Source organism: Lepidochelys kempii, chromosome 4, assembly GCF_965140265.1.
Source record: "Lepidochelys kempii isolate rLepKem1 chromosome 4, rLepKem1.hap2, whole genome shotgun sequence".
Taxonomy (NCBI): domain Eukaryota; kingdom Metazoa; phylum Chordata; order Testudines; family Cheloniidae; genus Lepidochelys; species Lepidochelys kempii.
In genome coordinates, this window is record NC_133259.1 from 63,725,144 (window position 1) to 64,842,090 (window position 1,116,947).

At 40.8% G+C, this 1,116,947-nt stretch overlaps 1 protein-coding gene across 9 annotated transcripts; it reads right to left on the reverse strand.

Annotated features, from left to right (window-relative positions):
• Positions 1–171,472: 171,472 nt before the first annotated feature.
• Positions 171,473–733,047, reverse strand: FSTL5 (follistatin like 5). 9 transcript variants are annotated; one of them, XM_073341502.1, is made up of 19 exons: positions 732,373–733,047; positions 704,771–704,863; positions 686,144–686,282; positions 637,259–637,292; positions 549,816–550,064; positions 415,306–415,502; positions 408,425–408,545; positions 335,564–335,730; positions 289,473–289,593; positions 275,600–275,761; positions 268,532–268,666; positions 262,965–262,988; positions 229,109–229,135; positions 225,186–225,304; positions 218,793–218,942; positions 211,073–211,180; positions 206,537–206,661; positions 175,589–175,672; positions 171,473–173,960 (listed from the first exon to the last, which is right to left on the reverse strand). In XM_073341502.1, exons 3-19 carry the CDS (start codon positions 686,264–686,266, stop codon positions 173,258–173,260), a joined length of 2,649 nt encoding a protein of 882 aa, XP_073197603.1. In that variant the 5' UTR covers positions 686,267–686,282; positions 704,771–704,863; positions 732,373–733,047; the 3' UTR covers positions 171,473–173,257. The 9 variants fall into 9 exon arrangements, with proteins under 9 accessions (XP_073197603.1, XP_073197602.1, XP_073197610.1 ...); XM_073341501.1 differs by lacking the exon at positions 704,771–704,863 and having other exon boundaries at positions 732,373–733,046; XM_073341509.1 differs by lacking the exons at positions 549,816–550,064; positions 704,771–704,863 and having other exon boundaries at positions 732,373–733,046.
• Between the last annotated feature and the right edge of the window lie 383,900 nt (positions 733,048–1,116,947).

Sequence of the window (1,116,947 nt, forward strand, 5' to 3'; positions counted from 1 at the left end):
ATGCTATAGATATACATACAGAAGCTAATTTATAACCCTTGAAAAAAAATTGTGAATAACTCTTGTTTACAGCCCACATTTTCAGGATTTCCCCCCAAATTTTAGTACTTGTTACTACTACAAGTATAAGATATAATCATTCATGCACACATACACTCACATCTCTGGGCTTTTTTCTGAGAGCGCTTACCCTTCTTTGTTTCTATGGAATGGTGTCCAAACCCTCTGTAGGGCATGACAGCTCCTTAAAGTCTGGGAAACACATGATTGTTCACAGGCTCCATCCAACTCTGTTTGAGTCTTTGCAGTATCAGTCAGCAATTTGCACAGCCTTCAGCAATTTTCATTCTCTTTTTTTTTCCAGTGGTGTGAAGGAACCTGCAGTCTAAATCCAACAATCTGTCAAATTCTCTGGAACACAAGCCTTACAGCGGACCCTTCTGATCCTAGAACTGCTCCACCATTGAATTGTTCAATCTGGCTCCCACTTCTCCTATTTGTAAACTCTTTCCCCTCCCCTTGAGTTCCCTCCTATTAGTTCCATTCTCAGTGCATGCCTGTGGTAGTCCCACCAGGCTGCTTGCCCCCAAAGGAAATTAGCTGTTAGAAGCAATGTAGGTAATTAGCACACACCACCCAGTGCCCATGACACCCAATTGCTGGATGATTTTGGCCCATCAAGCAGTCACCCTGCCCAGTCCAGGAAGTCTGCAGGCACACAGTGTATTCCCAAAACTAAAACAAGGCCCTACATATTTTCCCCACCATTTCTCTCCTTATTTACACCACTAAATGCTGCAATGCAAGCATGTGGGTTACATCTTCATATCCTAACTCTGTGTCAGAGTGTAAATCTACACCTAAGCTATCACAACTAAGCCTGGTCTATGTATACCTTATTCAATTTCTTCATATGACATTCATGTCACGTCAGTAGAATCACCGTGGCCTGAAATGTGAGATTATACAGTTCTTCTGCATTAATTATATAGGGATGATGTAAATCTCTTTTAGCTCTTCCTTCTAATTTTTGTTAATGCTACTATTTTCATAATACTGTGATGAAATGGATACTTGCAGTCCTAGGAAATATACAGTGTATATTATTTTTCATTACGAAAATTATATGCTGAATTATCATTAAAAAAGAACAAAACAGATGTTTCTAATACTTTCATAGATAACAATAGAGAAAGCAATTAGCTTTAAATTCCATTTACCAGCTGAATTCCCTCTCTGATCCATTCCCTAATTATTGTTTGAAGAAGGCTGGGGCAGATCGATGGTTGACTCTAAGTGCTATTTGTTTCTCTCCTTTTTAGCATGAGGCATTGGGTCTATTGTTTTTTAATTTTGCATCAATATGGAAACTAAGAACACTGAGTTCATGAGGAGCTGGTAATATGGCTGAAAGGATTTTGAAGTCTTTTTCACAAAAAGGACATCTTTAAGGCAGAATGCAATATTTCAATGAAGTACTGATTGTTGTCTGTAATATATCCAAAGTCATTAAGTCATGTTCACTCTCATTCTTCAAAGGAAAGGTTTTAGTGAACTATTTAAATCTGTCTTGACATTTGGGAATGTATTGATTTTAAATGATGTTCTGATACAAAGCAGATCTTGCATTTGATATTTTCAGGAGTGGTCATACAGTGCTGTGAAGTGGGTGGCTGAATTGCCAGTAGAGATACTATTGAAACTTATCAGTAAAACTATCCCAAAAGATTTTTTAAAAATATAGTGTTCCTCTTTATACAAAGGAATATCATGTTACTTCTCTTGGCAAATGCTTTACTTTGACAGCATCTATGTACAACAAACTCCAGCAGAAAATTTGCTGCATCATTATATTTTCTGTTATACAGCCACATTGTCAGTTTTGTAGTTTGGAATCTACCCAGTAGCCTGTTTCTGTCAAAACCATTGAAGAGAAATAGATAAGAAAAGTAATGACAGGTTTCAGAGTAACAGCCGTGTTAGTCTGTATTCGCAAAAAGAAAAGGAGTACTTGTGGCACCTTAGAGAATAACCAATTTATTTGAGCATGAGCTTTCGTGAGCTACAGCTCACTTCATCGGATGCATGCCGTGGAAACTGCAGCAGACTTTATTTATACACAGAGAATATGAAAAAATACCTCCTCCCACCCCACTGTCCTGCTGGTAATAGCTTATCTAAAGTGATCATCAGGTGGGCCATTTCCAGCACAAATCCAGGTTTTCTCACCCTCCACCCCCCCCCACAAATTCACTCTCCTGCTGGTGATAGCCCATCCAAAGTGACAACTCTTTACACAATGTGCATGATAATAAAGTTGGGCCATTTCCTGCACAAATCCAGGTTCTCTCACCCCCTCACCCCCCTCCCAAAAACCACACACACAAACTCCCTATCCTGCTGGTAATAGCTCATCCAAAGTGACCATTCTCCCTACAATGTGCATAATTAAGGTGGGCCATTTCCAGCACAAATCCAGGTTTTCTCACATCCCCCCGACCCCCATACACACACAAACTCACTCTTCTGCTGGTAATAGCTCATCCAAACTGACCACTCTCTAAGTTTAAATCCAAGTTAAACCAGAACATCTGGGGGGGGGGGTAGGAAAAAACAAGAGGAAATAGGCTACCTTGCATAATGACTTAGCCACTCCCAGTCTCTATTTAAGCCTAAATTAATAGTATCCAATTTGCAAATGAATTCCAATTCAGCAGTTTCTCGCTGGAGTCTGGATTTGAAGTTTTTTTGTTTTAAGATAGCGACCTTCATGTCTGTGATTGCGTGACCAGAGAGATTGAAGTGTTCTCCGACTGGTTTATGAATGTTATAATTCTTGACATCTGATTTGTGTCCATTTATTCTTTTACGTAGAGACTGTCCAGTTTGACCAATGTACATGGCAGAGGGGCATTGCTGGCACATGATGGCATATATCACATTGGTGGATGTGCAGGTATACGAGCCTCTGATAGTGTGGCTGATGTTATTAGGCCCTGTGATGGTGTCTCCTAAATAGATATGTGGGCACAATTGGATACTCTCATAAAAAAACAACCTTCCACACAAACTTCCTCGTGGCTGGATTTTACTAAAACTAGACAAGCCATTTACAACGCACATTTTGCTTCTCTACAAAAGAAAAAGGACACTAAACTTTCTAAACTACTACATGCTACAAGGGGCCACAGCAATGGTTCCCTCAACCCACCTAGCAATATTGTTAACCTATCCAACTATAATCTCAGCCCAGCAGAAGTAGCTGTTCTATCTCGGGGCCTTTTCTTCTGCCCCTCCACCCCCACGAACATGATACAGTTCTGTGGCGACCTAGAATCCTATTTTCGACATCTCCGACTCAAGGAATATTTCCAAAATACCTCTGAACAACATACTAATCCACAGAGACCTCCCTACCAACACTACAAAAAGAAGGATTCTAGATGGACTCCTCCTGAAGGTCGAAACAGCAGACTGGACTTCTACATAGAGTGCTTCCGCCGACGTGCACGGGCTGAAATTGTGGAAAAGCAGCATCACTTGCCCCATAACCTCAGCCGTGCAGAACACAATGCCATCCACAGCCTCAGAAACAACTCTGACATCATAATCAAAAAGGCTGACAAAGGAGGTGCTGTTGTCATCATGAATAGGTCGGATTATGAACAAGAGGCTGCTCGGCAGCTCTCCAACACGAGTTTCTACAAGCCATTACCCTATGATCCCACTGAGAGTTACCAAAAGCAGCTACAGCATTTGCTCAAGAAACTTCCTGAAAAAGCACAAGATCAAATCCGCACAGACACACCCCTGGAACCCCGACCTGGGATATTCTATCTACTACCCAAGATCCATAAACCTGGAAATCCTGGGTGCCCCATCATCTCAGGCATTGGCACCCTGACAGCAGGATTGTCTGGCTATGTAGACTCCCTCCTCAGGCCCTACGCTACCAGCACTCCCAGCTACCTTCGAGACACCACTGACTTCCTAAGGAAACTTCAATCCATCGGTGATCTTCCTGATAACACCATCCTGGCCACTATGGATGTAGAAGCCCTCTACACCAACATTCCACACAAAGATGGACTACAAGCCATCAGGAACACTATCCCCAATAATGTCACGGCTAACCTGGTGGCTGAACTTTGTGACTTTGTGCTTACCCATAACTATTTCACATTTGGGGACAATGTATACCTTCAGATCAGCGGCACTGCTATGGGTACCCGCATGGCCCCACAGTATGCCAACATTTTTATGGCTGATTTAGAACAACGCTTCCTCAGCTCTCGTCCCCTAAAGCCCCTACTCTACTTGCGCTATATTGATGACATCTTCATCATCTGGACCCATGGAAAAGAAGCCCTTGAGGAATTCCACCATGATTTCAACAATTTCCATCCCACCACCAACCTCAGCCTGGTCCAGTCCACACAAGAGATCCACTTCCTGGACACTACAGTGCTAATAAACAATGGTCACATAAACACCACCCTACACCGGAAACCTACTGACCGCTATTCCTACCTGCATGCCTCCAGCTTTCACCCTGACCACACCACACGATCCATCGTCTACAGCCAAGCTCTGTGATACAACCGCATTTGCTCCAACCCCTCAGACAGAGACAAACACCTACAAGATCTCTGTCAAGCTTTCTTACAACTACAATACCCACCTGCTGAAGTAAAGAAACAGATTGATAGAGCCAGAAGAGTTCCCAGAAGTTACCTACTACAGGACAGGCCTAACAAAGAAAATAACAGAACGCCACTAGCCGTCACCTTCAGCCCCCAACTAAAACCCCTCCAACGCATTATTAAGGATCTACAACCTATCCTAAAGGATGACCCAACACTCTCACAAATCTTGGGAGACCGGCCAGTCCTTGCCTACAGACAGCCCCGCAACCTGAAGCAAATACTCACCAACAACCACATACCACACAACAGAACCACTAACCCAGGAACTTATCCTTGCAACAAAGCCCGTTGCCAATTGTGCCCACATATCTATTCAGGAGACACCATCACAGGGCCTAATAACATCAGCCACACTATCAGAGGCTCGTATACCTGCACATCCACCAATGTGATATATGCCATCATGTGCCAGCAATGCCCCTCTGCCATGTACATTGGTCAAACTGGACAGTCTCTACGTAAAAGAATAAATGGACACAAATCAGATGTCAAGAATTATAACATTCATAAACCAGTCGGAGAACACTTCAATCTCTCTGGTCACGCAATCACAGACATGAAGGTCGCTATCTTAAAACAAAAAAACTTCAAATCCAGACTCCAGCGAGAAACTGCTGAATTGGAATTCATTTGCAAATTGGATACTATTAATTTAGGCTTAAATAGAGACTGGGAGTGGCTAAGTCATTATGCAAGGTAGCCTATTTCCTCTTGTTTTTTCCTACCCCCCCCCCCAGATGTTCTGGTTTAACTTGGATTTAAACTTAGAGAGTGGTCAGTTTGGATGAGCTATTACCAGCAGGAGAGTGAGTTTGTGTGTGTATGGGGGTGGGGGGGATGTGAGAAAACCTGGATTTGTGCTGGAAATGGCCCACCTTAATTATGCACATTGTAGGGAGAATGGTCACTTTGGATGAGCTATTACCAGCAGGATAGTGAGTTTGTGTGTGTGGTTTTTGGGAGGGGGGTGAGGGGGTGAGAGAACCTGGATTTGTGCAGGAAATGGCCCAACTTTATTATCATGCACATTGTGTAAAGAGTTGTCACTTTGGATGGGCTATCACCAGTAGGAGAGTGAATTTGTGCGGGGGGGGGTGGAGGGTGAGAAAACCTGGATTTGTGCTGGAAATGGCCCACCTGATGATCATTTTAGATAAGCTATTACCAGCAGGACAGTGGGGTGGGAGTAGGTATTTTTTCATATTCTCTGTGTATAAATAAAGTCTGCTGCAGTTTCCACGGCATGCATCCGATGAAGTGAGCTGTAGCTCACGAAAGCTCATGCTCAAATAAATTGGTTATTCTCTAAGGTGCCACAAGTACTCCTTTTCTTTTTATAAGAAAAGTAAACATTTATCTGGGAGAGGGGAAAAAGGGGGCTTCATTTATCTGGGGGAGGGGAAAAAGCCCCTTATTTTTATCTTGAGATTTAAAGCTGTCAAAAAGAAGTCAATTAAAATAGATTTTTTCCCTTTTATCTTAGTGTTAACATGATGAAAGACCTACAATTAATAGGTTGGTTTTATTTTTGCCCATCATGGAGAATGAGACAGTCTGTGTCTCATCAGGATATACTGAAAAACAATTACACAGGAATCACATGTTTTAAAATGAATATGCTTGTCTACTGGGCACACTGAAATAAATTTGTATTAAGTGAAGTTGCTCGTTGGACTCATGCTCCTGGAGTTTAACCGTTAGTATCTGTCATCATGGTCTCTTTCCCGAGTTTCTGATATAGCAGGTTGTCAAAATGACAAGGTTTGTGAAGGCCAATACTTATAGGCAGTTTATAGAAAGTGGAAAAAGTTCCTTTCATTTTCTTTCAGGAGGTAACATTATAAAATACTTACGTGAGATAAATATTTTTGTTTTACGGGTAGATTTTCCTCCAACTGTCCAAAAAGCATAACCACTGTGAAAAGTAAGTTTCTCATTCTTCATTATAAAGTGAGCCTTCTTAACTTTTTATTTCAAATTTTGGAGTCACAGTAAAAGCATTAGTACCTCTGACTGGAGATGAACCAGGTCCAGGGACGAATAGCCTAAGTAATGCTGTCAATTAATGGGGAGACCAGAATTCAAATTCTGATTAAGGTTACAGATATTGGGTAACCTTTTCAAAAGTGCCTATGTGACTTAGGAGCCTAAGTCCCATTGAGCTTCAGTGAAACTTTGGCTGCTCAGAACCTAAGTGATTTTTAAAAATTGTATTTAGCCACTTTTGAAAATACTACCCAAAAATAAGTTTGGCAGCCTGACCCAAATTTGATCTGCTCATGATATGTAAACCTAGCTACATAGACACAGACATATAATTTACAGTTTTCTCAAGAGAGGTTTAAGACTAGAATAGAAGAGATGTTTCAGTTTAGATGGAGAACTCGTGAACCTTGACAGAGATGTTTGTTTGTCAGAGCTTACACAGTTTGTCCAGTGCCGAGAATGGATGACACTGAGAATGCCACCCTAGGGTTGCCAACTTTCTAATCTCACAGATCCGAACACCCTTGCCCTGCCCTCTGCCCTGTCCCTTCCCTGAGGCCACACCCCTGCCCTGCCCCTTCTCCAAGACCCCACCTCCCGCTCACTCTTCCCCACCCTCACTCAATTTCACTGGGCTGAGGCAGGGGGTTGGGGTGCAGGCTCCAGGGTGGGGCCAGATATGGGGGGCTCAGGGTGTGTGAGGGTGCTCCAGGCTGGATCATTCAAGGCTGGGGACGGGCAAGCTATGGCTGGGGACGGGCCTGGGATGAGGGGTGCAGGAGGGGGCTGCGGGGTTCAGAATGCAGGAAGGGGATCAGGGCTGGGTCAGGCAGTTGGGTGTTTGAGAGGGGGTGCAGGCTCTAGGAGGGACTCAGGGCTGGGGCAGGGTGGTGGGGTATGGGAGGGGTTTCGGGCTCTGCAAGAGAGTTTGGGTACAAGAAGGGGTTCAGGCCTGGGGCAGGGGGTTGAGGTGCAGGCTCTGTGGAGGAGCCTGGGATGAGGGGTGTGGGATGCAGGAAGGGGCTCATGACTGGGGCCAAGGGATGTGGGGTGTAGGAGGGGGATCAGGGCTAGGGCAGGTGGTTGGAGTGTGGGAGGGGGTGTGAGCTCCGGCATGGAGTTTGGGTGTGGGAGGGGGCTCAGGGCTGGGACAGGGGGTTAGGATGCAGAAGGGGGAACAGGGCTGGGGCAGGATGTGGGAGGGGGTGAAGAGTGTGGGTTCTGGCCAGGCAATGCTTCCCGCGGTTGCTCCCGGAAATGACAAGCATGTCTGGCTCCTAGGCTCAGGAGCGGCCAGGTAGCTCTGCGTGCTGCCCCTGCCTGCAGGCACCACCCCACAGCTCCCATTGACCACAGTTTCTGGCCAATGGAAGCTGAAGAGTCAGCACTCAGGGTGCAGGGGCAGCTCAGAGAGACCCCCTAATCACCCCTATGCCTAGGAGCCAGACATGTTGGCCGCTTCCAGGAGCTGTGCAGAAGCAGGGCAGGTATGCAGCCTGCCTTAGCCCCGCTGCACCACTGACCAGATGTTTGGCCTATTAAAATATCCCAGATTGCTTTTAATAGTCACTGGGAAATTGAAGCTGATTCCAGGAGACTCCTGGCCAATCCGGGAGGGTTGGCAACCCTTAGCCACACTAAGGGCAGACTGCAAGAAAAAGGCAGACACACCCCAAAACCTGATGGTTTGTTCTATAATTAGGTTCATCAAACCAGTAACAAAAGAGTTTCTGTAGCACCACACTGGTTAACAAGAAGCCAAACACAATAAACTTTAGGCATTCCAGCCCTTGGTTCCCATCCAGACAAATTGGTCTTATATGATGAGAGGTTACTGTCCCAAACAATGCCTATAGCCCATGTGCATGGAAAGCTACTGGCAAAGATGGAGTCTTAGGTCACAGGTCCATACATGTTTTGCTGAATTACGGGGGTAAGTCATTGGCTCCAGGCTCTCTGAGACATCTTCAGTAAGAGCTCACTGGAGAGTTGATTCCTCTTAATGGCCCATCACCACCTGAATGATCCATCAACAATTGAATTGTTCATCAACACTGGACTGGATGTAAAACTACTTTCTGGGTGTCACCAAGAACAAAACACATGTTTGAGATAAAAATACATAGCAAATATTCATAACTTCAGGTTCAAAGATGATATGTACATATCAACAGGATTATCATATTTAGCAGGTTACAACTTTTCCATTGACACCTTACATGATATACCTTGTTTCAGACTTAGCGTAATTGTGCAATAGTGATATAAATTATCATCATTGTTTTCATACAGCATCACACACAGTATCTGTCTGAATGTTTATTGATTATATGCCTATTGATAGTGTGAAGAGTTCCTAATTTTAAGCCCAGACATATAAAGTCTATTTCCCCCCTTTTTATGTATGTTTCAAAGAAACACACACAGATTAATGAAAGGCATACAGACTGTATAAAAACTGCAAGAGTTTTTAATGATAACTTCTTTGTGCCTCAGTAGCCTCACCTGCAAAAGGGGGATAATAATACTTTGTAAAGTACTGTGAGCTTGTATTTGAATAGCTCCTAACAACCCAAAGTACTTTACACACTTCATCCAGAACTGAAATGCTACCACCATTGTGGTCAGATGTTTAACAGGAACACAATGGAACACTGTATAATATTTTAGCACCAAAAATAAAGATTACCACTATACCCAACTGAAATTTCAAGGGAGAGATTTAGATAGAATAAAATTACTAAAATTGGAATTTAGCAAGGACACCAAGGCTAACAGTTTTACATTTGTGAAAAATGTCATATGATCTTCAGCAAGTGTCTAGGGTCTGAATTTTATGCCTCATTGCAAAACCAGCACCTCAAGAATCATTACACCTCCTGTCATTATGCTGTAAAAAATATTGACCTTTATCTGAACTAGCCATGAAAATGAGCCAAGAATATCCATATTATATATAGGAGTGTAAGATAAGATAATCACAAGTACATTTTTACAGATTTCTTGGGCAAAATTTATCCTGATGCATTTCTATTGATTTTCAGCAGAGCTACAAAGAGAGGAATTTGGTCCATTCTGTATTTTTCTGATTTTACAGACAGAAAATAATTGTAGTAACTCTGTTTGCCAGCAGCTTCAATTTTTTTGCTTCTCTAGTGAGTTTAAGTTGTTTCATTGGAATTAATAACAACCCATGTATAATTATATGGAGTACCTGAAATATCCATTCATTAAGACTATAATTCCATTTAAGGATTCTAGTGATACAGTAGAATCAACTTTATATGTAGTTGAGGGGCACATTTTTCCTTATCTTAAAAGCCTAAGGCACTGTCTACACCAGTGGTTCCCAAACTTGTTCTGCCACTTGTGCAGGGAAAGCCCCTGGCAGGCCGGGCCGGTTTGTTTACCTGTTGCGTCCTCAGGTTCGGCCGATCACAGCTCCCAGTGGCTGCAGTTCGCTGCTCCAGGCCAATGGAAGCTGCTGGAAGCAGCAGCCAGTATGTCGTGAACACTGCTGTAAATCGATCTAAGGTATGTCGACTTAAGTTACATTATTTATGTAACTTAATTAGGGAAACTTAGATTGACTTACAGCATTAGTGTAGACCAGGCCTCAATAACATTCTTTCTCAGAAAATCTTGAAATTAGTTAGGCTAAAGTAACTTTTAAAATCATGGAGACCAATGAAATGGAACAAAAATCAAAAACAATCATGGCATAAAATGATTACATTTTAATACCTGAAAGGCAGAATAGCCAAAATGGCTGGAAAGCTTGTCTCTTGTTAAATTCCCATACATTTGCCCGCCTTGTGTTGCTACCTTTTCAGGAGCTTCTAATTATAGTGTCTTTCAGTGGAAAGAACAACGGAATATCTTGGTTGCGGATTGTCCTTGCTTTACAAGAGGAAGGTCAAGGCAAATTAAAGCAGCTGGTTTAAAATAAATGAAAGTCAAGGGTGTGGGTCCTTCTTTCTTTTTTTGGGGGGAGGAGGGTGTTAGTTTTTTTCTCCTAATAAGGACAGTGTACACAGTGAGAAAAGTAATATCCTTGGGAGGATGAAAAGGATAATGCAGACACAAGTGTTACGCACACTGACATGCTTGTGTCATTTCATTCTGCTTTACAACATACACAGGGAGAATAGGGCCATATGCCACCTCTTGCATATATGGAAGTCCCACTGAATACTACCGGCCAAATTCAGCATAGATTTTCAACCGGTGTATTCCCAATGAATCCACGGGAATGCAGAAAGTGTAAATCTGTGCTGAACTTGGCCCAAGAACATTGAGTACAGACTCAGAGCAGAACAGAGCAAGGTAGGAAATGAATTGCAGATTAAGTATAACAGATTCCCTGCAGACTGTACTTGTGCAGAGCTTTTCCTTTGGTTCAAGTAATAGAATATTTGCTGGAGAAATGAAAGGCATCTCTTCTAGCACCACAGAGGAATTTTCCATATAAATTATTTTTAATTGCACATTTATTCTTGCATAGAAGTTTAAGCAGGTATATGTGACAGCCTCCAGTTGTACTTATATAGAAAATGTCACCGTATAAATGATTTTTAGCTCACAAGTGAAGAAAGATTCAATAATTCATAAGTGGTGGAACCAAAGGCAAAAATTTGAGGTATTTCCACACCTACTGACTAAAATCTGTCCATGACATATTCTGCACTATGTTTATTCAACGGACTTCATTTCATAACTGATATTTGTTCTGTCTTTTTATTTTAATTTTCTTTTTTCTTTTTATGGTCATTTCATCCTTGACGAAAGAATGACATTTACTTAGTGTACATTTGCTGTCAGATATTCTTACTCATTTAAAATCACCTTTCACTGTCTGAGTTGAATAATTCTAAGATAGGTAGTAGTGGGATTGTTTTGAAATTCAATTCTGATTAAAGGGCAGAAAGGACCATGTCAGTATAGTACAAATATATATAGAGAGAGAGTACAAGAGAGCATAAACACTTTGATACACATAATCTATGTCCTTGATCCTGCAAACAACTGCACTATTATGGAACTTTCCTCTCCTGCAACAGCAGCATGCCCTTGACTATCTCTGATTGGTTGTTTTATGGATCTGAAGAAACAGTGTTTTACTTACCTACCATTGTACTTTTAAAATTCTATCTGCGTATAGTCGATGATAGGCATTTTCTTTTCTTAGCTATAAGTCTAAATAAATAAATAAAAATAGTCATGAAATTTCTCTGCCGGGTAGAATCATTATATGTGGCTATTTAAAAAAAAAAGATGTAAATCACTTTGTCAGAGCAGCAGAAATAATTTAGCTAAGCTGCATAAAAATATGACAGGAGAATATCAGTGTACTTTTAAGCATCAACAAGATATGCTGCCACTAAATGTTGTTACATTCACTTATAACCATGGTTTTGGTTTGATACTGTAGTTTTAAAGCTACGTCGCTATGGTTTTCCAATGAACTTTTTCATGTACCAAAAGAAAAAAGTTTAAAAGGACAACATAATACCACAGATAGGAGGCATGTTGAAAATGTGGTACTCAGTAGATAGCAACATTTACAGGCGGAGAACAGACTTGTATTAGAAATAATTTGGTATAAAATAATAATCCTGTTCAAAACTCAAACTGCTCCTAGTTTATGTGTGGTGTAAGCCTCTGCCAGTGTGACCAACACTACATGTACTAGAAAGATTAGCATCCATTCGACTGTGAAGTTGAACACTGCAGAAACAAACTGGATGAAAAAGTAACTCATTTCAGACCTGATCCTAGTAAATGCTGGACGCTGGACTTTATCTAGCAAAGCACTTAAGCATGTACTCAATGCTTTTTTTGCCTCTGTCTTCACGAACAAGGTCAGCTCCCAGACTACTGCACTGAGCAGCACAGCATGGGGAGGAGGTGACCAGCCCTCTGTGTAGAAAGAAGTGGTTCGGGACTATTTAGAAAAACTGGACGAGCACAAGTCCATGGGGCCGGATGCGCTGCATCCGAGAGTGCTAAAGCAGTTGGCGGATGTGATTGCAGAACCATTGGCCATTATCTTTGAAAACTCATGGCAATCGGGGGAGGTCCCGGATGACTGGAAAAAGGCTAATGTAGTGCCCATCTTTAAAAAAGGGAAAAAGGAGGATCCTGGGAACTACAGGCCAGTCAGCCTCACCTCAGTCCCTGGAAAAATCATGGAGCAGGTCCTCAAGGAATCAATTCTGAAGCACTTTGAGGAGAGGAAAGTGATCAGGAACAGTCAGCATGGATTCACCAAGGGCAACTCATGCCTGACTAATCTAATTGTCTTCTGTGACAAGATAAGTGGCTCTGTGGATGAGGGGAAAGCATTGGATGTGTTATTCCTTGACTTTAGCAAAGCTTTTGACATGGTCTCCCACAGTATTCTTGCCAGTAAGTTAAAGAAGTATGGGCGGGATGAATGGACTACAAGGTGGGTAGAAAGCTGGCTAGATTGTCAGGTTCAATGGGTAGTGATCAATGGGTCCATGTCTAGTTGGCAGCCGGTATCAAGTGGACTGCCCCAAGGGTCGGTCCTCAGGCCAGTTTTGTTCAATATCTTCATTAATGTTCTGGAGGATGGCGGGGATTGCACCCTCAGCAAGTTTGCAGATGTCACTAAACTGGGAGGAGAGGTAGATATGCTGGAGGGTAGGCATAGGATACAGAGGGACCTAGACAAATTAGAGAATTGGGCTAAAATAAATCTGATGAGGTTCAATAAGGACAAGTGCAGAGTCCTGCATTTAGGAAGGAAGAATCCCATTCACCGCTACAGACTAGGGACCGAATGGCTCGGCAGCAGTTCTGCAGAAAAGGACCTAGGGGTTACAGTGGACGAGAAGCTGGATATAAGTCAACAGTGTGCCCTTGTTGCCAAGAAGGCCAGTGGCATTTTGGGATGTATATGTAGGGGCATTGACAGCAGATTGAGGTACATGATTGTTCCCCTCTATTCGACATTGGTGAGGCCTCATCTGGAGTACTGTGCCCAGTTTTGGGCCCCACACTACAAGAAGGATGTGGATAAATTGGAAAGCGTCCAGCGGAGGGCAACACAAACAATTAGGGGACTGGAACACATGACTTACGAGGAGAGGCTGAGGGAACTGGGATTGTTTAGTCTGCGGAAGAGAAGAATGAGGGGGGATTTGATAGCTGCTTTCAACTACCTGAAAGGGGGTTCCAAAGAGGATGGATCTAGACTGTTCTCAGTGGTTGCAGATGACAGAACAAGGAGTAATGGTCTCAAGTTGCAGTGGGGGAGGTTTAGGTTGGATATTAGGAAAAACTTTTTCACTAGGAGGGTGGTGAAACACTGGAATGTGTTACCTAGGGAGGTGGTGGAATCTCCTTCCTTCGAAGTTTTTAAGGTCAGGCTTGACAAAGCCCTGGCTGGGATGATTTAGTTGAGGATTGGTCCTGCTTTGAGCAGGGGGTTGGACTAGATCACCTCCTGAGGTCCCTTCCAACCCTGGTATTCTATGATTCTATTACCTTAATTTTAAGTAGGAGAGTAGTCCCATTGGGATGAAAGGAATAGAGCCCATATTAAATAGCAGCAAAATAGATACGTCAGTATTCACTGACCTAATTATTTTGACTGCAGGCATCCCAATGTGACTATATCATATATAGAAAAATACAGTACACATTTAGTTTTCATTATATATGCACATTTATATTTAGGTGATTAAATCATTTCATTTCTAAATTTTAGCACAAAATAGCCATTCAAAATATTGAAAAGTGTTTTCCCTAATAAAGGGCAGCATGATAATCCTAGTTTGAATTTTGTAAAATAAGTCCCATCTAAGGACCCCCCCCCCCCCCGCACACACATAGGAAAATATTTCAAAAAATAATGGATATCTTTTCTTATGGAACTGCCAAATCTCCAAAGCCCCTTTTCTGATTTTTGTCAAGTTTCCTAAAGAAATTTTATCCCAGTATAACATTATGGATGCTGTCTTCAGCTTTGATTATGAAAGGACTAGTGCCACTCCAATCTTTTGTATGCTTTTCTAATGCACTCATCATTGTGCTATCTAGTGACTGATAGCAAAGTTAAGACTTATACGGATGCATCTATAAGAGACCTAATTCCTTGATTTTGTTTTCTTGTAGGTTTTGAGGTTTCTTCCCCTCTCCCCATATTTTTTTCTTTTTCTTTCCCACCCACGCCCCCTCACCCCAACTTTTGCTCTCTACTTCTTCCACTTTTACAGGGTGTGATTGCAATTTATCTTCCCTAACTCAGCTAACTACAGTATCATTTTATACTCTTTCTACCATGTATTCTGTACTGTCCTGATATTGTAAAATAACTAAAAATAAAGTGACCCCCCTCCCCCAAAATAAGTTTGTTGCCTGATGTTTCACTAATTAGACTGCAGAATTTCCTAGTGTCATTCTATAATGAAAATTTGAGGCGGTTCCCTATTAATTTAATGATAACTGTATCCAGGCAATATACAACTTGATCTTCAGCCTCCGAGTTTATTTAGTTCAAAATGCAATTAGTACCAAGTTAATAAGAAACACTGTCAAATCTAAAGATTAAGGGCAAATTAATACCCTGGGATGCATAGACTCACTCACGGCAGCTGAGCAGGAATACAGGCTAACCATCCCTTGAGCAATGGTTGGAGAAGCAGATAAGATGCCTACAGCAAAATCAGAGGCAAGGAGGTGGTTTATTGTCTTTGCAGTAAGAATTAGTCCCAGTATACATTCTGTTTTAAGCAGCAGGAGTAGGGAGACACATATGATTAGAGCTGGCTCTAGACCTGGCAAGTGAATCTGCAAAATGGTTTCAAATTTAAATGTGGAAATCATGATAAAAGGAATGACATTCTGAATATGTTCTTGTACCCTGTTAATATGCTGAGTCTGAAATACAGGGACTTTAGTAATAGGAATCAGTATGTACTGTATTACTGTGTAGCAACAGTTATAGTACAGAAAAGTGAAATATAGCACTGTACTGAATATAAAGCTTTAGAAAGAATCACGGCACAAAGCTACTCTAAACAATAGGAGAGAGGTGGATGGAGCAGGGAATCAATTTGAACCATCAATTGGCATTTAGTTAACTGCCTACTTCTGTACAAGTGATGTATAATATCTAACACTGGATAGTGCAAAAAAGAAAAAAACCCTAAAAGTATTTTCTAATCCACAAAAATGAAGCAAGGAGTGCTGGACAGCCAGTGGGATGGCAATTCAACTAAAAGGCCTGTTCAGAGAGGCTGGATGGTTGGTTCATCTGCAGCTCAGAGTGATCACTAAATCACTTTTTGGTGGTCTATGTGAAATGAGGTTTTTGGCTTCACTGATATTCCTAGTGGATAGATGTCCACATCATAAAAATCACCAATACAAGCTGGCAATGGCAATCTTGCCGGCAGCCTCGGAAAAAGAACAGGGATTTAACGGGCAAAGAAACAAAACTATCTTCCACTGATCCAGCTAGCACAATTTGTGTCAGATGGATGTATTCACGGGTGGAAGTTTGTACTACTGATTCTTTTGCTGTACAGGAGGTTATGGGTGCAATTAACACAAACACAAAGGAGGTCAGTTCTCTCTAAAAACCTCAACATAGGAATAAACTGGTGCATGTGCTTATGCTATACCTCTGTTGCACAGGGTATGAATTTTACCCTAAAAGTGAAATTTAATCAACAGGGCTGTTAGTTTTTGAGTACCAAATTCATACCAAAAAATGTGCAGTGGAGCTTGGTGGAAAAAAATGTATCAATAGCACCATTCTTTTCACGTTCACCCTTTGAAATGTTTCCTTACGTGTAACGTTATTTAGTTATTCAAAACTATTGCCATGAAAAGAAACATTTAAAGAAAGCAAAGTAATTAAAGCCCCTATTTTGTATATTCAAACTGACATTCTCAAGACAAAAGTCAGCAGTTAAATTATTTAGGTATTTTGGCTTGTCTTTATACTATTAGTTAATTATTTTATTTATTATTTATTATTTATACACCACTTAAAAGAAGTGCAAATGATGACTGGTTAGCCTGTAGAGAAGATTGGTAATTAATATGTTTACTCAAATTATGCATTCAAAAATATTTATATCAAAGGAAAAACTTGGTCTAAAAAGAGAAAGGCTTAGCCTTTGGCAAGGAATACAATGTGGGACTAATTAAACAATAGGTATTCCAAAATCTCAAACGAAGACTTTTAATTTTCCCTTGGATCATGCCATTTTATGCTTATATTTTGTCTGTCCACAATTGGATTTATTGGAGCAGAGGCTTATTCTGCTCTGAGCTCTTCCTAATCGTTTTTATTTTTTAACCATTATACTATTATCAACTTAATTTAGTATTTATTATATGCACTCTATTACATAATACTTGTATGATATTGTTTAGCTTATATGTATTCAGTGTTTTTGTAGCCCTGTTGGTCCCAGGACATTAGAGAAACAAGGTGAATGAGGTAATATCTTTTACTGGACCAACTTTTGTTTGTGAGAGAGACAAACTTCCAAGTTTACGCAGGGCTTTTCTGTGCAAGCTCAAAAGCTTGTCTCTCTCACTAACAGAAATTGGGTCTGTGATGAGGAGGATCGACCCAACATTGGTACGGCGGGGGTTAATCCTTCCCTCCTGCAGGGCATACTCCTGGCAGAGCCTCAGGGCAGGTATAAAAGCCTGCAGAGCTGCTCAGTCAGGGTGGACTGCTGGAGGGGAAGGAGGCTCATCACTCTCTCCAGCAGAAGAATGGCCCGCACACCAAGATGCAGAGGCCAGACATACCCAGATGCACTGCAGCGGGGAAGCAGAGGACGCTACAGATCTGGTTGAATCTGATGAAGGGGTAGGAAGTGACACAGGGAGTCCTTAAAGGGGCACGGTGCGAAGACCATTCAGGCCAACATGTTTTGGGAGGATCCCCGCCGGACCACTGAGGAGGAGAACTTGCCTCAACCCAGGGCGGGGGTGGGACCAGGTCCACCTACCTCTCACACCCACCTTTTAAAGGGGATGGCCCCACACACAGTGAGTGGATTGGACTTTGTCCACTAGGGCACATTACCCCACCAGAGGGGGGGAATTAGATGGACTCTGGCCACTGGGCTGTGCTGTCCTAGGGGCACGTTGTATGGATTCCGGCCGCCAGGCTGCATTACCCCACTAGGGAAGGGGAACGAGGTGTACTCTGGCCACTGGGCCACATTGTGCTAACTACAGAGGGATTCAGAACATCGACTTGGATGTAGAGGGTGTAGACTTGGATGTAGACTTAAGGGGCTGTCGAGGTACTAGCCCTGCCACACCTGGTGGAGAATGTGGGCACCAACCAGAGCCTGCTGGAAGGACCCACACCTACAGAATGGAGATGGAGAAGCTCCTGAAATGGCTGCTGGAAAACCAGCAGCAACAAGCTGCCCAACAACAGCAAGAGCAGGTGCAGCTGCTGGCTACCCAGGAACAACTACAGGTGGCACAACAAGAAGCACATAAACAGCTTATTTGGGAATTGGCTGTCCAGCAGCAAGTAAATCAGGACCGACTCTTCCAACAGGTGGCAACCTTGTTGAGGACAGCTCCAAGTCCCTCTTCCACCCCGGCCAGAGGGGGACTACTTGTGCGTGTTACAGAGATGGGGCCCGGGGATGATCCCGAGGCTTTCTTGGTGACTTTTGAGCGGGTAGCTACTGCCACTCAGTGGCCCCCTGAACACTGGGCTACTATTCTACTCAGCTTAGCGGGGCCAGCTCAGGCCGCTTACAGTAATCTTGACCCTCAGGAGGTGCTGCAATACAAGATGGTTAAGGTTGCTGTCCTAGACCAAACAGGCATCAGACCAGACCACTGGTGAAGAGAACTCGCCACCAACAGGGCCCTGGGTTGGGACCCGGGGCAGGAGGCGGGACTGGGTCCTCCTACCTCTCACACCTACCTTTTAAAGGGGGTGGCCCCACACTGTGAGTTGGTTGGACTTTGGCCGCTAGGGCGCGTTACCCCACCAGAGGAGGGGAACTGGATGGACTCTGGCCATTGGGCCACGCTGCTCTAGGGGTGCGTTGTATGGATTCTGGCCACCAGGCAGCGTTACCCCACTAGGGAAGGGAAAGTACATGGACTCTGGCTCTTGGGCCACCATTGTGCTAACTACAGAGGTGTTTAGAGCATGGACTTGGACATAGAGAGGCTGGGTTACCTACCGCCCCCTTGACTTAAGGGGCTGTCGAGGTACAAGCCCTGCCATAGGGTCCAATAAAAGATGTTACCTCTCCCACCTTGTCTTTCTAGGTGTTTAACTTATGCATTGTTAAGTTGAAATGTAGTTTGTGGGCTTCACTGTTCACTCTGGCTGTGCTTGGGATAATAACAGAAAGGGAGGGGTGAAGAACAAGGTGACTTTAAGACACCTTGTGCCTGCTGAATTCTTTGCCTTGCTGGTGGCTCAGGGCTGTTCTAACTAAGCCCCCAAGAGACTGGTCCACAGATAAGAATAACTGGAGTGCAGCATGTCTTGGCCAAGAAACTAATGTGAAAGTATAATTAGTGTCTTAGAATCACAGAATTGTAGTGTTGGAGAGGTCAACAAATCCAGGACCACATGTACCAAGATCAGTGGAGTGCGGGCCGCGAGACAGCGTTTACATTGACCGTCTGCAGGCATGGCCACCCACACCTCCCAGTGGCTGCGGTTCGCCATTCCTGGCCAAAGGGAGCTGTGGGAAGCTGTCCCCCAAAGTGCTTGCAACCCCTCTCACAAATTTTATATGCATACTGTCCACAATATTATCAAAGTCATTTATGAAAATATTGAATACTGCCAGACCCACCACTAACCCCACGGGGACCCTACTAGATATACTGCCCCAGTTTGATAGTGATCCATTGATAACTACACTTTGAGTATGGACTTTCAACCAGTAGTGCACCCACCTGATAGTAATTTCATCTGGACAATATTTCCATAGTTTGTGCATGACAATGTCATGTGGGACTGTGCCAAAAGCCTTACTAAAATCTAGATTTATCTACAGCTTTCCCCTGTCCACTAGGCCAATAATCCTGTCAAAGAAGGAAATTAGTGGGTTTGGAATGATTTGCTCTTGACAAATTCATGCTGACTATTCTTTGTAATGCTGTTAGCCTCTAGGTGTTTACAAATTGATTGTATCCAAGTATCAAAGTTAGGTTGATTGGTCTATAATTCCATGAATCTTCTTTGTTCTGTCTTTTAAAGATAGGTACTATGTTTGCCCTTCTCTGGGACTTCACTTGTCTTGTATGATTACTCAAAGATAATGGTTAACGGTTCTGAGATTGCTGCAGCTAGTTCCATAAATACCCTAGGATGAATTTCATCAGACCCTGCTGATTTGAATACACCTAATGTATCTAAATATTTATTCTTTTGTATTCTTCCTTTTGTAGGGTTGTTCTGTTGTATCTATACCATCTAGTTCCTGGAGGCCATTTCTCTTAGGTGTAATGCCCCTGTTATGCCAGTGGAGGCTGGAGCAATATAAAGGGGCCACAATGGAATAGGAACTGGGTCCTTTATGTATTTTAATGGAATCATAGCAGTTAGAGATGGAAAATATGTATTAGTGCATTTGATCTACTGCCCTGTCAACATAGGAGTATTTCTCTATATAGATTTTCTTAGTTCTTTGTTCAGTCTACTTTGTAATGAGTCTCAGTGCAAGATTTCCACCATCCCTCTTAAAAGAATTTTAAGTAGTTCTTTTTTGATATTTATAGCTTACAATTACCCCTTCTATATTTCACCCCAATATTGCTCTTATATTTTCAGGATAGGCCACAGTACTTCGGGACATTGGTTCTGCAGATACATCAAGACAGAGTCCATAGACCTCCACACAAATAGTAGTAGGGAAGGGTTGCAGTCACTGTTTCCACTTGTAGAGTAGTTAGTACAAAGGTCCTGCAGAGGCCCTCTTTATAGTTCTGCAGTGTGCCTTTTGGTTGAAGGATTGAATTCCCCACCACCACCACCTGCCCTGCATGAAACCATGCTTATTTCTTGCACGAAGGGTTAAATTTACCTCTGTACAGAGGGCCAATAACAGGGCATATGCACCACTTCAATCCCAAATAAACCCTATTTGCGGGCTTAAATTGGATTTAAACGTTATACAGCCAAGCCTTGGGCTGGCTTTCTGAATAGGACTGAATTTCATCATCCAAGTAAGTTCTATTGTGTACAGAAAAACTAGATATAGCTTAGAACTATCCAGCAAATTTTATGTCATGTTACCAGATATGCCCTCTTACTAAACCTGCAATTATATTTTTGTGACTAGGAAGATAAACAGGAATTACAGTGCACATATTGAACACAGTAATGAGCACAAAAAAGATTTCCAGTCCCAGATTAACTTGATCTTTACCTTTGTTATGCAGTGTTTGCATACTTTATCTCTGCTTAATTATTCTGTTTCACGATTTTCATCACAGATTAGGACACAACCCAATGGAGAAAACAAACAACAATACATTTCAGGATGTAAGAAATCCTATAGTCCAGCAAGCCCTGAACAAGTTAAAATATTACCAAGCAATCTATTTTCTATAATAATAACAATAAAAAAAACCTGCTAGGCAAATAGCACTGATTGAAAAAAGATTATCTTGGTCTCTGCAATTTCAGCTGTGTATTTGAGAAATACCTGATATTAATACTGTACTATATAGCACAGGCTTTTCCAAGTGAAAGTAAATATCCCAATTTTTACTTTTAATCATATCATTAGTCTGGAAAAATGAAACTATAGCCTGTCAAAAATGTGATTATTTATTGTAGTCTAATAAGCAGATCAAATGAGGAAAAAATGACACCACCCCTTGAGTGACTGTAATTCATAAAACATTAGCACAAAAATACATCAAAATAACACTACTGTTTTGATTTAAATAAAAAGCAGCATTTTTTATCTTTTATTGTACTGAGGTATTGGAGGATTTTGATCCAAGTGCTTGAAGGTCTGTAGTAGTATGCCATGCATTATAGGCTGCTGCCTACGGGGATCACTTGAATGTTATGTTTGCAAAGCTTTTAAATTAAATTTATTTTTAAACTGATGCTGTGAAGGAACTCCATTCCCCACATGGGTCCTGTGGTGGGGCGGTGCCCCAACCCCTGAGAAGAAGGGCTGAACCAGGCCAGAGAGGCTGCACAGTCCAGCAGCAGCCAATCAGAGAAGGCCTGGGGAGAGCCAATCAGGGCAGGGGGAGAGGTAGCCAATCAGGGCCGGCCTAGGCCCTATATAAAGGCTGCCTAGCAAAGAGCAGGGCAGTCTCTTCCTGGTGGTCAAGGGAGGAGGTCTGGCTCCTTGAGCTGAAAGGTAGCATCTTGGCCAGAGCAGTGCTGGGGAAGGGCAGAAGGAGCTGGGGAGCTCCAGCCAAGGAAAACCCCAGGCTGCTGGCCTAGCTACCAAGGGCTGGGCAGGTGCATAGGGCTGAAGGGGAAGTGGCCCAGGGACAATTGCAGGGCAAGGGGAGAGAAGGAGGGTAGAGAGGCTGCTGCTAGAAGGTTCCTGGGTTGGGACCCAGAGTAGGGGGTGGGCCTGGGTGCTTCCCCCTTGAGCTACACCTGGCTGAAGAGGATCGTGGCCTGATCCAGGCTGTGGCTGGCCCCTGTGACAAAGGGGCTAAACTCTGAGGCTGCAGCTGGTGGACTGCTGATAACACCAAACCCCTGGAAGGGGGCTAGACCGGAGCAGTGGGCACTGCCAGAGGGCAGTGTCCTGAAGAGGACTCTGCTAAGCGAGGAGCAATGTGGGTCCAGACACAAGCAGGGTGAGAGACGGATGGGATGCCACCAGCAGAGGGCACCCTGCAGAGGACAGAGCTACATCCCAGATGTGCCAGCAGGAGGTGCTGCAGTGGTGAGTCCCAACCCCATCACAGGTCCCAATAAAACAAGCGGGGAAAAAAGGAAAGGAGAAATAAATTTAAAATTTCTGCATTGAGATAATATAAAAAATAATAGACTTACAAAATCAGTTTCTTCTCTGAAAGGAAGAGAAGTTTTCCAATGGGCTAAAAACATAAATAGCTCCAGGAAGGAGCAAGTTCACCTCCAAGTCACATACACCTGAAAGCAAACTATATACAGGCAAGGAAGGCCATTGCCTTAAAAAGGACATGTCAATTTTTGCAGTTCAATAAATTCTTCCAAATGGCCCTTCCACTGTAGATCACTGGCCTCAATCAAGGTGGCTCTGGGATGCGAGGAAGCCCTGTCTAGATCATTGGAGTTTTGGGAGTTCCAAGTAGGTAAATGAAGTTTATCAACACAGACAACAGAATAAGTTTTCCACAAACACTAACTTTCCAGTGTGCCACCACCCTGATGCAGGGACTTCTTTTAGTTCTGCCTCCAAATCTCATTCTCTTCTTGGTCCCCATGCTGAGTCTCACATTTGCTGTAAAGTATGCTTGTCAGTTTGTAACAAGCCTACCAAACCCATCTCATATAGAGGCTACCAAACAGCCGTTAAATGGGGTTAACTTCTAAAACTTGTTAGTCAAACTTCTAAAATTTGCTAGAGTCAAACTGGTGACCCAGAAATGAAAGACTTTGTCATTCTTTAGCAAAACCCTGACGCATCTGGTTCCCCCAGTAAGGGCTAACTATAGGGGGATCCCCTGTATTATACTTTAAAACACTATGCTAATAAAATCGAACTCCTGAAAGTTAGGAAATGCCAGATTTGCGGTTAACCATCCAACCTTAATTCAGCTTCATTGTGCATATATGTTAGGAAGATATAATCCTTCATTAAATAATCAGAAACTGCGTCTTCCAGCATGGATGATCAGAAGGATTTGAAGAGGGCTATTAGTTCCACAGCACACACCCTTTATACTTGAGCTAAAGGAGTAACTATTAGAGGGCTAAGAGAGAGATTGGCACAATTGTGGTGGGTGGGCAGTGGATGTCAGGGGGTTGGTTCTTAATGGTGTGGAAGACCTGGGAATCTCCACCCCCATTTTCCCCCTATATAGATCAGCCTCCTACATTTTTAGACATTGCCTTATTTTTCCACCTTCTCAACTTTATTCAGGTCCCCATCTCAACTCCCTAATTCTCATTTTCCCCCAGTGTAAACTCCCAGTTCAGTTCCCATCTTCTAATACTTCCCCCATTTCATCTTCACGCTCAGTTCTTCCACATCAGTCTTTCTTTCTCAGATCTCCATTCAGTTCACCCCAATCTGAGCTGTCGTCCTTCTCAGACCATCCGTTCACCCCGCTGGACCAGTCACTGCTCTGTTGGCAAAGTAAAATTCCCCTCGCTGTTCCTCCTGCTGGCTTGGCCCACCAAGCAGGTGGCACTGTAGTCTCCAGTGGCCAGGAGTAGAACTGTAGTTCTATCCCATAACCTGGCTAGATACAAGAGGATCTTGTTGGCATACAAAGATACCTGACACTTCTCAGCCCTAGACAAGCACAGAGCTCTGGAATACAAGAAGGGGGAATCAAAAGCATGTTGCTTGCTAGAAACACATGCACAGATGGTTGAGGAAGAGCAGGAACTGAGCACATTGGTTATTGTAGTTCTCATGCAGTCTCAAACCTCCTCAGTCCCCTCCCCTCCATCCGGCTTCTGACAAGACCTTTATGAAGAAGAATACGCTATCAGAAAACTGAATTCTTAAAATTAAACATTTGAAAAATTCTGCTTACAGAGCCTCTTTAAATGAGGTTATTCTGAAATAACTCTACAACATTATAGAATTTCAAAGAAACTAATATCCTTTCTACAGAATTTTTAAACCAACCTATAAAGAATTATATCCTACTATGTAGGTACAATTTTAAAAGCTAAAGAAAAAATAATCTTATTAGAATCAGTGCCCTGCACCTTTAATCAGGGTAGGGGGTATTTGACAGGCTGGCAGAATGAAGGGATCAGTGCTTTATGGCTGGTAGGGGGAGATTAAAACTGCTGCAAAAAGGGTCAGCATGGTCGCTGACTCATCCTCTGGGAATGCAGGGTTTAAAAGGGGCAGCTCTGCACCTGTAGCCTCCCTTTTTACACAGATCAGGCTGAAGCAGGAGGGCTCCAGCGGATAGCTTGACTTGGCTCTTTGTGGAAGAGGAGGGAGGGAAAGCCTAAAATAGTGCCTTTGAGTATCAAAACCAGCCTATCAGGCTTGGGGAAGGAGGGACGCTATGTGAAGCACTCATCAACACAAGTGAGCTGGTTGCGTTTAGTGGTGGGTCAGTCAGTGGGGATTTGATACACGTAATCAGGGTTATTGCATCTGAGGTCAGTTCCACAGCTTTGCAGGCCATACATGGTTTATGGTTTGCCCAGATCTGGGACATCCCACTTGGGTGATTGCAGGAGAAGAGGGAAACACCGAGGGCAGGGGGTACACACATTTCTGGAGCTGGTACCAGGAACCAGCCAGGAACCCAGGCAGATGCCACTAGTGCTATGGCATAGAATGGTTGTCAGTGTGGTGTAAAGATCAGTTGCTTCATGCATATGGCAGAACTATGAGAGAAGTTTTAATGATTTCATGCCATTTCAGGATCAGAAAGGCTGTTCAAAAATATGGCCCATTACAGAGGACCAGGTGCTGTGGTACAGGCTGTCATTGACAACCCGTTAACTGTTTTCCTCCACAATCTCGAATCACCTTTCTGCCATTACATTTGTCAATAGACTAAATGGTTATTCTGATCCTTACAATGTTTTTTGGACAGGTGGTCGCGTGCCGGTGGCCCCATGGTGGATTCCCATCATGGTTTACATCCTCAGGGATCTTGTGCAGATACTTAGCACTCTGTCATAGTGGACATGAGGTGGCCGTGTTCAGGGCAGGATTCTTGACAGCATTTTTTTTTTGGTGCTTTCAGGATCAGTGAGCTAGTACTTGGGTCCAGTAGGGACTCTACAGGAAGGGCTTTGCAACTGCGGGATATACAATGGCATGTGCATTCAGTGATATTACACCTGCGAACTCAAAGACGGATCAAGTCAGCCGGAGTGAATCTGTTATCCTCCGGCAGGGTGGTGAGCCTGGGGTCTGCCCAGTTCAGGCTTTCAAGGCTGATAGGGTGATCCAACTGAAGGGAGAAGGGCTCCTCTTTATGCACAGTGATGGGGTACCCTCACAGCATATCTATTTATTACCATGTTGAGACAGGGACTGCCAGCAGCCCAGCTAGATATGGGAGCCGACGCAATCCAGGCAATCGGGTGTTGACATGCGGACACGTACCAAACATATGTAAGACCTCAGGCGGTAAGTCAGCATTAATTTGGTGTAATCGCATTACAGACTTTGGACAACCATGCAGATGATGGTATGGATATGCGGGTACAGTATCGTATTTTGGGCGCATAGGCACATGTCCAAGTTGCCCGAGGGGTGGCAGCTGGGCTTCGGTGATGAAGCGATACTCACTTGGCATGCAAGGAGGGGCATGTTATGGGATCAACTAATACTGCTGCTGTGTGAGCCCGTTAGCGGCCACCAGATATAATTGTGGTGCATCTTGGGGAAAACAATTTGGGAATGCTTAAAGGGGTAGAACTAATGCTCAGAGTAAGGAGGGACTTGAGGCTAATCCTTGAACTCTTTCCAGGAGTTAACATTGTTTGGTAAGAAATGCTGCAGCGCAGGGTCTGGCAGGGAGCGGTGAGCATCCCCCTACCTCCCCGCCATGGTGGACAAGGCAAGGAGGTATGTGAACAGGGAGGTGGCCAATATCCTTGGGCCCATAGGAGGGGCAGTAATTTCACATCCTGGCATAGTATATGGGGCAGCAGAGTTGTTTCGGGAGGATGAGGTTCACCTGTCCAACTTAGGTACTGTCATATTTTTAACTGATTTAAAATACTGCATTCAGAGATGTCTGGGAACCCAGCTGGCCGGGGGAAGAAGGCAGCCAAGCTAACTGCTAGTGCCTCCTTGTGGCAGATTTCTAGTGCAGGTACTCCATAGGGAAGGTATACAGTGACTACATAAATAGCTTGGAAAAGGACTTAAAAAGAGGTGTTCATTAAAGGAATGAATGGGGGGAGGTTGGGGATTGGTATGGAAGGGAGCCAACTCCCCATTCTTATAGCACACCTTAACCCTCCTACAAGGAGGGGTAGATGGTAAAGTCCTGGCCATGGATTTACTGGAGGGATCTGGATTGGAAAAAGAGGGGAGCTGGTAAAAGCCCCCCAGGTAATTATGGAATAAACATGGGGTTACCTGCACTGTACACTTTTATCTCCCAGGTAGTTCCGGACATCTAATAATTAAGTTGTGGCCTGATTAAACCCGTGTCAAATGTCTCCTGCCCTTCTTTAGGCATAGCCAGACAACTCCCTAAAGGGACATGGCCTACAAAATACATAAGTACAGGACACATCTATTTTAAATTTTTATTAACGTACATAGTTAAACAGTGCAATACATTCACTCCAATTGGTTTCTCTTACATACTCTTAAACTGGTCCCAACTGAAAGATGGAGGGACAACAGTTTCTATTTATTTTGTATAGTATTTATTCTGTACTTTCTCATTTACACTACTGTATTTTCGATCAGTTATAAAATGCTCTGTAATAATTTGCTCTATTTTCATATTGTATGGCTGAATGCACCTCATTAACAAGTTTAAGTTAATTTCTGTTCTAGCGGTCTGCACTACAATATATGCTTTATACAGTGCAGTAATTCCTTGTTTAACTCTGGCTTAATCATCTCTGTGTGTTGTCACAGTGCAGGGGTTTTGTTTGTGCTACACTAAAAGCACATTTTTGTTTAAACAGTGGTGCATGCCTATCCCTTCCTCTTTTCTCAAAATAGTTTAGTTTATATCACATCATATGCAGGATTGTACTTCTTTACACTAGTTATGGGAGGCTGGAATAACCCAAATTAATACTGGCCACACCTCTTTTTGATGAATTACCAGGTAGGAGTATCATTAAAGATGTTTCTTTTATTAACAATGCTTGACAACATAGAGCCAGTATACTCTGGTTCTATAAGAAAGGTTTCAATTTTAGCCAACTTTAGCTTTTGCAGATCCTATTTGAGTGGAATATTTGATATAACCGGTTGGTAGCTGACCATTATCAGGTGACTGAAACCAGAAAATAAAGTTCCATCTCTTACCACTTATCACTCTTGGGTGACTCGTATTTAATACAAAGCCCACAACCACTCTGGTTGTGAACAGGATAACCAGCAGCCTTTGGTAATGTCGCTGTAACTCAAAACTTGTCCAGGAGCTTTACTCTACAAGTCTAAGGGGTGGACAAGGAGTGTCAAGGGTCAAACAAAGGCCAGAAATAACCTTGTCCTGTAGATTTATTAAGAAATAAAGTTGCAACTTGTTTTGCTTGCTGCAAATAAGAAAGTAGCCCAGTTAATTGGACTAGAGATAAATAAATACAATTGAAAGTATTTTCTTCTGTGAAGGGGGGTGGGGTGGGGTGGAAGGTCATGGAGATAACTCATTCTATGAAACATGGATTTGTTTTACTTCCAGGTGTCATCAATTGGTACAAGTAACTGGTACTTAAGCCAGTGGCAGAACTCGTATGAATTAAATCAAAGAATCCAGGCTTGACAGCTTGCATATACATAATATATATGAAAATAAATGTGTTTAGGTTCTAGACCTCTTGAAGAACAGGGTTTACAATGGAATCAGTGACAAACTTTCTTCGTGATAAGAATCTCAGTAGTACTATGAACAGTTTAAAGGTCTTAGCTGACCTTTCTAGGTTAATAATCAGAATTATTTAGTCTGTCTAAAGATACTATTTTTCTAATCTGAAACATGAGGGAGAACAATACCCTTTCTCGTCAGAAAACCACTCCTATGTCTGGCATGGAGATTAAGTAGATTTTAAAAAATGCTCTATATAATGTGCATAGCCACATGTCACGCTAGGATCAAGGCAATCATTGCAACATAATGAAGGCTTGGAAGCAACAGGATTATTGGGTCAAGGTCCTCAAATATTTGTCTCAGCCTTTTCTTATTTCCATTTCTCCAATTCTTTAACAGTTGAATAAGTGACTATTTCAGTGGGCAATAATTGAAAAATTTCTTATCTCTAAGGACACATTCTCAGTATGGTTCCTGATTTTCTGTACACCGCAAATGATGGTGCATATAACATTGATTTAAATGACAGTAATGCAAGGGCTACTTTTTATAGGATCATACACTTTCTGCCATTTAATGAGTAAGAACAAATTTAATATATGGAAGTATACCCAATCTTCTCACAGTGTCTTATGTTCCCCACCCATAAACATGTAGAAACTCATTTTATTTGTGTGCACACCAGATTAGTACTTTGCTATGTCCATTCAACCTTTTTATTCCACTACTTGAACACCACTGGTTTTACTTAGAGTGCTATTTCAAGAGCACCAAAGGATCCTAATTATTGGGATTAGCACAAATAATCAGCATCTTGATTTTGATAAATTGAGAAGTTGTATACATGAAAGATATGGAAAATATTCCCTGAAGACTGGAAGAGGAGTTAGACTTCAGGAGATAATGCCTGTGTGCCTAAGTGCCTGTTTTGCTACGTTGCTAGAGAAAGATGAACTAAAATAGATAGTATTAACATTAGAAAAATGCCTTGGTCATAAAGGTAAAACCAAAATCATAATAAACCAAGCTAGCATAAAATGCTGGTATACTTAAGTTGTGCGTTCTACAATTTTCAAGTTAGTCTTTTTTTTTTTTTTTGGTCTCAAAGACTGGAAGAGTTTTTAGGCTTTAGGAGGCAATGCCTGTGTGCATAAGTACTTGTCTGAGCAAACACATGAGAGGTTGCATGTGCAATTTATGTAACCAATTCTCAAAATGTTGTTCCCAGTTTCTAACTTAAAAAAATAAAATAGATATTTGTCTTTCAATATGATGTACTGAATCCTCATGAAAGAAAAAAACAATTAGTGCCACATTTCAGGATTCTAGCTCATCAGGAACAAGGAAATTAATTTTGTCAATCAGTCAGTGAGTAGCAACCTGTCACAAGTTCCTGCATATATTAACCTGTCATATGAGTCAAAAGAAAATATTCAGCAGGGAAATTGTTTAAGTGTGTAGCACAAAATCAGGTCGGTTTTCAATAACATTCAAAGTATAGATAAATTTACTTTGCCAAAAAGAGAGGCAAGTCAAAAGATGAAATAGGATTAATTAAGCCAGGGTTGTAGGATCATCATAGACAGATTACGGTCATAAATGAAATGAAGCCTCTAGTTTCTAAAGCACCATGTGCTGACCAAAGCAATTGTTATGTGGAGGGCTGTGTCTGGAGAGGCAGCTGTCATGTTCTTTTGTATCATATATGGATTGGTCACAGAGCTTGCTTATACACACCAAATGTGTTCATTATAAGATCCTTTAATGTTCTTCCAGGTAGGGGTGAGTCTCATTTAAATAAAATATTTTTCACACAGTGGATGGCTACTATAATCTAGTTGAGCATCCCATTACATCTCTCCCTTTAAAGTCTACTTTCCTACCCTTTACAATATTTACACTATTCTGCTATCTTTGAAGTTTTATGGATCAGTCTGTTAAGCATCTCTGAGTCATACGCGTTCATGTCAGGTAATTACAAAACCAGTAACAGCTTGGTCACCTGGCTGTCTGTTATTTGTGACAATTGACTATATTCAGTTTGGAATCCTTGAGTCGTCATCTTCTCCTGTATCTACCATCTGTAAAATTTCCTCAGTTGATTATTCTTTCTGAGGAACAGACTGTAGATGTTGACAGTTTCTCTTGACCTCTCCACAGTCAGTCTGGATAACCTATGATCTGGGCGCTGGAATTCTTTTTCTTTGACAGCTGCAGTTGTCTATTCTTTTTCTCCATCTAATTTGACACACACAGTCACCAGGGTCTAGAACTGGTAGTTCTCTAACAGACGTCACTCAGTTATAAAAGTTTTAGCCTTTTTGTCCAATTTGGCTACTCTCTTCATGTCTAGCCACTTTGGAGACAGGTTATTTTCCAAAGTTGTAACAGTACTTCTGGGTGGTCTTCCCATCTGGGATTATGCTGCACTGTATCCAGTAGTTGCTGTTGGTGGAGTTCTGTAACTCTGAAAAGCAAGGAAAGGATTGTGCTGCTGTGGGATTTTCTGGGATGTCTGTACAGCTCTCTCAATCTCTTCATTTGCTTATGGGTAATGTGGTCAGCTAGTACAGTGATCAAAATCATATTTCATTTGGAATGACTTCAGTTCTGCTGCAATGAATTGTGGTCCTTTGTCTGTCACTAGTGTCTGAGTGTATGCACAGTGTGCCCAACCATTTGATGGTATCCGCATCAACCAGGTGGAGAGCTAGTAGCTCGCCATCAAAATAAGTCCGTGGGGACTCATCAAGGATATGTGGCATAATCTGAAGTTGACCACAGCTGAGTCATTAGGAAAAAAAACCATTTAAAGAGATTAGATGCACAGTTGCCCTGTCCTGTTTGAAACCCATTCAGGTCTAATTAGGTTGGGTCAGTAATGAGAGTGATTAAAAACTGTAATCGGTGACCACTCGTTGGGCCAAGCAGATGCCACCGTCACATCCTGTATGCCACCGCAGGATGTCTAGAAGACAGGCAAGCTTGGTAGGTGGTTGAAGAGACCTGTGTACAAAAAGGCAGGTCACTGTTCTCATGGATGTTGGCCAGCAGTATGACAGAGGCCTTCTCATGGCTAATATGAGGGCAGTGCTATGTCACTAAGTATTGGCAGCCATGGCAACGGAGTTGCACGTAAAGTCCCAGTAACAATGCACATAGCTTTGTTAAGCTCTACATTTATCATCCTCGTGTAGAGGTGTCACTAATGGTTCTGGAATACCAAAGTGAGCAAAAATCCACTTCCAATTTTTCCATAATACTGCAACATATGTCTTTTTAAGTATGTTATTTCTGTATACCTGGATAAGTAGTCCATGATGACCAAGTAATGTCCTCTGAATTTGCATAAATCTGCGCTTGTCTCTCTCATGCTATCTGGAGTGTCTCAGGACCAAGAGTGCCAACCTCAGAGCAGACACCCCCAAAACTGAAGGTATGTTCTAACAGATTTCACTAACTTTCACAAAGGTGAACTCCTGGATCACGATAAGTCTTACCATGCAGTAACAGACAGTTCCCTAGCCCCTCCCCAGTCTATCTTGCCACCCAGGCAAGCTGGACTTAGTGATAAATGGTCACTTACACCAAATATCTCAATATTCAGGTTGCTCCCTGAAGAGACCAGTCACTTACCTCAGATCATTTTGTACCTTAAATCTCACACAACATTGATAGCCAATCCTATACTGAACTAAGGATTTATTAACTAGGAAAAGGAAATGAGTTATTTACAGGTTAAAGCAGGCAACATATATACACAAATGAGTTCAGTTTATGGCTACAAACAGTGACAAAGATGTAGTAATCTCTTGGCACTGAACGTCTTTTTAGAGCTAACCGAGGTTGCCCTGGGGATCTCTTCTTCTTGTTTCTTACCTCCAGCCCTTGTAAGAGTCCAAACAGCAAAGAAATGAAAAATCTTCATGTCAGCTATCTTTATTTATCTCTTTCAAGTTTATAGGACATACTTTCTCACATGTAGTACATTCATGGGTGTAAGAGGGCCATTAAACCACAATGGCCCATTTAGTCTTGATAATTCTTCTGGATAGGTGGGAGAACCACTTTTCCTGCTGAGGCTCACAAGTATAGAGCAGACATTTTTACTATGATAAAGCAAACTTACATATTGCCTTATAGCACAGGATACAGCAGTTACAAGTAAGATTAATGCATGCAGCAACTTACAAGCATTTTATAGAGTCTAGATACTAAACACATTCTTACAAGTTCAATACCCATCTTGAACAATATTAGCATACAGGTGAGCTGGTCTCGTTTCCAGCTATGAATTTGTCAGTGATCAGCTGATGCCTACACTTTGGTAAGAGCTGGCACCTGGTTTACCAGCATGAGAATCTCTTCTAAGGTCTCTGTCTTCTAAGGTGTGTACTGTATTGTTCAGCATTAAGTAGATTTCCACTCTGTCTATTCTGAAGGTTTGTCATAGCTGATGTTCTCTGGGGCTTTGAAGAGTGGTGCACTGATGAGATCCTGCAAGCTTTGTTGCTTTTTTTAATTCTGTTTGCAACTTTTGCTCTGTTTTCCTTCTGTTTCTGTTCTGAGTTTATACCTGGTGTAAGGCCTCCTTCTGCAGTAACAGCAGCCATGAGCTACACTGCAGAAAGTCTCATCCTAATGTTCCACCTGTTGCACCAAAGCAATGTAATATCAGGCTGTTAAGAAGACTCTCCAGTCCTAATAGTACCCACGATCAGCAGATAAAGATAAAGGTCTTAAGATGTTTGAAGAAAACTTTGTTTGATAATGTTCTGTCTGGTAAGACACCACTGATCAACCGTTGTGATTGTAAAATCTAGACTTCAATTGTTTTGCCTTTATTGTTCATCTGTATGGTCTGTCTGATTCTTTAATTGTTTCTGATGCTTGCATAACTAATTTTGCAAGATATGACTCAACTAAGGTGGTGGGGTCTGATTGGTTAAAGAATTATTTAATAATGGGCTAGGATTGGTGAAAAATACTGTTTTGTAATATTTCAGTTTAAAAATGATTGGTTAAGGTATAGCTAAATAGGACCCATGTTTTAACTATATAAACTGGAGTCCAAAAGGATGTTCTCTGGAACCTAACTCCAGAACACAGCTTAAGATCAGAGCTGCCAGACCTCAACGTCTTGTCAATCACACCGTCCAGGAAGCTGGAGGATCTAATCTTGACTGGCCATCAAGAAAATTTCATCTGCTTTATTGGGAGTAGTGAACATTGTATGCTGTGTGTGTTCTGTTTTAGTAACTGTTAATAGAGGTTAAGGATATTACTGTGTAAGGCTTTCACAGGTAAAAGGCCCATAAACCTGTAGAGGCCTGAGTCCACCCAAAATGGGTATTAGCCTGGAGCTCAGGGAGGGGTAAAGTTGGGTCCCTTACTTCCTGAGCACCCAAAAGAGTAGGATGGGGTGTGATAGTCCTAAATTATGCAGATAGCACTGACATCATGTCATGTGCAATTTGAGAAACTAATCAAAAGGTAGTTTCATTTGCCCTGGTGGAGTCACCGAAGAAGGAACCAGCAAACCATCAGAGGCATCATTACACCCTTGAGAATAACATATAGTTGATCAGCGGCATAGTAATCATGAAAGAACTTTCAGGTAAAGTGAGGTTCTGCATCATCCCAGAACCACTGGACAGAACATTGAAAAGTCACCACCCCTGACCAGTGATTGAGGATATACTACATGATCTATCCAGAGCTAAAGTATTCACTGCTTGTGATGTTAAGAATGGTGTGAGTGCTAGCTGTAACACCCTGGTCACTTAAGTAATTTCATTACAGAGAAGATTACAGGCTTCACTGGAGTCAATTAACCTGTTATGATGGAGATTGTTGTCACTTGGTGGTAATGGTTGTGCTAATGAGAAGAAGCTCAATAAAGGGAAGATGTATAATTGACAGAAACAGGAAGTAAAGGGTATGGTAGAGAAAGCTGAATGGAAGGCTCCTCGTGACACATGCATGTGCTATATTCTGCAGTGCTTGGAATCTAATAATTAAAGATATCCATGGGGGAAAAGAAATGGACTGTGCATGTGTTGTGAATAAGAGACCATGCAAACTGGCCAGGCAGTACAGCACAAGGAGCAGCAGAACTGAGGAAGCATGCTGTGATAAATGGCTTCTGGATTACTGAGCTTGATGAGTATCCCAGGCAGCTGATAACCTTTCGCATTTTTTTTGTCTGGTACTGTTGGGTATAAATGCCTTTGGGCATCTGCCTGGCACCAGAGGTGTCTTAGTGGAACTCCCAAACTACAAGGTTGTAGCTGATGACTAGAGTTGGGTGGGAAATAGTTTTCCCATCCTGTGAAATTTTGAGACTTCAAAAAATTTTCTATTCCACATTGGGACAAACATGAGATATTTAAATTTTTTTTGGAGAGATAGACACTAGGGAACTCACCTGGAATGTGGGAGACCCACATGAACGCACTGACCACCAGGCTACTGGCTAGTCTACAATGAGTGTGTCTCTCTATCTTCTGTTTCATTTTATATAAACAATTAAATATTCATTGGGCCAGAGAACAACCGACTCTATAACCCAGTAATTATGCTTCTCAGCTGGAGGTGGGGGGGGGGAGGGGGCGGGTGGAATGTTGGAGACCCAGCTGCAAATCCCAGTTCTGAATTAGGCAGAGCAGGGACTTGAATGTGGGTCTCCCCAATTCCGGTTGAGTGCCCTAACCAATGGGCTGTTGGTTAGTCTTTGGATGCTCTCCCTGACCAGAACTCCTATTCTGAACCTAAGAACCCTTCCCAATGAAGAGTTCATTGAAACAATTAGTCAGTCCTGATTTTTTTTTTCATTTTAGAAGGAAAAAAACATGAAGGAAGTGACCATCCAGGACCAAGAGATCAAGTAACAACTCATAACTAGTTTCTAGGAGTGGAATATTAAGTTAAATGCAGAAAAGCTGAAGAGAAATGAGGTCCTGTATCTCAGACATCTGTTGACTTCTGAAGTACTCCAAACAAACCGTGAGAAATGGATCAAAAAAGGAAATGCCTAGACTAAAGGTTGTGAAGGGAATCCAGCAATTTATATGGCTGGTCAACTGTTGGATTGAGATTCACTTACTCAGCATATGGGTCTAACAAATCTTTATTAAGGCAAAACACTCAGCAAGTAGTGATCAATTACTTACAAGTGGGGAAGGTCATAAGGACAATCTCATCACAGTCACCTCCAGCACTAGGCAATACAGCTTCAACCTCCCTTTGCTACACAACCTTTTATCTTTTGTAACCTTTTATCTTTTCTTATACATATATATTAATTCTGATTAGAGAGGCAGGGTGACAGAGTTCCTGGGTATATGGTTCTCATCCCTGGTTTTCCAATAGTTGCTCTTGAGCCCATTGGGCCACATCCTACACTTGTTACCAGTCCATTTAATCGCCAAGGCTACCAGTTTGTCTGCTATTTCTTGGTACACATGGTCACTTCTGGTACTCCTACTGAAGTCTAACATCTTGTTCACCTCACACCAAAGATTCGTCAGAAACTGTTTTCCTGTGAGCAGGTAGCAGCATGGTTGGCAAAGGATTTCTTTTTGTTGGTGGCCATAGCTAACACAGGAGATGGTTCCCTCTGTTTGCAGTTCAGTGGTCAGAATTAAATGGAAGGATTAAACACAGAGTAGTTGTACTTGAACCAGGGGGTGCTACAGCCTCATGAAATCTCAACCCAATCCTGGTAAAAGATCAGAACAGACCATTAACTTTTAGTGACAGGAACTGCCTGGTCACAGTACTACTCCTGTTTCTGGGAGGGGGACTATCCAGGGAGTACTCAAGCAAGAACTGTGATCAGGAAATTGAAGGCACATTTCTCAAGGTATGGCATACATGTCATACACAGACAATGGGCCACAGTATGCTGCAATAAAATTCAAATGATTCACCATCAAATGGAAGTTTGAGCACAAGCTGTGTTCCCCTTGGTATTCACAAGGTGGGACGGCAGAGCAGGCAAAGATATCCAAGAGACTGATGGCAAAGGAAAAACAGACAGAAAGGGATACCTACCTGGCAACGGTGGACAACTGCAATACACCTTCCCAGGGACTACATCGTAACCCTGTACAGAGACTAATAGGTTGGAGAACCAAGACTTTCCTTCCCTGGAGGGGGCAGGCTGCTGCAGAACAATGCACAGGACACAGAAGTTAAGAGAATGCCAAGCTGAACAGGCAGCCCACTACAACAAAGGATCCAAAAATATGAAGCCACTCCACATAAATGCATGGGTCTGAGCCTAGACGTCAAATAGCTAAATAAGGCAATGGCCAAAGGCAAAAGTCTAAGCTGTAGTGTGATAGGTCATAAGTGGTAGCTACAGACACAGGGTAGCAGTGGAGCTGAAACCAAAGACCACTTTGGAGTGGTGAAAGACAGCTGGCACATCCAGACAGACAGGGCCCAAACCAGGACAAGACAGACTTAGAAAGAGCCTCAGCCATTAGCTGGTCTGAGGTAGGAGTGGCAGAAGAAACCAGGCATATGAGTGATACAGCCGACCAACAGGACACCACCCAATGGAATGAAGGTAGAAACAGATTGGAAGCAAGTATCCCACCGACAGGATAGCACAAAGATGTCAGACTTATTCAAGACTAGCATATTTGAAGGAATATGAGGCCTGACTGGTGGTAAAGCCCATGTCCGTATAATGGGACATTTACTAGTAATAGTATGGAAACACTTGCACAAAAGACACAACATAAATTGTGAAAAGGAAAGACGTAGCAACCCACTTGGAAGGAGGAGTTTAGAGGGCATTCGATGAAGTCAGTCTGTATTACAACATGCACATGACTAAAATGTTAGCTGAAGTTTGGGCATTTCTGTAAATAGTTAGTTTTAGTTTTTCAAGCACGGAATCCTTCCATGTTATTGCCTAGCATGTGGTACATGAAACTCTATGGGTAAGATCCTGAGCCTATGAAGTCAAGGGGAGTTTTGCAACTGACTTCAATAGAGCCAGGATTTAACCCTGTGAATATTCCCACTGAAGTCAGTTGGACTACTAACAATGAAAAATTAAGCACAAGTCTTTGCAGGACTGAGGCTTTTAGACAGTTTAGTTGTGTGCACTTATCAATTAGTAAAAGAACAACCGTTTAAAACCGTGTACAACAATGACAGGTGCTTGGAGAGAAATTAAGTACATTGTTTAATCTGACTGAGCCTAGTGTACGTGCAATTTCGGCATTCTGGATCAGTGGGAATTAGTCACCTGCTGTGAACTAAAGGAGATAATATCCAGCTTCTACTTTGGATGCTCTGCATCAGATTCACGTCAAGGTTTAATTTTGTGTCAAAGACATGAAATTCAAAGTCACTGCTACCCAAAGACAACTTAAAAAGCTTATATTTTGATGCCTGGGCAATATAGTGAATGTTGAGTAATAAATGTACCATGGTTCACATTCACAGCTGAGATTTCTAATTGTTTATTTACCCTTCTCTTTAAAATATATATTATTATGGTAGACCTAATCAAGGTCCCATTGAAATCAGTAGGAGTGCTGACATTGTCTTCAGTAGTAGCAGAATCAGACACCAAAGATTTGCTATACCAATTAAGCATTTCTTTCCATCCTTCCTTTTCTGTGATACACATAGAAAAACAGGTCTTCACCACTGCCTTTTCCTGGTTATTGGTCGGCTTTGTTCACAACAACTGAGTATACCACATGCTAGGCATTTTACAGCTGCCCCTGCCAATGATGCAGGGCGGGCAGCAAGCTCATTTATTATCCCAGTGCAAATAGTGCCTCCCTCCAACATCAACGGCTTGTTCAGTGTCATGATGTACTTTCATTGCAACACTGTTGCTCCCCAGATAACAGCATTACTGTTTAAATGGTGGTCTTCTATTAAATGGGAGGCCACACAAACGAGCATCCATTTACACGATTCTGTTGTATTAACTCAGCTAATGAGTGTGTGACTGAAATTTGAGTTGAGACTGGATAGTCCCTGATAAACAAGAGATGACTTTGCACTCATTTGTATCCATAGACAAAAAGATGAAAAATAGTATCCCACACATTATTAATTCATTGCTTCTCTTTTTGTTGTATTAGCATTGACGAGAGATTTTTAAAGAGCTAGTGGAAACTGCTGTGGAGAACAATTCTCTCTTAGTGGTCTTTTTTATATAAGGGAATCTTGCACTTTAATCATTTTCTTACAATCTGAAATCAAAGCATGTGGTTTACCTGCAAATGGATGGTATACGTGTAGGATGGACAAAACAGTTTAAAACAAAACAAAAAAACACAACGCCTGATTTTTGTTTTGTTTTAAACTGGATGTGTCATTACTAAGGGTTTAACAACTTTCCTGTCTAAAAAGTTGCACGTGCGCACACATGTATTTAATGAGTTAGAAGCTGTATGTTTAAACTTAAGAAATCACAAATGTAGGTGAAAATAAAGTGATTTGCATATTAAAGGTAAAAAGCTGCATAATTTTGGATTGTATTGTAGTGTTACATGAAACACTATCTTGGGGCAGGGGTAACAAGACTGGCCATTGCCCAATCATCAATAATTTGGGCAGGCTGCCTTAATTGGCATCTCAACATTGGCTTCAATTTGGGAGTGATTTGACTCTCCCAGTCTCAGCTATTTGGTTAGAACATAAATACATCAACTGGTCTTGAGACTGATGATACCCTGTTACTTTGGAGTTGATCACTGAACAGGACTGCTTCCTTAACAAATTAGTATCCAGAGTATAAAGAATTGTTGGTCTATCTGATATGGTTTAATCTAGTAATTACATTAATTTGATTTTATATTAACCTATTTTCTTTTTGCTGAATTATTTAGTTTAGTTAATAAAATGTATAAAATTGAAACCCTGTGTGGTTTGGATGTTTCTTCCCCAGATCTCAGGATTTCAGTCCCGAGGAATCTAAGGATAAATACAAGAGGCAACTCTTTGACCTATCTAGTAGAGGTCCGTAGAATTGACCTTGCAAAACCGGTTGCTAAAGAGGAACTCTGAGTTTTGAGGTTGATCATTTCATTCAATAAGCAATGTGGCTTCCAGGACCTTTGAGGGGCTGGTAGGGTAGATATGAGCTGGTTAACCTAAAGGCTGACCAGTATCCCATAATATCTTTATACACTTCACAATATACTTATGAAAACAGAAATGTCTCACATAAAAGACCAAATATACTCTAGGAATGTGTGAATTAGGTCATAAAATATAACAGCCTTGATAAACAGTAATCTTTCACCAACCAGAAGCTAATACTTTTTAGAAGGTTTTGAAGGAGACAAACACTTTCTCTAACCAGATAGCATCTTCTCATCAGATATTCCACCAAGGCTCTAAAATCTACCCTTACCTCCACAGTTTCTCTGCAAGTTCCCCCAACCTCCTACAACTCTCTATAATGCCCCTACACCACCACCGAGTGCAATTGTTGATTCCAGGATAGAGCCCTGCTGATCTCCACTCTCTCTTTACTCAAGTCAAGTTTCACCTTTCAAAACTTTTCTTCTATGGATTTTTCCTGACAGATAAGCACAAGATATATAGACACTACTAATAAAAAATTCCTGAAGCACATGACATATAATAGGGGAAATTAGTCCAAGACCAAGCAGACAGATTAGACAGCTAGGTTGTGTTTCAAAGATATGTAGATATGAATCTATAAGGGGAGGCAGGATGAGAGATTGGTTTCAGGCCTGAGAAAGTAACGTAGTGTGACAAAGTCACTGATGACAGATATAAGAGCATGGTGGAGGGCAGATGTATCAGCCCATGAATGGTGAAGGCCCTGTTCCCTATGAACTGAAAAAAAGGTTATCCCAGGTTAACTAGAGACACCTGAGGCCAGTTAAGGTCTGCCAGTGACCTTTTAAAAAACCCTCCTTCTGGTGAGAGAGGAGGAGGGGAGAGAGACGCTGCTGCAGGAAGGAAAGGCTTCCCCTGCATGGAATGTTGTCTCTCCTCCCTACAGGGAAATAAACTAAGGGCTTGTCTACACCACACAGCTTTTAGCGACAAGGCTGTGTTGACACAGCTTTGTCGCTAAAAGTCAGGTGTGTAAACGTTCTTTGTCGGTACTTTGTCGTCACTTTTGCCGACAAGATTCTTCCAGCCCCGCAAGCACTGTTACCTTTGTCGGCATGAGAGAGCTCCTGCAGACAAAGCTGGGTTCACACTGCCACTTGCATTGGCAAAACTTTTATCTTTAGCGGGGGGGCTTTTTAAAGTACCCATGAAAGACAAAAGTTTTGTCGACAACTTTGCAGTGTAGACGTACCCTAAGTTAACAGCCGCTTGGGGAAGGATTGGCAATTAGGAGCCAGCCTGGTAACATAACCCCCTGGAGAGGGGGCAGGAAACAGTATTTGTTTGCATTATGCATTTTGCGGGGGAGGGGTGTTGTTTGCTTAAGAGAAATTCTTGGGTCTACCCTGAGGCCCACCACGAAAACAGAGGAAAACCATAGTAAAGAGAAAAACTCTTTGGAGTCAGACTGATTTACTCTAGGCCCCCCTACTGCCTGAGGGAGAAACGCGGAGGCTGAGGAGGCAAAGGAGGTACCCTGCCACAGTGGAAGAGGAAACATTTGTTGCTGGGCAGGTTCACACATCACTAATTTCCCATACTATCTCTTACCCTCTCCAAAAATGCCTTTAATATGACTCATTTCAATTAGAGATGAGCCCAATGGCAATCCCATGCTCATACGCTCTCAAATTCTAGAGAAATTCAGGTATGGCTCTAAATTTCCATCTTGGGTCTCTCTCTCCCAATTGATAATAGACCAGGTTTTCAGTCACCCATGTAGGAACCGAAATGAAGTGGCTACATTTTCAGAAGTGCTGCACTCCTACTGAGAAGAAGGGAGATAATGGGTGCTGAGCAGTTTTGAAAATCTGTCCATTCGATGTAGATGTCTAAATGGAAGTTTCTTTCACAATCCGACCGAGCATTCTATTCTATTCTATTCTGTATAGGTTTTTATCAACGTAGAATCTTAGTGGCTTCCACTAGTGCATTGAGCAATGTGACTACCTAGCTGTCATGTGTTGTTTGTTCTCTCATCCTCTCTCCCTAGAAGGAGAAGTGTGTGCAGTGGAATATCTTTTTTTGTTTTAAACACACACACCTTTTGCTTGGTTAGTTTTAAATCCTCCTCCGACTATTCTATTTTATTCTTTCTTTCAGCCTTTTCCCTAGCAGGATTCTCTCTTTGTCCATAGAGGACTGACCCAATAAAAAGAAAGGAAAACATTTATTTTTGTAACTGTCTCTACATAGTTAATCTGAAAATTAATACAAAAGAGCTGAGATGTTTCTCTTATATTTTGAAGTAAGCATTTGCAGTTCCAGTAAGTTCACTTGAACTGGTCATTTCATAAAGGCCAATCTTTATTTTGATGATTTAGATTTCAAATACATGTTACATGGAATTCACTGACTCCTCTTCTTCTCTACAGCTTCCCCTATGCTCAGTGATGCTATCCACAAATATAATGTGGATATTGAAATACATTAGGACACTGCCTCTACAAGTTTAATATCAACAGCAGGGCAATCATCCTAGTCTATCTCACTATTCATTTAAAAAATGTACTTTTCTACTGTACTAGTTTATAAGCCATATGAAACTTTGTTATTAATAAAGCTGAGTGAATACTGCACAAACATTTTCTCAAGGATTCGTGTGAAAATAATTAAACATCTATGTGCCTAATTTATATCTAGCTAAAAATTATATTGCCTTTAGTAAAACTACACAGGCTCTAACACTGTAATTTACACCACTGCAGTTTGCGAGGTGAGGTGTGTGCGGGGAATGGGGTTGGAGGGGGGGAATGCAAATAAGTTAACACTTATTGAAAAGAAAAAAAGTAATTGCTGGAACACTTAATGTTACATTTTAACAGATTACTTGGGCCAGACAAAACCCTTTCCTAATTGTCTATTAACACCATACTTCAGAATGCAGCTATTGAAATAAAAATGTAACATAATCCATCACCTGCAGTCGGGTTTATTTTGCAAGGCAATGTAGAAACTGTCTGAATTGTGTTGTAAGGTGATCTGCCCTTTTAATTTCTTGCTGTCTAATGGGCAGTAATAAAAAAATGGAATCTAGATTACTATATGGGTGATGCCTACAGTCCTCTGTCTTAAATTATTACATGGGGACACTGATTAATTCGGACTTTATCATAAAAATGCTAGCCTTCTAATACCATTTATCAAAAATACATTAAGGCTTTGTTTAACTTTCTTTTCAAGTGACCTCTTTCCCCTTTAGCAAATATTTTAGCAAATGAGATCACTGGCAGGAACATTCACAGAAACATCATAGTTGAAGTGAATTTTACAGAATATTTGTGGTGACTCAGCTTTATAATCACAAGCATTGTAGCAGGAATTTAAGTCTAAGGGTTACATTCATCCATACAGGGAACAGAAACAACATAATGTAACCTATATGGTCAGTCAAGCAAATGAGCTGTACATCAAGACTTATTAATGGAAAATAATTATGATCAAATAGATTTTAGGAAATTGGAACCTTTTTGTGAAGAGTTTCAAACAGAAAAAAAACAGGCAAAATGATTGGATATATTTGTTAAAATTTATTTATCGAGCTGTAATTATTAAACTCATCCAGCCCTAGGAGGATACTTCCAATACAATTCTTATGTCACTGGTCTAGCAGGATGCCTCTCTAGCAGGGATTTCCAAACTTGGCTCATGGCTTGTACCAGGTAAGCCCCTGGCAGGCCGTGAGACCCTTTGTTTACCTTAGTGTCTCCAGGTATGGCTGCTCACAGCTCCCAGTAGCCACAGTTTGCTGTTCCCGCCCAATGGGAGCTGCGGGAAGCAGCGCGGGACGCTGCTTTCCTCAGCTCCCATTGGCCCAGAAAATCCAGAAATAGGGTGTGGCAGTTTTTAGACGTTCTCTGTAGCTCTTCCTGTAGCTGTACTCTAAGGCAGGTATCTTTTGTGACGGCTGGGTCTCGATGCCTGTACTGCTTTGGATAGAGGTCAGTGTTATTCCAGCTGTACTTACTCGGGAACCTCTCCATTAGGATAATATCTGGTCCACCTCAATGCATTATGGAGCTAAAGGGATAGCTACACTCCAAAAGGCTACACAGGTTATGGAACTTACAGTTAATGATTAGTTACAGAGGCCTGGCCACTCAAGACTACCTGCCATCCTAGGCAAAATTTAAGGGTCCCCACCCCACAACCCCTTCCTAATGGGGCTATCATAACGGAGGAGTGGCCACGCCAAACTTAAGTGAGTAGCATTGCAATCTCATGTGCTGGGTCACAACACTGCCATCTGTCCATTATGGCAGAGGGATGGCAGGGCCAAATCTGCCAGCCTAGGCAGCTGCTTAGTTCTCATGTAGCTAGAGCAGCCTGTGTTTCATTAGCTGCTTTAAACTGGGGTTTTATCCCCTTTAGAGAACAGGAGAGCTCAGTGAGGTGAAGATTTGTAAATGTTTGTCTGACTTAGCTGAGCTCTTGTGGAAAGATAGTGTCCTATACAGTGAGATAATTATGGAAATCCAAGGAATGGATGTTTTATATGCTGATCCCCGTACTTTTGATTTCCTATCTTATCAGCTACAGGTTTTCCTTCTTATCACCAACTGAGCAGACTACTCCAGTATGAACCCAAGGACAGGAATGCTGCTAGTTGTAAGGATCCCCAGATTTTTGTTTGCTGTCAAGGCTCTGCAGTGTTTGGAAAAGAACAGCGATACTATCATACTTCCCAAGATCTGAAGAATCCAGGTGACACACACTACATATTATGGCCATGGGACTGAGAAATCATCTGTGAAAAAAGATCAGAGGGGAATGTGTATACTAAAGTGCAGGAGTGTATTGAAACTCTGCATTTAAATATATGTAACAGCAACTAAGTGGGGAAGGTTGTATAAGTAGATTTACTACTTAACAACTTTTGTTTAAAAATTATTCATACGTATTGCAAATATTACTCACAATTTTTTTTGTATTTAAATATTTGTTTACTAAAAACTGTATGGTATCCTGTCTTTCAAGCTGACTGGGAACTAATACTATGACAGCTCCAGTCAGGGTTTTACATACGAGAGCCCTGAGGTTTATTTCTCTGTAATGCTTTCTGAAAAGTCCTGAAATGGCAGAACTTTGGCCTATTCCATGGCAAAGAGTTGAGCTGAGATGCAGGAAAATGGAACATGTAATGGAATTAAATGTAATATTATGTCAGAACCCCACTCCGTGTTATATAAGCATTATATGGACTTGGATGTTTAATTATATTACAATATGTACAATCTTTTTTAAAAGTTAGTTTTTTACTATTCATTTCCACTGTCTTTAAATTTGATGTTTAGGTGTATTACACCTGTATATATAGATAAATGGAGAGAGGAATTTAGCCCAGGAATAGTATGTTCTTCCATCATATCTTAGCCTGGTTCTAATAACAAGTCCCTGGGATTTCTTACATTTGTCATAGTTAAGACCCTACTTAACTCACAATATTGTGAAAATTGTGGATCCTGCAATAATAGGCTTCCACCACAATTTCGAGAACAGGAGCCCCCGCTCTCAATCCCGGGTCACTGCTCTCAGGCCCAGCCGACCAACAGTGGGGAGCACCTGCTCTCAGCCCCGGGTGGTCAACAGTGGGAACTCCCACTCTCAGACCTGAGTCCCCGCTCTCAACCCTGAGTGGCAGACAGCGAAAATCATGGAAAAATAACAACATACCTTATTACCACAAATAATAAGATCCAATATTATTTTTCCGCAACTTTCCATGGCTTGTCCGCAACTCAGCTGCAATTTTTGGACAATCATCCAGCAATTCAAGTGGGGCCTTAGTCATAGTTGATTTCATAGCATACATACCGAAGAAATAGATAACTAAAAAACACTCTCACTGGAAGGATGCAACATAACACTACTTTAATCCTTAGAATTCAAAACAACACACGAGAACCCAAACCAGAGAGAGACAAAGCAGGCTGTTGCCTATAACAGAGAAGCATAACTCACTCTACCTTACTGTAGGTTGGCTGACTGCAGCCTAACTGCTGCCAGGCCCACCTTGCTCACTTCCTCACAGAATACCTTGGCCTGCAAAAAGGACCAGGAAAATTCCCTGAAATTTAAAGTGACAACTTACAATTTTAACACTATTCTCAATACGCTGAAAGTAACGCATCTCAGAACTCATGGTTCTCTTGCCTAACCCTGTGAATGCTTGGGAGCTAGTGAGGACACATTAGTGCCATTTGTACACACAAATCAGGTGTTTTGTATATCCAAAAATGTAGTACTTAGAATGTGGATTCCCCAAACTAGTAACACTTTTGGACATTGGGATCTATTAATAGGGGACATAACCCGCAAAAAAAGATTTCTATATATAATCTAGCTGGGGGTATATTACTGCCATCATATTCATGAAGTAACATTTCACAGACAAATCGCTGAAATTATTAGTTGAGTTCTGTTCTTGCTCCCATTGAACTCTATGGCGTTTTGCTATTGACTCGAATGAAAACAGGAGTAGACCTTTAATGTGGTTGAGATTCTCAACTGATAAATCGTGTCTTGGGATTGGAATGTGCCTTGGGTGAAGGTGACTTTCCCAACATTACAGGTGAAGTGATTGAAAGTTGGGTTTAAGGACAGAGGATGACCCAGATGATCATCTCACTCAGAAAGAGAAAGCAAAGTTAAAGTTTTGTTCAGAGCAGAATAGGTAGCTAACTGGGAAGAAAGAGGTGGTGATAAGGCTCTCATATAATAATTATCTTAGTTTAGAAAAGAAGGCCAGACTTTCTGCTGTGTCAGTTATATTCAGGATACTATTCACTAGCTGGGGATTGCCAGAGCAGAGTACACCCTCTCTATGCCTCTCCCCACCCAAAATCACCTTATGTGCTGGAACTACAAAGGGCACAGTGTAGAAGCCAGTTCCACACCTGAGCCTAAGCCTATATCAGAGAAATCCTCAACTGGGGAATTGTGATCAGTTTCCGCTCCCTAGGCCAGATCTTCACCAGATGTCAATGCACACTAGTGGAGGATCTGGCCCCTCTTTTTCTTTGATTGAGAAAGGGGGGAATCTAACTGCTACTGAAACATGATCCTAAACACATCTTATAAAGAATGCTTTAACTCTTAGCCTTTGTCATAAATATAAAGGGAAGGGTAACCACCTTTAAATCCCTCCTGGCCAGAGGAAAAACCCTTTCACCTGTAAAGGGTTAAGAAGCTAGGATAACATCGCTGGCACCTGACCAATATGACCAATGAGGAGACAAGATACTTTCAAAGCTGGGGTGGGGGGGAACAAAGGGTCTGTCTGTCTGTAGGATGCTTTTGCCGGAAACAGATTAGGAATGCAGCTCAGAACCCCTGTTTCATGTTCTCTGTGTATATAAATCTCCCCACTGTATTTTCCATTGAATTCATCCGATGAAGTGAGCTGTAGCTCACAAAAGCTTATGCTCAAATAAATTTGGTAGTCTCTAAGGTGCCACAAATCCTCCTTTTTTTTTTTTTTTTTTTTGCGGATACAGACTAACACGGCTGTGACTCTGAAACCTGTCATTATGCAAGGCACTGAATTTAGCCATATGGAGTGGAAATCTATCAACTTAATGAAAAAACTTGTACAGCTACAGACAGACATCATCTTCCTTTCCAAATGCAAACAGATGGACATCATACCAAAAGGACTGAAGGTAAAAAATCCATTACAATCTCCATACCACACAGACTATGCTGACACACACTCTTGCTTCTGCCACACACTATCAAAGAAACTGCGGAACCACCTGATCAACATCCTCTACAGCAAACAGGGAAAGATTAAGAATGAGCTCTCAAAACTGGATACTCTCATAAAAATTCAACCTTCCACACAAACTTCCTCGTGGCTGGACTTTACAAAAAGTAGACAAGCCATTTACAACACACACTTTCCTTCTCTACAAAAGAAAAAGGACACTAAACTATCTAAACTACTACATGCTACAAGGGGCCACAACAGTGGTTCCCTCAACCCACCCAGCAATATTGTTAATCTATTCAACTATACTCTTAGCCCAGCAGAAGAATCTGTCCTATCTCGGGGCCTCTCCTTCTGCCCCTCCACACCCATGAACATGATACAGTTCTGTGGGGACCTAGAATCTTATTTTCAACATCTCCGACTCAAGGAATATTTCCAACACACCTCTGAACAACATACTAACCCACCTTCCTACCAAGAATACAAAAAGAAGGATTCTGGATGCACTCCTCCTGAAGGTCGAAACAACAGACTGGACTTCTACATAGTGTGCTTCCGCTGACGTGCACAGGCTGAAATTGTGGAAAAGCAGTGTCACTTACCCCATAACCTCAGCTGTGCAGAACACAATGCCATCCACAGCCTCAGAAACAACTCTGACATCATAATAAAAAAGGCTGACAAAGGAGGTGCTGTCGTCCATCATGAATAGGTCGGAATATGAACAAGAGGCTGGTAGGCAGCTCTCCAACACCACTTTCTACAAGCCATTACCCTCTGATCCCACTGAGGGTTACCAAAAGAAACTACACAATTTGCTCAAGAAACTCCCTGAAAAAGCACAAGAACAAATCCGCACAGACACACCCATAGAACCCCGACCAGGGGTATTCTATCTGCTACCCAAGATCCATAAACCTGGAAATCCTGGACGCCCCATCATCTCAGGCATTGGCACCCTGACAGCAGGATTGTTTGGCTATGTAGACTCCCTCCTCAGGCCCTACGCTACCAGCTCTCCCAGCAATCTTTGAGACATCACTGACTTCCTGAGGAAACTACAATCCATCAGTGATCTTCCTGAAAACACCATCCTGGCCACTATGGATGTAGAAGCCCTCTACACCAACATTCCACACAAAGATGGACTACAAGCCATCAGAAACACTATCCCGGATAATGTCATGGCAAACCTGGTGGCTGAACTTTGTGACTTTGTCCTCACCCATAACTATTTCACATTTGAGGACAATGTATACCTTCAAATCAGAGGCACTGCTATGGGTACCCACATGGCCCCACAGTATGCCAACATTTTTATGGCTGACTTAGAACAATGCTTCCTCAGCTCTCATCCCCTAATGCCCCTACTTGCGCTATATTAATGACATCTTCATCATCTGGACCCATGAGAAAGAAGCCCTTGAGGAATTCCACTGTGATTTCAACAATTTCCATCCCACCATCAACCTCAGCCTGGACCAGTCCACATAAGAGATCCACTTTCTGGACACTACGGTGCTAATAAGCAATGGTCACATAAATACCACACTATACCGGAAACCTACTGACTGCTATGCCTACCTTTCATTCAGACCACACCTGTCAAGGTTCCTTCCCCACTCTGAACTCTAGGGTACCTGCATGAAAACCTACTAAGCTTACTTTTACCAGCTTAGGTTAAAACTTCCCCAAAGTACAAACTAGTTTACCCTTTGCCCTTGGACTTCCACTGCCACCACCAAACATTTTATCTGGGTTTATTTTATTAGAAAAGAGCCTGTTTGGAAATGTCTTTCCCCCCCACAATCCTCACAACCCTTGCACCCCACTTCCTGGGGAAGGGTTGGTAAAAATCCTCACCAATTTGCATAGGTGACCACAGACCCAAACCCTTGGATTTAAGAACAATGAAAAAAGTATTCAGTTCTTGAAAAGAAGAATTTTAATAGAATTAACAATAAAAAGAATCACCTCTGTAACATCAGGATGGTAAATACCTTACAGGGTAATTAGATTCAAAACATAGAGAATCCCTCTAGGCAAAACCTTAAGTTACAAATAGATACACACACAGACGGGAATATCGATTCTATTCAGCACAGCTTATTTTCTCAGCCATTTAAAGAAATCATAATCTAACGCATATCTAGCTAGATTACTTAGTAAATTCTGATACTCCATTCCTGTTCTGTCCCCGGCAAAAGCATCACACAGACAGACACAGACCCTTTGTTTTTCTCCCTCCTCCCAGCTTTTGAAAGTATCTTGTCCCTCATTGGTCATTTTGGTCAGGTGCCAGCGAGGTTATCCTAGCTTCTTAACCCTTTACAGGTGAAAGGATTTTTCCTCTGGCCAGAAGGGATTTTAAAGGTGTTTACCCTTCCCTTTATATTTATGACAACACCACACAATCAATTGTCTATAGCCAAGCTCTACGATACAACCACATTTGCTCCAACCCCTCAGATAGAGACAAACACCTACAAGATCTCTATCAAGCATTCTTACAACTACAATACCCACCTGCTGAAGTGAAGAAACAGATTGACAGAGCCAGAAGAGGACCCAGAAGTTACCTACTCCAGGACAGGCCCAACAAAAAAAAAATAACAGAATGCCACAAGCCATCACCTTCAGTCCCCAACTAAAACCTCTCCAACGCATCATCAAGGATCTACAACCTATCCTGTTGGTTGGATGACCCATCACTCTCACAGATCTTGGGAGACAGGCCAGTCTTTTCTTACAGACAGCCCCCCAACCTGAAGCAAATACTCACCAGCAACCACACACCACACAACAAAAACACTAACCCAGGAACCTATCCTTGCAACAGAGCCCGTTGCCAACTGTGTCCACATATCTATTCAGGGACACCATTATAGGGCCTAATCACATCAGCCACACTATCAGAGGCTCATTCACTTGCACATCTACCAATGTGATATATTGGCCATCATGTGCCAGCAATGCCCCTCTGCCATGTACATTGGCCAAACTGGACAGTCTCTACATAAAAGAATCAATGGACACAAATCAGATATCGAGAATTATAACATTCAAAATCCATTTGGAGAACACTTCAATCTCTTTGGTCACTCGATTACAGACCTAAAAGTGGCAATTCTTCAACAAAAAAACTTCAAAAACAGACTCCAACAAGCGACTGCTGAATTGGAATTAATTTGCAAACTGGATACAATTAACTTAGACTTGAATAAAGATTGGGAGTGGATGTGTCATTTACACAAAGTAATACTATTTCCCCATGTTTATTCACCCCCCCATCCCACCCCGCTGTTCCTCAGACGTTCTTGTCAACTGCTGGATATGGCCCACATTGATTATCATTACAAAAGGTTTTTTCCCCCCTGCTCTCCTGCTGGTAATAGCTCACCTTACCTGATCACTCTCATTACAGTGTGTATGGTAACACCCATTGTTTCATGTTCTCTATGTATATAAATCTTCCCACTGTATTTTCCACTGAATGCATCCGATGAAGTGAGCTGTAGCTCACAAAAGCTTATGCTCAAATAAATTTGTCAGTCTCTAAGATGCCACAAGTACTCTTTTACTTTTTGCGGATACAGACTAACACAGCTGCTACTCTGAAACCTGTAAAAAGTTAGTAAGTAATCTAGCTAGACATGCTTTAGATTTTCTTTTGTTTAATAGCTGGTAAAATAGCATGTGCTGAATGGAATGTATATGCCTGTTTTTGTGTCTTTTTGTAACTTAAGGTTTTGCCTAGAGGGATTCTCTGTTTTGAATCTGATTACCCTGTAAGATATTTACCATCCTGATTTTACAGAGGTGATTCTTTTACCTTTTCTGTAATTAAAATTCTTCTTTTAAGAACCTGATTGTTTTTTTTCATTATTCTTAAGATCCAAGGGTTTGGGTCTGTGTTCACCTGTACAAATTGGTGAGGATTTTTGTCAAGCCTTCCCCAGGAAAGGGGGTGTAGGACTTAGGGGGATATTTTGAGGGGGAAGACGTCTCCAAGAGGGCCCTTTCCCTGTTCTTTGTTTAACACGCTTGGTGGTGGCAGCATAGAGTCCAAGGACAAAGGCAAAGTTTGTACCTTGGGGAAGTTTTTAACGTAAGCTGGTAAGAAAAAGCTTAGGGGGTCTTTCATGCAGGTCCACACATCTGTACCCTAAAGTCCAGAGTGGGGAAGGAACCTTGACAGCCTTGCTTTCACTATTAGACAAAAAAAACAAAGGTTTAATTTGGTGGCAGCACAACTAATATGTATTAAAACTTCTAAATCCACTAGGTCAAATTTCCTAGTTACATTTCGTTAAGGTCTGTAATGAAAGTTGTAACCATAAATAGAAAGCTTTCATGGACAGAAGGAAAAAGTTCCTTTAGATGTACCTCACTGTCTACAGGTTGCCTGGTATGGTATTTTACATTAGCATGGTTGGGCTTTAGAGCAGATAGCAAAGGCTGTGTTCTGAAGTCATTCAAGGAAACAAAGATTATTGCATGGCCAATACAAAGGTGTTTAAACTCATGAGATGTTAATACAGAAAATGCATTTCTTGAGAAAATCAGCATTCCCAATGTGACAGCCTTTTAATGCTACATGTGTGAAGGAAGATGAACACAAGAGAGGGAAAGGAAGAAAGTTGCACAAGCCAATTGGATGCCAGTCACGATAATAGTAGTTAGCCAATTAAGAGACCCCCCCCCAACACACACACACACACACACACACACATCTGGGGCAGGGCATTTATCATCAGAAGTTCACAAAGTTTCCCATTTTGTTCAGGAACTTTTGTTGTTTTTTGTTTGGGTTTCTTTGCAATGATTAAATATTGTACCATATATTTTGATTAATTATTGCTTGTTTCAGTGATCACATTCCTTTCATATCTTACAACTTTCTATACAATAAATACTTATTGACAGTAATGTTGGGTTACAGCCCAGAACACACTCTGGGCTTTTCTCTGGATTAAGAAGCAAATACTTTTATGGAGAAGTCTAATTACTTTATATCTTGAAAAGAATAACTGAATGGCCTGGAAAATGAGAAATCTTTGGGAATGTTTGTCTAATTCCACCCAGGCTATGCAAAAGAATGCAGGTTGAATTTCCCAACACATGACTTATTAGTTTCATTACCATGATCCAGGAGAAATACCAACAAAGATGTGTTTTTTCATAACTGCTTGAAACAAAACATTCATAAATGTTTTGTTGATGATGAAAAAACTGAGAGAAGCAGTTTCTCATTGATTTTTGGCATGTGTTTGAATTGCAATTCAATATATTTGAAACTATATCTTGAATGCAATTTATTTTATTCATTTTTTGCCAGGTCTGCCTATCTATATGTCAAGTAGCCTTCAAAAATTAAGGGTATTTTCAGGGAGCTTTTCAAAGGCCAAAGGGAAAGTTAGAGGATCATCTGCTGTTCACTTTCAATGGGAGTCTGGCAAGTAACTCTCCTTTGTGTCCCTTTAAAAATGATTATTAATTGGAAGGAGTTTTTAAATTCTGAGTGCATGCCTTCTGAAAACCTTGTTTAAACATAGTTTGAAGACAGATTGCAGCAAAGGGCTTTCTTTAAAAAATGAAAAAATACTAGTAGTACAGGTTTCAGAGTAGCAGCCGTGTTAGTCTGTATTCGCAAAAAGAAAAGGAGGACTTGTGGCACCTTAGAGACTAACCCATTTATTTGAGCATGAGCTTTCGTGAGCCACAGCTCACTTCCTCGGGTGCGTACTGATGCAGTGAGCTATAGCTGACGAAAGCTGATGCTCAAATAAATGGGTTAGTCTCTAAGGTGCCACAAATACTAGTATTACACTTTGTTAATATTCGATAGACTGGCAGGATCCAAGTGTTAATTTCTCTTTATTGTTGGCTCATCTCCCCTTTGGGTTCAGCAAATTAGGTTTCATCTTATTTTGGAACTGGTAATCAGTCGTGAACGTTCAGTCCCAGATTCTGCTTCTGAACCACCACAATGAGAAGTAATACAATAAGCTTTTCATCCAGCCTCATTGAATCACTTTGTTCAGGCCTTTACCTATTGATCAAGTTACAGCTTCCAAAATAAATCCATGCCTATGACTCTCCAAAAAAAAAAAAAAAAAGCATTGATACGAACCTGCCCAAGGCCACTGGATATGTACACGGGTGGCTAGCCCATGCTGAAGCCTGTGCTGCTGTGGCTTCAGTGCTATTGGTACTCACACTAGCTAGATTAAAGCTAGCTCGGGTATGTCTGTGTGTGCTGCAGTCATGCCTCTGACAGCAGTGCCGCCATACTTTAAGGAGAATGTTAAAGAACACCTACTAGGGATAAACATTTTTAAATAAGCAGGACAGAGAACTTGCACTTCAGATACATAAAAGAACTGGCTGAAGACAATTAATACCAGTCAGCTTGCTTTTATGGAAGCTAGGTCTTATCAAACAATCCTGATTCCAGTCTTTGATGAGATGACAAGTTTGGCTGGTAAAGGTAAGGGCACAGGAGTAATAACTTCAGACTTTTGTGCGGCGTGTGACTTAGTCCTGAAGAACATCCTGATTAAAAAAAATAGCACTAAGCAGTATGAATAAAGCATACATTAAGTGGATTAAGAACTGACTACAAGAGATCTCAAAAAGTAGTAGTCAATGTGTAATCATCAAATGGGTGTGCTTCTAGTAGGCTTGCACAGGGTTTGGTACTATGCTTGATGCTACCCAATGTTTTCATCACTGATGTGAAAGTAAATACAAAATCATTGTTCATAAAATTTGCAATGACACAGGTTGGTGGAGTGGTAAAGAATGTGGGCAGAGTAGTTCTCCAGAGCCAACTGTATCACTTGGAAAGCTGGGACCACTCTAACAAAAATGTTTTGTAATACAATCAAATGCAAAGTGATACATCAAATAACAAAGAATACAGATCATACCTACAGAATGGGGTATCCTGAGAAGCAGTGACTCTGAAAAAGACATTGGGCTCATAGTGAACAAACAACTCAACATGAGCTCTCAGTGCAATGCTGGGCAAAAAGGGCTAATGCAATCCTTGGATGTATAAACAGGGGAGTGAGGAGGTAACTTTGCCTCTACATATGGGATTGATGAGTCCAATACTAGAATACTGTGAACAGTTCTGGTGTCCAAACTTTAAAAAGGATATTCAAAAAATGGAGAAGGTGCAGAAAAGAGCCACACAATTATTTGAGGGCTGGAAAACATGACTTACACTGAGACACTTGAAGATCTCAATCTGTTTAGTTTATTAAAAAGAAGACTGAGTTGTGACTTGATTACAGCGCATAACCACCTTCATAAAATATTGGATTCGAATGAGCTTTTAATCAGAGAGAGAGAGAGTAATACATAACAAGAACCAATGGGTGGAAGCTGAAGCCAGACAAATTCAAATTAGAAATAAGGCACTTTTTAAAAATCAGCAAGGATGGAACAATCTACCATGGGAAGAGATGGATTCTCCATCTCTTGATGTCTTCAGATCAAGACTAGATGCCTTTTTGGAAGATATGCTTTAGCCAAACATAAGTTATTGGATTCTATAAAGTGATGACTGGGTGATTATACAAGTGGTGAGACTAGGTGATCACAGGTCCCTTTTAGCCTTAAACTCTATGAAGCAGTGAGCTGAAGGTCCTGCATTTCTTTTTTTTAAGCTGAAACAACAGTTATGTAATATCTTACTTACCTAATAAAGAATATAATAATAACTAAAATGGCTTATCTGTGTTAAGAATTCTTGGCTCTTTGATATGTCTTCCAGAAAATATCCTACCTGAAAAATGACAATGACAATTAATCCCTTAAAAAAATCTAAAGTGAACTAAAAGCAAAACTGAATATTTAATAAATATCAACATAATACAATAGTTAATTTCTTAACAGACTTGTAAAAGAGAGAGTCAAACAAGATAGATATTTTAAATGTCTCAAATTGTCTATGTAAAGTATTAGTTTCTTAGATAAACATGTCAAAAAATGCAACATAAGAACTAACTTTCAATAATATTAAGAGTGTTATACAAGGTCAGAAAATTTGAATGAACAAGAGTAGGCTACTCTATTGGCCAGATTCAGCTTGTACACCAATATAAATGTGGACTAACTCCCCCAAACTCAATAGAGTTACACCAGTGTAAAAGCAGCTGGAATGAGAATCAAGTTCTGTGTGCATAACACTTGCTGATGCTTATTTGAGTTCTAAGAATGCAATAGCAGCAGAGTACTCTGTCTGCCGTTCTGCCTTAGTTAGATGGTTTATTTAGGAATGAGCAAACCCAGTGAAATTTCGTGAGTGCCAATGAAGGCAGAATTTACCCTAACTTTGAGGTAGCCTTCTCCTTCACAGCTAAACCACTAAAAGATAAAGTTTAATAATGAGCAAAAGTTTAAAAATAAACTTGATGGCCTAGCTCAGTAGTTCTCAACCAGGGGTCTGGGATCCCCTGGAGGGCCACAGGCAGGTTTCAGAGAGTTCACCATGCAGAGCCCGCATAAGACCTGCCAGGGCCCAGGACTGCCAAACAAAGCCAAAGCCTCACTGTGCAGGACTGCAGCCGAGGGCCACCCCAGTCACTAGCAGCTGAAGCCAAAGCAACTTAGCTCTGCGGTGCCCCCTGTGGCGTGAGGCCTGCAGACAGTTGCCCTTTACTACCCTTTAACTACTACCCTGCAGACAGTTGCCTTGCTACCCTTTAACGCTGGCCATGGGTTTTATATGCAGAAAAATAGTTGTTATGGCACAGTTGGACCATGGAATTTTTAAAGCACATTGGGGGCGGGGGGGGGGGGGGGTTGGTCAGAAAGAAAAAGACTGAGAACCCCTGGACTAGATTCTCTGCTGCATCCTCTGAGAAAGTCTTTATGCAACTTGGTACTGCATAGAGTCTGGGCTATGAGAGGGGCTGAAATCTCTCCTGGGACGAGTTAGCGAAGCATGGGCATTATGGTTATTACATCCTTACCTGGACTGTTCTGCATCCCAGAATCCCCAATAGAGCTGAGCACTAAAAGAACCTTGATCTGCCTCTTTGTACACAGCTCTACCCCTGAGGTTGGGGCCTATTGGGAGGGGGAGCAATATAGGGTCACATATAGAGACACTATGCTGTTCTTGTGCCAGGGAAATTCTTCTGCAGCCCATTGTAGGGGCCAGAATCTGGCTCCGTATTTCTTCAGGGGAAAAGCTAAGCAGTCTCTCTCTTCATTCCCCTGTGAGTAAATCACCAAGTAAATATTTGTAAAAAATATGTGTTTGTAGAACTTAATAGCCCTGAAGTACCCATTAATGTCAATTATGTGTTTTTAAAACTATGTTTAAAAATTGCTCGATTCCTTGTAAAGGGATTTCACTCACTGTCAAATTATTAATATGTATAAGTGCATGAATGAATACATGAATGATGTGCTGCCTTAATGAGAATGTGTGCTATCATGGAGGCTAATATAGAAAATGGATTATACCTCCAACTTTTGCTGAAATAGGGTTTAAGTTTTGGCAGTGTGCATAAAATTATGATTACTGGTGATGGAGTGTGAGGCTGAGGGCATAAGAATGTTTGGGACTGTTTCTAAATGATACACATTTTTAATTATAAAATACATTAATTATTTTTAGATGAAATACTAAAAGTACCAAAAGAGATAAACAATAAAGAACTGTTTATAAAAATATACTTCTGGTACAAAAATAAGTAATTTAAATTATTTTTGTAAAATATAGGGGAATATATATTGCTATTCTGTTTCATGGTTTACCAGCATTAAATCAGAACATTTGAAATCCATGGTTTTCTGCAAGTTTCTAGTTATATCAGAAACAAGGAATACAAAGATAAAGGTGCGGGGGGAAGATTGCATCTTCTCCTAGATGCCCATATAGGATTAGGTAGTGTTACTCCTTCTCTTGGGTTGCCTACTATATCACCAGTCTGAGCAGGGGAATGAAAAAGGTTCTGTGGGGTCATTACTTCTACCTCCATGTAAATGGTCAAGAAGTAGGCAGGCACGGGAGGGGAAAGGATGTAGCTTTGGCTCCACCTTTCAATGAACCAGTAAGCACAGCACAGCTGTGGGTTGGTGGGAGAAGTGATTCGCTACTGGTATAGGCCAATAGTAGGTTATTTCAGCCCTGAAGCAGGTGGGCAACTAGGGAGGGAATTGTACCTTTTAAAATATCACTACCTTGAAAAAGGGCAACTATATACCTGCCCCTACTATGGGCTTGAAAGTAAGATTATAATCTATCCCCAGATAATTCCTTTGGGTCACTATCAAACTAAAATGGTATTATGAATATGGCATTAAATAAATGAATTTGATTTATGGTTTAAAAAAAATCTACGTAACCACCTATAGGTTTATGCAAACCTTTCCCCGTGAATAGCCCCATTATTCATTTGTATATGCTTCTGTGACTGCTAGATAGGGCACCATATGTTAGTTCTCTGTATCTCCCTTTTCTTTCCCCTGAAGATTTTTGTTTTATTTTTCACTGCCTTCCTCTTCTATTTTTCTTGTCTCCTTCCTCCCATTTCTCCCAGATTGACACCACTTTTAAAACTATTAATATACATTTTTATTGTGTACTTTTCCTCATGTCATGTTTTTATTATGGAATTAACTGTGAATGAGTGCATGAATGTAAACTTCCATTTTTCATACAGACTTTCTTGTATTACAGTGAATAAAGGGATGTTCAAAAATATGTTATATTTGTAGAAAGATGAAACAAACAAAATTGTTTTTAGACTGATGATTTGAAACTCTACTTATAATATCAGGTGTTAGTAGTAGATTATGACTTAGTTTTCATAGTCTGATTTTTAAGTGTCATTTTAGGATAATGGTAAAATGCCTATGCCTGTTGTGTTGAAAAATAAAATTATCCATTTACTTTCAGGGGAAATGGAGTACTGTATTAGCTGCTGGCAGCCACATGTTGTTTGAGAACACACCTAAACGGGATAAAAGGGGAGTAATTTGGCTATCAGTAGGGACACACTTTACCATCACATAATCTTGGAGTACTACAATGTATTTTTCAGTTTTTAGACTGCTAAATTTTACTTTCCTATTTTCCAAGTAGAGGTGAATGTGATTTCCCAGCCTGGTGGCAACTCATAGGTTCAAAAAGCAACCTTGAGGGATTCATATGCTTCTCAACCTCCACTATTTCAGCAGGGTGTTCATTTTTGGGTGTGGTGGGGTCATCCTGAGGGATCAGCCCTTCTGGATTCCCTCATAGACCTGCTGCCCAGGAGCATGAAGATCCTATTTTGAGTCTCAGTTGCAAAAATGTATGGAAGCATAGGGAGTCCTGCATTTGGAAATTCTGCTAAAGGAAAAGTATATTCTAGTGTCTGGCAAGCAGTGTGAGAAACTGCAATTCCCACATGACATGCTTGTCACCTTTGCCATCCTATCAGATCTGGAGGATTGCATTAGAAAAATGATATACAGAAAAATGAATACAATGAAATTGCGTTGAATCATTAACAAACTGAGTGCCCATTAAGGACTCAATATTTTTGACCTTTGAAAATGCTGAATTTTGAATTTTCCCATAAAAAATGGAAAATTTAACCAAAACACATACTTCCTTGAAAAATAAAGATCAGAAAAATTTACCACTTGACAACTTTTACCCAGTTCTAGTCTCAGGTCTATACACATTAAAAAACCCGACAACCTTGAAACTTGATTATGGTCTACAGTACTGCCAATCCAAACCAGTACAGCTACTTTACTGTGCATGAAAATCTCTGAATAAAGAACTGCTCTCCATCATTGGAGTAACATGCATAAAGAATATGTAAAGGATTGTCCTGTCATACGTAAGTGGTAATATTATTCTAGAAATTAATGGAGTTCTTTTAGAACTGATAAATTGATTTTTTAAGAAGGGAATAGAATGACAGATAACATAGAATTTTTATATTACTGTAAGAGTGACATTGTTATTTTTGTAATTTAATCCTGACATTACCTTCCTCCTGACTACAGTAGAGTTTACTCCAGCTTTAGGGTTGTAGTAACAACTGTGGTAGTCACTACCTCAGCAGATGGGGTGGAGGGGAATGGAGGATCTATGACAAGGAGGTTTGTAAGGGACTGCAGAAGACTTGGTTACAGCCTAGCTAGGGAACTTCTGCTTTCTCGGAGCCGATGGGTCACTGTAGGACATGGAAAACCAGCTATAACCAGCTTTAGGCCGGTTTTGTCTGCCCTGCATGGCCCTTTGCCAGGCAGTGGAAAGCCCCTTAAGAAAAATACCTAATTATATATTCATGAGCTGTTTCTGTGTACTGCTTATTATGGCTTGCTGATTGCCCCTTCGTCAGACTCCGTCCCAGGCAGAGCTCCGGTGCGCTGGGTTCCCCACCTCTGTGACAGCAACGCTTGGAGTCCCCATTGCGGGTGTGTCACTTACCTTCATTAAAGCCAATAACTCGCTGTCTTGATGCATGTAGGCCTCATTCTTTCGGAGCACTCCTAATAGGCCTGCGGCCTAGCCCAGAACAAGGTGAAGGCTGCCCAGATCCAGGACAGCTCCACAGCTCGCATCAGACAAGCTAGTATTTCTATTTTTTATTCCTATGCAGTGGGTGAACCTTTGTCCTTAATAGGTCAGTCTGTGCTGCTACACAGTCAACATAAACAGCCTTGCAAACCCTTCCTGGCCTGTAAGACCATATGCGTTCTAAAGTGGATAGAGTTGTAAGTCTGGACTCGATGAGTTCTCTAAGTTACTTCCAGCCCTACATTTCTATTATTGTATATTAGAAACCATACAAACCCCTAAACCCACGACTAAGACCTCTGGAAACATTAAAACAAACAAACAAAAAACTTCCATTTGAAAGAATGTTAGTGATAGTGTAGGTTGGGAGATAAATATAAATCAAGAAATGAAGGATTTTAATGAATTGCCTTGAATCAATTAAAGTTCCAGTAAGCTATAATTTTCTTTAGAGGTGAGAAGAATATTTTTTTTAAAAATGTAAATTATGCTGAAAAATTGGGATGAGAGAAAACAATTCAAGCAACTGGTTTCTTAAAGAAGCAGCAGCAGAAAGCTTCACTGGCATCACAATATTTTGTTAAAAATATCAAAACATTGAAATAGGTGTAATGTACTACAGTATAAAAATGCTTCACATTTTGTTATAAATAACTGAAGTGTTGACCTTTCCGGCTTTGGTTAGGATTTTATTACATCCTCTGAATAATCTTCTCTTTAACAGGTTTCAGAGTAGCATCCGTGTTAGTCTGTATTCGCAAAAAGAAAAGGAGTACTTGTGGCACCTTAGAGACTAACAAATTTATTTGAGCATAAGTGACAGTGGGGAGATTTTTACAGCCCCCCAACCTGAAGGAAATACTCACCAGCAACCACACACCACACAACAAAACCACTAACCCAGGAACCTATCCTTGCAACAAAACCCATTGCCAACTGTGTCCACATATCTATTCAGGGAACACCATCATAGGGCCTAATCACATCAGACACAATATCAGAGGCTCGTTCACCTGCACATCTACCAATGTGATATATACCATCATGTGCCAGCAATGCCACTCTGCCATGTACATTGGTCAAACGGGACAGTCTCTACGTAAAAGAATAAATGGACACAAATCAGACGTCAAGAATTATAACATTCAAAAACCAGTTGGAGAACACTTCAATCTCTCTGGTCCCTCGATTACAGACCTAAAAGTGGCAATACTTCAACAAAAAAAACTTCAAAAACAGACTCCAACGAGAGACTGCTGAATTGGAATTAATTTGCAAACTGGATACAATTAACTTAGGCTTGAATAAAGATTGGGAGTGGATGTGTCATTACACAAAGTAAATCTATTTCCCCATGTTTATCCCGCCCCCCACACACTGTTCCTCAGACGTTCTTGTCAACTGCTGGAAATGGCCCACCTTGATTATCACTACAAAAGATCCCTCCCTCCCCCGCTCTCCTGCTGGTAACAGCTCACCTTAAGTGATCACTCTGGTTACAGTGTGTATGGTCACACCCATTGTTTCCTGTTCTCTATGTATATAAATCTCCCCACTGTATTTTCCACTAAATGCATCTGATGAAGTGAGCTGTAGCTCACAAAAGCTTATGCTCAAATAAATTTGTTAGTCTCTAAGGTGCCACAAGTACTCCTTTTCTTTTCTCTTTAACAGCACTTCCTCTCGTCTATTTGGGCAAATGTTTTGAGACAAAAATAGGGAATTAGGCACTGGGACTTTATCCTGTTGTACATTTTGAAGATTTATGAAATTCTGTCCTCCTTAAATGACATACTGGATACATGGAGCAGGGGATGTGGGAGTTGCTTGACTCAGTGAAGTTATTTATGATTTATAAACTGCAGAAGGCTTTCCATCAAAACAGCAGGAAAGGCTGTTGTGTTGTCTTGAATGAAATCCAGATACTCTGCAAACAGAGAAACTTGATTTAAAGGGTACCATTTTCCTGAAGCTAAAAGCACCCCCTACTGCTACTCATCCTAAATGAGGCCCTCAGTTTAGATTCTGGCAAACAGCACTTCTTTCTATCTCATAGATTTATTGTCCTTCTGCAGTGGTTCCCAAACAAACAGTAGTACTCAGAATATGAGGTTACTGGCCTTAGTCTTTTAAGGTGCAACTCTTTATCAAGTTTGAAATCATGAGTGATGCCTTGCTATGTTTATAGTAGATATGGACTACCATAGATTGAGCTTCACCTGTGACCTCATTTTAGGCAATGTCACAAAGAGATATGATTGCTGGTCTGGATTTAAAGAGGAAAGACACTGTCCCTTCACCTTGACGAGTTCTCTTTGTTCCACAAAGTTTTAAGACAGATCCTACCCACACTGGAGCACAGGTACTCCAGCCCATTAAGAGTTTTGTGAGCCTTTAATGCAGCAAGACATTGGCTAGCTAAAGAGTACTAACAGAGAATTTAAGTGGGGGAAAGGATTTGTAGCCTATAGGTATTTTCTAGGTGAGGTATAAGTAGAAGTTAAGGTAATAATGCAATGCACCTACAAGCCTGTAACACAATAGCTTAGACAAACTAATTAAGGTATAAGGCCCCAAAAGCCTTAGCATATGTAGCTAACCACGGTAAACCCCAGATCATAAGATAACACAAAATAGCGAAACTGCTGGTAGGTAATCACAAGATTTATAACAGTTTGGGATATTTTTAGTTAGGGACATCAACTGATGTCTGAGCACAAGAATGTCATGGTAACCAATTGACAGATATGCTAATAAGTTTGAGGGAAGACGACTAATAACCTATGAGAGAAGGGCTCCCTAACATTAGTAGGAACTACAAATGAGGAAAAGGTACTGAAAGCCCTGCTGAATATGCATCTGGCATAGTGACATTAGCGTAACACATTATAAAAGTTGTATCCAGCCAGTGTGCTTAGAGACAGAGAGATGTAGCCCTTGTGAGATACCAGGATGACCACCACTGGAGATGGGGATGATGGTGAGGGGAAAGATGAGGAAGAAGATAACTAATGGTTCAGGTTGTTTTTAAAGGGGTGGTGTAAGTATCTGGATGCTGACCTCGATCTATATGATCTCTACCTGCCATGCTGGGTTGGAGTGTTTGTGACTTTGCTAACTGTGTTAATAAAACTATTATAAATATAGTGTGACTTTCTAAGTAAGGGTGTTGCACTGTGTACGTCGGGGCTCCCAAGTGATAATTCTGATAATACTGGGCCTGATCTTAGGACAAGAACCTACCAAATGTCAGAGTGCTAACTGGGGAAACTAAATCAGTAACATAATCATTATGCAATCAATTGATCAGGCAACAGATCCTTGCATAATTCCTTCACTTGCATGCCCATATAATGGCCAGTAACAGTCTGGTAAATTGTGAGTAACGACTTGGAAATGTGGGCCATTTCATAGTCCCAGAAAGTAGTTTTGCCCTTGTAATGACAATAAATAAATAAAAATAATACTTCACACTAATATAACTCCTTCTAAGGATCCCAAAACACTTTGTAAATAGAACCCTTCTGTCAGGTAGGGCAGAAGGACCAGATTCAATATACCTATGGTCGTTTTTGACAAATAACTAAGCCAACATAAACCCCCAGCCAGGAACCTTGGGAAACTCAAGACCTCCCATTCTACACTTGTGTGCTATCTGAGCCTGTATACAAATAAGGGAATCTTTATTATGGGTAATGGTCCACAGTCATAAATCTGGGAAAACACACACACACACACACACACACAAAGGTATATGCAAATAGAGAGTGAAATATTTCCTCTGCCAGTATTTTTGTCAATAGTCCATTTAACTCCCTTCCTGGCCACCGGTCAACATGTCCCACGCGTAATAGTCTCTTGACTGTACCACTTCACCTGTCCACCAAACCCCATTAATTGTTAGGATCAGTGAGTGAAGTAGTCTCTTTACAAATCTGTCTCTAGTCCCAAGGACTCCAGTCCCAAATTACAAGGACCCACCTGAAGGTGCCACCACCTACCCCAGCTAGAGATTCAGTTTTATTAAGGTACTTGGTACGCTACTGTCCTCTGCATGTCTCTTGCAGTGAAGTCCTCTGTCTGTACTCTCTCTCAGAATTCAGGCACCACAGGAGAAGAGCAAAGAATACTAAGGATCACTGAGTAAAGTCCTCATGTTTGGAAATATCAAAACACTTTGTTTTTAAACTCATGGAAGACTCAGGAGAGACTTCCGATTCTATTATTCTTTTACCTGTTTTAAAAATATCAATTATGTATGTTGCATGGCTTGTATGTTAGGTCTAAAATAAACGAAGAGACATCAAAAGCTGACAGACATGAAAGAGACCTTACAACATATTTTTGATGGCTAGAGACATAAAGGGGTTGGATGAAAACTGTGTTTAAGTTGCAATGCTTATTATAAAGATTCTTTCATGTGAATGCTGGAAGGAGATTTCCAGCATTGTTTTAGCACAGCTAAATCTGAGCACGTACAGCAAAAAAAGATTCCTCTATATTCTTGTGAATAAACCTTTCCAATACCAACTACCTCTTGTATTCACTAGTGCTTGAATATTTGAATGAGTGAGTTTTTTTTCAGAAATATGTTCATGAAAAGCAAAGGCATTTGAAACTAGTGTGAATAGATATTTTGGAGAGTATACAAATTGGAAATGGGCTCATATACTTTTCAAAAAGCTTTTTATTATTTACAGAATAGCTGTATTGAACATTTATGAATGTTCACTGCAGCTGGTTGGACATTTTTCATAGTAGAATGTAAATTAGTTGAAACTGAAACCGTTCCCAAACACTAGGCCCTTCAGTTCTTTTGCAGCTTGCTGGTGGGTTCCCAGCTCCCTTCAGACCTGCAGGTGAGATGACAGGAAGTGAGGCACAAGGAACTCTCAGAGTGTGAGTTCCCAGGCTTGCAACTCCTCAGCAGACTCCTAGGGCTTCCAGGGTATGTGACTCCAGGCCAACCAGCCAGGCAGACTGACCTGGAGCAAGGGCACCATTCCTTTTCACTTAGAATTTCAATTTTTTTATTTTTATTTTCCAAATTAGAACAAAGTCAGATTTTGAAATATCAAAATTCTCTGTGAAATGGAGTTACATTTCTGTGCACAGATCTAATGTTCACAGATAATTTGAATGTAGAAAAGGGACAACTGTTTATAAAAATTAGCATATCCATTCACAGAGAAAAAAACAATACCGCATGACATACATAACCAATCATGTGGCATAAATGTCAAATGAGAAGCATCAAATACTCATAACAGTTAGCTCATAAATACATAAAAGGCTAAACATTATGCAAAGAATGTTGAATAATGAACAAATTTGTGAAAATCATGACCTTTGTGCACAAACAGCAAGCATTGCGGGGGGGGGAGGGGAAAGAAGGGGGTGCGCTGTACAGTTGGATATGTGAATTAGATGGTTCCTGGGAAGAAGTGTAATGAGCTGTCTTAATTACATGACCAAACAAGACCTAGGTCACAGGATACAATACCTATGCATCCCAACCAATAGCACGTTCACTGCTATGTCCTGCTGAAGTGGATATATTCAGGCTGGTAGATCGGAGATACAGAAAAAGAGAATTTGAGTGGCTACTTAGAGACTGGAGTGGCAAAACCAAAACAATTGGTGCACAGGCTCCCAAACAATTGTAGCGAGCTGTATTACAAAATATAGTCCAGGAGCTCTGGTAAATGGTTGTCTCTGCTGGGATGACTGCATGAAGAATTGTTCCAGGACTAAGAAGTAGAGTTCCACTAAGCTGTGGTGCCAGTCCAGTAAGTAGAGAGAGAACACAAAAATCATGATAGATTTTAATGAGAAAGCTAGGTTATCTGAAGGCTAGTGAGTTAATTCAAGAGCAACACACTGCTGATGCTTGTGAGGAGTGAGAAAGGCCGAGTGGATTAATGGCTTGACTGCTTTTCTTCATGATTTTTAGAAAAAGGGATAATAATCTAGATATTTTTCCTTCGTATATCTTGCTGGGAAAAGAGGGATGAGCGAGAGGCAAAAGTGGCAGATGGCCAAGAGAATTTAGTTCCACTGCTGTTCTCACATGAATTTCCTTCCACAGCTCTAAAGGACGAAGGCAAATAAATACCATTAATGGGAAAGAGGTAATAAATGGATATGAAATGGATCATTAGTTGTTGCCTTGTACCTCAGCTTCTTTCAGGTAGATTCAAAAGCCCATTAGGTAGAGATCTCTTCTGACTGTTGAAAAAAGGGAGCAAATGACAGAAGGTTTTATAAAGACAGGCATTTTTAGTTTCAGGAATCTTCTGACAAGATGTCTAATAAAACTGTTCTATAGCCAGTTACTTTGAAACATATTAATATTTTGGGGTTTAAATAAAACTGCAGCCTGTCAAAGAGGTATTTGTACTTTGTTTTGGCAAGGTGAATGGTGTGGGAGAGCCTGCTAGTCTAACTCTCGTTTCTGCCTAAATCAGTGTGTGACACAGCAGTAGTTTTCAATGGAAAGACATCAGAGCAGCACAGGATTTCCTGGCAGCAGCATGAAAACAGTTCCATTGAGCAGAGGAGGTGTCAGGATGCCAGAGTGTCATGCAGGCGGAGCACACCTTCTAGCCAGTATGGAGGTCATTTCCTAAGAGTCCCTCACTGCCAGCATATAAAGGGCAGGTGATGGTGGGTCAGGGCAGGCCAGAGAAGGAGCAGTCTTTATGTATCTGTTAAAATCAATACATCCAAGGGGAAAATAAATCTACTCATATATAAGGATACTCTTTATGACAAATATTGAGGTTCATGCCATTTTGTTTAATTCTGTGCAGCTGTGCTCCTCCTTCCCATAATATTTTTTTAGTTGATGGAAATGAATAAGCAAAATCAGTAGCTTTGGCATGTTTGATTTTACATGAATGATCATGGAAGATCAGATCAAACATTCATCCGAACCTGGAGAAATGGCTGTTTGTATTGCACATGTGCCTGGAAAACTAGTCTATTGGGAAACTATGCAAATTCCACATGGTGAGATTTTACAGACTTCTCAGTAACAATAGAATACATTCCATGTGTTAATGAAACCAAGTCAACTGAAACATCTGTAGGAATCACTACCCTAATTTACCGTGGTTTCACATTTTCCACTGTAAATGAATACATATGCTACGTTCTATAATGTTTGTCTTATAAATAGAATAAATTCTAATATTATTAAAGAATAAACAATGTGAAATTAAAATTTATCACAGTATCAAAAATATAGTCAATCACTTTGTAACTTTGCATTAAGGAAGAAATGCAAATCAATATTGTCACTATGAAACACAACCACTATGAAATGTCTCTTTTAGTGCTATTTGTAATACAAAAGGTCAATCTACTAACTATTATTATGTGTACCATAAATAAGTATGAGACCTGTCGCTTATCAGTAAAATCTACGTTCTCCCTGAGAATTCCTCCTCTCTCATTGATGCTCCTTTTCTGACCTTTCCCACTAATGGATCCATGTCTTTTATCATCTTCCTCCTAAGCCTGACACTACCTCCTTCTTCTTATATATAAATGATCTGATTTCACTAGGAGGTGCATATTCTTTGCCCCCATTGCATTCAACTACTTGGATTCAGTGGTAATTGGAAACTTTTAATACCTTGCCCATTAGAGTCTCAAGAGTCTGATACAAAGCCCACTGAAGTGAGTGGAAAGACTCCCTTTGACTTCAACTGATGTTAGATATGACCCCAAATGACCGCACCTTATTCCTTCAAAATTTCTCTTCAATCCATTCTTCCTTCAACCAAATTTCCACCACTGATCTCCACTCCAGCTCATGCACCTAACCTAGCAAAAACAGTAACAAAGAGACATGACACAAAGCAACATATATAACTTGCTCACCCATAGACAAAAATGATGCTCTGTCAATAGAAATTTTCTCTTACCACTGATTACTGTTGTCTCCCCTGCACACCTATACACATCTCCTGTGGTTTCCATTGTCTTAGTGGAACTATTTCACCCAGGAGCTCTTCAGAATGGAAACCTGACCCTAGCACTGACAACACCATGTCACGTACACAAGTGGTCACATGAATATAGGCAACATATTCCCAGGCAATGACAAGATAGTGTTATTAGAGCTGAAAGAAGAATTTTTCAGTTCAGTGACTGAACCAAACAGTAAAAAAAAAAAAAGTTTGTTTCTAACAGAAACTGAATTTCTCTCTCACTGAAACAGAACCACCAAAAATTTGTTCTGACTGAATGAAGCATTTTGACTATCTATTTGAACTGACATTTTGTATTGAAAATTTCATTTTGAAACAAAATGTCAAAATGGTTCTTTTAAAAAATGTTGAAACAAACCATTTCAGTAACAGTTTTCCCCCACTTTTTTTCCAACCAAAATTCTTTACCATATTCAGATTAATTCGTGATTAATTTTGGTGTCTAAAAAAATGTTTTTTCAGTGAATTTACTGTTTGCCAAAAATATTTTTTGCCCACCTCTAATCATTATATTATCAGTTTGTGGCTCTCTGAGTCTCTGTTGGAAGCAATATTAGATCCATCTCCCTTCTGTACCCATACTGGCTGCTTAGAGAGTTAGAGAAAGAACCTGCTCTAATCTGTTTTCCTATTTCTCCCAAACTGCTTTGTAACTGAGCAGTGTGGGAAATGCACCTGTAATGAGCGTTCAGTTTACTCTGCTTTAGATAAGGCAAAGCAAAAGGTGTTTCAGTAAGACCTATGAAATCTGCAAGTGCCACACTAAGCCCCAAGTGTGCATACCAACCATCACTAGTAGAACATACTGTAAAATGTGTTTTTCTCGATAGAATCTACACACTTGCTTTAATAGTCATTAAAATAAATTTTACTTAAAAGATAAAAAAATGTATTTTTTAATTGTTACTGGCTTTTAGATTTGCTACAGTAGCTATTTGTTAAATTCTTGTCATGGCTAAGCTAGGATATCAAATTAATTCTGCAAATGTTTCTTGATACTTGCCATGGATTTTATCATATTTTGGAAGAAGACTGAATTGCTGGAGAAAGGAATTGAACCTAATATGAATCAATTTAAAATTGTTAGGGAACTATTGAATATCTTCTCTCATTCATTGTACTTGTAAAATATTTAATGAGGTATGACATAATAAAGGAAGGGGATGCTACTGTATTTAATAATCAAGGTGTATATGCACTGTGGTATATACCATAAGTCTATAAATCATTCAGAGTAAATCTTTAGTACGTACAAGGCAATTTTATTTTGTCTAAGAATTCCTGATGTGCCTAGAATACTGGGGAAACACACATGAATTTAATTATATATTGATATATAAAGATTCAGAAAACCTTGTTTTACAATATATAGATTTACTTTCCAAATCTTTGCTTGTCTGTGGTGTCCCCTTACATTCAACTTGGCTTGACAGAGATGAATGGGTTTTTGGTTCAAGCACAGGTATGATAATCAGGACATCCTGGTACTATGCCTCCAAACCTACCATGGGATGTAACTGCAAATTACTCTGAGACTAAAGTCACAACAATTAATCATGGCTGCTTTTGGGTGGTGGATTCTGGATGGTCAGTCAGGATATCTGTGGTAGATGGAGGAATAGTACCCAGGTCTCCTGATTAGTCCTGTCCATAATCAACAGACCATCCTTCCTCTCTCTGGGTTGTTTTTCAGTCTCACACCAAGCTGCCCATATAACTCCAGCTCAATAGTGAACTTAAAACATAGATAGAATTTTGATCTCCCCAATACACAAAAAGAGAATCTTACAAAGCAGGAGGCAAACCTTAAACAAGCTGAGCAAGAATATAAATATGACCTTTGAAGAAAAAGATATGAGCACATGAATTATTCTATTTCTTAGCAAACATAGTATGCATTTGAGAGCTCTAAACTCTCAATCCAGGGCTTTTAGAGATTTTTGCATGTTTTATTGCAAAACATACGTATCTCCTGAAAGCTTCAAAAGAGAATAAAGTCATGAAGAATAAATTGGTGGGAATTTTCTTAAAAAACGTGTTGCTAGTTTAAGTCAGCTATATGAATTATCAAAAGTAAGTGTCATAAATATAAAGGGAAGGGTAAACACCTTTAAATCCCTCCTGGCCAGAGGAAAAAACCCTTTCACCTGTAAAGGGTTAAGAAGCTAAGACAACCTCTCTGGCACCTGACAAAAATGACCAATGAGGAGACAAGATACATTCAAAGCTGGAGGAGGGGGGGAAACAAAGGGTTCTCTCTGTCTGTGTGTTGTTTTTGCCAGGACCAGAACAGGAATGCAGGTCAGAACTCCTGTAAAAAGTCAGTAAGCAATCCAGTTAGATATATGTTAGATTCTGTTTTGTTTAAATGGCTGATAAAATAAGTTGTGCTGAATGGAATGTATATTCCAGTTTTTGTGACTTTTTGTAACTTAAGGTTTAGCCTAGAGGGATTCTCTGTATTTTGAATCTGATTACCCTGTAAGATATTTACCATCCTGATTTTACAGAGGTGATTCTTTTACTTTTTCTTCAATTAAAATTCGTCTTTTAAGAACCTGATTGCTTTTTCATTGTTCTTAAGATCCAAGGGTTTGGGTCTGTGTTCACCTATGCAAATTGGTGAGGATTTTTATCAAGCCTTCCCCAGGAAAGGGGGTGTAGGGCTTGGGGGGATTTTGAGGGGAAAGGCGTTTCCAAATGGGCTCTTTCCCTGTTATATTTGTTAGACGCTTGGTGGTGGCAGCAAAAAAGTCCAGGGACAAAAGGTAAAAAGTTTGTACCTTGGGGAAGTTTTAACCTAAGCTGGTAAAAATAAGCTTAGGGGGTTTTTCATGCAGGTCCCCACATCTGTACCCTAAAGTTCAGAGTGGGGAAGGAACCTTGAGAATAAGTTATTAACAAATTTATTTTTGGTGAAATAATGCCCCGTGCCCTATAGAATTCTCAATAGCAGAGGTAATAAATCAGTATTCTGGTACATCTAGCTATACAGTCTTTAGAAGAAATCATCATAAAATTTGAAAGCCCACAGTGTCTCTTGTTGGAATCAAGTCCTGAAAAATCTGATTACTATCCGGCCACCACAAGTTTGTAATTGGATTACCATACCTTGCTTTTTAGGTGCTCCCATAAAATCATTTGTTCAATTTGGATTTAATCTATGATCCCGGAAAGCACTTACGGACATGCTTAACATTAGTAGTTAATTTAGTAAGATTAATATCCACATAGTTTTGTTACTATGAAAAAATAGCTAACTCATTCAACATGATAGAACACTAATTAAATATCTTCTAATACAGATAGATGTAAGCCAAAAGGCTAGCTCTAGGAATAGTGTGTTGTAACACAAGAATATATTGCTCCCATCAGGCTTCATTACAACTCCTGGATATATTTAATTCTGCTCATATCTAGCACAGCCCCCAGAAATAACCAAAGTATATTGTCTGGCTTGTCACAAAAAATTAGGTCCTCACTTTCAATCTAAAAGTAAATGCTAATGCTTGCGTTTCTGTGAAAAATAACTGCTTAATTTCTGATCTGTTTGTTAGCGGTTGGTGTTAAAGTTCCTGTGACCTTAAATGTGCAGTCACCCTAATCTTTGCCTGGAACAAGAAGGCAGCAAAGAGCAAATGTACAACTATGCTGACAAAAGGCTTGAGAAGACTAAACTATCTTTGACTATTTTTGGTGAACTGTTTTGAATGTTTTCTTGTGTTTATGCTGCCTTCTTCCTTACCAAAGTCTCCACACTTGTGCCTGGCCAGTAAATAAGCTAATGACTGCTTTCTCCTTCTCTTAGATGAATGGAGAGATTACTTTTGGGTAAATAACTGATTATTCTGAATTGAGTTACCAATACTAGATGCAATCCATATTATAGTTACTTTGATTGGTAATTTCTCCACTTTTGCTTTTATGCAATACTACAAATCCTACTCACTTTAATCATGTCAACTATATTCCAATTACATTGAATGAGACCATAGTTTTCATGACGAATGTGACCAGGATTTATTCCTGAATGTTTGTATCTTTAATTGACAATAATGCAGAATGATACTGTATCATGGTTTTTAACCTTAAAAAGCAGAACACATTCAGATGAGTGCATCTCCAGACTGGGCCTACTACCCATCCATTTATATACTGACACATGGGTACTGTTGTGACATTTTGCTCATGACACCCACAGTGAGCCACTGTGTTACTGCTCTGCCTTAGCAAAAGTGAGAGCTTTGCTTCTGCTAAACTGTGAGTGTCTGTTCCCAGCCTTGCCAGCAAACTCTTCAAGACTCTGCCAGTCTAAGCCTTGCCTTGCAGTTAACAATCAATCAACCCCAGTTCCTCAGAGAGGTCTCCCTGCATTGTCCAGTCCCTTTTACTGAACACTCACAGAAATTGTTAAGTTTGCTGCCTCCAAAGAGAAAGAGCACACATCAGCCTGTTCAATTAGTTAGTCTCATGCTTCACTTGAATACACAGCAGTGAGATAGCTTTATAATAAAACAAGAATAATGGAGACCAGAGATTTAAGTGATACTAAGCAAGAGAAAAAGAGACAGGTCTGGTTACAAATAAAATAAAACAAAAGTACTTTCTAGTGACTAAAACTTAATCTTAGCACATTACATTCTTTGCCTAAGCAGTTTTCTTACTAACAGTAAGTTAATAGCATCCGCAGACTTTCAAACTGAGGATCGAACTTTCACAGGTTTGAAGGGTGTTGTATCCTATATCTCCTCAGGAAAGATTAACAAAAAAAGATCTTTTTGCTCCCCTGTTATTACTCAAAATACATTGCCCCTGCCGAAAGATCCAGGAAGGTTCCCTGGGGTACAGATTCTGTCCCCCAGCATGGTTATTCAATTATCCTTTGCTTGTTTAGCTTAATAGCTTTGTTTACTTTATATGTAAATGTACTTGGATTGTCCTATGGCTTACAAAGCTTGACCCAGATGGATAAACACACATTTCTTTGTCTAGGGCATGCTAGGTTGTAAGCTCTGTCTCTCAAACATTTTAAGTACATATATCCAGCATCCATCTATAAGGCTTTGTACGCAATCTGTACGTATATCTCAAAATGATTTTCAGGACCAGCATGTCACCAGTTTACATACAATACCTTACATGACACTTTTGAAATATATATTATCAGCCTGCTGGGGAATGAGTCTATCAGGCTTGATGTGAGTTGCATCATGAGGGTGGTCCTCTGCCTGTTGGCACTGAGGGGTTCCCAGGGTCAGAACTGACTCAGGATAGGAGTCTCTGAAAGAATTAAAAAGTGTGCAGTGGAGAACTTCTGTGTCTCATTCAACATCTAGTAACAATCCTGTCTAATTAAACCATTGATAAAATATGACACCTAATGCACTCCATAACTGTCTCAAGATGGGAAAGGGTACTGAGTTTAGAATTAATGATTGACAAGGGTATATAGTAGACTGCATTAAAAATTTTTGATAAAGTGAATTGTCCATCATTTAAAAAGTTAAACACATTTCACTGGTATCATTTAAAGACCTGCTGTACATATTACAAAAGGAGCTGATATTACACTACTCTTCTGGTGCAACAAGCATTTTCTCATAAATGAGATCAACTCTGCCTACGGCTTTGTGTAATTATGCTAGAGCCTCAGTTCTAGTAGTTTTTCAATGTGTTGATTTTCAGTTGGCAGTGGCATTTTCACTCATTCTCAGCTGACATCACTTAATTTTACTCGCTGCAATAATGCAATCATCCTCTTCATACTTATTTATTACAAAGAAGTGAAATCAGAGTATTAGAATGTCTTCACATATCCCATATTAGTGGCATTTAAAAATTGGAGCCAGATTTTTTAATTTGGGTTCAGTTAAGAAATTAAACATAATAACAGAATCTGAATTTTGTTGCAAAATATAACAAAACAATAAAAGCCTAATGCTCATTTATATTCTATCTCCTTTACATCATTGTGGCATCCCCTTTACACTGCCAGAGTGGCATGAAGGGATTTATGCAAATGATTATCAGACCTCAAATATACTAACTACTCTGGTATAGCTGTAACTTATCAATATATTTATCATAGCTACACTGTAGTGTCATATATTCCTGGGCCAGGAGGGATCACTGTGATCATCTGGACTGACTTCTTGAATAACAAATGCCATAAAACTCCCTTCCCCTCAAAATTCCTAGAGCATATCTGTCAGAAAATCATCCAATCTTAATTTAAAAATTTCCAGTGAAATCTAGCATCACTCTTTGAAAATTGTTCTAACTGTTAATTACTCTCACTGTAAAATGTTACCCTGGCCATTCCATTCTAATCAATATTTTAAATCTCTTACTACCTTTCACAAACACATTATTTTAGGTTAAGATTTCTCACACGTAGCCTCATACCAGAAAGACTAATATTGAAAACTTGGACAAAACTCATGGAGCCATTTTTAATTATAAAGCAGTTATGAATGTGCATGTCTCTGTTTTTAAGTGCATCTCTAATCTTCTTTCTCAGCTCATCTAAAATGTATTGATCAACAATTTAAAGGTATGCATAAGAGCTCTATGTAAAAGAACATCACAGGACAAACACAGAAATTACTATTTACATATATACAGACATCTTTTGTACCAGTGAACATCTTAATATTGCACCATTAAGGTCACTGGGAATTTCTGAAACCCCTTCTAAGACATGAAGCAAGTCTCTCCCCTTCTAAAACATGAAGCAATTCCATATTCCCTCTGGAATTGGTAGCTCTGACCTTGACCCAACATAAGAGCAGGGATGTCAAGTACCAGTGGCCTCCCCTCACTTTCTAATCCATGATAGTCCAGGAACAGCAGGAGCAGCTCTGGGAGTGACATTACATTTCCTCTAGATCCTCAAGAGAACAAACCAGCTGCAGCATCTGCTGGGCCTTCAGAGCTCTAGATGCAATTAGAATGATCACACGTGAAACTCTTCTCACTTTTCAATTATGCTGATTGGTTGTTTACTCTTGCCTGCAACTGCCACCCCTTTCTGCATGAGGTTCTCGTCCTTCCCTCTTTGAGTATCCTCCTTCCCTTCTATTCATCCTTCTCCTCATTATTTTTCTCTTTCAAATTTTCCTTTCCTTCCCCTCCTCCAGAAAAGCACTCATTTACAGTTTTGCTTTGTTTTTTTAATAGTTTGAACTAACACAACATCCACTTTGTCTGTCTGTCATCTTTTCTGGACTGTAAGCTCTTGGTGTGTCTTTTGATAGGTTCAGAAAACAACTTTGCATGCTATGGTTTATATCGATTGATATAATAAGTAACAGTGGTGCAGTAACTTGAAGTAAGTCTCCCTAATTCTCTGAGGTACTGAGCACCCTTGACTCTTATCTCCATGTATGTGCTCAGCCCCTAGCAAGATGGGTTTCTATTGGTTTTCCAAATATGTCTCTAGTCTTTGAGTTCAATCTATTTATCTAGGACTTTTTCATGTTTTCATTTCTTTTATTTTCTATATGCCTGCTGCTCAGTGCTCTGTAAATAGCAGATTGCACTCCCTTTGCACTCCAGTTATTTTTAATAAAGGTTTCTATTGTTGACAATTCTCTAGTCATTACATTCTTATTTTTCTCCTGAATAAGATAATGTTTGATTTGAATATATAGCATAAATGAGAGATCAGAGCACTTATATTTCAATTTGGGTTGAAAAAAAACCCCTGATTTGATGTCTTCCAAATATTTATTGAAATTTACTTTTTCTGCCTTCTTCAGCTACAGTAGAAGAATATTCCTGTCTAAAGAGCACGAGTTTAATTGAGGTTTAGTCTTAGCAAAATTTGTCCCTACTTGCCCATTAATACCTGTTTACCCACTTGGAGTACATATTCTGTTATTAATTTTACTAAAGAAACAATTGTTTACCAGTACAATATATTTCCTTATCTAAGCAGTAGAAGATAGTATGCGAAACAAACTTCTCAGACTGCTCCTCTTAATATGAGAGTTAAAATGTATCACACTTTTTGGTGGGATGAACATTACTAGGCTTGAATATTTGCCGGGATCACGAGAAACAAACAAACTACTGTAGAGAAGACAAGAAACTCTGGCCTTGCGTGCACAAATTGAATACAATTATAAGAACTTCTACTGATCATTCTGAATAGCTCTCCTGTTTTTCATTCTGCACTCTGATTTTGTTTTGCGCAGATGGGGTCTGAAAATAATTTAATGACACCTAAGCTATTTGTTAAAAATGAAGTTGAAAAGCCTTTCCCATTACATTCACTCACACATGTAACTTGTGATCTTTGGACAAAGATAGAAGACAGAGCCTTTTGGATCCCCAAAGGGTATTAATGGATATTCTCAGTTCAGAGCTTTCATTTTACTAACTATGGCCTGAGGCAGTAATAAATCATTTTCAAACAGTGCAGTGAATAAAAGATAAGTACAAATATCACCAGAATCAATAGCCTGGGGTTCTATCATTGTATTATAATTACTAACATAATTTAGCTCTAATGCTATCTAAAATTGAGTTTAATTACCTAAAGGGAGCAGAACAATGGGATAGAGCATATAAGCTAAAAATGACACAAACGATTTTGGCAAAAACAGACCTTCATCTAAAATTTTCTAACCAGACTAGACATCTAAACTGCCACTTGAACCCACACTGACAATTCCAAACAGATGCAGGAACAGATAAGAAATGAGTTTGTTAACTTCTATACATTTGAAGGAAAATGTTCTGTATGCTTAAATAACAATGGGTTTCTGTTCCATCCATTTACATCTTCCTTTCTTGTTAATGACAGTTTTGAAAACTCCACAATAATTTTCTTTTAGTAGGGAGATACTGGGGGCAAAAAGCCTTTCTTTGCTCTACTAGTAACTATGCCTTGCACTACACTACTGCACCTCAGTCCTGACCTGAAAAGACCGTATTTTACCTGGATAATGAGTCCCCATACTCATCTAAGCAAATACTGACAGTTGTACCAAAGAGAGGTTTTTATTTATGCCGTTATCTGCACAGAGTTCAGCAGAGACCACAATGCTTACCTCAAGTGCATTCATTAGCAGAAGGCTTTTAAACAAAATGCTTGAGTTGTTCTCATTAGTGTATTTTGTTTTAAATTGGAGACTTTTCTAGCATACAATTAATTTAATTTTTCTTAATATCGCAAATGCCTTCTCTAAATCACTTTAGAAATCCAAGTAGGTTTTACCTTCTTTACATTCAGTTTCTAATTTTTTAGACTGTTCCTTATGCGTATGTAAAACAGTGAGAGTGACATCACCACCAGCTTCCGTCTTGGTAAATTATATTGTTGTGTGCTCAGCTTCAGAAACCATACTTCTACTTCAGACAAGAATTTAAATGCTGTGAGAACAAAGGATCAAAGAAAATCCTACAGTTCTTATTCAAGCAAAACTCAGCTGATCTGAGTGGGAGTTCTGCCTAAGAAATAACTGCAGTCAGGTCCAGTTTTGACACGTCTCCTGACTGAGTAATATTTTACTTCATAAGTAATCCCACTGACCTCAACAGCAGGAAAGAAAACCACATGGTTTATCCTAAAGAGACTATTCATGGAGTAAGTACTAATCAATAGAAGAGTGGAAGAACCTTGTCCTAAATTAACTTTTTCATAAGGAAGCAAAGCTTTCTTCAATTACAAACACAAGAAAAAAATCCGGGCTGCTTTGATTATTTTTATCATCTATGGAAAAATAATTCATTTTAAAAAAATGTTCAGCTGAATTTTCTTCTGTTTTCAAGACTGTCCCAAATTAAAGCTCAATTCAACATTGCACTAATAGAAAGTAAGTGGGTGCAGCCATAAGAATAGATTAATGGAGTAAAGAAGAAATTAGAAAAAAAAATTGCATGGGGGCTGAAGTACAGCACTTATAGTGCAGTTCCTGCAAATGAAGTTCAATTTGAACATAACCTGTCTATCTGCTCCTTTTGGTATAAGATTGTCCATTATTTGAAGGATTAAAGGAATGTGATTTAAACGTTACTTTTTAATTTTAATCCTGGTCTTTTTTGTGATGTGATTTACATCAAGATGTGAAGTTTCTCTCAATTATTTTTAAAAGGCAGAATAATCATCAAAAAATAATCATTTTTGCCTATTTACAAATCAGTGGGTATGGATAAATTTTTTCTAGCATTTAGTGAAAGTCTGTGTTGACTCATATTTTGAGTCTTCCTAGATTTCTCTCTGCATTAAAAAGAATAGTTTGACGGCTTAAGATTTTTAGGTTGATTTCTTTTCTACTTTCTCTGGTACCTGACTGTGGGTATTTTACATTGATTATGGGGAATTTTACCATGTGAAATGCTGGGCCAGAGACTTATCCCCATTATGTTTTCTTTCCATTACTGTGGTAGGACAAAGCAAATGTAAAGTCAAGAGTGGCACAAAGCTGGCATAATAGGTGCCTTACAGACATGTTAGAAGAGAAATGCTACATAGTAACATGAAAGTTAGCCAATGGCAGTGTGGCTCCTTTACGGAGTGCTGCCTGGTGGGAAGGGCCATGTGGAAAAGTGAACTCTCCCTGAGAACCTTTCTGACTCAGTGGTCTTTAGGCTTTCCTTTCCCATGAATACAGAGGATATGTAAGTTTGGAGGCTTTGACCCTGGCCACTCTATGCACCAAAGATCACTTCTACATCACAGTAGCAGCCGTGTTAATCTGTATCCGTAAAAAGAAATGGAGTACTTGTGGCACCTTAGAGACTAACAAATTTTTTAGAACATAACCTTTCGTGAGCTACATCCGATGAAGTGAGCTGTAGCTCACGAAAGCTTATGCTCTAATAAATTTGTTAGTCTCTAAGGTGCCACAAGTACTCCTTTTCTTTCTACATCAGAGTATGTGCCTGGAAGACTCAGCAAGACATTCACCACAGGATTTTCTGTCCCCTCTGCTCTTTCCCCAAAAGATTTTTCCTCAGAGGTGGGGGGTGGGGGAAATGGTCAGGTCAAACTATTTATAATCTTAATGCCACATCTACCCAGATTTTTTGTTTTGGTAGGTTCAGAAAGCAAAGTATAGTTTACCCCCACAAGCAGTCGGAATGAGAACTCAGAAAAAGTGTTTCAATTAAAAGTTCTTTTCATCTACAAATGCCCTTTTTTGAACATGAAAAGTTTTACCCCAAACTTGACTTTCATATTTTTTCATGATTTTTTTAATACAAACTTGTAACAAAATTGTTACCAAAATGGTTCTTGGCAGATTCTTCAGTAAACAAGAAGTAGGATGAACCTGAGACTATTATATTTAACATAAAGTTATCTGTATGTTTGAGCCAGGTCTCTAAAGTATGAAAACTTCAAAGACCATTATACTGAGATAGGCCAGATGATGAGAGCCCATAGATTATTCACAGACAAAAGTAAGTCTTCTCCTGACTCACTCAGGAGAAGGATTCCTTATGGAATCCAGAATCAGTAGGGGTCAATTAATGCAAAGTTCCAAAGCAGGTTATACAAATACCCAGCCCTTTGAGACTTGAGCCCCCTGGGGAAAAAAGAGCAGTGACTGGTTTTACTGGGAAACAAAGGCGTTAGGGCTAAAAGGCTGAGTTTATACAGACTCAGGAGCCCTCTTTTTGATTCAGCAAACTGCTATGACCTTTTGTCAAAGGGAGGACCCAACCCTACTTGGAAAGATTAGAGCCTCCAAGTGTCACAATAGGACTGATGGGTAGGACACTGGTATAGTTTTATACATTTTGCTGTGTGTTTTTATCCCTGATGAATGTACTCTGCTTATGACATTTTGACAGTTAGGATATTGCTTAACAATTTGTATTCCTATTGACTCCTACTGCTGCTGGTGAACTTCTGGCTCTGTTTTATATCTTGGACCAGAACTTAGGGTTATTGTATTTCTCTTCTATTTTGTTCTTTTGCAGCACTGCAAAGAACTAAGCCTATTGATCTTTATATTTAGATATTTCATAAAAAAAGGACTCTACCAAGTCAAAGAACCTTAATGGCAGCCTACCTTTTTGACTTTTGTTACCTTGTCAACTACTAGAACAGAAAACAAAAGTATGGAATTATGCAAGTTTCATATATCAACAGCCCCCAGCTTGGTTTAACTTTTGCCAGTCAGTGGTCTTTAAAGGGCCCATTTAATTGACCTACCTGCTCCACATTTCATCTGAACCATTTTATTTTATACAATGTGATGGCTGCCATTTTTTCATAGTACTGTATTGTAGTATTTCCTTTTCCAAATAGAGAGAAATAGATCAGATACCAGAGGGACAGATTGTGCCCATACCCTGAAGAGAGGCTAGAAGCATATCCCCCTTGTGTTCCGCTATGCAGCAGTAGCCTTCCCAAAGGCAGTAGGGAGGAGGCAGGGCATCTGGCCCGAAAGGAGGGGAAGATATGGTACATCCTTGTGAGAGCTGGTATAGCAGCTGTGCTATTCAGAAGAATCTACTGGGGCAAGATGACTCTTCACTACCACAAAAACAGAGACATACTAGACAAGGCATACTAGACTCCAGAGTATGATAACTCAGTAAGTATTGACTTTTTAATGGCTAGCTCTGCAGAGTGACTAATACAGGGGTTCTCAAACTGGGAGTCAGGATCCATTAGGGATCACAAGGTTATTACATGGGGGGTTGTGAGCTGTCAGCCTCCACCACAAACCCCGCTTTGCCTCCAGCATATATAGTGGTGGTAGATAAATTAAAAGCACCTTTTTATATATAAAGTGGGGGTCGCACTCAGAAGCTTGCTATGTGAAAGGGGTTACCAGTAAAAACGTTTGAGAACCACTGGACTAATACCAGTCTCTCTTGATTTTAAATTAAGATTTTGACCTTTTGCTGTTGACTTTCAGTGAATAATGTTTAGTCATTAAAGTCCATCCAGCAGACTGGAACTCTGTTGGAGAGATATTACTTTTGTTCTTAACTTAGCTGTTTCTCTGCAAAAATACATTTTCTTCTCATGGTCATCCAACTAGTTATGTATTCACCAGTCACACTCATAAAATATACTTTAAATAGATTTGCTTCTAGCTCTGGATTTTAATGATCTTTCCAATGAAATGATTCACATTAATATTCCTTTATTCAAAAGTCCCATTTCTGATGGAGCTCTCCCATTAGCTTGAGGGACTGAGCTGCATACAGTATGATTTGATGGTGGGGAACTCATGTATTCTACAAGCTAATTATTTAGAAATTTCCTAATAGAGGAATGCCATCATTTACAAGGATTAGTGAGTCAACTAGTTAAGTTTATCACACAGTTAGTCCATAAAGTAATATATCTCCAAATAATTTTAACAAGGCTATAGAGCAAATTATTTCATAACGGATGGTGCCCCTGATTTAAGTGTCAGGTGTATTGTATCATTTTCCTTTCTAACATATAAACTAGAACTGTCAATCTTGCAGTGCCTAAGAGCTTTATTGTCCATTGATCTTCCTTTGTCATCTGTTCCTTTCTCAATTTCCACATTGCACAATTCCCCTAAAAGCGCTCACACACACCTTCATAGGAAATAATTCATGTACATTGATTGGAAGGCACCTGTTGGGCTTCTGAGATGATATTGTATTTTACCTCCAGAAGTCACACTCATTACATGCCATACTTTCATGAAAAGCAAAAACAAACAAAAGAAAACATAGGCACTGAGGTCCAGTAAATCCTATACACAGTAGTTCAATATATCTCCAATAAAATAGTGATCAGCAGTTTTGTAAAGATAATACTTGAGTCAATTGAGGTACTAATTTCACAGTTCTCATTAAATTACCATATGCAGAAAATTACCTTCAAGCTATCATTACTAGATACTGTGTCATGACAAAAATCCAAGAACTGTTGAAAAAACTCTCCATGCATTGCTGGTGGGAATCCATCTGAGCACACATGATTTGAGCTAAATTGGTAAGACACATAATATTTTTTAAAAAGTAAACCTCTATTAATCACTTGTGATATCTTTATTTTTCTGAGGGTATTTAATTCCAATGGTACAAAAAGCCTCTACCTAAATAATACATTTAAAAATAATTGGCAATATGTTGCAGCATTTAAGAGGAAAACAAAGATCTGCATAAGTTTGGGTTTCATTAATTGATTCTAAATGGTAAGGGATTTCTTGACATTTATGCCAACTTGGCTATTACTGTTTTCTCTATGTAAAATGAAAATCTCAGGAAACTGTGCTCTCTTCTTTAGGACATAGACCTTGCTGTGGTGATCCATTCCTTTCAACACCTTTAGACTGCACTATCAAAATGTTCTCTACATGGGGCTACATCTTGAGACATTTCAAAATCTTCATTTGGTGCAAACTGCTAAAGGGTGGTTTTTGCTGGAAGCACATTAAATCAGTGCTCCAAGCTGTCCACTGACTTCTGCTTAATTATTGGGGGCAATTTAAGGTATAATGTTCAGGACCTGATCTCTCACTGTTAAGCTCTAGATTATGGACTTTGCCACAAGACCTGAATAGGGTAGGACATAGTTGCCCTGCCACAGCGGAAGGCAAGGGATTAGACTGGTCTGACTCAGAGAGAGGCACAGTCTGGTCCCTGGTTCCCCACTTAGACCAACGGGAGACATAATCTGCCCAAATCCTGGAGCATATTACTTTCCTCCCCCACCTGTAATGGGTGTGTTGGGTGGCACACTGAAGAAGTTAAGTCTCCTCTGACTCCACTTCTGCCTATCCACTCCCCTCCCATCTGTGCCGGACAGGGGGTAGCAGCTCTGAGAGTATAGCTTATCCCTTGTGCTCTGTGTGGCTCAAATAAGGAGCAGTGGGAATACTTTCTGTATAGCAGGTCACAAAATTTAGCTGGCCCTAAATCACTGGGAGCTCCACTATTGTCTTAGACTGTAAATGCCTTTCAGTGTGTTGGGGCTTGGAAAATTCTACGACAACCTTTCTCCCTGTGTTTCCTGTGGCAGGTGCGACTTGTTGTCTACCTTGCATTTTAGCAGAACTAATTTTAAGGTAACTCCTTCATCCAAAATGCAGAATGAAAAAAAATATTAATTTAGATCACTTAATTACAAACATCTTTGAGGAAATAGTTAAAATGAATACCTCTAGAAAATAATTTTTAAAATATATTACTTCATTCTCACAACCCATTTTGTTAGTATGCAAATGTGCAAGAATAATTTTTAGTTTGGGTGTTTTCCCTAATGATGATGGCAGCAAATTCTATCTTCAAAACAAGCTTTCCACTAGTCTCCTCAAAGCACCTCGTGTGGTTAAAAACAAAAACAAAACAAAAAACCCAATAAGAACAAAAGCCTGAGTACAGCGGCGATGGAAAAGCTAAAGAGAACAGACATAAGTGCCAAGCTAACTGTAGTTGCAGTAATTATACTCATAAAGGTATCCTTTTGCACTACCACTCAGGGAATTGAGAGCGTCGATAAAAAAAAAAACGGATGGCTTCCGTTCACCCAGTCTTTTATGGCTTGCAAGATATTTGGTGTGTTAAGAATACAACAAGATGAATCCTATTTATTCCATCTTTACTCCCTTAGACTTCCATGTGCGTTTTGCTTGAGCAGAGTCTGGTCATAATCTTATTCCCATTCAAATCAATAGGATCCTTGCCACACACTTCAGATGGTGCTGGGCCAGGCTTTAAGTGAAGGACCTGGACGAACTGATCCTGGAGTGAAATGTTCATCCTCTTTTTCCTGTATTTATGAAATGAAAATAAAAGAACAATCCCATAAACAGATCCTCTGGGTCCTTCCAGCAATACCTTTAAAGAATGGTGGGTTGAAATTGCTCAAATATTCCTGCTATATCTACAGGTTCCTTAATATCGTCCATGTCTAATTTCTGTCATTTATTTTCTGTAGAGCCTAGAATGAACTAAAGATAATATAGTATAAAGAGAGTACTGCTAAATTCTGCACTATCCTCCCCGTGAAGAATTTTTGTGTCTCTTATATTTTGCTTTTTAGCAAACTTGCTGACACTGCTCTCCCCCCTGCCCCGCCCCTCCGCCCCCACTCACGTTTAAACAACATAATTCACTGGCCATGGCTATGTGTTCTGTCTAAGATCTCATTTCACACTGTGTACAGTAGTGTAATGTCTTGATTGTATTGCTGCTGTGATTCATTCATTGCCCTGATGCAGGGATGAAATGCTCAATATCAGCACGTATATCCCTAAACTGCAGCAGATATTTTACCTCACTATTTTACAGTGTTCATTGACAAGAAAAAGGTAATTAAAAATGAAGATGTACCTCCTACTCTCCTCACAAATCACATTTTATTGTTATTCATGCTTTTTTATACAAGCATTTGAAGGGAATACATCATAAATTTTTATGGTGTACATGAAAAAAGTAGGTAATATTCCAAATAGGTAATAACTTTACAAATTGCATGGGAATTAATGGTAAATGGATTGCTAGTGCTGTTGCCTTTTAGATACACACCGCAATAACATTAATCATTTAGAAAGATTTTTATTCAAATGCTTGTAAGTTGAGAAATCTTTTTCAATGTAACATGTTCATTGCTTTGTTCAATGGTCTTATAGATTGTAGAAAATGTCCACAGGTAATACAAAACACATTTCCTGCTTAAATTATTGGTCAGTCAGTCTCTATGTTTGAGAGATTATAGAATCTATGGGGAGGGATTAAAATCACAGTGGCTGAAATGATGGTATATAGGTGAGACTTTCTGGCTCTGTTGCAGACTATTGTATGTGAAAGGTAGCTTGATGAAATAGTCACTAAAATTGGACTATGAAGAGCTTTTCCCATCAAAATGACAACTTGCTATTGATTATGTTGTGTTATGTTCCAGCACCATGGGATTTTCTGGAAGAATGAGTTACACTTCTGTATTGCAGTGATAATATTCACAAACCATTTCTGTGGCATCGTGTCTACAACCATAAATATTTACAATGGGGACAATTAATATGCTCTGATATCATGATAAAGAAGGAATGTCAAGCATGAACCCAGATGTATTTCCACTGTTATGGAATCACTTAACAGCATATTCTGCTATCTGATGGTAAATAAATGACAGTTTTAATTTTAATTTCAATAAACTCGTTTGAAAAGTCGTTCAACTGGTCTGTACAGATGAGTATTTCTGGGTATGTCTACATGGCACATTAAACCCAGGTGTGTGTACCTTAGCCTGAGAACTCTGTTTCCAAGTCTGTGCTTGAGCATCCACACTACATTGGAAAGCCAGGCCTCACAACTGTACTGGAACTATGCAGGCCTGAGCCACAACTTCATCTTCTGCGGGCATATACTATTATATCTCAGGGGTTTTAGTGCCCCCACTGGCTGAAGATGGTCTAGAGCTCAGATCATAGTAGTTGTGGGAGAATTTGTCTAGGGTTTTTAGCCCATGAACACATTCACCCAAACCATTGTGTCTGCACAGCCCTAGTAATCACAGTCATCAACTCGGATCCCGGCCTAGTGGGAGAACATTACTATCTCATGCTGCCAGTCCTATTTCGGGAAACAGGTGGAGCATCTACAAGATGCTGGGGGACATTTTGGTGGCACTTTTGAATTGCCAAAAGCACCCCTCCAAGGGGGATATCATGCTGGCTATAAGCCAGCTGATGCTGCTCATGCCTGTTGCTTGAGCAGCAGACTCTCCTGATGAAGGCTAGTGCTTATGGAGCAGGGCCACAAACACAGTGTGGTAGCGTATGGGGAGATTTCAGCAAACCACTGAAGTGCCTGAAACCACTATTGCTTATCGTTAAAAGCAGCCAAGTCAGCAGGCCGTAAATTGGACATGCAGCAGCCTCAGTTTAACCAAGGCAGGAGGGGAGGGGGTTCTGGGTGCCACAGAAAGGGCAGCTTGACCTCACGTCCTTCCTGATAAGAAGTGTGTTGAAGTTGATGATACATGCTGTCAGGGTTCCCTCCCCATTCTGAACTCTAGGATACAGAGGTGGGACCCACATAAAAGACCCCTAAGCTTATTTCTAGCAGCTTAGGGTAAAACTTTCCCAAGGCACAAACTCTTTGCCCTTGGAGGGTACGCTGCCGCCACCAAGTGATTTAACAAAGAATCAGGGAAAGGACCACTTGGAGTTCCTATTCCCCCAAAATATCCCCCAAGCCCTTATACCTCCTTTCCTGGGGAGGCTCAAGAATAATATCCTAACCAATTGGTTACAAAGTGATCACAGACCCAAACCCCACGGTCTTAGGACCATAGAGAAATCAGTCAGGCTCTTAAAAGAAACAGAACTTATTTAGAAAGAAAAAAAGATAAAAGAAGCACCTCTGTAAAATTAGAAGGGAAGCTAATCTCACAGGGCAATCAGATTTAAAACACAGAGGATTTCCCTCTGGGCAAAAACTTTAAAGTTACAAAAGAAAACCAAGAATACACCTTTCTCTCAGCACAGAGAAAAATCACAAGCCAAAACAGAAGTAAACTAATGCATTTCCTTGCTAGTACTTACTAATTCTAATGGAGCTGGATTGCTTGCTTTCTTGATCTCTCTCTGGCAAGCACACAGAACAGATAGACAAAAGCCTACCTCCCCAATCGCCCAGATTTGAAAGTATCTTGTCCCCTTATTGGTCCTTTTGGTCAGGTGCCAGCCAGGTTACCTTAGCTTCTTAACCCTTTACAGGTAAAAGGATATTGTGTTTTTGGCCAGGAGGGATTTTATAATACTGTATACAGGAAGGTTGTTACCCTTCCCTTTATATTTATGACACATGCATTTTAGAAGAGCAGGATGTGCCCTCAGGAATGTCTATTACGACCTCAAGGCTACAAACTCTGGAAAAAACCCACACCTGGTTAATCAATAATCAGAAGGATTGCTTGACCATTGAAACTGCTGCTAAGCAAAGTTTTCTTTAAGGGATATGTCATTGTGTTACTAATTTATAAATAAGGTGAAAAGTTTGAGATAGTTGGACTCTTCAGAACTGGACTCTCCCTCTGGATACATCTTGTGGTCCCCACCAGAATATTTGGTGACTGGAAGGCTGCCACTGTGCCACTCGAGAGCCACACTCAGCTTCGGTAATTATCAAGGGTTGGGGTGTTTTACTAACCTGTTGCAGACATGTTTAAGTGCTTGAGACTAAGTAAAGTTTAGCTTTAAGTGAAATCACTCATGTTGTCCTGTTTGCACGAGCCATCTATCAGTCGGACGGCCGTGTCTCCCCTGATTTATTTCCTGAAACCACTTCTCACAGAATAAAAGTTACCAAGAGCTTTGGGTTAAAAGAACCCCGGATAACAGTGGGATCCTATCATCATGCAGACCTGGGATGACCAGTAGTAGGTTCACAATTTTCATGATAAGAAGCAGATGTTCCTTGAGGTTTGTGATCAGTTTATCCCAACATGCCAGCACCAGACCACCACAGAGGTAGACCATGCTGGTCCAGAAGCAGGTCACCATGGCCATCTGGAAGATGGCTACCCCAGTCTTCTACTTGTTTTTGACTAACCAGTTAGGAGCTGGCAAATCAACTGTGGGGTTTGTGGCAGGTTTGTGAGGTGAGCTGGATTGTGATGTACCCAAAAAGTGGTGGCTATTACAAATGTTCCTGAAATTATTGCTGACTTGAGAATGGGGTTTCCAAACCACACCAGGACCATTAATGTGACTCATATGCCTCTAGTTTGCCCTCTGTAAGGAGCACAAACTACATAGGGACTGTTCATTATACAGTCCCTGGTTATCCCCACAGGGGTAGATTCATGGGCACTGATGCCATGCACCCTTCCAGTGCATCCCATGTTAGAGCGTTCCAGAGATCATGACTTTACCTTCATAGACAAGCTGGCACATTATTCCCACAAGAATTACTGCTATTCTAGGAGACCCTGCTCACCCTGATATTGCTTATGAAACCATAACCTGATTTCAGAGGACCTGGCAAAAGAAGATTCAACTATACACTCAGTAGCTGATGTAATGTACATTTGGCAGATTGAAAACTCACATTGGTGCTGCTCTCAAAGCCATTTGGATGCCAGTGTCATCAATAGAGGCCACAGTAATATGGCCTTCTGTGTTCTGCACAATGTCTGTGAGGAAAAGGGGGAATCTTTTAATCAAAACAGACTCAAGACAGTGCTAAATTTTTGAACTATTACATATAGCAATAGAAGTTAGGAATGCTTTGTGCACCCATATAATGGGTCTGTACTGTCCCATACATGAAAGAACATGAAATGTTATTGGAGTTATTGGGGGCAGCTATGGGATGTTTATTAAATATGTTGGGATTATGGACTGTAAATTCTGTAAACACTTCCATGAAGTGTATGGAGGTGTGTTCTGCATTTTATCAATACCAGCCATGTACTGCAACTGAGTTTATAAGTTTCTGTGATGACAGTTCGTAAACTTTTTATTATGAAAGTTACTGAGAATAGGCATGTGATTTATTAAAATCTGTGGCACTGAACATTACATATAATAAATCCTGCTATTATAGACTTGTGTGCAAATTCAACACTTTGGTATGTAAAATAATGCAAGAACTAGAAAGGCAGACCAGATGACATCAAAACATACTGCACAATAAATAAACTCAGTGCCAAAACATTCCAAGGTCCATGTTCCCTAATGGCATGTCCAGTTATTTCCTAGATATCCCTTCTCCCTCTGGCCTTTTTGGTGCATTTTGAACATGGGGCCCTTGACTGGACTGGAGTAGATGAATGCACAGGTTACATTTGTCCATGCCATGCACTAGTAATAATTGCATCTGACGTGGTCCAGCCATCTCCCGAATTGTCCAAAGGCTGCGTGATCTTCAGGGCACAATAGTGCAGAGGGAACTCAGGGAGTAGGAAGGAGCAGGTGCTAACGATCACACTGGAACCTGCAGTCTGGTAGCCGTGAGCACAAGTAATCACTCAAACAATTGTGCTCTTTCTTCCTCAACCTGCAGTGACACTGAACAAACCTGTCCACCAATTTCGTCTCACACTGAGCAGCCTCTGCCTCTTTCCACCTTTCTTAGGTCCTTGTCTTTTTCATACTTCCTTTGGTCCTTCTGGAACTCTGGCATTCATTTTATCTTGCAGGTCTCCCATCAGCTACTCTCAGAACTGTTTTTTGTTTGCTTGCATTAGGTTGGTCCCCATGCCCAAGCTCCTGGTGCCAGGTGTTTGCCCTGTGGAGGTGGAAGAGCCTTGAAATGAGAAAGAGGGAGCACATTATCATCTGATCGTGAAAAAAAGATTATGTTTCCCACTCTATGAAAGATGTTGCACTAATTCAAAGTAAAAAATAATACTTTTTTAATCAGTGGGCTGTATTTTATTCACACAATAATACAGGTCAATTCAGATATCCTTTGGAGCAGCACAGAAGACCACCACACATAGTTTTAAGGTACACATACAAAATTCAATTGAAATTATTTCTTTATCCCCTTCATTCTCTCCAGCGCAGGCTGCAAGGCTTAGGAGTGGTCTAGTTACTAGCTATAGTTTTTCAATTCTGTCAGGCAGGGCAAGCTCTGGGGAACACTGATATTCTGGAGGTTCCCAAGTGGAAGTGTGAACATCTGTTCAGGCCAGCGAAGGACAGCCATCTGTGTATACTAAGGAGGACATCCAGGGAAGGGAGTATTAGGAGACTGGCTTGGATTCTGCCCTGAACAGAAGCACACCAAATCCCTGACTTGTATTAATTGAACAGGTTCCTAAGCTGGAAATCCCTTTCATCCATGTATTTGTAATAAACAAAACACTACAGCAGAAACTTACCAGGCTCCAACACTTTCTCTGATGCTGGTTCCCCAGCAGGCTGCTCTCCAGAGCCATCCCCAAACACCACCTCCAAGTACAGACTGAAGATGTGCTATAGCTGCTGTGTTGGCATAATGTCGTTGGTTACCAATCTCAGCACCAGGTCACTTCTTACTTTTCATTAGGTAGCTGGTTCTCCTCTGGCAGTGCCTGGGATGGGGAAAGTTATAAGGGTGCTATCCCCACTAAGCAGCTCATCATGCACATTGTGGGCTCAGTGCTTACTACAGTTCCCAGAACCCAGTTTAATTCCTCATAAAAGAGGCATGGAGATGGGGAGTTCCCAGAGGTACCACCAGCATTCTTGACTTTGCAGTATTCTGTCTTCAGCTGCTTGATTCACTCTCTGCCTTGTTCTTCTGTCCAGTCAATCCCTAATGCTGCCAGCTGCTCAAATATAGTTGTGTAGACAGCAGCAGCAGGAGCACAAGAAATGAAGCCAAACGTCTTGCTTGCCTCACACCAGTGGCTAACTAGAATCCAGCTTTGTTCCTCTAGCCAGCTAGCAGCACACATGATGCAGGACTTCTTCTGAGTGCTACCCATGCTAATACTTGTGAGGTTGGGAATCTCCATCACTGGAGATTTTTAAGAGCAGGTTAGATAAACACCTGTCAGGGATGGTCTAGATCAGGGGTTCCCAAACTGTGGATCAGGACCACATTTTAAGGGGGTTGCCAAGGCTGGTGTTGGCCCTGGGCTCCAGCAAGTCTGAATCCCAAGCCCAAGCCACACCACCCAGGGCTAAGGTTACATGCCCTCTGCTCAGGGCAGAAGCCCTTGGGCTTCAGCTTTGGCCCCGCAGCCCAGGGTAGTGGGGCTTGGTCTCCTGGGGTCACGTAGTAATTTTTGTTGTCAAAAGGGGGGTCATGATGCAATGAAGTTTGAGAACCGCTGGTCTAGATAATACTTCGTCCTGTCATGAGTGCAGGGGACTGGACTAGATGACCTCTCAAAATACCTTCCAGTTCTATGATTCTATAATCTTAGGGCATAGTGCTATGGTAATAGTTTCACATTTGACTGATTAACATGACCTGCTACCCTCTGTGACAACATTTTATATCTACACAACACACAAAGCCCAAACTCTGACTCAGGTTTAAGCTCAAGCCCCGCTCCCCTTACACACCAAGATTAGTCTCAGTCCAGGAACTCTTCTGGGCTTGGATCAATGGACCCAGCAAGAGGATTGAGTCAGAGCTTGAGTCCTGCTGGTCAAGTCACTTTTCAGTGTGGATGCAGCTCAAGTGTGGTTTGCCAGACTATGGTCTGGAGAGTCTGTCAAAGCCATTCTACTACCCCCTGGGGCAGTGGTTTCCTGCTCTTCAATCCCAAAACTTCCAACTCACCACTCACTTCCCAGGAAGTGAAAGCAACCTCCTGGTTAAAATGTTCTTGCTTGGCATTTAACCCTTAACTTCCATGCAGACTGCTCAACTGGAGAAACTGTTGACTCATATTTAGGTTGTGGTCTACTATGACCCCCCCAATCGCTTTCCGCAGTACTCCTTCTTGGCAGTCATTTCCCATTTTGTATGTGTGCAACTGATTGTTCCTTCGTAAGTGGAGTACTTTGCATTTGTTCTTATTGAATTTCATCCTGTTGACTTCAGACCATTTCTTCAGATCATTTTGAATTATAATCCTATCCTTCGAACCACTTGCAACCCCTCCCAGCTTGATATCGTCCGCAAACTTGATAAGTGTACTCTCTATGCCACTAGATAAATCATTGATGAAGATATCGAACAGACCTATTTCATGTATCTAATGACCTACAGCTGTAGTAACATGTCATACTACAATTACTTTGATTACTTAATAGGTATGTGTTAAGAAGGCCTTCCTACACTGAGATACATATTTTTATTGGCGTCTAATTCAGGGCCCAATCCTGCAGTATACTCCCACTGACTTCACTGGGAGCAGCATCAGGACCACAACTAGCCTGGAAAGAAACACACAAGATGTAGGAACTTTAAACACATTCATTAAATTTACTTAGGCAACTTTTCTTCCTTATCCACATTTTTTCCATTTCTTTATTCCTTTGTCTTTCCTTTTGTCGCCAAAATGTTCTCTTTTTTCAGTCTTTTGTATTTTTCCTCACCCAAATTTGCTTTCCATCTGCCCATTTCTCTTCATCTCCATTTTTTCTCTCTTTTGCAGATGAGATTCAATAAGCTTCCCCTCCTTATCTCTCTCTTTTGCTCTTCTCCCCATGTTCAAGTACCGATGACCCTGTAATACATGAGTGTGACACATAGGAGTGCCAATAAGAGGCCAAGTGATCTTTACCTTCTGGCTCTGGTCACTTGATGTGGGCCAGGGTTCCAAAATGTTAATAGTTGTCACATAACAGGAATTAGTATCTGCTGACTCCAATGGCTACTTATATAGTCCTGACAACTGCCTCTTGGCTCACCTGCTTCTCTCCCCCGCCCAGCCCCTCCGGCTACTCCTTTCTTTACCTACAGCCACTTCTTCTTTGCCCTCACCAAAAAGAGGAAGCAGTGGACTGTCTCTTTTCTCCTTATCAGAAAACCTGGGGGAGTACCAGTAGGCCTACATGCCTGCCTAAGTTACTGCTGATAAGCCGTGAACCTCTTCCCCAGTTCTCCTGACATAATTACTGTCACACAGGCAGGAAGGAATGTGGTGGTGCTCTGTTTTGCCTACTTTCCACATGTATAGGGTCCATAAACCAGTGGTATAACTCAGAGCAGCCTCAGAATCAGGTAGACAGAACCAAAAAGAAAAGGAGTACTTGTGGCACCTTAGAGACTAACCAATTTATTAGAGTATAAGCTTTCGTGAGCTACAGCTCACTTCATCAGATGCATATCGTGGAAACTGTAGCAGACTTTATATATACACAGAGAATATGAAACAATACCTCCTCCCACCTCACTGTCCTGCTGGTAATAGCTTATCTAAAGTGATCATCAGGTGGGCCATTTCCAGCACAAATCCAGGTTTTCTCACCCTCCACCCCCCCACACAAATTCACTCTCCTGCTGGTGATAGCCCATCCAAAGTGACAACTCTTTACACAATGTGCATGACAATCAAGTTGGGCTATTTCCTGCACAAATCCAGGTTTTCTCACATCCCCCCCACCCCCATACACACACAAACTCACTCTCCTGCTGGTAATAGCTCATCCAAACTGACCACTCTTCAAGTTTAAATCCAAGTTAAACCAGAACATCTGGCAGGGGGTAGGAAAAAACAAGAGGAAACGGGCTACCTTGCATAATGACTTAGCCACTCCCAGTCTCTATTTAAGCCTAAATTAATAGTATCCAATTTGCAAATGAATTCCAATTCAGCAGTTTCTCGCTGGAGTCTGGATTTGAAGTTTTTTTGTTTTAAGATAGCGACCTTCATGTCTGTGATTGCGTGACCAGAGAGATTGAAGTGTTCTCCGACTGGTTTATGAATGTTATAATTCTTGACATCTGATTTGTGTCCATTTATTCTTTTACGTAGAGACTGTCCAGTTTGACCAATGTACATGGCAGAGGGGCATTGCTGGCATATGATGGCATATATCACATTGGTGGATGTGCAGGTGAACGAGCCTCTGATAGTGTGGCTGATGTTATTAGGCCCTGTGATGGTGTCCCCTGAATAGATATGTGGGCACAATTGGCAACGGGCTTTGTTGCAAGGATAAGTTCCTGGGTTAGTGGTTCTGTTGTGTGGTATGTGGTTGTTGGTGAGTATTTGCTTCAGGTTGCGGGGTTGTCTGTAGGCAAGGACTGGCCTGTCTCCCAAGATTTGTGAGAGAACCACAGTTCCCTAATAACACCCATCTCGACACTGTCTCCTGCACCAAGGAGCTCTCTGCCACCAAGATGTAGACCGGCCCTTAGCCTCTACTTAAAATGCTACATCAGTGCAGCTGCACCACTGTAGGGCTTTAATGAAGATGCTCTATGCTGAAGGGAGAACTTCTCCTGTTGGCATAGTTAATCCACCTCCCCAAGAGGCAGTAGCTATATTGACAGGTAAACTCTCCCACAGACAGAGCACTGTCTACAGCAGAGGGTTAGGTCGATGCAAATACATTGCTCAGGGGTGTTTATTTAAGTAAGTTTGTAGTGTAGACCAGACTAAAGTGACTTGCACAAGGCCAAAGAGAGACTTGGATCAGAATTCAAGAGCAGATCTGCCTAACATCTGGCTTTGGGGCATTTCCTTAAACCTGCTAGATTGCAGCATTCTCTTGGCTTCCTGAGGTACTGTCTGCACTTTCTATGGGTTTCCATGAAGCTATTGGCTGTGCTGAGATAATGAATATTTATGGTTTACACTGTGATATCACTATATAGGCTCTGTATATGGTACACCTGCAGAGGGGAGGTATTGCTGTCTCGGCGGTAAACAGCTGAAGTGAGTTGCTGCTGCACAATTTCTCCCCACACTATGCTCCCGACTACAACCTTACATAAAGCATGTGCTGAGTGGGTAGTGCTTTGCAGCTGTTCAGTTATACAGGTTGTTCAATGTATGGAGGCAGCATCAGTGGAGGAAGAGAGAGGAGTACTAAAGCAAGCAGTTTTGAGTATGGTAGGCATTGTAGCCTGGCCAATGGTGGTTCAAAGACGGACTAAGTAATAAAGAAAAGTGAAGAGAGGAAGAGGAAAGGCAGAATATATATAGACCGAGCATCAACATATATAAAATGCCAGTGCCTAAGGGACAAGGAGAGAAGAGGAGATTTCTATGATTAAGGTCAGTCCAAGCATCGGTGCAATGGCTTGTAGGAGACCCAGGATAGGAAGATGCCTGATGTAGGAACTGAGGCAGTTTGCTTCAGGAAGATGAAAATGTCAAAGAGCTGGAGGACAAAAGGAAGAGTCTGTGTGTACTGGAGGGCTGCAGGTAGAAAAAAAAATAGATTGCGGAAAGTGCAGTTTACTTAGTAAATATATTTGGTTTTCATATACTTGCCTTCACTTTAAGTCATAAAAATGCATTTGCTTTATTTTCAGAATCCTGTCTTTTCCTACAGCTGCCAAATGTCCAATCACATGTCGATGAGTGGAGCTGAGTAAGCTGACAAGGGCTGTGATGCCAAATGCCTCTCTGGGAGCGGGGGTGAATACCTGGTGCTAACTCATTTTTCTGTTTGCTCTTGTTTACTACTATAAATTACTAAGAAAAATTGATGAGTGGTAAAACTAAGTGTTTCAGTACAATTTTAAAATAAGCAACCATCCTACTTCAGTTAAAAATATACTGCTTGATCCCAACCCTAATGAAAATCACTGAGTAGATTTCATTGCGCTTTAGACCAGGCACATAAGGTTTCCATTCTGTGAAAAACACATCTGAACAGTACAGTACAATAAACCACAAGCATTTTCATGTAAATAATTCTATCAAATTATTCTGTCAAATTTAAAAGGACTAAAAGGTAAAAAAACCCAAAAATTATAAATACATTTTAACGCCCCTTCAACTGCCCATGAAATAAATCTTGGACTCTCCAACTTTCTTCTTGTGTCACGTGAGAGAAGGCAGGTGGGGAGAATGGCACATGAGGGAAAATGACAAGGGGATTTGAGTAAGGGAAATCAGAAGAGTGGAGATGGGCTCTTTTTTCCAGACAGGCCACAAATAAGAAAAATCCTGATTCTAGGATGACCAGATAGCAAGCGTGAAAAATCAGGATGGCGGCGGGCGGGGGGGGGGGGGGGGGGGGGATAGCACCTTTATAAGGAAAAGCCCTGAATATCAGGACTGTCCCTATGAAATTGGGACATCTGGTCACCTTACCTGAATCTCACCACTATCCAAATTGAATAAAATAGATAATACTTACAGATTTCACTGAACTTTTACAGCACATATTTACAGCACACTTTTACATTGGTAGGCCCCATGAGGCGGTGCAATGGCAGCTCCAGAAGGCATTGTGCCTGAAGGAGACAGATGATACTGAGCACTCTGAGAAGTGCCATCTTTGAAGAGGGTGCAATGTCTGCTTCTTTGCTCACCTACCATTGCACACAATGGAGATGTAGTATCACCGATAATGCTTGCCTGGCGATAGCCTGGGACTATATATGCTGCAGTGTGTGGAACAGGGAAGAAGAGTGTGAGCCCTTGGAATCCTCCCCACCTCATCCCTGGTACTGACAAATCTCAGGATCCTAGTTCTGTTTTCAGATCATTAGACCCGTAGCTCTCACTCTCCTTACACACAGTGAAGGGGTAGCATTTTGGTCTTAACGGACTTTCAGTAAGTAATGTAGCTAAAACAATTTGTATGATTTACTTTTCGTTTGAGCTTTAAGCAATTTAAACTCTAACAGAGACTCCTAATGAAACAAAATATTTAAAAGGTCCATACTAGCCTTGGGAATATACAGCCTTCTTAATAGCGAGACATAATTTTATGCTTTTGCTGCCAAGAAAAAAAAAATCAGCTAAGCACGTCTACATTTAATTGCAAATGACCATAAATACGAACAGCCATAGGCCCTGAACAAACATTGATAGGATTAATTAGATATGGCATCAAAAATGAGCTTTAAACTTCCATTATTTTCCTCCATAAACATCTGCTTCGTTATTTCCTCTTCCCCATTATATAATGGACATTTCTCTACAACGAAGTACTGTACAGAAAAAGCTGATCAGTTGCTAGTTAACCCTGGAAAAGTAGGCTCTAAATAATGTTACCTTTTTCTAAAAGAAATATTTTCATTTTATGTAAGCCAACCAATTCACAAAGAATCTGAAAACATCAGTGTCTAGTGGGCATTCCATGAGTCATCATCCCAATTATTATTATTATGGAAATTAACTACAGGGATTCAGTTGGGAATCACTTTAGAAAATACCTTATTTGAATTTAACTAGCATGTGTACCAATAGTAGTGAAAAAAGTAGCTAAAGCCAGGGGAATTTTTTTTTGAATGGTTGGGAATTTGAAAAAAAAAAAAGGGGGGGGGGGCATTAGTAAATGCTGGACTTGTCAAAATCATGTTCATGGGAAGGGATTTAACAAGTTTTCTATTTTGAAATTTTCAGTATTTATCAAAATGGGGCATTTTGATACTCTCAAAATGATACGGTTCAGTTTTTTGATTCAGAATGACTTGTTTAGAAATTTAAGTTAGTTTACAGTAAACAAGTTTATAAAAGTTCAAAATCAAAATCTAACATTTCAATTGACACTCCAAAATGTTTGGATTTTCAGTTTGCAAAAATTTGAGATTTTGACTGTGTCCCAATTTGGGCCTACAAGATATTTTTAATTTTGAAAATTCTCCTGTGACGAAAAAACCATTTCCTGCCGAACTCTGCCTAACCCCCACACTTCTCAAATTCATAATAAATAAATCAATAAATGAAAATCTGCCTGCTCAGTTTCATCCTCCATCTCCTTAACCAATACGGCTACAGATAAATTCCACACTCTCACTTGTCAATGGACTTTGCAAAGGGCACACAGGAAATTTTTCCTTCCTCGCTTCCTTCATAAATAAAAAAATCAGTCAGCCAGACTTTGGCAGTACAAATAACATTCCCAAAGAGGAGCTGGAAGTCATGTCCTCCCCAACTATGTTAATTATTTGATTAGCACCACTCTTTAGCATTGGGTGGGATCATCCCGGGAACATGGCATTGTGCCCATGTACGGGAGTGAGAGTTGTAAGTAGTCTTCTTATACACATATGTGGAGTAGCCACATTGCCAGACCCTACGCGGGAGGAACAGCAATTGTCACCAGGCTGCTATCCCCCTCATCCTGTGTATGTGGGCATGAATGGGGACATGGAAGAACCCAGAGGGAGCAAGAGGAAAGCCTATAGCCATAATTCAGTCCATGCTGTGTCCCTGGGGCAGTAGAGTTGTGTATTGCCCCTTACTCAGCTTGGATTGCAGGGCGACCATCCACCTCAGAGGGATGTGGGGTGGCGTGTGTGTGAGAAGAACAATTCCACAGAAAGTGGTAATATAGAAGGGGTTCTATTAAATCTCCTTCAAGAAATCTGCCAATGCCACCTCAGCCATTTTCATTTAAATTGCACTTTTTAAAAAATATATATATAAAGTCAAACATGTATGCATATTTAGTGTCATCCACAGTGGATGGGACTCACAACCTCCATAAACAGCCAAAAGAGTTGCACAATACATTCAGTGAAAATGCACATCCTAAAAATTGAAGGATGATATTTTTCTTACTTTACCCTATGATTTTCCAGAATGCTAATATAGCACAAAAATGTAAGTGACTGTCAGGATTTTTGCCTTTAATTAGAGACAATAGAATACTTTGGGCAGTCCTATAATTTTTTTTTAAAACCACACTTTCAAGGTATCTTTCTTACCAAAGCACCATAGAAGAGCTATCAAGGTTTAAGTGACCATAAAACTTCTAAAACACTTTGCCAGCTTTTCCAAGGCTTATATCTTTGATGAATGCTTGTTCCACGTTCTACACTTTTCTACTTCAATTGCTATTCAGCCACTCATTTAGCAGATTTTGCTCGCTCCCAGACCTAATAATTATCTTTTGATGAGATATAATTTCTTAGACTTCAGCCATTTACTTTCAAGTGTAGATGGTATGTGCCCATATAAAGTATTTATTCTCTTATAGCAATGGTTTTCACCTTTTTAATACCAAGGTCATACACTTCCATCAAAAAACATCAAAAATAAATTTCTGCCTAAGCAAGGCTATGATTAGAAACTGGAAACAATACTTTTGGGACAAAAAACAACCCCATATACTGAATGAGATGTTATGGCCTTTGGTGAATTCTTTGTTTTTTCCAGATTTGAAGAAAATGAGTGAACCTACACTCCATGGTAGCATAGCTAATAGCCATAGCTAACAGCGTAGGTCATAAAAGTATTAGTTAGGCCCTTTGCACAAGAATGACAGAGGAATACCTGAAATATCATCCGATAGCATGCTGCCTTTGTTGCCTGAACTGTTGTGATAAGTTTGAAGCTTATCTGTTTCCACAAGCCCAAAGGGATTTTGTAGGGGAAAACAAGCAAACTCATGATGTGTTCTGAAAATACTTTTGGAAGGCACTTCTATTTAGGAAGTGAATATTCTATGAAAAAAGTGCACTGTTACAAAGGTTATAGAGCTGATTAAAAATTTCCCTTAGTTTTCCTTTTAATCAGAAAATAGGGTTTTAGCAAACTTGAAAATGTTGGGAAACTGTAAGAAGCGTGGGAAGTTATTTACTTTCACAGTTTTGAGATTTCCCATTGGAAAACCAGAATTTCCAAACAGGAAAAAACTTAGAGAAATCGTCACAGGAAAAGTTCTGCTTTTCTGGCCAGCTCTCAAAATTTATATTGCAAAATATAGCTTATGCCATCCCCAGAGTGGATTCCAGATATAATGAGACAAAAATAGATTTAAAATAGGATTATAGAAGGGGAATGTAAATAGGTTAGAAAACAATGAGAAAAATCATTGTTTGTGGGATTTATTATATAATTCTACCCCAGTGAGTTTCGGAGAGCTTCACATTACATTTGTCCAAGCTTGAAAAATAAAGTAAATAGGAAATATCCTGGCAAACAAATGGAGTTTAAATTTTGTGATAACTTGCAGGTTTAACAGATCTCTGTTAATAACTAGATCTTACTTATCCTTTAGCCTCCTATGTTTTCTTCTCATTGTTGGGAACTAGTGAACTTTGCCTTGGACGTAGGCCAGGGGTGGGCAGACTACGGCCTAGGGGCTGCATCTGGCCCTCCAGATGTTTTAATCCAGCCCTCGAGCTACCGCCGGGGAGTGGGATCTGGGGCTTGCCCTGCTCCAGCGCTGCAGCCACAGAGCAGGGGAGGGGGCTTGCCCCGTTCCATACAGCTCCCAGAAGCAGCAGCATGTCCCTGCTCCGGCTCCCACACGTAGGGACAGCAAGGAGGCTCTGCATCCTTCCCCCCCAGCCACCTGGCCCTGCCTCCACATAGGAGTTGGAGGGGGGACATGCCGTTGCATCTGGGAGCTGTTTGAAGTAAGAGCCACCTGGAGCCTGCACCCCTGACCCTCTCCCATGCCCCACCCCCCTGACCCAGCTCTGACTCCCCTCCTGTCCTAAAAACCCCACCATCCTAGCCCAGAACAACCTCCAGCACCCCCAACCCCTCATCACCAGCCTTACCCCAGAGCCCATACCCCCAATCAGAGCCCTTCCCACTCCCCCCACACCCCAACCTGGAGCCCCCTCCTGCACCCTGAATTCCTCATTTCTGGCTCCACTCCAGAGCCTGCACCCCCAGCCAGAGCTCTCACCCCCTCCTTCACCCCAACCTCCCATTTTGTGAGCGTTCATGGCCCACCATACAATTTCCATACCCAGATGTGGCCCTCAGGCCAAAAAGTTTGCCCACCCCTGACACAGGCACTGAGTACTTGCTGTTGACTTTTTGCACTGCAGTTCCATCGTGTTCTTCCTGAACCTCTGTAAGATGCAAGGTTTGGGGTTATTTTTTAAGATTTTTCCTCTAAGAAATCAATGTTTTTGATGTTTCAACTTCAGAACTTTAAATAGCTTTCTTGCCAAAAGAACCAAAGACTAGGTGGAACAAACTAGTGTTTCCTTTTCATAATGAGTGGTCCAGGAGCACTGTTATTTCACGTCTGAGAAGTCAAAGTTTTGAAAATCTAATACACTAAATGATAGCTCACTCTTTGAGAAGGCTGGTGTTCAGTTTATGCTATTACATCCTCAAATCAAATTATTTTTCCAGGTTTTTTTTAGTAGAGATGAGAAATATATTTGGGGAAAATATCCTGGTATTAGCAGTCACAGACAATGAATTAATTTTACTCTTTTGCTGCACTGTAATGTGTGTAGGTGCTATTGGATTGCTTCCTTAGCAATACCTTCTTGAACAGAATGAATTCCCGAAGTTGCATGTTTAACATTCTCTGAACATGTATACAGAGCTGTGTAACTTGGGTTCTGCATCTCACTGCACAGTAACTAAAGGAAAAGTGATATTTTACTTTAGATTGTTGGATTTCACGTTGTCTGACAGACTCCAAAATGGTGGAGGAATTTGAATACAGGGAGTAATGCTAGTATATTTCAGCTTTGTCTGTTATGATAGGACTTCAATACTAGCTCTCACTGTTACTATCACTGTAGTACCACATCTGCTGGTTCCTTCAAGAATGGCTTCAAGCTCACATCCTCAGAACGTCCTGCAACTTCATTCCAATCTCCACTCCTGCACTACTCAACAGCTTCTCACTTATCTTGTTCTGGGAGGTGGATATTAGCCTCATGCTTCTAAACTTCCTCTCTTCACTTGAGGCTGAGTGTCTTTTTGCATCTGTTATTTAATTAATACTGATGCCTATTTCAGATTTGCAGTGAAGAGTTTTATGTTTCAAACTTTCAAATGCTGGTGCATGTTACATGCGTATTGGTTATGCGCTCTATATTTCTCGCCAAAAGAAATAGAAATAGTTTAATTCGGAGAATATTCCAAAAGCTCTCGCTCTAATTTGTCTTCATTTAAAGGAATATTCAGAATCATTTCCTTTTGTTACATATCCTTACTGAGTTCAGGACTGTGTGCAATATAGTAAATACTCTGAAAATGAGATTAAGATGTCTCTTCATCCTTCTCCTTTTTCTTTCCTGAGATGCTCTGAAACTATCATTTAGGGCAGGTTTGAGAGTTAATATTTTTTGGATGCCATGCAATGTGTATTGCCTTTTGTGGGTATATCGGTAGGCAGTTGCTCTGCACTGAAGAAGTGATTTAGCTTGAGTGACTCATCCAATAAAATACCTTTTCTTGTGTATGCAAACAACATCAGCAATGAACTGCTAGCAACAGCATGCCTTCTACGACATAACCCTTTGCTCATGCAAACAAACATGTAGGGCCATGTCTTTTCCTCCAAATAAGTGTGTTTGTTTTTAATAGCAGCAAGATAACTAATGCAAATTACCCCTTTCTGTAAAATCCTAGGGGAGATTTACAAAGCATAGGGTGGTTTACCTGGATGTAGCTAGGCTAGGCTAACACTATACCATACACAGGGTTGATAACAATAGCATTGCTCAAAAAAGATTCCTCCTGAAGACAAGGTGCTCCATGCTCTCAGGCGATGAATGCTTTGTGCATTACAGGAGTTACATCCATTCCCATCAGCAGTAGCACAAAACTAGATATGGAAACCAGGTCTCTTTCAAGGCAGTTTTACATCACTAGACCACATGATCTCTCTTTCTTTCAGTTCTCCATTGATGTTTATAATAAGGAGCTTGCAATACAAACTTCATGCCAATATGACATCACAAATTTATAATACAGCTTAGTATCGATATGCTGGAGGTTGGGTGGTTCCCTGCAAACATATTTTCTATCAGTGAGGCAGTCACAAGCCTTGCAGAAATTGGTGGGCTTAATAGCTTTAGCCGAACTGGAAGGTAGCTATCAGTTAAATCCCCTTTGTTTATTAATAGCTAGAAAAAAATAGAAGCGACTGTCCAAATCACAGACTTTTGAGGGGTCTGAATGCAAATGTGGGGGCTGAGTATTTTTTTGGCGGAGCTGTGTACATCTGTAAGTAAAAAGCAGCCAGCCAAAAACAAGCAGAAAGTCATGAAACAAAAGTAGCACTGACAAAGTGGCTCAAAGAGAAAGCTTTTTGGAATTATGAGCAAGAAAACTGTGTCCTGTTTATTTCTTACTGTGTTCAGGGAAGGAGGACTTTGGGTATATTCTTTGTAAGAAAGCAGGTTTGCATCAAAGAAATACCCAACAATCGTTGGTTTCTCCTCTTAACAGAAACAACCTTCCAGGCCCTGAATATTGGCTAACCACTCAGGCCAAAAGAGGGTAATACTATTTAATTTGTATAAAAATGACAAAAATGTGTGTTTATTCTATGTTGATTTGCAAGTTTATGTTATAATTAATTTGAAACCTGGTTCAGAAAAGAAAGGATTAAAGAGAGTGATGCTACTTCTATATACAACAAAAGGATTTTACAATATTGGAGTTGTGACAAGCATGGCCCAGGGGAGCGGGGGGCAGGCTTCCCTTCAGCTCCTGCCTGATTCTCAGTTCCGTTACACTGATTTTAGGGTGGTCTGTTTTTTCATTGAACAGTGCAAGTACGAGTTTAATTATATGTTGAAATAACCTTAGCTCATAATTAAATATTAACTCAATTTCTGTGCTAATCTAGTCAATTTATATTGTCAGGGCTTAAATTCAGCCAGAACCCATTGGAGTGGAATGGAAGTAAATATTTTCAAACCCTGAAGCCCTCAGCCCGCGTGCGCGTGCAAACTCACTCTCTCTCTCTCTCCTCCCCCCTCCCCCCCACGCAGCCCTAACGCCCCAGGGGTGGGGGTTCAGGAAATAATGTTTGAGAATTTAAGCCCTGTATACTGAAAGCAAATCTTTGCTTCATGTCTGTTAAAATATTGTAATGAGCTTCCAATCCCTCACTATCTGGATTGCAAGTGGGCATGATTTCAGTGAGGCTGATGGAAAGGAAAGTGAAACAATGTGTTCTGTTGTGGGGGGTTGCTGCCTGCTGCATTGATTTGCTTAAAAACAGATTAGAGACAGAGAACATAAACCAGTTCAGTAAGTACTGTTACTTTGACCAAACTTATCTCATGTGATATTGAAAACAACTAGTACCACAGTATTGTTTTAGATTCTAAGGGCTGGCTTATGACTTTGCTACAAGCATTGAGTTAGGAACTGCACATACAGTAACTCCTTACTTAATGTTGTAGTTATGTTCCTGAAAAAATGTGACTTTAAGCGAAATGATGTTAAGCGAATCAAATTTCCCCATAATAATGAATGTAAAGGGTGGGGGGCATAGGTTCCAGGGATTTCTTTTTCCCAGACAAAAGGCATTATATACTTTTTAAACAAGCAATTTAATATAGGTATAAGTTTTAAACAATTTTAAAGAAACAATTTAATACTACAATCATGATTGCTGAGTATGAAGCTTGGTTGAGGTGGTGGAGTCAGAGAGTGGAAGAGGGTGGGTTGTCCAGCTGCTCCTCTTGCTGAACTTTCTGAACTTGAAAAAAAACATCTAGAGATTGTTGTTTTGCCTTCCTTTTTTTTCCCCTTGGTAAATTTCTTTATAGCAAGTCATTAGATGACCAACTCCCCTAATCACTTTGGAGCTGTTTTCCCTGTCAGGATTGTCAACTCTCAGGATTTGCAAGCCAGCCTTAACCCGCCTCTTCTCCCCGCCCTCGCCCCCATTTACTCTATGCACAGCATCCTCGCTCCTTCCCCCTCCCTCGCCTCCTGTCTGTGGCAATCAGCTGGTTTGCAGCATTCAGGAGGCAGAGGAGTGATGGGGGGAGAAGAGAGGACACAGCGGGCAGCCTCCCTCCTCCCTCCTGCCCGTGGCAATCAGCTGGTTTGTGGTGTTCAAGAGGCAGGGGAGGGAGGGGAAGGCTGTGCGCTGCATCTTTGCTCCTCCTCCTCCCTCCCCTGCCCCCTGAATGCCGCAAACCAACTGATTGCCACGGGCAGGAGGCGGCAGGAAGGCACTGATCCGCGGGGTCTGCCAGCGGGTGGGAGGCTCTGGGGGCGGGGTGTAGGGGAGCTGATAGGGGGCCTGCCAGCTGTGGACAAAGCAGGCAGCCAAAGGATGTTATAGCGGAGCATTGCACAGCTTTAAATGGAGCATGTTCTGTAACGGAATAGGGACATAAGACTGAAACAATGTTAAGCGAGAGGACATTAAGTGGGGAGTTACTGTAATTGCATCTGAGTAGACCAGGGTCAAATTGTGGTGTCTTCCCACTCCCCACATACCTGCACTGGAGTAGGAGTGGTGACTCTGCAAAGCTGCTCAACTGCAGGCTACAATACAGGTCGCCCATACTGCAACTTTATGATAAATGTAGCGCTTTATTGCCCTTACTCCTCTACATGTGTGCATAACAAAGGTTGCACTTGTCCTCAAAATGTAAATGTTTTCCTATATTTTATTCATAAATTTGTTTCATTTTTAAAATTCTTATATATAGTACATAGAGTACTGGACTAGGACACAGAAAACTTGGATTCTATTCCTGTCTCTGTCACTGGTCTGCTGGGTGACCTTAGGCAAGTTACTTTACAGCTGTGCCATCTGTAAAATGGGGAGAGTAATACTAGCCTTCTTTGTAAAGCACTTTGAAATCTACTGATGAAAAGAGCTGTAGAAGAACTAGGTATTTATGATGATAAATGTAATTCTTAAAGACATTGGAACAAATAGATCCTCAGATGGTATAAATCAGCACAGATCTATTTACATCAGTTCATACCAGCTTAGGATCTGTTCCTTTTATATTTTGGGAAGCTCATTTAAAGGGCAGATGGTGACCATTTTTTTCCTCTTTATGTTAGTTGTATTGAAATGATACAGCTGAATAGGTTCTTTATTTATAGGATGAATGAACTGTTTCCTGTAACTGGTGAACAGGTACAAAAATACTTTTGCACAGATGAATCACAAGTGTGTTTTCAGTTATACTGCCATATATGAATTCAAATAAACCCAGAATAGAGTTAGGATTTAATACCAAAATAGGATTATTTAGGTCATAATTTTAAACCTTTATTTGCAGTGTTCCATAAAAGAGCATATTTTCAACATGCAAAGAATAAAGTCAGTCAACTTTCTACCTGTACTTATACGAAAGTAGTGATGCTTTATTTATATTTTACCAAATCAGACAGTGATTTCTTATTTTTCATATCCATTAATACTTTGTGTGATATAAAAACCACAGAGAAATAAGCTATTCTAGATATGGGCAAAATTTTCCAGACAAATAGTTATTTGCCAGTGATGATGCTTTATAACCCATTGGCCAGGGCATTCACCTGGGATGTAGAAAACCCAGGTTTAATTCCCCATTCTGCCAGATGTAGAGAAGGGGGTTGAATGGGGGTTTCTGAGCTCCCAGGTGAGTGTTTTAACCATTGTGCTTTGAGACATTCTGGGGTAGGTCTTAGTCTCCACTGCTGAAGTGGTTCAACTTTGTATACGTAGTCATGGAGCAGTGACTAGAATCTAGGTCTCCTATGTTCCAGATTCATGCTCTAACCTCTGAGACAGAGAGTTGTTCTAATACTCTGTCTCTTGCCCAGTGAAACCACAGTTCATCTTTCAGCAAACATGTAAAAATTGGCCTGGGCTGAATTAAATGTTTTGGGCAACAAAAAAAGCTAACCCATTTCATTTTAGATTTGTCAAAAACTTTTGGAATTTTTAGTTTGTTTGACCCAGCCCAATATTTTTTGATTTCCAGAACTTCCAACCAACTGAAGAATTAGTTATTCTCCCAGACTTATTGTACATCAATGGATGTTAAGTTTACTGCAACTGATTCTTTGTAAATTTTAGAACAATTTGCTGCAATATTTGTTTAGAAGTAATACAGAGAGCTGCTGCTGCTTCATCACAGACACGATCATGGAAAACTATTCTGTAGAGCATGTTAAACTGGCTATTTTCTTAACACTGTTTAATGGCTTATGCTAATTGAATCTGTGGTCTCAGTCCAGATCTTAATAGATGTATCTGCAGCATAACCCGCCCCCCACCCCCCACCACCACCGCCAACAGAATTAACTGGGACACTTGCCACTGGAAGATTAGATTCCCATCATCTTCATTGGGCTTCCAATGAGATCCAGATTCAGCAAAGACTAAAGAGCGACTGGGTGTGGAAACTGAATGTTAAACTGAAAACGGAAACTGAAAATTAAAAGTTTTGAAGAACATCCAGGAACAATGAGACCAGAGAAGAATGGTGAAACAATCCAATTTTTATAACCTTTTGGTGCTGGAGTGACTGGAATAGATTTTTGAAAGAAAGCAGAAATTGGCTGGAACCTTCTTCCATCCTGTCTCTACCCTTCACATCTAGGATCTTTAGGAAGAATTCCTCTGGAATAGAGGTAGGAAAGTGGCAAGCAAAGAATCTGACAAGTCCTAATCCTGGACCTCCATTTATAGGAGGGGAAGGGACATGGAGGCCGTTGTCCCTATACTCCGAATCCAGACGTTTGAAAAGAGTTTAAAATAAAGAATATTACTATTCACTATTAATATTGCAAGTTAAAATATAATTTCATGTTCAAATTTTGTTACCACTAGTACTGTACTAGGATGACTACCAAGCTCGTTTCATTCATAGCACTCAAAGCATTCTACAAAGGAGGTCATTTTATGGATGAGAAAACAGAGGCACAGAAAGGTGAAATGACTTGTAACTTACTGGTATAGTCCCACTGTTGACTGGACATGTGGGGGTGAAATTACATTTGCCCTTCCACTGATTCAGACACATCTCTTACTTTCATTGGCACTAGTTCTCGATTAACAAATGTTTTTTCTTAAGACTTCCATACATGGAAGGGGTGGGAGAAGTGAGGGAAAGATAACACCATTTTCTCACCCTCAGTGATTCTATAGACCACTGTAATTGGGTTTCTACCCCTGTACCCTTGCTAGCTGCACTTTCTGTGATGTGGGTGTCCTGGTCTACTCAGCTGCTATTTCAGTCTGAAACCTCAAGGTTGGCAAGCAGCTGCATGGATTAGGACAGCAAAGCAGTAGTCTGTTCACTACAGAGCCCAGCAGTGGTAGCTGACTACAGAACAGAATAAGTGTTTGGTTTGGGGGAAAACTGTTTTGGTTTAGGGAAAACTGTTTTGAACTTACGCACAGAGGTGCCTTCACTAGAGAGGAATACTTGAGTTTTGTATCTGTATTTAAAACGGAGTGTGGGTGACATAAAATAGTGACAGTTGGGAGTTTCGGACTCATTCTCTACAAAATAGTTGATGACTATGATATGATGATTGCTCAGGATTGACAGGAATCCAGAAGGTGCTCATGGCATAACTGGACAAATCGTCAATAGCAATGTGTGCACTGGTTGTTAACTATTTGAAAGGTGTGTAACATGATCAGATCTGTCAAACAATTATCTATACTTTGAGATAGTACACTAAGGAAATACCTCATTTTTTCCATACCAATACTATATAAGGATAGGCTGGATTCAAAGGGAGAAGTAATAAAGCATTCCCATTTTTACTGTAAACTTCACATCCAATATTACATAGTTTGCAAAGCCCTGTTTGTACCAGAAACAGGCAAACAAGGTAACTTGCACACTAATTCTTTCATGCAGCAAGTGCACATGACAATTATCAGGGCACCTAGGACTGAGAGTCACTTTGTTACCCCCTGCCTGCAACATGAGGAAATCTTTCATGTGCCTGGCTGAATATCAGTTCCCTAACACAATCAGCCTCTTAGCCACTCGAGCACTCTCCTTTGGGCGATGCCAGTCTTGCAATCTCGGAAACAAATAAATACTTACAACACAAACCTGGCTCTATACTTTATTAATAAAGTAGGTTCCCTCCCTACCTCCAAGTTCACTCTGGACAAGCATAAAAGGACAAGCATCCAAACATTCATGAATACATCCCCACTTCAAAAGGGGTTTCCTCAGTGATTGGAGTCAAGAGACCATTCCTCCCTCTGCATTATACTGAAACAGTCTTTTATTTTAGTTGCTATCGATAGACCGGGTAAACCCCTGTCTTGTTGTAACATTCCTTTTGTACCTTCAAGGAGTTTTGGTTGTTTGCAGTTGCCTCAGATGCCTTTCCAGTCAAAGTCTTGGTACTGAGCAAGACTAAACAATTGAGCCTTGCATTACACCCCCAGCTAAACAGGGCTGAATGATGACTCCCTCCTGCTTGAATGGACCACCACTGAGGCATATTATCCCCTGGCTACTAATTTTCATGCCAGATCCATAAAGCATACTTTCAGTACAAATACATTATCCCCTTAAATATTGCCTGTTCATACATGTCAGAATGATTACAAGTCTTGACAATTAATGAGCTTTCTTTAGATATTTTACATGTTACTCTACGGAAAAATATCCTGTAAGAGATGTGTTTGATGTAGTGAGTTTGTCATGTCTGAGGTGAGAGTTGTTTGCAAAGAACAGGGAACCCTTTGCTAAGGAGTCTGTGTCACTTTGCACATCAGGCTTATATAAAAAGGACAAACAGGATTGAATTAGCCACACTGGAAAAAAAAATTCAGTTGTTTTTTTTTCAGAGAACTAACCAGGATTCATCTTGCTCAAGATAATCCTTCCCAAGCAACTTTCAAGAAACTAAAAATGTTCAAAGGTGTGCATGGCACAACTATTTTCAAAGATACAGCTATGTTGTGATTTCGTAGCAGAATGCTTGTGGAGAATATGGGTTACACTAGTATTCTGGAACATATCAAATTTTACCCTCTCATTAATATGGTCATCTTGCCTGCTCCTGCCCTTTCAGGCTCAACTTGAGCTATTGAACATTCCTTCAGATCTTTGCAGCATGAAGATGTGGCTCTGACCAGCAATGGGGAATCAGAGGATGAATGCGTTGTGTTTGGATTTATGTCCATCAGGAGAAGATTAATCTTAAGGACACACTTCTGGAGAGAGTGCTGAACCAATTGGGACTTAGGGAAAAGAAATTTTGCTTCCTCTTTAGGAAAAAAAATCTTGTGCATAAGCAAATAATTATGGTACATTCATCATTCAGTTAATATTCTGTTTAACTATGGTTATCAATCATTACTTGATTAAAACCTTGTGTGCCTGGCAACAAAATTTAGCTTGTCTAAAAAATGATGGGGCAGGGAAATGTACTAATGCAGGTAAGGGGAAAAAAAAGGCAACTGTGCAAGTTACTAATCAAATCACTTAATTAAAACTAGTTTGTGTTAAACAGGAATTCTTAATTTAGGACTGGGAATGTCAATGCGAAACAGTCAATTTTGTTCAGATAGTAAACAAAAACACACAAATAATGTTAACATTAAAATCTTTCCAAATCCACAACATGAATACATTGATAAAATTGAACAGAAAAAAATATTATGCAAACAGCTGATTTCAGAAAGTAGTAACTTATGCTCTGTACATGACATAACAATTTAAAAGAAAATGTATGTCACAGAATTTACTTAAATCCTCTCATTTTCACTGTTCTCTCATACAGATATATTGAGTAAAACTTCCCCCAATGCAAAATCATTCAGTAAAGACCAGTGTAAGATCTAAACTATAAAATTCAAATCCAGACTCAGCTTTTCCAGAAGACTAGGTGTAAGTTGGTCTTAAATTGTAGTGATTGAGGACCATTATAAAGATAGGACTGATCCTCAAAATTCAGATATAGATCCAACCTACCCTCAAGTTTGGGTGCGGGGGATAATTGTGGATCCAGGATTCGAAGTTCAGGCTTATCTGCAATGTTGGGATTAATCATTACAGAAAATGCTACCTGGAGGGAATTTATCAATTTAATAACCTCCATGATCACGCATATGATAAATCATCCAATAACTTTTCTTTTAACTACTGTGACTATCTGTACTATCTGGTCGACTGAATTTAGCCGTATGGAGTGGAAATCTATCAACTTAATGAAAAAACTCGTACAGATACAGACAGACATCATCTTCCTTTCCAAATGCAAACAGATGGAAACCATACCAAAAGGACTGAAGGTAAAAAATCCATTACAATCTCCATACCACACAGACTATGCTGACACACACTCTTGCTTGTGCCACACACTCTCAAAGAAACTGCGGAACCACCTGATCAACATTCTCTACAGCAAACAGGGAAAGATTAAGAATGAGCTCTCAAAACTGGATACTCTCATAAAAATCCAACCTTCCACACAAACTTCCTCATGGCTGGACTTTACAAAAAGTAGACAAGCCATTTACAACACACACTTTCCTTCTCTACAAAAGAAAAAGGACACTAAACTATCTAAACTACTACATGCCACAAGGGACCACAACAGTGGTTCCCTTAACCCATCCAGCAATACTGTTAATCTATCCAACTATACTCTTAGCCCAACAGAAGAATCTGTCCTATCTCGGGGCCTCTCCCTCTGCCCCTCCACCCCCACGAACATGATACAGTTCTGTGGTGACCTAGAATCTTATTTTCAACGTCTCCGATTCAAGGAATATTTCCAGCACACCTCTGAACAACATTACTAACCCACAGAGACCTTCCTACCAAGACTACAAAAAGAAGAATTCTGGGTGGACTCCTCCTGAAGGTCGAAACAACAGACTGGACTTCTACACAGAGTGCTTCCGCCAACGTGCATGGGCTGAAATTGTGGAAAAGCAGCATCACTTGCCCCATAACCTCAGCCGTGTAGAACACAATGCCATCCACAGCCTCAGAAACAACTCTGACATCATAATCAAAAAGGTTGACAAAGGAGGTGCTGTCATCATCATGAATAGCTCGGAAAATGAACAAGAGGCTGCTAGGCAGCTCTCCAACACGACTTTCTACAAGCCATTACCCGCTAATCCCACTGAGGGTTACCAAAAGACACTACACCAATTGCTCAAGAAACTCCCTGAAAAAAGCACAAGAACAAATCCGCAAAGACACGCCCATAGAACCCCAACCAGGGGTATTCTATCTGCTACCCAAGATCCATAAACCTGGAAATCCTGGACGCCCCATCATCTCAGGCATTGGCAGCCTGACAGCAGGATTGTCTGGCTATGTAGGCTCCCTCCTCAGGCCCTACGCTACCAGCAATCCCAGCTATCGTAGAGACACCACTGACTTCCTGAGGAAACTAAAATCCATCGCTGATCTTTCTGAAAACACCATCCTAGCCACTATGGATGTAGAAGCCCTCTACACCAACATTCAACATTCTACACAAAGATGGACTACAAGCTGTCAGGAACAGTATCCCCGATAATATCACGGCTAACCTGGTGGCCGAACTTTGTCCTCACCCATAACTATTTCACATTTGGGGACAATGTATACCTTCAAATCAGCGGCATTGCTATGGGTACCCGCATGGCCCCACAGTATGCCAACATTTTTATGGCTGACTTAGAACAACGCTTCCTCAGCTCTCGTCCCCTAACGCCCCTACTCTACTTGCGCTATATTGATGACATCTTCATCATCTCGACCCATGGGAAAAGAATCCCTTGAGGAATTCCACCATGATTTCAACAATTTCCATCCCACCATCAACCTCAGCCTAGACCAGTCCACACAAGAGATCCACTTCCTGGACACTACGGTGCTAATAAGCGATGGTCACATAAACACCACCCTATACCAGAAACCTACTGACTGCTATTCCTACCTACATGCCTCCAGCTTTCATCCAGACCCCATCACACGATCCAGTGTCTACAGCCAAGCTTTTGACACGGTCTCCACAGTATTCTTGTCAGCAAGTTAAGGAAGTATGGGCTGGATGAATGCACTATAAGGTGGGTAGAAAGCTGGCTAGATTGTCGGGCTCAACGGGTAGTGATCAATGGCTCCATGTCTAGTTGGCAGCCGGTATCAAGTGGAGTGCCCCAAGGGTCGGTCCTGGGGCCGGTTTTGTTCAATATCTTCATAAATGATCTGGAGGATGGTGTGGATTGCACTCTCAGCAAATTTGCGGATGATACTAAACTGGGAGGAGTGGTAGATACGCTGGAGGGGAGGGATAGGATACAGAAGGACCTAGACAAATTGGAGGATTGGGCCAAAAGAAATCTGATGAGGTTCAATAAGGATAAGTGCAGGGTCCTGCACTTAGGACGGAAGAACCCAATGCACCGCTACAGACTAGGGACCAAAAGGCTAGGCAGCAGTTCTGCGGAAAAGGACCTAGGGGTGACAGTGGACGAGAAGCTGGATATGAGTCAGCAGTGTGCCCTTGTTGCCAAGAAGGCCAATGGCATTTTGGGATGTATAAGTAGAGGCATAGCGAGCAGATCGAGGGACGTGATCGTTCCCCTCTATTCGACATTGGTGAGGCCTCATCTGGAGTACTGTGTCCAGTTTTGGGCCCAACACTTCAAGAAGGATGTGGATAAATTGGAGAGAGTCCAGTGAAGGGCAACAAAAATGATTAGGGGACTGGAACACGTGAGTTATGAGGAGAGGCTGAGGGAGCTGGGATTGTTTAGCCTGCAGAAGAGAAGAATGAGGGGGGATTTGATAGCTGCTTTCAACTACCTGAAAGGGGGTTCCAAAGAGGATGGCTCTAGACTGTTCTCAATGGTAGCAGATGACAGAACGAGGAGTAATGGTCTCAAGTTGCAGTGGGGGAGGTTTAGATTGGATATTAGGAAAAACTTTTTCACTAAGAGGGTGGTGAAACACTGGAATGCATTACCTAGGGAGGTGGTAGAATCTCCTTCCTTAGAGGTTTTTAAGGTCAGGCTTGACAAAGCCCTGGCTGGGATGATTTAACTGGGAATTGGTCCTGCTTCGAGCAGGGGGTTGGACCAGATGACCTTCTGGGGTCCCTTCCAACCCTGATATTCTATGATTCTATGATTCTAAGCTCTATGAGACAACCGCATTTGCTCCAACCCCTCAGATAGAGACATACACCTACAAGATCTCTATCAAGCATTCTTACAACTACAATACCCACCTGCTGAAGTGAAGAAACAGATTGACAGAGCCAGAAGCGGACCCAGAAGGTACCTATTCCAGGACAGGCCCAACAAAGAAAACAGAACGCCACTAGCCGTCACCTTCAGCCCCCATCTAAAATCTCTCCAACGCATCATCAAGGGAAGTGAAAGGTGGGAGCACGGAAGGGGCATAGGACATTAGAAGCAGTGAGGCAGAAAGGCATAAACACTAAGGAAAGAGGATGTGGAAGGCAAGGGAATAGTGTTCTCAGTTTAAAAAATACCCCAACAACTACAGTGTCTGTCATCACACTGATCGCTCAGCTTATATATGAAAGCCCTTTCTCCAACCCTTTAGCTGTCTACATCCTATTAGATTGCACATTTTGGGGGAAAAGACTGTGGCTCTTTCACCATAAAAAATTAAATCATATGGATGATATTCCTACACATCATGGCAATGTACTCCGATTTTGGGCCTTCTTCTAATTCCTTCCTCCATGTGACATGGTACTCCACTCACTACTGGAATGGCACCCTCTCCTGGTCATTCTGGGGAATAGCTTGCAAGGTTGATGCCCTTCCCAATGGCCAGGTCACCAAACGGTTTCCTCTTCCAGGGTTGGAAAGTCTCTTCCCCAAAACAGGCTCAGGCAATCTTGCTATTTACTGCCCCATGGTGCCGTTTACCCAGTGGGTGGCAGGGGAACCAAGGCCCACCTCTAGCTCTACTCCAGGTTCCAGCTCAGGGACCCTCTTGTCAGCAGTCAAGATCTGTTCCACCCCAAACCTTGCTGCATTCCCCTGAGCCCTTTCCTAATCTTCTGGCTCTCCCTTTCTTCTCTGGGTCTACCAGCTTCACCACTCCCTCCTCCTAGGGAGAGACTACAGCCTTTCCCAGCAACCCTGTCTTTCTGCTACCAATTTCCTGTCATTGTAAATCCAGCCCAACTCATTCCTCCCCTGCTGTGCTCCCCTCACTCAGTCCAGGGATTACTTAGCACCCAATTCCTCTCAGCTGTGGGCTGTTGGGTTAAGTAGCCCTCCTCTTACCCTCCATTAACCTGTCAGGGCAAGTGTGGGGTGAGCACCCCATCACACTCCCCTGAGCCCTTCAGTATAAATTCAGATCAAGAGTAGAAAAAGCTACAACTAAAGGAAGTATTTCCCCATGGTCAGCCTCTATACTTTGAGGTTTAGAAGCATATTTTTCACATGTAATTAAGCATCTCCATTTTTGTGGGCTCACAAATATGAATGCAAATTTCTATTTTCACAGTGTGAAAATTCCTGTATCAAAGATGTTTTTAAATTTTACATCCACTTATTTTCAGCTACTGAGATTCCTAAATCTCGGATTTCACCTGCCAAGATTAGACAGGGTTCCAATTGTATAGGATTTCAAAGTCACTGCCCAGCATCCACACAGGCAAAAATAAAGTTCAGATGATTAAGACAAAGCTTTAAAAGTTCCTTGGTTGCAGTGACTATGTAGCCATTCAATTTTCAGTCCTCGGTGTAAGATGAGAAAGGTGAAAATTAAGCTATTTGTGTAGCACTGTAAACTTTTTTTTGTTTTGCACAACACTTTGCTCTGCTCCCTCTTTTTCTGGTTACAATTTAATCATCTGCACTAACCTGATTAGCAGATCTACTTGGAGATCATTGCAGGGCATGCTGACTCAGGAGCAGCCTGGCAATATGTAGGTCCAGTGGGTCCATTTTGTTGACTAGATATATTCATTGTGCTTGATTGATTTAGAACTGTGAGCTGAGTTGCACTCACCACACCAGCATTGATCTTATCTTTTTGGGAAGGCAACATATTTTTTCCTCAGCTGCTGCTCAGTTTTGTATAGCTGTTTATTCTACTACTAATGATAGAATGGTAATTTTTGTGACCAATTCTGAGTGCCACTTAATATCATTTTGATAGACGATTCTTCCCCAGTTAAAACATTTGGGAATAGTAGTAAGCTTTAATAAAATATAAAGCATACACAAAAAGTTAAGGACAGTTACTACTTGTGTCACATGTGGCCGAAGGTGATATGAAAAGAGCATGTATCCTTACCCTGTGCTGCGAAACTCTAAACAGAAAACCATATTATAATAAAGACACAACCTGTGCTCATTTCAAAAGTTAATCTTTCATAGTGCCACCACAGGACTTTCTTATAACTGCTTCCTACCATTTGTCAGGCAAAAGTCTTGACTCACAGAAACCATATTAATTAAGTTTTTACTAGCTTTTCCAAACAGATGGGAAAAAACCAAGACAACCATGATATTTGACAGTCAGCATAATACTAGTGTAATACTTGTAATAACAATAGAAGAGTTCAGTCTTTATTGACATTACATTGAACAGAGCAATGACTCGCCATTTAATATCATGACCAACATGTTCCTTTTCTCTTAAAGTGGCCCTGAATTTTTTCCTTGCTCTATTAAAGGCACTTCATTTTAACTTATGTATGAAACATAAAGGCCAAGTTCTTCTAAACTCATTCTTACAAGCCTGCTTAAAACGCTCAGTGCATAATTATATTAACTAAATTTCTTTTTAGAGAAGCAAGGTTATGTTTGCACGTTCTTGACAGCTGGTTTGGCATAGAAAGGGATTTTAATAAGTGATGGATAATTTTCAGAAAGTTTAGAGTCCTGGTTTGGTTCAGATAAGCATCCCACCTTATGTAAAATATCTGAATTTTCAGTCTTTCTTTATTCAGGAACTTCTCTGTCCAGTGACTCCTGCTACACAAAATCCTTAGTTCACTATGCTGTTAGTTATGCCCCTTCCATATAAGCGAACAGCTTTCTATTTCCTCTACTGCATTTTTCCCCTTTTTTGTGCAAGGTGCAGCAGCTTGTTCCATGGCCTTCAAGAGACATCTCAACAGGCCCCTGGCATTACACAGGGGAAAGGTTCTCTGGCTAGCTATACTCTGTGAACAAGTATCTTTAGAGATTAACCTGGCAACCCACCTTACCTATCTATGGCACTTATATGCCCTCAGTTGCTGTAATATCCAAGTACCTCTATCTGTCATGTATTTATCCTCAATACCCCCAAAGTAGGGAAGTGCTAACATATGGGGAATTGAAACAGAGATTAAGGTCTTGTCCTCAAGGGGGAAGATAGCGCTCAGCAAGCATGGGTGTGAAAATTGCACAAAGGCACTTTAAATTCGCACCCTACTTTGCTGCCTCCCCCTGTAAACAAGTCCCAAGTGATTTGCCCAAAGTCACACAGGCTGTTTCTGATGGAGCAACAAATTGAACCCAAGTCTTCAGGGTCCCAGGCTAGTGTCCTAACCACCAGATTACCTTTTCACTCTTAATGGGTGGGATTTTCAAAAGCACTCAGCACTCACCTCATTCTACTTCTATCAATGTCAATGTGAACATTAACACTGATTTAGGGAGTGTCTACACAGTAGGGATGGGGGGTTAATCTGAAGCTTTCTGATGCACATCAGGTAACTCACAGTACACAAGTCACACAAATAGTGTACACACAGAATGCCTGTTTTGTTTTCAATTCAAATCATGTGAACACACAGCAGCAGTTTGCTGTGAACTGAAGGTGTAGTCCATGGTCCTCTGTGTTGCTTCAGAGCAGTATCCATCCTGGGGTTGTTTTCACCCTGATTCCACTGTCTCCACCCCTATGCTTCCGTTCTGGGATGTCTCGCATCATTTTCAAATTGCTGTTGGCCAGCAAGGATCAAACAATGCTCTGCACCACTACGGTGACCAGTGTGAATAAGCACAGGCTACTTGGGCTGTATTACAGCAGTCAGAGCTAGATGAATTCAACATTGGACTTCACCCATCACACTTCTGAGCAGATGGAGCAAGAAAACACTCTGTCAACAGCAGCTCCTTTGGCAGCAGGATGAGGCAGAAGAAGAACAGGATGACACTGAACTGCTGGAACAAGAAAACCAGTTCATGGATCACCAGAACAGCATTCAGTGCCATTTCTGGGCCTGGGAAACCAACATGGATTGGTTGGAGGCTCACTCTGCAGATGTTCTCTTGCTAAAGCTGGTTATCCCACTTTAGGATGGGGGTAGCTACCATTTTTGAGCTCTATGCAGAACTGGCCCTGGAGCTTCATCAAGAGTGTACCAACATGCTGTGTCCTAAACCTATAGAGAAATGGGTCACCATTGCCAGCTGGAAGCCAGACATCCCAGAATGTTACCTGTGTATAGTCAATCAATTTCAGCATGGGGTGATCAACTGTTAGGGACACTTTCCTGCAGATCTGCTCTGCCATTGATAACTAGCTGTCTAACTGGATCATGAAGCAGGGTAATGCTCAGGAAATTGTTGATGACTTTACATTCATGAGGTTCCCAAACTAGAAGTGCAACTGATGGAACACATGTACCTATCATTTGCCTCTTCCCCTAGGCAAAGCACAGAATTTATAAACAGAACTGGGTAAATTTATTTAGTGCTCCAAGGACCAGTGAACCCAGCAGTAGCTTTACAGACACAGGCAGGGGACAGTCCATAACGCTAGGATCTTATGGAACACAGTTCTATTTAAATTAATGGAGACAGGACTGTTTGTCCGTAGGACCACTGTGGTCATTAATGGTGTGGAGGTTAGTGTGGTAATTCGGGGAAACCCAGACTATCCTCTGGTGCCATGGCTAATGAAGCCATACAGAGGAGCATTACTGTCTGTGCCTTGAGAGGTTATGCATACATCACGTAAACTACAAGAACTAACCAAGTATCTTTTCCTGTAAGCATTGTCTCAGTGAACTGTTGGAACTTTGCACAAATGAATGTTATATGTATTCACATCTGCTGTGGGAGGTGGGCCAGGAGAAGGATGAGGTACAGAGTACAACTGTACCATGCTAGCGTGTGCCATTTTGAAACAGCAAAAGGCCGGGGCGGGGGAGGCTGGGACAGGCTGGCTGTCATTGAGATCCTGAATCCCAAAAAGATCCGGGCTCTCAGGGGGGTGCTCCTCTCATCCCCCAATGGGTCAAGCTGGTCGTCCACAGCAGGGGTGGGTGGGGGGAGAAAGTGCAGGCAGCAGGCTCCTAATAGCCCCTGGGACAGTTGTCCTGTAATTGCATAGAATCCTTCCCAGTTCATCCAAAAGTGAACAGGTCCCATGTGCCCTACCAAAATGTCTCTTTATTCCTTTTTTCAGTGTACTTTCCCCTGAGCTGCTTGTTCTTTATCCAGCACTGGTTGGCATTGCAATCATGACTCCTCATGGATATCTGTTTAGCAGTATCCACAAAAGGGTCTTCATTCCTGTGCCTGGCCAAAAGAGCTTCATGCAGTGATGCTCCTCCCCAGATGGCAATGAGATGTAGGGTCTCAGCATGGCTCAAAGCAGCTAATGTGAGACATGTTGTGGGCTTTCAGGAGTGCAATCATAATTGTATCACCAGAACAATATACTGGGATCCAGGAGTAAATGGGCAAAATCTGGCTCTGCTTTTAAAAGGGGGAAGGGCCATCCTGGAAACTTAACAGGGCAGGGAGGGTGCATAAGTAAACAGACAGGCCAATAACAGTTGACCTACAAAGCATTGTGCAATACCACTTTCTGCATGCTTCCAATGCTATGCAGCAACTGCATGTACACAAAACACTAATACAATTCAAAACAATTCTAGTCCACTTTGCAAGAGGATGCCCGATAAATGCTGAGTACATGCGCAGTGATGGGTTTCATCATGTGTATGCAAGTGTTTTCAAACCAGATTAACCTCAGTTTGAACCAGTTTAAAACCTACACACAGACAAGCCCTTACATGGAAACAGAGTTATCCCAACATCAAAGTCCTTTACAAAACAAAAAAAATCCACCCTCTATCTGTACAGCATTTACAGTTGTGCCTCCAGCCTTATCAAAAAGTCTCATAACATTTACAAAGAGAGGGAATTTATGTTCATGGCATACACACACACAGTTCGAAACAAAACAAATACATTGCAATCTGTCAGGAAGAGTAACTACTTTTTTCCCCTTAAGAATCCAGAATTCTAACATACAACCACCACCAAATACAGAGAGGAAGAGAGAAAGTAGGCTGCTACCTAAAGCAGCGAGGCACAACTCAACCCCATGTCCTAGGCTGGCTTTTTGCAGATTGACTGGTAGAGGACAGAATGCACACTTCCCTCTAAGCCCCGAAGCAGGACCAGTAAACCCCTTAGGATTTAAAGGGACCGCTAGTAATTTTTACACTTGAATACACCACAGTAACATCTGTCTCAATTTTTTTAAATTAACCTATAGGTTTCTGTAGCAAGTAAATATCTATTAAATTCCATAAGACATTTAAAAATTTCTACTGTGTATCCAATGTGTATTAAATTCTATGCGTTTTAGAGTACCTCTATTGTATACTAGGACTTTTCCACGAATGATCCATTTGTGGATCCTATTCACAGTCCTGGTCTTAATTTATTAAGATCCTTAATAGGCTCTCAGTCCTTCTCCCTCTGTGACCCACAAAGAGAGTTGCACTCAAAGTTGTGGTTGACAAAGCCCAGGATGAAACTTATCAGGAGCTCAAGGTTGAGGCCTCTCAGCAGAGGGCCCTGAAGCTGCAGAACTGTATTGAAAGAGGTCGCATTGAGCCCAAGTCTAAAGCACACAATAGAAGTTAGCCTCTTTGCATGATTTCTCCCATGAGGTGGTGGAGGACGGTGAGGATGCAAGAGAGAAGTGAAAAAAGGATGTTTATGGGGGGAATTAAAAAAAAAACCACACACACACACACAATAACTAAGCACTGGAACAGCTTCAAGCAGGGATTGTTGGATTGCAGAGATCGCTGCCTATCAGGATGACCAACGTTTTCTCATTGTTTCCTTGTACTCCATCTGTTGTCTCCCAAGTTATAATTAAACTGTAAGCCCCTTGGGTCAGGATCTTTTTGTACAGCACCTAGCACAATGGGCTCCTGATATATGACTATAGGCACTAGGATTGCTGTTATTTAGGTCCTTTTGGACTGAATTAGTGCTACCTTTAGCCTTTGAGCCTGCAAACATACATGAACTTGCTTAACTTCATTCACATGAGTAATCCCACTGAAGTCAATGGGACTGCTTAGGTGACAAAGTCACATGTATGCACAAGATTTTGAAGGAATATTTTTTTTTGTTTTAATTTGGTGCTGAGCTATCATGATTATAAAGATGCAGAACATAGAAAGAATATGCCCTTAAATATGGACTCATACAATACGTCCATTTAGAGCATTTGAAAGGTAGGGCCTGGAATTATTTTATTTAGATTTTGTTTAATATGATTTGTCACCTTGTGTTATGTGAAATTTTCTTTTATGGGTCATAAAAAAAACTTGAAATTGAATTTAAAATAGGTGCCACTCTGAGCTAATCTTGCAAACAAATCCTATTTAAAACTAAGATCGATTTGCTTCTCCTGTGTTAATAATTTCCCTTGCCACTTTTACTAATTATAAAATGGTTTTATTGTTTACCCAAAGGAGTTTTCTCTATTCCAGCCCATCTGCTCCTCCTACTTTGATGTTACAGGAATAATTAGAACGATCAGCTAAAACTGATCCAAATTTTTTGAAAGCATATAAAGAAACAACTTTTTGATGGTCAATATAATTTTTTGCCCTATACCCACCCCATATACAAAAAATATTCAGCCCCTTAGGTACTTCAAGTGGGGCACTTAAAGCCAGCGGACAACTTTTAAAATGTAGATTTAAAGGACTAGAGAGGCAATAGTCTCATGCAAGAGGGAAGAGTCCAAAGTCTGAGAACCTTAACATATACTATCCAACGTATCTTATCAAAGTTAGATCTGATCGGGGAATATTTTTCCGCCTGAGAAATCAAAGATAAATAAAAAAACCTTGAGAAATTTTCTTTAACATTTTTGGAGGAGTGGGGATGGAAGGGGTGTTGGGGAAAAAAATAAAACAAAGTTTTCACCCCCCCCCCCAATTTTTTTAAACCTGCTCTGCTCCAAATGTGCTTTTGTTGGCATGTGTTTATGTTCTTTTTTGTCTGTATGTAGATAAAAATAAAATATTCTTTATGGAAGTCTGCAGCATAACTGCTTTTATTTTTTTTAAAATCCAGAATCTTAAACACAGGAGAGGGAGAAAGCAGGCTGCTCCTTAAGGCAGCGAGGCATGATTCACCCTCCTTACTCTAGGCTAGCTCTTTGTACAGTGAATGCTGCTAGACCTAGATTACACTCACTACAAATCCCCCTAGACTTCAAGCAGGACTGGAGAAACCCCAAAAGTTGAAAGGACAGTTTACAATTTTAAGTTTTTAAAACCACCACATATCTGACTCCGAGTTGGGAATAGGAAACCACCTTGAAACTCCTTGTAGCTGTGCAGAAAGCTTTTGATTCTAAAACAAAGCTGTAAATTTATAGTTTTCCCATTAGTCATATCCTACCATCAGGTTTTTTCCCCTCCTCCAGAGATTCCATAGACTTTAATGTAGTTTCCCCCACAGAACATGGCCTGACATTTGGGAGATTAAATGTGAAGTTTGCAAAAGGACCACACTATTCACAAAAGAATAGGGCATCTGTATAATGTTCTGAAAATGGGGGGGGGTGGAATAGAATGTTCGCTAAATGTTTCCATTAAAAGTTTTGCTCTATCGTAATGGGGGAGGAGGGGAGGACAAAAGGAAATATACATTCCTTTACTTTTAAAATAAAATTGCCAACTATCTCCCCTCCTACTCACATTGAGTTCTTTGTTTCTAGCCATACCATAACTAAGTTACATCTGAGAGGTGTATTAAGCCTGCAGACTTGCTTTGGTCAGCCATAATTCATAACTAGATGTGTGCAGAAAGTCCTAAAGCTTACAATATTTTATGGTCTCAAGTGGGCAGGATCCTTGGTTACAGTTGCTTCTTGAAAAGGTCAGTTTTTTAATATGTCATTATAAGAAGAGGTTTCAGAGTAACAGCCGTGTTAGTTTGTATTCGCAAAAAGAAAAGGAGTACTTGTGGCACCTTAGAGACTAACCAATTTATTTGAGCATAAGCTTTCGTGAGCTACAGCTCACTTCATCGGACGCATACTGTGGAAAGTACAGAAGATCTTTTTATACACACAAACCATGAAAAAATGGGTGTTTACCACTACAAAAGGTTTTCTCTCCCCCCACCCCACTCTCCTGCTGGTAATAGCTTATCTGAAGTGATCACTCTCCTTACAATGTGTATGATAATCAAGTTGGGCCATTTCCAGCACAAATCCAGGTTTTCTCCCCATCCCCCCACAAACCCACTCTCCTGTTGGTAATAGCTTATCTAAAGTGATCACTCTCCTTACAATGTAAGATTGTAAGGAGAGTGATCACTTTAGATAAGCTATTACCAACAGGAGAGTGGGTTTGTGGGGGGGTGGGGAGAAAACCTGGATTTCCTTAGCTGAGCCTTCCCATGCAGAGCTGATTTCAGGGTCTGTGTTTCTGCAGCTGGGTATGTCCCTACCTCTGTGCTGGTGAAAGTGAGAGACCAGAAGCATGTCTTCAGCTTGCCAGAGCATTATAGGGTAAAAGTGAGCCCAGGCTGGTGGGCTCAATAGTGCCCCAGTTCCAGGTAGTACCTCAAAGGGGGGATGGGGAGGATCAGTCACACCCACCTTATAGTAAATTTAATCTAGACCACATATATGACATTCTCACATGCAAAGTAGAAATAAGACTGTCAAAAGTCTTACTAAAAACCAAGCTCTATCACGTCTACTGCTTCCCCACTGCCATCCACTAGGCTGTAACCCTGCCAAAGAAGGAAACTGGTGATTTGCCATTATTTGTTCTTGACAAATACATGCTGGAGATCCCTTCTAATCCTGTGATCCTTTAGGTGGCTATACATTGATTGTTTAGTAATTAGCTTCTGGTACCTTTCCAGGTATTGAAGTTAAGCTGACAGGTTTATAATTCCCTGGGTCATCTTTGTCCCCCCTTTTTAAAAAAATAGGAGAAACATAGTAACTTCTTCAATCCTCTGGGGTCTGATCCATCTACCAGGAGTTCTTGAAAATAATTGTTAATGGTTCCAAGATTCCTTCAGCTAGTTCCTTAAGTACCCTAGGATGAATTTCATCCAGTACTCCCACTTGATTACTTCTAACGTAGCTAGATATTCTTTAACCTATTATTTCCCTATTTTGGCCTGTGTTCTTCCCCCTGTCAGAGAAAAACACAGTTCTCACTCTCAGGTTGGGTGCAGCAAGTCAGATACACTTTATTATCTCACGCAATTGCACCGAGGGAGAGAGAGCACTAGGACACAGGGTTTCCCCCACCTAGGCAGGTCTCTCCCAGATAAACAATTTGAGCAAGTATTTATACCTTTATTACAGACAATAATAAGCAACAACTGCAGATTGTTTATACATATTCCTTCATGATATCTTATTTTTCTTACCATTTCTCTTATAGTCTGCATTCTATTCTTATCTAATACAAGGTCACAACAGCCTCTTTCACAGTTGTTTTCCACTCGCTTCGCGCTATCCCTGCTTCTACAAATCTTGCGTTATTAAAGCTAGAGTTAGCCTGACTCCTGCTCATTTCAGAGGACTGCATCCAAATTCCCTTTTTTCCACACCCCCTCGTTAATATTAATTGTGTTGAGTAGCTAGTCAGCATTAACCTTTTTAGTGAAGATTATAGCAAAATAGGCATTAACTCAGTCTTCTTGAGGTCATCAGTTATTAGTTTTCCTTCCCTGATAAGCAGAAGGAAAGGAGAAGGACCTACACTTTCCCTCAGTTTTCCCTTCTTTCTCCTAATGTATTAAAAGGCAATAAGAAGTAGTTCTTTAATGTTGCTTAGTTGGCGTAATTCATTTTGTACTTTAGCCTTTCTGATTTTGTCCCTTCATGCTTGTTCTAGTCTTTTGCACTTCTCCTTAGCACTTTGTTCACATTTCTATTTTTTGTAGGATTCCTTTTAGATTTTCAGGTCATAAGGAGCTCCTGGTAGAAGCATATTGTTATCTTTCTATTTTTTAATGTTACCTTTGCATCAGAATACTTTGTTGTTGTGCCTTTAATATTGTCTCTTTGAGAAACTGTAAGCTCTCCTGAACTCCTTTATCCCTTAGATTTTCTTCCCACAGGAACTTACCTACCAGTTCATGGGTTTGTTAAAGTCTGCTTTTTGTTTTTTAAGTCCATTGTTCTTATTCTGCTTCGCTCATGTTTTCTTTCCTTAGAATCAAGAAATGTATCCTTTCATGCTCATTCTCATCCAACTGCTCTTATATTTTCACAACCAGTTCCTCCCTGCTGGTCATAATCAAGTAAATGACTGTCGTCCTGGTTACTTCCTAAAACAAAATGTTGCCCCAATACTTACTGGAAATTTTGTGTCTTACCATATTACTTTTCTAACAGATGTATGGATATTTATAGTCCCCCATTAGTACCAGGTCTTGTGTTTTGGAATATTTCTGTTATGTGTTCTAGCAATGCCTCATCCACCTCCTCTTCTTCTGGCAAGTTCCAATGTGGATGGGGAATTAGGAAGTGTCCGCGTGAGGTCACTGTAACCCAGTGGACTACCTGGGCATAACAATGCATGGTGAGGAGGTATGCCTCTATGTCTGGCACCGCTTGTGGCTCCCTTCATCTTATGTCTTATATCTCCAGTGTAAAGGAGGGGAGTGGTTCAGGAGTCAGGCTTCCACTTAGGGTTCCTTTCCAGACTTAAAAGGGGCATGGCCTTCGCACCCACCCTCAGGTTTGCAGTATGTTGGGCCACGAGTGACAGTTGAGAACTGCACCAAAACAAACCTGCCAGGTAGTTTGGAGTAGTTACCTCAATTGAAAGCTTTAAATAAAGTTGCAGCCTCTGCATTTAATCATCCTCTGTCTGTGTCATGGGCACAAACAAGGACAATAACCTTAAGTTAAAAAACACACAATACTTGTTTTTAAACAGTGTTTTGAGACTTATCAAATTATAGACATTTAAATGATTTAAAAGGTTACACTGTTTACCAAGGTTTTCAGTGCATGAACAATTCTGATAACCATTTTAATACATTTGAAATCATTTGCTAAACACTTAAAGTTACCAAGACATTTCACTACCTCTTCCCCAAATTGGCCCCTGAAAAACTAACATGTAAAGGTTTTTTTTGCAAAATGGGGTTCCATTTTTTGACCAGCTCTAAAGATATTAATGGCATGAGGAAAAGTAATAGGTTTATATAGACCCTAACCTTGCAAACATTTAAGCACATTGAAGTCAATGGGACTATTCATGTAAGTGAAGTGCATATGTACATGTTCAGACTCAGGACCTTAAATTGTAAACCAGGATTGTCAAGATGTTTGTACAAGTTCTCACTACTAATGAACTACAAAGTTCAAGATCCTGTAGACAGATAAAATAATGTGATTAGTGATTCCTCTAGCGTTTATGGTCATTTTGTTTAACTCATGCTCACCTCTATCATTGCAAGATTCTCTCTTCTTGTTTAAGGGTTAACTTTTTTTCTTACAGCAGTTGATAGTACTTTAATATATTTCTCATTGACTAGGTCGTTAGCTAACATAAATCAGCATAGCATCATTGAAATCTAGCAGTATCAGTGGAAATATCAGTCCCTCCACAGTACCAACCCCAACCTAGTGGGATAACCTCCAATTCTAAGAGAGTAATGCATGCAGACTCAATTCCTTGGTCCATTGGATAAAACGATCAACAGATACAAATATGGATTGTGGGGCTGACATTTCCCCATTAAGAATCGACTCAAGTCCACAAACTTATTTCATATGGAAAAAAAAAAGCTAGTCAATGACAATAGTTTGTGTTTTATAACTGATTTATCAATAGGACTCACTGAAGTCAGCAGAATTCTACAGCTGAGGATCTGACCTAATTATTAAACTTTATTAGGGCTCTCTATAGCACTCGTCACTGTAATATTTGAAACCTGGAACACGAAGCCAGTGAAAGGCTCAATATCCTCTACCAATCAGTCCCTAACACAAGCTCAATTTTAGATAAAGCAGTTGACTGCACCGCACTTAAAGTGGGGCAAATGGGTGGGCTTGCTGAAGGAGGGCAGCTGTGCTTTATGGTGGGGAGGGGGGTTATGAGCTAGTGTGATTGCTCAATGTCAGATCAGAAAGCCAGGCATTGAGAGGGAGAGGGAGAGGGAGAGAGAGAGAGAGAGAGAGAGAGAGAGAGAGAGAGAGAGAAGGTAGCTTAGCTCTCTCTTGTGCCAACCCTGTTTTTACCAAATCCGTGGGGAATTAGGTTTCGCCTCATTCCTGCTTGGCCAGATTAGCACTGGGAGAAATTTACCTTCACTGCGGGGAGGGTAACAAATGTTGCACAGGGCAGTCCTAGTGGGGGCGAAGGGGTAAATGGTGGCCCAGGGTGGGCTCCCCACACTAGGGGCAAGGGGTTACCACCAGGACAGGGGTTGGGGAACCCCACAGTGGTGTGGTAGATCACCCAAGGTAGACTCATGCACTGGGGGAAACGGATGCTCCAGGGGAAGCAACTACACATGCAGGTGAGCAGGCTGTTTGCTGGTGGGTTAGCCAGCAGCCATTTGCAGCAAGTGACCAGTGAGGTTGTTTCCACAGTACTGCAGGGCTTCCAAAATGTACTGAGCCACCCAGAACCCCAATGTTCTTCTACACTGAATCAAGGAGACGGGGGTGAGGCTGGTTCCAGCAGTAAGGGGATGCTTTGCAGGACCAGATCTTGAGCAAAGCAAGCACGTGCTTGGGGCGGCACAATTCCAGGGGCGGCGTTCTGGCCACTCCCCCCCCCCCTTTCTTTTTTTTTTGGCTTGGGCAGTTGCCATCGGAGCTTGTGGCGGCAAAAAACCTAGAGCTGGCCCTGGTGCTTTGCAACAGACAGAGGTGCAGGATCTGGGCTCAAATTATACCACCTCAGAATGTACTGGAGGGGGACGGGAGTGAGCCTTGTGGGGTAACAAATAGGCCAGGGCCAGGAATGGGAGTCCCAGAATCCATATCAGATCCATCTGGAGGGTGCACCCCGGCTGGAGACACCCCTGCTGGTGTTGTGCAGCTGCTGCAAGCTAATCTGCAGTTGCTGCGCCAGCTTCAGGCATGTGTGGGTGAGGAGTTTGGCCTCGATTCCAGGGGAGGCCCAGCATGTGCCTGAATTTGGGAGTCAGGAGACAGGCCGGCGGGGAAGACTCCCCTGCATGGGTACGGGGGGCAGCAGTGTGGTGGAAACCCCTGGGCACATCAACTCACTGGCTGTTGACAGATAACCTTCTGGAAGAGAGGTGAGCTTCCTGGGGAGGCTGTGGGGGAACAGGGCACAGAGGAGGCCCCATCAGTCAGTCCCAAGTATGGTTATGCTCAGGTGGGTGACCCCATGGGCGTTCACCTGCTCAGTACAACGAAGGACAAAATCCTGCGTGGGGAATACGTGGACCTATTATCCCTCTTGCACAGGGAGGCATTGACAGAAAGTAAGCTGGAACACAGCGCACAGAATGAGTTGCCCAAGCGGCCACGAGTGCCTAGAACGTGGGAAAATTGGGAGGCTGCCTTCCTTATTTCTGCAGGTGTTATAGGGCAGGCCTACCCAGAGAGAAGCTCAGCCTTGTTTAAGTATATGGATAGAATCAGGCGAGCATACAATACGTTGGGGGGGCATGTATTGGTTTACTTATGACGAGCAGTTTCGATTAAGGCCAGTAACACAAACTGGGATCCGGTGACACATACCACATCACACGCTGTGGTTAGAGTGGATGACTCCACAGGGACGAGGATTTCACACGAATAGTGGCCTGTTCCTTCCACTGCAAGCTCAGGAGAGGCACGAGTCACATAATATTTGCTGGGCATTTAATAACAGTGTTTGTTGTTGCAGCCCCTGTAGATTCAAGCATATGTGCGAGGTATGTTTTGGGACCCATTCAGCCTGTTCTTTCCGGAGCCATAGGGGATGATCGCAAGAGGAAAACATAACTGGGGGCGGTCCAAGTGCCAACCGCAGGTTTGGCTCAGTTGGACAGCGTATCGGACACAGAACACAAGTTGGGGAGGGGGCCCAGTTGGTGGTGGTACAATGGGCATGGACACCACTGCTAGATGTGTTAAACGTTCTCCTATGGGATTACCCTAACAAGACAGATGGGGCATATTTGTGGAAGGGGTTTACTGTGGGATTTCAGATCCCCTTTGTGCGGAATAGGACTCATGTGATGTCAAAAAATTAAAAAGTCAGGAACTGGGATGGGCTATATTGTTCAAGAAAAGATTACATAGGAATTAAAGGAGGGCAGGGCAGCTGGGCCCTTTGACCAATTACCTATAGAAAACTTGAAGGTGATGAATTAATCACCTGCCGTACCCACGAGGTGGCTCTGTTAACGATGGGATAGACCCGGCGCTATGTTCTGTGCACGGTTCCTCCATTGATGAAGCCGTTCATATGGTTAGGGCTTCTGGCCCAGGGGTAATAATGGCTCAGTGAGATATCAGGTCTGCTTTTCAACTGGTTCAACATTGGACTTTGAACTTTTGGATTTCTTTTTTGAGGCACAATTTTATTTTGACTATGGCTATGCCCATGGGCTGTTCGGTATCCTGTTCAGCATTTGAAAAACGTAATTCACGGTTGCACCAGGCAGTGGTGCAGGCAGCAGAACTATGTCAAGTAGTGCATTATTTGGATAATTTTTTGTTTGCAGGATGAGCCTGGTCAGATGGACCTAATGGACATTTCAGTCCTGGCTAAACAGTTGGGGATACCCCTAACAGAAGAAAAACCAAAACCAAAACAAAACACAAACACACACAGAGGTCCCTTCCATTACACTGACTGACCTGGGGATCAAGCTGGACACCAACGAGGGCATATCTTCCAAGCACGTGCCGGGCACGGATAATGGCATAGCAGACACCTTGTCTCATTTCCAGTTTGAGAGATTTTGTGAGCTTACACAAGAAGCTAGCAACAAATCTGTGCAGATGCTGCTGGCTCTATGGAACCTCAGCATATGATGTAGTCAGTGTCATGGAGATTTGTGGCTCAGGGCATGCAGTTGAGCTATGTAAGAAGGTTTTTTTGTTTGTTTGTTTGGTTTTTTTTTTTAAATGAGTTTTCAATGTAAGGATCCAGAGTGCTGGTCACCTATACTACCCACCACAGAGGGCGATTGTTCTGGTACCTGGTTGAGGACAACCTAGCTGCTGGTACCCTTTGACAATCCTGGCATGGTGCAAGGGACAATGGGTTCTTTCAGGAGAATGGGGCTTCACCTATTGGGGCTGCTATACAAGAGATGTCTGGGAACCCAACCGGGTTGGTGGGGGGAGGGGGGAAAGAGGAGGCAGCCGAGCAAATTGTTGGTGCTTTCTTGTGCTGGATGTCCAGTGCAGGTACTTCATAGGGAAGGCAACCAGTGACCAGATAAATGGCCTGGTAAAGGACTTAAATGGAGGTGCTGGATAAAAATAACAGAATGGGGGAGGGGGATTGGGGACTGCTATGATTGGTATGGCAGGGAGCCACCGCCATTCCTCCCCCCAGCCGCCCATTCTCATACCCCACCTTAACCCTCCTATGAGGGGGGTGGATGGTAAGGTCCAAGCCATGGGTTGGCTGGGGGGACCTGGATGGAAAATGAAGTGTGACTGGGTAATGATTTGAATACATATGGATTTGCCTGCACTGTACACTTCATCAGACATCCATATAAAGTTGTGGCCTGATTAAAATCCATATCAAGTGTCTCCTGTCCTTCTTTCAGTATGCCTAGACAATGAACTTCCCTGTCAACTAATATGATGTTGTAGCACATTTTACTGCCATATAGAAGAGCTGAGTATAATTGCCTAACTTGGTATTTACTCCTTGGTCCAAAAGTAGTCAGGAGACATACAAGTCAGTGAGCAGTCTCTCACAATAATCCGTTGAAAAGTTTGCAGGCAGATTTAGAAACAGTGTTTTTGGCTCCAAAGGAAGTTCTATTAATTTCTCCCAAGTTTGAAACTGCCTTGCAGAACAGCATCTTAAAAAAGGCACAGAAAGACATGTAGACACTGCATAAGCCTTTTGTGGTTACGTATACACTGAAAGCAAATTTAATTGTTTGACCTGCCTAAACTGAATATAAATGTATTTCAATCAAGAATGGGGCATCATCTTTTCTCCAATAATATAAAATTAAATCCTGCAATAAGAATCAAGATAGGTAGATTTGATTTGAAGTCTGTTGTCAAATCATGCATCATAGATTTATAAATATCTGCTCTGGAAGCTAGTCTCTTAAGTATGAAAAGCTCACTGAGCTGATGAAGTAAATCCCACAGAATGCCTGTAATCAGTCTCAGAGATCTTACATGTATAAGTATATGGTACTGCAGACAGATGGCATGAATAGCCTCATCCACGAAGCAGTGCAACTGCTCTGGGGCTGTGGGGGAAGTCCATATCAATACGCAAATGAACTACCATAGTTAGTTATTCTGAAAGACTGAGCAAATGGAATTAAAGAATTTTTCTAGTTAAATTGTATGTGAAGTATGCTGTAAAACAATGCATTTTATGAAGATGCAAATCGTTCGTAAGACTCCTAACCACTATTAAACAATTGGCATGACCTTGGGTTTCCAATTTGCAAGTATTTTTAGAAATCCATAACTGCCATAATTGATTAAACTTTCCGTTACCATAGTTAAAAGCCTTGTAAAGCTTCCATTGTTCTTGAGTAATTGGTAATAATATGCTGTTGTTCTAATGGGCGCTTGTGCATGACTGCAATATTAACAATTTACCCTTTGATTTTTAGCACATTATAACTAACAGGAAATAGTATATCAATTTTCAACTTTGTATATTTGGTATAGCTTCAAATCACATCAAAACTTCAAATCATCTCCTCCCTTTGTTAGAGGATATATTCTGAATGCTTGAAATCATGGAACTTAGCTACAGCTCTAGCTAATGAATTAATTATTTAATGACATCTGCAGAATAGGAAGGAAAATATATTAACCTAAAGGCTGTCCACATGCATCAGATAGGAATAAAACTGGGAAGCTTAACAGCTTTGACTTTATTAATGAACTCAAACCACTAACAACAGAAGTCAACTTAATCATGCTTTATTTTTTAACATGTATTCTTATAATCATGATGCAAACAGTTAATTTCTGGAATATACTATTTAACCAGGAGTGGGTTGGTTATAAAGGACACTGGATATTTACTAATCAATGGAAATATTTTTAATTCATATTTTTCAAAGTATACTTTCAACATATTAAAGTATTCAGTTATTACCATAGAAGCCATCTGTGTATTATCTATGTTCAAGAACAGGGGAAAATAGGTCTACATTAGCTCCCCTTGAAAGAGTGACTTTTTTCCCCATTATACAATTACTGTAGCTATCCAACCTCAAAACTAAATGTATCCTCCCTGATTCAAGTCACCCTTTGTTCCTAAAGATAGAAGTTCCTATAAAAGCCAAAGACAACCCTAAAACTACCACCTTCTCACATGAGTATTATACCATGAAAGCATCAGAAGAGACCATCTTAATTAGGCAGCATTTGTAGTTAAAAGACCCTCCCAAAGCCTCTCCAGAGATGCAAGAACAATTCTGTTGCACCTTTGTTAGAAGACTATCACTCCTAATAAATGATTGAAGCAACCAATAGTCACTCAAAAAAGACTAGTCAAGTCTCACTGTCTTTATTTCCAAAGCTGATAGTTACCTGCGTTTCCAGGTTAAATGGCAACTACTGATCAACCTTCCACCATCCAGCTCCAAATGGAATGGGGCACTCTTGGTGAATCCCTATGCAATGAAACATGAAAGCTAATATAACATAATACATTTTCATCATTGCTCAACCTATATCTATTTCAAAATTAATACATTCTAGCAGACACCAGACTGCAGAATCAACAACTTTCTGGAGCTGCAACCTCTCACTCGTTGTAATACGCTGTCTTTGTGTATATGAGGGAGGAAGTCATATTGTTCTCTAGTGGCTGCCCTGATAATTACCTGTTACTACCACCTACTACAGTGTTTGTCAGATGTTCAGCTGTGTGCGTGTGTTCTTTCAGTGTGCTGTCCCAGCTCTTCACAGATAGCAGAGATAGCAGACTTCCACTGAACTGCCCAATAAATCCACAGGCTCTGTTTTTAGTGAAAGAACCTGGCCAGGGTTATTGTCAACGAGGCATGGTCCTAGTATCCTGCAGACTCTATGGGACCACTAACACATGTATGCCTGTTACACTGAGCTGTCCATTGTATGGCAGGACTTTCCATTCCTCCCTGGGCCAGACGAAGACATTCCCTCTGAGACTCCATTTTATATACCAACACAAACAAGTTAGGAATTGCCCCTCTGAAATGGCTAGTTGCCACCCACTGATGTGGCTCGCTTCTACCTATCACCTTGTACATGTTGGTTGAATCAAAACATCTCTCCCCATCTTACTGTCATCCTGACCTTATCTCTGAGGAGCATGCTTGTACTATTCTTGGTATCGTGGTGTTCTGATACTGCCCTTCTGGAATGCGTTTGTGTGAGTGTTCCATGCCTGGCACTTATTAGGAATGTGTGTTTCTCCAACATCAGCCCTGGTCTTACCAGGTTCTGGGAGCACGTTCACCTTTAGTTCAAATAGTGGAAGGATGTGTTTGTGGCTGAAAGTAAGGGTCCAATTCTTGCTCCCTGTATATGGGTATATATCGTGTGTGATTTATACAGTAACAGTGGGCTTGTCTATGTGGTGCACACACACTAAACGCTTCCGAGAGCACCTAATATAGTACGGAGGCTACATTAACATGCACTAGGGAACTTTCACTGTATGCCAACAGGGTTCACAGAGGCCGCCAGTTAGTGGACGATATGCTGGTGCACATTAGAAAGTAGTAAAAGTGCCTGAGCTCAATCTACACAACAGTGAACATCATTGGAGCAACAGAGTGGTACTCTTGTTGGGAAAAAAAAAGGGATAAGAAGTTTCCTATTGTACACAGTCTCTTTTGTGTTGTGTTATGTGACGTGACTAATGAGTCTGGATGCCTAGATTTCTGGGTACCAAATTACAAACAGCTTAAAGGAATCTCAGAGGGCAGTTACTCAGCACTTTCCGAAAGTCAGGTACATTTAGATTTTCTTCACTTGCATACCCAAAATCTAAGCACCCAAAATATTTAGTCACCTTTGAAAAAAGTCAGTCTACTTTCCCATTAGATATAAAAAATGAAAAGTCCAGGACGAGAATTTTTATTTCTTGAATAGGAGTCAAGTATTGTATGTAAGACCCAGGAATTAGTTGTTCCATTCTACTCTGCACTGGTGAGGCCTCAGTTAAAAAGTGTTGCGTCCAATATTGGGCACCACACTTTAAGAAAGAAGTGAACAAAGTGCAGAGAGTCCAGAGGAGAGTGATCTCAATAATAAGAGGTTTAGAAAACCCCACCTAACGACAAGGCTGCAAGAACGACTACAAGGGACTTGATACCTCAATAATATTAAGGGCTGTTCTAAAAAGATCAATTGTTCTGCATGTCTACTGACAATAGGTCAAATAGTAATCATCTTAGTTTGCAGCAAGGGAAATTTAGGTTAGATATTAGGATAAAAGCTCTTTAAGTAAGCACTGGAACAGGCTACCTAGGGAGGCTATGAGATACCTATGATTGCAGGTTTTCAAGAACAGGCTAGATATACTCCAGTCAGGGATGGTCTAAGGATACTTCATCCTGCCTCAGTGCAGGAGAATGAACCAGATGACCTCCTGAGGTTCCTTTCAGCCCTACATTTCTACGATTAGTGAAATCAAGTACAAATAAAGTCTCCATGAAAGAGCACATTCACTCTAATGATCAGCACATGTGTACTAAAACACAAATTTGGAGCTGCATCCTTTTTGTTATTAAACAGCGTGTCTTAGAAGAAGTCCTAAAAATGTTAGCAGCCTAATATACCTACAGTGGGCCTGGATGAAAAATATTAAATGTTAATCGAAATTCTGAGAAATTGAGCAAAGAGCAGATCTGAGTTTGGTTCAACTTTTGGGTGAAGGTTTGAGTTGTGTCTTATTTTATCTGAAGGGTTTTTCCGAGTCTAGTAGGCTAGTGTCCCAGAGGGGTTTGCACCAATGCACCTATACCAACAGCTGGCAGTTGATGAGGCCTGGCCCTGCTCACAGCCAAGGCCCTGGTCAATGGCCCTGGCAACACCCTGTGACTGAACACATCCCTGTATTCACACCCTACGCACCATTGTAATAATCTTTGTGCTACATATGCTTTATGAGTTATCAGATTTCAAATGATACCTCACTGGTCAGTAATATCATGGTGAAATATATGTAGCAACATTATAAGTAAAGTTATGCATTCCCCCGAATGCTGTTGGTAGCAGCTGTTCAAACCCACATTGACCCAGTTAAGTAGGAATGGTCAAGCAGGTCTATTTTAAAAGAATGAGTGTCTACCTCAATTTACATATGCAGTAAAGAAGGTCCTTGAGACAGCAAGAGGGAGACATCCCAGACTCCCACCTCCTTCTTTACTGTTTAAGTAAACTTCGCTTTGAGGGGTAGTCCTCAGAAGAATCCATTTCAAAAGGGGATCTAACTAAAAGTGAGAGGCAAAAGGATCCCGGTATTAATTATTATTTTCCTCTAACATTCACACAGAAGATGGCAAAATAAACTAGACCTTTGGACAGGGTTCTGACCTGATAATTTTGTGAGTCCTGTTGCTGGGAAGGATTTTACTTTGAACCAAGTCTAGTTTGTTTAAATTTAGTTATTGGAAGTTGTGATGCATGGCTAGAAAGGGTTAAACATCCTGCAAAATAAATAACTCTCAAAAGACATGTAGGGAGATAATGTTTGTGTTTTTGTGTATTTACGTATGTATGAGTAGGGTCAACAATGTAATCAACAGTCCCCATCTATACTGTATTCTGATATCATTTAAATGAATTGTAAACACAGGATCTCTCAGTATTCATCTCTTTGAAATGTACTGTGAATGGTGGAGGAACAAGCAAATGGCCTTATGTGAATTCATCTAGCTAAGTACTGGTGAAGGACCTCCTTCAAAGTCATCCTAATTACCTTTTGTTCCCTGAGGAACTCCAACTTGTCAAAAGACATGAAATTGTATAAAAGATATTTGGATCCTGATTCTGTCATCTCAGATTTGCTTAAGCTTCATCAGGGGAAGTTTGAGTCACAAGCCTGAGGTCCCAGTTATGCTGGTATGCCCTGAATATGATATTTGGGCATTGGACTATGACCTATAAACTGAATTCTGAAAGAATTCTTTGCAACTACAAAGCTCACCATCTCTGCTATGAATCTGAACCTCAATGATTGAACTCATGTCTGTATGTATATTGATCTTTTAACCATTCTCTCGGTTTTTTAAAATAAATTTTAGTGTAGTTAATAAGAATTGGCTGTAGTGTGTATTTGGGTAAGATCTGAAACATTCATTAACCTGGGCAGTAATGTGTTCAATCCTTTGGGATTGTTAAAACCTTTTCTTTTATATGATGAAATAAGATTTACAGAAATTTTCATCATATTTGATGTGGGTAGCTGGAGGCCCGAGGCTGGATCACTTAAGGGAACTGTGTTTTTTGGACTTCTGAGTAACCAGTAAGGTAAATAAGAAGCAGTTTTATGCTGGCTTGGTAAATCACTTAGCTTTATGGGGATTGTCTGCCCCATTCTTTGCAGTTCACCCTAACGGAGTGACCATATCTGGCTCCCCACTAGGACCTCGGTCACAGAAGTGTTATCTTTTTCTCTCTTGTAACCATTTCTGACTTCAACTTTTTTATTCTTTAATTAAAACTATTCCAGTGTTGTGGTTAAACTGGGCAGAGTAGTAATTCCATTTAAAGTAGTCAATTGTTAGATATTGTTCCCGTACAGGGGCAACAGGCCTCCAATATCTGGACTTTGCATGAGAAGGCAGTGTAGAATACATAATTGGGTGGAAATTTGGGACAGAGTTTTGGAAGTCATCCTGCAGGTAGTAACTAAGGCTGCTGGGCTCAGTGTTGCTAGCAAGCTGCAGCTATACTCAGACACTCAGGTTGTGACCTGCATGCTGTTTGTGAGGAGCCCAGGTTGAGAGCAACAGCAGAAAAGCTGTAGACACAACCCAGGTTTCAGGGCAGATGGTGACAACCTCTCACTGATTTGGATTGTACCCCAGAATACACCAAAATCAGCTTGACCAAAAAAAGTCTACTCCCACTTATAACAGACTAGAAGTGTCCCTGACAGGGACTCCTTCCAGCTTCAGATCACTTGTTAATGATCTACTGGCACAGATGAAGTTGCAGAAATGGCCCCCTGCTCCTGGTGCCCCCAAGCATCGGTCCACATAAGGGGCTGTTTTGGGACCAGAGAATACCAGGGTCTAAGGGAAATCCAGCCATTCCGTTGGCACTGGTGGATGTGCATGGATAGTACAGGAGCTTTCCCCAGTTGCTCTGAATCACCTGAGGAATCCTCTACCCAGGAATATTCCTTTAGAATCTTGATCTGCCAGATTTAAGGACTTTTGCATCAGCAGAGCAGTGCCATTTTGCACTCACTGTTCATTATACGAGGAGTTTTGTACCCCACTTGGATTAGAGGTTAGGCTGAGATATATTAAAAATAGTGTGTTTTAATGTACGAAATTGTTTAAATTCTGATCTATTAAGTGTATGATTTTTTGGAAGGCTAAATCACTACTAAAGGATAAAAAATTTGGTAGGGCTGCATCTTTAAGAGGAGGTAGCAACAACCATGTATGTTGCCTCTCTAAAAGTGAATAGTTATTGAAGTTAGTCAAATCCAGAGAAGACTGAGTAACTTCAGAGGACCCACCCAAGCTAGGTGATTGGACAACAATGACAAATGAAGTTCAAAGCTGATAAATAAAAAGTAATACACATTGGAGGGAAAAAGCCGGAGTACTCATATCTTACCGAGTTCACCATATCAATTCAGGAAGAGAACCTTGGCATCACTGTGGAAAGTTCTATGTTTGATGTGCAGCTCTGGTCCAAAAAGCCAACAAGATATTAATATGTACAACAGTGGTCCCCAAACTTTTTACCTCATGCCCCTGTCAAGCTGATTCCCCACTCTGGCACTTTGAGTGCAGAAGGTGGGGGCCTACAAGGATTATACAAATTAATCCTGGCCACTCCAGGCTGGTATTAAACTTCCAATGTTACAGCTTCTCTCTGACCTTGTATGGGTAGATGCTGCCACTGCACAAGTGCAAAAAACCCCTTTTGACCCAGGAAGGCACACTTGGGAATTCTTCCTTGTGGGGTACCCTCAAGCCCTTTCACACACCCCTCTGGGAAAGAGCTGAGAAAGAAAACAAAGAAAATCAGTTGTTGCCACCAGCTTATTAAACATATGCACAAACCTTTTAGGACACACAAAACCCCAATCCAGTTCTTTAAAAAGGTAAATTTTATTAAAAACAAAAATAATTAAAATACATCTGGAACTTAGGCTTTTGCTAGATTTAAAAAGAGCAAATATAATAATTAAGAATCAAGAATGGTTTTCTTGAGGTCCAGCTCAATGGTTACAAGCAAAACAAAAGCATTTGGGAGTTAGCACAGAGGAGATCAAAGCCTTACAAAAATAAAAGATAAACCTAATCGCGTCTTTCTAGACATTTCCTGGTCTACTTACATATCTGGGGTTTCAAATTGAGTAGTTTCTAGGTATGATCTGGTGATTTTCATACACGGTTTACAGATTTTTACAGCATAGCTCCAGCCCGGTCTCTGCTGTGTTACCCCCCCCCCCCCCCCCGCCATTTAAAAAAGTTCTAGCCCTCCCATTGGCTCTTTTGGTCAGGTTCCCACTCCCTTCCTTTTACCTATGGGCTTTTTTAACCCTTTACAGGTAAAGCAAGTAGAGAATAGCTACTAACAGGGATTTTATAGCTAAGTGGCTGGCTGGCTGTCCATAAAAGGGAGCTACCCACCCCTCCCCACCCCCCTTCATTTAGCACACCCCCACCTTACCCCTGTCCACACCACCTCCAGCCTCCCAGAGCTTCTGCCAGGAGTGGGGCCAGATTTCCAGGAAGGAAGGGGGCATGGAGAGGGGTAAGGGTGCCAAGTCTGGGGCCATAAGTGGGATTGGCAGTGGAGCTGGCAGTGTGGGACTGCAGGGCCAGTAGCGGAGCTGGGTGGTGCTCCCTCCCCACCCCCTATAAGGGCTGGCCCAGGGCCCCAGCTGTGCCCCCCCAAATGTTCCTCCGTGCCCTCCCTAGGGGGGTGTGCCCCATAGATTAGGGACCTCTGATATATAAGAGGTGGGATAGAGAATGTGGAAATCATTCTATTATATCAATCAATGGTATAACCTCCATCTGAAATAGTGTGCAGTACTGGTGACCCCATCTCAAAAAGGATATGGAGGGAAACATGATGAGAACAATTAAGGGCCTAAACTCTCACATGGAGAGACTGAAAAGATTGGGATTGTTTAGCTTAGAAAGGAGATGAGTAAGGGTTGACATGATAGAAGAATGAATGGTTAGAGAAGGTTTCATTTTCGTTGAATGTCAACATGGCAAATTCAAAACGGATAAAGGAAACTAGTTTTTCAAGCAAAATGTAATTAGATTGTGGAACTGATAGCCGCAGAATGTCATGGAGACCAAAAATTTAGCAAGATTCAAGAAGAGTTTGGACATTTGGATGAGAGTTTGGATGAGGCTTTCTTCCGGCAGCTCGCGGAAGCTACTAGATCGCATGCCCTGATTCTCATGGGTGACTTTAATTTTCCTGATATCTGCTGGGAGAGCAATACAGCGGTGCATAGACAATCCAGGAAGTTTTTGGAAAGCGTAGGAGACAATTTCCTGGCGCAAGTGCTAGAGGAGCCAACTAGGGGGGGCGCTTTTCTTGACCTGCTGCTCACAAACCGGGTAGAATTAGTGGGGGAAGCAAAAGCGGATGGGAATCTGGGAGGCAGTGACTATGAGTTGGTTGAGTTCAGGATCCTGACGCAGGGAAGAAAGGTAAGCAGCAGGATACGGACCCTGGACTTCAGGAAAGCAGACTTCGACTCCCTCAGGGAACGGATGGCCAGGATCCCCTGGGGGACTAACTTGAAGGGGAAAGGAGTCCAGGAGAGCTGGCTGTATTTCAAGGAATCCCTGTTGAGGTTACAGGGACAAACCATCCCGATGAGTCGAAAGAATAGTAAATATGGCAGGCGACCAGCTTGGCTTAATGGTGAAATCCTAGCGGATCTTAAAAATAAAAAAGAAGCTTACAAGAAGTGGAAGGTTGGACATATGACCAGGGAAGAGTATAAAAATATTGCTCGGGCATGTAGGAATGATATCAGGAGGGCCAAATCGAACCTGGAGCTGCAGCTAGCCAGAGATGTCAAGAGTAACAAGAAGGGTTTCTTCAGGTATGTTGGCAACAAGAAGAAAGCCAAGGAATGTGTGGGCCCCTTACTGAATGAGGGAGGCAACCTAGTGACAGAGGATGTGGAAAAAGCTAATGTACTCAATGCTTTTTTTGCCTCTGTTTTCACTAACAAGGTCAGCTCCCAGACTGCTGTGCTGGGCATCACAAAATGGGGAAGAGATGGCCAGCCCTCTGTGGAGATAGAGGTGGTTAGGGACTATTTAGAAAAGCTGGACGTGCACAAGTCCATGGTGCCGGATGAGTTGCATCCGAGAGTGCTGAAGGAATTGGCGGCTGTGATTGCAGAGCCATTGGCCATTATCTTTGAAAACTCGTGGCGAACCGGGGAAGTCCCGGATGACTGGAAAAAGGCTAATGTAGTGCCAGTCTTTAAAAAAGGGAAGAAGGAGGATCCTGGGAACTACAGGCCAGTCAGCCTCACCTCAGTCCCTGGAAAAATCATGGAGCAGGTCCTCAAAGAATCAATCCTGAAGCACTTGCATGAGAGGAAAGTGATCAGGAACAGCCAGCATGAATTCACCAAGGGAAGGTCATGCCTGACTAATCTAATCGCCTTTTATGATGAGATTACTGGTTCTGTGGATGAAGGGAAAGCAGTGGATGTATTGTTTCTTGACTTTAGCAAAGCTTTTGACACGGTCTCCCATAGTATTCGTGTCAGCAAGTTAAGGAAGTATGGGCTGGATGAATGCACTATATGGTGGGTAGAAAGCTGGCTAGATTGTCGGGCTCAACGGGTAGTGATCAATGGCTCCATGTCTAGTTGGCAGCCGGTATCAAGTGGAGTGCCCCAAGGGTCGGTCCTGGGGCCGGTTTTGTTCAATATCTTCATAAATGATCTGGAGGATGGTGTGGATTGCACTCTCAGCAAATTTGCAGATGATACTAAACTGGGAGGAGTGGTAGATACGCTGGAGGGGAGGGATAGGATACAGAAGGACCTAGACAAATTGGAGGATTGGGCCAAAAGGAATCTGATGAGGTTCAATAAGGATAAGTGCAGGGTCCTGCACTTAGGATGGAAGAACCCAATGCACAGCTACAGACTAGAGACCGAATGGCTAGGCAGCAGTTCTGCGGAAAAGGACCTAGGGGTGACAGTGGACGAGAAGCTGGATATGAGTCAGCAGTGTGCCCTTGTTGCCAAGAAGGCCAATGGCATTTTGGGATGTATAAGTAGGGGCATAGCGAGCAGATCGAGGTACGTGATCGTTCCCCTCTATTCGACATTGGTGAGGCCTCATCTGGAGTACTGTGTCCAGTTTTGGGCCCCACACTTCAAGAAGGATGTGGATAAATTGGAGAGAGTCCAGCGAAGGGCAACAAAAATGATTAGGGGACTGGAACACATGAGTTATGAGGAGAGGCTGAGGGAGCTGGGATTGTTTAGCCTGCAGAAGAGAAGAATGAGGGGGGATTTGATAGCTGCTTTCAACTACCTGAAAGGGGGTTCCAAAGAGGATGGCTCTAGACTGTTCTCAATGGTAGCAGATGACAGAACGAGGAGTAATGGTCTCAAGTTGCAGTGGGGGAGGTTTAGATTGGATATTAGGAAAAACTTTTTCACTAAGAGGGTGGTGAAACACTGGAATGCTTTACCTAGGGAGGTGGTAGAATCTCCTTCCTTAGAGGTTTTTAAGGTCAGGCTCGACAAAGCCCTGGCTGGGATGATTTAACTGGGAATTAGTCCTGCTTTGAGCAGGGGGTTGGACTAGTTGACCTTCTGGGGTCCCTTCCAACCTTGATATTCTATGATTCTATGATTTATGACCAAGAATATTCGGAATTGTAACAGTTCATGCTAACAAAAAAAATCAGAAGGCATGCTTCAGCACTTAAATCAATCTCCAACTATTACATGTTAGGTTGAGTCCTTCATAGGAGATGAATGCAAAGTAGGCAGATGTGGAACAATCACATTTCTTGCACCTTCCTGTGACGCTCCTGGCTCTGGCCCCTGTCAGGAGGAGGATTCTGGACTAGGTAATTCCTGGTTCTGATCTAGGTTGGCGATTCCTTTTGATGGCTCGAGCCTGATCTTTGGTTTATGATTTAGTTTTGATATATTGAGCTTGTTTTATGCCAGTTTTGTAACACAAAGATCAAAGTGGTGAACCAGCTCCATTAAGAGATGTGACTTAAAAACTAAAACCAAACCCTATTGTTTCTATATTCTCCTTGTCAGGTTTTGTTTTTGTTTTTAAACTTAATATCGTTCTTCCCCCATTTTCTTCTGCTTAGCTTAAGCACACAAAAGGCTGCTCTTTATGGTATTAAGGGACTCCATTTCTGTTTTATTTCCACTGAACTATGCCACAGAGTCAGTTTAACTTGCGTTTACTGAGGTGTTTTAGGTGGCTTGATTAAGGTTTAGGAGTTTCATTGCTGTGTTGGAAAAAAATCCACTAAAATAGCAATAAGTAAATGAATAAAATACATGATGAAGATTTAGGTTATACTTCCAAATCAACTAGTAAAATAAACAAAATAGTTCAAGTTTTCAGCAATCACTTTCTCAATCAGGCCATAAAAAAAATAAATCAAGCCAAGTAACAGACAGTGTCAGCACACTAATTCCAACCTCAATTAAACAATGATGCAGCGGATTCTGTTGTCCCGCCAATTTATGTAATTTACCGTGCAGTCTCCAGCCTGAATATTAAAGCTAAACATTTTTACATGTTGGACATGTGGGCTAACAGTATCAAGGGAGAGTGAAAGCAAGTGTTGGCTAGGGAACAAACATACCTGCTATACTGAAGGCAGTGCTAATGAGGTCCAATAAATCTCTTTCTGGCATTGAATTTATCAGAAGTAAAGCTTTCTTGTAGGATCTTGGTCCCCCTTTTCAGAGTTTGCAGGGGTCGGGATTCACAGCTCACTTAATTTCAGAGAGACAGAGAGAGAGAGAGAGAGAGAGAGAGAGAGAGAGAGAGAGAGAGACTACCTTTTGCCTCAAGTAACTTAAAAGTGAGCTTTTTGGCAGGATAAGGGAGACTGGCTGCAATTGGAAACCCACCCATTCTTCCACCATCCTTCTAGCTGAGGCTGTGAAGCAGGACTTCAAAGGTTGTGAGACAGAAACAAGGCCAAGAGAAGGGTCCTCTTTCCATTGTAAGGGACGTCTGATCCCTTAAGGAATGAATCTCCAAGCTAAACTCCAATTTTTATTCACACATAGAAGCACAGGTGCCTTGTTCATTAAAATAATTCAATATCATTATATAATGATATTAGTATGAAATATGCTTAGTAACTACAATCCAGTTATAATTACTTTATAAATTTATTTGTGGAAGCTAAATAGACATTCAGAAAATTGCAAAAATATCAAGCTAATGGCATTTACATATAAATCACATTTTACAAAAATCTTCTTTATAATAGAGTCTATACTTTTGTCATGTTTCTATACACAGAACAAAATTACCAAGTTCCCCAGTGGCTGACAAAAGAGTGCTAAATATACACTAGCAACTCTCTCATGCATCAAATTTGTAATAAAAAACATGGCTAAGTCTGAAGGAAAAATCTGCACTTTAGAGAAATCATTAAATAAAAATAATTGTTTTAACAGAGGGATGTTTTTCATTCCCCCCCCTCTTGCCCCCACACAACACACACATTCCTTCTCCTAACCTGTTGTGTTTCACACCAAAGTTGGCTGCATTTCAGTGGTGAGAGAAGTGTAATGTCATTTGGGTTTCTTCACACAGAGGCAATATAGATATTTAATATAGTTAATAAAGTATATTATTTAATGAGATTCATCTATGCCTCAATTTCTGTGGCCTCTACCAGCCTAATCCACTGCAAATCCTTTTAATTTGGAGGTTTGGGTGGTGGTTTTATCTGGTACTGAAAGCTCCTATCAGGTATAAATTGGCAAATATGCCAGAGCATAGCCACTTTGATTCAGTGGTAAGTGTAATGAACAAAGCTGTTGACTGCATCTGAAAACCTTACCTTGCTAGAGAAGGTCTCAGTCCTAACTTTAACAGCGTTTTTCTCCATATCAGTATACATATCCTGGATGTTTCCTTAATGGGAGATGTCCACACTGCCATTAGACAACTGAGGCTGGCCTGTGCCAGCTGACTCAGGCTCAGAGGGCTCAGTCTAAGGGGTTATTTAACTGTAGTGTAGAGATTCAGGTTTGGGCTGCACTACCTGTGAGACCCACCTCACAGGGTCCTTGGAGACCAGGCTCCAGACTGAGCTGAACATCTACAGTGCAATTAAACAGCCCCGTAGCCCAAGCACGGTGATCCCAAATGAGCTGGCATGGCCATAGGGTTTTTAATTGCAATATAAAACATACCCCCATTCATCTACAGCTAGTGACCTGGCCCTTAAACTGCCAGCACAAGGACTTTTATTCTTTAGAACATTTGGCTCAACACCATTAGGTCTGTCACATCTTTTCATGCTTTAAATCACAGTTTAAGGTTTTTCTATTTAATTTTGTTAAAATGGACCTGTCTGCTTACTTTTGCTTTGCTCATTGTAGGTCACTGACATTTTCTTTTCACCTGTCTTATGTGCTCTTTTGTAAAATACTTCAAGATATGCATGAGAAGTAAGTTATAAGTGAATTGATACACTGGATGGGTGCTTGTAAACATTAACATATTGAATGAATTTCAAACATTTTAATGGAACTATTTGGCCAACATAATATAATCACTTATGAGACAAACTATCTGAAACAGTTGTTTCTTTCTTATAGGAGTGCTGGATTTCAGTCCTGCATAAAATATATTAGCATTTAAAGGTTCCACAATTCATTTTCATAGCTGGCTTTCTGTGCTCATGCAATTTAAAAAGCAGTTTCTTGACTGTCCATTTAGCTGCCCCTGCTGTTAAAGACGTGCTCCTTAATCAGAACTTTAAAAAAAAAAAAAAAAGCTCAATATGTATTGAAAAATGCTGCAAGAAGTCTTTTGGAATTCTGCATTCCATCTGTGAAATTGAAATACATTCTTTAGAAATGAGAAACGGTGCAGCCTGCTCTCACAAAAAGAATATCAATATTCTGTAAAGGAGAGTGCTCCCAAAAAGAAAACCTAAATGTTTTCAATGGGACATATTTCAATACTACCTCTTCAGAGAGTCTTGAGGAAAGCAGCACAATGAAAAGGAACTCAGCTCTCTTTTTCCCTCAATCATGACTAAAGGCAAGAGATACAGAAAGGTGTATGTCATTTAAGAGGAAAACCCCCCACATTTTCCATCTTGAGAACAAAACTATCAGAAGTCAGTAATACCTTTCAAGATCCAAGACCACTGGAAATAAAAAAAAAAACATTCTTGTCAGCAAGTTCTTGAAGAAGCCAATTGGTCTGTAAATCTTATTAAAATGAGATTACCATCCTAAATGTGACTATAAGAGTGTCATTATGGGGCTCCATGTTTGTTGTCTCCACACAATTCTGTTTCAAATTTGCTCAGTTTGAAGGGTGAAGATTTTTGTTCCTCAGCAGTCAATTCTGCAAAACTCACTCAGGCATTTAAAAACTAAGCTGAGTTGTTCTTTCTAGTCATGGACCCAAGGCTTGAAATAGCCCAGTGGTGTGGGGGGAAATTGACCTTCTCCCAAGCTCCATCCAGTTGAGACAGACACCAAAATGAGGTAGACACCTATGCCTTCAACCTTGCTCAACTTTGCTTGCCCATGGTGGAGCTTGAATCCTCCTCTGACATCTGCTGGTCTTGACTCACCCTCAATGGGACTTTGTTTGTCCTCTGTCAGGCTTGGACCTCATTCTGGGCTCAGTTGTTCTCAGAGGGACCCCAGAGATTGATGGGGTGGTTGGTTCCTTCTAGTTGAGATGTTGCCTATCTGGCTATTGCACCCTGTTCTGGTGGGCATAGCAATATTGCTGCTGCCTCTACCTAGTGCTCTCTCTCAGGAAGGCAGAAATGCTTGCTGCTTCTGTGTTGAGGGTAGCAAATAGACTCCCTCCCAGGGGTTTCAGACTGCAAAAGATGGGGAAATTGGCAGAAGTTGGGGGCCCAGCAGACAAACCCATAGGGAGAGCTCCTCTCATGAGGGACATTGGTTTTTTTTCCCCTATGCTGAGCCTTCATGGGTGGGGCTACGGCTGTGTTTGAACTTGTATCATTCTCCCTCTGCAAGGAGAATGATGCCAGGGACAACACAAAATAGCTGTTGAGGAGCAGACAGGAAATCATCAGAAAGCCCAGAAGTAAAATAAAAAAGGTAGATGGCCAAAAATGCCCTGGTTCACCAAGCTGGCATAAGTCAGAACAATTTGAGAACTGCAAGCCCTCCTGACTCAAAAAAGGTGTATTATTGGGGTCAGTAAAGTGCAATTGTTTTGTTCCTCTATATGCAATTCAAGGTAAAGATGAGGGTTAGGTTAGGGTTAAAAATTGTGTTCACAATGCATGAGCTGAACTAGTTATTGCCCAGTGTTTATCCTCCCTTTTCTAAGGGAAAGAATCAAGAAGATAGAAACTTTGTTTTTCTAATAGCACCCATTAAATGCCAATAGCCTGATGCCGGTCAGACTTAAGGTCAGAGCAGGATACAGAGACACCAGTTGCAGCACCACCGGATGATGACCTCCTAGCCATACTCATTCTGCTGGGTTTCTGTGCATCATTTGATTAATGAATGATGCCATTTTCCAACCCCAGTGCAGAGATGCATTGAAATGCACTGAAATGGCTGAGATCCTTCACATTCTGAATCACAGGTTCATTACATGCAGCTGTTTCTCTACCACCAAGACCCTCACCTGTGGATTCTTACTGGATAGTCACAGAGGGTGAGCGTCACTTTGCAGTCCCTCTTGAATATGCCCCGTGGGTAAACTTTGCTACCTTCACCCCTTTCTGGGTGGAACTATGCAGTCCTACCACATTGGCACACAGACTCAGTGACAAAGTCCCCATTTACCACTCATGATAATCAATAGGCCTAACTGTATTTGGCATCTGAACTTTCCTTCAGGACCTTGTGACCAGCAGCTGACTGAAGTGACTCAAAACAGGCCCTTCAAAACAAACTATATTTGTTTACCCAAAGGTACATATTCAGAGAAATGAGCTAAAACAGAAGTCTGTACACATCCGGTCTCACCTAAACATTATCCTTTCTTTGCAAATTTTGGTAAACTCCCCTTAGCCCATCTATTGCTGGCTGGAGAAGAAAATCTGCAGCACTCTGCCTCTGTGTCTTGCCCAAGTAACTGCTGCCCACTCACCCCCACCCTGCCTCTCTAGGTAGGGTTCTCAACTGTTCATTGGCCTTTTTGAATCTAGACTCCGGACTTGCCAAAACAAAAAACAAAAAAAACAGCTGGCACCAGGGAATAACATCCTTCCAATTAGTAGCTTCCTCACTGTTATCTTAACTCCCTTAAAGTTGTTGACTTCAGATGTCTTATCTGACCATTATTTTGTTTCCTATTTGCTATTCCTAAGGCACCACCTGCATCAACTTTACCCAGCAACAAACAAGGCACTGCAACACATCATTACAATAATCTCACTTCAAGCCTACCTTCCCTCCCAGGGGCTCTGATAGGCAGCAGTTTTGCAAGCAGTTCCTAACTCAAAGTGAAAGCTGGAAGCCTACTTCTCTTCCTAGCCAATCTAGAGGTGACCTGGGCTCTCTCCTTTTAACTCCTCCCCCCAAGCCTAGCTCCTAAGGCAAGGGTAGCAGGCTAGGGCTGATTAAGCTCACAGATGCTAGTTAACCTTTTCCTGGCCAGTGCGGGGTTTGTACACCCTTTCATATCTGATTCTACAAAACCCTTTTGATTCTTTAAAAAAATCATTTTAACTCCATACATAAAACAAACAAAATGTAAAACAAACAAAGAACCAAATATCAGCCTGGGGGTCCATGTCCATTGTGTGAAGCCCAACACAGCTTTTTGTAACAGCTGAGTTCCACAGCTGTAGAAATATAAGCACTGTTGCTGATTGAGAATTTTTCACTGGAACAAACTTTTGTTAGAAAATGCAGATTAATCAAACCAAAACTTGTGGCAATGTATTTGATGTAGAAGACAACAAGCTACAAGCCAAACAAGCTACAACCCAAAACTAGCCAACAAGCAACTCACAAGCCAATAACAAGCTCAATTTCTGCTTTTTTTTTTTTTTTTCAGGTTTGGCATGTCTGCTTGGGACACATGCAGGGTTCATAGATTCATAGAAGGTTAGGGTTGGAAGGGACCTCAGGAGGTCATCTAGTCCAACCCCCTGCTTGAAGCAGGACCAATCCCCAATTTTTGCTCCAGATCCCTAAATGGCCCCCTCAAGGATTGAACTCACAACCCTGGGTTTAGCAGGCCAATGCTCAAACCACTGAGCTATCCCCCCCCCCCCCCAAGCTGGTCAAAAAATGCAGAAAGAAAAGGTTAAAAAAATGATTTTCACTCTCTCAACCAGTAAAATAAACAACAAAATCTCTTTCAAAAAAAGTCAAAATTTTGAGAAATCCAAAAGATTTGACCATCTCTAACATAGGGTTGTGCCGGTTGCAGTATGCACATATAAATGTGAGCCTCACCCCACAAGCAGTTTTACAGCTTCTGACTGCACAGCAGTTAGGGGTCCCTGCACCTGCTATACACCAATGCCTGACCTTCCATAGGAGACTCTTGCCCCAGAATTATTGTAGCCAGTTTTTATGGTATGCTGGGACTCCCATGCTCTATACTGCTGCATACACTGACCTTAAGATTTGGCCCCAAAGTAATAAAATACAAAAAACAAACTGTCTAGTCAAAAGTTCAGCTTGAATGAGAATGGAAAGAATCTTATTGAGCCTACCATAAAGGCTCCAAATGTCATCATGCACTCTTCTCCTTCTTCTGTCAGTATTATTTTCATTAATGCCAGCTTGGACTATCACAATAATTCTTACATTCATCAGGCATGTGGCACTTCGCACTGCCTCATTAGAACTCTCAGGGCTACAGCTAGTGCAAGAGAAACCCATCTGAAGGCAGATGGAGAAAGATGGAAATTAGGAAAAGGGAGACTGAAAGTAGAGTGCTTAGAAGATGGAACTAAATACATGATTGCAAGCAAGAAGGAGAGGCTGTTACAAATGTCAATGTAATACATTTTTGCCTTCAAGACACAGGAGTAATCTGAGGGACAGATTTGCAGGTTGTCATTGCTGCAGGCACTTCCAGAATGTTTCATCATTTGAACACCTTGCCTTGTTCATTCTCTCTGACAGCCAAAAGTTCCCGAAGGTTTTTAGAACTCTTTGGCAGCTTCTACACAACAGATTTTCCACTTGTCAATTGTCCAACTCTCTCTGTGATTTCTTTCTCCAAGCCTGAATGTATTTTTTTCCCTTAAGAGGTAATAGCTGCAAACAGTGCATTAGTGAGAAGAAAATCCACCTCAATCAGCAATAGAATATGGGATAATTGTACCTTCCAATTTTCTTACGATTGTGGAACCTTAAAAATTCCACCTGTCCTGCAGGGTCACTTCTGAATAACATTACATTTCTGATAAAACCCAATAGGCCTTTTCTTCAAACAAAGGTGAAGCTTTAAGCCTGAAGGACTATGTACCTTTGAGAGATCAGATTTACATTTTAACTTTGTTAGTTTGAATTCTAGCACCAAAGCACATAAAGTTACTTTGGAACAAATGTCAGCTCATATAGCACACAACTTTAAATAACAGAGCTGTGAACATTTGCCAATATATTAGCATTCACATGCAAAAATGGCTACTCTTGGATATAGAGTATTTGCAATTTAAATATGAGATTATAATTTCCTGATGATACATATGGGTTTTTAGAAAACGGATGAATTTATTACACGGGCAAAGTCATGTCATTCATTTGCACACAAGGAAAAATCTCAAAAAATTTAAATCAGAAATACGAAACCATTGAGTAGCACAATCAGTTTCTCGAAGGAAAAATCTTCCTTCTCCTCCACCCCCAAATTAGAGGCAAAAACAAAACAAAAATTATTGCTTTTATGGAAACTCGTGAAATGTATAGCTTCAGTGCAGAGGACTGGATTTGGTGATTTCTTGAGGTTTCTTCCAGGTCTACATGTATACAGTGCTATGGTTCTATACTGTTTACTGGTTTTGCCAGTGGTAAGAATTGTATTACATAGTTCTGGTAACTTAGTGACATCCTCATATTCATGAATTTGCAGAAACTCTCATGCATTTGTTTCCCTTAAAAAAGTGAGAAATCTATATGCTATGCAATAAGGGTAAGAGGGGGGTGTTTGTTTTTCTTTTTAACGAACCCCGCTCTATTCATTTAAGAGAGGGCGGAACATATACAAGTAAAGGATGTTGTCATAAAAGTTAGAAATATCCTTTCTCTCTAACAGCTTCTGGGGCCTATCTACATAGCAGGCTCTTTGTTGTGTAGTCAGTTCGTTTTATTAACTTTCTATTTCTGGGAAGCCCTGAAAGGCAAGAATTTTCAGAAACAGCGGATCCTGACAACGTGTACTGTTTGAGCAAAGCCAAATGACGAGTTTTATTGTGACAGCATTTGCAGATGCCAAAAAAAAGTTCTGAATCGATTTCCAAATCATAAAAGAAACAGCATATTCTGTATGGCAAATCAGATTGGTAACTCTTTTTGATCTGAGTAGTTAGCTAACGTCCAGGGCCCTGAGGATTGTTCTATTAGAAGGAGAAATTGATGAGGGAATCAGGTAACTTTGATGCAATCTTGTTTATTTACAAAGATTGTACAAAGTCCTGTTTCCCTGAACACAGGAGAAATCAAATAACAACATAGTTTTCTTGCTCACAGCTCCAAGCCTCTTTCCAACCAGCATTCAGCACAAAAGTTCTCTTTCAGGGCAAGGCTACCAGTGCTTCTGCCACTGTAGCTGGTGCTTCCTTTCTGACTTCTTTATCAGCTTCTCTGATCTTTTTTTTCTTTTTTTTTCCTTTTTACTTTTTATTGAGTTACAATAAAATGTTAACATTCTTATTATGTACTTATTCAGGATCAGGTGAATATTCAAAGAACCTGGGAAAAGATTATGGCTTGCTGCTGTTTCTCTCACCGACACATAATAATAGCCAGCAAAGCACTTCCACCCACATGTGCCTTTGCTTTGGATGGTAACATGTGCCTGTGTTTGAGGTAGAGGCCACTATTATTTTCACCTATATAAAACAGCTCATTAGCTTCTACAATTATCTTACATGACGAGTTGTGATTATACTCCTTGCCCCAGTTTCAAAGAGATTTAATCTAACCCATAACAATGTAGTTTAGTTCCTTCTTATTTATATATACAGATTTAAATGCATCCTAACTACAGATAGGAAAAAACCCACAACTGCAACCATCATTTTCAATCCTCAGTGTCTACAGTTAGACATCTAAAAAAGTGGCCTGATTTTCACAGGACCTGAGCACGCACATTTACTTGTCTACATTTTGATTCAGGTGCCTAACTTTGGGCACACATGTTTTAAATTTTTAGCGTACACCTTTAAATAATTGTCCTTTTGGATCTTTTCTTTCCCATACAGAGATGGGCCAGAATCTTTCTATTCAGTTGGTGCACTAGATGGAGGAGGTGCCAGTTACCTCTCCCTACTGCTCAAACTGCCTCAGTCCTGACACAGAGGTAGATAGATAGGAGCAATCTAGGGACTACTCTAATTTACGACACCTGGCTCTGGGCCCTAAGGGACCATATACCAGCTGTGGTTTGACATAGGGAGTTCCCTACCTCTGACTTGTCCCCTACCTCAGGGGAGGGGCTGATGGCATAGGAGCCAGTTATGACAGTTTTTCACCAGTTGACTATTCCCCTCCATCTGGGGAATTCTCTGCTTGTACCTAGAGCAAGAATCTTGCCTCTTTGTGCTGCAAAGGGGTTACAATAAGGACACAGCAGCTGGACCTACTTGCGTATCATGTTCCATTTCTTAATGTTAACTTTCACACTAAAGGACAAATTGCCAAAAACAGTTTCTAATGTAGTCACTATTTTATGCCAACAATCAACTGTGGGAGCACATCTGTGGGTAGATTATACTTTAGGAACAAAGGACAGAATTTAGATAAATCACTACCTGATTTTCAAGTGCAAATAATTGCTGCTGTTTGTGCCCTCAACTGAGCATGTACAATTATGCCTACAAGTAAAACTCACACCAAATGAGAGGCTGAGGGGGGCACTGTAAATATCATGAAGGATGATGGAAATCCCACCCCAAGGAGTTTACAAATCTGGGATGACAATATTTTAAAATCCTCTGCCAATCTTCTTGCCTTCCATATCCGTGTTTTGTTTAATGAATTGTAACTGTTTGGGAATTAAACTGACTGGCCTTACAGAAGAACTATGCTTCCAGGAGGGATTAAAAGGAGGAATGTGTAAAGGCTAGCTGCACCAGGGAGGGGATGGCATTCCTAGTGTAGCGTGGGCAGTGTGGGGAAGGAGAAAATGAAGGGATGAGCATAGGAAAAGGATTAGGAGAGGTGAGATGGAGTTCACTGAGGGAGCAAAGTGGAGAAGTATTTACAGCTATAGGGTGAATGGAGCCAATGACTTATAAAACATTAATATAATCAGAGGAAGATGAATACTATTATCTTAGTAGAAGCATTTTGCAGGTAGCAGGCAGAACTATTAGATATTGCAAAACCTACCATACATTTATTTAGCCAGGAAATTTAAATTTAATATGTTAACATATGTATGGGCATATGTTGCTTGTGTTGAGGGAGCCAGAAAGGATTTTTTCCACATACATGGATCATTGCACTGGTGGCTTGGTGCATTATGGGAAGAATTGTGGGTTTTTTTTTTCATCCTCTGAATAATCAGGCAGTAGCTACTTCCCAGGATGTCCAGATTACCAGTAGTTATGATGTATTTGAAAGTTCAGATAGTACATAGCCCCGGTACAATTTTGCCAGTAGATACATTGATTACTACAGTGCATGTTCTGCATGTTTCAACTGTCTGAGAAGCAGTTCCTCTAGAAAAGAGAAAATATCATATTTCTGTCTGCCCAAGAAACTATAACGTGTCTTGGTGTTTATTGCTAAAATGACAATTGTACACATAGAATCATAGACTTTAAGGTCAGAAGGGACCATTACGATCTCTGTAGTAACTCAGATCCCACCCCATCTAACATCCCATCACAGGCCATTGGGCGTATTTACAGCTAAAAGTCAAAGATCAATTAATTGCCAAAATTAGGCTATCCCATCATACCATCCCCTCCATAAACTTATCAAGCTTAGTCTTGAAGCCAGATATGTCTTTTGCCGCCACTGCTCACCTTGGAAGGCTGTTCCAGAACTTCACTTCTCTGATGGTTAGAAACCTTCGTCTAATTTCAAGTCTAAACTTCCTGATGGCCAGTTTATATCCATTTGTTCTTGTGTCCACATTGGTACTGAACTTAAATAATTCCTCTCCCTCCCTGGTGTTTATCCCTCTGATATATTAATAGAAAGCAATCATATCTCCCCTCAGCCTTCTTTTGGTTAGGCTAAACAAGCCAAGCTCTTTGAGTCTCCTTTCATAAGACAGGCTTTTCATTCTTCGGATCATCCCAGTAGCCCTTCTGTGTACCTGTTCCAGTTTGAATTCATCCTTCTTAAACATGGGAGACCAGAACTGCACACAATATTCCAGATGAGGTCTCACCAGTGCCTTGTATAATGGTACTAACACCTCCTTATCTCTACCGGAAATACCTCGCCTGATGCATCCCAAGACCACATTAGCTTTTTTCACGGCCTGATCACATTGGTGGCTCATAGTCCTCCTGTGATCAACCAATAGTCCGAGGTTCTTCTCCTCCTCTGTTACTTCCAAGTGATGCGTCCCCAGCTTATAATAAAAAAAATTTGTTATTAGTCCCCAACTTGTTATTAATACAGAACTGAAAACAAAAGGGATCTGATCTGCTAAGGCAAGGTGGCCAACCTGAGCCTGAGAAGGAGCCAGAATTTACAAATGTACATTGCCAAAGACCCACAGTAATACGTCAGCAACCCTGCTGATCAGTGCCTTCCCTTCCCTCCCCGCACCTCCCGATCAGCTGTTTCGTGGCAGGCAGGAGGCTCTGTGGGGGAGGGGGAGGAGTGAGGGCATGGCAGGCTCAGGGGAGGGGGCAGCAAGGGGTGGAGTGGGGGAAGGGCCTGTGGTAGAGCCAGGAGTTGAACAGTGAGAACCCCCCGACACATTGGAAAGTTGGCGCCTGTAGCTCTAGCCCCAGAGTCGGTGCCTATACAAGGAGCCGCATATTAACTTCTGAAGAGCCGCATGTGGCTCTGGAGCCACAGGTTGGACACCCCGGTGCTAAGGTAAGTCCTGAGGTCCTGTGATATAGATTTGTAGATTCTAAGGCCAGAAGGGACTATCGTGACCATCTAGTCTGACTTCCTACATAGCACAGGCCTTAGAACTGCCCCCAAAATAATTTCTGTTTGAACTAGATCATTTAGAAAAATATCCAGTCTTGATTTAAAAATTGCCTGTGATGGAAAATCTACCATCACTTTTGGTAAATTTTATCAATGATTAATTACCATTGCTGACAAAAATGTACACCTTATTCCAGTCTGCATTTGTCTAGCTTCAACTTCTAGCCACTGGACCTTATTATACCTTTGTCTCCTAGATTAAAGTGTCCATTATCAAATATTTGTTCTCAACATAGGTACTTATAGATTGTAATCAAGTGACTGCTTAACCTTCTCTTTGTTAAACTATATAGATCGAGTTCCTTGAGTCTGTTGCAATAAGGCATGTTTTCCAATCTAGATTATGTGAGGGAGCAAGAAGAGGTTGATGGATAATTCATTTTTGGTTCACTGGAATTTCTGAAAACCGTTAAATAAAATATAGGTTCGGGTTGAAACAAATGTGAAAAATTACAAACAAAAATGGTGAATCAGAAAAATATTTTTTGAATTTAATTAATCGTTTTAATTTACTATTCACTGAAAACCAAAAATTCAGCCAGCTCTAGTGGCAAGTGATATTGGTTAAGAAAATTAACAAATAATATAGAAATGGAGGCTGGAATGCATATCTGCATATATCTTTTTTATTTTTTTTAATTAGACATTAGTTCTCTGAGAGTCAATTGAAAACAACAATAAAATGACCCTTCAAACAAAATAACAATTTATTTAGAGATCCAAAATACTAACTGCATGCAGAAGCTCCTATGAGCATCTAGACCTTTCATTGTCTGACTCCAAGCTTTTTAATGCAAATCATATTTTAATTCCACGTCTCTCACATGTACCGACATACATTGTACAATAGTTGGTGTTGATACATGGAAATCACATGCATATTTCTACACTTTGCTATGAGATATTTCTGGTTGCCTGTATTTTCGATGGAACCAACATATTCCAGGTAACTTGGACTGGTGAAGCATGCAAAATCATATTTTATGGGTGTCTCTGGTGTGTGTACATCACTCACTTTGTGGATTACTTGTTTGTTTTTTTTAAGTCTGTGCACTAACACAAAAGATCAATCTTTTAAACTCCGCCATATGAAATGTTGTGTCATTCATTTCAAAAATTGTGATGACTAACCTCCAGGAGGCATAAAAACATAAAGGTGGAATCGAACAAGTATAGTGTTACAGAGAAAAAGTTCAAGCATTAAAATATTTCAGTCAGAAAACTAATCACAATTATCCCAAGAATAAGAAAACAACCTGGGACAGACTTCCCTTTGAGCCATCCTGCCCTACATTGGCTGCATGATTCATGGACTTCCTGCAGGTGATTGGCTCCAATCCTATAACTTTACACAGCAGAAAAAGATGGATTTTGCTGTAAGTCTGGGACGTACAGCAAGCATGCAAAAAGTAGCAGGTGTCCACCTTACACAGATGCCTTGCACAGTGATACACTCTCACAGAGATAACCATGTAACTGCAGTTTTCCATTCATTACAACGAGCACATTAGGGGATTGAAGAACACTATTGAGGAAACACCTGCATGAAATCTCCCATCTTCTACAAAACAAAGTAATATTAACAGGGAGCACATTACCATTGTGCAATTTGAAGTCTCCCCTTTAACAAGCTGATTTTTTTGTCTGTAGCTCATATTGGATTTTTAATGGGAGTCTAGTAGCATGAATGTAAGAAAACTAGGAAAGATCTATTTTTCTGCCTGCAAGGCCTTGTTTGCCTGTTCTTTCCAAAGATGAGAGTCAACCATCTCATACTTCATGGGAAGCAATTCTCAGCAGTCCAGTATAACAATATTTGCTGGCATTTCCTAATAATCCACAGGTGGAGAGAAAACATGCAGCTGCCATTTCTTTGTGCGCTGAACTAGAATAAAGCTCTCTCATTCTTTTCATCCTCTCACTCATTTTAGGTACTTTAAACTCTGAAAAAAAAAGGTGAAACAACTCCTTTGGGGTGGGAAAAGAAACTTCACCATAAATGCTGAATTCAGACATTTATTTCAATTTGTCTTTTTTTTTCTTTTAGAGTCTTAATATTATTAGCCAAATGATAGCCATTTCCTGCATGAACTCTCCCTGGTATCAGCCAGTATTGAAGCCCCTTGTGATCTCCTGAGAGTAAGACCTAGTGCTCCATAGCGTACTAGCTTCTCCAAAAGTGCTGGTGGGCTGAGGCAGGAAATAAAGAGAGTGCCATGTTTCTTATTTCCCTCCCACAAGCAACATAACCACCGGCAGGCCAATGATGCAAATGGGCAGCTCACACTGTCTGATGGCTATTCTCTGTAGAAGTTCTGCACTCTACTCTACTCAGGGCCACTCTAAATAGCAAACTTTCTGACTTTATTTATGTAGTGATGTTTGCAAGCTATAATACTACAAATAAATAATAGGACAATTAACATACATTTGAATGGTTGTTACCTTCCTGCAAATACAATAGACATCTATTGTAAATGGTGAGAACTCCCTAAATAATAAAGTGCTCCACACCTGTATACATGCCAGATAAAAGTTTTGTGTCTTTCTTGATTAACATGGCTCTTCCTCTTCTAATTCAATATTCTCTCTTTATTCTTCAGATTATTCATTTCCCCACTCATTTCCTCTCCCTCCTTACAGTACCATAGATTTATGTCATTCCACACATGATATAGACAGAATTCTTGTCTCATTTATCCTAGTAGAAAGCAGGACAGACTCCACTGAAACTTAGGAAATTACACTACTGTGAGATCATAATCAGGCCCAGTGCTGTTCATTGCACCCAGCAGGGCCTGCATCTACCAGTATATGTAGGGGCCCAAGCTTTTCTCTAAATCAATTGCCTGAATTATTGTAGTTGCACATTGATTTTCCACTGAACCATAAACTTGGCCTGACTGGTAGGATGACATTAATACAAGGAGTTCTTTTTCAAAATCAAATTATCTTGCATAAAGCTCTTCACATTGATTCCCATAACTAGTGCTGATGGGAGCCACTTCAATGAGGTGGTGGGAACTTTCCTAATTAGATTAGATGCTATTCTTTCTAACAGATTTCTGAGGTGTTATTTCTAACAGGTGACAGACTGATAAAGAGAACAGTTGGACAGGAGAGATTGTGAAGTACTTGAATGATAAACAGTTAAAGGTTTCAGAGTAGCAGCCATGTTAGTCTGTATTCGCAAAAAGAAAAGGAGTACTTGTGGCACCTTAGACACTAACCAATTTATTTGAGCATAAGCTTTCATGAGCTACAGCTCACTTCATTGGATGCATGCAGTGGAAAATACAGTGGGGAGATTTTATATACACATAAAACATGAAACAATGTGTATTACCATACACACTGTAACGAAAGTGATCAGGTAAGGAACAGTATGGGGGGGCGCTAGTGGCATTCTGTTATTTTCTTTGTTGGGCCTGTCCTGTAGAATTTACCTACTATCTATTCTGAAGGACGACCCATCACTGGGAGTGGATGTGTCATTATATAAAGTAAAACTTTTTCCCCAGGTTTATTTCCCTCCCCCCATTGTTCCTCAGATGTTCTTGTCAACTGCTAGAAATGGCGCACCTTGATTATCACTACAAAAGGGTTTTTTTTCTCTCCTGCTGGTAATAGCTCACCTTACCTGATCGCTCTTGTTACAGTGTGTATGGCAACACCCATTGTTTCATGTTCTCTGTGTATATAAGATCTCCCTACTGTATTTTCCACTGTATGCATCCAATGAAGTGAGCTGTAGCTCACAAAAGCTTATGCTCAAATAAATGTGTTAGTCTCTAAGGTGCCACAAGTACTCCTTTTCGTTTTAGTATGTATTGGGAGCACTATAAAAAAGGAAACATCAGAGAAATAGGGCAATGCATTGTTTAAAAACTGAATTTATCCAACTAAATTTAGCTAAACAGCTATTGTGAACCTAGAATGGAAGTAAAAGAACATTTACTTGTTTCAGCTAATCTGAGTTCTTAACTTGGATCCTCTGCTTGGGTTACCTAAAAGAAAAAGTAAAATATCTTTTCTTGGTTATATATATATATTTTTTGAGACAAGTGTTAATATTGTAGTAGAGGCAGTTACCATGAATTAACATGTATTAATCTCATCAACTGTGGCTATTTTGTAGGTTTTTTTTTTATTTTCAGATATTTACCAGACCTATTATGATTTTCTGTTTTCCTTAAAGTAACTCACTCTACAGTTCTATGATTAAGGGGAATGAAATATAAAATTTGTATGAAAAAAAGAGAAAAAAAATTCAAAATACTGAATAATAATGATACAAAACAGTTACAGTGTAACAAATTCTGTCAAAACTATGAGGCAAATTTGCATAAAGGCACAAACCTGGTAGCATACACCTATATAGTTACTGTGATGGCACACAAAAATACTCTGGTAGTTTGATTCCAGGTTGATGATAACTAACAATTCCTAGCATCAAATGAAAAATTGTAATTTTAAGTATAAGCATGAATAAGCCTCAAATCTTGCAGTCAAATATGGCTGGATAGACACCTATTTACTTTAGCAGAGATGTGCACAAAGATAGTGTCCACTTACATGGATCCAAGAACTAGAGCCGAGTAGGAAATCTTTTTCTGTCCTGTGAGATTTTCTGAAATTAAAAAAAAAAAAAAAATCCTGCCCGACATCAGGACAGTTGAAATCTCAATGTTTTTTGCACCAAAAAGCCAAAAATAAAATAAAATAAAAAAAATAAAATAAAATAAAATAAAATAAAATAAATAGCTCGATCTTGTCAATTAAAATATTTTGTTTCAATTTTGACATTTTTTTAAAGAATTGTTGGGTTTTTTACTATAAATTAATTTAAATTTATAAATTTTAAAAAAATAAACAAACACATTTATAAAATGTCAGCATGGGATGTTTTGACAACTTTGAAACTTTGGCTTTGACAAACTGGCATTTTCTGACCAAAAAAAACCCAGTATTGTCAACAAATTGCTGACCAGCTCTATTAAGTATAGTTTTGGGACACAAATTGATTGTTATAACTGGTGACCTAATTCATTGTCTTGCATTGGAGTATGTTGATTGAAATAAATTTTGTTACATTTACAAAAAAGGACATTGCATTGTTAGATTGGAAGCAATTTATGTTAGCAAGATCCTGGCTGTGAATGCTACAGAGACTTTTATTCTGATGAAATAAAGTGTACCTTTCTGACGTTAGAGATCACTCAATCAGCAAAGTCAATATGAGAGGAAATATTACAGCTTTGACCTCTTTAATGGGCCTGCCAATGAGCAGAGACTCAGATGCCAGTAAGATGACTAGTGTTCCTGAAATTCTGAGGGGAGGAAAAAAAGATGTTTTCCTGGAAACAAGACATCAAAGACAAATGGTCATGTCTTCTTAGCACATGCACAACCTGCCTCAGGTGGCACATGCCCAGGATTCATCGCCGAATTTGGTAGGCTGGTTTAGTAGCATGCTGTACTGCTCACTTACAGTATGCTACTAAATGAACATTAGAGTTGCTCAGCCTCAATCATGCAATGAAACCGCGATGGAAGTAGTAAAGGACCACTGGAATACCTCAAAATTACTGCAACAGGTAGCAATGGAAAAACATCTCCAGTTTTCTCCCTCTCCTTGTGTCAGGGAAAAGTATGAATCTATTTTTTCAGGATTCGGTGGAAATAAATACTGCATGATGAGGATAATACTGATACTAAATGATACAAGGATGGATGGAAGGCACTATACTACATGTAACTGTCCTGAAGGCTCTAGCTAAATGATCAGTGAAAGTAACTTTAGAAAAGCAGTATGAAGACTGCAATTCCCTAATTTTATAGACTACTGAATTAACAAACTGTCTTCTAGGTATAAAAAATCACAATCAATCTCTTTATATGAAAACCCGCATTCAGGAAGCTCTAAAAACAATGTTGTAGCAATGGTGGGTTTTTGGTTTTTTTTTTTTTTTTTTTATTTGTTTTAAATCTACAAAACAAAGCAGCTTCCTAATTAAAGAAAAGGATTGATCTGATTCCAAATCCTCTTTCTTGGTGATTAAGAAATAAGAGTATTAGATTATTGAAAAGTACTCACATTTACTGAACCAAAGATTTTCAGTGTTTGCCAAATGTAACTATTAATATGATTAGGAACCATGTTATAGAATAATAGATATTTTTGTTAGAGCTATGTGAAACCTCTGTATAAATACACCAAAATAACAGAAAGGTAATCTACTGTAGTACTGTATCTGGAAACCATTCCTAGATATATTTTCTAAGTGGCTGACACTTGAGATGAACCCTTCTGCTCATATGGGGTCCCATTAAAGTCAATGGAAAGACTCCCCTTGACTTTGATAGGAATTTTATCAGACTCCTGTTTACACAACTGGTAGATTTACAATCTAGATACCATAGTTGGGGCTTTTGTTTGTTTTGGAGTTCAATAAATACTGAGCCAGTCTATTGTATTTGCCTGGTAGTACTCCATTACTTTGTCATTAACTGCTATCATGACATAATGAGATATTTATGTATAAGCATATTTATGTATAAGCATCAGTGTCACCAGCGTGAGAAATAGCATGGGTCTAGCATGAGATAGCAGTACTGTAGTGCTTATTGCTTTTTGTTTTCTTCAGTGGAGATCTTGACTTATATGGTGGTACCTCTGCTTTATGGCTTTCCTCCTGAGAGGACACAAAGGAGTGCTGCTCCCAGGGCATATAAAACACTAACTGTTCAAGAATAATACACATTCCCCTCAGAAATCAACAAACAGAGGCATGAAAAGGAGGCCAAGACATCCCTCTGGTGAATCAAAGAAAATATGTCTTATTTGGATCATAAAAATAAATAAATAACTACATACATGCATACATAGAGGGTAGGAGAAGAGCAAAGAAGAACTTGTACCCATGGGGTGAGCACTGGACAGTTCCAATGGACATGCTGCTGGGTCCGACACATTTAGCATTACTGTGTGAGAAGAATGGGGTCTAAAGGTTGATTTGGGGGTGTAAGAATGCTGGTTCTGGCGAAACCCAACTGAGAGTGCCAATTCAGGACAAATTGCTTAAAGCAGGGCAGTTACCACCCAAGGCTGGGGTTTCTATGCACACCAAGGCAAACCAAACCAGCCAAACAGAGAAGACTTTGGTTTCACCCCACTGGCTAACCACAAGTCACACAAGCAGTTCCCTTAGACACTCCAGTTTCCCAGTATCACAACCAGTGCCACTCGTTATAGGGACAAATGGTTATGGGGGCTACTCATTATGGGGACAATACCCCAGTAAAAGAAGAAAGGTTCTCTCGATCCCGAAGGATCAAGCCCCAGACCCAGGTCAATACAAATCAGATCTTACCCACAAATCATGCTGTTGCCAATCCTTTAGAATCTAAAATCTAAAGGTTTATTCATAAAAGGAAAAAGATATAGATGAGAGCTAGAACTGGTTAAATGGAATCAATTACATACAGTAATGGCAAAGTTCTTGGTTCAGACTTGCAGCAGTGATAGAATAAACTGCAGGTTCAAATCAAGTCTCTGGAGTACATCCACAGCTGGGATGGGTCATCAGTCCTTGGTTCAAAGCTTCAGTGTAGCAAAGTTCCTCCAGAGGTAGGAAGCAGGATTGAAGACAAGATGGAGGAGCTGCGGCAGCTTTTTATAGTCTCTTGCCATGTGGTCTTTCTTTCTTTGTTCCAAAGACAAGCTGTCCATCACATGGCCTGGAAAAACCTTAGAGTTCTGTCCATAGGCAGGTCCCTGCATGCCTTGCTGAGTCACAAGGCGTGTCTGCCTTCTCTCAATGGGTCAGTTGTGTAGCTGATGGTCCTTAATGGGCCATCAAGCAGGCTAGGCAGGGCTGACACCAACTTGTCTGGGGTGTCACCCAGAAGCATAGCGCAAGTTTGAACTACAGACAGTACAGAGCCAATGTTCATAACTTCTACTACAAAAATGATACACATATACAGATAGCACAATCATAACCAGAAAACCATAACCTTGTCTTAGACACCTTATTTGACCCCCTTTATACAAGATTTAGTGCCACTATAGGACCTTGGTTGCAACAATGTTCTATATGGTCCCAGTTCAAGTCAATCACGTCACAGGGGGCTTAGGGAAAATGTCCCTACTCCTTCAGGTGACTCACACTGTGGCAGACACGTCTTGGATTAGATTGGGCAATTAGTGTTCTGAGCATCGATGCTGCCATATTGACTTGCCTGGACCTTGGAGTCAGGAGAACCGTTGCAGGGGATTTTCTAGCTCTGATCCTGCTCAGCCTTCCACTGTGAGACCTCAGTTCTGCTGTCTCCACGTTATCATTAGCAAATGACAGCTGGGTTTTGGGTGTGCCCTTTTGGCCATCGAGCACATTAGGTTAATCTGTAATAGTTGTATGAATATGTGATCTACTCAGTGAACCAATGCATTGCTATATCAGGCCATTGGAATGTGGGAATGTCTTGCAACAGTTTAATATTGGACTGTTGGGACAACAAGAAGGCAGGCAACAGTAACAGCCCAGATAAGGAACAGCCAATTTGAAAGACAACAGCAGAGCTGGCAGTTGAGAAAAGGCCACTTCCAGGCTCCAGTATGAGTTGCACAGCTACTTTGCTAAGATTGGGCACCTAGAGCTCAACAGAACTCTAAAAAATTGAAAAGATTCTCCAGAGAAAGTGTGGAGGTGGGGGTGGGGTGAGTGGTCAGCAGCTGTTGCAGAGGAGAGCCACTGATACACAGCAAGTCTGCATCAAGAGACTTGTCTCTACAGACCAGAGGTGATGGTACACTTGGATTAAGAGGAATTTACCAAAAATCTGGAAAGGAAGGTTAAAGTTTAGGCAAGGTCTACAGCTCTGCTAGGTTCAGCCCTGTCCTCTGATGGCTGTGTACCTATGGGTGATTAAACATGTTTGTCTGGAAGAAGTTGTTTTGAATAACTTTAATTAGCCTTTGGTCACAGACTCCCAAAGGAAAGTTGCTTGTGAGTGCCAAGTACAGTTGGGCCTGTGGATTTATGATGGTTGAAAAGAGGGATGGGGGGGTTGCCACCCTGGTATGCAGTCGAATAGTGGCAGACCTATGGGGTTCCACTCAGAGAGATGAAGGGAACAGAAGGGGACAGTTGAGAGGACTGCAAAGGGATCTAAGGCACAGCTCATCCTGTAAATGTGACAGTCCATGGTGATCCAGTCTAAAGTAGGATGAACTTCAGAGTTCCACTCAGAAGGAAGTGCAGGAAGAGGGCTGTCACTTGGAAAGAGTACCCAAAGAGACATTGGGGGAGTGGTTATAGGTGCAACTCACCCGTGAACCATGATATCAGTTTTGGAAGAAAACATCTATTTATTTAAAATAGGAATGAAGTCACCTCAAAATTAGTTTTGGAGTAAATTGGAGACCTAAGCTACAGTCCTCTTTGAGCAATAGCTTTGTTATGAAAAACATTTAAAAAATAATTGACCTGCATAGAAAAATAATGGGATTTGAAAAGGACTCTAGGAATCTGGAATTACTCAGACTTCCCGCAAAAAAAAAAAAAAAAAAAAAAGCAAAAGCACTGCAAATGTTGGATTCCCTGTTTATTTTATTCAAAAAACTACATTGGCTCACTAGATTTAAAGGTTTGAGAATCCCATTGAATGGAAATCCCTGATTCAACTTGAAGTATGCTCTTGCTACTAATCCACTATACTAAACTGATGAGCCAAATGCTCAGCTGTTAATCAGCACAGTTGCACTGAAGTCGAAAAATCTATTCCGATTCACACCAGCCGAAGATCTGGGCTCATATATTTTAAAACAAGGGTTCGTTTTAAACTTGCATTACAGTGGCTGCTGCTCCGCTGAAAATGCACCTCTATAGAATATATGTTGAATTGTTTCAATACTCACAAAGCCATTTACACACATTGAAATGCAGAGTACTAGTAAGGGCTCATCACATGAATAGAATGTACCTGTATGTCCATTCCATTTAAGAGTTTGTACGTACTTTTACACTTTGCCTCACTTAGTTTAGTAAAGCATCACTTGCTCTAGCTGGAATAAACTTCCTGTGGAACAAACAAGTAGTTGTTTTTTAAAGAGATACCATTGTTTTGAGTAGTAGCACCTGATCCTTTGAGAGTTCTTGCTAGCTAGCATCCAAGGCTGCTCAGTCACCACTTTCCTATCTGTGAACAGAGAGTGTGCTATCTCAAAGATAAATGAAAAGTTACACAGTACTCCTTTTCTTTTTGCGAATACAGACTAACACGGCTGTTCCTCTGAAACAGTTTATACAGTATGTCTGAAAAATTAAAAGCTGCATGTTTTGTATTTTTAACAAACAGAACCACATTTATTTGCTAAAATCATTTATAAATTCACAATTCAGAATGTATCATTCATCATTAATCCTTCACTGCTAAAATAAACTGTTCTTGCATTTTGCTGGTGTATGACCTGCTGGTAGATGTTGACTGAACTGCCTGTACATAAATATTCATCAAAATCCGCAAAGTCATGGATTTAGACTCACCTGGGATGTGAGTAAGCCAGTTGCAACAGTGTCACAGTGTATGACAGGGTCTTATAGGTCATCTTTACACAGACAGTTGTAACATATACAAATTTTAAACTGGTGTCATGTATCCTTTGGCCTTAAAACAAACTTTAAAACAAACAAAAAAACAACAGGAATGACTATGCCAGGCTCGCTCCCTAAAACCTTTCAGTGGTGGCTTGTCATGAGCATTTGTCCTTAGGAAGGAAGGCATGTCATATTGTGTCTTTGGAGCTTATTATTGGTCAAGCTTATCGAGTTCTATACTCAACATGGTGGCATTTCTCTGTTTGCCTGTGTGGATATAACACAATAACTTTTGAACACCACATCCAGAAAGGAGAAATGATGGACACATGGAGCCCCTGCCATCTGTTTAGCAGAACCACAGCTTCATGCTCCTCTACAATTGTCTGAAGACCAAAAAAGTGGTTGATGGCACCCATCAGCACCTTTCAGCATAACAATATCCCTATCACATCTCTGTACATCCTCCCAACGGAGATGACCATGTTGACATCCTGAATGAGTTATCTCCCCTAGATAAAAAAAGAGAAATAATAATTGTTGAGGAAGAGGAGAATGGAGTGATGTACAGAACCCTGTGCAGGGGGAGATTAAGGGATCTTCGTATGGGGTGGAAGAGAGGGCATACAAAACCCATGGTACTGGGGAGGCTGCTGGGAGTTCCTGAAATACGGGGGGAATGGGAGGGTGGCACACAGTGAGTTTTTGAGAGAGAAAGGAGGGATGAAAGGATTCCCTAGTTTTCTCAATGAATTATGCGACCCTCCCCTAGGTCTTAAACCATAACATCCTGCTGGTAAAGGTCACAGTTCATTTTGGGTTTTACACTCACACACACACACAAAAACCCCTGAAGCATCTCGTCAGAGAACACATTGTTTTTTTACCATACATTTAATTAAAAGGGGGAACATATACCTGAGTTTTACCCCTCACCCCCCTCCAAAAAACACACACACAAACTCACTATCCTGCTGGTAATAGCTAATACATTGTAGGGAGAGTGGTCACTTTGGATGAGCTATTACCAGCAGGATAGTGAGTTTGTGTGTGTGTGTTTTTGGAGGAGGGTGAGGGGGTGAGAGAACCTGGATTTGTGCAGGAAATGGCCCACCTTGATTATCATGCACATTGTGTAGAGAGTTATCACTTTGGATGGGCTATTACCAGCAGGAGAGTGAGTTTGTGTGTGGGGGGGTGGAGGGTGAGAAAACCTGGATTTGTGCTGGAAATGGCCCAACTTGATGATCACTTTAGATAAGCTATTACCAGCAGGACAGTGGGGTGGGAGGAGGTATTGTTTTATGATCTCTGTGTGTATATAAAGTCTGCTGCAGTTTCCATGGTATGCATCTGATGAAGTGAGCTGTAGCTCACGAAAGCTCATGCTCAAATAAATTGGTTAGTCTCTAAGGTGCCACAAGTACTCCTTTTCTTTCTACTTTCTAGTGTATCTTGTTTTAGCTCTATCTGAATTTAGGAGGATGAAAATTGTAAGACTCAGATTTGCTTCTATAAATTTCACCTCTTCATGATGGCTGTAGTCACTGATCACTTAATTTCACTCTATTGTCTGGTTACAACTGCATACTCCTTACTTTCCTCTTGTTCTTCCATAGCAATAGCCTTGTGTTCATGGCTAATCACAGACAGAATGACATAATTAGTAGCTTTCTGAGAATCTGATTCAAATGAAAATTAATAAGCAGACCGAAGGGAGAATGTACAGATCAAAGATGCCAATTTTGGCTTTCTCCAGGAGGCTAATACTATTTTCTTCATGAGCAAAGAGTTCCCTTTGAAGACACTCATACTATATACCTGACATGCTCTCGCCTGTCTCAAGCCAATTAACCAGTTAGCTTCTCTTCTACTTTACATACCCCCATGATGAATACAATATGGTAGGCTTCTAATATTAAATATTTGTCCAGTGTATAAAACACCCAGAACTGCTGCAATCAGAGCTGTGGCAGGTCTGGGACATTTGGAGGCCCACCACAACTGGGCCATTAGGAAGTCTGGGAGGGGCGGGCCTTGGCTGTGAGGTTCAGATTTGTATATGCGCTATCCAGTGCTGCAGTTGAGTCCCACTTCAGTTGTGCTGTAGCTGTTCTTCCACAATTTGTAAAGGAGTACTTAGTGTGCAATGCCCGTTACAGGCTCCTTTGCATACCTGGGTCTATTTGACACCCGAGGACTGCATTCTAAGTATCAACATAAGACTGCTCCTGCCTCAAGATGAAATATTCAGGGCTCTAGATTAGCCAAATGTCAACACAGATTTCTGACTGTATCTTGGGCCAGATTTTTAGCCCCTCCCTAACTGAGTCTCTGGGCTTCACGCTCGCAAATTAGACAATTTAGCTTTAAGCACTGATATGCAAGTGCAATCAAGTAGTTTGACATTTGAAACACTTAAATTATGTCTGTAATTATTTTCAAGCACTGGTTTCATGAGCAAAAATGAAAGCCAGCATTTATGAATCTTGCCCTTGATTATACTATCACATCTCTTCTTTGCCATCTTTTCTTCATGTTGGCTTTTGAGGTAGTGTGTCTCCCCCTAAACAAATATTCAAGAGCTACTAGAAAAATAACCCATCATACACACCTATACAAATGCACTGTGGAACAAAATTCAGATACTCTTTCAAGCTATGGAATGAATACTGCTTGGATTAAAACCTGCTAATACTTCAAGAAACACCATGTCATTCTCTAACTACTGTTTTTTTTTATAGGATAGTAACTATGGTTTGTTGGTTTGTATTTTTTTAAAAACCCAACTGATCTATAAAAAAAGAGCTAATTTTAAACTTTCTTTTCTAGTATAAAGTTTTAGGGTCTTATTCTCTTCTCATCTATATCAAGAATCAGTGCCTTTAAGTCAATGGATTCATACTGATGTAAAATTGTTGTAGGTGAGAAGAGTATCAGCCATTTGCTAAACAAACCAAAAGAGGCAGCCTATGTCATGAGGTGACCATTTGATTATTTGAGGTGGTGATGGTTCTCTATATTTGTTCATCTGTTATATATTTAGAGCTAAATTTTCAGTAAGATGCATGTAAATGTTCACATACATCTATGGCCTCCGAAGTTATGAATGCAAGTATGTAACAAAACCACATAGAAAGGGTATTTGTATGGGCCTTAAGTGAGCCCGCTACTCTCCTTGCTTAATGATCTCATTCTGATATTGGACAAAAATTAAGTGTCCATGCTGATTCTTTTAGCAGAGACAGTGAGGCGATGAGGGCAGCAGTGGCTGCAGTATGTGGAGAACGTGCCTCTCTACGGCTCTTTCATTGGACAGTTCACTAGTTCAGTTTTCCCAACATCCAGCAAAGATCAGGACTTTACTGATTTAGACTCAGTCCATGTAAAGACAAAGAGAACAGAGTAGATTTGGGGAAACAACCAGAGGAATTGTCAGAGATTATACTAGTGATCTCTAATGAGTAACAATGGGTCGCCCCTTTGTTACTCAGGTTCACAACTGAGAGGTCTTGATGGATCCTTGGACGTAGGGAGATAGAAGCAGTGGCAGTGGCCCTCACCCAGAGTCAATTTTCCACCTGTGCTTAGCCAGAATGATGATGGTGTTGAGTTTTTTTGTCACAATTCTCATCACATTTAATCGTTTGTTTGTCCTCTGTTACCACAGCACGTTCTTCATACTTGAAGACAGCTTTCAGACACTGTATTTGGTGCAGAATACAAGAATCGACTCACATAACTGTATTTCTACAGACCATTGTTCAGTATGAGCTCTAAGTTCCTGTTTATTTCTGGGTGCAATTCAAGCTCTTGGTTTTGATATGTAAATTCTCAGCAGGTTGGGGCTGGTCACATCAGATACAACGATTTCTTTGTGTAATGCATTAGTAGTTGAGATTAGCTGAAGTGGGCAAGGAATTTACTTCCACAAATATGATCAAGCAAGACCACAGTCTGTTGACCTTCAGAACATGAAATAAAACTCAACTGTTTTCACACATATCCCCCCCCCAAGGGAATGGGATGAATGATTGCAAGGCTAAGGGGAAACAGTGGAAGTATTCCTGGATGGTGGAATTGGTGCAAATTTATGGCTAATTTACAGCTAATATGTGTATTTTTTAGGCGCTTTCGAAATATTGATGCAGGTGATTATCCTTACTCAAAATACCATGAGAGGTGAAAAGTTAAACATCACAAGTAGAAATGAAAAAGGATGGAATGGCTAACACTGGTAAATGTTGTAGGACATGTATGAATAATTGACAGTCCTTTTTCAAAAGTTAGCCGGACACCTTTCCTGCCAATTAAAATAAATGGCCCAAATTAAGCTGGCATTGCTAATTCAGTTTCAAGCCTAGTCAGGGTACCCAAGAATTTTGAGCTAAGTGGGCAAAAGGATTTAATAATTATACTTTGACATTTATATAATATTTTTCATTTATAATTCTCCTGAATAACTTTGCAAATATATTCAAGAATAATTTCATTCATCACTGAAATCCCTGGGTGGAAAATAGCAGCTGCTTAACAGCACACTGCAAACTATACCCATTTAAACTTGAAAGTGTAGAAAAAATCTACATCTAATTTAAACTGCAAGGTAATATATAGCAAGACAGAATATAATTATCCTATCTCGGGTATAGCCAAGACTCAAGACTTAAAAACCAAATAATGCTATGAGATTTTAAAAGCTAAAAATATTCAGGGGCTCACCCAGCAAAAATCCCTCCAGTAAAAGCCACCTAACACCATGTTAATTCCACTGCCATCCACATCACTTACAATAGCAATAGTCTTTTCTTTAGAAGTCTCCCACGTGAGAACTTGTTAAGACAGATGCTTCTTAACATTTGCTTTCGTAGCTGACAAGATCACATCTGAGATGGCATTGCTAGAGACAAAACCCAATGATTATAATTTTCAGCCTATACTTTTTTAAAATCATTACGAGCACCAGTGTTCTGTTTTAAATGTGTCTGTAAATGTATGAACAACAAATATGCTTGAATTTTTGATGGGATGGGAAACTTTCAGATATTTGCAAAGGTGTTTTTGGGCCCATATACTCTTTTGTGCCATATGTCTTCACATTGGAAATAACTTGTTTGCAGCAAATATAATTAAACAAGTTAAAGTAGGTGTTTTGAGCTTAGTTTACCTATTTCTGTGAGCGAATTAATTGGTGATTAATTAATACTTAGGAAACAGAGCAGTCTGTTGAAAGAATGTAACTGAAGGCAACGTGTACATGTTGGAAGATACAACCATCAGATTTCTGAGTGGCTACCTCCACTAGCTTATAAAAAGAAACTGCAGTGGCCTCTCACCTTCCCTCCCCTGCGTCCATTGATGTAGGTACTCAACACAAGGCAGGTAGATCATATTTCAACTGATTATTGGTATGAAAGAAGTTATTAAAAAGTAAGTGCTCCAGAGCGCTGCCTCCACCACTCTTCCCTTCTCCTATCAAACTGATGGAAAATTCAACATGATTTCCTTGCCTCAGGTGGAGTTCATTCTTCTCTCTGGATACTGCTAAATCAGCCCTGCCAGAGCTTTGTCTCATAAAAGTACAGCATTCTTTTGGAATAGTTCAGGTTGGAACACATAGGAAGCTTACACAATTCCCAGTGGAGGTCTCCATTCTACCCCATACCCGTCAAATTACACATTTTAATGCTGTGCTGTTCTTTCAATATACTCAGTTTTCAGAAACAAACTTTTCCAGCAAATTTATATTTACTGTAAATTTGTTTGCCATGTGGTTTTTGACTCCTTTCTGTGTTATGACTAGGTTTCTCAATTTGTATCTATGAGCAGACCATAAATCTATGAGCAGACCATAGGTTACAGAGGAAAATCAGGACTTTTACCACAGGACTTCTTCCATTTTTGTGGGAGGCCCATGCTAAAGTATTGTCACAGAACATTATTAGACTATATTTTAAAAGATAGCATTGATTGGGACTTCATTTATAACAACAATTAATAAAGTAAGAATCTGAAACTGCCTACTGTATCTTGCATATGCACATCAAGGTGGAATTTTGGCTGCATCAAAGTCAATAGGATTTTTGCCATTAACTTCAACAGAGCCAGAACTTCACCCCCCGATGCAGGGAAGCTGGAAGGACTTTTTAAAATCAGCAACTGGAAACCAACCAAATTGTGGGCCTTTGTGACAGCAAAATGTGAGAACAAAGCAAGCAAACAACTGCTTCAACCACCTTATCCAAATATACTTACAATAATAGATTTTAAACTAGAATTCAGCAAGTTACTGGGCCAGATTCTGTGCTCGTATAATGTAATTTCATTGAAGCCAATTGAGTTATTCCAGTTCACATGAGCAGAAAATTTGGCCCACTATGTTAATGGAAGTTTAACATATTTAATTTACAACTGAAGGTGCCTACTACTACCAAATATTTTTGAGTTCTTAAAGAAATGTACTTTGACCAAACTGTTAATTGACTATTTTATTTATACTTCAATGAGACAGTGGGGCTAACACACAATGTGGCACAGCTTCTCAGAAATATCCTTTACTGTTGGAGACATAATCACACTATGCTTTATAGATAAATAGAAGTCCTGAGTCTTTCTGTGTAAAAGCAAATGTAAAGCTTCCCAGTTGGTAAAGTTTCTCCAAACAAAAAACATATGCTGCATATATCATTCATGATATGCAGTAGGTGATGAAAGGCAGATGAGCCTCTTCTCCCTTGGCCTTCAAATAAAAAGCAGTGTTATATGTTTCTTGGTTTACTACAATAAAATATAATTTATGGCTGTATTGCAACATTCACTGAAGTCAAGAATGTTTAAAATTGAAAGGGTTTATTCTCCTTTTGTCAAGCATTTTCTACATACAGAACATCCACATGGTGTAAATTACAGAAGAAAAATGCATAAGAGACAGACTACTGTAAATAATTGAGTAACAGTTTACATGGCTCTCATTCACAATGGGAAAAATTGTTAAAAAGGAAAACAGATTCAGTAGCTAGAAATGTAAGCAGATTTTTTATTTTAATTAAATCTACCTGCCAGGAAGTTTCCTCAAGCTAAAGAGAGATCTACTGTATCACACAGCACAGGATGCTACATACACACACAATTACAATGCTAGAAAATTTCAGGTTTCTAAGTGATTTTACACAATCTAAACTGGAGCAAAATTTTACTTAGAAAAGCTTTTTTTTTTTCTAATTGTCTTTAGTAAACAGAGGACAGTTTAAGAGCTCATAAGCATTCCTTAGGAAAATAAAAATAAATAAAAATTACCCCCAAATATTTATGTCATTACTGTAAGTCTTAGATGTTTTACTGCTGGCTTCAATTAGTCACATGTTTATTTTTTTCTGATTTTATGTGCTAACATTGTTCTAAATTTAAGAACCTTATTCTCATTTAGATGTGTAAGCTATGTTTAAATTTAGAGTAACAGTTAGTTAAATTAAAAAAAAATACAAGGGAACTTTTTTTTGCAATAATCCAATTAGAGATTTGGAGTGGCAAATCTACTAAGCAAATGGAAGAGGTTATGAAATACTTGTACATGACATAACGCACAAGCAAAAACTCTATCCACTGGTTGTTGTCTTAAATCCAGTTCTGAGTTTTATGTTAAGTTCTTCAAAATGCATGTCTCACAAAATTATTTTAAAAAATAGTTTTCTTGCCAGTATAAGTGAAGCTTCATATCAGTATGAGAAAGTGTGATTTATTCTAAGCAGATACACATCTTGTTTCTCTTTAGTAGAAACTCCCTGTTGATGCAACCCTGTGATAGCAAAATAACCTGACACTTAGATCTGTTACAAAAAGGTAAAACTTCTGCTATCAATTGAAATGATCTCAACTAAAACTCACAATAAAAATAAACTTCTCAAACTGCAGTGATCAAAAAACAGAGTACAGAAAAAATTGCAAATATAATTTGCCATTTTTTTCCTTAATGTGCTCCACAACCTGATGGAGACTAAAAACTTGAGATACTAAATGCTTCTTTTCAATAACACAAAATCCTGTAGCCACACTGGGAATAAATTATATAATTTCTACTCTTCCTTTTCCTTGTGAGACATTCCCTTCAAGGCACAAAAAGATTAAACAGTGGACAGGATAGAACATTTCAGTTTAAGAAGTCTAAGGTTGCACAACACTTCTTATTTTTTGTTGGAAGAAAACCAAACTGGAATTTAAGTATATTTCAGTATGCCACTTACAAATGCAATGGATCATATTAAGTCATTTGAAATTCCCTGAAGCATAGGTTTGTTGTTTTACTACCTTAAAATATTGTATCATCATTTCATAATTAAGCTTTAGAATTGCTCTCATTATTAAGGTGTAGCATAAATTTCAATATTGATTTTAATCAACCAATGTATCCTCAGATGGTCATTAGTAATAAGTCCCTTTGATGAATAATCAGTTTTAACAATTTTCTATGTCAGAGTTAATATCAAATTGTATCTGAACCAAACAAATGACAGATACAGAAGGGTCTAAATTTCAAAGGAAAACAATGTAAATTTAAAGAATGAAGTTAAGTGCAATGTACTGTAGAACTATTCATTCGGTAATTATCTAATATGATTCCTTATGCTTCTCCAACCCAAATTACTGTGTTGCCTCTCTCAACTTCAGTGATTTCACAATTTAACTTATTGAGTCTTCCATCCAGGATAAACAGGGATTCCTTGGAAGGTGTCATAAGGTACTGGCCAAAGAGACCACTGTCCTTGATTAGCCGGTTCTTACTGCTCCATGGCCATTCTTCTGTCTTGACAGGCTCTTTAAGGCTCTTCACCATTTTCACTTTGCCAGAGGAGAGCTCTACAAAGAGCACATCAGTTTGTGTGCTGGAACTAGCATAGATGTTGTATTGATGGGCTTCAGTAAATGATGGCTGAAAAGCAACATCAGATATGTGCAAGTTAGTGTGAATATCAAATGCATCCTGTACTTCTCCTCTGATTGTAATGGACTGGACCCTCATGAGACCTTTCACATCATCAATGCTGACAAGGTAGTGCCCATCTGGAGAGATATATGGGGTGCCTGTCACATCACCATTGTATCCAATCACAGAATCAGTGACACTGTCCACAATAAGCTGTGGTAGAATAGCCCCAGTTGTATCAGGCTTGCAGCAGATAAAATAATATCCTCCGAGGTGTGTATAAGCCAGAGACTGAGGAATGCAATTATAATCCTTTAAACTAATTGTCTTGATGTATGACATAGTTTCAAGATCAATTTTCTGGAGCACAGGCTCATCTTTGTGAAGAATAAATCCAAACCTAAGAGGAAAAAGCACAACATCAAAGAAAGAAAGCCCATAGTCTAATTATGCACAAACGTGCAATCTATGTAAGCAAAGTAGATGAGTTAAGATGTATAACAATATGTTCCTGCATATCTCAGCTTCAAATGTTTCAAACAGTAAGCTGCTTACAAATATCTATGTTTTCTTGGCTTCTTTGCAATTATAATTCAGAATTTGTAAAGCAAAATATTTTAAAACCATTGATCTAGTTAATTGGAAGAGTATAATTTGTTTTTTTTTTACAAAGGGTAAGAGGTAAACATTATTCCGGATGTGTCTAAATCTATTGGCATTTTCTATGTTCAGTTATAAAATCAAGTAACTTTTACCAAAACCAGAAGGGATACAAAACTTGAATATCAAGATGCAGTACATCCCACATATTTTAATTCGCTTCATTTAGTTCTCATATTTTGTTGAGAACATCAGATTAATCCATCTGAATTGCTATTCAGATAATAATCCAAATCCTTCTAATTGAATTCATCTGAAATAAATATCAAATAAGGATTTAGATTTATGTCTTTCAACCACAAGGACCTCACTTATAAAATTTTTAAACAGCCCTTCTTAAATCACAGAATGTCGATTGAAAATGAGCTGTACAATTAAACCCTAAAATCCCTAAATTTTATATTGATAAAAAAATTAATATAAACTCCATAGTAGTTCTCTAACTATCTGCACATTGTCCCACAAAGGAGCATTTCTGGTCCCATTAATTATTGCATTGCACTCACACAAAAACCTTGAACATTTTCTAAAGCTTAGGAAGTGCACAGTACTCGTTTCCCTTCAAGACAAGAGCATCAGCAGCATTTTTTCTTAATAGGTGCTTCATCTCGACACACATTTCAAACCCTAACTGACCCCTGGATCCTGAGAGCCAGGCTTTCTTGCTGCTGAGTGCTAATATATCTGGAAAGCCTGACAATCTGAGCCAATGGGTTAATAGGATTAACAACAAATAAGGATGACAGTGATGCTGGGACAGGAAATTGGAATGGATTGACTGAACAAGATTAGGCTCATATTGTGTTTTGGAAAGTCTGATTTTGGATGCCTTTTCTTTTAGCTTTGACCTTGACTAAAATACGCTCCCACACTCTTCTCATGAAGCCTACTGAGACTCTTGATGCATGATATTGTGTTGCTGAAGGTAAAATACAGTATTCGTACTTCTGCGGTAAGAGCAATGTAATTTGGCTAATGCTACACACATTGTGAATTGGCAAATGCACACGTTTGTCAGACATTTAAAACAATATTGGGCACAATTACATACTGAATTACCATTTGTAACACGAGGGCTCTTGTCGAGCAACAATATGAAATCTTAAAACTATATGGCCCACTTCAATGCATATATCAACACACTGCATCCAAATGCAGAGAAGTAGAATGATTTAATAAAGGTGACTAGAAAAGAGTAAATAATAACTAAATCCGGATGTCCTTTATGTAATGGCCTCCACTGAGAGTTATCTTTGGGGATTGATCCCCACACCTGCAGTGCTAAACGTAAAGGAACATTAATTGGTAGCAACAATGGACTCATACTCTCCATGAATCAACCGGTTTAACACACTTAACAGTACTTACCTATTACTCAATCTTTCCCATACGAACCATTCAACTGGATTTTTATTTGGCAAGCAATGACTGGGCCAGATAACGTCTTCAATTCTGAAACAAAACTCCCCTTTGACTTCACCTTTAATACCAAATTCCTTCCTCTTCCCTCACAAAAATTGTAACATTAAAATTGCTATGTCAAGCATTCAAAAGTCAGTAAATAAAAATCAAAAATGGTTTGTCCCACAACATTAACTCAGCTTAACAACACAGCCTTTCTACTATATGGTGTGCATTAATAAAAACAAAAAAATACATTTAACAAGGAAAACAGGATTTGAAACCACCATGTATTTGTAACACAGCTGAGTTAACACTGTGGGAGAAAATCTTAACCTTTGGCATTTCTTGACTTTTGAGATGAGTGAATACAATTGACGATTTAAAAAAAAAAATCAGATGTTAAATACATTTTTCTTTTAAAAATAAACTTGTTTAAAATTAAATTTAAAATTATAACAATGTATGTTAAGGCCTAAACTTGCTACAATTTATAAGTTGACTTGTGGCCATGATCCTGAAGAGGTTCTGAGGCAAACTTAATTTATCTATAGTTTGCAAAATTACCTTTATGAGTCAAGCCAATATAGCTAAAGTGAAAACAGAAAACATACAGTATAAATATTAACATTATTAATGTTAAGGTAAGTTTGGCAATCAAGCTGAAGCCTAGCGATGTCTATTAGTAGTTATATTTTTGTTAGTAGAAATAGCATAGGAGTTAGCATAGATTATAAGATTTAGCAATATGTGCCTTGTGATAAATGTGTAAACTGCAAAAGTACCAATATAACTTTTGAAATAATGAAATTTTAGAAACTTTGTAACAGGAGCTGATCACATTGATGTATTAAAACTATTAGGAAATGTACTGATGCAAATAGCTTATGTTAAGAGTTGAAACCTTAATTATGGTCTTTCAGGATACCATACACAGGCAAGAGGCTAAAATTTAACAAGTTATCATCCTGGACATGTGTGGGTGTTCAGGGTATAAAAGCTAATGTGTGGATATTCACAAGTGGGTTCAATAGAATGACAAGAGCAGGCAGCAGGCCAGATCCTCACTTCCACTTACAATGTGCTCCACTTATTGATCTTTCCATCTTCATTTCTAATGGTCGCCATAAGATTGTAAGTATGAGCAAGAGAGGGGACATTTTGTTATCTTTACTTTGCTTTATGATAATTTTCTATTCTTTCAATTATATTTACCTGTAACACCTAAAACTCAATGTCTGTGTGTGCACCTACCAATCTCATACATAATAAAAGTGACTGAAGAAAAGAATCTGTTGTTAGTGACCTGTGCAATTTCCTCTCCAAAGTTATCAAAGGCTACAATTAAAACATTTAAATAAATAAATGTGCTGGAACAATGAGCCCTCCTCTGGTTGCCCCGTCTCAAAAGAGATATATTAGAATTGGGAAAGGTGCAGAGAAGGGCAACAGAAATTATTTGGGGTACAGAACAGCTTCCATATGAGGAGAGATTAAAAAGACTGATGACATTTTCCTGTGGAGTCAAGGGCTCAAGTAACACCAAATAGGCTGCGGGCAAACCAGCTTATCTAGCAGCTAAAAAGTTGTAATTTAACTGAATTGTTGCAAAACCTTAAAATCACCAGTTTAAAAAAAATCAATTGGAGGGAAAGTGAGAGGAAGAGAGAGATTTTAAAGAGCATTTTAAAAGGCTTCTTTTCTATTTATAACTGGCTTTTTTAGAGAGAGTCTCTGAAATTGGGATGGGGATGGGTATATGAATGTGCAGGGGATGGGTGTATGTGTGTGAGGGGGACAGCTGTGTGTGTGCGTGCGTGCATGAAAGGAGAGTCTGCTAGTTAAGGCACTGGACTGGGATTCAGATATGCAGTTTCAGTTCCTGGATCTGCCACAGACTGCTTGTTCGACCTTGAAGAAGTTAATCTCTCTGTGCCTCAATTTCCATCTCTAAAACAGAGATACTACTACTTTATTTCTGACATCCTTTGTCATCTTCTTAGATTTCATATTTTTTGGGGCAGAGACTCTCTCTTACTTTCTGTGAACACAGCATGACTAGATGGTGATCTCGATTGGGGCCTCTAGGTGCTACTGTAATAAAAATAAAAGGAAAAAGAATGTACACCTCCAGCCGCTGGAGGTAGGATGTATTGCCACTTCTCTCACTTGGAAAGTCTGGTGGGAGGAAGCAGAATTAGATTATGGTTCAATCTCAGAAGAGTCCCATCAGCCAACCTGCTGTGTGGACACATTAAATCAACACACCTCAGTTTGGCCTGACAACTTATTCTTGGCCAGATCTTCCCTCATGTTGGCTGTGCTGATCCCCTAAAGTCCTTCAGTGGAGGGAAGATTGCAGCTGCCTTCTGCTACAAACCCTACCCAATAGACTTTTCTCTCCCAAAGGCCACAGCCAAGGACTGCACCAGAATAAACACTGGGTTGCTGATTCCAGCCCACTCTATTAAAACACTTATGGCTGGAATTTTCAAAGGAGCTGGGCACCTAACTCACTTAGGTTCCTTTCAAAATTAAGCCTATAAAGTAAACACACCATAAGATAGCATGCAGAGGCTCGTGTATTCATATAGACCTTGGATTTTCATACCATGTTTTGACCATTTTAAAAAGAAAGATTTTAGTTTTAAAATTAACCTCACAACATTTTTGGTCTATAGCTTTTATCATGTCCATACTTTGCTGATTTCACACAAGGGCATTTCAATTAACTTTTTCTAAAATAAAAAGAACGAATGACCAGTTGTGATCATACACTGTTCAAACTAAATGTTCCCTCCAGCCTAAAACCATGTCTTCTTATAAGGCACTGATCTAGTAACTGGGGAGGGGGTTTGTTGGTGTTTATAATTTTACATTTTAAAAGATTGTCAAAAGGCTGGCCATTCTTTTGAGGGATATAAATCTAAATAAATAAATACTAATACAATGCACCATTGCTGACAGGTGTTTTTATGTTAATCAGCCATAACAATGTGGAAACTCCTCAAGTAGCAGTGAATGGCTTGGGGGACTAGCACTGGGATTGATATGGAAGCTTTTCTCTCAAGATTGCCAGTTGTATGCAGTGTTGTTGTAGCTGTGTCAGTCCCTGACTATTAGAGAGACAAGGTGTGTGAGGCAGTATCTTTTATTGGACCAATAGCTTTTGTTGGTGAGAGAAACAAGCTTGAGGGCTTGTCTACACTGGCACTTCACAGCGCTGCAACTTTCTTGCTCAGGGGTATGAAAAAACATTGCATCACCACTGCACTCCCAGCGCTGGCAGCTACGCCCCTCGTGACAGCACTTTAATGTTGCTAGTGAAGATGTGCCCTGGGTCTGGAAAACACAGAGTGTCACAACTAAATACAAAGTGGAAGAGATTGTTTAGCATAAGTAGTTAACAAATATTTCAAATGACTATTCAAGGTGAAATGGCCCATTAATACCTCTCCAGTCATTGGAGGTGGGGGAGGGGGAAGGGGCAAGGGGGCTGTTAGTGGGTTATATAAAGTGTTCACCCATGGATGATGTGGTATTCTTGTCTTTTATCATTTTCCTGTGAGAGTCCATTTAAGAGCATAGTGATTGTCTGATTTCATCCACATAGTTGTTTTTGGGGCATTTAGTGCACTGGATGAGGTACACCAGATGCTGTGATAGGCATGTGTAGGACCCACGGATCTTGAAAGGTGTGTCACAGGCAGTATTGATCGTTGTAGCAGTGGAGATATGGCTGCAAGTTTTGCTTTGGTTGTTCTGGCAGAGTCTGGTGCTGCTTTGAGTTGGTGTGTCCTGGTCTGTGGGGAGCTTGCTTCTGATGATGAGTTGGAGAGGTTGTGGGGTTGTATGAAGGACAGAGGAGGGAGTTTAGGAAAGATTTCTTTCAGGATGGGGTCCCATTGAGTACGGATTGTAGTTATCTGATGATACCCTATATGGTTTCAGTGTTGGGCGGTAGGTGGCAATTTGGGGTGTGCAGTTGGAAGGGGGTTTATTTCTGTATTCAAGCAGGTTCTCTTGGGGTATTTGGTGGCCCGTTCCATGATGCAATCTACTCTGGTGGAGTGTCCCTGTTTGGTGAAGGTGGTTTTGAATGCATTAAGGTGTATATTCCAGACTTTCTCCTCAGAGCATATTCTGTGGTATCCGAGTGCCTGACACCTCTATAATAATAAGCACCCCCCACAATACACCTTTCAATATCCATGGGTCCTACACATGCCATCACATCATGTAGTGTACCTCATCAAGTACACTAAATGCCCCAGTAACAACTATGTGAGTGAAACCAGACAATTACTGCACTCTTGAATGAACTCACACAGGAAAATGAAAAAAGACAAGAAGACCATATCAGCTGTAGCAATTCTCACAAAGTGATCACTCTGTATCTGACATATCAGTCCTCATCCTCCAAGGAAACCTGCACAAAACTTTCAAAAGATGAGCTTGGGAGCTAAAATTCCTAACTTTGCTAGAAATTAAAAACTATAGAGCAAATAGAGACACTAGTTTTATGGCTTATTACAACAATCTATAATCCACTAAAAAAAACCCTCACCACACTTCTTTTCCCTCCAATGACTGGAAGGATACTAATGAGCCACTTTACTTTGAACAGTCCCTTGAAATATTTCTTAACTACTTATGCTAAACAATCTTTTCCACCTTGTATTTAGCTGTGACACTTTGAGTACATTTCCCAGACCTGAAGAAGAGCTCTGTGAGAGCTCTAAAACTTGTCTTGCTCACCAATGGAAAATTTCCAGTAAAAGATATTACTCACCCATTTTGTGTCTATGACACTGCCAGTTAGAATTTCGCCTAGATTAATAGCAAACTGATTAGGTTGGGGTTGGTTCTACTTTGAGCGGGTGGTTGGCCTAGAAGACCCCCTAAGGTCTCTTCCAACCCTAATCTTCTATGATTCTATGATTCTATGAAATGGCCATTTTTGCCATCTCATGTTTTCTCAATGTCCTATATGACATGAATGGTTTGTTATTTCAGTGCTGATTCCTATTCCGAAGGATGTCCACTTCACAAAACTGGCTTTAAATAGAACCTATTGTTGACAGTCTCAGCAGATTGGTTAGTGATTGATTCGGCAGAGATGTCACTATCCACTTAGCTTTATATAAGGTTCTTTCTGAGCTGTGTGGGAAAGTCTGTACTTTTACCCCCTACGTTTCACCTGCTGTGTGGATGCAGGAATTCAATCTCCATGACAAATTTCAAAAGCACTTAATTTTAAAATATTTTTGTTTTTTAAAAAAATATAGCCACGCATAATCATGCCAAGAAATTATGCCTGTGGCTTAAGTGCTGCACGACTATTTTATGACTAGGCCTCCAGTAGAACAAGTGATACATCACAGAGCCTTCAGTTTTCCCAAATGATTCATGGGTAAGACGTGGTGTGTTTAATGCAAAGTTTCCTCTCATACAAGTTGATATAAAGAGTCCTCCCACTGTTCATTAATCCCTGATTAATATTTATGAGTTCAACCCTCATGTCTCCTCCATGCAATAAAATAATGCTCATTATCAGGCAGCCTATATGGCATTTGTCAGAGCATGTACTGGGAGCTCAAACAACTCAAGTCTGTAAGACTAAGTAGCTAAAACTTATTTTTTTCAACCATTTACTTTACAATTAATGAAGGTGAGAAGCTGTAACCTGCAGGCACATCACTGCACGTAGAATATTTGTCAGAGTTTCAAAAGCTGTAGTCAATTGTTTCTTTCTTCATTTATTCCATCTGACTATCTAATACAAATCTCAATCTTCCTAGAGGTAAAGAAATTTAGCCAAATTGTATTTTGTGACTAACAACCAAAAGAAGGGTTTCAGAGTAGCAACTGTTTTAGTCTGTATTCGCAAAAAGAAAAGGAGGACTTGTGGCACCTTAGAGACTAACCAATTTATTTGAACATAAACTTTCGTGAGCTACAGCTCACTTTGTAGCTCACGAAAGCTTATGCTCCAATAAATTGGTTAGTCTCTAAGGAACCAAAAGAAGAAAATTGAAGCAATAATACCTTGCTCTTCTATAGCACTTCTTAGCTGGTTGTGGTGCTAGAAGCACTCTACAAGCATGAATGAATTAAGCTTCATAATACCCACATTAAGTGCTCTGGGTAAGTACTATTATTATAGTACCAGCTTGGGTAAATTGAGGCAAAGAGAAGTTAAATGACCTCTCCGAAATCACACAGCGCAGGTGGGAAGACAATCCAGGAGTCCTGACTCAGTGCCCCGCTCTAATCATTAGACCATACTTCCCCCAGAAGTAAAGCACAACCAATACAGATAGTTATGTATTTTTCTAATTCAAATGAAAGTAGCTATATTAAAACATATAGTATCTTTAACAACTAAGTTAACAATATGTTCCAGCTGACTCCCTGTATTATCTCAAAATCTATATCTGACATGAGACTTTTTTTTTTACTATGTTACGTGTTCCTTAATACTTAGCTGTGCTTATATTAATGTGTCTTGCCTCCTGTAAAGGAAAGACTGAGTAATGTTCAGCCTAAAATACAAAAGAAACAGCTTTTTAGCTGAACTTCATATGAAAGCTGAGGTGAAATATTTCAGTTCTTAAATAGTAGTTACATTCATAGTTAGGAGAAAAAAATGCACAGAGAAGTACAAATGAATACATTTATTATAGCTCTAAAGCTAGAATTGGAACAGATTCTGAATAGCTCAAATGCTGGGACATAGTTGAGAAATGGATGAGCTCTTCTGAGCTCTAGATTTATGGAACCAATAACCAGTATACAGGCAAAACCAGAGAATGGGAAAAAAACTACCAGCTTAGATCTCTGCAGCATGTTTTCTCACATACCTTCCCTCTCCCCCCATGATGAAAGACTTCCACTACCTCCCTATATCCATTGACAGCCACTGCAAACTAGTTCTTTTTCATTCAACACCCTTAATGGTCATGCCTCTCAAAATTCCTCTCTCCAGTTTCTCCATTCTGCCAATAACAGCCTCCTCTCCCACTTTGAGGTCAGACTGGACTTCTACATAGAGTGCTTCCACCAACGTGCATGGGCTGAAATTGTGGAAAAGCAGCATCACTTGTCCCATAACCTCAGCCATGCAGAACACAATGTCATCCACAGCCTCAGGAACAACTCTGACATCATAATCAAAAAGACTGATAAAGGAGGTGCTGTCATCATCATGAATAGGTCGGAATATGAACAAGAGGCTGCTAGGCAGCTCTCTAACACCACATTCTACAGGCCATTACCCGCTGATCCCACTGAGGGTTACCAAAAGAAACTACACCATCTGTTCAAGAAACTTCCTGAAAAAGCATAAGAACAAATCTGCACGGACACACACCTAGATCCCCGATCAGGGGCATTCTATCTGCTACCCAAGATCCATAAACCTGGAAATCCAGGATGCCCCATCATCTCGGGCATAGACACCCTGACAGCAGATTGTCTGGCTATGTAGACACTCTCCTCAGGCCCTACACTATCAGCACTCCTAGCTATCTTCGAGACACCACTGACTTCCTGAGGAAACTACAATCCATTGGTGATCTTCCTGAAAACACCATACTAGCCACTATGGACGTAGAAGCCCTCTACACCAACATTCCACACAAAGATGGACTACAAGCCATCAGGAACAGTATCCCCAATAATGTCATGGCAAACCTGGTGGCTGAACTTTGTGACTTTGTCCTCATCCACAACTATTTCACTTTTGGGGACAGTGTATACCTTCAAGTCAGCGGCACTGCTACGGGTACCTTCATGGCCCCACAGTATACCAACATTTTTATGGCTAACTTAGAACAACACTCTACTTGTACTACATTGATGACATCTTCATCATCTGGAGCAATGGAAAAGAAGCCCTTGAGGAATTCCACCATGATTTCAACAATTTCCATCCCACTATCAACCTCAGCCTGGACCAGTCCACACAAGAGATCCACTTCCTGGACACTACAGTGCTAATAAATGATGGTCACATAAACACCACAATATACCGGAAACCTACTGACCACTATACTTACCTACATACCTCCAGCTTTCATCCAGACCACACCATATGATCCATTGTCTACGGCCAAGCTCTACTATACAACCACATGTGCTCCAACCACTCAGACAGAGACAAACACCTACAAGATCTCTATCAAGCATTCTTACAACTACAATACCCACCTGCTGAAGTGAAGAAACAAATTGACAGAGCCAGAAGAGTACCCAGAAGTCACCTACTACAGGACAGGCCCAACAAAGAAAGTAACAGATCGCCACTAGCTGTCACCTAGAGCCCCCAACTAAAACCTCTCCAACGCATCATCAAGGATCTACAACCTATCCGGAAAGACGATCCCTCATTCTCACAGATCTTGGGAGACAGGCCAGTCTTTTCTTACAGACAGCCCCCCAACCTGAAACAAATACTCACCAGCTACCACACACCACACAACAAAACCACTAACCCAGGAACCTATCCTTGCAACAAAGCTCGTTGCCAACTCTGTCCAAATATCTATTCAAGGGACACCATCATAGGGCCTAATCACATCAGCCACACTATTAGAGGCTCATTCACCTGCACATCTACCAATGTGATATATGACATCATGTGCCAGCAATGCCCCTCTGCCATGTACATTGGCCAAACCGGACAATCTCTATGCAAAAGAATAAATGGACATAAATCAGATGTCAAGAATTATAACATTCAAAAACCAGTTGGAGAACACTTCAACCTCCTGGACACTCAATTACAGCCCTAAAAGTAGCAATTATTCAACAAAAAAAAGTTCAAAACCAGACTCCAACGAGAAACAGCAGAACTGGAATTAATCTGCAAACTGGACACCATTAAATTAGGCTTGAATAAAGACTGGGAGTGGATGAGTTATTACACTAATTAAAAACTATTTCCCCATGCTAATTTCCCCCCCTACTGTTACTTACACTTTCTTGTCAACTGTTTGAAATGGGCCATCCTAATTATTACTACATTTTTTTTTCTCCTGCTGATAATAGGCCACCTTAATCGATTGGTCTTGTTAGAACTGGTATGGCAACCCCCATTTTTTCCATGTTCTCTCTCTATATATATCTTCCTAATGTATTTTCCACTACATGCATCTGATGAAGTGGGCTTTAGCCCACGGAAACTTATGCTCAAATAAATTTGTTAGTCTCTAAGGTGCCACAAGTACTCCTTGTTCTTTCATTTTATCTCTATTGTCTCAACCAGTGAGTACCCGCATACTTTAGGTGTGATCAATTTTCCACTTTCTCTTATAGAATCAATGGAATTGCCATGGCAGGTTAGACTTGTGGTCTGTCTGGTCCAGCATCCTGTCTGACAGTAGCCACTACCGGATATCTAAGAAACCCTGAAGTAAGAAGTTATGAAATAGCCTACACCCAGGGAAAGTTTCTTCCCCAGCCTTTTCATTTAGAGTTGGTTTATGCTCTGAAACATGGGGGTTTAATTCAGATTTCAAAGTATATTTATTTTTAAATCCTAACAATGGTAATTCTGGATACTCACGCTATCCATATTTCAATGACTCTATTGGTTTTTCAAGTTCTACTTGCCTCCTTTTGTTAGTTATCTCTACCTACTCTTGCATTGTTTTTCAATATTTTTCCATTGTTTTAACTGTTGTGACCTGTGAGAAGAATGAATCATACATTATACAAATATATTAGGTTGTAATGTATAACCTCAAAAGGAATAGAACAGAAGTCTTCCAGTGTATGAGAAAATATTGTGTAAGAGTGTGGTATACATATTCTGATGTCACCATGGGATTTAGGTAGCTACCTCCTTTCCATTCTCTGAAACATTTACATAAGAGATTTGTCATTGTCTTTTAGTGCATGAGTTATTTTCACAATTGCTCCAACGCTACTGCAGAAAAAGAATTCAGTACATGGTAATATCTACTGTTGGGTATGCTTTATACAATACTCCTATTCAAATTCTACATCTGTGCCATTTGGACTGGAGCACCCTCCCTGATGCCGTAGAGTAGACCAATACAAGTAAAGATTCTCTTTTATTGATGGAAGGAGAGTCCTCAGTTTGATTATTTTCTTTCTGTGTTATATTCATCTATATTTCTACCCCTACTTTAAAAATGCTTTGAAGGTATTAGCACAGTTTAAAGTCTAGGTGACTCTGTGGACAGATGAATCTGAACTCCAGATGCTTATTTGAAATTTATATGAACTACCAAGCCTATGGAAGCTTCCCCACCCCAAATCCTCCTTGCTCCCAGAAAAAAAAAAACACCCCTTATAGCCAATAGGTTATCGCTCCCCCAACCTTGTCTGGGTACCTCTCTTCCTGTCCTCTAGCACTGAGAAGAGTGGGGGAGCCATCTTCTAAACCCCCACAGTGGTGAGCTTCATTGCAGCACTTCTATCTCTGTTTAGGGATCATACAGTCTTATTTACCCAAACCAATATACATGGCTGTGAAGCAAGCAGGATAAATGTTGTCCAGTTCCCCTCTGAAGAGAGGGTATAGAGCCAGAGGACACACGTGACAGCAGATGTTGATGGTCATACTGAAGAATGAATTTTGTAGCCTCTTTTTAAATCATTATAAACTTACTATGATATTTTTAATGCTTTCATCCGGAAGCTGCATTCCCTCAGGCTGATTCTGCTCCCTATATGCCACCCTGGCAGGGTATGCAAGCTGCAATAGAGACACAAGTAGCTAGGGAAGAATGTCTACGGTAAAGAAGCTGCATGGGGCCAACACGTGCCCCTATCCAGCCCTCCCCTCCTTCCCTTGCAATTTCCATTTCAGGGGCAGAAAATGGTCTGAGGGCTATGGGAAATTCTGGGCTGCTGCCATAAATCTGCATTGCTGGATTCGGGTAAGCCACTATAAGTTAGAGCAGCACTCTGTTGGGGTCTGTCATGGCCCCCTCAGCAGCCCAGAATCCAGTGGGTGCAAGATTGGCAGGAAAATCAGCTTTTTCCCCATGTCCCTGTGCTGTACCACTCTGGAATTGGAGCTCAGGCACTACCCCTCTCTATGGTGTAGTCTGCTTCACCCAACTTTCAAGATGGCACTTTCTTTTCTGATAGTAAATTATTATTTTTGTTAGAATTAAGACACTTAAAATATGTTGTCATTTGCTTTGTTGGTGATTAGCTGCAGTGATGAAAATATCTTCCATATATTATACAAGGATTTTTAATTCAGTTACTGCTTGACACATTCTATAAGTTTCTCCGTTTTCCTTGTAATGAGGGCAGTAAACAGCTTTACTTCTGATCTATTACTTTCTAAAGGAAGGAAACAGAATTTTGGTGTCAAGGGTAGGGAGGTCACATGAGTTTTCTTCTCTAGTCTCCTCTCAAAAGGCCACAGGTAGAGTTAGTGCACAAATGCTTCTTTTGCATGTTAGCTACTTTTGCGTCAAACAGAGGGTCCTCTTGAATGTAACATGAGGCCCTCCTTCCTCCCACCCTCAAAGGATGAGCATACTGCCTCTGCTTATAAATAAATTCAGTCTTGTGCTTCAGTTTATGAAATGGATGCTCAAATTTATACTTTTCTCTCATAGAACAAAGTACACTGCTAGAGATGGACCCAACAAGTCCTGAAGTTTGGGGGATTCACCATCTAGATCCAAATTCTGCAGCTCAAGCATATTTTAGCCTCATCACTGTTGGCGATGTTTTCGAACACTGAACATTTAAAAAAAAAAAGACTCTGCTTCTTAGGACCAATGGTACAAAGGCATTTGGTAGAACTGCAGATTATACTGCTATGTTTTTAAAGTCTTGTATTTCCCACAATGTATGTCTTGGATCAGTTTATCAATAAATGGCATGGAGATCACATCCCCCCTTTTGGGTTAGGCATGGTGTTACACATGAGCCCTGCCTCATTGCCCTTCACTCAGGTTACAAACAAGTCCAGACAGACCTTTTTATCAAAGAGCATCCCTTTTCCTATAAGTGTGAATAGGACCTTACCCAGATGCACTTGAGCACTGATCCTCTCTGACTCCTTCATTCTTCACTGCACAAGGTAACACACACTGTTTCTGGAACCCTTCCCAGTTCCTTCTCCTTGTCAGACTTTTCTTAAGCAGGAGGTCTACTTAAAACAGAATTCCCTCCAGCTCTCCTGCCTGGAACCGTTATTCAGATTTTCTAGGCCTTCTTAAGTAGGAGCTCTCACCTCTCCTCTCTGGAGCTAAGTTAAGGTCAGTCAACTTAACACACCAGCTTCTCCTTCAGATGGTTCCTTTTCCTGAATCAGGTTTCAGACTGTTCCAAATGCTAGGCTTTCTTTATTGGAATCTCCTGGTGTCTGCCCTGCTGTGAGGGAGGAGGCAGCATTTATTCTCCCACCTCATCCCCAATTGGCTGCGGGAGAGGGAAACCTAACCCTACCCCCTCTGCATAGTTGGTCTCAGGCCCACAAAAAACTGTAAAAGGATTTCCCTCTGAATACTTCTTACTCATAGACTATCAGAGTTGGAAGGGACCTCAGGAGGTCATCTAGTCCAACCCCCTGCTCAAAGCAGGCACAATCCCCAATTTATTTTTTATTTTTTTTGCCCCAGATCCCTAAATGACCCCCTCAAGGATTGAACTCACAACCCTGGGTTTAGCAGGCCAATGCTCAAACCACTGAGCTATCTCTGCATAGATCCATAATTTTTAGAAGGAAATTAGAATGTTTAGAAGCAGACTGCTACTGCTCCAATATCGAAGATCTCCTTGTAGCTATAATTGGAACTTTCTAACTCTTAAAGGACCATGCCAGGTGACAGGGTGGGCTGACCATTAGTCATCACTACTCTTAAGCAGTCAACTAACCCCTAACATGCTACTTAGATCTGTTGGACTAACAGCTTCCAAAACTTTTGGCTTTCTCCTTGTGGTAGGTGTCCAAAGCCAGCCTACCATTTTTGAGCAAGCCTGTGAAGCAAAGCATTATTTTCTAACCAAATACAACTTAACCAAATACAACCAGTATTTTCTAACCAAATACAACTGATGACTCTTCACTATGACCACACCACTATGCATTGCAAAGGCCTGAGGATTTTAGAGTTGTGGGTGCCCAACAACCCTGAAAATCACACTCCAAAAAGTTTCAAATTTGGCATCCAAAAAAATGGAGGCATCAAAAATCCGTAAATACTTTTGAAAATTCTAGCTAAAAATGACCAAGGCTGCAGTGAGAATCAGAACCAGAACTAGATTTCAAATATCGGTGGCCCTTTCCCCTGTCCAGGGCATAGTCCGCTAGCTCAGACAGACACTCAAGCTACTTTCCTCCATGGTCAGAAATCACAGTGGCTGCTCAAGAGAGAAGCTAGCTCATCTACAAGTAACTGGCTAGGATGGTGATGGATGTCAGTCCCAGTGCCCACCATATTTGCAAATTGATTTGGTTTCCTTCTAAAAATTCAGGGATCTATGCAAATACTATCTATAGGCTTCAAAGATTAGTCCTGGGTATTTGTAATGAAGGACCATAAATAACTCTGTGTTTTAGGGAAAAACTACTTTTGAAACACTAGTGATCAATTTAGATATTTTTATACTTTTACATTTTCAAAACTATGTTCCCAAGGAAAAGGGCTAGACATTTGAAAGAAAGAAAGAGAGAAAGAAAGAGAAAAACAAAAGAACAAAAAGAAAAAGAGAAAGAAACTTGTGATTCTCCCTTGCATTTCTAGGCCCCTAACAAGTTTTCCAAAGGTAACTGTGCTTATTGCAAATCTAAATGTGCTAGATATTGTTTTTACTATTAAACTAAAAGACTTGACATACTTTGCTAGTATTAATGTGATAGCTGCCAGTGATATGGCTTCTACTAGATTTCTTTCAGATATTCCATTTACAAATGTGGAAAAATGTTTAGAAAGGAAGATTAAACTCTGAAGAAAACATTAATATTTTTCCCCAGGAAATCGTATATACATTATCGGCACTGTAGCTTTAATATTTTATGGATGACACCTAAATAACTCAAGATGATTTTTTTAAAATCTACCAAATACACAGCAGTCGCAAAGCACTGAATCACATAGTTAGTGTATAATAATGTGGAGGTTTTTAAAGAAATATTGTGATTGGTGTGATTAATTATTTTAAGTTATTCCTTTTAAAAAAGGCATTTTGAGTGTGCCTTTGTATGTACACACAGTCTGATACTGTCAAAGATAATAAGGAAATTGGACATCCACTTTCCATGAATTTCTAATGGCCACTGGGCTTCTCTCTCATTAAGGTGGCATGCACATACTGCTATATATTATATCTTTACATAATATGTATGTATGGAACAGAATGGCCACCACTGAAAAAAGAAGTCAGCATTTGCCAGTTGTTTCACACAGTGATATTTGAGGTTACTATAATTTCCCACTGTTTAGTATAGGAGATGGCTGTGTGAATTGTGTGATATCTGACTTCTGTACAACACGCTAGTGCTGGGTGGATAGCTCAGGAAGAAATTCAAGGCCACTTAAAGGTAACATTTGAGTTCCTGCTGCTTTTAGTTTTAGTCCAATTAACGTTGATTGAACTGCTGCATCATATGACCTCAATGTAAATATCACTGAAGGGTCAGATGCAAGGGCAAAAAGAACTGCACCTTCTGAGAACTGATCTCTGGGGAGCAGGAAAAGCTGTTTCCCTGCATTTCTGAAACCCATTTCTGGAGTTCAGGTGATTCAGATTTGACCAAACTCTGTATCTAGCTGCTGAATGTGAACATCTCTAGGCTGTTCGATACCAGTAACACTGCATCCCCAATAGTACACTATTGCCATGATGACATCTGATACAGTTAACTCCTAGAGTGAAGTAATATCGTCTGAAACCTCAGATGTATGACTTTATTCACAACTCTCCTGTTATTCTGAAAATAGTTTCAGACAGTTACAAACGCTAGTGAAGATGTGCCCTTAGTCTGGTCTTATTCTAAATGTTACTTCTTAGAGAAACTGTGCTCACAATTACACAGGGATATCTTGGCAGAGATGGAAGGTCATACAGGTATTGAAAGAAATAATTAAGGAAAAGTGCACTCAAATAGCGAAAAATTACCATTATCTCTCTTGCTTTTTTTAAAAAAAATTAAATGTTATATTTATTTTTAAATATGTTTATCTAATGAAATGAGCAGGAAAATTGGTTGAATGGAATGTGCTGTAGTCTATGGAAAATATAAAGTCATTTTCAGTTTCTATCTTAGTCCCTGCTCCCACAAAATACCTACGGAAGTCAAGAGGCATATTTATGGAATCAAGAGTAAATAGAGTGAGTGAGGACTCCCAAGAATGTGATGCTATGGAAGGAGAATGAGCACTTAAGGACAAATTTCTCTCTCAAAATAAAAATAGATAAAATAGCAAAAGGAAAACAAAATAGGGGAAAAAGAAAGGGCTGGACCAATTAAAGAAGCAGGATTTATCCTTTCTATCAGCCAAGAGCAGTGGAAGATTTAGTGGTGCCCAAGACCATGGGACTCCAGGTTTACATAACTGTCTGTAAATAACCCTTTGAAGGACTGGGGTCTAACATCATGAAGAGCGTCTCTTCAATCCATATAGAAAACTACTAATTATCACAAACAAAATTCAAAAGAAGCAAAATGTTATCTGCTAGCTATTTTTCTCATGAAATGGAGTAATATTCACTATAGTCCCAGATAGGGAAATATTCATTTAAAAAAAACAAAAAGAAGCATGTTTTTGCATGCTTTACTAGGCTGTTCAGCTCAGTTACTTTCAGGGGCCCATTTAGTTTTTGTGATAAATAAAATATCAAAATTATTACACTTTTCACTCTAAATATTTGATCCTCTAGGAGTCTGACATTTAGTATCCCGAGTATTCGCTATTTATTTCTTTTGTTGCTCTCCAGTTTATAGCTACACAGAGATGGATGTGTGAGCGTGACTGACTGGTTGCACAGATCATTTATTTGATCTGGACATTTTAAAGTAACACACGGATAACCTTCTCTGACTAAAATATTTGTAAACAGGCTATGCTTCTTTAGAACCATTTTATATTAAAATATCCTATTATGTATTACATGTACATATATTTATCTATAGATAACATATACTTTAGACTGAACTGTTTCTGATGTCAAAAACTGTCAGCAAGTGCACAGCAAACATCCCTTCATTCTTGCCTAGGACAGTACACTTCCGGCAGTTGCTGAGAAGGGCCCTTTGTTTAATTTCTGTAACTCAAAAATTGTTGTTTGATGATAAGGAAAGGCTAAGTAGATATTGCCAGTGGCTATTGCTCATCAGAATAAAAAGTTGTTTTTCTTTTGGGTGCTATTACAGTCTCTGACCTTTAAAGTTCATTTCCTTAATTTTCCTTTCCTGCTGTTCTCTATGAATAATAAAATGATACTGAACTTTTCCATCAATATTTAGTGCTCTGTTTCTGTGGAAAGATTAATCATTCATTTTTTTGGTTTGGAATATTTGTGTGTGAAAATTCTAAGGAGGTAGAAGTCCACCTGACTGAGGACTCATCTAAGTGGCACACACTGATAATTCTGTGTTGTTTCTGTTATTGAAGGCCTTCTTCCCTTCCCTTTCCTTCCACAATTTATTTTACTTGTTGCATCACAGAGAGTAATATTGCAATATTCTTTATATAAAACACAACAATATTTTACTAGCCTGTAATACTGCAGTATCACTAGTAATCTACTCATTAGGGGAATCCAAATATTGTTACTCTGAGGATCACAATATGGGAGTGGATTAGTAGGCCAACCAAAAAAGGCAGAGCAGAGGAATGACAGGAAAACTGAGTCTTATAAACTGTTGCATAAAAACAGCCAACACGTGTGAAACACCCTCATTACCCCCAAGTCAAAAGGTAAGCTCTGATGAAACGCAGGATTGATGGTAGGACTGTTCCTTTAGTCCTCAGACTGTTCGTGCTGCTCAGAACACGGCTGTTCCAAAGGAAGTGCTGGGTTCTGAGCTCTGTAAACAAACGTAAAGGTGTGTGAGAGCTTATGAACATGAAAACAGAGATAAGTACTGTGTGTGTAATTGAGAAGAATGGAAGGATTTTCCCACTTTTAAATTCATTACTTTTACTGAATGTGCATTTATCGACCTCAGCCCAAACTGACCTCAGCATGCTAAAGTAATAAAGCAATAATAATAATGATGATGCAAAGCATTTGTGAGGGTTTCCTTTGCAAACCAGTCTTGCCCATCTAGCTGATACTTCAGAATGTGAGCAAATTTAGGGCTCCATTTCCCTTACATTGGAATAACCCTTGAAGGGAAAAAGAACTTCATGAGTTGCAAATTTTTGGATTTTCTGAATAATTCTTCTGTTGCAGTGGATGGCTGGGAATGGTTTGTCCCCAAGGAAAAGACTACAGATTCAGCCTGAGAACCCATGAATCCTGAGACTCAAATGGATGCTGACGAGTCCCCTGGAAGCTCTGGTCCATCATGGAGATGTGCAGAGCTCATGAAGAGTTCAATGTAACTATAATGATGTAAATGAGAACAGAATTTGGCCATGTAACTAACTGCAAGTGATTAACAAAAACCTCATTACCAACCTTTGCAATTTTACTTCAAATCGCATGATACAGTATCTGGTGCATGGGGGGGGGGGGGGAGGAGGAGTCTGAGTCATGCCATTACACGAGAATCCCAACTTTCATGACAAAAATTAAAAGTAAGTTTCTAGCATTTGTGGTTGCAGAGGAACGCCTGAAAATGTGAAGTGAGTGTTCCTTAAAGGCTCAAAAATACAGAAAGCAAATTTAATTCTATTTACACCAATTTCCTGATTTTCAGGAGCCTGACACATGATTTTTGAAACCATGGGGTTGGCAATTTTGAAGTGTGGAAAAACTTGGGTCTGACTTTAACTCACAGAAGTGTAAATCATGAGTAATTCCACTGACATTAGTGAAGCTGCATCAGTGAAAAACCTGTATAATAACTGTGAAGAAATCCAAACCCTCTTAGAAAAAAAATGATTGAACAACAGCTCCCATATATCTGAGGGACCTTGGGTTATAGTCTACATTTTTTGTTCTTCTAATTCAGACACAGGAATATATGTCTGATAGATATTTCAAAAATACAATCCACTTTATCATTTGCTATTTAACTTGTCGGTGGAAAAGCCACCAAAGTAAGTTTAATTAACTTGTGGTCATTCTGTGCAAACAATAAAGCATTTAAACAAACAAACAAATAAAAAAACAGTCCCTTACCACATATACTGAATTTAGTTTAAAAATCGTGCTTTGGAAGCTGACAAAATGGGTAACTGTTAAATTTCAAGATCACTTAATACGTCTTGCCATCACTTGCCATAATCTTTATAATTTGATTTATCTGAAATATGTATGATTAATTAGGAGGGCATTAAAGAAAAAAGTTACCTGCTGCTCTTTGAATACCATGGACAACAGGCTACACATCTGTGGGTTAGTTTTCTGCTATACTTGAATGTGTTTTAGAATATATTATACACATGTGCTTTATTTCCATGTAGTGCTACATGCTGCTGTCCCAAAAAGAGTGGATGAAAGAAGGTGCTACAATTATTTGAAATAATGGTTTATTTGGCCACTTCTAATGGACTGGGTACCCATTATCCCCTCCTGTACACCAGCTCTTAAAGATATTTGTACAGGCATTAGGGAAGAAGAAACATATAGGGTGAAATTCTAGTCTAATTGAAGTCAATGGCAACATTTCCATTGACTTCACTGGGGCCAGGATTTCATGCACACAACTTATTTATGGCCGGATTCTAGCTGGTGCCTGAATTGCTGTGAAAGTAGGATAGGTCACAAAGAATTTCCTTTCACCACCACCTTTGTGCCACAGCACACAGCTGATCTGAATCCCACATGTTTCTAACAGAGTACTAAGCATTAATTTTGATAGTTATACTGAAAGAGTTAGGTATTTACTATCATCTTTACTCAATTAGCAGCTATACTTCTGCAGCCCTTGCAAAAATTCTACTCCACTCACTCAAAACAAAGATTTTGGGTGGGTTTTTTTGGGTGTGTGCGTGAATTAAATCAAATATTTTTTTTCTTTATCATCAGTTTTCACTGTATAAAGGAAGCAAGTAAATTTCACGCCCGAAATAATGGTCAATTTAATAAATGTAATCAATGTAAGAGTTAGCTAGTTGAAATAGCCTTTGTCTGTATAAATCAATGACTTTTAAATAAACATAATAAAGACCACAAGGTGAATTTAGAAATGAATTGCTAACTGTACCATACAAACTAATGTCTATTAATTCTCTTTTATCTATCAATTTCATTTGCAAACAATGGTCAGACGAATCCACAGACCTAACTTGAACTTTTAGACCAGTTCATTTCTTCCATAAATACTGAATGACCTATACAAGCTAAATCTCTTCTCTTTTGTTCATTCTTTGTATTGCTTTTAAAGTACAGATCCTGGAAGGGAACAATTTAAAACTAGAGGCAGATAAAGTCTTAAGGAAACTTTCTATCTGTCTCACGTTCTTCCTGTAAAACCAAATTGCACTCTTTCCTCCTTTTTGGGCAGGGAGAAGGGACATAGGAATGGGAAAGAGGACTGAAAAGTTTTGCAAGGTTATTTTTGCAGTTTCCAGCTAATGCTCTCCTCACCATTAAGTACTTTAGAGAGTTAGAGTGAGCGTAGGCCTCCAAACTTTGCTGCTCCTGCACAAGCTGTGCTGCTACTGGCTGCTCAGAGTATCAACTGGATACTACAGTTACTGTCAATTGCAGTTGCTCCACAGATTCTCCTCCTCCTCAGAGAAGGCATCTGCTCTTGGAAGTCTTGATCCCACAGGGTTGGGGCATATTAGCTTCTTTTGGTCTAAGGTAGTGTGCTGTGATGCTGCTGAGCCTTCTATAACTGTGTCCTTAAGCACCACCTGAAATGACTTCCCCCTTAGCTTACATTACCACTGAGAAGCACTGCTCCCTATATTATAAACCCATCATTAATATTTTGTTCACTAATGTGTGTGAATTGGCATAAATTATCATTTTCCTTACCCAACTTTCAGTAGTATTTGTAAAATACTAAATTGTTGTTTATTATCTTTGAACTAGACCACATTAGCTAGTTGGATATACAACCCAAAATTTAATTGTATCTCTTTGTTGTTGTTTTGACAATGATAGACACAGAATTTACTGCTTGCATCATCTGATTTGCAAAGCAAAATTTCATGATTTCTAATCTTACAGGATTCCTGAAGCAAAGTGATATTTTTTTAATGTGCTGATTTACACTTGGTTCAAAGAATGTGCTTCCAGCTTTTCAGCTATTCCACAGCAGTGTGCGAGCCTATGCTTTGGAATGAAGTTGGAAGCCGTGTGAGTTTTTTGAATGCATTAATTCTTCCCAAAGGGCTTACTTTTAGGAACTCTTACAATGGTGTATTTCCAATCTCTTTTTATAACGGCTCAGTTTTCAGAAAGTTTGGCGTGAACCAATGAATATAATTTCAGAGTGGATATTTCTCCTAATAACATCTACACAACAGAAAGAGAAGAATGAAACATTTCAAACAGAGAATATTTAATTTTACTCAGCTCATGAGCCTTCCCTCACCAGTGGGTTGATTGTTCATTCTTTCACAGATTGAGGCAGGTAACTGTATGATGGTCAAAATGCTTGTTAAAAAGATTAAAACAGCTGAAGAGTTAGCGAGAATCCATTACAACTAGTTCATTTAATATTGCTTAGAAACATTGTACAGCAGTGTAATGATAGACTTTAATTTATTCCAATTATCTTTTGTTCACTTAGATTTATGAACTGCGGAACTGAAATAATCAGCCCTTCTGCTCCTTAGACTTCTAAGAACATCCCTTCATGGGCACTGCAAAAATAATCTTTCTGCAGCCATCCCACACACTAATTACAAATGTCTATTTTTATGATAATGAACAGATATTAAGAGACAACATAATTGCTTGTATTGATCTAACTTAGCAGGAAGGGTGGTTCATTTCATGAAATTTTCTTCAAGGTAAATATATGGGGCCAAAGACTGAAGCCCCTACTCAATTTTTACAGGCAAATCTCCAAAGGGAATAAATTGGGTGTAGGTTTGTCTGAATAAAAACTAAGTAAAACAGAATAAGGACCTTGGGATTTCTTCTACTACTACTACATTCCATCTTAACTATTTGTCTCCTTGTATGACCATGGTATCTGAGTGCCCTTGGCTGCAACAGTGGGATCTACTTTCAGGCTGTGCACTCTGAAAATGTGGATAGAAGAAACTATATTTTACATAGATGCACACGCGCACACACACACACACAGAGCATGTGCTCAGGCATGATTTAACTAAAACCAGCAATGAGCCAATATGTTACAGGTACTAACAAAGTAGAAGTTGATAACAGGCTACACATTTTTTTTCAAGATTTGCAAAATGAAAAATAAAAACAAAAATCCTCCATTGAGGACCATACACTCCTAACACCAATCCCTCATTTACTTATAGATTTGGAATCACTGGTGCCTTAGTGGGTTGTACCACAGTGTCCTTCCAGCTTGTGATCTGCCCGAGACGGAATTCTCGGGCACTGGACTCAACTAGTAGCTCTAGAGTCTCAGTAAACAGTGCAGAAGTCACTACTCGGTTCTGCTGAAGTCAATGGAATTTTTACTTGAGTAACAACTTCAAGCATGTGTCCTTCATTTTTAAGTATCAAGGGGGTGAAGGTCTTCTGCTGTCCCTTGGAGGAACTCCCACACACATGACACCACCTGTCCCAATGTAACTAGCAGGGGGACCACCCAAGCCATAAAGTGACATGAGGATTATGGGGTTAAATTCACACGATTTTCAGAGGCTCATCAGGGAGTCCCTGACCTTAGAGTAGTTGAGGAAATCTTACGCTTCCTATCTGCATTTGAGAAAATCAGGCATGGATTTGGTAACTAGAAAAAAGGACAAGGTATTCTGGAGATATTAGAGCTACCTTTAACAACAGACCTATGCTTTATTGTATGGTTTGCTTTGGTGTTTAAGGATGGTTAACTGACAAGAAAGCAATGTGGCCAGAGTCTGGTAGCTTGTTTAACATTATTTTACGAGGGGAGAAGAGTAGTTTGACCAGACCAGAGGGAGAAAGGCACACCCTGTGCTCTTAGTCATGCTGCAAGATAGAGTAGGGGAGTCACTCAGCCCTTCACCTCCCAATGCTTGTGGCCCTCCTCCTCTTCCTTCTCCTCTGCATGATTACATTCATCTTAGAGAGAAGGAAACGGGTCTGGGGGTGGTTTCAGAGACAAAGCTGGACACTTGCTCCACCCCCTCTTGGCACTCATCTGGCTAGCTTGGGGAGTGAACCAACCAGGTTTGGTCAGCTCATGAGGTCTCTCCCCAGGCCCTGGCACAATCTTTGCTGATGTCTAAATGGCTCCTACTCACTCTTCTCAGTACTTAAGTGGCCTGAAAATGGCATACCTGGGACTCCCACTATGCTGTCAGCTAAGCCATATCACCCCTCAGTTAAAGAGGAAAGTTTGGGAAGAAATTTTCTCTCAGGACAGCATGGGCCATTGCTCTGAGGATTTTCAGTTTTTGTTGTTTTGCTTTTTACTTACTCACAATACCTGGGAAGCCTTTTTGGGTGGGATGGGCTTTGAGAGTCAACACAACATTTAGCTGGTGTCCAGCATGGGATTAGTGTAGCTGTCAGTTGACCAGCTACTGGGATAAACCTGAGCACAGGACTCAAAGCATTGGCTAAATTCACTTTTTGTAGAGTGAGAGGAAGTCTCTTCAGTGTAGCATTGGTCACAGTAACTCTCCTCCACCCCCATTCCCTAACAAGAACAGGAGGAATCAGGAGGATATCTGTGGCTGGGTAGACCTTTAGGATACTAAGCGATTGAGCCTTGTTTGTGTTGTTGGTGTAGCATAAAGTCATATTTTCCTCTATTGGACCACTGTTTTGCCTGATGGAATTTGTCATACTTTTCACCCTAGCATTAATTCATATCAATAAAAAGTTATGGTCTGCTGCTTAAACCCATCTACTGTGTGTTGTGTCTGCATTCATCTGTGTATCTGGGTCAAAAACCCTGGAAATAAACTCCAGATTCCAGTTCTGGATTAGCTTTAGAAAACACATTACAATAATGTTCAGACAGCCATTAACCCAGTCCTATCTCAAATATTATTCTCAGAGAATAATCAGCAGCACCCAGATTAATTCAACTATTCAGTGAAATAGACACAAAGTTTAACTCATTTCCCCCACACCAATCAATTTTCTCAAAACTTCAAAAGTCCACATCTCTTGGGCGTGTTCTAAATGCTTAGAGCTTTGAAAACTATAGGTCAATGCTCATTTAAGTGAATGTTTTAAGTACAGTACACAGTGGACAAGTCTTGCATAATTCATTTCTGTTAATTCTGGTAAGGAGCAAGGAATACCTTTTAAATGACAAATGGATAAAAACAACTAATTTTATATGACAGATTTTTTTAAAGAGTAACACTTAGAAGCAGTGTATTTTTCTTTTTTAAATGTAAAATTAAAACCAGTTAACAGCTAGGGTTGACCACACATCATTCTGTCTGTGTTAGTCTCATTCAAATTAAAATATAAAACTCATCTGTATTTACACAAAGTTTTAAATAAGTATGTAATTGTGTTAAAGGTAAAAATGAGACAGAACCAATAGTCCACCATTGCTTTACATTCATCACTTTCATTTATGTACATGTACATACAAACATATAGACACTATCTCTCTCATACAAACCTCCTTAGCCTCTATATTTCACAAATAAAAACTCATTAGAAAGTTTAAATGATATCACCTACATCACGCTCTAATTTACACAAGATGTATGGCATCTTTTGAGAGCTACAGTCTTTTTACAGGTTTCAGAGTAACAGCCGTGTTAGTTTGTATTCGCAAAAAGAAAAGGAGTACTTGTGGCACCTTAGAGACTAACCAATTTATTTAAGCATGAGCTTTCATGAGCTACAGCTCACTTCATCGGATGCATACCGTGGAAACTGCAGCAGACTTTATATACACACAGAGAATATGAAACAATACCTCCTCCCACCCCACTGTCCTGCTGGTAATAGCTTATCTAAAGTGATCATCAGGTTGGGCCATTTCCAGCACAAATCCAGGTTTTCTCATCCTCCACCCCCCCACACAAATTCACTCTCCTGCTGGTGATAGCCCATCCAAAGTGACAACTCTTTACACAGTGTGCATGATAATAAAGTTGGGCCATTTCCTGCACAAATCCAGGTTCTCTCACCCCCTCACCCTCCTCCCAAAAACCACACACACAAACTCACTCTCCTGCTGGTAATAGCTCATCCAAACTGACCACTCTCCAAGTTTAAATCCAAGTTAAACCAGAACATCGGAGGGGGGGGGTAGGAAAAAACAAGGGGAAATAGGCTACCTTGCATAATGACTTAGCCACTCCCAGTCTCTATTTAAGCCTAAATTAATAGTATCCAATTTTCAAATGAATTCCAATTCAGCAGTTTCTCGCTGGAGTCTGGATTTGAAGTTTTTTTGTTTTAAGATAGCGACCTTCATGTCTGTGATTGCGTGACCAGAGAGATTGAAGTGTTCTCCGAGTGGTTTATGAATGTTATAATTCTTGACATCTGATTTGTGTCCATTTATTCTTTTACGTAGAGACTGTCCAGTTTGACCGATGTAAATGGCAGAGGGGCATTGCTGGCACATGATGGCATATATCACATTGGTGGATGTGCAGGTGAACGAGCCTCTGATAGTGTGGCTGATGTTATTAGGCCCTGTGATGGTGTCCCCTGAATAGATATGTGGGCACAGTTGCAACGGGCTTTGTTGCAAGGATAAGTTCCTGGGTTAGTGGTTCTGTTGTGTGGTGTGTGGTTGTTGGTGAGTATTTGCTTCAGGTTGCGGGGCTGTCTGTAGGCAAGGACTGGCCTGTCTCCCAAGATTTGTGAGAGTGTTGGGTCATCCTTTAGGAGAGGTTGTAGATCCTTAATAATGCGTTGGAGGGGTTTTAGTTGGGGGCTGAAGGTGACGGCTAGTGGCGTTCTGTTATTTTCTTTGTTAGGCCTGTCCTGTAGTAGGTAACTTCTGGGAACTCTTCTGGCTCTATCAATCTGTTTCTTTACTTCCGCAGGTGGGTATTGTAGTTGTAAGAAAGCTTGACAGAGATCTTGTAGGTGTTTGTCTCTGTCTGAGGGGTTGGAGCAAATGCGGTTGTATCGCAGAGCTTGGCTGTAGACGATGGATCGTGTGGTGTGGTCAGGGTGAAAGCTGGAGGCATTCAGGTAGGAATAGCAGTCAGTAGGTTTCCGGTATAGGGTGGTGTTTATGTGACCATTGTTTATTAGCACTGTAGTGTCCAGGAAGTGGATCTCTTGTGTGGACTGGACCAGGCTGAGGTTGGTGGTGGGATGGAAATTGTTGAAATCATGGTGGAATTCCTCAAGGGCTTCTTTTCCATGGGTCCAGATGATGAAGATGTCATCAATATAGCGCAAGTAGAGTAGGGGCTTTAGGGGTAAGAAAACCTGGATTTGTGATGGAAATGGCCCAACCTGATGATCACTTTAGATAAGCTATTACCAGCAGGACAGTGGAGTGGGAGGAGGTATTGTTTCATATTCTCTGTGTGTATATAAAGTCTGCTGCAGTTTCCACGGTATGCATCCGATGAAGTGAGCTGTAGCTCACAAAAGCTCATGCTCAAATAAATTGGTTAGTCTCTACGTTGCCACAAGTACTCCTTTTCTTTTTGAGTCTTTTTACAAGACAACGTCAGATGGCTCAGAAATGCCTCTTTTAAAAAACAAAACAAAAAACCTCAGACTTGAGTTGCCACAAGATAAACTCAGATTTGTCCTGGACACCAATTTGGTAAAACATGCACATTCTGTAATCTGCCTCATCATTCAAAGAATTAGTTTACAAGTGACAAATGTGCGTACCTCCAGAAGGTTTTCATTATGATGGAAAACTCTGCTCTTGCATGGTCAGTGGGGACTGAATTCTAACAAAGCAAAGAGGAGCTCCTGAACAGTTAAGTTAACCATATCAACTCACTCAGCCAGTGGGGTTATTTCCTTTGTAGCTGTCTCTTGCTATTCAAGTTCATGACATGTTCTCCTGGTTGGTTTATACACAAAAGGATAATAAGCAGGAAATCTGATGTTTGTTGCTTAACGTCCTTAACACGCATGTGCTGTTATTGAGTATTTTCATAGCTCACTGATGACAGGTTAGATTTAGACAGTTTTTCCATACCACTACTAATTTGATGGATTTCTCTTTTGCAGTTAATTTAAAACCTTCCCTGACACACTGCACATATAGTTCATTTTTATTTAAACAAAACTTCAAAGTGTTTGAAAGTCAGGCACAGTGGAAGGTGAATTTTTTAAATAATGAACAAATTTAAATAGATTTATTCCAGAAAAGTAAAAGAAAAATATATACGTGATCTCTGTCTGCATCATTGTTTGTTTGTTTGTTTTTTTTTTTAAATACAAGATGCATTCAGAGTTGGTACAATTTTAACAATCAAACTCCAGCTCTTTTTAGTGTCAAATTCCTTGGGAGCTAAAAGCTCCACATGCATAACCAAGGTCAGGATTTGTTTTATTGGAATGAATATTGGGAAAATTTGCTGAAGTATTTGAACTATTGGTAATCAAGATTTTTTTTGGTGAAAATAATATCAAGAGAGAGGAAAAGGCAAATAATTACCTCTTTGATTACTAAATAGGAAGAAGTCATTTTCTACTCAGGATCAAATGCATTTAATGATACTCTAGAAAGTATACTGTCAAACTATTTGCAAAAAACAATTTTTGATTTTAAACACTCAATTAAAAATTAAGGGCACTATTTGCACTTTTAGAAATTTGAAAATGGCACATCCTTAAAGGAGTTTTTTCTAAGCATGAGGAGGGTTGTCTTTTTGGAAATATATTTTAGGGCATTTCCAATGCAGCACAAACCAATCAAACTCTGGTGAATTAATTTCATTGGTTATATACATAAATCAATTATGTCAGCATAGGAAAAATATAAGTCCTTTTGAAACAGTAGCCATTTTATTTGTAAGAAAATGAAAAGAAAGTGCAAAAGAAATTAGAAGTTAGAGAAATCAGAAGCATCAAAAAATAAAATAAAATTCACTAATCCTAAAAGTTGTGTTTCTTTCTATTTTATGTTGTCACTCCTTATCCCATTTCATTCTTTCAGTATTTCACTCCATTTATGTCTTTCTTTTCTAAGTATTTTTAATTTAAAATTTAATGTGTACAATTCAATTTTTAGTTTTCTTTCTCTTCTTCTTCCCTTTCATTCTGTTGGGTGTATTGCAAAGCCTGCTGAAGCCAAAAGAAAGATTCTCACTGACTTCAATCGGCTTTGGATCAGGCCCTTTGTCTTTTCCCATTCCCATGTCACTGTTGTCTCTTGAGTAGGAGTATGGAGGTTAAATTACCTCTGTATTTAGCACCACTGAAGCTACTGCTGGAATACTATGTCTAGTTCTGGTGTCCACAGTTCAAAAAGGATGTTGAAAAATGGTCAGAGGTTCAGAGAAGAGGCACAGAAATGATTATAGTATTACACTCAAGAAACTCAGTCTACTTAGCTGAGCAAAGAGAAGGTTAAGGGATGACTCCATCACATTTTAAAAGTACCTACATGGAGAACATTTTATGGTGGGCTCTTCAGCATAGGAGACAAAGGTATAACAAGATCCAATGGCTGGAAGTTGAAACTAAACAAATTCAATCTGGAAATAAGAAGCAATTCCTTTAACAGTAAGAGTAATTAACCTTTGGAACAACTTCCAAAGGTTGTGGTGGACTCATCATCAGTGGTCATTTTAAAATCAAGATTGGTTGTTTTTCTAAAAGATATCTTCTACCTCAAAGAGGAATTAGTTCAGGGAAGTTCTATGTCCTGTGTTACACAGTAGATCAGACTAGATGATCATAGTAGGCCCTTCTGTTCTTATATGTCCATTTCCATATTTCTGTTTCCTGTTCTGACTGTAGGGAAATTAATGTACCGAATTGAAATGTTACCTCTGTTCCATTGTACCTTTCCACTGTAAAAATCTGCACAAGGAATATTTTATAGTTATATTAAATTTTGGCCCAGATAAAGTTGGTAGCATCTCTTTAAATAAATTTGTCTGCCTAAATGGTGTAGGATCTTTTTGACTTTCATGAAACAAAATAAATATATTTAATATTAATAAGGTTCATTACTAAGATGGCACAATATGTGCCTATCTGAAAAAATGTTACAACATATACCTATATTTAATTTAGAAAGTTGACTCAGTCTTTATTCTGGCAAAGCTTTTTACTGGTAGCCATGCTGTGGGATGTAAAAGAACACCACATTTTATTGTTATGCTTAAGCTATACTGCTTAAACTGAACACAATTAGCAACATGTAGAAGTGCCCAACAGGATCCATTAGTTGAAATATTGCTCAGGAAGACAATTAAATCAATCAGTCCAGCACTTCAGGGTAGATCAATGCCAGCTCTTTCCTTTAAATGTTGCTCTACATTGTGGATTAAGGGTTTGTGGGCACCTGTCCAGGTAAGAACCACCACCACTGCATGCCATTAATGACAGAATTCAATAGAAACCGAGTCTCCCCAGGGCATTAATACAGAAATAAAAAATTATGTTCCATTAATACTAGGAGAAGTGCTTCCTTACTTGATTACTACTTTATATAAATAGTGGCCATTGGCTTTAAAGTACTACTACTCCAAAATGTAGCAGACATGGTTTAATGATTTTCTAAGCATGAAGATAAGGACTGTTTGTGCACTTATTCAGGGATAGTGTATACTCATGTTTAAATCGATTTAATTAAAGAATTATGTGCACAGTTATGGTACTTGGAATCATAATTTATTATTCAAATGTGTTAATTTACATTTACTATATGTTTTCATTTACATATGACAGGGTGATAATTCACTTGTTATCTAGGAATTACGTGGAAAATTAGACATTTTGCCTTTTAATGTGACAGCATCTTCAGGAGAACTGCAAAGATGTTTTCTAATACAAAGGACCAGATTCAAAGGTATAGGGAATATTTTTACTTTTATGAATTCCAACAGCTCAGTCTCTATCCTACTAATTTGAATTCAGAAACTGACAAATATTTTTATTGATAAATTTCTGAATTTCATATTTAAAAGAAAGCCAATGCCAAACTTCTAAATATATATTTTAAAAAGGGAGGATATAGCTCAGTGGTTTGAGCATTGGCCTGCTAAACGCAGGGTTGTGAGTTCAATCCTTGAGGGAGCCATTTGGGATCTGGGGCAAAAATTGGGGATTGGTCCTGCTTTGAGCAGGGGGTTGGACTAGATGACCTCCTGAGGTCCCTTCCAACCCTGATATTCTATGATTCTATGATATTATTTGAAATTGTAGCTGAATCTCCCTTAGGGTGAATGATGCTTGTTCATTTATAGTGAAGATATTCCTAATTAAAGCAGTTTTGTACAAGTATCCAAAACCTTTGAAACTCAGAGTACTAAACAAACAGCTCAATTATTTGCAACACTGGTTTGAAGTAAAATCAGGACTAGGTTAATCCGGGGCTGACCTTACATTCCTTGAGCACACAAAGCTCCCAGTGAGAATTAATGCAAGTTTTGGAAGTGTGGAAGGAATATGTGACTTCTGCATCTTCTGTGGACTGAAGCACTAGTAACTGCTATAGGCAAATTTTGGGGGAAAAAGCAATTTAATATACCTGCTAACATACTCAGAGAAAAAATTAGTATAATTAAAATTGACATACATTTACATATATCATTGGTTACAGCACTTGGTGATGGTGTGGGGACAACACCATCACCAAGCCCTTCTCCCTTGAAGTGGGTGGGAGGGAGAAATTGGAGTGTGGGTAGAAACATGAGATTTCTTTTCTCGTTTCTTTCTCATTTAAAATATTTCCCTCCTTCCCTCACCTCTTCACAATTTCTCTTTCCTCTCTGACTAACCCATGTCTCCATAAAATCCAACTGGCCACTTTCTCCCATACCTGGTATATTCATATTACAGGCAGAGTTTATATAGTCTGTAGGACAAATAAGCATAGTTTGTGAAATTTATAGGCTCCAGTGGTTCAACTAGTGGATTGTTACACTTCTTGAGAGAAACAGCTAGAGTTCATGAAATTTACCACCTCTTCCAGCAGAGATTGTAATGAGCTCCCACTAACACCTCTAAGAGGTGTATTTTTGTCATGAAGAAACAACGGGAAACTCACTATACAAGAATTAATGTACATTAATTTGTGAGGGCACAATCAAGAAAGCAATTGGTGACATCTAATGTAGTCTATGTCAGAAAAGGTGCTCTATGGTTATCAAGACACCCAGGGCTCAATTCTGCATTGTCAATGGGACTTTCAAGTGTGTGCGCAGTGCATAGCAATACTAACAAACTGGTATCTGTGACCTTCATTCAAGGAAGCATCCAGACTCCACAAATAAATCAAATAACCAGAGAACACTCAATCCCAACATTATTCCATGTGTGGAGCCCTTACTGACATCAGTGGAAGTTTTCAATATATGACAAGATCAGAAAGAGATATGCTGGTACAAGGACAAAGTCTGACATACTTAGTCTATACTCAGCAAAACTCCCACTGAAGTAGGCCCATAGAGAATAACTTTATAACACAGTAATAAATGTTATCATTACTGGGGGTTTTTCAAACAATACAGTGCTTTCTTTACATGAGATGTCATGGCTCATTTGAAAGTTAATTATAAAATATTATGACTCATATGGACTTACCTAATATGGGTGATGATTAAGGTTGTAGTTGGAATGAAAAAGTCATCCACTCTATCAAACTGTTTTCCCACGGGCTGAGTATGGATTGTGTGGTGAGCAATACTCCCACTGGCCTGTGTTATTACCTAGAGTAATAATAACAGTGTTACATGCTTTAAAAATATGCCAACAATTAGTTGGAATTAATGGGGTTTGATTCAAAATAATAAGCAGGTTTAAAGATACCCTCTCTGCCTCAACTCCACCATTGTCAGCACAGGAATGCTATTATATGCAAGTCAAATTTAATAAATGGTAATAGTCCATCATCAGTTGCCTTTTTATTCCACTCCTGTTTGCATTAATCTTTGGCTATGCTGATAAAGAGCAGTTCAAAGGACAATGGAGTAAAACTAACTGGTATGACAGATTTTGGAGAAACATTGTGTCCAGGCTTTAACCCTGTTGTAATGATTGGGCTTACACATTTATCCTAATTGTAAGCTCAATTGTAAAAGTGCATAAAAATTATAAAACGTTACTGTAACCAACAATAACGAATGTTGATGGGAAAAGGTGCAAAGTAAGACACAAAGACTGAATTAATACAAACAAAAAAGTCCGACTAATATAATTCAAGGACTGTATTAAAATTATGACTGGTAAACAAGATAAATTAAGGATCAGAAATTAATGAACTAAAATTGATGTGCTGGAAATTGGGCCTAATTGGTGGACAAAATGATGAAGGCTACTCCACCCATCACTTTCTTTTAGGGTACTTAAAGAGATTTTGGAAAATAACTGGCTACTTCACCATCATGGCTGCTACCCCTACCATGTCCTGGGACCTGGACCATCTTCATCCTAATCCTGGAGAGATAGCCTGATCAGACCAGGCCAGAGAGGGACCCAGATGACACCACCACCTCCACCAGTTCTGGAATGTGAGATTTTGTCTTTCTTACTCACACTCCCTATGTGTTCTTTTCCTTGCTAACCTTATTTCCTGTCTGTGACCAAAAAGAGGCAGCTGAAAGCAATGCCCTACAGCCTGATTCTGGTACAAATTTGCCAGGTCTCAGAGTGGTTAATAAGACAGTATGCTGTAAGGTTCCAGCAGTAAGGTTCCAAGTGAAAGTCAATATCAAAGACAAACTGAATTTTCTATCTTTGCTATTCTTTTCTATTCCCTTTTTGTGTGTTTGCCTTGTTTTATTTCTTTAGGAAACAGGATTAGTCTTTAACAGCAGCAGCCTCTAAAGCTCCAGACCATCTCAACTCATTTCTTCTCTTTTTCTCAAGAGGACAGTTACAACCATCTTTAATACCATCTAAGAGACTGTCAAACAAGATGTTTTCCACCTTTCTCAAACTCTGTCCAGCTAAAGGAAAGGAACAAGGACTGTTGTTAAAATAAAAGCCTCACTTAATACTTTGCATCTCAAATGCTTTAACTGTTTTTCCTTTTTTCTGTGTCATTAATAAAAGGTTAACAAGATGTTGAAAATTGTATTTGCCATGGTACTAAGCAGGCTAAGGTGTTTGTGTACTAAACCTTCTTTAACACTGTTTAATGTTGCACAGGGTTGTGTAACACCTTTTACTTTTTGGGCCATGTCACAGGGTAGGGTTCCCTCACTGTCCTTACTGCCAATAGTCTTCATGAACATAGAACTCATGGCAAGTTCAACACCTAGTGCTTTATTTACAGTGTGAATATAAGAACAAGTACCCCACTGCTTGAGGTTCTTATATTCTCCCAAGGCAGGGTGTGAGAGAGGAACAAGATCACACCTCTCTGAGATCCTAGGCTTCTTTCTTTCTTCCAGCCTTCCCCTCTTCCTGTCTCTCTCTTAGCTGTCCTCAGCTGATGAGCTGAGGAACCTTGTTAACTGGTTAATCATTCAGTCCGTAACTAATTATTTCCCTAATTTGCCCCATGTGGGGATGCTTAGCAAATGCCCAGCCTGGTGAGTCAGCCTAAGGCTACACTCACTCTGTCACAGGCCCATATATTCCATCTAAATTAGTACAACCACCCTCATGCTTACTTTTTATTCTAGTACAGTTTTCTTAGGCCAAGGTACCAAGATTTTTTTTTTTAAATGAGTGCCTGAAATCAGGCTGCTGAATCCACAATGGGGCATCTAAATTAAAGGGCCAGATTTTCAAAGGGCTTGTCTACACTGGCAAGTTTTGTAGCCAAAAACACCCAGTTTGGGTGACAAAAAACTTCCACCCCTATGAGAGACTTGTCTTTTTCCCTCCCTTTATTGTCAACAAAGAGCCAGTCTAGACACTGCTGACTGTTTTGTCAACAGAACTAGCTTCCGCCAGTATCCCACAATGCCTGCCCTAATTGTGTACCCAGTAGTTCACACTGAAAACCACCCCACTTGCTTAGGTGCCTACACATGAATTTAGAAGCCTCAGTTTAGGCACTCATTTAAAAAAAAAATAAAAAAAACCTTGGCCTTTATCTTTATACAGCAAAAAAGAGGATGTATGGGGGAAGATTCTGTAAAGCAGTAAGAAAGGAAAAGGTAAAATAAAATAGCCAGATACCCTGAAATTATAGTAAAAAAATGTCAGGTAGAGCAGGAGATTACCATATTGTCATGATGTTGTTTTAAACAGAAGTAGAAAATGATATGAAAAAAATAAAAAAATTAAGTACAACTGTTGAAATGTATTTTTTAAATTGCTCTCCAGTGACTGAACTTAGATTTGCATATGCTCACAAACATTGTAAAAGTGAAGCTATTTATTCTTTTATTTTGAAAAAAAGTTCACATTATGGGTTTTTGTTAGCTTGCCCACGTCTCTATAAAGCCCGCATAATTTTACTGAAACACAGTTTAATAATGCTACATCTAGGCAGCAAATCAACATGCTTAAAATCTGCTGAAAGCTCCAACCAGACATTCAGTCACAGACAGTAGCAACACATACAATCTACATTCAAAAGATATGCAGCTATAAAACATGCTATTCTTGTAACCTGTGTCGCACTGCCATTATCAATTCAGTGGAATCACCCCTTTAGAAATGAATACGATGAAAACAACCAACTTTAGTAAACAAATTCACCGGTTATCTGAATTATTTTCAGGTAGTTCACTTTATCACCATTGTTGAGATTATTAATATTATGTTTAAAGGAAGACAAACAAAAATGTTGTTATTAAGCAGATTGTCAGGTTTCCATATAATTTAATAATTTTGGAACTAGATGCTTTTAAATCACTTTTTATTTGACGAATGAAAAGGTATTCCCAGTGAAAAATTAATCTGGGTATACAATGAAAACTATCTTCCCCAACACCATTTTGTTTAAGTGTCTTAGTTTCTATATTAAAAAAAACCCCACACATGAACCAAATATTTTATCTCTATTTTTCTTCTCTTAACTAGTGTCTTCCATTCTTTTTGCTCAATTTTGAGAGATGCTGAGTTCTTCTTGGGAGGTGACGAGCCTTCTAGACTTCCAGTGATGTCAGTGACTGCTCAAGATCCTCAGCACCTGCCATGATCAAACTATATATTTGCTATTTTGTCGTGCACACAAGTATCCTCCCAGGATATGCGGATCCCATCAAGGCCCTGATTGGGGAAAGCATCCTTATTCAAGACATTAAATGTTTGCTTAAATGCTATCCTGAATAGGGATGGACATATACAAGGGCTTGCATGCTTAGCTGAACGAGGTCCCAAACTTATGACATAAAAATTTTGAACCCAGGTCTCTAGATGGTAAAATGCCAGGATATGAATCTGCCACTGACCTGTTGTTAGTGTTGCTAGTGCCCCACTGCTTAAGGTTCTTATATTCTCCCAAGGCACGATGTGAGAGAGGAACGAGATCGTACCTGTCTGAGATCCTAGGCTTCTGGTACTGCTATTTCTGGAGCTCATATGTATTCTGCATCAGCAGAGAGTGTAGTTTGTTGATTCAGACCTCAATGTTTTTCAAAGAAAGACCAAAGGCTCGGTTCGGTGGTGAAGGCTTGGCAAGGTTTATTGTCAGCAAAGCACTGTGCTAGTGCCCTGTCCAATGGGTCACAGGGACACTAAGACATGTATGTCCATGACAAGGTACTGGCTCAATCAACAGCATTATCCCCTAGGCCAATACGAAGACAGCCCTCCTTCCACTCTCTTTTTATACATTGATACAAATAAGTTACATATTAAATTCCATATGTTGTTACCACCTTTGTACTTTGTAGTTCAAACAAAACATCCTCATCCATTATCCTGTCATCCCATCCTTATCTTTACAGGAGGTCTGTGGTTTCCTGTACCACCATCTTAGGAATTTGTTTACATACTGTTGAACACTCTGTGTGTTCCTATGCCATTCTCTCAGGTCAGGGACATGCTTACTAGTTAGCTGATACCGAGTGTCACTATTCTGACAAGGCCTGCTTTGATTCATAACCTTTCTTTAGTTCATATTTTAAGCTGAGGGCTCCAGCAAGGCCTGCACTACCCACTGACATTTGTTAAGCTTGAGTATTAGCATCACTACAAAGATTCACAAAGTATACTGACCTGCAATGTCGGTGAATTCTTCTCCATGTTTCCCCAGCTGAGCACCCATACCTGATCATGTGATTTGTCATAGTGTAGTTTCACTGGAACAGGGTCTGTGCTTACTGCCTATAGTATAAAAAAAAGTAGAAATAATCACTCTTTTTGATTTCGGAAGAGAAAAATAAAATAGAATAATACAAGAAATGATGACTGAATGAGATCTTCGAGATGCCATAAGACCACATATAAAATTCAGGCTGCCAATTGTTGAAGCAGGTCTCTGATTAATTTGAAGCTACTGTACTTCTGCTTAAATAGTAATCTTCATTATTTGCATAACACGACAGATATATGTTCACTCAGCATCTGACTGTATACTATACTGGAGCTACAAAGAAGCTCAAGACAAAAGTGGTAAGTCAGCCAAAAGTTTATTTAACCTCCTTACCACATTGTATATTACATTTAATGAATATGGGTAAGACTTTTTACTGGACATTGACTGAAAAGGGAAGGGCATTTTGATAATGTATTTCGCTAAATGTTTTGCATTTCTCTTGAGTTGTAGATCAAAGTTTGAAAATTCTCCCTAAAAATTTCAGAGCTTAAAACAGCAAGCACATTTGTACAACATATTTCTTTCCCAGCTGGATTACTTAAATGACAAGGCCACCATCAATAAGGAAACAGTTTGTATAGTATTGTGTATAGATTAGTACTTTTATTAGTCAGTCAACATTTGTTAATGGTTGGTATTTAATTTACTAAACTTGAAAGAAATGACTGCTATGAAAATGTTCTTATTCTACCTAATTAGGTTCTTCTGCTACAGATCAATACTACTTTTGTTTTTAAATTCATTGCAGTTCATATTTTGATATTTTTGTATTTTTACAAAATACGTTCAGTACAACATCTCACCAACCCTTAACAGTATTTACAATAGAGGCAGAATTGTTAAAAGTAGGTAACACCTGCCTTCTCTTATTCAGAGTGAAAATCTTATTGCACTATATAAAATGTTCTCAATTGGATGGGACACTACTGGTTCTGGGGTATTTGCGGGAAACTATGTGGGTGGGTGAAAGATGTTCTGGTTTGGATTCTAGCTACATTTTTGGCAGCTCTGACTTTTCAATTTGATTAAAACTACTATGTGACATCATATGCAATAAGACCCCAGAAGAGGCCTGGAGCGCATCTTCAAAAAGAGAAGATAAGAGAGCTAGCTTCAAAAGCAAACAAACAATCTATATTTTATACTTTTGAGATCATATAGGATACATCTACACAGCAATCAAAGATGTGATTGCAATTCAGGAAGGCATACCTGCATTAGCTTTAATCTAGATAGTGTGGTTGAAAGTAGCAGTGAAGATACAGCATCTTGAACCTTGGACCAGGCTACGGTTTCAGGTGCAACTGTACAGTTTGTGTTAAGGCCTGTATTGCCATGCCTTCACTGCTATTTTTAGCCATAGTAGCTAGATTAAAGCTAGTGTGGATATGCCTACCCAAGCTACATTCACATTTTTGACTGCAGTGTAGACACACCCGTAGTGTGAGATCTTCATTATGATATTACAACAGAAACCTCACTAATTGGAAAAAAATATGTCAGGATGCAATGTCATTTCAAGGCTGTGGAACATATAGAAAAGTGTATTGGGCTGACTCAAAGAAAATGTATTCATGGGAATAGAGAAAAAGTAGACTTTTTCCTCCCAGTAATTGTAATAATTCACTAATGGCTGGATTCAGAGACTTAGATCCTGCCACTTCAGGTGCCTGAATACCAGAATCAGGCCACAGTGGAATTCACAAAACCTCTGCTCAGCTGCCCCCAAGTCCTACAGGGGTACAGCATCACCATGGCTGAGTTTCTTTGTGAATCTAGCCCCAAATAAATCAATCTGGAGTAATTCTGTTGGTATCAACAGTTATACCAGTGTGAGATCAGAATTTTGGATCCAGTAACATTCCCTGCTCTTTGAAGCTTTGTGATCAAGTCCTAGTAGGTCACAGAGTTCAACAGGTTAATTCAGTATAACTAATTTGAGTTCCGTGCCTCTTCAGCCCAACCAATTATTTTAGATATTTGCATGCTCTTCTTTCCTTTCTTGGAAATGGCTTGTTAACAAAATCACACAGCTGAGAACATATCTGAAGACTTTATAAGTGGAGGACAACAAAGCATTTGATTAAGTGACACATTGTATTATAAGTGAAGTAAAACAACTGTAGGGCTAATTTTTCTATTTTGGTCATTACAGTAGAAAAAATAACATGTGGCACTCTGTTTTTTGGTCTTGCCATTATGGAACTCTAAAGCACAGCTTGTTTATCAGTTTGTCAAGGAGAGTACCAGCTGGCTAATTAAGTGAACCTAATTTAAACTAATGATGTCAAGCCTCAAGATAATGCTCTAATGGCTGGATGAGACTGCAGATGATACTTAACTGTACTCCTGAGGGCTCAGAACAAGCCTCTTCTGCATCTAAGCAGAACCTGGTTTTCCTTTTGAAGACACAAAATTAAGCCAGTTGTTTACTAGCTCTTTTTAAGCAGCAAAATAACTCCTGTAAAAAGTCATTCACACTTTATAAAACTTTTATAGTACTGTTGAGTTAAGCTACTTACTGTCTAAAACAATAGCTAGACTGCTGTACTATTTAATTTGCCTCAAATTTCCATTTAGCTACTTCAAAGGAAATGTATGAATGACAAATATTTATGATTACACGTGAATGATTCCATTTCTTCCTTCTTGGTAGTGCCCCAAATTCCCAATCCCAATCCCAATCCCCATTGTGCCAGACACAGCACAAACACAGAAGACAATCACTGCCCTAAAGATTTGCTTAAGGTCCATATCCTGCAGATACTTAATTTTATGCATGTGAATATCCAACTAAAGTCAAAGAGTTCATTTGTGCTTAAAGTTAAGCATGTGCTTGTTTGCAACAACCATTTGTAACTCAGAACATTCAATATAGGATCGGTCATCTCATCTTCACTATTTTATATATTTCCCTAAAAACCATCATCTTAGAACCAAATTGTCACAGGTGTACCTCTACATTTTTTCCTTTACTGTCGATTTTTATCAAAGAAATTAATAAAACTAGCTAGAACAAGTTCCGTCCAAACAAAATCACCACAGAAATGAAAAAGGACAATAAACGAATGAAGCAAAATAAGAGATAAAATTTAGATAGGAAAAACTAGAACTCTGCAGCATAAAAGTTTGCACAAAACATGAAAAATTGATTTTAGTGACTTAGAGTTTCTTCACTTTAGAAACTTGATAGATTTTTTTTCATTATTGAATCCATGCCTCTGTTTTTCCCACTTTTGATCCTGATGAGAACACTTTTTTTTGCATGTCTGAAAACTCAATTTTGCAAAGCAGATATAAGAATGGACATACTGTGGTAGACCAAGGGTTCATCTAGCCCAGTACCCTGTCTTCCGACAGTGGCCAATGCCAGGTGCCCCAGAGGGAATTAACAGAATAGGTAATCATCAAGTGATCCATCCCCTCTCACCCATTCCCAGCTTCTGGCAAACAGAGACTAGGGACACTATCTCTGTCCATCCTGGCTAGTAGCCATTGATGGACCTATCCTCCAAGAACTTATCTAGTTCTTTTTTTAACCCTGTTATAGTTTTGGCCTTCACAACATCCTCTGGCAAGGAGTTCCAGAGGTTGTGCGAAAAAAATACTTCTTTTTGTTTGTTTTAAACCTGCTACCTATTAATTTCATTTGGTGACCCCCTAGTTCTTGTGTGATGAGAAGGATTAAATAACACTTCTTTATTTACTTACTTTCTCCACACTAGTTTTATACAGTTTTATCTTGAGGAATTAGAGTTTAAGTGATAATCAACTTGAAATAATTATGCTCAGTATTTAAGTAACATATTACTAAAAGAGAGGACAGCTAGAAATGGAACAAGAGACTCCAAACTCCCTTTCCCCCCCAAAAAAAAAAACAGATAAGGGTTTAAATTAATGATGGAGGAGTGCATCAAGCAGGTCCTGTCTTCCTCTTGCCGGACAATGGGACACAGCAAGCCCAGGGAAGAGGAGGTACTACCTGCATTCCTCCTGCTTGTATCACCCCACTTTTACCTGCAGAGTCTGTTTCCTTCCCAGCAGGTCCAATCAAGTCTTTAACCCACTGAGCCAGGTGGACTGCATTTTAGGAGGTATGGCCTTATTTATATACAGAGGAGACAGGTTTTCTAGATTTTACCTTAGTTACTTACAAAGGAGGCAATCTATTAAGGAGCAGCTGAACAAACAGCTTACTATTGTATTTTCGAAGAAACTTTGACTTTTTGCAATTTCCTGTGCTAGGAAATTATACTCATATGAACAACAGAAATAAATACTTTTCAAACAACTGACCTGAGTAAGAAGTTAAACTCCCTTTTCACTCAATTTTAAGGTATATATTTACAGACCTAACTTAAAGGGAAATAAAAAATTACTAGTGCTTAGAGGAAAAAAGGGTGTGGAGGTGAAAGCAGATGTCTTATTAAAAGATAAGGAGAAAAGGACTGTTTCTGCGGTAATACCAGCAATGCTGAGCAAAGTATTTCCTGTACTATGTGTAGAAACTTTTATGGACTTTTTTCTTCTTCTCTACTCAAACACTCGGAGACTTTTCAGGTTGTCGTCAAGCTATATATTTTAAGTATGTGCATGGTTAACAGCAACCAGTCATCTGAGGCAAGTCCCATGGTATTTTTGCAGTGATTGGCTAAGCGTATCCCATGTTCAGGAAAATCAGTTGAGCTCAAAAGAAGCTCTATTCAATCACTTCAATAGAGAGACAGGCTGCCTTTCAGTTCATTTCTCTAGTCCAACAGTTATTCTCAGTCCTATTATCCTACTTCCTATAACAATTTGAGGACTATCTTATATTTATATTTGTCTGAATTAAGTATTTTCAAGTTTATTGGGGGAAAATGCATTTCTTTCACTAAGTCTCCTTGTACCATTAAGACTGAGGCTTATATTCCTGGACAAAAGCCACCTCTGTAGTTCCCTAAGTTGGTGTCCAGCAGTATTATCATTTGATATTTTGCTTTATATAAATATCTCTCAGTTTTACAATAGCAATTTTCCTTGACATTCAAATTTTTCTTTTGCAAAAACTTAGATTTTCTGGGGAAGTCATCCTTGCACTGGCAGTAGGGTCAGTCTGGACTGGTGGGAGGTGGCTTGTGCCTCCCATATTAAGGGGATGTCTTAGTCCCTGGTGCAGAACAGGATAGCTCTGTTCCCCATCCACAATCCTTTCCCTCCCCCAGCACTAGGGACTCTTGCAGGGGAACACAGAGTGGGCTCCAGAAAAAGGCCTTTGTTGTTGTTTTTAATTTAGGGTAGTTTAACGATGTATTCCACTGCATTTTATGATGACAAAAAAGATAATTTTAAAAACAAGTAATTGGAATGATACCTCAAGTAAAAAACTTCGAGTGTATTTGCATAGTTTTTGTTAGAATCCTAAAGTGTTATTAAAATCAACTTTATATATTGTTAAAAAGCATGTGTTATGCATCAGCATTACATCATGTTACACAGAATCTTGTAGACATTATGAACACTTGTGCGATTGCAATTTGAATGAGAACATGCACTGTGGTATAAGAAACCCTCACTGAAATAATTGCCTTTTATTCTGAGGATGACAGCTGAATTGTTAACAAGTTATTAGGCTTATTCATGAACTGAATTCATAGATGCTTGCAATAGAGTTAAATTTATTTTAGCAAGTGCAGAGTTTTACTTTTAAAATAAGTTTAAAGATGATTCTACATGTTCTGAAATGGACAGTAATTAGAAAACTCCTTTGCTGGCAAAAGACTGTTGACAGTTCCAAACTGAATGCCTGTAATTGGTTGACCTGTGTTGCAGCTGGAAACAAAGTAAAGCTAATTTTCTTGGTCGGATGACAACAGTCAGAAAGACTGTATAGTATAATATATTCCACTGTAATAATCTTTGGCTTAAAAATGAAAAACAGAGTATAATGCCTTTGTAGAGGTATTAGACAAACTGAACTAAGAGGAAAAAGAATTCTACTGCAATTGTGCCTTTGTAAATTTTATCTGTCTTGTTATGAACTGTAAACACATGAGAGTTTACAACAAGTAACCTCTTCGTATTTTGGAGACACATTTTTAGACATTGTAAAGCTTAGTCTATTATTCTCCAAGCATATTTTTGTATTTGAGCATCCCATGTAGCTGGTGATAGAGGGCCTGATCCTGCTGCCATTAACGTCAAGTTTGCACGGAGTTCAAATGGGGCAATATCAGGTCCACAGTGCTCAGTCTTGTAGTACTTACTCACATGAATCCTCATCTTGATTGACTTAAATGGAAGGACTCACATGAGTAAGGACTACTGGGTTATTGGCATCAGTATGACTGTACATGTGAGTAATGTCACCAGAACCGAGTGTATCGTAAGATTTTACATTGCCTTGTTAACAAATCAAAACTGTACACCATGGAGCAATTGGGAGGGATTCTCACCTCTGCTTGAACCTTTCTGTGGAAGCATAAAAGAGCCTGAAGACCTCTTGATCCAAATGAAGAAAACAGGTTGCCATAACTTAAGAAGCCCCTCAATTTGTCAAAGTCATGTTGGGGGCCTCCCTACTGCCATAGCAGCCGAGAATTGAGAGGACAGAAAGGTGGCTTAAAGTCACCTTGAGCTTCACTCTCCCTCAGCTGTGGAATTTTGTGCTCTTGCAATGCCGTCAGACCCTGGTCGTCAGTGGGCGGGATCGAACGGGGACCTCTGGAGCTTAAAGCATGAGCCAAAAGCCAACTGGCTGTTAGCTAAGGCTGTAGAGCAGACTCATTAATTGCTCTAAGTGGTCTCCGTGCCACTAGATGGGACAGAACACCACACCCAGGAGGTGTGTAGGTTACATACTTCCCCTAGCTGAGGAAGCGTGACCCGAGCTTCAGAGGGCTTCCCAGCTGAAATCCTGGATGAGCCCCCACCTATAACACACAGACCCTGACAGACATTGGCCATCAGAGGGCAGGATCGACCCACGGACCTCGGGTGCTTAGTGCATAAGCCTCTACCATATGAGCTAAAAGCCAACTGCCTGTTAGCTGAGGCTGTAGAGCAAACTCATGAATTGCTCTCTATGTGGTCTTGGTGCCACTAGATGGGAAAGAACACTACACCCAGGAGGTGTGTGGGTTACACTGTGTTTAAGAGGCACAGCACAGAACCTAACAAGTAGCATCTTGAATGTCTGTATATAGGGACTGTAACAACATCTAAAATGGATACTATTTTTTTAACTGACAAATTTAAAAAAATCATTTTCTGATGGAGCACCCTTTAAATAGTATATTAAAATATTTTTAATGTTGTACTGATTCTTTATGTTTCTAAAGGTCTTTTCAGTTACTTTCTCTCTTGCTAACTCTCTATATGCAGGGGAAAAGTGAAAGTGACTAAATACAAACTACTGTCAAATACGCAAAGTAAACAAATTGGTTTGGGGCAGGAAGTGTTCATTAATTACTTTCAGTGTAAGTAATGTTTGGTGTGAATTGTAAAAACAATATGTTGAATTGCTTTCAGACATAAAAGGTAATTGTCAGGTTGACTGTGTCCCTGAAAAGCATATAGAGAAGCAGAGCTGGAGATGTTGCATCCATACTTGTCATTAATTGTAAAGTTAGAAATAAGTACCTGCACAACTTTTTGGGATTGTACATCAACAATAAGCACTCTGTCCAAAGTAGGCTGAGTTACGTAAATGAACTTGTCTTTGATATTAACAGCAGATGCCCACACACACCTCTGAACAGTATCTCTTTGAGCTTTGGGACAAACTTCATCCTATAATGCAAGAGAAACAAATGAGAGAGAAATGAAAATCAAAACAATAAACTCAAGCAATGCAAAAGATTAGTCACAATTACTGTTTGTAACATGTTTCCTCCTGAATCAAATACAAGGGATATTGCATTTCATCTAAGGAATTAAAAAAAAAAAAAGGTTAGAGTATAGACTATTCCAGGAGTTTATCATCTTAGTGTTAAAACCAATGTGGACAACCACCTTTAAGTCAGATTTTTTTTCAAAGTCTCTTAGGTGAAATCCTGAATCCATTGAAGTTAATAGCAAAAATGTCCATTGAATTTGAAGCCTTAGGAAGAATTTGAAAAATATTCTGTTTAGAGATGTACATCAAGGGTTTTTTTTCCTGTTTATTTCTCCAACTTTTACTACTTGAATAAATGAAGACTTGGCACACCACTTCTGAAAGGTTGCCAACCCCTGCGATAGTACATAAAAAACATGCCCTTTAAAGGAACATGAATGCAGAATAAAATTCCCTTGGCACTGGCTGTAAAATTGTGCTAGTTCAAGGAACAAGATATATTTAAAAAAAGCAGCATGAATTTAGATGAGGGAAATTCTTGCATATTTATTAAAATATTGTTTAACATAGCTCTTTGTTGTATAAAGAGTATGCATGTAAGGCTGCTAGTATGAGCAAGCAAATATGTAACATGATCAATAATTGTCAGATTTCAAGTGATGGGAGTTTCTATCACCTTCTCTGAAAGACTATCCCACAGACCTCCTGGCCATCACTCCTTCAGAAAGATCCATGCTGATGGCCTCTGACACCTCTTTATGCTCAGGGTTTATCAACAGGGAAATTATTTCTGATGCTCAGCCTAAATGTTCATTTTCTCAGTTTTATGTAATTAATCAAATGTATAACCTTTTGGATCACTCTAAAAATTCTCTTCCCTCCTGCTGGGACGATTTGAGGACTGGCACTGGACCTAAGGTAAATTGAGTTTGAGACCCCTAGCATAGATCAAGCTATTTGAGAATTTTAAAATGTATCTCTATGTGAAAATGAAGTAAAAATCATGAGACCCATGAAACAAATTTCAAGTGCTAATATTTTTTTTAATTTGCAATTATGTGAAAGTAAGCTGGAGATATGGAATATTCAGAATTTTTTTCTCTCCTATTCTACGTCACACACACAAAATGTAAAGCAAATGCTGTCTCAAATAATAAATTAAAGAGGTGGTCAAATTAAAGTTTATAAATTAAACTCCCAATGCAAATGCAACCATGGAGTCACTATAGTGGCTTTATGATTTTTTTTAAAAATTCCACAATATGCTAGCTGACCCTTGCTCTCCCCCAAAACATCCTCTACAAAAATATATAGAAAAATTCAAATCAGTGGTATAAAAACACTACAATCTCCAAACTCTTTTATCTAAAATATGATTTTGTTTCCCCACATGAATCCGTTTCCCATTTGTTTCCCCAGTTATTCATTCCCCCATTTATCTGGCATTCGAGAGGTCCCAGAAATATCGGGGATTAATGGAGCTGAGATTTTGCCTTTTAAAGAAGTAAAAATTATGTGAGGAGGCTGAATTTGGAGTTCTCTTTAAAACTATACTCTCTGCTATTAAGAGTCAATATTAATTTCCCTTGGGGTTGGGTAACAGGATAAAATATTTTTTCCTTAAAGTATAGGTATAAATGCATTTGTTTTTTTTTTAATTAAAAAGTGAGCAATTTACCTTTTTTTCTAATTTAGCCTTTGTACAAGACAAGCAAACATCTGTTAAAAGGCAATGGAAAAAGTTAATTTATTTCATTCTTTTCACCGCATTTCCCTACTCAGAAAATGACTCTCCTAAATCAAATCAAGGGATGGTAGAAAATAATTCCTTGGATGTACTGTAAAGAATGTTTGAAGATGTTGGGGCAACAATACATTCTAAAGAGAAAACATCTGTTTGTGGACAAATTTTACTTTAATCCAAAGCCACTGAAGTCAATACAATGATTCCATTGTCCAGCTATACCAAAAAGAGGACAGAAGACACTTCATATGGTTTTAATCAGGCTACAACTTTATTATTATGTCTGGCATGACCCAGCAGCTCAAAGTATACAGTGCAGATAACTCCATGTTCATTCAATATCTACCTGGGGGGCTTTCACCAGCCCCCCCCGCCCCCTTTTCCATCCAGGTACCCCAGCCAACCCATAGTTTGGACCTTACCAAGCTCTCCCCCCAAACAAATGACAGTTAAGGTGGGTTATAAGAAAAGAGGGTGACTCCCTGCTGTAGCAATCATAGGAGCCCAGAACTCCCCACCCCCATTCCACACCTAAACACCTCCTTTTAAAGTCCTTTACCAAGCCATTTATCTGGTCACTGTATCCCTTCCCTGTGGAGTACCTGCACTGGACTTCTACATCATGAGTTGCAACATCTTAGCCTAAATCACCATAACAAAGCCCCCTGAACCCACGGTGGGGAAGGCAAAAAACAAAACAAAACAAAACAAAAACCCACTCCACCTTGGCCAATCTGATGGTGAGGGAAAAATTCCTTCCCTAGGAGGGGGCAAACTAGTGTGAGGCCCACAGCAGGTCCTGAGTCCTGACCAATCCTAGTATTTTGCCACCTCCAAGGATGGGGAGGATAGGTGCTGCTCCGTCTGGTCCAGGAAAAAGGGGCTTGTTCTGCCGGGTTGGCCCCTTTCTAACTCCGCAGCCCTTCCAGTCCCTGGGGATGAGTCAGCATCACCACATTGACCCACTCTGCCTTTGGCAGCAGCTTCTGAGCCCCTCTTCCCCCCTCCAACCCATAAAGTACTATTCCCTCTCCTCCGGCAAGCTGGACAACACCCTCCCCACCTACTTAAAGGTGCAGTGTGGCCAATTGTATGTCATGGGCTTTCAATCAAGTTGTTTAAACACAGATTTGATAATCTGATGAACTCTTATTACATAATTGTAATTAATAATCTCAAAAAACCCTCTTTCTGCTGGTTAGGGCTTACGTTTTCAATGCAAATAATTTTCCACAAAAAAGTGTTGGACAAAATTCCAGTCTGAAATTCAGGGTGAGCACCCCACACATATCTCACAAAGAGTACAACTGTCTTTGGGCACATTGAACCAGTCGTGGCTTTTTCAAAGTATACAGTGAAGTATTGCTTCCCTTTCATAATCTAGTCCTTCGTTTGCTAGTGTAATTCAGCTGAGATAGACCAGCAACCTGAAAAAGCTAGAGGACTGTGTATACTGTCCCCAGAAAAACTGGTTGGTATCAGTGTTAGCTATTGTATGGTATCAGGTTGTACAAGATACTGTATATGTTATTATGTGCGCTCATTTTAGAAGGACAGGATCCTGGTTTAAAACGTTAAACCTGTAATTTAACAACAACAATTACAACACAATTTCAGGATAAGAAATAGTGTTAAAGAATCTGGCCCCATTAGAACTTTATGTGCTTAAATGCTGTCATGAACTGGTATAATTGTGTAGAGGACAGACAAGGGTTGAAATATTGGCTCCACTGAAGTTAACGGGAGTTTTGTAATGAACTTCAGTGAGCCCGGGTTTCCACCAGCCTCAGGGGAAGGGAAAGAATCTGCGTTTTTTGCTTGTTTTAAGAGTAACTCAATGATTTTCACTCTGTAAGGCAAAAGATCCCCTGCACAATGGTAGAATGGTAGAACCAAAGCCATCTACGAAATATTTTAAGTTCTTCATTATTGCTCTCAGAATAAGTGAGATCCCCTTTCCTCTGGCACAAATGTAATGAAAGGAATCAATACATTCAGAAACTTCTGAAAGGAGTGTAGGCTTCTATTTTTCTGGGGAAAAAACAGAGCAAGTTTGGGATGCCACTGAACAAAATATGGATGCATGCAACAAAACAAGGCTTCAGTCCAGCAAAGTACTCAAGCACATACTTAACTTTGAAGATGTGAGTAGTCCCATTGATTTAAATGTTAAGCACCTGTGTAAATGCTTTGCTGGATTGAGGCTCAATAGAATGAGTGCCTAGAAAATCTTAATATATACTTGGTGGGAACTTACATTTTCTCTCATCAAAATGTAGACATCTAATTTACTGAACAGAGTGTACACAACTACCAAAGAGCCCTAAATATGAGCTTGAGTGTATGGAGCATTACATCAGAAAGGTGTTTAAGAAAAACTAATTCAAGGAGCTGTGCATATGCTTCACTTTCTTCTTCTTCCACTGAAGGCCTCATATTTAGAAAGCTTTGTAAAAAAAACACTGCATGGTTTCTTGTAGACATATCAAAGAATTAAATAATGGAAATGTTTCATTCATGGTAGGTATATTAAGTGGTGGGGCAAAAATGTATGCACAGCTATAAAAGTAGATATATCTAAAATACTACCCTGTAAAGCTCTCTGGCAAAGGAAGCCGGAAGAAAGAATAACTCAGAATGCATCACATGAACCCTGACCAGTCAATGAGCACAAGCTGAAAGTTGATGAAATCTGACACTGCACCAAAATTGATTTTTTATTTAGAACAAACCCAGAGCTTTTTCCAAAGAGGTATGAAAAAGATAACAACTGACTCCTTTGCAGAGTGGATCTAAAGTTCCTGCTCAATGAGTTGTTTTGAGTAGCACACAGCTGCTGTCTTGATATTAAGAGTGTATATAGGGAATTCTGTTAAATTCACACTTCAATCCTTCTTCTAGGAAGAAAATCTCAATGGACTTCTATTTGTCCTATCACACTCCAGAATCTTTCACTGAAAATCAACCCCTTTTTCTTGGACAGGGAAGTGAAGAGTGATTTAACAAGTATTTGTAAAAACAGAAACAAAAAACCAAACAACAACAATGAAACAAAACACACACACCAAGGTAACTGTCTGAATACTCTCATGTTTCTTTCTGCAAGATAAAGTCCCCATTAACCTGCCTATTCAAGGGAGGAAAAAGTCAGTCTTCTGATGTACGTGCAGCACTAGTATTGATGTTAATGGAGGTGACCCACACATTCAAGGGCAAAATCTACTGCTCCTCCCTTTTAAAAAAAATATATATATATATCCATGTACTACCTTATAAATTTTATACATAAATCAAAATACATTCTACAGAGGCGCCAAGTTTGTTCCTATTTAAAGAAAAGAGTCACTCTCTAACATTTCCTTGGCTTAATTAGAATGTTATTTTGGAAATGGAAAGCTGCAAAAAAGAAATGTGGTTTTTTTTTCATTAAACTTACTTATCCATACCATTAATCATTCTGAAGATCATTAAATTCTTAAACAAAACACAGGATACATTTAAAATATGCCACTCTCATTTTCACTTTAACCCAATAAAATTTTCAGAGATTTCTTAAATAATCAGCTTTTGAATTAACCATCCATAAAGAAAGGTCTTTAGCTTATTTTTGGCTGTGTCAACCTTATTTAACTTAAGCGGCACAAATCAAGGTATGATTAGCTGCTGAAAGTATAATTATTCACAGTAAAAATATATCTTGCTGTTGTGTATTGCATACTATGACTTCTGTAATGACAGCTGAAGAGGCAAACTCCATAGAGACAGTTCTGTTTTTTTTTTTAACTTAATGTACTTTTGGTAATTGAAAAACATTGCATGGGGGATTGCTCATGGATTGTTAGACTGAGGTTTTCATCTAAAGCTCCATCAGTCAAATCCAGTCCAGATGTGCAGTGAGAAAGAGTTATTACCGTTCGAAGGCTTTATAATGGACTATACAAAATGAGTTAATCTAGATACGAGCACACAAGTGTTCCTATCGGAAGTGCCCATCATCCCAGTCAATAATGGAATGAGTGGATATGGAGACTAAACTACTGTTTACAGAGTGCTTTACAAACACACAAAAATTTAACACAGAAGTGGATGAAACTGGGTACAACACCAGTCATTGCAAAGAGATGCAACTGCTTACATCAACTTTAATTGTGGTCTTCTGGTGTTAACTATCTCCACTGACTATGACAATTTACACCAGCAGAGGTCTCTGGTCTCCGGAGCTGACAATCTAATTTAGACAAATAAAATAAAATGGAGAACAATACAAACAGTTCAGCACTGAGGCACATTGGTTTGTAGCAATTACCTGTTACAATGGACACGTAGAAGACTTCACTTTCCATGGTCATCATCCTGGCACATTTGACCAGCATTAAATTGACATTTTTATTTTAAAAGAAAAGAATCACTGAAGAAAAAAAAAACCCTATAAATAAATTCATAAAATACTTGCCTGAAACCCGAGGAGTTTTTCACTGGGCTTAATATGTCTCTGAAATTCACATTCTACAGGTTGTATCACTTTGATTCCATCTTCATAAAACACATAGAACATGTTCCCAATTCCCAGACCTTAGGAACAAAAACACATTCAAATGAACAAAATTAGAGCCTAAAAAACACACAACCAACTCCTCCTTTTGAATGCAAGCCCTCACCATATCACTGGCATGAGATCAATTTATTAATGTGCATGATGTTAATAAAGCTAATCCTATGGGATCTTTTATTGTTTAGCTAAAACAAAAAAATGACATTATTCAGGATTTCACATTGTTTTTTCCCACATGAGTAAGCCAGTGGGCTTCATGAACACAGACTTGGAAATGTATACCACATTGAGAGCTTCATTAAGGAAAATGATCATGTAATTTTTTTTTTTACATTTGGATCAAATGAAAATAAATTCCACATATTTTTCACTTTTCCTTTTCTGAGGGATGAGTTCAAATAATTTCTATAAAACCTTAACAGAACCATCCTGATTTTTAGTCATTCATTATTATATATCACATTTCTTTCAGTACTGTAAATAACATATTCTTTATAATATTTTATTGGAAAGTCACGGTGGAAGAAGAAGGGGCCTACTGTAATGCTAATTTGAACAAACACAAATGTTTAGCCACTGTACAATCACAGAAATGTAGGTCTGGACGGGACCGTGAGAAGTCATCTAGTCCAGCACCCTGTGCTGAGACAGGACAAAGTATACCAAGACCATTCCATAGATGTTTGTCTAACTTGCTCTTAAAAATCTCCAGTATCAGAGATTCAACAACATGCCTTGGAAGTTTACTCCAGTGCTTAACTATCCTTACAGTTAGACAGTTTTTCCTAGCATCTAACCTAAATCTCCCCTGATGCAGACTAACAGTATTACTTGTTGTTCTACCTTTAGTGAACATGGAGAATAACTGATCGCTATCCTCTTTAATAACAGTCTTCTAATACGTTTATATGTCCCTCCCCCCGTCTTCTTTTCTCAAGGTTAGTGTGCCCAGTTTTATCTTTCCTCCAAAGTCATGTTTTCTAAACCCCCTTTTTTTTCCCCCTTAATTTTTCTCTGAACTCTGCACTCTCTAATTTCTCTACATCTTTCCTAAAGTGTGGCACTTAGAACTGGACACAGTACTCCAGTTGAGGCTTCACCAGTGCTAAGTTGAACCCCTGTGTCTTACATACAACACTCCTCCCCCACAAATTATATTAGCCTTTTTCACAATTGCATCACACTGTTGGCTCATATTCAATTTGTGATCGACTATGACCCCAGATCCTTTTCGGTAGTACTATTACCTAGCCAGTAATTCCCTGTTCTCTAGTTGTGCATTTGATTTTTCTTTCCTAAGTATAATACTTATCTTCATTTAACTTCATTTTGTTGATTTCAGACCAATATTCTAATTTGTCAAGGTAATTTTGAATTCTATTCCTGTCCTCCAAAATGCTTGCAACCACTCCCAACTTCTTTTCATCCCACAAATTTTGTAAGCAAACTCTCCACTCCTTTATCTAAGTCATTAATGAAAATATTGACTTGTACTGGACGCTGGACACACCCATGTGGATTAGATACTTTATCCCAGTTTGACAGTGAACCATGATAAATACTCTTTAAGTACAGCCTTTCAATCAGTTGCGCACCCACCTTTTAGTAATTTCATGTAGACCACCTTTCCCTAGTTTGTTTATGAAAATGTTATGCGAGCCATGTGAAAAGCCTTACTAAAATCAAGATACCTCATGTCTACTGCTCCCCCCTCTCCACTAGGACAGTAACCCTGTCAAGAAATAGAAAACCAATTACGTGGTCTGGCATGATTTGGACTTGACAAATTCATGTTGGCTATTCCTAATAACCCTATGTAACCACCCTCTAGGAGGTTACAAAATGATTGCTTAATAATCTGTTCCACTATCTTTTCAGGTATCAAAATTAGGCTGATTGTTCTATAATTCCGTAGGTCCTCTTTGTTCCCCTTTTTAAACATAGATACTATGCCTGCCTTTCTCCAGTTGTCTGGGACCTCACCACATAATTGCTTCAAGGCCCAGATGAATCCATGCTGACGAATAACTACAACTGTGAGAGCCTATATTAACTGGACTGTCAATACTCAACTCCATCAAGGCACATCAATAAGTAAATATAGGACTTAAAGGAAAGGTAAGGATGGTGGGAGTGCTGCAACAGTGTAGAAAGGGAGAAAAGGCATACTTCCTCCTGGCTTTGCCTTTATTGGATGTCTGCTGTCACCTTCCTGCCAGCCGCAATAATTGCTAAAGGCACAGGGACTGACCTGACAATAACAGAACTGCCATTGGCCTGTGAGTGTTTGGTTACAGTCCCTGATCCACAAATAGGAGTCCTGGGGGCATACAAGAGTCTGGGACATGTTTACTCTGTTCTCATCAGTCCACACACTGGTACATCATTTTTTAATTATTAATAACTATTGTTACAGAAGCAATAAAAATGTGATAGGTACTCTCTAATCACAGAAGATGACAGAGGATCAGGCTTGAAAAGTTTACACTCAGCTTATACTCAGCAGACAAAAAAGGGCCAATAACGTACTCAGTTCTATATAAGACAAGAAATGAGAGAACCCTTTGCTAAAGTTGCAAAATAAGCTTGGAGGGTGATACATGTTGGATTCTCAGTCCCCAACAACTGAATCAAGAACCCTAGTATGTGACTCTCAGTGTTGTCTTGGAAAACTCACTTGAACTCTCTGGGCCAGATTCCCACCTGGTGTACCTTGGCTTAGCTCCACTGAGGTCACTGGATTGGCAGGTTTATATCGGGACCCGTAAAATAGGGATGTTGAAAGAACCTAGTTAATATTTGTAAAGCACTTTGGCAGCATAAAGAATATGTGCTAAGTTTTATTTGTAATTAGGCCATTTCCAAGTCAAATGTTATATTTTGAACTTTGATTTCTATGGAACAGAAAATTCAGTCACAAAAAGTGTATTTGTGTACCACGCATCAACATCTACCATGGCAAAAGAGCACTGTAGCACAGAGCAAAATCTGTGGGAAACTCAGCTACCATGAATCTTTCATTGGAAGTAATTGAAAAAAAAAAAAAAACCCTTACATTTATGGAAATATCTGAAAGTTTCCCTATAACTTTAATTGAATATACAGCTAGTCAGAGTTAAAAATAAAGGGTCTTATTAACACTTCGGTTTCAACATTTTTGCTTGTGCCTAGATATTGCTATGGTAAGTCATATTAAAGCACAGACTCAGATCCTGCAAAATACCTATCATTGGAAGTAAACCTTAGAAGGCAACAGTGTTCTAAACTGCACAAACACCTGATACTGCTTATGCCATAAAATGTATCCCTTAGAGAAGTTTCCAAAAGGTCATGAAATTTTCCCCCAGAGTCACAACATTATATCAAGAAGAAACTGCTTTGTCTTATGGACTAATTAACCAATCAGAATTCTCTATTATTCTGCGAGCTGCACAAGATGACACTCTTGACAAATGATTCACAGCATGCAGTCAAAATTCTAACTACAGATAGGCTGAATGGATGAAAGATTTATAACAACAACAGGACAAGCTAAGGGCAAAGCAACAGCCTGGATTTTCAATTCTGACTCTGAGTTTCCTTGTTCCTATACCCTTAACATTACACAGATGTAGGTTAAATACAAACAATAAAAAAGTTGTTGTAAATAATCAATTTGCCCCAAAATAAGCATGTTTATATAAAGGCATTAACATGCCATGATATTTTACAAAAAAACCCCTGCAAATGAAAAGATAATTACTAGAACTACTGACTGCTAACGAGAAATGTAATAGGCACAAAAGAAAAAATATCATAGTATAGAAAAAATAATGTGTTAGTACCTTCCTCTCGCCACAATATGTTTGCAACTGCAGCATGTAAGAGAGAAAGAACAGAAGAGACAAATGAACAAGAAAAAAACCCCATGAAATGGTATATCAGTCCCTGAAATAATTATGACGCTACATTTTCTGGTTCATAAACTAAAGAACTTGTATTTACAAAATACAGTGAATTTACCAAAAGTTTCATATCAAACTATTGTACTTCAAAATGGGAAAAGCAATGACTTATCCATGCTTGTTGTTGATGTTTTTTGCAATTAACATTTCTAGCCTTTTATTAATAATGAGTATGTTCAATATTCCATTACTAACATATCTCAAGTTTATGTTCATAGAAATATAGATAAGACTATAGCTGAAGATAATTTTCATCTACTGTTTTAGTGCAAGTAATGAATTTTGAAGAATTATTCATTTTAGAAAAAAGTGATGAGAGACGTACACACTTAAGAACATATTTATAAGAGGCACTTAAAAATCATTGTTACTTCTATCCTGCTGTAACATGAGTCCTGATCCTTCAAAGTTAATGGTATGTTTGCCATTGACTTCAAAAAGAGCAGAAAGGGACAATAACTTTGTGGGGCAAACACACATGAATTGTGAGTTGTTACATTTACATGACATCATGAGCCATATCTGAAATTCTTGCCTGAAGTGTTTGGATTTTTGACATGTGGGATGGAGAAAAATGAATTATACAAATTCTGCTACTCCTTCCATCTATATATATTATATATAGCACCTAAATATAACTACCCGCTAAATATTTCTAAATATTTAAAGCACAGCCTGAAGTGGAAGAAACTAATCAAACAAACACACGAATGCCTTGAAAAATAACTGTCCTCACAGATACATACATATTTCAAGGAAAAGGAACAAAGAGAGAGAAAAAAAGTTTTTGTAAGCCCCTGGAGAACACCATTAGACTTTTTTCTAAGTTAATGATTCAGAGGCTTTGGAAAACATGGCAGTTGGGTTTTTCTTATTATCTTATTGCCTCCTCATTGTATTTCACACAGTCTCTCTTAGTAGTATTGACTTGCTATATGACCTTAGCCATACTACTTAAAGTCACTGTCTTTCAATTTCCCTATCTGCACTAGAGGAGGAGAACGTTTATGAACATTCAGCACTTTCAGATCTATGGATGAAGTTTTCTATATAAGTGTAAATTATTAGTAGCAATAGTGAAATGTAGCATTATTGAATTTTGGAATCAAAGCTTCACTCTTCTACATGAGAGCATACATTATTAACATATTACTATATTAATGTTTATTAGCTTTATAACTGTTTAATTTTTGTGCCTTTGTTAATTGCCCCTTGGGCGTATAGTAACTTCAAACTCCCAACACTGTATTGTCTTCATTGTGACCCATTAATGTATTATACACTACAAACGGCTAATACTGATTGTGGTCCTGATTCTGCCACCCTTTATTCACATTATGACATTTCTACATAAGGGGGCACATCCTCCCTCAGTTGGTGTAAATTGTAACAGACCCATTGAAATCAAAATTGAGACACTGCAAATTAAAATCTGTTTGTATATTCTCTCAATTTATTTTTTATACTTGCTCTTTTGAAGTCAAGTTGGCTTCCTATTTCAAAAAGAGATTAACTTCAGTGGAGTTATGACAGTTTACACCAGCTCAGGGTCAGTCTCACTGAAAGCAGCAGGATACCTGGGGACAATCTGCAGAGTAAATTACTACTCAGCAACAGTGAGGGCAGAACTGGGCTCTATGTTAACAGTACAAAATATGCTGGGCTTGCAGTGTGATATTACATTGGCAATCACAAACACAGTACTTAATATGCCTCTGTTAGTGTAAGGTACAATATTTTTTACTTGGCTACTCATGTGTAAGCAATTTGGCTGTTTTGCTAAATGATATTTCTTTTGTCCTTGTGTAAAAGCGTTTAACAGTTTGAGGCAGATCTAGTCCTCTTGCTGTAAGCTGCATTCATGTAGGGATGGAAGATTAGCTTGGTGTCTTATTGACTGATTCTCTTTGTGAAGTAAGAAACCAACTTGACATAAAGAGGGCAAATATATTGTGGCAGAGCTCCAACCTTGTTCCCGTGGGTCCCGCGCTTCCAGGGGGTTTATGCTAGCTTCAGAGGCTCACTGCAACCCTCCACATAGCCCTTCTCTCCCAAGGGCCAGGGATACAGTCTACGGAGTCCTTTTCATCATAAGCCAGCAATGGAGGTTGGTGAGAGAATTCCCAAAGTCTCTGTTGCTCCTACGGACTTATGCCAAAACAGTTTAGCCTCCTGTCCTGACAGGGGCCTGTTTTCCCCTCCCAGGAGGTGTTTCTGTAGTGGAGGGTTGGGGGGAACCCAGGCCTGCCCTCTACTCCGGGTTCCGGCCCAGGGACCCTAATGGTAGCAGCTGTTGGCAGCCAACCTTTTACTGCCAGAGTTGCTACATTTTCCTGGGCCACTTCCCCACAGCTCTAATGCTTCTCCCTTACCTATGACTTGGGGGTGTCTTCATTAACCAGCCCTTCAGCTGCACTTCCTCTCCTCTGGTTCCTCTCTGCCCGACTGGAGTGAGCCCTTTTATATTATCAGAGGGGCCTTAATTAGAGTCAGGTGGTCACATTACCTTAATGGAGTCACCTGACTCTTTGCAGGTTAATTGGAATTAGGTGTTCTCATTAGCCTGGAGCAGCCCCTGCTCTGGTCAGTCAGGGAACAGAAAACTGTTAATCCAGTGGCCAGTATATCTGCCTTCTGCTTAGGCTGGGGGGCCGGTGGGCCAGTCTCTATTCCACCTTAGTCCCGAGGCCTGCCGGGGATATCAGTTGGCAGCTCCTTCACCGGGCCGTGATCACGAGCATGTACTTGGCACGGTTCACCCCAATCCCGGACAACTGCCCCTTTTGCGGCGTGAGGGAAACCCTGGCGCACGTCTATCTGGAGTGCGCCAGGTTGCAGCCCCTATTCCGGCTCCTCACGAATATTTTGTTAAGTTTTTGGTTGCACTTTTCTCCTCACCTTCTTATCTATGCACTCCCTGTCCGTGGCCCCACTAAGTCGCGGGACCTCCTGGTCAACCTCCTCCTGGCCCTGGCTAAAGTGGCTTAGGCTGGGGGGGAGGAGGGCCTGGATCCCAATAAGGCTTAGGCTGGGGGGGGGAGGATCCTTTAGCAGTGGGCTAGCCTGCCCATATAGATATATATTAAAAAAATTGAGATGGTATAAAATATAGATTTTAAATTGTGTTACTCCAGACAATGGAGAGAAAAACGTTGAATTTGGATTTTTTTTTCTACTTAAAGAAAATTTTCAATGAGATAATCATAGTCCTGCTGCTACAGAGCCAAGCATTCCCTCTTCTGCACAGGAAGATGAGAGCTGGTGGTACCCATAAAGAGAAGGAAGTACAGCCAATAAAGCATTACCCTTCCCTTCAACTTCTTTGAAGCCCCTCTTTGCAAACAACCTGCAGTGGAGCCTCTTCACGTGCAGGGGACACCAGCCCGAAGAGGGAGGGGGTGCAAAACAAGAAAAAACACTCTATATGTCATGCACCCCCAGCAACTCAATCTTTCCAAGAAAAAAAGCAAACATGGTAGTTAACACCCCAGCATTTAACTACCCTTTGTACATCTGCAGGGGGGTAAGACATAAACAGGGATTCAGAGAGCAGCGTGGACGAGCAGGGTGTCCTTGCAGATGCACTAGGATAGTGTGGCTGGAGACTATTATGCACGGACATTCAGTATCTGCAGCATTTGTGGACTCAATTTGCCTATGTAATGCTATGCAGGGTCTCTCTGCAAGACTCAAAAGCTGTCTCCTTAGAGTAGTGGTTCTTAAACTTTATTTCAGCCTGCACCCGTTTGGTTCTCAAAATATGTTCCTGCACACCTGATCAAAATCAAAATATGTTCTCGCACCCCTTATCAAAAATTGTGGAAGTAGGTCAGTTCTTTAAACCTATTTGTATATTACAGTAATCGTTAAAAAATGTATAATGTTAATAAATACATAGGTTTGATAAAACAAAGTACTTGCACTTATGTGCCCGCGCTTAATTTGTGTTTTTGATGATTTACCTTCTAAAAAAATCTGGCATGTCTCGCACCCTCAGGGGGTGCGTGCGGTCCAGGTTAAGAACCACGGCCCTAGAGCAAATTGGAAGGATTTTTTTTTTAAATTAGTGTTCCTCTCCAAAGATTTTCTTAAGGAAGGGCAGCATGTGACCCAAATGTATTCAAGGCCTCCTGCACAGAGCTGTAACTCCTGCATTTGAACAATAAATTCTAGGAAAGGTGGATGTGGGGGAGAGAGATAAAAGAAAATTAAAACCATTCTCCCAATTATTTCAACTACATGTAAGGACATGGCATTAACAAATGCATGACATCTAAGACATTCAATACAGAATACAAATAATCTGGTTAATGCAAAATGACATATATGATATCTAGATTTGTTACACAAGACAAAAAATGAATGAAAAAAAAAACCTCAGCTTTAGAAAAACTGACTTACTAGCTTGAAAATACCACAAGATACCTGGTAAATTGTAGTGGGAAGAAGATTTAGCATTGCTTTTTGAAACTGCAGCTTGGATGTGAAATACAGATTTTATAGATTTTAAGAGTGGACCATTATCACCATCTAATCTAACCTCCTGGAGAGCACAAGCCAAAGACGCTGCCCCAATATTTTATGCATTAAGTCCACAACTTCTATTTGAACTATAACATATTTTTAAGGAAGATATCCAGTCCTGATTTAAAGATTTCAATAATGGAGGATCCATCACATCTGCACTACAGATGGGAGGCACTACAAGGAACATGCCCTTCAGATTCTATTTTAAATAAAAACTAATCACTCAGCCATACCCCAATACTCAACTCTTGCATTTTTCTTAGGCTCAAGATGGAAAAAATGCACAATTATTATAAGTAATCTCATAGATGACAATTCTTCCCATGTATTAAAATGGAGAGTTGCTATGTTCCAGTCATGTCTTTTTTGTGTCAAGAAATGCGGTATGTAATGCATTACAACTACTGATTAAACAGTTACGTATATACAATATACAATTATTAAATAGTAATACTGGTCAAGATCCAAATCTTTTCCCCTTGAACAAGAAGTGTTCTTAACATAATCAGAAACCTCCACAAATAGGCCAGAGAAGCTCTGAATGGCTAGGAAAACACACATACTCAGTATTTACAAAAGATGACTTTCAGTAAAGAAAACCCCTCTCTGCCAGTATGGGACCTCTCTGCCACATCACATGGTATTACAGTGTCCTAATTTTCTTCTTTATATTGAAATGGTGGAGAATGGATACAAATGATGGGATCTTTCTTGTTTATTTTTCACATGACTTGAAATTCAACAATTTTGCAGTTGAATTAACAATTTCCTTTTGCCAACATAACTGGATCATCATATTGCCAGCAATCAATAAGCAGTATACTATGTTTCAGGAGAAAACAAAGGGTGAGGCCACTGAGAATCAGAAAAGTCACTTCTTTTGTACAAAAAAATGCTCTTTCATGTTTTCCATAGAACAGTTTTACTTCTTGACTCACATGCTTCAATGGCCATCATATAAAAATGGCTGATGACCTTTAAGATCTATTAGCTTTTATCTTCACTGAAGTATTGTCATTTTTTTACTGGACCTATATTATGCAGCTTGTGGTTAAATAAGCTTTCCTTCCCTCTCCATTGATATTTCAAATCACAGGGCTAAACAAAACATTTTCAATACCATTTTGTTGCTTTGGTGCTAATGTAGACTAAGTGGAAATCAATTGAAAGCTTAAGTTTAGAAATGTTTCCAGAATCACTATGCTGGCTGAACATTTTAATTCAAAACAGCCTCATAAGAGACGGGGAAAAAAACCCTAACGAAAAAGACACCAAATTCTCTTCTGGGTTTGCATACTGAACTAGTAAGAAATACATTGTTTCAACATTGTCATTTATGATATTAAATTAACAGGTTTCAAACTGAACATCCATTTGTGGAAACCTGGCAAATGGAGAAAAACAATGATCTCTCATGACACCTTATGAAATATAACTCAAACTCAAATTTCTCTATCTCTAACTCCTCAAAATGCCTTTCCATAGTTTGCATTTAATAAGAATATTCCTTTGTCTAGTATTATTAATTCCAATAGATGGATCAATAGATACATGCACAGTGGCACCACAACTCAAGTAACCTTCTTTCACATTAACCCAACAACCTAGGGTGACTGCTCTATAGGGGTCAGGATATCGACTGAGAATTCCTTCTACTGGCTCTGCAGCTGCTCAAGGGTAGGAAGGGGATTCTGTAGAGTTGGCTTCTAAAGACAGTAATTCCAAACGTTTTCATTAATTGTTATCATGAGTTTATATCACATGAATTTCAATTTAAAGGTTGGATTCAAAACCATCAGGTTTCATTTGGTTTCCTGATTATCATTTAAACCCACACAGTTTGCAATATTTCTAAATGAACCCAATTTGAGTTTTAGCTTCGTCGTGAAACCAAGAAACAAGATGAGAATTTTTGCATGTGTTTGGTTTTTTTACGTTATCTTTAGATCGTGTAACCAAGTATAACACTTCAATCTCTCTGGTCACTCGATTAGAGACCTAAAAGTGACAATTCTTCAACAAAAAAACTTCAAAAACAGACTCCAACGAGAGACTGCTGAATTGAAATTAATTTGCAAACTGGATACAATTAACTTGGGACAATTAAATTGGGAGTGGATGGGTTATTACACAAAGTAAAACTATTTCCCCATGTTTATTCCCTCCCTCCCCGTTCCTCAGATGTTCTTGTCAACTGCTGAAAATGGCCCACCTTGATTATCACTACAAAAGGTTTTCTCGCCCTCCCCCCCCGGCTCTCCTGCTGATATTAGCTCATCTTAAGTGATCACTCTCGTTACAGTGTGTATGGTAACACCCATTGTTTCATGTTCTCTGTGTATATTAATCTCCGCACTCTATTTTCCACTGAATGCATCCGATGAAGTGAGCTGTAGCTCACGAAAGCTTACGCTCAAATAAATTTGTTAGTCTCTAAGGTGCCACAAGTACTCCTTTTCTTTTTGTGGATACAGACTAACACAGCTGCTATTCTGAAAACTATAATAGTAATGACTGCAGACACTATGGCTAAGGCTTGCCTTTTCAGACTATTTTCTTCAGAAAAATATGGATAGCTGTCCTTATGTCATGAGTGAGGAATCCTGGTTTCTGTTCCCAACTCTGTTCCAGACTTCCTGTGTGATAATGGGTAAGTTTTTTACTCTGTGGTACAGGTTTCCCATAATACTTTCTTAAATTATGTGTTTCTGAATTTCCTCATTACCATTTAGTTTCCCTTTATTGGAATTTTGGATAAATTTAATAGTGATATCAGATCCTAATTCAGATTTTCTCAGGACTCGCTATCTACCAATGTTATGGTCAAATACTCTTCATCCATGGTGAAACTCATATTAATATTAATGAAGTGTTCATGTGTGGGCTCAGAGCAACATTGGCCCTAAAAATTCATTTCTAGTTAAGTTTCAGGCCTGTCTCTATAGTACTGTATAAATGAGTACAGACAGCATGAGTGAATTTTAGGAAGGTAGTTGCAGTACACTTTTTCTGCTCTCTGTAATAGCTATAAGATTAATTGTTGAAAAATAATGTCATTATTTGGGAGAGACATTCTCTGCTTGATTCATATGGTGATAACTCTCATAGGCAACAGCTGTACATCGATATACACCCATCAAGAAGAAACCATATCCTGTGACAGGGTCGGTCCATATGACTACAGGAGAAGAGTAATAGAAGGCAGATATATTAGCTGCAAGCTAAGTAGGTCCCTTTTCCCTGGGTAAGGTAACAGGGAAGGTTTTTTTTTTTTTGTTTTTTTTTTGAAACAGAAAGAAAATTTATTGGTAACGCTTACAGAATTACCAAAGGAAACAAAACAACTATGCAACAAAACAACGCAATCAGAAGGTATAACACAGCAGCTTTCAGGAGGGAGAAGTGTTCAGGCTAGCCTGGGCCCAGAGCGGGGGGGCTTCCTCGACACTCGTGGTCTTCCACCCTCCTGAGTTACCTGGTGGCCTAGAGCGGGGGGGCTTCCTCGACACTCGTGGTCTTCCACCCCCTCGAGTTACCCAGTGCCGCGCCCAGTGTCACCGATCCTCCCCCTCCTGAGAGTGCCCGGTAAGATGGGCACGGCTGCGGGGTGGGCAGGTTAGGGAGGGGGGGGTAGACACCCATGTATTATAGGACCCCTCCTAGATGACAGGAATGATGGTATCCACAGCGGCAACGGCTGGGGCTGGCGTCTCTCGCTCTTCCCCTCAATCAAAGGGTCAGACGGAGGGAACCGGACGGGGTCACCGAGCAGAGAACCCCAGACAGCGCCCACCGCTCCTCGAAGGCTTCAAGGGAGTCGGTGGACGCCGCCCAGAGGAACTCCGCCCGGATACGTGAGTGTACTGAGGATAGGAAAACGGCCCCACAATCGCAGGACGCTTCATGGGCCAACCTCCTCTCTCTGGTTTTATAAATGGCTGTTTTAGTCAAAGCTAGGAGGAGGTTGACCAGAAGATCCCGCAACTTTGTGGGGCCACGAATGGGAAGTGTATAGATAAAAAGGTGGGGGGAAAAATGAAGCCAGAAGCGTAATAAAATATTTGTGAGGAGCCGGAAAAGGGGTTGCAATCTGGCACACTCTAAATACACGTGCGCCAGGGTTTCCCTCACATTACAAAAAGGACAAGTGTCCGGAATGGGGGTAAACCGTGTCAAAAACACGCCCGTGCTCACAGCTCCGTGAAGGAGCCGCCAACTGATGTCCCCGACGGGCCTTGGGACCAGGGTGGAATACAGGCTGGCCCACCGAGGTTGCTCACCCTCCAAAGGTGGCAGGAGATCCCGCCACTTTGTATCGGGGCGGGACACCAGGGTGTGGGCGTGAAGGGTGTGAAGCCTAAGTGTATATAAGTATTTCCGTGGAGCAATTTGAAAGCTAACCGGCTGCAGTTCGTGCAGCCGGCTTGCAGTGAAAGGGTGAGGGGTTTGTTGGGATCTACGGGGTGGGGGCCCGATGGAAAGGTTCGGCGGGCCCGGGGTAAGGGATGGGCGGGGTGCGCCCTCGCACAAGGCTCGGCTAACATAAGCCCGAGCAGCGGGGGTCAAGGCGGCCTTCACCTCCTGAAGTACGCGCCGGGGGGTACGAAGGCTGGAGAGCCCCATGCGCCGAGCGAGCATCAGGGGATCCAGCCAGTCTCTCCGGTCGTAGTCCAGGAGGTCTCCGACCCTCGTGACTTCCGCCAGGACCAACCTCTGGCGCACCGAGCGGGACTCCGCCACCTGCACACGGAGCTGGGGGTTGTGTAGCAGGGGCTCCGTGAGGAAATCTGCCCCCACGGTGGCAGCCACGGACCTGGTTGTTAGAAACAATTTCCAGGTCCGGAGGAGGTCCTGGTAGAAGACCGGCAGCCTGGAGAGGTCTCGCGGAAAACCCCTCGGAGAAAGATAAAAGAGCTGCCGGTCATATCGAAACCCTTGGAAACGGCGCAGGAAGGCGTGCGCCAGTATGCTCCACGCCGAACTACTTGCACTATAAAAGAGCCTCTGCAGGGCCTGGAGGCGGAAGACGCGGACCTGAGTGTACAGACACTTCAGGCCCTGCCCTCCTTCCTTCAGGGGTAGATGAAGAACTCCAACAGGGGCCCAGTGCATTCCTGACCAAAAGAACTCTAGAATCAATCTCCGGAGATGGGTCAGGAAACCCGGGGCCGGGGCCAGGGTGTTGAGCCGGTACCAGAGTGTGGACAGGACTAGTTGGTTAAGCACCAGTGCTCTCCCTCGGAGGGAGAGACATCGGAGAAGCCTCGTCCATCTCCGGATCCGCTCTATCACCCCGCCCTCTAAATTTTGCCAGTTCTCCGGCGGGGAAGGATGCATGGCGGAAAGGTAAACGCCGAGATAGAGCAGTGGACCCGCACTCCACCGGATGGTCTGAAGTGCGGGTGGGAGGGAGCTCACCTGCCGCCAGTCCCCCACCGCCAAGCCAGAGCTCTTGACCCAGTTGACTCGGGCGGAGGAGGCTGCCAAATAAATGGCTTGGCATGCCTCCACTCGCGCCAAGTCACCCGGGTCCTGGACCACGAGGAGTACGTCATCGGCGTACGCCGACAGGACCAGCTGCAGCTCCAGCTCCCGCAGCACCAACCCTGTCATCCTCCTGCGGAGGAGACAGAGGAAAGGCTCGATCGCCAGAGCATACAACTGGCCCGAGAGGGGGCACCCCTGCCGCACTCCTCGCCCGAAGCTGACCGGTTCAGTCAGGGTCCAGTTGAGCCTAACCAAACACTCCGCGGAGGCATACAGCACCCGGAGAAAACTCACAAACTGAGGTCCAAATCCAAACGCCTGCAGCGTGCTCAGGAGGTACCCATGGTCTACTCTATCAAACGCCTTCTCCTGATCAAGAGACAGGAGGGCGAACGATAGACCATCTCTCCGCCCGAGTTCCAAAAGGTCTCAGACGAGAAAGAGGTTGTCAAAAATGCTGCGACCCGGGACAGTATAGGTCTGGTCTGGGTGGACCACGTCCGCCATCACGGACCCTAGCCGCAGCGAGATTGCTTTCGCTACGATTTTGTAATCCGTGCTAAGGAGTGAGACGGGACGCCAGTTTCGTAAATCGCGGAGGTCCCCCTTCTTCGTCAGCAAAGCGAGCACCGCTCGCCTGCATGACAGAGGGAGGACCCCGCTCTGCAAGGACTCAGCCCAGACGGTGACTAGGTCTGGGCCGAGAATGTCCCAGAACGCGCGGTAAAACTCCACGGTCAGCCCGTCCATGCCCGGAGATTTATTGGTGGGCATGCGACGGAGGGCTTCCGAGAACTCGGCCAGGGTGAGAGGCAGCTCTAGTCGGTCTCGGTCGCCCACGCTGACTGTGGGGAGTTCCTCCCAGAGCACCTCGCAAGCGTCAGGATAGGTCGGGTCCGGGGAGAAAAGGCTTGTGTAGAAGTCACGGGCCCTCCCACACATCTCCTCCGGACCCGTGAGGGGGGTGCCGTCTTCCGCAAGAAGGCAGGTGACGTGTTTCTTGGCCCCCCTCGTTTTCTCCAGGGCATAGAAGAAGCGGGAGCCGCGGTCCATCTCCCGAAGGAGGCGGATGCGGGATCGAACGAAGGCACCTCGGGCCCGGTGGTCCTCAAGGGCCCGGAGCTCCTCCCGCTTCTCCCGGCACGCTCCGCAGAGGGACGGGTCCTCGGGATCGGCGGCCAGGCGCCTCTCCATCTCTAAGACCTCCCGTTCCAGCTGCTCTATCGCCGCATTTCGCCGTCGGCTGGTGCCCCGAGTGTAGTCACGGCAGAAGAGCTTGGCACGCACCTTCCCGAGATCCCACCATCGCCGCACCGAGGGAAAGGCACGCCACTGCTCTCGCCAGGCCAACCAAAACTCCCGGAAGGACATCACAAAGCTCTCGTCCTCCAACAGGCTGTTATTAAAGTGCCAATAGGCCGGCCCCGGTCTCTCTGCACGGAGGGAAACCGTTACAGCGACTAAATGATGATCGGAGAATGGGGCCGGCCGAATGGCGGAGGAGTGGGCCTGTGAAAGATGGAAACGGGATAAGTAAATACGGTCCAACCGAGAGTGGTGTGACCGATGGGCCTCCACCTGGACAAAGGTGAACGTGGAGGTGTCATCTGGGTGATGGTCGCGCCAGACGTCCACTAGGGAGTGATGGTCGACTATCCCTTGGAGAATATTCGCGTCGGCCGGACTCGGTTCGGCCCCTGAGCGGTCCCGTTCCTCGAGGGTGGTGTTAAAATCCCCTCCCAGGACCAGGCACTCATGCGAATCCAGGGTGCCGAGAAAGTCGGACACCTGCTGATAAAATTGTGGCCGCCTGGAGCTCATTTGCGGGGCATAGATGTTAACAAAATTAACCACGAGCCCCTCCATACGGACTCGAAGGTGCAGCACGTGGCCCGGTACGGCCTCATTGACCCCTAGCACCTCAGGCCGTAGATTGGGGGAGAATAGGGTTGCCACTCCAGCCTGCCAGGTCGCAAAGTGGCTAAAGTATACCCCGTCCCCCCACTCCAGCCACCACCTGTCCTCGGCGGCCGGGTCCGTATGGGTCTCCTGCAGGAAAACTACAGAGTACCTCCCCTCCCGAAGGTAAGAGAGCACCTGGGACCTGCGGAGAGCCATCCTACAGCCCCTGGTATTCAGGGTCGCAATAATAAAAGGCGTCATACGGAGGGCTGGGGGGGTGGGGGTCTCGTATTGGCGGGGGGGTTCAGGGCCCCCGGCGGGTTGCACAGCAACCCATGACCCATCCCGTGGGTGAGTAGATCGCTTCGGAAGCTGCGGGCTCGCTCGTAGGCCGCAGCACCGCGCTTTCCTTGCCCCCTGCCCTCCTTTATAAGGGCCTTTGTGGCCTGGAGGAGTTGATCAAAATCCCCCCATAGCCAAAGAGCCAGCTGTGCCCTATCGCGGGCGCCACGGGAGTGCTCTAGGAACTTCCGTAGCGCATGCCGCAGCTCATGGGGGGGTGGGGTTACAATTCCTGAGGTATTCCCTGATGGGCCTCTTAATACAGCCTCGTGGTCCGCTAAGGCAGGTAGACAGGGTGCGGACCACCGACGAGGCGTCTGACAGGCTGGGGTTATTAAATTCATTTCACACCTTGGGGTGGAGGGGGATGGCAGGGGAAAAATTGCCACTCCTAACGGGTCGCGACTAGAAAGTGCAAAGACTGCTCCCTGGGGGGAGTCTGCAAAAGGCGGAAAGGAAATAACCCCAGGGGCGGCATTAACATTGCAGGAGGAGGGACCTTGGGCAGGGGCAGGGGTGGGGGCAGGGGTAAGGCTCTGGGGTGCAGGAGGCGAGCAGCTAAAGGAAAGTGCCTCCTGAGCAGAATCAAGGGTTAAGGGGGAAGGGGAGGGGCTCCCAATAATGCTAGGTGCTGGCTCCTTGGTGGTTTTAGCGGTCACGACATCAGGTGGTGGACCGCCTTCTGCAGGGTGCTCACCCGGGAAGGCAAAAAGGGGGAGGGAGCATGGGGAAAGGGAGGCTGGGGTAAGGCTGCCCAGTTCGAGGCCAGCCGGCAGCAAATCATCCCCTCCCTGGGTGACCGGGGTCAAATCTAGGGCCTCAATCTCCGCATACACGGAGGAGAGGCCAACTCCTGCCACCCCGGGGGCCTCTCCTCTAGGGCCTGCCTCAACGGCTGCCTCGGGGTCCGCGGGGGGTTCGGGTAGCGTCCAGGCAGAAGGGGTGTCCTCAGGAGTCTCGGAGGGGAGGGTTTCCCGTGGAGGGGGGATTCTGCCCTCCAATGCCAGTCCGTCTTCCCCTCCCGACACCGGCGGATGGATCTCGCTCGCGGCCGTGGCGGGAGGCTCGATAGCAGTGCCTCCTTTCCTGGTCTTCCGGGGGGCTTCCGCGTCGGGTGGATGCAGCGGAGCTCGAGCCTTCCGCTTGCCTCGCTTCCCCTGGACTAGGGTCCAGCCCTCCATAGCATCATCTGGGGGTTGGTTAGCAGGGGTCGTGTCGGGGGGCGGAGGCGATGGTTTAGGGGTTCGGGGAGGTAGCGGTGGGGCAACATGAGGGGCGGGGGCCTCTCCTTGGGGAGGGCCCTCTCCTATACCCGATAATATCCTTGCCACACCCTCCTCCATGGGCTCTATTGGGGTGGTACTAGCAAGGGTGGAAACCCCTTGCTCGCCCGGGCATTGTAGGGAAGGGATCTCTTGGGCCCGGACGGGAGCAGCGATGGGTCGAGTAGGAGGAGGGTTGGTTTCTGGTACTGGGCAGCCAGGGGCGTCAGCAGCGACGGGGCCGATGTCCTGCTGGGTCTCGGGGGTTTCGGGTGCCCCTCCCCCCCCCAGCCAAAGGGCAGTCTCTGCGGACGTGCCCCGCTGAGCGGCAGAGGTAGCACCGGGCCTCTCCGGTAGAATAAAAGACCCGATAGCGGGCTCCCTCGTAGGGGACTAGAAAGGACCCCTCAAGCGCCTCTCCGTCACGCGCCCCTGCTGGTGGCAGAAGCTGCACTTGCCGGCGGAACGAAAAAATGTGACGGAGGGTGGGGTCCTTGCAGCCCAACGGGAGAGGGCTGATGACAGAAACAAGTTTCCCCAGGGTGGAAAGAGCGGGTAACAGGGCAGCATTGGGTAAGAAGGGAGGAACGGAGGTAAGGACGAGGCGAACGCCCAGGTCTTCTAACGGTTCTAGGGGGACAAACACCCCCTCTACCGTCAGGCCCCTCTCCACCGCCTCCTGGGCGGCATCCTCCGAGGCTAAGAAGAAAACGACCTTCCCATACATCTTGGAGGCCGCCACAATAGCCGTGGGTCCTACCACCTTCGCCAACGCCTGCACGTATGTCTCCACGCGGGGCGAGGCGGGCACCAGGAGGCAACGGACGCCGTGCTTCCTGGTCAAGGCGGGGAAAGGGCCTCGGCCGCTGGTGATGGTGGCGGAGGCAGGGGGTGGGGGGGAGATGACGAGGCGGCAGGCAGCGGGGAGCCCGCTGCCGCCCGGGCATACGTCCTGGGGGCCGGGGGAGGGACAATCGCAGAGCTGGTGGAGGGAAACGCTGGGAGGGGCGCCACGGTTGATGACAAGGCCGCAGCGGTGGGGGCAGCCCCTGCCATGGAGGGCTCAGTGGTTTTAGCGGGGCCCTTTCCCTTCCACCCGCCCTGGCCCTTCTGGCGAACCGGGGGGGGTTTCCTAGAATCTGTGGGGGGGGTGGGTGCAGCAGCAGCAGCAATCACCCTGGTGCCTTCTGCTACCGGTGCCCCAGCAGGGGGGGTGGCAAGTACCTTAACAATAGTAGTAGGGGGGGGGACCTTGGGGGTTGGGCTGGGGTGGTGGTGGTGTGGAAGGGACAACTAATTTTATTGAAGCAGTCTCGCCCCTCTCGTTCCCCGCCATTGTGAGCAGGGAGAGACAGGGAGACACCGGAAGGAGGAGGGGGGGGGGAGAAGGCAGAATAGCCCCTCCTTCCGCTGGCTGCAGACGGGAAGGGAAAAAATGCCGAGGGAGGGGGGCTGGGAGGAGCGGGGGGAACAAAATCGGGGTCCAGTAAAAGGGGCAAGTTGTGGGATAAGCAATCCGGGGGGGGGGGGGGGGTGCAGACCCACACACGTTTGTCCAAAGAGTCTTGGTTGGTCGGTTGTTAGGTCCGGTCCGGAAGGCAAAGTTCAAAGCAAACAGCTGGATCCGAAGGGAGATGGCAGATTGCCAGCAAGGACAGACTGCGGGGGGGCCGTGACAGTTGTAATAACGATGGGGGGGTAGGGGCACCGATGGATCGGGGGTGGGGGTCTCCACGCCACACCCCCTGTGCCGCCACAAACGCAAGTAATCACAGTCAAACTCCCCCCCACGAGAGTATAATTCAGAAAGTTACTCAATCTTACGGCCTCCGTCACGATGATTTATATTATTTCTTCTGTCCGATGAAATCTCCGTCTCCGGCTGTGTTGGCTGTGTTCCAAGTCCTCCGGTATGTTAAGAATGTTATAAGGTCCGGGCTGCTGGCAAAACGGCTGGGTCTGGGGGTTTCCACTCCCCCCTCCGGACAGCAAAATCGGCAATCTTCCCCCCCCCCCCCTCCGGGGGCTCAGCTGAGGCAAATAGCTGCGCCCGAAAGCAGGCGTGGGGGGGATGGCTGGTGAAGGACGTAGACGGAAAAAAAACATAAAAAATAAAAAGAAAAATCAAAAAAGCGTCTGGCCCGGTCGGGGGGGACTAAGGCAGGTGCAAAACGTAAGAAAAATCCGGGCCAGGGGGCTTTAGGAAAGAATAGAAAGCAAATAGCTGAGGAGCAAGCAAAAGACGTTCCGTTTCCTAACAGGGAAGGTTCCAGAACAATCAGGAACCTTCTGGAGACAACTAAGACAGGCAGGCTGATTAGAACACCTACAGCCAATCAAGTAGCTGCTAGAATCAATTAATGCAGGCTAATCAGGACTTCTTTTAAAAAGGAGCTCACTTCAGTTTGTGGTGTGCGTGTGAGGAGCTGGGAGCAAGAGGCACTAGGAGCTGAGAGTGAGAATGTGGACTGTTGGAGGACTGAGGGGTACAAGCATTATCAGACACCAGGAGGAAGGTCCTGTGGTGAGGATAAAGAAGGTGTTGGGAGGAGGCCATGGGGAAGTAGCCCAGGGAGTTGTAGCTGTTGCACAGCTGTTCCGGGAGGCACTCTGGACAGCTGCATTCCACAGAGCCCTAGGCTGGAACCCGGAGTAGAGGGCGGGCCTGGGTTCCCCCCAAATCCTCCTAACTACTGGTCAGACACAGGAGGAGTTGACCTGGACTGTGGGTTCACGAAAATGGCCAAACTAAGGGCTGCCGTGAAGCTCCAAGGCGAGCAAATCCACCAATAATCGCAAGACCCACTAAGGTAGAGGAGGAACTTTGTCACAATCCCTAATGATATAATTTTTTCTGGTACTTCGAAAACATAACATGATACTCCTAAGTGATAGGAACAATGTTGTGTCATTAATAATTCTTTGTATGTGAATAAAACAATGCACTTTTTCAAAAAGAACCATGACTTCTTTCAATTGGTATTCATGTGATCGAGTATATCTGACAAAGAAAGCCTGACTCTTTTGTTCTATTAGCATCATCTCAGATTTTAGAGAAAAAAAAATGAGCCTGCTCTCCCTTCATGTGATACGTGCTTTGATTTCATCTTGGGGTATATTAAAACCAATTATCTAACATTTATTGTCCTGACTAATTATTAAGCTTTTATTTATCAGTTAAAATGTCACAACTTCCATATTACTTCCTCTGATTATATTGCTCAGAGCAGAAGGTTGTTTGATTGTAATTTTTCATAATTATATCTTGAGATAGTGTAACAAAGCATAGCAAAGATGACATTTCAGTGATAGCGGTGCATATTGTGACACAAATAATTTTGCTGTAAGAGATTAAATATTGACACCTTTCAGTGGAACTGACTTTTCGGGGTAAGATAGTTCTGGAGTTCATCATAAATGTTCGTGACCTTTACACTGCACTCTTATTTATTTTCTGTAAGTTCTGATAGTGATCCAACCTGAATTCTTTTGTCAGAGCACCCTAACACAATACAATGTACATGAAAATAATCTGAAAGTTTAACCTTATTTAAGCTTTGAATACCTAGCCATAAAATGAAATGCCAGCATAATTATCTCCAAAGAAATTAGGTAAATAGGTGTCACTGAGTATGAGAGTCGACAGGGAGATTCCATTAAAGGTGCATAAAGCCTTGCAGGGAAAATTTAGGCAATAAAACAAAGTCAAAAAGCTTTTAGTCTTATTCCAAATTCTAGGCAGCGGAGATGCCTGGTTGCTTATGATGGCCATAAACCTGTCAAGTCAGTAGTATTCAGATCACATAACCTCTTGTTAGGTGATAAGACTATGACATTACCTCCAAAAAGGCATTGTGTTAGACATAGATCTATTTAACGGCATGGAAAAGGCATATTATTTTTTAAATACAGCCCCAAGGCAGAGAGTGCATGAGGCAGATAATTTTCAGCTTCCTCTGGGTGAACAGACGAAAGGATTGTATAGAAAAAGTTGCTTCATGGAATGTGACAGCATCACAGTGGCTAAAGTGAGTACATGGGAAGCTGTAATTGATGTTAAAGAATCAAACCTGCTTGATAAAATTTTTAAAATATTCTTAAACTGCTCCAGAAATACCATAATGACATTATGTGACAAATTTCTATCTCACTAGATTATCGGGTACATCTCTGTCATAAATATAAAGGGAAGGGTAAACCCCTTTGAAATCCCTCCTGGCCAGGGGAAAGCTCCTCTCACCTGTAAAGGGTTAAGAAGCTAAAGGTAACCTCGCTGGCACCTGACCAAAATGACCAATGAGGAGACAAGATATTTTCAAAAGCTGGGAGGAGGGAGAGAAACAAAGGGTCTGTGTGTCTGTCTATATGCTGGTTTCTGCTGGGGATAGACCAGGAATGGAGTCTTAGAACTTTTAGTAAGTAATCTAGCTAGGTATGTGTTAGATTATGATTTCTTTAAATGGCTGAGAAAAGAATTGTGCTGAATAGAATAACTATTTCTGTCTGTGTATCTTTTTTGTAACTTAAGGTTTTGCCTAGAGGGGTTCTCTATGTTTTTGAATCTAATTACCCTGTAAGATATCTACCATCCTGATTTTACAGGGGGGGTTTCTTTATTTCTATTCACTTCTATTTTTATTAAAAGTCTTCTTGTAAGAAAACTGAATGCTTTTTCATTGTTCTCAGATCCAAGGGTTTGGGTCTGTGGTCACCTATGCAAATTGGTGAGGCTTTTTATCCAACATTTCCCAGGAAAGGGGGGGGTGCAAGTGTTGGGAGGATTGTTCATTGTTCTTAAGATCCAAGGGTCTGGGTCTGTAGTCACCTAGGCAAATTGGTGAGGCTTTTTACCAAACCTTGTCCAGGAAGTGGGGTGCAAGGTTTTGGGAAGTATTTTGGGGGGAAAGACGCGTCCAAACAGCTCTTCCCCAGTAACCAGTATTAGTTTGGTGGTGGTAGCAGCCAATCCAAGGACGACGGGTGGAATATTTTGTACCTTGGGGAAGTTTTGACCTAAGCTGGTAAAGATAAGCTTAGGAGGTTTTTCATGCAGGTCCCCACATCTGTACCCTAGAGTTCAGAGTGGGGGAGGAACCTTGACATGGTGGCATAGTGGTGGGATTAACCTGAAATCATTTTGAGATCCAGTTGAGATTTTTTGAACTAGAAATACAGATTTTAAAAAGGATTTTTTTTTCCTTTGGAAAGGAAGTCCAGAAAGCAGCTGAAATTGAAAGCAGCTTCTCTCTGCTTTGTGGCCAAGCAGAAACAAAAGGGGATTATCTTTGTGAATTGCAGGTTTTCTTTGCCTGGAGGCAGGGTACTTAACTCCTGCAGGGAAATTCACAGTCTTCCAACCCAGAGTTTTTTTTTTTTCTTGTCTTCCTAAAAGTAAATAGGGGGTGTGTGTTCTACCCATTTGCTTTTCCTTTGGGCTGCTGGTAAGCAGGTTTCCAAGTAGTTGGAGGTTTTTTGCTTTAATTTGGGCCCAGAGCAGAGACAAGGGAATTGTCTTTTTCTGTAGGCTGACAATCACTATCAGAGAATAGGTATTCTATTCCAGCACAGCAAAATTTTACAGCCAAGTTTTGTTTGTTTATTTCTAAACCTCGGGTGTAAAGTTAGTTAAAAACAGAGAGGTTAGAATGACAAAATCCGCGGCTCGACAACAGCTGGAATTAGCCAAATTTCAGGCTGAGGAAAAACTAAGGGAACATGAAAGACAGATAGAACTCATGCAGCTGAAGAAGGAGGTACAGGAGGCTGCCCACAAGAGGGAAATGGAGGCAAGGAAGCATGTGGAGGAGGAGAAGGAAAAAGAGAGGAAGCATGTGGAGGAGGTGGAGAGGATAAAGGCCCGGCAGAATATACCAACAAACCCTAGCAATCCTTCTCCAGGTACCACTTCCCATCCCAGAAAGTTCCCCACCTACAAGGCAGGTGATGATACTGAGGCCTTCTTAGAAAACTTCGAAAGGGTCTGCCTTGGGTACAGCATCTCTACTGACCAATACATGGTAGAGCTGAGGCCGCAGCTCAGTGGACCCTTAGCTGAGGTGGCAGCTGAAATGCCTAAAGAACACATGAACAAGTATGAACTGTTTAAATCCAAGGCGAGAGTCAGAATGGGGATAACACCCAAGCAGTCTCGTCGGAGGTTCCGAGCCCTAAGGTGGAAACCAGACATGTCATTTACCCGACATGCCTACCACATTGTGAAACATTGGGATGCCTGGATATCAGGAGCAAGTGTTGAATCTCCAGAAAATTTGCCCTTCCTAATGCAAATGGAACAATTCTTAGAGGGTGTTCCTGAGGAAATAGAAAGATACATCCTAGATGGGAAACCCAAAACTGTAATCGAGGCAGGAGAGATTGGAGCCAGATGGGTGGAGGTAGCAGAGAAGAAGAAAACTGGTCGCTGTTGGAGCAGAGACCAGAAGGGACCACCCCAGACCACACCCTATTACCGGGGGCCGCCCAAAGCCCCACCTACCTCCCAAAGAACCCTCCAGACCCCTTATCGTCCCACCACCCCGTTCTCCAGCAACCCTCCTCGCCCCAGTGACCCGTCAGCTGGACGATGTTTTAAATGTAATGAGCTGGGGCATGTAAAGGCCAACTGCCCCAAGAACCCCAACAGATTACAGTTCATTGCATCGGAATCACACCAGAGGTCCGCAGGCCCAGATACCTCCCAGATACCCTTGGAGCGGAGGGAAACTGTGAGTGTGGGCGGGAAGAAGGTCACCGCGTGGAGGGACACCGGAGCACAAGTGTCAGCTATCCATGCTTCCTTAGTGGACCCCAATTTAATCAACCCAGAGATCCAAGTGACGATTCAACCCTTCAAGTCCAACTCTTTCAATTTGCCTACAGCCAAGTTGCCTGTCCAGTACAAGGGCTGGTCAAGAAGGTGGACTTTTGCAGTCTATGATGATTATCCCATCCCCATGCTGTTGGGGGAAGACTTGGCCAATCATGTGAAGCAGGCCAAGAGGGTGGGAACGGTCACCCGCAGCCAGGCTAAACAAGCCGTGAGGCCTAGCTCTGTTCCGGAAACTTCTATCAGGACCCAGTCAGAGGTGATGGACCCGGACCCCAGGCCAATGTCTGCAACAGCAGTAGTGGATCCAGTCCCAGAGACCCAGACGGAACCAGTCCCAGAACCGGAACCAGCCAAACAACCAACACCAGACCTTGCAACCTCAACACCAGAGGGCCCTACCGACCCTGAACTGGCAGCAGCCGATAACCGACACAAGAGGCTCAGCCGGAGCCTGAATCCCAACATAGTGCACCAGCGGAGAGCGGAGAGCGGTTCACAGTCAACAGAAACAGCTCCATCCCCTATATCGCTTCCAGAGGGACCAAGCCTAGGTCCACAATCCAATGAGGGACTGATGTCTCCAGCATCAAGGGAACAGTTCCAGACCGAACAGGAAGCAGATGAAAGCCTCCAGAGAGCTTGGACGGCGGCACGGAGCAACCCACCGCCTCTCAGCTCTTCTAATCGATCCAGGTTTGTTGTAGAAAGAGGACTTTTATACAAGGAAACTCTTTCTGGGGGACACCAGGAAGACTGGCATCCTCAGAGACAGTTGGTAGTTACAACTAAATACCGGGCCAAGCTCTTGAGCTTAGCCCACGATCACCCTAGTGACCATGCTGGGGTGAACAGGACCAAAGACCGTTTGGGGGGGTCATTCCACTGGGAGGGAATGGGCAAGGATGTTTCTACCTATGTCCAGTCTTGTGAGGCGTGCCAAAGAGTGGGAAAACCCCAAGACCAGGTCAAAGCCCCTCTCCAGCCACTCCCCATCATTGAAGTTCCATTTCAGCGAGTAGCTGTGGATATTCTGGGTCCTTTTCCAAAAAAGACAGCCAGAGGAAAGCAGTACATACTGACTTTCATGGATTTTGCCACTCGATGGCCGGAAGCAGTAGCTCTAAGCAACACCAGGGCTAAAAGTGTGTGCCAGGCACTAGCAGACATTTTTGCCAGGGTAGGTTGGCCCTCCAACATCCTCACAGGTGCGGGACTAATTTCCTGGCAGGAACTATGGAAAACCTTTGGGAAGCTCATGGGGTAAATCACTTGGTTGCCACTCCTTACCACCATCAAACAAATGGCATGGTGGAGAAGTTTAATGGAACTTTGCGGGCCATGATATGTAAATTCGTAAATGAGCACTCCAATGATTGGGACCTAGTGTTGCAGCAGTTGCTCTTTGCCTACGGAGCTGTACCACATCCCAGTTTAGGGTTTTCCCCATTTGAACTTGTATATGGCCGTGAGGTTAAGGGGCCATTGCAGTTGGTGAAGCAGCAATGGGAGAGATTTACACCTTCTCCAGGAACTAACATTCTGGACTTTGTAACCAACCTACAAAACACCCTCCGAACCTCTTTAGCCCTTGCTAAAGAAAACTTACAGGATGCTCAAAAAGAGCAAAAAGCCTGGTATGATAAACATGCCAGAGAGCGTTCCTTCAAAGTAGGGGACCAGGTCATGGTCTTAAAGGCGCTCCAGGCCCATAAAATGGAAGCATCGTGGGAAGGGCCATTCACGGTCCAGGAGCGCCTGGGAGCTGTTAATTATCTCATAGCATTCCCCACCTCCAACCGAAAGCCTAAGGTGTACCATATTAATTCTCTAAAGCCCTTTTATTCCAGAGAATTAAAGGTTTGTCAGTTTACAGCCCAGGGAGGAGATGACGCTGAGTGGCCCAAAGGTGTCTACTACGAAGGGAAATGTGGTGGTGGTGTGGAAGAGGTGAACCTCTCCATGACCCTTGGGCATATGCAGCGACAGCAGATCCAGGAGCTGTGCACTAGCTATGCGCCAACGTTCTCAGCCACCCCAGGACTGACTGAACGGGCATACCACTCCATTGACACAGGTAATGCTCACCCAATTAGGGTCCAACCTTACCGGGTGTCTCCTCAAGCTAAAACTGCTATAGAACGGGAGATCCAGGATATGTTACAAATGGGTGTAATCCGCCCCTCTGAAAGTGCATGGGCATCTCCAGTGGTTCTAGTTCCCAAACCAGATGGGGAAATACGTTTTTGTGTGGACTACCGTAAGCTAAATGCTGTAACTCGCCCAGACAACTATCCAATGCCACGCACAGATGAACTATTAGAGAAACTGGGACGGGCCCAGTTCATCTCTACCTTGGACTTAACCAAGGGGTACTGGCAGGTACCGCTAGATGAATCTGCCAAGGAAAGGTCAGCCTTCATCACACATCTCGGGCTGTATGAATTTAATGTACTCCCTTTCGGGCTGCGAAATGCACCCACCACTTTCCAAAGACTTGTAGATTGTCTCCTAGCGGGATTAGGAGAATATGCAGTCGCCTACCTTGACGATGTGGCCATATTTTCGGATTCCTGGGCAGACCACCTGGAACATCTACACAAAGTCCTTGAGCGCATAAGGGAGGCAGGACTAACTGTTAAGGCTAAGAAGTGTCAAACAGGCCTAAACAGAGTGACTTACCTTGGACACCAGGTGGGTCAAGGAACTATCAGCCCCCTACAGGCCAAAGTGGATGCTATCCAAAAGTGGCCTGTCCCAAAATCAAAGAAACAGGTTCAATCCTTCTTAGGCTTGGCCGGTTATTACAGACGATTTGTACCGCACTACAGTCAAATCACTGCCCCACTGACAGACCTAACCAAAAAGAAACAGCCAAATGCTGTTCAGTGGACCGAAAAGTGTCAGAAGGCCTTTAACAAGCTTAAAGCGACACTCATGTCTGACCCTGTACTAAGGGCCCCAGACTTTGACAAACCGTTCCTAGTAACCACAGATGCGTCCGAGCGTGGTGTGGGAGCAGTTTTAATGCAGAAAGGACCTGATCAAGAATTCCACCCTGTAGTGTTCCTCAGCAAAAAACTGTCTGAGAGGGAAAGCAACTGGTCAATCACTGAAAAAGAATGTTACGCCATTGTCTACGCTCTGGAAAAACTATGCCCATATGTTTGGGGACGGCGTTTCCACCTACAAACCGACCATGCTGCACTGAAGTGGCTTCACACCGTCAAGGAAACTAACAAAAAACTTCTTCGGTGGAGTTTAGCTCTCCAAGATTTTGATTTCGACATCCAACACATCTCAGGAACTTCTAACAAAGTGGCTGATGCACTCTCCCGTGAAAGTTTCCCAGAATCAACTGGTTAAAATCGTCCTTGAGATGTGGAAAATATTGTTAGTCTTTATGTACTTGGTAGTATATTTAGAGATGCATGTGTCTTATTAACTCTGTTTTCCCTAGAGCTCCAGGAAGAAATCCCAGCCAGTGTTTCACCCTAGCTGAGATTTGGGGAGCATGTCATAAATATAAAGGGAAGGGTAAAGCCCTTTGAAATCCCTCCTGGCCAGGGGAAAGCTCCTCTCACCTGTAAAAGGTTAAGAAGCTAAAGGTAACCTCGCTGGCACCTGACCAAAATGACCAATGAGGAGACAAGATATTTTCAAAAGCTGGGAGGAGGGAGAGAAACAAAGGGTCTGTGTGTCTGTCTATATGCTGGTTTCTGCTGGGGATAGACCAGGAATGGAGTCTTAGAACTTTTAGTAAGTAATCTAGCTAGGTATGTGTTAGATTATGATTTCTTTAAATGGCTGAGAAAAGAATTGTGCTGAATAGAATAACTATTTCTGTCTGTGTATCTTTTTTGTAACTTAAGGTTTTGCCTAGAGGGGTTCTCTATGTTTTTGAATCTAATTACCCTGTAAGATATCTACCATCCTGATTTTACAGGGGGGGGGGGTTCTTTATTTCTATTCACTTCTATTTTTATTAAAAGTCTTCTTGTAAGAAAACTGAATGCTTTTTCATTGTTCTCAGATCCAAGGGTTTGGGTCTGTGGTCACCTATGCAAATTGGTGAGGCTTTTTATCCAACATTTCCCAGGAAAGGGGGGGGTGCAAGTGTTGGGAGGATTGTTCATTGTTTTTAAGATCCAAGGGTCTGGGTCTGTAGTCACCTAGGCAAATTGGTGAGGCTTTTTACCAAACCTTGTCCAGGAAGTGGGGTGCAAGGTTTTGGGAAGTATTTTGGGGGGAAAGACGCGTCCAAACAGCTCTTCCCCAGTAACCAGTATTAGTTTGGTGGTGGTAGCGGCCAATCCAAGGACGACGGGTGGAATATTTTGTACCTTGGGGAAGTTTTGACCTAAGCTGGTAAAGATAAGCTTAGGAGGTTTTTCATGCAGGTCCCCACATCTGTACCCTAGAGTTCAGAGTGGGGGAGGAACCTTGACAATCTCTTACATGAAAATTTAGATCTAGGCAGTAAGTTAGTTTTAAAAAAACAATTTAAGAGACACTGTTCTATTTAGACCCATTTGTTTTGTAAAACAACGTTCTAGAAAGTTTGAAAAAAATAGAAATGTTGCCATGATTTAAAAATAAACAAAAATTAACTGAACCAGTTGATTTTAAAAGAACGCATATTTTCATTATCTGCAAGCCCAATATTGTAATATTCAGCGAATGTGCAATGACCCAGCAATGAAACTAACCATAAGCAAGTGAAATTTATCTAGCTGCATTGTCAAAACTGAGTGAATAGCAAAAATTAAACAGAAAAAAAATTAAAGGATTTTTGTTTAAAATATTGTTAGTAATTATTAGTTAGACAGATAAAAAAGGTTTTTTATTTTAAATACATGACAATTAGTATTGAAAGTGTCCCTTTGGCATACACTTTCTTCCCTCTTTAATGCTCATTCTTTTAAAGCTCTTTCTGTAGTATACTGTCAGGTTATCTTTTCCCCTCCCTATCTAATCTATTCCATACTCCTAAACATGTAATTAATACTACTCTACTTCTGTAGCTTTCCTTTATTTTTCCAATCTGATTTGAGTTTCCACTTAAGACAGATTTCACTGTGCCTCCCAACTTTGCATTTCTTCTCTCAGAAGGCAAAATTCAGGCTTGCTCCTTAGCTATTTATTCAAATACATCTTGGTTGATGTTGCTTTTACTAAACTAAAGCTTGAGATATATATTACCAGCACTGTTACTACCTGGAAGGATTTGTAACTTAACTTTAGGTTAATGAAACTAAAATAGCCCGCAGACAGACAAAATCACTTCTGCCTCCTCAATGTTTCATTTTGATACAGTAAAAAGAAAACCTAACTAAAATGGTCATCCTCTGCATTGTCATCTAGATGCTGTCAACTCAAATTTACTCACATTCATTAATATTTAATGAATGCCAATACCTCAGCCAGAGAACCTGCACCCTTTGCCTGGTGGTTTTCAGCATCCAGTTGACCAGACTGTAATTCTGATAGTAAGAACACATATAGTAAACTGAGTCAGCACAGGGCCTGCTGCAGACTCACACTCACATAATCTAATCAATGATACATTCGTTATGATGGAGGGAGAAGCTGCTCATATTAATGACTTTAATGAGAGAGTTGAGAGCTTCTTGAAATTCAGCTGCATGTACGGCAAACTACGAAAAGAAACAGCTGTCTTATCAGCTGTTGCTGGAGATGATGGACTACTGGAATAAGAATCATGTTCAGAAAACAGCAAGATTAACTGTTCCTCTTAGGAGAAGATGTAGCTTTAACTACACTTGATACCTTTGTTTTAAACCGAAGGAATTATTTCTAGCTGCTTGAAATTCATTCCATGCCATTTTATTCTCCTCCACTCTGTAACAACAAAGGCCACATCACAACAACCTATCAGATACGAGACAATAATGTGATGCAGAAGCAAAAAAGGCAAACATAATTCTATATTATATTAACAAAATTGTCACATGTAAGACATGGGAAGTAACTGTTCCACTATACTCAGCATTGGTGACACCTCAGCTGGAATATTATGTCCAGTTATTAGTGCATGCTTTTAAAAAAATGTGGACATACTGGAGAGAGTCAGAGGAGAGCAACAAAAATGATAAGAGGTTTAGAAAACATGACGTGTGAGGGAAAGTATTTTTTAAAGGACATATTTAAGTCTTGAGAAAAGAAGACCAAGGGGGACCTAATAATATTCCTCAAATATGGCAAGGGCTGTCATAAAGAGAGATCAGTGATCAGTTATTCTCCATGTCCACTGAAGTTAGGACAAGAAGTAATTGGATTAATCTGCTTCAAGGGACATTTAGGTTAGCTATTAGGAAAAAGGTTCTAACCATAGGATAGTAAAGTACTGGAATAGGTTACCAAAGGAGGTTGTGGGATCCCCATCATTGGAGGTTTGTAAGAAAAGGGTAGACAAACACCTGTAAATGATGGTCTAGGTATACTTGGTCCTGCCTCAGTGTGGCAGGCACGGACTCTATATTTCTATGATTCAAGCAAATATGTGCATGTATGTGAGGAGAAAGAAAATATGGCCAGATGGTGCCGTACAAAGATAACTAATCCAAATGCTAAATCATGTGGAAAAGCTGTAAGAAGAGAAGGAAAAATATTCCCTTTTAAGAGCTACTTAAAACCTGTCAGGTTTGGTTTGAATGGATGTTGGAAAATTTTATAGCATGCTTCATTGTTAATATTGTTCAATAAATATTTCTAGTCTTTATTTGGAAAGAAGTAGGATGATATACACTTATCACATGGATAATTTGCATCGAAGAGTCCCAAAAGTATTGGCTGAGAAAATCTATGGCTCATTCATATTAATTTTTAAATTTTGAAACACCAGACATTTCAGAAAACTGGAAAAGTGCTACTATTGTGCCAATATTCAAAAAGAGCAAGAGAGATGACCTAAGTAACAATACATCAGTCAGCCTGACATAATCCCAACCAAAATAATGCAAAAACTGATAAGAGATTTAATTGATAAAGAATGAAAGGATAGGACTATAATTCATGCCAGTCAACATAGGTTTTAAAGCAAATAGGTTTTATCGAAGAAATCTGATTTCATCCTCTGAGGAGATTGGAAGTTTGGCTGATAAAGGTACTACAAAGTTGTAATACATTGGCTTAGTATTGCACAGCATTCTGATTAAAATATTAGCACTCTACAATATATCAAAAGGCACACTTTAAATGGAATAAGAACTGGATAACAGAGAGAACTCAAAAAGTAGTAAAGTAGTTGTCAATGAGGAATCATCATCAAATGGGGGTATTTCTAGGGGTGTTCCATAAAGATTGGCAAAGTGACAAATAATGATAAAAACAAGGCATTCATATTGCACAATCTTGATTGCTTGTTAAACTGGGCCCATTTAAAGAAAATATGTTCTAATATAGTCAAATGCAAAATTATACATCTAGGAACAAGGGATGCAGGCCATGCTTACAGAACAGGGGACTTTAACCTGGAAAGCAATGATTCTGGACCAGGTCATAACAGGCAAGCAACTCAACATCAGCTCCCAGTGGGATGCTGTAGCAAAATGGGCTAATGCAATCCTAAGTAATGTAAACAAGGGAGCAGTGAGAGTAGGATAAGGAAGTGATTTTATCTCTGTATACTGTATTGAAGAGACTGATCCCAAAATATTGTGTACACTTTTGGTGTCCACATTTTAGAAAGGATGATGAAAAACTGGAGAAGGTGCAAAAATGGACCACAAATATCATTTGAGAGCTAGGGAAAATGCCAGATAGCGAAAGACTTACAGAACTCAATCCACGCATCTTATTATAGAGACAAGGTGACTTGATTACAGTGTATAAATACCTCCATGGGGAGAAAACACCTGAGCTAAAAGTCTCCTTAATCTACAATAGGAAGGCATAACAAGAACCAATGGATGGAATGTAAATCCAGAGAAATTTAAATTAGCAATTAGGCACATTTTTTTTTTAACAGTCAGTATGGTTAACCATTGGAACAAACTACTAAGGACAGTGGTGGATTCTCCATCTCTTGATGTCTTCAGACGAAGACTTGATGCCTTTCTGGAGAATATGCTTTAGCTAACCACAAGGCACTGGGCTTGAACAGCCATGACTGCTGTTTGATTTCCTGTGATATACAGGAGGTCAGACTTGATCAAATGGTCCCTTCTAGCCTTGAACTCTAAGTGGTTACAGTTTCACTCTGAGTATTGAGTTCATTTGAATTTGAGATGCCAAACAAAATAAGATAGAAGTGGAAAGCCAACAGGTTTCATTGCTTTTATTGTGAAACTGATGAAACTAGCCCTGATCTTCTTATCCACAATAAGTATGCAAAAGACACTAGAGGTGATAGGCTAAATGGTGCTCAAGCTTCCCATCCTAATCCAAGGAGACATCTGATATTTTGGGAGATCAATACCTGCTGGGAATGGGTCCTGGTCAAAAATCTTACTTGAAGTTTGCTGAAAAGTTTATGGTAACCATAGGCATTTTCCAGTTTTCTTACAAAACTTTCACAAAGCCTGCTTAATTCACCACTAAGGAGCTTATGACAGGGGATGGATCACTTGAGGATTACCTGTTCTGTGCATTCCCTCTGAAGCACCTGGCATTAGACAGTCAGAAGACAGGATAATGGGCTAGATGGACCTTTGGTCTGACCCAATATGGCTGTTCTTATGTTCGTATGACCCAAATTCTACTGAAATTAATAGAAAGACTCCTTTTGACTTCATAGGCTTTAGAATGGTTTTGCTTTGCTTCCACTATTGCTCCTGTCTTCTGCTGACCTAAAACACAATCCACACAGAGCACTAACCACAAGACCATTTGGATGTCATTTACAAAGTATGATTCAAATGGTTTTGGCTCTCTAAATGGTGAGGAAATCAAAATGGATTGCCTCAGATGTAAGGGAAAAAATGTATTCATTGGTATCACTGCATGGTTAAAAGCTTGTCAGAGTGCATCCTGCTGTAGTCCCTGTATTAAAACAATTTTCCTTCCAAAATGGGTTGGGCCATTAGTTGAAGGTCAAAATCTGCGTACTAATATACAGAACTGCATGCACCAATTAACTCCCATATGTATGCTAACAATACATATAGATTATATAGACCAGTCATTTCCAAACTTGTTCCGCTGCTTGTGCAGGGAAAGCCCCTGCCGGGCCGGGCCAGTTTGTTTACTTACTGCATCCGCAGGTTCGGCCTTTTGTGGCTCCCAGTGGCTGCGGTTTGCTACTCCAGACCAACGGGAGCTGCTGGAAGCGGCAGCCAGTACGTCCCTCGGCCTGCGCCACTTCCAGCAGCTCCCATTGGCCTGGAGCAGCGAACCGCAGCCACTGGGAGCCGCGATCGGATGAACCTGCGGACATGGCACATAAACAAACCGGCCTGGCCCACCAGTGGCTTTCCCTACACAAGTGGCGGAACAAGTTTGGGAACCACTGTTATAGACATACATTAACAAAACTATACTAAAACATCAATAAGAGGTTGCAAACTCAAGCACTCAAAAGTTAGGAAATGCCAGAATTAAGATTACCCATGTAATCACAATGTTAATGTGATCTCCTTGTCTGTATGCACTATGATACAATCTTTAATTTCATGGCCATATACTATTTTTTCCACACAAACCCAGCCTCATGCAGCGAATCAGCAGCTATTCAATATTTATTTTCTTCTCCATATTCAATGTATGTCCCTAGGCCTTGTTTAACATACACCATCCAATCCCTGAACTGAATAAAAATTATTAATTTCCTCATGGATGTTTCTATGGTGTTTTCATCATAGTATCTGAGTGCTTCACGAACATTAATGAATTTAACTTTCAAATGTCTTGTGACATTAAGTGGCAGTCAGTATTAAATCCAATTTGCAAATGGGGAACTCAGGCACAGAGAGATTAAAGGACAAAACTGTGAGAAGTGTCCACTAATTTTGTGAGCTCAGCTTGAGTCACTAGGACCTGATATTTTAGAGTACTTAGCATTATATAGTACAGTATATATTCAGTGCACAGCTCCCACTGACTTCAGTTGCAGTTGTGATTGCTCAACACCTCTGCAAATCTGTCCTGAGGTTTCTCACCTGGGTATCCAGAAAATGAGGAACACACTATTACTTGCCAACGGTGCAGTTTGGATTAAGAGATTTCTCCAGCATCACACAGGAACTCCGTGGCAGAGACAGGGACAGAATCCATTTCTTCAGGACAGAATACAACTGCCTTAACCATTAGACCATCCTTTATCTTTTCCAGTTCTCTGCCACCACACATCTTTCAACATCTGCCACAAATCAGGCAGGTGTTCTACAAACGACAGCCTCCTTCACTACACAATCCTGATTAATTTGTGGAGCACTGTCCATCCTTTACATTGAATGAGGCAGGGATCCTCTGGAAAAAATAGTATATAATCATGTCATTATAGCATGTATCATAATGCATACATAAAAGATAGACGAATTAAGTTTACACAGGTAAACTTAATCTTAGCATTTCCTAACTTTTGAGTGCTTGGCTTTGCAAGCTATTTCTAACATTTTTATATAGAATTTCTTAATTAAAAAAAATCACAAAATCTGTCATGTGGAACCACACTGAGCCCCAGACTGGGTCATCGGCAGGATTCAGATAATTATATTCACAGCATAGACCTCTAGCACTTGAGCTTACTTAGTAATTAGTAGCAGCAGTACACAATTATCCTCTATATGGACCAGATACTAGAGAGTGGACGAGACACATCTGCCATTGATTTCACAAGTATTTGCTGACAAGAGAGGAATATAAAGAGTGAGGACACCTGGGTTCAGTTTCAGGTAGAGGAGGGTGCTCTCATGGTTATAGACCCCATTACCCCAGGCTGCTCCTCTGTTCTTATCCTCTCCTGACTTCTATCCATCTAATAATCCCACAGTTCCTGCCATCCTCTAGCTCTATGCCTATATAACTCCAGAACCGCACTCTCTGCTCCTATCCACACACCTGCACACCTGCTATCCTAGCCTCCTTTGCTTCCCCACACTCTTTAGTCCCTGGTTCTAGCAACCCTCTCTCCCTGTCCCTGGATTCCTCTTCCCTCTGCATTCCAATCAATTACTTTCTCCTTCTCTGCCATACAGTCTAGGTGCCTGTGGGGAGCACTGAGTACAGGAAGGAAAGACTCTATGCTTTCAGTTTCTGTACCAGTTCCACAGTGGCCTCCAACAGCCAAGAAAGCAATTATGGGAAAGTCCTGCTCAGTTCCTGCAGCCCTAAGGATGGAGCATGCCCAGTAGAGACAAAATTTGAAGAGAACTTAGCTGCCAAACTTTAATAAATCTCTACTGACCGTGTATAAACTGGGATTATTTGGAATCTTATAATGTGGCCAAATTTGGGCAGATTTTAATTGGGATGGCAAAAGGCATACCCAGTGCCACCCCTCCCCCCCAATTCCAGTCCTTGTTCCAAAATGTGGATATGCTAAAGCTTCTCAATAAAACTATTTTTTTAAACATAATCAAAAATAATGTATTTTCCCCTAAACCTTTTTCTCAGAAATGGCTGAATCTATTAGTTGAAACTTAAATGAACAAAAAACGCATTCTAAGGCAGACAACCATCATGGAAAGTTTCAGCCTGAACGGTTAAGGCTCAGCAAATGAAAATAGGGTCTAATGATGGGAAGCATCAGGCAACTTCTGCATATAATATAAATGTTTTGCGGAATAGTATGTAACTAGAAAAATTCTCATGGCATTTTTTTTCAGATCTGGCAAGAAAAAGGTATCAATTCTTGGGCTCAGATGTAAAATATATCAAGTTTCAATTCAAAAGGGAGTTTGTATGTTGACATAGTAATCCCCTGAAAGTATGCTGTTTGAAAGAAAATGCTCTTGCATATTCAAGTATTGTGCTTCTGGGACAATCCTAACATGAAAACGTATTTTTAAAAGTTTGTTTTGTTTTCTTTTAAAAATATATACTGCATAATGCTCAAAGGCTAACCAGAGGCTGGACTTTTCTTGAGATTGTCATAATTTATTAAAATCTCACCTATATGTAACAGAACACCAGCTCATTGTTTAATGTAGGCATACATTTAACAGCTCTGGGTGACAAAGCACTGTCACAATGTTTTTCATCTACTTTAATCTTGAATTTCCATCTTGATGATGAATCATTACCATCTAGGTGTAGTGACGTCTCCTAGGAATGGGAATGTATCAAATATCTGTGCTACCTGCTAGAAACTTTAAAATAAATAACGTCCTTACTGATCTACCTAAACCATACCTCATACTATTTATTTCCTTTTATTCTTGCTTCTAGCATCAGGCACCACACAATCCACGACAGGTCCTATCCATCACTCTATTTCTCTTTCTGTTATAAACAACAGGACATTCATCTCTAACACACCACACCATAAACTATTAAATCTCAGCAATCTAATCTCAAATTTAAAATATAACAATAAAGGAAATGCTCTGATTTTTGTTTACAGTCAGTGGCTTCAAAAAGCAAATTTCAGAGTCTAATTTTTGCTAATGAAACCTAAGTGATGACATTATGGCAGAAGCACAGGAAAATGCAAGCCTTACTATCATATTCTGCAAGACCTTGTTCTTTCCAAGACCTTTTGTGGGTCCAAGAAGGAATTAATTCTTTACACGAGATAATTCTAGGGCTCTGGTGAGAAGATAGCATTTATGTTTATGTTCACAGCACTGTGTGTACTCTTTAATATACAAATTAAGCAACTCATTTTTGTTGGACTGAAAATGAGATCCCAGAGATAAATGGCCAAATGTAATCTATTATGGAACACTGATTCTATATTCATTGCCAAAATGTTTTACACGCATACAAAAACAGTAGATGGAATCAGTGCAGAAAGGCAACCCGTCATTCCAGAAGTGAAATATTTACACTCTGTGTACTTTTGTTTGTTGAGTGGATCATTATGTTAGTAATATTAAGTGTGATGCAATGCAATTATAAACGCTTTATACTCCAGATAGACACTGGAAATGCTCATTATAAATCATTACCTCCTCAACAGCCAATCAGCATTCTGAATTCCCCAATACTCTGACATATTGTTCTCAGAAAGCAGGGGAGTTCAGGCGAGCTGACAAGCTGGAGAGGAGCTATGTTGCTTCCCTCCTGATGCAGAATTCCACTATAACATTTCCAACAAGGAGGTTTCTGTGCTTTAGTAAGAAAGAAAAAAAAAGCCTAGATTAAGAATATAAACATGTCCACTTTATTCCCTTAATGGAGAATAAAAGTGGAATCATTTATAATGAATGTAGTATATAAGAGCTACAGCTTATGTGAGATCATATGAAATCACATTTGCACCACTCACCAGAGGACATTCTTGGATCAGAACCTGTGGCCTCAGCAGCAGGAATTAGATTATAGTTGAAAAAAAATGTTGCATTTAAGTAACAAATAACTAACCAGACGGTTCTGGCTGTATCAGTCTCATCCCTGTTAAAAGGGTAAAGCATTTTTTTCTAAAATGCAGTGCTTGGAGGGGTCTGAATAAAAGCAGACTGAAGTTAGTGACAAAGCCCTCCTCCTCTAACTTCAAATATAAATTAAATAAATATTCTGTAAAGGTGCATCTTTTTCAATAAGAATACAACAGAAATGAGAGCCAAAAAAAGTGTGCACCCTGGTGTCTACAAAAGATCAGTAGTTGTGCAGGCAGGCTAACATTTGTGCATGTAAAAACAACAACTGGATGCTGACAGTAACTACCCATTTCCATTTATATGCCCATATGTCTGATTTGGACATGCAAATATAGGTTTTGAGTGCACATGCATCTTCTGGAAGCGCCTGTTGAACCCACGTTTGAAATACTCACTCAAAGTGTAATGAGGTATAAGAAGCTGAGGACAATAATGTCCATACCTATACAAAAAGAAAAGGAGTACTTGTGGTACCTTAGAGACTAACAAATGTATTTGAGCATGAGCTTTCATGAGCTAAAGCTCACTTCATTGGATGCATTCAGTGGAAAATACAGTGGGGAGATTTATTCACATAGAGAACATGAAACAATGGGTGTTACCATACACACTGTAAGGAGAGTGATCACTTAAGATGAGCTATTACCAGCAGGAGAGCCGGGGGCCGGGGGGGGGGGGGGAGAGAAGAAAACCTTTTATAGGGATAATCAAGGTGGGTCATTTCCAGCAGTTGACAAGAACTTCTGAGGAACAGTGGGGGTGGGGAAATAAACATGGGGAAATAGTTTTACTTTGTGTAATGACGCATTCACTCCCAGTCTCTCTTCAAGCCTAAATTAATTGTATCCAGTTTGCAAATTAATTCCAATTCAGCAGTCTCTCCTTGGAGTCTGTTTTTGAAGTTTGTTAGTCTCTAAGGTGCCACAAGTACTCCTTTTCTTTTTGCGAATACAGACTAGCACGGCTGCTACTCTGAAACCATACCTATACAGTCACAGATTTTTAGAAAAAAACATCTTAAGAATCTCTGAACAATAGGATAATAATACTCCCTGTCCCCAACATATAGCAGTCTGTTTTACTTAGATGGATCCTCTTAGAAACATTTAGGTTTATAGTCTGTTTTTCTCCTGTTACAAATTTCAGTTAAACCCAAATGTCTACACTAACTGCTCCCAACATATTGCTATTGAACCTGACTGCATTGTAAGTCTTATAAAGTTAGCTGCTATAAAGTCTTGGCATCATTTTATAATTCATGAAAACAGTATTTTGAATTTGTAAAGGGAATCTTTTCTGAGTTTAGACCTCATAAATATCACAACTTAAAGTGATTTTTCTCTGATTAACTTTAGTTCTCAGTTTTATAAATTAAGACAAATATACATGGTTGTTAAGCATAAAATAATAAATAATAATATTAATAATACTAATTTTGTTTGCAATAAAGATATCAAAAATAGAAAAATATTATACATTAAGTTTAAAAAATCCTAAAAAGGATATATATTGAACATTAAAGTTGAAAGGCCCCAAACTTTACTTAAAACACATACATCACTTTAAAACGTGACCTCCTGATCCTGGAAAATCTAACAGTTACTCAAACTGAAGACGACAGCCTTGATAAAAATTAAAGTTTACGGTATCCATTTTGTAATCCTACAACAGCAAAACTAATATGCACAATTTCTTTGTGATCATGGATGTTCAAGTGAGCTTTAAATTGTCCTTCACACCTTTTGGTACATTCTTAGCATCATGAAGAATTTATTTTAATATCCCCCCTCATCACATAAGGGTGTTTTGAAAATAAATCGATTAATGTTTGTGATACATTCAGATACCATAGTGATGACACCCCTGACGAAATTACTAATTCAGTCTTCAGAACAGGATATGAATAGTCTGCAGTAAATAAAACCTGGGGCCACACACTGAATCATGAAGATACAATAATAAATTGAAGGCTGCATGCCTTTAGCACCATCCTGTGCACTGAATGAGACAGGGATTCTGTGAAAAAAATAGTATGTGTTAATGTAATTAAAACCTGCATCAACATGCATGTGCAAAAGGGGGTTGGGCTAGGGTTACCAGAATTAAGGTTATCCCTTTGCATTTCCTAACTTCTAAGTGCTTGACTTTGCGATCTTAATAATGTTCTTTCAATGAAGTTCTTTGTGTACCACTTCCTAGATTTAAAAAAAAAAATGCAAAAATAGAAAATCTATCACATGGCATAGGGTCCAGACAAATTGGAGGATTGGGCCAAAAGGAATCCGATGAGGTTCAACAAGGACATGTGCAAAGTCCTGCACTTAGGATGGAAGAATCCCATGCACCGCTATAGGCTGGGGACCGACTGGCTAAGCAGCCGTTCTGCAGAAAAGGACCTGGGGATTAGACTAGATGAGAAGCTGGATATGAGTCAGCAGTGCGCCCTTGTTGCCAAGAAGGCTAATGGCATATTGGGAGGCAAAAGTAGGAGCATTGCCAGCAGATCGCGGGAAGTGATTATTTCCCTCTATTTGGCACTGGTGAGGTCACATCTGGAGTACTGCATCCAGTTTTGGGCCCCCCATTACAGAAGGGCTGTTGACAAATTGGACAGAGTCCAGCAGAGGTCAACAAAAATGATCAGGGGGCTGGGGCACATGACTTATGAGGAGAGGCTGAGAGAACTAGGCTTGTTTAGTCTGAAGAAGAGAAAAGTGAGGGGAGATTTGATAGCAGCCTTCAACTACCTGAAGTGGAGTTCCAAAGAGGATGGAACTTGGCTGTTCTCAGTGGTGGCAGATGACACAACAAGGAGCAATGGTCTTAAGTTGCAGTGGGGGAGATCTAGGTTGGATATTAGGAAAAAATATTTCACTAGGAGGGTGGTGAAGCACTAGGGAGGTGGTGGAATCTCCATCCTTAGATGTTTTTAAGGTCAGGCTTGACGAAGCCCTGGCTGGGATGATTTAGTTGGGGTTGGTCCTGCTTTGAGCAGGGGGTTGGACTAGATGACCTCCTGAGGTCGCTTCCAACCCTAATCTTCCATGATTCTATGAAAATGACACCCATTGTGGAACACTGGGTTGGAACATTTAGATCCACCACACAGACTTTTGCCACTTGAGGTAAAGGAGCAACTGATAGAAATATTTGGTTGTCATCCTCTAAGTGGACAAGTATAAGAGGGAGATTTTGATGGAGTTTACCCCCTGCACCTACAAGGCAAAGGAAAGAACCCATGTTCCACACCTAGATGGTAATTAACTGATTGCCATCAGTCTTATAAGTAGACTGATGGAGCTCAGTTGGAAAGAGGCAACAGAGGTGACTGGACTCTCTGATGGAGAAAAGTCTTAGCTTAGGGTTTAACAGACAGAAAGCAACAGAGAAAGAACACTACAAGACCAGGTTAGACTCCTGCAGGGGAAGCCCTTGAGCAGAATGAACAAGTGATGTCTGAAAGGCATGGAATGGCTATTAGTTATAAGATTTATTTGGATTTTCATTTAGACCTGTAAGGGGCTTAAACTTTTATGTGATTTGGCTGGAGGGCCACCGCATACAATACCCCAAGGGGGAGCCAGGAGAAGATGCAGGCTGAGAAAGAACATTGCAAATCCAAGGGAGAGCCCAATAGGGGGACTCCATGAAATATGGTGACCAGAGACAAGGGGGCACTCCTGAAGGGTGGACATGCTACTATCGGGATGAGACATTTTGTCAGTGAGTTTAACAGATATTTGCTGACAGAAGTGGAATAGTCAGACTTAGGAGTCTTGGGTTCCATTCCAGATTCTGGAGGGGAATGTTCTCCAGTGGGCATAGACTCCAACCTCAGTCTCTTCCCTCACATCCATCTTATCCCAATCTATTTACTCACAACTCCCATCTGGCTCTGTCCACTCTGCATTAGATTCATAGAGCTTCCTCCTCTACAATGCATGGTCCCAGCAGGTTGAGCACAGGAGAAACAGGCTTTCCTGCCTCAGTTTAGGTACCAGGACATAGCATAGCATGGACAAGAGTAGCAACTTCACTTTCTGGACCGTGCACAGTGCAGACAGACTCTTCAGAGATATTGGCTGTTAAGCCCTAGCAGGTCTTGACAGAACATATTCTAACTGAATTTTTTCAAAGGCTTATAACTTAGCAAAACTTGGGTGAATTTTCCTGGGGAAAGCAAAAGACACATCTTTGACATAAAAACCAGCTCCTGCCAAATGTCAGGTCCTTACTCCAAAGCATCTCATAGCAAAGGTGACCAGAAATATTTAATATGTGCATAAAAGTATTTTTCTTGAGAGCATCATTCTCAGAAATGGATGAACCTTTTTGGTTGAAGTTTAAAAACCAAAACCAACAAAAACGAAACCTCCACAAAGCCCAAGGTAGATATCCCTCATGCATAATTTCAGCCCAAATGCTTAAAGTTTGGTAAAATTATATGCAATTGAGAATAAGGTCTTATAATGAGAAGTGTCAGACAACCTTACTGTAATACCGTAATATTATATATATCATCTATAATATCTATGATTGTTGAATAATCACCCAGGTTACTAGGGATTTCTTGAATTAACACGACACTCATTATTAAACTATACTGGATGTACTTGCAGTGAATGGGAATCTGCATGGTATTAAATAAAACTTGCAGAGTTGTTCTGCCATGAACGGGGCTTAGTGTAAAACCAGGTCGGGATTCTTTGGAGATGTCTCTTATTCAGTTGATATAAAGACCAATTGTAAGATCCTCGGCATCTACAATTCCTCTGTATCACTCTAGTTCTGCAAAGGGCCGTTAAAGCTGCCTTAAGGTAACAGCTAAGGATTTTCCTGGCATTGTAGAATCCTGTGCTGGCATAGGACTAGCATCACTGCTGTTTCTTATTTCCCCAGGCTAACAGGTGCTTAGGGGAGGGTTGGGGTATGCAGGGAGAATTACAAGAGCACAAGATTGCAGAGACAGACTACAATTCTTTGGACTCACTGGAGTCTGTTATCTACTAGACTTTACTAACTAGAGCAGTGGTTCCCAAACTTGTTCCACTGCTTGTGCAGGGAAAGCCCCTGGCCAGGCCGGTTTGTTTACCTGCTGCATTCGCAGGTTTGGCCAATCGCCAGTGGCTGCGGTTCGCTGCTCCAGCCCAATGGGGGCTGTGGGAAGCGGCATGGGCCAAGGGACGTACTGGCCGCCGCTTCCAGGAGCTCCCATTGGCCTGGAGCAGCGAACCGTGGCCAGTGGGAGCTGCGATAGGCCGAACCTGCGGACGCAGCAGGTAAACAAACTGGCCCGGCCTGGCAGGGGCTTTCCCTGCACAAGCGGCGGAACAAGTTTGGGAACCATTGATCTAGACATACAAACTTTAATACTTCACAGTGGTTTCCAATATCAATTTTCTTAACACATAGCTGAGGGCTAACATAAGAAATAGACTTTCTTCCCAATACATACGGGTCTTCCGAGCAGAATCTTCCACAAAGAGAGAAGAAATGTCTTCATCCACTCCTGCTTCATTCTTTGCAATACAAGTATACGCTCCTGTATCTTCATAGCGCACATTGCTAATGTGAACCTCACTGCCATTTGCTGAAAACAGAGGGAGAACACGCCATGTGAACAACAATTTCAGTTTTGCTACAGTGCTTTCAGATTACACTCAGGAAGTTTTCTCAGTTCATCCTAATTAAACTGCTTTCGTTCCTGAGTTCATGCTTTTGAGCCATGCCAAACTACTCCAAAGGTATAGTAGTACTATCAACCATTTCACAAAGAACAGGAATATCTCAATTGTACTTGCTGCTTGGATCTAGATGTCAGTTCCAGATTAGATACCTGCTTGAGTGCTGATATGCCCTCTTCTATAGACTTTAGCTGTTGTTACTTATGCTGTATATAATCATTGACATTCTGGCGTCTTGTATTGCTGATTTAACACAAAATAACATGGCTTCCATAGAACATAATGGGGTAAATTTTCAGCTCAATTCAAGCTGAAAGAGAAACGGCTTCTAGCATATGGGATGCTATATTAATTGTATTTATTTATAATTTGGTATAATTGAGTTAGAAAAATAGAGAGTCGAATTTGCATAACCCAACCTCTTTTTCATGCGTACACTCCTGCTCACCAATCAGAGTGCCACTGCACACGCAGATGACAGTTTATATGTGCAAAATGTGGACAAATGCCCTTGAAAATTCACTCATATGTGCTTACAGCAATAAAAGTCAAACAAATGCAAACTGTCAAAAGCACAATTACACCACATGCTGAAAAACAGATATAGCTCCTAGTTTCTGCAATGCTACTCAAGGAGGCTGGGATGAGGGTCCTTTGAAATATCAGTCTAAGAAAATCCACCTTTCTGAAACGGTTCTCAAATATGCAATATTGCTCTAATACACTTTTCAATTGATAATTCTGCCTTAAAAAAAAAACAGCCATAGCGATTACTACATCTGGAAGTGAATGCAGAATAGCAGCTGACAGGTTTGTACAGCATTTTATAGTAGGATTCTGTGGAAACCTGTCTCTGAAACAATTTCAGGGCTATATTTCAGATATGCTTCTGAAACAGTACACTCAAATAGTGTTTTGTGCACAAGTTTGTACACACAAAATCAATCTTTGTGCATACAAATGAGAAATTGTATGTGGACTTGGGTAGATAGGTGTACAATTTTCTGGTTTTCATATGCAAATACCCTTTTGTAATAGGAGTGCCACTCTGCTGTAAGTGCAAAATGTGCCTGCTCAAATTCAGAATCCATGTTTAAGAATCCAATCTTTACAATTGTATATGGACAAAATGGGACTCAGGGATGTGGCATATAGCTTGTCAAGGAGCACTTTTCTTTTGTTCCAGTCTTTACATTTTTTTTTACTGCTGATTTGTGGGGTAAAGGATAGACAGGTTACAGGAAAAATATATTAAGATTATCCATAATTTAATTTTTAATAAAGTGTATTAAGTAAGAAGGCATGAAATATGTTTTCCTTGAAAAAAGATAATTTTCCTCATTGTATTTATCTCTAGACATCTAATGTTAAAGTCAGAAGAGAACCTCCCTAAACAACCCTCCAGAGCACAAGTGAGCTGTCAGAGTCCTGAAGGCATGTTCCCATGGACAGTGGTCCTGCAGAAGGAAACGTTCCCATGGTATGAAGTGCTCCTTCAAGGGGAAAGTGGGTATGTCTCTTGGGGGAGCTGAAGTGGTTAAGAGAGCTCAGGATGATCACCTATAAGGGTAAATACAACACTCTCTGCACAGAGCTATCTGCTACCTTCCCATCTGTACTCTTTCCCCAGATGCACTTTGGATTATTGTCGATAGGAACTCAACACTCTCACACTCCCCAGACACTTCTCTGTCTAGAGGAGTCACTGCCCCATGCCCTACCTTTGAAGTTGAACATAATGGAGTTGTGGAGGGAGACTAACACCACAGGGTCCCTTAAAGTGGCAGATCATCCAAGAGAAGGATGGATAACAAGTAGCTCTGCACATGGAACAGAGGGATCTCAATGAGCTATTTACCCTGCATTCAGACAGACCTGAGATCACTGTTCCCTGTAAGCTGTGAGCATGTGCGTGTGCGCACAGATCCTAAACCCCATGCACACGGCGAAACACCACGCGCAAAAAATGTGCACAGAAGCACAACAATTTGCACAGAAGAATATTTTGTGCACACGGCCTGTCAAAAATTAGAGGGAACATTGCCTGAGATCCATGGGATCACTCCCTTTATCTGCCTCTTATTGTTTCACAAAAGCATTTTCCTTTAGATTGTCTGTTTGCAAGAGTGCTCCCCACACATCCCTTCAAGAGAGCTTTCATAGCATCCCCACTAGCTGTGCATATTTTGGGTGCTTCTCTTGCTCTTTCTGCTACCAGGTTCCTTATCAGAGGTCTGAGTGTTCCTCTCCTTCCTGTTCCCAATAACTTAGCAAAACTTAGGGCAGCCTTGCGTTTAGGCAGCCTGCTAATTCAGGTGTTGCTCATTGCTGACAACATAGTAACTCTCAGCACTGGGGGACCCTCTCCTATGAAAGGGTGGGAAGTCCTTGGGATTAAGTGGATAAGACTGCACTTTTATAAAAATAGAGAGGGGAGATTAACAGCCCAAGATTGGCCTTTAATTTACACTTTATATAAAGTACAAGTTGCTAATATAGAAATAAGTATACAGCTGTACTTTGAAAGCTGCAGGATCTCCCATGCATCTTTAAATTATATCCATTTCAATGGATGTTCAATCAAAGCTCCTACCAAAGCCCAAGAATTATCTTAGAGCAGTAAAGAAGTTAAAAACACAAATACATTTCAGAAGTGACAAGTGATTTCAGGTGCCTCAATATTTGGGAGTTCAACCTGAGACCTCTTAAAAGGGCCTGATTTTCAAGAGTTCTGTGCATCTGCTCCTGAAAAAAATCAGACCCTTTTGAGGTGTCCCAACTTGGGCAAAAGTGGAAGCACCTACAATCACTAATCACTTTTGGAAATTTAGACCTAAATGACTAAAAATACACTAGAAATTAGATCCATCAAATCAACTTTAAGTACAACTGAATCTAGTGTCGGGAAATAGAGGATTATTTAAATTTTGTTTTAGAGTTAAGGATAAAACTGGACCCTAGGATTTGATCCCACTCCAAACTTTGGGAAAGATCCAGAACTAGACTTTGTGTCTTGGGGTTCTTCTTTCATATTAGAGAACTAGATTGCCATTATTTACAAATTTGCATTAAATATTAAAATGAAAACATATGGAAACTTATATCCTCCCTCTGTTTTTATCAATTATTTAACATTTTAAAGTATCTGGGAATAACATATGTATGGAAAGTCGTACAAAAAATAAAGCCGCACCGTATTACGTGAGACTGCATTCTGGATATTAGAAAGCATAGGGGCTGCTTCAATAGGACAAGAACTGACCTGAATCTTCATCCAAACTTGAAATGAACCAGAAGCGAATTTTGTTAGGAGTTGGAAAATGTTGATTATTTTTCTTTTTCTTTCATTTTTGCCCTTCTCTATATCATTACTTTGGCTACGACAGGAAGCACTGAAATACTGCAAAAGGCGAATCTTGTGATATATCTGACCTGACCAGATTCATTACTTTTAGAAATCTCATGAAGGAGCCTGCCTTCTGTCCAATTTCCAGCCAAAAGTAGCATCCACATTTTCAGTGCTGTCTAAAACCAACTTTGAGGGTTTTCTCTATGTTCTGACAGCCTTACTTCTATTGAGTTGTACCTTACTCCTTGAATAGCCTCACTGGCATTAGTGGAACTACTCACACGCTGTGGTACTATTCACCCTGAGTAAGGGTGCCAGAATCTGGCCCTGGCGCATTTTCAAAATAAAAACCATGATGCACTTTGTCATGAAATACTTCTACAAAAAGATAAAAAAGAACAGATTTTCAAAAATGCTGCACAGTTGTTGCTAACTCACACCTGCATATTTCTCAGAAGGGAGGATTTTTTCCAGTCACCGAAGGCAAGTCTACACTGCAGCTGGGAGTTTACTTCCCAGCGTGGATAGACAGACCTGGTTAACTAGAAGGGTTGAGGCATGGGCTAACTGCCTCAGTACAAACCCTCTGGATGCACACTAATGGCTCAATTCTGCAACCCCTTTTCAGGTCAAGTAACGGATATTCACAATAGTATCCCCACTTATTACAATGAGATTACTCACATGAATAAGTACCACTCACCAGTTATGTCTTCACATGACAGCTAGCTGGAGTTAGCACACTAGAGTTAACTGCACTCAAACTAGCCTAGCTTCAGAGATCTTGTCCACACTTCAAAACAACAGAGGGTTACACAGAGTGACTTGATTACCAGCACAGAGCGATTGCATTAGCTGCTGATGAATTGTTGTAATTCTAGCTGTTGCATCCACATTGCATTTCTATCTCAATGTAAGCGGAGGAATAGTCCCACTGTTGTGGGGAACTTTCCTGGCTTCTGCACTACCCCGGTGAAGTGGGCTAGTGAAAGGATCTGAGTCCTCGCTCCCACTTCCTTTACCCAGAGGCCTCCCTGCCCTTGAGGACTCCCCTTCCACTCTCCAGTCTGGCAGAGTACTTGTAACCCTGACAAGGCTGGGTCCAGGATTCCTCGGGGGCTCGACCCCTAACCTTGCTGTGGTCACCTAGGACAGGGGCTAGGGTGTCCCCACTCCAGGGTACTCTCTCTGCACTGGGCACTTCCCTGACCCACTGATCATTATATACTATTTAAAGCAAATACAAGTTGTTTAATTAACAATTAATTTAAAAAAAGAATAAGGAAAAATGGGAAAGGTTAAAGGAAAACACATCCCCCTGCTCTGTAGCAGGGAACATTGAAAACAGTCTCTGAACGCCAGGGCACTTCACAGTCTGTTCCTTGTAGGTCCAAGGCCTCCTTCTCAGGCCCTGCCTGTGCTGCAGGGATGTTGCGGGTTGGACACTTGCAATGGTGGTAGACACACACCTCTGGGTTTTGGGTGTTGGGACCTTTCTTGACAGTGTCAGCCCCCCATCGGGTGTAGATCCCCCTCACAGTCTGGCCTGCAAGGACCCTTGGCTGGGGGTGTCTTTCTGTGCTGGGCCCTTTGCCCAAGGTCCCCCCTTGACTGGCCCCAGTTGTTCACCACATCTGGCTCTGTGGCTGCAGCCCTGTTCCCAGCACAGGATCTGCTCTCTCCCTGGGCTGTTTCTCTGGCTCTGGGGCTGCAGCTCTGCTCCCAGAACAGGATCTGCTCTCCCTGGGCTGCTTCTGTGACTGCTCCTAACTCTGACCTGTTTCCTGGGCTGCTTTTCTGGTCCCTCTGAATCTGGCACAGCTCTGCTCCCCAGCTCAGCTTGGGCCCCTGCTTTCTCCTTAGCTCGGCCCCACTCTGTCTGACCCAGGCAATTCCAGCTCACACGGAGGACGGGACCCCCCCTGGCCTCCTGACTCCCTGATTAGCCTGCCCACCCTGTTCTGGAACATTGGTCTCTCCCCATTGTTCCTGGGGACTGTCAGTCTCTGGGTCCTGATTTCCCATTGACCCTTCCCCTTTAAGTACTGGGAGCTAGCCAACCAAAACAGCACCACTGAATGTTAGTAAGGGGGCAACAGTCCCCTGACATCAAGCTTCAACAACAACAGAGCTTTAACAACCCTCTTCACCCTACCCCCAAGAACTAGCTAGCTTGAGTTTAAAGCACCATCTAACTCCAGCTAGAGATTGTTCTGTATGGAGAGGAGTTCAGCTGAGGTAACACTCAAGTTATAACTCAAGCTAACTGTGCTGAGAAGACACATCCATTGTGAGTAAAGGTGGCAAAATAGGATCATGACAATTCAGATACTTAACTCTTGGAGTCTTCTACTCAACCTGCAAAGGAAACTGCTAGTATTGCTGGACAATTCTATTACTGCTTCCTGTATTGCCAATTCCTGTCCAGCAGGCAAGGGTGGTTTTTAAATCTTAAAAGACTGTATTTTCAGCCTGGCTTTTGGCAGAGTTCAACTCTTTGCTGGCATTTTATTTACAGCATGTATTACAAAATGGTATGAGACACCTTTACTAATAAATGTATATATGTTTCATGTTTATAATGTCCAATAACTGATTAATGCTCTGTTCTAGTCATTCTTTACTTATCTCAGTGAACAGATTTTGATGGTTTTAACAGAAACTGCAAAATTTACAAAATTCACTTAAATCCTAATCCATCCCTAAAGTAAACTCTTTTGTTTTCAATGGAGGTAGAGTAAAAAATGAATTTGGAACATTGGGCCAAGTTCTGCTCTCATTTGTGGTGGAGTAAATCTGGAAAAATTCCATTAAAGTCAATAGAATGAGTTTTGATTTACACCAGTGTAACAAATAAAAACAATAACTGGGATTCTTGGCTATCTTTTTTTAAACATATTATTTTCTCCTAAATTAGATAAATGGCAAAAACAGCATAAATTGCAGTAGTTCCAAGTCAAAAACTTTAGTACTGAATTGCAGTTAAACGATGATCTGGATTGTGTGCCTTCTGCTACACAGACCTGTGCAGAGGAGTAAGGGAGAGTAAGAATCATCACCCTTCATTTACATGGATCTTAGGTTTAATATCACTTGCCCCATCTGGTACAGGTTGCAGGGTAGGAGGAGTCTTAGCTCTTCATTGTGCTGGCTCACACAGATAAACTCTAGTGCAGGACTGGAGACAGGTCCAGGTATTGAAATGTATTGCAGGTACAGGCCAGAATCAATTACTCTCCCCATTCTCTCACTCAAGCAAAGGGGGAGCAGGGAGGGATTTGTGCCTCAGAGGGTACCTCTAAGGCACAGTGTCTCCTGAGGTGGTGCAATTCACACTTGTCTCCTTGGTTCAGGGCTGTGCCTAATGGCACAATGTCTCTCTAAACAGATAAATTAAAGCAGCATGAAACGTAAAATTCTACTGTAGAATCTCCATTGTTTGTTTTAAATCAAGTCTTGCCCTTAGACAGTGGTAAGTATGCCTCTTTACCTTGAAGGGTTAACTGTTTGGATAACTTTGGAGTAATATCAATTCCATTCTTCAGCCAACCAAGCTGTGGGTTTGGGATACCTTCAGCGTAGCATCGGAGGCTTGCTGTCACACCAGGCTCTCTGGCCTGGCTCTCTGGATAGACTCGAATGACTGGTGGAACTGAATACAGAAAACAATTATCAGTCAAATGAAAAGCAAAATTATCACATTAAAAAAAAAAATTCTCCAAGCAGTTGATTCTAAGAACCTTGAAGCCATATATAATGAGATAATGAAAGGGTACTGTGATATTACCAGCATATTTAACAGTATCTAGCATTGCATTCCACAGCAAGTCAATTTCTGAAAGAGAAGGCATGTCATTGTGAGAAATCCCTCTTTCCCTTGTCAACAGTGTGACTGCACAATTCTGAATTTTAATTCAGTTGTTCTTAGGGTTTGATATTGATTTCTTTATATATATATTTCCTTTGAAGAACAGGATTTTGTATGAATCATTTACAATATACCAACATCTTTCATTAGGATTTATACATAATGTTCAGATCATGTTTTACCTACACTTCACAGTTTGATTATATTTTTGGTTGTTTTTACACTCTTGGAAAAACGTTCTCCTCCATCCTCCTCCTGTGCTGTCATGCATCTTCATATCTCAGCCTTTACCCCATCACCTCACAGAGCATTTTTCCAAGCAATGAGCATTAATCCATTTTATATGAACAAAAATATCCATACTTATAATAGTTGATGCTAACAAAAAAGTGAATGATAAATCAACACTCAACTCTTAAGAATTAGAAAGAGATCTTTAAGAGGGGTAGATTGCCTATTGCAGGGTTTCCTGTCCCTTCCTCTAAAGCATGAGGTGCTGGCCACTGTCAGACACAGGATACTGGGTGAGATGGACCTGGGTCTGATCCAATACAAAAATTCCTATAGTCCTAATTATTTTAATTGATAAATAAGGCTGGCTGGATAAAAAGAATTTAGCGTTGTGAAAAATTTTAAGGTTTCAATTTTTGTTTGCATTGCATATTGGAAGAAAACAGAGATCTTTGGAAACGTTTACTGAAAAAACAAGGGGAGAGAGACAGATCCAGTTTCAAGTCCCTACTCTACCTGATTCAGAGCAAGGACTTGAATGCAGGTCTTCTACATCACAGGTGGTGCGCTAACCACCTGGCTATTAGCAGAAGATCTTTGCTTTCTCTTCTTCCCCCTCCTCCTTCCCCAGAGATACCCTCCTGGACCCAAGATGCTTTCCCAACAAAAGCATCATCAAAACAACTGCTTCCACAAAAAGTTTCAGTTTCAACCAATCAGCATTTTCCCACAAAAGAAAAAAAAAGAAACAATTCCAATCAGCTTTACTGATGAACTACAAGTAACATTTACAAGACATAACTATAAAAAAACTGAACATGCAAGACACAAACATATAAAAACTGAAGCAACTGCTTAAATTTATTATATTGCTCTGAGCCTGCCTTCCATAAACCCTCCACCCCTTTTTGCCTGTTATCATTTGTTACATTATTTCTAAGTTTAAGTTTAGACCCCAAAGATGCTATGTGGAAGGATCCTTATGCATGCATAGAGACTCACGGACATCAGCGTGGCTCTGCTTGGACACAAAGATTACCTTTCACAGATTCAATTTCAGGATTGGGGCCGTAGATCATAAGATATTTGGGGCATGCCTTTTTTCATGTTCTGAAAAATCTCATGCATATTTAAGACATTGTATGCAATTTAATAACCATAATAATTAATAATGAAAAGAGAAAAATATTAAATGGAAAGAGTACAGAGGCATAAAGGGTAGGAGAATAAAGGGAGAAGAGAGCACTGAAATATGCTTGGATAGCACACCTCCATGGGGCATCCATCAGCCAGTCTATAAAAAGAGAAATTGGGAGCCCCTGCATTTTAGGCTGCAGTATTGCTAATATAAGAACGATATTTAACTTCACATCTCCTTTTGTTGAATCTGGATGCTGTGGTGTCTCTGCCCTCCCAGAGGTTACTGGAGGTAGTGATATGGATAACAGAATACTGTCAGAAGCTCAATCTAGATAAAATGGAAGTAGTGTATATCAGTAAGTAGAAGGTCTGTGTGTGCACGCCTTGTGTTCTTCCTTTTACCCACACAATCCACAGTGTATGAGTTATTCTTAATGTGTCACTGCTTTTGGATGCCTATACAACAGGCAATGGTTCAAAGCACCTATAGAATTTGCGTATATTGAAGGCCCATCAGAGTTCACATTTAATGAGGTTTAGAGGCAAAATGCTTGCACTTTTTTACTTTGATTAAAACTCATTATATTCCCCATAATTTATTAATTTAAACTTGTTGTTCCTACATGGTACTATTTTATGTACATTTAAATGCTGTTATGGTGCCCAAATGTTATGGTAGAGATATTAATTAAACATAAAGGAAGAATAAACAACAACATAATTACTGAAAACTGTTGAAGAGATGCTTTACTTCCATGCCATAACGTGCTTAACTTCATCTTCACTGCCAAGGAATAACTCTTGAATGATCCGGTGAAAGGTTCAGAACAGCAACCATACATACAGTATCCACCAATACTTCATTACACTATATAGTATTGAAAGCATTAACATATATGGTGTATGTCATTTTTTATATTGCCCTTAGAAGTTTTTTGGGAATGCTTTTCCTGAAATACTGGATATCTGTATTTTACACATTTAACTGATACAGCCAAAATTCCACTAGCAGCAAAAAAATCATATTTCATGGCTACATTTCAATCAGAAGCTTATTTTCATCTGATCAATTTGTTAAATAGTAGCTGAAGACCTACAGTATAATCTATAGCTACTGTATGACAACTGTAAATATAACTTTTAAAGTCACAGGAAAAAAAACAGTATTTTATGCTAACAGTGAAATCCTCTAATTAAAAATGATTTTTGGTTCCCACTTTTGGTTCCCACCCAGTTTTATTGTGCTTGTAGTAGATCCCCTTAAGGGTGGGAGCAAGCCAAGGCTGATTACAGAATGAGCCATACTTTGGGAGAGATCAGGGTAATTTCCCTATAAAGAGCAGGAGGAGCCAAAAAGCTTGGGAAATGGTAAAGACTGTGAGTGACTAGTCCAGGGAAGATCCTAAGGGCTTGTCTACACTGTGACGTTGTTGACAAAACTTTTGTCTTTCACGGGTACTTAAAAAAAGCCTCCCTGTGAAAGACAAAAGTTTTGCTGACGCAAGTGGCACTGTGAATGCGGCTTTGGCAGCAGAAGTGCTCTCCTGCTGACAAAGCTAACATCGCTCGTAGGGTTGGAAGTATTTTGTCGGCAAAAGTGCTGACAAAATACCAACAGAGAGCGTTTATACACACTGACTTTTAGTGACACAGCCTTGTTGCTAAAAGCTGCGTAGTGTAGACAAGCTAAGATTAAGGGAGTTATGACAGAGGAACTGTAGTGAGCAGGATGTTCCTACTAGAGACCCTGACTGGGAGAAGGGTTTAGGTCCCTGGAAGTAAGAGGGCTGAGCTCCAGCCAGGTACAGCTTGAAGGTACATTTATACTACAATAAAAAATTGGCACTGAGTCTCAGAGCCTGGGCCAATTGATTTGGGCTTGTGGGTCTTGGGCTCTGGGGCTAAAAACTGCAGTGTAGGTGGTTGGGCTTGGACTGCAGCCCTGACTCTGAGTCCCACCCTCCTGCAAACCCAAGTCAGATGACCCAGGCCAGCCAGGGCCATGCTGCAGGAGACACACAGGGGTGGGTGGGGGAAGTTCAAAAATCAACTAAAAAGCATGTTTTTTTTTTAAAAAAAATATAATTTTTGACTCTTAATTTTTGAACCTTCAGGGTTGGCACTATTGTGAATAAAAATATTTGTTGACTGCATCAGTTGTAGATTAGTATTTAAACATCTTACATATTTGAGCAGCTCTTACATATTCCATCAGGTTTCAAAGTAACAGCCATGTTAGTCTGTATTCTCAAAAAGAAAAGGAGTACTTGTGGCACCTTAGAGACTAACCCATTTATTTGAGCATGAGCTTTCGTGAGCTACAGCTCACTTCATCCGACGAAAGCTTATGCTCAAATAAATGGGTTAGTCTCTAAGGTGCCACAAGTACTCCTTTTCATATTCCATCAGGTAGAGGGAACTAGAACTCATGCCCATGGTAGGGGGGCGGAGGAAGGAGGAGGCGGCAACCAGAAAAACAGAAATTTTAATAGAACTGGTCAGGTTGATATACTAGTAAGTATAGGAGCTTGTCAGACTATTTAGCTAATAGAACTGTTTATTTTTAGGAAATGGAAGAGTGCCTATAGTTGTTCGAAGACACTTGCAGGAAGTAACAGATAAATATTTTTCTTTCAGGGATAAAAGCAAAATCCTTTTTATTGAGAAAAGGATGTTTTAGTCTGCCATATATGGTGTTTGGAAGCCTTTAATCTGTAATTCTACATATTAGAACCTCTTTGCTACCTCTAATTTTACACATCCTTCCTGAGATACAATACATTGGTGTACTTCTTAGTAGGCAGAAATCTGAAGCATTTCTTTATTAACAGGATCTAAATGGGACAACATACTGGGGCATTTCTTGTAAACAGTTGGATAACACTTGAAAATATTTAACTGATTATGTTGGAATGGGATTCATTTTTTCATTTAGTTATCTTACTTCATATCTCTCCAACTGTGTTTTGTGACACCAGTTAACTGCTCCAAATTCTATTTAATTGTAGGAAATAAAACTTTGGGGAAAGGGAGGTATGTTTCTTTAACCTTCATTACAACTTGTTTCTCTTTTACAAAGAAGCTCAAAGTTCCTGCTATTTAATGTATAATTAAAGATAAGATCACCAATTACTTTTGCTTAAAAAAAATCTAATTAGCGGATTTAAGAAATCTTGGTTAATCATTGATTACTAATAGGAATATGCCCACTGTGATATCACATCTTTTTTCTGCCAATAGTGACATGTTACATATCAGACTTTCATTGATAACTGTGTACTGTAGCACCTTCACAAGACCTTGATAAGTGTTCGTGATTATCGTTATTTTTTTGCTAAGGGGAGTGTTAGTACAGCAGATTAGTGTGGCCTGTACCTCTGGAGCTCATTTAAACAGGTGGTTTGGCTCTGGGATTTAAGAACAATTAGTTGGATTGTCTCAGGTCAATTATTGTGAAATACTCCATAATAAAATACACACATATACAGTCATATGTCTAAAGCACAAACTGGAAGAAGAAAGTAAGGCACAGGGAGGTGAAGGGAATTGCCCAAGATCACCCATAGGCCACTGACTGAGCCAGGAATAGAACCCTGAGTTCCAGTCGAATGTTCTAAGCACTAGACAACATTGTTTCCCTGTAAATCTTTAAATCTGAAAGGGAGTAGGCCTAGCAACAGGGAGAGGCTTTTACTTTCCCCATGAAACTCCATTCAGAATCAACTGACTTTTAAGATATCAAAAAATTGCCATTTGCAGTGTGCACTAAGCTCATTAGAGCTTGCTTAAAGCCTGTTGCTAAAATCACTGACAATTTCATCTGAGTATATTCCCAGCATTGTACAGAGTTAAATCTCTTCCTCTGCCATCTCCTTAAAATACCCTCTGGCTTAGGGAAGGTGCACAGAGCTGGGAACCAGGAGATCATACATTCTAAACTTACCACTGCTGGTAAATGATGAATAATTCAGTGGTTTTCTCAAAACTTATTGTTGAACTAGCTTCACACCCCACAGAAAAATTACACAAGGTGGGAGATCTTAATCTTATCCATTCTGCTTCTCAGGTAGAATATGCCAAATATATGTGCTTGGCTATGTTGTCAGTAAAACGGGATTACTAGTGTATACATAACACACTATTTCAATTAATTACTCTTCTTCTAATGAGTGGTCCACAGGGCATATCTGCGATTATGTCATAACTGCTCTTTAGTCATTTAGCCCATGTGATCTGTGTTGCAACGCAGAGACTCCAGAGTTCATGCTCTGCTGATGATGTATGCAAGGGAAGCATTATAGTTGAATGCATCTGATGAAGTGAGCTGTAGCTCACGAAAGCTTATGCTCAAATAAATTGGTTAGTCTCTAAGGTACCACAAGTACTCCTTTTCTTTTATAGTTGCAGTTATAGTATACTATGTTTTGCCTGTTTTCTTCTTAATAAACCAAAGGAAGTTATAAAAAAACCAAAACCTTGAACAACAACAAAAACATGACATCAGTCCCTGGAAAATCATGGAGCAGGTCCTCAAGAAATCAATTCTGAAGCACTTAGAGGAGAGTGATCAGGAACAGTCAGCATGGATTCACCAAGGGCAACTCATGCCTGACGAACCTAATTGCCTTCTATGATGAGATAAGTGGCTCTGTGGATAAGGGGAAAACAAGGGACGTGTTATTCATTGACTTTAGCAAAGCTTTTGATACGGTCTCTCACAATATTCTTGCCAGCAAGTTAAAGAAGTATGGGCTGAATAAATGGAGTATAAGGTGGACAGAAAGCTGGCTAGATCATTGGGCTCAATGGGTAGTGATCATTTTTCTCCATGTCTAGTTGGCAGCAGGTATCAAGTGGAGTGCCCCAAGGGTCGGTCCTGGGGCCGGTTTTGTTCAATATCTTCATTAATGATCTGGAGGATGGCATGGATTGCACCCTCAGCAAGTTTTCAGATGACACTAAACTGGGAGGAGAGGTAGATACGGTGAAGGCTAATGGCATTTTGAGCTGTACAAATAGGAGCACTGCCAGCAGATCAAGGGAGGTGATTATTCTCCTCTATTCGACATTGGTGAGGCCTCATTTGGAGTACTGTGTCCAGTTTTGGGCCCCACACTACAAGAAGGAGGTGGCAAAATTGGAAAGCGTCCAGCAGAGGGCAACACAAATGACTAGGGGGTTGGAGGCACATGACTTATGAGGAGAAGCTAAGGGAACTGGGATTATTTAGTCTGCAGAAGAGAAGAATGAGGGGGGATTTGATAGCTGTTTTCAACTACCTGAACGGGGGTTCCAAAGAGAATGGATCTAGACCGACTCACTGGTAGAAGATGACAGAACAAGGAGAAATGGTCTCAAGTTGCAGTGGGGGAGGTTTAGGTTGGATATTAGGAAAAACTTTTTCACTAGGAGGGTGGTGAAGCACTGGAACAGGTTGCCTAGGGAGGTTTCTAAGGAAACTCCTTCCTGAGAGCTTTCTAAGGTCAGTCTCGACAAAGTCCTGGCTGGGATGATTTAGTTGGGGATTGGTCCTGCTTTGAGCAGGGGGTTGGAATAGATGACCTCCTGAGGTCCCTTCCAACCCTGATATTCTATGATTCTATGATCAAAGGAAAGTTATTAAAGTTGCAAAGTCAAGCTCTCAAAGGTTAAGAAATGCCAGAATGAAGGCTATTCATACAAACTATATTATGTTGCCAGTTTGTGTGCATTATAATACATTCTTTAATTATACAAACTCATACTATTTTTTCCATAGCCTCGTTGTGATACACCCTAGGAAATGAGCTTCACCCTAAGAGTATTTTCTCAAATTTAATAACTAATAACAGCTGTGATTGTGCTCCATGTGCTCATGGAAAGAAAATTTTATGCATGCATGCTAAAGCACTCATTAATGGTGTATTTTAAATGCAAATGCTTGAATACTTAAACCAAAAGTTTTATAATGGACAGAGGATCTTATGACTAAATGGCAAGGATAGGGTTTCTAGGTCCCCTCATCAGAGCCCTGCCAAATTAAATGAATCAAAGAAGGTTCTGACTACACTCTTTGCAACTAAGACCATTAAAGTACATGGAATTACTTGATTTGAATGTGATGCAGGAAGAAATCTATCTCCAGCTAATAAATTCTACAGTAACATAATTTTTCTAGGAATGATGCCTCAGGCAAGAGTTGTCGATCCCTATTCCCCAGAGACATATAAATGCTAGAAATGAAATGAAATCTATTTAGTGAAAAATAATAATAATTCCATAATGAACTGGAAACTACTAATGCTCTAAAGAATCATCTTTTCTTTTAGAATTAAGGAGAAATATCTGACTTGGATGCAAAAAGCTGTTCAGGTTAAAAGGTACTTGAGTACAATGGGCCAGTTCCTCAGCTGGTGTAAATCTGCATAGTTGTACTGATTTACACCCACTAAGAATTTAGCTCAGTGATTGTTCCTTTGAAGTAGTAAAATATAACCTCACTGAAGAGGGTTTAGTCCAGAACCCAAATGTGGCATGAGGAGAACACATGCAATCATTTTGCACGAAAGCTCCATAGAAGTCAGTGGGGCTTTTGGGAAAAAAATCAATAGTAATGAGCAGAGATAAAGATCTCATGTTATGTTATTACTTATTTAGCTCTTCTGTAAAATACACAATGGAAATCAAACTATTTCTATTCCAGCTTTTAAAAAATATATGCCTGAATTAACAGATGAAATCCTGGACTTTTCTTTATCACAAAAGATATCAAGTCCTGGAATTTATCCTTTGGAAAAGCCATGCAAGTATATCTATGGTCATTTCATTTATATGAAAGAACAACTGAGCTGTAAATAAGGATCTGGTGTCATCTAGATATTGTGCACATAACTCCCAGTAGAATCAGTAAGATTAACATCCATGGGTATGGAGAGAATAGATCCATAAGAACAACATCATATACTCAGATGACATGGTAAATGTTCAGGTAATGAGAAAAAGAAAACCCAAATGCAATTACTTCTAAGATATCTACATTATGCTTTTCCCAGGGCACTTTTGAGAGCTTGCATGTGTCAGCTGAAGTAGAGTCATCGTTTGAAACCTCAGGTTACTGTAAATTGTTCTAATCATATCACGCTAACATAATCCCAAAGAACAACAACAAAAAGATTGATTTATATTCCGCATTGGTCCTTAATAAATACATTCAGTTAGAATAAAGAATAACATCCCAGAGCAAGGAAGTAAAATAACTCTTCTATGATACAATCTATTTTTTTCCCCTAGCGTCAAAGTGTGATCTGTTATCTTGAGAACTAACTGAACTCTTGTGATTCAAGTAGGAAAATTGCATGATGTAGGTACTTTGAGAGCAGTGGGTTGGGGATATTTGGGATGAATAGCTGACCCACCACAATTGTTTTATTCCAGGAGAAAACAAGAATGAATTGGAGGTGAATCATAAGGTCACTCACAAGTAAACCAATCAAAAAGTTAGATTTTTTGAAAAAAGTTTTGCTGCTGCCATTATTTGCTTTTGTTTTAAAGAATTCTGCCATTGTTCTTCCACAGTGTAGTCATACAACTGCTGTAAAAAGGGTTAGAAATAGGTTTGATGGAATGAATACAAATGTCTTTATAATACTGGTAACTCACCACGGCATTTGTGGTGTTCTATTTGCACTATTTTCTTTTGTGACTAAAGCAAGCTTTCAATCAAAAATTATGGGGCTGATTTTATAAATATGTTATGGGTTAGTGAACTAGCCAATGCCTCTTTGTCTGAAATATTATAAAAGCAATCAATTCACCCCATCATTGTCCTAGAACAGGCTTCATGATTTTCATATTATCTCTTGCCACCAAAACAAAAAACAAACAAACAAAAAACCCTCCCATATCATTAATGTTTCCAACATAGAAACATTTCAGATCTTAAAAACATGCAAACATACTCCAATATCTAAATAATCTGCTCAAAATTTTATGGCAACATTAATCCCTCAATTTCATCATCATCAAATCACAGAAATTTTAGAAGAAATTTTGTTGACAAAAATTAAGTTTTTTAAAATAGATATTTCATAAAGGAATTAAGAATAGCCCATTTCAGTTTTTGACATATCCAGAATTGTGGGGAATGATCTATTGAGTCAGGAAGACTCAGCTACATGAGCTCTCCACCATCAAGCAGGATTTCAATGACCAGCCAAAAACATTCCCATGCTGAATAATTCATTTAGTGTGGAGCCAAATCTTTAGCCATTTTTGTTGAATAGGTTTAGTTAGTCTTGTATCTTAGTCCCTCAGTTTAGAAATAATCCATGTCATGAGGAAGAATTCTTCAACCATTACATTTTACATGTGGAGTTTTAAGGATTCCAAATGTGATATATGTTCATTTAGTACAGGCCCCAGTCATGCACTGTCAATTACACAGCCAATAGCTACAATACTGGGCCCATAACATGTAGTGATAGATTTACCTACTGTATGCTGACAATATAATTTAGCTTGATTTCACCAGAGAAAATTGAGTGTGGACCCATGGAAACATTTGGATGAAAGGGATCAATCCTATGCTCAACAGCAAGAATTTAAATATTCTCTTATTAGGATTATCTAATGATTCTATAACACTTTGACAATGTAAAGTGTTACATAAGTGCAAAGAATTATTAATCAGTAAAATAATTATTCCTGCACCAGCATTGTTTTGTGGTGAGTTGTCTATTTACTATATGTATGAGAAAAGGCTTAAAATACTTAATGTTCACATAAAACATTATTTACATAAAAAGTAAAGAATGTATTCTGTCCATAATATGCAAATTTTTATGCAGTGATTATCTGTATTATTTAAATAAGGGCTTCACTAATTTTTTTTAACACTTAATACGCCAATTCAGAAAATTAGAGTTTAATCCTGATATACACAAAATAAGCCAAAGTATAAAATATTTTTGCAATGTTTAAGGATTGGGCAAACTGGTGAATGCAATATAGATATAGATATATAGTACCCTCACGCTAGATGTTAAGATCAACTAAGCCTCCCTATCTCATTAACCTTCTTTTGACTCTTCTGTTAGACTAGTGTCATTATATTAATTGGTTATTATCCTAGCCTATGAGTACTGATTATCTTGTCTCTCTCTAGGAACATTACAGTTTAGATGTACAGATGTAATCTATGGAAGTGCTGTTCATTTGACCAGAACATTAAACTTAATGTTTTTCATCCCATTTAACTACAACATACAAATTATAATGGTTAATCAGTATGCAGTTTCATTAGATAATGCTACAACAGAAACAAAATAATTGTGTAACCGTGTCTTCAAATAGACAATATTCTTGCTATTACATTAAATACATAGTGGTACAGTTCACATATATAATACGATAACACACCAACCTCGGCATTAAATTCCCATCAGGAATTACTTTAACCTGATCCTAGATCTGACAGGCTAAAGAAAAACAGTATCCAAACTTGTGAGAGAAGGGGTCACTCCAGTGCTGACTCTTAGAGCAGCAGCTGTCAGGGCAGAGAAAAAACGGACTAGTCAATTTGCTTGGGTAGCTTTAAATAATCTGATAGTGACATGTAGTAGCATAGGCAGCTATTGCCTTCAGCACCATGTACATTTACAATATGCTCTGAATGACTAACACACAGTAACAGTAATATGCTGATGGACATATCCTGCAACTGCAAGAATGTGTAAAAAAATCAGTATTTCAGTTGTGGATGTTTTATTGTATAAGCACCCATTCTGAAAGAAAAGTGCTTTTCTGAAGATAGCCAAGAAAAGCATGAAATGGTTTCCACCTCTAGTGTCCTGCATTTTTATGGCCTCATTATCAGAAGTGTTGAGCACCAACAAATCATACTAAAGTCAAGGGAGTTGAAGAAGTTACATCTCATTGTTTCCTTGGGCACTCTCTGCCTATCTGTTGCATTCATCTGTTGTCTCTTGTCTTAGCTTTTCAGGGCAGGGACCGTCTCTTTGTTCTATGCATGTACAGTGCCTGGCACAATGGGACTAGGGCTTCGAGGCACTACAGCAATATAAATAATAAACAACAATAGCAGCAGCAGCAACAAAGCAGGTGCTCAGTACTTTGATAATCAGGCCATTGATGTATAAATTTTAGGAACCAGCTAGCATTGCTTACTCAGGCAAAGCTTGCACATACTTCAACAGGAGTTTTGCCTGAGTAAGGAGTGCTAAATTGGGTCCAAATGACATACATTAAGAACTGCACAACACTATTAATTGTGCTATAATAACACCCAAACCCCCTCATTAGGATAGGGTCCCTATTCTGCTAAGCACTATGATGATAAGGGTAACACTAATATGTCCATGTAGTTACATAGCCTTGCTATGTATTCAAATTTCAGGTTTAATGTTTGTCTTTAAATAAATATCAGCTGTCTCTATTTCCTCCTCAGTTTAGCCAGAGTTAATTGGCTGGCTTCTTGTTGGCTTCAAAGCTTGAGGAGAGATTTCAAGGAGGAAGGTTAGTGGTTTTATGCATTACTGCAGGAAGGGCATTCAACCTGCAACAGGCTGCATGGAAGAAAACACGGAGACACTTGTGGAAGATATGGACAAATAGGCATTCAAGGTTGACAGCACTGAAGGAACACAGGGAATGGGAAGACAATGTGAGAGTGAAAGATCATGAAGAGACTAAGTTAGGGCAATAACAAGAATCTTGAATTTGATGTGATGGAGAAAGTGGAGTTACCAGGGGAATGCAAAGGTGGAGGTGGTGGATGTAGTCAGACTGAAGGACAAGGGAATGGTGCATTTTTTTATGGATAGGATGGACAAATGTGGATATCAGGGAGGCCAGTGAGAATATTTTAGTTATCAAGGGAGGAAATAATGAGAGCATGGATGAGAATCACAGATGTCTGGTCAGAGAAGAAAGGTCATATTGTAGAGTTGAGAGAAGAAGTGTCAGGGAGTGGACACACGTTCAATGGATCTGAACAGACAGGGAGCGTCAAAGTTGACAAGAATTTGGGCCTAGCTAAAAAGGAGAACAGTAGTGGTACCAACAGTAACAAAGACTGGGAGAATGGAGTAGGCTTCAGCAGAAAGATAAGGAATTTTGGGCTGCTGGCCAGACATCTAGGGCCACATTACAGAGAAACAGACTTTAAAAGCTTTAATCCTGACCAAAAATATTGGATTGGATGAAGAATATTGAAATCTGAGAGTGGAAAGGTAAATATCATCATAAACATGGAAATTGAAGCCATGAGCACAGATGAAGTCTTTCAAAGAAACGATAAAACAGAAAAAGAGAAGGAGGCAAGGACTGAGCTCCATGAGGTGGAGGAAGACCACTCAAAAATAACTTGAAAGAACAACCTGAGAGGTGGGAGGAGAATGAGGAGAGGACAGTGTCTTGCAAGCCAAGGGAAGGGCAGATGTTAAGGATACTAGTACTGATTTCAGTTGAGGTTCTGCCTGAGTAAGGAATACAGGAATGGGGCTTTATATGCTGACAAAGGCCTTGAATATTGTGGACAAGATTTTCAAAATCCAAAGCCTAAATTTGTACTCCAAAAACCACAATTAGGCACCTAAAGAGATGCTTTGATTTTTAAAAAAACAGAGAAGCCAGTGATTCTCATGGAGATTAATTGAAGCTCAACACTTACGCCTTTTTAAAAACAAATGTGTTTTTTTTTCAATTTGTATTATACTTAATATTTTTGCAGAGAAATAGAGCTGCAAACATATTTTTTCACAGATTGTGCAGTATAATGATTATGTTGTTATTCAAAGTTACTTTTTCATAAATACCTATTGTACAAATAGCATGGTAATAATGTGCACTAACAATGTTAAGGGATTGGTGTACAGAAAAAAAATGTTTGTTTTTTTTATTATTCTTTTTAATAAATATTATTTATGTAGGATCACTAAATACTGTGATTATATTTTGTTTTCCTGCAATCTTTTATACAGAAGAAAAGCTATTAACGAAAACATATTGCCTGCTGTATCTACTATTGTATTCAGCTGTAATATGAAGTTAAATAACTGAAAAAAAAATCTACCAAATAATATCCAGAGACTGCCCTACAACTGGCAATTAGAACTTCTTTCCTTACCATTTACTTGGACGATATGAGTCTGATAGAGATTATCATAGCCATCAGCATAGCATCTGTAATTTCCCATGTGAGTTGTGGTAACCTTAGTAATGTACAAGGACCCATCATCTCCAAAATCCTACAGGGAAAGATTAAAAACAAGGTGATCGTAATTATTTCAGCAGCACTATAATAATTGTGTACTTCACCTTGGCAACAGAGCTGATGCAACTATCAAACATCTACATTTCGAACTAGATAGGCATTGGTGGCATACATAAAAGCAGACTTTGGTGTTAATATTTTATCTATAGCTTTGTTTTTGTGTGTGCCTTCCCTGCCCTGCAGTTCATCTTAATTTTACGAGTTTTCTATTTGTAACTCATTAAACCTCAAAATTAGTATTAGTATACTTTTTATTGCATCTATTTTTTTTATTTCATTATGGTAGTTATGGGGGAGAGGTTAGTTTTGCCTCTACCTGTTCACATGGAAAAAAACCACCAATCACTGCCCAATGTATGTAATGTTTTAAAGTAAAAAATCAAATAACATGTTGCAGGAATAAGATTATATTTACCCTTGGACATGAGCTGTTATACAGAAAATAATCTTATTTTTCATGAAGTTTGCTCTCACTGTTAAATTACATCTTCTAGTTCCACTTTAATTAGTGGACAGGTTCCACAGGATTAGGACACAGGTTGGAAATCAGAAGACCTAGGTTTGGTTCCCCACTGCCAGGGTCTCACCATATACAAGTCACTACACTTTTCTATTCCTTAGTTTCTCCATCTGCAAAATGGTGATGACAATATAAACTTTTCATTATAAAGTGTTGTGAAATCTTTGGAATAAAAGTGTCAAGTTTAAACATTATTTTTAGTAACAAGATATAACCTCAAATTTACAACAAGAGGTTAACAGTTATCGCAATTTGGCAGATTTACAGCAATATAGCTATTGAAACATATTCAAATTTTCCTTATCTTTCATGCCTTCAAAGATTGGTAACTTTAACACAAAAGTCATATTCCTCATATGCCTAACTTCTTGTTACCTAATAGCATATGTGGTTGTTTTGTATTTGCATTATTCGCCAAGATAGCTTCTGTTGTCTGATATTTAATTCAGCACCAAGAAATACAATGGAAAATTAATTTAAAGACTACAGAAATTTTTGAAAAAATTGTATTCCTTCCACTTTTTGAAATACAACAAAGACTTTCAAAGCCTAGAAACCTGCAAGGATGGAAGAGAGTATAGGTCAGTGGGACTACAGCCATCTTTCCTAAAGCAATAAAGAGTTGAATGGTTTGAATGTACATATATAGAAAACCAAGTATCAAATAGGCCTCTTTGACTAGAACTCTGCTAAACACAAGGCAGCCAGTGATAAATTAATGTGTGTGCCTCATTAGGGTCAAGGGCGTTGCAACAAAAGCAATAAATTTGTAAACATTAATTTTCAAACTAGGAAGAGTTATTGGGCCAGATTCTCAGCTCCACTTGTGCACCACTTAAGTGGGTGCGAAGTGGGCATATTTGGGCTGCAATGGTGGGTAATTCTCATAAAACCAGTTAGGGTGACTCCAATGTCAATTGTCCCCACTTCTTGGCATTGGAGTATGAGTGGCAGGGCATACCTCTATTCCACTATTTCAATACTCAGTTGGCATATGGCCCACTTACATAAGGATTGGGCGAAGACCCTTGAGAATCAGGAAGCAGTAACCTGATGAATCTCCATCTCCCCCCTGTGCTGAGTATATTTCAGTGTTGGAAAGAATCTCTGGCCCATCTTCTTTAATGGATTTTTGGCATTGTGTGTGTGAGGGGGAGGGTGACATTTTAAGAGAGGTGGAGAAGAAGAGCTTACTGAGAGTTCCTGCAAGATGCTGCAATGGCAAGTTTAGAGCTGTCTATGGGAGGCAAAAAGTATCAAAGCAGCTATTTTGTTTAATCACGGAGGAGACTGAATCTTCATCCTCATTAATGACAGGTAAATGCTGATACAATGATTGTTCTCTTAAAAAATCCAGTTCAGATGACAGGATATTAGAGTGCCATAAAAATACAGTTAAAATACAAACACACTGTATATCACTCCAGACATAAATCAAAAGCAGATGATACCAGAACAAAAGCAAGTTCTATTACAACAATCAACTAGAGACAATTATCGACTAGTATAAGCAGCTGATCAAAGACAGACAATTATGTAATAAGAGCTAGGTTCTATTATTGCTATTAGTCATTGTATGTAGAGTACAATGACAGTCCAAACTGCCCATTTTCAGAAGCATCTATTACAGTAATTATGAGAAGTATTAACATTTTTAGTTCAATCTTGGGGTTTTGTTTGCGTAGCAAATGCTGTGAGTCCAGTGACCAGGATGACTTTTTTCTAAACTGCATCGAGTCATGACATGCAATGACTCTTGGATGCGACCCACACTGTCATTTATGCCTTTGTATTTGAAAATTAGATTATTGCTTGATATTATGTATAGGGCTATAATTTACTTCTACTTGAAAACTGAAAGTGGTGTATAGGAGACAGTGTCCCACTTGTCACTTTATGTATCTTGCTATGAGTACATGACACTAGTACTCAGTAATCTGCATTGGCTGCTTGTTGATTTACAGGTGGAATTTAGGAAACTGGTGCAAGCTGTATGGAATATGGGTGACTATTTATAATATTATTGATACCAAGATTACAAAATTGCAATGAATCTTATACAAGATATGCCATGTAAGGTATCACCTGAAAAGTTATGATTTGCTAAATATAGTAAGCTTACTTTATATGTATATATCATCTCTGTATCATGAGTTATAAATATGTGTGGTATATTGATATCTCAAACTTGTGCTATGCATCTGGGTGACACCCCAAGAAAGATAGGCATCAGCACTCTCCAGCCTGCTTGATGGCCTGACAAGGGAAAAATCAGCTGTACAATAAACCCATTGAGAGAAGCTAGGGGCTGTGCATATCAGTCAGCAGGACTTTTAGGGACATGCCTAGGGACAGGAGACTCCAAATACTTTTCCATGCCCATGTGCTGTGAGCATGTGTTTAGGACAAAGGATGTAAAAGCCACATGGCAGAGAATATAAAAAGGCAGCTGCATCACCAGACATACCAGGATCTCCATGTGGAAGATACATAGATACCCAGTAAGCTAGACATGTATAGTCTATTTATTGTTTTAACACATCTTTTTCTCTGAACTGCTTTGGTTCCAATTAAATAATACTTTGCTTTAAGAAGATTGTCAGGTCACTGGTTACCTCTGTAATTGCTCTTGGAGGGAAGAGAACTGCAGGTACTTAACTTATGTCAGGCCTGTGGAGGTAATCACAACAGATAAATGGGGCACTGCAGCCCAGGATCTAGTCTGACAGTGAGAGAATCATGTGACTCCATCCTGAGAGACAGGTGGAAGCTTGAGGCTCAATACCTGAGAGGAGATGCACTTGAAGAGACCAGCAAGGGTCAGAGGTGCACTTTTCACTTGACTGTTTTCCGCTATTATTGCCCTTCCACTCCTTCCCTCTACTCTACTATCCCCCTTTCACTCCTGACTGTCTTCACCCACACCTACTTATACAGCAAGCTGACACCAACCCATCTCCCTACCAATTCAGATATCACCCATGTCCCCTCGGCTTCCTCCCACTGCTCAGAAGCTTCCTCCCAGGTAAAAATATCTCCCTTCCCACAGCTGAGAACTCCCCCCCACATATTTTCTACCCATCTGCCCAAAGCTCAGAGCAAACTCTGCATCTCTCCGCAGAGCTCAGAAACCCCTGGCTTTCACACATTCCTGCCCCAGGCTCAGAAACTGTCCACCTACAAGGTCAGAAAACCTCTGTTCAGGTGCAGAGGTCTTCCCCATACTTCCTAACCCAACCTCAAACTCAGAATTCTAGTCTCACAGAAACAGGATGGGAAGGGAAAGCTGAATTATTGGTACTTAGCCTCTGAATGATAGCACAGCAAACTCCATCTTTGCTTCTCATGCATAATCATTACATGGACAAAAAGTATGCCCTCACTCAGTTACACCTCTGGAACTCCAGTGGGGTTTGATGAAAAAGGGATTAGCAAATCTGGGTAAGGATATATCAGTTGACTGTAGAATCTTTGGTACTAGTGATGATCCATGAGAAGGAAAGAACCCAGCATGCCTCTCAGAGCCCAGATGAGTTTGTAGGACTGGTAGTTAAGGGGGGAAAATTGTGTGTGTGTAAACTGTGCATATTTAATATGACACACAAACATAAAATTAATTCTAACTGTTTTAGAGTACTTTTTCAGAGTAGAACCAGGCTTTAAAGGTATCTGCCCCCTGTACTCTCACTTTGTTCTTTTATCTGGTTAATGGCATTTGGCATTTTTTTGTAATTACCTATATATTGCTGTGTTGTGTGCTTTACTTCAGTATCTGGTCTGTCTATTGTCCCGTCCCCCCCCCCCCCCCGCTTTTAGTCTGGGGTTTGTTATTTCAGCTAAAATATAGGCCTTCCAACAATATTTTTTTCCTCACCTGTCACAGTCCTGGTCCTTTGAGGTAAGAAATGCTTTCAGGGTTCACTGTAGTGCTGTGGGTTCTGTGTTTGCTTTTGATAGGTTAGAGATTTTGTGCACAGAGATTTAGCGCTGAGTTACTTGGAGTCAGCTGATCCTTGTTGCCAAATGTAGTTTTTTTGTTTTTTTGTTTTTGTCATGAATGAAAGAAAAGAATACTAAAAGTGTTTAAATATGCAACATATCCTTTTAGCAAGACCTTACCAGAGGACCTCCTTTCTTCATCACATACAGTATGTTCTTTGTGGACATTCACAGTCGAAGGCTGCTAGTAAGGCTGGCCAGAAAACAAGAATTCTGTAGTTTTGAAATTTGTTTTCATTCCAATGCAGAATGAAAACACAATTGTTCAAAAATTTATGGGGAAAAAAAGAAAAAAAACCCTCACAAGAGAACCACCTCAGAACAGCCAATAGCCCTGTGGTTTAGAGCACTCAGCTGAGGTATGTGTGCCCCAGGTTCAAGTCCATCCTGTGAATCAGGCAGAACAAGGACTTGAACCTGGTGTTCCACATCCAAAGTGCTCTGATCACTTGGCTATTCTGGGGTATGTCTCTAACTAAAAATTCCGTCCTGTATCTGAGAAATTGTCCTAATAAAATTTTCATTGAAACCAATGCATTTCTGTGAAAGATTTCAGTTTCAACAACATGGCATGTTTTAATAGGGAAAACACTGAAACATTTTGATTAGCTCTTGTTGCTAGTGAAAGTCTGCAATGTATTATGTAGTTCACTGGACCGGAGTCTGCAGCGCTAAAGCAGATTATAGAGAGACATCACTGGAGTGAAATTCATACAGTAATATGACTCAGGCTTCTGCCATCCAAAATAGGCCAGAGCACCTTCTTGAGTTTAAGCAAGAACACATAGCTGAACCAATTTTATATTCTCTGGTTAGTAGCTGCCTTAAGCCACTATATAATTGGCTACTACAACCTTTGTAAAACTTAGAATGATTTTTACTCACATGGTATCTGTATCCAAGGGAAGAAAATTCCTACATTAAACTCAGAGCTGGAGCGCCTCAAAAATGTGCCCGTTGTGCTGATCAGTTTAACTCTGCCCTTCAGTGTATTTTAATCATTTGAAGCAATGTCAGAAAGTTCACCCATATCATAGACCCTCTATTATCTCCAGTGTTCCATGAAAATGTGACTTCTGTTTTAAACATGGAGTGACAAGCTATTCTACCCTAACTTGTCATACTCTGTATGTATGTACATAAAATTCATATTGAGTAAAAGATAATATTCTAGAAGTACCAAACAACACTGAATAAACAACACAGCTTTATGTAATGATCACTGATTAGTTCTGACTGTGCACATTGCCTTATTTCCTAAGTGTGCCACTCAATTAATAGGTCTTTTCACTATTTCACGTGGGATACTGTTATATTTATGAAGAAACTACATCTTAGAATTTAGCATTCAGCTGGATTATTCGAGCAGACAAAACTTGGTTTGTCAGCAGAAAATCTCTCCAGACAAACTTTGAGGTTTGATACTTATATTCTTTATCTCTTTCTTAGCTCTAATAATAAACTCCTTTGACTGATATTTTCTCATCGCTAGCTTGCTACATATTATCAAGGAGTGGCTGTTTAACTAAATGGAGGCGGTAGGTACCTTCAAAAGAGCCATAACAGAGGGAGAGGAGTAGAAAACAGGCTGTTCTCTCCTACTGCTTATACACTATGGGTATATCAATCATGTGATTTAGTTTTATTGGGATTGCACCATTTTTCCATATGATATCCCAGGATATCTTTTTGGGACAGATGAAATATCCCAGTTTTTCATTTCATTAGTCAAAAAGGTTTTTTTTTAATAAATACAGAATAAATGTTCATGGCATATTATTACACCAAGTAGAATTTTCCCTGAAAAAAAATTATTTGCTCTGAAAAAACAAGCAGATGTCACTGTTGGGTCAGAAGCTGGTAATAGTAACCTCAGCACACATGAGGGTGGGCAGGGGAAGAGGGGGAAGCATTCTATTATCTTTTAAAGGGAATTTAAGGTTTTGTCACCTGAAAAAAAAAAGTTATTACAAAAGTTTCCCAGTTTTTGAATTTGAAAATATGGTCATCTTAAGCACAGAGAGTGCATGGTAACCACTTCTGAAATATAAACTCTTAGAACTTCTAAAATTAAATTGATAATCTCTTTCCTTATTTTTATCACACAAAAATATTGTGAAAGTCAACTGTTATTTTGGAAATCATGATTCTTAAAAGGTCTTGTATACTGCTAAGGGACTCGGCATTTAAGCATGTGTGTGATGAATATCAATTAAAGGGATTCTGTTAAACTAAAAAATATGTTTACAATCAATTTTTACTTAATTATATTACTGACAATAGAAACCTAAAGTGATATTTGTTTTCAAATCGGTCATTTTATCTTCTTTACATTTTCAGTTTGTTTTCATGTGCTAATCCCTATGCAGATGGAAGGAGTTTGTGAACACTTCCAGGTCCTGGATTATGTGTGGCTATTAGAAACCACTAGCTTCCATCCTATACAATAAAGAGGAAGTGTGTATAAAGAAAGCAATTTAACTCCAATCTGTGTATAAATTCATATATAAATTTCATTATATTATTAAACTACTGTTATATTACTTTCTTAAAGTGTATTTATATATTTCCTATTTGCCCTCACAAACTTTGATCCTTTTCCTCAGTTATAAAACACCACCTTACTTTAAAAAACAATAAAAAAGAAGAAAACCATCAGTGGCTTTCTCCCTCTCATCCCATCCTGCAAAATCTCCCCATGCAAAGATATCACAGGCAACACACACAAGATGTCCTTCAATATCTCCTCACACAATATACAATATTCTAGAATTTTTCCGGAGGTGTCACGCACCAGAGTTTCGGAAACAATCTCCTACAGTCATACAAGATTTCAAAAAGGGACGACCTAACATATGGCATGTTGGAGGGCTGCCATGGCACAATATTTAGTAGGGCTCTTGGCCTTGTTCTTTATCTCTCTCAACCTGAGGGGTTAAGACCTGAAGTTCTCCAAATCTTCCATGACTTCTCCGAGAACAACTCTTTTACTTAGAAGAAGTCCTGAAGATAGTAGTAACACAGAACTGAAGTGCTCCAAAATGAGCTGTCGTGAATTAGGTTGGCTCCATGTGCATATGCACACTTCTATACCAGCGCTTGTTTGTGGCCCGTGTTAGGCAAATCAAATTAAATAATCACCATGGTTCCCTATGGCCTTAAAATATGATTTTATGGACTACAAATGACTTCAAAACATTAACCTTGCATGGGTACCTGCTTTCTAAAACTCCACATTTTGGAACAAAAATAATGAAAAGAAGAAACATACAGAAAAAAGGATGGCTCACAGGACATAGACGTTATTTTGAAATAGAAAATTTGAGTGATTAAAATGAATTACTAGCATAAACACAAAACAAATTAATAGTTTATAATATTCTACAAATGTGGGCCTAAACCTACAGGAAATCATTTCAAACCAACCTGGCAGCTTTCTTTGACAGGACAACAAGCTTTCTTTGATAGGACAACAAGCTTTGTGGATGGGAGGAAGCAGGCAGGTAAACAAACCGGCCGGGCCTGCTAGGGGCTTTCCCTACACAAGCATCCCAAGTTTGGGAAACACTGATCTAGATAATTAGTCCTGCCTTGAGTGCAGGGGACTGGACTAGATGACCTCTCGAGGTCCCTTCCAGTTCTATGACTCTATGAAGCAAACCTACCTATAAACAGCACAGTGATCATACATTATCTGCTATCTCTCAAAGAGCACTTGCTGAACATATATAACTCCTTCTGAAATCAATGGCATCTGAGAAGGCTCAGCAAGTCTGAGAATTGGCAGAGAAACTTTCTGTTACTCTAAACGAGTGAAATCCATTTAAATTGATTGAACTGTGTCTGTTTATACCAGCAGAGGATTTGACCTTAACGCCTGCCTCCCTCTTCACAATTCTGAGTATACAATAGGGACTGAAGTTTTACACAAGAGATAAATAAATGGCAACAGCTATTGCCCGCTGCTGTTTTATGCTGCAAATATCCACCAGCTCTGTGCTCTCCAAAATCTGCAGACAGAGTGAGGGCTCCTTTTTGGCTCTGTCTGGCTGGGAGAAGGTATCACTTTCTCAGGACTGAAGAGTTGGAGATATCGCCCAGCCCCCTCTAAGAAAGTAATGATAAATCCAACAGATCTCATAGCACCATCACCAACCAGGGGAAGAAGAGAGTAGAATAGTCAGCCCCTGGACATTGACAGAGAAGGTGACTTTCCTTCTTGCAACACTTCTCACTGAAGTGCTAAGGCCCATCCTTTCTGAATCAATGATGAAAACAGACATGAACATAGAAGTTGGATGGCATATATTGGAAGACATGGTTATGAAATTTGAATCCCAGTTTAGAATACTGACTCTTGAAGGCCATCTACTGGAGTGTATATTGGCTTGCTACATCACCAAGTGTGACGAAATTAATTTTTGGACAATCAACTCTCCATTTTATGACTATAAATGACTTTTTACTAAAAGGTCTGTGTTCTCTGATAGTGCGGCTCCTTATGAGATGGTTTATTTTATACACTGGGTGGGATTTTCAAAAGTTCCTAAGATTTTTAGGAGTACAAATCTCATTGACTTTCTACAGAGTTTGTGCTCCTAAATCGCTTAGGAACTTTTGAAAATCCTATCCATATTCTGATATATTATGAATATTTATATAATAATCCTTTGTCAGCTGATCAAGCTCCACAAATTAAAAACTAATGTGCCATCTGCACAGTCCACCTTTCTACCTACTTGTCGACTTTTCTTTTCCACTCAAGTTGTTTTTTCTATCTTGGCTAGTTCTATCCCATCTGTTTTTTTCCAATCTTGCTGTGTCTTTGATTTCACTGGTACTACACACTGAAGTGTTTGTATTATGGGAACATTGTCTCACAATATTTAGTGAAAATTTAATTAAAAATTACTTTATTTTTTAAAAAATAATGAGAAAAGAAAAGTATTTTGTGAGTAGATCTCTCATTTTATTATTATTTTTACGTTGTTATACATTGCAGTTTATTTAGGTAAAGCTATTTAGCATTCCCCCAGTATGCTTTGAGCATTTTCTCCCCATTAGACAGATTTAACAATTGCTCATGCACTTTTTTGACATTCCTCTGTAACAATTACTCCATCCTCATAATCATAAAAGATAAGTTAAGCTAGGGTGAATTTAACACAGCATGTTCCATATGAATTCTGGAAAAAATATAACCCTGAGTGAAAAGCTGTAATAAAGCTTTCCCATCATTTTCATCCTCAGCATGCCACCTATTACATTAGAAGCAATGCATTCTCTCTGTAGCCGTGCCTCAAGAAACCAGCCACTTCGAAAACCTTTTCTATCAAGTTCTGTTTAACTGAAACTGTTTAGAAAAACACTTTGGGTTGAATCCTCAGTTAAAGTAAATCAGTATCACTTTATTCAAAGCAATGAAGCTGCACTGATTTACATCACTTGAGGACCTGGCACTTTCTTCATTCTGAATACGTCAACCTTTACTCTTGCAAAGCGATCTTTACATTCTAGTTGTACAGGATCCAGGGGGCTTCTTAAGCATTAATAGCACTATTCATTCTAGATACAGATGGCAAAATATGGCCCTCAGTGAGCTTGCTTAATTTCAATGAGTCTATATCCCCAAACACCATAATACGTCACTCTTCTGGGTGCATCCTGTCACCAATTCACCATTTCATGAGTCAACTATATCACCTTTTTTTTTTTTAAACTTAGGTGTGGTTGAGACTATTTCACTCTTGGTTTCATTCTTTCATTTGCAGTTACCATTTAACTACTTAATTCTACATATTTCTAAATAAAGTCACCTGTACCCTGGTTTTGCTTTCAGCTTTGAGCACAGCTCCACTGAAAGTACTCCATCAATTCACAAATAATGAGCTATTTTGGAGGCGCTCTATTCAAAACTAGAAATGGTTTGTACACAGGGTGTATATAATTATTTCTTTTATATCTCTTTCCACACATAATAGTGAAATAGTCTGAGAACTGATATAATTTATGGCTGAAACCCTATCCTAGCATTGCCCTCTTTCCTTCAGTCACATCCTTCTTTCCCTGCTACTCCAATAAGTGAGCTGTAGCTCATGAAAGCTTGTGCTCAAATAAATTTGTTAGTCTCTAAGGTGCCAGAAGTCCTCCTTTTCTTTTGGAGGACAAGGAGGGTAAATGGCATTAGAGTCCCATATTCTGAGGTAGTTTCCCGTCAGCCAGTGACATTAGATTTAAAGCCAAACAATGTGAACAGCATGGCCCAAAGAGAATGCACACAATGGATAATCTGATCCAATACATATAACTTAAGTATCCTAATACTTCACATCCAATAACACAAGAAAGTGTGCTAAAAAAACCCCAACTCTACCAGTTCAAATTGTCCAGATAAGAATGAGTTCACCTTTCATTGATGTTGCAAATAAATGTTAAAAGCATTATTTTTTCCTTGAAGCTCTGCTGAATGTACACTGCTATTCTACTGTTAGTACCATTAGCCCTTAACATTGCTGCATTAGAAGTAGCTTGTTGTCATCTATTGGAGGTGACTTTAATATTACCTTTATTCCAACTACTTTGCTCTAAAGCCACACTTAGAGAACTTGTTATAGATGTTTAAGTATATTTCTTTTGACTATTATGGAAACAGTATTTGGGGGTCAGATTTAACTCCATCTGTGCAAACCCCTTCCCTTATGGTGGAAGTAATTTACAATTTTAGACTGAAGGGCTGAATATATATTTTTGTTCCTTTAAGATACTGTAGGTAATAGCTTTCTCTCTTTTTTCCCTTTTGATTATACAAAATTTCTCTGGTTGCATGTTTAGGAGCTTACAAAATTCTCCATAAAATATAAAAATGAGCCTTAAAACCTATGTTCCTGAATTTTTCATCCATCCACATTTCCAAAACTGTCAGAAACAGTATGTTTGTAAAAACATATGCGTCTTTGAGGTTTATACAGGCAACAAAAGCTCTGTGAGCTAAGTCTACATTTTATTACTGGGGAACAACACTAACCTGCACAGATACGATAAAACACCCAAAGGACAATAAAATACCCTGCCAAACATATACCTTTCCTTCAAGTATGTTACAATCAATGCAGATATTTGAGAGCCACCTCAAAGCTTTGTCTTATGTTATCCTGCTTGCATCTAGAATGCACAAGAAGGATACTCTTTCTTTCTTTGCTTGTTTTCAACATTGTATTAACACACTGGAAAGTTTTGCAAAAAGAAAAGGAGGACTTGTGGCACCTTAGAGACTAACCAATTTATTAGAGCATAAGCTTTCGTGAGCTACAGCTCACTTCCTCAGATGCCATCTGAGGAAGTGAGCTGTAGCTCACGAAAGCTTATGCTCTAATAAATTGGTTAGTCTCTAAGGTGCCACAAGTCCTCCTTTTCTTTTTGCGAATACAGACTAACACGGCTGTTACTCTGGAAAGTTTTGGAAATTCTGATGGTTCCTTTGCCCTTTGTTACAATAGAATTCCAAGTGTCCGAGTGGGTCAAAATCAGCACTGTATTTTCATGTCTTTTCACTTGAATTCAAAGTCTACAATATTTCTAAAAACCACAAAAGAAGGGCAAGTCAGTTTCACCACAACAGAATTTCCAAGTATTAATGGCAGGACAGGGGAAAGGGAGACTGCGGACCACAGTGCCCTGAGTGGTTCCCTCTGGGTCCAGATGGGGATCAGGAAGACTCTGAGTTATCCTCTGCACACTTGGCATTGAAAGAGAAAAAGCAAGAGAGAGAAAAGAAAAACAAAAAACAGTTGCTGTGGTACTTCTGGGTGAGAAACTTGAAAGACAATTGCTTTCGTGGCATCTCTTACCCAGTTTTGATTCAGAAAGATCAAATAAGCTGCTTACACACTTTTGGGTACTCATCTGAACCAAAGCACAGAAGATTTTCTACCAATCATTTAGTCATTGCCCACCATACTTCAAAACAGTTGCTTGTTTGACATTAAGAAAGTATCTGACGCTTAAAAAATGGGAAAAAAGATTTGTGAATTATCAGTTGATTCTGATACAAAGTGGGGTGCTCCTAACATGTAGGTCTACAGAATTAGATAGGAACTCTCAGAAGAATAGCTTCTCCTATTGTAGTCCAGATCTTTTGCTTAATATCCCAAATGGAACAAAATTAAAAAAAAAATTACACCTAGTAGCCTTAAATCAAAATGACTCAGCTATTTAATTTTGGGAAACACCAGAAAATAATTTTGGGGAACACTGAAGAATCTTATTTGAGTTTATTTGCCTATTCCTAGCTCTCAAGTCATATCCAGCAGCCACACAGAATCTCCGAACAACAACATAGTGCTAGAAGTAACTGTTGCATTTCTCATCAGGATTAATAACAGATTGCCATTTTGGCAGTTCATTATAACAAAATGATACAAATATATATATAAAAAGATTTGAAGGCCACTTATTTTTTAGAAAGATCCTATATGAAGGATAGGAAAAGAATATAGACTAACATATATGCAAACGCGTGCGTATACACACACACACACACACTCACACACACAAGTGACATATTCCTCCCATTTTCTTCCTTAGTTCCCAGACTATGGATAAAGCAAAGTGGTGAAAGATGACACATTTGTTCTAGCTGCTTCATTTTAGCTAGGGCTTTTCCCAACTTAACATACTTTACACCCATTGTATCTTTTTTGTTAAATAAATTATTTGTGAAAACGGCTTAACTCCAGTCAATCTGAACTAAGAATTTAGCATCAGCTGGAGTACAGCAAGTAGAATGAATTAGTAAACAAATACATAGAGAATGATGAATTACACTAATTAAAAACTGGAAGTTTAGAGAAGCAAAGCATTTATGTTTAATGTCAGTTTTAGCTAGGGGCAAACTGAATACCTAGACATTGCCTTTCTCAGATCTCTAGCACAATGTAAAATTATTTTCAGATTAATCTTATATCATGAGAAAAACTTTACTGTGCAAGATCACTTCTGTTACAGAAGTGGAAGAAAAGACCTTTCCGTTCCATTGGCAGCACCTTCAACACTTTTATCGTAACTATTGAAACCAATTACATAGGAATGACTCAATTTTTTTCTTCTACCAGAAAGGGTCATAAAGGTGGCCTCTTTAAAAATGGCTTTTGTATTTCACTCTGATATTGTGTTCTGAACAGGCAAGGTGTAGGCTATTAAAGGAGGGCAGAGCCTGGGGGTGGAGGGGGGGACTCCGTTGGTTACTGTGTTGACAAGTTGTCTTCACAAAAAGGATTCAGCAGCTATATGGCACTGGCAGAAGTTACTGGTTGGAGCTGAATCGAAACCAGTGACATCTTTTCTTTTACCAAATGATGTGAAACCAAGATGTTATCAAGAAATTAAATAACTCTACCAATAACCTATTATGCCTTACCTTGCCCACTTGCATCTGTATTCCCACCTTCTGCAAAAGCTTAAAAAAACCAGTCCACACACACAACTCTTCAGGGTACAGCACAACAGATTTTGACGATTCTGGACCAAAGGAAATGTGAATTCCAAAACCACAGGGAATACTATGCTGACAGTTTGCTTACTTTCACACACAGCCAGTGATCTTCAGCTCAAGCACCTCAGCTATTTTATGGCAGCATTGCACAGGGAGTGGAGAAGGCAGGTTATCTTTCACGTAGGCAGGCCCTAGAAAATGTAGGGCTTATCTGTTGACATCAGCACCTTATTCTCTACCCAGAAGGCAACTCATAACCAGTGTTGATCACAGAAATCTCATGCCCGGTACTGCCAGCAAGAATCCCATCAAGGCACATCAACAGTGCAGGGAGCTTCATTGCACATAAGCTTTAGCTTCCAAATAGACTTCAGGTGTAACCTTATGCAATATCTAATTGCAGTAGTTTGATCCTGATGTAACAAAGGCCTGGTCTTTTCTACTCACTATGGCCAACAAAAAAACTTCAAAAACAGACTCCAGCGAGAGACTGCTGAATTGGAATTAATTTGCAAACTGGATACAATTAACTTAGGCTTGAATAGAGATTCGGAGTGGATGGGTCATTACACAAAGTAAAACAATTTCCCCATGTTTATCCGCCCCCCTCCACCCCCCACCCCCATTGTTCCTCAGACATTCTTGTCAACTGCTGGAAATGGCTCACCTTGATTATCACTCCGAAAGGTTTTTTTTCTCCCCGCTCTCCTGCTGGTAATAGCTCACCTTAAGTGATCACTCTGGTTACAGTGTGTATGGTAACACCCATTGTTTCCTGTTCTCTATGTATATAAATCTCCCCACTGTATTTTCCACTGAATGCATCCGATGAAGTGAGCTGTAGCTCACAAAAGCTTATGCTCAAATAAATTTGTTAGTCTCTAAGGTGCCACAAGTACTCCTTTTCTTTTTGTGAATGCAGACTAACATGGCTGCTACTCTGAAATAAAACATTTGTGTTCCTTCTCTCCCACATTGCTTTTTATTTTGCCTTATCTTGTACCTATGCGATGTAAATCGGTGAGGAAATTACCCATTTGCTAGTGTCCCATGGGCAGTAGGTATCAGTCTGGGGGAGACTGTGCCTCCCCAAACAGCCTGGCATGGACCTGCCCACAGTCCGCTCCTAGGCTCCCTCCTGAAGTTTCCAGCGCTCTGCCCTGGCCCAAGCTGCCTGAGGCTGGCCGGTCGGCCTGCCTGCTATGGGGACTCGGGGCAGCTGGTACTGGGGCCATGTTGTCTGTCCAGTGCTCGGAACATGCCACTTGGCTAACTGGCACTCTGGGACTAGTGGCGCTGGCCATCCGGCATTCCAGGATTCACACGAGGGCTGGGGATGCTGTGCACTGGACCTAAAGGCGCTGCCGCCTAGTGCTCCAGGGCTGGCCACCCGGTGCACTTGGAAAGATATTGTTTGGAAATGGCCTTGCCTTTCAATCTTTCTGCCATTGATAGGTGTGGCAACCATCTGAAAGGTTTAGCTCTGGCCAGGTAAAAGGCTAATGCTTGCCTGAAGTCCAACTTGCTCCTTCTGATTGTTGTCTGGTTTTGAAAAGAAGCATGGAAGGTGGATTGGTTGATTTAGATGGAAAGAGGATGGTACTGTGGGTGAGAATTTTGGGAGTGGATGTAAGGTAAACTTATCTTTATGAAGTATTGTGTATGGGGGGAAATATCATGAGCACACCAATTTATTCCACCTGTTGGGCAGAGGTGATAGTGACCATGCTGTTTTCATGGATAAATTAATATAAGAGCATGTTGCCATTGGTTCGAATGGTGCTCTAATAAGGGAGCAGAGTACTAGGCTGGGGTCCCAAACAGGAGTGGAATCCCATATGTAAGGATAAAAATTTTGAAGACCCTTCAGAAATCTTTTCAAGCGTGAATGGGTAAAAATGGAGTGACCCTCCATACCAGGGTGAAAAATAGTGATGGCAGTTAAGTGTATGTGATTGGAGCTGGTGGATAATTCTGATTCTTTAAAATGTAAAACACAATCTAGGATGAGTGGCAAGGGAACGTTCATTGCATGACATGATTGGTGGTGCACCAGGATTAGAATCTTGTCCATTTTTGGAGATAAGCGTGTCAAGTTGTGTCACATCTCCTAGTCAAGAGTATCTCTTTTACTGCCTCTGAACAGCTCATCTCTGAATCCCCAAACCATGGAAGAGCCATGCCTTCAGCTGGAGTAGCTGTTGATTGGGATGGAGGATTCAACTCGAGTTGTGGAATCAGTCTCAGAGTGATCAGAGGACATACCGCCATGTGAATCAGGTAAGTATACCAGATAACGTTGTGGCCATGTTGGAGCTATAAGGTCCGCTTGGATCGTGTGGAGTATTCTGAACAGAAATGGGAAGGAAGAGAAAGTAAAGATTAGCGGGGTATCTCATGTGAGAAGGAAAGTGCCTCCCAGGGATCTGCGGCTAGGCCTGCTCTCGAGCAGAACTGAGGACAATGTGTGTTCTCCAGTGTGGTGAAGAGATCTATCGTGGGGAATCCCCAGCGGCTGAATATGTGGTGTAGGGCTTGCGTGTCCAGCTCCCACTTGTGGTTGTGGGAGAATCTTCTGCTCAATGAGTCTGCTGTGGTGTTCTGGTGGCTAGGGAGTCATGCAGCTGAGATGCTGATGTCATGCTGATGTTGGATACACCAGTTCCATAATTTCAGCGCCTCCGAGTATAGAGAGTGGGATCTCACTCCACCTTGCCTGTTGATGTGGAACACTCAGGCAATATTGTCCATTGTAACTCTTAAAGTGTGATGCCAGATCAATAGTAGAAAATGTCAGCAGGCATTGTAGATGTCCCATAGCTCTAGGAGGTTGGTGTGCAGGGTGGATTTGGTTAAGAACCATCTGTCCTGCACTGGATGTGTCTGTAGGTGTGCTCCCCAACCAATTAAGGAGGCATCATTTGTTAATATCATGGACAGTGCTGGTTGAATGAAAGGGACTCCGACATAGATACTTTTGGGTTTAGTCCACCAGCATCATGAACTGGTGACCTTGATAGGCTTGGATAGTAGCTTGTGAAGGCTGTGTCTGAGAGGTACATAATTATACACAGGCACACCTGGAGGCAGCACATGTGCAACCATGCATACTTTACCACTAATGTGGCTGCCACCATTTGGCCAAATAGCTGGAGACACATCCTGGCTGAGATCTGGGGACAAGTCCTCACTATGGATATGAGATAAATTATTGCTGCAAATCTGCGAGGAGGGAGGAAAGCTCTGGCTTCTATGACATCCAACTGTGCCCCAATAAACTCTAGGTATTGCACCAGTGACAATGCTGATTTTTCTAGGTTTATGTGAAGTCCAGGTCTCGAAAAGAGGTCTATTGTCACGTATATGGTGTGAATGGCATCAGGTTCGAATGGGGCCCTGAAGAGACAGTCATCTAAGTATGGACGTATGACGATGCCCTGTTTGCGTATGTAGGCAGCCACTACCTCGAGGAATTTGGAGAATATCTGGGGGCAGGTGTGTGTGTAGAGAGTCCAAAGGGTAGTACCCTGTATTAGTAGTGGTCGGTCCCCATGTTAAATTGGTGGAACTGTCTGTGAGCAGGATATATTGTGATATGAAAACTTGTGTCTTTGAGGTCGAGGGACGAGAACCAGCCCTCCTGTTCCAGTGCAGGGATAATGGTTGATAGAGTAACCATCTTGAAATGCTGCAGTTTGACAAACTTGTTGAAGTTTTGTATAGATCCCTGCAAATCCACAGGTATCCGCTTTATATTCATGAACCATTTCTGCAGATACCAGCGTGGATGCGGATACAAATTTTGTATCCAAGAAGGGCTCTGGCAGTAAGAGCAAGTGGGCAGCTCTGAGGAACCACGGCACAGATCCTCCACCTGCCCAGGGAAGAGAGCTTGGGGGGCAGGGATGGAGGCCGGGGACTGCTCGGGCCCCACATCCAGAAAATGTGGAGGGTCTGCCGGGGCTCTGCACAGTTGCCTGCCTGGCTCTTACTATGGCAGGGGTGCAGCTCCGAAGTGGCCCCCTGGCCAGAGCTGAGTCAGGGAGAGCCGCTCTGGCAGCTGTGGGGAGCCTGGGTCCCTCCACCTGCCCTGGGTGGGGGGCTGAGACACTGGGCAGAGCGCTGCTCGGAGGGCTGCCCAGGGCAGGTGGAGGATCCACCGCATTGCCACATAGCTGACAGCGCATCTCTACCAGACCAGGCTCCGTGTGTGTGTGTGTGTGTGTGCGCGAGCGCACGCGCGTGCCTCGGAGCCTCAATTCGGCTCAGCCCTGGTGTAGAACCCTGCAAATCCGCAGATCATTTTTGCGGATCGTGGATCAGATGCGGATACACAATTGTGTAGCTGTGCAGGGCTCTAATTTTGTACCTCTAGGATCAGTCTCCACCCTCCAGATTTCTGTTGGATCATAGAAGTACAAACTCTTCCCTCTGTGTTGGAATGGGACTGCTTCCATGGCTCCCAGTTGCAGAAGGTAGTTTATTTCTTCTCATACATGTTTTTGTGAGAAGGGTCCTTGAGGAGGGACGGAGAGAAAGGGTAGCTTGTTGGGATAGATAGGGAGGAGGTTTCTCGGACTCAACCAAACCTTCAGAATTGTTGTTTGGATGAAGGCATATGAGATGTCGCCCCTTGAAGAGTCAAGTGTCTGTGCTTCAAAGGTGGTTTCTGTTGTTGGCACTGGGTGTCATATTGTCGATAAGGAGTGAAAGATAGAGGTCGGGGTCTCTGCGGAGATTGGTATTTTCCAGGTTGTCTCTTTGGGGCCAGCATATAAATGCAGAGAAAACAGAGATTTGTCCGTGAGTCCTTTAGGGCGTGTAGGAACTGGTCAGTGTGTTCTGCAAATAATTTGGGGCCCTCAAATGGTAGGTCCTTAACAACGGTTTCTATCTCCTTAGGGAGACTGTAGAGGTATAGCCATGATGTATGGCCGTCACAATGAAACAGACAACTGTATCTGCAAAATCCAAGGAGGCTAGAGGTGTCCTTCAGATCCGAGCGCCTGAACCTGCTCCTTCTTGTGGTCAGGAAGGTCATGGCAGAACTCCTGTATCTTGGAATACATGAGATTATTGTATTTGGCCATGAGAGCTTCGTACCTGGAGATGAAGAATTGGAGCATGGTGGAAGAATAAGCCTTGTAACTGAAGAGATCAAGTTGTTTCCAATCCCTGGTAAAAGGGGTGGATCGTGGGTGGAACTGGTGCCCGTTTTCATGAACGGCATTGACCACTTGGGAGTTTGGAGTGGGATGAGACAAAAGGAACTCCATGTCATAAGTGGGACATAATATTTCTTGTCTGCCACCTTACAGCTATATATAGATGCTGCTTACGGTGTGAGATGGGAAGGTGTGAATGTATGGTCCAACGGGCACTGCTACTGGAGACCTCTGATCCCAGTCACAGTGGGCGCTGTCACACTTACAATGGAACACTCATAAGGACATCACTCAAAGAAAAACATTCTGTTTTTCAACAAGTTTTTTATTTAATTCCCAATAGCATATAATCAGAAATGAAAGGTAACTTATGAGGTACATACCTTGACCTGTTTAGCAAACTATTGCTAGAAGTTTGATGGGTTTTCTTTAGAAATAAAAATAATAAAAACACCTAGCTGATTTCAATTTGTTTATTGAGTCTGTTTCTTTATTTCACTCACATAGTTTTCTAAATTAAACATCATTCAGAATTTCATTCAGATGGCATATTGCGTTGTGTACCATGAAACCGCATACTTAGAAAATACTTGGTTTTTTTGCGCGTTTGTCACACATTTCCATACTAGACTATGCAGAGGCACTACTATTGTAAACCATGAATGTTAATGTCAGCTTATGTGACTGGGTTACGGAAGCACTAGTAAGGCAATTTTTGTTAGGCAGAGTTCATACTTAGCTGGAAGACAGAAGGGCAGAAAAGGTTCCTTTAAATTGCTGATGCCATTTGCTGATGCCTACTTTCAGTTATATTTTACTCTATTTATAACCCTATCATCAACAGTTGCTGATAGGTTACATTACTCATTCCAGAGACAAGACCTTTAGAAAAATGAAATCATACATGGGGGCAAAAAGTAGCAAAGGAGTTTTGTTTCTTTACTTCAATTCAAAATGTTTTAATGTTTCAATGTTATCTGCTTAAAGTACACTGCTTTCACTCATGAATACATTGTTTAAAATTAAGAATAGTATGTGTCTTGTGTCCAAAACATGCAGACAAGGCAAAGCCTCCACCATTCCTCAGTAATCACAAGTGCTGATTCTATTTCATAGAACTAGGGGGAAAAATCATGCATATTGAAATTTCATGACATACCAGTTTGAATATTTACCAATACTTCCTTTTACATTATTTATTATTGTAAGCAGAGTCAGGATGAGCTCTACCCTGACATCTGGTGGCGAGTCATGGTGGGTTGTGGAAAAAAACTTCAGGGGCTGATCTCATTTGCATAGACACACCCACCCCGCCTAGATGGTCACTTTGGCTGCCGTAGGAGCCCCAGTTTCTCTGTTATTGGGGCAGGAATAAACTGTTATTATCCTGATTATGTGAATCAAGGACAGTGGAACTGTACTTGACTTTTTGTTATGATGGAGGGACTCACCATCAACTAAGTAGCACTCGCTAGGCAAGGGTCATGGGTTCCACAACTGAGTGAATGTAGAGAGGTTTGGAACAGGTATTGATACCTGGTGGTATGGGTCCCCTTACATGCTAATTACACTTCCTCCTCTCTTTACTGTGGAATATCAGAGCTAATTTTGACTCCATTAGGAGTCTAGTTACAGGCTGCTGAGCTGAATTCACTTTGGGCCAATAGTGCACCAGCACTGAGGCTCCCCTACTACAAGCTGAAATCACAAAAGAGCTAAACTTACTAAGAGCTGAAATCACTGAGTGTTGTGTTATGTAGTGGGGGAGCCTGAAGATATAGTGCGGAGCAGTTCATGGGATGGCTGGAGTAGCTCATAGGATGACTGGCAGGGCAGAGCAGAGCAGAGGGGCTGGTGGAATGGAGCAGTTTGTGGGATGCCTGGAGCAGCTCATGGGGGTGGCTGGCAGAGCGGAGCGATTTGTGGGATCGCTGGCAGAGCGGAGCCCCATGGAGAGGTGGGGTGATCGACTTTGGACCATGTAAGGTGCCCCTTTAACCCCCCCCCATCTCCACCTATGTTGGGAGGTAAAACTCTGCAGATAAACTTTCGGACTCTGGGGCTGCAATGACCAGGGACAGAGACTTTTGGGTTGTTGGACTTTTGGGACTTTGGGTGATTTTGGGTTCCTGGACTCAAGAACCAGAGGGAAAGGACATGCCGCAATTTGCTTGGGGTGGGTTTTTGGTCACGGGTAGTGTTATGAATCCTGTTGGTGGTATTTCCCCAACATAATGCCACATTGTTTCTCTCTGTTATTAAAAGGCTTTTGCTACACTCAGACTCTGTGCTTTCAAGAGGGGAAGTATTGCCTCTTAGAGGCTCCCGGCGGGAGTGGTATATATTTGTCCCAGGTCACTGGGTGGGGGCTCGAGCCAGTTTTGCATTGTGTTATTGGAATGGAACCCCTAGATACTGAACCCAGCCCTTGTTGCTGCCAACTCTGACGGGCATAAGGGTTACATTATTATGGGAGCATCCAGAGGCCACAATCAGGATCAAGGTTAACTGTGCTATATGTCGCAGAGAGGAAGATACAGTCCTTGGCACAAAGAACTGACAATCAAAGGACTTGAGCAAACTTTTGGGCGTGTGGACACAAAGACACAGCACTTAAAAATGTTATGCAAAATGACATGGCAGGATTTGAACAGAGAGGGTGAAAAGCAGAACTGGATTGATGGAGAAAAATCAGGAGTGGAAAGATAAACTTATGAGTCATGGACATAAAGAAGGCAGTTGAATGGAAGACATAATCCAAGGAAAGGGTGTAAAGAAAGGAGAGGACAGAGGTTAGTGAATTTTTTTTGGAAAGTAGGGAAGGGAAGAAGGTGGCCCAAATAAAATGGATGCTAAGGGAATAGTCACAGGAAAACTAAGGTGGAGAAGGGCAGTATCACAAAACTCAAAGACAGACAAGATGTCATGGAAAGGAAAAGCAGCAATGTCAAAAGAGGCAGAAAGGTCAAGGAGGATGAGGATATAGTAGAGGCCCTGAGATTTAGTTCTGAGCACATCATTAGAGGCCTTGGTTAAACCCGTTTTAGTGAAACGGAGAGGATGAAAACCAGAATAGAATGGATCCAGCAAAGACTTGGAGAAGAAGTCAAAGCAATGCTTTTAGACTCTATACTGTAGTGAGTTTACAGAGCAAGAGAGATGGAGTAATAATAGGAGAGGCCAGTATGTGTGAATTTTTCTTGAGGATAGAAAAATGGAGATTAGAGCATGTTTGTGCTGCGAACAGAAGGAACCCAAGGAAAGTAAGAGTTTAAGGACAGTGATGTAGGTAACAAAAACAGGAACAAAGGAGGTCAGAACGTAGGATAGGATGTGGTTATGAAGGCAAGTAGAGGGGGTAGAGGAGGGCAGCTGTGAAACCTAGATGTCAGTAACAAAGGGAGGGGAGAGGAAACAATTTGCAAGACTGCATGGAGATGCATGAAGATGTCGGAGGCAGAGTGATGTTTTAATACGTCCAAGGTGGTAAATAGGCTTCTGAGATTATGGGTGTGGGAGACAATGAGTGAGGAGAAATAGTGCTGCTTGAGCAGGACAATGACAGAACTCCCAATGGCCATCTGCTTTTTTCCACGGATATTCAGAGGTGTCAAAGCAGATACTGAGAGTAAACCAGGGTTGACATGACAGACTTTACTGTAGGAGAGAGGGACAAGTTACACAGAATTCCAAGAAATTTAGTTGCAAAGAGACCAGGGAAGGAGGAGCATGTGAGACTAAAGAACATGTATTATTAACAAAGCAGTGCAGCAGGAAAGATAAATGAAGAAACCAGAGAAAGGCCACCCATGGCAGCACTAAAAGCAAGAGTATAAGCATGAGTATAAGCAACAGCACTGAAAATCTCATGTCCATGCTGCTACACTGCTTAATACATATGAATAAAAATTAAGGAATTACATATTTTAAGGAGTTTTGTATGCACAGGGAATGCAAGATTGAGCCCTGAACCATTACCAAGGGAAGCAGGTAAAATCTGGATGTCCATTGCACCTTGATTGTATCCTCTATTATATAACATGGCTATCAACTAAAGTATAGGTTCTTCCAGAACAAACAAAGGTCTTCCTATAACTGAACAGAGCAATGACTAAACCAGATATATACTCCTGAGTTTTACCATCCTCTGTATACCCCTGAAAATGAAATGAACAGAACCAATACAAAATGTAAGCAGAAGTAGCACTATCAAAAACAACAAGGAGAATCAAACAGACTTACTACTGATGATGGCTACTGGCTAGTAATGCAAAGATAATTAATTTTCCAAAACACATGTTGTAGCAGCGTTCAGAAATTAAATCAGCAAGACAGAGTATTTATGTACCAGAAGTGGCATCTGTCACTCAGGGGAAGTTTATGGTGTTTCTGTTAATTCTCTATTAGATAACATATAGAATTAAGGTGGAAAATACACTGAAAGAAAATAAAAGTTCTCCAGTAAAGACAAACAGTAGGACCATGAATAATTGTGTTTCTGCATCCAAGTACTATCAGTTTTCAAAATGAAGGGGGAGGTGTGTGTAATCTGGGTGTTTCAAGGAACAAAGTACAGAAAATGGAGCCTTTCACCTTGAGATGACCCATTCAAATCCATCTGAGGCAAGCCGCCATCATGTGTTTCAGGTCCTATGTGTACGAATTTGGTAGTGCCTGTCTCATTTCCAGTAGAGAGGTGTCAAGATAAAAGAAACATCCAATGAATGGCACTTCTGTTGGGAGAGGGAGGCCAAGATAGGAATGGTCATGGAGACTGCAACATCCTCTGACTCCTTGAGGTGATCCTTCTCCATCATTGTTAAGGCACAAAGTAAGGGAAGGGTGGTGAAAAAGTGCCCTTGATTTGGCTGAGTTTGTTCTGTGAATCAAGACCTTCGTGACCAATAATTCATATGAAAAGTTTTAATTAAAAAACAAACAACTTTTTACATAAGATGCATTTAAAAATTGGCAATTTAGCATAATAGGCATGGATTCAAAAGAGGAAAACTATGCCAGACAAATCAAGTAAAAAAGGAAGTATTCCAAGTTTTATGTGGGGAATTCATTGTCATGAGTTTAAGAAAACTTTTGTACAGTGTTGTTCAATATTCCATAATAGAAATGTGAAAAATAATACAATACGCAATAAAGGGAGAGCTATTTGAACATATAAAATGCCTTGCTATGAAAAGAAAGGCTACTTACGTATGTCTGGAAGTGGAAACAATTTGGGATGAAAAGTGGTGAAAAATGAGTGTTACATTATTTAAATGGATTTTAACTTAGTATAAAACAACAAAAAGGAATACACAGGAAGGTGTTAAAGTTTATATATGGTACAGAACTTGCAATGAGGAAAGAGAAATCAGTCCGTACTAAAGTAGATCATCAATAAAATTTAGAAGTAAATGCATGCAAGGTACTAGGAGCATGGGTAGATAGATCAGTGAGCAGTTTAATTTAGAGAAATGTTAAGTGCCATCACTTGAGAAGTATGTCAGACAGACCATCTTGCATTGTAATCCTGTCAGAGCTCACATATTAAGCGGGGGTAATCTGGATAAGTAATTTGCTGCATCTCAGTTTGGCTGGGAATAGTTCTAGTGATTTTATAGTGGGAGGCAATCTGCTTTTTGCGTCAGTACTGAATCAATGCCACAGCACTATGATGAAACACTTGTTGTCCTGTCCTCTTGCAGTACTTAAGGATTGTATGGTATTTTGGGGAACATTATAGATGTTAGCTCTGGCCATATTCCAAGCATGGTAATTACATTCTGCCTATCTGAATTCAACTTCCCCAGATACCTAAACCAAAGGGTAGTGCTGTTGTGCTCAGTTAAGATCCGGACTTGCTGCTGGCCACTTCTGGGACACAGTGCAGAGTCAGGACAGGCAAGGACAAGTCTGCCTTAGCTCTGCAGCACTGCACACCAGACTTTTAATGGCCTGGTCTACAGTGCTGACCGGAGCCACCAAGGTCCCTTTTCGACCCGGTGTTCCAGTCAAAAACTGGACACCTGGTCACCCTAGAATGGAGACAACAATGATACTCAGATTCTGAGATGTAGAGAAAATGTTAGTGATACTAGATCTAAAGAGGATCTAAGAGAAAGAGCATATGAAAAGGAGACCACAGTAAAGTACACAACTTCTGAGGCAAGCTGAAAGGATAAAAAGTGTTTTCTATGCAACAGTCAAATGCAAGAATGATGAGGCATAAACTTAAAGGCAGGAATGGACACTAAATTAGATGGAATCTCTTGGAAAAGTACTAAAAGCTACTGTAATAATAGAACTAAAGAATAGTTTTTGAAAGAATAAATTCAGAGAAATGCGTATCAGAGAAATGCCTGCTAAAAGGAAGGGGTCCCTGACCTTTTTTCTTGAAATGCCCATATTTCTAAAGAATCATGAACAGTTAATTGCTATTCATTTCATACAACTTAAAAATAGAACGGGTATCAAGCAGGGCACAGCTGTGCAGGAAAATACTAAAAACAATGATACAAGTCAGGAGAAAGATATTTTTGTTTTCTTTCACAAGACAAAATTAGCTCTATAGTTCCGATAGAAGAAACTATTTTTAACACCAAAAAAAATGTGCATTAGTGCAAAACAATAAATAGGATGTTTACAAATAAAATGATACTTTCATGTTTTATTTTAAAAATCTAGACATTTATTTAATGCTTTATTTAAAAAACCTGGACATTTGTTTAAAATTGCAGATATATTTGTGCTCCTTCCCATTTGTTGTTAAGTGTGTGTAAAATGAACAACGTAAAATTTTGTGTGCTCGAGGGAAAAACAACATATGCAGTGTCTTGCTTCCCTAACACAGCATATAAAATAGCCATGCACTCTTTTTGTTTTTTTAGGAGTACATTTTCTGTGTTGAAAATTTAACTCAGAAATATCCAGACTCTTTCCAAGCCTTTATGCTTTTGCTGCAATCTTTGGATAACATTTGTTCTGCTTCTGATACTCAATTCCTGTAATGTGAAAGAGAAATCCCAAGGACTGAATTAGCAAACATGAGCCTCTGTACCCAGCTTTCATATATGTTTTTGTCTCCCCAGTATCTCCTCATGAATGGAAGCTTGCTCCTTACTTAAACTGAATGTTCAAGTCAAGATTTTCAAAGGTGACTAGTGATTTTGGATGCCTCAGTTTCTAGGTGCCCAACTTGAAACACCTAAACGAGCCAGATTTTGAATGTGGGTTCTCAGAACTTTCTGAAAAATCTATCTTTTTAAGGTTATTTTATTACAATAAATAATTGATTGCTTTAAATAATTAATTTTAATCATGTTTTGAATTTGTACTTTTTCCATTATTTTCCTAAAGAAAGATTGATTCTTATTGGTTGGTAACCATTAACACATGTTGATTTGCCACTAAATGTAGCCTTTACACTAAATGTGGTGCTTCTGTTTGCCACCCAGGAGAATATACGATATCTATACATATTTAAACAATAATATTACTCAATTTCCATTCATTCAGATTCTTGTACTTTACATTTTTCTTACGTTAAAAAATGATGAATGATGCATTTCTTATTTACTAGATGAACTCTCTCACCTAGTTTTTATTCATCTATTGGAAGAAGAAAACAAGCTTTTCTGCTTTTTCAACTTCCAATTTTTTTTTAAACTTTGAATGAATTAGTCATTGAATTGAACTACTTGAATCAACTGAAATACAGAAAATATTTTCTCTGCACCTGCAAAAGAGGCTACTGTAATCAAAAGCTGGTTTAGCACTTCAACAAACTCTGGTTCCAAGTACTTAGCCAGTGACTTCCAGCAGTTCAGTGATTTGTTTTTCTTTAAAATTTGGGAGAAAACGTGTACTGCTTAATATTAATTTTGTCTTCAGCATAAGTTATTTAATATATTATAGTAAGTTTAGGCCTTAACAGTAAAAATAACAGAGGGTGTCAATTTCAATGTTAATTGGGTTTATTTGAAGAAAAAAAACCACATTTAAATGGCAAAAAAGCCAATTTATAAAGTCTGAGTTTTTTTAAATCATCACTTTTTATCTATCTTGGCAATAAGTGTTGCAGTAGACAGACCAAATTATTGGAAAGAGATCTGCATTTTGCTTCTTTATAGACATCATGCTGCTTATCCAGGGGACACTGGAATCTAACACAGCACTGATACCTCTTCTCACAGACACAGTCATACAGTGCCAATTGAATTTTCCTCTGTGATGAGCACACTGACTCAACCAGTGCCTCTGCTTCCAGTCACAGCTCTCCTTCTGGACAGCCATCACCCATTCTTTCAAATCATCTCCATAGTCCATCGGACTAATCTGCTTTCCTACTGCACATACAAAGTTCCAGTGCTCAGTGCTTATAATCAGATCCCTGGCTTCATTAGCTGGGGTTACTGGCAGTTTACATCCGCTACCACATCTTTTTTCTGGTTTGTAAATGTGAGATTCATTTTCATACCGGCTGTATTGTGCTCTCACTGTTCATTACCTTGAAAGCACCTGCTCCAACTAAAGAGTCAAGTCTGGGAATTACTCTGGGGGATCGATCACTCTACATGAGCCCCTAATGTCCAGCTGTAATCTAAGCCAGTGGCTCCCCCAAAACATTGTTACATACAGTGATATTGGTATTCTGCCCCATTGCTCTTCTGCCCCAAGTCTCTGACCTCTATATGTATTTGGAATTAGGTAGAGAATCATGATATCATTATCTTCCCATATTGTCTGTGGGGCCATCCACTTCCTGTACAATTCTAAAACAACAACTCTGACACCTATCCTCAGTCTTGTACATTCTACTAAAATGGTTTAGTTTTCCATACTCCTTATCACAATGTTCAATTGCACTTTTCTTTTACCCAGTACTTGGGACAAGTCACTAAAGTGGGAGATTCAGCAATTTCGAGCAGAAAACAGTTAATAATACATTTTAAGTAGGAATATTGTGTTAAAAATATTGGAATTAAGATATAGTACAACACATTTCATTAGATATGTAGCTGTGATATGATGCAATACTGCTTGAGGAAACAGTGTATTTGACTGATTGTATACAAACAACAAAATGGAATTTTCCAACTTAATTCTACTAAAATATTTCAGGTTGTGAAAGGTGCAAAGTTTAATTAGACAATAAATGCTTTTAAAATATTGGATTTTCAATGGAAATCAAATTGAAAATAACACATCTGTTTTGAAATCTTGTACCTATTGTTGTCACAAGAAACTCCTTGGATTAATATAACTCAAATAGACTGGGAAAGGGAAAGATCTTTCTCTCTATTTCTGTTTATTATCTGGCAGCACTTTGCATAGGGTCAGTTTCACTTTTATTTATTTATATTGCAGTACTGCCTAGAGGCCTCAATTAGATCAGCGTCCAGTTGTGCTAGGTACAGAACAAAAAGAAGATCCATTCCTTCACAATCTTACATTACAAGCTGATACACGAAAGCAGTGAGAGAAGGGGAGCGCCAGGGTCTGTATCCACAAAGGGATTTAGGCACTATTGTGAGACATAAAACCCCTACTCAGCTGCCACTTACCTCCGTAGATGCCTAAACTCTCTCAGCACCTGAATTTCTGCTGTAAAACTTCTTTGGGTGCCTAAGTTTCTGCTTACACACTCTGCTACCTTACTCTACCAGCCTAGATTCTTATCTCCTGACTAAGTGCCATTATGATCCACAAACTAGGAAAAGAAAATAATTAGTAGGGGAAGCAAAAGTGGATGGGAACCTGAGAGGCAGTGACCATGAGATGATGCTGATCTTAAACACAAAAAAGAAGCTTACAAGAAGTGGAAGTTTGGACAAATGACCAGGGAGGAGTATAAAAATATTGCTCAGGCATGCAGGAGTGAAATCAGGAAGGCCAAATCACACCTGGAGTTGCAGCTAGCAAGAGATGTTAAGAGTAACAAAGTATGTTATCAACAAGAAGAAAGCCAAGGAAAGTGTGGGCCCCTTTCTGAATGAGGGAGGCAACCTAGTGACAGAGGATGTGGAAAAAGTTAATGTACTCAATGCTTTTTTCCCCCTCTCAAGTTGCAGTGGGGGGGCGGGGGGAGGTTTAGTTTGGATGTTAGGAAAAAACTTTTTCACTAGGATGGTGGTGAAGCACTGGAATGGGTTACCTAGGGAGGTGGTGGAATCTCCTTCCTTAGAGGTTTTCAAGGTCAGACTTGACAAAGCCCTGGGTGGGATGATTTAGTTGGGGATTGGTCCTGCTTTGAGCAGGGGGTTGGACTAGATGACCTCCTGAGGTCCATTCCAGCCCTGATATTCTATGATTCTATGAAGTGAAGGAGCACCTATCTTGCCTGCAGGGCCCATTATAGTAGAATTGCTCAGAGGACACCTAAGTCCACAGAAAGCAGGAGATGGAGGGAAGGAGGAGGATTCCACCCTTATAACCTTTAGCCCGGTGGTTAGGGTACCCATCTGGGATGAGAGACATCTCACTTCAATTTTCCCCTCCCCTAATGAGGAGAAAGCATTTGAACAAGTATTTCCCACCTCTTAGGTGAATGCCTAACTACTGAACTATAGAGTGATTGTTACTTTTTCTCTGGCCCAATTAATATTTAATTATTGAATTAAAGAGCTTCAACAGGAGAGATTGAGGGAGACCCACATCAGAATAGCCCCTGGTCCAGTGGCTAGGGCACCCACCTGAGAGGTGGAGAACTCTGATCAAATCTGTTCACCTAATTAGGCAGAGAGCGGCGGGGGGGGAACTGAATCCTTGTTTACCACATCTTGAGTAAGTACCCAAACCACTGAGCTAAAGGTTTCAAGGGAGGACTTCTCCCTGGCCATTTTGTGTGAAGTTAGGCAGGCACCTAACTCATTTTTGCAAGAAGTGCGAGGGGCTCCCAGCTGTGGATTGCAATAGATAGGTATAGAATCATAGAATATCAGGGTTGGAAGGAACCTCAGGAGGTCATCTAGTCCAACCCCCTGCTCAAAGCAGGACTAATCTCCAATTTTTGCCCCAGATCCCTAAATGGCCCCCTCAAGGATTGAACTCACAACCCTGGGTTTAGGAGGCCAAAGCTCAAACCACTGAGCTATCCCTCCCTTGTACTGCAACTTGTGAGGTACCTCCTCACAGCCTGAATTTAGGTGCTGAACTCTGTGACTGGGGTGGAATTTAAGACACACTCCTCTTGCCAACATCTCCCATTGGCTAGCTTGGGTGTCTTCCCACCTAGAGGGGTGGCTTTTGTGGATTGCGTTCTTAGGCAACTCTCTCTCTCTCCATGCATTATATATAGGGAGTCTAGGCTTAGGCTAACTTAGGTTTTGTGGATAGCAGTTATTTCCAGTGATTTTCGAGGCACCTAGATCTTAGGCAATGCAACACCTAAGCCCCGTTGTTGATCCATACCAACGTGGCAATGAGACTGTCACAGGGTGAGCTGGCCCTTTAAGGGGGCTGGGAGGTGCCTCCCTTGGTGAAGGGAATAAGTTCAGGAGTTACATGATAAGTGTTTGTGACTCACAACCACGCCTGCTGATATATCAGTATGAGATCACTGAGGGACTTAAAGAAACAGGAGGGTTGAGTGAGCTGCTCTACACAGAAAGATGTACTCAGATTGTAAACTTTTGGTGGGGGACAGGAGTCATCTTAATGTTCTGTGTTTTTTACAGTGCCTAGTACAACTGGGTTCTACTCCTGGAGCTCCTAAGCACTACTCTGTATTTATAACAATAAGAGAGAGACTCTCTTAGTCCTAAAGCAGAGATCTGGAAAGTCAAGCCTTTAGGGAGCAGGAGCCAGCTAGGAAGGGTCGAGTGTGGGGAGGAAACACGCTGGAAGAAAGCCTCCACAGAACCCTGTTCCAGAGCTTGTGAGACATCTGTGTGGAATTTTTTGTGTTCCTCTGAAATTTACGTTAATAAACAAGACTCCCAAAAGAGGAGGGTTACTGAGAAAACTCCCACAGAGTGAAATTTCCTTACATGAGAAAGAAGTGGAAACTGAGACAACAACAGGGAGAAGTATAAGTGGGATAAGTTGTGGACACAGCATATGACTTTGTGTAGGGTTAATTTCACTGTTTATTGATGGCACGCGCTTCTCTCAGTGCTGAAAAGAACATTTTCCAATTAAAAGCAGCAGAAGAGAAAAACTGGAGGATGTACTTCAGCCTACTCAAAAGACCATTCTAAACAAGCAGGGATCAGAAAATCCCCTTTAACTGTTTTTAAAAGGGTGTTTTAGATAAAGCATGCTCAGGAGTGTCATGATAGCAAACTGATTTAAAATTAGTTTAAAAAATGTCAATTTGGCAATATCCCTTTAATTTTGTGATTATAACTGCTAACAAAACATATATGTAAGGGTAAGAAAATGTTTAAAATTCTCAGAGTGATGTGCAAGATAATTTTTCATTTTGTTAGCAATTCATATAAAACATTTAGTGCGTATCTCCTTCTAGCTAGTTTCATATGGGTTGTTTCAGGTTATTCTCATCAGGGCAGTTAGGAATGGATATACATCTTATATTACAGCCTTTCAGGGACATAAGACCTTTCAATTTGAAGTTATAAAAGACAAAATCAATTATTAACAGACCCAGCTTATTTAGATATGTTTAAAAGAAAAGACATTTGGGTGTAAAATGAGAATTAATGGAAAACAAAACAAAAAAAAAAATAGAACACAAATACATGTAACAGAAGTTGTCACCCATCTCACCATAGGGGACCATGTAGACCTGCACTCCTCCTGTCAGCCATTGGAAGACCATGGACCAGATTCTGCCCTCAGTTACTCTGATGGAAACCTGAGAGCAGAATGCCACAGCATACAGCTCAACAGGTCAGAGACTTGACTGGACATACAGTGTGGTGAATAGTCCTGTGGAGAGGTGGATGCTGGAGAATGCAGAGGTGGGACCCTCCGCTTCCAAAGCTCTCCACCTCTCACTGACCAGCCAGAGGGAGATGGTATCTGACTGGTCCCCAACTCCTGTTTCTTCCCCTCCTCTGCCCGCCATTAATTTAAACCATTGACTGGGTCTTTTGGAGTCTCTCGCTCTCTTTAGCTGTCCCACCCTCCCTCCTTTTAATTGTAGTATAGGGGCTGTGTTTTTTTAGCATGATTGCCTGTTTTGGGATCAGAAAGGAATTGTTTTCATTGGGGACAAATTGACAGAAGCCTGATGGGATTTTTCACCTTACTCACAGCATCATGGAGACACAGTTAGATCAAAGAGGAGGACCTAGAAATTAATATTAGGAATTTGTACAGCTGTTTAATTCATCATGGTTGGAGTTCAGCACAGATAAAAGGCAAAAAGGACAGCTTCCAGAAGTAATGGACACCTCATATTTCATAGGTGGTCCTTACATCTATCGGAGAAGGGAGGACCTGAAGACTTCTCTGACCGAGGTCCCCCTTAGGGTAGGAAGATTAAGAGGATTCACAAGCATGAGCAGAATCCTTTGGGTAGGCTGAGGGGGTGTCTACCCTGAGTTATATGTTATATGGTGGGAGCCCTGTCACCCTCACACTTTCAAAGATTCATAGATTCCAAGGCCAGAAGAGAATATTTTGATCATCTGGTCTGGACTCCAGTATACACAGGTCATAGAGCTTCCCCAAAATAACTCCTAGAGCAGATCTGTTAGAAAAAAAAAACATCCAATCTTGATTTAAAAATATCCAGTGATGGAGACTCCACCACCATCCTTAGAAAATTGTCCCAATGGTTAATTGTTCTCACCATTAAAAATTTGTCTTATATTTCCAGTCTGAATTTGTCTGGCTTCAACTTCCAGGTACTTGGATTCTGTTACACCTTTCTTTGCTAGAAAAGACTATCACCAAATATTTCTTCCCCATGTAGGTACTGAGGGGCTGTAATTGAGTGACCCCTTAACGTTCTCTTTGTTAAACTAAATAGAATTTAGATAGATAGCTCTTTGAGTCTATCATAGTAAGGCAGGTTTTCTAATCCTTTATTCTTTCTTGTAGCTCTTTTCTGAACCGTCTCCAAACTGTATACACTCTTGAATTGTGAATACCAGAAATGGCACATTATTCCAACAGCAGCTGCATCAGTGCCAAATATTGAGTAAAATAACCTCTCTATTCCCACTCAAAATTCCTGTTTATGCATCCAAGGATTGCATTAGTCCTTTTGGCCACAGCTTCACACTGGGAGTTCATTTTCAGCTGATTATCCACCATGACCCCTGAATCTTTTTCAGAGTCACTGATTCTCAGGATGGAGTCCTCAGTCTTTTAAGTATGGCCTACATTATTTGTTCCAAGATCTATTTATTTACATTTAGCATATTAAAACACAGTGTTTGCTTTTGCCCAGTTTACCAAGCAGTCTAGATTGCTCTGAATTAGTGACCTGTCCTCTTCTTTATTGACCACTACCCCAATTTTTGGATCATCTGCAAACTTTATCAGTGATCATTTTATGCTTTCTTCATTAATAAGAACATTAAATAGCATAGGGCCAAGAACTGATCCCTGCTTGCTGATGATTCCCCATTTACAATCACATTTTGAGACCTATTAGTTAGCCAGTTTTTAATCCATTTAATGTGTGCCATGTTAATTTTATATTCTTCTCATTTTTTAATCAAAACGCCATGTGGTAAGTCAAATGCCTTAGAGAAGTCTAAGTATTATTACATCAACATTATTACCGTTAGCTACCAAACTTGTAAACTCAACAAAGATATCAGTTTACTTTGACAATTTCCATCAACTCCTGTTGATTTGAGTAAATACATAACCCTATTTTAATTCTTTATTAATCAAGCCATTCCATTATCTTTAATAATTATGCAGGTCATCCCGTTTACCCTTTTTAAAAATTGGCACAGCATTATCTTTCTTCCAGTCTTCTGGAACTTCCCCTGAAAGTCAACATTAACAGTCCAGTGAGCTCTTCAGACCACTCTTTAAAAACTCTTGGCTGTAACTTATCTGAACCTGCTGATTAACAAATGTCTGCCTTTAGTAGCTTCTGTTTAACATCCTCCAGACAGACTAGTGCAATGAAAAGAGTTACCATCACCATATGATGAGACTATATCATCTATTTTAACCCCAAATACAGAACAGAAATATTACTGTACACCTTTGCCTCTTCTGCATTGTTATTGATAATTTTACCATTTCCATCTGGTGATGAGTCAATATCATTGTCAGGATTCATTTTGTTCCTAATATATTTTGAAAAAAACCTCTGTATTTTCCTTAACTCTTCTGGTCTCTTAGCCCATTTAAATGTCTGGTACCGGAGAGTTGGGAGAGATGAGTTAGAAAGCACCTTTCTGAGGTGTTAAATTAATGAAGTTGAGGCTTGCCACTTAAATCGATCCCTGTTTGTCTTCATACTTCTGTGTGTCTTGATCAGTTTGGCCCTCTGAGCTTGATTTTGTTCCCATTGAAATGAATAGTATAATTCCCATTGATATCAACAAGCACAGGTTCAGGCACATGCTGCTTCTGCAACAATCCTGTGGCACAAAGAAAGTGGAAAGTTCATTCCCCAGCAGGGAATTCTTCCACTAGGGCAGAATTCCCAGATGATATATAGCTGACATAACTAGCTGGCCACCAGCATATTGAATGTGGCCAGAGCTCAGATTATAGTTGGCATAAGATTCCGGGAGACTGTTCCCTCTTAGCTTAAGTCAGAGCACCTAGAGCTCTGACATATGCCAGGTCCAAACAACCCAAATAATTGGTGAACTGTAACTGGCACCCCAATGCATCTCCTTACCCTTTCTCTCCTGTGCTGAGCAGATCTCTGAGCAGGAGAGTACCTAGACCCATAGCGCCTACTCTATAGTACTGAACAACATAATGAAAAATATTAAAAAACAATAAAAATATAAATGTACAAAGTCCTCTTAATGTTCAAACAGATGAAAGCAAATGAGATGGTGCATATAAAAAGAGCATGATCCTACAAGTCTTACTCCTTGAATGCCAGTGGATCATGTGAATAATGTCACTAATTCTTTAAATACAGCTCATTGTGAATAAGGGTCCAAAAAAGAGATGGAAAAAGTGACTGTGGAAAAGGGCTAGTAAATATAGGGATAACACTGGTCAAAACAAAATACTTTTTCCATAAAAACATAAATAAATAAAAAATACAAACTATCTTTTATGAGTAGTAAGATAGTAAAAAAACTGAAAGGTGTTTGTATTATTAAATAATAGGCAGTTGTATCAGTGAGAATTTAAAACAAATGTAATTGTTTTGATGTTTAATTCTAAAGATTTAACAGAGCCAGCAGTATTGGTATTTGATCCAATAAGGAAAGAGAAAAAAGTAAATAATAATACTCAAGACTTGGAAGACATTATCTCTTAATACTTAAGAGATAACATATGATAAAAATAAAAATGTGCCAACTTTGATGAATTAGTATTAGTCAAATGCGACTACCTCAGAAAATATAAACAATAAAAAGTATAGGAGCTAGGTAAGAGATAAGTTTGAGTGTCTCAATAAAAATAACATATGAGGAAAAGTGACAACTAGTTTGTTAAAATGACCTTCACATGGTCTGTTGGGAACTCATACTAAAGAGTGTGCACCAAGTGGAATTTTGGCAACTAATTTCATTGCTGGTTGACTGACCGTTATTTACCCAGTGAAATTTTAAAGAATTTATTTTAAAACTAGCTAGTCAGAAGCCAATTTACCTAACAATACTGTATTTTTATCTAGTTAGACTGAAATTCTAATCTGAATACAGAACAAACACAGAATACAAAATTCTGTTGGGAACAAAGGATAACCATATCTATGAATATTGCCGTCAGCTACAAATATCTAAAACAGCCTCCCCTTATAATACATACAATACGATAAAACAAGAGCCTGATCACTTCATCCTGCGGGAGAGGTCCACGGACAAGGAGTACTCCATAAGGTCCTCCTAAGAGCTTTTTCCAAGCCATGCAGAGGAGTAAGGGCAGGTTTCTCCTTTGCAGTTCTAACAGGGGGGCTCTACTCCCACAATCCATGTATCGTAAGATATCTAAAGAAGGCCATCTCTGTGGAAGCCCTGTACTTCTTCAGTGGTGGTTATCTCACCTGCTTCCCCCTTTAGGCTTCCTTCACAGAGGATGTGCTTGGAACCTTTAGTGAAACAGAATTCTACATTGTGGAAAGGAGCATTATCTCTGGGATATTAACTTCTCATGGATTCACTGATGGACCTTGGGGAAAGAAAATGGGGAGAGGGCAAGAAGGAACATGCCTTTGCAAATGCAGGTAGAGTAAGTGTAAGTGTATCTCTCAAGCAGCTGATACTTCCCTGTGTAAGAAAATGTTGGAACCCATACACAGTTCTTTCCCTCACAGTACAGGACACAGCAGGATGATTACACCTCAGATGTGTATTTGATATGCTGCTGTCTTTACTAGTGAAAGCTAAATCGCAGAACATCTATAAAGTTGTTGAGAAAAGAGAAATTGTTTTTTCCTTCCAAATTAGACCACCAAATTCACATTTCCTAAAAGGAACACAACATTTCTCCTCCCATCCAGGTACTTCAGAAATAGCTGGGATGCCTTTAGTTTACTTAAAACCTAGATGCTAAACTAAGAACATTTAAAGAACAACCAATTTAGTTATGTCAGCAAAACAAACTTTTGTAGTGGATTAGTTATCTGACTAGTTGTAGTATAAATATAATACTATTTAAAGAGTGGCCAGACGTGCTGTAATGAAAGAAAAGTTCTATTGCTAGTAGAGAGTGGGTAAAGATATGAGAGGGGTGGAGAGCAGTAGAAGGAAACAGTATGTTTGCTATATTTTATGTCCTCAGAGTTTAAACAAAACACCAATGGATACCTGATCAAAGTAGTTATTCAATACCCAGGTTAAATCTTCAGAATTGGGTGTAAAGAGGTCCTGACCTATTTCTGACTCCATTTTTCCATTTATGTATTATGACACAAAAGTGGAGTTTATAGTGGGTGATTTAGGAATATGGACTGAAATCCTGACCCCATTGAAGTCAATGGCAAAACTCCCAGAATGCTGTGTGAAAAGCTGTATGTAGGGGAAGGCTGTCATTTCTACATCTGGAGTGTTTTCATGTGTGTTTGCCATGATGTACAAATTCTCTTCATGCTTGCAGCTGTACTGCTTAGGCCGATGCAGGATCACTCTCTCACACATGTAATGGTGTAACGTTGACGGAACCTGCTTGTCGGGGGGTGGGATCTAACCTGGAGCTTAGTGCATGAGCCTCTACCGAATGAGCTAAAAAACAACTGGCTCTTAACTAAGGCTGTAGAACAGACTCATTTAACTCTCTCTAAGTGGTAGCATGTATTTTTCAATCAGTACAAATTGTATCGTTGGTAGTTTATTATTCCAACAACAGTGATCTACCTGTGTTTGTAATTCTGTGCCATGGCTAAATCATACTGCAAGCTTTATGGGACAGGAATTTTCCTATTTGCCTATAAAGTGCTATGTACACTCATAGTGCTCTATGAATAGGCTTGGCAGAGTTTGATTATTTTAATATAATTTTGAGGGATAGCATCAATGTTTATTTTTAATCATTTATTCAATTTTTATCTATATACATTTTTACAGTTGTTCAAAATTATCGGTGTTAAGCTTCCCCCCCTTCAGTTTCTACTGATTTAAGTTTTCACACTTGTGGGAAATTATGGGGGGCAGAGAATAGGGCTAGAGAATAATTATTTAATGACAGTAGATGTTGAGATTCAAAAGTTAAAGCCTTATAACTGTTAACACAAATGATCAACATCATTGTCAAAAAGAAAATACCCTTAAATCAAAGTCCAATAGGTTCTCAAGCAGGATTTTTCTTACTTTGCCTATCTGTAAATTTTAATTATTATTGAGGTAAATATTATTTTTTGGTTTGTGTTTGTACACTGATATCAAAATGTATTGACATTTACTGATAAAAATGAAATCCTTCCAAACCCATCTAAGAATAACATTAATATGGAGATTTTCTTGAAACAAAAGATGTAAAACCTCACAGTTCTAAGTTTTTATATTGGGTAACTTAAAATGGCCAGACCAACACTATTACTTTAGCTGAAAGTTTGTATGTCAAGTTTCATCTGGAGGTGTTTGTTTTTGTATGTAGCAAAATTGCAATTCTAAAGAAAGTTATTTATAATTAAAATGCTACCAAAATTTTTGTGATATTCATGATCACATTAAGATATACCATATACACTATCAGATTCTTAATAAAGCCTCCTATTCACAGTAAGTCCCTTATTTTGAAAAACAGTTTCCCTTTTTAAAGAAAAAAGTCAGCAGTTACTCTTCTTATTATGATCTGTTTGTACCATGATTCATTTTCATGGACAAGATCTTGATGTTATTATATGCAGTATGACACTAACTATATTTTAATATGTGATCTTGTCTCAATATTCTTATATTGCTATATTCATTCTCTGAAATGGTCATCGGATACATCTTGGTTTCTCTGTGTGTGACTTTTACTATTGAATCCTACATTACAGTAGGAGTTTTATCATTGACTTAAATGGGAGGACAAGTAGACATTACAGTCACTATTGATCATCATAAAAGGTATAACAAATTCAGTTACTGGTGAACAAGTGACTGTGGATAAACTGGTGAACACTGGCACTAAAAGACCAATAATTAAAGTAAAACTATAATATGTGCCAGATATTAAAGTACTTCACTTAAAAGATATTTTTGGTTGCTTCATTTTATGGACAAGTATTGTATAAAAACCTAAATCTTGTATAGCTCTACGTTTGTCAGCAGAGATGTGCTAAACCCATAGTTCACCAAGGTAAGTAGACAGATACTCCGTCTCAAATTGCATATTCTTTACAAACTTGATTATCCAAATGTTGCTGAAGTCATATTATAACAATGCACAATGTGACAGGTTTAGTAGGTCCTCCGAGCCCCTAGGGGGCGATGGAGAGCTATGGTCCCACTGGCAGGCCTCAGTCACATCTTTCGGGCGCTGGGGAATTAGCGGGGAAGGTGTGCCGGCCGGAGTCTGCAGCGCGCCCCTCAGGCAGGGGAGCGCCGGCACGAGTCTGCAGCGCGCCCCTCAGGCAGGGGAGCGCCGGTATGGGTTTGTAGCACACAGTTCTGCTACCCAAGGCAGGCTGGCCGGGGTAGGAGAACGCAGGTCCACCCAACTCCACTGCGTTCCAGCCCAGGGCCTGGTCAGTGGCGGGAGGCGAAGGTCCCGCCGCTGGGCCATGTGCTCCCGCTGACCAAACACACCCACCCCACGGTGCAGTTCTGCCCCTGGGCTACTTCCTGCCCGGTCTCTCAAGCGGGTCTCTCCGGTCCCTCCAGCTCGTCCGGGTATTCCGCTGCTGGCAGCTCCAGCTCCCCCTCTGTGTCGGACTCACGCTGGCCCGGGCTACAGCCGGGCCCCTCCAGGTAGTCAGCGGCTGGCAGTCCTGGTTGCCACAGGCCTTCCTCCTGGTCGCCACAGGCCTTCCTCCTGGTCAGGTTCCTCCTTGCCCAGGGCCTCCCCTGGGTCAGCAGCAGGATCACGAGGGAGCAGCCAACAGCCTGTGTCTGCCTCCCTCCCTGGTGCTCTCCTCACTGGGCAAAGGGCCCCTCCCTTTGTACTTCCTGTCCCACCCCTCCCCTTCCGGGGATTGGCGTAAGCTTGGCTGGCCCCGCCCACTCAGGCTGAGAGGGTGGCTCTTTACCCTCTGGTTTGGAGGGGAGCCACCCTGGCTCCCTACATACCCACCCCTCAAATCCAGCTCCTGATCTTCAAAGCTGGCATCCTCCCCCTCTCTGAGGCGGGATAGGAAATCCGCATTGGCGTTGTCTCGTCCCGCACGATGGTGGATCGTGAAGGCATAGGGCTGCAGAGCAAGATACCACCGCATCAGCCTGGCATAGTTGTCCTTCATCTTATTAAGCCACTTCAGGGGTGCGTGGTCCATAACCAGTATAAAGGGGGCTCCGAGGATGTAGTAGCGGAGAGCATCAACTGCCCACTTAACTGCTAGGGCCTCTTTCTCCACGATGGAGTAGTTCCGTTCTCTGGGGAACAGCTTCCGACTGAGGTAAACAATCGGGTGTTCCTCCCCATCCACCTCCTGTGAGAGGACCGCCCCAAGCCCTACATCTGAGGCATCAGTCTGAACAATAAAGTCACGATGAAAGTCAGGGCTGAAGAGTATTGGATCGCTACACAGCTGTTCTTTGATAGTTCGAAAGGCCGTCTCGCACTCGTTGGACCAATGCACCCAGCGGGGACTGTCCTTGGTCAAGAGCTCTGTTAGCGGGGCCGTAATGCTTGCGAAGTAGGGTACAAACTGCCGGTAATAACCAGCTAAGCCCAAGAATTGACGCACCTGCCTCTTCGTGGTCAGCACCGGACATTCCTGCAGTGCTTGGACTTTCCCGATGAGGGGGCGGACCTGTCCCTGGCCCAAGGTGTACCCCAGGTAAGTGGTTTCCTCCCGCCCGATTTGGCACTTTTTTGGATTGGCCGTAAGCCCAGCTGCCCGGAGGTCCCGGAGGACTGCCGCTACTTGGTTAAGATGTTCCTCCCAGTTATTGCCGTAGATGACCACATTGTCCAGGCAGGCCGCAGCGTACTTTGTGTGTGGTTGAACACCTAATCCACCAAACGCTGGAAGGTTGCCAGGGCCCCATGTAGGCCGAAAGGCATCCGGGTGAAATGGTATATCCCTGTAGGGGTGGCAAACGCGATCTTCTCCTTGGACCTGGGATCCAAGAGGATCTGCCAGTACCCTTTGGTGAGATCTAAAGTGGTGATATAACAGGCCTCCCTGAGCCGGTCGAGGAGCTCATTGACGTGGGGCATCAGATAGGCGTCAAATTTTGAGATGGCGTTTACCCTCCGGAAGTCAATGCAAAACTGCCGGCTCCCATCTGGCTTTGGTACGAGGATGACGGGGCTCCGCCACTTGCTCTGGGAGCGCTCAATAACACCCAGATCCAACATTGCCTGGACTTCCTCCTCTATGGCCTCCCGCATTCGCCTAGGCAATGGCCGGGTTGTCTCTCGGACCACCACCCCGGGTTCCATCTGGATCACATGGTAGGTTAGCGTAGTGCGCCCAGGTTTCATGGTGAACGTCTTGGGGAATGCCCTTACTAAGCAGAGTGCCTGTTCTTGCTGCTCGACTGCGAGTGTCTCTGCTAGCTGGGGCTCACCATTATCCGATTCCTCGGGCGGTTGGGGCCCCAGTTCCGGTTCAGGGGGATATGGGGCAACTAGGAGCCCTTCTCGGTCCTGCCAGGGTTTTAAGAGGTTTACATGATAAATCTGTTTTTCCTTACAGCGACCAGGTTGCCGAATCTCATAGGTGACTGGTCCTACCTGGTGGAGGACCTCATACGGACCCTGCCAGCGGGCAAAAAGCTTTGATTCCTCCGAGGGGAGCAGGAGGAGTACTCGGTCCCCTGGCCCAAATGATCGAGCCTGGGCGCCCCGACTGTAGTGCTGCTCCTGGGCTCTTTGGGCTGTGTTTAAGTTATCCCTCGCGAGCTCGCCCACCTACGCCAGCTGCCCCTGCAGTTGTAAGACGTATTGCAAGAGACCCTTGCGGACGGGTCGTGTTCCCAATTGTTGTGTTCCCCTTGCGGATGTGTTGCGGATGGGTTGTGTTCCCAAGTCTCCCTCAAGAGGTCCACCCTTGCGAAGATCTTCACGAGCTCCGCAGTGATAGTGCGGGCGGTGATACTTCTTAAGAGGGCAGCCTCGGGGAAGTGGGTGGCGTAGTCCATCAGGACAAGGATGTATTGATGGCCCGCCTTACTTTTTGGAAAAGGCCCGACCAGGTCCATTGCTACCCGCTCAAATGGTACACCTATAACTGGTAACGGGACCAGGGAGGCCTTCCGTACCCCTGCCGGGGCTACATGTTGGCAGTCCAGGCACGACGCACAGTAATCCTTCACCTCACACTGGATGCTGGGCCAGAAGAACCTAGCCAGGAGCCTGGCCACAGTTTATTCCTGCCCTTAATGGCCGGCAGCCGGGATGTCATGTGCAAGCTTCAGGACAGCCCGACGATGAATGCGGGGGACCACGAGTTGGGTCTGGACCTCTTGGGTCTGGGGGTCTCGGTCAAGGTGGTAGAGCCGCTCGTGGTTGAGTTCAAACCTGGGCCATTGGGTGGTGCACCGCGCCTCCACGACCTCACCATCCACCCGGGCCAGCTGCTCATAGGCAAACCGGAGCATAGGGTCCTCCCTTTGATCCCGGCTAAAGTCCACCAGGTCAGGAGGGGGACCAGCCTTTTCCAGGCCATCCTGCCCGGGGGTGAGACCTGGGTCAGCTCCAGGGTCGGAGCTCAAGTCAGGTCCTGTCTTCTCAGGCGGGGCTCCCTCGAACGCCTCTTTGGTGGGTAGGGATTGGAGCACCTCGATGAAGTCTGGCCAGTCACGGCCCAGGATCACTGGATAGGTGAGGGATGATGCCACCACCACATTCATTAACTGAGTTGCTCCATTCATGATGGGGACCCAAACCGTGGGGTACAATTTTACGTCTCCGTGGATGCACTGAATCCGTACTTCCCCAATGGTCTGCTTGGTGTCCGAGAAGAGCGCCTGGTGAGGGTCTGCCCACAGCCCAAATCAACTAGACCCACCACGGGGACCCCGGCGACCTCCATGGGAGCTGTCAGTTTGACCACAGAGGGCAGACGGGCCCGTCGCTCCCCTGCGCACACAAGGCCAAAGTTGCAGTCCATTGCAGGACAGCCCCGTTGCAGATGACCATACTCGCCACATCGGAAACAAGGTCCTACCTCTGGGTGCGTTGGCCGCATGGTGGCACCAGTGGGGTTGCAGAGTGGGCTGGGGCCCAGTGGTTGGGTTAAGCATCCAGGGCCAGAGAGTGGTGTGGACTTGGGGCGTTGGGAAAACTCGGTCCTGCCGCCATCTGGTCGTCAGGTACGCTGGGGTGCGTTGGTTTGGGAGGTGGGCCCCCTCCGTACAAGTTTCTGTGCATTGGGTCCAGGGTTTGGGGGGCGGGCGGGCGGCCGGTCCTATCGGGGCCTCTGCCTCGAGAAAGTCCTCCATAAGCGCGACGGCCGTGCTCAGACTTTGTGGCCGGTGCCGCAACACCCAACCCCTCCCCTGGGGTGGGAGAATGTGCACTGTTCAGTCACCTCAGCTGCGGTTCAACGCTCGGATTGGAGCCATCGGGTACCTGCTTCCTTCAGTTCCTGGGCCAAGGCCCGGGGTCTGGCGCCCGGTGGGTAGACCTTTTCCTGAAACCGTCGCTGAAAAGTCTCCAGGGTAATGTCGAAGGCATCCAAGATAGCTGTTTTCACTCGAGCATAAATGCGGGCCTCATCATCTGGGAGCCCACGGTAAGCCTTCTGGGACAGCCCCATCAGATATGGGGCGAGGAGCGTCGCCCATTGGTCAGGCGCCCAACCAGCCAATGAGGCAACCCGCTCGAAGGTCACTAGATAGGCCTCCGGGTCATCCTCAGGCCCCATCTTGGCCAGACGGATCGGTGGGGCAGGCAGGGGCGGGGTGGCTGCCCGGTCCGGTTGAGTACCCCATGGCCTGGCCACAGGGTTGCAAGCTGCTGGAAGCATTGGGTTTGTTGTTCATGGTGCTGGGCCCCCAGGGTTTGAAGCAACTGCTGCTGGTGGACGCCCAGCTGCTGTACGAGTTGGTGCTGCTGCTGTTGTTGGCTCTCAGCCAGGAACTTAAGAAGCCTTTCCATCTCCATCTTTCCAGTAGGGGAGCTTCAGAGGCCCCCTCGCACTAACCCCTTTCTGCAGGGATAGGGAGTCGAGTGCCCACATTCTCCACCACTTGTGACAGGGTTCAGTCGGTCCTCTGAGCCCCTAGGGGGCGATGGAGAGCTATGGTCCCACTCGCAGGCCTCAGTCATACCTTTCGGGTGCTGGGGAATTAGCGGGGAAGGTGTGCCGGCCAGAGTCTGCAGCGCGCCCCTCAGGCAGGGGAGCGCCGGCCAGAGTCTGCAGCGCGCCCCTCAGGCAGGGGAGCGCCGGCACGCGTCTGCAGCGCGCCCCTCAGGCAGGCGAGCGCCGGCACGCGTCTGCAGCGCGCCCCTCAGGCAGGCGAGCGCCGGCCAGAGTCTGCAGCGCGCCCCTCAGGCAGGCGAGCGCCGGCACGCGTCTGCAGCGCGCCCCTCAGGCAGGCGAGCGCCGGCACGCGTCTGCAGCGCGCCCCTCAGGCAGGCGAGCGCCGGCACGCGTCTGCAGCGCGCCCCTCAGGCAGGCGAGCGCCGGCACGCGTCTGCAGCGCGCCCCTCAGGCAGGCGAGCGCCGGCACGCGTCTGCAGCGCGCCCCTCAGGCAGGCGAGCGCCGGCACGCGTCTGCAGCGCGCCCCTCAGGCAGGCGAGCGCCGGCACGCGTCTGCAGCGCGCCCCTCAGGCAGGCGAGCGCCGGCACGCGTCTGCAGCGCGCCCCTCAGGCAGGCGAGCGCCGGCACGCGTCTGCAGCGCGCCCCTCAGGCAGGCGAGCGCCGGCACGCGTCTGCAGCGCGCCCCTCAGGCAGGCGAGCGCCGGCACGCGTCTGCAGCGCGCCCCTCAGGCAGGCGAGCGCCGGCACGCGTCTGCAGCGCGCCCCTCAGGCAGGCGAGCGCCGGTATGGGTTTGTAGCACACAGTTCTGCTACCCAAGGCAGGCTGGCCGGGGTAGGAGAACGCAGGCCCACCCAACTCCACTGCGTTCCAGCCCAGGGCCTGGTCAGTGGCGGGAGGCGAAGGTCCCGCCACTGGGCCATGTGCTCCCGCTGACCAAACACACCCACCCCACGGTGCAGTTCTGCCCCTGGGCTACTTCCTACCCGATCTCTCAAGCGGGTCTCTCCAGTCCCTCCAGCTCGTCCGGGTATTCCGCTGCTGGCAGCTCCAGCTCCCCCTCTGTGTCGGACTCACGCTGGCCCGGGCTACAGCCGGGCCCCTCCAGGTCCTCCGGGAAGTCAGCAGCTGGCAGTCCTGGTTGCCACAGACCTTCCTCCTGGTCGCCACAGGCCTTCCTCCTGGTCAGGTTCCTCCTTGCCCAGGGCCTCCCCTGGGTCAGCTGCAGGATCGCGAGGGAGCAGCCAGCAGCCTGTGTCTGCCTCCCTCCCTGGTGCTCTCCTCACTGGGCAAAGGGCCCCGCCCTTTGTACTTCCTGTCCCACCCCTCCCCTTCTGGGGATTGGCATAAACTTGGCCTGGCCCCGCCCACTCAGGCTGAGAGGGTGGCTCTTTACCCTCTGGTTTGGAGGGGAGCCACCCTGGCTCCCTACAACAATGATTACAAACCAATAGATAAGTAAAGATCTGAAAGGTTTCAGAGTAACAGCCGTGTTAGTCTGTATTTGCAAAAAGAAAAGCAGTACATCCTATGAAGTGAGCTGTAGCTCACGAAAGCTTATGCTCAAATAAATTGGTTAGTCTCTAAGGTGCCACAAGTACTCCTTTTCTTTTTTAAAGACCTGAAAACAATTCATTTTCATTTGGTTTAGGCTGTAAAGAAACATTCAAAATTTAATATATCCAAGCTCAGCATGACACAAAATAAGGCAAAGATACATCAATAAAAACAAGGATATTAACTCTTTCACTTCCTCTTTTTTCTATATTACTCACAAACATCTGGTTACAACATTTGTGAGCAATATCCCATCAGAGGCAATTATCACCTGCTCAGATAACACTGCTAATTTTTATGGCTAACATTTTATAATGAGGACATTAAATCATTTTAGAGCGTTTCATTACTTACATTGATGTCTTCCAAATCTAAGTTATTTAGAATGACATTGTTCCTTTTCCAGATGATAGGAGGTCTCAGGGCTCCCTGAATGGCACAACTTAGGACAGCACTTTGTCCTACTGTTGCTGTAGTGACACTTATTTTCTGATCATCTGGCAGACTCAGCTGAACAATCTCTGTAAAAGATATATTGTTTGTAAGGTTAATTAGCATGCAGTTTCATAAGGTTAATTGGCATGCAGTTTCCGCACCTTTGTAATTTAAGGATTCTAATTTGAACCAAAGGAAAAAGAACTTTCAAAGGACTGTTGGAAGTTTAAACTCTTCCAAATAAAAGGTCAGCATGACATTTCAATTAAATTGACTGACAAGTATCGCCTAGTCAGAAAATAAGCATTTAACATGAAATAAATTTCAGAGATACAGTTATAATAAATATGGCAGACTAGATCCAAAGGTAGACACACACAAAGTTATTTAACTACCAAGCCAGCATCTGCAATTGAACCAAAACAGATCAGTTTATTCACCAATATATCATTACAATAGCCACTGAGACATGTTCATTTCCTGCTAAGTCAGAACATAAATGCAGCTGAATGAATAATATATGCTCATGTATTTGGAAACACATGAGAGGGAAAATAAAATGTGTTTAAGATAAGGCTCTGAAACAGGAGATTTGTAAAATGTAGGTTTGTTTCTTTATATCTAGTCCTCCTTTATTTAGAACCAGTTTAACTCAAGAATATAAGGTTCTGGCAGGCAAGTGATGAAGCTGATTTAAACTGATTTATTGTTGAGAAGCAATTGTACAAATATTTTTATACATATTAAAGAAAAAACACAACATAGTATTTTGATTAGACTATTAAAAAAAAAAACCCCTGCTTTGATGCTATTTGCAAACATCTGCTCTAATGGGACACGTTGCAGGCAATATGGACAAAATCCTAATTTAAACCAATTTAAAGAATACTGAAAGAACTCAGAACTGTGACAGAAAATGTGTCCCAGAAATACAAACATCCAAAAGAAGACTTTTCCTATCTAATCTAAAAGTCTCCAGGGAAGAGGTGAAAATGAACATTATAATCTAAAAAAAGAAAGGAAAGTTTCCAAAAAGCTGAGAAAAAGTGTACATTTTAGTACTAATAAAAACCTACAAATAATGTCCCACAGTATAATAAGGTGTTAATGTTGCATTGACCAAATACAGGGTTGATCAAAATCACTTGATTTTTTAAAAGAAATAAATAAAAATAACCAGATTTTTTTATTTAAATTGGATTTTTAATTTAAATTACATATATTTTTGTTTTAAAAATAAACCTATTCAAAATTAAATTTGAAATTATGACAACCTGTATTAAGGCTTAAACTTACTATATATTAATATCATGTAAATTAAATAAAAGGAAAATAAGATTAGGCAATGCATGTTTGCTGCTGAAGTTGTAAAGAAAGTCAAGCACTGACCCAATGGCTAAGCACCTGAAACTACAGTGTGTTGACATGCTAAACCAGCTTTGGACAATAGCCTCTTCTGCAGGTATAGAGAATATTTTCTTCATTTCAGTTTACTCAACTAGTTCAGTTCACTGACTAGTTCATTTAAAGTTAAGAAACTGATTGGGTGTTGAAAAAAGCAGGAAAACTTGTTCTCTTCTATTAATCCAAGAATAAAAACTTAGAAATGTCTAAATTTACAAGTTCTATTACCTTGAAGGACATGGTGAACAGAAAAAAATAATCAATTAAATTTACAAAAAAATACAACCACTATAAATAAACAACATATAAACCTGTTTTGTACATTTTTAATTGAATTCCAATTCCCATCCAAATAGAATTTGACACAAAGTATGAATAAAAATAAATAAATCACCTAGTAAATAAGAAATGCATTATTTACCATTTTTAACATAATATAAAATGTTAACTTTAAGAATCTGAATCAGTGTGCTAAGATATATAATTACTTAATTGAGAGTATACACACAACATATCCTCTTGTTTGCAAGAAGACAGACACATTTAGTGTAAAGGCTATGTTTAGTTGCAAATCAACGTGTTTTAATAGTTACCAATGAATGAGAATCAAACTTTCTTTAGGAATATAATTAAAAAGTACTAATGCAAAAGAAGATTAAAATCACTTATTTAAATCAAAGTTTCCTGCTTTCTGCTTTAAATCATGATTAAAATAGTTGATTTAATTTGCTTTGATTTGAATTAATCCAGCCTGACCAAGGAGCCCTAATAAAACATGACACTTCTCACTTAAATCTGGCTCAATCACCCCCTCATTAGAATATTTATTTGAACACCTGATGGATTTCTGTGTTCAGAAAATAAGAGGAAGGAATTTGTTGCAGTTCCTCAAGAGACAAATCTATTGTGCTTATGCTTTCCTTCTTTCTGTCAATGAAATCATGGTTTATTGATCAAGCTAGCACTGCTAATGAAGGTGGGAATGTTCTCTCTTTATATCTCTCAGAAGAACTTTATTATCCATGATCTACTGAGCACAATAGGATTTCAAATTATTTCCTTTAAAAAGAAACAGAACTAAATTAATTTCTATTGGATTACTGCAGTAAGTGAAATGTTTCCTTTGACTTCTTATGAAACTCATAACAGTAATAGTAAAGAGCACATTTTACATGCATGGAACTCCTTTGAATCCAAAAGAGATCAAAACACTTTACAGAGTACATACACAAATCACTGCATCCACCGAGCAACCTACTTCTGTGATGGAACATGGCAGCTATTATAAAGTATGGCAAATTTACATAACAGCTGAGGACAAGAATTAAAGTGCATGTTGTTTATTCTAAATGAAACAGTAGGGGGAATAGAAGGAGGTTAGAATTTAGTTAGGAATGATATGCTATGTTCTGATGACCTATTTGCAAAAGTATATCACCCAAAGAGCAAAAATAACAGAGTCCAATAAGATTGGAGGATCTCAGCAATTCAAATACAATAGTTTAGAGAAACTGAATAAGTTTGCAAAAATGAAGAAGAGCCTCTCTACAGTATACATAGCTCCCAAAGGAAGACAGAATTACTGAAATTTTGGCAATTAAAAGGTTTAAATATTGAAATAAATAAGCACACAGATATTGTTAAGGAACAGTGAGGCAGTATTTCTTTAACTGGTTAGCCTTAGAGTCACACAATCTACATTATCAAGCTGGCATAATTCATACAAAAATTTTTAAGGAGGTCGGTGTTAGAAATATTGTGTTCTTAGTGGCCTGAGCAGCGGAATTGAAACCAAGGATATCAGAGTTCTAATTCTGGCTCTGACAAAGATTCTTTTTATGGTCATTGGCATGTCAATCAAACTCTCAGTCTAGGTTTGTCTGTAAAATAGAAGTAAAAAATATTTAATTAGCTACCTCCCAAGTTTGGCGTAAGGATTAATTAATTTATATTTGTAAAGTACTTTTATGGGGAAGTTGTTATTTAAGTCCTAAGCATTTGCAGAAAACACATTGTGGAGTGAAGGTACTGATTCAAAGAAGATTAAAAGGGCTGCATGGTCTCTTGTCCCAAGCTTCCTATTTAGATTATGGTAAAAATTAAAGAGGCAACATATTTCTGAATTAGGGAAGTTGTTATAGTATTTCAGATCCATATATTCATCACATACAATCCCCTATGCATGGAATGTCCTCACTAATTCAGGTTTCAGAGTAGCAGCCCTGTTAGTCTGTATCCGCAAAAAGAAAAGGAGTACCTGTGGTACCTTAGAGACTAACAAATTTATTTGAGCATAAGCTTTCGTGAGCTATAGCTCACTTCATCGGATGCATGCAGTGGAAAATACAGTGGGGAGATTTATATACACAGAGAATATGGAACAATGGGTGTTTCCATACACACTGTAACAAGAGTGATCAAGTAAGGTGAGCTATTACCAGCAGGAGAGCAGGCCGAGGGGAGAAACTTTTGTAGTGATAATCAAGGTGGGCCACTTCCAGCAGTTGACAAGAACGTGTGAAGAACAGTAGTGGGGAAGGGGGGGGGATAAACATGGGGAAACAGACTCCAATGAGAGACTGCTGAACTGGAATTAATTTGCAAACTGGATATAATTAATTTAGGCTTGAATAAAGACTGGGAGTGGATGTGTCATTACACAAAGTGAAACTATTCCCCCATGTTTATACCCCCCCGTCCCCGTCCCTGCTACTGTTCCTCACACGTTCTTGTCATCTGCTGGAAATGGCCCACCTTGATTATCACTACAAAAGGTTCCTCCCCCGGCCTGCTCTCCTGCTGGTAATAGCTCACGAAAGCTTATGCTCCAATAAATTTGTTAGTCTCTAAGGTGCCACAAGTACTCCTTTTCTTCTCACTAATTCAGTTTGTGAGCCTCCAGGAAATCCACTTCTTTTATGATGCTTACAAGATGCAATTATATAATATTTAAAAAGCAAATGACCAACTAAATTGTCTCTACTTCTGGATTTTCCGGTGGTTTCTGTTTTAGATGGGTCAGGTTTTCAGAAGTGCTGATCATACAGACGTCCAGTTCAAATGTAAGACAGCAGAGCATATTCAACACCTAAGAAAAACTAAGCACAATGTCTGTGCTAAAACAACAACATTACATGTAACATTTCTTACTAAAACTAAAATTTTGCACTGTAACAGAATCACATACATAAAAAATATTTAATACAGTCATTGCACTTAAAATAGATTAATTCTGCCTCTGCATTTTTCATTGTCCTCTTTATACTTACTATGGAGAACACCGAGGGGGATATTGCAAAGAGAGTGGTATTTAGTAATCTAAGAAAAATTAAGTTTTAAAATGTGACTACTGTACTTGTACCCGAGGAAGAGAATAACATTTTCCCACGGGAATTATAAGAGAGCTGGTTATTATCCATTTCATGAAAAATCCAAAGTACTCCACTAACAATGTTTATATACTGTATCTTTTTATTCAGTCATTTTTAACACAAAGTGCCTAAAGTTTGAGATGCTCCCCCCCTTTTTAAAATTCTAAATAAATAAAAGTTTAGAACAACAACACTTAAGAATACTTGAACCAAACATGGATAAAACTGACTTATTCAGCTGTATTTCTGCTGTACTATAGTTTAGAGCTTGCCATCTAGCTAGGCAGTCTTGGCAATTTAAACAGGCCAGCCTGCTGTAAACAACACAGTTAATGCGTGACCCACTAAATGCTTCTTATGTTAGAAAAGCATGCTTTTTTAATAACTGCATCACATCACATACAGCCAGGAGGATTTTCTCTGCCAGCACCAGAGCCAATAGACCTAAATCTGTATAATGTAGTGAGGACTGACACAAAACTATGCTGTTTTTCAATCTATTTCCTTCTTAGTAGTGTGTTTATAAATCCACTAGCCTACCCTGTACACATACATAATTGGAGGAAGAAAGGAGGAGCTCCTGTTACACTCACTCACAGAAGTTAAAAATAAAAAAAAAAAAAGACAGCAACAGTCCTATCTTTCTCCAGACTGAATTTTAGACACACAAACACAGCCCACTTAGAATGGGTTTCTACCTTCAGTCAAGTGTTTATTTAATTAAAATCTCAGTGGGCTTTCACTTCCAAACAAAAGGGGAAGAACACTGAGTCCCATCATCCAAACTATAAAATATCAGGGAATTGGTATATCGTTGGTAGGGTCCAGGGGTGAAAGTAACTTAAAGGATTTACGGGTACTCTGGAGTCCTTAGGAGGGGACAGGGCCTCTACCGGAAGAGGTGTGGCCTCTTCTGGAAGAGGCTGTGCCTTTACATCCCTGGGCTCTTTAAATCAAGAGCAAGATTTAAAGGGCCCAGGGCTGGGACTGTGGTAACAGCAGCTGGGAGCTCCGGGCCGTTTAAATCACCATCGGAGCCCCAGGGGCTCCCGGCTGCCACTGCTACCCCGGGGCCCCGGGCTCTGGTGGAGCTTTAAAGGGCCAGGGGCTCCGCTGCCGCTACCCCCGCTGCCACTACCAACAGCAGGGCTCGGGTGGCGATTTAAAGGGCTCCAGAGGGTAACAGCAGTGGGAGCCCTGGGCCCTTTAAATCGCCATCCAAGCCCCACTGCTGGAGCCCTGGGGTAGCAGAGGCAGCCAGGGGCTCCGGCAGTGATTTAAAGGGCCAGGGGCTCCCAGCCGCCACTACCGCAGCGGAGCCCCAGGCCCTTTAAATTGCTGCCGCGACCCCCGGGGCTCCAGCAGCAGGGCTTGGACTGCGATTTAAAGGGTCCAGGGCTCCGGTTGCCGCTACCTCCCTGGGTCCTTTAAATTGTCCCCGGAGCCTGCCGGAGCCCTGGGGTAGCAGCGACGGGGCTCTGGTGGCTATTTCAAGGGTCCGGGGTGGTAACGGCGGTCGGAACCCCAGGCCCTTTAAATCATCCCCAGAGCCCTACCGTCACTACCCCAGGGCTCCAGCAGGCTCCGGGGACCATTTAAAGGACACAGGGAGGCAGTGGCAACTGGAGCTCCGGACTCTTTAAATCGTCCCCAGAGGGGTATTTAAAGGGTCCGGGTTGGTAGCTGTGGCAGCAGCCCCGGGCCCTTTAAATTGCTCCTGAGCCCCGCTGCCACTTCCCCAGGGCTCCAGCAGCAGGGCTCTGGAGGCAATTTAAAGGGCCCGGGGCTCCAGCTGCTGCTAGGAGCCCCAGGCCCTTTACATTGCCGCCTGGGAAAGCCTATCCATGCCAGTACGGCGCACAGGCTCTTGCTGGTACACTGTACCAGGCGTCGGCTTACTTTCACCTCTGGTAGGGTCCTACAAAATTCACAGTCCATTTTGGTCATTTTCATGGGTTTTAAAATTGGCCAATTTCATGTTTACAGATGTTTACATCTGAAATTTCATGGTGTTGTAACTGTGGGGGTCCCAACCCAAAAAGTACCTGGAGGTGCATCTGATTCCCTCCCCAGCCCAGCTAGGATTTACAGCTAGGATTTAGTCCCCAGCTGGGGCACTCCCAGCAGCATGGGGGAGATCAGATTTCATGGAGAAGGGCTTATTTCACCATCCGTGAAACATTTTTCACGCCTGTGAATTTGGTAGGGCCCTAATCAAAGGATACTCTGAAGGCCTAGGGCAACATTCTGGGGATGTGAGGACACAGGCGATCCCTCCTTTACTTCCCCACCCTCCTCCTGCCATGTGGGCTGCAGAGAGAAGCGAGCCAGAGATTCCAACAAGTAGGCGCACAGCAGCCAAAGCAGGGACCTTTTGAACTAGAGAATCTGAATCCCCAAAGTGCTGCAATGGTACTTCTGCTAGAAGACAGTATTTCTGAAATGAAGATCAGTTGACTGCATCCATACTTAGTGGGAGAGACAATTGTTTATGATGCATTGTCTGACATTTTAAAACATTTGTTTCCCAAATATACTGCATCTTTTTTATCCACATCCATATTCATCCGTCCATTTGATCTAGTGCATAAGGCAAGCAGTACTGAACAGGAAGTAGCAGAAGCTTACTCTTTTGTTCTGCTCCTGGTGTAGTCATTTACACCAATGCAAAATGAGTGCATATAAAATGCTACCATTCTGACTTGGTAGCATTTTACACCCACTTTGCACTGGTGTCACAAGGAGCAGAGCAATGGAATATCAAGCTAAGAGTAACTTTCCATACATTGTCCAACTCTGTGTCTCAGCCCTGAGCTGGAGGGACCACGACTCCAGGTGAAAGCAGAGTTTATGTCCTTTCAAAATCCATGGCCTCATGCTGAGGCCAACAAAGATGCAAGTAATAGATAATTAAGAGCGTGTTCTTCTGTGGTCACCTGGGCCCTACAAATTTGGACTGAGAACAGCAACTCATTTCACCTAGATTATTGAAGAGCCATCAGCTCATAATGACTTAAAGCAACTACTAACCTGGACTCAATTAGAACCAGTGTCCTAGAAATGAAAATTTGTTTATCCTATAACAAATTATCTTAGCCATTGTTCATTTAAAAACAAACAAACAAACCCAAGATACACTTCTGCAGGTCCTGCTTTGAACCTATTCCAATCCAGCCAAAACCAAAAGCTTTTGACCTATTATAAGAAAGGTTGTTTTGGTCAGATACTGAGCCTGATTTTCACTTGAGTGTTGTCTACAGTTTCTCATTTTGGAGAAGGGAGTTGGGGGTTCTGAGAGTTGGAACATTGAAAGTTTGTATTTTTGGCTGCTGGATTAATCTAATCCAAAATAATCTAAAAGTGGCATACTTAAAAGAAACAGCATAGTTAGGAACATGTGTGGAATTTAAAGAGGTCAGGAAAAAGGTGTTGAGGAGAAGTTCATGCTGTTTCCACCAGCAGGAATCCTTGGAGAGATGTTCATGGGAACAAGGACATCATGGCTTCTCTCTTAATCTGTTCTCTCCTACCCCCAGCCAGGCTGACTCACTCAAACAAGTCAAAAAGCCTAAAGAGTATTTAGCTAGAAGCAACAGAAGTGAATACACAGGATTTAGGGTGGAGCAAACACTGAACGGGCTGCTCTGTTCCTGATCATTATTTGAATGCTTTCCTGCCACATTATGCTTTCTTCTGAAATGCACATCATTTTCCCCACAGGACAACTTCCTGGTTTCCTTCTGCAGAAATCATATAACAATGTCATTCTCGCTTTTCCATCTTCTGTACAATTACTTCAGTCATTCAGAAATTTCCATGGAGTCAAAGAAACACTCAGTTTACAACAAATTCTTAACCTCCCTTTCACATCTCAAGCATACAACTGCTGAAATGTGAAAATCTTAATGTTATAGGGCTTTCATCCTCTAATGCAATTAAGGGGAGAAAAGTTTGGATAATTTGAAGAAGTTTAGTATATTACCTTCCACACACTGGAGGCCTTTACTGAATCTTGAGAACCTTTCAGGGCTCATCCCAGGCTAACCATTTCACTGCCAAGTGAAAGACCTTCAGTTATTTTATCTATCAGTCTTTAAATCACTGGAGTGACCCCCAAAGGCTTCACTTTTCTCCATTCTTTTTACTTTAGGTTCATATAAAACAGGCATTAATCTTTAGATTATGACAAAACAGCAACCTATGAACATGCTGAGATCCTTAACTAGCTCTTTTTTACCCACCAAGGCAACATTTAGTGATTAGCATTAGCACAATTAAAAAGATAGTAAATTTTGTCTAATGTGTTTCAAATAGTAGGCATCAAAGAAGTATTTCAATTGCTTTAGGAAGCAAAGCTTTGTTATTTCATCATTAAATCACAAAAATCAGTATTTCAGTTTTCTTTGGAGTATAAATATTAATCTTCTATTTAGACAAAAAGAAAAATTACATCAATTTGTTCTTTTCCAAAAGGCATGCTCCATAAGTCAGAGCTTAATATATTGCCCAGAAGAGACATGTAAATGTGATTTATACATTGTTTTACTGGACTCATCATGTGACATACAGTTATGAATGTCATCAGCTAGAATATCTTTTTAAAAAAGAAAAGAAAGAAGTGAATCAAGTAGAAGATCTGTGGTCATGTATTACAGTTTCTAAGGTCAAACATATCCATTTGGAATATTTCAATCCCCTGTTCCCTCCACATTATTAGAGATATATATGGGGTGGACTTCCTGAAACGATCTGTTTAGCCACTGGCAGATTCAAAACAGATAATTACTTCTTGGAGACAAACACATACTTTGCTCATTTATAGTAGTGTAGCAGTTATTTTTTCATCCAATGATCTCAAGATGTTTCACAAACGGTTATTGGTGGTGGTAGTGGCCTGTGGTATGCTGGAGGTCAGACCAGATGATCAGCTTTAAACACCATGACTCTATTAATCCTAATGTACACCCGGGGAAACAGAGGCATAGGGGGATTAATTGACTTGTCCAAGGTTACATAGGAAGCCAGAGTTGGACTAGTCTTCAAGACTCCCAGCCCTGTGCCTTAACCTCTATACCATGCAACAATGCCAAGTGTTATTGCAGAGTAGCAACTTTAATAAAATAAAATAAAATACAAAAGTCCCACTTGTTTTAAGATTTTTGTTTTTATTTACATGTCTTTGCCGAACTAGAAATATTACAAATGGAAATGTTCAGCAGAGCAGAATTGTTGCCATAGAACCTTTCGAGCCATGTTGCCTCCAACGGTGGAAAACATCAACCTTATGTTTATCTTCTTATTTTCTTTAGCTACTCAGGAAGCTTGCCTTTCATACTAGCTCACAGTGAGAATGGTTATGTTTCTTCATGCCCTCGGTCTCCAACAAACTTTGTTAATGTCTTTATCTTTAATGCAATATAGATTCTAGTTTAATCTTGAAAGTTTCACTCAAAGTTGGGGCCTGATTCATCTACCCTTACTAATATTCAGTAGTACTATAGTCTGGCTCCATTTCAGCAAATAATTTTACATCTTGAAATTCATATCTATTCAGCAAAACACGTAACTTTCAGAGTGTGTGGGACTTAAGCATGTGCTTAAGTGCTTTGTTTAATTGGAGTAGACTGCTGAATTATGGCCCTATGAATATTCATTGATTCCAAGGAACTATTAAAAGTGAATAAGGATGGAAGTCTGGATTCCTTGATTTTTAATGGCTGTCAGTGACAGCAGGGACAATGATTACATAATACAGCGAGGTACCCCTAATGGAAGATACACTTCTAATATTAGGCTGTTAGATAACTGATATACTACTTACACATAAAATACAGTTCTAGTTCTGTGTTTCTCCAGGGGGCCATGAGAAAACAAACAAAGTGAGAAAAGTCTATTTACAAATTATAATGCAAAAGGCAGAAATTAGGAGAAAAGCTATAAAATAACAGCTTTCATATTTTCAGTTTCTCCGTGAATATCAGAAACCTACCTTCACTTGTAAAGTTCTGGCCTAATGGATATTAGGAAGTTTCTGATTTTCACTGAGTTTAGATTGCTTTGGAGAATAATCTCTATATACACAGAAGTGGTACTGATTTGCCTGATTCACTATTACTTAATGTCGGATATCCTTGAAACAATAGTTGTTTGCTATTGTCTCTTTGTTGAACTGAACTGTGCCAGGCACAACCCACTTTCTGCACGCATTAGAGAAATTTAAAACTGCCAAAAGGGAAGGAGGACAGATTTTCAAATATTGCTCTCCACCTGACAAAGAGGCTTCAAGAAATATTATGACTATTAGTTTTACTTAACTACTCTAAATACTTGTACATACAGATAAACAAAAACAGTGAGTTGTGTTTCACATAACAGAAATGTTGTCAGATTTTTAAATTTTGAGAAAAAGTATAATTTTTCACCAGCAGAAAAGACAACTTTTACCACTTTAACCAAGATGGCATACACAATTAAAGAGATATACTAGCTCTACCACTTGATTGAGGTGATATAAATAAGCCATGTGCAAGATATATTTTTCTACTGCTCTGCTAACCAGTGGTACTGATAACCTTGTACATTACGCATTCATTAAATGGCAAATAATGAGCTGGAAATGAAGGTAAAATTATAGTACTGATAGAGGAATTCCCTAAAAATGACTTCAGTAACACTCAGTCTTTTATATAAGATACATTAATATTCATGTTGGTACTATGATTATAATTATAAATACATATGTATAATATTTTTAAAACATAAGATGAGTCATGCCAGGTCAGAACTGGTCAATATACTTCCATGTGTAAAGAAATAAATGCGATAAGAAAACAAATAGGGAGAAGTCTATTTGCAAGTCCTTTATGTATCTATTTATTTATTTTGCAAAACACCATATGTATGTTACATATGCAATGCAAAAGTAATCATGAAATTATGTATTTGTACAGGCAGGCCTGTCGACAGCAATGCCAGGACCCAGGGCCAGGGCTGTCCCTGGGGGGACGGGGGGAACCCGGGCTGGAAGTGATGAATCCCTCACTCCTAGGCACACGTGACCACTCCAGTCCATGCGCTTTGGGGGGCCCCGCAGGCCGGCACGATTGTCCAGCACGGTCATGTGTGCCTTCGAGGTATAAAACAATGCCCGCCCGGGAGATTCAAAAGGGCCTGGGGGCCCCTGGCCGACACCACTGCTGCAACTACCAGGAGGCCACGGGCCCTTTTAAATCACTCAGGCCCCTGGGCAATTGCCCCCTTTCCCTCCCCCGTCAGCGGGCCTGTGTACCAGTAATATTGTGCAAGTTGAACAAATCTTACTTTTTTCTGATATTCTACAAAAAATGTAAATATATTTTATACACTAAATTTTCATAAAGAAACCTACATTTTTCCAGTGAAATATTCATTTTTGCTATAATAATCTCTTGCTACTTACCAAAAAGAATCATAATTTTACCCAAATAGTAGTATTTAACCAGTTATACCACTAAAAAATTTACTAAGCAGAAATAGCTAACTTTTGTGCTGAATTAATTTCACAAAAGACTCAAGAATATACCCATTTTTCATATGCATATTTGTAATTCAAGAAGTTAAAAAGACAGGTACATAGGAATCGCCATAGCCAAACAAACAGATGGTCTGGTATACTGTTTCCAACAATGATCACGGTCAGAGTTCTCATTGGAAGATATAAAACAATGTCTACGCTACACATACACCTCACAACATTGTCTAACAATTGAGGGCTATTTCTTCCTTACACTAACTGATCATCAACATATGACCAAAGCATTAGAACTGATAACAGAACTATGAATCATGATTTTAAACAGCTCATTGAGGACTGAGTTATCAGATGATTGAAGACAAATAAAAATGGAAATCCAATAAATTAATGGAAAGTTTGTCTAACATCAACAGTGTAAATATTTGAACAAACAAGTGGAGAAAATTTCAAAGTAAATACAAGACAGAAATTTCTTGCACACACAATGGACAGAATGGGTTTAAAAAGGAAATTGTAATAGACAATCCACAATAGTCCTTCTATGAGGCAATTACACGTTTCATACACAGGCAATGCAATGATCCTATAATACTGAAACATGATCTTCACATGTTAATCTAGTTGAGAAATTAAATTGATGATTAATTATACTATGATGATCACATAGATAAGAAGTTGGTTGTTAAACTAGATGAAAAATGATACGAATGCTGTATGCAAAGTTTAGAGAAAATGACAACAAAGGAGGTAATACACAATTGTGCATAAATAACTGCTTGGAAGCAAGAAAGAGAGAGGGAAGAAATTGTCACACTTTCAGGATTAACTGCACCATTGACACCTCCTCCCACCTTGGTCTTTGAGGGAACCAGCGTATGGTTTCAGGCTCTCAGCAGCCACCTCTATCAGGTAGAGACCCTTTTCCCACTCCCTTTTTAGGTTCTATAGGCTGCACTGTCCAGTCTCATATTGTAATATCCCCAACAAGCTTGAGTGTCCACAAGGAAGACCAGGAGGGAAATCAAATGTGCAGTTAACCCTGAAACTGAGACTATATGGTGGCAGCACGTGTAATCTATGACAGTGTGGAATTGCCAGTAAAGCGCCGACAGCAGTGCTGTTTCCTATAGAAAGGAAAATAACAGAAAAGTCTCAGTGTCTTTGGGAGATGAATAGTGAAAAGAGAGAGGGGGAAACTGAGTTATGAACAGCTGAAAAAAAGTTGATGGCTGTGAGCCTGAAGTGGGTGTCCTTGAGAAAGACTGAAGTGGGAGTGGTTCAAAGGGGCAGTTAACCCAGTATCTGTGTCAGATATATTTAAGATTTTACAATAAGATATTGAATCCAGAATAGTCAGAAATATTTTCTTAATGCTTAATAACCGTGACATCAGTTAAAAAATGGAATCTTTTTACCAAGAGAAATCATTGAAGTCCTTAGAAGTAGACTGGCTAGAATATTTAAGTTTTACACATAGGACAGTTCTGCTTAGTGCAGGGATGTGCTCTAGATAGGTGAAGCCTAAATCCATGTCTATACTTCAAAAAGGAATTATTTTTAATCAATGGTTAACTGTGGCCATATTTCTATGATTGTGTGATTATTTATTAGTGTCAAGCAGAGCTTTAAAAGGACAGCTATTGCCCCCTGTGGCAGGATGCTGCTGGAGACATTCTTAATCAGCTCCTGCCACTCCAGACCCAATCAGGGAGAATGGATTGAGGCTGGGGGAACCGCCCTATGTTTGCCTGGTAACTGACTACACCTGCCAGCCTCATTAGCGGGAGCTATAAGGCTGGGAGGAAGTGAGAGAAAGGGGGGAGGCGGAAAATGAGAGCGGGAGGTCAAGCTCAGGCTCAGAGGAAGTAGGAACCTCCTAGTCTGTTGCTGGCCAGGCCTGTAGTAGGCCAAGCTGTTGTAAAAAGCCTGTATATAATTGGAAACTGGTGGTGAGAAACTGATCACGAATAAAGAACACAGGTGTTGCAACAGACTGAAGTGTCCCTGATTCATGGAGGAGAGGGGCCCAGGGGCTGAATCTGGAGGGGCACAATGTGTCCCCCGTTACACCCCCAAAGTTTACTACCTAAAGACTGTGAATTTACTGCTGCTGATTCCACTTTATTCACTGTTGGAGTTCACTGCACTAGACATAACGGGTATCGCATTGATCACATTAGGTAGGTTTAAGATTTCAGCAACCGAAGCGAAGGAGAAGAGATCAGCTGAGAGAGATTTCTGGAGAAGTCATCACAAATGCCGAATGGCTGAAATGTATATCAATTCTCAGAGAACAGGAATACTTTATTTTATTCTGAATACTTCCAGTTAACTGCTGTGTACTGGAGGCCTCTCTATTTACCAGACAGAGGGACAATCAGGGTTCAAAGAAAAATAAAGATTGTCAGACAAGATAGCATTTTGCAGGGATATCCTTCCTTCAAATAGGGAAGCAAACTTCATGCCACTCATCACTAAGCCTCATGGGCTGTCATAATTTTGTTGCAAGTTAGCACCTAATAGCAATAATACCATACTTTTAAAATATATAGTAAGATACTGCTTTAAAGACAGGGACCAGTGATCTTCAGGTATCACTGAGCTGCACTTTAAGTCTCCTTTCTGTTTCTCTAATTCTGGAGATAGCTAGCAGCTGGTGTGGCCCCCTATGTAATTTAAAGTAGCCTTTGAGATGTTCTAACTTCAACTTGCTTACATGAGCTCACCTTTACCCCCAAGAACTATAGACTGGCTGGGGAATAAAGTTCTCTCATTGCACACCTCCTTATACTTCTATGTTCATACGAGAAGGACCAGGGAAGTAAGTGGGTGAAGGAATAAGCCCCCTAACACATTTCTCTGCACTTTTTGCAATTCCAATATATCTTTTTTGAGATGGGATGAACAGAATTTCATGCAGTATTCAAGGTGTAGGTGTACCATAGATTAATATAGTGATATTAGGATATTTACTGTTTTATTGTCTATCCCTTTCCTAATTGTTCCTCACATTCTGTTAGCTTTTTTGACTGCTGCTGCACATTGAATGGACGTTTCCAGAGAACCATCCATGATGACCCTAAAATCTCTTTCTTGCGTGGAAAAAGCTAATTTAGACTCCATCATTTTGTATGTGTAGTTGGGATAATGTTTTCCAATGTACATTACTTTGCATTTATTAACATTGAATTTCATTCCCCATTTTCTTGCCCAGTCACCCCATTTTGTGAGATCCCTTTGCAACTCTTTGCAGTCTGCTTTGGTTTTAACTGTTTTGAGTAATTTTGTATCATCTGCAAACTTTGTCACTTCACTGTTTACCCCCTTTTCCAGATAATTTTTGAATATGTTGAACAGTTCTGGTCCCAATACTGGTCCCTGAGGGACACTACTATTTACCTCTCTCCATTCTGAAAACTGACCATTTATGACTACCCTTTGTTACCTGTCCTTTTAACCAGTTACTGACCCATGAGAGGACCTTCCCTCTTATCCCATGACTGCTTAGTTTGCTTAAGTTCCCTTTGGTGAGGGATCTCGTCAAAGATTTTCTGAAAGTCCAGGTACACTATATCCACTGATGCAAAGAATTCATTTAGTTTCTCCACAAGGCCATTATCTTCCTTTTAGCACCTTGCTCATCTTGTGGCTACACTGATTGTTTGACAGGCTTCCTGCTTCTCATGTACTTAAAAAAATTGCTGTTAGCTTTCGTGTCTTTTGCTAGTTGCTCTTCAAATTCTTTTCTTGACTGCCTAATTATACCTTTACACTTGACTTGCCAGAGTTTATGGTCCTTTCTATTTTCCTCAGTAGTGTTTGACTTCCAATTTTTAAAGAATGCTTCCCTCTTCCCCCCTACTGCCGCTTATACTCTGTTTATCCATGGTGGCTTTTTTATTTATTTATTTTGGTTTTCTTACTATTTTTTTATATTTCACAAATACGTTTATTTTGAACCTGTACTATGGTATTTTAAAAAGTTTCCATGCAAGTTTTCCTGAAGACATTTCACTCTTGTGACTCTTCCTTTCAATTTCTGTTTATTTAGCGTCCTTATTTTTGTGTAGTTACTCTTTTTGAAATTACATGCTACTGTGCTGGGCTTTGGTATTTCTTTGGTTGCCAGCCTTATGGTTAGCCCAGCAGAGCACTATGCCTTTATAACACATTAATATGGCATCCAAAAACAAAAACTCCTAATAAATTAGAATAAATCACAGCTGTAATTAAAATACATTTTTACTCTGTTCCCAAGTCAGTTGAAAGTCACGTTTCTGTTGACATAGAAAGCTAATATTAGAATATTTCCAGTTGGTAAGATATCTTGCACAAGCTGATTCCATAAAGAAAATCATTACAAACTGTAAAAAAATCTGTAAAAGATTTGTATGTTGGAGCAACGGGTATTAATAAAGGGTAATTTATAGGTCATGTTAGTCAACATCTATTTCAAGGAGGAAGAAAAAAAATACATAACAGAGCTAAAACATATGCAAACACTGCTTTTTTTTAAAATTACATACAGAATGAAGCATTCTTATTTTATTGTCTGGAAAACCAAAAGAATGTTTCAGCTTTTAAAATGAGCATTATTCACATGACTAATAAGGTGAAATACCTCTGTTAACATCTTGATTTAGTCAAATCACTATTAGATACCTGCATTAACTGGAACTGATGAAACATCTTTCATCTTCTGATTAGATTAGGGCCAATATATTAAATGGAAACAGATGTCCAAACAAGACATATCGGCGCTGAAGTAAATTAATGGACTAGATGCAGGTATGCAAGGAGACAACAATTTCTGTAATACCAACCAACTACTAAACATTTTATAACCTGAATATGAATTTCATAGCTAAAAACGTGCATGGATTTGGAGTGAATTTTACATGTAGCTTTTCAACAGTAACTGTGCTTGGTACAATCTCTCAGTTTTTCCTAACATGGGAACCACAATATGGTAAACAGATTTCCTGGGGTATCTAAAAGTTTTTCTCAGTCCTGGGCCTTGTGCAGTTTTCCATCTGAGTTAAAGACTGCCTATCCTCCCTAGTGTAAACAATATTTATAGTTATTCATATCCACATATAAACAATTCCCAAATAAATAAAATCCATAGGAATTTATACCTCAGGGACAGATTAGATATAAGCAAGTACACAGGGTCCCAGTTTCCGGAACTGGAAGATGACATCCGAATCTCAGTTTTTGTTGTTTTTAATTTTTAGGGAGAAAAAAAATCCATTTCCAGACCTCATGGCTGTGACAAAAACATTGAGTGCAACCAATGCAGTGACTTCCTTTGGAGTATGCATAAAGTCTGAAACATCCCACATATCACAATAAGTTATTAATTCTCCAGCTTGCTGCTCTGGAACATCTCCATACACTACCTCAGTAGAGGGGGGAGGGAGTCTTCATTGCTGCCACTCCATTATTGACTCTAGGGTACCCTCCTGAGGACACAAAACAGTGGCCTACAGGGAGGAGGCTCACCTTCCCCCAAAAAGAAAAGGAGTACTTGTGGCACCTTAGAGACTAACCAATTTATTTGCACATGAGCTTTCGTGAGCTACAGCTCACTTCATCGGATGCATACCGTGGAAACTGCAGCAGACTTTATATACACACAGAGAACATGCAACAATACCTCCTCCCACCCCACTGTCCTGCTGGTAATAGCTTATCTAAAGTGATCATCAGGTTGGGCCATTTCCATCACAAATCCAGGTTTTCTCACCCCTAAAGCCCCTACTCTACTTGCGCTATATTGATGACATCTTCATCATCTGGACCCATGGAAAAGAAGCCCTTGAGGAATTCCACCATGATTTCAACAATTTCCATCCCACCACCAACCTCAGCCTGGTCCAGTCCACACAAGAGATCCACTTCCTGGACACTACAGTGCTAATAAACAATGGTCACATAAACACCACCCTATACCAGAAACCTACTGACCGCTATTCCTACCTAAAAAGTGATCATCAAGTTGGGCCATTTCCAGCACAAATCCAGGTTTTCTCACCCTCCACCCCCCACCCCCCCCACACAAACTCACTCTCCTGCTGGTAATAGCCCATCCAAAGTGACAACTCTCTACACAATGTGCATGATAATCAAGTTGGGCCATTTCCTGCACAAATCCAGGTTCTCTCACCCCCTCACCCCCCTCCAAAAAACACACACACAAACTCACTCTCCTGCTGGTAATAGCTCATCCAAAGTGACCACTCTCCCTACAATGTGCATGGTAATTAAGGTGGGCCATGTCCAGCACAAATCCAGGCTTTCTCACCCCCCCGCCCTTTTTTTTTCCCCCAGGGACACACACACACACATACAAACTCACTCTCCTGCTGGCAATAGCTCATCCAAACTGACCACTCTCCAAGTTTAAATCCAAGTTTAACCAGAACGCTGGGGGGAGGGGGCGTAGGAAAAAACAAGGGGAAAAAACTTCCTGGACACTACAGTGCTAATAAACAATGGTCACATAAACACCACCCTATACCGGAAACCTACTGACCGCTATTCCTACCTACATGCCTCAAGCTTTCACCCTGACCACACCACACGATCCATCGTCTACAGCCAAGCTCTGCAATACAACCGCATTTGCTCCAACCCCTCAGACAGAGACAAACACCTACAAGATCTCTGTCAAGCTTTCTTACAACTACAATACCCACCTGCGGAAGTGAAGAAACAGATTGATAGAGCCAGAAGAGTTCCCAGAAGTTACCTACTACAGGACAGGCCTAACAAAGAAAATATCAGAACGCCACTAGCCGTCACCTTCAGCCCCCAACTAAAACCCCTCCAACGCATTATTAAGGATCTACAACCTATCCTAAAGGATGACCCAACACTCTCACAAATCTTGGGAGACAGGCCAGTCCTTGCCTACAGACAGCCCCGCAACCTGAAGCAAATACTCACCAACAACCACATACCACACAACAGAACCACTAACCCAGGAACTTATCCTTGCAACAAAGCCCGTTGCCAACTGTGCCCACATATCTATTCAGGGGACTCCATCACAGGGCCTAATAACATCAGCCACACTATCAGACGCTCGTTCACCTGCACATCCACCAATGTGATATATGCCATCATGTGCCAGCAATGCCCCTCTGCCATTTACATTGGTCAAACTGGACAGTCTCTATGTAAAATAATAAATGGACACAAATCATATGTCAAGAATTATAACATTCATAAACCAGTCGGAGAACACTTCAATCTCTCTGGTCACGCAATCACAGACATGAAGGTCGCTATCTTAAAACAAAAAAACTTCAAATCCAGACTCCAGCGAGAAACTGCTGAATTGGAATTCATTTGCAAATTGGATACTATTAATTTAGGCTTAAATAGAGACTGGGAGTGGCTAAGTCATTATGCAAGGTAGCCTATTTCCCCTTGTTTTTTCCTACGCCCCCTCCCCCCAACGTTCTGGTTAAACTTGGATTTAAACTTGGAGAGTGGTCAGTCTGGATGAGCTATTGCCAGCAGGAGAGTGAGTTTGTGTGTGTGTGTGTGTGTGTCCCCGGGGGGGAAAAAAAAGGGGGGGGGTGAGAAAGCCTGGATTTGTGCTGGACATGGCCCACCTTGATTACCATGCACATTGTAGGGAGAGTGGTCACTTTGGATGAGCTATTACCAGCAGGAGAGTGAGTTTGTGTGTGTATGGGGGTGGGGGGTTGAGAGAACCTGGATTTGTGCAGGAAATGGCCAAACTTGATTATCATGCACATTGTGTAGAGAGTTGTCACTTTGGATGGGCTATTACCAGCAGGAGAGTGAGTTTGTGTGTGGGGGGGTGGAGGGTGAGAAAACCTGGATTTGTGCTGGAAATGGCCCAACCTGATGATCACTTTAGATAAGCTATTACCAGCAGGACAGTGGGGTGGGAGGAGGTATTGTTTCATGTTCTCTGTGTGTATATAAAGTCTGCTGCAGTTTCCACGGTATGCATCCGATGAAGTGAGCTGTAGCTCACGAAAGCTCATGCGCAAATAAATTGGTTAGTCTCTAAGGTGCCACAAGTACTCCTTTTCTTTTTGTGAATACAGACTAACACGGCTATTACTCTGAAACTTCCCCAAAAAGGAATCATTGTGTGCTCCCTACATACCAGCAAACTGTTTTTGTGTGAGTGGCCATGGCTAATACCATCCCAAAGAGGAGTGGGGGCTCCTGTGTTAGAGTGTGTCTAATCTGATTCTGTATATGACCTTAAAAAACCCCCAACACTTTATCTGTATTCCACATACAAGATGTGCATTATGAGCAAGATAGACTTCAGCTATGATAAATTTCAGAGTAACAGCCGTGTTAGTCTGTATTCGTAAAAAGAAAAGGAGTACTTGTGGCACCTTAGAGACTAACCAATTTATTTGAGCATGAGCTTTTGTGAGCTACAGCTCACTTCATCCGATGAAGCTCATGAAAGCTCATGCTCAAATAAATTGGTTAGTCTCTAAGGTGCCACAAGTACTCCTTTTCTTTTTAGCTATGATAAAAAATGGGAAATGAAGAATATGTCTTTGATTCATAGATTTTAAGACCTTTCCCCTTCACAGGGTCCTAGAGCTTGGGCTCCAGCCTGAGCTTAAATGTTTACAGCATAATTAAACAGCCCTGCAGCCCGATTCCCAGGAGCCTGAGTCACCAGCCACAGGTGTTTAATTGAAGTGTAGACATACCTTAAATCTCTCACTGCAAGGTACTTCTCCAGCCCTCAAAATAATTTTTGTAGCTCTTTTCTGCACCATCTACAATTTTTCAACATCCTTTTTAAAATGTGGACACCAAAAATGTACCCAGTATTCATCTCACCAATGACATATTCAGAATAAAAAAAACCCTCCTTATTCCTACTCATTATTCTCCTGTTTATAAATCATTCATGAAGTGACCCTCAAGTAATTTAGTAAAGACTGTTCCCTTGGGGAGGAAGTTTCTTCCCTTCCCAGAGTATAGACAGGAGGTTCCATTTCCAAAATCCACAGATTTAGGAAGATATGCCAGAAGAAGAAAAAATCAATATAGAAGTCATCTCCATACTGACTCCGGAACCCCCTGTTTCCATCATAGGCATTGTTTGAGCGGGAGTCCTGGATTAAGGACTGATGTCAAGAAAGAGAATAATAATATATCAATTAATTAATAAACTCCCTAAGAAGCCCAACTCCCTTGGCAATAATAAAATAGTACATACTTGTCTTATTAAAGTTAGTTTTATTCTTCACATTGTAATTTTAAAATGAAAAAGAAAAATAGTTAAATAAATGTTAATTCTGCAGCATGAAGAATGCTAATCCCTATGCAAAATGATGGGGTTGGAAATATTCAGTCAATCTGATAGGAATACTCAGCCAATTAGAGTTTAAGTACTTTACAGAGTTAATGAAAGGATTTTATTTTGATTTGTTCCTTAGCATTTTGGTAACATTAAGGGAATTATAGGCAAACTATTTTGTTGACAGAATAGTAAGGCTGGTTATATGTTGCACGATGTTCTCTAGTCTAGTATGTTATTCAGGAATGTCATGTTTAGTTACCAGGTCCAGGGCTCTTGTTTCTTGGGCTGACAGGAACTGGAAACATTCCAAAGACAGTATGCTTGGCCCTTGATGGGACAGGAATAAATGGCCTTCTGTCAGTTAACAGTGACCTTTGACTGATCATGGAGCAACAGATGGGCTTTTAAGGCAGACCTGTCGAGACAGTCATCTTCAGATAAAAGGATGATGCTAATGCTTCAGGGCTTTCAGAAAAGCTGGAGCGGGGGTTAAAGTTGGGACAATGTAGTGATCAATGGCTCCATGTCTAGTTGGCAACTGGTATCAAGCGGAGTGCCCCAAGGGTCGGTCCTGGGGCCGGTTTTGTTCAATATCTTCATTAATGATCTGAAGGATGGCAAGGATTGCACCCTCAGCAAGTTTGCAGATGACACTAAACTGGGAGGAGTGTTAGATATGCGGGAGGGTAGGGATAGGATACAGAGAGAACTAAACAAATTAGAGGATTGGGCTAAAAGAAATCTGATGAGGTTCAACAAAGACAAGTGCAGAGTCCTGCACTTAGGATGGAAGAATCCCATGCACCGCCACAGATTAGGGACTGAATGGTTAGGCAGCAGTTCTACAGAAAAGGGGTTACAGTGGACGAGAAGCTGGATATGAGTCAAAAGTGTGCCCTTGTTGCGAAGAAGGCCAAAGGCATTTTGGGCTGTATAAGTAGGGGCATTGCCAGCAGATTGAGGGACATGATCGTTCCCCTCTATTTGACATTGGTGAGGCCTCATCTGGAGTACTGTGTCCAGTTTTGGGCCCTACACTACAAGGAGGATATGTAAAAATTGAAAATGATTAGGGGACTGGAACACATGACTTACGAGGAGAGGCTGAGGGAACTGGGATTGTTTAGTCTGCAGAAGAGAAGAATGAGGGGGTATTTGATAACTGCTTTCAACTACCTGAAAGGGGGTTCCAAAGAGGATGGATCTAGACTGTTCTCAGTGGTAGCAGATGACAGAACAAGGAGTAATGGTCTCAAGTTGCAGCGGGGGAGGTTTAGGTTGGATATTAGGAAAAACTTTTTCACTAGGAGGGTTACCTAGGGAGGTGATGGAATCCCCTTCCTTAGAGGTTTCTAAGGTCAGGCTTGACAAAGCCCTGGCTGGGATGATTTAATTGGGGATTGGTCCTGCATTGATCAGGGGGTTGGACTAGACCTCCTGAGGTCCCTTCCAAGCCTGATATTCTATGATTCTATGAACATCTCAGGGTTCTGCCAGAGATGCAAAGGACTCACTGGGAATGAAACTATATTGGATAACTTGAACACATGTATAGGAATGGTTTACAGTGGGGGTTTGTGCATTTGATAAAAGTGCAGCGGTGCAAACCCTCATGGTCTGTATTTTTATTTTATAGAAAGTATTTTCAAGGAGTGTTGGGGAGGGGAGGGAGAAGGAGGCTAGCTGGAGTCCATGAAATATTGTTTTTTAACTACATCTTTTGTTTGGGAAATAACTTTTGTGAAGTAAATTCCCCCACTCCGTACTACCCCTCAGAATCCCAGGACAATCCAAATGCTTGATTCACATTGTAATAGAGAGCCCAGGGAAGTTGCATGGTGTCCACTGTGGAAGTACAAGACCTTTAATGAATTGCTTGTTGCTGCTGCATGTGTAAACCCTGCCCCCGTCAGAAAAAAAAATCTAGTCCATATCATTAACTTTGAATTTGGTTTCTGTGTGCTATAAGACTATTCCAAAGGATGTCTGGGGAAACAACCGCTCCCCCAGACTTCAAATGCAGGGAAGGAAGTCAGTAAGCTAGTCTAACAACCACAAAGGCTTTAAGGGAAAATGGGTTTTCAAGGGCAGACCTTGCAAGTCCCAAGAAAACAAAATAAGATAAACTAAACTCACTGCTATAGGTTTGCCAAAACTATACAAATCAACCAGTGAGTTTTTCATAATGTTATTATAACAAAATGGCTCCTTCAGGCTGCATGAAAAGTAGGGCTAATTAAAAACTTTAATTTCAAACTCACAGTGTGCATGTATATATATATATATATTTAGTGAGATTTGCATCTCAGTTCTCAGATTGTAAAGGTGAGAATTAATGCTCTATTAAAAAAAAGATGTAATCAAGATGTCACATAAGAACACTGGTAAGAGACTGTGTCATCTACTAGTTCCTATCATATTACATGCTTATAGAATCATAGAAGATTAGGGTTGGAAGAGACCTCAGAAGGTCATCTAGTCAAATCCTCTGCTCAAAGCAGGACCAACACCAAGTAAATCTTCCCAGCCGGGATGTTAGGCCAGGCCCTAAAAACCTCTAAGGATGGAGTTTCCACTACCTCCCAAGGTAACCCATTCCAGTGCTTCACCACCCTCCTAGTGAAATTATGGTTTACAACATTTTTATTTGTTCTGTTTGTACTTGAATGAGGTCTGGGAAAGTTGTCTTCACCTAATGTAAGAACTGGGCCAGATCTTCAGGTCTTTATTCAAATAAATTCCACTAAGCTCAAAGCTTTGCTGATTTACACCAGTTTGATCTGACTCACTGTGACCTTGGAGCCCCATCCTAGAAAATACAAGCAGTGACACTCAGGTTCATATATGGCACTCATCTAGTAAATCCTGTTTCTAGTTTCTCCTCCCAGATATAGTGTCCTCACTTTTTAGCAGTGGGAACAAAGTCATCTCTAGCACATCTCCATTGACCCCCAACAGGACAAACATTTTATATTATTCTTTCAAGTATTACTATAATACAGTAATTTAGATATATTGACAGAGTAGTCTATCTTCTCAACCTCAAGTGTATTATCATGGATTAATTAAATAGTATCATACATATTGTTTTCTAATTATTCTGATATTTTTAAATTGCTCTAATTAGACTACATTTGAAAGGGCAAATAAGCTTAAAGTATATGAGTTTTAGGATAAAAAAATGCAAAATGATACTAGTAGGGATTATTAGTGTAATTAATATTTATAAATTATATCTATTTTAAAACTAAAAAACCCACCACCCAAAGCTTTTATGTAATTTCTCATCGTTATCCTATAGCATGCATTTAATTTGTTACACTCACTCATGTTTTGACTATAAACTCTTTGGGACAAGGAACATCTCTTTGTTTGCTCAGAGTATAGCACAAGGGGACTCCATTTATGAATAGGCCCTCTGTTGCTACAGCGATGATGACGATTCATATAGGGCAATACATAATAAAGCATATGCCTTTACTTGCACATCTCTGGAATACTTGGAAAACAAAATTAAGATACTACATACATTGAAATGTTAAAAGGCATTAACATTACAATATTTTTGTATTTAAAACTACCAATGCCACTGTTTAGAAAGACTTAGAATGTAACCACATTAAAAATAAAAGTCAGACAGAAACATAATCAGCACAAGCAGATTAGGGATAATCCTTAGCTCATTTCCATATATTCCACTTTGGAATTAAATGAGTTGGTTTGCAAAAAAAAAATGTCTCCAAGAAGCAGCACTGGGAACGAATAATTGCCTTCACTGATAAAAAACATGCCCAGGAAAATAACTTCTACAATTGTATGCCTTAAGCAAAAAGATTACTTTATAGATTCTCTATAGGTAATGCAAATTACTATAGCTGTGAGAGGCGAATGCAATTATCTGATTCATGAACATCTACCAAAATATTATTATGAACAAGGGGATTTTGCAACTGATCACAGACTGATATGATATTCAAAAATCAAAATACAAATCTGAAAATGCAAGAAAATAACTATGGTATAAAAAGTAACAAGCATACGCACACATGCACACACACAACTCAATCAAATCAACACTTAATAGAACATCATAGCTACTTTCTTCTGGGTGCTGAAGATTTTGTGGAAGTCTTGAATATGCTGCAGGGAATTTTAACATTTTAATATGTTCACATTTTAAATGATTAGGAAATACATTTGTGTAACCTAGATGTAAATGCAAACAACTATATTCAGCCTATTCCTTGTTACTCATGGAAGACGGCCAACTGTGCATCTACTTGTTTTAATAATGAAAAATGCAACATTTTTCATTATATTTTAGTCAATTTCCATTTAACTCTGTCATCTGAATATAATCAATATACTTTATCTGTGTGAGGGTGTTGCAGCGTCTCTGATTTAAATGTCTGTCAGATCTGTCATTGCAACAATTTTAATGGTCCTGTCTTCTGAAGTTCATAGTGTGTTCATGTTCTTCATAAAAGGAAAGAAACTAATGATAAATACAAAAATGAATACATAATCTGTATAACACTGATCAGTACAAGGTAAAACAAGGGCTTCAACATTTTACATTAGAAGCTCTTAATAACAGATTGTGGTATTTTGGTACTGGGGTCAAGGTAGTAATGACAAGTACGGAAAATATGAATTACAAAGACAGCCCTAGAAAATAATTATTTAAAATTACAATGCCATTATTAAATGTTTGACTAAAATGTTTTAAATAATAAATACCATGTTATATTCAAGATTATTTATTAAATAAATTTCTGGGAGCAGGTGCCATTAACTAAACTACGCTACAAACATGATCTACATCTTTTATAAAATTCAAACACACCCTCTTCCTGGGGTTGGAATTATGAGTGGGGGGAGGAGAGAAACAAAACAAATATTAATAAGATAAAACAGACCAGGTGAAACCTCTATTTTCAGGTTTAATTGCTCTTAGCATTCCTCCTCAGGACTATATAGCCCACAAGCTAGATACACTCCTTCCAGAGAGCCACTCCAACCTCCCCTATATCCAGGAAGGAAAATGAATCACCCAGCTCAGTGAATCAGTAGGACCCACTTAACCCCTTTATATTAAGATTGACACCTGATAAACCAGATGGAATGTTCCAGGAACATAATGCTAGCTTGATATAGTTTCTTTATGGTTGGGGGAGGTAGGGGCGGTTAGTTTTGTATTCTTTTGTTTTTTTAATTATTGTTATGAACTGGTATCTTAAACAAAGTTATCAATCCTTTCCCAAAACTTGCTCTATGATACAAAAATGGGTTAACATAATATTTTTTCTTATATAAATGTACTAATAAAAGTAATATTGGAAGGTACTACTGTCAGTTAATAAGCTTGTAAATTAATGTTTTTGATCTCAGTGATATCATTTCTTTCTTGCTCTTTATTGAGATCTATAAATGTTCCCCTCCCAAATCTGGCCCTGTGTGCTAAAGGTAAAGGTTTCCTGATACACAGTTTGACATGATTAATTAAACATTGCCTGATGATGGCTGATAGCTCCCTTTTTAACTACTTTATTTTGCTTTTTTCTCTCTCTCAAAATACCTTCTGTTTATTGCTCAGAGTTTCTGAAGTTATTTGGTTTACTGAGAACAGAAGAGTCAGATGGCAGGAGAACTTTTTTCCTCCCCACTTAACTTCAAATTTTATATAGGCCAGATAGACTGTACAGATGACACATGCAGAAGGTGAAAGAAAGGTAGAACGTCCACAAACAGAAGGGATCCAGAGTAAGTATTTTTTTTCCCATTTACTTCAGATTTAGCCATACAGTGCAAGGTGTTTGAGACTGGGCTTCCTGGCATCCATTTGGGGAAGAAGGGAATGTTCTCCTGCTTACTACATGTTTATAAAGTGTCTAACACAATAAGATTCTAATCTTGCTTGGAATCTATCAGAGCTACTGTAATACTAATAAAATAAAATAAAATAAAATAAAATAAAATAATAATAATAATAATAATACAATCTTTTGAACAGCAATTTTCAATCACAAAAATATAGCCTTTTGTGAACTGAAGATATAGCACATAAATGGATCATTTTGTTGAAGCTGCTGAAAAAATCTTGTGTGTTGGTTTTATCAGTGTACAAATATTTTTGCACAACTGTAAGGAACCTTTATGAACATTCTCTGCAGTCAACAGATGAGGATATTGTTCTTTTTTCACTGTTCAATGACTGATGAGAAAATTCATCTTGAAACAAATACCCAAAGTTATCCTTGTTTAATTTCTTCTGATCTATCTATAAACTTTCCCGAGGAACACAATATGATTGGAAGAGAATTCTGAAAATGCAGAGTTGGGTTAGTTAACATACCTATGTATAGGCTTGAACTGACAGCTTCACCAGGATCAATATTTTCCAATATTAACAAGATAGTAGGAAAAGCAAGGTTGTGGGTGGGAGGGTAAAGAGGAATTAATATTTTAAGCCTCCAACCTTGTAAAGTAAGAAAGTCCAGTTGCTATTCAAATACTCACAACAGGCAAAATCAAGAGCCAATCCTGTAAGGTCCTGATCTCCTTCTTTGAGAACCCTCAGTATTTAATGGAATCAGAAAGTGCTCAGCATCTTACAGGATCAGACCTTTAATACTGAAGTGTAATAAATGGAGTGCACTTGCAGTTCAGCTAATCATTGAATGGGGATATACTCAGAAGTTAAAAAAAACAGACAAAAACGCACTGCATGTTATATGCATGGGGTTTGTGGAAAATAAGCATTCCTCTGGATAAAGAGCAGCTCCTTCTCTCCATTTGTCAACACATTATGTGAAACCTGACTGTCACACAGGTGTGACAACAAATTTCCGTTTTAACAGTGGCTGTTTGTGGATATCATCGGACAAAATTCCTTTTTCATTGAAGAAATTAATTAGATTCACAAGGATTACATATCAACAATTTTTAAAATAAAACTATGATCTAAAATCATCTATCTTCTGTATTTACCTTAAAAAAAGTCAAAATAATTGAAATAAGAGACATGTAAGGAGGTAACATTGGAAAGATGGCTAACCGTGGCTTAGATAAAACAAAAACTTGATATCAACATTTTCAGTATCATTTATACTTCCCGATGCTTACTACAGGAATACTTAGAATACTTCAAATATACACCTCAATCTTGCAACTGACAGTGCAGGAGCCTTTTCTGAATTCAGTGGGGCTCCCTGCCACTCATGGATCTGACCTGATGAAGTCAGTTGGAGGATTGGTAGAAATGATGTGTCAGAACTGCCAACTCTAGGGGGCTTTCACACCCTCCTATTGCAGGGAAAACTGGTAGCCTATAGGAAAATCCCCACCTCACTGGCTGCCCTTTCCCTTCCTCTGTTTCTGGGGAAGAGCAGCCAGTCAGAGCTCATCATGCACTGAGTGACAGACTTACTGAGTGGAGCACCTAATGCTCTCTACCCCTCCACTGAATGAAGTGTGGAAGTGCTTCTGCTGGCTGGCGTGCAGGTTCTGCAGCCCCAGTGTGACTCCTAGTAGTGATCCCAACACAAGCCTGGGAGAACACAAGACTCCTTCCCGTGCTGCCCAAAGCTAGGGAACGAAGGTGAAGGATCTTTCCTGGCCAGCCCTTCTCTCAGCAGAGGTTCCCTGGGTTGCCTCACCCGAGGCTTCTACAGATGAAGGAGAAGGAGGTTAAAATGAAATTGGGGAGGGTGCATTTGAGTTTCAGAATGTAATTTGGGGATGGCATTTAGTTTTAAAATAAACCAATTTTATCTGGGGACATTTTGGAATAAAAAGCTGATGCTGGTTGGGGAATAAAAGAAGAGAATGAAACAGTGGAGCTTTTCTCTGCCTCCCTTCTTCCCAAGTTCAATACAATTTTTTATCTATATATTGATGCAAAGGTATTTATTTTATTGTACAGTTTTGCAATTATGTAATCTACAGGTTTTCATTCTGAGGATGTTGTTAGGTAGGATATATGGACCTTTTGATCCTACAAAAAATTTACAGAGTTTCTTAACTTCAAGGACCCAGATAGTCCCATTGAATTCACTATTGCCAATGCCACTTAAGGAAATTAGCAAGATTTTAAGAGGGGTTACTGCAATATAATGCCTGTATTTTTCTCTCTATGATTAAAATATTTATTCCCCCAAAAAGTTAAAAGCAATTTAAGGTGGAAAGTATGTTTTGACTTACTCCAATTATCACTCCCCCAAATCTTAAACTTACTTTACAAAACCTTTACTAACTTTGAAAACCAAATAATAAAAGTATAGAAATGAAAAGTTAAGCAACTCAGCCAGTCCCTGCCACCATCACTTACTATCACTCCACATCTGACCTTCACTTTTCCCCTGGATTTGTTCTGTAATTGATTTTGTGTTTAGTAAAGATTTCAAAACAAATATAGCATCAGGGTACCTCAAGTCATGCAATAATTATATCATTTTTCTCATGGCGTGATGTACTGACTCAAAGAATATTTTTTATAAATGATGCTGGATTGACTGATCTATTCAGTGTTCTCAAAATGTATGGTGTTGCAAGCTTGTGTAAGTGTATGCAGAGTTGCAACCTTTTATATAGCAAATATTAAAATTATATAATTAATACCATTTTAGAAGCCAATAAATTTGAAGTAAATGTTAACAAAGTATATTTAGAAATTGATCTAAAAAAGAACAACAAAAATTATAGTCTTCTAGTCATCTGTAATTTTATCCTTTGCACGTATTTTACCAAATATTAAGTAGTACATTTAATATTGGTTGGGCACTGTTAAAATAGAGGCTCACTAATCATACTCCCTGCACGAACTGAATCCACAATGGTTTGGAAAAGTGATTAGCCCTCCCACCTACAGTGCTACATCACTGTACGGGAAAAGAGCCACTTCAATGGGGCTACGTACTGAGCTGGAGTGACTTTGCCTGTCGTATGTGATGATATGACAGCGGCAGCCACGAGAGCTCATCCACCCAGTTATCCTTAGTCACTCACTCATTCATTATTCATTGATCCCAGTGCATTCTTGCACCAATCATGTGGTGATAATTGCTTTAAAAATTGCTACTACTGTGGTAATAGTTGCTAAAAAAAAATCCCACAAGGAAATATGATCGCCAATGTTAAGAGCTGCAGGGAAAATAAAACTGTGTGTTCAATTTGGCCTTAACTAAGTTCACTTTTGTGAAATAAAGAGGGGAGAGTTGGAATGTAACAGTGTATTGGACTAATTAGCATACATGTCTAAAACTGATAAAGCACTATTGGGATGCCTTAAATCTGAATTCCCTTGTTTTGTTTGTGACATTTATTATATCATATTTTTAGTGTTTATATTTAGTGTTCACCAAAGAACATGTTAGACAAATGTTCAGGGCAATATGTCTCACTACAGTAATATTGGTTCCTTTGTTAATTAAGGAGAACACTGGATAGGCTAGATTTCAAGTGATTTTGTGCTAATAAACACAAGAACATTTCTTGTTAACTTTAATGCCAATATGTCATTGTGGGCATTTAGTAGGTAAACAGTAGCAGCAGCAGGTGGTGTTTCGGCCCCCTCCTCCCAAACCAAAATCAATAAAAATTAACAGTCATGTTAAACTTAGCCTCAGTACCTTTTAATGACATCTCTGTTTAGTTTGAGGCAAATTGGTATGTGCAACCAAAGTTTTAATCTTTTAATAACTGTGGTGATGAGGGATGAGTAATAAATAGGAGAGGACTTGAAGGAAAACACAAAAATATTAGGAAAGGGGAGAGGTACAAATGATCAAAAAACTAAGGTGGGACAGACAGGGAGAGAATGAATGAGAAGGGAATGAGAGCACAGAAAAGGACAGAATCAGAAAGGTGGAAAGGAATGAGCTAAGGAAAGAGTGGGATGGTGAAGAAAGAGGACCAAAACAGAAAAAAAGGACGCAAAATAAAAGGAAAGAAAAGATTAAAGATAGTATATGAGGGACCCTCTTACTATCATATAGAAACAACGAGGCCTCCATGGCACTTTAAAGACTAACAGATTTATTTGGGCATAAGCTTTCGTGTACACAAAACCCACTTCATCAGATGCATGCCCAAAGAAATCTGTTAATCTTTAAGGTGCCACCGGACTCCTCGTTGTTTCTGTGGATACAGACTAATATGGTTACCTCTCTGATACTTACTATCATATAGAGTTCTACAGCGATTAGCAATGGCCTGAGCCTAAGGGAATCATGCCCAACAGGTGAAATATATCATCAAATATTTTGCAAGATTATTAGGATGAGTCAAAATTTCATTTTGACCATTACCTACATGAATTTTTGGCTATGTTTTAAATTAGTCAAGGGCAGACAGAAATCTGAGACTGAAAAGAGGCTTGAGTATTATATTATATATTGCATTTTTCTGTCACTCCAAGAACATCACCCCTTCCCATATTCCTACTCTCTCTCCAAACCGATCCCTTTATCTCTGTCCTTGTCTACACTACAAAATAACAATTGCAATTTAGCTGCTGGTGATCAGTAACCAGTGTAGCTGAACCAGAGGTTTTCAGTGAAATTCCTAAATGGGTCATGCTGGCTTTCATGGAGGAAGGTCAACCTGGCAAGCATTGCAGTGACACAAAGCACCCAGAAAATGGGGCCAATTGGCTCCATCAGCCATAACTGAGCCAAAAGAGGGTTGCACCATCCAGGGAGGATGGAGAATGTACTTTTTCAGTACATCTCCCAGGCGATCTCTGCTGATGGGGCTTCCATGAGGCCCAACCACAAGTTAAAGCTGAAAACCCCAGAGATGCCTCAAGAGCTATACAGAGACAGAGTTTGCAGCTCACTACAACCAGCAAAGGTGAGTATAGCCCAGTGTCTTGTATTAATTTTGTATGGAGGTGGTTTACACTTATAATACTTGATGATAATAGCACAGGGATGATGTAGCTGTACTGACCTTGATGGAGCCACAACAATTTATGTCTTATCTTCCCTCTTATCCCATAGCAGCTTACTTTGCTTAAGACACTTTGGTGAGGGACCTTGTCACAGGCTTTCTGAAAATCTAAGTACACTATATCCATTGGATCCCCTTGTCCACGTGCTTGTTGATCCCCTCAAAGAATTCTAGTAGACTGGTGGGGCATGATTTCCCTTTACAAAAAACATGTTGACTCTTCCCCAAGAAATTATGTTAAGCTATGCATCTGGCAATTTTGTTCTTTACTATAGTTTCAACCAGTTTACCCAGTACTAAAGTCAAGCTTACTGGCTTGTAATTGCTGTGATCACCTCTGGAGACTTTTTTAAAAATTGGTGTGACATTAGCAATCCTCTGGTCATTTGGTACAGAAGCTGATTTAAATGATAGGTTACAAACAACAGATAGGTTTCAGAGGAACAGCCGTGTTAGTCTGTATTCGCAAAAAGAAAAGGAGTACTTGTGGCACCTTAGAGACTAACCAATTTATTTGAGCATGAGCTTTCGTGAGCTACAGCTCACTTCATCAGATGATTACCGTGGAAACTGCAGCAGACTTTATATACACACAGAAATCATGAAACAATACCTCCTCCCACCCCACTGTCCTGCTGGTAATAGCTTATCTAAAGTGATCAACAGGTGGGACATTTCCAGCACAAATCCAGGTTTTCTCACCCTCCACCCCCCCACACAAATTCACTCTCCTGCTGGTGCTAGCCCATCCAAAGTGACAACTCTTTACGACTTGATTATGTAAAGAGTTGTCACTTTGGATGGGCTAGCACCAGCAGGAGAGTGAATTTGTGTGGGGGGGTGGAGGGTGAGAAAACCTGGATTTGTGCTGGAAATGTCCCACCTGTTGATCACTTTAGATAAGCTATTACCAGCAGGACAGTGGGGTGGGAGGAGGTATTGTTTCATGATTTCTGTGTGTATATAAAGTCTGCTGCAGTTTCCACGGTAAACATCTGATGAAGTGAGCTGTAGCTCACGAAAGCTCATGCTCAAATAAATTGGTTAGTCTCTAAGGTGCCACAAGTACTCCTTTTCTTTTTGCAAACAACAGATAGTAGTTCTGCAATTTCACATTTGAGTTTCTTCAGAACTCTTGGGTGAATATCATCTGGTCCTGGTGACTTATTACAGTTTAGTTTATCAATAATGCATAGTGAGATAAGGGGAAAGGAAAAGAAGAAAGGTTGCTGTACTTATTAACCCCACACTCAAACTAATAACAATAAGCCTAATAGCCTATATGTCAGTTTTAAAGAGGAAGGATTCAGACAGAAAAAGCTGATATGTAGGAAGGGTTCTGAAGAATGACATCTGTGGTGCAACAGATTTTTTTAGCGTATATTTTTCCTATCTCCTGAATGAAGCAATGACTGGTGGTAGAAAAAGGAAGTGGCTGAGGGCTATTAAAGACTCTCTCTGTAATGATATTGGCAGTCCGACTGGGGATAGATCAGGGTATAAACTCAGAGAGCAGGGCTCAACTAGCTGCTATGAGCATCCCAAGCAACACCTTCTGAACCACTCATCCAAGGCACGATTAGACAGAAGGGATAAATCCTTTGTAAAAAGCTAGGCACATTCTCCCCAGGGAAATATTTTGAAAAATACCTGTAATTTCATGAGAACTGTTCCCCTCAAAGGACAGAAAGGTTGTTCTTCAGAACATCTTCAAAGGACATCTCTTCAAAAAACAATCCATTACGAGGGTGATTTACACATATTAAGAAATGAGGCTGAAATGCAACAAAAGCAAGGATCCCCTTGCAGTCCTATATTCAGTTCAAAGAGTACACATATGTATATCTCACATCTATAGAATCTACGACAGTATTGATGTATTTAATAGTAACATTTTGGCAATCTATTTCAGAATTTTTTTTAGATCTTTCTTGCTTTTGTCTCTTCCTTCACTTTCTCTTTTTTCCAGTAGTAAGCCCTATTGTCAAATTTGTCAAACAAAATTGTTCTTTCCTCCATTGCTTTCAGTGATCTGTGATTTCGTCATTCTCTCCTTCACAGGCTTTGTTCCACTTCTTTCTTTTCCTGAATTATGCTGTCTCTCCTTATCCCCACCAATCTAATTTCTTCTGTGCCCACTACTTTTTACACTTTTCCCACAAACCTCATCACTTTTCTGCTCAGTGATTCCGTTACACCCACATGTACACTCTTACTGGTGCTCAGATATGCTTTCATGTGTCAGCTCTAGATTTCAAGATGTACACAGGTCAGTTTTATTTGGGTTTGTATTTTCTTATAAAAACTCCTCATAGTTCTATGTATAATGAAGATAAGGATAAGCTTGCACTCCTGCTACCAGAAACATGGTCATAGCATCTACTTTTAGATAGACACACACACAAGGTTTAGATTGTTACATTTAATAATTGAAACTACCTCTTAAGGGGGAATAGTGCACTGGAATCTAAGTCCAAAATATCAAATAAATGCATATATAAGGATCAAGTATAACAGTTCCACTATTTAGCTGAGGTAAAAAATATATAATTCTGCAGTTTTCAAGCCACAGATTCTTGCTACAATATTTCCAGTCACACAGTAATGGCATATCTTGTTACAGCTTAAAGACTTTTCTGTTTGTACACTCAAATACAGTACTTCACAGAATATATCATCTTCACTGATGTTTTCTTTTAAGGCAAGTGTGGTACCTGCATATTAAACAACCATAGTTTAAAATCGTTCAACCCTATTCTCCAGCTGCAGAATAGGAATAACTGTAATTGAAAGTAGTACAAACAGCCTACATTTTCTCATGTTTTCCAAGAACAAAAGTTGGAGGGAAGAAATGCATATGAAGGGAATCCCAAGAAATATTAAAATACTGGTTAATGGGGTAACAGAAAAGAGGGCATTAAATAGAGGGAACAGAGAAAAAGTACTAATGTTAATTGGACTGCTAGCTGACATTCAGAAATAAAATTTCCACCCTACTGCCTTAACACATTAGAATTCCTTCATCTGGAAGAGGGAGTATGGTTAGTTCTTCCCTCAAGTCAAAAGAAAATTAAGCCCCTGTCACTATATGCGTACAGTAAGATACTTTTAAAATTTAACAGCGCAAAGGTACAACATTGCTTATTTTTAGTTAATGGAGGTAAAAAAAATCTTCAAATCACTTTTGTTTACCTTATTCAATGCTTAGCTAAACCAAAGACACTCTGACCCCTAAAACAAAACAAAAAACAAATATGCTCCTAGGCCGATTCCTCCAATAGCAAGTCATGAACCAAAAATAAATCATGTGGTCCATTTTCAAACCCATAAAATGAGAGTTTATAATGATAACCCAAATCTTTATAACAGGAAATTCAATATAGAGAAAAAACAGTAGTTCTTTGTATAGAAACAACTGATTCATTCCAATGATAAAATGAGTAAGGTGTCAAGAGTGAAACCTTAGGGCATATCAATCCACTCATCCAGTTACAAGTAAATACTCCATTTACAAATAGCTGAAATGGAAAATAGGAATGGAATTAAATAAAACAGGATTGTCTAGCCTTGTATGTGAACAATACTAAGATAAGTTATCCTACTTGGTCAGAGAAACTTCAACAGAATCATATTGACAGAATATGTAGTTTCATCAAAATGCTTTGCACGATCTGGTCAATTTTACTGGAATATCATTTAATAATAAAAGAGGGAGAAGTTCTGGTGATACTGAAATTGGATGTTTTGACATTTCTGGAATAAAAAAAATGATTTTTTTCAGTTCTTTTAACATTTCATTTTATTATGTAATATACAATTTTAAAAAGTCTACATAGAAACAAAATACTTTGACTAATCTGAGAATTTTTTTCAGAATTTTCTTTCATGAAACATTTCAAAGTTTCTGTTTTGTTCCACTTCATAACTAAGCTGAATTTCAAAATATTGAAATCCTTCAAGAAACTGAACTTCAATTCACCACACAGCTCAAATAATTAATTTAACAGCTTCCTGTTATCTGGTACAAGATCTGCTGTAATGTCAATATATGGCAAGGATGACGGTGGCAGGGGGATCTTGACTATGAAGTGTCCAAATTAATTGCTGTGCTTATGTTCAAAAATAAATAAATGTTTTTGGTATGTTGTCAAGGTTCCTTCCCCACTCTGAATGCTAGGGTACAGATGTGGGGACCTGCATGAAAAACCTCCTAAGCTTCTCTTTACCAGCTTAGGTCAAAACTTCCCCAAGGTACAAAATATTCCACCCTTTGTCCTTGGATTGGCCGCTACCCCCACCAAACAAATACTGGTTACTGGGGAAGAGCTGTTTGGACACGTCTTTCCCCCCAAAATACTTCCCAAAACCTTGCACCCCACTTCCTGGACAAGGTTTGGTAAAAAACCTCACCAATTTGCCTAGGTGACTACAGACCCAGACCCTTGGATCTTAAGAACAATGAACAATCCTCCCAACACTTGCACCCCCCTCTCCGGGGGAATGTTGGATAAAAAGCCTCACCAATTTGCATAGGTGACCACAGACCCAAACCCTTGGATCTGAGAACAATGAAAAAGCATTCAGTTTTCTTACAAGAAGACTTTTAATAGAGATAGAAGTAAATAGAAGTAAAGAAATCCCCCCTGTAACATCAGGATGGTAGATACCTTACAGGGTAATTAGATTCAAAACATAGAGAACCCCTCTAGGCAAAACCTTAAGTTACAAAAAAGATACACAGACAGAAATAGTTATTCTATTCAGCACAGTTCTTTTCTCAGCCATTTAAAGAAATCATAATCTAACGCATACCTAGCTAGATTACTTACTAAAAGTTCTAAGACTCCATTCCTGGTCTATCCCCGACAAAGACCAGCATATAGACAGACACAGACCCTTTGTTTCTCTCCCTCCTCCCAGCTTTTGAAACTATCTTGTCTCCCCATTGGTCATTTTGGTCAGGTGCCAGTGAGGTTACCTTTAGCTTCTTAACCCTTTACAGGTGAGAGGATTTTTTTCCTCTGGCCAGGAGGGATTTTAAAGGGGTTTACCCTTCCCTTTATATTTATGACATACATGAAGACCAAGGCAGCTCATCAGGCTAGTCCCATGACCTGATCTTTGACAACGTGAATACAAATGCATTATATACAAGGCAGTACTCACTGCAAAATCTTCCATGCTCAGTTCAAACAAAATGGCATTTTAGTACACAAGGGACCATTTTTAATTTGTTGTAAACTTCAACTTCAATTTGTTGTAAATTTCAGATTCAAATTAGGCTTTTCAAGTGCCTTGGTGAAATAAATGTTTATTATATTATACACAAAAAGCTATGTTAAGAAAAAAAAAAACTATTGATGTTGCGTAGCCAGGCCAGAATTAAGAAATGCCAGAATTAAGATTGCCTGTGCAACCTTATTTCAGCCTTATTTCCTTAGCTTTCTTAATTCTGGCATTTCCTAACTTTTAAGTGAATGATTTTGCAACCTTAATAATTTTCTTTTAAAACAGTTTGTCTGTGTGTAATTCCCTACGGTGTTTTTTTTTAAGAATTTCCCTTGTTTTTAAAATGATATTCCATCATACTGATTACACATATGGGTCACTAGTAGGGTTGGAACCTTTAGATCCACTACTCTGATCTCCGCCACCTGAGCTAAAGAAGTAACTGATAACATCTCATCCTTTATATGGCCCAGCACTGGGGGGGTAAGACACATACTTTGTCAGTGGAATCACAGATATTTGCAAATGGAGGAATGGTGAGACTCAAAAATTTTGGTTCCATTCTAGGCTCTGGAAGGGAGTGTACTCTAGGGGTCATGGACTCTTCTTCTCTCTTTCCCCCAAGCATGACCTCTTATGCCCCCTCTACCTGTCACAATCCTATCTCTTCCCTACTCCTGCATCTTTGTCCCAGTCCCATTCTCTTTGCCTATCCCATCTTAGTTCTCTCGCTCTTGCCCCAATCCTTGTCCTTAGTCTTCTAGCCCAGCAAGTCCCAATTCCCTTCTCCTGGCTCATCACCCAGTGTGTATCTCCTCTCTGCCACAACCTGGTTCATAGTCCCAGTCTCCCTGACTGGGCTTTTCATCCAGTGTCAGTATCCCCCAACCCAGGCTCCTTGACTAAGTCTTTCCTCTAGATCCCTCATTACCCAGTCAGTCCCAGTGTTCCCCTGCACCCTAGCTCCTTTTCATATCTGTCTCTGTTCCTCTCCTCCCCACTTTCCTCCACCCTACTTCCTGGTCAGTCCTTCTTTTAGCAAAATGAGTTTGTCCACCCATCTCCATAACTCGTTTGTTTTCAGAACCATCCTTATTGTTACTTAGATCCTAATCCTACACTTCTTATTCAAAATGGAAGTTATTGAGTAAAATCTTGACGTCAATAAGAATTCTGTCACTTAGAAGTGCAGAATCAGAACTGTAAAATTGTTGAATTCTTTACTTGTTGCACAAGACAAGAGAGAGTTTTATTTAGACCACTACTATCCTAGCTCAAATAATATTACATAGCAATAGGCTGAATCATCTTTTGTGTGGATTCCACATGAGATTTGGGGGCAGGGCAGCTAAATAGCTCCAGTCAGGCCATATTAACGTACACTCCAAATGTGAATTTATGAAAAAATGCACACATATGTAGTGCATCTTTCAAGTACAAACTCTCAAACCCTGACATTTTTATAAATAAGCAAATGCTCCCAAATAAGAAGTACTACATACAATAGATTTATATTTATGTACTTACCAGTAATATTTTCATGTTAAAACTTTTCAGTAGATGCTTATGTTACACATATTTAGGCAGTGAACCATTATTTCTGACTGGTTCCTTTTCAACAATATTTGAACTAGGACTTCCCAACTTCCATTGTTCACAAAAGGTTGACATACAATAGATCAGTGATTACATATGGCATTTTCTAAATCCACACAGGAAGTCTAATGAGGAATAAAGTCAATCATGAGTCTTGATAAGCCTGATTATAAAGGTTTATTACAGCATTAATTTCAAATTCATCCAATATCAGAAATTAGAAAATGATAAAACGGAATCCCATCAAGCTGAAAATAGTGTTTCCCATGGAAACAGTGGCATGTTACAGCATGCATGGTTGATGGCATGTGAGGAACAAGAACTGAATGCTAATTTTTGGAACTTTAAATAAATTAGTTCAAATTATATATGTGTGAATGATGGCAAATTTTAAATTCAAAATATAGCTTTTAGTTATGAGGAGGTAATTGATAAAGTTATGTAACTGTTCATAAAATAGAATTCAAGTGGAAGGTTATAGTGTTTATGGACAGACAGACAATGCATACACAGACAACTATGTATTCCTATCACTATTTCTCTCTTGTCCTCCCTCCACATTCCCTCCTTTTGTTATGTTTGTGTAGCTGGGATTATATTTTCCAATGTGCATTACTTTACATTCATCATCACTGAGTTTCATCTGTCATTTTCTCACCCAGTTTTGTGAGATCCATTTGTAACTCTTTGCAGTCTTTGGACTTAACTATCTTGAGTAGTTTTGTATCATCTGCAAAGTTTGCCACCTCACTGTTTACCCCCTTTTCCAGACCATTTATGAATATGTTGAATAGAACTGATCCCTATACAGACCGCTGGGGGACACCACTATTTACCTCTTTCCATTCTGAAAATTGACCGTTTATTTCTACCCTTTGTTTCCTATCTTTTAACCAGTTACTGATCGATGAAAGGACTTTCCCTCTTATCCCATAACAGCTTCCTTTGCTTAAGAGCCTTTGATGGGGGACCTTGTCAAAGGCTTTCTGAAAATCTAAGTACACTGTTTCCACTGGATCACCCTTGGCTGACCCCCTCAAAAAATTCTAGTAGATTGGTGAGGCACGATTTTCCTTTAAAAAAAAAACATGCTGACTTTTCCTCAATAAATCATGTTCGTCTATGTGTCTAATAATTCTGTTCTTTACTATAGTTTCAACCAATTCACCAGGTACTGAAGCCAGGCTTACTGGCCCATAGTTGCCAGGATCGCCTCTGGAGCCCTTTTTAAAAATTGGCGTCAAAATAGCTATCCTCCGGTCATCTGGTACAGAAACTGATTTAAATGATAGGTTACATACAACAGTCAGTAGTTCCGCAATTTCACATTTGAGTTCCTTCAGAACTCTTGGGTGAATACCATTTGCTCCTGATGACTTATTACTGTTTAATTGATCAGTGTGTTCCAAAACCTTCTCCACTGAAACCTCAATTTGGGACAGTTCCACATATTTGTCATCTAAGAAAATTAGCTGAGATATGGGAATCTCCCTCACATCCTCTGCAATGAAGGCTGATGCAAATAATTCATTTAGTTTCTCTGCAGTGGCCTTATTTTCCTTGGGTACTCCTTTAGCATCTCAATCGTCCAGTGGCCCCACTGAATGTTTGGTAGGTTTCCTGCTTCTGATATACTTAAAAAAATACTGTTAGTTTTTGTGTCTTTTGCTAGTTGCTCTTCAAATTATTTTCTTACCTGCTTAATTATACTTCTATGCTTGACTTGCCAAAATTTATGCTCCTTTCTATTTTCCTCAATAGGATTTGACTTCCAATTTTTAAAGAATGCCTTTTTTTTCCTAACCACCTCTTATATTCCATTGTTTAGCCATTGTGGATCTTTTTTGGTCCTCTTACTATGTTTTTTTTTCAATTTGGGGTATCAAGAAACTTTGGCTCTGCATCCACCATGAGGTGACATATACCTAGTCAATATAGGGATAGGTATAGGGAATATAGGGAAATCCCCCATTATTATTGAGGTGGGTTTTATTTTATTTTATTTTATTTTATAGCCTCTTTAATCTCCCTGAGCATTTCACAGTCACTATCAGCATCCTGGTCAGGTGGTCGGTAGTACATCCCTACTGTAATATATTTATTATTCAACCAGGGAATTACTATTTTATGGTAGTTTGATTAATTTAAGATTTTTACTATATTTGAGTCTATACTTTCTTCCACATGTAGTGCCACTCCCCCACCAACAAGACCTATTCTGTCCTTCTGATATATTTAGTACCCTGGAATTACTGTGTCCCATTGATTATCCTCATCCCACCAAGTTTCTGTGATGCCTATTATATCAATATCCTCATTTAATATGAGCCACTCAAGTTCACCCATCTTATTATTTAGATTTCTAGCATTTGTACATAAGTACTTAAAAATTGTCACTTTTTAGCTGTCTGCCATTATGTGATGTAACTGAATGGGACTCTTTTACATTTGACTATTTCTCATCAGATCCTACCCATATTTTATCATATTCCACCCTTTCCTCCTTACTAGAATATAGAAAATCTCCATTAACAGATCCTCTCCTAAGGGAGATCTCTGCTCGAACCATGTGCTCCTCTCCTCGAACCATGCCTGTCGGCTTTTCCCCAGCCCTTAATTTAAAACCTGTTCTACGACCTTTTTAATTTTACGTGCCAGCAATCCAGTTCCATTTTGGTTTAGATGGAGCCCATCCTTCCCGTATAGGCTCCCCATTTCCCAAAAGGTTCCCCAGGTCCCAGTAAGTCCAAATCCCTTCTTCCTACACCATTGTCTCATTCACACATTGAGACCCTGCAGTTCTGCCTGTCTAACTGGCCCCATGCATGGAACTGAAAGCATGGAATAGAGAATGCTACCATGGAGATCTTGGATTTCAATCTCTTACTTACCAGCACAAATTCGGCCTTCAGGACTTCTTGCCTATTCTTCCCTATATCATTGGTACCTACATGGATAGGCGTGGGAGTCCCAGGGGGCCTGTCAGGGGGCGGGGGTATGGATATGGGTTGGGGCAGTCAGCGAACAGGGAGCAGGGGGGGTTGGATACGGGGTGGGGTCCCAGGAGGAATCGCTCCCTGCCCCAGCTCACCTCTGCTCCACCACCGCTGCCGCTCGGCTTCTCCTCCCTCCCTCCCAGGCTTGCCACACAAAATAGCTGTTTCATGTGTGGCAAGCCTGGGAGGGAGGGGGGAGAAGCAGAGCAGCGGCAACGCACACAGGGGAGCAGGCGGAGGCGAGCTGGGGCAGCGGGAGCATATTTCTAGAGGCGGCATGGCCGGCGCCGGAATGCTGCCCCTCGAAATGTGCTGCCCCAAGCACCGGCTTGTTTTGCTGGTGTCTAGAGCCGGCCCCGTTCATAGGTATTTTCTGACAGCAGAGAATGTAGAAACTTGGTTCAATGTCAGGTTATATAGGAAAGCTGTCATAGTAGTTGGTAGTAGACTGGTACAGTGTCAGAAGGGTCTATTTCTTGTTCTGCTTATACCCACCCTCTGCTTCCCCATTCTGTCTCTTCCAACCTCCTCCCCCACTCTACTCCCTACGCACACCTCCACCAGCTCCCAACCACCTAGCTCCTCCAATCCCCTACCATCATCATTTATCATCTTTCTGAATTCCAGTAAGGCTATGTATACATCATCAGATAAAATTACATCATTAGAAGTCTTGCCTGAATAAGGACTACCTTTGGATTAAGCTTATTATCAGCTGCCCCTAAGTTTGCTTTCCATTGATACAAGAATTTTCCGGAATGCAATGGAACTTTCTACAGTGTCCATCAAACCACTAGGAAGCACAGGAAATAAGCTCTCCAGTATAATATAAATTCTTGTTTTCATAAGTAATTTGTATCTCCACACATTGCATCTAAAACCAATAGCCTAAGGGACAAAATAGGAACTCATTTCTGATGTACAGATGATGATGTTATGCAACTTCAGCTGAAGACTAGTCTGAATTTACTTTACTCAACCCTTTTAAAAACTGAACAGCATCCTAGGCACTTAATTGGGTAGCAGCCTGGAGATCAACAATGCTCAAAGGGTTAATGATAAATTTGTTAAATTCTCATACTGTAACAAAGAAAGGATTATTCCAGTGTTTCATTTATAACTTCAAATGATGTGTTGACTCTCTATTCTGTTATGTCTACAGGGTATGATCTTAGAATGCTAGCCAATAAAACCCATCATGCAATACAAAGAATTGAAATTCAGTATAATTCCCCCAATGAATAAAGTGATGTGGAACAGAATACGCATTTTCAAAGGGACAATATTTGATTAAACATTCTGGTCACTAAGAAATAAGAGAAATCTGAGTCATTCATGTTTTGCTTTTTAGACTTTTCCACTTGTTCACTATAAATAACTTATGAATTAATTACTTTTAAATCTGGGCCACCTGTTTCCTTCTTGCTGAAGGAAAGATAAAAACATCACTATACTGGTTTCTATTATGCCGAGAGAGAGAATTAAATTTTGCTGCTAGCTACACTTCCTAGACTTGTTAAGGGGGAGGTGGGGTTATGGCTATAAATGGGGGCAGAATTTGACCAAACATTTTTGACCAGAATTTGACCAGTAGCTACAAACATACACAAATGGTAATGCCGACATCTTCATTACTTTTAATAAAATCATTTGACTTTTTTTTCTGAAAATGTTTTATATAAAACAGTTTTATGTAAAACACGGTTTAGCCCCTATACCAAATGCACATGGCAGTTCACTAAAGTAATAGTGATATAATTAGAATAAAAGGCTAATCATCTTTGGCCTAATATATTGTAAAATAGTTCGGTGAATTTGTCTAACTGGAAAAGTGAATTTATGAAAAAATCAGTTACAATGAACATCTGTTGTGTTTGCACATGACTAGCTCAAGCAAAAATATTTTAATTAGATGTTAAAAGTTTAGCAAAAATTTTCAAGCAATTTTACTGGTATAGATCCGAATCTAATGCTTCTTATGTTTACTACAAATACAGATGCTGAACATCAATATTGCATACTTGCAGTTACTTCAAATTAAATACTTAAAATTAAATACAGCAGTTCAATCTACAAGGTATTTCTGGAACTAATCAATAGTAATGGGAATGTTAAGAGAAGAGTTGACATCCCCAGTAACTCATGGTTTTACACATGAAGGTTTAGGGTTTTTTAAATATAATACATTTACCCATTTTATTTAGTGCATAGCTTGATTTACATTTTGAATTCCAATGTTCCTTCCTCAAAACTGTAGTAGAAGGACTAAATATTTACAACCTTTGGAATTATCTAGAATTTCACAATAATCAGACTTGTGTAACACTGTCTTTACTTCTAGTTCTATCAGCAAAGTGATAAAACAATAAATCTAATATAGTCATCAAGATTAAATCTTCCTAACCACAGAGGGGCCTCAGACATCCTGAAACATAACAGAATTGCAGCATTTCCACTGGATCAGAAGGAGAGAGAGGCCACACAAGAAGAACTCTACAGTTCTCTGTGTACTAGAAAGTGGAGCTGTGCAGTAGCTCTCCACAGAAGTCTGAAATGTGGAAATAGTTTGAGCTGGAGTGGCAGTGGACTAGCAAGTGACTCTGCAAATCTATCAATCAACTGGACAATTATTCACAGGCAAGGGGAGAGGGAAATAATACAAGATGGAGAGAGAAGGCAATGGCTGCCACCCAGCTGTGCAGATGCAATTCATTTTGCCTATTGGTTGTGGGAAGGTTTCCGCACCCCACCAGTACTGATTTCCATCAAATGTTTCTTTGCCAAGAAACCAAATTTCACCTCTTAAATTAAATTAGTTGGTATAAACTGAACATGATGGAGCATATTCTGTAAGCTTTGTTCAGGGTTGTAACTGCTTGATCCTCACTAACATCAATGTGCCAAATTCTGTCCTCAGTTACATCTCCCACAACTCCCATGGCTTTGGTGGATTTGCACAGGGTTTAATTGAGGACAAGATTTCAACCAGTGTGTTTTAATCTTAGCAACAAAACTAGACAAATCCCAAGTCAAAAGAAAACAGACAATCAATTATTTGTGGGGGGCGGAGGGGCTCAGTATCCCTAGTGTAGTGAATCACCGTGCACTTGAAAGCTCTTATCACACTAGACAATTAAAATTGGTCTGCTGGAATTCCTGGTGTCGAAAGAGGAGATGGTAGTAAGCTAAACTACAACCCTAGTCAGCCTCCACAAATGTTTCCAGCCTGTATAAAACAAACTTTGGTGAGATTCCATGGATGTGGTGGCTAAATATTTAGACCCCAATTCTGCAAAGACTTAAACATAGGATTAATTTTGTACAGAGTGGGTAGTCCCACCAACTACTCACTGGCCCCCATTATTGAAAGTACCTGTTTTCAAGAAAACACATAAGCATGTGCTTAATTTGAAGGCAATGGGACTTAAGCACATGCTTAACTTTAAGGGCTTTTCTTGAATCAAGGCATGTACATAACTCTTTTTGCAGAACTGGTACCAAATATGTACAAAAATTCCAGAGCTGCAGTAAAATATATATTAAATGAGAACTAAGTTTTTGCACAGATCTACTGTTGGATTTATAATTTATGAAAGAGTTAAGTGCACAGATTTTGTTTTCATTTACAGAATTTTGATGAATGACATACAATAGATATCTACTACTGAATTTTAACTGAGAATCATCAGTGTGTATTTTTCCTATTTAAAAAAATATATTTTGTGCATTCAGTTAATAACTATGGGTGAGATAACATACTGTACCTCTAAGGGTATTTCTACAGTGCAATCAGAGGTGTGATTACAGCTCGGGTAGGCATACCTGTGCTAGCTTTAATCTAGCTAGTGTAGCTAAAAATAGCAGTGAAGACATGGCAGCATGGATCTCAGCATGGATTAGGAGCATGAGTATGTACTAAGGCAGTAATTCTCAAACTTGTTCCACAGCTCGTGCAGGGAAAGCCCCTGCCTGGCCAGACCGATTTGTTTACCTGCCATGTCTGCAGGTTTGGCCAATCGCAGCTCCCAGTGGCTGTGGATCACTGCTCCAGGCCAATGGGAGCTGCTGTTAGCGGAGGCCAGTAAGTCCCTTTGCCCGCGCCACTTCCAGCAGCTCCCATTGGCCTGGAGCAGCGAACCGCGGCCACTGGGAGCCGCAATCGGACGAACCTGTGGCTGCGGCAGGTAAACAAACTGGCCCAGCCCAGCCCAGCAGGGGCTTTCCCTGCACAAGCGGCAGAACAAGTTTGGGAACCACTGTACTAAGGATTCCAGGCAAATTTGTATAGCCCACAGCATGGTCCGCACCAGCCATCTTCATGGCTAATTTCAGTAGTATTAGCTAGATTAAAACTAGCATGGGCATGCCTGCAAAATAGGGTTGCCAGGTGTCTGGTTTTCGACCGGCGTGCCCAGTTGAAAAGGGACCCTAGTGGCTCCAATCACCAACCCTGACCAGGCCATTAAAAGTCCGACCCATGGTGCAGTGGGGCTAAGGCATGCCCTGGCTCTGCATGGCTCCTGGAAGCAGCGGCATGTCCCCCTCCAGCTCCTAGGTGCAGGGGCGACCATGGGGCTCTGTACGCTGCCCCCGCCAAAAGTGCTAGCTCCACAGCTCCCACTGGTTGCACCCCAGCCTGCACCCAGCCTATACGCTGCACTCCCTCCTGCACCCCAGACCCTGCTCGCAGCCCCCTCCTGCACTTTGTACCTCTGCGCCCAAGCCTGGAGCCTCCTTCTGAACATCAAACCCCTCATCCCCATCCCAGAGCTCGCACTCCCCCTCCCAGCCAGAGCCCGCACCCCCCACACCTCAACCCCCTGCCCTAGCCCAGTGAAAATGATCAAGTGAGGGTGCGGGAGAGTGAGTGATGGAGGGTGGGGTATGCAGTGACCAGAGGGTTGAGCCTCAGAGAAGGGGCAGGGTAGGGGCAGGGCCTCAGGCTGGGGCAGGGACAAGGCAAGGGTATTCAGTTTTCTGCCATCAGAAAGTTGACAACACTACTACTCAGGTTGCAATCACACATGTGACTGTACTTATATACCCAAAGAGGCTCAGCAATATAGCTGAGCAAGTAACAAACCTTTGGTTGCTGGCAATTCTGGCAAGCAAATGTTTCAGGTTGAACAGAATTTTTTATTTTATTTTTTTTTAATTTTCAGCTAACAGAAAAGTAAAAAAAGAAACAAAAAACAACAACTTGTTTTTGGGTCAAATGTAAAGTTTTGTTTGAACCAAACCAAAATGTTTCATTTCAAATTTTTAAATATTTTAACTATTAAAAATTAACTTATAGAAATTTTTTAATGTGAAAAGTAGTTTCAAATAAAAAAGTCAAAATGTTTCAATTAGAAAATGTTGAAACAAAATATTTCGTTTATATGTTTGTTTTGTTAAATAAAACCAATTTGGTAAAATTGACATAAAACCACAAAATGTTTTGAGGAAAAATAATCTGCATTTTTCCCTCACCTTCACAGCTCAGCCCCGAATGCCACTGGCCCTCTCACCCCCCAGTAAAATCACGGTATGATGGGTCCCTGGAAGGCAGCTTTATTGCTTCCTCAGTTCTTGTGCTGGAGAAATCCTTCCCCAGCCTCAAATGGGAGTTGCAGGACTCATTTACACTGCTCCAGCCAGAGACCTGAGTGGAGGCAAAACATCTCACCCCATGATTTGATATTTCACATATAGTAACTCTTTACAAGACATATGATTCAGATAACATAAAAATCAACCCAGTGCTCCACCCAAATTAATCTGAAGAGAACATTTTTTGTCTGTGAAAGGTAACTTCTACACTTAAATTAAATTTTCATGTACCTTTATACTTTTGAGTGTCAGATTGAACCAGAAACAAAATGCTGAAAGAGTGCAAAAAAGATTATTCTTGTGATATTTTTAGTCTAATCAGATGCAATACATCTTATAATTTCAACCCAGTTTTGAAGGCTTGGGATATTCTGAGAATTCATAAAAAGCATCCAAACTTTCGCCTTGCACAAGAAATTGAATCCACTAGCATAGAACCAGGGTGGATAAAAATTAATTATTTAAAAAAAAATTAAAAAATTGGATTTTTTTATTTAAGTATTATTTTTTGATAAAATGCTTTTTTGAGGAAAAGACCTATCTAAAGATAGTTTTAATTAAGATATATTATAGCTCAAAGAGATCTCATCATGGAATAGGGATTATAAATTCTAATTCTATAGTATGAAACAATATATTCATGTAATGTTTAAGAAAAGTTATGTAAATGAGTTCCAATAGTTCATGGATTAGGGTCCCAATCTTATGGGGTTTCAGGGGCTTCTCTATACATTATTTAGGTTAATCTTTCTATCTACCCAGTGGGACTCAGTGCTCAGTCTAGAAGATATCATCAGAGATGTTTAGTTTTGAAGTTTTCAAACTGTGGATTTGTGTATCCAGAGATAACATGCTCGTTAACAGCAAAAAATGTTTTAAAAGAAATAAATAATATATAGATATGAGAAATAACAGACCTTCTGCAAATTTGTGTACACAGAGTCAATCCCTTACCTCTCTCTAAAAATGCAAAGTTTCAAAAAGTTCAATGAATAGAAGATTGTTGGGGGAGGAATAGATCTGGACAAGGAGAAGAAGTCGGGAAGTAAATGTGAGAAGGGAGGGGCAGGCAGTGGAAACAAAAGTGAAACTGTTTAAGTAACATATTCCCCAAAGTCTTGAGGTCTTTCTGAGTGTAGCCTTCATTGATTTGAGATCTACCATACCATTCTCTCACTAGATGGGAAAATCTATAATGGCAGCAGGCCATAAGAGAGACCCAGTTTGGGAATATTTCAATGAAGTTCCTCTACCTGTGGGTAAAACAGGCATGCATGCAAAATCCAAACATGCAACAAAGAAATGCAAGGCCTGGTTTCCCAAATAAAACAACATCATGAGGAGGAAGTTGTGTTGAAGATGATGAAATGAACATGTCTGAACATGCAGGATCTTTAGGTATGTAAACTTTTTTTATTTCATACTTCTTTCTTAAGTACTGCCTGTCTTCCTTCTGGACTATTCTTGAATTCTCATGTTTGAGCAAAAAATATAGTTACTCTATGGTACTATCATTTTAGATGCAGTTGTGATAAAAAATAAATAGCTGAAATAGGCAGATCTTCCTTTTACAATTTCACCTTTAAAGTAGTACTGAGTGTCAGTGAATGTAATGAGTAACACTAAATGAGCAGTATGGTAATAATTAAATAACTGCATTGACTTATTTTGTTTAGGAGAATCCATCCTCAACATACAGGATTCTGAATACCATCCACCTTCAAGATAACCATCATTTTCTATAGTTTCAGAGTTATCTGCCAATGATAGTGTTTCAGTCACATCATGTATGTCACATAGCCACAGTATATCATATAAAAAGAAAAGGAGGACTTGTGGGACCTTAGAAACTAACAAATTTATTTGAGCAAAAAGAAAAGGAGTACTTGTGGCACCTTAGAGACTAACCAATTTATTTGAGCATAAGCTTTCGTCAGCTACAGCTCACTTCATTGGATGCATAAAGTGGAAAATACAGTGAGGATGTTTTTATACACACAGACCATGAAAAAAAGTGAGGATGTTTTTATAAACACACACACCATGAAAAAAAGTGAGGATGTTTTTATACACACAGACCATAAAAAAATGGGTGTTTATCACTACAAAAGGTTTCTCTCCCCACACCCCACTCTCCTGCTGGTAATAGCTTATCTAAAGTGATCACTCTCCTTACAATGTGTATGATAATCAAGGTGGGCCATTTCAAGCACAAAGCCACGGTTTAACAAGAACCTCTGAGGAACGGGGAGGGGAGGGGGGAAGAATAAACAAGGGGAAATAGGTTACTTTTTATAATGACTCAACCACTCCCAGTCTCTATTCAAGCCTAAGTTAATTGTATCCAATTCAGCAGTCTCTCGTTGGAGTCTGTTTCTGTTTTCTGTTTCTTATAAATATGTAAAAAAACACTTAAAATACAATTTTAAACTACTAACACAGAAAAAGAAACGTTAAAAACAACACTTTTTCCTCTTAAAAGCTTACCAAACAAAATTTTACTTTCATAACCCTAGCCTAGTTATTGTGCTATAAACAGAAAATGAGATAGCTCCTTTCTGCTACAGTTTTGAGATCATTGACCATTAGGATCCTGTCCTTATGGTTTATGTGAGATACAACGAACGTAAATGACTTGTGATATTAACAAGAGCAGAGTCAGGCTATATTTTAAGTGGATCCAAAATAAGTAACCTTGAAAAGAAGCAAACAAAACCAGCAAGGACAATTTGCATCCTGGGTTGTGAAATTCTTAAATTAAACAAAGATTATCTGCCAGGAAAATGGTATTAATATCAAGAGTGTGTTGAATTTATGGCTTTTATTGAAGATACCCAATGTCATAAACAGAAAGGTATTTGTAGTATAGCTTTCATTATATGTTTTTAGACTAAATTTATGAACCGCATCATGCATGTTTAATTCCATGTTTTGCTTTCAACAAGGAAGATGAAAACACTCTAGTACTAGTTGCATATTAGACATGTCAACAGACATCCATCTTCAGTCTTTTTATGTTTTCTATGTGTCACAGATATGGCCAATTAAAAACCACATGTTATAATTGCAGCAAGCTCTACCGTACGAATGTGAACAAGTTTTGTGGACTCACAATCAATCAATAAATCCTCCTCCCTATATGCCCTCTTTTTTTTCACCAGGAAAATAAATAGATAAATATAAATTCTACAAACATTTTAAAGGGGCTTGCTAGAAGCATTCTAGATCAGGGATCTGCCTCAACTCCCTCTTTAGCTAGGTGGAGTACTTACATGAAGATAAAACATTTAAAAAATGAACCATTTATCCTCTTTTTGCTGATTGATTAGAGGTAGAGACATTTTCTGAAGCCAGGAAGCCATTTCACTGTACTGTACATCTCTGAAATCAAAGCGGAGCCCTATAACAGACTAAATCTCCGAACCTGCAAATACCTTCATGTGTCCTTAAATCAATGCAATTACTCATGTTTTTAAAGTCAAGCATGTTTATAGATGTTTGCCCAAGAGCTGAATTCTGCAAGGTGCTAAGCACTTTGGCCCCAATCCAAGCAAGCATTTGAACAAATGAATAATTCCATTGGGACTTCTCACAGTCCTAAGTGCTTGGCTGGATCAGAGAATGAGAGAACTATTTGTTGAGTTCCTTGTTAAAATACTTGTAGTACACCTTGGCTCTGAAATAGAACTTTCCAGCCCACAGCAATACATCCATATTTAAAAACACTTACGCTTGGTGGCAGAGAGAAATATATATTAACCACAGCTTTAAAAACATCAGACCCCCAAATAGTTGTGAGTTTTTTAATTAAATATTGAAACCCAACAACACAGCTTTAAACCCAACAACAGAGGTAATAAAAATGAAATACATAAAAATAGTCAAAATAATAATAAATATCAGAAACTTCAGAAATTCACCTGGAAGGTATTGATCTGCACTGTTTGCAGATGGGAGACTTCAACTACCCAGACATTTGTTGGGAAAATAACACAGCAGGGCACAGATTATCCAATAATTTCTTGGAATGTATTGGAGACAATTTTTTATTTCAGAAGGTGGAGACAGCTGCCAGGGGAGAGGCTGTTCTAGATTTGATTTTGACAAATAGGGAGGAACTGGTTGAGAATTTGAAAATGGAAGGCAGCTGCGGTGAAAGTGATAACGAAATGATAGAGTTCACGATTCTAAGGAATGGTAGGAGGGAGAACAGCAAAATAAAAACAATGGATTTAAGACGGCAGACTTTAGCAAACAGAATAATAAATAACAGAAAATGTGGAAATGGCAGAGGTGCTTAATGACTTCTTTGTTTCAGTTTTCACCAAGAAGGTTGTTGGTGATTGGACGTTTAATGTAATGAATGCCAGTGAAAATGAGGTAGGATTGGAAGAGGCTAAAATAGGGAAAGAAAAAGTGAAAAATTACTTGGACAAATTAGATGTCTTCAAAGCACCAGAGCCTGATCAAATGCATCCTAAAATACTTAAGGAACTGACTGAGGAGATATCTGAGCCATTAGCGATTATCTTTGAGAAGTCATGGAAGACAGGAGAGATTTCAGAAGACTGGAAAAGGGCAACTATAGTGTCCATCTATAAAAAGGGAAATAAGGACAACCCAATGTTGTCCAATCAGCCAATCAGCTTAACTTCTGTACCCGGAAAGATAATGGAGCAAATAATTAAGCAATCAATTTGCAAACATCTAGAAGATAATAAAGGGATAAGTAACAGTCAGCAGGGATTTCTCAAAAACAAATCATGTCAAACCAACCTGATAGCTTTCTTTGACAGGGTAACAAGCCTTGTGGATAGGGGGGAAGCAGTAGACATGAGATATCTTGATTTTAGTAAAGCTTTTGATACTGTCTCGCATGACCTTCTCATAAACAAACTAGGGAAATGCAAGCTAGATGGAGCTACTGTAAGGTGGATTCAAAACAGGTTGGAAAAACGTTCCCAGAGAGTAGTTATCAGTGGTTCACAGTCATGCTGGAAGGTTATAATGAGTGGGGTCCTACAGGGATCAGTTCTGGGTCCGGTTCTGTTCAATATCTTCATCAATGATTTAGATAATGGCATAGAGAGTACACTTATAAAGTTTGTGGACAATACCAAACTGGGAGGGATTGCAAGTGTTTGGAGGATAGGATTATAATTCAAAATGATCTGGACAAACTGGAGAAATGGTCTGAAGTAAACAGGATGAAATTCAATAAGGACAAATGCAAAGTACTCCATTTAGGAAGGAACAATCAGTTGTACACATACAAAATGGGAAATGGCTGCCTAGGAAGGAGTACTGTGGAAAGGGATCTGGGGGTCACAGTGGAACACAAGCTAAATATAAGTCTACAGTGTAACACTGTTGCATAAAAAGCTAACATTATTCTGGGATGCATTAGCAGGAATGTTGTAAGCAAGGCATGAGAAGTAATTCTTCCACTCTACTCTGCTCTGATTAGGCCTCAACTGGAGAATGTGTCCAGTTCTAGGAAGCACATTTCAAGGAAGGATGTTGGACAAATTGGAGAGAGTCAAGAGAAGAGCGACAAAAATTATTTAAGGTTTAGAAAACATGACCTATGTGGGAAGATTGAAAAAAAAATTGGGTTTGTTTAGTCTGGAGAAGAGAAGACTGAGAGGGGACATGATAAGAGTTTTCAAGTATTTAAAAGGTTGTTACAAGGAGGAGGAAGAAAAATTGTTTTTCTTAATCTCTGAGGATAGGACAAGAAGCAATGGGCTTAAAATGCAGCAAGGGAGGTTTAGGTTGGACATTAGGAAAAACTTCCTAACTGTCAGGGTGGTTAAGCACTGGAATAAATTGCATAGGGGGGTTGTGGAATCTCCATCATTGGAGATTTTTAAGAGCAGGTTAGACAACCACCTTTCAGGAATGGTCTAGATTAGTCTTGCCGTGAGTGCAGGGGACTGGACTGGATGACCTCTCAAGGTCCCTTCCAGTTCTATGATTCTGTGATTTATTACATTCAAAGTCCAATCTGTTTTTGAAATAATATACGTTTCCCCCCAACACATCATCAACCACTACCATATGTCCTCAATGTGGGGGATTGTATCTATAATACAATAAGAATAAAATGCACTAACACTGCTTCTAGCTTCAGTGATTTATTCATTTGCAGAGGAAGTAACCAGGTGAATTTCCCCAACCTCACTTCCATTCTAAACAATCTATTCCCTGGCTCTGTATATTCAATAATTTCCCACCCAGAAAACACATTTGTTTCCCTCCTCCTCTATATTTCCTTTGTTTTTCATTATCTCTTTCTAAATGTTTTGTGACACAATACTGCAATATATTTACCTCTGCCTGCAGCTTTGAAACCTTTGAGTGGTGCCCTCCAGGAATTTCATAAATAAATCACTACTCACTTAGTCACACGGGATTCTGGGTACCTAAGAATTCCAGGGGATGTGCTCAAGAATCCATTGATAAGTTTATTTTGGGTACAGCACAACCCCAGTTTTTGGAAAGGCTTTGGAATAAATATAAAAATCTCTGAACAAACATGATTTTGGGTAAGTGGAAGTGCAGTGTATATTATGAAATGCAGTTAGGGTGACCACCTTTTCAAAAAGCGAAAGCAAGACACATGCAGGAGCCACCCCCTTCATAATCCCACTCCCTGCTCCTCCTCTCCCTCCCAAGCCCTCCACCCCCTGACCCTCTTCTTCACCTGCCACCAGCCAGGCCAGAACCCAGAGCCAGGCCATAGTAAGAGCCATCTCGGAGAGGCATGTGCGAGGGGTGTGTGTGTGTGTGCCAGGTACCCGAGAGCAGGCCCGGGTCCCCGCCCCCAGGGTCACACCGCCCAGGGTGGGTAGAGCGTTCGGGATTCCCCACAGCAGCCAAGGCTCCCTGGGAAGCTCTTACTACTGCCCGGCTCTGGCTTCTGGCCTGGTCAGGGGTGGGGCCTCAGGGGAAGGAGGAGGAACGTGGGCAGGACCTGGAGGCAAAGGCGGGGCAAAAGCCCACCTAACTCCCTCCGCCTCCAGGAAGAGGCTGGCACCACCCCTGAGTCTCGGGCAGGCATAGAGTGGTGCTGCTGGGAATCCGGGACAAATGCTGTGCCTGGAGTCATTCAGCTCAGGACTGGGACTTGAACTCTGCATTTCGGGACTCTCCCACCCAATTCAGGACAGGTGATTACCCTACATGTAGTAAGAACAGGACTATTAGCTAGCTAGGACTTGTGGCCTATCACAGTCTTCAGTGATTGAGTTGTCCCTATATGTTGTTAATTTGGTCTCTCTCTCTCTCACAGACACACAGAGACAGGTCTATACAATATCCAAATATACATGTAAATATATGTAATTATGATGTTGTCATAAATATAAAGGGAAGGGTAAACCCCTTTGAAATCCCTCCTGGCCAGGGGAAAGCTCCTCTCACCTGTAAAAGGTTAAGAAGCTAAAGGTAACCTTGCTGACACCTGACCAAAATGACCAATGAGGAGACAAGATACTTTCAAAAGCTGGGAGGAGGGAGAGAAACAAAGGGTCTGGGTCTGTCTGTAGTCGTCTTGGCCGGGGACAGAACAGGAATGGAGTATTAGAACTTTTAGTAAGTAATCTAGCTAGGTATGTGTTAGATTATGATTTCTTTAAATGGCTGAGAAAAGAATTGTGCTGAATAGAATAACTATTTCTGTCTGTGTATCTTCTTTGTAACTTAAGGTTTTGCCTAGAGGGGTTCTCTATGTTTTTGAATCTAATTACCCTGTAAGATATCTACCATCCTGATTTTACAGGGGGGATTTCTTTATTTCTATTTACTTCTATTTTTTATTAAAAGTCTTCTTGTAAAACACTGAATGCTTTTTCATTCTTCTCAGATCCAAGGGTTTGGGTCTGTGGTCACCTATGCAAATTGGTGAGGCTTTTTATCCAACATTTCCCAGGAAACGGGGGGTGCAAGTGTTGGGAGGATTGTTCATTGTTCTTAAGATCCAAGGGTCTGGGTCTGTAGTCACCTAGGCAAATTGGTGAGGCTTTTTACCAAACCTTGTCCAGGAAGTGGGGTGCAAGGTTTTGGGAAGTATTTTGGGGGGAAGGACGCGTCCAAACAGCTCTTCCCCAGTAACCAGTATTAGTTTGGTGGTGGTAGCGGCCAGTCCAAGGATAACGGGGGTAATATTTTGTACCTTGGGGAAGTTTTGACCTAAGCTGGTAAAGATAAGCTTAGGAGGTTTTTCATGCAGGTCCCCACATCTGTACCCTAGAGTTCAGAGTGGGGGAGGAACCGTGACATGGTGGCACAGTGGTGGGATTAACCTGAAATCATTTTGAGATCCAGTTGAGATTTTTTGAACTAGAAATACAGATTTTAAAAAGGAATTTTTAGGAAGTCCAGAAGGCAGCTTTGAAACTGAAAGCAGCTTGGTTTCTCTCTGCTTTGTGGCCAAGCAGAGACAAAAGGGGATTATCTTGTGAATTGCAGGTTTTCTTTGCCTGGAGGCAGGGTACTTAACTCCTGCAGGGAAATTCACAGTCTTCCAACCCAGAGGTTTTTTTTTTCTTTTCTTCCTAAAAGTAAATAGGGGGTGTGTGCTCTACCCATTTGCCTGGAGACAAAAGTGGCAGGGTTTTTTTTTAGGATTTTGATTTTTTTTTGTTTTACAAGGAGCACAGGTTTGAAAAGAAATTTTTTTTTCTTTGGGCTGGGTAAGCAGGTTTCCAAGTAGTTGGAGGTTTTTTGCTTTAATTTGGGCCCAGAGCAGAGACAAGGGAATTGTCTTTTTCTGTAGGCTGACAATCACTATCAGAGAATAGGTATTCTATTCCAGCACAGCAAAATTTTACAGCCAAGTTTTGTTTGTTTATTTCTAAACCTCGGGTGTAAAGTTAGTTAAAAACAGAGAGGTTAGAATGGCCAAATCCTCGGCTCGACTACAGCTGGAATTAGCCAAATTTCAGGCTGAGGAAAAACAAAGGGAACATGAAAGACAGATAGAACTCATGCGGCTGGAGAAGGAGGTACAGGAGGCTGCCCACAAGAGGGAAATGGAGGCAAGGAAGCATGTGGAGGAGATGGAGAGGATAAAGGCCCAGCAGAATATACCAACAAACCCTAGCAATCCTTCTCCAGGTACCACTTCCCATCCCAGAAAGTTCCCCACCTACAAGGCAGGTGATGATACTGAGGCCTTCTTAGAAAACTTCGAAAGGGCCTGCCTTGGGTACAACATCTCTACTGACCAATACATGGTAGAGCTGAGGCTGCAGCTCAGTGGACCCTTAGCTGAGGTGGCAGCTGAAATGCCTAAAGAACACATGAACAAGTATGAACTGTTTAAATCCAAGGCGAGAGTCAGAATGGGGATAACACCCAAGCAGTCTCGTCGGAGGTTCAGAGCCCTAAGGTGGAAACCAGACATGTCATTTACCCGACATGCCTACCACATTGTGAAACATTGGGATGCCTGGATATCAGGAGCAAGTGTTGAATCTCCAGTAAATTTGCCCTTCCTAATGCAAATGGAACAATTCTTAGAGGGTGTTCCTGAGGAAATAGAAAGATACATCCTAGATGGGAAACCCAAAACTGTAATTGAGGCAGGAGAGATTGGAGCCAGATGGGTGGAGGTGGCAGAGAAGAAGAAAACTGGTCGCAGTTGGAGCGGAGACCAGAAGGGACCACCCCAGACCACACCCTATTCCCGGGGGCCGCCCAAAGCCCCACCTACCTCCCAAAGAACCCTCCAGACCCCTTATCGTCCCAGCACCCCGTTCTCCAGCAACCCTCCTCGCCCCAGTGACCCGTCAGCTGGACGATGTTTTAAATGTAACGAGCTGGGGCATGTAAAGGCCAACTGCCCCAAGAACCCCAACAGATTACAGTTCATTGCACCGGAATCACACCAGAGGTCCACAGGCCCAGATACCTCCCAGATACCCTTGGAGCGGAGGGAAACTGTGAGGGTGGGCGGGAAGAAGGTCACCGCGTGGAGGGACACCGGAGCACAAGTGTCAGCTATCCATGCTTCCTTAGTAGACCCCAATTTAATCAACCCAGAGATCCAAGTGACGATTCAACCCTTCAAGTCCAACTCTTTCAATTTGCCTACAGCCAAGTTGCCTATCCAGTACAAGGGCTGGTCAGGAATGTGGACTTTTGCAGTCTATGATGATTATCCCATCCCCATGCTGTTGGGGGAAGACTTGGCCAATCATGTGAAGCAGGCCAAGAGGGTGGGAATGGTCACCTGCAGCCAGGCTAAACAAGCCGTGAGGCCTAGCTCTGTTCCGGAAACTTCTATCAGGACCCAGTCAGAGGTGATGGACCCGGACCCCAGGCCAATGTCTGCAACAGCAGTAGTGGATCCAGTCCCAGAGACCCAGACGGAACCAGTCCCAGAACCGGAACCAGCCAAACAACCAACACCAGACCCCGTGCCAGCACTGAATCCAGTACTTGCAACCTCAACACCAGAGGGCCCCACCGAACCTGAACTGGCAGCAGCCGATAACCCTACACAAGAGGCTCAGCCGGAGCCTGAATCCCAACATAGTGCACCAGCGGAGAGCGGTTCACAGTCAACAGAAACAGCTCCATCCCCTATATCGCTTCCAGAGGGACCAAGCCTATGTCCCCAATCCAATGAGGAACTGATGTCTCCAGCATCAAGGGAACAGTTCCAGACCGAACAGGAAGCAGATGAAAGCCTCCAGAGAGCTTGGACGGCGGCACGGAGCAACCCAGCGCCTCTCAGATCTTCTAATCGATCCAGGTTTGTTGTAGAAAGAGGACTTTTATACAAGGAAACTCTTTCTGGGGGACACCAGGAAGACTGGCATCCTCAGAGACAGTTGGTAGTTCCAACTAAATACCGGGCCAAGCTCTTGAGCTTAGCCCATGATCACCCTAGTAGCCATGCTGGGGTGAACAGGACCAAAGACCGTTTGGGGGGATCATTCCACTGGGAGGGAATGGGCAAGGATGTTTCTACCTATGTCCAGTCTTGTGAGGTGTGCCAAAGAGTGGGAAAACCCCAAGACCAGGTCAAAGCCCCTCTCCAGCCACTCCCCATCATTGAAGTTCCATTTCAGCGAGTAGCTGTGGATATTCTGGGTCCTTTTCCGAAAAAGACACCCAGGGGAAAGCAGTACATACTGCCTTTCATGGATTTTGCCACCCGATGGCCGGAAGCAGTAGCTCTAAGCAACACCAGGGCTAAAAGTGTGTGCCAGGCACTAGCAGACATTTTTGCCAGGGTAGGTTGGCCCTCCGACATCCTCACAGATGCAGGGACTAATTTCCTGGCAGGAACTATGAAAAACCTTTGGGAAGCTCATGGGGTAAATCACTTGGTTGCCACTCCTTACCACCATCAAACAAATGGCATGGTGGAGAAGTTTAATGGAACTTTGGGGGCCATGATACGTAAATTCGTAAATGAGCACTCCAATGATTGGGACCTAGTATTGCAGCAGTTGCTCTTTGCCTACAGAGCTGTACCACATCCCAGTTTAGGGTTTTCCCCATTTGAACTTGTATATAGCCGTGAGGTTAAGGGGCCATTGCAGTTGGTGAAGCAGCAATCGGAGGGATTTACACCTTCTCCAGGAACTAACATTCTGGACTTTGTAACCAACCTACAAAACACCCTACGAACCTCTTTAGCCCTTGCTAGAGAAAACTTACAGGATGCTCAAAAAGAGCAAAAAGCCTGGTATGATAAACATGCCAGAAAGCGTTCCTTCAAAGTAGAAGACCAGGTCATGGTCTTAAAGGCGCTCCAGGCCCATAAAATGGAAGCATCGTGGGAAGGGCCATTCACGGTCCAGGAGCGCCTGGGAGCTGTTAATTATCTCATAGCATTCCCCACCTCCAACCGAAAGCCTAAGGTGTACCATATTAATTCTCTAAAGCCCTTTTATTCCAGAGAATTAAAGGTTTGTCAGTTTACAGCCCAGGGAGGAGACGACGCTGAGTGGCCTGAAGGTGTTTACTATGAAGGGAAATGTGCTGGTGGTGTGGAAGAGGTGAACCTCTCCATGACCCTTGGGCGTATGCAGCGACAGCAGATCCAGAAGCTGTGCACTAGCTACGCGCCAACGTTCTCAGCCACCCCAGGACTGACTGAACGGGCATACCACTCCATTGACACAGGTAATGCTCACCCAATTAGGGTCCACCCTTACCGGGTGTCTCCTCAAGCTAAAACTGCTATAGAACGGGAGATCCAGGATATGTTACAGATGGGTGTAATCCGCCCCTCTGAAAGTGCATGGGCATCTCCAGTGGTTCTAGTTCCCAAACCAGATGGGGAAATACGTTTTTGCGTGGACTACCGTAAGCTAAATGATGTAACTCGCCCAGACAACTATCCAATGCCACGCACAGATGAACTATTAGAGAAACTGGGACGGGCCCAGTTCATCTCTACCTTGGACTTAACCAAGGGGTACTGGCAGGTACCGCTAGATGAATCTGCCAAGGAAAGGTCAGCCTTCATCACACATCTCGGGCTGTATGAATTTAATGTACTCCCTTTCGGGCTGCGAAATACACCCGCCACTTTCCAAAGACTTGTAGATGGTCTCCTAGCGGGATTAGGAGAATATGCAGTCGCCTACCTTGACGATGTGGCCATATTTTCGGATTCCTGGGCAGACCACCTGGAACATCTACAAAAAGTCCTTGAGTGCATAAGGGAGGCAGGACTAACTGTTAAGGCTAAGAAGTATCAAATAGGCCTAAACAGAGTGACTTACCTTGGACACCAGGTGGGTCAAGGAACTATCAGCCCCCTACAGGCCAAAGTGGATGCTATCCAAAAGTGGCCTGTCCCAAAGTCAAAGAAACAGGTTCAATCCTTCTTAGGCTTGGCCGGTTATTACAGACGATTTGTACCGCACTACAGCCAAATCGCTGCCCCACTGACAGACCTAACCAAAAAGAAACAGCCAAATGCTGTTCAGTGGACCGGAAAGTGTCAGAAGGCCTTTAACAAGCTTAAAGCGACACTCATGTCTGACCCTGTACTAAGGGCCCCAGACTTTGACAAACCGTTCCTAGTAACCACAGATGCATCCGAGCGTGGTGTGGGAGCAGTTTTAATGCAGAAAGGACCTGATCAAGAATTCCACCCTGTAGTGTTTCTCAGCAAAAAACTGTCTGAGAGGGAAAGCAACTGGTCAGTCACTGAAAAAGAATGTTATGCCATTGTCTACGCTCTGGAAAAGCTACGCCCATATGTTTGGGGACGGCGTTTCCACCTGCAAACCGACCATGCTGCACTAAAGTGGCTTCACACCGTCAAAGAAACTAACAAAAAACTTCTTCGGTGGAGTTTAGCTCTCCAAGATTTTGATTTCGACATCCAACACATCTCAGGAGCTTCTAACAAAGTAGCTGATGCACTCTCCCGTGAAAGTTTCCCAGAATCAACTGGTTAAAATCGTCCTTGAGATGTGGAAAATATTGTTAGTCTTTATGTACTTGGTAGTATATTTAGAGATGCATGTGTCTTATTAACTCTGTTTTCCTAGAGCTCCAGGAAGAAATCCCAGCCAGTGTTTCACCCTAGCTGAGATTTGGGGGGCGTGTCATAAATATAAAGGGAAGGGTAAACCCCTTTGAAATCCCTCCTGGCCAGGGGAAAGCTCCTCTCACCTGTAAAGGGTTAAGAAGCTAAAGGTAACCTCGCTGGCACCTGACCAAAATGACCAATGAGGAGACAAGATACTTTCAAAAGCTGGGAGGAGGGGGAGAAACAAAGGGTTTGGGTCTGTCTGTAGTCGTCTTGGCCGGGGACAGAACAGGAATGGAGTCTTAGAACTTTTAGTAAGTAATCTAGCTAGGTATGTGTTAGATTATGATTTCTTTAAATGGCTGAGAAAAGAATTGTGCTGAATAGAATAACTATTTCTGTCTCTGTATCTTTTCTGTAACTTAAGGTTTTGCCTAGAGGGGTTCTCTATGTTTTTGAATCTAATTACCCTGTAAGATATCTACCATCCTGATTTTACAGGGGGGATTTCTTTATTTCCATTTACTTCTATTTTTTATTAAAAGTCTTCTTGTAAAACACTGAATGCTTTTTCATTCTTCTCAGATCCAAGGGTTTGGGTCTGTGGTCACCTATGCAAATTGGTGAGGCTTTTTATCCAACATTTCCCAGGAAACGGGGGGTGCAAGTGTTGGGAGGATTGTTCATTGTTCTTAAGATCCAAGGGTCTGGGTCTGTAGTCACCTAGGCAAATTGGTGAGGCTTTTTACCAAACCTTGTCCAGGAAGTGGGGTGCAAGGTTTTGGGAAGTATTTTGGGGGGAAGGACGCGTCCAAACAGCTCTTCCCCAGTAACCAGTATTAGTTTGGTGGTGGTAGCGGCCAGTCCAAGGATAACGGGGGTAATATTTTGTACCTTGGGGAAGTTTTGACCTAAGCTGGTAAAGATAAGCTTAGGAGGTTTTTCATGCAGGTCCCCACATCTGTACCCTAGAGTTCAGAGTGGGGGAGGAACCGTGACAGATGTACTATTACTTGAATAGGCAGAAAACCAGCAATGATCAGCCGTGATGAGTATCAGTGTAAAACAACAGTAATTTTCATAGATTTCAAGTCCAGAAGGGATCACGATTATCATCTAGTCTGACCTCCTGGATACAATAGGCCATAGAACTTCCCCAAAATAAGACCGTATCTATTATGGGGAAAAATGCAATTTTGATTTTAAAATTACCAGTGAAGGAGAATCCACTATTACCCGTGGTAAACTGTTCCAATTGTTAGCCAAGATCATAAAAATAGCTATGACAGACTGAAGCATTTGATACTCCCTCTCCCTTCTCCAGTACACACATGCATTGGTTTCTGTGAAAAAGTCTGCACTTACTAAGAATCACTATACCACTCTATCTGGAATATTACAATTATTTTCTATTCTAAGAGTAGAAATAAACCAAAGTGTAACCATTATTGGCACTTTTTTTAACTTTTTAGCAGTGACCACAGTAGACATATTTTGTGTAAACAAAAAAGAAAATTAAATTATATTACCATGCAACATGGGCTGACAAAAGATCCATGCTTTATATACGGTCTCATAAATTTTTGTGTGTTCCAGTTTTAAAATATACTGAAAGAAATCTATCGCTAGAGGATTAAAGAGACCTACTTTTCAAAACTTCATAATAGCTCTTAGGGTTCAGCTCATGGTTAGTAAAAGATATATTCAGCTTTCATACCATATAGGATTGCAGAAAATGATTTTTCATGTTTAGTTGAGACTTCCCAAATCTATCAACGAGTCAGAAATAGCCAGCTGTCACAATGGAAAGCTTTTTAGAAAAGCATCTTGTGCATGTACCAAAATGATAGACACAGTCAAATATGGTTATTGGAAATGATCATTACTACACACTGCCCTGCTGAGATTATTTGATGCTTTAAAGAGACAGAAGTAGTCTCTCTTTAAAGAAAGGTTTCCTTCATATTTTTTTTTCTCTCAAAGAGGTTGCTCTTTTAAATGATAACTTTTAGACTACTGTATAGCAGGAGCACTAGGAAATTAAGAAACTAGGAAAATAAGTTACTCCCCAGCTAAAATAAGCACTCATTTGCTAATTGATAGATTTACTCATTTTTTAAATAAAAAGTAAAAACCAAAATTCAGATTTTTATTACTTAAGTGATGGCAGTGTCCTCAGTACTCTACAAGGGAAAAAAAGCTGAATTAGGTAAGGGAACTTAACTAACTTAAGACTGTGTAAGATAAGTGGAACAAGGAAGTAAGATTAGAGTAGGGAAAGAGCTACTACAGATTTTTTATTGTTCAATTTGGGGTTTTGGGTAAAGATGGGTTGAAATACTGCAAACCTTTGTGTAATTCAATTGTCCCACTCGTCTAGTGTGTTTAAAACCAGGGATTTTGAAGTCATCAATACTTTGTGACTTTAAATTTTCAAAATTAAATAATTTTTTTTAAATCTTCTTTGCTATTTAGAGAAGCATATCCAACTTAGGGACCAGGCCCTAGCAGGGGTGCCCTACCTAGTTCAGGGGTACAGAGAAGGGAACAATACTTGGGTGGATTCTTTGGATCTGTTCTTCTGCAGTGAAACTATGCTTCTGTAACTGCATGTAATGTACCCTCTTGAAAAACACCCCTTTTCCCTTTCTTGTTCCATAACCATTGCTAAATGAAATGATTAGTTGAAGCTGACATGCACAGTTCTGCAGGGTACTCCTCTTCTCCAATAGCACTCAGCTAGACTGCAGGAACATGAAACCCCAACCTTTAGCATCATTTAACCTTCTGCTAAGGCGGTAGTAGAGTAGAGTAGAGTACAGAGGGAAAGCCACAAAACAAAAATAAAATGTACTAAAAACTTTAGAAAGCAAGACCAAAAAGAGGGTACATTTTAGGGGGGTGGGGGTGGGGCACAGAACAGTTGCAGAATAGAAGATAGAAAATGGGTAGGAAAAAAATGGTACAACTGTGCCAGGGAATGGCAAGAGGGGACACCAGAGGTCGGGCACCCTGAAACTTTCATAAGGGTTATTGTAACTAATTGTAACGGCTTTTCAAAGGGGCCTACAATAAGGGTGGCACCACCAGAAAGAAATTGGTAACCAGTGAGTTAAAGGCTTCCCTCAAACACTTGCATGTCCAGCTGTAGTATTTTTTTCCTAGGAACTTTCTGTGGGGTGAGAGGTGGGGAGGGAAATGGGGGAGACAAGAGAATGTACTTCCCCCAATCTCTACACTCCCTTCTTCAGCTAACCCACTGCAGCCCTGATCAATCCCCAGGCTCTGTGGGGAAAGATGGAGGTTGGAACATCCCCGTGGAAGGGGTATAAAGGTGCTCTCCCTTCTTCCATGTGGAAGGGACCATTATCCACAGGCATAATTGGGCCCAACGAGCATAATTGGGCCCATTTAAAAATCCATGTGCATCTGTGCATACATGCATAAACACACACACGCGGAACTGATTGTTATAGGCCACTGGGTACTAAACAAACAACAAAATTCAACAACATTTAAAAACACAATATTACTCGTTTTAAAAGAGGAAAACCAGGGTGTAATAAACTTTAGTTGTTTCTTGAATTGTTAAGTTTGTTGTGTTAAGATAAGTGATATGAAAAAAAAGCTTTGATTATCTATTTCAAAACCAAGTATAATAAGTTGACTACATATAGAATAAGAATTAACTATTTACCCCCACCCTGTCTTTGAAGATTTCTATAAATTCTTACATCCAATATTACATTTATTTTTATTTCAGTTGGTGAGCAATAATCTCTTTCCAGGTCTTTGATGTAGGCAAGACATGAACTTAAAAAAAATCGTAGTATGATAGCACGTTATGGGAGCACAACACTAAAGGGAAAAAAAGGATACAGGAATGAAAAGCTATGGATTAATACCATAGTAATTCTTGAAAAATGTGCTTATTACTTTTGGGAATGGAGTTTGTAATGGAATTTCCTGAAATCAGTACATTTTGCCATGGCGTTGTTTTCTAAAGCAACAGAATGAAACTAAAAGGGTTTCCCCCTCTAATATTGTTCCTTGAAATAGAGAGATTTTTTTTAATGCTGATTTTGTTCACATTGTATGCATTTCATATTTAAGAACATTCAGAAAAATAATTTATCCACCTTCTACGCCACAAAGTTCTACAAAAGCTTTGCAAAATTGAAAACATTTTTTTTAAATTAAGCCCAGCCCTGTGTATCTTAGACATTTCTAACAGATCTCTTAGGATACTATGTAGGTGTTTACTCCAAAAGAGCAACTTGAAACATAATCTGTCCTTCTGTATATTGAGACTATCATGAATGCTCAGTAAATCTAAGTAATTTAGACAGTACTGAAAGGCTTTTCTGAAAATTGTTCCTGTCTGCAATTAAGGTTAATAATCTAATTAATATTTACCTATTCATGTAAACGGAGTCCCTAAGCTCCCTTCTTCTCTGAGGCAGTGAAAGAAGCAAATGAGTAAAAAAAATATAACAAAAATAAAAACAAACAAAAACAGATGGACAAGCCTTTGTGGTAAACTTATATATTCTGAGAGGTCTGTTGGGGAAGGCAACATGTTCCCTTACCTAATTCAGTAAACTAAGGGCTGTCTGTGATGGGTTCGGTCACAGAGACCCCTTTGAGGCTGTCACCTGATGTGCTGGAATTACCTCTGAGCCTGCTTTCGCTGCCAACTTGGGACTTCAGAACCCAGCCTTGTTGAGCCAGACATGCCAGTCTGCTGCAACACAGACCCAGATCTGGTCCACACCCCCAAAGCTGCAGACTTTAACCAAAAACTGCTCAGCAAGTCACCTATCTCCAGCACCCAGACACCCAGCTCCCAATGGGACCCAAACCCCAAATAAATCCATTTTACTCTGTATAAAGTTTATACAGGGTAAACTCATAAATTGTCCACCCTCTATAACTCTGAGAGAGAGATATACACAGGTGTTTGCTCCCCCAGGTATCAATCACTTATTCTGGGTTAATTAATAAACAAAAGTGATTTTATTAAGTATAGAAAGTAGGATTTAAGTGGTTTCAAGTAATAACTGACAGGACAAAAAAGTTAAGCAAAATAAAACAAAACACACAAGTCTAAGCCTCATACATTTAAGAAACTGAATACAGGTACATCTGACCCACAGAGATGTTCCAATAAGCTTCTTTCATAGGCTAGACTCCTTCTTAGTCTGGGCCCAATCCTTTCCCCTGGTACAGTTCTTGTTAGTTCCAGCTCAGGTGGCACCTAGGGGATTTCTCATGACTGGCAGCCCCCTTTGTTCTGTTCCACCCCCCTTGGCACAAGGTGGAGATATTTTGTCTCTCTGGGTCCCCAGTCCTCCTCCTAAATGGAAAAGCATAAGGTTTAAGATAGATTCCAGTACGAGGTGACATGATTACATGTCACTGTAAGACCCCATTCTCCATTCTTTTAGGGCTGGCCTGAAGGTTCCCAGGAAAGTTTTCAGAGTAGCAGCCGTGTTAGTCTGTATCCACAAAAGGAAAAGGAGTACTTGTGGCACCTTAGAGACTAACAAATGTATTTGAGCATAAGCTTTCATGAGGATAGCTCACTTCATCGGATGCATGTAGTGGAAAATAGAGTGGGGAGATTTTATATACACAGAGAACATGAAACAATGGGTGTTACAATACACACTGTAACAAGAGTGATCGGGTAAGGTGAGCTATTACCAGCAGGAGAGCGGGGGGAGGAGTGAGGGAAGGGGAACCTAGGCCCAACAAAGAAAATAACAGAACAAAGAAAGTAGCCATCACCTTCAGCCCCCAACTAAAACCTCTCCAATGCATCATCAAGGATCTACAACCTATCCTGAAGGACGACCCATCACTCTCACAGATGTTGGGAGATAGGCCAGTCCTTGCTTACAGACAGCCCCCAACCTGAAGCAAATACTCACCAGCAACCGCACACCACACAACAAAAACACTAAACCAGGAACCTATCCTTGCAACAAAGCCCGTTGCCAACCGTGTCCACATATCTATTCAGGGGACACCTTCATAGGGTCTAATATACCTCTACCAACCTGCCCCACGTAATGCCTCCACCGTTCAAAGCATTTAAGCCTGCTAAAACTCACACAGTGAATGCAGGGCAGTGAATGCAGATAATTCCCAGTTGCTGTTGCAGCTCCAGGAAAGCAAAGTTAAGGCTAGCTGGGTGTTTACCTTAATGCTGTATTTTCTGAAGTTTGACTTTTGCTGAACTTGACATGCTGGAAGGGCACAAGCTGGCACTGGGAAACCTTAACTCTGCACTAATGAACTTTTTTGCCCAATTAATTATACAAAGTCAGCAAATCCTTGACAAATAAAAGACTTCTTTTGTGAATAATTTTTAATTTACAGAACCTAAAACTCTGAATATTCTGTACTTGATTCCTCTACTTGTTGACTAGCTCCATTGTCTTATGTTTCAGCCACTCCTCTGAGACAAAATACATGTATTATTTGTCCATTATTAAAAGAGGTATTCATAAATATAAATCACTTTGACTTTACTTTTATTTGGTCTGTTGTGTGTGTGAATGTGTGTGCGCTTACATTATACATATTATATTTTACCCACACACGGGCTATCCATATCCTAAACTTCAGAACCATGTGATAACTAGAGTCAGTCTGAATTTTTCCAACGGACATCATTTTGGTCAACAAATGCTCATTCTTTGAACTCAAACATTTGCAGGAACCTCTTGATTTCAACAAAGCTTTTGTGGAAACCAGACAGGTTCCTGCCTCCCTGGCACCTCAGCAGTCTGTCTAGAGGAAACTGAGAGCCCTGCAGTCCTGGGGGCCTTGCCTCCAGATGGAGATCTCAAGGTTTCTAGTCTCCCTATTCCTCAAGGCCTTTGTGGCCCTGGAAGCTGTAGGAGTCCAAGCTTGAGACAAGTGTTTCCTAGTTTCTAAGCTTCCCATTCTGTGGCAGATAACTCAAATGGAAATGCTCCAATTTTTCAGAACCAAAATTTCCTTTCCACAGGAAATTTCTCATTACAAAAACAAAAATGAAAAAACAAGAGAAAACAAAAACCTGATTCTGAACAAAAACTTCTTCTGATATGTTAGAATTTCCTTTGGAACAGAAATTCCAAGTTTGAGCAGTTATAATGAGAGTCAATATTCAACCTCTTCCAACCTACACACCAGACAGTGAAAAATTCCTTTTTGACCTAAAAAGGTGGTCAGGTAGAATCAGAAGGGTAGGGAAAACTTTATCTATGTTACATACTCCATGTCCCTGCTTTAAATATATCTTTATCATTTTAGATTTAATGATCCCTGTTTATGAGTCTTGCCCTGAGAGACTGTTCCAAAGTCTAACAAGATCTGATTAGGAATTCTTTTCCTAATATTCAGCTTAATTTTTTTCCTTTTTACCCCGACTATTATTGGAAATAATTAGTTTTGCTCCGTTGTGATTGTGCCATTCAAATAGCAGGCCTGGAAATATAACCTGTAGCCCCCCAAAAGCTCATGATATATGTAAAACGGCTAACACTGGCATATGTATGTTAAGGGTAAAAGAACAAAAGCCTCAAAATATAAAAACCCCACAAATGCCAAGGCCCTACTGAAGCCAATAGGACAACTCAGATCCTTACATTTCCAAACATGTTGAATTATCTTGATTAACTGGGGCCCAAGTCACTAGACTTCAAAACAGAGTTCTGTCAGAAGCAGTTCTCCCCTCGCTGTTATTGACTTCATCACCTACTCACAGAAGAGGAAAAGCCCTGAATTTAAGGACCATAACTCTAGGCTACTTCATCCCAAGAGATACAGTCTGTCACCCTGTATTCTCCCTTACAATAGATACCAGAAATATCAGACTACACTAACCCTCTGATACTTGAAAGAGACCTTTGTTTTAAGGGGTGCCACTTAGCTGTCTCTTACAGCTATCTTAAATGAAAAGTGGAGCTCACAGCTGTTTAATGGAGGTTTAACCCAACACACCACTTACTATTTAAATTACAGATCTTTCTAGGAATGATGACATCTACTTTTGTCAGCAACACTGTTATATGAACTGATAGTTAGTAAAAGTAGAGCACAAATACACACAACTTAAAAAACTGTAAATTTAAATGAACTGCATATTTAAGGGGTGATATTTGCTTATTTCACACATACTTATTTTACTTGCATTGAAAAAGTGGGAAACACCCCCCAGTATTTATCTCAAATGCATTTTGTCAGCTGAAGAGATATTGTCTAAATAATTAGCAGTAAATGAATATGAATATAATATGTTAATCTTTACACTAGGCAACTACCAGTTTATTATCAAGAAAACCAACCTCCTTTAATCTAAAATATGTATTATAATCTTTAAAATGGATGATTTCTCTTTGTCCTGAAGGTAGTTATTAATAGAAGAAAAATAAAAGTTCATATTGCCTGACTGGAGCCTTATCGTTAAACTCACAATGTAATTCATGGTCATATTTGATTCTGAACTCACAATCTTTATGTGACAGTCAAGGCTATAATCAACTACACTGCTGGGGAAAAAAAAACTATTAGGAGATGCTAATGAAACAAAAGATAATTAATTTAAACAGATATTGCACTCTGGTCCTTGTCCGCATATTGAAATGAAATTTAATTGCCTAAAAAAGTAGTTTTCAATATGGGGTCCACAGACCGCAGGGGGTCCACAGACTATGTCTAAGGGGTCTACAAAAGGTGGTTGTTACTACAAAAAGTAGTTTTCAACTTGGGATCTACAGACCCCTGAGGGTTCACAGACACATCTAAGTTTTCACTCCATAACTGACCTATCAGTTCTCATCCTCCAAGGAAACCTGCACCACACTTTCAAAAGACGAGCCTGGGAGCTTAAATTCCTAATTTTGCTAAACATTAAAAATCCTGGATTGAATAGAGACACTGGACTTATTACAACTATATATAACCCAATAGAAACCATCCCCACAGCTGTTTTTCCCTCCTCTTTCCTTTCCTCTCTGTGACGGGAGGGATGTTGAAATGTGTGGTAAGTACTTATGCTAAATATTCTGTTCCATCTTGTATTTAGCAGTAACACTAAGTTTTCCAGACCTGAAGAAGAGCTCTTTACAAGCTCAAATTCTGGTCTCTCTCACCAACAAAAATTTGTCTTCTAAAAGATATTCCCTCACCCACTTTACCTATCTGACCCATAACACAAGTAGTAAGACTTCTTAACTGTATTAATGTACCCAAAATAGATTGCATAAGCAGAATTGCACATTCAAAATCAGAGGATGCTTTTTTGAAAATCTGCCCCAGAAATAGTTTAAATGGATCAAAGTTTATTTAAATGAGTTATCCAATCCCTAACAATCGTATTCAGTATCTTGTTTAAATGTCCAGATTCTCACTGGCTACAACCAAGAGTGTAACAACGTATGTAACAATACATAAAGTATGTGATGTAGACTATTTAATACTATGCCTATCTTCATTTTCTTAATCTTTCATGATAAAAAACCATTATACAGACATATCATGTGTCATACACTAGCTTCCTGGTGGACCCTGCATATATCAACAAGGGGACAAATAACTTTTATTGTTTTCACAAAAGGTTTAGTATGCACACATAATTTAAGTTGAACAATAATGCATCCACTGGCCTTTCCTAAGAATTTTTAAACCATACAGGTTTCAGAGTAGAAGCCATGTCAGTCTGTATCCACAAAAAGAAAAGGAGTACTAGTGGCACCTTAGAGACTAACTAATTTATTTGAGCATAAGCTTTAGTGAGCTACAGCTCACTTCATCCACTGAATGCATCCGATGAAGTGAGCTGTAGCTCACGAAAGCTTATGCTCAAATAAATTGGTTAGTCTCTAAGGTGCCACGAGTACTCCTTTCCTTAAAGCCATACAGAATAATTCATATGGAATCATTTATAAATGATCATCATGCTTGCACATTTCAAAGAGCAGGAGTGTGATATTTCTGGATACACTCAATTATTTCCCTTGTAAAAGGGTGAAGTTTGGCTCTCATGTATGAAAAGGACAAATAGCAACTAACAGCCAGCACCAGAGCTAGTGCATGCAGTAGCTGTGGAGGTTTCTCCACGTAGCTCTGTCACTGAATCTCAAGACTGACCTTCAACACTCCTAGGCTTCACTGCTGATTATGCCAGAATGTGACAAATTATGAAATGGCTTACCTTTGCCCTGCACACAGCAACTAGGAAGAAGACACCAAATTAATTTCCACTTGTGATCTAAGTGAGAATTAACACCCAAGCACACCTTACACTCCCAGACTGCTCTGCTCTCACTTATATAAATATAAATTATATGCCCGTTAAAATCAATGCAGTTACATCAGTTGGAAAACAGTAAGAGGTGAAGCCACCTTTTCATTTCCTAACAGAAAAATCTAAGGTGGCCGTGTAGCAATGCTTCCATTATCCATCACCTCCCATTTGTTTTCCAATAGCTTCCCAATTTTAAATATGGACTCCTCTAACATTTTGTAGTGGTAAGCAGAAAAGAAAACTTTCAATTCATTATAAATAGTGTTTCCCCTTTTGACTCAAGCAGCTAGCCAAAAAATTGGGGTCATGGAACAGAGACAGGGAGAACAGTAGTGTCTGGAGATGCAACAATACCATATAGCAGTAAACTTTTGTTCCCAGACACCTTGGACATCCAGTAATGAGGGATGGTTGTCAAAAAACAAGGACCATCCACAAGTTACACTGAAAATTCACCTTGTTTTATGAATCCTCTATAGAGTACCCTTCAACATATTTTGTTGAACAAGCACAGCAGGGGTATATCAGCATGAAATGACTACCTGTATCTGTTAGGCTTGTAGCAATCAGAATATAGAAAAGGGATGTGGCTTGACCAATTTTACAGATTACAACCGGATCTTGAATACAGTAGCTTTTCACTAGTGCATCCGTACATTCGTTTGTTGGCAGAAAAGCCGATCTTCTACAAATGCCCCTTTATCAGAATCATTGTCTTGAGAAAACTGGACACAAACGCATCTCCTACTGATTTCTGTTTCAGGAAATTTCTGTTTAGTCTCTAAGGTGCCACAAGTACTCCTTTTCTTTTTGCGAATACAGACTAACACGGCTGTTCCTCTGAAACCTGTTTCAGGATGTTTCCCTACATCATAATGATCAAGTTGTGCTCACTGTTGAAGCACTGCATCATGGCACTTCAAATTAGGACATTTTATTTTTAAAAAGTGAGACAGAAAGAGAAAACTGTGAGAAGAGTAGAAAAAAATCTTGTACTTACCAAATGCTCTGTAGAATTCTTCTAGAAGTAGGTGCTTGTCACCGTTATAATCATCATATTTCAGCAGATCGAATAGAGAGCAGTCAGACAGATCCTTGCCAAGCTCATCCTGTTTTATTACCTGATAAGAAAATTATAACCATGAAATTACATTTGAACTCTTAGAGTTTTGCGGTATAATTAATTGATCTATTAAATGATTATTAGAAACATTTTAAGGCTGCTTGGGGCAACGAACTGAAACTGCGTAAAGTTGGGGATTTCCACTTGCTTTATAATTATTTATTACAGTTTAGAAAGTTAATACCTTTAAGTCAGTGCCAATGAGTTTACACCAAAGTTTGTGAAATATGAGGAATATATACTTTGGCACAGTATGTAATAACATTGCATAGATATTCTGGTTTGCAATTAAGATTTCACTATATTGAAATTCTTTACAATGACATTGACCAAAAAAAAAAAAAAAATGAGATGCGTGAACAAGATGCACTGTCCTCCTTATAACAACATGGATTAATAGTAAGTTTCTCCCTCCTATTACCCTCCCTTTCCCTCACCCCAAATAAGAACTTCTTTTATTTACATGAGGTTCCAATTCTTATTACACCAGCAATTACATCAACTTCTTATACACGTCTGACAAGCCTATTATATTTCCTAAGAACCTGTTATAAAAGACCTCAGAAGATATCTCAGTGTGTCCACGAGGGGGGCATCCATTTTGTAAGTGGATTATAATTAGTGGTTATTAGATTTTAACACTAATGAACCTCTGCTGAAGGTATGTTTTTCTAATGTGTGCATCATTTCTATTCAGTCTCTAGACTTTGCAAGGACAAATGTATATTACACCAAAAATTGCCAGATGCTAGTCTGCAAGTCCCATTGATGCACCTAATATCTTAAAAGTGCCCTGAGATCTTTCATAACAACAAATGCTCAAGGCCTGTGTTTTACAGCACAGCTTAAAGAGAAAACTTAATTATGCATCCATAAGAATCAAAGAAAACACAGTCAACTTTTGTAATGCTGCAAGAAGCTCAAACTTCTGCAATGAACACAGCTCAATTCAATATAAAACATATACTTTCTCCCTCTTAAATAAATATAAACAAATAAATAATAAAAACCTACACTTCAACTGAAGAGATATTACAGTTTACACTACTAATTTTGAATGCTATGTTTTCCCAAAACCAAATGTAGAGGATTCAGACTGTTTCACAAATATGTAATTGGGATATTCCAATTGCTCCACCCAAGGGACAACAAGAGCAGAAAGGAGCAATGCTGACAACTGAATTCACAGCTCTCCTTAGGGCAAAAGAAAACATTTCCAAACATGCAAATACCATAAAACAAAAGGACCAATAAGCCTAAAGATAGAAAGTGCAAACTTATTTTTCCCTAAAAGATGGGATGGCTCTCTTATAGAGCTGTACAAAATTCTTTAAAAATGTATAATGACCTCGTTAATAATTTATAAATGATAATTTATAGAAGCACAAGCACAAAAACCATAAAAAAACACCATGCAAATAGTTTAGTTATTAAATAAGATGTTACCTGAAGAAAATTAGTACTATTATGCATTATTTATCTAGCTTGTTTATTACGATTAATGCCACCAGAATGCAGAAAAAGGATGCTGTATGGAATCTATGCAATGATGTCTTTAACCACTCAAACATCTCCTTAGCTGGCTGATAAAAGGCAGAAATGCAGCCAAAGACAATTAAATATACATACCTTACGTTCCAAGTTAGTTACTGTGCTTATAGCATTTGGAAATCTCACTGTTATAGAACTCTTACAAGTTTCAGCTAATTAACTTCTAAATCTAAGATGCTTGTGGATGTTAAAATTCACAGTTGGCTCATGGAAACAGAACTTTGTGTACACAGAATCCCTCAGAGCAACAGAGCCTGCACTGTCAAGGCCAGGCCAGGGCTACAAGGGCAAAAACACACTTTCCACATAATAGCTACTCTGGGCCAGGCATCTGAACTGATAGCAGGAACCCTGTCTCTCCTATGCTCCTAATTATTGCTGGGCCCCACTTGACTCAAATGCAATGGGGACAAGAGCTGGGGTTGAGTTGTGTATGTGTGGTGAAATCTATTGGAATGAGGACCCAGGGAGGGGGAGACCAGAACTGGATGTGGGGGAGGGTGGGGAAGCAAAGAAAATGAAACTGGAACTGGGAGTTGGAAAGCAGGGGGAATGGGACTAGAAGACAGATTGAAAATGGAATAGGGGGACTGGGAGTCAGTGAGTGAGAGTGAGACTGAGATTGGATGAAGAGCAGGGGCAAACGAAAGCTGGGCGAGGATACTGGTACCGTAAATCAGTGCAACAGGGAGCGGAGGTGGGGAAAGAAAGAAAGAGCCATGGCAGTGCAAGAGGAGGGACGAGAAATCAGGAGGCAGGCAGAGGGTTGGGGGGAAACTAAGAATGGCTTGGTAAAGAGACTGGGATTAAAAACGTCAGGAGTGGAGACTGGCACTGGTAATGTGAGAAGAATGGAACTAGAATGAGGAGCAATGGGTAACAAAGAGACAATACTGGGCCAGGTCAAAAGAGACAGAGAAGGGGTCATAAGCTTGGGGGTAAATGGGTGGAGTCTTCTGTCAGCAAATAACTGTGAAACTCGCTGGCAAAGTATCCCACCTCCTTTCAGCACTAACTCATATAATTTAACAACCTACTACTATTAGTCACTCAAATGGCAGAGTACATTGGGTCTGTACATTGGGTCTGAAGGTCCCAAACCCTGCTGATGAGCCACATGGGTACCAATATGCTGTCATATGATACAACTTCTATTCTTTATGTTGGCTTTTTTAAAAAAAATCTAGGAAACCACACATACACACTTTTAAAGAACATTATTAAGTTTGCAAAGTTAAGCATTCGAAGAATTAGGAAATGCCAGGATTACGGTTGCCTATGCAACCTAAATTCAGTCCCCTAGTGCCTATGCATTTTAACACATTTCTTAATTGCATGATCGCATGCCTGCTGAGCAATCACAGTTGGTACTCAGGGTGTACCCTGGACCTTGTCTAAAGAGTAGAGAAAACCATGACATTCCATCCAGAATAGGTGAAGGCAAGACGTCTAACACCTGAGGGGGATGCACTCAGAGAGATCAAAGGTGCAGCTAGCCCTGTGACATACTGTATATTTAAATTGTGCTTGTCCTGTATCTAGTACAAACATCCCAAGTATAAATAGAGTCTTGTTTACATTGCTGTGCTTCATGAGAAATCAGACACTAGGCCTCCACTTTTGCTTGCAGTGTACAATTTTTGGCAATACATTAAAAAGGTGTATTCCTCATCTGAGTTTAAAGTTTTTTCTATAGCTTCAATGCCTCACCCTTGGAAATAGCAGTCAGCTTCATAAGTCAATTTACTAATACATAACAAGTCTCCCACCATCTTAACTGGAATGTATTCAAACTGAGACAATATCAAAATATGAAAGAATAATTATGAGTTTTAAAAAATATCCCACTAAATGTTTTCATTTGTCATATTTTAAACCAAAAAAAAAAAACAAGAAAAGAAAATATATATCTTGACATCTGATACTCTAAACAGTAGGTCACGAATAAGAGTGTGAAACAGACCTCATTCTTCATCATTATTCTACCTGACATGCTTAACCTGCTTTTGGATCAAGTCCTTTTAGGAGATTTTCCCCCTTTTTCATCAGTATACATTCTTTTGGATGGCCCCCAAGCAAAACGAGTAAATACAGTAGCAAAACAAAATATAGCGTCTGGGGACTTAATCAAGTATAAAATTGTTTCATCTTTTTGTTATAGTACTGCAAAAAATGCACTTCAATATGTCTAGTTGAGTTTGATGAAGCATATTAAAAGCCCAAATACCTTTCAGTGAACACTTATGGCAAAAAAGAAAGGTGGTTTACTGTTTGTAAAAGGTCAATCCTACCATATGGGAACGACTACATTCTTCACCGGAAAAGCACAATTTTATTCCCATGTCTCCCCATAATACTTTGGATCCTTGTTCTCGCTCTCTCTCTCTCATACCCACACCCACAGCAGCATAAAGTAACTTAAGTAACAAAGAGATCTGCAACAACAAGAAAACAGGCAGAGTTTATAAACAGGCATTAAATAATAGTTTGTTTTATGTGTGTGTGAGAGAACAGATAGCTAGAAAGTGAGTTTGCCAGATGCAATTTATAGCTAAGGATACGATTCTATCACGGAGGTCATGGATTCTGTGACTTTCCGGAACCTCCATGACTACTTCTGCAGCAGCAGGGTTGAAGCAGCTGTCAGCCCCAGGGCTGCTAGGGCAATGGCTGGGGTTGGATCAGCCCCCTCAGGGCTGGAGCAGCAGTGGTCATCCCCTGTGGCAGGAGCAGTGTCGGTGCTGGAACAGCTGGCTGGAGCAGCAGTCCTCAGGGCCGCTGGAGCAGCAGATGGGGTTGGATCATCCCCTGCAGCAGGAGCAGCAGCAGAACTGGAGAAGCTGCTGGAGGTCAGCCCCTGGCAGCGCTCTGACTGTTAGTCCTCTCCTCCACCAGGGTATATTTAGTAAAAGTCAGGGACAGGTAGTGGGTTTCCGTGAATTTTTGTTTAGTGCCCGCAAACTGTCCCTAACTTTTACCAAAAATACCTGCAACAGAATCTTAACCTTATTCATAGCTAACCACCAGCAGGGCCAATGTATTATCTTCTTTTATTCTGGTTAACCTGAAGTCTGATCCTGCAAGGTACCAAATGCCTTCAATCTTGACTGAATTTTCCTATTGTTACAAATTGTTTAGATATTTTGAATTACTATTATTTCTGAGAGAGGGGGAAAGATGAAATCTTAATCAGTATGGTCTAGATTGTGCAAACTTTACCCATCCTGGGTTAGCACTTACTCACATGAGTAGTCCCATTAGTGACCATTAAAATAGTTGCATAAGTAAGTGTTCACTAGCATGAGTAAAGACTCCACAATATTTACACTGGATAACTGAGGTAAATATATTCTTGAGCTGTAATGCTGTATTAAATTATAGTAAATCACATAATCATTTGTTAATAACAAATCACATCAGGATTATGGTTGTTCAAATGAAAGAGAAAATGATTAATTATTGGCCAACTTTAGATATTTTAATGATACATTAAATAAATTAACTTTTTGGAAAGATCTCACTCTTGGAAATATCAGTTTTAAAAATTCATAAAAGGAGACATCTTTACCACTGCAAATGCCATAATCCCTTTGCTGGGAAAGGTATTTGCATCTCACATATTGTGGGAAGAAATTTCATGATTGGTGAACCAAAATACTCCAATCAGGAACCAAATCCTGCTGTCCTTATTTCAATGAAGTCTCCAACTGACTAATCTGAGTTGTTCACTATTATTCACTTTTCCAACCCATTTGTAAACAATTTCCAACACTGACACTCAGCTTTACACGCACACATAGTTGTGCTATTCATATGATTAACTGCATATTACTTTTATCTTGCACCTTTAACCAACTGACTTTCATTTGGCTCATTAACACATCTCTGCTAGGACTATATCTAACTTGCCTTCAGAATACCTCCAATCTGTTTTTCTTTTCTTTAAATAAAGTACATGCTAGGGATAGGGATAGGTTTTCTTTTTTCCACCAAACTACTTATTTGACTGAGATCCAAGATAGGCAATGTTTGGACCAGTGACAGGTTCAAGGTCATATATTTCAAGACAGATTTAAAAACTGGAGTTTGCTGGCATACAAAAGCTATGAATCCCTCTTCCTAATAGTATAAGACATATTCATCTAGCCCTCTTAGATCATGTTAGATCAATATTTAATTATTATATAACATATAGAAAATCTATTTTACGTATTTTAGAAAGTTTTTAAAATTTGTCTGTAGAATTGGATTAACTAACTAGGCTATCTGGCTTTACAGGTGAAGAGATATGACTAATAGGACCAATAATGTGTTTTTAAGCACTTCTGTTTTCCCCTGTAAAATGTGGCATGTCAGTTGATGTGTCAGTGCAGTGGCATCGCCTGTGGCCAGACCGGGCATTGCACCTGAATTTACTCAGCCTGCTGGGGCTGTTAGTCTATTCTTGGTCCCCAGGAATCTGGAAGCCTTCTACTCTCTTAAGTCCATTAGGGGCATGGTACGGCCCTAAGCCTACCCACTCCACTGGGTTCCAGCTCAGGGCCCTCAAGCTAGATCAGGGTTTGTCAACTCTGGATGTGGCCTGAGCTCCTTCCTACCTTCCCCTGGGTTTCCGCAGGCTCTTCAGTGTGTTGGTCTGGTCGTCTCCTTCTAGGATGTTGTACCCAAGTAGCTTTTCAGCAGCTTGCTGACAGGAGTTCTTTTTTTCAGCCAGTTCACTTTTCTGGGAGCTGCCCTACCCCTCTGCTTCCAAGCTTTTTTGTCTCTCAGCTGTTATGAGGCTGACAACAAGCAGTGGCTGGCAGTGCCTGTGTTAACCCTTTGGTTGCTGGGCTGATGTGGGGTACATACACCCCATGACATTATATACAGAATGGAATGGTATGAAGATTATATTGGGATACAAGATTAAGTAGTGCAGTTCAGCCTGGTCAACATTTTTACAGAATTTTTGAATTTCCTGACTTATTTCAACCTTAACATTGTCTTAATGACTCAGGATAATAATAATCCTTTTCAAGCAGTCTTAAATCCTTAAGTGAAGTTTCACATCTCTTAAGCCAACATGTAAGTATCAAATGAAGGAAAAGGGTTGCATCAAAGGACACCACATACCACATATCTACACCGCAGTAGAGATTTTGCAAACTTGACCACAGGCAAAGTGAAGAGGTACTGTGCTGAGGAAAGCAAAATCCAAATCTTACCTGAGAGAGTTCATTACTGTCCACAAGTCCATTGTTGTCAGAATCGAAATATTTAAACATTTGATCCACCAGCAATTTCTTTAAAATCATTTTATCTTCAGCATTTTTTTCTTTTGCTTGTGCAATGTATCTCTGGTTTTGTAGATCCAACAACATATTTTTCACTTTGCTGTATTCAGTGGATGTGCACTTGTCCCCTGGAAAGGAAATGCACAAGATAATTTTGAGGCAGATTTTAAAAATTGTTTAAATGGATAAAGAAAATATACAAATACTGAAGACAGTGATATCTTCTTCTACCAACACTATCCAACAGGGTTGACACATGTGGGTGCATTGCCGTTTTCATTTGTACATCTAGTGAGCTAGAGATATGTCCTATAAAGGCTGAATCCAAATCAGTGGGAGGCTTTCCATTTACCTATATGTGCTTTGGGTGAGGCCAAATAGGTTTATAAAGGTGTAATAATCATATGTGTTTGCTTAGTTTTCTGTCTCACAAGACTTACCATTAAAAACATTTTGTAACAACTTAAACAGTGTCCAGCAGCCCGCTATTCTTTTCCTTGTAGGTCATTTTAGAGCTGGACTATTGGAAAATTTTCATAGAATTTTATACATAATATATTTTGAATGAAGATTAACAAAGTATATATTGCAATACAATATATGTGGTAATGATGGTAAACATGATAGAAAATGATATATTACAAAATGTATACAGTTCATAACAGGATTTGACTTCAAAAACAGAAGTGACAACTGTGAGTACTCATAAACCAACCCAACCTCTTTATCCACCTGGAATACGAATTTAGTTTTAATAGGGGAGGGAGAGTAAGAGGGAGCAAGAATATCTATGACATATGATCTAGTAGACACACAAAGTGGGCGAGTTAATATCTTTTATTGGACCAGCTTCTGTTAGTCCACTAAAAGATATTACCTCAGCCATCTTGTGTTTCTTGTATCCTGGGATCAACACAGCTATGATGGAACTGCATATAAAAGGATCTAGTTTATTCCTTTCATTGTCAAGTCTTTCTATAAATCAGGAACTACATTATGCACATGTCCTGCTTACAGTGACTATAGAAGCTATTTTCTCTACAACAAAATGTAATAAAACCTCCTAATTTCCTCTAACCTCCATCACGCACATACAGGCCACATTTCAAGGTGAAGATAGAAGTTTTGTTTTAATATTAGAAACAAGCTTAAGGTTTCAAGACACAATTGTTTCTTGAGATCACAGAAATCATAGAAATGTAGGACTAGAAGGGACCTCCAGAAATCATTTAGTCCCTGGCTGAGGCAGGATTAAGTATACTAGACCAGTGGTTCTCAAAGCCAGTCTGCTGCTTGTTCAGGGAAAGCCCCTTGCAGGCCGGACCGGTTTGTTTACCTGCCGCGTCCGCAGGTTTGGCCGATCGCAGCTCCCACTGGCCATGGTTCATCACTCCAGGCCAATGGGGGCTGTGGGAAGGGCGGCCAGCATGTCCCTTGGCCTGCGCCACTTCCCGCAGCCCCCATTGGCCTGGAGTGGCGAACCGCGGACAATGGGAACTGCGATCGGCTGAACCTGTGGACGTGGCAGGTAAACAAACTGGTCCGGCCCACCAGGGGCTTTCCCTGAACAAACGGTGGACCGGCTTTGAGAACCACTGTACGAGACCATTCTTGCCAGATTTTGTCTAACCTTTTTGTCTCAAAATGTTCTCGTGATGGGGAATTCAAAACCTCCCTACACAGCCTGGTCCAGTGCTTAACTATCCTTATAGTTAGAAAGATTTTCTAATGTTTAACCTAAATATCCCTTTCTACAAACTAAGTCAATTTCTTCTTATCCTACCCTCAGTTGACATGGATAATACTCCAGCTAAGGCCTCACTAGTTCAGAGTAGATCAGAATAATTTTATTTTGTGTCTTACATATGACACTTCTTTAACAGCCCCGTCTCCCCAGCCACTTGATATTTGTCTCTGTTTGCAACAGCATCACACAAAAGAACATAACAGCCATACTGGGTCAGACCAAAGATTCATCTAGACCAGTGTCCTGTCTTCTGACAGTGGCCATGCCAGGTTCTTCAGAGAAAATGAACAGAACACGTAATCATCAAGTGATCTGTCCCCTGTTGCCTATTCACAGCTTCTGGTGAACAGAGGCAAGGACACCATCCCTGCCAATCATGGCTAATAGTCATTGATGACGTATCCTCCATGTATTTCTCTAGTTCTTTTTTGAACCCTGTTATAAGTCTTGGCCTTCACCACATACTCTGGAAAAGAGTTCCACATGGTGACTGTGTGAAGAAATACTTCCTTTTGTTTGTTTTAAATGTGCTGCCTATTAATTTCATTTGGTGACACCTAGTCTTGTGCTATGAGAAGGAGTAAATAACACTTCCTTATTTACTTTCTAAAAACCAGTTGTGATTTTATAGACCTCTATCATATCCCCTCTTAGTCGTTTCTTTTCCAAGCTGAAAAGTCCCAGTCTTATTAATCTCTCCTCAGATGGAAGCTGTTCAATACCCCTAATAATTTTTGTTGCCCATTTCTGAACCTTTTCCAATTCCAATATATCTTTTTTTGAAATGGGGCGATCACATCTGCATGCAGTATTCAAGATGTGGACGTGCACGGATTTATGTAGAGGCAATATGAAATTTTCTGTCTTATTATCTATCCATTTCTTAGTGATTCCCAACATTCTGTTCACTTTTTTGACTGCTGCTGAACATTGAGTGGATGTTTTCTGAGAACTATTCACAATGACTCCACGATCTCTTGATCTTGTTGACTCATATTCAATTTGTGATCCACTATAACCCCCATGTCCTATTCTGATGTACTACTGCCTAGTCAATTATTCCCCATTTTGTATTTGTGCATTTGGCATTTCCTTCCTAAGTGAAGTACTTTGCACTTTATTGGTTTACATCTTGATTCAGATCAGCTCTTAAATTGTTCAAGGTCATTTTGATTTCTAATACTGTCACAAAGTGCTGGCAACCCCTCCCAGCTCATTTGCAAATTTCATAAATGTACTTTCTACTCCATTATCCAAGTCATGAATGAATATATTGACTAGTAGCAGACCCAGGACAGACTCCTGCAGGACCCCACTTGATATGTCCACCCAGTTTGTCAGCAAACTGTTGATAACTTCTTTGTGAATATAGCCTGTCAACCAGTTGTGCATCCACCTTATAGTAATTTCACTGAGACCATATTTCTCTAGTTTGGTTATGAGAATGTCACTTGAGACTGTGTCAAAAGTCTTATTAAAGTCAAGATATATTACGTTTATTGTTCCTCCCTATCTACTAGGCCAGTTATCCTGTCAAAGAAGGAAATTAAATTGGTTTGGCCACTCTGTCCCATATGCCCTTGAGGAGAGTGGCACAAGGACATGGCTGGCATAGGCATAGCCCCAACAGACACTGCTGGTCAAAAGATTCTAGTTGCATGCCACAAGTGGCATTCATACAAAGACTTAAAGAAGAATCACATCTAATATTTATTGTGTCTTACAAGCTCTTAGTTTCTCAATGCTGGATAATATATGTAGATCCTGCCTCATGGCTCATATGTATGTTCCATGACCAAAGGGTTAACAGTCTTTGCCATCAATTTTGCAAAGGATTCCATCTACAGATGCCTTGTGGTTAAAGTACGGTACTGAGACTCAGGAGATCTCAGTTCAATTCCTATTTCTGACACAGACATCTAACATGTGACCTTGGGCAAGTGGTTTAGGGTTTGTCTAGTTTTTGAAAAGAGAACAAGGTTAACTAAAGAAAAAATAGCTTTTTCTCGAGTGTAGACTTAGGTCAATATATTTTACTTTGTTAGCTGGTCCAAGCTGACTCTAGAGTCTCCCATCTGTGTAGCTGAGATAACACTTCTAACACACAGAAGTATTATAAAGCTGTAAACATTATTATGTGGGAAGGAGTCACATGGGGAGCATCAAATCTTCTTGTAGATACAAAATTACTTAAAGTTTGACTTTAATTTGAGATAAAAATTATAACACTTAAACAGTGAAAGTTCAATAATTTTACTTTAAATGTCACTACACGTACTAAGGAACTAATTAAGCAAGTGAATTTTATTGAAAGAATTCAATCACTTACTAATGAAGACATTTTTCATTCCTTAATGAAAACCATTTTAGTTCTCAAGTTTGAACAGGTCTGTTACTTGAACTAATTACACTTACTATGACAGGCAGAGGAGAAATATAGAAATGTTTCTGTGGGTCTTTTATTTACATACCTTGCTTATTTCAAATTGACTACAGTAGTTATATTTAGACAAAGTGGAGTACATAATTATAATTTACATCTAGATTTGACAATGATGGGGAATCTATTGTTTCTGTTCTGCATTAACTGACTACATACAGAGCGATATATGGCATTTACTATTGGCATAATAATTTAGATATTGTCTTTTAGATGATTCAGCATGACTATAGAGTAAGGGAGGGATGCAGTTAAACTCTCACCTAAACTCTTGCCTGCAGTCACTCTAATTATATTATAACAGTGTCACTGTCAACTAAATACTTTAAATCACCCCCTATCAGTTTATACTTACCACACTGATAAATCAAGTCTTCATGGACAAAATACTTCTTTAACTAAAAGTCTGTCATGGGGTTTCTACAATCAAGGTAATTTCTGGTCCCTATATCTTTGATTTTGGTAGGAAATTTAATATTTTTTTTCTAAGGGGAAATCATAACCATTGGTATAACTTGCTGGTTACACACACACACAAAATTAACAGAGTTTTTATTGTGTTAGTATACCATTAATGATTGTTAGGTTAAACAATTTTAATGTGAAAAAAGATTTAGGAAAAAAACTACTTGTAGTTAATTTGAGACAGAAATCGGTAGCTAATTATTGTATAGATTCTGAAACATTATTCACAAGGCTTGTCTCCGGCAAGCCAGCTGTCAAGGTTCCTCCCCCACTCTGAACTCTAGGGTACAGATGTGGGGACCTGCATGAAAAACCTCCTAAGCTTCTCTTTACCAGCTTAGGTCAAAACTTGCCCAAGGTACAAAATATTCCACCCGTTGTCCTTGGACTGGCCGCTACCACCACCAAACTAATACTGGTTACTGGGGAAGAGCTGTTTGGACGCGTCCTTCCCCCCAAAATACTTCCCAAAACCTTGCACCCCACTTCCTGGACAAGGTTTGGTAAAAAGCCTCACCAATTTGCCTACGTGACTACAGACCCATACCCTTGGATCTTAAGAACAATGAACAATCCTCCCAACACTTGCACCCCCCCTTTCCTGGAAAATGTTGGATAAAAAGCCTCACCAATTTGCATAGGTGACCACAGACCCAAATCCTTGGATCTGAGAACAATGAAAAAGCATTCCGTTTTCTTACAAGACAACTTTTAATAAAAATAGAAGTAAATAGAAATAAAGAAATCCCCCCTGTAAAATCAGGATGGTAGATATCTTGCAAGGTAATTAGATTCAAAAACATAGAGAACCCCTCTAGGCAAAACCTTAAGTTACAAAAAAGATACACAGACAGAAATAGTTATTCTATTCAGCACAATTCTTTTCTCAGCCATTTAAAGAAATCATAATCTAACACATACCTAGCTAGATTACTTACTAAAAGTTCTAAGACTCCATTCCTGGTCTATCCCCGGTAAAGACCAGCATATAGACAGACACACAGACCCTTTGTTTCTCTCCCTCCTCCCAGCTTTTGAAAGTATCTTGTCTCCTCATTGGTCATTTTGGTCAGTGCCAGCGAGGTTACCTTTAGCTTCTTAACCCTTTACAGGTGAGAGGAGCTTTCCCCTGGCTAGGAGGGATTTCAAAGGGGTTTACCCTTCCCTTTATATTTATGACAGGGGGACTGGGAGTCAGTGAGTGAGAGTGAGACTGAGATTTACTCTACAGATCAACCTGATTCTGAATTACATACAATTCCAGCCACAATAGTAATGTGTGATCCAAAATCTTCATCTCTTTGAGAGTGATATGCAAAAATAGTCAATATTTAGCCACCAAAGCATGGCCATTTTTTTCAAAACAGACAATAATAGCAATTATTTATTGTATTAAAAAAAAAAAACCCTTTGCCTGAATCAGTTAGGATTTAAACAGATACCACTGTACTTCTCACACACAATACAAATAAAATAGGGTGACAACTGTAATTAAAATGCTCTAGTTGTATAGGTTCTTTTACAGTTAGGTCTGTGCTGTTTGTGACCTTGGCAAGTTATTTAACCTCTCTGTGCCTCATTTCCCATCTACAAAATGAGAATAATACTCCCCTAACTCACAGAAAGAGCACTCAATTTTTGTAAAGTACTTTGAAGTTATTGTGTACAAAAGCATTATATAAAAGTATTGTCAATAATTATGTTTGTCTATTGCTGCCTGAGAAATGATAAAAGAAAATAACTCTTAACACTTGCAATAAGTTTTCTGTTACCATTGTTTTTGTTTGTTTCTTTTCAATTGTTCAAGACAGCTATCAATAAATAATGCAAAAATAGCCTGAATGTGTTGACCTTCAGGCATGCTGCAAAAGGCATCAATTTGACAATACTGCAGGGGAGGGCTGAATCCAGGTGGAGGATGATATATAATTTACTGATGTACTTACTGGCTAGTATGCTAACTTATGTTATTGTCTTATATTGCTGACTGATACCCCTATAAATTTTAAGTTTTCATTGTTAGACTGCTTAGCGGTTATATATACATGTTTACATATTTTAAATCAAAACAAATATATAAATAAAAAGTATAACTACTTTTCAACACATGCTCAAATTCTTTAGCCTTCATTTTCTCTACAGTTTCCTCTTAACATTATAACAAGTCAAAGAAACGAGGATGGGTAGAAAGGTACAGACTACCATTGGCATTCTTTAAGAGTAAGAATGAATCAAGAACCTGCACAACCTGTGAGAATTCTATAGAAAAGTGTGGTTATGTCTAACTTTCCTTACCATTCTTTCTTTTTCATTGTATTTGACAGAAAGAACTTAGCTTATGCTGAACTTTGCTACCTAGTATCAAAATTGCTGTGAAGGCTCTGGAAACTTTTGTATGATGTGCACCTCTCAACATCACTAGGTGTTCCTACAGAGTAATTTTGTTTTATGTTAGCAGCAGTTTAACCTTTGGTAATGGTTTAAGATGATTATATTTGTGATATAACAGGTATATGTAAGAATATGGAGTTAAAATAATTTGGTTTCAGTTCTCTTTATCTGTAAAATAAGTAAGTATAACAGAATCAGAGAGCATTTTCTGTTTGACCTGCCTTTCCAATTACCATCCCTTCTCCTTTCTTTTCACCTCTAAGCTCCTTGAAATTTCATTTAGAATTGCTGCTTTGACTTCCTCTCTTCCAGCTCATTCCTATATTCCCTCTAATTTATATAAATACACTAAGAATACACAATACTGTAGTATAGTGTAAAGCTTGTATTGGCATAAGTTGGCATTGCCAAAATTACTTTAAAATGGTGAAGCTATGTCATTCCAAATGAGTGCCAATAAAGTCTTATATACTATACCATCATGTACGCTCAATATGCCCTACATACCACAGAAAATTATGCTTTAGAGAGTCTTAAAAAATTGGGATAACTTTGTGCATGCTTCTGCCTATATAGCTCAATGTCTTAGTCAGCATGAGTCCAATTGTACAGAAGTCATAGGGAGAGAAAAATCAATCAAAATTTCACACACCTCTAAAAGTGATCACAAGTATTTTTTCTGATATTTCAATATTTCAACTTTAATATTTTTGAGACTTCCAGGGCTAGAAAGTAGTGATAGGCATCCTGATAGGAAGTTATGAATCTTTTCTTTCCAAAAATATAAAGCTCCTATTCCTAACTATGCAGCTAGATAACAGATCATAAACCTATCAGCCTTGATCTAATACTGAATATTGCCATTTATATGGGCCTCAAGAAAAATACACATTTCAGGGGAAAGGAAAAAACATTCCTCTGTCATTTAAAAAAAGTATGATTTTTGAAATAGCATCTGTTTGAAACTCCTCATAGGCTCAGAATTTTAGAAGTAGTCTGGGCAAAGATGAATTAGTGTGTGCAATGACAGTGACTGGCACAACATATTTATTTATACATATTTAACTCTAAATACATAGGTAGTCCTGCTGACTTCAAAGGAACTATTATTTATTACTTGCATTGTTGTGGCAGCTGGAAGCCTAAGTCATGGACTAGCTCCCCATTTTGTTAAATATTACACAAACACATACCTAAAAAGCAGTCCTTGCCCCATAGAACCTACAATCTACTCACAATACAACAAGGGATATAATAGATGGAAAGGGAGAGCACAAGGAACCAGAGAGTGCTGGTCCGTATGATAGGCAAAGGTCTCAGGAACCCACTGAATATTTATTTTCACGTTTGTTTGTAGAACACATGGCAAAGTGTTTTAAGTAGAGAGCTTTAAAGGAAGGGCAACGTGGTGCTCTGCAGATATCTGTGGGTGAGACACAGCATGGCGGAAAAGAACAAAGATGCTTGTTTGAAAATTTAACCAGTAGATGATGAAGGCTTGCATTTTTGACAGAGCAGAGGCACGAGTTGTCATCTCAATAGCATACGACAGTCGGTAAGCAGGGTAGGGACAGGACATGAAGGCTTTGAAAGTGAAGACAAGTAATTTGTTTTTAATGTCATGGAGAAACAGCAGCTGGGGGAGCATGGAGGGGTGAAACGAGAGGGGTGACATGGCCAAAGTGAGAAGACAGAAAAATTATCTCTGCAGCAGTTACACGTGAGTAGTTACACGTGAAGCAAGATTGTATTTGTCAAGACCGGAGAAGAGGATGTTGCAGCAATCAAGAGGCCAGAGTTTCAGCTGTGTGGTGGAGAGGAAAAGCTGTATCTTAGGGTATTACAAAGGAATTCCCAGCAATATTTAAACACAGCCTGGATGTAAGGACCTAGAGTCAAAAGATGGTTATGGGTCTGCGTAATAAACAGGATGGTTGCATTCTTCATGGTGACTGAGGGCATATCCATACTTTGAGCTGGAGATGTAAAAATTCCATCTCGAGGAGACATACCTGTATGAGCTCTGATCATGGTAGCATGATAAAAATAAAGGATAGCTGCAGAAGTCCAAACAGCACAGGGGCTAGCCATCTTGAGTACATATTTAGCAACTTGCCCTTGGGGTGGCTAGTCCCTCCTGCTGTTTTTAGTGCACTAGATCAGTCACAACTAATGTGGGTATATATCCTCAAGCTGGAATTTACACCTGCAGCTTGAAGGGTAGACATACCCAAAGAAAGGAAGGAGGGGAAAAGGGCATGGGAGGAAAGATTAATAGCATAGTTTTAGTCACACTAGAATTCACAAGATTACTCACATGCTTAGGTATAAACTCACGCTTGCATGCTTTCCTCGATCAAAGCCATTGTGGCTGCCTTTTTCCATCTCCCCCTTTTTGAACCTGCACAAAGGAGCTGTGTACAATCTTTCCCTTAATGTTTCTCATAACCACTATAATCTTGAAAAAAGCTTAAAAGGAGATACTAGTGGTAAATACTAATTATATTCTGTGTTTTATTCTTTTCCATCTTTAATGCTTGAATGCTCCATGGGAGGAAGTAATCCAGCTATGACGTTTTCAGGTTCTTGCATCTACAACATTTCCCCCCCAATTATGCATGATTTATTTCACTACTTTTTTATTGGCTTCATATTGGGTTTTAGATAATATAGTTTTTTTTAATGCATGCAGAAACATAAATAACATTAAACAAGTGAACCAACAGGAGTAAAAGAAGTGTCACTCCTCTGTCCCCCAATTTGTATATTTATTTTTTGAAATATTAATAGGTTTGAATGGGGGAGTGTTAATATGAGTTCAAATTTAGTGAAAAAAATTAATGATTTTTCTATTTGTTTCCTTCCACTCTGCAATTCATTCTTTTAGCTGTGTGTTAGTTAACTAGGAAACAGCTGTAAAGTGGAATTTTTAAGTGCTATTGTCCTCATAGGCAAAGTTTTGAATAGAAGTTTGCCTATTATGCATAAGAAAAGTAAATATTTGACAATTTAAGTTTTATTTAATTTGTAAGGGGAGCAGAAACACTGAAAATTAATTGGATTATACTTATGAAAGAGTAGTTAGGAAAGGAAATACTGTACTAGCATTACAAATTTGTGTGAAGAAATATTTCTGATTGCGCTAAATAAAGGTATTCTAGGAAATTATTTTTAATGTCTCAAATTATAAAATATTACTTATCTCAGAGGTTATTGGAAAATACTTGAGTGTGTAGAGAGAAAGGATGGTCTCATGGTTAAAAAAATAAAAGGGGCTATTTAACTCCCAGCTTGAAGGGTCCTAAAGCCTGGGCTGCAGCCCTAAACCAAACATCTACACTGTAGTTAAAGAGTCCATTCGCCTGAGCCACATGAGCCAAAGTCAGCTGTCATGGGCCCGTCATGGGATTTTAATTGCAGCGTAGACATATCTAAAGAGGCTAAGTGACTTACCCAAGGTCACACAGGAAGTGTTTGCCATAATATGGCCAAACCTAGACGTTCCAGTTAAGCTTCCATAAAGCAAGCAAACTTGTGTGTGTTCTGCGGGAACAAATTACAGTTTTCATAGTGCTAAAAGATGCACTTTAAAAGATCTTTTTATAACATAATAATGGATGCCTCTGTAGGATTTTTGACATCAGTAAACAACTTTGTAAAAAAATTGGGAATTACCTCAAGCCATATTAATTTGAAAACTGGAGATTTCTTCGACCTTGGTGGCATGTTACGTTTCAGGTATTTACTTCAACGGACCGATGTATAGGTGTGTGCACTGGCGTGCGAGCACAAATGCACACATCTGTCACTACCACTCTTAGCAAGTAATCAGGAGTACTCTCCTCTTTGTTAAAAGCTAAACAGAGATCCTTTTTTAGCTCCAGATAATAGGTACTTGTGTTTTTAGGACATCAGAATCTGAATTTTATCTCCTTTATCAGTGTGAAATTTTAAGTGGCTATGACATGCAGTGAAAATACATCCGATGCATCCAGTAAGTTGCCTTGATGCTTGTTATAATATAACAATATGTAATAAGCAACATATATAACAATCACATACAATGAATTTATGATAATTTTGTCTCCTACACATATTTGGTCCCATTACAAACATTTTCCATTCATCATCATGTTGCTTCTACAACAGACTTGAGGTCATATTCTACTCTCAGTTCTACTATGTAAGTCTTGACTGACTCTAATGAAGCATGCCTTTTTTAGTTATTAATTATGGGTCATAATATTTTATTTTTTATTTTTCAGAGCTATTAGAGTAATAATGCTGGTATCTCCAAAATATGAGTCATAAAATATTGAATTAAAATATATTCCAGATCAATAATTTGTCTGGTAAATGACATCTTTGCCAGCTATATTTTCTGAATTTCAATAAAAAGGATTTCAAATGTAGAACTTGAAAACATACCCTCTAGATTTTGAAATTTCATTAGAGTCTTGGTATAAAATTCAAGTTTCTGAAAGTCCTAGACTGTTTTCCTTAACTATGAATCAAGTTGACATGTATTTGTGTGTCATATCTTGTCTACAGAGACATATAGACAAATCTTCAGTACTTAAGAAATAATTTACAATATGCAGATAAATTATTCAATCTCATCCAAGAGATAATGTCCCAGTTAAGGCAAATACTAGTAGAAGCTGAAATAAATAATTTAGGATGTCAAAAGCTATTTTACGTAACTTGTCTGAATGTGGTATTTGCCAAATTCTGACCACAATTAAATATTAATCACACTAAGAGTTGCACAGAGTAACTAATAGCTTGACTGTGATTACATTATTCTAGTAATTACTGATGACTCTGCCTGAGTAACAGAGTCTAATGATTATTTTTTCCTTACTGCAAAAGTGTTGTTATATTTAAAGACTTTATACTTTTCCCTTTTTGTCAGCATTATCTAGGATTTATATTATTTCAGTAGGTGATATCACTTCATATTAAATGCCATTGATCTACATAATTGAACCTTTAAATAGACCAAGTTACGCAAAGCTGTGTTTTCATTGACAATCTACTATTCATTCTGTGTTCTTTGATTATACAGAATAGGGCTCATCAAACATTATTGGTAATCAAAGTTAAAAGAAAAGACTCAGGTTCTTTCAGAAAATAATATATCTGTGTGTGACTTTGTTAAAGAAAATACATCTTCCAGACACTCCATTTAGTTCCACTTATAGTTTTTTTATATATATATTTATCATCAATTCTTAGGAGGCAGTGAGGGAATTACTTTAGCCCCTTTTTTCAATCCTTTTTGATCCTTACCATCAAGATCTCTTTTGTTTTATTTTTCTACTTGCCCCCTTGAACTTGCAACTTCAACAGCACTGAACACCTCTATATGTAACTTTAACAAAAATTTAACCCTGCAGTTGTCTATACTTTCCATTCACTCAGTCTATCAAAGAAAAAAAAAAAAAGAGTGAGAAAGACACAAAAGCATCCTGTCCCCCAGGAAGACATCGCTGAAAGCAAAGGTCAAGACGGGAGTTCAAAGTGGTGCTTTATTTTCCTCTCCAGTGGAGTTAGCCCAACTGTTGCTGTCATACCTTCTCCTATAGGGCCTGGAGATTTTTCCTTTTCAATATTTATTCAGAATAATACTATAAAACAGGGGCGGGCAAACTTTTTGGCCTGAGGGTTTTGGAAATTGTATGGAGCGCCGGTTAGGGTAGGCTGTGCCAGGCTGCGCCCCCGCTCCCGATTCACGCCCCCCTGATTCTCCCACACACACTCCCTGTCCCCTGACCACCCCCAGAACCCCTGCCCCTGACTGCCCCCCACCGCCCCATTCAACCTCCCCTCCTTCCTGACTGCTCCCCCCCGGGGCCCCGTCCCCGTTCAAACATCCCCCATGCTCCCCACGCTCTGACTGCCCCGAGCCCATCCACACCCCCGCCCTCTGACCACCATCCCAAACTCCTCTGCCCTCTATCTAACCACCCCCCCGCTCCCTGCCCCCTTACCACGCAGCACGGAGCACCCGTGGCTGGCAACGCTACAGCTGAGCTGCCCAGAGAGTAGCGCCAGTGTAGTGTAGTAAATTGCTCTCCGTACCTGCTACCAGTAGCACATTCCTACGTGGAACAGTTTAATACACTACACCGGCAGCATGGCGCGCTGAGGCTGCAGGGGGAGGGGGAACAGCGGAGGGAGGGCCAGGGGCGAGCCTCCTGCTCCAGGAGCTCAGGGGCCGGGCAAGAGGGTCCCGTGGGCCGGATATGGCCCGCGGGCTGTAGTTTGCCCACCTCTGCTTTAAACGTATAAAATACCACAGTTTTAACATGTTAAAATAAATACTGAAAGGCAAAAGAAAGCCCAAATCTAGAAGGAAAATGCTTTAAGACTTGAAAAGCTGCTATAACAAAGATAGAGAAAAGTTGTTCTCTGTTGCCACAAACAGCAGAGCAAGAGGCAATGGATTCAAACTACAGCATAGCAGATTTAGATTAAATCTCAGGAAAAAACTTCCTAACTGTTAGACCAGTAGGACAATGGAACAGACTAGGGAGGTTGTGGAAGCTCCTTCCCTGGAGGTTTTCAAAAGGAGGCTGGATAGCCATCTGCCTTGGATGGTTTAGACACAACAAATCCTGCAACTTGGCAGGGGGTTACACTAGATGACCCTTGTGGTTCCTTCTGACCCTATGGTTCTAAGGCAGTGCTGAGTTAGCCACAAATCTACACAAACTGTTTGCTTTTGTTTCTTGTCATCTCTGCCACAAGGCTATATTACTACCCTTTCACACAGTATCTGGAAAAGGGAAATGTGGATTATATTAAGCCACTATCTTCAATGTTTCACAAATGTTTACCATACACTCGACCAATCAATTATTCTCTAGAGAGACTCAGCTTTCATTTAAAATACAACAAAAATGTGAAGTGAGTGAAACCAATGAGTTTGCAGAGATATCTGAAGTGTTAACTGCCCCATTCATTGCAATGGCTGCTCAGTCAGTCCCCTTACTTTAAAACTTCCCTACTGTTAACTATCTCATATTAAAACAAGTAATTATCATACTATGAAGCATTTTCCTTGGGGGTATGTATGAAGAACTAGATACTACAGTAATAGGCCACACTATAAAATCCCTAAAATGCCATGGAAGATGATGTGTAGGTTATTAACAGCACATAGTAGAGGACATGAGAGGAGGGTAATTATTGGTTTCATTTTCATGAAGGGGGATCAGTTTTCAAAAGTATGAATCACAACTTTATTAATATTCACCATTTTATTTTTAATTTGAATACTGATGTATCCAGTAATACCAGGGTACAAAATATGGAAGAATGACAGAGTAGGTGGCAATGGGGGGGTGGAGGGGGGAAGGGGGCATTATACATGAAAAAAGCCATAGAATCAAATAAAGTAAAAACCTTAAATAAACCAAACTGTACCACAGAATCTCTGTGGATAGAAATTCCATGCTTGAAAAATGAGAGTATAGCAGTAAAAATATACTACCAACCACCTGACCCGGGTGGTGACAGTGACTGGGAAATACTAAGGGAGATCAGAGAGGTTACAAAGGCAGAAAACACATAATTAATGGGCTATTTCAACTATCCTCATATTGACAAAGTGTCACCTCAGGAAGGGATGCAGAGATAAAATTTCTAGACATCTATAAATTACTGCTTCTTGGAGCCCAGAAGGGGAGAAACAATTCTTGATTTTGTCCTAAATGGCATCCAGATGGTGAATATTGCTGAACCATTCCTTAATAGCAACCATAACAAAATTAAATTTAACATCCTTGTAGGAGGGAAAGAAACCCAAAGAAACAGTAGCATTTAACTTCAAAAAGAAGAACAACAGAAAAAAATGAGGAACTAGGTAAATAGAAATCACAAGCATGAAATGCCTACAAATTGCATGGATACTATTCAAAAACACCATACCAGAGGCTCAAACTAAATGCATATGACAAATTAGAAAAAAACAAGCATAAAACGCACACACACCCACACCAGTAAGAGGACCAAAAAAAGGCCACCCTGCCTAAACAACAGAATAAAAGAAGTGGTCAGTGGCAAAAAGACATCTTTTAAAAACTAGAAGTCAGATCCTACTGAAGGAAATAGAAAGGAACATAGACTCTGCAAGTCAAGTGCAAAAGTATAATAAGGCAGGCCAACATAGTTTGACGAGGAACTAGCTAAGGACACAGAAAGTAACAAAAGTAACCCCTTTTTTTGTTTTAAAGTACCTCAAAAGCAGGAACACTGCCCAATCAGTAGGGGTACTGGACGACTGAGCTACTAAAGGAGCACTCAAGGAACACAAGGCTGTTGCAAAGAAGCTAAATGAATTCTTTGCATTGGTCTTCACTGCAGAGGATATGGGGGAGATCCACAGACCCAAGCCATTCTTCATAGGTGATAAAGTTTGAGGAACTGTCCCAGACTGAGATGTCAGTAGAAAAGGTTTGGGAACAAACTGACTAATTAAACAGTAATAAGTCACTAGGAACAACTCAAATATGAAATTGCAGAACTACTAATGGTGGACTGTAACCTATCACTTAAATCAGACTCTGTACCAAATGACTGGAGGACAGATAATGCAATGCCTATATTTTAAAAAGGCTCCACAGGCCATCCTGGCAATTATAGGCCAGTAACTCTAACTTTAACTTTAATGCCAGGCAAACTGGTTGAAACTATAGTAAAGAACAAAATTATCAGACACAGAAAAACACAATATTTTGGCAAAGAGTCAACATGGTTTTAATAATGGGAAATTATGCCTCACCAATGTATTAGAATTATTTGAGGGAGTCAAAAATCATATGGATCAGCACTTGGTGTTTCAGAAAGTCTTTGACAAGGTCCCTCACCAAAGGCTCTTAAGCAAAGTAAGCATTCATGGAATAACAGGGAAAATCCTCTCATGGATCAGTAACAGGGCAAAGACAGGAAACAAAAGGTAGGAATAAATGGCTTCACAATAGTAAGAGATAAATAGCAGGATCCCCAGAGGATCAGTACCAGCACCTTTGCTATTCAACATATTCATAAAAGATCTGGAAAACAGTGTGAACAGTGAGGTGTCAAAATTTGCTGATATACAACATTACTCAAGATAGTTAAGTCCAAAGTTGATGTACAAGAGTTACAAAGCGATCTCATTAAACTGGGTGACTTGGCAACAAAATGTGTTGATAAGTTCAAAGTAATGTACATTAGAAATAAGAATCCCCATTATGCATACAAAAGAATGGGATCCAATTTAGCTGTTACCACTCAAGAAAGATCTTGAAGTCATGGTGGTTAGTTTTCCAGAAACATCCACTCAATGTGCAGTTTTAGTCAAAAAAAAGCTAAGAAAACGTTAGGAACTCTTAGGAAAGGGATAGACACTAAGGCAGTAAATATAATGCCACTATATAAATCCATGATATGTCATCTCCTTGAATACTGTGAGCAGTTCCAGTCACCCCCATCTCAATATATAAAGAAATGGAAAAGATACACACAAAAGACAACAAAAATTATTAGATATATGGAACAGCTTTCACATGAGCAGAGATTAAAAAGACTGGAACTGTTCAGTTTAGAGAAGAGATGACTAAGGAGGAATATGATAGCAGTGTATAAAATTATGAATATTAGGGATAAAGTAGACAGAGAAGTGTTATTTACTCCATCACATGAAGTAGGGATCACCCAATGGAATTAATAGTTAGCAGGTTTAAAAGGATCATAAAAAAAGTTCTTCGCACAATGCAGTGAACCTGTGGAACTCATTGCCATCGGATGATGTGAAGGCTAAAAGTATAACTGGATTCAAAAAAGAATTAAATACATTCATGGACGTCCATCAATGGCTGTTAGGCAAGATAATCAGAGATGCAACCTGATGCTCCCGGTGTCCCTAAACCTTTTACTGCCAGAAGCTGGGACTAGATGACAGGTGATAGATTACTCAAAATTGCCCTGTTCTGTTCATTCCCTCTAAAGCATCCGGCACCAGCCATTGCTAGAGACCAGATACTGGACTAGATGAAGCATTAGTATGATGCAGTATGGCCATTCTTATGTTATGTAAAATTAGCAGTATTTACACACTGAGTTTCAAACTTTTTTTTCAGCCAAACGCAGTTCAGAAATAGGTTAGTATTTTTCTTTGAACTTTAAAACAAAAACAAACAAACAAAACATTTGGCTTTTACAAACAAATGTAACATTAGCCCAAATGGAGAATATTTTGGAAAGCTATGAGAGTGAAAAAAATCTTAGCTGTAGTATTCACTACCAAGCAATGGTACAATAATTTGGCATTGCGTACCAGTTTTGTATAAATTACATCTACAAAATAAATTAAGGATCACCAAACTAAAAGTCAATTATTGCATCTAATATTGTAACGTAATGCAACTTCAGTGTTAAATACTACTGCATTCATTTTTAAGATAAAGAGCTGCAGTATACATACTACAATGTGTCATATTCTTTAATGTTATGTGATCATGTAATGAAAGACCTGAACATTATCTCCCATCATAAAAAGGGTGAAGTTAAAGGTGCCTTAAATCTGTAATTCCTGATTTTGGGGATAAAAATAAAAAAATTACTATTATGCTAATTAACATTTTTGTACTGTGTGCAATATAATGAACCTGGTTCTTCTCTCGCACCAGTCACTGGAGCCATGCCAAAGTGAAAGCAAAGTCAGGCCCAGATAGATTTACAGTAGCTTACTTTCTGATGTGTGATTTGTTTCATGAGTTATGGGATGACACACATAGGCGTGTTGTGACAAGTCATTCCTATACAACATCTGGATCACAGTTTCCTCTTACAGAAGATGACATAAAAGGTTATCCTAAGAGAGTAGATCAATCATTTTATTCTAGCTTCACTACTAAGAAATAAATGTTTCAACGCAAGATATCTCTGTACAACTACAAAGGAGGCTGTTGACATAATAGCTGAAGTTAAGGTGTTATAGGCTGTCTTCAAGTGCAGTTTCATATCACTATCCTTCCTTTGTGGTTTGATGCAGAAGTGTGTGATTAAAAAGGATTTGAATCCACAATTTGGTCCCAGATTATTATTTTTTTAAACAGTGAAGCTTGTCTTTCCTTTGAGTTTTTATTTCACCTTTTGGCCTTCAGAAGAGAGCCCTCATTCACATATAAGCCCTTCTAATAAAAAAGGTACATGGTTTCTATTCTATTCCATATTATGAATATGATTCTCCCTCTATTTCACAGAGACAGAAATGAAAATGACTATGAGAACAAGTCATGAAAGATGTTTCTGTCAAAATGGAAAGCATTTACTTAAATTCAGCTCCACAGATATCAGTTTGGATATGAAATTTCATCTATCTTGTCCATTAGTCACAAACCAGAAATGGCATAATTAGTTAAGGGTTCAACCCAAGGAAATGGTATGTTGCTATCTACAGCACCTTATTTTGAAATGCATACACTTTTCAGTCACAGTAACTTAAAGATATGAAGTTATCTAGCTATTCAGAAGGCCTGATTAGCAGTGGGGGCACAGGATCTGATTAAATCAAAACAAACTTATGACATGTCTCTTCTTTCACTCCACTCTCTCTCGTGAATGGAGAGTGAGGATGGAGATAGACATTTGGATTTTTGGTTAAATGGCTGCAACACTACTATAATCTTGTAGTTTTAAAATAGCAAAATTCCTTGAGGCACACTGCCCTGGCAGCAGTGAAATGGAGGAGGCAAAGGCCACCCCACACTGTTACTGGTCTTTTCCCCTTGAAAAGTTTGAATCCAAAGGATCCTGCAAGTCCCATGCTTAGTCTGTGTATTTAAACCATAGGCTCTACCATGGCTCTTATTATTCTAACTAAAGCCTGCAACCCAAGCTACTAACTAACTAAGAGACCTAAGCAAGGCTTGCAACTACATCAGAGCTGATGCACAAAGGCACTTCCGTGTTATAAATATTAAATTTCACACAACAAACTACATTAAAAGAATACTATTGAGATTTCAAAATAAAGCACTCCCATTCCACTCTAGGTCTAGCTCTTGTTCCCACTTCATTCAAATCAGGCAGCTTCCTCCTTTACACCTCCTGGGCACCAGCACTGGGGCCATTGAGAACATAGGAAAAACCACTCCCTGCTCCCATTTCTGATGTCTAGCCCCAACCTGGCCCTCAGCAGCCCAGAATCAGCAGATGGAATCTTGAGATATTTTAAAGCCATATTGTAAAGCCATATCTAAATGTACATGTGCAAGGTGTGATTCTCTGAAGGCTTATAACGTGGCCAAATTTAGGCAGATTTTCTCAGTGATAACCAAAGTCACAACCCTAACAAAAAACAAAAAAAACCTACCAAATTACAAGTCCCTGCTCCAGAGCACGGAGTGCTACAGCTTTTCAAAGAAAAAGTCATCTGATTTTTTTTTTAACAAGGGGAAAACAATGAATTACTCACTAGTCTCATTCTCAGAAATGGCTGACCCATTTTGGCTGAAATTTTCTAAAGCATACAACCCAAGGCTGATACCCAGCATGGAAAACATCAGCTTGAATGGTTAACATTTGTCAATGTTTTAAGCCATTATACGTTCTGATAATGGGAAATGCTAGGCTACGTTAGCAGGTGATACTACCAGCCCTTCCTATAGTAATAAATATATTTTTTTAAGGAATAACAAATCACTAAATGAAAAAGCAGAAATTCAGGCACAGCTACTAGAAATATCCCTCAATAAAATGACTAGATGATAATACCCTTTAATCTTCCCATATTTTCCTGCCATTTTAATTTCAGTTTTTACACCATTGTTTCTTCCACTCAATGGCTAACATGCATTTCATAAAGAAAAGGAGTACTTGTGGCACCTTAGAGACTAACCAATTTATTTGAGCATAAGCTTTCATGAGCTACAGCTTCCTTCATCATGTAGCTCACAAAAGCTTATGCTCAAATAAATGCATTTCATAGGAATCATAGGACTGGAAGGGACCTTGACAGCTCATCTAGTCCACTACCCTGCACGTGTAACACCGACAGACCCCAGTTGTCAGTGGGCAGTATTGAACCGGGGAACCTCTGGACCTTAGTGCATGAACCTCCACCGCATGAGCTAAAAGCCAACTGCCTGTAAGCTAAGGCTACACAGCAAACTTATTAATCTCTCTCTAAGTGGTCTCGGAGCTATTAGATGGGACAGAACACCACACCCAGGAGGTATGTGGGTTACACATGTAAGGACTAAATATTATCTAGACCATTCCTGACAGGTGTTTGTCTAACCTGCTCTTAAAAGTCTCCAATGATGGAGATTCCACAACCTCCCTAGGCAATTTATTCCAGTGCTTAACCACCCTGACCATTAGGAAGTTTTTCCTAATGTTCAACCTAAACCTCCCTTGCTGCAATTTAAGCTCATTGCTTCTTGTCCTATCCTCAGAGGTTAAGAAAAACAATTTTCCTCCCTCCTCCTTGTAACAACCTTTTACGTTCTTCAAAACAGTTATGTCCCCTCTTAGCCTTCTCTTTTCCAAACTAAACAAACCCATTTTTTTCAATATTTCCTCATAGGTCATGTTTTCTAGACATTTTTGTTGCTTTTAAGAAAGGAGCAGAAAAGAAAGTGCAGCATTTGGGCAGAATAAGTTATGAAATATCTCAAATAGAGCAACACAGTTGCCTGCTTCTTGATTTAATTTGACCTTGTTTCAACCAAAAATCAGTTGCAAAAAACAAGATTGCAAAAACATTATGCCGTGTGATAGTGTCTCAGCCAACTGCATTTTTATGGTAATTTGAGGATAAAAGTATATGTGGTAATTATACCATGGAACAACTCCCCTGCTCCCTGTGTGATAAAAAAGGTTGTGTAAAATGGGGCAATGTGCTATGGAATTTTCAGGAGTAAGTAGGGTTTGAACCATAATTCTGCCTTGCTTGAGAACCACTTCTCTCCTAGAAACTTGTGTGTGAGACCGGGAAACTGTCCTGTTTGCCCAAAGCCAGTTTACCACTCATCCTTCCAGTTCCTTTGGAGTATCTGATCTTGTTTTAAATGGGGGATTGTTTGTCTCAAAAGGTTATAACCAGGGTAACCTGTTGGGCAGACTCTGAAATCTGTGTTCAGGGATGGGAATCTTTTCAGCTCCTTTGACTATTTGAAGATTTGAGTTGTCCCTAGAATCTTCTAGATAACTGAGGTTTTACTGGATATAAAGACCACCTGATAATATTGGCACTCATTTCTCCTGAAGAAAATATGACTTTTTTGTTCAATTGCACTTTCTATACAAAATATATTTATTTATTAACAGATTTAGTTATTTGAGGCATCACACAATTTCCTTTTGAAACCACACGGAGATAAAATATTTCTGTACACTGCACAAAGGTACTACACTGTGTTCATCAAGTTGTTCATATTCCAGATGAGTTGTGATTGAAATTTAGGGAGAACATATTAGAAAGGACCACCTAGTGAGACTTGCTGCTGGTATGTTCTGTTCACTCACTGAACTGAAATATATGATGTTATTTCAAGATAATCTTTGAAGACACAGGAATTTCTTCTTTACCTTAGAGTTCTGGAAATATTAGAGAATAGAACCTTTAACTAAAAGAGAATTCAGATCAAAAGCAAACATGATAAAATTAAACAAAGAATATCTATAAACTCTCCTCATAATAAAATACCACCACCTAATTCTTTTTATCAGTAAATCCCAATGCACTGTACAAATGAAGGCAAGCATCATCATCCCCATTTTATAGATGGGGAAATGGAGGCAGAAAGTGGTGACATGAGTTGCCCAAAGTCAACCAGCAGAACAGCGGCCAAGTTGGGAATAGAACCACAGACTATTGTAATAATTGGTGCCTAGCTGACCTACTGCTGCTGTGAGCCAAACTCTGGTAAAGTAGGCAGAAGTTTATAAAATGACGCAGTCAACTGCAACAACTAATGTTGATGGGAAAAGATGAAAAAGGTAGACAAAAAGGCTGAATTAGTCCAAACAAAAAGGCCTACTGTTACATCATGCATGGCAAACAAGAAAAGCGTGGAACCAGAAATTAATGAACCAAAATTGGTATTTTGGGAATTAGGCCTAATTGGTGTACAAAACAATGAGAGGATAGACTATTTGTCCCATCACTCATTTTTGGGGTCCTCAAAACAAACAAACAAGAAAACACTTTGTGGAGAAAAAGCTCGCTGCCTCGATGATGGCTGACTGAAAGACAGGGAAGAAGTAAGCATCACCATTATGGCTAAAACAAACATGATCTTCTGGGACCCCAGACCTTCTTTCCTAATTCTAAGAGATGTCCTGACCAGACTGGGCCAAGGAAGAAGTCAGATGACATTGCTACCTGGATACAAACCTATGTGTCCTCCTCCTTTCCCACCTTATTTCTTCTCTTTCCTATCCCTCTCCTTTTGTCTAATAAGAGTCTGGCTTAGCTGGCCAAGACTGCATATTTTGCAACACTGATGAACCGAAAGAAGTAGCTCAAAGCAGGGCCCTAACCAGCCCAATGCTGATACAAGTTTGTCATGTCTCAGAGTGGCTGATAAAACAATGTGCCATGCCTGTGTTTTTCCAGCAGTGAGGTTGCAAGTGAGAATCAACACCAGAGACAAAAGCAGCATTTTCTATCTTTGCTGTTCTTTTGTTTACCCTTTTGTGTGTGTTTCTTTTGTTGAGTCTTCTAGGAACTTGAATTGAACTTTAACAACAACAGTTCCAGACCATCAACTAATTTCTTCTTTTTTCTCCAAAAGTGACAGTTATCATCATCTTTAATATCATGTAAGAGACCATCAAACATGTTTCCCCCCCGGCCCCCAAAGATTCTCTACAGCTAAAGGGAAAGGGAACATGAGATCTTGTTAAAATAAAAGCCTCACTTAATCCTTTACATTTCAAATGCTTTAAGCTGTTTCCCCTTCTTTTTGTGTAGCTTTAATAAAAGGTTAAAAAGAGGTTTAATGGTCTGCCATGTCGCTACGCAGGATGAAGTCTCTGTATACCAGACTGCAAACCTTGTTTAAAACTGTTTAATATTGGACAGTTTCAGGGTCATGTTAACACCTTCAACTCTTTGGCCTCATACATTCCACCTAAGTTAATACCACAGGTCTCTTGAGTCCCTGTCTAGTACTCTTCCATTAGGTCACTGCCTCTCCCTCCAGGTAAATGAACTGTGTCACCTTAATAGATACTATTTTGATTTTCTTTTTGAATATGAACACACTGATTCATTTATTATAATCCTACTGGATTCAAATTCTGGTTGTAACAGAATCTTGAGCTACTACCTAACCTAATGATCCTATGCCATCTTTTATTATGTAGTTTCTATAGGCATCATAGTTTGAACCACATCCCAAAAAGGACCTTGCCTTTGAGCATTTGAGCATTCATAACTCCTGTCAGGGTTCCCTTCCACACTCTGAACTCTAGGGTACAGATATGGGGACCTGCATGAAAGACGCCCTATGCTTATTCTTACTAGCTTAGGGTAAAGCTTCCCCAAGTCACAAACTCCTTGCCCTTGGAGGGTACGCTGCCGCCACCAAGTGGTTTAACAAAGAATCAGGGAAAGGACCACTTGGAGTTCCTATTCCCCCAAAATATCCCCCCAAGTCATTACACCCCCTTTCCAGGCATGAGAATAATATCCTAACCAATTGGTTACAAAATGATCACAGACCCAAACCCCTGGGTCTTAGGACCATAGAGAAATCAGTCAGGCTCTTAAAAAAACAGAACTTTATTAGAAAGAAAAAAGATAAAAGAAGCACCACTGTAAAATTAGAAGGGAAGCTAATCTCACAGGGCAATCAGATATAAAACACAGAGGATTTTCCTCTGGGCAAAAAACTTTAAAGCTACAAAAAGAAAACCAGGAATACACCTTCTTCTCAGCACAGAGAAAATCATAAGCCAAAACAAAAGTAAACTAATGCTTTTCCTTGCTAGTACTTACTAATTCTAATGGAGTTGGATTGCTTGCTTTCTTGATCTCTCTCCGGCAAGCACACAGAACAGACAGACAAAAACCTTCCCCTGCCCCTAGATTTGAAAGTATGTTGTCCCCTTATTGGTCCTTTTGGTCAGGTGCCAGCCAGGTTACCTGAGCTTCTTAACCCTTTACAGGTAAAAGGATATTGTGCCTCTGGCCAGGAGGGACTTTATAGTACTGTATACAGGAAGGTTGTTACTCTTCCCTTTATATTTATGGCAACTCCAATCAGTGTAAACAACTGGGGGCAGGGAGAGCAGGGAGGAGAATTCTGAAGGGAATGATGTATACATGTTAGCATATGCATTTGTTCCAACAAATAGTTCTATTTATTACAATTTTCTGAAGGGGGGGGGAAGAATCCATTTAAGAGAAGGAATAAAACCAAAGCAATTTCAAAGACAGGAAAAAAACATGCTTACAGTTGCTCAAACTATTTCCTATCCTGAGGGGGTTTCTGTCTTCCTGGTCCTCACTTTTTTTGGCTAAATTCTAACTGGGTAATTTATTTTCAAAAATTCCTCTGTGGTAGTTTTTGTTGGTTATATTTTCTTCTACACTTTCTGCCCTTAAAATGTTGTGTTATGTTTTTGTTATTATTTTAATACTGCAGTCTTCTACCCAACTGATGGCTGCTTTTTAGCAATGGATGGAACATAGGTATGTGTAGTTTTTAAGTGTGTAAAGCACTTTGGGATACTTGGATGAAAAGTAAAGTATTAATCACCACCATTAAGCTGCCCACCAACAAAGTGAGTTATATACTGATTATATTAAACTATAAGGATGAGTCAATATTTCATCTAAGTGTAGAGAACAAATCTACCAAAGAAAGATGTAAGGGTGGATTTCTGTGGACTTACCATGAGCTTTATACTGTCAGTGTAGCCTAGACAATTTGTGCCTGATATACCTCACATTTGTGCTGGTGTCAGGAATAACATTCTCCACTGAACTCCAGAGAAGAGTTACACTAGCATACAAATTAAATCAGAGGACAAACAGACCCCTTAAAGAGCTATAATAACTTCTACAAAAAAGAAAACTATAATCCACAGATCTTTTAAGATACACACACACAGGGTACACTTAAGAACATAAGAACAGCCATACTAGGTCAGACCGAAGGTCCTTCTATCGCAGTATCCTGCCCTCCGACAGTGCCCAATGCCTGGTGCCCAGGAGGGAATGTACAGAACAGATAATCCTCAAGTGATCCATCCTGTTGCCCATTCCCAGCTTCTGGCAAATAGAGGCTAGGGATACCATCTCTCTCCATTCTGGGTGTCATAAATATAAAGGGAAGGGTAAACCCCTTTGAAATCCCTCCTGGCCAGGGGAAAGCTCCTCTCACCTGTAAAGGGTTAAGAAGCTAAAGGTAACCTCGCTGGCACCTGACCAAAATGACCAATGAGGAGACAAGATACTTTCAAAAGCTGGGAGGAGGGAGAGAAACAAAGGGTCTGTGTGTCTGTCTATATGCTGGTCTTTACCGGGGATAGACCAGGAATGGAGTCTTAGAACTTTTAGTAAGTAATCTAGCTAGGTATGTGTTAGATTATGATTTCTTTAAATGGCTGAGAAAAGAATTGTGCTGAATAGAATAACTATTTCTGTCTGTGTACTTTTTTGTAACTTAAGGTTTTGCCTAGAGGGGTTCTCTATGTTTTTGAATCTAATTACCCTGTAAGATATCTACCATCCTGATTTTACAGGGGGGATTTCTTTATTTCTATTTACTTCTATTTTTATTAAAAGTCTTCTTGTAAGAAAACTGAATGCTTTTTCATTGTTCTCAGATCCAAGGGTTTGGGTCTGTGGTCACCTATGCAAATTGGTGAGGCTTTTTATCCAACATTTCCCAGGAAAGGGGGGGTGCAAGTGTTGGGAGGATTGTTCATTGTTCTTAAGATCCAAGGGTCTGGGTCTGTAGTCACCTAGGCAAATTGGTGAGGCTTTTTACCAAACCTTGCCCAGGAAGTGGGGTGCAAGGTTTTGGGAAGTATTTTGCGGAGAAAGACGCGTCCAAACAGCTCTTCCCCAGTAACCAGTATTAGTTTGGTGGTGGTAGCGGCCAATCCAAGGACGACGGGTGGAATATTTTGTACCTTGGGGAAGTTTTGACCTAAGCTGGTAAAGATAAGCTTAGGAGGTTTTTTCATGCAGGTCCCCACATCTGTACCCTAGAGTTCAGAGTGGGGGAGGAACCTTGACACTGGGTAATAGCCATTGATGGACCTATCCTCCATGAACTTTTCTAGTTCCTTTTTGAACCCTGTTAAAGTTTTGGCCTTCACAACATCCTTTGGCGAGAAGTTTCACAGATTGGCAGTGCCTTGTCTGAAGAAATACTTCCTTCTGTTTGTTTTAAACCTGATGCATATTAATATCGTTTGAAATAGTATAATAATAATATTAAAATAGTTCTTGTGTTATGAGAAGTAGTAAATAGCACTTCCTTATTTACTTTCTCCACACCAATCATGACTTTATAGACCTCTGCAATATCCCCCCCTTTAATTCATCTCTTTTCCAAGCTGAAAAGCCCCAGTCTTATCAGTCTTTCCTCAGATGGCAGTCATTCCATACCCCTAATCATTTTTGTTGCCCTTTTCTGAACCTTTTCCAATTCTAATATATCTTTTTTTGAGATGTGGTGACCACATCTGCACACAGTATTCAAGATGTGGGCATAACATGAATTTATATAGAGGCAATATGATATTTTCTGTCTTATTATCTATCCCTTTCTTAGTGATTCCCAACATTCTATTCCCTTTTTAGACTGCTGCTGCACAATGAGTGGACATTTTCAGAGAACTATCCACAGTGACTCCAAGATCTCTTTCTTGAGTGGTAGCAGCTAATTTAGATCCCATCATTTTATATGTGTAGTTAGGATTATGTTTTCCAATGTGCATTACTTTGCATTTGTCAACATTGAATTTCATCTGCCATTTTGTTGCCCAGTCACCCAGTTTTGTGAAATCCTTTTGAAGCTCTTCGCAGTCTGCTTGGGACTTAGCTATCTTGAGTAATTTTGTATTATCTGCACATTTTGCCACTTCACTGTTTTCCCCTTTTTCCAGACCATTTATGAATATGTTAAATAGGACTGGGCCCTGTATGGACCCCCTGAGGGATACCACTATTTACCTCTCTCTATTCTGAAAACTGACCATTTATTCCTACCCTTTGTTCCCTATCTTTTAAACCAGTTACCAATCCATAAGAGGACCTTCCCTCTTATCCCATGACAGCTTACTTTACTTAAGAGGCTTTGGTGAGGGACCTTGTGAAAGACTTTCTGAAAATCTAACTACACTATATCCCCTGGATCCCCCTTGTCCACATTCTTGTTGAACCCCTCAAAGAATTATAGTAGATTAGTGATGCATGATTTCCGTTCTCAAAAACCATGTTGACTCTTCTCCAGCAAATTATGTTCATCTATGTGTCTGACAATTTTGTTCTTTACTATAGTTTCAAGCAATTTACCAAGTACTGAAATCAGGCTTACTGGCCTGTAATTGCCAGGATACCTTCTGGAGCCCTTTTTAAAAATTGCATCACATTAGCTATCCTCCAGTCATTTGGTACAGAAGCTGATTTAAATGATAGATTACAGGCTACAGTTAGTAGTTCTGCAATTTCACATTTGAATTCCTTCAGAACTCTTGGGTGAATAACATCTGTTTCTGGTGACTTATTACTGTTTAGTTTATCAATTTGTTCCAAAACCCCCTCTAATTACACCTCCATCTGCAACAGTTCCTCAGATTTGTCAGCTAATAAGAATGGCTCAAGTTTGGGCATCTCCCTCACATCCTCAGCCATGAAGACCGCTGCAAAGAATTTATTTAGTTTCTCCGCAATTGCCTTATCGTCCTTGAGTGCTCCTTTAGCATCTCTGTGATCAGTGAACCCACTGGTTGTTTAGCAGGCTTCCTGCTTCTGACCTACTTAAACATTTTTTTTGCTATTACTTTGAATCTTTGGCTAGCTGTTCTTCACATTCTTTTTGGCCTTCCTAATTATATTTTTACAAATCATTTGCAGAGCTTATGCTCTTTTCTATTTTCCTCAATAGGATTAAACTTCCACTTTTTAAAGGATGCTTTTTTGCCTCTCACTGCCTCTTTTACTTTGTTGTTTAGTGGCACGTTTTTGGATCTCTTACTATGTTCTCTTAATTTGGGGTATATATTTTAGTTGAGCCTCTATTATGGTGTCTTTAAAAAGTTTCCATGCAGCTTGGCAGGGATTTCACTTTTGGCACTGTACCTTTAAATTTCTGTTTCACTAACTTCCTCATTTTTGTGTAGTTCCCCTTTCTGAAATTAAATGTGACAGTGTTGGGCTGCTGTGGTGCTTACCCCAACACAAGGATGTTAAATTTAATTATATTATGGTCTCTATTACCAAGCGGCCCAGCTATATTCACCTGTGCTCCACTTAGGACTAAATCAAGAATTGTCTCTCCTCTTGTGTGCTCCAAGAAGCAGCCATTTAAGGTGTCAAAAAACTTTATCTCTGCTTCCCATCCTGAGGTGACATGTAGTCAATATGGGGATAGTGGAAATTCCCCAATATTATTGAGTTTTTTATTTTAATAGCCTCTTCTCTACATCATCGTTTCATCCAAGCATTAAGACCCTGCAGCTCTGCCTGTCTAACTGGCCCCACACATGGAAATGGAAGCATTTCAGAGAATGCTACCATAGAGGTCCTGGATTTCAATCTCTTACATTGCAGCCTAAATTTGGCCTCCAGGACTTCTCTCCTATCCTTCCCTATGTCAGTGGTACCTACATGTACCTTGACCACCGGCCTCCCCAGCACTACCTATAAGCCTATCTTGATGTCTCGAGAGATCCGCAACCTTCACACCAGGCAGGCAAGTCACAATGCGGTTCTCCTGGTCATTGCAAACCCAGCTATCTATGTTTCTAATGATCGAATCACACCTTACTAATACCTGTCTCTTCCTAATAACTGGAGGTCCCTCCTTTGGAGAGGTATCCTCAGTACGAGAGGATACGACATCATCAACTGGAAGGAGGGTCCCAACTATGGGATCTTTTACCTCTGCTCCAGTTGGATGTTCTCCTTCCCTGAGACTTTCATCCTCTTCAACAGCACAGACCAGGGGTGGGACCATTCCACTGTGTCCCAGAAAGTCTCATCTATATACACTGTCTCCCTTACCTCCTCCAGTTCAACCACTCTGGTCTCCAAATCCCATACATGGTCTCTGAAGGCCAGAAAGACCTTTCACTGAATGCACACATAGGCCACCTGACCACAGGGCAGGTAATCATACATGCTGCATTGTGTGCAATAAACTGGTTAGCCCCCACTCTGTTTCTGGACTTCTGCCTTCATTATCTTTTAATTCCTGAAGCTCATTCTTTTGTTGTTCTTTTGTTTTTATCAGGGGATGTTTTGGGCTTTAAGTTTAAAGTAGCTTAAGGAATGTTAAGTGTATCTAGCCCCCACTCCTACTTCCCCCTGTAAATGCCTCGCAAAACTCCCGTTAGATGCTCCTGTTCGCTAGCAATTCAAACAAAGTGGGCAGGTGTGACAGAATGTACCTGTGTCCATACCCTACACACTATTGTAATAATATTTGTACAAAGTATGCTGTGTAAGGTGTGATTTGAAATTCATATTTTGCTGGTCATTATTGTCCTAATAAAATGTGTCTGGAAACATTGTATGTGAAGTTATAAGATTCCAGTGTATGGTGTTCTTAACACGTTTCAATCTAAGGTTGGCAAACAGATATGTCACAAACAAAGGAATGTGTGCTCTGCTTAATTTGCACTTACGCAGTAAACAGTCAGCAAGCAGGAATGGAAACAAAAGATGAGGAAAAGCAGCAGGAAACATCCTTCCCTATACCACCCCCATCCCTTGAAAAACATTTCCAGCTGAGATTCAGGAGACAGACACTATAAAAAAGGAGGGGCAAACACTCCAAGACTTCCCCCCTCCCCACCCGTTGCTTTCACAGCACCAGAAGGGACAAAGGAAGCACTCGTTGAACACTGGGCGAAGGGGTCATGAGCTAAGAAGTTTGGTCAGTAAGACTGCTGAATTGTGGTGAGAAAACTTTGCTTTGAATTTAACATAGTTTGTTAAGTTAGGCACTAGTAGCATTATCTTTAGTTTCTTGTAACCATTTCTGACTTTTATTCCTAATTGCTTTTAGTTACTTAATCTCTCTCGTTGTAGTTAATAAACTTGTTTTATTCTTTTATCTCATACAGTGTGTTTAAATTGAAGTGTTAGGGAAACTCCATTTAGGGTGGCAGGTTATGTGCATATTATTTCTATTAAAGCAATAATGGACTTTATATGAACTTATATAGTCCAGGAGAGGGCTGGGCAGTACAGAACATACATTTCTGGGGGAAAATCTAAGACTGAGAGTGTTGGGGTCACCCTGCAGTATAGCTAAGCCTGGTAAGAGATAAAGGGTGGCTGGCTGCAGCACATGCAGACACAGCTGGGAGTGACTTGATGGCTGGAGGCTGTTTGTGAGCAGTCAGGGCTGGAAGCTACAGCAGCCAAGCATTGTAAAGGGTGTCCCAAGTTAGAGGGCAGGGGTAATACAGCTACTTGTTAGTCTAGATTGTACCCTGGGTATGTCACAGTAGGGTATTACAATAATCACTCACAAAGAGGAATTGTAGACTTAATTCTCCATATTCTAGCCTAGAAAGGTGTGTTGCTACATTCATGTTTTTCAGCACACTCTAATTTTAATATTACAACGATTCAGATGAAGTTATAGAAGAAAATGGGTATAGTATGGCTGACAAATTCAATGAGCTATTAAATGTGCAACAATAATTAGGTTACCAATTGAGAATACTGTGTCAGAGGAACAAAAACACATAATTAACTTAATTACTAACACAGACATCATCCACAGGTGTATCCATGGAGTGTCTCCTTTCATCCAATTATTAAATAACAACCTCCTAAGTAAAATGAAGAATCCAGCCAAGAAAAAACAGGTGATTTGGCAGTTAATGTATTAGTTGGTCTGTCAGCCTGCTAAGTCATAAACACAAATTTAGAACAAGTTCAGTGTTGGCACTGTAATTTACCCTTGAGCTACCCCTTTGAGTATAGTCCTTAGTAAGAAGCCACCTTTTGCTAAAAGATACCAGAGTTACCCCTAGACTTAGTAAAATACACTGAAAAAGTTATATAAATGCATGAGTGAGATATTATGCAAAAAAAATTGCCATTTGATGAATTATGTATCCGATAAATATTTGCTCAAAGCTGCACACATACAAAAAAACCCTGAATTGATTATTCAGTTAAAGTGCTCAATTTCACTGTGTAACCTATTTGATAAATAGTATTTAACAGTTTTTATTACCACAGTTATTTCCTCTTTAAAGTATGATGGCGAGGGGTGGGGGCGAAATGTGGGTACACCGCTGTGGTGCTTGCAAGTGCTTACTTTTTAATATCAAGCAATGTTATAGCAAGAGATGTAACAGCCCATTTCTCGTCTTTATTGTGAACACTTTGAGTATTGGACATAAATGGAAACTATAGGAATCTTTTTTGGAAAAATTAGGATTTCATACCAACTTAGCTTAAGTTCAGTCAACCTGCAACTTCGTATAGTGCCAATTAAAGTTTTTATCTTCCCAATCTTCGGTTCCCAAGAAATCCTCACAAAGGATCCCTGCTAATAAATAAATAAAAATAAGTGGGAGGAGAGTGTTTGTTTATATTTTATTTGGAAACAGAATAATACTTCTGGATTTGGCCAAGTTTCTCTCTGTTTCTCCAATTCAAGAAATGTAAAACCATATGAAACTAATTATATGTATGTATTTAAAGGAGGCCTCACAGTCCTACCGGATCCTGCCCCAAGAAAAAGAACAGTGAACTTCGGTCATCCTGACCTGACTACAAAAGCTGCAGAGAGCAACCAATCAGAGCACAGCAGGCTTAGTTAAAAGGGGCTGAGCAAACCAGTTCCTGACTGCCGCCTGAGTAGCAAAGAAGGGTGTTCTGGTCAAAGGTAGAGTCCTGCGCAGATACAAAATTAATATCTGAGGATGTGGATATCCATAGATATAAATCATATATCCGCAGAGCTGCAGGGCTCTACCGGGACTGCAGCAGCAAAAGCAGCCATAGGTCAGGCTGCCACTTGCAGGAGCCAGTGTCTCGCACGGGCAGCTCCTCTGGCCTGGCTGTACCTCCCCCAGCTCAACCCACTAGGGTGGGCACCAGGCTCACTGGTAGCTGTCTCTAGTCACACTAGTGTGTGCAGTGGCTTGAACGCTCCCAGATAGGAGTCCCTTCCATGCAGCTGTCTGAGTCTCCTGTTTGAGGGACAGCTGCCAGTGATCCTGGTGCCTCCCTCCGTGGGTGGGGCTGAGGGCCATACAGCCACGCTGGAGGAGCTGCCCTGCAGGGCACTGGCTCCTGTGACTGGCAGCACAACATGGTGCTTTTGCCTCTGCATTTCCTGATAGAGCCCTGCAGCTCCACAGATACAAAATTTATATCCACGGATATAAATTGGATATCTGTGCAGGGCTTTAGTCACAGGAGCCTGAGAGATAACCAGAAGTTGTGTTCTGGTTGCATTTTGCTTTCTGCAAGGAGAGAGCAGACCTGAGAATTTTAACCCTGAAGTGCTGTGTGACACAGAAGAGACCCAGTGGGAAGAAGCCCAGGAGAAACAGTAGCAACTATGATGGAGTTAAAGGCAGCTGTGTGTGACTGCTGTTCATAGTGTCCCTGGGTTGGGATCCACAGTAGTGGGAGGGCCTGGGTCCCCCGCACCGGCCACTGGGGCAGTGGCCTAAGCCCCAAGAAAGGGATAAGACTATTTGCTAGAAGCCTGACAAAGGGGCTGTAATTCAAACAGCCCAGAGACAGGGCTCATGTGTTGAATTTTGCTACCCTGGAAGGGGACTGAATTCAAGGGCAACCTGACCGGAGAGCTGGGACAGTGAGAACCAGTGAAGCCAGAGTCATGAGGGAGAAAGCCCTGAGGGGCAATTCAGTGGTGAGCTGGAGCCGATTCACACCGGTTCGCTAGAACCGGTTGTTCTGCAAGGGACAACCGGTTCTAAGAGGGCTTCTAAATTTAACCAGCCAAAAGCGGTGCCTTAGGCGCTGACTCCATGGATGCTCCAGCCCTGGAGAAGCCAAGGGGAAAATTTGGTGGGTGCAGAGCACCCACCGGCAGCTCCCCGCTCCGGCCCCAATTCACCTCTGCTCCGCCGCCTCCCCGTCCCCTGAACGCGCTGCCCTGCTCTGCTTCTCCGCCCCCCCAGGCTTTCCGCGAATCAGCTGTTCGTACGGGAAGCTGGGGGAGGCTGAAAAGCAGTCTGCAGCTTCCCGCTCAGGCCCAGGGATGTGTAGGTGAGCTGGGGTGGAAGGGGTGTGAGGAAGGCCGCCCGCGCCACAGCAGGTAACCCGGGGTGGGGGAGGTGGCACGCAGGGGAACTGCTCCTTGCCCCAGCTCACCTCCACCACCCTCGGCCTGAGTGTGAAGCCGCCGCCTGCTTCTCAGCCCTCCCAGGCTTCCCGCCGAACAGCTGATTTGCGGAAAGCCTGGGGAGGGGGGCACGGAGAAGCAGAGCGGGGCAGTGCAATCAGGGGAAGAGGCAGAGCGGAGGTGAGGTGATCTGGGGCCGGGCGCGGGGTGGGGAGCTGCCGGTGGGTGCTCTGCAAATGCTCCAGCCCCGGAGCACCCAGGGGGTCGGTGCCTAAGGTGCCACTTTTGATCTGATCAGTGGGGGAGCAGTTGCTCCCCCTGTTCCCCCACTAGCTACACTCCCCAGCCTCTAGAAGCCGGAGGGACCTGCTGGTTGCTTCCTGGGAGCTACCCCAGGTAAGCACCTCTGGGACTTTTCACCTCACCCCCCGGCAGATGCCTCTGGCTCTTAGGGGTGGGGTGGGCACCCACTATGATGGCCCATGAGACCCTCCTTCCCAGTTCTGGGGGCAGTCAGGGGACAGGGTAGAGGGGTGGATGGGGCAAGGGTCCAGGGGGGCATCAAGGAACACAGGGGGATTGGATGGGCCAGGAGTCCCGGGGGGATGGGGGTGCACAACGATCCCCTCGTGGGGTGAGGAGGGAACCCATTAAGATTTTGGCAGCTCATCACTGGGGCAATTGTCTATAACAGGGCAGGGATGGACTTAAAATTAGCCAAGAAAGGGCTGAGAACTGAGCCTAAAAACACTAACAAGGGTACAGTGATTGGCCCTTTTGGACCTTTGTAACCCCAGAAGGGATTCATCCATTGACAACTGTGTGACTGAGCCTCAGGGCTCAGCCACTGAAGACCTGCTTGATGAGGTCAACAACGTACAAGGAAAAAGAAAACTAGCACCACACCCAGCCAACAGGAGACACTCACGAGAGGTGAGTGCACCATGTCACAATAACAAGAGTCCTGTGATTCAACATCACCGTTTCATTCAGCTCTGAAACTCTTTTCCAACAATTACTTATGTTACCAGAAGCAAATATTTCAAAAAGTACGTGCAGGAACAGGAAGCAGCTATTTACTACCATTAATCTCTAGAATTTCTAGTTCTACTATCTGATTGCCCTCATAACTTTCATTTTTATGGCCTTAAATCTAATAGAGGAATGTATTGGAAAGTAGACTGATAATACTGAAGAATGCAACCCATTGGGTTTTGAGGGAGATTTCTGAATCTATATAGTCAAGAGTGGTTCTAATATATAGGAGTGTTCCCCTCTCAGTTAAATCTGCCTCTTGATATTGAGCATGGCAGAAGTGGAAAGAGCTTTCGATCCCCTGAGATGTTTCCCTAAATATCTTTTTTCCAAGTGTGTTTTTTTTTAAAAACTTCTCAAGGCTTCCTACTGTTGATGGGTCACCCGCTCCTACTCAGTCATCAATCACAGAGCCTCCATTTGCTCTCATGCATTGACAGGCATGACTTCTTCATTCATACATCAGAAGACAGACAGCTAAGAAGCCTTTATCATTTCTTCTAGAGCAGGAGCTGGATTAAAGTACTCTGCGGGTTTACTTGGCAAGATTAAAGTTTTCCACAGGTCACTTCCAGCCCATGTGTTATATGATTGACATTACTGTTGAAAATTAAAGATTGCCCTACATTTCCACTAGATTACCAAATACAGGACGTAGTTTCCTGACAGCTGGGGGTCACATAGAAGCTCAATCACTGTACTGCTTTTTTCTGCTCTCACTGGGCAAAAAAGTGTTTTCAGCCAAATTTTGCTGTGTTTAATAAACACCAAAACTGAATCTAGCAGCTGAATCAAAGTTGTCCAAAGCCATCCAATACCGCAGTGCTATTTCTCTGTTCCTCATACTTAATTTATTACTATAGTTTATTATTTTTAAAATCAAAGACCACTACTCACCTGGTTACTTCCTAAAAGTGCAGTGCATTCCCATTAGATATCCTAAGATTAGACATGCTGGAAAAGTTATACGGTAGAAGGAGGAAACAAGATTTTTTATCTCCCAAGATTCAAAAGGTGACATTCTGGAGTTTTGTAAAAATTATTTATGTTGGTTAAGAAATAGGCATTTAAGCAAGCCCATACTGAGTGCAGCACAATATCTTTACACTGTTTCAAGTAAACAAGCTAAGGGCTGAGTCCTACTCAGGTAGTTGACTGTGCAATGGGTACTTCAGCAGGATGGGTGAGGGCAAGAAATTCTCTTCAGTAGAAGCTGCTTCAGCTCAAATATTGAAGCAATCCTCATGTGCCCAGGTGGGGAAAGGACAAGAGGATTCTATGACCCACCCCCAAGCCTTCCATATACAGGGTACCATGCTGACAAACCTCTGAGATAGGACAGTGCATAATCCCTGTTTATTCTTTTATATCCTGTCTCTGTGGCACTGCAGAATGACATTGATTCTGCTGCCAGCGTGTGCTTCTCAGCAACAAAGGTGGGAGCTGGCCTTGCTCCTCTAAGCCTTTCGCAATACAGCCTTTACTTTTGTACCTCAACATTTGTCAAACAGAATTATTAGCCAATGACAAGACCTATATTGTTTCCAGAATTCTAAGATGTAGCTTTCTAAAGAAAAAGCTGAGCTTTCTATTATTTTTTGTCAGCTGAAGTTAATCAAGCCTATTTTATTTAGATTATCCATTGTTTGTTCAGCAACAACCACTCTTGCTGCTGCAGAAAATACATAGAGAGATGCCCTTCAGAGAAGGCACTACATTCTAAAAGACAGAGACATGGAAGAAAACAGAATATTTTAGAGGGTTTTTTTTTTCATTCTGTCTCTCCCCCACTGATTTTTCCTTAAGCACAGATTTTGAACCCCTTACTCACTGGTGAGCACTTATAAACCCAAGTAGTCCCATTGACTCCAATGGGATCAGTCATGTTAAAAAAAAAAAAAAAGAACAAAAACCCTATATGCCAATCCGTTAGTACTGTGTTGCTTAACTATCACAATGCCTTCTGCCTCAGTCTACCTATGAAATAACATATGTGGATTCTTGTCCATATCTATTGAATATTTTCATACACGATTAAAATTGTTTTATATCATTGCTTCCCTCTCCCCTGTAAATAGAAAAGAATGGTGATAAAAGCCTTGACATGCTTTCCCCATGGAAAAGATGTTTCTGTCAAGCAGATGGGTGGATATTCCTCAATCTTTCTAATAAGAATTAATGGAAATTAAAAAAGGATTTATTGACTGATGGCAGATGGCTGGAGGATTTTGTGGAGGTGCATCTTGTGTAAATTACAGCAACAGCACACTCAACCTCTTGCTGTGGACAAAAGGTTAGTTCTGCATTAAATTAGAAATGTTCTGCTTGATTAAATGTTAAGAAGAAAACAACAGTTTTGTTCTACCTTGTCAGATATCAGCATGCAAGATCCACCCCATCCCTTAATCATGATATTTAACTACCTATTTAGCTTCTCAGGAATTAGTACTGCTCAACTCTCTCTCATACTTAACAGCCTTTAGGTTCAGGCCTACTACAACTGCTTTGTAGAGCAGGAGTGTTCTATATTCTGAACTTCTCTTCTTTCCCCACAAGCCACACCCTCCCCACATCTCTGCCCACAGCTCCCATTCCATTCTGCTATACCAGTCCATTCCTCTCCCTCCCTTGCTTTGGGAACACACAGCCCAAGCAGAGAATCAAGTTTGTTACTCTCCAATATCTGAACATTCTCCTGATCCTCTTTGCTCTGGCTTTGTGAGTCACATTGAGTCTGGGTGGACTCATAAGCGACTGCACACTGAGACAGGGAAATGGGCTGGCAATCTGAAGGTGTGCAACACTCCAATTACTGGCAGGCTTATAGGGAAATGAGGCACAGGGAGTAAAAACAGATCAAACTAATTCCCACATTGCTTTCAGCATGGCATAAATCTCCCTCAAACCTCTGGCTGAGTCTTGGGAGTTCTGTAAATAGCACTGTCATGCTGGGCTGAACATACCAGATACGGAGACAACTGAGATGCAGAATTTAGGGTGCTACTCCCCTTGTGGCTGCACTGATGTTAGGTCAAAGCCCAATGTGTCCTTCAGTCAGAGCAGCTGATGCACTGCCAGGAAATTTTAATTTGTTTTTGGACAACTGTTCTTGAAGCTTGGTTATTTGCATTTCTGTGGTCTTTCCACAACCCCCACATACTGGTAGTCATGACCCCAGAATCCATGTATCTCCTGCCCAAAGGCACCCCATGAGATAGGTCCTCCCACAACTCCGTGCAGGGTGAGACAGACCAATCTGGGATCCACTCAGCTACTTCTCAGATGAAGCACTGGATGAAGGACAGATCGCTCAAACTATAGGTAGAGTAGACTTAAGAGATGTTGGCTGGAAGAGGGAAACACTTAGTGCAGACGTTGTCTTCCTCTTCCATCAAAGTTGCCTCCATCACATTTATTCAAACATTGACACAGCTGGAAGACTTATTACTAGGCCTACATGATGAGGGAAGATTAATGATACGAGTCATATTTTTCCATTTTCTACTTGGGAAGTAACTTTGCTCCTGGCCACCATGATCCATGCATTTGTCATCTCCAGACTAGATTACTGCAATTCAGTGTATCTGGGACTAAAAGGATAAAGTACTGGAAAGGCTCCAGCAGTATAAAGTTGCTCACCTCCAGAGCTTCAGCGGTTCCTAATCTGCTTCATTTGCCAGTTCTAGGCCCTGCTTCTAATACTTAAAACCATCAACAACAGATGCAGCTGAATCAGCAACTGCATCTCTATGTGACTAACCAAGACACCTACACTTTTCTGGGAAAATGCAGCTGACAGCATATGATGAAGTCAAAGAGTGCAGGAGATAAGCATGGTTAGTTGAGAGGTTTCAGCTATTGAAAGAGCTTCCAGAGGAGATCAAACTAATCGGGATTCTGACCATATTTAATGCACGTAGCAAGATCCTTTTCCCATGATTATTCCCTCTCGCTGTAACCAGACTGACTGTATTTCACATAAGGTGCATGCACACAGCAAGAGTTTTCTTTCAAAGGTTTTATCATGAAGTCCACTAGGAACCTTGTCTTGCAGACCTAATTTACCATAGAGTTTTTTTAAGGCCCGGCTTGACAAAACCTTGGCCGGGATGATTTAGTTGGTGTTGGTCCTGCTTTGAGCAGGGGATTAGATTAGATGCCCTCCTGAGGTCTCTTCCAATCCTAATATTCTATGATTCTACCTGAACAATGTTTATGTACTTCAGTTATGGGTACTAAAAAATGATAGTAACCAAGATCAGAATCTGGTATAATCTTTTTACTGGTATTTCAAAGCATTCATTGTCATCACACTGCAACAATAAAAAAAAAATACTACATTAATTGATATTAGGGCCAGAAAGGCCTTCTTAGGCAATGTAGACCATCTCACTGTGTCACTTAAATAGATTGTTAAATCCATAAACTGCAAATACAAAGTATAATTACAGAAAAAAATTCTGTAAGTTTTGCAGTAACTGGGAAAGCTTATTGAGCAAGATATTTATTTCAATACCATATGTCAAATTTGCAATAATAGCAAAGTCACATAGAGTACCTCCTTAACTCAAATTAACCCCTGGAGTGTTCTTTGCAGAGGTAACATATGTCTATAAATGGCAACTGTATGGCCATATGAGATGTTTGTCACACATCCTGCAGCACAGTGCTTTTTTAAACAAAGGAAGGTGGTAATTTTCCATCATGAAAGCATGAGAAGCAGCACAAAGATTGGAAATGTTGTTTCTGTATATTTATTACTGTCTGTTACAATCCAAAGTGTAACATATGGCAGGCACCAACACAGTGCAGTAGGATGTCCTTTAACCCCACTGCCCCAGAGATGTCCCTTTACCCCTTATCTCCAAAAAGCGTAAGCTATATGTTTCAATCACTGATCAAAGTGCATGTGGTTGAGATGCCTCGTTGATGCCACTACTCTCCCTCCCACCCACGTGCTCAGGACTGAGGACTGGGCAAAGCCTTGATGCTGTTTCACCACCCCCTCCAAGCTTGTTGGCCAGTATGGCTGAGCAGGAGCAGAAAGTGCAGCTTGCTTCCTATGCAAAGAACAGGCAAGTGGAGACTAAATTATGACTCTGATATTCTGGTCCCTGATCTGCTCTTGGGATTGTGTATTTAGGTGCTGCCACTTACTTAGCCCTGGATTTAATTCCACAACCTATCCCTAAAGTTATTTTTTCAGGTGCTGTCCCCACTATAAAACTGCCAGTGTAAAAAATTACACACATGCACACACACGTTTTGTGAGACTGAAGAGCTGCATAGGCCACATGAAGATCTAATTGATAACCCAGGACTGGCTTGCACATTCACTCTGCAGAATACTTGGGATGTAATTCCTTTCCCCCATTAACTTACAGGTGTTTAAGAATGGCTGAGAGTCATGACTTTTTTGTGTCTTTCCCTCCCTCCCACCCCCCTTAAAGGTTGCATTTCTCTATTTACTAGAGAATAATTATTTAAAGCAAGGGTACACTTCTCTACCATTAATTGAATAATAATAGTTTATTACTGCTAACAAGCTGGGAAATATAGAAATAAGCAGCAGTAAACCAGTTGTATGGATGGACATGTAGAACTATAATTCAGACACCATAATACATCTTGCTTTTTCTTTACTTAGAAATGGATGGAGAAATTCAGCAACACATTTAGAAACTGTATAAACAATTATCAGAGGGGTAGCCATGTTAGTCTGGATCTGTAAAATCAGCAAAGAGACCTGTGGCACCTTATAGACTAACAGATGTATTGGAGCATAAGCTTTCGTGGGTGAATACCCACTTCGTCGGATGCATGTTAAACAATTGTGTCAATACCAGTGTGTGTGATGAAGGATGGTGGCAGAATGGACTCTAGAATAGTACTCATAATTTTCACTTATAATGCATCTTCCATCCAAGGATCTGAAAGTACTTTATAAACATAGCAGTGTTGTTTTTAAATCTCTTTACTGGAATATGGTAGAGAGGGAACAGCTTGTTCAGGAAGAACAGACAGGGGAGAAAAGGGAGGAGATGTCATGTTATACATCAAGAAGATATAGGTTCAGGAGGTGAGGCAGACCAGATGAAAGTCTCTGGGTAAAGACAAAAGTGGGAAAAAAATAGGGGTGACATTCTGGTAGGAATCTACTGTTGACCACCAGATCAGGGAAAGGTAGAGGATGAGGCATTTTCAGAACAAGTAAGAGAAATATCCAAACTACAAGACCTGGTAGTTATGGGGTGGGGGGAGGGGGGATTTTAACTATCCAGTCACCTGTTGGAAAAGAAATGTGGCAAAACACAAAAATTTCCAAAATTTATTGGGGACAACATTTTGTTTCAGAATGGGGTGAGGGGGAGGGGGAGGAACACAAGCCAAAATAGGGAAAGAGATTAAAGAATATTTAGATAAGTTAGATGTGATCAAGTTGGCAGGGCCTGATGAAACTCATCCTACAGTACTTAAGAAATTAGATGAAGCAATCTCAGAACCACTAGCAATTATCTTCAAGAACTCCAGGAGGATGGGTGAAGCCCGAGAGGACTGAAGAAGGGCAAACAGAGTTCCTATTTTTGAAAAGGGGAAACCAAGAGGACCCAGAGAATTATATAGACTAGTCAGCATAACTTCAGTTCCTGGAAATATACTAGAACAAATGATTAAATCAGTTTGTAAGCAGCGATCCTAAAGGATAAGAAGGTTATAAGGAATAGCCAGCATATGTCTGTCAAGAACAAATCATGTACGATCAATCCAGTTTCCTTTTTTGACAGGGTTACTACTGGCCTAGTGGATAGAGGAAAAGCAGTAGACATGATATATCTTGATTTTAGTAAAGTTTTTGACACAGTCCCACATGACATTCTCATAATCAAACCACAGAAATGTGGTCGAGATGAAATTACTATAAGGTGGGTGCACAACTGGTTGAGAGAAAGACTTTACTTGAAGTATAGTTATCAATGGTGTTCTGTCAAACTTTGAGAATGTATCTAGTGCGGTCCCCTAGGGATCAGCCCTGTGTCTAGATCTATTCAATAATTTTCATTAATGACTTGGATAATGGAGTGCAAAGTATGCTTATAGTATTTGTGGATGATACCAAGATGGGAGGGGCTGTAAGCACTGTGGAGGACAGGATTAGAATTCAAAGTGACCTTGGATTAGAGAACTGATCTGAAATCAACAAGATGAAACTCAATAAAGACAAATACAAAGTACTACACTGAGCTAGGAAAAAAATAAAATGAACAACTACAAAATGGGGAACAACTAGCTAGGTGTATTATTGCTCAAAAGGATCTTGAGGTTACAATGGATTACAAATTGAGAGTGAATCAACAATATGATGCAGTTGTAAAAAGGCTAATATTCTGGGATGTATTAATTGGAGTGTTTTACTTAAGACATAGGAGGTAATTGTGCTTGTTAAACAATCCTTAATAAACCTATGAGCAGCAATAACTTATTAATTCAAATTTTACACCAAATTGCAGACCGTGGTCCACAGTTGGTGGGTCCCATCAACCCATTTAAAATCAAAGCACTAACGCTGCTTTTTCTATTGCTTTAAGAAAAATAACTTAACTTTTCATACTCTATTGGTCCCAGGGTGACCACAGTTGCAAAGTGTATCCCCAACACAAATAACAAGGGTGAAGTTATTTCCTTGGTAACGTCTTTTAGGATTTTTTAAATCTGATATTTATATTTTGGTTTACGTTAACTAGAATAGAATGTTTTTAAAACAGGTTAGATTTTATCTTTCATTTCCCCTAGAGATAGCTCACTGCAATAAGAGGTGTTATGTTTTTCATAACTACATACTACACCCATACAAAATGTAAAGCATATTTCTCCATACCAAAAAACTAAAACATGTATGTGAACATTCAAAATATAGTTATTTTATAATTAAACTTTCATCTTAACAATGGGCATTTAAAATCAACATGGTGATGGGATTTTAAGTACATTTTCATGGTCTACAGTTAACACAAAATTTCCCTCAGTCAGCTTTAGTCAAAACAAATTGCACTACTAATCATAAAATGACTTTTGAGAGAGTTTTTGCATGATGCACTATGTTTCTGGTAAAGTACTACAGGTTTATTTAGTAGCAAAGACATTGTCAAAAATGCTCTTTGTAGATTAATTTGTAATTGCACTTGTACAAAAATAAATGCATTATGAGTCATATCCAAATTCATCTAACCATTGAAGAGGCACTGCATGGATTTAGTGATTTGCTGGCTTGATTTCAGATATAATGTGTACTCTGATACAATTTTATTTAATAATATATCGCTGAACTATTCAGCCAGTAAAGGTCTGCATACAAAGGTAAACTAAGGGACATGATTAAAAATATGGATTTGGCCAGTTCATTCCCTTTGCAGACATTGTTGGAAGATTCCATGTAAACATTCTATATCTACAGGTAATCAACCCCCCTCCCAATACTGTTGAAAGCAGACATGGGAGTTAAACTGAATTTAAAATTACTGACACAAGATGATGTGGGAATATCTTTTAGTGGACCTACTTCTGTTGGGGAGAGAATCTTTTTGAGGACCTGAAGACCTCTATGAGTCAAAAGCTTGTCTCTTTCACCAACAGAAGTTGGTCCAATAACAGATATCATTTCACCTACCTTTTATCTCTAATCTCTCTTAAACAAAGTCAGCTCTTATGGGATAAGAGGAAAGGTCCTCTCATGGATTGCTAACTGGTTAAAAGATAGGAAACAAAGGGTAGGAATAAATGGATAGTTTACAGAATGGAGAGGTAAATAGTGATGTCCCCCCAGGGGTCTGTACTTGGACCAGTCATATTCAACATATTGATACATGATTTGGAAAAAATGGTAAAGAGTGAGGTGGCAAAATTTGCAGATGATACAAAACTACTCAAGATAGTTAAGTCCCAGGCAGACTGCAAAGAGCTAACAAAAGAATCTCTCAAAACTGGGTGACTGGACAACAAAATAGCAGATGAAATTCAATGCTCATAAATGCAAAGTAATGGACATTGGAAAACTATACGTATAAACTGAGGGGGGGTCTAAATTAGCTGTTACCACTCAAGAAACAGATCGTGGAATCATTGTAGATAGAGCTCTGAAAACATCCACTCAATGTGCAGCGGCAGTCACAAAAGGTGAACAGAATGTTGGGAATCATTAAGAAAGGGATAGATAATAAGACAGATAAGATGTGGTCGCCCCATCTCAAAAAAGATATATTGGAGCTGGAAAAAGTTCAGAAAAGAACAAAAATGATTAGGTGTATGGAACGGCTTCCGTATGAGAAGAGATTAATAAGACTGAGACTTTTCAGCTTGGAAAAGAGACAAAAAAGGGGTGATATGATGTCTATAAAATCATGACTGGTGTGGAAAAAGTAAATAAGGAAGTGTTATTTATTCACTCTCACAGCACAAGAACTAGGCATCACCAGATGAAATTGATAGGCAGCAGGTTTAAAACAAACAAAAGGAAATATTTCTTCAAACAGTGCACAGTCAGCCTGTTTGAAGGCCAAGACTATCACACGGTTCAAAAAAGAACTAGGTAAATTCATGGAGGATAGGTCCATCAATGGCTGTGAGCCATGATTGGCAGGGATGGGGTCCCTACCCTGTTTGCCAGAAGCTGGGAATGAGCAATGGGATGGATCATTTGATGATTACCTGTTGTGTTCATTCCCTCTGGGGCACCTGGCAATGGCCATGATACTGGGCTAGATGGACCTTTGGTCTGGCCCAGTATGGCTGTTCTTATATTCTAGGAACACTGAAAAAAAATATTGTAATTTCATTGTGCATCAAGGTTCTATTCCTTGAGCTGCACAGTTTGCTAAGGATGTCTCATTTTAGCTAATTTCCATGGCCATCAGCCTCATGGCACTACACCATGCAGCTGAAAAAAAAAGCAAGTGGCCCACACAAATAATATAACTGAATTGAACATGTGTTGTGAGAACAGAAACATTCATAAATGAAGGAAAGGCTCTTAAAAAGCTGACTGGCTGGCAGAAACACATCAGCCAGTCATCTCTAAAGTGAAACACAGGGTTCTGTAAATACCTAAAAGGCCTTTGCAAAGAGACATTCAGAGTCTCATAATGCACACAAAATTCTGTTACGCTGTCTTCTTCCTTTCACCTCCTGTAAGCCCTACACAATAAGGTGCAAACAAACATGGATGATATGAAGAATCAATATTTTTAAAAATGTATTTTTGCCATTGTTGCACATCAACAGACCTATTGTCGATGTACTGGACACCTTCTGTTGAGTGTCTGCTCTTTCACCTGAAATATTCGTATCTTGAGAGCTTGTGCTCCTCACTCTTACTGCACACAAAATACCATCTACTCTGTCATCATGGTATAGTGTCGCTTTCTACCAGGTAAAATAAAACGTCTTTCTGGAAACCTCAGCTGTGCACATTTCAAGGGATATGAATAGTACTTCCCCATTGGATAAAAGTTATAAAAGTTGAGGCCAGCTCCATTTAAAAATTCATTGCTGTCTCTGTGTTTCATTCTCTTGCGTATCCTGATCAACATGGTATTGCTGTCACAGAAGAGTGCGATAAATACAAATTAAGTTGTTCATAGACCAGAGAGCAAAATACCAAGCCTACATTTATGCATGAAAAGCAACAAAACATATGGACATCAATTGTGGCTGATGATTGGATTCCTAGCCAAAGGCTTTCATCCTTAGCTTACGTGCCTATGGTTAAGGGACTCTCTTATGGCATCTTCATCATATAACTAAACAAAATATCATTACTTGCTCTACGAGTACTGTTTGGGGCTTTTGATGAATCTGAATTTGTTTTCCCTGGAGGGGAAAAAAAATAAAAAAGATCCAACCTCATGATTTGTCATTGAAAACATTTTCACACCAACCTGCATTGGTGAAAGAGAAGAGTTGAAGAAGAGCTCTGTGTCAGCTTGAAAGTTTACATAGAGCTCTTCTTCAGCACTCCTCTTTCACCAGCACAAGTTAGTCCAATAAAAGATATTACCTGACCCACTCGTCTCTCTAATAACTTGGGATCAACAAGACTACAACTACTTTTCACAGAATTGGTTAAGAACATTTTTTAGAGAAGCTGCAGAATTTTTGCTGAATAAACATGCCTATTATCTGGTCTTCTACAATATTACTTCTGAAAGAGTGCTTGAAAAGAATACATGACTCAACCTTGTTTTCATGGAATATGTAAACAAAATATACACAATAATCTCAAAGAGTTTTTAGTTTTGCTAAAAAATGTCTACTTGTATATGCTTGCTAAAGCTTTTATAAACTTTCATAGTAAATCCAGTGCAAATTCAGTTAACAGAATTACTTTTGACTCTTAAAGTCTTCTGTGTTGTTGAAAATCAATAAATGCATCTAAAAATTTAGCATGTGTTCCAGTAATGCATTTTTCACAGGTAGCTTTCAAACAAAATATATCCCATGTTCTGTTCTTAGTCTATTTCATGAATAATTTAATATAATATTAAAAAGAAATTTGTTGAATGCTTTTGTGAAAATCTGTAGCTAGAGAATTTCTAATTGTGGTTTTCTGTAACATGATGAAAGACCATTGTTCCCTATCTCATGTACTATATAAATGGATTTTTACACAATTTTGTAACACAAGTTTAAAGAAATACTAGACTGTATTTCAAAATTTCATTTACTACTAAAATGAATCTACATTAGCTGTTTTACCCTTATGAAGGATCACATTTAAAAAAAAATAGCAAATAGATATTAAGAAGAAGATTCAAATGTTTAACTGAGTTAAAGTTGGCTTGAACTAAACTACTCATGCTTTAAACTAAGTTCATGAGTAATTGTTTGCAGGATCAAGGTCTAAGTTTTCCTCATTCCTAAAAATCTACCTACATAACGTGTTTTCAAAGATGTAAATTAGTTTTAGTGCTTTAATAAGATACTAACACAGCATTAACTAAAACAGATTGCTCATTTTTGATTGTTTTCGTCAAAAATTGTCTTTTACTAAATTAATGTTGCTAACTTATTGCATCTATATAATTTAAAGTGCTTTAACATTTCATGACATTATTTTGCTTCCTTTCATAAAGCAATATTTATCCTCAGGCACACATGTATTAGACTAACTTCCAAAAGCATATTTTTGTTGGACAGCAGTCAGTCTCTTTTTCCTACTGTTGTACTTACTTTCTGAACCTGTGTATCTGGAGAACCAAAAGAATATATATTTTAAGGGTCAGTTTTGTTTAATCTGTATAGAAATAACTTTGAGAAAGTGTGTAAGTTTGCTTCTGACATAATTGGGAAGAAGCGCAAATACAAATGAACAAAGCAAACACATTTAAATTATTTTGAACAGATTAGGTTCATGAGCGTATTAGTGGCTCATGAAGTTCAATGAAAAAAGTGTAAAATAATGAGATGAGGGACCAAAACAATTACTTAAGGCTATAGCATACAAGAAGGAAGTAGGACTAGGAAAATTAGTTGTGGATGTTATTAGATAGACCAGTAATTCTATCTATTTAATGTTTACCAGAAAGAAGAAAACAAGTTAAGTATGGTATAAAGTATAAATTAATGGAAGTTATTTACAAGACATTACTAAGTATACATTAAAAAGGTATTACTGTGTTAAGTCTTGTCTCAGGTATTTAAAAGACATCTATTCTTAGAGTTTCAGACTATAGCCTGAAACTGATGGCTTTTCCAACTACTCATTTTTCAGGAAGTCAATCGCAAAAGAGATCATAAGGATCATGAGCTCTGCTAGAACTAATACCAACCATGGACTGGAATGATGACTAAACAAGTAAACGTGTACTCATGGATGTATTATAGTGTGTAAAGTGGCTTGAATCATTACACTAGGAAGTTAATACTGTGGTACATACAATACACTTCCTCAACTAGGATCTATTTCAAGGCACCTTGGCTTCCTTTCAATTATATTTCTGTATTGATGTTTACAACATAAACACTGTTTAAGAATTTAAAATGTTATAGCAAAAATTCTTGAAAATAATTTTATTTTCTTTAAATTATAGTGTGTACTAAAGTCAGTGTATGCCAGATGTGCACCCAAACTTCAGAATTCAGATCTGGGTTTCACTTACTCAAAAAAAGGAATTAGCAGCATATGGGGTTTTGGTTTGACACATTAGAGGTAAGGACCAGACTCTCACAAGTTACTTGCAGAAACCAATATTGTCAGGAGAGGTCATTTAAAAAAAAATTCTTCTATATCATTGAAAATATCCTCCACATTCAGCCCTCCATTGCCACTAAGGCCTAGATAGTGGAGTAAAGTTCCTACTATAGACCAAGCCTATGTCGGCATAACTACGTCATTTCCACTCCCCTGAGTGATGCAGTTATACTGACCTAATCACCAGTGTAGACAAAACTAGGTTGACAGGAGTGCTTCTCCCATTGACATACTTACCGCCTCTTGGGGAGGTGGAATACGAACATTGAGAGGAGAAAAGCTCCCCTGTTGGCCTAGATATCATCCTCCCTGAAGCACTATAGCAACACAGCTGCAGTGTTGTAAGTGTAGACAAGCCCTCCGAGTGATAGAGTCTAGCCATAAATGATTGGAAATAAGAAAAATGCATCAACACTGTTTCTGGAGGAAAATCACAATGACCAAAAGAACACTGACTGTGATTCATTTTACATTTGATTTTCTACAAATTATTGAATAATCTTGTACACCTATATAGACCACTGATATTCCATGCACTTTCCTTGACACATATCCTTAAATCACTCACCTCCTGCACTCTTATTTTCTACTTCTTTTGTTTTCCCATTCTCCTCACTCTCCTTTATTTACTCTTTCTGTACTCTTTTTAAATGGTTTCCCCCCACTTACTGTTACATTTTAAAAGGCTCTGTGATTCTCTTACTAAACATTTCATTACCAGTTAATGTGTTTGTGTTGCAACAAAAGAGAAACCAAATTTAGGTATTTTATCATATAAGTTGCAAAATTCACTTAAAAATAAATGAAACATAAAATACTAATTAAATAAAAGTTTTAAGCAAAAAGACCAAGAGGGCAGCAGGGAAGTTCCAGTCTGGATAAAGATAAAGATCTCAAAAAAAACCAGTGTCTTCCTCCAAAGTTTAAAAGAGTTTAGTTTCGCTGTTTGGCTTAGGAAAGCTAATCTCAACTGTATATGTTACTATTTCTTTTTTCTTATTCACTTCGCAAATATCTTCCTGTTTTCTTGGCAAAACCTTTTGTACCTCTCTTGTATTGTCTGTTGTCAGCTAATGTCTGTAAATTTACATCTGTGAACATTAACATTTTTCAAAGATGGTCACCAAGCTGCAGCCACAAAAACGTTGGGACACACCTATTTTCAGCAAATAGTGCAATTCAGCACGAAAATAAGGAGGTGGCTCAAGGTGAGAAAATCTTTGCAAGGATCCCTTTATGAAGCTCCTCCTCCAATCTTCCTCTGGGAGGCGTTTAGCTGACTTGGAAGAATAAGCCAGTGTACCCACCCACAAACCTGGGGAACTTGTGGGAGGGAAGTAGTGTTGCCAACTCTCATGATTTTGTGTCTGATAATTACTGTTTTCCTTGAAGCCCCAGCTCCTGGAGTCAAGTGAATATGTGATGATTTCAGCCTTCATTCTTAAAGAAAAAGTAAGTTTCTACCCCTTGTGGCTGTGGAGAAAGCTTCAAAATGTGACCCCAGTGCACCCTAAAGGCTCAAAAAGCAGAAGGCAAATCAAATGAACACCAAATCTATTCTTTTAACAATCTCAATCTCATGATTTTTTTATGATCTTAACTCATGATTTTGGAATATTTGAGGTTGGCAATACTGAGGAAGCACCTTCTACATTGAAGTCCTATGCCTCCACATGAGCTCTGGCTCTTGGCAACCTTCCCTGTCTCTCAGGTTCCCTGAGAACTGGACTGCCAGTGTGAAACCCACAGAGGAGATAAGGCCCCAGTCATACTACCTTTTCTGCTGAACCTCCGCAAGAGTGATGGAGGTAGAGTGGGGCAAATGTGCATACCTCCAAGGCAACTTTGCTTCTGACCCTTTTCCTCAATGGATCTAGAATATGGATGGGGGGGAGGGGGGACAATGACATACAGGGTTCATACAAGGGAGCCGATCCAGAGGCATGGGGTGTGCTACAGCATGTGCTTTGTCCTGGGGGAGGGGAATGATCGGACCCATAAATACTAATTAGAAAAAGCAAATGCAAAATTTGTGTGCCTAATAAGCAAACAAATTTTGTGACAACTTCAACAGATGCTTTGGAAAAACTGGCTCAGTATTTAAATCTTCCATTTACAATTTTGTTGGTGCTTAGTCAGTACTAGATCCAATGCCCACTGAGGTTAATGCACATGCAATGGAAGAGGCTACTGGTGAACTGCATTGGTCTTCTGTTGGATTTTCTATCTAGATGACTGGCTAACATAAAACAATGACTCTTATTTTTCCCAATATTCATTTAAATACTTATTCACTAAAAGTAGAGATATATAGCAGCTATTAATTTTGCTTTTTGTGCAAAACCAAATAGTTTTATCCTATTTATTTACTTTCCAACTTACTGACCCAAATACTGTCATCATTTATAACCACATAACCCCACTAACTGTAGGTTGAGCATGGCATATAGAAGCTGTAGTTTATATTTTGGCCATATACTTTTCTTCAAGTGTTTCTCACAGTAAAGTTTTTTGTTTTGTTTTGTTTTTTTGCCAAGAAACTTACTCAGCAAATAACTAGCAATTTACTGCCTAAAATATAGGGAACAAGCTCAGTGAATAATCTTCAAAAATATTTTGAGATTTTAGTTTTTTATTGCTAACAAAATGAGCAGAGTTTATAATGTTAAAGAATTAATCTTCTGCTTGTAGTATATACCTTTCACTTCATCATGGTTTTTTTCATATATCATACATTTAGAAAATGCAACATTTGCATTTTGATAAGATACAGCCATTTTTAGCAATGGGTGCTGAATCTGATATACTTTAATTTGCTTTCATATCATTACATCTGACAGTTCCACTTCAACAATATTGCCCCAGCAGCAGAAGACCTGCTATAAATTCAGAGAAGACCTTACTCTATTTTAATCTGTCTTTACCAAATTCCAACAATCACCAGGTCCATGGAAAGCGTAGTGTTATATTCCAGAAAATTGTTATTGCCTATCATATTCTGCTCAGCATATTTTTTAACCTTTTGCACTGCACTAACATTTCTCTCTGAATGCAGGCAGATGACAAAGTAGGATCTCATTTTGCAGTGCTAGCTTTTGTGAGTAAGAACACTGAAAATGTTCTCCCCCTCCTTATACCCTATATTTGCAGCCCAACTAGTTCCATCCATTTTTGGTCAGTGGGTTCCTCCTTCTCAGGACATATAGTAAATGCACCACAAAGGGAGGATGTTTTTCAGACTAGTAAAGTGGACCACATGTTACTATATTACCTTGTGGAACATCTCTCTTCCCATTCATGCTCACACAGACCATCTTCGCTCCAGTTTGCTATTGCATAATAATCTCATGACAACTACAATTGCTTCCTAAATCTAATTTTCCATGTAAAGTATTTAATGTCCTGTTAGCTTTTTTAATGCAGTTCAGCAGCTAGAAACCAAGACAAGAGTCTGCACAATGTGGCTAGCCCGTTCTCTAGGACCACCAGGCAGTCCTTTAAGGTACACAATACATAGTTTTACTACATAGTTAAACTAGTGCTTTATAGTCCTGCTCCTTGATTCTGTTAACCTTTGTGCATATAAGCAATTAAACAAATAAAAATGTTAGTTGGAAAAAGTGTTCTCTGGATACTGGAAGTTTTTGGAAGGATCAGTACATGACAAGCTGATACAACCTATGTCACTTTCTTCTACATTTGAAATGGAAAACTACCACCAATATTTTTACAACAAGCTAGGGGATTGAACACTTAGTTTAAAACCCTTTCAGAATTAAACGTATTCATGTATTTACACCATGGAAATCACATGGTGTTTGAGTGCCTTACGCGTTACATTACAAGATCCCTTTCCTTGCCCATGAGGGTAGGATATTTTCCACCTTTTCTTTCACTTCTTTTTGGGGAAAGCTATGTCAGAGCAACAGGTTTTTCATTTTATTTCTAAATCCACATTAATTCTAATCTCTCCCAAAAGTGAATTGTACAGTTGTGGGCCAGGAGACTGCACTCAGGAGTCACACCTTGTAGAGGGATAGTTCTATTATTCCTGTAGAATGTAGTTATGAGAGGTTATGATCAGAGAGAAAGACAGAGGGGGACAGATGGTCTCAGGTAGCTTGGGCAAACCCTATGAATGGTTTTCAAAATTAGGATCGCAACTTTGAATGTCAGTTGGTGAAGTGAGCAAAGCACAGGAATATTGTGCACTCTACAACCTGCATTATTAAGGAAGCAGGCAGTTACATTCTAAACTGGAGCTTTTCCCCCAAACCGATGCCTTCATTAGTAAGTACAAGTGGCAATATTTTAACCTGAATCGTTCAAATATAAACAAGACACCCAATTTCCTGTCCAATTGTTGGTGGAAAATGGTCTTTAAAAAAATCAGACATAGCTATATGGGTATCCAGTATGAATGAGTACCCCAAAGTCTCAATTATTTGAGGACACTTTCGATGGAGGGAAACATTATGATAGTGGAGAGTTCTACAAAGGATTTCTTTGTCTTGCACAGTTCAGCTATCTGCTTATCATTCAGGAGCTGATCTCTTAGGCACTGTGATAACAGGTGACGGTGTTCACAGTTGAAGTAAAGGATGTGCAGAATCAGGGTTTTTTTCCCCCTTCATATATTGCTGCCATTTAAGGATTTGGGGCTAAAAATGTATTATTGTTTGGACATTGTTGTAAACGTGTTCAGTTGAGCACTCATTAGTCTAGAGAACAGATAGTTATTCACACCTGTGTACATAATAGGAAGAACAAGCCCTTAGACTTTTTTAAGCAGTAGCTGCACCTCTGAGACACATCTTCAGCTAATTAAGACAGAGGTTGACAAATAATTTTTCATCTCTTTCTCCAGCCATATGTTGGGTGTAGCCATGGCAGGTGTTATTTGGGGATAACTATAGGAGAAAAGGACATTCAAACAAAAATCTTCTGAAGAATACATAAAACTGTCATTGCTTTTCTTCAGAAGGTATTAGCAGTTATAAAAACTTATTGATGAAAAACAGGTAACACAGTTCTGTTAGTAACAAAGTAATAAATGTATTGTACATGCCAAAGCAACAAGAATCTAGTTGGCTACTGTGATAGCAGAATTACTTAACAGCAGGTGCTTACAATAAGAACAACCTTGTTGTTATATAGTTAACATCTGTGCTTCCTAAATGGTAAAGTAAATGAACATAATGGTTATTGCCCTGGATTCGCATTTTGCCACCTGTTTTTGCATGGCAATATACTCAGTGTAATCAAACTACAAAAGCCAACAAAACCCTAATTCCATTCTTCCAGCTTCCCTTGAACATCTATGTGTAATATGCTTATAACTAGACATCCAACACACCAAGAAAAGTTTATTAAAAAAAACCCCAAAAATCTCAGAAACATTGATTGCAATAAGACATGGCCAAGATCAAGAATGCTGCCTTTTAGCTTGGCAAATGGCAGAAAAATGTTAGCTTCACCAAGGCCAAAAAATCACCGCATTTTTGTTTACTTGATTGAACATATCGAATCATTTTGCAGTTCTAGTTATGCAGTGAAATCACAGAGATTATAACAAAATACCCCTTATGCTACACTTACTTGAAACAACACACCTAAATGAATGTATGGAACTTTTATAAATCAGGTTAAGTGAACGTTTAAAAAATAATCTTACCCTCAAACGCAAACCACAACATGGATGACTGAGAATCAAATAAAGTGACTAGGCTGCAGGTGGCACTCTGTAGCCATCCCCATCTTTTCAGCCAGCAACTTGATCAGATCTTTAAAGTAAAAAAAATGAGGATGCTATGGTTGGGAATGCTGCAGGGAAACTTTTGGTGGGGGAGTGGCAAGAAAGATGGTCTCCTGTTCCCTTTCAAAATGAAAAACTGGGACACTTCCTGACAAAGAGCAGGATGGGAGAAAATGGTATTGGTATAAGTAATCCTTAAGTGATCACTCTGGTTACAGTGTGCATGGTAACACCCATTGTTTCCTGTTCTCTATGTATATAAATCTCCCCACTGTATTTTCCACTGAATGCATCCGATGAAGTTAGCTGTAGCTCACGAAAGCTCATGCTCAAATAAATTGGTTAGTCTCTAAGGTGCCACAAGTACTCCTTTTCTTTTTGCGAATACAGACTAACACGGCTGCTACTCTGAAACCCATTAGTTATGTTGTATATTGGAAGATTGTTTTGAAGACATTATATACACAGATTTCAGAGTAACAGCCGTGTTAGTCTGTATTCGCAAAAAGAAAAGGAGTACTTGTGGCACCTTAGAGATTAACCAATTTATTTGAGCATGAGCTTTCGTGAGCTACAGCTCACTTCATCGGCTGCATACCGTGGAAACTGCAGCAGACATTATATACACACAGAGATCATGAAACAATACCTCCTCCCAGTGAGTTTGTGTGTGTGTGGGGGGGGGGGGGGGGGACGGAGGGTGAGAAAACCTGGATTTGTGCTGGAAATGGCCCAACTTGATCATCACTTTAGATAAGCTATTACCAGCAGGACAGTGGGGTGGGAGGGGGTATTGTTTTATGATCTCTGTGTGTATATAATGTCTGCTGCAGTTTCCACGGTATGCATCTGATGAAGTGAGCTGTAGCTCACGAAAGCTCATGCTCAAATAAATTGGTTAGTCTCTAAGGTGCCACAAGTACTCCTTTTCTATATACACAGAGTTGTTCTCTTCTGCATCTCTTCATTATCAAGACTTTTTTTTAAAATATCAGGATTATAATCAGATTCTGTTTCTGGAATACATCTGACATTTTAAAAATATTCCCTCTGTTCATTCGGGAATAAATTTAGTATAACTACTGAAATAATTATACTTTCCTAGGTGAGTTTCGTAAACGTTATGGATGGTCCCTTAATCAGTAAGTTGCGGGGAGGGTAAGAGAGGTCTGCATATGGAGTAACTAATTTATTTGATTGAATTCAAGAGAAGATCTGTGAGCAGAAGAAGCAAATAAATTCTCATTAGGTTGGGGGAGGAGGAAACCAACAGCTTTGACCCTAAGGAAATCTAAAATGTGTTAACTATGATTGTTTCTGATTAGTTAATATTATGTTCAGCCGTGCTCAAGAGAGAGTTAATGAAGTGTTAATTAATTAAACTAAAACACACAGAAAACTATGAGCATTATATATGTTGTTTGTTTTTATGTAGTGATTCCTATAAATGTTGGCACTGTAGGAATATGAATAAAGGGCAGAGTATTTAGAGTAATGATTCTGTATGACCTTATTTGTTTTGTTTAAAAAACAAAACAGGAATTGTTTTTTTTTAAAGAAAAAAGATATTTTAAAAAAAGGAGGAAAAAATTTTCAGTTAAGAGCATGTATGGTCAATGAGAGAAAGTGTGTGCTTTTTTGGAATGCCGTAATTGATGTAAATACAATTCTGTATTAGATGTACTGGCACACTAAAATACTTATTGCCACATTGAAAAAATCAAAGAGGTATTTGGTAGTCAATAGAGTCCCTGCAGTGACTGAGTAGGAGTTGCTGGGCATACAACTGTGGTGTTTTGAAAACAGTATTTATAATAAGCCATTAATATAACTTTAAATTCTAAATGTTTCCTGGTTCTGCCTGAAGCTTGAGAGCTTTGTAGGAAAGCATGCAATCTGGGTCTTAAGAAACCAGCCTGCAAGGAGCCACCCTAAAGCAAGGTGGGGTGGGGTATGGTTGGGTGTGCCTCTCTACTTTAGGGAGCAGCCTGCTTTCTCGCTTTGTACTTTTGTCTCTTACATGTTGAGGCTCGGGTTTTAAGAAATAATGTAGTGTTACATTGTAAACTTCTACAAGGAGTGTTTTATATAACTTCTCTGTATGCTGTTAACATAACAGAGAACTGGCCTTGATTTTTTTTCTTTTTTTAAACAACATAGGAGTTTCCAAACAGGAATATACACTGTAAATATCCAAAGGTACTAATAGAATAGATTGAATTTTGTATGATTGAGTTGGTATCCACAGATTTGTCAATGTTAAATTGAAAAGTTCTGTTTGGCCAAGTGGGTCCTGTCTGTTCTGCTTGTTTATTAGAGCAAATTTATTTATTGACATTTTCAATTTGCCTCTGCAGAGATGAAGCTGACAACCAAGAAGGGAACACTATCTCCTTTGAACTTAAATGTTAGAGAGGGACTGTAACCCTGTCCCAGAGTGAGTATGACAGCAATACATTAGGAATCTTTTTGTTATATACGTTTAGTTTTGTCATCTGTAGATATATGTGCAAAAGTCATGCAGGATTATAGTGTTTTTGATGTCCCCAGGGATCGGGCAGGGTATTTTTTGCTTTGATACTTATCTAATTCTGAGGTCTGTAACACACTGGCTAGTGCGCATGTGTAAAATCTGTTCTCTGTAAAGTGGAATGTCAGACCTGCTCAAGTGAGTGTCAAGAATTTTAATGCTGCTAACTGCTAAAAGAGATGCTCAAGTAGCCTGAGAATGGGTTTTTGGACACAAACCTGAGTTTCTAGTTTCATTTATGATGTTATAACATATATAGCGTATCCATGACAGCATCACTTTGAGGGGTCTAGTGGTTTTTCCTCCTTGCTTGCTTGCATTATTATCCAAATAACTTCTCTTTTTATCAACCTAGGTGTATGGAATAAACCCTTCCCAGTGCAGTATATGAACCCTTAAGCAAAATATTAGTAATACCTTCTTAGGCCCTAATCGTGCAAACACTTATATACATATATACAATGACTTTACATTTTAGGGTAGTTCCTTTGATTCCAATGGGATAATTAATGTGCACAAAATTAGGCAGATCCATGTTAGCAGCATCACAGACTTATTTATCAGATTGTGTCAATGGTTGAGAGAGACAAGGTCATCTTTCTGACAATTTTTTTTTCTCTCCTACATATGTATATGTGATTGTACCTGCCAAAGTTGACATAGCTGTGAGAAACAACAGTGTCTTTCAGTTAAAACTAGTAGCTATTTCCCTACATCATTTGTATCTCATTTCCCATTTTCAGTATGTTCACTTAAGGTAAGCATATTAATTCTATTATTTATCTTCCATTTCAGAATAGCACCATCTTCTGTATTGTTCACATTAAAGCTACATGCCAAATTTTGAACTAAACTTAAATTATTCCCTTTCTTCGCTTCTCTCCTATGCGGTTTATGGCAAGCATTTAGCATTTACATGAATTACAAACATTAAAAATACCAAGCTTATTTTTCAGATTCTTCTTTGTAATCTATTTTATGTGTTTATTGAACAATTTACCAAAGAGTTCAATAAATGTACTGGGATATATGATCCACTTGAATGCAAAATTACTAAGCAATAATTCCTGAACAGATGCTCAAACCCTAAGATGTCCCATCATGGTACTGGAACGGAATTTGCCATATGTCTCCTACAGCAATTCTCCTTTGTGTATTGCAAAATTCATATAAAATCAAATCGGAAGATTAACAAATGGATTCACTAGTTGACAAATCAAAACATTTACAACCTTGATTTAGTGCTCTAGGTACTAAAACAGTGAAAAGATTAGATTCAAGCAATAATGCCTCACTGCACATTAAGTGGTGGGGGCTATTGTATGGTTTGTAGGAAAAGGTATTGGGACCCTTTAAGGGGTAGATACCCAGAGCATGACTTGCTGTGGCAGCTTCAGATGGGGATGCTGACCCAACTCCCTAGGCGACCAGAAGAGAGGAGACACTATTTTTAGGTCCAACCTAGTGCAGGAAAAGCTCCACTCTTTTACCTAAACCAGGCATAACTGCATCCTACCTCCCACCCAAGGAAGTAGTTAAATATCAGGTTTTTTTCATGATCCACTGTGGACTTTGTCCTAGTCACTCCATTCTTGTGGGAACTGGGAAGGAACTTTTCCCCTCACTGCCAGATTGGCCAAGGTGAGGGGTTTTTTTGGTTTTGTTTTGCCTTTGGGCTGGGAGCTTAGCAGGGGTGAACATGAAACGGTGGTTAGGCTATGATGTCGCTACTCACTATGTAAGCCTGGTAAGTAAGTCCAGTGCACATACTCCATAGGGAAGGGATACAGTGACCAGATAAAATGGATTTGGAAAGCATTTAAAGGAGGTATTCTTTAAGGGACAAGTTTCAGAGTAGCAGCTGTGTTATTCTGTATTCGCAAAAAGGAAAGGAGTACTTGTGGCATCTTAGAGACTAACCAATTTATTTGAGTATAAGCTTTCGTGAGCTACACCTCACTTCATCGGACGCATTCAGTGGAAAATACAGTGAGGAGATTTATATACACACAGAACATGAAAAAAATGGGTGTTTATCATGCACACTGTAAGGAGAGTGATCACTTAAGATGAGCTATTACCAGCAGTTACATGCCAAGCCAAGTTTTCACAAAGCAGTGAGAGTTCTATTCTAGCACTCTGTTCTGCTAATAAGATCAGATATGCCCCCATAAGGTATTGTATTTTTTCTTCCTTTGGTAACACTATCTATAAAGTCCAACCTTATGCATCATGCAGTTAAAAAGTTCTCAAATGATAACTTATTTATTTTGCTAATTACATGGCATAATTCAAAGATTGAGGAATGGAAGTGTTTCCATTGACTTTACTGAGTGTTGGATAAAGCCACATATGTTAATTTCCAATTAAACAGATGTCTCTGCACAGGCACAGACTCTCACTTTAAAGAAAAAAAAAACACCAAAACACTTCCCAGTTAGACAATTTGAGTTTTTGTCATATTCTAGAGAAGACTGGAGTATAATATACATATAGCACAACCTCACTAATTGACCATTGTCACAGAGCTCCATCCACCACACATTACCAAATGTTGTAAGCCAGTCTGCAATTCAGGAAAGCATTTAAGCACATGCTTAATTCCTATCATGATCCATGGATCTCAAATAATCAGCAGGACTGCAGGGTTCATAGGAGCAGCTACGCTCAACCTGCCATCTGGCAGCCTGCTAACCATTGCTTACCTGGCACCCACGAAGCCTAGCCCTAGTTTGAGGCTCCACCCATGAGCTTCTATTGGCAGCATCTGGGAGCAGCTAATGAGCCCGCTGGCTCTACTTAAGCCAGCAGCAGGCATTGGAAGTTGTTTGATCAACTGGTCTTCAACCTATTGTTGACTGTGTTCCTTGTGCTTCCTGCTTCCCTGGCATGACTCCTGGTACCTGACTCATGGTTCTGATCTCCAGTTTGTCTCTTGCTTCTGACCTTCCACTATCCTGACCCAACCAACACTTACTCTTCAGGGTTGCAGATTCTGGTTCTGACTACTAGGTCTGCCTGCCCATGATCTTGCCTTGACAATTCCACCTAAAGTTAAATAGCGCTTAAATTCTGTGCTGAATAGGGGTGGATTTAAAGTTATGCTTAACTGCTTTGCTGAATTGGGGCTCTAGTGAAAAGGCAAAACACACAGTAAAAAGCAAAGATAATGCAAACCACAATACAATACTGCTTTGGCAATTGCAGTTTACAGATGTTTAAAATATTAGTTCTTCACAGTACGCTGTAAAAAATAGTATGCAATGATTTAAGAACATAATGACATTGTGGGAACTATCAGACTGTCCTCCAGGACTTTGATATTAAAATCTTAGCTGAGAAGAGGGTGTTTCATTCGCAAAGTATGATGTGAAACACATGGTATGTTGAACAAAGGGAATTTTGTTAAACCTTGTGGACTGTTCTGTCCATGTAACTGAGTTGCTTCCAGCTTAACTCCCTGTGTTTCCTGTCCCATTGGTGTCCCATCAATAACAGCTTCTCTAGGGAACACTGGCATTCAGACTCCAGTTCCATTGATGAAACACCTTCCCTATTTTACAAACATTAGAAACAAATAATTGATGACCAGAACCCCACCCCATATCCCATTATGTAACCAGCTGAATCTGTTGTAGTCTTTGAGATCATGTGGTTGCCTGTTAAGGAGACCAAACTAGGAGGGCCCTCTGCCTGTCCAATTTTCACCTAACTCCAAATCTATCAAATACTCTCTGGAGTCTCCTCCCTCCCTGTGGGGTTGGCTTCTGGAGGATTTTGTCTCTCTGTTCTGTGATTATCTCCATATTTATATAGGTTCTCTTTGGGTGTTGTGTCTGCTGGCTTGTAAGTGTCTCCTGATCCTTTGGCTCACTTGTCCCTCTTGCATAATCACCTTGTATGACCTGGGTGCCACTGCACTCCTCATGACTCTTACTCCACTCCTTCTGCTGTCTCTAATGTGTGGATCCTCACAGGAGTTCTCCAGTGCCGGTAAGTCTTTGGCTGACCCATCCAATTCTCATGCCTGCTTTCTCTGACTGTTTGCCATTTCTTCTTGGTGGTGTCTCCATCCTTCTGGCTGCTGCATTGGTAGCAGGGTCAGTAACAGCCCCTCCAGGGATCATGGGCCCTCTGAATCCACTTCCATTGATCATGATGCAAGGGGAGAGACATTCCCCCCCCAATGAATTGTGGTTTAGTAAAGTTTTGTTGTACTAAAATAATGTTAACTGTGGAATTCAGATCAATCACAAATCGTAAATCACATGATACATTTCTTCCCAGGTTTTTATGGATATCCCTTTGAAGCCCACTTGTTTAGGAACTAAATCCATGCCTCCTCCCCCCACACAAGCAGGTGAGGAGGGCAAGGAGTAGGCATAGCCTTTACAGCTTCCTGGTGAAGTTATGCTGATGTTTCAGAGAGCACATGTTGTGCTGGCAATAGACCTTGCACAGTTCACTCCTTCCCCAGAGCAGTGGGATGACCGAGAGATACTGTGATGCACAGTTTCCATTCTCGCCACTCCAGAGGCAGCCCAGCAATGTATTTCCCATTGGACACCACAAAGCACCGTTGGCCTAGAATTATACATTTCATTTTGTTCTCCGCACTCATGCAATATTGTGCACTGTTTCCAGTCAGCCTCTCCTTTCAGTTCTTCAGGGTCAGAGTCTGATATATATTTTAGCAACAGGATCATCGTCATTACTTTTAATATTTTAATATACTGCACTTCATTAAAAGCAGCCAAATAAAAGGGGCTATAGAAGTTTAAATCTGTCAACCTGATGTTCTTCTTTTAAGTTCGCATAGTAATTCCTGAAATATAGCTGGCACTGCAGAGCCTACTGCAGTCAATGTGCCTATGCATTAGCAGGTGTGCTGTGGGAACATCATTTTGAATTTCATCAGCTCTGATCATTAACTTATCATGCAGTGAAAGGATATTTCAGAGTGACTGTTCTGCCAGGACATACTAAAGAAGCTTAGGAAAATTTACTCAAGTTAGAACCAAGAACAGATTTTCAGTTGGCAGGAAGGGAGGGAGGGAAAGCAACAGTGCACCACAGTGTTTTGAAAGACAGATGGCAGAGCACTAGATTCAAATTCAGCCATTTAAAAAAATCCTCATGTACTTCATGTTCAACTAGGGAAAAGGAAGAGACACTTGTAACAAGCTGGGGATTTGTGTGGGGAAGAGCGTCTCTTATCTGAAGAGCAGAAAATCTTTACTTTCTCTGGCATGGGCCCACAGATACAAGCCAAGAAATGCTCCTCTCTCTCCACTCTGGTGGGACTTACATATACAAATGGATACAGAGTTTATCAAGTACCTAGTAAAATCAATGGCAATTTACCAAGGGAAGAACTATTTATTATAGGATTCTGTGTGTCAAAAAGCTACTAAGCATCGACAAGAATGTAATATCTCAAGTACCGGACAGATTCAGATTAAGATGGACACCCACTGTGCACTATGAATACTGCATACTGGCTCGTTGAAGGCAGCTAACATAGAAACAGAAGCATAAGTTTACTTCTATGGCTCTTCATAACCTTTAAGTTTTATAGATGGTGAATAGCAATATGATCTCCTAAGGTTTCCTTTACTCTGTTTGTTTAGTAAAATCACCTGGATTACTTTGCACAGTGCTTTTCAACACAAATTGCACAAACCTAATGTAACAGGATTTCCTCTGGACAGAATGTACTTTCTGTGAGTTATGCTTTGAGCAAGCTCTCGTCCCCAAAGAGTTGGATTTACCAAAGCCAGTGTATTAATTCAAGGGAAATAAATTCTGTCAGTATTATTCTTCATCTGGCTCTGTTACCTTGATAAGAAAAGGCATTAGCAATGGGTCCACATATTTCCTTCCAAACACAGTCCCTCCTGCAACATTCAGGAAAGCTGCTTTCCCCACTACTCATCTGTCATTAAATTAACCAAACCTAACTAGGACCAAGCAGTTACCAGGGATGCACATGACAATGAGAGTTATTATTGCTGATTCTAGAGAGGAGGTCTCCTTTGCAGATCCTTAAATTGGCCACAACTCTGAAACAGGTTCTATGAATGAGAATCATGAGTAGGGAAAGGATGATGGCATATGAATAGTGAGGAATGGATGACAAACTTTGTTGCCAAACCAGAGGCAGACAAACTACCCTTTTGGCAACAATGATGAACTCCCACTAGAATGTCTTATTTCCTACTAAAATACACGAATACTTGAACCATGCAATCTATTGGGAGTATCAGCATAAAAACTATAAGGAGCAGTAAAGGAAATTCGCTCATGAATTCACAAACAATGTCTAAGTTAATAGCGAGCCACAACCCTGAGGAAGAAGTCGGAGCTTGTGTGAATTTGGCACCTTGTTTTTTTCCCTCCCCGCACACACAACATCTCTGTCACTGCTACTATGCCCAAAACTAACCTATTTCATGTTTTGGGGAATGGCTGGTGTGAAATAAGCTCATATCAAGTGAAAATAGTAACTGAAGGCATTCCAAAAGACAGAACTATAAACCTATGGGATAATGTAGGCTTCTGTCCAGAAGTAACACACAGAGTGCTCGTCTGGTACAACAAAAGGACCCCAGCATCCGGAAGGGTTTTCATTGTAAAAATAGGCTATGTCAGCCAAAATATAGAATAACTCCCAATAATAGCAGAATTAGTCCTGGGCGACACTACAAAAAAAACTTACATTGGTATAACTACGTCACTCAGAGCTGTAGAAAATCAAAGACCCCTAAGCAATACAGTTATAACTGACCTAACAACCCATGTAGAAGCCCTCCTGCAACATAGCTATGGACTCTAAGGGAGGTGGAGTAGTCGGGGAGGTGGAAGCTCTCCCATAACTGTAGATGGCATCTTCACTAAATGCTGTAGTGGTACAGCTGCAGCACTGTACATGTAGACGCCCTTAGAGAAGGTAATGTACTAAGTTACTGCTTACCAGTGACAAAGAAGATAAGAATATTTTTTCTGGATTTCCCCCCCCTTTGGATGAAAAAGCTCAAATAAAATGCAGAGTCTCTTTCCGACAGTGGTTTCACCAAGCTATTTTAAAATGTGGATCTCAAATATACTGATCTGGATATCCCTCTTGATCAGAAGGTACATGTTCAGCCAATCACATATAGAATCCCTATCTCTTATACAGTGTTTTGCAGAAGTAGATCTCAGGCACTTTTGAAAAGATGCCAGTATCATTATCCCCAATTTACAGAAAAGGAAACTGAGGCACGAATAAGCAAAGTGACTTGCCCAAGGTCACCCTCTAGGCCAGTAGCAGAGCTGGTAATAAAACCCAGATCTCCTTGGTCCCAGATCAGTGCTCCATCCACTAGCCAACACTGCTCAAAGAATTACATGACTTCCACGATGTTTAGATCAATGTCATCTATGCCAACACATGCAAGCTTGATCTCTGAAAACATCACAAACCACAGGCTAATAATGTTCACAGTAATTTGCAAACCAAAAGGTTTTAACAAGTTATTGGTGACTCTCAGATGTTGGCTGAAGTCAAAGCAATGATGATTTAGAGTATTTTATGGTTCAAGTCAAATATTTTACAAGCTTTGCTTCAGGGATAGGATTTTGGAATGGAGATACTAATGTGCAAACAAGGGATAGTAAGAACCTACTGCAAATATTGCCAACCATCCCTCATTTTACCAGGGTAAAATCTTCGGGTACATATTCCATCTATCTTTGGTATCTGAACTGTAACTTGAAAGAGGGTGGCTATAAATTTAACTAATTTACTAAGATGAATGTTTATGCTAAATATTATTAATTTGTGATTTCTGTACCATTTGGTTATATCGTTCATATTGCACATATCAGTATGGAAGGGTAGATAAAGGACATAGTAAGTTTAAGCTTGACGTTTTCATTTTTCTGTAATTCATTTAACAGAACTGGACTTCGTTGTCACTAGATAATATTTATATATAGAAACATATTAATATAAAGACATTGTATCTTAAAAATTACCTGGCTGGCAATTGTGGCTTGATCCAACTTAATATATTCAGAGCATACAGATCTGCACAAGCCCTGGAATGCACAAGCCCATTACTAACTCCTCATAGTTGGAAAACACTTCCCAGAGCTGCTCCTTGGTAGTTAATAAAGGATTCTGGGAACGCATGGAGAGATCATGTAAACAAATGTTTTAACTCCCATGTTGCATATAACCAATTATCATGCTCTCCTCCAATTTAGGGCGACATAGCACCCTGGAGTTACAACAGACAGACTTGAATAATAACTTTTTGCCCTTTCCAGAGCGCCTTTGACCTAGAATTTTTACATCAATATACAAAAGCAGATATAGATGTGTGTATATGTACGCACATTTGTAGGATGCACAAAAATATTTGGTCATTTTTCTTCTCTTTCTCAACAAAGAAGCAAGGCTTCAAACCATGCAGTAGTTGTTAATTGGCTCCATTACTTAAATTTTCCACCTTGCAGACATGGAAGAGTCCACTTTTAAACCAGCAATTGCAAGGTTCCCAGAGGAACATTATTCTCATCAGTCTGAGTTGGAGAGCAGAAAGAAGGGGAAGATAATACAACTCCTTGTCGAGATTAGGATTTAAAGTGGGATGTCACCATATGTTAACTAATGTGCTAACTAATGTGTTTTAAAAGTCTAGTGTAGACAAGGTACAACACCTATCAAATGCACTAAACGCTTGAGTTATAGCCAACCCAAAATTTAACTCTACCAAATTAGCACATGTGAAAGGCAGTCTGCCTTGTCTACACTGGACTTTTGAAACCTGTTAGCTACCACATTAACATCACACTTTAAATCCTAATCTAGATAAGGCCAAATAGGGTTTACTTATTGCATACCTTGGAACAGCGTGAGATTCTGTCGCAGCAGAGACATCTCTCTCAACATCTTAATCAAGCAACATATGATAAAATGCAGTAAAATAGCCCAACTGTATGATTTGGGGGCAGGGTAAAGCAGGACCTGTAAAATGTAGGCTTTTTTCCACTAGCTCTATGAAACTGTTTTACTAAGTTAGGACATAATTAAACTCCCTGCCAATGCAGAACTGAATAAGAAAGGGGGGTGGGAGAGAGCAGATAGTAAGGTCAGTTATAATATCACAACAAAATAGGAAAACATATTAGACTCCTTCTCCAGGATCCCAGGAGCCCCTTGTTCCAGTCTTGGAAAGAGTCTCACACTCAACCTCATTCAACTTGTCTGGAATGTCCATCTTTGCTTGCTGCTGGCCACCTTATGTCCTGCCTCTCTCCCTTAGCATTTCTACAGATTGTGCTTTCTGTGGAAGCCTTGTGTGCTTCCTCCTTGATAAGCTGGTGCCGAGAAAGAGGCGCAGTAAAGGGCCAAACAGGAAAGAGGCAGGTAAACTGCTCAGACAAAGGCAGCAGCAGAATGTGCAGCATGGCAGCTCCTATCTCTTGGCAACAGAGAGCTGGCAGGAGAACATGCAGTATCTGTAGATTTGTAAGTTCTTGAGTGCTGGAACTGTGATTGGCCCCAACACTGCAAAGGGATTCAGTCTCACAAAACACCTACAACCTGCACTGCATCCCAAATGTTGGTCTCCAGTTATTTCCATGGCCTTGTCTTCACTGCAACAGTTAGGTTGAGCAGAACACTCAAGTTGTTCGACTAGCTAGCGTAATGCCACATGGCCATAAGAGTGTTTGTGTTACCACAACCCTCGGAAGGAGCAATGGCTTCCTCTATGTTAAAAACAATACCAAATCACATTAACAGTTCTGAATTAAATTAATAAACAACAAATAGGTGTGACCTAAGGGAGGGGAAAAAAAGATTTTTCAAAGAAACTGACAGTAATACCCAGGGTGTTGTAAGTGGCACAACATCAAGAGAAGCTTATTTCAACTCAGTGGCCTCGTACTTGTATTGCTTAGATTTTATTACAATTTGCAATCGGATGGAGACACCGCTTTATAAGCAAAGATTGGTGCTGTAATTTTTACCTCTATATCCCTTATAACTAAAGAAACAAACAAAATGTCTTGGCCTGTATTAGGCAGTGTTTGCTTTCACATGAATAACTTAACTTGGAATGTCTTTAATTATATTGAGAAGCCTCACTGAAATAGATGTTAATAAAATACCCAATCAGAATCTCTTTTCTCACCATATGCAAATGTTTATTTGCATGTTCAATTCTGGATATTTTTGAGATGCTCCAGTTAAAAACAAAATAATCTACTGTCTAAGAACGATTATTTTCTCACAGTGCAGGGTGCATCTTTAATTGACTCAGTGCTAAAATATTAATTAAAGCTTTAGAAAAAAAAAAGAACAGAAAGCCTTACAGTAAAATCAGCAATGTCTGGTTTAGCCCATTAGCAGAAGTCAACAACCTGGTAAATTCATCATAAGTAGTAACTATAGAAACAGGGTGTTTGTAATAATTTCTCATTAACTTAATTTCCAATATATAAAGTGTTTTTAACAATCAATCACTATCTTGTTAGTTCTCAATGAATAATGAAAACTTTTTGTGCACCCACTGGTGACACAGGAGTGTAAGCATGAAAGGGAGTCAATTACATGAATTTGCTGAGGTGCCAGTTAGATTTTAAATATGAAATCTAAAACTAGATTTGCAATTGGATAAGTGTTACTCCCTTTTTAGTGAGTTAGCTTACTAATAGAGAGCTATATTCCCTTCAGGTCGCTTTCATCTTTCACAGTATCTCTCAAACAGGAAAACTGGTTATTCTTACCTAATCAAACATTTATTAATTATTCCGAACCACATCAGTTCCTCAATCAGGTATAAATACAACCATTGCTCTAGGTGTGTACTGAACTCACCAATTCAGTCTTGCAAGCAATTATCAGACTAGGTTTGATGCTCAGTAATTCTATAAAGGAATAGTACAAATCAACAAGATTCCATAAAACATTTACTTTTGATCATCAGTTATTTAGTATCTAACATATTTATCACACTTCCAGTATTTCTCCAAGAAATAAGGATGCACTTTAAGAGTGAGGTCCCTGTTATTTAAGGATTTCATATTGAAGGCACAAGTTTACAATATCAAAACCCATTGCTTAAAGTTATTGTTCAAATCCCTTGGGTCAATTTGCTTGGATTTATAAAGGAAGGTATGCCTAGAGCAATACTTAGGTTATTTGAAGTCTCACTAAGTGTGTGCATTCAACAAGAGAACCATCAGTTATTTATACTAAAGAACAGAAGATTAAATACAATATTTGAAATGAAATCTTGCCACTTCTTATCCTGTTACCCCTAGAATGAGGAAAACTCTTTTCCATGCAGCTGTCCAGGCATCAGTCACACTTGGGATTCTGAAGTTTCTTTGTGGGTTCAGTGAACTCCTTTTGGTCCTGTGACCCTGGCCAAAGAGAGGTGTTCACAGAAGTTCAGGTAACTCTTCTTAGTCCTCTGACCCTGGATGAGGCCACACAGGGGTTTAGCAAGCTCTGAGGTTTTACACACTGGCCTCAGTTTTCTATATCCCAATTCCAAAGCTTACTGGAAGGTACCATCCTCTGATATGGCCATGTGCCAAATGGCTCTCAGCTTTAAATTCTCTTAATTTCTCTGTTGTGTCCATTGTTATTAAGTAGATGGTGTTGGTGTATAAGAAATTCCTTCAATGCTCTTTAGTCAGAGGGTTTAATTCATTTCATGTATTGCACTTCAGTATTAGCCCTGACTATCAGCTGGAATCACTTTTCTAAAGCTATTTCTCTTAGCTTTCCAAGGTTTATCCTGGCTAGTGCTTATAACTTTCAACATTCCTTTCCCAAAACCACTCTCCCACCTTCTGCTTACTGTGATCCTAACAGTGCAAAAGGGCAAGGGGCTTGCAGGTATCTAGTAGTGAGTTTCAGCTGACTGTCAAGTTGAATGCACTGTAATTCACTAATGTCATAACCTGTATCTAAAAAGGACCCAAGAAGAGCTCAGAGACTAGCTTTCAAGCTTATGCAATCAACAGAAGTTGGTCCAAGAGAAAGATATTACTTTGCCCATGCTGTCTTTCTAAAAGGTATCATGTAGAAAGCTAATACCATACTGATCAGTAATATTATTACATGGTGCTTGTATAGAGGACAAATTCAAAATTACAAACATATTGTAAATTACATTTTTAAAGTCTGCCAAGTAGGGCTTTAGAAGTTACCCCACGGTAGACAAAGGAATTTAGTTCTGCAACTTTGAAGGTATTTGCAATCTACATTCAGAGACAATTGGAATACAATTTACATAGAAGGTAAAAACAGGACCATCAAGCCAACAAAGGGAGGAGATTACCACCCAGCATCGCAGCTGGAGAAGGAGTTTGCAGGAAGCAGATCAATTTGCATTTTAGCAGACACAGCAGGGGAAGAAACCAGCATGAAAATTCCTTTTCCAGGAGCTCTATATTTCCCTCCTCACTGCTTGAATGAGGTTCACTTTTTTTTGGGGGGGTGCCTTCAGAAAAATCCATTTCAACAGTTCACAGGACTATGAGAGAGAGGCAAAGAACACCAAATCATCTTTCGCCTAAAAAGACAAAGGAGCTGAACTTTTTGGACTTTGTGGGAGAACCTGAAAAAGGAGCTGGTCAGCTATCTTGCTGGAAGGTAGCTTGGAACAAAGGCTATAGCTTGTTTTAAGTCAGCCTCTACAAAGCATTTTCACTTATTTGCTTGTAACCATTTCTAATGCTATCCTTTATACTTGAACTTAATTAAAGTCCTCTCCCCTTTTGTTAATAAACTTGTTTTACTTCTAATCTAAAACAACCCAGTGCTGTATTTGATTTAAAGTGAATGTTAACTACAATTAAGGTGGCAAGCTGCTAGGTATTGCACCTTGAAAGGAACAAGAAATCTTAATATCTCTGAAAGGTCCAAGAGAGCTAAACATTGAAGAGCATACAAGTTGGGGAAAACTTGGGACTGGAAGAAAGGGGTCATCTTACCAGCTGTAACCAAGGTGAAAATGTGGCAATGGTGTAACAAGCAGGCTGCTGGGATCAGAGTTGCTGAGCCAGCGCTACTTAACTCACCGACACGCAGTGCATGCTTGTATGCTGACTGGAAATGCCCAGACAAGGGAGCTACACCAGCAGAGGATTCTGAGGCACTTAGGGTTACAGGGCAGGCAGTGACACAACCTCTCACTTGTCTGATTGGACTCCAGACAGTGACACTAATACAATTGCTATCATTTCTCTAGTGCAACGATCACAATCAGAGAAAACACACAAAATCCCTTATAGTTCTTCTAAATGCAGTGCACACAATCCATTCATTCTTTGACTAATACCTGTCACTTCATATACTTCAAGGTTTATCACATGATATAAGACATTACATGGAAGGAACAAGACATTATTCACAAGGAGAGATATAGATCTGTTTCCTCAGGCAAACAAATATGCATGCACACAAACACACACACACACACACACACCCTCAAGAAGCTTTTATGCATCATGATGTTTGACCTCAAACTTTCAGGTTTTGGGATCAAACTATTCCTAATTGATTTTGTTTTGTTTTTCCACTCCTGTTTAATATATAGGAAACAATAGGTTACTCTGCACAGAAAAGGAGGCAGTAAAAAAGTTTGTCACCTAGCAGTTGTTCTTAGATTAAGAGAGATGGATATGACAAAGAATGGCAATATCCTGAATGTATTTTATTTAATTAAGTTTAACATCTTTGGGGTCCATTATATTAAAAATGCAATTATGTGTGTGTGTTATATATATGTACCTTCTCTAGGAGACTAATTAATGCAATCTCTGGAAGGTTTTAGGAACTTCAAAGGACTTTTTGGAATAATACCTGTGTAGTGGATTTGCTAGGAAGTACCTAGGTAATGGAAATGACCCATTTCAAATCCATCCTTTTGAAGCTAAGTCCTGGGTAGGAAAACCCATTATCTACTAATTACCTGCTCTCAGTAACTCTATATCAAAGACCCCTGAACTGTAAAAAGGGTGGACTAAACATGCTATGAGTGTGCTTGTTCTTAGCTGAAGTTCTAATGAACTTCTAATCACAAGAAATCCCTTTGGGTTGGGGTGGTGGGGGCTAAAAGACCTCTCCTGCCAGAATCCATGTTAGGATGGAGTGATCTCTGATAAATGTATGGGCATGATTGTAGGTTCTTTTACTGTTTTTAATATGTTTTCTCTGTAGTATTTTTACCTTCATAAATAAGGCTTGCAATAAAGAACTGTGTGGTAACTTATAACCATTGCAATTACACCTATTAACTGTCTCTGAAGGCACAACAAGCCAGTATGCCTAGGCTACCGTCTCTGCTGGGAATAAACACAGTAAGGACAGAACTGTGAAGCCTGGAATTACCCTGGCCAGAAGGGAGAGAGAAAGACATGTCACAACCCAAGAAAGGCAACAGCTGGGGAGCTGGAAGCCTAAAAGCGGGTACCCTAGCTGAACCACTGAGGGGAAATACAGGTGCAGTTGCCCAGCACCGTGACAGAAAGTTTTATCCATAAGTAAATTGTGGGAGTCATAAGTTGGAAAATTCCTTACCAAATCTCAGAGCTTCCCTTTTCTGGGAATTATGTATTTTAACTTTAGCTTAATGTTTCCCAGATTAGATTTCCCAGTTGCTGGTGTGGGCCAATTGATCCTCATTGTCTTTATTTCTGAGAAGTTAAGAGTTTGGAAGATGCATAAAAGTGATTGGTGTCAATCTTAGTTGCTTCAGACTGATAGAAGGGCAGAGTAAGAGAACTGTAGTTAACACATTTTCATGTCTATATACCTTACAAGAGTCCTTTACATTTTCATCCTCATTAAAAAATCCTGGCATTTCCCCCTCAGAAACCACACAATTTGTTTTAGAAAAAAAAAAAAAACGGTTTTACACATTTAGTCAAATATCACCTCTTATTAAAAACTTGAAAAGGAAAGAGGCTAAAGGGCTTTTTGGTTTTTCTCACACTCATGTCTGACCAAATTTTCTAAGAAAAGGTTGGGGGGATGGGGGGAGAGGAGAAAACAAAGCAAAAGCCTAGGATCTATGTGCCTAAGCTCAGGTCTGCTGGTACAGATAAAGAAAGAACTAACCAGAATTTCTGTGCCAAAATTCAGTCCAATCCTTTCTTGAGATTTGGAAAGATACATTTTCATATGCTACAAATTTCTATTTCTGCTCCCATCTGGAAGTACCATTGTACTACAAGAAAGGCTGTACTTCATAGGGCTGGCTGGGAAACTAGAATTTTTTTTTTCAAACTATTTCAAGGTTTTGATGTTTATTTTCACTCTGTGCAAGAACAAAAACTAGACCTTTAAAAAATTTTCATGAAAAAAAAACAAGGAGGAAGCCAGCCCCAGATTAGTCAAGGCATCCATCTGGCATGCAAGAAACCTGGGTTTCTCAAATCAGACAGAGTAGGGACTTGAACCTGAATCTTCCATATCCCATGATTACTATTTTCAGGTGAGTTCCTTAACCACTTGTATGAGTGAATCTTTCTCTCTTCTCAGACTATCCTAGGCCTGAAAAATGCTGAGTGCTGAAACTTATGTGGATATGTCTCAACAAATGGGCATTTTCTGATTTAAAAAAAATAGTTTTGTCCAGAAACTCCCAACTAGTTCTAGTATTTTCAGTTTACCAGAAGCAGAGGTTACCAAAGAATTGTGGAAGAACTTATCCTCATGAAATTTCCAGCACTATTTTGCTGATTTGGATGGAATTTGATGTATCACTGGAATCATGTTTGAGTAATGTAGATAAGCTTCTGAAAATCTGGATAATTATTGAAAGAATCTCTTAACCTTTTGAAGTGTGGATATCTCTGAAAATTTTATTCAAGTCACAAGAGGAGCACATATTTCCACAGTTTTCATAATATAATAGTTTCCATTACAAATTTATTCTAGATACTTTGAGAGACCTCCCCCGCCGCAGGCATTAATCAGCATAACTCCATTAACAGCTTGATTCCAACGACTTCAATGGACCTGTGCAATATACATCATTATCTGATGACCTGGCCTTTTGTAATTTGAGACTAGTACAATAAAATATAATGGAATGTAGTTTGGAAAGCATCCTATTAATGATTCCTATTTCCATATAGTTGCAAGATATAACTTGCTAGTTCTGTACTGCACATTCTAACAAATGTATTCAGGCTATTCAAGAAAAATAGTAGAATGCACATTGTTGTATCTAATTTAAAAATGTTTACACTTCTGTGTTGTTACATTTCATGGAGTCCTATTTGTTCCCTGCGTGCACATGAAAAGAAATCCTTGATCAGAATACAGAAAACTTGCAAAGAATTTCTGTTACTAATAACTGAAAATAACAAAGAACAAAAATACTAGCCCTTGAGTAGAATTTCTCTCAAGAGGTCAGAAGGGAAGTTGACCATGCTGCTTTTCCCTGTTCTTCAGGCATATAAACAGATGACCAAAAAAACAAACCACCACAACAAAATTAAATAAAACTTGAGAGCATCATGGGTTTCAGAGGACAGATGAGTTACATTCTCTGCAAGACGAACTTCTCTGTGCTGTCAAAGCAGATGGAAATTCACATTACCTTTAGTCTCTAAGAGCCATGCAGAGAGATTCAGATGTTTTGTATTGCAAAACTCTATTGTCAAGGTTAAAGAGAGATACTAGTAGGAGGCTTCTATACGTGTCAGCTTCCCCAATTCTAGCATCTTTCATTTTTTGACCCTGTTCTTTTTATATTAAGAATCCACACTGAGAGATTAGTCAGTCTTCTTAACTCCCTCTACAGGAGTTCAGCAATTGGTTACTGCTGTTATCTTTAGCTATTTTCCTTAGTGAAGAATTCCTCATTCACTCCTATGAGAAAAGGTACACAGTAACAGGAGCATATCAGATAGGAAAGATTCATCTTCTCTTGTACAAGTCCTATTAATGTTTGTACAGTGCTTTTGAAAATAGAAAGTACTATATAAGAGCTAAATATTATTATTCCATAGCAAAAAGATGGCTGCTGTTAAGTTCTTCCATTGTACAATTTCTAAACTAAACTAAACAGATGTGACAGGTGCCAGAAATGTCTATATTTAAGATTGTCTAACTTTTTCTAAATTTTCTAATATTCTCACCACTATTTTCACTTGTTTTTAAGTCTGCCAAACTTTATCCATTTTCTTTGCAAGATATTTAATGCAGACTGGATTTCTTTTTTTTAAAAGTCTCAACAAAAACAGTTCACCTCTTTCCAAGAATGAGACTAGAGGAAATACAACCGCTTCATTGAGAAGGTCCAGTGGCTTCATGGAGCAGGATATTGAAATTTGACCAGGGGATGATGTTACTTGTGACACATTCTGTGACAGACCGTACCTCAAAGTAGCACTCTGTAACCCCCATATTCATCATTCATATATGGTTGGGTATTTCATACAAAGCATGCCTTGTAAGATATCATATGAAAGGTCATGATTTGCTGAAACCCATTGTCCTGTCAAAATGTGTATATCGTTAGTGTGCATGAAGTTATGAGATTTTGCTGTACGGTTGTTACTGAAATATGTTGTGAGTTTAGGCATTACCCAGTGCTAGTTCTCTAGTGACAAAGGACGTGACCAACACCCAGGCATTCATTGAACAGCCATTAATCATCAGGGGAGTTGTAAACAAGGGATTTACAATTCTGTAAGAGTTGCAAAACATCACTCAGCTCTGCAACTCAGCAAGGCCCACCAGGACATGTTTGGGCTAGTATTTTCCAGGCACATAGACTGAGGGTATTTTTCTAAGGGACAGTAGCATCATGCAATTACCTTTCTCCTCCCACACCTAAACTGACAACAATGAGAACTCTGGGAAGACAAAGACTTGAACTGAGGAGAGCAGTCCCAGGCTTAAAGGAAAGCCTGTAAAGTGAAAACTGTAAGCTACCTGCAACATCCAGTGGGGTGAGAAACTGCTTGATCCAAATATTGCTTAGTCTAATAAGGTTTAGGATTTATATTGCTTCCTTACCTTTTATATCTATCTCTGACTTTTATGCCTACTTAGAATCAGTTAAAAATCTATCTTTCTGTAGTTAATAAACTTATTTAAATGTTTTATCTTAACCGGTGAGTTTGTCTGAAGTGTTTGTGAAATCTGTTCAGGTTACAGGTCCAATTTCCTTTGATGAAGTGGTGAATTTGTTAATAAACTTGCACTGCTCAAGAGAAGGGCAAGACTGTACGTTCCTGGGGTGCAAAGCTGGGGGCTTGTGAGGTTCTCTGGTCTCCTGCTGGCATCAACACCCAAACTGGCATCAACACCCAAACTTCATGAAAGTATTCATGCAATGTAGCTAGGTGTGCCTCTGCATGCTGGTGGCTGAATGGCAACTGTGCCTGTAGGGGTTTGCTGCTCATCACTGGCAAAGCATAGTGAGAGACAGCCCAGCTGCTTGGGTGGCCCTGGGGTCAGTCTCCCTGACTGCTGCAGAAGTCACGGAGATCATGGAAAACCACAAAAGATGCTATGGATGTTGTAGCACCAAACACAGAAACAGAACAAGGAGACTCTCGAGTATGATATCACTGTGCCTCCTACTGGCATTCGGGGAGAATGGAGTAGAAGGAGGAAGCTGCCTGACATGATACAGAAGGGTGAAAGATGGTCAGAACAGGGTTAGGCAAGGGGCAACAGAAGCAGAAGATGATGGGTATAGACTTGGGCAGAGGATAGGGGAAGCTAGAATAGGACTAGGTTTGGGTAATAGCAGCAGAAGTTAACAAGAGCATAAAAAGGGACAGCTGGCAGAGGAGCCATGCTAAGGCTCAATTTCACTCACCTTCAGAATTTAGGATTGAACACGAGATCCTCAGTTTCAGCATTTCTGTATTGTTTAGCAAATAGCTGTGAAATCCACAAGCAAAGTATGTATCTCATTGCCCATTAGGGGCTGGCCAAGTGCTGCTACCACTTACTCCATTAGTACAGTTCTGTGTATCTAAATATTTCAACCCCTTTTGAAGACCCATGTAGGGATCAATATAATTCCATATGATGGAAATCATCATTATATTGTTGAGACAAAGTAAGTGAGGTAATGTCTTTTATTGGACCAACTTCTGTTGATGGAAGGAACAATCTTTCAGACTTACACAGAACTCTTCTTCAGGTCTGTGTAACTTGAAAGCTTGTCCCTTCCACCAACAGAAGTTCTCTCTGACATCCTGGGACCAACATGTTTACACCACTTTATATCATCAGTTTTTTTGCTTTTTAATATAGGAAATCACATATCAAAAGAGTTCCTCCTTCAAAGCACAGGATGGATAGTGCTCAGCAAATGATTCAGGATTGTGAATCAGGCTGCAGTTACAAGTCCCCTACTTCAATATAACATCAAACAGCACATACATGTTCATAACAAGTCAGGGCCTGCTAAATCACAAAGACCTACTAAACCACAAGGCTCATCTTCATGAACTAGCAGAATATAGCTCCCAGATGAGAAGGTCTTGAAGGTGGTGATGATGGAATTAAGCTGCTGTGCATTCATTGTCCTGTAGGTACTGCAACCCACATTTCTTCCTGTCCCTGCCTAACTTGCCCAGCCCCAGCCAAGCATCTGAACAGCCCACACACACACTAGCAAGGAACTGGCATCCGTTTCCCCATTCAGTAGCCTGCTAAGACCCAGATCCCATCTTATGGAGAACTCCAGTAGCCAGGGCAGATATGCCCAAATAAAGAACCAAAGAGGATCCATTTGGAGCTTGAGACCACAGGTGCTGCTGGGAAGAACAGCTCTCCAGTAGGGAAGCCCCTTAGAGGAGATTCAATGTGGTAGTGGATGGGGGAGGAGAAATCAAGAAATACTGTGGCAGAAGTGAGGAAGTATTGATAGATTTTGGAATGGAAAAAGTACACAACTCCTGGGTTATTACTTGTGGGAGGAAAGTGTGGAAATAATGACAGGTTTCAGAGTAGCAGCCGTGTTAGTCTGTATTCTCAAAAAGAAAAGGAGTACTTGTGGCACCTACGAGACTAACAAATTTATTTGAGCATAAGCTTTCGTGAGCTCAGCTAATGCTTATGCTCAGATAAATTTGTTAGTCTCTAAGGTGCCACAAATACTCCTTTTCTTTTTGTAGAAATAATGTCTCTCTTATCAGAGCCAAAGTATTTTACACCAAGTAAATTTGTACACATTGCTGACTAAGGTAAAATTTACTCTAGGAAGACTGTTTATATTTAGGTCGTATGTCCCTCATCATCACCATATTATATATTGTATCTGTAACTCAGGGCCCTAACTTGCAAACCCTTCCTCACATGACTCATTCCATTGAAATCAGTGGAACTATTTGTTCAAATAAGGGGTGGAAAGTTTAGGTGTTGATGCCAGCTTCTGCATGGCACAAGAGTGGGTGGAGAATGACAAAAGGATCATTAAATGCTTTCCAGAATAGGAATGGATTTAGACACATCCTTAAATGCTTTCCTGAGTCAGCATCTAAAGGGTTACTAGTCCTGATGGGATATAAATGGGCTTGCATCCAGGGCAGTATAGTGCTCTGTAGAGGTAATTCCTGAGGCAGCAGTATTCAAAACTCTGAAAAACTGGGAAAAGCAAGTTCTGTTTCAATTTACAGTGGGGGAAAAGAAAATGAAGAGCGAGCCTTATGGTCCAATTTCTGTCCAACTTTTTAAATTAATGCACAAATATGGACAGAGAAAAACAAAGCAGTAAAAGTAAACTATTTGGATTTTAGTAAGGCATTTGATACAGACTAAAATCTTGCTTTCAAAATTAATTCAAATTGCTTTGGATGCAAACAACCATGTGGATTGAAAACTTGCTGAAAGTCTGTACTCATACATTTATGAGGCATTGCAGCATATTGAATTATGGAGAGGTTTCATTTGGGGTACTATATGAATCTGAGTTAGGTATAGTGTTTTTTGTCATCTTCCTCAATAAACTGGATGATAGATCAGCAAGTTGATGAAAATTACATATTATAGAGAATTGGTAGGTATAGAAATACCAACAAGGACAGAAGAATTATACAAAGATCTAAAGAGATTCAAAACATGGTCAGAAAATAATGAAATTAGATTAAATTGGGGTGGGGGGATTTAAACACAGCGCTTGTTTACATGGCACAGTCATGCACATTTAATGTAGTCCAATTTCAGACCGCACTACATTACAGTATTGAAATTTTAGTGCACTCCAGCAGGGTCTGTACAGACCAAGTAATTCACAGTACATTGGTGCACTTTAGAAGAAGTCACACGATTCTAGGGTGCATTGCTTCACCATGTAGACAAGCCCACAGTTATTGATAGGGGATACTTGAAAGCAAATTTGCTTGTGTTTTCAGTGTGAATTGACAACAAAAAGGGGCAGGGCAGTGTTGCACTAGGTATATGGGTATATACCATACACTGATGCAATGCTGGAATACTCAACATGCTGCTCTTTACAGCCGCAGCTGGAAGGGTGTGTTCTGTTCTGGGCACATTACTAGAAAATTATTGACAAATGTACAAGCTAAGATTTAAGATGAGCTACATATAATGTCTTGCATAAGTGAGAACTAAAATGAAAGGTAGAACATAAGAGTCTCCAAGTATTTGAAAAAAATGCACAAATCAAGACAAAAGACGAATTAATTAGCACATGAAGCATAAATAGGAATAATATGAAATTAATAAATGGAATATTTAGGCTCAATAAAAAGGATAACTTTCTAACTGTAAAGTCTGTTAGGTTGTAGAACAACTTCTCTATGGCAATGGTGGGAGACATTTCCCATGACACATTTACAACTAGACTAGACAAAATACTAGAAAATAAACAAGAATCAGTACTCCCTAGAGATCATTACTAGGAGATCGATTAGATGACCCAATAAATAATTTTCCATCTCTACTGTCTGATTCCATGACAAATCTATTTTGCAATACTGAATCTATAATTCTCAAACAATCACACTTCCACTTTCTGGCCCCATTCTGACCATGTTTATACCCATACAACCTCACATATTACAAATGAAAGGGAAAATTTACCTGTGTGTCGCATAAGAAAACTTCTTTTGATTAAGCCGTTCTCAAAATGTGGGTCAGGACCCCAAAGTGGGTCGCAACCACATTTTCGCCAAGGCTGGCTTAAATTTTCTGGGGCCTGATGCTGAAACCCAAGCCCCCCTGACTGGGGCCAGAGCCAAAGCCAACACTTGCAAACTAACTGGCTATGTAGGCCCTGTTGACACACTAAATATTCTGTTGTATATTTATGCACACTAGGGAATTTTTAGTGCATGCTAGCAGCATCTACATGGACCAGTTAATGTCCACTGGTGCCCTTTAGAATTCACACTTTGCTGGTTCGCATTATTGCACCTTGTATACAAGACCTAACTCAAAAAAGGTAAAAAAAGGTTAAAAGGCTAAATTCAGCTCTCAGTGATGCCTGTATAAATCCAGAATAATTCCACTGATTTTAGTAAAGTTATTCCATGTTTATGCTATTGTAACTGAGAGCACCATTTGGCCTACTCTATCTCTATCAGTCTTAGAATGATATATTAAGCACGTCTGTGATAAACTGCAGTACTTCATTTAAAAAAAAAACTATGCTAAAAAAGGAATTCTAGTTCTTAGAGTATTTATCCAGTATATATAACCCTCAAGTATGTCTTAGTGTACTGCAAGAACCTTCATTACAGAAGCACTGTTATGTCATAACCATTTGGGGCTAAATTCTGCTCAGTTATACTAGTACAAATCAGCAGTAATGCCCCTGAATTTAAGTTCAGCTGAAGTACTTGATTTACACAATATGAAACATAACAGAATTTTCTTTTAATATCTTAGGCAGCAATTGGATTGCATTTGTTATGTGCCAAACATTCACAAGGGCAATGAAAAGCAAATGAAAACACATGCTCTTAAGATAGATATTGATCCCTAGCCATAGTTCTGGTTAAGATTCAAATAGTCCTCCTATAGTCACCTTCTTGCCTAAATCCTACAAAACCTTAGTATCATTCAAGTGTGGATTGTTAGTTTGCAATAAAATTTACTAGAAAGTTAGAAGGATGTCAGGCTTTACATAATCAATGAACCTTTTTAGTTATTTTACTAAAGCAGCCTTTTTTTTTTTTAAGACCAGATATTTCCTTTTTGATTCCTGTGTGATCAGGCTAGAGACTATTTTCCCTCAATCTCACAAGATGAAAAAGGATAGACTTTTCTGTAGATTATAGATGGGAATTGAACATCTATTTGATCAGAACAAGAAAAATCAGTGTAATTTCTTCACTACAGTTTTACCCACTATAAGTCTGTATTTTGCCAGGCATACCTTAACCCTCAGGATTAATTGTAAAACTTCACAGAGGGGTCTGTGGCCTTAGGTGGAACCTTTCCTTTTCCCTCTAGCAGTCTGATGAACTAGATGAATAGCAGCAGCAGTAGTATTAGAAAGTTCAATAATTTAGGACATTTGCAAGGCTACATCTTGGTTTCTAGCTGATGTGGTTTCAAAAGCCATTATTAAAAAAAAATACTTAGGGTCCATTTTGTCTGTAATCAAAAACTGAATGTTCAGCCCTTGACTTGTGTCCACTGTGTGCTCACTTCCCCAATCCTGTTTTGATGTTCACTTAGGCACACTGAGTGAATAGGTAGAAACAGGAACGATTTCCTAGAAATACTGAACATAGTGATAGTACCAGAAGGATTAGAGTTTCCATGCCCAAACAAACTGAAGTCTCCTTCAGCACACACTGTCTACCCATGAACATTATCTGGGGGAGTGCGGGGAAACCTACCCTTTCTGCTCTCAGTAAATGAAGGTTCCTGTGCATCTCTCCTATTAGATAGGAAACTCAGAAATGCAAACACTAATGACTCTGCCTACTTTTTTTCCTCCACTTTGGGAATGGGTTTCTGTCTTTTTTCTAACATTAGTACATATATGTTGATAATTACATACACAGTGTCAGACTCCTGTCATTAAAGAATCTGCATGATTCCCAGAGATATCAAACACCAACCAAACCAATATAATGAAACTTCATTGTTAATATAAAGAACTTTATACAACAGAAGTACAAAGGAATAGTTTTCAAAAAAATTATCCCTTAAGTAAAAAATTAGAGCAATTTTTATTGTCTTTATTAAGGCATAACTGCCTGAAAATTGGACTTAAGCACATATTCATTAAGGACTGCAAGATTTGGCTCTATGCTAGTAGATTGACTTTAATGACTCTTAATTTAAAAATACAAGTTCTCATGGACGAAGAAGTTAACTTAAGGTTGAAAAGGTTCAAGATAGGTAAAAGTTTCTAAAGGACAAAATATTTACGGACAGAATAAAAAAAATAAGTGGGGAAAATCAGATCAATGGTTCAAGGAAAATAGAGAGAATCACTGACAGACTGAGATATACGAGGATACTGAAGACATATAGGAGCAAAATTCAGAACAGCAAAGACACAAATGGAAATACTATTAGGAAGGTTATAAAGGGGAACAAGAGAAAAAAGATTTAAAGCACCTTAGTAGCAAGAGGATGATTTAAGTCTTAAAAAAGAAAAAAAAAAGGGAAATCTGAGATGTATAGTTGCTATCCTATTCAGCTCATATATAATAGAACAACAACAAGATGTTTAATGCAATAATAGTATAGTAAGAGAGGAAAGAGAAAAAACTCAGGATATAATATGAAAGTAACATATTAAATAACAAATGGACAATTTGAATAGACTTCACATTAGCACAGCCTGATGAAATTCATACTGATAGTGTACTAAAGGAACTCACTGAGGAATCAGAATCAAAGGCAATTATTTGAGAATTTGTGAAGGATGGGCAAAGGATTTTCTAATGGCAAACACACTGCTAGATATGGTATGTTAATCGACAACAAAGTGGTTAATTATCACTAAGTTTATTGATTATGGTTAAATTATAATACTAATAGTTGTCACGTCCCACTGACTAGCACATCATAGGAACAAATAGAAATACATTGTTGCAACTATGTTCTAGCTTTCATCTGTTTTAATCTGCAGAAAGTTTCCAGAAGAATAGCTTGAGAGCAGATGAAAAAAAAGAGAGCTAACTTCTAAAATGCTTAAATGGTGATTTTAATTTTTATCATATTTGAGAAACCTTTTCTTTAATAAAACTTAGCCATTGTTGGTTATGTAAATTCCAACATGTAGTTAGTCTTGAGTTTTAATACAGAAAACATCATAGCTATTTTTTCAAAGGAAAATACAGACTGGCAAGTTTAATTTCAGTGAGGGGCAAATTGCTAGTATAATAAAGCAATCATTTTGTAAGCAACAAAAGGACAATAAAGTGATTAGTTGGTAATCTGGATTTGTCAAAAATTGCCATCAATTTGTTAGCATTTCAGTATCAAGTAGGGAGGAGGACTTGAGTGAGATCCTATAGGGATTTGTGGTGAGTGTTCAGGGTTATAGTTAAAAACTGGGAGGATAGAGTGGAAAGCACATTAATCAAATTCATAGAGGACATTGAACAGGGACTACCAAATTTTTTGGTAGGTAGAATAAAAACACAGTGGAGTCTTTATATGAAAGATTAAATCAATAAAATGAGATACAAAACAATGCAAAGTGGGCTCCACAGTAAAGAAAAATCCAATGAATGCAAATTGAAAGGAAAAATGTTGTCTCAGAAGAGGTGCCATTTGGATGATAGTACATTTATAGTAGATTTAAATTCAATGATATCAATAGATAACTGGAATAGGAATCTATTTGGTCTAGAACAAGGCTTCACATGTGTTCCTCTTTCCAAATGTCCCTTTTATAACGTCCAAATATTTGAGATATCCTTACAGGTTTATATTTATTTGTAAGACACAATATGACAAAACGGAACACATTAGTTTAGCTGAATTTGAAGTATGTTTCCCAAAGCAAGCTAAGCTCATTGCACTAGAGAGAAGATATGTTTTTCTTAAGGACAGTCTAAATTATTATGATTATTTTTTAGCTCTGCTCTACCTGATCTGAATGTCTATTATTTTTTGGTGTTTGTAACAATTATGCGACTGGTTCTTTCTGCTTCAAACTAAATAAATACATAAAAGAAAAGCAAATGTAATGGGGGATAATAATGGGTTTGTGTATTATTAATAACTATTATTTTCATTACTATAGTTGAAGAACACCAGTCATGGACCTAAACCCCACAGAAAGATTGTCCCTGCCCCACAGAGCTTACACGCTAAGTATAGCCATTAAACAGCTATAGTACACACATACCTTCAGGAACACAAAAGATCATGATGCTGAAGCGAGTGAAGTATTTTGGCAATATAGCTAATTGCAGAATGAACTGAGAAAAAAATTCAGATGTCAAGGTTATTTCTGCAGTGTGTTATAAATCCTACTTATCAAATGACAATTTAAAAGCACATTTTACCAAATTGGCTCTCTACTTCTTGAATTCCCATGAGAATAACATTATGAAAATTTAAAAAAATCAGAACATATCTGTGGGATAAAGTCCCAAGAGCTATCCTGTTTACAAACTGTCTGTCAGTATGAGGAGGTGAGTTCATGTTTCTAGATCTTCCAGCTTTTATGTTTAAACAGATGGTTTTAAGTAACAGGAATAAATCCACACTAAAATAGTAAAAAATGTTTAAGAATACCTCTTCTGATACAAATAGGAAATAAGTCTCTCATCAGTGGTACATTCACAAGAAAACTTTAGATACATTTGTAAAAATGACATTTTAACACTTAACACATAATACTATATGACAATCTATATCTAAAGAAGAAAAGGAGTACTTGTGGCACCTTAGAGACTAACAAATTTATTTGAGCATAAGTTTTCGTGAGCTACAGCTCACTTCATCGGATGCATTCCGTGGAAAATACAGTGGGGAGATTTATATACACAGAGAACATAAAAAAAAAAAATGGGTGTTACCATACGTAACAAGAGCGTGATCAGGTAAGGTGAGCTATTACCAGCAGGAGAGTGGGGGATGGGGGAACCTTTTGTAGTGATAATCAAGGTGGGCCTAGACTATTTCCCCATGTTTATTCCCTCTTGCCCCCCCTCACCCCCCCCCCGTTCCTCAGACATTCTTGTCTACTGCTGGAGCGATGACAAGTTGACGAAATGAGCTGTAGCTCATAAAAGCTTATGCTCAAATAAATTTGTTAGTCTCTAAGGTGCCACAAGTACTCCTGTTCTTTTTGTGGATACAGACTAACACGGCTGCTACTCTGAAACCAATCTATGTATAGTTATTCACAGGAATAGAAAATGTCCAACATAGACTGTTCTAAAGTTAAATCAATTGTTCCATAGCAGAACATTCCTTCCCTTCCCTAGAGCACATGATTAAACAATACTGGTAATGAGAGAGAGCCACTGTCAGTACTTGCAAGTTTGGTTGGTATTCCTGGCCAGAACAAACACACACAACCAACCAAAATCAGAAAACAAAGCAAAACCCCACAAACTTCAAATGGGATTTGCCTCTGAAAAAATAACCTTTGTTATTGTTTTTACAAAACCAAAAAGGACCACATTTACTATTTATAAATTCTGTTTGCCTGTCTCTAAACCAGTTAATGAATCATTAATGTTGATTGACATATGTTAAGAAACCGCCCTTAACTACTGTTCAGTGTGTTATGTGTTCCCTTCTGTGAATGATCCATAGTGGATGGGTGTGACCCTTTGTACTCCAAAGCAACACCCTGGCACCTCCTTATTTACCACAGTGATATAATTTTGATGTTTTGTACAAATTATGCCTTGTGAGGTATCATTCTAAAAGTCTTTATCTGTTGAACTTTAAATATCCTGTTGGATTGTGTGTGCTGTTATTGTATGTGAAGTTATGAAGTTTTGCTATGTGTGTGTTACTGAAATATATTGTGAAATTGGAAACACCCACAGCCATCCTTTCAGGTACAACAATGGGGCCACCAGACAGAGTTGATGGCCCATTAAGGGAAATCCACACTACTGAGGACTATCACAGGATCTGCATACAATAAAGGCTTCTCAGAAATCATGTAACAAGGGAGATTGCTGGAAAGATGTTTCCAGCAAACTGGAGGAACCTATAAAGGCGGGGAAGTTACATCATTGTTTGGCCTCAATTCTCCCACAACTCAACACCTGGAAATACATCTGGAAAATAAAGACAGCGCTTCATTCGAATCCTGTCTAGTTTATAGAACTCGGATTGCATTTTTACTTTTATTTCTTAGATAATCAGCTTTGATCTGTACACTTACTACTTATAATCACTTAAAAACTTTCTGTAGTTAATAAATCGGTTTTATATTTTACCTAAAACAGTGTGTTGCTTGAAGTACTCGAGGAATCTGCTCAGCGTACAAAAGCTGGTGCATGGCCACTTTCCTTTGTGGAAGTGGCGGACTAGATAATGAACTTACACTGGTCAGGCTTCTGACCAGGGCAAGATAGTACAGCTATGGGATCCTAGGTTGGGGAGCTGGGATAATTGTCTGGAGCCTCTCTACTTTTAGTTCATGAGTGGCTAGGAGAAGCATTCATATAACTCAGCTGGGTTTGTCCCTGCCTGTGGATGGCTGTGTAAGTGCAGGATCAGGATCATGAGAGCATTGCAGTTCGTCAGAGCATCACAGTGTGAGAGGGAGCCCAGGTTGGTATGCCAGAGGACTCAGTGGTACCCCTGTTCCAGGTTGCACCCTGGGGAACCTGTCACAATGGGTATTTTACAGCTCCCAGATATAGAAATTGGTTCTTTAGGTCAAGCTGTAAAGGCTCATGCTCTTCATTCTAGTTCAACCCCATCATGACCAAAATAGAAGTCATCCTAAGAACATCGCATAATTAAATAAAACAAATCCTCTCTCTTCACTTAGTTGCTATCTTCATGTTCCAAGACAATACTCTAAACAATGTGATTCTAATGTCACTTACACTAGAAGGATTAACTTCATTAAAATCTAGGAAATTACACCAGTTTACAACAGGTATAAAGTCAGATTCAGGCCTGACATGCACTTAAAACTATACACACACACACACTTAGAGACTATCCCCTTAGTGCATAGTGCTTTGCACTGCAACATTTTATATCCTCTCAATTTGTTATTTAGTAGCACAAAGAAATGTACATTTGACATTAAAATTGATGTGTAAAACATACTAAAGAGCTACAAAAGGTGTAAATAGTCACTAGTATGCAAGTGATTCACCTCAGGTTCAAATACTAGTATCTTGTATAAACAAAGACTTTCAGCTCTTATTAGCTTCCTAGAAAAAAAACCAAACCCCACAACAAATAGTATTAAAAAAGAACAAATCATGCATGGGTATCTGAATTTCCAACAACAGGATACTCTCATTCAGTGATACTCTGCATTCTGACTAGGAGACTGACCTCACTGCACATTTAGCAGTGGGGATCCTTGTCTGAGTTATCAGAGAAGGTGTATTGTCCCTGTTAGGGTAGCTAGAGACCCAGAGAGTTACCTGGAAGCTTTTGTTCAAGTTGCATCTTCTAATGATAAAATTTCTAAAGCATTTTGTAAGACAATGAGACTTTTTAATTATGACAGTGGCAACTGCTCTTGGTGCAGTCTCTCTGGGGTCCCAACTGTCTCCTAAATGGTCCCCTTCAATTCACCTACAGTTAGACCAGTCCATAAATGCTTTTTAACCTAAACTGAGTCTACCAGCTCTTCAACTGTAGGACTTATAGTCTTCTTTTTATCACCTTCTTCAAAGCATGCATGGTGACTCTTGCTCTTCTACTATCCCAGACTTTTCTGCTGTACTTTTGCTCTCTGTTCTCCCTCCATTATAGCTGGGCTTGTTTTCTTTATTGGTCACAGGTGTGGGTGCATGCCTCTGTGATTGGCAGTTCTGGCAGCTGTGTGGCGGTGTGTCCAGCCTGATTGCCTGGAAACAAGGAAGAATCTCCTCTCCCTTCTGGCTACGCTCAGTATAGGGTACATAAACTTCATTACAATCAATATATTTTCTTCTTATTGTTTCTAATATTAAGGATGCATTTTAAAGTTAAGGAATTTTGTGCGTATATTGGTGATGCGTGTGTGTGTGTATGTTATATTTAGTACTTAGGAACCTTGAAAGTATCCTTCATATTGGAAATGATTATGAGTGTTTTTACCACAGCACATCTCCCTCCCTTCTCCTATCAGTACTGATTTGAGATGTTTATAATACTAAACATAATTCAACAAATGCCAGTTCTGACATTTTCTTCAAGTTAACAAGGTAGCTGTTTTGGTACCGAAGCTCTGCTTTCAGGTATGCTGTTCCATGAATCTGCAAGGTCTATATTTGGAGGCTAATTCAGGATGAACTCTGGCTTGGGCTAACAGAAGTTGGGTTTATCATCATCATTATGTCCCTGTGGACTAGGGACAGGGGAGGATTCATGGGGGTGGGGAAATCATGACTGATATAAACAAGGGCTATGAAAGCTGCCTCCTTATTCTACTTTATGAAAATTAAATTGCAATAAAAATTGAAAGGAAGGGAAATGTATAGGAGTAAGCTGCTCAGAAAGGCTTAGTGAGCTGTATCTAGGGATGCAGTAGTTACTTTATCTTAGTGTATATTTAATATTTTAAGTCTCACTGAAACATGGTATAACACCACTAGCATTTCCTAACTTGGTCCATCTGAGGTACATGGAACAGATTATTTTTTTCCATTCCAAGACGACCTGTGGAAATGGTATTCATTTTTCATGTTGAATGGATTCTTCATTCAAAGAACCAGAGAGTGATATGATTATATCTTTTAAAAAGTCATCAAAGCTCCAAATGATAGAGTCAAAAAGGTAGTACAGTTCTATGGGCTCTTGTGGTACCATTCCTTACAAAAGCTGTTTAGACTAGCATACTCATACTCTGCCTTGGGGACCTGGTAGTGGGGGACAAAGGACCAGCCTCGTCTCTGGCATGCCCAATGATTCCGATGGTACAGGTTCCTCGAACCCAAGATGGTGGCAATAAGGGTCAAGTGTCGAGTAGCTTAAGTTATACTGCAAAAGCTGAGCTGATGGCTAAATAAAAGAAAACTAAAAATCTATACAAATCAAAGAGTCAAAGAAGACCTAATTCTACAGGGGGGGTTGCCCTCTTATAGGTCTTGACACTATCCTAAATATTCATGTCAGTGCTCAACCTTCCATTTCCGAATCTCATTCCCTCACCTACATAAACCTTAGGGTACATTTACTCTGTAGGTTTACATATTCATGTATACTAATGCCAATTATCTCATTCTTGAAACCCATTACCTTTGGCCTGGATCATTACTTCCATGTTCTTGAGGTGTTTCTTGTGGTTACTGCTATGTTCCAGAATTTTGGTAAACACATTCAGTTCCCCAAAGTCTAAAAAGATAACCATTAGGCCATATACCTATGTCAAAGGTTACAGGCACTTCAGAAGTCACTTATGAATTTAATGATAAACCATTTCTGTAAGAAATGATATGGTAGAATACAGAGGTGGGATGAGAGTAATAGATATCATCCTATTTCTCCCTTCAGTCTCGGAGCAGATTTTTAACAAAGGACAACTGAAAGTTCCTACTGGCAGCACCTTACCAATTTAAGGAGTTAAAGCAATCTTTGATGCAAGGAGATGAGCATCAAAAAGCTTAAGGAATCTATTTCTACTAGGAACTATCAGAGAGTTCGCTAAATATAAGTACATTACAATCTAAAAGATAATTTGATCAAACCAATTTAGGTAACAACCTTCTAAAGAAATAGATGAACACATGTGAACACACTATGGGCCTGATTCTGACTTCATTTACAGTAGTGTAACACTCAGAAGTCATAAATCCCCCCCCACCCCCGTTTTTTAAAGGCAGAATTCATGGCAGCTGGTAAAGAAAAAGAGACAGATGGCAGGTAATACAATTGTCATAGATGGAAAAAGAAGGGAATAGAGAAGAACAAGTAAAAGAAAACAAGAGAGTCAACTGTATCAGCAGCCAATATCCGGAAGTTCCAGTTTCTTCTGTTTAACAAAAACAAAACAAAGAACAAGAAGCAAAGGAAGAAATAGAAACAATACTTCCAAACCATCCATACAACCCATTCTTACTGCCAATCATATTCTGCCGCTTCTTTGTTTTGATCCTGTGGTGAGTCAGGATATTGAACAAGCTGACTAGGGAATTGGGGAGAGGGAGTGTGTCATGGTTAGTGTGCTGGTTATGCCATGCTCAGCTGAGGACCACATCAGTTAGCTCCTATTCAATAACTTATTGAAACAAAGGGCTAGAGGACTTATCACTGAGATTCCAAAAGTCCCCCTTTATTTACCGTCTACACATTAGTGATCCTCTGTTGCCCATTTGTGGACTACAGCATACTTGGCTACAGTAGGCTTATCATATTATACCTCCACTATAAATGTTAATTAAAAAAAAATCAGTAATCTGCAGTGGACTTCTCCTGACAGTGTAGGTTAAAGTTACTTTACTGTAGTGCAAGTTGGAGTTACAATAAAATAGTATAAATGTACCTCCTACAAAATTGCAATAGTCAGTATTCGGATATACAAATAAAGACGCAGCATGTATATATTTACCTCATGTTCAAACAAAGGTTATATATTTTGTTTTGCCTCCTTATTGCCCTTGTGCCCCTAGGATGAAAATTCTGGCCACAGTGAAGTCAATGGCAAAGCTCACATTAACTTTAATCTAGTCAGGATTTCACTCCTAGTCACAGACAAGAAGCTAAAATGCACACCCATTAAATCCTACTCCAAACAACTATGCTGTAGGGAGGGAAACACTTAATTGAAGGGAGGAAAAATTCTGGCCACTCAGGAACATTTATATAATAAGAAGCATCAAGACTGTGCTGAACAGGTCAAAATACCACAAATCAGGACTCTCCAGAACTTGGGCCTTCCATGCTGCTGCTGCACCATCCTAGTGAAATTTAAAAGAACGTTTGTGTGTGCAGTGTGCCGTTCCCAACCAAGGGTATATGAAGTTGGATCTTATATTACAATAAAATATTACTTTTTGAAGTTAAAGCAATGAAAACCTCCACAAGGCAGATTCCCCACAGGTAATCCTAACCTTTACACAGCTTCTTCATAACATAAATGTCTGCACCTTATAAATATTACAGTGTAGAACATAAAATAACTGAGGTTTATATACTAACATTCAGTCTGAATAAAGTCTTTGAATAAGTTTAAGTTGTTCAAACATAGAACTTTGATTGGATTTCTGAACTAGATTAAATGTCATGTTGCTATGAAGTCCATCTCAGCAGACAATTGTATGAATTCCCTGCCAAAGTATATACTCATAAATATATATTACACATCAAGAGTAGTTTTGGCCACCAATTGTTACATAGGAAAAATAACCATGATATCCTATGTAGTAACTTTTGGTAAGTTACTTTTTAATTGTAACCTTAGTATATACATATACATTATGTACACACACATGCATGCACACACACAAATCGCCATGTGATAATATGGATATACAAATACATGTTTGCAAAGTCAAGCACTGAAAATTTAAGAAATGCCAGAGTTAAGGTTTCATCTGCAATCTTAATTCATCCTCCTTGTGCAATTACATTATCACGCACTATTTTTTCCACAGAACCCTGACTTGTTTACTGTACAGGGTAGACCATGCTTATTGAATGTGCAGCTGTTCCATCTTTCTTCATACTTGAAATGCTAATAAACCCCAGCTATGACATATTCAGCATCACAGAGACTTGGTGGAATAATACACATGACTGAAATATTGTTATAGAAGGGTACAGCTTGCTCAGGAAGGACAAGCAGGAAAAAAAAGGGGAGGAGGCGACGCCTTATATATAAAAATCGTATACACTTGGACTGAGGAAATAGGAGACAGGCATTTGAAAGTCTATGGGTAAGGATAAAAGGTGTAAAAAACAAGGGTGATGTCATGGTAGGTATCTACTATAGACCACATAACCAGGAAGAATATGTGGATGAGGCTTTTTTTAAACCACTACCAAAATCATCCAAAGCACAGGACTTGATGGTGACAGGGTACTTCAACTACCCAGATATCTGTTGAGAAACTAACATGTCAGGACACAGATTATACAAGTTCTTGAAATGTATTGGAGATGTTTTTTTTATTTCAGAAGATGGAGAAAGTTACTATGGGAGAGGCTGTTCTAGATTTGATTTTGGCAAATAGGGAGGAATTGGCTGACAATTTGAAAATGGAGGGCAGTTTGGGTGAAAGTGATCATGAAATGGATCATGATTCTAAGGAAGGGTAGGTGGGAAAACAGCACAGTAACAATAATGGATTTCAACAAGGAAGACTTTAGCAAACTCAGGGAGTAAGATTAGGTAAGATCCCATGGGAAGCAAGTCTAAGGGGAAAAACAGGTCAAGAGAGTTGGAGTTTTTCAAAGAGATATTATTAAGGGCACAAGAGTACACTATCCCACTGCAAAAGAAAGATAGGAAGCATGGCAAGAGACCACCCTCTTCAGAGATCTGAGTCCTACAAAAAGTGGAAACTAGGTCAAATTACAAAGGATGAATATAAACAAATAACACAATTATGTAGAGATAAAATTAGAAAGGCAAGGTACAAAACAAGATTAAACTAGCTACAGACAAAGAGTAACAAGAAAACATTGTATGAGTATATTAGAAGCAAGAGGAAGACCAAGGACAGGGTAGGCCCGTTATTCAATGAGAGGGGAAAAATAATAACAGAAAATGTGGAAATGGCAGAAGTGCTAAATGACTTTTTGTTTCAGTTTCTCAAAAACAAACTAGGGGAAATACAACCTATATGGAGCTACTATAAGATGGATATATAACTGGTTGGAAAACCATTCCCAGAGAGTCATTATCAGTGGTTAATCATCAAGCTGGAAGGGCATATTGAGTGAGATTACACAGGGATCAGTTTTGGTTTCAGTTCTGTTCAGTATCTTCATCATGATATAGATAATGGTAAAGAGAGAACACTTATAAGTTTGAGGCTGAAACCAAGCTGGGAGGTTGCAAGTGCTTTGGAGGATAGGATTAAAATTCAAAATGATCTGGACAAACCGGAGAAATGGTCTGAAGTAAAAAGAATGAAATTCAATAAGGATAAATGCAAAATACTTCACTTAGGAAAGAACAATCAGTTGCACGCATACAAAATGGGAAATGACTGCCTAGGAAGGAATACTGCAGAAAGGGATCTGGAGGTCATAGTGAATCACAAGCTAAATATGAGTCAACAGTGTAACACTGTTGCAAAACAAGCAAACATAAGTCTGGGATGTACTTGCAGGAGTGCTACATTGTAAGCAAGACACAATAACTAATTCTTCTGCTCTGCTTCGCACTGATATGGCCTCAAATAGAGTACTGTGTCCAGTTCTGAGTGCCACATCTCTGGAAAGATGAGGATAAATTGGAGAAAGTCCAGAGAAGAGCAACAAAAATGATTAAAGGTCTAGAAAACATGACCTATGAGAGAAGATTGAAAAAATTGGGTTTGTTTAGTCTGAAGAAGAGAAAACTGAGAGGGGACATAACAGTTTTTAAGATTTTAAAGAGCAGGTTAGACAAACACCTGTCAGGGATAGTCTAGATAATACTTAGTCCAGCCATGAGTTCAGGTGACTGGACTAGATGACCTCGTGCAGTCCTTTCCAGTTCTATGATTCTGTATCTTCATTATTCAATGTCTTTGCCTTAGAACATATTTACCACAATTCCTCCATACTCTAAACTGAATAAAGCATTTTTTATTTTCTCACCTGCTTTTCTATTGTACTCATCACTGTAGTATCTGACTATTTCACAAACATTTATGAATTTATCTTCACTACGCTCCTGAGTGAGGTGAGGAGATGTTATTAAATCCATTTGAGAGTGGAGGAATGAAGCACAGACATATTAAGGCCAAAACTGGAAAAGGTATCCACTAATTTTGTGTGCCCAACTTGAGATACATAGTGCCTGACATTTCAGAGTACTTAGTATTGCGACAGCACTTTATATATTTAAGAATAGCTTCCCTTGCCTGCAGTTGAAGTTGTGACAGCTCAGTACTTCTGCAAATCAGACCCCACGATTTAGAGTCAAGTACCAAAAATTGGAGATACAAAGTTAGTGTCTACCAGTGAAAAGTTTTGTTTAGGTGACTTGCCTACCATCGCATAGGAATTCTGAGGCAATAACTGTTCCATAGGGTGGTGATTTGACTGCTTTAACCATGAGACACTACTTTCTCTTCTCGCAGTTCCATCTCTTATTCACCACGTACCATCCAACTTCTTCTACAAATGAGGCAAAGGTTCTACAGACAACAGCCTCATTCACATACCACCCTGATTTATTCCCTGGAATTCTATCTGCTTCCCATTTTCTTGCCTTCTCCCAACACACCTCATTCTTCTCCTGTTCCCCAGTATGTCCTCTACCATCTTGTTGCCCTCTCCTTCCACTGACCCAATCCCCATGGCTCCCATCATCCCAAACCTGTTCTTAAACTCTACATCCACCCTCACATACTTCTGTGCCTGTAACTTCCAGATTGTTCCTATTCCTTTTTACTACAATCCCTTCAACCTATCCTTATCTCCCATCTACTCATCCCACTGTACTCTAGTAAGGGTGACCTCTCCTTCTCTTTGATTCTGTCTGGAAGCCAGCATTTCTGCTCATAGTTCTGTTACTTCCAGAAGGAGCAGTTACATGAGTCTTGCTCAACCCTTGTTGTTCTCACCTATGGCACGCTCAGTTCAGATGGAATCATCAGATTTTTAAAAAATATCAGCCTAAAACAAATCTCCACTAGGCATGTGCAAACAACAAATTTTCAGAGGGTTACACTCAGCCAAATACAGGTGAATTTTCAAAAAGACACCAAAAAAACACCAACTCTTTTCATGCCGGGCTACCCCTCTGCAAAATTCTAAGTCCCCACTTCAAAGCATGGAAGTGGCACAGTTTCTCAAATAACTGACTGTAAGAATTTAACAGTCCTAAAATATTAGACCTTACAAATCAATTTATAAGGTGTCTTGTGTTTCACTGGTTTCTATTTTCATATGATGGATTTTTTAAAGAGGAAAAAAATTAGACAATTCCATGAAAAATACTAAGGTTGCACAGTGTTTGTGCATGTTAATTTATATTATAAAGCCATTCACAATGATCTGATTATGGACTATTTCTCAAATAAAATGAAAAATAAAGTAGCTGATTTTCAGTTTTCAGTATGTTTTTCAATTTCAATCAATCAATTAGGGCTAATAAGTACATTTTCTGTGCAAAGATCATTAACAGAATATTTTCTGGTTATGAACCACTAGGCAAACGAGGTCCAAATATATGAACTTGTTTTCAGTCTACTAATGCATTACAGTCCAATTTATAAAACAAAACCTTCAGTCAATTCATTATAGATATTTGGACCTTGTAAACTATTTAAAAATAATTATATTCATTAGAACATTCTCCACAGGCTAATACAGTTTAACCTTGCATAATGAACATGGAACATGGAGTAGATATTGGCAAAACATACTTTGCATATCTACTCTTATTAGTAAGAAACATTTGTCATAAATCTATTCTTCTAAAACTCATTTTCTGAACAAAACAATAGCTACTGATGATTTTCTTATATAAAGGTCATGGTGCTTAGTTTGTAAGGAAAGTCTGCTATTTTCTATTTTCATTTGAACATTTCCTCTATATAATAACTACTATTTAGTAGGTTTCAGAGTAGAAGCCGTGTTAGTCTGTATCCACAAAAAGAAAAGGAGTACTTGTGGCACTTTAGAGACTAACCAATTTATTTGAGCATAAGCTTTAGTGAGCTACAGCTCACTTCATCGGATACTTAAGTAGGATACTTAAGCCTGAATATGATGACAACTTTATTCCACTTGTCTAAAAAGCTACTTGAAAGCATAAAAGACCTTCCATTCTATTTAATACACCTCAAAATAAGGAGAAAATTCTTCCTTCGGAAGCTGTTTTGCCATCAGATTGACCTCTGTACATTCAATGTTGAATTGAACAAAAATACACTGCTTCTGGAAACATGGCTCTTTGCATTAAATATTGTAAGAACTGAATTTGTTTTGTATCCTAATAATTCTGCCTGTGGAATCATTATGTAAAATATAAATTATAGTAAAAATATAATATAAAAAATATCAATGTGAATGACACTAATTTGTTCATATTTTCTATTACCAAATACTCCCTTCACAGCATTGATTCCTTTCACATGCTGTGGAAATTTATCATCTCAACAATTACACCTTCTCTGGCCTTTCTGCATGACCTGTTTCTCATTCAGTCTAGCCAAGATATCAACTACATTCATTTGCTTTCTGACTCTTACAACATCAAATCCAAGCTTCCTGTTCTCAATTTCATGGTTCTAATTACTCTAGTTCCCACCTACATCAGTGTTTTCAGGCGCCTATTTCAACAAAGCACTTAAGTACAGGTTTCACTGACTTGCTGGGCTTATGTGTTTTGCTGAATAGGGATGATTTAAGCAGAGGTTTAAATGCTTTTCCTTCCATTTCTCTGTCTCCCACTTTTAGCTTCACATGCTGTCTTCTAGGTAGGCTCTCTTTTGTCCACCAGGTGCACTCTATCCCTCTCCCATTTGTAAATCCCTCCTTAAAAGTCATTGCTACTTGGAATCCTTCCCTAACTACTACTTCTCACCAATAATTCATCACACCCTCTCTTTCCTTAATTTTGTCAAAATTAGATTGTTTGAGTTCCTTGGAGCAGGACATGTGAGCTATAATGATTTTCATAATAGAGAACAAGAATAATTTCTTATATATACATTGCATGTCTGACCACTTATGCACTAAATAAAACTTCTGCTCAAATGTTTTGTGTTATAGGATAAGTGAAGCAACAAACTTTGGCTTTTCTTTTTATCCCAAAGGCTTAAGTTTACATCTAGCTAAGGCTCTCTGTGAAACACGTTTGCTGATTTCACCTTTGTTCATAAATCCTATTTCTAAAATAAAACAAAATAAAATGCTTGACCAGGAGATAGGAATGACTGCAAAAGCAAGTGATCCAACCTGTACAAAATTATCTGAGCTACAGATTTAAGTGCCACCTGTTCCCACAAGTTTTGGCTAGTGCTATTGGTCTCTCACTTATATGACTGCAATTTTTTTCCAAATAAAAACGAACAAACAAACCAAACAGCCATTTGTATCTGACCTCATGAATTGAATAACATTCACCCAGGCTATAGCTCACTTCAGGTACTGCATAGAGCATTCCCCAATGTGAAGTGTTTATAAAATATTTCTGTACCCATATAAGTTAAGGAAATAATTTATTACTATAATGGGAAGACAATAGATTTTTCTCTAAGCATCATTTAGTTATATTTCTCATTGCAAGAAATAGCTAGTGTTTTATATAATATTTTCTAAATAAAGTTGCTCTAAAAACTTGTCCATTTTATAAGAGATATTTAAATTGACAGATATATGTACAATAGAAATACATTTTATACTCGTGGCGATTGAGGGAGGTCCCGGACAATTGGAAAAAGGCAAATATAGTGCCCATCTTTAAAAAAGGGAGAAAGAGAATCCGGGGACTACAGACTGGTCAGCCTCACTTCAGTCACTGGAAAAATCATGGAGCAGGTCCTCAAGGAATCCATTTTGAAGCACTTGGAGGAGAAGGTGGTGATCAGGAACAGTCAGCATGGATTCACCAAGGGCTAGTCATGCCTGATCAAACCTGATTGTCTTCTGTGATGAGATAACTGGTTCTGTGTATATGGAGAAAGTGGTGGACTGATGTATCTTGACTTTAGCAAAGCTTTTGATATGGTCTCCCACAGTATTTGTGCCAGCAAGTTGAAAAAATGTATGGATTGGACGAATGAACTATAAGGTAGATAAAAAGCTGGCTAGATCGTCGGGCTCAACAGGTAGTGATCAACAGCTTGATGTCTAGTTGGCATCCGGTATCAAGCGGAATGGCCCAGGGATTGGTCATGGGGCTGGTTTTGTTCAACATCTTCATTAATAATCTGGATGATGGGATGGATTGCACCCTCAGCAAGTTTGTGGATGACACTAAGATGGGGGAAGAGGTAGATATGCTGGAGGGTAGTGACAGGGTCCAGAGTGACCTAGACAAATTGGAGGATTGGGCCAAAAGAAATCTGAAGAGGTTCAACAAGGACAAATACCAAGTCCTGCACTTAGGACGGAAGAATCCCATGCACCACTACAGGCTGGGGCTGAATGGCTAAGTGGCAGTTCTGCAGAAAAGAACCTGGAGATTACAGTGGATGAGAAGTTGGATATGAGTCAACAGTGTGCCCCTGTTGCCAAGAAGGCTAACGGCATATTGGTCTGCATTAGTAGGAGCATTGCCAGCAGATTGAGGGACGTGATCATTCCCCTCTGTTAGGCACTGGTAAGGTCAGATCTGGAGTATTGTGTCAAGTTTTGCCTCCTCACCCCCACCCACACTACAGAAAGGATGTGAACAAATTGGAGAGTCCAGTGGAGGTCAACAAAAATTATTAGGGGCTGGGGCACATGATTTACAAGGAGAGGCTGAGGGAACTGGGCTCATTTAATCTGCAGAAGAGAAGCGTGAGGGGATTTGATAGTAGCCTTTAACTACCTGAAGAGGGGTTCCAAAGAGGATGGAGATAGGCTGTTCTCAGTGGTGGCAGATGACAGAACAAGAAGCAACAGTCTCAAGTTGCAGTGCGGGAGGTCTAGGTTGGATATTAGGAAAAACTATTTCACTAGGAGGGTGGTGAAGCACTGGAATGGGTTACCTAGGGAGGTGGTGAAATCTCCATCCTTAGAGGTTTTTAAGGCCTGGCTTGACAAAGCTCTGGCTGGGATGATTTAGTTGGGGTTGTCCCACTCCTGAGGTCTCTTCCAACCCTAATCTTCTATGATTCTGTGATTTTATAAAAATGTTTATTTCCCCAATTAAAGACTTCATTTAATTTTCCAGTAATCTGTTTCCTCTTGGATCTTATATTCCATAGCGCCCCCCCAGCCTGTTTCATACATAGTAAATTCTTCTCCTAGACAAATTTAATAGTCCTTTGCCACCTCTCTCTCAGATGATCTGTAAACTTTTCCCTTGTAAACCACGAGTTTTAAATAAAAATTACAGTGAAACTGTTCTTGTATATTTAACATGTTAATAATCATAACCATATATCATCAATTAAACATTTCCAGAGATATATTCGGTACAAAATTGCAAGTCTTCTTTGGAGAGTCTCCCGTGGTGATCATCTAAGGTTTCCCATCCCACCATTATTTGCTTAGTGTGTCTCAAATGTTTACACGAGTGTCATTTGCAATTCTGCCTTCTGTGAAAGTATGCACATGTTGAAGATTTCTCCTAAAATATAATTCCTCTCAGTTAAGATAAAATGTGACATAACTTTGTCCTTTAATTTAAAGAAGAGTTTCTGGTATTGTGACACCATTTAATGTCTATTCTCTCCACTTGCTCATGAATGAAAGTAGCAGCTCTACAGAGTCTGATTTTTCTTCTGTGCTGTGTGTGGCAGTACAGATACCTGCTATAAGATAGTAAAGAGAACCCTTACGCCTCATTATTACTTCTCACAGCTGCACAAATTGGGCCATAGACTGGTCCAAAGATGATAAGTGGTCATAGACATTCATAAATAATTTTCAAAAAGAAAAGGAGGACTTGTGGCACCTTAGAGACTAACCAATTTATTTGAGCATAAGCTTTCGTGAGCTACAGCTCACTTCATCGGATGGCTTATGCTCAAATAAATTGGTTAGTCTCTAAGGTGCCACAAGTACTCCTTTTCTTTTTGCGAATACAGACTAACACGGCTGTTACTCTGAAACCCATAAATAATTTTGCTTAGCGACTCTCTGCCAATTTTAGTTCCAAAAATAACTCTTGCAAAACTCAGAACATTGTTGCTTTGACAGAAATATCATCTAGAACAGAATTAAATAGTTTGTTGAAGGAAATAAATATATGGAAGTCATTTCATCATAGTTATGTTAATGATGCATTTTTCTTAGGTATTTAATGCTGCTTGGGATTAATAGTTGTCAACCCTCTCCAAGAGTTAGTTCCCTAAGCCAGGCCAGTCCTTCCTCACCCAAAAACAGTGAGACACCTCCTGCACCATTATAATGTATACTCAGTGGTTAGGGCACCCACCTGGAATTTGGGAGACCTGATTTCAAATTTTTACTGTGCCTGATTTAGAGCAGTGACTTGAACGGAGCTCTCCCATATCTTAAAATACTAGCCTAACCACCAGGCTATTTGGTATCCTGAGGTTAATGTTTCTCAGTCTCTCCTACGGAAGTAGTTCCACTTTGTATTAAAGAACTATCTATTCATTGGGCCATAGAGAGAGACAGCAAGAGAGATTGACTCTAGAGTCCAGTAGTGAGGGCACTCTCCTGGGTTATGGGAGATTCAAGTTTAAGTCCCTATTCCCATAAATATTTAATGGTAGTATATCACCAAATATTTTGTTGTGTGTATGTTGTTACTTATAATATTAGGATTATAATAGTACACTTTAGGGAGCTATTACAGTTTGAAACAACGCTGAGATGAACAGTTTCACGCAGTTCATCAATGATCTTTGCAGAATGCTTTCTGTGAAGAACTGTAGGAGTTTCTAAGTGGTATTTTTCCAGCTTATTTTAGGCTATCTTGTATTAAGAGTTCTGAATGGTCTAACAATTAGCACTTTTTTATCTAATCCGTCAAAATGATACTCCTTCATGCTGAAAAACAACAAGATGCTTCGAGCTCTGGAAACTTCTTAAGTGTTGTGTTGTGTTCTGTTTATTTTTAAATGGTTCTATAGAAGATGCAGCATATTTGTACAAGAAATGCATACTATTTGTACAGTATTAAGATTCTAATATCCTTCTTGTTCATGGCGTGGGCCATGTTAGTGTTTTATGAAGTCATATTGGAGAACGGAAAATATATGCACAATATATACTTGCAATGGATCCTTATCTTTTTGAGCTAATATGATTAAGTCCTTGTCTGAGCCTTTTTATGTAATCTTAAAATTACCATCTTTACCAATATGTATCTCATCATCTTGGAGCTACAAAGAGAGAATGCATAGATCAAGAGTGCCTGGTTCACTTCCCTCTTATAGAAGTAAACTGATCAAATGTCTTAAGGAATTTCCTCCCTGATGCATCTCTAATCCCTCTTCAAAGCTCTGTTTTCAGTCTCTCCTTCCCCCTACTAGTCAATACTGTCAGAGTCCCAGGATGGTGAAGGAACTAATACCCTTTTCTTTCTATAATATGTAAGACAGCATTAATGAACTGTAAATGGATTGCCTACCTTACCTCAAGTTGTCCCCATCTAATTCAGGCTTTTCTCAAGTGATTACTGCCTCTACTTCAAAAGCACAAAATTTCAACTAATTCTCTCACAGATTACTTAGAGATGTCATCTCTTGTGTCCCAAAAGAGTTAAAACTGCTTGGAAAATTGAACTCGATCCATTAGGATACATTTTGGCAAGACACTAGTAAATCTCCCTCAGGAAAAGGATATGTGTGTGTGTGTGTGTGTGTGTGTGCGCACTTTTGGTTAACTATCTGAGCTACACAACAATCACAATCCTCAGCATCCCATGTCTGAGCTTATAGTGTATAAATAAAATGTATATTTGCACTACGCTCTATTTTCTTGTATACTACAATAGAAAAGCAATTTGAACAGAATATAAGCATAACTGCTAAGTGACAATAATGTATCTGACAGCCCTGTCACACCTGCTGGCACACAAGACAAAGAGAGAGAGAGAGAGAGACAGAAACTATCTCCACAAGATACACTTTGGCTTACAGGAAAGTGCATTGCTCTAGGAACCAGGCTAGCACAGGCCCTGGTCTCACTTCTTCTACTGACGGTATATACCTGTTCTAAGTGGCAGCAACCATCATCCCTTTTAGAAAATAAGTTAACTAAGTATCTTGAGAGCACAATGTCAGAATGTCATTTCAGGCAGAGCCTTGAACAAACCTACATCTCTAATACGACAGACCTGACTCTAATCCACTCAGCCACACACTTTCAGACAAAAATGTATAAATCTGTGTGTTTGGCTATTCTGTCTGTAACCATTAGCCCACATTCTGCTTCCAAAGTTGGGAGTAGAACCCCAAGAATCCTGATAACCAACATTCTGTTATCTACAAATAGCTGTACAACCCATGACAAATTGTATGTTGTGTCTCCATTTAGGAGCTGGTCCACAGAGGTGAAGTACCAGTTGCTACTTCAGCTCATGTGGAAGTGGCATACACTTTATTTCTAAAGGGCCTGGCTTCAATTCTGATGACTACCAATACAGAAAAAAAATAATATCATTACAAAATGTATTATAGAACTTATGCACAAGTGGGCAGAACATGAACATTGGTATTTCTCAACTTTTAAGAGCTTGATTTTGCAACCTGAACAATCTTAGCAGAGGCGGAGACAGAGCGAGAGAGAGAATAAACTACTTCTTAAATTCGCTTGAGGACCTGAGAATAATTGTAATGGATTTTACACTTGTTAAAATGACTTTATATTCCAAAACACCCTATTTAGAAGTGAATGAGTGTTGTGGTAACATTTATTTTTTACTGTTGCATTTTATTGTTTGTATTTTGGTGAATGGAGTTGTCCCTTAAAAAAAGCTGAAGAGAGCACTTGATTGTGAAGTATGTTTGCAAGAGACAGAACAATATGTGGCCAGTGTTTGTCCATGTGTCCAGAGAATGCTGAAGTAAACTTTAAAATGTCACAATTTGATTTAATAAACATTTTTTTAAATTAATCTCACTCTAGAAGGTATAATAGTAGCATATATTTGAGGATTAGACACCTTAAATCATTATTAATGAGCTAGCTCACTAGTCTGTATCTAGCACATCTTAGTAAAAATCAAAACGTAATTAATTAAAAAATTAATCAAAAATCATTAGTTGTTTGCAGGCCCTTATATGAGATGAATTTGGTGGGTCTTAGTGCTTCTTCCCAAATCACAATTTCACCACCATGCTTTGCACTAACTGAGAAACTCAACAGGCCAAGAAATGCCTTGGCCACTGAGACCACCTGTGTTATCCCTAGAAGTTGCCTCATATGAAAGTCGAGAGATGCTGGCGGGGCAGTGTGAATAGGAAGCTTGTCATGCTGCTGCCCTGTAGACTAAATAGAGGGCTTCACTCCGCAGGGCTATCAAGCTAATGCCTTTCATCGGCTATAAATCCACAATTTTTTCATTTTAAAATGAAGTATATTGTTATGTGAAAATAAGATGATTAAATAATTTGCACAAAGTGTCAGAGTTTCTGAATTTGGTGTCAGAGTAGCAGCCGTGTTAGTCTGTATCCGCAAAAAGAAAAGGAGGACTTGTGGCACCTTAGAGACTAACCCATTTATTTGAGCGTGAGCTTTCGTGAGCTACAGCTCACTTCGTCGGATTCATTGGTGTGTGTTTCTTATTCCAATTAACTCCACCAAATAGTTAACAGACTATATCAGGCCGTGTCCTGTGTGCTGGTGAAAGTTACCAAGCGATAACTATACTGCAACCAGAAGGGGCCGGGATAGCACATACTCCTTCATGTTATGCCTGAGTACTATTCTACAGGAATTGCTTTTATGACCTCTCCATTTATACTGACGACAAAGGTGCCAATGCTGCTGGTGGTGATGTAGTCACCTATTCAATGGAAATGTGAGCAAGATCATTAAACATACTTCTAAGTGTTTCAAGCCAGACAGCGATTGGATGATAACTTTCAATGAATACAGATCTTAAGTGGAGTCAGTCTGATGACTTAGAATAAAGGTTATATGGGCTTGATCCAATGTCCACTGCAGTCATTAGAAAGACACCCATTGACTTAAATGGCTTTTGTATTAAGCCCTAAATCATATTACCCAAACCTCATGTGGTCCCTCATGTAAGTACCACCCTCACAGTTTGGCTAAAGTGGCCCTAATATTTTTCTTTCCCGGGCTTTGTTAATATATGATTTTACCAGAAAGGAAAATACTTTAGTACCATAAACCATAACCTAAAGTTCTTGTGCTAGGTGAGAGGTTTGAATGTGTGTAGATGAAACAATATTTTTAAAACAGAAACACAAAAAACAAACCAGTGACAAAATAGGTGTGCAGAATTGTTTAAAGTTATATAGTTTTCCAATTCTGAATTAAAGATATGGTTTGGGATATGTTAGGCTGACTCAATTGCTGTGACATGATTCAGCTGTCATAACAGGATGGGATGTTTCTGAGAAATGATACTGCATGTCAGCTGAGGAAATTGAAAACAGTGCAATTGATGGGTTTTTTACCTTTAAGAGGTTTCTACTCTATTAAAAAAGGAAATGGTGCAATTGCCTGAAAACTGAGTTTAAAATGCTATTAAATGCCTGTACTTTGAAATATAGCCCAAAGCTATTTGATGACCCTTTATGCATTTTATCAGCATGCTGAAGACAATTGAAATATCCAAGAGTGTTACCTGGAGAAGACTGCCTTTTTTCCGAGAAAAGATGATGACCAGGTAATTAAGGAACATTTATTTATATATGCATTTGAACTGGTCATTTAAAGTTCGTGTTGAAGAAAAAAAGCTTGTCATATGTTCAGTCTTGATTTTAGACTCACTTATCAGCTGCATTTTTTTCCTTCTAAATATCGTTTTATAATAATTTTCTCTTTCTGGCTCCAAGTCTCTTTTGAAAAAATACAATTTATGAATGATTTCTAATCTGAAAAATTCCCAAAACTTCTAGCCAACAAGTTTTAGTCTCAGTCCCTTGTAGTTTTATGTTCCCGACTATCTTCTAATCTATTTTAATAGGCTTAACCTACTGTATCATATTAAGTGTTACTTCCTTCTGATATTGTTGTTCCTAGACTGATGAGGATTTTTTCTCTTTGTATATATGCATACTGATTATATACCTAGATGGTCTTCCCCCACTTCTACTGACAACCTATCAGTCATACAAGAAATTTCAGTGTCCATGGATCCAAAAAAGTTATCTTCTTTGCTGACAAATCTCTTATGGAGAGCTCTAGGGGAAACAAAAGGAACCCAATATGCTGAAGGTGTCTTCCCCAAACCTCACAAAACTTGAGATTATATGATTGAGGAAACCTGAATTACAGAATTCCCGGTAATTATAAGTGGTGTAGGGACCTTCTAGCCTCCATTTCTCTCCACCAGTTAGGAACAAGAGAAAAACACCACTCTCCTATGGGTCTGTAATTTCATACACACATACATAAAATAATACTGGCTTTGGACTGGTTGGTTGGTTTTGGGCTCGCCAGGACCTGTGCCTTTCACCTTCTTGGCAACATCCATATGAGTTTTATATATGTGTGTGTGTGTGTATATATACACACACACACACACAGTAGCCACTTTCATGAGTTTTAAGACCCCAGTGCAATCTATTAACAGTAGGATACCAAGGGAGAAAAAAAACACTTTTGTAGTGGTAATGAGAGTGGCCCATTTCAAACAGTTGACAAGAAGGTGTGAGTAACAGTAGTGGGGAATTAGTATGGGGGAAATTAGGTTTTGTAATCACCTAGCCACTCCCAGCCTTTATTCAGGCCTAATTTGATGGTGTCCCATTTGCAAATTAATTCCAGTTCTGCAGTTTCACGTTGGAGTCTGTTTTTGAAGGTTTTTTTGTTAAAGAATTGCCACTTTTAGGTCTGCTATTGAGTGACTAGGGAGATTGAAGTGTTCTTCTACTGGTTTTTGAATGCTATAATTCCTGATGTCAGATTTGTGTCCATTTATTCTTTTGCGTAAAGACTGTCTGGTTTGGCCAATGTGCATGGCAGAGGGGCATTGCTGGCACATGATGGCATATATCACATTGGTAGATGTGCAGGTGAACGAGCCCCTGATGGTGTGGCTGATGTGGTTAGGTCCTATGATGGTGTCCCTTGAATAGATATGTGGACAGAATTGGCACCGAAGTTTGTTGTAGGGTTTGGTTCCTGGGTTGGTGTTTTTGTTGTGAGGTGTGTAGTTTCCGGTGAGTATTGCTTCAGATTGGGGGGCTGTCTGTAAGTGAGGACTGGACTGTCTCCCAAGGTCTGAGAGAGTGAGAGATCGTCCTTCAGGATAGGTTGTAGATCCTTGATGATGTGCTGGAGAGGTTTTAGTTGGGGGATGTAGGTGATGGCTAGCGGCGTTCTGTTATTTTCTTTGTTGGGCCTGTCTTGTAGTAGGCGACTTCTGGGTACCCTTCTGGTTCCGTCAATCCGTTTCTTCACTTCACCAGGTGGGTATTGTAGTTTTAAGAACGCTTAATAGAGATCCAGTAAGTGTTTGTCTCTGTCTGAGGGGTTAGAGCAAATGCGGTTGTATCTTAGAGCTTGGCTGTAGACAATGTGTGATGTGGTCTGGATGAAAGCTGGAGGCATGTAGGTAAGTATAGCGGTCAGTAGGTTTCCAGTATAGGGTGGTATTTATGTGACCATCGCGTATTAGCACTGTAGTGTTCAGGAAGTGGATATCTTGTGTGGACTGGTCCAGGCTGAGGTTGATGGTGGGGTGGAAATTGTTGAAATCATGGTGGAATTCCTCCTCCTTCCCATGGGTCCAGATGATGAAGATGTCATCAATGTAGCGCAAGTAGAGTAGGGGCATTAGGGGACGAGAGCTGAGGAAGCATTGTTCTAAGTTAACCATAAAAATGTTGGCATACTGTGGGGCCATGTGGATACCCATAGCAGTCCCGCTGACTTGAAGGTATAAATTGTTCCCCAATCTGAAATAGTTGTGGGTGAGGACAAAGTCACAAAGTTCAGCCACCAGGTTTGCCGTCATGGTATTGGGGATGCTATTCCTGAGAGCTTGTAATCCATCTTTGTGTTGAATGTTCATGTAGAGAGCTTCTATATCCATAGTGGCTAGGATGGTGTTTTCTGGAAGATCACTAAAGGATTGTAGTTTCCTCAGGACAACAGTGGTGTCTCGAAGATACCTGGGAGTGCTGGTAGTGTAGGGCCTGAGGACAGAGTCTACATAGCTAGATAATCTGCTGTCAGGGTGCCAATGCCTGAGATGATGGGGCATCCAGGATTCCCAGGTTTATGGATTTTGGGTAGCAGATAGAATACCGTTGGTTGGGGCTCTAGGGGTGTGTTAGTGTAGATTTGTTCCTGTGCTTCTTCAAGGAGTTTCTTGAGCAGATGGTGTAGTTTCTTTTGGTAATCCTCAGTGGGATCAGAGGGTAATGGCCTGTATAATGTGGTGTCAGAGTTGCCTAGCAGCCTCTTGTTCATTTTCCGAGCTATTCATGATGACTACAGCACCTCCTTTGTCAGCCTTTTTTATTATGATGTCAGAGTTGTTTCTGAGGCTGTGGATGGCGTTGCGTTCTGCACGGCTGAAGTTATGGGGCAAGTGAAGCTGCCTTTCCATAATTTCAGCCTGTGCACGTCGTAGGAAGCACTCTATGTAGAAGTCCAGTCTGTTGTTTCGACCTTCAGGAGCAGTCCACGCAGAATTCTTCTTTTTGTAGTGTTGGAAGAAAGCTTTCTGTGGATTAGTGTACTGTTCAGTGGTGTGTTGGAAATATTTCTTGAGTTGGAGATGTCAAAAGTAGGATTCTAGGTCACCGCAGAACTGTATCATGTTCATGGGGATGGTGGGGCAGAAGGAGAAGCCCCGAGATAGGACAGAGTCTTTTGCCAAGCTAAGAGTATAGCTGGATAGATTAATAATATTGTTGGGTGAGTTAATGGAACCACTGTTGTGGCCCCTTGTGGCATGTAGGCGTTTAGATAGTTTAGTGTCCTTTTTCCTCTGTAGAGAAGCAAAGTGTGTGTTGTAAATGCCTTGTCTAGTTTTTGTAAAGTCCAGCCATGAGGGAGTTTGTGTGGAAGGTTGTTTTTTTTGGAGAGTTTCTAGTTTTGAGAGTTCAATCTTGATCTTCTCCAGTTTGCTGTATAAGATGTTGATCAGGTGGTCCCGCAGTTTCTTTGAGAGTGTGTGGCACAATCTCTCGCCAGTCTGTGTGGTATGTTGATTGTAATGGATTTTTTATATTCAGTCCTTTTGGCATGATGTTCATTTGTTTGCATTTGGAAAGGAAGATAATGTCTGTCTGTATCTGCATGAGTTTTTTCATGAAGTTGATGGATTTCCACTTCATATGGCTAAATTCAGTGCCTTGCATAGTGATAGGTTTTTGAGTGGTAGCCGTGTTAGTCTGTATCAGCAAAAACAACGAGGAGTCCTTGTGGCACCTTAGAGACTAACAAATTTATTTGGACATAAGCTTTCATGGGCTAGAACCCACCCAAGCTGAAGCAAATACTCACCAACAACCACACACCACACACCAAAAACACCAGCCCAGGAACCAAACCCTGCAACAAACCCCGGTGCCAACTCTGTCCACATATCTATTCAAGGGACACCATCATAGGACCTAACCACATCAGCCACACTATCAGGGGCTCATTCACCTGCACATCTACCAATGTGATATATGCCATCATGTGCCAGCAATTCCCCTCTGCCATGTACATTGGCCAAACCTGACAGTCTTTACGCAAAAGAATAAATGGACACAAATCTGACATCAGGAATTATAACATTCAAAAACCAGTAGGAGAACACTTCAATCTCCCTGGTCACTCAATAGCAGACCTAAAAGTGGCAATTCTTTAACAAAAAACCTTCAAAAACAGACTCCAACGTGAAACTGCAGAACTGGAATTAATTTGCAAATGGGACACCATAAAATTAGGTCTGAATAAAGGCTGGGAGTGGTTAGGTGATTACAAAACCTAATTTCACCCATACTAATTTCCCCCTACTGTTACTCAACCTTGTCAACTGTTTGAAATGGGCCACTCTCATCACCACTACAAAAGTGATTTTTCCTTCCTTGGTATCCTACTGTTAATTGAATTGTCTCGTTAAACTGACCTCCCACTTGGTAAGGCAACTCCCATCTTTTCATGTGCTGTGTATTTATATCTGCTACTGTATTTTCCACTCTATGCATCTGATGAAGTGGGTTCTAGCCCACAAAACCTTATGCCCAAATAAATTTGTTAGTCTCTAAAGTCCCACAAGGACTCCTCATTGTTTTTGCTGATCCAGACTAACACGGCTACCACTCTGAAACTTAAAATCAATAGAAACCTTGATCCTATGTGGAGAATGAGGGAGTTTTGTGTAGTATTTTTTGAAAATATCATATGGCCCCAAGTTATCTGTTTGATATTATCGTGCCTTACTGCCAGGAGTTAAACAGGAAGCAAACAAATGAAACAATGGCACAGACAAAAACCTTGAGTTAAAAGGCTTCAGAAGGATTTAAGAAAACAATGGAAGGGCCACCAATTGTGAAGATGCTATCTGCTTGACTCTCACCAAACTGGCACGGTTTACTTCCTAAGGTTGAAAGCCCGGGATCAAAGGAGATCCTTAGCCTCAAAGATGCTGGCTTCAGGAAGTAGGAGAGGCTGCCGGGGAGTCAGTCAGTGCTGATAGGCATACAGGGAGACAGACAGCGTGCTTCAAGCAGGACAGTCTGCTTCTGCAAGCCAGAGATGGGAATGAGCTGGACCTACATGAGGCATGGATAGAGAGTGTAAGCTTAGGTAAGAAAATATGTGTAGGACTCTTCTTTGTGTTAACCCATTTCCTATATTCAGAGATCCTTCTGGGAATTAAACGCTACTTTGTTTTGAAGATGCTGCTTTTGAGTCACTTTAATCAGCTGCTGCCACCGGTCCCCAGAGAAAAAGTTCTCACAGTTAGACTCTTGCATTAAGATGGTTGGGAATTGGGGGGCGGGGGGAGTGCAGTGCAGAGACCCAGTCTAGGAATGGCTGGACTATGTGGTTCCACCCATAGTAAGGTGAAGGAGGCCAGGTCTGTCAGCCAAGGGATGCACTCAAGAGGGACTAAAAGGGTTCTACAAAGTACAGCTTGCCCAGTAACTGTGACATCATTTTTCAGAAATATTAACACATTAGCCAATACTAGTATAAAATTAAAGCCAAGGACTGATAATATTTTAATCTAAGTATCAGAGGGGTAGCAGTGTTAGTCTGGATCTTTAAAAGCGGCAAAGAGTCCTGTAGCACCTTACGGACTAAGAGACATATCCGAGCAAAAGCTTTCATGGGTGAATACCTCCACCAGACTCAACAAAATCAATATCTAAGATAAGACCATGTACATATTTTTAAGATGAACAGATTAACTCAGTGGTACTGCATATTCTTCATAACACAAATTATTTGGTTAAGCAAATATTCTAAATATATTAGATTACTATGCAGAAACCATTCCCCTTGTTTTGTAGGACTTATGTTCAGTATATTTAGTTGAAATATTTTGGCATAGGTACAGGACAGTTACAAATTATTATGTTTTTGTATTAATGCTTGCTTGTAATTGTTGGTTCTATAGTTCAGACTAAATGCCTTAATCAAATTCCTTGGGCATATTTGTTTCTGAATGTAACTGAAGTGGCCTGTTTATGATATTTATATTCTATCCTTTAGCTACTGACATTATAGAATTTACCAAAAATTATGAATAGTTCTGTACAAACCAGGCTAATATGAGTATTTTATTTCAAAGCTATTGTTTTATGAATTCATAAGTCTGTGTAGACATGTGAACTTGACTTCCCTGGCACACTTCAGAAAGTGGTGTCAGGAACTATTCTGGTGGTCAGGGTAGGGAGAGTGACACACACTACCCAAATGGCATAAAGCCTGAATACAGAATGAAAAAACAGAACACTTTACTCATGGGCACAAGAACCAGACTGCAAATTAAGCAATACTACCATCAGGCTAACATAGAGATTCCTTTCTCACAACCTTGCCATGTTTTCAAAACTGCTAAGTACATACTCCAGGATGGTTTGCAGGTTAATGAAGGTAATGATAATAATACTTAGCACTTTGCAAACATTATCTAATTAACCCTCATTATTCCTGCAAGGAAGGTATTATCCTCATTTCAGATATGCAGTAAATTGTCTATTGCCACAGATAAAGTCAGTATTGATGTCCAGACAAGAATCCTGGACTACAACTCAGGATTTCCTCAGTCCAAATCCAGTGCTTAAACTAGCGGTCTACAGTTCTTTCTATGATCACAAGGGACCTGGTAGAAATCACATCTGCATTAGACCCATCCTTTTACATTACCATTTCAGAGCTCCTGAATGCCCTTGAACAAACAACAATGCTACAATGACTGAGACAAAAATCACACACTTGATTTCTACAGAGGAGGAAAAAATACTGATTTTTTTTAATGTGCAGATAGTTCAGTTTTGCTTCCTTAATAACCAGCATGCAGTGGGATTTTCAGAATAGAGTGTAATGAGGAGATCTGGATGAGTGGGTTTCATTCTAAAAAATAACAGTAAGTTTGAGTAAGTAGCCAAATGTTTATACATTGACTCAAGTTTTTAATAGTAAATATTAAATTTGAGCTTCACTATAATGTGACTTGATGAAACAAGCAAACTACACATATGGGTGTACAGTCTCCTCTTTGAATACAGAAACCTTCATTGTCAAGGGAACAGTATAGCCAATTATTTCTGAAATGGCTAAAAAGCTATTAAACTTCCTGGGATGATGTCAAGTCTCATAAAGTTAGAGTGACATATCTCCACCCCTTAAATTAGGGGACATTTAGGTGCACTGAATGTGAGTAAAGAAGTCATTCTCTCAGAGAAATTTGTGAGCTACTCTCTATCATCCCAGAGAAGACTATTTACTTCTAAATGTAGGTAAGATTAGAAGAGAAATTTCCACCTTCAGCCATCCATGGGGTCACCATTGCACCTGTAATAGGTTACTGCAATAATACAATATAATTTGTACATTCCAACTTTCAGAGGCCATCCTCAGATGAGAAAGACATAAACAAAATACACCGAGAATGTTAAAGAGATCACTTGATCACAGTCTATAAGTACTTACATTGGGAGAAGACTTCTGTTACTAGAGGACTCTTTAAACTACCAGAAAAAGGCATAACAAGATTGAATGGCTGGAATTCAAAACTAGACCAATTCAAAGTGGAAAAAATGCCCCCAATTTTAAGGCTAAGGGTAGTCAACCTGAGAAAAAATTACTCAGGGGTGTGGACCATGTTGTTGATTTTCCATCACTTGAAGCCTTCAAATCAAGGCCTCTTTCTAAAAGACATGTTCTAGTTCAACCAGAAATTATGGCCTGTGATACACATACAGAAGGTCAAATTTGATTACCATCTATGAACCTATGTGAAGCCATTTACACAAGAAAGAGTCTTCCTACCAATCCAGAAAGGAGAGAGGAGACAAATTATATTGAGAGCCAGTACGGAAATTATGCATCAGTCAGGTGCTAAGTAAAGCTGCCTTTAATCTTATTAGCGACTCATCCTGGGCTATTTTTCTGTACAGTTGAATACTGCCAGATCCTGTGAGTACCATAGAGACCTGGAAGATGTGTAAAGCCGCAGCCAGCCAGTCAATTCACCAACTAGTGCAGCCAGCAATCCCTTGTCCGGGAAGAAAGTAAGATGTCTGCAATAGCCATTTTGAATGGCTTGTCTTGTCAGAAACCCAGCCTGAGAGTTTGAAAAAAGGGCTGTGACTTTTCTACCTTATTACAGCTTTTACACGTGTTAGTTTAGGGATTAACTAGCAAGACCCTGCTACTGGGATTGTCTTAACAAGTACACTAGGCCCATAGCCAAATCAAAGTGCTTTACAGCGACTGAGGTACTATTAAACTGTGAGCTTCCTAAGCACACTGCATAGCCTAGCTCCAGACAAATAAAAATCCCTATGTTAAAAAATATGGTTGCTAGGTCAAGAATTTGAAAATTAGGAAATGTCAAAATTAGGGATGCATATGTGTAAGTCTGATGACATTATCTTTAATTACATAAATCTTATGATTTTAGTATCCTAGTGTCTCTCAAACATAAACAAATTTATCTTTACAGAACCCCTGCAATTATTTCAGATTTACAGATGTGGAACTAAGTCACAAAGTGATTAAGGCCAAAATGTACAATAGCATCCATATATTGTTAGTCCCTCAATGATTGGGTGCCCAACTTGAAATGTTTTGGGCCTTATTTTTACTTAATATGGAGTTCACTTAAAATGGAGTTACAAACACTCAGCTCTTTTGAAAATCAGTTTCTAGGTGTCTCAGGTTAGTCGCCCAGAAAATGAAATCTACACAGTTAACAGCCACCTCTGAAAATTTTAGTTGACGTAATTTTTGTGGCATGCCACAGGAATTTTACAGCAGAGTCAGATATAGAATCCAGTTCTCCTGAGTCACAGTCAAGTATCTTAAACACAAGACCATCCTCTCTCTTCAACCAGTCCCTTTACCCCCGTTCATTTCACACCTTCCAATTTTTGCAGTAAATGAGGCAGGGAACCTACAGACAACCTCATTCATAACAGAACCCTAAATCATTCACTAAGCACTATCCATTCATAATGCAGGGCCCTTTGGAAAAAAAAAACATTAGGCAATCATGTATAACCAAAGGCTAGATCACAATGCAAGTGCATGAGGAAGAAGATTTAAGATTGCACATAACACCTTAATAAAGACATTTCATAGTTTTTGAGTGCTTGACTTTTCAGCCTTAACAATATTCTTTCAATTTAGCTTTTTTGTTTGTTTAATTGTTTAATGGAACGTTCCACTTAAAGAAATGCCAAGTGGAAAAAGAAAGAAAATTAAAGAAATTACATCATTATAACCCCTGTGCATGACTCATCTGCAATGTCTGAACTTCACAACTGCCACATAGACCTCTACTGACTGAGTTTAAATATCTAATAACTTAATTAGCTGGCAGCAGGAGTAGGTCTGCAGACTAACGACAAAAGAAGGCATGTAATACACTGAACAATTGAGTTACATATGCTGAAGTAGTCCAATTTATATAGCATAGACAAGCACGTAGACAGAGAAGAGTGGCTGATACTTGAGTCTATCATATTATAAACCTGGTTTGTACTCAGATTAACCTTTACAACCTCTCAGTTACTCATTTTGTAAAATGGGAGAGAGGAAGCTGATATTTGCCACCTACCTAGGGTTGGCATATCAGATTTAGCTCAATAATAATATTGTGAAGTACACCAAATTATTAACTCCAATCAATATAGGAAGTGGGACTAGAACTTAGTTTCTTGGCTTCCAGTCCAATTCTCCATCCCTTAGAACAAACCTTATTTTGATGGGCAAAAACAGGAGGAGAATCAACTTGGTCAGTGTTCCATTGTATAGTAAAAGTGCAAATGGTAATTTTCCACAGCTGGTAGATCAGTCAACTTGGATTATTAAAGGGTCATCAAAGGGCACTCGCTGACCACAAAATTATCCCCCATCTAACTTCAAGTTCTTACCCCCAAAACACAGAATCATAGAATCATAGAATATCAGGGTTGGAAGGGACCCCAGAAGGTCATCTAGTCCAACCCCCTGCTCAAAGCAGGACCAATTCCCAGTTAAATCATCCCAGCCAGGGCTTTGTCAAGCCTGACCTTAAAAACCTCTAAGGAAGGAGATTCTACCACCTCCCTAGGTAACGCATTCCAGTGTTTCACCACCCTCTTAGTGAAAAAGTTTTTCCTAATATCCAATCTAAACCTCCCCCACTGCAACTTGAGACCATTACTCCTCGTTCTGTCATCTGCTACCATTGAGAACAGTCTAGAGCCATCCTCTTTGGAACCCCCTTTCAGGTAGTTGAAAGCAGCTATCAAATCCCCCCTCATTCTTCTCTTCTGCAGGCTAAACAATCCCAGCTCCCTCAGCCTCTCCTCATAACTCATGTGTTCCAGTCCCCTAATCATTTTTGTTGCCCTTCGCTGGACTCTCTCCAATTTATCCACATCCTTCTTGAAGTGTGGGGCCCAAAACTGCACACAGTACTCCAGATGAGGCCTCACCAATGTCGAATAGAGGGGAACGATCACGTCCCTCGATCTGCTCGCTATGCCCCTACTTATACATCCCAAAATGCCATTGGCCTTCTTGGCAACAAGGGCACACTGCTGACTCATATCCAGCTTCTCGTCCACTGTCACCCCTAGGTCCTTTTCTGCAGAACTGCTGCCTAGCCATTCGGTCCCTAGTCTGTAGCTGTGCATTGGGTTCTTCCGTCCTAAGTGCAGGACCCTGCACTTATCCTTATTGAACCTCATCAGATTCCTTTTGGCCCAATCTTCCAATTGGTCTAGGTCCTTCTGTATCCTATCCCTCCCCTCCAGCGTATCTACCACTCCTCCCAGTTTAGTATCATCCGCAAATTTGCTGAGAGTGCAATCCACACCATCCTCCAGATCATTTATGAAGATATTGAATAAAACCGGCCCCAGGACCGACCCTTGGGGCACTCCACTTGATACCGGCTGCCAACTAGACATGGAGCCATTGATCACTACCCGTTGAGCCCGACAATTTAGCCAGCTTTCTACCCACCTTATAGTGCATTCATCCAGCCCATACTTCCTTAACTTGCTGACAAGAATACTATGGGAGACCGTGTCAAAAGCTTTGCTAAAGTCAAGAAACAATACATCCACTGCTTTCCCTTCATCCACAGAACCAGTAATCTCATCATAAAAGGCGATTAGATTAGTCAGGCATGACCTTCCCTTGGTGAATCCATGCTGGCTGTTCCTGATCACTTTCCTCTCATGCAAGTGCTTCAGGATTGATTCTTTGAGGACCTGCTCCATGATTTTTCCAGGGACTGAGGTGAGGCTGACTGGCCTGTAGTTCCCAGGATCTTCCTTCTTCCCTTTTTTAAAGATTGGCACTACATTAGCCTTTTTCCAGTCATCCGGGACTTCCCCGGTTCGCCACGAGTTTTCAAAGATAATGGCCAGTGGCTCTGCAATCACAGCCGCCAATTCCTTCAGCACTCTCGGATGCAACTCGTCCGGCCCCATGGACTTGTGCACGTCCAGCTTTTCTAAATAGTCCCTAACCGCCTCTATCTCCACAGAGGGCTGGCCATCTCTTCCGCATTTTGTGATGCCCAGCGCAGCAGTCTGGGAGCTGACCTTGTTAGTGAAAACAGAGGCAAAAAAAGCATTGAGTACATTAGCTTTTTCCACATCCTCTGTCACTAGGTTGCCTCCCTCATTCAGTAAGGGGTCCACACATTCCTTGGCTTTCTTCTTGTTGCCAACATACCTGAAGAAACCCTTCTTGTTACTCTTGACATCTCTGTCAGAGATGCTACAATTGTTTTTAAAAGCATCATGTTTTTTAACATTGGAAGAACTATTCAGTGTTCATTAACCTTGTTCTCAAAAATGTCATTTTTGCTCAAACTTTCAAAGAAATGCAACCTGCCACAGTATTATCATTCCCAAACATTCAAAAATCAATAACCTAGCTTCCAAAAAATAATTAAATTGGCTTAAAACATGAGATTTTTAAAAAAAAATAAGTATTTATTTGCCTTTCTGTCTTGGAGCATTCTGCGGCAAATTTCCCAAGCTCTTCTCTGAAACTATATAGCTAGAAACTTATTTTTGTTTTAATGACAGCTAAGATTCCCACAAACATGATACTAGGAGCTCGAGTTTTAGGAAAAAACACCAAACATTGTAAGACTCATGATACAGACATGTGAGCTGCTGACATGGCTGCACAGACTGAGCATAGAATATTTCAAGACTAACAGATAGGGTTTGGCAAAGGTATCAGTATCTAAAAATAGGGGGTTGTAGAGGGAACTGTTTAGCGACTTTAATACAGATGTGAGTTCCACTTCACTTATAGGTAAACACCATCTTCAGAAATTACCACATTTACTAATTATGTCCATATATGTTAGTTGTAATTGCTTTTATTGTTTGTAAATAGTTTAAGTGTAAATAGTTGCATCACCATCAGAATTTGTAGTGTCTGTTTATCACTACCCGACTATACCCACTTTTATTTCTGTGAACAGACCACTCTGCAAGATATTGAGGCGTCAAGAACTGTTGTGATTTCAGGCATTAGACAGTTTACTCTGTATTGCCTTTACCTTCTGCTGTCCCTGCTATCAGATAGATCTATCTTTGTATATACTGTCTAGTTACTGCCTTACAGCTGTAGAACGGATTTTCCTTGACTAATTCATTTGTGTACTATATCACACATGCACAAATGTGAGACATACTAAAACATATTTGTAAAAAAGATACAACAAAAGAATTTGATCCCACTGAAGTCAATTGGAGTCTTTCCACCAACCTCAGACCCCTAGTGCCCATTCAGCACACAAGCATCTTCCAGGGAGAGAAGTTACCTAGAAAATTTCAATCAGAAACTTGTACTTGAGATGCTGCTTCTTACTGGTTTTGGTTATAGCTTTATACTCTTATTTTTAGGATGAGCTCCCCTAGGATTATGTAGTAGCAGTCAAGGGCGTGGCTGCGCTGAGACAACTTTCTAAATGGATTGTTTATTTCTAATTTAATGGGAATTACTGACATATTTGCTCCTTGCATTTTGTCCTTATTCTATTTGCAAATGGTCACAGGAACTGGTCATGATTTTTTCATGAATTTGTTCCTTATCACAGTTAGAGGAATAATTTTTGTGAACAAGTTTATGCAATATCAAATTAATATTTCAAAGTCCTAATCTCTTTGGCAAAATGAAGGGAAAGCACTGCCTTATGTTTAATAAAAATAAGTGCAGGACTTGTAAGTTATCTGTGCCACCATCTATTTTCAGTTTCAAATTATTGTTCTTTTTAAACAACCCAGAACAAATGTAGGAAAATGTTCTCAATACTGACTGAAAGCAAACGACAAAATTATTTTTTTAATTTAAACACGATTTTTCTTGTAAATTTTTTTTTATTGATATAAATTTTAATCCTTCTGTACGGGTCAGCTTTCAAAAGAGGTTCAAAATAATGTACAGACCTTAATTAAGCACCTAGAAAGATTACCAGGTACACTAGAGTTATACCCATTTTATATATGAATAAACAAAGGAGCAAGGATTATAAGCATTAATCTGAAAGGCAGTGTTTTCTAGTGATAAAGCACTAGACTGGGTGTAAAGGAGACCTGGGTTCTATTCCTAGCAGTGCCTCTGACCCACTATGTGTCCCTGGGCAAGTAACTCGACATTTGTGTCTCTGCTTCCTTTCCTACCCTTGTATATTTTATCTGCTTAGACTTTAAGCTCTTTGGCGCAGTGACTGTCTCTTGCTCTATGCTTGTACGGTTCCTAGCTCGATGGGAACCCAGCATGAGTTGGGGTATACAGGTACTACTGCAATATAAATAATAACATTAATCCAGGCCTCACCCTGCCTCAGTGGCAGAGTGGGCAAGAGAAACCTTGCTCCCAGTGACCTCTTAACACATACACAAAACATTCTGTAAAAATCAGTGGATGTATATGGAGTCATCCAAGTGTTTGTCCAACTGTAGTTTCTTGAAAGTTCCTAAAAATTGGATCCGGTTTTAATTTGCAAACACATCAGAGTTGATACACACGGGTACCATTTGGGGTACTGTGTAATATGAACAAACAGCCACCAGCCAGGGTCTAATCAAACCTGCATTTGCCATTGCCTCTCCCAATCTTTCACTAAGAAAACTAGATTTATTGACAGAAATTGCTACATAACAATTTAGAGGCATCATCTGTGCTGATACCTACTGGACTTCTCTTGTGACTATTTACTGTTGCCTTCCTACTACCTCTTTTCAGTAAACAACAATTCAATTTCACAAAGAACTTCGAGGTTTCAGAATCTGTTTTTGTCCCATTATGGAGTGAACCTTCAACCTTTTGAATTTTTTCATGAAAACAGAGACAGACACATCTCCACCCTAGAATAGCCAATAGCCTTGTGTGTGAGAGGTGGTGGTAGGTTGTTCTTTCTCTGTTTTCACAAAATATTCAAAAGATCTTGGGTTCGTCCAAATCTGGCAGCTCAAAGACTTGAACCCATGCCTCAAGTCAGTGTCGTAGCAACTGGGTTATAATGTCAGTTTCTACTATTGGAGCGGTTTTCCCCTTTGTATGAATTCTTAAATATCCTTTGATCCAAGTAGAGACTGATTCCATAGCCTGGTGGTTAGTGTGCTAGTTTGGGACAGACTTCAATTCAAGTCTTTGCTCCAAATCAGGCATACCAGAGTCTCTGACAACACCAGGCTATTACCTATGTTAAGGTGACTTTGTGCTTTCTCTTTATGATTCTGTCCTGGACCTGAATAATCTTCCCATCAGAAAGTTAATTAATACTGGCACATTCTCATGAAACTTTTTGGTTTTGACAGAAAAAAAGTTGCCAGCATTTTTTCATCCGGCTGAAATCTCTCCCAATACACGTCCCAAGCCTTCCATCTAATGTCCTATGGATCTTCTCCTAGCTCTTGCTTTTTGCCTGCATGATACTCCTTATGCTTTTCTCCTCAAGGGCCTGATCTAAAGTCCATTAAAGTCACTGGTATTCATATCAATCCTGATATGAGGTCTTTCCAGTGAATTATGCCATTGCCTGGCTACTTCTTTACTTTAAGCCTTTTGCCAGAAATCCTTACCACTTGTTTTGTTTTAGTTAACATTCTGGAAGGATGCCTGCATGTGATTTTTTAAATCAAAAAACAGTTAAAAAAATTAAGTAAAAAATTATTAGAGTCCTTAAATCCACAATATAAGTGAATGCAATTTTAGGTCACAAATCCTGATTTATGAAATCTATACCAATTTCCTACACTCTAGTATTAGAAGCTTCAGGCTCTTATACCAATTCTTTTATATACAGTTGATTATACAAGTCTGTGTTTTCCTACCCCCATAGTTAAAATTTCTGCTTTAAAACTCCATCATACAGTAAAAAAGATGGATGTATTCCCAGTGTGACCATTCACCATCTGCTTAAGCAAATACACTTAAAGATGCTTCTACAATTGTGATAAAGTGACAGCAGATCTAAGAGCATACAGAGCTCAGATTTTGAAATGATGATTGTACAGCTGTAGTTTGCATCATTAGGGACCAATAAAATCTTTATGTTCCATTTGAATGGCAAGGACCTTTATCAAAGAGAAACTGAAATGGGCAAATAACAAAGAAATGATCCATTCAGCAGTTGTTTTAAATTTAGGAGTGCTAATGAAACAAACTTCTTAACCATAATTAGTATTTAACACTGGAAAGATATTTCCTCACTTTCATATGTTCCTATCAATATATCAAACTTACCATTAAAAAAAAATTCTAGACTGTTTTTCGTCTCACTTTCCTGTGCAGAAACTATTACATAAGCAGAAGCAAATTCCAGATTCTTAACAGCAATGCAATTAGAGTTCTCTGTGTGTTTCAAGGATTTCATTTTAAACATATGAAAAAGATATTTGGAAAAATGCTAAGTTCTTTGTGTCTTCCTTGCACATTGGAATTTCCTAGAACATGGAGAGTGAAAATGCTTTAATTTCTTATTCACAGATACTAAACACTCAGTACTTTTGCTTTTTCTAGTCTACACAAATATAACATTACTAAATAGCTATAAAATTACTATTAAAACAAGAAGAAAAACAAAGGCTTCAGTGTAGTATATGGTTATTGGCAGCCTCAGCAATAATCCCTTAGAGAGCACTGCTAAGAACCCTGTTGCTTTAGGTTGACATCAGCAGTTTTTCCCAGTGAATGCATGTTTTCTTCTCCCACAGATTCAGCAGTCCTGGTCTCTAAATATTTCAACCATCTGCTCCAGCCCTCAGGGACACAAACTTTTCAGCCAGTATACAGTTCAGAACTTAATTGTGACATAACCAAATAAAGATAAATGCAAAAATTCCAAATCCTATCCATTACGAATGAAAGTATTTGTATGCTTGTACTTTAGTTTATGTCATGGGATGACATTTTAACCTGTTTTTGTTGTAATATGTTTTCATTGTTTCTTTTATTTGCTTCTAACCATTTAAGACTAAATCAATGTTATCATTACAGACAGAAAGTCAGTGAATCTAATTAGTGTGTATTTGCCCAATTTGTTATGAGTTTCATTTAATATTCACTTCAAGTATAAAGGACAATTGGCCATAAAAATGTTTTCCAATCTCAAATAACCACTTTTCTGGAAAATTAGTTTCTTTATAAAATGAGAAAATCAATCTCTGTCTCTCTCTCTCTCTCTTTCTCTGACTTAGTTCTACTCCCATTGAAGTTAACGGGAGTTTTGCCATTGATTTCAATGGAAGAAGGTTCAGATCCCAGCAAAAAATAACTAAATTAATATTGAGGCTAACAAACCGGTTTTGTTGTTCCTGGAAAGAATTTCTTTAAAACAATTTCTGCCATCAGAGTCATGTGGCCAACTCATATTGACTTCAGTAGGAACCATGTATGGATATCAGAGAACAGTTTAGTGGTGTAATTTATTTTGTTTCTAGATTATGTTATAGAAAGTAAAATGAAGAGAGGTAGTTCTATAAAGAAGATGTTCTTTAAAATTTTAAATTTGAATCTCTCCCCTTGATCTGCTTTCTCTACCACATCATGTTATTATCCTTGCCTTATTCAGAGCCTTTTGTCATTGTTCCAGGATTAGCTACACCTCTGTCCTGTTGTGATCTCTCTGAGTGCAGCCCACTCAGATGTCAGGCCTTGTGCCTTCACCTACATCCTGGGGAGCCTTTACCTATCTTAAAGAGATTTTTTCCTTCCTCCATTCCCCTCCCCCGCACACCAGACAGCCCTCTAATGAGTTACCCAATAGCCAGACCAACATATAGTATTCATAAATTATTACAGAGCAGCTTCAAATCCATCAGACCTAATATGAATCTGCCTTTCTAATCTAAACTCTTAGTGAATCAACTCAAACCTTGATATCAGTCTACATGCCTCATTCATCCATCCCTATGCTAAGAGTTCACTAGTGTGCATTAAAGTAGTGTACCTTGTTTATTTCAGACCAATTCTGCAATTTGTCAAGGTCATTTTGAATTCCAATTCTATCCTCCAAAGTGTTTGCAACCCCTCCCAGCTTGGTGTCCTCATCAGATTTTATAAGTGTGGTCTCCACTCCACTATCCAAATCTTTCAAGTAAATGTGGAATAGTACCATATCCAAGACAGGCCCCTGAAGGACCCCATTAGATACATCATCTCAATTTGACAGTGAACCATTGATACTACTCTTTAAGTACGGGCTTACAACCAGTTATGTATTCACCTTATAGCAATTTCACATACACCACATTTCATTAGCTTTCTTATGAGAATGAAATGGGGGACTGTGTCAAAAGCCTTACTATAATCAAGATATATCACATCTTCTGCTTCTTCCCCATCAACTAGGCCAGTAACCCCATCAAAGAAGGAAATTAGGTTGATTTGGCATAATTTGTTCCAGACAAATCCATGCTGGCAATTTCTTATTATCCTATTATCCTTGAGGTGCTTACAAACTGATAGTTTAATAATTGGTTCCACTATTTTTCTAGCTATTGAAGTTAGGCTGACTAGTCTATAATTTCTCATGTCCTCTTTGTTTCCATTTTTAAAGATAGGTATTATGTTTGCTCTTCTCCAGTCTTTTTGGACCTCACCCTTTCTCCATGAGTTCTCGAAGATGATCACTGTACCCTGATCCATCAAAGCTGCACATCACCTCTCACTTCCTGTGTGACCATGTTTGAATTGTCTGGATAATGGCTCTGGAATGGGAGACAGACAATGGAACTGTACACCTGATACTTTTCACTCTGAGCAAGTAGGTGAAGTGTGGAAAGAAAGGGATGTGTAGCAGTCAGAGTCATATCTCCAGCCTTACACATGCCAACCAATGGAGCTGAGGAGGGAGGAAAGGAAGGTTACAGGCCATTAATCAGCCATCACATCACTGTAAACTGTCAGTGGATGTTAACCATTTGAAATGAGAAATACATGGCTTTTATTTCAGATTACTAAAATCCTGTTACTCCCAACAACCATGAGCAAAACCACATTCAACTCTTACAGAATGTTAACCAACAGAACTGCAGTATGCAAATTAACTACTGTCAACTACCGTATATAGTAACTAGTCTGAATTATTCCTGATAATATCGCACCTCCCAAGACCTATTGTTACACTCCTGAAGTCAAACTACTCTATTTAAAAAAAAAAAGATAGAAGTTTTCTTCTCTCTCACTGTTTTTTCCTCAATTTTTTCTTAAAAAAACCCAACAACAAGCTCCCTCCACATTTCTGCGATTGGCAGGCCAGACAATCTAGCTGCAAAAAGTGAAGAGAAAGCAGCCCAGACTGATCAATATTCTGAACAGCAGAGCCAGCTTCCAGAGCTAATTCCATGCAGCCTTGGCAGCTGGAGGCATTTTAAACTGTGAAAGTGGGGACCAAGAATGGGAGAAGGAATAAATAAGCAGGAAAGGGGGAGGTTTCAGAGTAACAGCCGTGTTAGTCTGTATTCGCAAAAAGAAAAGGAGTACTTGTGGCACCTTAGAGACTAACCAATTTATTTGAGCATGAGCTTTTGTGAGCCACAGCTCACTTCATCGGACTGCAGCAGACATTATATACACACAGAGATCATGAAACAATACCTCCTCCCACCCCACTGTTCTGCTGGTAATAGCTTATCTAAAGTGATCATCAAGTTGGGCCATTTCCAGCACAAATCCAGGTTTTCTCACCCTCCACCCCCCCCACACACAAACTCACTCTCCTGCTGGTAATAGCCCATCCAAAGTGACAACTCTCTTCACAGTGTGCATGATAATCAAGGTGGGCCATTTCCTGCACAAATCCAGGCTTTCTCACCACCCCCACCCCTTCTTTTTTTTTTTTTCCCCCGGGGACACACACACATACACAAACTCACTCTCCTGCTGGCAATAGCTCATCCAAACTGACCACTCTCCAAGTTTAAATCCAAGTTTAACCAGAACGTCTGGGGGGGGAGGGGGGAGGAAAAAACAAGGGGAAATAGGCTACCTTGCATAATGACTTAGCCACTCCCAGTCTCTATTTAAGCCTAAATTAATAGTATCCAATTTGCAAATGAATTCCAATTCAGCAGTTTCTCGCTGGAGTCTGGATTTGAAGTTTTTTTGTTTTAAGATAGCGACCTTCATGTCTGTGATTGCGTGACCAGAGAGATTGAAGTGTTCTCCGGCTGGTTTATGAATGTTATAATTCTTGACATCTGATTTGTGCCCATTTATTCTTTTACGTAGAGACTATCCAGTTTGACCGATGTAAATGGCAGAGGGGCATTGCTGGCACATGATGGCATATATCACATTGGTGGATGTGCAGGTGAACGAGCCTCTGATAGTGTGGCTGATGTTATTAGGCCCTGTGATGGAGTCCCCTGAATAGATATGTGGGCACAGTTGGCAACGGGCTTTGTTGCAAGGATAAGTTCCTGGGTTAGTGGTTCTGTTGTGTGGTATGTGGTTGTTCATAAACCAGTCGGAGAACATTTCAATCTCTCTGGTCACGCAATCACAGACATGAAGGTCGCTATCTTAAAACAAAAAAACTTCAAATCCAGACTCCAGCGAGAAACTGCTGAACTGGAATTCATTTGCAAATTGGATACTATTAATTTAGGCTTAAATAGAGACTGGGAGTGGCTAAGTCATTATGCAAGGTAGCCTATTTCCCCTTGTTTTTTCCTCCCCCCCCCCAGACGTTCTGGTTAAACTTGGATTTAAACTTGGAGAGTGGTCAGTTTGGATGAGCTATTGCCAGGAGAGTGAGTTTGTGTATGTGTGTGTGTGCGTCCCTGGGGGAAAAAAAAAAGGGGGGGGGGTGGTGAGAAAGCCTGGATTTGTGCTGGACATGGCCCACCTTGATTACCATGCACATTGTAGGGAGAGTGGTCACTTTGGATGAGCTATTACCAGCAGGAGAGTGAGTTTGTGTATGTATGGGGGTGGGGGGGTGAGAAAGCCTGGATTTGTGCAGGAAATGGCCCACCTTGATTATCATGCACATTGTAGGGAGAGTGGTCACTTTGGATGAGCTATTACCAGCAGGAGAGTGAGTTTGTGTGTGTGGTTTTTGGAGGGGGGTGAGGGGGTGAGAGAACCTGGATTTGTGCAGGAAATGGCCCAACTTGATGATCACTTTAGATAAGCTATTACCAGCAGGACAGTGGGGTGGGAGGAGGTATTGTTTCATGATCTCTGTGTGTATATAATGTCTGCTGCAGTTTCCACGGTATGTATCCGATGAAGTGAGCTGTAGCTCACGAAAGCTCATGCTCAAATAAATTGGTTAGTCTCTAAGGTGCCACAAGTACTCCTTTCCTTTTTTTTTAGGAAAGGGGGAGTCACTTTTCAAGGGTCCCTTTCCAACAAAAATCTTCTAATAGTTTTCAAATATATATAAAAAGAAAACTAAGGAAAAGACTATGTGTCTCAGCTCTGAAATCTTAAACCAGATGTGCCTCACATGATGTTGTGAACAAATTAGGGTTGTTATGCTAGCATGTAAATGGGAAGAGCATTGAAAACCGCACAAGACATGCTTTTAACGTATAGGCTCTATCCAGTCCAAATTTGTTTTCCTGACAGTTATTAACTACCTCTTACTCAGCACTGACAATTTGTGTGTGTGTTTATATGCCTATTTACTCTATTATTAATGAAAGAAGTTGTTGCTTTATCTACTGCTATGTCATATACCAGCTATCTCCGAGTTACAGCTATTATGCCAATATGTCATGTAAATGTGGAAATGTATCCAACTCTTAAGATCTTTAAAGGCCAAAAATATGTTATATTAATCAGACATGGTTCCTCAGATTTAATGATAATTCTGGCATGACTTTAATTAAAACTAAAAAAAAACCATGTTGCATGCCTTGTATTAGCTGATGTGCATCAGCTAAATGCTTTGTTGTTATTCCGAATTCTGAAAAATACATTTCATGTAAATGTCTGTGAAAGAATAAATTTTCTGTTACATTTAAATTTATGGTTGGATAGTTCAATTTTAATTTGATTTACTATCCCTTTTCACTAGCCCACATTGTCTCTGATTAAAAGTAACAGTTTTGATAAAAACCTGGAATTACACCTGACAGCGCTGAAGTTGACAGAGCAGACAGAATGTTGCTATACTGTTGGCCACAGTTGCCTATGCTTTTTTCCCAGTGTTAGGAGAAACTCCCCCAAAGTAAAGAGTGCTGATATTTATTTTAACACACTCAATGAAGTGTTTGTTTTCACTTTTTAATAATTTTGGTTTAGATGAAAGTTGCCCAGGTGTTGAAGCCCCATGTACCACATCAGCCCTGCTCTGCCTTTCAAGCAGGTTGGGGGAGGTGGGTAGAGCAATCATTCAGCAGGCTCTGCACCACTGGTGCTATGAAAGGGTGGCTCTACAGTGATCCTGAATTGGCTAATATATAGGGAGAACTAAGGTCTCCTGGATCTCCACTATCATGGATCCCGTGTCCCAGTTACCCATCACAAGGAACAGAGAGGAGCTGTGTTGCAATAGCAAAACTTAACTGCTGGTCCTGGTACAGAGAAGGAAGTTGGAGTCTAACTCACCCAGGACTCTCCACACAGGGTTTGATTACATGTGTTATATTTAGGATGGGAAGAGAATGGGGGAATTTCATCCTTTATGAAAAATCTAGTACTCTGTAGACCAATTTATAAATAATGTTGGATATGTTCTAGCTACTGCACATGGTAAATATTATACAATCTTCAGAACAGAATGAAGAAGATGTGGATTTCTTTCTACAAAACAAAGATCTCGTTTGCTCACAATATATTAGTGAAGTCAAATTATACTAGTTTTGGAGAATTACTGTATTGTACTTCACATGTATGTAGGTGTTTTTAAGCATTAGTGAAACTATTCATGCAGATATAGTATCACCACTTGCAATTAAACCCACAAAGTGATAAAGCTGATGAATCTTGCTAAATCATTTTACAAAGAGGGACAGGGTCTTCTAATACCCTGTTCTATCAGACAAAAACCTCACTTCAGGCATCCATGCCTTTGTCAGGTTGCAAATGGATTGCTGCATTGTGCTGTACAACAGCTACATATAAAGACTGTTCCGAAACATGAAACAATGCATAATGCAACTGTCTATGTAGATAATTTTACATGCATAGCACATGTATAATGTGCTCACTATCCCACACTGGCTTCCAATTAGTTTCTGAGTGAAGGTATTATTTTTGGCTTATAAATTTCTAAATGGTTTGGACTAGGGCTATATTTGAGATCACCTCTTTTCTAGTGACTGTGTGGCAGTTTCCATCTGTGAATTCATAGGGGATGGAAGCCCTCTGTGAAGAGGGAGGGACAGAGAGTTACAAGCGGGAGTGACAGAAGGTACTGAGTTGGTGGCGGGGTGGGTGAGGCGGGAAGCAGGGAAAAGGCTCCAGGCTAGGGATGAAGATCCTGGAGTTTCCTACCTGCTCCCAGGCCCACTCCAGCCCCTCTGGTCCTGCTCTCTGGCCTGATCCCAGACCCCACAGTGGGCGCTTCAGTGCCCCTGGATCCCACTTTCATCTCCACCCTCCCCTTCCCTTCCCCTGGGCATATGTGAGTTTATATGGGGGCAGAGCCCCCACAATATTTCCACTGAAGCCCCACTAGCCACACCACCGTCCTGGTTCCATTCCTCCTGAAATAATTCCTGCCAACAGCCGTCTGGTTTAAATGGGATAGGATTGATAGCAGAGAATTTTTCAACTCTGATACTTGGTTCAACAGTGTCCAGATGTGCTGGCCTTCAGAGCATGTTGGAAGAGCTATTTTCCAGGCGCTCTCTGAGGAAGTGAACTGAGTAGGACTGTGGATGTAGATCTTACTGGTAGTGGTTGCAGAAGTTGTGGGGATATTAAAAGAAGCAAAATCAGAGCGTTATTTGGAGCAGACCAAGGTGTTTTACATAGCTATTGGTCCAACAGATTTTTTTCTTAAGTGATGTATAAGGCAGCTGAAACTTAGACAAGTGCACTTGATTAATCAAGCTACATAATTATACAATAAAATAAAGTCCAAAAAGAACAATATTATCATGTTCCATCTAATTATTTATACACATTAACACAAGCTGGATAAATATTAATTGTTAAAATTTAAAACATGCTACAATAATAAGTGAATAAAGAATCTCACACAAACCAGTTTAAATTATCCTATATTCTAAAAAGCCAAAACACAGCTTTAACCTTATTTATCTATAAACTACATCTGCCAGCACCTAAGACTATATGCATATGACCATTAGTCATTGTAAAAAGACCTCTTTTACCAGTTGCTGAGAGATTAGTTTTAGAAATATTCATATTCCAGTACTGATGTAGACCCTTTCCTATCCATTAGGGTTGAGACAATCTAACTTCTGCACGATTTGTTGCAGCTACAGTGACTGACTGCATACTAATGCAGAATTTACAACCTTGGAGGCACTTCTTATAGGTATAACCTGCGGCATCAAACAGAGATAAGATGTCTTTGTCAGATTGTTTGCACAAAACATCTGCAGTATAAACCAGTTGAAGAATACAGTCACTTCATTCTGCTGATTTGTCATTGTTTTAAACAGGTTACATTATATTAATTCTTCCTCTTAACCCATCAACTGGGGTTGGGTCAACATGCAAGCATCCACTATTTTTGTCTGTTTGATGGGGCCTTAAGATCCATCTGTTTACTATTTTCTTTGGTGCAATCCATTCATCACTTCCTCAGCTTTCCTTGGTGCCTCTTTTCTACCACCATCTCCTGCCTTGCTGTTGTGACCAGGTGTCTTTAATTCATCCTCTGCATTCATCCAAATCAGCAAAGTTGTTGCTTCCTGGATTTTGTCAGCCACATCACAGACTTTGACTTTCATCCTAATATTTTCATTTCCAATCCTGTCTCTTCATGCAACTCCTCTTGTGGCACAAAGACATCTGTAGGTGTTGAACCTGTGATCTCTATTGCCTACGCTTCTGCACCATACTACAGGATACACCATTATTCTATTATACAGTTTCTCTTTTAGTCTCAATGGCATACCTCTGAGACGTCACTCCGCACTCTTCCAACACCCTCGAGTCTGGCCAGTATCTCACATTAAAGCCCACCATCTTCCATGACCTGGCCATGAAGGTACTTGAACTGGTGAGTCTGGTTCATGCTCTCATCTCATTAGGTCCAGTCACACTGTGGCTCCTTTAATTACCCACACAACCTCAGTCTTAGTCATGCTCATTTTCATTATTATTTCCTCTAGATTTTCTTTTGAGGATTCCCTTATTGCTAGGTTGTCTGAATATAGCAGCTTCTCACCTTTTCCCACTGGGGTCTTCCTGCTGACATAGCCCGTCAATATGATAAATAGCAGCAACTTAGTGCCAACCCTTGGCACAGTCTGGCTTTCACTTCAAAGGTACTTGTTCAGATCACTGTTTTAGGTGATCTATATAGGGCATTCACCACAGTTATTAAATCCTCAGATGCTGCATATTTTCCCAGCACTGGTATGAGCACCCTTCTATCCCCTTTATCATATGTCTTTTCTAAGTCTATAAAATCTGGAAACTATCCTGCTGGCAGAATAGTCATTTCTCTACACCTTGATGAATTACAAACATGATATCTGTGGCTCCCCGTTCTTTCCTAAGCCAAACTGTTCTTGTTTGAGGAGGGGTTCCACCATTCTCCTAATACTAGCAACCAGGATCCATTCCCGTACCTTCATCTCATGCAACAAGAGGTTTATCCCTCAATACTTTCCACATTCCTGGGTATTTACCTTATGTATTAGACCAGGATAAACTTGAACCAGTCTTCAGGAATTCTCTTACCTTGCCACACAACTTTAACCACTCTGCTCATCCACTTTATACCTCTGTTGCCCAAGATTTTCACCAGATCTGCCATCCCTTCATCGGGTCCCACTGTCTTACCAGTCTTCATTTCCTGGATTGTATTTCTCACTTCTACCTCTGTTATATCAGACTCAGGCACCACATTAGGATCACAAGTTGAAAACTCCACCCTGAAATCAACCTTCTGAATTTTGAGGGGAACTCATATCTGAACCCACTCAACTGGTTTTGTTTCTAAACCAATCAGGGCAAAGGGGAGTGTCAGACTCCAATCCAATTCTCACAAATTTTCCAGCATTTGGGCCACAAAACTGCTACAAAATTGCCCAAAGGATTTTAGTCCTTGCATCCGATGAAGTGAGCTGTAGCTCACGAAAGCTTATGCTCAAATAAATTGGTTAGTCTCTAAGGTGCCACAAGTACTCCTTTTCTTTTTGCGAATACAGACTAACACGGCTGTTACTCTGAAACCAGTCCTATTTATGGCTTCAATACGGTCAACACTTTATCCATCATGACTATAAATATGAGCACCATGCCTCCCAGGTATGGCCATTTGAGTGGTGATGGCACTGAATCAGCAGCTCAGGCAAACAGCTTAGAATAAGAGCCTCCCCATAAGAATAAAAAAGTAAACAAGGATCAAAATTCCTTGCCACGTGGCATTCTGTACAGAAATCCATATTACAAGAGAACTGCAGGCAGGTCTGTGGTGTAACATAAGTGAAAAAGAAATACCTAGTGTTAAAGGGGAGTTTCTAGTCAACCATTTAAATAAAACTTTATCAAAGTTACTGACATGGATTTAGTGAGGCCAACACACAGTGCAGTGTATGTGACAAAAGAGGAAAAACTCTAAACTAAAATCTCTTTAATGTCCAGTTTTGGACACTTGCCATCTACTGTGTGTCACACATCAATTGTAGTGTTTGATGACGTCACTGCTCAATCCCACAGTTTATTGTCCCACACATAAAAGAAGTCCAGTTTCCAAGTGAAAGAACAATTCTAGCCTTCTAAACTTGCCAGGCAGCCATTGGCTCTAGCTGAGAATACATGCAGCAAAGATGCTGGCAGAAGCACACATTAGAGCAATTCTAATCAATTGAAATCACCACCCACTGGAGGTTGTTAAAGATAGGTTGGCAACAGAAAGCAGGGGGTTATTTATCATCATCATCATCCTCTTCTTCCCCAACCAGTGCAGACATCCAGCCAATTTCCAGTTCTCCCAGTACACCAGTCAAAAGCAATTCAGGGGCACAAAGCACATGGCCCAAGATCAGCAACATCATGGAGGGTGGCTTTCAGCCTTTCAGCCAGCCAGCCAAACAGGCAGCAGGAGCAAAGCAGATCTCACGAGCTGCTGACATCAGAAAGATGATTTTCAGCTTCTCATTTTGTCTTACACTGTCCACTGTCCAGTCAAAAGCAATTCTGGGGCACAAAGCACATGGCCCAAGATCAGCAACATCATGGAGGGTGGCTTGTATGTGGTCTCTACATCCAAAAAGTCCTTTCAGCCAGCCAGCCAAACAGGCAGCAGGAGCACAGCAGATCTCACAAGCTGCTGACATCAGAAAGATGATTTTCAGCTTCTCATTTTGTCTTATACTGTCCACTTCAGTTCATCAGGCATAACACCCTTTCCCTAATCTAACCCAGTTCTCCATGGCCATCATCAACCTCTCTTTTCCTTCCTTCTCTTCCTACCCTCCATCATCTTTTTTTCTCTCTTATCTTCAGAAAAGCTTAAAGTAATTGTCCAGAAACTGCAAACTAAAATGTTATCACATATAATCACCATGAAGTATGCAAAACAAATCAAGCCAACCCTATGATCTAATTTATATAAACACCTGTCCTCCAATCTCCTTATTCTCCTACTGACCGTAATCACTTCTTGGTATGTTCTTAGAATGTAAGCTCTGTGGGGCACAGACTAGGTCTTTCAAACATTCTCCTAATTGTTCAGCATATTTTAGGCTTGATATCAATAGCAGTTTTAAACATCCACATATGGTAAAAGGTTGATCACATTTCTGACAGTGGTAGTTGTACATTGCATTCATTGACTGGGAATACTTGACTATGCAGCTGAGTAACTCTGGCTCAGAAGATACTGATGAGGAATATGATCCTACTTTCTGGGTGTTTCATATAGAGGTTAGCTTCCCAGCAGAGTACATTTGTCCCCAAACCTCAGAAGGCCTACAGATCAACATCTAACAAAACCCTTCTCCTCTGATTGCTATTCCATGCTAGTGCAGTCCAAAGCCCAAGAGACACATAAGGTATCATTTGTGGTTGGAAAGGAAGATGGCAGAGGACAGTGGTCCAGTGAGTCTTCCCATGGCCATATCAGAACATTCTTTATCAAAGAAACTGGAGAGGGCAGAACAACTGATCTGTTGATTCTGCTGCTGTCAGTTCACTTAGCATAGCCACACAGACTGACAGCTTGCCACTGGGGCCAATGCAAAAAATTGTCTAACTGCTTTAGAGACAAATAATTTATGTTATACACAAGAAATATGTTGATATCTGAAGATCTGCATTGCATCATAACATAAGCAGAGGGACTGACTACATCTCCTCAAAAGCTCATGGTCTCTACATACATATTTCAAAGGTATTTCAGGTATTAGTATAGAATGTTATTCCTTCTGTCTACAGGACAACATACTGACCTCAGACAAGACAAGCAGTTCTCTGTGATTTCAATGGAAGTTTCTAAAAATAAACCAAAAGGGTTGTGGGGGAGGGGGAGTTTTGTTGTTGTTGGTTTTGGGGTTTTTTTGGTCTAATATATCACTCCCTCAACCTCACATATAACACACACCTCTGTTCAAAGGACAATTTCCACATCACTAAGCCAGAGCTCTGAAGTTCTTGAAGATCAATTTGAAAATTATTCAAATATACATTGTATTATTTTAACAATTATAGCTGCTAAGCTGTTATTGTTTGTGATGCTAATTGAGGTGCACAGAGCATTTGCTGCTGTGATTTTCATTCTCTAGTCAGTAAATGGCAAGTGGTTTTCCATGTAGTAGTGTTTCTTATAAAAGGGGTCATTCTCAATTATTTTGTTTTAGGATTTATATTCAGTTCCTGTCTGAAGCTTTAAATTTAAACCTCAAGCAAGTAAATTATGTTTTCTAACAGACTGACCCTGTGTCAGTGTTGAAAGAAATCGTGCTTGTTAGAAAGAACTATATGGATTAGATCAGTTGTAAAGTTATAGGAAAATGACAAAGTAAATGTCTGCCTAGTCTGAAAACTGAATGACTAGGCATGACACAGAAACTGAAATATTTATATTAAGGCATCATTCAAAATGCATCTATGGTGTCAGTGATAATAGATGATGATGATGTATTCAATCTTGAATGGAAACAGTTAGAAAAAATTATTTCTTACTAAAAAAATAATAAATCTCTATGAGTAAACCCTACCTGTGATAACACAGGAGTGTTTAGCTGTTTTCTGCATTTAGTTTCAAAATAATTAAACATGATTTATAATCAGTGGTAGATTAAGACCAGATCCTCTGTGCATGAGGATCCAGGGCAGAGGACCTGCCTCACAGCCCAGCTAAGGGCAGCTGATGGTTATGGAATTCTTCTTCTCTAAAGACACCATCTATTCAGGTTCTGACTGTTAGTTCTTGTCCATCCATGCAAGAAAATTTCCTTAGCTCTTAAGGTTTTGTCTAATGACTGACTCAAGGGCACTGCCCCACTGAGCACATCCTGGGAATTCTGTAAGATGATATGGTCAGAGAAGCAGAACTACTATATTCAATTTGTGTGGGAGGTGGAAAAAATCCCTTTCTCGCTCTTGTTCCACAAAAGTATGGTGAAAGGTGGGTGGGAATCCAGCCCACATAACTTCAGCCTTTCAGAAATGACGCATTCTCCTTACAAGACCTTCCTTTCTACATTCTCTCTCTGAATTGGCTGCTGTATAACAGCTTCCTGCACCCTGCTTCCTGTCATAATGGTGGTAACAAAGGGACTAGAAAGTGACTGTACTGTGTGGTGGTGGGCTGCAGAGCAGGAAAACATTCAATGATTTTAAAAACAAATTCAGAAAAAAACAGGCCACCCTTTAAATTAATTGAAAGAGCTGAGTCTACAATTTCAACTGTTCTTGAAATGCAATGCAACCGTTTAATATCCTGGGGTCATATTATGCCATTCATGTACAAAAGTCCCTACTTAAATTAAAAAAAAACAAACAACACGATATGCCCCAATGTAATTATCAAAAACAGGTAACAGAAAAACAATGTTTGTCAAACTCTGCCACCAGTCTCACTTGTGCAACCTCAATGAAGTCAGAGTTTGATCCAGTGTTCACTCCAATCTTGTGGAGCTTAGCCAACAAAAGTGCAGTAAAACTTCTGACAGCATTTGTCTAGCACTCCCAGTAAACCTTCTAAAATAGACTGTTGGTATAATATTCTGCATGTGAGAGACACCATTGCAATGACTGAACTGGTTGCCTAAACTAGCTGAAACTTCCAAGTGATCTTCAAGGATACCACATAGAGGGCGCATAGGAATAATTCATCTGGCAGTGACAAAGCATGGCTAATTGGCCCATAACTTCAAGAGATCAAAATCTCCTTTTTTTGAAAGCAACATTTTCCCCAGGAAGATAAAGAACGATGTAGAACAGCTTTTTTATATTGTACATGATGCAGTGCGCTATACTCATTTTAGCCATTACATGCTTATTACCAGAAAGAAGCTAAAATTTTAGGGGCAATTTCAGTTATTTAATACATCTTTCTAAACTGTAAAGTTAGAGGAAAACACAGGAGTGAAAATTTTAACACATAATATTTGCATAAATTTACACCATAATGCAAGTCATTCTCTTATTTAAAATACATACACACTTTCCCTTAAAAATCTTGAAGTCTCTCTTAATTTCTATGACTTACAATTATTATTTTATTTACATTTGATGTTGCCTAGTTGTATTGTTTTATGTGAAATAGAACTCTCTTTTCTGAGTTTTGAGTGGACGTCTTCATGTAGTGGTTATTTTCAGATTCATTGTTGCACCACTAAGCCATTCACAGGTATTTATAAACATTAATTATCACAAAAATGTTAATAAAATAATGTTAGTCGCAAAAAGAACACAAATTCATTCAACCTAGTCAGGCCATTAAGAGTGCCTCACTTGAAAAAAACAATGAGGAGTCTGGTGACACCTTAAAGACTAACAGATTTATTTATAAGCTTTCGTAGGTAAAAAAATATATACTTCTTCAGATACATGGAGTGAAAGTTACAGATGCAGGTATAAATATACTGACACATGACACACTTTACAAGTGGAGACCCATAGTTGACAGGGAAACTTGTAAGGTAACTCCCTTCTCTTCATGTGTCAGTATATTTATGCCTGCGTCTGTAATTTTCACTCCATGCATCTGAATAAGTGGGGTTTTTAACCCACAGAAGCTTATGCTCAAATAAATCTGTTAGTCTTTAAGGTGCCACCAGACTCCTTGTTGTTTTTGTGGATACAGACTAACACAGCTACCCCTCTGATACTTATCACTTGAAAAAGCAGCTTTTCTTGAAAAGCCATCTGCTTCTCTCTGCTTTAAACAAGAAAAAGAGACAATGCAGAATTCAGAAAAAATACATGAAAATATTTCCATCATTTACATTGGTGGATACAAACATTGTTTAATCAAGGACTGTACTGGTGGTGCTCTAGGAGCCTCAGAGCTGCACTTCAGTTTCATAAAATGGAAGAGGCTCTCATCTTTAATATGATAGATGTAGCTGCTGCCAACTGCTGTCTCTCAGCATTTGGTGTGGCCTTCAATTTACAAGCAGCTCTATGCAGGGGGACCCCCGCACCCACATAGAATCCCATGGAAGTTTTTGATTGAATTTTTGTGTCCCTGGCATGAATTTATACTGCATGTTGGGACTACCACCCGACGTTAATGATGAACGTGGTCATCAGCTACATTTGTATAGCTCTTTGGGTATATTGGTCCCAGAGCCCCACTTTGACTTACCCAGGTTTATACACACTGTTTTCAGAGGATATTGAGTAAAATGAAAAAAACAGCTGCAAGAAATCTCTAGAGTGAGATACTTGTCAAATCAACTTTTTGCATTACTTCTTCATAATACACTTTGTGCAGTCTCACTGGTGCTTTAATTGAATTGCTTCAAAATATGTACCTGATAAGAGTATTCCAGACTTTGTCCAACCACTTACCTTTGAAGAAGCAGTCTTCATTGTGAACGATGGTAACCTTTTGCTTTTTCAAGCAGGCAGCCCTGTGCACTTCACAATGGTTTTTATAGAATTCTCCATCAGAACCACACACAGGCTTGTAGTGAGATTTGCAGTGTTCCATGCATGCACATTCAGCTTGGCCAATCTCTCTGTTAACAACACAGTGCCTACCTAGACCACAATATTTATTTTCACATGATCCAAAGGGGCCATCCTGATCAATGTGCCCTAAGGAAAAGGAAAAAAGAAAAGAAAAAAAGAGGCTATGAATTTACATGTAATCTGACAACCAGGATAATATGTAATACCTGGCCTGCAGGTTTTCTTTGAAAACAGAAATTGTACCCCATGAATCTCATATAAATTGTTACATACCATAGAAGGAAGAATTGTCTGTGATTTGCATGGGTGAGAATTGTGACATAAGAAAGCATAGTTCTACAATCCACAGAGTAGGTTTCTCTGTAAGAGTTACTATGAATGGGGCATTGTTTTACTTTAAATCCCCTGATTTTTTCAAGTCAGTATCCTCTGATTCTTTTAAGGTTGTTTGCATACTTTGTATAAGGAATGAGAACCCAGTTATAATGTAATGTCCTATTGGGAGAATACCAAACCTGCCCTACAGCCAAATAGGATGTTTAAGGTTTCTGAAAGAGGCAGACTTTAGAATACCAGTGTTTAGAAAATTAGGAAATGTAATCTCTGGCTGATGAAGAAACAATGATATACTATTGCACAAGAAGAGTTAATGACAATATACTGCAAATAGTCTGTAGTGCTTTTCTTAAGTAAATTGTAAGCATAAGATCAATTAGCAATAACTTTAAATTCCACTACTGTTCTCACTATAAGTTCAAGAAGCTTGAAAATACTTTATTTCTCCCATGAATTATTTGTTGTATGCATTTACTTTACTTAAAGATTCTTCATTTAAGCCAATCCTCAGTCAATTGCAATTGTGGCTCCTCTCTCTCTTTTTTTTAAACTCTGAGGCTCAGTAGAAAATTTTAACACTAACTTCCAACTTAATAACCCAATTTTGGAGGAGCTGACTTTACTTTTGTGGGTGAGAACTTCATTTTAAATGGCAGCTGTGAACCAAATTGGGGGATGAAGAGGAATGTTTGTTCTTAAAAGTACTGACATCTGAATATTTCAAGAAAGAAAGGAATTCACTATTTAAAAAAATCAAAACACTCTATTCTCACTAGTTCTTTCTCCTTCTCTCACCTATCTTCCTATTAAAAATATAACCACCTCTTCCACCAGATTAGGATAGCCACTTCCTTCCCCTTGTTCACTCTTCACTTCTTTCTCAGACCAGCCCATTTCTCTGGTCTCTCCTCCTCATTTGCTCCTCTCTTCCCCCCACTTCTCTTCTGTCTTCCTTACTGCTCATATACTCTGTCCCAATTATCCTGCTCTGATTTTCTCTTCCTTATTCGCCACTGTTTTATATTCCATCATCTGTCCCTTTCTCTCCCATTTGCTTCTCTAGTGAATACATAATGTCCAACCTTGAAAATAGTATTTCTACTCCACATATATGAGTGCCCCCATTGACCAGACAAAGCATTTACAAAATCAGGCCTCCAAAACAATTTTACTAACACGCTGGCAAAATAGACAAAAGTGCTAAACAGAGCAGAAAAGTGTTATGTTGGATCATATAAAGAAGATCTGTACTAAAATCACAAATGAGATTGATTCCCCATAGTTTAAATTGCAGGGTAAATTAAGAGGTCTCTTGGTTTTCGGTTTCTTGTTTTTACTAAAAAGAAAAGGAGTACTTGTGGCACCTTAGAGACTAACCAATTTATTTGAGCATAAGCTTTCGTGAGCTACAGCTCACTTCATCGGATGCTCACGAAAGCTCATGCTCAAACAAATTGGTTAGTCTCTAAGGTGCCACAAGTACTCCTTTTCTTTTTGCGAATACAGACTAACATGGCTGTTACTCTGAAACTTGTTTTTACTGTTTCTCTCCCTCTCTGTGTAAACTTGCAAGCTGCTAATTGTGTTAATACATCCTAAGACAGAGTCTGTTCTCAAAGCAATACTTTGTAACAACTACTCACACAGAAAAAAAAAGGAGTACTTGTGGCACCTTAGAGACTAACAAATTTATTTGAGCGTAAGCTTTCGTGAGCTACAGCTCACTTCATCGGACGCATGCAGTGGAAAATATTGTGGGGAGATTTTATATACACAGGGAACATGAAACAATGGGTGTTACCATACACACGGTAACGAGAGTGACCAGGAAAGGTGAGCTATTACCAGCAGGAGAGCAGGGGGTGGGGGGAACCTTTTGTAGTGATAATCAAGGTGGGCCATTTCCAGCACTTTACAAGAACAGTAGGCGGGGAAATAAACAAGGGGCAATAGTTTTACTTTGTGTAATGACAAATCCACTCCCAGTCTTTATTCAACCCTAAGTTAATTGTATCCAGTTTGCAAATTAATTCCAATTCAGCAGTCTCTCCTTGGAGTCTGTTTTTGAAGTTTTTTTGTTGAAGAATTGCCACTTTTAGGTCTGTAATCGAGTGACCAAAGAGATTGAAGTGTTCTCCAACTGGTTTTTGAATATTGTAATTCTTGACGTCTGATTTGTGTCCATTTATTCTTCTATGTAGAGACTGTCCAGTTTGGCCAATGTACATGGCAGAGGGGTATTGCTGGCACATGATGGCATATATCACATTGGTAGATGTGCAGGTGAACGAGCCTTTGATAGCGTAGCTGATGTGATTAGGCCCTATGATGGCGTACCCTGAATAGATATGTGGACACAGTTGGCAATGGCTGTGTTACAAGGATAGGTTCCTGGGTTAGTGTTTTTGTTGTGTGATGTGTGGTTAAACTTCTGAGTACTCTTCTGGATCTGTCAATCTGTTTCTTCACTTCAGCAGGTGGGGATTGTAGTTGTAAGAACACTTGATAGAGATCTTGTAGGTGTTTGTCTCTGTCTGAGGGGTTGGAGCAAATGTGGTTGTATTGTAGAGCGTGGCTGTAGACAATGGATCGTGTGGTGTAGTCTGGATGAAAGCTGGAGGCATGTAGGTAAGCATTGCGGTCAGTAGGTTTCCAGTATAGGGTGGTGTTTATGTGACCATTGCTTATTAGCACCGTAGTGTCCAGGAAGTGGCTCTCTCATGTGGACTGGTCCAGGCTGAGGTTGATGGTGGGATGGAAATTGTTGAAATCATGGTGGAATTCCTCAAGGGCTTCTTTGCCTGAAAGACCCCCTAAGCTTATTTTTACCAGGTTAAAAACTTCCTCAAGGTACAAACTTTGCCTTGTCCTTGAACCCTATGCTGCCACCACCAAGCGTGTTAAACAAAGAACAGGGAAAGAGCCCACCTGGAGACGTCTTCCCCCCAAAATATCCCCCAAAACCTTACACCCACTTTCCTGGGGAAGGCTTGATAAAAATCCTCACCAATTTGCATTGGTGAACACACACAGAGAGACTCAAAGCGATACTTTGTAACAACAGAAACAGCACACAGAGACTCCCTGCCCTTTTGTTGTATTTATCTTGCTTTGTTAACAATTGTGATTAAAATAGAGATAGAGGATGTATGTGGATGGATGCTTGGTGTGGATAATAAATGAATGATCAGGGAGGTGCCAGCCTAAGAATCCAGTGTCAACTAGCCAAAGAAGGCGTCAAGTGGAATCAACCAGAAAATCCCCGGAGGGCAGATTGGAATCCACCCAACAGCCTCAAGAATGGGAGAACCGAAGAACAAGATAACATCTGGCAGCATGGAGCCGTCAGGAATGTGCCATCTGCTGATTGATTCAGCAACAGCATGATGAAGCAATTTCCATAGACTGGCATATGAATAAATTCCTATAAAAATGGACTCTAGAAACTGAGAATTTCGGGGCTCAGATTCTGCAAACCAACTTCCAGGAGCATCAGATGAGCATCTGACAAGGCCCTGCTTCCTCCTCGTGTCCAGGTCACCTGGCCAGTGGCATGGCATGAGCAACTCTAAGGCTGGTAACTATGATAACAACCTTGCAGAACCTGTGTGTGTGTGTATGAATGAATGTGTGAATAAATATGAAATCGAATAGAATGTTATAGCTATAACTAAGTGCTTACTATGATTTTTTCTGTATTTACAATAAATGTGGCATTTTGCCTTATTCCCTTTTACAAGATCCTGCTGGTTTTTATTTTATTGGTATAACAAAAGGACTGCAAGACTGAAAGGTTTTGGTGCAGGTTTTACTATTGTACCTCTAGCGCAATCATGTTATAAAATAACAATATTCCTCTGTTGTCTATAGAACAAGGCCTTTATTTTTCTGCTCCACTACTACCTATGCTGACTGTTTAGATACTTATGTGAAGTAGTGAGCATGAGAGCCCACTTTACAAGGCCTGCAAAGAGCAGTGGAAGGGGCGAATGCTTTTCCTCACACAGAAAATAACCTGATAAATGGCAGCTATGGGTCCCACAGAAAGGAAGAGTAGCAATCTAATATGTCAAGTAGGCTTCAGACTGAATATCAGTGATGGGGGTGGGGGGAGAAATGGAATACAGTGTGCATTTACAGTACAACATCAAATATGGTATTCCTAAAAGTAGCAATACAGATAAACTGGTTGCATGAGAAAATTAGCCATTTTCTAGGAATTAATTATCTGTTTTACACCACCTGCAAACGTACAGATTCTAAGTAGCTTCAATACAATTAAACAAAATGTAATTAATCCATACAAGCATCCTTTTGCATCTCATATTATGTAAATGAATGGTGAGAACATGGCCTTTCTGACTGTAATTATCCAAGACTAATGTGAAACATAGTTCAGCCTGAGATTAAATCAATTTAATCTGATTATCATGACTAGGTATACATTCAGTTGTCATTATACACTAAATGAATTGCAATCAGCAGCAACCAATAACTTTGCACAATTTACTCTTCTTAAAAGATATATTTTCACACTAAATCATGCCAACTCTTACAAGTCTTCTTTAAAAAAATTCTACTACAATACTTCATATCACTGGAATGGTTTACTATATAGCTATTTAAAAACCCACAAACAACTGTATCAAAAAGGCTGATAGGAAAAATAACCCATACAAAAACAGAACTGCCAGTCATTACCTCCTTTGGTAGGTCAATAATGTAGAATACACAATATTCACTGACCCATAACGTCAATAATATTAAACACAAGAAAACACCTCTCCATATTGTAACAACCCACTTTGCGAGTCTGCAAACTCCATAAGGTTCCCCCTGCAGGTTTTTTTTTAGTGATATTATTTTAGGGTTTGCTTTTAACTCCCAGAATGAGCAAGAATTTAGTTCCCAAAGTGGTAGCTGTTCCAAACTCTCTCCTGGCTCTCTGCTCCATTGTAACTCTTTCCCAGTCCCTCTCCAGATCCATGCTGGACTCTGTTGCCAGCCAATATCCCCAGTGGCTCATAGTGACAGGAAAAAAGAGGAGTGTCAAAGGTAATTCTGCCTTAGATAGCATAAAATTTAGGTTCTACTATGAAAATTGAGAACTTCTTACTCAACATATATGCTCCCTGAGTGCATTCACTCTTACGCTGACTTAAATGATTAAAATACGTTATTACTTTTTACAATCGCCTTGTTAGTCCTATAGAACTAATACAGCTAAGACATGGGTTCTTTCCTTTCCTGTGCATCAACACAATTGGTTTTCTGAGTTTTAATATCAGGGCCAATGAACTGCACCTCTGCCAACCCCCTGAAGGCAATTGGTATATACAGGTGTCACCGAGGGAATAACACAAAGGCAATGGGAAAATGAAGACACAGTTTGGCCTAAAGTATTTTATTACTGGTGATGATGTATTAGAAGGAAAAAAAAAACCCAGCCAGCCTGACTCTGAGACTCCAGGCTTAGCTCACAGGGTTGGCAATTAGGAAATTTGCTCATAAACTAAACACATGTTAATTAGTTAATGTTAAGAAAAAATAACCATGGTTATCCATTAAGCCATCATAGACAACTGCTTTTCAGAAGAGAACTACACTAATTTAGGTGGAGATTTACCACAGGTTAGGGTAATGACACATGGAGATAACACAATCACTTGGCCTCACTGTCTCCCATATGTGTCTGCCCCCTTCCCAACTGCACATATGGAGCCATAGGGAGCCCTTACAAAGGGGTTTCTGCAGGGACAGGGAAAGGGTTGCGAAGTAATGCCCTGGGTACAGTCCCCCAAAGGGATCTGCTAGTTTGTTTCCCAGGCAACCTTTGCCCTGAATGCCATTCTTTAAATTGATTTTGCTATACTGGGTAGACTGTCGGTCCTTCATCAGTTGAGACTAAGCCAATAACAACACATCTTCCAATCTTCTCTCACTCTGGCCATCCTTCGCCATGCTTGTCCATATCTCCTTGTTAGGAAATTATCCCACCTCTTTGGAGGCTGACCGCGTGGACGTTTCTGTTCTCACGGATACTACTCAGATATAGCTGCGGTCCATCTGTTGTCTCTGAGTTGGGCCACATGTCCCACCTACCGCATTTTGCTGAGCCTGCTTTCAACAACAACAACATCTCACACTCCAGACTGCTGCCTAATTATTTTGTTGGGGATGTGATCAAGGAGTGAAATGCCCAAAAATGTTCATTCCATCATTCTCTGTGTGACAGATAGTTGATGTTCTTCAATCTTTGTCAGCGACCATGTTTTGCTGCCATATAACATCGCTAGAAGCACGGTCGTGTTAAAAAGATTTGCACGAGTTGTTGTGCTGATCTTTCCTTGGACGATGTCCTTGATGTCATTGAACGCGCACCATCCAGCTTTTTTTTCCTGAGACGTTAAAAGGTACAAAATTCTTCCAACTTATCCATATATTTTGCCCATATTAATGGGAAAAACCCCTTTATATGTGTTATTTTAAATTACCCAGCATGATGAGTCCCTCTGAATAAAAGTTATCCCCTAGTATTTTCTATAGCTTTATTTTTCTTTTCCACCTGGAGACTCACAAACACAATATTTCTCCCTACCAGTTGGTCAGTTCCATTATCCAAACACTGATCTGCTCACCCCCACTATGAACAATGTTGCTTCCTTTTCCTTAAAAAGATGAACTTTCAAAAGATGCTCCAAAAGTATTTCAAAATAGGGCAGCATTAAATGCATATGGTAGTATCACATCAAATCTCGGCAAATTTTTAAAATTGGGAATTGGTGTTGTTCCAGTGAATGATGAAGTTCCATATACAAAGTTATTTATCTAAAGTAAATGCAATGAAAGCAGCTGTGTTTTCATTTTGGAGACCAAACATCTAACAGAGAGCATTTAACCACGGAAATTAGCATTGGTGTGACAGATCCTTTTGCTGCATTGTGTTACACCGATTTGGGGGTAAAACTTAAGTATGCATGTGGTCTTTAATGTGTGATAATTCTAATATATCTCTACATTCCATTGGTATTCAACATATATGGGAGGAACTCGCTAGCCAGATTGGTTTTAATGGGTACAATTTTCATAAGTGCCTAAGTAACTTTGAAGGTTTGGTGTCATTGGATTTAGGCTCCTAAGTCACTTTGGTGCTTATGAAAATTTTACCAAACATGCCAAGAAATTATTACTATTGGTGGGCATTAGATATTAACTGATACAAGTTCATGTAAATCCAAATTCCTTATATAACCACTAATCTCAAATAAAGTAACATTTTTCAGGATCTGAGACTACTTTATGGACTAGGTTGTGCACACACATTATAAAATTATGAGACTCCCTCCCATGAAGGGATAGAATCGTTGTAGTGTGAAGCCAAAGTCTATAAATCATTATTATTTCTGCTTTCTGAATTAGAAGATAAGGATCAGAGACTGGCAATTGTTCTGAATTATTGCAGTATGTGTGGAGACTTAACAATGTATAGTGCAGCATACTGCTGTGCAAGTCGAGATTGAAGTGAGACTTTGCTTGGGATTTGATTTTAGTAATGTAATTGACTGATACCTGAAAGTAAAAGGCCAACTAAATAGCTTCTTCAGAACAAAGGAAAATAATATATATAATGCAATCTGATATCCACTATATGCCAGAAGTAACATTCATATGCGGAATTAAACAAACAAGCTCTCTCTCCTAATGGAAGACTGCATTATTAGTTTGCTGGGAAAGACCTTTTATCAACTGTTTGCTTTATACCACTAACCATAAAATGAAACAATACTCTCATTAACTTCAACAGGGTGAGAATTTCACCCACAGTCTTGATCTGGAATTCATTTCTTATTGAATGGCCTCAATATATTTAAAAAAGAGTACAGGAAATAGTTTTGCAGGTTTTAATTTGAATTTAGAAAATGGCAGCATATTTTCTAATGACCTTCACAAAAGGACTGCACTGTATTTTAAGCTTATGTATCATACAATAGTATGTTTTGAAGTATAACACTTCAGAGATTTGTTTTTAAAAAGAAGGCCATTGACTTTTGCTTACTGGTCGCATGTGGCACAAAATGAAAGAGAAAGAATCCCACACTTTTCAAATAAGTTGGTATGAGGCTCACAATAACCCAACTCTAAATCTAAACTAAGGTATGTACCAAAGCCTGAAAATGTAAATAAACTCATAGGTACTAAGAAGCAGTAGGAAAATAAAAATATATGGAAAATATTTTTTAAAAATTGTGATACATAAAATAAATAAGAATTGTGGTACAATAAAAATGTGAGTTAAGGTCATCTATAGAAATAAATACTTGATCCTGAGCACTGAAGTCAATGAGAGCCCTACTGTGTGCAGGATCAAACCCAAAATCAATAAAAGGTGCAAGGCTCTCACAACATTCTTTTCCTGAGAAGATCAAAAGAAAAGGAAAAACCAGTATATCAGTAAGTGCTATGTCTGAATAATACATCGAGAGGAGAAAGGAAAGTGGTGTGAAGTACTATTTTAAAGAATTACTGAGCCAATTGTTCCCCCAGATGCATACTCACATCTCTTTCAGTGAATCCAGTGAAACACACATGTGCAGCAGAGGGAAGAATTAGACCTCTAAGCTGAAAATAAACAAATATAAAAGAGCCCAGATATTTTGAATTGCCTAAGTAACGGGCATTTTCAGTGGCAGATGAAAACACTGACATTCTGATATCAAGAGCTGATAATTTACAGAATATCTGACCCAAATCTGATGGTAAAGAGATATGTGTGGTGATCGATGACCGTTCCGTCTATCTATGCATGTCATCTATATTATTACCCTGCTATCACAGTAAGCCTCCAAAATATATACGTGGGGTGAGGGGAGGAAATATACTTGTTAATTAGGCAACTAGCTAACTTTCAACTAGGTACTTTATCTATTAACACTGAAGCATTTGTGTGGGTAACTTCTGCTAGATAAAATATCATCTCCTCACATCTATCACAAACACATTTCTAAATTATGTCAGAGTCTGGCTTAAACCCAGAAAGACAAATAAAGTATTGGGGGTGATATTTCATCATTAATCCAGTTAATTCACCTAGGTAGCACAGCACAATGGAATTTTAATTTTATCATGCACCATTTGAAAAGATTCCCTGAAATACTTAGGCACAATAAACCAGCTGAATACCCTTGAGGCTAAATTCTGCTCTCAGTTACAATTATAGTGATTGTACTGGTGTAACTGACTGAATACTTGGTCCTGAAATCTGAATACTGAATGAAAGTAGCCCCAAATATTTGAATTCGATGAGCTAACTTCATTCTCTATTCAGACAGGATGTATCAGTGTATTGGTATTTCTAAAGTAAAGTTGGGTCAGTTACAAGCATCTAATGGACCTAAGCTTTAATATCCCCTGAAGAGGCACCATTCTTAAAGAGCAGGAAGTTAAATCCTTGCACATCAAATGTCATATCAAAAGTGTACCTTATTTGTTCATGTTTCATGAACACAAAATTTAATGTAATTGCTGGCCTAAACATATGAGACTCCACAGCTGTCTGGTCAATAGCTTTCTCTGCCTTCATGTGACCTATAAGCTGTCAACTGTAAATAAGATATATTATGTAGATTTTAGACACTGTCCAGGAGACTGTGGATCCATAAAAAAATGAATACAATACACTTGAACATACATAAAAGTTCCCATCTGAAACAGATATATTGATATTCTTTATTTAACAAGCTATTCAAGTGCAATTCAATGTAACTTTCTCATAGAAGTTAGAAATGGTCTATATTATTTTCACAGAACATAGCCAAATAGGAATTTGTTTTTAAAGATCTGAGTAAGTTTACAGGATGAACCACAGAAACAGAATGCTGTAAATTAATATTCTGCACTAGCAAATAATCTCCACTGATCTTGAAATGCAGTAGGTCCACCCCATGTCCCCATAATTTCCTAATGGAAAAATTGCAAATATCTTGGAAGGACTGGGATTGCTAAACCAACGGCCTCCTTCAGATAGAGTTTAAACTGAAGGACCAGTAGCTCCACTTATAACATCTTTTGGATGTTTTGTGGTATGTTTCTGGAGGTGTTACAACCTGAGTGATTTATCTTGATCTTTCCCTACTGTTTTTACTTCCTTGGAGGAGCTATGGTAGCCCTCACTCTGTAGCATACATACAATCCCTAGCCCACAATGATACATAATCATACATGTAATACAGTACTAGTTTACCAAAAATATTGCAGGAAGTTGCTCTAGCTGTCACAGTCACTTCCGACTTGGCCATAATCTTTATTTTAGAAGAGTGATCTTCCTGAAAACACCATCCTGGCCACTATAGATGTAGAAGCCCTCTACACCAACATTCCACACAAAGATGGACTACAAGCCATCAGGAACACTATCCCCAATAATGTCACGGCAAACCTGGTGGCTGAACTTTGTGACTTTGTCCTCACTCATAACTATTTCACATTTGGGGACAATGTGTACCTTCAAATCAGCGGCACTGCTGTGGGTACCCGCATGGCCCCACAGTATGCCAACATTTTTATGGCTGATTTAGAACAACGCTTCCTCAGCTCTCGTCCCCTAATGCCCCTACTCTACTTGCGCTATATTGATGACATCTTCATCATCTGGACCCATGGAAAAGAAGCCCTTGAGGAATTCCACCGTGATTTCAACAATTTCCATCCCACCATCAACCGCAGCCTGAACCAGTCCACACAAGAGATCCACTGCCTGGACACTACGGTAGTAATAAGCGATGGTCACATAAACACCACCCTATACCGGAAACCTACTGACCGCTATGCCTACCTACATGCCTCCAGCTTTCACCCAGACCACACCACACAATCCATTGTCTATAGCCAAGCTCTACGATACAACTGCATTTGCTCCAACCCCTCAGACAGAGACAAACATCTACAAGATCTCTATCAAGCATTCTTACAACTACAGTCCCCACCTGCTGAAGTGAAGAAACAGATTGACAGAGCCAGAAGAGTACCCAGAAGTCACCTACCACAGAACAGGCCCAACAAAGAAAGTAACAGAACGCCACTAGCCATCACCTTCAGCCCCCAACTAAAACCTCTCCAACGCATCATCAAGGATCTACAACCTATCCTGAAGGGTGACCCATCACTTTCACAGATCTTGGGAGACAGGCCAGTCCTTGCTTACAGACAGCCCCCAAACCTGAAGCAAATACTCACCAACAACCACACATCAAAAACACTAACCCAGGAACCTATCCTTGCAACAAAGCCTGTTGCCAACTGTGCCCACATATCTATTCAGGGGACACCATCACAGGGCCTAATAATATCAGCTACACTATCAGAGGCTCGTTCACCTGCGCATCTACCAATGTGATATATGCCATCATGTGCCAGCAATGCCCCTCTGCCATGTACATTGGTCAAACTGGACAGTCTCCACATAAAAGAATAAATGGACACAAATCAGATGTCAAGAATTATAACATTCATAAACCAGCTGGAGAACACTTCAATCTCTCTGGTCACTCGATTACAGACCTAAAAGTGGCAATACTTCAACAAAAAAACTTCAAAAACAGACTCCAAGGAGAGACTGCTGAATTGGAATTAATTTGCAAACTGGATACAATTAACTTAGGCTTGAATAGAGACTGGGAGTGGATTGGTCATTACACAAAGTAAAACTATTTCCCCATGTTTATCCCCCCCCCCACTGTTCCTCAACTGCTGGAAATGGCCCACCTTGATTATCACTACAAAAGCCCCCCCACCTCGCTCTCCTGCTGGTAATAGCTCACCTTAAGTGATCACTCTGGTTACAGTGTGTATGGTAACACCCATTGTTTCATGTTCTCTGTGTATATAAATCTCCTCACTGTATTTTCCACTGCATGCATCCGATGAAGTGAGCTGTAACTCACGAAAGCTTATGCTCAAATAAATTGGTTAGTCTCTAAGATGCCACAAATCCTCCTTTCCTTCTGTTCAGGAGCCTAGTTGCAGGCTCGTCTTGTTAGTATATGAATAGCCATCTATAACCAAGATAGAGATGGAGTTGTGCGCCATTTCTGAAAAGGCTATGTCTGTACTCAGAATTTTCAGGAAATCTCCACTCTTGCTCTATCAGTGCAACGCCACTGGTGCGGCAACCGTGGGAGATTTCTGAAAAAACTGCAAAGTAGATAAAATTCATGTCACTAGATCACGGAGGGTCAACATTATTTAGGAGAAACAAGTGGCGGCATACACGAAGAAGAAAAAAAGTTCTCCGAACTACTCCGATAGGCAATATGCTACAAAAGAATTTAGACAGAAAGTGTGTGCTGATATGCTGTGTACTCAAGGATCCCCACTTTGAGCACTTTACTGATTCTGGATAACTGAAAAAAGAAAAGAAACAGTCTGCTCTACAATGTAGTTGGTAGTAAGGAAGATTGAGATAAAGGAATCAGGGAGACAGAGAGAACTACAGTTCTTGGGTGCCCAAACAGCAGTTTGACTGAAGTTCTGAATATTACTCATGTGAGGAGAGTGAATGAGCCCACAGTTCCCAAATGGTACATCAGAGTTGCAGAAACTGTATTCCCTATTCATATGTGCTCTGGCTAAAATGCTTGGACTGCACCTGCTCAGTCAAAGATAATGATTTCTCCCATAATGTTAATCACACATACTTATTGGCGTATGGTCCTGTAAAGAAGCAAGTATTCTTTTTTGTATTGGACAACCAGAAAAAGGCACTTTCAGTTAGACAAGACACTTAGGGCTTTTCTAAAGAGTATGGTGATGTGCACTACAAGGGTGAGAACTTTAAAACACTCTAATGAGTGGCTAATTAATTAGTCCATGCTGCTGCTCACTGAAAGTTCCCTAACGCACTCAGATGTAGTGCTGTTTGAAACAGTACTATGTTAAACCGCACTAGGCAGCTTTTAGTGTGGACCTGAAGGGTCTACATGGACCAATTAACACGCAACAGTTTAGGACTCTTTTGAAATCACACTGCTGTAGTGTGCACAGCCCCACTGGGTAGACTTGCCCTTAGAGGAGTAAATAGCCATAGGCATAGATTAAGCACTCACTATATTTGTTGGAAGTATCACTATGGAAAAGCTATCATACAGAGAATTACCAAAACACAGAGCAGTCAATGTACAGTGTAAATTGTCCTTATAGATATCCTACTGTTCTTAATTATACATGCAAGGGCACATCTAGTTTTTGAATCAATATTTTTATCACACAAGGAACAGAGTTGAATTCTGAACTTTTAAGTTTTTATTTTGTACTACTAATTTGTTAATCCTAGGCTCTGTAGCACATTTTTTAGGTATTTTTATTTATGGTAACTATGGTTTAGCTGTTCAACTTCAATTTTTTTTTTATTACAGTTGCTCCCAGAGACTCCAATCATGACTATAGCCCCATTGTGCTAGGGGCTGTATAAACATCTTGAAAGATGGTCCCTTGCCCCAACCAACTTATAGTCAACACAAAAGTCTCCCAGATCACATCTGGAAAGATCCTGAAGCAAAGATTTATGATTAAGTTTATCCACCCACCACTCCTACCCATACTACATACAAATGAATTACAATACATCATTTGTTTGTAGGCATTCTGGAAAATCTTTTTTGCAAAAGTTCAAATACTAGAATGGCAGTTCACATAATCTTAATAACCAAACATATGAGAATTTGGAGATTAATGAAAAGAAAAGCTTCTTAAAAGGAATAATTATGTTGGGTAAACAAAACAAAAATGCTACCACAAGCATCGAGTAATTTGGCTGTTCAACAAAATGCTTTTGTGTTATGAAAAATACTAAAGAAAAAATGAGCTCATAATTGAAATATTTACAATAGTTGAAAATTAAATGGATGTTGTCAAATTAAAATTATTATGTGTTACTAATAAGAATCTAGGTAGTCAGAAGTGAAATTGATTTTTAAAACTCTTTGTCACTATGTTCGCTAGAACAGTGTTATTCAAGTTTTACATCAGCATAAGTCCTTTGGTGTCAATATTTACACCGTATAAACTGAAGTAATGTACTTGTGATCCAGAACTTTTTCTGATTAACTTTTGCATTCCTCTGATTACGTTTAAAAAATCAGCTGTGTCTGCTTTGTTTATAGCCTGTTTAGTTCAATTTCTAAATTTCCAAATTGGTGCGAGGGGCCACCAAATCAGAAATAATGACATGACCCCTTACAATCTAAACGCAACACGAGAGGGCCACAGACAGACTAAAGAACAAGAGAAGGGAGAGAAAAAGGTGATGTTAACAAGACTGTGTGGTTTGTTGTTTCCATCTCAGTTACTACAACAGGTTACATAGTAAGGTGAACATTTTGAGGACTTTGTTAAAAAACTGGTCCGCTCAGCTGCTACTTTCATCACTCCATCTCAGCCCTGTTCCCTCCATGCCAGCTAAGTTACTTTGCAGCTGCTCCCAACAGGTTGCCCCGGATCTTCTTCCTGGACTTGAGGCAAGGGAGAAAAACCATACATTACTCCCTTAATTTAAAGTATAGAGGAGGCAGGAAGACAATCACACAGGCCCATTCTAGGTTAAGGAAGAACGGGAAGAAGAAAGCTGTAGAGCTCCTCACAGCACTAATTCCAACTTGCAGCAGAAAAATCACTGGTAAGACTCACCACATCCCTCTCTCCTACTGCCCAGAGCCTTCCCTGTTTCCCTGTGTGCCTGTTCTCCAACTCCCTCTCCTTCCACAAAAAGAAAAGGAGTACTTGTGGCACCTTAGAGACTAACCAATTTATTTGAGCATTAGCTTTCGTGAGCTACAGCTCACTTCATTGGATGCGTACCGATGAAGTGAGCTGTAGCTCACGAAAGCTTATGCTCAAATAAATTGTTTAGTATCTAAGGTGCCACAAGTACTCCTTTTCTTTTTGCGAATAGAGACTAACATGGCTGTTACTCTGAAACCTCTCCTTCCACAATATGCTCAGCCCTTCCACTCCCTGCCTACCCTGTGCACCTGATACAAATTCCCCCATTTCCCAATGTCCTACCCCCACACTTCCTGATTCCCTTGTGTATCTTCTCTGCAACCCCCCTCACTAGCCTCCTATTGTCCCCAGCCCTCTCTAAGTACCTGTTCTCTCACCCCTCCACTCCTGTCATCCCCTTTCTCCTTTGCAATTCCCTGGTGCACCTGCTACCCATTGGCGGACTCTAGCAGCCCCACACACTTGCAGGTTGTGTCATTCACACAGCCCCACTGCTCCCAGAGTCCCCTCAACAGCAGGGTTCAGCAGCTGTCCTCCCTGTCTCCAGACTTTAGGGGAAAGATTTTCCTTTGGCTCTAACAGCTTCTCATTGCACTGGGCTGGAGGGTAAGACTATGGCTCCAAACATCAGTGGATGGCAGGAAAAGAGACAGCTCCAATGATCTGCACTTGCTCCAGGGCTATGCCCCACAGGGAGTGCCTAGCCCAGGCAAGTGCCCAGGCCTAGTACTGGAGGCAGCCACTGAACTTGCAGCTGGGATTCACACCTCCTAGGACAATGCCCTAACCACCATGCTATTGGCTATTCTGGGGTGGGTGTCTTTCAATCTCTTCCTGGATCTGTTCAACTTTGTATAAATAATCAAATATTCATTAGATCAAAATGAGAGAGTGATCCTGGAGCCTTGTGGTTAGGACCCTCACTCAAGAAGTGGGAGACCCAGGTTCAAGTCCATCTGAACCAGGCAGAAAAGGGAATTGAACCTGAGTCATATAGCCCAGGCAAGTGCTCTAACCACTGAGCTAGTGGCTATGCTGGGGCTGGTCTTTCACATTTTTCGTAACATTACTCAAAAAGTCTCAGTTTTGTCCTAATGCAGGAATGACATATTTTTTAAAATATGTCAAAAATGCTCACAGGATGGGAAAATCACTTCTGACCCAGTTCTGCCCACAACTACTCCTCTCACTGCTCAAGACAATATCCTAAGCAGCATGACAAACCCTACTTGTGGGCATCCTCCATATCATTTGCTCACTGGCACTTAATCTGTAAAGCATCCATGTGCTCTATGCAAGTTAAATGCTTTAAATGATAGAAATGGAAAGAAAATACAGATTTGAAACAACCAGCTGAGAAGACTTATAAAATGAGCACCAGGGAGCTCAGATTTAAATGTAGACTGATGTCCTTCAGGTAGTTTCAAGACAATAATTCATTAAATGACATTAAATTCTTGGTTGCATCTAACACTTACTGTGTTCCTTCTCACATATTTTGTCTTTTAAAAAATATTTATTTTTCAATTTTGTGAAACCAGTGACAAACAACAGACATCTAAAGCAAAATGAGAAGTGACACACTTGCCTCATCACAGACACAGGGACCAGTATTCAAATGAGTTGAGTGCTTTTCAGTAGCAGCACTGCACACAAGCCTTCAGTCTGGTAACTTTGCTTTACCCAGTGCCACCAAGCAACAGAAGGAAACAAAAAGAAAAGGAGTACTTGTGGCACCTTAGAGACTAACAAATTTATTTGAGCATAAGCTTTCGTGAGCAACAGCTCACTTCATCAGATGCATTCAGTGGAAAATACAGTGGGAAGATTTATATACACAGAGAACATGAAACAATGGGTGTTACCATACACACTATAACAAGAGTGATCAGGTAAGGTGAGCTATTACCAGCAGGAGAGAAAGAAAACCTTTTGTATTGATAATCAAAGTGGGTCACTTCCAGCAGTTGACAAGAACGTGTGAGGAGCAGTAGAGGGGGAAATAAACAAGGGGCAATAGTTTTACTTTGTGTAATGACACATCCAGCCCCAGTCTTCATTCAAGCCTAAGTTAATGGTGTTCCGTTTGCAAATTAATTCCAATTCAGCAGCGTCTCGTTGCAGTCTGTTTTTGAAGTTTTTTGTTGAAGAATTGCCACTTTTAGGTCTGTAATCGAGTGACCGGAGAGATTGAAGTGTTCTCCGACTGGTTTTTGAATGTTATAATTCGTGACATCTGATTTATGTCCAATGTACACGGCCGAGGGGCATTGCTGGCACATGATGGCATATATCACATTGGTAGATGTGCAGGTGAACGAGCCTCTGATAGTGTACCTCATGTGATTAGGCCCTATGATGGTGTCCCCTGAATAAATATGTGGACACAGTTGGCAACGGGCTTTGTTGCAAGGATAGGTTCCTGGGTTAGAGTTTTTGTTGTGTGGTTGTTGGTGAGTATTTGCTTCAGGTTGGGGGGTTGTCTGTAAGCAAGGACTGGCCTGTCTCCCAAAACCTGTGAGAGTGATGGGTCATTCTTCAGGATAGGTTGTAGATCCTTGATGATGTGTTGGAGAGGTTTTAGTTGGAGGCTGAATGTGATGGGTCGTGGTGTTCTGTTATTTTATTTGTTGGGCCTGTCCTGTGATAGGTAACTTCTGGGTACTCTTCTGGCTCCGTCAATCTGTTTCTTCACTTCAGCAGGTCGGTATTGTAGGAAACATGCATCGCAATCATTACATTGAAAAAGGTCATACTGTGAACAACATTTACCTGAAATGCCACTTAATAAAAATCTGAGGCCTGGATTAGTTCTACCACACAGGCAATGCTACCTATATAGTACATTCAGTATACAACATAAAGAACAGATTTGTTAGAATTAAAGTCAATAGTTTAAACTTCTGAATGAAATCATTGGGATTTTCATCGTAGTTGAGATTTAATAATAACAAATTAGCAAGGACTTTAGGATTTGGTCTTAGAAGTAGTAATAACTATGGTATCTCAAATATCAGGGGTGTACTAATTTTTCTTCAATGTTGACTTTAAATGCCCAGCATGGATTCTTACATAGGACCCATTGCATATTTAGTATGTCCATACAACTCCCATTTGGATTAAATAAATGAACACATCAAAAGGGAGTATAATCACAATTTTAGACTCTTCCACTGAATCAGCATCAGTCATAAGGCATGTCACTCAGTCTTTCTTTGCTATATTTCAACTTATTGTAATATTATACGAATAGTATGCTAGTAAGGTATAAAACTGATGTTTTAAAATTCTTTGAGACCCCCCCTCCCTAGTAGAACAGTTTGCAGCTGCTTTCAAACTAAGTTCCCCATGAATCTCTCTTACAGACATGACAGTGTACAGTGAACTACATAATATGGTTGAAAGTTACAAACAACAAAATACAGCACTATAACTGTGCAGGAAAAACTAAGAACTCAGTAGACGTGAGAGTGTTGGTCTGGTTCTGCCACATTTCAGGCATCATGACATCTCGCTAAAAAAAGTGGAGAAGGAGAAAAAAATGAAACAGAGTCAAGAGAGTAAGAAAAATGTACAGTAATTTCTAAGCTGTCCTTCTAACTCCAGAGTCAATAGAATTTTGAAAGAAAATATCATTTTGACCAAATACAAGATAAGAGTTGATATATACAGTTTCTACTTCAAACTAGTGGAAGGATGATCTTAAAAATGCTAGGGGACATAAAATGTTCTGTCATCTCTCCAACACCCAGCTGGAGCAAAAGTACTCTCATGAAAAATATAATCTTTTGGGAATATTAAAAAGGGCAAGAGTCCTGCGAAATCACTATAGTAACATCATCCAGAAAGAGCAGCAACATGCACTTGCACCCTTTGTAAGCTTATAGATTGTTTCCATCATTTATAACGAGCCCAGAGTAGGACAGGATCTTTCCAATAAATTCAATCTGCATCATCATCAATAGGTGTACATCATTCTGCCTGGAAAGGTGTATGTATATTAGCAGAAGACCACTTGTTAAAATAAGAAGTTGGAAAAAACTGTTGGAAGCAGCTCTGACAAAAAATTAATTACTATTCACTTCCTGAATTGCTCATCGTCAAGCAAGCACTCAGAAGCTGCTCCTAGTTGCATGAGGCCAGACTGAAGAATCCTGCTTAAGGTAGTCAGGGCTGTGAATAATGAGTACTTTGACACGAGTTCATCTCTACAAGTTAATTTTATAACGTGCTTGTGCATGGGCTGCCATCAATTATTCATTTTATTACAGAAGTATATTAATGTTTCTCACATCATGTAAAAGTGAATGCAAAAGGAGCCATATGAATGTTAACTGATATTTTGAGTTGTTTATTAAAAGAGTTACAGAATTAGAAATCCTATTTCCATAATGTATGTTTACCTGTTCACTGAACTTAAATGTGTATTGTCTTTTTAAATTCGGGGGGAGGGGGGAACTGAGTGATCCACAAATTTCCAACTGAAATAAAAAGAACAAACTTTTCAATTTATTGTTTATTGTTCAATATGGAATCTTGTTTCTTAGAGCCAGGCTCTTGATGGGAAGAAGAAAGGGGAAAAAAATTAGTTGAGAATCACTTGGCAGAACTGACCTACTTTGAATGCTTCATAACAAGAGTAGATACTCCCCAAAGACACCTAACTCAAACAACAAACTTTGACATAAATAGCATTCTCATGTGAGTCTCGATTTCTGGATAGAGACGTCCAAACCTAAACGTCATTTCTAAACGTACCATCAGTGGCATGTCTGAAAATGATGTTTCAGAGGCAGTAAGACAGAATCTTCAAAGGGTTGGTTCTTCTAAAAATGGCTATACATATGGTAAGGCCCTTTGCTTTTGCCCCTGTGGCAAGCAATGGAACATGCAACACTGATTTTTGTAGGTACTGGAATCTTCATGGCTCAGCTCTGCTCTCTTATGCAAATATGCACTGCAAAATTACTTGTCAAATCAGTTGAGAATCCATAAGATGCACAATGTGTATCTGTTTTCTGTCTACAGTCTATATATTTCAGCAGACACCGATCAGCATAGGAAACCTAGAATTTTCTCTGATGGACTCAATTGTTGTGAAACTTCTATACTCATTAACAACTGTGATGAGCAGACCTCGCTAAGACAGAGAAAAGTAAAACGATTTTTCCCCCTCTCTATTTGGCATGAAAACTGGTTGATTAAAATGAAATGTAGATGGCAGGATAAAGTAATAGAAATATTTAATTTTGATGTATGGTAGAGACTGCATATTTGCAAGGACACTGTTTTTTAAAAAACTATACAATAGAAGAAGTTCACACAAAGAAAGGTCTATAAAAAAAAAAACCACTACATTTTCTGTGTTCTAAATGCTACCTGTCAAATACTGCAGAGAAGCCCATTGAAATGAGTGTAAGCAAAAGGAATAAACTATTTGTAAGGATGATGTCCTTTACTAACTGTAACAAGATGACCCAAAAAATAGAACTATTGAAGATTATGTTTTCCATTTACTAATGACAACACACTGTATCTGATAATACAATGATGTTTTCATAAATATATACTTGATGAAGAATGTTTCAGAATATATTAGATGCGAAATCACATTAACAGATTTTAAGTATATAAGAATGACCAACATTCTCGGTTAGAAACCTTTCACAGTGGAGACAAGTATTTCTGTTCCCTTTATCCTTGTGTTCAATATGTCATAGACACTTAAAGCACAAATAAAATGAGACCCATGTCCTCGATGCTGAAAGATGAACACTTTTAAGGAAGTGCTTTGTATAGTAAATGTAAAGGGAAAGTATTTTAGATCGCAGTAGAAAGGATAATTCATGTTCTAGTCACTGGACCGACACATTCTGTATTCTAGGTGAATGTTTATGTAAGTAAAGAAAAACTGGTACTAATGCAAAATTATTGAAAATAAATAATCCTGTGTTTTTACTTAAAACTTACTGAGCCAGAGCCATAGATCTTAGATCTTTGCTTGCATGAACCATTTTTGTTTAAAAAAAACCCCTCACAATAATTAAAAAAAAAGCTTCATACATTTTGCACTAAGAATAATCATTTGCGCAACAGGAAGCAATGTCACTAAATTTCACATGAATCACACTGAATTGAAAGTTTCTACAAGTTTCTACAAGTTTAGCCACTCTATTTTTCACATTCCAGCTATGCATTATTAATCTCTTTTGACAAAGATAGAAATTTGTACACAATTTTTTAAAGTTAAAATTAAATGGCTGAAACTACAATGCAGAGTATTTCTTCTAAGCTTACTTACTACCAGAGGAGGTCTCTTCTCTTCCCAACAGTTTGAAAGCTGGTAAAGAGACCTAAATAGAATATGCATGGCCTTATTAATTCAATTTAACTTACTTCAAGATGTCAATATGTTAATGTTTTCCAGAACACATGTATTTCTGTCATACTGTAGTTTTATTCTTACACATGAATAATAAAATTAAATGACTATAGATATATTCATTTAATTACCACAGCAAAGTGCCAAAAACTTTGTTATGACATGGCTTTTTTAGTCTGCCCTGGAGATCCCTATTTCAGTGTACGCATTGGGTGGCTGCGGGGCTGATCCTATGCTTCTGTACAGAGGGGATATAGAGGCCTTGGCGTTATTGTTGTGGGAGTTTGGATGCCTTGATCTATGGCAGGCTGGATCCTCCATGATCTTTGGTAGGAGATAGAGACAGGGGAAAAAATCTGGAAGATTGTGAAAATGTTAGTTGTCAGATGATTATTATGTTAATCCCTTTGATTTCTCCATAGTTATTTCTTGAGAGTTTGGGATGTCAGTGGACAAGGGTCCTTTGTTCTTCAGTTCATGGTGATTAATGTAAGTTTGGTGATAAACAAGACTTCAAAATCATTCATGATTCCATAAGGGATGAGATCTCCAACGCTGCATAGATATTCAAAATCTAATTAGAGGACAGTGCTAGTTGGTGTTGGCTCATTTGTCTCCAGAAAGGTATTCAGTGCATCATGAACCAATGGGTGACTGGGGAGGAGGTGGAATAACCGTACTGCTAGTCATGCCTTACTTGTAGATGATCTCTCGCTCCATATCTAAATTTGAACTAGTGTGTTCACCTTCTATATAAACCGTGGGATAGGGTGAAGGTGGGAGTAGTTTCAAAGTACCTATCACCCTAGTCCAATGCAAAGACCCTGGGTTCAATTAAGCTTCTCACTATCATGGTATTGAGAATCTCCCAAAAGTGGTAATTGTGTTTGGTGAATTCAATATCCATGGAGAATATAAATTTTCTAAGTCAGCTCAGGATTTCATGGCCATTCTGACTACTATCAAGTATGGCTTGCAGTGAGGTTCTACTTTTTCACTTATTTTTTTCAACATTTATATGGGGGTTGCAGGGTTAGTGAGGAGGTGTATGTTTCATGGTCAGTTCTGAATCATTCCCGTAGCAATTAGGTCTTTCTTCATCTGAGGCACTGGTTGGGAAGTTGTACACTTCTTGGAGTAGGCACCATCTCTTTTTCCTTTGTAAAGCAACATGGTGCTATGTAAATAACAGTAATAATAATTAGAGGTGATGGAGATAATGATACCTACAATGAAGGTTGTCTGATTCTTTCCAGTATAAACCCGTTTTCAGTAATTTATAACTTTGGCAACCTTGCAAAATGGTCCAGCCATTTCTGAGAATGAGATAAGGGAAAATAGAGACGCAAATAGAGTGAGGTAATATCTTGTATTGGGCCAACTTCTGGACCAACAGAAGTTGGTCCAATAAAAGATATTACCTTACCCACCTTGTCTCTCTAATATCCTGGGACCACCACAGCCACAATGTTGTGTACAATATTAGTAAAAATACACTGCTTTGCTCATGTTAAAAAATATTTCAATCATTTTGTTGAGAAACTCTAGTACCTCCATGCTTTGGAGCTGGGACTTCAAATTTGGCAAGGTAATCACTTTGGTGTCATGGATATATCTTTTGCCAACCCCATGAAAATTTGTGCATGTTCAGAAAATATCAAGCTTTTGAAATGCACAATTTGTAAAGTCCTGGTAGAGTTTTCTTAAAGTTTAGCAGTTAAATTCTCAAAAGATTCCACCTCACTGAATATGCTTCATCTCTTAAGGAAAAGGAGTACTTGTGGCACCTTAGAGACTAACCAATTTATTTGAGCATAAGCTTTCATGAGCTACAGCTCACTTCATCGTGTAGCTCATGAAAGCTTATGCTCAAATAAATTGGTTAGTCTCTAAGGTGCCACAAGTACTCCTTTTCTTTTTGCGAACACAGACTAACATGGCTGTTACTCTGAAACCTTCATCCCTTAGCAGCTCCTATGGTGCTAAACAAACTGAGTATTCAACATTGATACAGAGCAACTGTGCATGCTCCATCCCAGGGGTCCAGGTCCTGAGCAGGACTTTTCTCACAATTGTTCTTCAAGTTGAGAGCTACTATGGCACCAAGCATCAGAAATTAGAGCTGGGAGACAGTCTCTCCTGTGCTCTCCATAGATACCCTGGGAGCGCGGAGAAGGAGGAAGCCACATGATTTAAATTCAGAAGGTGTGAGGAATCTGGGGGGGGGGGGTGAGGGAGGAGGAAAAGATACCAGGCAGAGGAATGAGGGAGGACAGGAATCTGAAGTGAGGGAAGAAGGAAGACAGGGACGGGAACAAAGGGGAGATGATGGAAGGAAAGAGTAGGGAGGAGGATATGAGCAGAGAGAGGCATAATCAGGACTAGGGAGGAGAAAAACTAGAACAGGAGCTGGGTAGGAAGATAGGTGCAGGGAGGGGGGAAAGATGGATAGAGGCATGAACTGGGGAGGAGAAGAGGGGAGAGCCAAAGGGAACAGAGAGAGACTGTATGGACAGGAGAAGAATGGTCTGTAACCACTAGAGAACATTCCTGTATAGAACCTGGAAATGAACCCATTATTTCTTAGTCTCAACATTCCTTTGCTTGCTAGAAAATAGCTGTGAAACCCACTGGCAAAGTGTGACTCCAACCACTCTAGTGACAGGTCTACATAGAAGATAACAGCATTCTGTTGCTGCTAATAACTCCATTAGCTTAAGTGGTAGACAACAGTTGTGTGGATCTAAAGATTGCACAGGCAACTCCTAACTTGTGAGTGCTTGACTTTGTAACCTTGAAGTTGTTTTACTTAGTTTTACTTCTTGAAGTAATTAAGTATAAGGTGTATATTCATTAGCATTAAGAATCATAATGCACAATTCCTCTTTGCAACAAAGGTGGCAGCTATGAAGCTTTGGTTGGAAATAATCCAGTTCCATACTTTAAGTTGTTGTGAACCTGATGCAAAAAAAATCTGAATCATAATCATAAGGATGTTAAGCAACAGGATGTGAATAATGAGCATGGCCACTCAAAGAAAAAATATTTCATATTTTTTGGTTACTGAAGGTAAAATACCTGCCATTGACTAGTGATTACTTGGTTTGGGTATGAAAGTTAGCAATTTTTATGACTAATACCATATATATTTTTATTAAGAATTACTTAAAATCAGATGATGTAATTGTTGAACAAACTAAAGCAGAGCCTGAATTAGTCAAGTACTAGGAGTACAGGCTCAACTGCCTGGTATGGAGAGGCCTGTATTCCAAGTTTTTCAATGAAACAAAAGTCCAACCCAGTCCATTACATAAAAATTGTTTACTGAAGTCAGCCAAAGTCAGAGGCAGAAAAATAACACAGTTTGTACCAGTCTAAGTTAAAAGAATCATAATAATATGCCCTCAGGGCTGTTAAAATCATAGCTTTGCTTAACAATGAGCTGAAATATTCTAGAAATGGGAGGAAACATTTGTAGTTAAAAATCACCTATTGTTTAATTGTAATGGGATGCAGTTTCCACCTCTTTCTGGACATTGCTTATCTTCTAGAGTATCCCTCATAGAGCTTCACCATCAGGGCTGCTGCCACATTCACTGTTTTTTGGGAGCCTGGGTATCCACCGTGACAATACTGGTCTTTGTTGTACTGATCCTGAAAACCATCTTGATCAGACCAGGTCAGAGCGAGGGAACCATATGACATTGCCACCTTCATCCGCTCCAGGTACATTCTGAACACCACCTGAGATGTGAGTCTTCGGTTGCTGCTGTTAGTCTGCCTTATTATGTCATTTTTCCTCCTTAGCCTGCCTTATATCTCTTTTTGCCTTCTGTCTAATGAAAGTCTGACTTATCCGGTCAAGACAACTTCACTTTTTTCAACTCTGCTGTAAGCTGGTGATACAAAAGACAAACTAAGACCAGTGTCTTGAACAGTCTGACAATGGTAAAAGTTTGCTAGGTCTCAGAGTAGCTTGTAGTCATAAGTGTGTGTGCTGGGCCTGTACTCCCCAGGATCTTGGTTGCAAGTGAAAGTCAGTCCCAAAGGCAGAAGCTGTGTTTTCTATCAACATTATTCTTTTCTCTCTCTCTCTTTATGAGTTTGTCTTGTTTTGTTAGAAGATCAGACTTCAACAATAGCAGCTCAAGACCATCTAAACTAAACTTTCTTTTCCCCCCAAAACAACAATTGATGCCAATTTTAATACCATTTAAAACAAGTATTAAACATAACTTTTCCCCTATAAAAAGCTCTACACACCTAAAGCTAACAGGAATTAGGAAACTAAATAGATTAGGGACATTAATAGATTTTTAATGGTGGTTGTTACAATGGAGTAAGCCAACAAGGACTTGACAGAAAACCTTGGACCACATTTAACTGTTTGACCCCCTTATAAATGCAACATTTTAATGCAATTTTTTAACACCTTCCTCCCTGTTGAATGCACAAACCTGACTTTATCAGTAATGTCCAAATTAGTGTATGCCCATCTATGATAAACTTAAAAAAAAATCTTCAAAGCTGCTTATTGGAAAGGTTAGGCTTCCTTAGAATAACTCCAGCTAGAAAAAAATATTTTGCATATACTGATAATCAAAATATTCATAAAGAAGACAGAGAAAAAAAACACAAGTTGATACCACAGCCCTCCAAGTAACTGAATGGAGAATTAAAGAAACCATCTGACGCTGTACTGTGTGAGTACCGTTGTAGTCATGACTCCCATGATCCACACATAATGCAGACCATGTGGTAATAATTAGATTATGCAGGTTTTCAAAGTGTTTTTGGTAGGTGGACTGTTTATCATTTGGTGAGTGTGTTTTCTTAATTTTATATACATATTAAAAATGAATAATCAAGCTGTGCATTTTCTGAACAGTCTCCATGATATTTTTTTGTTTACTGAAGTCAAGCAAATAAGGCTAATTGATATTGTATTATGGTTTGTCTATATGACAAATTCATGGGGAAATTAGAGCACAATAGTTAGGGTATCAATCTAAATTGCAAAAGCTATTTCTCACTGAGTCCCAGTATAGACGCTGTTATTCTACATTAAAGTGGCTTTGTGGTCTTTAGCTTAATCCACTTCCAAAACTAAAGTGGAATAGTTATTCTGTCAATTAACCTAAACCACACAAAGACACTTTTATTTCAGAATAAAGTGTCCAGTCAGACTGTTAGTGAGGAATAGCCAATCAGCAATAGATGTTCTGGGTTTTTCCGCCCCACAGATCCTGAATTCTAACCTTCCTTACATGTTATAAATTAGGAGAGACTCCACTGACATCAGAGCTACGCTGTTGTAAAACTAGTGACAGACTGAAAGAGACCAATCAAATTAGTTTAACAAAGAGAAGGTTAAGGGGTGACTTGATTAACGTCTTTAAGTAACTACCATGGAAAACAAATATTTTATTAGGGGCTCTTCAATCTAGCAAAGAAAGGTATAACGTGATCCAGTTGCTGGAAGTTGAAATTAGACATTCCCAGACAGAAAAGATTTGGTCACGGGTCATCCTGGGAGGGTCTGAAATCCAGATAATCATCTATTTAGTACAGAGCACTGTGTATTCTTTAGTTACCTAGAAGAGAAAATGAGGACAAAAGGAGATTGCAATTGGCAGGTGGGAGCAGGAGACTGGAGGGAAAAGCCTGGTTTGACTTCAGGGGGAAGGACAGGCAGAAGCGTCTGATGGGCAGCTGCTGGAGAAGAAGCTGGCCTGAACCAGGACAGAAAAGCAAAGAGCACTGCCATCTGGTGGGATTGAAAGAAGATAGGGGAACCAATAAGTAACAGCAGAGCCAGGATTGGGGAAAGCATGGCTTCAGCAGTGGACTGCAGAGCTGGGCTGGCAGCAACTGGCAGAGAGCAAAGAATGAGGTATGGAGGAATATTTGCACAGACTCTGGTGATGGGTCCAGGGTTGTGTTATGTAATGTCTTACTCACAAAAGCAGAGAATGTGGGCAAACAGCACTCAAGGCAGCAGAAAGAAGACATGAAGGGGGCCACCAATGTGACCATCAGGAGATACCCAGAATACCAATGTAGAGAAAGACCAAGCCTATGGATCCAAGTAACCTGGACTTTCTCCCAGAGAGATCAAAATTGTCAAATGAATAAATTGTCAAATAAAAAAACATAAAGAGAACTATAAAACTCTATCACCACTGGATATCAGAAGCAAATCTAGTATTAGAGACCTAAAATGGTTTAAGAATTTTAACCACTCTGCCTGCTGGTAAGTGTTGTTTTCATGCTTCTCCAAATAAACCTTTTTTTTGCATCTTCTTTAAGTCTGTTTCTAGCAACACAGTCCTAGCTTCTACAACATTTTACCAGATAAACCATTTTTGCATTTGTTCGCTCAAACTTAGATTCTGGGCCTTGAATGGCCTGAGTGTTTCCTCCAGGTACAAAACGTAATTTTGAGAGACTTATGGATAGCAACAGAAAATGAAATTGAAATTGAAATTATGAAGTTTTGTCACCAAGATTAATTCTCTCCAGCTTGGCAATTGTTAAAAGGACTAGTGACAAGGACTGGAATGTGAGGAACTACTATCATTTCTGCAGTCTCCTTAGACAACAGAAGAGTGTTAGGAGGTAAACATTTATCTAAATAAGTCCCACCTTTGTTCTTCTGCTTCCTTTGTGGAGCTATATTTATAAACCACATAATGGGAAATATGTCTCCCTTTGATGCACAGGGAATGCAGGATCAAAGAAGCAAAACAAATTGTTAGGAAAAAAATAATCTATAAACTGTAAGATGTGCTGTATTGTTGTGGAATGTCTTATCAAAACAAAGCCCTATTTAATGCTTTATTAATAATCATCTACAATTATTGCAAAAATTAACTCCATTCTTAAAACTATTTCACTGTAAATGATGCATAGGATAAGTAATTTCATGGGAAGTTCTTAAAATTAACCCAAAGCAAAGAATTAAAAACAAACATTTGATTTTTGGTGTAGATAGAAATCTCCTAAATAAGCCCTCATATAATTTGAGGCTAAATTGAGTTGAACAAATACATTTTAAATCAATAAGTTAGAGTCTTATAGTACTTGTGTCACACTATCTGTTATTACTAAACAAGACACACAGTATTCATAATAATACACGCTCTTATATTTTATAAACTTTGGTATAAATTGCAAGCTATTATGCAAAATTAAGTTTATTCTATATTCATGTGCACCACTTTGTTCTGGTATACCGGTGATGTCATTGCTTGTATTATAGTAACTCATGTAATTCTAAGAAGGGATGCTTAGGGAGAGAACCAAAACAAAAGTAGCAGCACCTAATGGTGGAATAAAGGTGTCACAAGCAGGAATCTGCTGGCCACTTCTTCACCCCTCAAAACTTCTGTCCCCTCCCCCTTCTTTTCTCCAACAGGAGAGAGGAGGAGGAAAAATATTCCCTTCCCCCCTGTATTTCCACACAATACACAAACACATGCACAATTTTGTTCAGCTGGCTGCACACCTTCTGGATAGTCTGAAAGACTTGCATTTCCATTTCTTCTTTGGCTTTTATTCTCTTCTTCTTGCACCCCATCACCATGTAATTAGTCAATGTCCCATCATTAGGCAATATTGAGAGCTGTAATGGAAGCCACCAAAACTGGTCCAACCACCATTCTATTTGGATTTATTCCTGCCACTCCTTGTAATTTAGACACACTTGAGCAATGCAGTCATCCTAAGATTATAAATACCTTAGAGCACCGCTCTAAGGTGAGGGTGCTCTAAGGTATTTATAATCTTAGGATGTAGGACAAATTGTATACTGGACTATATATTTATCAATCTTTAGATATCCTCCATATACTATATGCATATCAGTCTTGCATGGCACAGCAATAGGAAATGTCCTATATTAGCATATAGTGTATGTAAAACAGAATATAATTGCATTTAACAAAATATTACCTTGCTAATTAACTGAAAGTTTGCTTCGAAATACCATATTAAAGGGAATGCAATCTGGCTTGATTTGAAAAAACAAAAAAAAGTCTAATATTTTTACTTGAAAGTATGTTTCTCCCACTATGAAGTCCAATCCAAGAAACAAAAGATTGTGAAGTAATGAATAAAAACCAATGTATTTATAGACTGAGTTCACTGTAAATGGACTTGGAATCTCTGCAACATACACTTACATTTGTGTTGGATCTTTCACTTAAGAAAAACTGAATTCCAAATCAGTATCTTGCAGCTTCCTGAATTCTAAAAAAATTTCAATCTACATTTATCAATCATCATGCCCCATTAAAATGCACATAATAACTTTTAGAATTTTTTTGCTATTATCCTAGGACTATGAGGTACTGATTGTTCTGAAACTAGAGAACAAGGTTTACACAGCAGGAATTTCAGTGTTAATTACATTTCTTGTACAGTACATATAAATCCCTAATGGATAGCAACAAAATTGATTCACCATTACGCACAGATCGCCAAGACTTCTTTTTTGCACAGCTGGATTCTGCTAGAATCCTGGACACAATGGAGAGGCACATCAAACTTTGTAAAAGAGTCATTTCAAGGCTGTTTTCTCTTTGTTGACAAAAGGACAGAAGCACCTTTAAAAGCTTTATGACAAGTAATACTAATACTGGGTTTTAAACTGTATTGTAAAATTTTACATTAATATTCTCAAGTTATAACCTATAATATATTTTTCTCTCTTTCTAAAGAACATTTTTAATATCAAAAGGGAATATACTAAAACTTAAAAATAAGCTATTTTCAGAAATCTAGATTGATGTGGACTCTGCATATAAATAATACCCAGAATACATATGCTCTGGTTTAACTGTCTCCTGCAACTTTATTGAAGTGCTTAAACAAGCAACAATAACTATAAAGGCTCAGTGTATAAGAGCCCTTTCAGTTGTCATTTACCGCTTTCGCAATCCAGTGTAGTATGCAATTACTGACTGTCTGACACCATTGGGGATGCTACCTTTTTTCATACATTCCAATCCAAGTCAGGAGAGGACTAAGGCAATTGCCAGAATTCCCCCAAATACCTCTTCCTAATGAGAGGAATCCAGGATCAGATGGGGAATGCCACAATCTGTATATGACATTGAAACTGAAGACCACTATCCGACTGCCTGCTGATGGTCCCAGACCACTTTCTTCCTAGCCCCGCACTTTGGATTGGGATCAATAGACAGCCTGAGCTATGCTATCACTCCTTCACAGACTCCTGCCCCACAAAGTTACAACAAATGATCACTAACGTCAATGGGTATTACATGCATATATCAAGGAGATTGTGGATATGGTAGAACCTCAGTTATAAACCCCTCAGGAACAGAGGTTGTTCATAACTCTGAAATATTCGTAACTCTGAACAAAATGTTATAGCTGTTCTTTCTAAAGTTTACAACTGAACATTGACTTAATGAAGCTTTGAAACTTTACTATGAAGAAGAAAAATGCTGTTTTTCACCATCTTAATTTAAATGAACCAAGCACAGAAACTGTTTCCTTACCTTGTCAAATCTTTTTAAAACTTTCCCTTTATTTTTTTTTAATAGTTTAGTTTAACACAGTAATGTATTTGTTTTGGAGGGTTTTTTTGCTTTTTGGAGGGGCGGGGGGAGGGTTGTGCCCTGTGGCCTGAGGGCGTACTTGCAGTTCCAAATGAGGTGTGTGGTTGACTGGTCAGTTTGTAACTCTGGTGTTCATAACTTAGAGGTTTTACTGTAAATAGTGTACTCCTCCAACCTTTCAATAAGCTTAAATCCACGCACTCTAAAATCAGTGTGAACCCTGAAATAGTCAAACAAGTAGTACAGTATCAGTATCAGACACTTAAATCATTACAAAATACTGCTGCAGGTATACAATCTGAAAAGGACTTTGCTGGATATTTTAGAAAGACTGATTTCTTTTTGCATACAGTAGTGTCTGCCTTCTATCAGAAAGCGTCGCTCACTGTATGTATTTGGAAATGCTTGAAATGTCATGTTCTGATATTCTATTGCTTCAGACAGAAGGGAAAAAAAGTACTTCCTTTCACCAATTTTTATGGCTTGGCATGTTGAGCCATAGAGAGCAAACACGTGACGGGATTAATATTTAGAGGTTGAGAATAAAATGTTATCAATTAAATATAAGCTTTTTCACAGGGCTAGATTCTGTCACCTTACTAATGATGATCAGCACCTAACTCCACAAGTTATCCTATGGTGTTCAAATAAAGACTGATTTCCAGGGGAGTACTTGCAAAGTAAGGGACTACTTAATGTAAGTGTGGCAGAGTCTTGCCTATACACAGAAAGGAAATCTGACTTCAAGGGATGAGAAAGGATTTAATACGGTAACAGAGAAATAAAGGCTAAAGGAGATCTTTAAAATATTTAGCCATTAATATTATTTAAGACAAGCTCTCTCATGTAAATAAAATATTCTATTCTGCTGTGGTCACTCCTGATCTACATTAGTTAGGATACTGGGCAGCTCTAATCTATATCAAATATAGGACTATTATTCCATGGAACCGGAACTGTTCTTATCAAAAAAGACATGTGATGCACTTTATGCACCTAGAAGAAAAGCCAAAAGTTTGCACTTCACTAATCCAACAGAAATTTTCCTCATGTATGATTCTGCTAGAAAATGTCTTCAGAGAAGGAGTGCCATAACCCTCTATATTTTATTAGAGAAATGTTATCACTACAGTCTTGCAAATTTTGCAGTCTGAAATCAAAGTGAAAGCATGATAAATTATGCATTAATTAAAGAATAAAAAGAATAAAGGATGTCAGTGAGCAAACTTATGCACATACTCTTTTCTGCTGAAGAACTACTCTGACTCCAGGTTTTCAATTCACATCACATGGTTGTCAATCTATAACAAAATCCCAGAGACACTCACCAGAGTACAATAAAAGCCATCTCAAATTTAGCTGCTTTACTTATTAAACACATTTCAGGGTCATACAAGTGTTTAGAATGTATTTTGATGCTAAGAAGAGTGAGCTTGTAACAAGAATCCATAAAGTTTTAATGAGTTTGCAAGGAAACATGGTTCTTGTATACCATTATTCCACTGCATCTTTCAGAAAAGGCAACTAGGGATATGTCAAACATGACATTTACTCTATTGAGTTGAGTTGAGAATAAGACCACTACAGAGCCTATGTCGCCTACGCAAAAATACATATAACTATGTGGGATATACACCAATTTATGGTGGATCCATACCCCTGAACGTCACATCAGGATCCAAACTTTACTTCAGTTTTTGTCTGGCTGGAACACGATAAACTTCATCTCTGGCCATATCTCTGCTCATTCCAACAAGTGCCACCCTCTGTCAAGCCACAACAACTGTCTATATATCTTCTGGACTTTGTGGAAAGGAGCAAAGCCGATATGCAGAAAGCAATATTGCTTTTGTGCTGTGTAATTCTGCTCTCTTTATCTCCCAAAATGAAGAGGCACCTAATAAATAAATAATCTATAGGATTATAGAAATCTTGAGAAGTTCGTTCTCTCACACCGCGGTATGACTTGAATTCCATTCTAGCTCTGGGTCTGACTTGCTCAGAGTCTGGAGCAAGTAACCTCTGAGAACTTCAATTTTCCCATCTGGAAAATGAAAAATATTACACCTACCTCGCCTTGTAGATACAAAGCAAATTTAATATTGTGTAAATAGGTGATATGTAAGGGTAGTGGTAAGGCCACACAGTGTGGCAAAGCCAAGGATAGAACTCAGGAGGTCCTGGCTCAGCCTGCTGCTCTGTTTATTAGACCATTTGTCCTCAATATCTCTTCCTAATCACAACATATACAGGTTAGCCTTGTTATCTCAGTTTGGTCTAATGTCAGGGCTGTACTGTTGGAATCAGACCATGCAGTCATTTTAGGTTTGGAAAATATGAAATGAGTAATTTAAAAATACTATCCTAGAATTTCCCACAAAGTTAGACACACCAGTGCTGGTTGAGGCCTAACAAGAAAAATAAATTTGGAGTATATAGTTGTAGGTGGGTGAAGTTCCTACTCTGCTCTGAACAATGTGAGCACATTGTAAAAAGCCAAGATTTACCCTCATCTTGGGATCTTGGCTTTCTTGCTAACCTAAAACAAAAACACAACAGAAGCTTCAGCCTACACATTTGTCCACACGGCTGTACCTCCGTTTTTTCCTGCAGGACCTCTGTCCTAAACCCTAGTTCCTTCTGTTTTTCAGAAAGGCTCCCACCCCCTCCATAGCCTAGTTAAAGATAATATAATCCACTTACTAGTATGACTTAGTAATAATTATACACTACACCTTCATACATGGTTTAAATGTGCATGATACAGGTACTTGGTAACAAGATGCAAAGTAGGAGTTTTATATCCTTATGCAGGACCCTTGTGTCTGGCATCTTGCTACAGTACAGCCAAACATTTTTTTTGTAGGACATCTGAAAATAAAAGGGCAATGGTGAAATACCTCCATGTTTAAATTACTGTATATCCTTAAATGCCTTGTACAATTCACTCCAGACCAAGCTTTATAAAAGACTTTTCTCCTTTGGCAGAGAAGCAAACATAAGAACTTCCATATGTATTGACTGAGTTTTGGTCAACTGAAGGTGGACAAATTGAACTTTTAATAGACAGGAAGTCCCAACTTTAATAAGCTACTGCTCCAAAAAAAAAAATCACATTGTATTATCTATTGTATTAGAATGTTTCAGTAAACAGATTGAATATTTCATTTTAAAAATAGCAACGTATTGCCAGTGTAACATTTTATATGGACATTATTTGGAAAAAAGAAAATTACTACAATTTGGGGCCTGGATTCTCTAGGCCAACTGAGCCGCACTTGGCACAAGTCAGGTAATGGGGACAGGGTGCAAAGGCAGTCTTAAGCCACCTTTATACTCTTCCAATTCTGCAGCCACTGGGCAGCATCCAGGTCCATGGTGTGAAACAGAGTAGTTTGCTCTATTCTACAGCAACTGCCAATAACCTATACAGGCCATACGGTCATCCAGGGACCAGCTGGGAGCAGAGTGACAAGAGGGGCATGGTGCATGAGAGAATCCTCCACTGGCTGGACAGGGGCTCAGAATAATCTTTAAGGATCAGAGAATTCAGCCCTGATTTTGTATGAATATATACTGCTAGCATGTCTTACTATATTGTACTTATCTTGTTGTGAGAGAGTACATTATCTTTTAACTAGGATTAGAACTTCCAAATAACATTTTTGCTAAGATTCAGAATAGTATCAATTAATATATGTTATGTCCTCTGTTGAGCGGCTCTGTCTTGCCCTTACAGGAAAGTGAAGTTTATGATATAATAGGATTCTTCCATCTCTAATTACTATGATTTTACACCATTTTCCTTGCTGAGGAAAAGCCACTCATTCTGCTTTGTCCATTAACAATTACAAATAAATGAAAAAGAGGAAAAAATGATAACTGCTGGGAAGATCATCAATAGTGTACTGTGTAGGAAAACATCCAATTTGCTTTCAGAGAGAGTCTTTTACACAAACAACATTTGTCTACGAGGTAGGGTACCCACCCTGAGCTTTTCTAGAGGTGTGAAAGTGTTTCACAAAATATTATATACTGTACATAGACTCCAGCTAAAAATTGATCCCACAGATAAATCTTTTGGATGTGTTAGGTCTGGAGCACCTACTTTAAGTAAATAAATCCCAGAACCCAGAAAAAGATTGCACTGTGCTCATGACTGTGCTCAAGTCACCTTTGTGTGAAGGCGTTAGCTTGTTAAAGCAACAGTTCATTTTAGGGCCATCACAGGATTTGTTTGATTTTATTATTGCTGGATATGCTCACCAATAGATAAGTTTGCTAATAACCTCCTTTAAAGAATTATCACCTCGATTGGTCTTTTAATTAGACACAAGCTACATATAAAATACCAATCCTTAAATTTTCAAAAACTGTGTGCAGGGCCTTTTATCACATGACTCATTAAAAGTAATAGCAGTCTCAGCTACAATCACATGCAATGCTTTGAAAATTCCCTCTTATCAGTAACTTGCCCATGAATCAAAGATGGCCTCTGTTTCTAGTATCTATAACATGTGCATTAATATCATGAAAGGACCGTTCATGTACATATAAAATTTATGTGGTGCCTATTGTAAAATAATATAGTAAACTGCTATCTTAAACCCCATCTGAAATGGTTCAAATCAATGCAAACTAAACATGATTAACATGATTTGTTTGGTCAGTGTGTGTAAAACCGACTTAGATAATCAATTGGTATAACCAATTTGAAAACGTGTATTTATTTGTTTACTTCAGAAGTCTACATTAAGTATACTGCACAGGATAAATTCAATTCTGGTTTCAACAAAGTTAAATTCCAGTTTCCAGAATACAATTTCAATTCTAAAACAGCTATGACTTGTCCACATTAGACCAACTTAAACAAGATGGGTGCAAACTGACAGTTTGTGTGCTGAAGGTCCATCTTAATTTTAAACTACAATTAAAAACAGTCCTATTTGATAGCAGTTTTAGCCCCAGTGTGCACTGAGCTTTAGGTAAATTATATGATTGTTACATTGTAATTAAACTTGAACTAACTGAGCTATCACTTGAAGATAGGTAAAAGCATAACAACTATTATACTGTATTTATCAAAGTAAACAAGATGTACAGCAGGGAAGGAATAGTTACAGTGTGTATCACTAAAATGGCTTCAGAATTGGTGGCTACTGCCCCAAATAACTGATGGGGTGACATAACAGTAGTGGTGGGGTGAAGGTGTCACTGGGAAGCATTCTCCTGGAGGTAAAGAAGGTTGGTGGGCAACTGGGAAGACAAAGGGCCACTTCTCTCTCCTGCCTAGCCCTTTCAGAATGAATAACTGGGACAGTTATCAGTGAAGGACAGGATGGGAGAAAACAAGTATTTATCCATCTGTCAACGCTTCACAACCACTCCCCCTCCAATGTACCAGTTACTCTAGGGAGATGGTAGAGTGTCTTTTTCCTCTCCACCATGCACACCACCATTTCACCAACACCCTTTTCACCAATTGACTCCATTCAACTCTGCTTACCCAACCTGTCCCCCTCCCTGCTCAGAACCTCTCCAATCCAGATCCAATAGCTGAGACACACCCCCATCCAGACACACATTTACCTCCACTTCCTATCTAAACTCTCCACAGTTCAGAAACATTCCATAAGTTCAGAATCTTAATGCTTCCTACGTGACATCCACTCACCATCATGCTCGGGAACCCCACCCTCACACTGTTCAGAATCACTTACTTACTACTTGCTGGACCTGAGGAAGCAGACACAGGAAGCAGGAAAAAGTGGACGTTGCAGGCAGCTTCCAGCCATATGCTCTTCCCCTGAGACCATGACAAGAATCAGCCCCACTGAAGCCTGTATTCTCTGTTTTGTACTTCCTCCCTTTGCCACTTCCATTCTGTGCGCTGTGTGACCACAACAACTTGGTGGCAGCCAGATGTAATTTTCAGTTGCCAGGCGCAGGACTTAATTTCCAGCAAAAGTCCCCCCAGTGGCACAGAGGGTACTGCACCATATAAGACATCGGCTTCACTACACAGTATTGATACTACATTGCAGCTAACAGCTGTGCCATTATTGTTGGGGATTAGCACTCTTAGAACCTAATAATCAAATGGCCCTGCTGTGTATGACATTGTATCCTGTATCACAAAACATCAGACAACACTTCTTGGTTAGGGAAGCACTTTCAGGAAAAAAGCCTATTCCAGGAGCACTCGGCTAGCACTGAAATATGAATTAAACTCATTTCAAGAAATTTCCATGTGAGCTTGAGGCAAACTTCAGACAAGGCTCAAATTGTTCTGCAGTATAAAGATAACATAAAAATGCACATTTGCCTGAGACAGCTCACTTGGAATTTCTCCAACATTTCAATTTAAAAAGCAGGAAATCCTTGATAAGAACATAGTAACAGCCATTGCAGAATAAAATGAATGTATCTAGCCCAGAATCCTGTTTTCAGTCAGAAACAGTGCTGGTTACTTCAGAGAGGGAAACACAAAAGTCTCAGAATGGAGCTAATTGCAAAATGCTGTGGAGGATAATGTCTTTCCTACTCTAACAGGTGATCCATCCATCCCATGAAACCTGGGCTACTGAGGCCTCATAAGACTGAGTGCTTGTTCTGAGGTGAAGTTCTAATGAACTTGTAACCACAAAGAAACCCCTAGGGTGGGGTAATGCCTGGTAAATTTATTAGCATATATGCAGGTTCTTTTATTATTTTTAATATGTTTTCTCCATCATGCTTTTTACCTTAAGAATAAAGGAGACTTGCATAGCCAGTGCTGTCTGGTAACTTGCATCTATAGCAAACACCCTGTTTCTAGTCCTGCAGCCTTTCCCTGATTGACTGCCTCCTGCACAGTGTCTCTAAGCTGCTCGGAGGTCTTAGCTCCACTGCTCCTTTCCTGGAATGGGACTCTGGGCCTACTCCACCCCATCACAAAGATTATAATAATAAAATTATAGTCTATGAACTATCCAGAGACATTTGCAAAAACAATACAAAGAACAAAAACAAGATTTGTATTTAAGGAAGTCAAAAAGAAAACTCATCTGTTGTTAAACAGAATTCAAATTCACCTCTACCTTTCTCCTACTTACTCCTACTCACTAAAAAAAAAAGAAAAAGTGAGGAAAACCTGTTCTAACAAAGAAAATACAGATGCAATTACATGCACCCACTTTCTTTTTCTTAAGTTATAGGTTTTGTAATGGGTTTAAATGGAATATATGGAGTGTAAAATGTTTCTGGTTGTTAAGACTGAGAAGATAAGAACTCAGCTTTTTGTAATCACTGTCGGTTGTGATGGCTGAAGAGAAGATGTGATCACATCTGTATTTTTAGTTATTAGACTTATAAAAAACACAAACTAGTTCATTATCAATTTTTCAAACAACATAAAATGAAATGGTTTATTTTTCATTATATGGCTTTCATTATTTAGTAGGGGAAAATGAACAGTTTCATTATTTATCACTTGCTGCTTATTCATTTAGTGTAGGGCTGGCTGAACTTTTTGGCCCCACAAACAAAAGTCTCTCAGACATATGTTTCTTTATTTCCAAAGAAGAGACACCAAAATGTAAAAAGGGGGTGGGGGTGAGAGAGAGAGCAGGAGACCAAAAAACTAAACAAAACAAAAAACAAACTCTGAAGCAACAGGAGAAAAGCAGCATCTGCTGAAGACAGAAAATAAAAGAAGGAATAACACACAAGGTCTAAAATGCTTGCTCACCCCATCAGTCTTTTAAAAGCTAAAAGAAATAAAGCTATACATGTAAAATAGTTCCAATTTTCCTTTAAAAAAATGTGTTTCCACCTCAATCTCTCCTCTCTCTGTTTCACTATTTTGCCATGTTTTAGAAGTCCACAGTATTCTTGTCAGCAAGTTAAGGAAGTATGGGCTGGATGAATGTACTATAAGGTGGGTAGAAAGTTGGCTAGATTGTCGGGCTCAACGGGTAGTGATCAATGGCTCCATGTCTAGTTGGCAGCCGGTGTCAAGTGGAGTGCCCCAGGGGTCGGTCCTGGGGCCGGTTTTGTTCAATATCTTCATAAATGATCTGGAGGATGGTGTGGATTGCACTCTCAGCAAATTTGCGGATGATACTAAACTGGGAGGAGTGGTAGATACGCTGGAGGGCAGGGATAGGATACAGAGGGACCTAGACAAATTGGAGGATTGGGCCAAAAGAAATCTGATGAGGTTCAATAAGGATAAGTGCAGGGTCCTGCACTTAGGACGGAAGAACCCAATGCACAGCTACAGACTAGGGACCGAATGGCTAGGCAGCAGTTCTGCAGAAAAGGACCTAGGGGTGACAGTGGACGAGAAGCTGGATATGAGCCAGCAGTGTGCCCTTGTTGCCAAGAAGGCCAATGGCATTTTGGGATGTATAAGTAGGGGCATAGCGAGCAGATCGAGGGACGTGATCGTCCCTCTCTATTCGACATTGGTGAGGCTCATCTGGAGTACTGTGTCCAGTTTTGGGCCCCACACTACAAGAAGGATGTGGATAAATTGGAGAGAGTCCAGCGAAGGGCAACAAAAATGATTAGGGGTCTGGAACACATGACTTATGAGGAGAGGCTGAGGGAACTGGGATTGTTTAGTCTGCAGAAGAGAAGAATGAGGGGGGATTTAATAGCTGCTTTCAACTACCTGAGAGGTAGTTCCAGAGAGTATGGTTCTAGACTATTCTCAGTGGTGGAAGAGGACAGGACAAGGAGTAATGGTCTCAAGTTGCAGTGGGGGAGGTTTAGGTTGGATATTAGGAAAAACTTTTTCACTAGGAGGGTGGTGAAACACTGGAATGCGTTGCCTAGGGAGGTGGTGGAATCTCCTTCCTTAGAAGTTTTTAAGGTCAGGCTTGACAAAGCCCTGGCTGGGATGATTTAATTGGGTATGGGTCCTGCTCTTGAGCAGGGGGTTGGACTAGATGACCTCCTGAGGTCCCTTCCAACCCTGATATTCTATGATTCTATGATTCTATGATTCTAAGTCCACGTATATGCACAAGACAAGTCAGAGCCCTGGCACCTAAATGCACACTGACTTGCTCAGGTACCTGGTCAGATACTTGGATAATAAGGATGGTCCTACTTAGGGCAGAATGATGGTCTAGTGGATAAGGCAATGGACTGAGACTTAGGTTCAATTCTAACTATGTCATAGCCTTCATATAATTGGCCTCAGTTCCCCATCTGTAAAAAGAGGACAAACCTTCCCTGCCTCATAGAAGTATTATGAGGCTAAAATCCATTAATGATCATAAAGCATTCAGATAATATAGATAATAAGAGTCCATGGATAGGTTACATATACACCATTTTATTGAGTTGGTAAAACATGAGATGATACAGGGGGCATAGCTAGGTGCCATGGAAAGGGAATAAAGTATATGTACTGGGGCAATATTTTCTGACACTGGTGAGGGCTGTAGAGTAGACTCATTTACTCTCTCTAAGTGTTCTTGGTGCCACTATTTGGACACAACACCACACCCAAAAGGTGTGTGGGTTACACTTGCAACATGTGCACTTGTGCCCCATGGTGGGAAGTATCAGCCTCCACTTGTTGACTGAGCACTCTATGGTGAAACTAGATTTTTACCTCCTATCATTGCCTTCCACATCAAAGGTTTCCCTTCCGGCTGATTAACAGGAAATCTCCATCCACTATTTTCCTAATTCCTATTAATATTCACAAGTTCTAAATATATTTAAATTAGAAGGGGAAACAGCTCAGTCCTCTTTTCCCCTTTTCCATGCAAGTCAATGGAATTTTCATGCTTACTACGAAAATTTGGACACTGGCTCTTCTTAGTAGGCCAGACAGCTAGTATTTCTACATTCACTTTTGAAGTAGCAATCCTATATTGAGAATGAGACAGTCTACCAGCTACACCTAAAGAATGGTTAAACCAGAAGGATATTCTAATTACATTAAAATCCTTCTCCAAAGTCTACTATCAAATTCCAAGGAAAAACAGAGGAGACTAATTCCCTGATGCATAATGCCAAGCTATTTTTCTCCTTTATCTTAGTTACTATATTACAAAGAGATACTGGGCACTTTTACTTTCTGGAACTGCTTCTCTCGTGATTCTGAGGTTGTCAGAGTTCCCCCCCCACTCTGAACTATAGGGTACAGAGGTGGGGACCCACATGGAAGACCCCTAAGCTTATTTCTACCAGCTTAGGTTAAAAACTCCCCAAGGCACAAATTCTCCCTTGTACCTTGGATTAGGTAATGCTGCCACTACCAAGTAATTTAGACAAAATCAGAGAAAGGACCACTTGGAGTTCCTACTCCCCCCTAATATCTCCCCAAGTCCCCATACCCCCTTTCCTGGGGAGGCTTGAGAATAAACAAGATGAGCACAGACCAACCTTGGGTTTTTTTAGGACACACACACACACACACAAAACCCAATCAGATTCTAAAAGAAACAGAACTTTATTAGAAAGAAAAAAGGTAAAAGAAGCACCTTTTTAAAATTAGAATGGAAGATAATCTTACAGGGCAATCAGATTCAAAAACACAGAGGATTTCCCTCTGGGCAAAAACTTTAAAGTTATTTAAAGAAAACCAGGAATACACCTTCCTCTCGGCACAGAGAAAATCACAAGCCAAAACAAAAATAAGCTAACACATTTCCTTGCTAGTACTTAGTAATTCTAATGGAGTTGGATTGTTTGCTCCCTTGATCTGTGTCCGGAAAGCACACAGAACAGACAGACCAAAACCTTCCCCCCCACACCCAGATTGAAAGCATCTTGTCCCCTTATTGGTCCTTTTGGTCAGGTGCCAGCCAGGTTACCTGAGCTTCTTAACCCTTTACAGGTAAAAGGATTTTGTGCCTCTGGCCAGGAGGGATTTTATAGTACTGTATACAGGAAGGTTGTTACCCTTCCCTTTATATTTATGACAGAGGCCCAGGTGAAACCAGCAGTACTTGCTTACTGCTGGAAAATGCCATCTAGGAATCATGGCAGTGAGGCCAATTTATAGTTTCATATAGCTCCACTTGGTGGCAGGAATGCTATATTACAGCTTCTCTTTAAATCGAATGATGAAATTGCAAAATATGTTATTTTGTTTTGTTTTCCCATCTTTTGTTGTTGTTATTGGTAGGGTATTGGTAGCCCCAAATTTTGTGCTGGTCAGAGAATGCAGTCCGTTTGTTTTAGGACTAAAACCAAACACACAAAATTAAAGGGGGAAAGGGGAAACAACATGGAGAGAGCTGCCTGGCTGAAACCAAAGGACAGAGAAGTCAAAGCCCTTTTAGACCCATCTTCAGAATTTAAGTAGGCAGTTCAGGACAGAAAATGTTTTTTAAGTTTAAGTTTGCATTGTGTTACATAATTTGAAGTTGCACTAAATTTTATGGCTTCAACAAGCTGGGGGAGATGTTTATCAGCTAAATTACCCGTTCTCTTTGTAGAAAATAACCAAAAATAAATTATGCAGGTAATTAAATTGTATAGCAAAACTGAATCCGATTCTTCATTAATTAAAAATTACCAGATAAAAAGCACAAGAGGTGCCAAGGAGTTGTTGGTGTTCAGAATATCTCAGAGTCTGGTCCATTAAGCCTTCCTGCGGCCCAATCCTGCTTCTCTTCACACTGATGGAAGTTCTTTGATTTCAAAATGGGAGGAGGATGGAGACCTTATTTTTAATCTTTTTGTCATATAGCATTGCTCTCTTAGAATTCTCTCTCTTGCTTTCCATTTTAGCAACGGATTGTGGCTGGCTTTTCACAGATACACAGAATGGAGGAAAGGAATCATACATGAGAAGCACAGGCAGTATGTATGGCTAGAGCCCCCAACAGCTGTGCCACCACAAAAAGGGAGAGAAAGGCCAAGGAAGGCAGGCCAATCGCTCCAAGTCTATCCCTACCACCTCCAGTGGGTGGCTGGAGACAAGAGGCCAGTTTCTGGGGCACCCTCTCTCAGAATAGCAGAACAGCCACCTCAGCATTCCCTGGAAGCCCCCAGGGAGGGTCATTCAGAATGTCGCATGAGGACTGCAGCCCTTTTGCATTGTCATTAGTGTGGCTGAGATGGTAAACCACAAACTGGCCCTTATTTGTAAATTGTAATTCTTTGAAATTACAGTTTACAAAAAAAAAATAAGATGTTGATAGTTACTTTGAAGTGAGGTAAAAATTCCTTGTAGAAGTACATATGAAAAACTATTTAATAATGAGAGAAGTGACAGGATACTACAATTCGTGTAGCCTTTTGCCTTATTAAGACATTATTATCTAATACTCACTGTGAGAATACTCATAGTGAGCTCAGTACATGATTTAGAAACTGTCAAACAAAAATTGTACTGTTGGCATGTGGCTTCACAATGTCATATGACTGGATGCGTCATGTTATTTGGAAAGCAAGAGTATATTTGTGAGCTGAAGCAGTAAAAACAGACTACAAGCTTTTAAATGACTGATTCCCATTCAGTAGTGTCCAAATTATATGTGAACAATTTGGCAAACGCATGTTCTCTATTTCTTCTGAATTTTTGTGAATTCTTTGGAAAAGTGAAATAATTGCAGGATGATCTTTTTTGTTTGTTTGTTTTAGACAGGCCTGTCAAAAGATTCCTAGATGAAAGCTGAAATAATGAGGGCCATTTACCATAAAAGAGGATAATTTAGCTTATTCAGAAAACTCACTTTCAGAAATGGTGACGTGCTCTGGTTTGAGTTAACTGAATTAAGCCCCTATCTATGCAGGCAGATCCCCACATCCTTGTACAGAGCCACTGAAATCAATGTGGCTCCATGTGGCCTCATAGTCTGTAAATCATGACTGCACATCAAGAGTAAATATTCATGATTTGGCCATATCAGTCTTTGCTAAAAAATATATAGATTAGGAAGAGATAAAAGTTAGTTACTTTTATCTTCTTGCATCTTGATTATGGCAGCATACTTTTCTCTGCCTTGACAAATACGATCTTGCCCTATCATTTTCTCTTAGTCCATTGCTTTGATGATGTCACTGCTCTCTTTGCATCCTTTCACTAGCTCCTATCAAATATAAGCTACTTGTCTTACTTTCAAGGCCCTTCACAGCCTAGCCCATCCTACCTATCGTTTCTCATTCAGCATCAAAAAGTCAACTCCCATCTCTGATTAACCCCAGATATCAGCCTCTACTGCCCACTTGTTAAATTTTCAAACAAGCACCTTTATGATGTCTTTCATGCTGCTCCTTGCACTTGGGAGAAGCACTTCGTAAATATCCACAAAACTACCTCATTATCCTCCTGAAAACCCTCTTTTGCCGTCAGGCAAAAAAACTTGACATCGATTAAGCTGCTGATGTGCTGAGACCACCACCTATCATGCTGCCCATTTTGTTATATTCCTGTGTTCGTCTGTATCCATCTTTGTCTTGTTTATATTTAGATTGTAAGCTCTCTGGGACATGGACCATCTTCTTTGTTCAGTGTTTATACAGTGTCCCACACAGTGGGGTCCTGGTCAAAGACCAGGGCTCCTATGAGCTACAGGAATCTAACAAATAATAACCACCACCACCAAAATGGAAGCTTAAAAAATTGGAAGAAATAATCAGTAATTCAAAAACATCATTAGTCTTCTTGGACTGCTGAATTATCTATAAGTTAATGCTTCTGGATGCTCAGTCTGGTTCAAAAGCCCCCAGTGAAGCAATATATTAGCATACCATAAACTCCAATAATAGCTGCTACCTTGCTGCATGTGCACTTAGCATTCTATGGCCAAAACAATGTTCTTTTGTGTTTTTCTTCAAGCTGTCCTTCTAGTGCTCTAGTTGATTTAGGGGAAACGATGCTAAAACTGGTTTATTTGGAATAGCAAAAAAAGAGTTAATTCTAATAATGATATAACCCCTTACAGTGTTGTCTCTGAATCATTAGAGGATTTGCAGATAGTATCTTGTGAATGCAAACAAGATAATCATACAAGTGCAGATACCAAGCAGTCCTTTTTCCAAACAGTGGTGGGCATGCATATTCAACAGAATGCAAATATTGACTTTTCTGATAGCAACCAGATCAGATTGCTAAAGTGTCTGATGGAAAATTGCAGTCCCATTGTGGGAAGCCGTACTGACCTTCATGCCCTATATGGCTACCATGTAGTCTACTTGCATTTATTGCCACAGTTGGAAGAATATAATAGACATCTGGAAAAGGGCAGTCTCTGTCAGTACAAAAAGGTTTGAAAGAAAGTAAACAGGCTTCATGTCTCATAATGTTTCTCTAGAGATGCAAGGCAAGTAAGAACTGCAGGCTGCAATAGACTACTCATAAAGACAACTCAGAAGCATGAAAAGGGTCTTCTTTCTGAATAAGCAAGCAAAAGTGATGATAAAAAGGTCAGATGAGAGTGTGCCCGCTGATCAGTATTGCCAGCAAATATATTAGTACATATAAATCTATTCAAACATTTAATATTTGAACAGTAACTGATCAAGCCAGGATGCAATCAGAGAGTTTCCTTTCCTACAGTGTTTTACAAAACTCAAAGTGTGGCACAATAGCTCTCCATAGTAGATCCAGGAATATGTTTTAATGTACACTTACTGTACACTTCCAAACACTTTTCCAAATGCTTAATCCAGAATTTCCAAACAAAGTACAAGATAAGAAATGGAACGAAAGGGTCTCCGTACTTTCTACTATTTTTATTACACTTGCAGTAGGCGTTGACAGTGGTGAAAGGGTAACTTTAAAAAGTTTGCTTAAAATAAGCATTCAAAATTTTATCTAAACCTCCTTTGTCTGGAAAACTCACAAGAGGATGCTTTCTTCTGGGATTTCCTGTATTTTATGTTCTGGCTAGCTAGGAACTAGTGTGAGATTTGCTTCTCTCATTATTTCCACTTTTCCTGGCTCTGGTCAGGACAGTGTGAGAAAGTGCAAGTTTTTTGTATGTTTGTTAAGTTAATATTTTTAACCTCCAAAAAGGGGTAGTTTATTACATTTTGATCAAAGGTTAATCTGTCCTCCCTCAACAGTGGTCAAAATTTGTATCTCATTTGATAAAATTCTTGCTTCTAAACTAGATAGATAATCAAGTAATTTTCCACTTAACCTACAAAAATATCTGACTATTGTTCTTTCCAGTTTGGGCACGTTGGTGCTGCACACGTAAGAGAGGACGTGTATCATGTTTCATTGCCATCATCACTATTCATCGTCTATTAAAAATAAAACTTGCAGCTATTTTACGAATAAAGCTAGGCAATATTTTCAGATGAATGGTTTATTTGCTGAAAAATGCAGTTTCAGGGCCACCAAAACTATTAAGGAGTTTATGTCATGTTTGCCAGATAATTTAGACTGAACTAAAAAAGTTTAAATGTTTTGGTAATATTTTCATTTCAACCCATAAAATTTGCTTCAATTTTCAGGCATTTTTTTAAAAATGCCAAGGGAAGGATTCCCAAAACGGCTACAGGAACAGGAGGAAGAGGTGGTATTGGTGCTGCTTTCCTTATAAGCTTTAGCTCAAGGGATAAGCCACACAGATGACTATGAATTGCCACTATGAATGACAGTGTGCCCACTGCAGTTTTATGTAGTGGATCCTCGTCTAGCTGGCTGGAGAAAGGGGGTTGTTGCCCTTTTAAGGATTCCACCTGTAGCTGGTAACAGAGAGGAGGAAGGGGAAATTTCACCTTTATGAAGCCAGGAAGAGCAGGAAACAGCTGGACCAGGTGAGGGTGGGTGTATTTGTATCCTGTATAGTCCAGCCAAAGCACTCTTTCACTTGGACCAGGCTGGCAACTGCTGCTGCTGCTCTGGTGTCTGCATGTGCTCACCACAGCCAGGGCAGCAGAGAGCATTTTTGGAGCCCACAGCAAAATCTGAAACAGAGGGCCCTGCCCTTCCAAAAAAGTGACCACTGAGGGGAGGTCCCAGATGGAGAGTGAGCCCAGTGACTCGGCTCCTGTGCAGCAAGGCTGAGCCTGGCTCCCTGCAATGGGCATTAAAATCTGGCACATGGGGTTGCAGGCCCACTCTGGCTTGGCTTGGCCACCCCTCCATCATGACAGAAAGGCCGCTGGGCCAACCGAATTGGCGCTCTGACCCTGTACGCCAGATTGCAATACCGCTCAGTCTGGGGGCCCTCTCAGATGGTGCCCCTTTTGCTTTGACCACAGCAGCATGGAAGTGGGAGGGGGAAATCCTCCCTCTCAGTATGAAGGGAACCCCTAATTAGCATGGCCTGGGAATGGGGGAGACCAAACACATGGGACAAGGTGCAGGGTTAGGGTACTAGTACAAAGGAGAGGGAAACCAATCCAGGCAGTAAGTGGGAGTGCAGAGTCAGGGTCCTGGAGGCATGGAAGGAAGGGGAGCTCCCTCTCTCTCGCCCCGGAACGGATGGAATGCAGTCCTGTGTGGCAGTTAGTAGGGAAGCACCCAGGTGAGTTGGGGACAATGACTGGCTGTGCTCTTCCTGTCACATGATTGTGGCCCCTCTTGGGAGAGGATGGAGACAGGGCAGCAGCGGCATTCTCCCCACCACAACAGAGCTCTGAAGGGCAAGAAGGAGAGCAGGGAAAATACAAGCACATTCCCAGAGTTTGGAATTTATTGCCTGGGATTCCACAGGTTCTAGAGTCCAGACATTAAAGAGTAGGCAAGAAACCCCATAGACACACTGCAGGCTATGCTGGGATGTGGGACGGGGTCAGGCATCAGGCAGCAAAGCCTGGGTCTCCCCAGAAGGCAGAGTGTTACAGAACAAACACCTGAGATCCAGCTCAGAGAAGGAATCTAGGGAGAGGGGGCAAAGACCACTGAGAACTCTCCCTACAAGGAAGGGGCATGCGGTATGACAAGCACATCCTCAGGTAACAGAAACTGGGGAAACTGAGGCACATCTCAGGGCGGCCATACCTGCCGAAACAGAGGAACAGCTCAAGGTTGGCTACAGCCAAGACTCCAGCCCAATTTAGATACTAAATTTGGTAAAACTGAGGCATCATTCAGGGTTGCTGTCAATGGCTAAGACTTAGCCAAAACTGGAGAACAAAAATGGGGAAACTGTAGCCCTTGGAATAGGAGCCCAGGAGTGTGGGATGGATGTGGTCAAGATTCCAGCAGAAATGGGGGACCAAAACTGGGGAAACAGGTACTGTTCAGGGTTGATGCAGCCACGCTCCCAGTAGATACTGAAAACTGCAACTGGGGAAAATCATGCAGTACTCAGGGTGGCTGCCAGTGGAAATTTGAGACCAAGTTTGGGGAAATTGAGGCATGGCCCAGGGTGGCTGTGGCCAAGTTCCTTGCCGAAATTTGGGAAGCTGAAGCACAGCCCAATGTGTCGCTGGCCAAGATTTTAGTGGACATTGCAGAAAGTGAGGCAGGGCATCCAAGATACATGTGCAGCAATTGGGAAGCTGTGGCCTATAACTAAGAACTATTTAAAGAGGTCAACCCTGGATTTTTGGGGACACCTCAGTCAAGGGACCCTGGCTCACAGCACACACTGTGGTGGAAATAAGAAGTTGTTCTTGGGAAAGAAACATACCCTTAACTCTAAAGAGGGGAGATATTTTCCTTATACATGCAGACAACCACCCCAGAAAGGGATGCTATAGCAAGTGGGGAGAGGGGACATGAATCTTCCCCATCTGACAGTGAGTAATTGAAGCCCAGGTGTAACTTAAGACCAGCTTTGCATGTGGTGTGCCACCTGGATTCATTTTTGTTTGCAGCAAGTGGATTCAAAAGAAGATGCAAGCCCAACTTCATTGCACTCTGTCTGGTAGGTTAGGAAAATTTTGCTGCTAGCAAAATATAATACAACTACCACCACCTCCAGCCCACAGCCCATTTGTCTGGTGACAAGTTAGAGGCAGGCAGGCATCACTATTCCCTGTTAATAAACTGGCAGGATGGAGGGAGTTGGATAGGAGGACAGGCATCGCTGATTACTTTGCATGAACTACATGCTTAGCCATCTTCAGTTTCACACCCCAGGTATCCCCTTGGGATAGGCATTGTACACTTCCTCAGTCATGGCAGATCCCATTTATTGAGGGAAAATTAAGAGATGGAGCGGGGTTGAGTGTTGGACAATCACCTAGTCAGTGCAATAGTGTTTCCTTGGAGGGCGGATGGGGTGTCAGAGGTCAGACCTGAAAATGGAGCGGTGTGCACTGGATGTGGGGAGGGATGGGAGCATAACTCTTTCCTGTCCTAGTGGCAGTGACGACCTATACACGAATGAAATCGGGCTAGGGAAGTGATTCAGGCAGGGGTCCACACTGAGTCTTCTAGTCACTCAGAGTATGAGGTGGGTGGAATTTGAGAGTTGGTGTAGAGAACCATCAAAAGAGACAATTTGGGTGGAGGGAGACCTCAGGGAGCCTGATTCTATTTAGACCAATTTGGGGAGTGTGGGAGAATTTACTTCACTTCATTATCAAGTTTAATAAGGCTTTTGATAAGGATGGATTTAGACAGGGGCAGAGGTGCTGGAACAATTTGTATAGTGGGGGTGTGGAGAGCCATTGAACAAAATTGTAAACCTATATATGATAGAAACCACTTCAAGCCAGGGGGTGTGGCAGCACCCCCAGCACCTCTTATTCCAGCAGCTCTGGATAGGGCTTTGGGGATCTGCAGGAGAGATCTGACCCTTTAACTGAGTGTCAAGAAGCTGATGAGAGATGGCAAGGCAGGTTGTAATGCTACAAGAGTGTGGGGAAGGCTGGAATTGGTTGGAGTGACAGTCTTTATCTGTGTTAAGGAGGGCTTCAGCAAGTAAAGTTATAGATAGGGCTTTGGAATTCAGGGAGGTGGGAGTGACCTGGCAGCCTGACTTGCAGACTGTCAGAAAACCACTTAAGGGGCACAAGGAGAGTCATAATTCTACAAGAGCATGGAGGAGGCTGGGATTTGCCCAGTCAAAGCAATACAGACTTGCTTAGTGTAGGTGCCACTTTTCTTCCTGGGAAATGGAATTACCTTGGAGAAGGAAAATTCAGTTTGTGGTCATGTCAACGAATGCATGTTGTTGATGTTAACCTGGTGAATTCATGCAGGATTGCATTGGTTATACCCACACCACAGCTTGAAATAGAAGCCCTATAAATCAAACCTATCAGTAGTGGCACCCAAATACATACAAGGTTGGCACCCTGAGATAAAGAGAGTAATTTATGTGCTAAAGTCAGTGTTTATTCCTTATGTCAGGATCACGTGACTGGATTCGGGTGCTGGCGACGGGAGGTTTGGGCTTAATCTTGTATATTTGGCCCAAAGGTTCACGGATTGGTCTCAGCAGTGAGGCAGTTCTGAGTTAGCATGAATGGAGGGACACTCTCTAGAGGAACGGGTCAAGTGGGGGCATATTCTGGGACCAACTGATGCACCTTGTACACTCTTTGGCAGTCCCAGAGCAGGCAATAGATAAATATATTGTTCACATTGATTAAAATGATTTGGGAAGGTGTAAAGGGGTCAACTTGATAGACAGATCTAAGAGGGATTTGGGGCAGATCCCGAATATTTGCCCAGCATGATGATTGTTTGGGATTACATGTTGCAGTATAGGGGGTGTTGAGGAGCAGCGAAGCATCTGGGGTGGATAAGTCCAGGAGATATTTGAATAAGAAATGTGTCTGGATTCATATGCAACAAAGGGGGGTTGGTCGTTCCACATCCAGACATATCTTACAGGCACCCAAGTTATTCAGTGTGGATGGGGTACTCCTCTCTGATTGGGGAACATATATAATTTTGTCTGATATTAAGGAATGAATCAGTGAATATCTGGGAACTCAACAGGAGTGAGGGGGAAGCAGCCAAGCATACCTGCTGGCATCTTCTTGTGGAAGATATCCAGTGTATGGTCATTGGATGGACCATTGGATATGGTCATTGGATGAAAAGGATTTGAAGAAAAGCATCCCTTCAGGGAGTTGAGTAAGTGGGGTTTGTGCTCCTAGATATGGTAGAGTGGAGAGCCGATCCTTTTCTAGCCCCCTTTAGCACACATATCAGGGGAGGGTGGCAGGGTTCCAGCAGTGAGATAGCTGGGGCCAAGTTCAGGATTACATGTAAAGAATTAAGGAAATGATGATAACCTGGACTGTACAATTTATTGCTGGGTGCTCCCACATATTTTAAATGAATAAAGTTGCGGCCTAAATAAACAACAGTCATTGCCTCCTGTCTTTCTCCCAGTGTAGCTGGACAATGTGGATAGTCACTGGACCAATGAAAAACTGAGAATGACCCTACACCCTGGTAATTGGGTCACTTGCCTAGGATGTAGAAGACCCAAGTTCAAATACATGCTACCATGGCTAATTAATTATTTATAAAAAGTGGAACCTCCCCCTACAGCCATTTTGTGAAGACTTCCTTTTGCTTTTGTCAAAACGCCTGAAAAAAAATCAAACCAACATTTTCCGGGTCAAAATGAAACATTTTGTTTTGATACTACTGAAATATTTCCATTTGTTTCAATCTGAATTATTTTTTACTTTGTGATTAACCAAAAAATGTCATTTTGTCCCGCCCCCTTTTTGATTGTCAGCAAACTGAAAAGCCCTTTATTTTCCCAACTCTACCTATGATAAATTACAGTCAAAAGTTTTCATTCATATAATTCCGAAACATTTAGGTGGCTGTACAAAGCTTCTCAAAACTATTGAGGTCTTCTTCCTTCCATCCTACATCTTATATCAACCCATTTCTTACCTTCCTTGTGCCCTAGTTTCATTTCCAGCCAAATAACCAATACCTGATGTCCCTCTCTCTCCCTTACTGATTCCCCAACCTGGCCTTCCCCTCCCCCTTTACCCTTGGACATATTACACTCTGTTACTTTTTGGGTGCATTCTGCCAGCACCCATCACATAACATTCAGCCCAACAGTGAGAGCCATGTCAGACTAGATATTGCAAGCCACATAATTTCACACAGTAACAACAAAGTTATGGGGACTGTCGGATAGCAGAAGAGATGTTTGATTAGGTGGAGTCCTAATTGTTGAAACCAGGGTCAGGATTAGTTCAGTTTGGCATCTGGGCTCAGAAGAAGGCCATATCTTTCCTCTCCTCTAAACCAGATTGTCTTTCCTTCATACCAAGACTTTCTGAATTTGCCAGCTACAAACATTATCTGATTATTTTTCAGTTATCAGTACAGCTTTTAACCATACAGTCTAAATCCTTATTACATTGTTCTACATGAATCACTATAGCAAAATAAATTGTTTACACTGATATGAGATACTTCTGGATTGTTATGATAATTAAACATTTAAAAAAAACAAAAACAAAACAAACAAAATCCTGCAAATGGTAGCAATGCACAGGTTTAATAACTCTGCTTTTCAAACCAGCCTCACAATTTAAAGGCTATTCTGTGAACCTTGCTGTAGGCACAAAGAGCAGAGTAAGCGGGCATAAAGAACTCCCTTACTCCTGTGTGATTGCTACTCTTTTTTGTGGGTAGCTGTGCAGAGGAGAAAGAATACCCTGTGCAGTATGCTCTACCCCTCCAATATGCTTCATGGGTAGATGCCAGGAGTAGACAGAACCTTGATTCCGCTCCACCGCCTCATGTGCATTGCATTGGTTACTGAGCAGACACAACAGAGGAAATAATCTGCAGCAGTATAAACCAGGGCAGATTCTGCTTCCGAGCCCCCAGCCAAGCAAGGAGAAACCAGGGACCAGATAACCTTCTCCTGGGGCAGCACAGCCACTTGCTTTCCCCTACTCAGCACTTGTGGCAAAGCCATTCATTATTTAGTCCTAAAATAACTGTTACCTGACACAGTTTCTCATTGTGAAACATCACAATTTATTGATAATATTTCGTGATGTAATGCAAAATGAAATGTAATTTCAATACTATGGGAAAGAATTGTTTTACATATTTTGAAAAAATAGTGTTTATATTCTTAATTTAAGCCTGGAATTTTAAAGGGATTAGAGTGCTAGGCACCAACTAACATTAGCACTTAACTGCCTTTTGCAAAATCCCAGCCTATATGTTCAAATTAATACTGCCTCTGAAGTTAACATTCTGGTTACATTTTTTTAATCTAAATAAGGAACTCAATTTGTCCCATACATTTCAAATTCTGTATAAAAGCACTGATAACTTGACTATGAATGATCTCAAAATATTAAAATATCAAAGGAAGAACAACATTATAAAATCAGTCAGTCAAGAAATTCATACTTATGAACCACGATGATCTGTAAACTAAATTCATGTAAGTCAGACCTTCCTTACACAGAGATTCCTTTAGGGAAACTTACACCCATTCTACTTATGTGAAAGGAGGCCCAACTGGATGTAGTTGAGGAGGTAGAAGAACATACAAGCTCCCTTCCATACTTTAATTTGCACCCCTCAGATACTCTTTTGACTCCTCAGCATGTAAGTTGCACATCGTCTTTCAAACGACTTGTGTGAATGAATCCCTGTCCCTAGAGGAAGAACCACTGAAGTCAGTGGAGCTCTGTGTGGGTGCAGGGGTTCACTGGCAAACCACAGTTAGCATGAGAAGGGCCTGAGTGTAAGGGCTGAAGACACACATTTTATGCATAACTTCTGAATTTGTCTTGTGCAAATTACAAAGTTACACACAATGGGTAGCAAAAGCCTTCCATAGAGTACCACTGAAAAAGAAATAAAGATTTTTGCCTGGCTTACGCTGCAAAATCTTGTTTTCTGTCTGCACAGCCTTGCACACGTCCATACACAATTTTGAATTCTGCCAAGAAAATCCTCAACTTTTTCAGGTGAAGTTAAACCAGTTCCCCAAGCAACTTAAGCCCTCTCTCCCCAGTATGTTTCTGCCAGCACAATGCCTGTATACACAAGTACAAGCAGGCCTCCAGGAACAAGCTCACATTGCAGCTGTTCCTGCAATACTAACTGTTCTGGTCAAATATTTGAACTCAACTTCATTATCAAGTCTTGTATGACATTCCATTGTTAAACTGAAATGTCTTTCATCATATTTTCTTGGTGTTTTGGTATCCAAACAAATTGTGCACTCTTATGCTGACAACCTTTTATCTCCAGATGTTTAGATCACAGAAGCTTAAATGTAACTCTACAATAGAAGAAATAATCTAAAACACTTATTGTCAGATTTTTTAATATTTTTCTAGTTATAATTAAGAAAAGATAAGCTGCATTTTGACTGGAATCTTATAAAGCATACTAACTGTACCACTATTTGCCATGAAAAAAAAGGGAACCTAAGCTAACAATGAATACAATTTATTATCCTTTTCATCTGTGAAAAAAAACCCATCTATTAGTGATCTTATTCCTTTTGTAGAAGAAAAGTGTGCTGAAGAACTCTAGAGACTCTGTTTAAAGGAGGATTTTATTTGAGACACTTAAATATATTCCCTCCAGGCTTTTTGGTGCTCTACCAGCTATGCCAATTTTATTTACTTTCTTGTAATTGTAACTCTGCATAACTTTCTATTTTGAGATGTCTGCTGACTTCCTTATAAACAGTAACAGGATTCTTCAGTGTTTGGGGTGGAGGGAGGTCATTTTAGTGCTAATTAGATCATATTGCAAGATGCACAAATGATCCTCTAGGGATAGAAATTATGATAACAGAATATTATTTTTATAGGTTTGTTCTCCATTTGTAGCACATTTTTAGTGGGCAATTATCCCTAAAGCTATGAGATCACAACTCTTACATTTTACAGGGATGAATCAATGTGTGTGCTAATTAGAGCCTCCATGGAACATAAAACAGGAGTGGGATTTTTGTGTGTCATTTTGATTTGTTAAAATTCTTTATTCTGCCTCCCTCCTCAGAATTCTATGGTGCATGTTCTACAGCTAAGAAAAATGCTTAGTGTAGTATTCAAATATAATTTTTGGGACAAATAATGAAGTGCTTATTCAGTTTTTCTTTAGTCTTAAATCAAACACTCCCATTGATTTTTAAGGGAGTTTTAACTGAGTAAAGACATCAGGATTTGGCCAATTAGCATTTTTTTTAATGCTAAAAAAAATTGGAAGGGTCATTCACAGTGATATCTAATTTATTTTAATATGCACTGAATTTGGGAGCAAATTAACATGAATTGTTAGCAGTGCATGCACAGGGACCCCTGAAGCACAGTAATTTAATGTACTTAGAGAGAAGTCCAGACAGTGGGCTGAAGCTTTAGAGAAACAAAAGTTCATAATTAGTGCAAAGCTTGGGTAAATAGATGCCTCTTGTAATATACTGATTTATTTCCAGTTCTACAGGAGACTTTATCATCGGATCCAGTGAGCCTTGCTCTTGGGACAATTAGATTAAACATTGTGGATGTACACAGGTGGTGTAAAAGGTCAGAATAGGAGAAGTAATCTCTTAAGTAATTTATGTCTAGGCCATTTAGGGCTTTCTAGATCAAAACCAGTGTGAAAGATCAACTTTAATCTGTCAGTAGTTCATATATGATATACAACAGAAATAAGGTTAAAATGGAATTACTGAAAAATAGAACGCATGTCTCTAAAGAACAGGTTTCAGGTTAACAACTGAAAAAAGGAACAGAAAACACTTGAAGGGAGATTGATTAGCATACCAAAATTATCACTTCAAAACTCAGACGGTTATGCTGGGGGTGGGGGAGCACAAATATCAACTAAGAGACAACTACTATATGGTGTGACAAAGTTCTGTCCTTGTCTCCGTGGAGCCCACATTTCCTGGTGGATTTCACTAGCCTCAAAGGCTCACTGTGACCCTCCACATAGCCCTTCTCTCTCTAGAGGCAAGGGTCACAGCTTACAGAGCCATATTCATCATAAGCCAGCAAGGGAGGTGAGGAGAAGCTACCCTCCCTTGCACAGTCTCTGTTGTCTCCCAGTCTCAGTGATTAATCAAGGGGGCAAAGAGGGGAGCCCAGGCCCGCCCTCTACTCTGGGCTCCAGCCCAGGGACCCTAATAGTATCAGCTATGGTAGCTGACATTTTAGAAACAGGACACATACAATTCCCTGGGCTACTTCCCCACAGCAGCCCCCACTTCCTCAAGCTCCACTTCACCCTTACCTCAAGGCCTCCTTCCTTGTGCCTGATATGGTGTGTACTGCTCAGTTTCTCCAACAGCGCAACTTCCTCCCACAGCTCCTGACATGCGCGCCCACCTGTCTAACTGGGAGGTTTTTAACTAGTTTCAGCCAGCCCCTGACTGGCTTCAGGTGTCCCAATCAACCTAGCTGTCTCCACTGCTTTCTGGAAGAATCTTAATTGGCCCCAGGTGTCTTGATTAACCTGGAGCAACTGCCATTTGGTTACCATGGTAACGGGGATTTGTTTAGCCTGGGGCTAACATACCTGTTTCTCACTAGTTTCCTATAGCCATCTGGTCTTTCCCTGTCACATATCTCCCCCCATCCCCCTCTGCCCAACACCATGGAGTTGGGCAACTTGGGACACCAGGCAGTGTGCTCGTCACAGACCATCAGCATTGCCGTGGTAGCATCCAGCCCTGTGCTGTATGCAGAACTGGAACGGTTGGAGGGATAAGAACCACCTGGTGACCCTTGCATTCTTTTCTTTATTTCACTGCATGCACTGGAGGGGTCCGTCACATGAGTAAATTGCCGGCCTAAGAGGTAATAACGCAGTGTTTCCATTGCCCATTTGACAGCAAGGCATTCTCTCTCGACTACTGAGTATTTCTGTTCTCTTGGGAGCAGCTCTCTGCTTAGGTAGATGATCAGGTGTTCCTATTCTCCCACCATTTGTGACAGAATTGCCCCCAACCCCACATTGGAAGAGTCTGTTTGTAAAATAAATTCCTTGTTAAAGTCCGGGGCTATGAGTACAGGGTCATTACAAAGGGACATCCGAAGGTCTGTGAATGCCCCCTCTGCTGCGTCGGTCCACTTCACCATGTCTGGAACTCAGGTCTTTACCAGGTCCATTAGGGGATTTGCCCTAGTGGCGAAGTGGGGAATAAAACTACAGTAATAGCCTACCACGCCTAGGAACACGCGGACCTGCTTCTTTTGGGTTGGCCAGGCCCAATTTTGAACTGCCTCTAGCTTATTCACTTGGGGCTTCACTATACCCCTTCCTACAATATACCACAGGTACCTACCCTCTGCTAACCCTATGGCGCATTTAGTGGGATTAGCAGTGAGGCCAGCCCATTTTAAGGTGTGCAGTACTGCCTCAACTTTCTCCAAGTGGGTTCCCCAGTCTGGCGTATGGATTATGACGTCATCTAGGTACGCGGCTGCATAACTAGTATGGGGATACAGCAGTTTATCCATGAGGTGCTGGATTGTGGCTGGTGCCCCATGTAACCTGCAAAGGAGGACGGTGTACTGGAATAGCCCGTCCGGGGTGGAGAACGCTGTCTTTTCTTTAGCTTCTTTAGTCAGGGGAATCTACCAATACCCTTTTGTCAGATCCAGTGTAGTCAAGAATTGGGCACTACCCAGACGTCAATGAGTGGTATGCGGTATGCTTTGATTTGGGATACTTCGTTCAGTCGGTGAAAGTCATTACAGAATCCCATGGTACTGTCAGGTTTAGGCACTAGAACAATTGGACTGGACCACTGACTGTAAGATTCTTCAATAACCTCTAATTCTAACATTTTCTTTACTTTGGCCTTGATTTCTTCTCTTTTGGCTGCTGGGATTCGGTAGGGTCAAAATATTACCTTGGCTCCAGAGATCGTGTGGATATGATGATAGGTCTCAGTTCTCCACCCTGGTTTTGTAGAGAGCACATCTCGGTTGCAATTAATCATGCCGGCTGCCTCGATCTTTTGGATCGGCGTCAAGTTGGGTGATATCCTCACTTTCTTGTTTAAGTTATCCTCCTTGGGAAGGGTCTCCCATGTGACTAAGCATGCCTCTCGATTGTGCCAAGGTTTTAGAAGATTGATGTGGTAAATCTGCTCCGGTTTCCTGAGGCCTGGCTGCTGCACTTTATAGTTCACTATAACTTTATAGTTCTTGCATTTGCATCACGTGGTGCAGGAAATCTTTCTTCACTATAAAGTAAGGTCCTGGAGCCCGGACCTTCCCATCCATGGGTATCCCATCTATCTCAGCCACCTCTTTCCTGATTATCATATCTAGGCTCCTCTGCCCGGTCCCACCCGAAAGTCTCTCTCCTGGCACTAACCTGCCCGAGCTCCCAGGGGCCGCCCTCTGCTTCTTCCAATGGCTCGCTGCCATCAAGGCTGGGGCCAGCCTCCAGCTCACCTTCCATGGTGGTAGTTTCTCGAATGGCTGCTTGTGTCCATCTGCCTACTAGGGCAGTCTTCTGGCCCTGGGTCAGGATCTGGGTTCCCAAAGGTTTTGCAGACTTTCTCTCTTTTTTTGTTTTCTGGGTCTTTTGAGGGGCTGAGAACAGATCCTGAGAAATCTCAGCTAACATCGGGGGTTGACATTCCCCGGTGATGAGTCGCTGCTCTCAGCATCCCCACCTCCCTCCAGCTTCTCCGGGGGGAGTAAATTATCAAACCCTAGATAGTCCCTCCAATGACTACAGGATTTGGGAGTTTAGGAACTACACCCACTGTCACCTCAATGGGGTTCCCTTGAACCTCTATCTCCACTGGGATAGCGGAGCAATGGCTCACGGCCCCATGCCTGCATGTCACTGCTAGGCATTTGGTTTGTAGCAGCTGGCTACTTTTTACCAGCTTATGCGATATAAGGATGATAGCACTCCCAGAGTCCACAAGCACTGTAGTCTCTGTTCCATTTATCTTCACCGCCCTGGTGTAGTTATGCAGGGCTAATGCGACGCCCACAAGGTGGATAAGGGAGCACGGGACCTCCCAATCCCCCAAGTTGCATTGCACAGGCTTCTCGGTGCTGGGACACTGTGCTGCTATGTGTCCCCACTCCCCACATGCATAACATCTATAATTGTTTCTAATCATTCCCCTATCATGGAGATTAGGGGATTTAGTCCCAGGGGGTTCCCCCACTCAGGCCAATCCCTTCCTTCTGGGGTCCCCTCTGGGTTTCGCCACCCCCCTTCCACCTAGGACTCCGGCTGCCCAACCTTCCAGGGTTGGGGTCAGGTGCTTGCTTCAAAAGGGACCTTCCTTGGGTAGTTAGGTCAATTCCCTGGCTGTCATGCATCTTTCTACCAGCATGATCATCTCATCATAGGTGGACGGATCATTCTCGCCTACCCATTTGCAAAGATCTGGTGGTAGTCCTCACATGTAATGGTTCATGACCAGGGTCTACAAAATCTCCTCTGGGCTGCACACCTCAGGCTGTAACCACTTCCGTGAAAGGTGTACGAGGTCAAATAGCTGGGACCTCTGTATAAGTAGGGGCATAGCGAGCAGATCGAGGGACGTGATCATTCCCTTCTATTCGACATTGGTGAGGCCTCATCTGGAGTACTGTGTCCAGTTTTGGGCCCCACACTACAAGAAGGATGTGGATAAATTGGAGAGAGTCCAGCGAAGGGCAACAAAAATGATTAGGGGACTGGAACACATGAGTTATGAGGAGAGGCTGAGGGAGCTGGGATTGTTTAGCCTGCAGAAGAGAAGAATGAGGGGGGATTTGATAGCTGCTTTCAACTACCTGAAAGGGGGTTCCAAAGAGGATGCTCTAGACTGTTCTCAATGGTAGCAGATGACAGAACGAGGAGTAATGGTCTCAAGTTGCAGTGGGGGAGGTTTAGATTGGATATTAGGAAAAACTTTTTCACTAAGAGGGTGGTGAAACACTGGAATGTGTTACCTAGGGAGGTGGTAGAATCTCCTTCCTTAGAGGTTTTTAAGGTCAGGCTTGACAAAGCCCTGGCTGGGATGATTTAACTGGGAATTGGTCCTGCTTTGAGTAGGGGGTTGGACTAGATGACCTTCTGGGGTCCCTTCCAACCCTGATATTCTGTGATTCTATGATTCTATGACCTCAGGGGTTTGTTCTCCTGGTATTTCCATTCATTGAACCTCTGGGCCCGTACTGCTGTCATCGTGCCTGATTGTGTTAGGATCTCTGCCTTCAGCCGGGTATAGTCAGTGGCATCCATGGCAGGCAAATCAAAGTAGGCCTAGAAATGCCTTAAAACCACAGATGATAACTAATTACATGGAGCTTAAAGCGACAACCTTCACCCTGAACTTCACCTGGTGGATGAGCAATCAGTGTAGAGAGTAGAACACGGAGGGTGAAATGCCCTCACCTATTTGTTTCATTCTGAAGACAGATTCTACTCTAGCAAGAGCTTCACAGTTGTCTTTATGGTTAGCCTCATTTCAATAGTGTAGTTTAAAGGTGACACAGGGATGGATGACAGAGATAAGGCTTAAGTCTGAAGTGAAAGTGCACAATCAATTGGGCAAATTAAGATGTTTCTTACCACTGACTCAGTCTTAGAGTTTTAGTACTAGTAATGGCTGTAAACTAGTTTGAAAAACAGACAGACACCCTCCTTTGAAAGATCAGGTAGATTTCAGCAAATCCTCAAATTGCTTCCCCCTACATGCTTTGTATCTACTATTTCAGTCCAGTTTAAATACAGAAGAAGCATAGCATGGGTCTGTCATTCAAATTACACACCATTGTTATATTTCCCCTGAAATTTTGAGTGCATCTTATTAAACTTGCCAGGCACTAATGGCCTGGATGGATAAATAGGGAATTTGTACTTGCAAAATGGAGTGCAGGTGGAAAATTAAAAGAGAAGGTTCTAGTCCAAAAGATTAAGTTATATGAACTCAAACAAAAATGCGTTAACTTTCATAAGCATTGCATAAGAAGCAAATGACTGCTTGACTTTTACAGCACTATGGAAATCTGCCCATAAGAAAAACCACTTTGAATATATTCTTAAAATAAATATTGCTTCAAAATCAAGTAACAATTTAATTTAATTGTACCACCTTATTGCTTTCTGACCATATTTTTGTAGCCATGATGCAAGCCAAATTTTAATAATTACAGAAAATTATAAGTGGGGCTGTTAGCACTGCCTATTATTATGGTTGACTGACACTTCCCATTTTAAGACCCTGTTTTCAGTTGCTTATAACTTTGCCAAACTTTAACTGTCTGGACTGCCACTTGCCATGCCATGTGATTGCCTTAGGCTGCATTGTTTCAGAAAATTTCATCCAAAATGGGTCAGCTGTTTTCAGGAAAGAGGCTAGGGAAAATTACATTGTTTTACTTATGTTTAAAAAAATTATTATTATTATTATTATTATTTAAGTTCTAGTGTCCAATCTTTTCAACAAGGACTTGAAATTCGGCAGACTGGTGTCCTTTGTGTCAGGGAGGTAACTTTTGCTTGCCTAATGAAAATCCACCCAGATTTGGCTTATTCAAATTTAATTTGCCCCCTTTCTGCATAGGCATTATGATTACATATTTAATTATATGATCATATATATTTTTCTACAGGATCCCTGCCTTATTCAATGCACAGAATGGGCTTGCTCTGGGGATGAATCAGAGTTATATAATGAAGGAGACTGTTGGTTGGACCCCTACCTCATTTGTTGTCAAAGCTGGAAGGTGTGTAGTCAATAAGGCAGGATAATGCAAAAAGAGAAAATAGGTACTAATGGCTAAGGCAGTTGAATGCTGTCCTGGAGCACTGGATTCTATTCCTGCTTCTGCCACAGTGTTCTGACACGATGTTGCGCAAGTCCTCATTCCTCATTTTCTGGATGACTGACTTGTGTCGCTGGGCTCTGATTTGCAGAAGTGCTGAGAAGAGTGGGGCAAAGAAAGGTGTAACTATTTCACAAAGGATTTCAGGGTTTTAAAATTTGTTTTCATTTCAATTTGAAATGAAAAACAAACAAAAAATGCTGGAATTCTCTTTGAAACAGAATTTTAAAAAAATTTAAAAATTGAAACATTTTGTTTCAATATTTTCAAAACAAAATTCCATCTGGCACACTGGAGTGGACCTGGAAGTCCTGGCTGAGTTGGGATGCCCAAAGGTTGGGAGGCAGCCCTGTCAGGGTATGTTCACACTGCAATTAGACACCCACAGCTGGCCCATGCCAGCCAACTTGGGCTTGTGGGGCTTGAGCTGCAGGGCTGCTTCATTAATGTGTACACTTCCAGGCTCGGGCCTTGCGAGGTGGGAGGGTCAAGAGCCCAGGCTCCAGCCCAGAAGTCCACATGGCAATGAAATAGCTCCACCACCTGAGCCCCAAGAGCCTGAGTTGGTGGCATGAGCCAGCTGTGTGTTTTTGTTTGTTGTATAGACATACCCTTATGGCTTCCAGGCTCCTCTTCAGCCCTGGGCTGCCAGAAAGCCAGGAAGCCGCAGCTCTGCAACAGTTTGCCTGGCACCCTGACTCATGGGACAGCTGGATCTGGGCTGCCTGAATCTTGGGAGTTGGACAGCATGGGGAGCCAGTTGCCCAAGTAGTCTAGAAACTGTGGGGTCCCCGACTCCAAATAAATCTACCTGAAGGGCTGCCCTGGAACTGCAGACCATGGAGCCTGGGGCTCACCATTAGCCTGCCAAATAAACTGCAGAAGAGTGGGGCAAGTAATCTGGAAGGAACCAGGTAGGTTTAAAACAGAACCCTGCCAGGGTTCCATCAAAACTTTGTGAAAAGTGAACCATTTCCGCAAAATGTTTAGATTTTGATGAATCCGCAAATTTCAATAAAAAAATATTTTGTCAGAATTTTTCCAACCAGCACTAGTGCACGCAGAGCTGCAACTAAAGTCAGTGGGAGCTGTGCTTTGAATACAGAAAGTGCTATATGATGTTTAGTACTCTGAAAAATCAGAAACTAAGCATCTCAAATTGGGCACCCAAAATTAATGGATACTGCTGTGCTTACTCTCTCTGTGCCTCTCCATTAGTGAAATGGGGATGATACCACCCCCTTATCTCACATGGGCATTGTGAAGATTAATTAATTAAAAGTTAGTGAAGCACTCATGTACTATAGTGATGAGAACTATAGAAAAACCTCTGTGGAAAGTAATAATTCTGTCTTCAGAAAACAATTTGAATAGTATGCAATAAATAAGGCCTAGGCCACACAGTGAACAATGAGGAGAAAACAAAATACTGAATAGCTGCTCATTCAGTGCGTACCATCCATCCTGTGCACTGAGACAGTGATGCTGTGGAAAGCATAGTACATGCTTATGTAATTAAAGATTGTAGCATAATGCTAATGCACAAGAGGTGTGAAGTAAGGTCGCACAGACAATCTTAATTCTGGCATTTCCTAACTTTTGAGTGCTTGATTTTTCATGTTTAATAATGTTCTTTCCATGTAGTTTTCGTATGTGTAATATCTGTAGGCATACACATGCAGACATACTTCATATACATATATAGTCCTATTTCCTTCTTGGGATGGAATGCAGATATGCTTCATTTCCAGATTCTACAGTGCTTGGAAACGGTAGCATCTGTGTTTCCCCCAAAAGGATGTCAGTAAAGGTGAATAACTAAGTAACTGACAAAACTCACTATGCAGTGATAGGGGGAATAAGGCATTTCTTTCCCACTTTTCCTTCTTGTGTGTAGGTATTATGGATTGCATTTTTAAAGCTGAACACATAAATATTCATTGCTATCAACGATAGTGTAATATGTATGTTGAGGTTACAAGGATTCTTTTAGGGAATGGGGGTGGGGTTATTGCGATGGTCAGTGGATTGTTTTTTGAATGTGTCTTAAATACTATAGGTAAAAGTATTGTTCAGTTGCTCTATGCTGTCTGCCCATATCTTTCACTGTTGGATTAAGAAGCCACAGAGAAGATACTGAAATAAATTGCAAGAACCGAAGTTAAAGAGAGGCTCACATCCTTGGAAATGTCTTGGGGCAAAAGAAAGGACCATGAGCATTGGTCTACTAAATGTCCTTGAATTGTGTATAAAAATTGTATGTCCTCATTTGTTTGGGATGTGTAATGAATGTAATATCAGTTGGTGTCCTTTAATGAATTAGAACAGAAGAACGGCCATACTGAGTCAGACCAAAGTATCCTGATCTAGCCCAGTATCCTGTCTTCCAAAAGTGGCAATGCCAGGTGCCCCAGAGGGGATGAACAGAACAGGCAAACATCAAGTGATCCTTGATGCCCATTCCCATTTTCTGGCAAACAGAGGCTAGGGACACCATCCTAGCTCATCCTAATAGCCATTGATAGACCTATCCGCCATGAATTTAGCTAGTTCAATGAATTAATGAAACTGCCAGAGTACTGAATGGTATAACTGCACAATGAATGGCATAAAGTGAATCAGTGTTAAAGATTATATCTGAGTAGCTCCAAAGCACAAATTTCAGTTAGCACTTTGTTTCCTTGTTGATACATCAAAACAAAATCACACGTCAGCACCCACCCAAATAATCCAATTTTTTGCATATTTCTATGTCAGTTAGGTTTAAGAGCAAACCCTGCTTATCTTCCTCATGTGAAGTTGTCAAACAGAAGTAAATGGGAGTTCTATCCTTTTATGTTATAAGTAAATGGCTTCAATATGACCACTCTAAGGAGTAAGGTGAGCAGACTTCGTCCCTTAACCTTGTTTACTTTGTGGGCTGAGATAGATGGAGATATTGGCACACATTTATTGGCATTTTTCAAGAAGTATAAGAGCTGTTTAGCATAGCGGTTGCTATGGAAATTAATGGCTGAATAGCAGAGTGATTATTAGAATAAAGGTATCTACAAATTACCAGCAGGTACACATTTTTGGGAAGTGTTTCTACTGCTTGTTTAAACTAGGCTACCTCAAATAATAATCCTAATCCTTTCTGTATTTCACAACCTTGTAATCCTGGCAAATAAATATCTATTACATTGATTTCAGGTATGACTAAGGCAATGTAGATAGATCACCGGTAACCCAGTTTACATTTAGCTAATCAGAATATGTAATATAAGACCTCCCTTTTTTAAGAGTCTGTAATGCATAGAAATTGACTGAACAATTCCTGCATTTCAGAGGCCTAACATTTAAATATTTTTGGCGGGGAAGGGGGTGCTGACGAGTCATAACAAGGAACAAATAACCACACAGAAGCCTTCACATATAGAAAAATCTGGTAGAGTGCAACAAATACTGCATGCATAAGAAGTAGGACACTTTTTAGTGATAATTTGTACTTATACAGTGCCTTTCATCTGAAGATCTCAATGCACTTTGCAAACACTAATTAATCCTCAACACCTGGTGAGGTAACAGAGTACGGCTGCCTTCGTCAAACATTTTCCACCTTATTTATTTGTTTTTAAACAAAAATGTTGTTGGCCTGGGGATGCAGCAGTATTGTCCAAGAATTCCGAAATCCTGAGTCACATTCATTTTTGAATATTTTTATTCAGAGATTGACTTAAAAATAATGAGATTTTAGAAAATTAAAAAAAAAATCACATTATTTTGCCTATCTTATTATTTGTTTTCATCTTTAGGGGGAAGTTACCTACTCTCAATAATGGTGGTTCAGCTCAGGTTCAGAATTCAACCATAAATACAATATGCAGTCTTCCCTATTCACTACTTGGATGGATCTCCATTTACCTTCTCCTAGTCCCTGGGTTGTGGGGAGCTGACAATCTTTCCATCTTTAACTAGACAGGGAAGACTGTCCTGCTCACTTTCTCTCAGCATACTCCTGCACAGTCTCCTGTCCCTAACTTCTCCTCTACATTCATTTGCACCCATATTTTTCTCCCTTTTCCCTTGTCTCCTATTCTGACACACCGCATCCTCCTGCACCCTATTAATTCTGCATCCAGCTCCCCACATTTCCCTGAATCCCGCTCAGTCTGCTTTCTGACCTCCATACTCCTCTACCTGCCTGAGTCTGTCCCTTGCTCCCTACATAGCCCTCCGTCTTCTCTTACTTCTCCCATTATTCTGACTCCTTACAGTGTCCTGTCCTGTTTCCCACTAGATGCCCAGATTTCCCCTTCCTCCTACCCATGCAATTGCATTGTAGGCACCTCCACATTCTCCTGTCGTCTGTCTAGCCCTCATATGGTGACTAAGAAGACACCATCTTCTCTTAGGACAGTCTGGCTTTAGCCACATTGGAAACGATGGGAGGTGGGAGCCATCTTGCCATGGGAAGCCTAAGACTTCAGGCCCATTGACAGTAATTGGTTTTATCATCCATTTGGAATTATACTTGAGGATTATACTTCATAAACTTGATTCTCATTTACACGTATTTTAAGGCCATTTTACCCTGCCAGAGTAATATGAAGGCACCTTATTGTAAATGAGAATCAGGCCTAATGTGTATATCTTGACACACAGAATAGGTCCATTGCTCTCTCTCCAGTCACAGGATTTCACTTTCTAACATTTCTAAACGTTGGAGTTGGTTTAATTGTTGCATATGGAACATGCTGTGGTATCACACTCAGGTTCATTTACTTGAGATGCCTACAGAGTTAGCGTTATTTCTGAAGGCCCTTAAGTTACTCAGAGTAGGAGACAGATGGCAGAGAACAGCATTTCATATTTCTGTTAAGTAGAAACAGTGGTAGAAAACTACTGCCAGAGCTGGTGTGTTCCTGCTTTGGGAAAGAAGCCCTTATTGTCTTAATTGGGTTCCTGACAGACATCCTCAGCAAAAGGAAAGGGGAAGAAATAAAATTCCAATAAATTTCTCATAATTTTGCCTGAATGGATTTAGACTGTCCTATTTGTAATATCTAAAGTAATACTAGTTTGCAGCTGGTGCTTCCAACTGGATAGCCTCAGCTACTCAAGGAGCTATTTAAATAGAAGGATTACAAATTTTCTTTTCTTTTAGAAAAGAAACTGAGTTTTTTGTACTTGTAAACTGAAAAGTAGAAAGACATTTGATTGACAGCAGCCTCTTTCTATAAATGGGTCTAATAATTACCCACATTTAAACTGCTAGTTAAGAATGGATGAATTCATTCCTTGCAAAGTCTCCCTAGAAACACTAGATTTTAAGCATAATCAAAACAGACAGCTAGGTCCACCCTTTATGATAATGTGCCATGCAGCTTTATTAATCTGACCTTTGGAAATAAATGAGAAATTTAATACGGCCCCACCATAATTGTCAGTGGCAGGCATTTTAGCAGTCTTTAATGTGAACTTCACTTTAATATCAGCTCCCAGTTATGATGTAAATGTTAACAGGATCTGACACTATTAATAGTATTCTAATGTCTGGAACAGTGGCAAAAGAGTGTTCTTGGAGTAAACTAGAACATGACCTTAATAGATAATGAAATGTGTCAACCCTTGTATGCAAAGACTAGAGCACAAAATGAATACTGTAATTGTTTCAACAGGCACCTGCATAATGTACAGTGCTGCAATTATAGAGTATGCATGAAGAAAAAAGCATACTCATTGGACTCATATTTCAAGGTTACGTAAGTTCTGATTGTCCTTTAAATCGCTTGTAAGAGATATGAGAAAATAATATGTTCCCAATATATAATTAATAGCACTCCAAAGAATTCAGAGTGAGCACAGAAAGCTAATACTGTGTCTTAGATGGCATGAGTAAGAAAACTGCTTCTGTAAACCCTGTTCAACACAATTAAATCTGGATTTTCTGCACAAAAGTGTTCTTAACAGGTCATGCATATTGCCCAAATGTTCTTTGCTAGTTATAGGATAACGGATAGCTATTTAACTTTATTGAAAACATGTTGTGGCATGCTATTTAAATGAACATATTCTGTAGTTGCAGGTACTTACTGTACAGCAATTTAGTTCTGTAAAGCCAGGATATGTGATTCATTAACTTTTGCTCTTACATACTCCCCCTTTCTTTTATTCATCTTTCATGCCACCCTTTTACATGTAAAACACTTTCCCTTCCTCAAACACCAAACTACACTTCTCCTTAAAGATCTGTGGATGAAAAGGGCTACATATTTATATTTATTATTTAAGTCTTCTCTTAAAAAGCACTTCTATATCGCACTTGAATGATGAATTCCCTAAAGATATTTGTACCATTTTTAAAAGAGTCCTTCATATGTGTCATGTTCAGATCATAAACTCCTTGACACAGAGATCACAACTTCCTCTCAATTCAGTAAGAAGACATCATAGCAGCTTCTTTTAATTCAGGTTGCCTGAGACTGGCACTTAAAGCAGGAATTACACTTATTTGTTATGCATGAATAATGTCAAGGGTCCTTCCCAAATTTAGAGTATTTACTATTAGATTACAGTGTGAATTTTCTGTGATTTGAAAATTGTTTCACATCTAGAGTATAACAAAATATGAGACTACTTTTAAAATTTATTGGTGTGGATTTTTAATTTATTAACTAGAGCTGTGAAAATAACTGATTTTTTGGTTTGCTAGCTGTTCCAAAAAAAAAAAAATGGCAAACAGAAAAGTAAGAAAAATTATTGTTTTGTCGAATGAAACATTTTATTTGAGCTGAAATGGAATGTTTCATTTTGTTTTCAAACTAAATTATTTTTTTAAAACACACTGAAGCAAAATTTTGAACTGAAAAGCAAATTGACCTGAAGTAATGAAGTGCTTCATTTGACCCAAAAACTACATTTTTTGGTGAAAATATTTTGGCCAAACAATTTCACCAAGTTTTATTATTAATACTATGCATCATAACCATTTATATGTGTATCACAATGTATATCAATGAAAATATTAACTAATATTATTTTTCTTTAATATTTGTTGTCAAATAGATGTTCCAGAATCTGCTGACAAACTAAAACACTCGCTCTAATAGATCCACATGGCCTCATTCATATAAAAGGAAACCACACTGCAACAAGCAAACAATTCTGATCTATACAGTTATTAAATGATATCTTGTAAATATACACATACTTATTAATATGCATATGGCACAGTGTATATGTCTAAATTTAAATATTATTTATGTATACACAGTTTGACCTGGTGTGTTTTATAGCGGATGTATTTTTCAATTTCATTGTAAATTACACAGAAGTAGTTTCTTTTTTTGACAGGGTAAACAATTTTGAATATGTAATCAAAGTTGCATTCTGTATCTGCCTGGTGTAAGGCATATGAAGATGCTGATGGCAGGATCTGAGGAACACTCAGCAGAGCCGAGGAGGGTGCAAAGATGTCCTTTGCATGTCCCTGATCCTAGGACCACTTTGTGTAAATTCAATCTGCTATCACACATAGACTGCTCTAACTTGCTCTAGCTGCCAATACCTCAACCTGCCATTACTGCAGCTGTGGTTTGCTAGGACATAGGGGAGCCCCAGCTATACCCCCTGTGCAGCCTGAACATACCTTTATACAATGGAGGTACTCCCAACTAGAGATGCTCAGAACACTTTTGACTAAATGAAATTTTGTTGAAGCCAAAATGTTTTTGGAGACGTGTTGGTTTCGATCGAGTTCTCATCAAGAATGGTTGTGGGGTGGGGAGAATTGGTAGAGTGACAGAGCTCTCACACTCTTTTGCTTGATGGCTCGGGCACTGGCCTGAGATGTGGCCAACATAAGTCTCTGCTCTGCCTGATTCAGAATGACAAACTCTTTTCTGAGCCAGGCATAGTAGATACTTGATCCAGAGTTTCCTACATCAAAGGTCAATGCCCTACCCACAAATATGTAGACACACACACAAAGAAAACTCACATTTTGATCTAATAACAAACATTTCAGTCCAATTCTGTTTTTGTGAAAATATTCAAAAGGTTGTGTTTTTATTCCAATTTTGGAATAAAAACAAATGTTAAAACCTCAAAAGTTGTCTCAAAATGGAATTGTCATATTCCAATCAGGTCTACACCTAAGTCCTGATTCATCAGGTTTAGGGCCACCATGCATATGTGGTATGGTACCAAACAATGGTGCATCTCCCACAACTGTAACCCAATATTGTAATTTTAAGATTTAAATTGTCATTACAATATTACAGAATGTAGCACTCTAAATATGGAGCTAAATTTGTGCATTCTGTCTGATTTTCAATTCCTGATGTGTGTATTGAGGGTGATAATGTTAAATTGACAATGAGTATGTTAGACCGGGTTCTATCATATGGGTGTCTAAACTACAATGACTTTAGTGGCTAATACATACATATTGGTTTATGTGTTTAGTGTTTCTGTGGCAAGAAAATACATTTGAACAACCATAACCTTACTTCAGTGATGATTTTGAAAGGGAATTCCCCCCCCCCACATCATTTCTACATGCTGTTAGAGCTTTCTAAATAATAATAATCTACAGAAAATTGAAATTAATTAGCCCCTAATCCTACAAAGACTTTATGTATATGCCTAATTTTACCCAGTATAAGATGTCCCATTGAAGTCAAACAGGGCATATGATTGTTAGCTCTTCTGGGCAATAATTGCCTCTTACTATTGGACAGTACTTAGAACAACAGGGTTTTGATATTGGTTGGGGGTCTCTAAACACTGATGTAGTTAACATACATAATAATAACAATTCCATGATATTTAGTAAGTAAAATATACAAAGTCACCATATAAATACAAAGGACTTAATAAACATGTTATTTTGAGATGTAATAATTACTCTGGCATACTCTTCAAAGAAAAGAGAACCACGGCCGTGTGCTCAAATTGTTTTTACTTCTATTTTGAACGTATATAATAACCTTAAAGAAACTATCAATTTTCTGTTGTCATTGAAAGAGTTTACCTGAAAATGACTTTAATTATAACAGTTTCCTTTCTTCCTAGTAAGGACTCATGTTCTTTGTGAATTATTTGTATAGTACTAACAGACCAAAACAGCATGTCTTGGCTGCTTGAAGGAACCAAACTGTTGAAAACCAAGAGAAATAAAAACTCCCACAAAAAATGAGGCAAAAGGGACCACCATGTACACATCCCAGAGAAAACAATAGTATTAACAATAAGCAAATGGAGAACAAAAGTTGCCAATGCATTGTGAGGAAGGGATATAAAACCTTATGCTTCATTGTTTAAATCATCTCTAATGTTAGTGCTAGTGATATTTTTGTTTATTTGCAGAAAGTGAAAAAGCCATAAGGCAAATATGTAGTTGTGCTGTAAGTGTTTACGTAGCCAGGTTTATGATTACGTATATTACAATAGTGCCCAGAGAGTGAATTTGTGGTCCCATTGTGCTAGGTGTTGTATGCATATGTTTACATAGTAAGAGAAAGTAAGAGAAACTTAAAGAAAGTTTCAGAGTAAAAAGAAAAGGAGTACTAGTGGCACCTTAGAGACTAACCAATTTAATTGAGTTAGTTTACATACACTGTAAGTTAGTATACATACAAAGTTAGTACACATACATTGTATGCATATGTTTACATAGTAAGAGAAAAGTTATTTACATAATAAGAAAAAGTTATTGCTCCAAGGTCAATCCAGACGGTAACCACAAGGACATATTTGTTCTCCAATTACACATTAAATACAAATAAAGCCATGGAGTCCATGCATAAATTTGATTTTTCTACTGTTTATAAATATTGAGGTCAACCAGAGAGGGAACAAAAACAATAGCAAGTGAACAATAACACACCACAAATACTGAATAGTCAAAAATGTTGAATGTTTGTGGACAATGCATATGCTGAAGTATCTTTGCAAAATATTTTCAAACAAGTTCACTTAACAAACAAGTTAGTCAAAATCAAAATGGATAATTCAAAAACTGAAAAAAGGCTCAACTCAGTAAACACATTCTTTCCTCTGTATACTTTACTCACCTTTTCATGTAACTGTACAGATCCTTGTGTTTGAGCTAAGTTGAATGGTAGAGTACAATGGAAATATATTTCTTATATACAGAAATGTCTTACTTTAGGAAAATAAAATGTAAAAGAAGTCTAATTGTATTAACAATATGCATTCTTTAGTCTGTTTCTTCTGTCATGTGAAATACAGCCTGAGCCAAAGCCCATTAAAGTTCCTTAAAGTATGAAATGACCCAAACATGAAGCTAAAATGTCAGCTAAAATAACCCGTTTAAAAAAATAGAGGGGAGGAGAGGAGCAGCACCAAACAAACAACTATACTCCTACGTGATTCTTCATTTCCTCTTTACAGCCTGGACCAGAATACAAGTACCAAAATACAATAAGATACTACTAATACTGCTTTTTAAGTATTTCCAGCCTCATGTCCAGTCCAAAGAGGATTAGATAAATTGATAAATTCATGTAAGCTTTGGAAAAGCACCCAAGCTTTATCCTGGACTTGCAGGAAGAATGACCAAATGAAAGGGATTTGGTTTGACTAGGCAACAGCTTCCTGCCTTCCCCTCATCTGAGGATTAAGGGGCTGAAGAATGGGGCTTGTCTCCTTGCTGTACCAGACATTAGAAACATAACCCCATTCCCCTGCTTCTTTATTGGATGGCTCCCCCTAAATCCACTTTCAATTCCAGTTTACCAGAAAACTGGACTCCCTATAGAACGAGTACCTGCATTCACCTAACATCTGACATCTGCTAGATTGTGACAACTTGAGCCATGTCTCCTGACCTACTCCACTGGGTCCCTGATCTGCTGTGGGGAAAGCAAACACACACACATACACACACCACACTCCACCTTGGCCAATCTAGCAATGAGGGGAAAAATTCCTGACCATTCCTGAAGGAGGTGACTATGCATTGCCCAGAGCAGACCACAACACCCAGTTCTACTCTGATCCCATAGGTAGGAGGGTGAGGACTGCTGACCTGGGAATGAGAGGGACTCTGTCAGGACCAAGTTTCAATATATACCTTTCCCCTGGTGTCCTGGAGTCAATGGCATATCTGAGCCCCTCTGGACAATCTGCAGCTCAGATGATGCCGCCTAATCCTCATTCAACTTGCAGGAGAGAAGGAACCCTTACAGGAGCCACAACTCCTTTCTTCCTGCCTGACTAGACAAATCCGCCCCCCTCCCACACACACACACACCTTTGAGGTTGCAGGTATTGCATTAGGATTATTATTCAAATTCCACCTGAATCCTGAACCACTGGAGGTTCACACATCACTAACATTCACTCTATTAAAACATTTTCAAACAATTAAGCAAAAATAGCGAAATTCATCCCTAGGGTGAATTCACTGAAGTCAGCGGAGTCACACCAGGGATGAATTTAGCCCAGTAAGCCCTTCTTCTCCTTCACGGCATTGAACTTCTTATTCTTTGTATCTGTGCAACCTGAAATGTTATGTTCACTACAGAGATAGGAAGTTTATGAATAATATATTGTACAGAAATATGCTCTCTCCAATATATTTCATAATGTTTGTTTCAAAGTTTTAACAATTTAACAGCATGTAGCCAAAATTTTAAAAAGACATTAACAGGAAAAGAAGCTGGTAATACAAATCTATAGCGTTAGCTTGACAGGCTTTCTACCATGTTACCACATACAGTAGCGACTGTTACACATCATCCTAATGCAGGTAGATAATTTTGCAATATGGGAGTTCTTCAGGTCATTTTCTCTGGAGCTTGCTGAATGACAGAGAGGTCACACTGCAACAAAGAGCAGTCTAAATGACAATCTTTCTACCTTGCAAAAACTATGAGCAGTAAAATAAATAATAATGGATTGCCATTTTTGTGTCATTCTAAAGATGCTTATGCAACTGAAACACAGGATAAGTATCCTACATAAATTCCAGGGGAACTCTGTTCCATTTACAATGCAGTACAATAAAACTGCAGTGTGAAATACAATTTAGCTACATATATTTTCCCCATTATACAATAATATGCCAATTATTTTAGTGCCACTAGTGACAAGTCTTCAACCTTAGATCTATATTCTGTGCAATCTGCAGGGATTATATATAAATTTGAAACTGTTTACTGTGGATCATATTCTGCAATCCTTACGGACACTGAATAGCATTTAACTCTGGAAATACACCATGATGTCTACATCAGTGGCATCAGTCACCTGGGTTACTCAGGATGAGACAGGATTGTTGAAATGGCGCTAATCAACAAATTAAATAGCATAAAAAGCCACATTGCCCAGGAGAGGAAACTGATTACTATTATACACAGAAATTCTTATTAGTGGTTATTTTTGCCTTCAAAGACATTTTGAAGTAGAACAAGCAATAATATTTTTAATAAAGTATGTAAGCAAAATACAGAAAGATAAATGACCAGTACATCTTTAGTTTTACATTTCATAATAACAAATCAGTTAAACTAGGCAAACCAAACAGATACAGAATTTACTTAACTATCTTTGATCTCAGAGAAACAAGAATGTTTAGATTTTAGAGAAGGGATGGGGAGGTGCAGATTCTGACATGTTACCTGGATGTAAATCTAGAGTAAAGTCATAAAAAGAAATCAATGGAATTATCCCAGATTAACATCACTGCAAGTGAGATTTCAATTTGGCCTAGACTATCCACTACCAGTCACTATTTGTGGATAGGGATTTTTAATCATGCAGTACTACCCACAGACAAAATCATCTTTCGGGAGGATTCCCTCTGTGGTTTATAGATACAAAGGTACTCAAAGTGTCTGATCCTAATCCTATCAAACCAATTGGTATATTTCCTTTTGGCTTCAATGTGTAGAAAATCAGGCCTCAAAACAACTTAAGGACAGAATATGCATGTCTGTTCCTGGAAAGTGAAGGGATGATACAAGAAACATTGTCACCCTCTTTGCTGCCCTGTGTATCAGTCAGGTCCAACCATACTACCTGAGAGGTGTAGAGATTGCTTGTGCCTAGCAACCCCTAGATGCCAAGATCCCTCAAAGGGCCTGGAGAGAGAGACTACACATCTTCCAGGGGCTTTTTGGCAGTCACATTTCCATGTCACGCATTGATTTATTCCATCCTGCACTTTACTATGATATTGAACTTCCATAATCTCATTTACTCATTCTGGGCCTGTTTGACACTCCTGCAAAAGGAATTGGCAGGGAAACAACCTACTCTTTGCCTTCGCACAGGTGGGCAGGCAGGGATTGCTTGCAGGTGAAGAGTGAGAGGAGCCAAGGCAACATAGCTGGTCCAGCACACTGAAGGACATATGCTACATCAGATATAGAGATGATACAGGGTACAATGCTCCACATCCCCTGAGCAGGGAGAAACTGCTCAGTAGATTCTGACTCTTTGACTTCATACATGGGATTTGTGACAAAGCTACAATTTAACCACCAGTGCCTATCTACAGACCTAGTTAACCCTTCACACTGCCCAATTCAGAAAATTAAACATATCCATTATCTAGTAATACATTTCAAATTTTTCAACTTTCCTATTCAGTATATGTATAACAGGAAGGCTTTTGCAATGGCTTGCAGATTACATGCTTCCCCAGGTTAGAAATAAGTGCTACTGATCTCTTAATTTCATTTGCACTAAATTTTTTCAATTAAAAAAAATGGCAAAATGGCTTTTTCCCATTTTTCTAAGACCCTTTGTCATAAATATAAAGGGAAGGGTAAACCCCTTTGAAATCCCTCCTGGCCAGGGGAAAGCTCCTCTCACCTGTAAAGGGTTAAGAAGCTAAAGGTAACCTCGCTGGCACCTGACCAAAATGACCAATGAGGAGACAAGATACTTTCAAAAGCTGGGAGGAGGGAGAGAAACAAAGGGTCTGTGTGTCTGTCTTATGCTGGTTTCTGCCGGGGATAGACCAGGAATGGAGCCTTAGAACTTTTAGTAAGTAATCTAGCTAGGTATGTGTTAGATTATGATTTCTTTAAATGGCTGAGAAAAGAATTGTGCTGAATAGAATAACTATTTCTGTCTGTGTATCTTTTTTGTAACTTAAGGTTTTGCCTAGAGGGGTCCTCTATGTTTTTGAATCTAATTACCCTGTAAGATATCTACCATCCTGATTTTACAGGGGGGATTTCTTTATTTCTATTTACTTCTATTTTTATTAAAAGTCTTCTTGTAAGAAAACTGAATGCTTTTTCATTGTTCTCAGATCCAAGGGTTTGGGTCTGTGGTCACCTATGCAAATTGGTGAGGCTTTTTATCCAACATTTCCCAGGAAAGGGGGGGTGCAAGTGTTGGGAGGATTGTTCATTGTTCTTAAGATCCAAGGGTCTGGGTCTGTAGTCACCAAGGCAAATTGGTGAGGCTTTTTACCAAACCTTGTCCAGGAAGTGGGGTGCAAGGTTTTGGGAAGTATTTTGGGGGGAAAGACGCGTCCAAACAGCTCTTCCCCAGTAACCAGTATTAGTTTGGTGGTGGTAGCGGCTAATCCAAGGACGACGGGTGGAATATTTTGTACCTTGGGGAAGTTTTGACCTAAGCTGGTAAAGATAAGCTTAGGAGGTTTTTCATGCAGGTCCCCACATCTGTACCCTAGAGTTCAGAGTGGGGGAGGAACCTTGACAACCCTTTGATAACGTAATGGACTACTGGCTAGTGTATTTATGTGTCACTGCTATCTACTTGAGACAATTAGAACCGCTCAACTGCTCCACATACCCTGTGAGAAGCTCTATACTATTAATAGCTAAAGGAAATTATCCCTTAGCTCAAATGCTCAGTGCATTTGTTTTTCGTTTTTTGTTTTTGTTTGTTTGTTTGGTTTTTTTTTTATCAAAAGGGTCTCAGGTCTGCTTAGGTTCCTGCTGTTATTGATATGTTATGAATAAGTCAGGTATGTAGCACCGTGACAACTGTAAAGCCTTAGCAGGTCTTAGATCAGTTTGAGAAGTGATATTTTGACCACAGATGTTTAAGGATGAGCTTTTTCCCAGTACAGGTGTATGTCCCAAACTGGCTAGTGTTGTGTATGTGTACTACTACCCTCTGCTGGATGGTATAAGAACTGCTAAAATGCAAATGACAGACCATACATTGCTAACAACTAACAGTTTATATTTTGCCTCAAGTAGTATGAGCCAGGCCATTCTTTTTGATAAAACAAATTGAGGCTTTATCCCCCCTGCCATGATAAAATTCTGAGTATGGAAACAATGGCAACTGTGAAGTCCCTAGGTGGTCAGAGATTTGTTACAATGCTTTGAAGATCAACATCAAAAATAGAAAAATATTAAGTTTTCTGGCTATTATGTTGCAGCTATAGGTATACATATAACAAAAAAAAAGCAGAAGGTTTTCGAACATACAAACATCAGAGTCGAGTCTCTCTTATCAAAAGGAAATTAAAAATAAATCATAGGTTGCAGTATTGAAGTTATGCACAAACCAATGTTATGAAATTCTATGAGAAGACACATAATCCTTACAGACCTCAAGCCTGACACTCTGGCCAATATTCTCACTTTCAATAGGTCAGAACTAATCACCTCTACATTTAAGAAATGTTAAATAGTACAGCAATGATACAATAAGCATGCAATATCTGAATCATCATTTACCTGTTACCACTTGAATAATTTTGATTTTCTTCATTTACCTGTAATTTCAGTAGAACCAGCCTAGCAAGGTAAAAGACAGTGGGTCAAATTCATTCTTGGTGCAACTCCAAAGTCTTCATTCAGCTTGTACCAATAATAAATTTGGCCCAATGTAACTGGACCACAAATACACCAAAGAAAGAGCTGACTTCCTTTTAACTAGAATCTAGATTCTCTTTAATTAGTATATTGAAATAAGATTATCACCTGTTATACTATATAGGCCTTATTCTTATCTGACATTGGTTTTATACCTGTGTAACTCCATTAACATCAGTGGAGTTACTGCTGATGTACTCTGAGTCAGATGAGAAAAGAATCCGAGTTTAAGATACAAGTTAATTCACCACTTCATGCCAGTTTATGCTCATGTAGCTTTAATTAAGCCAAAAGAACTATACTGGTGCAAAACTGGAATGACACCTTGGTGAATCAGATCCACATATTTTATTTTCTCCACTAAAGCTGGTTTCACAACAAATGTCAGTTATCTCCACAAATGGAATTTTGTTAAATGAAGAGTCTGTTTGTGGGAAAAACACCATTGACCCTTCACAATTTGTTTCAGAGTTTCATGTTATAATCAATTGATTCTCTACTGGTTCATAAACTAAAGAAAATCACAAACATGTAACATATTCAAGCCGTTCCAAACAATAAGATGAAAATGTTCTATTGATGATCCAAATCTGCATCAATGGGACTGATTGTGAGAGTCAGGTGACCAGTAACTGCTCTTACATTGACCTCATGGATCAGATCCTTAACCCAATTCTGTTCCTTTTGTACTGCTTGTATGGTGTAAAAAGGATGGTGAATTGCCCTATAAGGACAAATGGTTATTGGGTGCCCTTGCACTGGAGAATTTTCAACTGACATAAAGGGGACTCTGAAGGGGTTTGACAAGGGTTGAAGAGGATGTGGTGCAGTGTCTCATACAATGAGAATTGTATATCTGCAGATCAACCTTTAGGATGCTGTAAGTTGGGACAAGTTAACATAAGAACATAAGAATGACTATACTGGGTCAGACCAAAGGTCCATCCAGCCCAGTATGATGTCTACCGACAGTGGCAAATGCCAGGTGCCCCAGACGGAGTGAACCTAAGAGGAAATGAAAAAGTGATCTCCTTCCTGCCATCCATCTCCACTCTGTGACAAACAGAGGCTAGGGACACCATTACTTGCCCATCCTGGCTAATAGCCATTAATGGACTTAACCTCCATGAATTTATCCAGTTCTCTTTTAAACCCTGTTATAGTCCTAGCCTTCATAACCTCCTCAGGCAAGGAGTTCCACAGGTTGACTGTGCACTGGGTGAAGAAGAACTTCCTTTTATTTGTTTTAAACCTGCTACCCATTAATTTCATTTGGTGGCCCCTAGTTCTTATATTATGGGAACAAGTAAATAACTTTTCCTTATTCACTTTCTCCACACCACTCATGATTATATATACCTCTATCATATCCTCCCCTTAGTCTCCTCTTTTCCAAGCTGAAAAGTCCTAGCCTCTTTAATCTCTCCTCATATGGGAGCCGTTCCAAACCCCTAATCATTTTAATTGCCCTTTTCTGAACCTTTTCTAATGCCACTATATCTTTTTTGAGATGAGGGGACCTGTACGCAGTATTCAATATGTGGGCATACCATGGATTTATATAACGGCAATAAGATATTCTCTGTCTTATTCTCTATCCCCTTTTTTAATGATTACTAACATTCCGTTTGCTTTTTTGACTGCCGCTGCACACTGCATGGATGTCTTCAGAGAACTATCCACAATGACTCCAAGATCTTTCTCCTGATTAGTTGTAGCTAAATTAGCCCCCATCATATTGTATGTATAGTTGGGGTTATTTTTTCCAATGTGCATTACTTTACATTTATCCACATTACATTTCATTTGCCATTTTGTTGCCCAATCACTTAGTTTTGTGAGATCTTTTTCAAGTTCTTCACAGTCTTCTTTGGTCTTGACTATACTGAGCAGTTTAGTATCATCTGCAAACATTGCCACCTCACTGTTTACCCCTTTCTCCAGATCATTTATGAATAAGTTGAATAGGATTGGTCCTAGGACTGACCCTTGGGGAACACCACTAGTTACCCCTCTCCATTCTAAAAATTTACCATTTATTCCTACCCTTTGTTCCCTGTCTTTTAACCAGTTCTCAATCCATGAAAGGATCTTCCCTCTTATCCCATGACAACTTAATTTACGTAAGAGCCTTTGGTGAGGGACCTTGTCAAAGGCTTTCTGGAAATCTAAGTACACTATGTCCACTGGATCCCCCTTGTCCACATGTTTGTTGACCCCCTCAAAGAACCCTAATAGATTAGTAAGACATGATCTCCCTTTACAGAAATCATGTTGACTTTTGAGCAACAATTTATGTTCTTCTATGTGTCTGACAATTTTATTCTTTACTATTGTTCCAACTAATTTCCCTGGTACTGACATTAGACTTACTGGTCTGTAATTGCCAGGATCACCTCTAGAGCCCTTTTTAAACATTGGTGTTATATTAGCTATCTTCCAGTCATTGGGTACAGTAGCTGATTTAAAGGACAGGTTACAAACCATAGTTAATAGTTCCGCAATTTCACATTTGAGTTCTTTCAGAACTCTTGGGTGAATGCCAAGTCCCGGTGACTTGTTAGTGTTAAGTTTCTCAGTTAATTCCAAAACCTCCTCTAGTGACACTTCAATCTATGAAAATTCCTCAGATTTGTCACCTACAAAAGACGACTCAGGTTTGGGAATCTCCCTAATATCCTCAGCCATGAAGACTGAAGCAAAGAATTCATTTAGTTTCTCTGTGATGACTTTATCGTCTTTAAGTGCTCCTTTTGTATCTCGATCGTCCAGGGGTCCCGCTGGTTGTTTAGCAGGCTTCCTGCTTCTCATGTACTTAAACATTTTGTTATTAATTAAAATTTTTGAGTTTTTGGCTAGCAGTTCTTCAAACTCCTTTTTGGCTTTTCTTATTACATTTTTACATTTAATTTGGCAATGTTTATGCTCCTTTCTATTTACCTCACTAGGATTTGACTTCCACTTTTTAAAAGATGCCTTTTTACTCTATCTGCTTCTTTATATGGTTGTTAAGCCACGGTGGCTCTTTCTTAGTTCTTTTACTGTGTTTTTATAATTTGGGGTATACATTTAGGTTGAGCCTCTATTATGGTGTTTTTGAAAAGTGTCCATGCAGCTGGCAGGGATTTCACTCTAGTCACTGTACCTTTTAATTTCTGTTTAACTAACCTCCTCATTTTTGCATAGTTCCCATTTCTGAAATTAAATGCCACAGTGTTGGGCTATTGAGGTGTTCTTCCCACCACAGGAATGTTAAATGTTATTATATTATGGTCACTATTTCCAAGCGGTCCTGTTATAGTTACCTCTTGGACCTGCACTCCACTCAAGACTAGATCAAGAGTTGCCTCTCCCCTTGTGGGTTCCTGTACCAGTTGCTCCAAGAAGCGGTCATCTAAAGTATTGAGAAATTTTGTCTCTGCATTTTGTGCTGAGGTGAGTTAGAGTATTACTAACAAAAGGACACCCAGACCAAAAAATAGATGTTTAACTTTCTTTTCAAGGGCATGGTTAAACTGTTCATTTAAATATGTTCATGATTCTATTCCAGCATGAAGGACATTTTGGATTAAAAAGTCATGAGCTTAACTGATTTTTTTTTTAATCACTTCAAACACAAATCACTTCAGTCCATATCAGAATGTATCAAGATATTCTGGACCTGATTCTGATCACGCTTACACCAACATCACTTAATTGAAAATAGTGGAGTTATTGGAATTTAGAACAGTGTCAGAGAGCAGAATTGCAGCCATCTATCAAATGACCCATGACAAACAGGAACAAAAGATTATGTTTATACAGTGATATAATGAAGTGTGTGCACATGATGTAATATCAGGAGCAGATACAGTATATTGTACATTTTAATGTAGTTTGCTTTGTTCAGTATTAAAAGACATATCAAAGATTGCCATACTATAAGATGTTTAAAATATTTTCTGTCAAGTATTTCCCATTCTCTAGCATCTGATAGTATCTGACAACGTTTCTGGCCATTTTCTAGCAGAGGCAATCAATTTAACAAAGGTCGCTTTTAGACTCCTTCCTAAATATATTTTAATGTTGAACAGGGTTCAGCTGTTCTTCCCTTCTCCTTCTCCTTTTACTTTTGTTTATGCACAGAAAAGTGTATGCATTTACAATACCATGAAACTAGCTACAGTATCAGTCTGGCATTCCAAACAGGATTGGTCCTGAGTACTGCTATTGTGTATGTGTGTCATCTTTTTCCAAGTGCTAAATACAAGTAAGATATGCAATTGACTTCCATATGGCATACTCCTTATTCCTGATAGCTAAAGATTAGAAAAGGGGCAGATGTTTGTTAATGAAATCAGAAAAGGCTGGCAATATGTTCATAATAATAGAGAATTACATTTTTGAAATTCATCTCCAAGTCAACAGTCATTTTGCATTCATATTGTTAAGGTAAGCGTAAAATGAAAAGGATTGAACATTTTGAGAAACTAATACTGTAATTAAAGAGCTGTCAATCAATATTCTTCCATTTAGTTGTGTGTGTTGGTGACACTATGCTCAGCTGATCAGTAGCAGTTCACAAAAACCTGAAAATTTTTAGTCAGTTTCTAAAATGCAGTTTAAATAAAAGAAAAACAGTTATACTGTAAATTTTAACACCATTCAAATCAACCAAGCACATATGCCATTGCTTACAAACTGAAAAATTTGCCAGTATCCATTTGGCCCCTTTTTATATTTTTATTCTCTCTCTTACAAGTTATTATGTGAAAGACCCAAATTAACATTGGGCTCTGCCCAGTATGATTTCAAATGAGTCAGTGACTGCAGGATGCTAGTCCTTTAGATTTTGTTTTGTTTTTCCGTTCTGTTGATATTTGGTAAAATGGGTTCTTGGACATTGATTGATTGTAAATTAGTTTCTATTGTTCTGTTGTTATACTGATAGAATGACAGGAGATGTTTGATATGATTTTAATCAGGCCCCAACTTTATTATTAGATGTCTGGGACTACTTGGCAGATACAGTGCAGGTAACCCCATGTCATTCAATAATTACATGGAGGGTCTTTCGCCAGCTCCCCCTCTTTTTCCATCTAGGTCCCCCAGCCAATCCATTGCTGGGACCTTACCATCCACTTCCCTCATAGGACGGTTAAGGTGGGCCATAAGTAGGGCCCTACCAAATTCATGGCCATGAAAAATGCATCACGGACCATGAAATCTGGTCTCCTGCTGTGAAATCTGGTGTTTTGTATACCCTTTACTATACAGATTTCATGGGAGAGACCAGTGTTTCTCACACTGGGGATCCTGACCCAAAAGGGAGTTGCAGGGTGGTTACAAGATTATTTTAAGAGGGTAGCGGTATTACCACCCTTACTTCTGTGCTGACGTCAGAGCTGGGTGGCCAGAGAGCGGCGGCTGTTGGCCGGGGGCCCAGCTCTGAAGGCAGCGCCCCACCAGCAGCAGCAGAGAAGTAAGGGTAGCAATACCAGACCATGACACCCTTACTTCTGCGCTGCTGCCTTCAGAGCTGGGCGGCCAGAGAGCGGCAGCTCCTGACGGAGAGCCCAGCTCTGCAGGCAACAGCACAAAAGTAAGGGAGCCAATACCATACACTGCCACCCTTACTTCTGCTCTGCTGCTAACAGTGGCTCTGCCGCCTTCAGAGCTGGGCTCCCAACCAGCAGCCGCCACTCTCCAGCTGCCCAGCTCTGAAGGCAGAGCCACCAGCAGCAGCAGCACCAAAGTAAGGGTAGCAGTACTGCACCCCCTCACCCCCAAATAACCTTGCAATCCCTCCACAACTTCTTTTTGGTCAGGACCCCTAAAATACAACACCGTGACATTTCAGATCTAAAGAGCTGAAACCATGAAATTTACAATTTTTAAAATCCTACGACTGTGAAATTGACCAAAATGGATTATGAGTTTGGTAGGGCCCTAGCTATGAGAAAGGGGATTGGCTGCCTGCGATACCAGTTACAGGAGCTCGAAACATCCCCCCCATTCCACTCCTTTAGCAAGCACCTCCTTTCTAAGTTATTTTCCAAGCCATTTACCCGGTCTCTGTATTCCTTCCCTGTGGAGCATCTGCACTGGATATCCACCCTACACTTAAATAATGAGTTGCGACCTACAACCTACTGCCCTTCATACCATGCATGAACAGAGCCCCTGCTGAACCCACTGTGGGGAAGGCAAAAAAACCAACAACTCCACCTAGGCCAATCTGGTGATAAGGGAAAAATTCCCTCCCAGCCCTGCCAAACAAGGGATGGCTAGCACAATGACCACAGCAAGTCTTGACCAAACCTGGTATTTCACCACCTGAAGGGGAGGGAGGGTAGATGCTGCCTCAGCCTGATCCATATAATAGGGGGCTTCATGCACAGGGCTAGCCCCTTTTAAACCCTCCCACCCATCTAGTTCCCAGTGGAGGAGTCAGTGGGTGCCCTGTCCCCTTTTGCAGCAGTTTGCTCCCCCCCCCCCCCCCACCCCTGCAGCCCTGAAGCCATAAAGCACTCTTCCTTTCATTCAGCCAGCCAGCCAGATTCCACGCTGCCCGCTGCCCCTACTTAAAGGTGTGGTGTGGTCATTATCAATAAAAAGGAAATAGAAATAGAGCTATAATTATTTTTCTACTTCCACTGTGGGAGCATTTCAAAACAGCTTTGGTGTGAGTTCAACTTTTGATCATGAACCACAGTGATTTATTAGACTATTTGTGCCTCCACAAACTGTACCTCAGTGCTTTATTTATTTATTGCAAACTCTGCTATTCTAGCTGACTGACCACAAACTATTTCTCAGCACCCCACACTGTTGGAATTAAAAGGCTGCTCATTTTATCTGGAAGTGGTGAATATTGGAGAACGCTAAACTGTAGTTATTGGTTGCAAAGGTCGGACAAGGTCCTAGCTGGCCATTTCTTGCCTTATTATCATTGTGTTGTTGGCATATGCATTTGAGCAATCCTAGTTGCAATTTAGTCATGGTTTTTATTTAGATGAATTCTATTAAAACAGATCAAGTACACCAATTTTACATAAGTACTCTAATTTGAGTTTCTAACAGTTTATGGTATGTTACATTTCATATATGTTAAAATATCTAAAATTATACAGAAGACCCTTATCCAAGCTTATATGCATTACTTTACTTTAAGGCCCTATTCTACCACCACTCACATGCTATGTTTAAATTTGCACATACTTAAACAAGAGACTTGTGTTAGGATACTCCCTCACTTACTTTAAGCACAATTTATATTCTTTCTGATGTTGACGAAATCACAATCATCTCAAAAATATTCTAGTAACATAAGGAAGGGTGACAGCACATTCTAAAGCTGTGATTGGAACATTTTAAAATTATGTAACTTTGTAAACAGAAGCAAATCTTCTGACTTAAGCTATGCATGGTAAAAGTTCAGAGATCCATATTATGGAACAAGGAAGACAATATTATAGACAGAAAGCAGTTAGTTTATTTGTTTCAGTTTTGGTGTGAGTGACTGGAGGATGATAGCAGAAGTAACAGCTGGAACAGAGGAGCAAAGGAAAAGAAACCCACCAAAATATAAATATAAACTCCAGCATCAAAAATGATACAACACAATCACTATGAATTTATTATAGGACTGAAAATTATAGACTCATACTTAGATACTAAAGGCTTGATCCTACTCCAAATCAAATCAACAGAAGACGTCCTATTGACTTCAACGATGCTGAATCAAGCCTTAACTGGATAGGTATTTTATAAGGTAAAAACTCAAAGAAATGCCAGGGTAAGGAGAAGGTATCGGAGTATAACTGGCAGCCAAGAGTTATGAGGTACTGCAAATCATTAAAATTGGAAGAAAAAAACCGCCTGATTTATATTTTGGGAAAGCTGTTGGACATGATCTTCACTTACCCTCCAAATTAAAACAAGACAGAAGTCCTGAAAGGTTCAGAACATTTCAGGAACTTCAGATGTTTATTAGTTTTATGTATCCCTAATTAAAGACTATTATTAATGGAGTCTATTACTTCTTTTTAGAATCAGGCAATTAGAAGAACATTATCTCAGAACAACATACAGTGTACACAGTGGTTATCCTGTGCATAGGATGTAGGAAACATAATTAAATTCTGTCTTGGAAACTTAAAACTACTTTAAGTTTACCATAAGAATAGGTACAGTACATTAGTTTTATGAAGTGAATGACAGGAGAAATGTGACTCCCTGTTGCCAGTAAAGGAGTTTCTATAAACTAAAATTTGAATGTAACCTTACATTATTTAGTGTTGATCCAACCATTGCTACTGTAACACATCTTCCTCTACATGTAAAATAAGGATCATTTTCGGAAACTTCACAATGGCACAGAGAAAAAGAATGAAAAATGTGACAATGAAAAGCATGAGAAAAGCACTAAGTACTATATGAACAAAAGCAAAAAAGAATATATGAACATTATTGTAAAATCCAATCTGTGTGTCTATTTGGCAGAAAAGTGGAATCAATTTTCCAGAGAGTGCCTTGTGCCTCAGTGTCCTTTCAAATCACTGGAATCTTCAAAGTTGGATTGTCAGCGTAAACAGAGATATGCACAGCATGCAGAAATATCAGTAGATTAAAAATTTCCTTTCGAGATGTCAAAGTCATAACCATGAAGCTGAACACCAATTTAACTGACTACTTGGAGGTAATGGATTTATCCCTGAAACTAGTGCTTGGCATAGTTTTTGTAAGCCCCTGACAATTATTTACTTATTTAGTCTGCTAAACTCATAGCCCAATGCATCTCTGAACATGTGAGCCCTGCCAACTGGCAGATAATTGGTTCCCTACCTTAATATATTCCTCACTGCATGGAGGTAACACCCAGAAACAATAAATAAAAACTAACCAATCAGCATGTCCCATGACATACCTTCCAGATAATTTAACAGATCTGGTTGTTAGCGGAGCTCCCATGGAGTTGATGGAAAAGGGAAATCATTTTATGCAGACAGATCTGTTGCACCTCCTTCAGCCAGATTGACCAGTTTTTGGTACAGGCCATAGGCACTGACTCCATGGGGAAAAAATAGCGGTGCTCAGCCACAGTTGTTTGGAGCATCCCCAATCAGCTGTTTCACCCTGGCTTAGCTGATTGTAGGTGCCGCCAAACAGCTGATTGGTGGCTGGGGAAGGGGGGAGGGCGGAGAGCTGCAAGTGGGCGGGGGCCTTGGGGAGGGGAAGGAGCAGGGGCAGGAGGAGCTGGGGCGAGGGCAGGGCCTTGGGGGAGAAGGCAGAGTGAAGGCAGGGCCCTAGGGGAGGAGTGGAGTGGGGGTGGGGTCTCGGTGCAGACCGGGGGTGGAGCATTCCTGGGGAAAAGAAAAACTCAACACTTATGGTCCAGGACCTTCAATTTCCATGCCTCATGCTGTTTTACACTGATATAATATTTTAATCTAGTGTATAATCACTGAAATGTAGGAAAACTGCAATGACAAATAAATATAAAGAAGTGAATGCTTGCCTAAAACACAGAATATTATTGTTTCCTAAGGAGGTCTATTGAGGCCCGGATTAATTTGTAAATAAAATTGGGATCAACTCTATGCAAGGGTTGGAAATGTAGAAATGGGAACTCCAGGTTTTTTACATATATTTTTTCTATGTAGGTTTGTCAAAAGTTCTTTGGCTTTGGTTCTATATCACACTAAAACACTCAGTAAATAACATAAAGATTATTTTAAACACCTATGAAGATTAGGCTCCTGATAATGGCATTAAAAATAGTTCTGCATTTTAAAAATAGCTAGTACTTACCTTTATTTCTTGAACTTTCTCGACTCTTTTCTTGCTGGAATTAAAAAATAGAAAGAAAAATGTGTCATTAACTGTATTAGTTGTATTAGCAAATTAACAAGGAAAAGGTTTATTCCACTGAGAACAGCACCATATAAATAATGTCTGTTGGCGTGTTTGTAAAACTTAATTAGCTAAAGAAAAGGAGATCTGAATCCCTTTTTTAAAATAAGCAGAGAAAGTGAGTTAAAGTAGACACACAGAATTTTGCAACAGAAAAGCTTCAAAAACAGACTCCAATGAGAAGCTGCTGAGCTTGAATTAATATACAAACTAGATACCATTAACTTGGGTTTGAATAGAGACTGGGAGTGGCTGGGTCATTACACATATTGAGTCTATTTCCCCATGTTAAGTATCCTCACAACCACCTTCTTGTCAACTGTCTAAATGGGCCATCTTGATTATCACTGCAAAAGTTTTTTTTTTCTCCTGCTGATAATAGCTCATCTTAATTAATTAGCCTCTTACGGTTGGTATGGCTACTTCCACCTTTTCATGTTCTCTGTATTATATATATATATATCTTCTTACTATATGTTCCATTCTATGCATCCGATGAAGTGAGCTGTAGCCCACGAAAGCTTATGCTCAAATAAATGTGTTAGTCTCTAAGGTACCACAAGTACTCCTGTTCTTTTTACACTCAGAAGACTAAATCTGGATGAACTGTACATAGGGGAATATATTCTGATTTTATTAATACTTCTTCTTCTTACTATTAATTATTATTATTATTATTATTATTATTAACAATTGTCCAATTAACACTTTATACATATTTAGCCTATGAATTGTCCTTCAATGAATATACTTCCACTACATCTTCAAATATTACCAGTCATTCTGTGTGGTGAGGAGCTGGTCACCTAAGCCACATAATATTGTTTCTACTCCCTGACTGGATGACACAGAAATGTAGGGATCAGACTAGTCCAGTAAAATGTCTCTGACAGCCAATACCTGATGTGCCTTAGAAAGGTGCAAAATAACCCATGATAGGCAATTACACAATAACTTGCCCTCAAGGGATGTTTTCTCCTCATTCCAAGTAATCAGTGGTTGATCTATAGCCCTTATAGATGTTATAACTGCTGCCTCCTCATCCCTGAGACAGGCCTGAGCTTGTGCACACACTCGTGAACAATAATTGGTTAGTACTGGTAGCTATGACAACCACACCACAACCCTGGAGGCAAACTCTCAGAGCAATATGGGCATCTAACACATGGTAGGTTCATCCAGGAATGGTGCGCTCCATCAGAAGTGACACTTCACTTTCCTCAGGCTGCATCCCTGGAGCCTCCTTTCCTCTCCTAAGATTCAGAGGGTTGCAGATGTATTTCCTGTTCCCCTGGGCACCAGACACATACTATTTTATCCTCCTTCCTTCCAAGGTGTCTCCTGACATGGATTCCAGACCCAAAGTCATTTTACTGGCTGAGATGGAGGGACTCAACTATCTATCAAAGTATCAGTCTCTGATCAGCCAAAAACTGCATCAGCTCAGTCTTCTGCTGGGGAGACAGTGATGGCCATTTCGAAGCTCAGGACAACATTTACACTATCTTCTCCCATTGTCCATATAAATAGCTACAAATTGTTTTTAATCCTGAAAAGTTCTTATCCACTTATTGTATGGCAGTGGGTTGTACCTTTGATTCTTTTATAACATAAAAAGCTATTTCCTTTAATCAGGTTTTAATTTTTAATTTTTTTTTTGCCTGGAAATTTCATTAGAGAAACATCTATAACGAAGAGGAAGGAAATCAAAGAGATTTAAAGATGTCTTCATAAGCACTTCCAGTCTCAACCTTCCCACAAACATGTATCTAAATGAGCTTCCACAAGACATTTACTTGCCACAAACATTCCTGCAAACAATTACAAATCTCGCCTACAAATATTTGTGGAGAATGAACAGAGAAGGCTGTGAAAACAGTTGAAGTGAATTCATGGTTTGTTTGTTTTTTTTCATTTGAACAGAGATTTCTGCTTTTATCTGCAGTATTTTCCCATTTATGTTATATGTTCTCATATAATAAAGCAATATCTTGAGTGAAAAAAAATGAATTTGAAGGTTAAGGGTAGCATATTAATACAGAAACTCAGTGTTAGGTGGCTTCCATCTTAAAAGCTCTATTTTTCCCATTAGGAATAGGATAGCAATTTAACAATAACTTACTAAATAGTTTGAACTCTGTACCTAGTATTAATAATAAATCATTGATAAGGAATAAAGAAAAGGGTCAAGCAAGCTGTGGAATTCCCCAGAAGGATACAAAGAACTCTCAGCAATCCTTCCAGTTAACTTACCAAAGGGCCCCCCTCTCACTCATCTGAAACAAAAGCTAAAGTAGACAACTCTTCTGTTTATTCATTTAGATCTGTCTCTGGATTTGACACACATCTTGCTGGTTGCTTGGCAACCCAGGAAGTATTATTTCTCATTCAAACACTAACTGCCATCATACCATATTCTTCTAATTTAATCTTTAAACATATTTTACTTTCTGAATGACAAGTTACTTCTCTAGTAGTGTTGAAGTCCATGTAACATTCAAGTTTGGATGTACCTAACTCAAAATAGGTGTCTGACAAGTACACACATACAATTGCACATGGTCACTAAACACCCTAATAACTTTCTCTAAAGTAGGAGCACAATAAAGAAAATGTACTGCTTAGTGAAATATTCAGAGTTTAAAAGAGAGGTATATCCTCAAGTGTAAACTGTCTTCAGTGGAGCTATGACCTGAATAAGACCTGTCCCCAAATCTTCAAACATTCTTATTCTACACAATGGCTGCCACAACAGTCAATCTCTGATTTCTTTACTTTGGGCACTTTTTCAAATCTTTTGTTCTCTATCAACTGTTATTATACCAGCAATGTGTGTTGAGAATAAGTTAACACAAAATACCTCATCAAGAATCTATTTTTATTGGAACACATGAGTATTTACAATACTTGAAAAGTAGCTATGATACTTCGAGTTTTGCTTTTGTGGCAAATTTATATATAACTAGTAATGAGAGACTAATCTTAAATTTAACCACTATACTGGGCATTTTGTGTGTGTGTTTCCCTACAAAAAATAAATCAGGCTGATAACACTTAAAGTCCAATTGCATTATTCTATTTAATTTATCTATAACATTTACCAAACATCTATCTAAAGTATTTCTAAGGTTCCTATTATTGTGGTACCCATATAAAATTCATTCGTATCAGTCATGAACAAGCTAAACATTACACACAATGAACATCTCATGGGTGGCGGGATAGGAATTAGAAGCAGATTCTCCTAGTGCTATATGCTTGTGTCTAGATTCCAGAGTACCCTTCTAACATTCCTTTTTCCCAGAAGCCAACAAGTGATGATATGCTGTGACTTAACACCAGTCTCTGCCTATTGGCAATGACAAAATTTCACTACCTGAAGCTACTTTTATGTTCCTACATACTTATATAAAAAGCTACTGGGTATCCCACAACTGTACGGAACAAAATTATCACAGCACTGAGAGAAAAGGAGTACTTGTGACACCTTAGAGACTAACCAAATTGGTTAGTGCCACAAGTACTCCTTTTCTTTTTGTGAATACAAACTAACATGGCTGTTACTCTGAGCACTGAGAGAGTATTTGATTATTCTAGTATAGACAGAAACTTAACTCCATTGTGAGACTTTCTCACCCGCGTGATGCCAAACGTATTTATTATTTTTACTTTAAAACATTCTCTTTATATAGGATAGTCTCCTACTGGCCACGGGTCCATGCTGTATCTATCTGGAACAGTTGTCCCAATTTTTTTACATCACAGTGCCTCTTACTTCTGTCCACATCTCCTCCCCCGAGCCACGGTTTGGAACCGGGAGCAGGGCCACAGTGGGGAACAGGACCGGAGCTGTGGCTTGGTCTGGGGGCAGAAGCAGTGTCGGGAGCAGAGCCATGGTCAGAGCCAGGGGTGGGACAGGGGCGCCGGCCAGGTGTAAAGCCGCGGCTAGGCCAGGAGCCAGAGGCTGAGGACAGAGCTGCAGGTCAGAGCAGTGGCTGGAAGCAGGAGCCGTGGCTGGAGTCAGCAACTGAGCAGAGCTGGGGCAAAGTGATACTGTGTGGTGCTCCATGACCCGCTAGGTGGGTGCACCCCACAATTTGAGGACCAGTGATCTAGAATGAGGTACATTTTGAACATGCTGCATATGAGTGTGTTTAAAGTGAACAATCACCAGCAGTGCTCCCTCAAGTCAGACGGGAATTGGCAGATCATCTCCCTGTTAAAACACAGTCCTGTCCTTCTTTGCTCCTGTCCCCAAGGATTTAAGCACAGGGAATTTGGGGTCTGGGCCCTTGAATAGTCAAGGTCTTTTCAGCTAGTCTCTCACCCTAGGTGAAGACTCTACTATTTGTAATGTCCTCCCTTAGTGGTGTAAGGAGAGTCAGGATGAGCTCTACCCTGACATCTGGTGGCGAGTCATGGTGGGTTGTGGAAAAGAACTTCAGGGGCTGATCTCATTGGCATAGGCACACCCACCCTGCCTAGATGGTCACTTTGGCTGCTGTAGGAGCCCCAGTTACTCTGTTATTGGGGCAGGAATAAACTGTTATTATCCTGATTATGTGAATCAAGGACAGTGGAACTGTACTTGGCCTTTTGTTATGATGGACTAAGCAGCACTCGCTAGGCAAGGGTCATGCGTTCCAAACCCCAGTGAATGGAGAAAGGCTGGGGATATGTATTAATACTTGGTGGTATGGGCCCTCTGGTAAGGGCCTTACATGCTAATTGCACTTCCTCCTCTCTCCACTGTGGAATATCAGAGCTAATTTTGATTCCATTAGGAGTCTAGTTACAGGCTACTGAGCTGAGTTCACTTTGGGCTAATGGTGCACCAGCACTGAGGCTCCCCTACTACGAGCTGAAATCACAAAAGAGCTAAACTTACGAAGAGCTGAAATCACTGAGTGTTGTGTTAAGTAATGGGGGAGCCTGAAAATATATGGTGGAGCAGTTTGTGGGACAGCTGGCAGAGCAGAGCGGCTGGTGGAGCAGAGCAGTTTGCGGGACGGCTGGCAGAACAGAGTGGCTGGTGGAGCAGAGCAGTTTGTCGGATGCCTGGAGCAGCTCATGGGGGGGGTGGCTGGCAGAGCAGAGCCCCATGGAGAGTGGGGCAATCATCTTTGGACCATGTAAGGTTCCCCTTAACCCCCACCCCCCCATCTCCACCCAGGTTAGGAGGTAAAACTCTGCAGATAAACTTTCGGACTCTGGGGCTGCAATGACCAGGGACAGAGACTTTTGGGTTGTTGGACTTTTGGGACTTTGGGTGATTTTGGGTTCCTGGACTCAAGAACCAGAGGGAAAGGACATGCCGCAATTTGCTTGGGGTGGGTTTTTGGTCACGGGTAGTGTTATGAATCCTGTTGGTGGTATTTCCCCAACATAATGCCACATTGTTTCTCTCTGTTATTAAAAGGCTTTTTGCTACACTCAGACTCTGTGCTTGCGAGAGGGGAAGTATTGCCTCTTGGAGGCGCCCAGCGGGGGTGGTATATATTTGTCCCAGGTCACTGGGTGGGGGCTCGAGCCGGTTTTGCATTGTGTTATTGGAATGGAACCCCTAGATACTGAACCCGGCCCTTGTTCTGAACTCTGATGGGCAGAAGGGTTACAGTGGGTAGAGAGGAGCCTGGGCCTGCCCTCACCACCAGCCTCTGGGCCAGGACCCAGTGGTGAGCAGCTACACTCAGCACCTTGGCGTGCTAAGCCACTGCCCCCCGGACCACTTCTACCCCAGTCTCCTTTAGCTACCCAGAGTAAATCAGTCCAATCAAGTCTCTGACCTGCACACTCAGTCACCTTCCTCTCTTCCATGGGCTTGCACAGGTCTGTGGTGTCAAGCTTCAGGCAATGAGCCCCTGGCCAGTATTTGTCCCTCAGAGCAGCCATTTGCTCCCTTCCACTGCCTGCCTCTGACTTGCTCTGCTGCCCTGTTTAAAGCCCTGCCTCTAGCTTGTACAGACTTTGCACATGTGGATGGGTGAGGCTGCCTGAGCTCAGAGCTGCTCCTTAACACCTTGCTCTCCAGTGTGGCATAAAAGCCTCACTAAAAACTAATTAGAAGATATACTTTAGTCTTAATTGCAACATAATGGATAATACAATGGACCTTAAACTGTTTTAGATTACATGGCTAAATGTTTCCTTATACAATGGGATGGTATTTCCTGACATTTTCAACAGACCACATAAATCAAATTCCAAGGTAAATAGTAGGATCTAATTTTGATCTCACACTAGTTTTACTCCTTTGACATCAGTGTAAATTAAGCCATAATTTTGCTTAAGGGAGTCTAAATGGATGTAAATTACATTTTCTTCCAACCCTGTGAAGAATCTGCTCTCATTCCTATGGGGTAAATTTAGAACAACTTCAGTGGAGTTAAGAGGTGTTGTAACTCAAACTTCTTCACATTTACATCAAATTCCAAGAGCAGAATCTCTCTTTTAAGCAGTCCCTGCTTATAACAGGTTCAGATTTGAAAAATGTTAGAATTGTGTCAACATAGAGATAACAGTATTTTACTCCATAGGCCTTAATCTGAAAGAATGGAAAATTGAGACTACAATAACTAGATTATGAAGACCCAGACCGCACTGACTGTAAAATCAGAGGGGCCTTGTAAGAAAGCAAAGGAGGAGGTGAATCATCTACTGAAAAAATGGATTTTGTGCATACCAAAAACATTTTGAAAGGGATGGGAAGGGGAACACTCGACAGGCGCATGAAGAGACGCTTTGCATGTGGTGCTCTCAGCCTGTCTCTGGCAGAAAGGGCAAGAACAGAACAGTTTAGAAAATGGGGAAAGATGTTAATGAAGAAAATTGTTTTCATTAAAGTGTTCAGCAAAACCTGAAGAGTTTTCATTTTTCAAGATTCTGAGAGTAAAAAAGTAAAATTTCCAGAAAAGCAGATGCTATCTGTAATTTTTTTTGTTTTGTTGAAAATCCAAATTTCAGTTTGAAAAAAGTTCAGCCTGAAAATTTTCAACCAGCTCTAGGCAAGAACCTGAGTCTCAATTTCAGTTCCCTGACAAGAGACTCCAGCCTTGTGAATTCTGGCTTTATACCATCTAGCTTCCTACCCTCAGTGCTATTTGAGTTGTCAGACCAGAACTCATAAAAGTGATGCTCACCCAGAAAGAATTGTGAGTTATCAGGCTAGAAGCAACATTAATGAGTTATGAAAGAAATCCTATCTATCTCTTCTGGCTGGAGGGAATTTGTTGCAAAGTGATGCCTTTGACCAGAAAAGGGAGAGTTAAAATGTAGAGAAAGCTAGCTTTCAGTGAAAGTGTATACATTCAGATTCTTCACTACCTAAATCCTGGGTACCTCCAGGGTACTACCAGTATCTGGGTTAAATTATGAAATGTACCCAAACAAACAAAAACAGCACAGGTTAGTGAGGATTCTGGTATAAAATTGAAATAAGTAAGCAGTATGTCTTAAAAATCTATATTTCAACAATATAAAGTTTGCATCCTAAGGGGACAAAGAACAGCCCTGTTGGGGGGAGAAGCCAACCCTCAGGGACAGAGAGAATTCCCTTCCCCCCTCGCTCAGCAGGAGTCATCAGCAGCCACAATTGCCACAACCCATGCACACCAGTGCGGTCAGCAAGCTGTTCTTTTTTATTTGAACTTGGGAAGATTTTTTTCTATTTTTTTCCTAGTGTTTGTTCAGCACAATGGGTCTCTGATCCTAAATGGGCTCTTTGAGTGCTACTTTAATAAAATAATACAACAAAATAATTAATCTTTTTAACAGTTATTACATGTAAATATTCAACTGTTGTAATTAAAACAGACAGTTGTGTATCCAAAAAAGTAAGAGGGTATCTCTATATAAAGAAATACTATGACATATTATAACAAATTTCTGCTATTGCACTGTAATATATTAGCAAAACATTTTCAACTGATGGTTTAACATTCATGGAAAGGAGATCTATTTAAATAAAAACAGAAATGATTATGTGATTTAAAACATACAACAGTATCCACTGCTGCAAGTCATTTGCAACCAGCACAAATTATCTTGCTTCCCAAGAGTTTCTCATCCGCCACAATGTACCAAGATAGTTTTGAATCCAATATGCTCCAGCCAAATTAATCTGATGAGTTGCACGGCATTGCATCATATTTTCTTGCATCATGTTGTGTCAGCCTAGTTCAGTGAAATGTAGCAATACAGAATACATCAGAACTGGAAAGAAGCCAGTCTTTTGTGTCAGACAGGCTCTATTCAAACCTAACTTTTCAACGCACAGTAGATGAAAGTCTAGAAAATGTCAAATTTTCCACTTTGTTTGTGAACTAGAAAAGATCACGGATGGCTGGCCACAAAAATTGCTACTCTGGCACATCACGAGTTATAAGCTACTTGCAGTATATCTTAAACCAGGGGATGCAAAAGAACTGATTTAAATACACTGAAATGCGTTTGCAGGGGTAAAATCTTCCTTTATAGTAACTGCTATAATATCTTAGTCATAATACACAAATACACTCAATCTTTCTTAAAGGATTCTGACATTGTTATTGCTCAGCTATGACTGGGTAAACAGCATGGGTGTAGTTAATTTTTTTTATTTGTCAAGGAAGCTTTATCACTAACTTCTCAATGACAGTAAAGAAACAGAATAGCGGAGCTGGGAGGTGAAGAGGACTAGAGAAAGAGATAGGCCGGTAGTCATAAAGATATGCAGAGTGACAGACTTGGGAGATAATATATGTTAACTAAAACCTCCAGACCATTATATGAAGAAGGAATGTGGTTTCTTATTCAGAGCCTTTTTAAATCTATACTTAGTGACTTCTGTTTTGTTTTGTTTGTTATTTATGCCTAGCTGGCTGAAGCGAAGTTGATATTTATTTATGTATCAACAGTGGAGAGATTTTCAAACGGGCATATGGGATTTCAGAGCACAAGTTCCACTGAGTTTCAATGGGTCTTTTGCTCCTAAAATCTTTAGGCACATTTGAAAATCTCTTCCTAGATAAATATGCACTCTCACAGCACCTATCTCCACAGAGATAAGCATTGTATTACACATATGCCTCTTTGGGTTAGGGATGAAGGAGAGAAGCAGTATCTCTTCATCCTCAAAGCCTCCCACAAATTCTACCATGATAAACAGATCTTTTTGAATATTTGTTGTATTAAAAGTGGAAAGGTTGAATCAATAAAACTCTTAAAATAAACACGAGTGATAATTAGTCTAACATACTGTAGGCTGTCCTTTGTGAATGAATGATTATAATTTTGCAAACATAAATTACTAATTGATGAAACCGGGAAGGAAGAGGGACTATAAACCTATTTCCTTGATTAGCATATTTTATAATGAAAAATCATCATTAATCATCATATGATGTAGTTATGATGCAGAATATGACTCTGGTACTCATTAAATGTTGTGTTCTTTCTGTGATAGTATTTCATTACTAACAACATATTTCATTACTAATAATTCTTTGTAATGAACCATAAGGAATAATTGCTATTAAAATATAATATGTTGATATGAGAACATTTGAAATAAAAAAATCAAATTTTCCATGATTTAACAAAAGCCCGCACATGTTCAAGTATTTGAATAACAATATATTTATAACTTACATTTATATAACAGCTTTAATACCAATTGATCCCCAGTATCTTTATGCTCTATACACCTACAGAAATTTCTTCTCTCCTGGATAGGTAGCTAACTCTGCATTAGGACAGTCAGAACCAGGTAGACAACTAAAGCACAGCGACAAGAGCTTGGTGGAGAATAAAATTCAGTCACTAATGTCACGAGCAGACATGTATTCTTACAAAAAGAATTAATGGATCATTTTTCAGCAGAAGCTCTCAATGACAGCCATGCAATAGCAGGGTAACCTGCCTTTGTATAGATTATACACACAGGACTAGATTGTGACATACACTAAGCACCCAGGGAAAGGAGCAAGAGCCTTCCACTCCTGCACAGCCATCCTGGCACACAGTAGTAAGCAAGGCTGCACACTCACTAACTGTCCAAAGCAGCCCGAACAGACAGGTAGGAAGGTATAGAACAGGCAGGGCTTGTGTTACATCCCCGCTACTCACTGGGCAGGGCAGCTGTGCCATCAGAGAGGGTATTGTAATTGGCTGTTTGTAAAAGGTAGTGGTCCTGAAAGTGAAGGCATGCCCCAGCACTGCTGTTATAAGGCTTCTACCCTTTAAAACCAGGACTTCTGGGGATGTAGTCTGGAGCAACTGATGGGGAATGTAGGCTCGGAGTCATATTACTGATAATGTGAAGAAGGCAGGAGATAAAAGTCTGAGCCTGCTTCTCAAACACACATAGACCACGGATTGGAAAAAAGAGATGCTGTGGGTCTCACCATGGAGAATGGAAGGATGACTTTGCTTAGGAAAGAGCAGTGCCAAAGGTCCAGAGTAGTTACCTGCATAGAGGGAACTGGGGCACAGACTTAATAGCAAAACTAATGGGAGGCCTTCCTGGGTGAAAACATGGTGAAGCCTTGATAGCAGGGTAACTGTGAAACCCTAGAAATGATTGGGGAAGTCCAGAGTGAGGGATTTTGTTTAATACTAATAATAAATGAAACTCCAGCAGGGAAGACTGGTGTGAAACATAACATTGTGTTTCGTTTCAGAGTAACAGCCGTGTTAGTCTGTATTCGCAAAAAGAAAAGGAGTTCTTGTGGCACCTTAGAGACTAACCAATTTATTTGAGCATAAGCTTTCATGAGCTACAGCTCACTTCATCGGATGCGTACTGTGGAAAGTATAGAAGATCTTTTTATACACACAAAGCATGAAAAAATGGGTGTTTGCATACTGTGGAAAGAATAGAAGATCTTTTTACAGTAAACACCCATTTTTTCATGCTTTTTGTGTATAAAAAGATCTTCTATACTTTCCACAGTACGCATCCGATGAAGTGAGCTGTAGCTCACAAAATCTTATGCTCAAATAAATTGGTTAGTCTCTAAGGTGCCACAAGTACTCCTTTTCTTTTTGCGAACATTGTGTTTGACACTTTATTGAGCTGAGCCATGGAAGAATGGAAAACTCAGACATGGTGGCACTCACAGATGGGGAATATTTGGTAACCCTCCTGCACTGCTGTTATAGGCCACAGCGAATTACTACTGCATCAGAGCAAAGAGGAATTGTGACATAGAGGCATGTTTCTGAGTTACAATGCCTTCAGGGGTAGTGCACCAACCCTTAATTGAGACTGTGACTAAAGGCACAATCTAGCACGTGACTGTATTTCTGTTACAGCTTTTCTGTCATCAGTTGCATTCAGCTCACTGCAAAAATGAGAATCAATATCACAGTAGTATTGTATAAATCATGTAGATTGCTGCAAACTTATTTACCTTATACTGACCAACAAAGAAAGAGGCAGTGAGAGAGAAAGAGGAATCTCTTTTAAAAGCAAACACTCATCTGGGAAGCTTATACCTGCAAAATCACTGATGATGTGAGAAATGTTTGCTGAAAACTGCTGCCTAATGTAAAAAGACCTATGTGCAGCAGGTTGCAAATAGATCCGAAGGGATTTAAGCACCCCCAGCTAGAGTTAGATCCATCTGCCCTGATTAGCACTTATGGTTGAAAGGAGCTGACATGCAGCTTCTATTTTTATCTTACCTTTAAATTCCAGGAACTTCATTTCACTAAATCATCACTTTCCAGTCAGATTGTAAAGCACTCTCCCAGTGTTTGTTTATTTTAAATCTAGATCTACTAGCTCTCGAGTGTAGCTCTAAGAGGGCTACTGTCCTGATCACTCTACTTGACCTTTGTCATTGCTTTCACCCACACCACAACTTATTGGTTTAGAAAAAGGCATGCCTGACAACCATCCATAAGTAACTCCTCTTTTACACTAAGGCTGGAATTCACTTAGGATGATCAGATGTCCTGATTTGATAGGGACAGTCCTGGTATTCTGGACTTTCTCTTATATAGGTGCCTATTACCTCCCACCCTTGTCCCGATCTTTCACACTTGCTATCGGATCACCCTAAATTCTCTTCATTTGAGATGACCAGTGCAAAGCCTTCCACACTAAGCTCCATTTGAAATCTTAACGTGAGGATTAAGTGGTATAAACTGGAATATATATTTCACTTGGGAAGAATGTAGAATATGACCAGTACCGCTACATGGATTTCCATAACCAGCTTCTGTACTGAATTGATCATCTCCTAGTTTCAGTTGGGAAAGCTCCTGAACTGAGCAGAAACAGCTTGGTTATGGTCATGGAGCAAAACATGTTTTGCAAAGAGTGGTCAAACAGAACTGAATTATTACTGTTAGTGCTTGTTATTGCCCTAAAATTTAACTGCTCAAGCAATAAAAACATGCTTTCAGCATGGAAGTACCTGTCTGTGTATGAGCAGTATGGAGATTTTTCTACACATCACTACTGAGAAAGAAATAAGGTATTGTGGGAAGGCTAATATGCTGTACTCTCACATGCATAATAATAAACACCTGAAAAAGTGAGGTAACCACTGGTTATTTGTACTGTAAATATCTCCAGAGTACTCAATGATATACCCCAGATTCAGGTAGCATGTTAAAAAGTTAAAGGGATTTTGAGAAATGAGATTTCAACGCCATCAATTGTTATTCAGTGTAATAGGGGACCGATTTAACGGTATACAATTACCTTCTCCAGCCTGTGAGTTCCTAAAGCTCTTGATCTTTACAAATTTCTAAAAAGTATTTTTCTTCTGAAGAACATTGTCTTTTTTCTTCCAAAAAAATCACAAATGGATTTTTGCTACACAACTCCCATTGACATTAATGGGAAGTAATTTACTAAAATCCCATTCTGCTCTGAAAATTTTGGAGTGGGGGTTTAATTGTAATTTTCCAAGAAATCACATAATTTGTGTTGCATTTCATTATTCATCCTATTTAAAGCACATTCTGATCCTACCAAGAAAGACGTATTTTTTTTGTTCCTTGCTCATTGCAAAAATTTGGTGAGATATAAGAAAAATCTGAGGGAAGAAGGAAAATTTGAAAAGTAAGATGTTTTACAGTTTTATTGTCAATTACCTTCTCACACACCAAGAATGTAAGTATTATTTAGGATGTTTGGAGACATAATTATTGAACAGACTTTAGCATATCCTGTGGTAATCCTGTGATTAGAAACCAGATTCTGAGGAATATTCTAGGAATAATATACAGCTTTTACCATTCAATAATATACTGAAGGCCAGATAAGGTAATGTTGCAAAGAAAAACAGAAGTGGGTGATATGAATTTTAATCAGTTGCATCTACCCTTTGGTAAAGTGTCCGACCAAATATTTGAGGGATAGGCTCATTCTAACTTCAGACTTGATGAAAGATAATATTATATTGCCTACTTTGTGACATTTACAAAACTAGAGTACAAAATTAAGATGGGAATTCTTTATTAAATCTTAGAAAATTCCAGATTACATCAGTATGTGATAGCTGCATGTCAACGAACTTTTCAGAATTAACTAGAAAGCAGAGCTACACAGACTACAGAGGTACTGGCAATTGACTGCAATCACCCTACTGTGAAGCAGGTAATCAGTTTAAAGCTTTTAGTTATTTTCTTTTAGTGTTTATGTTAAAGGCAGGAAGCTTCTTATTTTTAAAGCAAATGCAATAATAATTTAATAATAGAAATGAAAATCAGTTGTAATTGTTCTAAATATATTAAGCATTAACGTATATATTATTCACCTTGCTTTTTTAGATCTGGCATATCAATTTTTTTAACAGCCATCAGCTTTTCATCTTCTTTTCCTGAACACATCACATCAGATTTTAATTTAGCAGAAATTGCTAAAGTACATACACTTCCTTTTTTCAGAGAACAGACACCTGTTCTGCAGTGACCTCCCTGTATTGGTTCTGATCTCCTGTCAGACTCTCATTGTTTCTACGATGAGGTCTTCATTTTGCTGGGTATTTCTCAGCTTCTTCATTTGTGCCTTGGGAATTATTTTTTATACCTTGGAAACTTGTCTTTATCACCTTTACCCTTGTGTATAGTCGTTCAGTGGTCTCACTTTTGTTTTGATCAGTTCTCGTAACGTCCATGTCAGCGATCAGCTTCTTGCTTTACTTACAATGTTCTTACTTTAAATCATATGATGACAGCTGATAATATGATAAAAAAAAGACTGCACTTCTTTACAATAGGTTAATGTAGTGGTTTGACACCAGCTCTGCATGACCTAACTTTAGCTCAACAGTAGTCCCAAGTTTCCCGAATTTATGAGGTTGCAGAACTCAAAAGTGGCACTCTGTAGCTCTCAGAAGCAAGTAGCAGTCACACTCTCTCTGAGTATCTTCTGACAGCTTATCCACAAAGAAGCTTTAATGTCAACTGAAGCAAAGGAAGCCACTCGTCAGCCAGGCTGAATGAGTTCAAGATTGCTTAAATGTCTTATAATATTGCAACCATTTCAAATTGCATTGTGTTGAAAGGTAGTATAAAAAGTATTAGTATGAATTCAATTTATGAAAAGCATGGTTTAAATCCATTAATGTTGCTGAAGTTGTAGAACTGCTGAAAATGTAATCACAAGTTATCTTTGTCAAAAAGTTACAGCCAAATCCTGAAGCCAGTGGCAAAAGGCAGTAGAATCAGGATACAGGCCCAGAATCAGGATGCTTAAGACACACTGACTTCAATTAGACTTAATCATACTTTTGTTCTTCTTTTTTACCCCTTCCCTATCTGGGGTCAGCGATTATATCTCCTTCATATTTAAAAATAGGCACCATAAAGTTTTATGCCATTCATCTGATATTTCCCTTTCTTATGAATATAATTGAACAAACTTCTAAGATATTTGATGCTTTCACTTACCAATAACTTCAACAGATCCACTGGTACTGGATCCAGCTAGGGGCTTTCTTCTTTTTCATTTTCCTAAATTCCTCTGCAATGTCTTCCTCCTGTATACAATCTATCATGCCCCAATTTGGCTTACATGTTCTCAGTTCCAGCCTTGGGTTCTCCTCATCGATCACTCTTTCAAAATAATCACTCCAAACTTCGTTGATTGATTCACCATTCATTTACAAAATACCATATTCATTTCTAATGTAAGCAAACTCGTTCACATCCCTCATCATTTTCTCTCTTGCCTTGGGGAGTTTATAGATGGCCTTCTGTCCTTCGTGTCCTCATAGTCGGTTATATAGCTCATCACAAGCCATACTTTAGCTGTCACAATACTTCTTCTGACCTCCTTTTTTGCCTCCACATATGCCATCTTATCACTGCTCAAGCCACTGGGCTGCCATTTTTTTGAAGGTTACCCTTTCTTCCCCTCAATGGAGTTTTTAACTTGATGATTTCACCACCAAGCCTCCCCCTTATCCTTTTTGGCACTGGTTTAATCACTCCTAGGACTTTGTGTGCCATTTCCCGCAAAGCTGACTTTAGTTCAAACCAGTTGTCCTCCACATGTGTGTAAGCACTTTGCTGAATGAGGACATTGGCTGTTAGACCTAATTCTGCACCCACTGCCTTCAATATATACAACACTGGATCAGCTGGTAAACTGGACTGATTTCAAACAAAATGAGTTTTAATACAGCTAAATGAAAAGTCATACATCTAGGAATAAAGAATGCAGGTCATACCTGCAGAATAAGTAAAGATCTCATGGAAACAATTTCTCTGAAAAGGATTTAGCAGTCATAGTGGACAAGCAACTCCACCTGAGTTCCAAGTACAATGCAGTGGCAAGAAGGGCTAATACAATCATTGGATGTATAAACAGAGGAATAGTGAGAAGGTGCAGAGAGGTGATTTTACATCCTTATATGGCATTAGTGAGACTGACACTGGAATACTGTGTACATTCTGGTGTACATATTTTTAAAAGGATGTTGAAAAATTAGAGGGGGCAAAAACATAGCCACAAAAATGATTCAAGGGCTGGAAAAAAATGCCTTACAGTGAGAGACACAGAGCTCAATTTGTTTAGCTTACCAAAAAAGATCAAGAGGTGACTTAATGACAGTGTATATGTACTTTCATAGAGAATAAATATTGAATACTAAAGGCTTTTTCATCTAGTGGAGAAAGGCATATAAAACACTATGTCTGGAAGTTGAAGCCAGACAATTCCATTTAGAAAGAAGGCTTTAAAAAAAAAAAAACATTAAGGGTGATTAACCATTGGAACAAACTACCAAGGAGGTAGTGGATTCTCCACCTCTTGATATCTTCACATCAAGACTGAATGCCTTTCTAGAGCACATGTTTAAGTCAAGCACAAGTTATTGGTTCAATAGAGGGGTAATTGGGTGAAATTCTATGGTCTGTGTTATACAGAAGATCATACTAATGATCTCTTCCAGCCTTAAAATCTGTGAATCTGTGAAATAGGATCAGGATCAGGCTTTTAGTCCTTTCCATTTTCTTGTATTAATATTGTAATGATCATTCATTTAAATTGGAGTTTAACTGATGGACAGGCTCATGTTGATACCATTGCAACAAATCAAGACACATTATGACATCAACATAGTTTTGATGAGTATGTTGTTCTATGGAGATCTAATGGTGGAAAATGACCATATCAAAACTATATGCTGATGAAAACTATGTAGATGATTCAACAATGTTAACTAAATTTTATGGCAACAATATTACATAATGCTAAATTATGTACCACTTGTTGCCAATTGGGCCAATTCAAAGAGTAAAGTCCTACTCAACATGAGTAAGAATCAGTGGCAGTCCCTATAGTAAAAAAATGTTTTGCAATGTGAGTATAGTAAGACTTCAGTACAATAGCTCATATTATCATGGCTAGTTATACTACTTGTTAAAAAAAATCAAACAAATAATCTAGAAAAATGTTATCATTATGACCCTCAAAAATGTAGTGAAATTGTAAAGTAAGGCTGTAAAGCGCTGCTAGAGGCAAATCCTTATTCAATCCTTCCTGCAGCAATTGAGTGGGAGTTTTGTAAGAGGAAGACCATCATAAGAAAGGCAGGATTTGTCCTTTCATGCACACTCCATATAGGTCATAGTGTTGAACACAGCTTTCAGAGTAGCAGCCGTGTTAGTCTGTATTCGCAAAAAGAAAAGGAGTACTTGTGGCACCTTAGAGACTAACAAATTTATTTGAGCATAAGCTTTCGTGAGCTACAGCTCACTTCATGAGATGCATCTGATGAAGTGAGCTGTAGCTCACGAAAGCTTATGCTCAAATAAAGATGAAATGAGCTGTAGCTCACGAAAGCTTACGCTCAAATAAATTTGTTAGTCTCTAAGGTGCCAAAAGTACTCCTTTTCATGTTGAACACAGAAAGTGAGAGAAAAATGTAACCCCATGTACATGACAGCATTTATCAATGTCTATGAAAAAGTTCCATAACATGTTCTCTCTCACCATTTTCCACTCTCTCATTCCAAAAAACTTTTCCATCTCCTTGAGGCATTTTGTCTGCCTATTCTGCTGTGTGTTGGATGTCCCAGTGTTGCTTTGCAGTCCCCACTTAAGAAAAAAATTCCTGGATATGGAAGCTCTGCTTTCTCATTTGGATCACCCTAATGTCACTTCTGACATACTGATCTCTGAATATTTTTGTCTGGCTCCTCACTATCCCAGAGTCCCTTTGTTCCACTTGGAAAACATAGGACATGAATCACATAGACACTCCCATACAGACAGACTTGTCTCTGCACAGAAGGAGGAGGAGAAGAGGAGACTTGGCCCACCTACCACTCCACTGAATGCAAGCCCTTCAGCAGCTGAAGGCCACCTTTCCCCCTTTCTAGCCCAGCCCACAGTTTGAACAATCTGTTCTAGGATGGCGCATGGAAACCTGTTGCCAAATCAGCCAGCACCACAACCCAGCGGAATCCTATTCCGTCCAACAGCCCGGGAGACCCACTGCTACAGATGACCCACCTGCTTCAAAAACTAAATAAAATCTGTTCCCCAATCAACTACCCAACCCTTAATGAGAGGGAGACCAGTTCCTCTCTTGATTAACCATGCCCCTGCCAAACACACAGGGTGATTTGCCCCCAACCACATGCTGCCAGCAGAGTACTTGAAGAAATCAATGTATATCCTGTGGGAGCAGTGAGAAATGATTTGGGGTAGAAGCTTAGGTGAGGAGAGAAAAGTAAGGGGATTAATATTTTACCCAGCAAATGCCACATTCTGTTAGCTAAACAAGTTTTGAGGGAGTCCCTTATTAAAACAAATATCAGTTTATCACTGCCATATTTCAAGACAGTGGGAGCACCATTAAAAAAAACTGGATGGATTATTGTTGAAGGCTTCATGGAAGAATTGTATTTTCTGAAAAGTTTTAAATAAGAAGGGGAAGAGTTTTTTTTCCAGATGCTTCTCATCTGATAGTGGAACCTGTTCCACTCCTTTTCTCCATATTTGAGAATACAGTCAAAGTTCTAAGCCATATGTTTCTTCTCAGGAAATCTTCTAGCCTGTGCTGAATTTTGAGGGAACCGATGTGCTCATTCCCTTATTTACTGAACTAGTTAACCCTTCATGTTTCACACAACTGATAAGCTTTTTACATCAGAGATTCTGTTTAATATATTTAGTTAAATTGCAAATGATTTACCTGTCTGGTTTTAGTATATACACACAAGGATATTAAACGGGACTACAGATCTTCAAAGAGCATGAATTACAGTATGTATTTATGACTCTGTTTTAGGCTGGTGGGACTGAACTTGCACTGTCTTACAGCAGTAGTATTGTAGCATTGTAACAGATTTATAATGTACATTTAAGGCATTGATGAAATGTCAGATTTATTTATAAAAATTACAGCCTGGATTATTGGTTGTTTTTCCCAAAGTATGTACTTTACCATGCCATAAATGTTTGATGTTTGGTGGGGGAGGGGAAGAAAGAAAAAAGGGGCTTGTTAGAATTGTGTTTTCATATATTGTTATAATGTCCAGAGTGTGAATCCAAGCAAAAGAAGTATAATTAGCAGCTAAAATTAAGAACTGACGGATCATTAAGCAGCCATGCTTTAATATAAACTAACACTTAAAAAAATATTTGTTGCTGTTACACTTGATTTAGGAAGTATAAAGCTATCTGTAGTAATACTTAACTAGCTGTGGTGAATTCAGACAAGGAAGAGCTATGTGGTTCAGATACAAGAAGAATCTTCTTAATTCCTCAGCTTTATTTAGAACTGAGCTCAAATTGAACCTTTCTGAAGTTCATAATGTCTGGATTTTTGGTTTTGTTTTAATATCTTGGGGTGTTCATAGGGAAACTTCATAGGGAAACCATAGTCTCCTTTTAAGCTTTGGATACCATGATAATGGGTGCATAACTGAAAAGGACAAAGAAAAGAACAAAACAGAACATAACACTTACTACTTTCAGTCAAAATATCATTAGAATATCTGTTTTCCTGGTGTTTCAGCTCTGACCCGAACTATGAGGAGCTCTCACTTCCTCCCTTAAGATTTTGTGCCCAATTATCTGGAGGGAGGGAGGTGAATAGTAGTTTAAAATGCTGCAGTTTCATTATTGTATGGCTGGGTGGAGTTGGAGATAGTGATGAGGATGGTGTTCTTGGTTGAGGGGGATTGGCTGTGGAACAAGTTAGCAAAGACAATTAGACTAATCCAGAGTCTGACCACTTATGCAATTACCACCATAAATGGGAAAGGTGAAGAGCAGAATACTCCATGAAGTCTCCCAAGGACTTCACAGTGCAGGTCTACTTGTGCTGCACTTAGATCCTGCAGTGTTGGGTATTAGAGAAAATGCTGAGAAAGAAGTAATTCATCCCTGGATATTGGTAGATTAGAAATAACATTTAATAACTCAAAACTCATTTAAAATTAAAACTAAGATCAGGGTGGAATGATGTCCCATTGAAGTCCCTGGCAAATCTCCCATTCACTTCAATAGGACCAGGATTTCAGATTCTTAAAAAAGCTACTCAAACGGCCAAACACAGTGTACTCTTGCACATGCACACAGAATCACAGCGGCTTCCCCAACAGAAACAGGGTTATCCATCAGAAACTTTTGTTGATAGGGGAAGTTTAATTTCTGTGCCTGTATCTAACAACCTGAGCGGTAACACCATTCATTTTCTCACACAGGTTGGATTAGGGGAAGGTGATATCAAACAAATCAAGAAAAGGATATAACATATCCACAGTGGGTGGGCTGCTCTGTCCTGGTATCCAGAATGACCATCTGGGTGCCAGATTCTGATCATAGCAAACCAATTATTCTCCAGGTTTCATAGTAATATCACAATAGTAAGTAAAGCCAAAGGAAGGCTGATGCTTGATTATTAGTTTTGAGCAACTGAGAAAAACTTTTGTTTTGGTGATATGCACCATTCTACCTTTTTATCTGTCAGAAGGAATACACTTAGTGCTTTGTTCAGCAGATAAACTTAATTCCTCCACTAGAGGTATGAGGATTGCTCTGCGTATTGGATTCTCTGTTGCAGTATACATCATGAGAATTATTCCTACCACCACCAAAATGGTGACCAAGGGGGGGGGGCAAAATAAAAACCAAAACATTAAATCTTTGAATTACCTATGAATGTTTGGGGATAAATAGAGGGCATTCAAAGAGGGACTCATCTTCCTATTGTCTGAGAATATAGGGTTGGATGGCTCAGCTGTGGCTCTTGGAAGCTGGGAAGATCATGCAGAGGTATTCCATGCCTCATACAAACAATGTATTCGTTTGGTTTTTAAAAAAATAAATACTGTTTGGGCTATTAATAATTCAGAAAACCATTTAAAATCAATTTGTTTGGCAGGTAAAATAGAAATTAACTTTAAAATAAAGGATTAATAATAGCATTCTAAAATCTACACCTAAAATTATCAAGGGATGAATGCTGCTAAGAATTCTTCAGTTCTGATATTCTTATTAGAGTCTATGGAGGAAGAAATGTGCTCCCACCTTACAAATAGATAAGGTTTCTGCTGTCCAATAATATTTTTCATCACTTACACTACTGAAAGAGACCCTGGAGGTAATTTTGAGTTTACAATTTCTCTATGTTACAACAAAATACACTGCTAACATATCACAGGTTCATTTCAAACTACATACACAGGAACAGTGCAACTAGTCAGTCAAGAAGAAGGATATGTGGGGGAGGACATTTGAACTCACACCGTTAGAATATACCTGATTCAGAACAGAGATGTTGCCTGATCCAAAATAGAGATCTTTGTGAAGCCCACAGTAAAACTAAAAATCTGTAAAGACAAAAATATCCACTGATGTAAGATTTTTAAAAACTCTTCAGAATAGCTAGAAGATGGCAGAGCCACCTTGTAGCACTGATTTAGATGCTTACAAGCCTCAGTTTTCTGTGAGTGGGACAAAGTCTGGTAATTAAAGCTGGTAAAAAATGTAAAGGGTTTTTTCAGCAAAATTTGATAACATTTTTGATAAACAATTTTTGGAAACATTTTTTGACCAATGCTAGGGGTAACAATATACTGAAAAAAAATCATAGCAATAAGAATACCTTATTTAGGGTGACCAGACAGCATGCATGAAAAATCGGGACACAGGGTGGGGGGTAATAGGAGCCTATATAAGAAAAAGCCCCCAAAATCTGGACTGTCCGTATAATATCGGGACATCTGATCACCCTAACCTCATTGTAAACTCTTGTGGTAGCCACGGATACCAAATTAGACAGGTTAGCCCCTGAGGTTATTACTCCAAAAGCCACATGAATATAATGAATCAGGTATCAGTGCTGGTTGAAAGGGACCTTATGAAGCAGGGAATAAAATTGGTTAAACTTACTATATTACTCCTAGCAATAACTGAAGAAAACAAAACCATTCACCACTAAATTGAACTCTTCGAAAAATGGGCATGCAGTAAAAACGGATGTTTGTTGGAGGTCCCAAAGAATGAGTATTTGATTGCATTTCTTCAATTAATTCTTAAGGGTCTTAGGTAAATACATGAAAAATCCAATATATATTGAGGGAGTTCATACACTCCCAAAAAAGGCTTCAGTTGACAGTAGTGGCTAAAAGGAAACCATTGTTTTTATTATCTGACTTCACACAGTGAAGACAATGGGATTACTGACACATGCTCACAATTAAGCACATGAGTAAGTTTCTGTAGGACCAGGACTTCTCACTGTGACACAGAATTAAAGAAAGAATACAAATACAATGAAGTGTTAATTGTTTCAATAACCACAGTATTCACTTTATGCCAATATACTGTCATTCCATTTTTCTTGCTATAATTTGTTCTTAATAGTTAGCATAATTAAAATTTAAGTGCAGTAATCTATGATTTAGATGTTATGACCTGTACGTTTAATAGGAATCACTTAATGCTAATTAAAGAAGTAAGATGTGACTTGTGTTTGTAATACTTACTATCTGCCAGTGTTCTGTATTACCGTTTTGATTTATTATATTTATCAGCACCAAATGCACATATAATTACAATTAAAAACTGACGTTTTCCCCTGTATCCACAGTCAGGATAAACAAATTATATCACTATCTCCAATAGGGAATAGGCCATGGATTAATATATTTTTAATTCACTATATATGTAGAAACCTATTCAGAGAATCTTCATTGTAGAGTAGTGATACACACGTCTTTTTACGTAGACATTGTAGTTTCATGTATCAATCCAAAACTTTACCATCAATGAGACCGTGTTGACAACATTAATGTCAAAACCTCAAAACGTCAACAACAAACAGAGTAAGTGAAAAATGTGACTCAGGGGTCATAAAAGCAGTTATCGCAAAGTTCATTTTGGCATACATGTAATAGCTTTTCCCTCTACTTTTAGAAATATTTAAACACTTTACAGCAAGACAGGGAGTCATGGACCTTTCTACTCATGTAGCCATTTTAAAAAAGATACTTTCAATAATCTTCAGTGAAATGCCAGGATATCTATAGCATGTTTGGCAATACAGTAGCTACATGTTTCACTTTGCACAATAACTGGAACATATTGTAATAGATTCATCCATAGATATATGGACCAATGTGATCATCTCGTCTGATTTCCTGCACAACCCAGGCTATAGCACTACCCTGAATTAATTCCTGCTTCAACTCCAGTTGCTGTAGTTGCACTAGAACATATCACCCAATTTTAATTTAAAAGTTACCAGCGATGGAAAAGTTCAACACAACTCTTGATAAGTTGCTCTGATGGGTATTTACTCTCACTGCTAAAAATGTGCACCTTATTTCTAGTCTGAATCTGTCTAGCTTCAACTTCCAGCCAATAGCTCTTGCTATAGCTTTGTCTGCTAGACGGAAACATCTTCTTTTCCCAAATTTATGTTCTCCACGTAAACTGTGATCAAATCAACCATTAAACAACCTTTTAGTTGAGAAGTTAATAAATTGAGCTCCTTGATACTCTCCCTGTAAGGCATATTTTCCCATACCTTTAGTCATTTGTGGGCTCTTCTCTGAATCCCCTCCAATTCTTCAACATCTTCCTTGAAATGTGGACACCAGAACTGGACACAGTATTCCAATGTCAGTTGCACCAATGCCCAATACAAGAGTAATATAACCTCCCTACTCCTACTCAGTAACCCCCTACTGAGACATCCAAGGATTTCATTAATCCTTTTAGCTACAGAGTTGTGGTGGAAGCTCCCAGTCAGCTGATTATCCACCATGACCCCTGTGACGTTGCACCCCATAATGCTTTATAGAAATATGCTTATGAAAGTAAATATAACATAACTGGAATATATGTTATGCTAGATATGCCATGTAACATATCTCTGCAAAAGTTATGATCTACTGGATATATTCATCCTATTTGTATGCATGTATCATTTTTTATTCAGAGTTATGACTATTGGCTATGAACATGTTTAATTTTAAGTACCCTCAGTGAAGCAGTTGGTCAGCTTCCTGAGAAAAGACTATTCTCAGTAAGTGCTCAATCAAGAAACACTTAAGCTAACAATGAACTTGGAGACACCAATCCACATCTGAGCTTTCCCAGGAATGTGGCCTGGCTGGTAAGGAACTCAGTCATGCATGGACATGTGACTTGCCCATGTGACTCCAAAACTCCATCTTGGAGCTGGATTCTGGATAGGAGAGAGGAGGGAGAAGAGAAAGTCTATTTAAGCCCCTGGGAGACCCCTGGGAGGGAGAAGAGAAAGTCTATTTAAGCCCCTGGGAGACCCCTGGGAGGGAGAAGAGAAAGTCTATTTAAGCCCCTGGGAGACCCCTCCATTTTGTCTTCAGCTGGCTCAAGAGATAGCCTCCCCACCCCCAAAGAATACCTGAAAGAAACTGGAATAAAGGACAGTAACCACAGGGGTGTGAGTGATTGCTGGACCCAGACTAGAAGGAGGCTAGTCTGTAAAAGAATCTTACTGGAACATCTCTGAGGGTGAGACTTCATCTGTAATCACTTTCTTACTGTATTAGGCATAGGTGTGCATGTTTTATTTTATTTTGTTGATAATTCTCTTTGTTCTGTCTGTTATTAATTGGAACCACTTAAATACTACTTTTTTGTATTAAAAAATCACTTTTTACTTATTAATTAACCCAGAGTATCTATTAATACTGGGGGGGGGGGGGCAAACAGCTGTGCATACCTCTCTATCACTGTTATAGTGAGTGAACAATTTATGAGTTTATCCTGTATAAGCTTTATACAGGGTGAAACAGATTTATTTGGGGTTTGGACCCCACTGAGAGCTGGGCATCTGACTGTTGGAGACAGGAACACTTCTTAAGCTGTTTTCAGCTAAGCCTTCAGCTTTTGGAGGATGTTGTTCAGACCTGGGTCTGTGTTTGCCGCAGGCAAGTGTGTCTGGCTCAAACCAGGCAGGGCACTGAAGTCCAAAGCTTCCAGGTAAAATGGGCTTAGAGGTAGTCCCAGCACATCAGGTGGCAGTTCCCAAGGGGTTTTCTGTGATCCAACCCATCACAACCCCAAAGTCTTCTTAAAGAAACTACTTTACAGAATAATCCCCCATCCTGTAGTATGGCCTACTGTCATGACTTTACGGGTCTCAAACTTTGGTCCATGGGGTTCCCAGACAACTGGGATTTCACACAATGGCTTGCTACCAACCAATTGGGAGGAGAGACTATAAAATCTGAAGCTACATCAGAGAGGGTTCCCTTGGGCCCTGATTGGAGGAACAGCTGGACCTCTGATTGGTCAAGACTTTCTATTTAAACCCAATGAGAGGCACAGGAAGTTGTCTGCACAACTGGGTGAATTTCTGGTTGGCTGCTATATTTGTCCCAACCTTCTTGCCTGATTCTTGAGCCCTGCTTTCTCACTTTGTCCCTGGTTCCTCCTTTCCTGACCTTTTCCTCAACCTTGCCCCTGGTCTCTGACTTTTTGACTCCAGCTCTTATCCTTGGCTCAACTCCCAACTCCAATTCTTGGCTTGATGCTGACTCCTATTCTGACCGCTAGGTTAGACCATTCAAGACCCAGTCATGACACCTATATTCTTTGTTCCTAGCTGTGTAAGCTTATATTTGGCCATACTGAAACACATCTGCATACACTCAGCTGACCAAGCAATTCAAATTGCTCTGTATTAGTGATGCCTCTTCATTATTTATCACTGCTTCAATCTTTGTGTCATCTGCAAACTTAATCAGTGATTTTATGTTTTCTTCAAAGGTATAGATAAGAATATTAAATAGTGCCAAGAACCAGTTCCTACATATCCACATCAGAAATGTCTGCTGCAGTTTCCACGGTATGCATCCGATGAAGTGAGCTGTGGCTCACGAAAGCTCATGCTCAAATAAATTGGTTAGTCTCTAAGGTGCCACAAGTACTCCTTTTCTTTTTACATCTGCTCCATGGTTCCCTGTGTACAATTAAATGTTGAAACCTATCAGTTAGCCAGTTTTAATTCATTTAATGTGCTGATTTTGTATCATTCTGGTTTCTTAATTAAAATGTTGTGCAGTACCAAATCTATTACAGAAGTTTTTTTTTATATCAACAGTATTATTTTTTAATGAACCAAACTTGTAGTCTCATTCAAACCTGATGCGAAGTTAGCTTGACAAGATGTATTTTGCATAGCCTCACATTGAGTGGCATTAATTATAATCTCCTCTTTAATTCTCGATTAACCAAGTTCTGTATCTGCAGTTCCATTATTTTTGCTGGGATTGAAGTCAGGCTGAAAGGCCTATAATTACTCAAGTCATCCTGTTTACCTTTATTAAATACTGGCACAACAGCAGCTTTCTTCATGTCATCTGGAACTTCCCCAGTGTTCCAAGCCTCCCTTAAAATCAACACTAAGGGTCCCTCAGTCAGTTCTTTTAAAACTCTTGTATATACGTTATCCAGATCTGATGATTTAAAGATGTCTAACTTTAGTAGATGTTGTTTAACATCCTTCTTAGTTACTATTGGGATAGAAAGTATTTCATCATCATCGTATTATATGCAGCCTTGCTTTCCCATCCTGAGACTTAAGTCTGCTGGGTTAAGTAGGGCCTGCTTTAATAAGCCTAGGGAAGATAGAAGGATAGGCAAGAGTCATGCATGTAGGGGTTCTTTGTTATTTTAACCCATATCTCTAGCTGTGTTCCTGTAGACAAATATCATTTTGTTATTAGAAGACTGAACTGTATCACTGCATACATTTTCTAGTTACAAATGTCTCAAGAGAGAAGACACCTGCAGGGAACCAAGCCAAATTAACCCTGTTGAAGGAGCTTTGGTGAGAAACAGGGACCCAAAGAGAGTGGCTATCACAGGACCCCCTTGACTGAACTGGAGACCCAGACCTATCACAAGGAAAGGTGCACTCATGAGACTGCAGAGAGTACAATGTGTAGCTTTTTGGAATGCTTTTTGGAACATGCAAAAGGGGCTGTCTGAAAAAAAATCCCTCCATCAAACACAAAGAGGGGAAAAACTTATAGGACTTAGCAACAAAGAGGGCATGCAAAACGCAGCATAGAATAGATCGGGATGGTGGAGCTTTGTTCACGCTCTAAGCGATGTCTGATATTGCAAGGTTTTAGATTCAGATAGGATATGAATATATGCAATAGCTTTTCCCAGATATAAAACAGAAATATTTAAATAGTTAAGCAAATGACAGACTTTTAGAAGTAAAAGTTTGAAAGAAGTAATGATATATCTGGCAACACTACATGATTGACTACCATTAATAAAAGTGTTGACTGCTGTAGCAGTTCCGAAACTCCAGTGCCAGCCTTATTTAAAGACAGAGAAAATTACCAGCTTGCATCTTTGAAAATCCATTTGATGTTATGAATATCCCTTTCTCCTTCAGCTTTGCAGATGAATCAGCATTTCTGTAGTGGTGCATCTATACTCTATTGAACGTAATACACTAACTGAAATGAATGAAGCAAGTCCTAGTCCAGTATTTGCTGATACTTGAACACAAGAGTTAGCAAAACATTCAGATTCAGTGACAAAATGTTTGGCATAATGAAAAGGATAGAACTTGTTCAAATACACTTGGAACTCACTAAAAATATAGAAGTTTAAAATGTACTAAACCCTGAAAATTTGTGTCCTTGAAAAATTATTTTCCAGTGATGTATGAAAATGATTTAGATTGTCATCTACATAATTTACCAACATGCAAATACTCTTAGAATGTAGGTTGGATATCAATAAAGTCTTTCTGAAAGTAAGATATTAGACAATGGAATCATTTCCAAAGGCTTTGGTGGAAACTCATCATTGGAGATATTTAAAACTGGAGAGGAAAAACACTAAAAAAATACCTTAGAGAACAATCCTTCAGTAACAGGAATTTACTGCAAAGAGCTGAGCACTGTGGCCCTAAAGGGTAAACAGGATTGTTTTGGTTCTTGGGGCATGCAGGAATGAGTGCCATCTTATTACCCCCTGTGTCAAGTGAAACGGAGTCTTTTTGTGGTGGCTGGGTGTCAGTTCCCTGACACCACCAGTCTCTCAGCCACTCAAGCACTCTCCTCTGGGCTATGTCAAACCTCACCTCACCCAGTAGGATTGTTCCCCTGTGATATCCAGCTTCTGACACTGGCTGCTCACAGAAATTCCAGATCTTCTCCACCCAAAGGTGCAGCATACCCCAGTTTTACCTTAGTTCCCTACTCCTGTAAACCACAAAGAACTTGTGAGCACGTATAATAAAACAAAAGTAGGTTTATTTAAGAAAGAATAAAGATTTAACTAGAAGTGAGAGAAAGTGATGGAAACAACTGGTTACAAAATCATAAACAACTGCAAAACAAAATCATAACCACTAAACTTTGCCAACTATTAGCAATATTTATATTTCTTATATAATAAATATATAGTCTGTACTTATAGACTATATAAATAAGTAACTTCCCCCACAAAGTTCAGTCCATTGCAGAGCTGGCAGGTTTCACCAGAACCAGAATCCAACATTCCTGGAAATCCCTTGCTCCCTAATGGACGTCCTTAGTGAATGAATCCAGAGTGCCTTTCCCTACTTTCTGTTGTATTGAAACAGTAAAGAGCTTTCTATAGCTACGTTATATGTTATTCTTTATGGATAAATATATTGTAAGATGTTTTGTGTAATGAGTTTACCAGGTCTGAGGGGAGAGTTGTTAGCTAAGAATAGGGGAGCATTTGCCAAGAGGCCTCTGTATCACAGGGTTGACCTGGGTAGCTGTAGGCTGGTTAACCTACAATATGAAATCATGGAACAGCTCATATGGTAGTTTAATCAATGAAGAATTGAAGGACAGTAGAATATTTAGTACCATTCAACATGGTTTTATGGAAAATAGGTCTTGTCAAACAAAACTTGTTATTGTTTTTTAGGACATTTCAAATTTTGTAAAGGTAACTGACAAAATACTCAGATTTATCACTATATCAAATTAATGTAATACATATTAAATGGATTAAAAACAGATTTCAAAATATAGTTATTAATGGTGAATCACCATCAAATGGGGATATTTCTAATAGGGTCCTGTAGGGATCTGTTCTTGGCCTAATGCTAAGCAATATCTTTATCATTGGTCTGGGGGGAAATATAAAATTATTGCAGGTATATTTTGCAGATGACATGAAGAATGACAGAGTGGTAAATAATTTTTTAAAAAAAGAACAAGTCAGTTTTTCCGAGTGAGCTGGATCACTTGATAAACTGGGTGCAATCAACCATTTGCATGTAACCCAAAGCAAAGTCGTTCATCTGGGTACAAAACATATAGGTCATACTGTATTCTGGAAAAGTGTGACAGTAAAAAGGACGTTGGGGTCGTGGTGGATAATCAAGTGAACATGTGCTCCCAATGAGATTCTATGACTAAAAGTGTAACATGATTCTTTCATGTAGGAGAATGTCAAGTAGGAGTTGGGGGAGGGGGTGATATTACCTCTACATGCACCATAGGAGACCATTTCTGAAATAGTGTGTCAGTTTCTCGCATCCACATTCAAAGAGAAGGTTAACTGGTGATTTGATCATTGTCAAGGTACCTACATAGCAAGATTTCTGATACTAGAGGGCTTCAGAAGACAAAGACATAACAAGTGACAATGGCTGGAAGTTGAGGCTAGACAAATTCCAATGGGAAATACGGCTAAAAAAAATAATAATTAAGGTAATTGACCAGTGAAACTATAAGATGATGCATTCTCCATCACTTGAAGTGTTTAAATCCAGACAATGTCTTCTAACAGATATGCTCTACTTAAACCATAAATTATGGGCTTGATATAGGAATTACTGGGTGAAACTCTGTTCCCTGTGTTATTCAGTAGATCAGACTACATGATAATAATGTCCCTTTGTCGTTTATTAAAAAAAAATAATCTACAAATACAGTATTTCTAAACGCTGGGAAATAGTTCAAATACGAATATACAGTAGTTTGCCACCACCTTTTCTGTTGCCTTCATATTATATGGTATACTGCAGTAATTTCTAAGAAATTCCATGACAGCAGTGCTTCACAGATTGTACACTGAATACTGAAATCTAGCTCCCTATGATAAAATAAAAGAATGATCAAGGAGGTGCCCTAATGTCATGATGCAGTTTGGTAACACATTCTGACATCCAATAAAAAAATTATAAAAAATGGTAATCTATTATAGAGGGAAGAGAGGAAGCAGCAAATACACAATCTATGAATAAAAGGCAAGAGATCAGCAGGTTAAAAAGTCATGAAGCTACAGTAGGAATTAAAAAGTTATTTATATTTGCTAAAAGTTATATAAATAAGACCTTTTCAGTTTCCATGTGATGCACCTATTAAGTAAGTGGAGCACAGGATCCTCCAGAGACCCTTTCTTTGTCTTTGAAACACATATCTTCAAATGAAAATCTTTTGAAAATAATCTGCCTTCTTTTTCTTCGGGGAATTTAGGCTTGTCAAGGTTCCTCCCCCACTCTGAACTCTAGGGTACAGATGTGGGGACCTGCATGAAAAACTTCCTAAGCTTATCTTTACCAGCTTAGGTCAAAACTTCCCCAAGGTACAAAATATTCCACCCGTCGTCCTTGGATTGGCCGCTACCACCACCAAACTAATACTGGTTACTGGGGAAGAGCTGTTTCGACGCGTCTTTCCCCCCAAAATACTTCCCAAAACCTTGCACCCCACTTCCTGGACAAGGTTTGGTAAAAAGCCTCACCAATTTGCCTTGGTGACTACAGACCCAGACCCTTGGATCTTAAGAACAATGAACAATCCTCCCAACACTTGCACTCCCCCTTTCCTGGCAAATGTTGGATAAAAAGCCTCACCAATTTGCATAGGTGACCACAGACCCAACCCCTTGGATCTGAGAACAATGAAAAAGCATTCAGTTTCTTACAAGAAGACTTTTAATAAAAATAGAAGTAAATAGAAATAAAGAAATCCCCCCCTGTAAAATCAGGATGGTAGATATCTTACAGGGTAATTAGCTTCAAAAACATAGAGAACCCCTCTAGGCAAAACCTTAAGTTACAAAAAAGATACACAGACAGAAATAGTTATTCTATTCAGCACAATTCTTTTCTCAGCCATTTAAAGAAATCATAATCTAACACATACCTAGCTAGATTACTTACTAAAAGTTCTAAGACTCCATTCCTGGTCTATCCCCGGCAGAAACCAGCATATAGACAGACACACAGACCCTTTGTTTCTCTCCCTCCTCCCAGCTTTTGAAAGTATCTTGTCTCCTCATTGGTCATTTTGGTCAGGTGCCAGCGAGGTTACCTTTAACTTCTTAACCCTTTACAGGTGAGAGGAGATTTCCCCTGGCCAGGAGGGATTTCAAAGGGGTTTACCCTTCCCTTTATATTTATGACAAGGCTAAATCAACCAGGAAGAAATGGGAGTTAAGACTCTTGATATCTTTTCCTGATGTTAAAAGGAAGGCCATTTTTCTGTGAAAAGTCATTTGTTTTTCCCGCAAAGACAAAACAGGAGAGAAAGATGCTTAAAAGCTTAAAAATAAATCAGCAAAATAAATGCATGAATTAAAAATGGGATCAGATCTAAATTCTGAATTAAATTCCACACAAATTCTTTGCCTGAACCCCAAAGGCAGGCACAAACAAAATAACTTCTACAGTTCACCCTCTTATTATTTATAGTACATATTTCTTCTGATTTATAATACAGCAGTTTGCTAATTGGAATCAGAATAGAAATTTTAAAAATCCATTAATTTAGAACAGTGGAGCTGGGGTGCATGCCAGTTTGTCAACACACCACTATTAATGATTAGATTGACTTCATTGTCCTGCTAAGATTACATATAGTTTTATAAGACTTTCATATTGATTTTGAATTTTATATTTTATATTACAATTTTATTCAATTAATATGTATGCTCTGGAACTATCATTCTCACTCATATGAGCCAAATTATAATGTATGCAGATCACACCTCACCAACACACTGTAATTCACTTAATGTATGTACTTTGTCCCAGTGCTGCCCAAACTCTCACACCCTAGAGAGGGGATGAAGGAATTACATGAACAATGGAGTCAGAACAAAGAATGTACAAATCCATTTTTTCATTCATTCATCAGAGACTGCGTTATGCGTATCATCATTCTATAGATAATAAAAATGGATAATCAGATACTAGGAGGAATAGACGGAACCAGGCAGTAGGACAGAAAGAACTCATTATGCAGTGCTGGGCTGATGCACAGGTGGGAGTGCATAGGGAACAGGTTTGGGGGACTGGGAGGCTAACCAGATACAGAGTGGCCAAACGGGAGGAATCTGGACCTTGCTTATTTACATGGTAACAGCTATTTTAACTATCTCGTATTTGTTCTGATCTTAGGGATCAGAATTGTGTGAATAGGAATCCAGGAGCAAAGCACCCTCATTTGTACATTTGTCACATTCCTAAACCAAGGCCCATGTGATTCAACATAAACAATATTTTATTCATCATTAAATTGCAGCATACAGAAAAGGTTTAGTAGTAGTTGTTCTTAACCTTGTCTGTACCAGGAATGCCCAGCCCTCTTCCTCCTAGTTATCAATATGGGGCGGACAGGGTGGTCATGCCTCCGAACACTTAGTTATGAGCCGAGGTAGAGAAGCTATGATTTATAGGGTAATTACATGAGCTTCCCAGAACATGGACTATACATGGTTCATTTATGGTTGCAATAGTATGGCATGTGACATAAAGAAGCAATGCTGCTAACCGAGCTCTAGGTGATGCCCCTGATATCTGCATGCATAAAGAGCCCTATGAATATAGATCTCATCCATCCCATGAAGAATGGGATGAGGTCAACCACCTCCAGTGTCAGGATTCACATGGGTGGAGAGGACAGTGGATGGTGCTAAAACTTCTACCTCTCTCATCATTGACACCAGAGAATTTCCCAAGTGAAGGTAGTGCAGCCAGATACTGCCAACAGCCAACAGTAAGACCCAGCACAGGGCCTCTGCATCCATAATCCTGGCCTTTTGCAGAATGTAGTGTTTCTGGCCAGAACTCCTGCTTCTTCCACAGGGAATGTTGGTGGAAGAAACAATGTGCAGTAGACTTTTTAAGGGAAACCTCAATTTCCTTCCCAAAAAAACTTCTTTCAAGGGTTTTCTATGGGAGGGAATGTTCTTGATTTCCAACCAATATCAGCTACCATATGATGGTTATAATAGCACTTTTTAAATAGGTTATGTCCTGAAAATACTAATGGACAAAGGAAAGAAATAATATATTAAATTGTCAAATTTTATTCATGTATATCTGGAAGAAAATATTAAATATTGTTACTGTTTACAAGACTACAGGATTACAGTTAAAAAACAAAACAAAACCAAGCTGTCATGTAGCTTAGGGGAAACCTGGAATTTGCCCTGGACATATTAAAAGGGCAATGGGTACAGAGTATAAGATCCTTCAGGAATAAAAGAATTCTCACATTTTTTACAAGTGAGAACAGCACTGTACTCTGAGTCTCCAGCATTCACTGCTACATTTAACAGCAGTAGAAAGCCTTTTTTCCAGGGCAGAGAGGATTTAAGGGGATGAAATTATATGAATTCTCAGAGCCTTCAGGCAGGCAGGACTTCTAGATAAACACTGAACTTTTCAACTTGGGATTGTTTGAAGCTTTATAATCTGGGCTTTGCCTGCTTGACCCTTCTCTGTATCTCTGAGTAGCATTATTTTGCATGTAATCTTTCCTGGATAAAATGTTCCAAATGAGCATGTGAGTGTAACCTTAAAAAACATAACTAGCATACACAGTACATATATCATTGAAAAGAACATCTGTATAAACCCTCCCATTTGCTGATATACATTATACAACATTCTAACTAATTTACATTTCATAATTTGTAATGAAAATAATGTATTATCCCAATTTATTATATTAATTGGAATGCATCTGTTTCTTCCTACAACATTTTATTTTTCTATTTCCCTTCTTTGTTTCACCTGAAAGTGCAGATTTTTCATAAGAAGGCAAAAATGGAAATATTTGGACTTATAGAAATATTTGAGAAAACTTTGAATGTTGTGGATTTTATTTGTTCTCACACTTACTTAACTGTGAGTTAAGAGGGTTTCCAATTGTGTTACACTGGGGTGAAATAAGAATCAGAAACATTAATTTTAAGAAGGGGGTGTTTGTGATGTTCTGTACCTCAGCAGATCACTCTGCACGCCCATGTTCACCCTTATATGATTGTGTGATATCCTATGCAAAGTTTTTCATGCCAGGTGTCTTCAGAAGTCTCATAATGCACTGAGTATTGTTATTATAGTAATGTGATAGGTTGTAATTTCATGTATGTAGTTATGAGGTTGAAAATGTGTTCTCATAGCTTAAAACAAGCCCAGGCAAAACTCCCCAAAAGCAGAGGGGCAGTTCATACCTCATCAGGGCATGTATGGGACAAACCCAGCCCAGCCTCACAGGAACAAAGGACACTGGCCTAGGCAGCAGCAAGGTATCTGTTGGACTCTTGAGTGAGCCACCCCCCTTCATTTTGTCATTTTGGGACTATGATGTCGTAATGCTCACCTAACTCTGAAGGAGTGGGGGACAAACCCAAGAGGGAAGAAAGAACATGATAAAAGGGAGAGACGTTTGCCATGCTCTTCCTCTCTCATCCACGTCCATCTACAGACATCACCACCAAGCGACTGAAGCACTGATCAAAGGGGAAAGCCTGGCTGAAGGGCAACCAGCCAGCCTGTGGTGAGAGGAATCTAAGTTTGTAAGGGCACTGAAAGTGTTCAGATCAGCTTAGAATGCATCCTGCTTTTATTTCATTTGACCAAATCTGACTTGTTGTGCTTTGACTTATAATAACTTAAAATTTATCTTTGTAGTTAATAAATTTGTTTGTTGCGGTTCAGTGATGAGACAGAACACAGCTTTATGCAAGCAAACAGGCTGGTCAGCGGAGATGGGCTGTTCTGCCCCCCCTGCCTTCCACCTTCTCCTTTTATTATATTTCTCCCCCTAAGCATTACACACTGCTACACAAAGGAATGTATGACGTTGATTCATATGCTTAGTTACCATCCTCTATCTACTACAATCCTGGTTCTCAGGCCTTGAGCCCAGGCTAAAGAAACCTCCCACAGTTGCTGTCCAAACAATCAAGTTCTCAGGGTTCATATCTAGCCCTTGTCCTTGGAGAGAGCAATGTGTGCATTGCTCCTAGGAAACAGTCAGGGTGTGCCCCGCCTGCTTCCAGGTGGAATAGCTAGACATTAACCCTTCATTTGTTTATTCTACCTGAAGCAGTGCATTTGGTTTGAAGCATGTCAGAGACCAGGGCTGGCCTTACCATGAGGCGAACTGAGGTGGCCACCTCAGGTGCCAGACTGTGGGGGGCACCACTAGGACCCAGAGTGTAGAAAACTGTGTCTGCTGCTGGTGCATATGTATCCTCTCTGCTCTAGATGCACAGAGATGGTGGAGTGCTATGCTGGAGGAAGGAGGGAACAAGAGACATAACAGGCAGGGAGTAGAAAAGGTGGGAATAACAGAAAGCAGCAGGAGCTGCAGGGAGACAGAGGAGGAGGAGCCTCTTATGTACCTCTCTAGCACCCCCAGGAGCCTGGACTGATTAACACCAGCTTCTCAGGGAGCTTCCTGTTTCCTGCTTCCCTGAACCCACTTGAGGAGAACAGGCAATCAACTAAAGTAGTAGGAGCCTGTTAGGCCCTTAAGATGCTGATATCTTCCCTCACTCAGGCCCTGCTACCAGCCTGCTTATTTGTCCCCTTCAACTGAGTGTTGAGAGCCACTATAGCTGGCACAGAACACCAGTCATGAGTGAAAGAAAATGCCCCTCTGGGGCAGCATTCAGAAAAAGAAATAAAGCAAAGGAAGCTTTTCTATCTAATCAGGAAGGAGCTCTCCTGAGTTACATAGACACAAATGTTCACGGTGAGCCTTCCAGCCCCAGTGAGGATGTGAGTGGTGAGGAGATGCCTGATTTTCCAGTTAGTCAGAGTGCAGGTGACCTGGCAGCTACTGCAGCATCCATATCTCCATCTCAAATGGATGTAACCATGCACATTCCTGAAGAAAATGGTAGATCAGAAAAGAGTGTGGTGGAGGCACAAGAAACAGCTGCTGCTGAGTTTAGTTCCTTAAGTCTAGATGATCCAGGACTGTGGACGCACTTGAGCAGTAGCCTGAGGGACTTCCTTGTACTGCATGGGCCACAGCAAGTGAAAATCTTCATGTTCCCTGAAGACAATGAAAATAGAAGTTTCCAGCCAACACATTACTGCCGTGAAATCCCCAATGGTGACAAAGTGGAGAGGCCATGGCTTATGTACTCAAAACCCCAGAATGCTACATACTGTTTTTGTTGCAAACTCTTCCACTCTAATGTTTCAGCCTGTTTGGGTTCTACAGGAACAAAAGGACTGGAAAAATCTGGCTAGAAATCTGGCATGCCATGAAAAGGCAGCAAATCACCAGAGAGCATTCCACAGGTTGAAAGAGCTTGAGATGAGGCTAAAGCTAAAGGCCACCATAGATGACCAGCATCAAGAGAAGATTTCATCAGAGTCTCTTTACTGGCAAAATGTTCTGAAAAGGCTCATTGCCATTGTGAGAATGCTTGCTACCCAAAACCTAGCAGAGTGTGGCACTTCGGATCAGCTGTATGTGCCAAACAATGGAAACTTCCTTAAAATTGTGGAGCTGTACTTCAGGAGCATCTAAGAAGAGTCACCACCCAAGAAATGTACACACCACTACCTTGGAAAAACAATTCAAAATGAAATCATACAGTTACTGGCAACAAAAGTCAAACAGAAGATTGTGACAGATCTGAAGTCAGCAAGATATTACTCTGTTATTCTGGACTGCACTCCTGACATTAGCCATATGGAACAAATGACTTTAATGGTGCATTTTGTAACAACAACAGAACCTAGTGAAAATGTCCCTGCAATGGTGACTGTCTTAGAGTACTTTCTAGAATTTTTTGACATTGATGATACTACAGGACCTGGTACGACAAATGTGGTTCTTAAAAAGCTGGAAGATACGGGAATTGCTTTACTGACATGAGAGGTCAGGGCTACGATAATGGTGCCAACATGAGAGGAAAGAACATAGGAGTGCAAACATGGATCCGAGAGTTAAACCCTTGAGGTTTTTTTTGTCCCTTGCAGTTCTCATTCATTGAATTTAGTGGTCAGTGATGCAGCATCAGCTTCTAGTGAGGCTGCTGAATTTTTCAATGTAATTCAAAGCATCTATGTATTTCTCTCTGCATCAGCTCATCGATGGCAAATTTTGAAGCAACATCAGGGATCATCCTCTCTGACACAGAAACCACTGAGTGCCACATGATGGGAAAGTCGAGCGGAGGCGATAAAGCCTATCAAACATCAAATTGGGAAGGTAGATGGTGCCATAGTTGCCATTATGGAGGATAATGCTATGACAGAAACTGTTCATGGGAGAACAGTGGCAGAGGGAAATGGAATCACCAGAAACATACATAACTTCAAATTTCTGTGTGGCTTAGTGTTGTGGCATGACATACTGTTTGAAATAAATATTGTAAGCAAAGTCATACCTACAGTATTACTGGTCAGATGAGGGATTTCAAAATGTTCTGAAGAGTGCCCAGAAGTTGGCAGAGGAACTTCCCACTGAAGCTATTTTCCCACCCATTCAAGAATACAAGAGTCACCAAAGAAGAAGACATTTTGATTATGAGGCCTGGGATAATCCCATAAGAGATCCCAAACAACAATTCAAAGTTGAATTCTTTAACCAGGTGCTAGATTGTGCAAGAGTCAGTTGAAGAACGTTTCATGCAGCTCAAGGAACACAGCAGTATATTTGGGATGTTGTATGATATTCCAAAACTCCTCACTATATCTGAAGAAGACCTACACCAGCAATGCAGGGCACTAGAGACAGTGTTGACACATGATGACATGCCCTATATTGATGCGAGTGATTTAGGTGATGAACCGAAAACCCTTTCAAGATACATTTCAGCAGGATGAACTCCAAAGGCTTTTCTGGAATATATGTGCACATATAAGATGACCACCCTCTTTCCAAATGCTTTTGTTGCTCTGCGCATAATTTGAACACTTCCTGTAACAGTTGCCAGTGGAGAACGCAGCTTCTCCAAGCTGAAGTTAATAAAAAGACATCTATGCTCCACAATAACACAGGAGAGGCTGGTCAGCCTTGCAACCATCTCAATAGAGCATGAGCTGGCCCAGACTGTGGACCTTCAGCAGTTCAAATCTTTGCAACCAAGAAGGCATGGAAAGCACCACTTTGATTATTCAAACAGATAAAAATGCCAATGTTTACTATGCAGACAAAAAAAGTTACATTTGCTGTTCAGGTGTTTGAAAGTTAAGTGTTACTTAAAATTTTTGAACAAGGCATTTTAAGTTGTTAGTTCTCCTTTATTGGGGTAGGCAGCAGAGCAGTACCGTGAGAGGAACAAGAAGAAGGCAGAATTGAGACCTTTCAAAGTTTTGGCCCAAGCGACGGGGCATGAGGGCATCATTTGAGCTCCTCACCTCAGGCACCAAAATGTTCTGGGCCGGTCCTGTCAAAGACTCCCCTTAGGATAACAACCTTGGTACATATCAATTTATTTGTTAAATTGACTAATTCATATAAGCTTGCAGTGTCCAGCAGGCATAATTGGACACTGCAAGACCAAGGTTCCTAGGGTTGTGTCTGGGACCAGAGATATTGGCTAATGTCATTCGGTTGCACAATCATAGGAGCAGCTTACATGCTGGAGGCTGTACGTGAACAGCCCAGGAGTGGGGGTTCTCACAGCAGAGCAGGGTAAGGCTGGCTCCCAGAGTTGAGCACTAGAGTGACTTAGCAGATCACCGGTCCAGATAACACCAGGAGAATGTCACAGTGGCACAGCAAGCAGGGTGTATGTGCGGCTTGTTACTCCACTTGGAGTTCATACTTTAAGCACTGATATTTGTGATGTTAAGTGAGTCTTAAGTGCACTGGCTAAGAACAGTCAGAAGGAGGTCACAGTTTTGTTATTTTTCTGTCTGTTTATTTCAGGTGGGGGAAATAAGCACAAGAAAGCAGAAAAATGATTACCAGTGAAGCAGCTACAAAACTAGAGCTGGCCAGTCTGGAAGTAGCAGAGAAGAAAAAGGACCATGAGTTTCAAGTGTGGCAGGCAGAAATGAGGCTCAAAGAAGAGGAGCTGCACACAGAAGGGCTATGGAGGCAGAGGCAGCCAGAGAGGAGGCTGCACACAGAAGGCTATGGGAGAAAAAGGGAGAGGAAGAGAAGAAAAAAAGAGAGAGCGAGGAGAAAGAGAGAGAAAACACCAGCTCGAGAAGCAGAACCAGAGGCCCCCGACCCCAATGACTCCCATCACTCCAAAAATCCACAAATGGGAACACTTATGTCCTGCATATAGTGAAGAGGATGATATTGCTGAATATCTGAATACCTTTGGAAGACTGTGTGTAATACATGAAATCCCTGATGATAAGAGAGTTCCTACCCTGACTGTGAAATTAACTGGTAAAGCTCGAAATGTATTCAATGGAATGTCTATCAAAGAGGTTTTAGACTACTGTAAATTTAAAAATAATGTTTTGGAAAGTTTTCAGATTACCCCCAGAAACATATGGAATTAAATTTGGGAATTTTAAAAGGGATATTGGGATGAGTAATGGGGAATATGTAAACAAAATGAAAGATTTGTTGGGAAAATGGGTGAGGCGTAAAGAGGTGGCAAGTTTTGAAGGAATGCTTGATCTTGTTGCTCAAAAGCATTTCCTAAGCATATGTAAGGCTGATGTAAAGCAGTATCTATGGGACAAAGATGTAAAGACCGTGGATGAGATGGCATTTTTAGCTTATGCCTTCAAACAGACTCAGGCATCTATTGAGGGCAGGCCATAGAAACAGTGGTTTAAAACTGGTGAGAAGGGAGGATCCCATTTTGCCCCTGGGAAGAGAGAAGGGGGTTGGGAGCCTAAACATTCTCTTACCCAAAAACAGACCTCTACTGGTAACTCCTATCCCAAATTTCCTGTAAAAGCAAAAGAGCCCATAAGGTGCTAATTCTACTGCTCACCTGAGGAATAAATGCCCTGTGCTGGGAGGAAGCAAGCAACCAATAGCTCATGTTAACTCTTCTGTCCTCAACACAGAAAACCCCAAAGCAATTGAAACCTATCATATTGGTTTTGTGAGGTTAGCCTCTGCAGAACCAAATATGGAGCATGTTAAGGCTGTCCAAATAGATGGCAGGGCATACTTGGGATACAGGGGCCCAGATCTCTCTGGTTAAGCAGAGTGTGGTCCCAAAGGCCAGTATGCTAACTGGCCAATGGCAGAGATTGTGGGGGTGGGCAAAAGCAGATTTCTCATAGCACTAGCTAAAATCCATGTGGTGTGGGAAGGTTTGGAAAGTGTTTCGACTTAGTCAACCTGCTTCTTGGTAATGATTTTTTTTGTGTAGCTCAGGTTAAAGTATTTGCCTGCAGCAGGAGGGAGTTTTATACTGGGACACCCGAGGGAAAGGGTAAGGTCTCAGGAACTGCTGAGAGAATGGAAAAGAGTCTCCTTGATTCTTCTGCAGCAGGGGGAAGCCACATGCTTCCAGGTGGGAGGGTGGTTGAGACCAACTCCTGCACTGCAACTGGAGGCAACACCACATCAGGAATGGATGGGGGTGTAATGCCTGCCAGGGAGAGAACTGTCCAGGTTGTTAGCTGCCAGCAGGTCACAGCTGAACCAGAGATAAACCCAGCTCTAGGAAGCATAGAGAAATGTGTCCCAGAGAAGAGCCCAGAGAAGGGGCAGGGAATCTCAGAAACCACTGAGGTGGGTGAGGATTCCTGTGACTCTGTAACACAGGGAAGCAGTGTGCTTCCAAGAATAGGAGAGGCTGAGACTAGCTCCTTTCCAACAGAAGGCAACATGCCCTCAGGCACGGGGCAGGAGAGGTGTTGTCAGTGATTAAGGAAACTGTCTCACTTGTTAGCTGGCAGAGTTTTACAGATGAACAAGGGATAGAAGCCTTCTTATGGAACACAGAGAAATGTGTCTTAGGAGGGGGCCAAGAGGAGGAAACTGGGGAAGGAATAGTGGGGGTACAGGAATGTCTCCTCAAAAGTCACTTGGGGCAGAATGCCCAGGACACTAGGAGTATGGCTGGGTCAGCATCTGTGCACCCAGGCACTCAGCCTGTGACCCAGGTTTTGAGAAGCAACTGTGTAACTGACCTCCTGGAAGGAGCAGTCACACAGCTGACTTCTCAGGGACAGAGAAACGGGTGATGGAGGGTACCCCAAGCCAGGTCCCAGTTTTTCAGGATGCTGTTTCTGGTAAGTTTTTAGAAAGTAACTCTGTCGCTTTACATCAAGATGCAGCTCTAACACTTGTGACAGCAGAAGAGTTGAGATCAGGAAATTGCCAGGTGGTAGTTTGTAAGAACACAAATGACCCAACTGACAAAAGGGGGTGTTTTCCCGCAGGCTAGTGAGAGACAGTTATGGGAAAACTGCTGGGAAGAGAAAAGGAGTACTTGTGGCACCTTAGAGAAGAGGTGCATGTGATCAAAGGGTAAACACACCTAGCCCACAGATCACAGATCACAGCCCTCTAGGGGACAGGGAAGGACTCACTGCTGGGAGGGAGAAACACCAGGTAACCTCAAAAAGGGAACTGGATTTCCTACATATGTACAGTCTTGGGGTTGGGAGACCGTTCCCCAAAGGGTCAGTCAATGTGCAGGATCCCCCTGAACACCTATCTTGCCAGATCCTGAGGCACCAAAATTCCAGAAACATTATTAAATTAAGAGCCCACACAGAGGGGAATACTGGGGGGAAAGAAAAACCAGTGACTGATTACATGGGAGAGAGTTGAAGGACACCCTGGGTAATGAACAAACTAACCTAAAACTACACTATCTGAACAGAGGGTGTGGTATCATAAAGATACAATTTCTAATGATTTCAGATGTGAGACTTCATATTAATAAATGATCTACAACAGCTCATTAGCAATGCAAGACAACTTCCAAATGGAAAGGCCCTTACACATTTATTCAGTGTCTTTGCTTATGGAGAACCTGGAGAAACTTGCAAAACAGTAAACCCAAATAACATTCAGACATAGCTTAACATCCCTCTGAATAACCACAGCAAAATATTCTTTGGAGTTTGATCTAAAAAGACAACCTGGAGTAAATTTTTTAGAAATGCTCGCTCATCACTGACTTTACTAAATGCTTCTGTTGATGCCAACGGATATTTTACCGTTGACTTGGAGTGGCAACAGTTAGGCCAGTGCTGAGTTCTTTTAAAAATTCTACCCATAATCTCCTCCAGATTCTAGAACTTCTTATTCATCTTTCTGAAGTATTACACCAATGAAATCCCCCTTATACCTAAACCCACTCTTTGACCTGATTTTCTGTTTTTGTGACCACAGTGAAAGATAGGACAAGGATTTTGTTCATTTTCTTTTTCTTTTCTTGCATGGCATAATTTTGACAATGTTCTTTTGAAGAAAACCAGTGATGATAAACCACTTAAGCAAGACCAAACAACTAATAGTACTGCACAATTAAAATATAAATACAGATCACTGTTCTAAAACTAATGGAAAATCTTATTAAAGGAAATGTACTCTTTAAAGAAGCCCCATTTTGGACAACAGAGATATGATACTGAGCAGTAATTAAAATTCTGTGATCAAATATAATAGGCTATTGTTGAGCCAAAGTGACATAATCACAAGAACATTTTCTTGATAACTGGAAATTTCCCAGTTGTCCAATGGTCCATTAGTTTAAGTTTAATTCATACAGTCAAACATTTGAATTTAATTGACATGATATTATGGTAATGTCTGAACTATTGTCAATTTACATGCACAGAGTTGACAAGTTACAGATAATTGAATTTTATTCCCTTAGAAAATTTCCAGAAGGCAGGATGAGACATACTGCTTAGATGCCAGCTGGTCATTTTGTATAATGGGTACTAAAAATACCATAAATGAAACTTTTAATAGTTTCAATTAATAACTGATAAAATTCGACTTCTTCTCATAAAATCATTTTCTTGTATGGACCCTTCACATTTTGTGATCTTTTTACTGAAATACTATAAAGTGAATTGATTAGCTCAAATGGGGAAGAAATTTCTGGTAATTCCTAATGATAAAATGAAATCTATCAAAATAACATTAAACATTTTTTCTATTAACATATAACTATATGTAATGGTATTGTCATGAGAAATTGCAAATGGGGAAATGGTAGTTCCAATGGCATTGGATCCAAATATTCATTAACTACCAGTGTGATCACCCACACCCCTAGACTGCACTGGGGTTGGCCAGGACCATTGCAGCCCAGGCCCAGAACTGAGGTATCTAAGTACTCAGACTTATATTGCCACATCTTTCTGTGTAAAGTTAGCCAAAAATGAAAGATTAGATATTGAAAGCTTGTTTGCAAGACTGTCAATGTCAAGTGATGCAAAAGACAGCACCGCTGTCTCCTTGAGAAAGTCTTGTACATATAGTCTCAGGGAAGGGTTAACAGTCTTTGTCAATGATGAGACTAGTTGTTCCCTGCTGGCCTGCATCAATCATAAAGAACTAAGTTCTCTACAGTCTCAGCATAATTTTTTTTGTATAATCTGTATGGTCCAATCAGTCTGAAGCATCTGTTGTCAAACATCTTTCATCATATTTCATCTATTGCTGGTATGTGTAAACCCAGATGATCTGTGAAAATGAAGCCAGAGAACAGAAACTACCCTTTTGATGGCTGAAAATAAAAAAAATAAAATAAACAGATAAAAGAGATAAAGAAAAAAATCTTTTAAGAGGATACAGACTCTTGTGGCCTTCTGAAAGAGCTCTGATTCCCTTGACCAGTAAGGGCAGACCATCAACACAAGTCCCTCACCCCAACAAAGTAAATCTGTCCCAACCTCAAAACTGAGGAAGGCAATGACCAGACCATGACAAATTCAAAAGTGCCTACCACCTAACCTACAATCCCAATCCAGAAACTAAATTAAGAGTGTGGCAAATTCTGTGAAATGAGACAGTTATTACCTGTTATAGTTCAATGGTCATTTTGTTAGCTAAGAAATCTTGAGCTGATTCAAAAGATGTCATGAGATGGCTGTTAAAGGCACAAAGCATTAGCAGCCACAGAGGTTTCAATGCCACTGTGGTGAGGAAACCCATAAACGCATGCAGGGACTTCCTGTCTAGCAAGTGACTGGTACAGCAGAACCAGTCCCAATTTAACTCCACCTCATGACTCCCACGCAAGATAGATACATTGTATTCTATCCAGTTATGGTGTAGGGCACCTCTTGAATTGCAGATTGGATACAAAAAGCACAGCCATATCACCTCCTCATTAATTCCTCCTTAATTCAAGCTGAGCTGAACTCCTGGCCAGAATCAACTGTATCGAAAGCAGTCCAGCAGTATCACCCAACAAGCTTTCAGTAATGCAATGCAAACCATTTGCATGAAATTATGGACATCTGAAACTTTATTAACCATTGAACATGCACTTAGCATCACGAACCTAAAACCGGCATCTTTGTTTAGCAACATCACACTGAGAGTTAATGACAAGCAATACCAGTTGGATTAATATTAAACCTCTCAATTCTGGTTTACACTGTAGACATGATTTCTTTTTGCCTTGTCTTCCTCTGTCTGCTACAACAGAAATCAAAGAACCCAAGAACTCACCATTGATCTCTCCCCCAGGCCTCTCTAACCCTGGTTAGGGTAGCATTGCAAGAGAGAAAGAGAAACAGTTTGGAACCAAGTGGTGTGTTTGTTTTCTTGTAAGATAGAGAGGTTCTCTGGGGCAGGAGGAAAAGGCAAATGGAAGAAGGGCTGTGGGAAGTCATATGATGTTTCTAGGAAAGCTGACAGTAACCCACTTCCAAATTATAATGTCTTCACGGTGAGAAAAACACTGGTGATTTAGGTCCTGTTCCACTGTTTTCACAGTACAATAGGATTTACATGGGGAAGCTAGAGGTTGGTAAGTATAAGATGTGTATATTTGTTTTCCTGGGTGATGTGGTTTCAGTTGGCTAATTTGCATCGTATTTCTAGAGAATTCATACACTGAGCATTAGTTAGTGATATCTGAAGAACTTGTTGATTTAATTTATAATAGACTTTACTAAGACTATTAAATCAGTGGATTAGGGAATCTTCTCTCTTTTTTATTATCTTTAGTAAGGATGTTGCTGCCTTCAGTGGCAACTATAGCTTTCCCTGGTAACATTCTTGGCAGCTATTTTGTGTTTGTGTGTGTAACATTGTGACATTTTAATAGTCAATGATCTCCCTTCAGAACTAAATTCCATCCATGGAAACCCACTAATTTCAGGATTTGGTCATGAATACTGTAAATTATATATATACCATATAATATGGTCTAAATTAACCTCAAAGTTGCCTGAGTTTTCCTATACCTACTTGCAACTCTGTGAAAAAAAAAATCTGCACAAAAGTGGTATATAACCCATTTTTAAATATAAATGCACAAAACCTTTGTGAATATCTAAACTTGCTAACTACAGAAACAGTGTAAACAGTAACTACCTCCTCAAGCTGATAAGTTAATCATTTCAAGTTAACTAAGAAGAAATGGGATACTTGTGTTTTCACCTGACAGTTGAAACTACTCTGACTGTACTGTAATCATTGGTTAAGCTTCCCAGCACTGCAGCAACAGTGAATCATCATTTGTTTTCACTTTATGTAGCCATAAACCATTCAGAAATGTTACTTACTCAATAGCAAGCAACACCTTGCTGTACTTGTGATCATCTTTTACCCGCAATAAGCAATCTTGCATAATTGAATTTATTTATTTAAACATTTGAAATATACAATGCTTGTTGGAAGCAGAAAAGGCTCAGATTCTCAGAGTACATACCCGATATAAAATATTATTTGTTAAATACTTTGAATGTATGTCTGTGCCAGAATTGATTCCAAAAAAAGCTGACTTTAGGACATGTTTTTTTATCTTTTTGTTTTACTCTAATATTGAAAGCTAGATCATTTTATCATCTAGAAACATTTTCCAGAAAATAATCAACACAGAGATTTTGTTGGTTAGAGGTCAGAACTCATTTTAGTTCTCAGTTTTATCTACTTCACTTTTATCACTCACTTTTTTTCTCTTTTTAAAACTTTAATTTTATCTTTTTCAAAGAAATAAAAATACAAGGTATGCTAACAGAATGTGCCATCACTTCTGCAGTAAAACATAACATTCCAGTCCCCCTACTTCTTAACAGTTATTTTCAAGGACAGTGGACATGATTCTGAACTAGTGTAACTCAGGAATTACTCCACTAGAGTAAATCAGAAGTTAAAAATTCCCATCATTAAAGTTGGTCAGGAAATTTTTTGACAAGTAGGTTTTTTTCCCCTGGAAAATGCCAATTTGTCAAAATCAAAACGTTTAATGGGAATGTATCAATTTTAATGAGACTTTGGTTAGAAAATTTCCCCAAGTCTGGGATAGAATTGTGGTCAATACCAGAGAGAGAAAGAAATAGAATGACACCCCAGAATAGCCAACAGCCTGGTGGCTAGGGCATTCACTTGAAATGTGGAAGATTCAGAATGAAGTCTCTGATCTAAATCAGGAAGATTCTTCCATATCACAGTGGGTAACCTAAAAGGTTATTCTGGGTGTTTATCGAAAAACTTTGAAAAGTCTTGGTTTCATACCAGTGTGGAATGGGAAAATTTTTGAGATCTTGTAAATTTTCATGGGACAGGAAAACCATTTCCTGACCAGCTCTATCCAGCATTGATTGCACTCTGTAAGCAGGAGCCATTACCAACCTGCAGTATAAAAAACTCCACACACTTTAAGGTCCAACCTCACCTAATTCTGGGGGTTTAGCTTTACAGCAATAAAGTAACAAACACCAGCTCACACTTTCTACCAGGTTTGACTGTTCAGAGGATTTTTCCCCCTTAGGAATGTTCAGTCCACAGTCTACATCTTTCTTTTCCCCGAGAGAGAATCCCACTTCCTTTATAGACAGATGGTGATGACAAGTCATGTCAGTGAGTCAACAGGACTCATTTAAACCTTTCCCAAAAGTACCAACATTCACTAGACGGAGGGTGTTTCAGGAAAACACTGCCAGTCTGGTACATTCTCACAACTAATTGCAAACAAAAATTTATTAGTATAATATCAGAGGCCTTTTTAATAGAATTGACTAATTAAAATAAAGCAATGATGGTTTAGAGATGAGAGACAAAAAATAATCTTCTATTTTTTATCTATGTTAATCTCCACAAACTATGTTTGTAATCTGTATCATATTCTGTTTTCAAACATAAAACAGCTATCTAAGAATTACTCCACCAACAACACTACGAACAGACTAATGTTAACTTAACTAGAGGTAACTAGAGACCACGTAAATCTAAAAAATATATTCTTAGTTGTTTTTTTATCTCCTGCTTCTGTCTCTATCTCTGCTTTCATCTCCATTCTTCCTCTTTTTTTCTTTTCCACCGAAACTGTCTGTATTTCCAGTGTTGTTTTCATGGTCACCCTTCCTGTCTGTCTGTTTTAATTTCCTCCTAGTTTCAGTCTATTATTTTCTCATTTTTCTTTCTTCTCCTTGCTACTATAGAGTATGCTTCTCTGAAATTGCATAAATGGAACTGAATTAACAGGTAAAGTCTAAGACCCTGATCCTGCCAAGTAGTCCACTTACCAGTTTAAAATGAAGCACATATATGAGTGTTTGCAGGACTGGGCCTCACGTACTCAAGACATTCTTAGCACGTGCTGATATTGGAATAATAATCCACAGAGGATTCATACTATAACATTTCTTTGTAATTTTACTAAAATATAGTGTTTACATATTTTATGTTCCATCTGTAAGAAATATACTGTACTTACACAAAAATGTACATTCATGGGCAAATCCTTCAATATTTACTTAGGCAAAATTTCCACTGGTTTCAATGGTGAGTTTCACCTGAATATAGACCGAGTGAGAACTTCAGGATTTGGGCTCATCTTTACAAACTTACAAATAGCAGGAAATAGTTTTGATATTTTGTAAAGTACATGAAGAAATTTAACTAAAACACCTTGAAATGTTAATACCAACCCACTTAGCTGGTTTCAAAATACTTAGATATTTAATACAGATAATGGCCCTGATTCTCCAACTGAAGTGCACCTTGCACAAGCCCAGAAGTAGGGGGCAAAGGTGGTTTTAAGTCACAGTTGTGGCCCCATGCTTGTCCAGGTGCTGCTTCTGTCTTTGGCATAAGTTAAAGCAATTTAAAGGCTGTTTTAGTCTATGCCAACTGCAGGCAACCCCCAGGGCCCATTATAGCAGTCAAGTATACCTTTCTATGGCCACTCACCTACATTGGCAGCCCAGTGAGGAGCAGTTTAGGAGATGCTATGATGATTCTATACCACTAGAGAATCACTGTATGCAAGGGGAGTTATCTGGTGGCTATGGAAACTGGATTTAAGGCTGTTTTGATCCCTGGAAAGTTGCAAAGCATCTCCATTATACTGATTAATTAGAGCAATATTCTGAAGATTTTATTATTGGAAAGAGTTTCTTCCTAAACGGTTACTCTGATAAAATAAAAGTTTATTGAGTAAATTATTCCTTATTTGTGGAAAAGCAAAGAATGCTAGAAAATAATCAGTACCTTGTGGCGTAATCTTACTAGAGGCTGATAGGGCTTAAAGTCATATCCTTCCTTGGCTGGCCACCCTTCTGCTCCCAACAAAATGCATCCAAGAAATAAAACAGCTGACCACCACATAAACATCCTTACTGGTTTCCTCCTGTCAAAATAAAAAAATAGTAAAAGATTAATGACAGACCATTAAAATAATTTTGCCACAAATAATCTAATAAAAACTAAAAATATTTAAATTCCATTTGTAGACTAGAATAGATGCTATTAAAATTATCTAGCATAAGCTGTCTGATAGCCCAAAAATAATGATGGGCTGGTGTTTAGGAATCAAAAAATGACTAGGTTGTATTGGACTAAATATTTCTAATCAGCATTCAGCACCTATACCATAGTTTGACTGTGGAGGAAAAAAATATGTAAAGGACAGTACATAAAAGAAAAGCATTGAAGAAAACAAAAATATTTTTTTAAACTGAAGAGCAGAAAAGAAGGAAAACACCAGTGACATGGCCCAGTGTTTTTTGTTTATAAGCATATTCTCCAGCATTTCACTGTCTATGTATGATGCCATCTCCCATATATATTCACTATTCTAGTTATCGTACAGGATTTGCAAACATAAACTATATGCAATGCATTGTACATGTGAACACATACCCTATTATGTCCCAATATTCGGGAGAACTTCTTAAATCAAGGTACTGGGGTCACACATTTTATGAGCTTCATTAATGATGTCTGCACTCTATGTGTATTTATATTCCAGTGACTAAAATCCCGAAGTCCTGGTCCAATATGTGATGGAATGCGTAAAAAATGCGTTGGATTCTTTGGGAGAAAACTCTTCTTTGATTGTTTCAAAACCCCCAGCTGAGCTGTGGCTGAGCTCAGTTAGCATAGCTTAGGAAGGTTGTGAGGGAACAAAGATTCTAAAACCTGTCAGGGACTACTCTGATTATTGGCATAAAGTAGACCAGCCCCAGGAGCTGTTATAAAACTGTGATTATCTGCAATGACAGCCAAGCGTAGATAAACTCATAGAATCATAGGACTGGAAGGGATCTCGAGAGGTCATCTAATCCGGGCCCTGGACTGAACGTAGCACAGTCCCACCATACACCTTCCATTACCCAACACAACATGTCCCTTAGCGCTGTACGCGTTGTGTTACAAGACTATTATTCCATCAGCAGTAGGACACCAGAAGAATTCTCTAGTCTGGTATTCACTAATGGCTAATTCTGCTGACTTTGTAGCCCAGCAGAGGTGGCATAATGAAGAAGCCATAATGAAACCCAGAAGTAGGGCCTCAATCAGGAACCTGGATAGTCTATCCTCAAGACATCACTCACAGGAGGATTAGGGATTAGGAAGGTTTTATATGTTTGTTTAATGATTTGTTTAGTGAATTTCCTTACAACTTTTCCTTTTATATGTGTGTATCCCCTAAAGTATGAGACAGGGAAAATATAACTTTAAATATATAAAATAAATATCCTGTGAATTGGTACTTCTCTAGCCATCACCCAGAATTAAAGGAGGTATTGTTTGTACCTTTGTTTTGTTTTACTATATTCTAGGTGCTGTATCTATAAGCATACATTGGGAAACTTGATCTTCGTTATGCTGGTTTATATCCTGTTAACATCAGAATTTAACATATTCCCCTCACCCCCCGCTATTCAGCCCAGACCCACCCACGGAAATCCATGAGCCTAAGGTGAGATATATGTCAGAAAAACAACAAAATAACTTGACTTTTCAACAGTTGATGTTTTCAACAGTTGTTTTGTTCGCATATGCAGTGCTGTTACTTTGTGTACGTTTGTGGAGTGAGAAAGAGTTTTTTGGAACACACTCAAGGTGTGTGGATGAAGGATGATCCTGTGATTATGACAGGGGCTCAAGAGACTCTGATTCAGTTTGAGGTTCTGCTGCAGAATTGCTGTATGAACATGGGCAAGGCACTTCATCTCTTTGTGCCTCAGTTCCCCATTGGTAAAATTAAGATAATACTTCCTTTCTTATTTCCTTTGTGTGTCTTGTCTAGAGGACCCTTAGCAAATTTGGATGGAATATAGCAAATAGTTTTGGCAATAAGAACTGAAAACAAACAAACAAAACAAAAACAAACCATTTCAATTTGAAACAAACAGCAAAATAGTGATCCAAGATGACATTTCATTTAGAAAATGATATTTCAAGTCAACATTCCAAATGTTTTCTGTGACTCAAACACATTTTTTTTCTGTCTTTCAATTTTGTGAGGGGAAAAAAAGCAGTTTCATTATTAAAAAAAAACCTCCTCCTCTCCTTTCCCTCCCCCAACCCCACCAGATTTCCTGTTTGGCCACTGAGCTGAAATATCAATTATTTGCTCAGCTCTGGTCTTCTCTCCTCCTACTGTAAAATCTTTGGGGCAAGGACTCTTTCTTACTATATGTTTATACAGAATCTAGCACAATGGGACCAGGATCTTGGCCTGACATTGTAGTACAATAATAAATAATAATGACTACTTCCATTCACCTAAGTTTGGTGGGGATGATGAAGGAGAAAAGATAAAGGTAGAGTGAGGGGAAGGGCGAGTAAATCCAACAGTTTATGGATTCACCAACCATTGCATACACCCCTCAGAGAATGGAGGAGCAGGAATAGTAGGAGTCATTGTGGGTTCAAAAGTTTAACAGTCCATAACCTTTGTTGGGGAGACAGATTTAAGCAATTTCAGCCTTTGAGGAACTCTCCTTTGCCAAGCCTAATTACCTGGGCTTGGTACAGGCGCAAGGTAAACCTCTATTACCAGTGACCTATAAAAGATATATCATGCAGTATGCACATTTATGATACTATAGAAATTATTATAAAGCATACAGCATGATCTGCTGAAAAGGTTGGAAAGCCCACTGGTAAAACCATAGAGTTCAAAAGTATTCCACATAACTCAGAAAACTGCAGCTTCCATTCTGGGCTATTTCTGCAATTGAAACAGAGTATCTTGCTTTGTGTTTAGAAAGCACTCAACATTTTGAGAACTGCTGCCATCTAAATACTGAATGCTAATTACCTCAAAAGGGTTGATCCAAGATCAAAGTTTCTAAAGATTTAAAATAGCCTCTCAATCCTGAGCCTCTTTAGAATCAAATCCAAAAAGGCAATTGAAATTTAGTAAGGTGGATTTCATGAGTCACAACATGATCTTCCAGGATTCATACTTAATACAATTGTATTAAAGCTAGTGGTATTTAGTTAACGTATTTCACCTTTAGAAATAATTTTAAAAGGTCGAGATTTCTTTTTAACTTTATATTCAGCCATTTTGAATTGTAAATAACATTTTATATTGTGAACACCACAGAGGACACTTTGAAAGACAGTTAAGAACACAGGGATAATTTATTTCACAATATTTTGAAGTAGCATCTCTAACTTCAGGTGCTGAAACACCTCAATAGCTATTCTTATTTGCATAGATGGTCAATTTGCATAAATGGTCAATTTGTTGACAGCTCAGTGGGAATGCTGAAAATCATGTGATAAACCCAATGTAACTTTTTATGATACACTGAAACTTGAAAGAGATAAATTTTAAATCCAGATCTTCTCTGTTCAAAGCCCAGTTATTGGACATTGCTTTGGATTATGCAGGAATCAAAAAGGGACAGAATCCTCTTGTTTAGATCCAGAGCATCCTTTGTTGCTGCTGCAATCTCCTATTCTGGGTGCAGGGGATGTTGGCTGATGGAACACATCAGTTACTCAATTTCAGGCTGTTCATACCCATGTACAGGCAGGCCAAGTTTGCTCTTTACACATACAAATCAGACTATTAAATTTAAAAATAATTATAAATACATGGGATGGTGATATCAATATGCTAAATTTCATACATCATGCACCTTTGACGGCCTTACCTGCACTCTACCCATTACTCCATTACCCTGGACTCTTTCTAACATTCCAAATCTCTGAGCAGCTCCAAAGTCTTTATTTTTTTAAATCAACATAGCACATAAATGTTTGCTTCAGGCCCTCAACCCAATATGGAATTTCCCTACCAAAATTGCACTGTTCTGGAGGTGCTGGACATACATTATTCAGTCCCAGGCAAGTGACAGGTTTACGGTCTGATTTATTAGGATTAAAATAGGAAATGTATGTTAGTGAAAAGGGGAGAATCCAAGCTAATGCACTGGCTTCTAGCTCTGGCAGGTCCTTAGATATCAGACTTTAAAATTATGACACACAAAAGAGGCTGCCAGGAACTACTGAAAAGTCATAGAAAGTTCATGTCACAGTTGCTTCTGAGGAAAGGTGAAGTCTTTTCTTAAAACAAATTGTTAACATTCTCTGCTAGTTCAGATCTCCTCACTTTCTGCTGACACCTAGAGAAGCAGAAATACAGCTGGGAAGGTAATTTATATAAGCTTTCCAGAAAATTCTATTTAGGTACTTACATATGTTCAACCTGTATTATCTGAGCACCTCACATACACAAGACCAACCTTATCCCTTAACATTATATTCTATAAAGGGCAAGAGAAAATCAATACATCTGTTATTGAAATTGGTGCATTTTTCCTTTTAGGGTTCTTGTATCTTCCATTGGTACTGGGAGCCCATATCATATACTATATTTTATAAATAAAAGTCTTCTGGCTATTCAGCTTCTATAGAGGAGTCCGTAGAGTTTGTAAGTGTCTATGGACGCTCCATACATTCTTCTATAAGATACTATAAAATCATCCATTGAGATACCAAAATTACACCTGCTTGCAAACTCTTCTGCATTATAAATACCTTCCCTCTATCAGACGTATCAGTCCTACATTAATGATTGTTTCTTCCAAAGCAAATCCTAACCTAACCTTTGCAAAATGGCATAGGAACAGGGATTGTTTCACTGCACAAAGGGTGGGACAGAATTTGTTTGCCATGATGATAGTGCTACTCCTCTCCCCTGTGAAGTTAAGCTTCACTGATCTCTGGCTTCTTATACAAGGGAGATGAGTGAGGAGCAGATCAGGCTGGAGAGACTACTGCATCTGCTGAGGGGCACTCGTAATGGTTTCTTCTCCCCTTCACCACATGAACGCCCAGCTAACTGGCATGGACAGTGGGGGAAAGCATTTGTGCAGCAGATACTTTTATCATTTAGGTGGATTGCTATTTGTCATCTGGAATGTACTGGAATCCCCTGCTCCTCCACCTACACATGCATAACTCCCAATGATATTAATGATGGTATATAGGGAGAGAAAAATCAAACTACTTAAAAACAAGGAAAGTTTAATTACAAGGAACTTAGTAAGGACCAGATAAGATCTATCCAGGAAGGACCTATAAGAATCACACTTACAGTCTTATACAAAATGTCTGAGAGTCTCCTGTTTATATTTCTTATAGGACCATGAATTTCAGAGATATGCTATATACTGAAACTAGCATCTCCACAGACAACACAGTAAAAAGATGGGGGCTGAGATCTATGCAAGTCTCTCTCAGATTGATCTCTCTATGCAAGATGACTTACTATTTACTTTTTCCCTTAGCATCTTGCAGCTAGTATCCCTCTGCTGCCAATTTGTAGATTTTTGGTAAGAACAAAAAGATACACGAGTAATTACACAGAGGCAGAAGAGTGCCCTAGGAGTCCAAGAACATGACTGTGATTAGAATGTTAAAGTCTGGACTATAATTTACTTTTTACTCATTTTATGGGAACTCAGCTGAACTGAAAATGTGAACAAGTTGAGGAACAGTGGTTATCCTACATACTTATGTCCACACTCCTGGAACTACTGCTACTCCTCTATGCTTGTGTCATAAATATAAAGGGAAGGGTAAACCCCTTTAAAATCCCTCCTGGCCAGGGGAAAGCTCCTCTCATCTGTAAAGGGGTAAGAAGCTAAAGGTAACCTCGCTGGCACCTGACCAAAATGACCAATGAGGAGACAAGATACTTTCAAAAGCTGGGAGGAGGGAGAGAAACAAAGGGTCTGTGTGTCTGTCTATATGCTGGTTTCTGCTGGGGATAGACCAGGAATGGAGTCTTAGAACTTTTAGTAAGTAATCTAGCTAGGTATGTGTTAGATTATGATTTCTTTAAATGGCTGAGAAAAGAATTGTGCTGAATAGAATAACTATCTCTGTCTGTGTATCTTTTTTGTAACTTAAGGTTTTGCCTAGAGGGGTTCTCTATGTTTTTGAATCTAATTACCCTGTAAGATATCTACCATCCTGATTTTACAGGGGGGGATTTCTTCATTTCTATTTACTTCTATTTTTATTAAAAGTCTTCTTGTAAGAAACTGAATGCTTTTTCATTGTTCTCAGATCCAAGGGGTTGGGTCTGTGGTCACCTATGCAAATTGGTGAGGCTTTTTATCCAACATTTCCCAGGAAAGGGGGGGTGCAAGTGTTGGGAGGATTGTTCATTGTTCTTAAGATCCAAGGGTCTGGGTCTGTAGTCACCAAGGCAAATTGGTGAGGCTTTTTACCAAACCTTGTCCAGGAAGTGGGGTGCAAGGTTTTGGGAAGTATTTTGGGGGGAAGGATGCATCCAAACAGCTCTTCCCCAGTAACCAGTATTAGTTTGGTGGTGGTAGCGGCCAGTCCAAGGACAACGGGTGGAATATTTTGTACCTTGGGGAAGTTTTCACTTAAGCTGGTAAAGATAAGCTTAGGAGGTTTTTCATGCAGGTCCCCACATCTGTACCCTAGAGTTCAGAGTGGGGGAGGAACCTTGACAGCTCAGAAAAGAGCTGTCCTGAATAGAATGACTATCCCTGTTTGTGTGTCTTTTTTGTAACTTAAGGTTTTGCCTAGAGGGATTCTCTATGTTTTGAATCTAATTACCCTGTATCTACCATCCTGATTTTACAGAGGTGATTTCTTTACTTCTATTAAAAGTCTTCTTGTAAGAAAACTGAATGCTTTTTCATTGTTCTAAGATCCAAGGGTTTGGGTCTGTGGTCACCTATGTAAATTGGTGAGGATTTTTACCAAACCTTCCCCAGGAAGTGGGGTGCAAGGATTGGGAGGATTTTGGGTGGAAAGATGTGTCCAAACTACATTTCCCAGTAAACCCAGTTAAGTTTGGTGGTGGCAGTGGAAATTCCAAGGGCAAAGGGTAAAATTAATTTGTATCTTGGGGAAGTTTTAACCTAAGCTGGTAAAAGTAAGCTTAGGAGGTTTTCATGCAGGTCCCCACATCTGTACCCTAGAGTTCAGAGTGGGGAAGGAACCTTGACAGCTTGTGACTATATTATACAACATACAACTGCAGTCCTTCAACTCACCTGAAAGCAAGGCTATTTTCTCTAGAGGTGTTGACCACCATGATTTGCAGGGAGCTCAAGTCCTCCCTCTACTCCAGGCTCCAGTCCTGGGACCATATGTAGTGAAACAGCTGCTTTCCCCAGTGTTCAAGCTGTTCCTCTTTATAAGTGCTACTTACTATTTCTGCCTGTTTCTGTCTTTATTTATGGCATTTGCCAAGCCCGACCCAGCTTTCATTCTCTCTTAGCACAGACCCCCACACCTGTCTCAGTTCAAAACCTAGCTCCCTGGAGAGTTCCCACCAGCAAGCCACTACTATTGCTCCTTCCAGGTTTCCCACCATGTAATCCTCCCTAGTCCTCTTCCTCCTGAGGGTAAAGTTGCCCCTTATATACTACATCATTCCTTGTTTCAGCAGTCCATGATTCCAGTCTGCAGTGATGTGACCAGTTTGGAGTCTACAGCTTCAAAAATTCCTGGCCTTCACAGGGCTGATGCCCTTTAACAGATGTTCTGGCCCATGCCTGCTGTTAAAGGGCCAGTATGCTCTATTAAAGAGGGATGCTTTTGCATAAGTAAACTGATGCACAAAGTCTCTGACTCTGTATGTTCTGTAACTAAAACACTCTGGTGGTAATTCAAAGTCAGATATAGATGCTACTAATACCAGGCTAACACAGAGGAAAACCAAATATTGCCAGCAGATCTTTGGCACTGAAGAGTTGAAATGGCCCTGCAGTATGGAATATTGGCATATATTTCATTGGAATTTTGGAATTCAGGTATACACAAAGAATGGTATTTTTCTTTTATTGTCTCCAGTAACAATGATTCAGAAAAAAAATATGTAGAAACAAGGAAATTTGACTTCTAATGTTGGGGTAAAGCTTATTTGTATCTAGTATATTGGTGAAAATGTTTGAAAGTAGTTATTTGTTAACCTCTAGATGACACTGACCTTGAAGTTAACAGTTATACATGCTAAAACTAGACAAGGACTGGCCTGTCTCCCAAGATTTGTGAGAGTGTTGGGTCATCCTTCAGGATAGGTTGTAGATCCTTGATAATGCGTTGGAGGGGTTTTAGTTGGGGGCTGAAAGTGACGGCTAGTGGCGTTCTGTTATTTTCTTTGTTAGGCCTGTCCTGTAGTAGGTCCCCTTCCTCAGACGTTCTTGTTAAACCCTGGATTTTTTGCTGGAAATGGCCCACCTTGATTATCACACACATTGTAAGGAGAGTGATCACTTTAGATAAGCTATTACCAACAGGAGAGTGGGTTTGTTGGGGAGGGTGGGTAGAAAACCTGGATTTGTGCTGGAAATGGCCCACCTTGTACAATATTATACACGTTGTAAGGAGAGTGATCACTTTAGGTAAGCTATTACCAGCAGGAGAGTGGGGTGAGGGAGAGAGAACCTTTTGTAGTGATAAACAACCATTTTTTCATGATTTGTGTGTATAAAAACAAACATCTTCTGTATTTTCCACAGTATGCATCCGATGAAGTGAGCTGTAGCTCACGAAAGCTTATGGTCAAATAAATTGGTTAGTCTCTAAGGTGCCACAAAGTACTCCTTTTCTTTTTGCGAATACAGACTAACACGGCTGTTATTCTGAAACCTGACATTGTACAATGTAAATGTAGGCTACAGAATAGTAATTTCACATAAGACAGAGAAGAGAGTGACATTCCACCACTCTTCCATCTAAACTGCATAAATTGTGGCCACGTGTGGTGTGAAAGAATAGACCCCTTACAATTTTAAAAATTATCTGACCTTGAAGGGTTTTTTCTTTGTTCTGGTTCAAAAGAAGAGAAAATTATTACACGTTCAGTCTTCTGACTTCATTGCCTCTTAACTTGATGAGCACTTAAAATATAAATTAAAAAAGAAATGCAGCTTTTAGGACAGGCTCTGCCTAAAATCCCAGAGGTATGATGTCTGCATTTCTTATTTGCGGCTCATTTAACTTTTGTCAAAGTCAGACAAAATTTCTCTTGAACTTATTGCATAATGTGATTGATACAATGATCATTTCTACCTTAAAAAGTCATTGCAAGGGGTACTACTCTTCCTTAAATCAATGAATACTTTTTATTACATCTTCATTATAAGAGTAACATGATTTACATATTAATACTATTCAATTTTGAGGACTAAACAAGGAGGGAAACTTACCATATTATATAAGAGGAGACACTAAAACTTCATCCACAATTCATACTGTACCCTTACTTTACCAAAAATTCTAATATGTATAAGGAAAAAAATGTTTTCAGGAAATAAACTTTCTCAATAAAAGTAGGGTTTTTTTGCACCCAGCAAGTACACAAATCATGCATCCTTTGCATTTTACTTCCATCACTGCAAAGGGAGATGATATTTGGAACAGTGCGGAAAGAGGGCTTGACTTTAATTTTTTTAATCTCCGGAACATAAAAACTGAGTGCCCACTAAGATTGACTCCGTTTGACAGTCAAAGGTGTTAGAAATGTCATAAGCATCAGTCATGCAGAGTGATTGAGTTGGGACAGAACAGGGATATACTTATGCTAGAGTGTAAGGGGATAGTTGGAAACTCATAAGAGAAACCCATCCTATGCCCCAGAATAAGTCAATTGACTAATATCTTTTTCCGTATATCTGTCATTTGTTGTTTTAATAGTAATTGAAATCATAAGGTATGCTTTTAGTCCAAATAAAGGTATGAATTAATAAATCTGAGTGTATCAGCCCCGAGTGTGTTGTGTTCCTCACCTAACAAAGGGCAACTAGGGCATCTGCCTCACTGTATCCCCCCAAGGGCAACATGGTCTTTATGGTCCCATTGTTATGAAGACTAGGGTCTGGATTTGCTGGCTGGAGCTCTAACCAGACAAGACAGAGGAGATGTTGGCCTTGAGGGAACAACCAGAGAATTTGGCAAGGGCTATAATACTGGCCTATGCTCCCTACTGAATTGTTGGTTGCTTCTCTTCACCATTGCTTAGGGCTAGATTATGCCAGTGAAGCACAGCATATAGGAAGGGGTGGTTCAGAGCCAATGAATAAATCATTTGCTCATATTGTGAAAGTAGTTTGATCAGATTGTCAGATATTCAGTCCTGTGTAACCTTTAACAGCTTTGTCAGCTTTGTCAATAGTTTGTGGCTGTTGACCCATCCCTCCCTGCAGGTGACCAGAAGCAAGGGGTATTATATAGGTCCATGCCAGACAGGAGAAGCCCACTTTTACCTGACCCAGGCAAAGCAGCATCCCCTCTCCCATGGAAAGCAGCATCCCCTCTCCCATGGAAGTGGTGAAATAGCAGGCTGTAAGGATCTGCTGTTGGCATTGCACAAGTCACTTCTTTCTTGGGGGGCTGGGAAGAAATCTCCCCCCTCACCACCAGATTGGCCAAGGCAAAGTAGGGGGTTTGTCACTTTTCCCACAGCAGCTTTTGGGGTTGGGAGGGGCTTAGTTGGGGCAAACATAGAATAGAAGCTAAGCTATGATGTCACAACTCATTATGTAAGCATGTGGTGGATGTCCAGTGCAGGTACTCCATAGGGAAGGGATACAGTGATCAGATAAAATGGACTGATTAATGAATACTGGCTTTTAAATTCTTTAAGTGCTAAAAAAGGCAGGTTTGGGGCTCCTATGACTAGCATATTAGGAAGCCAATCCCTCCTCCTTTATAGCCCCCCAACCCTCATTTGAGGGGTGGGGAGGGATGGTGAGATCCCAGCAAGTTGGCTGGGGCCCAGGATGGGTATATGGGGGAGGGTTGATGGAATATTTATGGATATATGAAAATGATCATGGAGTTACCTGCACTGTACACTTTTAACTACCGGGTAGAATAATATTGCAGCCTAATTAAACCACATTCAGTGCCTCCTGTCCTTCTTCTGGCATAGTCAGACAACATATACCCAAAGCCTATATATTACAATATGTCTTCTACTACACATTTGTAGCCATTTCAGAATAAGTCAAAACACACATTCTCTAACTCTATCCTCAATATTAGTATCATGTATTAGCAGGAGTGTGGTAAACAAGACACAAGAAGTAACTCTTCCTTACTTCACCTACAGTATATTGTTCACCATTATACTGCTAAAAGCATTCTGGGCCCATTACCTTTAAAATATGTCTTAGTTGTATTCTGTCTTCACTCACACCAACAGGGATTGTAATTCAGCAGCCATCACAGAATATCATTTGCACTTCCAAATATCACATTTATATTATCTACCTCTACGAGATACATATATAACCACTGTCCTCAATAATCTTAAACAGCAGCAAAAACTACATAATTGCAGTTCATTAAGTGTAAAACCTCCCACTTCAACAATTAGAATTCAACCTAGCATATGATCACATGCAATCTTTACTGGAAAGTGCCACACATAAATACATTAGTCAGAATGATCTCAGTCAGGATGAGTCTTTAGTGTGGCCCGACGACCGTACTGGAACACATCTTTTGAATCCTGACACCCTCTGATTGTCACTGGAGTGGTCAATGCCGCAAATCATTTAGTTAGTTAAGCTGCTCCTCTCTGCTGAAGTGGACAAAATGAGGGAAACCCATGCATTACCCATACCAAAGGCATGAGACTAATCCAGAGAACCTGTTTCTCTTTCCTGCTGATGGATTCTTATTGCCCAATATTATTTTATAATTAATGTATTTTACCCTTGAAGTATATTCAAGGCCCAAGAGGTCAGGATAATTTGGATAACAATCCTATAAGTATCTGAATTTTTGAGCTAGCTAAGATTATATGAACTGAACCTGCAAATATTTTGAAGTTTGACTATCACCTCAGTAATTTAAACTTCAGCAAAACTGCCTCTAAACAGTGAAATAATTCCTAAGAGGTGTTAAGCATTTACAACTCCTATTTAAATCCCAAGGAGTTGTATGAGTCAGTGCCTCTCGTACTTTTGCCCAGTACACACACACACCTGGGTTATAGTTAAAGCATGAAACAACAGAATTCTATGCAACAAAAGAGAGATTAGGGATACTCTACCACTCAGCACATATCGTCTGAAATTACTGCACCATTGTAAATATCACAACAATAGAACTGATATAATTCTTTTTCCATGTTCCAGCATAAAAAGAAATAGAGCAAAATAGTGCAATATTCATGTTTTATTCTTTCCCCCACATAAGCTTTTCTTTCTCATCAAGCACTTCCTGAAAGTAAAGTTCTCTAAGTTCCTACATGCAGTCATGCTATAGCACTTTATAGAAAGAAGCTATTTATCCTAAGCTCCTTTTTGTCATATTTATTTGAAATAACAAAATTAACCCTAAATACCATAATGTACTTGCAAACTTAACATTCTATTATACCTACATAAAGGTCACAGCATCATACATATAAAACTTAGCACCAACTTTTTTAAGCTAATCAAGGCCTTACTTGCTTGGCAATTAAGATATTTTCCTCTGAGTTTGAGAGGATTGTTCTTTAAAGTATTAAGATTGTCCAGAGTCTTGTATAAACCTTGCAGGTGGTTTGATGTTGGAGAGAACGTGAGTCTCTCTTATGGCAATGGGAGACTACCTTGCACTTGGTTTTGCTGGTGGGGTATTTTTGAGAGTCTGTTCCTTCTTTGTCCTGCTTATCAAGTATCAGCAAAATGCACATTTTGTCATCTTTCACATTCTTGGTTCTTTCCTGTGTTCTTGTGGGTGAATGCATTCTTAATTTTGGTGATTATACACCATTCACTGTTATGTAACTTATAAGAAGGTTTTATCTGCTCAATACATATAGCTTGCTTCCAAGTGCATGACTTATCCTGAGAAAATAGTTTGACGATCTCCCATATGTAGCTCTGGGAAGTTTTTTGTTTGTCGGATGTGGTAGATTTTGGCCTTTCAGATCTTTTTTTCCTTTTAGTCTATTACTTCTTCCACCACTGCCAGTATGCTGAGGCTATAGGCACATAGGTACACATGCAGCATAACATTAAGTATTGTTCTGGGCTGCTATTAATGCCTTGGGTGGGAGTGTTCAAGGATCCAGCCATATATTTGTGTTGTTTTTTACAGCTTTCTTTAATAGAGCTTTAGAAATTTTAAGCTACCAATTTGGCTTTACCATATTACTGTCTCTGGTGTGGTGGTGATATGTTATGAATGAATTCCCATGCCCAGGCAAATTGCTCAAATTCACTGTAAGGGTCCGTTATCTGAAACTGCACAGTTTGGGATACCATGCGTGATGAAATGCTTCACTGCTTTGTCTGTGATGGTCACTGCCATAGTGTCTGACAGTTGGCCTAGTTCCCAGAAGTCTGAATAGTAGCCTGCAATAATGAGGTAGTTATTGAGTGTGGTTTGCAGTGAAAAGGTCTGTTCCTACTTTGCTCCAAGGTCTGATAGTGATTCTGTCCATTTTTATTGTCTCTTTCTGCTGCTTGGCCTGCATTTCCCCGTGCATATCTCAACTGCTCCCCAGGTTTCAGATACCCGGGGTCATGTTTGACCAGTATACTATGTCTCTGGCTTTCAAGATACATGCTTCTATTCCATAACGGTTCTGATATATTCTTGAGAGAATTTGTTCTCAATAGTCTGGACATTATGATTTGACAGCCTTTATAGATGAAGCTATCTTAGATGTTCATATTCTCAGGATAGTTCCAGTATTCTTGGGAAGCAAGTGGGGCTTCTCCACTGGTGTCTGGCCATCCTGACAGAATGATGAATTTTAGCACTGAAATATATAGCTTGTATAGTTTGTTCTCAGATTCTTTCTAGCTGCTGCCTTGAAACTGACAAATAATTGATTTAGCTGATTTTTTTGTGTCTTTCTGTATTTTCTATATTTCTACCAGGTTGTGGGTATCATATTCTTGTCCAGCTGCCTTATTTTCATGCTGCAAGGCTGCTCTGGATAAGAAGTCAGTTATGCTCATGTCTGTCCCTTTCTTGTAATATATATCTCATTTGCAGCACTTGTGTTTCAACAGCATGCACTGAAGTTGTTTTTGGGCCACTAGCTGTCATTTGTAAAAAGCTGATGCTTCTGATTTATGATCACTTTCTATTGAATAATTTCCCACTCTTAAACATACTGGTTGAACTTTTCACATGTGAAAACTATGCAATGTTGTTGTAGCTATGTCCATCCCAGGATACTGGAGAGTGGTGACACTCTGAGTCCCTCTCCCAGGCCAGAGCAAGAGATCAGTGTAGCTCAAAAGCTTGTCTCTCACCAGCAGAAGTTGGTCCAATAAAAGATATTACCTCAGCCACCTTGTCTCTCTAACACTGTGGAAGACAGTCCTGTTCACTCTCAGCATATTTTTGTTCCTTTGACAGTAGTACCCTTTTTATGAAGACTACTTTTGTAGCAGTGATGCTTAACGCTAAGATTTAGTCACAGGTAGTTTTGGGAAAAGTCATGGACAGGTCACAGGCAATAAATAAAAATTCATGACCTGTCCATGACTTTTACCAAAAACACCCCTGACGAAACCTCTACTTCTGAAGCCCTGCTGCTCCAGGGGCCCCTGCTCCAGTGCTGGGGGTTGACTGCCCCTGGCCACTGCTCCCCAGGGACTACTCTCCGGACAGCCTCCGGGTGCCCCTGAGGCCACTGATCTAGCCCTCCCAGGACTGCTGCTGCTCGGGTGGTCACCAGGACCTCTGTTTAGGAACTCCCCAGAGCCAGCTGCACCCGCTGCTGCTTTGTCAGTCTCTGGAACCAGCTGCCCGGGGCTGCCTGAGCAGTGTCCAGTGTGGCTGGCTCCAGGGACCACCCGAGACCGCTGACTGGGCACCCCCCAGGGCCGGCCCCAGGACCACTGCTTGGGTGGTCCACGGGACCAGCCGCTGCTTGGATGGTCCCCAAAGCCAGCTACCAGGGGCCTCCCAAGCAGCTGCTGGTGCAGCTGGCCCTGGGTCGCTCCAGCAGACTCAGACACACCAGTTGCTGTGGAAGTCACGGTGGTTGCAGAAAGTCACAGAATTTGTGACTTCTGCAACCTCCATGAGACAATCACAGCCTTAGTGATGCTCCAAGCCCTATCTTACTGGCATTATGTTGTATGGTTGTTCATCACTCACATCGTAATATTTCAGGATAGGATAGTTGGTCACCAACTCCTTGATACCCAACACAGGTACATCAGATTGAGGTAACCATGTCCATTCTGCACCTTTGTCCAATTGTCACCTTAGGGGTTCAGACACATCTGACAGGTTTGGAAAATATTTTGTCAGATAGTTTCTGAACTGATTTAATATCTTTAGTTGTAGGCATCTGTTGTATTCCTTTTACCTTTTCAGGGTCAGGTTGCAGCCTTTCAGAGATCAGCAATTGTCCCATGTATGGTATTATAGTCAATCACAATTTAATCTTGTTTATATTCAATTTTAGATTTATTTGCCTGGCTCTTTCTGGCAGACAGATGAGGTTGTGCTTGTGATCTGTCACAACTTTCACCATGTTGTCTTTGCATTCATTCATCAGAATGTCGTCAGCTATGACCGTCATACATGTGAGTCCTGTCAGCATATCTTGCTGGTAATGTTCATATTCTTCCACTGCATCTCTGATCCCAAATCACATTCTCAACCATCTCTACCTACCTGTGGAATCCAAAATGTGATGAGGTAGCTGCCTTCCTTACTCTGTTGCATTTGCCAACATCTGCCTTTGACATCAAGTACTGAGGATAGTTTGTGTTTCGTGAAGTAGGTACTATTTCTTCAGTTGCAAGCATTTGATAATGAGGTTTTTTAATTGCTTTGTATAAGCTGCTTGGATCTATGCAAATGCACAATTTGCCAAGCTTCTCAATAGATATCATGCCACTTATCCAACATGTGGGAGCTATGACTTTAGAATATGAAGGAATCATTGCTATTTAATTTATTGCACCTAATATTTTTTTTCTCTTAATGCAATGGGCACCATTAGGAAAACGTAAATGATGAACAGAATACCAAGGAAGCCTACACAGGCTGAAATTTGACATTAATACAGGCAAAATAGCCAAAATAAATGGTTTATAAAGCTCAGGCACTGTACTGGCTGAATCATTTTATCTATTTCTAGATATAACATTCCTGGAGGACATCTCAGTCCTACAGAAATATCCTGGTAATCTTTTCTCAGCTTTTCAGCAGGGATGCCACAGTTCTTTGTTTTTTTTTTGTTCTGCTTGCTTGTCTATTGTACGAATAATGTGTCACTGGCTTAATGTCACTAGGTTCATGCTTTCATTTGTTTTAGCTGAAAAAAGTGGCTTCTGCGAACTACCTGAAATTTCAGCTTGTGTAGGTTTCCTTGGTATGCTGCTCATAATTTACATTTTCCTAATGGTATTATGATCATTCAGTTGGTATAATTTTTAATTTGACTTTGCTTGGTTGTAATTTCACTTTCTTCTCTTGAATAATGCTGAGAGAAATCTTTGTAGCTTAGCATATTTACTGGTGTCTCACTGTCTATTTGGCATTCCATTTCCTCTTTGTTTTTGTGTTGCTGCCTTGCCTTTGCATCCGGTGTTAGTCTGAGCTTCATAAACCATTTATTTTGGCTATTTTGCTGATATTAATGTCATATACATGCAAAATATCATCCTCTGAGTCGCTGCGTCTTTCCTCAATATGAGGATGACATTTTTCTTTTGCTGCAAGCTTTGACATCATGATTAATTTTGCCGCAATTATTGCATATGACGCCATATGCTAGACATATGCTAAACAATACTTTTAAGTACCCTGATGTATTAAGAAATATATCAGATAAGAAAAAGTATATGTTTTGGGCAGCCCTTACCAATCAGTTACATTAAAAAGTTGAACCTATATATGTATAGTTGGATATACCAAAGTTCCAAATGAATTAAAGTTCATTGACTTTTGAAACACATCTTAAATTATACGAAAGAAATTGTATCTAAAGAGGGGAATATCCTATTTGAATATGAATGTATTTATACCTTAATTATCCAGTTTTCAAGTTTCAAAGAAACTGCTACAGGAAATTTTTCACATATTTTACTATTATGCTTTATTACTTGAGGGAAGCTAGCCAGGATATTGTCATTAGAAACCTTCATATAATTCATTTGAAAATATGAAAACTGTCCTATCCAAAGACATTGATGTTAATCAACAATACATTTAGTAAAAAGTAATAATGGAATTTAAATACTGGTTGGATTATTGAATTCATTCTCCACCATCTCTAAGACAGAGAACATATCAGATATTAAACTGATACCTCATTTGACCCTATCAGAAAGGTTATATTAAAAATATCAAGGAGTGTTTCTATATACTTTCAGGATTTGACAGTTGTTTTACTCAAATTGCTAATCTGGAAAAGAGAATAATTAATTATTTACTATAGACCAGGCATTGGCTATGAGTTCAATCACCATATTTTGTGTTATTAATAGGTTTATAGTATAGCTACAGTGGTAAATATAAACTATGCTTCACTGCCTATGATTTGAACACATCATTGTATATGCTGATGCAAATAAATTCCTGTCAGTGAAGAGTATACTTGCTACCCTTTCCTAAATATGGTTTTGCTATACACACTCCTTTTTTTCATAGCATGATGAACAAACAAGTTTACTTTTATAGGAATGATGGAGAATGTTCAGTGACGTCAATTATAGATTGTTCCAAAATAAACTTTGTTAAGAGTGTCTAGAACTGCTGCTACGAACCATGTATGATATACAAGAAAACCAGTCATATTTACCCTTAGTGGTAGAGCTGAACAATGAAATCCACTATATGGATTTTATGTACATTTTTACATATTTGGAGCTAGATCCTGAGACTGAGGTGCATGAACCACAGATCAAGAGAGATATAGTTGTAGCCATTGATCACCATTAAGTGACTGAAATCTTGGGGCTCTACAGATAGACAGAAAACTGTTCTAGTTTATGCTATCTGCCACAGTCCCAAGGACCTATGGCAGTGAACAATCACCTGAACCAATAATTGTTGGAGTAGCCAAATTTTCTAGAAATAACGCCCAGAAAAGGTTTTAACATTTTATAAATGTCTACAATGCTGTCTTATCTACAGCTTCTCCCTAAACTGCTCACTGTCCCTGAAAGATTCTTATTCCCAGCGTCTTCCTCAAGTTGTCCTTATATGTCTCTTTCTCTCAAAGAACAGAAACAATGTCCTTCCATGACTAATCACAACTAACATAATTAAATTTCCTAATACAGAATAATGGATTGAATTGTTCACATTCAATGTATAGATTTAAAAAAGAAAAGAAAATCTCTTATGAGAAAAATGTTAAGTAAGTAGATTTGGGGAAATTTCCTTATGCATGCTAGATAGTACCTTATTCTGAGAAGTCCCAGCAGAGTCAATGGAAGTCAGGAATTAGCAGAATAGGGTATTACCCAACATGAGTAAGATTATTGGAATAGTATGCTGTGTGAGAAAAAAGAGAAGCCTTAGTAAATTATTTACACTTATTTTTAACTTGAATTTAATATTAACTTTTTCGCAATAAATAAAATTAGATATACCCATAATAATACCAGATTCCTTAGTTCCGGTGACACAGATCTAAATGGAATATAATGAAATGGGAAACACTGCAAACTTAACCCCTTCTCATTACATCCTTGAGATTGTAATCTCAGAGTCTCTCCTGAATGCTGTAAGGAAAGAAACATGATAAAGGTATTATCCTTCACAGGCCTCAGAGGAGCCTTTTTAATAGAATTGAGCTGTGCCTGTTGATCTTATTTTCCCATAAAGCTTCAAAGCTCAGTCTCATGGAACTACTGTGTTTACCACCATTGCTATTTGTACTCAGTGCTAGTATACAGAACATGTATAGTCAGCTAAGCAGTCCCTTTCTTCTCTTGTTAACTGGGCTTGTTATTACTGCTTCCTTAATATCCTAGGGGATTCATGTACATGATCATGTCAGCTGCCGAACTGGTGGGAATTACAACTGTTGTATATTATGAAATCATGAGTATTATGTCTGTCAGCTTAAAACTCATGTAAACACTATGTTCTATTGTCATAAATATAAAGGGAAGGGTAAACCCCTTTGAAATCCCTCCTGGCCAGGGGAAAGCTCCTCTCACCTGTAAAGGGTTAAGAAGCTAAAGGTAACCTCGCTGGCACCTGACCAAAATGACCAATGAGGAGACAAGATACTTTCAAAAGCTGGGAGGAGGGAGAGAAACAGAGGGTCTGTGTCTGTCTGTATGCTGGTTTCTGCCAGGGATAGACCAGGAATGGAGCCTTAGAACTTTTAGTAAGTAATCTAGCTAGGTATGTGTTAGATTATGATTTCTTTAAATGGCTGAGAAAAGAATTGTGCTGAATAGAATAACTATTTCTGTCTGTGTATCTTTTTTGTAACTTAAGGTTTTGCCTAGAGGGGTTCTCTATGTTTTTGAATCTAATTACCCTGTAAGATATCTACCATCCTGATTTTACAGGGGGGATTTCTTTATTTCTATTTACTTCTATTTTTTATTAAAAGTCTTCTTGTAAAACACTGAGTGCTTTTTCATTGTTCTCAGATCCAAGGGTTTGGGTCTGTGGTCACCTATGCAAATTGGTGAGGCTTTTTATCCAACATTTCCCAGGAAAGGGGGGGTGCAAGTGTTGGGAGGATTGTTCATTGTTCTTAAGATCCAAGGGTCTGGGTCTGTAGTCACCTAGGCAAATTGGTGAGGCTTTTTACCAAACCTTGTCCGGGAAGTATTTTGGGGGGAAGGACGCGTCCAAACAGCTCTTCCCCAGTAACCAGTATTAGTGTGGTGGTGGTAGCAGCCAGTCCAAGGATAACGGGTGTAATATTTTGTACCTTGGGGAAGTTTTGACCTAAGCTGGTAAAGATAAGCTTAGGAGGTTTTTCATGCAGGTCCCCACATCTGTACCCTAGAGTTCAGAGTGGGGGAGGAACCTTGACATCTATGTTTTCAATAATATTAATATTTTGGCGAGTATTTTTATTTTTTTTTCATTGCATAGGCTTAGGACAGTTATCAAGAGAGGTGCAGAACTGGTTTGAAAAAGTGCAGCTGTATGTTTCTTCTAACATGAAGGGTTTAACTTCTCAGCATTGTATTTTCTACATTCTCTGTGCACGAGATAGATTTTTGTCATGTAATTTTTCAATATAACCTTGAAATAATTTTAAAAACCCACTCTTTTAAAAGGTATTGATTGTTTTTGTTTTGTTTTTCTGGCTATGGAAAATACTAAGTTTGAACAACTAAAATAATGAGAAGAAAAAACAGCAGTTGCTACTTTGTCAACTCACTGTTAGGCTTATTCTAACAATTAATTGTTGTTAATTATTATTCTCACTGATAAACTTATTCTTGCTTATCCTGTAGTAAGAACAGTGCCCACTAAAGTTAATGAATGTTTGTCCAATCAGTTAAGATAACGGGTTGAAGGATATCAGACTGTCCAGCCTTAGATAGTATGCACTATTTACTTTAACATCCCCTTTAATCTTTGACAATCTAGGGAAACCTCAGAGTCTGCACTTCAGCTAGAAATTAGTTAGATAGTGGGTCTGTGCCAAAGCCAACTGAAGTCCCTAGAAAGATCTCCAGATTTTGGAGCCAGCTGTGTATACCATGAGGTTTTGAGCACCCTTCAGAGTCACTGACTACCATGGGAGTTAAGACCATTCAGCAACTGTCACGGCTGGACCCAAATTATATTTTCCCCATTGACCATCTCAGACTAATTCTCCAACAGACTATGGATGAAATCCTATCCTTGCTAAAAATCAATGGCAAAACTTCTATTGACTTCAATGGGACCAGGATGTCACCCTGTTTCTAGAACTGTGCTGATATCACTGATGATGCTGGTGCACAGAGAAAGAATGGAGCAAAAAAGATCTTTGGTATGAAATCTGCCATTCTTCCCTCTCACTCTCCAATAATCAGTTTAAAAAAATTATGAAAACAAATCTTAAGTTTCTAAAAGAATACTTTATAAAATCATAACAACAGGTCCTTAAATAATACAAAATAATTGACCATGTTCTATGCTTAAGGTAAATATACATTTGTGGAAAATATTTTTTCTTCCCTATTTCATTGCTCTGGGTTTTTTCCTCTCTGCTTGGGAGGGAGCTAGCTTTGGTTCTATGTTAAAGCTATCAAGGTCAACTTTCTTGATGAGGCTGAATATATCATAGTCAGAAATAAGTGCAGAAAATTGCACTTGTTCTGTCAGTCAGGAAAGAAGCTTGAGTTGCTAGGGTAATGTAATGTATTCAACATCTTTCTTAGATCTGTCAATCGAGGAAGCTTCCAGAACTTATCAGAGCTTCAGTCTTTGGGAACAGTTTGGAGAGACATCATTGGCCCCAGTTAGAAGTGGATCCATCATGCCTGCTAGCCTAGGGGCTTCACTTGGACAGTTTGTTGAAGATTAAATAGAACTGTGGGGAATATAAAGTGAATTATATATTTTCAAGCATTTAAAGAACAACAAATAAAGAAGTAGCAGCAGCAAATATTCTAACCCACAGATTATCATGTTCAATGAAACATATATACCATAATTGTAGGAGTTGTCTCTAGCATATACATTCTACTATTGATAGACCTCTAGTCTATCAATGCATAAAATATTTTCATTTAACTGCACTAATATAATCTCATTTCAGCTTTTCTATTGCAAGGCCATTGATGATATAAGAATTTATTTACTGTCTCCTCTGAATCCCATCTATTATAATCAGGAACTTCACAGCATGCAATGTACTATTATGCTCAAACTAATTTTATTTGATTCAAAAGAGTTTTAATAGTTTAGTGATAATATATGTAAATAATTAAAAACTACTGGAATTGACAATGGTCATATTATATATATATAATATATATATATACACACACACATACACACTGATGACTTAGACTGCTCCTCCAGGGATGGTGCAACTACATGTTTCTCCTTACTGTGGGCAGATTGTTAATCCCTATGATATCGCTAGATTCATTATACAAAGAAACTGGCCTCCAAACACAGAACACACTGTTGGTATCCATGAAATGCAATGCAACTGTCTTTGGCATGCCCACCCATTCTTGAAGAGTATAAATCAGCTATTTCTTAATCCTCACTACTGTAGTTTAATTTCACGCATCAACCTCCAAATGCTAACTCTTGTAGTAAGTTGAAAGAGGGGATCAAGGAAGATTAATTCTTAATGTTAAGGGATGTAGAACACTCACCATTTCAATGGTGGCAACTGTTCCTTAGTGAGCAACAAAATTACCTCTAGTTAAAAATGTGTGCAACACAATGACCTTATTCCTCAGTTTTCAAGGAAAAAACATAGTATACAATGTTTATCAGAACTACTATTAAAAGAACCTAGCAGTCTCTCAAATCAGAATTCTGTTTTCTTTAATCATCATCCTTAAGGATATGCATCATAGAATCATAGAATATCAGGGTTGAAAGGGACCTCAGGAGGTCATCTAGTCCAACCCCTTGCTCAAAGCAAGACCAATCCCCAACTAAATCATCCCAGCCAGGGCTTTGTCAAGCCTGACCTTAAAAACTTCTAAGGAAGGAGATTCCACCACCTCCCTAGGTAACGCATTCCAGTGTTTTACCACCCTCCTAGTGAAAACGTTTTTCCTAATAGATGCTGGCCCATGTTCTAGTGGCACAAAAAGGCTGAAAACTTGCCCTAGGAGGGCATCTAAGCATTCCCCCTGCATGGGGGAATCAGAGCTAGCACCAGCCAGCACTACATAACATCCTTCTAGCCCGTCCTATTGTACTGTGCATGTCAGAGACATGACAGCGGAGGGAGCATAGGAGGCCACAGCTATCCTAATGCTCACACTTTGTTTAAATGACTTTTGTGTACATCTGGTGAAGGCTCATCTGTTAGATTTCGATTTACTGTCAACCATCATGTCTTTCATTCATTCTTTATGAAAGATTTGCGAGATAGTGAGTTTGTACTTCCAGAGCATTTTCCAAAGTTTCTCTTAGCATTTTAATGTAATTTTGTTTTACCTTCAGTTTCCGGTTAATTACAAGAAAACTATCTTTATATTGGACGTGGTCTAAGACATCTTGTAGTTCCTCAGGTTATTTGGATAGTTCTGTGCCTTACTTTCTCAATATCATCAGACAGTTCTGGTAAAGAATCTTTATGTCAGCCTGTCTAATACAATTCTTGAATGATTCTTGCCAATGCTGTCTGGCATCCAACTTCCAAAACATGGGTTAATGTAGTCTGAAACTTGTTCCTGTTTTTTTTCTGATAAATAACTTAGCCCTGGTCTACACTAGGACTTTAGGTCGAATTTAGCAACGTTAAATAGATTTAAACCTGCACCTGTCCACACAGTGAAGCCCTTTATTTCGACTTAAAGGGCTCTTAAAATCGATTTCCTTACTCCACCCCTGACAAGTGGATTAGCGCTTAAATCGACGTTCCCAGCTCGAATTTGGGGTACTGTGGACACAATTCGATGGTATTGGCCTCCGGGAGCTATCCCAGAGTGCTCCATTCTGACCGCTCTGGACAGCACTCTCAACTCAGATGCACTGGCCAGGTAGATAGGAAAAGAACCGCGAACTTTTGAATCTCATTTCCTGTTTGGCCAGCGTGGCAAGCTGCAGGTGACCATGCAGAGCTCATCAGCACAGGTGACCATGATGGAGTCCCAGAATCGCAAAAGAGCTCCAGCATGGACCGAACGGGAGGTACGGGATCTGATCGCTGTTTGGGGAGAGGAATCCGTGCTATCAGAACTCCGTTCCAGTTTTCGAAATGCCAAAACCTTTGTGAAAATCTCCCAGGGCATGAAGGACAGAGGCCATAACAGGGACCCGAAGCAGTGCCGCGTGAAACTGAAGGAGCTGAGGCAAGCCTACCAGAAAACCAGAGAGGCGAACAGCCGCTCTGGGTCAGAGCCCCAAACATGCCGCTTCTATGATGAGCTGCATGCCATTTTAGGGGGTTCAGCCACCACTACCCCAGCCGTGTTGTTTGACTCCTTCAATGGAGATGGAGGCAATACGGAAGCAGGTTTTGGGGACGAAGAAGATGATGATGAGGAGGAGGTTGTAGATAGCTCACAGCAAGCAAGCGGAGAAACCGGTTTTCCCGACAGCCAGGAACTGTTTCTCACCCTAGACCTGGAGCCAGTACCCCCCGAACCCACCCAAGGCTGCCTCCTGGACCCAGCAGGCGGAGAAGGGACCTCTGGTGAGTGTACCTTTTAAAATGCTATACATGGTTTAAAAGCAAGCATGTGAAAGGATTACTTTGCCCTGGCATTTGCGGTTCTCCTAGATGTAGTCCTAAAGCCTTTGCAAAAGGTTTCTGGGGAGGGCAGTCTTATTTCGTCCTTCATGGTAGGACACTTTATCACTCCAGGCCAGTAACACATACTCGGGAATCACTGTAGAACAAAGCATTGCAGTGTATGTTTGCTGGCATTCAACCAAAATCCGTTCTTTCTCTCTCTGTGTTATCCTCAGGAGAGTGAGATATAATTCATGGTCACCTGGTTGAAATAGGGTGCTTTTCTTCAGGGACACTCAGTATAGCCCATTCCTGCTGGGCTGTTTGCCTGTGGCTGAACAGAAATGTTCCCCGCTGTTAGCCACAGGGAGGGGGGAAGGTTGAGGGGGTAGTCACGCGGTGGGAGGAGGCAAAATGCGACCTTGTAACGAAAGCACATGTGCTATGTATGTAATGTTAACAGCAAGGTTTACCCTGAAAGAGTGTAGCGACTGTTTTATAAAATGTGTCTTTTTAAATACCGCTGTCCCTTTTTTTTTTCTCCACCAGCTGCATGTGTTTCAATGATCACAGGATCTTCTCCTTCCCAGAGGCTAGTGAAGCTTAGAAAGAAAAAAAAACGCACTCGCGATGAAATGTTCTCCGAGCTCATGCTGTCCTCCCACACTGACAGAGCACAGACGAATGCGTGGAGGCAAATAATGTCAGAGTGCAGGAAAGCACAAAATGACCGGGAGGAGAGGTGGCGGGCTGAAGAGAGTAAGTGGCGGGCTGAAGAGAGTAAGTGGCGGGCTGAAGACAGGGCTGAAGCTCAAATGTGGCGGCAGCGTGATGAGAGGAGGCAGGATTCAATGCTGAGGCTGCTGCAGGACCAAACCAGAATGCTCCAGTGTATGGTTGAGCTGCAGCAAAGGCAGCTGGAGCACAGACTGCCACTGCTGCCCCTCTGTAACCAACCGCCCTCCTCCCCAAGTTCCATAGCCTCCACACCCAGATGCCCAAGAACGCGGTGGGGGGGCCTCCGGCCAACCAGCCACTCCACAACAGAGGATTGCCCAAAAAAAAGAAGGCTGTCATTCAATAAATTTTAAAGTTGTAAACTTTTGAAGTGCTGTGCTTAAAGTGCTATGTGGCATTTTCCTTCCCTCCTCCACCACCCCTCCTGGGATACCTTGGTAGTCATCTCCCTATTTGTGTGATGAATGAATAACGAATGCATGACTGTGAAGCAGCAATGACTTTATTGCCTCTGCAAGCGGTGATTAAAGGGAGGAGGGGAGGGTGGTTAGCTTACAGGGAAGTAGAGTGAACCAAGGGGCGGGGGGTTTCATCAAGGAGAAACAAACAGAACTTTCACTCTGTAGCCTGGCCAGTCATGAAACTGGTTTTCAAAGCTTCTCTGATGCGTACCGCGCCCTCCTGTGCTCTTCTAACCGCCCTGGTGTCTGGCTGCGCGTAACCAGCAGCTAGGCGATTTGCCTCAACCTCCCACCCCGCCATAAACGTCTCCTCCTTACTCTCACAGATATTGTGGAGCACACAGCAAGCAGTAATAACAGTGGGAATATTGGTTTCGCTGAGGTCTAAGCGAGTCAGTAAACTGCGCCAGCGCGCCTTTAAACGTCCAAATGCACATTCTACCACCATTCTGCACTTGCTCAGCCTGTAGTTGAACAGCTCCTGACCACTGTCCAGGCTGCCTGTGTACGGCTTCATGAGCCATGGCATTAAGGGGTAGGCTGGGTCCCCAAGGATACATATAGGCATTTCAACATCCCCAACAGTTATTTTCTGGTCTGGGAAGAAAGTCCCTTCCTGCAGCTTTTGAAACAGACCAGAGTTCCTGAAGATGCGAGCGTCATGCACCTTTCCCGGCCATCCCACGTTGATGTTGGTGAAACGTCCCTTGTGATCCACCAGAGCTTGCAGCACTATCGAAAAGTACCCCTTGCGGTTTATGTACTCGCCGGCTTGGTGCTCTGGTGCCAAGATAGGGATATGGGTTCCGTCTATAGCCCCACCACAGTTAGGGAATCCCATTGCAGCAAAGCCATCCACTATGACCTGCACATTTCCCAGGGTCACTACCCTTGATATCAGCAGATCTTTGATTGCGTGAGCTACTTGCATCACAGCAGCCCCCACAGTAGATTTGCCCACTCCAAATTGATTCCCAACTGACCGGTAGCTGTCTGGCGTTGCAAGCTTCCACAGGGCTATCGCCACTCGCTTCTCAACTGTGAGGGCTGCTCTCATCCTGGTATTCATGCGCTTCAGGGCAGGGGAAAGCAAGTCACAAAGTTCCATGAAAGTGCCCTTACGCATGCGAAAGTTTCGCAGCCACTGGGAATCGTCCCAGACCTGCAACACTATGCGGTCCCACCAGTCTGTGCTTGTTTCCCGAGCCCAGAATCGGCGTTCCACAGCATGAACCTGCCCCATTAGCACCATGATGCATGCATTGGCAGGGCCCATGCTTTCAGAGAAATCTGTGTCCATGTCCTGATCACTCACGGAACCGCGCTGACGTCGCCTCCTCGCCCGGTATCGCGTTGCCATGTTCTGGTGCTGCATATACTGCTGGATAATGCGTGTGGTGGTTGATGTGCTCCTAATTGCCAAAATGAGCTCAGCGGCCTCCATGCTTGCCTTGGTATGGCGTCCGCACAGAAAAAAGGCGCGGAACGATTGTCTGCCGTTGCTCTGACGGAGGGAGGGGAGACTGACGACACGGCTTACAGGGTTGGCTTCAGGGAGCTAAAATCAACAAAGGGTGTGCCTGTACATCAAGGAGTATTTCAGGCAGGACTGCACGGAGGGTTCCAATAAGAAATGGTGCACCAAAGTTATCGTTGTTATTGGAACAAGGAGGTTAGCCTGGCCTCTGATTGATACATGGCTAGATTAACCTCGCTGCGCCTTCTCTGTGACTGACTACAGTGTGATCTAGACAGGGGAGGAGGAAAATGAGTACAAAACAAATCTGGTCTATTTCTTGTTCTGACCCACTCCATCTATCCTTTACATCTTTGGCTGGCAGCAGACAAAAAAGGCACGAAATGATTGTCTGCCCTTGCTTTCACGGGGGGAGGGAGGGTGGGAACGGGGTCCTGACGATATGTACCCAGAACCACCCGCGACAATGTTTTAGCCCCATCAGGCATTGGGATATCAACCCAGAATTCCAATGGCCAGCGGAGACTGCGGGAACTGTGGGATAGCTACCCACAGTGCAACGCTCCGGAAGTCGACGCTTGCCTCGGTACTGTGGAAGCGCTCCGCCGAGTTAATGCACTTAATGCACTTAGAGCATTTTCTGTGGGGACACACACACTCGAATATATAAAACCGATTTCAAAAAAACCGACTTCTATAAATTCGACCTAATTTCGTAGTGTAGACATACCCTTAGCATAATAAGGGCATATCCCTTTAGACTAGGAGCAAGAAATATAACTTTTTGTTCTCTGGTCCATTGGTTCATTTGCCCTATTATCTCAAAATGAGCATAATAAGCTTCAAAATATTATTTTACTTCAAAGCTGACTGGTTTCTGAATTGATTGATTAACCAAGCTGTCTACATAAGCACTTGTCACAGTTTTTTGTGGCTGTAAACTTGTTTCTGGATTCCATAGCATAAAAGTGTAACTTTCCTCTGTAGGACTTCCCTGAATTCCTGAAGAAGGAACTGTAGGTTGTAATTCAGACAGATTCTTTCCACAGACTTTGTAGCTCAGTAGGTGATGGTCTAAAATGGTCTGCATTCCTTTTGAACAAAAATTAGTCCTTGATTTGTTTCTTCTTTAAATGTGTTAATCTTATGAGCTGTTTCTTCAATCATTTTGTAGAATTTTTTCCTAAGTTTTACTTCCAGCCATGATTATTTTGTGACAACATTCATGTTTTCATGTTGCTCAGTTTATTTGATCATGCTTTTGTAGCAGGTTTTTATTTACCTTTCTATATTTCATAATATTTGGTTAGGTATACCTGGCTGCTTTTCTCCCGTCCTTCTATTTCATTTTATGTGGCTTTGATATGGTCTTTATGTGTTCCATACATATTTGTCCCGGTTAATTTTATTTTTTTTCCATTAGTTGGCCACTAATTTCATTTGCCAGGTTTTTGGTTTCATCAGTATTTGTAGAATGTTAATAAAGACCAGGTAACAGAAAACAGCTCAGCTGCCTCTGTGAACTCTTTATGGAATTCAAGGGAAGTAATCTCTTGAAGGTTTTTTTAAATATAAAAAATTAAGTCAAAAATACACTGTAAAAGTGGATCTGTAGAACCACAACTACATGGCTCAAAACTACTACTCAACATTCCTCAAGCATGACAGACACAGAGCTATGTGGTTTCATTCTGTGTTTGAACACTCCAAATCTTTTAGGTTACAGCAGAGCCAGCATGAGAACTACACCTGTATTACAACTTAATTTACATTAAAATCCTCACCTCCTTAATATTGCTTTGGAAGCTGATGACTATTTTTAATATTATTACATTTATCCAAAAGCTAGCCTAAATAGAAAGTCTAATATAAAATCATATATTTATAAAATATTAAGACATTAAATAATGAAGCTAAATAGTAGTAATAATAATACTTTTTCCCATTAGATACATTAGCAAGAATTATTTACAGTTCTCCACTAACAAAAGGTGACACTGAAATATATACTTTTTCTTAAACAAGGATCACCTGCAGGTTTTTCTTGCACTAACTGGTGGCTCTATCAATTTCTGTTTTTATGTCTATGCTCGCCAAGCCTCCCTACATTAATATGGAAGATTTGTTTCCAGAGATGCATGTGTAACTCACATGTTCTTGACTGAAGCATTTGACTTTGTTTGGCCTAAAGAAAGGGAGATAAGCAGTGGAGAGGACATAAGGATTTCAGCTGGAATATTCTGTCTTTATAAACTTGCAGAATGCTGTGCAGGTCAACTCAGCTAGAAGGGCACAGAAACATCCAGAAATAGGATATGATGGTTAACTAAACATGCTCACTAGCTGTTTCTGTAGCTGTATAGGTATTTTTTGTGTTGGATGAACCCTGTGGTAGGTCACACTCTATTCACTAATCTGAGAGCTGAGCCACTCAGCATATAGGGGCTGGGAAGATAAAGGAAAGGATATAAACATATGGGTTAAAGACAGCCCTGACTGATATAGGACTGAGGAATGTGTCTGCTGCGAAGGTGGGTTCCAATACCAGAAGCACTCTGGATACAGGTCAGCGCTATTCCAGCTTTACTTATTAGGGAAGCTCTCCATTAACATGTTTGGTCCACCCCGGTATATGGACCTAGAGGAAGAGCTGGTAGGGGAGCATCTATTACCCCTAGAGGCTACACAGCTATTAACTAACTGGAACTCTTTCAGGGGCTAGTCTGAGGGAGGTAAAGGTTTGTAAATTCTTGCCTGAATGACCCGAGTTTATGGAAAAAAGATAGTGACCTATATAGTGAAACCTTTGTAGAAATCCAGGGAATGGATATGTTATACGCTGATCCCACTACCTGTACCACTCTGGATGCAGACCAGAGATTTCTGTTTTACCAGCAACTGAGAAGACCAATCAACTGTTAGCCCAAGGGTTCGAATGCTGCTAGCTATACAGATTCCCAGACAATTTGCTGTCAGGGTTCTGAAGAATTTGAAAGGACTGAGATGCTGCCACTCTTCCCAAGTTCTGAAGAATCCAGGTGACACATACTACATATTACAGTCACATTACAGAGACTAATAAATCATCTCTATAAAAAGATCAGAAAGAAGTGAGTTCATTGATATCCGTTAAAGTATAGAAGTGTAAATGTTAAGTTGAAACATTGCATTTAAATACGAAAAAACAAAAAAAAACAAAAAAGAGGGAGGGGGGAAGGGGAGAAGGGAAGTCTATATGAGGAACACCAGTAGATTTACTATTTGATAGCTTTTGTTTAAAAGTTATTCATCGTCTTCTATGTACTATTTATAATGTTTTCTGTATGCACTAAATGTTTGTCTACAAAGAAACTGTATAGTTAACTCTTTGAAGTTTGACTGAGGACTATTACCACCTACTCCTTAGGGTATTACATACAATAACCCTGAGGTTTATCTCTGTGTAATACTTTCTGAGAAGTCCGGAAATAGACACAACTCTGGCCTGTGCTTCAGGAAAGAGAGCTTGTCTAATCAATGAATTAGTCTGGAGCAAGCTGGAGTCTGAATCTACTGTGCTACAGTGTCCACGTGGATCCTGCTGCTGCTCGCTAGTGCACAATGAACAATGCAAAGCATAATAGGCAACTTTTAGTATGTGGCAGCAGGGTCCACATGGACAGTTAGCGTGGAGAACACTGGAGTGCAGTAGATATAAACCCCAACTTGCAGCACACTAACTAATCATTTAGACATGTCCAGAGTTAATCTGAGATGCAGGAAGAAGGGCATGCAGTAGAGTTATATATATTTCCTCAGCGTCCCACTACCCCTTTACACATGCTTTCTGGAGAAGAGCAGAACACTAGCAAATCATTCATTTAGCACTGAAGATGTAGACAGCATTTGTAATGCATACGTTATTCCACTTTGGGAAATTTTGTTCAGATACAGAAAAAACAATTTTTAGCATTGCTGGCCAGAGCTACCTTTACACAAGTCAAATTAATGTAATTTTTCTTGATACCACATATCCATCACCATGAATGTGCTTTCATTGCTGTAGTAAAACACTGTCTTGGATTTGATAATATATCATGCAGACAGCCAAAAGCTAATATGCATACATGGAAACTGAGGAAGTGACACATTTCTGGTGGTGAGGTGGCATAATGTTTATTATTCCAATTACTATAATATCCCTTCAGTAGTTATATCTGCAATGGGAATATGCTGGGCCTGATTCTCCTCTCCTTTTAACTGATGTACATTTGGTAAGATCCTATTAATGTCAATAAAGTTATGTGTAAGAGTGGTCTCACCACTGGCATGCCCCCTCATGGCGGGGTGTGGCATAGCCAGCTCTCATCTAGTGCCCCCTACTGACAATCAACCACTCCAGCCTTGTGGGAGTTTGCCTCTTCTTGTGACTCAGCCCTCTAGCCAGGTCATCATTAGTCCCACTCCCTTCAGGATAACAAAATTCCAATGTTCTTATTAAAGGTCTTCAGCTCCAACTCTGGGCCCTGTGGTCTCATCTCAGGGTTTTCAAATGTCCTCATCTGAGTATATCAAAGGGCGCTTTATGCCACCTTCCCCAGTAGTTGGTAGGGGAACCCAGGCCCTCCCACTCCTCTGAGTTCCAGCCCAGGTACCAGTTAATGACAACACAAGGTCTGTCTATTCAGACCCACCCCCGGCTACCCTTGTGGGTTTCTTCCTACCTCAGGCAATCAGCAAAGCCTTTCTCACAGATTCTCTAGGTTCATTTTTTTTTCAAGGGTGGGTCTCACAAGGCTTCCCCCCTTGAGTTCCCCAACATATTCCAAATGAAGTATAAACCTAAACAAACATTTGCCCCCCTCAGGGTTGACCTTTCCTCCCTCTTAAGTTTCCTCTGCTCTCTTCCTCAGTTGAATATCTATAAGGAAGTAAGCTTGCTTCATATTTCTCTTGGCCTCTTGTCACCCTTCTCTTCTCAGGAGATCCCAGGGGCAACTCTTTTCCTGGGCTTCCTCCTTGACCTTGCCAGTCACTCCATTTAATGCCAAAAGAAGGATTGCATAGTTCAGTTCCTTCCCTTCCTTTCTTTTTAACCACTCACCTCCACCTCAGCTGAGATCCATCTTTCATTGTGCCTGACCCACTCTACAGATACAACCAGGTGCCATAATTGAGCTTCCAGCTGCAGTTAATCCTTTCCTTACCTGTGTGGGGTACATACCTCCTTACAAACAACATCAGTTTAAAATTAGTATGAAAGGAAAACAGGATCATTGTTTTGTTTCAAAATTTCCACTGGAAACCTGGAATCAGCAATGTGACCAGTAAGGTCAAAATTTTAATTTAGTTTAGAAATTGGAGACTGCACTGGAATCTGTAAATTTTCTAACAAGTTGTGAGGAGGGAAAAGTGTGTCAAATTGGTATTTCTCAACATATTAACTCTTCAGCCATATTTATTTCCTTTTAAGTTCTAGAGCTGTGTTCTCTTATTGTAGGGTTATAATAACAGCTACCCACTGACTTTGCTGGGAGAAAATCTATCAAGTGGTCAAGAAGATTTTTGCTAGTGAAGTATATCAGAAATGGAAATATAGAAGGAACCTCAAGAAACCACCTAGTCCATCCCTTACCACTCCCTGTGCTGAAACAGGATTAGGTATACCTAAGTCATTGGTTCTTGTCCCTGTCCTATTTAACGTGGTTATCAATGACCTGGAACAAAACATAAAATCATTGCTGATAAAATTTGCAGATGATACAGTGGAAGTGATAAATAAATGAAGAGGGCAGGTCACGGATACATAGTGATCTGGATTGCTTGGTAAATTGGGCTTAAGCAAATACTGTTTTAATACCGGTAAATGTATATGAACAAAGAATGTAGGCTATGTTTACAGGACGGGGCTCTATCCCAGAAAGCAGTGACTCTGGAAAAGATTTGGGGAGCCTAGTGGATAATCAGCTGAACATGAGCTCCCAGTGTGATGCTGTGGCCAAAAGAGCTGAAGTGATCATGTGATGCATAAACAGGGGAAACTCAAGTAGGAGTAGAGAGGTTATTTTCCATTGTAACTGGCACTGGTGTGACTGCTGATGAAATACTGCATCCAGTTTTGGTGCCCACAATTCAAGAAAGATGTTCATAAATTGGAGAGGATTCAGAGAAGAGCCACAAGAATGATTAGAGGATTGGAAAACATGCCTTATAGCAATAAGTTAAATAGAGTGAGCTGCTTGAGTCTAACTGAGAGAAGAGTAAGGGGTAACTTGGTTAGTCTATAAGTATTGACATGGGGAACAAATGTTAAATAATGGGCTCTTCAATCTGGCAGAGAAAAGTATAATGCTGTCCAATGGCTGGAGGTTGAAGCTAAACAAATTCATACTGGAGAAAAGGCGTCAGTTTTTAATGGTGAGAATAATTAACCATTGGAATAATTTTCCAAGGGTTGTGGTGGATTCTCCATCACTGACCATTTTAAAATCAAAACTGGATGTTTTTTTTTTTCTAAAAGATTCATTCTAAAAATGACTTTGGGGAAGTTCTCTGCCCTGTGTTATACAGGAGGTCAGACTAGATGATCGCAATAGTCCTTTCTGGCCTTGAAATCTAGGAATCTATGAATGCCTGACAGCTGTTTGTCTAACCCAGAGGTTCTCAAACTTTTTCTTTCTGAGGCCCCCCCCAACATGCTATAAAAACTCCATGGCACACCTGTGCCACAATAACTGGTTTTCTGCAAACAAAAGCCAGGTCTGGCATTGGGGGTAGCAAGCAGGGCAATTGCCTGGGGCCCCAAGCCACAGAGGCCCCCATGAAGCTACATTGATCAGGCTTCAGCTTCAGCCTTGGGTGGCAGGGCTCAGGGACCTGGGCTTCAGCCCCATGTGATGGGGCTTCAGCTTTCTGCCCTAGGTCTAATGCTGTCCCTGCTTGGAGGCCCCCGTGAAACCTGCTTGGGGCCCCCTAGGGGCCCCAGAACCCTGGTAAGAACTACTGGTCTAACCAGTTCTTAAAAACTTCCAATGACAGGGATTCCACAACCTCCCTAGATAACCTCTTGCAGTGCTTAACTATTTCCTCCTGAATAGAAAAATGGCAATGTGTCCCTGTATGGATTGAGGGACATGGCCCTCTGTCCCTCACATTCATGTTAGCATTATTATTTATGACACTTAAAAACAAAGTGTAGGACAAGTTTAAATGTCTCATATCTCATTGACTTAGCGCAGTTCATGTGTGTTGAGAGCAGAAATTACCCCAGAAGTGTACTGCAATACCACTTACCTTGTCTTTTAAGTGGCTTGTTCAGACAAATGGATTGTTGAATAACTTTCAAAATATATTATATAGAGTGATAAACACCAGTAAGTGCTGTTTCGGGGCCTATATAGAACAATGTAGAATTCTGAAGATAAATCTGTGAAGACGATTTAAAAAAAAAAAAGTCTGTTTGGTCTTACCATATTAGAATGCTTCTGTCAAGAGACATCATTTTGAGCTGAGAATCTCCAACTGCAGAGCTCACTTCCCTCATTGATCTGATGGAGCCTAAGTTTGTTAATTTTCACTGCACATTGCCAGGACTGTCTGTTCAGACTTTTGCATTAGGGGTTGACTTGAAGAGGTGTGACTTTCTTATGTGGATCTTTGAATATCTTTGGAATGACTTTTTCCTCAGTTTAGTTATGCTATGACTTGTGATTTTAAAACTGATGTACTCTATACCCACATAGATTATGATTTCCATATTTTATAAACTGAAGAGGTAGTAAATTTATGTTTGGGTGTATCCAAATATTCTCTGACTTATACAACAAAGAAAGGAATTGAGAAAAAAAAATGACTCACAAGAAGATAAAAAATGCATTGAAAAAATGGAAAAAAATAGCAACATAGAAGCTGGCGGACACGATAAGTGCCAAGTGTGAGGAAAGTGATGCCTGGGACAGATATTATATCCAGCCAAGACATGCAGTTGAGGTAGAGTAGGTACAAGATTGTGACAGAGCTGATCCCTCAGATACTTGTCAAAAGCAATGAAAATTTCATATGGATTGTTAGCACATAGGCTTAGTCTGCATGCAAGGCAGACAAATAACCTGAGGAACTAAATACTCAGTACTGAATACTCAGTGACATGACAGACTGTACTGCACTGTGTCTTGTCAAACGGAGGTGTGTTTCTTGCTCCCACAAAGACTCAGTAGTTTGTGGGGCAGTGGCCCTTCTCTGGTGGTCTCCTCAAAGACCCAGCTCCAGTGAGGCTGGCCAAGTGGTGCCCCCTACACACTAGTTAAGGCACCACCAGGCTAGGAGATTATGAAATCTTGCCTCTGCTATCTCCCTCTTCTGAAGAAAATTCCGATAAACAGAGTGATCCCAGGGTTTAACAGAGTGCTTTACCAGGAATGGAATTGCTAGAGGGTCTCTCCACACAGCAGAGGTCTAGGTCTGCCAAATGTTGATTAAACTAATCTGATGATCAAAATCATAATGGAAACCCAGAACCACTATGTTTTCAGATAAATTTGAAGCTTTATGTGAACCTTGCTTTTGAGCCATTAAGATCAGGCTGATTTTTTTTTCAAGTCCTTATATAAGTATTCAAACTGCAGTATTTTCAAAAAAGAATCTATTATGTAAATAATTGCATTTTTTAAAAAAACTCTGAGCTTCCATGAGTATAATCTATTGTTCTTTTTCTGCTTTAAAAAGAAACATAATTGCAGACACAGTCCCCACTCACATTTAAATCACATTAAGAGCTGCACTTTCAAATATTTCAAGTTATGTTCAACATTTATACTCATTTCATGAACAAATACCTATTTTATCACTCAAATACAAGTCTGGTGGATGCAACTTTGGCTCCTTCTCTTCTCCCCAGAGAGATGAATGAAGAAGGATACACACATCCTTGATGTTAGTCATGTTCCTTTGCACAGTTCTGGAAGATGCTTAGGTACTATGGTGATGAGTGTGGCATATGAACTTGAATAAAACAGATTGACTCACAATAGCCAGGATATTCCAAATTGCATATGAAATTTGAACTCATGTCTTTGTATCCATGTGTTGTGGATGATAGGGTACATTTAATCATACATACCACAATGTATCATATGAGCTGCAATAACCAGGAATATTTGGATAACTGGAAGAGAGGCTATCAGTTTTCATACTAAATTTCCACACTTGTGTGGATATAAACAAGACCTTACTATTGTTTTAGCATTTTTGTGAATGAAAATACAGATAGTATATACAAAGACAAATGCACACATACCATTTGAAAAATTTAACTATAGGAGAGAAAATTTACTAACTGAGAGGCTGGATCAGTACATGAATGAGACATTCACAATGAAAATATGTAAATAACATAAATATATTGAAATATTAGATTCTTGGCCTACAGGGGCATCTTCTTTTAATTTCTGAGGCCTACAGCATTCTGTTTATGCTTCAGAGGAAAACCCTCAGGGGTATCCTACCCTCCCTGTTGAATGCAACAAGAACATGAAAATGCAAGTTATTCCAGTATGTTTGTTGCAATAATTCTCTAGGTATGAAGGAACAAAATCAGTCTAGTAGGTGACAATAGACAAAAATGTAACATAGCCAAAGAACCCCATCTAAAGTCATCTGATATTCTGTCACCAGTTCTGGGCTTTTACTTAGCATAACACCAAAATTAAACCTCAGGAAAAACATTGTTCAGTTTCTAGTGTCCCAAGCAAATAACTAAACTGCCCATGCATTAATAAGCAGAATACCTTTTACTAAAATTTACTATTGATCAAAAACTACTCAGAGCAAAACCATAAAAAATAAAATAGGAATATCTTTCCTTTTATGTATAACCAGTAGATAGTTGCTCTGTTTCTGAATGGTCTAAGGAAAATAATGGAATATAAATGGATGAGAGAAGCACATCAGGTGCATTGGAGGCAACTGTTTTAGGATTAATCTTTTAGATCTCCAGTGCAGTAGCTGAGGTTCTTTCTTCTTAAATATACAGTGTGTTCAACTGACAATATTACCTATCTTCAAATCATGATAATGTGGTGAAAAATGGCGTATGGTTTGTTATAAGATCAGATATTATATCTGCTTAGGAACAAAATGTTTTCGGAGATTAGTAATGTTATAGTGTCTGTCATTTACAGATTATTTATCGCAATTTGGTTGATGGCAGTAGTGACTGAAAGCCAGTATACTTTCCACAACAGGCCTGGCTTGTCACTGAGGATGATGTCATGATTAGCCTTTACATAGTGTGACAAGTGGGTAAGGAGCTTTTCCCTACTCATACATAGCACCGATAAGGGCCAGACAAAATTGCACACAAGGACTGCTGTTTCTCTATATACTTCCAGGAGCTATACCCCGGTATCAGTCTGCAGAGCAGATTGAGGACACATTGTGAGGAACAAGCTGCACCACCATTCTCGTAGATCGGTTAGCCACTAGACCTCTGTGGACAAGATAGAGCTTAGACAGTGAATGTATAGTGACTATATTACTCTCTGAGTTACTGTCTGATCCCTCCCAGTCAGGACTGGAAAGACCACTGGAGACAATATTCAGAAAGCCTGCACTTTCCCATGAGGTACTTGGTCTGATGACTTCACTCTCCAAGGCTGACTATTCATCACCTTTTATAAAAAATGAATAATCACTTAGGTTCTGATTAAAAGTCCAGGAAGGACAATAAGAGACATTTTATTGACTTAGATGTGCTTTGGAGCAGAACCTTAGAATGGGGGGAAAGAAAAAAAAATAGTCATTGCTGAGAAAATGGAAAGAAGAACAAAACTGTGGCATACAGAAGTCGAAAAGGCAATAAAAAAAAATCAAACCTAAAAGAGAGATTCCTTGCTTGTGAAAGGAAAATATGGTCTCTCTCAAAATGAGTATTAAGGAACTGTTTTCATACTGGTACATATGGGAGTTATTTGCATAAAACCCTCTCTATCACATCAATAAGAGAGAGTAGACTCCTATATCTGGGGGAGGGGAGGTAATCATTAAAGGGTTTATTTTCTTGTTCATGTGCATATTTAACTCTTAATAACATTCTCTGGCATTCAGCACTCCAGCATTAAGAGAGCAGATGCTGGTATTTGTGTTTGTGTATTAACTTTTATTTTAAAAGTTCAACTGTATAGACCATACATATGGCATTGGTGGCACAGACACACAAAAGAAGAGAGAGAAGAATCTGGCCTATCTGTTCCAAAAAATGAATTATGTCAAGGTTCCTCCCCCAGTCTGAACTCTAGGGTATAGATGTGGGGACCTGCATGAAAAACCTCCTAAGCTTATCTTTACCAGCTTAGGTCAAAACTTCCCCAAGGTACAAAATATTCCACCCGTTATCCTTGGACTGGCCGCTACCACCACCAAACTAATACTGGTTACTAGGGAAGAGCTGTTTGGACGCGTCCTTCCCCCCAAAATACTTCCCAAAACCTTGCACCCCACTTCCTGGACAAGGTTTGGTAAAAAGCCTCACCAATTTGCCTTGGTGACTACAGACCCAGACCCTTGGATCTTAAGAACAATGAACAATCCTCCCAACACTTGCACCCCCCCTTTCCTGGGAAATGTTGGATAAAAAGCCTCACCAATTTGCATAGGTGACCACAGACCCAACCCCTTGGATCTGAGAACAATGAAAAAGCATTCAGTTTTTTACAAGAAGACTTTTAATAAAAAAATAGAAGTAAATAGAAATAAAGAAATCCCCCCTGTAAAATCAGGATGGTAGATATCTTACAGGGTAATTAGATTCAAAAACATAGAGAACCCCTCTAGGCAAAACCTTAAGTTACAAAAAAGATACACAGACAGAAATAGTTATTCTATTCAGCACAATTCTTTTCTCAGCCATTTAAAGAAATCATAATCTAACACATACCTAGCTAGATTACTTACTAAAAATTCTAAGACTCTATTCCTGGTCTATCCCCGGCAAAGACAGACTATAGACAGACACACAGACCCTTTGTTTCTCTCCCTCCTCCCAGCTTTTGAAAGTATCTTGTCTCCTCATTGGTCATTTTGGTCAGGTGCCAGCGAGGTTACCTTTGGCTTCTTAACCCTTTACAGGTGAGAGGAGCTTTCCCCTGGCCAGGAGGGATTTCAAAGGGGTTTACCCTTCCCTTTATATTTATGACAAACTACATCTGCAGAATATTTGTGTTTGTTTTTTTTTTTTTCACAATGTGATTACTCTACTTAAATAAACAGAAAAACAACATGGTATTGTTCGAATGATGTCATATTTACAATTGGTGCATTTTCATGGCGATATTTCAATTTCTGAACAAACGCTTTCTGAGAACTATTTTGGAAAAGGCAACCATACTTTTATTTTAATTATATATAATTAAATAATAAAATATAGCAAGCAAGTAGGTAAGCATGTTTTCTTAAACAACATAAGAACTGCCATTCTAGATCAAACCAAAGATCCATCTTATCCAGTATCCTATGTCTGATAGTGGTCAATATAAGATACGTTAGAGGAAGGAACAAGAAATACCATAGTGGAAAAATCAAGGTATACATAATCCACAGGAGAAATTTCTTCCTAACCTAAATTAGTGGTGAGTTTATGACTTGAAGATGAGTTTTTATATCTCTTATAAAGTCTTTCATTTTTATGTAATGTATTTGTAGAAATTCTCATTATCTATATGTGTCTACTTCTTTTTTTACCCTGATAATCACTTGGCTTCAGTGATAACTTGTGGCAATAAGTTCCAAAGACCAATTATGTGCTGTGCAAAAAAATAATCCTTTAATCAGTTTTACATTTGTTTCCATTCAATTTTATTGAATGTCCCTTTGTTCTTGTGCTATGAGAAAGAGTAATTGGATTACCCTGAATTACTGTCTCTATATATTTCATTATTTTATATTATTTTATCATGTCCTGTCTTTTTCATCTGTTCTCCAATCATTTCAGTCTTATCAATTATGAAAGTTTACACCCACATCCAATATTTTTGTGGCCCATCTCTGAACCTTGCATATCTCTGCTCTCCTAGCGCCTTCCTGAGATAATGTGACCATCACTGAACATAATATTCAAGGTAAGAAGGAATGGAATTATATTATCTGTTATTGTCTATCTCATTCTTTATACATCCTAACATTTTGCTTACTTTTTTGGCTGCTGTTTCACACTGAGCAGAGTTTTCCACTGAGCTATCCACAGTGATGCCAAATCTTTTTTTCCTGAGTGGTAACTGTTAATTTAAACCCAGTAAGTCCTATAAGTGACACACTGTACCAGGCTATACAACATTGTGCTAAATCAAATTTATAATATAATACAATACAAAATATTCTACCTTGAAACATGATACAGTACTCAAGATATTTGAAAGGCAAATTATTTCCTGTTTATTTCCTTATAAATTAAGATCACCAATTTTCCCTCCTGTTTACTCTTGAATTCCCTCATTACTAGGTTTGTTTTAGTGCAACTGAGAGCTTTGTCCAGATAATTTATGTATTAGGATTACCTCAAAATTTTAGATATTTTCAAAAGAGTTACACTATAGAAAGCATCTAGCATTTTGTGGTGCCTTTTTTAATCCAAATGATCAATACTAATAAACTGGAAGTTTCTCTCATTTATTAAACTGTCTTATAGTGATAGACTGTAGTGCATATGACTAATATTAAAAGATAAACCATACATAGTTTAATTGTCAACGCAGGTGCTCAACACCACTGAAAATAAGCCATTTTTATTTAGGCACCTAAACATGCCTTTATAAAAGCTTAACTTTAGATACCCAGGTTTGAAAATGCTGGCCCTTATTAACACAAGAATGCATACTTAGTGGTATAAGTATTTGAAAGTTACTATAAAGCTTGCTTAGATAAAACATATTTAAGTACCAAAAACTGTCAGACAGAGAAAAATATCTTGAAAATATCTTTCACCATCTTCCCTCTAACATATACAAGAATTCATCAAGTACTTTATTATACTAGAGTTTTTTTCCGGAACCCTGTTCTATAAAGCTCAGCTGGACACCAATCTCAATTAATTCAAATGCAAATAAACCCTGAACTTCAACCTACTTCAAGTAATCAGTGACAGTACTGCCACCTAGTCCTCAGATTTAACTCTTCATACTCTTTTAGCACCTTGTGGTTTGGATAACCTAGTGATACAATCCAAACAAAATGCCACTAATTTCACTTTAAATGTGTCAGAACGGTAGTTAATTAAATCAAGCAGTCATGCTTATTTCATGGTTTATTTCTAAAACAGTAAAGGGAAATATCTCAGTGAAAATTAGCTGCCAAATAAATAAATATATCTCTGTATCACACAGAATAATAAATGTATAATTCAATGTTCACTCAAATTGTCACTCCCACTCACCTGGGAATCACAAATTTCTGGGTCCCAATAGGACTAGTTGATTTGAAGAACACCAATCTACTCACCTGTTCACATGGATGATTATGGGGAATGGAAGATGCTGTCAATGGGAAACAGCTCTTCAGCTTCTCTCCCACACAGAGAGTGAAGAATTACCCCTATCCAGATTTCCCACCCTTTATTGTTCAGGCAAAGGTGGGACAGAGTTAATGATAACATGTCTGTTACTTCATTCAATGCATTTTTACTACTGATATTTTTATTTCAAACTCATAACTACAGTATCTGTCAGCAAGAAGTGCCTCCAAGCAGGAGACATTAGAGAGGGTGTCACTAACACAAAACCTGGGTATTGAATTTGGAAAGTGAACACCACAAAGTAGCCACAGAGGAAAGTCTGATTATGGTAGGGTGACCATATCTCCCATTTTGGTAGGGACAATCCCTTTTTTAAGCCCTGTCCAGGCCGTCCCAACTTTTCCGGCAAAAGTGGGAATTTGTCAAAAAAGTGGGATGTAGAGGAACGTGTGGGGGGGTAAGTGGTGATGCCAGCCTCAGGCCGGGGGAGGGGCGGGGAAAGCAGGGCTCAGGCGAGCAATGATGCCAGCCCCAGCTTAGTGTAGGGGGCAGGCAGTGCTTGGGTGAGCAGCAACTTCAGCTCTGGGTGGTGGGTTGTGGGGTTTGGGCAAGCAGCTGGGGTGACTCAGGCTAGCCGCATAGGGTATCCCATTTTCCCTTTGGGAAATATGGTCACCCTAGATTATGGTGAAGAGATATGAAGAACCATTGCGACTGGGCTTATTCTTCCTGTGGGCAGAGAGTGAAATCAGGGAGTGGTGGAAAGGATTGTTTTCCCTGAAAACTGGGCAATGATAGTAACTTTGGCCTTAATAGTTGTTAGACATTACCAAAGGGGTTAGCTTTGTGCTCAGCACAGTTTTCAGAGTTGTTGGACACCCACAACTCTCACTGAAATCAAAGGTTGCTCTGGATGCCCTGCACCTCTGAAACGTGTTTTTTATTACCCAGTATAATGTGTGTAATGAAAGTTGCAACTTATGGCCCTTTTACCAAAATACACAAGAGCGCTAACTGTCTTTTCTGCCTACGAGGAAGAAAAAACAACAACCCTATTGCATCAAACTATAATATCCTGACAACAATTCCCTACCTTTTGATTTGTTGTCAGGCACCATCAATGCTTTGAAATAGCTGCAAATTAGAAGAGCAAATGAATTCACTAAGCCATCCATTTTGCTTTAGAATTACATAATGTAATGGAACAAGTTATAGTAAATAAAAAAGATTGCCTAATTTAATCTAAAAATATAAAAATATTAAACTTAAGACATGACCCATAAGTCACCCTTTGAGAGCTACATCATATTCTTTTCTGAGATCACTGCCACATCTGGCAATAATAGTGTAATATTGTGAACTGAAAACTGAATTTTTTTCTCAAAGCCAATTTTTACATCTAGGCTTTGAACCCTTTAATTTAGGCCCTTTAGGCTAAACTCAGAATTGCTGTAACTGGGTGCAACTGAACATAATGGAGTTGTCCTCCTGTGTTTCAGGTAGAATTTTTTTAAGGATGGGTGTTATCATGGAAACAATGACAGGACTTGAAGTGTAGCATTGCTGTCAGTAGAAGCTAGGGAAATTAATGGAAAATTTACATCTTTTACTTTGTATAGAAATTTAGAATACTGCTTATTGCAGATGGAAGTTTGTGATTTTTTGTATTTGTTTATGAGTCTTAACCTAGATGGGTAAAATATTTATCTTTTAAAGAAATATTGAAGGCTAGACAACCACAAAGAAAAGTGCAGAATGACAGTTCAGTATAATTAGATCACAACCGAGAAATTTTTTCAGAGTAACACAGACACCATTCACTTGAAACTCAATCAATAACTTTTAGTTGCCATTGTATAACTCAGCAAAATAACTGAATGGTCCACAAACAAAAGTATGCTAAGAACTACTGGAAAGCTTTTTATTGACATTGATAAAATCCTTGTACATGCATTTGCAAATACATTCACGTACTTGGTCAGTGTTGGCAAGGCTCACACTGCGGCCCTTAGTAAATAGGAGGGTTTGACTGAATAATGATTTTTGTAAAGACCTAAAATAGGCAATAATGTTGTGTGAAGCTGTGTTAGTTTGAGAATTCAATATACCAGTGATTTGACTGTATAAGTATAGTTTTCATCAGCTATCAAGAGATAATTTTGTAATTTAGAGTTTTTGGAACTTTACACTAACAAATCCCATTGTTATAAGTATATATATATATTGCAAGGATGAAAAATGACTGTTGCCTAATCACACAAACTGAACAAAAGAAATATTCATGGGCTACAATGTCTGAATTACTCTTAGATTATATGTTTAAAATGTCTGTTTGAAGATAACAATACCAAGATATTAATAACAAGATAATAATTTTACTACTTGGAAAGTCTCTGTGCCCAATAGGTAAAAATCTGTTATTTTTAAACCTGTGATTCATAGCTCTAAAAGAATGCAGCATAGTGTAAACCTCACAGGCACATATAAAGATTTACAAGAGGTACAATAAGAATTTATATGTTGTAAATTCTAAGTACATAATTTATCATATGATTAACCCTAGTAACACAATTGATGGCAGAGAGCTCAATTCTGCTCACTCTTCCTCATGGGAGTCCTTAATCTTGCAAGCAGTGACACTGGTGTTAACATGACTACCTATGTATGAGTAGGGACTACTCCAATGAACAAGGCTCAGGCCCTTTATATGTATATATCAACATTACAAAATGTGGTCGTGTACTTTATTTTTTAAAATTTTCACTGAATTGTTCATGTAACTTATTTTAGAATATAGTTTTCAAAACAATAATGTAATCAGTCTTTGAAAGCAAACTTCCTGAAATTGCACACTTCTAAAAAAAAAAAAAGAGGCAGGGACAAAAATCAAGGATGAACATGTTTTAGTTTATGAAAAATCTGAACATATTTATAAACAAATATTCACATGCATTCAAAGAGATATAGATCTTTTCTAACTGTAGGCTTATGAAGGTTAGCAGTCTATTTTGAATGCTGTATATAAACTCCCACCCCTTTTCTTTGGGGTAGGAAGAGGGGAGAGCTGCTTTATAATTAGTGAGGGAAAAAAGGCATTTCTTAAAACTCATTAACAGGGTTCAATACTACTTAAATGTAATAGAACATTTACTTTTGCCTGAATTGATCAGTTTTTAACTTTACATTTCAGTATGCCTGCACTGCTGCCAAGTAGCCTAACTTATTCTGTAGCTGATAAATATTCACTAACATCACACTTCAACTTTAAATAAATTGTACAGAAAAAATGTTGCTGTAATAACGTGGCACATAACTTTTCTGCTTCTGGAATCAAACAGATAAATAGAGATTATCTCATGCTTATACCTATTAAGGCTACTTGTACATTACAAATATGTGATGCAGCACATGAGTTTTAGATTTGGAGTCTAAGGAAAATTCATTGTGTTGGCCAAAGTAATAAATAACGTCACAAAATGCAGGATGGGGATTTAATTTGTCTCCCTATTCCGCTCAGTCACCTCACTGGCGCTGGCTACAAGCAGCACCAGTCCATTCATTTTGGAGTCAGCGTTTAGCTCTCAACACACACAAGTCCCTGCTCCTCTCCTTGCATACCCAGGACGCTGAGAATTCACAGAAGCAAGCAACGCATCTTCAATAGTAAACCCTTAAATGGAGCAGAGTACTCTGCTCAGCACGCCGAAGGTTAAACGCTGCTGAAACAGCGACGTTTCATCTGCCCACGCTTCCCAGTTCCATTCAATTACCAAACAGCAGCGGCCCTATAATACAATATAATACTGTACTATTAAATCAGAGCTCCACATTTACATCTACTTCTAGCCCAGAGGAAGGCCTGACATTCACCAGTCAATACCGGAACAAACCACCCACAACTTGCAAAACACGCACCCCTATCCACCTTGGGGAAGAGGCGAGGACGAGCCCTCAGCGAGATTTCAATTTCACAAGTTTGTTGTTCTTGTCAATTACCCTAAGGCATCACTCCTCTTCTCAGCCACACATACAGCCGCCAGGGCAAACATCAGGCATTTCTTTTGCAAATCCTCTCTAATTCCTACTTTGCTCACTAGTTCCCAGCCTGACCTTACATACCCCTCGCCCCCAGCGAAATCGATTAGAGATTTACTCGCCCCCAAACCTGGAAGTTATGTGGAGTATCTTTTTCAATGCAGGTTAATTAAAATCCGTCAAAAATATAATACCCACCTTTACAAACTGTTCATTTATTTGTTTATGATAAACCCAACCGCCAGGACTACAGAAACTTAGCAACAAAAATAACCCTCCAACTTCCCATTCTGCATTCATTTCTTGTTTGCAGAGCCCATTTTGATGCTGAAAGCTGCTGAAATCTTTCCCAAATGTTTCCTTTGCACTGACCTCAGGGCTAACAAGCTCACAACTTTGCACTTTTTTTTCTTTTGGTCAATGCCCCTCTCCAACAATTAGACATGCATTTCCATTCAAACCGAGCTTCCTCCTTACCTGGTCTAACAGTCACAAAAGTCCCCCAGAAGAAAAGGTTGTGTCCTTTGGCAAGAATGGTGGATACAGAAATATTTCTTTTCACCACACGTCCAAACTGGGATCACGCAATGGAGAGAAAAGGGAGCCAACAGTTTGGGTAAAACTCTGAAGCAATCCCCAGGAACTCGTCTAGCCGGGCGCCCAGGAGCAGCAGAGCCGGGGGAATCTCTTCCAGGGGCGAACGGCTCCTTTGCCAAGTTGCTCCTAGGCGGGTCGGGGGTGGAGTGGAAGGGGGTGGGGGCGGTTTGGCCTTTGGGGCGGGCGAGGAGGGGAGCGGGCGCGCGGTCCCGGGTTCAGCACCAGCAGCGCCGTGGACAGCACCAGCTCCTCTCGCCTCCAGTTTGTCTCAGTCACTGAACCCGCCTGGCTCTGCCGCCTCCTCTCTCCCCGGCGCTGCCACTCAGCCCGGCGTGTCCCGCCTCCCCCTCCCCAGCCCGCACGTCGGCCCCGGCTCTTCCCTCATTTGCATGGAAGCCGAAGAGGGGGCAGCCGCGGGCAGCTCGGCAGCCAGCAGGAGCAGCCGGCCGTAGCGGGTAGCGGGGACGGCCAGGGGCTCACGGCCCAGCCGCAGCCCTCCGGCTGCAAAGCTCCCAGCCCACGAGCTGCCGCCGCTGAGCAGGCGGCTCTGTCTGTTCTCAGTCGGATGCTAGTCTTTGTACGCCCAGGACCCGGGGATCAGCCGCCGCACAGAGCTGCAGGAGCCCTGTTTCCTAAGCACGTCTCGTTGCCTCCGGCGTGGGCACGTGCTGAGAACTTGTTGGGTTTCTTGAAGGGGATGAGAAACAGGAATTTAACCCCCCCACCCTCGTATTTTGGACCCCTAATAACAAACAAGCACCTCTAACTGCACTGATGCAGGACCGACCCCCCCCCCCCCCAACCCTGGGACTTAAAGACAGCCAGCCCCGGCCCTGATCGTCTGCACTGATGTGTGTGTGTGAGAGAGAATCTGTCCAATGTCTGGTTGGGGGAAGAGTGCAGTCACCCCCAAAATAGCAAATAGTTCCCATCTTGAACCCAAAGTCTGCTTCCATTCTAAAGGCGGAATGGTTGTTATGCAATATTTATTAGATCGCATAGGTCAACTGGCTAACTGAAAGATCAAGTATGCTAGAAGCATTGCACAGCCTGTAGCAGTAATCTCTACTCTCTATATCATGTTTTAGTGGCCCAGTTCTGAGATGGAGCTTTTCACTAGAATCAGGATAGTGGTTGCTCAGGCAGAATTCACACTGGGGCAATTTTTTTAGTTAGTACACATAAGGAAAAATGTGGCTGAAGAGCAGGACCAACACCATTATGATACTCAGCTCTTGTAAAAGAAAGTTGGTCCCTTTGTAAACGGCAGAAACAAAGAAATTGACAGCAATAGAATACCTAAAACACTAGCAATATTTTCATAGAGATCGGAGACTTGTGCAAAAATAAATATACCCCATGGAGAGATTCACTGGGAGGTGTTAAATTTCTTCTCTCCCCCGTAGAACAATCTGAGGTATTACTTTTTAAATTTACTGGTAGAAAATTAATAAATATGAACCTCTTCTCTTGAAAGGGTTACTGGTGTTGAAATTACAGGTTACATAGTTCTGGCCTTTGGGGTTAATACATGTTCCAGATTAAAGTATTAAACTATCTTTACATCATCCATGACTACGGTGAGACAGACTCAGGTCAGCTGCAGTGATCTATGGTAGCATGCCAAATTAGTGAATTATCCTTGCTGCTATATGTAGAATCAACACACATAGCAGCAAACATGAACAAATATTTGATCATTCTAAATTATTAATTTTTCGATATATCTGATATGGCATTGACCTAGGTAAACACAACATTTAGCTTTAAGAACTCAACAATTTAAAACAGAAAAAAATGTAATGTCACATTATGATTGCATTTGTTATTGTGGTGGTGGGGCTGTTACACACACACACACAGAGTTAGGCATAATACCATAAATATGCATCTTTACTCATGAGACTAGTCCCTTTGGCTATATATGTAGCACATGCAAAGGGCCATATTCTGAGCCTCATACATTCCACTTGTATTCTGATTGTGCAATAGGGTCATGAAAGCAAGCTTAACTTACTTCCAGAGGATTCTGGATCATCCGCAGAGGGCCAGCAAAGCTGGCTCTACTCCAGCCCTGTTGTGATTTACAGAATAGGTATATGGGAGATTGTTAAGCACCATTGTATGGTTGAATCTTCTTTCTGGAGCACAATGTAGAGCTGCATTGAAATGTCCACACAGCTTTGACTCCTAACTACTCAGCTACCCTGGAGCTGCTCTGGCACAGGTGAAGATCTAACCCAAACACAACTTCTGCTCTAAAGTCAGGAAAAGTTGAACTCATGTACATGACAGCAAAATCAGGACCCCACATAACACATATAGAGACTATATAGATAGTTAGTTAGGAATAAACCATCAACACTAGCATGTATAATATGAAGAGAAAAAAAAAACCAAACCAAAGTCTGCTAGATCATGTAAGTTCTGACAAAGACAACATAATATTCCTTATTTATACTGTTTGAGTTGGTAGGGCTTTTGATTTAAAAGACTACCAAAAGTAGTAACTGAAGGCAGTAGAAAAATCTTCTAATCTGCAAATCTCATGTCCATTTAAGCCTTTTAATTTGCATACTAAATGTGTACACATGAGAATGACACACACGAATTAGAAAGATCATTCTGCATTTCTTCTGTATGTATAATGAATTACATGTCTCTAATCATGTTCCTGTTGTCTTCTCTTTTCAGGACACCTACTGTGACATCTAATTTTGCAAACTTCTATTTAATTATAATTCTTTTTTGTATTTGTAATACATATACTATGTTATTTTTCCCCTTCTTGCATCAGTTATCATGGCAATATTTGTTGCTAATTAAAAACACTTGTTTTGAAAACCTGAGCTTTGCATCTTCCACTGGACAGATGATGTTTACCATTTTTCATTTTGTGTACTCCAGAAAAGTAGGCCATAAAGCAAAATGTTTTGTGAGTAAATTAACCCAGACCTCTTCTTAACTATTTTAAGCAAGCAATAGATTGCACCATCACTACTTACTGCTGGAAAGCTTAAGTCCACTGAGTCTCAGCTGTATTACAGCATGAACATTCACTTGATTACTTGTACCTTGCTCTAACACACACATATATACACACCACATTATGGAGAATGTGGTCTGTATTTAGCAATTATTTGTTAAGTAGCAGGAATTGCTGGTGCTTAGTTTCATGTTTCTGCTTTCCAGGGCTGTTTAATTTGGATGGTATTTGACATCTTGCCAGATGCAGTGTAATATGCCACACACTACAATATTCTTTATAATTAGTTATAGTTCACAATCCCAAATGCATGATTTTTACCTGTTAATGTTTGTTTTGCTTCCTTTTGGTAACCTTAACTGTTATACTCAAAGCATTTACAGTTTCTTTCTGCTGTACAATAGCTGCATACCTGCTGACTTTCGTAGAAGATTGTGATAAATTGCAGTGAATGTTGTCTTACTAATTTAAGTCTACTTGAGAGGCAGTGTTGCTCTTTGTTTTAACATTTTATGATTTAAAACAAAACAAAACGGCAGGCTTCAGTGTATACCACATGTTGGATGGACAACAGAACAAAGATTAAGAGGAAAATACAAGATAAGTCCTGATTAAAGTTGTTCAAACACCAGAGACTATTTGTCCAACATCTCTCTCATTTATTATGTATGGCACACTTACAATATGTTGAACAACTGGCCCATTTTTAGTCTGACAGATTTGGGACTGTTTTTTCTTCTACAAATGTATAAGGGCCCTCTCCTAAATTCTTTGCATTGGAAGTTTTGGATGCAAAAGGAATGCAGAATTAGGACGTGAAAGTGCAAGAACACTTGGTAGGTTTTTTTCTCTTTTTTGCTTCTGTTATCTTTTTCATTTTTAGTACTTCATGTCCTCTTTATTCAGTTTTCTATACTTGGGGCTTGTTGCGACAGTATATCAGCATGCTGGCACAAAAGAGTTTCAGAGGGACAGGTTTTGCCACCCTTGCTCATGTGGAGTTGCACTTTACTCCACAAGTCATCCCAATGACTTCAGTGGGGCAAAGTACTACTACAACAGGAATAATATGAAAAGGAGGACTTGTGGCACCTTAGAGACCAACCAATTTATTTGAGCATAAGCTTTCGTGAGCTACAGCTCACTTCATTGGATGGCATCCTGCTCGCAGCCCCTGAGTGGGCCCCGGGATCCCTGGTTGAGAACCACTGATTAAGAGCTGCTCTTGCACCTAGGCCAAGTGATGCCAGATCAGATGCCATCCGATGAAGTGAGCTGTAGCTCACGAAAGCTTATGCTCAAATAAATTGGTTGGTCTCTAAGGTGCCACAAGGACTCCTTTTCCTTTTTGCGAATACAGACTAACACGGCTGCTACTCTGAAAGGTGACATAATATGGTGCTGAATGGTTACTTCATCTTTCTTCGGCAGAATTGAGGGCCTTATCCAAAGCTCATAAAAGTCAATGGAAAGACTTGCAGTAACTTCTGTGTGTGGTTCAAGACCTGAATGAACTAAAATGTTTAATATTGGCAATGTTTTATCTTTACTTCTTTTATGGTCTAGTAAAGAAAGTTCTTCCACTGAAGCATACCATTTTTAATCTACCGTATACCGTTATAATACTACTAAAAATAGTCAACTTAGAATTAGAGAATTTTGCATCTGAATATTTCCCAGTATCAATAAAGTTTATTTCCTGTTATTTGCTAGTTTGTAACATACAAGTCTGAACAAACCTGAATTGAATTATACTTACAAGACAAATACAAACAAATGTTCTTTAACTCAAGCCAGTACAATGATTTAAACACACACCAGTTATTATACTCTAATTTCCAATCAATTTTACACATTCATTTCTCTTATTAAGTATTGTCTCAGGAACTAATGTTAAGGAGATATCTTTCAGGGCCAAATTATATCATCCTCCCCTTCCATTCTGCTACATCCACCCTGTGCTGCTGAAGTGGCAGAAAGTAATAGGAACCAGACTCAAATTGCCTGCACAGGGGAATTTTGCTAGTATAAAGCTGCTGGAGGTGCCCTTCCCCCTCCCCCCATGATATACAAACTCCACAGCCCACCTGTGCCAAAGCAACTGTTTTTCTGCATATAAAAGCCAGGACCAGCATTATGGGGTAGCAAGCAGGGTAATTGCCACAGGGGTCCCTGCAAAACTAAGTTGCTCAGGCTTTGGTTTCAGCCCCTGGTGGTGGGGCTTGGGCTTTCTTCCTTGGGCCCCAGCAGGTCTAATCCCAGCCCTGCTTGGCAGACCCCCGAAACCTGCTCACAGCCCCTGAGTGGGCCCCGGGATCCCTGGTTGAGAACCACTGATTAAGAGCTGCTCTTGCACCTAGGCCAAGTGATGCCAGATCAGAGCTACAGCTGGCTTCTAGAAGTCTCCTCTCCCTCCCATCACTGTATCTGAGTAGAGCTGAGACACAGATGAGAAACTGGCCCATTGAGTAATATCTGATTCTATGATGAGTATCATTGAAATCAATGAGTGCTTGCCATACTAAGGTTTCTACTTGATAGATTCTGGCCCTAAACAACTGTTCTTTTAAAACAAATGATCTCCTTCCTCTAATGTTTATTTTCCTTTTCCCTCCAAATCATTACTTTCATTCCAATGAAGGAAGGAAAAACTGATTAGAGGGTAGTGGCCTCTCTAAAGCAGCTGATGCTAGTAGAGCACATTGGTTAGCTAGAAGTAAATAGCTGCAGGAGAGGTTAGCTAGCTTCCTCTGTATCCAACATGAGGCAGAATGAATTGTGTTCCAAATACAACTAATCTCTCACAAAATGAAGCTTGGAAGCCTGACTTTCTTCCCCACATCATCCAGTGGACACATTCACTTGCTGTCTGTTTTAATAAATTTGAATCTATAAAATGTTGTTGCATAAAATTATAGACTGTGAGCATATTTACAGAGTAAGCACAATGCAATGAGACTTTATATTTGCCATGATCTGGCTTAACAGCAGGACATCCTGAGCACGAGGATGGTAGACACTGACAATGGTATAGAAGATAATTATTCAGATGGGAGCCTGGAGAGAGGGTGTACCAACCATCTGGAATCAGAGAATTCCCTATTGACCAAAGAATGATAGCAATGTAGGACATTAGGATACCATACTTCATCAAGACAACTTCCCAACATCGGACTCAAATCCTCAAAAAATCAAGGTGGAAATATGCTTAAAAGATGCATTTAGGGTAGAGAGCACATCCACAATAAGAAGTTAGTGATAATAAATAATAATGCCAATGCATAAAACAAAATAACCAAAGTAAATTCATTAAGGAGACCTTGAAGTGATGTTAGACTTGTAGCTTTCTCCATTATTTCTAATAAAATAAATGTTATTCTTTTACTCACGTTTGTAGTAACTTTGCAACGGTAATAATGCATAATGAGGTAACACTACATCTATCTGCTATTTCTACAAATAGAACAAAATGTAAAATACACTTAAAATCTAGATGACATTTAAAATTACTACTTAAAGCCAATCTTAAAAAATGGTGCTAAATATTTTATTTCTTAACATCCAGTCTTTTTGGACTAGTAGTAGATCTTCAAGCTAATTATTCAACATATCTTTGAAATCTGAAAGCACTTGATATGTAGAGAGAAGCAAATTTTATAGGTATATAAACACAATACTGATGATAATCAGTAGTAAGTGGTCATGTTTACAAGAGATCTCTTAGGGCATCTATTGGAGAACCTTAGTACTGCATGTGAAAGAAAAGGGCCTTTGGAATTAATCAGGACCTAATAATTAACTGTTATTCCATATTTTCCACAAACTAATAATAAATGTACATTTTAGTGGGGACTATGTGGATAAAATTGGTCAGGTTGATTGTGGGATTTAAGAAAGGCAAGCAAATAGTGTATTAGTACTGATCTTGCAATTCTGTTACTATATACAAAGTGATCGCAATAAAAGTGAATATTTTCCATTTTATAATTTACAAGATAACCTAATCTTGAGCACTTAAATATGTTCAGAACAATGCACTGTCACTGATTTTTACATAGTGTGCCGTTCATGTTTAGATAAACTGAAATAATAAATAATAATAATTTTACATAAAAAACACCAATAATCCAATACAAAGATGAAATTCACAGTTAAGGACTAAACATTTGATACTGTGATACAGCATGACCAGAGGGCAGCAGGAAAGTGTTGTTGTTTTTTTTTTTTTTAAGCAAAAAAGGTGTTTTTATTTGCATAACACACTTACAAAGCAAAAACAACAGCATATGCAATGTGTAACACAGCAACCAATCACAATTGTTTTCTCATTAGCTTCAGGGGAGGGAAGTGTTCAAGCTCGCCTGGGCCCAGGGTGGGGGGCTTCCTCAACTCTTGTGGTCTTCCACCCTTCCGAGTTACCTGGTGGCCCAGAGCGAGGGGGCTTCATCGACTCTCAAGGTCTGCCACCCCCTCGAGTTACCTGGCGCCACGCCCAGTGTCACCAATAATTCCCTCCTTTGAAGGCACCCAACAAGAGGGACAGGCTGTGGGGTGGACAATCGGGGGGGGGAGGGCACGTGCACCCACGTATGAAAGGACCCTCTAATGTGGTGGTGTCCACAGCAGCAATGGCTGGGACTGGGGTCCCTTACTCTCTCCCCCATCAAAGGGTCAGACAAAGGGAACTGGATGGCGACACCGAGCAGAGAACCTCGGACAGCGCCCACCGCTCCTCAAAAGCATCAAGGGAGTCAGTGGATGCCGCCCAGAGGAACTCCGCCCGGATATGTGAACGGACCGAGAATCGGAAAACGGCACCACAGTCACAGGACACTCCATTGGCCAACCTCCTCTCTCTGGTTTTATAGATGGCCATTTTAGCCAGGGCCAGGAGGAGGTTAACTAGGAGATCCTGCGACTTTGTGAGGCCACGGATGGGGAGTGCATAAATAAAAAGGTGAGGGGAAAAATGCAACCAAAAACGTAATAGAAGATTTGTGAGGAGCCAGAACAGGGGCTGCAGCCTGGCGCACTCCAAATATACGTGTGCCAGGGTTTCCCTCACACCGCAAAAGGGACAAGTATCTGGGATGGGGGTGAGTCGCATTAAGTATGTGCCCGTGCTCACAGCTCCGTGAAGGAGCCGCCAACTGATGTCCCCAACAGGCCTCAGAACCAAGGTGGAATATAGGCTGGCCCACCGGGGCTGCTCACCCTCCAAAGGTGGCAAAAGGTCTCGCCACTTTGTGTCGGGCGGGACACTAGGGTGAGGGCGTGAAGGGTGTGGAGCACGAGCGTGTATAGATGTTTCCTTGGCATGATTTGGAAGCCTACCAGCTGCAGTTCATGCAGCTGGCTCGCAGTAAAGGGGTGAGGGGGTCGATTTGGTCTATGGGGCAGGGGTCCAATTAAAAGGTCCGGCAGGCCTGGGGTAGAGGATGGGCAGGGCATGCCCTAGAGTAGGACCCGATCGAGGTAAGCTCGAGCAGCGGGTGGCAAAGTGGCCTTCACCTCCTGAAGTACGCGCCGGGGGGTACGAGAACTGGAGAGCCCCATGCGCCGAGCGAGCATCAGGGGATCCAGCCAGTCTCCCCGGTTGTAGTCCAGGAGGTCTCCAACTCTCGTGACTTCTGCCAGGATCAAGCTCTGGTGCACAGAGCGGGACTCCGCCACCTGCACACGGAGCTGGGGGTTGTGTAGCAGGGGCTCCGCGAGGAGATCTGCCCCCTCGGCGGAGAGGGATGCGTGGCACAAAGGTAAACGCCGAGGTAGAGCAGCAGACCCGCGCTCCACCAGATGGTCTGAAGCACGGGTGGAAGGGAGCTCGCCTGCCGCCAGTCTCCTACCACCAAGCCAGAGCTCTTGACCCAGTTGACCCGGGCAGAGGAGGCTGCCGAATAGATGGCCTGACAAGCCTCCACCCTTGCCAAGTGGCCCAGGTCCTGGACCATGAGGAGCATGTCATCAGCGTACGCCGACAGGACCAGCCGCAGTTCCAGCTCCCGCAGCACCAACCCTGTCAACCTCCTGCGGAGGAGATAGAGGAAGGGCGTGATCGCCAGAGTGTACAGCTGGCCCGAGAGGGGGCACCCTTGCCATACTCCTCACCCGAAGCTGACCGGTTCGGTCAGGGTCCAGTTGAGCTTAACCAGACACTCTGCGGAAGTGTACAACACCCAGAGAAAACCCACAAACTGGGGTCCGAAGCCAAACACCTGCAGAGTGCTCAGAAGGTACCCATGGTCCACCCTATCGAATACCTTCTCCTGATCTAGGGACAGGAGGGCGATGACAGACCGTCTCTACACCGGAGTTCCAAAAGGTCCCGAACCAGAAATAGGTTATCAAAGATACTGCGGTCCGGGATGGTGTAGGTCTAGTCTGGGTGGATCACGTCCGCCAGCACAGACCCTAGCCACAGCGAGATTGCTTTCGCTACAATTTTGTAGTCCGTGCTGAGGAGCGAGACAGGATGCCAATTTCGTAAATCACGGAGGTCCCACTTCTTTGGCAATAAGGCGAGCACTGCTTGCCTGCACGAAAAGAGGGAGGACCCCGCTCTGCAGAGACTCGGCCCAGACAATGACTAGGTCTGGCCCGAGGACATCCCAAAACACACAGTAGAATTCCACGGTCAGCACGTCCATGCCTGGAGACTTATTAGTGGGCATACGACAGAGGGCTTCCGAGAACTCAACCAGAGTGAGAGGCAACTCTGGCTGGTCTCGGTCTCTCGTGCTGACCGTAGGGAGCTCCTCCCAGAGCACTCTGCAAGCGCTAGGGTCGGTCAGATCTGGGGAGAAAAGACTTGCGTAGAAGGCTCGGGCCCTCCCACACATCTCCACTGGTTCCGTGAGGGGGGTGACATCTTCTGCCAGGAGGCAGGTGACGTGTTTCTTGGGCCCCCTCGTTTTCTCCAGGGCATAGAAGAAGCGGGAGCCGCGATCCATCTCCCGAAGGAGGCAGATGTGGGATTGAACAAAGGCGCCCCAGGCCCGATGGTCCTCGAGGGCCCGGAGCTCCTCCCGCTTCTCCCAGCACGCTCTGCAGAGGAGCAGGTCCTTGGGACTGGCGGCCAGACGCCTCTCCAGCTCTAAGACCTCCCATTCCAACTGCTCTATCGCCGCATTTCTCCGTCAGCTGGTGCCCCGGATGTAGTCGCGGCAGAAAAGCCGGGCGCGCACCTTCCCCAGGTCCCACCATCACCGCGCTGAGGGAAAGACACGCCACTGCCCTCGCCAGGCCAGCCAGAATTCCCGGAAGCACATCACGAAGCCCTCACCCTCCAATAGGCTGTTGTTAAAATGCCAATAGGCCAGCCCCAGCCTCTCCGCACAGAGGGAGGCTGTCAGGGTGGCTAGGTGATGGTCAGAAAATGGGGCCAGCCAAATGCTGGAGGAGTGGGTTCATGAAAGATGGAAGCGTGATAAATAAATGCGGTCCAACTGGGAGTGGCACAACCAATGGGCCTCCACCCGGACAAAGGTGAACATGGAAGTGTCATCCGGGCGGTGGTCACGCCAGATGTCCACGAGGGAGTGATGTTTGACTATCTCCCGGAGGGTGTTTGCAGCGGCCGGGCTCTGCTCAATCCCCGAGTGGTCCCGCTCCTCAAGGGTGGTATTAAAATCCCCTCCCAGGACCAGGCACTCGTGAGAATCTAAGGTGTCAAGGAAGGCGGATGCCTGCTGATAGAATTGCAGCTGCTCCAGGCCCGATGTCGGGGCATAGACGTTAACAAGGTTAACCACGAGCCCCGCCATATGAACCCGGAGATGCAGCAGGCCACCCGGCACGGCCTTGGTGACCCCTAGCACCTCGGGCCGTAGGTCAGGGGAGAACAGGGTCACCACTCCAGCCTGTCGAACCGTGGAATGGCTAAAGTAGACCCTGTCCCCCCAACTCCAGCTGCCAACTGACTTCGGCAGTCGGATCTGTATGGGTCTCCTGCAGGGAAATCAGAATACCCTCCCTCCCGAAGGGAGGAGAGCACCTGGGACCTGCGGAGAGCCGTCCTACAACCCCGGGTGTTCAATGTTGCGATGGTGAGAGGTGTCATGGGGAGGGTCGGGAGGGATTCTTACTGGCAGGGACGCTCGCATCGCCCAGCGGGCCACGCAACAGTCCTTGACCCATCCCATAGGTGAGTAATTGTTCACAGAAGATGCGGACCCACCAATACGCCATGGCATCCCACTTCCCCATCCCTTTATCTTCCCCCATGAGGGTCCTGGTGGCCCAGAGGATTTGAGAAAAGTTCTCCCATCGCTGGAGAGCAAGCTGTACCTTGTTGCGGGAGCCACGGGCATCTTCTAAAAACTTCCGCAGGGCTCTTCGCAGCTCATTGGCGGGGTAGGGTTACGGTTTCCCAATTGTTCCCCGGTGGGGCCCTTGGTGCAGCCCCGTGGCCCACTAAAATGGGCAAGCAGGGTGCGGACCCCTGATGGGGTGCCTGATGGGCTGGAGCTTCTAGGCCCGCCTCAAACCCTGGGGCAATAGGGGGCAGTGGAGGGAAAATAGCAGCCCCTAATGGGTCGGGGCAGGAGAACACAAAGGCCGCTCCCTGGGGGTCATCAGTTGGAAAAAGGAAGGAGACAGCCCCGGGGGCAGCAATAACATTGCAGGAGGTAGTCTGGATGGGGTAGGGGCGGGGGCAGGGGCAGAGGCGAGGTTCTGGGTTTCAGGAGGCAAGCAGCTGGATGGTGGTGCCTCCCGATCAGGTTCGAGGGTTAAGGGGATGGGGAGGGAGCTCTCAGTGATACCGGGTGCAGGCTCTATGGTGGATTTAGCGGCCACAGCAGCAGGAGGTGGATTATCTTCTGTTGGACCCCCGCCTGGGAAGGAAATAGATTGCTCCGCACCAACGGGGGGTGCCCCTGACAACTCATGTCCCGGCTGTCACCTGAGCAGACTCGGTGGTCGTCAGCGGGGTGCCCTCAGCGGCTGGGTTGATGGAGAAGTCCAGGGGCTCCTCGGAGGTGGGAGCAGAAGCAGCAGTTAGGGGGAGGGAGCATGGGGAAAAGAGGTGTGGAGTGAGGTCGCCCAGATTGAGGTTTGCTGGCAAAAGGTCCTCCTCCCCCGGGCGACCAGGGTCAGATCTAGAGCCTCGATCTCCTCGAACATGGAGGAGAGGACACTTTCCGCCACCCCGGGGTTTTCCCCGCTGGCACCCGCCATGACGATTGCCTCGGGGTTCACGGGGGCTTCAGGTAGTGTCAGGACAGAAGGGGCTTCCTCGAGGGTCTCGGAGGGGACGGTCTCTCATGGAGGGGAGACACTACCTTCCGGTGCTACCACGTCTTTCCCGGCTGACACTGGTGGATGGGACGCACTCGTGGGCAAGGCAGAAGGCTCAGCATCGGTGCCCCCCTTCCTGGTCTTCCGGGGGACCTCTGCTTCGGGTGGATGAGGCGGAGCTCGAGCCTTCCGCTTGCCTCGCTTCCCCTGGACTAGGGCCCGGTCCTCCATGGCATCATCTGGGGGCTGGTTAGCAGGGGTCACGTCAGGGGGTAGAGGTGGTGGCTCAGGGACTTGGGGGGGAACGGTGGGGCAACATAAGGGAGCGAGGATTCTCCCTGGGACAGGCTCTCTCCCATGCCTGGTGGTATCTCTGCTACACCCTCCTCCATAGGCCCTGCCAGATTGTCAGCAGCGAGGGCGGGGTTCTCAGGAGGTGCCCCTTGGGCCTGAATGGGAGAAGTGGTGGTCCGAAGAGGGGGGGTGGGTTCAGGTACCGGGTGGCCAAGGGCATTGGCAATGACAGGGCCAATGTCCTGCCTGGTCTCGGGGATCCCAGGTGCCCCTCCTTGCCGGGCTAAAGGACAGTTCCCCCATGGAGAAGTACACCCAGTAACGGGCCCCCGGTGGAGGACTAGGAAGGACCTCTCGAGCGCCTCTCCGTCACGTGCTGCTGACGGCAGTAGAAGCTGCATTTGCCGGCGGAAAAAAAAGATGTGATGGAGGGTGGGGTCCTTGCAGCCCAACGGGAGAGGGCTGATAACAGAAACAGGTTTCCCCAGGGTGGAAAGGGCAGGTAACAGGGCAGCATTGGGGAGAAAAGGAGGGACAGAGGTCAGGACCAGGTGGACGCCCAGGTCCTCTAGCGGCTCTAGGGGGACAAACACCCCCCCCCGCCAGGCCTCTCTCCACTGCTTTCTGGGAGGCAGCGTCTGATGCTAAGAAGAAGACGACCTTCCCATACATTTTGGAGGCCGCCACAATGGCCGAGGGCCCCACCATCCTTGCCAACGCCCCCACGTAGGTCTCCATGTGTGGCGAGGCAGGCACCAGGAGGCATTGGACACCATGCTTCCTTGTCATGGTGGGAAAGGGGCCCCGGCCGCTATTGATGGTGGTGGAGGCGATGGGCAGGAGAGATGATGAGGCGGGAGACGGGGGGCTGCCACCGCCTGGGCATACATCCTGGAGGCTGAGGGAGGGACACCCGCAGAGCTGATGGAGGAGGCAGCAGGGAAGGACGCCGAGGTTGGTGGCGGGGCCGCAGCAGTGGGGGTAGCCCCTGGCATGGAGAGCCTGGTGGTTTTAGCGGGGCCCTTCCCCTTCTTTTTGCATTGGCCTTTCCCGTCAGCCTGGGGGGGCTTCCCTAGAGTCTGGGGAGGCGATGGGCATGGCAGCGGCGGAGGTCACCCCGGTGCCCTCCATTGCCGATGCCCCAGCAGGGGCGGTGGCAGGTGGTTAACAGGAGTTGGAGTCAGGTAAAAAGGGACAAGCTGTGAGGTGGACCATTCAGGGCGGGGGGGCACATGAACCACCGTACGCTTGTACAGAGAGTCCTGTTTGGTTGGCCGGTGCTTCTGGCCCACACGGTGGAATCAGGGCGAGCAGCTGAGTCCAGAGGCAGATGTTAAACAGCCAGCAAAGACGGTAGAGGGGGGCAGTGGTGAAGATAGTAGTGTGGGGGTTGGGAGGACACAGATGGATCAAGGGGCAGCTCCGTGCCACACCCCCTGTTCCCTACAAACACAGTCAAGACACAGTCAAGGCCTCCCCCCACACGAGAGCATAGTTCAAAGGTTACTCAGTCTTAAGGCCCCCTCCACGGCGATTTGTAAATTCCCCGGGTGGTGTTCCTCCAGTAGATGGCTTTTTTCCTTTCTTTCCCAGGCTTTCTTTGTAGCTGTAGCATTCCAGGGATGCCGGAATAGATTATAAGAGTCTCTCTCGGCTGGATACGGGTCCATGAAAAAACAGCAAGCGGCTGGGTCTAGGGGCTGGGTCCCTCCACTCCCTCCCTCCGGGGAGAGGGCCAGCAGACCCCCCCACTCTCAGGGGGCCTCAGCTGGAGCGGCAGCAATGTCCGAGGGCGGGCGGGGCGACAGCCTGCCGGCAGCTGACCAGCACTCAAGCAACAGCAGAAAAACAAACAAAAAAAATAGTGGGGAGGAAGGGGGAGAACGTCTAGCGTGGTCGGGGGGGAAGCTGAAAGCAGGGGCAAAAAGCAAGGAAAGCCCAGACCAGGGGGCAGCAGGAGAACGTGAGAAGGGAGCCTTATTCGCTGTAGAGGGAAGAAAGTTTGCTATAAATTAATTAAAGCACCTGAAGCCAATTAAAGCACCTGAAGCCAGTCACCTGATTAACCCCCCCCCTTCAATCAGACAAGGGAAGGAGTTGAAGCAGAGTGGATTGGTGTTGGAGCAGAGAGCAGTTTGGAGGGAAGCAGAGGAGAGCTTGGAGAAGTGCTGTGGTGGGCTAAGAAGACCAAGACCCTAGGTAAAGGGACACCTGGTTTGTGCAGAGGGAGGGCAGGAAGCCCCACAAACTGGAGGGCAGGAGAGGGAAGGAACCGCTAGTTCAAACAGTTTACCGCTATCCCTAGGGCTGCTGGGCTGGGACCCGGAGTACAGGGTGCGCCCGAGTCCCTCCCTCTCCATTCCCCTCCTCTAGGACACTAGTGGGGCAGTTAATACCCCAGTTCAGGGGTGAGAAACGGTACCCTGAACCCTCCCCAAGAAGAGAAAGCGTGAGACTCATCAAAGTAGTGCCAGCAATTTGCAATAATACCTAAACAATGTATCACTAAAAAGGGGTTTAGGATTATACTTGTGTATTCATTAACTGGGATTGCCATAATCTTTGGTTTAAATTTTCTTCTTTATCTTAATGTTCTTTCCACATTGCTCCAGTAGAGTAATACCAAACTCTTTATTCTTCAGACTCAAAACCATAACAGACTCATTAGGCTTGGCCTCCTAGCACTAAGCTTTATTTCTGTCCTTCCCAACAGAGGACGGCCCCTTCCTGAGCTGATATATGGCTGACGAATTGTTTTGAAGACCTAAAGAGAAAGGTGCCTGGCTTGGGAAACTTGCCTGGCTTGCCCCATAGAAACTCTAATTCTTCAAGATTTTGTCAGTGCAGGTCACTGCCTCATGCATGTAAGATTGCTGTTAAAAAAAACCCAGTGTCTGTCAGGACCACACATGGAACCTGTGCCTGCTTGTGCTCCCCTCAGAGGGCATAAAAGGTGGAGTGATCATGACCCTCCCCCAGTTCCCTCACAATTCAAAGCCCTTAGCAACTAAGTTGGATCAGGGAATATACACTGACTACAACATATCAAAAAGAACAAAGTACTTGTGGCACCTTAGAGACTAACAAATTTATTTGAGCATAAGCTTTCGTGGGCTACAGCCCACTTCATCGGATGCATGCAGTGGAAAATACAGTAGGATGATTTTATATACACAGAGAACATGAAACAATGGGTGTTACCATACACACTATAATTAGAGTGATCAGTTAAGGTGAGCTATTACCAGCAGGAGGTGGTGAGGGAGACCCTTTTGTAGTGATAATCAAGATGGGCCATTTCCAGCGGTTGACAAGAACGTGTGAGGAACAGTAGGGGGAAAAAATAAACATGGGGAAATAGTTTTACTTTGTGTAATGACACATCAACTCCCAGTCTTTATTCAAGCCTAATTTAATGGTGTTCAGTTTGCAAATTAATTTCAATTCAGCAGTCTCTCCTTGGAGTCTGTTTTTGACTTTTTTGTTGTAATATTGCGACTTTTAGGTCTGTAATCGAGTGACCAGAGAGATTGAAGTGTTCTCCGACTGGTTTTTGAATGTTATAATTCTTGACGTCTGATTTGTGTCCATTTATTCTTTTACATACATACTGTCCAGCTTGGCCAATGTACATGGCAGAGAGGCATTGCTGGCACATGATGGCATATATCACATTGGTAGACGTGCAGGTGAACGAGCCTCTGCCGTCACCTTCAGCCCCCAACTAAAACCTCCAGCGAATCATCAAGGATCTACAACCTATCCTGAAGGATGACCCATCACTTGCGAGACAGGCCAGTCCTTGCTTACAGACAGCCCCCTAACCTGAAGCAAATACTCACCAGCAACCACACAACAAAAACACTAATCCAGGAACCTATCCTTGCAACAAAGCCCGTTGCCAGCTGTGTCCACATATCTATTCAGGGGACACCATCATAGGGCCTAAACACATCAGCCACACTATCAGAAGCTCGTTCACCTGCACATCTACCAATGTGATATTGGCACATTCCTGAAGAAGGTGGAGGATGTTGCTTTAGCTTTGGTGGAGTAAGCCTGTATGTTAAGCGGTAATTTCATGAAATATAATGTGATGGTCATTTTTATATCCTTTAAGGAGATAAACATTTAGCACACCTACCTATGGCTATCAATTGATGGGGCAACAGTCTGAAAGGTTTGATCCTGTCAATCTAACATATGCAATTTCTTTTCTCCCAGTGCAGAGTATTGCTTCGGGAAGAAGACAGGGAGGTTGACTGACCTATTTAGATGAAAATCTGAGGCCACTTTAGAAATAAACTTTAGGTGAGGCTGCAGCTTCACCGTGTGCCTATGGAATATCATATAGAGAAGTTTGTCCATAAGCACGTGAAGCTCATGTAGTCTGCTGGCCACAGTGATAGCAAGAAGAAAGTCTTCAGAGTGAGGAACATTCTGAGAGAGGTTCAAATGGATTCTCCATCAGTCTCAGGAAGACTATATTGAGAACCTTGAAAGTAGGTTGATACTTGATACTTGTAGGACTTTCTGTAGGGAGCCAGGGTGAAAATTCTCAGGTATCACAGAGTGGTCATGAAGGGAATGGAGTTCTCTCTCTGTCCTCTGGTTGAAGAATCCATTTCCTTGAAAGAATTGTAGTCTGTATTACATGTGGTAGGCCAAATAACTTGAGCCAGGTAACTTGTCTCATAGTGACGTCTGTGGCCATGGACCTTACAGCTGTACCAGAGGTGTTCATGGCCACCTGCAGTGATATTCTAGCTATTAACTGCCTCTACTTCATCTTTCATTTCATCTCTGCCATTCTGCAGGATTTTTCAAAGGAAGAGAGATATTTATTTCCCATGGACGATATTTCTACTTGGCAAACAATGCCTGGTAGCTTGCAACCAGAAGCTGATGAATATGCCTTTCACCCAGACATGCCTAGTTTCTTGGAATCTTTCTCCTGAGAAGTGCCTTTAGTGGACTTTGATTTTTCTTGAACTAAGATGACCAAAGACCATGAGTGTGGGCAGTCATTTGAAAAAAGCACTGCTCGAAGATGTCTTGGGCACCTGCAACTTTTCTCCATGTACTTGGAGGTGGAGGGTGAAGAGTGTCTGGAGTCTGCCACAGCCCTTTAGCTGATTCCAGGAACCCTTAATTAATAGGGACGCCAATTCTGGCCAGTGTCATTACACACAGGCCATCAAAAAGCTTGCAAATCTTTTCTAGTTGCAATGTCCAGGGTCTCTGCATTTTGGGACAAAAGGTCCTGGAACACTTTACAATCACCTATTTTCAAGGCAAGTACTAGTGTTACTGCCTCATCTGGTGGATGAAGAGAATTTCTTAGGTGAAACTCCCTTATCTCTTTTGCAGATATTTTTTTAAACCACTTCTTACTTTGTCCCTCTCCCTTTCAGGACTACAGAGGAGTTAGCATGCCTTAGTTCCAGTGTCAAATAAAATGACAATGCCTAAATGGTACAGAGCTGTGTAACAAAAGGGGAGGCCCACATCCTACCCTTTCCCTCCCCTGCAGGTTACAAGTAACTTCCAGTATCCTGAAGGTGGGGGAGAAAATAGGCCTCCAGGCTTCTAATGTGCATGATTTTCTCTTCCCTTTCCTCTTCTCAGCCCAGTCCACAAATCCAGGATACACAGGATTTCTGCCCCTCTACCCGCACCCCACACTTTTTGCCATCTGCAAATCAACCCTTTTTGTGATTACAGCAGCTAGCTATGGAGTCAGTAACCACATACCTTCTTAACAAATAACAGGGCCATGATACTTGAGCTGTATAGGACTCTACATTGTAGGGCAATTGATCATTAACATGCTAACATAATATAAGGCTAGAAACTGATTTTGAGTTAACTAATCCTAATATACATTGTGAAAATGGAGAGGAAGGGCTGAAGAGTACTAAACACCATTACAAATATTTTATAAACATTGTAACCAAATGTTGTTCAACATTTTAATTGAAAAGAGACATCTGTTTTATAAAAGGCCCACTTTGACATTTCGCAGATAAGTGGGAAGTAAAAGGTACTTGTTACTTGTTAGTGAGCTGAAAGTGCAGCTTCTTTAGTGCCTGTACATTTTAATAACAAATCTGTTCCAGGATTTAATTAATGCTTTTCCAAAATTCAGCTAATTTAAAATTAGGGACTCTGAATTAAATATGACATACTAGTCAAGTGCTAAAGTCTCTTTTTTATCAGCACCATCCTTTATTTAGAGAATTATGAGATTTGTCAGGAAAGTCTAATTTTCATTCAAAAAAAATTCCTCAAATATCTATAAAAGATGACAAGAAAAGTACACTTCAGTCTATTCAAATACTCAAAAGATCAGCTTGTGCAAAATATCATGTGGGAAAATCATATATTCTTTCCATTCAGTCTGAAAGTCAGGAAAGAGGCTGAATGGATTCATACTGCTTATTCTTTCTATGTTTTAGGAAAGAAATTTAGAAAAAAATCCATTGTCATGGGATTAAGATCAAATCACAATCACTATTTTCAGAGGAACTAGTAGTAAAGAAATACAAGGAAACAAATTCACCACTTTTTAAGCGAAGTGCTAGATTAGTAGTTCATATTCACAAGTGTCAAATCTATTTATGGTACTTATGTGGCTCCCATCACCACATATCTGGGCATTTTTTCAAATATTTATGGATATATCCCTGAAGCAGCTCTGAGTATGGAAATATTATCTCCATTTCTCATAAGTGGATTTGTGCAAGATCATACAGGAAATCTGGGGTGGAGCTAGAAACCCAGATTTTCTGATTCCTATTCAACTATGTTAACTACAAGGCAATCCTTCCTTCCAGATCAGTATACAGATTTCAAAATGGTGGCTATACTTACTGAAGCAGTTAGAGGAGGACAGCAGACAAGAAACTTCAGTGTCTGACTGGGGAGGAGGAGGGAGTTGTAGGAGAGGAAGGGGTAGGGAAAGTGAGTCAATGGGAGAGGAAAGATCATGTACTATTTTGTCAATTTTCTCTTGCAAGAAGTCTGAGATCTTGTGTAGAGAGAATAGTGAAGGCAGATGGAGGGGAGGAGTTTCAGGAGTGAATTAAAGGTAGTCCAAAGGCACCTGGGTTTTCAGGCATGGGATTCAATTAAATGGGAGTGTTTAGCTACAAAGCTGGCAGAACCTAGGAGAAGAGAATAAATTTGTAGTGGTGGAAGTCAGCCTGGTCACAGTATTTCCACCAGAGAGACTCTGCAGCCTGAGGACAGGAGCAGAGGAAAAGGAGGCTGGGGTGAGCCAAAGCTGGGAGTTGGCAGGGCTGACCTTGTGATGGGACAGAGGAGCAAAAGAGTTAAGGCAGGAGGGGAGCAAAGCATGGAGAGATTGTCACAAATATCAGGCTAACTGCATCTCTGACCCCCCTCAGACAGGGTCTTGGGCTGCAGTTACCTGGGGCTAACTGTGATTACCGCAGTAGGCCCAACTTGGGTTCAGTACCTGCAGTTCTGCTCCTTAGCAGCTATGACCAACAGCATCCATTGTCCACACAGGCATCTTATGGCAAAATATTGTTTATTTAGAATCAAAGCATTTCAGAAAAAATAGGCCTTAAAAGAATTACTAGTCTTTATACAGGACTACCTTCCCTAAGCCTTACCATTCCCTGTGAGTTTGGGGAGGTCTCAATTGTTTCAGATATTGCTGCAGGACTTGTCCTGCTGTTGTATTCAATTAAGGAATAACCCACCTCTAGGAAAGATTTCTTCTCCTCTTCCAACTTAATTGAATCCCATGCCCACATTGCCAGCTGCCTTTTCACCACATACAACTAGATGACTTATTTCCTGAAGCATAAGAGTGTGCATCCCTTATACATTTTATTCTATTAAATGTAACTGAGGGAGTTTTTATGATAAACGTAAATGCCTAGTAGCTATTTGATCCCTACTCAGCTCTTGACCTCAATGATATTTTGTGGCAGTAAGTTCCACTTTAGTTATGCATTGTGCAAAAATATGTGTTGTTATTTCAACTTGCTGCCTTTCAGTTTCATCAAATGTTGCCCCTTCTGTTGGGAGAGGGTAAATAGGAGCTCCAGACTGGCCACAAGACTATTTCAGTCAAGCTATATACTCAAAAGAGGAAGCAAACAAGTATCCCATGGGACATATCTAAAAGACACACCCAATACAGCAGTTGACATTTCTGAAGCTTCATCACAATTCAGTGTTGATGCTTGTTCTGTTTATCCCCCATTATAGCACCACAAAGAAGGATCAGAAGACTATCTGCCAATATCCATCTCCTATCCAATATGCTATATTAATGCTGTTAGCTATTGTTTTCTACCTTCCCAGAGAAAAAAATTGTTAAGATGAAGTTAAGATGGACAGTGCATATCAGTGGTTTTGGGTAAGATACTTTAGGGGGAAGTTTAAATTATCCCAAAATTAAGAATAGATAGACTGTAAGTAGATATGGTTACACTAAAGAAATCCAAACATGCTAAGATATGGAAGTGTGAATTAAGGCACAAAAACAACTTTACCTCCGCATCCCAAAACTGTGAAAATTTGGTTTTCAGTATTTACATGGGGACATAGGACTGGAGGAAATCTCTTTGGTCATCAAGTCCAGTCCCATGTTATTGCAAGCACTGCAGTATATAATCCCCATTCATAAACATATCTAGCTCAATTTTCAGACTAGTTAGGTTATTTGCCCATCTATTAGACTGTAGTCTATTTGACCAGCTCTATTAGATTTCAATAGCAACAATTTGCAAGTCACATGCTACTATTTCCATTAGTCATCCAATCAAGGAACAGATGCAACAATAATTTTGTGAATATTCATAATAAACTACAAATTATCTGAAGTTTAAGATGTTTTTACTGAAGAAATTCACATGTACATTTGAATAATGAATTAATTTAAGAACGATTGAATAGAAAATTTGGCTAACTGAGCGGGGGGAAGGGTGCACGATTAATTAATTGAATTGTTTTCTCAGTTCTGAGCTATCCCTTCAAAAAGAAAGGAAAATAATATTAGACAACATTGATTAAATCACACTACACTATTAAGTACCAGCACACAGATTCTGCTAGACATAGGTATTCTTCTGTTGGGGTCAGCCATGATATTGTTTGACAGTGTAAACAATTATGCAGATAAACACACGTAAAACCAAAGTTACAAATCAAATCTGTTTGTACCAGACAGCAAGCTCCATGCAGAAGCTAACTCTACCCATGAGCAAGTGGATAGAGAGAAGACAGTGGAGGGAGGTATAACTAAACTTGGCTTTGTCCTCAATCCCCCCCCCCCCACTAGCCAGTAGAGCTCATCTGACATGATAGGGGAAGTAAGATTCACCCTTTCCAAGGCTGCACTTAATTACTTTCTCCCTAAAGCAATTGGGCAGCAGGGTAGGAAATGTGACTGACAATTCCATTCCAGGACTACTCCCCGGGGTGGCACATCCACACTTTACCAAAAGTAAAGAGAGTAATCTCCCTATCTAGCACAAACCCACAGTAGTAACAAACCAAGTTCTGGGAAACAGAAACCATGGATTAAGTGTTGTACCTAACTTCTGACACACAAGATACCTAACAACAGGATTTTGAACTCTAAATAACCATAACAATTCAGCTTTATTTTACACAATGCTTTTCTTTAGAACTGTATTTCAAAATCTTTTCTAGAAGAGAGTACATGGTGCATGTTACAGACAACCCTGTTATAGTGACATGAGGCCAGACTGTGCGCTCACAGGGGTAAATCAGGAATCACTTTTCTAGTCAATAAAACTTCTCTGGATTTAAACCAACATATCCGAGGGCAGACTCTAGCACATTGTGTTGTGAATAAATTAAAACATTCACTCAAAGTCAATTTAAAAAAAGGACTTAAGAGGAGGCAGAGACAGAACAGAAAAGATCAGTCTTAAAATGAGATTAACGGAACTCATTTACTACATTTACTGTTCAAACATTAAAACAATATTAGAACAAATAAATAAAGGCATGTACCTGCAGTCAATAGGACTATTTGTGTGAGTAAAGGTTGCAGAATTAGGCCCTAAATGAAAAAGAAGATTGTATTACCGTATAAAAGGAAAGCAGAGAAAACAGCTTATAGTAATTTAGATGCATGGATCTCATTTCTACACCCAGTCAACAGCTCATCAGGCAACATTTCACAGGCTAGCATCTCAATGATAGGCTTGAACTAACCATTACACATCCTGCAACAGTTCACTCACCTCTGCTTCTCTATAATCCTATCCTGGTGTTCAATTAATAGTTGCAGCTCCCTTGTTTCATTGTTATTTTAACAGTTAATCAATACTAAAAACAGAGCAGGAGGTGTCCGGAATACTTCAGTTCATTCATTGCAGAGGTACACAATTTTTCCTCAAAGCATGTCTGCTCCACTCAGTCAGCCTGCAGAAAACATTTAGACTAAGACTGATTGTTGGAACATGATTCAGCCCTAAATAGTTTTCCAGCGATTAACCTGAAATTTCTCACAAAACCAAGTCAGGTTTGGTGAACTTTCACTGAATCCCAGACAGGGTTTGATGGAATCCTGAGAGCTGGCCTGGTGGGCTGATTGGACTCCAGGTGTTAGGGTTCATGGCTCTGGGACAGCTCCTCCATGCAAGGGTTTCCAGACTCCTTCCCGTGGAACCATGAAGCTCTAGGAGACCCAACTAACTGAAGCTCAGCTCCTGGCTAAGCAGCAAGGAGTCTGGAAATCCTTGGGTCTCTCAGGGCTCCCAGGTTCACTGCTGTAGAGCTGGGAGCCTCAAAGTCCTGGGATGAATCCCAGGGTCTGCAGCTCTGGGGCAGACTTCAGGGTAGGGTTCTCCCCAGAGTTGCAAACACTGCCAGCCACAGTAGCTGCAGAGTGAAATTGATATTGCCAGCTTCCCCACTGCAATAGCAACATGAATGTAAATGTCACTCAGCAGCTGTCAGTCCCAGGGAGCAAATTTTGTTTTGGAAATATGTCAGTGTTTCCAAAATTAATTTTTCCCCGGAGTTTCTGGTTTATGAAAAGTTTTGAAAACATTGGAACAAAATCAATTTGGAACGAAACCACATTTTGAAATGCGAACATTTTTCACAAACCAGAAATCCATATGTTTCAGCCAGCTCCGCTACTAGTTGTACTGCCTCGCCCACTAGAAATCAAATCCTGCTCAAACTACTAACAAAAACTCCCAGCTGGAATTTTCAGAGACTCCTAGACTCCAAGGCCAGAAAGGACCATTGTGATCATCTAGCCTGACCTTCTGTATAACACAGGCCATAAAACTTCCCCAAAGTAATTCCCAGAGTATATCTTTTAGAAAAAATATCAAATCTTGATTTAAAAAAGTTGCCAGAGTGCCATCTACAACATCCTTGGTAAACTGTTCCAGTGATTACTCTCCATTAACAATATACTGATTTCCAGTTTGAATGCCCTATTTTCAGTCTAAAGGTTTGCATTAATTAGATTACCAGGATTGGGCCTTAAATCCATACTGCCTTAAATCATTTTATCAGATACAACACATTTCCCTTCACTCTAGGGTATCAGTAGCTCCATTGACTCCATTACTAAATCTGATACATGGAACATAAGAGTCAAGTGAATATTTGTAAACGTATATTTTCTAAATATTGTTACATCTCCATTTATTTAGCAATTCCATGCAAAGAAATCTCTAGAAGGGTGGGTTTTGGTGAAGTAATTGATCATCATCGCCATGAGGAGAAGAAAGAGTTAGTTCGATTTCCTGATGAAAGCTACACATGTTAGTGTTTGCCTACAATGCTAGTCCTAAATTTCCAGATGCTATATAGGTTCCTTGCCATACCGAAAGACATATTTGGGCACTGAAATAAAATACATGATTGTTCAAGAATACTTAACACCCTTAGATCCCATTGATATTCGCAACCTAAAGTTTTAACATTTTGGTGTTAGTGATTTGTTTTTACATTAATACTTTCTTCTACTGGCAATAGTCTTCATAAACTTTTTAAAAATTCAGTAGGAGTTTTGCCATTGACTGCACCATCTAAGCTGCAGTGTCACACTGGGAGATCATATTCAATTAGTTTTGTATCATGAATATTAATTATTTTGAGAATCTCTCTTTCTAAGATACAGTCCCCCATCTGGTAAATGTGACCACTTTCTTTGTTCTTAGGTGTATTACCCTACGTGTGTCAGTCTTAAAAACTTATTGTTCAAATGAGTCTACCTTACCAAGCCATCTAAGTATTTATAACTTTATCAACTGGAATTGGTAAAGTTATAAATTGGAATAACAGAGACTTGGTGGGATAACTCACATGACTGGAGTACTGTCATGGATGGATATAAACTGTTCAGGAAGGACAGGCAGGACAAAAAAGGTGGGGGACTTGCATTCCACACTACAAGAAGGATGTGAAAAAGTTGGAAAACATCCATCAGAGGGCAACAAAAATGATTAGGGGACTGGAACACATGACTTATGAGGAGAGGCTGAGGAAACTGGGATTGTTTAGTCTGCGGAAGAGAAGAATGAGGGGGGATTTGATAGCTGCTTTCAACTACCTGAAAGGCGGATTCCAAAGAGGATGGATCTAGACTGTTCTCAGTGGTGGCAGATGACAGAACAAGGAGTAATGGTCTCAAGTTGCAGTGGGGGAGGTTTAGGTTGGATATTAGGAAAAACTTTTTCACTAGGAGGGTGGTGAAGCACTGGAATGTGTTACCTAGACAGGTGGTGGAATCTCCTTCCTTTGAAGTTTTTTAGGTCAGGCTTGACAAAGCCCTGGCTGGGATGATTTAGTTGGGGTCCTGCTTTGAGTAGGGGTTGGACTAGATGACCTCCTGAGGTCCATTCCAACCCTGAGGTTCTATGATTCTATGAATTGTGGTGTCATGTGCAAACTTCACCAGAAATTTTTTTTGATCACTCAAAGATATTGAATAGCATTGGAACAAGAACTCTGTGGGGCCCTACTAGAAATACACACATTTACAATTACTTTTAGTGAGTTTTTAATCAATTTATTTTCACAATAGACTTTTTAAGTTTAGAATATCAAGCAGGTGTAAGTACAATGCCTTGCAGAATTCTAAGTGTTACAGCTGGTCAGAAAATTTCCAACTAAGTGTTTTTCCATTGGAAAGTGCCAATTAACTGAGACATTCCATGGGAATGTCAATTTCAACAAACTTTTGTTTCAGAAAAAAATCCTAAGTGCTTTGATAAGGTTGAAACATTCTGACCTTATCAGAATGCAAAGTTTTGATTTTAAAATGACTTCTTGTTTCAAAGTTTTATGATATAAGTTATAATATAGAAATATAAAATAAAATAAAAATGCAATGTAAAAAATTAAAATGCCACAAAAGGAAACATTTCAATTGACCAAATATAATATTTTTTGAAGATTATTTTGCTGGAAATTTCAAAAGTTTGTTTTGTTCCCAGTCAAATGAAAATTTTCAAAATATTAGCATTTCCCATGTAACAGAAATTGTTTCCTGGGCAGTTCTATTTAGAATATTATATCAAACGTTAAGTTTGGTTGAAAAAGGTGTTATCTCATCAAAAAAACTATACTTGAGTTTGAAAAGACCTATTTTCCATGAAGCCATGTTTACTGCCATTAATTATGCTACTATCTTTTAATTTTAAGCCTTTCCATGTTTTTGCCCAGAATTGAGGTCAGTGTAACTGCCCTATAGTTCCCTGGGATATCCTATTTACCCTTTTAAATATTGTTAAAATATTTACTTTTTTTCTGAATTTTTACTGAATTTTAAATATTACTATTGTTTTCTTTTCAGTGATAGCTTGTAGTGATTTTTTCATTTTCCCCTCTAGAACAATTCAACTGCTCCCCATATTGTCTTTCAAGAATATCATCATGTTTAAGCACTGAGGTTGCTGAGCTCATGTGCGTCATTCATGAGTATATGAACATCTACTGGGTATTTGTGAAAATATTCACGAATCCTAAAAGTTTAATTATTCAGCTAAAAATATCATACGGACAGTTATTATATTTGTTGTTAACTATTTATCATCTACAATTTTTTCAGCCATTACTCACTAGTTTCAAAAAGAATTATATATGCTCTCTAGTGGGATACTGAAACTGTCACCCACCTTAAATAACAAGCAGTGAATGGTTGAAGAGAACTGTTCATAAACAACCTACAGACTTAATTATTTTTTGGATACAAGCTAGTGAGTGAATACTTGCCTATGAATCAGTACATTCATAGAAATCTAAATTAGTGTGTGAATGATTTCCAATGAGAAATAGATGTTTAATGGGCAACTAATATTATTCACAATGAATAATCTGATGAGCTCTAGAATTTGGCTTATTTAACACTGTCAATCTCCATATTTTGGGGGTGTTTATGTCCATTTTGTTCGCTGGTACTTCCACGGACGCAGCTACCTCCAGGAGTATCCCAAGGAAGGAACTGGGGCTGAAGGAGGTAATAATTGCTGCTGGACTATATTAGCCTTACATTACTACCACTCCCTTTGCTGGCACAGCTCTGCTGAATGGAATAGAATAGAATAGAATCATAGAATATCAGGGTTGGAAGGGACCTCAGAAAGGAGGATGCCCCCACCTATTCCTGGCTTCTCCCTTCCCATTCAACTGTGCTAGTGGGAAGAATTAGCACACATGCAGTGTTTCCAACGCCTGCACCACAGATCTGAGAGATCCATATGTCTGACTCCCCTTACCCCTCCCCACCCCCGCAAGCAGGAGTGCAATCTGGGTGGGGTGGGGTGTGGGGGAAATCTAGCTCTTAATATTATGCTGATCTGATCTGACTCCTTTCTGGGCTGCACACAGGTTTTATAGAATATCTGGCTTCCACAAGAATTTTCTGTCACATACAACTATTCATTTCTCAGTGTCAGTTAGCAGCACAGTTGTAACTGCATCAGATTTAACTTTTTGGACAAACGCTTTACTTTATGGACATATTTTTAAAAAGCACAAGATACCTCCCTCACTTAATGAAAGGGAATTTCTTCAGTTGACCTCTGATATTTTCATTGGAAACTAACATTAGTTATTGATCAGCCTTTAATTTTTTAACTATCCCCAGTTATTCTATTATCAAGCCTCTATTCGAATTTCCTTGTATTGTCTGAGATGGAATTAAAATTTTTAAAATTTAAAAATTCCTCCCGGACGGCAATTTAAGAACCAAAAAGCCTGACATGTCAGGGAAAATACAGGAGTATGTTAACCCTACCTAAAGTTCTTTTTTAAAAAGATGGGCCTGAACTAGAAATAAGCTCCATTTCATATGTGGGTCCCCGCCACTTCCTGGGGGTGTGCTAGGGTGACCAGATGTCCCGATTTTGGGGTCTTTTTCTTATATAGGCTCCTATTACACACACACACACACACACCCCCCGTCCTGATTTTTCACACTTGCTGTCTGGTCACCCTAGGGTGTGCACATGTGTGAGTCCCAGCTGCTCCCTGCCCCCCTCATTGAAGCAGGTGTGCAGGGCTACTGCCCTGGGAACTGCAGGGCACCAGTGGACGTAGGGCCAGCTGCAAACAGGGGCATGAGGCAAAGCTAGCTGGAGGCAGGGGGTGCGGGGCTGGCTGCAGGCAGGGCGGGGGTGCGGAGCTGGCTGGAGACAGGGGCTGGCTGAGGGCAGGGTGGTGGGTCCTCTGGGAGAGCGGCTCGGAACAGCCCGAGCAGCAGGACACAGCCCACACCCACCAGAGCAGCCGGGGACCCACCAGACAGCAGTGGGAGCCCCAGGGCCCGGGGTCGGGGGAACAGCAGCAGCAACAGGGTTCATGTGCAGGGCCAGGTGGCAGCCCACATGGCTCCTGCAGCGCAGCGCCCCCAGCGGCCGGAGGAGGAATTACATCACTTCTCGGCCGGAGCCCATGAAAGCCTCAGCGCCCCCTGCAGGGAAGCAGGTTAACAACCAGTTCTAAAACTGCTTCAAAATTTAACAACCGGTTTGTGCAAACCGGCTCCAGCTCACTACTGGTTACAAGGGTTTAATTCCATCAGGAAAGTAGACAGCATACAGAGAACAACTATTGTGAAGTTTATCCGAGACGCTGCTTGATGGAGTGCATAAACTGCTTTGGCCAGGTTCAGGAAACTTTGAGGGGGACAAAAGGGACCAAGCACCCATGAAAAGCTGGGAAGAGGGCAGGAGGCACGGACACTTCATTGTGTTAATAGCCTTTGTCATGCTGTGATCCTTCTGTTGATATTAAACAATCCTTTGTTTTGTCACTGTCTTCACACTGGACACAGTTCCTGAAGGGAAGTCTTGCAGGGCAGCTGAATCTAGTCAGGCCTGCTGAGCAATGACAGGTGGTACACAGGGGACTGTACCCTAGTATTTCAATGTGAGAGAGTGGGAGAATCACAAGATTCCACCCCAGGGAGGTGAAGGCCAGAAGGCTGTCACCCGGAGGGGATGACTGAGACGGTTCAAAAGTTGCTGATAGCCCAGGAGTGACTCACAGGCTTAAGCCCAATCACTATTCGAAAGTACTTTACTTCAGTGAGATGTATGCACACATTTAAAGTTAGCATATGAGTATTTGTTTTCCTAAATAGGGATAAATTCTTGATTTGGGAGCTAAATAAGTGGATTATCTGTGCTTTGACCCCACCAGATAAACCAGGGGTGGGAAAACATTTTGGCCCAAGGGCCACATCTGGGTATGCAAATTATATGGAGAGCCATGAATGCTCACAAAATTGGGGATGGGGTGCGGGAGGGGGTGATGGCTCCGGCTGGGGGTGTGGGCTCTGGGGATAAGGGGTTGAGGTATAGGAGGGTGCTCTGGGCTGGGACTGAGGGGTTCAGAAGGTGGGAGGGGGGACACAGCAGAGGCTGAGGCACTCAGGGGTGCAGGCTCTGGGAGGTACTTTCCTCAAGTAACTATGGCTAGCTGAGCTCTTTCATGCTAAGATAAAAAGACAAGATAGCAATCCTTTTCCAGACACTTAACATTTTCTCAGCCTCAAGAAGATTCTTGAACCTGAACCTTTGAAAACAGAGATAATTTTCCGGACAATTGCTTGCCAGTTTTTCAGGTCATAGTGGTTGACCTGCAGAACCCCAGGCCATTTATTAGAGCTGCTCGAAAATTTTCCAGTGGAAAATGTCTATTTTGTTGAAATCAAAAGTTTTTCTGGGCACAGGTCAATTGACAACATTTTGTCATATAAAATAGAAAAAAAGCATTCTGATAAGGTCACAATATTCCAGTCACACATTATTGGAATGGAACATTTTGATTTCTCATTTCAAATAGATTGTATTTTATATAAGTTAATGGAAATGTTTTTATTTTGACTTCTATTTCCTAGAAAAACAAACATTTCAATTGACCCATAACTATTTTTTTTTAAATTTCATTTCACAGGAAATTTCATTTTTTATTGTTTGGTTTTGTTCAGATTTGAAACAGATACATTTTGAAATGTCAGAATTCTGAATTTCCACCACCTCCATTAATTATTTTATATTAAAAGTGGGCCTAACACTTTCCTTGTGTCTGACTTAAACCCTCTTCTCCTGTGGCTAAGACAACTTTTCAGATGGTCTCTTCTCTAGAGTACTAATTACATGATCATAATGGCTCCTTCACAAAGTGTATTTTTGTGCTTGAATCAGTTTGTGACTGATGCTTTGGCAGTGGGCCCATTTCTTCTTTTCAGAAATTGACTTCTATTTTATTCTATTGCCTGCAGGTATTTTATGAGATTTATAATTTGACTATCTTTGTATAGGCAGAAAGGCCATGATAATCCAGCCTTAGGCACATGTGTTTGGTATTATTCAGTTTTAAAAATCGGGTCACAGTACATAGACTGTTTTAGTCAGAAACTACAATCAGCACATTATCTCGATATCGCATCTTTAGACTTTATCAGTTCAGTTACATATTTCAGCAGACTGTCACTGTGATCCACACACTTTTACTGGAACATCTAAATATTTTGGTTTGATTATCTCAAAACATGCCCAATGGAGCATAAATCTCCATTATAAACTTAGAACATTCCCTACAGTTCTCATAAATAAGACTATGATACATTTGAGATAGTGAGAAAAGTACATATGGGATGGGATTTTCAAAAGCATTCAGCATTGACCTCACCCAGCTACCATTGAGGTCAGTGGAATTGACTCCAGTAGAAAGAGAGTTAAAACAATGCTAAATGCTTTTGAAAATACTGCCCCTTGTGTCATCCAGTTTCTCTTTTGGAGCTGGTTCAAAAATTGGCCATTTTCTGGATTGCATGATTGGGGCCTGTCTACACAAGAAAGATAATCCAGAATAAAGTGGGGGCAAGGATTTAACATGGATTAACTATTCATGATAGATTAACTCCATGAGCGGATACTCTTGTTCTAGAACGAGAGCGCCAGTGAATTAAGCTAATTCAGAATACAGCACTCTAACTCCATGAGTGGATGCTCTTACTGCAGAATGAGTGTTTTATTCTGAATTAGTTTAATTCACTAGCGCGCTCATTCTGGAACAAGAGTATCCACTCATGAAGTTAATCAGGAACAGCTATTCTGCAGTAACTCTCTATGTCGACAAGTCCTTAGACAGTCAAAGATGTTCTCTCAGTAATGCAGATCATAAGCTTATCTGTACTGAAAGAGACACTTTCATTTATTTAGAGGCCTTTTTATAGTACTCATGATAGTAATATTTAGTTCAATTTCTGACTGATGATTTGGAGTTAGTTCTATAATATTTGAACACCTCACAATCATTAATGAATAAAGAATCTCAGAAGAAAAGTAGAGAACTGGAATGGTTATCATCCATTTTACACATAGGAAACGGGAAACCGAGTGAGAAATTAAAGTTACTTTTCCAAGGACACCCAAGAAGATCATGACAGAGCTGGGAATAGAACCCAGATATCCTGATTTATAGTCCTATGCATTAACAAGGGTATCCTTGGCCTGGTAAGCGTTTCTTGTGAAGTTGCTTGACTAAGTTTTGCTCTTAGATGGTCGGCTGACGTTACCTTAATACAGACACAAGTGAATTGCAATTGATTGATAGCAGACACTGGAGAATCACCGCCCTGCTCTTTAAGCATTTAACTTTCTGGCTTGGGGGAGGAGGGGAGATGTAAAACTGCTGGAAGAGCAGTCAGCATGGCAGATGACTCACCACATAAGAATGAGGGTTTAAAAAGGTCAGCCTGGGCCTGGCCACTCCCTTCATTCACTCAGAACAGGCCTGTCAGCACCCACCCTCCCTCCCTCCCTATGTAGGTCACAAATATGCTAGGTGTTTAGCTATATCTGCTGTGGGCATTATGCTAGCCGCCCTGCTAAGTGGGGCTGGGAAGGAATTTTTCCCTTACTACCATGTTGACCAGGTGCAGGGGGGGGGGGTGTCACCTTCCTCGCAGCAGGTTCAGGTGGGCTCTGTTCATGATAGCATGACAGATGGTAGGCCATACGTGGCAACTCTTTATTTAAGAGTATAGCAGATGTTCAGTGCAGGTACTCCATAAATTAAGGCACAAAAGAACTGAAAAATGGCTTGGAAAAGAATTAAGGAGAGGTGTTTGGTAATTGAGCAAGCCTGGGGCAGCTGGGGACTCCTCTGATTGGTACAGCAGAGAGCCAACCTCCCCATCATTATAGTCCACCTTAACCCCTCCTATATGTGGGGGTGGTCAGTAAAGTCCCGGCAAAGGAATTGCTGGAGGGACCTGGATAAATAGGGGGGGGGAGCTGTGGAAGCCCCCTCCCACAAAAAATTGGCTGGAATTGGAGGGTCCCAGTAGTGGATCTGCTGGAGGGACATAAAATGTGCAGTGCAGGTGCAAAATGTATCTGCCAGGTTAGTCCCAGACATCTAATAATAAAGTTGCAACCGGATTAACCTCATATCTAATGCCTCCTATCATTCTTTCGACATAGCTGGACAATAAAGCTGAGCTTCCTTAGCTTGTACTTTAAGATAGATCTAGCTGCTGATTTTGTTAACAGCCTTGGGTCATTTGGAATTACAGACTTGTTATCTGAACATATGACTACCCTCTTAAACTCAGTTGTCTCCATTTGAAAAAAATACAGTGAGGATAACTCATACACATTCTGTGCTGACAGTCTTCAAGATTTTATTCTATGTACATTTGATTAGTGCACTTCTTTCTGCTGTTATACAGACATTCTCTGTTTCTATGATACATCAGCAAAGCTTTCCACATAAGTTGAATTTTCTGATCATATTACTCCTGTATTTGGGTCACTTTAGGTCTTTTCATGTCAGCACATTAATCTTTTAAATTTCATCTGTCAAGTACTGAATATTGTTCTACATGGTCTAGCACCATCCTTGCTGAACTGTGTACCCTGTTCAAATCTTTACATTCTTCTGGTTGGGACTTTCCTTTAGCAACTAAACTTTTCTCTTTGAGTGAGCTTTATTCACACAATGTTCCTGCACTAATCTGGTAGTGCCTTTCATGGAAGGACCCACTCTAAGTGATTTTAAGAGTAAGGGCAAAGGTTCTCCTTTCAATTTAGCTTACAGCTGAGCCATATTGATTTTCTTTTTGATTTTAATATAAAGGCACCATAAAAATCACTTACAATATATCACCCTAACATTGTTTTGTATTCTCTTGTAGGAATTTTTCACATCTTCAAAATATTTGTCAGTAGATTTAAACTATTATCATGGCATACTATGGTTACCATAACAAATCTAGTTTCCCATTGCAAAGTACTGAAATGACATGAATTGTATATCATAAACAGAGTATTGTTTTTAGAAATGAAAAGGATAGCATAGCTCATCTTTCTGTGTGTTAAAAGTAAGGAAAACACATTGCATTGTACCCTAATTTCTTAACAAGCTTCATTCCCATGCAAGCTACCCTGCCTTATTATAACAGTTGAATTTCCTTTCCTTTCTACAGCTTATTGGTACATGACCATTTTACTGCTGCTCTCTTACTTGGGAGTATTATTGTTTTGAATAGGTTAAAACTCTGTAAGAGACTATGATTCCTTCTCATCCTTATCAATCATAAGTAAATGGCTAGGTTTGATATATACCATTAGTATTTCCTGGGGATGATGGCACAGAAAATGGCAAAATACGCATCTGGCAACAACTAGAATAGATATCACCTGAAGCTTGCTCTATTTGGTATGTCAGCCATGTTTTTCCTAAAGCTAATTTATCTTGGAGTAGTGAAGTTAGACCATCTCTACCTTAATTTATTTCCTCTTTTGAGGCACTTGAGCACAGTGGACAATGTTTTGTAACATTGGTGTCTTACACTAAGCACCCAAATTCATATTTAGGGACTGATATTCTCAATTACGTCATTAAGAGCAACAGCCCACAAATTTTGGGGTTCTAATCATAGATTTAGAAGCCTAATTTTAGTCACTCAGATTTGAAAAAATTGGTGATCGCCTCATGTCTGCACTGGTTTGGATCTCCCAGCAGTGTTTTTGTTTTGTTTAGTTAAATAATTAGAAACCTCTCTATATGGATGTTTTGTTGCAGCTTGGAACACTTCTTTCTTCTCAATTTTGTGTTGCAGTTGTTCCTTTGTACCTCAGAATTTTAAGCTATTAGTATTTGTGCTTTTTTTGTTTGAGTTTTCCCACTACCCTCTATAAATTTCACACCAAATATGAAATAGGGGGAAACTAAGACTGTGCTGTAATAAATCTGTCACAGTCAATGACCAACAAAAATAAAATGTAGGAATTCAGTGTTCTATTTAAAAAAATTAACTAATTGAGCAATCTGCAAAACATTCATTATACTATATTGTGGGAGTTCATTGTGACATAACTCAAAATATGAGAAGCATGCAAACAGTATCCTTCCTGGAATTGTAGCAAATCATTGTGCAATTAAAATCTGGATTGCTAGAAGAGCAAATATCCTCCTGAGATGTATGGACCTTTTGATTTTATTCATTCATTAGTACACTACAGGCCCACAATTATTTCCTTTTTTATAAAATTAGATTGAAATGCATTTATAAACAAATCAACTACCACAAGTGCTTTTTGGAGAATGAGTTATTTAATTTTTTTGAACTTTTTGTGCAATAGTTATATAAAGAATTAAGCAAGTCATGTTTAATTCAGTTTGTCTATCAGCAATGTTACAACAATGATGTTAAAGAAAAAAAGAAAAAGAAAAAAACAAAAAGCAAAGCACTATTAACTTTGATGGTCTCTTGGCAATAATCATTAAATAATTGAAGCTTTAATGAACTCACTAAAATTCAAGGCAATGTATTTTCAAAACTATTGAAATAGATTGTCTTACTTTATTAGTCCTCTTCTATTTAAAAAAAAAATCCCCCCCCCCCCCCCAACATCACAAAAAAATACATACTATCTGGATCTGGTAAAAGCTATAGGTCCAAATCCTGCAGTCTTTATTCAGGCTGAGCTCCCATTGATTTTGGTGCAATATGCATGACTTCTTTTGAGGTTTTGCCTGAGTAATGTCTATATGATTGACCTACAGCTGACAGTGATTTGTCTTATAGCCTCCAGGCATACATTTTTTTTAATTAAAATTAACATGACACACATCAATTGAATCCAGACAAAGAAGATACAAAGGTCAATTAATGTTTGCTTTTCTGCCCCATTGCTATCTCAGGAAGAAATAGACTATGTGGCACACGGTCACCTAATTCTAATCCACTCCTCCTCCAATATTCCACAGTAAAAGTAAAAACAAAAAAGAAACAGTCCTCGTCAACGTGCCCTAGCTATTTCCTTCACCTAACGCTGGTGTTTGGTTTAATACTGTACTTAAGAGCAAGAATCAGCAAACTTTAATATCTAATCCCATTTAGAACAAAAAGTATTAGATTTAGCTACAATTACACGGGGTGTAGATTAAACCTGTCTAATCTAACTAAACTACCGTCACCCCAACTGTGAACGTGCTGTGTTATAATATCCATGTCCCTCTGGATTTGCATCTGGAGGGAGGCATCTTTAATTTGTGCTGGAACCTTGCAGCTGTTAAACTGGCAGAAGTCACTCGCACTATGCCCTTTTAGGTTTAAGCGTTAGAACCTATCAAACTAAATCAAGATCCTTGCTACCACTGATCAACAAAGTAGCTTTTTCAGGGCAAGAAACACGTGTGACGAAGTGGGGGAGTTTCTTGCTCTTCCTTGTTTCCTATGGTTTGCATGCAGAGGGGGTGGGACTCAGTTTTCCTAGGTGCTACAGGTTTAACAAGGTGAGGGAGAGGGAGTTTGTTGTTACAGAGGACCGGCGAGGGAACTTGAGACTCCAACCGCTGGCATGGAGAATGGAAACCCCAGTGACTGGTGACCTGGAGGCCCAGCTCAGGAGTCACAGCCGATTCTGGCCAGTGGGAGGGCTCTGGGCTGGAAAGAGGGAGCAGGCAGAGCCCACCTGGATACAGGGGAGACTTGGATGTGCTGTGCTGAGGGAGGCCAGGCCTGAGGCCCTGAGAGTTTCCTGTGCTGTGTTCAACACTCAATAAACCCTCCTGTTTTACGCTGGCTGAGAGTCACTGCAGTCTAGAGAACAGGGTTGCATCATCCTCTCTGGGGGGTGGAGGCCCTGGGGGTCCAGAGCAAGTGGACTCCCTGAGGGGGCCCACAGTGAGAAACAGGTGTGCTAAGGCTCAGTGAGATGCGGCTCCAGGAGGTGGAGGGGCTTAACCCCAAGAGTGGACCCACGCGAGAAGGGCTGGCTCACTGAAAGGGGCACCCCCGCACGGGGCCAAGAGTGGGCACGACCAGTGAGTCCATGACAACATGTCTAAGTGTTTTTATAGCACTGAGCCTAGAGGCCTGCCCATGAAAAGCTTGCAGTCAAATTTAAGGCAAGATGTAATAAGCAGATGTAAACAATTGGACAAGGGAGGGAGTACAAATGTAAATAATGAGGAAGATGTGGCTACAAACACTAGCTATGTGATAGATGTTTTTGAGCCCGTTCATTTTTAATAAATCATGAGAAATAGAATAACTGAAATAGGCCAGTCGGGATTTCTGATACCATCTACCTAACCATTGTGCATGGACCATTTCTCATAGGTGTCACAGTAGCAGTAAGCCTTGAGGAGGAATGCAAATGAGGACAGGTCTCTCTCAAAGTGCTTCCCCACCACCACAACGGTGTCTGTTTTTTTCATTGCTAATATCTAGACACAGCAACTCATTACAACTAGACATTAAAATATTAAAAATGTACAAGTACAGACAAACAAATCTCCTCCTCAAAGTCCTAATCCTGACCTTAAAATCCTTCTAACAAAACCCTCCAAGAAGTCTGCAGTCAAGCTATCGTTCCCTGTGCTCCTGCACTGCGCCTACTCCTCACATTACCATTTGTTTATCTCTGGAAAGTGACTGTCTTTTCTCATCTTTCTGATAGATGCAGAACATTGTTGATGGGAAGCATACTTAATAAGTATGAGGTCTAGAGGAGGTGGCTTTATTGTTCACTACTCATGTGAGATCATCTTTTCAGGGATATTTTCAAATTGAAGCATAAAGCAGATGCTCCTGTGTGTATAGGTAAACATTAATATCCATACTAAGGTCTTGTTCAAAACAAAACAAAAAAAACAAAACTGAATTGAGACATGTAAATGGATTAAACTTAACTAAAATAGGAGTTGTTTCAGAATAGCAGCTGTGTTAGTCTGTATCCGCAAAAAGAAAAGGAGGACTTGTGGCACCTTAGAGACTAACAAATTTATTTGAGCATAAACTTTCGTGAGCTACAGCACTAGTTTAACTAAATCAGTATAAAATCATACAATTAGCCCAGGTCTGCTCTACAAACTTCTGTCAACTTAGTTATGTTGGTCTCCCTGATCAACAAAAAATGATTTTGCCAATATACCTTATTTTGCTTGGAGGTGGGTGCTAAAATAAGCTATATTGACAAAAGGGCAGCTTTGTCATTATAAGTTGTGTCTATATTAGGGACGCGTTGCTGACATAGTATACTAGTACAGATCTCCTGGGAAAGACTTCCAAGAATAGACCTGACCTTAATTTAACCAGTGCAAATATATGTGTAGACCAGACCTAAGATGCTCTGTTTTAGCCTGTCTTCTAGACTTTCACCAAAGCATTGATTGGCTTCAGACTTGTGGTACTAAGGAATGGCAGGATCAGATTTCATCAACTGCTGGTTCACTTGTGGACAGGTGTGCAGATAACATGGATTTCATCTTTCACAAGCCCTGTAAACTAGTAGCTGCATAAGGCTAGCTGTCTCCAAAGTCTGCAACATTCACAAATATTTATTCAGAATTTGAAAACAAAACTATCATTCATCCCTGTTCCTCAGGAAACTTGATTTCCCTTCTGTCTCATGGTCCTCCTCCTCCGCCCTCCCCCACTTTGAATAGGAAGCTTTTCTTGTCCGTTAACTTAAAACATTTATAAAGTGTGTTTTATTTTCATTTTAGTTTTATATATATGGTCCTATATTTTGGATTACAGTAAATAATTTGCTATGTGAAGGATTATAAAAGTTATACATATATAGTCCTCTAACACAAATTCAAATGCTAACAAAGATTTAAATAAAAAAACAACCAAAAAAAAAAAACCCACACACACACACACTTTGGCTTGACCTTGCCATTGTTCCGTATGTAGGATTCCCAGTAAAACCAATAAGAGTTTGATTGATGACAAGATTTGGCACCATGTGCACACAATCTAAATGATATTACTGTAAACTGACTTCCTGCATAAAGGATCTATTTCACCTCCCACTGAAGTCAATGGAAGTCTTAACTTTAATGAGAGTTAGATTGAGCTCAATGTGCTAAGTCATCCACTTCTAGGTATTATATGAATTTATATGGTCCCTGTCAAACATACAGCTAAGGGTAGCATAAAATCCCTCCTTTACCTGTAAAGGGTTAATCAGTTCTCTTAATCTAGTTGGCACCTAACCAGAAAGGCCAATGGGGAGAGAAGATACTTTCAAATCTGGGGCAGGGGAAGGTTTTTGTTTGTCTCTGGAGAAAACAACAAAAGCCCAAAGAGAGAGACCAAGCAAGTAATCCAGCTCCTATTGAATTATACATCTAAAATTACAGAAATAGTAAGTAATAGCAAGGAAATGCGTTTGAGTATCTTTTGTTTTAGCTTGTGAATTTTCCCTATGCTAAGAGGAAGGTTTATTCCTATTTTTTTTTGTAACTTTAAAGTTTTGCCTAGAGGGGAATCCTCTGTGTTTTAAATCTTATTACCCTGTAAAATTATCTTCCATCCTTATTTTACAGAGGTGTTTCTTTTACTTTTTTTCCTCTTTATAATAGAAGTTCTGTTTTTAAGAATCTGATTGGGGTTTTTAGTGTCCTAAAAACCCAAGGGTCTGGGCTGTGCTCACCTTGGTTACTCTCAAGCCTCCCCAGGAAAGGGGTGAAAGGGCTTGAGGGATATTTTGGGGAAACAGGAACGCCAAGTGGTCCTTTTCCTAAATCTTTGTCTAACTCACTTGGTGGTGGCAGCGATACCGTTCCAAGGACAAGGAAGAATTTGTTCCTTGGGGAAGTTTTTAACCTAACCTGGTAGAAATAAGCTTAGGGGTCTTTCATGTGGGTCCCCACATCTGTACCCTAGAGTTCAGAGCAGGGAGGAAAGCCTGACAGTCCATATTACATAGTATTTTCTTATATTTTGTTCCTTTAATACAGATTACTTCTTCTGAGGCTAGACTTCATATTTGGGTCATAATCCAGGTCAGGATTGATAAAGTATTTTTCCTTCATCAATGGAAAGGTACTCCTTGTTTTGGCCAGTAACAAACCTGAAGAGAATAAGTTTTAAGTCTACATATAGAATGTCCATTATGCTTAACTTATCCCTGATCTACACTACAGGGTTAAGTCAAATTTAGCCGCATTAGGTCAATTTTAAAACAAATGCGTCTACACAACCAACCCCATTCTGTCGACCTAAAGGGCTCTTAAAATCAACTTCTGTACTCCTCCCCGGCGAGGGGAGTAGCGCTAAAAATCAACCTTGCTGGGTCGAATTTAGGGTAATGCAGATGCAATTCGATGGTATTGGCCTCCAGGAGCTATCCCAGAGTGCTCCAATGTGACGGCTCTGGTCAGCACTTTCAACTTGGACGCACTAGCCAGGTACACAGTAAAAGCCCCGGGAAATTTTGAATTTCATTTCCTGTTTGGTCAGTGTGGCGAGCTCAGCAGTACAGGTGATCATGCAGTCCCAGAATCGCAAACAAGCTCCAGCATGGAGCGAACGGGAGACACTGGATCTGATTGCTGTATGGGGAGAAGAATCTGTGCAGGCCAAACTCCGATCAAAAAGAAGAAATGCTAATATATATGCCAAAAAAAATTGCACAGGGCATGGTGGAGAGAGGCTACAACAGGGACACACAGCAGTGCCACATGAAAGTTAAGGAGCTCAGGCAAGCCTACCAAAAGACAAAGGAGGAAAACGGTTGCTTTGGGTCAGAGCCCCATACACGCTGCTTCTATGATCAGCTGCATGGCATTCTAGGGGGGGGGGGAACCCTACCACTACCCCACCACTGTCTGTGGACACCTGCCAGGGGGGAATCTCACGCAACAGGGAGGAGGATTTTGTGGATGAGCAGAAGGAGAACATGCTGCAGGCAAGTGGTGACTCTGTTCTCCCCGGCAGCCAGGACCTTTTCATCACCTTGGAGCCAATACCCTCCCAAGGCGGGATCCCTAGCCCTGAAGCTGGAGAAGGCAGCTCTGGTGAGTGCACATTTGTAACTACAGTACAGAGTTTAAAAGCAATAGTGTTTAATGTTTGATTTGCCCTAAAGAATTAGGATGCATTCGCAGCCAGTACAGCTACTGGAAAAGTCTGTTAACGTGTCTGGGGATGGAGCAGGAATCCTCCAGGGACATCTCCATGAAGCTCTCCTGGAGGTACTCTGAAAGCCTTTGCAGAAGGTTTCTGGGGAGGGCTGCCTTATTTCGTCCTCCACGGAAGGACACTTTACCACACCAAGCCAGTATTCTGGAATTATTGCAGCACGGAGCATGGCAGCAAATGGGCCTGGGTTTTGGTCGCATTCAAGCAACGTTCGGTCTATATCTTTCTGTGTTAGCCTCAGGAGAGTGATATAATTCATGGTCACCTGGTTGAAATAGGGGAATTTTTGTAAGGGAACAGTAAAAGGACCCCATTCGTGCTGGGTTGTTTGCACTTGACTAAAAGGGATCATCCCGGAGAATAGCCATGTGGCGGGGAGGGGTGAAGGGATCATCCCAGAGAATAGCCTTGCAGTGGGGTGCGGGAGAGGTGTGTGCTGCACATCTACCCAAAAACTGCAGCCCTTCCTTTTAAATGTGAAACCCAACCGGCATTGCTCACTTTGGGAAAGGATGGTGCTGCAGTTTGAAACCATTCCCACATGTTATAAAGGCGGAAGAAGCCAAGCCCACATACCAAAAGGCTTACCATGGCTGCCTGGAAACCAAATTCTGTTGCCCAGCTGAGTGTGATGTGTCACCATACCGGCAGGCGCTCAATATAAAAGGCAAAATGAGACCTTTTACCTAAAGCACATGTGCTGTCTGCTGTGAATTGCTTGATTCACTGTGAAAGACTCTCCCTTTTGTTCTCAGAAATGTATCTTATCTTTTACTCTCCCTTTTTATCTCCCCCTAGGTGCAAATGTTTCTATGCTCCCCCTATCATCTCCTTCCCTGAAGTTATCACAGATTAGAAGGCCAAACAAAGCAAAACCACCATGCACTCGCAATGACATGTTTTCCGAGCACATGCAGTCCTCCCACATTGATAGGGCACAGCTTACTGCATGGAGGCATTCAATGGCAGAGGCCAGGAAAGCACTAAGTGAGTGCAAAAGAGCAGAGGGAAGGGGCGATACCGAGGCTAATGGGGGAGCAAACAGACATGATGAAGCATCTGTTGGAGCTGTAGGAAAGCCAACAAGAGCACAGACTCCCACTGCATCCATTGTATAACCACCTGCCCTCTTCCCCAAGTTCCATATCCTCCTCACCCAGACTCCCAAGAACACGGTGGGGGAGGCTCTGGGCACCCAGCCACTCCAGAGGATGGCCCAAGCAACAGAAGGCTGTCATTCAAACAGTTTTGATTTGTAGTGTGGCTACAATAAGCAATGGGGCCTTGTCCTTCCCTTCTCCTGCACCCCATCCCACCCGGGCTACCTTGTTGGGTCTCATGTCTTTTTGTTTTAATTAAGAAAGAAATACATAGTTTCAAAACAATAGTTACTTTATTTCCTTTGCTAGCAGTGATCAAAGGGGGGAGGGTGGTTGGCTTACAGAGAATTAAAATCAACAAAGGGGCCGGGTTTGCAGCAAGGAGAAACACACACAGCTGTCACACCGTAGCCTGGTCAGTCATGAAACTGATTTTCAAAGCCTCTCTGATGCGCAGCGCACCTAGCTGCGCTTTTCTAATCGCCCTGGTGTTTGGCTGCTCAAAATTGACCACCAGACGATTTTTCTCAACCTCCCACCCCGCCATAAACGTCTCCCCCTTACTCTCACAGATATTATGGAGCACAAAGCAATGAGAATGTTGGTTGCACTGAGGTCTAACCTAGTCAGCAAACAGCGCCAGCGAGCTTTTAAACATCCAAAGGCATGTTCTACCAACATTCTGCACTTGCTCAGCCTATAGTTGAACTGCTCCTTACTACTGTCCAGGCTGCCTGCGTACGTCTTCATGAACCATGGGAGCAAGGGGTAGGCTGGGTCCCCAAGGATAACTATTGGCATTTCAACATCCCCATCAGTAATTTTCTGGTGTGGGAAGTAAGCCCCTTCTTGCAACCACTAGAACAGCCCCGAGTTCCTAAAGATGCGAGCGTCATGCACCTTTCCTAGCCATCCCATGTTGATGTTGGTGAAACGTCCCTTGTGGTCCACCAGTACTTGCACAGCACCATTGAGAAATACCCCTTGTGGTTTATATCATAGAATCATAGAATATCAGGGTTGGAAGGGACCCCAGAAGGTCATCTAGTCCAACCCCCTGCTCGAAGCAGGACCAATTCCCAGTTAAATCATCCCAGCCAGGGCTTTGTCAAGCCTGACCTTAAAACCTCTAAGGAAGGAGATTCTACCACCTCCCTAGGTAACGCATTCCAGTGTTTCACCACCCTCATAGTGAAAAAGTTTTTCCTAATATCCAATCTAAACCTCCCCCACTGCAACTTGAGACCATTACTCCTCGTTCTGTCATCTGCTACCATCGAGAACAGTCTAGAGCCATCCTCTTTGGAACCCCCTTTCAGGTAGTTGAAAGCAGCTATCAAATCCCCCCTCATTCTTCTCTTCCGCAGACTAAACAATCCCAGCTCCCTCAGCCTCTCCTCCTGTGTTCCAGACCCCTAATCATTTTTGTTGCCCTTTGCTGGACTCTCTCCAATTTATCCACATCCTTCTTGTAGTGTGGGGCCCAAAACTGGACACAGTACTCCAGATGAGGCCTCACCAATGTCGAATAGAGGGGAACGATCACGTCCCTCGATCTGCTCGCTATGCCCCTACTTATACATCCCAAAATGCCATTGGCCTTCTTGGCAACAAGGGCACACTGCTGACTTATATCCAGCTTCTCATCCACCATCACCCCTAGGTCCGTTTCTGCAGAACTGCTGCCTAGCCATTCGGCCCCTAGTCTGTAGCGGTACATTGGATTCTTCCATCCTAAGTGCAGGACCCTGCACTTATCCTTATTGAACCTCATCAGATTTCTTTTGGCCCAATCCTCCAATTTGTCTAGGTCCTTCTGTATCCTATCCCTCCCCTCCAGCGTATCTACCACTCCTCCCAGTTTAGTATCATCCGCAAATTTGCTGAGAGTGCAATCTACACCATCCTCCAGATCATTTATGAAGATATTGAACAAAACCGGCCCCAGGCCCAACCCCTGGGGCACTCCACTTGACACCGGCTGCCAACTAGACATGGAGCCATTGATCACTACCCGTTGAGCCCGACAATCTAGCCAGCTTTCTACCCACCTTATATATGGTTTGGCAAGGTGATCCGGTGCCAAAATAGGAATATGTGTTCCATCCATCACCCCACCACAGTTAGGGAACCCCATTGCAGCCATTCAGTATGACCTGCACATTTCCCAGAGTCACTACCTTTGATAGCAGAATGTCAGTGATTGCATTGGCTACTTGGATCACAGCAGTCCCCACAGTAGACTTGCCCACTCCAAATTGATTCCCGACTGACCAGTAACAGTCGGGTGTTGCAAGCTTCCACAGGACTATTGCCACTCGCTTCTCAACTGTCAGGGCAGCTCTCAACTTGGTATTCCTGCGCTTCAGAGTAGGGGAAAGCAACTCACAACGTTCAAGGAAAGCGGCCTTACGCATGCGAAAGTTTCGCAACCACTGTGAATCATTCCATACCTGCAACACTATGCAGTCCCACAATCTGTGCTTGTTTGCCGGGCCCAGAATCAGCGTTCCACTAGATCAACCAGCCCCACTGCCACCATGATGTCCCAATTGCCACAGCCCGTGCTTTCAGGAATGTCTGTTGTCCATGTCCTCATCACAGTCGTCCTCTTAGCCCGGTTCTGTGCATACTCCAGGATAATGTGCGAGGTGTTTACAATGCTTACAACAGCAGCGGTGAGCTGAACGGCCTCCATGCTTGTCGTGGCATGGCGTCTCCATGGGTACCCACGGAAAAAAAGTACAAAATGATTGTCTGCCGTTGCTTTCACGGAGGGAAGGAGGGGCGACTGACGACATGTACCCAAAACTACCCTCAACAATGTTTTTGCCCCATCAGGCATTGGGAGCTTAACCCAGAATCCCAATGGGCAGTGGAGATGCGGGAACTGTGGGATAGCTACCACTACGCACCGCTCCGTAAGTCGATGCTAGCCTTAGTATTGAGGACACACTCTGCCGACTTAATGCGCTTAGTGGGGACATACACAATCAACTGTATAAAACCAATTTCTAAAAATCGACTGCTATAAAATCGACTTAATTTCATAGTATAGACATATTAATGATTGGGGTTTAATGTCATTCTTGCATTAGCAATTTCTTTCCTATGCATCCTACATAGAATTAGATATTTCTCTAGCACCCTCCATCAAAGGATAGCAACATGGGTTTTCTCCCCCCATGAAATGAAGTTAGTAACTGGAGAGGTAAATATTCAAACATATGTCAGCAGACAAGTTCCACCTATTAACGGAGGACCACATGACACAATCATTCCCACTTTGTAAAACCAGTAAAGATGGCTGGAAGAAATTGAAATGGGAGGAAGAGATGTCGCTGCACCAGCCCAGGAGAAAGGTGAACTTTTGTGGAGAGTGCTGCTCACCCAAGCAGGGTGGTGGTGAAGGGGAAGCTCACCCTGGCTTCCAGCCAGGGGAGGGCAATGGGCTCCCCACCATTCTGTCCTACTTTAATCTCTGGATAAATATTTAGTAACATAAAATAAATGAGTTATAAGGGATTTCAAAGGGTTTTTCCCTCCACATGTGCCCCAAAGTACAAATCCCAAACTACGAGTGTATTAGTGACAGAAGTCTGTTTCCATGCTTAAAAATATAGGATTTATAAAATTTCCTCCAGATTTATTGCTGGAATAGTTTAAATTCTGAGTGTTTTCCTTAAAATTAAAAAGATAGATTTTCATATGGAAAACGGAGGTCTCAAATACTATGTATTTGTAAATTATATACATGTACTATCAATTAAAATGGCATCATTATGCATTGCTTAATAACTGAATTATGGTAGTACCCATTTTACTCTCAGTAGCTATGGAGTCATTTAACATTTATACTATGAAGTTCATTTTTCAAAGGTTTAATAACTCAGATGTTTGCAATCATATTAGCGTGCAATGCTATACATGAATTTTCTAGTAAAAATGCATCAAATACAGATTATTATATAAGTAGAGGAGTTAAAAAAAATTTTTTTTTGTGACATTTGTTTTTTTTAACCACACTGGTACTGAAAGGGAGACCTAGGTTGAAGAGCAGCTGGCTTGAATGCATATAAGATGTTGAGACACCATGACTATTGTACTTTTACAATAAAAAGCTGCTATTTTATTTCATTTGTAATTTTCTCATAAAATTTCAATCTAGTTAATACCTGATGTAATTCCATTCATTTCAAAAAAGAATTACACCAGAAATAAATTACTCACCAGAGTTCAGTTTATCTAAACTTTTTTTTATGTTTTATATATATATATATATATATATATATATATATATATATATATATATATATATATATAAAATAAAAATAAAAAACAAACAAACACACAGGTGGAAGGGTGTAGATGAGAAGTGGAATAGAAACTGCTATATGAGTAACAGATTTTTTTTGGTTCAAATATAGCAGTGAAAAACATGACCGATAAAATATTGCAAGATAGTACTTAAAGAAGAGGGTAAAATGCACAATGATTTGTGTACCATTTAAATTGGCAAGAGGTGGCAATCCATTGTTCACTGGAAAACAGACTAGAAGGATAGTATTCTGAGGCTGCTGTTTACTAAGAATTAGAATGTTAGATCAAAAGCAAATGATACAACTGAACTGCCTTTGAAGGATGACATTTTTAATCTATTGCTGCTGATTTACTAAATTCTAGAAAAACTGAAGAATGCATCAGGATCAAAGTGAAAACATCAAGTTGCAGTACTAATCTTACAGACAGATAGATCAGCCTTCAAGGTGTATGCAAAGGGGGACAGAGGAGGAAGAGACATAAGGATTATTGGTTGCAGTAAAGTTGTTTGGACTGCTTGACAGGAATATTTATTGGACCAGAATATGGTTTGATTTATCACTCAGCCCAGTCCTGCTCCCACAGAAATCAATGGGAGGCTTACCAGTGTATTTCCCTGGGGATTTTGATGTGAACAGTCAGTTGGGATTTGATCCTGCATGCTGCTGAAAGAAGAAATGTTGAGAACCAGAATGTTAGCTCACAGCACTCTGCACAAGTACTGATGAATGCTGAGGACCAGCCACATAGGACAGATAAATGTGTACAGTGCTCAGCAGTGTAAACCACAGGCACTCAAAGCATGGATGAGTCGAACTAGGGACATGGACTTGAATGGGGATGGGCAGGGATATTGGGTGGCCAGCGTGTACGTTCTTACATGTAATGTAATTTTTCAGTCATTGGATGAGTAGCAGCCATTTTAGGGTTTTCAAATATCCCTACTGCCAGGAGGGATAATTGAAGTCTGCTTATGAGATGCATTTTGGGCCGGGGGGAATAAGGAAGAGTAGCAGCTCTAAGGACCAACTACTGAGACACAACTGTACCAGGGGGTGTGCCAGAGAACCATACCATCCTAACGGATTCTGAGGATACTTTGATGGGCACAGTGGGAAGGGTGGTGGATAGTATAAGCTGCCTAGTGGCTACAGGCCTGGATCTAAGAAAGGGGACAGGGAGCTCATGCAAATTAACTCCTTTGCCCCCTTATTGGATCCTGCCCCTCTTTTCTTGGTACAGAAAGGTAGACGCTACTAGTGCCCTGCTACATAGCCTCCATGGAGGCTATCTACAGGCTGAGAGTAAACATAGGAACCTCAGGGCATATTCCGAGTCTCACAGAAACTGAGAATCACAGCATCTCCTGCTGCTTTCCCTCCATGTTCAGTGACTTGGCAGGGGGTGGGGACCCTTCCTCCCCAAGAAGCCTGGCTGAAAGTTCCTGCCTGGAGCTATCAATTAGCACTGGTGCATCTGATGGAGGCAGCTTAACCCCCTCATTGTTAGTCTCTGGCAGTCACCCTAAATCCTGCAAAAGAGTGCCTGAAAGACCCATTCTGTGGTTGTATTGAGTGAGTGGGGTCTGTGTGGGCACTGAGCTCTTGGGTCAGTATTTTACACATCTATTTCTTGATATCGTTACATAGGTCCATAAAACAGAATAGCCCTAAATTTACAACAGTAACTCATTCTCACCTCTTACTTATGGATTAGATATACTCTAAATTGTATTTGCTGTTCTATTCCACATTATATAACATAACATCCTGTTATTGTATAGAAGAAGATAAAACTTTCTGGATCATTGTAAGAATCCTTACATGCAAAGTCTCTGCAAAACATAGAATGTCTAGCAACTATCATGGAACAGTAATACAGCAGCTACACCTTCACTTCTCTTGTGGCATATTTAACTGCTGCTGATGTTAATAGTGGGGGGATAGGGGTCTGTGCATGCATTAAAAAGGAGAATATGCTCCATGGTGTATGTGTTCACACATCCCAGCACAGTGGCTGGGAAGGTAATGTGCCACCACTGTACAATGTGTCTAATTTAAAATACCCCAAGATGTGCAGTTGTGAGTTGTTTTTTGATAAAGTAAACAGTTGTAGGTTTGAAGTACAGTACACTGCCTCTCAGAGCTGGGTCATGGGAAGCCTGTGTGCACCAGTCAACTGCTAAACTGCAGTCAGGAGATGAGTAATGGGGCCTTGAGCTAGCTGGGTCTGAATGCCAGGAAGTCAGGGTCAGACTCCTAGTTGCAGATGGCAGATGGTGAGTCAGAGTCAAGCTGGGTCAAGACATCAGGGTCAGGCACCAGGTTATAGACAGCAAGCAAATAGAAACGTCAAGGATGAACCAGAGTCAACAGCCTGAGTCTAGCATATACAGCAAGCAAGGTCTGATAGGAAGTCTGCATTGTTGATCAAAAAGCTCCTCATGATGGCTTCCTGGTTTAAAAATACTAGCATCAGGGGGCTATGATGGGCTTCCGTCTAGGTCCTTCTGGGAGTCTCTAAACAGCCTCGTTCCACAGGGTCCTCCAACAGAAAAAACAGGCTCAGCGTCTACTGGTAATATAGATGCATCAGCAGTTTAGCTAATCCCAGGTTCTAGTCCTCAAGGTTCTTACACTGCCAGTGTCATAAATATAAAGGGAAGGGTAAGCACCTTTAAAATCCCTCCTGGCCAGAGGAAAAACCCTTTCACCTGTAAAGGGTTAAGAAGCTAGGATAACCTCACTGGCACCTGACCAAAATGACCAATGAGGAGACAAGATGCTTTCAAAGCTGGAGGGGGGGGGAGAAAAAAAGGTTCTCTGTCTGTGTGTTGTTTTTGCCAGGAAAAGAAAAGGAATGGAGTCTTAGAACTTAGTAAGTAATCTAGCTAGATATGCCTTAGATTCTGTTTTGTTTAAATGGCTGATAAAATAAGCTGTGCTGAATGGAATGTATATTCCTGTTTTTGTGTCTTTTTGTAACTTAAGGTTTTGCCTAGAGGGATTCTCTATGTTTTGAATCTGATTACCCTGTAAGGTATTTACCATCCTGATTTTACAGAGGTGATTCTTTTACTTTTTCTTCGGTTAAAATTCTTCTTTTAAGAACCTGATTGCTTTTTCCTTGTTCTTAAGATCCAAGGGTTTGGGTATGTGTTCACCTATGCAAATTGGTGAGGGTTTTTATCAAGCCTTCCCCAGGAAAGGGGGTGTAGGGTTTGGGAAGATTCGGGGGGGGGGGGGGGGAAGACATTTCCAAGTGGGCTTTTTCCCTGTTATATATTTGTTAGATGCTTGGTGGTGGCAGCAATAAAGTCCAAGGTAAAAGAGGTAAAAAAGGTAGAATAGTTTGTACCTTGGGGAAGTTTTAACCTAAGCTGGTAAAAATAAGCTTGGGGAGTTTTTCATGCAGGTCCCCACATCTGTATCTTAGAGTTCAGAGTGGGGAAGGAACCTTGACAGTCACATAAATATGCTTCATGGCTAAGAAAGACTAACAAGTAGAAGTAATCTATTTCTTTCCTCAAAATAGTTCTCCTGGTAGTGTTACAAAAATAAGGGATTGTTTTCTTAGCACCCCCCACTCCACCCTTCCTCCTGATATCATTGCCATTATTAATAATGAATAAATAAATAATAAGCAGCAGTATACTCCTACATTTGCCAGGAATATTTCTCACAGCTTTTTGCAGCACTCAGCAACTCCTGATCTTGTACAGAGATGAAAAAAAACAAACAAACAAAGGCTGTGCCCTGTAATAAGGGATTGTTGGCAACCCTACCTGGTAGCAGCACTGGAAAGAAAGGGGATTGGGGTGGGATGGGTCTTCTCTAAGAGAAATGGGACAGCGCTATAAATCCCTGTAAGAAAAGCAATGAATCTAGATAAGTAGACTGAACTAACTTGCATAGGATTCAAACAGTAAAATCTTAGCCAAGACATATGTTTATCCTTCAGTGAGAGCTTTGTTGGTCTCTTTCCAACTCTAACCTTGCCTGTAATATCAGACCTCAGTTGTGGAGGTCTCAGGAGTCAGACGGTAGCAGCCTGAATCACAGGCTTTATTTACCAATGCTTCTTTATGAAATGTGAACCTTCATTTGTGTCAGGTTTATTGAAAAGGTTTGTTTGCTTTTTAAATCTTCTTGGTTTGTTGTGTAGCTACCAGGGGAACTAATTTGAGAAAGAAATGGAACATTTTAATTTTGTACATGCTTCACAGGAAGATGCAAAAAATCTCCTACTCGGGAGGCATAAAACAACAAAGTTATGGGGAAAGTTTCTTCCTAATCTCGGTCAGTGACAGGCTGTCTTGTGCCGTGAAAATGAGGGTTAACCCTTCCATTTTTTATTTCCTATCGTATAGCTATGGATGTTCTCATTGGCCAAATAAATGTTTAATAACTTTTTGAATCCTCCTAACCTCTTGGCCACAGTATCCTTTCAGTGAGTTCTACGACTTAATTATTCATTTTGTAAAAAATAATTATTGTCTATCAGTTTCATTGTGTTCCCTTGCCCTTCCTTTTATGACAAAGGGTAAATGGGAGCTCCTGATTTACCTTTTCTCCTAATCATCATTCTGTACATCTCTTCCATGTCTCCTCTTATTCCCCTTCTCTCTACACTAAACAATTTGGTGTTTTTTTTTTTAAATTAGTCACCCACCTCTTAATCCTCTAATCTTGTTAACTCCTTTGAGAGTTAGTGTAGAGCCTTGACTACTCTCAGACTCCCATCAGTGCAACAGAACCTACAGTAGCATCAGTGTTAAGATTTCACTCTATTCTCCAGGAAAGAGCACTGTAGCTTTGCCTATGACATGGGATTTTTGGTAAAAATTGAGTCCTGAGTTTTTGGTAAAAATTGAAATAAATGGAAAAATCCTCAATGACTTCAATGGGGACAGAATTTCACCCATGCTTTGTTACATACGAATGGCCACACTGGGTCAGACCAATGATAATTTAGCCGGTACCATGTCTTTTGACAAGTGGGCAATGACAGATGCTTAAAAGAAATGAGCAAAACAGAGCAATCAAGGGATCCATCATCAAGGGATCCTCCACTTCCAGCATCTGTCTAAGTCTCTGACTGCAACACCCAGAGCATTGGATTGCATCCATGACCATTTTGGTCACTAGCCATTGATGGACCTATCCTCCATGAATACTTCCAAATTTTTTTGTGAACCCAGTTATACTTCTGGCCTTCACAACATTCTTTGGCAATGAGTTCCACAGGTTGACTATGCATTGTAGGAAGAAGTACTTCCTTTTGTTTTAAACCTGCTGCCTATTAATTTCATTAGGTGACCTTAGTTCTTGCATTATGTGAAGGGGTAAACACTTCCTTATTCACATTCTCCACATCACTCATGATTTTATAGACCTCTATCATATCCCCTGTTGATCATCTCTTTTCTGATCTGAACACCACTAGTCTTTTTAACCTCTCCTCATATGGATGCTGTTCTGTACCCCTAATCATTGCTGTTGCCCTTCTCTATACCTTTTCCAGTTAAAATACATCTTTAAGATGGGGTGATCAGAACTGAATCCAGTATTCAAGGTGTGGGTATCCATGGATTTAGGTCATGTCATTAGGATATGTCTTATTATCTATCCCTTTCCTAATTGTTCCTAACATTCCATTAGCTTTTTCGACTTACTACACATTGAGTGGATATTTTCAGAGACCTAGCCACAAGGCTCCTAAATCTCTTTCTTGAGCAGTAGCAGCTAATTTATCATTATCGTGTTTAATTTGTTTATGTTTTCCAATATGCATTACTTTGCATTTATCAACTGTGACAAAGTTCCTCCTCTTCCTTGGTGGGCCCTGCACTTATTGGTGGATTTGCTTGCCTCAGAGATTCAGGGCAGCCCTCAGTTTGGCCACTCTTGCTAGTGGCTCAAACCTGCCGTCCACTCAACTAACCTCATCACTGGCCAGCATGGGGGAAAACAGAACAATCCCCACAGTCTGTGTCCCACCTAGTGGGTCGGGGACAGGGCAGATCCCTTTCCAATTTAGGCCTTCTCTTCTGGTATTTCTCACAGACCAGGTCAACTCCTCCTGTGTCCGATCAGGTGTTGTGGGGGGATTGGGGAGGGAGAACCCAGGCCCACCCTCTACACCAGGTTCCAGCCCAGGGCCCTGAGGATAGCAACTGTCCACAATGTTCCCTGTATCAGCTGCATGACAGCTACAACTCACTGGCTACTTCCCCATGGCCTCCCCCCCAGCACCTTCTTTATCCTCACTGTAGGATCTTCCTCCTGAAGCCTGATCACACTACCTTCTCTCTCCCTGCTCCTGGGGTGCCCTCCTACTAACTGATGGGAGGTCCTTTTTAAACCAGGTGTCCTGATTAGCCTGCCTGCCATAATTGAATAGAGAAAGTTCTTAACTGGCTGCAGGTGTCTTGATTAACTTGCCTGTCTTAAATGGTTCTGGCAGGTTCCTGATTGCTCTAGGGCAGCTCCTGCTCTGGTCATTCAGGGAACAGAAAACTGTTCATCCAAGGGCCAATATATTTGCCTTCTACCAGACTCCTGTATCCCACTGGTCTGGGTCTGTCACGCAACACTGAATAGGACTGTTCCCAGTACAGATCCTTGTTGGACATTGCTGTTTAGATCTCTCCATGCTGAAAACTATTTATTCCTACCTGTTGTTTCCTGTCTTTTAATCAGTTACTGATCCACAATAGAACGGTTCCTTCCCTTTTATTCCATGAATGCTTACTTTGCTTAAGAGCTTTTGGTGAAGGACCTTGTTAAAGGCTTTCTGAAAGTCCACTGTACACTATATCCACTGAATCACCATTGTCCACATGGCTGATCCCCCTCTCCCCGCACCCAAAAAAAAATTCTAGTAGAGTGGCAAGATACTACTTCCTTTACAAAAGCTGTGTTACTGTTCCCCAACAAATCATGTTCATCTGTGTGTCTTGTTGCGTGTCTGAGTTAATAACTCAAAACGGTAGAAATAACAGGCTCCATTGAAATTTAATCTAAGATTATTAATCAGAAATTAGTACAGCATGATACAGAAATACATAGATATATTACCACCCTTTGTTGTCAGACTAAGAGCTGGATGTGAGTCTTTCCTGCATCCCTACCAGATGCGGAGTCTTCATTCACTATCCTTATATAGGGTTTCAGACAAAGGAAACCTAGTTGCCAAGAATATTCTCCCATAATATTTTGTGATGTCATTTCTATACAGTCTCAGTTTACCTGACTCATGTATGAAGGCATGATTATTTACAGCTCAGAGGACTAACAATAGATTCAAGTTAATATCTCTCAGTGGGTCTCTTACCCCACAATCATTCTTCCATGTTGATTTCCCCCCTCACTCCCAACAGAAAATATCTGCTATAACAATAATCTCCTTACTTTCCCTAGTCTATATATGTTTGTTAGTTTCCAAGAGTATCTGGAGTTTTATAGACACGAAGGTGCCCTAGAGTTATTAAATACAGCATAATGAATAAATTCCTGAATAGGGTTACTTATTGGTCAAGACCAGTGTTCTGGGCCTTAGACTTCAGACAGACACTCTCTTTGTTGAAGATTCTAAAGAACGCCTATATAATAAAGGAATCAAATATACAGAAAAAAAGAATAAAGGTAAGTAGATCATAAGAACAGGTACTAACAGTCTGAATTCTGTTCTTTGCTATAGTTTCAACCAATTTGCCCAGTAATGAAGTTAGGCTTACTGGCCAGTAATTGCCATGATTGCCTCTGCAGCCTTTTTGAAAAATAGCTATCCTCAAGTCATCTGACTTAAATAAGTTAGACATGACAATTAGTAGATCTGCAATTTTATATTTGAGTTCCTTTGGAACATCTGGTTCTGGTGACTTATTACTGTTCAATTTATCAATTTGTTCCAAAACCTCCCTTATTGACATCTCATTTTGGGACAGTTCTTCAAATTGGTCACCTAAAAATAATGGTTGAGGTGTGGGATTCCCCCCACCCACATTCTCTGTGGTGAAGATAAAGGCAAAAAATTCATTTAGCTTCTCTGCAATGGCCTGGTCTTCCTTGAGTGTTTCTTTAGTACCTCAATTGTCCAGCGGCCCCAATGATTGTGGCCTTGATCATCCAGTGGCCCCACTACTTCTGATGTTATTACATTTTTTGCTGTTTCTTTGAGTCTTTTGCTAGTTGCTCTTCAAATTCTTTTGGTCTGTCTAATTATACTTTTACACTTGACTTGCCAGAGCTTATGCTCCTTTCTATTTTCCTCAGTAGAATGTGATTTCCAATTTTTAAAGAATTCCTTCTTGCCTCAAACCACATCTTTTACTCTGTTTAGCCATTTTTGTCCTCTATTCTTTTTTTAAATTTGGGAGTATATTTAATTTGAGCCTCTATTATGGTGTTTAAAAATTTTCTATGAAGCTTGCAGGTATTTCACTCGTGACTTTTAATTTCCATTTACGAAGTTCCTTGTTTTGTAGTTAAATGCTACTGTGGTGGGCTTTTTTGGTATTCCCCTCTCCCCCCAAAGGATGTTTAAATTAACTTATGGTTGCTATTGCTGCATGGTTCATCTATATTCACCTGTTGAACCAGATCTTGTGTTCCACTTTTGACTAAATCAAGAATAGCCTCTCCCCTTCGTGGGTTCCAGAATTAGCTGCTCCAAGAAGTAGTAATTAATGGTGACTAGAAACTTTACCTCAGCATCCCATCCTGAGGTGACCTAGGCAGTAAATGAGGATAGTTGAAATCCCCCATTATTAAAGTTTTCTATTTTTATAGCCTCTCTAACCTCCCTGAGCATTTCACAATCACCATTACCATCCAGGTCAGATCAGCAATATATGTGTACAACTATACTCACTCTTCAAGCATGGAATTTCTATCCCTAGAGATTCTATGGATCAGTTTGATTGATTTAAGATTTTTAGTATATTTGAGTCTATGCTTTCTTTCACAAAGTGCCACTGCCTCACCAGCAAGACTCACTCGATCATTCCAATATAGTTTGTAGCCTGGGATTACAGCGTTCCAGTGACTGGCAGAATTCTACCAAGTTTCTCTGGTGCATAGATGCCAATATCCTCATTTAGGCACTCAAGTTCACTCATCTTAGTATTTAGGGTCTTAAAGTGACATTTCATATTGGCTTTCCTGTTTATTCCTTTCAAACAGGATTATACTTGAAGTAAACTGCATACTGTACCTGTGTTGAATGGGGTTTTGATCCTTCATTGTTTCCTTTCACTCTTTTTGAATGTTTTACATTGTTGATCACTTAAGCTCTCATTGATGTTAACAAATGCTCATACTGGCATTTTCAGAGCTTTCTTGGTTTGACTCCTTTTACTCAGCCAACTAAAGTGTATTATTTCAGATCCCATGTTTTCACTTGCCAAAATGGCTTCACAGGACCTTTTATTTTGACCTTTTTGTTTGTGCCTATAAATAGTCTCCACAGTGATGAGCTGCCAACATTAACAACCAGTTCCCTCCTCAACCCATGAAGGGGTCGTGGCCTGCTCCCCCACCCTTCCAGGACCCCTGCCCCATCCACCCCCCTCCTTGGTCCCCTGACTGCCCCCCAGAACTGGGTAGGAGGGTCTCGTGGGCCACTGTAGTGGGTGCCCACCGTGCCCTGCCCCTAAGAGCCAGAGGGACCTGTCGGAGGGTGAGGTGGGGAGTCCTGGGAAGCATCCAGCAGTTCCCAGGAAGCATCCGGCAGTTCCCTCTGGCTTCTAGAGGTGGGGTAGCGTAGCTGGGGGAGGGGAACAGGGGGAGCAGCTGCTCCCCGCACCGATCACATCAAAGTGGCACCTTAGGCACTGACTCCCTGGGTGCTCTGGGGCTGGAGCACCCACAGGGAGAATTTTGTGGGTGCAGAGCCCCCACTGGCAGCTCCCCGCGCCCAGCCCCAGCTCACCTCTGCTCCGCCCCTGAACGTGCCACCCCGCTCTGCTTCTCTACCCCCACCCCCACCCCCCGTGGCTTCCCGTGAATCAGCTGTTTGTGTGGGAAGCCTGGGAGGGCTGAGAAGCGGCAGCAGCTTCGTGCTCAGGCCCAGGGAGGCCGAGTTGAGCTGGGGCAGGGAGCAGTTTCCCTGTGCCCCCCCCTCCCCCAGGTTACCTTCTGCTGTGTGTGGTGCCCTCCTCGCGCCCCCCAGCCCCAGCTCACCTCCGCCTCCCTGGGCCTGAGTGCAAAGTCGCCGCCTGCTTCTCAGCCCGCCTGGCTGATTTGTGGGAAGCCGGGGGGGGGAGGGGAGGGGAGGGGAGGCAGGCGGGAGAGAAGAAGAGCGGGGTGGTTCAGGAGAGGAGGCGGAGATGAGGTGAGCTGGGGCCAGGCGAGGAGCTGCCAGTGAGTGCTCTGCACCCACCAAATTTTCCCCGTAGGTGCCACGGAGGTGGCGCCTAAGGTGCCACTTTTGGCTGGTTGTCAAATTTAGAAGCCCTTTTAGACAACTAGTTCTAAAAGGGCTTCTAAATTTGACAACCAGTTCCAGCGAACCAGTGCTAACTGGCTCCAGCTCACCACTGGATATGTGAATTAGCTTTTCCCCCCAGGCTTCAGGCAGTATTGAGCAAAGATAAAAATAGTGTGAAACAGGTACCTGAAGAACACTACTTTTCATTTTGGCTTAGGGCTTGGCTACACTTGTGAGTGAGAGTGCATTAAAGCAGCCCTGGGCACCCTAGCTCAATACCTGTCCACACTGGCAAGGCACGTAGAGCACTCTGACTCTGTGGCTAGAGCGCTCCTGGTACTCTACCTTGGCAAGAAGATTAACACTTTGTGCGCCTTGGCTGAAATGCCCGGGCATCAGTGTGAATGAGGTGTTGCATTACTGCACTCTGATCAGCCTCTGGAAACATCCCATAATCCCCTTAAGTCAAGTGGCCACTCTTCTCATTGTTTTGGAATCGCTGCAGGAATGCAGATAGGCCCTTTGAAAGCTCTGTTTCTGACAGCTGGCATGCTTATCTGCTCCCGAGACACAGCAAACCATTTCTGTGGAATGTTGTGTGAGAGAGAAGTGGGGGGAGGGAGGGTCTGCCGCTCTCTGAACTTACAAGACAGCATGCTGACATACTATCAGCCCCCCAAAAACCCACTCTCCCCCCCCACACAAACACACAACACACTCCCTGTCACACTCCACCCCACCCCCATTTGAAAAGCATTTTGCAGCCCCTTGCATGCTGGGATAGCTACCCAATGAACTGCTCTTTGTGGCCATTGCAAGAGCTGCTAATGTGGCCATGCCAGTGCGCTTGCAGCTGCCAGTGTGGACAGACTGTAGCACTTTCCCTACTGCGTTCTGTGAAGGCTGGTTTAACTCCAAGCGCTCTACACCTGCAAGTGTAGCCATGCCCTTAGATGCTCCCAAGATCTGCATTCAAGAGAAGGAAAATGCTAAATAGAAGATGCTATTTTTCTGTGATCAACAGCTTGTGGAATTTCCTCTCCCCCAAATCAAGGATTTTAGAAATGAACAGAATAGCCATATTGAAATAAAGCCGGAAAATAGTAGGGTAATTGTTTTCTTAAACCACACACTGATGGAGGAGATTTCCTACACTAATGCTTGGACAGATTCTCTGACAGTCAAAACAAAGCAGCCAAAGCCACTGTGCCTCGAGCTCACTCTCATACTTCCACCAGACACATTAACACATGTTAAAGCAGTCCAAGGGCCAGCACACTGATGCAAAATAAAATACAAAACCCCAAGTTATCCCCTCCCCTATACAACAGAATATTGGCCTCTTGTGTGGCTCTCCTATTCAGTCAGCTCTCTCAAACCTTGTTTTACACAGTTCTGTGCAAACCAAACAAATTGTTCAGTGTAACGGTGTAGCAACAGACAGACAACATTTTGTCTATGTAGGCTTGCTTCTGACTTTTCACTAGAGTTATCCTGGTGCATAACTGATATAATAGAGATCAGTCAGGCCCATTATGTCTCAAGTTCTGTTCTTCCTCTTCCTTTCAATAATTCCCCCCCCCCATTGCTGCCTCCTGATTCTCTAATTTTTCTTGACTTTTCATCTAAAGTTCTCCTAAACGCTGATGTTCCTTTTCCTTTTTATCCTATTCGCCCTTCTTCACACCCTGCTCTCTTCTCCTAATTCCATTCCACCCCCCCCGCCACTATGGGCAAGTCTACATTACTGCATTATATGGGCGCAGCTATGCCACTGTAGCACATCTGGTGAAGACACAGTATGCTGATAGGAGAGTGCTCTCCCATTGGCATATTATTCCTCCTCCACAAGTGGTGGAAGCTATGGCTGAGGGAGAGCATCTTCCACTGACTTAGCACCTATATGGACAGCTCTTAGGTTGATGTAACTGATATTGCTCAGAGGGGTGTCTTTCACACCCCTGAGCAACGTAAATTACAGCAACTTAAGCGGTAAAATAGACCAGCCCAATGGAATGCAAATGGGGACATGGATCTGTGAGGACCATTCTGTAATCCCTGGAATCTGTGTAGGGGAAGTGGCAAAATTTTCCTCCTCTTCCTCACACATCAGAGGATGGAAGAAACTCACCTGCAGTGGAATCTATTGCTTTTCCTTCATCATCTCCACAGAAAGTAGAGGTTGCTGTGATATTTTCTTTGGACAATCAGAACCATAAGTCACCATTAGCCTCTGCAACAGAGAACTTTGGCAGAACTTAAGCTGCATCAGGGATCTGATATACCAGTCAGACAACCTTACCAGTAAACTCCTCCAGATTCTATCAGTCTCAGCCTTGCCTTGCATGTAACATCCAGTGAACCCAAGTTCCCTGTCACTGGACAGTCACAGAAATTATTTAGTCCACTGTCTCCAAAGAGACAGTATATACAGAATCTGTTTGTGTCCTCAGTTGAGGACACACTATCTCAGTTTCACTATAACGCATCTCAAAGCTCAGTACAAGTTATTAGCAAAGACCATAGATTTAAGTGATATTAAGCAAGAGAAAAGAAACAGGTATGTTACAAACAAAACAAAAACATGCATTTTAGTGACTAAAACACAACTTTAGCAAGCTACAATCTTTGAGTAATGAAACTATCAGCATCTCCAGCCCCTCAGAAAGGAGGAGCCACCATTCACAGAATCAGAGGGTGCTGACCCCCTTGTCTCCAAAATAATGGATGTGAAAATGGCTTCTCTTTATTTCATAAAACTCGTTGGTTCTGTCCCCAGAACCAGGATGACCCCCTGGGGTTCAGGCTCTGGTCATGCTATTTGCTTTCCAGCAAGCTGGGACCCTCTTCTTGCTAGTTTGATCATTCTGTTTACCTTCAATGCAAATGTACTTTCATTGTGTTTTGCTTGTAATCAAGCCATGCTGTTTACTCCTTCACCTATTAGGTTGATCAGTTTAATATATATCAGCAAATATATTATCCATTGTCTCTGGCTTACAAAGCTTGACCCCAGTGGACTGGGAAAATTTACATTCTTTGGGTAGTGTAGACCAGGCACTAAACAGTTAGGTCAATTTAAAGGCAGTTTATGTTGACCTAATTAGTCAGTGTCTACACTACAGCATCGTCCTGCCAGTGTAAGTGCTCTACTACACCAACATAACTCCACCTCCACAAAAGGTGGAGGGCTTATATCCATATAGTTAGGGCAACATAGTGTCTGTTTAGACATTGTTACTTACATTGGCTGTTCCCTATCTTGTTAATTTCAAAACTCTAGCCAAAAGCCCTTGAGTTCAGCTGCCCCACCCCCTTGGAAAGTTGGGCCATGCTTCCAGCTAGGAGCAGTGGCTAGAAGTCCAGTAGTTGGACCCTGTTCCCCAGGGATGAGAAGCCCTAGTGGCTGGACCCTGCTGCCAGCAGGGAATGGGGAGGAGAGAAGTTCCTGTAGGCTCCCCCTGCCTCTGCTCCTGGATGGGAACCTTGGCTGTCTTGTCCATTTCAGGGCTCCATGCTGGAGTTGTGAAATTCACAAGGCTGCCAAGCTACTGGCAGGGACCAGGGAGGCAAGAAGCCCCTGGGCAGCTTCCCCTCAGCTCCTGGCAGGAAACAGGGAGCCAAGAGGTGCTGAGAGACCAGGCTGTCAGCTCCCAACACTGCCCCTCTTAGGTTTGTGAGAGCACTCCTGGTGAGGATGCATACCAGCCCAAGGAGGTTAGAGTGGACATACAGCCACCTCAGTAATTACTGCAGTGGTACAAGTCAACCTCATATAGTTTAAAGTTTTGAGTGTAGAAATATGCCAAGACAAACCTGTTTATCAGCTCTACTTTGATTGCTTTGTCAAAACAAACATACTTCTAGAACACCTGCATAACTCTTCACATGCTAACCATACATTATGCAAGAATATTAATGACCAGAGTGTCAGTTTTATTAAAAAAACCACCAAATACACCTTACAAGATACACTTTAGATAAATATTATTATGACAGTTGTGTAGTGTGTTTGTCAGGCATGGTAGCAGTTATAGTTATCAACAGTGAACTTTTTGGGGCATTGAGGAGCATATGGTTTATAGGTCATGGTCCCCAGCTGTAATCCTGTCAGGTACACTGGCTGTAGAAGAGCTGGTTGGAACTTTTGCAATGAAACTTAGTTTAGTCAGAAACTACCCATTCAAAGAAAGCATAATGTTTAGTCACCAAAACTTTCAATGAAACACAGGCAGGGTTTCCCTTGGAAACTGTCCCAGGAGCCCATGTTCCAGGGTCCACATCTCCATAGTTGGGAGCCTGCCAGCCCCTGAAGCCAGGGCTCTTGGGGCAGCTAAGTTCCCCAACCTCACACATCAGGGAGCTTAGAATTCAGATCCCAGGCTCCCTCTGGGGCTCTGCAGCAGCCTCGCTGTGTCAAGTTTCTAGGCTCCCTGCATGGAGGCAGGAGCCTGAAGGTTCGGGTGCTCCAGCTCAAGCAGTAGCTTGGCTCCTGGATTCACAACAGGGAGCCCAAAAGTCCTGAGAACCCTAGCTCAAGGGGCTCAAGTTGTGGAGTTTCTGGGGCTTCCAAAAGATGGAGCAGCAGATCAGAGCTGGCCAAAACTCGGTTTGCCATTCACAAGAAATGTCTTTATGTTTATTTTCCAATATTTTATTTTGTTTAATCAGTGAATATTTTTAAATAAAGTGTTTTGGGGTTGAGTTTTTTTTGGTGGGGATGTTACAAGGATTCTACTGAAATGCACATTAAATCTTAAATTCCTAAACAACACATTAAATTAAGTTATTAATTTAAGAATGACATTTATGAATAGTTCTTAGTCTTACTTGAACTGTTACAGCTGTAAGGGAGCATTCAACTCCAAGGACTACAAACTAAAATAAACTTGTGACAGATACTGAGAAACAGAAAATGGCATACTGTTAACATTTTAACAACCTTTCCTTTCTCTAATTAGAGGTGAAAAAATTATACCTTGACTTTCACAAGAAAAGCTACTCATTTCACACATTTATTCCTTAATGCCTGACTTGCAGCACAGTAATTAAGAGCAGAATACAAAAATCACACCAAATTATACACAGGTCAGTCATGTGATTTGGATTTTTAGTGCCTTTTTAGTCAGTTTATGAACTTGCAATGGGATTAGCATCAGAGGGCCATATTTACAATGTACCACATTATAAAAAACTGAAAGCAAGGCAGAAAGATGGTCTGTGTTAGATGTGTTATTGATGCAAAGATTTCCTAATTGGAGATCCAAAGTTATGCACCTAAATCTTAAATTAATATTGAGGAATCTAAAGAAACAAAAAGGGCTTTATTTTCAGAGATGCTGAGCACCTACAGCTTCCATTGCATTCAGTAGACATAGGTGATCAGCACTTCCGAAAAGTAATAGCACTTTTTTAGGTACCTAAATATAAAATCAGGTGCCTGATTTTAGTCAGTCAAGTTTGAAAGAGTGGGCCTTACTGAATAAGGTCAAAATATAATTTTTAGATTAGTTGCTGTGGCAGGTGAATGTAAAGACAAAAAATTTACACCTGCATTCTCCTGTAAACACTTAGTTCAGGTGAGAACTAATGGAAACTGCATATGGTGACATTAGGTGTCACAGCTTAGTTTGTCTGTATATGAGCTAGTCAGCAAGAACAGCTGAGTCTATGTCCAGCAGCCTGAATAAGTTATCCCTTTTACTGTTGCCCCTATAGTTGGCCCTTCAGAAACCTCATAGTAATCAGGTACCATGTTCTACCTCAAGAATTAGCTAATCAAAGGCCACAACTCCCTCTCCTAAAACCCATTATGCAAGCGGGAGAATAGTCCTGCTCTTGTGGGGAACTTTCCTGGATTCTGCACTATGCTGGTGAAGTGGGCTAGCGAAAGGATCCGAGGCCTCACTCCCACTTCCTTTACCCAGAAGCCTCCCTGCCCTTGAGGACTCCCCTTCCACTCTGTCTGGCAGAGTCCTCGTAACCCCAACAAGGCTTGGCCCAGGATTCCTGAGGGGCTCACCCCCAACTCTGCTGTGGTCACCGAGGACAGGGGCTAGGGTGCCCCCACTCCGGGGTACTCTCTCTGCACTGGGTACTTCTCTGACCCACTGACCATTACATACAAGTTAAAGCAAATGCAAGTTATTTAATCAACAATTAATTTTAAAGAGAATAAGGAAAAATGGGAAAGGTTAAAGGAAACATCAACCCGTTCTGTGGCAGGGAACATCACAAACAGTGCCTCTGGAATGTCAGGAAGTTCACAGTCTGTTCCTTGTAAGTCCCAGGCCTTCTTCTCAGGCCCTAGCTGTGCTGTAGGGATGCTGTGGGTTGGACACTTGCTCTGGTGGTGGCCACATGCTCTCAGGCTCTAAGTGATAGGACCCTTCTTCCCAGTGTCGCCCTCGCCCTGTCGGGGTTACGATCCAAGCCTGGCCTGCAGAGCCTCTTGGCAGAGGCGTCTCCCTGTGCTGGGCCTGCTGCCCAGGGTCCCCCTCGCTCTTCCCAGCTGCTCACGACACCCAGCGCCGGACTGCTCCAGCCCCAGCTGCACCACTCTGTCTCTGCTGCTCTGCCTCCAGCTCCCTGGGCTGCTTCTTTGGCCCCTCTGCTTCTGATTGCTACAGCTCTGCTCCCAGGACAGGTCTGCTCTGCAGGCTGCTTCTGTGACTCTGCTCCCAGCACTGACCTGCTGTGTGGGCTGCTTTTCTGGCCCCTCAGGCTCTGGTTGCTGTAACTCTCCTCCCAGGGCAAGTCCGTTCCCTCTGGGCTGCGCCTTTGGCTTTGGGGCTGCAGCTCTGCTCCGAGGACAGGGTCTGCTCTCACTGGATCTGGCTCAGCTCGGGCGTCTGCTTTCTCCTTAGCTCAGCCCCACTCTGTCTGGCCCAGACAAATCCAGCTCACAGGGAGGATGGGACCTCCCTGGCCTCCTGACTCCCTGATTAGCCTGCTCGCCCTGGCATTCAGGCTGACCAGGAATATTGGCCTCTCCCCATTGTTCCTGGCGGCTGTCAGTCTCAGGGTCCTGATTGCCCATCGACCCTTCCCCCTTTTTAGTATTGGGAGCTAGAAAACCAAAACACCCCCACTGAATGTTAGTAAGGGGGCAGCAGTCCCCTTACATTTGCATAACTAAGTGAACATAAGAATTTCTTCCCAAGAGTGAATATTTGCTGGCATGCTAAGAAAAAGAAACTTGAAAGAGTGTGTAACAGCACCACCTACTGAACACCACCAAATATGTTGGTAAAAAGTCAGGGCTCTTTCTAAGATGAGGGACATTTGCCTTTCCTTCCAATTGCAAACAATTAATTTTTCAGTACTGTCAGAACAACCACAGCTTTAGTCTTACATAGCTAATTTTAGCACAGATTACCACTGTACATGATGGGAAGTGAGAAATGGGTTCAAGTCTCAGATTCAATTCCAAATACAGTCAGAAAAAAAGGGAAACCTCCCCACCCCCATTTGCAGGGTTGCTGACTTCTATGATTGTCAAAAGTCTTGCAATTGTTTTTCTTAAAGTTCCAGCTCCTAGAATACCTAGAATAAAATTACATGAGAACCTCAGCCCTAATGGAGAGAGGACAGAGAGGCTTGAAACTGAACTCTATATGTCTACACTGCAAATACCCACTCAGAGTTGGCCCATGTCAACTGGCTCAGGGGATGCTTAATTGAGATAGATACTTGGGATCAGGCTGGAGCCTGGGCTCTGGGATCTGCCTCCCCTCACAGGCTCCCAGAGCCCAGTCTCCAGATTGAGTGTGAACATCTACACCACTATTAAACAGCCCTGTAGCCTGAGCCCTACAAGTCCAAGTCAACTGACGTGGGCCAGCCACAGGTATTTATCTAGTGTGTGTCTACCCTAGAATTATTTACTATTGTCTGTGTGCTCCCATGACCATGAAGCTGTGCACTTCGCAAAAGACTTCCTCTGCTCATTTTCCACTGTAAACACAGAAGGCTCTCGGATGGTGCGTTTGCAGTTTGCCAATTAGAAGACAAGGGAAGGGTTAATGCTCACTCACTAAACTGCTTCACTGCACCAAGAGACAGGGGGTGGGGGAGTTCTTCTGTTTCCCTGTTGTTGACTGCAGATTCTTGGGCTAGAGAGAGGACAAAGGCATTTAACTGATGGCATTGTTGGGTTGGGAGTTGCCAAAAGTAGCCAGGACCCAAGTGGGGGGAGGGCTTCGTCTACACCACAAAGAAATAGGGCCTGGGTCTCAGCTTGACTTGGGCTTGAACATTCCAGCCTCACAGGGTCCTAGGACCAAGCCTGAGAGATCTGTGTAGATGCATGGGGCGGGGTGGGCTCAAGGCCAAGTCTGAGCCCAGGTTTACATTGCAGTATAGACAAACCCTCAGTCCTTAAGAAAGGGGGCAGAGTTAAATGCACACAGACAAAATGAATAAATGACTAGGCAGTAGTACTGCTGAAAAGGACCTGGGGATTATAATGAGTCAAATTTATTATGAGCCAACAGCACAATGCTGTTGTGAAAAAAGGGAAATGTCATTCTGGGATACATTAGCAGGAGTGTCATAAGACACAGGAGGTAAATGTTGCATTCTACTGGACACTGGTGATGCCTCTGCTGAATGGTCTCCAGACTGGGGGACTGTACTATGAGAAAGGTCTGAATAAAGTGGAGAGACTCTAGAGGAGAGCAACAAAAATTAGATTTAGAAAACAGGACCTGTGAGAAAAGGTTGAAAGAAGTTGGCATGTTTAGTTTAGAGAAGGCTGAGAGGGAACAGAAGTCTTCAAAATACATGAAAGATTGTTATAAAGAGGACAGTGATCAGTTGTTCTCTATGTCCAGCAGGGTAGGACAGGACAGGAAGTAGTCAGCTTAGTTTTCCAGCAAGGGACCTTTAGGTTGGATAATAGGGGAAAAGGGAAAAAAATAATAAAAAAAAAAACTTTCTACATAAGGATAGCAAAGATTAGAATAGGTTACTTATGGAGATTGTGGAATCCTGTCCTTGGACGTTTTTAAAAATAGGTTACACAAGCACCTGTTAGAGATGATCTAGGTATAGCTAATCCTGCCTCAGCACAGGGGAATAATGGATTAGACGACTCCAAGAGGTCCCTTCCAGCCCTTCATTGTGCTTTCTGTTTACACTTGAAACCCAGACAAACAGGTATTTTTTAAAATCTCATGGTTTTTAAGCCAATCTTATGATTTTTTGGGGCCTGACAGGGTTGTTCAATGTGTGGAGTTTAGCAATATTATGTACAAAAATGAACTGCAAAAACAGATGATGGCAGCAGCATGAATCAAAATGATGAGAAAGGACTTGAAATCCTAGAGCAAGAAAAGACTTCTGCTTGAAGAAAGTAATAATTGGCCAACAAAACACAAGTTCTTTCATCTCTTTCCCCTGACCCATTAGCTACCAAGGACAAGCTAGGGATGACCATCAAGATCTGGAGGACTCTTGTGCAAATGTTGACCACCTGACACTGTGCATGCATGTCCTCTACTCACAAGACTGTACTGTTACTGAAGTAAGGCATAAAAAATAGTTTCAGCATAAAAAACTGCACATGAAGATGTAAGCATCCACTCACTCCACTCATTGATTCCTTTATCTTTTGAGTATGTGGTTTTGTTGTTCTGATTAATTAGTGACTAATTTGAGAAGGCATGATTTGGTGACCACTTCAACTTGTGATATTGCATGTCAATATTATCTTCCATGAATGTGAAAATTAACATATCAGTAAGTTCTAGATCCCAATTCCCAAGGACATGAAACTGCCTTGACCACTTTAAGCTTATTGGGGGACAATTGACAGTACTAGGACTGAATGCAACACCTTGCCTCTCGCTTCAGCATTAAACTACCTTCATACTTGTAGAAGGCAGCAAATATTTTGGACTACATTTGTGGCTCTGGAGGCCTGAGTGCAATTCAGGAAGGGGTATTGAAAAATGGCCTTAAACCAGCTTTGAGCTCTCCTCATCCTGGCTGGTCCATTGGCATATGACAGAGCAGCCTGAAGGCTGTCCAGCTTGTGCCAGCTTCCAACAGTACCAGAGCACCATAGAGGTAGCCAGGGATCAGTGGGGTGTAGGGCCATGCCTTATTTCCCTAGCCATGTTTCCTACACAACCCACAAGGGAGGGGAGGATAAGCTCAGGAGCCGATACTACATCAGTTCTATGCCACCAAAGGATCTCTGAACACTAGGATAATTCTGCTGTGGCCAGGTACATCAGCTTTAGAGCCTCTTTGCACTAGCAGTACAGCACACACAAGCTACAGTGCAGCCTGGGTTGTAGGTGTAAGCAGAGTCAGGATGAGCTCTACCCTGACATCTGGTGGTGAGTCATGGTGGGTTGAGGAAAAGAACTTCAGGGGCTGATCTCATTTGCATAGGCACACCCACCCTGCCTAGATGGTCCCTTTGACTGCTGTAGGAGCCCCAGTTTCTGTTATTGGGGCAGGAATAAACTATTATCCTGATTATGTGAATCAAGGGCAGTGGAATTGTACTTGGCCTTTTGTTATGATGGAGGGACTCACCATCAACTAAGCAGCACTCACTGGGCAAGGGTCATGCATTCCAAAACCCAGTGAATGGAGAGAGGCATTAATACTTGGTGGTATGGGTCCCCGGTGAGGGCTTTACATGTTAATTGCACTTCCTCCTTTCTCCACTGTGGAATATCAGAACTAATTTTGATTCCATTAGGAGTCTAGTTACAGGCTGCTGAGCTGAATTCACTTTGGTCTAATGGTGCACCAGCACTGAGGCTCCCCTACTACAAGCTGAAATCACAAAAGAGCTAAACTTACTAAAGCTGAAATCACTGAGTATTGTGTTCAGTAGTGCAGGAGCCTGAAGATATATGGTGGAGCAGTTTGCAAGCAGAGCAGCTTGTCAGATGCCTGGAGCAGCTCATGGGGCAGCTGGCAGAGCGGAGCCCCATGGAGAAGTGGGGCAATCAGCTTTGGACCATGTAAAGTGCCCCTTAACCTACACCCCCTCCCCCCCATCTCCACCCAGGTAGGGAGGTAAAACTCTGCAGATAAACTTTTGAACTCTGCGGCTGCCCTGACCAGGACAGAGACTTTTGGGTCCTTGGACTTTTGGGACTTTGGGTTGCTGGACTCAAGAACCAAGGGAAAGGACACGCCCCAATTTGCTTGTGGTGGGTTTTTTGCTCATGGGTTGTGTTATGAATCCTGTTGGTGGTGTTTCCCCAACATAATGCCACATTGTTTCTCTCTGTTATTAAAAGGCTTTTTGCTACACTCAGACTGTGCTTGCGAGAGGGGAAGTATTGCCTCTTGGAGGCGCCCAGCGGGGGTGGTATATATTTGTCCCAGGTCACTGGGTGGGGGCTCGAGCCGGTTTTGCATTGTGTTATTGGAATGGAACCCCTAGATACTGAACCCGGCCCTTGTTGCTGCCAACTCTGACAGGCAGAAGGGTTACATAGGCATCCAACTCTGATCAAGAGCATATATTCAGGTGTTCTTAGGAGCACTTCACTGTACCTTATGTACCTTTTATTTATTACTTATCTTACTTCTCTTTGTTACTGCCACTGTTTACTAGTATTATATAGCGAGTTATGGGGAATTATGACTAAAGATAAATATCAACTGAAAAAAGGGGAATGTGCATTTCTTAAATCTGTGATGAAAACTTGTTAACATTTCCATTACTCAATCTTGGATAAACAGGATGGATTTAATACTACTCTATGTTCACTAAAATTTGAGTCATGAGACTGATTCAAATGAATTGTAAAGCCTGAGAGCTAAATCCTGGTCCTATTAAAGTAAGTGACAGTTTTGCCACTGACTTCAATGAGACCAGGACTAAAATTAGCACACTGGGTAAATAATGATTCAACTGCAGTAGGTGTCATGTTACAGAGCTGTACATCAATTTGTCTGCTTAATTGCCTGACATTCTTAAATCACCCATATAAATTACAACTGATCCTCAGAATATAAAATGGCTACCTGAATAATTTGTTTAAAGAAATATTTTTTTTAAAAAATAGGTTAATTTTAATTTTTACTGCAAAAATATCAAGGGCTAGTAAACTAAGCCAACTGCTAAAAAACTGAAAACTTTGATGGGTACTTCAGAATGTTATGACATTTCTTTAGAATTTTTAAACCAATCTATTCAATTCTATAGAATCGGGGGGGGGGGGGGGGAGAGCTACCTCTTTACCTGTTCCTTCCAAATGCTGTGGGATTATGGTTATATTCTCTGTGGTAAAAAAAACTTATGATCTTGTGGAGGTGTTGATACACCAAAAAACCACACAAAACCACACTATAAAAATAAAAACTTCCACAATTTATCCCCTTGTGCAGAAAAAAATATTTTTTAAAGCAAACAAATTAAACGAAGTCAATAAAAGGCTCCAAATTTTGTTCTGTGTTACTGGTACTTGAGTGTACACAATAGTAAGGGATCTTAAAGAATACCTAAACAAAACCCCAGCTGTTCAAAGTTCCTCACTTGCTTCTTGCACATAAAGAGGTGTTTGGCAGGGCCAAGTGCTTTGTTCATTTTTGTCACAGCCAAACGGTGCCTCATGAATGGAGCAGAGGGGCTGTGCATGCAAAGGAAACAAGAACGCAGCAAAGAACTGGAGAAAGTGGAACACAGAGGAGAGGCATGGAGGCAACCGTGGATTGAAGAGGGGGAAGACATTGAGTTGTGGCAGAAAAGGACAGTTGGGCCCAGGTTTTGAGCTGCCTACAATGACCCCTCCCTTCTTCTCCCCCCTCACATATATTTGTTTTTTTAAGTCTAAGCCTCCAAATGAATTGAAATCTTTAGACTGGGCATGAGGATGTACCTAAATATGGTTTGGGCACTCATAAGAAATGGTTTGATTTTTAGGAGTGGCAAGCAAGCAGAAATCCAGGTGAAATTAATGGGCGCTGTAGATGCTCAGCACCTTTGAAAATTATGAAATATCACAAGATATTCATTAAAACTGAATTGTCACAATACATGGGGGGAAATACTACTTGTGTGGCATTATGCAGAGTTATTGCATTGGTCAGTTCAGGCCTGCCTCTCCTCTTCAATGTGAGCTGGATCAAACCTTGACCCAATGGCCACTAAAGTTAACTAACTAAATAAATGGGCACAGATCCTTCCCAATTCACAGCAGGGCTGTGTAACTGAGTGGTTTGCTCCCCCCTTCCCAAGGGGGGAGGCTAGCCAACCCTGATTACTAAAGACACCTGGGATGGATCAAAGGACTCCTCATCAAAAGCAGCAGGAAGTTACAGAGAGTATGGGTGACAGGAGAAGGAAGTTAGGGCCAGAGAGCTGAGCAGACTAGGCTAGAGGAAGATCTCAGGGTGTCAGAAGAACCAGGGCCCAGTATGATCTTGTTTTATGGTCATGGACTTTATTTTGGGGACTCTGAGCACTGTTTGAACCTTTATTATTAAGCTAGCCATGGGTAGAGGGGCTATTAGAACCAAGAGAGGTGATGTGGAATTCTTAAGTTACCTGCAAAGGCAACCCCTGGCCACAAGTGGCTGCTTAGTAAGTGTAGTACCTGCTAATTCACATCTTTAAAAATTCTTCCCTAAAGAGGTTGGTGTGGACATTTGGGGCACAACTAACTTTCACACTTAACAAGTCATTAATGTATATATCCATCAAAAAGATAGCACAAATTAATGGAAACAGTGGAAAAATCTGATGAAGTAAGCAGATTATTCCTATCCCATACAAATGTTACCCAACCTACTTTGTACATCTAAGGAATAGAGAACTCTTTATCAGAGAAATACCTATGAGGTTGTCTCAATCTTTTGCATCTATATTATAGAAGATGACATTTCAAAATTACTGAGTTAATTATCTGTCAGTAAGTCTGTTACCAATTTTCTTATCTATTTGTGCACATGCCTAATGACAACTGATTTTACTGTATTTTCTTCTTAGGTTTCTAATCCAGTGTAGTAAACACTTTCCCATTTTGAAAGAGATTAATATTCTAGCTATGTTTAGCTAACATGAAGATTTACACTTCCCTTGAAACAAACTCAAATGCAAGGCCACACAACTCTTATTTCTTTCATTGCATACCACTAGTCAGTGACAAATTTCTGGTCTTCTCATTCTCACACCAATTTAAGTCTCAGCAGGCTATTGTATAATTTGCTCATGTACTTAATTTAAAACAAATATAGGACATTAGAAATATTCTTATGCTATCTTCTGAAAAGTCAGCAAGCAATTCCCTTGCTTTACTACAAAAATTGTCAGTAAGATAATCAGTTCTATTTAGTACAAACCTGTTTTCTAGGGTGTAACAACTATAAAAATTTTAAAAAGACAAATTCAAGATCTTAGTTAATAAATGGAACATTTACCAACTATTTTAATATATAGCAGAACAAAAAGTAATTAGGAGAACCATTAACTGAATAAGATATAAAAAAATATTTAAAAGTCTGGGTGTCTACTTCAGGCATCTAATACAGTTCACCTAGTGGTAATCACGATCATTTGTATAAGAGTTCAGCCTACATGATGATCATATCCAAACCAGCTGGAATTAATTTTACAAATAAGACTTCAAGGACACTCAGACATTATCCTAAATTATCACACTTGCTGTGTTATTGGCTGAACAGAACTGTGTCAAAAAACAAAGGCAAAGCTAATCAACTTGTCTTCCAGACTTGCCCTTATACATGTATTGCCCATGGCTCCATTATCTTAGATGCAGAGGGTTTGTGTTTGTTTTTTAAGTCTATTGATGTGTTCCATAATTTAAATCCCAAGTAAAAAAAGCTTTACACACACAGAGCATTAATCGCCACAATCACTCTTGTATCTTTTTTCTGGAAGTTGCAGCCACACTTGCTTTTCTGTAGTGTGCCTGTACTTCTGCAGTTCTCAATTACTTGCAATTACCTTTGAAAGCTGTGTCATTGCTAGTACAGGTTCCAGATTCCCAATATCAATAGGTGTGTCTTTCCTAGTTGTCCCTAGTCATTTATTATTTTTGGAACTTTAAGTCAATTTTAGAGTAATCAGTCACCACCACTCAATGTTTCTACTCTTCCTCTAAATACTGTTAGGATAAAACATTTACTGTTCTAAGCATTTTAGGCTAGCACTAACTTCTTCTGTGATTAAAACCTTTTCTTCCTTCCCCTGACAAGCCACAGGCAATGTTCAGTTGCCTCTACTATGCCATTTCAAGTATTACTGTCCCAAACAGACAGAATGAGATAAGGATGTGGTTTAATTAGGCTACAAATTTAATAAATTATCTAGGAATGATCTGGCATTGACTTGTACAGTGCAGGTTATTGCTTCCATTTTATTGAAGGGCTGTCATCAGCCCCCACAGCCTTCCCCATACACTCCACCCATATGAGGGTTAAGGGGGAGGGGGGGGCAGCCTCCTTGCTGTAGTAGACATTAGAAGCCCCAACTCCACCATCCTCAGGAGAAGGCATTCCCCAAGTCCACATCCAACGCTGCTTTATCAGGGAACCAGATGTCCTATGTGTAAGGGGACTGTTGCCCCCTTACTAACATTCAGTGGGGGTGTTTTAGTTGCTAGCTCCCAGTACTAAAAGGGGAAAGGGTCGATGGGGAATTGGGACCCTGAGACTGCCAGTACCTGGGAGCAATGGGGAGAGGCCAATGCTCCAGGTCAGCCTGAATGACACGGTGGGCAGGCTAATCAGGAGGCCAGGGAGGTCCTGTCCTCTATGTGAGCTGGAATTGCCTGGGTCAGACAGAGTGGGGCTGAGCTAAGGAGAAAGCAGGAGCCCAAAGTTGTGCCAGATCCAGAGGGACCAGAAGAGCAGCCCAGAGAGAGCGGACCCTGTCCTGGGAGCAGAGCTGCAGCCTCAAAGCCAGAGGCACAGCCCAGAGAGAGCACTTGCCCTGGGAGCAGAGCTGCAGCAACCAGAGCCAGAGGGGCCAGAAAAGCAGCCCAGGAAGCAGGTCAGTGCTGGGAGCAGAGTCACAGAAGCAGCCTGCAGAGCAGACCTGTCCTGGGAGCAGAGCTGCAGCAACCAGAGCCAGAGAAGCAGCCCAGGGAGCTGGAGGCAGAGCAGCAGCAGTGCTGAGGCAGAGTAGAGCTGGAGCTGGGGCTGGAGCAGTCTGGGGCTGGGTGTCGTGAGCAACTGGGGAGAGCTGGGGGGACCCTGGTAAGTGGGCCCAGCACAGGGAGACACCTCAGCCAGGAGGCTCTGCAGGCCAGACTCGGAGGGGGATTGGTAACCCGGACAGGGCGGGGGCAATGCTGGGAAGAAAGACCCTGCCACCTAGAGCCTGACAGTGTGGCCACCACCAGAGCAAGTGTCCAACCCACAGCATCCCTGCAGCACAGCCAGGGCCGGAGAAGGAGGCCTGGGACTTGCAAGTGACAGACTGAACTGGCCTGACATTCCAGAGACGCTGTTTGTATTGTTCCCTGCCACAGAGCGGGGTGATGTGTTTCCTTTAACTTTTCCTGTTTTTCCTTATTCTTTTTTAAAATTGTTGATTAAATAATTTGCATTTGCCTAAATTGTATGTAATGATCAGTGGGTCAGAGAAGTACCCAGTGTAGAGAGAGTACCCCAGAGTGGTGACACCCTAGCCCCTGTCTTGGTGACTACAGCAGGGTTGGGGGTCAAGCCCCCAGGAATCCTGGGCCCAGCCTTGTTGGGGTTTCGAGGACTCTGCCAGATGGGAGAGTGGAAGGGGAGTCCTCAATGGCAGGGAGGCTTCTGGGTAAAGGAAGTGGGAGCGAGGACTCAGATCCTTTCGCTAGCCCACTTCACTGGGGTAGTGCAGAAGCCAGGAAAGTTCCCCACAATAGCGGGACTGTTCTCCCACTTACATATGAAATGAGTACCTACACTGGACACCTACCACAAGGAGGAGATAGCAGTTAGCTTGACTGCCTCCTACTCCAGAAGGCTCCCAGCCAGGTTCCCTGACAGGGAGGGAAGTGTTAACCAACATCTGCTCCCCAGTTGAAATATACCCTTAACTTGGGTAATTAGCAATCCTCCCTGTTTGTGTGCAGATTTAGTGATCTCCTGTCATAAATATAAAGGGAAGAGTAACCACCTTTCTGTATACAGTACTATAAAATCCCTCCTGGCCAGAGGCAAAATCCTTTAACCTGTAAAGGGTTAAGAAGCTAAGGTAACCCCACTGGCACCTGACTCAAAATGGCCAAGGGAGCAAGATGCTTTCAAATCTGGGGGGGGGGGGTAGAAGAGGGGGAGGAAGAGGAAACAAAGAGTTTGGGCTGTCTGTGTGATGCTTTTGCCAGGAACAGATCAGGAATGCAAGCCTTACAACTCCTGTAAAGTTAGTAAGTAATCTAGCTAGAAATGCATTAGATTTCCTTTCATTTAATGGCTTGTAAAATCTGTGCTTTAGGGAATGTATATTCCTGTTTGTGTCTTTTTGTAACTTAAGGTTTTGCCTAGAGGGATTCTCTATGTTTTGAATCTGATTACCCTGTAAAGTATTTACCATCCTGATTTTACAGAGATGATTCTTTTACCTTTTCTTTAATTGAAATTCTTCTTCTAAGAACCTTATTGATTTTTCATTGTTCTTAAGGTCCCAGGGTTTGGGTCTGTGTTCACCTGTACCAATTGGTGAGGATCATCATCAAGCCTTCCCCAGGAAAGGGGTGTAGGGCTTGGGGGGAAGACGTCTCCAAGTGGGCTCTTTCCCTGGTCTTTGTTTAACACACTTGGTGGTGGCAGCACACTGTTCAAGAACAAGGCAAAGTCTGTACCTTGAGGAAGTTTTTAACCTAAGCTGGTAAGAATAAGCTTAGGGGATTCTTTCCTACAGGTCCCCACATCTGTACCCTAGAGCTCAGAGTGTGGAAGGAACCTTCACACCTCCCAACTCAGGAGTCTGGCCTTGTCAAATCAAGAAAACTTAACTCCCTCCCACACACTTTACTACAGCATTTTAGAACAGTTTATAGTCACCTGTCACCACTGGGATGTGGGCAGTCTGAGCTAATGGTAGGACCAGGAGTAAGCACTAGTGGTCAGAGCAGGAGTAAGGAGACATGGGTCAGAGACAGAAACCTGGAGCCAAGCCAAAGCTCTGAACCAAAGTCATGATCCAGGAGTCTAGTCATATAGTTGGACTCAGGGATCAGGAATCAAGAAAAGATAAGAGCTGAAAAACTGAGTAGAGTCTGTTGTAGTAGCAGGCCAGGTACCACACAACTTCCTGGAACTCCCTACATGCTTAGTGTGCCTGGACCAGAGGCAGCATTTCCTACAGTGCTTGGTCTTCTAGTATATTGATCTTGGCTCTACCATAGCTACCAGGTTGTGGCCTAGAAGCATCAGTCATCCAATACCCTGCAGACCTGGGTTCTACTCCTCCGATCCCCCTCTTGGAAAGTCATGTACCTGTCCAAGATCTCTTTGCCCAATGATTAAAATCAACTCAGTCACAAAATCCCAATTTGATTTCATTCAAGCAAATAGAGTGGCAGCAGCTGCCACAGAGTGCAAGAAACATCAGCTGGTCTCACAGCAAACTTCTCCTTCCAGGCCAACTCAGGTTGGTCTTACTATTGAGGCCGAGCTCCAAACCCCTGGGGCAAGTGGCTGCCTGCAGGCCCAGTGGACAACACTGTCCGCAGATCCACATGTCCGCTTACCAGTTTGGTCAGTCATGAAATTGGATCAATAGCACAGTCACTCACACCATTGGAGTCAATAAATCCCTCTTAAAACTGCCACAATCTGGGGTTTTGTGATGGGACTCATCTCCAACCAGCCTTGCTACTATATAAAGCCTTAATGACCTGCCTGGGAAATCTGCCTTGCTACCCTCTTGTAGCTCTAGGGACTCACCTTGCACTCCCCAATCTGCTTTGTCAACCACAGGCTCAAGATGACCAATCATTCACTGCAGGACACAGCAAAGCAGGTCCTAGAGAGTGTCTCCCTGTAGTACACAGAAACTTGGGATACTACCCCTGAAATGGTAGCTCCAGTGTCACACACCTACAGCGGCAGTGTGGACATGTGTATGTGTGTCTACACAGTATTACACCCATATCCACCACTGCACATGTGAGCTCTTTGGCATTGATCTGGGAAGCACTCAGGAGCATTACAAGATACAGTACTCAAGTATGGGTGTAAGTATAGACATACCCAATGTGTAGTTATGAATCTATCTGCCTAAACCCTGAACATGTCTCTGTGCTGAGAGAGACAGGGAGCTCCTGAAGAAGTGAACACCAGAACACTTGAAGTTGTGGCCCCGTGGAAGCCCCGCATCCTGTCACCTACCTGCATGGTAGAACCACACCAGTTCCAAGAAGAAAAGGAGTACTTGTGGCACCTTAGAGACTAACCAATTTATTTGAGCATGAGCTTTCGTGAGCTACAGCTCACTTCATCGGATGCATACCGTGGAAACTGCAGAAGACATTATATGGGAGTGCTGGTAGCGTAGGGCCTGAGGAGGGAGTCTACATAGCCAGACAATCCTGCTGTCAGGGTGCCAATGCCTGAAATGATGGGGCCTTCCATAGGCTGCATTTTGTATTTTAATTCCAACTAGTAATTAGACTTCAGTATATTCACAAAAAAATAACCACCATTACATTCAAAATATCATCCAAGTAATTAGGATAAACTTAGAGCAAGATCACTTCCATTCTTTTTTCCCCTATCCATAGTCTCTAAATAAAATAGATGGATAAACAAATGAGTAGGATGAATGGAGATCAGAAGGGTATTTTTCAGAAGTTTTGAAGACAAACATTTTTGTAAGTATCAACTAATATAACGTGAAGATAATGGATTTCTGACATACAGTAACTTCTTTGCTACAATTTGAAAATTCTAATTCTGTCCATGTCTGCTTTCATCAATGCAAAATAAAAGCTAACGAACTGTATGCAGGTACTCCTTTGGCAAGAAAAATGTTGTCCAACATTCATAAGGTAGACCATAATAAAATGAAAAATTCAATTGAGTAGTCTACAGTTTGACACTGTTCAAGTACTCGAGTAAAGGTTATGTCCCCAAAACCTTTAACAAAGCCTCTTAGGAAAGGGTGGCTAACACATCAAAGAACAGGGTAAAATAAACAAGACCTTCTTGACACAGGTGATGGTCAAATTATTCTGATTATAAACATGTAGATTCCACTTGGGTGATTACAAGTAATGAGGGTTTATTTTAAAAAGTTACAATGGAATGTAACTATATGTAATCAAAACAGACATGACAATTTACAGTGTTTTTCAGATTTGTCCTTTCAGAGATAGATAAGCATTAGGCTATTCACACTTATGTCTCCTTTGCAAGTATTGCCAAGAGACAGGAAACTATTATGGGCAGTAATTGTAGCATGCCTCATGCATTTACTATATATGATTTTAGAATTATTTTGAGAAGTATTAGCCCAACAGGAAAAAAACAAACCAACTTAAAGACACAGTGCAGCAGCTAGTTAGAATATCAAAAATAATTAGCATCTTAAAAGTGATTCGCTACAGCTAGATAGCGGACTACGTACCAGTGAAAGTGTGGCCTCACCACTAGAGTCTGCATGTGGCTGGGCATAGCAGTTCTCTCCCCTTCTGGCACCCCAGGGTCCTGTGGTGGCTCTCCTCTTCTTATGACTCAGCCAGGTCATGATTTTGTCCACCCCTTCCAGAGCAACAGAAAACAGTCCAATGTTCTGACAAAAGGAAAATCTGCACCCCCAACTGAGCCCCTTGGCCCTTGCACCTTCTTAGTCCAGGACTTTGAAGGTCCTTTCCCCCCTACATTGTGGGGGGCTCCATACCAACTTCCCCAATAGCTGGAAAGGGAACCCAGGGCCTTCCACTATACCAGGTTCTAACATAGGGACCCCATAATCAGCAGCCAAGATCTGCTTGGCATAACTCCTAGCTGCTGCATTTCTAGACTTCTTCCTACCCAGCCTCTCAGGCTACCTTCCCCACGACTTCTCTAGCCTGACCCTTCTAAACAGGGCCAGCACACTTCTCTGAAATCCCCTAACAAACACCCAAACTAGAAAACCCAAAAGCCTATTTCTACCCTCCTTGAGCTTCACCTTACAGACCCAGCTTTCTGTGGGATCTATTCCCTGTTTGAATGCAACTCAGGGATAGCTCCCTAGAACTCTACTCCCTGCCCTTTGGTCAGGGCTTCCCAGCAGATCTTACTGCTCTACTCCTATAGCTTCTCTGTGTGCCTAGCCAGACTTCTCTAGGCAGGAGGGGATCCAGAGGCTTTCTCTCCTCCTAGGATTCCTCTCTACCATACCAGTCTTTGACACTCTACACCCAGAGAGGGCCTGAAAAATTCTCCTCTGGGCCCCTTTGCCCTCAGCTTCCTGTGTTTATACCACTCACCTAACTAATTCTCCAGCTTGACTTCATCATTAACTATCAGGTGAAGCTGGGTAGCATAACTGGCCTAAGAAGCCCATGTTAACTCTTTCAGGGTACGTCTATCCTGCAGTTAGATACACATGGCTGACCCATACCAACTGACTTGGACTCCCAGGGCTCAGTGACTAACAGGTTATTTAACTGTGGTGTAGCTGTTCAGGCCCAGGCTGTAGCCCAAGCTCCGGGACCCTCCCAACCTGTGGGTTCCTAGAGCCCAGCTCCCAGCCTGAGCCCAACCATCTACACTGCAATTAAACAGCCCATTAGCCTGAGCCCTGCCTATCTGAGTCAGCTGGCATGGGCCAGTGTGGGGTTTTAATTGCAGTGTAGACGTACCCTGTGTGGAGGTGCATGCCCCATCACAACATTCATTTATATTTTTGAAGTAAATTACACTTATGTTCAAGTCCTCTCATTAGAGAGACAAGATGGGTGAAGTAATATCTTTTATTGGCCCAAATTCTGTTCCCGAGAGAGACAAGCTTTCAAGACAAGACTTCTCATCTCGCTTTTTGTTGGGTTGGAGTAGTTGTTGTTTCCACAATATGCTATCAGAAAAATTTACTGGCAGGAATATTAGTGAATTCTGGTGGACAGCTAATTTTGAAATCATAATGATTTGCATTAGAAATCTGTTTGCATTGGAAATCTGATTTTACACTCATCCAGAGTTACAGTAATCTGAGAACACAAACTTTTCATGCATTTTTATAGCTGATAAGCTTCTTGATTTTTGAACTGTAGATACTGAATATTTGAACTAGTACTCTCAGAACAGTTTATAAACTGCACATAGTTTTAATGAACATATTCCTGAACATTTTGATCTCTCTGTGAATACTATCAGAACAGAAAATAAAGGGCTACATTTGTGCTAAAATTTGTATAATAAATATACTTATTCATCTAATGTGGGGTACTCCAGATGTGGTCTATAAAAACTACATTCGCAGTTCAGTTTAAGCATGTCTAGAGTTTTTAAAATTTCATTTTCTCTTTGATGTGCAGCAGCCGCTTTCTAATGAACAAGTTACAAAGGGCTGTCTGGGAGACCATTTGTTTTACAGTATATCCACAGGGGATTAAAGAGATGTAAGATTTTAGTGTTATGTTGAGCTCTGTTTTCATTATTATTTAATTTTTATAAAAGGAGGTAAAGGAAAAGGAAAGGGTTAATCTTTTCCCATCTTTCAGCGCTATCCAAAGAGAGAAATTATCTTTGAAAAACAATTATGTGCAGATAACAAGACGTGGAAATGTCTGATAACAACATACAGAGTGCACAGTTTTTGTTCTGAGACTATTATAATCTAATTCATATCAAAAACAGGTGTCAAAATTGATTACACACTATTTTGATTGATTCATTAATCATTTTAATAATACCATTGTTGAGCTATAATCTGACAGTTTACAGTTCCTTCCGCTAAAAATGTTTCTCCTATTCATATCATTATAAAATATTTTAAATTGTAGCATTAATCTTAAGGGAAATGTAAATATTACTTCTATATTTTATGAAACAGATGAAGACATTGGAGTAGATTAGTCTTTGGAATAATGGACAGCTATTTTTCTTTTGTGAAATTTTAATGGTAAATAGCATTCCTATTTGTTATATATCGATTCCTGAACTTAAAAAAATATGCTTCTAGTGATAATTACCCAGTGGCTGTGCTGTATGTGCAGAAAACTGGCACCCATGGAGATAATTTTGACAGACTATTTTTTTCTGTATTTAAAAATTTGAGATTTGTCACATGTAGAACAACCAACAGATTTATGCCCTAATTCAGCAAAGCACTCAAGTATGTGCTTAACTTTTATCATCTATTGAAGTTTCATTGAACTCAATGGGATTTATGCATGTGCTTAAGTGCTTTGCTTAATTGGGATCCATTTTCTCATGCTCTTGAAGATAAATGTACTTGAGTGCTTTGTTGAATCAGGGCCTAAACACTAGTTTGTTGTACATTTGTCTTCAAAACTGGGTTCCTCTGAGAGAAGGGGGCCAAGGTCTCCTTGTGGAGGCTCTGTAACTTCACTCTGTCTCTTGCTTCCTTCCCTTCACTCCTCAGTCCTTTCAACAGATGTTCCGAACTCCCATACTTAATGGGAATACTTCAGTATGGAAAAGGAAGACACAATAGTTATTAGAGCATCACATTAAAATTATTCCTGTCCCTTTTACCTGTCCCTCAAATTGTATGTTTGGCTTTTAAAGTAGTTTAAGTGAGTAAAGGGGGGGGGAGGACAATTTCTAGAAATTAAAGCTTATTTTATGCAAACTACAGCCTTATTTTAAGTGGTTTAACTTTATGAAAGGAAATACTTTAGAAAAAATAGATCATGTTCCTGGATTTTATATTTCTTTACATGTCTCTCTCAACTAGTCTATTTGTCTTTCAAAGTTTAATTTTCATATTAAGATGGTGAAAAACAGAGGAGAGTTGTAGTATGGCAGCCTCTTGTTTTATAGGTCCAAGATATGAGAATGTGAGCTTTTATTGTAGACTCCACATTAGCTTCAGAAGGTATGGAAATTGTTATATGAAACAATAAGGAGCTAGTGATGGTCAACTGGGCTGACTACTGCAGTTGTATTATATTCATATTATACTCATATTAAGGATTCCCAACTCTCAGTGCTCCCCCCACTCCATTCCCAATAGAATATCAGTCCTTCCCCATGTAAACCTTTATCCAATTAACCTGGTTTCCTCATTTACTCAGAAGTGACAGGACAGCAATCTATATTTTTACTAATGCTCTAATCCCTGAGGTTTTTGTGTGGCTAGCTGCTTTGCTCATCAAAAATCCAGGAGCCAGGAATTCAGCTGATGTAAACTGTTACAGTTCCATAGAAATAAACTACCTTACTCTGAAAATTAAACTAGGAAAGAAAGACCATTGAAGTCAATGGAACTATTTACAATTTACACCAGCTGAAGATCTGCCTCCTGGTAACAACAGGGTCAGGAGCCTTTCCAACAGCCCATTCTACCTGGCTTACAAGTGGACAAAGAAATGTTCCTCTCTTCTTAATTGACTCGTTAACATACTGGGAGTGAGAAAGCCCAGGACACACTAAGCCTAACGAGAATCAGTTTCTGGCATCAGAAGATTTCCATAAGTCCAACACTGGGACACCTCACTTCTCCTAACTTCCTAACATGGTTTACAGGATGAATGCACCCAAGAAGCACCAACCAGGCATAATTCTGTCTGGGCAAATGAAATATCTGTCAGATGAATATTGCTTTCTCTGCTTTATAAACTCAGCACACCTATATTCATTTATCTTATCCCTAGAATGTGCTAAATTGTCAACAGTATAAGCTAGTTTAGCTACAATAATGGCTGGAAGTAGACAGGAAATCCTTAATATTAACAATATGATAGCTACTGCTAAAGAGCTCAGAAGAAAATATATCCTAAGTATTGTGATTTATTGTGCTGCTTATCTTTTATTTGCATGCTTCATGGGAATTTTATACTATAGCGTAAATAATAATAATTTGGTATGGCACCTTTAAATATCACCGTCAACATTTTCCTGGAAAAAACATTGTCCAGTAAATTACACTATATTTTTTAGTTTGCATTATGTCTTTATGTGAAAAATCAGAGACGTTTAATAAACTTTCTTAAATTGCTTATGAATCATTCTAGCTAGACTAATCAGGGTCTTTCTGTGGTGTGCACTGGAAAAAATTAATGAGAAAAAAATTATTGAAATGTATCCAAAATTTTACAGCCACAAAGATTTATGAAATATTAATATACACTTCTCTGTATCAATTGAAGATTGAGTGTCACCTCCCATATCCTTACAGTTGCACAGTTACAACATTCAGCTTTGCTCAGTGGTTCTTTCACCTTAATTGTACTAAAGGTGACACTCTTGATCTGCCAAGATAGGCAGGAGCATATACAAATATTTGATCTTAGATAATGGAATGCTTTGGTTACCACAATAAATAATGTAAGGTATATGCGTGCTTGTAATGTAAAGAACATTTTTGTCTTATTTCTGTTGTTGAAGAATACTTTATGCCCCTGATACCATTCTCCTAATCAAGAACAGAAAATTTGTAAGATGTCTACATAGAGCTAGAAATGCTCCTTGTCCAAGAAAAATAATATGATTGCTTTAAAAAGTTTGCCATACTTATCAGTATTAAGAACCTTAGGGTTTATTTATTGGCAATGAAGAAACACAGTAAATGTTCAAGTGCTACGTAGTTAGCCACCCTAGAATATGAAGAGTCCAGTCCAGCAGATCTCAGGCACAATTCTAATTGACTTCAACAATGAGTGTTGAAGTGAGTCACTCAAATTTATCTGTTATCTGGCTTCAACTATATTAGATACTGAAATTTTCTGCTTTGCCTAACTGGGGTATAATGTATTACCCAATATTAGATAGAACATTAAACTTGCTCATGCATTTTCTGGCTTACTGAAGGTATACTAGAGCATATCTTCTCTATTAATCCTATTACTAAGTGCTGTAGTTCTTCTTTAGCTAAAGTGATAGAGGCCTGTGCATTTGAAAATGAAGACTTCCAGGTGCCACGAGTGTAGGACATAGATGAAAAATATGGCATATCTGTATTTTCTCTGTTCTAGCTGCACTGGTTATGGAGGGAAGGGACAATTACTCTGTTTTTTGGAAGTCTAAACTCTGGAGAAGGCAGTGTTCCTTACTAGAGTCCCCTGGAAAGAATGACAATCCGTCAGTCCCTGACCACCTAAGTGAAATGTGGGAGAGGTCAACTGGCTCCAAAAATATCAGAAGGCCTAAATACTAGCCACCTTCCATCATCCAAACATATAAACAGTAAGGTTGATAGAATGGGGTGTGGAGATATCTGTAGATGGAGGTTTGGGTTCAACAAACCTGAGCCCCCATGGGGAAGTAGCGATAGAATCATAAAAATGTGGAACTGGAAAGGACATCAGTAGGTCATCTTGTCCAGTCCCGTGCACTCAGGCAGGATTTAGTTATCTTCCTCACAACTCTCTAAGCCAACCTGGATGATGATGGGTCTCTGCTGACCCAAGCAAATAGAACGGTGAGGTTCTGTTTGTGAACTAAATGCCTCAGTTGCCATATAGGCCTAGACAACATCCACAGTGTCTATCAAAGGGGAGAATTGTCTCATTAAGTAAAATGGTTTATTTTAGAGACAGAATATGAAAATATCACCAACTGTGTTGATCAGCTGTCTGAAATGTGTCACAGTACAGACAATTTTTTTTAAAATACAAATAACTGGAGATTTTAAAGTCTTCATCCAAGGACCAAAGATCTTCCCTCCTGTAGACCTACTCATGCACAGGGATAATGAAGTTTCTTATGAACATTCAGTGATTCATGTCTTTATTACTTTTAAAAAAAAAATAGTTACAATTTCTCAGTGCTCTAAGAGTGCATAGAACAATTACCACAGACCACTGAATTGATAAGTACCTCCAGTATCATCTGAATCCAGTAGAGAGAAACAGTAAAACATATTTGACCTCACTAGGGACGACTGAACCCCCCCCCCCCAATAATTTCCAATAATTACCTTCTATTTAACATGTCCACTGGCATTCTCTAAAAGAACTTAACTTTGAGTTTTCAATGCGGGAGTCAGAAGCATTAATACATTTCCAACCAAGCAAATCAACCAATCTATCTAATCTACCAAACTGTTGATGCATTTCTCATCTTTCTCTTATCATGTTATATAGATACCCTGCACATAAATTAGGAAATTGCTGGTCAGTATCAGCACAGCTCACTCCACAGTCACTGATCCAATTCTTGGTGATGAATGCAAAGTTGAACATTTTGTATGCAATCAAATTACAGTTGCTACTGGTTTTATTCATTAGTTGGAAACTTTTAAATGGGAAAATACAGTAAAATCTATGGTTTCAGAGTAGCAGCCGTGTTAGTCTGTATTCACAAAAAGAAAAGGAGTACTTGTGGCACCTTAGAGACTAACAAATTTATTTGAGCATAAGCTTTCGTGAGCTACAGCTCACTTCATTGGATGTTATCTGGCACTTTCATCGGATGTTATCTGGCAATTTACTAACCGGAAAACTCTATAAACTGGCATTTCTGATCTTCGTTGAAAGTCCAGTTTATAGTTTGGTTGGCATGGGGCTGGCAGGCTCCCTACCATGTGGCTCCCCAGACTTGTCCCTGCTACTCCTAGGCAGAGGAATGACCACAAGGGGTTAGGAGTGCAGAAGGAGGTATGCGGCGTGGGCTCTGGGATGCAGTTTGGGTGCGAGCGGGGGGCTTGGGCCAGGGGTTGAGGCATGGGAGGGGGTGCAGGGTGCTGGAAATGGGCAGCACCCACAAGCAGCAACATGTCCCTGCTGCTGTGAGGGTGGCACCTGCGGGGTTCCCTGCCAATGGGAGCTATGGAGCCAGCACTTGGGGTGGGGCAGGGGCCGTAGGCAGAGTCATAGAATCATAGAATATCAGGGTTGGAAGGGACCTCAGGAGGTCATCTAGTCCAACCCCCTGCTCAAAGCAGGACCAATCCCCAACTAAACCATCCCAGCCAGGCCTTTAAAAGTTCTAAGGAAGGAGATTCCACCACCTCCCTAGGTAACCCATTCGAGTGCTTCACCACCGTCCTAGTGAAACTGCAACTTGAGACCATTACTCCGTGTTCTGTCATCTACTACCACTGAGAACAGTCTAGATCCATTTTCTTTGCAACTCCCTTTCAGGTAGTTGCAAGTAGCTATCAAATCCACCCCCCTCATTCTTCTCTTCTGCAGACTAAACAATCCCAGTTCCCTCAGCCTCTCCTCATAAGTCATGTGTTCCAGTTCCCTAATCATTTTCGTTGCCCTCCACTGGACGCTTTCCAATTTTTCCATATCCTTCTTGTAGTGTGGGGCCCAAAACTGGACACAGTACTCCAGTTGAGGCCTCACCAATGTTGAATAGAGGGGAACAATCACCTTGATCTGCTGGCAATGCCCCTACTTATACAGCCCAAAATGCCATTAGACTTCTTGGCAACAAGGGCACACTGTTGACTCATATCCAGCTTCTCGTCCACTGTAGCTCCTAGGTTCTTTTCTGCAGAACTGCTGCCATGCCGCTCGGTCCCTAGTCTGTAGCAGTGCATGGGATTCTTTCATCCTAAGTGCAGGACTCTGCACTTGTCCTTGTTGAACCTCATCAGATTTCTTTTGGCCCAATCCTCTAATTTGTCTAGGTTCCTCTGTATCCTATCCCTACCTTCCAATGCATCTATCACTCCTCCCAGTTTCGTGTAATCTGAAAACTTGCTGAGGGTGCAATCCACACCATCCTCCAGATCGTTAATGAAAATATTGAACAAAACCGGCCCCAGGACCGACCCTCGGGGCACTCCACTTGATACCGGCTGCCAACTAGACATGGAGAAAATTGATCACTACCGTTGAGCCTGTTGGATAGAGAGGCAGCTTTCTATCCACCTTATAGTCCATTCATCCAGCCCATACTTCTTTAACTTGCTGGCAAGAATACTGTGGGAGACCGTATCAAAAACTTTGCTAAAATCAAGGAATAACACGTCCACTGTTTTCCCCTCATCCACAGAGCCAGTTATGTTGTCATGGAAGGCAATTAGGTTAGTCAGCCATGAGTTGCCCTTGGTGAATCCATGCTGACTGTACCTCATCAATTTCCTCTCCTCTAAGAGCTTCTGAATTGATTCCTTGAGGATCTGCTCCATGATTTTTCCAGGGAGTGAGGTCACCTAGCTGCACCTCCACCTAGAAGCAGCAGGGACATGTCACCACTTATGGGGAGTTGCGCAAGGTAAGCGCCGCTGGATACAGAACCCCACACCTCCTCTCACGCCCCAACCCCCTGCCATGAGCCCCCTCCCGCACCCAAACTCCCTCCCAGAATCCTTGCTCCAGACCCCCTCTTCCACCCCGATCCCCAGCCCTCAGCCCCACCCCGCACCCAAACTCTCTCTCTCTTAGTTAACTGGAATTTTTTACTTACTGGAACCCACCATTCCCCCAACATGCCGGATAACAAAGCTTTTACTGTAGTTTGGCATCTATTTAGCCATTTGTGTGCAAATATTTAAGTTAAACTTACCGACTGAGCACACACTGTAGTACATAGTCATTGCTGTCAAAATCTGCTATCACAGTAATCCCGTGACCAAACACACTACTTCATTTTTTTGTCTTTAGTCATCTTTAGTGCTTGTTAATGGGTTTGAATAAAGGTAGATTTAATGTTAGTCTGTAAGAAATCTAGATGATGTATGTATACATTTGCAGCACTATTGAAATGATAATCCTCCCAATTGCTCCTTTCCTTAATAGTAATGGCACTTCATGCTGTGCCCTTCCATCTTCTTTCAGTACTTCCCTAAGCTTTCAAGGAAACATTTAATGGCAAGTGTCAGGCTCCAGGAAATATCATTCAAGCAGTAACATTTGAATTTGCTGTTAATTCCTTAAGTAGTGTCTCCACTTCCTGCTTGGCTTGCACTCCTCTCTTAGCTGCCAGTGTTGTAATTACTGGGCTATGAAAGGCATCTGCAGAGCTTGCTGGCCAAATCACATTTCCTTCTTTCTGTGTATTAGATGATGTTCATTAAAGACTCTGCATCTTTTTATAAGTATGATAATGAATTTCATTGGAAACTGCCCTGTTGTTGCAGCAAGCTGAACTTGGTAGAAAATCTGCAACATACTGTCTGCTCTCAAAACCCAAAAGATAATTTAGAAGCAAAAGGAGTATTTCCAGTTATATCCCTATATGAAAGTCAATATTTTACTGGTCTAAATGGTTACTGACATGTTTTTTACATAGGAGTTAAGACACGGACACTATCAGAAGAACATAAAAATTACACTATTTTAACACATATTTTTGTGGTCTGATTTTTTTCATAACACTTTTTTCACTCAGTCTTTGTGCTCCTGACCATCCCCCATTTTTTCCACTCAGCATGATGGATGTGACTTGTGTACTGATTACCTTATAAAGCATCCTTTCTATGGGCAGAAAGATTTTAATGAAAAGAAATATACAGGAATTTAACTTGACAAGAATTATGCTACACTTTAAAAAATATGTAAGGATTCTATCAAATTGCTGCAGATATCTTTTGAAATGCCCTTGGGGATAACTTACATTCCAGTCCCTGCATTTCTTTGAGAATTAGAAGCAAATTCTCTAATCTTTTAGGTAAATAAAACTATGATTTTCTTCAGCAAAACCACATCTACATTTTTTCTAGGAAAGGAAGGTTCTTTATTTTTAGCTTTCTGGTAAATTGCTGTTGAAATTACAATCTCCTGTGTATGATCCAGCTACCTCATCTCTCACACACATCCTGAATCTTCCATACAAGATCTGTACTGTGATGCCTGTGGCCAGTGTTTCATTTCACTGACAGTCTGATTACACTGTCTAGTTGCATAAATCATTTTTAAACATCAAGTTCAGTCCCACATTTTAGGAAGCACCTGTAAGTGTTCTTGGGCAAACTATGCCTGCTTTATTTTAGCAAACATTAATTTTTATGAAAGTCATAATCCAAACTACTTTATAAAAGTTGCAGATTTGACTAACTGCATCATTTGCAGTTTTGTTAGCACTGAATGTCAGAGCACTCACATGGCGTATTCAGTCAAGCCCACCTGATAATGACATTGCTGAGGTGTTATTTACACCTCTAAGTATATACTACATGTGTACCTGGAATAAGAAGGTCACAGTTAAGGAATTATGCTCTTAAAATCTATTATTGGGCTTTTATTACACAACAATTTATATAAATGTACTTAGCCCCCAGAACCATTCCCCCAGGATGCTGTACAATTAGAATTATTGGCACTTGATGTGAGAGAACAAGATGAAAGAAGTGACATTTTGTAATTTGATGCAGAAATTCATTCACCTTCAGCCATTAGCCTTATAAAATTATTAGAAAAATTCTGACATTGAGACTTTTCTCAACTACTTATCTTATCTGTGTTATCAGAAGAGACAGGTGAACATACGTATGAAAAAACAGCATGACCCTTCTGCCCCATATAACCTTGCAGTGATGAAACAGAGTTTGAAAGAAAAAGACAATTTTTTTTTAATAAGAAATGCTTTATGGAACCAGCAAAAGTTTCAGAGATCCTTTAAGAAAGTTTGAATGGACAAACATGAAAGGAGGGATCTGTAGTTTTCCCTTTTAATTAGCTTAATTAAAGCAAGCACCATTTAAAATCCACATGAAATTAGAAAAAAAAAATTGAAATTATCCCATTTTAATTATATGGGAAAGCCAAATTACTGTCAGCCTGCATAATAATATTGAAGATGGATGGGAGATGAAGATCTAGTTTGCATGCTTTTATAATATATGTATATACAGATATAATTTTCTTAGTTCATTGTGAAGTTAGTAACATCAAAAATAATGTGCTGAAAGTTGTTTGCAAGATTTAACAAGAATGAACAAGACTACCCATTTTAGCACCTTAAACTATAGAAAAAACTATTAGTTCCTGTAAAAGCTTGGTTGTTATGACAGAAAATTATTCATAATATCACATTATAAATCACCTTGGAGCATGGGTGACATATAAAGGTCCTAGATAAGTTTATTATAGTTGGTATTCAGACTCTCTGGTGTGTTGCCATTTAAACCAATAAAAATATTTCAGATATATTATCGGTCCTATTTTAATTTTAATGATATTTCTTGCATTGGAATTAATGCTTGAATACTGCAATAAATCTCACAGCATTTTTTTAATTGTAGGTACACGTTAGGGCTAAGATGAACTTGCTCACGAACAGTACATGAAAATTTAATTAAAAGGCTATTAAATTATTCATGATCAATGAAATGGTCAGGAACTCTGCAGAAAAGTTCAAGTACATTTATCATATTGTTCCATTCATGAACTTATTCTTCACAGTTAATGAATAAGAATTCATTAGAAATTCCTAGATACTTTTTAAAGGTTCATGTACCTTTATGTATATAAAATCTCATTGAATATTCACAGTCCTTAATGAACTAGATTATGAACTTTAAAGAATGTCCCTGAGCATGGTAAAATGAACAATTTATAAACACCTCACTATGGAGCTCATCAGACATCAGAAACCACTAACAGACTTATTTAGCCAGATGACAAAAACTAGTCAAGGAAATAAATGCAGACTAGAAAGGCACACAAAAAGCAAGAGAATTGATCATGAGAGCATTTAAAGTATTCCAGCACTGACTAGAATAAACATTTCAGATTGATTAAGCAAAATAACTATCTATTTGCATAGAACTTTTCCATAAATAGTTGTATGAGTAGCTAAAAAGATCAAATATATTGTACATTTAGGGACAAAACATTTACTTCACTATAAATAATATTTGAGATGGTAAACATCTATACTCTCATCCCCTATCATTGTAAACAATTTATATGGTATCAAAATAAAGATATCCATGCCTTTCATGGCTAAATGCCAAAATGCATACGCTACAGAAAACGTTAATATTTACATTGAGTTAATGCTAAAGGGGTTCCAAACATTTGCCAGAGCCTGTATGGTTAAATTAGCTATTTTCAGTAGATCCTGGTCAGTTCATATGAAACATGCAGGGATTATGTTGCAAGAGCAGATACAATCCACTATTGGTCTAACCAGATATTATCAGGAGTTTGTAAAGGGATTCAGTAACACTGTTATTTCCATAATGGACCTTACAAAGAAAAGGCCTGCATTATTCAGTCCTGATTTTGATTAATCATTTCTGTTATACACTGATACTTATAATGTTGGGTTAGAAGCTGTAATAACATAAGACCAAGAATGGGAAGTTCCTAGGATGTATTCAGCAGTGTCTGGGACACCCCTTCTTGCATCAATTTTGCATTGAGGGATTAATGATGTATGATTGAACACAGCTATTTATCTCATTGATATTGCCACTGTTATACAATTGCAACACATCTTGTACAAAGTCTGTCATATAGGGTGTCAGTGGAAAGTTATTATTTGCTAAGGATGATTATAATGTTTATAGATGCATATGGATTTGTATTCTATACATGTGATTGTATTCCTGGATAACACACACCAGATAAAATGTATATTGAGGCCAGACAGCTACATGTTGATGGCTCATCAAAGGCACTTAGCCGCTCACAATGGGCCATGGAAGAAATACATTCCACCTAGATAGCCCTCTCTGCTGAAGCTTCAGGCTCCAAGACGCCAATGGCTACTCCCTGTGAGTCATCAAGCCATATAAGGACTTATGATATGATCATATGACCCTAGACTCCATCCTGTGCCAGTAATTTTCCACAAATTGGGCTGAGAGCTTTGTTTGAGACAGTAAATTTCCAGGCTCATGTCCGAGGATATAAAAGACCCCTGAGATGTCTGCATTTTGCCTTTGTCCTGCTCTGATTCTCTGGACTAAAAGAAGCATATTGAACTATGGACTGAGGACCTTCCAATCTTTCAGAAGTTAGTGGAGACTTTATAAGTCAGCAGTTATTCCATCAATGCCACACACCTGATATAATGACTTTGCAATTATTTTTATGTGTAGAATCTATTAATCTTTATTAACTCTCTTATTCCTTCTTTTATTATTAAACCTTTTAGCTTTTAGTTACTAAAGGATTAGCACCAGCATGATTATTGGGTAAAATCTGGGTTATATATTGACCTGGCTATGTGGCTGATCTGTTGGGACTAGAAAAGCCCTATATTTGATTAAATTGGTTTTCAATAACCACTTATCAGAGTCCAGTGTCTGGGTGGTGAAACAAAGTCTGAAATGCCTAAAGAGAGTGCATTTTTGACTTCTTGTTAACCAATGTGGTGAAACAGAAGCTTACTTTTGTTACGGGCTTGGTATAATCTAATGATAGAATATCCTCCATTTTGGTGTGAGTCTACCCTATGTCTCAACAGTTTGTCCTGAATTTGATATTCTCAGTTGTGACCCACTGAGGTACAGTGACACCAATGTTTTTATGAAATTAATTTCTATATGAAACATGATATAGCAAAATGTTTAAATCTATTTTGTTTGGTTTCAATTTTGCTTTTCCAGTTTAAAACCATTTGTTGAGGTTCTGTAGGGGAACACATTGTTTCAGAATATCTTTGTAACATGGTATATATGACATTCTATCTAGTAGTATAGTTTGAAACACATATTTCCCCCCTAAAATAATGGTAAGTGCCTCTTGTCTTCCATACCAAAATGGCAGGCATAACAAATATAGTATAATGTAGTCACATTAATTAGTTGTCAATAGTGCTCTTTTCTAGTCACTACAATTTTCTTTGCATTCAGATGCAACCTTTCAATTCCCCTTCATTATCCCAACTACCTCCATTTTCCCCTAAGCAAAGCTGCAGCTTGCAAACACCCAGGAATGGGCACAAGTCAAAATATTCAGAGTCCAAATACAAAAAGTTTTGGTGCTTATTCAAACTAATCAAATCCCTTCAGTATGAAAAAATGGGCCTGCAAATTTAATAAGAACAGGCTTCTTATTTCTATCCAGAAATACATCCACTGCTCTCTGTTTATATTATACCCACTTCTAGATCCAGTCAAATGTCAGAATGTTTGTGTGTCATAAAAGGTTTAGTTCTTTTTTGAATGATTGTCCATGTGTATTCCACTCTTGGCACATATTTACCTGGGATCTTGCGTTCAGAATCTTTTGGCCACCAGCATCTGTTGGGGCCACACCTGTGCCCTAAATGCTGTTCCTGTATTCCAATCCTTATCATCGACTGACAGGGCTAGGATACAGCATTACCATCTCTGTCTTACAGATGGAGAAAGTGAGGGCACAGAGTGGTTAAGTGACCTGCCAAAAGTTACACATTGAGCCAATGGAAAAAAATGGGAACAACCAGGGGTGAAATCCTAGCTCTACTGAAGTCAATGACAAAACTCCCACTGACTCTCATAGGGCCAGGAATTGTACCCCAGTTTCTTAATTGACAGTGGGACCTCTTATACTGCTCAGTACAAGCAAAACAAAACAAAAAAGAGTGACAGGAAATCACATACAGAAAATATCAACCATATGCATCTGTCTAAACCTTTACATATTTATGTCTTGTCTCAATGGGCATAAAAGGGGAGCCTAAGCTGCAAAGCAAGCAGTTCACATACCTTTAGATATGCTAGCCTGAATCTTAGCAAAGTTTTCACTAACATTAATTCAACTAAAAGAAAAGGAGTACTTGTGGCACCTTAGAGATTCACTTCATCCGATGAAGTGAGCTGTAGCTCACGAAAGCTTATGCTCAAATAAATTGGTTAGTCTCTAAGGTGCCACAAGTACTCCTTTTCTTTTTGCGAATACAGACTAACACGGCTGTTACTCTGATACCTGTCATTAATTCAACTGGCTTAGGCAAAACAGGTATGTTTATTTTTTCAGTTGCATTAGCTATCAAAACATGGTCAAGTAATCTTAAGAGCCTGTTTCCACTCACCTATGCATTTCACAAGACAAATTAACTAATGCAAATGCAACTTACAAGAGTGGAACAGTTAAAGGCTTTGGAGTTTCATGACCTTTTGTGACTAGACAGATTAACATTTTATTTAATCTGTCCATATGCAGCCCAGAAAGCCATCTTACCAGTTCTGTGGCAGTCTGAGCTCTGAACTGAATATCTTGTCCTAAACCATCCATTAAATGTATCTCATTATGCTGTTCTTTATCACCTGAGTTACAAATGTATATGCTTTGCTTGTTGTTTTGCAAGTGTGGATAGTCAGCTCTGTTTCTAGAGTTCCTTGCTGGACTGTTTGATGGCCCTAGACAAATAAATAATAGCTTTGACATCAGAGACCAATTTATATCTAAGCTCCTGCAAAGTCCTATTTAATGTTCCTGAGTTCAGATGGATCACAATAGCACACAATGGCTAATGCCTCAGAGAATCACATATTAGTTACAATAGCTAAGTCCCATCCATTTCTGTGCTACTTTACTAGCCTAAATTGACCACAGATCGCCATTTCCCAACACATGATTAAAATGTGTGGTCACTCTGTGCCAGGCAGATCAGGTAATAGTGCCTATTATGGAAACTATGAAAAACAAGAAAATGAAACAGTCAAGCAAGCAAATCTTTATAAAAATAGCCTCTTCTCACTTTAAGGTCACTGTAATAATGCTTTCTAAAATTCAGAGCTTCTGCATTTCCATAGTTCTGTTCCCTTATTCTACTCTGCTTCAAAGACTGCCTTTGCTGCTAACATAGTTACCACTACATGAAGTGAATCAGACATAGATTTTACTCAATATGCTTTAATTAAAATTTCTTGACCTTCACTAGCATTCATTGCTCCCCATTTTCTTTCCCTTTTTCAATTCTCCTTTTCATCTCCCTTTCAGTATGTGCACTTCAATCTCTGTGCCTTAACTAGTGCATGTCCTCATTTCTGATATACCTATCTTCTGATGTGATGATGCTTGAGACTGGACCACAGGGTCCTGAATGGCCTTGAGTATGAATACTCCATCTTTTTAAACTCCTCCTAAATACTGTACTGGGGAATACATTAGAATTCATGAAAACTACTAATTTCCTAGAGATAGCAATGCCCACAGGTTTGGCCATGCCCTTCTTGTGTATATTAACATACTGAATGGCATAGCCCTCGGACACTGGTAACAAGGAATGTAATTGCTCTTTTAGCTGGAATCACTGGAGACACAGCATGGCTGGCTGCATGGATCAAGATGGGGAGGATCAGGAAGAATATTTTTTTAATATTAATTAGGCCCAAACAAAAACCCTGTGCCAGAGGAATTCTCAGGGTGAGAGAGGGTGGAGCTGGATCCATATTTTGCCATGTTTTAACTTAGGGAGCCTATCTCTACTTTTAATATATGTTGTAGATCTAGGTATTCCAACATCCTGTAATTATAAGAGATTTGTTGTTTCACTGCCATTCTTACAGCTGGTTGAAAACTTTAAAATGTTTGCATTTCAGAAATTTCAAAAATAAACAGGAACATTTTGAACAAATATTCACAATGTCCCCCCTACTTCCCCCCCACAATATTTTAACCAGTTGTAGAGCCAGTCAAAATTTTTCATGACATTTCAAATGATGGGGTGGGGGAAAGGAACAAATTTCAAAAGACTATTTCCCCTAGACTTCCAGACTCATTCATTTCTTCTGGAGGAAAAGGTTTTATTTTTTCTTCATCAAGCTGAGTTGTACTATATTTTTATTTGAGAAGAGATGCTCTTTTCATAGTTAATATACCTCATTTTGTATCTAAAGAAGTAAAGAAGTAAGATTTGAAAATAGGAAGTTCATGAAGTTAGTAAACAGAATAAAATAATAATAATTAATAATAAGCCCCCATACAAAACAGTAAGGTAACTAAATACTGTGTCACTTTCATATTCTTTCATTATTAATGAGAACATTTGAGAGAATACAATAAACTAATAAAACTATTACTGTTAATTAAGATAAAAACAATGTTAAAGCTAAAAATACTTGATGTCAAACCATTCCAAAGTGTAAAAACATCTTCCAAGCAAAAGCAACTGCTTTAATCTTTTCCTTTGAAAGTTCTGTTTGTTTATTTTAAGTAAATATTTGTTTCTCTGTCCCTGTTCATTAACTATAAAGCTTTAAACCTTTCTCTAACAGACTTTAAAAAGAATTTTTAAAAAAACCCAAAACCTGTCTGTAGTAGCTTTTTCATCTGATTACAGAAAACAGTTAAATATCTTATTGTTTGAATTAGTTTACTCAGTTATGTAGTTGAAGAGTTACCAATGTGTCCCGAAAAACTTAAAAAAATGTTTATAAAACCCATTTTTAAAATAAGGATATATAAACAAATAACTGCATCTAGGTTTGACAGGAAGAGCACAATTCTGCTTCACAGTTAGAAATAATGCAGCTCAAAAAAGCTTTGAAGAAAAACATCTTTGGGAAGGTAATGTTGATTCTTTAGGTGAATGCTGAGGTCTTTAGACAGTGTATTGTGTGAAGGGGATGTAATTGATTTCTCTTGAGGAAGAGCAAGAGAGGCCTGTAGGCTACGTATGAGGTTACAAGTTTGATAGTGATTATGGATACACCTGTGATATGAATCTGAGAATGAATAGTGTGTACTAATGGTTTCAAGATCCTAAGAAGACTCAGACTGAGCTGAGTAATTGTAGAGTTAATAAAGTACAGCTGATCTTCTTTCAGTCTACCCAATCTGCCATTTGATTGCTCCCTGTATGAATGTGCACAACCCTGTCTCTCAGACACACACATTTAGGCCAACAGGGCATAGAAATCTGCCAGTGATATGTGCCTCACAGGTACAGACAGACCCCCATTATATTTATTATATGGCATTTCTCCTTAGAAGTCACCAGAGGAGAGAACTGGCACTTTAACCCCCCCAAAATTTAGAGTCTTTAAATGTAGGGGGGCATGGGAACTCCCAGGGCAGCTGTGGGTGAACAGGATGAAGAGTTTCTAGTGAAAGGTTAATTTTTTTCCTGATGCGGCCAAAATAACCACCCAATAAAACATCTAGCACCAGTCCCTCAATCAACAAACTCCATAACACTATAAAACCTCTCCTAGTATCTCATCCACAACCTTCCTCAACATGAAAATAGGAGTCCAGTCCCTTTTCAAGACTCTGAGCCTAACTAGGCTCAGCTGCAATTGGTCACCTTGGACAAAATAAAATCAGCCAATCAAACAAGAACCAACATTTGTGTAACAAATCCTAATAATAAAATATGATGATTTCTTTAAAATTTCACTATTTCTGAACTTAACTGCCTCCTGCATGAGCGGACATCAAACCATTTCACGTTTTGCGGTGTAAGATGACTTTGTAGGCCAGATAAAGGGAATATATGGCCATCCAACAACTTGACATGAAAGGAAACACAACAAAGTCAGGTTTCAGAGTAACAGCCGTGTTAGTCTGTATTCGCAAAAAGAAAAGGAGTACTTGTGGCACCTTAGAGACTAACCAATTTATTTGAGCATGAGCTTTCGTGAGCTACAGCTCACTTCATCGGATGCGTACCATGGAAACTGCAGCAGACTTTATATACACACAGAGAATATGAAACAATACCTCCTCCCACCCCACTGTCCTGCTGATAATAGCTTATCTAAAGTGATCATCAGGTTGGGCCATTTCCAGCACAAATCCAGGTTTTCTCACCCTCCACCCCCCCACACACAAATTCACTCTCCTGCTGGTGATAGCCCATCCAAGAGTTGTCACGTTGACTGCAAGGATTTTTCTGAGGCGGCAAAGGTGGAAGCTATTCAACCTCTGCTCCTGCTTGGAGTACATGACCTAGCTTTCATAACTGTAAAAGAGGGTACTGAGGACACAAGCATGATAAACAGACCCCTTTATGTTCAGGGTTAGCAACTTGTTGTTCCAGACAAGTTTCCCAAAGGTGACAGAAGCTTTGCTGATTCTCACATCTAGTCCCCTATCAAGGCTAAGTGAGCTAGTTAGAGTTGAGCCAAGATAGCATAAGTGATCCATGTCGTTCAGAGCTTCATTATTGATGTAGATTTTAGGTAGAATGTTGGTATCCTGTGACATGGCAACTGTTTTCTTGATACTGATTGCCATGCTGAACTTGATACATAGAACTTATTCATCATGACCTGAAGTTCGTCAGATAATTTAGAGAGGAATGCAGTGTCATCTGCGAAGAGCAGATCCTGAATAGTGAGCTGGGTGGCATGCCTTCTGCTCTAGAATTGTCTGATTTTGAACAAGTTGCTGTCCATCTTTGATTTAATTAGTCCACCAGATTGATTGTTTCCAAAAGCGTACTTAACAAGAATAGAGAAGAAGATGCCAAAGCCAGTAGGCGCTAAGACATAGCCTTACTTCATGCCAGTATCAATGCTAAACTCAGACAATGTTTCATTTTCATACTGGGTAGTTGCCTTCATTCCCTCATGGAACTCCTTAAACAGGGAGAGCATTTTTTGCAGACAGACAATTTTTGACAGTATCTTGTATATGCCATTCCTGCTAACCATGTCGAAGGCATTTTGAAGATCAACTAATGCCTGTGGTTCACGGGTTTTTTCTTGCAACAAGTGTATTGTGAAGTATACGTCAGTTATGGTGCATCCAGCTATGAACCCACACTGGCTCTCAGGGTAAACTCTCTCAGTGAGGACTTGGAGTCTTTTCAGCAGGACCCTTTCAAGCACCTTGCCAAGCATGGTGAGCAGAGTTATCCCCCAGTAGTTTTTGGAGTCTGCTCTGTCCCCTTTATTTTTGTATAAAGTAATTATATTTGCATCTTTCAGATCCTGGGGTTTGTAGCTTTCTTCCCAGCAAGCACAGAGATGTCACTAGCAAGCTTTCCCTCTTCTGCCTTTAGGAGCTCCAGAGGTATCTGATTGTTGCCTGCTGCTTTCCAAGGAACAATCTCTTTGATAGCATTCTCTACATCTTCAAGAGTCAGTATTTGTTCCAGCTCCTGCATCACTGGAAGCTGGGAAATGGCAGCTGTCATAAATATAAAGGGAAGGGTAACCACCTTTCTGTATACAGTGCTATAAAATCCCTCCTGGCCAGAGGCGCAAAATCCTTTTACCTGTAAAGGGTTAAGAAGCTGAGACAACCTCGCTGGCACCTGACCCAAAATGACCAATGAGGGGACAGGATACTTTCAAATCTGGAGATGGGGGGGAGGAGGGGGAACACAAAGGGTTTGGGCTGTCTGTGTGATGCTTTTGGCGGGAACAGATCAGGAATGCAGCCTTACAACTCCTGTTAAGTTAGTAAGTAAGCTAGCTAGAAATTTGTTAGATTTCCTTTTGTTTAATGGCTGGTAAAATAAGCTGTGCTGCATGGAATGTATATTCCTGTTTTTGTGTCTTTTTGTAACTTAAGGTTTTGCCTAGAGGGATTCTCTATGTTTTGAATCTGATTACCCTGTAAGGTATTTACCATCCTGATTTTACAGAGATGATTCTTTTACCTTTTCTTTAATTAAAATTCTTTTAAGAACCTGATTTTTCATTGTTCTTAAGATCCAAGGGTTTGGGTCTGTGTTCACCTGTACCAAATTGGTGAGGATTCTTATCAAGCCTTCCCCAAGAAAGGGGGTGTAGGTCTTGGGGGGGATATTTTGGGGGAAGACGTCTCCAAGTGGGCTTTTTCCCTGTTCTTTGTTTAAAACACTTGGTGGTGGCAGCATACGGTTCAAGGACAAGGCAAAGATTGTACCTTGGGGAAGTTTTTAACCTAAGCTGGTAAGAATAAGCTTAGGGGGTCTTTCATGCAGGTCCCCACATCTGTGCCGTAGAGTTCAGAGTGGGGAAGGAACCTTGACAGCAGCTAAGGCAATATCACAGATAGTGGCATCCTTTGAGTAGAGTTCTTTGTAATGTTCATTCAATCAGTGAAGTTGTTCTTGCCTGTCAATCAAGATAGTAACATCCTTTGCCTTCATGTTTGCAGTCTTTTTACAAATTGAACCAAGTGCATCTTTGATTCCTTCACAGGTACCACGAAGATCCCCTCTTTCCAAGCAGGTCTGAATCTTTCTGCACAAGTCATGCCAGTACTTTTGGGCACATTCTCTGGTGTCTTTCTGGACTGCAGCCTTAGCCTCTTTGAACTTAAGAGTTCAGGACTCAGCTGGTTGTTGAAGTAAAGTTGGGTGAGCTTGCTTTTTCTTTTCTATGAGTGGGAGCAGCAGATGTTCAGAGGCTGTGAATCAGTCAGGTTGTTTTTCCTTTGTTGTTCCAAAGACATCTTTGGCAGTAGCCAGTGTCTTATTCTTGTAATTTTCCTACAAGGTGTCAGAATCAGGGGAATCATTTTTCAGAAACAAAATAAAGTGCACATTGAAACTTTTCACAGGTGTCAGAGTCCTTCAGATTAGTGATGTTGATACAAGGTTTGCCTTTGGGTTTTGCTCGATGGATCTTTTTAGAGTGTAATTGGAGCTTGACCCGGACAAGGGCCTGGTCAGTGTCACAATCAGCACTGCATTGATCAAGCATGCAGTACTTCACAAATGTTTCTGTGACAGATCAAGAGGAGGTCAAGCTGATGCCAAGGTCTTGAGTGGGGGTGCCCTCATGTGATCTTCCTGGTGCTGCTTCTACCAATTAGGACTAACTGCATCGAGGTCATTGGCACTACACCAGTTTAAAGCTGGTGTACGTGACAGGAAATCTGGGCTTGAGTCTTATCTCAAGCTATCACCTAATGAGGTATGATCTAGCAGGCAAACAACAGTAGGCACCCCTATTCTCAGGAAGTATTGCAGTTAGCCAGGTGTGGACAGTAATGCAGTGAATCATGATGAAAAAGGCAAAGTGGTGAGTTTTGGGACACTTATTAGTGTCCTCTGCTTGTCAGGATACAACTTACCTTAGCCCAACATTTCTGTGAGAATGATCCATGTGCAGTCCAGTATTATCTTACACCATTGAAGAGTTTAGGTAAGATAGACCTGTATGCACCTTTGGTTGTTTTCAAACTCCTTTTTCTCTTATGCTACGCTTTCTTCCTGCTTTTACTATTAAACAATACTTTGGTGTTAAGGCTGGCTGGCTGCTGGTCACAACCTCCCAAAGGGAGGAATTGCAGATACTGACCCCAATCGGGCCTGCTGGGCTTTCTGATGGCTCTCCGCAATGTCTGCACCAGCCTTGACCTGGCACCCATTGTATTGACCTGGGGTAAGCATGGTTGATACAATGGGGGCTGTAGCCTGGGACCTGGTCTAAGAGTGAGAGAATTGCAGGATTCAATCCCAGAAGAGGTAAAGGCTCAGGAGATCCAAAGGGTGTACTAGACCAGAGAAGAGGTCTGAGGTTCAGCTAACTCTGAAACCATGACAGGTGCCACTTTTAAAAATATATATAAATCTATTTACATAGATATTATTAATGTAAAGTCTTAATGGAAGAGCTATTTGGCAATAGCAATTCTGTTTTCCAGCCCTTTCATGTGTACACTTTTCACTCTGCTTTTTGCATCACCTACTTTACACTTTATTTTTTTCCTACAGCCTCTATTGCAATTTTTTGTATTCATTTATTTTTGCATGTTTGGCTTCACTTAGTTGTCTGTCTAGAGAGTTTCAAATTCCTTTGGAAAAGGAAGTAGTTTTCAAAATGGTAAAGCTGTTTTGTTTTGGATGCGATTCTCTGATGGCAGATTTCAGCAGCAAGACTTCAACAGCCAGAAACTACCAAATTAGAAGAGTCAGAAAAAGAAGATATTTGAGATGAATAATAATCACACCATCACATTCATATTTTCTTGTTTATTTAGTATACACCTGTGGCTTGTTGGCAGTGCATCTGCTTGCAATATGAGAGACTCAAAGCTGGCCCACCTCCCCTTCTGTGATCTTTAAATAGCTTATGCATGTTCTTTTAACTATATAGGTAGAAACTGTTTACTTCAGCGGGCAAGTTAAAACTCATTCTGCACAAAGGACCAGATAACACTTTTAATTATGATTTCTGGGGAAGGGCTATGTTGATGTGCTACCCTCATTCCACTGAAGGCCTCCCACAGATGATAATGGGAGGATAGAATGTTGTAAAAAGACTGACGGTAGAATATGGTCCTTTATTAGTAACTAAGGGCTTGTCTGGATAAACAGTTAGTATGTGGCAAGCTGGGTGAAATCTACAATGTGATTGTGCGCTGGGGACTAGTTGCCTTTGTGGATCCTGCTACTGCACACTAAACGTTCCCTCGGGAACTTTAATCTACACAGCTTTGAAACAGGAGCACATCAATCAATACTAGGGAACTTTTAGTGCACGGTAGTGGGGTCCACAGGGACATTTAGTGTGTGATACACTAGTGAGCTGTGGATTTTCACCCAGCTTGCTGTGCTCTAACTGCTTATCTAGAAAATGCCTAAGGAAGAGATTTTTAAAAGGTATGTAGGCACCTAGAGATCAAGAGAGAGGCTTTTGAAAAATCCCATTAGGCCCCTACTTGCACCTTTAGGTACCTACATATATTTAAAAATCTGGCCCTTGGGGCCCAAGCCAGAGCCTACTGACATTAATGGAAAGATTCCTATTAACGTCAATGGCCTTTGGATCAGGAATTCATTGACGTTAAGTAGACTACTCACATGAATGAAGTTAAACAAAACCATAAGCATGGGTGCCAACTCTCATGGTTGTATCATGAATTTCCCCTATTCGGTGTTTCTCTTAAAGCCTCAGCTCATGGATTCACATGATTGTAAAAATCGATCCCTCAGCTGAGGAGCAAAGCTTGAAAATGTGATCTGAGTATACAATAAAGGCCCTAAAAATAGGAGGCAATTATGAAGCACCCAACATTTATTTTTTTTAAATCACGACTTATGTCAATTTCATGATATTTTGGAGTGGACTCATGATTTTTAAATGCCTCAGATCGTCAATACTGCACAAGTGTTTGTAGGGTTGGGGCCTAATTTTTCAGCTAGTGAATTTAGTGTTGCATTCAGCATCACTCCGTGGAGGGAGGGGGGAAGGAGAAATGATGCAGGACTGTCATAAATATAAAGGGAAGGGTAAACCCCTTTGAAATCCCTCCTGGCCAGGGGAAAGCTCCTCTCACCTGTAAAGGGTTAAGAAGCTAAAGGTAACCTTGCTGGCACCTGACCAAAATGACCAATGAGGAGACAAGATACTTTCAAAAGCTGGGAGGAGGGAGAGAAACAAAGGGTTTGTGTGTCTGTCTGTAGTCGTCTTGGCCGGGGACAGAACAGGAATGGAGTCTTAGAACTTTTAGTAAGTAATCTAGCTAGGTATGTGTTAGATTATGATTTCTTTAAATGGCTGAGAAAAGAATTGTGCTGAATAGAATAACTATTTCTGTCTGTGTATCTTTTTTGTAACTTAAGGTTTTGCCTAGAGGGGTTCTCTATGTTTTTGAATCTAATTACCCTGTAAGATATATACCATCCTGATTTTACAGGGGGGATTTCTTTATTTCTATTTACTTCTATTTTTTATTAAAAGTCTTCTTGTAAAACACTGAATGCTTTTTCATTGTTCTCAGATCCAAGGGTTTGGGTTTGTGGTCACCTATGCAAATTGGTGAGGCTTTTTATCCAACATTTCCCAGGAAAGGGGGGGGTGCAAGTGTTGGGAGGATTGTTCATTGTTCTTAAGATCCAAGGGTCTGGGTCTGTAGTCACCTAGGCAAATTGGTGAGGCTTTTTACCAAACCTTGTCCAGGAAGTGGGGTGCAAGGTTTTGGGAAGTATTTTGGGGGGAAGGACGCGTCCAAACAGCTCTTCCCCAGTAACCAGTATTAGTTTGGTGGTGGTAGCGGCCATTCCAAGGATAACGGGGGTAATATTTTGTACCTTGGGGAAGTTTTGACCTAAGCTGGTAAAGATAAGCTTAGGAGGTTTTTCATGCAGGTCCCCACATCTGTACCCTAGAGTTCAGAGTGGGGGAGGAACCTTGACAAGGACACTTTTAGGATCATCTTTATTTCTATCCTTTGTTTATCTATGGATGCATTTAAATAGACAATAAAAATACTAGCATTATTGCATTAGCTGTACAATTCTGCCCTACATTATTTGAAAATCTGTCTGTCAAAATACCATCATCAATTTTTACAGTGAACATCCCATTGGAATGACTGGGGGCAGCTCACACATCAGAGTTATCTAACATAGTTCTACATCATTTCATATGCAGAAGGTTCCCAACAATAAGTACTAGAAACGTAAATTTCATGAAATGAAATTGTACATGATGCAGAATATGAATCTGTTTAGGGGACCAAATAATCATAGCAAATAAACCAGTATCTGACAGTCCTCAGATATAAATATAATTGCATGAATATCAATTATTTTGAAAGTACTAGAGCAACTATTCTAGTAAATACAGCAACAAAAGTTATACTTCTCACAATTCAGGGCAATTGCACCTGTATTTCCTCCCTCAGAAGGTATAAGCAGCCTAATTAGCTACAGTTAAGTTACCATGCAGCTCTTTCAAAGGAAGCATATTTATTCTTAAGGTAAAAGCATTGCCAATAATAAACAAGCCTATTCATGTTAATAAATTTAGCAGAGATCACCCCAGCTCCAGCAAAGGCTCTGGCAAGTGAATAGTCCTTCAAACCCCATCAACAGACTTTTCTATGGAGACAAGTTCATAACAGCTGTTAGCTCAGAACAAGCAAACCCATGAATCTGAGACACTCTTTTATACAGTTTGGATAAAAAAACATGCTGTTGTGTAATGGGTGATCAGCAGACAGTGGGGTTCTCCTCAGGAGGAAGCTCCAAAAGGTTGGGCCTGGAAGTGAGAAGTAGCCTACTCCTCCTCCCAAGTATTTCCTGGAAATGACACTTAACTTTGTTTGTCAAGCACATTGTTTCAAAGAGCCCTTTGTAACTCATAACGCTTCCCAATGTTTACATTAGCCAGGTCTCCTCCACAGGGACATCTCCTATAATTCCACAATAATACATACACATTTGCATTTTTAATACAATGAACCCCTAAATATGGAAACTTAATTCAGAAAGGTTTGTCCAAGATATTGCATGAACTTACCATATCTGTCACTTTACTGTAGTAAGTAAAGGAGAACATGGCATACATTTAGGTCACAATCCCTTTCAGAATTTTTGACTCAGTCTTAATCAACATTTTTTCCACATTAAATTACATAAACTGCTTGATAGCCTATCCCTCCAATTTTTGTTAAGCCTTTTGCTCCTCATTTGACGAGGACTGGCCCTCCAGGTTTTATTTCACATGTTAATACTCCTTTATTTCTTCAAAATATTTATGTTAATGTAAACCACCAAATACCCAGCTGTACATCATTCTAAAGTTTCCCTCCTATGGTTAGTACACGTGCACATATGCACACACACCAATAATTCAGCATTGACAGTGATAACTAGGTGCTATCTACGTAACTAACATCAAGTGAATACATTTTCTCCAAAGTAGAGATTATATATTCTTTTCCACTACAGTGACCAAACCATCTTCTCTATTAGGACTAATAGTAAAGGCATTCCACTCAGGAAATAAACATACAAAAGGATTCCAAACTACTACAGTTAACAGAGAGCTTAAATAAAGAGTTGGGTCACGAAATTTAAGAAGTGACCAGCGATTTTGTTTGCCCAATTTGAGATGCCTTGAAGAGGGCTGATTTTTAGAAGATGGACACTTAAGACCTCTCAGGTTGGGTACCTAAAAGGGTAAAGCAACCAAAATGACAAAGTCACTTTTAAAAATCTTGGTCATGAGACTTACATGTTCTAAAAGTGGCAATGTGTATAGCCATACAAGTCTCCTTATCATTAGTGAGAGCTGCAGAGTTACATACATATGCACTGCTCTGAATAATACAAGGTTTCCAAATTTGAGCACAAACCCAGTCTAATTCCATTTTGTTGGATTCTTGAGACTCTGCTGTGCATCTTGAGTAATTTCAAAAATCAGTTTTGCAAAACTCTGCTTATAGCACTGAAGATGGTTGCCATAGTTATTTCAGTGTATGCTAAGTTGCCTACACAGTTCCCGTTTTCAAATCTCATTCTATGATATATCAGCTAAATATGAATTGCCATAGTATGTTTTTTTCCTGTAATTTAAAATTACTATTGTTCCATTCTGACCTTAATTTCTGTTACCACAGAGAAAGAATAACCTGACAGTAAATCAGTTCTCATCAGAATTAGTCTTTGCTTGTAATATTACACTTCCTATGCCTTGTGCTGCATCTGTTTCTAAACCTACTTAAGGAAAACTGGTTGCTTTCACTACAAAATGTAGGACATAATTTAAGGATTTTAAAAATGAACATGTTTTTCAAAGCTAAATTCTACAACTATTAAAATTTTCCCCTCCATGTCAAGGTTAAAAAAAAATAGCAATGGGGAAGTGGGGCTGCTACCATCTCTGTTTTACCGTGCTATAGTTAAACAGAACACTTCAGAATTCTAGGGATATCATAACTGTAACTTTCATAAGCACTAAAAACGCAGTTAAAAATGTAGTGGGTCAAAGTTGTGCTGCAAGTATTTGTGTTGAATGTGAATTTGTGGGGGGTTTACTGGCTTTTTAATGCCTCTGGGAGAAAAAGCAGACTTGCAATAAAAACAAGCTAACATCACTCTCTCATGTCTGAGTGCACTGGTCCTTGATCACAGAAGAAAATAATTTTAAGGGAATGACAGTTCTGATTGTAATAGTTACAGGAGAATTTACTGCAAGTGTAATCATTCTCTGCAAAATACTGCAATGCTGCCTGATGAAAAAACTGCTGCTGCCACAGATTTAAATTGGCACAGTAAACAGGTACATTTCTCCCTCTTACACAAGTCTCAGCTTCTAGATAAATGAATGGTTCTCACCTATTTGCTCTTTAGTTACTGTTCATGAGCTCTAAGTTATTATCATTTGGAAGGGTCCCTGGAATGAATGCATTTTCAAACCTCTCAATAGTTTAACATCAGGTATTTTTCAAATAATCCAATAAAATTATTGAACCAGATGCTCAGCTGGTATATACAGCATAGGTCCATAGACTTGAATGGAGCTACACCAATTTACATCAAATTGAGAATCTGGACTATTATTATTTATATTTCAGATGCACACTAAAGATCCAAATCAAAATCAGCATGCCATTGTGCTAAACTCTTCATGATACACAATATTTCATATATGTTAATAGGATCCCGTCTCAAAGAGCTTATGATCTAAAGTGAAGCGAGATGCCACGAGTGTAACAAATTGTAGGAGGGAAAGATGAAAGGGTGGACAAATGGTAACTGGAATAAGATAACCTGGTTACACAGACAAATATGTGCTGTAAGCATAAAGATAGGACCACATTACCAAGTGCCGCATCTGAAATGATGGCGTGGATCAAGGCATAGTGTTTAGAAAACATGTGTATTGAAGCCCAGTTAGCAGCCTTCTATATCTCAGATAGTGAAATGTTTTTGAGTCATGCTGTGGATGGATGCTGTTTGTGATCTGATAGAATGTGCTGTCATCGTCTGTGGGCATTGAACACCAGCTGCATCATAACAAGAGGCAATGCACTCAGAGATCCACCTGACAGTCTGTGGGCAGAAATCATGGACCCCTTGGATCTGTCTGTGATGGAAACAAACAGTCTAGGTGACTTCTGAAATTGCTTGGTCCTATCTAGATGTTAGGCCTGTCTAACATCTAAAGGTATGAAAGGGGGTTTATACATATGTGGTTTTGAAAAATAACACCAGCAGATGAATTGGCAGGTTAAGATGAAAATCCAATAGTACCTTAGGTAAGATTTTAGGGTGTGGGTGAAAAAAAACCTTGTCCTTGAAGAACACCACAAGAGGATGGTCTGCCAACAAGGCCCTGTTTCTCTGACTCTATGGGCCGATGTGATATCCATGAAGGTGGCCTTTTTAGAAGTGAAGTTAAAGAACTTATCATTGGTTTGAATGGAGGCTTTGAGAGAGGTTGCCAAAAACCTTAATAAATCCTGAAAACATAGGATGAATAAATATATAAAACCCTTCTACCAGAGAATGAAAGCTGATACTGCAGTCAAATGAACCTTCATCCAGCTAACCGATAACTCCAGTATCTTTAGGGCTAACAGGTAATCCGGGATAGCAGAGGGCTGGAGGCATTGATACCAGTGATTGAATCTCTTCCACTCCTGCAGGTAAGTAAACTGGGTTGCCTCCTTTGTACTATCCAGTACCATTGGCCATACTTCCACAGAGCAGATAGATTCTAACCCCATGAAACACCAAGGAATCATGCCTGAAGCAAAGGATCCCTAGGTTGGAATGGAGAAACTGACCTGTGTCTTGAGAGAGGTGATGAGGAATAATCAGAAGTCTGATTGCTGAGTGGACACACAGGTGAAGTAGGAAGGATACCAAACTGGTCTTGGATAGGTCAGTATTGTAAGAATAACCTTGGCCTTGCCCTGTCTGATCATGTTTGTCACTCTCAGTATTATGGGTGTTGGAGGAAACCATAGACTAGCCCTTTCATCCAAGAAAGCCATCTCCCAGACCATGACAGCCTAGACCACCTCTTGAGCAAAACGGGTGACATTTCGTGTTCCCAGAGGTAGTGAAGAGGTCCATCTCTGGAAGTCCCCAATTTTGGAATATATTGTGGAGAATTTTAGAGTCCAGTTCCCATTTGTATTCCTGGGAGAAATGCCTGCTGACAGGATCTGCTGTGGTGTTCTGAATCTCAGGAAGTTAGGCTGAAATTTGGATCTGATGGGCTATAAATCAGTTCAACAGCTTTATTACTTTGGCACATGGGGAGGGAGGAATCTTGCCCCCCTCGTCTGTTGATATAGAACATGCAAGCCACATTGTCATGATCCTGATGGGTATGCACTCATGACAGCTAGGAAATGAAGGTAAGTATTCCTGACTGCCCTGAGTTCCAACAGGTTAATGTTGGGACTTGTTTACAGAGGTGACCATCTGCCTTGAGCAGTGAGGTGTTAAGATGCATCACTTGCATGGTTATCGTTGGAGTTGGAAGAACAAAAGGAATGTGCTGACAATAAGTTGATCTTTTCACCAGTCTAGGGAGTTCCTTACATGAAAAGGGACTGTGAGCTGCTTGTCCAAACTGTCTTTGGTAAGTGAACGTATCATTCTGAGCCAGTTCTGGAAGAATCAGAGGCTTAATCTTCCCTGATTGTTCACAAAGGTGTAAACTGCCATATGGTCCAGGAGTTGCAGGGTGTTCTTTCTGTGATTCGAAGACTCCCTTGAATGGTCCTGACTAGATCTGATAGAGTTAACAATCTGTCTGTGGGAAGGTATGCCCTGTCTGTCAAGGGATTCAAGTACGCTCCTATGAACTGTATTCTCTGTACGGGGTTCAAATGGATTTTCTTATGTTGAGCTGAAGACCCAGTTCCTGGAAAAAAGAGAGTGCCATCTTAGTGGATGCTTCAGAAGATCTATCCTTGAGCAGCCAGTTGTCAAGATCCAGGAAGACTAAAATCACCTCCCGGTGAAGGCAAGTGGTCACTACCACTAGAGCTGTTGGGAACACCGTTTGGCCAAGGAAAGGCCAAAAGGGAAATACTCTATTGAAAATGTTCCTGGCCTATAGTAAATCATAGGTATTTTCTGTGAGATGGGTGTATCATTATGTGGAAATAGGAGTCTTGAAAATTGAGGGCTGAAAACCAATCTCCTGCCTCTAGTGAAGGGATTATAGCTGCCAGGGACGACATCCTGAACTTCTGAGACATTACAAATTTGTTTAGTAGTTTTTGATCCAAATCAGTCTTCACCATCTGCCCTTCTTTGGCACAAGGAAATACCTTGAATAGAACCCCCTTCCTTTGTGAGGAGCTGGGACCAGCTCTATAGCTACAAATCGAAGGAGAGAGTCTATTTCTTGTCTCATTAAAAACTAATAGAGAAGTCATAGAATACCAGGGTTGGAAGGGATCTCAGGAGGTCATCTAGTCCAACCCCCTGCTGAAAGCAGGACCAATCCCCAATTGTTGCCCCAGATCCCTAAACGGCCCCCTCAGGGATTGAGCTCACAACCCTGGGTTTAGCAGGCCAATGCTCAAACCATTGAGCTATCCCTCCCACCCTTTAAGAAGGCTGGGGAGGGGGCTGGAAAGGAGGGAGTGATACAAAGTGGATGGTGTAGCCCAATGTTATGACCTCTGTGACCCACCAGTCTGTCGTGATCTGCCTCCCCACATGTGGAAATGGTGAACACAGTCTCCAAAAGAGAGAAGGCAGGGAAAGGGTTGCAGCTGTTGAACTAGAAGTGTGGTAAGATTTGACTGGCCTTTCAAAAGTGTTGTTTCAATGATGACTGGGTATTCTTTTTGTGGGGGAGGGGACTGGTCAGTGGATCTGTGAATTCAGAATGAGCCAGGTGAAATCTCTGGGCAGTTTATGACCTACTTGATCTTCTTTTATTTGTAGGAATATATATATATACCCAGTCATCTTGATTTAGCCCTGGAATCTTTCAGTGTGTGAGGAGACTTATTTGTGGTTTCTGCAAAAATGCAGCATCCACATTTAAAAGAAATATATTCAGAACAAATCCATCCTAATGTGGGGTTGTTGTACTTTAGGTACAATGGGGGTGGAAGTTTCATGGTTGTATAGAAGTGCTAGGATAGTACAATCCTTAGCCTGACTCTAGAATTGGAAAGATTAAAAAACAACAACAAAAGAACCAAACATCAGATTTCAAAGAGCTAATTAGAATACCACTAGGCTTGCACCTTTATGAGAACTAATTATGTTAAGAAGCCCCATACTGACTGACTCACTTTTCTATTAATTACACTATTTTTATAAGTTAAAGAAGCGAGAAACAGCTCTATGCAATGATAGACAAAGAGGAGGACATTTTCAAAGCAGTGTGTGGGAGTTACAATGAAGGTAAGTCTGGCCATGACAGCTTTCACAACTGTTGATGTTGTAGCTCTGTAGTCAACTGTAATAATTTCAGGGTCCAATTATTTTACCATCTCTCTTCTGTAGAGATAAGTGTTTTTTTCCTGTCTTTCAACAAGATATAAAGAGAGAAAATATGCACTAGTTTCCTCACATATAATAGCTAATAAATTACTGTAATAAGTTTATACATATAATATTGTAAATAAGGGAGCTATTGGCATAATTAAGTTTTTTTCCTACTCTGCAACCCTTGCCATTGAAAAATGGTTAAGCGTGGAATATTTTTATTGAATGGTATAATAAATACTGAAGGTTTTAAAACTGTAATCTTAACCCTTGTAAATTAACCAACCCAAAACTACAGCTCAAACTACACTGACTCAACTCTGCTGTGTTCTTTTACCTCTCAGATTTGTCACCCTCTCTTTTAGAGCTTGTGGAAAAGAAATGATTTGGACTGTTAACAATTCTGTTTATCTTCAATTAAAAAAAGTTAAACTAAAAGCCATTCTCCCAAACAAGATAAAACCTAAAAGGCATCTCACCTTGTTACCTTAGGTTTTAATCAATTAAGACTAAATGTGTGATTTTACAAGTAATCCTGGCCAAGGTATTAAATCTGATTACTCCAGTATACTTAGTAGCTTCTGTAGCCCAATATGGAAGAGCTGGCTGTGTACAGCAATAGAGCAGCGCTGTCTCTTACAGGCAAGCTGGAGAGCGTTATCTGTTTCTTCTCCTAGGTGTCTTGGCAACCCATCTATCCAGAAGTTATTCCATCATTCTACCTACTGAATTGACCATCTGCTCTATGGCATTTTATGAACTTCCTAATAGCAGCACTAGAACCAGTGATAGGTCTAGCAACCTTTTTGTAACTCAGCCCCAGATGATGTGACTAGGGCCAGGAAATAGAGATCAGACTTTTTTACGATTGACCTTTAACCATAATTATATTTTTTTTAATTTAATTTATTTAAAATCTATAATTTAATTATAGAGCTAATTACCACCACTAGATCAGTGATACATTTAGCCTTCCCATTAACTTTGATGATGAGTTCGTTCAGAAATTGCACAGACTATTTGATCTGTTGCTCATTCTAGGCTCTCCCCTATAATGAACTCTGCACTTTTGTTGTTTATTTAAATAGTAGTTAAAGGAGATTTTACTATAATGCATTGTCTTTCTACTTTGTAATTGCAGTGCAGATTTTTGTAGCTCAAAAGTTTCAAGGTCAGAGATTAAAAGTCACATCAGTCACAGAATACCAAACTAATGAGATTTACATCAGTAAGGGATAAGAAATTCCACATAGGTTCCTTAGTACTCAAATGTATACTTTCAATATAGAATCCTGCACTCCCACAGTATTCACCTAAAGTCAAAGATTTTTTTTCCTCTTCTATTTCAAGTGTATTTAGTGCCAGCTAAAAGTACCAGATTGACAGCACTGATGTATGAAATCCTCGGTTTATTCAAGGTCAGATTTTGCAGCCCAGTCTCATACTGAGAAGTACTTTCTCATGATTTCAAAGGAATTATTCAGGTGAATAAACACTACTCACAATAACATCTGCAGAACTGTGTCTTCAGAGAGCAAGTGCAGGATGGTAAGTGGCAGTGAAAGCTTCCCCAAACCACCCAGAAAATGTCTTAGTCCTCAGCTAGAAGGACTAACTTTAGAGGTTAACGGGTAGTTCAGTCTTTATGACCATTCACTCTTTGGTCTTTCAGCTGAGACTAATGCTAAAATGTGATATGGATATGAGACTAGCACGAAATGAAATGAGATCAACAACTCATTTCATACAGGTTACTAAAAGGCATTCAGCAGAAAAGGACTTTTGATAATGAGCTGGGCTGGATTTTAAACAGAAAACCTAAAGTTTAAGGTTTATGTACCATATAAGTCACCTAACCATACAGAAGACCTATACTGTGGCTGAAAATGTTACATGCATGCTAATTTAAAAAACCCAAGAAGTCAGAATAAGTCACAAATGCTATCCGTGCCTAGATAAAATAGTGGTTGGATTAGATGTGCCGTATTTGACAGATAGGTCATAGAATATCAGGGTTGGAAGGGACCTCAGGAGGTCATCTAGTCCAACTCCCTACTCAAAGCAGGATCAATCCCCAACTAAATCATCCTAGTCAGGGTTTTGTCAAGCCTTACCTTAAAAACTTCTAAGGAAGGAGATTCCACCACCTCCCTAGGTCAGTACAGGATTCTACGTATCTCTTCGTGCATCACACCAGGTGTGTCAGAAACTACCAAAGGTATTTAATTGTCAGCATACAACCTGTGAACGTTATAATATTCTCCTATGTGACCTGTCCAAGTTTGTCTCATGCACATAAAAAGAAAGTGCTGGCTTGACAGTGGATGAGATTTGTATATCTCTGGAATCAGTTTCTAAACACAGTGACCACTGCACCTGAAGTTCTAGTTACATTATCAGGAATAAAGTTGATTTCTCTGCATCTTTGCAGGAATAATTGTAGATATGCAGCCATTGTTCAGCAGGCTAGGGAGAAATATTTCCCCTTGCTCAGATGCATATATGTCCCCACTTTTTTATTCTTCAAAAGTATAAAATCTAGTCTGTAAATTTATCTGAAATTGTGAATTGTTATATTCAACACAGTTCATTCTCTCCTCTATATCATAAGGCTTTATGGTGAATTAAAAACTTTTTTGTATTCCCAACTGCCATGTTAATTGCCCTGAGAAAAGACCTATATTTGTATCCAGCAGCTTAATTAAGACTGACAGGACAGTTATTCATCATTTATCCATAGTTTGATAGTTTCTCATTTAAGGGTGATACACACAGTTTATTGGTCTGGTTTATAGATTGTGAAAATTACAAGAGATTCTAATCTACAGTATAATAACCCTTAGCCCCAGCATTTCAACTTCATACAATGGTTCAGTTAAGAAAAAGAAATGGGGATTATCAATTTTGACCTTTGGCCTGTAATCTTTAGATAGATATTTTTGCTCTATAATCAAGTAAAAGCTACCTACAAGTAATTCTTTGGCCCTCTTAGCACTACTTCACAAAGCTTCATGGGAGTCTTGCCTGTATGTGAACAGTCTTTTGGCATAACAGTAAGCAATGCCGGTAACTCTAGTATGGCAACCTAAGAATACACAGTTCATTGGTAATTGCTGCTACGCTGATATACCCAAATATAAACACAGGCAATTGTTACAATGTTGTATGCTGCAAAGTCAGTTAAGATTGTTACAATTTGCTTTACAATATCCTATCCAAAGCCAGAACTAATTTTTCATTCATACAACCACATCAGAGACATATCCAGATTCAGAAAGCCACCTTTCCCCCCTGCACCCCTCAAATTCTGTGCCAAGAAAAGATCACTTAGACATAAGGATTGGGGCCTAAATATGAGAGATGATTTTGCACTGGGATCTCTGTAAAAGAGCATGACTCTCAAGGGAGAGCCCAAAGCTATGTTACAAAGGATACATTATTTCTATGGGACCGGTTGAAGCTGCTCCCCAGCTCCCGAGAGGGAAACCAAGACATGTAACATTCTTTAGTGTGGCACTTTGGAACAAGTACCACATCAGTAAATGTAGATCAGGCTTCTCAGTGAAACTGGAACAAGTTTCAGAAAGGGTGTTATAGTCAAGGCCCTTTGATATTGGCTTTTATTTTGTTTCAAATGCCCTAGGAATTTCAGTGTTTGCTGCAAAAGTTTAAAAACTGGTGAAAAGCAGTGCAAAAAAAATAATTTAATAGTTTTCTGGGTAAATATTGGGGTTAAGATTGGGGGAGAGGGAAACAAGAAAAAAAGCAACAAATAGAGAAAAGTAAGAGTATTGAAAGCAAAAATAGTTTAATGTTTTGGTTTATTTAATGAACTGTACATTAACAATACATTCACACACACACATGCATATATGTATCTTCAACTACACTGTCTTACTTTAACAGACAGCCTCATATTTATACTTTCTCTGATTTATAATAGACATCTACCTAATGTTCTGTGTTTTCTTAACATAATTAGTATTTTCATATATTTGAGTGGTCCAAAATTCAAGTAAAAATACACATCAGTAAAAAGCAAATAATAGCTTTTGGGAAAACAGGGAAATTAAGTAAAAATATCATAAAAACTAAATCCAAGGGCCTTAGTTATAGTTTATGAAAAAGATACCCAAGTCATTATCCCTTTAAGAGCAGGAGATGAAACTTCCTAACCAGTAGCACATTCCTGGCAACAAAATACAGGATAGGAGAGAGAAAGTAAGTCATATATGGACAAAACTAGAAAGCTCTCTGAGCATCTGCTCCTTTCAAACACTTATAAGGGCGGAAACAAAAAACATTCACACTCACCATTTCTAGCCTTCAAATCATGTCCACTGCCACCCATCTTCACAATAAGATGAATCCACAGCTCAATTGATAAAGCTGAGAAGTCCAGGGCAGCAATGCTATTCACTAGACAGAAACATTGGCAGAGTGTCCAGAAAGTCACCTAAAATATCACAGCAATAAAGGACAGGACTATCACTCTGCAGCAGAACTCAATAGATAAAATAACACCACAATGAGATTGCTTCAGTGAAAGGATTACAAACATGGAGTACTGTACAGAGCTCATTTTTATGACAGAATACAGCCCCTGGAAAATAAAGCTATGATACTTAAAGGAAAGGAAAAACAAAAAATTACGAGAGTGGAAGTAAATGGAAAAATGACCACTTTGTTGGGCTGTCACAATGGGCTGAACTTCTAAACCTCATCTCCTTGGAAATATGGCTGCCAGAACTTATGTATCTTTTGCTCAACGAAGGTAAAGAAAGAAACTCATTACATCCTTGGACTGGCTCCTGAGCTGGGGTATTCCCTATGGTATGTACTCATTGGGTTCAATTACTTTCACGAGCATCAGCTACTACCAGCATCCATAAAACACACAATATTAGGGATAGAAGGTCTGTGTAAATTCAAGGGTTCTCAGTCAGAATGAAGTTACCTACTACAGGACAGGCCTAACAAAGAAAATAACAGAACGCCACTAGCCGTCACCTTCAGCCCCCAACTAAAACCCCTCCAATGCATTATTAAGGATCTACAACCTATCCTAAAGGATGACCCAACACTCTCACAAATCTTGGGAGACAGGCCAGTCCTTGCCTACAGACAGCCCCGCAACCTGAAGCAAATATTCACCAACAACCACATACCACACAACAGAACCACTAACCCAGGAACTTATCCTTGCAACAAAGCCCGTTGCCAATTGTGCCCACATATCTATTCAGGGGACACCATCACAGGGCCTAATAACATCAGCCACACTATCAGAGGCTCGTTCACCTGCACATCCACCAATGTGATATATGCCATCATGTGCCAGCAATGCCCCTCCGCCATGTACATTGGTCAAACTGGACAGTCTCTACGTAAAAGAATAAATGGTCACAAATCAGATGTCAAGAATTATAACATTCATAAACCAGTCGGAGAACACTTCAATCTCTCTGGTTACGCAATCACAGACATGAAGGTCGCTATCTTAAAACAAAAAAACTTCAAATCCAGACTCCAGCGAGAAACTGCTGAATTGGAATTCATTTGCAAATTGGATACTATTACTTTAGGCTTAAATAGAGACTGGGAGTGGCTAAGTCATTATGCAAGGTAGCCTATTTCCTCTTGTTTTTTCCTACCCCCCCCCAGATGTTCTGGTTTAACTTGGATTTAAACTTGGAGAGTGGTCAGTTTGGATGAGCTATTACCAACAGGAGAGTGAGTTTGTGTGTGTATGGGGGTGGGGTGTGTGTGAGAAAACCTGGATTTGTGCTGGAAATGGCCCACCTTGATTATCATGCACATTGTAGGGAGAATGGTCACTTTGGATGAGCTATTACCAGCAGGATAGTGAGTTTGTGTGTGTGGTTTTTGGGAGGGGGGTGAGGGGGTGAGAGAACCTGGATTTGTGCAGGAAATGGCCCAACTTGATTATCATGCACATTGTGTAAAGAGTTGTCACTTTGGATGGACTATCACCAGCAGGAGAGTGAATTTGTGTGGGGGGGTGGAGGGTGAGAAAACCTGGATTTGTGCTGGAAATGGCCCAACCTGATGATCACTTTAGATAAGCTATTACCAGCAGGACAGTGGGGTGGGAGGAGGTGTTGTTTCATATTCTCTGTGTGTATATAAAGTCTGCTGCAGTTTCCACGGTATGTATCTGATGAAGTGAGCTGTAGCTCACGAAAGCTCATGCTCAAATAAATTGGTTAGTCTCTAAGGTGCCACAAGTACTCCTTTTCTTTTTGCGAATACAGACTAACACGCCTGTTACTCTGAAACCAATGAATTGTCAGAGACAGGTGTTTACAGATGAAATAAAATACTTTTCAAATAATGCAAGCAATTGTTCATGGTTCAATCCATTAGCAGGATACAGGGGTAGAGAAAATCTTTTTAAAACAAGGTATCTGAAAATCAAAGCATGTTTTCTGTGTGAATGTTTGAATGCCTGCATGACTATGTGTGCACATGCACTGGTGTGCACTATTCAACACTATTAATACAACTAGCATTTCATTGGAAAGGAATGGATAGTTCTATAGAAAGGAAAGAATTCAGACCCTCTATTTAACTACAAGGTGAGAGTCATTAGCAGTCACCATCCATGACTTCTTGTCTAGTTTGCCCATTTGTTCCTGGACTTAGAGAAAAACCTGGGTACCAGTTATTACAAATACTCGCTTTATCTGCCTCTAAATACTAACATGATTAAACCTTCCCATGTTGCATCTACTAAGCAGGTAATTAGAAGTGTTAGCTTCTATAATTAAAACCTACAGACTCTCTGAAGTGCTATCTAGTTCAGGGAAATGTACTATTGGGCTCTTCCAGGAATCAAGTAATCCTGGAGTAGATATTGGTTGGTGAAGTCAGCCTTCATTGAATGGTAGAGGAGTTGTGTAAGGAATATATAAATAGGGAATCCTTAGAAACTCTGTCCAGGACTAAGGATACAAAAAGACTCCTCCACTTAGAAGAAAAAAGACAGAGGAGGAGAGACAGACATATCAACATGGAGAACAAAGGACAGCAACTATTACTCAAATGATGAAAGGGAGATTGTGAATAAAGCAGAACCAATGAGCTGAATCCTCTATGTTTACACAGAGATGTACAGGGCACTGAGGGGACACATCCCATGTATATGCTTTCAGATTCATGGCTAACAAAAGATCTTGGTTTGGATACAAATCCGCTTATAGAGAAAGTGAGTAGGGATGGTGCAACATGGAAGGCATGGGAGAATCTGGGTACTTTAAATTAGCTTTCTAGAAAATCTTCTTTAACACACTTTTGCTTACATCACCCTCCATCCCTCCTCCTCTTCCATAAATGCCTGTTCTGCAAGTTGCAAGCTACAGAATATACTTACCAATAGCCTGAAAAGTTTACTGATAAAACCTCAGAATTCAACCATGGCCTTCTCATACAGATGAGTATTAAGATACTGGCAGAGTGGTTTGAATCTGAGGATAGGTACTATTTTCTGCAAGGTCATGCTTCACATCTAAAAGAAGGTGAGAATCTTGAATCCTAGGGAGAACTGTTCTGTTTAATGGGATTGAAAGAGTTGATGGGGCGGAATGACTACAACTGCCAGGCTTGGAGATTAGGACTAGGCCTCAGATGCAGTGCCTGAGCTGTTAAAAAGGCAGGACTGCAAGTGTTACTATATTACAAGGCAGGGCTTAATTGATTAGACAGGACCATGTGGTACCTCAGTGCTGTGTGAAAAAGAAGAGATATGCTGCAAGCAAGCAGATGGATATTCAGCTGTTTTCACCGTCACCTGTTGAGGGTCACCATCATGAGGATGGATCACTAAGCCCAAGCTCTGAAGAAAAGGGGCAACTTCTTAAAATAGTTGTTCAGGTTACTGAAGAGTTCCACTGAGGCCATCTTCCAGCTCCTCTTCACTTACAGGTCCAAAGTACACACAAGGATGAGAACTGAAAGGATCTCTCATCTTCAGATTTGCAGACTAGTTTCTCACCTTCACTAGAATTGAAAATTTTAGAGGTCACACTTTTTATTTATTTATTTTATTTACTGAGTGGTATGAATCTACAACTGGGTCTGGATTACTTGGTAAAATGTGTGTGTTTTAAAATGGTAAAATATAAACTCAAATCTGAAAGCAAAGAATGAAGGCCTTACTTACAGAATGGGAGGCTGCAACCTGGGACGCAGGTTGAAAAAAACTTGGAATCATGCTGGATAATCAGCTGAACATGAGCTTCCAGTGCAATGTTGTGGCCAAAAGGGCTAATGCAATCCTTGGGGAATATCAAGGAGGTTATTCTACCTCTGTATTGGCACTAGTGTGGCTGCTACTGCAATACTGTGTCCAATTCTGGGGCTCACAAGTCAAGAAGGATGTTGATAAATTGGAGAGGGTTCAGAGAAGAGACACAAGAATGACTAAAGGACGGGAAAAGGAGCTCAATATGTTTAGTTTAACAGAGTGAAGGGTAAGGGGAGACTTGATCAGTCTATAAGTATCTATATGGGTATAGCAGGTCAATCCAATAGCCAGCTGACCTAGTGGTTAGGCAATGGCTTCAGAGTTCATTTCAATCTGCTTGTCCTGGAGGGGTCGCTGCCAGGTCATATGTAGTGGGCGTTAGTCTCTCCTGCATGACCCTTCATCCCCCCGTTCTGGGTTCTCTCATGACAGGGAGGAGGGGAAACAAGGTAGGGGAATCCAGGCCCTCCCACTCCACCAGTCCCAACCCAGACCCTTCAATCTAGCAGACAAAATGTATAATCCCTCAAAGCAAGAGCTAGACAAATTCAGGCTGCAAACAAGACACACCTTTTTAAAAAAAAAAAAAAACAGTGAGGGTAATTAACCATTGGTACAACTTACCAAGAGTGGTGGATTCTCCATCATTGGAAAGATTTAAGTCAAGATTTAATACTTTTCTAGAATATATGCTCTAGAATGAAAAAAGGAATTAATTCAGAGAAGTCCTAGGGCCTGTGTTATACAGGAGGTAAGGCTAGATGACCACAGTGGTCCCTTCTGGCCTTAGAATCTACATTTTTTTTTATTTCCAGGCATTCACCATTCTCTGAATTCCTTATTTAGTAAAGATTGAATGGGGTTTTATTCTGTCATCAGTACCCTGGGTCATTGCTGTAGCACCTATTGAGTCAGAATCTTGTCTCTACTTTAATAAGCAACACCAACAAAAACTGGCTGTATTTTGTGCAGTTCCAGCTAGTGTACAGGGCCAGTAAATGAGACCCCAAAGCTGAAGCAGCATTTACATTCCCTAGCTCAGAGCTCATCTACTCTAGAGCTAGCCCTTCAGTATCATAGCAACAAACACTGAGCCACAACAGGCATGACACAAGAGGCTTCTTTAGTCTCAGGTGTACTTAGCCTACTCTACAGTTACATCATTAAAAAGGATCTTTGTTTTCAGATTTTTCTGGTTATAGATTAATGCGTTGATGCTTTTCAACTGACACAGCATTTTGGACTGCTCTGCCATTGCCTCTAGGATGATCCTGAAGTCACATGCCTGTGATAGGCAGCTGACAGAGAACTCCAGGATCTCATCCATTTGCTTTTTTAACCTGCAGTCGACAAGAGATTCAATGCCATTGTTAACATGTCCCCCTAGGACTTCTACTCTGTAACTATGTTTATGGTAGTGACAATAAGGAATAACAAGCAAAACAAAAAACAACTCCATTCAGATTGAAATCAGATTCTTTCACTCAATTCTGTACTTGACCAGTGTCTATAGTCTTGGGGGTGGTGGTGGTGGTGGTGGGGAAACAACCGAAAAGCAGACTCAGACATTCTAAGGTTTTAGGGAAAACTTCTGGATCTGGCCTACAAACTATATTGTAGTATTTTAAATACGCACTTCTGAGAGACTGTTCTGGATTCTAACAATGCTGTGATGATTAGTTGCATTTCTTTTGGTTTGCTTGCTAGAGAATTATCAAAGACAGTTTAGAAATAGTTGAGACAGGGAGGGAGCACTAGTTGCCATCCCACTCAAGGTATATGTTTGTGTGTTACTTTACTAGCCTTGTTCCATCAGTAACAATAGAATCAGTAGAACAAAGACTAAAATTCCTCTCAGTGCTGGCCAGGATTTTTTTTTTAATTTTTTTTTATTTATTCTCCCTTATATACTCCTGGTCTAGTAAGACAGCAGAAATAGCTCATCTTGGGTGCACAAGGTGGGGTATTCTGTGCTGTTCAGCTCCTGGCACTGAAACTATGTATTCTTGGATGAACAAAGCAGTGCTTCCATCCCCTGCAACCAACTGGTTAGACCAGAACAAATTGTCTCTGCAAATAGATTTTTTTTAAAGTGGCCCGCTTCTGGTTCTTGTATACCTGCTGGCAGCGAAACAGAACCTTATCTTCTACTGCCTGACACAAAGGAGTTAAAAGCACAAAGTGTTTGCTTTTGGGTTTCTGTAGAGCTATGGGATCTGGTATCATTGTCAGGTTCACTGTTTGCTTTTCATTTCTATAACATCTTTAATTTGAGGATCTCAAGGCTCTTTACAAGAATTAATTTACTACCCATACTGGCAAAAGTATGGATAGTGAAAAGCATCAGTATTACAGGACCATGCAGAGATCATTCATGCCTAATAAAAAACATAATTACATTGACCATGCATTCATTATGCCAAGTTCTTAAAATGCAAGGCTAGTGAAATGTGTGATGTAGAGTGGTATGCTATTAAAAGTCAGTTCAGAGAGAAAACTGAAATGAACCTCTGAATTACTTATTGATGGACTTCATAAACCCCATGATGATGCACAGGGTGCCACAGATGACTCTATCATCCTCATTCCAATCTATCTGAAAAGGAAAGTGGGGAGATCTTAACAACATACAAATTGCTTGAAAAGACAGTCTGAATCATTGTTCCTAATCACAGACAATGAACTGAACACTTGCTTTCAGACTAACCAGGAGATGGCAAATACATTTAAAACCAGGGTGCAAAGAGGCCCAAGGACAGGGGTTCTCATGACAAATTTCTTGGTGGCCTCAGAGTGAGGCCACCAACTCTTGCTGGAGGCCACTCTGACAATTTTTCCTAAAATACTTAATTAACTTTAGGAAAAGAAAAGAAATATGCATCAAAATCATTGTAATTTATTTATTGCTAGCTAGTAAGTCTGTGAAAAGTGACATTTGTATGTCTGTTAATATTTTTCACAGCCTCCCAGCTACTAAGTCTGCTGTGAAAAGGGATATTACCAAACATAAAAGTTTCACTTTTCACAGCAGACTTACTCAGCCCTGGCAAGCCCGGGGACAAATTAAGCCCTGGACAGGGAGGTGGATGGATAGGCAGCGGGGTCAGGAGCAATGAGGCGTGGGGGAGGAGGCAGGGAGCCAGAGCCAGAGCCTGAAGCCTGGGGCACGGTGCCCCAGGAAGGCGCTTGAAGCCCTGGGGCCATAGTCCAAAGCCCCGTGGCCAGCAGATGGGGCCCTGCAGCCAGGGGACAGGGCCAGAGCCCAAAGCCCCACAGCCAGGGCCTGGGGATAGGGCTGGAGCCCAAAGCCCCACAGCCAGGGCCCAAGGACAGGGCCTGAAGCCTGAAGCCCTGCAGCTGGTGACTGCCACCCCAGGGCTGAAGCCCGAGCCCCACCACCCCTGGGAAGGTGGGAAACTCACAGGCTGCCTGCTCCTCCAGTGTTGTGCCCCAGGTGTCTCCAGAGGGAGGGCAGGGCCCAACCCCTGCTGGCAGAACCAACACCAATGTGGCACATCCAGGACCAACGGGGAGTGGGAGAGGCAGCTGCTTTGGCCCTCACAATCACTGCCCAGGAGGCTGAGGCTGAAAGAAAAGCCCCTGGTGTCCGCATGCAGTCATGGTGGTTGCATTTGAGAAACACTGCTCTAGGCTACAATAACTTGCTGAAGTTCAAACAAACTTTTTTATTTTTCACCCATAATTATCAGGCAGCCAAAAGCCTGCACTCTCATTTTTCTAAGTGCACTCAAGAAGGATGACATGTATAAGGAAAAGCCAATTTTAGCATGGGAAGATGAGATAAAACCATCATCTGGATCAAGTGAACACTGGCAATTTTCGTAAGATTGTGGCCAACCAGAGCCATAATGTAGCTACTTATCTTTTTGCCTGGATGGCCCTGGACAGAAAGCGCAGAGAAATCCGCAGAATCCATAGAAAGTTAACAAAGGTCCCATTTGTTTAACCCCTTCTGGTCCTGGAAGAACCACTCTTGTGGCAGAAGAGGTATGGGCCTTCTTCCTGAGGACATCACATAATCAGCATGCTATCAGGCCAGAATGATTACTGAGTCCAGAACAGACTATCACATGCACTAGTGTAAAGTAAGAAAACATCGCTATGGATAGGAAGGAATCAGAATTTATTTAAGGGTATCTACAACTTTCAGGGCTAACTAATCCCAAATTACAAATTATGAACCTACAACCACAAACTATCCTAAATTAAGGTAGTTTGGGAATCTTTGGCAAAATGAACCAGATTACAAGAAAGCTCACTTGCAGTCTAAGGATTTCCCCTTGTAAGCGAAGAAGCTCCCATCTCATTCCAAGCCCATATAAATATAATTCTTTACAGCCCTTTGATGCAGATATAAACCAGTCATTGCTGCTCATGGCCTTGAGTAACGTATGTGTAGGCATGAGCGAATACTAGTAATTCCTATGACTCACCATTGGCATTCAGTGGACTTACTGAAAGTTTGTTACTTTCAACCCCACACTAAAGTGGCAAAGCAGATAAAGGTACCAATATGCAAAGCAAACAAGTAGCAGCCTAAAATGAACTCAGACAACACTCCTGCATCAAACTATCCATTGACGAGTGATATTATTTATTTAGATTTGTAAAAATGGGCCCCTATGCAAAGCTCTAGGCATCCTTGGCACAAGCGATTTTGATCCAAGAACTTAAGAAAATTGAAAGGCAGCATACTTTCCTCCAACAGCCAGCAGAACTCAAACTGCTAAAAAACACAAAACATCCTTCTCCATTGCATAGCAAATCCCCATCAAATTCCACCCTTTTGCAGCAGTCTGTGCAAATAGATGCACCTTATAATGCACCCTGAGGATTTAAAAAAAACCCAATAAACAAACAGGGCTATTTCAGACCAAAGGGAGGTCAGGATTACTTAGTCCACACAGTACTCATGCACAGCTTTTTCCTGTTCGTGAAAATATAGCAACGTATGCAAGGTAAAAATCTACTGAGAGTGATATTTTGCTTCAGTTTCTTTACAGTTTACTTTGGTTTGGCTTGTATATTAAAGAGAATATTCACAACTTTGAGAAAATGACTACGAAGATTGAGTGAAATATTCCTCATGAACTTCTCCAGAAACGCTGCTCTCAATGTCAGTGACAATACATCCTGTTCTCAATTCTGGTGAAGAAAAGTCAAGTTTATTTTGGTCTCAAGTAGCTTTATGAGGCTTTTTAATGGCTTTTAGACAGCAATGCCATTCTCCCTGAGATTTTGTTGGCAAGTGCTTTCTATAGATGATGAAGAAGAAAGTTAATGAGTAGTGAGACACACTGCCTGCTTTTTTGTACATGCCACAACTTTTCCTTTGGCTTCCCTGAGTAATTACTGCCTGACCAAGATTCAGACAACTCACTATACCTTGTGAATTTTGAAAGAAGAGAAATAACACCTCAAAGAAATTTAAGAGTACCACAGATCTATGTACAGAAGGAAGGGCCCAAACCTGGTATTTTCCCCAGGAGAAAACTGCAGAAGTTTTATAGCTATCTAGGTATTTTCTGAGTGAGAGCTCTAATGAGCTCTGCTTAAGCCTGTTGGTTATAGAAATCTTTACAAGTGACAGACTGTGTTGGTTGCAGACATGCTAATAGAAAAAAGATGTTGCAATGGTACGAATGTCACCTTCATCCTCAACTTTACCACAGAATATATTTCACTGTCTGAATTCCAAACTGCATAAAAGCCTTTGAAATGATGGTGGAGTGAAGATGTTCCTACCTGAATAAACATGACTGACCACAATCTTGCAATGTGTTTGCTTTTGGGGGGGGACACAGATATCACAGCAAGTAACTGTTTCACTGGTGACGAGAACGCAGCACATAGACCCCACTTTGACTTCTCCCTCTCCTCCTCCCTACATATTTAGGGTGTTTCCAAAGCTTTGGTTTTTGTTCTATAACATATAGAAAAATCTGACGTTTGAAAATATCTTATTCATGGCACAAAAACAAGAGGACCTATGGATATTAACAAACTAAATTAATATAATTTTAACTATAGAAGGAACAATACGTATTTATACTATATATCAAAAGATGAATATGTAAATCTGCCTGCATACAAGATAGATGGGATTAAACCAAAATAACTAGAGGAAGGACTCACTCTACAGCTGCAAAGAGAAATAATTCTGGCTTTTTTATATAAATAAGAAAAAAGGAAGTGACAGAAATTAACTAATCATAGTAATTGTGGTCTTCTAACACTTAATAGTTGGCCTTCGATTTCTTCTTCCCTAAAAAAGCTTTCTAGTCAATGAGTAAGTGCCATGAACCTCAGTATAGCCTGAATAGAGATAAGTAGGAATAGACTTCTGTAACAAGAAAGCTGTGATACAAAAGGGAGAAAGGTGATTTGAAGGCCAGAATGCTTACTAGCTTTCGCACTTTTAATAGCAATTTTATAGTTTGATTCAATCAATTCATGTTTTACAGTGATCCTCTAAGCCAATTTAGAAGGCCAGACTATTTATAGAAGTGGACCCTTTGTGTTTATGATAAACAACTACAAATCAAGGACCTACAGTTCTGAAAGTATTCAAGTGAATCTAGAGGGGGGAAGTGAACATAAAGACCATTTCAATTTTTTTAAGCTTTGCTGAAATTAGAAATCAGCATTAACAACAGAGAGAGAACAAACAAACCAGATACACCTAGAAAGAAATGTGGGACCTCATTCTCCACTGACATGCACCCTGTGTAATAATTTACACTTAGGCAAATTTGCATTCAGTTTTGGTGTATTTTACACCTACGTGTAAATAATTACACAGGGTGTAAGGGAGAGGAGAATCAGGCCTGATTGTTTTAGGGCAATCTAATAGATTTAGATCTAATACTGTTTGATGTTACCAGAAGCCTTTCTGTTAACCTTAATCAGGCCCCGAGTCTTCAAAAGGAAACAACAGAGAGAATAAGGTATGCAAATATAGATCATAGTTACATGCCATAGTTTTTAATGTAAGACTGCATTACAGTATTCAGTCACATGAGCCTTTAGTACAAGTAGGACATAAGCAAATTTATTTTGTCTAATTTGTTACATATTCATATATCATAGGAGTAAAGATTCAACTTTAATATCATTAGGCTCCTGCTCTATTTAAGAGAAACTGTGGGGGAAAGGAGGGGACAGAGAGTGGGCAGAAAGAGAAAAAATATTCCAGTGATAAAATATGGTGTAAATGGATCATACATCAGGCAGAATTAAAAATAAATACTGAGAGCGTGTGAAAAAAGGCACGGACAAGGTAAGATAAAATTCTAAGGAAAATAATATGTACATAATGTTTTTTCCCACAAAAGTCTTTATTATTCTGAAGTTAAGGTTGCAGGCTGTTTGAAAGCATGTTACCACTCAAAAATATTACAGATAAAAATGCTAGTAACCTGGCAAATGTACATCTCAAACAAACCTTTTCTGTGTTAATTTGAATGGAGTAAATGAACACAGAGAATCATAGGTGTTAATATGACTGCCATCACAACATTAAAAAGTTTTAAACCAGGTTCAGTGTTCATAGAATCATAGAATATCAGAGTTGGAAGGGACCTCAGGAGGTCATCTAGTCCAACCCCCTGCTCAAAGCAGGACCGATCCCCAATTAAATCATCCCAGCCAGGGCTTTGTCAAGCCTGACCTTAAAAACTTCTAGGGAAGGAGATTCCACAACCTCCCTAGGTAACGCATTCCAGTATTTCACCACCCTCTAAGTGAAAAAGTTTTTCCTAATATGCAACCTAAATCTCCCCCCCTGCAACTTGTTCTGTCATCTGCTACCACTGAGAACAGTCTAGAGCCATCCTCTTTGGCCCTTTCAGGTAGTTGAAAGCAGCTATCAAATCCCCCCTCATTCTTCTCTTCTGCAAACTAAACATCCCCAGTTTCCTCAGCTTCTCCTCATAAGTCATGTGTTCCTGTCCCTCAATCATTTTTGTTGCCCTCCGCTGGACGCTTTCCAATTTTTCCACATCCTTCTTGTAGTGTGGGGCCCAAAACTGGACACAGTACTCCAGATGAGGCCTCACCAATGTTGAATAGAGGGGAACGATCACGTCCCTCAATCTGCTGGCAATGCCCCTACTTATACATCCCAAAATGCCATTGGCCTTCTTGGCAACAAGGGCACACTGTTGACTCATATCCAACTTCTCGTCCACTGTAACCCCTAGGTCCTTTTCTGCAGAACTGCCATTCGGTCCCTAGTCTGTAGCAGTGCATGGGATTCTTCCGTCCTAAGTGCAGGACTCTGCACTGGTCCTTGTTGAACCTCATCAGATTTCTTTTGGCCCAATCCTCTAATTTGTCTAGAGCCCTCTGTAGCCTATCCCTACCCTCCAGTGTATCTACCACACCTCCCAGTTTAGTGTCATCTGCAAACTTGCTGAGGGTGCAATCCACACCATCCTCCAGATCATTTATGAAGATATTGAACAAAACCGGCCCCAGGACCGACCCTCGTGGCACTCCACTTGATACCAACTGCCAACTAGACATGGAGCCATTGATCACTACCCTTTAAGCCCGACAATCTAGCCAGCTTTCTATCCACCTTATAGTCCATTCATCCAGCCCATACTTCTTTAACTTGCTGGCAAGAATACTGTGGGAGACCGTGTCAAAAGCTTTGCTAAAGTCAAGAAACAACACGTCCACTGCTTTGCCTTCATCCACAGAGCCAGTTATCTCATCATAGAAGGCAATTAGATTAGTCAGGCATGACTTGCCCTTGGTGAATCCATGCTGACTGTTCTTGATAATTTTTCTCTCCTCTAAGTGCTTCAGAATTGATTCCTTGAGGACCTGCTCCATGATTTTTCCAGGGACTGAGGTGAGGCTGACAGGCCTGTAGTTCCCAGGATCCTCCTTCTCACCTTTTTTAAAGATGGGCACTACATTAGCCCTTTTCCAGTCATCTGGGACCTCCCCCGATCGCCATGCGTTTTCAAAGATAATGGCCAATGGCTCTGCAATCACATCCGCCAACTCCTTTAGCACTCTCGGATGCAACGCATCCGGCCCCATGGACTTGTGCTTGTCCAGCTTTTCTAAATAGTCCCGAACCACTTCTTCCTCCACAGAGGGTTGGTCACCTCCTCCCCATGCTGTGCTGTCCAGTGCAGTAGTCTGGGAGCTGACCTTGTTAGTGAAGACAGAGGCAAAAAAAGCATTGAGTACATTAGCTTTTTCCACATCCTCTGTCACGAGGTTGCCTCCTTCATTCAGTAAGGGGCCCACACTTTCCTTGACTTTCTTCTTGTTGCTAACATACCTGAAGAAACCCTTCTTGTTACTCTTAACATCTCTTGCTGGCTGCAACTCCAGGTGTGATTTGGCCTTCCTGATTTCACTCCTGCAAGCCCGAGCAATATTTTTATATTCATCCCTGGTCATTTGTCCAATGTTCCACTTCTTGTAAGCTTCTTTTTTGTATTTAAGAGCAGCAAGGATTTCACTGTTAAACCAAGCTGGTTGCCTGCCATATTTACTATTCTTTCTACACATCGGGATGGTTTGTCCCTGTAATCTCAATAAGGATTCTTTAAAATACAGCTAGCACTCCTGGACTCCTTTCCCCCTCATGCTATTCTCCCAGGGGATCTTGCCCATCTGTTCCCTGAGGGAGTCAAAGTCTGCTTTTCTGAAGTCCGGGGTCTGTATTCTGCTGCTCTCCTTTCTTCCTTGTGTTAGGATCCTGAACTCGACCATTTCATGGTCACTGCCTCCCAGGTTCCCATCCACTTTTGCTTCCCCTACTAATTCTTCCCAGTTTGTGAGCAGCAGGTCAAGAAGAGCTCTGCCCCTACTTGGTTCCTACAGCACTTGCACCAGGAAATTGTGTTTCAAGTACAGAAACCACAGTCTGCTTTGTATCATCACAAACGTGCTAGAAAACTCATGCCAAAGTTCAGAAATGTATTGCTTGGCATACACAAAAGAAAAAGAATCAAAAGAAAGCAAAAAAAGCATTGAATCTGAACTTGAGGGGTTATGCAAAAGCAATCAACTATCTAAGGCCCTTTTTCAGACACCAGGGATTAGCTTCTTATTCTGTCAAGCAGTCCTTCTTGGTGGGGAAGAAAGGGTTGGTGCTGTTCAATACGTTCATGAATGATAAGCACTTTCCTGCTTTTGGCAAAACAGACACACAGAGGATAGAATGGTAAAGATGGGGAAAATATGGCTTTTTGTTGATGATCTCAGGCCCCAGGTCAGCTAGTCAGTCTTGGATGGATGCTTTGCATTTGGGACAGCAGGTTGGCTGCAAGAGCTGCTATTCCGGATTCCAGCTCACCTTCCTGAGCAGGGATGTCACCTGAGTGGTTTGGTCACATCCTCTCCTTCATGGTTCTTCTCAGGCTGGACGGGCCATCTCATGTAGCTGTATTGGTGCCATGTGGTGTGGTTGATCTCAGGATCAGATAGAAATCCAAGAAATAGATGGGACAGTAGAAAGATAGTGGGGGATGAAGAGGGACATGAGGGAGGGGAAGACAGAGCCAGATCTCATAGGTATCAAGTTGAGGTCCTCCCTGGTGCAGTGGTGAGGGTCAGGCATCCCCAGCCATGTGCCAAGGTGTGGGTGTATTCCCCTTCCCTTGGAGGAATAAAATATACTAGTCTATGCATTTTTATATATATATATATATATATATATATTTATATAGTTATATATTTATTTTATATATATATAACTGCACCCACACTGGATTGAATAATGCCACCTTAACTATACCAGCATATTTAAAGGTATATAGATAAGGCCTAAGTCTCCTGTCAATCACTGTCCTTACCCTAGGGAGGGAGTTAGTCCCAATTCTGAAGATCTGTAAGTGCTCAGGATTAGGGCTCCTTCTGCAGAGCTTAGAGAATGCTTACGGTGGTCATGTTTAATATTTTTTTTCCTTGAGAATGATTCCCTATATTTAAAATGGAGAGCACTATCATACAGAAAGTGTATGAAAGTGTCCCCTCTTCTTGACTTCCTAAAGTTGAAAGAACATCTTAAGGTACACAGAAAGGGAAAGCATGAGGAAATGTGGCTGTCAATAGGCTTGGGAAATCTGCAGATTTTAGGGATGTGCATGGATGCAGGCGGGAAGGACAGTTGCTCTCAGCTCTCAGTTGACACAGTTGCTCTCAGCTGACACAGAGGGAACCAAATGGGTTATGAACCCCTTCCTTGCTTCCCCTGTGGCTTTCTGCTGATGTCTGGGTCCCACCCAAAATTCCTTTGGGGATTTTCCCTGATCCCATCACATGTTAGGAATTTAAGCTACCTGACAGCCTCTATTCTCTGCCTCTTCTTGGCCTTAGGAAGCTCATGGCCTCCACATCTCATGAGCATTAGGGCTGCCAGCCCTCACAGTCCTTAGCTGGCTCAGATTGGCCTCTGATGAACTCTAACATGATCATGACTAGCCTGACTACTAAGAGTCATTGGGATAGAAGGGTTAAGGAGTTCCCTGGTGAACCTCCTAAGGCTCATGAAGGGGGCCAGATGAGCCTCTTAGGTCTTGCTGTGGATTCCACATCCTACTACCAACGGTCTGCAGGATCTGGCTCTCTTCCAGCAGCTCTTATGAGCCCCCACTTAGTGAGATTGTGTCAGAACAAGGAAATCCTATGGGCCCGATTCATCACTGCCTTGCACAGGCATTTACACAGATGCAAAGTGAGCATGACACCACCAATCAGAATCAGAGATAAGATCCAAAATACACCAGTTAGGTATCTTCACTTGTGTAAAGTTCATGCATATGGAGATACAGGGTATGTCTACAGTGCAATAAAACACCTATGGTTGGCCTGTGTCAGTTGATGTGGGCTTAGGGGGCTTGGACTTCAGGGCTATAAAAATCCAGTGCAGACATCTGGCCTCAACCCAGAGCCCAAATGTCTACACTGTAATTTTATAGTCCCACTGTTACTCCAAGAACAGATCCAGGAATGCCAGGAAAGCCCTCCTATTGCTTTCTTCCAGATTCCCAAAATGTTGACCTATTAATCTGTTCCTGCAAGGTGCAAGGAGGTGGCCTGCCCTAGTAGAAGTGCCAAGATCTTCCTGTGCCCTTCAGGAAACTCAGAACAGACTAGATCTTTTCATCCCTGGGAGGACATGGATACAACCCTCCCCTCAAAGGATTTACACTCAGGCAGTACTTTTCCAAAACAAAGTATTTTCTTTATTTAGTGTAACCAACTTTTCCTAATACAATTAATCTAAACCTAATTTAAAGCACTAAACATAAATCCCTTAGCACAGGTATACACGTTAAAGTACCCAAGACCATCATACATTTGGAATGACTTAAGTGATTTCTGCACATGATGATCAGTCACATGCAGGACACTGACAGCAGTCTTAATAAACCCTAAAATTTATATATAGTAACAAAGATACACTCCACAAACACTCATCTTTATTGTCCCAAGCATACACATTCATTAACCCTATTTCTATTCTATATATTATTGCGGGCATGCTTACTCTCTGTAGGCTTCTCTTCCTCCATTTTGGAAGGAACTGCTGCTGCTGCTGTCACCCTGCGGTTGCTTCTGCTGCTGCTTCTGATTTCTTTGCTCTTTTAGGTTTCTTCTGATCTCTTCTGGTTCTCCCTCCTTCTCCTGCTCCTATCTTGACTGACTTTTGCCTGCTTGCTCTCTGCCTTATATACAGTTTTGGGCCTGTTCTGACCGGCTTATTCTAAATGCTAGTATTAGCATACCTATCCTCCAATCACTTTCAGACCCTTTCTGATTGGTCCATACTCATGGACCAATTACAACAGCTAAATCTAATTGTCATTCAAAGTTATTACACAGCAAGTTTTTGTATTATGGGATGGTGATCTTCACATAATTTTGGACTGAGCATGCCTGACTGGCCCCTCCCTTCAGTTTTGGAGTGATCTTTACCTAACCTCACGCCACACTCTGCCTACTAACAGAGTGGTCTCCAAAGTGGGGTGTGCAAGACCATCCCTGGGGTTGCACGATAGCAGGACCACTGCTGAAGGAGTGCTGCCGGCATAGCAGCAGCTCGGCTCTCCCCGCTCCGTCTTCGGCAGCATGCAGCTCTGGTTTTTTGTTTTTTTTTTTGCTTCCCTAGAGCTGGCCCTGGGGGTCCGCGATCCAAAAAGTTTGGAGGCCACTGTACTAACTACTTAAAACAGCCACCTCACTATCCTTGGCAGTGTGCCAACATTGTACACTCAGTTAAATTACCAAAGTTTGGAAGTATAAACCATCACCTTATTTCTTTAGTATATGCTTAACTGTTGACTTGTGCACTTTAATGATATGGTCTACTGCTGCCACCCCATTCCTTATCAATTAGGTTAATTTTATTCTGTTTTTCCCCGCTATTTTCCGTGAATGGTGACAAAGCAATGTTTTCAGTACAAGCAATGTTCTCAGTGCTGTGGTTAAGAAACAAAACAGAGCAGCTCAAAACCCTTCGTATCTCCACAGCCCAAGCCCATGTCAGCTGACATGGGTCAGCCGTGGGTGTTTATTGCAGTGTAGACATGCCCTCAGTGACCTGGGTGGCATCACCCTATTCAAGCTGCAAAATGGGCATGTCTGGACCAAAACAGGATGTGATTGGGCATAAGTTACATTGCTCTGATTCTCACCCAATATCTGGGTAAAGGTGTCATAAGCAGTCTGCATATAATAGCAGCCATCAGTCACTTCTATATTCCTATGCAAATATAAGGCATAAAGCAGGTTTCAACATGTTGGGTATTATGGCATCCTAATTTGTAACATCCATCACATTAGTATTTCTTCTATTTTTCTTTGCAGTCTGTGCAGTAATCCAGTATGCCTATTTTGATACCGTCTCACATCCTCAAAGGTAAATTCTTTCTAGAAAAAGAGATCCAGAAGGAAAATATACTCTACCACTAATCAAAACCTTGACACATAGTTTTATATGCCAAACTAGTGGTTTGCAGAATTTTTCTTGTAAATAAGAGACGTTTTACAGTATATGCAAACATTGTACAGAACAATGTAAAAAACTGAATGATAGTCTGTAGATCTGAAATTGCTCTTACTGGCTGCCTGGACCATAAACAACCACAGGGCAGGTTACCAAAGATAAGCACTGAAGTTCCAAGCTAGAATGCCAATGTGCAAATATAATGCACCTTTCCATAAGCAGGAGACCCTGTGATTTAGATTCATTGAGCTCTCATCCTCCCCTCACCTTCCCCGCCCCCCCCCCCCCCACACACACAAAATTCCAAAACATTGAAGGTACTGGAAGTCCTTCCATTTGGATTAAGCTCTTGATGATGAGTGCATTTCTATAGCATATGCTGTCACTCTATGCTCTCTGTGAATTACTGCTAGACAGGCAAAGAAACATACAAAGGAGGGAGAAGTTGTGTTCAACTTCCCTGTGCCTTTGGCACTGCCCTTCACCCAGCTGTACTCCAGACTTTGTCAGTAGATCCGGGGTGTGGAAATTCTGAAGAATCAGAGACATGCAACTGACTTGAATATCTCTATTGGAGGTGCAGACACACTGCTGACTTCACTTGGTCAACCCAGGCTCAGAACCAATGGGTTTAATAGAGAAAAAAGATTCACAAATTCCAATTCATTTTGTGAAAACTGAACCCACAAACTACCATAATACCTTGGAAATTCATGTGGCTCGTCTATCCCTAGAAGGACCATATTAAGTTATAGACTCTAGGCTGTTCTGCCTCCCATAGGAAGCCCAGGCTGCTCCAGTTTATACCCGAAGTTGTTTTGGTTGGGAATATTACTTCCACCTGAAACTTGGAATGTAGTATGGAAATAATATTTAGGATAAAAAGAGGTTAACAGGTATACATCTGTTGGGAACACTGGGGCATGGCCACTAGGTAACTCGAGGGGATGGAAGACCACGAGTGTCGATGAAGCCCCCTCGCACTAGGCCCCGGTGTCCTTGCCCCCCCCCCCCGCCTGGAGGCACTCGCAGCAGCTCTTGTGCTAGGCCCAAGTGTCCTTGGCCCCCCCGCCTGGAGGCACACACAGCAGTTATGCTGAGAATCTGCAACAGTATGTTGCAGAGTCAGACTGCCTGAAACTAAGCAAGGCCAAACAGGGGAGATATGGAAGAACAATGCTGAATAAAGCAGCTTTATGTATAGTTTAACAAGTGATACAGAGAATCAGGGAACTAGCTGGGAACTGGATTGGTTGGCTATATGGATACTTGGAGCAGCTTGCTATTGGATAAGTATGCTGGGAAAAAGGATGTATAAAAGCCTGTGTAACTTCCTGCTCTGTTGTACAGGATTTGAGATTCAAATCTCCCTGTACCTTTTTGAAGCTTCAGATAAACTTTTCTGCTTCTCCACCCCGTTGTGATTATTGGGTGTAGCACACCGGGTAACGAACCAACTCAAGCTGTTGTTCAGCCTCTCGGCACTGGGTGCCAGCAACACATCTGAATTCTGGGTAGGCCAAGCATGTGTAAGAACTTACACTGAAACTCCACATTGAAAAATAAGTATGCAAATCAATTGATTTTTACATTAAGGTGTGATTTGTTCTGAAAAATGACGAAGTAAAATGGTATGTAAGAGGCAAACATATACACTGATGCTTAGGCAAAGCAATTAATATTTATTTGTGTTGAGATAAAAAGATAAATACAATAAAACAGAAGAGTCAGAACTGCTATGGCTATGGTGATAGTTAGAATTTGTTAAAGCCCCAGCTCCTTGAGCCAGGTGATCGCAACTTTCCATTTAAAATAATGACGTTTCTATCACTCACGGTTTCAGAAAACAGTTTTAAACCATGGGCCCTGACAGCTCATAAATCAGAAGGTGAATAAAAAAAGATCCTACAGTTATTACTGTAAAATCTCATGACGTTTTGAATGCTTGGCAATACTACAAGTACAACACTACTTCTCACATATTCAGCACCGGTCTGAAACGTTCTCGTCTGGAACTCCTGCCTTCTGGTAATAGGCCTCCAATTCCCCTCTGCCACTTCAACTCTCCATCTCTTTCCAGTCTCATCTGAAAAGATCGCTCCTCTCTCTTACTGATATCTCTTAAATAATGAATAAGAGAAGTAATGAGAGACGTGAACTCTACTTAGAAGTTCACAAAAGAAGTGTTTACAAAAAATTATGGGAAACCTGTCTTTGCCTATTAATGACTTACATAATCTATTACCAACGTCTCTACATTCTTCCCTTAGTACAAAAGTAAATAACCCCAGTTCTCAATCTTTATAAGCAGTAGAGTTAATAAAGTATTTTACTGTTATTGGGTGAAGTTCATTCAATCCAGAAGGCCTGCTGAAAGTACCAATTACACGGTCCATATGGCGAATTTCCCCAGCATTAAGTCTAAGTAAAACCTGCTGCCCTTGTGCCTCACCTGCAGTGTGTCAGGGACACAATCTATGTCAGTATAAATCCCCTAGCTCATCTCCCACCCTTCCCAAAGCTGCGCTGAATACTGTCCTGTGTCAGACCAGCACATAGACCTCCTCCATGGTACATGGGTAGAGAAGCCCCACTGTGTAGCTGCTCTGCCGTGCAATACCAACTCAGGGTTTAAGCACTGAGCCTTGTACTGGCCCTTTGCACCTTGGGGAATTTCACCCTTTGAGCACAAATTTTAGAGCACTTTTGGAAGACACATGAAGAATGCTTGCATTGATGTTAACACCTCCAAAGTGAGAGGTATAGAACAGAGTAGAAATGGAATCCACAAGCAATTACAAATAAAGTATGGATTTGGCAGTGGAATCTTAAAACTCTTTTCAGACTTTCAGGAGATATCTTCCAGGGACCAAGTAATACAATCATTGCATTTGTTTAGCCAGCTCAAGTACTACAGAAATATTATGTCAAAAGCTAAAATGCCAATTAGAGGGTGCAAAGTCATCTATTCCTTCAGCTGGCAAAATGAAAAATTGACTTGGGCTCTCTCTCCAGTTGCAGCGGTGCCAGGCATGAAACATAATTAAAGTGGAAATAAGACTATTTTTGGTACAAATCATGTGGAGTCTCATGGTTTGTGAACAATTTCCTAAAGCACTATCTTAGATTAGGGTTTTTTTTATACTGAGTGCTATTTTCCAGCAGGTCAGCAATCCTGACAAACTTGTTACAGTAGTGGTTTCCTCACAAAGCAATAACAAAAAATAATAATTCTTTACTCAGCCAATTGTAAGAAATGGCACTTACAAAAAAGACAAGTTTTTGCATGTTGATTGAAATCTGGGCTCTTCCAAGCTGATTTCATTACTCTGCACTCAGAATAATTACTTATTACAGAACACACACCTGAGACAGGGAGGAATGTCAGCTTTGTGGGACACCTTCTCCTCTTTAATGGCATTTATAATTTTATACAACTGACAGTATAGTTATAGCACCTAACTGTTTGAAAACATTGACTATAGATTTATTATGAGACTTATTAATGCACAAAATATGTTTTTAGCCATTAAGGGCTAGATCCACAAAGGGGAGACTTAGACTCAGCACCTAAATTAGCCGACGGAAAATGTGAAGAAAAGAGGTCGATCTTATGCTCCTCCCCTCCAGAAGCTTTGGATTCACAGCCATGAACCCTCTCCTGGAGTTAGGCACTGAAGTCCTTTCTCTCCCCCTCCAACTCCTCCCACCCCCAAAAAATAGGGTAGGCAGGAAGTTTAAGGATCTTTGAGGATCTAGCCCTAAATTCCTAATTGTCAGTAGCATTGAGCACCTGCAGTTTCCATAGAGCTTCAACTAGAGTTTCATGGACTCTGCACCTTTAAAAATATCAAACCCTAGAGACTAAATATAGAACTATGCAAAACATTTTGCTTCTACTTGCATTGTCAAGATCATTCATGGGACACAGTTCAAATTATGCAGCCTTTAAAATTCATGGAAGTTGTGGCTTTAGTCAAAGTGAAAATCAACTGATGCTCCTGACCACTTTGCACTGTTTTTAATAAAAAGTTCTGGGGCAGCCTCTCTTTTCCCAAGACCTCCTTCCCCCTACCAGACAGTGTGACCTTGTTTGACTTTTATAGTCTTTGGAAATATCAAGGGATTTGATAAGCACTTGGATTGTCCTACACAATTCTCATTACAGATACCTTTATTCCTGAGGTTAAAAAAATCATATAGGCTACCAAGATGAGGAGGGCTGGGGGACACACAGGCTGGAAAAATATGGTCACCCTATCTCTCAGCGGCTTTGACAGAATTTCACTTTGAATTCACTGGTTCTGGAAATGGCAGCAGAGCAATCTGCTAAACTGGGAAAAATTGGAACAGTTTTCTTCAACTGAGCAAAATGATATCCATCACAGATGGAAATGCCATCTCAGTTACTTCTGTTTAGATGGTGGAATATAAATAACTTACGCATATTACTAAAAGTCCCCAATTTACAATAAACTATGCCACTTTGGAGAATCTTCTGTCAAAGGCCGATATGTACATTTTGTCTAATATGCTGTTAGGAAAAAGGCACCAATGCAGTCTATCAGTTTAGACTCATTAGTTTGATAAGCACTTGGATAGTCCTACACAATCTTCATTACAGATACTTTTATTCCCGAGGTTAAAAAAATCATATAGGCTACAAAGATGAGGTGATACTATACTGCATCATTTGGTTGGATCAGCACTTTCAGTTCTGTGGTGATCAGAAACAAGAAATATTCATTGCGCTCAGGCAACCAGCCTGATAGGTGTTCAGGTTAGAAACACATCTCACAGTGAATAAGCTGTGTAAGCTTCTTTTCAGGTATTGTTCTTTACTTAATTTTGATGCACAGTGTTGCCAACTCTTGCAATTTAATAGCTAGGAACTCAGTTTTAGCCCCAGCTGGAGCCAGTTTGGAATGACACGAAAAGATCCAGCCTTCACATGATTTTCAGCCTCTCCAAGGGGAAAACTCCCTCTGACTGACTGCCCTCCTCACTCCCTCGCTTTCTGAGGAAGACCAGCCAATCAGAGCTACTGTAGGAGTCAAATAGAGATCTCTTTTCTTCCTTCAGGAAGGACACAGAATTAAGTAATTGTAATTTGGGGGTTTAGGGAGAAACTTCCAGCTTCTCTCTAAACCCCAAAATTCTAATTACTGAATTCTTAATACTTAACCTTCCAGCTTCTCCCCATTAGGCAACACTTTATAGAAGCCTGTAACTTGGTTTTAGTTGGGTCTTCCAGTGTGAGCTCCTTTAAATCTTTGTCCTGAGGAGAGGAAGTGCTGATTGTTCCATGAAAAGGAAGGGTTGTTTTCTGGGAAGGGAAGTATGGAGACAGGGAAAGTGAGAGGGTATGTGTGCCTGGAGCTCCAGACTGAAGGGCTACAACAAGCAGGCCCTCACATAGCGAAGCGGCTGAGAACCTGCCCGAAGCCTGGGAGGGACAGAGTGGCCGACTGGGGACAGGACCCAGAAGGAGCATTGTCTCTGCTGTGTTCCTGCGTGCACCTTTTCTTGGCTGGAGCTGTCTGCAGAGCAGACTCCATTATGGCCACTAGGGCACTAAAGTTACACATTGAAATCAATGGAAACAAGGAACTATGACGTGATTGGAATAACAGAGACTTGGTGGGATAACTCACATGACTGGAGTACTGTCATGGATGGTTATAAACTGTTCAGGAAGGACAGGCAGGGCAGAAAAGGTGGGGGAGTAGCACTGTATGTAAGGGAGCTCCGGTACGATACTGCAGAAAAACCTGAGTGTCTCTGGATTAAGTTTAGAAGTGTGAGCAACAGGAGTGATGTAGTGATGGGAGTCTGCTATAGACCACTGGACCAGGGGGATGAGGTGGATGAGGCTTTCTTCTGGCAGCTCGCGGAAGCTACTAGATCGCATGCCCTGGTTCTCATGGGTGACTTTAATTTTCCTGATATCTGCTGGGAGAGCAGTACAGCGGTGCATAGACAATCCAGAAAGTTTTTGGAAAGCATAGGGGACAATTTCCTGGTGCAAGTGCTGGAGGAACCAACTAGGGGGGGAGCTTTTCTTGACCTGCTGCTCACAAACCAGGAAGAATTAGTAGGGGAAGCAAAAGTGGATGGGAATCTGGGAGGCAGTGACCATGAGTTGGTTGAGTTCAGGATCCTGACACAGGGAAGGAAGGTAAGCAGCAGGATACAGACCCTGGACTTCAGGAAAGCAGACTTCGACTCCCTCAGGGAACGGATGGGTAGGATCCCCTGGGGGACTAACATGAAGGGGAAAGGAGTCCAGGAGAGCTGGCTGTATTTCAAGGAATCCCTGTTGAGGTTACAGGGACAAACCATCCTGATGAGTCGAAAGAATAGTAAGTATGGCAGGCGACCAGCTTGGCTTAATGGTGAAATCCTAGCAGATCTTAAACATAAAAAAGAAGCTTACAAGAAGTGGAAGGTTGGACATATGACCAGGGAAGAGTATAAAAATATTGCTCGGGCATGTAGGAATGATATCAGGAGGGCCAAATCGCACCTGGAGCTGCAGCTAGCAAGAGATGTCAAGAGTAACAAGAAGGGTTTCTTCAGGTATGTTGGCAACAAGAAGAAAGCCAAGGAAAGTGTGGGCCCCTTACTGAATGAGGGAGGCAACCTAGTGACAGAGGATGTGGAAAAAGCTAATGTACTCAATGCTTTTTTTGCCTCTGTCTTCACTAACAAGGTCAGCTCCCAGACTGCTGCACTGGGCATCACAAAATGGGAAAGAGATGGCCAGCCCTCTGTGGAGATAGAGGTGGTTAGGGACTATTTAGAAAAGCTGGACGTGCACAAGTCCATGGGGCCGGACGAGTTGCATCCGAGAGTTCTGAAGGAATTGGCGGCTGTGATTGCAGAGCCATTGGCCATTATCTTTGAAAACTCGTGGCGAACCGGGGAAGTCCCGGATGACTGGAAAAAGGCTAATGTAGTGCCAATCTTTAAAAAAGGGAAGAAGGAGGATCCTGGGAACTACAGGCCAGTCAGCCTCACCTCAGTCCCTGGAAAAATCATGGAGCAGGTCCTCAAAGAATCAATCCTGAAGCACTTGCATGAGAGGAAAGTGATCAGGAACAGCCAGCATGGATTCACCAAGGGAAGGTCATGCCTGACTAATCTAATCGCCTTTTATGATGAGATTACTGGTTCTGTGGATGAAGGGAAAGCAGTGGATGTATTGTTTTTTTACTTTAGCAAAGCTTTTGACACGGTCTCCCACAGTATTCTTGTCAGCAAGTTAAGGAAGTATGGGCTGGATGAATGCACTATAAGGTGGGTAGAAAGCTGGCTAGATTGTCGGGCTCAACGGGTAGTGATCAATGGCTCCATGTCTAGTTGGCAGCCGGTATCAAGTGGAGTGCCCCAAGGGTCGGTCCTGGGGCCGGTTTTGTTCAATATCTTCATAAATGATCTGGAGGATGGTGTGGATTGCACTCTCAGCAAATTTGCGGATGATACTAAACATGGAGTGGTAGATACGCTGGAGGGGAGGGATAGGATACAGAAGGACCTAGACAAATTGGAGGATTGGGCCAAAAGAAATCTGATGAGGTTCAATAAGGATAAGTGCAGGGTCCTGCACTTAGGATGGAAGAATCCAATGCACCGCTACAGACTAGGGACCGAATGGCTAGGCAGCAGTTCTGCGGAAAAGGACCTAGGGGTGACAGTGGACGAGAAGCTGGATATGAGTCAGCAGTGTGCCCTTGTTGCCAAGAAGGCCAATGGCATTTTGGGATGTATAAGTAGGGGCATAGCGAGCAGATCGAGGGACGTGATCGTTCCCCTCTATTCGACATTGGTGAGGCCTCATCTGGAGTACTGTGTCCAGTTTTGGGCCCCACACTACAAGAAGGATGTGGATAAATTGGAGAGAGTCCAGCGAAGGGCAACAAAAATGATTAGGGGTCTAGAACACATGACTTATGAGGAGAGGCTGAGGGAGCTGGGATTGTTTAGCCTGCAGAAGAGAAGAATGAGGGGGGATTTGATAGCTGCTTTCAACTACCTGAAAGGGAGTTCCAAAGAGGATGGCTCTAGACTGTTCTCAATGGTAGCAGATGACAGAACGAGGAGTAATGGTCTCAAGTTGCAGTGGGGGAGGTTTAGATTGGATATTAGGAAAAACTTTTTCACTAAGAGGGTGGTGAAACACTGGAATGCGTTACCTAGGGAGGTGGTAGAATCTCCTTCCTTTAGAGGTTTTTAAGGTCAGGCTTGACAAAGCCCTGGCTGGGATGATTTAACTGGGAATTGGTCCTGCTTCGAGCAGGGGGTTGGACTAGATGACCTTCAGGGGTCCCTTCCAACCCTGAGATTCTATGATTCTAAGATTTGCCCATGAATGGGCACACTGGTGTTCATCTATGTTGGGCAAACCGGGTACATCTAACTCGCACAAAGTTAACTTTGGGCGCTCAAGTTTGAGATGTTTTGCCTGCAAGGCTGTCACAAAGAAATGACTGGTGCATAGTGCTGTGTAAATCTTTGGTTACAATTCCAAACCTTGGACCATTTTTGCTTCATTTTTTAACTTGTAGTTAGATGGGAACTGATGTCTGAGCAAACTTGAGCTGACTTATGGTTTCCCCTCAGTAAGGTTTTGGTCGGGATAGTCCCTTTTTTTAAGCTCCGTCCCAGCTGTCCCGATATTTTTGGCAAAACTGGGCATTTTCCCATTTGCTAGTTGCAAAGAGCAAACTGGACACATGCACAGTTTTGCCAAAGAAAAAAGGGGGTGGGGAGACGCGATCCCTAGCAGGGCACAGAGAAACATGGCGGGGGTGGGGAAGGGGGACAAGCAGCAACACCAGCCCTGCTCAGGCGGGTGGGGCTCATGCCAGCCTCACGCATGGGGGAGAAAGGAGGGTCTTGGCCCGGACCCACGGGCAGGAGGCAGGGAGGGCTGGGAGACACACAGGCTGGAAAAATATGGTCACCCTATCTCTCAGCGGCTTTGACAGAATTTCACTTTGAATTCACTGGTTCTGGAAATGGCAGCAGAGCAATCTGCTAAACTGGGAAAAATTGGAATAGTTTACTTCAACTAAGTAGAATGAAATCCATCACAGATGGAAATGCCATCTCAGTTACTTCTGTTTAGATGGTGGAATATAAATAACTTACGCATATTGCTAAAAGTCCCCAATTTACAATAAACTATGCCACTTTGGAGAATCTTCTGTCAAAAGCCGATATGTACATTTTATTTAATATGCTGTCTGGAAAAAGGCAACAATGCAGTTTATCAGTTTAGAACGGAAGCTGCTAATAGCATAAATTATTCCACTTTCTAAAGATTAGTATAAGTATACAATTCTTGTAAAATTTCACCATGAATACATACAAAGTTCCACTTGTCCCACAGAAGAGAAGTGTTTTATTTTTTAAACAGTAAGTTGATGTTATTCAGTGGACTTCACCTTGCATAACAGGACATATTTTTCATGACAGGGAGAAGTTTAAACTCTATGGGTGAAATCCTGTCTCTGTTGAAGTCAATGGGAGTTTTGCCATTGATTGCAATGGAGCAAAGATTTTACTTCATAAATGTAAGGAAGTGGAGGTGGGATAACTTATTGAAAGATACTTGAAGAAGGACATCAGATTAGGGCCTGATTCAGGAAAAGCACATGAGCATGTGCTTAGCTTTTGGGGACTCCAATTCAGCAAAGCACTTAACCACAGGCTTAAAGTTAATTGTATATTCAAGTGCTTTGCTGAATTGAAGCACCAAAAAGCTACCTAAAAAAAATGACATATCATGAAGGTGCATCCCCTCCCAGGTGCTGAATGCTCTGATTTTAATCTGTGGCCCAGGATTCATTACACAATATTTCTGATATGCCAGGAAATGTGTAATAACATGTTCTTGAAGAGAACTATTGCATAAATTATTTCCCTGAAAACTGTTTTGCAGCCTGCTAAGATGATCCAGGGAAGACTAGTGTCATCCCTTATACTCCTGGACTATAAAATGGGAGGTATGTGCTGTTTTCATCTTTACTAATGCACATACTGCAGACAAGAAGCATTCTAAAGATGTAACAGTATAAGGTAGGAATGGGGAAGCAAGGAAGGAAATGCATTCTTAATGATGTTTGCTCAAATGGTTATAAAACGTGAGTGTAATTTGATTTTTAATATTAAAAATGTTACTCTTTCCCTACTCTTTCCCTTTTCCCACAGCATTTTACATAGTGCTTGGATGGATATCATGTATTTAATTTGCAATCAAAAATCTGAAATGCTGCAGCTGTCTGTGTTGCTCTACAATAATAGGAAAATGGACTGTGATGCTGCTTATGTCTACCCTGTTTCAAAGTCAGTACTGCCATCTAGGGGTAGTTTGAAAGACAAAGTTCCCTTTCATAAAACTTCTGTGACTCTCAGACATCCTGCCTTTGAGTTATACTTTATGCTAGCTCTGTTAGATATTTACTCATCATTCCCATGCTGAGTGTAATTAAATAGCTTACAAAGCAAGATGATGGCTCCAGAACATTTCTTAAAATGCTCATAATTTCATTTGGTCATGAATACACTTTCTTACCCTTCTCATACCATTTCACAGCCCCTAACATATTTTTGGGGAACGAGATAGAGACACATACTGTACCTAAATATATAATGTAAAATGTTTACCAGAAGAAATGCATTTGTTGTACATTAGAGTCACTGCAACCTTCAACCTTTTTTTTTTCTGACACCCTATGGCATGTCACATTTTTCTGCACCCTCAGTTTATGCTTTACACCACTGCTTATGTTGTGTACAACTCTCAGATAACAGAAATACTTTTATAGCCCAACTTTAGAAAATTCCTAGCACAGGAAGTGTTAGTCTTCCATTGTCTGGGTTGCCTTATTTATGAAGAGTCTTTCCCCCCCCCCCCCCCCCGCCTCAGTTTGATGTATTTTAAAATAGAAAGAATGAACTAGGGTTAACTATTGTAATGAACTAACTAAAAATCAAGTCTTAATAGTTATATCCACATACATTTTCAATAAAATCCATTTTTAAAGATTACAGTGTAGTGCTAAAATGATTGGACTTTTTAAACTAATTGTTATATTTAACAAGAGAACCATGAGAGAATACAGGTTTTGTAGTCTGATATAACTGATTTTAGCAAGTTGTTTAATAGCTACACATCTGTTTTCTGTGAAGGCAAATTGTTTACAGTCAGCGCGGATTAGGAATATAGGGCTTGTCTTACCAGACCAGACCAAGGTTTGTCATACCAGATCCGACCACATCCTTTCCTCCATGGAACCAAAAATCCCTCCATACTTCTGGGTCTTCTCTTTTCCTCAAGTCATCCTGGAAAGTCTCTCACATTTCCAATTGTTTGTGTACTCCAGTCCGAGGGGTGCGGGAAACCCACATATAACTGTCAACCCAGTTTTTCATTACGATAAAGAAACCTGGCTCAGTCGTCCCATTTACCAAATGGATGAACAGTCTGTAGCCTGAGTTTTCCTTTCCTGAAGGGGCCTTCTCTCTTCCAAGTAGCGTAGCCATGTTTGTTGGATGGAAATAAAGGGACAATGCTTTATTTTAAGGGACATCTTAGAGAAACAACATTTCTCATAGCATATCATGTATTTTTATTTTTCTATCAAGTTGCCCTCAAGTATACAATGCAATTGTCCTACGCTACAATTTAATGCTTAAAATGGTACTACTTATTACTTTTAATACATTTCAATACATCTTAAAATAAGGAATGGGTGATTACCCTACTTCCAGATATTTTGTATTTCTCAGGACCTGGGATTCATTTTCTTCCTCCTCTACCAGGATTACCAACTCCTTGAACCCTTCTTCCTCCTTTTAGCCTGTTTATTCCATTTAGCTTGAGGGGCCTGCCTCCAAACTTGATATTTCTGCCAAGGGCTACAGGGAAGAGCTCACTGCAGCCCTGGTCTATAGGCCAGACCACCAAAACCTCATTAATCCAGTGTACAGGTTTGCATACCCCGTAACATATATATGATTGTTAGTAACTTAAAATGTACAGCATAGATAAAATGGCCCAACTTATATTTAATCAAGCTACAACATTTGACATTAAATTTCCTTTGTTAGTAATTAGCCCACATCAGCCCTTCTGCTTCCTTTACCTAGTGCCTGGTGTGACTATGTATTGTCTTGTTTAGATTGTTAACTGCTGGGGTAGAGACCTAACCATTTTATCTGTAAATCTCCATTAGGCCTTCTGACAATGCATAAATAAATAAGTGAAATTCGAGATCATGGTCTTAGATCCATGAGCATAGAGGTTCCACTCCATTTGCAGGCCTCAAGTAACTCACCAAGGAATGGATGTAGAACTAGCCACTAGAAAATGAACATCTGGGTCTCAGTCCTTGTATATATGGTATCAGAAAGAAGCGACATTTTTTACAAAAATGGGGCAGATCCCTCAGTCTGGAAGGGAAGAGTTGGAAGAGTAGGCTGCACTGTTTCTAAAATTTGCTTGAAAGAAGCAATATGGCAGAATATGGCATGGCATCATCCTGCTCCTGTTTCTTTTCTAGCCACAAACCACTTGGAGACCTTCTTTTTGGTCAAAAAATTTATTTACAAAATATTTATTTCCCCACCACTTTTACAGACTTGTGCAGCTCAGTAATTACAAACATACTCTCCTTAGCTCACTCAGCAAAGGAGAGGGAAGACGGAAGGTATCTTCACCCTGAGAGATCCCTCAAAAGCCAATCAATCACTCTCACACCCCCAGCCCCCAGGCACTTCCTTCTTGTGACTTTTCTACTTTCTAAATTAATGGGTTAATTAGAGTTGTAGCTCTCCCACCCCCATCCCCACAGTTTTGCCTCTCAGGTTTACTCCAGGGCAATTTAATTGGTAATCTAGTGATCAGAGTGCTGGCACAGCTGCTGTTGACCAGCACTCAATCATATAGAAAAAAAAAAAAGAAGGGTGTTTCACGTGGCAGACCACGAGGCATTTGACATCTACAATACAATACATTCCATTGGGAACATGAATGAGGCTGCACACTGCTAGATAAACTCATTCAATAATTTGATCCAGATAAAATTGTCAAGTGGGAAAGTCAGTTGCCTTTTCTTTACAAGAAATTAGCTGCCAAGTGAAAGGCATGCTGGAAATCAGCATAAGAACATACATCCATTTGCACTTGGGTTAAACAGATGTCTGCAAATGCATGTGATCAAACAGGTATATAACTTGTCTTCTGAAGAGGTCACGGCATATATTCTTAAATGATATGATGAGGTGCTCCATGAACAGATTCAGTGAGAATGCAATACATTATACTCACACACGTATGCTGCCAAAAATACATGCACAACATGAAGTCCTCCTAGCAGCAAGAGTAAGAAAAAGATGATCTTGACCAAATGGCATAATTAGTTATTATTGATTGAATACAGACAATATGCAACTGGCTTGACAGTATGGTCACTATAATAAAAAGTCAGTCTCTTACTAGCACTTCAGTTTTAATATCTCCTATGAATTACCTGGGGGGAAAAGTTTCAGAGTAACAGCCGTGTTAGTCTGTATTCGCAAAAAGAAAAGGAGTACTTGTGGCACCTTAGAGACTAACCAATTTATTTGAGCATGAACTTTCGTGAGCTACAGCTCACTTCATCGGATGCATACCGTGGAAACTGCAGCAGACTTTATATATACACAGAGAATATGAAACAATACCTCCTCCCACCCCACTGTCCTGCTGGTAATAGCTTATCTAAAGTGATCATCAGGTGTGGGGGGGTGGAGGGTGAGAAAACCTGGATTTGTGCTGGAAATGGCCCACCTGATGATCACTTCAGATAAGCTATTACCAGCAGGACAGTGGGGTGGGAGGAGGTATTGTTTCATATTCTCTGTGTATATATAAAGTCTGCTGCAGTTTCCACGGTATGCATCCGATGAAGTGAGCTGTAGCTCACGAAAGCTCATGCTCAAATAAATTGGTTAGTCTCTAAGGTGCCACGAGTACTCCTTTTCTTTCTGGGGGGAAAAAATCTGGTCTGCTGTTTGCTTTTCTATTGACCATCTCTGAGCCTGTAAGGCAGGTCTTTGAGGCAGACATAGCAAGGAGAGGCTGCCCTCAGAATGACCTTCAAGAACTCCTTGAGGGGCTCTTCTGTAAGTAATTTTAAATCCACCGGTATTTCTGCAGGAGGGGATGTTCTGGGCCAATATTATCACTATGTGATTATGTTTTGTTCTCTCCTTTGTTGGGAAGTTAGTTCATGGAATCATAGAACACTAGGGTTGGAAGAGACCTCAGGAGGTCATCTAGTCCAACCCCTTGCTCAAAGCAGGACAAACCCCAACTAAATCATCCCAGCCAGGACTTTGTCAAGCCGGGCCTTAAAAACCTCTAAGGATGGAGAGTCCACCACCTCCCTAGGTAACCCATTCCAGAGATTCACCACCCTCCTAGTGAAATAGTTTTTCCTAATATTCAACCTAGACCTCCCCCACTGAAACTTGAGACCATTGCTTCTTGTTCTGTCATCTGCCACCACTGAGAACAGCTTAGTGTCATCTGTGAACTTGTTGGGGGTGCAATCCATCCCATCATCCAGAGCATTAAGGAAGTTCTTTTAATGTCCCCACCCATTTCTCTTGAACTGAAGACATGTAATAGTTGTCCTGAAATGATTTATGTGGTGACGTTTTTTGTTGTTTGTGTTTTTAATCTTTGGTAAGCTAGTTTCATGACTGGGGAAGACCCCCTTTTATTTGTGTCCCTTCCTTAGGCAAAGTCAATATAAATGTAATAAAATTATTTTGTATGTCATTCTGCTGAGAGTTACATCAAAGTGGTAGGTATTTTGTATGAAAGTCTTGGTAAGTCTCCTTCACCTACTGGACCTGAAACATTGTTAATTAGTGGCTAAGGTATCCTACCGGCATGTAATACTGTAGATATTGTAACACACATGCTTTTTGACTGTGCCTAGTCATACTTTGAGGAACACTGTTCACAGGACTGTATCAATAAATAGGTCCAGGCAGATAGGGCAGTGATTTCAGGCCACCCTTTAAGAGAGTGAGCCAGGCAGGTGGCTTGGAGTGCAGCAACAGTTGTATGTCAGGTATTGGGGGAATCTGAGGAACAACTGACTGGTGAAAGTACTGTAGCTACACACAGCCCATATGCAGTGAAGTATGACACTTTAGCTAGTGAAGTGATGGTGTGGAGGGGAGGAGGATTTGCGGTACACCATGCAGTGGGGGATGCAGTGGGTGCTGAGTATAGTTGGAGTGCTGAGTCTCTGACCCGTTCTCAACATGCCACTCTAGTGGCCCACTAGAAACAGCCAGTTAAGAAGGGGAGGTTTAGTGCCTTTGCAGAGATCATTGGATAAATCTAGTCCTAACATGTCACTTTACCTGTTATATTCACTAGCAGGTTTGCTCGTTCATCTGCCGTACAATATTCTGATCTCATACCCCATTCTGAGAAGATGACAGGAAGGCACTCTTTCGTAAGTGGGATTGGTTTTCTTATTTAATAACCCTGCAGCATTACATAATGGCTTGTTTTCAAATGCTGTTCTTTTTCCTCAAGGAGAACAGTTAATGAATGAATTTCCTTTCCTTACTAAAAACAGACAGAAATACAGGCAAGCTGGATTGATGATGATAGGTTGATTTTAAATACATCTGTTACTAACATTATACCATCAGGTAGGAATTCAAATGAAAAGTCATCAGAAAGGAATTATTGGAGGCTGAATCTTAAGGGATGTAATTGATAGGTTGCTTCCCTTGATGGCTTTTTTACACTTGCAGGGAACTTCATAAAGTCATCTGTTTGTGCCTTGTTGATGTTCATAAATGATTCTAGTTGTGTTAAGTAAATATTTTTAGACAGATTGAAGGCCTGTTTACTTTATGACAGTATACCATGAAGGAAATTGCCTGGATTAACACTGATCTGTACTCTCTGACATCTATTAGTTCCCATTATTGAAACAGCCTGTCTGGAAGAGTTCATTTTTAAACATTGACTTCCTTCATCAAGTATTGCTGAATTATGATCAGATTTGCATATTTAAAAGAATACTTTTTTGATTGTCAGTGGTAACAACTCAATTTCTTAATTAAAGGTTTCACATACAAGCATTGCAGACTTCAATTTTACCACAACAATGAAACTAATAACAGTTACATGATGTGCCATGGCATAGAGAGTGAATTGTTGTTTGCATTTTCCCAGCATAAAATCATTTCTTCCTTCTAGACTATCCAATCCAATAACCCTTTGCAGTGGATATTGAATCCTACGGTGCTTGAAGCTCACTAAATCAGGGAAGCAACATAAATTACTGTAGATGCAAAATGTGACTTACTAATACTGAACAATCATGAGGAAAATTGGTTATAAATAGGCCATCTGATCAAAGCGTTTTTAGACTTTTGATAGTAAGAGCACTGCCTCCTCAGTGTTCTTTTACAAAGGAGTACTGACTTTTTCGAAGGACCTCATTCAACAAATGCTTTGCTGTCTATTTCCTTACAGCATCTTCTATATAATGGAGAAGAGTCTTATGGATTGCAAATACTTAACTACAGCATTGTACAGAAATAATATAGCTTAACACAGACAAGTCAAGTTGTAATAATATTTGGAAGGAGAAACCAAGAATCTAATATGGGATAAGGTGAAGTTGTTCTAGTGAAAGACCTGCCCTAAAGTAGACCTTCTTGGAGGAAAGAACCAAGTCAACCAAGAAAGAAAACATTTTAAAAGGAAAGGACCCACACTGAAAAACATAAAGGGTATATCAGTCAACCGAAATAGAAAAGAACTTCTTGATCTAGATGAGATTAAATAAGATCACAAAATACCAGAAAAAAATATTTGTAAACTACCAATGATTAAAAAATGCCATGGTTAGGTAGTAAATCAGAAATAGGAGTATTGTAATGAAGCCTTTAAAAATAACATCTTTTGGTGCTTTTCTATTTTTTCTAAACAGCGAGTAGAGAAAGCTGAAACTGAACTCCTTTAGGTCAGAAATGTATAGCATTCTTGTCAAGCGGCTGAAAAAAATCAAATCTAAAGGTGTTTTCTCTGAGTAAAAACCTATCCTTTTCCAACAACTGTCACACAGTGTTTGTGTGTGTGCGTATTTTATATATTGTGACAAAGTTCCTCCTCTACCTTGGTGGGTCTTGCGCTTATTGGCGGATTTGCTCACCTTGGAGCTTCACGGCGCCCTCAGCTTGGCCGTTTTTCTGAACCCACAGTCCAGGTCAACTCCTCCTGTGTCTGACCAGGAATTGGGAGGATTTGGGAGGAACCCGGGCCCGCCCTCTACTCCGGGTTCCAGGCCAGGGCCCTGTGGAATGCAGCTGTCTAGAGTGCCTCCTGGAACAGCTGTGCGACAGCTACAACTCCCTGGGCTACTTCCCCATGGCCTCCTCCCAACACCTTCTTTATCCTCACCACAGGACCTTCTTCCTAGTGTCTGATAATGCTTGTACTCCTCAGTCCTCCAACAGTCCATGTTCTCACTCTCAGTTCCTAGTGCCTCTTGCTCCCAGCTCCTCACACGCACACCACAAACTGAAGTGAGCTCCTTTTTAAACCCAGGTGCCCTCATTAGCCTGCCTTAACTGATTCTAGCAAGCTTCTTGATCGGCTGCTGGTGTTCTAATCGGCCTGCCTTAATTGTCTCCAGAAGGTTCCTGATTGATCTGGAACCTTCCCTGTTAGGAAACGGAACGTCTTTTGCTTGCTCCTCAGCTATTTGCTTTCTATTCTTTCCTAAAGCCCCCTGGCCCAGATTTTTCTTACTTTTTGCACCTGCCTTAGTCCCCCCCGACCGGGCCAGACGCTTTTTTGATTTTTCTTTTTATTTTTTATGGTTTTTTTCCGTCTACGTCCTTCGCCAGCCATCCCCCCCACGCCTGCTTTCGGGCGCAGCTATTTGCCTCAGCTGAGCCCCCGGAGTGGGGGGGGGGAAGATTGCCGATTTTGCTGTCTGGAGCGGGGAGTGGAAACCCCCAGACCCAGCCATTTTGCCAGCAGCCCGGACCTTATAACATTCTTAACATACCGGAGGACTTGGAACACAGCCAACACAGCTGGAGACGGAGATTTCATCGGACAGAAGAAATAATGTAAATCATCGTGACGGAGGCCGTAAGACTGAGTAACTTTCTGAATTATACTCTCGTGGGGGGGAGTTTGACTGTGATTACTTGCGTTTGTGGCGGCACAGGGGGTGTGGCGTGGAGACCCCCACCCCGGATCCATCGGTGCCCCTACCCCCCCATCGTTATTACAACTGTCACGGCCCCCCCGCAGTCTGTCCCTGCTGGCAATCTGCCATCTCCCTTCGGATCCAGCTGTTTGCTTTGAACTTTGCCTTCCGGACCGGACCTAACAACCGACCAACCGAGACTCTTTGGACAAACGTGTGTGGGTCTGCACCCCCCCCCCGGATTGCTTATCCCACAATTTGCCCCTTTTATTGGACCCCGATTTTGTTCCCCCCCATCCTCCCAGCCCCCCTCCCTCGGCATTTTTTCCCTTCCCGTCCGGAGCCAGCGGAAGGAGGGGCTATTCCGCCTTTTTCCCTCCCCCCTCCTTCTTCCGGTGTCTCCCTGTCTCTCCCTGCTCACAATGGCGGGGAACGAGAGAGGCGAGACTGCTTTAATAAAATTAGTTGTCCCTTCCCCACCACCACCCCTGCCCAACCCCCAAGGGTCCCCCCCTATTACTATTGTTAAGGTACTTACCACCCCCCCTGCTGGGGCACCGGTAGCAGGAGGCACCAGGGTGATTGCTGCTGCTGCTGCACCCACCACCCCCCCAGATTCTAGGAAACCCCCCCCAGTTCGCCAGAAGGGCCGGGGTGGGTGGAAAGGAAAGGGCCCCGCTAAAACCACTGAGCCCTCCATGGCAGGGGCTGCCCCCACCGCCGCGGCCTCGTCATCAACCGTGGCGCCCCTCCCAGCGTTTCCCTCCACCAGCTCTGCGATTGTCCCTCCCCCGGCCCCCAGGACGTATGCCTGGGCGGCAGCGGGCTCCCCGCTGCCTGCCGCCTCGTCATCTCGCCCCCCCCCTGCCTCCGCCACCATCACCAGCGGCCGAGGCCCTTTCCCCGCCTTGACCAGGAAGCACGGCGTCCGTTGCCTCCTGGTGCCCGCCTCACCCCACGTGGAGACATACGTGCAGGCGTTGGCGAAGGTGGTAGGACCCACGGCTATTGTGGCGGCCTCCAAGATGTATGGGAAGGTCGTTTTCTTCTTAGCCTCGGAGGATGCCGCCCAGGAGGCGGTGGAGAGGGGCCTGACGGGAGGGGGGGTGTTTGTCCCCCTAGAACCGTTAGAAGACCTGGGCGTTCGCCTCGTCCTTACCTCCGTTCCTCCCTTCTTACCCAATGCTGCCCTGTTACCCGCTCTTTCCACCCTGGGGAAACTTGTTTCTGTCATCAGCCCTCTCCCGTTGGGCTGCAAGGACCCCACCCTCCGTCACATTTTTTCGTTCCGCCGGCAAGTGCAGCTTCTACCACCGGCAGGGGCGCGTGACGGAGAGGCGCTTGAGGGATCCTTTCTAGTCCCCTACGAGGGAGCCCGCTATCGGGTCTTTTATTCTACCGGAGAGGCCCGGTGCTACCTCTGCCGCTCAGCGGGGCACGTCCGCAGAGACTGCCCTTTGGCTCGGGGGGGAGGGGCACCCGAAACCTCCGAGACCCGGCAGGACATCGGCCCCGTCGCTGCCGACGCCCCTGGCTGCCCAGTACCAGAAACCAACCCTCCTCCTACTCGACCCATCGCTGCTCCCGTCCGGGCCCAAGAGATACCTTCCCTACAATGCCCGGGCGAGCAAGGGGTTTCCACCCTTGCTAGTACCAACCCAATAGAGCCCATGGAGGAGGGTGTGGCAAGGATATTATCGGGTATAAGAGAGGGCCCTCCCCAAGGAGAAGCCCCCGCCCCTTATGTTGCCCCACCACTACCTCCCCGAACCCCTAAACCATCGCCTCCGCCCCCCGACACGACCCCTGCTAACCAACCCCCAGATGATGCTATGGAGGGCTGGACCCTAGTCCAGGGGAAGCGAGGCAAGCGGAAGGCTCGAGCTCCGCTGCATCCACCCGATGCGGAAGCCCCCCGGAAGACCAGGAAAGGAGGCACTGCTATCGAGCCTCCCGCCACGGCCGCGAGCGAGATCCATCCGCCGGTGTCGGGAGGGGAAGACGGACTGGCATTGGAGGGCAGAATCCCCCCTCCACGGGAAACCCTCCCCTCCGAGACTTCTGAGGACACCTCTTCTGCCTGGACGCTACCCGAACCCCCCGCAGACCCCGAGGCGGCCGTTGAGGCGGGCCCTAGAGAAGAGGCCCCCGGGGTGGCAGGAGTTGGCCTCTCCTCCGTGTATGCGGAGATTGAGGCCCTAGATTTGACCCCGGTCACCCAGGGAGGGGATGATTTGCTGCCGGCTGGCCTCGAGCTGGGCAGCCTTACCCCAGCCTCCCTTTCCCCATGCTCCCTCCCCCTTTTTGCCTTTCCGGGTGAGCACCCTGCAGAAGGCGGTCCACCACCTGATGCCGTGACCGCTAAAACCACCATGGAGCCAGCACCTAGCATTCTTGGGAGCCCCTCCCCTTCCCCCTTAACCCTTGACTCTGCTCAGGAGGCACTTTCCTTTAGCTGCTCGCCTCCTGCACCCCAGAGCCTTACCCCTGCCCCTGCCCCCACCCCTGCCCCTGCCCAAGGTCCCTCCTCCTGCAATGTTAATGCCGCCCCTGGGGTTATTTCCTTTCCGCCTTTTGCAGACTCCCCCCAGGGAGCAGTCTTTGCACTTTCTAGTCGCGACCCGTTAGGAGTGGCAATTTTTCCCCTGCCATCCCCCTCCACCCCAAGGCGTGAAGTGAATTTAATAACCCCAGCCTGTCAGACGCCCCGTCGGTGGTCCGCACCCTGTCTACCTGCCTTAGCGGACCACGAGGCTGTATTAAGAGGCCCATCAGGGAATACCTTGGGAATTGTAACCCCACCCCCCCATGAGCTGCGGCATGCGCTACGGAAGTTCCTAGAGCACTCCCGTGGCGCCCGCGATAGGGCACAGCTGGCTCTTCGGCTATGGGGGGACTTTGATCAACTCCTCCAGGCCACAAAGGCCCTTATAAAGGAGGGCAGGGGGCAAGGAAAGCGCGGTGCTGCGGCCTACGAGCGAGCCCGCAGCTTCCGCAGCGATCTACTCACCTACGGGATGGGTCATGGGTTGCTGTGCAACCCGCCGGGGGCCCTGAACCCCCCCGCCAATACGAGACCCCCACCCCCCCAGCCCTCCGTATGACGCCTCTTATTATTGCGACCCTGAATACCAGGGGCTGTAGGATGGCTCTCCGCAGGTCCCAGGTGCTCTCTTACCTTCGGGAGGGGAGGTACTCTGTAGTTTTCCTGCAGGAGACCCATACAGACCCGGCCGCCGAGGACAGGTGGCGGCTGGAGTGGGGGGACGGGGTATACTTTAGCCACTTTGCGACCTGGCAGGCTGGAGTGGCAACCCTATTCTCCCCCAACCTACGGCCTGAGGTGCTAGGGGTCAATGAGGCCGTGCCGGGCCACGTGCTGCACCTTCGAGTCCGTATGGAGGGGCTCGTGGTTAATTTTGTTAACATCTATGCCCCGCAAATGAGCTCCAGGCGGCCACAATTTTATCAGCAGGTGTCCGACTTTCTCGGCACCCTGGATTCGCACGAGTGCCTGGTCCTGGGAGGGGACTTTAACACCACCCTCGAGGAACGGGACCACTCAGGGGCCGAACCGAGTCCGGCCGCTGCGAATATTCTCCAAGGGATAGTTGACCATCATTCCCTAGTGGACATCTGGCGTGACCATCACCCAGATGACACCTCCACGTTTACCTTTGTCCGGGTGGAGGCCCATCGGTCACACCACTCTCGGTTGGACCGTATTTACTTATCCCGTTTCCATCTTTCACAGGCCCACTCCTCCGCCATTCGGCCGGCCCCTTTCTCCGATCATCATTTAGTCGCTGTAACGGTTTCCCTCCGTGCAGAGAGACCGGGGCCGGCCTATTGGCACTTTAATAACAGCCTGTTGGAGGACGAGAGCTTTGTGATGTCCTTCCGGGAGTTTTGGTTGGCCTGGCGAGAGCAGTGGCGTGCCTTTCCCTCGGTGCGGCGATGGTGGGATCTCGGGAAGGTGCGCGCCAAGCTCTTCTGCCGTGACTACACTCGGGGCACCAGCCGACGGCGAAATGCGGCGATAGAGCAGCTGGAACGGGAGGTCTTAGAGATGGAGAGGCACCTGGCCGCCGATCCCGAGGACCCGTCCCTCTGCGGAGCGTGCCGGGAGAAGCGGGAGGAGCTCCGGGCCCTTGAGGACCACCGGGCCCGAGGTGCCTTCGTTCGATCCCGCATCCGCCTCCTTCGGGAGATGGACCGCGGCTCCCGCTTCTTCTATGCCCTGGAGAAAACGAGGGGGGCCAAGAAACACGTCACCTGCCTTCTTGCGGAAGACGGCACCCCCCTCACGGGTCCGGAGGAGATGTGTGGGAGGGCCCGTGACTTCTACACAAGCCTTTTCTCCCCGGACCCGACCGATCCTGACGCTTGCGAGGTGCTCTGGGAGGAACTCCCCATGGTCAGCGTGGGCGACCGAGACCGACTAGAGCTGCCTCTCACCCTGGCCGAGTTCTCGGAAGCCCTCCGTCGCATGCCCACCAATAAATCTCCGGGCATGGACGGGCTGACCGTGGAGTTTTACCGCGCGTTCTGGGACATTCTCGGCCCAGACCTAGTCACCGTCTGGGCTGAGTCCTTGCAGAGCGGGGTCCTCCCTCTGTCATGCAGGCGAGCGGTGCTCGCTTTGCTGCCGAAGAAGGGGGACCTCCGCGATCTACGAAACTGGCGTCCCGTCTCACTCCTTAGCACGGATTACAAAATCGTAGCGAAAGCAATCTCGCTGCGGCTGGGGTCCGTGATGGCGGACGTGGTCCACCCAGACCAGACCTATACTGTCCCGGGTCGCAGCATTTTCGACAACCTCTTTCTCGTCCGAGACCTTTTGGAACTCGGGCGGAGAGATGGTCTATCGTTCGCCCTCCTGTCTCTTGATCAGGAGAAGGCGTTTGATAGAGTAGACCATGGGTACCTCCTGAGCACTCTGCAGGCGTTTGGATTTGGACCTCAGTTTGTGAGTTTTCTCCGGGTGCTGTATGCCTCCGCGGAGTGTTTGGTTAGGCTCAACTGGACCCTGACTGAACCGGTCAGCTTCGGGCGAGGAGTGCGGCAAGGGTGCCCCCTCTCGGGCCAGTTGTATGCTCTGGCGATCGAGCCTTTCCTCTGTCTCCTCCGCAGGAGGATGACAGGGTTGGTGCTGCGGGAGCCGGAGCTGCGGCTGGTCCTGTCGGCGTACGTTGATGACGTACTTCTCGTGGTCCAGGACCCGGGCGACTTGGCGCGAGTGGAGGCATGCCAAGCCATCTATTCGGCAGCCTCCTCCGCCCGAGTCAACTGGGTCAAGAGCTCTGGCTTGGCGGTGGGGGACTGGCGGCAGGTGAGCTCCCTCCCACCCGCACTTCAGACCATCCGGTGGAGTGCGGGTCCACTGCTCTATCTCGGCGTTTACCTTTCCGCCACGCATCCTTCCCCGCCGGAGAACTGGCAAAATTTAGAGGGCGGGGTGATAGAGCGGATCCGGAGATGGACGAGGCTTCTTCGATGTCTCTCCCTCCGAGGGAGAGCACTGGTGCTTAACCAACTAGTCCTGTCCACGCTCTGGTACCGGCTCAACACCCTGGCCCCGGCCCCGGGTTTCCTGACCCATCTCCGGAGATTGATTCTAGAGTTCTTTTGGTCAGGAATGCACTGGGCCCCTGTTGGAGTTCTTCATCTACCCCTGAAGGAAGGAGGGCAGGGCCTGAAGTGTCTGTACACTCAGGTCCGCGTCTTCCGCCTCCAGGCCCTGCAGAGGCTCTTTTATAGTGCAAGTAGTTCGGCGTGGAGCATACTGGCGCACGCCTTCCTGCGCCGTTTCCAAGGGTTTCGATATGACCGGCAGCTCTTTTATCTTTCTCCGAGGGGTTTTCCGCGAGACCTCTCCAGGCTGCCGGTCTTCTACCAGGACCTCCTCCGGACCTGGAAATTGTTTCTAACAACCAGGTCCGTGGCGGCCACCGTGGGGGCAGATCTCCTCACGGAGCCCCTGCTACACAACCCCCAGCTCCGTGTGCAGGTGGCGGAGTCCCGCTCGGTGCGCCAGAGGTTGGTCCTGGCGGAAGTCACGAGGGTCGGAGACCTCCTGGACTACGACCGGAGAGACTGGCTGGATCCCCTGATGCTCGCTCGGCGCATGGGGCTCTCCAGCCTCCGTACCCCCCGGCGCGTACTTCAGGAGGTGAAGGCCGCCTTGACCCCCGCTGCTCGGGCTTATGTTAGCCGAGCCTTGTGCGAGGGCGCACCCCGCCCATCCCTTACCCCAGGCCCGCCGGACCTTTCCATCGGGCCCCCACCCCATAGATCCCAACACACCCCTCACCCTTTCACTGCAAGCCGGCTGCACGAACTGCAGCCGGTTAGCTTTCAAATTGCTTCACGGAAATATTTATATACACTTACGCTTCACACCCTTCACGCCCACACCCTGGTGTCCCGCCCCGATACAAAGTGGCGGGATCTCCTGCCACCTTTGGAGGGTGAGCAACCTCGGTGGGCCAGCCTGTATTCCACCCTGGTCCCAAGGCCCGTCGGGGACATCAGTTGGCGGCTCCTTCACGGAGCTGTGAGCACGGGCGTGTTTTTGACACGGTTTACCCCCATTCCGGACACTTGTCCTTTTTGTAATGTGAGGGAAACCCTGGTGCACGTGTATTTAGAGTGTGCCAGATTGCAGCCCCTTTTCCGGCTCCTCACAAATATTTTATTACGCTTCTGGCTTCATTTTTCCCCCCACCTTTTTATCTATACACTTCCCATTCGTGGCCCCACAAAGTCGTGGGATCTTCTGGTCAACCTCCTCCTAGCTTTGGCTAAAACAGCCATTTACAAAACCAGAGAGAGGAGGTTGGCCCATGAAACGTCCTGCGATTGTGGGGCCGTTTTCCGATCCTCAGTACACTCACGTATCCGAGCGGAGTTCCTCTGGGCGGCGTCCACCGACTCCCTTGAAGCCTTCGAGGAGCGGTGGGCGCTGTCTGGGGTTCTCTGCTCAGTGACCCCGTCCGGTTCCCTCCGTCTGACCCTTTGATTGAGGGGAAGAGCGAGAGACGCCAGCCCCAGCCATTGCCGCTGTGGATACCATCATTCCTGTCATCTAGGAGGGGTCCTATAATACATGGGTGTCTACCCCCCCTCCCTAAACCGCCCACCCCGCAGCCGTGCCCATCTTACCGGGCACTCTCAGGAGAGGGAGGATCGGTGACACTGGGCGCGGCACTGGGTAACTCGAGGGGGTGGAAGACCACGAGTGTCGAGGAAGCCCCCCCGCTCTAGGCCACCAGGTAACTCAGGAGGGTGGAAGACCACGAGTGTCGAGGAAGCCCCCCCGCTCTGGGCCCAGGCTAGCCTGAACACTTCTCCCTCCTGAAAGCTGCTGTGTTATACCTTCTGATTGCGTTGTTTTGTTGCATAGTTGTTTTGTTTCCTTTGGTAATTCTGTAAGCGTTACCAATAAACTTTCTTTTTGTTTCAAAAAAAAAAAAAAAAAAAAAACCTTCCCTGTTATCTTACCCAGGGAAAAGGGACCTACTTAGCCAGCTCTCCTGCTGCTGCCCTCTGGCCTGGGCTTTCCTTGCTTTTTGCCCCTGCTTTCAGCTTCCCCCTGCCCCCCGACTGGGCCAGACGCTCTCCCCCCTTTCTTTTCCTTTTGTTGTTTTTTTTCTTTCTCCTCTGTTGCTAGAGTGCTGGCCAGCTGCCGGCCGGCTGTTAGCCCCCCGCAGCCCACACTCGGACGCTGCTGCCACTCCAGCTGAAACCCGCGCCCTGAGGGGGGGGGCCTGCCGGCCCGCTTCCCCAGAAGGGGGAGTGGAAGGACCCAGCCCCCAGACCCAGCCGCTTGCTGTTTGTCTGCGGACCCATCTCCGGTTGAGAGGAATCTTATCACTTGCTCCGACATTTCTGGAATGCAAAAAAGAAAACCTGGAACAGACAGAGAAACAGCCGTCTACCAGAGGAACACCACCCAAGGAACTTACAAATCACCGTGGAGGGAGCCCAAGACTGAGTAACTTTTGAACTGTGCTCTCGTGTGGGGGGAGGCCTTGACTGTGTCGTGACTGTGTTTGTAGGGACACAGGGGTTGTGGCACGGAGCTGCCCCCCCGATCCATCTGTGTCCTCCCAACCCCCACACTACCATCTTCACAACTGCCTCCTCCACCATCATTGCTGGCTGTTTAACATCTGCCTCTGGACTTAGCTGCTCGCCCTGATTCCACCGTGTGGGCCAGAAGCACCAGCCAACCAAACAGGACTCTCTAGACAAGCGTACGGTGGTTCATGTGCCCCCGCCCCCCTGAACTGCCCATCCCCCAGCCTGTCCCTTTTTACCTTACCCCAACTCCTGTTAACCACCTGCCACCACCCCCGCTGGGGCATCGGCAATGGAGGGCACCGGGGTGACCTTTGCTGCTGCCATGCCTATCACTTCCCCAGACTCTGGGGGAGCCCCCCCAGCCGGCGGGAAAGGCCAGGGCAAGAAGAAGGGGAAGGGCCCCGCTAAAACCACCAGGCCCTCCATGGCAGGGGCTACCTCCACTGCTGCAGCCCCACCACTGACAACGGCATCCTTCCCCACTGCCCCCTTCACCAGCTCTGCAGGTGTCCCTCCCTCAGCCCCCAAGATGTATGCCCAGACGGTGGCAGCCCTCCCGCCTCGTCATCTCTCCCACCCACCACCTCCGCCACCATCAACAGCAGCCGGGACCCCCTCCCCACCATGACAAGGAAGCACGGTGTCCGATGCCTCCTGGTGTCCGCCTCATCCCACGTAGAGACGTACGTGCGGGCGTTGGCGAGGGTGGAGGGGCCCTCGGCCATTGTGGAGGCCTCCAAAATGTATGGGAAGGTCGTCGTCTTCTTAGCATCGGAGGCTGCTGCCCAGGAGGCGGTGGAGAGGGGCCTGGTGGTGGTGGGGGGTGTTTGTCCCCCTAGAGCCAATAGAGGACCTGGGCGTCCGCCTGGTCCTGACCTCTGTCCCTCCTTTTCTCCCCAATGCTGCCGTGTTACCCACCCTTTCCACCCTGGGGAAACCTGTTTCTATCATCAGCCCTTTTCCGTTGGGCTGCAAGGACCCCACCCTCCATCATATATTTTCCTTCCGCCGGCAAGTGCAGCTTCTACTGCCGTCAGCGGTGCGTGATGGAGAGGCGCTCGAGGGGTCCTTCCTAGTCCCCCACCAGGGGGCCCGTTACCGGGTGTATTTCTCCATGGGGGAAGCCCGGTGCCACCTCTGCCAGGCATCAGGGCATGTCTGGAGGGACTGCCCCTTAGCCCGGCAAGGAAGGGCATCTAAGATCCACGAGACCCGCCAGGACATCGGCTCCGTCATTGACGATGCCCCTGGCCGCCCGATACCCGAACCCGCCCCCCCTCCTCTTCGGACCACCACTTCTCTCGCTCAGGCCCAAGGGGCACCTCCCCTACAATGCCCAGATGAGCAGGAGAGCCCCGCCCTCGCTGCTGACAGTCTGGCGGGGCCTATGGAGGAGGGTGTGGCAGAGATACCACCAGGCATGGGAGAGAGCCTGCCCCAGGGAGAATCCTCCCTCCCTTATGCCGCCCTACTGTCCCCCGCACCCCCAAGTCCCTAAGCCATCGCCTTTACCCCCTGACACGACCCCTGCTAACCAGCCCCCAGATGATGCCATGGAGGGCTGGGCCCTAGTCCAGGGGAAGTGAGGCAAGCGGAAGGCTCGAGCTCCACCTTATCTACCTGAGGCGGAGGCTCCCCGGAAGACCAGGAAGGGGGGCACTGATGCTGAAACTTCCACTTTGCCCACGAGTGCGTCCCATCCACCGGCGTCAGCCGAGAAAGACATGGTAGCACCGGAAGGTAGTGTCTCCCCTCCATGGGAGACCCTCCCCTCCGAGACCCTCGAGGAAGCCCCTTCTGTCCTGAAACTACCCGAAGCCCCCATGAACCCCGAGGCAACCGTCATTGTGGGTACCAGCGGGGAGAACCCCGGGGCGATGGAAAGTGTCCTCTCCTCCATGTTTGAGGAGATCGAGGCCCTAGATCTGACTCCAGTCGCCCAGGGGGAGGACGACCTTTTGCCAGCAAACCTCAATTTGGGCGACCTCACTCCACCCCTCTTTTTCCCATGCTCCCTCCCCCTAACTGCTGCTTCTGCTCCCACCTCCGAGGAGCCCCTGGACTCCTCCATCGACCCGGCTGCTGATGGCACCCCGCTGACGACCACTGAGCCTGCTCAGGTGACAGCCAGCGCCATGCGGCCGGGACATGAGTTGCCAGGGGCACCCCCCGTTGGTGCGGAGCAATCTATTTCCTTCCCAGGCGGGGGCCCAACAGAAGATAATCCACCTCCTGATGCTGTGGCCGCTAAATCCACCATAGAGCCCGCACCCGGTATCACTGAGAGCTCCCTCCCCATCCCCTTAACCCTCGAACCTGATCGGGATGCGCCACCATCCAGCTGCTTGCCTCCTGAAACCCAGAACCTCACCTCTGCCCCTACCCCTACCCCTATCCAATTTACCTCCTGCAATGTTATTGCCGCCACCAGGGCTGACTCCTTCCCTTTCCCAACTGATGACCCCCAGGGAGCGGCCTTTGTGTTCTCCTGCCCCGACCCATTAGGAGCTGCTATCTTCCCTCCTCCGCCCCCTATCACCCCAGAGCTCGAGGCGGGCCTAGAAGGTCCAGCCCATCAGGCACCCCGTCAGGGATCCGCACCCTGCTTGTCCGTTTTAGTGGACCATGGGGCTGCACCAAGGGCCCCGTTGGGGAACAACCGGGAAACCGTAACCCCACCCCCCCATGAGCTGCGAGGAGAGCTGCGGAAGTTTTTAGAGGATGTCCTTGGCTCCCGCAACAAGGTACAGCTTGCTCTCCAGCAATGGGGGGATTTTTTTCAAATCCTCCAAGCCTCAAGGGCCCTCATGGGGGAAGGTAAAGGAACGGGGAAGCAGGATGCAGCGGTCTACTGGCAGGTCCGCGTCTTCCGTGACCAATTATTCACCTATGGGATGGGGTCAAGGACTGCTGCGCGGCCCGCTGGGGGATGCGAGCATCCCTACCAGTGAGGACCTGCCCCCGGTCCCCACCATGACACCTCTCACCATCGCAACGTTGAACACCCGGGGTTGTAGGATGGCTCTCCGCAGGGTCCAGGTGCTCTCCTTCCTTCGGGAGGGAGGGTACTCTGTGATTTTCCTGCAGGAGACCCATACGGATCCGACCGCCGAAGACAGTTGGCGGCTGGAGTGGGGGGACAGGGTCTATTTCAGCCATTCCACGATTCGGCAGGCTAGAGTGGCAACCCCGTTCTCCCCCGACCTACGGCCCGAGGTGCTAGGGGTCACCGAGGCCATGCCGGGTCGCCTGCTGCATCTCCGAGTCCGTATGGAGGGGCTTGTGGTTAACCTCGTTAACGTCTATGCCCCGACATCGGGCCCGGAGCGGCTGCAATTTTATCAGCAGGTGTCCGCCTTCCTCAGCGCCTTAGATTCTCACGAGTGCCTGGTCCTCGGAGGGGATTTTAATACCACCCTCAAGGAGTGAGACCACTCGAGGACTGAGCAGAGCCTGGCTGCCACGGACACCCTCCGGGAGATAGTCGAACATCACTCCCTAGTGGACATCTGGCGTGACCACCACCCGGATGACACTTCCAAGTTCATCTTTGTCCAGGTGGAAGCCTATCGGTCGAGCCACTCCCGGTTGGACCGCATTTATTTATCATGCTTCCATCTCTCACGAGCCCAATCCTCCAGTATTCGGCTGGCCCCATTTTCTGACTATCACCTAGCCACCGTGACAGCCTCCCTCTGTGTGGAGAGGCCGGGGCTGGCCTACCGGCATTTTAACAACAGCCTGTTGGAGGATGAAGGCTTTGTGACGTCCTTCCGGGAATTCTGGCTGGCCTGGCGAGGGCAGCGGCGTGCCTTTCCCTCGGCATGGCGATGGTGGGACCTGGGGAAGGTGCACGCCCGGCTTTTCTGCCACGACTACACCCGGGGCACCAGCTGACGGAGAAATGCGGCGATAGAGCATAACGGGAGGTCTTAGAGCTGGAGAGGCATCTGGCTGCCAGTCCCAAGGACCCGCTCCTCTGCGGAGCGTGCTGGGAGAAGCGGGAGGAGCTCCGGGCTCTTGAGGACCATCGGCCCCTGGGCGCCTTTGTTCGATCCCGCATCCGCCTCCTTCGGGAGATGGATCGTGGCTCCCGCTTCTTCTATGCCCTGGAGAAAACGAGGGGGGCTAAGAAACACACCACTTGCCTTCTGGCACAAGATAGCACCCCCCTCATGGAACCGGCGGAGATGTGCAGGAGGGCCCGAGCCTTCTACACAAGTCTTTTCTCCCCAGATCCGACCGACACTTGCACTTGCAGAGTGCTTTGGGAGGAGCTCCCTATGGTCAGCGCGAGTGACCGAGACCGGCTAGAATTGTCTCTCAATCTGGTCGAGTTCTCGGAAGCCCTCCATCGTATGCCCACTAATAAGTCTCCAGGCATGGACGTGCTGACCGTGGAGTTCTATCGCCTGTTTTGGGATGTCCTCGGCCCAGACCTAGTCACTGTCTGGGCCGAGTCTCTGCAGAGCAGGGTCCTCCCTCTTTTGTGCAGGCGAGCTGTGTTCGCCTTATTGCTGGAGAAGGGGGACCGCCGTGATTTATGAAATTGGCGTCCCATCTCGCTCCTCAGCACTGACTACAAAATCATAGCGAAAGCAATCTCGCTGCGGCTAGGGTCTGTGCTGGCGGACGTGATCCACCCAGACCAGACCTACACCGTCCCGGACCACAGTATCTTTGATAACCTATTTATGGTTCGGGACCTTTTGGAACTCGGGCATAGAGACAGTCTGTCGTTTGCCCTCGTGTCCCTAGATCAGGAGAAGGCATTCGATAGGGTGGACCACGGGTACCTCCTGAGCACTCTGCAGGCATTTGGCTTCGGACCCCAGTTTGTGGGTTTTCTCCGGGTGCTGTATGCTTCCGCAGAGTGTCTGGTTAAGCTCAACTGGACCATGACCGAAGCGGTCAGCTTCAGGGAGGAGTGCTGCAGGGGTGCCCCCTCTCTGCAGGAGGTTGATAGGGTTGGTGCGGCGGGAGCCACAGCTGCAGCTTGTCCTGTCGGCGTACGCTGACGACGTGCTCCTCGTGATCCAGGACCCCAGCGACTTGGCTCGGGTGGAGGCTTGCCAGGCCATCTATTCAGCAGCCTCCTCCGCCCGGGTCAACTAGGTTAAGAGGAGACTGTAGGTAGGTAGGACGGTAGGAGACTGGCGGCAGGCGAGCTCCCTCCCACCCGTGCTTCAGACCATCCGGTGGAGCACGGGTCCGCTGCTCTACCTTGGCATTCACCTTTCTGCCACGCATCCCTCTCCGCTGAAGAACTGGGAAAATTTAGAGGGCGGGGTGATAGAGTGGCTCCGGAAATGGACGGGACTACTCCGATGTCTCTCCCTCCGAGGGAGAGCACTGGTGCTTAATCAACTAGTCCTGTCCATGCTCTGGTACCGGCTCAACACCCTGGTCCCAGCCCCGGGTTTCCTGACCAACCTCCGGACATCGATTCTGGGGTTCTTTTGGTCAGGAATGGACTGGGCCCCTGTAGGGGTTCTTCATCTACCCCTGAAGGAAGGAGGACAGGGCCTGAAGTGTCTCCACACTCAGGTCCATGTCTTCCGCCTCCAGGCCCTACAGAGGCTCCTCTATGGTGCAGGCAGTTCAGCGTGGAGCACGCTGGCGCACACCATCCTGCGCCACATCCGAGGGCTCCGATATGACCGGCAGCTCTTTTATCTCCGTCCAGGAGGTCTTCCACGAGACCTCTTGGGGCTGCCGGTCTTCTACCAGGACCTCCTCCAGACTTGGAAACTGTTTTTAATGACCAGGTCCATGGCGGCCACTGAGGGGGTAGATCTCCTCGCGGAGCCCCTGCTACACAATGCCCAGTTCCGTGTGTAGGTGGCGGAGTCCTGCTCGGTGTGCCACAGCTTGATCCTGGCACAAGTCACGAGAGTTGGAGACCTCCTGGACTACGACCGGGCACGTACTTGGCACTGTTCACCCCCGTCCCAGATACTTGTCCCTTTTGTGGTGTGAGGGAAACCCTGGCGCATGTATATTTGGAGTGCACCAGGCTGCAGCCCCTGTTTCAGCTCCTCACAAATCTCCTATTACGTTTTTGGTTGCATTTTTCCCCTCACCTTTTTATTTATGCACGCCCCATCCGTGGCCTCACAAAGTCGTGGGATCTCCTAGTTAACCTCCTCCTGGCCCTGGCTAAAATGGCCATCTATAAAACCAGAGAGAGGAGGTTGGCCGATGGAGTTTCCTGTGACTGTGGGGCCGTTTTCCGATCCTCGGTCCGTTCACATATCCGGGCAGAGTTCCTCTGAGCAGCGTCCACCGACTCCCTTGACGCTTTTGAGGAGCGGTGGGCGCTGTCCGAGGTTCTCTGCTCGGTGTCCCCGTCCGGGTCCCTTTGTCTGACCCTTTGATTGGGGGAGTGAGTAAGGGACCCCAGCCCCAGTCATTGCTGCTGCGGACACCACCACCTTAGAGGGGTCCTTTCATACATGGGTGCATGTGCCCCCCCCCCCCCGATTGTCCACCCCACAGCCTGCCCCTCTTGTTGGGTGCTTTCAGAGGAGGGAAGTGTTGGTGACACTTGGCTGTGGCGCCAGGTAACTTGAAGGGGTGGAAGACCACAAGAGTCAATGAAGTCCCCTCGCTCTGGGCCACCAGGTAACTCGGAAGGGTGGAAGACCACGAGAGTCGAGGAAGCCCCCTGCTCTGGGCCCAGGCAAGCTTGAACACTTCCCTCCCCTGAAGCTAATGAGAAAACAATTGTGATTGGTTGCTGTGTTACACATTGCATATGCTGCTGTTTTTACTTTGTAAGTGTGTTATGCAAATAAAAAAACATCTTTTGCTTCAAAAAAAATTACTCTCCTATAGCCATCTGGCCTGACCCTGTCACAATATATATAATATAATTATTCCTGACTTCTTGAATGTGTCATTTCCACCAATATATATTTATATCCAAAAGGAAAAAAAATGGTCTTGAGATGTTTAAAGTTTAGTCCATAGACTGTCAGACACTGTGAGGGGGAGGAGGGGAAGAGAAGCCCCTAGAATCACAGTTGGTTATAGTTATTCATCATTGTTATCATCCAGACCAGGATACTGTAGAATACTAACCAGATATTGGATTATATTTATCAGAACAGAAGGATGCCCTTCAAGTCTTACTTTGTAACAATACGCACTTTTTATCCTATGTACATTGAGAGAAAATGGGTTAAACAGTGTTAAGAAAGGGAGTGGACTGATAGAACCAAAGAGGTTCTTTTTAGAGCATTTGCCTTCCCTTACCATTTATGCTATTTTCCCTCCATTATCAAGAATATAGTTTAATCTCCAAATGTAGTTATTGAATCTGTCTCAACTGGTCTTGTAGCATATTCTTGGCTAACTAATGCATAAGGACAAGGAGTGGCCAAATACCATTCATCTCTAAGAGTTTCTGCAGTCTGTCTGGACTACGCAGCCTGACAAGTTCACTATTCAGAATAACTGTGAGGGCAAAGCTAGCATTTTTCAAAAACAGAAGACAACAATTCATTTCAATTTCCTGAGTGTATTGGACCCTTGTCACCTGTAGAAAAATTGTGCTAAAAGTAATGGTCATTGTAATGTCTTCCTTAAGCTATTAGTTACTGCAATGCCATCTATTTATAAATGTAGAAAACTAAATAATTACCATTACCAAAAAAAAACCCTCACAGTAACAATTAGTTTTAAATCTCTGTATAAAATTTCTACTTGTACTTGATAACTTCTATGGATAAATGGCTTACTGACAGTTTCATAGCTCCATTTTCCAGTTTGTAAGGAGTCCATAGCCATCCTTCAGTCACTTGACAACTTCATTTGTAAATTTGACAGTATTTATGCAGATAATCTGATGTTCAGCTTCCATAACATCTGTCCTCCAGTGAAACTTGTTTAGTACACTTCTGTCATAGACTCTCTCAGTCAGCTTCTAGGACTTGATTTTTGTTTTGATGAGGTGTTTAAAAATAAACACACACACAATCAATATACAGCTGACTTACATTTCCATACAAAAAACTCATGAAGACAAAAACCTGGACTTCACCATATAGTATCTGAACACATCCCAATGAGTTCATCTTGCACTCTGTTGGCTGGTTTTTTTTTTTTATTTAGGCTATTTATGGATTTTTAAATAGAGTTTCTATTAGTGTAGTGTTAATGCACTAAGGACCTGATCCAAACCTCTGTGAAGTCAATGTCAGAGACTGTAAGACTACTGATCAGCCTCCTCTTTCTGTATACATCCTCCTCCCATCTGAAGCCAGGATGCCCGTAGGGGCAGTTGTCTTAGAGTGTCCTCATGCTTCCATATCTGCTTTCCAAGTTGGTGTATACAAATGTCTGCATCCCAATATCAGAAAATCCACTGTTCAAATTAAGCAGAATCTTCACAAAAACCCTAGGGCTGAGAAGGAAGTCTGGTGCAGCTCTGTTGTTTCCAGATGGCCCACTCCAGGGGGTGCTGATGCCCATCCTCCAACCCATACAGCATAACCTGGGACCTTGTGCCAAAAAAAGAGGCTCATTCATCCCATACTGCTGGTGGATTTCCCCACCAACCAGAGGACTCTAACACCACACCACTTTTGGCAGCATATTTGGTATGCATTGCTAAATGCCACAATGAAAACCAGGCTGACTGCACAGTACAGTAGGGTTGCCAATGTTCTAATAGCACAAAATCAAACATCCTTGCCCAGCCCCTGCCCCGCCCCTTCTCTGAGGCCCTGCCCTGGCTCACTCCATCCCCCCTCCCTCCATCGCTCGCTCTCCCGAACCCACACTCACTTTCACTGGGCTGGGGCAGGGGGTTGGGGTCCAGGAAGGGATAAGGGCTTGAGCTGGGGGTGAGGGCTATGGGGTGGGGCCAGACATGAGTGGTTATGGGTGCAGAATGGGGTTCCAGGCTGCGTCAGGGGGTCAGAGTGCCAGAGGGGGCTCTGGCTGGAGGTGCAGGCTCTGGGATGGGACTGGAGATGAGGGATTTGGGGCACAGGAGGGGATGCAGGGCTGGGGCAGGGGGGTTGGGTACAGGAGGGGGTTTGGGTACAGGAGGGGGTTCTGACCTGGGGTAGGTGTTTGGGGTGCAGGCTCTGGCCAGGTGGTGCTTAACTGCCTGTCCTGGCTTTTGAGGCCAATGGGAGCTGCGGGGGCAGTACCTGTGTGTGTGGGCATCACACAGAGCCCCCATGGCTGCCTTTGCTCCTAGGAGCCAGACATACCAGCCACTTCCGGGAGCTGTGCGGAGTCAGGGTTGGCAAGGAGCCTGCCTTAGCCCTGCAGCACTGCTGACGGGACTTTTAATGGCCCAAATCAACAGTGCTGACCGGAGCCGCCAAGGTCTCTTTTCTACCACGCGTTCCGGTCAAAAACCTGGCAACCCTACAGTGCAGTGTGTAGCTACACATCTGTGAAAGGATCTGGTAGTGGGGAGGCACCAGAGAAAGGCTTCAGCAGGTCCCTGCTGCCAGAGCCTTTCCCTGCTGGAGGGAAAGGCTCTTGCAGCAGGACACTCCAGGGCTAAATGTAGCAGCGTAGATGTGCAGGCATGGCTTGGCCGAGTAAAGAGCCGCATAGAATACGCACTTGCATACACACCCACACCCTTCCGACATTCTTACTCTACACGTCTAAGCTGTGCCTCACTGTCTACACCACTATTTATACCTGCGCAGGGTGTGTGTGTGTGAAATAATTGGTTATGTACTCTGCATGCCATTGAAAGCAGGCAGTGTAGATGTACCTTATTAGTCAAGAGCAAATAGAGTTAATATGTAATGCAGTGGCTTTATTCATTAAAGATGTATAATGAGTTGTAGTCGTTCAAACGAATGAAGACTGAACTGTGCATGTTGGATTCATTACTAACTTTAGTAAAGTTAAGCCCACAGATGGAAGAGAACAGAACTTGACACTTACCAATGCTATTAACAAGCACCAAAATCATGCACAAGTTTAAAAATAAAAACTAACTCCCCCTACCCCCCAGTCATTGTAGAACAAAAGCAGTATCCCATTTATTCAGCATTCATAATAGAACTATGTAAATTCTTGACATATTGCATACATTAACCTTTTAGTAAAAGACTGAGTTAATTTTACACAAGAATAACCTTATTACAATAACTGTGACTAAATTTTAACATCTGGATCACTGCTCTGTATCATTAAAAATTTCAGATATACATGTTTCATCTAGGAGCAATATTTATCCTGTTTCTCTTTTGTCCCTGGGTTCTGTGGCTTCTATTCTCCTGGGTAGTTGTGTCTGTATAGAGTTGGAATAGGATAGACATGCAACTTACCACTAGTGAACTGTACTGTACTCTGCACTTTTGAGGACATTTGAGGATAGTAGTTGTAGGTATTCTGTCTAGTCCTTACCCAAATGGCAAACTCCAAAAGAGGTGTAATGGAGCCAAAAAGGAGCCTAGTTACCAAAAAATTACATTGATACCCACCTGGTGAAGTGAAGAAACAGATTAACAGAGCCAGAAGGGTACCCAGAAGTCACCTACTACAAGGCAGGCCCAACAAAAAGTAACAAAATGCCACTAGCCATCACCTAGAGCCCCCAACTAAAACCTCTCCAGCCGCATCATCAAGGATCTACAACCTATCCTGAAGGACAATCCCTCACTCTCACAGACCTTGGGGAACAGGCCAGTCCTTGCTTACAGACAGCCCCCCAACCTGAAGCAAATACTCACCAACAACTACACACCACACAACAAAAACACCAACCCAGGAACCAAACCTTGCAACAAACCCCGGTGCCAACTCTGTCCACATATTGATTCAAAGGACACCATCACAGGACCTAACCACATCAGCCACAACATCAGGAGCTCGTTCACCTGCACATCTACCAATGTGATATATGCCATCATGTGCCAGCAGTGCCCCTCTGCCATGTGCATTGGCCAAACCGGACAGTCTCTACACAAAAGAATAAACGGACACAAATCTGACATCAGGAATCATAACATTCAAAAACCAGTAGGAGAACACTTCAATCTCCCTGGTCACTCAATAACAGACCTAAAAGTGGCAATTCTTCAACAAAAAAAACTTCAAAAACAGACTCCAAAATGAAACTGCAGAACTGGAATTAATTTGCAAACTGGACACCATCAGATTAGGCCTGAATAAAGACTGGGAGTGGTTGGGTCATTACAAAACCTAAACCTAATTTCCCCAATACTTATTTTTCCCTACTGTTACTCACACCTTCTTGTCAATTGTCTGAAATGGGCCACGCTCATTACCACTTCAAAAGTTATTTTTCCTCCCTTGGTATCTTGCTGTCAATTGAATTGTCTCGTTAGACTGACCTCACACTTGGTAAGGCAACTCACATCTTTTCATGTATTTATACCTGCTTCTGTATTTTCCACTCCATGCATCTGATGTAGTGGGTTCTAGCCCACAAAAGCTTATGCCCAAATTTGTTAGTCTCTAAGGTGCTACAAGGACTCCTTTTTTTAGGTAAAGCTAGTGTAAATCACAGCAGTCATGCGGCTGCTGTAATCTGACACACAAAGCTGGTGTATGTGCCAGAGTTGGTTTGAAAATTTTATGTGTTTGTGTGGAACTCAGCTTTTCGGTCAATAGTCAAAAAAAATTCAGAGAAAAAGAGTTTCCAGGTTTTTAATTTTCTGATGAAAAATTGAAAATTAGAGGAAAGCAAACATTTTTCAAATAGCCCTTGTATGTACTATAAAGTCTTAAGCTTCTTCAAGAAATGTAAAGTTGCTACACAGTCTGCAGGCTGCTGTCAAAGTTCACATTACCTGTTCAGTCTTCCTTGCCTACATGAAGGAATTTTGTTACTTTTGCTAACATAGTTTCAGATTCGCTGGCATTAACAATCTCAGGAGTCCTACATAGACAGCTCTCTGGTCCCAGAAGTTGTATTCAGTACAGTTCAATTAAATCTCCTCAAAATAAGACTAATCATCTTAGTATTGAAAATGGCTGCCAGAGAGCCCTTCACACCATGGTTTTCAATGTTACACTGATGTAAAAAAAAAAAAAATCACTACTATAAACAATGCTACAGAGGCCGGAACAGTTGCAGATACAGACACAGTGAATGCAGCCAGCACTAACAAAATTACATTTGTTTGATAAATTATATCTTGTTTTTAATCAAGGTCTAGATGCTGATTTCAATGGGATTCAATGCTCAATGAGAACAACACTCCTCAGCTTGTGTATGAGTGGCAGCATCTGGCCCTAAATAAGTTATCCTAACAGCTACTACAATCTTGACTAAAAAGCCGCATTATGCAAAAATTGGATGACACAAAAGTGGTGCTGGTGTGACAGACTGACAATATCGTGGACAATTAAGATAGATGTTATTGGATTAGGTTTAATGTATTTTTAATACAAGGGATGCCAAGGTAACTGTGAGATTGTATGTACATTTGGGTGTGCTAATGTAATTCCTCTGATTATCAGCCCTTTACAACCATCCCCTTGAGAGTCTCACATAAACTAGTTCTGATCGGATTCACAAAGAATGGATTTTTTTTTTAATAAATAGCCTTATTTTAAAATACGCTTAAGGGGTTCTTTCTGATCCAGGAAACAGACAGGACCCCTGCCCCATGGAGCCTCCAGTCCTTAGGGAAGCATTGGAAGGACTGGAACTACTGAGGTTCCCTAAGTTCTTGTTCTGAGATGAAGAGGTAATGAACTTGAAACCACAAGGAAATCCCTTGGCGGGAGGTTGGAAGGACCAGTCCTGCCAGAGCCTATGTTAGGATTGGGGTGATCTCTAGCAAACTTATTAGCTTGTGTGTTGGTTCTTTTATTGTTTTTAAAGCTTTCTTTGTAGTGCTTTTACCTTAAGAATAAAATAGGCTTGCATAGGAAGTGCTGTGGTAAATTATAATAGTTGGCAATTACTCTGTTACTAGTCTCTGAAGAGAAAGTAATCCGGCCTCCTTAGGCAGAGTCTCTCACTGGAATATCACCGTATAGCAAGGCAGCCATGCGGCCTGGTCAGAACACAGCAAGATGCAGGCTTCTGCTCAAGTGAGGTGATGGCCAAGGGAGCCTGAAGCACAGAGTGGGTGCCTTTCTAGAGCACAGAGTGGAAATGCAGGTGCAGTTACCCTGAACTGTAACAGCTGGCTACAAGGTGAATGGTAAAATAAAAATAATGTCTGTAAAGTCTATGCAACTAGGTCATGTAAATTACGTTCTAGCCCTAAAAAATATGAGGAATGCTGAGGAACCCTGGAAAAAATTCAGGTAGAAATTTGAACTGCAGTTAAAAAAAAGGGCTAGTGAAATGGAAGATGAGCCAGAAATGTTGCACTGCTTTAATGCTTACTGGTGCTGAAATACTTGCACCATGCATGTCTAAGGAAACAGATGATGAGGAAGGGGAAGAATGCTTTGAGGTATTAGTGAAAAGATTGAGAATAATTATGTCATGAGAGTGTTCAGACAATAGATTTTTTATAGGAAAGAAGGGCCCAGAAAGAAAGGTAAATGTTACAGTACTTTGTTGTTGACTTCTTAAAATTAAGCCCATCATGAATTTGGATGACTTCCTTATGAAAGGCCAAAGACCCTAGTTTATGATGCAGCAAAAAAGTGAAAGGCCAAATCTGAGACACAGACCTGATGCTTGCCAAGGCAGTATCCCTATCAAAGCAGTGGAACAAACTTGAACATGGATCTGGTTGAAATGCAGGATTTCTGGTTTGCAAGAAATTTTGGCATGTTAAAATTTCGTTTTGTCGCTGACTCAGCGTTATATCTTTTTTTTTTTTTTTAATTTCTCATGTACTGGAAATGCTGAAATAATATCTTTTTGGAAAGACTGACAAATGAAATCTGTCAAATAAAGACTGACAAAATCATTTATGAAATGAAATCTGCTCCCTGAACCTGCAACTGCTGACTGAAGTTGAGATTCTTGTCAGTTTCACTGCTTCTACTTGGGTGACCTGACTCCCAAGAACACAGCCTAGTGAGCCAGCTGACCAAAAGTCTGGAAGCCCAGAGTGCCAGTCCTAGGGCAGTATGCATTAAGGGACTGCCCTAGAATTGTGGACCAGGGAAGCCCATCCCAGGACCAACGGACTCCCACCTCTGCAGCATTGAGCCTAGAAGCCCTGAGATCCCCTAGGATTTCCAGTCTCCCTGCTCTAGAACATTGAGCTGAGCTCCAGGTAGAGTCAGGGCTTCTAGGCTCCCTTCTCTGTGGGAGACATCCTGGAAGTTCTGAAAGCCCTGATTTGAGTTGACTCACTTTCACAAGAGATTTCAAGTTTGCTAAACTGGTTTTTTCCAACAAAAGTTGGTTGTTATTTTTTTTCCAGAAAGTTTCATACCAGATCTAGTTAAGTGCAAATAGAGGCCCTAGATAAAGAAATACTTCCAGCAACTCCTCACACTTATAGCCAATCTGGATTTCTTTATAGGTTTGATATCCATTTCCCTAACCCCATTTCTACTTCAGATTTCCTGTCCTTGCTCATCTGTAAATTATTCCTCGCATTTTCAGGCTGATATCTTTCACGTGGCACAGGCAGTGGTGCGCTGGAGTCGGTTCGCACTAGTTCGCTAGAACGGTTGCTAAATTTAGAAGCCCTTTTAGAACCGGTTGTTCCATGAGGGACAACCGGTTCTAAAAGGGCTTCTAAATTTAACCGGCCAAAAGTGGCGCCTTAGGCGCCGACTCCATGGGTGCTTCAGCCCTGGAGCACCCAAGGGGAAAATTTGCTGGGTGCAGAGCACCCACCGGCCGCTCCCCGCCCCACCCCTGGCCCCAGCTCACCTCTACTCTGCCTCCGCCTCCTCTCCTGAAGGCGCCGCCCTGCTCTGCTTCTCGGCCCCCCACCCTGGCTTCCCACGAATCAGCTGTTCATGTGGGAAGCCAGGGCAGGCTGAGAAGCAGAAGGTGGCTTCCCGCTCAGGCCCAGGGAGGCGGAGGTGAGCTGGGGTGGGGGGGCGCGAAGAGGGCTGCCCACGCCATAGCAAGTAACCCGGGGGGGTGTGCAGGGGAACCGCTTCCAGCCCCAGCTCACCTCCGCCACCCTCGGCCTGAGCGGGAAGCTGCGGCCTGCTTCTCTGCCCTCCCCGGCTTCCCACCGAACAGCTGATTCATGGAAAGCTGGAAGGGGGCGCAGAGAAGCAGAGCGGGGCAGTGGGTTCAGGGGAGGAGGTGGAGTGGAGATGAGGTGATCTGGGGTCGGGCACGGGGTTGGGAGCTGCCGGTGGGTGCTCTGCACCCACCAAATTTTCCCCATGAGTGCTCCAGCCCCGGAGCACCCAGGGAGTTGGTGTCTAAGGTGCCACTTTTGATGTGATCAGTGGAGGAGCGGCTGCTCCCCCCCCAGCTATGCTCCCCCACCACTAGAAGCCAGAGGAACCTGCCGGCTTCCTGGGAGCTGCCCCAGGTAAGCACCGCCGGGACTCCCCACCTCACCCCCTGGCAGGTGTCCCTGGCTCTTAGGGGTGGGGTGGGCACCCACTACGGTGGCCCACAAGACCCTCCTGCCTAGTTCTGGGGACAGTCAGGGGACGGGGCGGGTGGATGGGGCAGGGATCCTGGGGGACGGGGGTGGGCAGCGACCCCTTCGTGGGGTGAGGAGGGAACCTGTTGTTAAGATTTTAGCAGCTCATCACTGGGCACCGGCCATATCAGAACTAAATAGATCAATCTTAAATATGGGGTCCATCATTTCTGCTTCCTTTCATCTGTCAGATATTAGAATCATGAAGCTTTCAGCAGCCCATTCTTCAAGGGACACATGATAAGGTGCTTCTCTGAACTGAGACTTTTAATAAGAGCAAAAGCAGACCCTTTGTCTTTGCACCAGCAAGTAGAGCATTTTTTTTTTAGGATTTGGCTTCTATGCTAAGGAAGTCAGAGCAGTTTTTAAGGTGAAATGCACCTTAGTGAAGAAAAAAGACAAGGTGGATGAGGTAATATATTTTATGGGAGATATTACCTCACACACTTTGTCTCTCCAATATCCTGGGAGTGACACGGCTACTACTACACTGCATACCACCTTAATGGTGAAGGCATATACAAGGCCCTATGCTCCACCAATACATTAGTGTTAAAAGCTCAGAAGGGCTGAAGTGCAGCATAGAGCCTTCTTGGGTCCTTTCCACATGGCTGAATCTCTATCCCTTTATGAGAATCACTGTTTAAAAAACTTTCACTAAACAGTTTTATTAGCAATAATAAAGAGTGGTTGATAGTACTACAACCAGCCACAGGGAGGCAGCAAAGGATAAAAGGACACAGAAATAGATATAGACACACACACACACACATAAAATCAACACAAACAAAAAAAAGACCAAACCCCCCCCCCCCCCCCCCTTACAATTCACAACAATTGTAGGACGATAAGGTCAACAGTAAAAGTAGAAGCCCTCACTCTCATGGTGCAATGTACGGACTTGTCCAGACTTCCCTAGACTTAACCATATATGAAAGCAAGGGAATTTAAGTTGGAGTAAGTTACACACTGAATGGCCAGAAGAAAGTTTAAGTTAAAGCCGTGCGGGCAATTTAACATACCTACATATACCCTACTGCAAACTGTTTTGTTTTCCTCGCAAACTCCTCTATTCTAGCTGCTCAGCATACTTATTACACCAGCTAAGAGTCCCTTATGCCCAAGACTCAGTAGGTCAAGCTCAGAGATGTGTAAAGTGTCTTTATGCATAAGTTACACATAGGAAAGTGGGTGTAAATTTAAGTCAGAAGTGAATTGGTGAAAAACTTCCTGGGGGAAAGAAAATACAAATTAGCATCACTGCTGAGTTTGGTCTACTGTATTCAAAATTATGTTAATAGAGATTTCCCATTTTGTTTAAACACCTCATGACTGAAGTGTTAATATCCATTCATAAACATATTTCTAATGCAGAAAGGGTGTAATGATATCTATACCTCTTTGCACTGGATAGGTCTATCTATGTGAAGACAGCATCTGCCTGCATTCATTACAACCCTCCTGTGTGTAGGTGATTAGCTCTTGAGGCTTCAAAAATAATTCAGAAGTAAATAGTGACTTAAGTCAGGTCTGCATTAGAAGTTTTTGCCAGTACAGCAATGGCATTTAGGGGTATGATTTTTCTTATGACAATTCTATACCAGAAAAAGCCCTACTATAGATACAGTTGCACCAAAACACTAGGGAAGAAGAAAAAGCTTTTGCTGGTATAGCTTATTTTGCTGGTATCAGCTCTAGCAGCCAAAGTACTCTTTTTGCAGTTACCTGGGTAATTATAGGCCTATCAGTCTGAGATCAATCCCAAGCAAGTTAATGGAGCAGATGTTATGGGACTCAATAAAACATTAAAAGAGGGCAATATAATATCAATCAAGTTGGATTTATAGAAAATAAATCCTGACAAACTAAATTGATATATTTTTTTTAAATGAGATTACAAGTTTGGCTGATAAATGTAAGAATGTTGACATAATATATTTAGAGTTCTATAAGGTGTCTGACCGGATACATCGTGACATTTTCAGTAACGAAAACTAGAATATAAAATTTACCTGGATTAAAAACTGGCTAACTGATAGGTGTCAAAATGTAACTGGAAGCAGTGGACCATTGAATAGACGTGTTTTTAGTGGGGTCCTGCGGGATCAGTTCTTGTCCCTACACTATTTATCATTTTTATTAATAACCTGGAAAAAAACAAAATCCTCACTGATAAAGTTTGCAGATAATAGTTGGGGGAAGTGGTAAATAATGAAGAAGACAGGTCACTGATTGAGTGATCGAGATTGCTTGGAAAGCTGAGGGGAAGCAAACAATATGCATTTTAATACGGTCAGTTAAACGTAAATATAAACAAAGAATGTAGGCCATATTTACAGGATGGGAGGCTATCCTGGAAAGAAGTGACTGTGAAAAAGGTGTGGGGGTTGTGGTGCATAATCAGCTGAGCATGAGCTTCCAGTGTGACACTGTAGCCAAAAGAGGTAATGCCACCCTGAGATGCATAACCAGGGGAATCTTGAGTAGGAGTAGCGAGGTTATATTACCTCTGTATTTGGTACTGGTGTTACCACTTCAGAACTTGACACAGTATTCCAGGTGTCCACAATTCAAAAAAGATGTTGATAAATTAGACCATGTCGAGAGAAGAGCCACAAGAATGATTAAAGGATTAGAAAATATGTCTTATAGTGAGACTCAAGGAGCTCACACTATTTAGCTTAATCAAGTCACCCCTTAACCGTCTCTTTGTTACAGTCTGTGAATACTTGGATGGAGAACAAATCTTTACTAATGTGGTCTCCAGTCTAGCAGTGAAAGGACAACATAAACCAATGGCTGGAAGTTGAAGCTAGACACATTCAGACTGAAAATAAGGTGTAATTTTTAAATGGTGAGTAACTAACCGCTGGAACAATTTACCAAGGGTTGTAGTGGAGTCTGACCATTTTCAAATCATGATTGGATGTTTTCCTAAAAGATCTTCTCTAGGAATTATTTTAGAGACGTTTTATGGCCCACACAGAATGATCATAATGGTGACTTCTGTCCTTGCACTCTATAAATCTAGAGTCTGCCAGTATAGCTATACCAGTAAGCCCTTTCTCATTTCGGCAAACTTTCAAAGGATTGCTCAGGCTCTATTTTACCCCCTCACCTGAGAATTGTTGCTTACAGGCAATGAGGATAATAGCTCACCTTAATTGATTAGTCTTGTTATAGTTGGTATGGCAACACCCATTTTTTCACGTTCTGTGTATATATATCTTCCTACTGTATTTTCCACCGCATGCATCCGATGAAGCAGGTTTTAGCCCACAAAAGCTTATGCCCAAATAAATTTTTAGTCTCTAAGGTGCCACAAGTACACCTCTTTCTTTTTTCTTGACATCTCAGCATCACTATGAGCAAGATGGTCTCATGGCAAATCCAGCCACCAGATGGCAGACACTACTAATCTATTAAACCCACTCATGTTTGGCCACAGATGGTATTTGTAGTTGTCAAAAATAAATCAAAAATACCAGAGAGAGTAAAGGTTGGTCTGCAGAGCTAGTCACCTATAGAGGAAAAGGCTTATGCTTTAGGACTTTGCTCTTTCCACAGAATATTTTTGCCAAGTATGTTGAGTTGTCTACATAAAAATACATCCTGCTCAACTGGTCACCCAGCAGGGCAGAACATTTTAATTTTCTCTTCAAAACCAAGTCAAATATCCATGACATATCATGTATATGAATTGTCTAATTGATTCATATATTTGTATTAGTCACTCAAATATCTAATTGGTTGCAGCACTTAGTTTTTAGTTATAGGAATTTAGCATAGAGAAGAACTTCCCATTTATGCATCCGCATAACAGGTAGAAAGCAAGTGTCCCTACGTTGTCCAGACAATAGAGTTGGTTGAGTTGTTTCTTACAAACCAGTTCAAATTTCTAAGAATATATGCAATATTTGTAAGGCTTCCTAGATTAGTTTGAACAAATAGTTTTCCACCTGTGGTTTGTTCAGAACCTCTTCATCACAACTATTCATTAGTTATTTTTTATGGTAGGATTGTTTGAAAAGTATTTAGTCAATACTTTAATCAATACATTTCACTGTTACTCTTTATTAACAATAGTTGCAAATGAAAAATTCAGTATTTTCCCAGCTCTAATTTGTGGTGTGTAATTGACTGAGGTAAACAATCTTTTCCATTAATTGATGACAGTGTGTGGAATATAGACTTATTATGGGGAACTGGGCAGCGTATAAATTGATCTACAAGTAGTTCTGATACAAAACTACTCAAGATAGTTAAGTCCCACTCAGACTGCGAAGAGCTACAAAGGATCTCTCAAAACTGGCTGACTGGGCAACAAAATGGCAGATGAAACTCAATGTTGATAAATGCAAAGCAACGTACATTGGAAAACATAATCCCAACTATACATATAAAATGATGGGGTCTAAATTAGTTGTCACTCAAGAAAGAGAACTTGGAGTCATTGTGGATAGTTCTCTGAAAACATACACTCAATGTGCAGCGGCAGTCAAAAACGTGAACAGAATGTTGGGAAATCATTAAGAAAGGGATAGATAATAAGACAGAAAATATCATATTGCCTCTATAAATCCATGGTAAATCCACATCTTCAGAACTGCATACAGATGTGGTTGCCCCATCTCAAAAGATATATTGGAATTGGAAAAGGTTCAGAAAAGAGCAACAAAAATTATTAGGTGTATGGAATGGATTCCATATGAGGAGAGATTAATAAGACTGGGACTTTTCAGCTTGGAAAAGAGACGACTAAGCGGGAATATGATTGAGGTCTATAAAATCATGACTGGGGTAGAGAAAGTAAATAAGGAAGTGTTATTTACTCCTTCTCATAATACAAGAACTAGGGGTCACCAAATGAAATTAAGAGGCAGTAGGTTTAAAACAAACAAAAGGAAGTATTTCTTCACACAATGCACAGTCAACCTGTGGAACTCTGCCAGAAGATGTTGTGAAGACCAAGACTATAACAGGGTTCAAAAAAGAAATTCATGGAAGATAGGTCCATCAATGGCTATTAGCCAGGATGGGTAGGGATGGTTTCCCTAGCCTTTGTTTGCCAGAAGCTGGGAATGAGGAACTGGGAATGGATCACTTGATTACTACCTGTTCATTCCCCCGGGACACCGGGCATTGGCCACTGTCAGAAGACAGGATGGACCTTTTGTCTGACCCAGTATGGATGTTCTTCTGACCAGCTCACTAGGCCCTCAAAGGTTCTGGAACCCACATAGCTTATGAAAAGAAATGATCACTACATGAGTCAACTTTCATTCAAAAAGGAACAGTTGACCACTTCAGTGACAAGTTCTTCAAGGCCTATAGGGGCAGGTCTATGGACTACCACTAAGTTGGTCAGAGAATTGCTTTTGGTTTATTCAAGTGATGACTCAGGTCCAGAGATCTTATGTCAAAGGATGAAACATCCAAATCAATAGGATTCTGATTTTATATACATTATTAACAGGCTAAATAACTCAGCAAAAGCATTAAATAAAATACACATGTAAAACTAAATCAGACGTAAGGAAAGTAGGTTACTAGCAGATTAATCTAGTTATGCTGATTAACAGTATAAAGTAAATCAACAATTCCTTAGAAATTCTATATAATAATTCGGGAAGGCAGCAGTCTTGTTTAGCAGTCAGCCTCCAAAGTAAGAAGGCATTATCAGTCTCAATGTCAACTGATATATTTATATTCTAGCCAAACAGCTGATACAGAGAGGATCAAATCAGTTCCAGGTTGAAGCTAATGTTGAAATTATAACTCTGAAACCATTTAAAGCAGCCTGCCCAAATTATCTTGTCTTCCCCACCCCGCTCCAACACCGGGTTACATGGAAACACAATTCATAATAGCAGATTGAATAGTAAATGTAACAGATGACATCAAGATTGTTTTAGGTATCTGACTAACTATTACATAGCTAACTTTCTCAAATAAATTCTGAATGTTTTACACTCACCCCCGCACCAGCCATCAACTGGAGTTTTAAAACACAAGCGCAAGAAGGCTGAGATAGAGGCATCCCTCTACTAATAAAGATTGGAAAATAACTAAAAGAGTTGATACTTACGCCCAATTACTGTAGTGACTTTTTGTGGTTTCATTCAACTTCAGGAAATCTGATAGAAAAGTTAAGTGGGTGGTCTTTATTGGCTTTGATGATTTATGTTCACCAAATTGCTGTCTGGCTAGAAGTTATTTTCTTGTAGATGTCAAATCTTAGAAGTCACAGATTGTTGGACTGCTACTGCTTGGTTGTCAGATGCCAAGATAGAGGAAGCACAGGCCACTTTGTCAGCAATGGGGGCATTGCATGACCAGAGGCAGCAAACAATGGTTGTAGCAGCAGCCATTGCAGACAACAACAACAACAACAACAAAAAACAGAGGCAAGCAAACCAGCCAACTGCTTGCCTCTTCCTTTCATTCAGTTTTGAAAATGGTGACCTGGCTGGCTCATCCTCCTTTTAAGTCTTCTCAGGAGTTTCTTGGCAAATCAGAATGAGGTAACTGGTATCACCAAATGGGGTCCAATTAGGTCACCATTATGGAAATGAACTCAACTTTGGCTCAGAAAGTCCACATCTCTAAAAACAGATCCAGTCACTCAGAATGGTCATAGATATTCTAAGCCATTCAAAGACATAGGTCAGTCCACATGTATTATGTCAACTATCCTAAAAAGCCCTGACTCAAAAACAATTTCAAACATGCAAAGCTAGGAAAAATGTTGGAATTGTAATCATAGCAATAAACCAGTTGTGCTTACATGCCCACAGAGGGCAATTCCTGATAAACAGATGAATGCCTATAACTTCCTCTTTATATTTTAGAATTCAGCATCTCAACTTTGAGCAGCTTTCTTGACAAAAAATCTGTGAGAAAGGTTAGACTTTCTCTTGGTCAGAGTAAAACAATGCCCCACCCCACACCTACACAAAATGTTGTGTTTCGATTTTTTTTTACATGCAGAGCTATCTGCCTCACAATTATAGCATTTTGAAGTGGAGGTAAGAAATCCTGGCTTCATTCAGCTCAATGGGAATTTGAACATGACGTCAGAAGGGCCAGGATTCTTCCTTTCCCCTAAGAATGACAAATTAAGCTCTTCTGATACAAGTTTTCGACACGTATTAATTTGGAGACTTTGGGGATTCACAAGCATTTCACAAACATCCAGCCATTGCCTGAATATTCATTAATAATATGATACCACAATTAAAAGGAACTGAACTCTATCTTTTTTTTTGCATAAATAACAGTCACCTTTTTAGTCAGTATTTGACAAACTTTTAGAAGGGTGACAATTACTGCCAGTTTAAGTAGTTTCTGTAATGAGGACAACTGGGAACTAGATTGATGAGCCTGCTAAACTCATTTTATATAGGTCAATGAAAAGCCAGCAGGTGGTAACATTTTTCGGTCACTATGGCTTGGATTTGCACACAAAGAACTTGCAGCAATTTATTCAAGGGCTGTTTATGTCTGTAACCTGATACTAATTATACACATTGCAGCTACATGTTTTTCACTGATTAAATCCTCTTGAAGTTGGATTTTGTTCTCTGTTCATAACCGCCAAGACAACTGCTTGTAGTTACACATTCTTACCTCATGGTCACCCCCTCATCTCTAGTCACAGAACTACACAGGATCCTTATCTCTAGCATCCCTTACTATGCTTTTCCTCAGCCCTACAATGGCCTTTCACAGCTTTTGTTTTTTCCCCAGCTCCCCTTGTGGGTGTTCTGTGGCTTGGCCCTCCAGCCACATCAAATGAAAGTCTAAACCCCTTCTAGCATAAACACAAACATGTCCAAGTGAAAGCACAAACAAACCTTCAAACTAATACCATTTCCACCCCTCTCAGACGCCAATACAGTTCTCCTGCTGGCCATATCTCAGGAACTCTCCCTACACGGTCCTAACCTGCTTCCATAGTGTTCTTCCCACATTGCTTACTGTCTGTTAAACTCTAGCCGAGGGCTTCTCTCCCCCAAAGAGATCTATCCCTATGTGGTCTCTCCCCCAGTCTAGTTACAAGATCTAGCTCCACCTCCTCTGGCCAGGAGGCAATTTAATCACTCCCCTCCCACCAGGTGCAGAGCATGACTAATTGAATTTTTCCCTTGCCTTGTAGATGATGGAATTAAGTCCATCACAGTGCTATTTATTAGAACTGGTACTTTGTTTGTTTCTCTGTCAGCAGTATATATATATTCTGCTGGCAATGAAACAAACACATATATCAGAGTTAATGAGAACAGAGTGATCAAAGGTGTTTGGTTTCATAGTGTCGGAACATATTTGATGTTGAACTGTAAAGCAAACATTAGAAAAGAAAAACAAAGACTAACATTTTCAAACGTGGTGCCTGAAATTAAGCTCCTAAATCCATATTTAGACACATTAATAAAAGTGGTAAGATTGATAAGGAATACTAAGCACCTACAAATACCACTGAAGTCAATGGGAACTGTGGGTGTTGAGCACCTTTAAAAAACAGGCCAAATTTTTATTTATTTGCCTAAGTATGAATTTAGGAGCCTCATTTCAGGCATTCAGGTCTGAAAATTCTCACCAGAGATCCTGGTATACAATATTGTAAAGTGAGAATGTCAGCAATTTATAACAGTTTATAATTGTGCACAAACTGCTGAAGTATTGATCAAACTGGTGCAGCTCTACCAATAAAAGCATATGTGCTGATTTACTTCCACAAGACATTTCACCACTTCAAAATGTGATGCTCTCAAGATAAACAGGATAGTGCAAATGATCTGTCAAATGCTTCCAGACTTCTGAACCATAATTTCTGTTTCACTGATCAACTAAATCCTCAAAGTAACTGGCTGGTCATGATGTCCTGACTTTGAAAGTTAGAGGACAGTTGCATTGGCAAGCAAATGGACTGGATAGTGGTAGAAAGAGGCTTTGGGAAACTAGAGTAAGCAGCAACAGTGAAAGTGGAAAATTTAAGGCCAGAAAGGAATGCTGGGTATGAGAGGCTAGAACAAAGGGAAGGCCACTGGACTTCTGCAGTAAGTATAAACACAGTTAGCTGTCACAGGCTCCATGCAACTTGTAGATCCTGAGCCTATTGCTGTTGTAAGAACTTCCCCCAGGGACCTTCCACAGCACACTGGCAGCATGATATTTCCCCTTTATTTTACCCTTGATATCACCCCAGCACCTCACTTCCATCTCCTGCTTTATCCTTTATCTGCCTCATTTAATTATATTAACTTTCCTTATGTTTATATCATCTAATTTCTGCCCTGTGCCAATTATTACAGCAATTTAATTGTGGTCTGTATTTCACTGACTAAACTGTACTTTGCCAGCACCTGATTACATCACTCCCTGCTTTCACCCTCATCTTTCCCATTCCTTCATCCCACCATCTGCTAACCCTCCTTTGGTTTCCTCAACCCATTTTTGAGCAACTGGCCTCCTCAAACCTCCTTTCCTGTTTCATCTTCCTCTCTCCAGCTACTCCTCCTTCTCTCCAGATCAGTTCCTGTACCTCCTTTCTCTTCAGAACCTGCTCCTTCTACACCTAACATTGACAAATACCTGGCTGTGTCCATGTGACCACTCCTGTATGGCAGCCTTTCCTTTATTTCCTCTCACCCTTTCAGCAGTGGTATTGGCCTCAGGTTTCATATCACTTCCTTCCAAACTCCTCCTCCTCACCACTCCCATTTTTTCCCTTCATAGTACATCTTAGTTCCTTCCAGCTTTTCTCTCCTGCTTCCTTTTATACTGGATATGTCACCCTCCCAGCTCATCCACCTATTTTTATGTTTGATTTTAAATCCTAACTCTGTCTCCCCTTTCCCTCCCAATCACTCTGAGGATTTCAAAGGAACATAGGAATTGCCATTCTGGATTAGCTGCATGGTTCATCCCCCTACAAAGGTCTTTTTCTAATCCCTAATAATTAAAGATGGCCTTCAAATCTGAAGTCAGAGGTTTTGCATCCCTGATGAAATGTGTTAACTCTCCATAGTGATGACTGCTGCCTTTTTATATTTCACTGCTTCTATCTGTTAGGCTTATTGTCCTGTATCTACTTCTATACCCACCACAAAGGATACTCCCTTAACCTTGTCTTTACCAACAAGATGAGCATGCATCACCATGATCTTACAGTAACCCTTATGAGAAAGTCCTCTAGAACTGAACAGGATTAAACCAATGGAGTTATAAAGGGCTTATGCTGAAAAGCTATAGAACATAATAGATAATGTAATCATTTCTAGAAGATTTTTGAGTGATGCTTTAGAATGCTGTTGCACGGGTATAATTCTTTAGTAAATTCTATAAGATGGTTCAAAAATCTTTGGAATCCTACTGGACTGTTCCATAAGGAAACCCTACTTCTTTCAGTACACTGACCTCCCTCTGCTTACCACAATCAATGAGTAAAAAGAGCCTGTAAAGAGACTGTGGACCATACCCCCAAATAATTCAGCCTAACTCCTCTAACTTCACTGTAGCTAAATTGATTTACACCAGATGAGTGTCTTTACTACGTTCTTCAACATTTGAGATGGAAGTCTTGAAACCCTCATCTTGTGAAACTTTAGGAAAATGCATATTTCTTGACGGTATTTTTTGATGTTTTATCACTGTGGATTGTTGATTCAAACAGCAATATGCAAATATAACTCCTATTGTTCTTGCTGCCTTTATAAAGATTAAAATGCATATACTATTTTTTCCTGAGAACTTTTGGGTGGGTTGTTGAATATTAATTCACCAACATTCTTGTTTTAGTGCTGCAATATTATACAGATTTATTTTTCTAAGAGCTGCATTTTATTTTTCCATACTTACTATTACATAAATTTTGACTAGAATGTTATGACCAGAAACTACAGAATATAGGCACCTATAAAAAGTGCATGTTGTACCATAAAAAGTAATACAGTACAGCCTCAGAGTTATGAACTGACCGGTCAAGCATACACCTCATTTGGATGTGGAAGTACACAATCAGGCTGCAACAGAAAGGGAAAAAAGCAAATTACAGCACTGTGTGAAACATAAAGGGAAAGTTTAAAAAAAAAAAGATTTGACAAGGTAAGAAAACTGTTTCTGTGCTTGTTTCATTTAAATTAAGATGTTTAAAAGCAGCATTTTTCTTCCTCATAGTAAAGTTTCAAAGCTGTGGTATGGTAACACTGCATTTCTAAGGTTTGGACTATCTATATTTTGATCATAAACCTTAGAAACTCACTGTTCCCATCAATTTCTGTAACAGGGGGCTTGGAGGGTCAGACAGACTAGTGGTTGGAATGCTTGATTTCCAGTTGTCTACTTGGTCAAGGTGCCTCAGTCTTTAAGAATAGAGAAAGGTAGGGGGACTCAGGATCTTGCAATCCTCGGGGTCCCAGCCCAGAGCCCTCGGTAAGTCCATCCCAAGTAGGGGAGATCCCAGCAGGGAGTCTACGTCCACTACCGTGGGCTATTTCCTACTGTGGTCCCTTTAGTTTGGGGCATGAGCCCTACACTCCAAGTTGTAGTGGTGGCTTTTTTCTAGGAGTGGCCCCGCATGGATCCTGGGTAGTGTCCTGTTGTGGCCCCAGGTTGCTCCAGTTTGGGGAAGTTGTAAGTTTGGTAAGGTTGTTAGCCGGTGTTTTCAGAACCCCAAAACTATAGTAACAACCTGTTTTCTCCAGGCAGTGTCAGGTATAAATCAATGGAGATTCAGCTCCTCTGTATGATAAATGATTGGTACAAACAACAATGCTTTCACTCAAAACTACTTTTTTATTAGATCTCAAGTGCACACACACACACACACACACACACACACACACACACATATGCAATAGCAATAGGTTCAGAGCACCCCCAAATTATAGTTACCCAAAGTCTGAGATGGTTTTGAGTGATCAAGAGCCAGGCTTCCAGAGGCCCTCCTTCCATCCAGCTGCTGGGGAGTTTAGATGTCATCTCCTTGCTCAAAGAAAAGCTCCTTCAGATTGCTCCAAAGTGTATTTTTTTAAATTAATCTTTCATAGATAACTTAAACAAAGCACATAATACATGGTGACTCCTCGCAGGTTACAAATTGATTTGTAGGTCACCATAGTAACCCCTAGTGGGTCACCAATTTTCCTAGCTTCAGCAAAATTACTAATTGTCTCTTATCATCAAAGCATTTCTAGTATTTCTGATAATACTGAACAATAAAACTTATCTTAGGGGCACTTAACACCAATGTCTGCTGTCCAAACATTCCTTCCATTCTCACGGTACATTAACTCTGCAGTTTTACTAATCAGAACGGAAGGATGGGAGAATCATACAGCTGTTTGGCCTTGTCTCTTAGAATCCTAGAAATGATTCCTAAATATGCGGTATTTGGTTTTCAGCTTACAGTGATTAGACAAACAAAATGGCTGACTGCAGTAATGTCAAGTTTAATTCTCCCATAACAGGACTAAAACCCCACAAGGTCTCAGTACTTATAGAATCATAGAATCATAGAATATCAGGGTTGGAAGGGACCCCAGAAGGTCATCTAGTCCAACCCCCTGCTCAAAGCAGGACCAATTCCCAGTTAAATCATCCCAGCCAGGGCTTTGTCAAGCCTGACCTTAAAAACCTCTAAGGAAGGAGATTCTACCACCTCCCTAGGTAACGCATTCCAGTGTTTCACCACCCTCTTAGTGAAAAAGTTTTTCCTAATATCCAATCTAAACCTCCCCCACTGCAACTTGAGACCATTACTCCTCGTTCTGTCATCTGCTACCATTGAGAACAGTCTAGAGCCATCCTCTTTGGAACCCCCTTTCAGGTAGTTGAAAGCAGCTATCAAATCCCCCCTCATTCTTCTCTTCTGCAGGCTAAACAATCCCAGCTCCCTCAGCCTCTCCTCATAACTCATGTGTTCCAGTGCCCTAATCATTTTTGTTGCCCTTCGCTGGACTCTTTCCAATTTATCCACATCCTTCTTGAAGTGGGGGGCCCAAAACTGGACACAGTACTCCAGATGAGGCCTCACCAATGTCGAATAGAGGGGAACGATCACGTCCCTCGATCTGCTCGCTATGCCCCTACTTATACATCCCAAAATGCCACTGGCCTTCTTGGCAACAAGGGCACACTGCTGACTCATATCCAGCTTCTCGTCCACTGTCACCCCTAGGTCCTTTTCCGCAGAACTACTGCCTAGCCATTCAGTCCCTAGTCTGTAGCTGTGCATTGGGTTCTTCCGTCCTAAGTGCAGGACCCTGCACTTATCCTTATTGAACCTCATCAGATTTCTTTTGGCCCAATCCTCCAATTTGTCTAGGTCCTTCTGTATCCTATCCCTCCCCTCCAGCGTATCTACCACTCCTCCATGTTTAGTATCATCCGCAAATTTGCTGAGAGTGCAAACCACACCATCCTCCAGATCATTTATGAAGATATTGAACAAAACCGGCCCCAGGACCGACCCTTGGGGCACTCCACTTGATACCGGCTGCCAAGTAGATATGGAGCCATTGATCACTACCCGTTGAGCCCGACAATCTAGCCAGCTTTCTACCCACCTTGTAGTGCATTCATCCAGCCCATACTTCCTTAACTTGCTGACAAGAATATTGTGGGAGACCGTGTCAAAAGCTTTGCTAAAGTCAAGAAACAATACATCCACTGCAGTCACCCAGTTCTGTCCTAGACCAGGTACTCCCTTTATCCTCAGTCTTTTCTGGTCAGGGAGAAAGTGCTGGTCACATGTTGGCTGACTTGTCTGGCAGGCTAGTGATCCTTCCCCTCATATAGGGAGGAAGCTAGTTCCTCCCTCTTCATCAGACAGCCCCAAACTGAGCCAGGTTCTCTCTTCTCTCTCCCCTGGCATTGGCTGCAGGTATAGTGGGGCAGGGCTAGCTGAGCCCAAAGGCTCTGCTTAACCTGTTCCATTTCTCTGCCTCAACACAATTTCAATAGGAATTTTAATGCTATTTCTTTAATGCAAGGAATAAAAATGAACTTTAATAGATAAATGATTGATGCTTTCATTGTTTCTACACTTCCTGAAAAAACAACAAACACACAAAAGACCCTCACCTTCTTCAAATGCCATGAAGTAAATAGGAGGGAAGATATTTCTTAACTTTCTCCCAATTTTGCAGGTTTTCTTATATCTCTGGCCTTTATTGTGCTCTCTATAGTCAAAGTTTTCAAATTAGGTGCATGAAGTCAGGCTCATAAACCCATATTTTAACACATAAATGAGTGCCCTGATCATGAGATGGGTTGCGCACCTGCAGCAACTTTTGATTTCTCTGGGTGGTGTTGAAATTGTTTCAGTATACAGGTATCATGTTGCAATCTCTCTTTTGGAAACAGTACTTGACTTTAAGACATTTTCTCCCAGCAGAAGTCCTGACAAGAAGGGACTTAGCAGGGGTAGAATACACACAGCCTGGGCAAATCGCCGAAAGGAGGCTTGGTGCTGTAAGCAAAGAGTCCATCTCCTGTTTTTTGGTTCTTCATGTATTCATAGAAACAGGGCTTCTACATTCCTTATAAATAAACAGGACTGCATCAAAGGTACATGACTCCACCAGCCGCTTCTCCTCCTAACAGCATCAACCTGCAAGACCCCAAAATTATTGGCACAATGGCAGTGTGTCATCTATTAAAAGTGTTATTTTAATTTGCAGAACTTCTGTTGTCATGTTGAGCCATGTACTGAATATTAAACTAGATCTTATTATGTAGCATACTGTACACCTGGTTTTCCTTCCTGAGCTGCAAAACCAAAGCATTTTATAATCTTGATTATGTTCAAAATCTGTTCAGACAGTCTCTAAAATTCTGGTTTTATTTTCTGATACCTTTTTACTTTTACATTTTTCTACTTTGCACCCTATGCTAATGATGTGTTCAACAGTCCCCATTGTAGTCATCATTGTTAATTTTTATTAATGGGTTTACCATATATTTTATTTAAACTGTTTTAAATTAATAATTTCAGTTTAATAATTAAATAACATGGAGTTGCGATCTCAATGATGTAGGGGTAAGCTACATGAGGTTTATACATATAGGCATAGAACTATAATGGACTAGGGAAGCAATAGGCCTCTTGCCAGCACTAGTGAAATGACACCTAAATTATTATGTTCTTATCTGAGCAGCTCAGTGCCAAAAGTATATTGAAGAAATTCAGAGAAGGGCAAAAAAATTGATTAAAACTCTGAAGGGATTATAAGGAAAGACTAAAAAGGTGACACATATATAAATATAAAAATACACACACACATGCTCCTTAGAGGATATTTATCCAAATGTGTGTGTTACATTTAATTATCTGAGGAATGTAAATACCAAATAGAACTACTTAGGGTCTTCTAAGGAAGACAATTAAAAGTAATGGTGTGAAAATCAGCAAAGGTAAATTAGGCTGAATATAAAGAATGAATCTTATGAGAAAGTTGAATTTCTTTGATTGCGTAATTTAAAAAGGTGTACAGACAAGACAGTAGAAAACATATGGTAGAAAACAATATAGATTGTCAGTAGAATAGATTGGATGGTTTAGTATGCTTTCCTATATCTATTGTATATGATTCTATGCTAAGTGTGATTACAATGAATAAAAAGCTTGATGATTTTCAAAGAGGTTCATATAATTCCTAAACCTATGCACAGTTGCATTAAAAATCCCTATTTTTTTAAAATGGTATTAAGGTTGCAAAGTCAAGCACAACACTCAAAGGTTAGCAAATGACAAAATTATGTTTGCATGAGCAACATTAATTCTGCCCCCTTGTTGTTTTTGGGGAATGAAACAAAGGTGTGTAGAGAATGGCCTATCCCAGGACAAGAAAAGGAGTGAAATGATTAAAAGTTATGACCTGTTACTAAATTCATTTCTATAACAAGTGTAATCAGCCTTTTAGCTTGATACTAAACATTTGCCTGAAAAATTATTTTGTAACAAAGTCAAAAAAAAAAAAAAGCCAACCAAACCAAACAAAAAACGGGATAGATTTTATCCCCTTTTTGCTTTATACGAAGAAAAAAATGATTCTGGAATAAAAAGTATCTATCTTCTGCAATAATGTGTTGAAGAGACATATTGGATAGTAGAGGACTTCAGTAAATCCTCAGGCAAGATGGTTAGCTGTTCCTTTGGATACAAGATTCAAGTTACTTTTAAGCTTCTTAAAGACCAAGCTATTGTTCTTGTCATCAACTCACCTACTTCTACAATTTGAACAGGACAGAACTCTGAGGGGAAAAGAAATATTAGGAGGACCAAGCTCTGTAAGCAAGGTAGCATTTTTGATTTATCACAGTTTCATCATGAAATTGCCATTGTTTAGTGGTAAGGATCTGAATCTCCACAGAGTTTCTGCTCTTCTGAACAAAGACTGTAGAACAGTATAAGATACCAAGGTTTTATATGAAATGTAGATGTTCTTGTTCTCAGTAAAAAAATGCTTCACAATTAAGTCTACTGTATATTTAGGAGAAAGAAGTCCTGTCATTCCCTGAGAAAAGGGCACATGAAACCATTTGGGTATTTGCAGTTTTATATGATTGGAGGCCAGCTATTACCAACAGTATAAGAAAAGATGGCATGCTTTCATATTTTAGTACAACATATACAAATTACCCATGGATTTTGTATTCAGAACTGGTATACCCAATATGGAAAGTCCTATGGAATTTAATAGGGATCAAACATACATGGTCCTATAGAAATTTAATAGCATTGTATAGCAATGTCTCTAAGAAACCTTTAACTGAAATTGCTAACCTTTCTATAGGTTTTTTTGAACTAGCCCAGTGATACACTGTAGCTGTCTATTGAATTCTATATTTTTCTATAAGCTTTTGGGTGTGCAGAGAACCTCCCCAACCCCTATGGAAGTATCACAGCGCTTCCATGGTATGGAGAGTCTTTCACAAGCCTTCTGTCCAAGGACAAACTTCACCCACAGTGAAAAACCTAAAGGAAGTATTAGCATGCACAGGGCTGGGGTAAAGATATACATTCAGAATTAAGTGAGTTTGTGGTGTATGTGACATTCATGAAAGGGTTAATTTGCCAAAAATATCAGCTCTTAGATGCTACTAGATGCAAGGCTTCATGGTATGAGCAACCAAAGAGATCTTTGTTGATTTAATGCTTCTGTCCTGGTGGCCATGTATTAATATTATCCCAGTCTAGAGTTTAGAGATGAAGTTTTGAAGATGTTATGAAAGCTGTTTGCTGCATATAATTTAGTTAAGCTCTTAGTAAATGCAGGTTATTTCTTTGGACTTATAGTAACTATTGCTATAAACACACCAGTGGTGATTGCATCATGACTTTTTCCTTCACAGTTTACTGTTGTATTTATTTTTCACTGTTTAGGATAGCCAGAGGCCAATATTTCTCTTGAGTGTACAGTATTATTGCAGTGTTTAAAAAAAATTCTCATTTAAATTTAAATCCCCATCCTTGGAGCTGTTTAAAACTAGATTGGTAAAATCACTAGAAAATTTTTCACTGGCAAGAAGACCCTCTCTCTAATTTCTTTGGGATCAGTTAAGAAAATGAGCTTTCTGTTAATCAAGAGAGACACATATTGCTGAACACATAGAGTAAAGTGAAATTAGTTCTATTTCATATCTTTAATTCATTGCAAATATTGAGTTTATAAGAATGAGAGGGACTGGCAGACAGCATAGGATGTTGTTAAACTTTTTTTCTCCTGTTTCACTTTTGAGAATTCTTAAACCTTGGAGAGAATATGCTGATAAGTAACAGAACTGAATATTGTATTAGAACCATTACCAAATTCTTATTTCTAACACCAGAAAAGGGGAATTCTTTTGTTTTTTCATGTCTTTGTGAAATTAAGGCTTTTTAAAACTAATTGCAGAATTTTCCACAATAAATGCTTTCCTGATTTTCTTCAAAGTTATATGTGGATGTTTGAGATATATAAATTTTATTACAATGAATTCAATTTAATAACAGCTTGTATAATTATTATTGATTCTGCATCTTAAACTACATTCTGTATTAGAAACATGTTCAAAGGAGTGCTGAATTCTGTAATATTTTATCAGACATCTCAAGTTCATCCTATGCTCTAAGGAAGACTGAATGGCATAGGAGATTAGTACTGGCATACAAATCGTTCCAACTCTAAGTCAGCTGTGTGTGTTATATAATTACACACAAAACACCATGTTAAAAGAATTTTATTAAAACTGCAATGTCAAGCACTTGAAAAAGTTATGAAATGCCAGAGTTAAAGCAGACTGTCCAACCTTAATTTGCCATACCAGCCTCAGTCTCCTTGCTTAGCTAGTCTTAGTTCCCCCCTTCTGTCTTCTTATTCAATCTATCTTTCCCCCTTCTCTTCTTCACCCATGTTTTCTAGCCCCTTTGGCTCCCAATCCCAATCCATCTTCCTGCACCAGCTCCTTTGCCTAGTCTCTTTGCCAGTTCTCCTGCTACCCCAGTTTCTCATCAGTTCCTCTTTCTATTTACCTCCTTGCCATGGCTCACAGGCTCACATGCCCAGTCTTCTTGCTCAGGTTTCCCCACAGCCTCCCCATCTGATCTCAGGCCCACAGATTGCTCCTTGCCCAGCAAATCACAGTCCCTGTCCCAAGCTTCCAGTCTCCTTGACTGGCCAGTCCCACTCTTGTCCACTGCAGCTCCTAGTTGCAATTTCCTGCTCCCTCCTGCCCGCCTTCAGGTCCAGTCTCCTCCCTCCCAGGTCCTTTATCCCAATATTGCCCCTCCCCACTGCTCAATCTGGCAGATCTGGCTCTTGTTCTCTTTGCATTTGAATCAGGCAGCTTTCTCCTCCAAGCTGCCTGGATCCAGCAGAGGGGTCATTACTGACAGCACAGCACACCCTGCATCAGACCACAGCTGAAATTGAAAGGAATGCTCAGCTTGAGCATGCCTGGTGTAGATGGAATATTCAAGGAATTTAGCTGCTAAAATCCATGAAGTCTCTATTGATCATGTGGAAACTGAGGTTTTTCAAAGACTTACAAGTTGGCCAAATTTGGTAGATTTTCAGGAGGATGATCAAAAAAAACCCCAAACCCTTACATAAAGACCACCCCTCTTATAAAATGTAAGTCCCTGTTCAAGGATTGTGGGCATTAAGGCTGTAAAAAAGTGGCCAGATTTTTTTTTAAACATTTTCCTTGCCTCATTCTGAGAAACAGCTGAACTGTTCTGGCTGAAATTTTAAAAGAAGTCAGCCTCAGGCAGATAGCTGGCATGGAAACTTTCAGCCAAAATGGTTAAAGTTTGACAAAATTATAAACAACCGAAAACACAGTCTTATAACAGGGAGTGTCAGATAACCTTAGCAGCACATCTATAACAAGCATACACACACTTCCCTACCTCCGGACAGACCCACCTTTCCAGCTTCCCACAAATGGTACTTATATCTGCTTGTATGATGCATTTCTTTTTCATAGAATCATATGATTTCATAGAATCATAGATCATAGAATATCAGGGTTGGAAGGGACCTCAGGAGGTCATCTAGTCCAACCCCCTGCTCAAAAGCAGGACCCATACCCAATTAAATCATCCCAGCCAGGGCTTTGTCAAGCCTGACCTTAAAAACTTCTAAGGAAGGAGATTCCACCACCTCCCTAGGCAACGCATTCCAGTGTTTCACCACCCTCTTAGTGAAAAAGTTTTTCCTAATATCCAACCTAAACCTCCCCCACTGCAACTTGAGACCATTACTCCTTGTCCTGTCCTCTTTCACCACTGAGAATAGTCTAGAACCATCCTCTCTGGAACTACCTATCAGGTAGTTGAAAGCAGCTATCAAATCCCCCCTCATTCTTCTCTTCTGCAGACTAAACAATCCCAGTTCCCTCAGCCTCTCCTCATAACTCATGGGTTCCAGACCCCTAATCATTTTTGTTGCCCTTCGCTGGACTCTCTCCAATTTATCCACATCCTTCTTGTAGTGTGGGGCCCAAAACTGGACACAGTACTCCAGATGAGGCCTCACCAATGTCGAATAGAGGGGGACGATCACATCCCTCGATCTGCTCGCTATGCCCCTACTTATATATCCCAAAATGCCATTGGCCTTCTTGGCAACAAGGGCACACTGCTGGCTCATATCCAGCTTCTCGTCCACTGTCACTCCTAGGTCCTTTTCCACAGAACTGCTGCCTAGCCATTCGGTCCCTAGTCTGTAGCTGTGCATTGGGTTCTTCCGTCCTAAGTGCAGGACCCTGCACTTATCCTTATTGAACCTCATCAGATTTCTTTTGGCCCAATCCTCCAATTTGTCTAGGGCCCTCTGTATCCTATCCCTGCCCTCCAGCGTATCTACCACTCCTCCCAGTTTAGTATCATCCACAAATTTGCTGAGAGTGCTATCCACACCATCCTCCAGATCATTTATGAAGATATTGAACAAAACCGGCCCCAGGACCGACCCCTGGGGCACTCCACTTGACACCGGCTGCCAACTAGACATGGAGCCATTGATAACTACCCATTGAGCCTGACAATCTAGCCAACTTTCTACCCACCTTGTAGTGCATTCATCCAGCCCATACTTCCTTAACTTGCTGACAAGAATACTGTGGGAGACCGTGTCAAAAGCTTTGCTAAAGTCAAGATACAATACATCCACTGCTTTCCCTTCATCCACAGAACCAGTAATCTCATCATAGAAGGCGATTAGATTAGTCAGGCATGACCTTCCCTTGGTGAATCCATGCTGACTGTTCCTGATCACTTTCCTCTCATGTAAGTGCTTCAGGATTGATTCTTTGAGGACCTGCTCCATGATTTTTCCGGGGACTGAAGTGAGGCTTACTGGCCTGTAGTTCCCAGGATCCTCCTTCTTCCCTTTTTTAAAGATTGGCACTACATTAGCCTTTTTCCAGTCATCCGGGACTTCCCCCATTCACCACGAGTTTTCAAAGATAATGGCCAATGGCTCGGCAATCACAGACGCCAGTTCCTTTAGCACTCTCGGATGCAACTCATCTGGCCCCATGGACTTGTGCACGTCCAGTTTTTCTAATAGTCCCTAACCACCTCTTTCTCGACAGAGGGCTGGCCATCTATTCCCCATGTTGTGATGCCCAGCACAGCAGTCTGGGAGCTGACCTTGTTCGTGAAGACAGAGGCAAAAAAAGCATTGAGTACATTAGCTTTTTCCACATCCTCCGTCACTAGGTTGCCTCCCTCATTCATTAAGGGGCCCACACTTTCCTTGGCTTTCTTCTTGTTGCCAACATACCTGAAGAAACCCTTCTTGTTACTCTTAACATCTCTCGATAGCTGCAGCTCCAGGTGCGATTTGGCCCTCCTAATTTCATTCCTACATGCCCGAGCAATATTTTTATACTCTTCCCTGGTCATATGTCCAACCTTCCACTTCTTGTAAGCTTCTTTTTTATGCTTAAGATCTGCTAGGATTTCACCGTTAAGCCAAGCTGGTCGCCTGCCATACTTACTATTCTTTCGACACATCGGGATGGTTTGTCCCTGTAACCTCAACAGGGATTCCTTGAAATACAGCCAGCTCTCCTGGACTCCTTTCCCCTTCATGTTAGTCCCCCAGGGGATCCTACCCATCCGTTCCCTGAGGGAGTCAAAGTCTGCTTTCCTGAAGTCCAGGGTCTGTATCCTGCTGCTTACCTTTCTTCCCTGTGTCAGGATCCTGAACTCAACCAACTCATGGTCACTTTTGCTTCCCCTACTAATTCTTCCTGGTTTGTGAGCAGCAGGTCAAGAAAAGCTCCCCCCCTAGTTGGTTTCTCCAGCACTTGCACCAGGAAATTGTCCCCTATGCTTTCCAAAAACTTTCTGGATTGTCTATGCACCGCTGTACTGCTCTCCCAGCGGATATCAGGAAAATTAAAGTCACCCATGAGAACCAGGGCATGCGATCTAGTAGCTTCTGCGAGCTGCCAGAAGAAAGCCTCATCCACCTCATCCCCCTGGTCCAGTGGTCTATAGCAGACTCCCATCACTACATCACTCCTGTTGCTCACACTTCTAAACTTAATCCAGAGACACTCAGGTTTTTCTGCAGTATCGTACCGGAGCTCTGAGCAGTCATACTGCTCCCTTACATACAGTGCTACTCCCCCACCTTTTCTGCCCTGCCTGTCCTTCCTGAACAGTTTATAACCATCCATGACAGTACTCCAGTCATGTGAGTTATCCCACCAAGTCTCTGTTATTCCAATCACGTCATAATTCCTTGACATCACCAGGACCTCCAGTTCTCCCTGCTTGTTTCCAAGGCTTTGTGCATTCGTATATAAGCACTTGAGATAACCTGCTGATCGCTCCTCATTCTCAGTATGAGGCAGGAGCCCTCCCCTCACAGACATTCCTGCCTGTGCTTCCTCCCGGTATCCCGCTTTCCCACTTACCTCAGGGCTTTGGTCTCCTTCCCCCGGTGAACCTAGTTTAAAGCCCTCCTCACTAGGTTAGCCAGCCTGCTCGTAAAGATGCTCTTCCCTCTCTTCGTAAGGTGGAGCCCGTCTCTGCCCAGCACTCCTCCTTCATGGAAGACCATCCCATGGTCAAAGAATCCAAAGCCTTCTCTCCGGCACCACCTGCGTAGCCATTCGTTGACTTCCACTATTCGACGGTCCCTACCCAGGCCTTTTCCTTCCACGGGGAGGATGGACAAGAACACCACCTGCGCCTCAAACTCCTTTATCCTTCTTCCCAGAGCCACGTAGTCCGCAGTGATCCACTCAAGGTCATTCTTGGCAGTATCATTGGTGCCCACGTAGAGAAGCAGAAAGGGGTAGCGATCCAAGGGCTTGACGAGTCTCGGCAGTCTCTCCGTCACATCGTGAATCTTAGCCCCCGGCAAGCAGCAGACTTCTCGGTTTTCCCGGTCAGGGCGGCAATAGATGACTCAGTCCCCCGGAGTAGAGAGTCCCCGACCACCACCACCCGCCTCCTTCTCTTGGGAGTAGTGGTCGTGGAACCCCCCATCTCAGGACAGTACATCTCATGCCTTCCAACCAGCGGAGTCTCCTTCTGCTTTCTCCCCCCAGACATATCATCTGGTCCACTCTTCGCAACGGTACCTGTGGAGAGAACATGAAAGCGGTTAGTTACCTGTGTCCGCGTTGCTGGAACCCGGACATTCCCCCTTCTTCTTCTGGAGGTCACATGTTGCCAAGCTTCTTCACTGGCCTCTTGGCTCCGCTGTGCAACCTGCTCTAAATCTTTAGAGCTTTGTGCCCGTAGAAGCATATCCTGACTTTTGTCCAGAAAATCCTCAGTTTCTCGTATGCAACGCAGGGTCGTTATCTGTTGCTCCAGACCTACAATCTTCTCTTCCAGTATGGAGACCAGCTTGCACTTTGTACACACAAAGTTGCTTCTGTCCTGTGGAAGAAAGACAAACATGGCACATCCAGTGCAGGTAACAATAGCTGAATCCCTCCCTTCCATATCACCTTCTTACTATGAGCTTCCTCAGAGAAGTTGGCAAGATGTAAGCCTCACTGGGCTCACTCCAGGCGAACTCCTAGGCAAACTCCTGCTGTGTGCTGCTCTGCTGTCCCCCGCTGCTCAGCTGGTTCGCCGCTGCTCCTTTTTCCCACCCTTTGTCTTCTCTCTTTAAATTGTGAGCTCTTTTGGGGGAGAAACCATCTCTTACATAATGGGATTCTGTTCCTGGTTTTCCGCCACTCTGTTGTGAGAGAGCGAACAAACAATAATCATGCAAACATAACTCAGCTTCATAATAATGACCAAAAGTTGTTACTGTCCCTTGGCTGCTCGGAGTCCTGTGACAAATGAATTGATATAATTATTTGTTATGACAGCACTTGCAGTATCCTAGGCACTTGTCCACACCTGTAGGAAGACACAGTTATAATCCAAGATGACAAGAAACAGGCAGAGGTCCATTATCATTAACCAGTCTTGAGAGTAAGGGAGACAGGTTACTCTCTTACGGAGCAAAAGTGTTGGCTTTAGCTCTGTATAATGCTTCTGTATAAATACGTTTAGAATTCTGAAAAAAAAACATATGCTCCATCATAGTGGCTGTCAAAGTTTTGCCAGCTGATGTAAATAAGACATTAGCCTTAAAACTTTTGTTATCTGGGAACTCAGACTATACAGTCATTCACTAAATTTTCATTATTTTACAGCAAAACTCTGGAGACTTCCAAGTGTTTTATACTGCTGGCTGAAAACCTTTTGTCCTTCAGACTGATGCTGGAATGTATGTTCTGGCTGCTTCTGCATAGCTTAAAATGTTCATTATGGTATGGCTAGGACTGTATCCTAAGTTACCATAATAATAAGGGACTACAACTGGTGCAGAATACTCGTTGCCTGTGTGACTTAATTTATATTCTTTAAGCATTTTCCATTCACCTCTGCCCTCCTTCCCACCCTACCAGGACTTTATTTGTATCCTTTTGCAGAGATAATTATCCCTTTAATGCAGATATGTCAAGTTAATTGTCCATTTATGGATATATAGCTCTATTTAAACTTTGCATCCATTTTTGCACAAACCATAAATACTTCAGTACATAGACTGATGATGAACAGCAGCAGTTAGAGATAGTTTGGTCTTGCGTAACTAAAATATGAATTTAGGTTAGCACTGATGTTACCTAATAAAACAAAATTGGCAGTACACAATTAACTCATTTAAGATATATATTTTGCTATAATCTCTGATTCATTGTTCATATAATACTTATGGCATTAAATTTAATCCATATTGTAGCATATCCAACTCACTCCTTTATAATTGCTTGTCAAAAAATTTGAGTTAGAAGATCCAATACGGCAGTCCTTATTCATTGCTATAAATGAACTGACTCATGAGTAAGTTACATGGTTGGAACTTATTTATAATTAACCAGTGTTTGCCTTTTGGCTACACATTCATATTTCAGGCTAGTTATAGATTTGGATAATGGCATAGAGAGTACACTTCTAATGTCTGCAGACATTCCAGATTGGAAGGGGTGTAAGATCTTTGGATGACAGGATTAGAATTCAAAGCGATTTTATCAAACTGGAGAAATGGTCTGAAATAAATAGGATGAAATTCATTAAGGACAAATGCAAAGTACTGTACATAGGAAGGAACAATCAATCACACAAATACATAGTAGGAAATGACTGCCAAGCAAGGAGTACTGCAGAAAAGGATCTAGTGGTTACAGAGGATCACAAACTAAATCTGAGTCAACAACGTTAATACTAGGTTTCAGAGTAACAGCCGTGTTAGTCTGTATTCGCAAAAAGAAAAGGAGTACTTGTGGCACCTTAGAGACTAACCAATTTATTTGAGCATAAGCTTTCGTGAGCTACAGCTCACTTCATCGGATGCATACTGTGGAAACTGCAGAAGACATTATATACACAGAGACCATGAAACAATACCTCCTCCCACCCCACTCTCCTGCTGTTAATAGCTTATCTAAAGTGATCACTCTCCTTACAATGTGTATGATAATCAAGTTGGGCCATTTCCAGCACAAACATGATGATGGGTGTAGAAAACATGACCTATGAGGAAAAATTGAAACAATTAGATGTGTTTAGTCTGGAGAAGAGAAGACTGAGGGGGGCATGACAAGTCTTAAAATATGTAAAGTTATCATAAAGAGGAGGGTGATGCATTGTTCTCCACTGAGGACAGGACAAATAGTAATGGTTTAAATAGCAGCAATGGAGATTTAGGTTACACATTAGGAAAAACTTCCTAATTGTAAGGATAGCTAAGCACTGGAACGAATTACCTAGGTAGGTTGTGGAATCTCCCTCCTTTGGAGGTTTTTAAGAACAGGTTATACAAACACCTTACAGGGATGGTCTAGATAATACGTAGTCCTGCCTCAGTGCAAGGGACTGGATTAGATCAGTGACTCTCAACCTTTCCAGACTACTGTACACCTTTCAGGAGTCTGATTTGTCTTGCGTACCACCAAGTTTCACCTCACTTAAAAACTATTTGCTTACAAAATCATACAAACATACAAAAGTGTCACCGAACTCTGTTACTGAAAAAATGCTTATTTCTTATTTTTACTATCTAATTATAAAATAAATCAATTGGAATATTAATATTGTACTTACATTTCAGTGTATAGTATATAGAGCAGTATAAGCAAGTCATTATCTGTATGAAATTCTAGTTTGTACTGACTTCACTAGTGAATTTTACGTAGCCCGTTGTAAAACTGGGCAAATAGCTAGATGAGTTGATGTACCCCTGGAAGATCTCTGCATTCCCCGAGGATACACATACCTCTGGTTGAGAACCACTGGACTAGATGACCTATTGAGCTCCCTTCTAGTTCTACATTTTTTACTTTGAAAAAAGTCAGACGAGGAAAAAAGAAAGAGAGAGATGGATAGAGATTAGTGTCACAGTTTTGGGCTTAACTTCACCTCTGACCCCCTTCATGGCACCTACTCAAGTCTCAGGCCCCTTTCTTTCTATGGCCAGAAGCCCACATCCTTCACCCCCTTGACTGTGGAATTAAATGTGCCATTTCCCTGCAATTCACAGTGTTCATACCAGCAGATCTGCCCTTAGTTTAATACCTGCGGTTTTAATTTCTCACTGCCAGGGACTATGCCAGTGTATACCGGTGACCAGTCAACCTTTATAAAAAAATACATATATATATTTTTAGGACAAAAGCATTGCACAGAAAACATAACAAAACTATAAAAGGTGTACATGCCCGTTGTGTCTTACCAGGAGTCACCCATCTTACACATGAGTAATTAGGTAGACTTCAAAGGCCTTCAAAGACTTCCAGAGGTGCCTTTCTTAAAGTCTCCTGTCAGTTGGCAAGTTCAAAAGTGGGGATTCTAAGCCAGTGTAGGCTGGTCTTATATACTACAGGCTGCACTAATTACCCCCTTGGTTTTAATTCCCGAAAGGAGCTTGGTAAGCCTCCCCTATGGTGCCGTCATACAGTCCCCAGCTTACAGATATACAGATAACATGTATTAAGTTGCTACTATAGTCATATATATATATATATATATTACATGTGTCCATAACATCTGTCACAAATAGATTTTCTTTTTCAGAGGGCACCTCTGCACCTGTGTTTATTTCTGTTTCCCCCTAAAGATTTCTGCCAACCAAAGAGGACAATAGTGCGATGGTTCAAGAAGCAGAAAAAAACCAGATTGTGAATAGGTGCTTTTCCCAAGTAGTCCTAAAATAGAGAGTGTAGAGACAAAACTTCACCTCCTCACTGGGGATCTCTTTTATTAAAGTAATTAAGATAAAATTCAGCTCTAGCCTTCTCACATAGTTTGTAGGATTCCTAGTTTAATTCAGATCAGCCTCAAGAGTTGCTGGTCACTAGATGCTAATGAGACTAAACTTCACCAATAACAGCAAAATGCAATGTAGGCACTGTCGTGTGGCTGATCTACTCATAGGCACTGATCCCAAGGGTGCGCCGGGGCAGAAGCACCCATGGGGAAAAAAATAGTGGGGGCGCTCAGCACTCACTAGCCACAGTTGCTCAGTTGTAACTGGGGGTGGGGACTGTTTCTGATATAGGTATGGGGGTTCTAAGCTTGAAGAGTAGCTTCTCAGTGTGGTTTTGGTGAGGAGGAAAAGGTCTGATCCTCTGACCTGGAGGAGTGTGTCTACCCTGGGGTGGGGTGGGGGTTACAGAGGAGCTCTCTTGGCCCAGGGATGTTTGTGAGAATGTGAGATAGTGTTTTTGCACAGGCAGTTCAGGATGGAGGGTGAACTGAGTCTGTAGAGAGGTAAGTCAGGTCTGGCAGGGTTGAATGTAGCTAATTGGTTGCATGAGGTTGTGGGATAATTGATTGTGCATGTGAGAGTGATGGGTGTATATATTGTAGGGTAAGATTAAGATTGAAGGGTGTGAATAAATTGAACAACTGTTTTGTCAAGCTTGACCGAAATAAAAGCATTGCAAATATTAGGCGTCAAACTTCCGTATACTGCAAAATGTAAGCCTTGCAAAAATAAAGCTTAAGCTTGTGGCCAGGACTCGCTGCTACCAGATAGCAATTTCTGCTGACTCCTATGTACTTATCAACCCCAAATTACACACAATCAATATCTAATTGGCTACAGAAAATAAATAGGCCTCAATTATACAAACAACTAACAATTGGACATAAAAATTAAATACGAATCAATTATACAATTAGGGCAACCACATAAACAATGTGGCCCACCCTGATTGGTCTGTTCTAAAACACAGCCATCAGACCAGATGAAAAGGACGAAGGCACGGGGCGGGAGGAGGGGTGTTGAGTGTGTGTGTGTGTGTTTTCGGTCATACCTGACCCACACCCCCTGAACTGAAGGGACGTGCACTTTGCGACTGTTTGTACCTGGCCAGTGTGGAAAGCGGCCGACTGAAGGGTAATGTATTTTTCGGACGAATGCAGGGTAAGTCTATGGAGTAAAGTAATCTAGTTGCTCAAGCCAAATTGATCATACTCATATCGATACCATAGTATAAAGTCGATAGTAGGTAGCTGATGCATAATAGCTTTGCATGTATTTGTGCTTGTCTTTTAAGTAGTCCGAGTGGATGCATTTGGTGCTGTTGTTCATCAGCTTTATGTTGCCTTTGAAATAGTTTGTCACCAGAAATATAAAGCTGATGAATAAGAGCCTTACTTATGCTTGTTTTCTGGGCTTTTATTATGACTTGCCAGGACCAGCATATGTAGAGTAATTCTTATTCAGTGCTGGTCTTTGTTTTTTGTGTTTTGCTTTTCTTGTTTTGTTTATGCTGTTATTATAGTCAGAAATCATTAAAAGCCTTCCTTGAGGAATAATCAGTAGTTCTTACTTATTTTATACGGACACCACTTAACCTCATTACATTTGTGTTAGGTGGTGGGTAGTAGCCAACACACCGGGGGGGAAATAGGGCCCCGAGCCGTGCCTCCTTCTTCCTTGATCTCCGCAAAGGGGAGGAAAAGGAAGGGAAAGTTGGGATTACGAGAGAACAGTGAAGGGCTGATAGTGAATATATACCATTTTTCTTTAACCTTACCCTTTCCTGCAAGTGTTTGATTGTGTAATGGGGATAGATTGGGAAATGGTGCCTCATATTGGTCCCATTTCAAATTGGGAAGCCTGTTATATTAAACTATGCCCTCCTCTCCATCATTTTAACATAATCCATCCATAATTATAACAGTATGCTGTACGTCCCACACTTTCAGGAATGCAGGTGTCAGTGACCTTTCACCTGAATTAGTTTTTTTTCTGGAGAAATGTCTCTTGTTTAGTCATACTGACATTGTGCATAGGAACAGTCATCTAGTCCATCTCTGTGCCATCACTGAATTATTGCCTATTGTTCATTTAACAGTGCTTTTTCAGTCTATTTTTAAGTATTTTAGGCAACCATTACTCCCAGTTTCACTTTGTTTCAGAGCACTCAAAGCTTCCTCTTCTAGTTGGTGTTTAAATATTTCATATATGTATGCAGTGGTCTCTCATATCTCATGGCAAACATTTAGCTGTGCGGAATAGGGAAAACAAAGTCAGGTCATCTGAAGAAAAAATATTTCATTAAAAATAAAACAATGGAAGTTGGTTAAACTAAGACCTGATATCATGCTGATGGCTTGCCTTCAGTCAATTTTAATTTAAACCAATAATAAAGAAGTTCAGCACGTTCAACTTTTTGAATGTTATTCTGGCATTTCTAGATCTTTTCAAGCATTATCAGAATTTTTCTACTATTGGGATTGTTCCTTCTATCTGTATTTGGAGAGGAAATTAAGAGCAAGAATGTTTACTACTGAGTACATATTTTAGTTAGTAGTTTTCTTCTAAAAAAGATGAATGACTATGACATTCTAGTTACATGGTGCACACTGGCAACAGTGTCTCTTGAAAATCAATATGTGTACCTGAGTATGTTTTTCTAAATGAAAATGCCATCAATAGATTCAATTTATCTATTTGAATATTCACATTTCTTAGTGCTTTGAGGAGAAATTGCATAGGTCTTTTGTGCAGTTGTTAAAGGCAGGAATATGCAGTCCAATGTGAACACTGCTGTCAATGAATTTAATTTACAGGCTTCCAAAATATGGACAAATATTGCTGCTTAGAAAGTATAGCAGACTTCTTGGTATGTTATGTCCTTGCTCTATTCCATATTAAATATTCTTGGTAGTAACATACAAGAACTAAAATCCTGTGTTTGTGTCACCAGAGAAGGAAAACCTGTCTGCTAACAGAATACATTCTGTGTAGTGCACTGCAGCCATTGCAAGGACTGGAAATAGATTGTGAGTCCTCTACTAATACAATATAAAATTATAGGAATTATGTAAATATTCCTTTATAGGGAGACATGTATCCAGTATAAAGCAATTGTACCTTAAATACAGCATTACGATATTCAAATTGAAACAACACAATAAAACATCCTGAAAAAAATATATCAGCATATTTGAAAATACACCTCTGTCAGCAGCAGATGTTCTTTGCCAGAGGGAAAAGAAAACCAACACCCCACAGACATTCACAGTGGTTTAAAATAATGAATGCTTTAAATGAGCTACTTTACAAAAACATAATGTGTTGCTAGAGTGCATGTCCCCTAAAGCTTAATATGAAATAAGTACACAGTTATGCTGACCCTGTTCTTTAGGAGGGCTCTGAGTGAGGAAATGCATCAAATAGTTCCCTGCTGACTTGTCTGGCCCAACTGAAGACACCACTAGCAAACTGCACCACAGTGCAGAACTTCTGAAGTTGGAAGGAGATCAATGAAAGAAAAAGATGCAGACTCTCATTATTTAAAGTTACTTTTGCATATAGGGCCAATCTTTAATATGCTGACGATGATGTGTATGTGCGCATGCACCAGCAAGCTACTGGACAGAATGTCAGACATATATTTACATTATTTGGGATCAGATCTAAAGCCCACTAAAGTGGGCAGATTTCCACTGACTTGAATAGGCTTTGCATCAGGACCTCGTTATTCTACTGGCTGAACGAGTAAAATTGTTCGTTTTGTTAATCCTGATTCAACATCTAAGTCTATACAGTCAAGATTACCTACTCTAAAGTTGTTGCTGGGGGGTATGCATAGTTTTATTTCCCGAGAAACATATGAAGTAAGTAATTCCTCATCCAGGCCAGTAACACATTTAAGTGATCACAACTGTAGATAATTGCATGCCATGCCATGACAGAACTTCTAATTTTACCTAATATGCTAAATGAGGCTCCTCATTTTGAATCACTTCTTAGACTGGTTAGTGAAGGTTTTGATGTAACAGACTTCCATAAGGCATTTGACTTGGTACCACACAACATTTTGATTAAGAAACCAGAATCATACAAGGTCAACATAGCACATATTAAATAGATTTAAAACTGGCTGATAGGTTCAAAATATATTTTGAGAGAAACATCATTGAGTTGGCATGTTTCTATTGGGGTTCTACCAGGATCATTTCTTGACCTATGCTATATTTTTATTAATGACATGGAAGAAAATATAAAAACCATCACTGATAAAGTTTGCAGATGACCAAGATTGGGGGAGTATAAATATTGAAGGGGACAGGTCATTGACACAAAGAGATCTGGATAACTTGGTAATTAAGCACAAACAAATAATATGGCCAAATGTAAGGAACAAAGAACATAGGTCATATTTACAGGATGTGGGACTATCCTGGGAAGTACTAACTCTGAAACAGACTGGGGCTCACAGTGGACAATCAGCTGAACATGAGCTAACAGTGTTTGCCTGTGGTCAAAAGGGCTAATGAGATCCTGGTATGACTAAACGGGGAAATATGGAGTAGGGAGTAGAGAGGTTATATTACCTCTGTATTTGGCACTCTTGTGGCCACTACTGGAATAGTTCTGGTGTCCACATTTCAAAATGGATGTTGAAAAATTGGAGAGCATTCAGATAAAAGACATAAGGATGATTAGAGGATTGGAAAACGTGCCCGTGAATGCACTGAAGAGCTCAAATTCAATAAGGACAAGCGCAAAATACTAGACATACGAAGCGGGAAAATGCACAAATACAAAATGGGGAATAACTGCCTAGGCAGTAGCTCTGCAGAAAAGGATCTGGGGCTTATAATGGATCATAAACTGAATATACACCAACAATAGGATGCAGTTGTGAAAAAGCTAGTATTCTGGGATGTTTTAACAAAAATGTCATATGTAAGTCACAGGAGGTAATTGTCCCACTGTCTCACAGCATTGGTGAGGCTTCAGATGTAGTATTGTGTTAAATTTTGATCATCACACTTTAAAAAAGATGTGGACAAATTGGAGAATCCAGAAGAGAGCAAACAACAAACAAAACAGAAAACCTGACCGATGAAGAAAGATTAAAAAACACTAGGTATGTTTAGTCTTGAGAAAAGACGACGGAGGACCTGATAAACTTTAAAATGTCTACTGAAGGTAGAACATAAAGTAATTGGCTTAATCTGAAGCAAGAGAGATTTAGGTTAAATATAAGGGAAAGCTTTCTAACTTTAAAGATAGTTAAACACTGGAACAGTCTTTCAAGAAAGGTTGTGGACTCCTTGTTATTGGATGTTTTTAAGAACAGGTTAGACAAACTCGCATCAGAGATGGTTTAGATATATTTGGTCTTGCCTCAGCACAGGGGGTAGGACTAGGTGACCTCTTGAGGTTCCTTCCATCCCTACATTTCTGTGATTCTGTGCTTCTATTCAGCTTATCAAAGAGAAGGTTAAGGGCAACTTGATCACAGCCTATAAGTAAATAGGAAACAGAATTTACATGGGAAAATCTATTTGCTAGTAGAGGGCTCTTCCATCTAGCACAAAAGGTAAGATCTGATGGCTGAAAGTTGAAGCTAGACAAATTCAGACTAGAAATAAATGTGCTCCCTCAACCCCTTTTTTTATATAACAGCAAGGGCAATTAACCATTGGAGCAACTTACCAAGGGTTGTGGTGAAATTTTTAAAATCCAGATTAAATGTTTTTTTCTAAAAGAGACATGCTCTAGTTCAATTACAGCTATTGGAGTTGAATCAGGAATTCACTCAGGGAAGACCTATGGCCTGTGTTATGCAAGAGATCAGACTCAATCACAAATGGTCCTTTCCAGCCTCAAAAGATCTATGAATCTGTTATTCATTATTTACTTTGTGCGACTGTTCAAGGAACCAGTCTGTGTCACATTGCAAAAGTTATTTTGTTTTGTATTCTGCATTGTGCATTAGAACTTCCATTTTGTACATGACTACTTTGTACTCTGTGTTGAAAGCTAGCTTAAACTAGTATATGCATTGCTTGCTTGTAATGCATAACAAGACTGGAAAAGGAGTGGGTGCTTCTTACCTGGGGGAGAGATAGCACAGAAAGTTCTCCAGCCAGCTCACAAAGATTAGTGACTTGCTAATGACTCTTACCAGCTCTACCCCTCAGCCCCATCCTAAAATTAAGGGGGTTTGTGCACAGGAATTCAGCATGGCTGTGGCATGGGTTCTCACATTGGGACACATGTCCAAGACCACCTATAAACAGGAAGGCTTCTGAGAAGACTGACATGGAAGGTTTCAGAGTAGCAGCCATGTTAGTCTGTATCTGCAAAAAGAAAAGGAGTACTTGTGGCACCTTAGAGACTAACAAATTTATTTGAGCATAAGCTTTCGTGAGCTACAGCTCACTTCATCGTGAGCTGTAGCTCACAAAAGCTTATGCTCAAATAAATTTGTTAGTCTCTACGCTGCCACAAGTACTCCTTTTCTTTTTGAGATGGAAGGGTGGAGTTAGGAGTGTTCTGAATCACTTGAAGGCCACTGCCTAATACCCAAAAGGCTCCTAGGAGGGGAAAGAAAATGGAGGGAGGGTTGTGAGCACAGCTCTGTTATTTTTCCCTAGATGAGTAACTTGTGAACTTTGTTATGAGTAAACTGTGCATGGTTAATAAGTGCCTTTGCAAAAGTTTGTGTGTTACATGTTTAACTCTCACATAGTCCTGAGTTAAATTGTAACCAAGAGTACCAATGAGGGTGAAACTCTGGGGAAGGAGAGTTTAAGCATCTGGGGATATGTGGGGGCCTAAGTCAGTTGGACCACGGGATCCTACATCCCAAGAAGGGATACCAGACAGGAAGTCTGTACTCTAGGAGACTGCTCGAGAGGCCAGACGAAGAGATGGTTACTCAGACCCAGTAGGCTTGGAAGCACATGGGATCCGGAGGTTGGGTCCAATACAACAGTCTGGTGTGTGATCACAAGGGGGACCTTCACTAGGTCCTTCACCTTATATGACAGGTTTCAGAGTAGCAGCCGTGTTAGTCTGTATTCGCAAAAAGAAAAGGAGTACTTGTGGCACCTTAGAGACTAACCAATGAAGTGAGCTGTAGCTTACGAAAGCTTATGCTCAAATAAATTGGTTAGTCTCTAAGGTGCCACAAGTACTCCTTTTCTTTTCACCTTATATGAGTTAACTGAACACTGATGAAATATGCAGTGCAATAATATTTCAAAGGACAACTTTTTCTCTGAAGTTATAAAATTAGAATATAAAGTTCTACATTACAATTCCTTTGCGCGTCAGTTGAATAGTGCAATGCCCAAATATAGCCTTGCCAGTTAATTACAACCAGAGTGGACTTTCTCAAGGTAACATAGCACAGCATCTCTGGAAACATCACTTGGTGAAAGTAAAGAAAATATAAGTGCATGACACTTTAAATATTGCAGTGGTTGAGGGGTAAAGGCAAAATCAGAACAATGTAGTCTTTATTGCAATGTGTCAAACTGATGCTTTCTCAGGAGAAGAGAAACAAACTGAAAAAAATATTGAAGCAGGTTATATTTTGGCTATAGGAGGCCAACTGCTTTCCTTTTACTATTTGTTGAATTATGAATTCACAAGTATTGTGAATTTTTCTATCTTGCATGCAGTGCTCTGTGTGGCACATAAGGTGATATATACAGAAAAACCACCAATAGTAAAATGCTTTTAAGGATTTATATTTTTGGTACAATGCACCCGTTTAAATGTGTATACCTGCTATTTCTGAAAAAAAATAAAACCAAGACTTTAATACAAACCAATATAATATAGTGTGTGCTGATAGTAATCAATCAGAGGCAATATATTTGTCTAGCATTGTGTGGACTGGGGATTTCAAAGACTTACTAATAGATACTTCTTACAATATCTAACAATGTTTCTCTGAATTGCATCTCTAAATTGATTTTGTACTCTAGCCATATCCTGGCATATTGTTGGAACAAGAAGAGAAAATGCCTCAGTCTGCACTGAAAGGACAGCTTCAAAAAACTGTTCAAACGTGCACAAACGTAAGGGAATGGGGCAGAGAAACACTGGGGATAAAGGGGCTAAAACCAGGGAAAGTGTTTGAGCTATTTTAAGGAGTGATGCATAATACAGTACTAAAACCTGCATTGCTGGCAGATTATCCCCTTCTATATTAAAAGATTATTTGGGAAAAATACAATCCCCAGTAATCTCATACTAGTTTGCTATTATATGGCAATGGCAAAACAGGTTAGGTTTTGTGACAGACTGATAATATCCTGAACAAACTGTATAAAATTAAGATAATCCTTACTGTATTAAGTTAAACCTTATTGAATTAGGGTTGATACCTTTGAAATACTTTGTATTCAAATGCAAGTGTGTGCGCATGTTATTGTGGCATTGAATGTACCTTCGCTAGTAGGGACATGGATGCTAACGTATTGCCTTCATTATCAGCTCTTTGAAGCCACTCCCCTAGTGGCTTCAAATACGAGTTCAAACTGGATTCTCCAGGGACTAACAAAGAAAGGGGTTTTGAATAAACAGCCTGGTTTTAAACAGCCTCAGAGCCTTTTTGCTGATCCACAAATAGACAAGATTGCTGGTCCAATCCTTAGGGTAGGGGGTGGAAGGACTGGGTGCTGAGGCTGTGAGGAACTTGTGACCACAAAGGAAACCCCAGTGGTGGGGTCTTGAAAGATTGATCTGGCCAGAGCCCACATTAGAGTTGGGATGATATCTGGTAAGCTTATTAGCATGCACTTATGCTATTTTAATATTTTTGTAATGCTTTTTACCTCAAGAAAAAAGCAGGCTTGCATAGGAAGTGTAGTGTGGTACCTTATAAAACTGTAGCAATTACACCTGTCAACTATGTCTGAATTGATGGTAAGCAGGTGTCATGTCTCTGCTGCGAATAACACAGTGTTGAACTCCTTCTGACTTCATTTGGGGTTTAACTGTAATCTGTGTTAATTAAAAGCATTATTATGCTACAAGCATGACACCTCTAACCAGGCCTGTCAATAAAACTTTAAGTTATTGTAGTCTCTCTGCTATAAACCATTTGTATGCATCGCTATTAATCATTTTAGGTGGTATCTTATTCGAATTTCAAGACTGAGCTTAAACCTTATTTTTGATTCCTTGATTGACATTAATGTGACTTGGACCATGCAGCATTATTTAATTAATAAATGTAGAGCTGGTTGAAATTTTGTGTATTTATCAGTGTCTGGTCATCCTGGTGCATTTATTTAACTAAAAATTCAGACTAATCTGCAAATAAAAAAGAGAGACTGACTGTGGAAGTTGCATCAATTAAGCTACAATTAATGTAAAACAATGATAATCTTTGTTAAGGATTCAGAAATCTTTTCCAAACTGCTGTCTAAATATGGCATTTTGGATGTGTGTTCTTGCTGTGCAAGAGCTGAGAGGTGGTACAGCTGCAGGAATGTGGGAAAAGCAGATGCTTTGGGAATTTTCTTCTCCCAACCCCATTACCTCATCTTCTGTAAAAAGCTCCTGTTTAAAGTGTATAAAATCTGGACCCTTTCAGCAGAAAGAAATCTGACGGTATGATTAACACAGCCTTGTAATGTGCATATAAAGAGAGACTGGATTCAACCCTCTCTGCAATTCAGAATCAAATATTTATTCTGTTTACTTCTCTCTTATTGCCATTATCATTAGTTAAGGATACTCTCAGACACCATTCCATGTTCATCAAGGCTGATATGGAATTTTTTGTTCTGTTTTGTTTTTAAAGGGAATTGTCAGGAGGGACACACCTCTTGAGTGCCTTCTTGCAGCTGGGTGCGGTATTTCAGACTTTTCCCCACTCCTGGAACTCCTGTAGGTTGTTGACCTCACTTGGCAGGTTTTCAGTGGCGCAACTCTCTGGCGAGGTCACACAATCAAAACAAACTCATTGTGGGGTAGCAAAGGGCCCAACAAATAAACATTGTATCTCTCCTCCCCAAGGTCTTCACTCCCAGCTCTCTAAATTCAGCCCAATCCCTCAGGTTTTAGATTAGGCCCGCCCCCGCTTCTCAGAGTTTACACCATTTTGCTGGTGGACAGCAGGGGAACATGGGCCCACCCACTACTCTGGGTTCCAACCCAGGGAACCTATAAACAAAAGCCTGTACTATTCAATTCAATTTGTTGTTACTACTTTCATGGGCCTCTTCCTACCTGGCCCCCTTATCTTCAGCCTTATCTCAGAGTCAAAAGTTCTCAAGTCCCTTTTGCTGGGATCGGCCTTGTCCACTTGGTTCCCAAAAACTCAGTTTGATTCCAGAATGTGTCAGTCAAGTACCTTTATTTGGCATATAGCAACACTATTCCTGAGCTGGCCAGGCTCAAACACAGGAGATGGACGCAGGGTACATCACAAATCCAAAGTTACATAGCAAAACCTTTCCTTATATATAGGTTTACTAACACCTGCTTTCCTGACTATACATTGCATCACACACTTCATGAGTCACTTAGTTACATTGCAGGAACCAATCCCTGTACAGCATGCTCTGTCCATATATCACCTGCTCTCTACATTCCAGGTTTATCTTGTCCACTGTCCCTAGTACCAGGGGTTTCATGCTTATCTTAGTTAGAGTGACTTGTTACACCCTTATTTACAGCTTAATTACGTTCACAGAGAAATGAGATCTTACTCATATCAAGTTAGGCTTACACCTTTCTCCCTGCAAACCCAGCTATGCAGTGCAGCCAGAGAGAAATCCTAGCTAGTCCTCAGGCTCCTGCTACCAGAAAAAAGCAAATTTACCTACTCTTGTGGTCCCAGCCAGCAACTGAGCTGCAGCAACTTTTAGCTGAGCCTGCTGGGTTATGATTGGCTGTCACCAGCCCTTCCAGGACCAGGTGTCTGTAGTTTCCAAGATGACTGCTCCATAGATACTTGTCTTGGTAGGTGTAGAAGACCCATCTTCACTGCTCCATTCCGCCCACATTGATTCTTCCAGGGGCAGGGTGTAGGTGGACGGTGGGGCCTCCTGTAGAAAGCTGCAAAGGCCACGTGCACCCCATCACAGGAGATGAAGCAGTTTTATTTTCCTGGATGGATGGCAGTAACTGTCTCTATAGAGGAAGACAGGGTGATTTACTGTTCTTCAGTTCGGGGGGAGAACTTGGGGACAGAAGAAAGGAATATTATTGTCAAGTTGTGGGACTAGAAATCTGGAGATCTGATTGCAATTTAATTCTAGTTCTGCCAAAAACTTCTTGTGTGGTTTCAGGCAATTTACTTAATCTCTTTGTACCACACTTTCCCTATCTGCAAAATAGAGGTAGTACCTGATAGGAACACTGTTGACTTAATTCATAGGTACTGAAGTGTTGTGTTTTTTATGATTCTTAAATGTTATTTCTGAGTCTCTTATGCCTGATTTGCTGTTTTTTTCTCTACTCCCACTTACCAGTACCCATTTAAAGTACATTTCCTAATCCTATTCAGATTCTATACCATGCATTAGGCAAGGGCCAAGGGAAATTAGAGTCAATTAGTACTAGCATAAAGGAGTACTCTCTCTTTATGAAAGAGAAAAACAGAGAGCTTGAAAGCTACACTCTACAGTCAGCTTTCCTCTATGGGTAATTATAATAAGTGACTGATAACTGTCTTTTCCCCTTTACTCATTGGGGGGGGGGAGAAGAGTGATTTTTGTATGCATTTAAGTGATTAGATAAAAGGCAGTGTCAATCTCAAACAAAGAAACAGAATTTTAAAATGAAAGACTCAAGCCACATTGTCTTTTTTGCCATCAGTCAGGGGAGCACCCTTGGTAGTCTTAAATAGGCACATAAATATGTAACATTATGGATAAAATCAGTGGCCAAAATTGTTCAAATGACTAATCCATTTTCATCGATTAATCTACTAACCACTATGAAACAATTTTTCTTTTTTGTCTAGCAATAGAGTCTGAGTCATTAATATACATTTAAATTAGCAGGTGTAATATGAGGACATTGCAGAACATCTGTTCACTTTCTTGAAGAAACATGGATTCGCTGATAAATTATTTGTCAAAACTTTTATAGCATTTGGTGCAAATGGTGAATCCAAGATGACAGTTGGAATAGCAGGTGTTAGAATATCATTGGCCCAGAAGTATGCCAGGCATGTGACTTGGCACTCTTGCAGCCAAAGCTATTGAATATACATCAATCATTTTAACTCTAAAACTTCTCAGAATTGTCTTTGCCAAATTGCATAGGCTTTATAGTTCTTCATATAATTTCAGAATGGTAAGTGAACGTGACATGAACCTATTTTCACTTGTAAAGATTTCTGTGAACTTGATGGGTCACATTTAGAACAGATTAAAAAAAACTGGTAGACTGCAGTGTGGTTGTACAATAGTATATATTCTTCCAAGTAGTTTTTATTAAATTGGTTTAAAGATGAATTTATGGATAATTTTCAGAGAATATTTAGTGCAGTCAATAATATGTAATACTATTGTTCTTCAGTCATGAGGTAACACAGGTATTCTCTACAATAATGTGTCAACTCATACTAGTCCAGTCTGTCTTTTGATCAGTATATTTAGGAAAGAAGATTTTTGTAAGACAACAGGTATAAATTCCATTGATCAGAGGGACAAAATGTGATGGCCTGGCAGGGATGCTAGAGATGCATTCCTCAACCTGTGGCTCTAATGCAAATAGCTTCAGTTTAGGCAGCGTTACTCTAGAAAACAACAACATCTGGAATTACTCTAGAGGAAATGGAAACTTGATGCTGTTGAAAGGGAAAAAACGGGCAATAAAATATACTAATTACCTGAATTTTTTCTGCCACTGCAGAGGTATCTGCTTCTGAAAGATATATATTATACAAAATGAATATACATTTTCATAGAGCCTATACGTTTGCTTGAAGTTTCACAGAGAAAAAGCAGAGAATGACAAAAATGTTATTAGACATATATTAAGGATAAAATTTTCAAACCAAGGTGTTTAAATCCCTATTGAGATTTTGAGCCTGTGTTCTCCCTATGTCATCACAAGAACAAGGGAACAGACATTAAAACAAAGTTTCTAATTCAAATTCAAAATTAAGGAAACGTTTCCATACATTCACTTAGACTGTGGAATTCATTTCCACATGATGTCATCAATCCCAAGACTCAAATAAGGATTGAATGTTTATATAATAGTTAATGCTAACAAAAAGAATTTTAGAAAAGAGATGAAGTCTCATGTTTCAAGTCTTAAACTAGTCTTTAACTATTAAAGATTAGGATGAGACTTTCATGGAGCCAGATTATCTCATATGTGCCTACTGGGGGGAGGATTGTGCTTTTCTCTGAAGAATCTGATGCTGGCAAAGGTCAGGGACCTTAAAAATAGCATAAGAAGAGCCTTCAATGGACTAGATGGACCAATGGTCTGATTCTGTATTATAGCCTTTTATTTTATTTAACGTGAATTTTCTAATGTGGTGTTACACCACTGTAAATTCATCTCTGGTGGCTACAGACTCAAGCTCAATAGTGTGAAAGTCACCTCTGCTACTTGCTTCAGATTTAGAGTGTCTAGGAACACGAAGACCAAGGATAGTGACCACACATACATTTATAAGAACAAGGTTTAGTCTGTTGTACAAGGTTTATTAAAGTTACAATTAAAGTAATGATTACCCAAGCATATAGAAATCCTATAAAGACTTATGCACAAGTTACAAATATAGTTATATTCTCATCCTTAATGATATTCTTAAGATCTGATGGATGCCTTGCCAATTGATCATCAGTAGAAGGATGGTTCCTGCTGCAGTTTTCCCAGAGCGAATTCATTTTTCCCAGTCTGGGCACTATCTTTTTATAATGTGATTCTGACTATAACTCATTAAACTTTTACACACAGTGCACTCTGCTGTTAGGGCATGTGTTAGAAAATGTGACTACCAGGTATCTTGTAGTCAAAAATTACTCTGTTAATTTTTTGCAATACTACCCATTGGCACATCTTTTCTTGTAATCTTTCACATAGGGTCATTTTTGGTCACTTACTTATGTCAAGCATTTCTTAAGACTATGGCCTAGTATGGCTAAGCTAAAATCCTACAGGCCTCAGGCTGTAGGCCTTGTGTTTCAACCCTATTTACTGAGATACCTAATACATACTTATCCCTTCTGACTACTAAACAATCTTATACTTTTATAACCCTATAATTTAAATCTATTCGGCATACAGTGATTATCTATGACATACAACGTTATCATGACATCACACAACACACAATAAATGAATGATAAAATGAACTAATTCGCTACAGTCTGACAATTCCTGTTTTCAGGCATTTAAGCAGAAGTAGCTTGATTTTTAAAAGTTTCTGGGCATTTATTACTCCCTTAGAAGCCCATGAGAGCTAGAGTTATAGTCTTTGAAAATCAAGCTACTTCACTTAGGTGCCTGAATATGGACTCAGGAGCCCAACTTTAGGGACGCTGCTCAGAGAAAACCTCTCTGGGAGGAGATAAAAGAGCTACCAGTTCTATTGGAGCCCTCAGAGATGGAAGAGGAAGGCATGTGCCAGCACACTCCATGCTGGGTTACCTGCACTATAAAGGAGACTGTTTTGGTGTATGAGCATTCGTAAGTGTTAGTGCACTGTGACTGCTCAAACACTCCCCTCTTTAAAAATAGCATCAGAAGAGCCTTCAGTGGTATTTTGGTATGTCCACGTCCAGTCCTAACTGAAACCAGGAAGCGCAGAGGTGGGCAACAATTTTAAAAGGTTAATTGAACTTTTCCAAATCTCAAATTCATTTGAATAATGGGGTGCAGACTTGAAGTGAAGTTAAATTATCTTGTACCCTCTTTCTATTCTTGGGAAGAATTGGAGATTTACATCGTATAGCATAAATGCTACTAGTCAGAGTACCTATAGCTGATTCTATTTCTTTCTAATTTGTAGTATCCAATCTTTGGTACTTCATGCTTTTTAGGCTTTTTTTATTCATAATTTTTAGAAACAATAATAATGATGACATTTAGACATATACTAGAGATTTGGATAGCTAAAAGTGACTAAGTGCATCTTTCAGAGTAACAGCCATGTTAGTCTGTATTCGCAAAAAGAAAAGGAGGACTTGTGGCACCTTAGAGACTAACCAATTTATTTGAGCATAAGCTTTCGTGAGCTACAGCTCACTTCATCAGAGGCATACTGTGGAAAATACAGAAGATGTTTGTTTTTATACACACAAATCATGAACAAATGGGTGTTTATCACTACAAAAGGTTTTCTCTCCCCCCACCCCACTCTCCTGCTGGTAATAGCTTATGTAAAGTGATCACTCTCCTTACAATGTGTATGATAATCAAGGTGGGCCATTTCCAGTGCATCTTTGTGATTTAGATCACATGAATATAATTAACTGTACCATTCTTATATGGATAATGTTTTTTGTAAGCTACAGTCATAACATGGATGCATATGTTATATAATCAAGCATAATATGGTACAATTAAGGGAAAAGTAAAATTTAAAATGGGTCACTTCCCAGCTTATCTTTCTGATGAATCACCATTAAAGATGCCTTTTCTAGTATCCAGTTTTAGTTCCATTTATCAAGCTATTAAATTTGATCTGAAAATCATATCTATATATGGTCCCTGCACAGTGATTCGTATCACTTCCATTATGAAAGTATAGGCACAGGGCATGTTCACTTCCTATGGTCTGAGAACTCAACTTTGTCTGGGGGAGGAGGAAAACAAAACAAAACAAAACAAACCCACACAGAATGGTCTACAGTTTAACCTTTGTCTAAAGTGTCTACAGGCTTAGAACATGCAGTACTGTACATCAGCGTACAAGACATATTCCACCTTGTCCCTTGACTGTCCCAGATTTTGTTATCTCCATTTGCCACCCATTTTTGACACTCCTTTTAAGAACATAATCTAAATGAATATTTTCCTTCCCCAATATTTAAACATTTAAGGTAGAATTCAAACATTATGTTTAAGATGCTGTAAGTTATGCTCCCTTAGCCTCAGAGGACTGATCCAAAGCCATTGACTAAATTGGGCTTTGGATCAAGCTCACTTACACCATTTTAGAATATGCCAATGTACCAATAAGTGAATGTCAGAGAGAGAAACATACATTGGGAAGACTGGGAGGTGGTGTGTAATACACTAGCCTAGACTCCATTTATACCTACTTACACTCACCTCTGAATATGGCTCTAAGACTGTCCATTGGTGCAGAAAGGATTTAAATTTAATCTAGTTCTTTTTATTCATGCACTCCTATCTCTTTCTTTATTACAGTTACAAATTGTATGAAAGCAAGTTTCAGTTCCATTACTGGGTCAGCTGGTTTCCTTTCAGTAGAACCCTATTTTATTTACTTACATAAATGTGCATACCAATATACTCTGGAAATACATATCTGTTTCATGAAGATCCCAGTGGCTTCCAATCATACTATTTTACACCTAAATACTTGAGGACACCAGAAATATAATGCAGACTTCTTATTCTTTGGACTAAATATTCTCATTTCCTGGGAAAAAAAATGTACAAGACCCCAAAATCTACAAAACAAAAGATGACATATGAATCCATAATGTTGTAAGTTACAGGAGATTTGACTATGAAAACTCATCAGTGAAGTCCTGCACTTCTAATGATGTCTGAAACAAACCCCATGCAGCCAGAGTGATGGGTTGTATAAGACCCTCTCCAGACCAGTGCAGGTTAATGAAGTTAGTGGTACGGCCTGCAGATATGGATCACAAATGTCAATCCTAAAGAGAAAGTCATCCATCTGGGGGGGAATAACTAGCAGGTGTCCAGGAGAAAAAATGGTAGATGCAGGGTTCAAAGGCCTCCGTGTTCTCAGATTTCTGATAATTTTTAATGTCATAAGATATTCATTTATTTACCTATCTGTAGAGGTTATTATACTGTATCCATTACTGAAGTAACTGGGTGCATCTGAAACATATTAAATTGCACATGAGATCTTTCCTCCATCTTTTGCAATATTTCTTCTATGCATGTATTTCATAATATTTGATTTTGATGATGTTACTGAGTGGTGGCTAGGTCTAGCCAAGAGGAGGGTTTTAATGTTTTTGCTGAAGATGGTGAGGCTCATGGCCACTGATCAAATTCTTACTTTTTACAAATGACTGTTGCCATAAGCAACAGTAGCTTCAATGTGCATTCTTAAGGAAGTTAGATTTTATTTCCATAGGTAGGTACTGTAGTACATAAGCCTGCCTCTTCCTTTTTCCACATTTTGCAGACCCACACTATTTGCTGTTTGATGAGCATCAGATGTTCTGTATGGTACTAATTTTCTGCTGTATTATTAAGTTTTGGTATGCTATATTCCAAGAAAGATTTTGGACAGGCTTCTGATATTGAATTTGTATCAATTTGCTACACTTTGTCACTCCTCGTTCAAGAGTCTTGAGTTTTTTTTATCTGAAATAAGACAACACCAAAGAGTCATGACTGTTCCAGCTCTTCACTCTCTCCAAACTAACTTTCCAAACTAAGCTGCACAGTAGGCAGAGCTGTGAAATATTGAAGCCTTAGCAAAAAAAACATTCTCAATGATTTCACAGAGATCACAACATTCCATGGTTTTACCTATATTCTTGCTCATATTTTGTGCACAAAAGGGACAGGAAAGTTTACATTAGAGATAAACACCGAGATAGTTAATCTATGTGAAAAACTTTTCTTTACCGTTATCTTCAGCAGCAAGGTGCTGCAAAATCTCACTTGCATCTTAAGTTCCTGTGAATTTCACAATAATGACAAAAACATTTCACTAAAGTAATGCTTATATAACACACACTTTGACCTCTAAGAGATCCTGGAAAAATACTGGGAGTTAAAGAAATTTGGCATTCAACGACTCACAAGAGTCGCTCCAAACATCACATTGTGAAGGGTAATGGAGCAGAATTCCAGGTATCCAAAAAGCATTATGGTCCAATTAACTGGTTGTAAAGCCTCAACCTGGGTCAAAATCTTGTTGAGCTCCAGAAAACATGGGGGACATTCCCTTCCGCAACCCCAAAGCTGCTAAATAGCATCCAAACATGCTCTACCTGAGAAAAGACCACACAATTATTAATATAAGATCAGGTTGTATTAAACTTTCAAGGCTTTCCAGCTGTTTTCTGTAGAAGAGAGAGCAAAATATTCTGGCCCTAGCATTCACCATGCTCCTCATTATACATCCCCTCCCTACATGACATTCAGGTTCTCATCTCAGTGAGTCCTCTGAAGGATCTAAGAGCAATATGGCATGATGTTGCTGAGGCAGCTGACTTCCATACACTATGAACATTGTTGCTACTTTCTTTTATACAAAAAGAAAACCTTACTGCCAAGATATAAAACTAAAAGAACACAGAGGGATTCAGACCAGGATGCTACCTTCTCCATAGCACTGCCATCTCAACCTACGTGTGGCTTTTCAGTGGCGTTGAAGCTTTTTGGAATAACTGATTAGGGGTGGAGTTTAATAATACTGTAATGGTTAAATACACACTTGGGATCTATCAAGTGAACAACTGTTCAAAACATTTTTTTCCAAGTGTATTCAAGTGAGTGGCTTTCAAGGAGGACAGGAATATAATTGGCGGAGCCGAGTGTCACTAGAAGCAAGTTCACAAGAAGAGTCTGGTTAAACTGTTCCAAGCTGTATAATTTTATTAACAATGACCTCCTATATTGTGCTTCTTAGCCAAATACTTCAGACAGACAGTTCTCTTGCAGCTGAGAACATTGTGAGCAATTACATTTTGTTAATATACACTTCCAAAACTGGAGCCCTGAACAGCATTCACTGGAATTGCTACAAAGTACACACATCAGGTCATGTGGGAAATCAGATTATTCTCTCCCCTTTTGTCCATGTTGATAAATAAGTTGTTATGGATGCATCTCACCATTACTTGATTTGTTTTTCCATTTCTAACGATGCCAGATGCTCACATCTCTAATACAATTTTCTGCCTTGAAATTTTTGATTACAAACTTTCTGTATAATATTTCCTCTCTCTCTCTCTTTTTCCATACCTTTTCCATAATTTTAGTGGTGATGTTAGGATAATTGTTGCAACTCTCCTATGGAGACTTTTTGTGACCATTGAGGTAGAAGTTCTCTCTTATTTGTACTATCTAATAAGATTCCAGGAATGTCACTCTGAAACCTAGAATGTCTGTACAGTATGAAATGCTGGGAACAGCTAGAAGCATGGCTAAGAGCACTTTTTGTTAGAACATCACTGGGTTCAATCATTACAGGGATTTGTGGTCTGTTACCATCCAATTTTTACGTTCTCAGCCATTTTCAGATTTTTTTTTTAATATACATGACTTTACAAATTTCACTCATGTGACAGCATGGGCTTTCAGCTACTCGTTCAGATATGAGAGGAACATGAGTGCAATTCATTTTTGGAACAAACACATAAGGAGTGTAAAGCCTTTCTAAAGTCCCATAAAACCAATCTGCATATATGATTACCATCTCTCAGATGCTGTAAAACCACCTCTTCTAACTTTTTCTGACTCTATAGCTATATATATGCAATTAAAGGTTTAATCTTGTAAAGTTACATATAGTGTTAAAGGACAAACAAACTTGAGTTACTTACTAAGGCTATGGCTACAGTAGAGAGCGTACAGTGGCGCAGCTGCACTGATGCAGCTGCTCCACTGTAAACTCTCTAGTGTAGCTGCTCTAAAATGAACGGAGAGAGCTCTCCTGTCGACTCAATTAATCCACCCCCAACCAGTGGGCAGGAGAAGCTCTCCTGCTGACATAATGCTGTCTACACTGCACTTAGGTCTGTGTAACTTATGTCACTCAGGCGGGTGGCATATTCACATCTGTGAGCAACATAAGTTATTACAACATAAGTGGTAATGTAGACATAGCCTGTGCCCCAGTGTCTGCCTCTGTCCCAGTGTCAGTTGTGTAGTTGCTTATTCTACAAATAATTCAACTGATACAACTCAATGGAGTAAACTACTACACAGTACAAGTAAGGGTATCAAAATGTGACCACAAAGAAGGGTGTGTTATGCAGTCAGTAATCAGGTAAAGCTCCCAGTGAGGTTAACGACAGATTAAAGAATGGGTCATATATTCTCTCTCCCCTCACAGGAAAGACTTTAAAAACAGGTTGAGTAAAACACCAATGCTTAATAAGATTATAAAGATGGCAGAAGGTAAATGGTATTATCTGGATGGAAAACTGGTGCGCAATGTGACAAGTGGACAGGGTGACCTATATGAAATTATTACAGCCAGATGGGAAAAAATGTAAATGATCTCAGTAATAAAGTGTATAATTCTCAGAAATTCTAAATTCATCTTCTTTCATTATGGTGCTAATAACAATAAAATGAATTAAGTGAGAGAAGTTAAAGTAAAGATGGAAAAGCATGTTTAATTCCAATAATTATTAAGATCTTACAATAAAAACTTTAAGAACATAATATAGTTAAAATTAGTTTCTGTAAGATTTGAAAAGACAAAACAAAAGGTGAGAATGTATTGCCCTTTAAAACAATATTAGTAGCATTTCAAGAATAGAATAGAAACTGTCACAAAAGCCAGAAGTTAATGCTGCTAATAATAAAATAAATAATAAATAATGTTTTAGACTTCTACTGCACATTCCACAAAAGGGTATCAAAGTATTTTGAAAACATGAATGAAACTATTATTTTTATTGGTGTGCTAGTTGCTATACATATAGATGAAAAAAGACACTCCCTACTGCAAAAGCAAAAACAAAAACTGTACACTTTAATGCTTCAGTTCATCAGAACAGTTAAGCACACATGTATCAGGGACTTACCCAGTCTGGCTTCTGGCCCATTTGCTGCCTTTCAGTTTCCACTCTCAGGTGGGGAACCAGTATGGTTAGGTCACTGAGCTGCCTTAGTCTTCTAGGTAAGTCAACCAAAACCAGATCTTCTGCTCCAGATTCTTGCTGATCACAACCCTTCCTCTCAGGCTATGTTCTCTTTCACTTGTCTTTAGCCCATTTCTTGGGCTCAGCTTCCTACTTGCCTGGGCTCTAATCAATTCCTCTTTCTTATTATTGACAAGGATGGCCATACCACACCTCAAGTTAACTACCCTCTACTGTGGGTTTCAAGCCCTAGAACCTTGAAAATTGGGCTGAGAATTCTTTGCAGCCCATCTACCCCATAAACTTATCATAAGCCCGATACTCTTTCCCTCCAGCCACCTGTGGAGACAGCTAAACTTGGAACCGGTGAGCATGAGCCCCACCCCCCCCCCGCCCCGCCTGTGACAACGTGCTTAAACTTTTAAGTATGTGAACAGTCAGATTGACTCTAATGCACTACTTGCATGCTTAAGAATAAGTACATGTTTAAATGCTTTGCTGAATCAGGGTCCAAACAAACAAGTCAGACAAAGGATGGAAGATAGCAAGTATCATTTTGCCCATTTGGCTGATGAGGAAATTGATGCAGAGAGTGTGTACTTTAACCATGAAACCATTCTTCCTGTCCTACCAGAAGTAATGCTTACTCCACAGCAACTCAAGAGAAGCATAGAGAGACTCTCTCTCTCTCTCTCTCTCTGTCTGGGTGCCCAAAATCCAGTGTGAGCATCAGATCTTCCTATGTTTCCTCAGCATCATTTGAAGGCCACCTGTCATTCCTCAGAAGCCACACAGCTACTAACTCCACCCAAAGGGGAAATCTTGGGAGTAACTTTAAGAGCCTCATGGAAGTTTAACAGGACTATTTTCCCTCCTACAGATGCAGGAGGGTGTAGCCCCTTGTGTGCAAATGTGACAAGCCCTGGCTGGCCAAAATGTGTGTTACTATAGTCTGTCAGAGCAAAAGAAAAGGCCCAGTATATGCAGCAAAATTATTTTTAGTAGATCTCAATATATTATTTATGCTGCTCATAAAATTATTCATAATTCTGTTTACCTCCTCCACAAATTAAAAAAAAATATTTGGAAACAGCATATTAATCATGATTTCTCCCTTCTTTTTCTGCTCTCCTATGCTCTTACTTGTATATGGAATTGATAGTACTTTAGTGGTACTCAATGTAATAAGGATACATTTGCATTAAGTTAACATATCACCATATTATAGTGGCAAATTGTGTTCTGTTTCAATATAATTGAATTGCTTATTCAGGCCCCTATTTAGGAAAGCACTAAAGAACACATTTAAACATAACATGTTTAAATGCTACCCCGAATAGGGATACTTTCTGGAACTGGAGCATTAGATTGCTGACAAAACAGTATTAAATGTTCTTTAATAATTTAAATGGCCTATTGCCAACTTAAAAGAGTGCAAAAGAGATTTATTTTATGTTAGCCGATACAGCATTTTTGAAAGGTCCAACAATAACTAAGTTTCAGCAATACTATATTGTCCTCCATTTGTTCAAGGCTGATATTTGGTTTTTCCTAATCGGTATCTAGCATGACACGATGAGACAGGTTTTCTGGGTGGATGAAATAAAGAAATAAAGAAAAAATAAAGGTTAAAAAAGAAGATTAGTGGAAAGTTTCTATCCATCTTTAAAAAGATGAATTTATCAATAACAACATTCTGAAATGAAATCAATCATTTTTTTTAAAATCTTACTTTTTGTGTCACTTAAATCAGCTTCTGTACCAGATGACTGGAGGACAGGTAATGTGCACCAATTTTTTTAAAAGATGCTCCAGGGGCAATCCTGACAATTACAGGCCAGTAAGCCTAACTTCAATACCAGGCAAATTGGTTGAAACTATAGTGAAGAACAGAATTATCAGACACATAGATGAATAGGATTTGTTGGAAAAGAGTCAACATGGCTTTTGTACAGAGAAATCACGCCTCACCAATCTAATAGAATTTTTTGAGGAAGTCAGCAAACATGTGGACAAGGACAAATACATATTCATGCAGTTGCCTTTGATGAGAAAGACAACCAGCAGAAAATAGCAGTCTTTTTAACCACTGCAAGACTTGAGGCAGTAGATGTCTTTAATAGCATGCAACTATGTCAGGCAGAGAGAGCAAGTTATAAAACAATTTAACAGAAATTAGAAGAATATAGTATATCTAAAAACACTGAAATATTTGAAAGGTATAAGCTTCACCTTTGAAGACAAAAGGAAGGAGAGTCCTTTGCAGAATTCAAGCTAATAAGCCAAACCTGCAAATATGGACAGTTAACAGATTTAATTATAATGGGTCAAATTATAATTCAGATCAGAGATCCAAAGCCGCAAAGAAAGACTATTGGAAGATATGGATCTCACTTTGGATAAAGCAGTAAGACTGTGGCAAGCAAAAGAATACATAAAGAACGCTTGGGCATGCAGAAATGTAAAAACAGAATCAGAGACAGATACTGTATTGGCAACAAATTAATTTTTTTTCTATCTCATTGTTCATGTATAAAACATAAAAAATACCAACCTTGAAAACATTGTTTATGATGATAAACAATGAACAATTAAGGGCATGGTCTAAAGTTGGTGTGATTTACATATGCAGGTAAAACTATGGTTTTATTTTGGATTATTATTCTCATTATCCAGAGGGTATTAGAAAATACCATATCAAAGCATGTTCTAACATCCATGAAATCCATATTTTCCAGGCATGGAATCCCTGAATTTATGTTTGATAAGGGTTCACAGTTTGATTGGTCATGAATTTAATTATTTTTTTAAGAGAGTATGGGTTTAATCATGCAACTTCAATTCCCAAGTGTCCTCAATCCAATGGTCTGGTAGGGAATGGTGTCAAAATTATTAAAAGACTTTTGAAAAAAAGGCCACTGACTCAGATATAGCTCCATATTTGTCTATACTGAACTACAGAACAGCACCAATGAATCATGGACTGTCACCTGCAGAGAGACTGTTTGGCAGGAAGTTGAGAACAAGACTCCCTAAATACAAGCAACATGATAAGTATATACAAAAGATGTATTATGACAGTGGGTCCAGTGTGTTAGAGACTTGGAAACCCTCAGTTGCTGTGCGGATTCATGATGGTACTTCCTGGGCACAGACAGTAGAGTGACTCGTGAGGTCGCCCCATGATCTTATGAAGCACAGACTCCTAAAGGACATGCATTTCAGAGGAACAGAAGACATCAGCCATCTTCTTGAAGAAGAAGAAGATGATAAGGAGGCAGATGCTTCACTCACAGCTACAAACAAAAGCAATTCTGAAAACCACTGACGGTCTTTCAGACCAGAAAGCAGAAGAGGCTGCTGATTCAGCTAGTGCAAGGATTGAAGTGGTGCCTCATAGATCTAATAGGCTGAACAGAACACGTGAAAGACTCATTGAACACTGCTAACAAAGATAATTATGTTATTGTATTTGTACAGAAAGTTAGTATACATGTTAAATTGTTGGGGTTGCTTTTGCTGGAAAAAGGGAAGTGTTAGGAGTATATACTGTGCCATTAAGAGCAGAGCACATGCTAGGAAGATCTGGTTGGAAGTAGTCTAGAGTCAGCTTCACCAGACACATAGCTAGGAGCACCTGGCTCTCCTTTGTCTTATGTACCTCTGTTTTAGTTCTAACAAAGCCTTACTTCTAAAAGTCCAGTCTTACAAATCCACAAGACAACACAGCTCCAATATACGCTGGGGGAGGGGGGGAGGGAATACCATATACTGACTGCCATGGGAATTATTGAGGGAACACAAAGGTGGTGTACAACCACTTTCTGACCCTCCCCTCATTCTATACTGAATATAGGCTAGCCAGATTTAAGGACTAGAGCCTTTGGGTTACATTTTCAAAGCAGATGAAAGTGCTCATATAAAATGTGAGTGCACAGCTATCATAGCCATACAACATCAATATCTAGGAAATCTAGTAGGTATTTGTGAATGCAGCTATGAAGACAAGTATCCAATTACTTGATCTATACCACAACCATCTACAAATGTTGCATGCATAAATGCAGTGCTTGTGCACACAAAACATACACAAACTCTTTGCATTTAAAAAAGTGTTTTGACCATATGGTCCATTATGTCAGTTTAGTTCAATAGAAAATCTGAACTAAAGTGCCAGACTCTGGGGAATGGGTATGGTAAATACGTTGGTTACAGTTGCCACCACATTGTGTTACGTAGTTAGGTCTGTGATAGAACTGGTCGTAACATTGTGGAGGAAAGAGAAAGAAAAAAGTCCTCATAGTTCTGCGATTGGTGTTTTGTAAATTCCCAAAATGGAAAGGATTTACCTTGAGCTAACCTAAAACTGCATTTGAAAAAAAAAGAAGTCAGTCTTCTTTAATAATGTTACACAATGGGTTACTTCTCACAGATATCAGAATGCCATTAGTAATATGGGATCAGGGATTGTGTTAAATTGCCCTACAATATTAATTTTCCTTGTCTTATTTTCCCTTACCAAAGTACTACAGTTTCTACCCAACAGGTCTAAAATGCTGCAGTAACATTTCTGTAAGATACAGAACTTTGGACCTTCACTATAAAATACTATAATATTGTTTACAGGGGTGAATCTAAGCTTTCACAGCGGGGGGTGGGGAAACCTGGTTACACTGCAGTTCTTTGTCCGGGAGATCAAGAAAAGGACCAAAGGAAGCTTGGAAAAAATAGAAGCAGCTAATTAGGGTATTGGGAATTGAAGGGCAGAGCCTGATTCACTCCTTTATAAGAATCCTCCACTTCAGTAAATGATTAATAGAGCCTTCACACTTGCAGGTAATTTTCTTCATTCTAAAATAAACTTAGTCCACAGGCAAAGCCCAAAGGCAATTAACCTCCTAAATCCCTATCTGCATAGAAGTGGAATTAGATAAATCCTGTAAGTTGTGCCACCTCTAGGTTGTTGGAAATATAGAATCATAGATATAGAATATATAGAATTGCCATGCTGCCATCAGATCTCAGATCCTTCTCAATAATAGGTCAGTACCAGATGTTTCAGAGGAAGGTATAAATTCACCTCAGTAGGCAGATGTGGGATAATCTGCCTCCTCCTTCCCTTCCCCCCTTCCCCTCCCACCATATTAGGTCTCATCTTGATCTCCAAAAAGTCCTGAAGAACAAAGTTTAATATCCTTTCCAACATTTGTCATTAAAAACTCCTCTGGATATCATTGATATCCATGCAAATATCCAATACTTTTTTTGAATTTTGCTGAACTTTTGGCTTCAATGACTTCCTGTGTCAATGAGTTCCACAATCCAATTACACATTGAATGAAAAAGTATTTCCATCTAGGAGTTTTGAATTCTCCCCTGTCAATTTCACTGAATGATTCTTGTGTTATGAGATAGATCAGGAACTTCTGTTCTTCCTATCTTCTCTATATGTCATTATTGTATATACTTTTATTGCATCCCTTCTTATTTGTCTCTTTTTGAAGGTGAACAATCCCAATCTCTTTTCATATTACAGTTTTTTACATACCTTTAACCATTCTCAATTCCCTTCTCCAAAGCCCCTCTAATTCTGCAAAATCCTTGTTGAGCTGAAAGTTGATCGATGAAATGAAAAGGGTAGGCTGGGAAAGTGTCAGGACCTCTAGCAGAGGATCAAGACCTGTGCACTATGGGAGTTTGTGCAGTTGGATGACACTGGGCAGACTTTGTATTATTTTTTCTTTTGGTTCTCAATAGCAAGCCAACATTCCCCTTGGACTAGAATGACCAGCTTCAGAATCCACCTCCAACAAGTGACAGTGGCTTGTGCAGCTCAGAAGTCAGGTTATTTTTCAGCTGGATCATGTCCAAAAAGGCTGCACAGAAACTACTTCAGAGGATTTTCCTCATTCTAAGTAATTTAACTGACTGAGACGACTGAATTAATCTGGAATTAGCTGTGGCCATCTGAATTTTTTTTTTATATACAATTAGATCTGTACAGAATCATGAACAGAAAAACGTGATAATACCTTAAGGTCCCAGCCATTTGTACAAATTTCTGCATGTGAATATTCTCATGGAACTCAGTAGGACTATTCATGCATGTAAAGTTAGGCACACACTTAAGTTTTTGCAGGAACCAGGCCTATGAGTATAGTCAGGCTGGAACTTCACCCTTAAAAGAAAAAAGAGCACAGAGGCTCACTGGCCATTTTCTGGACTTGGGAAGGCAGAATTTTCCCCAGCTAATAGGGAGTAACAGTTTCTGATAGCAGAATTTAGGAGGTCTCTGGAGATTTCAGGGGCCAGCTACCTCATAAATTATATTTGATGGGGTCAGACCCTTAGGTGCTGGCAATGGAGCAAGCATGAAATAAATGAAATGTTGGCAAATTATAAATATATTAGAATATTTTCTATAGTACACAATAGGCAGCAGGTTTTTATCCTTTATGATCTTATGCAGCCTGTCATCTATTAGGAAGATATTAACCACATGTTCAGTAATGCTTTAAAATATTAACCTTGGACATTGGTGGGAAGAGATGTTCCCAATAACAGCTTTCAGTGTTATAAATATGAAAAACAACAGCCAGTCTGATAACAAATAGCAAATGTTCCAGTAGGCAAGCATTGCAATGTTGTTACATGGAAACATTCACGTTCATTCGAAAAGAAGAGGTATGTGATTTTCTTTAAAACAGAAGTCCCCATTCTGTCAAGTTAGGCTTATGGAATTCTATTTTATCCACAGTACTATATCTAGATCCCTAGTGAAATGAAATTTATTGCCACTATAAAAACTATGTGTGTGTGTGCGGGGGGAGACTTCAGTTGATTACAGAGACAGATTTAGGAAATGTTTGCCCTTTTAAATTATGCCTTCACACTTTTACTGATGACAGTGATCGTTCTTTACATGCAGCCTGTTAACGTAGGGACTACAATAAAAGGCATTGCAGTGTTGCCTTTGCTTTTCACATAAACATCATGAACTTTATAGAGTCTGATAAACACCACAGACTTTCTTTTCTTCCTAAAGCATTTTGAAAGATTCTCAAAATTTAATATAGATTTTTCAAGAATGGGTGCATAAAGTTAAGGTCCAAAGTCCAGGTTTAGGCATCTAAAGAACTAGCCTCATTTCCAGAATTACTTGAACATCTAGCATCTTCAGGTGATTTCAACTTTAGATAGCCATTTTTTGAAAATCTTGGCCATATATATTATACAGTGCAAAGGTGTACCCAATACCCCACCCACCTGACCTAATGCTACCTGCCTGCATCAGTGAGTGGAGGAAATTGATGGGGCTAGTGGCGAAAGGAGGAAAGTCCCAATACAAGGAAGGAAGACACTTGCCAAGGGACAATAGTTAGGATCTCTTCCTGGGAGTCTCTGGTACCCATTGGCCGCCTGGGAGAGAGGGGTGCTGATTGGCCAGCATTTCCCTGTTGCCAGGATTTAGCCCAGTGCAGGGGCTATGTAGAGTCTCTCTTGGTCTAATTCCAGTAGCCTACACTGCCCAGGAATGAGAACCTGGCCTCACAGATGCTGCGGGTCTAGCTGATAGTCTGTTTAGGGTGATCAGGAAAGTATTTTCTTTCCCATGGCCACTTGGCTGAGGACCAGGGAGTTTTTGCCTTCCTTGCAGCACTTCAAGCCACAGTGGGTTAAGTAGGAATGTGGTCAGTACCTCACTGAAGTACTGGGGTGGTGTTTATTTATTGCAATTTGCAGCCAGTTTCCAGTGCAGGTAAAAGAATAAAGTGAACTGTTCCCAGAGGTAAAAGACCTGGCATTTTGGTGATAGGTCATAGGCTCATGTGATTGAGGGAGACCCCATGGCCCTTGCAGGCGAAGGGCCCCACCCTGCTTCACCCTCTGTCCCCCTCGTGGTGCCCCACCCTTCTGTTAAAGTTTAATATAAGCTGAGGCCAATCACTTAATTCCATTCATGTCTGTCCTCATTTTGCCACTATGTCCACATCAATTATTAAAATATCAATTCAATGGCAATGTCTTGTGTCCCTCTCTATCAGCTTAGCAAAAAAGGGGACAGATCAGCAGTATCTCTCCACCAGTCATGTGCTATTCACTAGATTCACTAGTGATAGTAAGTCAAGATGGATGAACAAGGTATTGGGCAATATTTTCAGTAGTGTCTAAATTACACAGGATCCCAAGTCCCATTGACATTCAAGAGAACTGTTGCTAACATTTTGCTAAATTAGCACTGACACAGCCTATGGCAGATTTTTTAAGGCTAGTGTCTCTGAAATCTTGAGTCACAGAACCACTCCTCCACTCAGCATTTCTCTACAGAGGCAAACTAGTGAGTTTGGAACAGCTAAGTTGTGCACCCAACTGAGCAAAGGCTCCTGCACTAGTACTTACACTTTTATCCTTCTAACAAGCTGAAGTTTTCTTAATTATCCTGGCACAGTTCATCTTATGCCAAATCATGTGTCATCTGTAAAGCTTGGAACCTTTGATCTATTAGAATGTCAAGCAAGTACCTATTTTGTACATCTTTTGTAACCTTTCAGGATCCTGCAATTGGTCATTTATTTCTTAATCTTACCATGGTGCATATCAGCAATATGGTTGCTTCATCTGGTTTAAAAGCTTTCTTTGTAAAGAGGAATGCCGCATTCTTAGAAATCTTCTGAGTGATATGACCTGACTAGAGAGGATGACTCAGCACCACAGTTGCCAACGTTCATGCAGTAAATAAGCACCCAACTTTCAAAATAAGCCAAAAATCAAGCTAATCCCATTTCAAAACAAGGCCAAAACAAGCCAATGCCTAAGAACCCCAACACTATGTGACTAGATCCCCCTGGCAAGCAGTCTGGTACTGTGGGGGGCCTGATGTGCACCCCTGACTTTCTCTCCCTCCTTGCCCCTGCTTGCTGGGACACAATTTTAAAAACAAACAAACGAACAAAAACAAGCAACAAGCCAAAAAGCAACTCACAAGCCAGTTAAGCCAGAAACAAGCCCAATTTCTGCATAGCCCTTCATAGCCCATGTCAAGGTTCCTTCCCCACTCTGAACTCAAGGGTACAGATGTGGGGACCTGCATGAAAGACCCCCTAAGCTTATTCTTAGCAGCTTAGGTGAAAAACTTCCCAAGGTACAAACTTTGCCTTGTCCTTGAACCCTATGCTGCCACCACCAAGCGTGTTAAACAAAGAACAGGGAAAGAGCTCCCTTGGAGACATCTTCCCCCCAAAATATCCCCCCAACCCCTACACCCCCTTTCCTGGGGAAGGCTTGATAAAAATCCTCACCAATTTGCATAGGTGAACACAGCCTCAAACCCTTGGATCTTAAGAACAATGAAAAAGCAATCAGGATCTTAAAAGAAGAATTTTAATTAAAGAAAAAGTAAAAGAGTCACTTCTGTAAAATCAGGATGGTAAATACCTTACAGGGTAATCAGATTCAAAACATAGAGAATCCCTCTAGGCAAAACCTTAAGTTACAAAAAGACACAAAAACAGAAATATACATTCCATTCACCACAGCTTATTTACCAGCCATTTAAACAAAAGGAAATCTAATGAATTTCTAGCTAGATTGCTTACTAACTTTTTACAGTTCTGAAGAGCATTCCTGATCTGTTCCCAGCAAAAGCATCATACAGACAGACAGACCTTTTGTTGTCCCCCTCCACCCCAGCTTTGAAAGTATCTTGTTTCCTCATTGGTCATTTTGGTCAGGTGCCAGCGAGGTTATCTTATCTTCTTAACCCTTTACAGGTGAAGGGGTTTTGCCTCTGGCCAGGAGGGATTTTATAGCACTGTATACAGAAAGGTGGTTACCCTTCCCTTTATATTTATGACGGCCCAGAATGTGACTACCAGAAGGACACAGGCAAGAGGAGCTGACTGACCATCCCAACAGATCAAGCAGACTGCAATGTTTGGTCTCACCAGAGGGGATGTTGTTATATTAGCATGCCCACCCAAACGGCTGTTGGCATCTTACCCTCATTATTGCATCTCACCAACATAAGTGGTACTGCTGCATATAATTTTTAACAGCAACTTCAGACAATCCTTAATAAAACACCAAGGAGGACCAGTTTAACTAACTAAAAAAACCAACAACCCACCATACAGTTGATGGTGTTCTTCTGTATACTGGAGATGGGTCATTTCTGAGTCTTATCACATATTATCAATATTTTTCCTTGGGCATTAAATACACTTAGGCTGGATCCACATGAGAAAAGGTTAACTAGTAAACATCACTTTAACCATAGTTAAACCACCTTGCAAGAGGTGCACAGTGTATGAAAAATTGCATATATGAGATTATAGACTAAGATTTTTTTTAAAGTTTGCAAGTTTTCACGTTAATAGATTCTGTAGATTCCAGAAGTATAGCTGTTTTACCTTTAGCTCTGATTCAAATTAGAAAGGTTACGGTAACCTCCAAGAAAAAGAAATGGTAGTGATGAATCAGGTCATAATTTTGAACTTGTTTTTAATTTTGCTTATGAATGAACATTGAGCGATTGGTTTTTCTAATCAGCTATTTTTATAGAGTTGTGTGTCAAAATTTCCATAACCTGTTGACACAATGTCATCTGAAATCATTTTAACCCAGATAAAGCCATGTGAGCTTCCTCAAAAGTGGTCTCACATGTCTAGAGTTTTGATATTTGGGGAGGGGAGGATGCACAGACTAACAGTCTCCATAGTATGAATAACTTCAAATATTTTAAAATTTTGCTGAGTTAAGTGGTACTGATGCTAGCTAAGCATGACCTAAGTTGAACCCAGTTGAACCAATTTGCATTGCTCCATTGTACCTGATTTGTCTGAAGGACTTGGAAGGAGATTATATAAGGTTGAGTTCTTTGCAAACCAACAGACTGAAGAGTAAGACCAAGAAGGCTTTGCCTTTTGAATCAACAAGCCAAGTGAGAGAAGAGTGACATTCCAGAATCCCTAAGATTAGTCACCTTGAGGGAAGGAAGTCACAACATCCACCATTCCAGCCTTTGACCAATCTCTCCCTACACCCAAAGGAGGCCCACTAGTGGGAAGCACTGGGTCAATAGATCACCACCGCTGGCTTCTTGTCTGCAGATCCAGCTCCGACTCTACAAGAACCCAGAAACTGCAAGAGCTGAAGAGTGTGCAGCCCCCGTTAGCTTAAATATCTTGTTTTGCTTTTCTGTTTTAGTATTTTTGTTTTTTTAGCTAGCACATATCTCAGCCTATTTAGCCTTTTTATTCAAAAGATGTGGAAGTGAAATGTGGCTGTTTGAATATGTCTGTGTGCCCCCACACAGAGCATATGGGGAAGGTTCCAGAAAAAAAAATCCCCAGGTTTAAACAGCCTTAAATATTGTTTCATTAAACTATTCACAAAAAGTATGTTCTGTGCTTTATGTTTACAAGTCCTAAAAGACTTAAGATAGTTATCTGCAAGATTCATCAAACTTCAGTTTATCAAGAGAGATCTGTTAAAGTCTATATTACAATCTCTCTCTTTTGGGTGGGCAAGGGCTAGCCACCACATAAGAGCTGGATTTTAAGAAGGAAGTTTTATAATTGGCTCTGAGGCTGTGGTTTAGACCCTTTGATAAGAATTTGGCTTCAGTATTAAGATATTTAATCAGCTCCAAGTTATAGAGTTGGCTTTGGCAAAAAAATTGTTCGGGTTTATAACCAAATAGACAACCATCTCCTTAGAATCCTTCTTAGAATTTGTATGAGGCTTGATTATTTTTAATATTTGAGTATTTAGTTTCATTATTCAATTTTAATCCAATATTTAGACTAACCTGTTGATTTGTTATATTGCTTTATTTTTAGTTTAATGCTATTAATAGTTTAGCTTGGATATATTTTCTTGATTTTATTTTTAAGTTTAATAAAATTATAAAAGGATATGGAGTCACATTCCTGTCCATAAGCAACATGGGTCCAGAACCTTTGAGAGACTGAGGTGGATACCAGCCAGTCTTACCAGCTCTCTCTAATTAGCCTTTTGTTCCAAAAAGTGTGCTAGAAAACGCCTAAGACACGTACCTTGGAAATATTACAGTGCTGGAAGCTTGATAGAGTGAAGCTGATGACACTCAGTGTAATTATCCAGTGACACTGATGGGTAGCCAGAGATTCATAATCCAAACCACCAGAGGTCAAATTCTCACCAGTGTAAAACCACTGAAGACAAAAGAGAGCTGTGTGTGTGCATTCAGAACGTCAGGGGGTGGGGAGGAGGACAGGGAAAAAAAAACAACTTCAGGCTACTTAGTTAGGTGTCTAAATATGAACGTGAGAGCCTAACATTAGGATATTTTTGGTCCAAGCTTGACATTTTTGGCTTTTGACTTTAATTCTCTAAAGAGTTGAGTCAGCATCTAAGCTGGAGTTTCATATTTTGTTGATTTATTTAGTCTTCTAGGTGCTACTTTGTTGAACTCACATTATATACTTGTGCCACTTTAAAGTCCACTTACGAACAGACATTTCACTGTCTAACCTATGAGCAATCTCCTAATCTGTTTATCTACAAAAGTAAGGTTTTAATGCTTTTAACCCATTAGCTCCCTTTCTCAGCACTGCTGAGATAAAAGTAATGGGAGAAGGAGCTGAATGAACTGTTTACTAAGTTTGTTGCAGAATTTTTATTACTAATTATATGAGAAAGTAGAAAGAACATAGCTTGAATCTCACATCCTATGCAGGGATGGCAGATGGGAAAAAATATACTTATAAACTGAAGAGAACTCAGAGAAATCACTGAATAACAATAAAAATGGAACCCTATGAAGCTATTGTTTTACAAAATCACTTTTCCAGAGTAAAGTCTCACATCAAAGAGCCAGATTCAGAAATGGTGTAAACTTCAATGGAATTGCACTGCTTAATACTAGTTAAGAATTTAGCCAGTCGGCATCATTAGACAAGTGTGGATGCCATTAAAAAAGCCTGCATTTATTACACTGTCATCAGTTTCACTCTATCAAGCCGCTAGCATTTCAATATTAGTGTCTTACTGTGCTTTTATTCCCTATTGTGCAAGTAGAAAAGGCAAGGGGACACTGTAGTAATGTCAAACTGCACTGATTACTAATTATTGCTGTTTAGTTGTAGCCACTTGCAAGCAAACAATGTAATACAGGTGTGTGGCCAACAAGAGCTGTTTAAAAACTATAGTCTTTTTATAACTACTAAAATCATGCACACTCCCAATACTTTTTCCAATCTGATTTTTCTCCTCATTTTCTGCTAGCACTACCCAGTCAGTGAAATTATGATCACACAGGATGCATCTTCTCCTACACTGAAGACGAAGAAGTAGTTCTATAGACTGAAGTAGTTCTATAGACCAGATTGTGACCATAGATCCTGATCCTGGAAATTGATCCACATGGGTGACTACTGTGCCCTTGTAAAGCCTTGTTGATTTCACTGGGTCTTCACATGGACCAGTTTGTACATTTGGGGTCCTAGTAAGTGGAAGGCTGGAATATCTTTTCAACAGAGTGCCAGCAGCTATCAAGAAAACAAGAAGCATGCTTTTCCTCTTTATTGGGAAAGACTGCCGGGGCAGTGTTGTCAGCATACCTTTGAGAGGGTGCTCTTGTGTTGACATCACTCTATTCTTAGTCTGCTCATTTAAATCAATAATACCGAACATAATCACTGTTTGTCACCCTCAGTATCAAAGGGAACTGTGTTATTTTATGCTCCACATGAAGTCCAGTATGTGACCAACACACACTGATCCTTTGGACTGAGCACAAAGAAACAACTCCCAGTTCGCATTTAAAAAAGAAACACAATACTTTGACTTTGTAGTGAACAAAGACAGGTAATTGCAAGGTGTGGATGTGAAAAATAAAAAAAAGGTGTATTGTGATCAAAAAAACGATTTGCTGAAAACACAGTAACAAAAAGTATAATTACTGCATACTGTGAATATATATTTTAAGCATATTGTGTTTGACTCCATTTTTGCACAGTTGCTACAGGATGGCAAGAATTGGTGGTGGGGAAGGATGGACAGGAGAGAAATAAGATTTTTGCACCAGCTTTTAAAAAGTAATTTTATATTTAAAACACCCCAGAAACACTCAGGGCAGTGCTAGGGAAGACATGGGAGGCAATAGCCAGCCCAAAATTTGCCTTAGCCTCCTGTAGCCACCCCTCCTAATGCAAAGGTCAAATGTTATAAAGAAGTAAGGGTGGCATGGTATGGCCCTGCCTTCACAGCTAGGCAGCCAGAGAGCGGCGGCTGCTGCCAGCAGCAGTGCAGAAGTAAGGGTGGCAATGCCATTCCATGCTACTCTTACTTCTTTGCTGCGGCTCTGCCTTCAGAGCTGGGTGCCTGATCAACAGCCGCCATGCTCTGGCTGCCCAGCTGTGAAGGCAGCTCTGCCTTCAGAGAAGAGTGGCTTATGCCTTCCCCAGCCCCAAACACTTTCACACACTCCTGAATCAGGGCCCTCAACATCATGCACCACTATGTGAATATGAACTAGGGATAGGAGCTAAATTATAGCCCAGTGTGGTAGGTAACAGTGGGGGCAGGTTGGGGCTCAGCAAGGCTCGACTTCACAGTTGGACTTTTATACAGAGCTGGTAGCCCACACTACCGGACACCATTTCTACTCCAGCCCAAGAGCTGGGCATGGGATTTCAGGACCTGGCTGCTCTGAAGTCCAACCACATAAATCCCAAGTATTCAAGGTTTAAGCAGGTGGAATGGATTTTGCCCTGTGTGATTGCATTCCATTCCATTGTCTCTGTGCAAACTGGCTCATTTCACAAAGGGTGCATAGTGTCTGTAGACTTAAATTTGCAAGTAAAATATTTTGAAAATGGACAAAAAAATGCACACATGCTTGCTAATGGAAGTACAGTTAAGTAATATTTTAATATAAGAAGGTAACCATTGATCCTTACCTGACTGAGCAGCCCTCCTGTTTGCTTAGCCAGAGACTCAGTAATGCCAACACATGCTCCATTTAACAGAGGTTTAAATGTAAGAGCACTCAGCATTGGTATATACGTCTACAAAATCTTGAACCTCACACTTCAATGCATTTGAAAATATATGTAGGATACTTCTACATGAGTTAGAAACACAGCCCTCTCTTCCCGTAGAAAAAGTTTAGTGCCCAGTTTTCATATACAACTTATTTGATGACTACTGAAAATTCTCCCAGACCCATTCCTAATTGTTAGGATTGGGCAAATAGGTTTATGTTATATTTACCTTCAGCAGCAAATCAGCAGGGCTTTTTCCTGAACATTCAGAACCAGCTGCAATGTTCAGCCTGCAGGCTGAATCCTACTGATAAGACAGACCGACAAACTAGTATGAGGCAGCTTTCCACCTCTCCAAGCACTGTCTCAAATATTGTTCAAGTTTCAGGTGAGCCTGAACCCAAAATCCAGCTCCTAAAACCTCTAGGTGATGGATGAGGATAAGAATTCAACTCCAGGCCCAAATCTGAATTTCATATCACAGGCTGTACCAGATTACAAGATCCAAATATTCTGAGGTTTGGGACATTTGAAATCCAGATTTGAATTTTATAGTTTAGACCTGTCATTAACGCTAGTATTAGTAACCTGTAATCTGAGATTGTCAAGGCTTTTTATGAATTTCTACGCATTTGACCCAAAACAAGATTTCAAAAATTGATATCCAAAACGTTGATTTTTTTTCTTTTGTTCCAATTGGAATTAAACAAAATTTGAAACTGTTGAAATTTCCCTTGGAATGGAAATTTTGAGTTTTGACCAGTACAAGTTATGAGATTCACAGCCCAGATTCCAGATCAAAGAGGTTCTGATAATCTTCAGATAAGCATTCAAAAGTTCCAGTGCTTATCATGCCTATCTAATCCATCTATTATATTTCTAAAGTACTGATCCCCTTGGTATCAAACCTAAGGTAGAAACTTCTCTTTGTTTGATCGATCACTTTTCAGCAACTAAATCTCATTGAGAAATACATACAGTTGTCTCCCACAGACTATATCAATATCTTTCTTTCCTTCTATGTTCCCATTTTTGGAGGAGGAGCTAAGATGGAAAAGCATCTAGAAGCAGCCCACCTGGGCTGTAGTAGATGAATTCACTGAAAGTATGGAACCCAAATTGCTTTTCCAGCATTAGTCTCTGAACCAGCCAACATCACAGCAGAAGAAGTGTGATCAAAATTAATTCATTTTGTAGTTGCATCAAAATCAAGATTACTTCTGCATAAAACATGAATAGGTCCCCCCCACACACACACACACTGAGACACGGTAAACAAAAGTGCACATCTAGCACACAAGTGGTAGATGCAATAGCATTAAGAATAATCACAAGGGGATTTCTTGGTAGTCACAGAAAGGCTCATTGTTTGAAGCCCAGTTCATCTTTTGGTTAAGATGAACAAAAATAGCTTATGCAGATTTCCACAAGCATTGTGTATTATTTGGTTTAGTGATCACAGCTTAAAAGCGTGATTTTAATAATGAGGCCCAATAAGCAGATTAAAGAAAGATTCAGGGGCTGCCTTATTGCACTAGAGAACAAAATGAGCTAGTTTCATTTAAATAAGTCTGATAATGATAATACATGTAATGTATATAACCTAATTTGACCGGCTTTTGTTTTGCACCCCTATATTTAAAGTTGCCAAAATGCCACTGATGCGAAGAAAGACTTTAATCACCCACCTGGTCTCCTTGGCTTGAGCCTTGCACTGCGCAACATTTTTTCTTTTGGTGAAGTTGAGGGGGGGGTGTTGCCATGGGTGTAGATTCTTATTAGTACCCCCAAATCATCCAAGAATCACTGATAGGCCTTGCGGCCCTCAAACTATATGCTGACTGAACTAATCATCCTGCATATCAATACTTGTGTTAAAACAAATAAATGCTGCTGTAAACTTAACTACAGTCTGTTGAATGGTTGGAACAACTGAAATCTAACTTTATATCAAATCTTTATATGAAAAAGGAGGAGGGGGGACTGGACACCATAGATATCTCAGGGTGTAAGTGAAATTTGATTTCTACAGTAGTTTTTTCTCACATGGACAGGATTAAACCGATTGCCAGATTTGAAATAAGAAACAAAATTTTGCCTCTGAGCACACTAGCAAGGGACCTTAGAACAGAGGTTTTCAAACTGTGTGGTATGCCCCCCTAAGGGGGCACAGGGGAACATTTGGGGGGCAGCCCCATGTGGATAGCAGAAAAAAAAACATAAGTTTAAGTGCGTATTGTTAAAATAAGTATGTGTGCCCACAGGATTTATAGCACAACCCCCCCCCCCCCCATTTTCTGTCTGGCACACCTCAGCCAGCCAGCCAGCCCCCCTCTCCCCCCCCCCCAAAGAGGCTGGTGCTGCCCCGGCAAATACTTTATCAATATTTTAGCTTAGTGGTATTCAATGTAGATATATTTGCTTTAGACAGGAGATTATTTGTATCATAATACGTATCTTCAATTTATATCTGTTTGAAATAATCATAGAAAAGGTGCAGGAATCTGTCTCAAGCACAACACACAAAAAAGACAACCCTCCCCAACCCCATATCTTGAAGCAGCCTATACAAGTTACAGAAAGGTAGGCTGTCTATATTCTTTATGGAGGGAGAAAATACAAAAAGGACCTGAATTTCATTCCCACATTCACCTAGGACTCTGGGTGTATAGAAGAAGTTATCTGAATAAAAACTGGATAACAAATAGATGCAATCAAAAAATTTCTCTCTGTTCTATGCTCGTGACAAGAATATCCAGAAGTCTCAATCCTATAAGTGCTTCCCTGTGGTAGGCACTGGACCGATAGATAATAAATGACAATTCCTGCCCAAAGAGTTTACAGACTAAAGATAAGAACAAGGAACTGAGACATACAAAGGAAGAGAGGGCTGGGTAGCCAAGATGACAATAGAATATTTTCATTATTTTGTGCTTTGAAGGAGCTGGCCTGAGCTAACCCCTCCCAGATGGTCCATCTCATGCCACCCTGGGGATAGGCCCTCTGTCTAGAGGCATTGTGCTTCAAGGAGGTAAATTTACCCAGAGCTCTATGGAATACAGTTGAAGTGCTCACATTGCACCATCTCTTCACCTAGCATAGCCTCTCCTCAAAGCACATAGCTGGTTGGGAAACAGTCAGTGGCTCTCCTTTCTCATTTTGGCAGTTTGTGATCCAGAAGGTGATAGGTTCTTATTAAGGAATGGGGATCTAGTATTTAACAGTCAAATTACTTTTGTTTAAACATAATATAGCTGAAAGCTTCCTGTAGGCTTCAGCCAGCTGCAGTCTCTTCTGCCTCCTGGAACCCAGAACCTCATCTTCCACAGTGGAGGATTACCCTCAGTCTCTGCAGCCACACTCATCCCCACACAACAATGGCAGGTACTCCACACAACTGATAGGGGAATCATCCCTTGTGCTTTGGGAATGTCAGGGACTGCAGTCATGCCTCGCCCTTACATTAGAGGCACACTGGGATTGAGAAGGGCCCTGGCCTTAACACTGAATTGGTGAAGTCAGTGGAGTTACATCACAGACTAATTTGACCCTGTTACTTTAAGTGACTTCAAGTCTAGTCTCTGATTTTGGATGAACAATTTTGCATGATCCTTATGTTTCAGGATAGAAACAATATCATTGTCCTAGTTCCTTTACATATGTAGAATCTTGCTTGGGCAAGAACAGGGACTGCAATCTCCCTGGCCCTCAGGCAGGCCAAGCATGGACTGAAGGAGATTCCTTCCCACAAGACCACAAACCTGCAAAAAGGTCCAGGAGAATCTGTCCCAAAGAAATCATCTGTCCACATCTTAAAGAGAATGGAGATGAGAAGGTTCTTGACCTAGTTTCCAATCCAAAAACATGCTTAATGTTTGGCTGAATATGAAATATATTTCAGCAGAATTGTTTTATGGTAGTGGGAAATTCTGAAACCTAATATTCCTTTAGCATGGAAAGTGAATTGGTATTGAGCCCAATAACTTGTATTTAACTAAAGCATTGCTGGTTATATCATTGTTTATACCAGTTTAGCTTATTCTGGTTCAGGAACCTAAATAAGCTGTAACAGTATTAGGTACCTTTATACCAATATGGTTGTGCTTACACTATGGCTTTTACCAGTATAACTATATTGGAAAAAAATCACAACTTTAATTGACAGTTTAACTATATAAACCAGCTTGAAGATTAAAAATGTTGTGAGCCCTATTTATAAAAAATAAAAAAAATAATTAGAAATAAAAAGGCTCTAAACAAGTCAAAGAATGCCATAAGCACATGCATATCTCCCATTTTTCAAAGTAAATGACAAAAGTTCAGTAAAGCAAGACTGATCAGCAATCTGAGCAGCACAGTACAGAACTAAATGCAAAGTGCAATATTATGGTACTGCAATATAATTTAATGAAGACTGTTATTCATCAGACAAGTGTTAAATTCCTGATGTTTCTTGAAAATGTAAACTAAAATAACAAAACTACACCATATCCCAACATGGACACTTTCTGAATGCAGATGGATCTGTTTGGTGGAGATAAGGAAGTGAGGGTTTGGGAAAATGGGGTTTGGAAAAACAAAACTGAAATGCAAATTGACCCAAAGGGTTTAGTCTGTTCTCAGACCAACCCTCAGTCATTCTGGATCCATTCAGGGTAGGTTCTTTTGGTTCTATCTTAGCTGTATGATCCCTAAAACGCACATCCTTCCTGCCCTATAGGTGGGAGTAGGAATAATTGCTAAGATGTATTGTCCGCTGATTGCAATCATGCATGTGATCACAATCAGTCTTCTGAATGGAACAGAGATGTGACAAATCTACTTTTCTCAGATTTGCCAGATCTTAAACCCCACCTTAACTGTTTTCTAAAAGATTAATTGCCATGGAGCTAGAAAGACAATGACAATTCTGATCTCATAATACTGTATTTAGCTAATGTTGCCTCACAAAAAAATAAGGTATACTTCCACCATTAAACAGGGATACTGCTGAAGCCCTGGAGTCAGTTCTGCCTTAGTAATGTAATATTTGAATGGTGAAGATTTTATTTTCCCATTTGTTCTCTATATCCTCCTTTCAAAAATTTGCACAGCACCCTTCCAGTTTGTAAAGAAAAAAAAACATTAAACATTGTTAGTCTATTTTCCACAGACATCTTAAAATAGCACAGATACGGAAAAGATCTATTTAAATAAATTACTGTTCCTGCTCTATGTTCCTGTGTTTACAGACATGGAGCTGTGGAATTCAACAACTGCATCATGAAATGTGGTAGGATTTTTGCTGTCAAAGACAAGGATTTGAAACACTGAGGTTTTTTCAGTTATTAAAATTATCTAACCTTTCTGTGCAATTTTGTAGATGAAGTGTGACCTTCCTATTGAATAACAATTAGCGCTTATAGCAACTGAAAATTCACCCAACTCAAAAAGCATCTTTCATTCTGTCTCTTTACTGAAGCTCAGTATGATATATAGGTTGTAATTATAACTTTTTTTTTTTTAAAAAAAAAGCATAATTGCAAAAGCTGACATGGTTGAAGAAAATCCTTACAGACATGAAATCCATGATGCTAAAGCCTTTTGGTTTTAGTCAATTTACATAGCTGTCAGGCTTAAGCTTCCTAAAGCTCCTCAGCTGAAATAGTGTCCAATTGTGTTACCAGGAGAAGCCTGACAGCTTTTTCAAATTAAACTGTCACTACATTTCCTCTCAGTTTCTCATTGCATGATTGAATGGGAGAGGTCCACTTTCAGTGAATGAGAAAAGAAATGTTTCATGGCAGCTAGTGTATTTCATTTCAGTATTTACTCAATCCACTTTCCATACCAAATGATGAAGGGGGGGACTTAGAATTTATTTGCATCAGACTGGTGGCATAATTTTTATGAATTAAATAGCAGTTCTCTGTTGTCTATCATTTTTTAAAAAATCCACCACAGTGCCTTTTACATACATATTTGGAAAAGGTGATTTCAGGTCAATATAATGAAAATTTAGTAGTCAATCTACATTGGATAAGCAAATGCTTTTGATAATTACAAAACAGAGCCACAAAATAAAACTCATATAGGCCTGAATGAATGAAATATACCTTTTAGTTAGAAGGCAAGAGAAACTTCACTTCTTGTGTCAGGGGTGATAAGCCAGGGGATGCCAAGGACAACTGAATGTGCACAAAGTAGCCCAAACTAGAGGATTTCTCAGTTGCCCTGAAGGACAGTTACCTCTATGGAAGCCATCTGGTATGTGACTGGTCCAGACGAAAGGAGTGACCAATCTATAGACTCCACCAGCTCACGTGAATCCTTGTGCTGGGTGGTGAGCTTGCGTGCTCAGAAAACTCCAGAACCATAGAGTGTCTAATTTCGTGTTGGCCATAACAGGATTCCAAAGCTGGAAAGGGAATTGGAGGGGGAAAAAACTTCCCTAATTAGTGAACCACACTAGAATCTTAAGCTCTGAGGCTCTGTTGATAAATTAACTATGCAAATTAGCAAAGAGAGTATATTATCATGAAATCATACCTGCTCAATGACACCACATGGCTCCATAATGCTGTCTAGTTTCAATTATTTGCTATACTTATCACTTGGGGTGGAACTACTCCTTTCACCCTTAAGAGAATTATTACATCCTCTGCCATAGTTACACTGAATACACCAATGACATCATTCTGGCAAAGTACAGGTATGTATTTTCCAATTATAGTGCATGTTTAACCCCCCATACTAAGGTTAATACTGTACATCATTAGAAAATCAGCCCCAACCAATGCCCCTTGATCACAGTCCTCTGCTACGTTAAAATCCCATACCAGTTTAAGGTTATCAGTTTCTATGGTGGTTTGCCAATGGCCCATTACATTCAGTCTTTGGCCATTTTCCCCTCTGACCACCACAGAGTAGGATGTTAATTTCCGTGCTGGCTAGCGGAAAGCTTCTTTCCATAGCTTTTTCAAGTAAAACAGAAAATTGGGGCCCAAAATGGCTGCTTCTTGCAGCAGCTAGTCCTGAAACACTCAGGGAAGAGGCAATTCTTGATTTAGCCCTAAGTGACACACAGATTTTGCTCCAAGAACAGTGATCATAATGTAATTAAATTTAACATCCTGGGGAGGGGGCAAAGAATACCAAAGAAACCCAGTACAGAAGCATTTAACTTCAAAAAGAGGAACTACACAGAAGTGAGAACTCTAGTTAAAAGGAAATTAAAAGGAACAGTCAAGAATTAAATGCCTTCACGCTGCATGGAAACATTTTAAACACACCATAGAGGCTAATGCATACTGTGACATTGCATTCCATATGATTTTGTGAGGGCGTGCTGGTGAGTGTGAATGCAGTGTGGTTGGAGTGTGCTTCATGTGGAAGGTGTCTTGTAAGGTATCACTACAAAGCTTATAATCTACTGAGTGTGGTCATCCAATTTGTGTAAATGTATCATCCTTGTATCTGAAACTAGAAATATGAAATATAACTCGGAGGTCCTATTGTAATTATGCAAAGTGTTGGCCATTAATGGTGGTTTGGAATCTCGATGGCTCCCATCAACTAGGACAATTGGTTGTAAATAGCTCTGTTTAATTGCAAGCCTTCCTGTGAGTCAGGCCAGGAAGAATGAAGGCTCGGGGTCTCCAAGGACATGTGACCATGTCACCTGGTACTGGAATCCATCGTTAATGTGGTGCTTTTCCATTTAGAAGGACGGATGGGGACCCAGAGAGACAAAAGATTCCCGCCTTGTGCCAAAGCTATATAAGGGGATGGAACAGAACAAAGGAGGTTCCAGTAATGAGAAGTCCCCTAGTTACCACCTGAGCTGGAGGAAACAAGAACTGTACCAAGGGAAAGGATTGGGCCAAGACTAGGAAGGAGGCCAGTCTGTGAAAGAAGCTTATTGGAACATCTCTGAGGGTGAGATTTTATCTGTATTCAGTTTCCTATTGTATTAGGCTTAGACTTGCATGTTTCATTTTATTTTGCTTGATAACTTACTTTGTTCTGTCTGTTACTTGGAACCACTTAAATCCTACATGTTATAGTTAATAAAATCACTTTTGTTTATTAATTAACGCAGAGTAAGCAATTAATACCTGGGGGAGCAAACAGCTGTGCATATCTCTCTATCAGTGTTATAGAGGGCAAACAATTTATGAGTTTACCCTGCATAAGCTTTATACAGAGTAAAACTTATTTATCTGGGGTTTGGATCCCATTGGGAGCTGGGTGTCTGGGTGCTAAACACAGGAGCACTTCTTAAGCGGTTTTCAGTTATGTCTGCAGCTTTTGGGGGATGTGGTTCAGACCTGGGTTGGTGTTTGCAGCAGGCTAGCATGTCTGGCTCAACAAGACAGGGTACTGAAGTCCCAAGCAGGCAGGGGAATTGGGCTCAGAGGTAGTCTCAGAACATCAGGTGGCAGTCCCAAGGGGGTTTCTGAGACCCAACCCGTCACACATATCCCAAATAAAAATTGTAAGAGGACAAACAAAAATTGCTTCCATGGCTATCCAATGGAGTAAAAGAGGAAGTTAGAGGCAAAAAGGCATCTTTTAAAAATTGGAAGTCAAATCCTACTGAAGAAAGTGGAAAGGGAGCATAAACTCTGGCAAGTCAGGTGTAATTAGGCAGGCAGGCAGGCAGGCAGGCAGGCAGGCAGAGAAAGAAAGAGAGAAAGAGAGAAAGAGAGAAAGAGAGAAAGAGAGAAAGAGAGAGGAGTAACTAGCTAAGGACACAAAAAACAGCAATTTTTTTGTTAAAGTACATCAGAAGGAGGAAGCCTGCCAAAAATCAGTGGAGTCACCGGGCAATCAAGTTGCTAAAGGAGCCCTCAGGGAAGACAAGGTTGCTGCAGAGAAGCTAAATGAATTCTTTGCATCAGTCTTCTCTGCAGAAGCTGTGAGAGAGCCATTCTTTTACCTGACAAATCTGAGGAAGTGTCCCAGACTTGAGGTGTTGATAAAGTTGGTTTTGGAACAAATTGATAAATTTAACTGTAATAAGTCACTAAACTGTGATATGTAAACTATCACTTAAATCAGCCTCTGTACCAGATGATAGCTAAGGTAATGCCAATTTTTTAAAAGAAAGGCTCCAGAAGTGATCCTGGAAACTACAGGGCAGCAAGCCTGCCTTCAATACTATGCATACTGGTTGAAAGCATAGTAAAGAACAGCATTATCAGACACACAGATGAACATGATTCATTGGGGAAGAGTCAACACAGCTTTTGTAAAGGGAAATCATGCCTCAATCTATTAGAATTCTTTGAGGGGGTCAACAAATGTGAACAAAAGTGATTCAGTGAATAGAGTATACTTGGACTTTCAGAAAGCCTTTGATAGGTCCCTCACCAGCAGCTCTTAAGCAAAGTAAGCAGTCATGTGATAAGACGAAAAATGTTCTTAGAGATCAGTAAAAAGGTAGAAACAAAGGGTAGGAATAAATTATCAGTTTTCAGACTGGAGAGAGGTAAATAGCAGGGTCCCCCAAGGAGCTGTACTGGAATCATTGCTGTTCAACATATTCATAAGTGATCTAGAAAAAGGGGTAAACAGTGAGGTGGCAAAGTTGGCAGATGATACAAAATTACTCAAGGTAATTAAAACCAAAAGCAGACTGCAAAGAGTTACAAAGGGATCTGGGTCTCACAAAACTGAGTGACTGGACAACAAAATGGCAAATGCAAAGTAATGCACATTTGAAAAAACATATTACCAACTATACGTACCAAATGAGCAAAGAGGGTCAGGGATGCACCCCAGTGCTCTGGGTGTCTCTAAGGATCTGACTGCCAGATGCTGGGAGTTGACGACAGAGGATGGATCACACACTAATTGCCCTGTTCTGTTAATTCCCTCTCACGCATCTGGCATGGCCACCATAGGAAGACAGGCTACCAGTCTCTATAGACCATTGATCTGACCCAATAAGACCCTGGTTATATTCTTAAAAGCAATTAGGATTTCACCTGAGGTTCCTCCAACCTCCTCAGGCAGATAGATATCACTCTCTAAAATAGCACTCAGATAGCTCAGTGGCCTAGAATTAACTGACAGCTTGTGGAGCTATTCCTTGCACCAGTCTGACCAACATCAGTTTTAATCAATGGGTAATCCCATTTAAAATGTCCAGTCTTTCCACATTTCCAGCAGGTCCAATCCTCTGTGGCATTCAGTAATATACTCCAGTGTCCTTTCGAGCCCTGGTCAGGGAGTTATCTTGTGTCTCTTGACTGAAAATCTACATCTCTCTCTCCCGGTACCTTTTGTTGCTGTGCAGTTACAGGCTGCCTTTCCCTCTTCAGACTTCCTTGGTCAGTATTTTCATTGCTTCTTGCAGACAATTATATTGTTGATCCTTTTGCCCTCATTGTTCCGTCCCTAAGCTCTGTGGCCCCAGATCCTCACGGCTGCTCCTTCATACCTTTCCAGCTCATGTATCTGTTCTAATTCACTTGCTAGTACGATGGCTTCAATTAGTATTTACAATTTTGCACTCTACAATTGTATTCAAATAGCCTCTCAGCCTGCCTTAATAATGAAGTAGTCTCATGTTAGGCTATCCTCTATGTCCCTTCCCAAAAGGGCGAATGAAATCCAAAAACAGGGGAAATCTTGAGTAGGAGTTGAAAGGTTATTTTATCTCTGGATCTGACACTGATTTGACTGCTGCTGGAATACTCGTCCAGTTCTGGTGGCCACAATTCAAGAATAAGCTGATAAGGGTTCAAAGAAGAGCCATGAGAGTAATTAGAGGATTAGAAAACATGTCTTATAGTATAGGCTCTCAGAGCTCATATTATTTAGCCTAACAAAGAAAAGGTTAAGGGGTGACTTGATTACAGTCTGTAAGTATCAACATGGGGAATATGTAATGGGCTCTTCAATCTAGAAGAGAAAGGTATAACACAATCCAATGGCTGAATGTTCAAGCTAAACAAATTCAGTATGGAAATAAATTACTTTTGGGGGGTGAAAGGGGACAGTCAGAGTAATTAACCATTGGAACAATCTGACAAGGGTTGTGGTGATTCTATCACAGACAATTTTAAAATCGAGATTGGATGTTTTTTTCTAAAAGATCTGCTCTAGGAATTGTTTTGGGGAAACTCTATGGCCTGTGCTACACAGGAGGTCAGACTAGACAATCATAATGTGCCTTTTGGGCTTGGAATCTAGGACTCTAGGGAAACACTTTGACCGATATCAGTCTCACAATAAAACCTACAGCTGAATGAAACAAAATGCAGAAAATTCAGCAAGGTCAGCCAAGCAGCTTTTCCACCACTGGGGAAGGGCTTTGTGAGCTCATGGAGGGTGTAAAGGACACAATGAAAATTTTAAAATAACTTAAGTGACTTAGGAGCGTGTTATGTGTTTTGTGTATACCATAGGTTGCAGGGCTTCTGTATCATATATGGACAGACTACAGAACTTCCTTCTCGCAGAGATACACCAGAGATGTGTCTTCCATAAGATTTAAATGACCTACCAGATATAAATGAGGTTAGCTTAAATAAGATATGTTATTCACATGCACCATAGAACTTCTTGAAGTTAATGTCTGTCAAGGTTGCTTTTTTTGTAGATGGTGTAGTCTTTTCTGACACTGTTCTGTATAGGTCCACAGCATTCGCGTATGACTATGTCATCTCTGAGCTCATGGATAGCGGAGTTTGATGCTGGGCTCCATCACAGAATGTTTGCTACTACCAGATTTTTCCCAGGAACATATTCAGCAATTGGTTTAAATCACATTAACCTCATCAATAGTGATTTTTAGTCTTCATGCTGTTTACAGCTTCTAAGGTAATTTCAGGTTTTTCCAAGTTGCCTTTTGTTCTGCTGCTTGATTAGTTCAGACTGCCTTGCATCTATATAGCTGTGGGTAGGGTTAGTCTGTTTTTAATTGCAGTTGCTGTGAAAGAATTTTATCTGTTAACCTGCCTGTTTCTGGTATTTTCATGTTTTGCAATTCCCCCAAAATCTCAATTTTTAGCTAATGCATCCAGAGCTCTTATAAAACACAACATTTTCTCCTGGTCCTTGAATTCTCTGGTGAAAACATGCTCTTTTATAAACCACATTTCTCTGTGTTATAAAATATACATCAAACATAGCTGGAACTTTTTCAAAGTCATATTTGTGACTATTTTCAGTAAAGTCAAATAATTTAATGATATGCTCTGCCTGCTTCCCCATAGCATAAATTAAAAAGCCTACCTGAATATCTTCAGTTTCCTTACAGAGTTTTGTAGCAATTTGAAATCTTTCAAAATACTGCTTCCAGTCTGTCCATTATGAAGCTGAAGTTTGTCAAAGCTGAAGTTCTCTGGGGCATTGAAGAGTGGCATGTTGATGACAACTTGCAACCTTTGTAGTTTGTTCCTTCTGTTTCTACTGTCTTCTGGCACTAGAATTATTCCTGACACCATGTCATGTATTTCGTGTATGGAGTAATAATACCACTGAAAAAAATCAAGCGTTTTCCAGCAGGACCACAAACTGAAAAAGCTGATTCTCCAGCAAAAACACCTGAAGAACTAGCTGTGACATGGTCTTCCTCTTCCTAAAATGTGTCCCATTCATGCAAGTGATGCATAGCTAAAGAGTTCTACTAGAGTCATTTCTAAGACTAGATGACCAGGTAGTGTCAGTGGTGAAAGGTGGCTTCCTTCAATGTCATCTTGCTAAGAAATGTTACCTGTTTCTCCTGGATGAGGATTTGGCCACAGCGATCCACTCCTTTGTCACCTCCAAACTAGATTACTGTAATTAAAGTGTAGCTGGGACTGAAAGTGACAGCAATGCAGACTCCAGCTTATACAGAATGCATCAGCCTGCCACCACAACACATCATCCTTGTACTCCAATACCTCCACTGGCTCCTGGTATGTTACATTTACCAGACAAGGTCTCTGTCCTGTTCCTCAATGCTATTAATTGGTTAGCACCCAGTTAAACTAGTGTCTGCATCTCCATCCAAGAAAACTAAGCAGATTATATGAACAGATTTAACACACACACTGAAAACCCAAAATGATCAGCAGAAGATTAAGCAGTGAGCAGATCTCATGGCTCAGCACTGTCTCTAAGTCAAATAAGCTAATTAACTACTGTAATGAATTACTGGTAATATTTTTACAGATGTCTCCTCCTTTCTATTCACCTACACAAATATAAGGATAGTAGTTTGTACTGGTCATTTCTACCTCTATCACCTCTATATTCATTTCACTGGCCTCTAGAGAATTGGAGGCAAGAGCATCAGGTGTCATGCTTACAGCATGGGACAGGGAGACAAGGAATTTTGGTTCTGTCTCTAACAGTGCCGCTTTTAAACATTTAGCCTCAGCTTCTGCATCAGAAAAATGAATGCAATAAAAACTTCTTTCACAGTGGTAGCCATATTAGTCTGTATCAGCAAAAAAAGTACTCATAAAAACTTCTGTAGCTCTCAGGGGTTTGTGTCAATTAATTGACTGTAAAGCACTGAGATAATTCCATGAATGATGTAATGAAATATATTGAAATTTTATTATAATTAAGTTTTATAGCTAGGACTCACGCAATAGTAAGGATGTGAAAACAAGCATTCAGCCGAAGAAATTCCAAGAGTCATATTTACTCTGGCAACTTAAACTTGGTACCATCACATTTCCTTTATATTTTATGGAATTCTTTAACACATTATGAAATGATGTTATGAAATGAAAAAATACTACAAATATACAAAGTGGCACTGGCCCATTGAAAAATAGGTTTGTCCATGCTGCTCTTCTCCTCTAGTTGACCTGTATGTGTTGTGCTCAGCATTGCAAATAGGCTTTCATTTTTCTTTAACATGAGATCATTTTGTATACTAAAGAATGATAGATACATGATTAATTTTACCCACACACTGAAGCTTTTATTTATTTAATATATTTGTAACTTTATGGACACTGATCAAAAACTTAATCTAGTGTTTCATTCTGGCAATAAGGAAATAAATAAAACATCGGCTATATCTTTACAGACACTAGGGCCTGGTCTACACCACAGCTGCCGGTGGAGCTCAGCTATGCAATTTGAGTTACGTTAGTAGAGTAACTCCAGTCGATGTAGCTTAGCTCTATTTACCTCGGGGTCCACACTCTGCTATGTTGATGAGAGACACCCTCCTGCCGACATTGTGTCTGCCTCTCATTGAGATGGAGTACAGAAATCGATGGGACAACTCTCCCCCATCGATTGAATGTGTCTTCACTAGACCTGCTAAATCAATGCCTCCACATCCACTGCAGCAGTGCCAATTTAGCTCTGTAGCAAAGACAATCCCTGAGAATAACTATTGGTTCCTAAATACTTGACCTTTTGATTCATCCTTTTAAATCTCCACATTACGTCAGAGTTACTGTGCCTTTACATATTAAATTTAATGCCGCTGTATTTATTCGACAACTTACCCGTTTTATCCAAAGTGATTAGAACTGGCCAATTTGTCAGAGCTGTTCGACTGCTTGGCAGAATTAAATGATTCCTCAAGATATTTTGCTGAAATAATGGAGGAAAAAAATAATGAAAAATAGCACCCAAGGAAGTTCTCTGGGGCATTGAAGAGTGGCATATTGTGGCAGGTCTGCAGGTGATTTATGTGTCTCTGCAAATAACAGTCCTTTGTGCTGATCAGCAATATCCCTGCTATTCTAAATAAATGGCTCACATGGAGTACTGGTTGCCAACCAATATTTCCCCTAATGATTTTTTCTGTGTAATTTTCTCCTCCTCTTTTTTTTAGCCATTAGATGTATTCAGGCCATATACTACCTTTGATTCATACATGCAACTCTCATTGCCATCAACATAATAGGCTTTCAGATCAAGAGCAGAAGATAGTTTGTGTGCTGTCAAAATTTCCCCCATATCACCTGCTTGTGACTAAAGGAGGAGCTTCTCTTTTTCTCTCTGGCTTCTCCTAAAGTGGAAGTGTGGGGGTGGGAGAAAAACCAGCTTAATCTCTGACCATCCCATGGGAAAGACCCAGTTCTTCTAAACCATTGGACCAATTTTTTTAGTACTGCCTGAGTTGCCTAATAGTGTCAAATACTCCAGTGTGCAGTGCTATGATGGATGGTTCTGCCTAAATCCATGCAGAGAAAATAAACAGCATTCCCCACTCAGTCAAGCACAGCAGGAAGTGTTTCTTTAAGTCTCCCCTTGAGCATGAATTTTGTCAAAAATGAGTGAACTAGTCAGGCATGCATTAACATGTGCAAGGAGGCATCTTTCACATTTAAAAAATGATCACCTTACCAACTGGAGCATCCTTAGTCTCAGTTTGATTGTGTTACTGCTGCTGGAGTGGAACCATAGAACAATTTTAATCCTCCCAATTTAAACCAAATGACAACTAAAACTTTTAGCGTCAACATTAAAAGATTAAAAGGGATACTTAATCTCACACTGATGTAATCTAAATGAAAAATCCCTTTAGAGTTGGCACAAATAAAGCAATTAAGTACTGTTTCCATAGCTGCTGCTCTCATGCTAAATGTTTACTTTGTGACTCCATGTATGAGCACAGAAATTATCAATCATCTCTCTCATCCAGTATCCTATCTCTCAGAGTGGCCAGTTCCAGATGCTTCAGAGAAAGGTGCAAGAAACTGCACAGTAGACAGTTATGGAAGAACTGGCCCACAGTGGAAATTTAGATGTTGTCTTATGTCCAGAGCATGTGGGTTTACTTCGCTAATTCTTTGTTGAATCTTATCTCATGTACCTCTATGTTCTCATTAGTCACATAAATCATTTCTTGGGTCCTGCTATGCTCTTAACCTTGATATTTCATGCTAATCAGTTACACAGATTAATTATGTCCTATTTAAATAAAATATTTTATCAGTTTTAAATTGCTGCCTTTCAATTTCACTCAGTGTCCCCTCAATTTTGCATTATGAGAAAGGGTAAATAGGAGTGTATAATTTACCTTCTCTTCCCCATTGATTATTTTGTATAACTAATTTTTTGTAGTCTCCTTTGTAGATTAACAGTCCTAGGGTGAGATCTTGACCTTCGATCTGGCCTATTTATGGAGGATGAAAGGGCCAAAGCAGCATGCAGAAACCTAAAAGCCCATGTGCAGGCATTGTGGGAAATAGTCATGAGGCTGCCCTCTGAGTATACCCTTGGCAAGCCCAGGTGTAGGACCGTTCTGGGGCAGACCTGGGAATGGAAGGGACGTTCTGGGGGCAAGGCTACAACATACATCACTGGAGAATCCAAGCACTGCTACAGCCCATAAGGTAGCTTGGGGAGACGGCCATAACTTAGACAGGGCTTCAGGGTTGTCTTCCTTACAGCAGGTTCCATTCTAGCCCTCTGAGCAGCTCTGGATGAGGGGGCACAAAAGTGACTTAAAGCCTCTTAGAGACCCAGCATGCAATGTTACCCCAATGTTTTCAGTCTCTCCTCATATTTACACATTGATTCAGACATATATGGCAAAAAAAGTGCCTATCCTGGGTTCTAGAGAGACAAGGTGAAAGAGGTAATATCTTTTATTGGACCAAATGATATTACCTCATAATAAAAGATATTACCTCACCTACCTTGTGTCTCCTGGAATATCCTGGAATTGATACAGTGCATATCCTGGGTTGTAGGCATCTTTTATGTATTTATTATATAAACCCACCAATCTCCCCCAAACCAGAAAAACAACCAGAGTTGTCAAATCACACAGCATATTAGGAAATCATCAACACATTTTACATAAGCCACTAACAGTTAAAATATTTTTGGGTCACTTTTGATCTGGGCTACTTTCATAACGACGATGCAGAAATGAAAGTTTCTGTATAATCCCTTGAGGATCTTACTCCGTTCGAATGGGACAATTACATTTGTTTCTGTACGACAAAAGATCTGGACAGAGCGCAACAGCAGTAATATATAAACAAAAAGCTCACACACAGCACTTTAGGAAGCATCTGAATAAAGCTTCTTTCAATCATTTTATGCGGTTCTGTACCAAATGACTGACAACTTCCTCTTTTTTTATTGTAAAGGTGATTATAAACCACCTAATTTAGATTTTATAATAGAAAGTGACAACTTAATTTGCTGCATTGCTAGCAATTGAAAAGCAAATTGAAGTGGAAGTCGTAGCAATATCCAAAGGATGCACAGCAGCTTTGGCAAACTGAAAAAGATAAAACAAAACTATTGTTTAGAAGAGAACTTTCTTAGTATCGTTCAAATTTTCTTGTGCTATTTTTTTCTGAATTATTTATGTATGATTATTGTGCACATTTAAAAAAAAATAATCTAAGAGGCTGTGAGGGCATTTCGAACATGGCCAGAAGGGCTGCAGTCTCTCTGTTAGTTTGAGTTTTGATTTAGATTTTGCCTTACTGTTTTACTATATCGCACCTTTCTAAGTCATGGAAAGCCAAGCATCTTCCATGAGGTATTGATCAGCTGTGATTCATAATGGACTTCAAATGGGAAGATGTGGCCTTCCCTGGACTGGCTTCTATGCCCCTTCAGGTAATCTTTCAAAATATAACCAGGAATTCTCTTGCTTATTTTACTAGTCTCTTCACAGTGACCATCTCCAGTTTTGAGGTCCAATTTGTATGTATCGAACAGAAAAGGGAAGCAAAAAGAGATGCCAAATTAGCAGATGTGATATTATATGATCATTCAGAGCTTAAGATGCTTGCAAGAGCTCCGCTGTATTCTGTCTGGTTTCAACTGGCCAATCACAACAAGAGCTTCACAGAGCCTACCCAGATTCTGTTTGGGAAGCTTAGCCCTTAAAGGCACAGTCCACCATAACTCAGATGCACTAGAGTAGTTACAACATGGATAGCAGTCCCATACCATAATTGGGTTCCACTGCTCTACCCTGTTCCATCCAGCTCCTCCAAAAAAACAAAAGAATGTCTTATAGACTTGAGAAATGAAACAGGAATTACATGGTAAAAGAATGGAAAATTTGTCTACACTCTGGCAATTACCCAGCACAAGTTCCAAGTAACATCAAAGGAGAAACTAGAACAACCTTTGAGGTTCTGGAAAGTAATGGATACTAAGGGAGTTAGAAATCATATTAAGAGAAGGAGTACTTGTGATATCTGCATCCGATGAAGTGAGCTGTAGCTCACGAAAGCTTATGCTCAAAATTGGTTAGTCTCTAAGGTGCTACAAGTACTCCTTTTCCTTTTGCGAATACAGACTAACACAGCTGCTACTCTGAAACCAGAAATCATATTGAATTTCAGTAGAATTCAGATCTCTAACTCCTTTAGGGTACTTATGCTTGCATAAAAGGGAGATTTTCACAGTTGGGGGAAAAATGTACATTTCCTTTAATTATACTATACATCTGCCATATGCAACTACCTACATTTTTCACAGCTTTTCATGTCCTTTTTGTTTCCATCCTTTCCTGCTCATGTAATATGAAGCAAAGTTATAACGTAGAACATATGACTTTGCTGTCATTTGCTTGGCAAACAATTATAAATACAGGACTATAATTTCATTACAAGATCCATCAGAAGGAGATAGCTCCTGTTCAAACACAAACATCAACAATAGGCAAATAAAGAGAAAAATTCACAAAACACTCTGATTCCAAAAATCAACTCCATGGTAATTTATGTGTCTGCGGTCATAAGGAGCCAATGGGATTTTGCGTGTATGCAAGAGTCTAACCTTACAGATATCACAGGATTGGGGCCTAAATTGCTACAGTAGTTATATAAATATTGTTTTAAGAATTTTTCACTGTCTAGTTTCCTTTTTATAAACAGTTGGCCATTGCCATTGGTTTAATTGTTCAGATCTGAAGATAACCCTATTAATATTGGTCCAAATCCTTTACATAGTTATTTAGTTTTTACCTGGTCTTTTCACAAGCAAAATGCCAACTGGGAAAAAATTCTGATGGCAAGAACATTACTGTATTAGAATTAGACACACTCTTTGTAAAAACAATTTGTTCAATTCATTTAGCCCCTGAAGAATTCTTGATTAAATGACTTAGGTTTTTATTAATTTGTTCACTCTTCAAAATCCTTCAGTTAAAACAATGCTTCTCTGTCTTTCTTACAAACTATTCGGGGTAACTATTGCTTTGGATTTTTGGCTTTCGTAATTCCTTATTTGTACTAGGTGATTAGTGACGTGGAATTGTTTCTTTTCCTTGTTTGGAGAACTGTAAGGTTTAGCAACAGGGCATGGGCTTGAGTAAGCCATATCTGGCACGAACATTCTTGCACAAAGAAAACCTGCAATGCTTTCTGAAACATTTCTAATGCGTCACTGATCACATCTGCCTTTCGGTGGTAGCTAGTAGACCTTTCTGCACGCAAATGCATAATTGTTTATTCTAATTTGAATTTGTGTGTCTCTCTCTAAATGCAACGTCTTCCCTGATCACCAAATAAAATGCAGGCCCAGATTCTTTGGTCTGGTGGAGCTACACTTTGTGCCAGTTGGTTCACTTACACAAAATTATTCCTTTCTGGCCATCAATGCTATTGCCCAATACCATCTTTCCGAACTTTGATAGTATTACCATCGCTTTTCAAATATGTGGTATGAAGTTTTTACGAGAGACTTCCTTGAGTCTTGCTTTAATCACAGGTTTCCCTCCTCTACCTTAGAGATATTGGTGGCCTCTTGAGAGCTTTTAGCATCTGATATTAAGTGATACGTGCACTCATCCTCCAGACTTGACTGGAAATCTCTAATTCTTTATTGGCCTTCCTCATGCTCATATTCTGTAATTGTAACATGTACAAAATGCCATGACCTGACTACTGACAAGCTCAAACATATTGATCGGATCTTCCCAGCTCTCCACAAAACTCTATTTCTCGGACATTTAGCACTTCCGTGCAATTCGTTTTTGGGGCATTTAAGCATCTGATGCCATTACAGCACCTCATTTTTCTGATTGGTCAGAATCATTTATTGTCATATCTCCTATCAGATCATTTAAGTAACCCAGGTCTATGCCTCAGGATAAAAACCGTTGATAACTAAGAGTCCTCTTGCTATGCCCTAAATCTTTGAAACTTGGTAAAGTGCACAAGATATTAGATCAAAACTAACTTAGGTGACTGATAAATTCTGAAGTCCTACTCTACAGAAAGAGGTTTATTCTCATTTGGAATATAACGGTGGTGTTGTATCAAGTTTTACTAATTTGGGGCCCAATTCTTCCTGCACTTTGCCTAGGTGCAATGGGTCATATTTCTTTTAAATAAATTGTCTATTAGAATTATATTAATGTTGGTACTAGAATTACCTAGAAGTTGAGTGAGTTTATGTTTGTGAGTAATATGATCCTTCATTGTATGTAAGGACAAATGAGGACACTTGCAAGTGGGTATCAAATGAGCTATTGATGATATGTAGCATCAGGAATGACTTTGTACAGAAACACCAAAACAATGCCTGCATGTGTGATGAGCCTGCTACAACAATTAAACAAAACCATGTAAGTCTTTTTCTGGCAAGAAATGCTGGAAGTGATTTCATCAGTTATATAAAACAACTGGAGGCAACAGCATTCTTGAAGGCTCTTGGAGCCTGAGCTATATTTTGGAGTAATAGCAGGAGAGCAGCCTGAGTTGTGCTGGCTCATGTGGCATTATAGCTAAGGTTTTGCCTAGTCTCTGAAAAGTTTCAGAGTGGAGGAATGTGTCAGTACCTACCCACTCCCTTGCACCTCAATGCAAGGCCACCAAGAATCAATAGCAGGAGCATAATCCCTATGCTTTCTTATCACCCCATAAAAACTGGGTCTGTGCCCACAAGGGCTGGGAGGGAAGATACCAGTGAAAGGAGGACACTCAGGCCTAAGAATAGTAAACTATGCTTTATTGAAGGAAGGAAGAACTTACGCTCCAATCTGCGCGGGGAGCCCCTAGGACGCGCAGAGGGGCTGCAGGGGACTCTGGCCATTCGGAACAGCTGACCAGGCAGGACTCCGCTGTGGAGGGAGTCCTCTGCGGCGCTATATTCTCTACGCTTATCTTGGGGTTACATGGGATCAACAGCCGGTTACATTCTTACATGTATAATTTATGCTTATTACATAAACGGACTTGTTTACAGGCAAAAATATGCTGTGCTATGTGACAATATCTTTTGGCAGGGGATGTCAGACAAAGTTAATTGAAACTGCCTGCATCCTCCACTTACCTCCAGTCACATACTCAGTCCACCACTTAGCTCCTCGCCAATCTTCCGCAACCTTGCCCCTACAGGGTCCATTGGGGTCAGGGTGAAGTTGGGGCTATGACTTCCTCCTACTGCATCAGCCCCTGGTGATGACTAGGCCCAGAAAAAAGATATTTTGCAAAAATGGAGCAAAGAAAGCCATTTAAATCCCTCAGAAAGGAGAGCTAGCAGAGAACTGGAGAAGATGATTGTAGCACTCCTCAATTTGCCATGATGTCAGTGATAATTCAGAGGAGTCAAAGAGGGTGAAATCTTCACCCTGCTGTGAGATGCCTAGAAGCACTGAAGAGGTACAATAAATTCCAGTGGGCAAAAGAAAGGAACTGCAAACTTTTGACAGTTATTCAAAAATTTCAGGAACACTGAAGCTAGACACTAGATGAGGCCATTGATTACAGACCTATATAAAAAATGTGCCATGTTATTTTGAAAAAAAAATCATTAACTGTCACCCCATGCCCTTCTCCTCTTCTCATCAAGGAGAGGGAACCATGCAGTGGTATTCAGCTTACATCAATGCTGCTATCAAGAACATTAACTCCCTTGGGACACTCCATACTCACTTTCTATGTCTGGGGGAGAATACTGCAGATCAGTCATTGCCAGTTTGCCACCACTCCAGATGGGCTGCTTTCCTTCCAGAAACTGGACAGTCCCAGTTGTGTGTCAGTCTGAGGAAGGGGTTTCTGCATCCTCAGTGGGAGGAAGATACTTCCTAAATGCTTCCTGGACCTATTTGGACATTATTTGTTATTGTCATCTCCTGTATGTCATCCAGTGGAGAAGATAATACAGGCCTTGGACTGTTATTATTTAGCCATGATATATAGGACCTGGTCAAATATGCCTAAAAAATTAATGCATATGCACTCAGTTAACACAATGGTATTATATGCCAGCAATGTTATGACTGACATTAAGCCAAGACTACTGTCAGGTTTATGAATGTTTTGTAGAGAACTACTTTTTAACTGATGCCTTTAAAAGCAATAGTCTACTTGTTGGGACTTTACTTACAAACTGAAAACAACTACTAAAGGCAAGCTTGTAATTATTAAGCAGCATTCTCTTCAGTAGCTAAGTGAATTGACATGGGTTTTTCAGGTAGTATTAGTTCTATTTATAATGAACAATTGTTCACAAGAGAAATGCTATACTTGATTGTATACAATATCAGTGTCGAGGGGGCAAAGCTGTGCTTACAGTTGAGGAATTTTCATTATAAGCCAGTTTCAGCTATATATCAACATAGAGATGGTACTCAAAATGTTTCCAAAGTGTCTTTATTAATGCAGTTTCGAAAGTTTAGAAGTATGCAACCTTTCTATGTATTTCAACTTTATATCAATATTCTGAGTCATACAAATGCAAGCATGCATGCGCTTCTTTATCTTTAGTATATATACATATGTAGGTAGAGTTCAACTCATTGAGATAAGCGCAGTACATTTTATGGTTTGTATAGCATTTATAAAAATACTAACTCCTACTGAAATGACACATTGGAAATACCAACAAAATGCTGTGGGTAAAAATGTGTACTGGCACTAGAAATTTGAAATAATTAAAATAAATTACATTTCCCTTTGTAGATGTACAAAGTTCCTTCTTTCCTTTTGATAATATATTGAAGTCTAGTTGAGTGGACCTTCTAAAAGGGAAAAAAGCATTTTTCTGATGTATTGTTGTGAAAAAAGTACTCTTGTTAACATTATTATAGTTCATAACAAAATGGTTGCTTTTCAAAAATATTCATTGAGTAGCTTCTTGAATTTTTTCATTGTGGTATTACATGAAATTCACAGGTTATTTACTCTTTAAATATTAATGTTGTCTAAACCATTTGTGTGTGTGCACACATTAAAAAAACAGTACCCATTCAATAAGACAGTTATTGAAGTCAATGGGATTTAAGTCCACATGAAATTGCTTTTCTGAATCAAATCTTACAAGCATACAGGATCTCATTAAGAGATGAGGGTTTTGTAGGAAGCAGTAAGCACCTTGAAAGGTTAGAGCTGTAATTTGGTTGAGATGAGGGAGAGACAGATTTTATGTTCAGCTAAAGGTGATTTCTCCCCTATGAAGATGTCTTCTCCAAGCGCCTGATCCAGAGCTCACTTAACTAGTCCATTGTCTTCACACTGGAAAGTATGCCATTTGCTTCAGTGACCTTAGGATCAGACCCCAGTGATTCAGTTGTTGGATATGGTCTTTTTTTCTGATAAGAAGGATGCTGTTGATAATTCTGACTAACATAAGATGTAAAGTTTCCTGTAATACCATCCAATCACTGTCTAATGGCAGAATTGTGGGGATGTAGGTAAAACACTGTCCTGAGAGATGATTATTCAGAGTAGAACTAATTCCATATGCATGGTTTTTTTGAGTGCCATACTCCATTATAAATCATGGAAACTGGTGCATGCCCAATGTTCCTAACAGTAGTTGAAATTATGTTTGCAATCAAATGATGCGACAGTAAAAATTTAATCCAACAAAGAGCGAGAAGACTGAATCCTGGAGTAGAATTCATAATTCTGCTCCTCCGAAAGAATGTTTCAGCTCCCAGAGGCCTAAAAACGACATTCTTTCGTCATCACCATTATCTTGCTGCTTGACCATAGAGAATCTGTGCATTATTGCCTGTGGATCTTACCATGTACATATCTGCCAAGAATCATTCATTTGGAACAAAAAGGTGGGTGAGGTAATATCTTTTACTGGACAAACTTCTGTCCCACCTGTATCTCTAATATCCTGGGACCCACATAGCTATACCACTACTGGCAGGAACACGCATCTGGAATCACAATCACATATTTGACTGCTGTTACTATTGGTCTCTCATGCCAGCTGAAGTGTTACATGTAAACTAGGCTGCCAGGATCATGAAAGGTTTCCTCTTCAGCTCAATGCTGACTACCAAACGCTATTTGTGGACTTTCTGAGCATATAGTTAGGGCTTTCTCTTCTCAGTGCTCCCTGTGCTGGCTTCCTCACTCCACATCTTGTGTGTTTATTTATTATGGGTCAGACCTTGAGAAGTGCTTGTACACATTTGCATATGCCCAAAGTAGACATGCACAAATCCTGATGTGCATGCAAAAAGTCATTTTCCCACATACGTTGTGCATGTTTAAATGTATGTGCACACTTCTGAAAATTTCCTCCATTATCCCTATGTTTAGGGATATCCCAATCTAATTTATGCCATACAAAAATAAACCCTCTATTAAAATACATTATACTTGCAAAGAAAACCTCTTATGCTACAATTAAGGCTGCCTTTGCAATTTTTAATTCTACCTTCTTGGGCATTTCAAACACCACAATATAAATCAAAAGCCAAGCTTGGACAGGACACTGAGATATCACCAGCATTTCCCTCCAGGACCTTCTCTGTCTTAGCTCCTTAGTGTGCTCTCTCTCTCACTTCTTCCACCCTCTCCCTCCCTCCCTCCCCCCCCCCCCCCCGAGTGCCCCAGAAACAGCTAAAGATGGATATTGGAACAAATCTTGTCTTATCATAGAATGGACAAAAACTGATCAGTTTTTCTTCTGTGCCTACACAGAACTTAATTAACAAAACATATCTGTATTTATTACCTTTTTCATTCCAGGCCAGCCTAGCAAAAAACTTATTTTACCTAGAATGCACTTGTTTTTAACGATGTTTAACAAAACTTTAACATGAAGAACAAAGACATCTTTTTAATGCCGACAGACGTACATGTCTTTACTTTTGTTTATTCTCCTGTGAAAGAAATTGGAATGCTAACTTAATTAAAGAACCACATTTCATCATCTGTTTAGAAAGATAATAATGTCCAATTGCACATTATAATCCTTTCAAAGAAGAAATTTGAGTAATATATTTCAAACAGACAAAACCATTTTAAAAATTGTAGAACTTTTGCTCTTAATAAACAGGAAGCACTGAGTTGCCTAGCAGTCCTGAAGAATGCAGTTTGTCAGTCTTCAAAGTCCCGAGACAATGTGATTTGTTTGGTACAATCACTGATTTCTTAAATTCTAGCCGCTGACATCTTAAACATTTTCCATATGAAAGGAACTTATTATAGATCTCAGCATCACCAGCATGCATAAATCAATCTACAGTTTATATGCATTTGTTTTTCTACCGCTTTAGAAACTGATTGAGAATTCATAGAGTAGTACTCCATCTGTATTCTCAGATGCAATAATGAATGTCAGATTGTAATTTTCTTAGCAAATAACGTCAATTACAATTCTTGCTTGGGTCAGTTTGATGGTGACCAATTGCACACCTAAAATGTCTGTTTTAACATTTTATTCACAGTACTATTCTGAACTAGAACAGATTAAAACAAAGCTAAGCCAAACTAAAATACCTTATATAACATCCAAGCTGTAAAATCATTGCACTCTGACAGCTAAACATGGCTCAGAGGTTTTAAACTGGCACAAAGGACTATGGAGTAATTCACTGAAGCAGTGACAGTGGGAACAGTTCATCAGTCACAATTCCCAGACATTACACAACTCTATAACAGTAGAGGAGATAAATTATAATATATGCTAGGATGTTAGACACTTAGAGAAGTCTAATTTCATATGCAGCAAATGAAAGTCTAGTTTAATATGAAACCATTGTTCCACAAAATCTTCACAGATCTGTAGATGCTTGGAAAACTACTCTTGCTTTCCACATAACAGAAAGCTACAAGGAGCATTATTAATTAATATGACTTGATATTTTCCTCTATTTTTAGCTTATAGATCTTTTAGAATAAAATCCATCTAGTGAAATTTCTAAACACCTAAATAAAAATGTCAAGCTTGAGACAAAAGGTTCATTTTAGACCAAATTTGTATTTTGGATGAAGGCTTCAAGGGGAAGAATTGGTTGGAAAATATATTTTCTTTTCTTCAAAATAAATAAATAAATAAATAAATAAATAAAATAATCGTCAAATTTTTTAATGGAATATGTTGGGTTTCTCACCCAATGGAATTAATAGGCAGCAGGTTTAAAAAACAAAACGTAAGGAAAGACTTCCTCACACAATGCACAATCAACCTGCGGAATTTATTGCCAGGAGATGTTGAGAAGGTCAAGAGCATAACTGGGTTCAAAAAAGAATTTGATAAATTCAAGGAGGATAGGTCAATCAATGTCTTTTAGCCATGATGGTCAGGGCACAACCCCATATTCTGGGTGTTTATAAATCTCTGACTGCCAGAAGCTGGGACTGGATGATTATTGAATGATCCATCACCTATCGCCCTAGTCTGTTCATTCCCTCTGAACCATCTGGCACCACTGTCAAAAGACAGTGTACTGGGCTAGATGGACCATTGCTCTGACCCAGTATGGCCATTCTTATGTTCTTATGGTTATATATAGATCTTTTCAGTCTAAGTTTTATTAATTGGTTATTTAGATCTAACAACATCTTTCTGTTACTTCAAAGTTTATAACTTAAGTAAGCCAACATTTCTCATGGGGAGAGAAATTTCATGCACTTTGTGGTAAACAACAAATGTGTGTCTCAGTCTGTTAGTCAGTTTCCCACTCTGATTACAATTGGTTTCTCATATCTCATTTTCTTTTTTTTAAAAGATATGATGAATAAAGGTTATAGTTTATTAAAAGGGCTGAGTTTGTTTTACTCACAAAAGCATTCAACAGTTGGTTTGGGTTAGATAACCAATTTTTGTACTGATTGTCTGATTGTCCAGCTATGCACATTACTCTCTTAAGTGGAGTCCAAAGTAATTATCTGGTTCAATTTTCTAGAGGAACTGGTCACCCAACTTAGAAGAAATAAAAAACGAAGACTCCAAAGTGCCAGTGTGTTATGTGGTATTCAGTATAAAAGTGTGAAATTGGCACACAAGTTCCTTCTTTCAATGCTTGTTTAAGGACCAGCAGCACAAAGTGTGCTTTGAATAGAAGTGATGCTCAAGGACTTTTGAATCACTTATTTCTGTGAAGTAAGTGCTTTCTTGGCTCAGTCAGGCAGAGTCAATTTACAATATTACTAGAATATAAATCCTTAAGATGAACTAAGAAATGAAGATGAACTTAGTTAACTTACTGTTGATTTGGTGTGTGCACACATGTTGGGAGAATTAAAAGATTAATAAATTGTTAGTTGAACAGCACAACTAGTAAATACGGTCTTGGTGCATCTTTGAGCTGTTAACAGGAGCATTTCCACAGAGAACCCTTGTAAATTCAATAGTAATGAATGGTGAAGAATTCTTTGCCTTAATGAAAAGCAGGATGATGGGGTGGTAATTAAGATAATGGGTGAGAGACCAGCTGAGGACCTTAAAGATTAAAACTAGACCTCAAAGAGTTTCCAGAATCAAATATAGAATTCACAGACCATTCAGGGCACTGGGGTGATGTTCACTATATTATCTATGTGCAACAGGCTGGTGCTGCTATATTCAATATCAAAACATTTCAATTAGAAAACTTTCAATCAAAAAAACAAATTTTTCATGAATTTTTGTGGGGAAAAATATTCCCACTTTCTAACTATCTCTAGTTGCTGTGTGGCATACAGGATGGAGTTTCCATATCTTTATCCCTCGGTAGAGTGAGCTGCAGTACTTGGCTGAGACAAAAATACGATTCACGGTGGTTAATGAAGCTTCATCCAGGAGGAATAAGCATAATCTGCTGAAAGTGGAAATACACATTTCGAGTAAGTGTTGCTATCTGTGTCTACAAGCAGTGAGGAGTCCAGTAAAATCATAAAACTATACATTAGTAAGTAATAATCTGATGATCAGAGGTTAGACATCCTTGTTAGAGGAAGAGGTCAGTGTCTTCCTAGATACTTCCTTGGAGTGCTTCCCTCTTCCTAATACTATCATCTCTGTTTTACATGAATTGAGCTGGAACCAGCTATTTTTTAAATGCATGCGCTCATTTTTCACAAGCACTGTGGTTGATTCAATGAGTTATGTAGTTTAAAAGGAATTCCACTGCTATTCAAGCCTGGGTATCTTTTCCTGCTGTAAGAAAACCAAGTTGCACTTGATAAATATAGCCTTTCTGGCTTTTGTTTAAAAAACTGGAAGTTACCAGAATTCAGATCAGATTAACTTGCTAACTTAGGTTACAGTCATTTATATTTCTGTTATGCTCTCTTTGAGGCAACAGATCAGACTCTCCATAGCACTGTTGTGATTAAACAAAGACGGCAGACTTTGGCTCTAAATCCCCTGCTAGAATTGGAAACATTTTTTCTCTGTTTCTCTTTGCTATAGACAAAATGAAGTTTCCAAGAGTTGAGAGAGTGCTCTGATGGCCTCCTAGAGGAATGACAGGAACAGTCCTCTCAGATCCTGAAAGTTAAGTGCAGTGCAGGTTACTATGTATGCAAATCAGACTGCAAAGTTCTTACACAAAATACTGTTACATGGCTGTCAACTGTGGGCAAGAACTCCTTTAGATTCGACATTTTGAAAGAGTGGATTGTTTTGTATTTAATGCAGTGAATACTTCTATTCACTTAATTTCTGTGCCTGGCTTATTGTTTTTATACTCCTTTGTATCAGTTTGTGGACTTTTTCCTCAATTAGTTATAATGCATGTTTGCATTACTATAGGAACTCTTGGCTTCCAAAGCGGGGATGAATGTATGTATTTTTTCTCCCTCCTCAGGAACAATGGGGGCAGTGGTGCAGAAATCCTCTTTGGTATAAATTTAACTTGATTTGATCAGATATCAAAAACTAGAGATCTGAATTAGCTCTAAAAAGATGTGAAGATTTAATTGCACATGAACTTCACTTCATGCAGTTAAATTTGAACAATCAAGTGTGATTAAATGAAAATATATGTATTAGTGTTATTACTACATAGGGTTTAATGACAATAAAGGAGAGCTCACTGATAACATGGTGGCTGGTCTCATGATCTAACCTTAGTGCTCTATGCGAACATACAGACAATCAGATTTTAAGATTAAGATTGACCATTTGCTGGTGCAAACTCACGATGGTGTGGAGGCAACGAATTCAACCTTGCATGAGCAGTTTACATTGTTGTCCAGCATTAAGATGTTCTTGGATTAGCCATAGAAACAGTTGAATTATAGTCAAATCCAAACCTCCTCAGTCAGACAATAGTCACTGTAACATCTGGCCTTGAAATCACAGGGAGTGAAAAAAGAAGAGGGTCCACTAAGGCTCAAAATAAACCTAGTGAAGAAAACTGGACAAGTAAATTGTTCAATTTAAACAAAATGTACTTGGAATTTGTACAGATCCTTCGAACAAAACCTGAGTCAAATTTCAGATCCATAGATTGTAAGGCACAAAGGGACCACTGGAATCTTCTTGAGGGAGATGTAAAAGTCCAAACATGCTCTTAAATCTTCTGAGCTCTGCATTTCTTATGGTAGTGGCCTGTCTTCGGACCTAGTGGCATGCTTCCTCCCTCCAGATATCTTCAGGGTGGTCTGAGACTGTACGCCTCTGAGTGGCCCATGGTTCTTTGCTGGCACGGTGATACCCTGCAGGGTGTTCACTGCTCTAATTCTAGAACATTACCCTGACAACTGCATCCCAGACCACACAACTAGATTAGGAAATTCCTGAACTCAGACTTATCCCTCCCTCTTTTTCTTTCTGTGAGCTCAGCAGTTATCAAGGGAACCAATCTCTTATCAATTTAGTTATATATAAACTATTTGAGAGTGTTTTATTTGGTTCCCTGGCATGGTTACATAGGTTAAAAACCTTGCCTTCTAATTTATAGGGTTTTTTTTACTCTCCACAGACAAAAACATAACATTCCCCATGTCCACAAATGTTCATTCTACCAGGGCAAAATATAATTCAGTAGTTTTTCCTTTTAAGTTTATACCAAGGCAGTCTGGGCACTTCCACATCCAGGGCTAGGATTATCTTCATATTATTGACTGACGTAACGGAATTTCCATAGTAGAACAGTGATGAGAGCATGATGTCTTTGTATTATTCCCAGGGATAAAACAGGTGGGGGGGGAGTCTGCATGAAATACCTGATATCTGCATTCCCCCATCTAGGATCCCATGTATGGAAAGTGTGGTCCTTTTCAAAAGGATGTCCTTGCAGTGTATATATAGAAATCCCCTTAATGAATAAAGAATGAAGAGTCATAATTGCTTGACCTAACGTAGAATAATTCTGACTTCAAATGTTGGCAGATTGGGAGCCATCTATTAAGTGAAAAGTAGAATATGATTTTTATTATGCTACCAAAATACTGACTAGCATGCTTAATGATTAGAGGATTTTGACAGCTCTCCTAGAGGAAAAAAAGTCACACATAAAGGAGCTAAAGTACAACCTAAAGATAACAGAAATGTGATCATTAAAGCAACAGAATGATAGGAAAATTTATAGCCAAGGAAAAGCATATGACTCAGAAAAGGAGTTTTGATGTGAATCAAAACAATAGTGTAGAAAACTTCTAAGAACCAATGATAACAGGTCCTCACTTGGGGAATAATTGCCACTTTGTCCTAATATTTAAGTGGCTATGGTCAACTCTGAAATATCTGATCCATTCCAGATTACCAGAAAAAAAAGTTTTATACTGAATAATTTGCCAGGTCTGTATCACAAACCTCTAGACTTGCAGAATACAGAACTCCACATGCTTCAAAAGATCATAATTTTTATTGAATCTTTTCCTGTTATTGATTAGGCAAGTTAAAAGGATAGTCATGGCTGAATCTCTCCCTGAATCCTGTTTCTGTTATTTATCGGCTGCTTTGTTTGTGTGCCATGTATTTCCACAGAACTGAAAGAAAAAGAAAGCAAAATGCATAATTGGCTAAAAGGAAGGGGAATGATAACAGATGTGTCAGAAAAGGAGGAACAGCTTAGAACAGCTAAACAAGATAAGCAGAAATAGAAAATATGACAGCATTTGGAAGAGGAGTTTGTAATTGAAAGGAAGTTAGAAATAGGGCCAGGGAATGATTACAAATAACAAGAACATAAAAGAACAGCTGAAGTGAAGCAGATGAAATAGTTTCACAATCTAGATAATAACGGGAGGGGGTATCACTTTAAATGGCTCAACTAAGAATTTAATTTCACTATAATTAAATTTTACTTAGCTGTACAGATTAGAAGTCTAATAAAGCTTAAGTGTTCTTTTAAAAATATAACATTAAATATACATTTAGTATCTTATAAAATCAAAATTAAATGCTTATTTAAGGCAATTAAAGCATCTTCAATCCTTTTTTAAAATCTACAGGACTTATTCAATGTTTTTTAAATCTAATACCTTCCTTAATTCTCTAAGGGCTTCATATTTCCATTTTTCTTGTTCATTTTGGTGCATGGGCAGTTCTAAGAATACTTGGGCCTCCCTAAAATTGGGGAGGGCCTTAGTATTTCTCCTAGTGTTTTCATTTTAAAGTTTTACAAGGAGTTATGTCTTGGAGTTAGAACCTACAAGGACTCCAGGATTCGGTTCCCAGATTTATTGCTCATGCACAGTGTGGCAAAGGGCAAGATATTTGGGTACTGACTCCCACTTACACTAAGGCCTCTTCACACTGCTTCAGTACTGTAAATGAGACTAAGTGGATATAGTTTACATTTATACCCACTTCCAAGGGCAAAATATTCCATATATGCAAAATAGGTATAATTATGTTTTACTTCAAGAGTGTTGTGAAGTTCAGCTAATTAATACTTGTACATAGGTAGCAGATCCTCCAATATAAGGTGCTATATAAATGATAACATTTTCACATATTACTTATATCTCTCGCTAGTTTACCTTTTTGCCCCCTTCTTGCAAGGCCCAATCCCATTAATTCAGTCAGCTTTGGATCAGGTCGATATTTTTCCTGGCCAAAATTTAAGCCTGGGTGCTTAAAATTCAGCTTCTAAATAAAGATTAAAATGTTTCTCTAAAACAGGCACCTAAATATAGATATAGGCACCTAGGTTCGTGTGATGGGGTGTTAACCCCATACTGAAGAAGAGGGGTTAATGGAGGCCTTGTGGGCCTGCACGCTGTCTCAGAAAAGAGCAGTGGAGGTGAGTCCTCCAAGCAGCCTAGAGAGGCTGAGCAGAAAGCAGCCAATTGGAGGAAGGCTGCAGGGAACAACCATTCAGAGCCCAGTGGGCTCACATAAAGGGAGCTGTAGGGAAGAGCCGAGGCAGCTGCTACAGGGAGCCCAAAAAGAGAGGACTGTGTTCCTTGCAGGCTGCAGGAAGGTAGCACCTTGGAGAGGGCAGTTGCTGGTAGGGACTGAGGGTATGTTTACCCTATGGAAATTAGGTCGAATTTATAGAAGTCAGTTTTGTAGAAAGCGTTTTTATACAGTTGATTGTGTGTGTCCCCACACAAATGCTCTAAGTGCATGTAGTCGGCGGAGTGTGTCCACAATACCGAGGCAACCGTCGACTTCCGGAGCGTTGCACTGTGGGTAGCTATCCCACAGTTCCCCCAGTCTCCACCACCCATTTGAACTCTGGGTAGAAATTCCAGTGCCTGATGGGGCTAAAACATTGTCGCAGGTGGTTCTGGGTACATATCATCAGGCCCCCATTCCCACCCTCCCTCCATGAAAGCAAGGGCAGACAATCGTTTTGTGCCTTTTTTCTTGAGTTACCTGTGCAGACACCATACTATGGCAAGCATGGAGCCCGCTCAGCTAACCATCACTGTATGTCTCCTAGGTGTTGGCAGACGTGGTACTGCATTGCTAGATAGCAGCAGTTTATTGCCTTTTGGCAGCAGACAGTGCAGTATGACTGGTAGCTGTCATCGATGTAGTCCTGGGTGCTCTTTTAATCAGGCACCTGGGCAAACATGGGAGCGACTCAGCCAGGTCATTTCCCTTGTTTCGTCTCATGGCGATTCAGTCCTACCGGCAGTGCACTGTCTTTTAATCTGCAGGTAGCAGAAGACGATGGCCAGTAGTCATACTGAACCGTCTTCTGCCGAGCACTCTGGAGATGACGATGGCTAGCAGTTGTACTGCACAGTCTGCTGCCAGCAAGATGTATAAAGATAGATGAAGTGGCTCAAAACAAGAAATAGACCAGATTTGTTTTGTATTAATTTTCTCCTTCCTCCCTCCCTCTGTGAAATCAACGGCCTGCTAAACCCAGTTTTGAGTTCTATCTTTGAGGGGGGCCATTCAGTTTGTTGCAAAACTTTGTTGATTTTAATTCCCTGTAAGCCAACCCTGTAAGCCATGTCGTCAGTCTCCCCTCCCTCTGTCAGGGCAATGGCAGACAATCGTTCCGCACCTTTTTTCTGTGCAGACGCCATACCACGGCAAGCATGGAGCCCCCTCAGATCACTTTGGCAATTAGGAGCACATTAAACACCACACGCATTATCCAGCAGTATATGCAGCACCAGAACCTGGCAAAGCGATACCGGGTGAGTAGGTGATGTCAGCGTGATAACGTGAGTGATGAGGACATGGACACAGACTTCTCTCAAAGCAGGGGCCCTGGAAATGTGGGCATCATGGTGCTAATGGGGCAGGTTCATGCAGTGGACCGCCGATTCTGGGCTCGGGAAACAAGCACAGACTGGTGGGACCACATAGTGTTGCAGGTCTGGGACAATTCCCAGTGGCTGCAAAACTTTCACATGCATAAAGGCACTTTCATGGAACTTTGTGACTTGCTTTCCCCTGCCCTGAGGCTCAAGAATACAAAGATGAGAGCAGCCCTCACAGTTGAGAAGCGAGTGGCGATAGCCCTGTGGAAGCTTGCAATGCCAGACAGCTACCGGTCAGTTGGGAATCAATTTGGAGTGGGCAAATCTACTGTGGGGGCTGCTGTGATGCAAGTAGCCAAAGCAATCAAAGATCTGCTGATATCAAGGGCAGTGACCCTGGGAAATGTGCAGGTCATAGTGGATGGCTTTGCTGCAATGGGATTCCCTAACTGTGGTGGGGCCATAGACGGAACCCATATCCCTATCTTGGCACCGGAGCACCAAGCCGGTGAGTACATAAACCTCAAGGGGTATTTTTCAATAGTGCTGCAAGCACTGGTGGATCACAAGGGACGTTTCACCAACATCAACGTGGGATGGCTGGGAAAGGTACATGACACTCGCATCTTCAGGAACTCTGGTCTGTTTCAAAAGCTGCAGAAAAGGACTTTATTCCCAGACTGGAAAATAACCATTGGGGATGTTGAAATGCCTATAGTTATCCTTGGGGACCCAGCCTATCCCTTGCTCCCAAGGATCATGAAGCCAAACACAGGCAGCCTGGACAGTAGTCAGGAGCTGTTCAACTACAGGCTGAGCAAGTGCAGAATGGTGGTAGAATGTGCATTTGGACGTTTAAAGGCGCGCTGGCGCAGTTTACTGACTCGGTTAGACCTCAGCGAAACCAATATTCCCACAGTTATTTCTCTTTGCTGTGCGCTCCACAATATCTGTGAGAGTAAGGCGGACACATTTATGGCAGGGTGGGAGGTTGAGGCAAATCGCCTGGCTGCTGGTTATGCACAGCCAGACACCAGGGCGGTTAGAAGAGCACAGGAGGGCACGGTGTGCATCAGAGAAGCTTTGAAAACCAGTTTAATGACTGGCCAGGCTACGGTGTGAAAGTTCTGTTTGTTTCTCCTTGATGAAACCCCCCGCCCCTTGGTTCACTCTACTTCCCGGTAAGCTAATCACTCTCCCCTCCTCCCTTCGATCACCGCTTGCAGATAAAGTCATTGTTGCTTCACATTCATGCATTCTTTATTAATTCATCACACAAATAGGGGGATAACTACCAAGGTAGCCCAGGATGGGTGGTGGAGGAGAGAAGCACCAGGAGGAGTGGTGGAGGAGGGAAGGACAAGGCCTCATAGCACTTTAAAAGTTTAAAACTTATTGAATGCCAGCCTTTTGTTGGTTGGGCAATCCTCTGGGGTGGAGTGGCTGCGTGGCTGGAGGCCCCCCCACCACGTTCTTGGGCGTCTGGGTGAGGAGGCTATGGAACTTGGGGAGGAAGGTGGTTGGTTACACAGGGGCTGTAGCGGCAGTCTGTGCTCCTCCTGCCTTTCCTGCAGCTCAACCATACACTGGAGCATACGAGTTTGATCCTCCAGCAGCCTCAGCATTGAATCCTGCCTCCTCTCATCATGCTGCCACCACCTTTCAGCTTCAGCCCTCTCTTCAGCCCGCCACTTACTCTCTTCAGCCCGCCACCTCTCCTCCCGGTCATTTTGTGCTTTCCTGCACTCTGACATTGTCTGCCTCCATGCGATCAGCAGGTTATCTCAAGTGCCTATATACAAATGCACAAAGCCTTGGAAACAAGCAGGAGGGCTTTAAACTAGGTTCACCGGGGAAAGGAGACCAAAGCCCTGAGGTAAGTGGGAAAGCGGGATACCGGGAGGAAGCACAGGCAGGAACGTCTGTGAGGGAAGGGCTCCTACCTCATACTGAGAATGAGGGGCGATCAGCAGGTTATCTCAAGTGCTTATATACGAATGCACAAAGCCTTGGAAACAAGCAGGGAGAACTGGAGGTCCTGGTGATGTCAAGGAATTATGACGTGATTGGAATAACAGAGACTTGGTGGGATAACTCACATGACTGGAGTACTGTCATGAATGGTTATAAACTGTTCAGGAAGGACAGGCAGGGCAGAAAAGGTGGGGGAGTAGCACTGTATGTAAGGGAACAGTATGACTGTTCAGAGCTCCAGTATGAAACTGCAGAAAAACCTGAGTGTCTCTGGATTAAGTTTAGAAGTGTGAGCAACAAGAGTGATGTAGTGGTGGGAGTCTGCTATAGACCACCGGACCAGGGGAATGAGGTGGATGAGGCTTTCTTCCGGAAACTCACAGAAGCTACTAGATTGCACGCCCTAGTTCTCCTGGGCAACTTTAATCTTCCTGATATCTGCTGGGAGAGCACTACAGCGGTGCATAGACAATCCAGGAATTTTTTGAAAATGTAGGGGACAATTTCCTGGTGCAAGTGCTAGAGAAGCCAACTAGGGAAGGAGCTTTTCTTGACCTCCTGCTCACAAACCAGGAAGAATTAGTGGGGGAAGCAAAAGTGGATGGGAATCTGGGAGGCAGTGACCATGAGTTGGTTGAGTTCAGGATCCTGACACAGGGAAGAAAGGAGAGCAGCAGAATACGGACCCTGGACTTCAGGAAAGCAGACTTCGACTCCCTCAGGGAACGGATGGCCAGGAATTTCAAGGAATCCCTGTTGAGGTTACAGGGACAAACCATCCCAATGAGTCGAAAGAATAGTAAATATGGCAGGCGACCAGCTTGGCTTAACAGTGAAATCCTTACGGATCTTAAACATAAAAAAGAAGCTTACAAGAAGTGGAAGATTGGACAAATGACCAGGGAAGAGTATAAAAATATTGCTCGGGCATGTAGGAATGAAATCAGGAGGGCCAAATCGCACCTGGAGCTGCAGCTAGCAAGAGATGTCAAGAGTAACAAGAAGGGTTTCTTCAGGTATGTTGGCAACAAGAAGAAAGCCAAGGAAAGTGTGGGCCCCTTACTGAATGAGGGAGGCAACCTAGTGACAGAGGATGTGGAAAAAGCTAATGTACTCAATGCTTTTTTTGCCTCTGTCTTCACAAACAAGGTCAGCTCCCAGACTGCTGCACTGGGCATCACAGCATGGGGAGTAGATGACCAGCCCTCTGTGAAGAAAAAGGTGGTTAGGGACTATTTAGAAAAGCTGGACGTGCACAAGTCCATGGGGCCGGACGCGTTGCATCCGAGAGTGCTAAAGGAATTGGCAGCTGTGATTGCAGAGCCATTGGCCATTATCTTTGAAAACTCGTGGCAAACGGGGGAAGTCCCAGATGACTGGAAAAAGGCTAATGTAGTGCAAATCTTTAAAAAAGGGAAGAAGGAGGATCCTGGGAACTACAGGCCAGTCAGCCTCACCTCAGTCCCCAGAAAAATCATGGAGCAAGTCCTCAAGGAATCAATCCTGAAGCACTTACACGAGAGGAAAGTGATCAGGAACAGTCAGCATGGATTCACCAAGGGAAGGTCATGCCTGACTAATCTAATCGCCTTCTATGATGAGATTACTGGTTCTGTGGATGAAGGGAAAGCAGTGGATGTATTGTTTCTTGACTTTAGCAAAGCTTTTGACACGGTCTCCCACAGTATTCTTGCCAGCAAGTTAAAGAAGTATGGGCTGGATGAATGCACTATAAGGTGGGTAGAAAGTTGGCTAGATTGTCGGGCTCAAAGGGTAGTGATCAATGGCTCCATGTCTAGTTGGCAGCCGGTATCAAGTGGAGTTCCCCAAGGGTCGGTCCTGGGGCCGGTTTTGTTCAATATCTTCAAAAATGATCTGGAGGATGGTGTGGATTGCACTCTCAGGAAATTTGCGGATGATACTAAACTAGAAGGAGTGGTAGATATGCTGGAGGGTAGGGATAGGATACAGAGGGCCCTAGACAAATTGGAGGATTGGGCCAAAAGAAATCTGATGAGGTTCAATAAGGATAAGTGCAGGGTCCTGCACTTAGGACAGAAGAACCCAATGCACCGCTACAGACTAGGGACGAATGCGGGAAAGGACCTAGGGGTGACAGTGGACAAGAAGCTGGATATGAGTTAACAGTGTGCCCTTGTTGCCAAGAAGGCCAATGGCACTTTGAGATGTATAAGTAGGGGCATAGCAAGCAGATCGAGGGACGTGATCATTCCCCTCTATTCGACATTGGTGAGGCCTCATCTGGAGTACTGTGTCCAGTTTTGGGCCCCGCACTACAAGAAGGATGTGAATAAATTGGAGAGAGTCCAGCGAAGGGCAACAAAAATTATTAGGGGTCTGGAACACATGACTTATGAGGAGAGGCTGAGGGAACTGGGATTGTTTAGTCTGCAGAAGAGAAGAATGAGGGGGGATTTGATAGCTGCTTTCAACTACCTGAGAGGTGGTTCCAAAGAGGATGGTTCTAGACTATTCTCAGTGGTAGAAGAGGACAGAACAAGGAGTAATGGTCTCAAGTTGCAGTGGGGGAGGTTTAGGTTGGATATTAGGAAAAACGTTTTCACTAGGAGGGTGGTGAAACACTGGAATGCGTTACCTAGGGAGGTGGTAGAATCTCCTACCTTAGAAGTTTTTAAGGTCAGGCTTGACAAAGCCCTGGCTGGGATGATTTAATTGGGGATTGGTCCTGCTTTGAGCAGGGCGTTGGAGTAGATGACCTCCTGAGGTCCCTTCCAACCCTGATATTCTTTGATTCTATGATTCATTTGTCTGTGCTCTGTCAGTGTGGGAGGACAGCATGAGCTCAGAGAACATTTCATCACGAGTACGTTTTTTTCGCCTTCTAATCTTCGCTAGCCTCTGGGAAGGAGAAGATCCTGTGATCCTTGAAACACATGCAGTTGGTGGAGAAAAAAGCGACAGTGGTATTTAAAAAGACATTTTATAGAACAATGGGTACACTCTTTCACGGTAAACCTTGCTGTTAACATTACATACATAGCACGTGTGCTTTCATTCCAAGGTCGCATTTTGCCTCCCCCCAGCGCGTGGCTAGCCCCTCCCCCCTCCCCTTGGCTAACAGCGGGGAACATTTCTGTTCAGCCACAGGCAAACAGCCCAGCAGGAACGGGCACCTCTGAATGTCCCCTTAAGAAAAGCACCCTATTTCAATCAGATAACCATGAATGATATCACTCTCCTGAGAATAACACAAAGAGATAAAGAACGGATGTTGTTTGAATGCCAGCAAACATACACTGCAATGCTTTGTTCTACAATGATTCCCAAGTACATGCTACTGGCCTGGAGTGGTAAAGTGTCCTACCATGGTGGATGGAATAAGACTGCCCTCCCCAGAAACCTTTTGCAAAGGCTTTGGAAGTATATCCAGGAGAGCCATGAATGCCAAGGCAAATTAATCATTAAACATGCTTGCTTTTAAACCATGTATAGTATTTTAAAAGGTACACTCATCAGAGGTCCTTTCTCCGCCTGGCGAGTCCTGGAGGCAGCCTTGGGTGGGTTCGGGGGGTACTGGCTCCAGGTCCACGGTGAGAAACAGTTCCTGGCTGTCGGGAAAACCGGTTTCTCCGCTTGCTTGCTGTGAGCTATCTACAACCTCATCATCAATCATCATCTTCCTCGTCCACAAAACCTGCTTCCGTGTTGCCTCCATCTCCATTGAAGGAGTCAAACAACACGGCTGGGATAGTGGTGGCTGAACCCCCTAAAATGGCATGCAGCTCATCATAGAAGCAGCATGTTTGGGGCTCAGACCCAGAGCGGCCGTTCGCCTCTCTGGTTTTCTGGTAGGGTTGCCTCAGCTCCTTAAGTTTCACATGGCACTGCTTCGGGTCCCTGTTATGGCCTCTGTCCTTCATGTCCTGGGAGATTTTGACAAATGTTTTGGCATTTCGAAAACTGGAATGGAGTTCTGATAGCACGGATTCCTCTCCCCATACAGAGATCAGATCCCGTACCTCCTGTTCGGTCCATGCTGGAGCTCTTTTGCGATTCTGGGACTCCACCATGGTCACCTCTGCTGATGAGCTCTGCATGGTCACCTGCAGCTTGCCATGCTGGCCAAACAGGAAATTGAAATTCAAAAGTTTGTGGGCCTTTTCCTGTCTACCTGGCCAGTGCATGTGAGTTGAGAGTGCTGTCCAGAGCGCTCACAATAGAGCACTCTGGGATAGCTCCCAGAGGCCAATACCGTCTAATTGCGTCCACAGTACCCCAAATTCGACCCAGCAAAGCCGATTTCAGTGCTAATCTCCTTGTCGGAGGTGGAGTAAGGAAATAGATTTTAAGAGCCCTTTTCAGTCGGAAAAAAGGGCTTCGTCATGTGGACGGGTACAGGGTTAAATTGATTTAATGCTGCTAAATTCGAACTCAACTCCTAGTGTAGACCAGGGCTGGGGGAGCTCCTTCTCGGGATGTTCTGTCTGGAGGCCCAGAGAAGAGGGCAAAGAAGATACTGGGGCCATGGGGAAGTGGCCCAGGGAACAGAAGAAGCAGAGATGAAAGTTAAGGAGGGTAGAAGACGACTGCTATCCACAGGGTCCCTGGGCTGGGACCTGAAGTCGTGGCCAGGCCTGGGTCCCCTCCACTCACCACTGAGGAAATGGCAGGATTCAGACAGAGACAGAAACACAGATGGTGGCACAGCTGGAGGGCCAAGTCATGCAAAAGATGCTGGAGTGCTTGGGCCGAGATGGGTCAGCAGCAGAGGTGCCACCAGAAGAGGCTGCTCTAGCTGAAAGAGCTAATCTCAAACTCCCAGCAGGAGGTGCCACTTTGGTGAGTAGGACCCCATCAGAGTTTGGAAACTCTGAATTATAGTTGAAATAAATCATATTGCCTTAAAAATTAAGTAAGCTTCTTCTACCACCCTTGAAAATCTGAATCACTTATTAAAGTTCACCTTCTGTTTTTTCCTCTTTAATGGCAGATTTGTCAAAGAGTTGTGTTTTATTTTAGAGCAAAGTGATGACGGTAAAAGAAAACACCCAAATTTTAAAAATGTATGGATGATGCAGTTACCAACGTACTACATACTTTGAGGATCTGATGTCATACGGCCATTCAGCTATATTTCTCACCCAAACCACTCACTAGATGACACTCTTGTACCGTAGGAGGTATTCCTACTAATGAGTGCTGGCTATGAGAGTCAACATTTAAAAGAAAAAAACATCAGCTTCAAATTATGTGATCATAATCTGTTGCAAAGAATAGCAAAGGTGTAATATTACTCAGTTGTAAAAAGTAAAAAATAAACTTATGTAATGTAAACCAAACCAGAACACACAATTTAACATCATGAATTGTATCTTTGTATGTATGTAGCAGAGATACCAATTTGTCATTTCATTCCTCACAAATATGGGCTGGCTCAGATTCCAGCAGTGGTGAAATATTACCCAGGAGTAATATATTAGTTTCTGAAATATAGTGGTATATTGCCTCAATATAGCTGAAGGGAAAGAGCAGTTTCAAGATAGAGAGACACAGACACACACACCCTGATTGGGCAGAGTTTGGGAGTTTTCTGTCTCCCTGCAGTGAGTTACGACCTCCTCTCAGCAGATGTGATCTTGGGGAACAGAGTGACCACCCTTCTCCTCTAACAAATTCTCTCCATTCCCTCACGCCCCCATTATTTTCACTCTCCCAAACCCCATTCAACTCATCCCCAGCTGTAAAGTCAGGGTAATGACAAGAATACAGCCAGCATGCTCTGTTCCTCCAGCCGAGGAAACCTCAGGAGAACTTAAGGCAAACTGAAAAGCTGGTTTTAAACGACCATTGTATGCGCTTTTTCTGCGGCATTTGTGTAAAACCGGTGATATGCAGTGGGCCACGAGTCTTATAACATGTAAATACTTTCTGTAGAGGTTTCAAATGACTAATCTATTCCAGTCATGGTATCCTGCTTAGAGCTAGTCTGGTAACCAATAGCTCAAATTATGAAATCATTGTACTGTAATATTTTATACATCTGGCATATCATGCTCTGATAAAGCAGCCAATGCAGTCTTGTACTTGCAAATCTGGTACATTTCTGTTAAGAATCGCTGATAGCTTGCAGTCTAGAAACTGTCAGATATGTAGCTAGATGTGTGCTGTTCTCAAGTTGTTCCTTATTGAGCAAATAAGGTTTATTCACAAAAAGTGATAAGCTAAACAAAGATACTTCAGGATTACTTATGGATGTATCGTACTGCTTTTTTTCTGAAATGTACTGGTTTTTTTCCTGAAATAGAACTTGTTATGGAAGAGGTGTTGTGTGTGGAGTTTGGAGCTTTGTTTTCTGTGGCCTGCATTTTTTTAAAAAATTAAGTACTATGCATTTGTGCCAAGATATATGCTCATTATGTTTTCAGTACATATGCAGTATGTGACAGAAGAGAAACTCTCAAGGAGACTTAGACCTGGTCTACATAAGAAAGGGTTGGTATGTATAGCTATACTGGCAATCCCTTCTAGGGGACATGATTTTATAGCAGCAAGTTAATGTTTGGCTGATATAGCTACACCAGTTCTCCAGATGAAGTGAGTTATACCATCACAAGCACTTTTTTGTGGTATAAGTGCATCTACACTAGGAAACTAGTTTTGCTGCTACAAGTGTCTGTAAAAAAAAATTAACATAACCCAAACTGCCATTACTATACTGGCAAAAGTTTCAAGCTATGCTGACACAAGACTTTTTTGCTACTATAACCTATGTCTACGCGGGTGACTCGCTGATATAAGGGGCCTACAGAGGGGGTTTTGCTCTCACAACTATGTTGGTTTGGGGGGAGATTTTTTCTCTTGGGCAAAAAACTGTTTTAGATTAAGTCAAAGTCCTTCACACTGAAAATATAGGATAGCTTTCAGTGCACAGTAACGAGAACGTTTGTTTTTAGGACCACATCTACTCTTATTCTGGTCTGGGGACTAGATGGTGGATATGTTCCAAATAAGATAGGGAACAATTCACCCAGATGCAGACTCAAATGGAGACCAGATTAGGAATGTCAAAGCTTTTCCCATCTGTTGCCTTGTTTGGAGTCATACAGGAAATAAATTTGGTAGTCTCACTCTGGTTCTTGGTAGGCATGTGTCCATGTCACAAAATCCACAATAAAGGAACTAATTAGCACTCTTAGTAACAGTCAGAAGCCAAAGACTAACTGTGTTGGAAAACAATGTAGGTTCCCAGCTTTCAGGTCAGGGTATAGGTATTCTAGAAGAGCACTGTAAGAAAGATTGCACTGCTGCTCCTTATGCTCAGTAGCTCAAATGAAGACTTCATGCTCTGGGACGGACTATCAATGAACATTACTATTTTGTGAGCATAAGTGTAATTGTAAATATATTTGAGATTTTTCAGTAAACTTGTCTGTTTTTTGTTCAGCCTCCATAATGCCACTAATACTCTTTTAAGCAAGGCAGAGGCAACCTTGTAACAGGTTGTGTGGCATATAAACCAAGTATTTAAGTTATTCATTGTCATGCAGATAATGAAATGAGCATTTTATTGAATTCTACTGTTTTGTTTGATCTAGTACATGTCTACACTACAAATATTTTTGTATTATAATGGTACTGGGGGCAAGACACTGAATTTTAACATAACTGTTCCCTAAACATGTTAATATATAAGTCTGGCCTATCTGTACAGAAATGATCAAATGAGAACTGGACTAAATGTTAAGGCTGTAGCATATTTCCCTTATGGTTTTACAGTTTTGCTTCATTTGCACAAAAGCAATCATGTTATAACAGCTCACAATTGTGCTAAAACTGGGTGTTCCAAAATATTTGGAATTGTATTATAGAAAGGACTGATTAGGCACTCTAGCAAACTCTTCTTCAGATCAGAATTCCTGAGTAGTGATCTCTTGTCTTAACAGGATTCCAAGAACCAGGAATATTAAAACTCAAGTAGTCAATTATTTCCATGTTAGGAGAGAATCTGAAATAAAAATAGAAATACAAGTGTAGTATCTTTCTGTTTTTACAACAAGGAGTCTAGTGGCACCATAAAGACCAACAGATTTATTTGGGCATAAGCTTTTGTGGGTAAAAAACCCACTTCAGATGCATGGAGTGAAAAATCACAGATACAGGCATAAATACATATACTGGCACATGAAGAGAAGGGAGGATTTGTGGATACAGAATAACACGGCTACTCCGCCGATACTTTATATTTTTATTGGTTACTGTTAACCTGTTGACTTCAAATCCGAGTGAAGTTAGGTATCAAGAGAAAAGGTAGAACACTTAGAAATATGTATTCATAAAGCTGCAGAAAGTCTTATATATGCCAAACTGTCTGTCCTTATATCAAGCAGATAAAAAAAACCTGTCTCTTTGAACAGTCAGAGCCTCATCCTGTTTCCTTTGAAAATAAATGGCCAAAGTCCAATTGACTTCAACATAAGCAGGATCAAGAGTTCAGGTTCAGAAATTAAAATGCAAAAGCTCTGTGCCCTAATCCACTCCTCCAGCGATCACAGGGAGTCTTTATTCTCCGAGGAGCGTGCTTTGACCATGTGGTTCAAGAGAGTAGACAAAGGTTATCCTTTGCTGGTCTCAGAGCCTGCTTCGCTCTCATATTTGCACTAAGAAAGAAAATAGCTTGAAACATTCAACTTTAGAGGGTGGGGAAAAAGTTACACTTAACTATGTAAAAAGACTATAAAAGCAGCACCAGATATTCTTAGCCTAGGATTTGATACCACATGGGGAAGAGAACCTGTGCCTGAACCGTATGATATCTTATACCTTTGGTATCCCTAGTACAGCTGCATCAATGCTGAAAAACACTTTAAGTTCTTTGTACTGAGGACCCACCTTTCTACACTTGGATTTGGGGGTGAGATTCCCAGCTCAAGTAGATCATATAATATCAGGGTTGGAAGGAACCTCAGGAGGTCATCTACTCCAACCCCTGCTCAAAGCAGGACCAATCCCCAATGTTTGCCCCATCCCTAAATGGCCCCCTCAAGGATTGAACTCACTACCCTGGGTTTAGCAGGCCAATGCTCAAACCACTGAGCTATCCCTCCCCCTCCGTGAGCTATCCCTCCCCCTTCCCCTCCAAGTAGACAAATACTAGCTCTGATTTTTTTTTAAATGCACTAGCTCAAACTAGTAATCTAACCCATGGTAGCAGCAAATGGCAACATAGACTAGGTGCCCTGAGTACATACCCAGAGGGTCCGGGTGGGTTTCTACTTGGTGTCTATCCCAAGCTGTTGCCACCACAGTTGCATTATTCTTAGCTAGTTATATGTCTTATATACTCACACACAAATAGGTATTATGTTCATGTACTAATTGTTTTTAACTCAAACTACTATATTATAAATATGACTGGTTTTGCATGCATATTTGGGAGCAAACCTGCCATGTAGGGCATGAGAACCACTTCCCAGAAGGATAGATATTGTACTGTTGTCTTTAGACAATAAATTGGCTATTTGGTCTGCAACATTTTTAATATTGAACCACAAGTGTAGTCAAGTAATTGGCTATACTTTGGACAATAAGCTCAGAGCTAGTGCATGTCTACCCAACTCCAAGTGTAGACCTAGCCCTAGTTTAGTCACTATCTACATTAATTTTTCTATCACTGGTTTGATGCCAGTAGCGCTGCCTTTTAAATAAAAATGGTGTGTTAAAGGTCTGTTTACTTGCCTACTTAACACAACTTGTTTTCCTGATGAGTCTGTCTTTGGATGGATCACTTTCCTTTATAAAAGTGCTTTATCTAGTTGCTTTCATGTTTTATAGAAAAGATATTTTATTTGAATTCAAAGACTCATTTCTTCATAGTTTCAATATATTTAAACAAGGATAAAATCTGTCCAATATAAATATAGGGGATCTCCATATGTATTTAACAGCTTAAAGTGGGGGAAGGCACAGTTTAAAATAAACTAGTGATTTGTTAGTCTTCCCACAACTTTAAACTTGCTGTTCATATAAGCCTGAGCCATGCTGGGGCAAAGGAGGATACTGCCTTTGAACCACACACACTAACTCAGTAGTAGCCTGGAGAAGTATGGGGAATGGATTCCCTCCCTACACCTTTTACAGAGTTAGCTGCAGTGCTGTCATCTCAGACCATAGGCCCAAGTTCTTGTCCTGGCCTTGGCCAGAAATCTCCCATGTGGCCAGTAGGTTGTACCTGTCCTCCATACAAGTGCACCAAACAGGAATAAGACTCCTCGTGCCTTTGTACTCACTGCTACCAGAGAAGCATAACTTAGGCCATTAATTTTCAAAGTTAAATTAATATTATTTCTATCAAATATTTGTTTAAATAAATAGAGCAGGTTAGATGTCATGTTTTGGTAATTCAGTACAACATAGCACTATGGGGCAGAGTCACTTCAGACAATGTTGCTAAATCTGAGTCTGTGTATGTCCCCAGAGAATGGGGACCCACTCTTGCTACATGTTTACCATTCATTGAGCAGTAATTGTATATCGCTTTGTGCAAAGCGAGCTAGTAGGAATGATAACTTGAGTTTACTAAGGAAGCTGGAAGTGTCAGTCTCTCATGGATCTGGTTGAGTTAATCCTCCCCTCCTCTTGTTAATTGGAGAATTTGATCTCTTATTTCAAAAACACTGAACATTTACATCCATTTTAAGGCCCTTTTACACTGCCAGAGCAGTGTAAACAGGCTTTACTGAAAATGAGAATCGGGCCCTCCGTTTCTATATTTGTGTATGTAAGTTAACTACTTGTGCAGAATAGCTATTTAGGTGCCTAACACTCAGATTTCAAAACTGATGTATGCAATTTATGGTGCACTTGTTCATGCAGCTGCATGGCTAAATCCATGTATTGTGTGTGTACTAAAGTTTACACCTTTTAAAAATTTGGTCCTAAAAATCATGTTACAGGATTTTTGTGGAGGGTAACAGGTTAAAGGGCTTTTATGAATTAGGATTAGCATTGCATCTTGAATTTAAAAAGGTCTTGACTGGTTTAAGCAGGTGATCTTTCTTTAAGAAGGCTCTTAAATACTATTGAAAGTCCATGGACTTAATCATTTTCATCTTTAATCTCCCATTATCAAGAGATCAATGTGTGTTTTGGTATTTTTCCCCAGGAATACCCAACAGGTTGTGACCCATCTCCATCCAGATGTTAATAGTAAACATAACCAGATAGACACAAAACATGGCTTAGCAAAAGCATGAAGAATATTTGAAGTATATTTAAATTCTTGTTTACTTAACACATTAGAAATTGATGGTATGTCATTCTTTTTTCTTAATGTGTGATCATTTCAGCTACCCAAAGCTGTAAGAACACGCATCTATGATCAGACTCTGGTTATATTTAATTTATAAAAGGTTTTGATTTCTTCATTTATAGGATCTGGAGGGGGTAAAAGGAGACTGTTAAATTAACGTGACAAATGCTACACTGTGGGTAGCAAGTCGTCTTTGCATTTATTCTTTTTAATTTCTTCTGTCTCATTTTTATTGCCAAAGGGTTTATCTTGCCAGAGGGAACAAACATGTAATATGCTTGAATATGTCTGTGTGAACAATATTATGCTAAAGAAGAAATGTTATGCAATTTTAACTTTGCATTATGGCCTAATAAAAGTAAGTGTATATGAAGGTTCAAAGTCTGCTCAATTATATTAGTGCAAATCCACAGTAACTTGCCTTAAATCCTGGAGTTACTCCAGATTCATCTTGGAGTAAGAGTAAGGAATTCAGGCAAGATTTTTTTTTCTCCCTGTAACCTAAAACTACTTCTACCAGCACAAACATTTTAATATTCTAAGTAAACAGAGGCAAATAGTGTGGAGATAGTACTGTTCTGTTCAAGAACATATTAAAGGGGCAATGTCAAACCATCTAAGATCACTAGAAATGAAAAAAAAGCCCACTCCAAAAGTACCATTGTAGCATTCAGTGATTACCACTTTGAAATAAAGGTCTGTAGTACCAAGTGAAAAAGGAAAGCTGATGTATGCCTGCTTTCTTTCAAAATAAGGAAAGTTTGGAGAGCATATTCAGCATAATGGAAGCCATGAGAGGGGTATGGATCATGTCAGTTTCAAGAGGATGTACTTTCATTGAACCAGCAACAAGGTGTGGATGCTGTGAAAATGCCAGATTTATCTTTTGAATTGCAATTAAGCTATACTGACAGTTCTCAGGTTGAGATTGCTTGTTTTACATTACATTTTACTAAGGTGGTGGTTGATTAAGGAAAAAACTCAATTCTCCAATTACATTACGCCCACACAGAGTATACACAAACAGCAGGAGATGCAGTGAGCAAATGAACATATGTACATGACCAAACATTTTCTTGACAAAAATGTACATCAGTAACTTACTAAGTCTAAACAGTGAGAAGCCATCTATTTTAATTTTTTGTTTGCATTATTGTAGCTGTGTTGGCCCCAGCATGACACACACAAGGTGGGTGCAGTAATTTCTGAAGAGATTTGAAAACAAGAAATTCCTCTTTTCCCCAGTCTCCAAGCATTGCAACCCATCTCAGCTTCCTCAAACTCAACTGAAAGTTATCATGATATCCAGTCCTCAGCCCATCAGTGGGCAGAGGCATGTAAAATCCTGTATTGTTTTACCTCTTCCCATTGCTGTGCTGCTTTCTGCCTCTTCCTCTTCCTCCTCCCGCCCCCACACAGCTTTTCTTCTATCCTCTCATTCTCTCAGCTTTTCATCAACTCCTGAGATCAGCTGCACTGAATTCATCCAAGGCTGCCTTGTCTAAAAAGAAACAAACCAATCAAATGACATCCCTGACCAAAATGTGAACCAGAGTTGAAGCAGCAGGTGTTCTATTCAGCTCGCCAGCCAAAGCATCCACTTGTAACTAACCAGTGGTCCAATGTTCCAAAACCACCAACAAATGGTTTAAATACAGCTTTTTCTATCCTGTCTCTCTTCCACCTTATCTGTCAAAAACAGGATAAAATGAATGCCCTTCACATATCAAAACAGAGTAAAATGAATACTTTCCTTTTCATCAAAGAAAAGTTAACAAAAAAGTGACTGATATTTTAATCTCAAAAGGAGAGAGACTTTGAGAGGGTCTAATTAATTTTCTTTTTTATAATCACTCAACCAGTTTCAGGGGTTTTTTTTAAATAGGAAAAATATTTGCTTTGCATGCTTATTTTAAATAGTTTAATATAGTAAAGAATTTTAAAACAAGCTGCTAACTTTGAAAACAATTGCCTGTTTACTAAGGTGCTAGCTTCTGAGTATATATTACACATTGGGCACTATGTTGGGCTGCTAAAAAAAATGTTATATTAATTTAGACTGAATAAATGGGCCAAAGTCATTAATACAACATCTTGTTTAATGTTAAATAAGATTTGGTATTTAGCCTAGGTAGTATGACATTCTTTAACTTCTTATGAACAATACAAAAAAGGAAAAATGGTTGAAATGTAAAGTATTAAGTAATGCTTTTATTCCCCCTCCCCTTTATCTGGAGAGCGTTTCAGTAGGGGAAAAAACCTTGTATGAGCCTCTTAAATGGTACTAATGATGGTAATAAATGTCCTTCTGGTTAAAAAAACGTTGAGAGGAGCTGGAGCTGTTAAAGACTGATCCAGTTTCATTTCAGGTGGTATTTGGGATTCAACTGGAGCCAGTAGAGTTGTCAGTGTTAATTGGGTCCCTTTCTCTGGTCCAACCAGATCTGAGGATTAGGGAGATGAAGGCCCAAGGTGTCAGCCACTATGGTGAAGCTCACTCTAGTAGCCTCCATCCGTTCATCCTTCCTGTTCTCACCCCCTTCCAAAACTATCTTCCTTTAAGGACATAAAAAGGGAGTGGTGGGTGGAATAATTGATCCCATCATTCTGTAGGTCAGTTAGGGTTAATATTTGACACCAATTTTGGTTTACTAGTTTTCCATTCTATGTGTTTTTACTAAGCATTAGTTTAATGTTAGTACTTAAATTATATTAATAGGCTTGTTTAGACTAATTTAGTTTGTCTCCCTTTTGTACTTTTCTATTAACATTTGTTGTAGGTTTGTGACATTTTATGAACTTTTACACAATTTCTACAATTGAGCTTAAAATTAAGTTTTTAGGTCCCATAATGACAGCAGGTCCTCAATCCCACAAACATGTGTTTGTCTTCACCCATGTAAAGTTCTCACTGAAACAATCACTTCTGCTCAATGGAAAATCCCTATTATGCAGCTGCACTCTCAACTAAAGGAAAGCTGGTGGAAGTGGTATAGACATCTTGTGTGTTCGCTGCACCATCTTCTCCAATTTAGGAGTGAAAGTGTCAGGCAGGGGAGTGAGGCAGGACAGAGCAGCTTCTTGGCAGCTGTGATTTATGCCACAGGCTGAGTGGCAAAGGTTCAAGGCTCCCTGCAGCTTCTGCCTCCAATGGAGTTTGAATAGGGTGCTGAATCTCGGCCATCGTGTTAATACTACAGAATCTAGACCACATAACAATAGTCTATATGCAAGCATAGTTTGGTATATAATTTAAAGCCTGAAAAGTTTACTTTTAAAACTTTGAAAGGGAAGCTACACTGAAAAGAGGAAAATGAAAGAGTAGTGAATTAAAGCACCTCTAAGTCTGTGCAAGCTTTAATAAATGCATCTGGAGGAGGTAGATGGACACATGGTAAACTATAGACCGAGATAAACCATAGATACCAAGCAGCAGTTAGAAAAGTAGGATAAATTAAACTACTATAATGACTGATGCTGGCAGACTAGGTGCCAGCTCATTCCAAGGGCCCTAGGCCTCAGTGAATACTGACAAATGCATAGCTGGAAACCAGTCTGACTCATTTGTGTGTTAGTGTTGGTAAAATATGTATTAGACATAGAGATGGTTTTAGTATTTGAACTTTATAAAATGCTTGTGAGTTTCTGCATGCATTAATCTCACTTAATATCTGTATTCTGTATTATAAAAGTAAATATTTAAGTGTTTGCTCTGTCATTCCAGTAATGTTTTCTGTGAACTTGGAAGCCATCTTCTCCCACAATCAAAAGAAAAAAGTATTACCGAGTGTGAAATACTTGTTTACCACAGGAGGTGTTATCTCCTGCCCAACAAAAGATGACCTATGAACAGAAGACAAACCACTGTGGAACATCAGTAGACAGAAGAATTTGTTGATTATTTTCCCTGGACCCATGAAGAAGGGACATGCAAAAATGTTAGTTTATTCACAGCTTGAACTTTGGGAGAAGGGAATAAAAAATCCCCAAGAGGAAGAAACTAGATCTCTATGCAGAGTGGACTTTGGGAGGGCAGGATTTTTAAGCATAAGTTGGGATCCCCAACTGCTTAGCCTGGGATGCCCTAGAGGACATATAGAGTTTGAATAATATAGGAGCTTCTATTACCTTTTGGAACCTAAGACTAACTTGTTTATGTGTATGTTTACTTGTTTTAACCTTGTAAATAACATTTGTTAATAAATCTTTAGTTTATTATAGGTTTGACTCAAACATGGTCTTTGGTGTAGGACCTAAGGTGCAGTTGACCTGGGATAAGTGAGTGGTCCTTTGGGACTGGAAATAACCTGAATATTATTGTGATTTTTGGTGTAAGAGACCATCTATCACAAAGGCAAATTTGCCTGAGTGGCAAGATCAACTGGAGTGCCCAAGGAGACAGTCTGTGACTCCACATTAAGGATGTTAGTGTTTGAGGCTCATACTTGTTACATGGTTGGTGAATTCTAATTATAGAACCAACATCAGTTTGGAGTTTGTGCCCTGGTTTGTAACAGTCTGCCCTGAGGTTGGCACCTGCATTCATGAGTCATGCCAGACAGATTGACACGGACTTACTTTGAACTGAAAGTAGCGAAGGATGATTAGTAAGACCTATTTATTGTTAGATCAGATGTTATGATCTTTGCATATAGTATTTCATAATTCCTTCCCCTCCCCCCCCCCCCCCCCACCAACACACACATGCCCAAGTATAGGAAGTGAATGGGTGACATGGCCTAAAAAAAAGCTGAGGTACTTACAGGCCTTTTGTTATGTGGATGGCATTTGTTACCAAAAGGTTGGTTGTTTATTATTTTTATCATCTAAGATGCCATAAGTGTGTTATGGGACTGAAATAGTGAACATTAAGGTTGTTACCACAAGACAACTTCTAGAGCGCTGCTGTGCTTTTTGGGGGGTTGATAGTGTTTTTGCCAGAATTACTTTCCATACAAGACTTCCTATGCTGCGGTCTGAACAAATCCTGACCTTCTTTGTGAGCTTGCTTATTTATATTCAGAATTTAGGAGATGTGCTGGTGGTTCTGTATGTCACAATGAACATTTGATCCCCCAAACCCTTAAGGCAAGGTGTTCCACACAGTGAGTATAGATAACCCTACTGTACAGGTGTTTAATTAAGCTAGTCAGAGGAAATTTTCAAATTATCAGATTATTTTGTGTTGGATTCCCCCACCCCAGCCCACATTGAAATTGTCCTGTTTCCATGAAACATTTTGCTTTCTGTGAATTGGCATTTTTCAACCAAAAAACTAAAGATACCATTCCATCAGCTCACAGTCAAATATGAACACCTCAAAATATTATCCTATGCTTCTGTCACCTTACTGCTCTTTAGAGACTGGATGAAACAAATGGGCCTTGCAAGATACCCTGAAAGTTGACAAAATTTGGACCATGGTAGTAAGATGTTCCAGATTCCTGGGATACTTACAGAGAATGCCCTGCCAGACATTCCCTCTGTTATAACCAGGGGGAACTAGCAGCAACACCTACCCTGATCACATGCATGTCAGAGCATCATGGGGAGAGAGATGGGCTCAGAAATAAGACCTTATAAATGTGCTAATGAACAGATGTCATTAAACCTCACACTTCCTTACAAACCTCAAATCACACACAATCTTCCTTCAGGAGATATACTCTATCACTGACATGCAGCTTTCAGTTCCATGCTATGCTGCCATGGCTCATCACTATCACATGCAGTATAGAATAGCCTTTTACATTACAGAAGGACTGTCTGTCACTAAATCCACATCTGGTCTAAATGACATATAATGGCAGGCAGAGATAAGAGCTTGTGCTGATTAATATCTACAAGCCCCCATCAGTTAACTTTACCCACTCTATGGTGGCAACTTTAATTCTTGAAAAGTCAAGCTGTATCGACAACAATGCAGATGGAGAGGGTAATGGAATGGGCATCAGTTGCTAACATACAACTCTAGGACCCAAAACAAACGCCAAGCTCACAGTAGCAGATGGACAATTGATTTTTCACCCAACATAGCCTTTTCATTTTCCAAGCAACTGCTGTCAGTTGTCAGAGTAGCAGGAGCTTGAAGCTTTCCTGAAGTCTCAGCATTGGTTGTCTGTTTGATATGGACAGGCCCATGGTGGAAAGTTTGCAGAAGGCCAAGTGGAATTTTTGGAAAGCTTGATATGAGGGGTATGCAGAAGACAGACATCTGTCAGCAAGCTAGAATTTGACATGTCCAGGCAATGTAAACTCCTCCAACCAAACATTACATTAATTAGTTCAGGCAGCTTCAAATAAATTGATCTCCAGAGGCTATCGCCGACAGCATATCCCTGGGTAAAAGTCACAGGCAATTAAACTCTATTAGGAATTCAAATCTGCTGATAATAAACAGACCACCATTAAGAAGAGCAAGGACCTCATTCAACTGCTGGATCAAGCCAGGCACAATTGCTGGAGACAGTCACAAAGATGGACTTTCCATGGTCTGCCAGAATAAGTAAAAAAAATTCTGGAGTTTCCAGCGTCAGCAAAAATGATTTTCAGTCACCACAACTACTCTCTCATCCTACTTCGAGGCTAATGGCCATGCACAGAACTTGTATAAGTCCTTCATCCATGCAGTCAATATTGAAGTTAGAGAGGTGACAGGCCCTAGTGTGGATTCAGACTTGACAGGTCCTTTCTCAGAGAGCTGGACCAAGCCACAAAGCTTATGAAAAACAGAAAAGGCTCTTCAGGCCTGGATTATATCCAGATGGAATTTCATGTAAAACCAAAGCTGCCAGCTTTTGGGACATCAACTGAATCCCAAAAAACTGGTGCAGGGCAAAGCTCAGCCATTCCAAAACCAGGAATACTTCTGGAAGATCCCCAAGATCTATGGACAAGCTTATGGAGAGACTGATTCTGCTGCACATCAACAAGGCTATTGAACCAAAGCTGTCCTGTGTTCAGGCTGGCTTCAGTTGAGAACCGTGCACCCAAGATCAAATCATTTATCTAAGCATAAGACATTGAAGATGCCTTTGAGAAATTGGTGCCATTCTGGTGGTTCTGTCAGCTGCAGACAATACTGTCTGGCATGTGGAGCTGCCTCTGCCAAGTTGCTGAACACTATTCCCTGTAAGATCATGATGCAGTTTATCATGGAAATTATAACTAGGGCCCTACCAAATTCACAGTCCATTTGGGTCAATTTTACGGTTTTAGGATTTTAAAAATAGTAAATGTCATGATTTCAGCTATTTAAATCTGAGATTTTACGGAGTTGTAGCTGTAGGGGTCCTGACCCAAAAAGGAGCTGCGCTGCGGCTGGTGGTGGCGCTGCCTTCAGAGTTGGGCACCCAGTCAACACCACTACTCTCTGGCCACCCAGCTCTGAAGTCAGTGCAGAAGTAAGGGTGGCAAGACTGAGATACACATCCCTGCAAATACCTTTTGGGTCAGGACTCCCAATTTGAGAAATGCTGGTCTCCCCCATGAAATCTGTATAGTATAGGGTACAAAAACATAAGACCAGATTTTACGGTCCATGACTCATTTTTCATGGCCCTGAATTTGGTAGGGCCCCAATTATAACCAACTGGAGCTTTGTCTCAAGCAGGAGAGACAAAGTCAGCTAGCTGGCTTAGGCATCTCCATAATTCACTCCTGCAAGGATCCAATCTAGCTCCTTTCCTTTGCAAGATATATATTTAAGATCAACACGGAGACTGATAAGTATGTATATATGGATGACATCTGTCTTGTTGATGTGAATGGTGCTCTGCATTATATAGTGTGTCAGTCAGGACATGAATACTCTGGCCACTTATCTGATTCAGTGGATACTTACATTAAATGAGTCTAAGATGACGGTCACAATCTTTCATCTGATCACCTGGCCAATCAACCCTTACAGTCCCTGTTGAGGATTGCCCACTCCCTTTCCAGCCAGTTGTCACTTACTTAGGAGTCAAACTGGACTGCAGTCTAACATAGTGGTCCTGTCTAGAATGCTTAAACAAACAGATTATCTCCCACACTGCCTTGTTCTGGAAGCTAGCAGGAACTTCCAGGGAAGCAGAGGCAAAGTATTTGCTCCAGTGTAACATTTTTGTGTAGTAGTTTGGGGCAGAAGTCAGCATGCACATCGTGAACACAACCACAGAATTATTGTTCTTAGCCACATATGAACATCTAATTTAATCAGTGTTGGCTCTTATACCTCCTTCAAAATTTTGACAAGATGCCATTAGCCATAGAGTTGAGAGGAGGGCTATGATCAATGAAAGCAACCTGCTGCACACAAGGCTCACAATGTAGGAGCAGGATTTTATAACTGTACTATAAGAATAGAGGTACTAATGTATGTCTTGATTTCATTTTACCAGCCACCCTTTTTGAATAGCAGAAAGGAATGACCCTCTGGGACATTGGTAGAAATGCATCTGACGGACTGCCAGTGTCTGTACTGATAAGGCAGGGACAGACCAGAACAATCCTTATGACTAATTATGGTCACCCTTTTGTTTAGGATAAGTTATAATGTTTACTATGGTTTCCTATATGTATTACAAATTAGGCACTCTAGTTAAATATATATTTCTTTGTTTTAAAGTTTAGTAAGTAAAAGACAGGATCTTGTATTGTGTCTATGTGAAGGAGATACTGACACTGTTTGTAATCTCAAAGGTCTCTGTAAAAAAGACTGTTTGTGTGAATGAGGAATGTATGCATCAGGAAAAGATAAGGTGTGAAGGCCATTGTTATAGCCAGATGGTCAAGGAAGGAGGAGTAAAGAGACTTAAAGACACCAGAGAATCATCAACACGCATCCATAATGAAGGAACGACAAATTGACGACCCTGAGGTGAAGGCTAGCACCCCTAAAGAGAGGACAATTAATTAAATCGGAACCAGGACAGGATGACCCTCTCGGAGGTGTACTGGAATGTTTACATCAAAAGATGCACCAATTAATGGATCCGATGAAGTGGGCTCAAGTAGCCCATGAAAGCTTATGCTCTAATAAATGTGTTAGTCTCTAAGGTGCCACAAGTACTCCTGTTCTGTTTACCAATTAAGAAGTAACCAGTCACAAACTGACACAGCAAAATCCATAGACTTCAACAGAGTAAAAGACTAAGAACAGGGTGCTTGGCCATGGGACTTTGGGTTAGTCTTGCCACACTCCAGGGACATCAGATGGTGACTGACAGAGCTCTGCTCCTCTCTGCGACCAATCTGGCTGGCCACTAGATTGATCCGGACTCTGGACTGGTAACTATAAACATCAACTGGCAGGAGAGAGAGAGAGAGACTGAAAAGCTTATGCTAACTGTTGTATTCTCAATAAATGTGGCATGCTGCCTTCTTCCCTATAAAGATCCCGTGTGCTTCTTATAAGAACAGTGGTTCTAATGGGTGTAAATAAGCGCACACTTCCTATAAGATTTGCCTGCTTCAAGAACACACTTACCCCAGTAGTTCCTGCTGATTTGCCACTATTTACTTTGCAATATCCTTTTGTAGCCACTGTTCATGCTCTCATGTGCAGTGCTGCCAGCCCACTGCCAGTCTTGGCTGAACCACCACACATCAGGGCTGATAGCTATATCCTTGCAGAGTGGCAGCAACTCTGGCATAGAGAGAGAGGGCTTCTGAAATTTGTCAGCATGCATAACTTACATCCATCTCTTGGCAGTCTGGGATGCAGATCCTGAACTAGGCTTAACAGGCTGCTGATTGGAATGGCCAGAGTGGCTGCCACAATGCAGAAGTTTACTTATCCCTATCTTCAGTGTGACTGTGAGAAAATGATGCAAATGGCAAAACATGTGGTGGAGTCTCATTAAAAAACAACAAGGTGTTGCAGTACACCTTCCAACCCTCAATGATACACCAGTTTGATGGCTGAACATTCCAGATGTTGACTTTGATGCATACAAGAAGATTAAAACATACTACAAAGGCCAGGTCAGATGAAAAGACGGCCATTCCTGTGCAAAAGTGTGAGGACATGAATGAGGGAAGGGAAAGGAACTAACAATATAGATACATACCCTGTTAAAGTAAAATCTAAGGTTTAGACAGATCTATGAAACATAGCATGGACCCCAAAAAAAGGTCCTACCTTTTTGGAAGAAAAATAGTGCAATAAATGAGGCCAGAGTATCCGTGGCACAACTGAAGATCAAACATGCAATGAAGTCAGATATGTCTGATTTTTAAAAATCTGAAGAATGGTTTAGACAGCAGAAGTCAGTCACTTTAATGAAAGAATGATGCTCTAGAGCTTAAAACTTTAAAAAAAATTAAATAGTACTCCAACTTTTGTGAATTCACGGTTGAGGAAGACTTTATTCATGAGGTTAAAGTACATGAATTAAACATAGAGACAAATCTATGATGGAATACACAGCTAAGTTACCTCCATGTTATATTGCCTTTCATTGTAATAAGGCTAGGTATACTGTTACTCTTATGGAGTGGTAGAGACTCTACAGTAAAGTTGTGTTACAGATTTCAGTTTAGCCAGAGCTTTAAACCTTTATTTTGGGTGTTAAAGTCATTAAATGGTGAAAGCTAAGACCTAGATTGTAAGCAATTTGATTCTGCACCCCCATAATTGCTTGATGAAAAATGGTTTTAAACCGAAAGACTGACCAGTTCAAAAATCACCTCTATAAGGCAGTTGTTCACTGGATTGTCTTGCTTTTCTTTGCGTCCTTTTTGCAAGAAGTCTAAAATCCTGGAATCTGTTTTGTCCTTATTGGAGAGTTTCCAGAAGTTGTTTCGGCTAATTGTGTAACTCAAGAGTGCTCGTAGTTTAGGGAGTTTCACTGGGAAGCTATATTTTCCTTCTTAGTTACTCCTCTAAAGACTGCATGCCACTTGGCCTTACTCACTGTGGAAGACTAGACCTGACATCTTCTGAACATTCCATGCTCAAAATGGCTGCTTGTTTTTATTTATCACTGATGTTAAGTTCCATGTAGACTTACTGGACTATCAGGTTTGAAGAGAGGTGTATCTCAAAAGTGATTAAGGTACTCCCTACCCTTTAGGCCTTCCTCTTCAGTATACCCAAATCTGGGAACAAAAAAACCCCACCAAGCTCAAAACCTGAAGTCAGGCTCTGAAGGGTTAATGTCTAGCTATTCCACCTGGAAGCAGGCGGGGCACACCCTGACTGTCTCCTAGGAGCAATGCACACATTGCTCTATCCAAGGACAAGGGCTAGATATGAACCCTGAGAACTTGATTGTTTGGACAGCAACTGTGGGAGGTTTCTTTAGCCTGGGCTGAAGGCCTGAGAACCAGGATTGTAGTAGATAGAGGATGGTAACTAAGCATATGAATCAACGTCATACATTCCTTTGTGTAGCAGTGTGTAATGCATAGGGGGAGAAATATAATAAAAGGAGAAGGTGGAAGGCAGGGGGGGCAGAACAGCCCATCTCCGCTGACCAGCCTGTTTGCTTGCATAAAGCTGTGTTCTGTCTCATAACTGAACCGCAACAAGGCTCTTCTCTGGGGCCATGATCCAGGAAAGCACTTAAATATGTGCTTAGCTTAGAGCATGCATATAGGCTCATTGAATGTTTTGTTTGCTGCTTGAAGATAACAGAGAAAATAAGCATGTTTTTAAAATATCGGACTGCTCACAAGCTTAAAGGTAAGCATAGGCTAAGTGCTTTGTTCAATCAGGGCCTATGTACTTGATCCAATACCCAATAAAGTCAATAAGGTGGAAATGGAGCTTTCCTCTTAATCCGATATCAATGAATTATGCTCACAGTGCACTTGTTCACTGCATTGTTTCTGAATATTAAACAGATAAAAAATACATGAATAAGTTATTGAATGTTGTATCTTTCAGAATTTCTTATTTTGCTTAATGTTTTCAGATTTGCAGAAATAAAGGGTCACTGATTAGTTTCAGCTAGTGAGATGCCAGCTATAGTTAAAAGCAGTGATGAGCTGCCAAAATCTTAACGGGTTCCCTCCTCACCCCACGAGGAGGTCATTGCCTACCCCCACCCCCCAGGACTCCTGCCCCATCCAACCCCCCCACAAACCTTGAGCCCTCCCCACAGGACCCCTGCCCCACCACCCCCCTCCCCTGACTGCCCCCAGAACTGGGAAGGAGGGTCTCGTGGGCCACCGTAGTGGGTGCCCAACCCACCCCTAAGAGCCAGAGGCACCTGCTGGGGGGCAAGGTGGGGAGTCCCAGAGGTGCTTACCTGCGGCAACTCCCAGGAAGCATCCGGCAGGTCCCTCTGGCTCCTAGGGGCAAGGGAGCATAGCTGGGGGGGAGCAGGGGAGCGGCCGCTCCCCCCCACTGATCAAAAGTGGCTCCTTAGGTGCCGACTCCCTAGGTGCTCCAGGGCTGGAGCACGCACGGGGAAAAAACCCACCAGCAGCTCCCCACCCAGCCCCAGCTCACCTCACCTCCGCTCTGCCTCCTCCCCTGAATGCACCGCCCCGCTCTGCTTCTCCGCGCCCCCCCTCCCGCCGGCTTCACGCGAATCAGCTGTTCGGCAGGAAGCCTGGGAGGGCTGAGAAGCAGGTTGCAGCTTACCGCTCAGGGCGAGGGTGGTGCAGGTGAGCTGGGGCGGGGAGTGGTTCCCCTGTGCACCCCCTCCGGGTTACCTCCTGCGGCGTGGGTGGCCCTTTTTGCGCATTCCCCCAGCCCGAGCTCACCTCCGCTCTGCCTCCCTGGGCCTGAGCGGGAAGCCGCAGCTTGCTTCTCAGCCTGCCCCGGTTTCCCGTGCGAACAGCTGATTCGCAGGAAGCCTGGGGAGGGGTGGAGAAGCAGAGCGGGACGGTGTGTTCAGGGGAGGGGGAGGCGGCAGAACGGAGGTGAAGTGAGCTGGGGCAGGGGGTGGGGAGCTGCTGGTGGGTGCTCTGCACCCACCAAATTTTCCCCTTGGGTGCTCCAGGGCTGGAGCACCCGTGGAGTCGGCGCCTAAGGCACCACTTTTGGCCAGTTAAATTTAGAAGCCCTTTTAGAACTGGTTGTCCCTTACAGAACAACCGGTTCTAAAAGGGCTTCTAAATTTAACAACTGGTTCTAGCGAACCAGCTCCAGCTCACCACTGGTTAAAAGCAAAGGGAGTTCAAACACTTAAGTCTTGCCATATGGAGCTGCCTTATTTATCTGCTACTCTTGACTGAAAAAAAAAAAGCATTCTACAGAAAATATGAAAGAGAAGTGAATGATGGGGGGCGGGGGGGATTAAGACAGCTTGGATACTTGCAGCTGATGTTTCTGACTGTTGTGTGTGGAGTTGTCTTACCTTGTCAGAGGAAGAAAGAAGAAGAAAAAAACAAGCCTGTTGCTAAAAAAAAACAAAAAATCCACACACAAGAATGTTGTCCTTGAGAAAAGAAATTAAAAAGAACAATCCTGGCATATAGAAATTAACACAACTAGTCTGAAATCTGCATGCTCATGGAATCAAAAAGGGCTAATTCTGGCACTAAGTTAGTGCTGGTCCTGTGAGGTGTTTGATCCTGCAAGGTGTCCTTAACTTCTATTGACTTCAACGCAATGATTGATTTAAAAATTCACACTTTTGTTTGTAATGACTAATTTTCAGTCATACAAAAATAAATAAATAAAATGAAGACTGGAAAAGGGTTTTTTGCCAGAATGCTGAAAGATTTTTTTATAAGGAAAAGTTAATTTTCCGACTATGGGAGGACCCATAAGGTGCACACATCTGATGACAGAAAAGCGCTTCACACTCCTATTGTAATCTGGCATTTTCTTAGAATTGTGACAGGCTGGCAACCTCACAGCCACTGACTAGATTGAGCAATCTTGATAGGTGAAAGGAAACATCTCAGATGGTGATCTGTTATGTTTAAATTAATCTGTTCTGATCTGGATCTTTGCCATTTTTGTGAAAGATACAGAGAAGCCAGCAAAAAGAAAAGGAGTACCTGTGGCAGCCTTGGAGACTAACAAATTTATTTGAGCATAAGGTGCCACAAGTCCTCCTTTTTCTTTTTGTGGATACAGACTAACACGACTGCTACTCTGAAAGAAGCCAGCAAGATTCCAGTCTCCAAAAATGCAAGCTGTCACAGTTTCTGAAAAAAAACTGGGTGGCAGCGAGTTCTTCAGTGTTAAATTAAAATGGCATTAGCTCACGCTGTGCTTGCCAAGACACACTCATCTCATGTTGACTGACAGATAAATAATAACCCTCAGCTAAACACCAGTGACAAGATGCTACCCCCATAAATCTCTGAACATTCTCTGCATGTCAAAGAACATGGGTAACCGAGCTCTCTTAACTCTACACCATGAACAAAAAAAGCAGAATGCCCTATCTTTAAGTGAAAAGATCAATGTCCCTCCCCCATGAGCATGTCAGTGAATGACAAGGAGAAAGATTCAGACAAAAAAAAAAGTAGAGTTCACTTTTGATCACCTATACACAACAGTAATTACTATGAAATTAGATCATTTCAGAATTGCATTAATGGTGGTCATATTTTGGGGTGCAATACAGACCTATGAAGAGTTATCACCTCTTACCCTGTAACCCCGAGTGCCTCACAATGCATTGCTTCTGTAGCTTGCTGACTGGGATACCCACAGTCAGCAACAAGCGTGCTCTGTCTATATATTGGAAAGCCCAGGTCCAATGCTTTGGATCCTGGAGCCTGTCTGCAATACTACAGACTTCCAAACTAGCTCCACCACCCTTGGTTAACAACTGGTAAGATGACACCACACTCTACCCACCCCCATATTTCCCCCAAAATGTGGGTTCTGAAGTCTCCAGTCCTGTGTGGAACAATCAGAGGGATGTTAATGTTTGTTGCTTCTTTAAGGGACAGTTATTCAACAGTTCCTTACTTTAATTGGAGTTATTAAACAGTTAAGTTCAAATGAAGAACTGGATTGCTTTAAATTAAAAATAAAACCAGTGTATCTAATTACATAGATTTTAAGTAAGTACAAGTGTAAGGATTAAAGTCAAATGGTTTCTGGAAAAAAAAAGCATGCTTTCTAGTAACTAAAATAAACAAGCTAGACTTGGTTCAAGGTAAAATCCCCACCACACGTTCCTAACAAGATGTGGGAACTATCCCCCAGCGTCAAATGGTTGATAAGAGGGGGGCCAAGAAACCGTAATTGTCCAATGAATCATTGAAATGGATTCTTCACAAGGAGACCCCCAGATAAAACTATTTCCAGCTGTGGACAACATGAGGCTCTTGAAGGAAGCTCCCTGCTGCTTCCCCCACTGCTGGAGTGGTGTCTGCTAAAATGCTAGTTATTTAATTCCTGCCCTCTCCAGTGTAACTGAACGAACATTGAACATGTTATTGTCAATATTCTCCTGCACCATGATAGTGTGAGGTTTTCCTCCAGATCTTCTTAGTTTGATTAATCTGTTTATGTAATATATAAATACATTCTCATTGTCTTTCAGAAGTACTTTTTTAGTAACTCCCTTGTGGAAAAGCTACATTTGTCTGGGTGAGGTTATTCCTGCTTGGATGGCAAACAGTTTAAGAATTCTAATTTTAGTTTATGTCCATAACTTTGCATCAGTTGCTTGCACCTACATTGTGCAATATTAATAGCCAATGAGTCATGAGCTTTTCATTAACACCTTACAAGGCATATTTTGTACAAATATTATTACAGTAGTGTGTAGTCAGAAGAGAGCACTGCTGCATGCTCACCTAGTTACTTTTGCTTTGAAAGATGGAAGAGAGGACAAATAGGACTCATAGGAGCTAACCATTTCAATTTCATGAGAAGAATTTTGCTAAATTTATGTCTCCTGCGACATCCATTCTCTGCCCTGCCCCACCTCACCCCCTTTTCATCTGATTTAAGCTGATTTCTAATTCAACTATTTTTGGTAAGAGCTACCACTAGAACAGATCTGCATTTTTTTAAAATGCAATACTGTCTTAGTAAATAATTGAAGAATTTAAAATGTTATCTCATGTTTGCTTCTCCATGGAGTTTGGTAGGTGGCAAGTCTCCTGTTCCCCACCACAATCTCCAAGTTTTGCTGCTTCTCTTTCGTTTCTGGAAATATTAAAATACTAGCTGTCATAAAAATAAAGGGAAGGGTAACCATCTTTCTGTATACAGTGCTATAAAATCCCTCCTGGCCAGAGGCAAAACCCTTTCACCTGTAAAGGGTTAAGAAGCTAAGACAACCTCGTGGCACCTGACCAAAATGACCAATGAGGAGACAAGATACTTTCAAAACTGGATGGGGGGGGGGGCAAAGGGTCTGTCTGTGTGTATGATGCCAGGAACAGATCAGGAATGCTCTTCAGATCTCCTGTAAAAGTTAGTAAGTAATCTAGCTAGAAATGCGTTCAATTTTCTTTTGTTTAATGGCTGGTAAAATAGCTGTACTGAATGGAATGTATATTTCTGTTTTTGTGTCTTTTTGTAACTTAAGGTTTTGCCTAGTGGGATTCTCTATGTTTTGAATCTGATTACCCTGTATTTACCATCCTGATTTTACAGAGGTGATTCTTTTACTTTTTCTTCTATTAAAATTCTTCTTTTAAGAACCTGATTGCTTTTTCATTGTTCTTAAGATCCAAGGGTTTGGGTCTGTGTTCACCTATGCAAATTGGTGAGGATTTTTATCAAGCCTTCCCCAGAAAAGGGGGTGTAGGGCTTGGGGGGATATTTTTTTGGGGGGAAGATGTCTCCAAGGGGGCTCTTTCCCTGTTCTTTGTTTAACACGCTTGGTGGTGGCAGCATAGAGTTCAAGGACAAGGCAAAGTTTGTACCTTGAGGAAGTTTTTAACCTAAACTGGTAAGAATAAGCTCTGGGGGTCTTTCATGCAGGTCCCCACATCTGTACCCTAGAGTTCAGAGTGGGGAAGGAACCTTGACACTAGCTAATTAGAAAAATAGAAGATTAGGGTTGGAAGAGACCTCAGGAAGTCATCTAGTCCAACCCCCTGCTCAAAGCAGGACCAACACCCACTAAATAATCCCAGCCAGGGGTGTCTCAAGATGGGCCTTAAAAACTTCTAAGGATTGAGATTCCACCAACTCCCTAGATAACCCATTCCAGTGCTTCACCACCCCCCTAGTGAAATAGTGTTTCCTAATATCTAACCTAGACCTTCCCCACTGCAAGTTGAGACCATTGCTCCTTGTTCAGTTATCTGCCACCACTGAGAACAGCTGAGAGCCATCCTCAATGGAACCCCCCTTCAGGTAGTTGAAGGCTGCTATCAAATCCCCCCTCACTCTTCTCTTCTGTAAACTAAATAACCCCAGTTCCCTCAGCCTCTCCTCGTAAGTCATGTACCCCAGCCCCCTAATCATTTTCGTTGCCCTTCGCTTGACTCTCTCTAATTTATCCACATCCATTCTACAGTGTGGGGACCAAAACTGGATGCAATAGTCCAGTGCCAAGTAGAGGGGAATAGTCACTTCCCTCGATCCGCTGGCAATGGTCCTACTAAAACAGCCCAATATGCTGTTGGCCTTCTTGGCAAGAAGGGTACACTGCTGATTCATATCCCATTTTTCATCCACTGTAATCCCCAGGTCCTTTTCTGCAGAACTGCTGCTTAGCCAGTTGGTCCCCAGCCTGTAGCAGTGCATGGGATTCTTCCTTCCTAAATGCAGGACTCTACACTTGTCCTTGTTGAACCTCATCAGATTTCTTTTGGCCCAGTCCTCCAATTTGTCTTGGTCACTCTGGACCCTATCCCTACCCTCCAGCATACCTACCTCTCACCCCATCTTCGTATCACCTGCGAACTTGCTGAGGGTGCAATTCATCCCATCATCCAGATCATTAATAAAGATGTTGAACAAAACCAGCCCCAGGACTGATCCCTAGAGCACTCTGCTTGATACCGTCTGCCAACTAGACATCGAGCCATTGATCACTACCCTTTGAGCCCGACAAAATAGCCAGCTTTCTATCCACCTTATGGACCATTCATCCAATCCATACTTTTTTAACTTGCTGGCAAGAATACTGTGGGAGACGGTATCAAAAGCTTTGCTAAAGTAAAGATATATCACACCCACCACTTTCCTCATATACACAGTGCCAGTTATCTCATCATAGAAGGCAATCAGGTTGGTCTGGCATGACTTGCCCTTGATGAATACATGTTGACTGCTCCTGATCACCTTCCTCTTCTCCAAGTGCTTCAAAATGGATTCCTTGAGGACCTGCTCCATGATTTTGCTGGGTCCTGAAGTGAGTCTGACCAGTTTGTCATTCCCCAAGTTCTCTTTCTTCCCTTTTTTAAATATGAGCACTATATTTGCCTTTTTCCAATCGTTCGGGACCTCTCCCGATCGCCATGAATTTTCAGGGATAATGGGCAATGGCTCTGCAATCACATCAGCCAACTCCCTCAGCACCCTTGGATGCATTAGATCTAGGGTGACCAGATAGCAACTGTGAAAAAAACGGGACAGGGGGTGGGGAGGGGGAAATAATAGGCTCTTATGTAAGAAAAAGTCCCAAAAAACAGGACTGTCCCTATAAAAACAGGACATCTGGTCACCCTAATTAGATCTGGACCCATGGACTTGTGCATGTCCAGCTTTTCTAAATAGTCCTTAACCTATTCTTTCACCACTAAAGGCTGCTCATCTCTTCCCCATACGGTGTTGCCCAGTGCAGCAGTCTGGGAGCTGACCTTATCTGTGAAGATAGAGGCAATTAAATGGTCTACATTCTGCACTTATACCCATACAAATTCACTGACTTCAAGATGACTGAATTGGTGTAACTAAACAGTTGGTTCAATGTTTCTAACATTATGACAGGGAACATGCATTATGACAGGGAACATAGTTACCCCAGTATTAGGCCTCCACATTTTTCCCAAATCTTTCTATCTTGTCTCTAATTGAAGATTTTTTAAAAAAAATATTCAAGTCTCATTTCACTTCCACTAATTATAGGCATGGGAATGCTATCATCACAAATGTACTGTTAGTTTCCTTAAACCTTGTAATATTTTGGATATTTGCATGATAATGAATGATTCCTGGTGCACAATGTTTTCACGTTACTGCATAGCCATTCATGTCTGCAAGAAGTGTAAATAACTAAAGAACCTGAAAAAAAAAGTTAGACTGGGACTAGTGTTACTATACTTCAGTTAGATTAGTTGCATTATCCTAACAATGTGGTGTTCTTCCTATAGCATAATCAGTCAATATTTATGCAACACAACATTGATCCACAAAGTCTTCACTGTTATAAAAGTCTGACAATGCAGAGTTCAGCTCCAGACTGAGTAGAAATGTAGGCTAGCCCTAGCATATCTATGTAATGTCTGAAGAAACTGTGTCCCTAGTGGTTGTCGTGTGCATATAAAATGAAGTGATTAGGAGACTTTCTTTGGTTATGTTAAGATAAACCAAAGCTCTTCTAGATGCTAACATGTGCAGCTTTGACTCACCTACAGACGATCTAGAGGAAAAAATACTGGCAAATTAATCATTTGATTAAAAGGTGAGAGTCAGCTACCCCTATGGAGGATTAGGATGAAGCACCTTATCTTTGTGAAAGATAGTGAATGGTGGTGTCCTGGGTTCGGTCACAGAGACCCCCTTGGAACCGTCACCTGATGTGCTGAGACTACCTCTGAGCCTGTTTGCTCTGCCAGTTTGGGCCTCCACCCTGTCTTGGTGAGCCAGATATGCTAATCTGCTGCAACACAGACCCAGGATCTGAACCATGCTCCCAAAGCTGCAGACTTAACTGAAAACGGCTTAGCAAGTGCTCCAGTCTCTAACGCCCAGACACCCAACTCCCAATGGGATCCAAACCCCAAATTAATCATTTTACTCTTTATAAAGCTTATACAGGGTAAACTCAGATTGTCTGCCCTCTATAACACAGAGAGAGATATGCACAGCTGTTTGCTGCCCCAAGTATTAATCACTTACTCTGGGTTAAAAAGCAAAAAAGTGATATTAAGTAACAGACAACAAAATAAGTTCCCAAGCAAAACAAAACAACACACACAAGTCTAAGCCTAATACATTAAGAAACTGATTACAGATAAAAATCTCACCCTCAGAGATGTTCCAATAAGCTTCTTTCACAGACTGGACTCCTTCCTAGTCTTGGCCCAATCCTTTCCCTGGTACAATTCTTGTTAACTCCAGTTCAGGTGGTAACTAGGGGATTTCTCATTACTGGAACCTCCTTTGTTCTGTTCCATCCCCTTATATAGCTTTGGCACAAGGCGGGGATCTTGTCTCTCTGGGTCCCCACCCCTCCTTCTAAATGGAAAAGCACCAGGTGTAAGATGGATTCCAGTACCAGGTGACATGGTCACATTTTGTGTGTGTCAGGCCAGGAAGAATGAAGGCTTGGGGTCTCACAGGATGGCTTGCAAGTAAATAGAGCCATTTATAACCAGTTGTCCTAATTGATGGGAGCCATCAAGATTCCAAACCATCATTAATGGCCCACACTTTGCATAATTACAATAGGACATCAGTTATATTTCATATTTCTAGTTTCAGATACAAGAATGATGCATTTATACAAATAGGATGACCACACTCAATAGATAAGCTTTGATGCCTTACAAGAGACCTTTTGCATGAAGCATATTCCAGTTACATTATATGCACATTCATGAGCATATTTGCATAAAATCACATGGAGTGCAATGTCATAGGCGACGTTCAGTCATTGGCCAAGCTGATGTTATAATTTGAGGAATGCCATTTTAATAGGTGTAACAGAGAATCTTCAGGAGACTTCCTTAACTGTGAAAAGACTAAGTTGAGATCCCGCTATAGTACTGGATCCTATATTGGTGGGTACATATGGGTTTTCATTGGTAAAGGCAGTAAACATTGATTCCACCATACACCCATAAACCAGAAAAAAAATATTTCCATTACAGATAAACAACGAAAGAGAAATGTTGCTTGAGAATTTGGAGTTTAAGGATATTTACTTTGTATATTTTGAAATGTCCTCTTCACCCCCCCCCCCCCCCGCAGGCCATTTTGCATATCCAATCATTTACTTTTGCCAAAATGTCCAAAATGAAATTGTGTCTGATCAAAACAAAAATACTTGACAAATCTCCTGATTCCCAAACCACACAGTTTTGTGAAGTTTTGGTTCAAAGAATTAACATTTGATGAAAAGTGGATAAAGCACTGGTATGGCACTCAGAGGACCTGGGTTCTAATCCCAGCTCAGCCACTGACCAGCTGGGCAACCCCTCCCCTCAGTTTCCCCATATGTACAAGGGATAATACTTGTGCTTTACAACAAAGGGAGACTTGAAGACCTGATGAAGAGGTAGGTATTAGTTGAAAAATTCCCAATGAGCTGTATTTAGGACTACTTTGAAATGATGAAGCACATTTCCTATGAAAAAACACATGGAGCCTAATCATCAACTGGCAGTTTCTAATCTATAGTGATTATATAATATCAAACATTGAGATACATGATTAACAAAAGGCAATCATTTTCCCTGAAGGGTACTGATAGAAATAGTAGAAGGCTGCTGGCCAATAACAAAAGCATCAAAAGTGGACCTGGCCATTACCAATTTGCCCTATTGTAAAAGTGTAGAAACAAGAGAAGTCATACAGGTAGATATGAGCCTGCTGGCTTTCAAAAACCCAGGGTCTAATTGGAGTACCAGAGGAGACCACTATTTAGGATTCTATCAAAGCATTTAAACGTGTTTCATTTTAAGCACATATGTAGTCCCACTGAAGTTGAAGTGTTTTCCTGGCTTGGGGCCTAGAAAAGTTCAGTTACCTGATGACACTGGGCATATGCCTGCTCGTGAGGAAAGTGGGTAATTTACTGCAGATGGGTTAGAGTTTGGAATATGTCTGGTACCATTACAGGAGAAGTCCATGGAGGATTCTTTGGAAATATATGCCAGATATTACTTTGTTGTTCTGTCTTTATTAGCACATAGCTGTAAGTCAAGGACAATCTCTTTGAGATATGGACAATGTGAGTCCGAGATTTCTTCAACACTGGGCTTTAAAATTATCAAATTAAATTCTCTTTTATCAGCCCATGGCAAGCTTTTTCATCCAGGTGTTGGTGTACATCTGATGCCTGATAATAAAAGCATGGTAAAGGCTACTGAAGTGTGATGATGCAAAGCAGGAAGAACTCTATTCTGCTGCTGTTTTCTGCTCTGTTGCCATTTAGCAGGTGGAGGATGAGATACATCCAGAAAAGCTAGCCGAATGGTGATTTGCATAATTACATTGAAGATGTCCTATTAAAGCTGTACTGCCCAAATCATCATCATCTCTTATGAAGATCAGACAGAGCACACACAAGGACATGGATCATGAGGGTTCTAATTAAAACTGGTACTGAACAAGTGATGAGTGGTTTCTTTGGGGAGAGCTCACTGGCCAAGCATGTGGTCTGATTGTAAAGAAGATGCTGCTGCTGTTCCTGGACAAAAGAATGAAACCAGGAATGAGTAAGAAAAAGAGGCGGTACTATGAGCATCAACTTCTGATAATTTGTACTTACTCTATACCTTTCCTCCAGCATAACACCAAAGCACATTACAGGTGGCCTACGCAGAGATCACCCCTTTGCTACTGAGCTACAGCTTCCTCCAGGATACAAAAGGGTAGCAAAATATACCAGCAAGCGCCAAACCACCCTGTGGTGACATGTCCATAATAATATTGTGTGTTTGCGTGCCACGTTCCTTAGTAGAGTCAGTGTGTAACCCCTCAGTGTCACTAGCCAGGCTCCAATATGTATCATCTGAAAAATATTTAGCCCGCGGCTTCAGAAGATTTTTTTTTAAATTTAATGTGTGAATAATACACATGAAAGTGAGGGATTGATAGTGTCATTACACTTTTTTGACCCAAGCAGTTAGCTATATTTGGGGTGTTGTGGGTTGTTCGAATTAGGAGAAACTGGTAAGAGAGAGTCAGGTATTTTTGTTGATGCAGTCCTGTTTATTTACAAAACTACACAAAGTCATTTTTTCCCCAAATACAGAAGGAACTAAAGAGTTTTTGCTTACAGCCCTGAGTCTTGCCAGTACCAGAAACCTCCTCTCAGTCTCTCACATTATGCCTGTCCAGCTTGTCTCTAACACAACCCTACACTTCAGTCACATACCGCAAACACTCTCCATCCAGGTCATGTAGTTCAAGTTTCTGGGCAGCCTCACATTTGCCTTCCTTTTTGGCATGTGTCTGAGTTTTGGGGTTGGAGCCTACTGTTATTTCAGTCACTTATTCAGTTCAGGATGATCTAAAGTCATTGGTTATGCCCAACCTATAACAAGGTTGTACTCCTCCTGTGCATGAAATTAAGCATGTGCCTAAGTCTTTGTGGGATCAGGGCTTAAGGGGTTTATTCTTCCCTAGCAAAAGGGTACATTTGCCACTGAAGAAAATGGGAGCTGCCCCCCCTGTAAATGATGCAGAATTTTCAGCATTAAACTCAATGGGACTTGATAGAGGTGTGAATCAGAGCAAGAATTGTCTTTAGGAACTTGCAGTTCTTTCCCAGGTAAAACTCCCAAATTATGTTAATAGTTGACAGGTTGGTCAAGCTTCAATCGTGTGCTCTACCCAGTACATAGAGGACCCAGTTAGTGAACTTGGCTAGAGGAAATTAGGCCTTATAGAGAACAGGTGGTTTGGAAAGAAAAGCTTGCAGATATAGAACAGACAAATAAGTACAAGCGGTGCTCTCTGCCATGGAAGTTGGCAACAAGGAGATAAGCATAGAAACAAGCTAAGGTAAATGTGGTACAAGAAGGGTTAACCCGATCTAGTTCAGAGGATAAGTCATTTTCTTTAGAAATATTATAGTATCTCCAGCAAAGATTTGGATACCTCCGGGTAAGGGATAAACAATAGACCCTACTAGCAGATATTTTGCGGCTTATGTTTTTCTTCCAATGTACAAGATTAAGAATGATACACGATGAATAAGTCAATGAGCCCTCCAATTTTTTACAAAAGGTTGTTTAAAATGGGATTAGTTTTACAAGCTACATTAAGAAAACATTGACATACAGTGAAGCAGTCAAAAGGAAGGAACTGGCAAGGTAAGACTATATGCACAATTTTAATTGTCCGTTTGTATACATGCTTTCTAATACAATCTTTAATTGCATCAGCTCATATTAAGAGAGTCTTTCCAGTGACATCAATGGACTTTGGATCAACCTCATTTATGGTTGCCTAATGGGTTTATCACAAGTAGAATCATGTGAGGAAAAAAAAACCACACAAAACTCTGAAGGAGGCATGGGTCATTACCTCCCTCTGAGAATGTTCACTTAGCTATCAATGAACACATCCTGGAAAGCTATAGTGAAATATACTGAAGACTAGGCCATCCATGCTGAAGTCCTGAGTCCTCCCCTCATCCCATCTGGTAGAAACCCCCATGTTCATTTAACTGGATGAAGGAAACCCCACCACTTGGAATGGTGGGAAATGTCTGAAAGCTGAAGTCATAGGGCCCTTCTATAGATGGATGCTTAACATTTCAATCTGACCCTTAACGTTCTAAAGTACATTGAGATACTCAGATTAGTTGCAGGATATACACACATGCTATTTTTTTCTGTCACTGAAATAACCATGCATATGCTGGAGCACAAATAAAGGCAATTGAAAAGTTTCCCATTGTTTAGAAATTCAGTGATTTTCAGCATAAATTGCATCCAGATATCAGCCTGCACTTGCACTTAGTTCTTTACTTTGATTGATCTAGGTTCTGGTTCAATCCTGCACCAGTGAATGTTTGGCCACAGACTTCCGTAAGGAGCAGCTCCTGTTCCTAACTACATGGAGCTGAACCAATGCAGGGAAATTTGTCAAAAGTGTCCCTAATATTGACAGGGCACATACAGGCCCTCACTTCCACCCAAAAAAGTAGGTGTACCATTCAGGATGTATTATGCCCAAAAAAAATTGTTAGTCTCCAAGGTGCCACAGGGATTCCTTGTTTTTTCTAACACTCCTGAATGGTAACATCAGATTGGGAAAATGTGATAGCAATTTTGACACTTTCTATATATTCTGCCTCCAAATAGTTGTGCTATCAATTTTAGTCATTTACCGCCATGGCTTCCAAACTGACACTAAGTGCCACTTATTGAAGAGATTCCGATCAAGACTATGTGACATAGAAGCTAAATTTCAATTTTGACCAACTTTTATATTTAGTGTGTTTGCAACTTTTGTTTCTCCTGAGAAATTATTTGTATAACTGCATCCAATAAGAGGATTAATAAAGCAAAGGGATCAACGATTATTTTTGTGTGGAATATTCTTGCACACCATGAAAATAAAAATTGAAAATGTATTTAGATTCAAATGATGCGAGTCTTTGCTCTGGCAATGGAAAAGTCTAAATTAAAATTAACTTGAAAATGCAACTTAATTCCTGTATTCTAATTTAGAGCGATAAAAGTATCTGTAATGGTAAGGGGAATTAAGATACAACTAGCATGGGAGTAGCTGTACTGATGTGTAAACAAGTAGAGATAGACTCTCCAGTCTAGTATGTCTGCTTTGTGCCACTTTGTCAGAACAAAATCAAAAAACAAACAAACATTAAAGTTGGCTCAGTTGGCCCAGGGAGGATCAGTTTAGGATAAGGTTTATCCTTCGGTGGCCTAGAACTGACAGAGGCTCTTATACCACTCCCTCACCTCTACTGGGAATGTAGGAGGAGAAAGAGGACATGGGTGGAAAAAACAGATTGACCAGCATGCCCCTAAGCCACACCAGTCTGCAGTTTCAGTCCATCCTACTGGCTGTTTGCAGGTTCCTCTTGCACAACCCTGGACTGAGCCTGCAGAAGAGTCAGGGGAGCATTAAGTTAAAGCTTTAACTTACTTTTGCATGCTTACCCCAGAATTATGTTTGGTGCAGATCAGCCTCATCTAACATGTGGACCAAAAGGTCAGTGTATGATAATTGTACTGAATAAAATATGTCCACAGATTACTGAGGAGGCAGGGGGAGAGTAGGGTTGGGTTGTTTATTTTTAAAACACTTTGTTTGTTGTCCTTTTATATTTTCCTATTTCCAGCATAGGTGATTTCTACTTTGATTAAATAAACCCAAGCAAAAGAAACTTACAGTACTATTAACATAGTTTATTTTAATTTAGTAATATTTTTGACATAGCACCAACACTGCACAGATGCTTTATACAGGAGACAGGGACCAGGGCTCAGAAGTGCTCACACACTCAGGGGCCTGTTGACATCAATGGCAAGACTCATTGACTTCAATAGGAGTAGGCCTTTAATGGTAAATAAGGATTAAGTTCTGTCCCTGAGCATACATGAATGGCTCCTATGAAGAGCTAGAAATAAATACTTTCGCAGAAGAATGGACAAAAGCACTAATAGTACTACATTCAGAGCTAAATCCTACAAATCGTACTCCAGCAAATCTTCATCACCTGATGTCAATAAGTCAATTGATAAGTTTTCTAGAGTAAAGACTGAAACGAGACCTGTTCCTGCCCTTGCTGAACTCAGTGGCTTGATTACCATTGATTTTAGTGGGAATAGGATTGGATCAAGAAAGCAGGCAGAGCTTTGGCTCCAAATATAAGAGCATTTGTGCACTCAGGGTCTAATCTTGGACCAGTGAAGCTAATGAGAGATTTCTCCACTGATTTCAAGGGAAGAGGATCAGGCCTCCATATGTCTTAAAATACATGCAGTAGACTATTCCCACAAATGTCTTCTATCAGTTTATATATTTAAAAAAAATCACACTTGAAATTGTGTTTTGAAGGACATACTTTAAAAGACCCTATTTGCATTTCTACTACAGCCAACCATTTCCTTTGTGCCACTCAGACTTGAGTGACACACTCTTTAAAATAAAAAAAAAAAGTAGTAATTGGAATAGTCCCTTGGGCATTTGAAGCTGATTGCTTTTACATTTTTAATGTTACAGTATGAAATGAGATAATGAAAAAACTTTATCCAGAATTACTGTGAATTTATGATGTACCTTTTGGGACTTTTTCCCATTTAAATTAGATGCTGGAAGACATGATAGCTTGCTATCTAAACTATGTACTTGAAATCATGCTTCTGATATTTTTTCAAATATGAAGACAATAGTATCAGATGTCCTTTTAGAGAGAAAGCATCTTAATGTACGACTAAAATACCCAAGAATCATGGTAACACTTAAGGTTAGACACATCAAAATAAATGTTCACTTTTGAGAGAGGAGTGCAGGTATGGGCTGGGAACTGCTTGAAAAACTGTGAGAAGAACTTCACAAAATTATATAAGAGTTATTGCTTCATCTGGTCCTGTTGTACCAGATCCTCAGCTAAAACAGTGTAGCTTCATTGACTTTGATGGAGTTACATCTAATTGATGTAACTGATGAGTTACAGATCTGTCTCAATGACATGTTTAAAAGCTGTTCCAAAAGTCTACAGTTGGAATTAGAACAAGTCAGTCAAAATCCCTCAGTGAATCCTCAAGTAATCCTGGAGAGAATTTTCTTAAATAAAAAAAAAATAAATTATTTCAGTCTTACATTTAGACCAACCCTAGCTATCTGCCAAAAACCTGCACTGTTGTCATAGCCAGTTAAGTGTCCAAAACAAGAGCCACCCTTTTGTCACAGGGTGACAACATGCTATGATAAGCTCTTTATGGTTCATCTTAGCAAGATCAAACTCGGTCATGGACTGTTTTTGTTCAGCACCTAGAGCCAGAGTGTCTGTACCTGGGGATTCTGCACACTACCGTAATACAAAGAACTAATTAATAGCATTAAGTGAGGTAATTGATTATAGCCAGATAATGGCGTTTGGCTACTAATCAGTTTATGTGGCAGTCATGCCTCTATTTTTGCTAACTATGCCATCTTTGTTAATGGTTCATATTCTATCACATTAGGTAGTTCCATTCAGATGGAATTTTGTCATGCTTCCTGCCAGTCTGCATCATTTGTGGCGCTAGTCAAAAAAATTTAAGATGGAATGTTCTCTTCCCCCCACCAGAAAATAGGGTTTCAGCAAAATTGAAGTTCCCATTGGGAAAACTGACAGAAATGAGTAATTTCATCACCTGTTTTTGAAGGAATAATCTAAGTGATGTAATATCTTAATCTTATTACCTAGGATAAGACAGGCATTACCTATTTCTCCAGAATCAACATTTTCTTTTCCCAATTGTATTGATTTTCAGCCATGGAGATGCATAGTGGGCAACTAGAAAATTACTAAAACATTGAAACCTATTCTTCATATTGTCTTAAATAACAAATGAAATCTATTTAGTCCCTTTGTTTTGTTATTGCTCATCCTATGGAAATAGCTGACAGTGATCTTCAGAGAAGAGCCACACATAATTTCTGCATCTAGATATCTCTATAGCTATGAGAGCTGCCTTGAACCCAATTAAAATGAAGCTATGCTTCCTATTCCACTGCTTTTTAATATTGTCTCTCTGGTCACTTGTTTATAGATTAATTAAAGGCATCATAACTGTCTCAATATATGTCAAGGTAGCCATGTTAGTCTGGATCTGGAATTGTCAATATATGTCAAATCTCTATTCCAAATACAATTTAAATACATCACCTGAGTCTGCCAAAGGGGATAAAGAGTAAAGAAATATCAGTTATTCTGAAGTACAAAGTTTAAAAAAATTGTTAGCAATAGGATAAATCAACTAATGTTAAGGTTTGAATTCATACACTGTCAAGTTGTTCCTAAAGATAACTGGAAAAAATCATTAAAATTTTCTTGATTCTGTACTCTACTTATAAGTCATTATGATAGCATGGTTATTTACTTTGATACATGATATTTATAATAAGAAAGAAGATGCAATTTCATGAATGAAGAGGAAAATGAAGATGCAATTTGGTAGACATAATATACCAGGACTTCAGCAAGGCTTTGACAGAGTCCCACATGACATTCTGATAAGAAAGCTGGAGAAATGCAGTCTGGACAGAACTACCATTAATGATTATATAATTGGTTAAAACATCCGCAAACAAAAAGAGTAACTATTAATTGAATGACATCAGATTGGAGGGAGGCCTCAAGTGGGGTTCCACAGGGATCTGTTCTGGGTCTGGTGTTGTTCAATATCTTTATTAAATGATGTGGATGTGGATATAGAACACATACTGATTAAGTTTGCAGATGACACAAAAGTGTGGGAGGTTGCTAACACTTTGGAGGATAGAGCTAAAATTCAGAGGGATCTTGATATTCTGGAGAACTGGGCTATGGACAACAAAATGAAATTCAAAGACAATGTAAGGTGCTTCACTTAAAGAATAACCAAATGCACAAATGAGGAATGGGAGGTGAGGGGAATTGGCTTGGCAACAGCACTACTGAGATGTATCTGGGTGTTGTGGTGGATCACAACCTCAACATGAGTCAGCAATACCACTTTTGCAAAAATTGCAAATGCAGTTTTTGGTTTCATTAACAGATCTAGTATTCAAGTCACAGGAGGTGATAGTACCACTCTACTTGGCACTGGTTAAGCCTCAGCTAGAGTACTGGGTCAAGTTTTGTTCACCAATTTTGCTTGCCTCCAGTGATCCCTGCACCCCAACAATCACTGTAGCACACACCCTGTTGCTCAGTACCTGGCAGTGCAGCCTTCGCCTCCAGCGATCCCTGCAGCCCAACAATCTTGGCTACAAACACTCCCGTTCAGTTCTCTTGCCTGTGCATCCTATTGTGGTTTGCATTAAAAAGGGGGTGTCTCAGGGAGTCCCAAACCAAGGTGTGCACTAGAGGTGGTTAGTAAAAAGGTACTTACTTCTGGTTGTGAGAAACTCTGAGGATTCCCGATCACATCCTGCTCAAGTCCATGGGACTGGAAGCACTGCATCCGAAGGTGCTAAAGGAGTAGATGGATGTGATTGCAGAACCCTCGGCCATTATCTTTGAAAACTCATGGTGATTGGGGTAGGTCCCAGAAGACAGGAAAAGGGCTAATGTAGTGCCCATCTTTAAAAAAGGGAAAGAGGAGGATCTGGGGAACTACAGGCCAGTCAGCCTCACCTCAGTCCCTGGAAAAATCATGGAGCAGGTCCTCAAGGAATCAATTCTGAAGCATTTCGAGGAGAGGAAAGTGATCAGGAACAGTCAGCATGGATTCACCAAGGGAGAATTTCTAAATAGTCCCGAACCACTTCTTTCTCCACAAAGGGCTGGTCACCTCCTTCACATGTTGTACTGTCTAGTGCAGCAGTCTGGGAGCTGACCTTGTTTGTGAAGACAGAGGCAAAAAAAGCATTGAGTACATTAGCTTTTTCCACATCCTCTGTCACTAGGTTGCCTCCCTCGTTCAGTAAGGGGCCCACACTTTCTTTGACTTTCTTCTTGTTGATAACATACCTGAAGAAACCCTTCTTGTTACTCTTAACATCTCTTGCTAGCTGCAACTCCAGGTGTGATTTGGCCTTCCTGATTTCACTCGTGCATGTCTGAGCAATATTTTTATACTCCTCCCTGGTCATTTGTCCAGTCTTCCACTTCTTGTAAGCTTCTTTTTTGTGTTTAAGATCAGCAAGGATTTCACTGTTAAGCCAAGCTGGTCGCCTGCCATATTTACTATTCTTTCTACACATTGGGATGGTTTGTCCCTGTAACCACAATAAGGATTCTTTAAAATACAGCCACCACTCCTGAACTCCTTTCCCCCTCATGTTATTCTCCCAGGGGATCCTGCCCATCAGTTCCCTGAGGGAGTCAAAGTCTGCTTTTCTGAAGTCCAGGGTCCATATTCTGCTGCTCTCCTTTCTTCCTTGTGTCAGGATCCTGAACTCGACCATCTCATGGTCACTGCCTCCCAGGTTCCCATCCACTTTTGCTTCACCTACTAATTCTTCTCGGTTTGTGAGCAGCAGGTCAAGAAGAGCTTTGCCCCCAGTTGGCTTCTCCAGCACTTGCATCAGGAAATTGTCCCCTATGCTTTCCAAAAGCTTCCTGGATTGTCTATGCACTGCTGTATTGCTCTCCCAGCAGATATCAGGGATTGAAGTAACTATCTAGTAACTTCTTTTAGTTGCCGGAAGAAAGCCTCATCCACCTCATCCCATACTCATTAATGGAGTATGTGTAGCTACATGCTCCATCCACAGTATGATGCATGGCTCTCCACAGTGGGGAAAGGCTGTGGCAGCTCCCAGCAAGAGGACACCACACTAGTAAAAATAGTGTAGATGGGAGAGTTTGGGTGCAGAGAGCGCTGTGTAGGGTATGTACCATAAGCATTCAAGTGGGTCTCCACTCTACTTGCCTAAGTAGTGCTTCACCATCTAACCATCAGTGTATACCCATTTTGGGGTGTGTGCTGTGTAAGTACTCAACACACCATCATAAGGAGCATGAAGTGTAGAATACCCTTAGAACCTCACCTTTTTCATCCCTTGGCATCACAACACAAGGAGATGTTTCCTGATGTCAGTCAGCTAGGAAATAGAAAATATTACCTCCCTCATTCCAAAATTATATTTCTAGCCAGTGACTCTGTGGTGAAGAACCTGAACTGAGACATCTGTACCCTAAATAAAGGAATTCTTTAACTAATTAAAGATTTTGTCTTGGTGGCAGATGTAATATTACAATAAAAGCATCACATTTGGATGAGGGCCCAGTTTTCAAAGAGGAAATGCAATATACAATATTGAAGTTGTCCTACTTCCTACTCTCTTAGGTGACCAAACCAAACCAGTGACCAAACCAAAGTGTCCATTGTAGCACAGACCACCATATTCTCAAATCTCCACCCCAGACCCTTAGGATTCTAACCCCCTCCTCACATTCCCCCACGTCTCTGGTGGCGTTACCCTTCTGTTACTCCTGCAAACTTTGTCTTTTGTCCTTTCCCTTTAGTATTTCTAGATACTGCCAACTACAAATTTGTAGCACTGTTTGACTTCATAGTATATATTCCATAAATTCTGTAATTAAGGGGCCATACTGAGACTGTGGAATGAATTAAGGACCTTCGCACATCTCACCACCTTCTCTAAGCACGAGGCCTATTTTTGACTTTGGCCTTTCTAACAAATACAATGCAACAGGTTTATTTAAAAAACTCTATACAACCAAGATGCTCCACTGTACACATTTCTACTCTCTGAAGGGAGGATCAGAGAACCACCACCTCATAACAGATATTAATCACGCTGCTTCACGCACTACTGGAAGATGCTCAATACTATGGTGATGAGTGTGATATAAGAACCTATCTAGAATACAATGAAGCTTTAATAGGGAGAAGTGAGGAGGCCTCCACTACAGTCATCACCACTACTCTTTTCTTTAACGGCCTGGAATATGAGTGAGAATTTTCCCGTATTTATATTATTTTACCAGTACAAATTACTATATGAATGACTGAAATTAAAAGAGAAGATGGCACTCAGAAATGTCACTGTAAAATAAAGACATTGAATAGATGAAAAGTTGAACCAAAGTTATTTCTGCTGATTAATAAGTCTGGAATAGTGAACAACTGATACCTGTTTGTATTTCCTTAAAATATTTTTTCTAGGTTTAATTTGTGGAAGTTTTGGATGATTATAATTTGACTTCCAGAATAAGATGAGAAACTTCTAGCCTACATTTCGGAAGGAAACATACAGTTTTCCTGGTCACTTACTGATAAACCTGTACCTGGAGACAAACAGTTCATGAAAGAGGAAAGAATTGGAATTCTCTATTTAAAAAAAAACCAATTGTTCAAAAACATAGCTGTTACAACCTTCTCGGTATCTCAGTATCAAATCTTAATTGATTTCAGTTACATTTGTTTAATTTTCAGCTGTCTTAGTCTTAAGTGAAAATTCGGCTTAAGCCCTGCAGTTCTTTGTTTTCATGTGGATAATAAATTACTAATCAGGTTTCAAAATTTGTACTACATGCCAGTAAGTTTTATTTCATATCCAAAGGGCTAAGTATCTTTGACAACACTAATCTCATGCCTCTAACTTTCCTTGTGTATTATTCAGCTACACTAAGCACATTTGGACTATTTACATTCTAATGTGATTGTTTTGTTACAATCCTATTTGTTTAAAGCATCAGTACTCAAAGAAACAGTCTAGTACTCTGTTATATGATTAAGGCCAATATTTCGGCTTCAGTAAATGAGCTATTCAAAAGCTAATAGGAAGGGATATGTTTTCATGAATTAAAAGATAATATACAACTAATCAACATGTGTTGGACAACAATCCCTGCAGTTTTGCTAATGTGCATGAGAATCTGAAAAAGAAATTGCCAATTGATCTATAAGGAGCCAGATTCTCTCCCCAATTCCCTTCTCTAAATGTAGAGTCTGACAATACTACCACTTAGAGTTTCCTGTTGGGCCCAGTCTTGAAATCACTACTCCATCCTTATTCAGGAAGTCAGACATTGGCCTCCATAAGGCCAAAATTTTCAAATGCAGTACCTAAAGTTAGGCACCTAAACAGGTGGCCTCCTTTTCAAGGGTATTGGGCACCCACATCTCTTTATGTAGAACTGAAGGTCAATAAGTCATTCTGTGGATTTATGTACCTAAGTTTGTGAGTTTTAGCCTCAGCCTGTGTCAAGGTTCCTTCCCCACTCTGAACTCTAGGGTACAGATATGGGGACCTGCATGAAAACCTCCCAAGCTTACTTTTACCAGCTTAGATTAAAACTTCCCCAAGGTACAAACTGTTTTACCCTTTGCCCTTGGACTTCCACTGACACCACCAAACTTTATCTGGGTTCCTGAAAAAACGTAGTTTGGAAACGTCTTTCCCCCCAAAATCCTCCCAACCCTTGCACCCCACTTCCTGGGGAAGGTTTGGTAAAAATCCTCACCAATTTGCATAGGTGACCACAGACCCAAACCCTTGGATCTTAGAACAATGAAAAAGCTTTCAGTTTCCTTACAAGAAGACTTTTAATAGAGGTAAAAAAAGAATCACCTCTGTAAAATCAGGATGGTAGATACCTTACAGAGTAATTAGATTCAAAACATAGAGAATCCCTCTAGGCAAAACCTTAAGTTACAAAAAAGACACACAGACAGGAATATTTATTCTATTCAGCACAGCTATTTTCTCAGCCATTTAAAGAAATCATAATCTAACACATACCTAGCTAGATTACTTACTAAGTTCTAAGACTCCATTCCTGTTCTGTCCCCAGCAAAAGCATCATACAGACACAGACCCTTTGTTTTTCTCCCTCCTCCCAGCTTTTGAAGTATCTTGTCTTCTCATTGGTCATTTTGGTCAGGTGCCAACGAGGTTACCTTTAGCTTCTTAACCCTTTACAGGTGAGAGGATTTTTCCTCTGGCCAGGAGGGATTTTAAAGGGGTTTACACTTCCCTTTATATTTATGACAGCCCGTTCTTCAAAAGAAGACTACTTAAAATTGATATGCGTGCCATAAAGGAAGGACTGAAATGCCAATCTTATAGGTAGACTTGGTAGAATTTATATTTATTCAATTTTGACAGATTTTAGTTTTTATTGATTTAAATTTTCAGTTGTGCAAAATTATGGGGGAATCAGACAGTTTAATGACAGACAGATTCAAAAGTTAAAGCTTTATAACTGTTAAAACAAATTGTCATCACATGTCAAAATATGCAGAGTAAATATCCTTATGTCAAACTCTAATAAGTTCTCAAGCAGTATTTTTCTTACTTTATTTCCATTGATAATCAAAATATACAAATAGGCATTTTTGTCAGTTTGTGCATGCACAGTGATATTGACATTTACTGATAAAAATCTAATCCTTCCAAGCTAATTTGTAGGCCATCCAGTAGAATTTTGTCCTAACTTTGACCCTGAAGTTCAGCCAAGGCCTAGCTGACTTCAGATGTGTTTACAATTTTAAGAAAGAAAAAAAATGTGAAAAGGTGGGAGCAGTTAGACTAATATAGCAGCCTAACCTTGCGGCCAGGTATAAAAAGTGGATACTTGTCATCACTGAGACAACAATTAAAAACAAAGTTTCTACCTATCTGGGGATATTCTCTCTTTTTGACCTACCTTTCTAGCATTCATGACCAACAGGGAAAATGACCATCTTTTCTTTGAAAGCAGAAGTGAAGCAGAAACACCAAATAATCATTTCACTCTGTGGCTGATGAGGCAAATCACCTGATATAATGAGACTTCAACAACTGTTTTTGTATTCCATAGCTGTGAATTCAGCTGCTGCATGCCTAGATCACATAGCAATCGGCATGTTTTTCAGTGTATCCTACAATCTGGTCTGGCTACATGCTTGTCATTGACCTCTCAACCAGTTTGCTTTTACAGATATTTCAGTATAGTGCCAATTCTCAGAAAAGTATACCTGAACATGGTCCATTTTCAGTTTTTTTGCAAATGTCTTTGCTTCCTGGGAAGTCAGTTTTTAACAAAGCCTTTTCCTTTAGAGTTATCTACCATAACTAAGAGCCAATATTGCAAATGGCTAAGATTTTATTCAAAGCCTTTGCATGGAAAATTAGTTTTCCTGTCTTAACCTGCTGTGTGGATTTACAACTCAATGTATCAAATTGCTTCTTCCTAGTACTTACAAATAAACATATATTTAGCATCATGCAATAAATCTTCCCTTCTCAGGACTGATATTTCACATACCTATGAAAAAGCTGTTGCGGTCAATTAAGAGGTTTGGATTCTGAACTTTAATATAGCTTTTCAGACTAATTAACTGACATTTCAAAAATTGTCTTTTGAACCAGAAAACTGGATTGGGGGTGGGGGGTGGTCAAAAGCATCAAAAGCATTAAGTCTTTTGAGTCTGGAAATTATTCAAACCAGACCCTGTGTTGCAAACTTTTGTTTTGTTTTGTCTCCATTGGTAAAAACAAAACGCACTGTAGTCAAAGAATTCCTAACCAAAGTCTATTTTAAACACACTATTTAGATCTACTACCTATGGCTAAACTTCCAGGAATTGCAGAAGCCCCAAGGAATTTTTGATTTTAAGGCACCATATTTGGGGTTGGTGCTTTTGGAAATGAGGACAATAAAGATGGTAGCATGAGTGATGAGCCATGGTAGAACTGTTAACAAGGCTTCCATTGCAAGTGTCTTGCTTTCTGTAGCTTTAGACTTAGATATAGTTCATTATAACAGATAAGAACACCCTTAGGAGGTTCAGATAAAAAAAGTCTCTTTTTAACATATGGTCCTAGTAGAGACCCTGAACATTGTGACAGACTAACAATTTAACTTAAACCTTATTGAATTAGTTTTAACATCTTGGGGGTTTGTTGTTTTCAAAATGCAAATGTTTATGTATTATTGTGAGACTGTATGGAATTTCTTTAGCAGGAAGAAAAGACTAATGCAATCCCTGGAATGGATTGTGAAGATTGTTTCACAAGATCCTATGACAGTGTGAAATTTTAAGATTAACTGGGTTCCCATAGGAGGAGGGTGTATGTGTTGACATAATTGCTCTGGTTTTACCTTTGAAGCCACCCCGCCCTAAAATGTTTGAATATACTAGTTCAAACTAGATTCTCCAAGGACTGACGAAGAAAGGATTTTTGGATGAATAGCCTGGTTTTGAACTGACTCAGGGCCTTCTTCCTGATTTAGCAAACTGACAAGACCTCCGGTACATGGAGGTCCCCGGTCCTTTGGGAAGAATTGGAAGGACTGGGCCTATTAAGGCCCCATAAGTCTGGGTGCTTGCTTTCAGCTGAACTATGATGAACTTGAAACCACAAGAACTCCCTGGCATGGGGGGTTGGCTTGTTCTTACCAGAATCCATATTAGGGTTAGTGTTAACTCAGGTAAGTTATTAGCATGTGCTTAGATTCTTGTGTTCTTTTAAGTAGGTTTTCTGTAATTCTTTTACCTTAAGAGTGAGATCTTTCACCTCAGAGACTGCAAGCAGATGTCATCATTTGTACTGGGAACAACAGTGTAAGCAGGGAAACTACGCAACCTGGGAATACCCCAGTAAAAAGGAAGAGAAATGTGGGTGTCCACCCATGAAAGGCAACAGTTGAGGAACTAGAAGCCTGAGAGTGGGTGCCCTTCCTGGACCATTAAGAAGGAATACAAATGCTGTTGCCCTGAACTGTGACATAAGAAAAGGAAGATTTGCCTGGACCTCCGCCTATGACCCTAGTGTGGGCTCTGAACAGAATTTAGGAAGTTATATACACGAACAGACATAGGACAGTATTTGAAAATATTCAAAAAATTATGTTTAGAAACATTTAAGAAAAGTAGCCGAGAGCTCAGGACCAGATTGTGTGATACTCCCTGTGAATAAAGGTAATGTCTCCACTTTGTAAGTAAGGGGCTCTGCCTGATGTGAGATACTATTCAAAGTAATTAGTTCCACATATTGGCCTTTACACTATTAGTAATGGGAAGTGTATCTCATACCTTCTACAAACTGGTAGAATGTAGAGAGAAGCCTCCAGCTAGGCACAAACAATTTGAAGATTCTTAGGAGGATTGAATCTACAGGGGGCAGGGGGAGAATCAGCAATTTAGATCTGACATTGCAGGCTTTACAATGCATAGCAGCAAACTATTTTTGGTCGTCTCACTGGGAGTGAGCAGAATGAAAACCTTTTCAAGCTGCGCTTACCAAGCTGTTTGATAAAGCTTATGGTGCTTGGCTAAGAGATTCATATCTCTGGATGGCAGAGCTGTTTTGTGCCAATAGCCATGACGTTTGTCCAGCCCTGTAGCTAGGCAAACATAGCAGGGATGCTGCAGAGAGCTATGGGGAGAGAAAAAGAATTTTAGTTTGGGGTGGGAGTGGTGAGGAGGGTCTGCCTATTTCCCTGCAAATAGGATCTCTGCATACCAGCCTCCCCACTCAGTTATCTCCAGGGCTCTGTGCATGCCTTTGTGAGGTTCCTAGTGGCTCCTTCTCTCTTCTTTATAACTGCATTCCTTAACTCTGGTATGTGAGAGGTAGGAAGGGAGCTATCCTGTACTTAGCACTTACCTTCCTTGGCTCAGATGAAGGCAGGTGAGCACCCATCTTGCTTCCCCTACAGCCTTAGGATCTCTCTGGTGTCTGGCAAACAGACCTGGGACCTTCCAGAGTGCCTCTCTTTCTAACCCTCCCAACTTTACCAATTGTGGGACAGCGGGTGACTGCTGGAGGCACTTGCCGCACAGCTGAAGGGGAAACAGAGCAGCTGTAGCTCAGTGCCTTGAGCCATTTCCCTGAAGCAATGGGCTTTGTCATATTGCTGAGGGAAATTATGTAAATACTGTAACATGTAAGTACTGTAAGATGTGGAGCTGCTATGTAACAATTCTGTGAATAGTGTATATGGACTTGATCAGTAAGGTAAAGTTACTATATAGTTATATAGACTTCCCTGTGTCATTGTGTTGATCTAGCTTGACAGGGGCCTGCTTAAAACAAAAAAAACAAAGCATGAAAAGCAATGCAATGGGTTTAGGTAGAGAACTATTAATGCTATGGAACTTACTGTGCTTAATTACTACATTTTAGAAGCAGATTGTAACCATTCTAAAGCTTACTTTGTTTCGTATTGTATATAGAAGCGAGTGCCTGGGAGGGGTAACCGTCTGTTCAATCTTTGGGGTTTTTGGGGAGATGGGGGGGGCAAAAAGAGGCATGCCATTATATGGGTGTCACAATGAACAATGAAAATCTAAATTTCTCTTGTAAGCAATTGTCCTTGAAACAGGTCAGATTGAGTCTGTCTTCATGCTCAATGACATGAAAAAATTATACTTTATGAAATGATATGTTCCAAAATATTGGTATTAGATGTTGTGCTCACAACATGTACCTGTATCTTGACGTACTTACAGTACTTGAAAGTATCTTTTTTCTCCTTCTAGACAGATGTGTGAACACTAAACCTTAATTAGTGAAATATTAACAAATAGGCAAGCAAGGAATGATGGCAGGCTATTTTTAATCCCATAAAGATAACCCTAATTATTGTTTCTTCATAGTAATTACTCTCAAACCTCCACAGGACTGTATGGACAATTTATTTAAATTACATATTCAGGGCTTAGGATGTTGTGGCAAAAGGCACTGTAGAAAAGCTTCAGCTAGACAGATAGAGATGGTCCCAAGACATAGCTATTTTTTGGGAGATTGAGGAGACCAGCATAGAAGAAATATGCAGTGCCATTCTCTGTGCTTTATCAGTTCTGTAGATAGCTAGAGATCTTCACTCTCCAGCTCGGTGCCTGTCTGAGCACTAAAATCCACTTAATATAAATGCACACTAGACTAACTTGTTTCCTTTTACTGAAGCACTTTCAAAGGTTAACAGTTATTATTCCTGTCAGAATAGCCTTTGTTGAGGGAAAACAAGCTTTGTAATATCATTTGAGAGACTGAGCTGAGCTGAAGGCTACTCCTTGTACAGAAACAGACAAATCACTCTGCGGATAATAGGCCAGCTTCAGACCTCCGTTACATCAGACTGCCCAGGTTTCTATCCCTCTACAGAAAGCCTGTTCAGGGCAGTTAGAATCTGAAATCATGTTGTTTCTGCTCAGTAGTCATATCTGAATTTGAATAGGTGTGAACCAGCATTTTATCCAGGACTAATAGTGAAAGCAAACATTGACTACCAGCGGCATGTACCAGGAAAAGACAATATTTCAGCTACATTTAAACTAAGTTATCTCAGTCTAGTGATGCTTATGGTGAGTTACATTGAAATACAATTCCTCCCACCCCCTCTTCTTTTGATCAAGAGGACCTTTTACCACATAGGGGAGTAGTAGCCAGAGCACTCTTAAGTTTAGGTCAAGTCACTACCAAGACCAATGGTTAGGTGTAAAACAACAAGAAAGGGTTTTATTTAGCTGTCATCACCTTCAAGCAAGACACCAACTGCAGTCTTACCTAGCCACAAGCAAGGCACAGATAGCAAACCATAGTTTCATATCTGGCCTACCTTCCTTCAGGGACGCTCTATCAGACAGCAAGTCTGAGGTAGATGCTAACTGTAATTCCACATCAGGTCTACCTTCCCTCAGCAAGGCTGACAGAAAATAGCCACAAAGGGAGGGGTTCCCAGACAAGCTTCTCTCACCAAGCTAATCATCTGCTATCTTTTCCAATCATCCCTGAAACCACCTGTGCTCTTCCCTCTTCAACTTCTCCCTCCAAGCCTGACCCCTACTGCAGGTGTAGCACAGCAGGGCAGATTAAACCCACAGCAGATCATTAACCCTATCCCAGCAAAGTGCGATTTGTAGATCCTATCACAAGGAGTTAAAAGATAAAGTTTTATTTAAATCAGAAAGTTTGTGTATTCTCAGATCTTTCACATTCATGAGTTGTTGACTCAATTAGACCTTTAAGGCACAACTCTGCACCAGGATTGATGCCAAAGCATGCTGCTGTAGTGAGAGCTGCAGAGTAATAATCCAGCCCGTGAAATTGCTAAATTTCATATAGAGGAGCATACAGCTATACAGCAATCAAGCTTCCTGTATAGCCAAAATAGTATAGGAGTAGACAGTAATGTGTCTTTTCTCAACATGTACATATTAGATGTCTTCCACCTGTTTTTAAAGGGCATTTTTATGATTCATTTGTTAAGCTTGTATTAGTTCATGGTGATTTGCCAATACTAAATATTCATAACCAAATTGCCTTCAAAGTAAGCTTGTTTTGCAGATCTACTTTAAAATTTAAAATCTAACCACATTGGAAGAAAAATGATTTGGTAGTATTAAAACTGTAACTGCTTAAATTCAGTATGTCCTTTACAAATGTGTGATGAATTGGGATGTCCCTTAGAAATAAATCATGAAAATTCATAGAAAAATAACAGATAACTCAATAGTTGTGAATTATTCACTCGACTCTAGTTTTATGCATTTAAAATACATATTTTTGATAACTACCTTTTCCACCTTTTTCTCATTCTAGATGTACCAATCAAAGAGTAAAAATAATACCATGTATCTTATCAATTATATACTTTTTATTCTTTCATTGGCACTTCTGGCATAAACACTCATGCATGACAATTTAAAATTCATTCCCTGTGTACATTTAATCTTTCATCCAACCATGAACCTCCCTTTCTGCAAATGTTTCTGCCATTACAACTCAACTGCATGAATGTATGCAGAAATAAAGACAAGTGAATGCAATCATCGTTGAAGTGAAATTAAAAATTCAAATGAATATTTTGCAGTATTGTCACCAAGTTCTCAGCCACTAATTGGAATTATTTAAATATGGTTTAAAAGTTAGGTCTTAATTAGATCTACCAAACAAATGAAGTTTGATATTTCTAGTTTCAGACAGTTTTGAATTACTAGAGCACAAAAGTTTCCTGGTGGAAGTGAAATCTAAACAATTATGCTCAAAGGTATCTTTGCATAAAGTGATGACATTATTAATCTCTGATTGTTAGACCCAGCCAATTATATTAGTTACAAGCACTGTAACTAAGATTTTTCACCATGAGGGAGATTCAATGACTAATTTTGGATAAAAAACAGATATTAACCATTAAATTATTATTTGGTAACTTCCAGAAGACAGCATTACAAAAAAGTGCTTTTTAGTAAATCATGGTTGTTGTATATTTGCAAATTCACTGACTAAATATGGGATGCACATTACATGACTAATTATGCTGAAAATACAATTAAATACTTGAACAGAATATCCTGCCTCAGTGTTCCTGCTCACTTATATAGACACAAAATTGTTTCTTTGCCTTGATTCAACAAAGCACTTCATTTAGATTTAAACATATGTATAAGTGCTTTTCTGAATAAGAGAGAAGTTCAAGAACATGTTTCGCTGAATGAGTGCCTTAAGCATCACCTAAAAGCCCATGTAATTGAAAGTGCATAGAAGAACAATTGCACACCTGTTCAGACAGGCAGTTGCCATATTGTACATCTGTTTAATATGTTATTTAGAGAGAGCAGTTTGCTTCCCAGAATGATTAAGGGGTTGAAAGGACCTTTTTTGTAAGTGGCAGGCTGGTAGAGGTCCTTTCAAAATGATTATTTTAATGCTGCTGCGGGTTTGTTAGACTGTTCAGGTAATAGACCCTTGTACAGGCATATTTTTATTAATATTTCAAATTAATGTAAATAAATAAATTTTATTGAGCTAGTGAAAATGTTTTGATGGAACTGTATTTAGTCAAAAAATGCTGATCTGATGAAATTGAGATACTGTGGGAATTTCTTGGAAATTTTGACTTTTCATTCCAGTCTGGGATGACAGGAAATTTCAAATATTCAGAATTTTCCAAAGAAAAGAAATCATTCCAAGTACTGACCATCTGTAACATGGTACAGAAATCTCTTCATGTACATTTCTTCCCCCCTCCAACCCCGAAGATGGAGGACAGGCATGAAACTGACAGCTTCTGTGAAGGGATATATTAAAGCACTACAACACAGAGTTAACATAATTAAAATTAGTGTTTTAACAACTGTTGTAAAAACATCTATTCAACTGATTTCCTCTTTGGAATATAATGCATTGATTTAGGTTTCTTTGTAGACTTTTTAAACATAAAAGAATGATATTGCATACATGTTGCTTGTTTATCTTTGTTTATCCATCTTGTCTAATTAGATTGTAAACTCACTGGGGCAGCCGCTGTCTTTCATTTTGTCTATATACTGCCTAGCACAATGTGACCCTGATCCTGAATGGGGTCTTGAGGCAGTACCAGAAAATAAATAAATAAATAAATAAATAGCCCTTGTGAATTTGTAGTCTTCCTACACTCTGCCTTTTACTAATGATTATAGTCAGGACTAATTTCAAACTTACTGAGTAAATTGAACACAGTACATCACCAGATGTAAACACCATTTACATCTGAGACCACTGGGTTTTAATTTCATGGCCCTTTGACATGCTAGTAGTTGGCCCTTCTATTCTTCTTGTTTCCAGTTTTAGCTAATTCTGGATATCATGACTTTCATTTCCCCCTGGACAATTTCTGTCCCAATGGTATGCATCTGTAATACGTTGTTTGCCCTGTGTCATAAATATAAAGGGAAGGGTAACCACCTTTCTGTATACAGTGATATAAAATCCCTCCTGGCCAGAGGCAACATCCTGTTACCTGTAAAGGATTAAGAAGCTCAGCTAACCTGGCTGGCACCTGACCCAAAGGACCAATAAGGGAGCAAGATACTTTCAAATCTTGGGGGGTGGGAAAGGCTTTTGTTGTGCTCTTTGTTTTGCATGGTGGTTCTCTCTTGGGAGTGAGAGAGGCCAGACAGAAATCCATCTTCTCCCACCCATCCTTAATCCAAGTCTCCAATATTGCAACCAGTATAGGTAAACCAGGCAAGGTGTATTAGTTTATCTTTTGTTTTATGTGAATTTTCCCTGTGTTAAGAGGGAGGTTTATTCCTGTTTTCTGTAACTTTAAGGTTTTGCCCAGAGGGGGATCCTCTGTGTTTTGAATCTGAATACCCTGTAAAGTATTTTCCATTCTGATTTTGCAGAGGTGATTCTTTTACCTTTTCTTTAATTAAAATTCTTCTTTTAATAACCTGATTGGATCTTAAGAACAATGAAAAATCAAGGGTTTGGGTCTGTGGGCACCTGTACAAATTGGTAAGGATTATTATCAAGCCTTCCCAAGGAAAGGGGGTGTAGAGCTTGGAAGGATATTATGGGGAAAGACGTCTCCAAGTGGTCTCTTTCCCTGTTCTTTGTTTAAAACACTTGGTGGTGGCAGAATACTGTTCAAGGACAAGGCAAAGTTTGTACCTTGGGGAAGTTTTTAACCTAAGCTGGTAAGAATAAGCTTAGGGGGTCTTTCATGCGGGTCCCCACAGCTGTACCCTAGAGTTCAGAGTGGGGAAGGAACCCTGACACCCTGTAACACTCTCTTTACATAATGTAATGCTGCATGCCTATCCCCAACTCCATATTCTGCTGCAGAACAATTCCACTGAATGCTGCACCTGAGCCTAATGATGTGTTCATTTATTATTCTGTATAATCCTGTCTCATCTTTCCTGGTGTGACTTCATTAAATCTTGATTAGCATTGTTTTGACAATCTGGACTGTGTCCCAGGTAGTTTATGCCTAGTTCTCTGGATTACCATGAGGTAAGAGGCAGTGTTGGGGTAGTTTTCTTTTTTCCCCCATTTGATAGATACACATTTCACTTGTGACTTGGCTGTGGCATTTAATTCCATGATTGTTAGTTCCAGCCCTGATTTTGCAAGCAGTTACTTGTTCCAGCCTGCACATTTGAACTTTCCTATTTTATCATTCTTCAGCAAGTGCCTCCTTCACCCTTAATACCTTCTTTATTGTTTTATTCCCCCTTCCTGATTGTCTCATTTCCTTCTTTTCCTGATTTCCTAGAGCACCTTCAGGGTTTTTTGCATTTGTTTATTTTTGTTTTTTTTTACTTTCTATCAAACCCCTAGGCTGTCTCATACTTTTGTCTGCTTAACAACCTTCATCTGCAATTGAGAGGCATTTGGTCTGGGCTTTTCAAAGGGGCCTAAAGTATTTAGGAACCCAACTCTCATAGAAAGTCCAAGACTTGGGCTCCTAACTGCCTTAGCTCCCTTTGAAAGTCTCCGCCTAAGTGACAACGCTTCCCCCACATTATAAGATCATTTATTTTCTGTTCAAGGTGATGCATGCTCATAATGCAAGACACTGCATGTCTGCAATGTCCAGTGAAAATGAAACTGCTTAGCCAACATTGTCTATCCTTTTTTAGGAATTAGTCCTGTCTACACTGAAAAAAATGTACAACAGAGTAACTATATTGATTTAGTTACCCCCACAGTAAAACCCAAAGTTGAAACCCTGGCTCCATTAAAGTCAATGGCAAAACTTCTATTGATTTCAGTGGGGTCAGGCTTTCATCACTCACATAAACAGATTGCACCAACAAAAATGTGGTCTTATAGCCTACTCTACCATTAGAAGCCCCACTTTGCACCACTGTAACCCATTTTCATTAGTGCAGTGGTTCTCAAACTTTTTTTTTCACGGACCACTTGAAAATTGCTGCGGGTCTCAGCAGACCACTTAATGATCATTCCAAATGTTGTTTGTACCGTTAGCTAACTATCGTAAAGCACTTTGGATAAAAGCGCTATATAAAAAAACCCCTAATAATAATAATCATTTTTTGTTCTACAAATAAAAGCACACAACTCATATTTTAATATCAGTAGTCTTACGTTTCTAATGAGATAGATGTGCCCTCTCTCCCCCACCATAGTAGCCCTCGAGCTGGGGCTGGGAAGGATGGGGGTTTCTCCCCCACCGCAGCAGCTGCCGAGCTGGGGAAAGTTGCCTCTTTCTCTGGCTGCTGTAGTCCTGCACGTCCCAAATTCCTCCCATTCCCTCTTCTCACTGCCCCTTCCCATGTACCCCTTATTCCCCCCCAAGACCACCCTCTCACCATACATGTGCACCACGGTCCAGGCACCTAATTAGTGGAGCCACACCTGCACAGCTCCACTAATTAAGTGGATGATCCTTCATTCTCTCCTGTGTGGCCATCCAGGTGTGCACCTTAGAGGGAACTATCTGCAGACCACCTGAATGGAGCTTGCAAACCACTGGTGGTCCGTGGGGGCACAGTTTGAGAACCTCTGCATTAGTGGATTGTGCAGTTTAACTAAATTGATATATTTCAGAGTAGCAGCCATGTTAGTCTGTATTCTCAAAAAGAAAAGGAGTACTTGTGGCAGCTTAGAGACTAACCAATTTATTTGTGCATAAGCGCTCCGATGAAGTGAACTGTAGCTCACGAAAGCTTATGCTCAAATAAATGTGTTAGTATCTAAGGTGCCACAAGTACTCCTTTTCTTAAATTGATATAATTCTACTGATGTGAATGTTCTTAATGTAAAGAAGGTTTATTCAGTCTTATTCACATTTAATCTCCTCCTTCTTGGAATAACAAGTTGGTCTCCAAAGACAAGTATGAAAATAGTCTTATATAGCAGTAGGTCCAAGATTAAAAAATCCTGCTATTTATACAGTAATACCAAGTATAATTGTTTGTTAACACAATGCTCATTTCAAAATATTTTATGACTACAAATTTAATTTTCAAGCTTTAAAAGCTCATATGCAAATGCATTATTTTATTATTGATACCCTGAATGAAAAATTGTACTGTAACTTGATGGCAAAGATCCGTATATGATATATTACCCAAGAATGTGGATAGGAGACACAGCTGTGTTTTCTGAGTATGCTTAGCAGCTTTAGCTGATTGCATATACAATAAAGGTCATTAATACTTAGCTTACTTGATATTTGCAGGCAAGCAACATGAAGAAAGAATAAGATAGATTCACAAGTTCATAAACTTTATGGCCAGAGGGGACCATTTGATCATCCAGTCTGATCTCTTGTATATCAGAGGCCACTACTTTTCACACAATTACCTCTGTATTGAGGCCAATAACTTGTATTTGGCTAAAGCATAGCTTCCAGAAAGATCCAGTCTTGATCTGAAGATATCAAGAGATGGAGAATTCATTGCAGCCTGTGATAGATTGTTCCACTGGTTAATCACCTCATTGTTAAGCATTTGTGCCTAATTTCTAATTTAAATTTGTCTGGCTTCATCTTCAAGCCATTAGTTCTTGTTATGCCCTTCACCACTCGATTAAAGAGTCTTTTAGTTCTCAGTATTTTCTCCCTGTGATGGTACTTATAAATTGTAATCCAGTACTTTAGATAAAGAGCTCAATCTGTTTAGTTTAAGTCTCACTGTTAAAGGCATTTTCTCCAGCCCTCAAATTATTCTTGTGGTTCTTTTCTTCACCCTCTCCAAATTTTTCACATCCCTTTTAAATGTGGACACCCAAGCTGTACACAATATTCCAGTATCAGTCTCACCTATACTGTATACAGAGGTAAAATCACCTCCTTACCCCTAATCACTACACTCCTGTTCATGTACCCAAAGATCACATTAGCCCTTTTGCACAGCATCACACTGGGTTTGGCTGTGTTTTATGCCAAAACTCTGCTCTGAGCACAGGAAAAAGATAATCAAAGCTGTGATGGGTTGAGAAAGAAGTTTGCAAATTCTGCAAGGTGACAGCAGTTTGGTCATTTACAGAGACACATTATCATTGCTCAGGGAAAGCCATGCACAGCAAAGGAAATGGGTCACTGGGATGGTGTTGAGATCACTTTTGCGCAGATTGGCAGTTACTGGAAACATATATAGTGGATACTTAACCCACACCACCTTAACCATCAACCCAACCCTTTGCTGTGGAAGAAACTCAACAACGAAACAACAGCGGTGGAGTATCTGTCTGCAAAATATACTATTGGTGTATATTAGAGTATGCACATCGCAGTATCGGCAGGAAAAGCACATACTGAATCAGATCGCTGTCTGTTTCACAAAGACATTTTATGTGCAAACTCTGATTTCTGGTTCAAGCTTAGGAGAAGGAGAAAATACAGCCCCCACTGCTCTTGATAATAGTGCAGAACAGGCTCTCTTACTTTGCAGGAACAGAATGAATGACATTAATATCTCTAGCTTTGTGTTGATATGAAACAAAGAGAGGGGGTCAGAAAGCTCACGCATGAGTTTTGGATATTGTCTGCTACATAGGACCATGAAAACCGCTTTCTGGTATGAGCCTGTAAATGAGCTTTACAATGCCCTAGACAGAGTTAGAAAGAGTGCATACTAGACAGCCACCGGTGAGCTTACTGGAACATTAGAGATCTGGCATGGTATGCTGGAAGTTAATGAATTAGACCAATAATGCTAACTAATACTTCCTTATCTGATACTGTTACTAAAAATATGTACATTTAACTGGACTTACAAATGGACACTAATGTATCAGCTTTTTTGTTTTAACCCAAACCATGTTTAAAGTGTGTTGCTTATCTATTTCCAATTTAAAAACACACCATTAGAAAATCTAAATATTTTTCAGTACTGCACTTTGATACTGTGACACATCCCAGGGTTTGAGGCACCTCACAACCACCTGCCCTTAGCGTGAGAAAGCTTTGGCTGTGCCTGCTGTGGGTCAGTTCCCCAGCTCCACCAGCCATGGACAATACAAGCACTGCTTTTTCAGCCTACGCAGGTTAGCAATAAGCATGCTCCAATACCCGAGCCTGCCATGCATCCCTCTGGACTGTCTAGCCCCTGATCCACTGCACACCCATTGTCTTTACAGATTAGCTGCTCCCAAAGAAGCAGTACACACCAGATTGCCAGTTTCCCTTTAGATTACTGCTGCATTTAACACACAGCACTTAGATAGGTTTATAGTGAAAACAAGCAAACGTTTATTTAACAAAGTATAGCTATTTAAGAAGTAGCAAGTCAGAGTACTGGAAACAAATGGTTACATATAAAATAATATCATAATGTGCATTCTGAAGCCTAGATTTAATTACTAAGATGCTCTTCTAACAAAGTTTTGCTCACCCAAAATCTTTGCAGTGTTTGCCAGCCAGATTGGCTGTGACCCTCCTTACATAAGGCAGAACACACTGAGCATTTGTGTCTTCAGTGAAGAATTCCAGGTGTACTTTAATACCCCAAGTTATTCCCCCCCAAATCCATTGACCTTAGTCATAAACCGAACAGACCCTGATGTTTTTTTTTTTTGGGGGGGGGGGGTTTCTGCAGATCTTCTCTCATGTGAATTTACAATCTCTTCATTAGCTTCAGGCACAGTAATGCAACTAGACTTACACTTTGTAACACACAGTACAGCCAGAGAGATAAGTGTCTGTTCCCTCCTGCCTGAATAGAACCTTATCACCACCTTTGGTGACCTGTCTTAAATCACATACCTTAAGAACACAGTTTTCAGTATAAATGCATAACTCCTTTAATATTATCCATATATACATCTCGCAACGATTAGGATGACAAGGGCATTACTGGCTGTTGGTAGTATCTCATGCTACCCTCTTGTACATGGTTATGTAGACATCTGATCAGGGAATCCATCATGCATACTTTATGCCCTCTGCCAGTTGACACCAAGGGGTCCCTAAGTCACATATATATCAATTTTCACTTAACAGTGTCTCCCACTAAAGCAATAAACACTCAACCCAATCATACCATAAAATTCCACCATAAATCAGTCATCCTCCAATCTCTACCTCTAGGAAATACCAGCCTACCTAAATGCCTATCGGAAAGTGTGGTCTTTACAGCATACTGAATCTTCAACATATTCAGACTCTGGTGAACCCAGGAGCAAAGCAAATCTTTTAGTCTTGGATTCTTCATATCCTGAACAGTGTCCAGCTGACAGTCTCATTTGTAGAGAGAGCTCCTACTGCCATGTTTCCACTGAACTCTACTATAGCAATATGACACTGGAAAGAAGGGGGCTCTTAGGTAACTGGGTCCCAGAGCATTTGCAGCTTTATAGCATAACACCAATTCACTGACCTCCTCACAGAAACTTATATAAAGGCAGTATCATTCACAGAATATTGGCCTTTTATGTTCTCTGCATGACACGTTGTTTAACAAATGGGCAGCTTGTTATAAAAATCTAGGCTTAGGCTCGAAAGCGTAAGGCTCCAAAGTCCACATTTAGCCTTCATTGGGAGCTGCTGAGCAATCAGTACTTCTAAAAGTGGGCCACTAATTTAGATACTTAAATATGAAGTTGTAAATCTGACTTTAGGCACTCAGTTTCAGTCTAGTCTTAAGGAAAGGCAGGAATGATTGTAGCAAGATGTGCATCAAATAGGAAAAGTCACAGACTTCTGACCAATAAAAGATTAATAATGCCTTTTTGGAAACAATTACAATTTGATCTTTGAAAAGCAGTGCTGGCTTTCATGTTAATTATTTCCCTGAAAAATAACTGAAGTGGCTTTGGCTGCTGCAAAATATATTGAGGCTTTCTTGATGACTCATTTCAGTTATTTCACACAATGCCTGCCTTTTTTCCTTTCTTTTTTTTTTCAATCAACCCAGCCAGAAAATGCTTTTCGCATCCTCATGATTTTTTTTGTTTGCTTAGTTTCTTTTTAAGCATAACTTAAACTCTTTATTCTTCCTCAGATAATAGTAAATTGCCTCCAGCTGAAAATTTCTGAAAGCTGCTGGCATATAGATGAAGAACAAAACAGATGGGAGTTAAATGTGAGCGTATGGATACAAATAAATAAATGCAACCGTAGGATGGAATCAGTACTCTGCCATAGAGTAATATAATTTTTAAAATTAAAACTCTTTGGCTTACAAGGATCATGCTAGACCAGTGATACTCAGATCTCAGTGGTTCAGGAGCCAAATTAGCAATCATTACCTAAAAGAGTCACAGAAGTGTTTCACTGTTTCATTTACTATAGTACTATATGTTCATATTGAAACAGTATGACAGGGGAAATATATAGTATTCTCACAGCAAAATGACCAAATATTATTATTTTATCAACTACAATTGGTTAATAACATAGTAAAAGCATCCTGATTGGTTAATAATTAAATCACATTGTTTTTTTAATATCACGTGCTGCAAAGAGCTGCAGGAAACACATTAAAGAGACACTTGTGGCTGACGAGCCTCAGTCTGAGTATCACTGTGCTGGAGACTTAGTGGTTGCTGCTTCCTGCATTTTGAGAGACAAAGTAACAGAGGTCAATAGGCATAATAGGCCAAGAAGCAGAAATAGTGCATCTATTGTTAAGACTGCTCAGTGGATAGCCGTTCCATTAACTTCACATAGTAAATATTTCTTCTTCAGCTTGAGAAGTAGGAGATAACATTTAGGACAAGGTAAATAGACATTCCAAGGAAGAAATGGCAATTGGATCCACCAAAAATAATGGAATTCAGTCATTTTCAAAGAAAAATGTTTTAATTTCATTTCACTTTTTTTCCCAATCCATTCCTACAATACCAAATCCAATTTAAAAGTATTATCCCAGCAGACTTGCATAGGACTTTTTAAAAATATTCCTAATGATGGATTTTATGATGGCATAAAAATTACAGCCAAACCCAGCGTGATGTTGTGGCAAAAGGGTTAATGTTCGTCTGTCTGTGAACAGGTGAGTAGCAGTTAGGGATGATTTTAAGGGAAAGAACTACAAAATATAATTGTGCTATCAGGAGACCTCTACATTCACAATACAATAAAAGCCCTAATCGGACAGCAGGGAATCCAATCTATGTGATACACAATCAGGGTCACCTTTCACCCAATTAGGGAGAATGTTATATTAGTGATGACTAAAACTAGTAAAATATCATCATGTCTTATCTAAAATTAAAACTCAAAATCCATGTGAAACAAAATCCATACACTCCAGGCATACAATTAACAGTTGAAGGATTATAGGCTTATTCTATTTATTGTCATAAAACACCTATTTGAATTTGTTTGATTATATGCACAGCTCTACCTATTTCACACTTCAGGGGACGACCTTTAATAAATAAATAAATGAATAATTTTGGATCAACCTAATATAATTTTTTCTAATCTTTTGACAAAATGAAAAAGCTAAAAAAAATTAGGTTAAATTAAATGTTTTGTTTCACACAATCGAAAAAACATATTTAATTTTGAAAATGTCAAAACAACCCCAAAATAATTAAAACACTTTTTTCTTCCAGCCAAAATCCTCAGGCAAATTTGACATGAATTTGCAAAACATTGCAGTCTACCTGAATATGTATTTTTGGTGAAAAAATGTTTCATCTAAAAAATTTCACCCGTTTCTATTGTCAGGTCCACCAACAAAGCACCATCTAGGTAGTAATTTGAATTCCTTGGATTTAATAATATAAAAAGATGAAATATCATTAAGGGAATCCAATTTTACCATAAATATTAACGTATTGTTTGATGGATCAAGTTCTCCTTTATTTTCTGATAAAAATACCTAAAAGATGAAAAATAGCTGCTATGTGATGCACAAGAAGGCTACCAGCTTGCCTGCTGATCAGCTTGCCTGCTGCCTGGCTCCTGGGTTGCCTGGACAGATGCCTGGATGGTGTGGGTGGACTGGCCAGCTGCCTGTCTCCCCAGCTGGCAGGCAAGCTATCCAATTTCCCCGTTGTCGGGCTCCTGGCTGCTTGGCCAACTTTCCAGCTGCTCTGCTTGCTTCTAGCCAGTTGCCTGGCTTTCCAGCTGCTTGGCTTCGTAGGTGATCAGCTTCCTGGCTGGTTGGCAATGGCAGTGTCGTTTTCCAGAGGAAAGGAGGAGCACATTTAAAATCTAATGATCAACATTAAATAAATATTTATTCTTAGCTCCATTATTAAATCATTTGAGATCCCAGAATAAAACTGTTATACAGATGAATGACAAAGCTGAGCAAAACTTTCATGTGGAACCCAAAAATCACAAAAAGCTGTCACCTGAACTACTGTTGTATCACAAACATGTAATTCAGCCCAGTTTCACAAAAAGGCTTGCAGACTACTTAAGGGAACCTTGGCCCAGTTGCAGGTGATCCAAGTTCCTGAAAATCTTGGGTGAGGTATGCTTTCATGCTGAAATCTTGTCATCATTAAATCAGGTGGACATGGAAGTTTCAGCTGAGGTTTGATTTGATTTGAGGAGTTTGCTTGAACCAATAAATCCGAGTGAAATTCCAGAGACCAGTTACTGTAGGGCTTTAAATCCCATGCAACCCCATTGACTTTAAAGGAGAGCAAAAGGTACAATACAGAATTTGGCCCATAGAGGAAGATACCAATAAACCCCAAAAGATCAAAAACCTGTGCACTGAAACCAAGTTTCACAGAGATCTGATAATTCGTTCATAAAACATTACATCTTGGCCTGGGAATCTTTCATATTTTTAGACTCCATTGGCCCCGTGAGGCTCTTAGAGTCCAGGTTCCTGCCTGAGTCTGAACGTCTACACCACAATTTAACAGCCCTGGAGCCTGAGACCAGTAAGCCTGAGTCAGCTGATATGGACAGTGATGGGTATTTGTCACAGAGTCACCAGGCGATGCTCTGGAACTACTCCATACGAAGCCAGTCAGGACTCTGGAGGAGTCTCCTCTCTGTGAGCATACTGTCTCCAGGGCAAGAAGCTTAGACAGCTTCGACCTTCCTGAATCTGACCTCGGAGCATTCAGCATCCCCTTCCACACAGTGTGCTTCCCACAGCAAGTCCACCCGGGCGGGGCTCCTGGGGAAGCCAGAGGGCCCTGCACCCCAATTCCGCAGTCAGACGTGACTCTCAGCCAGCCAGTAAAACGGAAGGTTTATTAGACAACAGGAACATAAAACAGAGCTTGTATGTACTGAGAATAGGACCCCTCAGTCAGGTCCATCTTGGAAGGCAGGGAGGCCAGAGCCCCATCTGGGCCTCCCTCCATTTCCCCAGCCAGCTCCAAACTGGAACTCTCCCGCCCCTCCTCTTGCCTTTGTCTCTTTCCCAGGCCAGGAGGCCACCTGATCTCTTTGTTCTCCAACCCCTTCAGTTGGCACCCTTCCAGAGGAAGGGCCCAGGCCATCAGTTGCCAGGAGACAAGGTGTCAGCCATTCTCTGTGTAGACACCATCACACTGGCTCTCTAGGGCTCTGCAACAATCACACACCCTTATCCCGCTACCTAGATACTTAAGAACTGCATTGGGGAAACTGAGGTACCCACACAGTATTCAGAGAAAACATTAAGAACATTCCCACTTTGTCACAGTGTTTAACTGCAATGAACCCTCAGTGACCTCAACCAAGGTTTGTACAGTACATCTTTAGACACAGTGCTGCTATTAGCCCCGGTCTCTTTTGAGGGGGGGAAATGTTTTGTGCATTGTCTAGTGGCTGAAATACGTACTCTGAGTAGTTTGTATTATGCTTGGGTGGAAGGTGACAGCTTTATATTGTTTTATTGAAGAGCCTTTTTGTGTTTGTTCAAAAAACTACAGTTTCCAAATATGTCAGTGAAGAAAGATGCCCTTTTTGATGGCTGTGTAAAGCAGATGCATAGTGTAGGAATTATTGAATTTACACCATATGACATTTTAGCCTGGAACATGGAGAAAAATAGAAGTGGAAATCTCAAAAGATTCTAAAATGTATCGAAAGGAGGACTAAACAAAAGGTCATTCAAACGTGTATTCTCCCATCCAAAGAGATCAAAGCTGAATAGGGATGGAGGATTAAAGAGACTTGTGAAGGATTTTTTTTTTAATTTCAGTTTGTGCCATTTTTGCTATTTTACGATACATAAACAAGACCTGAAATTTGTGGTGGTGTTTTTAGTAACTATTTTTTCTGCTTTTCTCTTTCATCAATAATGTGAAGTCTGGCTTTATCTGGATTTCTAGAAGGACATCTTAAGGTCTCCTAAATATTTAGCTTGAACTCCCACAACGTAACTGAAAAGGACAAAGGGCTCCCTTCTTCCAAATGTTCGTTAGCCATTGGAATCAAATAAATATTAACAAAAACAAAGAAAAAAATCAAACAGTTTGGTTACAAGTTTCTTCTGATGCCATTATTTTATTGGTTCTGCAGTCACCAGAGTCTTCCCTTACAGACAAGACCTGAATTTATAATTTAAAAAGAAGCAAGTTTGATAAACAGTTTTCAGACTTTGTCCATCGTAAATAAGCAAAAAATTGCACAAAGTTTTTTTTTCCCCTCCTTTGCCGATCAGCTTTAAAAGGCGTCCTAGAAGAAACAAACACAGCTCAAAGGATATATGGTATTGTGACAGCTCAGTGCACAGAATACACTAAGATTTTTAAATGAGCCATTTTTTCTTGCACTTCTTAAGATGTTAACTAGCTCACTCACCACAGGCACAACCCACTGGTCAGGCAGGGCATAGCAGATCCTCTTCTTTCCTGGTCTCCCTGTTGAAGGCGCTTTGAGTCAGCAGGGTCTGTTTCTTCCGTGACTTGGCCCTCCAGCCAGATCATGTGTTTTCTGTCTGCCCCTTTCCGAGTATATAAAAAGTCCAGCAAGGGATAGTTCTTTGGGTTAGTCAAAGGCCTCTGGGTCTCCCCCGACTGAGGTCTCGGAGTCTTGACCCCTCAGTCCTCAGGGCCTTCTCTCCCCTAGCTTTGCCATAAGTCCATTTGATTGCATTGTGCAAGTAAAAGGTGATATTTTCTCTCTACAACTCTAGAAGGCGTATTATCAGAGTCCTGCACTGTATACACAGATCGGGCTATATCCTATGTGAAACAGTCAAGGACAGTATTCGAAACAAACTCACATATTATATTGTGAAACTTTAGCAGGAGCTCTACCTAACTCAGGAGATCACACATGCAGCAGCTTGGCATCTGGGCTTCCCTTTGAATTCAGCCTGCTTCTGTCAGTCTAATTAAAATTGGTATGGCAGTCTGTTCCTCAGTTTCCTCATCTTCAAAATGGACATAAAACCTATGATACAGGGAACTGGAATGGAGTGATTCATAAATCTTGTAAAGCAAATTGAGATCCTTGGAGGCTGCTAGATTATTTTTACTATATGCATTTTAATTTTCAATCTTATAGTAACACAGGAACATAAGAATGGCCATATCGGGTCATAGCAATGGTCCATCTAGCCCAGTATCCTGTCTTCTGACAGGGGCTACTGCCAGATGCTTCAGTGGGAATGAACAGAACAGATCAATTATTGAGTGATCCATCCCCTGTCTTCCAGGCCGAGCCACGATGGACCTATCCGCTATGAAATTATCTCATTCCTTTTTGAACCCAGTTATACTTTTGGCCTTCACCTCATCCCTTGGCAATGAGTTCCCCAGGTTGACTGTGTGTTGTGTGCAGTTCTCCTTTATGCTTGTTTAAAGCTTCTGCCTCTTAAAATATGTATCTGCAAATTTGTTTTTCAACTTTTATAAAGCCAGATTATTACTTTAAGCCATTGGTTGAAGTGAAGCATAAATGTGCCATCCTCTCAGGAGCTCCTACAAGCATTGTGCCTCAGGCAGACAGACACAATACTTCCAAAAGCCCTGCTGCAGAAACACAATTTATTGTGCCATTGTCAACAGTAGCTCTGAGCAGTCCTTACATTCAAGTTCTCATGCACTGCAATAAGGCATGAAGTCTTCTTGCCCTTCCAGCTCAGATTTGAGCACCTCTACCAAGCTACTAGTCTTCAAGCATATGGTGTGAGTGGGCATCTCGAGACTTAAATGCCTAATGAGTCCTGCGATTCTTGCAATTTTAGAATAAAGACCAAACTATTAATGTTTATATAGTATGTATTTTAACCATCTCACTCTTGGCTGTTCTTAATAACTGTTTTTCACTAAATAAGGCAAAAATAGATAAACACTGGGAATGATCCTCATTCTCTGTGGGAGAATGTCTGTAGCTGAACAAGACTGAGCATTTCATTTTTTTTTTTAAGGACTTGAAATATATTGTAAACACATGTCCACTTCATCTTTATTAACTTACCCCACTCTATGTGGCCTGACTTAAATAGCAGTGCTGTGAATCAAAGCAGCACTCAATCTAAACTTGTCACAGCACATTATCAGTAAGGTAAAAATATTTATTGCCACTATGACTTTGAACACCAGACTACAGATAAAATGTTTCATTCGCCAAATTATACATGGCTTTTTAAATAAACTTTAAAGTGTTCTAAAGGAATAGTTTATGCAAAGAGCCTCCAGTTGATTCATTTTTGCCAGCAGATAGTTATTGTAATAAGAACTGTAGAGTTATCCAAAGACACCTATATAATGTTGCTATAGAAGCTAAGATAGAAGTGCTCACATGCCTAGGGTTTAATGCTTATATTATTGTAATTGCAATTCAGGTTTTAATAGTGTGACATTGAATCATTGGGTAATAACATTATAACCTACATAATATAAAATCAGTTTAGAAATACTTTGTGAAAAAATATATTGCTGATTATAAATAATTCTGATTACTCTATTTAATCATAAAACCTACAATATGATACCTCTCAAGAGTTTCTGAGCCCATGGAGTGATTTTAATGAAAATGTGGGAGAAATGCTTTGTAAGCTCCTCTAATATATCCATTTGTGTTTTAATCACATGCCTTGGAAGAGCGGTAGTAAGATAAATGTTTGTAAAGTCACAAAGGGGCAACTGAATACCTCAAAATGACATTTAAGCAGACCTGAGTGAAATTTTTTTACTAAAACTTTTTAAATAAAAGAGCAAATTCAGTGACACCAAAACATTTGCAAATTTGTGTCAGTGTTGCCCTATTATTTTGGCTGACAAACAGCTAAAAATAATCAAAACATTGTTTCAACATTATCTGAGCTTTTAGTTTTATTTATTTTTAAATTTTAAAAAAAATTAAAAATACTTGAAATCAAAACATAATTAATTTTTTCTTCAACCTCTTTTGATTCACTAAAAAATTCAAAAAGATTCATTTTTGTTTGATTTAACCAATTTAAAAAAAATTCCCCACTTTCGGGGGGGAATTGAGAGAGAACTAAAAAAACCCTCGTTATTCATCGAAGTCTAGGCATAACAAAATCCAATGGCTGGAAACTGAAGTTAGACAAATTCAGACTGGAAATAAGATGTACATTTTTGTAGTGGGGTTGGGGGATAAGAATAAATTGGTTGGAATAAGTTAATTAAGGACATGGTGGTTTCCCTTTTCAAGCTGTCTCGAGTGGCTCAGGAGTACAAGTACCATCCTCAGGGCAGACTGTTAAGAAGCTGGGCACAAACCCCAAACTTCCTGTGAATTCTGTGCTTGGATTTCACTAACCAAGCATCAAGCGTGAACTTTTCAGGCACTGCAACAGCATTAACATGGCATCACAGACAATCCCCCTGGGTACTCCAAGCTATTTTACCACACCAGTAAGCTTGCCTTTGTGGTAAATGGTTCCTTACAGCAAAACTCACAACAATATTCAGGTTTCTCCTAAACTGGGAGTCCCAGTCCCAAAGGACAAGTCACTTACCCACATCAGTTGCACCTTAATTCCTGTAGCCTATCCTACAGTAAATAAATATTTAGTTAATTTATTAAGAAAAAGAAATGAGAGTTATTTACAAGGTTAAAGCAAGTAAACCTACACACAAATGAGTTACAGTCTTAGGTTCTATAAGGTAATAGAAGCTGCTGCAATATACAAGCTCTACATGTCCTCTAGGACTAACCCAGGCTAAGCAGCTTGCTAGTGCTTAGAAATCTCCCCCTCCCAAAGTCCAAGAAGCATAGAGATCCAAGTTCTTCCTGTCACAGATTTTTATTCCCTTCCCCCAGAGTTCAAGCTGATGGGACAAGCCTTTGTGCACATCTCCTCTTCAGGGGTGTGGAGGGGAATAATCAATAGAGTCTTTGTCCTTTGAAATTTCACAAAGGCTCATTTGGTTTCAATGGGTCTTCTTGTGTGCAGAATCTAACACCTTATATAGGAAGCTAGCCTTTACATTAGTTAGTGCTTCTGTCCGGTTTGGCGAGTTACACAGTTAGAGAGGTTGACATGGCAAACATTTAATATAACCTTATATCACAGGGTACAGATGTTAAATGAGATTAATACATGCAGCATCCTACAAGCATTTCATAAAGTCGAAACAGTAAACATATATTTTTTTCAGATCTAATACCTATTCTAATACTAACATACAGGTGAGCTAAACTGGTTCTCAGCTATGCATTCATCAGTGTTCACTTGGGGCCTAAGAACCTTGGCATGAGCTGGCCATCATTATATCCCTGTCATTTGAAGGGACTGGATGTCTTTCTAAAAGATAAATTCCAGCTCAACCAAAAATTATAGGTTTGATGCAGGAATCAATTGCAGTGTATGGGACCAGGACAGTCTGGCCTAGCAATCACAGCTGGGCTGTGGTCCACACATCAAGGAGTAGTCAGTGAGCAGGGGACTGAGAAATTGCTAGTGCCAGACTCTATATGCAGGAGTTAGGGTCAAAGTCAGGCCAGAGTCCAGAGATAGTATCAGGCTTGAATCAAGATCAGAATGAAACCAGAGTCAGAGACCAGAAGTAGCAAAAGGCTAGAATCAGGAGGCACAGGGTCAGACTGGGATTGGAGATCAGGAGACAAGATGAGATCTTCCAGGGTTAATTAGGGGGCTTGGCCAATTAGAGAGCCTCAGAGTACTGTCACTCTGGATATCTCAGCTGGTACTTCCTGTGGCGCCCACACTTCACGCTGCTTCCTGGCTGCAGTACTGTAGAGGCTCCTGCTGGCCTTGTGAGAACCTCAGCTACCTCTGGCTTTACAGACCCTGGTTCTAGTCTACAGATCCTTACATGCAGGAGGTCAGAGAAGATAATCTTTGTAGCCTTAAAATCTATGAAACTTCCTAAGAACACACAGGTAGAACTGGAAAATGAACTGTAGTACATAAAACTATCCTTTCCAACTCTTGCAAATGGAATTGGCTACAAACTGGGGTGAGGAAGCAAATTGGGGTATTGACTCTTCCCCCTCACAATAAATTATATTGAAAAGTAGAAAATTAACATGTGCAGGGAAGAAGAAATCAGTTTCAGGAATCATCATGAGAAAATAAGTAAGGAAAGAAACAGGAGTCCTGTGGAAAAACTACTGTTTACTGACTATCATAATGATTATTCACAAAGGAGCAAAGTTACATGGGCAGCTTTAATACTGGAGTTTCCTTTTTTTGAGTGCTTGACTTTACAACTTCAGTACTGTTCTTTAATGTACAGAGTTCTTTTGGATATGGAATATTTTATACTTCATCATGGATAGTGCACTTGAGAATATTTTGTTTATCCTTAGGACCAAGCAGAAGGATTTGACATCCAGTTTGTAAATTGTTTCCACTACACTGGTATGTTTTGGAATTGGAATTCTTTAACAAGAAATATTCACTAGCTTGGCTGCTTTTTGGCTCTTCTTTGACGAAGACTAATTTGACAGACTTGCTTCTTTTGTCTTCCTGAAACATATACCAGTAAATGAATATATACTAGAATGTTATGAGTAGCTCGATGCTCTCCTTTGTATTTTTCTCCTTTTTAACCACATTATAGCACATCTCTGGGTGGCATAATTGCTCAATTTCACTACTTCCTTGAAACATAGATTTTCTGCTATTTTTTCCATGAGGACTATTGACTCCTTGTAGCTATCAGAATCTTGTTAACATCAAAACATAAACAGGAAACAATAATCAAGCAGTGGAATCCATGTCTACATTGGCACTTACTGTAAAGATAGCTCTACTTGGCTCCTATCCAATATCCACTGAGGTCAATTGAAAAACTGTTTTTGACTACAGTGGTAATTGGCTCCAAATTCTTTGTGGGTGAAAGCTAGCTTCTTAGTGATTCAGATCTGGATAATTTGAGGAGGGTGCCATCTCAAATTTTTGTAGCCCACCCTGACAACAGCCACTACCTCCATTAGCACAGTTTATATGGACAGGCTCTAATGTATTCACAACCAGAGTCCAAAAATAAAAGGGACTCAGGAAATAATAGCCACAGCTAGTCACACAGCAGCAATAGTAATAACAAAAATGATTGCTGCCCTTACTCTAAAATCAATTTGACCTTGATGATGATAACTTTGTCCTTTAGTCAGTAACCAGAATGGGACAGCTCTATTCAGGCAAATTCATTTCTGCTTTTCTATCTGCAGAAGAATATTTCCATAACAAAATTAATGGCTCAATACAGGTGCAGGAAACTGTTCTTCACACAGCTGAGCTCAAGGGAACCCACTTAAATAGCGGTTTTGAAACTCTTGCTTGAAAGCATTTCAACAATCTGACTGTTGTTCAGCTTCAAGTCTCAGCTAATGACTTTTTAATTCAACATGGTTCTTTAAAGTTTTTAATATATTCTTTAAGTGTTTCTCTGTAGCACACTCTGGGTCCCTATGTCATGTAACCTGCAAATTAAAAGGACTGAACTGGCAGTGCTAACAGATTAATTTAACAAAATCTATTTGTAAATCTTTATCCTAATAAAGAGTAAGATAACATTTACATTAACTTGAGTGAGACTAGGATTTAGTCTTGATACTTCCAATTTCTGGGGGGTTTCCCATCTATGTCTGATGTAAAATCCAATCCTGTGTGAGAACAGCCATGGTGCATGGGCAACACATTATTTTAAATAATAGTATGTACATTAGAGAGACAAGCTGGGTGAGGTAATATATTTTCCTGGACCAACTTCAGTTGGTGAAATGTACAAGCTTTTGAGCTTCACGGAGATTTTCTTCAGCTCTGAGGAAGGAAACCAGAGTACCTAAGCTAAACACGCGTTGGGACAGATTGTTAAGTATAAGGGGTTTGCATATGCTGTAGGAGACAACTTAAAATGAACTGGGCAATTAAGGGTTAGAAAGCAGTAGGATGTTACAAATTGTTGTCCATAAAGCCAGTGTGTCTGTTGAGTCCATGGTTTTTAGTGTCTAGCAGCCTTCTGAATTTAAGTTCCCAGGCTTGTCTTTTGAAGGGGTTGTGCTCGTTTCCTTTCAGGACGAGTACTGAGAAAAGTGAAAAGTGTTCAAACACAGGTGATATAGTGTTTTTGTCTTATCATTTCGCTGCATGAGTCCATTCGAGAGCATCTGGTTTCAGCCAAATAGTTGTTGGGAATTTGATGCACTGTGTGAGGTACATCATGTATTGTGGTAAGCTGGTGTAGGACCAATGGATCTTGAATGGTGAATGGTGCTGATCATCGTAGCAGTGGAGATATGTCTGGAAATTTTGCATATGTTGATCTGGCAGGGTTTGGTGCTGCTTTGATTTGGTGTGTCTAGTCTATGAGGAGCTTGCTTCTAATGTGTTTGGCCAGGTGAGGGGAGGGGCTTGTTTCAAGGCCAGAAGAGGAGTTCAGGATGTGGTCTCCATCAGATATAGCTTGTAATTCTTTGATGACACTTTGTATGCTAACCCTTAATTACTGCCAACTTCAGACCCACATAGAGTGAATTACAATAATCCAATGTGGAGACGGTGGAGAACTGGGACGTATCTGTATTATTTTTTATGGCTGTGGTGCATACCACTGGTTATTTATACTAAGGAGCATGATCAAAACGGGAAAGCCTGGGGCACAAAGCAGGAAAGGCAACACAATGGGCTACAAAAGGAGCATCCCAACAAACCCTCTACACAATAACCAGCTGTGAAGAAGCGACACCTCAGCCACAACCCTAGTCACATAGCTGTTTTGCCAAGGCTGAAAATCTGGAAATCAAAAGAACTGATCATTCAGAAGATCTGCCCCGTAGAAAGTGAAGGGTTAAGTTGTCAGCTGCAGCAAGCTGATTGAGAGTCAGGGTCCACACTAGAAATCCTATAACTTGGTCCCCAAGAGAACAGAGGCACCAAGGATAAGTCAGGTCTATCTAGGGGATGGAGCAGAAAGCCAAACCTAGGTAAAACAGTATGGCTACAGGGCTCTAGTTTTAAATCCATTTCTCTGATTGCTGTTTATCTTTTGGCAAATAAATCACACTTTGTTTTGAAGCAGGTTTTTCTGGAACATTGCATGCTGTTACTGTCCACAGGGTCTTGAAGGCACACTCTTGCAGGCACCAAGCTCACTGAACCTGCTCTGTATCACAGTTGGAAACCAGGAATCACAGTTGTAACCCAGAAATCCATTCAGAATGGTTAGAAAGCAGGGTGCCCCCCAAAGAGAAGTGGAGGCATGGGCTTCCACTTAACAGAGATGCACCTGAGAAACTGTAAAAGGTTCTCAGAAGGGGCAGCCTATACAGGGATCATAACAGAGATGGTGAGAGCATAGATCACTGTGAGCATACCCTCCTGCGAGAGGAAAAGGCAATGTCTCCAAGCAAGTTGTAGGTGGAAGACGACATTTTTATCATGGATACTAACGAGTGTCTATGCTAAGATCTGAGATTTTGCACCACTTTGACAAATTCTGTTTATCCTATTCTATTGTATATATTCTTACATCCCACTTAGCACTTCCAGTAGTGCATTAAGCAACATGACTACACATCTGTCACTTGCTGTTTGTTCCCTCATCCTCTTCCCAGGGAGAAAAATGTATGCAGTGAAGTATCTTTGGTAGGGGTTTTTTGTTTGTTTGTTTGTTTGTTTTAACTCAGTATGCCTGTTACTAGGTGTTTGAAACGGCAGGTCAAAGAAATGCAACTTGCACTTTTTATGGAATGTGATGAGTTTTATGATGGTCCCTAGATCTTGGGAAAGTTCATTCCACAGTCTTGGACTGCTCCTAAGAAAGTTTTGTCTCCTGCACAGACAAGCTTTACTTTTATTGTTGAGAGTTCCATTGTGCCAAAGAAGCATAACTGTTGACCACACTCTTTCCCTTAGAAATTTAGGCAGTCTTTTAGGTATCTTGAATCCGGGTCTTTGGAGATAAGGACTGAGATCTAGAACATGAATTAAAATGCCATAGGAAGCTAGTAGATAGCAGAGGAGTTTTGATGTGCCCTTGCTAGCTTGTATTGCAGACACCTTCGATCAAAGGGAGGACAGTGATCAGTGATCCATTTAGTTCATTTGAGTATTTTCTCCTTCTCACCAGCATCACTTTAGTCATGCTGGGATGAGCTTGAGACAGCTTTTCACAGGCATTTTGTCTTGTTACTGTGAAAAAATTGCACTTGCACTTTTGTGTGAAAAAATTCAGAAATACAAGAGTGTAATCAGTTTATTGTGACAGCAGATACTGTGGTGTACCTCTCCAGGTGGTCTTATGTAAATATGGAAGAGGAGTGGGAACAGAATAGATTCCTGGGGGACTCTGCAGAAGAGGAATTTGGGGGAAGATGAGCAGTTACCCCTTACTTTGTTCATTGTGGCAGACCATGCCAAAAGCTGGAGAAAAGCTCAAGTATTCTTAGCAGTGAGATGTGGCTTTCACCCATTGCTACTAAGATGTCATCCATTATTGCTACTGTGGTGGTTTCCATGTGGTGTTTGAAGCATGATTGTGAAACATCCAGATTAACACAAATTGTAAAAATTTCCTCTCAGATCTACTCAAAAGATCTCAAATCTGCTCTTCTAGCGTGCTTATAATTCCTATTAACCTCAGTACATCTGTGCATTTGAAGGGAGCAGAATATTGGAGTTAAGCACTGTCCCATGGATCTGAGAGAAGAATGTTGCCCTCTATAAGCCCTGTACAGTATATGAGTGCTGTACTGTATTAGTATTTAATCTGGATATAATGGCTTTTTTGTGTTTCAAATCTTGTAAGAAATTTGAACACTGTCATGATTGTCAAATTTCCTACCTGCTACTGGTAAATTAAAGGAGAATGTGTTCTGAAAAATTAAAGAGTAGAAATATTGGCCCTGATTTTCCTCTCATTTACTGTGGTGCAAATCAGGAGTATATCAATTGATAATGAAATTACACCAGTATAAAACTGTCCACATCACAAAGAGAATCAGACCCATTATTTATTTAACTTGCTTTCTTTACCCTCATTTCCCTGGTCTCTATTCTCTGACAGGTTTTATCAGCCTCATGGTACAGCATCTTTTGTTTGGAGAACAGCTTGCATATTCTAAAACTATCAAAGCTTCAAGTCTCAGCTCTTTTCTCTGCACCTGTTTATATACTAAGGACATTGTGCTGTTGTTAGTTTCTAATGAAAGAGTTCTTTCATCCTTTTCAAAAACTTACGAGCTGTGACTTGCCTAAAAGGTGCAGCTCTTATTTAATATAGATTGACTGTACCTTTGGTATTAAGCCTCCTTTGAGGCCAGCTGATTATTGACTGGTTATAATGCCACAGAGAAAATATTGGACATGAAGTGATGCCACCTAGTTTGCCTTCTTAAAAGGAGGCATTTATCCCAAACACAGAGACTGCTACAGCCAAACATATAATCCTGCCTAAATAGAATTACAACATATTGAGTGGGCACACTTAAAATATTGTTCCATTTGTTCGTTTGCAAATTGAGACTTGCAGTAATTGCAGTTATTATTTTCAGTGACTCACTATCTTCTAATCTAATTGATCCAGCCAATGGTAATCACAGCCCCTCTGCTTGCTACAGGCCCTCTAAGAGAGGTATTAGCCGTTCTGCAGATAGATACTTCAGCTGAACTATGCCATGGTCTCTAAGGCAACGAGTTGTGTACAGCAGGGAGCAGCCACATTTGTTTACCTTATCATATGAATGCTGGCAGAGCAACCATTTAATATTTTGTAGCTCAAAAATTACCTTTCTATTCACCAAGAGTCTAGAGAATTATCAGCTATGAGTTTTTACAAACACTTGTGTTGCTTGCTCCACATGCAGAAAAGTCTCATGGCAGCCATGAGTGAGGCATAACACAATGTAAATAAAAAATACTCAAAGTTGGTTGACAGGACACTCAATGAGTCTGCAATAGGTACAGAAATGACACCAGCAGAGTGCCAGCTGTCTCACTGAGGCAGCCAGCAGTACAATTATGTGTCCTCTGGATGCATAAACTCTCTTTTGTCCCACCATTGGATCATTAAATGACACTGTTTTATAGATCTCCATAACATTCATTGGCTCCCACTGATTAATTGTCCCTGGGTGCTCTTTTGCTGTGTAGGCGCATTATGCTAATCAGGCCCCACCCACAGTTGGATGCACCAATACTGCATCCATCTTATTTTACATTATGGAATCAGTGCATACACTCAAACTTTGCATACTGTTTAATTCACATGTAAAGTTGCATTTCTTTAGTTATAGCATGTATGCCAGGAACTGAATCAAACCTACTTTGTGAGCTATCTCACTGGTACACCCTAAGAGAAAAGATATGGACAGGGTCAAAATAAATCAAACATATGTATTTTAGATAAAATGTTCTCTTCAAGAGATTAAGGCAATGATCTAAATCTACTGGTTAGCATATAAACAGTTAAAGAGGCTATCATTAAAGATGTAAAAGCCATGTACCCAGTGTATTGTATGACACCATAAGACAGTCTGACTTTTTACTCTGCAGGGTTACTGAGCAGCTATATTGAAACCTGCAATTTTGATGAAAATATTTCACTGTTTAGCTTAAATTAAATATTTAAGTCACTTTATACTCTATTATTCATTTTTACACTGTTGCTTAGGGTTTCATATATTCAATCTTGCAGACAGAATTATTTTAATAGCTTAATGCTACTGAAAATATAAAAGATTCAAAATATCTTTTCCAGTGATTCAAAGGCAATGGAATGAAATCATCATGAAGTTGACTGACATGAAATCAAATGCATGTCCCTTAGCAATAATTCTTGTCCAATTCATTAATTCATTACAACACAAGATTTGAACATGAAAATGAATTATATATATGTGTGTGTGTGTGTGTTTCAAAATGTAAATCAACTAGACGCTAGTGAAGAGGAAATCAACCTCTCAGGTAAGGACAGGTGAATAAAGGCTGAACTGGTCAAAATATTAATCTGGTAGAAATGATCAAATTACAGATTGACGACTCAGACACTGTGTCTTGAACAGCCAGCCACATTGTGGAACACAGTATTTGGAAGGTCACAGAGCACAGATTGAATGAAAGGACACACCTTGATACAGCAAATGGGGAAGCTTCTCCAGTTTGACTGAGTTGCCTAGTAAGCCAGTCTCTAGCATGGGCTGCTCCTGTGATCAGCTGGATGCTGTCTAAGAAGATCTGAACTGGGCTCCTGTTTGTTCTGCATGTCCTCACACCAGACACTTATTACACATAAAGACCTGGTCATATTATAGCTACCACCAGTATAGCTATTACTGTATTTTTTCTTTTTGCCCCAGTGCCTTACCAATCTGCTCAAAGATAAAGAAATGAATAGTTGGTGGACTGAATGTATGTGGAGTGTATGTGTGAGAAAGACAGTTCTTGGGGTATCCAGGACTGGATTCACTTTGTTACCCCCTATCTCCAGTGAGAGGGAGTCTTGCTTGTGTTTAGCTGGGGTCAGCTCTCTGACACCACCAGCCTGTCAGTCACTCAAGCACTCTTCCCTGGGCAATACCAGCCCTATCTTCATCTTGCAGACTAACAAGAGATGAATCCCAGTCCACACGTCCCTTTGAAGCATTCCTCTGTGCTATCCAGCTCCTGACACTGGCCACTCACAGAAATACCATGTCTGCTAATGGAACAGTGTACGTACCAGCTCAGGCCGAGCACTTTGCTTAACACCTCAGCCCTGAGACATATTTATAAAAAAAACTTATTCTTCTTTTCACTAATCAAAGACTAGAGATTCAGGAGATACTAAGGCTACTGGAAGCGTAAGGTTACATATAAAATAAAAATCATAATATGCCTTCTAGAGACTCAACTAACAGGTTAACCTCCTATCTAAACAAGTTTCTCTCACCCAAAGCCTTCTGCAGTGTTTTCAACCAAGGTTGGTTGAGATCCCATTTTCATGAAGGTAAACATGCTGTCTATTTACTTCATAGGTGCTGTATGAGGGGATGTCCTCTTTGCTTTCTATGTATACCTCCAAAGTTCATTGCCTGTACGTAGAGACAGGATAAACACCTGTGGCTTGTTTTTCCTGTGTGCTACTGTCCTGTTGACTTCATATCTCCTTGTTAACATTATACTTTGTATATAAATGGGCATCCATTGTGTTAACTTACAATGAATACTTTACATCCCTGACAGAGAGATATACATTTCTTACTTCCTGTCTGGAGGCAAACCCGGTTTTCACTTTTGCTGGTGACTTAATATGTTGATACAGATTTAAAAAAAAAAAACACACATTTTCAGTATATATACAAAATTCAATACATACTATCTGTACATACATTTAACATTTATATTAATGACCAGCATGAGCATGGCTTACGTTTAAGACTTCACATGACATTCTTTAGTGAACCAGAATCTACATACCAGAATCTAGATATTCCTGTAGCCTCTTGCCAGTTGACATCACAGGGTTCTTGGGTCATAGAGTATGCATGTGTGTGGTGTGCACGCATGTGTGTATGTTATGGGGGAGTTTTGAGTGGCAGGCATGGAGTGCAGAGCTGGGAGATCAACAATGGAGCAGAAAAAGATAACATGGCTTTTATGATAATACTGTTTCCTTATTCTAATGAAGTTCCTTGTTCAGATAAAAGAAAGCAACTTTTTCTGTGATTTTTTTACCCAGTCACAAGACAGAAATTGACAAGGAAAAGAGACACCTTGATCACAACGTAAGAAAATAGAAATCTATTCTTTTTAAGATGTATAAATGCTAAAGATTGGGATGGGGAGATCCCACTTTCTCTCTCTCTGTGCTGCTTTGGTGGCACACAGGGACTGTAAACAGCCAGCTGAAGAATCCTACAACTTGGAAAAACTCTGCTGTGACATACAGCTTCATACACCAGGTCTATATCACTTCTCACCTGCTTCAACCCCAGCTTCTGGTGAGTGAGCAGGTGAGTACCCATGCAAAGGTTACCGTCTCTGGCAGAAGCCCCTGCCCAGCAATAAGGGATAGGGGTACCAGGGCCCTTCCACTCCACCAGGTTTCAACTCAAGGGCCCTCTGGAGCACCGTAAATACAGCATCTGCTACCTGCAGTCCAGCTGACACCCTCCCCATGGGCTCTGTCCCTCCGTGGGGTGCACTGTGGCTTGTAGTAGTCTCTTGCATCCCAACCCACGGACCTCTTCAGGCTAGGAGTCCTAGCTTTGGGCAGCAGTACTCCTCCTTGGGGATACCCCTCTGGCATAGTCCCTCTGTAGCAGTGAGTGCAGATCTGTCTCTCTCTGACCACCGCCTTACTTGCTAAAGAGGCACCCTTTCAAGTCCCTACTCAAACTGGAGCATGCTCAGCAGGCTTGCCGGGGCAGGGACTCCCCAGCCCAGAGTTCCTCCTGTGCCCTGTCTCTTAATTGAAGCATTTATCCATCCTATCACAGGAAGCATATTGAAGTTGTGGCTGGGAGCAACTCCTGGCTGCCACATCAGCCCTTTGAGAATTGCTGCAGTCAGTCAGTTGTAACTCTGAGTTGTACCCGAGCCCAGACTATCTTCAGGATCAGAGAAGCTCAGTGACGGTGTAAAACCAACTTTGCCCCAAACACATTTTGTCCTGTGGCAGATAGAATTCAGCTAGACTTGAGACCCAGGGACCAATTATTCAAGCTATGTGTTTTTGTTGAGAATTATGTGTGATTATTGTTGAGAACAAAAGAAATCCTTTTTTATATGAGCATGCTAAAACATCATATAAGGAGCACTTTTGGGGGTGGGGAAGGAGTTATTGATGTGTGAGATGTTAATCTAAATGGTTCAGATGCTGAAGCTATTTTTGACCGTATATTCCTACTTGAGTAATATTATCATGGATCAATTTAAATGATCACCAAAATAAATTAAAACCCTGAAATAAAAGAGAACTCTTATGAAACTAATGTGTTTTTTTGGGGTGGGCGGGGGAGGAGGGTGTTATTCTTTGCGTGCTAGAGCTGGTATTTTAAAAACTATTATATTGCTTGTAAAAGTGTTATACAATATTTTATTATCGGATTTTGTGCTGCACTGTTTATCTCCCCTCTAAGACCTCCTTTGCTCAGCTATTTATCACCCCATGGTGTTCTCTTAATCACAATGGCCTAGAATGGCCCTAATAGTAATGCAGCCACATGGTGAAATAGGGACCATTCACTCAGTTGTGTTAAGGCTGTCTGGATTGCAGCTGCAAGCAATGGAGGAGATAGGGGCTGCATGCCCAATACCATCACTCCATGCTTATAAGCAAGAGGGTGGGAAAGGTGGAGAGTGGGTGGGGAGAGGTACAGCCATGGCACCATCACTCCTGTGATGACTGCAAGTATGTTTCAACCCTGTAAAGGGCTATAAAATAACCCTCCACCACCGCAAAAGAGCAAGAGGGAAGCATGGCAAGGGTGTGTGAGAGGTAAAATTTCTTGCAGGGAGGTCCTCCTGCAACAGTGCAGTTTATACATTGTCTGGTGCTCAAGGTGCTGCCTAAGGGCACACTAACCCTCCCCCCCCACCCCCCCCCCCACAGTACTTTTAGAAGTTGCATAGAGTGCTCATTACTAAGATGAAATTATTTTGTATGTGTACACATATAGAACTGTGAGTAATTCTGAGGTTAACACAAGAGAACAAAAAAAAATTGTAGCCTCCATCATTGTCAGCATGTACCCGGGTGCTTTTTATTGATGAAACTTGTGCAATTTTAACAGATTGTTTTCGCTACCCTGGTTTGTCAGGATCAATCAATATATTTACTGACGTAATACTGTTAAAATATAATAAAAAGGTCTGGTTTGTTATTGGTTATAGAAGGTTGTACTGTATGTCATTGTCTTCTTTAGAGACCTGATTAGTCAGTGTCAACATGCAGTCCAAAGGAGTGTTTTAGCTGGTTTCATTATGCCTGCACTTATGCTTAATTTGTAGTGAAAGGTGTTGGGGCTTAAACAATTGTTTTTTTACATTCATAACTGATTCAGCAAGGCTAGAGGTGCCAGGGCTATGAACTGTCAAGCCTCAGCGCTGTCAAGCCTTGAAACAATGTGCTTAATATGTGCCATGCTTTGTTTTACCATTTTGTGCTCATGTTCCTTTTGTTTTTGTTACAAAAAAGAGGAGAAGGTTACCTCCAGAACAATGTAAATCAACTCGGTGGGCAACAGAGATTAAACTATGAAACGCTGTCTAAATTAATTCCACAGTGTGGGTGCTGTGAATGGCTTGGGCAAAATAAGAACCAGCTCAAATATTCTTCCAGCCAAAGCCAAACCTTTACTGAGGTTCAGGATCAATTACTGTAACTTCCAAAGCTGTGTAGGAGAGAAGTATCTTGTTGGATGCTGCTAGTGCTCTTACCTGAGGGGTTTCCCCATTTGTGATGCCCCAGTTTCCATAATGGCTCTGAAATCTCAAATCAAACCCTATGTACTTTGTAGCCTCCAAAGCATGCTATATGCAATGGAGCACAAGTAGTATTGACAGTGCAGTGTGGTAAGTTTCACTTAAACAGCAGTGGAGTTGGTAAAGGGAATACTGGACTCTACCAGTGGGTTATAGTACAGATTGGTGTCTCATGCTGCTCACAGGTATCCTCTTCCTGGGGGAAAAAAACAAAAAAAACAAAACAAACAAACTACAAATGCTTCTTTATAGTTCTGTTGCTGGGAAGACCATTGAGTTCAAATCCTCTCTACGCTTCCTACTGAACCTCCTCTTGAAGACATTTCTTGCTGCTGCAGGGAATTAGAGGAGCATCTCCTGAAGTTTGTTCCTTCTGTGTGGCAGAGGCCAACTGAATGACCTACTTAATGGCATTAGACTTTTTCCTCCACTTTAAGGAAGCAACATGGCCCCACAAAGGCCTCAGATATTTAAACTATTAAATGCAGAGGCCTGGATAAGAACAATCACAGAAATCCCATTTTACAAAGCTAATGAACCTGCTATAAAGTCTATAAAATCTATTAAAAATTAGACAGTGGGACTGCTGTTACTCTGAAATATAAGATATTGGAGGAAGGATGCATTTTGCCAAAAGTAAGAGTCATTGTCCTGTCTCCAGTTAAAGTTGCCAAAACAGCACTATATAGTAGAGTCTTGTTCCATGCGTGAAGGAAGAGAGAAGGTCAAAGCTTTTGGAAGTGAAATACTGGCTAGGTAAGTGGTATATGGAAGGGGGTTTTGGTTGTGGTGCATCGGGGTCGAATTCTTAGGGGGAAATTAGGTATATTGTTTGGATGGCCTCCACTTCATTGGAAGGAGGACCAAACTCCTCAGGGACAGGCTGCTTCAAGTAGTCAGGAGGGAGTTAAACTACTAGCAAAAGTGCAGGATAAAAAGAGGGAAGATATTAGCACTAAGTACAAAATTGAAATATTGAGAACAAAATTAATCAGGGAGTCAAAAGACATGAAAAGAAGAAATTCTTGAATTGCCTATTTACTAGTGCTCAGAGCCTGGGTAACAAAACAAGAGGAATTGAAATTGCTCATTTATAAGCAAAAATATGATCTGGGGGTATTACTGAAACATGGTGAGATGATTCAGCCAATTGTTATAACCTACTTAGGAAAGATTGAATTGGCAAAAGGGGATGGGGCATGGCACTAAGTCAAAAAAGGCATTTTCCTGGGAGGAAGAATTTAATTGGAAATATGCAAATAATAACTGGGAATCAGTTAAGAACACCTTACTAAATGCCCTGTGAAAGGTTCCCCTGAAGGTGCCACCTGGAACCGGGGTATCTGAGGCCCCCGACCCACCAGCCTGGGTTCCCTTAACATTATTTTAGCGTGACAAGCTCTCGCCAGGCTCCAGCCTGCACCTTCACCAGCACCCATACAGGCATTTTCTAATTTGAGTGCTTGACTATGCAACATTAACATTCTTTTAATGTAATTTATGTGACAGAAGAACAATGGAAATGAATTATTTCAAACTTGTGGCATTATAGAAACTAATGATTGCACAGTCTAGATAAAATACAGATAAGGTGATCTACTGTATGTTTGCCTGGCTATTGGAATATCAACTGTGATCTGTTTAGAATTCCCTGGAATATTTAATTTGCATAATATTAATACCCTAATCTGAAACCTTGAAGCATCCACAGATTTCATTGTTTTCATATCCTCTCATAAGCTTTAAATGTTAGAGTGTAATCCTTTTCTCTGTACAGTTCTAGAAATGTTTTGCAGTTGGATTCAGTCTCCAGTGTCTCTAGAGACAAGAGACTACACTTTGTGATTAATGAGAATCTGTTAAAGAAAGGGAATTGTTACTGAATTGTTAGTTGAAAGTTCTTAATGCTAGTCACCTTGAGAAACTGGCACATCATGACATATTTTGTGCACTCTGGTTTGCCTTGTCTTTAGTATGTGCCTTTGCTTTATTGAAGATTCTAACTCATTTTTGATGGAAAAATATCTTTTGGAAGCACGATAGCTTTTGGAGACTTGTACAATAGAAAGTAGTGTGAAAGTCAATTTGTGACAGGCTTTATTTTATGGATCTGGAATGATTAAGTATGGACAAGTATTATGATATGAATAAAACAGAACCACAATAAAAATGCTGGCCTATATTCTGAAACCCTTACTCAGATTTAATATTACTTTATTGCACAAGTGTTCCCACAAAAAAAAAATCAATGGAATCACTTGTGGAGTTAGGTACTGCTTAGTATGAATAAACGAAATCAGAATTTGAACCCAACAGACTGATTCCGATTTCACTTAGGTCACAGTTTCATTCCTGTGTAGCTGTTTACTTCAGAGACATTGCTCCCAATTTATACCACTGTAAGTGAGATCAGAACAAAGCCTTAGACCCATCACGCAAAGTGCACTGCTATGTTTCTCCAATAAAGTAAGTGTGTATGAGCCCCCTTAGCTATTGTGGAGGTATCTGGCTTTGAGAATACAGAATTATGAAACCACAGTAGTGATGACTATAAAGTTGTGAGATATAACAATAAACTAAGTCTAATTTTGATACCACACATCTCTGAAACATTTACTTTTTTTCCTGAAGTGTTTCTTGCCTACTCTTAGGAGAGGAGAGAAGCTGGGGGTGGGGGATGGAGGGGTGTCATAAATATAAAGGGAAGGGTAAACCCCTTTGAAATCCCTCCTGGCCAGGGGAAAGCTCCTCTCACCTGTAAAGGGTTAAGAAGCTAAAGGTAACCTCGCTGGCACCTGACCAAAATGACCAATGAGGAGACAAGATACTTTCAAAAGCTGGGAGGAGGGAGAGAAACAAAGGGTCTGCGTCTGTCTGTAGTCGTCTTGGCCGGGGATAGACCAGGAATGGAGTCTTAGAACTTTTAGTAAGTAATCTAGCTAGGTATGTGTTAGATTATGATTTCTTTAAATGGCTGAGAAAAGAATTGTGCTGAATAGAATAACTATTTCTGTCTGTGTATCTTTTTTGTAACTTAAGGTTTTGCCTAGAGGGGTTCTCTATGTTTTTGAATCTAATTACCCTGTAAGATATCTACCATCCTGATTTTACAGGGGGGGATTTCTTTATTTCTATTTACTTCTATTTTTTATTAAAAGTCTTCTTGTAAAACACTGAATGCTTTTTCATTGTTCTCAGATCCAAGGGTTTGGGTCTGTGGTCACCTATGCAAATTGGTGAGGCTTTTTATCCAACATTTCCCAGGAAAAGGGGGGGTGCAAGTGTTGGGAGGATTGTTCATTGTTCTTAAGATCCAAGGGTCTGGGTCTGTAGTCACCTAGGCAAATTGGTGAGGCTTTTTATCCAACATTTCCCAGGAAAAGGGGGGGTGCAAGTGTTGGGAGGATTGTTCATTGTTCTTAAGATCCAAGGGTCTGGGTCTGTAGTCACCTAGGCAAATTGGTGAGGCTTTTTACCAAACCTTGTCCAGGAAGTGGGGTGCAAGGTTTTGGGAAGTATTTTGGGGGGGAAGGACGCGTCCAAACAGCTCTTCCCCAGTAACCAGTATTAGTTTGGTGGTGGTAGCGGCCAGTCCAAGGATAACGGGTGTAATATTTTGTACCTTGGGGAAGTTTTGACCTAAGCTGGTAAAGATAAGCTTAGGAGGTTTTTCATGCAGGTCCCCACATCTGTACCCTAGAGTTCAGAGTGGGGGAGGAACCTTGACATGGTGGCACAGTGGTGGGATTAACCTGAAATCATTTTGAGATCCAGTTGAGATTTTTTGAACTAGAAATACAGATTTTAAAAAGGAATTTTTAGGAAGTCCAGAAAGCAGCTTTGAAACTGAAAGCAGCTTGGTTTCTCTCTGCTTTGTGGCCAAGCAGAGACAAAAGGGGATTATCTTGTGAATTGCAGGTTTTCTTTGCCTGGAGGCAGGGTACTTAACTCCTGCAGGGAAATTCACAGTCTTCCAACCCAGAGGTTTTTTTTTCTTTTCTTCCTAAAAGTAAATAGGGGGTGTGTGTTCTACCCATTTGCTTTTTCTTTGGGCTGGTTAAGCAGGTTTCCAAGTAGTTGGAGGTTTTTTGCTTTAATTTGGGCCCAGAGCAGAGACAAGGGAATTGTCTTTTTCTGTAGGCTGACAGTCACTATCAGAGAATAGGTATTCTATTCCAGCACAGCAAAATTTTACAGCCACGTTTTGTTTGTTTATTTCTAAACCTCGGGTGTAAAGTTAGTTAAAAACAGAGAGGTTAGAATGACCAAATCCTCAGCTCGACTACAGCTGGAATTAGCCAAATTTCAGGCTGAGGAAAAACAAAGGGAACATGAAAGACAGATAGAACTCATGCGGCTGGAGAAGGAGGTACAGGAGGCTGCCCACAAGAGGGAAATGGAGGCAAGGAAGCATGTGGAGGAGGTGGAGAGGATAAAGGCCCAGCAGAATATACCAACAAACCCTAGCAATCCTTCTCCAGGTACCACTTCCCATCCCAGAAAGTTCCCCACCTACAAGGCAGGTGATGATACTGAGGCCTTCTTAGAAAACTTCGAAAGGGCCTGCCTTGGGTACAACATCTCTACTGACCAATACATGGTAGAGCTGAGGCCGCAGCTCAGTGGACCCTTAGCTGAGGTGGCAGCTGAAATGCCTAAAGAACACATGAACAAGTATGAACTGTTTAAATCCAAGGCGAGAGTCAGAATGGGGATAACACCCGAGCAGTCTCGGAGGTTCAGAGCCCTAAGGTGGAAACCAGACATGTCATTTACCCGACATGCCTACCACATTGTGAAACATTGGGATGCCTGGATATCAGGAGCAAGTGTTGAATCTCCAGTAAATTTGCCCTTCCTAATGCAAATGGAACAATTCTTAGAGGGTGTTCCTGAGGAAATAAAAAGATACATCCTAGATGGGAAACCCAAAACTGTAATCGAGGCAGGAGAGATTGGAGCCAGATGGGTGGAGGTGGCAGAGAAGAAGAAAACTGGTCGCAGTTGGAGCGGAGACCAGAAGGGACCACCCCAGACCACACCCTATTCCCGGGGGCCACCCAAAGCCCCACCTACCTCCCAAAGAACCCTCCAGACCCTTATCGTCCCACCACCCCGTTCTCCAGCAACCCTCCTCGCCCCAGTGACCCGTCAGCTGGACGATGTTTTAAATGTAACGAGCTGGGGCATGTAAAGGCCAACTGCCCCAAGAACCCCAACAGATTACAGTTCATTGCACTGGAATCACACCAGAGGTCCACAGGCCCAGATACCTCCCAGATACCCTTGGAGCAGAGGGAAACTGTGAGTGTGGGCGGGAAGAAGGTCACCGCGTGGAGGGACACCGGAGCACACGTGTCAGCTATCCATGCTTCCTTAGTGGACCCCAATTTAATCAACCCAGAGATCCAAGTGACGATTCAACCCTTCAAGTCCAACTCTTTCAATTTGCCTACAGCCAAGTTGCCTGTCCAGTACAAGGGCTGGTCAGGAATGTGGACTTTTGCAGTCTATGATGATTATCCCATCCCCATGCTGTTGGGGGAAGACTTGGCCAATCATGTGAAGCAGGCCAAGAGGGTGGGAATGGTCACCCGCAGCCAGGCTAAACAAGCCGTGAGGCCTAGCTCTGTTCCGGAAACTTCTATCAGGACCCAGTCAGAGGTGATGGACCTGGACCCCAGGCCAATGTCTGCAACAGCAGTAGTGGATCCAGTCCGAGAGACCCAGACGGAACCAGTCCCAGAACCGGAACCAGCCGAACAACCAACACCAGACCCCGTGTCAGCACTGAATCCAGTACTTGCAACCTCAACACCAGAGGGCCCCACCGAACCTGAACTGGCAGCAGCCGATAACCCTACACAAGAGGCTCAGCCGGAGCCTGAATCCCAACATAGTGCACCAGCGGAGAGCGGTTCACAGTCAACAGAAACAGCTCCATCCCCTACATCGCTTCCAGAGGGACCAAGCCTAGGTCCACAATCCCATGAGGAACTGATGTCTCCAGCATCAAGGGAACAGTTCCAGACCGAACAGGAAGCAGATGAAAGCCTCCAGAGAGCTTGGACGGCGGCACGGAGCAACCCACCGCCTCTCAGCTCTTCTAATCGATCCAGGTTTGTTGTAGAAAGAGGACTTTTATACAAGGAAACTCTTTCTGGTGGACACCAGGAAGACTGGCATCCTCAGAGACAGTTGGTAGTTCCAACTAAATACCGGGCCAAGCTCTTGAGCTTAGCCCATGATCACCCTAGTGGCCATGCTGGGGTGAACAGGACCAAAGACCGTTTGGGGGGATCATTCCACTGGGAGGGAATGGGCAAGGATGTTTCTACCTATGTCCAGTCTTGTGAGGTGTGCCAAAGAGTGGGAAAACCCCAAGACCAGGTCAAAGCCCCTCTCCAGCCACTCCCCATCATTGAAGTTCCATTTCAGCGAGTAGCTGTGGATATTCTGGGTCCTTTTCCGAAAAAGACACCCAGAGGAAAGCAGTATATACTGACTTTCATGGATTTTGCCACCCGATGGCCGGAAGCAGTAGCTCTAAGCAACACCAGGGCTAAAAGTGTGTGTCAGGCACTAGCAGACATTTTTGCCAGGGTAGGTTGGCCCTCCGACATCCTCACAGATGCAGGGACTAATTTCCTGGCAGGAACTATGAAAAACCTTTGGGAAGCTCATGGGGTAAATCACTTGGTTGCCACTCCTTACCACCATCAAACAAATGGCATGGTGGAGAAGTTTCATGGAACTTTGGGGGCCATGATACGTAAATTCGTAAATGAGCACTCCAATGATTGGGACCTAGTATTGCAGCAGTTGCTCTTTGCCTACAGAGCTGTACCACATCCCAGTTTAGGGTTTTCCCCATTTGAACTTGTATATGGCCGTGAGGTTAAGGGGCCATTGCAGTTGGTGAAGCAGCAATGGGAGGGATTTACACCTTCTCCAGGAACTAACATTCTGGACTTTGTAACCAACCTACAAAACACCCTCCGAACCTCTTTAGCCCTTGCTAGAGAAAACTTACAGGATGCTCAAAAAGAGCAAAAAGCCTGGTATGATAAACATGCCAGAGAGCGTTCCTTCAAAGTAGGAGACCAGGTCATGGTCTTAAAGGCGCTCCAGGCCCATAAAATGGAAGCATCGTGGGAAGGGCCATTCGTGGTCCAGGAGCGCCTGGGAGCTGTTAATTATCTCATAGCATTCCCCACCTCCAACCGAAAGCCTAAGGTGTACCATATTAATTCTCTAAAGCCCTTTTATTCCAGAGAATTAAAGGTTTGTCAGTTTACAGCCCAGGGAGGAGACGACGCTGAGTGGCCTGAAGGTGTTTACTACGAAGTGAAATGTGCTGGTGGTGTGGAAGAGGTGAACCTCTCCATGACCCTTGGGCGTATGCAGCGACAGCAGATCCAGGAGCTGTGCACCAGCTACGCGCCAACGTTCTCAGCCACCCCAGGACTGACTGAACGGGCATACCACTCCATTGACACAGGTAATGCTCACCCAATTAGGGTCCAACCTTACCGGGTGTCTCCTCAAGCTAAAACTGCTATAGAACGGGAGATCCAGGATATGTTACAGATGGGTGTAATCCGCCCCTCTGAAAGTGCATGGGCATCTCCAGTGGTTCTAGTTCCCAAACCAGATGGGGAGATATGTTTTTGCGTGGACTATCGTAAGCTAAATGCTGTAACTCGCCCCGACAACTATCCAATGCCAGGCACAGATGAACTATTAGAGAAACTGGGACGGGCCCAGTTCATCTCTACCTTGGACTTAACCAAGGGGTACTGGCAGGTACCGCTAGATGAATCTGCCAAGGAAAGGTCAGCCTCCATCACACATCTCGGGCTGTATGAATTTAATGTACTCCCTTTCGGGCTGCGAAATGCACCCGCCACTTTCCAAAGACTTGTAGATGGTCTCCTAGCGGGATTAGGAGAATATGCAGTCGCCTACCTTGACGATGTGGCCATATTTTCGGATTCCTGGGCAGACCACCTGGAACATCTACAAAAAGTCCTTGAGCGCATAAGGGAGGCAGGACTAACTGTTAAGGCTGAGAAGTGTCAAATAGGCCTAAACAGAGTGACTTACCTTGGACACCAGGTGGGTCAAGGAACTATCAGCCCCCTACAGGCCAAAGTGGATGCTATCCAAAAGTGGCCTGTCCCAAAGTCAAAGAAACAGGTTCAATCCTTCTTAGGCTTGGCCGGTTATTACAGACGATTTGTACCGCACTACAGCCAAATCGCTGCCCCACTGACAGACCTAACCAAAAAGAAACAGCCAAATGCTGTTCAGTGGACCGGAAAGTGTCAGAAGGCTTTTAACAAGCTTAAAGCGACACTCATGTCTGACCCTGTACTAAGGGCCCCAGACTTTGACAAACCGTTCCTAGTAACCACAGATGCATCCGAGCGTGGTGTGGGAGCAGTTTTAATGCAGAAAGGACCTGATCAAGAATTCCACCCTGTAGTGTTTCTCAGCAAAAAACTGTCTGAGAGGGAAAGCAACTGGTCAGTCACTGAAAAAGAATGTTATGCCATTGTCTACGCTCTGGAAAAGCTACGCCCATATGTTTGGGGACGGCGTTTCCACCTGCAAACCGACCATGCTGCACTAAAGTGGCTTCACACCGTCAAAGAAACTAACAAAAAACTTCTTCGGTGGAGTTTAGCTCTCCAAGATTTTGATTTCGACATCCAACACATCTCAGGAGCTTCTAACAAAGTGGCTGATGCACTCTCCCGTGAAAGTTTCCCAGAATCAACTGGTTAAAATCGTCCTTGAGATGTGGAAAATATTGTTAGTCTTTATGTACTTGGTAGTATATTTAGAGATGCATGTGTCTTATTAACTCTGTTTTCCTAGAGCTCCAGGAAGAAATCCCAGCCAGTGTTTCACCCTAGCTGAGATTTGGGGGGCGTGTCATAAATATAAAGGGAAGGGTAAACCCCTTTGAAATCCCTCCTGGCCAGGGGAAAGCTCCTCTCACCTGTAAAGGGTTAAGAAGCTAAAGGTAACCTCGCTGTCTCCTCATTGGTCATTTTGGTCAGGTGCCAAGATACTTTCAAAAGCTGGGAGGAGGGAGAGAAACAAAAGGGTCTGCGTCTGTCTGTAGTCGTCTTGGCCGGGGATAGACCAGGAATGGAGTCTTAGAACTTTTAGTAAGTAATCTAGCTAGGTATGTGTTAGATTATGATTTCTTTAAATGGCTGAGAAAAGAATTGTGCTGAATAGAATAACTATTTCTGTCTGTGTATCTTTTTTGTAACTTAAGGTTTTGCCTAGAGGGGTTCTCTATGTTTTTGAATCTAATTACCCTGTAAGATATCTACCACCCTGATTTTACAGGGGGGATTTCTTTATTTCTATTTACTTCTATTTTTTTATTAAAAGTCTTCTTGTAAAACACTGAATGCTTTTTCATTGTTCTCAGATCCAAGGGTTTGGGTCTGTGGTCACCTATGCAAATTGGTGAGGCTTTTTATCCAACATTTCTCAGGAAAGGGGGGGTGCAAGTGTTGGGAGGATTGTTCATTGTTCTTAAGATCCAAAGGTCTGGGTCTGTAGTCACCTAGGCAAATTGGTGAGGCTTTTTTACCAAACCTTGTCCAGGAAGTGGGGTGCAAGGTTTTGGGAAGTATTTTGGAGGGAAGGACGCGTCCAAACAGCTCTTCCCCAGTAACCAGTATTAGTTTGGTGGTGGTAGCGGCCAGTCCAAGGATAACGGGTGTAATATTTTGTACCTTGGGGAAGTTTTGACCTAAGCTGGTAAAGATAAGCTTAGGAGGTTTTTCATGCAGGTCCCCACATCTGTACCCTAGAGTTCAGAGTGGGGGAGGAACCTTGACAAGGGGAAAGAGTGAGAATTTGAATGTAATCAGGCAAATTGTTTTTCAGTTATGGGACTGAAAAAAAAAATCTCATTTTGAAACTTCTGATGTTTTCTTGCCATAGAATCTCAAACACAAAACTTTGAAAAATTTTAGGTCAATTTTTTATTTCAAAAGTTTGGTTTTCATTCAGGACCTGATACAGCTCCCTTTGTGGTCAATGGGAATCTTTTCTTTGATTTCTAAGGGAGTTCAATTAGGGCCCAATTTAGGAGCATTTGGGCCCTTTTTATTAGAGTTCTAAAAAGTATTTCAGACTTGTTAGATGTCAACATTATGCAAGACAAAGCTTCCTGAAAGTTTGTGACCATCACTATCTCCATGAGAAGTTTAATGGATGTTATTAAGTAATATTACAGTGCCATAAGAACTTGCAGGGACATTTCAACAGGGAAAGGCAGAGTTTCTATCCAAAGCCTAGTTTTTAGATCTCTGAAAATCTGCAGATATCCCCTTTATATCTGTGGATATCCAATATCCATGGACCATGTTTGAGGAACCCAGATGGGTGTGGATCCAAATTTTATATCTAGAGCCTTGCAAATCCACAGATATCCATGGACCATGTTTGCGGTTTGCAGATCGGATGTGGATTCTAATTTTGTATCCATGTAGGGCTCTAATTTTACTTTATTAAATTTACTACAAATAAAAATAAAAATGTCCTCTAGAAATAAAATTACCTATGACACCTTTCCAGAGATAATCTGTAGTGGGAGGAGGGGAGAGTTTGATATTATAGGGACAAGTACTTTAAGGATGTAAAAAATATTCAATCCAGAAAGACAGATTTGTGTTATTCTGTGAAGAGCATGATCTGTGGATTTTGTTTAATCTTCCTTTTTGCCTTTGTGTTAAACGTTCACCCACACAGCAATCCAGAGCAGATAACTCTAAATAGAAAGAAGGCAAAAAATACTGCATCTCAGATTATTATACTTCAGACTTTTTGGTACTGTAGTGAATGTGTCTAAATGACTTACACTGTTTCCACACACAACCTATTCAATCTACATTGCCTAGCAACCACTGTTTTCATCTCACTTCAACTGGTTGAGCTATGCTAAGAAAATGTAAGTGCTATTTATTGTGCTTTGCTATCTAGGAAATCTGAATTTTACCAGCACTCTGAACTAGGAGTCTGAATCTTCTCTATTGCTCCAGACTTCCACTGGTGTAACAGTAATGCAAAAGTAGTGGAAAGTAAGAGGAGAATCAGGCTTTAGAAGAGCATTTTATATTACCAAGTATTTTGGGGGGGGACCCACAAATTCATAACCAAAGGATGCTTTAGAGAGAAAAAATCAAACCCATGCAAATTATAACTTTGTAGGATGGATCCTACCTAAATCAGGGGAAATACTGTCCAAATATTTCCATCAATTGTGACTTTTTAAAAATCTGCTTTGATTGTGCCCACAACCCTTACCTTTTTATGAAAACTCTATTGAAGGAGTTTGCTGACAGTAAAAGCAAGTTTTAACCAAATAGAGCAGAATATTTGCAGAAATTTGTAATCATAAGTTTTCATGCTGGAAATATGATTTTAAATATTACTTCTGTCCACACTGGAAATATATATTACCTATGCATACAATAAAAAACACTTGCATTTTGAACATGTGCGATGAATTTATTGTGAAAATAATGCAGATTGAGAATTATTCAGCAATCTAGATAAACATGTGCTCAAAGCTCTGAATAAGGGCACTGCATGGCTGCTATACCCCAGGAAAAGCTCCAAAAAGGGATTGTGATGTAGTCATTTGCAATTTCTTTTCTGCTTCTCATTTGCTCCTGAGGAGAAGCAACTTGCTCAAGCCCTTTCCCAGGTACAGGTGTCTTTACCTCTGACACCAGTTTAGCTCCACTGTCTGGAGCCTTGGATAGATGGATGGAGCCAGGCTTCCCCATTCCTCATCCCCTGTTTTGGGGAAAGAGAAATACAGGGTATACAAGACCTGTGTTCCCCCACATACTCCATGAAATGTAGGGAACACTAATGCAGACTGTTAAGGAGTTCTCTTACCACAAGAGCACCTCCTTGTGGCAAGGTGGGTGGCTCTCTCCCTGTATGGTGGCCCCTGCCAAAAGTCACAATATTGCTATGGTGGTCTCTCTTCCTGTAACTTGGCCCTCTGGCCAGGTCATGCTTTTGTCCTGCCCTTCCAAGGTAATAGAGTCCAACCAAGCTGTAGTCCAATGACCTTACAGAAGGTCTTCTGTCTCTGAGCTCCATGATCCTTACACCCCCTACCTCGGGACTTTCTCTCCACCTTTCTCAGTGTCTGGTAGGGGCCCTAGGCTCTTCCTCTACTCTCAGCTCCAGCCAGTGTCCCTGTAACTGGCAGCGGGTAGTCTAGTCTACTCCCTCAGGCTCCTTGCTGCCTCTCTGGACCACTTCCTACCTCTTATCCATCAGAGAGTGACTGCAGCCTCTCTTCCTGCAGCCTCTTCTTTCCACAAAATTCCTTGCTTTATAATCACCAACCAGTGCCACCCCAGCTGGGCTTCTTCATCATTGAAGCCTGGCTGTCACTTTGGAAAGTGCTGCCAAGTATGTCAATTGGCAGCCCACATTAACTCCTTCAGGGCCTGTGAAGTCCACTCACCCCATCACATACCCACTCTCCAACAAGACTATACCCAATATGAATGCAAAGGCCTTCTGCTGTGGAGTTGCTGTAGCTGAGCCTGCAGGTTCTCACTTTTTCAAGCTCACCCACCACAATAAAGGTCCATGGACCATCCAAAAAGAAAAATAGTTAATAGAACAATGATTTGCAATGGACTGATTCCAAGTTGAAGGTAATTTCATAACAGGCCCTCTTAAGTAAATAATGTAACTTTTACACAGAGCTTTACAAACATTAAGTTTCACACAGTGAGTATCTGTACATATTTATTTTTTGCTGGGGACAGCAAGATTTCTCAGCTGGGATAAATGAAACCTAAGATCAATGTGTCTCCATCCCTCCTGAAGCAGAAGTTACTTGGGGCAAGTCTACACTACAAAATTAAGTTACATCAACTTACAGCCACTGGAGTAATTGAATCCATTTTCCATGTTCACACTACCCTCCTTTCGCTGGCGCTGTGTATCCTTACCAAGAGCGCCTGGACCAATTAAACTGCCAATGTGGGGCACTGAGGGACAGCTTCTAAAAGGCAACAGTCAATGTAAGCAATGCTGTGTCTACACTGACACTATCAACCCAACTACATCAATTTAAGTGCTACACCTCCATGCTACACCTAAGTCAGTGTACAGGGCTAGTTACATCGGTGGGAGCTACATTTTAGTGTAGCCACTTACAGAGTTAAGTCGACATAAGTGGCTTTATGCCAACTTAACTCTGTAGTGTAGACCAAGCTTCAGTACTAGAAGACTATCTCTGGATATCAGGTAGTGTTGGGAAAGTAGGTGGAGAAGAGATCAACCACTGATCATGTCAGGTCAAGAGTTTTTGGAGGTGTCTAGGTCCTGAGACAAAGTGCTAAGGATTATGCTGTGGTGTCACATTCACTTCTCTACTAGACTGATTCAATTCCCATTAAAGTCAAGAGACTTTCCTATAATAGCCACACTGGCCTGATTCTCCTCTCTCACCTATGAGAGAGAACAGCAGTTCCCTGAAGTTACACCACTGTAAAACTCATACAAGAGAAAAGAGACCCAGACCCACTATCTCCTCAACGTTTACATCGATAGGGTATTTGAGAAGAAAAAAAGACAATATCTTGACAATAGTCTAGATTCCAAACCCGAAACAAAATAGTATTTCGGCTTCATTTCAATACTCTGTACTCTGACTACTAACATCAGACCCACCGACAGGGGGATGGGGTGGCAAAGGTGGCAATTGCCCAGGGGCCTGGGCAATTTAAAAGGGCCTGGGGACAGCCAGCTGCTGCTGCGATAGTGGTGATGGCCAGGAGCCTATGGCCCTTTTAAATTGCCTGAGTGGTGCACAGGATGCCTAGGCGTGTGAGACTACTCCAGGCCCTATACTGTGGGGGGTCCCTGCACAAGCCAGCATGGGTGGTCCTGACATGACAGATTTGTCACTTCCACCTCGCCTCCCCGCCCCCCCGGGATGGCCCTGGCCCTGGTGCCCGGAATTTCTGTTGGCGGGCCTGACTAAAATCCTCCATATTCTAGAGCTTCTTCTCACCATTGTCATCTTTCAGTCTGAATTCTTAGCAATTGTTCATGGGATTCTAGAATTTAAGTGCTAATGTGGCTATTGACAGGGGTCTTATGGAAGGGACAAGTTCACTAGGCTCAGATTAACCAATGTGCACTCAATGCACTTGCAACCTTCTCAGGAGTGCCCCTGACCACTGAGAAAAAAACAAAACTGAGTGGCACAGTCACATTGCGCCTGTTCTGTTCTACCCTGTATGTAGCTATGGTACTGAATACCTTTCCCAGACCTGAAGAAGAACTCTGTAAACTCAAAAGCTTGTCTCTTTCACCAACAGAAGTTGGTCCAGTGAAAGGTATTACCTCTCCCGCCTTGTGTCTCAAGTTCTAACAAAGAGCTCTCTTCCTATTGCCTCCTCCAACTGATCAATATAATCTCAACTAGTTAGCTCTCACCCATTCCACAATCTCATTCAGATAATTAGTAAAGACATTGACTATTCAGTTTGGGTCAGATGAGATGGAAATATTGATGTCAGATATATTGACTACTAAATCTATGTCTCATTACTAACCATCGTAATGGCTCCACACCCACATGAAACAAGAACAAAAAATAATCTCCCTTAAAACTCTTGGGGGGGGTGGAGAAGTGATTGCCCATTTCCTTCCTTTGAGTGCAGTCAGAAAGACTCCCACCCAAGAGCAGCACCTGTGAACCACAGATTAGTCAACACCACCTCATGAAGAAAAGTACTACCAGAAGTTGATGGATCGGACTATCAACATAATCATCTGGTCTCCAGCCAATTATTAGGAGAAAAAAAATCAACTGCTGGGGCATGGAATGCAGTCTCCATGCCAAACTCAGGCTAGCACCCAAACTGCCAACAGACAAATAGATCTGTTCTCACCATGACTTGTTCAATAAAACTTAACCATAACTGGAAGACTAGTTACATGGCAAGAATTATCTAGATCAATGTCTCTCAACTGTGGTCCACCGCTTGTTCAGGGAAAGCCCCTGGCTCACTGGGCTGGTTTGTTTACCTGCCTCGTCCACAGGTTTGGCTGATTGCGGCTCCCACTGGCCATGGTTTGCTGTTCCAGGCCAATGGGGGCTTTGGGAAGCAGTGACCAGCACATACCTCAGTCCATGCTGCTTGCCGCAGCCTCCTTTGGCCTGGAGCGGTGAACCGCACCCAGTGGGAGCCGCGATAGGCTGAACCTGCAGACCCGGCAGGTAAACAAAACCTGCCTGGTGCGCCAGGGGCTTTTCCTGAACAAGCAGTGGATCACAGTTGAGAACCACTGATCTAGATTGTCAGCATGCAGATGTAGTTTTTGAGCAGCAGTTGCACACATGTGCTAAGAGAAGCCAACAACATGCCATCCATCAATAAGGCATTCACAGTCTCCAGTTCTTTGCGACTTGCCTTCACCAGCCAGGAAAGACATTGGTCCCTAGACCACTTTGTCAAAAGACATGTTCCCAAAAACTTCATCACTGTAGAGGGTGACACTTCAGACACACCTTGGTGCTAACATTCACTATCAAATCAGAATAATGTTGTTATTAAACAGATTTTATTAGCATACTCCCACTTTTTGTGCCAAGGTCAGTAATAAAAATGTTAAGATTGGTCCCAAGACTGATCCCTGAGGGACTTCACTAGCAACCTCCCTCCAGCCTGACAGTTCATCTTTCAGCATGACCTGTTGCAGTCTCCCCTTCAATCAGTTCCTTATCCAACTTTCAATTACAAATTAAAAAAAGGAATGCAGACACTGTATCCACCTCTCTGCATCATAGCTTCAAAGGAACTCCAATAAGGCCTCCAACATTGTGCCTGCATTTTTAATGGCACAATAATTTGTGCATGCGCTAATTGAACACACACAGAGAATAGAATTTGCATATGCACACAGGAGAACTGTGCCCACAAATCTGAATAAGCTGCTAGAGTGGCAAACAGTTCCATATAAATAGGATTCAATTTTGGACACAATCCACATAACTAGAAGCTGCATTCTGAATATTTGTCTTTCCAGTCTGTCCTCCCCCAGCCTTCTTGAGTCCACTGTTGTATTTTTAAATGCTTTCTATGATAAATTTGCCTTTGACTGAGAGATGGCATGTGCTTTTTGAAGGACAAGTACAGTTGTGGGAGCATACTATGTGCATGTTTATGTCTGTGCTATTTGTGACAGGTTTTTCAAAATTGTTTTTGCAGAAAATTCTTAAGAGTTGCTTCTCTTTCATTGTTTCCCTAAAACAGCTCGAAGAACATTCAGACCAAGTATTTATCTTCCTTCCTCCACATGGACTTGAAATTCAGCTGGATAATACACAATGGCACATATGTGCCTCTGAAAATCATGCCAATGCCACCCAATAAGTGCCCGGCATTCCATAGTCTACTGAAAAGAAATGAGTAGCTTTGTTTCACTGAACATGGATTTGTGATTTTCAGTCCTAGATATATTTCTAGTATGGCATGCAGCTAATTAGATACAAAATCTAATTCTGATTAGCAGTTTGTACAGTTCTCTGTATTGGCAATGAAAATACTCCCCATTAAGGTCACTAGAATTTTAAACATTCTTCTATTAAACAAGCAAATTTGCCATTCTGCATCATCTTTCTGAGGCAGGTGCTAAGTTTGATTTCCTTGTACATAATCGTGTTTTACATTTTGATGCAATTTTTTTTCAGAAGTTGCCACTGTTGTCATCACTGCTCCTCCTATACTTAAATTACAACAAGGCAGCCACCCTGTACTGGCAGTTCTGCTAGTTTGCTCTGACTAGCTGTGAGTCGACTACACAACGTTTACCATCAAAATGCTCCTTCTCCCTTTCTCTGTTATTTACCCAATAACAGGAGAGCTGCGAGCAAGATTTAAAAAAAAATTAAACTAGATTTTAATAAAATAGTGACTACTGTACATGGCACAAGATTAACCAACGTAAAATTATTCATCCTAAAAGCCTGATGAAAACATACAGAACACCAATTAATGTTACCTGCCTGTAGATCAGGTATTTAGAATCACCTTGCCTTGTATATATTTAAGATAATCTCTTTCTCTCCTAACCTGTAGGAAGAAGAGCTTGATAGGGTTATTCTTCTTTGCTAGTGTGTGTGTGTGTGTGTGTGTGTGTGTGTGTGTGTGTGTGTGTGGACCTTATTGAGGGAGTTCAGGTTTACACTTAGCTCTGAATTTGGTTAGGTTAGTGGTTGTTCTTTCTCTCTTCTGTTATTGGTACTATAGTCCAGATCTAGCTCCCATAAGAGTTCTGCCTTCTGCAGTCTGGCCTAGCATACAGATCATTTAATTTTTTTTCAGTGTTTTAATTGTCATGGGCAGTGATGGTTTTCAAAAATGAAGACATAAAAAGGGACTCTGAATTTCCAGTTCAAAGATCAGACCACTAGAGTGATATGTTCACAGTGACATGTAATGGTAGGCATAAAGACATAAGAATGGCCATACTGAGTCAGGTCCATCAAGCCCAAAGATCCATCAAGCCCAGTATCCTGTCCTCTGCCAGTGGCCAATGGCAGGTGCCCCAAAGGGAATGGACAGACAGATTATCAAGTGATCCATGCCCTGTCACCCAATCCCAGCTTCTAGCAAACAGAGGCTAGGGACACCATTCCTGCCCATCCTGGCTAATAGCCATTGATGGACCTATCTTCCAAGAATTTATCTAGCTCCCTTTTGAACCCCGTTCTGTGTTTTGTACTAGTTTGAGGCATGAAGTGTCTTTCCTACATAAAATTAGTTGCAGTAAGCAAGCTTAGAGGCCTAAATACATGAATCATAGTAGCTAGGTCACCCTGATAGGTGGAGCATAATATTCTGGCCAGACACACTTTGAAGTGGATGGTTTGTTGCTGCCATTTTTGTTTGGGCATCCAGTAGTATGGAGGAGTCAGAAGAGACCCTAAGGCAGAGTCCAACTTATCCATCTGTAGGTAGGTGTCCTTGATAGTGGGGATTGTTATAGAAGAGATGTTCTTCAAAACACTTCACTCTTCTTTTCAATGTTGTCTTGACTTACTTGGGTTAAGCTTAAGCCAATTGCTCTTCACTGAGCATTGAGAAAGCAGTGAGATATAAACATGAACTCATATTATTCATAAACCCTACAGCAATTCTGTATCTTATAGCTGTTTGCAGAGATATCGTACTGGTCACAGAGTTCTCTCATCCCTGGGTTTGATGTCAGCTAGCTGCTATGTTGGATATCCTCCCTCTTCTCTATTTCCTTTGTTAGAGTTGTGTATATAGTTTTCCCCAGCACTGTAGCAAATAAATGATATTGGCCTATTCCAATTCCCTGGTTGTCCATGGGAAATTGTCTCCATCCCTCTTGGCTGGGATATTAAGTAGAGTGGTAAGTTGCACTCACTTCTTTAAGCTCCCCCTCTGCTAGCAGTAGGTAGCTCCTTTTATTTTGGCCTGTTGGGCTTTGATTGGCTATTGGTGGTTCCCAGCCCTTCTAGCTACTTAAGGGCCAGATCTCAGTCGTTCCCAAAATGGCTGCTTCAAACACTTCTCTAAGTAAGTCTGGAGGTCTACTACTTGATGCTCTTTTCTTCTCAAAGAGCTTTTTCCTGGGGCAGGGTGTATCAGAGTAGTAGGAACTCCAGCAGGGAATGGCAAAAGCCAGGTATACTCCATCACAAGTAGGCACTGCTTATGTAACAGTAGGGGAAATCTGCTCAATATTTTAGATGTCTAGACACAAATGTTAGAAGTATGGGAAATAAACAGGAAGAACTGGAAGTATTAGTACATAAACTAAAGTATGACCTAATTAGCATCACATACATTTAGTGGGATAAATCTCATGCCTGGAATATTGATATAGAGGTGTATAGCTTGTTCAGGAAGATAAGTGGGGAGCAATAGGAGGTGTTACATTATACATCAAGAATATACACAGTTGTTCTGAGATCCAGGGGGAGCAAGAGGCAGACCAGTTGAAATTCTCTAGATAAAGATAAAAAGGGGAAAAATACAGGTGACATCATGGTAGGGGGTCTACTATAGACCATTAAATCTCCAATTCTGGACTGCACACTTTAGGAAAGAGGTGACCAAATTGGAGTCAGTCTAGAAGAATCCCATAAAAGTAAAAATGTTTAGAAAACCTGACCTACAGGTTAAAGGTTAAAAAAAGGTTTGAAAAACTGGACATGTTTAGTCTTAATAAAAAATGGATCAGGGACATGATAACAGTCTTAAAATATGTTAAGTGCTGTTCTAAAGAGAATGGTGAGCAATTGTTTTCCATTTCTGCTGAAGGTAGGACAAGTAGTAATGAGCTTAATCTGTACCAAGGGAGGTTTAGATTAGATATTTGAAAAAACTTTCCAATATAAGGATAGTTAAGCTCCGGAATAGACTTCCCAGGGAAATTGCAGAATCCCCATTATTGGTGATTTTTAATAACAGGTTAGATAACATCAGTCAGGGATGGTCTAGGTTTACTTGGTCCTGCCACAGTATAGGGGTCTGGGCTTGATGACCTCACAAGGCACCTTCCAGTCCTATTTTTCTATGATTCTCTATACAACCTTATATAGCAGTCAGGGCAGGGCAGGAACAAACAATAGGCATTATGACAGGTTTCAGAGTAACAGCCGTGTTAGTCTGTATTCACAAAAAGAAAAGGAGTACTTGTGGCACCTTAGAGACTGCATCTGACAAAGTGAGCTGTAGCTCACGAAAGCTTATGCTCAAATAAATTGGTTAGTCTCTAAGGTGCCACAAGTACTCCTTTTCAATAGGCATGATATACCTGTGCTGAGGAAACCTACTCCTGGAGTCAAGATTATGCCAGAATGTATGTTTTCATTAAAACTAGAGTGTAAATTCTTAACCTTCATGGGTGAGACAAAAAGCTTGAAAATGTGATCCAAGCATAACCAATCCTGTGATATCTGCCTGAGTCTGCAGAGACCGACTGAAAACAATAGGTTTGAAAGGGGTGATGCTATCCATCTCAAAGGTTAGCTCAGACCCCAACCTCTGCTGTATGGAGGTTGTGTTAGTGGAGGACCACTGTGTGTGTGTGTGAAGAGAAGATTTTCAGCTCCCCACCAAGCACCCAAGCAGTTGTTCTCTGGCTGTTGAGGTAAGTAGGGCAGGACCCTTCTAGTTGCCACCAGTTCTCCTCTGTGGGGGAAAGGAAACCTTTGCTGCCACCCCTCCAACTCCCAGTGGGAAGAGGCAACTGCTTACATTTCTGAAAAGAGGAAGGAGTCCCATGAACTGCTCCTGCCTCTCAGGGATGGGGGGGACCCCCTGACACCAACACTCCATGTGGAGGTTGGGGCCAAATTGGGAGAGCCACAGGGGGACAACAACCTATGTTCTGGTGCACTTAGGGCACATGATTTTTTTTAAAAAATTAACATGCATTATCAGTGTTGCTGGATACTGGGCAGGATTGGCTCATATTATAGGTGCTATGCAGTCACCATGGAGGAACAAGATTCCCTTTGAATCTGAGGTCATTGCTGTAGCCAGGGAGACCAAGTCATCTGTGGAGGTGTTAACAAAAGCATGTGAATTTAGAGGTGTTAGTTTGTTACATACTGTATGGACAGCACCATATATATTTATTAAATTATAACCAATTCACTGTGAAAGTTCTGGAAGTGTGACTAATTGGTGCTTCTCAACATCACTACACGGTGATGCAAAGTTGTTTGCTTGGTTTAATGAAAATGTAACTTTTGTAATGGCTTATGGTTATCTTACTAGCTAACCTAAAGTGATTTGGATATGTTAATACTCAGACAAGTCTTCATATTAACCTCGTGCTTAAATAGATTTCAGTATGCTTAGTGAATCTTCTGATTAGTAACGCTTGAACGCCAGATGTGTACTGGGATAAATTAGAGTAAGAGTGAGAGTGTGTGCACGCGCATGCCCGGTGTGCAACCTGGACTGCGGGACCACTGAGCCCTCCAAACCTGCCAACCTGGGCTGCCTCTCACACTGTAATGTGGATGTCAAGCTACAAGTCTGACAGCCATTACACTTACACAGCCTCCACAGGCAGGAACACACCCAACTGAGTTACATGAATTCTCTCAGTCACTCATGAGCCGTCAATAGGGAGGCTTCAGCCAATTTTCCCCAGCTCCCCAGTCTTGCACCTCAGAACTGTACTGACTTGCACTGGTCAGAAGCCTGGCCAGTGCAACCTCATTACCTAGTTCACCACTTCAAAGGAAAGGGGGCATGCAGCAGCCTTTGAAACTTGAGTTGACATTCTCTTCCCCCCCTCCCCTCCCCACACCAAGCACTTCAACCAAAATACACTGTTTCAGGTAAAAGATAGATTTTTAAGTGATTATAAGTAGCAGGCATAGGGATCAAAGTTCCTTAAGAAAAAAATAAATTAAGTCTAAATTCTGCAAATGAAGCAGGATTTGAATCAAGCAGAGTGTTACCCTGACAGGTGGTACAAGCAGGTTACAGTTCCTCAGTACACAGGCTGAGACTACCTTCCAGCCTGGGACTAAACTTCCCCAGTTAAAAAAAAAAAAATATTGTAAACCTTCTTCCAGGTGTTGAAATGGGGGTAGGGAGGGTGAAGGGGGAAGAGGGGTTCAGTGATTATCTTACTCTCTAGCAGCTGGAAGAAAGTTATAAAAGAGGGAAAGATCCTTGCTGTGATGTTGGGGTTAGGCAGTCCCCATTGCATACATGCCTTCTCTAAGGAGTCTCCGGGATAGTGGAATCTTTTCTATATGGGCTATCAATGCTCTCTGGGCCCTCCTTTGTTTCAACTGAAAGGCTGGCTGTGGGTGTTCCCTAGAACATAAGAATGGCCATACTGGTTCAGACCAAAGGTCCGTCCAGCCCAGTATGCTGTCTACCGACAGTGGCCAATGCCAGGTACCCCAGAGGGAGTGAACCTAACAGGTAATGATCAAGTGATCTCTCCTGCCATCAGTCTTCACCATCTGACAAACAGACTAGGGACACCATTCCTTACCCATCCTGGCTAATAACCATTAATGGACTTAACCTCCATGAATTTATCCAGTTCCCTTTTAAACCGTGTTATAGTCCTAGCTTTCACAACCTCCTCAGGCAAAGAGTTCCATAGGTTGACTGTGCACTGAGTGAAGAAAAACTTCCTTTTATTGGTTTTAAACCTGCTGCCCATTAAATTTCATTTGGTGGCCCCTAGTTCCTATATTATGGGAACAAGTAAATAACTTTTCCTTATTCACTTTCTCCACCAATCATGATTTTATATACCTCTATCATATCCCCCTTAGTCTCCTCTTTTCCAAGCTGAAGAGTCCTAGCCTCTTTAATCTCTCCACATATGGGACACATTCCAAACCCCTTTTAGTTGCCCTTTTCTGAACCTTTTCTAATGCCACTGTATCTTTTTTGATATGAGGAGACCTCACAACATATGAAGTACTGCTATGATAGTATGTACAATCCAACCAGATATTAATGTTCAACAGATCACAACTTTTAGAATGATACATCACAAGGCATACTTTGTTCAAAACATCTCAGCCATATCAGTGGTAAATATGGGGTTCCAGGGTGCTACTTTGAAGTACAGAGTGTCAGAATATATGCATCTAGAAAACTAAAGGATTATTAAAATGTAGTAGTAGGAAAAATAGCACTAACATTAGGTAGACGCCTGAGGCAGACTTTTGGCAGGAAAGACTGAGATCTGGAATCTTTCAATATTTTATGAAGCCAGAAATATATCTTATACAATACAGAGTTATTTTTAAACAACCTGATTACATGCAGAGTTTCCAAAGACAGTTTCAGCATCAGATTATTTGACCTTTAAAGGACTTGTTCCTTCTTTCATTATGTGGCCAGTAAAAGAAGAATGCTAATTGACATTTATAAGACTCATTGTCTTTCTGCCTTAATCCTTATGAGGGCATTTGCTTGAACTATAATACCCTCTTGATCTGCATGAAACTGAATAGTCAAATGCCAGTACTTATAACATTTGCAAGAGGTAGAGTTAGATTAACGTGAAAGATATGCTAATATAGCCTGAGGTGTTTATTAATTCTTAGTACAATGAGTTTAAGGAAGCATTCATATAGCAATTTCCCTAGGAGATAAGAGAAAACTTCTCCTAACACCTATTCCCTCATCCATTGTTATATGGCTTTTTATTGAGACATACTTCAAAAGTTAGTATATTGTAGTTTATGGCTTTGTGAGGACAGGGATTACTTATTTATTAATAGCATACAACATAGTTGTGACAAGGGAACCAGTAGGCTCACATGAGTGCTAAAGTTTTGTTGTGCAATAGCTTTCTTTGAAAGTTAAATACACATTTTGTTATAGAAAGGCAGATAATTGGATTCTCTCTTTTCTTCAAAACTTTAAAAAGAAAAATAAATCTTGTGATATAGGAGGGCCAGGGAGCATTGGGAGAGTGGTCCTTTTGAGCAGTGGGAGGCCCGCGAGCACTGGGCTAATTAAGGAGTGGTTCCCTGTAGACTAGGGAGGGTTGCTACAGGTTAATTGGAGCACCTGTAGTCAATTAAGGCCCTGCCAGGAACCTAATAAAACCCCCTGCTTCAGGCAGTCAGGGAAGAGGAGGAAGAAGAGAGGACTGGAGCTTGGAGGTGTGTTGTGAGATTTGAAAGACCAGAGAACTGAAGTAAGGGAGACCATGCTCCAGCACGGGAGGGATACTTCCCCTGCCCCCTCAGTGTCTAAGGACTGAAGGTACCCACCCCAGGGGAAGAACCAGCAAGGGTTGAGAGGGGCTGGGGCTCAGAGTGAGGCGCAAACCCAGACCCCTCCCCTGCTTCCCTCCTCTACCACCTTCCTGGGCCACTAGTGAGGACCTTGGTGCCCCAAGAGCAGGGGCAAGGGTTGGTGTCTTAGCCCCCCACCAAGAAAAGTGCAGGACCCACCATACTATCAGCGATCTTGCCACAATCTATATACATTGATGATTGCATTAAACTGAAGAAGCACCTGCTGGGTAGGCTTGGGATCTTAGAAATTGAAAAAATGTAGAGATTACATCTTTTTCTGTTTCCTTTATTACAATATGTTCACTGTGAGACTCCATTATGATTACATTCTTGAAGGAGTTGACTGTTCTCTTTGGTCATTTCTTTATTTTTTGCTTATCTGATCATTATGTAAAAATAAAAAGTATAACTGATTCTTCCTAGAAAACATCCTACAGTATTTAGAAGCGATGCTGCTAATATTAGATACAGGCCTGAAGCCAGTTTTCAGGTCTGAAGCCCTCTTTGTATCTAAAATGCTATATCCAGATCAATCCTTTGGATTCAATCTAGCCAAAAAAAACTAGCAGGAATTTAGTTTTGTTTCTCCACATTCTTCCTCTGCCTTTTCCAGGATCTACTGCAGTGAGTTGCAACAAATGATTAATTTAAGAAGGGACTTCTGCAATGTGGCAGTAGGCCTCAGATTAAAAAAATTGGGGGGCCTATGCATTATGCAAATTGGACCCTCATACCTTATATAAGGTGCCCACATCCCAGATACAGACCCCAGAATGCCCCTCCAGCCCCAACTTATCCTGACAGCACCCCTACACATCCCAGTACTCTGAACTTACATCCCACTCACCACAGCCTCAATACCTCAGCCCACTAACCACAACCCTCAACACCCCCATTCACCCCAACCCTGCAGCTCCCCCCCCCCCGCCCCAACACTCACTCACTTTATAGTCCACCAACAACCTGCCCCCAGTTCCTCACCCATTGGCTCCAGGATCTTCCTGGCCATTCAACACAACCCCCCCACCCCAATCTGCCAGCTCAGGGGTCTGCTCTTGTCCCAATCCCAGCTCTGCTCACTCCCATCACCCACCCCACTCCACTCAGGTTTGGCTCAGCTGCCCCAGTTCCATGACCTTATGCATCAGGTTGCAATCCCACTCACTCAGCTGCCTTCACCAAACAAGGACACTCCACCAGAGAAATAAGTTGCATCATGAAACCTGCTTCAATACAGGAAAAATATACCTTCTGACTGCATACCCATAGTTGTCCCCTACCACTCCACACTGTGACCCATATGGGGTATCATTAAACATCTACAACCCATATATCATGGGCACCACATCCTGAAATCTTTTCCAACCCTCCAATTCTGGCCTTCAGATAGTCTCCCAACCTTGCTAAACTTTTCATCAGAAGCAAGCTCCCACAGATCAGGGCATATGAACTCAAAATGGCACTAGACCCTGCCAGAACAGATGCAAAACCTATAGACATATCTTCACTGCTACAATGATCAATACCCCCCACAACTCACCTGTCAAGATCCATGGGTCTTTGTAATGGGCTCTCTCATGAGCACTCCTTCACTGAGTGCATGCCTTCAGTCTCTCAGTTTGTGGTGACCTCTCTTGGTAGTTCCACAAATGTGTTTTCAATGATTCAGCCCTCCAGCCAAGTCATACACATGTTTCTTCACATACAGACAATAACCCCTTTCTGTGGTATACAATCTTTAATGTATCCTGTCCCTGGAATGAGGCCATACCACCAGGGCTTCCTCCCTGGAGACACTGTCTTCCTGCAGCCCTTCCTGAGCTCACTCCTTTCTCTGTCCCATCAGCCACCCAGGAAATCTGTCTCTCTTGCTCCCTCAGACCCTGCCAGCACTGAGCTGTCCATGGTCCTGCTGATCTTTCATCCACCCAGGAACACAAAACTCTCTCCTCCAGCTCCAGGCATCAACTGACTGACTTTCATCTGCAGCTCCTTTTATATGAGTCTGCTATGCCCTGATTGGCTGCTCCCTCCAGCCTCCCCCATTGGCTGCTTCCCCACAGCCTCCCTCATTGGCAGCAACTACTCTAGGCTGTTTTGAGGACTTCTCTTCTGTTCCTGTCTGGGATGGAGTGTGGTAGTACTCTGAAGCCTCCAGCAAGGGGCTTCTGGGCCTAGTCCACACAGTCACAGGCTTGAGCATGCCTATCACAGCATATGGTATAAATGCCCCCCTAACAACTATATGGGTGAAACCAAACAATCACCATGCTCTCAAATGAATTTACACAGAAAAAAATGATAAAGGACAGAAAATACCCTATCATTTGTGGGCAAAACTGTTCCACAAAACAATAACTCCCTGATCTCTGAATCTTCATCCCCAAAGGAAATGTATAATACCTTCAAAACACAAGCCTGGGAATTTAAATTCATAACTTTCCTAGACACTGAAAATCATGGACTTAATAAAGACACTGTCTTATTATGTAAGCTTAAACAGGAAAAGGAAGCTTACAAGAAGTGGAAACTTGGACAGATGACCAGGGAGGAGTATAAAAATATTGCTTGAGCATGCTAGGATGTAATCAGGAAGGCCAAAGCACAATTGGAATTGCAGCTAGCAAGGGATATGAAGGGTAACAAGAAGGGTTTCTACAGGTTTGTTAGCAACAAGAAGAAGGTCAGGGAAAGTGTGGGATCCTTACTGAATGGGGGAGGCAACCAATGACAGATGATGTGGAAAAAGCTGAAGTACTCAATGCTTTTTTTGCCTCGGTCTTCACAGACCAGGTCAGCTCCCAGACTTCTGCACTGGACAGTACAGTATGGGGAGGAGGTGAGCAGCTCTCAGTGGTGAAAGAACAGGTTAAGGACTATTTAGAAAACCTGGACATGCACAAGTCCGTGGGGCTGGATGCAATGTATCCGAGGTGGCTGAGGCAGTTGGCTGATGTGAATGAAAAGCCATTAGCCATTATCTTTGAAAACTCATGGCGATTGGGGGAGGTCCTGGATGATTAGAAAAAGGCAAATATAGTGTCCATATTTTTAAAAAGGGAAGAAGGAGAATCTGGGAAACTATAGACCAGGCAGCCTCACCTCAGTCCCCTGAAAAATCATGGAGCAGATCCTCAAGGAATCCATTTTGAAGAGGAGAGGAAGGTGATCAGGAACAGGCAACATGGATTCACCAAGGGCAAATCATGCCTGACCACCCTGATTCCCTTCTATGATGAGATAATTGGCTCTGTGGATATGGGGAAAGTGGTGGACGTGATATATCTTGACTTTAGCAAAGCTTTTGATACGGTCTCCCACAATATTCTTGCCATCAAGTTAAAAAAGTATGGATTGGATGAGTGGACTATAAAGTGGATAGAAATCTGGCTAGATTGTCAGGCTCAATAGGTATTGATCAGTGGCTCAGTATTTAGTTGGAAGTTGGTATCAAGCGGAGTGCCCGAGGCATCGGTCCTGGGGTCGGTTTTGTTCAACATCTTCATTAATGATCTCGATGATGGGATGGATTGCTTGCTCAGCAAGTTTGTGAATGACACTAAGCTGGGGGGAGAGGTAGATATACTGGAGCATAGGGATAGGGTCCAGCGTGACCTAGACAAATTGGAGGATTGGGCCAAAAGAAATCTGATGAGATTCAGCAAGGACAAGTGTAGAGTACTGCACTTAGGATGGAAGAATCCCATGCACTGCTATAGGGTGGGGATTCATTGGCTAAGCGGCAGTTCTGCAGAAAAGGACCTGGGGATTACAGTGGACAAGAAGTTGGATAAGAGTCATCAGTGTGCCCTTTTTGCCAAGAAAGCTAATGGTATATTGGGCTGCATTAGTAGGAGCATTGCCAGCAGATCGAGGGAAGTGATTATTCCCCTCTATTCGGCACTGGTGAGGCCACATCCCATCCCAGACTCCTTGTCCAAATAGTCACTTCCTCTCTTCCCCCTCAAGTGCTACTTTCCCTCTACTCATCCACAAGCCTCCAGTTTGAGTTCCCTTTACCCAGACTCCTTTACCCAGTTTCTCTTCCAGTCCAGCTCTTGTTCCCTCTGTGTTGGAATCAGGCAGCTTCCTCCTCAAGCCCAGCAGAGTGGTAATTGAGAATACATGAGAAACAGTCTTCTGCTTTCAGTTCCAGTAGTCAGACCTGGCATAATCTGCAGCAGTCCAAGGCAGTAATTGCAGGGAAAGCCCTGATCAGACCTGTATTTTAGCATGTCCACTGTGTACAGAGTTTAGGTTTCAAAAAAGGGATGGCGTCCCTAGCCTCTGTTTGCCAGAAGCTGGGAATGGGTGACAGGGGATGGATCACTTGATGATTAGCTGTTCTGTTCATTTCCTCTGGGGCACCTGGCATTGGCCACTGTCAGAAGACAGGATAGCGGACCCGATGGACCTTTGGTCTGACCCAGTAAGATCGTTCTTATGACAGAGTCTTCAGAGATTTTAGCTTTAAAGGTCTATCAAGCTTCTTCAGACCATGTGCAAATTGTGATTTTTCAAAGGCTATAACCAGTCTCCACTGCTTCCTGCAGCTCCCATTGGCTGGGAACAGCAAACTGCTGCCACTGAGAGCTGCAGGCAGCCATGCCTGCAGACAGTCAATATAAACAAATTGTCTTGCAGCTCGCCAGTGGATTAACCTGGCAGGCCGCTGATCAGGACTGTTTTGGCTGAATTTTTCCAACAATATTCAGCCTCTGACAAACACCTGGCATGGAAAATTTCATCCCTAATAGTTAAAGTTTTGCAAAGTTATAAGCACTGCAAACAAAGTTTTATAATGGGAATTGCTACCAGTCTACATCAGTGTTTCTCAGCCTTCTCATGTTGGTAACCTCTTGTTCAAAATAAAAAATTTTAGCAAATCTATTACATTTACTATAAAATTAAGAGAAAAAAGTATCATTATAACAATAAGTCTATATTATTTGTGTGTGTTTCAAAAGGCTGACAGAATATTTAACCTTGAAGGGAAGGATGGGCGGAGAGAGAGATTTTCTTTGATTTAGCTTGTAGTAAAGTATTTGAATCCCTGTGGATCCCTGATTACCTTTTATGCCCCTTCTCTCCCCCTACCTGACCCCCAGAGGTTGCAGCTCACTGGTCTCCTTCATTAATGCACTTTTTAAAATGATCAGTGGGAGCAGCCATCTTTATTATTGTGTTCTTTGGAGGAACATAATAAAAAGGAGTTTGTTTCTGACCTGCAGTTCTTCTTTCAAAGGTGAGTTACCCACCTTTGTAGATGTCTCCTTGAACCTAGCTATCTCAATTTGTGTCTCTGCTCCCATGGATCCTACCATATACAATGCACAGAATCTATTCTATCTGTTCGGCCTTATTCTTTTTACGCATACCCTTCTAATAAAGTTTGGATACATTTATAAGAAGTGTACAGACTTAAGAGTAAAATATTGTTTGGGGTACTGAATTCTGTTTCATTTCAATAGTACATCACCTTATTGTCACAGGATCTTACTGTTTGAGAATTTTTTTAATGATGAGTAATGTACTGGGTGAAGAGGTTCACACTAAACATGTTGGTTTCTGGAACTTTTATAGATGCATTCATCTTTTATTTTGTAACTTGTTCTCTAAGCTACAGTAGAATGAAAAAAAATATATAGTTAGACACTGAGATAAAAGTCAGCCCCCTACAACCCCCCTATTACTTCACATATCAATCTGAGATTTTCACAGAACGAAAATGTAAAGCTTGACTGAGTCACTCACTCTTACAAGGATGCCAGAAAAATAATACACTCCTCTTTCTTTGTATGGGTCTTTGTTTCCCCCTCCGTCTCTTCAGCATACAATACAGTTAACAAGAGCTGTTTCTGTACATCTCCACACACTACATATGCCACTTAACCCAAGAATATCATATTTACAATCTGATAGTGCTAAACTATGTCCTCCAAACCTTTTCCTGGGTAATATCTAAAGGCCTGAAAGAAATCTCGGCATATTCTCAGCTGCATAGGCAGTGATTAGGACCCTTATGGTCAAATATTCAAA

What these genes read in the sequence shown, in the direction of transcription:
- FSTL5 (XM_073341502.1), bottom strand. Translation starts at nt 686,266, where the DNA reads ATGTTTATGTGGTGGTCAGCTGTTTTATTTCTTGGATGCATTTTGTTG. An exon ending in AAAAACTCCTCGGGTTTCAG is followed by an intron (nt 218,943 to 225,185) that starts GCAAGTATTTTA and finishes CTTGCATTATAG; the next exon opens with GATGAAGTTTGTCCCAAAGC. An exon ending in AGAATTCACCGACATTGCAG is followed by an intron (nt 206,662 to 211,072) that starts GTCAGTATACTT and finishes TTATTACTCTAG; the next exon opens with GTAATAACACAGGCCAGTGG.